Source organism: Homo sapiens, chromosome 10, assembly GCF_000001405.40.
Source record: "Homo sapiens chromosome 10, GRCh38.p14 Primary Assembly".
Taxonomy (NCBI): domain Eukaryota; kingdom Metazoa; phylum Chordata; class Mammalia; order Primates; family Hominidae; genus Homo; species Homo sapiens.
In genome coordinates, this window is record NC_000010.11 from 119,486,526 (window position 1) to 120,408,925 (window position 922,400).

The 922,400-nt window shown below is 42.5% G+C and overlaps 6 protein-coding genes, 5 long non-coding RNA genes, 1 other non-coding gene and 7 pseudogenes across 69 annotated transcripts, besides 72 other annotated features; 9 read left to right on the forward strand and 10 right to left on the reverse strand.

The window, feature by feature from the left end:
• Positions 9,872 to 10,211: an enhancer, noted in NCBI's record as "active region_4121". NCBI's record gives its function as "activates an Ori minimal core promoter by ATAC-STARR-seq in GM12878 lymphoblastoid cells {active_cell/tissue: GM12878}" and the evidence as "EXISTENCE:reporter gene assay evidence [ECO:0000049][PMID:35858748]".
• Positions 13,292 to 56,194, reverse strand: RGS10 (regulator of G protein signaling 10). Of its 2 annotated transcripts, none has more exons than NM_001005339.2 (5): positions 56,065 to 56,194; positions 40,781 to 40,899; positions 39,507 to 39,593; positions 28,984 to 29,127; positions 13,292 to 13,734 (listed from the first exon to the last, which is right to left on the reverse strand). In NM_001005339.2, the coding sequence occupies exons 1-5, from the start codon at positions 56,111 to 56,113 to the stop codon at positions 13,588 to 13,590; spliced, it is 546 nt and encodes a 181-aa protein (NP_001005339.1). In that variant the 5' UTR covers positions 56,114 to 56,194; the 3' UTR covers positions 13,292 to 13,587. The 2 variants fall into 2 exon arrangements, with proteins under 2 accessions (NP_001005339.1, NP_002916.1); NM_002925.4 differs by lacking the exon at positions 56,065 to 56,194 and adding an exon at positions 49,939 to 50,061.
• Positions 23,288 to 23,789: an enhancer, noted in NCBI's record as "H3K4me1 hESC enhancer chr10:121269325-121269826 (GRCh37/hg19 assembly coordinates)". NCBI's record gives its function as "activates a minimal SCP1, AML or CMV promoter by ChIP-STARR-seq in primed H9 embryonic stem cells {active_cell/tissue: H9 hESC(primed)}" and the evidence as "EXISTENCE:reporter gene assay evidence [ECO:0000049][PMID:30033119]".
• Positions 23,790 to 24,289: an enhancer, noted in NCBI's record as "H3K4me1 hESC enhancer chr10:121269827-121270326 (GRCh37/hg19 assembly coordinates)". NCBI's record gives its function as "activates a minimal SCP1, AML or CMV promoter by ChIP-STARR-seq in primed H9 embryonic stem cells {active_cell/tissue: H9 hESC(primed)}" and the evidence as "EXISTENCE:reporter gene assay evidence [ECO:0000049][PMID:30033119]".
• Positions 28,926 to 29,139: a silencer, noted in NCBI's record as "fragment chr10:121274963-121275176 (GRCh37/hg19 assembly coordinates)". NCBI's record gives its function as "represses an EF-1alpha promoter that drives an FKBP-Casp9 reporter gene in an ReSE screen in HepG2 liver carcinoma cells {active_cell/tissue: HepG2}" and the evidence as "EXISTENCE:reporter gene assay evidence [ECO:0000049][PMID:32094911]".
• Positions 29,905 to 30,487: an enhancer, noted in NCBI's record as "H3K27ac-H3K4me1 hESC enhancer chr10:121275942-121276524 (GRCh37/hg19 assembly coordinates)". NCBI's record gives its function as "activates a minimal SCP1, AML or CMV promoter by ChIP-STARR-seq in naive H9 embryonic stem cells {active_cell/tissue: H9 hESC(naive)}" and the evidence as "EXISTENCE:reporter gene assay evidence [ECO:0000049][PMID:30033119]".
• Positions 31,277 to 31,556: an enhancer, noted in NCBI's record as "active region_4122". NCBI's record gives its function as "activates an Ori minimal core promoter by ATAC-STARR-seq in GM12878 lymphoblastoid cells {active_cell/tissue: GM12878}" and the evidence as "EXISTENCE:reporter gene assay evidence [ECO:0000049][PMID:35858748]".
• Positions 31,907 to 32,066: an enhancer, noted in NCBI's record as "active region_4123". NCBI's record gives its function as "activates an Ori minimal core promoter by ATAC-STARR-seq in GM12878 lymphoblastoid cells {active_cell/tissue: GM12878}" and the evidence as "EXISTENCE:reporter gene assay evidence [ECO:0000049][PMID:35858748]".
• Positions 52,233 to 52,332: an enhancer, noted in NCBI's record as "active region_4124". NCBI's record gives its function as "activates an Ori minimal core promoter by ATAC-STARR-seq in GM12878 lymphoblastoid cells {active_cell/tissue: GM12878}" and the evidence as "EXISTENCE:reporter gene assay evidence [ECO:0000049][PMID:35858748]".
• Positions 55,647 to 55,816: a silencer, noted in NCBI's record as "silent region_2874". NCBI's record gives its function as "represses an Ori minimal core promoter by ATAC-STARR-seq in GM12878 lymphoblastoid cells {active_cell/tissue: GM12878}" and the evidence as "EXISTENCE:reporter gene assay evidence [ECO:0000049][PMID:35858748]".
• Positions 55,867 to 56,606: a silencer, noted in NCBI's record as "silent region_2875". NCBI's record gives its function as "represses an Ori minimal core promoter by ATAC-STARR-seq in GM12878 lymphoblastoid cells {active_cell/tissue: GM12878}" and the evidence as "EXISTENCE:reporter gene assay evidence [ECO:0000049][PMID:35858748]".
• Positions 56,617 to 56,686: a silencer, noted in NCBI's record as "silent region_2876". NCBI's record gives its function as "represses an Ori minimal core promoter by ATAC-STARR-seq in GM12878 lymphoblastoid cells {active_cell/tissue: GM12878}" and the evidence as "EXISTENCE:reporter gene assay evidence [ECO:0000049][PMID:35858748]".
• Positions 56,737 to 56,896: a silencer, noted in NCBI's record as "silent region_2877". NCBI's record gives its function as "represses an Ori minimal core promoter by ATAC-STARR-seq in GM12878 lymphoblastoid cells {active_cell/tissue: GM12878}" and the evidence as "EXISTENCE:reporter gene assay evidence [ECO:0000049][PMID:35858748]".
• Positions 57,107 to 57,186: an enhancer, noted in NCBI's record as "active region_4125". NCBI's record gives its function as "activates an Ori minimal core promoter by ATAC-STARR-seq in GM12878 lymphoblastoid cells {active_cell/tissue: GM12878}" and the evidence as "EXISTENCE:reporter gene assay evidence [ECO:0000049][PMID:35858748]".
• Positions 57,449 to 57,957: an enhancer, noted in NCBI's record as "NANOG hESC enhancer chr10:121303486-121303994 (GRCh37/hg19 assembly coordinates)". NCBI's record gives its function as "activates a minimal SCP1, AML or CMV promoter by ChIP-STARR-seq in primed H9 embryonic stem cells {active_cell/tissue: H9 hESC(primed)}" and the evidence as "EXISTENCE:reporter gene assay evidence [ECO:0000049][PMID:30033119]".
• On the reverse strand, positions 86,940 to 110,439 carry TIAL1 (TIA1 cytotoxic granule associated RNA binding protein like 1). 16 transcript variants are annotated; one of them, XM_024448151.2, is made up of 14 exons: positions 109,909 to 110,439; positions 106,927 to 106,988; positions 105,451 to 105,592; positions 101,627 to 101,723; positions 95,934 to 96,083; positions 95,644 to 95,698; positions 95,397 to 95,484; positions 93,410 to 93,485; positions 92,201 to 92,309; positions 91,116 to 91,211; positions 90,926 to 91,010; positions 90,555 to 90,678; positions 90,086 to 90,225; positions 86,940 to 89,266 (listed from the first exon to the last, which is right to left on the reverse strand). In XM_024448151.2, exons 4-14 carry the CDS (start codon positions 101,636 to 101,638, stop codon positions 89,140 to 89,142), a joined length of 1,062 nt encoding a protein of 353 aa, XP_024303919.1. In that variant the 5' UTR covers positions 101,639 to 101,723; positions 105,451 to 105,592; positions 106,927 to 106,988; positions 109,909 to 110,439; the 3' UTR covers positions 86,940 to 89,139. The 16 variants fall into 16 exon arrangements, 12 of the variants coding, with proteins under 12 accessions (XP_024303919.1, NP_001310896.1, NP_001310893.1 ...); NM_001323967.2 differs by lacking the exons at positions 105,451 to 105,592; positions 106,927 to 106,988 and adding an exon at positions 93,946 to 94,013 and having other exon boundaries at positions 95,934 to 96,032; NM_001323964.2 differs by lacking the exons at positions 105,451 to 105,592; positions 106,927 to 106,988 and adding an exon at positions 93,946 to 94,321 and having other exon boundaries at positions 95,934 to 96,032.
• Positions 109,039 to 113,281, forward strand: LOC105378512 (uncharacterized). Its single transcript, XR_946358.3, has 2 exons — positions 109,039 to 109,467; positions 110,089 to 113,281. It is a non-coding gene; the product is annotated as an uncharacterized LOC105378512 (long non-coding RNA).
• Positions 109,452 to 109,551: a silencer, noted in NCBI's record as "silent region_2878". NCBI's record gives its function as "represses an Ori minimal core promoter by ATAC-STARR-seq in GM12878 lymphoblastoid cells {active_cell/tissue: GM12878}" and the evidence as "EXISTENCE:reporter gene assay evidence [ECO:0000049][PMID:35858748]".
• Positions 109,670 to 110,668: an enhancer, noted in NCBI's record as "H3K27ac-H3K4me1 hESC enhancer chr10:121355707-121356705 (GRCh37/hg19 assembly coordinates)". NCBI's record gives its function as "activates a minimal SCP1, AML or CMV promoter by ChIP-STARR-seq in naive and primed H9 embryonic stem cells {active_cell/tissue: H9 hESC(naive and primed)}" and the evidence as "EXISTENCE:reporter gene assay evidence [ECO:0000049][PMID:30033119]".
• Positions 109,670 to 110,671: a biological region, named in NCBI's record as "H3K27ac-H3K4me1 hESC enhancer GRCh37_chr10:121355707-121356705".
• Positions 109,962 to 110,071: a silencer, noted in NCBI's record as "silent region_2879". NCBI's record gives its function as "represses an Ori minimal core promoter by ATAC-STARR-seq in GM12878 lymphoblastoid cells {active_cell/tissue: GM12878}" and the evidence as "EXISTENCE:reporter gene assay evidence [ECO:0000049][PMID:35858748]".
• Positions 110,082 to 110,671: an enhancer, noted in NCBI's record as "active region_4126". NCBI's record gives its function as "activates an Ori minimal core promoter by ATAC-STARR-seq in GM12878 lymphoblastoid cells {active_cell/tissue: GM12878}" and the evidence as "EXISTENCE:reporter gene assay evidence [ECO:0000049][PMID:35858748]".
• Positions 110,669 to 111,666: an enhancer, noted in NCBI's record as "H3K27ac-H3K4me1 hESC enhancer chr10:121356706-121357703 (GRCh37/hg19 assembly coordinates)". NCBI's record gives its function as "activates a minimal SCP1, AML or CMV promoter by ChIP-STARR-seq in naive H9 embryonic stem cells {active_cell/tissue: H9 hESC(naive)}" and the evidence as "EXISTENCE:reporter gene assay evidence [ECO:0000049][PMID:30033119]".
• Positions 111,562 to 111,651: an enhancer, noted in NCBI's record as "active region_4127". NCBI's record gives its function as "activates an Ori minimal core promoter by ATAC-STARR-seq in GM12878 lymphoblastoid cells {active_cell/tissue: GM12878}" and the evidence as "EXISTENCE:reporter gene assay evidence [ECO:0000049][PMID:35858748]".
• Positions 130,372 to 130,666: an enhancer, noted in NCBI's record as "tiled region #3145; K562 Activating DNase unmatched - State 1:Tss". NCBI's record gives its function as "activates a minimal TATA promoter and a strong SV40 promoter by Sharpr-MPRA in K562 cells {active_cell/tissue: K562}" and the evidence as "EXISTENCE:reporter gene assay evidence [ECO:0000049][PMID:27701403]".
• RAD1P1 (RAD1 pseudogene 1) lies at positions 134,390 to 135,462 on the forward strand (annotated as a pseudogene).
• Positions 147,699 to 147,899: a silencer, noted in NCBI's record as "peak1112 fragment used in MPRA reporter construct". NCBI's record gives its function as "represses an SCP1 promoter by STARR-seq MPRAs in K562 erythroleukemia cells {active_cell/tissue: K562}" and the evidence as "EXISTENCE:reporter gene assay evidence [ECO:0000049][PMID:32103011]".
• Positions 150,379 to 150,602: a silencer, noted in NCBI's record as "fragment chr10:121396416-121396639 (GRCh37/hg19 assembly coordinates)". NCBI's record gives its function as "represses an EF-1alpha promoter that drives an FKBP-Casp9 reporter gene in an ReSE screen in HepG2 liver carcinoma cells {active_cell/tissue: HepG2}" and the evidence as "EXISTENCE:reporter gene assay evidence [ECO:0000049][PMID:32094911]".
• On the forward strand, positions 151,908 to 152,609 carry RPS8P4 (ribosomal protein S8 pseudogene 4; annotated as a pseudogene).
• Positions 163,993 to 164,947: an enhancer, noted in NCBI's record as "H3K27ac hESC enhancer chr10:121410030-121410984 (GRCh37/hg19 assembly coordinates)". NCBI's record gives its function as "activates a minimal SCP1, AML or CMV promoter by ChIP-STARR-seq in naive H9 embryonic stem cells {active_cell/tissue: H9 hESC(naive)}" and the evidence as "EXISTENCE:reporter gene assay evidence [ECO:0000049][PMID:30033119]".
• Positions 164,328 to 164,407: an enhancer, noted in NCBI's record as "active region_4128". NCBI's record gives its function as "activates an Ori minimal core promoter by ATAC-STARR-seq in GM12878 lymphoblastoid cells {active_cell/tissue: GM12878}" and the evidence as "EXISTENCE:reporter gene assay evidence [ECO:0000049][PMID:35858748]".
• Positions 164,608 to 164,907: a silencer, noted in NCBI's record as "silent region_2880". NCBI's record gives its function as "represses an Ori minimal core promoter by ATAC-STARR-seq in GM12878 lymphoblastoid cells {active_cell/tissue: GM12878}" and the evidence as "EXISTENCE:reporter gene assay evidence [ECO:0000049][PMID:35858748]".
• BAG3 (BAG cochaperone 3) lies at positions 164,855 to 191,294 on the forward strand. 2 transcript variants are annotated; one of them, NM_004281.4, is made up of 4 exons: positions 164,855 to 165,330; positions 183,326 to 183,652; positions 185,730 to 186,131; positions 189,939 to 191,294. In NM_004281.4, the coding sequence occupies exons 1-4, from the start codon at positions 165,151 to 165,153 to the stop codon at positions 190,755 to 190,757; spliced, it is 1,728 nt and encodes a 575-aa protein (NP_004272.2). In that variant the 5' UTR covers positions 164,855 to 165,150; the 3' UTR covers positions 190,758 to 191,294. The 2 variants fall into 2 exon arrangements, with proteins under 2 accessions (NP_004272.2, XP_005270344.1); XM_005270287.2 differs by having other exon boundaries at positions 189,942 to 191,294.
• Positions 179,204 to 179,757: an enhancer, noted in NCBI's record as "H3K27ac-H3K4me1 hESC enhancer chr10:121425241-121425794 (GRCh37/hg19 assembly coordinates)". NCBI's record gives its function as "activates a minimal SCP1, AML or CMV promoter by ChIP-STARR-seq in naive H9 embryonic stem cells {active_cell/tissue: H9 hESC(naive)}" and the evidence as "EXISTENCE:reporter gene assay evidence [ECO:0000049][PMID:30033119]".
• Positions 181,836 to 182,017: a silencer, noted in NCBI's record as "fragment chr10:121427873-121428054 (GRCh37/hg19 assembly coordinates)". NCBI's record gives its function as "represses an EF-1alpha promoter that drives an FKBP-Casp9 reporter gene in an ReSE screen in K562 erythroleukemia cells {active_cell/tissue: K562}" and the evidence as "EXISTENCE:reporter gene assay evidence [ECO:0000049][PMID:32094911]".
• On the reverse strand, positions 194,625 to 196,146 carry LOC124902513 (uncharacterized). The gene is made up of 2 exons (XR_007062312.1): positions 195,786 to 196,146; positions 194,625 to 195,213 (listed from the first exon to the last, which is right to left on the reverse strand). It is a non-coding gene; the product is annotated as an uncharacterized LOC124902513 (long non-coding RNA).
• On the reverse strand, positions 196,458 to 197,315 carry TXNP1 (thioredoxin pseudogene 1; annotated as a pseudogene).
• Positions 197,182 to 197,361: a silencer, noted in NCBI's record as "fragment chr10:121443219-121443398 (GRCh37/hg19 assembly coordinates)". NCBI's record gives its function as "represses an EF-1alpha promoter that drives an FKBP-Casp9 reporter gene in an ReSE screen in phorbol 12-myristate 13-acetate-treated (for megakaryocytic differentiation) K562 erythroleukemia cells {active_cell/tissue: K562(+PMA)}" and the evidence as "EXISTENCE:reporter gene assay evidence [ECO:0000049][PMID:32094911]".
• Positions 200,111 to 201,047: an enhancer, noted in NCBI's record as "OCT4-NANOG-H3K27ac hESC enhancer chr10:121446148-121447084 (GRCh37/hg19 assembly coordinates)". NCBI's record gives its function as "activates a minimal SCP1, AML or CMV promoter by ChIP-STARR-seq in naive H9 embryonic stem cells {active_cell/tissue: H9 hESC(naive)}" and the evidence as "EXISTENCE:reporter gene assay evidence [ECO:0000049][PMID:30033119]".
• Positions 201,048 to 201,984: an enhancer, noted in NCBI's record as "OCT4-NANOG-H3K27ac-H3K4me1 hESC enhancer chr10:121447085-121448021 (GRCh37/hg19 assembly coordinates)". NCBI's record gives its function as "activates a minimal SCP1, AML or CMV promoter by ChIP-STARR-seq in naive H9 embryonic stem cells {active_cell/tissue: H9 hESC(naive)}" and the evidence as "EXISTENCE:reporter gene assay evidence [ECO:0000049][PMID:30033119]".
• Positions 205,058 to 205,557: an enhancer, noted in NCBI's record as "H3K4me1 hESC enhancer chr10:121451095-121451594 (GRCh37/hg19 assembly coordinates)". NCBI's record gives its function as "activates a minimal SCP1, AML or CMV promoter by ChIP-STARR-seq in naive H9 embryonic stem cells {active_cell/tissue: H9 hESC(naive)}" and the evidence as "EXISTENCE:reporter gene assay evidence [ECO:0000049][PMID:30033119]".
• Positions 217,413 to 217,462: an enhancer, noted in NCBI's record as "active region_4129". NCBI's record gives its function as "activates an Ori minimal core promoter by ATAC-STARR-seq in GM12878 lymphoblastoid cells {active_cell/tissue: GM12878}" and the evidence as "EXISTENCE:reporter gene assay evidence [ECO:0000049][PMID:35858748]".
• Positions 217,473 to 217,522: an enhancer, noted in NCBI's record as "active region_4130". NCBI's record gives its function as "activates an Ori minimal core promoter by ATAC-STARR-seq in GM12878 lymphoblastoid cells {active_cell/tissue: GM12878}" and the evidence as "EXISTENCE:reporter gene assay evidence [ECO:0000049][PMID:35858748]".
• Positions 218,153 to 218,432: an enhancer, noted in NCBI's record as "active region_4131". NCBI's record gives its function as "activates an Ori minimal core promoter by ATAC-STARR-seq in GM12878 lymphoblastoid cells {active_cell/tissue: GM12878}" and the evidence as "EXISTENCE:reporter gene assay evidence [ECO:0000049][PMID:35858748]".
• Positions 225,291 to 225,480: a silencer, noted in NCBI's record as "fragment chr10:121471328-121471517 (GRCh37/hg19 assembly coordinates)". NCBI's record gives its function as "represses an EF-1alpha promoter that drives an FKBP-Casp9 reporter gene in an ReSE screen in phorbol 12-myristate 13-acetate-treated (for megakaryocytic differentiation) K562 erythroleukemia cells {active_cell/tissue: K562(+PMA)}" and the evidence as "EXISTENCE:reporter gene assay evidence [ECO:0000049][PMID:32094911]".
• Positions 234,833 to 235,721: an enhancer, noted in NCBI's record as "H3K27ac hESC enhancer chr10:121480870-121481758 (GRCh37/hg19 assembly coordinates)". NCBI's record gives its function as "activates a minimal SCP1, AML or CMV promoter by ChIP-STARR-seq in naive H9 embryonic stem cells {active_cell/tissue: H9 hESC(naive)}" and the evidence as "EXISTENCE:reporter gene assay evidence [ECO:0000049][PMID:30033119]".
• Positions 238,524 to 238,573: an enhancer, noted in NCBI's record as "active region_4132". NCBI's record gives its function as "activates an Ori minimal core promoter by ATAC-STARR-seq in GM12878 lymphoblastoid cells {active_cell/tissue: GM12878}" and the evidence as "EXISTENCE:reporter gene assay evidence [ECO:0000049][PMID:35858748]".
• Positions 239,184 to 239,953: a silencer, noted in NCBI's record as "silent region_2881". NCBI's record gives its function as "represses an Ori minimal core promoter by ATAC-STARR-seq in GM12878 lymphoblastoid cells {active_cell/tissue: GM12878}" and the evidence as "EXISTENCE:reporter gene assay evidence [ECO:0000049][PMID:35858748]".
• INPP5F (inositol polyphosphate-5-phosphatase F) lies at positions 239,525 to 342,622 on the forward strand. 30 transcript variants are annotated; one of them, NM_001441001.1, is made up of 21 exons: positions 239,525 to 239,834; positions 244,859 to 244,957; positions 264,551 to 264,631; positions 295,110 to 295,246; positions 304,992 to 305,120; positions 305,344 to 305,511; positions 305,632 to 305,688; positions 310,190 to 310,388; positions 310,936 to 311,115; positions 312,018 to 312,085; positions 317,648 to 317,772; positions 318,859 to 318,936; positions 319,835 to 319,955; positions 321,407 to 321,535; positions 323,575 to 323,692; positions 325,232 to 325,430; positions 334,321 to 334,392; positions 335,906 to 335,979; positions 336,546 to 336,674; positions 337,290 to 337,377; positions 340,106 to 342,622. In NM_001441001.1, exons 2-21 carry the CDS (start codon positions 244,912 to 244,914, stop codon positions 341,253 to 341,255), a joined length of 3,348 nt encoding a protein of 1,115 aa, NP_001427930.1. In that variant the 5' UTR covers positions 239,525 to 239,834; positions 244,859 to 244,911; the 3' UTR covers positions 341,256 to 342,622. The 30 variants fall into 30 exon arrangements, with proteins under 30 accessions (NP_001427930.1, NP_001427940.1, NP_001427938.1 ...); NM_001441011.1 differs by lacking the exon at positions 244,859 to 244,957 and adding an exon at positions 271,367 to 271,452; NM_001441009.1 differs by lacking the exon at positions 244,859 to 244,957 and adding an exon at positions 271,370 to 271,452.
• Positions 246,707 to 247,207: an enhancer, noted in NCBI's record as "H3K27ac hESC enhancer chr10:121492744-121493244 (GRCh37/hg19 assembly coordinates)". NCBI's record gives its function as "activates a minimal SCP1, AML or CMV promoter by ChIP-STARR-seq in primed H9 embryonic stem cells {active_cell/tissue: H9 hESC(primed)}" and the evidence as "EXISTENCE:reporter gene assay evidence [ECO:0000049][PMID:30033119]".
• Positions 251,604 to 252,149: an enhancer, noted in NCBI's record as "H3K27ac hESC enhancer chr10:121497641-121498186 (GRCh37/hg19 assembly coordinates)". NCBI's record gives its function as "activates a minimal SCP1, AML or CMV promoter by ChIP-STARR-seq in naive H9 embryonic stem cells {active_cell/tissue: H9 hESC(naive)}" and the evidence as "EXISTENCE:reporter gene assay evidence [ECO:0000049][PMID:30033119]".
• Positions 252,150 to 252,695: an enhancer, noted in NCBI's record as "H3K27ac hESC enhancer chr10:121498187-121498732 (GRCh37/hg19 assembly coordinates)". NCBI's record gives its function as "activates a minimal SCP1, AML or CMV promoter by ChIP-STARR-seq in naive H9 embryonic stem cells {active_cell/tissue: H9 hESC(naive)}" and the evidence as "EXISTENCE:reporter gene assay evidence [ECO:0000049][PMID:30033119]".
• Positions 261,532 to 261,826: a silencer, noted in NCBI's record as "tiled region #1472; HepG2 Repressive non-DNase unmatched - State 23:Low, and K562 Repressive non-DNase unmatched - State 23:Low". NCBI's record gives its function as "represses a minimal TATA promoter and a strong SV40 promoter by Sharpr-MPRA in HepG2 and K562 cells {active_cell/tissue: HepG2 | K562}" and the evidence as "EXISTENCE:reporter gene assay evidence [ECO:0000049][PMID:27701403]".
• Positions 281,731 to 282,017, forward strand: RN7SL846P (RNA, 7SL, cytoplasmic 846, pseudogene; annotated as a pseudogene).
• Positions 299,612 to 299,906: a silencer, noted in NCBI's record as "tiled region #8600; HepG2 Repressive DNase unmatched - State 5:Enh, and K562 Repressive DNase unmatched - State 8:EnhW". NCBI's record gives its function as "represses a minimal TATA promoter and a strong SV40 promoter by Sharpr-MPRA in HepG2 and K562 cells {active_cell/tissue: HepG2 | K562}" and the evidence as "EXISTENCE:reporter gene assay evidence [ECO:0000049][PMID:27701403]".
• Positions 317,766 to 331,732, reverse strand: LOC105378513 (uncharacterized). The gene is made up of 3 exons (XR_946359.3): positions 331,399 to 331,732; positions 327,963 to 328,092; positions 317,766 to 318,172 (listed from the first exon to the last, which is right to left on the reverse strand). It is a non-coding gene; the product is annotated as an uncharacterized LOC105378513 (long non-coding RNA).
• Positions 321,571 to 321,620: a silencer, noted in NCBI's record as "silent region_2882". NCBI's record gives its function as "represses an Ori minimal core promoter by ATAC-STARR-seq in GM12878 lymphoblastoid cells {active_cell/tissue: GM12878}" and the evidence as "EXISTENCE:reporter gene assay evidence [ECO:0000049][PMID:35858748]".
• Positions 321,641 to 321,700: a silencer, noted in NCBI's record as "silent region_2883". NCBI's record gives its function as "represses an Ori minimal core promoter by ATAC-STARR-seq in GM12878 lymphoblastoid cells {active_cell/tissue: GM12878}" and the evidence as "EXISTENCE:reporter gene assay evidence [ECO:0000049][PMID:35858748]".
• Positions 324,673 to 324,842: an enhancer, noted in NCBI's record as "experimental_10180 CRE fragment used in MPRA reporter constructs". NCBI's record gives its function as "activates a minimal promoter by MPRAs in K562 erythroleukemia cells, with activity observed for both the introgressed and non-introgressed 10:121570795 variant alleles {active_cell/tissue: K562}" and the evidence as "EXISTENCE:reporter gene assay evidence [ECO:0000049][PMID:34662402]".
• Positions 327,492 to 327,661: an enhancer, noted in NCBI's record as "experimental_10184 CRE fragment used in MPRA reporter constructs". NCBI's record gives its function as "activates a minimal promoter by MPRAs in K562 erythroleukemia cells, with activity observed for both the introgressed and non-introgressed 10:121573614 variant alleles {active_cell/tissue: K562}" and the evidence as "EXISTENCE:reporter gene assay evidence [ECO:0000049][PMID:34662402]".
• Positions 328,693 to 330,123, reverse strand: PHACTR2P1 (phosphatase and actin regulator 2 pseudogene 1; annotated as a pseudogene).
• Positions 329,072 to 329,234: a silencer, noted in NCBI's record as "fragment chr10:121575109-121575271 (GRCh37/hg19 assembly coordinates)". NCBI's record gives its function as "represses an EF-1alpha promoter that drives an FKBP-Casp9 reporter gene in an ReSE screen in K562 erythroleukemia cells {active_cell/tissue: K562}" and the evidence as "EXISTENCE:reporter gene assay evidence [ECO:0000049][PMID:32094911]".
• On the reverse strand, positions 342,915 to 387,056 carry MCMBP (minichromosome maintenance complex binding protein). 6 transcript variants are annotated; one of them, NM_001256379.2, is made up of 16 exons: positions 386,906 to 387,056; positions 373,274 to 373,359; positions 372,516 to 372,656; positions 372,359 to 372,400; positions 370,822 to 370,914; positions 366,525 to 366,647; positions 362,900 to 363,051; positions 361,088 to 361,188; positions 356,729 to 356,901; positions 355,947 to 356,070; positions 354,318 to 354,435; positions 352,010 to 352,175; positions 350,371 to 350,504; positions 349,015 to 349,179; positions 345,487 to 345,575; positions 342,915 to 345,075 (listed from the first exon to the last, which is right to left on the reverse strand). In NM_001256379.2, the coding sequence occupies exons 6-16, from the start codon at positions 366,577 to 366,579 to the stop codon at positions 344,949 to 344,951; spliced, it is 1,404 nt and encodes a 467-aa protein (NP_001243308.1). In that variant the 5' UTR covers positions 366,580 to 366,647; positions 370,822 to 370,914; positions 372,359 to 372,400; positions 372,516 to 372,656; positions 373,274 to 373,359; positions 386,906 to 387,056; the 3' UTR covers positions 342,915 to 344,948. The 6 variants fall into 6 exon arrangements, with proteins under 6 accessions (NP_001243308.1, XP_011538472.1, NP_001243307.1 ...); XM_011540170.2 differs by having other exon boundaries at positions 356,723 to 356,901; positions 366,525 to 366,669; positions 370,813 to 370,914; NM_001256378.2 differs by lacking the exon at positions 386,906 to 387,056 and adding an exon at positions 386,002 to 386,318 and having other exon boundaries at positions 366,525 to 366,669; positions 370,813 to 370,914.
• Positions 363,972 to 364,471: an enhancer, noted in NCBI's record as "H3K27ac hESC enhancer chr10:121610009-121610508 (GRCh37/hg19 assembly coordinates)". NCBI's record gives its function as "activates a minimal SCP1, AML or CMV promoter by ChIP-STARR-seq in naive H9 embryonic stem cells {active_cell/tissue: H9 hESC(naive)}" and the evidence as "EXISTENCE:reporter gene assay evidence [ECO:0000049][PMID:30033119]".
• Positions 371,267 to 371,436: an enhancer, noted in NCBI's record as "experimental_10254 CRE fragment used in MPRA reporter constructs". NCBI's record gives its function as "activates a minimal promoter by MPRAs in K562 erythroleukemia cells, with activity observed for both the introgressed and non-introgressed 10:121617389 variant alleles {active_cell/tissue: K562}" and the evidence as "EXISTENCE:reporter gene assay evidence [ECO:0000049][PMID:34662402]".
• Positions 385,773 to 386,422: a silencer, noted in NCBI's record as "silent region_2884". NCBI's record gives its function as "represses an Ori minimal core promoter by ATAC-STARR-seq in GM12878 lymphoblastoid cells {active_cell/tissue: GM12878}" and the evidence as "EXISTENCE:reporter gene assay evidence [ECO:0000049][PMID:35858748]".
• Positions 386,653 to 386,812: an enhancer, noted in NCBI's record as "active region_4133". NCBI's record gives its function as "activates an Ori minimal core promoter by ATAC-STARR-seq in GM12878 lymphoblastoid cells {active_cell/tissue: GM12878}" and the evidence as "EXISTENCE:reporter gene assay evidence [ECO:0000049][PMID:35858748]".
• Positions 386,653 to 386,847: a biological region, named in NCBI's record as "ATAC-STARR-seq lymphoblastoid active region 4133".
• Positions 386,678 to 386,847: an enhancer, noted in NCBI's record as "experimental_10275 CRE fragment used in MPRA reporter constructs". NCBI's record gives its function as "activates a minimal promoter by MPRAs in K562 erythroleukemia cells, with activity observed for both the introgressed and non-introgressed 10:121632800 variant alleles {active_cell/tissue: K562}" and the evidence as "EXISTENCE:reporter gene assay evidence [ECO:0000049][PMID:34662402]".
• Positions 402,581 to 403,119: an enhancer, noted in NCBI's record as "NANOG hESC enhancer chr10:121648618-121649156 (GRCh37/hg19 assembly coordinates)". NCBI's record gives its function as "activates a minimal SCP1, AML or CMV promoter by ChIP-STARR-seq in naive H9 embryonic stem cells {active_cell/tissue: H9 hESC(naive)}" and the evidence as "EXISTENCE:reporter gene assay evidence [ECO:0000049][PMID:30033119]".
• Positions 404,920 to 405,431: an enhancer, noted in NCBI's record as "H3K27ac-H3K4me1 hESC enhancer chr10:121650957-121651468 (GRCh37/hg19 assembly coordinates)". NCBI's record gives its function as "activates a minimal SCP1, AML or CMV promoter by ChIP-STARR-seq in primed H9 embryonic stem cells {active_cell/tissue: H9 hESC(primed)}" and the evidence as "EXISTENCE:reporter gene assay evidence [ECO:0000049][PMID:30033119]".
• Positions 405,432 to 405,942: an enhancer, noted in NCBI's record as "H3K27ac-H3K4me1 hESC enhancer chr10:121651469-121651979 (GRCh37/hg19 assembly coordinates)". NCBI's record gives its function as "activates a minimal SCP1, AML or CMV promoter by ChIP-STARR-seq in primed H9 embryonic stem cells {active_cell/tissue: H9 hESC(primed)}" and the evidence as "EXISTENCE:reporter gene assay evidence [ECO:0000049][PMID:30033119]".
• Positions 405,943 to 406,453: an enhancer, noted in NCBI's record as "H3K27ac hESC enhancer chr10:121651980-121652490 (GRCh37/hg19 assembly coordinates)". NCBI's record gives its function as "activates a minimal SCP1, AML or CMV promoter by ChIP-STARR-seq in primed H9 embryonic stem cells {active_cell/tissue: H9 hESC(primed)}" and the evidence as "EXISTENCE:reporter gene assay evidence [ECO:0000049][PMID:30033119]".
• On the forward strand, positions 406,205 to 458,132 carry SEC23IP (SEC23 interacting protein). 6 transcript variants are annotated; one of them, XR_246061.3, is made up of 20 exons: positions 406,205 to 406,420; positions 411,902 to 412,434; positions 416,274 to 416,484; positions 417,559 to 417,752; positions 422,516 to 422,605; positions 425,519 to 425,639; positions 428,205 to 428,294; positions 429,223 to 429,364; positions 431,311 to 431,519; positions 431,868 to 431,986; positions 432,919 to 433,071; positions 434,364 to 434,459; positions 439,511 to 439,702; positions 443,082 to 443,237; positions 443,804 to 443,906; positions 445,608 to 445,793; positions 446,480 to 446,642; positions 447,161 to 447,262; positions 454,061 to 454,267; positions 454,587 to 455,621. XR_246061.3 is itself a non-coding variant. In NM_007190.4 (19 exons), the coding sequence occupies exons 1-18, from the start codon at positions 406,258 to 406,260 to the stop codon at positions 447,240 to 447,242; spliced, it is 3,003 nt and encodes a 1,000-aa protein (NP_009121.1). In that variant the 5' UTR covers positions 406,205 to 406,257; the 3' UTR covers positions 447,243 to 447,262; positions 454,061 to 458,132. The 6 variants fall into 6 exon arrangements, 3 of the variants coding, with proteins under 3 accessions (NP_009121.1, NP_001397999.1, XP_047280493.1); XR_007061940.1 differs by having other exon boundaries at positions 446,483 to 446,642; NM_007190.4 differs by having other exon boundaries at positions 454,061 to 458,132.
• Positions 435,300 to 435,469: an enhancer, noted in NCBI's record as "experimental_10320 CRE fragment used in MPRA reporter constructs". NCBI's record gives its function as "activates a minimal promoter by MPRAs in K562 erythroleukemia cells, with activity observed for the non-introgressed 10:121681422 variant allele {active_cell/tissue: K562}" and the evidence as "EXISTENCE:reporter gene assay evidence [ECO:0000049][PMID:34662402]".
• Positions 447,542 to 447,711: an enhancer, noted in NCBI's record as "experimental_10351 CRE fragment used in MPRA reporter constructs". NCBI's record gives its function as "activates a minimal promoter by MPRAs in K562 erythroleukemia cells, with activity observed for both the introgressed and non-introgressed 10:121693664 variant alleles {active_cell/tissue: K562}" and the evidence as "EXISTENCE:reporter gene assay evidence [ECO:0000049][PMID:34662402]".
• Positions 458,133 to 471,987: 13,855 nt separating the features above from the next.
• Positions 471,988 to 472,067, forward strand: MIR4682 (microRNA 4682). The gene has a single exon (NR_039830.1). It is a non-coding gene; the product is annotated as a microRNA 4682 (primary transcript).
• On the reverse strand, positions 510,471 to 511,223 carry NACAP2 (NACA pseudogene 2; annotated as a pseudogene).
• Positions 518,765 to 518,926: a silencer, noted in NCBI's record as "fragment chr10:121764802-121764963 (GRCh37/hg19 assembly coordinates)". NCBI's record gives its function as "represses an EF-1alpha promoter that drives an FKBP-Casp9 reporter gene in an ReSE screen in phorbol 12-myristate 13-acetate-treated (for megakaryocytic differentiation) K562 erythroleukemia cells {active_cell/tissue: K562(+PMA)}" and the evidence as "EXISTENCE:reporter gene assay evidence [ECO:0000049][PMID:32094911]".
• Positions 588,702 to 589,203: an enhancer, noted in NCBI's record as "NANOG hESC enhancer chr10:121834739-121835240 (GRCh37/hg19 assembly coordinates)". NCBI's record gives its function as "activates a minimal SCP1, AML or CMV promoter by ChIP-STARR-seq in naive H9 embryonic stem cells {active_cell/tissue: H9 hESC(naive)}" and the evidence as "EXISTENCE:reporter gene assay evidence [ECO:0000049][PMID:30033119]".
• Positions 589,996 to 590,497: an enhancer, noted in NCBI's record as "H3K4me1 hESC enhancer chr10:121836033-121836534 (GRCh37/hg19 assembly coordinates)". NCBI's record gives its function as "activates a minimal SCP1, AML or CMV promoter by ChIP-STARR-seq in primed H9 embryonic stem cells {active_cell/tissue: H9 hESC(primed)}" and the evidence as "EXISTENCE:reporter gene assay evidence [ECO:0000049][PMID:30033119]".
• Positions 590,498 to 590,997: an enhancer, noted in NCBI's record as "H3K4me1 hESC enhancer chr10:121836535-121837034 (GRCh37/hg19 assembly coordinates)". NCBI's record gives its function as "activates a minimal SCP1, AML or CMV promoter by ChIP-STARR-seq in primed H9 embryonic stem cells {active_cell/tissue: H9 hESC(primed)}" and the evidence as "EXISTENCE:reporter gene assay evidence [ECO:0000049][PMID:30033119]".
• Positions 608,150 to 608,319: an enhancer, noted in NCBI's record as "experimental_10397 CRE fragment used in MPRA reporter constructs". NCBI's record gives its function as "activates a minimal promoter by MPRAs in K562 erythroleukemia cells, with activity observed for the non-introgressed 10:121854272 variant allele {active_cell/tissue: K562}" and the evidence as "EXISTENCE:reporter gene assay evidence [ECO:0000049][PMID:34662402]".
• Positions 613,921 to 614,090: an enhancer, noted in NCBI's record as "experimental_10432 CRE fragment used in MPRA reporter constructs". NCBI's record gives its function as "activates a minimal promoter by MPRAs in K562 erythroleukemia cells, with activity observed for the introgressed 10:121860043 variant allele {active_cell/tissue: K562}" and the evidence as "EXISTENCE:reporter gene assay evidence [ECO:0000049][PMID:34662402]".
• LOC124902514 (uncharacterized) lies at positions 615,841 to 617,404 on the reverse strand. The gene is made up of 2 exons (XR_007062313.1): positions 617,125 to 617,404; positions 615,841 to 616,383 (listed from the first exon to the last, which is right to left on the reverse strand). It is a non-coding gene; the product is annotated as an uncharacterized LOC124902514 (long non-coding RNA).
• Positions 620,990 to 621,159: an enhancer, noted in NCBI's record as "experimental_10450 CRE fragment used in MPRA reporter constructs". NCBI's record gives its function as "activates a minimal promoter by MPRAs in K562 erythroleukemia cells, with activity observed for the non-introgressed 10:121867112 variant allele {active_cell/tissue: K562}" and the evidence as "EXISTENCE:reporter gene assay evidence [ECO:0000049][PMID:34662402]".
• Positions 640,661 to 641,640: an enhancer, noted in NCBI's record as "NANOG-H3K27ac-H3K4me1 hESC enhancer chr10:121886698-121887677 (GRCh37/hg19 assembly coordinates)". NCBI's record gives its function as "activates a minimal SCP1, AML or CMV promoter by ChIP-STARR-seq in primed H9 embryonic stem cells {active_cell/tissue: H9 hESC(primed)}" and the evidence as "EXISTENCE:reporter gene assay evidence [ECO:0000049][PMID:30033119]".
• On the forward strand, positions 686,095 to 851,012 carry LOC105378515 (uncharacterized). 2 transcript variants are annotated; one of them, XR_001747606.1, is made up of 8 exons: positions 686,095 to 686,229; positions 694,705 to 694,871; positions 699,308 to 699,598; positions 700,593 to 700,653; positions 718,470 to 718,561; positions 722,302 to 722,470; positions 801,865 to 801,942; positions 849,996 to 851,012. It is a non-coding gene; the product is annotated as an uncharacterized LOC105378515 (long non-coding RNA). The 2 variants fall into 2 exon arrangements; XR_001747605.1 differs by lacking the exons at positions 699,308 to 699,598; positions 849,996 to 851,012 and adding an exon at positions 807,568 to 807,608.
• Positions 791,452 to 792,021: an enhancer, noted in NCBI's record as "NANOG hESC enhancer chr10:122037489-122038058 (GRCh37/hg19 assembly coordinates)". NCBI's record gives its function as "activates a minimal SCP1, AML or CMV promoter by ChIP-STARR-seq in primed H9 embryonic stem cells {active_cell/tissue: H9 hESC(primed)}" and the evidence as "EXISTENCE:reporter gene assay evidence [ECO:0000049][PMID:30033119]".
• Positions 868,120 to 868,701, reverse strand: RPL21P16 (ribosomal protein L21 pseudogene 16; annotated as a pseudogene).
• Positions 909,980 to 910,489: an enhancer, noted in NCBI's record as "NANOG hESC enhancer chr10:122156017-122156526 (GRCh37/hg19 assembly coordinates)". NCBI's record gives its function as "activates a minimal SCP1, AML or CMV promoter by ChIP-STARR-seq in primed H9 embryonic stem cells {active_cell/tissue: H9 hESC(primed)}" and the evidence as "EXISTENCE:reporter gene assay evidence [ECO:0000049][PMID:30033119]".

Sequence of the window (922,400 nt, forward strand, 5' to 3'; positions counted from 1 at the left end):
CTCAGAAGTGAAGGAAATACAAGTTAAAGGACACCAAGAAGAAACAATAAAACAAATCCAGAACATGGGTCGTTTTACACTAATACTTGGCCTAGTGTCTTCAAAATGGTATTGCCACTACATTAAAAATAGATTGAAGATTGGTCTACATTGAGAGATATTACAATGCCAACTTTTTTTTATTGGATCCTGGTTTTTAGAAGTACATTTCAGGTCAGGTGTGGTGGTTCATGCCTGTAATCCCAGCACTTTGGGAGGCCAAGGTAGGCTGATCACTTGAGGTCAAGAGTTTGAGACCAGCGTGGCCAACATGGTAAAACCCCGTCTCTACTAAAAATACAAAAATTAGCTGTGCCTGGTGGCCCACGCCTGTAATCCCAGCTACTTGGGAGGCTGAGGCACGAGAATCGTTTGAGCCCAAGAGGTGGATGTTGCAGTGAGCCGAGATCACTCCACTGCACTCCAGCCTGGGTGACAGAGCAAGACTCTGTCTCAAAATAAATAAACAAATAATTTTTTTAAAAAAGGACATTTCAAAATGTTCTATAGCTTGGGAAGTTTGAATATGGAGTAGGTATTAGATGATATTGGGAATTATTGTTCATTTTATTAGGTGTACTAAATGTCCTTGTTTTAGGTGAAGCATTATGTCTGATTTTCTTTAAAATAGTTTGCCAGCAAAACATGAGCAGAGAAATGAATCATGGCAAAGTGTTCATTATTAAGTCAAGGTAATGTTTTTGTTATGGTTGTGTTTTTACTTTTCGGAATATTTTGAAATTGTCCTAATACAAAGTTTGTTAAAAGTGATGGGTTAGTGGTAAACTGAGCAAAATGATTTGCACTGAATAGGCAGGAATATAAAAATATGGACAACTCCACTGAAACTCCTCCCAACTCTGCCACAGAATCGGACATAGGCAAAATGGCACCTTGGCTGCTGAAGGTTTTGTGAAGTAGCCAATCTCCCTAATGGGAAAAATCAGAATACAACCTCAAAAAGCTCATGCATGGAGGAGGAGGGGCCACCTTCTTCTCACTCCACATGGCTGGACGAGGAGTTGAGGACAGAGTGTGTGGATTATCCATCTGCTGAGAACTGAGACACCAGAGCTGGGCGTCAGGATGACAGCACAGTGAGAGGCCCAGGACCCTCGATACCCCATCCCCAGCATCACCACAGCTCCTGGCTCACGTCGAATGTTCCACCTGGGTGGACTTCTCAAGGAGATGCTTGCTATGATCAGAATGTTTGTGTCCTCACCCCCAAATTCATGTTGAAACTAAAAGCCAAAGCAAAAGTATTAAGAGGTAGGGCCTTTGGGAGGTCATGAGGCTGGAGACTTCGCCAGTGAAATTCGTGCCCTTATCAAAGAGGCCCCAGAAAGCTGCCTCACCCCTTCTACCATGTGAGGACACAGGGAGAAGACGTCCATCTGTGAAGGAAGCTGGTCCTTGCCAGACCCTGAATCTGCCAGCACCCTGGTCATGGACTTCCCAGCTTCCAGACTGTGAGAAATGTCTGTTGCTTCTAAGCCATTCAGTCTAAGGTATTTTGTTACCGCAGCCCAAATAGACAAACACAGTGTTCCTTAAAAACTGCCAGGCACAGCGGCTCACGCCTGTAATCCCAACACTTTGGGAGGCTGAGGTGGGTGGATCACCCGAGGTTAGGAGTTCAAGACCAGCCTGGCCAACATGGTGAAACCCCGCCTCTACTAAAAATACAAAAATTAGCTGGGCGTGGTGGCATGTGCCTGTAGTCCCAGCTACTCAGGAGGCTGAGGCAGGAGAATCGCTTGAAGCTGGGAGGCAGAGGTTGCAGTGAGCCAAGATCACACCATTGCACTTCAACCTGGGTGACAGTGAGACTCTATCTCAAAAAACAAAAACAAACAAACAAAAAAACACTGCATCCCAGGCTGGGTGCAGCAGCTCATGCCTCTAATCCCAGCCCTTTGGGAGGCCGAGGCGGCAGATCACTTGAGGTCAGGAGTTACTTGGGAGGCTGAGGCAGGAGAATCACTTGAACTTGGGAGGCAGAGGTTGCAGTGAGCCGAGATCGGGCCATTGCACTCTAGTCTGGGCGACAGAGTGAGACTCTGTCTCAAAAAAAACAAAAAACAACAACAAAAAAAACTCTGCACCCCAGATGCTAGAAATATTCCATAGCCGAATGCGGTGGTAGTTATGAGTGTGTAGACAAATGGAGACATCCATAGAGCTCTCCACTTAAGATTTGTGTACTTTACTCTTTACTGAAATTAGGTACGTCTTAGTTTTTTTAAAAAAAATTCCTTCCACCAAAAAAAAAAAAAAAAAAAAAAAGAAGAAGAAAAAATGCATCCCAGTGAGCTGGGGAGGAAAGAGTGAAATTGTAGCTGCTTATCTGGGAAGCTTCAGAAATAAAACATTTTGGAACGACCACCCCGAGGTAGAAGACGAGGATTTGGAAATACACTTTTAAAATAAAGTGATGGGAGGCTGGGTGCAGTGCTTCACACCTGTAATCCCATCACTTTGGGAGGCTGAGTCGGGTGGATCACCTGAGGTCAGGAGTTTGAGACCAGCCTAGCCAACAAGATGAAACCCCATCTGTACTAAAAATACAAAAATTAGCCAGGCATGGTGGCATGCGCCTATAATCCCAGCTACTTGGGAGGCTGAGGCATGAGAACCCAGGAGATGGAGGTCGCAGTGAGCCAAGATCATGCCACTGCACTCCAGCCTGGGTGACAGAGCAAGACTCTGTCTCAAAAATAAAAATAAAATAAAGTGGTGGGAAAGAGAGACGTTTAGTATCTCAGCCACACTAAACCTTTAAGCCTCTGTGCACACAGCCAGTCATTTCTTGATCTCTTTGTTAATATAACTTTAGTATCAGGCAGTTTGTTGTACAAAGTCCTGCAGTTCTTCAAGTAATAAACTCACATCAAAACACTGTTTCCGAGCATTAAAAAAATATATAGCATTGATTTAAAAAATGAATGAACTGAACAAAGGTCTCCCACTAATGACCCTCGTGGGATATTTGAGAGGGTTTTGGAGCCAGCAGAGGCCAAACTAGAGAGTGGGGCGGGGTGGGGGCGGGGACGGTAGTCAAAAACGTCAGCGCAAGCCCAGGAAGTACCTCGAAACCTCATCTTCCTGCCCGAAGATGAACTGCCTGAACTGTGCGGGGCAGAAAGGATGGGAGCAGCTGCCCCACCTTCCTGCCCAGTCCCAGCCTCTGGGGAGAGGGTCTCCCCAGGGCACCCTTCTGGGAGAGACAAGGAGAAAAGTTGGTGGGAGGGGACGGTCTGACCAGGATGGGTGCCCAGGGCCTTGGAGGGTCCTCCCGTGCTGCAGGGACCCGCAAGAACCCCGGGAGCTGCCTCCCTCCACAGCTCACCAGCTCCCCCGTGAGCTCAAGCCAGGAATTTCAGGCAGGCTCTCGGGGGTCCCCAGACTTCCTTCTACTCCAAGGAGCCTGGGGAGCCCGGGACCTCCCAGAAAAGCATGTGGGCAGCTCTGCCCTAGGAGACCATGGTTCTTGTCAAGAAAAAGTCACCGAAGTCCAAGAGGCTCCTCCAAAGAATGTCTACTGAATTCCCTTCCCCTTCCTTCGGACACAAAATGTCTGGAGAGGCAACAACCTGGTTCCAGGTTGGAAATGGAGCCATATTACGCTGCTGGGGCACCCACCACTCAGATCTCCCTCTCACTTCTCTGGCTTCCCCCTGCATGTCCCCTTCTGGGCCCAAATCCTCTCCTGAGAGCCCCCCCACCCCTGGTTTCGAGCCTGCAATCATTTGAATGACATTCAGGTCCAGCTGGCTGCCCGTCGATCACGACTCGAACGCGGGGTAACATCGTGTGCATGTGTGTGCGGGGGACTGGGGGGACAGTGAAAGAGTCCCAGGCAAGGATCCAGGAGTCAGACCCGGCCGGGATCTGCTACCCTTCCCTGCGCACCTTAGGCAGACCACACGACCTATCCCTGGTTTGGTGGCCTCATAATAATCACCAAGGTTTATTAAGCCGCTGTGCGCAAGGCACTGTGCTGCGCACATTGCATGTATTATCTCATTGGATTTTATATAGTGCTAGCGTCTGAATGTTTGTGCCGCCCCCGACCCCCGCCCCAAATTCACATGTTGAAACCGAGTCCCCAGTGTGATGATATCAAGAGGCAGGGCCGGCTGGGGCACAGTGGCTCACACCTGTAATCCCAGCACTTTGGGAGGCCAAGGCGGGCGGATCACTTGAGGTCAGGAGTTCGAGACCACCCTGGCCAACATGGCAAAACCTCCTCTCTACCAAAAATACAAAAATTAGCCAGGCGTGGTGGCGCATGCCTGTAATCCCAGCTACTCAGGAGGCTGAGGCAGGAGAATCGCTTGAACCCAGGAGGCAGAGGTTGCAGTGAGCCCATATCATGCCACTGCACTCCAGCTTGGGTGACAGAGCGAGACTCCATCTCAAAAAAAAAAAGAGGCAGGGCCTTTCGCGGGTGATTAGGTCATGAAGGCTCTGGGTCGGCACCTGAATGAATGGGAATCAGTGCTCAGAGACCCTAGGGAACTTGCTTGCCCTTTCCAGCTGAGCATGTGCCCAGCATGTGAGGACATAAAAGGCACCATGGATGAGAAACAGGCTCTCACCAAACACCTCATCTGTCAGTGTCTTTAATCTTGGGCTTCCCAGCCTCCAGAACTGTGAGCAATAAATATCTGTTGTTTTTGAGTTACCCAGGTATTTTGTTATAGCAGATGAAACAGACTAAGGCATAGGGACCAATATTATCCCATCTAATAATTGAGAAAACTTGGGCTTGAAAAGATCCATGATGGCTTACGCAAGCTCACAGGGCTAATAAGCGACGGAGCTGGGATAGAATTTAGGCAGTTGAACTTCATGACATGAACATAACCACAATTCTCATGCTAACCAATAGTAAAATAATAATAATAAACAAATAATGAGGCTAGGCGCAGTGGCTCGTGTCTGTAATCCCAGCACTTTGGGAGGCTGAGGTGGGTGGATCACTTGAAGTCAGGAGTTTGAGACCAGCCTGGCCAACATGGTGAAACGCCATCTCTTCGAATGCTACAAAAATTGGCCGGGCGTGGTGGCGCACACCTGTAATCCCAGCTACTCGGGAGGCTGAGGCAGGAGAATTGCTTGAACCCAGAAGCAGAGGTTGCAGTGAGCGAAGAGTGCACTGCTGCCCTCCAGTCTGGGTGACAGAGCATGACTCCATCTCAAAAATAATAATAATGATGATGATAGTTGACAGAGGTTCTTTTAGTGCTAAGGTTCTGGGGAAACCTGCAAATTTAGTAAAGGTGGACCCACATTTTCATGTTTTCAGGTCATGATGAGTGACCTCGCTCCTTTAGGAAAAAAGAGAGAAATATTCCCTTTGGGAGGCACAGGGACAGCCTCCTGGGAGATCAGAGTCTCGCCTCTGCCTCTGCAATCAGCCAGGATCTGTAGACACAGATATTTATGAGGCAGTCTGCGGTGCTCTATTTCTTCCCCCATTCTTATGGGGGTGAGAGGGGCAGAAGGAGACCAAAAGCCACATACTTGCAAAGTCATCCTTCCTCTGGAGACCAAGAAGCAGCAGATTCTTTTCCTGGGAAACAAGTCTATCAGGCAGACATCTGTTACTCTTTGCGATCTGTATGCCATAACAGTTTAAAAAACAGAGTTTAAATGCTTAAAGAAGAAGAAAACAGTTTGCCTGTGTTGCAAAGCAGCATATAAACGGTGCTGGAATTAGCACAAGGGAAACATTTATCTTTCCTAGATAATCTCAAAACAGGCCTTTTTTTTTGGATTGTATATAATTATGTTTATTGGCATGGAAAGATGCTCATGATATATCACTAAAGGAAAAACAAAAAACAAAAAACAAAACTGGTTGCAAACACAAACTAGGCTTTTTAAAGAAGCATTGACTCTGCCTCCCTGGCTGGGGCCGGGGCCCTCTGTGTATCCCATAGAGGAAAGGGTAGAATGGGCCAAGACTGGCTGGGTAGTAGCCTTCTTCCTGGGAGAACAGAGACAGAGTCACATTTTCCAGCAGGAATGACCAAAGATTTGCCTGAGCTGGATAAGCCCAGCCTGGTGTAGTGATGGATGGTGGGCTCTGGGGATCCAAAAGACCTGGGTTCCAGTCCTAGCCCCACTATGAGTCGTGGTGACCTAGTGCAGTTTCAATGCTGCTGGAGCTCACTTCTCCACTGACACAGTGGAAGTCACATCTCCTGCACACAGGGGAGGTGCTCATGAAAGGGTGGGCTTCTCTCCCTCCAATCTGTGTTTTTTTTATTGTTTTTTTTTTTTTTGAGATGGAGTCTCACTGTGTCTCCCAGGCTGGAGTGCAGTAGCACAATCTTGGCTCACTGCAACCTCTGCCTGCTAGGTTCAAGCAATTCTCCTGCCTCAGCCTCCCAAGTAGCTGGGATTACAGACATCCACCACCACGCCCGGCTAATTTTTGTATTTTTAGTAGAGACGGGGTTTCACCATGTTGACTAGGCTGGTCTAGAACTCCTGACGTCAAGTGATCTGCCCGTCTCAGTCTCCTAAAATGCTGGGATTACAGGAATGAGCCACTGCGCCCGGCCTCCAATCTGTGTTTTTATGACAAAGGCATGGATTGGCCATGAGCAATGGGCAGCCCTGGGGTGGCAGGCTGTGAATGAGGGGGAAGGGGCTGCCTCGAGGGGTTCGGTCCCCTCCTCAGGAGCTAACACACAGCCTGAGACCTGAAGGATGAGAAGGAGCCGGCCACACCAGGGTCTGGAGGAAGCCACTCTGCGCATTGGCCGTGGCCCACGCAAAGGCTGCGGGAAGCAACATCCTGCCTTGCTTCCGGTCGGCTTCAGGCCTGTGAGGCTGGGAAGGGCCAGTCGTGGAGGATGGAGGGTGAGGTGGGACTGAGCTACATGTCCCGGGCCTTGGTTATGATCTGAATTTTGATGTTGAGAACAAGAAAAAGACACAAAAGGGGCTTAAGAAGAGTGAGCAGCATGACCAGGTTTGTTCTTTTAAAAAACTGGATACTAGGCCAGACGCGATGGCTCACACCTGTAATCCCGGCACTCTAGGAGGCCAAGGCTGGAGGATCGCTTAGGGTGAGGAGTTCAAGACCAGCCTGGGCAACATAGGGAGACCCCCATCTATACAAAAAAAAAAAAAAATATATATATATATATATATATTATATACACACACACATACACACACACACACACACACACACACACACATATATATAACAAATTAGCCAGGTGTGGTGGTGTGTGCCTATAGCACCAGCTACTCAGGAGGCTGAGGTGGGAGGATCACTGGAGCCCAGGGGTTTGAGGCTGCAGTGAGCTATGATCACACCACTGCCCTCCAGCCTGGGCAACAGAGTGAGACCATGTCTCTTAAAAAAAAAAAAAGAAGGATACTAGATGAAGATGAGGAGCAGGGGTGTGGCGTGAGGAGGACAGACCAGCTAGGAGGAGGAGCCTCTGGGCAAGAGATGAGGTGACCTGGTCAGGGCCCGTGGCCATGGAGATGGCAGGCATGGACACGGTGAAGCTATATTTTGGAGAAGAATCTAGAGGACTTTCTGATGATCAGATGTCGAAGTGCAGGACAGAGGAGACTCTCAGGCCACTTCCAGCTGCCCCTACCCAGTGGCCTTGTGGGAATCAGGAAAAGGGCTCCTCTAAACAAGCATGCAGCACAGGGCACCCGTGCAAGACCCTCACCCTGAGACCCTCCCTTGCAAGTGCGAAGTTGCTCAAGCCCCTGATTCTCACTCAGAGACCTGGTCAATTTTGGACTTGCAAAGCTTGTAGTGTCTGTGGCAATCCAAGGGGAGCCCTGGGCTCTGCCCAAGGTTTAGGGACCATTTCAACACAGTGATTCTACCCCTGGCTCCAGCTGTGTGTGAAGTTTCTTCCCTCCCTGCCTGGGCACCAGACTTTTTACAGTACTCACTGCATTGGACGCAACTAACCTTGTGAAGAAAAGAGTTTTTAAAACCCTGGAAGCTAATGTTACAAGACTATTTAGCACTTAAATAAATGCAAGTTCTAGAACATCTGCAGCCAAAATGAAAGTAAATAATGACAGAATGTGAGTCATGAGTAGTTTGCAAAGATTGTAAACAAAGCATCCTCCCAAATTCAGAGCCATGGCCTGAGAGTTGGGTACCAATTAATCAGCCCTTAACTCTATCACACACAAAAGGACACGTGTCCTCATTAGCAAGTCATGAGGGGAACTTAGCTAACTGACTGTCACTTTGCTATCTGGAGTTCACTTAAAACTGAAATAAAAAGCTTATTCCCTGAAGAACAGAGCACTCATGCTCACATTGTTTGAAAGAATCACTTCACTGCCAGTGTCAACATGAAACTTAACATCCTGATATTTATGGGAAAGGCAAAACAACCCCGCTCGTAAACTGAAGAGATGAGCCCAACCACCCAGGCATGTCCCATCAGTCCCTCTCCCAGGGGCTGGTCACTTTCTTTCTGATGGCAGTTGTTGGTGCAGACTTCATGTCCTCTCCTAGCCAATTGCTCTCCAAGGGCAGGGTTAATGCCTCATTCTTTCATCCCCCTACATTCCTGTGTCTAGTATTTGGCCTGGATGTAATAGGTGCACATTAAATATCTGTTGTGTGAGTGGATGAGCATCTTTCCCAAAAGGCCAATGTTCACTCCAGCCCTGGACTTCCCGAAGGCCCTGTCCAGGCAGAGGATGGACCAAAAAGGGAGCTGGGTAGGAGACAGAAGGTTTGGCTCCTGTCCCAGACTCTGCCACTCACAAGCATGTGCTCATGTGAGCCACGTCATCCATTTTGGTGTTCCCATCTCTAAAACAGGAGGAATAGCTGTCCCCCCACTTTTTAAGGGTTTGCGATGACGCGATGGGAAAGAAGCACTTGGAAAGGGGTTCCACAAGTGTGATGTGGTTCCCCTCACACCTCAGAGGGGAGTTCTGCAATTGAGAAGGCGGGGCAGTGGAGGACCACGGTTAGACATGGTGTGCAACTTACTCTCAGAAAGCCAGCAGGTAAGCAGAGTGGATTTGGAGGTATAATGAATGACTGCAAAGTCACAGAAGACAAGGCCACCCAGGCTGTGCTCTCTGCACATGGGAACTAGAAATCAGAGTACAAAATATGGAGCCAGCAGATAACACAAATATGGGAGTGGCCTGCTGTAAGGCAATAGGGAATGGTGGGGCCTGCAGCCAACTAGAGATTACAATCATGCTCTGCTTCAGGCATTTGCAAAAAGATTTAAAACTTACACCCCATGAAACAGCAAAACGCATCTATGGCCTGCTGGCTGGGAGTCTGAGACCCCTGCAGATGGCTGTATCAAGCATGTCTTTTTTTTTTTCAAATGGAGTCTCGCTCTGTGGCCCAGACTGGGTGCAGTGCCACAATCTCAGCTCACTGCAACCTCTGCCTCCCAGGTTCCAGTGATTCTCCTGCCTGAGGCTCCCCAGTAGCTGGGATTACAGGTGTGCGCCACCACACCGGCTAATTTTTGTATTTTTAGTAGAGACGGAGTTTCACCACGTTGGCCAGGCTGGTCTCAAACTCCTGACTTTAGGTGATCCGCCCGCCCCAACCTCCCAAAGTGCTGGGATTACAGGCGTGAGCCACCATGCTGGGTCTCTAGCACGTCTTTTTATTCCAATGCTCACTTGGGGCCTTGCTGACACTGGAGAGACTGCCCCTCCCGGGCAGGGCCCCCTAATTCCTAGAGATAGTAAACAACTAGGGTGTACCTTTAATATGCAAAGCAACCAATCCAGAGCATGTAACCCAGATGCCTCCTTGATCAGACTCTCACACTGGGGGCCATGACCCATCTGCCCTAAGCACCTCACGGGCTGGCCAGACAACTAGGGACAGTCCCTATACCCCAGAGCCTGCTGAAATGACTCAAACCAGCCCGTCCGAAGCCTGTTTACCCTGCTTGCCTTTTCCAAAGAAACCACAGTAGAGGCTCTTGCCCACATTTTCCCTCTGGGCTGCCTCCTGACCCTGGTGCTTCCCCCACGTGGCCCTGCATGACTATCGCATGCCACCTCAGCTTAGGAACTGCGAGCAACAAACTCTCTCCAGTGGCAGTTGTCTCCTGACTGTTGGCCTCATTAGGCCTGAATAGTAAGAAAACCTGTATTTTCATACATCTGTAAACCCCACCGGAGCACAGATCATCATTGCTGCTTTATTTCCCCCTGTGAATCTCGGCACCTAGCACAGTCTCTGGCACGTTGAAAACACAATTTCTTTCTCTTTCTTTCTTTTTTCTTTCTTTCTTTCTCTCTCTCTCTCCCTCTCTCCCCACCCCGCCCCCCCCGCCCCCTCTCTCTTTCTTTCTTTTTTAAGCCAGAGTTTTGCTCTGTTGCCCAGGCTGGAGAGCAGCTCACTGCAACCTTCGCCTCCCGGATTCAAGCGATTCTCCTGCCTCTACCTCCTGAGTAGCTGAATTACTGGCATGCGCCATCATGCCCAGCTAATATTTGTATTTTTAGTAGAGACAGAGTTTCACCATGTTGGCCAGGCTGGTCTCAAGCTTCTGACCTCAGGTGATCCACCTGCCTCGGCCTCCCAAAGCGCTGGGATTACAGGTGTGAGCCGCCACACCCAGCCAAAGATACAATTTCAACGCTAATCGATGAATGGATGGGCATAGGGACGAAAGCAAAGGGCTGGGTAGAAGCATCTGTTTGGCTACGCGGGTCCCTACACTTCAGCCTCACATTTGCAATTGCTTCAGGACACTAAATTCTGCATATGCCTCATTTCTGCGACTGGCATAGACGTAGGCAATCAGGCAGGAGCAAGCCAGAGGGAGTGGCATAAGTTCACGCTAGTAGGAGTAAATGGTGATTAAACTCTGAGGCTCACCACCCTGCTGGCATTCAGCTCTTCAGGCAGCTCCTAAGTGGGGGCGGGCGGAAGGCTTTTCTTTTAATGTCCGATCTTCTGGCTAACTCTGGCTATTTGCTTTATTCAAACTCTTAAAAAGAGATGGTCATCTCAAAGAGTCTCTGCACCCATTGATAAAAGGGGAAAAGTCAGAGAGCAGCCTCCTCGCCCACCTTCAGTCTCTGGGACCTGCCCACAACAGGCTCTTCCAAAGGGAGTCAATCAGGTCGCCATGAAGCCTCCCTACGTCTGCAATGGTGCAGTGGGCTGTCCCCACATCCCTGAATAACCGAACTGCATCCGGTTAATAAACCGAAAGCTGAGCTAGAGAACCTGTGTTGTTTTTCATCTTTACTCTTTAAAATGCATCAATCTAGCCAGGCGCGGTGGCTCACACCTGTAATCCCAGCACTTTGGAAGGCTGAGGGGGGCAGATCACTTGAAGGCAGGAGTTCGAGACCAGCCTGGCCAACATGGTGAAAACCCGACTCTACTAAAAATGCAAAAATTAGCTGGGCATGATAGTGGGTGCCTGTAATTCCAGCTACTTGGGAGGCTGAGGCACAAGAATCGCTTGAACCTGGGAGGCGGAGGTTGCAGTGACCTGAGATCATGCCACTGCACTCCAGCCTGGGAGACAGAGTGAGACTCCATCTCAAAAAATAAAAAATAGGCCTGGCGCGGTGGCTCATGCCTGTAATCCCAGCACTTTGGGAGGCCGAGGCAGGAGGATCACGAGGTCAGGAATTTGAGACTAGCCTGACCAACATGGTCAAACCCCGTCTCTACTAAAAATACAAAAATTAGCCAGGCATGGTGGTGCATGCCTGTAATCCCAGCTAATCAGGAGGCTGAGGCAGAAGAATCGCTTTAACCCATGAGGCATAGGTTGCAGTGAGCCAAGATCATGCCACTGCACTCCAGCCTGGGCAACAGAGCGACACTCTGTCTCAAAAATAAATAATAAATGCACCAATCTGCTCTGCTTGACAATGAACTGAATTTCTCTGATCACGGGGCCCTTGTGTGTCATTCTCAGCATAACCGTCTCCTTCCTAAGTTCTGGAAATAGGCAGAGAGAAGACAGGCGCAGAGTAGGCCTGTCTGGGAAGTACCTGAGGAGGGTGGAGAAGCCTGTGTTTGCTGTTTCTGATGAATGTTGTTGGGTTATTTAGTGCTTGGCAGTGAACGGTTCCCTGAAGACCATCCCTTTCCCAGGCCCTGGATGGAAGGGCAGGAAACATTTGACCACAGTGTCTAGACAGCGAGGCTAGGGAATCTGGGGGGCTGCCCAGGAGCTCATATGGGGGACAGCCATCAGTAGGGTAACTGACCCAGACTAGAACCAGATTAGGGCTTGTAATAGGCATTATCCTAGTCTAATTATTGAGATCACCCCCTCTTTTCTCCCAAAAGTGTCCTAGTTTGATTGATAAATTATACAGCCACCTTCAACATTAGTGAATTTTGCAAACAGGAAAGTCTGAGTTGGGAGGCTCACACGCAACAGAAGCTGGTCACTTTGTACAAATAGAAAGGGCTTAGCAAACATCCTGGAAAAGGCCTGGTGGCAGCACCCAACCCCCTACAAATAGCAGGAACAATTCACCAAAGGGAACTGAGCCTGACCTTGGCCCTGGTGGGCTCTGCTCTAAAAGTGGAGTTCCTGGGCTGGCGGGGACAGCCTGGCCCAAGCGTGCCCCGCCTGGCCCAAGCGTGCCCCATTCACAGCCTCCTCACCCAAGAAGGGCAGGCTTCAAGGCAGCATTTCTTTTCCCCGTTGAAGTCTCAAGCCAGAGTTAGCAAGTTCAGCAAAGGGCAGGAGCAGAGAGGAAAGGATTATGATGTGTCCCCGATGGGTACAGGAGAAGGGAACAGCCCCACCAACTCCAACCTCAGTACGCACCTGTGCTACAATCCCATTCAACAACACCTTGAGTTGCCATGGGGACCCTGAACAATTTCCCACTTGTGTTTTTTTTCCTTCCTGGTTGAGATCTTGTTTCTGTCAAGATGAACTATTTATCTGTGTTGCATGAAATGTCATGGGTTGTGGTCAAAACCAGGACCAACCCACGCACAAGAAATAATAACCCTTTGATGACACTCACACACAAGCTTCCCAAGTCTTTAGAGGCTGTCAGTGATTCATTTTCTTTTTCCAGCACTGAACTTGCTCTCGAGAAATATTTAACCCAAAAGGCGACTGGCAGGCCATACCCCCAGTAGCCTGGGTTTGCCGGATCAACTCATGTTTGAGTTAATTTACCAAGTGACCTGTGGACATGCGTCCACTCACCAGAGAGGCAGAGCAAACACTTACAAGGTAAAAGGTAGTGTGATACGTTTCACCTTGTGGCCTTACATGAGGTTTAATTAAGCTACAAAATGCTCGACGTGTCCAGTGTTGAAGGAATCTCTGTTTTGTAAACTAAAACTTCCAAGTTATTATTATTCTTTTTTTATGTTAGCTTAGCCATCATGCAAAATTTACTGGTGAAGCAGTTAATAAAACACACATCCCATTGAAGGGTTTTGTACATTTCAGTCCTTACAAATAACAAAGCAATGATAAACCCGGCACGGTCCTGAGAGGAAATTCCTTTGCTTCTTAAAGCTGCCAGTCCCGGCTTTTTGGGGGCTCATGTGTTATAAATTCTGGAAGCTCTTTTAGCTGCAGTTTGAGCATCAGGCAAATCTTCTTCCTCTTCCTCGGTTCGCTTGTGTTTTAAAAACAAGTCAGACTTTAAGAAGCGGCTGTAGCTGTCGTACTTCATGAGATTAAAGATCTAAGGAGGAAAAGAAAAAAGAGTCTGAAGGCTGAGGCTAATCCAGGCCATAAATCATCCCATCAGATATGTATTAATACCTACCATGTGCCAAAGAATACTAACATGTGCAAAGAACACACTAAGAAAGCTCAAATAAGTCATCTGCTAGACAAGGCAGATTTCCTGGAGATTTTTGGTCATTATGCAATAATCTCAATGGAATATATAGACAGTCACATGAACAAATATGCCTTTATTTTCCACGGAAATATAGATTCACACAGCACTGATTCAGACCCTTGTACCAAGAAGTCCTTCAAGACTCTCCACTTTATTTGCCTAGATAAGACAAGGATGTATTTCTCCAAGAGCTTGAGACAGCCGAATAGAAACCATTTCTGTAGAGACAGTGGTGTTAAAAAGATCACTGACATATCATATGATGCCAGCATTGTTAAGACTCCCAGTAAGTCTGGCATCCGAGATCTCAAACAAACCTATTATTGTACCAGGAGTCAAAATGAGGCGTGCTCACTGCAGGGCAGGGCAGCAAAACTATAATCTTAGCAAGGGAACAGGTCCCAAATAAAGAATAGAGCAGCCAGCTGCAGAATGCCAACATCTGTGCCATCAGACAGGCTGGGGAGCACATCCCTAGAATGAAACAACTCTAAGGTATGTCAGGTGAGCGAAGAGGACACCCGACAGAGCTGAAGTGCCCCAGATTAGACGGCTGCCCCCGCCGGCATGGCAGGTGCTCAGAGGGCTGTCCCCAGGCACAGTAGCTTCCTCTGGCCGCCACTGAACCTCTTTTCTGGGCCACAGTCCTTGTGACCAGCATTCATTCTCCCCCACTGCTACCCAATCCTGTGCCATCTGCCCTCCTCCCTTGCCCCAGGAAAGGGGCAGAGAAAGAGAAGCACAAAGCCTTTTCCAGCTGTCAAGGGCTATGATCTCTTTCCCACCCCTCATTTCTCTCTCTCTCAGACCTTTCCACTTAACTCGCAGTACACTCTGCAACTAAAAATCCACATGGTTCACCCTGGTACACGGAACAACCAAGTGGAAAGTTCCAGAGATGTCTAGAATGTCACTGACTGCCAGGCGGGGTTGTCAAGTGGATGGTAAAACCCTGACATCTTTTAAGGCTGCCCTCTCCCAACACACATACACTATTTTGTAAATTAAACATCTGAGGGTGCTGGGGGCGGTGGCTCACACCTGTAATCCCAGCACTTTGGGAGGTGGAGGCAGGTGGATCACTTGAGGTCAGGAGTTCAAGACCAGCCTGGCCAATATGGTGAAACCCCGTCTCTACTAAAAATACAAAAATTAGCCGAGCGTGGTGGCACACACCTGTAGTCCCAGCTATTCAGGAGGCTGAGGCCAAAGAATCACTTGAACCCAGGAGGCAAAGGCTGCAGTGAGCTGAGATCACACCACTGCACTCCAGCCTGGGCAACAGAGTGAGACTCTGTCTCAAAAAAAAAGAAATAAAATAAAAATTAAAAATAAAACAAACATCTGAGGGACTCAAAGGACTCAGAACATCTGCTTGGAGGATGGGAGGTGCTTCAGGAGGGAACTGGAACCCTCAAATTTTACACCTTCATCTTCCCAAGATGGCTTCAACCACAGCAGAACTGCCTGAGTCACTGTGCTATAAACAGAGTCCACAACCCAGAGAAAGACCTGGGACTTTAGGTTTTCTTTAAACTGTTAAACTAGCGCCTGCCCATCCCCTGGTGCCCTTCTAGTCTTGCCCGAGTCCTCCAGCTGCTCAGCAAGACCCTGCCTCCTTAAGCCCCTGTCCTGTGCCACACTAGAGCAGTCATCTATCTTGTAGCCATCCTGTAATTCCAGGTGTGATTGTAATTTGCTGAGGTTTACAGAAAAAAAAAACAAACTTTTTTTTAATCCCAGAAAATACAAAAATCATAGCCAGGGCTGAGGTGGGGGATGAGAAACGCCATTACTCCTTCATGGCCTCCCACCGACGTGCTAAGCAAGCGTCACCATCTGCCTTATTCAGCCCTTCCAGGCACAAGAGTCCCCAAGGGGAAACTTTCAGAGGCTCACCTAGTTCAAAGTCTGCAATGAACGCTCAAATGTGACTAATGAAACCAGTTGCACGAAGGTCCCACCTGGCACCCAGCCTCAGTCCTGTACCCACTCCCACCCCAGGTCCACGCAGATGGGACCCACCACTCTAAGCAGGATGCGGTGCGACCCAAGCGTCTCGTGTGAAGTCTGCATGTGGGAGAGGAACATCCTGTTTGCCTGTAGTGGCTCTGAGGCTCAGACTTCAAAGTAGAGAAGAAAAAAGGCCGGTGCTGGGGGCACCCAGGGCAGAGGAGGAGGGGGAGGGAAGGAGGCTGCTTCGGCTGGGAGGAAGCTCAGGGGCTGCACCGGGCTGGCAGGACTCGACCCCGAGATCCCGAGATCCCAAGGCTGCCAGCAAGCCTGAGGGGAGGGGGCTGCGAACTATTTATTAAGAGCATAAGGGCCACTCCCTACTGGGGCAGGTGTGAAATGCCCCACGAGTGCAGAAGTCCCTCAGGCAGAGGTTTCCTCCTCTGAGAGCCCTTGCCCATCTCCCGTGCTGCTGCAGTGACTGGGAGGCAGCTGTGGCTGTTGGACCCAGACAGGCTGGAGAAAGGAGAGGATGTCGCCCCCAAAGCCCTCGTGCGCCTGGGCTGTGGGAAGCCTGATTGCTTTACATGGGGTGCACGGGCAGACTTCTGACTGCCACCGGCCAACGACCCCCTGGGCCTGGCTCAGGAGCACACAGCAACAGGGTGCTCCTGGGACGGGGCTCAGCAAAGGTGACTTAGAGGATGGAGAATGCAACTAAGGCCGGGTGCGGTGGCTCATGCCTGAAACTCCAGCACTTTGGGAGGCTGAGGCGGGCGGATAGCAAAATCCTGTCTCTACTAAAAATATAAAAATTAGCAGGGCTTGGTGGCACCCACCTGTAGTCCCAGCTACTAAGGAGGCTGAGGTGGGAGGATCACCTAAGCCCGCGGAGGTTGAGGCTGCAGTGAGCTAAGATCACGCCACTGCACTCCATCCTGGGTGATAGAGCCAGACCCTGTCTCAAAAAAAAAAAAAAAAGAGAATGCACCTAAAACTTTCTTCCAAGAAAGTGGCCAGAGATCGTGTGCCCAGCTACTGGCCAGAGCCTCATCTATCACAGGGAAAAGAGCTGTGACTGGGGCCCAGTAAGTGTTTACCAGTGGCTGAAGAGAAATCGTGCGCTGTGCAGCAGCAGAGGCTGGGGAAATGAACCCGGCTAGTACCAACGCGGCTGCAGTGCCCTCCAGCCCTGCGCTGGGCAGCGTGTGGGCATTCTTTCATTCAGTTCTCCCTCCAGCGCTCTGAAGACCCCCATTTGACAGAGGAAGAAACGAGGGGCTTAGGGGTTCCTCACAGTTCTGGAGGCTAGAAGTCCAAGTCAAGGTGCCATCAGGGTTGGTTTCTCCTGAGGCCGCTGTCCTCGGCTCGTAGACCACACCTTCTCCCTGCGTCTTCACAGGGTCTCCCCGGTGCACGTGTGTCCTTACCTCCTCTTCTCACAAGGACACTAGTCAGATTGGGTTAGAGCTCACCTCAATGTCCTTGTTTAATGTTAATTACCCCTTTAAAGCCCTATCTCCAAATAAAGTCACATTCTGGGGATTAGGACTTCAACATATGGATTAGGGAGGGGAGCACAGTTCAGCCCATAACAGTGAGCAAAAGAGAAGGGCGGAAGGCCAGCCCTGGCAGGCTCTGCAGCCCCCACTCCCAACCATGAGGCCATCTGCCACTCGCATGGCAGGACAATAAAAACGAGGGCTGCAAAGAGAGTAACATGGAAAACTGCCCGTGAATGTTAAATGACTGATACTAAATTTTAAAAACACACCCTATCTAAAAACAATGATCCCAAATACGTTCTTTTTTGTTGTTGTTGTTTGCTTTTTTGAGATGGAGTCCCACTCTGTCACCCAGGCTGGAGTGCAGTGGCACGATCTTGGCTCACTGCAAACTCCGCCTCCTGGGTTCAAGCGATTCTCCTGCTTCTGCCTCCTGAGTAGCTGTGATTACAGGTGTGCGCCACCACACCCAGCTAAGTAGAGACGGGGTTTCACCACATTGACCAGGCTGGTCTCAAACTCCTGACCTCAGGTGATCCACCCTCCTAGGCCTCCCAAAGTGCCGGGATTACAGGCATGAGCCACCACGCCCGGCTCCAAATACATTCTTTAAGAGTGTATCCATGTGTCTAAGTGAGAAACAATATGTCCCCAAAGGTCAGTAGTGGGGTGAATGGTGTTCCCCCAAACTTACATTCACCTCGAATCTCAGAATGGACCTCATTTGAAAAGAGGGTTGCATAAGGGTCTCAAAATAAAATCATACTGCATTTAGGGTAGGCCCTAAATCCAGGGACTGGGTGTCCTTATCAGAAGAGGAGGGGACACACTGAGGGAAGAAGGCGTGTGAAGGCAGAGGGAGACATCGGTGATGCAGCCACGTGCCAAGGAGCGCTAAGGAGTGCCGGCAGCCACCAGCAGTCTGTAAGCTGAAGGGGCAAGTAAGCACCCCCCACACCCTCTCGCCACCACCCACCAGAGTCTTGTGGAGAACAGGGCCCTGCCAACACCTTGATGTCATATTTTCAATCCGTTTCTGCTGAGCGAATACGTTTCTGCTGTTTGAAGCCACTTGACTTGGGGTCATTGCTTATGACAGTCCAAGGAGGCTCATCCAGTTGGCTTGTTGATTTCACCTCACCCCGGCTCAAACACAGAAAATGAGATGGGCCTAGGGGTCCCAGACAGTTCCAACAAGCAGGGATCCCTGAGGGGGAGACATGACCTCACCAGGTTTGGACTGTGATGGGCACCTGAACAACACGGTCAGACTCCTTAAGGGTCCACAAGGCAGAGAAAGAAGAAAATGGAGCTATCTGGGCTAAGCAGGAGGCCGCAGGTGAGTGGAAGACACGGGAACAGAGCTGAGGCCACCATCCGTCCAACAAACGGCTGCTGGTGAAGCGGAAAACTCAAGTTGGCGGCTGAGCTGCATTCTGCATCTTTTTTTTTTTTTTTTTTTTTTTTTGGCCAAGACAGCTGCGGCTTAGCAAGCTTTGGGGTTTTGGCAGCCCCACATCTGCAAGCTGCACGCCTGGACTGTAAACTGTTTAGCATCGTTGCCTTGGGATCCAATCCTACAGGCTGCTGGAAGTGAGACTCGGACAAAAATGAGGAGGGAGGCTTCCTGCAGATGTGCAACTCTGCACAACCGTCCTGCAGAACAAGGTCTTTATATCACCAAGCCACCTCCTCTCCAGATCCCAGACATTGCCATGGCTGAGCAGGATTTGCCTTCCTGAAAGAAAAATATCCATGCAGTGCCCCAACTTCAGACTGTTCCAAATGTGCCGCTCCAGGAAAGGACGTCCCCCTGACGCATACTCATCTGTGCAGAAACGAGGACCTCAACCAGCCTTGAAGGCCCCTCTGTGAATATTGCGTCACTGTCTCCATTCATTGCGTTTCAAGCCTAATAAATATTTTAACACTTCTCAGAAGACAAGTACAGAAGACCTAAACAAAACATGCATCCTCTCTTCTCTTCAAAACCCTCTGCCATTTTATTTTAATCCAGCACAGGAGGAAAAAAATCATTCCTTAAGGCAATGAAAGTTTAATTAGCGGGATATCATATCTGCTTTAAGAACTTGGTTTCGCTTGTATATGAAAATCGCTGAAAGAAGGTGGAAGCACCGCCGTCTCTGAATTGCGGCTCTAGAATGCGTCCTCTCTTCACACACATGGACTACAGACGTGCTTTTGTACCCACGCGAGGAGACAGAAAGGGGGAAGAAAGGAAGCTCCTGTCCCTCCAGCCCTCAGAAGTGGCTGGGCATTGACGAGGCTGTCGGGGCAAGGCGCAAACAGGGATGTGCCTACCCCCTAAAGTGAAGACCACCTCCCTCTCAAGTGGGAACGGGCTGCACCCAGGAGGAGGTCTGAGGGCAGCTGGCAGACAGCAGATGAGCAGACGAAGCAGCTCAAGTCAGCCCTTGCCCCAGAGCGCCAGGACGGGCCACACAGAAGGCTCTGTCGCCTTGCACGGCTCTCCAGCTTCACGACAGACCAGCCAGAGATGGACAGTGTGCCAGGGGTGGGATTGGAACTCCAGAAGGAGTCTGGACACCAGCGGGATCAGAGAGACCTCGCTTGGACGATATCCCCTCCCAAGCTCACGGGTTCACGCGTGTGGCGGTCACACGTGTGGAGCGGATTGTCCGCTTTTTTCTACCGTCCACACGATTCAAATTCCAGGCCCAAATGACATGACTCACTTTCTGCTGGGGGTGAAGGCATTTTAATTTTGCCTTTTGCCATCGGAAGGGGAGTTGAATGCTCCTCTGAGTGCCACTCTCCCCTCCTCTTCCCCCAAATACTTTTATTTATTTATTTTTTTTGAGACGGAGTCTCACTCTGTCGCCAGGCTGGAGTGCAGCGGCGCGATCTCAGCTCACCGCAACCTCCAACTCCCTGATTCAAGCAACTCTCCTGCCTCAGCCTCCCAAGTAGCTGGAATTACAGGCACGTGCCACCACACCCAGCTAATTTTTGTATTTTTAGTAGAGACGGGGTTTCACCATGTTAGCCAGGCTGGTCTCAATCTCTTGACTTTGTCATCCTCCCGCCTCAGCCACCCAAAGTGCTGGGATTACAGGCGTGAGCCACCATGCCCAGCACCAAATACCATTTTAAAGTTGCAAGAAACATCTCAAAGTATCTCGAATACTGCCCTTCCCATCCTGACCCTCGTGAGGCAGATGGCTACGGTGTACACAGACAGCCAACCTCCCTTCTGTTTGAACAAAAAACCACACCTGCCCTTTCTAGCGGAGCATGCTGGAAAATACCCATTTCTTCCCTGCATTTGATCTTTTGGAGCAAATGTCACCTGGCACCCATAAGACTGACACATCCTAAGTCCCTGGCTCTGGCCACCACCACAGCCTCTGCCACCACCCAGGAGAGGGGACCATGGTCATGCAGGGGCACTCAGGCCAAGGTCCTGTTTGGAGAAATAATGGGGCAAGGGAGAGAATGGGCCCCCAAATGACTGCCACAGGCCGGACAGCCCCTCTCTCACCCTCCGAGGCCCTCAATAGCTGGCCCACCCCTCTTACTTACGTTGAAAAAGGAAGCATTTTTCCCCTCTTACGTTCTGGGAAAACTCAAAGAAACTGCATTGCTAAAAAGGGACCCCATTCATGGCTCCTTTCTCTGTCAAGGATGTGGCTGGGAGCACTAGCATCTCACCCAAGGCTTTTTTTTTTTTTTTTTTTTTTTGAGACAGAGTCTCACTCTGTTGCCCAGGCTGGAGTGCTGTGGCATGATCTCAGCTCAGTGCAACCTCTCCCTTCCAGGTTCAATTGATTCTCCCGACCCAGACTCCCAAGTAGCTGGGATTATAGGCACATGCAACCATGTCCGGCTACTTTTTGTATTTTTAGTAGAGACGGGGTTTCACCACGTTGGCCAGGCTGGTCTCAAACTCCTGACCTCAGGTGATCCGCCCACCTCAGCCTCCCAAACTGCTGGTTTTCCATTTTTTTTGTAAGCACCAGAGGCTGAGGACTTCTTTTTGAGTGGAGAAGGCCACCTCATCTCTGCTTTTCCAGGCTAGAGTTTAGCACCAGATCCAAAGCCTCGGGAAGGCACCCTAGCAGACGCAAACTCTGCTTGTGTATTTATTTATTTTGAGACAGAGTTTCGCTCTTGTCACCTAGGCTGGAGTGCAATGGCACGATCTCGGCTCACTGCAACCTCCACCTCCCGGGTTCAAGCGATTTTCCTGCCTCAGCCTCCTGAGTAGCTGAGAATACAGGCGTGCACCACCATGTCCGGCTAATTTTTTTGTATTATTCGTAGAGACGAAGTTTCACCATGTTGGCCAGGCTAGTCTCGAACTCCTGAACTCAGCTAATCCACCCGCCTCGGCCTCCCAAAGTGCTGGGATTATAGGCATGAGCCACTGTGCCCGGCCCAAAATCTGCTTTTAAGTGTAGGCATGGGGACCCCTGATATTCATGGAAGAAGAATGAGCACCCCACAACCCCAAACCCATGCCCTTCTCTTCCATGGACTGAGAAAGCCACGAAGCTGCCATGTGCAATGATCTGGACCTTTCTATCTTCATCAAGCTCATGGCTGTTCCAGACCATGCTGCGCTGTATATAGAACTTAAACCAAAGGCTTCTGAGCAAGAAAGGTGTGTAAACTGGGGCTAAGAAATGTGCCAGAGGAGAATTTTGTTTTAAATCTTTCATATGGAACAACTTTAAGTCACTGAGCAGACTTCAATGTGTTCCATTCTTCAATGTTTGAGTACAGCCTGAAAGGACCAATAACGTCATCGATTTCCTGCTAAGAAGAGAGAAGGAGCGGCAGGACTGGGGGATCTTAACTTTTCACTTCATACCCACCTGGACACATGAATTTTCTTTTCTTTATCTTAACAATAAGCATGTACTAATTCAATAACTTAAGATAATTTTAGGCCAGACACTGTGGCTCACACCTGTAATCACAGCAGCACTTTAGGAAGCCAAGGCTGGAGGATTGCTTGAGCCCAGGAGTTCAAGACCGGCCTGGGCAACATAGTAAGACCCCATCCCTAGAAAAATATATTTTAAAAATTAGCCAAGTGTGGTGGCACATGCCTATAGTCCCAGCTACTCAGCAGTCTAAGGTTAGAGGATGGATCGAGCCTGGGAGGTCAAGGCTACAGTGAGCCATGATGGTGCCACTGTATTCCAGCCTCGATGACAGAGGGAGACCCAGTATAAAAAAAATTAAAATAGGCAGGGCGCAGTGGTTCATGCCTGTAATCCCAGCACTTTGGGAGGCTGAGGTGGGCAGATCACTTGAGGTCAGGAGTTCATAAATACCTTATTATTATAACCTCCACTTCACAAATGAGAAAAGCTAGGCACGGAGAGGGAGCAAGTCTTGTCCACAATCTCACAGTAACTAAATTCTAAAGTGAAAGAAGGCCGGGCACAGTGGCTTATGCCTCCAATCCCAACACTTTGGGAGGTCAAGATGGGAGGATTGCTTGAGGCCAGGAGTTTGAGACCAGCCTGGGCAACATAGTGAGACCCCATCTTTACAAAAAATTAAAAAAAAAAATCTGAGCATGTTGACGCTCGCCTGTAGTATCAGCTACTTGGGAGGCTGAGGTGGGAGGATTGCTTGAGCCCAGGAGGTCAAGGCTACAGTGAGCCAAGATCACACCACTGTACTCCAGCCTGGGTGACAGAGTGAGACCCTGCCTCAAAAATATATATATAAATAAAGTCAAAGAAGTTGGGGTAGGGGCAGCAGGGGGAGTCAGATCTAAGGAAATAAGGCTGTAGTTATCAGTGACTTTTTAACACCAGGGCATTGAACGCTCATAGACTGCTTGGCAGCGCAGCTCAGAGAGGTAGCAGAGTATTTGCCCAAAGCCCCATGTTACAGATGGGGACTCAGAAGCCACAGTAAGAAACAGAACCCTCCTGGGGTCAGACAGCGGCAGGGCTGGACTAGAATCCCCCACTTCTGCCTCTGGTGCTCAGGGCCAAGCTCATGCATGCACTGTGATAACAGTGATGAATCTGGCATCTCCATATCCAGGGAGTGATGGGCAGGGGGAGAGGGGGAAGGGGGGAGAGGGGAGGGGCAGAGCTCAGGCCACTCCCACTCACCATACAAATGGTGAGCCACAGTCAGGAGGTCAGGGTTTCACGGCTGACTTTCTAATAACGGAGCTGGCTCTGCACCAAGCCATCCGCCTTCTCTTGCCCAACTGGTATGGGACGGGCACAGCCCTGAACTAGGGACCTGAGCCAAGGGGCTCAGGCTGTAAGAGGTCCAAGCCTTACCAGCCCAACCAGCACATTCTATAAACAGCCACTGTTCACATCCCTGCAATTAAACTGTCTACCACAGCCTCGGGGCCTGACCCAGCCAGTCCCTCCCAACTGAACTTTCACCACCCCCTCATGTGCTACATTCCTACAATGCTGACCCCCTAACGCACCTGCTGCCCCTGCCTCGGGGCCTTTGCGCTCACCTCTCCTTGGAAGGTCCCGGCTCCCAGGTCCTCTCATCCAGATCCCGCTTGCCATTCAGATCCCAGTCACCTCTCCAGGGAGCCCTCCTTGAGCACAGACCCTAGCAGGCCTCTTCCAGTACCTCTCAGCTCATCCCCTGTTGCATTTCCTTCTTAGCATTGATCTTTCTCTGCCCTCCGTGTGGGGGCAGATGCTGATTTCCCTGTTGTACACACAGTTCCTAGCACAGTCCCTGGTACAGAGTAGGGCCTCAGTTCATAATTGCAGCATAAAGGAATGAATAAAACAACAAATCCACAAACCAGCAGACCAACAAGGACTGAATCAAAACTCCTAGGAATAGATATTTTTGTTTATTTGTTTTTTGAGATGGAGTCTCGCTCTGTTACCCAGGCTAGAGTTGAATGGTGCAATCTCGGCTCACTGCAACCTCTGCCTCCTGGGTTCACGCCATTCTCCTGCCTCAGCCTCCCGAGTAGCTGGGACTACAGGCGCCCACCACCACACTTGGCTAATTTTTTGTATTTTTAGTAGAGACGGAGTTTCACCGTGTTAGCTAGGATGGTCTCGATCTCCTGACCTTGTGATCTGCCCGCCTCGGCCTCCCAAAGTGCTGGGATTACAGGTGTGAGCCACCACGCCCGGCCGTAATACATGTTTTTAAAGAAGAAAAGACACTGTAAGGAACTGCAATTCCCTGAAGAAACCACCTCTTTGTAAGGTAACCCCCTTCCTTCCTGCTTCCTCCAACTTAAATTTGTCCAACGGCAGCCTTTGACTCTAGGCTAACGTACTAGGGAAATGCCCACAGCACCACCTTTCGCCTCTCCTGGCTTTGCCTCCAAAGGGCTGGGCACACCAAGCTTGCAGAACTGAATTAAATCAGAGAACCATCTCGCCACTTACATGAATTTCCCAGGTAGCAAAGCTTTAAGCCCCTCAAGCTTCTCTTAGGATGCCTTTGGCTGGACACAGTAGTAGCTCACACCTGTAATCCCAGTACTTTGGGAGGCCGAGGTGGGTGGATCACTTGAGGCCAGGAGTTTGAGACCAACCTGGACAACATGGAGAAATGCCATCTCTACTAAAAATACAAAAATTAGCCTAGCCTGGTGACATACGCCTGTAATCCCAGCTACTCAGGAGGCTGAGGTAGGAGAATCGCTTGAATCCAGGAGGCAGAGGCTGCAGTGAGCAGAGATGGCACCATTGTACTCCAGCCTGGGTGACAGAACAGGACTGTCTCCAAAAAAAATGTTTTTGATGAAGTGCTCATTAAAATGAATAATGCACTCTTCACATAATACGCCGACCTCAATTTCACTTCTACTTGATGGTTTGGGGTCACCAGGCTCACTTATCATGTCACTGTCCCACAGCACAGGGATGCCCATGGTGCGGCGTGTGGCAATGGAGGTCCCCACGCCCAGGCTCAGGCCTCGGTGCTGTGCTTGTACTCAGTGTCATTTCTGTGTCCTCCCTAGCTGTCAGTGATCACCTCTTGCTGCTCATCACTCCATAGTCTCTACCACAACTTCAAATCTGCTATGAATGGAAAAACCTGTTAGAACTGTGTGCAAACCAAGAATAAACAGGACCTGACTGAAAACTCTTGAAGCTCTCCTTTAAACAGGGTGCATGGGAGTTGGCTCATCTAGCCTGGGGCTCAGGGAAGATTTTCCCGTTCTTCTAGGTTCCAGCGGTGCCCTACAAAGTCAGAGCTGCCCTACTAGAAGCTCAGAGAGCAGCGGAGCCGCACGTGGTGATGAGGGGCTAAGTTCGGGGGCGGCGGTGCTGAACACAGGAAAGCGGCTGCTCTGCGGCTCCACCATGAAGCCCAGCAGTGCTCAGCAAAGCCAAAGCCGCGGGAGAGGCTTTTGAAAGTTCCGTGAAATCTTGTGGCTCCAAACATGTTCCCCTCAGCTTCAATCTCCTTCACTTAGGAAAACAGAGCTCTCGAGGGAGCCTTTGCAAGAAAAAAACCGGGGCTAATGCTGAGCACGCATTTTGACAGTTACAGCAAGGCCCCGGAGAGACAGAGTTTTCAAAGCAAAACGGAACACAGGGGCCCTTCACATGGAGACTCACTGTGAAATCGGCTCTGATTCCAAATACCTTGTTTTCACCCAATTATGCCTTAGGAAGAAAGTTCGTGGATCTTTCTCTCTATGCAATTAAAAAAAATTTTTTTTTTTGAGGTGGAGTCTCACTCTGTCGCTCAGGCTGGAGTGCAGTGGCACTATCTCGGCTCAGTGCAGCCTCAGCCTCCCAGGCTTAAGCAGTTCTCCTGCCTCAGCCTCCCGAGTAACTGGGATTATAGGCGCCCACCACCACGCCTGGCTAATTTTTGTATTTTTAGCAGAGATGGGGTTTCGCTATCTTGGCCAGGCTGCTCTGGAACTCCTGACCTCAGGTGATCCACACGCCTTGGCCTCCCAAAGTGCTGGGTTTACAGGCGTGAGCGACTGAGCCCAGCCTTCCAATAATAGATTTTTAACAACAGAGTATAACAGTACTTGCTTTACATTCAGCAGTTTGGACTGCACATCTGTTTGGTGTGCATAAACATATACATTATTATTACACTTATTAGGCCACATCTGTTAGGGGCATGTGCATATGTGTATTTATAGAAAAAAAGATGGAAAGTCTACAGATAAAATACTATTTGGTGGTTATCTCCAAGTGTGCAATTATGCAATAAAGAAATGATTTCTTCTTTATATTTTTGTTTCCCAAGTTTCTTTTGCTGAGCATGTGTGATGCTTACAGTTGGATAAAAACTATTTTAAAAAATTTTTCTGAGGCTGGGCCTGGTGGCTCTTGCCTGTAATCCCAACACTTTGGGAGTCCAAGGCTGGAGAATTGCCTGAGCTCAGGAGTTCAAGAATAGCCTGGGCAACATAGCGAAAGTTCATCTCTACAAAAAAAATACAAAAATTAGCTGGGCATGGTGGCACACACCTGTAGTCTCAGCTACTTGGGAGGTTGAGGTGGGAGGATCACTTGAGCCCGGGAGGCCAAGGCTGCACTGAGCCGGGTTCATGCCACTGTGCTCCAACCAGGGCAACAGAGGGACATCCTGTCGCAAAAATAAAATAAAATAAATAAATAAATAAAATTCTTTGTCATTAAAAAAGAAAAAAAAAACAATCAGCCTCTGTCCCCTGTGTTTCTTCCTTTCTGTGCTGGCTAAGCCTCCCACTGAATGAGTCTAAGGGGCACGCCTACTCATAAGGTCCAGCTCCGTTCTGAGCTGTTGGGCAGGCGGGCTGGATCTCTCAGAGCCTGCAGTGCTACCGCATGGAGTCAGAACTCTCCCATTCCTCATCCTACCTTGGCTCCCGCAGTCCTGGGAAGTGGGATGACCTGCATTCACAAAGCCTTTCCAATCCCTCTGCTCCAGGGGCCTCACCGAGCTTTGAGAAACAGCAAGAGGCTGCCCAGGAGCCTGGCAGAGCAACACAGGCCATGATGGTCATGGGGGGAGCATGGTCTTTGAAGGCAGATGGACAAGAGGGAATCTGGCTTCCAGCACTTTTGCTCCCTGCATGACTTAATGCTAAAAAAAACACTTAATCTCTCTGAACCTTGCTTTTCTCATCAGCAAAATGGGAATAATAACACTCATTGGAGATAAAATGAGACAATACACACCAAGTGTGACATCAGGCTCAAACGGGCAGTCCTAAATGGTAGTTAGGGCCAGGCGTGGTGGCTCACGCCTGTAATCCCAGCACTCTGGGAGGCCGACGCGGGCGGATCAGTTGAGGCCAGGAGTTCGGGACCAGCCTAGTCAACATGGTAAAACCCCGTCTCTACTAAAAATACAAAAAATTAGCCGGGCGTGGTGGTGTAGGCCTGTAATCCCAGCTGGTAGGGAGGCTGAGGCAGGAGAATCGCTTTAACTCAGGAGGCAGAGGTGGCAGTGAGCCGAGATCGAGCCACTGCACTCCAGCCTGGGCAACAGAGTGAGACTTCGTTTCAAAGAAAAAAACCTGAAAAGGCCAGGTGCAGTGGCTCACGCCTGTAATCACAGTACTTTGGGAGGCCAAGGAGGGTGGATCACTTGAGGTCAGGAGTTCGAGACTAGCCTAGTCAACATGGTGAAACCCTGTCTCTACTAAAAATACAAAAATTAACTGTGTGTGGTGGTGGGCGCCTGTAATTCCAGCTACTCAGGAGGCTGAGGCATGAGAATCGCTTGAACCTGGGAGGCGGAGGTTGCAGTGAACCAAGATCAAGCCACTGCACTCCATCCTGGGAGACAGAGTAAGACTCGGTATTAAAAAAAAAAAAAAAAAAGAACAAAAACACAGAACCAAAAGCGAAATGGTAGTTAGTGTTGTCATTACTGAGAATACCTAGAGCACAGAGGTCAGTACAGGTTCGCAACCCTGGCTGCACTTTCAAGTGCCCTAGGGAGCTCTGACAAGATTCTGAGGTCCAGGGTGGGGTCGATATCCTCATATGGCTACAGTCACAAAAACTGCCTTTTCACCATACATTCCACTCCCTTTCCCAGCGCAAATCAATGCCCATGCGTCCTTCCGACTGGCTCAAATTCACCACTTCCAGGAGGCCCTCCGCAAGTCTCCTTCAATAGCCAAATGTGAATCAGAATTCACATGGAATATGCTGCCCAATGCTAACCTTTTCATTATGCCTCAGGGGCTACATGATGAACTATTAATAGCTTACAGCATTAGGCCACCAGAAGTATGTGGAGGTGTCTGGATATTTGCACAGAAACAGCCTGCCACTTTGAGTTCTCCTGCTTGCTTTCTGGAGTTTTCCGTCTATTCTTACCTTCAGCAATTATAGGTTGCTTTCTCAGTACAGGCTCCTCAAATAGCTCCAGCCTCCCCTCTAATCTGGACTGAGAAGGCAGATAAACTGGTCTAAACTGTGTGTAGACCAAGATTAAACAGGCCTGGGGGGACTCCTGTGGGGCAAATCTCAAGCTTAGAATTCTGGTCCCCACTCTCCCCAACCATGGCCCCTCAGTGTACCTCGGTCTGCCCGGCCGTATGAGATGGTTTCCAGGGAGTCTAACATCGGGTGTTTCAGTAAATTCTTCCAGGCCTGGAATTAATGTAGGTTTTCAAATCAAGGTGCAGGCAGGGAAGTCGGGTTACCTGGTCCTGGAGTTTCTGGAACATCAGAGGGTGCGGTTCTTCCAGGATCTTCTCGTTGAGCCGAGACTGCCCCTCCACGTTGACCTGTGATGAGGCCTTGCTGGACAGAAAGGTCATGTAGATCTCCTTTGCCTTTTCCTGCATCTGGAGGAGACAGATGGGGCCTTGTGCTATCTGCACACACAGCCTTCCCGGCCTGAGCCCTGCTCTCCCCTCCAGCCAGGCCCACAGGAGCTGCTGTGGCAAGAGAAAGGCACCCCCCACAGCCCAGGGGCTCTCAGGCCACTCCAGAGAGAATTTCTATATGGGAGAGCCTGCACTGCCAAGCCCCTACCCCCGCCCCTTCATGCGCCTGCAGCCACTTCTCCTGGAACAAAATTGCTGCATTAACCATTCAGAAGTGATGACAGAAAGAATCCTGGCCCGCAGAGAGCACTCAGTACCATTTACAGCCATCCTGTGGCCGGGCACAGTGGCTCATGCCTGTAATCCCAGCACTTTGGGAAGCCGAGGCAGATTGATCACCTGAGGTCAGGAGTTCGAGAGCAGCCTGGCCAACATGGTGAAACCCCATCTCTAGTAAAAAGACAAAAATTAGCCAGGCGTGGTGGTGCAAACCTGTAATCTCAGCTACTCAGGAGGCTGAGGCAGGAGAATTGCTTGAACCCAGGAAAGAGAGGTTGCAGTGAGCTGAGATTGCACCACTGAACTCCAGCCTGGGTGACAGAGTGAGACTGTCTCTCAAAAAAAAAAAAAAAAATCAAGTTAAAGTATGCACACCTACTATCCCTACCAGTTATTAAGCGCCCACTGGGCTGCAGGCACCTGCTTGGAGGGATCCCATTTCCTTAATCCCCTGGACATGCAGCAAAGGGCATTTTCCTGTTAGCCCCACTTTCCCCATGAGGACACAGAGGTCAGGAGAGGTGGCATGGCTTATCTGAGAGCTTCCGGGAGCCTTAGGACTGTTTGGCTCCAAGGCCTCTGAATTCTGCTCAGTTCCACTTCCGCAAGACACATTGGCCCCTCCAGGTTGTGCGGTATGCGGCCTTCCCAGGCAGGGTGCATTTCCTTTTAGCTAACGAGATACTGAGCACAGCAGTGGAGAAAACACTCGCTGCCCGCCCTCAAGTCCCGAGTGCAGTCCTGCTGGGAAGCAGGAGCCGTGAGTAGGTACCGGCTTCCTGTTTCACCCGAAACTAACCGAGGCTGGCTCAGGAGCACTCACTGATGGTAAGGAGATGACTTCACAGTGAGAACTGTGTCTTCAGGACAGGCGCCTCAGGGCGGGGCTGCAGGCGCAGGAGCCCTCTCCTCCAGAACTTCCCCTGAGGGCTCGATTTTCTTTTAGAGAAAGGAGACTTCCTGTGCTCATACCTCGCCAACAGCAAAAGCGGGGCTGTTTCTCTGAACGTTAGAGTCTAAAGCATGACCTTACCCTACAGAGCAAGGCAGACAACAAATGCCTCTAAAATGCAGCCACACAGCTATGACATGTGTGTGGGGGGCCTGGAAAACTGCCTTTCTCTCCAAGAGCCCAACTGGGGCTCCGCATGTGCTGTGGGGCTTGGTTTGGGAAATCCCAAGCTCTGCAAACCTTCTGCCCTTAAGGAAACCACCAGAAGGTTTTGATAGCTGGGGCATGAAAGGAAGGAAGGGTAGCCCTTTTTTAGTTCAGGGCACTGGGGACAAAAGATCCTGAGAAGCCACGGCCTGGCCATGTCCTGTTCTGCGAGAAAGCAAGCCTCACCAGCACTTGCAGGGAGACGGCCCAGGTTGGGTGAACACCGAAAGCCATGCTGTCCACCCTGTCTTCACTGTCAATAGGAGCAATGAATCGATGCCAGACTCAGTGACACAGGAGTCTCTCCAGACAAGCGTGGCTATCTAAGGGACAGGTCTGGGGGCCATCCTCGAGACCCAAGGGGGTGGCACTTAGGAGCTGGCCCTGCTGTCCTCTCCAAGACCCACCAGCTCCATGAAGCCACAGCCTCCCTCCACCACCCCCATTCCGTCAGGAAGCAACCCTTTTGGAAAACCACTTCCTGTTTTAAAGCCACTTCATGAAAGGAGAATTTCGGCCAGGCAGATGAGCAAACTCCATGCAGAGGTCTGGGGGCAGAAATCACTTTAGACCTCCCCTCCTCCCCTTGACATTCACACGCACACACACACGCACACACGTGCACACACGCACACACATACACACATGAATCCAGGATATCTTGAGTGATTCTGAAATAGAGAAGTGCAATGAATGGCTTGAGTCTTTGAGGTGGGGCAGAAGAGGCCGGGGGAGAGGAAGTAGGTTCCAGTGACTGCAGGTATATAAGCTTTGAGGGTCTCAGCCCTGCCCTCTTCCACCGGCTGTCCCTCCTGAGTCTGCGTGAGAACAATGTGGGGTTCAAGGCCCTGGCTGACCAGATGCCCACTGTGAGCAGCTGCAGGGCTCAGCTTATCTCGGCGGAGCTAGGAAGTATGACTGAAAAGGGAAACCCTGAGACGGCGACCACAAGCCAGTCACGGGAAGGCCTGGTGTCTAGGCCGAGAACATGAGCAGAAAAGAAGAAACAGTCTGTGGAGCTATTTTGATAGATTTTTCCAGAGCTTTGTTAACCCTATTCTAGCTACTGTCCGGGTAGGAACAGAGCTGGTGGAGTTGATTCTGTGTCTGTGGCCTGGAAGGATGGCCGACTTCTCTTCCACGGCCCTGACACATGTGGCTGGCCACAGCCTGGACCAGAGAGCCCCTTTCTCCCTGGGGAGACCTGAAGTGTCCAGCATCTGAGGCTGTCCTGGCAGGTGCTGGAGAGGGCCCCACCTTGGCCCATCAACTCGGGGACTGCCCAGGAAGCACCTGCACCCCAGTGAGCACCTTCCAGGCACCCCACAAGGCTGAGGCCCTTCTTCGAGGCCCAGCAGTGGCTCAACTGTGACAATGCTCAGCCAGACGTCAGCTCTCGAACCCGGCTCCCTGCAGGTGCACGATCAGGAGAAGCAAATTCACTTTCCTATCAGCCCCAGAAGTGCACCTCTATGCAGACGAACAGCAAAGTCACCAGGGGCCCAAAGCTCAGAAGAGCGCTGCTTCCCACACTGGCCCCGCCCTCCCCAATCGAACCTTCCCACTGGAAAATAAAAGATCCCCCTTGACCCCACAGCTCTCTACATGGGGGTTAATGGCCTCACCACCCCCAATCCCTCTTTTTTTTTTTCAAGATGGAGTCTCACTGTCGCCCAGGCTGGAGTGCAGTGGCGCGATCTCGGCTCACTGCAAGCTCTGCCTCCCGGGTTCAAGCAATTCTCCTGCTTCAACCTCCCAAGTAGCTGGGATTACAGGAGTCCGCCACCACGCCCGGCTAATTTTTTGTATTTTTAGTAGAGACGGGGTTTCACCATGTTGGCCAGGCTGCTCTCGAACTCCCAGCCTCAAGTGATCCACCTGCCTCAGCCTCCCAAAGTGCTAGGATTACAGGCGTGAGCCACCGTGCCTAGTCTCCAATTCCTTTTTGAAATCTCTTAAAAGAAAAGCATGCACCCCTGCCTCCATTGTCCCTCCCATTCATTCCTCACGCTACACACAGGCTTCCGCCCAGCCAGCGCTGCTCCACCAGCCGGCTGACGCTGCCCAGGCAGCGAGGCCTCTCAGACCTTCCTCTGGAGTGAGCTGGCCCCAGCCCTGCTCAGCATTGCGACTTTCTTCTCTTCCCGCTTCCCTCACCTTGTAAGAGCCCTGTCCTCTCAGGATCCCCAACACCTCCCTGTGTCTGTCCCCCAGCTCCTGTCTCCCTGTGTCTGTCCCCCAGCTCCTGTCTCCCTGTCTGTCCCCAGCTCCTGTCTCCCTGTATCTGTCCCCCAGCTCCTGTCTCCCTGTATCTGTCCCCCAGCTCCTGTCTCCCTGTGTCTGTCTCCCAGCTTCTGTCTCCCTGTCTGTCCCCCAGCTCCTGTCTCCCTGTATCTGTCCCCCAGCTCCTGTCTCCCTGTCTCCCAGCTCCTGTCTCCCTGTCTGTCCCCCAGCTCCTGTCTCCCTGTCTGTCCCCCAGCTCCTGTCTCCCTGTGTCTGTCTCCCAGCTTCTGTCTCCCTATCTGTCCCCCAGCTCCTGTCTCCCTGTATCTGTCTCCCAGCTCCTGTCTCCCTGTCTGTCTCCCAGCTCCTGTCTCCCTGTCTGCCCCCCAGCTCCTGTCTCCCTGTGTCTGTCCCCCAGCTCCTGTCTCCCTGTCTGTCCCCCAGCTCCTGTCTCCCTGTGTCTGTCTCCCAGCTTCTGTCTCCCTGTCTGTCCCCCAGCTCCTGTCTCCCTGTCCCCTCCGTGAATTCTGGGGTTTCCCAGACTTCTGTCCTTGGTGACAACTCTAACTCCATGTCCCCCCCAGATTTCAGACCAACCCTCCCCCAAGCTACTGACCCATGTAGCCAGTTGGTTTCTAGCAATGTGGGCATGGACATCCCACTGACACCTTGAATTAACACAAAGGAACAGAGTGGTCCCCTTCTGGCTGGCAGGCCCTGTAGCCCCTACTCTGGGAAGCTGGAAACTTCGATCCCCTGTAGCCACTCCCCACCCCCATCCCGTCTGCTGGCCTCCGGCTCCTCTCCACCCCGTCTTCTTCCAGAGATGGAATGTGGGAGACAATTCCTAGGACAATGAAAGGATCAAGACACTAACTTTACTAACATCAATTTCAGAAAGAGAATGAGGCAAAGAAAATATCCAATAAATGATATGAGAATATTTTCAAGAACTGGCTCAGGAAATGAGAAGCAGTCGGAGACACAGCAGATGACTCTGCAGAGACCCAGAAGAATGAAGCCAAGCCCCTGAACAGGTGGGGAGGGGGTGCCAACGAGAAGCGCGTCCGGAGACGGCAGGAGCTCGAGGGCATCAGGTAGCCCAGACGGAATTGATGAGGGCGGCAGAAAGAAGCCATCAGACCCCCAGGTCCTCCACCCCAGGTCCTGCTCCAAACTTGAGCAGTCAGGTGGCTCCCCCGCCACCTTCAACAGAAGAGTTGAGTTTTCTTATCTAAAGAAACAGACCCAGGGAGGCTCCGGAACAGAGAGGCACAGAGGACGGCAAGAATGAGACGCCGAACCGAATAAAGGGATTCAGGGAAATTCCAAATATAGACCCCCCGCGCCAGCAAAATTCTCCTGACACAGTTAATTAGAAATATGTTTAGTTCAGGAACATATCAGGCTTATGGCCCCCCAGGAAGAGACTAGAGGGCCCTTGTCTGGAAAAATAAAAAAGCAGAAAAAACTCAATAGGAGGATCTGAAGATGTAGTCAAAATCTCCAAAAGCAAAAAAAAAAAAAAAATTAAAAAATAGGAAGAATAAAACATGAAATTAAGGGCTCAATGCAGGGCGTGAAAGGTCATCATTGGAAAAGAGACCAGAGACAATGGAAGGAAAAAAAGTTACTAAAATGATGATAACAATAACAACATAAGACCATTTCCCAGAACTACAAATTTCCAGATTATATGGCTCCACAAAGAATTCACACAATGAATGAACTCCGCCTCTGCCTCCAAAGCCCCTGACTGAACAGTTTTAGAATACTAGTGATGAAAAGATCCTGACCAGGTGGAGTGGCTCACACCTGTAATCCCAGCACTTTGGGAGGCTGAGGCGAGAGGATTTCTTTTGGGACCAGCCTAAGCAACATGGTGAGACTGCTTAAACCCAGGAGGTCCAGGCTGCAAAGAGCCGTGACCTCACTATATTCCAGCCTGGGTGACAGAGTGAGACCCTGTCTCAAAAAGAAAAGAAAAGAAAATTGCTGGGCGTGGTGGTTCACACCTGTAATCCCAACACTTAGGGAGGCCAGGGCAGGTGGATCACCTGAGGTCAGGAGTTTGAGATCAGCCTGACCAACATGGCGAAACCCCATCTCTACTAAAAATACAAAATTAGCTGGGTGTGTTGGAGGGTGCCTGTAATCCCAGCTACTTGGGAGGCTGAGGTAGGAGAATCGCTTGAACCTGGAAGACAGAGGTTGCAGTGAGCCGAGATCATGCCATTGCACTCCAGCCTGGGCAACAAGAGCGAAACCCCATTAAAAAAAAAAAGAAAGAAAGGAAGGAAGGAAGGAAAGAAAGAAAGGAAGGAAGGAAAGAAAGGAAGGAAGGAAGGAAGGAAGGAAGGAAAGGAGGAAAGGGGAAAAATAGAAAAGAAAATAGATCCTATACTATCCCAGAGAGGGAAAAAAAGAAAAAAAAAAAAAAACAGAACAGTTTACATATAAATTACTGATTCTCAACAAAAGTAGAAGACTAAGGAATAATGTCTTCAAACTTCTGAGTGTGTTTCACCCCAGAATTCTATGCTCTGTCAGATTATCAGTGAAGTAGGAGAGTAGGGAAAAAAATAACATTTCCACTCAACAAGGTCTTTACATACCTACCTGCCAGACCCCCCTTCTCAGGAAGCTATTGCCAGCTGTGTTTTGGGCTCTTCTCTCATGAGTCATTCTGGAGGGAAGAAGTCATTCTCGTGTGCTGTTCCCAAAATGAGGGAATGACTCAGGAGAGAAGAGGACTTGGATCCAGGAAATGGAATGCCTTCATCCTACAAAGAGGAAGGAAGTTCACCATGTGTCAGGCATGGGTCTAGACCCTCGGAGACAGTGGGGAAGAAGAGGCCCCCCACTCCCAGATTCCAGAAGACAAACCACACAGAAGACGGACAAGTAAATGACATGGATATGTGAAGTTGTTGAATGCTGGATAATCCACGTCAAGGAATGAACCAACACAGGTCCTATTAAAACAACAGAGGCGAGAGTGGGATTTGTATCGACTCCTCAACAGCCTTAGTTGATGGAGAGAGAAAAATCCTCCCATGGTCTCCCTGCTGGAACAGATGTGATAAGTTTGACTGTGAAATCCAGTTAGGTTACGTGCACAACAGAGGATTAAAAAGAACTGGCCGGGCGCGGTGGCTCACGTCTGTAGTCCCAGCACTTTGAAAGGCCGAGGCGGGTGGATCATCTGAGGTCAGGAGTTTGAGACCAACCTCGCCAACATGGTGAAACCCATCTCTACTAAAAATACAAAAATTAGCTGGGCATGGTGGCACATGCCTGTAATCCCAGCTACTCAGTAGGCTGAGGCAGAAGAATCACTTGAACCCGGGAGGCGGAGATTGCAGTGAGCAGAGATCGTGCCACTGCACTCTAGCCTGGGCGAGAAGAGCGAAACTCCGTCTCAAAAAAAAAAAAAAAAACAAAGACATTCAGTTAGGCGACTTCTCCCAGTGCCTATGTTCCTCCACACTTTTTGTAGTAATTTAGAGCTTACTCCCTGGTTTTACTTCCTAGGCAGCGGGACTCACTAGGGAATGCCTGGAGTCAGAAATGTGGCTCTGAATTCTTTTTTTTTTTGTTGAGACAGGGTGTCACTTTGTCATCCAGGCTGGAGTGCAGTGGCGCAATCATACCTCACTGCAGCCTTGACCTCCCTGGGCAACTACAGGCGCACTCCATCATGTCTAGCTAATTTTTTTTTTTTTTTTGGTATTTTTTGTAGAGACAAGGTCTCACCATGTTGCTCAGACTGGTCTTGAACTCCTGGGCTCAAGTGATCCACCCACCTTGACCTCCCAAAGTGTTATAATTGCAGGCGTGAGCCACTGTGCCCAGCCTCGGGCGAGCTGCCGCTTAACCACTCAAGTCATATCCCTGCATCTTCGAATGGGAACAGTGACTCACACTGGGGCCCAAACACTCCAGGCCAAACACCCCAGGTGTCACCAATGCCTCCACCCAATCTGCATTCTCAGGCAGTGACAGGAGGGTGGCATTCATTGCTCTAAAGCAATTGCCGGGTGCATTCCAGGCTTAAGGACACAGACTTTCAAGAAGTCCTATGCTGGGCCGAGTACAGTGGCTCACACCTGTAATCCCAGCACTTTGGAAGGCCAAGACAGGCGGATCACTTGAGGTCAGAAGTTCTAGACCAGCCTGGCAAACATGGTGAAACCCTGTCTCTATTCAAAATACAAAAATTAGCCAAGCATGGTAGCACACACTTGTAATCCCAGCTACTCGGGAGGCTGAGGCAGGAGGATCACCTGAACCCAGGAGGCGGAGGCTGCAGTGAGCCAAGACCTCACCACTGCACTCCAGCCTGGGCAACAGAGTCAGACCTTGTCTCAAAAAAGGAAAAGAAGTCCTATGCTGGATGTCAGGGGTACAGGCATGGAAAGGGGCTGCCCATTCGGAAGCTCTCTCTGTAGGATGTGGACAGGGCAGGGCAACCCAACACCAGACCTGCCTGACCTGAAAGGCTGGAAGAGGCACATTGAAAGTTTGACCCCCTCCTTCCAACCACTCCATTAAAGTCCTACAGGGGCTTTCCCAGCCCTGCTCACCTTGGCACCCAGATTCCCAGGTGTGGCTGCCCTGCCAGCCTGAAGCACAGCACAGTGGCCTCCCCCTCAAACATGCCATTCAGCCCTTCTGGTCTTCCCTCAGCTCTTGTCGCCAGCCCTGCCTGCCCACACACTGTCCCTGCTCCCGGGAACCCCCTCCCAATCTCAATGCCAAGTCTCAGCTAAAAAGCCACTTCCCCTGGATCCCTCCCCGTTGCCCACGCCTTGCTCCCACGACACATGTGCTTCCCATCTCTACACTCATTGCACTTGCACAGGCTTGCTCCCCTTGAGGTGCCCGTTCCCTGGAGCCGCTCACCTGTCCTGTCCCTGGGCTGCCTTCCTGTTCAGTGCTGGGCACCAAGCAGGCACTTCACAAAGATTTGGGGAATTCAACTGAACGGAGGCACAGAGCAGCATGGTGGTGCAGACAACAACGGGTGACTTCAGGGAGCTAGTTCAAGTCCTAGCTCTGCCACGGTGCGGGGACCTCACTTCCTTGTCTACACTGCAGGGGCGGACCGGCCCACCCACAGGCCCCTCCTACCTCTAACACTCAAAAGAATAAGGCAGGGGAATGGACATCTGTTGGCTTGCTTGACTCTGAGCTAGGATTTTATGGTGAGGCTGGTCGCAGCGGTGGCACAGTCTAGCATTTATCGATGGTGGTCCCCAGGCCCTGTCCTCGGTGCTGGAGACAAAGGACAACAATGAGGCTCTTGTTCTGAAGGCCCTCAGCCTGAATCCTAGCATCCCAAAGCATCCCCCACCACCTGCTTCTCACTTTCCCCTGGGGCCCCTCTCTGCCCAGGAGGCTCCGGCCAACGTCATCCAGAGGAGAGAAAAAGCCAGAAAGCAAAATCCAAGGGTCCCGCCCAGTAACAGCTTTCGAGGTGGGCCTGGGAAGTTCAAGCCAAAGAGAATCCATCTTAGAATACTCCCTTGCCACCTCCAGAGAGGAAGGTGGTGGAGAAAAGGCCGCGCTGCGCCATCCAGGAGGATGGGTGTCTGCGCCCGGAAAGGCCTTTGAATAAACCCATGATATACATTTTCCAAGCAGTTGTCTGCAAACGCTTCACGGCTTCTGGCCCATAGATTCCAGCTTTTGGAGACGAGGCCTCAAAAACTGGCAACGCGCAAGCCGCATCTGCCCATGGGTATGTTTTGTTTGGTAGGCAAGGTTTTAAATTTTTTTTTAATTAGTTCCAACATTTAAAAATCATCTGGTTTCACGTAAGGATCCAAATGTCCAGCTTCTTTAGAAAAACAGGCGGTACTAGGTGGAATATAAGACATGCCTTGGGAAGAAAGTCCACCAGGGTCGCAGGGCAAGCAAAGATCTAGGAGATCACCATCAGTAAGCTGGCGGAGACGGAACCTGAAGCAGGGGAAGCCCAGACAGCCACAGGCCCTGAACCACCAGCTGCAGCCTGTGCAGGCAGACAGAACGTCCTTAGCTGGCCCCAGTCCCCAACACTCCCTCCAGCCTCACACCAGGAGCCTCCTTCATTCACATGACTTACTGGCTCCTGCAGGCATTTAGCCAGCAGCCTCTTAGAAAGATACAGGGCCAGGCCTCATAAACCCACCCAGGGCACAGGCCTCCTTCCCCATAATCTCATCTACCCTCCCTCATACCCAACCAGCTGACACTGGGAATGAAGGCAAAGAGGACACATCTACCCAGGAGAACAATCAGAGGCTTTCTCTGCAGGATGCTCGCCAACTATGGGACGCTCAGTACGATACACTGAATAATTGACAATCCCTCTGATGCACCTTGTGCTTTTATCATTACACATCTGCGTATCGTTTTACCACGTCCAAAATGCTAACATGTCAAAATGTGGGGAAAACATCCTCATAACTTATTCATGAAGAAAAAAATTCTATGCAATGAGGAACTCTAAGTGACATAAATTGTTATTTTTATTTTAAATATTGGTCCATTTGAACAGCTCCATTTAAAAATGGATTAACTCACCCTTTTAAAAATGATTAATATTTGATCAACACAAGATACCTAATCTGAAGCTTAAATCTTCCCCCAAAACTAATATGAATCAGGTTTCTTTAGGCAACTTCAGAATCTATTGGAAAGGCAGTTGTAACTTTATAAGGGAAAAAAATTATCAGAGTGGAGGAAATACCTGCGTCTTATCTTGCATTTTCTTAAAATCTTCACATGCTAGCCAAAACAAAACATTTTCTTCACTGAATTCCTTTTTTAAAAATTCCTGTGGATACAAAGAAAAAGAGTCACACAGTATTCTACTTTAAAAAAAAAATAAAACAAATGGCATTTCCCTTCAAAGACTGATTTGGCAAAATTCAACAGAGGAGCATGGTTCAGTTACTCTTCGAAAACCCCACTCTGAAAAACAAATGAGTATGTTTAATGTTAAAGCTATAATTTCATATGCATTTGACCTTAATGGTTTTGACATTGTAAAGAAGAGTACAAATGAAGCAGGAATGTACTCATATTTCTAAGCTGACAATAAATTACCAAAAAGTAAATTAAAGTGGAAGATATATTGGTTCCTTCCAGACAGTGTTTAAACAAAGTACATTCCTCTAAAATCAGGCTGTTTTTTAAACAAAAGAAAAGAAAGCACATTAAGTATGTCTAAAGACACCATGATACAAACTATTTTAAGTTGGAGGTATGTGTGTTTTCTTATGGCCGATCTTGGGCAGTCCATGGCACAGCCAGCTACTCTGCTGTGCAGAGACCTCCTGAGTTGCAAACACTGCTCACAGTGGCCTGGCGACCAGGAACTAGAAGCCTAGTACCACCTGCCACTCCCTCCCTGGGAGCTCCAACAGGCACCAACTGCATGAGGACTCATCCTATTCCTGACCCAAGACTTAAAGACAGAAGTAACCAGGACTCATTCTTGAAATTCACATATGGTCCTCCATCTGGCACCGGGGGCTTCTGCTGGTCAGAAAAGCTATTTCTAGATGGGATCAACAGTTCCCCATCCATCAGCCCTGCTCTCGGAGGTCCCTTCGCCAAGTTCTCATTGCCAGCCTCTCTTACTCTGTCAACAATGCATTCTGAGAATCCCCCAAGCACGAGAGAACAAGCCTTCACGTCAGAGAGACCCAGAGCTGGGAATTCCTCATACAGACTCCACCAATAGGCACGGTATCTTCTCTCTCCTCCCACCCTGTACCCCTCCCACCTCACTACACAAAAACCAGAAACAGGCTACCCATCTGTGACAGCGTTGCCAACACAGTCATGACAGATGAGAAAGTCTCACCCTCAAGCTGGGATAGACAGTACTGAACTCTCAAGCTGGCATAGAGAGTGCTACGCTGACAGACAATGTTGAACTGGCCTATTTCTCCCCTGTGTGCATCTGAACTTCTGCACACACTGCATCCATCCCGATTAACAATGAAAAAGACAAACCCTAAATCTTTTCACGCCTTCTGGGTCTTCCAGCAGATTCTCCAGGGATGCCGCCCATTTGGCTGTGCTCTTGAGGCTCTGGTGGCTGCTGCTGGAACTGCCATCGCTGTCGTGGATGTCTGCAAAGCAAAGTTCAGACTGCATATGTGGCCAACAGACACTGTCATTTTAAGAAATCTGCATGCAATGGTCAGCACTGCCGTCACCATCACGGCTGACATACACCGACTTATGCGTCAGGCTCTGTTCTAGGTGCTTAACATGATGGACTCATTCTTGTCACACAACCCTGTAAGGCAGGCACTACTATTTCCTCCATTTTACAGATGGGGGTAAACTGAGGCTCGGAGGGATGAAGGGACCTGCTGTTTCCCACCAAATCCTTCCCCTACTCTTGTGTCCACTGGCCAATTCAGAGGCAGCCCTCAAGTCACACTCAAACCCTCCTCCAAGAGAACCTTGATTCAACAGCAACTGCTTCCCCATGGCGCTTTGTGCACAGACTTAGAATTATGGTGCTGTGTTGTGACTATTTACATGACTGACTCCCACTAGTCTGAAGGCTCCTATGTGTCCTCATCTTGTATCTCCAGCACCTAGCTCATTATCTGGCACAGAGATTAAAAAACTCATTGCAGGACGGGACCCACGTGATGGCGCAAAATGTCAGAGGGTTGCCAGAATACCCAGGCATCAAGATAAATGTCATTTCAGGCAATAGCTCTTTTTGTTTGTTTGTTTGTTTTTGACAGAGTCACTCTGTTTCCCAGTCTGGAGTGCAGTAGCACAGTCTCGGCTCACTGCAACCTCTGCCTCCTAGATTCAAGCGATTCTCCTGCCTCAGCCTCCCAAGTAGCTGAGATTATAGGTGATTCCCACCGCACCCAGCTAATTTTTGTATTCTTAATAGAGACGGGGTTTTACCATGTTGGCCAGGCTGGTCTCGAACTCTTGACCTCAGGTGATCCACCCACCTCGGCCTCCCAAAGTGCTGGGATTACATGCATGAGCCACCGCGCCCAGTTCCTCAGGCAATACTTTTTCAAAAAATCAAAATTTATGCTAAAAAATCCATGATGAACAAAATACCCAAATTTTAAATAAAGACAGGATCGGTTATGCTGATTTTTCCTTTTGCTTCAGAGTCCAATATGGCTCAGCATCACACTGTTATTTTTCCTGACTTTATTTAAACTTCGGATATTTGTTCATTACGGATGTTTCTGCATTAATTTTGATCTTTTAAAACACTGCATTAAATATCATTTATAGGCTGGGTGCAGTGGCTCACACTTGTAATCCCAGCACTTTGGGAGGCCAAGGCAGGCAGATCACCAGAGGTCAGGAGTGAAACCTCATCTCTACTAAAAATATAAAAATTAGTTGGGTGTGGTGGCATGCACCTGTAATCCCAGCTCCTTGAGAGGCTGAGGCAGGAGAAACGCTTGAACCCAGGAAGCGGAGGTTGCAGTGAGCCAAGATCACACCACTGCACTCCAGCCTGGGCGACAGAGCAAGATTCCATCTAAAAATAATGATAATAAATAAATAAATAAATAAATAAATAAATATCATTATCCTGATGCCTGAGGTTTTTGGCAACCCTCTTACATTTTGGTGCACAGAGAAAATGGATGAAAACTCTTTGCATCTGCACATCTTCCACTGTACTCTCTGACTCACGACACTGAGAAGTCTCCTGGGAGGAACAGGGAATCTCCAAATAACACACTTTGGCCACTTGCCTGTAGGAGGAGGGAACAATTAAAGCATGCTTCATTCTATGGCATGTGATCCCTTCCTGGAGTCAAGGAAGAACCATGGAATGTCACTTCAGATGGGGCCAGGTTCAAAACCCAGTTTCTGGCCGGGCACGGTGGCTCACGCCTGTAATCCTAGCACTTTAGGGGGCTGAGGCGGGTGGATCACTTGAGGTCAGGAGTTCAAGACCAGCTTGGCCAACATGGTGAAACCCCGTCTGTACTAAAAATAAAAAAAAGTAGCTGGGTGTGGTGGTGGGTGCCTGTAGTCCCAGCTACTTGGGAGGCTGAGGCAGGGGAATCATTTGAACCTGGGAGGCGGAGGTTGCAGTGAGCCAAGATCGTGCCACTGCACTCTAGTCTGGGTGACAAGAGCGAAACTCTGACTCAAACGAAACAAAACAAAACAAAACAAAAAACCCAGTTTCCCCAATTCAAAACTATAGGATCTTGGGCAAAATTCTTGTGTATATTTGAAAATCATCCCCCATCTCTTGGGTTATCATAAGGATTCAAAAATGGAAGCACATCAGGCACCTAGCAGCACACTTGGGACACAGTAGATGCTCAACAAATGTGAGCTCCTTTCTTCCCATCTCTAAAATAACCATCTATCAAGCAAACTACTTCTATAACTAACACTTTTTTCCCCATTGACTTTTTTTCTTTCCAAAGCTAGAGACATGTTTCTATAAAAAAAAGTTCAAATCTAGGAGAAAATAAACTTTTAATTAAGAAATCAGCAAGGCCGGGCGAGGTGGCTCACTCCTGTAATCCCAGCACTTTGGGAGGCCGAGGCAGGCAGATTGCAAGGTCAAGAGATCGAGACCATCATGGCCAACATGGTGAAACCCTGTCTCTACTAAAAATACAAAAATTTGCTGGGCATGGTGGTGGATGTCTGTAATCCCAGCTACCAGGGAGGCTAAGGCAGGCGAACTGCTTGAACCCGGGAGGCGGAGGTTGCAGTGAGCTGAGATTGCACCACTGCACTCCAGCCTGGTGACAGAGCGAGACTCCATCTGATTAAATAAATACATAAATAAATCAGCACAGCAAACCACCTCTAAATGATATATTTTTTTAAATAAAGTCTCATAAATATTAATTGCTGCAAACAGCTAGGGGGCCACACAGCTAAAAATGGTTTTGGAGAAAATCTGTATCAGAGCACACTGGACTTACTTAATAGTAACAGCTCCTGTGATCTCTGATGTTCTATGGGGGGTCAAAATACATGTTGACTTCTTGATCCCCTGGGACTCCAAATCCAAGCACCTGGGGAAACTACCAGGATTTTAGACATTCACCAGATGACATGAGCTAAATTAGAACCAGGCCAGCTGGGCACAGTGGCTCATGCCTGTAATCCAAACACCTTGGGAGGCTGAGACAGGAGGATGGCTTGATCTCAGGAGTTCAAGACCAGCCTGAGCAACATACTGGGACCCCATCTCTATAAAATATTTAAAAACTAGGCTGGGCACGGTGGTTCACACCTATAACCCCAGCACTTTGGGAGGCCCAGGTGGGCAGATCACTCAAGCTCAGGTGTTCGAGACCAGCCTGGGCAACATAGTGAAATCCTGTGTGTACAAAAAATACAAAACTTAGCTGGGCATAGTGGCATGTGCCTTTAGTCCCAGCTATTTGACAGACTGAGGCAGGAGGATAGCTTGAGCCCAGGAGTTCAAGGCTGCAGTGATCCATGATTGGGCCACTGTACTCCAGCCTGGATGACAGCAAGACCCTGTCTCAATCAATCAATCATCAATAAAGCAGAAACCCAGAAACCCAGCAGGGACCATGCTTCAATGCTCATTGGCAATAGAGTACGTAAGAGAATTATTTGGGACAAATCCTTTCCTCTAACCATGAAGGAAACTCACTTAAACACATCACCAAATGGAGCTGATGCTTTTCTAAAGTGACCCTCCAGTTCGTGGATATTAAATTAGTTCCCTGTTCTCTTTGTAAATGCTGCAGTGGCAAGTTCCTGAACACTGAGTTTCTTTCCAACAAAGTATAAATCCAATTAAAAGATCATTATTACAAGAAATTTCTGCAGCAGGGTTCATTCTGCCAAGCATTCCACTAATTTACTCTTCTGCTCTTTGCCCAGAGAATACAGTTTGACAGTTTACTCCATTTCCCCAGCAGATCTTCTCTTAAGTAAATAAATCTAGAGACACAAGTTCACTGTTCCAGGAACAATCTAGGCAGCTGCAAATTTCTCTTGCCATGGCAGAACCACTTTGGCCATAAGTTTTCAACCTTGGTCTGAAAGGATTCCAAAACTCTTGACATTCTTTTCCATAATAAACCAGACCATGTTTGGGTTTTCACTGCCACGCTGTCTTGCAAATAAATACACACAGTAGATTACCATTTAGCCAACAAAATGTCTGAGAGTTAAAAGAACTGACCTCACTGTTAGACAATTGCCAACCCCCACCCTTTATTTCATACTCTAATCATTTTTGCATATTAGGTTTATGTGTTCAAATGTGTTTTCATTTGAACAAAAAATTTTACAACTCAAAACACACTAATGTGGTCCAGGCCCACCTCCCCCACCACCTCATTTTATAGACTGGGAAGCAAAAATCCAGAAGATAGAATGACCTATCCAAGGTGATGCAGCTAATGAATCACTGGATGGACCCAATACTGGGACCTGTATGGGAGGTCAGCTGTCCTCACCAGGGCCATGTCTGCAGAATCCCAGGGCTCCTGGGAACATAGTTAGAAAACCGATGGGCCCTTCCATTCCATGGTCTCCTGGGCTAAGATCTCCCTTATATCATATGCCATGAAATACGTTAACAATTGACACTATTACAGAAGAGCATGGAGTTTTCAGGGACGGGTCAGAAAGTATGCCAAGATGGAGCTGCTTTTTATAGCCATGGGTATTGGTTTTCTGGCTATGGTGCTCTAGATAAAGAGCAATTCCTTCTTGCCTTTTTGCTCACCTTCTGTCCCCATAAGTGGAATAGAAGATCCTTCTATCTGAGATACCTGCTCTCTATCTGTCATAAGTTTTTATTTTCCCCAAAAATGTTGGTTTGAATTTTTCTAAGACTTCCTGACTGTCTTTCAAGTTTAAGGCTTTTGGCTATGGCACCCCACCCTTTTCAAATCCATCTTGACTGATATCAGTATAGACAGATCTTGATGAGACAGCATTTGCAAACTCCACTCACCCAGTGGCATCTCTCTTTTCCAAGTCACTATCCCCAGCCTCCAATATGACTGAGCAGACAGGGATAGCCCTTAGGCTGAGGGCACTTCTGCAACTCAGGGTCCCCTGCTCAGGGGACACACTAAGTAATGAATTCCTAAGCCATCTCAGCTCAGTTACGACCCGTGGGCGCGGTGGCTCATGCCTGTAATACCAGCACTTTGGGAGGCCAAGGCAGGCAGATTGCTTGAGCTCAGGAGTTCAAGACCAGCCTGGGCAACATGGTGAAATCCCGTCTCCACAAAAAATACAAAAATTAGGCCAGGCGTGGCAACTCACACCAGCACTTTGGGAGGACGAGATGGGCAGATCACAAAGTCAGGAGTTCGAGATCAGCCTGGCCAACATGGTGAAACCCTGTCTCTACTAAAGATACAAACAATTAGCCTGGAGTGGTGGTGCGCACCTGTAATCCCAGCTACTCGGGAGGCTGAGGCAGGAGAATTACTTGAACCCAGGAGGTGGAGGTTGCAGTGAGCCGAGATGGCACCATTGCACTCCAGCCTGGGTGACAGGGCAAGACTCTGTCTCAAACAAAACAAAATAAAACAAAAACAAACAAACCAAAAAAACCACAAAAATTAGCTGGTCATGGTGGTATGGGCCTGTAGGCCCAGCTATTCAGGAGGCTGAGGTGGAAGGATCACTCGAGCCCAGGAAGCAGAAACTACAGTGAGCCGATATTGCGCCACTGCACTCCAGCCTGGGTGACAGAGCCAGACGCTGTCTCAAAAAAAAAAAAAAAAAATCATAAAAAAAGAAAAGAGGCCGGGCACAGTGGCTCACGCCTATAATCCCAGCACTTTAGGAGGCTGAGGCAGCCAGATCACGAGGTCAGTTCAAAACCTGCCTGGCCAACATGGAATACAAAAATTAGCCGGGCATGGTGGCACGCACCTGTAATCCTAGCTACTCAGGAGGCTGAGGCAGGAGAATTGTTTGAACCCGGGAGGCGGAAGTTGCAGTGAGCTGAGATTGCGCCACTGCACTCCAGCCTGGGTGACAGAGAGAGACTCCGTCTTAGGGAAAAAAGTTTAAAAAAAAAAAGAAAAAAATGTTAACAACCAAGGTGGAAGGGGAAGCAGGTTAAAGTAAGTAAGTAAATAAATACATATATACATACATAAATAAATGTTACAACCAGTCCAGTAATATTAGAAGAAATAAATACTCTTTCTCAATAGCAAAGCAGGTTTACCTCTGAACTTAAGAATAAAGCAAAACCAAGATTTCCCAGCTGCCCAACTTCTGGTACCTGGATCCACAAAGTTGCAATATTCTTCTATCCCTTTTCATTGATAAAAGTTTCCATTTCAGACAGATTACACAAGAAAGCAGGACTGACATGAATAGGTGGAAAAAATGTCAGGCATGTTCTCCAGCAGCTTTACGATCTCTCCAGCTAGGGAAGACCTGCTTGTGATATTTGTTTGTTTCAATTTTATCATGCTGTTTTATTTTTGTTGTCATTGTTTACTTCAGCTGTAAAACATTTTTGCAATGAATAAAAGTTTTTGGTGTTTCATTTTGTTTTCTTAGCTCCTGGGCTCTTTACGTCATTTTAGATCTTCAAATTTTTTGCATGCAAAATACGTATTTTTCAGCAAATTTATTTTCAGACTACTCTGTCATTAGCTAATAATAATGGTTAATACTTCAGATGGGCCAGGCATGGTGGCTCACACCTGTAATCCCAGCACTTTGGGAGGCCGAGGTGGGTGGATCACTTGAGGCCAGGCATTCAAGACCAGCCTGGGCAACATGGCAAAACCACGTCTCTACAAAAAATACAAAAATTAGCCGGGTATGGTGGTGCACTCCTGTAATCCCCAGCTACACGGGAGGCTGAGACAGGAGAATCACTTGAACCCGGGAGGCGGAGGTTGCAGTGAGCTGAGATCATACCACTGCACTCCAGCCTGAGCAACAAAACAAGAACCTGTCTTAAAATAAATAAATAAATAAATAAATAAATAAATAAATAAATAAATAAATAAAAAAGGCCAGGCACTGTGGCTCATGTCTGTAATCCCAGCACTTTGGGAGGCCGAGGCAGGCGGATCACGAGGTCAGGAGTTCAAGACCAGCCTGAACAATACGATGAAACCCTGTCTCTACTAAAATTACAAAAATTAGCCAGGCATGGTAGCACGTGCCTATAGTCTCAGCTACTCGGGAGGCTGAGGCAGAAGAATTGCTTGAACCCAGGAGGCGGAGGTTGCAGTCAGCCGAGATCGTGCCACTACACTCCAGCCTGGGTGACAGAGCGAGACTCTGTCTCAAAAAAAAAAAAAAAAAAAGGTTGGCGCGGTGGCTCACGCCTGTAATCCCAGCACTTTGGGAGGCTGAGGCAGGCAGATCACGAGGTCAAGAGATCGAAACCATCCTAGCCAATGTGCTGAAACCCCATCTATACTAAAAATACAAAAAATTAGCCAGGTGTGGTGGTGCACGCCTGTAGTTCCAGCTACTCGGGAGGCTGAAGCAGGAGGATTGCTTGAACCTGGGAGGCGGAGGTTGCAGTGAGCCGAGATCAAGCCACTGCACTCCAGCCTGGTGACAGAGCAAGACTCTGTCTCAAAAAAATAAAAAGAAAAAAGAAAAACTTGCAAATGATTTACAGTGTGCTGGGTACCGTTCCAAGCTTTTACCTGAATTAAATGATTCAGTTCTCACAATAACCTACTGACGTGGTTAGTATTATTTCCACTTTGCAGACGAAGAAACTGAGGCACGGTAACTTACAAGCGTCCCAGCTAGAAAATGGGAAATCACGGCCCAAACCCAGGTACTCCTGCTCCAGAGTACACGCTCTTTACCAAGGGCTCTACTGCCATTTTTAGCTTTTATATCTGCTGATCTTTATACTCACAGAGGCCAGAACACAACAGCCTTTAAGAGACCAAGAACAATCACACTTTGGGGAAAAAACAGAAAACTGTTAAGAGTCCAATCCATGCAGAAAAAAAAAAAAAAAAAGTCACATAAGACCAGGTGGAATCATCCAGCACACAAACACAATGTATATGCGTTTTCCATTTATGATTATGCTGTCCTATGTGGCTTCTGGCGTCAGTAAAAGCCATTATTTCAAGGATGGGTGAAGCATCACAGTGCAGATGGCTGGGGCTGGTTGCTTGCAGCTTATTTTATGATGCATTATTTATAGATGCTATGATGTCATATCTAACAGAGACCTTCTCCAGACATTAATTCCTTGGAAATCCATACTCAAAAGGCATCTGTAACACTCATCGGAGATGAATGCTCACAGCATGGATTTCTGCTGTTAATTTGCAGGAAGGTCTGTGTAATCATCCTGCATAGACAATTTCTCCAAGTCAAATAATATTTTAGTAATATCTCACTATCCAGTTTCCTCAACAGCAGAGTCAACTTACATCCTCAGAAGGTTTGTCCTAAGTACTCCCCCAAACTCACAGACTATTAAACATTCGAGTCCAGGAAAAGGCAGAGATATTAACCCTAAATTCCAAAGTGGTTTGGTACAACTCACATGCACAGGCGTGCACACACACACTGTACTCCTTTAAAATACTCTACTTTGTAATGAAGTTTCAAAGAAAGTACACACCCCACAAAACTTATTTAAAACCTCTTGTCACCTATACCACATCAAGTGTAGTACATTTTTTAAAAAGTCCTCCCAATTTAGAATCAGAGAGTCATTTTGTTACAACTGGTGATCTGTGTAAGGCTCCAGAGAAACTGGGTCATGGAAACATGGTATCTAAATATTACTTAAGTGTTTATCGGCTCCAGTATCTAGCTGCTGAGAATAACTACCCCACCTGCATGCAATTCCCTTGCCAGAGAGATCTGATTGAACTGCAGTTAGCAGGAAATAACATCAAAAGTGAAAAAAGTTTTTCAATAATCATAGTAATAGCCAGCATCCAAGTCAGGAGCAGGAAAGCTGGTGGCAGAGGGTTGGCTCCACTCAGAAAGGGCATCGTGGCGTTTTCACACGAGGGTTCGGGACTCACAGAAAGCCAAGTGCTCCTACTGGCCCTTCCACAGTCACCTGTGCACCTCTGTGTCCTCACAGCACACTCTTCCCAGCCCCTGCCCCGCCCAGGGCCAAGGCGACAGGCAAACTGCGGACATGGAAAGGGGTGGGGGCGATTCCTTACGTTCCATGCTCTGGTGTCCACCTGAGAAGTTCCACGCAGACCAACAATCCACTGCCTTCCCAGAGACGCCTTGTGTGAGAAAGGCAGAGACTGGAGGGCTCCCGAGCACCCTTGGGTCCGAAGAAAAAACAAGCCTCAACATCCTCTTTTAAGTGGACTAAACAACAGATGGCCACTGGTTTCCAGTTTCTACTAGAGGGAAGGAAATAAGAACGCCAAACTGTTATTTGTAGCCTCCCTAGACTCTCCACTTTCTAGGCAAAGTCCAGAAAAAAGAAAATGGCCCAGCAGCCCTAGCCCGAAAACAAAGACCCTGTCATCGATTTTCTCCACTTCCAGAAGCCCCTGTGTGTCCTCTGGGGCCTGACATTTCTGCGTAAAGCTGCCCTCACCCTCCTACTCTGCCTCAATCTGTCCCGCACCCTCCCTCGAGGCAAAGTAAATGACTTTTTCCTCCAGGGTCAGTCAGGTGGATGGTGCATTTCTTGAAAGCAAGGGCTGAGTCTTCCTCAGGGTCAGCATGATGTCTGGCACTCAAGTATATATTTTATAGTGATAAACATTTTCTAAGGAATGAGCCAAGCCAGGCACCAGGCTAAGGGTAGAGGGCACAGAAAGGAGGACGGATAGCTATTAAAAATAGTTGAGGCCAGGCGTGGTGGCTCACGCCTGTAATCCCAGCACTTTGGGAGGCCGAGGCGGGCAGATCACCTGAGGTCGGGAGTTTGAGACCAGCCCGACCAATGTGGAGAAACCTAAAAATACAAAATTAGCCAGGCGTGGTGGTGCATGCGTGTAATCCCAGCTACTCAGGAGGCTGAGGCAGGAGAATGGCTTGAACCCCGGAGGTAGAGGTTGCCGTGAGCCGAGATTGCGCCATTGCACTCCAGCGTGGGCAACAAGAGTGAAACTCCGTCTCAAAAAAAAAAAAAAGAAAAAGAAAAGTTGACATTTACTGAGCACTTACTATATCCCATCGAAACTTTGCAACAATCCTTGCAAGCTAGTTTCCTCAAGGGCCCCATTTTACAGATCAGGAAACTGAGGCACAGAGACGATAAATAATTTGCTACAAAGAAGCAAGCAAGGAAGTGGATGAGCTGGGATGCAACCCCAGGTTGTCTGGCTGGAGAGAAAAACACAGAGAAAGATGCCAGAAATGAAAGGTGGGGGCTATTTTCTCACAGAACTTAAAATGAATTGAGGAGAGGAGGCCAGGGGTTCCCAGGTGGCCGCCTGCCCACAGTGCCACGGGCTGGTAGGCGGTTTTCTTCACTAGTCCACAAATAAACGAGAAGGAAGACTAGGAAATATTTACCAAGTGAACTGTGCTGGTAGAGGAAGGACAGTCTTGGGTTGCTTGTTTTGCTTTTGCTTTGAAATAGATCACTATGTTTCTTTACGTGGGGCACAGTGCAGGACATACAAAAGGGAGTGTGGTGTAATAGTCTTCCTCACACCTCTGTCCCTCAGGTGCCCAGTGTCTCTCCCCAGGAGCGACAACCTCTACAAGATTCTGTGGATCAGGACAGCTCTTTACCTGAGATTATATCTTTCCTACTATTGGGGGTGTTAAAATGTCCTTTTCTGTGTGAAATGATAAAGGTGTTTGATGATGGCTTTGTTTGTTTCTAATGTCCTGACTACAGAAAAGAAGGAAGGGAGGGAAGGAGGGAGGGAAGAAGGAAGGGAGGGAGGGAGTGGAGGAGAGAGGGATGGAGGAAGGGAGGAAAGTTGTCAGCTCCACATTCATTCTCTAAATATATTTTAGCAAAGTCGCTAAATGGTTGTTGTGTTTAGGTGGCCGTGGACTTGGGTCCAAGACTTGAGTTCTCTGCCCCTTCAGAAATGGGTGCCTCCGGACAAGTCCCTGCCCCTTAGTGGCCTCTGCAGCCCTTGAGGGAGAAATGAAATGGTTCCCTCCTGCTCAGACAAGCTGCTCTGTCAAGCATGGAGGGTGGGAGGCAGCGAGGCCTAGAAGGGTGGGTCTGTTGGAGCAGGGGGACCCAGGCTTTGGGACAGGACAAAGGACAGCTGGGGGAGCAAAGGCACAGAGGGAGTATTGTCCAGTCCCTCCAGGGGTAGAGTAGGGAGCAGGAAAAATGGGGCTGGGAAGGACTCAGTCAGATAAGGGGTCCCCCACCAGGCAGTGGGGCAGCAAGGTGGACCTGAGGGAGCTTAGCAGGGCTCTTGACAGATGGGAACTTGCTTGGAAGGGAAATTTGTCCCCACAAGTCTGCAAGGGACTGTCTCACTCCAGCGGATGCCGCCTGACAGCTCTTATCAAGGGGCCACTGCTGCTGCCTGCTGGGGCCCCCTCCGCTCCTGCTGCCACCCGCAGGCTGCTGCAGCAAAGAACTATCTGGGGGAAGCAGAAGAAACTTGGGGGCATAAATTTAGTGCAGTTTAAGCAACAGGTTCCCAGAGCCCAGCATCTGGGGACTCACTCCACCCAGGGAGGGAAGTGACTCAGTTCACCCAGGAAGCCCTAGGAAATGGCCATGCCAGGCATCTACATTTTCTAACCATGAAGAAAGGAGACATCACATCAAATACAAATCAGCCAACAGAGATAAAACACCGTGAGCACCTCACACCCACCAGGCTACGGGCTGCACTAGGTGGTGCCCAGAGCAGGTCCCAGAGGCTCAACTGGCTCATAAGCTGACCACACCTATAGAAAACAAGGCCCTTCGGCTGGCCCCTCTGTCCCCCCAGGCCTGGGCCAGTGATATTCTGCAGAGAAAGTTGTCCCAGCTGCCAAGGCTACCCTGCTGCCGAGTTGTTAAAACAAAGACATTAAATTGCTGTGCAAACTGTCATCTTTAAATAAAACAAGCCCAGCCATAAACTTAAAACTGTTCCCAAGGGTTTAATCGGATCCTGTATGACAGGCCCGAGGGGACGGCCGAAACCTGCCCGGCAGGGTGGGAATTCCCCTGAGAGGTCACCCCTGGGTGCAGCTGCAGGGGTAGGGAGTCGGGTGGCTTCAGCTTGGCATCTCAGATGGGCATATTTCAGCTATCAACAATGCAAGGTTGATAACTGGGCAGGGTGAGTGGACAGAATCCCGTTGGGGGACCCTCACATTTCACTGGCCTGAGAATTCTCTGGGGTGCTTGTCAAAGACAAGCCCCACCTACAGTCCCCAACACTGAATCAGTCTGGGCAAGGCCTGAGAAGCTGCACTTTATCAAAGCCCTCCTGAACCCACAGGACGGGTGGAACACACTTTGAGAAACCTCAGGAAGAATAAGGAAATCCCACTCTGAACCTTGGAAGGAGGGGTTAGGAACTCAAAATCCTCCGCGGAAAGACAGTGTCTCCAGTGAGATTTTGCTGAAAGGTAGGAAAAGTGTAAAATAGAAGGTACTGGGGGAGGCAGGACCACAGCCAGGTCCAAATCAGGGGTCCTGCAGGAGCAGCTCTGGCTTTTGTGGAGCCTGAAGTTTATACAATTTGAGGATCCTCTTTAAGAAAAATAATTCAAAATTACAAAAAAAAAAAAAAAATTAAGTACAGGGTCCCAAAAATCACTTGGCTGTCTTCTCAGTACCTCGGCCCACAGGCCCAAATGACCCCTTTCTCACTAGGCTTCTTCTTTTCACACGGCTGGGTGGTGATGACCAGTCAGGCAAGAACTTATGTTATTTTCCATAATGGGGAAAGACCCTACACCTACAATTCCAAAGAAAATCAGGCTATTGGAGTGGAGGCATCCAGTACCAATCCATGATGTTTAGTGGCTGATCTTCCTTCCTTCCTTCCTTTTTTCTTCCTTCCTCCCTTCCTTCCTTCTTTCCTTTTCTTTGGATCTCACTCTGTCACCCAGGGTGAAGTGCAGTGGCACGATCTAAGCTCACTGTAGCCTCAACCTCCCAGGCTCAAGCCATCCTCTCACTTCAGCCGTCTAAGGAGCTGGGACTACAGGCACGCATCACCATGCCTGGCTAATTTTTTAATTTTTTTGTAGAGACGGGGTTTTGCCATGTTTCCCAGGCTTATCTGGAACTCCTGGGCTCAAGCAATCCTCCTGCCTCAGCCTCCCAAAGTGCTGGGATCACAGGTGTGAGCCACTGAGCCCGGCCTGAGACCGACCTTTCTGTCAGTGATGTAACCACATTTTATGAGGTTTAAAATTTGTTGCCCTGAAATAATTTGTTCCCTAAAACTGCCTTCAGCCTTTTTGGGGTGCAACCTGGCTACACGCAAAATCACCCCAAATCCATGTATCTCCCAGGATACAATGGTTCTATCTGTCAGTCTTCAACCCAAAAGCAATCTAAAGTAATAAGTAACGCGTACAGGGCTATTCATAGCAGCTCTATTTATAACAGGCAAAAGGGAGAAAAGCTACTAATTATTACACTTTTATTATGTGCCACACATTGTACTAGGGGCTTCATATGGTTTTGAGTATTTAATCCCATAACCCTATGAAACCCACTTTGCAGGTGGAGAAAGGTGCTGGAACATCAGCTCTCCTGAGTCAAAATGAAGCCTTCATTTTTAGCTTTGTTGATTTTCATGATGTAAATATCCCATCATAACTACTTTCAAGCTACCTATGGTTTACAACCAGTTTCCAAACTTTTTGAATATTTGGCAACTGGCTCTTGCAAGCCAGTTTGAGCCAGCTCCAGCACATCACTGAAACGGAGGCACAGAGAGATCAAGTAATTTGCCCAGTGTTGCTGAATGACAGAGTCAAGGTTAGAACCAAGAGTTTAATTCGAGTCCAGGCTCTGAGCAGCGCTCCACAGGCCTGTGCCAACCATAGAGACTGGTTAACATTAACACCCACAAGGGAATTCTTTGACTCACATGCAACACAAAAAGGTTTACATGACCACTAACGCTAACGGAGCACTTAGTACTTGCCGGGCAACAATGTAAGATCATTACAACAACCCTATGAAATCCTACATATTAAATACAATAATTTGCAAAACCTGATGGATGGAAGACAGGTTCCAATTAAGTACTTTAAAAGGCGAGTAGCTACTGTTATTCCCACTGTGCAGAACCTCATTCTGCAGAAAGGTCCCACGGCTGGTGAATATGGCGAAGGTGAGATTCGGATCCAGCCAGTCTGGTCCCAGTCTCTAAACCACAATGTCCCTCATAAAATACCAGGAGCAGAAAGGAAATGCACCAACGCGTTGGGACTCTGAGCGCCAAGCAGAAGTGAATCTTGGCGTGGGAAGCCCGGCAAAGCCCCCGAACTTCAGAGTCAGGGGAACCTGGGTTTGAAAGCCTCCCCATCACCTGCGGAGTGTGACTGGGGCAAGTTACCTAACAGCGCCTGGCTTCCGCTCCCTCCTCACTCACCGGGTTGTCCTAGGGGTGAAGGGAGAGTTCACCCAACGCGGTGGACAAAGCCCTTGGCGCACCCAAAGGCCTGCACAGGTCGTAGCTATTGTGATGAGCAAAAGGGTGGAAGGACCGGAATCAAGGGCACGGCTCCACCTTCACCGTGGGGTCTTTGGCCTATCAAGTTGCCCGAGATCGTGGCTCAGGCTGGCCCAAAGTGACGGCCAAGGCGAATCCTTCGTAACGTCAGAACTTCGCTGGCTCGGACCGCAGAAGTGCCCTTCTCCATCCTGGGGTTCCGCCACCCTCGCGATCCCACCTTTTGGCTCCTCGCGGCAGAAGCGAAGGCCCCCGACGCCCCAGGCCCAGGGGCCCAGTCGGATGCCCGGGTCCAGCCGTGCTCCCCCGGGCGCTCGGCATCCTTCCACCCACGCCCGCAGCGGAGGCGGAGAGCGTCACGGAGGGAGAAGCCCGCGCGCCGTTCCGCTTTCGGAATCTGGAGCCCCATGTCACCTCCAAAGTTTGGAGATTTGGGGCGCTCCTTTTTCTCCCAGACCATCACTAAAAAGAAAACTGCGGCTGTTCCTCTTTCAGCCAAACTTCCTCCCCGGGGCTCCCGGAGGAGCTCTGCGCTCCCGTCGCGGCTGGGACCGCGAAGGTGCGGTACCCAGCGGGGAGAGGTGGTGCGGTCGGCCGGGGCTCCAGTCTGGGAGGTACCACCGAGCCGCGCCCGAGCACAAGAGGGAGGGCAGGAGGCCGGGCGGGCGAAACGGCGCCCCGACCCCGAGCCCGCGGGCCCCCGAAGCCGCTTACCTGACGGCGGCCGCTTCCTGCTCAGCCGGCTCACGGCGCGGTTGAACATCGCCGCGGGCGCCCGAGGAGGAAGAAGGAGCAGCCCGGCGGCGCGGCGGCTGAGCCGGAGGAAGGCGAGGAGGAGGAGGAGGGCGAGGAGGAGGAGGAGGAGGGCAAGGAGGAGGAGCGGGCTCAGCACCGCCCCGGAGCTCTAGGTCCCCGCCCGCCGCCCTCCTCCTAGCCAGGCGCCGCGTGGCGCGCTCAGTGCGCCCTGCCCGCCCCCGCTGGTGAGGACTCGCGGTTCCGCTCCGGGGTGCCCGGGCGGGGCAGGGCAGGGCAGCCCCGGGTGACCCCCGATCGCCCAGAGTGTGCCCCGCGCCTGGGATAAGGTGCACTGGCCCAGAGGGAGCCCGCGCCGCCGGGAACTTAGTAGCCCCGCGGAGGCGGTTAGCGCGTCCCGGGGTCCCTGGCCCTCGCCTGAGATGCCGCCCCGGCCCGCCCCGCCCAGCTTCAAGCTCCCGGGCCCATCGCGGTCTCCCGCCTTCTCCCTGTAGCCCCGGAGAAACTGGCACGGCGCCGCGGGCGCACCGCGCTTCGGGGCTCTCAGCGAGCCTTCGCAGGTGGCGGGCGGGGTCCCCTCCCGGGTCACAGGCTGGGAAGCCTAGGCCTCGCGGTTCTGCAGAGTCCGGGCGCGGCCCAGCCTGTGGCCTTTGCCTCCTCGTCACCAGGATCCCCGCCTGCTGGGGCCTGGCTGCTCCTCGACTTCGTGGGCGCTGCGCCTTCCCGCCCCGCGAATGCGGGTGGGGCGTCCCCAGGGCCCGTGCGCTGAGCTAGCCGAGCCGCCGCGGGTGGGCGCCCTCTCCCCGGCCGTGCCGCGCGGGCGCCAGGACTCGGGGAGATCTGAGAGGATTCTGCAGGAACCCCCCGGTTCCTGCGCCGGGCGGTGCTCTGTCCCGCACACCGCGCTCTCGGGACACTTCTCTAACTTTGGGGACACGTGGGCACTGCCTCTGGCAGGGCCTTCAGGCTCCACGACCGGGACCACTCAAGCCCCCACGGCGTCACCTGCTGGGCGCTGCGCGCTCTACGGTCTCCTATTATTTCATTTCTTCTATGGAGCAGCCCCAGAGGGGATGTCATTAGCCCCCATTTTCTTGAACATTTGGTTTGCAAGAAATTGTCTTTCTGGCGAGTTTTATTTTTCTCCTTGTGTATCTGGCTTTGTCTCTAAATTGGTCTTTATTTTTAGCTGTACTAATTGCTATTTTTCCAAACCGTTCCCCAGTCGCCCTCCCCCCATCCCCCCGTCCTTTTGCAGTTTTTTTCACTACTTGGCACTTTCTTTTGTATCTTCTATTCTGAGCTTCCAGTTCTGCTCACTTTCCCTCTCCCTCTACCCACCCCACAGCCCCAGTTGCACCCCAAGTGTGGCCGGTGGTTGCTTGTTGTTTCCCTCCCCGCTATTCCCCCTCCAAAAGTCGTTTTCCTCCGAGCATTTCCAAGCACTCTCCCCCTTCTGCTGCCAAAAGAGGATTTCCAGGCTCCTGAAGCGAACGCGGTGACCAAGAACAGGGTTAGACCCAGCGCGGGGAGTTCTGCTTTTAAAACTGCTGTTGTTGGCCTACTCCGGGCCCAGACAAACTTCCATCTCATTGTAATGGGATCAAGCTGTGATACTTAACTATAGGCAAGAGTTTCACCTTTCGTAAGAGCGGGATTTTAAATGCTGGCAGAGTCCTGGATCCAAGTGAGGTCACTGCGTTCTTAAAACAATAAGGGAATTGGTGCAACGCACTCACCCAGAAAACTTCCCCGAGACCAAATTACAAGTAATCCTAAGACAGGAAATAAGCACACTGGCACACAGGGGTAAAAGTTAGGCACAGCAGCTCAGTGTTTTGCTAGTTGCCAAGTCCACCCTAGCGTGTCCTGAAAAACACTGGTGTGGCTTAAGACATGCTATGAATCCCTCCTGAGCTAAGAACCCCAGGCATCTCTTAAATAAAGGGAAAATATAACAGCCTTAAATCACTTTTACTGTCCTGTTAGCACATCAGAGAGTAAGTACAAAAATTAAGATGCATAGTTAGGGCCAGGCGCTGTGGCTCACGTCTGTAATCCCAGCACTTTGGGAGGCAGAGGCAGGCGGATTACCTGAGGTCAGGAGTTCAAGACCAGCCTGGCTAACATGGTGAAGCCCCATCTGTACTAAAAATACAAAAATTAGCCAGGCCTGGTGGCAGGTGCCTGTAATCCCAGCTACTCAGGAGGCTGACACAGAAGAATCACTTGAGCCTGGGAGGAGGAGGTTGCAGTGAGCCAAGATCTGAAGGAGGAGGTTGCAGTGAGCTGAGATCTCACCACTGCACTCCAGCCTGGGCCACAGAGCAAGACTCTGTCTCCAAAAAAAGGAAAAAAAGGCCGGGTGCGGTGGTTCACACCTGTAATCCCAGCACTTTGGGAGGCCAAGGCGGGCGGATCACCTGAGGTCGGGAGTTCGAGACCAGCCTGACGAACATGGTGAAACCTCATCTCTACTAAAAATACAAAATTAGCCAGGCGCGGTGGCAGGCATCTGTAATCCCAGCTACTCAGGAGGCTGAGGCAGGAGAATCGCTTGAACCCGGGAGGCAGAGTTTGCAGTGAACTGAGATCGAGCCATTGCACTCCAGCCTGGGTGACTGAGCAAGACTCCATCTCAAAAAAAAAAAAAAAAAAAATGCATGGTTAACGTTTAAGTGCACAGTTTAAAATTTTTGCCTGGGACATTGAAATTGCTATAAATACCTGTTTTAAGTGTCTGAAGGTTCAAAAGCCAGTTTTCAAAGTGTATTGTGCAAAAGACCACGTATAAAAGTATAAAGCCTCCTAACTCCTAAAACTCGCCAAATGCACACACACATACACACACACACTCACACACACACACACACACACACACACGATTAAGTTCCAACCGTGGTTTGCATTGGATTGAAGGTGCTCACCATCCCAATGGCATTTTTCCTGTAATTCCAGCATGCACTTTCTGAAGCTTTTTTTTTTTTTTTTTTTTTTTTTTGAGACAGAGGTTTCACTATGTTGTCCAGGCTGATTTCTGACTTCTGGGCTCTCAAGTGATCCTCCCTCCTTAGCCTCCTAAGTCAAGCCTTCACAAACAAACTGCGGTAGCCAGTGTGGGGAAGAAGAGGATGAGCGGTTTAGCCCCTTTCTTCCCCTGCTGGTCTCACTTTTGGTTCAAGGATGTTTACATCAGGCAAGAAGCAAGAGCCCCGGATGTCTTCTGGTAACACAAGATTTCAGAGGGATTACTGGCTTTGGAGTTCAATATTTTCATTCTACCCAGAAACTAAAATATTGGTAAGCTGTGAATACATTTTAGAGCCTCTCATCACCAGAATTTATGTAACAAGACTATTCTAGGCCAGTTGAGGCAGACAAGGTATAGTAAAATGAATAAGTGGCCAACTTAAAGTCAAGAGACCTGGGTACTAATCTGACCAAACAGCAACCAGCTGTGTGGACACACCAGATGTGTCCTCAAACACATCGTAGCCTCAAGGGACAGGGCAAGGAGAGGTCCACCTACACTCCGAGCAAGTGGTATTCAATAGCAATAAACAAAAAAGCATCTGGCATCGTGCCCAGCACATGTAGGCACACAAAAAATTACTGGAATTTTAATTACTCTTACTCCCCCTACAATGATGTTTTAATAAATGATAAACTTTATGGTACAGCCAGTCAAAAGTGGATTTCTTTTCAATTATAGGAAATTGGCAGGGTTAGTAACACTGATGTTCACATTGTTACTACACTGTGAAGGAGGGAAAGTAAATTGTTACAACCTCTCTAGAAGGAAGAGAAGCAGATGTGTTAATATATGTATTTGACAACACATGTAAGAGTCTTCAAAATGTTTATACCTCTTGGACTAGTGAATAATTCTATAATTGGTAATTTGTGCCAAAAGAAAAACAATAAATGATGCGAACATTTACGTGTACAATTAAACATAACACTTCCTTTTATCAGGGTTATTTACAGTAGCTAAAAATGCCCGCTAAGAGAATGACTAAGGTATAACATATTCTCCTGATAGAATATTTAACAGTTATAAAAAACTGTGAAGAATCTTTGGAACTTGGTGGAAAAAACTAGTGCAAAGAGAAAGATGAAAGAATCTTAGACGAAGCTCTCGTTGAAAAATCAGGATACAAATATAGAGAAAATTTTCAGTGTGGAGGAAGAGGAGAATACGGTATGTTTATACCTAGAAAGCTAGCAGTTAATTACACCTAAATATTACTAGACTATATCTCTAGATAATAGGATAATGGGTTCTTTTTTCTTCATTACATTTTCCTGTTTTGCAAACTTCTGCAGTGTATGTGCTTTTAAATCAGGGAGAAAAATCACTAATTAGAGACTAGTTGAAATCTCTACTGGGTTTAATGCCACAAAAATACATAAGGCTTCATTTCTGTTGCAGTTTTGTGTTTTGTTTTTTAGAGACAGGGACTTGTTCTGTCGCCCAGGCTGGAGTGTGGTGCTGCGATCATAGCTCACTGCAGCCTTGAACTCCTGAGCTCAGGCAGTCCCCCTACCTCAGTCTCCTGAGTAGCTAGGGCTACAGGAGTGCACCACCATACCCTGCTACTTATGTATGTACGTACGTATGTATTTATTTATTCATTAATTTTTTTATTTTTAATTTTGTTTATTTATTTATTTATTTATTTGAGATGGAGTCTCAAATAAATAAATAGAGATGGGATTTCACCATGTTGGCCAGGCTGGTCTCCATCTCCTGATCTCGTGATCTGCCCACCTCGGCCTCCCAGAGGGCTGGGATTACGTAAGCCACTGCACCTGGCAAAAGTAAATTTTATTTTTAGAGCAATTTTAGGTTCACAGCAAAATTGAACAGAAAGTAGAGTTCCACATGCCTCCTGCCCCAAACACGCATAGCCTCTTATAGCATATGACCTCCCACACCAGAGAGGTACCTTTGTGCAATCAAGGAACCTACAATGACACATCGTTATCATCCAGAGTTCATATCAAATACCCTTTTCCCATCTCAGGACTCCCACCTTTTTTGGAGGGTGTGGGGCTAAGGAGCAGAAAGTTTAATACGCAGGAGTAAGAGAAAGGAGAACAGTTCTCTCTCTAGGGAGAGAGAGGGGCTTCCGAAAGGAAAGACCAACAGTGGTGGGGTTCACTGGATTTTATAGGCAGACTTGAGAAGGCGGTGAATGATTTACATAGGGCCCACAGATTGGTTAGATCAGATGTGACGTTTACAAAGCGCCCAGGGAAGGCTGGCCACCCCACCCTAATCTTACTACACAAATGAGTTTTCCACTTGACTGGTGACATCTTGTCTGCTCCTTATACACATGTGGCTGGCAAAGACAAGGGAAGATGGAGCCGCCATTCTGAACATGCCTAGTCCCAAGTAGCTTTTTTTCTGCCGGCATTCACCCGTGCAAGCATCCAGCTTGCTTGTCTATGTCTGCAGCCGGGCGTGGCGGCACATGCCTGTAATCCCAGCTACTCGGGAGGCTGAGGCAGGAGAATCGCTTGATCCTGGGAGGCGGAGGTTGCGGTGGGCCGAGATTGTGCCATTGCACTCCAGCCTGGGCAACAAGAGTGAAACGCTATCTCAAAAAAAAAAAAAAGAAAGAAAAGAAAGAAGGAAGGAAGGAAGGAAGGAAGGGAGGAAGGGAGGAAGGAAGGGAGGAAGGAAGGAAGGAAAGAAAAGAAAAAGGAGACAACAATGGGAGAGAGATTTCAGCCAATCAGAAAGGAGATGGAGAAGCAGAAACACTTAACAAGAGGAAGGAGCTACAACCTAAATGCAGGCAGGGCGTGCCAGTTAGAACAAGCCAATTCACCCTGCAGAGCCTCAGAGGAGCTCCTGACCCAAAGGCACAGACCACAGAGAAGAGGACAGGCAAGGACTGAAAAGGGGAGATTGATAGAAGTCTATATAAGGAGACTTCAGTTCCCCTGCCACCTACCTTAGGAAATAATGATCTTGGGAAATAGTGAAGTACAGAAGCTCTGGACTTATGAACTACTGGCTGAGCTAAAGGTGCAGATGAGCTGTGGGCATCAAAGAGAGTGTTAAGCCTAGATCTGTACACAGGATTGGGAGGCCCTTCTTCCTCAGCCCCTTCCCCAGCAGCCAGATGTACTAGAAAAATTTACTCTCTCCAAAACAAAAAACAAAACAAAACAATGGAAATTAACATTTAACGTTCTCCAGAGTTAGCACTGGCCAACTACACAGACATACACAATCCACATGCCTCTTTCACACACACAGTTCCAAAGAGCTTTGGACACCTCCTTCTCAAGGATGAGGACTATGCAAAGACCACAGACATTTAAGGAACGTCTCTAATGAGAGAGACAGAGAGAAATAGAAAATAGGAATTCAGGCGAAAGACAAGAGAGAATAGGCATGAATCTTTTAAAATACTATAACTAGCTCAGAGAGGGAGAGAGAGAAGCTATTTCATCCATTCATAAAAGAAGAAAGATTGGAATATAAAAATGAAGTAGAAACAAAACATTTCAATAAAGGAGTTTGAAGATAAAGGTGAAGAAATCTCCTGAAGATTAGAGCAGATGAAGAAATGTACAACAGGAGAGAAAGAAAGAAAGATTGGAGAATCAATCCAAGTAATAGGAGTTCCAGAAAGACATTACAGAGAAAATGTTAGAGAGAAAATTAAAGATATAATTCAAGAAAATTGCCCAGACTGAGATGGGCATGGTGGTGTGACCTGTAGTCCCAGCTACTCAGGAGGCTGGGGCAGCTGGACTGCTTAAGCTCAGGAGTTTGAGGCTGTAGTGTGCTGTGATCTCACCTATGAATAGTCATAGCACTCCAGCCTGGGCAACATATCAAGACTCCATCTCTTAAAAAAAAAAAAAAGAATGAATGAAAATTTCCCACACTGAAGAAAATTCATCTCCAAAAGCAAAGAGTCCATAACGGGCACAATGTGAGACCTACAACAAGGTACACCTGCATAAAATTTCAAAACAAAGACAATTTCCAAAAAAAAACTCAGAAAGAGCACATTGGTGGTGGGAATACTAAATGGTACAGCCACTCTCAAAGGTGACTTGGAAGTTTCTTAAAAAGTTAAATACATACCTATCATATCATCCAAACATTCCACTCTTAGGTATTTAACCCAAGAAAAGTGAAAACGTGTCCATACAAAAACTCTTACATGAGTGTTCATGCCAGCTTTAGTTGTCATAACCTGGAAACAACCCAATGTCTGTCAGCAGCTGCATGGATAAACAAATTGTGGTATAAACATACAAAAGAATGAATTATTGACACATTCAAAAACATAGGTAAATATCAAAATAATTACTCTCAATGAAAAAAAAAACAGACCAAAAAAGATATATACTGTATGATTTCATTTATGTAAAATTCTAGAAAATGCAAACTAAACTATAGTAACAGAAACAGATCAGTGGTTGTTTGGGGGAGAATAGGGAGTAGGGGTAGGGGAGTGATAGAAAGGATGGATTTCTTTTTGTTTTTTTGAGACAGAGTCTCGTTCTGTCACCCAGGCTGGGGTGCAGTGCCAGTGGCTCAATCTCAGCTCACTGCAAACTCCACCTCCCAGGTTCAAGCAATTCTCCTGCCTCAGCATCCTGAGTAGCTGGGATTACAGGCATATGCCACCATGCCCAGCTAGTTGCTTTTTTTTTTTTTTTTTCTTGAGACGGGGTCTCACTCTGTCACCCAGGCTGGAGTGCAGTGGCATGATCTTGGCTCACTGCAATCTCGCCTCCCTGGTTCAAGCGATTCTCCTGCCTCAGCCTCCCGAGTAGCTAGGATTATAGGTGTGCGCCACCATGCCCGGCTAATTTTTCTGTTTTTAGTAGAGACGGGGTTTCACCATGTTGGCCAGGCTGGTCTCAAACTCCTGACCTCAAGTGATCCGTCTGCCTTGACCTCCCAAAGTGCTGGGATTACAAGCGTAAGCGATCGTGCCCGGCCCAGCTAATTTTTGTATTTTTAAGAGACAGGGTTTCGCCATGTTGGCCAGGGTGGTCTCGAACTCCTGGCCTCAAGTGATCTGCCTGCCTCAGCCTCTCAAAGTGCTGGTATTACAGGCATGAGCCACTGCACCCAGCTGAAAGGATGGATTTCAAAGGGGCATGAAGGTTATTTTGAGTTGACATGTTCACTATCTTGACTGTGGTGATGGTTTTGTAAGTGTATACATGTCAAAACTTATATAGTTTATATATGTGCATTCCATTGTATGTAATTTTATCTCAATAAAGCTGTTTGTAAAAGTATGTATGTGCTGAGAATGTAAAATGATGCAGCCCCTTTGGAAAACAGTTGGGCAGTTCCTCAAAAAGCTCCATGTGGAGTTACCATATCACTCAGCAATTCCACTTCTGCATGTCTACTCTAGAGAAATGAAAACATACGTCCACGCTAAAACTTGTACACAAAGGTCCATAGCAGAAAAGCAGAAACAACCCATGTCCATCAGCTGACGATGCACAGGCAAACCTGGTAGCTCTCCATCTATTACATGGAATATTATTCAACCATAAAAAGGAATGCAGTACTGATACGCTACACCATGGATGAGCCTCACAGGGGAGCCAGTGATCACCTCTAATACCCCTTTTGGCTCTTAGTGGGCTCTTCAGCTGGATCTAGAAACCAAACTGACACCAAGCTGATCAACAAGAGCGAAGTATACACATTTTATTAGTTTGGCATGTACGTGGAGATCTTCACAAGAGACTCAAGTCTCAAGTGGCTAAAGCAAAATGCTTTTTTTCTGCATCACTTGGACTACACAGAGCAAGATGCTTTTATACTTTTTAGACAAAGAACAATAGATTTGAGGAGGAAAAAATAGGACAAAGAAAATCTGGCAAGGGCGATAAAATGTTCTAGGAGATCCACTAGGAGATACAGGAGGGGGTGTAAATAGGTGGAAGATAAGTGTTATTTCATGAAGTATGTTTATTCAGGTCCATTGCCGTCCTCAGTTCCAGTCTCTGGTGATAAGGGCTATTTTCTCTCTCTGGTTTGGAGAGGGGACCCCTCCCAGAGGAATCTTTACCGCTTGATGCATGCAGGAAGAGGGAGGTCAGCTGGCCCTTTCTGAAGCCACCATTTCTCCAATGTTTGCAACTTGAAATAATCGATATACCAACTAGGCATATTTTGGGGTGGCGCGTCCTTCATGCTCTCAACCTTGAAAATGTTACGGTAAGTGAAAGAGTATCACAGAGAGCATCCCATGCTGCATGATTCCATTTATACCAAGTCTAGAATAGGCAAATCTGTAGAGACAAAAAGTAAATTTGCAATCTCCTAAGCCTGGGAACAAGGGAAGAAGGGGAATGACTATAATAGGTACCTGGTTTCTTTTTGGATCATGACAAAGTTCCAAAATTAGATTATGTTGATGGTTTCACAACCCCATAAATACATTAGGAACCATTTAATTGTGTGCTTTACATAGGCAAGTTTTTTGGTATATAAATTCTATCTCAACAAAACTGTTTATTTACAAAGAGCAAAAACAGGTCACATACAAAGGATCAGAAATCAAAATGTCACTGGACTTTCTGGAAAGCTAGAAAGCTTGAGGGATATCCTGAAAAAAAAAAAAAAAAAAAGGATCAGGTGCAGTGTAATTTCAGCACAGGTGGGTGGCTTGAGCCCAGGAGTTCGAGACCAGCCTAGGCAACACAGTGAGACCCTGTCTCTCCAAAACAAAAATACAAACATTAGCTCTGCGTGGTGGTGCATACCTGCAGTCCCGGCTCCTGGGGCGGGGGCTGAGGGCTGAGGTGGGAGGATTGCTTGAGCCCAGAAGGTTGAGGCTGCAGTGAGCCGAGATCATGCCACCGCATTCCAGCCTGGGTGACAAAGGAAGACCTCATCTGAAAAAATAAAAGGAGTAAATGCAAAAAGAGAGGGCAGCACAGGCTCCAGAGAACAAGGGCCCAACCTGGGAGAGCAGCAGAGTCCTGATCAGGGTAACAGGAGTGCAGTGGGACTATGGCAGCAGGTGCTGGGGGAAGCACGAGAGAAGCCTCTAGAAGCCTCCTTTGATGACCTTGAATTTGAGAAACTGTATTGAAAACCATTTGATTCTACCAGGCGTGGTGGCTCACGCCTGTAATCCCAGCACTTTGGAAGGCTGAGGCGGGTGGATCACTTGAGGCCAGAAGTTTGAGACCAGCCTGGCCAACATGACAAAATCCTGTTTCTACTAAAAATACAAAAATTAGCCAGATGTGATGGCTTGTACCTGTAATGCCAGTTACTCAGGAGGCTGAAGCAGGAAAATTGCTTGAATCTGGGAGGCGGAGGTTGCAGTGAGCCAAGATCATGCCACTGTACTCCAGCCTGGGCGACAGAGCAAGACTCTCAAAAAAAAAAAAAGAAGAAGAAGAAAGGATGGAAGGAAGGAAGGAAGGAAGGAATGAACAAAAGAAAGAAAGAAAGAAAAAGAGAGAAAAGAAGAATCAGTAGTATATGCATATTGTTCAGATAGATGGAGGCAAATACTAGAAGAACAGCTGAGAATGAAAGATGAGTAGCTTTTGAGGAGTAGGCCTGGGAGAGGAGGGTGAAAGGGAGTGCTGGGGTTTTTTGTTTTGTTTTGTTTGTTTTATTTTGTTTTGTTTTTCAGATGGAGTCTTACTCTATTGCTCAGGCTGGAGTGCAATGGTGAGATCTTGGCTCACTGCAACCTCTACCTCCCGGGTTCAAGCAATTCTCCTGCCTCATCCTCCTGAGTAGCTGCGATTACAGGTATGCACCACCACTCCCGGCTAATTTTTTTGTATTGTTAGTAGAGACGGGAGGTTTCACCATGTTGGCCAGGCTGGTCTCGAACTCTTGACCTTCGTGATCCGCCCACCTCGGCCTCCCAAAGTGTTAGGATTACAGGCGGGAGTCACCACACCCGGCTGGGAGTGCTGTTTTTCATAAGACTTTTAGTACACTTTGGCTTTTTAGACTATTATACAGATATATTATTTTAATGAAAATAAAAATTAATTTAAAAAAGTTCTAGTAGTCACCACTTGCCTAGTCCATAACAAAAGAGAGGACTTGGTGGTATCACCAATAATAGTAACAGCTAAATTTCACTGAGTACTCACTATGTACTTGGCACTGTTTTATCTTATCTTTTAATTTTTAACATTTTTCTAGAAATGGAGTCTTGCTCCTCCACCCAAGCTGGAGTGCAGTGGCTCAGTCAAAGGTCACTGCAGCCTCAACCTCCTGGGCTCCAGCGTTCCTCCCACCTCTGCCTTCTAAGTGGCTGGGACTATAGGCACATGCCACCATGCCAGGCTAATTTTTTACTTTTGTAGAGATGTGGTTCTTGTTTTGTTGCCCAGGCTGGTCTCAAACTCCTGGCTTCAAGTAATCCTCCTGCCTCAGCCCCACAAAATGTTGGGATTGCAGGCGTGAGCCACCATGCCTGGCCCCAAGTACTATTTTAGATACTGTTCTTATTAAACAACCCCTTGGAGGGGCCTTAATCACTACCCCAGGTTGCCTCTAATGGCAGGCAGAACACCAATTGTAAGTGAAATTACAGTTCTTCATGGATTGAAAAGTACCACTTACAGATATATTCTTTGGATCATCACTAAACCTTGTGATATAGGAATTTATAGCTGGAGAAACTGAGTCTCAGATTTGGAGAAATGCTCAACAGCAGAGGTGAAAGTGAAAAGCAAGAATTCAGGTCTCTGGGCTCCTGGTGCCAAATCTTTACATAACTGCACCCAAATCCATGAAAAACAAAAAAAAATTTTTTTTTTTTTTTGAGATGGAGTCTCGCTCTGTCGCCCAGGCTGGAGTGCAGTGACGCAATCTCAGCTCACTGCAAGCTCCGCCTCCCGGGTTCAGGCCATTCTCCTGCCTCAGCCTCCCGAGTAGCTGAGACTACAGGCGCCTGCCACCATGCCCGGCTAATTTTTTTATATTTTTAGTAGAGACGGTGTTTCACCGTGTTAGCCAGGATGGTCTCGATCTCCTGACCTCGCGATCCACCCGCCTCGGCCTCCCAAAGTGCTGGGATTACAGGCGTGAGCCACCGTGCCCAGTCAAAGATATTTTTTAAAAATCAGTTTCAGGTGTTTGCTTTGTAAATTGCTCCCTCCTGCTATTTTTTTTTTTTTTCAGACAGAGTCTCTGGAGTGCAGTGGTGTGATTTCGACTCACTACAACCTCTGATTTCCGGGTTCAAGCAATTCTCCTGCCTCAGCCTCCTGAGTAGCTGGTATTATAGGCACGTGACACCACACCCAGCTGATTTTTGTATTTTTAGTAGAGACGGGGTCTCACCATGTTGGCCAGGCTGGCCTCAAACTCCTGACCTCAAGTGATGCACCTGCTTTGGCCTCCAAAAGTGCTGGGATTACAGGCATGAGCCACTCTCTCATGTTATTTTTAAATGTTAAGGAAAAAGGAGTTTACGATTTCCAAGAATCTTCACCCAGTTCTTCTTTCAAATCTAGATACAGGCCGGGTGAGGTGGCTCACGCCTGTAATCCCAGCACTTTGGGAGGCCAAGATGGATGGATCACCTGAGGTCAGGAGTTTGAGACCAGGCTGGCCAACATGGTGAAACTCTGTCTCTGCTAAAAATACAAAAATTAGCTGGGTGTGGTGGCTCGCATCTGTAATCCCAGCTACTCAGGAGGCTGAGGCAGGAGAATCACTTGAACCGGAGGGGCGGAGGTTGCAGTGAGCCCATATCAGGCCACTGCACTCCAGCAGGGGTGACAGAGTGAGACGCTGTCTCAAAAAAAAAAAAAAAAAAAAAAAACAAACTTCAAATCTAGATATAAAAATGTCCTCTGAAAAGCAAAACAGTGTACATGTGCACACACACTCCACAGACACCCACACATGTAAGGTGTTAGTGTAACATGTTAACACTGTTCTGGGGTGAGTGGGTTGTTTGTTTTAAATAATCACACTGAAACACACACCTCCCAAGAGTGTCGTCCTATTCAGTGTAATCACTCACACTCCACTGAGTCAACTGAGCAGCTACCACTGCTCAGGACTTCTCCCAAGCTTCTTTGGAATGTCACTCACATTCTCTCGGACATTTCTAGAACAATATTTTGTGGACCTAATTGGTTTTTGGAAACTGCCAAAAACCATTGGTGAAAATTGGCAGAATAAGGTGGGTGATAACTGTTGTGAAATGCTGGGAAACAGGGAGGGGTGTATGAGACAGAGTTATAAAATAGTTGGGCCAATTTACTGGTGTGCCATGTAAATCATGCTTGAAATAACTTTAGAAGAATCAGCATTTGGGGCCAGGCCCGATGGCTCATGCCTGTAATCCCAGCACTTTGGGAGGCTGAGGCAGGTGGATCACTTGAGACCAGGAGCTCAGACTCACCTGATCAACATGGCGAAACTCCAACTCTACTAAAAATACAAAAATTAGCTGGGCATGGTGGCTCACGCCTATAGTCCCAGCTACTCAGGAGGTTGAGGCAGGAGAATCACTTGAATCTGGGAGGCAGAGGTTGCAGTGAGCTGAGATCACACCACTGCACTCCAGCCTGGGTGACAGAGCAAGATTCTGTCTCAAAAAAAGAAAAAAAAATCAGCACTTGGCAAGAGGATTACAGATGACTAGCTTTTAGGGCAAACAGACATTTCCCATTTTGGATATGTGTCTAGCATGATTAAAGGAGGCTCACTTTATAAAAGCAGTAGTTACATTACTAAAGTTTATGGCCACCATATATACACCTACGAATGTTCCTTACTATTAATAAAAATAATAGAAATTGTGTGAACTATTATAATAAGCCCCACAAGACAGAATTCAATTCAAAAAAATTGTTTTAACTATGTTTTTAACCTAAGCCTATTCACTTACATTTCTCTGATGTTGAAAAATATAAAAGTCTTTAGTGGTTTTTATCAAAAGTCTTCTGGTTATTCATCTATACTTATAAACAAATCTCAAACACTTTCAATGCTTTTTAAAATCATAAAACCCAACTGAGAAATAGTTAGAAAGTAATCTTCAAAAGATACATCACTTATCAAACATTCTTATTTATGATTTCCAAATACATTTTATCAGCCATCAAATTTCAGCTAAAGGCTATTTTCCACCTGTTTAACATGTGGTTATAGGAAATATCTCAAAAAAGGTAGTAAACCTATAATAAAAATCATCTGACAAGAATGCAGGGACTGGCACGCACCAGTAGTCCCGGCTACTTGGGAGACTGAGGTGGGAGGATCGCTTGAGCCCAGGAGTTTGAGGCTGCAGTGAGCTATGACTGCACCACTGTACTCCAGCCTGGGTGACAGAGCAAGACCTCAACTTAATTTAAAAAAAATAAAATAAAATTCAGGGTCTGAATATTATGTTGTTCTTGCTCAACTTTTAACCAGCTGGAAACTTTCCAGAATCACTAATTCCTAGATATACACTGCTCATGTTCTCAGGAAATGTATTTTGGCTCACAAGTTTGATATTTTTATCAGGTATTAAAGGAACATTATATGTGTTATTATTAGTGACACAGATAATTTTACACCCTAATGAGAAAAGCTGAAATCATATATAAAGCCATAACTCAGATTTTGAAGATATTTAGGAGAGGAAATATATATGTGTGCATGTATGTATGTCTATACACATGTGCATATACATATATGTACACATATACACACATACACATGTGTGTTTATCTATACATATTTAAAGGGATTTGTAAACAAGCTGAAAAGCGGTGAGAGTCACTGGCACAGCAGCTATGTGAGCACACTTTAGAGACAGCCTGCATGGCTTACCTCTGTCAAGAGTAGGCACTAATGGGCTGGGTGCAGTGGTTCATGCCTGTAATCCCAGCACTTTGGGAGGCCCAGGCCGGCGGATCACTTGAGGTCAGGAGTTGAAACCCCATCTCCACTAAAAATACAAAATTAGCCAGGCGTTTTGGTGGGTGCCTGTAATCCCAGCTATTTGGAAGGCTGAGACAGGAGAATCGCTTGAACCTGGGAGGTGGAGGTTGCAGTGAGCCGAGATCCCACCACTGCACTCCAGCCTGGGCGACAGGGTGAAACTCCAACTCGAAAAAAAAAAATTAATAATTCCTAACTCCACAGAGATCTAAAAACTAATTCCGTAGAGATCTGGCAATTGTCAGATGCAAAGTTTTAAGCCCAAAGACCTTTCCATAAAGAAGTTACCTTTATGGAAAGGTAACTTCCACAGTGGCTCACCCCTGTAATCCCAGCACTTTGGGAGGCCGAGACGGGTGGATCGCCTGAGGTCAGGAGTTTGAGACCAGCCTGGCCAACATGGTGAAAACCTATCTCTACTAAAAGTACAAAAATTAGCCAGGCGTGGTGGCAGGCGCCTGTAATCCCAGCTACTCAGGAGGCTGAGGCAGGAGAATCGCTTCAACCCAGGAGGTGGAGGCTGCAGTGAGCTGAGATCGTGCCATTGCACTCCAGCCTGGGTGACAAGAGCGAGACTTTGTCTCAATAAAATAAAATAAAATAAAATAAAATAAGTTACCTTTATGAGGAGGAAAATGCCACAAATTTCTGGTTATCAGGATCATTAGATGATCCCTATTGATAAAGACAGAATCCATTAACAGTACTTAGCTTTACATGCCTCCAGTCATAAATACCAAAATACTTTCTTTAATAACTATAAGTCCCATATATTTACATAATAGGTTATAGAGTGCCATTTTGGGTCCAGTCCATGTTTTGAAGGGATTTATAAATACAGGTAAAACGTGCTGCCAGACATTATTTACAACCTAAAACAATCTTTCCAGCTGGGCCTAGTCTGTTCTCAGCCACCAGTACCCTCAACCTTTTTTAGTCAGAGTCACTAGAAAGTTTTTTCACCCTGAACGTAAACAGCAGTCAATTCTCCAAGTGCTCACATAACATCCTTGACTTTACAGGCGAGATGACATTATGGCAACTGAAGACTGAAGATTGGTGTTGGCTACACTTCGCAGGCACCTGGCAGCTAATAATATTGTTGAGGTTGCTGATCCACTTTATTCCTTCATGTCCATTATTTTTATGACATTACATTAAAAATACCAGATTACAGATATGGTCTCACTCTGTCACCCAGGCTGGAGTAGAGTGGCACGATCATAGCCCACTGCAGCCTCGAACTCCTGGCCTCAAGATATCCTCCCACCTCAGCCTCCTTAGTAGCTGGGACTACAGGCGTGTACTGCTGCACTTGGCTAATTTTTTATTTTATTTTATTTTATTTTATTTTATTTATTTATTTATTTATTTATTTTTTATTGATCATTCTTGGGTGTTTCTCGCAGAGGGGGATTTGGCAGGGTCATAGGACAATAGTGGAGGGAAGGTCAGCAGGTAAACAAGTGAACAAAGGTCTCTGGTTTTCCTAGGCAGAGGACCCTGCGGCCTTCCACAGTGTTTGTGTCCCCGGGTACTTGAGATTAGGGAGTGGTGATGACTCTTAACCAGCATGCTGCCTTCAAGCATCTGTTTAACAAAGCACATCTTGCACCGCCCTTAATCCATTTAACCCTGAGTGGACACAGCACATGTTTCAGAGAGCACAGGGTTGGGGGTAAGGTCATAGATCAACAGCATCCCAAGGCAGAAGAACTTTTCTTAGTACAGAACAAAATGGAGTCTCCTACGTCTACTTCTTTCTACACAGACACAGCAACAATCTGATTTCTCTCTTTCCCCACATTTCCCCCTTTTCTACTCGACAAAACCGCCATCGTCATCATGGCCCATTCTCAATGAGCTGTTGGGTACACCTCCCAGACGGGGTGGCGGCCGGGCAGAGGGGCTCCTCACTTCCCAGAAGGGGTGGCCGGGCAGAGGCGCCCCCCACCTCCCGGACGGGGCGGCTGGCTGGGCGGGGGCTGCCCCCCACCTCCCGGACGGGGCGGCTGCCAGGCGGAGATGCTCCTCACTTCCCAGACGGGGCAGCTGCCGGGCAGAGACGCTCCTCACTTCCCAGACGGGGCGGCTGCTGGGCAGAGGGGCTCCTCACTTCTCAGACGGGGCGGCCGGGCAGAGACGCTCCTCACCTCCCAGACGGGGCGGCGGGGCAGAGGCGCTCCCCACATCTCAGACGATGGCGGCTGGGCAGAGACGCTCCTCACTTCCTAGACGGGATGGCGGCCGGGAAGAGGCGCTCCTCACTTCCCAGACTGGGCGGCCGGGCAGAGGGGCTCCCCACATCCCAGACGATGGGCGGCCAGGCAGAGACGCTCCTCACTTCCTAGATGGGATGGCGGCCGGGAAGAGGCTCCTCATTTCCCAGACTGGGCGGCCGGGCAGAGGGGCTCCTCGCATCCCAGACAATGGGCGGCCAGGCAGAGACGCTCCTCACTTCCCAGACAGGGTGGAGGCCGGGCAGAGGCTGCAATCTCAGCACTTTGGGAGGCCAAGGCAGGCGGCTGAGAGGTGGAGGTTGTAGCGAGCCGAGATCACGCCACTGCACTCCAGCCTGGGCAACATTGAGCACTGAGTGAACGAGACTCCGTCTGCAATCCCAGCACCTCGGGAGGCCGAGGCTGGCAGATCACTCGCGGTTAGGAGCTGGAGACCAGCCCGGCCAACACAGCGAAACCCCGTCTCCACCAAAAAAATACGAAAACCAGTCAGGCGTGGTGGCGCGCGCCTGCAGTCGCAGGCACTGGGCAGGCTGAGGCAGGAGAATCAGGCAGGGAGGTTGCAGTGAGCCGAGATGGCGGCAGTACAGTCCAGCTTGGGCTGGGCATCAGAGGGAGACCGTGGAAAGAGAGGGAGAGGGAGACCATGGAAAGAGAGGGAGAGGGAGACCGTGGAAAGAGAGGGAGAGGGAGACCGTGGAAAGAGAGGGGGAGGGGGAGGTGGAGGGAGAGGGGAGGGGGGAGGGGGAGAGGGGGAGAGGGAGAGGGACTTTTATTTTATTTTTGAGACTGAGTTTCGCTGTTGTTGCCCAGGCTGGAGTACAATGGTGCGATCTCAGCTCACCGCAACCTCTGCCTCCCAGGTTCAAGCAATTCTCCTGCCTCAGCCTCCCGAGTAGCTGGGACTACAGGTGTGAGCCATCATGCCCAGCTAATTTTTGTATTTTTAGTAGAGAGGGTGTTTCTCCATGTTGGTCAGGCTGGTCTTGAACTCCCGACCTCAGGTGATCTGCCCACCTCAGCCTCCCAAAGTGCTGGGATTACAGGCGTGAGCCACCGCACCTGGCTTAATTTATTTTTTGTAGAGATGAGGTCTTGCTATATTGGTCTCGAACGCCTGGGCTCAAGTGATCCTCCCACATAGGCCTCTTTTTTTTTTTTTTTTTTGAGACAGAATCTTGCTCTGTCACCTAGACTGGAGTGCAGTGGCATGATCTCAGCTCACTGCAACCTCCGTCTCCCGGGTTCAAGCAATTCTCCTGACTCAGCCTCCCAAGTAGCTGGGACTACAAGTGCCCGCCACTACACCTGGCTATAATATTTGTATTTTTAGTAGAAACAGGGTTTCACCATGTTGGCCAGGCTGGTCTCGAACTCCTGTCCTCAGGTGATCTGCCAGCCTTGGCCTCCCAAAGTGCTGGGACTACAGGTGTGAGCCACAGCACCTGGCTTATCTCGGCCTCTTAAACTGTTAGGATTACACGAGTGAGCCATGGCTCCCAGCCACAATTCAAATTTTGGAAAACCAATTATCTGCCCTAATTATTACGCTCCAGCCAAACTACCCAATTTTTTTTTTCTTTTTGCATTCCTTCCCCACAAGTTACTCTGTGTCAAGTTTCTAATGTTGAGTTTCATCATTTCACTGACAACAGGCTTCTAAAACCCAGGAATACTTAAGATCTATTGGTATTTCTTTGGGTCAAATTGGTAGAGCTAAAGTACATTGAAGTCATTCAAATACATTCAAACTACACAGATTCCTTATAAATTACTGGTATCAAGAAAGGAAAAGATTCAAGAAGACATTACAGAATTCATCATATGTTATCAGAATTACTGATGTAGTCTATCCTAGCATAGAGTAGCTTTCTCAACCTATTGCATAAAAATTACCAGCAAGAAAGAATAGTACAAAATAAGGTTTATGGCTAAGTTGGCTCTGTATCATAATTATCCATTCTAGCATTCTTAGAAGGATCCTGGCTGGGCCCAGTGGCTCACACCTGTAATCCCAGCACTTTGGGAGGCTGAGGCAGGTGGATCGCTTGAGCTCCGGAGTTCAAGACAAGGCTGGGCAACATGGTGAAACCCGGTCTCTACCAAAAATACAAAAAAAAAAAATAGCCTGACATGGTGGCATGCGCCTGTAGTCCCACCTACTCAAGAGGCTGAGGTGGAAGGATCACCTGAGCCTGGGAGGCAGAGGTTGCAGTAAGCCGAGATCATGCCACTGCACTCCAGCCTGGGCAACAGAGTGGGACCCCACTTCAAAAAAAAAAAAAAAAAAAAAGAAGAAGAAGAATCCCACCTGTGATAAAGGCAATAACTGCAGTCACATTTGAATGGCTCATTTCTTGACTCATTCTGAACTCCCTTAAGTCCAGTGTCTGTTAGTTCTTTCAAGCTGAGAAAAATTGTTGAGTAAGAGGTATCTGTATTAACATCCTTTCTTTCTGCACAGATCACAATCAATGTCCTTACTCCTCTCCTCCTGTAGGGCAAGCCATCTCTGATCTCCTGTAAGATCTGTCCTGCTGTTGGAGTGAACCGTCTGGAAGAGGGGAGGGGAATTTGGTACCGGGGTTGAGTCAAGTTACTAAGATCCTTTACCAACATTTCTGAGCAGACGGGATGACAGGCTGCTGAATCTTCCTGGGAATTTTCTTCAGTGGGCATCCGAGAAGACTCTGGGGTCAAGGTTGGGTTAAGCTTTTGGGATGGGTCCATCAGTGGCCTAGTCACAGCTCTAAGCTCCTCTTGGATCGTTGGGTTTCTATGGGTGATTCTGGACTCTCAAAATTCTATTTTGAACACTCTATCCTTATTCTAGTCACTAATAATCCAGCACAGAATATTCCTGATGAAAAGTCCATCAGGGCCGGGCACGATGGCTCACACCTGTAATCCCAGCACTTTAGGAGGCCGAGGCGGGCAGATCACTTGAGGTCAGGAGTTCGTGAGCAGCCTGGCCAACATGGTAAAACTCTGTCTCTACTAAAAATACAAAAATCAGGTGGCACACGGTGGCTCATGCCTGTAATCCCAGAACTTTGGGGGGCCGATGTGGGCGGATTAACTGAGGTCAGAAGTTTCAGACCAGCCTGGCCAACATGGTGAAACTCCGTCTCTACTAAAAATACAAAAATTAGCCAGGAGTGGCGGCAGGCGCCTGTAATCCCAGCTACTTGGGAGGCTGAGGCACGAGAATCACTTGAACCAGAGAGGCGGAGGTTGCAGTGAGCCAAGATTGAGCCACTGCACTCCAGCCTGGGTGACAGAAGTGTGATCCTATCTCAAAATAAAAGAAAAAAAAGAATTAACTGTATAACAGTAAATTAACTTGAAAAGTCATTCTGGCCATTGTGTAGGAAAAAAACTAAGAAGGGCCGGGTGCGGTGGCTCACACCTGTAATCCCAGCACTTTGGTAGGCTGAGGTGGGCAGATCACGAGATCAGGAGTTCAAGACCATCCTGGCCAATATGGTGAAACCCCATCTCTACTAAAAATACAACCGGGTGCGGTGGCACTTGCCTGTAGTCCCAGCTACTCAGGAGGCTGAGGCAGAAGAATCGCTTGAACCCGGGAGGTGGAGGTTGCAGTAAGCCAAGATCATGCCACTGCACTCCAGCCTGGGTGACAGAGCGAGACTCCATCTCGAAAACAACAACAACAAAAACTAAAAAGGTTAAAAGCTTAGGTAAGATACAAGAACAGTTAAAAATGAAAAAAAAAAAATCTGATTATATCTAGTGCTGGCAAAGCACCTGGAGTTTTCATTTCAGTACTGCATGTGAGTGTAAACCAATCCATCGTTTTGGAAGACTGCTGCAACGTCTACTAAAACTGATCAAACACATCTCCTATTACCCAGAATTCCATTCCTAGGTATACACTAAACAAAATGTGTACACATGTTCCCCAAAGGACATTTTAAAAATTCCTAGGCTGGGCATGGGCTCACACCTGTAATCCCAGGACTTTGGGAGGCCAAGGCAGGCGGATCACCTGAGGTCCGGAGCTCGAGACAAGCCTGGCCAACATAGTGAAACCCCCTCTCTACTAAGAAAATAATGGCTGGGTGCGGTGGCTCATGCCTGTAAACCCAGCACTTCGGGAGGCCGAGGTGGGTGGATCACGAGGTCAGGAGTTCAAGACCAGCCTGGCCACGATGGTGAAACCCTATCTCTACTAAAAATACAAAAATTTGCTGGGTGCAGTGGCAGGCACCTGTAATCCCAGCTACTTGGGAGGCTGAGGCAGGAAAATCGCTCGAACCTGGGAGCTGGAGGCTGCAGTGAGCTGAGATGACACCATTGCACTCCAGCCTGGATAACAAGAGCAAGACTGCATCTCAAAAAAAAAAAAAAAAAAAGAATGGATCAATTGTAGCACATTCACATAATAGAATATCATACCATATCATTGAAAAACTCAGCTACACACACACACACACACACACACACACACACACGCGAATGAAACTCACAGTATCAAGTAAGCTGGATACAAAAGAACATATACTGCTTAACTCCATCTATATAGTTACAAAATAGACAAACTAATCTGTGGTCATATAAATCAGTGAGTGGTTATCTTGGGGAAGAGTGGAGGTTAGAGACTAGGACAGAGCATGAGGCTTGCAGGGTAATGGCAATGGTCATATTTCCTGGATCTGGCTACCATTCACATGAGTGTGTTCACTTTATGAAAATTCAGGCCGGGGTGGTGGCTCACGCCTGTAATCCCAGTACTTTGGGAGGCTGAGGCAGGTGGATTGCCTGAGCAACAAGGTGAAACCCCATCTCTACTAAAATACAAAAAAATTAGCTGGGTGTGGCAGCGTGCACCTGTAGTCCCAGCTACTTGGGAGGCTGAGGCAGGAGAACTGCTGGAACCCGGGAGGTGAAGGTTGCAGTGAGCCGAGATAGCACCACTGCACTCCAGTCTGGGCAACAGAGTGAGACTCTGTCTCAAAAAAAAAAAAAAAAAGCAAAGAAAATTCAGAGCTGTACACATATGACGTATACTTTTCTGTGTAATATTTTAATTTTTCAAGTATATATATGGTAGAGGCCAGATGGGAAGATACTGCAGTAGTCTGGATGAAGGAAGATATTGGGTTTTTTTTGTTTTGTTTTTGAGACAGAGTCTCGCTCTGTTGCCTAGGCTGCAGTGAAGTGGCATGATCTCGGTTCACTGCAACTTCCACCTCCTCAGTTCAAGCGATTCTCCTGCCTCAGCCTCCCGAGTAGCTGGGATTACAGGTGTGCACCACCAGTCTTGGCTAATTTTTGTATTTTTAGTAGAGATGGGGTTTCACCATGACGGCCAGGCTGGTCTTGAACTCCTGACCTCAAGAGATCTGCCTGCCTTGGCCTCCCAAAGGCGTGAGCCACCATGCCTGGTTAGATGTTGGTTTAGACTAGGGTAAGAAGAACCATAAAGTGATCCATTTATGTTTTTTGTTCGTTTCCAATTTTCCATTTTGTAACCACTTTAGTAAATATAATACAATCATCAGCAAATCTAATGTCAAAACGAAGCATTTTCTTGAAAGAGTAAATTTCAGTAAGCCTATATATAGCTGCGAATGAATGTAGGTAACTTCCAGGTATATTAAAAATTAAAACTTTCGTATTTGACAGCACAAATAGAATCCCGGTACTAATTTAAGACCTAACCAGATTAGGAATACAAAATATACGGCCAGGTGCCGTGGCTCACACCTGTAATCCTAACACTTTGAAAGAGGCTGAGGTGGGTGGATCACTTGAGGTCAGGAGTTCAAGACCAGCCTGGCCAATATGGTGAAACCCTATCTCTACTAAAAATACAAAAATTAGCCAGGCGTGGTGTCAGGTGCCTGTAATCCCAGCTACTTGGGAGGCTGAGGCAGGAGAATCGCTTGAACCCAGGAGGCGGAGGCTGCAGTGAGCCGAGATCGCATACCACTGCAGTCCAGCCTGGGCAACAAAGGGAGACTGTGTCTAAAAAACAAACAAACAAATAGAAACAATATATAAGCCACTCAAGAAACATTTATCCTTCATGATACAAGGGCAAACTGGCCAGGCATGGTGGCTTACACCTGTATTTCCAACACTTTGGGAGGCTGAGACACGAGGACTGCTTGAGCCCAGGAGTTCAAGACTAGCCTGGGCAACATATTGAGACTCTGTCTCTACAAAAAATAAATAAAAGCTGGGCACGATGGTGCACATTTGTAGTCCCAGCTACTTGGGAGGCTGCACTGGGAGGATTGCTTGGGCCCAGAATATCAAGGCAGTAATGAGCCATAATCACACCACTGCACTCCAGCCCCCCAAAAAGGGCAAACCAAATTCTAAATAACATACTACTTTAATTGTGCCTTCACATGGGGAACATCAAACAGTCAAATGTCAACACTCAAATTGCCTACTGTTTTCCTAGGATTGCTACAAGTCTTTTATAATTTGTCTTATTCTCACTTAAACAATTAAGAAACTTCTTTCTAATCCAACTAGTTTATCAGCAAATATGCTGAAGCACAAGCTGACTTCAGATGTCTGTGCTATATATATATATATTTTTTCCACTTCAAGAATCTCAACTGTGTCACTTCCCATGGCTAGTTCCATTTTTGTCTGTTATACTCAGATGTTGCCTGTCCAGAAACCCAGTTCTGCTGTGCTAGCAGCCCCTCTTCCTAAAACATGGCCCAGGATCACCCACATTCTTGGAGTGATATGCAGAAGTAGTTATGGTTCCTACCTGGCACACACCCAGCACATTCCCATTAGGAGTGCATCCTAATCATCTTTGTTCTTGTTGTTTTGAGACAGGGTCTCGCTCTGTCGTCCAGGCTGGAGTGCAGTGGCACAACCAGGGCTCACTGCAGCCTTGAAATCCTGAGCTCAAACAATCTTCCCACCTCAGCCTCCCAAGTAGATGGGACCCACAGGGGCATGCCACCATGCCTGGGTTTTTTTTGTTTTGTTTTTGAGACAGGGTCTCACTACATTGTCCAGACTGGCCTTGAACTCCTGGCCTCAAGCAATCCTCCCACCTCAGTTTCCCAAAGTGCTGGATTACAAGTGTGAGCCACTGTGGCCAGCCCTGACCACTGCTGAAAGATGCTTGGCAAACTACATTGCATAGCAGTAATGGATAACATTAACTACAAAAAAACCTAGATTTTAAAAAATCTGTACTTTTGAAAAAAAGAAAAACACCTAGTTTTTGTGAAAAATGTGTAACCATGGCTAGTAGTTTTAATCTCCCAAGCCAGGAAGAAAAAAGAAATCTAGGCCAATTAATTTAATTTTAATTACTTTTTTATTTATTTTTGAGAGGGAGTCTCGCTTTGTTACCCAGGCTGGAGTGCAGTGGTGTGATCTCAGCTCATTGAAACCTCCAACTCCAAGGTTCAGGCAATTCTCCTGCCTCAGCCTCTAGAGTAGCTGGGACTGCAGGTATGTGCCACCATGTCCAGCTAATTTTTGTATTTTTAGTAGAGACAGGGTTTCGCCATTTTGGCCAGGCTGGTCTTGAACTCCTGGACTCAAGTGATCTGCTTGCCTTGGCCTCCCAAAGTGCTGGGATTACAGGCATGAGCCACCACACTCAGCCAATTTTTTTTTTTTTTTTTTTTTTTTTTTTTTGAGACGGAGTCTCGCCCTGTTGCCCAGGCTGGAGTGCAGTGACACAATCTCAGCTCACTGCAAACTCCACCTCCCAGATTCAAGCAATTCTTCCATCTGTCTCCCGAGTAGCTGGGATTACAGGCATACACCATCATGCCTGGCTAGTTTTTTGTATTTTCAGTAGAGACGGGGTTTCACCATGTTGGCCAGGCTGGTCTCGAACTCCTGACCTCAGGTGATCCACCCACCTCGGCCTCCCAAAGTGCTGGAATTACAGGTGTGAGCCACCACGCTCGGCCCCGATTTATTTATTTATTTTTTGAGACAGAGTCTCGCTCTGTTGCTCAGGCTGAAGTACAGTGGCACAATCTCAGCTCACTGCAACCTCTGCCTCTCAGGTTCAAGCAATTGTCGTGCCTCAGCCTCCCGAGTAGCTGGGACTACAGGCATGCACCACTATGCTCAGCTAATTTTTGTATCTTCAGTAGAGATGCGGTTGTGCCATGTTGGCCAGGCAGGTATCGAACTCCTGGCTTCAAGTGATCCACCTGCCTCGGCCTCCGTAAGTGCTGGGATTTCAGGCGTGAGCCACCGGCGCCCCGCCAGGCCAATTAATTTTATTTCAGACTACCTTCACCCACAACTGCAGAGTCTCAGAATCTACCTTTTCACAAGCACCCCACCAATTCTGATCAAGTTCTACTCAAATAGAACACGAGGTAATGTTCTGGTTTCAAGAGGGAGACTAAATAAAATACATGTTTACTTTCATTTCCTCTTATCATATTAATGTATTTAACATTTACTGAACACCTACCACATGCCAAGAACTGTTACAAGTACTAGAATTTGTGTAGTTAACAAACCAAGTCCCTGCCTTCGGGGAGCTTCAACCAAGGAATGAAGTTATCCATTTTTAAAAAATAAAATATATCCCTGGGTATAAGAAATGTGGATTTTAAAGGACATCCTAATCCCTGTCATTTTACTGAAAATGCTCAAAGGCAACTATTGTAAAACAGGACCATTTGCCCAACATTCTAATACACAAGTAGAACCCATATTGCTAAATAAAAACATACCTTAAAGGAAATTGAAAACAAACTATCAGGGCCATCTATCAGCAAACATGTTGGTAATATTTCATTTTCAATAGGCTGGTAAGTCTCCTGGTAAGTCTTCTAGTCTTGATAAAGTGTACACAGTCTTAAACCAGGAACATATTACATATCAACACCCCACCCGATTATCCATTCATGGCTTACTACACCTGCCCAGAATTGTCTAGTCTCAGGTTAATGTGCTCCTGAATCAAGGACTTATCCCTCCTTCATCATCCTTCGTCACTTTTTCCCCAATCTGAACCCTTATTAAACAAAGTATGAGTTATGCCATCTGCTAAAATATAACCTAGCCAGAGAAAATTAAAAATGTTTTTCAAGTTTAGTCCTCTTCAAAAAGTAGCAAGCTAAGATGATTAAATGTGTAGTCTCATTTTTTAAAAAGCTGTTAAGACTTACACATTAGCTTTATTTTTGTGAGCAAAAGCAATCGTACAAACCCAATATGGAACAACTCAATTCTTAACTTGTAACCAGTAAAGTGAACTGAATGTGAAAACCTGAAATTTATACAATAATTCTCAGAACATGCACAGTTGCATATGGCTACGTATTTCATGCTTTATTTTGTCTAGATGGTTTCAGACTTCTCTTTGCTGGTATACCAAAACGTAAGGAAGAAAGATAAAGGACCAGGAAAAAAAATTACACTTGGGCAAGTTATGGTATCTGCTGATTTTATACAGCAAAATCTGGTTTACCTTAACAATGCTGTAATTCTATAGCACCATGACAACCAGGCTTTTTGCAAAACTCTTGTCAGTTCCCAAGAAGGAAGGAAAGTGAAAAGAGGAGACCCACGGGCAAGCTAAGCCTCGCTGGAAGATCAACAACTGGACAGCTCACTCCTGAGATTCCTTTCCAGCATACAGTCGCCCTGGCTTTCCTCAAACGCTATCCAAAAGCACTTCAGTTTGATTCATGTTTGCAAACTTTCCAAGCTGACTCCAAGACGTTATTAGATGTGGATCACTCCCAGAGGAACATCTCAGAGAAACAATGGTTAGTGAATTCTTTAAAGTGCAATAAATTGGAACAGACAAAATTCGGCATATGTATTTTGAGTTGGAAAGTTAAGGAAATAATTTATTGAACATACTTCTTTTGTCCGCTGTTACTCTGATATTCTTGTTTAAAAACCAAGCCATCAAAGTTATGTAGATCATGTCTCTCTCTTCCCCCAAACAAAAGCTTAATTCTTTTTTTTTTTTTTTTTTTGAGACAGAGTCTCGCTCTGTTGCCCAGGCTGGAATGCAGTGGCATGATCTCAGCTCACTGCAAGCTCCGCCTCCCGGTTCAAGGGATTCTCCTGCTTCAGCCTCCCGAGTAGCTGGGACTACAGGCGCCTGCCACCACGCCTGGCTAATTTTTTGTATTTTTAGTAGAGATGGGGTTTTACCGTGTTAGGCAGGATGGTCTCGATCTCCTGACCTTGTGATCCGCCCGCCTTGGCCTCTCAAAGTGCTGGGATTACAGGCGTGAGCCACCACGCCCGGCCACAAAAGCTTAATTCTATTAAAAAGTCAATTGCTATCAGTGCCTTTTATCCCCCTTAAAATAAAAACAACAAATTATATAGATTTCATCTACCCCTATTTCCCAGATATAAATTAAATTTCTTCCACATTTAGGCAATTCCAAAACTAAAAGTCATCTTTGCCCATAAAAGAAATATTTGCACAAAGTAGCTTATGAATTATAGTACCTGGCCTTTCTACACTATCTTTCAAAATAAAATCAGTAAGTAGAAAATAGGAGCCCAGGTTTCATACTAATATTGCATTTAAATTTTTTTTTATTGTATTTTAGAGACAGAGATTCACACTCTGTCAGCCAGGCTGGAGTGGCACAATCATGGCTCACTGTAGCTTCAAACTCTTGGGCTCAAGTGATTCTCCCATCTCAACCTCCCAAAGTGCTGGGGTCACGGGCGTGAGTCACACCATGCCCAGCTGGAACAATAAAATGTTTAAGTTGGCTGGGCAAGGTGGCTCACGCCTGTAATCCCCGCACTATGGGAGGCCGAGGCGGGTGGATCACCTGAGGTCAGGAGTTTAAGACCAGCCTGGCCAAGATGGTGAAACCCCGTTTCTACTAAAAATACCAAAAATTAGCCAGGCGTAGTGGCGGGTGCCTGTAATCCCAGCTACTCAGGAGGCTGAGACAGAAGAATCGCTTGAACCCGGGAGGCGGAGGTTGCAGTGAGCTGAGATTGTGCCATTGCACTCCAGCCTGGGGAACAAGAGCGAAACTCTGTCTCAAAAAAAAAAAAAAAAGTTTAAGTTATATTCACATAATTTCCTTGTTTGAAAATGGAATTGATGGCAATCTAATTTACAGCAACCTATTTAAACATAATTACTAGAATATTTTAATTTTTCAGACAGAGTCTTGCTCTGCTGCCCAGGCTGGATTGTAGTGACACAATCTCAGCACACTGCAAACTCCACCTCCCAGCTTCAAGTGATTCTCCTGCCTTAGCCTCCTGAGTAACTGGGATCACAGACACACGCCACCACATCTGGCTAATTTGTGTATTTTTAGTAGAGATGGGGTTTTGCCATGTTGGCCAGGCTGGTATCGAACTCCCGGCCTCAAGTGATCTGCCCACCCCAGCCTCCCAAAGTGCTGGGATTACAGGTGTGAGCCACTGTGCCTGGCCAATTACGAGAATATTTAATTACTAAACATAGTAGAATACACATTTAAGCAAAACCCTCATTTGGACCACTTAAGAGTGAAGGCTTACAAAAACTAGTAAAAGTCTAAAGGAAATAGGTTTTGCATCTTTCCAATACGTAATAAAATTGCAAAGTCAATGTTTATAATGTATTAAGTAGAAGCTCAAATGCTTTTAATAGGGAAAATTTAATTTGGACATACTAGTAAAGTATCTAAAACATTTATTAAATTATTTTTGTCAAGTATCATCTTTACTCATAGATACTACCAAAGAGCAACCTAGACAGTAAAATTAGTTCCCGTATCTGAGGACTCCAAATTAATAAATTTTAATATATTAATATTAAACAGAGCATGCATTTTTAGAAGGATGCAAATTTCTACTCCTTCATATCCAGAGATTAAATTCAGCAAAGCTAATGGACTTGTTAACACTTACACAGAACATGGAAATAGGTCCTGACTACATACATACTCCACATAACTACTGAAAACTTAAAACCCAGTTGCTTATTTCATGGCAACCTGGTAGAATAATTATGTAATAAACGACAATAAGAAAAAGCCACTTATCATATAGTCTAGTCTTTATTGAAAGACTTACTTCAACTGTTGTTTACAGCTTTGGCTTAAGTTGGCCATTTTAGCCTCTCACTGCCAGCAGACATAAAAATCAAGTGGGAATGGCACGGGGGTTGGGAGTGAAAATACTAGTAGAGAAATTATGAGAACAAAGAATATGGCAGTCAGTCAGAAACACATCACCAAAATAAATCTCAAAATAATTATGAAATAAAAAACATTTCCTTGCATGCCCAAAAAGTCTCTGCTGATGTTTTTGATGAACGGGGTGGGGAGCAACGATTCTTAGGCTTAAGTTGGATCAAGATAGCATTGGGTCATGTTATAAAATCATCTGTTAGCTCAACAGCCATACTTTTAATTAATTCATTTATTTTTTGAGATGGAGTCTCGCTCTGTCGCCCAGGCTGGAGTGCAGTGGCGCATTTTCAGCTCACTGCAACCTCCACCTCCCAGGTTCAATTCTCCTGCCTCAGCCTCCCAAGTCACTGGGACTACCAGCGCCCACCAGCACGCCCAGCTAATTTTTTTGTTATTTTTAGTAGAGATGGGGTTTCACCATGTTGGCTGGGCTGGTCTCAAACTCCTGACCTTAGGTGATCCACTACCCGCCTCAGCTTCCCAAAGTGCTGGGATTACAGGTGTGAACCACCATGCCCGGCAACAGTTGCACTTTTTTTTTTTTTGAGACGGAGTCTTGCTCTATTTCCCAGGGTGGAGTGCAATAGCACAATCTTGGCTCAGGGCAACCTCCGCCTCCTGGGTTCAAGAGATTCTCCTGCCTCAGCCTCCTGAGTAGTTGAGACTACAGGCACGGGCCACCACGCTTAATTTTGTATTTTTAGTGGAGACAGGGTTTCATCATGTTGGTCAGGCTGAGCCACTGCGCCCGGCCCAGTTGTAGTTTTTAAATGGTACATTTCATTTGGATAAGTAGCTTTGTATTTTAAAAACCACTTAATGGCCAGGTGCAGTGGCTCACGCCTGTAATCCCAGCACCTTGGGAGGCCGAGGTGGGTGGATCACGAGGTCAGGAGATTGAGACCATCCTGGCCAACATGGTGAAACCCTGTCTCTACTAAAAATACAAAAATTTACTAGACATGGTGGCATGCATCTGTAGTCCAGCTACTCGGGAGGCTGAGGCAGGAGAATAGCTTGAACCCAGGAGGCGGAGGTTGCGGTGAGCCGAGATTGCACCACTGCACTCCAGCCTGGCGACAGGGCAAGACTCCGTCTCAAAAAAAAAAAAAAAAAAAAGCCAGACACCGTGGCTCACGCTTGTAGTCCCAGCACTTTGGGAGACTGAGGCGGGCGGATCACGAGGTGAGGAGATCGAGACCATCCTGGCCAACATGGTGAAACCCCCATCTCTACTAAAAACACAAAAAAATTAGCTGGGCATGGTGGCACGTGACTGTAATCCCAGCTACTCAGGAGGCTGAGGCAGGAGAATCGCTTGAATCTGGGAAGCAGAGGTTGCGGTGAGCCAAGTTCTCATCACTACATGTACTCCAGCCTGGCGACAGAGCAAGACTCCATCTAAAAAAAAAAAAAAAAAAAAACCACTTAATATGAAATAACTTCCATTAACTGATCATGAAATTTTGCCCTCTTTCAGATTAAGATGAAGGACACTTCAGTCACATGTTTACTGTGGCAATATAACTAGTCTGGATAATTTTATTAAATCATAGAATATACAGTCAGGAAACACTACAGCTATATTTAGCTGTTAGTTATCTCAATAAGCTACTTAATTTACTGGCAGACCAAAACAGGCATACTAAGCATTTTTATCAATTAAAAAAAGTCTTCAGTTGTTCAAGTTTCACATATACTCATAAAATTTTTAACTCGGGGGCACAGTTAACATAATTTATTGAGTGTTCTCCCTATAAAATATAAATTAACTTTTCCAAAAACATTCCTCAAAGATACTATAAACAAAAGAAATAAGGGTATATTTTATAACAGAAGAGTGTAATAGATGACCATTATGGTAAAACTAAGGTGCCATAAAAAATTTGGCCCAGCTATGAATTTCAGACCCTATGAATTTTTATGTTGAATACATTTGGCTATATTGCTAAGTGGGAAAAGGAGGAAAGTAATACCAAAATTATTGTGACCACCAATTTATAAAATCATTATTTTAAAGCTAATCGTAAAACTTCAAATGTTTAGAAAACAGTAATTTGTGGGTACTAATCGCATCTTACTATGTAACTGTAAAAGGCTATTTTCTCTTTGGTGCCCAGGCCAGCATTTTGAATACATTGCCAAAACATTTGCACTCCCTAGCTCTGACAATTCAAATACATAGGATTTTATCTATTTTACATTCCTGTTTGATAGAAATTTGAGGCAAATTTTACCCACACAGCCTGAAAAATACCTTGAAAGCAAACCTCGGTCTTCTGCATCTTCCAATTGATTCCTTTACAAACTCTGCACACATACAACTTAAGCCTCTGCTCAGGCTTATTATACCATGCACACTGCCCACAAGGAAAAAAATTAATTGAAAATAAAAGCCACAACTCTGTGTACTATTTAAACTGAATATCCAATTATAAATTGGTACATTGAAGTGTCTAAATAAGATGTTTTTAGCAATCTTGTTAAAAAAATTCTTGGGCAAAATATATCTTAATTTTTAAAAACACCCCAAGATTTTTAAAAAACACTTGTACTATACAACTTATAGTAACCTTGAAATTGGTTTACAAGGTTTTAATCAAGGTATTTACATACCAAGTAATGTAAAGCAAAAAAAAAAAAAAAAAAAAACAAAAACAAAAAACTAATTCCCAATGACATTTTAGAACATACTAATGCATCAAAGATTGTATGAAATTAAAATTAAGGCTTTTTCTGCACAATTTGTGTAATTTTAATTTTACATAGTAGCCAACCTTGGAAATGTCAGTCTTAACATTCTGATCAATCCACTGCATTCAATGCAGCGGAGTGTGTTAAGTGTTACTTCAAATAATTACATTGCTGCTACTTCTATGTTGAAGCATGCTTTTTAAACACTGTAGTTATTGAATATTTACAATATGTATCATTTAAACTTCATGTAAAAGCACAAGTATGACTGTCTGACTTCAATACAAACACCATACTTGGATTTCCCCCCAAAATGAAATGTAAAATACTACAATTTTAATAATCGACACTTTTGGAAGTTTTAAAAATATGTCTTAACGTGGACCACCAACATTTGCTCAAGTAACTCAAACAATGCTGTTCCTTTTTTAGGGTGCAAAACTTCAGTCTGGCTTCAGTTTCTTTAGGCATAGAGAAAGAAAATATTTCCTCCAAAGCGACTCCAAAATCACGCATTTCTTCTGAATATCACACTTTTTCTCTGCTGACTTCAAATGTGGTCCACCTCAGGGAAGGGGAGGGGAGTATCAGGATTCAGGATGAACTTATATGTGATTCCCAGGTTTTCACGATCCTCCCTTTTTTGCTCTTTTAAAAACACAGTGAGTTAAAATACTGAACAGCAAGATAAAAATGGAATAGTATCTAAGAATCAAAATGTATTAGCCATTTTTCCTATTATATCAAAATTTGTAGTCAGAATTGTCTTTATTGACTTTATTTTAGTTTTTGTACATAAAGAAAAATCATGTTCATATCCATCATGAACAAAAACTTAAAAAGGCAGAACTAGAAGACACGTGTCCTTCACCAAAGCAAATCTGTGCTAAAGGTTCCAAACATTTCAATTTTTAAAATAAATATTTTCATTTTCCGATGTCTACTTTCATGTCTTCAGAGTGTCACAGGAAATCGAAGCCTATCATGAATTACAATTTTTTTTTAGAGTCCCGGCTCACTGTGTTTGGTAACTTGCCATACCATATCCGGCTTGGTTAGGAGGAGGTATTACAGGGGGAGGAGCTTGTCCTTGGGGAGGCTGAGCACCAAATCCACCCATCCAAGCAGCAGAAGGTGATTGACTTGGAAGAAAAAGAAAAAATCTTCAGCAAACACAAGAAAAAAAAAATCACATATGTATTTACACAAAAATCAAGCAGAGCCTAATCACAGAATAGAAAACCAGAAATCAACACACCTACAACAAATAGAAAGATCAAAGAAATAAATGATATATGTGTAGAATACATATTCCAGTATTAGTCTTTGATATTTTTAAGATAACCACAACTTAACACACTGATGTCTGAGGAGTATCTGCAAACTAATTTTTTAAAAATTGTGAATGATTCAACACATCATCTATTACATAAGAAATTTTAAAAACAAGTTCATGTTGGAAACAGTCTCAAAGGAAGAAATCTGAAAATAAAGCTATGGGCTGGCCCTGGGCAGGGGAATTACAAAGGAGGAAACCACTCTATCAACAAAAGAAAAAAAAAAAAAAAAAAGGCCAGTTACTTTGTATCACACAAACCTCAGATTTCTCACACATACCACATAGGCATAAAACCATCAAACTTTTGAATATATCTGGACAAAGATCTTTTACATGCAAAAATAAATAAAAGTGTATCAGAAATGTAAATCAAATTCTACCAACTGCTTACAGGGATCATAGGACACACTAAATGTTACCCCAATCCCCCCTTTCCACCTAGGTAATGAGAAGTAATTTCTTAGCCTCATAAATCATATTTTGTTAGATTAGTTTCTATAATGCTCATAATGCCAAATAGCTCAATGTATATAATTAAAATAGATTCTCCCTAGGAAAACACACTTTTATTTATTTTGTCAGAACCATACGTTTCTATACTGGAAAAACCCAAACAACTTACTCTACTCCAAATCCTTGTTGATTCCATGGTTGCCCGTATACTCCATAAGGCGGTACTTGCCACCCATTTGCCATATACTGTCCATACTGTTGTGGGTTTCCATACACTTGGCTCCATTGGCCCCATTGACTATAGTCAACCTAGGAAAAAGCAAAGTATTGTTTTAGGGAACACATAAGAAACACCGTATATGAAGAAAGAGTGGGAGACAAGGAAGAGAAAAACTAAGTAAGCACCCTTATGTGAATAGGACTCTGTTATTTATCATTGTCTAAGTTTATTGGGGTGGTGACACCTGTGAAAAGAAAGTATTAAGATTCAGTTAATACCGCAAATAATCAATTTTGAAATACAATCAACTGAAAGTAGCTATATGCTTTATTTTATTGTTCATTTTACAGAGTTTCCAAAGCTTTTATGTGACATGTAAGATGGAAACCTTAAAGAATGCTATGAAAAATCGAATTACCTGTTGGAAGTTTTTAGTCATATCAGGAGATTCTTTACCCCAATAGCATTTAACCACATGTCCTTCAATCGTAGTACCGTTCACCGAAACAATGGCATGGGCTGCACTTTCATGGGTTGAAAATCTAAGAAAGAAAAATGATATGGTTTTGTCTTTTATTTTTTAAGAACCTAACACAATAAATAACATGGAAACTCATCAGTTTACACCTGCAAGTTGGTATTTTTTTTCTAAAGTACATTAGGTAGGTAGCTTAAACTTCTATACTGCAAAGAAGCACTAAAATAACAAACACTGATACCCTGGAGAACATAAGTGAAAGGAATGAATCAAATATAAGAGTAATAATGATATTTCAAGTAGAGTGTTACCTGACAAATGAATAGCCCTTTTCTGGGAAAACTCTTATTTCCATAATTTGTCCAAATGGTGAGAATGTCTGTCTCATAAGCTGATCTATAAAACAAAACATACAAATAAAACATGGCTGATGTGTATCATGAAATTCATATGAACAGTGATGAAGCTCCTCAGAGGTGATTAGAAAACCAAACATTGTACCTGTTAACCCAGACGCAATTCCTCCACAGTACACAGTACAATTTTTTGGACTTGACTGGTTTACTACATCTTCAAATCTCAACTGCTTAGTGTTGTCTGTATGCAGAAACAAAACAAAAACGTTGACTGTTATATTGTACTATGAAACTCTTCTGTTAATTACTATATACTATTAAGATATGCCTCAGGCCGGGCACCCAGCACTTTGGGAGGCTGAGGTGGGCAGATCACCTGAGGTCAGGAGTTCGAGACCAGCCTGGCCAACATGACGAAATCCTGTCTCTACTAAAAATACAAAAATTAAGGCAGGGCACGGTGGCTCACGCCTGTAATCCCAGCACTTTGGGAGGCTGAGGCAGGTGGATCACGAGGTCACGAGTTCGAGACCAGCCTGACCAACACGGTGAAACCCTGTCTCTACTAAAAATACAAAAATTGGCTGGGTGTGGTGGCACACGCCTGTAATTCCAGCCACTCAGGAGGCTGAGGCAGGAGAATCGCTTGAACCTGCGAGGCGGAGGTTGCAGTGAACTGAGATCGCACCACTGTACTCCAGCCTGGGTGACAGAGCGAGACTCCACCTCAAAAAAAAAAAAAAAAAAAAAAAAAAGATATGCCTCAATGGGAGGAGAAAACATAATTTTTCTTGATGCTATGATTTGACACAGACTTGATCTATAAAATCAGGTGATTCACAGCTCCAAAAATACTTATACCACAGCCCAATTATTTTCAGATAATGAAATATAAAATGAAATAATTAGAGTCTTGCAACACTAATTAAATACTACGTCAGCCTGGACAACGTAACCAGACCCTGTCTCTATAAAAAAATTACAAATTAGCTGGGCATGGTGGCATGTCCCTGTAGTCTCAGTTACTCAGGAGGCTGAGGTGAAAGGATCACTTATACCCAGGAGTTTCAGGCTACAGTGAGCTAAGATCATGCCACCGCACTCCAGCCTGGGCAACAGAGCAAGACCCTGTCTCTTACATAAATAAATTAGAAATTGAGACTAGATGAATACATGATACATGATTTTGTGAAGAATATAATTTTAACACACACAGTGGACATATCTTACTTTCTTGTGTACTTTTAGGTGCAGGTGGTTTACGAGTGGCCCAATTGGTTCGGATTTGACGACCACCCAACCACTGACCGCCCATATGCACAATCGCATTTTCTGCATCCTATGGATAAAAAAGAAAGCACAATCACAAAGAAAAGAGTGATAAATAAGACTCTGTAAGATGAAATAAAATATCGGCGCTGCTGGTTCCATACAAATCAGTAGATGAATTTACTAAATATCCTAAACAAAACGAAACTGAACTATTACCAATTAGAAAACGATTTGAACTTGAGATTCAATCTAAGCAAAAACAGAATACTCTGGCCCTTTATCTTACCACTTCAATAAAATGTAGATGACCTGTAATCCCAGCACTTTGGGAGGCCAAGGCAGGAGGATCACTTGAGATCAGAAGTTTGAGACTAGCCTGGCGAACCCAAGTGAAACCATGTCTCTACCAAAAATATAAAAATGAGCTGGGTGTGGTGGCACATGCTTGTAATCCCAGCTACTCAGGAGGCTGAGGCAGCGCGATCGCTTGAACCCGGGAGGTGGAGGTTGCAGTGGGCTGAGATGGCACCACTGGACTCCAGCCTGGGCAACAGAGCGAGACTCTATCTCAAAAAAACAAAACAAAACAAAACAAAACATTGATTTAAGTTATTGAAACTGCTTTAAAATCAAAGCCCACTTTATTATTTAATGTTACAGTTAATGCAAATGCTTACTTTGGTACCCCTTTTACAAAGAATATATGCAAAAATCAAGATGAATTGCTTAAATTTTTATTTACATAATTTGTTGTAGTCATTCACATCCCAGTTATATAAGAGTATGAATAATAATTTAAAAGGTAGAGTTAAAACTGAGATTTTCATGGTTAAAACTGAATATAATTTACCTAACCTCTAAATTCTCAGATTAGCTCATCTGTCCTAGACTTGGGCTTTACTTCTAAATCCATCTGACCTTTACCAATGTACAAACACAATTTTAATAATCTTCCTTATAGTATAATCATTCTTTTTCTAGCTATTTATTTTCGAGTTTATGAAAGAGGAATGAAATTATACTCTATTATTAAAACATACATAACATTACATAAAAGTTGTGTTTGTAGTTAACATTCAAGTATATTCAAGTTTCAGATTCAATACATTAAGTAACTAATGACTAAATTTAGTATTAAAAAATATAAATTGAGATGGAAGAACGTACCAGTTTGTTATAAAAAGATACAAAACCATAGCCTTTGGATTTTCCAGTTGCCATGTCTTTAACTACCCGGGCATCCCTGTGAAAAGAAGCACAGCTAAATGAGGGAAGTAAGAGCCACCCTCAAAATAAAAACTAAAAGGAACCACACACACTGTATTGTGAGCATTTTTAAAATAAAATTCCAGTTAGCCCTAATTAACTACAACCATTCCTGAACTCTCCCTAATGCTTCTTTACCTGTTAGAAAAAAGCAGTAGGACAAAAACATGTAATAAACATGCAACCTAATCAAATAGCCTGTGCTTTCTAAACTAAATGCTCAAATTTGAAGATTAATAGGAACAACAGTTTCCCTTTCTAATATTCTATTTACTAGTGTCCTCTAAGGTTTACTGATTCTATAAATTACTGTAACAATACTAACTACTTTACCATGCAATCTCTAAATAGTTAAATGTCTTCTGCCTAGTGATACAAAATATATGAAATATTAAAAAATTGAAAAAGAGGAAAAAATAGGAATTAAAAAGGCATACATGGCCTGTTAACAGATTTCTTTATTTTTCTTGGTCAATTCTCTACCATCATTTTGGAGTTTGGGCAGCTGTAAATTTTGAAAAATTGACATTTTCAGAAATTTAAGAAAGGAGAATAAAAAACTAACAACAATGCTAAGCACACCAGTACGAAAACAACAAATTTACACAGAAATTTTAGTGAGTAAGTTAAATGATTGGAAATATAGAACTCCACTGAATATAGAATGTTAAAATGTAAATACTAAAATATGTATATATAAATAATGTATAATAAGAATAAATAGAAATGAGAAAAAAAATCTACAACTGAGTTCCAGTGTGCACAGTTCCTTGCAGTTAGCCTTCAAGATCCTGTCCATTCTTATGAGCAATTCTGCAAAATAACCAGAATGCTATTACTTTTAATTGTGACTTGGACTTAAGAAAAACTGCAGGTCTCAGGTATAAATAAAGATTGAAAAACAGCAACCTGTATTATTTTTATATTGATTTTTAAAATAGTACTACTTACCACATTTAGATTAAAAAGCAAAGCAAATATCAAAACAGAAAGTTAAGAATTACATCTTTTAAAGAAATTAAATCTATAGAACAACAAATTGTATAGAGAAAATATTGTTGTTCTTAGTTGAAACACTTTCCTGTAAAGTAGTACTAAGATGTTTAATTTAAATCTACAGGAAATATACAAAATAAACTGATTTTAATCAGAAAGATAAATTATGATAAACATTTTCTACAATTCATAACCATTTTTAGTTTTCCAATATATTTTTTACCAAGTAACAACAGTAAAATCTGAGCATAAATTTGTTAAAAATCAAACCACATTTGCCTCTTAACTAGTAGAATCAAATATCACTAACAAAAACATCTAATTAATCCCACATTTATGACTCATACATTGAAACATTTTAATAGTATAATAGTACTTTTCACTTATAGCTAAAATATCAAAAACACATTTATCATAATAAAACATGAACATTTCCAATTTAATCACAATATATCCAAGGATTTACCTACTCTCCCCCATTTATAAATTCCTCCTATAAAAGTTATTGAACTCTTACACAGTATAGATCACATTTACTTTTGATTAACTCATTATCCTAAACCATCAAATTTTGAAAACATATGACAAAAAGCTAGACTTTATAAGTTTTACCATTCAAACATCTGCTTCAAAGATAACAAACAGAATCACTTAAATTTTTTTTAACATATTATACACAGGATTAGATGAAAACGAGACCCCAAGACACTGAAATGACATTAACATTTTCAACAACATCCACTACTCAAAACAAACCAAAATAAATAAATGAAAAATAAGAAACAAAACAAAACCATACTAACTAGAGAAAGAAAATCTTAATTCAATTACAAGTTAATCATATACAATTCTGCCTATCATGACTGAGTGTAGTACTGATTATGATACTTACGATATTTTACCAAAGGGGGCAAATGCTGATTTGATATCTTCTGTTGTAATTTCTGGACTCAAATCCCCAACAAACACATGGAAGTGATCTGAAATCAGAGCATTTGGTAATCAAATACTTAAGAAGTCAGCCACTAAAACCTTTTTAAGGCAACTCTAGAGGAGGAAAAAAAAACCTATTTAAGCTGGTAATGCCTCCTGGATAATTTCAGAACTCTTCCACAGTAAAATGCAGCAGGAGTACTTACTGGAAGTATCTTTTTTCTGGCTACTTGGTGTGGTTGCCCAGTTTACTTTGACCTCCTAAAAATAAAGATTATATTTAATAAAATTATTAGGCATGTCATGAGTTACAACACTTACCACTTATTAAATCATTTATCAAGCAGGGTTATTTTTGTAAAAGCACTAAGCTGAATAAAGCAAAACCATCACTCAGCAGCCGAATATCTGCTCAAAAATTTGCCTAGAAAGAATACAAACTAGTTTGACATGCAAATATATGTACTCATAAGGTGCCATCATCCTATTATCTTACCTTTCCCAAAATTTTTCTCCCATTCATAGCAGCTAATGCAGCAGCTGCATCTCTGTGTTCATAAAATTCCACAAAGCAATATGGGTCATTGCTTGTATGCTGCAAAACAGAAAATCCAACAGAAGAGTTGACCCTTCTGCTATCGGGTTGCTGAGAAGAAAATCCAGGAAAAAACATTACTGATAGCTGGGAATATACAAGGTGAGACTGCATAAGCTTATGAAAGCCTAACACTTTTTAAATAAGATTTAAAGCTAAACCTGACTTTGCACCTCAGAATACTGCTGAACTCAAACGGAACTATAAAAGCAGTTGTAGAATCATGAGCATCAGTATTAAATGAAAATAAAGAATTCTGGTGAAGTGTGTTAAATATAAAATAGAAGATTATATTAAACCAAACAAAACCTCAAACTCAGATCTGATGAGGACCACTCCTTACCACTACTTTCCTTCTCCAATATTATTTTTAAATTACGTTCTACTTATGCATCATAATCCTCTATAAGTGGTATCCCAGGATACAGAAATACAGCAAGAACCAACTTCATAAACTACTGATCAAAATTAGGATCAATACTACAAATGATGGAATTCTATGCTGCTACAAAGACTGAATTTTATTGATTTCTTTTCTGGATATGGAAAGAATGAAAATAAAAACAAGAAAACTTAAGCTTTATAACCAGCTACTGAAATGAATTCCCTACCTTCCAAAATAGTCTAATGTACTGAAGATTCTATATACTTTGAATTTGGTCTTCCAAAGATCAGAGAAATAACAGTGGTGATCAAGAAAAGAGGTTCTGAAAATGTATCTGAATAAAATATTCCAAGACAAAGCTATAAGTTTACATCATAAGAACACCATATAAAAAATCTATATTAAATATATTCTGCAACCCTGTGCTTGACAGTAGTTACCTAAAACACATTTATAAAGATGTGAAGAAAGTAGTACTACCTAAGCTATAGCAACATTCTCACCTGACAACCAAACTAGAAATGAATTTCTATGAAACTGCAACCTGTACTGAATAGCTGCACAACTGTACAAATACATATTTTTATGTAAGGCTAAAAACATTCATCATTATTCAATGTAAAATGCCCTATAAGAATAATATTTAAAATGTGGAATTCTAGTTGGACTTACAAGGGATAAATATACCAGATAAAATAAAGATCTTTTCAACCACAACAGTTTTTCATTCCAGGAAAGTTTTAGAAGAAAAATCCAAAATAAGACGTCTAAACAATAGTGGCAAAGGAACCAGAAGGCATTTCCTTGAGGGAAAAAAAGTGGGATCGTTAATACTGACAACAAAACTATGGGCTCTCATACAAAATCCTACTGTTGTAGCCACGTGAATGCTGTTCTTAAGAGGTAAAGAAAGGAAATGGGGGAAGACTTCAAATGAAAACACACATTTAAATTCTTGTAAAAGAGTTATTACATTTACCATAAATATTCATTGAAGAAAGGACATCAAAATAAATAAGAGGCTAAAATTGTGCTAGTTGAGTTTTCCTTTCACTCCTATCTCTTTTGCCCCAATGGTCTCTAAGGAAAACACTGATAATCACAGCAAAACATACAGGGGTCCAACAGCAGATCTATGATAATCCCATACACTTTAGGAAACTAGTCTACTCGTGAATACCAATTTCAAATCTATCTAATAGTAGGCCAGCTCCCAATCAATGTATGCACGTGCATGTATATATACACATATATTCACTGACATCACATATTTTATATATTCACATCACACTGCATATCATCTAATTTAAGACACCACTTATTTCTAAGTCACATCCCAACTGTCAGATATTAAAATTCTAAAAAAATTTGACTTAGAATCAATAATATATATTTGTATTATATAAGGAAAGCTAGAATCTATGATAACAACATCTAAAGTAAAAAAAAAATCATAAAACTATGGGGGAAAAAGGATTTTTCACATACTGAAATGAAATTTATGAAAGAAAAATAAATAGCTGCTAGATACTCTGCTAGAGTTTATACCCTCTGGAAGCTTCTTATTTACACCACCAAGTGACATCCTAAAAATCAATTATGGGCTGGGTGCAGTGGCTCACACCTGTAATCCCAGCACTTTGGAAGGCTGAGGCAGCTGGATCACTTGAGGTCAGGAGTTCGAGACCAGCCTGACCAACATGGTGAGACCCCCATCTCTACCAAAAATACAAAAAATTAGCTGGGTGTGGTGGCGGGCGCCTGTAATCCCAGCTACTCAGGAGGCTGAGGCAGGAGAATCGTTTGAACCTGGGAGGCAGAGGTTGCAGTGAGCCAAGATCGTGCCACTGCACTCCAGCCCGGGCAACAGAGCCAGACTCTGTCTCAAAAAAAAGTGCTCACGCCTGTAACCCAAGCACTTTGGGAGGGCGAGGTGGGCGGTTCACGAGGTCAGAAGATCAAGACCATCCTGGCTAATATGGTGAAACCTTGTCTCTATTAAAAATACAAAAAATAAAAAAATAAAAAATATTAGCTGGGCATGATGGCACGCACCTGTAGTCCCAGCTACTTGGGAGGCTGAGGCAGGAGAATCACTTGAACCCAGGAGGCCAAGGCTGCAGTGAGCCGAGATCATGCCATTGCACTCCAGCCTGGGCAAAAGAGCAAGATTCCATCTCAAAAAAAAAAAAAAAAAAAAAAAATCAATTATGGCTGGGTGCAGTGTCTCATGCCTATAATCTCAGCACTTTAGGAGGATGAGGCAGAGGCAGGAGGATCACTTGAGCCTAGGAGTTTAGGACCAGCCAGAAGTTCGGGACCATTGGTAACATGGTGAAACCAATCTCTACAAACACATTTAAAAATGAACTAGGTGTGGCGGTGCTGTCCCAGCTACTTGGGAGACTGAGGTGGGAGGATCACTTGAACCCAGGAGGTGGAGGCTGCAGTGAGCCATGATGGCGCCACTGCACTCCAGCCTGGAGGACAGAGTCAGACCCTGTCTCTTAAAAAAAAAAAAAAAAAATCCGTTATGTCCCTACCTTATTTAGCGTTGTCACCAATTTTTGTTGGATGACATAAATGTCAAGACAGAGAAATATGAGACTTTACAAGCTCAAATCTAGGAGTTCTAGAATATGGATGTTATGAAAATTCATTTCGAGTCCCTCTACCCTTCAAATAGCTGTATGTATACATGGGGTTTTAAAAAATAGTTAAAATAAATCTTTACAAATGTTTCTCAAAAATTTTCTAGTGAGTCTTTCCCCACTTTCTCACAACCCGTTCTCTCCTAAACCTACTTCTGTCAGCTTCCAAGCTAACCATGCCACTGAAACTGCATGTTGAGCTCAACAATGACCTCTCTGCTGCTTCTGTGATTCCTTTTCCATCCTAATCTTTACTTCCAAGCAGAATTCACTACAGTTGACCACCATCCTCCTTTAAACATTCTCTTCTGTCTCCTACCACACTCTGGTTTTCCTGTTTCCTCACTGTAGGATCTTTCTTCCCTTACTCAAACTCTAAATGTTGAGCTTGTCCAGGGCTCAGACCTCACGGCCTCTGTGCTCTTCTTTACCATCATTCTCTCTCTGTGAACTCATCTAGTCCCATGGCTTCATGGATTCAAATACCACTGCAAGCTTCAGCACCGGTCTCTCTAGAGTTGCAAACTACTTTATCCAACTGCCTAATCTAACGTCCACTTTGATGTCTAATTCATGTCTTAAATCTAACATCCAAAACACAATTTCTGATTCCCACCACTCCCCATGGTGACATCCATCAGGTCACCCCCACTTTAGCAAATAAATAGCATTACCAACTATACAACTGCATTAACATGAATCTTAGGGTATTTCCTGATTTCTTCCTTTCCCTATGTCCCACAGCCAACCCAGTCCTATCAATTCTACCTCCAAAATATATTCCAAATCTATCAACCTCTGTCCTTATCTTGACTTCGGCTAGCACTTTCGAGAATAAGCCTCCATCATCTCTTACCTAGACTAGTGAAGTAAATCCAGATGGTTTTTCTCCTTCTGCTCTTGCCCGCTACAATCTATTCTCCATAAAACAGTCATTCTCTACATAGAGTAGTAAGCTTAAATATGCAAATCTTGGCACCTCATCCCCCTGCTTAAGCCCCTCCACTGGTCTGCCACAGCAATCAGAGTAAAACCTAAACTATGTCATGGACCATAATGTCCTGTGATTCTGAATCCTGCTGTTAGACTCATTTCCCTTAACTCCCCTCCATCCCTCACCAGACTCTAGCCATCGGTCTTTGATTCCACAAACACAAGTTCATTACCAACTCAAGACTTGTATTTGCTGTTTCCTCTGCCTCCAGCTCTTACCATAGATAGCACCATCTTGTTATTCATCTCAGCTCAAAGAGGTGACATCTCTCATCACCTAGCCTATATAGCACCAACCCTCCAATCATCACAGAACTCTGTTTTATTCTCTTCATGGCTTACATCCCTATTTGCTTGGGAAACTCATTTGGCTGTCTCTCCATTATATCTCCAGTACCTTGTATAGTGCCTAGTGCAAAGGAAATTTTTGATCGATGAAAGCACAAATAAATAATTAAAGGCAGGAAGGAAAAATATAATACACCAGAACAAAATGATGATTGTCATTACTTGGGAAAGACAATCAAAAGGCCAATGCACTTTAAAGGTTTTTAACAGTTCTCCGTTTCAGGATAAAACAAACTCTTTAGCACAGTTTCTAGCCCTTTCCATAAACTCCTGCCATCTCTTACGACTAATTCCATTTTAACTACAACCATGCTACGGGTTCTATTTTTCCCTCTCTGTCTCAAGCACTCCTGCTCTCCCTACCAACCTGGATCAAAGTTCCCTTTATTTGGAATCCCTTCTTCCCTCAATTCCTTTCTAGCCAGTATGTACTACTATCCTTTCAAGGTTTCCGCCTAGGCAGTGAGTCCTCCAAGAAGCCGCTCACTGACCTAAGGCTGCACTGGATACACATTTGCTCCCACAGCACTTTAAGTTGTCTGCTTCTAGAGCATTTATTATCCTACTTCCTAAGTGCCTGCTAACTCCTTTGTCTCCCTACTAAACTGTAAAATTCTCTGGGCCAAGGAACTATCTTTATTCACCAGTGTATCTCTAGCACTTACTGCAGTATCTAGTACATAGGAAATAGTCCAAAAAAAAAAAAGAAAGCTGATCAATGAACAAAAACACAAGGAAGAAAAGCCTAAAACATGACTAATTGGGTGCTGCTACAGTCTTAGCAGGAAAGTATAAAAAGGTAAGTATTTGCTACAGACACACGAGACGAACGGTGCTGCACACTACACACATAATAACTTCGTGTTCTCGCACATGAACACATGCTGTCTAAATCGTTAACATTCTTATTGGAATTGTATGAAATACTTTCCAATTTTTCACCATTCTGAAATGAGCTCTAATAATGTTCTGAAAGCAGAATCACTTCAAGATAACCACACCATGAAGAATGACCGTTTGAGCTTAACAGCACGGAAACTTTGCCCTCTTAAATAAAACTCCATTCTAAGCCTAGTTTGTCAGCCAAATCAAAGTAATAAGTCAACACAACACAAATCTCTCCACCAGAATAACTTGAGGCTTACAATGAAATTTTAAAATCATGCTAATCAACCCATCATGCTAATTGTCAGCACATGGAACTGGGAAGATCTTACCTCTGTTATCATTTTACAGCTTTTACAGGGTCCAATCTGACTGAACAACTGAAGTATAAGGACTTCTGTCACATCTCTGGAAAGGTTACCTACGTATCTGCACAAGAAAAAAATACGTTATCAGCAATTTTTCCTTTAGCTCTGGCTCTAATGTGTTATCATCTAATTCATCACCTTTTCTTTCTTTCTTTCTTTCTTTCTTTTTTTTTTAGATGGAGTTTTGCTCTTGTTGCCCAGGCTGGAGTGCAATGGCATGATCTCAGCTCACTGCAACTTCCGCCTCCCAGATTCAAACGATTTTCCTGTCTCAGCCTCCCAAGTAGCTGGGATTACAGGCGCATGCCACCATGCCTGGCTAATTTTTGTATTCTTAGTAGAGACAGGGTTTCATCGTATTGGTCAGGCTGGTCTTGAACTCCTGACCTCAGGTGATCTGTCCGCCTTGGCCTCCCAAAGTGCTGGAATTACAAGCGTGAGCCACTGCGCCCGGCCACCTTTTATTTCATTTTAACTTCCTCTGTTTTCAACAAAATTTCTCCAATTAAACCTGATCCTATGAAAGTAAGATTAACCCTTATTTAGGAAAGCAACAATTGTTCTTAGGCCACTAAAATACCACTCTGAAAGACATTTAAAGAACAAATCAATGTGATCTTGTATACCCCAATGGCATTATTATTCTGTACCCTGGATATCATTTTCTCATCTTATTCTAATTGTTAAAATTTTAAACTGGTCTCAAGATAACTACAATTTCTAATTAAAAATAATTTATAACACACACACACATACAACAAATACTAATTCATTAAAACATCTGATTGTAATAGGATATTAAACATAAAGTGAGTTTATCTTAGATTCCCAACCAAAGCAATTACATGAACAAAGAACAGAATTAAAGTTATAGTAAAACATACAGAGGGTGGAGGGTTTTTGTTGTTTTGTTTTTGGCTGAGTAAGGTTGTTTGCAATGATGTCTTCACTGTTTCATTTTAGGAGAGCAGGGTAAAATATAAAATTTCCTAGTCTAAAATGCATCAGAATCAACAAAATATATATGTATTTTTTTGAGATGGAGTCTCACTCTGTCACCCAGGCTGGAGTGCAGTGGCATGATCTCAGCTCACTGCAACCTCCGCCTCCCAGGTTCAAGCGATTCTCCTGCCTCAGCCTCCCAGGTAGCTGGGACTACAGGCGTGCACCACCACGCCCGGCTAATTTTTGTATTTTTAGTAGAGACGGGGTTTCACCATGTTGGCCTGGCTGGTCTCAAACTCCTAACCTCAAGTGATCCACCTGCCTGAGTCTCCCAAAGTGCTGGGATTACAGGAGTGAGCCACCATGCCCAGCCAACAAAATATATCTTAATGTAGATAAAAAAGCTAATACAAAGATTTCTTAAGAAATTCAGAGAAAAACTAAGACAAATCCAGGCATACTTTTGACTATGGACACTTAAAAATTTGGGTTTTTTTTCCTAATTACAATTGAATGTGTTTTGTGTAAAAGATTTTAAATACAGGAAAGTTTAAAAAAGAAAAGAAAAAAATGCTACTTCATCACACAGAGAGGACCACCTTGGTTTATGTCTTGTACTATGGATTTATCTTAATTTATCTAAATAAATTGCCAAACACTAAAGTCTTTCTGGTATTCTACACATAATTCCTCAAATTTGCATCTGTTATGAACAACCTCATAAACCAAACAATATCTGTAAAATTTAACAAAGTTCATTCTGGAAAGTAGATTTCTTTTTCTACTTGTAATATATTACATCTGGAAACTGAGTATTAAGACCAAAATAAGACTTGCAACATAGCTGCCACATTAAATACACAACATGCTTTAAGATGGAATACTCAAAGGGAAAAATAGACTGAGAAAGCTTAGGTTAAGTAAAAAACTTAAAAGATCCAATTAAGAATTAGTAGCGATTTTCCAGTTAAGAATTTTATTGCAATGAGTACTAATAATCTTAGTGTACCTGCTCTAAAATTGAAACACACATCCAATATTACCTAACTAGAGGACTAAACAAGTGACAAACTGTTTTACGTCCACTATGCCACCTTTTCCACGTAATTAAGGAGCTGATCCATCAGCAGGCCAATGTAGTGACATACTTTTTCCAGCAGGACTAAAAGGTTATTGGGTTATGAGCCAGCGATAGGCTGCTTGCCCCTTCTTAACTCATAGGGGTTTGTGAGCCTGTATCTCTGAAATGATTTCTTTTTGTACAGAGTAGACCTATCTGTAAGAAAAATGAACAAGTGACCAGGCATGGTGGCTCACGCCTGTAATCCCAGCACTTTGGGAGGCTATGGCAGGCGGATCATGAGGTCAGGAGTTTGAGACCAGCCTGACCAACATGGTGAAACCCTGTCTCCACAAAAAATACAAAAATTAGCCGGGCATGGTGGCGCGCACCTATAATCCCAGCTACTCGGGAGGCCGAGGCAGGAGAATCGCTTGAACCTGGGAGGCAGAGGTTGCAGTGAGCCGAGATTGCACCATTGCACTCCAACCTGGGCGACAGAGTGAGACTCCATCTCAAAAAAATAAATAAAAAAGAAAGAGAGAAAGAGAGAGAGACAGAGAGAAAGAGAGAAAGAAAGAAAGAAAGAAAGAAAGAAAGAAAGAAAGAAAGAAAGAAAGAAAGAAAGAAACGAACAAGTGATCTTGAGCTTCTAAACATTATGCTCCTTGCCTAAAGGGCTAGTTAGCTCACTTCTAAGAGAAAAGAAGGATGGATAAAACTGGTTTTCACATATTGAAGCTAGCTAATAACAAAATTAAAATAGAATTATCATTTTAATATAACACATTTTAAATGATTTAAATAGTTTTAAATTTCCATTACTGTTTAAACATCAATTTCTTCAGGAAAAACTGTATTGGAATTAGTTACCTTCTATATCTAATAGTCACAAAAAAAGCCGTCACTGCTTAATAAGATCTTTATTCCACCAGGTGTGGTGGCTCACACCTGTAATCCTAACACTCTGGGAAGCCGAGGCAGGTGGATCACTTGAGGTCAGGAGTTCAAGACCAGCCTGGCCAACATGGTGAAACCCCGTCTCTACTAAAAACACAAAAAATTAGCCAGGCATGGTGGCGGGCACCTGTAATCCCAGCTACTTGGGGGAGGCTGAGGCAGGAGAATCACTTGAACCCGGGAGGTGGAGGTTGCAGTGGGCTGAGATCGCGCCATGGCACTCCAGCCTGGGCAACAAGAGCGAAACTCCATCTGAAAAAAAAAAAAAAATCTTTATTCTAAGTCAACCTATTTCCCGCCAGTTACAGATCTTGAAGAATTTCTAGAGGCATATTTAGATATATTAATTTACATTTCTAGCACTGAAAGCAAAGATGAAAACGTTAATATCTAAGTTTAGAATGTCATGAAATATTTATTTAAAAATCCAGTATTAAGGTTTCCTATTTTTCAAATTATCTCCACTAAAAGTTAAATGTTAAGCAGCAAACTAAATTTCAAAAACTAACATGAAAGGCCTTCCATAACAACACATACAATATCTTAATTTACCAGGATTAAAAGGCCATGATTCACTATATAATTTCACCTAAACTTTACCCAAATTTCAGACTGCCTTTTCTTTTACTGAGTTCTTGTACCCAAATTTCAGATTGCCTCTTCATTTACATTTGCCTTCGTGCATCATAACACTTGAGAGACGTATTGTATAGCTTTTAAAATACTGTACTATTCTATTTTAAGTACTTTTACAGTATCATAAAATAATCTGTCCCAAAGTAAATACTAACAAAAATATTTAAGACAAAGTTCAATGCCTGACCTAGTAAGATCATCTCTTGGTAGTTCATTGAAATGACATCTTTATTCGTTCCAAATTATAGCTTCTACACTTCACTTTCTTTCTGCTCTGGTTATGAAATAGTCAAGCTAAAGATCCAAGTCTTTAAATATATAATTGCTACCTAAAGAACATACACAAAATAACAGAAAAAAGATAAATGGCTCTAATTTTTGTATTGAGAGGTCAATTCAAAGAGTAAACACTTAGGAAATTCCAAAATGATTTTTAACTCAACGAAAAAATTCAGAAGAGGCATACCTTAGAGTCTATTTTGTCTTCTAAGAACAGGAACTGTAGGAACTGAAGCATTAAAAACTGAAAATGACACCTTTATCTCTAATATCAGGGTTAAAATCCAATTTGGGGCTAAAAACTTAGCAGTTTCACAGTAGGCAGAAATTCACATTGCCAAACTACTTCCTGTGTCCGACTGGGCAGAATTTTAAGTTAAGAATATCATGCCTTTCAGAAGACTAATGACACTTTTTCAACACTGAATGTGCTCTCACTCTGAAAAGAGTAGCCCTACCAAGGCTGAAATTATCAGCACTTTCACACAAAAAACTATAGCTAAATTTCCATAATAGTTTTGCTTTTGTTCTTGACAAGTCCTATACAAGAAGAGATTTTGCAATAATATCCTTCAATAGATCTCTAATTAATTGTTCAATTTGTCGGTACAGTATTTCATTTTAGGAAGGAGGCATGATGGAAGATAGCTGCAGGAGGTACAACTAAATTGACCAACTATATATATGAGATATTCTCACACACACACACACACACACACACTCACTCTCTCTCTCTTACTTTAAAGAAACAAAGAATATGATTAAGTTGAATTTGAATGAGGGGCTTGATTATAGCCACAGTATAGCCAAATCCATGGTATAGCCAGTCAATTTTGTAATAGTTTATAGAATTTTCTTCTGCTTTGTTCTTAGATGTTCAGATTATACTCTAAATCATTAGCTTATTTCCAGGAAGAAAGAATAGCCTTAAAGGAAGGGATTGTGTAACATGGTATTACACGAATTCCTAGCAATTTTGGTGCATCCGATAGATGAAGAAAATAAAATAAGCTACAATAAAACACTATTACAATTTAGTGTCATATTGTAGATTCAGATATACCATGGATCAAATCACTGCACTACAAAGATACACACAACCCAAGCCTGAAATGTGTGTCCCACAAGGCAGGTGTCAGACAGTCCAGTTCCAACACCAGTATTACACAGCATGATCTTGTTTGTTTTTTTAGATCACAAGTTACTCAATGCATAATACCCCAAAATAAATGTCAAATGAGAATGAAGAACATCAGAAAACAGACCTTTAAAGCAACTATATGACAAATAGAAATTTAGGCTCAACATCAAAGCAATTCTTGCCACTTTAAATACCATCAAATAAATTAGTAATACTGTAGGTAATGAATATTTAAAGACCTACCTAGGCTCTAAACACCATATTGTTTTCTGAAGATAGAACCATATGTCTTAGCTTGTGTGTGTCTGCAGGAAAAAAACCTCACTAGTAACACACAGGCATCTTAAGGAAACAATTTAAGATAAGCTTTGTTAAGAACACATTCTTTTAAAACATACTGGCCACTTGAAAAACCTAATCCATAGCTCACAATGTAAAATATAAGATCTCCATAAACAAAAAACCCTACTAGATATCAACGTCTAAAATCATGTTCAGTTTTCATCATGTTACTTATATCTAATAGAACCCTTTGAGAATATGTAAAACGTACACTTAGAAAAACTATGCATTATTTGTATTAAACTCTAATAAAAATCCCAATTGTTAAACATTTGCTTTTATCTCAAGATTTTACATTTGAAGGTTTTAAAAAATATATAAAAGTCAACAGACTGCACCACATGTGACAGTAATGTCTGCCTACAATCTTAGTTCAACCAGGACTTTTAAAAAAGAACTTAATACTAATTTAATGAAAGAAGTATAATCACTGTAGAAATTCTGAGTACCTCTTATGTTCCAGGCAGTGAACTAAGTGCTGTGGGGGTAAGACCTAGGAAGATGTAGTAGTCCTTCTCTTAAAAAAAAAAAAAGGCCCTATGGAAAAGGGTGGGAGAAGGAAAAAGGAAGACAGAATAGTAAACACGTACTGACATACAAAACAACAGAGTTAAGATGTTTATTTATTCATATGAACATGTCACAGTTTTAGAGAACTGTAAACATAGACAACTTAACTGTTTCAAAGAAAGAACAAGAGATTAGAGAAGGTAGAGGAAGGAAATAAGTGACAAAGAAGTTAGCTTATTATTCCCCTGGAGAAACTCTGATAGGGATGAAGGCAAGGCAGATGCAAAGATAAATAAAAGACATCAAAAAAGCACATTCTTTAGCACTACAAAACCAGAGATTCCTCTTGGTAAGGAACAGATACAGTAAATGAGACCCCTGCCATGAGTATTTATCAATCATTCAGTGTGTGATGATACTTCAGATTTTTAGATACAATGTAACTTTTATCTTTGTTAAATACATGTTAGCTAGTCTTTAAGCCTAGCTTTCCCAGATGCTTATATCAAAGTACACATTGTAACTCAACACCAAGTCTTGGCTTCAACAGATGTTGAAGGATAAAATTTTTTTTTTAATTGTTTAGACGAACTCTCGCTCTGTCACCAGTCTGGAGTGCAGTGGTGCAATCTCGGCTCACTGCAACCTCTGCCTCCTGGGTTCAAGTGATTCTCCTGCCTCAGCCTCCCAAGTAGCAGGGACTACAGGCGCGCGCCACCACGCCCAGCTAATTTTTGTGTTTTTTGTAGAGACGGAGTTTCACCGTGTTGGCCAGGAAGGTCTCGATCTCTTGACCTCGTGATCCGCCCACCTCGGCCTCCCAAAGTGCTGGGATTACAGGCGTGAGCCACTGCGCCCGGCCTGAAGGACAAATTTCAAGTGTGTCCCAATTCTTTCTTCTAGGGAGAGAAGGCAGAAATGGAAGACAACACAAAACACAAAGACGTTCTATTAAGCAGGCGTTTCATTGAAGCATTGGATGTGCTTCAGTAGGCCTCAGATTCTCAAAACGGGACGGATACTTCAGTGAGACGTTAGAGAACACATTTATTCCTGTACAAGGCCACACCAAAAAAATCTCTATCAATACTGAACATCTATCTTCTTTACTGAGCATCCTTTCTTTGGTAGGAGTGAAGAGATGTGAAGCTAGTCAAACTTCTCGAGTGCCCCTCCACCTTCATCTATTCCCTAAAAAGCAATTTCCCCATCAGAGAGCAGAGCCAAGTGGACTATGATCCTATCAATACCAGGAGAGGCAAGAGAAACAAAGCAGCGATCTGACTCCTTGGTACTCAAGGTAGGAGTGCTAGACCTGGAGAGGCCGGGAAATTAGGGTGCCCAATTTAAACATTTAATTAAAAAGTATTCAGACTTAAAAAAAAAAAAAAAGATGCAGAGAAAAGGAGTGCCACACTATTCAGAAAGGAATGCAAATGCTGAGTCATCACTCTTCATTGGAAAGGAAGGAAACCAGAATTAAGTGGTTGGAAGATGGAATTCATTCATTAGATTGAGCTTCAGGTAAAAAGCAACAGCAAGACAGGAGAAAAAGCGTTCAGAAGACACACATCAAATAGCGGATGAAGACATAATTTTAGCCAACTCTGAAGCTTTCGACGCACAAACAGATTAGGAAGAGGCAACACCTAGAGAGCAAAAGGAGTTTAACAACTGGTTGTCAGTTTAGCGTAGGGAGCGCTCAAAGTAAACTTCTTTATCCAAGAAGGGAAAGATGCTCGGGCAGCAAAAGGTATCCCTTATGTACTTCAAAAGTAGCGGGCGCTAGGCGGGTGTTTCTGACAGCGTGGGCGGGGGCACGTGGGGCATAAAGAGAGAAGGGGCTTGAGTGGTGAAAGAGTGTCCTGCTTCCTCCGAGAGCTTAGCTGGGGAGAAGAGCTGGGAGCGACTCGAGCTGAGGACGTGGAAGGGGTGAGTGCTAATTCCTCAGGGCCCGCGGGGCCCACCCCCGGGCCCACCCCCAATCCTACCCCCGCCAGGCCCTTCCCCCGTGGGCGCCGGCAGCTCCAGGCCCAGCCCAGGGCGTCCAACGCGGAGGGGGTGCAGGAGTTCTCCTGGGCCTGACAGCCTCAGCCGTGCAGAAACCCGGCCTAGGGAGGGCATGCAAAGAAGGACGCCAGAGAAAAAGGTCGAGACAAGCCCCAGACCCCAGGAAGTGACTGTTTGGGGGAAGGGAGGATTTCCTTCCCAAGGAAAAGGGGACAGATGAGGAATGCACTTCGCGTCCACGCCGCCCTGGTCAGGGAGCCGCCTAGAGTCCCGGCTTCGGCCCAGTCTCTCCTGCTCCCTCCCTTAGCGTCCCGCGGTGCCCGGGCCTCTTGGCGCCTGGCACCCCTCGTCTCGGGTACTCACAGAGTCCGGGGCTGCCCGTCGTCTTCCATCATGGTGGGTGCGACGGAGCGATCCCGGGACAAGGGGGAGGGCAGGGTTGGGGAGGGGAGGGGGTGGGGAGGAAGGGGAGGGGGGCTCTGGGCACCGGCTGGGGACAGAGGAAAAGGCACCGAACCCTGCTCTCGGGCTCTCTCCCCCCAGCCCGCTCCGGACACTGCGCTCCAACCAGGAGGAGCAGGAGGAGGAGGAGGATGAACAAAATGGCCGCCGCCACCAGCCAGGCAGGAAACAGGGCAGAGCGCAGGCGCGACCCGCCAGGTCACCGCTCAGGCCAGCCGCGACAGCCTGCAAGGGGGACGACCGAGGGGAGAGAAAAAAGGGCCGCCGAGGAAACCCTGGGACCCGCTCACGACGGATCACGTCGTCGCTGTGGGCCTCTGGCCGGCCGAAGCCCAGCCAGCTCCGGGAGAGATCGGGCAAAAAGAGAAACGTCGTGAAGCCGAAGTCTCTGGGAATTGTGGTCCTGGAAATGAGAGAGGGAAGCACTTCTGCAGAGGACTTCTGGAACCTGTGGTTAAGAGGAGCCGCCGGCGCCCACCCGCGCTGGGACGTGAAGAGGAGACTTCTGGGTAGTGTAGTCATACGTGAGGACGTGCGACGACCAGGAAGTCGGCGGGCTGGGAGGTAAAGGGAAGAATAAAAGCGACATTGAAAGGCGGGGAGACCAAGTGGGGAAAAGCGCTGTCTGGGAAAGCGAACTACAAGTCCCAGAGTTCCTCGCGCCGGGGGCTGTCCTCGGACTGCTCCAGGCATTGTAAGGCTCTTCTGTTGGCCCAGTCTGAGCTGCTGCTCCGCCTTCGTCCAGCCCGAGAGCGGTTTCTTCAACTGTGGCTCAGGCAGCACTCTCCCTCCGCGTGGTGTCCGAGCCAGCAGGGCCGTCCGGCCCTCCTGTGTTCATCAGAACGGCTGGCTCGCGTTAGTCAACCGCCGCTTCGCGCGACAGTCAGAAGAGAGGCTGTGCTGGCGGGGACCCGGAGGGGTTGGGGTGTTTTGGGGACTCGATTTCCCACAAATAGGTATTTCTAGCCTATTTGTTAAATACAAGTAGGTGGCCTGCTTGTAAATTGCTTTACAAGTTTCAGAGGTTTCCCTATCAAATGTCTCATCGGATAGTGGGGTAAGAAGAGGAGCCCTATTATAATGACTTGCCCAACTCCCCCCGTATTCTTGGAGTTAAAAGAAAAAAAAATCCTTGGGCAGAGACGTGCACAAACATAAAGTTGCGTTTACAGACATCAGTCATGTGGGCTAGAAACGCAGTTTTGCATGAAGATAGGGGAAGCCATGTTCATACTAGCTCTGCATCCCTGTAGAATTTGTCTTCTCACCCCCCACAACAGTTCCTGGTGTGCTTTTTTCCTCCTCTAAGTACCTTCAGGAGAAAGTACTTGGTCTTGTAGCTTAGTGAAGAGTGGCGATGAAGAAAGATCTTTCAGCCCATTGCCAGAACTTAACTGCCCCGGTTAGTAATGGCTTAAGAGTTGCTTCTGCCGACATGTACTAAGTGCATGTCGACCTCTGCAAGTGGCGGTGCGTATGCGTGCCACTGAACATTAATCTTGAAAGCAGAATCAACCATGCAGCAAGCCCTTATGTTGTCCATTTTCAGGGGAGGAAATTTCAACCTGAAAGACTTCATAGAGACACGGCAAAGGAGTTGAGCCCCATAAGAGTCCGTAGGAACAACAAAAGGCTCAGACGCCAGGACCCATGGCTAAAATGTATGGGCTGGGGATGCGGGCGGGAGCGGGGGGAAGGGAACTAAAGCTAGAGAGGACCTTGTAGAACCGTGTTGTCAAGAATCTATTTCATGCTGAGGAATTTGAGCTTTCTCTTCCAGGCAGTGAGGAGCCACTCAAAGGTTTTGTCTATGTTTTTAATTGGACCTAGGTGTAGAACTGGATTTAATTATAATCCAATTCATTAACCCATGCCTGGCCCGCTGTGATAGTTTCCTGTTGATGCTGTAACAAATTACTGCAAATTTAGATACTTAAAACAACACGAATTTATTTTCTTACAATTCTGGAAGTCAGAAGTCCAAAATCAGTTACACTGGGCTAAAATCAAGGTGTCGGCAGGGCTGGTTCCTTGCCTTTTCCAGCTTCTAGAGGCTGCCTGCATTCCTTGGCTCTTGGCCCCATCCTCCATCTTCAAGAAAAGAAGCATAGTATCTTCTTTCTTCTCTGCCTCTGTACGTACATCGTGATTCTCCTGCCACCCCTTTTCATTTACGAGAACCTTTTGTGATTACTTTGGGCGAAGATTATCTCAAGATTCTTAATCACATCTGCAAAGTCCCTTTTAGCATAACATTCCCAAATTCTGGGAATTAGGACATAGAAATCTTTGGTGGACCATTATTCAGTTTACCGCACCCACCTTTATTACTTTAGTTTTGATTATAGCCACAAACCCACCACACTAAAAAGTTATAATGACACGAGTTTATATCTGTATCTATGCTATACCTCCTACACACAATAACACACACCCCTGCCTTCGCTTGGGGTAACCATCTTTCTGAATCCTGTCTTTACTATTTATTGCTTTCCTTCTACAAGGTTTTATTCCACATGTACATAGTCCTAAAAATCATATGTATATACATGTATATTTGAGTTTTTTTTTAACTTAGTAAAAAGAATATGCCCACTACAAACTAGAATGGTTAAAATGGGCATGTTTACTGGCAGTGAAATTATTAAGGTTAAAATCCAAAACACTAACACCACCAAGTGCTGGTGAGTATGAAAAGCAACAGGAACTATCATTCTTTGCTGGTAGGACTGCAAAATGTTATAGCCCCTTTGGAGGACAGCTTGTCAGTTCCTTACAAAACTAAACATAATGCCTAGGTACTTACCCAAATGAGCTGAAAACATGTTTACATAAAAACCTGCACACAAATGTTTACAGCAGCTTTGTTCATAATCATCCCAAATTGGAAGCAACTAAGATGTCCTTGATATAAGTGAATGGATAAACTGTCGTACAAGGTGGTACATCCATGCAAAGAAATATTGTTCAGTGATTTTTTTAAAAAGAGCTATTGATATGGTTTGGCTCTGTATCCCCACCCAATCTGATCTTGAATTGTACTCCCATAATTCCCACGTGTTGTGGGAGGGACCTGGTGGGAGATAATTTGAATCCTGGGGGCAGTTTCCCCCAGACTGTTCTTGTGGTAGTGAATAAGTCTCACGAGATCTGATGGTTTTATCAGGGGTTTCCGCTTTTGCATCATCCTCATTTTCTCTTGCTGCCACCATGATTCTGAGGCCTTCCCAGCCATGTGGAACTCTAAGTCCAATTAAACCTCTTTTTCTTCCCAGTCTGGGGTATGTCTTTATCAGCAGTGTGAAAACAGACTAATACAGCTCTCAAGCTACAAAAAGACATGGAGGAATGTTAAATGTACAGCACCAAGAGAAGCCCAGTGGAAAAGGCTGTAAACGCTACAACTTTAACTATATGACACTCTGGAAAGGGCAAAACTCAGTGGTTCCCTGGGCATCAGGGAAGGAGAGAGGGATGAATAGGTGGAACACAGGTCATTTTTACTGGTAGTGAAATTATTCAGTATGATACTCTCATAGTGGATACATGACCTTATGCATTTGTCAAAACCCATAGAACTGTGCCACACAAAGTGAGTCCTAATGTAAACTATGGACTTCAGTTAATCATAATGTATCAATAGTTGTTCCTCAGTTGTACATTTGTTGGAATTGATGAACCAATATTGATACATTGTGATTAACTGAAGTTTATATATCAATTATGAATTGATATACTTGTTAACACTAATATAAAACAGTAATAACAGGGGAAACTATGTTTGTAATGGGAGAGAGGGCACATGGGAACTCTGTACTTCATGCACAATTTTTCTATAAACCTAATACTGCTCTCAAAAGTCTATTACAAAGGAAAAAATTATGTCCTTGTAATCTTTTGAGACTGCTTTTCACTTAATTAACACACATAAGATTCAGCCATATTTTATGGCTATCATTCATTCAGACTATTATATGATATTCCAGTGTATAAATATACTACATTTGTCTGATTTCTCATTAATGGATATTTGGGTTGCTTCCAGGTTTTTATACTGTGAATAATGCTGCTATGAACATTCTTTTTTTTTTTTTTAACCTTTCTTTATTTTTATTTTTTTTTTTGTTTTTGAGATGGAGTCTTGCTCTGTCATCCATCTAGAGTGCAGTGGTGCAATCTCGGCTCACTGCAACCTCCGCCTCCCGCATTCAAGCGATTCTCCTGCCTCAGCCTCCTGAGTAGCTGAGACTACAGGTGCCCGCCACCACTCCTGGCTAATTTTTGTATTTTTAGTAAAGACGAGGTTTCACCATGTTGCCCAGGGTGGTCTTGAACTCCTGACCTCAGGTGATCCACCCGCCTTGGCCTCCCAAAGTGCTGGGATTACAGGTGTGAGCCACCACGCCCAGCCAGCTATGAACATTCTTGTGTCTCCTGTGATAGATGTGGAAGAGCCTTTCACCCCTCAGCCATTAGACCACCAGGGAGTGCAAGAGCTTTTCTTTGATCTATTTGGATCTATACCTAAAAGTGAAATTGTCAGGTAACAGGGTATATGAACACTCCATTTTGGTGGGTAACATCAAACCTTTTTCCCAAAGTGAATACACAAATTTGTACTCCCATCAGCATCGTTTAAGAGACTCTGTGAGCGGATCCACATTTTCTTCAGTACTTAGTTTTGTAGTCTGACAATCAAAGTATTAGCTCAATGTGGTCTTAATTTTTACTTAATCAATAAAGTTGAACATCTCCTCATATTCTGTTAACCATAAGTTTCCTCTTCTGAAGCATGCCCATTGATATCTTTTGCCTATTTTTCTATTATGTTATATGTGCTTTTCTCAATTTTTTAGGAATTTTTGATGCTAATTCTTTGTTATATATGTATATTACAAATATCTTCTCCTAGTTTGTAACTTGTCCCTCTCTTTTTAAAATGCTTTTGATGCCAGGCATGGTGGCTCACACCTGTAATCCCAGCAGTTTGGGAGGCTGAGGCAGGTGGATCACCTGAGGTCAGGAGTTCGAGACCAGCCTGGCCAATATGGTGAAACCTCGTCTCTACAAAAATGAGCCAGGAGTGGTGGCATGTGCCTGTAATCCCAGCTACTTGGGTGGCTGAGGTAGGAGAATCGCTTGAACCTGGGAGGCAGAGGTTGCAGTGAGCCAACATCGCTCCACTGCACTCCAGCCTGGGCGACAGAGCAAGACTCCATCTCAAAATAAATAAAATAAAATGGTTTTGATGAACAAAAGCTTTTAATTTTAAAATGGTCAAATATCTTTATCTTGAGTGTATGTGTGTCTTTGTTTAAGAAATGTTTCCCTACCTCAAGGTCTAAATTATAGATTATAAAAGATACTCATCCATAGAAACTAAGAGTTTTAAAATTTGATATTTTCAGGGATCCCAGGAGGATAAAAAATATATAAATAAAAAATGCAACTTTGAGCCGGGTGTGGTGGCCCACACCTGTAATCTCAGTACTTCGGGAGGCTGAGGCGGGTGGATCACTTGAGATCAGGAGTTCAAGACCAGCCTGGCCAGCACCCCTTCTCTACTGAAAATATAAAAATTATAAAAATATAAAAATTAGCCAGGCACCTGTAGTCCGGCTACCCAGGAGGCTGAGGCATGAGAATCACTTGAACCTGGGAGGTGGAGGTTGCAGTGAGCCCAGATCACACCACTGCACTCCAGCCTGGGTGACAGAATGAGACCCTGTCTCAAAAAATAAAATAAAACTTTGATATTTGGAGTCATTAATCTACCTGAAGTTAAATTTTGCATATGTGTAGGGTAGGGATCCAATTTTAAATTTTCCATACGGATAAGCATTATTTTCAAGCTCTATTGAACACCCTCCACCAAGTTGATCTAACATGTTCCCTGTGTTATTGTGCAATTTGAGTCCTTTAAGAAGAAGATCACAAGAAACTAAATGTGCAAGAGATGGACTGAAGGAAAATCTTGTAAAAAAATGAAAGGAGGAGGGAAATGGAATAGTCAAGGATGCCCACAGTTCAGGTTGGACACCTGTGAAAATAGAGAAGGAAGGAGGGCTGAATGGGAATTGTCTCAGACTTGGTGCAGCTTTGAGAAAGCCCTGGCTAGCCCTGTGGGGAGCCCCAGAGCAAAGACTGCCCCCTAGAGGAGTCCCATGGATTCTAGCTCCAGTACCTCCACAATCTCAGTCACTGGCTGAAAGCAGTTCTGGGAGAGCCTGCTCTGGGAGAGTAGTCACCTGAATACTGCCATGGACATGAAGACGCAGCACTTGGAGGTTGTCCACTAACTACACTCCTTGCAGCAGGTTCTCTTGGAGGGAGGTCTGAGCAGCACAGCTTCATGGCCACCAGGGATACCAGAGTTTCATATAGACTGAGTTTATTATTATTATGGACTCCAATGGAGTAGTCCATTGGCCAACTTGTCTATGCCTGTGCCAATACCAAACTACAGCTTCATTATAAGTTTTCATCCTGGTAGGGTATGTCTCCTTCTTGCTCTTCTTTAGAAGGGTGCTGGCTATTCTTGGTCCCTCACTCTTCCATATATATTCAGGGGTTTTAAGCAGAGGACTAACATCAGATCTGTATAGTAGCAGGATAACTCAAGCATTAGTGTGGGGTATTATAGGAATGAAAGATAGCAGGCTGAGAGAACTTCTGGGAGATTATTTCAACAGTCCAAGTAAGAGAAAAGGAGGTATATGTTGAGTGGATTTAGGCAGTATCAGTGAGAAGAGTCTGAAGATTATGGATACAAGAGAACAGGGCAGAAGGATGAGAGAAAGGGGAAACTGAGATAACTCCCATGTTTGTTTGAGATGGAGTCTCACTCTGTCGCCCAGGCTGGAGTGTAGTGGTGTGATCTCAGCTCACTGCAGCCTCCGCCTCCCAGGTTCCAGCAATTCTCCTGCCTCAGCCTCCCTGGTAGCTGGGATTACAGGCACATGCCACCACACTCAGCTAATTTTTTTTTTTTTTTTTGTATTTTTAGTAGAGGTGGGGTTGCACCATATTGGCCAGGCTGGTCTCAAACTCCTGAACTCAAGTGATCTGCCTGCCTCAGCCTCCGAAAGTGCTGGGATTACAGGCATGAGCCACTGCGCCTGGCCAACTCCCATGTTAATGGCCTGGCTGACTGTCTAGACTGGGGCTTTTTTTTTTTTTTTTTTTTTTTTTGAGATGGAGTCTTGCTCTGTCATCCAGGCTAGAGTGCAGTGGCGTGATCTCGGCTCACTGCAACCTTCACCTCCCAGATTCAAGCAATTCTCCTGCCTCAGCCTCCTGAGTAGCTGGGATTACAGGTGTGTGCCACCATGCCTGGCTAATATTTTTCTATTTTTAGTTTCACCATGTTGGTCAGGCTGGTCTCGATCTTCTGACCTCTTGGTCTGCCCACCTCGGCCTCCCAAAGTGCTGGGTTTACAGGCGTGAGCCACCATGCCTGGCCTAGACTGGGGCCTCTTATTGAGTCAGGGAATATGGGAGAAGAAACAGGTTGTAGGGAAAGTTCATTTGGTTTTGTACTTGCTTGTGGGGCATGTATTTTAAGCTGTCCATTGTATAAATGGACATAGCAGTCTGGAGCTCACTCAGACTGGCTTTGGGAGTAATAAATCTGCAGGTGTAGTTTAATTTTAGTATTAGAGAAAATATTCCCTGGGGAAGGCATGGACGAGGAGTGGACTAAGAATCCTGGAGGTTGCCGACATATGAGAAGTCAGAAGAGGAACTACTTAAAAACTTGATAAGAAACAACCAAAGGGGCTGGGCATGGTGGCTCACACCTGTAATCCCAGCACTTTGGGAGGCAGGTGGATCACTTGAGGTCAGGAGTTAGTGAGACCATCTTGGCCAATGTGGTGAAACCCCATCTCTACTAAAAATACAAAAATTACCTGGGCATGGTGGCACACACCTGTAATCCCAGCTACTTGGGAGGCTCAGGCATGAGAATTCCTTGAACCCAGGAGGCAGAGGTTGCAGTGAGTCAAGATTGTGCCACTGCACTCCAGCCTGGGCAACAGAGCCAGACTCCTTCTCAAAAAAAAAAAAAAAAAAAAAAACTACCAAGAGGAAAGAGCATCACACCCACCAGGATGACTACTACTGACCCAAAAGGGAAAATAGCAAGTGTTGGCATGGATGTGGAGAAACTGGAATGCTTTGTGCACTGCTGCTGGGAATGTAAAATGGTCTAGCTGCTGTGGAAAATGGTATAACAGTTCCTCAAAAAATTGAAAATATAATTACCATATGATCCAGCAATTCTACCTCTCAAAATATACCCAAAAGAATTGACAGCAGGGTCTCAAAGAGACATTTGTACCTCCATTGCTGTCTTCTGAGTTTGTCCTCCCAAAATTCATATGTTAAAACCTAAACCAAGGTGATGGTATTAGAAGGTGGGGACTTTGGGAGGTAATTAAGTCATGGGGGTGGGGCCTTCATGAATGGGATTAGTGCTTTTATTAAAAAGACCTTGAAGTCCAGCATAGTGGTTCACGCCTATAATCCTAGCACTTTGGGAGGCTGAGGCGGGAGGATTATTTGAGCACAGAAGTTTGAGATCAGCCAGAGCAATATAGTGAGATCCCATCTCTAAAAAAAATAAAAAATTAGGCTGGGTGTGGTGGCTCACGCCTGTAATCCCAGCACTTTGGGAGGCTGAGGCGGGCAGATCGCCTGAGGTCGGGAGTTTGAGACCAGCCTGACCAATATGGTGAAACCCCGTCTGTATTAAAAATACAAAAATTATCCAGGCATGGTGGCGGGTTCGTGTAATCCCAGTTACTCAAGAGGCTGAGGCCGGAGAATCGCTTGAACCCAGGAGGTGGATGTTGCAGTGAGCTGAGATCCTGCCACTGCACTCCAGCCTGGGCAACAGAGTGAGATTCCATCTCAAAAAAAAAAAAAAAAAAAAATTAGCCAAGCATGGTGGTGCATGCCTGTAGTCTCATCTACTCAGGAGGTTGAGATGGGAGGATTGCTTGGGCCCAGAAGATCGAGGCTGCCGTGAGCCATGATTGTGTCACTGCACTCAAACCATCTACAAACCAGAAAACAGCTTTCACCAGAACCCAATCATTCTGGTGCTTTAATCTTGAACATCCAGCCTCCAGAACTGTGAGAAATAAATTTCTATTGTTTAGAAGCTATCCAGGCTGGGCACGGTGGCTCACGCCTATAATCCTAGCACTTTGGGAGGTCAATGTAGAAGGATCACTTGAAGCCAAGAATTCGAGACTAGTCTGAGCAACATAGCAAGACCCACCCCCCCAAATCTGTACAAAAAGAAAAAAAAATTATCCAGGCATGATGGTGCACACCTGTAGTCCTAGTTGCATAAGAGGCTCACCTGAGCCCAGGAATTTGAGGCTGTGATGACCTATGATAGCTCCACCTCACTCTAGCCGCCTAGGCAACAGAACAAGACTCTTGTCTCTAAAAATAAAATAAAAAATAAAAGCGTCCATTTGTTCAGAGGGCAAAAAAATAAAAAGCTATCGCATTTAGTGTATTTTGCTATAGCAGCCTGAATAGACTAAGACATCTTATATTCACAGCAGCATTATTCACAATAACTGAAAGGTGGAAGCAATGCAAGCGTCCATCAAATGGACGAATGGATAAATAAATGCTGGTATATGCCTACAATGGAATAGTATTCAGCTATTAAGGGGAAGGAAATTCTGATGCTTGCTACAACATGGAGGAACTTTGAGGACATTATGCTAAGTGTTATAAGCCAGTCACAAAAGGACAAATATATGATTCCACTTGTATGAGGTACCTAGACTAGTCCAGTTCCTAGTAGCAGAAAGTAGAATGGTGGTTGCCAGGGGTTGGGGGAAAGAGGACTGAGGAGTTATTACTTAATGAGTATGATACTTCAGTTTGGGAAGATGAAACAAGTTCTGGAAATGGATGGTGGTGATGGTTGCACAGCAGTGGGAATGTGCTTAAGCCACTGAACTATACACTTAAAAGGGATTAAAATGGTAAATTTTATCTTATATGTATTTTACCACTACTTTTTTATTTTTTATTTATTTTTTATTTGTTTTGAGACAGAGTCTCGCTCTGTCACCCAGGCTAGAGTGCAGTAGTGCAATCTCAACTCACTGCAACCTCTGCTTCCCGGGTTCAAGTGATTCTCTTGCCTCAGCCTCCCAAGTAGCTGGGACTACAGGCATGTGCCACCATGCCCGGCTAATTTTTTTGTATTTTTAGTGGAGACAGGGTTTCACTGTGTTAGCCAGGATGGTCTCGATTTTCTGACCTCGTGATCCGCCCGCCTCGGCCTCCCAAAGTGCTGGGATTACAGGCGTGAGCCACCGCGCCCAGCACCACTACTTTTTAAAAGGCTGTGATGGAGATTTCTTTAAGAAGATTAAATTTAAAGAATACCTAATTTATTTGATCTTACTGAAAGGAAAGCAAACAACTGAGGGATAATTTGGGGATATCTTAATAATAAGTACCTAGAAAACCAAGTGAACAGAAAATAAGGAATTTACTAACTCTCCTTTTTTTTTTTTTTGAGATGGAGTCTCGCTCTGTCACCCAGGCTGGAGTGCAGTGGTGTGATCTCGCTCACTGCAAGCTGGGCCTCCTGGGTTCACGCCATTATCCTGCCTCAGCCTCCGGAGTAGCTGGGACTACAGGAGCCTGCCACCAGGCCCAGCTAATTTTTGTATTTTTTTTTTTAGTAGAGACGGGGGTTTCATCGTGTTGGCCAGGATGGTCTTGATCTCCTGACCTCGTGATCCGCCCACCTCGGCCTCCCAAAGTGCTGGGATTACAGGCGTAAGCTACCATGCCCGGCCGAAATTTACTAACTCTTTAAGATGAAAGTTATATAGGAAAGGAAAAGTGATTATGTTGCATTATTTGGCTCAGCTGTAGATAGCAGTTACAGGGTCATAATAACATACACATGAGGCCAGGGCAGGCCGACCATTTGAGGTCAGGAGTTTGAGGCCAGCCTGGCCAACATGGCGAAACCCCGTCTCTACTAAAAATACTAAAATTAGCCGTGCATGGTGGTGGGCGCCTGTAATCCCAGCTACTCAGGAGACTGAGGCACGAGAATCGCTTGAGCTCGCAAGGTGGAGGTTGCAGTAAACCGAGATCGCGCCATTGCACTCCAACTTGGGTGACAGAGTGAGACTCCGTCTCAAAAAAAAAAAAAAAAAAGAAAAATTCTGCAAGTGATTCCCATTACCCTTGGGATAAGTTCTCGCATCCCTATAGAGGCTCCCCGGGCCTCACCTACTTCATCAGCCAGAGCCCTATTCAGCATGCTGAGAGGCACAAGAATTGCTTGAACCCAGGAGGTGGAGGTTGCAGTGAGCTGAGATGGCACCACTGTACTCCAGCCTGGCAACAGAGCGAGACTGTCTCAAAAAAACAAACGAACAAAACAAAAAACAAAAAAACAACTACACACAGCGCCCCACTTATGATTCTTCAACTTTGCGATGGTGCAAAAGCAATAGCATTCAGGACACGCCTCAACTTACAATGAGGTTATATGGGGATAACCCAGTTGAAAATACTGAAAGTTGAATTCCTACATAGGATATTTTCAATGTTCAATGGGTTTATCGGGAGGTGGAGCATCCCGATAAACCCATAAGCAGGGGAGCATCTGTACCATAATTTCTGTTTTCCTCACTGGACCCTGACTGATACGCGGATCCATTATATCCACTTTAAAGACAAGAGAAGTGAGGCTCAAGGAAATTAAGAAGCACACCAAAGGTCACTGCTGCACAGGGCCCTGGCTGATTCTCCAGCCTTTGCCATACTCCATATTACCACTATTAAGCTACATATCAACAGACAATTGTCCTCTATGAAAAGCAGATTGTCACAGGTTATTATGACAATTATTTGAAGCTGATGTCGCCGTGGGATGGGCTCTGTTCTGCATCCTGAAGGCTGCGGCTGGTGAGACAGCAGAGGGAGCTCTGTCCCTAAGGAGACAGCCTCCAACCTGCTGGCCCCGCCGGGAATAAGGGCACCTCGATACCTGTCGTGATTAAAAGATTTGGGTAAGTTCTTCATCCTAGAGAAGGTAGGCTCCTTGAAGGGAAGGGAAAGGAAGCAAGGGAACACGTATTAGGCTCCAGGAACTGTGTTAATTTGATTTTTAAAATGTTAAACGGGAACTGCGTTGTTTGAAGCAGGCTGTCCTCCAGGAGCAGGAATACAGGGCCCCTTCCCGTCCTCCTCCCACCCCACGCCTGATTTCACCCCCAAGTTAAGGGGAGCTTCTCTGAAGTGGGCTACACTGGCCACTGGACAGTTACTGAGTAAAAGGGACCTCGGATAAGGGTGTGGTTCTCCTCCCTGGATCCCCTGATGCCACCTCACAGGAGCACTGAAGGGCAGCTGGCACCCTCACTGGAGAGCGAGCATTCTCATTCTCCCTTCTCCTCCCGAGACCTGCACCAGCTTTGCCTTGGCTCCAGGGGCTGTCTTGTTCTTGCTCTTGCTCTCTGCATCCATTCTTCCAGATGATGATGGATCCCTGTGAAACTGACTTGTCCCATATCACAGACCAGCATCTGAGACTCAAATCTGAGCATCAGGGAAGTAAACCTTCAACCTTGGAACCTGTACACAGACCTCACAGCTTGATCAACTCAGACACAGAGGGCAGCTGTGGGTCCAGCCCAGCCTATCCACTCTCTCTAGTGGGATTTGGAGGAACACTCCACAATCCCTTGGCTGGCCTTCCATTTACCCTCCATTGCCTGCTTTGGAACTAGGTCTAGGTAGACGTGACTGGCCGGAGGTAGAATATGGCCATTTCTTTCTTTCTTTCTTTCTTTCTTTTTTTTTTTTTTGAAATGGAGTTTCACTCTTGTTACCCAGGCTGGAATGCAATGGCACAATCTCGGCTCACTGCAACCTCTGCCTCCCGGGTTCAAGCGATTCTCCTGTCTCCGCCTCCCATGTAGCTGGGACTACAGGTGTGCACCACCACACCCAGCTAATTTTTATATTTTTAGTTGAGTTGGGGGTTTCGCCATGATGGCCAGGCTGGTCTCGAACTTCTGACCTCAAGTGATCTGCCCACCTCAGCTTCCCAAAGTGCGGGGATTACAGGCATGAGTCACTGTGTCTGACTGAATATGGGCCTTTCTGATTCCCCTAAACAAAATGCTATTTCAAAACAAGAGGTAATATGTTACTCATATATATATATAAATATATAAAATGATATATGATGTATATATATCATATGACATTGTCAAGAATAAATTGAATTCTTAGGAATTCACCACCCAACCTAAGAATGAATAAGTCACCCACACTTGATATCTGTATGTTCCATCTCTCTCATCTGTTTCGCCTCCAGAGGTTCTGAGTTTGTGCTTCTAATATTTTCTTATTTAAAATACTAATTTATCACAATTATATTTATTTATTTTGAGACAGGGTCTTGCTCTGATGCCCAAGCTGGAGTGCAGTGGTGCAATCATGGCTCTCTGCAACCTCTACCTCCTGGGCTCAAGTGATCCTCCCATCTCAGCCCTCCAGTAGCTGAGATTACAGGTGCGTGCCACCACGCCCAGCTAATTTTTGTATTTTTTTCAGAGATAGAGGTCTTGCCATGTTACCCAAGCTGGTCTCAAACTGCCTGCAGTCCTCCCACCCTTGGCTTCCCAAAGTGCTGGGATTACAGGCATGAGTCGTTGTGCCCAGACAATTGTATTTATTATTGAATTACATGAGCACTTTTTTTTTTTTCTTTTGAGACAGAGTCTCATTCTCTTGCCCAGGCTGGAGTGCAATGGTGTGATCTCGGCTCACTGCAACCTTTGCTTCCTGGGTTCAAGCAATTCTCCTGCCTCAGCCTCCCAAGTAGCTGGGACTATATAGGCAGGTGCTACCACACCCAGCTAATTTTTTTTGTATTTTTAGTAGAGATGGGGTTTCACCATGGTCAGGCTGGTCTCAAACTCCTGACCTCAGATGATCTGCCTGCCTCAGACTCTCAAAGTGCTAGGATTACAGGCGTCAGCCACCGCACCCAACCACCTGGCTAATTTTCTGTAGCCACAGGGAATCTCACTGTATTGGCCAGGGTGGTCTCAAATTTCTGGCCTCAAGTAATCCTCCCATCTCAGCCTCCCAAAGTGCTGGAATTAGGCGTGAGCCACTGCACTTGGCCAAAGGCAAGATTTGAAAAAGAAATGAAACTTTAAAAATGTAAAACAATTGTTTAAACAAACATAATGGTTAAACACCAAATTTGATGCAGATATTGAGAAGATGAGTGAACTGGAGGAGAGATCTGAAGAAATCACCCTGCCTGCAATGGGGACAGGAAGGAGGTGGGAAACACAGAAGAGTTCATGGAGCAGGGAGGAGAGAATAAATTTAATATTCATTAGATTGCAGTCTAGGAGAGGGCAGAGAAAAAGAACAAGAGCCAAACAGCTGAAGAGGAAATATAGCCAAAGAGAAACAACTGAGAATTTTCCAGAATGTAAAAGACACGCATCCTTAGATGCATCCTTACATTACAGAATGTAGAAGACATGCATCCTTAGATGTCAGGGTATCCATTTGCCAGCGCTGAACTAACAAAGCACCACAGACTAGGTGGCTTGAACAACAGAAATTAATTTTCTTACCACTCGGGAGTCTAGAAGTCTCATGTCATGGTGTCAGCAGGGTTGGTTTCTTCTGAATCTCTCTCCTTGGCTTGCACGTGGCTGTCTTCTCCCTGTGTCTTCACGTGGTCTCCCCTCTGTGTATGTTTGTGTCTTAATCTCTTTCTATAAGGACTCCATCATATTGGATTAGGACTCAGCCTACTGACCTCATTTAATCTAATTACCTCTTTAAAGACCCTATCTCCAAATACAGCCACATTCTGAGGCCATGGGGGTTAGGACTTCAATAGGTGAATTTGGTGGTGGGAGGGGAACACAATTCACAATTCAGCCCATAACAATAGGAATCACAATACATACTAGGTGAAATAGATGAAAAGAAATCCACACCCGACACAATATAGTAAAGCTGCAGAACACCAAAGACAAAGAGAAGGTCTTCAAAACAATCCGAGAGAAAAGCCACACCCTGCTTAACAGTGGAGTGGCTCCCCACCCACCATCTATATTTCTTTTTTCTTTTTTCTTTTCTTTCTTTTTTTTTTTTTTTTTTTTTTTTTGAGGTGGAGTCTCACTCTGTTGCCCAGGATGGCATGCAATGGTGCAATATGGGCTTACTGCAACCTCCGCCTCCCTGGTTCGAGCAATTTTCCTACCTCAGCCTCCTGAGTAGCTGGGATTACAGGTGCCCGCTACGATGCCCAGCTAATTTTTCTTGTATTTTTAGTAGAGACGGGGTTTCAGCATGTTGGCCAGGCTGGTCTCAAACTCCTGACCTCAAATGATCCACCTGCCTCAGCCTCCCAAAGTGCTGGGATGCTGGGATTACAGGTGTGAGTCACCACACCTAGCCTTTTTTTTTTTTTTTTTTTTTTTTTTTTTTTTTGAGACAGGGTCCTACTCTGTTCCCCAGGCTGGAGTGCAGTGACATAATCATAGCTCACTTCAGTCTCAGTCAATCCTCCTACCTCAGCCCCCCAAGTACCTGGGATTACAGGTACACGCCACCATACCTGGCTAATTTAAAAAAATTCTTTGTAGAGACAGGGTCTTGCTATGTTGCTGAGGCTGGTCTTGAACTTCTGGGCTCAAGTGATTCTCCCATCTCAGCGTCCCGAAGTACTGAGATTGTAGGTGCAAGCCATTGTGCCTGCTGCCCCCAACCACCTATATTTCAAATACTCCCACTGGCATTTATGATTTTTTATTTTTTATGTTATTTATTTGTTTGTTTATTTATTTATTTTGAGACAGAGTATCGCTCTGTCGCCCAGGCTGGAGTGCAGTGGCGCTATCTCAGCTCACTGCAAGCTCTGCCTCCCAGGTTCATGCCATTCTCCTGCCTTAGCCTCCCAAGTAGCTGGGTTTACAGGTGTCCGCCATCACACCCAGCTAATTTTTTGTATTTTTAGTAGAGATGGAGTTTCACTGTGTTAGCCAGGATGGTCTTGATCTCCTGACCTCATGATCCACCCTCCTCAGCCTCCCGAAGTGCTGGGATTACAGGCGTGAGCCACCGTGCCCGGGCGATTTTTGATTTTTTTGGTACCACAGCCCTACCCCTTTTCCCCTTGTGAAAGACATAAGCTTCTGACTCCATCTAGGTTGATCCAGTACTGTTTCCTGAACAGGTGGCGGGCGCCTGTAATCCCAGCTACTCAGGAGGCTGAGGCAGGAGGATTGCTTGAACCTGGGAAGTAGAGGTTGCAGTGAGCCGAGATTGCGGCACTGCACTCCAGCCTGGGCCACAGAGCCAGGCTCCGTCTCAAAACAAACAAACAAAAACAGATGTTGTGTTGCAGGTAGCTAAAGCTGCCAAAGGGGTCTGGGTATATTCAGTGTGGGAGATGGGCGTTGGTCCGTATTCCTGGCTGGGGAAAAGAAAGGTGGTATAGACCTTTCCTATACCAGGTGATATACAGAGTTCATAGTTTTGCCAAGGGTTCCAAAGACAGGTGTCGGTGGTGATGACAAGTCATCTCTGCTTCCTCTAACTCTAGTGCTCTTGGTCACCAATGCCTGAGGCCTGGAATTTTATAATTTAATTCGTCATGTGGGGGTGTTTGGTCTCCCCAGTGAGACAGGTGTCTGTCTTAATGTGTCCCATAACCCCTATTGCACCAGATGTTTGTCTCTGCACTAGGCCGTTGCCCGAGAGCTCACCGGGGAATGAGTTAGTTGGGGACCCCTGGAGAACCTTTGTGTTCTGGAGCCTACAGAGGGCTCTGGCCTGCCGGAGGGGACTGATAACAGCTGTACATCTGCTGCTGCAGCCTCTGCCTCCACCAGCATCATCTTTTGCAAGGGAAACTGCAGTCTTCTCCATTGGCCTCCCTCCTTTCAATGCATTCTCCACACAGCAGTCAAGTGATCTTTTTGAAAAGATAGGAATCAGGCTATGCCACTGTTTTCTTAATGTCTTCTGTGGCCTCCCATAGCATTCAGAATGAAATCCAAACTCCTTGCTGTGGTCTATACAAACCTGCAGGAGATGGCCTATTGCCTTAGTTTCTTCTCCTCTTGCCCACTCTGATTCAGCCTCCTGGGTTTTTTTCCCAGTTCATCAAATATGCCAAGCTCTTTCCCACCCCAGGGCCTTTGCCCTTGTTCTTTCTGCTTTCTTTTTCCCAGAGCTGGGCTGTTGTCATCTATCAAGTCACCGCTCAGGGGTCACCTTCCTCATCTCCTATAGAAAGTGGATTCCCCTTGTTACTCTCTATTTCATCACTGTTTCTTTCTTTCACGTGCTAATCATAAGCTGATATGGTTTGGCTCTGTGTTCCCACCCAAATCTCATCTCGGACTGTAATTCTCACATGTCAAGGGAGGAACCTGGTGGGAGGTGACTGGATCATGGGGGCGGTTTCCTCTATGCTGTTCTCATGATAGCGAGGGAGTTCTCATGAGATCTGATGGTTTTAAAAGTGGCAGTTTCCCAGTTAGCTGGGCGTGGTGGTGCACACCTGTAATCCCGGGTACTCGGGAGGCTGAGGCAGGAGAATTGCTTGAACCTGGGAGGCGGAGGTTATGGTGAGCCACGATCACGCTGTTGCACGCCAGCCTGGGCAACAAGAATGAAACTCCATCTCAAAATAAATAAAAATAAATAAATAAATAAATAAATAAATAAATAAATAAAAGTGGCTCTCTTTCTCCCGCTTTGCCATAGTAAGACATGTCTGCTTCCCCTTCACCTTCTGCCAGATTGTAAGTTTCCTGAGGCTTCCCCAGCCACGTGGAACTGTGAGTCAATTAAACTATTTTGTTTGTAAATTACCCAGTCTCAGGTAGTGTCTTCATAGCAGTGTGAAAATGGACTCATACATAAGCTCTATCTATTTGGTTTGCTTGCTTGTTTGTGTCAGTCTCCCCAACTAAAATCTAAGCTCCACCAGTCTCCTGTTGTCCATTGTACCTCTAGGTCCCAGCAGAGTATCTGGTGCATCCAGTAGGCATCACAGTAACTGGTGGAAAGCATGCCAGGTGCTATCTGGCCTAGGCCCCGGACCCTGTAGCACACCTCTTTGTGGAAACTCAAAACCCGGCAGAGTTACCAGAGCTGTACCTGTGACCCAGTGCACCTCAGCTCCCAACCATCCAGTATACAGTCAGAATTTCAACTGGTCCCAGCAGCCGAAAGGAGTGGAAATGCAGAGCTAGCAACAGTTTACCTCCATAAATTCGACTCCCTGTTGCTCCTGGTATTAACTCTGGTTTCATGCACTTCCACTCCAATGAAGACTTGGCACATTTCAAAATACCTCTGCACAGCAGGACACTGATTGAATTCGAGGTGCTGGGAAGCCAGTTGAAGAATATAATGGTAAAATCACTGGTCGCTTTATATTGTAGTAAAGAACTTGAACAAACAACTATTACACCTCCTTTAATGTTCCATTCTGTTTCAAGTGAATCTGGAATAAGTATAGTAACTTATACTGCTTTTAACCTGCCCCATTAGACTTGTCCACTTTGGCCCACGGTGCTTTTGATTTGAGGTTCCAGTCTGTCTCTCAGCAGCACTGTTTGTACATAACGTGGGTCCAGTTTGTAACATTTGTAAATTTTGAAAATGTGTTTGAGTTATTCAAATGGTTGTTTGCCTATATTTTCAAATATAAAACCTCTGAGCAAATATGTAATTATTTATTTTATTTTATTATTTTATTTTATTTTATTTTTGAGATGGAGTCTCGCTGTATTGCCCAGGCTGGAGTGCAGTAGCGTGATCTCAGCTCACTGCAGCCTCCGCCTCCCGGGTTCCAGCAATTCTCCTGCCTCAGCCTCCCGAGTAGCTGCGATTACAAGTGTCCGCCACCAAGCCCAGCTAATTTTTGTATTTTTAGTAGAGACGGGGTTTCACCATGTTGGCCAGGATGGTCTCGATCTCTTGACCTCGTGATTCGCCTGCCTCAGCCTCCCAAAGTGCTGGGATTACAGGGGTGAGCCACTGTGCCCGGCCGGTAATTATGTATTTTAAATGTTCCCATTTGGTCATATAAATTACGGTACATCCATTCAACAAAATACTGCCCAGTCATTTTAAGAGTGTGGGGGAATTAATAGGCATTAACATGCTCAAGATTATTGTTAAGTGAAAACAGCAAGTTGCAGAGCATTAAGTATAACATCTCTCTGTGTATAAGTGTGTGTAAATGTGTTTTCTTATAAACAAGGCTTATTTTTGGAAAAAGACTCTAAGTCATCTCTGGATGTACAATGGCTATCATGGTAATCGCTAACATATATCACATGCTTGTTCTCTGCCAGGCATTGCACCAAGTGCCTTTCCTATCCTTCATTTAATCTACATAATAACCCTAAGAGGAAGGTATTACTATTATCTTCCATTTATAGATTAGGAAACTGAGGCCAGGAGAAGTCAAGTGCTCAACTTCAGCATTCTATACTATTCGTTGTGGGTTTTTCTTTTTTAAATGTATCTGCATTACTTTTAAAATAAAAATAATACTATTAAATATTTTAAAATCTTCCCCTCTTCTGGGATTTTGAAACTGAGAGTGGCAATAGAACTGTTCAGTGCCAAGTTCTGTTGTGGCAGTGAATGAAAACCCAGGTTGTGCTAGGTGCAGTGGGCCAGTGGCTCACGCCTGTAACCCCAGCACTTTGGGAGGCTGAAGCAGGAACTTTACTTGAGCTCAGGAGTTTGAGACAAGCCTGGGCAACATGGTGAGACTCTGTTTTTACAAAAAAATTAAAAATTAGTTGGGTGTGGTGGTACATACCTGTTGTCTTAGCTACTGAGGTGAATGAGATGGGAGGATCACTTGAGCCCGGGAGATGGAAGCTGTGGCAAGCTGTGATCATGCCGTGGCATTCTAGCCTGGGCAACAGAGCAAGATCCTGTCTTATAAAAAAAAAAAAAGAAGAAGAAGAAACTCAAGTTGTGTCACTTCTAGGCAGGCGCCCTTTTTCTCACAGTCTGGTGTGGAGAGGTGGTTGAGAAGCCTCTAGGCTCATAGGCAGAGCTCAGTAGAAGCAGGAGGAGGAAAGGTCAAGTTGGAGGCCCTCAGGTACTGCTGCCTCTGGTTTTCTGAGTGTAATTATGGATGGGCTGACCCCACTGCCTACCGTGGTGACACTAAGGGGAGTCTCCAAACTGAAGGGCAGCACTGCCCCCCAAGTAGCCAGAAAAATTCAAGGTCAGTTGTTAGCTGCAACCTTTTATCCAATAGCATCTGGAGGCATCTGGATAAGATCCATTAAAATACTCATTGTGATGCCAGACCTCATACGAACATTCATTTGACACCCACAACTACTCATAAGCCTGATTGTCCCCATTTGAACAGTGAGGTTTGTGAAATTAAGTGATGTAAGTCTCACAAACAACTGCAAGTTTAGGACTGACTTGACCTTAGGACTGTCTGGCGCTCCACTAATTCCCACGCGGGGGCGCTGGTGGAGGAGCTGATGGCAGCCAGATGTTGCAGTTTTTGTATGTTGCGCCCTCCCTTATTAAGTATCCTTCACCCAAACTGTGTGATATGGCTTGGCTGTGTCCCCATTCAAATCTCAACTTCAACTGTATCTCCTGGAATTCCCATGTGTTGTGGGAGAGACCTGGGGGAGGTAATTGAATCATGGGGGCTTGTCTTTTCCGTGCTGTTCTCATGATAGTGAATAAGTCTCACGAGATCTGATGGTTTGATCAGGGGTTTCCTCGTTTGCTTCTTCCTCATTTTCTCTTGCTGCTGCCATGTAAGAAGTGCCCTTTGCCCTCCGCCATGATTATGAGACCTACCCAGCCATGTGAAACCGTAAGTCAAATTAAACCTCTTTATCTTCCCAGTCTTGGGTATGTTTTTATCAGTAGCATAAAAACGGACTAATACACTGTGAAACATATAAAAAATGAACAACGTTGGGCGTGGTGGCTTGCATTTGTAATCCCAGCTACTCAGGAAGCTGAGGTGGGAGAATCGCTTGAGGGTGAGAGTTCAAGAGCAGCCTGGGCAAGAGAGCAAGACTTGTCTCTAAAAAATTTTTCTTAAATAAGAAATCAGCTGAGTGTGGTGGTGCATGTCTGTAGTCCCAGCTACTCAGGAGGCTGAGGCAGAAAGATCGTGTGAGCTGTGGAGTTCAAGGCTTCACTGAGCTGCGATCACACCACTGCACTCCAGCCTGGGTGACAGAGCAAGAACCTGTCTCTGAAAAAGAAAAAAGAACAAATAGAGGCATCTGCTTCATGGACCAGCCTTCAAAAGGAGCCTCTGTTGTGCTCCCAAGTCATTTTCACACTGGAAGAAGAGTCAGCAAGGTGGCACCTGTTATCAAATCAGCCCGCTGCTACCTCCCTAATGACCTCCAAAACTGCCCTGAAACTCAGAGACGTTCCAGGATTGATTGCTGTGTGTCCTGAAGTTTCCCTCTGGGCTCAGGTTCCTCAGCTTCCATGAACTGGCTGTTTGGACACCTACTGAACCCTAATTCTATTAGTAATACCGAGGCCCCACTGTAAACTAAAGATTAGAAATGTAAAGGCTTGGCCTCTGCAAACCTCGGGGAGACTCACTGGGCCTGAATCCCACACCCTAGAAGTCTGGTGTCTTGAACCCAAGATTTTGGGGCAGTTTCTGAAGGACTTTCTGATGCTAAAAATGATGGTGAAGGGCAAACGTACACCCAGTTACTCCCAGGGCACTCCCTTTCCTGTACTTGAATACTGGGCTGGCTAGACTCAGATACACATGCACGGACAAACATACACACACACACACACACACACACACACACACACACACTCCTGTTCCATATCTTTGGGTCTCTGCTTGCTCTTACCCTTGCTTCGAATATCCTTTCCACCTTACTTCACACAGCTGACTGTTGCTTAATTATGGAGATTCAGCTCGGGGATCACTTCCTCAATCCCAAGCTGGGCTAATGTTTTCACAGCACCAGGGTTGAGCACCATCTCAGCCTATTACATAAAATGGCCTGGTAATACATCTCCTCCACTGAACCAAAAGTCTCTGAGGATGGGGCCCACGTTCAGCTCCCTGTGGTTCTCAGAGTCTCACCGGATGTCTGCCGCGCTGCAGGTGCTCAGCACAGGTTTGTGGCTCTGTCCAGCGATTATATTCTCAGCCTACAGGCAGCCTCTTCCTTGTAGCATGGCCAGGTTCCCATCGTGCAGACTCATTACATCCGTGCCAGGGCTTGTAAGTTTGCCGCTTATCTGAGGTTCATCTGCAAGAAGCTGTAATTGAAACAGCTTCCAGGATGGAAATATCGTTTCCAGAATTTCATTTTCAAGCTTACAGCCTGGATCGTTCAAGCCGATTACAGGAAACGGTTGCAGTGCTGGTGCTCCCCGGGTTGAATCCAGATGGGTGTGTTTACTAGGCTGAGAAATGTTAATCCTGTCTTTGGCCTAGAAATGTCTGGCATTCACTTTGGAGGGAAATAGAAAAATAAGGTAGTACAGCCAGCCAGGCTCAGTTATATTTCCCTTAAATAATGCTTTTTTCAAAACAAGGTGGGGAGAGGGTCTGCTGGAGGGACCTTTGCCTGAAAGGAGATAGTGTGCAACTGTCATTGATTTTGAAAGTTCAGAAGAAACATTCTGAATAGTCAGTCTTTAGTATCATTACAAGGCTGGCCAAATAACCATGGGCCTGAATGCTGACAGGTGCATGCTTGGGGCTAAGGAACAGAGATCTGAATCTGTTCTCTTCTGAAGGCCATATGTAAGCGTGCATGAAGCCAAATGACAATGAGAGGAAGGGCCTGCACATTTACTGAGCCCTGGCTTCTTTGCCAAGCATTGTACTAAGCACTTCACATTTTTTATATCGTTTGATCCAATAACTCTTTGAGGTGGATACCACTACTACTAATCCCATTTACAGTTGAAGAAACCAAGATTCAAAGAGAGGCTTGCCCAAAGTAGCAGGGCTCCCATATGCTTTGCAAACACTTTTATAACTTTAAACGATTTTTTAACCCTACCACGTGCCGGCACTACAACCAGCCCAGCTGGCGGGTGGTCACTCCTGTCCTGTGTAGTGAAGACCCAAGATCCTCTGGCAAGTGCTCCCAGGCAGCAGGGCAGTGGGGCCCATTTGTCCCTAATAAACCTTTCTTCCATGCAGTGCTCAAACTCCTCAAGAAAGCAAAACACAACAGCTTCAGTAACTAAATAGGCGACCAGTAACCTGCCTGCCCAGAGCTCTCTGAGACTTTTTGTTTTTTTTTTTGTGAGATGGAGTCTCGCTCTGTTACCCAGGCTGCAGTGCAGTGGCGCAATCTTGGCTTACTGCAACCTCCACCTCCCGGGTTCAAGCAATTCTCCTGCCTCAGCCTCCAGAGTAGCTGGGATTACAGGTGCCCACCACCATGCCCGGCTAATTTTTGTATTTTAGTAGAGATGAGGTTTCACCATGTTGGCCAGGCTGGTCTTGAACTCCTGACCTCAGGTGATCCACCCGCCTTGGCTTCCCAAAGTGCTGGGATTACAGGCGGGAGCTACCGCACCCTGCCTGAGACTTTGTCTTCAGTTACAAGTGCAGTGAGTGACGAGGGGAGGGAAGAGAGCTTTTTGAAGCCATATGACCCTGGCATGTATTTCTGGGCCTCGCGTAGCACCTTCCCACGGGTGCTAGAGAGACAGGAGAGGAGGAAAGAGCCTCCCTCTTTCAGTCAAGAGTGCCACCTTGTGATGCCAGCACCAGAAAAGAACTGAACATCACTCTGGCCCCTGAGCTCAGCCCTGTGATTCATCCCCACAGCCCCTCCCTGGCAGTAGGCTCTGTTTGTGGTGCTCTGTAATTAGTTAATGAACTATCTGAATGATATTCCTGTAGTCATTCAACCAGCCCCATCCTCAGGGTGTAATTGTATTTGAGGTTATTTAAAAACATTATTGTATCCAAATAGAGTTTACATCAGCAGACAGCATGATTCGTAATTCTGCTATCCCTGGTGTTTCTAAATTGTGCTATAAACTGCCTGATGAGTCGTGCAAAAATGGCTGCACCAACAGAGAACAGTGGGGCTTCTCTGGCAAAAACCACCAACTATCTAAGGGGAAGAGTAGTAAAAGCAACTTGTGGCTAGAACCCAGTTGACTTCAGTATAGAACAGATTGTTTTCAAGAGGCCCTCCACTAATTTGATCATCATCTTTGGATGAACTAACTCTTCATTACCTTTACAAGAAAATGCTTGGAAAGGAAGTGGAAGGCTGATCTGAAGAGTGGCAGGGGCTGCTTCACTTCCTCTGCAGTTTCCTGGAGCTGCCTTGCTCCGCCTCAGGGAATTTGCTGGGAGAGGCTCTCCAGCATCCAGATCCCCCTGCAAAGGTGTTTCGCGATCTGCAGGAACAGGCCCCAGGAGCATCCCTTGGGGCCGAATGTGCAGTGGGCGATGCCCCTCCTGACCCAACAGATCCAAGACGAGCATGATCAATACAGTCTTGTGGCCAGCCTTGACAATGTTAGGAATCTCTCCACTATCTTAAAAGCTATTCATTTCCGAAAATGTGCTGTGTGTTTCGCAACTAAAAATGGAATCAAAGTAACAATGGAAAATGCAAAGTGTGTGCAAGCAAATGCTTTTATTCAGGCTGGAATATTTCAAGAGCTTAAAGTTCAGGAAGAGTCTGTTACTTTTTGAATTAATTTCATTGTCCTTTTAGACTGTTTATCTATTTTTGGATCAAGTCCTATGCCAGGGACTTGAACTGCACTTCGGATGTGTTACCAAGGTTATGGTTACCCTTTGATGCTGTTCCTGGAAGAAGAAGGAGTGGTGGCAGTCTGCAAAATCAATACACAGGAACCTGAAGGGACCTGGACTTTAATTTCTACAGCACTAATGTTATTGATAAAATTCTGCAGTCAGAAGGGCTCTGTGAAGCTTTTTCTGAATTGGATATGACGAGTGAGGTCCTACAAATTACCATGTCTCCTGACAAGCCTTATTTCAGGTTATCTACTTTTGGAAATGTAGGAAGTTCCCACCTTGACCGCCCCAAAGATTCTGATTTGATGGAAGCATTATAATCAGACCCAGGTCAACAGATGCAAGATTTCCTTACTGAAACCCTCTACAAAGGCATTAGTCCTGTCTTGTCACGTATCTACTCGGACAGATAACCGAGGCTTCCTTTCATTACAGTATATGATTAGAAATGAAGATGGACCAATATATTTTGTGGAATATTACTGCTGCCCTGATGAAGAAGTTCTTTAATCTGAGTCTTGAGTATGACGATTCACTGATATTTATGTGTACATTGATGATAGATGAAGTTCTCATTCTGAGTACGGTACTTTTTTTTTTTTTCTTTTTTGAGATGGAGTCTCACTCTGTCGCTGAGGCTGGAGTGCAGTGGCGCCATCTCAGCTCACTGCAACCTCCGCCTCCCAGGTTCAAGCGATTCTCCTGCCTCAGCCTCCCAAGTAGCTGGGATTACAGGTGCCCGCTACCACGCCTGGCTAATTTTTATATTTTAGTAGAGATGAGGTTTCACCATGTTGGCCAGGCTGGTCTTGAACTCCTGACCTCAGGTGATCCACCCGCCTTGGCCTCCCAAAGTGCTGGGATTACAGGCGTGAGCCACCACGCCCAGCCTTGAGTTCAGTACTCTTTATAATTTCATATTGTATTTCCTATAGAGAAGAAGCATGGGGAAGATAGAAACAAGGTCTGTGTACCCTAATAGTTGCTATGTGTTTTGTAAATACATTTTGTAAAGGGCATGTAAATAAATGTTTTCATGTAGTCATAAATTATTCAGGACTGTCCTGTAGTTCTGTCTTTTGAACTCATGGGAATGATTATGAACCAAGATTAATAAATTATACGTTCTATTTCAGTAGAACATTTCAAGAGTCTAAAGACTTATTCAGCTACCTGAAATGTTCTTTTATTTATTTACTATTAGAAAAGGCAAAGGTATATGCTCATTGCTTATTAGTTTGAATTCTAGAGACTAGATCTTAAAGCAGTGCTTCTCAAAGTGTTGTGCCCACACCAGCATCAGAACCACCTGCAAACTTGTAGCAAACTCTGGGGAGGAGGCCAGCATTCTATATTTTAACATGCTTCCCCCAGGAGATTCTGACGCATGCTAAATTTTGGGAACCACTGTTTTAAAGGAAACTTTTTTTAAAACTAGCATTTAATTGTATTGAGATGATTGCTTTTACATGTGATTTCTTTGCAAATGTTCTGAAGTTGAGGCATCACCAAACAAGTCTGAACAATTCTTTATGTGATTTATTTTTAAAGTAGACCTTCTGAGGAGATCTATGAATGGGATATAAAATAATTTTCAGGCCAGGTGCAGTGGCTCATGCCTGTAATCCCAGCACCTTGGGAGGCTGAGGCAGGCAGATTGCCTGAGGTCAGGAGTTCAAGACCAGCCTGGCCAACACAGTGAAACCTCATCTCTACTAAAAATACAAAAATTGGCCGGGTGTGGCAGTGCATGCCAGTAGTCCCAGCTACTCAGGAGGCTGAGGCAGGAGAATTGCTTGAACCTGGGAGGTGGAGGTTGCAGTGAGCCAAGATCGTGCCACTGCATTCCAGCCTGAGCAAGAGAGACTCTGTCTCAAAAAAAACAAAAAAACAAAACAATTTTCAGAGTTACAGGTTTTCTTCTTGTTCTCACAACTGTTCATTCCAGTAAGTAACTGCAGTAAGTACTTATTAGACACCTTCCATTTGCTTATAAGTTTCTTGGCAAATCAAGCTGTAGAAAACCAGTTATTAAGTGATTTTGTACTTTTCTGGTAGTCGTCACTAAAATAATTTTTGTGGCATATAAATATTTTTATATTTAATAAAGTACAATACTAAAAAACAGAAAATACATGGACACCAATCTTGGTCTGCCTTTCTTTACTATCTGTTTTGCAGATAATAGAGTAATACAGTTAAAAGCATGGGAATGGCTTAATGAATATCTCCCAGCCGCCATTTCTTTGTCTGTAAAATGGGGATTACGGGCTGGGCGCGGTGGCTCACGCCTGTAATCCCAGCACTTTGGGAGGCCGAGGTGGGTGGATCATGAGGTCAGGAGTTCAAGACCAGCCTGGCCAACATAGTGAAAACCCATCTCTACTAAAAAGATATAAAAAATTAGCCAGGCGTGATGGCGGATACCTGTAATCCCAGCTACTCAGGAGGCTGAGGCAGGAGAATCACTTGGAGGCAGGAGAATCACTTGATCCCAGGAGACGGAGGTTGCAGTGAGCCGAGATTGCACCACTGGACTCCAGCCTGGGCGACAAGAGTGAAACTCCATCTCCAAAAAAAAAAAAAAAACCAAAGCTTTTAGTACAACACCCAGGACAAGGCCACTGCCCAGTCCCGGGTGTTAGGGCTTTAGAAGTTTCTGCATAGTTTTAGTTATTTCTGTATATCTTGTTTTTTTTCTATAGCCTCACAACAGAGGTGATATTTATGTACGTTTTAATGCTCCTACTACTAGATTATAAATTCCCTGAAAGCAAGATTAATGTTTGCTTCCTTTCTATGTCTTCACACTTCTTATACACGGTAGGAACTCAGTAAATATTTGTCGAATAAATGAACATATTGATCCTATATTTAAGTGAAAAAAACTGCAAAATGTGCTTTATCTGGGCATTAATGCAAAAGTTCTCAAGATAAAGTTAATCTGTAGCTGTAAGTATATCTGAAATCTAGAATAATATATCTATGTCAGTTGCTAAGAGGGTCAAATGAGATGTGTATGAAAACCTCTTCAAAAATAGTAACATAGGGCCAGGCGCTGTGGTTCATGCCTGTAATCCCAGCACTTTGGGAGGCTGAGGCAGGTAGATCACAAGGTCAGGAGTTCAAGACCAGCCTGGCCAAGATGGTGAAACCCTGTCTCTACTAAAAATATAAAAATTAGCTGGGTGTGGTGGCAGGTGCCTGTAATCACAGCTACTTGGGAGGCTGAGGCAGAGAACTGCTTGAACCTGGGAGGTGGAGGTTGCAGTGAGCCAAGATCGTGCCACTGCACTCCAGCCTGGGTGACAGAGTGAGACTTCATCTCAAAAAAAAAAAAAACAAAAAAAAAATGGTAACATAGGGCCAGGCACGGTGGCTTACACCTGTAATCCCAGCACTTTGGGAGGCCAAGACAGGTGGATCACGTGAGGTCAGGAGTTTGAGACGAGACCTGCCAACATGGTGAAAACCCATCTCTACTAAAAATATAAAAAAACTAGCTGTGCGTGGTAGCAAATGCCTGTAATCCCAGCTACTTCGGAGGCTGAGGCAGGAGAATCGCTTGAACCCGGGAGGCGGAGGTTGCAGTGAGCCAAGACTGTACCACTGCACTCCAGCCTGGGTGACAGAATGAGACCCATCTCAATAAAATAAAATAAAATAAAAATAAAAAATGGTAACACAGCAAACATAGGTAATGTGTTATTGGTTTATATAATATACATATATAATACATAGAAGAAATCTATATATTATATATATAAATATAAATATATATATTATATATATAAATATAAATATATTATATATTATATATATAAATATAAATATATTATATATATATAATATAAATATATTATATATTATATATATAAATATAAATATATTATATATTATATATATATAAATATAAATATATTATATATTATATATATAAATATAAATATATTATATATTATATATATAAATATAAATATATTATATATTATATATAAATATAAATATATTATATATTATATATATAAATATAAATATATTATATATTACATATATAAATATAAATATATTATATATTACATATATAAATATAAATATATTATATATTACATATATAAATATAAATATATTATATATTATATATATAAATATAAATATATTATATATTATATATATAAATATATTATATATTATATATAAATATAAATATATTATATATTATATATATAAATATATTATATATTATATATAAATATAAATATATTATATATTATATATATGTATATTATAGAGAGAGAGAGAGAGAGGGAGAGAGAGAGAGGGATTTCTTCTTCTATGCTTCTAGTGGAGCAGCTGCTAATTGCAGGGCATAAACTGCCCCTAGTGTGTAGTTGGGCCACCAACCACACATGTCAGCAGTAAGCAACTAGCAAGTGCTTATACACAAGTGAATACAAAGACTTTTTGTTGTAAAGAAACAAAAAAGTATATTAGTAATCTACTGCTGCCTAATGCTTTACTCCAAAACTTAGCCGCAGAAAACAACAGCAAACACTTATCATCTCACAGAGTTTCTGTGGGTCAGGAATTTGGGAGCAGTGAGTGGTTTTAGGTTGACTGGGGCAGGAGGATCCATTTCCATGGTGGTTCACGCACATGCATAGTGAGTTGGTGCTGATTCTCGGTGAAGGCCTCAGCTCCTCCCGGGTGTGGCCTGTCCACAAGGCTGCTTGAGTGTCTTCACAACATGGTGACTGGCCTTCCTCAGAGGCAGTGATTCAAGAGACCACAGCAGAATCTGCAGTGTCTTTTATGATTTGTCTTCGAAGTCACAACCATCTCGTCTGGAATATCTTATTGGTCTACCTTATTCAGTGTGGGAAGATACAATACCAGAAGGCGATGGTCATGGAGCCATCTTGGAGGCTGGCTACCACAAAAGGGAACTGATCTCAGAAATCAAGAATGGTAGCTACAGCCCAGCCAGGCTTCCCAGAGACAAGAGCTGGAGGGCATCCCAGGAGCCAGGGCAGCTCAAGGCACTTCAGTGGCGGCCATCCCCCTGTCTTCACTCCTCCTGTTCCTTCCTCTTCATGTGACTCAGCCACACCCCTTCTCTCTTCTCCTGCCAGTTCTTCCCATGTTTCTTAGTTCACATGCCTAAAAGCAGAGCCTGATGGTTCATCTTTTTTCTCAGGTCATCACAGGTCACATGCCAGCCTATGGGTTGGTTCCAAGGATCCACTCTAAGACCAGGCATAGGGGAGGCAAGGTTCACATGGTCCAAAACATGGGCATCTTACCCCAGGGCTGTGGTCAGGACAGTCTTGCTAAGATGAAATAATAGGTGGGATGCAGCTTGGGAAGTGTGGCCTGCCCCATATGGCTACTGCTCACCAGGCATCGTGCTGGATGGAGGGGCCACAGATGGGGCAAAGAAAGAAAAATGGGCAGGGCGCAGTGACTCACACCTGTAATCCTAGCACTTTGGGAGGCCAAGGCAGGTGGATCACCTGAGGTCGGGAGTTCGAGGTCAGCCTGGCCAACTTGGTGAAACTCTCTCTCTACTAAAATACAAAAATTACCCAGGCATGGTGGTGTGTGCCTGTAATCCCAGCTACTTGGGAGGCTGAGGCAGGAGAATTGCTTGAACCCAAGAGGCAAAGACTACAGTGAGCTGAGATCATGCCACTGCACTCCAGCCTGGGTGACAGATCAAGTCTCTGTCTCAAAAAAAAAAAAAGAAAAAGAAAGAAAACTGAAGACCCATAAATTGATCCCTGGCCTCTCTGTTTAGCGAGGCCATAACCAAATAATTTGTGCATGATAAGGCTGTACTAGATCTCTCATGGCACTATGAGTGTTGATTCCCTCTACCTGGGGCCCATGGAGAAGTCTCCCCAAGAAACTGCTGCCAGGGCCTTGAAGGATGAGCTGGAGTTTACCAGATGAAGAGAAGGGAGAATGGCATTTCTGGCAGGAAGGAACCTGCACAGGGTATTTTGGCGGAAGGTGAGACGCTGTAGGTGGGACTGGGGAGCAGGGCAGCTGGGAGGAAAGCTGGCAGGGCCAGTAGGGTGATGCTGTGATGAACTTGGTGGGACCAGCAAAGAGCTTGGGCTCTACCCGAGAGCAGTGGGAAGACCTCTAAGTATCTGAAACAGGAACGACCACCGTGGGTGGCTCCAGGGGTGATAGCAACTCAGAAGGGAAGCCGGGTCCAAGGAGGCACCTGAGCGTCCTCCCCTCTTCAGAGTCCAGTTCACAAGGAGCTGCCTGTGATTTTTTTGGAAAGCTGTATTCTCTGTTACAAAAAGACATCCGAGCTTGTGAGGAACTAACGACTGCCCCTCCACTGGTTCCCTTGAATAGCAATCCCTCCAAATATAATTCCACAGCCATCCAAATTAAGCAAAGCTTTATTAAGCACCAAGCCGGCCACATCTGCATAATGAAAATATTTCACTGGAAGCCTGAGAAAACTCCCTGTGGACTCCTTATCGAATAACCCCTCATCCTCCTACAAATACCTACCCAGCCAATTCAGAAAATAACATCTGGAAAAGAAACCCCTTTTTTCAGTTCAGGTCATTCCAATGAGCAGCTTACAGCAGACTTGGAATTTCTACCTCAGGGAATGAAGGCTGAGTATGCCAGTCTGAAAGGCTTATTATTTAAATGTCCTCAGGCGGGGCTGGACATGGGCACTCACAGCTGTAATCCCAGCACTTTGGGAAGCCAAGGCAGGAGGATTGCTTGAGCCCAGGAGTTTGAGACCAGACTGGGAAACATAGTGAAATCTTGTCTCTACAAAAAAATAAAAATATTAGCCCGGCACGGTGGTGTACATTTGTGGTCCCAGCTACTTGAGAGGCTGAGGTGGGAGGATGGCTTGAACCCGTCAGCTGTGATCTCATCACTGCAGTCCAGCCTGGGTGACTGAGCGAGACCCTTCTCAAAAAAAAAAAAAAAAATCCTAAGGCCAATTTTATATCTTACTGACCATGTTTATAGAGTGACTTCAGAGGAAAAAGCAAGCTCCTGGGCTTTTTTTTTTTTTTTTTTTTTTGAGATAGAGTCTCACTGTCTCCCAGGGTGGAGTGCAGTGGCACAATCTTGGCTCACTGCAACCTCTGCTGCCCGGGTTCAAGCGATTCTCATGCACCAGCCACCTGAATAGCTGGGATTACAGGCACACACCATCACGCCAGGCTAACTTTTATATTTTAGTAGAGACAGAGTTTCACCATATTGGCCAGGCTGGTCTCGAGCTCCTGGCCTCAAGTGATCTGCCCAACTCGGCCTCCCAAAGTGCTGGGATTCCAGGCGTGAGCCACCACACACAGCCACTCCTGGCCTCTTTTACTCAGAGAAATGAGTTGCTCTGGTGAGGTCTGGCCTCAGGTAAGGGGACCATTACATTGCAGGAACCCCTGGAAGCTGCATGGCCTGTGGTTAAGAGGCCAGCCTCTGCAGCCAGCCTGCCTGGGCTTATATACCCCCGTGAGACTTGCTACCGTGTGACCTTGGGTAAGTTCCTTGAGCTCTATGTACCTCGGTTTCCTTGTCTGTGTAATGGGAATGATACCAATAACACCTCTCTCTCAGGGCTCTTAAGAGGATTAAGTGAATCCTCTAAGGATTAACCTCTTAGAAGAACTTTACACAGCGCAGAGAAAGTACCATACAAATGTTTGCTATTATTATTATTACTTTAGTGTAAATTTACTGATCTGCAACTTTCCTCTCGTTAAGGTATACCTACAACAAATTTGCACTTTGAAATAGCTGTCCTGATGTTACTAAGTGGAGCTAATCATTTATCACCAAGTTCTGTTGCTTTTATTTATTTATTTTTTTTTATTTTTTGAGACAGGGTCTTGCTTTGTCACCCAGGCTGGAATCCAGCACTCACTGCAGCCTCAACCTCCTAGGCTCAAGTGATCCTCCCACCTCAGCATCCTGAGAAGCTGGGACTACAGGTGCGTGCCATCATGCCTGGCTAATGTTTGTGTTTTTTGTAGAGATGGGGGTCTTGCTATGTTACCTAGGCTGGTCTCGAACTCCTAGGATCAAGCGATCTGCCGACTCAGCCTTCCAAAGTGCTAGGATTACAAGCATGAGCTATGGCACCCAGCCTGTTGCTTCTTACTCTGAAGAATAGTTTGAGTTGATCTGATTCTCTCCAGTATAGGTGATAATTGAGCCCATGGGGCATGGGCTGTTATGGGTGGCAGTTAACCCCAGGAGTTCAAATCCTGGCTCTCCATTCACCAGCTGTGTGATCTTGGGTAAGTTTCTTAACATCTCTGAGCCTCAGTGGTCCCTATAAAATGACAACCACAATAGTACCTATTTCATAGGTGTTTGTGAGGATTGAATGAGATCATGCAGGTAAATTGCTGAGCACAGTGCCTGGCACTAATATATATTCAATCAAACCCATTCTTGCCCCAGCCACATCATCTCTCCCTGAAACGTTCATGTTGGCTTTTCTTTTTCCCCCTCTGCCTTGCCCTCTGGCCTTTGAACTTATATGGAAACCTGGAGTCTGCTTCCAATCTTACCCTCCTGCAAGGCATTCTCCACATGGCAGCGAAATGATTTTTTAAAACACAAACCTGATCATGCCACTCCTCTGCTTAAAATTCTGCAAGTGGGCCGGGCACGGTGGCTCATGCCTATAATCCCAGCACTTTGGGAGGCCCAGGTGGGTGGATCACCTGAGGTCAGGAGTTCGAGACCAGCCTGGCCAACATGGCGAAACCCCATCTCTACTAAAAATACAAAAATATTAACTGGGCATGGTGGTGGGCACCTGTAATCCCAGCTACTCAGGAGGCTGAGGCCGGAGAATCACTTGAACTCGGGAGGCAGAGATTGCAGTGAACCAAGATCGTGCCATTGCACTCCAGCCTGGGTGACAGAGTGAGATTCCATCTCGGAAAAAAAAAAAAAAAGAAAAGAAAAAGTAAGAAAAATTCTGCAAGTGATTCCCATTACCCTTGGGATAAATTCTCACATCCCTGTAGAGGCTCCCCGGGCCTCGCCAGAGGTCTATTCAGCATGCGCCTCCCTCAGTGGCCTTGTCTCATTCCCTGAAGGTTCCTTAGCACAGACCTTCACACCTGCAGTGGCCATCGTTTCTTCCCACACTCTTCCTGCCAAGCTAAGTCCCACTCATCCAACAAGCCTCAGCTTACATGTGACTTCCTCAAGATGCCTTCCTGACCTCCCAACTTGGAGGGTTCCCTCCATATTTAATTTCTCAAGGCATCTTATTCTATTCCTTCTTAGTGTTAACAATTGCACCAAAATTATTATCTGTATAATTTGAGTGTCAGAGTTTGTGTTGTTCACAGAACATCCCCAGAGTTTGGTGTGGTGTCCAGCCCATAGTAGGCACTCCATAAATACTTAAAGATTGGGTGGATGAATGAGTGAATCAATGAACAAATAGTGGCATTACCAGCCTGAGGCCTATAACCGACTCTGCAAGCACCATTCTGCAGAGCCTTGCTTCACTCGGCCCTTTCTTGGTTTGTGGGGGCAAAAGGACACGCTGTTTAGAACCCAGCAGGCTGAGGACAGGCACCCCCATCACAAAAATCAGAGTCCCAAGTCCTTTTAGAAGCTGAGACAATCCAGTCTTCTGCTCTGTTAATAAGGCCAGTGACCAGGAGCTCACTCCTACTTGCTAGCAAGTTCTTCCCAATATCAGCCTTAATCGTGTCTCCTTAAGAGTCCCCACCCATTTGTGAGATTTTTATTTGTTTGTGACTTCTGTATTTTCTAATTTTTATTTATTTATTTGAGACAGGGTCTTGCTCTGTTATGAAGGCTGGAGTGCAGTGGCACAATCAGGGCTTACTGCAGCCTCGAATTCCCAGGCTCAAGTGATCCTCCTGTCTCAGCCTCCCAAGTAGCTGGGATTACAGGTGCATGCCACCATGCCTGGCTGACTTTTTTTTTTTTTTTTTTGAGATGGAATCTTGCCCTGTTGCCCAGGCTGGAGTGCAGTGGTACAATCTCAGTTTACTGCAACCTCCGCCTCCCGGGTTCAAGTGATTCTCCCACCTCAGCCTTCTGAGTAGCTGGGACTACAGGCATGCGCCACCACGCCTGGCTAATTTTTTTGTATTTTTAGTAGAGACGGGGTTTCACTACATTGGCCAGGCTGGTCTCGAACTCCTGACCTCAGGTGATGGCCCACCTCGGCCTCCCAAAGTGTTGGAATTATAGGTGTGAGCCACTGTGCCCTGCCAGCTGGCTAATTTTTAAAAATTTTAATTTTATGTAAGTACAGGGTCTCCCCCTATGTTGTCCAGGCTGGTCTCAAACTCCTGGACTCAAACAATCCTCCTGCCTTGGCCTCCCACAGTGTTGGGGTTACAGGTGTGAGCCTCCACATCCAGCCATTCAACTTTCATAGAGTATATATAAATTGCTTTTGTAATTAGAGAGAAAGCAATACATTTTCTAAAGTTCTAACTGCAGAATCTAGTTCTGCCCTTTATGTTAACAATAAAGGCAAAAAAAGAGAAAGAACCATATTACTGGCCTCCTCTCCCACATCATGTTGGCAACTGAGTCCAGCACAAGCACACCTTGGTCTTTGTGTTTGGACTTGCCTGCCATTTGCACATACAGTGAGCTGCCACTAACTAGCAAATGCTTTCCCCAGTTTTCAAAATGTGCCTTTACCAGCCTAGTGTTGAGGCCTGAAATAGTCTTGGGGCTACCAGTCCTAACCCTGAGGGCACAGGCTGCCTCGCCAGGTATAGAGCCCTTGAGGGCAAAGATTGCCTGCTCCAGTTCAAGAGTAGGTCTTGGCATCCTGTGGCCAATCAACAGTACAGAATAGCTGGATGAGTAACCCACAGGTTTTTGTTTTGTTTTGTTTTTTGTTTTTGTGACGGTGTCTTGCTTTGTCACCCAGGCTGGAGTGCAGTAGTGCGATCTTGGCTCACTGCAACCTCTGCCTCCCGGGTTCAAGCTATTCTCCCACCTCAGCCTCCCAAGTAGCTGGGACTACAGGCACACGCCGCCACGCCTGGCTAATTTTTTTGTATATTTAGTAGAGACGGGGTTTCACCATGTTGGCCAGGCTGGTCTCAAACTCCTGACCTCAGGTGATCCTTCCACCTCAGTCTCCCAAAGTGCTGGGATTACAGGCACGAGCCACCTCACCCAGCTGTAATCCACAGATTTTGAATGAAATTAATCTGGAACAGAGGAACTTCAGAAAATCGTAACAAGTTTTCCCCAGGTGCAAGTGCATTAAGCTCCATGCCTATACCCTATAAGAACAACCCTAAAAAGGGCCGAGCGTGGTGGCTTATGCCTGTAATCCCAGCACTTTGGGAGGCCGAGGCAGGTGGATCACTTGAAATCAGGAATTAAAGACCAGCCTGGCCAACATGGTGAAACCCCATTTCTACCCAAAATACAAAAATTAGCCAGTTTTGGTGGCACTGTACTCCCAGCTACTTGGGAGGCTGAGACAGGAGAATCACTTGAACCCAGGAGGCGGAAGTTGCAGTGAGCTGAGATCTTACCACTGCATTCCAGCCTGGGTGACACAGTGAGACTCCATCTCAAAAAAAAAAAAAAAAAAAAAAAAAAAAAAAAAAAACCCTAAAGAAAGCAGCATTATATTGAATATTGACAATGGAAAATAAAATAAAATAAAATAAAAAGAAAGCAACAACAAAAAGGCCAGACCAAGACTTGTTAGATGATAAGCTTCCTCTATTCAATTGTTTAATATTTTATTTTTTATTTTTTTATTTTTGAGACGAAGTCTCGCTGTCGCCCAGGCTGGAGCACAATGGTGCGATCTCGGCTAACTGCAACCTCTGCCTCCCAGGTTCAAGCGATTCTCCTGCCTCAGCTTCCCAAGTAGCTGGGATTACAGGTGTGTGCCACCATGCCTAGCTAATTTTTTTGTATTTTTAGTAGAGATGGGGTTTCACCATGTTGACCAGGCTGGTCTTGAACTCCTGACCTCAGGTGATCCACCTGCATTGGCCTCCCACAGTGCTGGGATTACAGGCGTGAGCCACCATGCCTGGCCTAAATTTTAAATACATTTTCAAACAAGCGTATGTGTTATATATCATTTATGTACTTAAAAATTATTAACATTTAAAAAATCAAAATATAAGGCCGGATGTGGTGGCTCATGCCTGTAATCCCAACACTTTGGGAGGCTGAGACAGGAGCATTCCTTGAGGCCAGGAGTTTGAGACCAGCTTGAGCAACATAGTGCTTGAGCAACCTCACCTCTATGAAAAATAAGAAAATCAACTGGATGTGGTGGTGCACGCCTGTAGTCCAAGCTACTCAGGAGGCTGAGGCAGGAGGATTACTTGAGCACAGGAGGTCAAGGTATAGTGAGCTATGGTTGCACCACTGAACTCCAGGATGGACAACAGATCAAGATCCTGTCTCTAGAAAACAAACAAACAAACAAACCAAACATAAATAAGGAAAATGGTGTTAAATATTCTTTCTACTTACTAAGAACAATGTTTCTTTTCATTAGTGAAAAGTAATAAAGTTAAACCAGTTTGGTCTGTCAGGGTAAACAGCTGCTCCCTGGTAGAAGAATGTGATCTTTAGACACAAACAACAACAACCAAGAAAATCATTAAACTGAAGCCAAGTTTCCAGAGGGACCCAGGGGAAGTAATGAAAAGAATCCTTCAAAATGTAACAACACATTTTCTATAAAATGGAAATGGCTTTGGGGAAATGTTCTGAGGGGTTTGTTCACCACAGCTTGGGAAAAGAAAAACGTGTTTTCAAGCACAGCAAAAAGAACCTGTGTCCAGCAGCCAAGAGATGATGCAGAAACACTGGAGTCTGTAAAAGCTTTGATTCTAGAAAACTTTCTTTCCTTTTTTTTTTTTTTTTGAAACAGGGACTTGCTCTGTCACCCAGGCTGGAGTGCAGTGATGCAATCTTGGCTGACTGCAACCTCCACCCTCCATTTCTCAGGCTCAAGCAACCCTCCCACCTCAGGCTCCTGAGTAGCTGGGACTACTGGTATGTACCACCACAGTACACACTCAGCTAATTTTTTAACTTTTTTTTTTTTTTTTGAGACAGCCTCCTGAGTGGCTGGGACTACAGGCACGTGCCACCATGGCTGGCTAATTTTTTGTATTTTTAGTAGAGACGGGGTTTCACCATGTTAGCCAGGATGGTCTCGATCTCCTGACCTCGTGATCCACCTGCCTTGGCCTCCCAAAGTGCTGGGATTACAGGCATGAGCCACCATGCCCGGCCTTTTTTTTGTTTTGTTTTTTTTAAGACGGAGACTTGCTCTGTTGCCCAGGCTGCAGTGCAATGGCACAATCTCGGCTCACTGCAACTTCCACCTCCCAGGTTCAAGCGATTCTCCTGCCTCAGCCTCCCAAGTAGCTGGGATTACAGGCGCCCGCCACCATGCCTGGCTAATTTTTGTATTTCTTAGTAGAGATGGGGTTTCACCACATTGATCAGGCTGGTCTCGAACTCCTGACCTCAGGTCATCCACCCGCCTTGGCCTCCCAAAGTGCTGGGATTATGGGCATGAGCCACTGCGCCCGGCCCAAAAGATTTTTTATAGAGATGAGGTCTTACTATATTGCCCAAGATGGTCTTGAACTCCTGGATTCAAGCAATTCTCCTGCCTCAGCCTTCCAGAGCACCTGGATTATAGGCATGAGCCACCATGCCCACCTGGCCTAGAGAACTAACTAGACACTTCCAGAAGCCAGGAATACCCTATGCTTGCCTTATTTACCTTTGTATTTCAGATCCTACACACTGGCTAACACACAACAAGCACTCAATAAATATGAGGGTCTTAGTTCAAGAGCAAGGAAAGATCTGATAATGTGGCAATAACAATACACTACATTTTACAGTCAGTGGCAATTTAATGTTATTTCATTTCTCAACTCATCTCTGGGCAATGAGATTACAGATGTTCTTTTTTGTATTTTTATGCATTATCTGAATTGTTTACAAGGATGTATTTTGAAATAGAAAATAATAAACTTGACTCCCCATTAGGAAAAAGCAATTCTCATAACCATCATTGCCAGTTTTTTGACACCTTTTGGAAAAGGGTAGGGAATTAATTCTGCCATTGACTATAATTCAGCAGGAGGGCCAAGTGAATTCCTTCATTTCATAATATTTAATCAACACCAACTTGTGTTAAGAATGGAACTAGGTAGGCATGAGGAATGTATATGTGCTCCAAATACCAGCTTATGGCCTAAGGAGAGAGACAGACATTGAACACATACTGCCACTAACAAGTGTCCAGGTGCAACTGTGGCAGCTGCTATGGGAAAGGTAATAGAGCACCTGTGACCCTGAGATTGGTCTCCTGCTTGGGCCTAACTCCATATGTTTGCTCTTACAAATGTGTTTCCCTACCCAGAAGGCCCTTCCTTCTTCCTCCATATAGTCAAACTTGACTTTGCTTTGGAATCTTGCTTAAATCTCTAGTTCCTGTTCAAGGTCTGTCTGATTGGAGGCTTCCTTCGGGTAATGTCAGATAGCACCACCAAGATAATGCAATTCGTTAGGAGTTATATTAGCCAGGGTTTCCCAGAGAAAAAGAACCAACAGGATGTGTAAATATAGAGAGAGATCTATTGTAAGGACTTGACTCACAAGATTATGGAGGTGCAAATCCAAAGTCTGCAGGTTAGGTGGGCAAACTAGTGATTTAGGGAAGGGGCAGGGGCAGTCTGCTGACAGAACTTCTTACCTGGGGAGGTTTGTCTTTGTTCTGTTGAAGACCTTCAACTGATTGGATGAGGCACACCCATACTATGGAGGTCAATCTGCTTTACTTAAAGTCCACAGACCTTTTTCCCGCTTCATAAATCTTTCATTGGAATCAAAGACCACGGATTTAAATGTCAATCTTGGGCTGGGCACGGTGGCTCATGTCTGTAATTCCAGCATTTTGGGAGGCCAAGGCAGGTGGATGGCTTGAGCCCAGGAGTTTGAGACCAGCCTGGGCCAACATAGTAAAACTCTGTCACTACAAAAAAAAAAAAAAAAAAATTAGCCAGGCATGGTGGCGCATGCCTGCAGTCTCAGCTACTTCAGAGGCTGAGGTGGGAGGATCGCTCGAACCCAGGAGGCAGAGGTTGCAGTGAGCCAAGATCATGCCACTGCACTCCAGTCTGGATGACAGAGCAAGACCCTGTTTCAAAAAAAAAAAAAGTCAATTAATGCCATCCAGAAAACGTCTTCACAGAAATATCCAGTATAATGTTTGACTAAACATCTAGGTACTGGGGCCAACTGGACACATAAAATTAACTATCACAGAAGCCTTAACTCCCCAACTAGAGTCTACCATTTTAGAAGGCATGGATCAGCTCTTCCATGTCTTTGAAAGCTTCCATGGAGCCTAGCTGAGGGATTATTGTCAGGAGGTGTTCAAGAAATCCCTGAAGAGGGCTGGGCACAGTGGCTCACGCCTGTAATCCCAGCACTCTGGGAGGCCGAGGTAGGCGGATCATGAGGTCAGACCAGCCTGACGAACATGGCGAAACCCCGTCTCTACTAAAAATACAAAAATTAGCCAGGCGTGGTGGTGCATGCCTGTACTCCCAGCTACTTGGGAGGCTGAGGCAGAAGAATTGCTTGAACTCAGGAAGCGGAGGTTGCAATGAGCTGAGATCATGCCACTGCACTCCAGCCTGGGCAACAGAGCAAGACTCCTTCTCGAAAAAAAAAAAAAAAAAGAAATCTCGAAGCATATAAGAATAGAAGAATGAGATTTAACAGGCTCTCTGGAAGCAACTTTGTGCACCTTCTGGAAACAATAGAAGACATGTACCGGTACCTACTTAAACCTCAGAGTGCAATTCACATGGTGGCAGAGATCCCCAAAGCACAACCCTGATTCTTTCTCCATCCTGAAAACACTGCCCCACACCTTCTAAGACAGTAACGGATTTAGATAGAAATGACTGTCCATTTGGGTTTTAACTTAGCACAGCCCTAGCCAGTGAAGAAAAGACAAAAGAACAAGGCAGAAGAATATTGTGGCCTTGGAAGAAATTCCTGACACTGGTCTCTGACCATCATTTTATGACATGTGTACCTGTTTCAATCTTCATCTTCCTCTCAGCCTATTAAGTCATGCAGCGAGCTCCTACCTCTCACTTCCTTCTATCCCCGACCAAGCTTAAATCAGCCTCAGAGGCTGGAGATAAACCAGGCTCAGAGGAGGGGCCTGGTGGTTTCTCAGTCAATTTGCATTCCAAGCTCAAATTTTCATTTCTAAACCTACAATTTCATTTCCAGGCTTTCCCTTGGTTCCAGAGCTGGCTGCTGCTTAGGCGAGAGTGGGAGGGGGGGGCCTCAGTCAGAAATCTCAAGCAACTGGACCAGAGGTAGAATGCCTCAGGCCATTTTTCAATGCCAGTCCCCATTGTTATGGGTCCCACATCGACCTGGTGCTCTTGTTTAACCCCTTTTGCATCTGTAAAAATCATTTTCATTATCCCTTAGTCCCAGTGGAGAAACAGGCAAAGGATAGGTTCAGACTGTTCGCAGAAGAGAATTCCAAATGTCTCTGAACACATGAAAAGATGCTCAACAGGGGCGAAGTGCAGTGGCTCACGCCTGTAATCCCAGCACTTTGGGAGGCCGAGGTGGGCGGATCACGAGGTCAGGAGTTCAAGACCAGTCTGGCCAACATGGTGAAACCCCGTCTCTGGTAAAAATACAAAAATGAGCCAGGAGTGGTGGTGGGTGCCTGTAATCCCAGCTACTTGGGAGGCCGAGGCAGGAGAATCGCTTGAAACCACAAGGCGGAGGTTACAGTGAGCCGAGATCGCACTGTACTCCAGCCTGGGCAACAAGAGTAAAACTCTGTCTCAAAAAAAAAAAAAAGAAAAAAAAGAAAAGATGCTCAATTACACTCATCATAATAGAAATTCAAATTAAAAGCATAAGGGGAATATATCAGATTGGCAAAGATCAGAACATTAGCTAACACGGTCCGGTAAGATCATGGGGCCTCTTTCCAGCCAGCGCCGAGTGATGGGCATCTCTCAGGACAACTGGCACAAGCGCCGCAAGACTGGCAGCAAGAGAAAGCCCTACGACAAGAAGCGGAAGTATGAGTTGGGGCACCTGGCTGCCAACACCAAGATTGGCCCCCACCACATCCACACAGTCCGTGTGCGGGGAGGTAACAATAAATACGGTGCCCTGAGGCGGGACATGGGGAATTTCTCCTGGGGTTCAGAGTGTTGTACTCGCAAAACAAGGATCACTGATGTTGTCTACGATGCGCCCAATAGCAAGCTGGTCCGTACCAAGACCCTGGTGGAGAACTGCTTCGTGCTCACTGACAGCACACCGTACCACCAGTGGTATGAGTCCCACTATGCGCTGCCCCTGGGCTGCAAGAAGGGAGCCAAACTGACTCCTGAGGAAGAAAAGACTTTAAACAAAAAACGATCTAAAAAAATTCAGAAGAAATACGATGAAAGGGAAAAGAATGCCAAAATCAGCCGTCTCCTGGGGGAGCAGTTCCAGCAGGGCAAGCTTCTTGCATGCGTCGCTTCAAGGCTGGGACAGTGTGGCCAAGCCCATGTCTATGTGCCAGGGGGCAAGGAGATGGAGTTCTATCTTAGGAAAATCAAGGCCCGGAAAGGCAAATAAATCCTCATCCTTTCTGTCTTTGCCCATGGAATAAAGGTGTCTATTGTTCTGTGGCAAAAAAAAAAAAAAAAAAAAAAAAAGTCATGGGGAACGTGCACTCTGAACGCTACTGGTGCGAGGCTGACCTTCCCTGACCTCCTTGGAGACAAATTTGGCAAAATAACTTAAATTTTAAAACGCATTGGCCTGATGATGGAGCACTTCCACTTCCAGGTATTGATAGACCTACTCGTACTTTCTTGCAAAATGACCTGTGCACAAGAAAATACACTGAAGGCCAGGCACGGTGGCTCATGCCTGTAGTCCCAGCACTTTGGGAGGCTGAGGCAGGTGGATCATTTGAGGTCAGGAGTTTGAGACCAGCCTGGCCAATGGTGAAATCCCATCTCTACTAAAAATACAAAAAAATAAGCCAGGCATGGTGGTGCACGCCTGTAATCCCAGCTACTTGGGAGGCTGAGGCAGGAGAATCACTTGAACCCAGGAGGTGGAGGTTGCAGTGAGCCGAGATCATGCCATGCACTCCAGCCTGGGTAACAGAGTGAGACCCTGTCTGTCTGTCTCTGTCTCAATCTCTCTCTCTCTTTCTGTCTCTCTCTCTCTCTCTCTCTCTCTCTATATATATATATACATATATACACACACACACACACACACAATGCAGCATTGTTTGTAATAGCAGAAGATTGGAAACTATCTAAATATCTATTAATAGGAGACCAGTTCAATAAATTAGGAAGTACTGTACAGTCACTTAAAGGAGTAAAGAGGCTCTGTGTGGAGTGATATGGAAAATTTCACAGGAACATTGTTAAGTAAAAAGAGGAAGGTGAATGCCAGTGCACATGGCTATCATTTTACGAGTAGGAAGAACGTGCACATATATGTTGGTAAATGAATGGGAGACCCCCTGGAAAAACACCCAGTAAGCTGGAGACATTGGTTGCCTCTAGAGCAGGGAACTGGGAAGCTGGGGAGCATAGAGGAAGGGAAGTTTCTTTTTCTTTTCTTTTCTTTTTTTTTTTTTTTGAGACAGAGTCTTGCTCTGTGACCCAAGTTAGAGTGCAGTAGCATGATCTCGGCTGACTGCAACCTCCGCCTCCTGGGTTCAAGTGATTCTCCTGCCTCAGCCTCCCAATGAGCTGGGATTATAGGTGCCACCATGCTGGGCTAGTTTTTTGTGTTTTTTTTTTGTTTTTTTTTTTTTTGTATTTTTAGTAGAGACGGGGTTTCACCATGTTGGCCAGGTTGGTCTTGAACTTCTGACCTCAGGCAATCAGCCCACCTCGGCCTCCCAAAGTGCAGGGATTACAAGTGTGAGCCACTGAGACTAGCCGGGAGGTTTATTTTTCATCGAGTACCTGTTATGGGTTGAATTGTGAACCTCCCCCACCCCCGCCAAGTTATATGTTGAAGTCCTACCTCAGGACCTCAAAATGTGAGTGTATTTGGAAATAGTGTCATTGCAGATGTAATTAGTTAAGATGAGGTCATACTGGAGTAGGGTGGGCCCCTAATGTCCTTGTTGAAAAGGGAGAATTTGAGGCTGGGTGCAGTGGCGCATGCCTGTAATCTTAGCACTTTGGGAGGCTGAGACAGGAGAATCACTTGAGCCTAGGAGTTCAAAACCAACCTTGGCAACACAGTGAGACCCCATCTCTATATAAAAAAGAAAAAAGAAAAGGAGGCGGCCGGGTGTGGTGGCTCATGCCTCTAATTCCAGCACTTTTGGAGGTCGAGGCGGGGGATCATCTGAGGTCAGGGGTTTGAGACCAGCCTGGCCAATATGGCAAAATTCTGTCTCTACTAAAAATACAAAAATTAGCCAGGCATGGTGGCAGGTGCCTGTAATCCCAGCTACTGGGGAGGCTGAGGCACAAGAATTGCTTGAACGTAGGAGGCAGAGGTTGCAGCGAGCCGAGATCATGCCACTGCACTCCAGCCTGGGCAACAGCGCGAGACTCTGTCCCAAAAAAAAAAAAAAAGGGAGGAATTTGGACCCAGGCAGTCATACAGGAAGAATGCCATGTGAAAATGAAAGCAGAGATCAGCATGATGCCCAGCAAACTACTAGAAGCTAGGTGAGAGGCATGGAACAGAGTTTTCCCTTGCAGCCCTTAGAAGGCTCCAACCTTGCTGACACCTTGACTTGGACTTCTACAGTCCAGACCTGAGACAATGCATGTCTGTTGTTCTAAGCCACTTAGTTTGTGGTACTTTGTCCCAACAGCCCTAGTGAACTAATGCAGTCTCCTTTGGCACCTGGAGTTCTGTATCATGTGTATACTACTGATTATTGATTTAAAACTTTTTTCAACACAAATGTCTCCCGGAAGCCTTCCCAGATTCACTAGGCTGAGTTAGTTGCTCTGTCTTTTCGGCTCCCACAGCATTTTATCTGTATCTCTGCAATAGCACTTACCACGTTGTAATGTAACTTAACTCTTCACAGGGTTCTTGACTCCACAAAATCATTAACTCCTGAGCACAGAGGCTGAGCCTGTTTCATTCATCATTGTAATTCCAGAGACTGGCATCAAATGCTTGTTGGAGTGAATAAACAAATGGGTAACCAGACATTTTTCACTTCCCTCCTACATTCGTATCATTATTTATTGGTTTTTGGCTTGACAAGCTATCCATTCATTCATGTTTAGTCAGGGTGATATAATTGAAAACTGATCTTAAAGAAGAGGTCAGGAATGAAGGTGGTGACAGAGCCATGCTCTCTCTAGAAGACTCTAGGCGAGAATCCTACCTGCCTCTTCCAGCTTCTGGAGGTTGCAGACAATCCTCAGTGCTCCTTGGCTTACAGGTGCATCGCTCTGATCTCTGCCTTCATTGTCACATGGTCTTCTCCCTGTATGTCTGTGTCTCTGTATCAACATTTCCCTCCTTTTATTTTTATTTACTTATTTTTATTTATTTATTTTTGAGACAGAGTCTTCCTCTGTCACCCAGGCTGGAGTGCAGTGGCGCGATCAAGGCTCACTGCAACCTGCACCTCCAGGGTTCAAGCGATTCTCCTGCCTCAGCCTCCCCAGTAGCTGGGATTACAGGTGTGCACCACCACACCTGGCTAATTTTTTTGTATTTTTAGTAGAGATCGAGTTTCACCATATTGGTCAGGCTGGTCTTGAACTCCTGATCTCAAATGATCTGCCCGCCTTGGCCTACCAAAGTGCTGGGATTACAGGCATGAGCCATCGCACCTGGCCCCTCTTTTTATTTTTATTTTTTTGAGGCATAGGTCTCACTGTGTCACCCAGGCTGGAAGGCAGTGGCATGATACTGGCCCACTGCAACCTCTGCCTCCCAGACTCAAGCTATCCTCCCACCTCAGCCTCCCAAGTAGCTGGGACTACAGGCTCACATCACCACGCCCAGCTAACGTTTGCTTATTTTGTAGAGACAGGGTTTCGACATGTTGCCCAGGCTGGTCTCAAACTCCTGGACTCCAGGGATCTGCCTGCCTTGGCCTCCCAAAGTCCTGGGATTATGGTTATGAACTGGTGTCCTCTTCTTATGAGGACACCAGTCATTGGATTAAGGCCCACTCTAATCCAGTATGACCTCATCTCAATTTGATCGCATCTGCAAAGTAATCTCACATTCTGAGGTTGTGGGTAGATATGAACACATCTCACATTCTGAGATTGTGGGTAGATATGAACTTGTGGTGATACTATTCAATGCAGTTCAGCTGCTCAGCTAGGACTCACCTAAAAAAGAGAAGCAGCAAGAGGTGGAGGGCTGTTTTGCCTTGTGGTTAAATACAGGTTGCAGAATCAGCCAGACCTGGCTTCAAATCCTGGTTTTACCTGCTGGTCAGCTATGTGAGCTCAGGCAAGTTATTCAACATCTCCAAGCCTATTTCCTCAACCATGCAATGGGTTTAATAAAAGCCTGTGCTTCCTAGAGTTGCTGGGTAGATAAATGAGATCAGGACAGTGTCTGATATTAAAAAAAAAGAAAAAAGAAAAAAAATAGCTGAGTGCAATGGCTCTTGCCCATAATTCCAACACTTCGGGAAGCAGAGGCAGGTGGATTGCTTGAGGTTGGCAGTTCGAGACTAGCCTGGCCAACATGGTGAAACCCCATCTCTGCTAAAAACACAAAAATTAGCCAGTGTGGTGCCACACACCCATAATACCAGCTACTCAGGAGGCAGAGGTTGCAGTGAGCTGAGATCCCATCACTGCACTCAGCCTGGGCAACAGAGCGAGACTCCACCTCAAAAACTAAAAAGTAAAAAATAGTTAGCGTTTGATGCTAGAGTCCCCAGTACCATGGTTCCTGCCATTCTTTCAGGGAAGAATGTAGACAGTTAAATAGCTAAACAGGATGGTTTGTGATTAAAGGCCCAGGATGTACCTGCCACACAAGGTCAGAGAGCACAGGGCGACTGGGCTCAAGCAGGCACAGACTTTAACTTTTAATAACAAACAGATGCAAAGTTAGTGCTGCAATCTGAAACTCTGCAGCGAAGCCATATTGATTTCCCCTTCCACCTCCAGCAGGGCGTATTTATAGAGCTTATCATAGAAGTCTGCACAGTATAACCAGGCCGGACGTCTTCTATCCCCCTCAGTGCTAATACCTACTGCCTGTAGCCCTTCTCTCCCAGTGCACTCGACCATCAGGACATTAGAGAGAGGCCATGGCTTCCATCCAGATGGCCCTGGCCTCCTTTTATCTAGGCTGCCCCTAGTGGAAGGGCCCCCTGAGAGGGCATGGCTAGTGAAGGTGTGCATGGCTGCACGTGCCGATCTCTCACAACATCCCAAAAGCAAAAAAAACGACCTGGGATGACCAGCATTTTGCACCGATCAGGGAGAACTGGCTGTTCTCCTATGCTGGCTCTTGTGTTCCAATAGAAATGGATTAAATCACCCAGACGCTGAAATCTTGTGGTTGACATTTTCATTTAAAACTCACCATTATAGCTGGGCTTGAGTCCTCTGTCTGTGACCTGTGCTATGAGTCAGTCAGGCCTGGGCACAGCATTAATAGGGCTGATTTATAATCTTCCACAGCAGCCAGCTACGGCTCCTGTTTCCTCAGCATTGAGAAAAAATCATTCGCACAAAACGTTGTTTCTCAATTCTAGCTTTTTACATTTTTTCCCTTGGTGACAAGTGGGACTAAGCCGTTGATTCACTTATGTTTGAGCTCCTGGTTAATAGCGTGGGATCCGGCGTCAATTGCCACAATTCAAATCCCGCCTCCACAAATCAAGAGCCTTGTGTTAACGTCTCCAAACCTTAGTTGCTTCATCTGTAAAAGGAGAATCATAATAACGCCTACCCAGAAGGCTGCTGAGAGGATTGTTCCAGGCTTGGTTCCTCAGGAAGCTGACTATGAGAGGTAGCAAGCTGGACTTTATTACGGAATTCTCCTAGGAGCAACACAGGAAGCAGGACTGTGCAGAGGGAGAAGCTGAGCTGTGATGCAGTCCCAAAGAAAGCAGCAGTCAACCCCAGAGGGCGCTCTGGAGCCGGGGTAGCCCGTTAGCCCTATCCTGAGTTGGACCGAAGGGGCTGGGCCTCTAAGCCCCTCAATAAATCAGTCACTAGATGCAGGTTGTCCCTGGAGGGACGTGTGACCTTGGGCGAGGCAGTTTTCTTCAGCTGCATCAGTCCCCATAGGTAGCTGAGATTCAGCTTCCTACAGCATCCCCAACAGTAGGTGGAATAAGTCCCTCATCCCTGAAAGTGGATCTGGGCAGCACGCATCACAGCTTCTCCCATAAAAATTAAATGCAGTAATCCACACAAAGCCGTTCACACAGTACCTGGCATGCAGTAAATGTTCAATAAATGGTAGCCATTACAACTATTGTTGCTTTAGTAACTACTGTCTGTCAGGCACCATGCTAGAGGCTGGGGACCCAGTGGTGATTGACAAGTCTGCTCCTGCCCTCATGAAACTCAATCCATGGACACATTAGACCATCAGACAAGCAATTGCAATTCAGTGCAATTGACAGGGTGGCATGGGATGTATAAGGGAGCATGTTATAAGGAAAATGTTTATTTAGAAACAGAGTGCTTGTTCCTTGGTACGGCAAGGAAAAATTAGCATTTAGACAAAAAATTTTTTTTAGCAAGGCAATTTTACTTTCTGCAGAAAGGGTGCTCCTTGCAGATGGAACAATAGCAAGAGCACACTTGAACAAAGAAGGGAAGTAATTTTTATCCTTTATGCAGTTTGTCTCTGCTACTGTGTCCTGTCTCTATTGGCTGGAGCGGGACCTCACAGTCTAAATTAAATCCGACTTGCTAATAATTTAAAACTTTCTTAAATAGGTAAAAGCAACAGAGAACAAAGGAAAAGAGGAAGTTGCTTGCGAAAGGACTTAGAAAAGTAATAATATTTTTAAATAAGGAAGGGGCACAGGCTGCAAGCTGGAATGTGCCTGTGAGCACGTCTAGTACAAATATCTTGGTTAAAGTACAAGGACATAGACTGTACTTATTCTTTTTTTTTTTTTTTGAGACGGCGTCTCGCTCTGTCTCCCAGGCTGGAGTGTGGAGTGCAGTGGTGTGATCTCAGCGCACTGCAAGCTCCGCCTCCCGGGTTCACGCCATTCTCCTGCCTCAGCCTCTCGAGTAGCTGGGACTACAGGCGACGGCCACCACGCCCAGCTAATTTTTTTTTTTTTTTGTATTTTTTTAGTAGAGACGGGGTTTCACTGTGTTAGCCAGGATGGTCTCGATCTTCTGACCTCATGATCCACCTGCCTCAGCCTCCCAAAGTGCTAGGATTACAGGTGTGAGCCACCGTGCCTGGCCAACTGTACTTATTCTTTTATATCTAACAGCTACATAGGACAAGGCTTAACAAAGAGTTACTAGCACAAAGCAAGGAGGCTTGAAGGAAGTTTAGTCTTTAAAAGAAACTATTATTTTTAACATTTATGATTTATTCTTTAACAAGAAGGGAAGCTTCGAAGAGGAAACTTTTTACTTTCTGCAGAGCACCTATTGGGTTGGTGCAAAAGTAATCACAGTTTTTGCCATAATAGAAGGGACACATGACTCAGACCAGGAGGATGAAGAAGAGAGATGCCACAGGTAATACCTGATGATGAAGGGGGGTCAGCCAGGCAAAGAGAGCGGGAGGCCATTGGGTGTTGGAGAGAAGGGCTCTCCAGGTGGAGGAAGCAGGGTGGGCAGAGGCAAGGGCAGGCTGTGTCAGTGCCTGCATGATATGGTGCAGCAAGGCCAGCCAGAGTGCACACCAGGCTGAGGGGAGGAAGGTCTTGTGTACACCAAGCCAAGGAGTGTGGAGTCAACAGAGAGGCATTAAAGAATTCTAGGCAGAGAAGGGGCAAGGCCTGTTTTGTGCTTGAAAGATTGCTCTGGCTACCATGTGGGCAACGAATTGGAGATGAACAAGATTAGAGGCTGGTTTACGTGACCAACTGCTTACGCACACACACAGACACACACACATACACACATACACACACACACACACAAAGATTAGAGTCTGGGAGATCCATCAGGAGGCCGTGCCAAGATCCAGATGACAGGCAAAGGTAACCTGGACGGGTTGGTGGCACTAAAGACAGACAGGAGTTCACAATCAAGGAATATCTAGGAAGTGGAATCCACAGATTTAAGGATAATTAAATGGGCCAGGCACGGTGGCTCACATCTGTAATCTCAGCATTTTGGGAGGCCAAGGCAGGAGGATCACCTGAGGTCAAGAGTTCAAGACCAGCCTGGCCAACATGGTGAAACCCTGTCTCTACTAAAAATACAAAAATTAGCTGGGCATGGTGGCGGGTGCCTATAATCCCAGCTACTCGGTAGGCTGAGGCAGGAGAATCGCCTGAGCCAGGGAGGCGGAAGTTGCAGTGAGCCGAGATCACGCCACTGCACTCCAGCCTGGGTGACAGAGCAAGTCTCAAAAAAAAAGGATAATTAAATGGTGAGGGGCAAAAGAAATTTAGGGTTATGCTTAAGCTTCTGATCTGGGCAGATGAACTCCAGGAGGCCTAAAGAGGGAGTGTCTGAGGGCCTGGAGAAAAGAAAAAGCCACCGAGGACAGACATGATGCTCAGTATTCAACGTGGCTCAAAGCAGCTTCTTCCAGCCAGCTCTCCAAGACTTGTGTCTCTGTTTTAGACAAACCCTGCGGAAGTCCCTAGCGGAGGATAACTCTTCTGCGGTGAGCAGGTCTATGCACACCTACCCTCAAAGGCTGAGGAAACTGAGAAGCTGAAGAAAGAGGTGGACAAATCCAGTTTCTCAGAGAGAAACACTTAATAGGGACTTACAAACACAAGCCATGTCCTGGATGGCTGCAAGACAAGATGGCGGGTCCCTGCACTGTTACCCTGAAGTCCCAGGGCTTGTATACCACAGGGAATTCGCCACAGGCAGGATTTATAGTAAGTATGTGTTTACAGTAACACCAACGTTATTTTGACCGAAGGGTAAGTATGTGAAAATAGAAATCTTAGAGGCATTCCTGGAACGGGTTCATCAGAAACGAACATGGCAGATGAGCATCCAGGATGGAGCTGCTTTAGCCTCCAGAGCAACTGTCAGAAGCAGCTATGTTAATCCCAGAGTAACCTGCTTCCTCCCTGCTGCTTCTTTCAGGGGAAAAATGGCCAACACCACTTTCAGTATTTGTTTGTTTATTGAGACAGAGTCTTCCTCTGTTGCGCAGGCTGAAGTGCAGTGGCGTGATCTCAGCTCACTGCAAACTCCGCTCCCCGGGTTCCAGCGATTCTCCTGCCTCAGCCTCCCAAGTACCTGGGATTACAGGCACCCACCATCATGCCCGACTAATTTTTGTATTTTTAGTAGAGACGGGGTTTCACTATGTTGGCCAGGCTGGTCTCAAACTCCTGACCTCAAGTGATCCCCCCCACCTCTGCCTCCCAAAGTGCTGGGATTACAGGCATGAACCACCACACCCAGCCTCTGTGTTTATTTAAACTGTAGTTACTTAAACTGTAGTGGAAAGCAAATTGAGCAAGGAAGAAGATAGAAATAAAATTTCACTCTGGATTCAATCTTCGATAAACATCAACATTTATTGAATATGGACTCTGGGTTCAGGGCTGCAGACATAAGGAAGCATAAGGCAGACACTGACTAGTGAATTTGGGGGTCTAGTTCCTTCAACAGTAATATTTCCTATGGGAAACTAGTGCACTGACATTCGGGTTTATACACCTGTCTCTAACATGTTTGGTGACCTGCATCAGTCCCTGGGGCCTGATCATCACTGGAGTTACTGGACTCCAAAGCGGATAAGCATACTTTTACAAGTGAGAATCATTCCATTGGAAATGATAGGCAGGCCTCTCTGGCATTTTCTCCAGAAGGAGTAAGCTGAGGGCAGGAAGGGGCAGAGGTATTGACTGGGGTTCGAGGATATTCTCTGATTCCGAATTGAAAACTAGGCCCAATATTAGTTCAAAGCGTTTCTGGGGAAGGGAATGAGTCAGTATGTCTAAAGATCTAAAATGTCACCTCCCAAACATTCTCTCTTTCTGGAACACAGTCTCTCTTTCCCAGGGGAATTGGGGTGCTCATTGACGTTTGTTAAATAAAAGTTATAAGAGGTCACTGTTTTGGACTAAGCTCCTGCATTTGGCCTTAACAAACCCGACGAAAAATCAGAAAGGAGTCACTCATGCTAAAGTTCCACATCACCAAACCAAAACCAAGTTGTTATCTGACTTTCTGAGAAATCAGGAGAGGTGATAGTCTAATTTCCCAAACAGGCTACTTTCGAATGAGGGGTGAGGGTTGGGGAGTGACAGGAGGTGGCTGGGGGCACCAACTCCGTGCAGTCGAAAATCCCTGCAAAGCTGGGCGAGGTGGCTCATGCTTGTAATCCCAGCACTTTGGGAGACGGAGACGAGTGGATCACTTGAGACCAGGAGTTTGAGACCAGCCTGGCCAACATGGCAAAACCCTGTCTCTACTAAAAATACAAAAATTAGCCAGGCATGGTGGTGCACACCTGTAATCCCAGCTACTCAAGAGGCTGAGGCAGGACAATCGCTTGAACCCAGGAGGCAGAGGTTACAGTGAGCTGAGATTGCCCCACTGCACTCCAGTCTGGGAGAGAGAGCAAGAACCTGTCTCAAAAAAATAAATAAATAAAATAAATAAAATAAGAAAAGAAAGGAAAAAAGAAAATCCCTGCATACTTTTTTGTTTGTTTGTTTTTGAACTGGAGTCTGGCTCTGTCGCCCAGGCTGGAGTGCAGTGGCATGATCTTGGCTCACTGCAACCTCCGCCTCCTGGGTTCAAGCAGTTCTGCCTCGGCCTCCCGAGTAGCTGGATTACAGGCATGTGCCACACGTCCAGCTAATTTTTGTATTTTTAGTAGAGTTGGGGTTTCACCATGTTGGCCAGGCTGGTCTCAAATTTCTGATCTCAAGTGATCCGCCGCTTGGCCTCCCAAAGTGCTGGGATTACAGGCGTGAGCCACCATGCCCCGCCCCTGCATACTTTGAATCTCCCAAAACTACCAATAGCCTACTCTTGACGGAAAGCCTTGCCAATAACATGAACAGTCAATTAACACATATGTTGTATATGTATTATATGTATTCGTGCAATAAAGTAAGCTAGAGAAAAGAACATGTTAAGAAAATCATAAGGAAGAGATTTTACATTTACATAAGGAAGAGTAGTACACTTACTACTCATTTAGTGGACGTGATCATCATAAACGTCATCATCCTCATTATCTTCACGTGGAGGCTGAGGAGGGGAAGGAAGAGGAAGGGTTGATTCTCCTGTCAAGGGGTGGCAGAGACAGAAGAGGTGGAGGAGGTGGAAGGGGAGACTGGAGAGGCAAGCACATCGGTGTAACTTTTATTGAAAAAAAATCCATGTACAAGTGGACCTGCTCAATTCAAACCCATGTTAAGGGTCAACTGTACAGTAATCTGAAGTATGTAACCTGATGTTACATTTCTCTCAATCATTTCTCTCTTTCTTTCTCTCTCTTTCTTTTAAAGAGATAGGGTCTTGCTCTGTCGCTTAGGTTGGCATGAAGAGCAAAATCATAGCTCATGGCAGCTTCAAACTCCTGGGCTCAAATGAGCCTCCCACCTCAGCCTCCTGAGTAGCTGGGACTACAGGCATAAGCCACTGCACCTGGCTTATTTTTTGTTTATGCAGAGATGGGGGTCTTACTGTGTTGTCCAGGCTGGTCTCAAACTCCTGGACTCAAGAGGTCCTCCAGTCTTGACTTTCCAAAGTGCTGGCATTATAGGCATGAGCCATGGTGGCAAGCCCTCATCAGTTATTTTTCTATGATTCTGTCTCTCTGTCCCCTCCTTACAAGGAAAGTAATTTTGAAACAACCAATCCAGTCTTGGTTCTTTGTTTCTGCTTTCTTCAGCCCTTCTCTGTCTATAAAACCAACCTCTTCTGCTCAGCTCATGGGAGCACTTATTCTAATTTAATGGAGATGTTGCCCAATTTCTAGAATCACAAATAAGATCTTTAACAATAAAAGTTAAAAAATGAAAATCAACAACAACAACAACAAAAAAGATCTTTAAATGTGTTGTAATTTTCTCCTTTGACAGGTTACAAGTGCAATTGAATAAACCAAACAAAAAATGTCATGGTTATTCGGTCTTTACTTCCCAAATCAGGGTCAAGATATAAGATAGCAAGAACCAATCTCTACCATAAAAAAGATCCAGACCCAAGAAAATGTGATTTATCTTTAAAGCTGCAACGAAACTTTCTTTTTAGTCTAGGAGACTAAAAGCCATCAGTTGATACAATCTCTTTTTTTCTTGAAGTTTCCAAAGGAAGGCAGGTGAGTTTGCACTGACTTCCATTTTCTCCCTGGCTTCCTTCCGGTGTCAGATGAGAGTCCCCGCGCTCCTCCCGGACAGCCCTCAGGGTCCTCGGCTATCATATATGGGGGAGGGGGTGGAGGTGGGCGAGATGGTTTTGTTTGTACAGGAAGGACGGGCGGCAGGCACGGGGAGCACGGGCTCCGGCCCCGGGAACACTCACTCGGCGCAAAGGAGAGGGAGAGAGCGACTATGAAAGCCGAAACCCGCCCGGGGCGCACGGAGGACGGCCCCAGTCCAGCTCGTCCGGCTTCCCACCCGCAGGCGGACCCCGAAGCCGCGCCCGCGCCCGCCCGCGGCGACTCCGGCCCGGGCACGCGCACGAGTCGGAAGGGGGAGGGGCGGGAGGAGGTGGGGGAGGGGCGAGCGGGCCGAGGCCCCGCCCCCGCTCCTCTGCCCCGCCCGCCGCGATTATAGCCGATGACTCAGGGCGGAGCTCCGCATCCAACCCCGGGCCGCGGCCAACTTCTCTGGACTGGACCAGAAGTTTCTAGCCGGCCAGTTGCTACCTCCCTTTATCTCCTCCTTCCCCTCTGGCAGCGAGGAGGCTATTTCCAGACACTTCCACCCCTCTCTGGCCACGTCACCCCCGCCTTTAATTCATAAAGGTGCCCGGCGCCGGCTTCCCGGACACGTCGGCGGCGGAGAGGGGCCCACGGCGGCGGCCCGGCCAGAGACTCGGCGCCCGGAGCCAGCGCCCCGCACCCGCGCCCCAGCGGGCAGACCCCAACCCAGCATGAGCGCCGCCACCCACTCGCCCATGATGCAGGTGGCGTCCGGCAACGGTGACCGCGACCCTTTGCCCCCCGGATGGGAGATCAAGATCGACCCGCAGACCGGCTGGCCCTTCTTCGTGGACCACAACAGCCGCACCACTACGTGGAACGACCCGCGCGTGCCCTCTGAGGGCCCCAAGGTGAGCCGGGCCCGCGGCCCGCCCTGGTCGGTGGCGCCACCTCGACGGCAGGCGGCGGGGAGTGGGCTGGGCCGGGGGGACGCGAGGCGGCGGGGCCCGGGGGTCGGCGAAGGCCCCTCGCGGGCGGACACCGGCTCCGCGCCCCGCCACACACTCCCGCTGCGCCCGGACGAGTCCCCGCTCCGGACCCGCCCTTGACAGGCGTCGGGGCGAAAGGAGGCCCCGGGATTCGGTGGCCCGGGAAGCGACCCCGCAGTGGCTCCGGTGCCGTCCACGGCTCGACTCCAGGGCGGAAGGCCGGGTGTCCAGCGCTGGCCTCGCGCTCTAGGGCTGGGAGAGGGGCGGCCGGCCTGGTCAGCTCCGGAGGCCCCGGCCCACCGTGGCCCCTGCTGCCCGCTCGGCCTCCGGGCCCGGGACCCGCGGCGCACCCTGCTGACCGCGGACTCGAGGGGGACACTCGCAAGCTTGGATGGTGGTTTTGGGGGGAATTTTACCGCTCAAGTTCTCCAACTTGGTTGAGGGGTATCTTGGCTACTGTCCCATGTTAGGCACCCAATGACTCTGGAGGCTGGTGTCAAAACATTCATATATATATGTGTGTGTGTGTATTTTAAATTAAAATTGTATTATTGTTTGAAAGTGCTTTCAATATGAACGTATCCTAGTATGATTTGTAAAATAAAAAACAGGGTGTGCTTCTCCCCAGCAGTTTCTAGAGATCTAGACTAGAGATCTGAGACTGTCTTACAGTTGGCCATTGCCTTACCACATTGCCTCACACTGGAGAGAAAGAGAATGATACGTGTATATTTATAATGGCATTCGCTTCCTGCCTTGTTATGGTATTAAAATACTTAGGATTTGTTACCAGTACACAAATAACTGACTAATGATACTCTTGTGAATACAGCAGAAGTATGTCTCATTTACATACATGCAAGGATATATACTTCTTAATCCCCAAGAGCATGAAATTTGAAAATGTAAATTTGGAATGAGTGTGTTAATTTTCAAAAATCAGAGTTAGTTATACTATTCTTTCAATTTTTTATAAATTTGAGCTTTCAGGATAAAAAGTTTTTAAAATAAATATGTTATACTTAAAGCTGAATTGTTAACGCCGTCTGGGCAAGATAAAAGCAGCAAAGAGCTGGTAAATTATTTTGAAGATTTAAAAACTCACCAAATTAAAACTGCTGTGTAACCCATTGTTTTAGAAGAAAGACCTGTATTATTTCCCTTCATCTTTATGCACTTTTTGTTTTAACAATATTGATAAAACTCCGGTGCCCAGCAGTGAGACCGTGTACAGGCAGCAGTTTACATTTACGAGAGATTAGTTGTATATTTATTCTTGAAAATTAGTACAAGAGGCTGTAATTAGCTGGGATGGGCACAGTTACATATACCTTTTTGTGTGTCTGTTCCACCCATTTTTGGGTGAAACTGACACTCATTTCAAACCACCTTTCTTAGGAGTCTGCGTGGATGTACATGATCTTTAGTGTGGTTTACAACTATTATTTTGAAGCCTTCTTCCTGTAGACATAGGGATAGTGGTATCTGTTGGCAGCCTTTGTTGTGAGTGAAGATCAAGTTTGAACATAAACATTCCCAGCACTTTGTTCTCAGCATGAAACTTACCCAGCAAGTTGAGATCTTCCTGTACCCACCTGGTGCATGGGTTAGGCTGTGATTTCATAAACCTTATTAAAAGAAAAAAAGCAGGTTTAGTTACCATTATTCTTGTCAGCAAATACAAAGAACTACTAAATCAGAAGTCTGATGCTGGGAAGATTTATTTGAAAATTTCACGGTCAAAATTTTAAAGTTGAAATGTCCTTGAAGATCTCTTATGTTAGGCTTCTTTATTTTCTGAAACCCAGAGAGTTCAGGTGTGACTTTGAAGGTCATCCAGCTAGTACCAACAACAGGGAGAGAACTAGTGTCAGGAAAGTCCTAATAAGAGGCAGTGTGTCTCTTCAGAAGTTGGAAGTGAGTGTTTTGGGAAACTGAGGCATGCAGGCTAGAATACTTGATTATTTTTGTGCCCTCCTGGCCACCAAGTTATTGGGTCACTGACCTCTGTGCTGAGGTTGCTTGGATTTTGATGATGGGACTGATGAACTCAAGAAAAGAGTTCCCTTTACCAAGTGAATGACTTGAGACTTGTCAGCATGGCACCAAAACTTAAGGAGAAAACTAACATTCAGCCCATGAGCTGTTTGTGCTTCATTGCTTTCAATCCTGTGCTTTGACACACACAATATCAGGTTGCACTTGTGTGAGTTACACCTTACTGGAGACTAAATGTAGTGGAAAATCCTTGAATATCATTTTGTATTTGAAATTGGCTTCTCAATGCATAATGAGAAAAAGGCCCTTGCAGAAAACAAAGGGCGATTTTGGAGGAGCTGAGCTGAGGCCCGTCTGAGCATCATCATCTTCAAGAGGAAATGCTGTCAATCAGTAAAAAGCTGTTCATTGAGCATGAGGAGCTCAAGAGACGACCTCTCTTTTGGGGGAGGACTCAGCTTCAGGATGTTTAAAATTTAATCACGTTAGTAAGAAAATGGAAAGAAAAGACTAGACCTTTGTATTTTATTTCGTCTTCTACTGCCGTCTTGCAGTTGATCTTCCGCCTTCTCCTGAAGTAGTTAGGACAACTCCCTGTTTTCACAGAGGGGCAGAGCGAAAGCAAGTATCTTCTGTCATTGCTGAAGCAGGACGGCTCCCGGCAAAGATGCTGGGCTTCATCCAGCCCCATTCTAAGCAGCTGGGCCTCCCCACCTGCAGTCTTCCTGGATTTTGATTTTCTGCACACTTGGGCTTCCCACTAATTTGGCAAGTTCATACCAGTCCAGGCCCTTTCCTGGCAGAGGATGGCATTCAGTGCTGGTGCAGCCACTCCTCCAGGCTCCTCCCTGAATAAACAGAGGCCGGATGTTCTGGAGTGCTGTTCCCGCCAGGCCTCCTTGGGATGAGAGGGAGACCTTCCTCCCTCATGGAGCAGGGCCGCTCTAGCTCCATGGATCTTGGGGGTTACCAGTCTGGCACTCTCCAGGGAGTCCTGTTAAGAACACAGATTGTGGCTGTGTCTCATCGCCTCCCTGCCCCAACCCCATGTTCAAATCTGAATTGCTCAGTGTAGGGCCCAGAAAACTATTAAGTCCAGAAAGCTTTTTTGGTGGTTCTGATTCTGCTGCACTGGCAGTGGGAGCCACGGATGGCCAGTGATCCCATTTTGGGGAGGAGGAGCTGCGGCTTAGTGCCTCCTGAACATCTATCCTGCAGAGCATTTTCCCAAGCCTCCATTTTCCTTCTTGGGGAAACTCCCCAGGTACGCGGGCTTCTGGAGGTGTGAATATGGGGATGACATGGGAAGCGAGCCGAGACAGCACCTTGCAAAGTCTGGCAGGGTGGCTGGCAGTGCGAGAGTGGGGAGGTGGTCCAGAGATCTTCCTGGACCCCAGGAAGAAGCAAGCCAGAGCCTTTTCTTTTTGTCTTGCCCATCTGGCAGAATCTCACCATAATCATTTAACAGATTATACTCAGGCACTGTGACAGGGAGATAGAAACATCCTTTCAGATAACACTGGAAATGTTTCGAGTTATGATTGAAGTAGAGAGACCCATTTATTTTGCTTAAGGTTCAGCAGAGCCTCCTGAATTTTCTTAAAGATGAGATCGTTTTGCTCTTTCCAGATCTATTGCAAGCTGTTATGCCTCTTAGCAGAGGCGGAGCACAATCAGGAAATGAGTGGCCGTTCTCTCCTTCGTATTTCCAGCAAGTTGCAGTTGTGGCTGAGCAAGTTCCTGTGCGACTGCATGAAAGTGATTTGTTGGGGGGCAGATGAACAGCATGGCCAGATGCCTTGGAGCCCAGCTCATCCAGGACTTTCATTTTCCCCTCTGAAGAACAGCCTGTGTTGTTCACATGAGAACCGACTGCACCTCCGAGAACATCATTTGTCCCGTTTTGTAGGGTAGATTTGCCCTTTATGAGGGTGGAGCCTGTACACAGGACCTGCGGCAGCGTTTGACGTTGGCCAGGGCTGGGAAGGCTTAACTGTTGGATGCTATCAGGGCTGCTTGTGAGTCAGAAAGCTTCATACCACCCATGAGGCTTGCTTAGTGCTGTCCTCGTTTCTGGAATGACACACAGTCACCTTATATAAACCACTCTACATGTTTATTACTTTCTATTGACATTTAAAAATGATGTTCTGATGTTTATCATCCAAAGTAGAAAACCATTCATCATCCAGACCTACTCTTTCTCCTTTAAGTTTTGCTGTTTTAATATTGCTCTTAAATGTTTAAGAGAGCTTACAGAAGAAACTGAAGACAAAGGCCTTGCTTATTAGGATCTTTGAGACCCTCTGGCACTGGCGAACACGAGTGAACCCTGTGTCACACTTGACCGTGTTATTCTCCAGCCCCTCCTGGGTTCCCTTTTGTTGTGAGTCAAGTAGACACCTCTGATCTGCTTCTGCCTCAGAGCATAGACTCAGCTGGCCTTCTTTTTTTTTTTTTTTTTTTTGAGACGGAGTCGCACTTTGTCTCCCAGGCTGGGGTGCCGTAGTGCGATCTTGGCTCACTGCAACCTCCGTCTCCTGGGTTCAAGCGATTCTCCTGCCTCAGCCTCCCAAGTAGCTAGGATTATAGGTGAGCGCCACCATGCCCATCAGCCGGCCGTCTGAGGCAGGCTCCAGAGCCCCTTGTTTTGCAGGTGCAGGATTCATCTGTATGCATCATGTGGCACATGTGATACCATGTGAGGTATCTGGTGTTACTAAGTCGTCACGTATTTCGATGAAGGTATCTTTGGGACCTTGGCAGCCTTTTAGGAAGCCAGGCAGCTTGCAAAAGCTTAGGAAGAATTTGGGGGGAGAGGAATGAATGTAGTATTTTTCTGTCTGTCAACACACACACATATATATATATATGTGCCAGATATGAGTGGGTGCTTTTGGTAACCTTATCTCTAAATCCTCACCAGCTCTTTGAACTAGAAACTATGAAGTGTCTTACACATGGGACAGCAGATTTGGAGAGGCAGTGTGCCTGGCCTGTGATAAACAGAAAGACTTCTGTGGCTTTACCCCCATCTGAGTTCCTGAAGGGGTGACAGACAGACTTGCCTTTAGCGGGCCTGGCTGCTTTATACTCCCCAGGCACGGCTGCTTTATACTCCCCAGGCACAGCTTGAGGTGATAAACAGCCCTGAGTCCATCTTTGTATAGTTAATCAGAAATGTTGGCCTGTTTCTTGAACCTGGGTCTGGATTTAGGAGATGGGCCCGACTCTTTACTCACTCCTTTACCCCATCTGAAATTCACTGAGTGCCCACAGTGTGCGAGTCACAGTGTTAAATGCCATATAGAGGACAAGTCTGCCCACTTTGAGACTGTTCTCCACAAAGCATGTCCTGCCTCTCCCTGGTCCGAAGCAGGCTGTCTCTCTTCTGGAACCCATATTATTTTAATTTGAATCTTTTTGCTTAAGCTCTGCACTTTTCTGCTTTGTCTTGGGGTCACACCCCTGTTAGGAGTTCTGGGGCAGAGTCTGTGTGCTTCATCGCTGCCTCTTGATGCCTGGCAGGGTCCACAGGCTCAGAAAAGATGGAACGAGTGACTGTGGAGAAGGGTAGAACATGGGCCTGCCCAGAGCGCGAAGGCAGATACAGAAGAGCTGCCCGTGAAGGATGCAGGTGTGTCCCGGGAAGCCTTCCATTGGTTCCTAAGAACTGCAGAGTTGTCCTGGGCTCCTAAAGGTCCCCAGAGGCCTGCTCCTTTTTGTCACTTTGTGAATGGCCTTCTCTGCACAAAGGACTTCAGTATTGATTCCCTAAGTTCATCCTTACAGGTCTGGAGAAGCTCTTTTTTGTTTCTCCCAATGACACAGCATCTTACAGCAGGGCTGGAGAGGCTGGGAGCTGGCAGCAGCCAGACCCTACTTCCATAGCTGTGCAGAGAGCAGCCCCTGGCACTGTGAAAAGAGTCTCTTAAAAATTTTTTTTCGTGTGGCTGGCAGCAAGATCAGACACCGTATACGTGAAGGTTCTTATTCACTGTCAATTCAGAAAAGCCTAGAATCGCAGAGTGCCAGCTCTGTGCGTCAGGAGCCTGTAAACAGCTCAGCTGTCCAAGAGCTCCCAGCACAGAGCTGTGCCCCAGTGAACTGGGGAGACTTTTTACGGAAAATTCCTTAGCATTCAATTGGAGAACAAACGTTTGCTGTTTTAAAGTATCTTCCTCAGTGTTTATTAAAGTAGAATTATATATTTTTTTCAGTTATTTAAAAAATTCTTCCTTGACATTGAATGAATGAATAAATGAATGGATGGTTTAAAAATTCATACAGTGGGAGGATGGGAAGGCCCCTTCATGTGCAGAAGAAAAGCCAGCCCCTTCGCTGGCCCACCCTTTCAGGGTCAGTTCAGACCCCCAGCATCCCAGCGGGGTTAGCACTCCTTCCTGGGTTGGACGGTGTCTTCCCCGGTTCTGACAGCGCTCCATGCCGGGCGTCCCTGCAGTCTTGGGGCTGTGGTGACTCAGAATTAAGCTGAGTGCTCTCACTCTCGTGTACCCTGCCTGGCTGGCCTGATGACTCAGCATGGAGCGCTGGCTCCCTGACCCAGAGCACACTTGAACTGAATGTTCCAGGTCTGAGCCTCAGCCGAGCGTGGCTGGGCGAAATGGAAGCCTTTCTCTCCTGCTGCCTCTCCTGCTGCATTTTACCCCGGGAGATGAAGGTTTTGGAGACGTTAGTGACACATGGATGTTATCACAGTGTACAGCTGTGACAGGAGTAGCAGAAAGGTTAGCATCTACCTGGCCTTACCATCAGACAAACCTGGGTTCTAGAGATCTTAGGCAAAGCACTTACCCTTCTTGAGCCTCAGTCTCCCGTTGTGTGAAGTGGGCATAGCAACACTTCTGTTAGCAGGGTTGGGAGAATCAAGGAAGATGGTGTGTGGGAGGCGAACGTCCCAAAGCCTGAACTGATGCATGCGTGGAACTCCCGGAAACATATGCAGCCTGCTCTGTGGAGTAGAAGTGTGTTTGTGGATAGGTGTGTGGCCTCTCCACACAGCAGACTGTCCTGGCTGTCCGTGGGCCTTTCAGCTCTCAGAGAGGCCTGGGGTCTTGTTTCTTAGAAGCAAGGCCTCCTCTTATCCCCCTTGTATGGAGTGTAGCTGACTCCCCCGACCAGTGTCCAGGTGGCCCTTGGAGCCCTCCCTGGGGCTTCCCGTGCCCCTTGTGAGTGGAGGATGTAAAGGAACAGTAACAGATGAAGCTGCGGGGCCTTCGGGAGCCTTGACCCAGCTGCCAGACCCTGCGCCATGCGTCCATAGATGCATCTCCCCATCCTCTGCCCAAGATAGGCTGGGTCCTTGTGTCCTCCACTGTGCTGTGTAGAGCGCTGGCTTTACTCAGCCTCAGCTCCTCAAGGGGAGGGTCTCCCTCAGCTGTGTCTGTGCAGCCGCAAAGTACCAGGCAGGAGCTAGGAGCGCTGCCTGTGAGGGGGGACATCAGCCCACCTTACTGAGGGGCCGATTACCTGCACAGCTCTTCTGGACCCAGCTCTCAGGGGTGTAAATGTCACCGCAGATGGAAGGAAGGAGGGGTTTTCCAAGTGCCACCACCCTCTTCTGGGGGGTGTGGCTGCTGTGGACCGAATGCTTGAGAAGCCACTGCAGGTGGGAGCAGAGCCCCCCCGGGACTCAGGGGTCTCACCGTCCATCAGAGAGGGTCCCCTTGCCTGCATGGCAGCTGATGAACTGAGGATGTTTTTCTTTTGGAAATTGTATTTTGTACAGAATACACGTCCGCTGATGTCCTGTACACTGAGACCTAACAGGCACTTGTAGGGTCGTGTCTGGAGGATGGACTTGCCAGGTGGCTGACCATTCCATTTAGCATGGAAATGTAGCAGTTGAGAGAGGTCCTTTTCCTTGACTCTGTCTAAATTCAGAGTTTGCTTCCTGGGATGGAAATTTCAGATAGTTTCCATCTGTGATTTGTGACTTTGGCTTGATTAAAGCAGGTGGCTCCGCTCTTTTTTTTTTCCCCTGAAGAAGAGGTAGGTAGGTTCTAACATGCCCTGAAGCTAACTTCATGTGACCTTGGGCCACATTCCAGTTCCTACCTCTGCCACATGGAACCCGTGAGGCAGGCTGCAGGGCTGGGGCTGCAGGGAGGCTGGATGCTGACTCAGGTGCCCCCAGCAGGGGAAATACCAGCAGCTGCGGATGGTGCCTGGCCTGGAGACGGCTGACGTGTGCCCTGGTGAGGGGCCATCGAGGATGTTGAGGAGACGCCAGCAGATGTTCTGCTCCCAGGCGGACCCTTCTGTGCCCCAGCCTGGCCTGGCTTTTCTCTCTAGGCCTCAGGGAGATGTGTCAAGGAACCACAGTCAGTGCGGCTGGGCGCCCTGCTCAGCCAGGAGTTTGTCTGCAGAGCAGGCCTCTTCCCCAGAGCAGCGGCCCAGCCTGTTGGAGAGGTGGGTCGTTTAGGGCTCAGGTCCCTAGAGTTGTCTTTGGCTCTTTGCTTCCAGGCTGTGAAACTTTAGATAAAGTCTTAAGCAGAGAAAGTGACATCCTTGCTAATTAGTCCTCTTAAGACTCTCAGATAAAGGGGCTTCTAATTCTAACTGTCTTACTACCAACTTGGTGAGACAGACTAAAGAATTAGGCTTTGTTGAACAGGGCGCGGTGGCTCACACCTGTAATCCCAGCACTTTGGGAGGCCGAGGCAGATGGATCACTTGAGCCCGGGAGTTCGAGAGCAGCCTGGGCCCCATAGTGAGACCTTGTCTCTAAAATAAATAAATAAATAAATATTTTTTTAAAAAAAGAATTAGGCTTTGTAAACGGTAAGCCCAACCAGCTAGTGCTGGAGAAAAGCTGAGTCCATCAATAACTATTTGTGGAATAAAGAAATGCAATTGTGGCTGGGCGTGGTGGCTCACGGCTGTCATCCCAGCACTTTGGGAGGCTGAGGCAGGAAGATCACTTGAGATCAGAAGTTCGAGACCATCCTGGCCAACATGGTGAAACCCCATCTTTACTAAAAATACAAAATTAGCTGGGTGTGGTGGCACATGCCTGTAATCCCAGCTACTCAGGAGGCTGAGGCAGGAGAATCGCTTGAACCCGGGAGGCAGAGGTTGTGGTGAGCCGAGATCATGCCTTTGGACTCCAGTCTGGGCAATAAGAGTGAATCTTCGTCTCAAAAACAAAAACAAAAATTAGCTGGGCGTGGTGGCAGGTGCCTGTAATCCCAGCTACTCGGGAGGCTGAGGCATGAGAATTGCTTGAACTCGGGAGGCGGAGGTTGCAGTGAGCTGAGATTGTGCCATTGCACTCTAGCCTGGGCAACAGAGCGAGACTCAGTCTCCAAAAAAAAGAAAGAAAGAAAGAAAAAGAAACCCAATTGTTTAGGGCACAGAGCAGCTCAGAGTTTACAAAGACTTGTACCTTATTTCGTACCTTATTTCACTTAACTCTTGCAAAAACCCCTGGGAAATATGGGGATCTTTACAGCTGCGGAAACAGTAGCAAGGAGTCCTGTCCATGGTCACACAGCTGGTGAGCATCAAGGAGGGACTGGAACCCAGGGTGGCACCTTGAAGACCCGGGCTCATGCTGGTTCATTCCTGTTTATTTGGACACAGCTGCAAAGAGAAGCAATGTTGGTTTCATCTTCTAAAAAAATTTTTTTTCCCATTGAAAACACATAGGGACAGTCATCTGTTTATTCCAGGATAAAATGTATATATATTTTAGTAACAGGCATATTAGATAAAGCCTCCAGTAGCCTGTGACTTATGATAGTTTATAGAGTATGTGGTTGGCACACACCTCTTGTCTTACCAGGAGTCTTTGGACAAAGCCTAACTCCTCAGGTGTCCTGTAAGTGGAATGTGGACTTAGTTTATTATTCAGAATTTTCCCCAACTCTATTATGTGCCCAAAATAGTGCTGGGGGAGTGGGAGAGACCCTGTATTACAATCCAGTGGGGACTGAAGGGATTTTGACTTTGGCTGTAGGGATGTTAATGGCTGTTTATTGTGTATTTCAGTATCAAATGGGCAGTAATACTTAATTCATTCATGCACCCCATCATAGCAAGCAGAGAGCTTCGGTAGGGTGCTGAAGCTCGACTCCAGTTGCACTTTGTTTTTTGTTTTGGTTGTTGTTTTAATTCAGAGCCTCACTCTCTTGCCCAGGCTGGAGTGCAATGGCATGATCTCAGCTCACTGCAACCTCTGCCTCCTGGGTTCAAGCGATTCTCCTGCCTCAGCCTCCTGAGTACCTGGGATTGCAGGCCCCCGCCACCATGCCTGGCTATGTTTTTTTTTTGTTTTTTTTTTTTTTGTATTTTTAGTAGAGACAGGGTTTCACCATGTTGGCCAAGCTGGTCTTGAACTCCTGACCTCAAGTGATCCGCCCGCCTCGGCCTCCCAAAGTCTTGGGATTACAGGTGTAAGCCACCACGCCCAGTTCCAGTTGCACTTTGGAAGAAAGTGTGTTTTGTTTGTTTCCTGCCTGATGGAGGCGAGCCAGGCCACTTAATTTTGATCCAGGCCTTAGCCATATGGGGAGTTCCAGGATTTCTGTGTTCTTGCATCTTTTTTCTTTGTTTTAGAAGTTTTGAAGTGTTCACTTGACCCATGTGAAGGCTCTTCTGGCCTAAAAACCCAGTTAATACAGTCTGTGTCCTACTTAATACCCCAGGCCTGCCAAGTCGGAAGTGCTACGAGACAGCCCTAAGAGTTGCCTTTGTTACTGTTTCTCCTAGTTCAGACCAGAGTGATGGAAGCTGTGGTTTGTAGATGTGGAGCCCACTTTTTAAAGAGCACTGTACCTGGCCAGGCGTGGTGGCTCACGCCTGTAATCTCAGCACTTTGGGAGGCCGAGATGGGCAGATCACGAGGTCAGGAGATCGAGACCATCCTGGCCAATATAGTGAAACCCCGTCTCTACTAAAAACACACACAAATTAGCTGGGCATGGTGGCGGGCACCTGTAGTCCCAGCTACTCAGGAGGCTAAGGCAGGAGAGTGGCGTGAACGCGGGAGGCGGAGGTTGCAATGAGCCGAGATCGCGCCACTGCACTCCAGCCTAGGCGACAGAGCGAGACTCTGTCTCAAAAATAAAAATAAAATAAAGAGCACTGTACCATGGAGCCAAGATTGGGGCTCACAGAAGGTGCCCATTTTCGGGTTTCAGTGACCACTCAGTGTGCAGGGAGTCAGTTGTGGGTGGGTCAAGGTAGATTCTTCTCCACGGCTCTTTCATGAACATGTGCCTGGCGTACGCCTCTCTAGGCAGACACCTTGCAGGTGCCCAAGGGTTGTGGTTCCCACCCTGCTTTTAGGGCACAGGGTTGGGGGTTAGAGGCTTCCTTCTCTTCATTTGTTTTTGGTTTTGTTTTTTTGTTGTTGTTTTTTTAAGACAGAGTCTCACTCTGTCGCCCAGGCTGGAGTGCAGTGCTGCAATCTTGGCTCACTGCAACCTCTCACCCCTGGGTTCAAGCGATTCTCGTGCATCATCAACTTCCTAAGCAGCTGGGATTATGATGCCCACCGCCACGGCCAGCTAATTTTTGTATTTTTAGAAGAGACAGGGTTTTGTCATTTTGGACAGGCTGGTCTCAAACTCCTGGGAATGGATCTGACCTCAGATGATCCACCCGCCTCGGCCTCCCAAAGTGCTGGGATTACAGACATGAACCACCGGACCCGGGCCCTCCTCTTCATCTGGGACATGAAACTTTGGGGTGCTCTGAGTTCTGGCAGTTCTGATATGATTTGAGTGTAGTTAGGAGTAGTCGTTTTTAGATTTCTGTGACATTAACTTTTCCTTGTTTGGGGGCTTGTATAGCTGTTGAGAGCTTGAAGGGACTTTGGAAATCAGGCCACGCAGAGTGTCAGAGCTGAAAGGAACTTTCCATCATCGTTTTTCTCACTGCGGACCTTTAGGCTTCCTCACACACCTACGGAATCAGACCTACTTGGGTTGGGCTTAAGAGTCTGCAATGTTTGCATTTCCTGGGTGCTTCGATACCCCAAGTGCTGGAGAACCACTGCTTTCTAGAACATTTTTGGGCCTCCCCTTCATTTTGCAGCTGAGAAAACGAAAGTTCACAGAGGGCATGTGAGCCACTTCCGTAACACATGTATTTAGGGGCAGAGCCAGCGTTAGGACCAAGTGCAGCCTCTTCCGAGCTCTCCTGCTGTTCCCTCAGCGCCCATGTTGCTGCTAAAAACCACTAGTGCAGTTTAGACCTGCTCTTAAGCAAACGAGCCCAACAGCTCACCAAAGCTCAGAACCTGACCTCAGGCTTTCTCTAATCATAATATCTTGTACATAATAGGGCAAATTTTGACTCATCTGGGGTCATTTTTTTCCTGCTTTCTATCTTGGCCATCTCATGGAGTTGTTTGGTGCCCTGAGACATGCCTCAGATTTTTCAGATTTTTAATGCAATGCACAAACAAGGGGGCAGAATTAGCCAATTCATTTTATAAATTAATATAGTGAGATAAGCAGTGAGAGTCAGGACTGAGCCCCTGGGCTCTTCTTTCCTAATTGGATTTTGTATAATATGTGTTCCTGATGTCTTTAGCCGAGATAAGGATAATGAGCTCTGAGCTGCAGGCGGGCCCTGATGAGGTGGCCATGAGGATCAGCAGTCATCTGCTTGGTCACCGTGGTTGCATCCCAGTCCCTGTCCCATGATCACACAGAGCTGTCCCCCCAACTTTGAGGAGGCAGATTCCGAGCTCCCGCTTGAATCAGGAAGGGGCACATAGTAAGCCTTATCTGAGAGATGCTGGTGTAACCAAGAGGCATTATCTGGATGTGCTTGAACTTGAAAACACTTAGTAGACTGAAGAGACATGTTTTAGTCAGATTCTAGAATTATAAATATTACACATTTTTTCTTTTGATTCTTTTATTTACAAAATATCTCTCTTTGCTAGATTGTGTTGAAAACACCATAGAAGAGAGAAAGGGCAATTTAACTCTTCCAGGTGGTGTTTTTTGTGTGTGTGTGAGAGTTTTTTTGGCAGAGTTTCACTCTTGTAGCCCAGGCTAGAGTGCAATGGTGTGATCTTAGCTCACTGCAACCTCCGCCTCCAGCTTCAAGCGATTCTCCTGCCTCAGCCTCCCGAGTAGCTGGGATTACAGGCACCCGCCACCACACACAGCTAATTTTTGTTTGTGTGTGTGTGTGTGTGTGTGTGTGTGTGTGTGTATATATATATATATATATTTTTTTTTTTAGTTGGAGTCTTGCTCTGTCGCCCAGGCTGGAGTGCAGTGGTGCGATCTCGGCTCACTGCAAGCTCCACCTCCCGGGTTCACGCCATTCTCCTGCCTCAGCCTCCCGAGTAGCTGGGACTACAGGTGCCTGCCACCATGCCCAGCTAATTTTTTTTTTGTATTTTTAGTAGAGATGGGGTTTCACCGTGTTAGCCAGGATGGTCTCCATCTCCTGACCTCGTGATCCACCCACCTCAGCCTGCCAAAGTGCTGGGATTACAGGCGTGAGCCACCGCGCCCAGCCTAATTTTTGTATTTTTTTTAGTGAAGATGGGGTTTCATCACGTTGGCCAGGCTGGTCTTGAACTCCTGACCTCAGGTGATCCACCCGCCTCGGCCTCCCAAAGTGCTGAGATGACAGGTGTGAGCCACCACGCCTGGCCCAGGTGGTGTTTTTTACTTAGTAAAAGCGGAAGCATTTGCTGTTGTGACCCTAATGATAGTGGATGGGAACATTAGAATGTGGCATCAGCATTCCTGGCATAGACCTCATTACGGGTGGGAGTTTCATTTTTCATTGGAATTATTCATTCATGTAGAAGTGTTTAATTGCCTATTTTGTGAAATTCATGTTTTTTTTATTTAAAGCAATTTTTTGTTGTTGTTGTTTTTTTTTAAACAAAACCCCACCAGAGTAGAAGGGGAGCCTGGAACGTCTTTTAGATGCAGTGCTCACAAGGAGACACTTGGTTTTTTATTAAATGGCAAAAATGGGTCATTAATTCACCCAAGCCCAGGAATACAGACCTCGGGACTGTTGGAGAAGCAGCCAGGCCGCCCTTGCCTGTCCTGACCGTCTCTGCTTTCCAGCTGTGCCGGCAGGCTTGGCCTGTTCAGTGGACCTCACGCACGGTGGAGACCTTTCCCCTTCCCCCCACATGCCTCTCATTTTTCTGGGTGCCCTTTACCCTCCAGGCCCTCTGCCCTGCTTTGTGCTCATCTCCTCCTCCCTGACGTCCTTCTTCACTTCCCAGCATGTCCTGGCTTCTCCTTTCCAGTCCCTCTGTCTTGCTGAGGCATCTCCTGTGATGGTTGGAACACTCAGAAGGGTGGACCTCAGCCCCCACTTCCAGCCTGGCCCCTGGTCTCTAGCCTCATCTCCCTCAGCTCAGCACTGACCCCCAAGCCTGCCCCTTGCCACTGCTTCCCACCACTCTTCTGACACCACTGCCCCTGCCTGCAGTGACCACATTCCTTCCCCGTGGACCAAGCCATGTCTCTGGAAAGGTTGAATATTGGCTCCAGCAAGCAGTCTCTGCTGTCACAGTCTTGTGTGCAGACAGAGTTGTTTTTCCTTCCTCCCTCTCTCTCCTGTCTTATTCCCCTTCTCTTTTTCAATGGAGGCACAAAATGTGCTCAGCGAGATGCACGAGGTGCTCAGCGAGATGCACGAGGTGCTCAGCGAGATGCATGAGGTGCTCAGCTCGTGGCTGGCTCAAGGGCTTTCTGGATCCAGGGGCTTCCCCCAGGAGGAGCTGCATCTCCTCAAGGCCTGTCTGAGGACTCCAAGCCCTGGAAGGGTCTGGCTATAAGGGGTTGGGATCAGCAGCTCTCCCAGTTAAAACCAGAGAGTGTGGGTGGGATGTGGCAGAGTGGGCAGTGTGGGGGTTTGATGGAGTTTTACACAGCCATACACCCATTTACCACTGCCCAGAAAAAGAGAATATTCCCATCACCTCAGAAAGCTCTTTCGAGACCCTTCCCAGCCACTACCATCTCCTCCAGAAGTGACCACCATTCTGGTTTCTAGCACCATCGATTCACTTTGTACTTCACTTTTTCTTTTTTTTCTTCTTTTTGAGACAAAGTCTTGCTCTATTGCCCAGGCTGGAGTACAGTGGCATGATCTCAGCTCACTGCCACCTCTGCCTCCGGGGTTCAGGTGATTCTCCTGCCTCAGCCTCCTGAATAGCAGGGACTACAGGTGCCCCCCACCATGCCCAGCTAATCTTTGTATTTTTAGTAGAGATGGGGTTTCACCATGTTGGTTAGGCTGGTCTTGAACTCCTGACCTCAGGTGATCTGCCCGCCTTAGCCTCCCAAAGTGCTGGTATTACAGGCTTGAGCCACCGTGCCTGGCCCTATCCTTCACTTTTGATTCCTTTGACACTTTGGAGTCTGAAAAGCATAATTTTGTGCGTATTTAGGGAGAAACTCACATTTATTGCCAGTCTTCCGGGCATCCCTCTTGATATGCCCTTATAAAACCTCACAACATTTCTCCAGGGCAGGTGTTGGCTAGCTCCGTTTTCTAGAAAAGGAAGCGAAGGCTTACAGAGGTAAGAGAATTACCCAAGCTCACAGAACTGTTAGAAATAGAGGTACGAATCACACTTAGACCCTACCTAGGGCAGCGTCTACCCTGGAAGAGCCTGTGCCTTTCCCCATCCCTCAGGGCCTCCGTGCTTTCCAAGTAATTCTGCTTCTTGTTTGTTTCCTGCCCCCTTAGCCCATCTTCTAAGCCCCTGTTGGCAGGGAGTGCCCCTTGCTGGTTTGGTAACCCCATAGGACTCCTCAGCGGGTGGCAGGATGTTCCCCCAGGTGGTGGATGAGGGTTTGCTCACTGCTGGTCCCTGCTGTGTGGAGTGTGCAGATGGTTGAGGCTTTTGTGCGTGGCTGGGAAGAAACAATGAGCCCCTGGGCAGCCAGCAAAAATGACACTGCAGGACTAATGCAGGCTCCGATTTCGGCTGGAAGGAGGAGGACCTCAGTGAGTGGACAGAATGCCCACAGGCACGTTATGACTCAACACTGAGTAGCAGAGGGTTTCTTCAGCGCCTCTTGCTGGCTCCCTGTCAGGGCCATCTCACGGCAGGAATTCAGCTCTGAATGTGAGGCCTGGACCTGCTCCTGCTCTTGGGTGACCTGAGAGTTAAGCAGGCTAATGTAATGCCGCCGCCCTGAGCACGTGGCTGTTCTAATCTGAGAATGCCTGTCTGCCCATGTCCCCAAGGACACAGTGACACCCATGCCTTTCCTGTGTGCTGGAGGCCCTCCAAGGGCAGGGTCTCAGCAGGAGGGAGGCAGTTGATGGGCCTGAAAGGGCTAAACCAGGGTCAGCCACCTGGTGCCCACGCCTGCACACAAATAGAAACATCACAGAATTAATGGTCTGTTCTCTCAAAGTGCAGAGCAGCCCTCAGTATCTGTCCTTACTTTTGATTGATTCCGCAGCAGTAGAGATTGTCCCCTGCAAGCTCATAGATTGTTAGCCTTTGGCGTTTGTTCGCCGTGCAGACAGCTGCCTTCGTCAGGAAAGATCACTCCCCTTCTTAAGAGTTGCCTTACACAGATATATGCAAATGACACTTATCAGTAGCTCCCCTCCTGGGAAAGGACCCTCGGTGCTCGGGGACTGTTAGGACTTCTGTTGCGCAGCCCAGCTTGCTGAGAGATGGCATTGCCCAGTGAGTGACTGGCCAGCCTTGTTGTCTGAAATAAGATCTTTCCTGTGGTACATCTGGAACTTGGCCTTCTCAAGGGTCCCAAAATAGCCAGGCCACTGAAGGGAGAACTTCAAGAGAGGACATAAGAGAAGGACCCCAACTGCTCCTTGCCCAAGCAGGCTCTGTTGCGTTGAAGAAAAAGTTCTTCAGTGATACTTGTTAAAGCACAGTCAGGAAGATTTATTCGGGGCCATCAAGATAGGCACAGGGACCACGGCAGTGGGGTCGTGCAGTCATGGGTAGAGACTGGGCACAACTTCAAATACAACACGGGCGATTGGGAATTTATAGTCAAGGAGCAGTGTGGATGGAAAATTAGAAGAGGAAACATCAGGGCTAAGGGTGTTTCTGGCTATGCTGACCAAACAGGATTCTTGCCGAAGACAGGCCAGGGTGATTAGACAGCACCTGGAGGCTGTGGAAGCTGATCAGATAGTGAGGCTGGGGAGGGGGTTTCTGGCTAAACTGACTTAGCAGTGTCTTTTGCTAAAACTTGACTTTACAAGGAAGTGCACAGATGGGCCTAGGAGATGCTTCGGAAGCCTAAGATTTGGTCAAGCAGAGAATCTTTGTCAGTTGGCATCGTTAGGCGACACAGTTAACCCTGGGTGCCCCTCTCTCCCTATGCTGCCTCTGCATCCCTGTCCTTCCCCTTCCTGCAAATTGTTCTAACAATACTCCTGAGGAGGCAGCCCTCGCTCCCCAGCCCACTTCTCTGTAAAGATTCCCAAACTGTGTCCTGTGTTTGGGCCCAGTACAAGCTCTATATTGCTGGGAAATGTGAGGGCCTTTTTGGAAACAGAGACGCTTGCTGTAATGTAGAGGTTGGAGCTGACCCCTGCTCCTGGAGCTCATCTTCTGATCCGGGTCTCTGAAAATGCGGGCATGGGCAGCTCTCCTACACTCACCGCTTCCCTCAGTCACCCAGAAAAGAAACCTGTCTTACCAGTTTGGAGAATTGGGACCTTTCCTTTGCTTAACAGATACTTTTGGCTTTCTCCTGATGCCCCTAATTCCTAAACTGTTGGCCAAATAGCAACCTCTATGGGGTGGGGGGTTTGGAGGGTACAGGGGCTGGGAGCTGGCTGACGCTTTGAGGCCCAAGTCACTCGGGAAGATCACAATGCCAAGCGCCACAGTGTTTCCTCTGCCAGGAGGGTTCACTTCCCAGTTTCTAACCAGCCTGTGTTTCTCCACTTTTTATTTCAGGAGACTCCATCCTCTGCCAATGGCCCTTCCCGGGAGGGCTCTAGGCTGCCGCCTGCTAGGGAAGGCCACCCTGTGTACCCCCAGCTCCGACCAGGCTACATTCCCATTCCTGTGCTCCATGAAGGCGCTGAGAACCGGCAGGTGCACCCTTTCCATGTCTATCCCCAGCCTGGGATGCAGCGATTCCGAACTGAGGCGGCAGCAGCGGCTCCTCAGAGGTCCCAGTCACCTCTGCGGGGCATGCCAGAAACCACTCAGCCAGATAAACAGTGTGGACAGGTGGCAGCGGCGGCGGCAGCCCAGCCCCCAGCCTCCCACGGACCTGAGGTAAGGAGAGGCCAGGCTCACCAGCCTGCTGGGGAGCAAGCCGCTGTGCTTCCCAGGCCGGGCCCATCCCCTCAGGACAGTGCCCTGGGCCAGGCACCTGTTCACATGCAGGGCATCTGGGTCTAGCCTGCAGCATCAGAGGTCACCCAGCAAAGACAGGGTGATGGCCCCACATCATCCCCCAGCATCTCATAGGGCTGTTCTTCAGTGGGGCAGGGCAGGAATCATGTGGCTTCTTTTTGTAGCTAAGGAACGGCTCGGAAGGGCACACTGCAGCCTGCCTGCTCCAGATGCACACAGGTGGAGGGAGCAGAGCTGGGACCGGAAGCCTGGCCTGCCTTCTGGCGCCTAATTTCCATGCTCCTTATTCACACTGGGCTTTCTATTCAGAAGCACAGAGATAGCTGTGCATTATTTTGTTCAGTTCAATGCTTATGGATAAATCTTAACCGCTTGTGGAGCTATGTTGACAGGAAAATGAGACCCCATGCCTGCCCTCACCGTGCACCACAGTTTCAAAAGAAATAAGGAGTCAGGAAGGCAGCTGCTTTAAGACAGCATTTTAATCCTGAAGCCAAACATCTCAGGGATATGTCAATGGATTCTGTGCATTAATAGCTAAAAAATAGTTCTTAATCTGGTTCTTAGCTGAGATTTGAGGCATTCCTAGTAGGATTCCTAAGCAGTAAGTCCTCTCATTTTCCTGTCTGCACATCATCCTGTGGTGTGTGCCAGCGTTGTTCCTGGGCACAAACTCCCGTGTCCTATCTGCACCCTGAGTCATGCTTGCCTCTCAGCTCCGTCTGAATCTGTTCAGCTTCACACCTGCTTGAGAGTGAAAGTTACAGTTAATGTGGGATACCTTTTTTCTTTTCTTAGAGAGGTAGTACCTGGCTGAGGCAGGTGGATCACTTGAGGCCAGGAATTCAAGACCAGCCTGGCTAACACGGTGAAACCCCGTCTCTACAAAAAATACAAAAATTAGCCGGGCATGGTGGCACATTCCTGTAATCCCAGCTACTCAGGAGGCTGAGGCAGGAGAATTGCTTAAACCCAGGAGGCAGAGGTTGCAGTGAGCCGAGATCGCACCACTGCACTCCAGCCTAGGTGATAGAGCGAGACTGTCTCAAAAATAAAAAAATAAGTAATGCCTATATTTATAATGGTTTTGCTGCAAGAAATCAAAGTGACACATAAATGCGAGACATCTTCACAAATTTAGGCTAACAAAGCACTTAGAAGAGGAAATGCTCTCAATTTCGAGGTGAATAGAAGGTGGCCCAGCAGGGAAAGGTGCTTGACCTGCCTTGGGCCACACGGGATGCTGGCAGCTCCCAGTTGCTCAGCCGAGTTCTCTGTAGATTGGCAGAGAAAGGGTAGTGGGGACAACACATCCCTTGTATGAGCGCTTCCTGTGTGCTGGCCTGGGGCTGAGGCACATGCCCAGGTGACTGACCTCATCTTCAGAGCAGCCCAGTGAGGGAGGGGCACTCTTCCTATATTTCAAATGAAGCTTAGAAAATGATTGAATTACTAGGAATTTGAACATAGGCCCCTTGATTCCAAAGCCTTCAGTCTTTGTTGTGTGTGTGTGTGTTTTGTTTTGTTTTGTTTTGTTTTGCTTTGTTTGAGGTGGAGTCTCTCTCTGTTGCCCAGACTGGAGTGCAGTGGTGTGATCTCAAATCACTGCAACCTCTGCCTCCTAGGTTCAAGCAATTCCCCTGCCTCAGCCTCCTGAGTAGCTGGCACTACAGGCATGCGCCGCCACACCCAGCTAATTTTTGTATTTTTGGTAGAGATGGGGTTTCACCATGTTGGCCAGGCTGCTCTTGAACTCCTGACCTCAGGTGGTCCACTCACCTAGGCCTCCCAAAGTGCTGGGATTACAGGTGTGAGCCACCGCGCCCAGCCCCAGAGCTCTCAGTCTTAACCGCACATTTTGAAAATTGAAAATTACAGATAGGAGGTCTTACAATATGGATTGCCCTGAGGAGGTGCACAGCAGAAGGCGTGGTCAGGATGCCAAGCCAGGGGAGTCATTTGTGGGGTCATGCCCTCTACCCTGTGTCTCTTGCAGCGGTCCCAGTCTCCAGCTGCCTCTGACTGCTCATCCTCATCCTCCTCGGCCAGCCTGCCTTCCTCCGGCAGGAGCAGCCTGGGCAGTCACCAGCTCCCGCGGGGGTACATCTCCATTCCGGTGATACACGAGCAGAACGTTACCCGGCCAGCAGCCCAGCCCTCCTTCCACCAAGCCCAGAAGACGCACTACCCAGCGCAGCAGGGGGAGTACCAGACCCACCAGCCTGTGTACCACAAGATCCAGGGGGATGACTGGGAGCCCCGGCCCCTGCGGGCGGCATCCCCGTTCAGGTCATCTGTCCAGGGTGCATCGAGCCGGGAGGGCTCACCAGCCAGGAGCAGCACGCCACTCCACTCCCCCTCGCCCATCCGTGTGCACACCGTGGTCGACAGGCCTCAGGTACGGGAAGTTAGTCGTCAGCAGACTGGTTATGGTGGTATGTCTCCAGGGGTGCAGGAGCTCTGTGGGTGCCCTGGGTTCCCCCTTCATCCCTGCCTATTTAACATGCGTGTACCTACAGGCAAGTGAGATTCGAGAAATTGCTAGGTATTAACAGAAATGCAGGACAGTTGCTCAGGCTGTGAACCCTCCGCACTCTGCAGCTTTTGCTGGGCTGATCATTGTGCATTGCGGCTGACTTAGAGCAGACGAAACAGCTTGGCAGAACTTACATACCTGGGACCAGCTTCCTTAGTGTCCACCACACCCTTTCAGGGCTCTTCACACCCCCATCCACACCGCAGCCACAGCCTCACCTTGGGTGTAGGCAGTGTGTCACCTTCCACTCAGTTACCCACTCCACTCTGCAGGCCCATTCTGCTCATTCCCACCCCTGTGCCTTTGCCCATGCTGAACCCGCTCCCTGAAATGCCCGCACAGTATAGGTTCTCCCTGTCCTCTGAGGGACGAGCCAGTCTTGTCTCCTCCATGAAGCCTACTCATCCTTCTCATCTCATGATGCCTCATATGAGTCCCTTAATGAGAACTCCCAACTTGTATGAGTTCAACATGTCATTATTCGGGGCATTTCAGAAGTGTTCATTTTATCTCTTCAGCTTAGGGCTGAGCCTGACCACAGGGCCCATGTCTTAACCCCCCTCCTCCCTTTGTAATCAGGTACCATGTGGTCTGGCTGAGGCATCAGCCAGCTATGGCGGATTGGAAGCCGTGCTGGCCTGGGGAAGGTTGTAGGCAGGGGTCTGGTTATCTTCCAGTGGAGACACAAGGTGCAGGTTCCTGGAAGAGGATGTCATTTAGTTTAAGCAGCTCACAGCTTAGCAGCAGGACAGTCAGCAGCCCTGGGCCCCCTGTGGCTGCAACTTGAGCAGCTGAATGCTACAGTTTTTAAAAAGGAAAGCCCCCCGTGAACAAATGTGGGATATTCTTTCATTACAAATGGTCACACTGGCCAGGGCCCTGGAATAGAGCACCCTCATCTTAAAATGTTGTTTTATTTGGAAATAATTTCAATCTCATAGAAGAGTTGTGTGAATCATACAGAGCCCCACATATACTTCATCCAGTTCACTGTTTGTCAATATGTCTGCATTCGCCTTGTCATTTCTTCTCTCGTATATTATTGATGTGTTTTAACTGTTTGAAAATTAATTGCAGACATCATGTCCCTTTTCCCCTGAATAGCAAATATTTTCCTAAGAGGAAGACATTCTCGTTCATAACCATGGTAGACTTACCAGATTCAGGAAATTTCACATTCTTACAACATTATTATCCAGTACATTTTTGAATCTTTTTTATAGCAGTTTGCCCCCACTTCCAGGATGTCTTCCAGGACTGAAACAAGGATCATGAGCACCGCATTTAGATGCAACTTCTCTTCAGTCTTCCCTCAGCCTTTCTTTGCTTTCACGGCCTTGACGGTTTTGAAGAACACAGGCTGTGGAACACCCTCTCTAAAGTGTTTCTAAAGTCACTTCTTACACAGCCATTGCTGTTAGAACCTAGGAGGGGTGCGTGGTTGGGTTGTGAGTGGTAAGGGCCAAAGTTGCGAATGTCTGCATTGGCGAAAGAGATTTGATGGAAAAGGAGGTTGCTGGAGTGTAGACAGCTACATCGATCCATACTTGGGTTCAGCAATCCTAGGAGGGTCCCATTTGTAGAGAGAGGGATATTTTCTCCACATCATTCCCATGTGTTTCTCATCATCAGTGAAATGATATTTCATCCTGTTCTTACCATTAACCGTGTTTGTGGTGACCTCCCTTTTAGAGCTGATTCAAAGTTCCCTTTTGGGAGGCTTTCCAGGATTTCACCAAACTGAACGTTATAGTGGAATTGAGTGTTTTAAGCTGGGAATAGTTTAGAAATAATATAGTCCAGTTATTTCCCAGTTGATGAAATTAGGGTGAGATTTTAAAAGAAGTGTTAGATATTCACTTACATGAATAAGAGCCAAGATAAGGCCAAGCGCAGTGGCTCACGCCTGTAATCCTGTAATCCTAGCACTTTGGGAGGCCGAGGCGGGGGTATCACTTAAGGTCAGGAGTTCAAGACTAGCCTGGCCAACATGGTGAAACCCCATCTCTACTAAAAATACAAAAAAAAAAGTTAACCAGGCATGTTGGTGGGCGCCTGTAATCCCAGCTACTCGGGAGGCTGGGGTGGGAGGATTGCTTGAACTTGGGAGGCAGAGGTTGCAGTGAACTGAGATCACACCACTGCACACTCCAGCCTGGGTGACAGAGCGAGGCTCCGTCTCAAAAACAAAAACAAAAACAAAAAGCGTCAAGATATTTTTGCTTTGAGCATAGCTCATTAAAAAATATATGGCTTACTAGGCGTGGTGGCTCACACCTATAATCCTAGCACTTTGGGAGGCCGAGGTGGGCAGATTGCTTGAGCTTAGAAATTCAAGACCAGCCTGGGCAGCATGGTGAAACCCTGTCTCTACAAAAAAATAGAAAAATTAGCCAGGCATGATGGTATGTGCCTGTAGTTGCAACTAATCATGAAGCTAAGGTGAGAGGATCACTTGAGGCCAGAAGGTTGAGGCTGCATTGAGCTGTGATAGCCCCGCTGCACTCCAGCCTGGGCAACAGAGTGAGACCCTGTCCCCCACAAAAATCTATATATCTATATGGCTGTAGTTTATAGTCACAGGAAAACCTGTGCAGCCAGAGGTTAGCACAGAGGCGCTGTGTCATTGCTGAATGTTAGGCTACAGCACAGCTATCCTGAAGCAAAATTGTTCTGGAGTTAACCATTTAGAGCATCTTGGCTAATCCTAAAAAAATACATTGGTCTGGGCAGAAACTACTAGGCTGTCACGGTTTTAAAAAAAGAAGATCGTATCTTTTCTAAAACAGGAGACAAGAAGATCACACCGTGAGCAGACTGTCTGCACAGTGTAAGGAAGAAGGACCAGAGGCAGCGACTCCAAGGCTGCAACACCTGAGAGCTGGAGTCACTCAGGACTCTGCTCTGAGTCAGCCTAGTTCAGCAGTCAGCATGAGTTTTTGCTATTTTTTTCCTTCTTTCCTTCCTTCCTTCCCTCCTTCCCTCCCCCTCCCTTCCCCCCTTCCCCTTCCCCCCTTCCCTGCTTCCTTCCCCCTTCCCCCTTCCCTCCTTCCTTCCTGCCCCCTTCCCCCTTGCCCCCTTCTCCCCTTCCTTCCTTCCTTCCTTCCCCCCTTCCTTCCTTCCTTCCTCCCTCCCTCCCTTCCTTCTTTGAGACAGGATCTCGCTCTGTCACTCAGGCTGGAGTGCAATGACATAATCGTGGCTCACTACAGCCTTGAATTCCTGGGCTCAAGCGATTCTTCCGCCTCAGCCTTCTGAGTAGCTGGGACTACGAGTGCAAGCTCCCACACCTGGCTAATTTTTAAAGATTTTTTGTAGGGTTGGGGTCTTACTATATTGCCCAGGTTAGCTATTTTCATTTTTGAAAATTTTATTGGGTTTCTTTTCATTGCCATTAAGAATACCATCTACAGAGAAATTCAGTGAGAGGTAATAGACAAATAGCCTGGGGTGATCAATGGAAGCCTGACTAATGATTGGGTTACATACATGATTAATACCATGTTTTTATTTTGTAACAGCCATTGATTGACTTTGAAAATCTTTTATACTATTAAACTTTTTTTAAAAAGCCATTTCTCAGTTTTCTTTCTAATCTGTACTAGCTACAAACAATTTCTGTGACTTTCAGTCAGTTATTAAAAATATATTTTTGTGTCCTTTTTTCAGCAGCCCATGACCCATCGAGAAACTGCACCTGTTTCCCAGCCTGAAAACAAACCAGAAAGTAAGCCAGGCCCAGTTGGACCAGAACTCCCTCCTGGACACATCCCAATTCAAGTGATCCGCAAAGAGGTGGATTCTAAACCTGTTTCCCAGAAGCCCCCACCTCCCTCTGAGAAGGTAGAGGTGAAAGTTCCCCCTGCTCCAGTTCCTTGTCCTCCTCCCAGCCCTGGCCCTTCTGCTGTCCCCTCTTCCCCCAAGAGTGTGGCTACAGAAGAGAGGGCAGCCCCCAGCACTGCCCCTGCAGAAGCTACACCTCCAAAACCAGGAGAAGCCGAGGCTCCCCCAAAACATCCAGGAGTGCTGAAAGTGGAAGCCATCCTGGAGAAGGTACAGGGGCTGGAGCAGGCTGTAGACAACTTTGAAGGCAAGAAGACTGACAAAAAGTACCTGATGATCGAAGAGTATTTGACCAAAGAGCTGCTGGCCCTGGATTCAGTGGACCCCGAGGGACGAGCCGATGTGCGTCAGGCCAGGAGAGACGGTGTCAGGAAGGTTCAGACCATCTTGGAAAAACTTGAACAGAAAGCCATTGATGTCCCAGGTCAAGTCCAGGTCTATGAACTCCAGCCCAGCAACCTTGAAGCAGATCAGCCACTGCAGGCAATCATGGAGATGGGTGCCGTGGCAGCAGACAAGGGCAAGAAAAATGCTGGAAATGCAGAAGATCCCCACACAGAAACCCAGCAGCCAGAAGCCACAGCAGCAGCGACTTCAAACCCCAGCAGCATGACAGACACCCCTGGTAACCCAGCAGCACCGTAGCCTCTGCCCTGTAAAAATCAGACTCGGAACCGATGTGTGCTTTAGGGAATTTTAAGTTGCATGCATTTCAGAGACTTTAAGTCAGTTGGTTTTTATTAGCTGCTTGGTATGCAGTAACTTGGGTGGAGGCAAAACACTAATAAAAGGGCTAAAAAGGAAAATGATGCTTTTCTTCTATATTCTTACTCTGTACAAATAAAGAAGTTGCTTGTTGTTTGAGAAGTTTAACCCCGTTGCTTGTTGTTCTGCAGCCCTGTCTACTTGGGCACCCCCACCACCTGTTAGCTGTGGTTGTGCACTGTCTTTTGTAGCTCTGGACTGGAGGGGTAGATGGGGAGTCAATTACCCATCACATAAATATGAAACATTTATCAGAAATGTTGCCATTTTAATGAGATGATTTTCTTCATCTCATAATTAAAATACCTGACTTTAGAGAGAGTAAAATGTGCCAGGAGCCATAGGAATATCTGTATGTTGGATGACTTTAATGCTACATTTTAAAAAAAGAAAATAAAGTAATAATATAACTCAAAATGGTTTTTGTGGTTTCTAAATCTTTGAAAGCAGTGGCATCATGGAGATTGTCTGTCCCTGGTTTCAGTCAGAATAAATGACAGGTGCATTTAACAAGCCTGCTTTGGGTTTTGTGACGTCTCCAATAGCCCGGCTCAAGAGAGAATTGTCTTGGTCACCTTTCAGTCTCAGATTGCAACAGGAACCTGGGAAGACTCAGGGCTGTGAACTCCGGTAATGGGAACATGCCTGCTGCATCCGTTCGGACCGACCCAGCCAACAGCCAAGGTGCCAGTTAGGTAGCATGTCTGCCCACCTGTCCTCAGGCCTCACCAAGAAGCTGAGATTGTCCAAAAGTGCCCAGAGGGCCTGGCGCAATGGCTCACACCTGTTATCCCAGCACTTTGGGAGGCCAAGGCAGGAGGATCCCTTGAGGCCAGGAGTTTGAGACCAGCCTGGGCAACATAGCAAGACCCTGTCTCTACAAAAAACAAATCAGCCAGGTGGTGGCATGCGTCTTCAGTCCCAAGCTACCAGGGATGCTGAGACGTGAAGATAGTTTAAGTCCAAGAGATGAGGCTGCCGTGAGCTGTGATCCCGCCACTGCACTCCAACCTGGGCAACAGAGTTGAGACCCTGTCTCTAAAAATTAAAAAAGGAAGCGCACAGGGAAGCCAGCTCCCACTATTGCCCAAGGCTGGCCAAAGTGTTCCTTGGAGTCTAGGTCACTGGGGGTTGGAAATGTGCTCTGAGAATCTTGGGGTCATCTTTATTAACACCTTGTGAGTCACCAAACCAAACTGAGACCAGATTTATCTTCCTGGATTGGGTTCCTAGAAGCCTCTGGAGTTAGGGACGAGATACACTCAGGCCTGGGTAGAAGGAGATTCTTCTTGCTGTGCCAGTGGCTTTTTTTTTTTTTTTTTAACCTTGGGAGGGACCACAGCCCCACAGCATGGAGATGTGCTGGATTTGTTTATTTTTTATTTTTATTTTATTTATTTATTTAACTACTTGCCAAATAAAGTGAAAAGAGAAAGGCCTGAGACCTTGGAACTCTCAGTGAAGTGCTGACTTAAGAGCCCCCGAGCTGAATTTCTCATGACTGTATTGAGTTTAATACTGGTGCCTGACGATGCTGCACAAAAATACACCCTGGTGTGCTTGCCACTGTTAGCCTGCTGAGGAAGGCTGAAGTCATTCCCATGGGAATCTGCCAACATCATTCCTGGGTGAACTCATTTGGGGAGTACAAGCCGACATGCCACTGATTCTAGAAACTCGAACATGTAAATAGGAAAAAAAAAAAAAAATACTAGACTATTTTAAAAATGAACCAGGCTGGGTGCAGTGGCTCATTCCCGTAATCCCAGCACTTTGGGAGGCCGAGGCGGGTGGATTACTTGAGGTCAAGAGTTCGAGACCAGCCTGGCAAACATGGTGAAACCCCACCTCTACTAAAAATACAAAAATTAGCCGGGCGTGGTGGCATGCACCTATACTCCCAGCTACTTGGGAGGCTGAGGCACGAGAATTGTTTGTACCTGGGAGGCAGATGTTGCAATGAGCCGAGATCACGCCACTATACTGCAGCCTGAGCAACAGAGTGAGACTCGATCTCAAAAAAAAAAAAAAAAAGAACCAAAGATGATGTGACCACTTCTCTTTGGGACTCAATGGACCTCATACGACGTTAAGCCTCCTTGAGTGGTTACTGGATTAGGTTGATAGTATTTTTATCACTAAACATCATCAAATAAGTAGCTGTTTAATGTGGTTGGAATATTTTCAATCATCCAAATGAGACATGCTGTGGGCATCAGGACGGGAGTTATCTGGCCTGTGTTGGTGGCCCCTGGGCCTTGTGTGGGGAGCAGGGCATAGAGCTAGCTGTACGCTCTTGGTGACACAACTGTCTTGGCCCCTGTAGGCATTGGGGGGCTACAGCCACTGAGCATCTACCGAGTGTCAGGGCTATTTCCTGCGATGCCTGCTCAGGCCCTCTCTATCTGCTTTTCCAAATCTTCCGACTCCATTTTTTTTTTTTTTTTTTTTTTGAGATGGAGTCTTACTCTGTCGCCCAGGCTGGAGTGCAGTGATGCAATCTCAGCTCACTGAAACCTCTGCCTCCCGGGTTCAAGCGATTGTCCTGTCTCAGCCTCCCGAGCAGCCGGGATTATAGGTGTGCGTCACCCCGGCTAATTTTTGTATTTTTTAGTAGAGATGGTTTTTTGCCATGTTGGCCAGGCTAGGCTAGTCTTGAACTCCTGACCTCAAGTGATCTGCCCACCTCGGCCTCCCAAGTGCTGGGATTACAGCTGTGAGCCACCATGCCCAGCCTCCAGATCTTCCCACTCTGAGGCCCACCTTGGGTTGAAACTTTCCCCACCTGGACCACGCATTCCTTCTCAGACTCTCCCTTCCCAAAGCTCCTAGCACCCTTCTGTGCATTTGCCAAAACCCAGTTGTTTTCTCAACATCCTGAGTCATTTCCTCAGCAAGACAGAATCCCCGGAGGGGTGGCAGGTTCATTCCGACACTTCCTTCTTCCCACATTGTTGTCCAGACCTGGGCACAGAAGCACCCTGGATGGTCAGGGAGTGCTTAAAAGTCCCTTCCACTTAAGATGTTAGGATTCTAAGGCTAAATTGATGTTCCTGCACAAATAAATACCTCTTTAGGAGCTGTGAGTTGAGGGCCAACTCTTTCACCAACTTTCATAATTCCCAGATATGTAATTTATTTAAGTTAATTTATGTAAGTAATTTCCTCTCTCTGTGCCCTTTGCTCTCATCTGTGAAAGGAGGGCCTTGCCCAAGGGCCCTCTTGGTGATCTGGATGTTTCTGGCAGGTCTGCACTTGGCTACTGTTGTGGTCTCTGCCTTGGTATTTCTCCCTTAGCAGCCTAGCCAGGAAGCATAGCGTGGAGCTCCATTATGGGCTGTGCGGTCCTGCAAGCCCCTGTGTGAGTGTGGCTGGCCGGCCTGCCCACTGTCTGTAACATTATACAAATGTAATCGAATGCCAACGGACAGGATCCAGGGTTGCAGTTATTTTGGGATGTGCAGGAGCCTGTGGGAAAACGCTGGAACATGTCTTAGTCACTTGGGCAAATACCTTTCTTTCCCTGTTCCAGCGTGTTTTGAACTTTCAGGCAGCACAAAAAAAGCTCCAGCAGGCACACCCACCCTTGGTGATTCCGGTGCCCTTACACATCCTGTGGCTCTGAAAAGTGTGAGTGCAGAGGGCTGAGAGCGGGGCTGGGGAAGCCCTAGACACCCACCTATGGAAAAAATTGTAGCGCTTCCCTCAATACGTAATTCAAAATAAAAACAACAAAAGAAACGTAAGGAAGATGTGCAATTCCCACTTTATACTTTGTTGCTTCCTAAAAATTGTAAAATTTCCTCCACTCATGCGTATGTGCGCTTGGCCAGGTCCCTGCCTTCCTGGTACTCTGTTGTCCAGCACTACCCAGTAAGAACCACTGGAGACCAGGAAGAGCTCCATCAGTCCCCGCGGAGCATCTGAGCAGGTGAGGAGGTACAGGACCACAACAGAGGGCAGCAGAAGCCAGCAATGGTGCCATCCTGCGCTTGGTGGAAGGGATGAGGAGGCAGCCACAGGTCCTCTCGATGGACAGTGTTGCCCCCGCACCTCACACGTGGGCCCAGAGTTCCTGGTGCAACTAGAAGCCAGCCTGAAGGTGTGAAGGGAGTTGGAAAAAGCATTCCAGATGGAAAGGGTCTTTTTCTAAAACATTTTCTTGCCTGTCCTTGCCTTCTCTAGCCAGAGCTTTGCCCTAGGATCTGGCCGGCTGCATGGAGGCTGAGGAAGTTCTCCTCTAGTTTGAAGAGGGGAAATCCTTCTGCCAGCCCCTCACTCACTGTCTTCCACTTCATCTCTTTCTCTCTCCAATGGCTCTTTTCTTGTCCTTAGCCTACAGAAAACACAAACCAAAAAGAAATGCTTCCTCCTCACTTTACCCCCTGCCCCCACTTTTCTTTTTCTTTTTCTTTTTGAGACAGAGTATTGCTCTGTTGCCCAGGCTGGAGTGAAGTAGTGCAATTTTGGCTCACTGCAACCTCTGCTTCCGAAGTTCAAGCAGTTCTCCCACCTCAGCCTCCCGAGTAGCTGGAATTACAGACATGTGCCACACACCCAGCTAAATTAAAAAAAAAAAATCTATTTTTAGTAGAGAAGGGGTTTCACCATGTTGGCCAGGCTGGTCTTGAACTCCTGACCTCAAGTGATCCACCTGCTTTGGCTTCCCAAAGTGCTGGGATTACAGTCATGAGCCATCGTGCCCGGGTCACCACCCCCAGCTCACCACCCCCACTTTCTGATCACATGTCGTGGAAGAGCCAGCTAAGTCCCCTCACCTCCCACGTCCTGATCCACCTACAGCCATCCATTCCTGCACCCACCCCTACCGAAACCACTTCTGTGGGCACACTGTCACTGGTGTTATGCAATGTCTCCAGCTCTCCTCCCCAGCAGGCTCTGACTCACCCTCTTCCCTTGCCCTCTCTTCAACATCAAGGTCTCCAGGGTTCCTTCTTCAACCACCGCTCTTCCCACCATGTGAGGGTGTTTCAGGCGGCACCTTGGCTGGACCATAGCACCCAGCTATTTAACTCCAGCACTAGATGCTGCTGAGTAGATATTCTACAGACTTGGTTAACATCTACCATCGGTTGATTTCTCCCGGAGGAGAAGAAATTCTGCCTCAAGACTACAGCATCTGCCCTGGCTGAGTTTCTAGCCTGCTGCCCTGCCCTGACTTGCCCTGCCCTACAGCTTTCCAACTTGTCTGTCCCCACAATCATGTGAGCCAAATCCTTAAAAAAAAAAAAAATACACACATGGCTGGGTGCGGTGGCTCATGCCTGTAATCCCAGCACTTTGGGAGACTGGGGAGGGTGGATTGCTTGAGCCCAGGAGTTCAAGACAAGCTTGGGAAACATGGCAAAACCCCATCTCTATTTATAATAAAAATTAAACCCACACACACATACACATCCCCACCACACAAGCGCTGTATATGTGTATTTTGTTTCTCTGGCGAACCCTGACTGATGCATACTGTTCACACTCACCGGTTCTCCAGCTTCCTCCTCCCAGACCCCAGTCATCTCTGGGTCTGTTTCTGATACCCTCTTTTTTTCTTTCTTCTTTTTTTTTTTTTTAAAAAAGAGTAGAATTCATATTTTGTTGTCATCCAGATGGCAGTTGGGTTTATAGTCTCCATACTTTATACTTTATGTAAATAAAAATAATTACAAGTTTTAAATAGCCAATGGCTGGTTATGTTTTCAGAAACCATGATTAGACTAATTCATTAATGGTGGCTTCAAGCTTTTCCTTATTAGCTCCAGAAAATTCACCCACTTTTGTCCCTTCTTAAAGAACTGGAAAGGGCCAGGCACGGTGGCTCACACCTGTAATCCCAGCACTTTGGGAGGCTGAGGCGGGTGGATCACCTGAGGTCAGGAGTTCGACACCAGCCTGACCAACATGGAGAAACCCCGTCTCTACTAAAAATACAAAAATTAGCCAGGCCTGGTGGCGCATGCCTATAACCCCAGCTACTCGGGAGGCTGAGGCAGGAGAATCACTTGAACCTGCGAGATGGCGGTTGCTGTGAGCTGAGATTTTGCCATTGCACTCCAGCCTGGGGGACAAGAGGAAAAATCCATCTCAAAAACAAACAAACAAACAAACAACAAAAAAAAACTGGAAGGTTGGCATGCATTTGACTTCACATTCTGAAGCAACATCCTGACAGTCAGCCACATGTACTTCAAAGAATACCATGTTGGAATACTTTTCAGAGAGGGAATGAAAGAAAAGCTTGATCTTTTTGCAAGGCCCATACCACGTGGCTGAGAAGTCAACCATGACAAATTTATCACCTGCAGCCTCCAAGCCTTCCTGAAAAGCAACCTTGCTCTCAATTTGCTTCACCATCTTGGCTGCTAGGGTCTGAGGAGCAGCTGTAAGAACCGATGGAAACGGATCCAAAAGTGCCGGATCGAGCTTGGAGCTCTGGTACCCTCTTTCTCCTGAATGCCAAACTTATCTATGCCTACAGGGCACACAGAAAGGTGAGCATTCAGCTGATATCCTCTAGGAACCTGGAATTCAAATCCTGGGGTCCCCTCAGGGATCCCCCAGCACTGAGTCAGCTCTATCCCAGCACAAGCCTTCCACAAGGTGCGATCCCACAGTTCACAGAGGCCAGCCAGGTGGAGGATTGACAGAGCCAAGCTGTCACAAGTTGGATGTAGTCTGGGGGCAGAGCCAGGGACTGATGCTTGGCCCCACGCAGCAATTGTCATGTGGGGCATTGGTCCAGCGTTACAAGAGATTTCCAATTTTCCAGAAAGACCAGAAATTTGTTCCTGTGAAATCTCTCAATTTTTAATTTTTTTTTTTAAGATGGAATTTCACTCTTATTGCCCAGGTTGGAGTGCAGTGGCGCAATCTCTGCTCACAGCAACCTCCACCTCCCTGGTTCAAGTGATTCTCCCATCTTAACCTCCCAAGTAGCTGGGATTACAGGCACCCGACACCATGCCCGGCTAATGTTTGTAATTTTAGTAGAGACCAGGTTTCACCACGTTGCCCAGGCTGGTGTCGAACTCCTGACCTCAGATGATCTGCCTGCCTTGGCCTCCCAATGTGCCGGGATTGCAGGTGTGAGCCCCAGCCTGACAATGAAATTTTCCCATCAAGAGGTATTAAGGGAGGGACAGGCTTCATGAACCCTTTAAAAAAATGTTTATGTCACTTTTCACTCAGGGCAATGAGTGCTTACTTGCCCTACATTTTCATAACCAAAAGAGTACACACAAGACTCTTGTCTAAATGTGACTGTTCTCAGCCAACTCTGTCCACCCTCTGACACTGAAGTAGCTGACATAATTTAAAAATGTCTCCCAAAAGGTGCCCAGTTTCATTAACATTTTTTGGAGATAATTTTGACTAATTATTGGGTCACAAATTTCCTTCAGACAAAAAAAGACAAAAAGGCCCATTATCCCAAATATATACCTTTCAAACCCTTAGGATTTAAAAATACTAAAAACATGGTAACTTCTCCATGTTTGTTTTTTGTTCCTTATATTTCACTCTAACGATCAAGATACAAGAAAATACATAGAGGCGATCGATAGCTACCCTGATTTGATCCTATGCATTTATACATGTATCAAAATATCTTCAGGATAAGAACAACTATAATATATCAATAGAAATTTAAAAATTAAAGAAATTAACAAAAGAGTCTGTGCATGGTGGCTCACGCCGGTAATCTCAGCACTTTGGGAGGCCAAGGCAGGTGGATCACTTGAGGCCAGGAGTTTGAGACCAACCTGGACAACATGGCGAAACCCCGTCTCTACCAAAAATACAAAAAAAATTAGCCGGGCGTCATGGCGCATGCCTGTAATCCCGGCTACTTGGGGGGCTGAGGCTGGAGAATAGCTTGAACCCAGGAAGCAGAGGTTGCAGTGAGCCGAGATCACGCCACTGCACTGCAGCCTGGGCAACATAGACTCTGTCTAAAAAAAAAAAAAAGTAAGAAATTAACAAACAAAAGAAAATATATTGTTTAAAAATAAAATTACATTTCATAATTATTGCACGAACAGATTTAAGGATAAAGTTTCCAGTTAGAATGAAAGAGAGAAGGCATGTGTTTACAAACAAGCACGAGGCCCAAGAATAACTTACTGATTAGTATAAAATGTAAATGGTTGATTTTGCACAAATGCGATTTTTCTTTCTTTCTTTTTTATTTTTTTGTGGTCCACTGGAATGAGAAACTCAAAATCTTTCTTTAGAGCTAAGGCTTTTTTCTTCAATCGACTTCCTCAGGTTGAAAGGAGTTAAGGCTTTACCAAAGCAATTTGAAGGTTTGAAATCTCCAGGGAGATTGATTTATGAGTACAGTACACGTTAAGGCTACCTCTGACCTTGGCAGATTGTGGCTGTTAAATTAGGCCCTGGAGTCCTGAGACAGGGGCTCTTCATCTTAGCCTCCTAGCCTCCTTAGTATCTCACTGTGTGTCAGCAATTCCATGAATCCCATTGGATTCATGAAATTTCATTCATGGAATTGGATTCCTACTCATGGAATTTAATGTAATTCCATTGGATTCATGGAATTCCACTTCAGTTCTGTGATTCTCAGTAATATTTCTTTCTTTTTTTTTTTTTTTTTTTTTTTTGAGACAAGGTTCCTCTCTGTCACCCAGTCTGGAGTGCAGTGGCACGACTTAAGCTCACTGCAACCTCCGTTGGCCTCCCTGGCTCAAGCAATTCTCTTGCCTCAGCTTCCCCAGTAGTTGGGCACCACCATGCCCGGCTACTTTTCGCATTTTTCGGTAGAGAGGGGGGTTTCGCCATTTTGGCCAGGCCGGCCTCGAACTCCTGACCTCAGGTGATCCTCCCACCTCGGCCTCCCAAAGTGCTGGGATTACAGGCGTGAGCCACCGTGCCTGGCCAGTTCTGTGATTCTTTGGAGTGCCATGGCGCCATCTCGGCTCACTGCACCTCCGCCTCCCGGGTTCAAGCGATTCTCCTGCCTCAGCCTCCTGAGTAGCTGGTATACAGGTGTGTGCCACGACGTCAAGCTGATTTTTGTTATTTTACCTGAGACGGGGTTTCACCATATTGGCCAGGCTGGTCTCAAACTCCTGGCCTCAAGTGATCCACCTGCCTCGGCCTCCCAAAGTGCTGGGGCTACAGGTGTGAGCCACCACACCAGGCCTCAGGTCTGAGGTTCCTAATTCAGGACTCACCCGCACTAATTGAAACCTGAGGTGAGGGATTTCTCCTCGCTGACCAGTAGGGGGCGCGTCGTGACTGCGCCTTCTGCTTTCACTCCCCGCGCAGGGAAATCCTGTCCTGCTCTCTCAGGGAGCAGTTCCTGACGGTGGGCTCCATTTTATAATAGAATGACTCACCTGAAGAATCACTTCTTTCATTATTTCGTATTCCTCACAATACCAGTGACACACAAAGGCTTTATTTGAAAAACCAAGTAAAGGAAACGAGCACAGGATGTCTGTGCTGGTCTGGTCGGCGTTTATCTCAGCTGGTGAGAACGCAGCCACGCCTCTGTTCACACTGTCATTCCTCCAATAAATAAGATATCCCTGTTTTCTAAAGTCAGGGAGATTTATGAGTCAGAAGTAATCGGATCCACAATCTGATTAGAATTCTATCCTCATAACGGGAGCTGACCGCATCCGCATCCATTTGTGGTCCGGCCCAGTCACCACTTGGTTGGTGTTCTAGCACTATAAGCCAGACTGTGGGGTGGGGGAAGGTGAGTGCTCCCCGCACTTTAATGCCGGGCTTATTTTTCCCTAAGGACCAGGATCGAAATAATGTTAACAGGAAAAACATGCTTCCTCGTATGAGACTGCAGTATTTCACCTTGTATGAGAAAGGAAAAATGAAGGGTGAGACCTGCTTGTTTCTTACATAACTAGGGAGAAATCCATCCCCCCTCTCACCCCGTAGCTCTTCCTGGTGGCAGTAATGATCAGAACCGGGAGTACCCAACTTCTTTCATGCTTGGGGGACTAGAGCTGCCCCCTCCATGCAGAATGGGCAAAGTAAGGGCAGAGGAGATCCATTAGCATCACAATAGGCCTAAAGCCTGCATTTGAAAGCTTCAAGAAAAGACTGAGAGGCAATCTCTTGCTGTTTCCCCTAAAGGCAGATTGGCAGATCAGTCCTCCTATCCGGAGCAGCTAGAAAAGCTGGCAAAACAAACAAGACCTATCTGAAGGTGAGCCGCCAAGGGGGTGAGGATTTGAGGGTCAAGGTCCTGGAGAGAAGGGTTAGCAGAGCTTTGAATTTTGAGGCATTTGCCTATTTCATGAGGCAGAGAAGCTCCCAGCAGTCTCATGCTAAGGAAGGAAGAGCTCAAGTAGTCGCCGCCAGCTTTCAACTTCCAAAGGGCCTCACCCTTTGGAAGGAACAGGAATGAAAATAGAGAAACTCTCACAAAGACTGAAACCCAGCTTCCCATTGGCTTACCGTTTGACTGTGTTACAGGAAAGGGGTCTTGATCCAGACCACAAGAGAAGGTTCTTGGATCTGGAGCAAGAAGGAATTCAGGGTGAGTCCATAGAGTAAAGTGAAAGCAAGTTTATCAGGAAAGTAAAGGAATAAAAGAATGGCTACCCCATAGGCACAGCAGCCCCGAGGGCTGCCGGTTGCCCATTTTTATGGTTATCTCTTGATGATATGCTAAACAAAGGGTGGATTATTCATGCCTCCCCTTTTGAGACCATATAGGGTAACTTCCTGATGTTGTTATGGCATTTGTAAACTGTCATGGTGCAAGTGGAGTGTGGCAGTGATGACAACCAGAGGTCACTGTTGTCACTATCTTGGCTTTGGTGGGTTTTAGCCGGCTTCTTTACTGCAACCTGGTTTATTAGCAAGGTCTTTATGACCTGTATCTTCTGCTGACCTCCTATCTCATCCCATGACTTAGATTGCCTAACCTTCTAGGAATGCAGCCCAGCAGGTCTCAGCCTTATTTTACGCAGCCCCTACTCAAGATGGAGTTACTTTGGTTCAAACGCCTCTGATAATTGGATTAGGGCAAGCTTTCGCAACCTCAGTGCTATTGACACTGATAAATTGACATTATCAGTGGACCATCCTATGCAATGTTTAGTATTCCTGGCTTTTAACCACTGGATGCCAGTAGCACCTCTCCTTCCCCAAATTCTGACAACCAAACTTTCTCCAGACATTGCCAAATGTCCCCTGGTGGGGAAAATCACCTGTGGTTGAAAACCACTGGATTAAGGGTGCCTGCCCAGACCCCAACTGCCTTCCAGAAGCAAAAATAAATCTTACTATCATCTAGGGCCTCAAATTATATCTGTAATTTTTCATACATGATATGCAGCACTTAATAAAGAACAAAGCTTTAAAATACATAACAAAGTTGACAGAACTAAAAAGAGAAATAGACAAATCCACAATCATAGTGGGAGATGTTAAGACACATTTCTGAGAAAATGATGGACTAAGCAGAAAAAAAAAATCAACAAGGTTAGGGTAACAGGGTAAACTACGGAGAGAAGTATCTGGAGGAAAAGAGAAAGGTATCAGGTCTGGGTGCGTGAAAGAGGGGTTGGCAGGAAGGGGGGTATTGAGCGCAGATGGAGAAATGGAGAGAAAAGGAGGGTCTTTGTGGGCCCCCTCTTTCTGGAGGCTTAATTCTATAAGACCTTTTCCGCATGAACGGTACAAGGGAACTGTGTCGTTTCCTTTGTTCCTTCATCCAGACTATACTGGCTGCTCTGTGAAATCTATCTGTACCTCCAGTCTGCCGGAGGCATGTGAACCAGAGCAACTTCACCTTGAATAGGAGCTGGGTAAAATGAGACTGAAACCTACTGCACTGCATTCCCAGAAGGTTAGGCATTCTAAGTCACACGATGAGATAGGAGGTCAGCACAAGATACAGGTCACAAAGACCTTGCTAATAAAACAGCCTGCAGTAAAGAAGCTGGCCAAAACCCACCAAAACCAAGATGGCAATGAGAGTGACCTCACTGCTACACTCCCGCCAGCACCATGACAGTTTACCAATGCCATGGCAACATCAGAAAGTTACCCTATTTGGTCTCAAAAGGGGAGGCATGAAGAATCCACCCCTTGTTTAGCATATAATCAAGAAATAACCATAAAAATGAGCAACCAGCAGCCCTTGGGGCTGCTCTGTCTTTGCAGTAGCTATTTTTTTTTTTTTTTTTTTTGAGATGGAGTCTTGCTCTGTCACCCAGGCTATAGTGTAGTGGCATGATCTTGGCTCACTGCAACCTCCGCCCCCCTGGGGTTCAGGCAATTCTCCTGTTTCAGCCTTCTGAGTAGCTGGGTCTACAGGCGCGCGCCACCACGCCCTGCTAATTTTTGTACTTTTAGTAGAGACAGGGTTTCACCATACTGGTCAGGCTGGTCTCGAACTCCTGATCTCAGGTGATCTGCCCATCTCAGCTTCCCAGAGTGCTGGGATTACAGACGTGAGCCACCATGCCCGGCCTTTGTTTTCTTTTCTTTTCTTTCTTTTTTTTTTTTTTTTTGAGACAGAGTCTCACTCTGTCACACAGGCTGGAGTGCAGTAGCGCGATCTCAGTTCACTGCAACCTCTGCCTCCTGGGTTCAAGCGATTCTCCTGCCTCAGCCTCCTGAGTAGCTGGGATTACAGGCGTGCGCCACCACACATGGTTAATTTTTGTATTTTTAGTAGAGATGGGGTTTCACCATGTTGGTCAGGCTGGTCTCGAACTCCTGACCTCATGATTCTCCCGCCTTGGCCTCCCAAAGTGCTGGGATTACAGGCGCCTGGCCACAGTAGCCATTCTTATATTCTTTACTGTCTTAATATACTTGCTTTCACTTTACTCTGCAGACTCACCCTGAATTATTTCTTGCGTGAGATCCAAGAATACTCTCTTGGGGACCCCTTTCATTGTGGACTCCGTAGCAGCCAGTGGGGTTTGGGTTGGCAAAGACTAGTGAGGCGGCCAAAAGGGTGGTAAGCACATTCTGATCAACTGGGAGAGTGTCTCCAGCAGAGCTGCAGCCCTCCACCCCTGCCATGGAGGTGCTACCAGGTGTCACTAAACTTAGAGAGTCCTATGGTCTGAGGCAGTTTCAAAATTGAGAGACAGTAAGACTGAATATTTAATTCCTGTCTCATCTCTCCTCACTGTATTTTAGCAAGAAGTACTCCAGGATACAGAAGAGGAGCCTGTCCTACCTGGATTACACAGGTATATTGATACCTACTATACGGCAGACATTATTCTAATTGTTGCTAAGAACAGAGAGTAGGCCAGGCACGGTGGCTCTTGCCTGTAATCCCGGCACTTTGGGAGGGCAAGTCGGGAGGGTTGCTTGAGCCTAGGAGACCAACCTGGGAAACGTGGTGCGACCTTGTCAGTGATCCTGAGGTGAGAGGATCACTTGAGCCCAGGAGTTCGAGGCTGCAGCAGTGAGCCATGATTGTGCCACTGCACTCCACAGCCTGGGTCATAGAGTGAGACCCTGACTCAAAAAAAAAAAAAAAGAAAAGAAAAAGAAACACAGTGAGTTTAAGACTGGAATATAAAGATGGGTAAAGCCTATCCATTGTCTTCAGGCCTAATAGGGGTAAGGGGGTTAGGGCAGTGAATCGAGTAAACCAGCAGTTTGAATACGGTATGCTGGGGCAACTCAGGACAGAGCACAACAGGCTAAGAAGATGAAGAGTAATCGGGTGCTGGAGGGGAGAGAGAGAGAGAGACAGCAGATAAGGGGAATCTAGTTAAGAGTCTGAAACGGGAAGAGGATCTTCTGGGGAGCAGGAGTATTGTGAACAAAAGCCTGCAAGTGTGAAAGCATGAAGTGCATTCAGGGAAAATTGTATCCCACAGGTATTACTGAATGCCTACTCTATACCTGGCACTGTGCTAGGAGTTCAATGTACCTCGACGAACAAGACTCAGTCCTTCTCCGCAAATTGGTCAGGGATCTTTAGTAGGGCAGATTGAAAAGGAATGGGGAGCCGTTCTACAGTGAGCTGTCTGGAGGAGCTGGGGCATAGAGTGTTTGCAAACAAGTAATGAGTAACGGCCAGGCGCGGTGGCTTTGGCTGGGTGCGGTGGCTCACGCCTGTAATCCCAGCACCTTGGGAGGCCGAGGCAGGCGGATCACGAGGTCAGGAGATTGAGACCATCCTGGCTAATGTGGTGAAACCCCGTCTCTACTAAAAATACAAAAAATTAGCCGGGCGTGGTGGTTGGCTCCTGTAGTCCCAGCTACTTGGGAGGCTAAGGCAGGAGAATGGCCTGAACCCGGGAGGCAGAGCTTGCAGTGAGCCGAGATCGTGCCACTGCACTCCAACCTGGGCAACAGAGTGAGACTCCATCTCAAAAAAATAAAAAATAAAAAAGAAGTAATGAGAAACATGCCTGTTAGGTTACGAGGGGCTGTTGTATGCCTTGACACTGAAGGTGAAGACAGCCAGAATATAACCAGCTCCACCTTTGAAGCTCTGTATTAGAGCTGGCTGCTGCTCAAGAGTCCCACCACAAGTGATCACACACAGCTGTCAATGCCTCCTGGAAGTGACTTAGCAAGTCTGGGAGGCATTTGAAGTGAAATATCAGGCATCCAACCCAAGATGCTAGCAGCCTGATTAGAAAGGCAGGGTTGATGAAGACAGGGCGGGAGTCGCTGTGGCTCCCCTCTTTCCAGGGAGGTAAGAAAGAGGCCTCTGAGAGGAGACCCACCCTGTCCTGGGGAGGCCGAGGGCCCAATGCATTGGTGCCAATGACATGGGGCTCACAGTCTCTGTTCAAAGATGATCCCACCATCCACCTCTTCTGAGACCTTGATTTTTCAGTTGTCCCAGCTCTCTTGTGTGTCCAACTTCTCCTCTTGATTTATCCCCAGCAACATTAATATATCTTTAAGTTAATAGGCTAGGCATGGTGGCTCACGCCTGGAATCCCAGCACTTTGGGAGGCTGAGGCAGGCGGATCACGAGGTCAGGAGTTCAAGACCAGCCTGACCAATGTGGTAAAATCCCATCTCTACTAAAAATACAAAAATTAGCTGGGCACGGTGGTGGGCATCCGTAGTCCCAGCTACTCAGGAGGCTGAGGCAGGAGAATCACTTGAACCCGGGAGGCGGAGGTTGCAGTGAGCCGAGATCGCGCCATTGCACCCCAGCCTGGATAACAGAGTGAGACTCCATCTCAAAAAAAAAAAAAAAAAAAAAAAAGAGAGAGAGATATATATAAAATCTTTAAGTTGCTCTCACCACTCTATCCTGTTGTTGCCCCATTTCTCTCCTCCCTGCAAAATTAAACTCTTAAAGGAGTTATGCACACTCAGTGCCTCTACCTCCTCATTTCCTGTTCTGTTCAAGTTCCTTTGGAATACAGACCCATCTGGCTGGCTCTAGGGAGCTGCTTCTTATAGGGACACACTGGCAACCATGTGCAAATCTAGCAATAGATCCTCTGGGTCTGGATTTCCCATTCTTTTCCAGAGTCCTTTCTAGTCCCTCTCCAGGCTGTCTCCCTCTCCCACATGGCCTCGTTCACCTGCTCTACACGAATCCGTTCCGACTTTCTGTATCTGCTCAACCTCACCCCAGACCTCTTACCCAAGATGCTGAAGGATAATTGGCCTCATGGAAACCTGGAATAGGGGCTGCAAACTCATCAGGATGGGCTCCTCCTCCTTTCTACCCTGCCCTCTCCTCCCTCATCTGTGTGTGTGTGTGTGTGTGTGTGTGTGTGTGTGTGTGTGTGTGTGTGTGTCTGCTTCTCTCTGACCATCTCTGCCATTTCCACCACTCTCTACTTACCCATCCTACACCATCCCATAATGAACACTCCAGCTTCAGTCAACTTCAGGATCTTTAGCCCAGCTCCCACCATCAACAGACAGATGCTCAAGAGATGGAACCCAACTAGCCTGGTAATTTCTTCAAGTGAGGAGACAAGTCATAGGTCACTGGCCTCAGATTACAGGATGTGGCTGTTTAGGACCACAGGATGGTGGACAGGACGGCCTCCCTGAGAGGCGGTGGGGAGAGCAGACCACAAGAAGCAGCTTTGTATGCCTCCCATTCACGCCTCCACCCAAGGCATGGCCTGTGTGCTCAGCAGCCCGGAAACTGCTTTCACTGAGGTCATAAACAGTGTCTTTGTTGTTGAATCCAATGGACAGTATTCCTTTCTTTCTGTGAATGAATGTTCAGTGGCTTCTGGAGCTGTTGACCCTTTTCCTGACCCCTTTCCTGTAACTCCCATGAGATTTACCCTCTTTAGTTTTCCTCCTATATTTTGGCTATTTCCTTCCAGCCTATGTTTTGGGCTCCTCTTTCTCTGCCTGTGCTTTCAAAGCTGACCATCCTCTGGGTCTGGATTTTCCTTTCCTTTCCAGAATCCTTTCTAGTCCCTCTCCAGGCCATCTGCCTCTTCCACATGGCCTCAGTCACCTACTCTATACGAATCCATTCTGACTTTCTGTATCTGCACAACCTCATCCCAGACCTCACCCAACTGGACAGCCCCACCTAGACATCCCACAGGTACTTCGAAGTCACTGTATGCACAGTGGCACTCCATCCCCCTTCTACCTTCTTCTCCCTGATGTTTCCTACTTCAGGAGATGGTGCCACCCACTTGCCCAGGCCAGAAACAGCATCATGCTTAATACCTTATTTCCTTCACTCTAAACCCAACCAAACACCAAACATGAAAGAATCAACAGGCCAGGTGCAGTGGCTCACACCTGTAATCCCCGCACTTTAGGAGGCTGAGATGGGCGGATCACCAGAGGTCAGGAGTTCGAGACCAGCCTGGCTAACATGGTGAAACACCATCTCTACAAAAAATATAAAAAATTAGCTGGGCATGGTGGTGTGTGCCTGTAATCCCAGCTACTCGGGAGGCTGAGGCAGGAGAATCGCTTGAACCTGCGAGGCAGAGGTTTCAGTGAGCCGAGATTGTGCCACTGCACTCCAGCCTGGGCAACAAGAGCAAAACTCTGTCTCAAAAAAAAAAAATCGACAATAATCCCTTCATATATCAAATATCCAGTGTTCTACTTTCAGAGCATCCATCTTTTCCTTTTCCCTCCTGCCACCACCATCATTCTTGGAGTCATTCTCCTAAATGGGCTCTTCACTTTCAGTCTTCCAACCACCCAATCTAGTAACCCCCACTGAGTTACTCTCCCCATGGCCAGAAGGCTCCTTTCCTGCCTCCTTCCTCCTTTTTAAAAGAAATGTAGTTTTGTCACAGGATCCTTGGGGTGTCGTTTTTCCAGCTGGAAAACCTCTGTGGCCAGCAGCGCCTTCTGCCTGAATATTGCTTCTGCCCACTGGGCTCATCCCACCCACTTGGCCCGGCAGGCTGTGCTCAGATCCCACACCTGCCAAGGGCAAGCCAGGCGTGGAGTGGCGGGTGTGTGGGCAAGCAAGCATGGGATCTGGCCACTATGCACAGCCAGGCATGCCAGCTGCTATGGTGGGACAGGCAACTCCAGGTGCCACCACAGGTGCTTGCTCCATGAAAAGCTGTGGCTGGACCAGATGTACTGCATGCGGCTTCTGCTGCAGGCACCCGTGTCTGGATGAGGGTAATATGGTGGCACCTGCAAACTTGGAGATGCCAGGAACCGCAGAGCCCCAAAGAGGGTGTCGCAGCCCTGGCTTGGAGACCCCCTAGGTCTGAGCTCCCCGAAGGGCCAGAGCTCTTCTTTTCTTATTGCCTGCAATGTGGTGAGCCAGGGGGTTGTGTTTCAGCCCTGTTTGTGTTACAGCTTTTTCAGTCCCACCATTCGGCAGGTCCCAAGTTCTTGTCATGCATCCAGGAAGAATGAGGTACACAGACAACTGGAGGGTGAGTGAGGTGGAGAGGAGCTTCGCTGAGTGACAGAACAGCTCTCAGGAGATTCAAAGTGGCTAGCTCCTATCCACAGGCAGGTCATCCTGATGAGTCAAGGAGACCGAAGCGGGTAGCTCCTTCCTGCAGCTGGTAGTCCCAACATCTTTAGCCCTCAGAAGAGAGGAGCCCCAGAGTGGGTAGCTCCTATTTGCAGGCAGGTCATCCCAACGTCTGCAGCCCTCAGTGGAGAGGAGACCCAGAGGGGTTAGCTCCTATCAGCAGCAGGTCATCCCAACGTCTCTGTGAGTCTGGCTGAGTTGAGGGTTTGTATGGGTTTCAGAAAGGAGAAAGTGCGTGCTGATTGGTCCATACTTGACTAAAACAAGGTCCAACCTAGCTGTTTCTGTAAGATGGCAAGAGGTAGACAATCATATCATCTATAATAATGATAAATTAATTTATCCTATGTTGTGCCTCGTGTTCTTTTTTTTTTTTTGAGACAGAGTCTTACTCTGTTGCCCAGACTAGAGTGCAGTGGTGCGATCTCAACTCACTGCAACCTCTGTCTCCCAGGTTCAAGTGATCTCCTGCTTCAGCCTCCCAAGTAGCTGGGATTACAGGTGCACGCCGCCATGCCTGGCTAATTTTTGTATTTTTAGTAGAGATGGGGTTTCACCATGTTGGCCAGGCTGGTCTCGAACTCCTGGCCTCAAGTAGTCCACCTGCCTTGGCCTCCCAAAGTGCTTGGATTACAGGCATGAGCCACTGTGCCCAGCCTCTCTTATTCTTTTTATTGTGTTATTACAATGCCTAGCAAAAATGCTAAATAATATCAAGAATAACAGACATCCTTGTCCTGTTCCTTAATTTAAAGAGAATGCTCCTGGCATTTCGTGGATAAATATGATGTTTCCTGTTAGTTTCCGATAGCCATCTTTCTTCAAATTAATCAGTCTTGACAAATCATCTTGCACCTGCCTGGCTGCTTAGACACTCCTCCTGTTGTTTCCTCCACACAATGGCTATGCTTCAGACAAAATAAACTACTGACTCTTTTCTGGACTTGCCATGATCTTTTGTGGTTCCATGTCTTTGTACATCCTTCTCTTCATGTCATGAACACCCTCCCCAACTTCCAAATACCTGGTAGCTTAAAGAGAACCACATAGAAGTTTAGTTCCTCTTTAGACCCTGGATGTGGAGAAGATTTCTCTTCCTATTGGAAGAACATTTTGAGGAAACACTTCCATCATCCTTCTCCTTTCCTTTAGTTGCCCCCTCCCAGGGGAGAGGTTGAAGGTCTGATTGGGCCAATTTCATTGGTGGGTGGAGTAACTGGTCTTAAAGGCAAGGCCCCAGGTCCCACCCTTCTTGCTTTGCCTGAGCTCAGATATAATGCTTCTGTGGGGTTAGCACCCCTTGGCAGGACCACCTCTGTGGCAGGGGAAGCGAGGATCTGTCATTCTCTTTTTTCCAACTTCTCCAGTATGACTGGATGGGTAGGTCCGGTGACCCTTGCCTCATGAGTCTTCCTCTGTTCAGTTCAGTGGAAAAGGAGGATTTTGTCTCCCTTAGGTCTAGGTTTAAGCCATGTTCAAATCCAGCTTTTACTAGAGCTTTGCGTCAAGGTTGGTTTTCTGTTTCCTGCTTGGCTAGAGATCCTTGGACATATATTCTATCGGTGTGACTCTTAGAGTGGGGGTAGGGGGAGTGACTCCCTAGACCCTTAACCCTGACACTGAATGTGTGCTCTCATCAAACGTTTGCTGGATACATGAATGAATTGATTGATATCCCCCAGCCTTTCCCACCTTTAATAATAACTACTGTTTACTGAGTACCTTCCGTGAGCCAGGCATTAGTATCTCATTACATCCTCCCAACAACCATACCAAATAAGTATTAACATTTCCATTTTATAAAAAATGACATTTTATATTCCACTACCATATTAGCCATCCTAAGGCAAATCTCTGCTTTAAAAAAGGTAGCAGTTTGGCTGAGTGTGCAATGGCTCATGACTATAATCCCAGCAATTTGGGAGGCTGAGGTGGGAGGATCAGAAGTTCAAGACCAGCCTGGGCAATGTAGCGAAACCCCATCTCTACAAAAAAAGATTTTTTTTTTTTTTGAGACAGATTCTGGCTCTGTTGCCCAGGCTGGAGTGCAGTAGCACGATCTTGGCTCACTGCAAGCTCCGCCTCCTGGGCTCATGCCATTCTCCTGCCTCAGCCTCCTGAGTAGCTGGGACTACAGGCACCATGCCCAGCTAATTTTTTGTATTTTTAGTAGAGACGGGGTTTCACCGTGTTAGTCAGAATGGTCTCGATCTCCTGACCTCGTGATCTGCCTGCCTCGGCCTCCCAAAGTACTGGGATTACAGGCGTGAGCCACCTCGCCCGGCCCACAGTATTTTTTTTTTAATTAGCCAGGCCTGCTAGTCGGGAGGCTGAGGTGGGAGGATTGCTTGAGTCTAGGAGTTTGAGGCTGCAGTGAGCTATGATGTTGTCACTACACTCCAGCCTGGGCATCAGAGTAAGACTCTGTCTCTAAAAAGTAGACTGTGTTTCCCATCCTTCCTTGCATCTGGGCTTGGCTGTGGGATGTAAGTGGAAGTGTGGGGTGCTACTCAAGGTGTGTCCTTAAAGGGAGGGAGGGAGCTCCTTCTTTCCCCTCCCATCCCAACACTTGATGGATATGAAGCCTGGAAATCCATCTTGGATTATGAGGATGAGAGCCACCTTGTAGGGATAGTGGAAAGGAAGCTGGAAGTAGCCTGGGTCCCAGATGCCCCCAAAACCATTATATCAGTGTTCTACAGTCGCCATAACAAATTATCACAAGCTAGGTGGCTTGAAACAATATAAAGTTATTCTCTCATAGTCCTGAAGGCTGGAAGTCTAAAATCAAGGTGTCAGCAGGGCCATGCTCCCTCTAAAGGCTCCAGGGAAGAATCCTTCCTGCCTCTTCCAGCTTCTGGTGGTCCCAGGTGTTCCTTGGCTTGTGGCAGCATCGCTGTAATCTCTGCCCCCATCTTCACGTGGCCTTCTTCTCTGTGTTCCTCTACGTCCTCTCCTTTCCTTATAATGACACTAGTCATTGGATTTAGGGTCCACCCTAAGTTCAGGATGAGTTCATCTCCAAATCCTTAACTAATTACGTCTGTAGGGATGCTGTTCCCATGTAAAGTTGCATTCTGAGGTTCTGGGTGGATATGAATTTTTGGGAGATCCTATTCGACCCACGACAACTACCATATGAACTCTAAGCTGCCTACATACAGCTGTTCAAGAAAGGAAAAAATAACTGTTTTCTCTGTTTATACCATTATTATTTGGGGTCTCTGAACCCATATCCCAACCAATAGAGTCATTTTAGGGGGCACGCCTGTGGAGCCTGCCAGTGACTGCTCTTGGGTGACTGCCTGCCCCACTCACAGCAGGGGCTGGAGGGCGGCAAGACCTTTCTCCAGTGACCATGTTATTGGGCCACAAGCACACACTTAACCCAAGCTAAAGCAGTAATACTTTCTTTTGAGGGGTTTGAGACTTTAGGGAATTAGCCTGAGAGACAGCCAATACCTGAACTTATTGGCCTCTTGAATGGAGGAAAAATTACTTTATGGATTATGGGATAGTGACCTTCTGTTTATCATGTGAAGAGAGAAGCAGAGAAAACTGATCTCTACATGAGAAAAAAAGAAACAGATGTTCCAAGAGGGGAAGAGATGTGATTCTGACAGGGAGTCTGAGTGGTTCTCATTCTTGGTTTTGGGGCTGACCCGAGGCTTGGCTGCATTTGTACTGACTGCTTAGCATGAGTCAGGGCCAAGTGCTTTACCTGCATTACCTGGTATTCGGTCCAAATAATATACCCTAGACCAGTCGTGGTGGCTCCTGCCTGTAATCCTGGCCCTTTGGGAGGCCAAGGTGGGCAGATCGCTTGAGCTCAGGAGTTTGAGACCAGCCTGGGCAACATGGTGAAACCCCATCTCTACAAAAAATACAAAAATTAGCTGAGCATGATGGCGTGTGTCTTTAGTCCCAGTTACTCGGGAAGCTGAGATGGGAGGATTGCTTGAGCCGGGAGGCAGAGTTTGCAGTGAGCCACGATCGTGCCTCTGCACTCCAGCCTAGACGACAGAGTGAGACCCTGTCTCAAAACAAAACAACGAAAACAAAAACAAAAACAAAAACCAATCTATCCTAGCTTCTGCAATGTTTCAGTGGCTTAACTCAACACGAGTTTATTTATTGGCTCACATGAAGTCCATAGTGGTCAGGCAGCCCCCTCCTAGCTTGTACCACTATCATCTGGAATAGTGGTCTATAAGGTTGCCGGAGTAGAGGAAGAAAGAGATAGAGGAGGTATAGTTCCTCTTCTTCTCTTTTTGAGAGTGCCTATTTATTTTATTCTATAATTATATAAAATATCTACACAATTTCAAAATCTAATCTACAAAGCAAGGTATATTCAAATAAGTCTAGCTTATATCCCTGTGTTCTCCAACCTGTTCCCTCTTTTCCACTAAAGTTAGCAATTTAAAATTTATATTTATTTTTCCTTGTAATACATAAGTAATAATATACCTAGATTTATCTCCCTCCTTACTCAAAACTATACACATTTTCCCTACCTTGCTTTTTTTTATGGTAAAATATGCATAACATGATGTTTACTATGTTAACTTTTTTTTTTTTTTTTTGAGACAGTGTCTCTCTCTCTCTCTCTGTCACCCAGGCTGAAGTGCAGTGGCGTGATCATGGCTCACTGCAACCTTCACCTCCCTGGTTCAAGCAATTCTCCTGCCTCAGCTTCCCGAGTAGCTGGGACTACAGGCACGTGCCACAATGTCCAGCTAATTTTTGTATTTTTAGTACAGACAGGGTTTCACCATATTGGCCAGGCTGGTCTTGAACTCCTGACCTCAGGTGATCCACCCGCTTTGGCCTCCCAAAGTGCTGGGATAATAGGCATGAGCCACCGCGCCTGGCCGGATTCTTTCTTTCTAACTGGTAATATTCTTGTGCTGCTTTTCAAAATTAGAATTAGAATATTGGCATTAAAAGAACCCTGAATCCAGTGTTAAGTCGATCTTCTAATTTAACTTTCTCTAGACCACATATTTATTTCAGTCAACATTTATTAGACACAGTGCATTGAGCACTTAGGATGCATCAAGAACTGTGGGGACTGTGGGGACACAACATTGAATAAAATTTGCTTCTACTCTAATTAGTGAAAAACATCAGATTGTAATTACTTGTTTGACCTATGACCCAAATGTTTTATTATTAGATTGTGCTACTGACTGAAATCTATGAGTATACCGTGAGCATAGTTTTGAGTTGTAAAATTTCACTTCCTCTTTCTTTCTCCACACTTTTACTATTGGTAATACTGTATCAAAATTTCCCCTTTTCTTCTTTGTATTTCTCTTTTTCATAAAATTAAATAAGAATACCGCATTTCACAGATTTCATGAAATCATCTGCCATCTACTCAGAAAAATGACATCTCAAACCTTTTAAGCACCAGAATAACTAAATCCATACTTGCAGTGAGCCGAGATCACACCACTGCACTCCAGCCTGGGCAACAGAGACTGTGTCTCAAAAATAAAAATAAATAAATAAATCCATACTTGATGGCCCAGAGCCTAAGATTTGACATTAGTACGCAGCACAAGAGATCAGCAGGTATGGCAGGGATATGAAGATGTCTTATGTGAATGTGGCATTAGATCTAAAGAAGGAATTGGAGCTGTATTCAGGTAATCAGGACATTTGGGTTCCAGTGCCAGGTCCTCCCACAAATTAACTGGAATACTTTGGACAAATTCCCTAAACATTAGCTCTTCATCTGTAAAATGATGCTGCTAAACTAACTGAAAATCCCTTTTCATATTAAATTTCTACACTTTGATGATTCTAGAGAGAACCATAAGAAAGAGAGAGTGAAATAGCTGGGACAATTAGGAAACTGAAGAAGAGGGAAAAAATGGGGGCAAAGGACAATTCTAAGAACAAAGAAGGTGATAAAAATAATTCAGAACAGCAGAAAGTGAGATAGTAAAGTAAAATATGGTAAAAAGGAGAAAATAAAACATTAAATATTTTCTTGGAATTACAAAGATAAATCACATGAGATTTCATTTTTAAGCCCAAAGAGAAAGAAGAAATCTGGTTATTTGTATTTCTCTTGCATAAAGAGGCAATCTTCAGGAGTTATTTTGACGTGTCTCTCTATGGTTTCTCAATTCTAAAGAAAAAGAAAAGCCGGGCGCGATGGCTCACGCCTGTAATCCCAGCACTTTGGGAGGCTGAGGCGGGTGGATCACGAGGTCAGGAGTTTGAGACCAGCCTGGTCAACATGGTGAAACCCCGTCTCTACTAAAAATACAAAAAATTAGCCAGGTGTGGTGGCACATGCCTGTAATCCCAGCTACTCAGGAGGCTAAGGCAGAAGAATCACTTGAACCTGGGAGGTGGAGGTTGCAGTGAGCCAAGATCGAGCCACTGCACTCCAGCCTGGGCGACAGAGCTAGACTTCATCTCAAAAAAAAAAAAAAAAAGAAAAGAAAAGGAAAAAAAAAAGAGAGCTGATGTCTATCTCTTTGAGCTGTCAGATTGTTAAAACTAGCACATAGCAGTTATTGAGTGAACAAATGCTTTTGTAGGAGAAGGTAGAGAAAGAATATTGTGGGGTAAAAGGAGGTAATTGGGGTCAGGAATGAATCATTCAATTTCGTTGGATTGCTTCCAGACTCAGAAAGAATGCTTACATTTCATGATTTCATCCAACCTCCAAACAACGCCCGGGACAGATCAGGGGAATAATGCTTAGCTCTCAGCCACCTGACTTCCATGACAATGGGTCCCTGTTGTGGGGTGTTGTATGAGTGGCTTATTCTGATTCTGTTGGTCGGTCAGAAATTTGCTGAGGTGCAGAGGCAGCACTGCACAAACGGAAAACGGTAGCTCCTGAACAAACCGCTGCTTGGTGCAAAAGAAAGGAAGGAAGCTTCTGTCCCTGGCCTTTCTCATCCCATCCTCTACTCCTTTCACCTGTCCTAGTTGTGTTGCTCTTGGGGTCAGAAGTAGGGTGCATATGCCTGTATCTGTAGTTTACCCTTTACCCTCTTAGGGTCCGTGAGACTTTGGCAAGTTCCTTCTGTGCTCTGCCCTTCATTTTCCATGTCCCTAAATGGGAATGGTCATGTGTATTAAACAGACTGATGGTGTCTACCACAGTCTTAAGCAGAATGGAAGCTCAAATATGTTAATTATTTTTACTATATGTTTTCTGTCTGTGAACATCCCTCTCCTTTCCTTCTAAAGGATACATGAACTGTTTAGAACAAAACACTCCATTTCAGGACAAGTTTCCTCTGGAAAAAAACAAAAAACAAAACAACAACAAAAAACACAGTTACCAGCTTCAAGGATGGGGATGTGAAAATGTTGTAATGGAAAAGCTGCATATAGAGAGAGAGTCTGTGAGACGGTAAGTTTTAAGTCATAGATAATCATGAGTCTTAGAGGTGGGAAGAACATCTAGAGAGAGCTTATTCAGAAAGACATTCTGGGCTATTTCAACAGTAAAGATGATGCTATCTCCATTTTTGGGGGGAGAGTCATGGCCTTTGGTAGTTTTGAGTGTATTTACCACTAGGTAGTAATATCTTGTTTTCAAACTGATTATTGCTGACTGAATCATGTCCCCTTAAAGATATGCTCAAGTCCTAATCCCCGGTACCTATGAATGTGAGTTTATTTGGACATACATCCTTTGTAGATCTAAAAAAGTTAAGATGAGGTTTTACTGGAACACTAGTTCAATGACTGGTACCTTTATAAGAAGAGAAAAATTTGAACACTGATACAGACACACAGGGAGAGTGCCGTGTGACAAATGAGACAGAAATTGGAGTGATATATCTACAAGCCAAGGAACACCAAGAATTGCAGGCAGCCTGCGGAAGCTGGAAAAGGCAAGGAAGGATTCTCCCTTGGCGCCTTCAGAGGGAGCCTGGCCCAGCCAACACCTTGATTTTGGATTTCTAGCCTCCAGAATTGTGAGAAAATACACTTCTGTTGTTTACTGCCACCCACTTTATGGTCATTTGTTACAGCAGCCCTAGAAAACCAATACACTGACCAAATGACCACATCTCTTTGTCCCCTCTCTTATTTTATTTATTAATTCACTTATGTTTTATAGAGATGGGGTCTCACTATGTTGCCAAAGCTGGTCTCAAACTCCTGGGCTCAAGAAATCCTCCCACCTTAGCCTCCCAAAGTGCTGGAATTACAGGCATGAGCCACTGTGCCCAGCCCCCTCTCTTATTGTAATCAGTAGATTAATCCTGGTTCTCAATAGCCTTGAGGTTTCTGATGGAAATTTTAATATAATTATTAACATATTCTTTGTTTTTGAGACGGAGTCTTGCACTGCTGCCCAGGCTGGAGTGCAGCGGCACGATCTCGGCTCACTGCAAGGTCTGCCTGTTGGGTTCACGCCATTCTCCTGCCTCAGCCTCCCCAGTAGCTGGGACTACAGGTGCCCGCCACCATGCCTGGCTGATTTTTTATATTTTTAGTAGAGACGGTGTTTCACTGTGTTAGCCAGGATGGTCTCTATCTCCTGACCTCGTGATCCACCTGCCCTGGCCTCCCAAAGTGCTGGGATTACAGACGTGAGCCACCACGCCCTGCCAACATATTCTATTTTTACATTAAAATAATATATATTTGGATTGGGGAAACCTTCTGATGACTGAGTTGGTAAGCTCCTAGGAAAGACAGAAACTCACTCTGTAGGCCCCATCCTGCACAGCTAGTAGATGCTGCAGGGAGAACTGGGCATCCCCCAATGATGTGATGCTTCAGTTTCAACATCTGTAAACGCTGCTGATATTTCCTTCCTGCTACTTCAGAATAAAAATACGTCTTTAAAGTATTTTGAGCTCTATGGAGCCTGCTGTAGAAATTTAGAGGTAGCATGATAATCATCCTTCATCTTCGTTTTTTTTTTTTTTTTGAGTCTTGCTCTGTCGCCCAGGAGGCTGCTTTTTTTTTTTTTTTTTTTTTTTGACTGACCTTCCCTTCTTCTGAACTTGTTATTCACATCTTGTCCTCAAGACATTTTCTCCTTGGTACCGAGCAATAATTTTTGTTCTGATGTCATTGGTGATTCCGCACCTATGGAAAGCTGTTATTTTCCATTCTATCAGGAACTCAGGTATTTATTTCAATCTGTTCGTAGCAGAGAAGAATATTTCTGTTGAATGTATTCCTGTTCTTGTCAGGTTGTAAAGATGAGTAGAATGGGATGCCTCCCTAGCGCTGTGAGTTGTTGTTGTTGTTTGTAATATGTGAAATTGATGTAAACCCTCCTGACTTCAAGTTTTCGAAACCTCCCACTACTGCAATGAGTCAGATAGAACCAGGAACTGACACTAAGCTGATGACCCGAAAAGGGATCCATTGCTGAATTACACCATCATTAGTGAGAAGCTCCTGATCTCCTACTTTCTAACTCCAAGAAAGGTTCTATTTGTCGGTTGAAAGAGAAACTCAGCCACAGGTGGTGGGGTACGTCTATAATTCCAGCACTTTCGGAGGCTGAGGCAGAAGGATCACTTGAGGCCCGGAGTTCAAGAGCAGCCTGGGCAACAGAGTGAGACCCTGTCTTTACAAAAATAGATAGGGATATTTTTGTATGCTTCCTTTCTGGCTCCAGTATAACCTTCTTCTAGAGCTTCTTTGTCCTCAAACCTTAAGGAAAATATGAATAGCTATTCGGTTTTGTTTTTCAGTGTGTACAACCTTTGGGCTCTTATTCTGTCTGCAAAATTTAGACGTTTTTGTTGCTCATTGCTCACCTTCTTAATTTTTTTTTGTTTTTGTTTTTGTTTTGTGAGATGGAGTCTTGCTCTGTCGCCCAGGCTGGAGTGCAATGGCGCAATCTTGGCTCACTGCAACCTCTGCCTCCTGGGCTCAAGTGATTCTCCTGCCTCGGCCTCTCAAGCAGCTGGGATTACAAGGTGCCTCCCACTCAGCTAATTTTTGTGTTTTTGGTAGAGATAGGGTTTCACCATGTTGGCCAGGCTGGTCTCGAACTCCTGTGATCCACCCACCTTGGCCTCCCAAAGTGCTGGGACTACAGGCGTGAGCCACTGCACCCAGCCACCTTCTTAATATTTTTAAGAGGAAGATACTTTCCCACATTAGGTGTTGATTATGATTGACATTTTTATGATTTAAAAAAACCCTGTTTATTCTTAGTGGGCTTACTCATTCAGAGAGTCTGAGTATTATTTTTAGCACACAGCAAACCTGTTATTTTAGATTAGACTAATAATGAAACTAAGTCAGTTTCTTGACTTTTTTTTTCCACTTTCTCAGTTAAAAAATATTTTCAAGATGTCTCTGAAAGGATCTTATTGATTGATTGACTGAGACTGGGTCTTGCTCTGTCGCCCTGGCTGGAGCTCAGTGGCACGATCATAGCTTACTGTAGCCTTGATCTCAAGCGACCCTCCAGCCTCAACTTCCTGAGTAGCTGGTACTACAGGCATTTGCCACTACACCTGGCTGATTTTTTTTTTTTTTTTTTTAAATTTAGTAGATACAAGGTCTTGCTTTGTTGCCCAGGCTGGTCTCGAACTCCTGAGCTCAAGCAATCCTCCCACCTTGGCTTCCCAAAGTGGTGGGATTATAAGTGTGAGCCACTGTGTCTGGCCTGAAAGAATCATTTTTAATAGGTACTCCCATTTGTCCAAGAACCTTAAGGGTATATCAGTCATGAATAGGTTGTTGCAAGTATCTGGTTTCTATATGTCTATATTATTTCATATATTTCATATTGTGCATAGAGAAGGGACTCCACATTTTGTAGGGCAATTTGGATGGGCCCTAAGGTAGGGAATGATGGGGGGAGGAGGGAGATGCAGGTAAGCTGATGATAAGATCTTTGGCTGGTGGTATGGGCTGAATTGTGCCTCCCTAAAATCTACGTGTTGAAGTCCAAACCCCCAAGTACCTCAGACTGTGACTGGGTTTGAAGACAGGGCTCTTAAAGAGCTGACTGAGGTAAAAGGAGGTCAATAGGTTGGGCCCTAATACAATATGACTGATGTCCTTGTACGAAGAGAAGATTAGGACACACACAACACATAAACCTGGAGATAACCATGTGAGGACACAGCAAGAAGAGGCCAATGGTAAGTGAAGGAGAAAGATTGCAGAAGAAATCAACCCTACCAACACCTTGATCTTGGACTGTGTACCCACCCAAATCTCATCTTCAACTGTAGCTCCCATAATCCCCACATGTTGTGGGAGGGGCCCAGTGGGAGGTAATTGAATCATGGGGGCGGTTACCTCCATGCTGTTCTTCTGATAGTGAGTTCTCACAAGATATAATAGTTTTATAAGGGACTTTTCCCTGCTTCACTCTGCACTTCTCCTTGCTGCTGCCATGTGAAGAAGGACATGTTTGCTTTCCCTTCCGCCATGATTACAACTTTCCTGAAATCTCCCCAGCTCTGCAGAACTGTGAGTCAATTAAACTTCTTTCCTTTATAAATTATCCAGTCTCGGGTATGTCCTTGTAGCAGTGTGAGAATGGATTAATACGACTTCTAGCCTCCAAAAGTGTGAGGATGTAAATTTCTTGGCTAAGCCTGCCACTCTGTCACACTTTGTCATGGCAGCTTGAGCAGTCTCAGACAGCTGGGTCCTGGCCATATGATCTTCCCCATTCTGGAGTTCAGCGTGAAGGGTAGGGGGAGGGGCGGGAAGGAGGATGAATGACAAAGCCATCGATTTGGCCATCTGCTCCATACAGCTTTGAGAGCTTTGAGCAAGTCATCAGATACAGGATGGCTGCAGAGATGGAGCCTTCTTGAGAGTAGGGAAGGGGAGAGGAAGTGTGAATAACAATAAAACATACTCAGGTAGTGGGGGCAGAGGGAGAGGCTGCAAATAGTCACTATTTAACACTTTGGTTGCTGTTATACTTCATTCCCTCATGGCTGATGTTTTACTTTTCCTTAAGAGTAAATAGATCTGTACTCTTTAAAAATAGAAGGAAACAATATGATTAATTTAGACAGGCTTCTATTACTCTCTATATGACTTTTTCTTTCTGAGTAACTGTATTAGTCCATTTTCACGCTGCTGATAAAGACATACCCGAGACTGGGTATAAAGAAAAAGAAGTTTAATGGACTCACAGTTCCTCGTGGCTGGGTGGGGGCGGGGGCCTCACAATCATGGTGAAAGGTGAAAGGTGAAAGGCACATCTTACATGGTGGCAGGCAAGAAAGAATGAGAGCCAAGCAAAAGGGAAAACCCCTTATAAAACCATCAGATCTCATGAGACTTATTCACTAGCATGAGAATAGTATGGGGAAACCACCCCCATGATTCAATTATCTCCCACTGGGTTCCTCTCACAACACACGGGAATGATGGGAGCTACAATTCAAGATGAGATTGGGGACACAACCAAACATATCAGTGACATAGGAATTGGCATATTAAAGGGAGCAGTAGAAGCCATTCAAAAAAAGTACAATCCCCCTTGGGCATGTTTACTGGGTTAGTGTTCTCCCCAAATTCATGTCCACCAGGAATCTGTCAATGTGACCTTATTTGGAGACAGGGCTTTTGGCAGATGTAATTAGTCATTAAAATGAGGTCCTACTGGATTAGGGGGGTGGGCCTGTGGGTTGGCCCAACATCCAATTTGACTGGTGCCCTTATAAGAAGAGAACTGGGTGGGTGTGGTAGCTCACACCTGTAATCTCAGCACATTGGGAGGCCAAGGCTAGAGGATCACTTGAGCCCAGGAGTTCGAGACTAGTCTGGGCAACATAGGGAGACCCTACTTTACAAAAAAAAAAAAAAGCTAGGCATGATGGCGTATGCCTTTGGTCCCAGCTACTTGGGAGGCTGAGGTGGGAAGATTTCTTGAGTCCAGGAGGTTGAGGCTGTGGTAAGCTGTGATGACACCACTGTACTCCAGCCTGGGCAACAGAGCGAGACCTCATCTCTTAGAAAAAAAAAAAAAAAAAAAAAAAAAAGAAGAATGGAGCCGAGAGAGACACACACAGACAGACAGGAGGAAAATGCCACGTGACAGTGGAGGCAGACATTGGAGTGATGCAGCCGCATGCCAAGGAATGCCAAGGGTTGCCAGAAGCCACCAGAAACTGGGAAGAGGCAAGGAAGGATCCTTCCCCACTGCCTTCAGAGAGCACATGGCCCTGCCAATGCCTTGATTTCAGACCTCTAGCCTCCAGAATTGTGAGATAATAGATTTCCATTGTTTTCAGCCACCCAGTTTGTGGCACCTGGTGATGGCAGCCCTAGAGAGCTGATACAGGGAGCAGTGCAGGGATAGGCACAGTGCTTGACAAGTGCTTTTGAATTTCAAACAGTAGCTGCAGGTCCAAAGAAGAGATCTCAAACCTGTGTTAGGATTATACAAGTGGTACAGGGTGCAGTGGCTCACACCTGTAATTCCAGCACTTTGGGAGGCTGAGGCAGGTGGATTGCCTGAGCTTATGAGTTCAAGACCAGCCTGGCCAACATGGCAAAACCCCATCTCTACTAAAAATACAAAAAAAAAAAATTAGCAGTGCGTGGTCGCGTGTGCCTGTAATCCCAGCTACTTGGGAGGCTGAGGCAGGAGAATCACTTGACCCCGGGAGGTGGAGGTTGCAGTGAGTCAAGATCATACCAGTGCACTCCAGCCTGGACAACAGAGTGAGACTGCCTCCAAAACAAAACAAAACAAAAAAACAAAAAGAAAAACAAGTGGTATGAATTGTCTAGCACACACCCACAGAAATAGTTTCTTTCCCTTTCAAACGTACTGCATGTCAAATGGAAACTACCGACCAAAATCCCTTGAGATCTCTTGAGGGTATTCATCTGCACAAGTAAGGTAACACGTACAAAGGGCTTTAGAGCCAGAGAACTCATCACAAACTGGGAGGTGATTATTTTTCCTTCAGTGCAAAGAATCTTCTACATTCTGAAACATCAGGATAGCTGCTTAGGGGCATAAAGTCAGCTAGCTTTTGAGAAATTTTTCCATTTTTGAGAAAAAAATAATCATTTAGCAACAGGAACAGGAAGAGAAGTATTGGAATCATAATGTTTCCTTAAATTTCTCAGACATCAACTTGAAGTATGATGCCCATGTTTAGTGTATGGTAGGCTTGTCTTTTCTGCCAAAAGGGATTGTATGAAGATTGACAATGTAGATATTTGAAGCTGATTTTATTTGTTTGTTTGTTTTGAGGCAGGGTCTCCCTCTGTTGCCTAGGCTGGAATGCAGTGGCGCTATCATAGGTGGCTATAGTCTTGAATTCCTGGGTTTAAGTGAGCCTCCCGCCTCAGCCTCCCAAAGTACTGGGATTACAGGCATGAGCCACTTCACCTGGTCTGAAGCTGATTTTGAATGGAATAGCACTGTTCCTAGGTAGGGAGTTACACGAGAGGCTGGGTGGTGCAGTGGAAATCATGCTGGGTTAGAGATTCTGAGGTTGGTTTCTATGAGGCCTGGTGTCAGAAATTTGCTGCCTGACTGTGGGCAAGTTGCTGCAACTTGCGAAGTCTTCGTTAGGCTGGGTAGGTGACTGCTGGATTCTCTATACTTCCCCCACTGAGTGGGAGGGGAGGGTATTAGCCCCTGTAATGAGTGTCCTCCCAAAAGATATGTCCAAGTCCTAATTCTCAGTACTTATGAATGTGACCTTATTTGGAAGTAGAGTTTTTGAAGATGCAATTAATATAAGGATCTTGGGATAAGATCACCCTGGATTAGGATGGGCTCTAAATCCAATGACCAGTGTCCTTTCAAGAGACAGAAAAGGGGAAGACACACAGAAACACAGGGAGGCCTAGTGTGGTGGCTCAAGCCTGTAATCTCAACACTGTGGGAGGCAGAGGCAGGAGGATCGCTTGAGGCCAGGAGTTCAAGACCAGCCTGGGCAACATAGCAAGACCCTGTCTGTATGGAAAAAAAAGAGAAAGAAAAGTATATGTTAGGCTGGGCATGGTACCTAATGCCTGTAATCCCAGCACTTTGGGAGGCTGAGGTGGGTGGATTGCTTGAGCCCAGGAGTTTGGGACCAGCCTGGGCAATATGGCAAGATCCAGTCTCTACAAAATATACAAAAATTAGGCATGGTGGTGCATGCCTGTAGTCCCAGCTACTTGGGAGGCTGAGGTGAGAGGATCACCTGAGCCCAGAAGGTTGAGGCTGCAGTGAGCCATGATCATGCTACTGCACTCCAGCCTGAGCAACAGAGTGAGACCCTGTCTCAAAAAAAAAAAAAAAAAAAAGAAAGAAAGAAAAAAGAGAAAATTACACACACGCACACACACACACATATATGAAAATAAATAGAAACCCATGGAAGAAGGCCAGGTAAAGATTCATGTGAGGGTGGAGTCAGAGATGGAGTTATTCGCTCTAAGCCAAGACACACCAAGGGTTGTGGGAGCTGCCAGAAGGTAGGAGAGAGGCACGGAACGAATTCTCTCACAGAGTCTCCACAAGGAATTGACCCTGCCAACTCCTTAATTTTGGACTTGGCCTCCAGAACAGTGAGAGAATCAATTTCTGTTGTTCTAAGCTACCAAGTTTGTGGTCAATTGCATGGCAGCTATAGGAAACTCATATGGACCTCTACAGGTTAGGAGGGGGCACTGCCCCAACAGGCCCTCTGATATGGTTTGGCTGTGTCCTCACCCAAATCTCATTTTGAATTCCCACGTGTTGTGGGAGGTAATTGAATCATGGGGGCAGGTCTTTCCTGTGCAGTTCTCATGATGGTGAGTAAGTCTCAGGAGATCTGATGGTTATTATAAGGGGGAGTTTCCCTGCATAAGCTCTTTCTTTGCCTGCTGCCATCCATGTAAGATGTGACTTTGCTCCTCCTTGCTTTCCACCATGATTGTGAGGCTTCCCCAGCCATGTGGAACTATAGGTCCACTAAACTTCTTTCTTTTGTAAATTGCCCAGCCTCAGGTATGCCTTTATCAGCAGCATGAAAACAGACTAATACACCCTCTCTACTAGGAACCCCTGAGGAATCATCACTGCGTCTGATGATGGGATGCCAGGGCTGCCCATCTTTGTCAGACCAAACGCATGGGATTCTGAATGAGGTTGTATTTGTTGCCTGTGGCTGCCATAACAAATTAGGACAAACTTGGTGGCTTAAAACAACACACTTTTATGCTCTTATAGTTCTGTAGCACAAAAGTCCAAAATCAGTCTTACTGGGCCAAAATCAATGTGTTAGCAGTGCCTTTCTCCCTTCAGAGGCTCTAAGGGAGAATCAGTTTCTCGTCTCTTCCAGCATCCAGTGGGGGCTGGTGTTCCTTGGTTTGCCCATCTTTTTTATTTTGTTATTATTTTTTTTGGAGACAGAGTCTCACTCTGTCACCCAGGCTGGAGTGCAGTGGCGTGATCTCAGCTCACTGCAACCTCTGCCTCCCAGGTTCAAGTGATTCTCCTGCCTCAGCCTCCCGAGTAGCTGGGACTACAGGTGCGTGCCACCGCAACTGGCTAATTTTTTGTATTTTTAGTTGAGACGGGGTTTCACCATATTGGCCAGGCTGGTCTCAAACTCCTGACCTTGTGATATGCCCATCTCGGCCTCCCAAAGTGCTGGGATTACAGGCGTGAGCCACCGCGCCCGGCCCAGTTTGCCCATTTTAAAGAACAGCACCTTCAAATCTCTCTCGGCTCTGTCTTCCTATCACTTTCTCCCCTGTGTGTAAAATCTCCCTCTGCCTCCTTTGTTTTTTTGAGACAGAGTCTTGCTCTTGTTGCCCAGGCTTGAGTGCAGTGGTGTGATCTCGGCTCACTGCTGCAACCTCCGCCTCCTGGGTTCAAGCAATTCTCCTACCTCAGCCTCCCGAGTAGCTGGGATTACAGGCACATACCACCACACCTGGCTAAATTTTTGTACTTTTAGTAGAGATGGGGTTTCACTATGTTGGCCAGGCTGGTCTCGAACTCCTAACCTCAGATGATCCACCTGGCTCAGCCTCCCAGAGTGCAGGGATTACAGGCATGAGCCACTGTGCCCAGCCCTCTGCCTCCTTCTGATTCACATACATGTGATTGCATTTACGGCCTACCTGGATATCCCAGGATAAGATCCCTAATCACATCTGCAAAGACCCTTTTTCCAAACAGGTAACATTTACAGGTTTCTGATATCATTGAGGGCTGTTATTCAGGTGACTGCAGGGGGTTAGACATGATGGAAATGTCAGACAAGCGAGCGAAAGCCACCCAAGGATAGGAAGCTGCACCTTCATCCCACCATACCACTCAGGGTGAAAGTAATGTGGGGCAGGCCTCTCTGTTCAGGCCTTCAGAGACTATTCTGAAGATGTGCTTAGGCAAAGGTCCCAGCTCTCCAAGGTCAGTTTCTCCCTATGTAAAATGGAGATAAAATATAAAATTTTCTCTACAAGGTTGTTAGCGGAACTATACGAAGTTTTTGAAAGGGTGTCTTAAACTATAGTGTTACAGAAATATTTATACTTTAAAAAAATCTATTTTATATGTAAAGTTTTCCCCTCCAAAATCATTATTTGACAAATTCCTAACATATATGTGTGCGTACATATATATATGTACGCACACATATATATACACATATATGTACGCACACATATATATACACATATATATGTACACACATATGTACACATATATACGCACACACATACATACATATAATATTAACATAATTAAATATATTAAGAGAATATTCCGGCCCAGGCACGGTGGCTCACGCCTGTAATCCCAACACTTTGGGAGGCCAAGGTGGACAGATCACAAGGTCAGGAGTTTGAGACCAGCCTGGCCAATATGGTGAAACCCCATTTCTACTAAAAATACAAAAATTAGCCGGGCGTGGTGGGGAGCATCTGTAGTCTCAGCTACTCGGGAGGCTGAGGCAGAAGAATTGCTTGAACCCAGGAAGTGGAGGTTGTAACGAGCTGAGATGGTGCCACTGCACTCCAGCCTGGGCGACACAGCAAGACCCTGTCTCAAAAAACAAAAAACAAAAACAAAAAAACAACAAAAAAGAGAATATGTGTTTCCTCCATTTATTTATTTATTTATTTATGTGAGACAGAGTCTTGCTCTGTTGCCCAGGCTGGAGTACAGTGGTGTGATCTTGGCTCACTGCAACCTCCACCTCCAGGGTTCAAGCGATTCTCGTGTCTCAGCCTCCCAAGTAGCTGGGGTTACAGGCATGTACCACCACACCTGGCTAATTTTTGTATTTCCAGTAGAGACGGGGTTTCACCATGTTGGCCAGGCTGGCCTCCAACTCCTGGCCTCAAGTGATCCACCTACCTCAGCCTCCCAAAGTGCTGGGATTACAGGCATGAGCCACCACACCTGGCTTTCCCCTAATTTTTGATTGTCTCCTGCTCTCCTTTAATCCCCCTCCCAGTATGAAATCTCCTAAACCCTACCTTGGAAATTCCAACCCTTCCCACAGGTTGGAACCTGCCTTCTATCTCCCTAAGTATCCCACAATCCCTACCACTACAGCTCTGATGGCTCTGGAGTTGGGGCGCCGTGAGCTTGGATTCCTATGAATTAGTGGAGGACTGTGATTCCTTGCTGCTTCTGGGCAGTGCCTTAACCAGCAGTGGCTGTGGCCAGGTTGATCCTGAATCCCCCAAGGACAAGCACGCCTTGCCACTGAGTATTACATTTTTTCCTGAAACCACCCAGTCTAGCATCACACGATGAAAACACTCTCCACCTATTAATAGTACTTTTGAATCTACTCCTGGAAAATCTATACCCTGGCATTACTGAATCAAAGATGCTTCCTAGCTCTATTTTCAATATAAGGGCTCCACATGAACTGAGAATAGCTCTGTCTGAGTCATTGGGATGAATGGTGCCATCTTTAAACATAGTTTCCAATCTCTAAATTTATCTCTAAAACAAATGTGTGTATGTGTGTGTGTGTGTGCTCATCCAGCTCCATAACTGTTAGTAGATTAGAGAGCTGGAGGGAGCAGAAAGTGTATCTGAGCTCAGAAGAGGAGGAGCGGCTAAAAGGACACGGGAGAATGATCACAGAGGGGAGACAAGCCAAGAGAAGACAACGAACAGGCACAGATCCTCCTGGGATGTAGAAGCACAGAAGGTTCTTTCCTGCTAGCAATGGGGGCAAGAACTGTGATGCCTGAAGCTTCTTCCAATAAGGAGAGTCCCTTTAGAAAGGAGAATACAAAATAGTGAATACAGAATTAGGGCTTTGGATGAAATCAAGGAATCTTGAAGCTTAAGCTTCTTTTGCCTCAGGACAAATTCTCTGTCTCTGGCTGGGAATCAAGGCCAACATCCAACTTATAGTTACACAGTTAACGTCCACTACTTCTATTTCCTGGTGATGTGATTTGAGCTAAAAACGTGAATCACTTACATATATAAAATTAAAATGTGTTTAGCTTTACATATATATGTTATTATATATATAAAAAATATTTTATATATATGTTAGGAATTTGTCAAATAATGAGCCTAGAGGGGAAAACTTTACACATAAAATACATATTTTTTTTGAGACAGGGTCTTCCTCTGTCAGCCAGGCTGGAGTGCAGTGGCATGATCATGGCTCATTGCAACCTCTGCCTCCTGGGTTCAAGTGATCTTCCCACCTCAGCCTCTTGGGTAACTGGGACTACAGTTGCGCACCACCACGCCCAGCTAACTTTTTCGTATTTTTTGTAGCGATGGGGTCTTGCCATGTTGCCCAGGCTCATATTCAATTCCTGGACTCAAGCGATCCGTCCACATCAGCCTCCCAAAGTGCTGGGATTACAGGCCTGAGCCACTGAGCCCAGCCATAAAATATATGCAAAATATTTGCATAAAATATATGCATATATTTTTAAAATATATGCAAAATAACGGTGCGATAACTCTTTATAGTTTTTTGTTTTGTTCTTTTTTTGAGACAGCGTATCTCTCTGTCTCCCAGGCTGGAGTGCAGTGGCCTGATCTGATCTTGGCTCACTACAACCTCCACCTCCCGGGTTCAAGCGATTCTCCTGCCTCAGCCTCCCGAGCAGCTGGGACTACAGGTGTCTGCCACCACTCCCGGCCAATTTTTGTATTTTTAGTAGAGACAGGATTTCACCATATTGGCCAGGCTGGTCTCGAACTCCTGACCTTGTGATCCACCCGCCTTGGCCTCCCAAAGTGCTGGGATTACAGGCGTGAGCCACCGCGCCCGGCCAACTCTTTGTAGTTTAAGACATCGTTTCAAAGAGTTGACTTCATTTAATTCTGATGACAACCTTGTGAAGAAAATTTTATATCTTATCTCCATTTTGTTTAGGGTGAAACTGATCTTGGAGAGCTGGGAGATTTGCCTTAGCACATCTGGCTGGTGAATAGGTGAGGTGGGGTGGGACCCCAGTGACACTTGCCGGTGTTGACTGGGGGGTAAATACAATTTGCAGGCTGTTCTGCTTCCTAGGGCTGGGGATGGGTAGAGGAGAACAAGACAGCAGAGGCCACCGCAACTGCCCGCCCCTTGGCACTTGTCTCTTTCCATCTCCCTTGGATTTCCCAGCTCCAGGCTCCACAGGCAGAAGAGTCAGTAATTCGCTCCAAATAGGAGCAAATGGGGGGGCTTTGGGGAATCACTTCAGACCCAGTGCTTGTCCCTCTCTGCAGGCAGGCAGCAGCCCCGGAAACTTGCTGTCCTCCTCTGAACCAGACTGCCTAGTTCCAATTAGGAAATCACAAGGGAAGAAAAGTCCAGAGACCAGCCGGCAGACTTTGAATGTACGGACCCTGCATCAAATTGTTTACAGGCCACATTTTGTTCCCATTCAAAATGAAAATACTTGTTACTGAATCCCAAAGGGGAAATATGTTTATGCTGAAGTGATGGGCTAGACTTGTTAATGTTTGAGTGTTTCTAGCCTTTCCTCTTCCCCCCCAACCCCAGCCGCAGCTAGAGAGTTTTCTGGCTTAGCTTTGTGCTTTTTCTTCCCCTGTCTCACCCTCTAGAGAAGGCCAGGCCTTGCCAGGGAAATAGCCCTAAGTGGTTTGGTCAGATTTCACAACAAAGAACTGAAAAAGATGCTGGAGGGAGAAAGCTTTCTGGAGTTTTGAGAGGAGAGATATGGGAATATTTGTGCTATATGAGGACAATGGTGAGAAGAAAAAAAAGATTTAAAAGAAATTATAGAGGGCTTTAGAATATTTGAGAAATACACACAAAGGATTTGAGTTTTCTCAAATTGTTTTTAATTGTATAGAATGGATTTTTTTTTTTTAACCTCAATGCTGCCTGGACTGAATCCCTTGGATTGTAGCTTTATAAGCATCATAGCTACAAGTTAGAATCCCCACTCAATTAACTCAGAGAATAGCAATGAGAAAAGCTGTGAGAAATGATGTGCTGCTTGGGAGTAACTGAAATGTGAATATCTTGCAGGGTTTCAGAAGCAGCAACAGCACTCTAATCCTGAAATTAGAGTGAGGGCCAAATTTTCAAAATATATTTGCCACATTTTTGCAGCTGGTCTCTGGTTACCCATCATAGTTAAAATCACCATCTTGGAAACTTGCAAATCACATTTCGTGCTTTGTTCACCGTCCCCCTGCCCCCCGCCTCTATACCCCCATGCCTTTGCTTCTGTAGTCAGAAGCTGTCCAAACACCCCATCTGCAACACACATCCCCTCACTGTACTTCTCAGTCTCGTTGAAGGATTGCTGTAAAATGGAAGGGAAAGAACAGCACTATTAGGGAAACCAAAACCCCATGTTTCCTTGTCACTAAGTGCAACTCTTATGAAATGGTGAAACATTGTAGGATATTATTTTCTTTAACCAGGAGAAGTAACAATAGGTTCAAAATCCACTGGGCAGCTTTTAGGACGTACCAACTTTCTACCAGAGTAACATCCCCCTGTTGTTTTTCTGTGCAGTCCAAAGCATTATTTGAAAAATCTCTAACATGATTATCTAACAATGCATTTTTTTTTTTTGAGACAGAGTTTCTCTCTTGTCGCTTAGGCTGGAGTGCAATGGCATGATGTTGGCTCACTGCGACCTCTGCCTCCTGGGTTCAAGCAATTCTCCTGCCTCAGCCTCCTGAATAGCCGGGTTACAGGTGCGCTCCACCACGCTCAGCCAATTTTTTTATTTTTAGTAGAGATGGGGTTTCTCCATGTTGGCCAGGCTGGTCTCAAACTCCTCACCTCAGGTGATCCACCTGCCTCGATCTCCCAAAGTGCTGGGATTACAGGCGTGAGCCACTTTGCCCGGTCAGAGGCAAAAGACTTTAGATCCTTAGGTAATACATTGCCTAAAAATATGTTTTTATGTGTGGTAGAGGAATGATTTGTGTGTATATATATATATATACACACACACACACACACACACACACGCATATATATATACACACATGCATATATATATATACACACACTTAATTAGCTTTTTAAGATTTAAAACATTAAAAGCACATGGTTTTTTAAAAAATCAAGAGCATACAGCTGTATCAAGATATCTCATGTATCCCGTAAATATATACATCTACTATATATCCACAAAAATTTAAAAAAAAAAGTACACAGGTATATAAAGTGAAAAACGTCTCCACCCTCCTTCCTACATTCCTCATTCCCTTTCACAGCCCCTCCACTCACCAGCCCCATTTCCATCCCTCAAAGGGAACTAGATTTTGTGTTTTGTTTCAGAAATGTTCTGGACTTATAAAAATATAATCTCTCTTCCATTCCCTCACTTTAAAAACTCAAATGGGATACTAGAAAATACTGTTCTGCAATTTGGACTTTTTCTTTTTCTTTTTTTTTTTTTTTTTGAGACAGGGTCTCACTCTGTCACCCAGGCTGGAGTGCAATGGTGCAATCTCAGCTCACTGCAACCTCTGCCTCCCATGTTCAAGCGATTCTCCCGCCTCAACCTCCTGAGTAGCTGGGAGTACAGGTGCATGCCACCATGCCCAGCTAATTTTTGTATTTTTAGTAGAAACGGGGTTTCACCATGTTGGCCAGGCTGGTCTCAAACTCCTGGCCTCAAGTGATCCACCCACCTCAGCCTCCCAAAGTGCTGGGATTACAGGCGTGAGCCACCGTGCCCGGCCTAACTCGGACTTTTTCTGTTTAACAGTGTATCCTGGACGTTTTTTCCAAAGTAGCTTATTTAGAGCAAACTAATTTTTTAAAGTTACCTTTTTTTTGTTTTGTTTTTTAATTGAAGAGTAAATGCATAACAGAAAGGAAGTGAGAGACAGCTGGTTTTAGACAACTATGAAATTATCACTGAACAAGGCTAATTATCTTCTCTGCAAGGAGAGAAGAGAAAAATTAGCTGCAGAAAAGACATTCTCGCTCTCTCTCGCACATGCACACACACACACAAATAATTATGGCTGGTTTAATAAAAAAAAATTTTTTTTTTTTGAGATGGTGTTTCGCTTTTGTCACCCAGGCTGGAGTGCAATGGTGCCATCTTGGCTCACTGCAACCTCTGTCTCCTGGGTTCAAGTGGTTCTCCTGCCTCAGCCTCCCGAGTAGCTGGGATTACAGGCGTCCACCACCATGCCCAGCTAATTTTTGTATTTTTTTTGTAGAGATGGGGTTTTACCATGTTGGCCAGGCTGGTCTCAAACTTCTGACCTCAGGTGATCCACCCACCTCGGCCTCCCAAAGTGCTGGGATTACAGGTGTAAGCTACCGCACCTGGCCTAAATTTTCTTTTCTTTCCTTTTTTTTCTTTTGAGACGGAGTTTCGCTTTTGTTGCCCAGGCTGGAGTACAATGGTGCGATCTTGGCTCACTGCAACCTCCGCCTCCCGGGTTCAAGCGATTCTCCTGTCTCAGCCTCCTGAGTAGCTGGGATTATAGGCACCTGCCACTACGCACTGCTAATTTTTGGTATTTTTAGTGGAGATGGGGTTTCACCATGTTGGCCAGGCTGGTCTTGAACTCATGACCTCAGGTGAGCTGCCCGCCTCAGCCTCCCAAAGTGCTGGGATTACAGGCATGAGCCACCACGCCCGGCCACCCCATTTTTTTTTTTTTTTTTTTTTTCGAGACTGGGTCTCACTCCTCGCTCTCCTGCCCAGGCTAGAGTGCAGTGGCTCAATCATAGCTCATGGTAGCCTTGAACTCTTGGGTTCAAGTGATCCTCCCATCTCAGCCTCCTGAGTAGGTCCTTGACAATTTTATCAGGCCGTACAATTAAAAAGCCAGTAATTATTAACCCCCAAAGTAAAGAAGTGAAAAAAGGGTGGTCTTCTACATTAAATAAAAGGGCCTCTTTTAGGCCAACATGACAGTCTCCTCATGAGGGACTTTCCTTTTTCTTGGTCTGTGGTGCTTCTCAACTATTTTATCTTATTTTATTTTATTTTATTTTATAGACAGTCTCGCTATGTCACCCAGGCTGGAATACAGTGGCGCCACCTCGGCTCACTGCCACCTCCGCCTCCCAGGTTCAAGTGATTCTCCTGCCTCAGCCTCCCGAGTAGCTGGGATTACAGGCGCCCACCACCACGCATGTCTAATTTTTGTATTTTTAGTAGAGACAGGGTTTCACCATGTTGGCCAGGCTGGTCCTTGAACTCTGGCATCAAGTGATCCGCCTGCCTTGGCCTCCCAAAGTGCTGGAATTACAGGTGTGAGCCACTTTGCCCAGCCTGAAGAACTTTATATATGTCAAAGTGCTCCAACAGTACAATTTCCAGCCATCCTTGATGAAGTTATGTGAGGAGGTAGCATTAAGTTTGCTGGGTGATAAATCCATAAGAAATTGGCTGTTGATTGGCCAAACGTAAAAATTTGGCTTGTGTTTTAAGTCTGTTTGGGCTAACAAAAAAATACTATAGGCTGGGTGACTTATAAACAACAGAATTTTTTTTTTTTTTTCCCAACAGTTCTGAAGGCTGGGAAGTTCAAGATCAAGGCACTGGTAGATTCAGTGTCTGGTGAGGGCCTGCTCTCTGGTTCTTAGACGAACATCTGTTTCCTCGAGATGCCCTCATGTGGTGGAAGGGGCAAGGGACCTTGCTGGGGTCTCTTATAAGTGCTCTAATGAGCTAATTACTTTCCAAAGGCCCTCTCTCCTAATACTATCACCTTACAGGTTAGGATTTCAACATACAAATTTTGGGAAAGCAGTCAATTGCATTCTGCCCTCATGTTTCTCCAGAGAAACAGAAACAATATATATGCATATACAGAAGAAAATTTATGATGAGGGATTGGCTCATGAGATTATGGAGGTTGAGAAGTCCCAGTCTACCTTCTGCAAGCTGGAGAACCAGGAAAGCCTGTGGTATAGTTCCAGTCCAAACCTAAAGGCCTAAGAACCAGGGAGGTCAATCTGGGTCTGAGAGCCCAGAACTATATCTGCTCAGATATCTGCAGGCAGGAGGGATGAATAACCGGGTTCAATGGGGAACACATTTGTTCTTCCACCTTTTTGTTCTATTCTTGTCCTTAAGGATTGGATGACCACCATATAGATGAGGGCAGTCTTCTTTACTTAGTCTACCAATTCAAATGCTAATCTCTTCCGGAAACACCCTCACACACACATATCCAGGAATAGTGTTTTACCAGCTTTCTGAGTAGCTCTTAGCCTAGTCATGTTGACACATAAAATTCACCATCACAGCTTGTGAGTGTTTTGGGCCCTTAACCCTAAAGTTAAGCCACCTGTCAGACCTGCAATCCCGGCACTTTGGGAGGCCGAGGCGGGTGGATCATGAGGTCAGGAGTTCAAGACCAGCTTGGCTAACATGGTGAAACTCCATTTCTACTAAAAATACAAAAAATTAGCTGGGCGTGGTGGCACATGCCTGTAATTCCAGTTACTCGGGAGGCTGAGGCAGGAGAATCGCTTGAACCTGGGAGGTGGAGGTTGCAGTGAGCCGAGATCGCGCCAGTGCACTCCAGCTTGGGTAACAAGAGTGAAACTCCATCTCAAAAAAAAAACAAAAAACAAAAAACAAAAAACAGAGCCTGGGCAAGAGAAGGAGACTGTGTCTCAAAAATAAAAAGTACCGCTCCCTCTCCCTCTCCCTCTCCCCACGGTCTCCCTCTCATGTGGAGCCGAAGCTGGACTGTACTGCTGCCATCTCGGCTCACTGCAACCTCCCTGCCTGATTCTCCTGCCTCAGCCTGCCGAGTGCCTGCGATTGCAGGCACGCGCCGCCACGCCTGACTGGTTTTGGTGGAGACGGGGTTTCGCTGTGTTGGCCGGGCCGGTCTCCAGCCCCTAACCGCGAGTGATCCACCAGCCTCGGCCTCCCGAGGTGCCGGGATTGCAGACGGAGTCTCGTTCACTCAGTGCTCAATGGTGCCCAGGCTGGAGTGCAGTGGCATGATCTCGGCTCGCTACAACCTCCACCTCCCAGCCGCCTGCCTTGGCCTCCCAAAGTGCTGAGATTGCAGCCTCTGCCCGGCCGCCACCCCGTCTGGGAAGCGAGGAGTGTCTCTGCCTGGCCGCCCATCGTCTGGGATGTGAGGAGCCCCTCTGCCTGGCTGCCCAGTCTGGAAAGTGAGGGGCGTCTCCGCCCGGCCGCCATCCCATCTAGGAAGTGAGGAGCGCCTCTTCCCAGCCGCCATCACATCTGGGAAGTGAGGAGCGTCTCTGCCCGGCCGCCCATCGTCTGAGATGTGGGGAGCGCCTCTGCCCCGCCGCCCCATCTGGGATGTGAGGAGCGCCTCTGCCCAGCCGCGACCCTGTCTGGGAGGTGAGGAGCGTCTCTGCCCGGCCGCCCCGTCTGAGAAGTGAGGAGACCCTCTGCCTGGCAACCACCCCATCTGAGAAGTGAGGAGCCCCTCCACCGGGCAGCTGCCCCGTCTGAGAAGTGAGGAGCCTCTCCGCCCGGCAGCCACCCCATCTGGGAAGTGAGGAGCGTCTCCGCCCGGCAGCCACCCCGTCCGGGAGGGAGGTGGGGGGGGTCAGCCCCCCGCCCGGCCAGCCGCCCCTTCCGGGAGGGAGGTGGGGGGTCAGCCCCCCGCCCGGCCAGCCGCCCCGTCCGGGAGGGAGGTGGGGGGGTCAGCCCCCCGCCCGGCCAGCCGCCCCGTCGGGGAGGGAGGTGGGGGGATCAGGCCCCTGCCCGGCCAGCCGCCCCGTCCGGGAGGGAGGTGGGGGGGTCAGCCCCCTGCCCGGCCAGCCGCCCCGTCTGGGAGGTGAGGAGCGCCTCTGCCCGGCCGCCCCTACTGGGAAGTGAGGAGCCCCTCTGCCCGGCCACCACCCCGTCTGGGAGGTGTGCCCAACAGCTCATTGAGAACGGGCCAGGATGACAATGGCGGCTTTGTGGAATAGAAGGCGGGAAAGGTGGGGAAAAGATTGAGAAATCGGATGGTTGCCGTGTCTGTGTAGAAAGAAGTAGACATGGGAGACTTTTCATTTTGTTCTGCACTAAGAAAAATTCTTCTGCCTTGGGATCCTGTTGATCTGTGACCTTACCCCCAACCCTGTGCTCTCTGAAACATGTGCTGTGTCCACTCAGGGTTAAATGGATTAAGGGCGGTGCAAGATGTGCTTTGTTAAACAGATGCTTGAAGGCAGCATGCTCGTTAAGAGTCATCACCACTCCCTAATCTCAAGTAATCAGGGACACAAACACTGCGGAAGGCCGCAGGGTCCTCTGCCTAGGAAAACCAGAGACCTTTGTTCACTTGTTTATCTGCTGACCTTCCCTCCACTATTGTCCCATGACCCTGCCAAATCCCCCTCTGTGAGAAACACCCAAGAATTATCAATAAAAAAAAAATTAAAAAACAAAAAACAAAAAACAAAGTTAAGCCACCTGGACTGCTGACCTGCAACATTAGCAGCCTCCAGGCAGGCTGGGGGAGGGGGGAATATATTTATATAAATATAAATCTCTTCTTTTGGGAGATTTCTCATAGACAAGACTGAAGAAAGTTATCACAGACAACAAACAAGACTATGGACAAGTAGACAGAAGACAGGAGATGATGTTAAAGTCAAATCTCACCAGAGGATACCAAAATCTAATCCAAAGATCTCAGAGATATTGAAGGGCTAAATCGATAATCACAGTTGGCTTATTTACCATCATTTGTGTAGGTTTAACTACGTGGACACATTTCCTCACATTGATTTCAGCACTGGAAGGGAACACTTAGTGATCATCTCTTTTCATAAATAAGGACCCTGAGATCAAAAGAGATTGAGTGAACTGACCAAAATCACACAGAACTGGCTAGAACCAAACTCCTTAGTGATTATACTTAAATTAGCATATATATGCCATACACGTAAAAGAAGATATATAATATGTATGATGGTCATCTGTGTTTAAAAAGGAGAGCAGCATCACGTGAACTTTCCATTAAAACCTGGGTGGCATCGGGGCAGGAGGACCTTGAATTAGGAAGCTGGAAGAGGGTGATGAGGCTGGCAAGTTAGCCACAGGCCGAGGATAGGCTAGCCAGGGAGTGGAGAGGCTGCAGTGGCCAAGGTTCAGGAAGTTCATAGCAGAAACAAGGCAAGGCAACTGTGGCAGTAGATTGGGGATGTGACATCTACCAGGGACAGAAAATATGTGCTCTTTTCACTCTGCTCAGCCAGGCTAGAGCTGTGCCTACCCCACAGCATGTGTTTGGAGCCTGAGGGAGACAGCAGTGTGCATTGGGGTCAGATAATTACAGAAGCATCTCCCCTCCATGTTTTCCTCTCTCCTAAAGACTTTGCTTGTTAACTCTGCATTTACAGGTAACCAAGCCCATATGATGGCATTAGTTAATGACTGACTGCTGTTTTTTTCCAAGCTGCTGTCAGGCAGATTTTACTAATTAATTTCACTTAAAATAGTGGTGTTCAAGCCTGACTGCATAGTAAAGTCATCTGGGGAGCTTAGAAAAAATAAACAAACTGATGCCAGAGCCCCACCCCAATTAAATTCTGATTTAATTGGTCTAAGGTCCAAGCATTGATATGTTTGAAAAATTCCCCAGGTGATTCTAATAGGCAGCCAGGGTTGGAACCATGGATCTAAAACATCAGGAAAAGTTTCAATGAACTAATTAATTGTTTTAAAACAGTTACAACAGCATTGTTTTCTTCACATCTGGCAATGTAATTCATAAAACAATAATGAAATAATTTGCAGGATACAATGTCTTCATAGGATTTTCTCATTCTCATTTTTGCTAAGTCAACACATGGCTGAATTAAACAATCAATCTGAAACCGATGGTTCCACTGAAGCTTCTTATAGCTTCATTACCTTCTTTCTCCAAATCACATCACAAAGATTTGATAGAGTAACCACCTCCCTCGACCTTTATGTTGAGGTGTCTGGACAGCACAGAGGCATGGTACTTAGAAAAGATTCCAGGACGCTTTGTTATCATTGGACTTTCTGTGCTATGGAAATTCAACACTGTGGGCTGGAATAACTAGTCATGTGGAACTCCTTCCTGCTTTTGTACCCTCTCACTTTTACTTGAGCAGAAGGTTAAAAGTATTGCTTTCTGAGAAGTCCCATTCGGTCACTCCTCTCTCTCGCAAGAGAGACAGCTGTTCTCCCTTTTCTTTTGCCTATAAACTTCCGCTCCTAAACTAAAAAAAAAAAAAAAAAAAGTATTGCCTTATTTTTCTCATCTCCTACTTCTTGTCTTTTTCTCTTGTTTCCGATTCAGGCATTAGAGAAGGCAAGGAGTTAGGAGTAGGAAGACTCAATGATTTATAGAACTGGGGGTGTCATAAAAGGTCATTAGTTCAACCACCATCTGAGACCAAGAGACTTCCCCAAGATCACACAGCTAGATAGTCCTCGAACTGGCCCCGGAAGTGGGGGCCTCATTCTCCAGACCCATTCTGTTCAGGATATCAACTGGTTTTTCAAGACAGACTGAGCTCAAGGATGTTTGGGGGAGACTCCTCCTTCCCCGAGAGGGTCTCCATTCATCTTATCCTCGCCAAACGATATTCCTTCCGCTTGCTTCATTAACTGGCTCCATTTGTGAAGTCTTCTCCAAACCGCCCTGCTTAATTCGGGACACAGCAGCACCTGTACATTCCTCCCTTCCTCCTCGCTCTTTAGCCGCGTGCTGCTAATGCTTGTGTGTTTTCTATTGTTACATGCTTTCCCTCGTTGATGTGCATTTATTGAATGCCTCCTGTTGTCAAACTTCTAATAGGGAATACGAAAACAGAAGACGCCTCCGCTTGGCTGTGGGCCTGGCTGGGGATGAACCCCTGTAGCCAGGCCCCGGGGTCTCGCCTGGTTTCGGTACGGGCAGGCAGCGCAGGCCCGCGGGGAACGTACCCCGCACCGCTCCGGGAGAGCGGGTGTGGGGTTGGATTCAGGTCTCGGCCTGGCGAAGCGTGAGCGCCTCCCTGCACGGAGGGGAGGCCCCAGCGGTGGGCGCCTGTCCCCAAGGCCGCGCGGAGGGAGGCGGTCAGTCCAGACCGACTCGGCCGAGCTCCCGAGCTGCCACCGGTGACCACGACAGGAAGGCTGGCGCGCCGGGGGAGGGGCCTGGGCAAGAGCGGGAGGGGCGGGCGGAAGGACGAGAGGGAGGAGGAAAGACCCGCGGGGAGGAGCTGGGAGGAGACACCCGGGAGAAGGCGGAGGAAAGGGCAGGAAGCGGGAGGGAGCTGAAAGGAGGAGGAGGCTGAGGGGCGGAGCCGGGCGCTCGGGGAGAGTAGCCAGCAGAGGGGGTGGAGCCGGGCCTGGGGCGGAGCCAGGGAAGGGGAGGAGCGGGGGGGAGAGGCCTCTACGGCCGCCGCTGCCGCCGCCGCTGCCGGGGCGCGTTCTCCTCCTACCGGTCGGGTGCCCCGGGGCGTTCCCTCTGCCGCTGCTTCTCGGCGCGGTTCCTACCCGGCCGCTCCCCGAGGCGCGGGCTCTGGCGGCCTCGACCGACTAGGACGCCCCGTGCGCCGCCCGCGGGCCGCCGCCTCCCTGGGCGCGCGGGGCCAGCATGGAGCTCTTCCAAGCCAAGGACCACTACATCCTGCAGCAGGGCGAGCGCGCGCTGTGGTGCAGCCGCCGCGACGGCGGCCTCCAGCTCCGACCCGGTGAGGCTGGCGGTGCGGGCGGGGGGCACCCCGGGCCAGGGCGGGGAGAGGAGGGGGCGCGGCCGGACCCCTCAGCCGGGCGGGAGGAGCCGCCTGCGGGCCTGGTGAGGCGGGGCGGGGCGGGCTGCGAGCGCGCGAGCTGTCATTATTCCCTGACTGGAAGGAGCCTGGCCTTTCTCCGAGACAGCGCCGAGCCCCTACCCCAGTGCGGAGCAGAAGGGGCTGGCGACCCTCGTCCTTCCCACCGCGTCACGCGGCCGCCCTTGGGGCTTGGGGCCCAGGCCGAGGGGAGGGGGTCCCCTCCGGCAGAAAGTTCCAGCAAGGTGCACCTGGCCGTAAAGGCCTCTTCCTCCTTGGAGTAGTTCTTACATGGCCTTCGCCAGAAGTTCTGGGTTCGAATTCCGATCTGGAGCGGTTGCGCCAGTTCCGTCTAGGGCTCTGCTGGACACTCACTCCCTGTTGCCATCCCGTGTGTTCTTGGTCCCTTATTATTAAAGGTGTGACTTTACTGTGGTTACCTCATAGGCACTCGGTTTAAAGCCTTTGTCTTTGACTTTAATACCACAGCACAATTAAATTGTATTGTAATGTATAATTTTGAGATTTTTGTGTGACTTGATGTTGTGCGACACAAAATGTATTGTGGGTCCATGTTTGGGTGTCATGTAAGCTGTTCGGAGAGGCTTAAGTCTGCAATTAGCTTGCTTTAGGAAAATGTGTGTGCAGTCGTGGTTTAAACAGAGCAGTCCCTGCCCTCAGAGCGCTGACAGTCCAGTTTCTTGTAAGATGGGGCTGGGTGGCACCTGCCCCTTTTGGCTTGCTAATCCTTTCCTCATATCACTCAGAGATTCTTCCACTTTAGGGAAAGCGAGAGGATAGAGTTCTTTAAGGAAGGAGCCAGAGCTTTTCAGACTTACTTGTAATTCTTATGTGCAGTCTAGACAGAAGGATTACATGATATGAATTGAAAAGGATAAAAGGTTCAGATGAGCTTTTCAGATCACAGCGTGGTATCACTTATAGGATGGTTTTTAAGGACAGGCCCTTTAACATATTATTTCCAATCCCCACAGCAACCTTACAGGACACGTGTGGGATCCTCTTTTTCAGGTGAGGAGAAAGGAGTGAGAGGTTATTAGTAACTCGTTCGGGGTCACAGCCTAGAGTTGAGACACTGACACAGGGCAGTTCTGTGACCTCCAGAACACTTTTGGGCAGGCCCCACTGCTTTCTTAGGAAGGCCTACTAGTTGCTTTGCCAGAGCAGTGAAGGATAACTTATTTTTTTCCTCAGGCTCTGTCTATATTTTCTTGCTATTACGTTGTATTTCCTCTTTTCAGAATGGAGGATAAACTCCTTGGCCCAGATAAAGTTCTTGATGATCTCGGGATAGAGTTATTATGGATAGGCTAATTTTGGCCAGTCTTCTGTCATTCTCTTCTCTGATTTGACCATTTGTCTGGCTTTCTCCCCTTCCCTCCTTTCACTCCCCCAAATTTGGGTAAGGCTTCAGTACAGCTTGAAGTAAAGCAGATTTCAAAATTCCTAGGTTGTCAAAAGAGTCAACTCCTTGGATTCTAAAAGCTTAGACTATTAGAACTGGATGGGACTTAAGATCGTCTCCAACTCATCTGACAACAAACTTTTCTACACCCCAGTTTCTTGAACTATAAAGGCTAACCTGCGCCTAGATTCTTGGATGAAGCCATGCAGTTTGGATTACTGTTTGTTCAAAGTCCATGTCAGAAGGCAAATTTAAAACTTTTTTGGGGGAGGAAAGTAGCTATAGCCTTTGCACTTGAGATTGGCATACTTTTTAGAATATAGCGGGCCACAGACCAAGTAGACCAAATGTCTGGAGGAAGGAAGAGGCCATGTTTCAGAAGTAACAGCCAGTTTTGATCTTAAGGTGTTCAGGATAGCCAGGGAATAAAGAATCCCATGCACTTGATTTTCCTATAGTTTATCCTGTCCAGGACTGAAGATCCTTTCTAACTAATGGCTATTTAAGAATGGCATTTTAATTGAATAAGTGCTTTTCAGATCTTTTTCTGTATATGGAATCATTTAAAATTCTCTTTATTTTATTGGACTTTTCCCCTGTGCTTTTATGGCAAGTTTTGCTGCTGTTTGTAGTGACAGCATTTAAAATCTTTCATTGTTTCCTACTGGTTATTTAGCTGAATAGATTACTAAGTCCTTTTCTTTTTTGAAAGGGCAGTATTATAAGCTCAAAAAAGCTTGTGGGCATCGTGGTTTTTACATTCGTGACTATTGAACAACCTGAAACAAGAGTTTTCCTTTTTCTAGAGACATCAGAAGGATAAGTAATGATGATATTTAAGATTAAAATACTCATTTATTTAGCCTGGAATGTTTGTTACTGTCAACCCCTTTTCCTACCTAGTCCATTCCATAAGACCCAGCTCAGATGCTACCCCTCATCCTTGGGGCAGAATTATTGGCCACCTTTATTGTGTTTCCAGGCATTTTCTACACTTAGTGGACACTTCAATTCTAACCCTTATGCATCATCATAATAAAAGTTTGCCTACTTCTTCCCCGGTGGGAAGTCCCAGTGTGTTCCCCAAGGCAAGGGCTGTATTTACTCCTCATCTTGGTGTCTCTAGGCTTTAGAGTACTTAGGACAGAGAAGGCGTTTTTGTTTGAGTTGAGCTGAATTAAAGTTAAGTCTAAGTTCTCTCTCAGTAATATCATTGCCTTAAAAATAAGATGTTGTATTATGTTTGTTGCTCTTTTTAGGCCTGTTTTTTTGGGGGAGGGGGAAAGGGCGGGGCGGGCAGTGGACAGAGTCTTGCTCTGTTGCCCAGGCTGGAGTGCGGTGGCGTGTTCTCGGCTCACTGCAACCTCTGCCTCCTAGGTTCAAGCGATTCTCCTGTTTCAGACTTCTGAGTAGCTGGGACTACAGGTGTGTGCCACCTCACCCAGCTAATTTTTGTATTTTTTGTTAGAGATAGGGTTTCGCCATGTCGGCCAGGCTGGTCTCAAACCCCTGACCTCAGGTGATCTGCCCACCTCGGCCCCCCAAAGTACTGGGATTATAGGCTTGACCCACTGCGCCTGGCCTCTTTTTAGGGCTGTTTTGAATATATTTTAATTGGAGTGGAAAATCTCTGTCCATTTGGATGAGGAAATATGAGGAAAGGTACACCTGCACTTGTGTTATATTTCTATCTGATGTAGCATTATCTCATTATCTTTTTTTTTTTTTTCTGAGACAGGGTCTTGCTCTGTCACCCAGGCTGGAGTGCAGTGGCGTGATCATGGCTTGCTGTAGCCCCTACCTCCCGGCACCAAGCTATTCCTCCCACCTCAGTCCCCCAGGTAGCTGGGACTACATGTGTGTGCTACCACACCTGGCTAATTTTTTTTTTTTTTTTTTTTGGTAGAGATGGAGTCTCACTATATGGCTCAGGCTGATCTTGGCCTCCTGGGCTCAAGCGATCCTCCCACCTTGGCCTCACAAAGTGCTGGAATTATGGGCATGAGCCACCACACTGGGCTTTTAAAATATCTTTTTGGTAGTATTCCTTACTTTCCTCTTTAACATTATTTAAACTTTTTCAGGTTTTTTTTCTCCTAGTTAAAAAACGAAGTATTGTTTTTTTTCTGGTGTTTCTAATTTTTTTAAGGGTAATGAGTAATCTGTATTCATATATAGCAGTTTTTTGATAGATGCTTAGATGCTTATGTCTGTTGTAAGATAATGACTACTACTTCTCTTTTCTTTTTTTTCTTTCTTTTTTGAGACAGAGTTTTGCTCTTGTTGCCCAGGCTGGAGTGCAATGGTGCGATCTCGGCTCACTGCAACCTCCACCTCCCGGGTTCAAGCGATTCTCCTGCCTCAGCCTCCTGAGTAGCTGGGATTATAGGAACCTGTCACCACGCCTGGCAAGTTTTTGTATTTTTACTAGAGACAGGGTTTTGCCATGTTGGCCAGGCTGGTCTCGAACTCCTGACCTCAGGTGATCCACCCTCCCCGGCCTCCCGAAGTGCTGGGATTACAGGCATGAGCCACCGCGCCCGGCCTGGTTATTTTATTTTCTACAGGGAAAGTGATAAAGCACCGTGTAAACATTCAGTAATCTTCTGAGAGTAGAGTCTAATATCTCAGGATAAGAATTGTAATTTGAAGATTCAAAAAGAAATATAATACAATCCACTTTGGGGGAATGCTGATATGGTCTTATCTCTTTGGTCTTAAAATTGCTTCCTCTAGTCCTTGTGGCTTTGTCTGATATGACAGTATTATATAATTTATAGCTGTGTGTAAATTATATAATAATTCACATTCTGTTCTGAGACTGAGCGACCAAGAAGAGATCTCAAAGCATCTGTCATACACATAACATTCATAAACATAGAAACTGTATATGGAAAGGTGATACTCTAAGTGATGAATCCCAGTGAACTTTTTTTTTTTTTTGAGATTGAGTCTCGCTCTGTTGCCAGGCTGGAGTGCAGTGGCGTGATCTTGGCGCACTGCAACCTCTGCCTCCCAGGTTCAAGCAATTCTCCTGCCTCAGCCTCCCGAGTAGCTGGGACTACAGGCACGCGCCACCACGCCCAGCTAATTTTTTGTATTTTTAGTAGAGATGGGGTTTTACCATGTTGGCCAGGATGCTCTCGATCTCTTGACCTCGTGATCCGCCCGCCTCTGCCTCCCAAAGTGCTGGGATTACAGGCATGAGCCACCGCGCCTGGCCTGAACAATTTTTTGAGGGATACTAGGTATTAGTTAGAATTCACAGAAATGTTAAAAATTTTTTCTGTTCTTCTTAGAGTTAATTTTTGATAATGAAATTATTTTTACTATGTCATATGAGGTTAACTTTTTTGAATGAGAAATCATAATTATGGAATTGAAATCCACCTGGAATTTTTTTTTGAGGTATCATTTTTGTGAAATGATTCTGTTTATTTGGAGTTTTGTGGCATTTGGTATTTACTTAAAAAAAAAAAAGGATTTTGAACTTTATCTTTTTAAAAAATTCTGTTTGTAGCTAGGCATGGTGGCTCGCGCCTGTAATCCCAGCACTTTGGAAGGCCGAGGTGGATGGATCACTTGAGGTCAGGAGTTCAAGACCAGCCTAGCCAACATGGTAAAACCCCGTCTCTACTGAAAATACAAAAATTAGCTGGGTGTGGTGGCGGGTGCCTATAATCCCAACTACTCGGGAGGCTAAGCCACAAGAATCGATTGAACCTGGGAGGCAGAGGTTGCAGTGAGCTGAGATGGTGCCACTGTACTCCAGCCTGGGCAACAGAGTGAGACTGTCTCAGAAAAAAATATTGTGTTTACTAAAAATTTGCAAATTACCATGACAGAATTTAATAGGGCACTTTAAATTACATATTAAATGGCTTACAAAATCTTTCTGATCATTTTTGTTGTTGAATAACCAGGTTTTTTCTTAGTGTATTTAGTCTTCAGTTTTTATAATGGGTTACTAGTTTTATATCTTATACTACTTTTTACTCCATATTTTATATTGCTGACAGGCTAACAGTTGGGTTGAATAGATCTGTATGTTTATTTTTATGCATGTACATATTTGTATGACTACGTTTATTTCCCATTTAAAGGTAGAAAAGACTTATCTTTACAAAGTTTTCACCCCACCCATTTTTGGCTTAAATAAAAGAAGACAAGTGGTTTTTTTTTTTTTTTTTTTTTTAGTGTAGACAGCCCAGGCTGGAGTGTGGTGGCATGATCTTGGCCCACTGCAACTGCAACCTCGGCCTCCAGGGTTCAAGCGATTCTTGTGCCGCAGCCTCCTGAGTAGCTGGGACTACAGGCGCCTGCCATCATGCCTGGCTAATTTTTTGTATTTTTAGTAGAGACAGGGTTTCGCCACGTTGGCCACGCTGGTCTTGAACTTCTGAGCTCAGGTATTCTGCCTGCCTCAGCCTCCCAAAGTGCTAGGATTGCAGGCGTGAGCCACCACGCCTGGTAGGAGTACAAAGTCTTTCTAAGGTGACTGACAATTTTTGGAATCAGGTTTTACAGATTGAGGGAGGTTTTTGTGTATATTTTGTTGTCTACATCATCACCTGAGATTAACAGTAGCTAATAATAACAGCTTTTATTTCTTGAGCACTTTTCTTTTTTCTTTTTTCTTTTTTTTTTTTTTTTTGAGACGGAGTTTTATTCTGTTGCCCAGGCTGGAGTACAATGGCATGATCTCGGCTCATTGCAACCTCTGCCTCCCGGGTTCAAGCAGTTCTCTCTGCCTCAGCCTCCTGAGTAGCTGGGACTACAGGCTACTGCCACCATGCCTGGCTAATTTTTCTATTTTTAGTAGAGACGGGGTTTCGCCGTATTGGCCAGGTTGGTCTTGAACTCCTGACCTCAGATGATCTGCCTGCCTCAGCCTCCCAAAAGTGCTGGCATTACAGGCGTGAGCCACCGCAACTGGCCTGTAATCTCAGCTGCAACTGAGCACTTTTCTGAGCCAGACACTGTTCCATGACCTTTACATGTATTATTTCATTTCATCTCCACAGTAAACCTTGGGAGGATGGTTTCATTATTATCCTCATTTTACAGATGAGGAAACTGAGGCACAGAGAAGTAATTTGCCCAGGTTCACAGAGGGAGAGCCAGGCTCTAACCCAGTGTTTGACTCTAAAACCAGGTTTTCCTCAGTATTGACAAAAATGTTTTGTGAACCTTTCTACCTTCTTGACTACAAAGTGATAGGATTTATATTTTCATGGGTAATAGCTGAAATGTATCTTTAGCTATCCTAATCATTATAGTGTAGCCTATATGGAGAATTAAATAGCCTCTCAAATGTCAAAGCAAGCACATTAAGGAAGGATCTATGTAGAAAGAAAATGCTAATAGTGTGATAACTAGTTTGTTTGTTGATCCTGTGCCTGCATTGACTTTCTTGCAAAATTCATATAGTTACAGGGAATGTTGTTATGTAATGAATTGACTAGTAGTAGTTTTTCCAGCTACGGTCAGTTGATCAGGTTTCTCTTCTTAAGTGTTTGGAAGATCTGCAGTTTGGGAAGGGAATAGATACAGGGGAGATCTTTGAGCAGATGCATTGACATGTGTACTCATTGGGAACTATTTCCTCCAGTGGTGAGCAACCTGAAGCCTTTCTCAGTGTAGCTTTTCAAGAGTCCTAGATCCAATTTCATAGACATCCTTTCAGAGCATGCACAGCAGAGGTGAAATGGAGGAGAAGCGTGTAGGGCAAAACTACCTTCTTCAAAGAAGGGAGAAACTTTGTAGAATCACTGGTTCCTAGACGCTTGTGTTTTGGCCAGGCCCTGGCCAGCAAAGGCTAGCCAAAGGCATGCTTTGGAGGAGAGGTAGTATCAAGTTTTTTTAGAGTAGACCGTGAAGGTGCCAGAAACTAAGGTGCACTGACAGCTTGGTCTATGGGGAACCTGGCTGCATTGGTTCAGGTCCCCACTTGTCCCACTTGCCTGGCCTAAACACACCCCTGGCACGGAGAAAGAGGATGAGACTCACTGCTGGATCCCTAGCACCTGGCCCATAACAGGTTTTTTGTGAAAGTTGTACTGAATGAATTGAAATAATTCTAGTCCCTGGTCTACCTTCTATAGTTTAAGCAGCAAAGGGGTTGTAGGGACGTTTAAAGGGAGAATATAAGAACAAAAGACTAGAACACACTGCCTCTCTTGCCACCTAAAAAAGTCATGCAAATTTCTCACTGTCATTTTATTCAGTGAAGCAGGAATCTCACTCTTAAGCCTGTGGAATTCATTAAATTTGTTTTCTTTCTGAATAAAAATAAATGGGACCCATAGACATCTTTGTTTTTTTCCAAACCGGCCCTTGTGCAGAGAAGGTTGTTGTTGCTAATTTTAGTCCTTGTGATGTATGGTGGAATTTATTCATGTATTTGCAGATAATACTGGACTACTGGAAAATCAAACTAGTTTGATCAAACTAGTTTGGGGTATATCCCAACACATTGCCAACACATGTTTCTTGGGTGATGCATTATGAATGCATTATCCAAGGATTTATCTAATCTTTGTTTGAGGTGGTTGTTACTTTCAGGTTCTTAGGGTAATGAGTTTGGAAAGTTGTAATTTAAGCTGTACTTCCTTTTTCATTCCCAAACCATGACTTTTCTTTTTTTTAAATAATAGAGACAGGGTCTCACTATGTTGGCCAGGTTAATCTTGAACTCCTGGCCTCAAGCAGTCCTCCTGCTCAGCCTCCCAAAGTTCTCAGATTACAGGCATGAGCCACTGCACCTAATAGCAGAATCAATCTGCTATTGATTCAATACATTCTCAGAATCATAGTCCAACCTTGTTTTGGCATGGTTTTATGGGGAATTAAATGCATGAGATCTTTACAAGCTGTGTTACTATGTCTCTGTGTGTCTTTTTGTAAACGGTTCTTTTCCTGTTCAAATATATTTTAAAACATAACCTTTAGAAATCTACATTTGCAAACAGAAGTTTGAGAAGTAGCAGCAATGTCACAGAGCCTTTAGTCAATCTAAGTCCTTAGCTGATGTAAGTCATAATCATTATGTGTCAGCTGCCCATAATTGAGCTGAGGAGAACATTTGAATCAGTATGTTTAACAACATAGGGAACTAATAATTGTTAAAGGTTATCAGTAGCTATTGATAATACATTAAGTGATAATGTATAAATAGTATTTTTAAAGTGAGGATAAACACTGAACATTCAGCATTACAGTACCTTCACAAGACATACTGGTAGTACCTTAATTAAATCACATGTTTTTAGGATGACTCATTTTCTGGTTGTTGGAGACTCTTAAGGGATCTGCTTTCATTCACAAAATAGCATCCACACATTCTTTCTTTGGTAAGTCTGAAATACAGGTTGATTTTAGGTCAGTGTTCCCTGATATTTTTTTCTTTTAAGTTATTTTATTTTAATTTCAGTTTCCTTCAAGTTTACCCTTGCATTTTTTTAACTTGATAGTGGGATACTTTAAAATACTAAGCCAATTTTCTTTATGAATCTCATTCTTTGAAACAGCTTTTCACTTTGAAGTTAACACTGAATTTCAAATTTTACAATTTCTGCAATGTCAATATGTACGATTTGAAGCAGTTATCTAACTGAAATGTTAGGAAATTTAAAACATGCCATCATGCTCTCAATTTTAGTAATTTGCAGGTATAATATTGATGTTTCACAGTATCATTATATATTGTTTTTATGCCAGATATAAACATTCTCTTATTTCCAGCTTAAAGAATGTCCCTTCCCCCAGGGAGCAACTGTGGTGGGTGGACCCGGGAGTTGAGCAGAGTAACAGTCTCTTTTCTAGGCAGGGACTTCCAGAATTCATCTGTGTAGCTGTGTCATTTACTCCCATTTGCACCTTTCAAATACTTTTCTTGAAGAAGCAGCCCTCATCCCCCAACATCTAACTAATTTAGTATTATATTTATTTCTCCTAACAAATTACATCGCCTAAAATTCTGTGGGCCAGGCGCAGTGGCTCATGCCTGTAATCCCAGCCACTTTGGGAGGCTGAAGTGGGCAGATCACCTGAGGTCAGGAGTTTGAGACCTGCCTGGCCAACATGGTGAAACACTGTCTCTACTGAAAATACAAAAATTAGGCGGGTGTGGTGGCGAGCGCCGGTAATCCCAGCTTCTCTGTTAATAACTCTAAAATGAGGAAAGGAAAATACCAATTCTTAGCTCATCTGTGCTTTGATTTAGCTCTCAAAATCTTGTTTTTGAAAGTGATATCAAAAGACAGTTTTGGGGACAGCAAAAGGTGAGGGATATATCCCAACACATTGCCATATTTCTTGGGTGATGCATTATGAATGCATTATGAATGCATCACCCAAGGATTTATCTAATCTTTGTTTGAGGTGGTTGTTACTTTCAGGTTCTTAAGGTAATGAGTTTGGAAAGTTGTAATTTAAGCTGTACTTTTTCATTCCCAAACCATGACTTTTCTATTTTTTAAATAATAGAGATGGGTTCTCACTATGTTGGCCAGGTTAGTCTTGAACTTCTGGCCTCAAGCAGTCCTCCTGCCTCAACCTCCCAAAGTTCTCGGATTACAGGCATGAGCCACTGCACCCAGCCCAAACCATGACTTTTAAATGTGTAGGTTTCCTGTACTGGTATTAAGTGGTATACAGTTAAGTCTATACCTTTCATAGTTGTATTCATTTCCATCAGGTCCTCCTAGGCTGAAATGTCCTAATTACACTGTGGGACCTTTCATGAAAGTCCTTTTGTTTAGTTGTCCTCTGTTCCTTTTTGAGTTGCTTTGGGTCTTTTCTTGAGATGTGACAGTTAGGACTTTATGCTTCATATAGAGAATCAACAATTTTGTGTTTGGATATTGTAGAGTTTAAGAACCAATTTCTAATTTCCTTCATGATGATCAAAACTTTGTGGCCGTCTTGCTGTGCTGGAATTAGATCCCTTTTTAAATAAAAATGTCTAGAAATTTTTAATTTTTTTAGAGACAGGGTCTTGCTCTGCCACCCAGGCTGGAATGTGGGATAGCTCACTGCAGCCTCGAACTCCTGGGCTCGGGTGATCCTCCCGCCTCAGCCTCCTGAGTAGCTAGGATTACATGTGGGCACCACCACACCTGGCTAATTTTTTTACAACATTTTTTATAGAGACAGAGTCTTGCTATGTTGTCCAGGCTGGTCTCAAACCCCTGGGCTCAAGTGATCCTCCTCTCTGGGCCCCCCAAAGTGCTGGGATTACAGACATGAGCCACTGTGCCTGGCCTGGAAATTAAGTTTCTTTTCTAGGTGGTATCTTTAATCTTTTAAATATTCTTGTGGTTACTTTTTGAAGTGTATTTCCTTCTGCTAGTTTAGACCAGCTTTTATGCCGCCTCCCTATATTATGAGATCTTTATGCAGTTTGTATTACTTTATTATGTGAGAGTTTAAAGTTGTATGTGCTACAGGCATCATCTTTCAGTCAGACTAAGACCAAGTTACTAATACAGGTCCTTCCCAGTGACCTATATATAATCATTTAGACCAGTGATTCTCAAGCTGGCTGTACAGTAGAATCACCAGGGGGAGATTTAAAGAATACCTATTCCAGGGCCCCGCCCTAACCAATTGAGACCATCTCTGATGCTCAGGGATTAGTATTATAAAGCTCCTAGATGATGATAATGAGCAGCCAGCACTGATAACCCTGAATTAGATTTAAGACTGGGAAATCACCAGCTGCTAGAACTTCTAAATTGGATTAGCTCTTTAGCTTGTGGAATGCTGGAGAATAATTACCATTAGACAGTTCAAGGAAATGTGTATCAAACTTTGCATTTATAAGATAGCACCTGAATCAAATTATTCCTTACCCAATTCTGAGAATTAAAGCATAAATGAGCTAACAATTGGAACTTTTAGTTTCTCATTCTAAAACCCTTTTCCTTATCTGTTTGATTTTGTGTTGGTGATTGTCTTTTTAGAGCCGTAATATCCTTTGTCTTTAGCAGGAAATGAAATATGGGTCTGATTATTTATGCATACTCTGATACCTTTTTTTTTTCTTTTAAGACACAGTGAAAGTGCCTATAGGCTTCAGCAGCTGTGCTTTAAAACCCAGGCTTGTTCTTGGGCTGAGGGAGTGCCTTCATTCTTCCATCTTGGAATGAGTGACTCATGCTCTGTGCAGGCACACAGTACTTAATCACTTGTTTTCTGTGTACCAGGAAGAGGAGGGCATATGAAAATAGAAGCCATGTACTGCCAAATGGATCTGAAATAAGAGTGAAAATGTTGACCTGATGGGTCAAACAATTGAGCTTATTGCAAATACTTATGACTTAGGGTGTATGTTGCATTATTATTTCACTAAAATTTGGCATTATTTCAAAAAGGCTATACTTTTGTAATTTGTAAGCAACTCTTTTCCTTATAGATAACGTTGATGATCTTAAATTTTACAATTTATTTGTGAATTTTAAATTTTTCTTTTTTTGAATTTGTATGCCACATTAGAGTATACCTTCTGAAGGAAAGATTAGAAAACAATACATTTGTTGGATTAGATCAGTTACATGGTTATTCTTTGCAGAAGGATAGTATGAGCCCGCTGGCCATTTTCTCTGCCATTCCAGTGCCTTCTGCCCCCAGAGTAGCCATTAATATGATCAGTAGGATATCTACTACTAAGGGCATTTGCTGCATATGCCTGGAATAATACTGTCTACACATGTCCTCTGTACAGACAGACTCTTTAATGCCAACTTGTTTTATTTCTTTAGTGAAGAGCCACAGATTTTAAATACACACACACACACACACACACACACACATTTTGAAGTGTCAGCTGTATGCCAGGCGCTATACCAGGCAGCGAAGTCAGAGCAGCTCGACACAACACACACAGTCTCCCTTCTTGTGTCAGTTACAGTACCTGCTTCAGGCCTTCCTCTATTGTTTTGTGTTTCTTATCTCTATATTAGTATGAGAAGTTTTGTGTACCTGCTAGAGTTTTCAAGATAATATAAAAATTTCAGGATAATTTAAATTGCCCAGGCCAGGCATGGTGGCTCATGCCTGTAATCCCAGCATTTTGGGAGGCTGACGTGGGAGGATCACTTGAGTCCAGGAGTTTGAGACCAGGCTGGGCAATATAGATAGACCTTATCTCTACTAAGAAAAAAAAAAAAATGAGGTGGGCATCATGGCGTGTGCCTGTATTCCCAGCTACTTGGGAAGCTGAGGTGAGAGGATTGATTGAGTCCAGTTGGAGGCTGCAGTGAGTTATGATCAAGCTGCTGCACTTCAGTCTGGGTAGCAGAGTGAGACCTTGTCTCAAGGGGAAAAAAAAAATTGCCCAGAAGTTTTAGGTGAGTCTTTCATTTTGAGCAACCATATTCTAATCATGTGTAATATTTATTGAAAGATAAATGCTTTTATTATTAAAAGCACCTGAAATTAAAAATCCAAGCTCATTCCTGGTTTGTATAAAAGAAGAAAATAAATACATAAATAAAAGTGCCTGCATAGCAAAGACTGATATTTTGGGGCTAACTTCAAAAACAATAAAAACTTTAGATGGTATTCTTATTACACGTCAATGAAAACAAGCAATTGGTAGGAAAAACATTTTTATTATTTGATGCTTATTTTTTAAATTTTGTTCAATAACTATTGAATGAGTGCCTGTTATGCTGGACTGCAGGTATGTAGTGGTAAACTGTAAATAGCCATAGAATTAAATAAACTGATGGAGGGATTCAGACTTAATAGTCTGTCTGTATTTATTTCTTTATTTTTTTTGAGATAGGGTCTTCATTTGCCACCCAGGCTGGAGTGCAGTGGCGTGATCATGGGTCACTGCATCCTTGACCTCCTGGGCTCAGGTGATCCTCCCACTTTAGCCTTCTAGGTGGCTGGAACTACAGGTGCCTGGCTAATTTTTTGTATTTTTTTGTAGAGACGGTGTTTTGCCATGTTGCCCAGACTGGTCTTGAACTCCTGGGCTCAAGCAATCTGCCTGTCTCAGCCTCCCAAAGTGTTGGTTTACAGGTGTAAGCTACCACACCCAGTCAGTAGTCTGTCTTTTCATTGGTTAGTTGAAACTGTTTACATTTATTGTAACTACACATGTATTAGAAGTTATTTCTACCTTTTATTTATGTTTTCCATTTATTATGCTTTTCTTAATTTTTTTCCCCCTATTTTCTATTGGATAACTGAAATTTTGTCAGGTATTGTTGCCATTAAAATTTACACTTTCTATTTATATTCTTCTGTAGTTTCCCCAGCCTTAGGACCTTGTACTTACTCACATATGGAACTGGAGTTTACCAGTATCCATGTCTTTCCCAAGCATGTTTTTACCTCCCTTGAGATTCTGCCTTTTCTAGATTCTCCCTCTCTCCTGTGTATGTAGCGGGTGTGGGGGCAGGGCAGGAAGTTGGCAGTCATGCTCGATTTACCATTTGGACCAGAATTTGGTTGTTGGGACTGAATGCTGGATGCCCAGTTTTATGCTGTATCAGAGCTGCAGGTCAATGTTTCCCATTCTGAGAAAATAGAATTCTGGGGCATATCTAGGCATTAAGATATTTGCGTGAAGCATTTATTACTCTGAGAAGGCTTTCAGGAATTATGGTCCTACCATGAGGTTTAATAATTGAAAAATGTATTGAAGTTGGGTTTTTTCTTTCATACTTTTTTCTTTTTTTTTGAGACGGAGTTTCACTCTTTCGCCCAGGCTGGAGTGCAGTGGTGCCATCTTGGCTCACTGCAACCTCCGCCTTCTGGTTTCAAGTGATTCTCCTGCCTCAGCCTTCCGAGTAGCTGGGATTACAGGCACCTGCCACCACACCCAGCTAATTTTTGTGTTTTTAGTAGAGACAGGGTTTCACCATGTTGGCCAGGCTGGTCTCAAACTCCTGACCTCATCATCCTCCTGCCTCGGCCTCCCAAAGTGCTGGGATTACAGGCGCGAGCCACTGTGCCCGGCCCCATACTTTTTTCTTTGAAGCCATATGAAGACCCTTAAATTATGGAGAGGTTACTGAATGGTAGGAGCCTGGAGTTTTAAATACATACACATTTCTCAACTTGATGTGAAAGTTACTAACATTTATTATGTGACGGATGCTGGGCACTTTTCACATAATCCTCATGAAAACCTGGGACTACAGGTGTCCGGCTAAGTTAGATGGAATTCTGTTTACGAAGGAGGAAACTGAAGCTGAGAGGGGTTCAGAGACTGTAGTAGAGCTAGGATTCTTCACCCAGGACACCAAATGCAGACTACATCTATAGCACATCCAAGTAGCTGAATTCTGTCCAGCTTTCCAGTTCTACAGTCAGCCCCAGGTCACCCTTGCACATTCTTTCCTGTCACCTGGCTCTCTGGCTTCAGGCCCCTTCATGTTCATCCTCTACAGATTTGTCCTGTGTTCTATCTCAAATCCAAATCTGCCCTGCTGGAGGAAGCGGCTCCTGAATTTACTACCTGTTGTCCCGCTGAGTGGGTTCCTGTTTAGTTCTTCAGCCTCATTCTTCCTGCTCCCTGTCTTATTCTGCATGGCCAGCAGTACCAAACTATTTGGAGTCTTCTTTGCCTTCAGTGGACATCTGAGTGTCTGCTATGTGTTAAGCAGCCTGCTAGAGGCCAACAACAGCTTTTTATTTTTATTTATTAATTTTAATTTTTATTTTTTCTTGAGGTGGAGTTTTGCTCTTGTCACCCAGGCTGGAGTGCAGTGGCGTGATCTTGGCTCATTGCAACCTACGCCTCCTGGGTTCAAGCCGTTCTCTTGCCTCAGCCTCCCAAGTAGCTGGGATTACAGGTGCTCATCAGCATGCCTGGCTAATTTTTGTATTTTTAGTAGAGACAGGGTTTCACCATGTTGGCCAGGTTGGTCTCAAATTCCTGACCTCAGGTGATGCACCCACCTCAGCCTTCCAAAGTGTTGGGATTACAGGCGTGAGCCACCGTGCCTGGCCATTATTTATTTTTTTTGAGATGGAGTCTCACTCTGTTGCCGATTAGTCAGATCTCAGCTCACTGCAACCTCCGCCTCCCAGGTTCAAGTGATTCTCCCACCTGGTGCTCCCAAGTAGCTGGGATTACAGGTGCTTGCCACCACGCCTGGCTAATTTTTGCATTTTTAGTAGAGATGGGGTTTCCTCATGTTGGCCAGACTGGTCTCGAACTCCTGGCCTCAAGTTCTTCAGCCTCATTCTGGTCTCCCAAAATGCTGGGTTTACAGGCATAGAGCCACTGCGCCCGGCCCGACGACAGCTTTTTATTTGTTATTTTACTTATTTATTTATTTATTTTTTGAGACAGAGTCTCGCTCTGTTGTCCAGGCTGGAGTGCAGTGGCGCGATCTCAGCTCACTGCAACCTCTGCCTCCCGGGTTCAAGCAATTCTCTACTTTAGTTTCCCGAGTAGCTGGGATTACAGGCACTCGCCACCATGCCTGGTTAATTTTTTTTGTATTTTTAGTAGAGACAGGGTTTCACCATCTTGGCCAGGCTGGTCTTGAACTCCTGACCTCGTGATCCACCTGCCTTGGCCTCCCAAAGTGCTGGCATTACAGGCATGAGGCACTGCGCCTGGCCAGACAACAGCTTTTTAAATGATCAAGATGGTGAAGGTCTTGGCCCTGGGCAAGGATAGTAGCAGTAGGGGTCAAGAGAAGTGAAAGATTCATCAGTTATTGAGGAGATACCTCCAATAGGACTTGGCAAGAAAAAAAGGCATTTTGGAGTACCTGGGATGATGGTGGTGAGCTGAAAGCCCCATACAAACATGAGAGAATTGCACCAGAAAGAATCTGGTAGAGAAACTTATGGTGTTAGAAAGAGCCCTGGTCTGGCTTGGTGCGGTAGCTCACGCCTGTAATCCCAGCACTTTGGGAGGCTGAGGTGGGTGGATTACCTGAGGTCGCAAGTTTGAGACCAGTCTGACCAACATGGTGAAACCTCGTCTCTACTAAAAATACAAAATTAGCCCGGCGTGGTGGCACAGGCCTGTTATCCCAGCTACTTGGGAGGCTAAGGCAAGAGAATTGCTTGAACCCGGGAGGTGGAGGTTGCCATGAGCCGAGATCGCGCCATTGCACTCCAGCCTGGGCGACAAGAGTGAAACTCCATCTGGCTAAGAAAAAAAGAAAGAAAGAAAGAGCCCTAGTCTGAGAGTGGGAAAGTGTTTTGATGTTAACAAGCTGTGCAGTGTTGGGCAGTTACTTTACCTATGCCAGCTTTAATGTCTTTGTCTCAAATAGACCAGATGAGATGACTTGACTTTTGCCACCTTAAGTAGTAAATCCTTCCAACTTGATTCTGTGATGACTTTAGCTTTTGCCACTTTAAGTAGTAAATCCTTCCAGCGTGATTCTGTGCAAATGATCTGATTTCAACTTGCCTCCCCCCTTTCTACATCATATGTTTACCTATCCATTTGGGAGCCTTCTGTGTACCATGCACTGGGAACAGAAGCTCGAGGAGACAAGGTCTAAGTGAGCTTCCTCTTCCTCATGAGTTCCTGTTCAGTCAAGGAGACAGGCAAGTCAGTAATGACATGCACTAAACCAAAGTAAGATGCCGTGATGGGAATATGCACAGGGTTTAGGGGATCCACACGAGAGAGTCTGGTCAGCTCTGCTGGGTGTGGGTGGAGTGGGGAATGTGTCCGGGAAGAGGACTGACCCTTGTTCTAAGTCTAGAATGAAGGGCAGGCAGAAGTGGGTGGGGAGTCGGATTCCAGGCCCAGGCTGCACATAGTTCAGGATGACTGAAGGCTAGGTTGCTGGGGGCGGGGGGCGGGGGGGGGGATGGAAAGGACTAGCCTATGCAGGGTCTCACAAGCCTTTCCAAGGAATTTGGACTTTATTCCCAAGGCTGTGGGAGGTGGACAGGTAGTTAGCAATATTCATATTTATCCCTTTTTAATGCCTAATGTGTTTCTTTCACAATATTAATGTTATACCAACTAGACTTTAGGGCAAAAAGTATTATTTGAAATAAAACCAGTTATTACGTCCTGATAAGCAGAGCAGTTCACCAGGAAAATATAATAATCTTGAGAGATATAAAAATAAGGAAGAAAATAAAGCATGAGATTTTAAAAAGTAAGACCTCTCTCAAAAACTAACAGGTGAAGCAGTCAGAAAAATTAGCAAGTACGTAGAGGGGTTGAACAAAATAATTCACAAGGCTGTACCAGAAACAAAAGTTTCATTAAATATTTCTCCATACACTGTGGTTTTTGTTTTCTCTTCTATTCTGTTTTAGTGCTATTAATGCTGATCTCTTTATAAGAAATTGATTTGATGACCCACTGATGGATTGACTCCCCCCCTTTTTCTTGACAACACTGAGTTAAAAAATATACATGCATTTCAAGCACACATAGAACACTTGCAAATTGACTTGTCAAATTCCTTTCCCACACCTAGCCTCCAGTGCCCCATTATCCTCCATCCTTCCCCTTGCTAAAACAAAGACGACTTTGACTCCTGTTTTTACTGAGTCAAGGGCATAGGATACACGCATCTGCTTCTCTTCTCCATTTCTGTGTTTAGCCTTTCATCTTTTTTTCCAGACTTAGAAGAAAAAAATAGTATCTTCTTTCCTTTCCAAGGTTAGCTTTTATACCTGTAGCATTTTTTTTTGTCATCTGTCTTCTTTTCCTTCTTCATCATCTTATCTCTTTCTTGTTTTTGTTTTATTTTGAGATGGAGTCTCGCTCTGTCCCCCAGGCTGGAGTGCAGTGGCACCATCAGAGCTCACTGCAGCCTCAAATTCCTGGGCTCAAGTGATCCTCCTGCCTCAGCCTCCTGAGTAGCTGGGACTACAGGTGCGTGCCGCCACACCTGGTTAATATTTTGTAGAGGCAGGGGATCTTGCTGTCTTGCCCAAGCTGGTCTCACACCCCTGACCTCAAGTAATCATCCTGCTTCAGCCTCGTAAAATGCTGGGATTACAGGCATGAGCCACTGAGCCTAGTCCCTCCTCTCGTTCTTAAATCCAGTTATTTCTTCTTGATCATCTCATCATGAACTCAGTCTTATGGGTTTAACTGGTTTTCATTCTCGACTACTAATGACTATTGTTTTTAGTCATTAGACCACAACACAGACATTTTTATAGTTTTTTTTCTTTTTTTTTTTTAAGTCGAAATCTTATTTTCTTGACTGGATGATGCATTTACATGGTTCACAATGCCAAAGATGGAAAAGGGTATTGAATGAGGAGGTTCTCATCGGCCCTTCCTTTCAGCTGCTGTATACGCTATCCTTTCTGCCATGCTCCCTCTTGTTCTTTCCCATTCAGGAGAGAATAGGTGTCTCAGTGAGTGTCATCTTTGATTTCCCCTCTCCCTATCCTCCACATAGCTTCTTTTGAGGACTTTCATGTTCATCTCCTCCTGTGGATTCTTCACCCACTACCAGCTCACTCCCTAAGCTCTTTTTCTTTTTTTGTTTTTTGTTTTTAAATCTTTTTTTGTTATTTTTTCTTTTTTTTTTCTCGATCTCTTTTTTTCCATGACCTTTCATGTCATTTCAAGCCAAGACTTTTGCAGTAACCCAAGTGGGTTTCTTACTCCCAATCTCCACCTCTTTTCAAATACTATTTCATGAAACTTTTGTTTCTGGTACTTACATACATCTATGAGTTCACTAGGTGTTGATGTAGAAGTATCTCTTACAATGGACCTTCTGAACGACTGAAAACACGATTTAACTTTTGGGTAAGGTTTCCTTAGTTACATCAACCTTGTGATGTAATCCCTGGCCGTAATCTTATTTTACTTATGTTATTATCTGCTTGCCATGGTCTCCAGGAAGCTCAGGCTCATTCCTTTTTTTTTTTTTTTTTTTTTTTGAGATGAAGCCTCACTCTGTTAGCCAGGCTGGAGTGCAGTGTCGTGATCTCGGCTCACTGCAACCTCCACCTCCTGGGTTCAAGCGATTCTCCTGCCTTAGCCTCCTGAGTAGCTGGGATTACAGGTATGCGCTACCATGCCCGGCTAGTTTTTGTATTTTTAGTAGAGATGGGGTTTCACCATGTTGGTCAGCCTGGTCTTGAACTCCTGACCTGTGATCCGCCCGCCTTGGCCTCCCAAAGTGCTGGGATTACATGTGTGAGCCACCGTGCCCGACCAGGCTCATTACTGTTTATTCAAGTTTTTCCACAGTTGGCCTTAGTTTACTTTTCTAGCATTATCAATTCATATCTCCAGTGTACCTACTGGTCTTCTGTTATTTACACTGTTTGCTTCATTATTTTTGTATCATCTTAACGTGATACAGTGTCTGGTTCCTGGCAAGTACTTGATATGTGTTTCTCCAATGATGGGACACATACCAGAACAAATCTTGTACTTTTTTGTCTGCTGTATTATTTTTCTTGCTGCTGTCCTTATGCCTGATGCGCCACTTCTTCTACATGACTCTCCGTGACTGCTTTAACTCTGTTTTTTCCTTCCTTTTCTGTATTCCTAAAGCTTATTTGGTACCCAAGGGTTAGAGTCCTACAACTGTGGTCTGTTCATCTAAGGTCAAGGTGGTAGGGTTCTGGGTAGCTGGAGCTCTTTCCTTAGCAGGGGCATCTGTGTTGGCAGATGTTGAGACATGGTCTGCCTGATACAGGGATTCTGGCTCACTATTTGGAAAGAAATCAGGGTATCTTTATTCCACTGGCATTAGGGTTAAGTAGTTAACAACTAACAGAGATGAAATCAGTAAATACGGTAACTGATACTAAGGAACAGCTTTGTAAGCCAAAAGATATAAAAATTAAAAACTGAAAATATTTGCAAACATGTCAAAGAGTTGAAGTCCTTAATGTGAAAGGAACTTGTAAGTCAATGAAAGATATAAAGAAAAATTAGGAGGCATGAACAAGAAAATCATAGAAGATGACATGACATATAAGCAGCCAAATTTTTTTTTTTTTTTTTTGAGACAGAGTCTTGCTCTGTCGCCCAGGCTGCAGTTGAGTGCAGTGATGTAATCTCAGCTCACGGCAACCTCTACTTCCCGGATTCAAGCGATTCTTGTGCCTCAGCCTCCCAAGTAGCTGGGATTATAGGCGTGTGCCAACACGTTCAGCTAATTTTTGTATTTTTAGTAGAGATGGGGTTTCTCCATGTTGGCCAGGCTGGTCTCGAACTCCTGACCTCAAGTGATCCTCCTGCCTCGGCCTTCCGAAGTGCTGGGATTATAGGCATGAGCCACCATGCCCGGCCATAAGCAGCCAATTTTATAATTAAGTGTTTAATCTTATCAGCAATAGAAAGGAAATAAACATCATGTTAGGCAATAGATGCCAGATGCCATCAAATTAGCAAAATTAGATAAATTCTAAATTTTTAACTCAAAATTATTAATTTTTTTTTTTTGAGACAGAATCTTGCTCTGTCCCCCAGGCTGGAGTGCAGTGGTATGATCTCAGTTCACTGCAGCCTCCACTCCTGGTTCAAGCAATTCTCATGCCTCAGCCTCCCAAGAAGCTGGGATTACAGGCACGCACCACCACGCCCAGCTAATTTTTTGTGTATTTTTAGTAGAGATGGGGTTTTACCATGTTGGCCAGGCTGAACTCCTGGCCTCAAGCAATCCACCCAGCTTGGCCTCCCAAAGTGTTGGGGTTACAGGCATGAGCCACTGTGCCTGGCCTTGCTTTAAAAAAAAATTTTTTTTAATTCAAAAAAGAAATTCATATGCTTCTGGCAGAAATCTAACTTGGTATGTAACCTTTGTAGCAAACAATTTGGTATTATTTGAGAAGTTTACATTTTTAAGGTTTTAACCTATTAATTTAATTCCCAGGAATCTATCCAAAAGCTATTAATTAGAGAGGCAAATATTTGCATAATATTCATCATTTATCACAGTGTTTTTTATGATGGGGGAAAAACTTCAAATCACTTAAATGTTTTCTTTGAGGAAGTACTTCCTTAAGTGGAAAATTGTGTCACCATGAAGTTATAATCTTGAAGAATATTTTAAAGAAGAAAATACTCATGAAATTTTAGAAAAACTATGTTAGAAATGTTAGAAAAAATTACTTAAAAAACTATAATGTCATGGGATCCTTAGGGTGTTGCTTTTCCACCTGGACACTTCTGTGGCCAGTGGCGATTTTGCCTGAGTTTTCCTCGGGTCCACTGGGCTTTTTCCACTGTCTTGGCTCGGCAAGCTGTGCTGGGCTTGCACTACCAGCCCGGATCCCATGCCTGCCAATGGCAAGCCAGGTGCGGAGTGGCGAGTGGTGTATGAGCGAGCGTGCACGGTCCAGACACTATGCACAGCCAGGTGTGCCAGCCGTGGCAGGGCAGGCAGCTCCAGGCACCGGTACAGGCACTGGCTTTGTGCAAGGCTGTGGCTGGACCAGGTGTACCACAAGCAGTTTCTGCTGCAGGTACTGGGGAATGCAGTGATGCCCGGAAGCTTGGAGATGCCAGGAACTGCAGAGCCCCACTGTCACAGCCCTGGCTCGGAGAGCCCCTAGGTCTGGTGTTCCCGAAGGGCCGCAGCCCTTTCCTCCTTGTTGCCCACAACCTGGTGAGCAGGGGGCGTGTTTTGGTCCTGTTTGTGTTACAGCTTTTTCAGTCCCACCATTCAGGGGTCCCGTGTCCAGGAAGAATGAGGTATGCAAGGTATGTGGACAACTGGAGGGGGAGCAAGGCAGAGAGCAGCTTCATTGAGCCCCAGAAGAGCTCTCAGGAGACCTGAAGTGGGTAGCTCCTTTTTGCAGGCAGGTCATCCAATGAGGAGACCCGAAGGGGGCAGCTCCCTCCCGCAGCTGGTGGTCTGGACATCTGTGAGTCTGGCTGAGTCCGGGATTTTTAATGGGCTCAGAATGGAGGAAGTGTGTGCTGATTGGTCCATGGGAGGCCACGGACGGCCTGGAGAAAGCACCCTGAGTTCTTACTCCAGCTCACGGACTCCACCCGGAACCTGCAGCTCAGACCCCAGGCTTCAGGTTGTCCCTGGCTTGAAGGTGGGGTTTTACCTGTGATCTGCCCCTTTCTGGACAGGAACCTGTGTCTGTCTCCCTCCACTGCCCAGGCTGTTTGGGCTGAGGGGTGCCTGCAGGCCCACTTGGAGCTGCCCTCACCCCTGCTGGCCTCTCTCCCACGCTTATCGGCACCCGAAGTCCAGAGGGGGCTGAGGCGGCAGGGAGCTGGTGTGACAGCAGTGTCCAAGCCTGTGCACACCCGACTCGGTCGTGACGGTCCCCAGGCTCGGCCACAACTTGCTCTGCACCAGAGCAGGTGCTGGGAGCAGGGAGAGAGGCCAGGGAGTGGGAGCAGGCACTTCCGAGCCTGTGGGGAAAGAGGGTCTTCCCGGGTAGCTGAGAGTACAGGAATGCCCAGGTCTGGAGCCTCTGCTGGCTGCAGCTGTGCCAGGAGCCCCGCCAACTTGGTAGGGGGCAGCGCTCCCGCTTGTTTTCTGCCCTGCTGGCTCCATGGAGGGCGCAGCCCTGGCCGCGCCTCCCCGGATGCATCCAGACAGGCTGCGGCTGCCATCAATAATGCTTATTTATTAGCGCTGCAGTTTGGTATGTATACAAACAAATGCCCTGAAATGTAGCTGAAGAAGTTGTCTCTGGGTGGTGGGATAGGTGATGATTTTTTTTCTTTGATTTTATAGTACATGTTATTTAAAAATCACTGCCTTACTGATTAGTTCCACGTATAATTTCTGAAGGGGACACTGTAACAGAAAGGTTTAGAGCAGGGGCTAAGCGTCAGGCTGACCTGGTTTTTGGTAGCAGCCTTGATCCGATCCATTGTATGACCTGACCATGTTTTACTTTTCTCAGCATTTGTTTCCTCATCTGTAAAGTGAGACTCCTTAAACTTAACTCAGAGTTGTCAAGATTAGAAATGATAATGTATTATAATAGCCTTTAAAAAATAAATTTCTTATTTTGCTTTAATTCTTGCAATAAAAACAGTATCGCACTGTTGCCTGGGCTGGAGTGCCGTGGTGCGATCTTGGCTCGCTGCAACCTTCACCTCCTAGGTTCAAGTGATTCTCCTGCCTCAGCCTCCTGAGTAGCTGGGACTACAGGCGCGTGCCACCATGCCTGGCTAATTTTTGTAGAGATGAGGTTTCACCATGTGGGCCAGCTGGTCTCGAACTCCTGACCTCAGGCGATCTACCCTCCCCAGCCTCCCAAAGTGCTGGGATTACAGGCATGAGCCACCACGTCCAGCCAAAAACAAGTCAACTTTTTTTGCCTTCCATTGAATGTATCATAACAAAGACATTCAAGATGCAATAGTCAAAACTCAAATGAATTTGGAGGCTAAACTATTAAGTGTATAATTACTCTGTGAGTTACAGATTGAGTGTAAGTTTCACTAAAATAAATTGTAAATGATAATAATGAAAATGTAATTTTAATTTTCTGCCAAGACAAATATTGTTTTCATTCTTGATAATCTTCACCTGTCGAACTACCACAAATGTTACGTTTATTACCACGTATATAACCTTTTGCAATCTGGGCCACACAAGAGAATAAACCCTGTCCTTAGGCATCCGTTGCATGTAATGAATTTGCTTCTCTCTTGTGTGTCTAGAATGGAACCAGCTTGTGTCATCTAATTTCTCATATGGAAGAAGTGAGAAAACTGTCACCCAAAACAAATCACTGTTCTGTGGTTTAGATGAGGAACCCTGATTGAGATGCCTGGCACGTAGAAGGCACTCAAACGGAAACAGTTCCTATTGTATTTGTCCTGGAAGTCAGATAAAAGAGCAGTTGCTTTCCGGATTTCTTTGTTTGGTATAAGCATCTTCGGGAAAATGTATTTTCCAGAGTGTGATCCAGTAAGTGGACAGCTCTGTGGCAATTTCTTAGGCCCTGTCTTTGGATCCTGTGCTGTAGGACCACACGCAGCTCCTCCGTTTGTCCTCTTGTAGTGTAATGGCCCTGTTCCTCCACTGTAGGGCGCCAAGGTACTGCTTCCTATCTGGGAAGAGTTTTCTGAATGTTACTGCTTTCCCCTTAACTGTCCGAAGCCTTATTGTATCCCAAGCCTTATTCAGGCCTCACATTTAATACTTTGTCACAAATTGCTTTATGGTAATGTATTCCATTTGGATATTCATACTGCTTTTTTGGGACATTGATTTTTTTTCAATACACTGCTAAAGATACTGTTTTAATATATTTTCTGGTGAATGTTTTCTCATCACTGCTTCCTATTTTATTTTAGCTACTGATCTACTTCTTGCCTGGAATCCCATTTGTTTGGGGTTGGTAGAAGGTGTTATTGGGAAAATTCAACTTCATTCAGGTATGTTTCTATAAACTCCTTAAACTTGTCAAATTTATTGTAGCATTTTTTGGTGTTTTCCTCTTTGAGGATACATGAGATTCTCTTATAGCTTTGATTCCTTTGTTTTAATTTTGGGTCTGCTCAAAGTGGGTGTATAATGAGCGAAGACCTGTTTCTACTCTTATGGAGCTTACAGTTTAGGAGGAAAGACAGGTATCAAAGAGTAATCATGGAAATAAACGTATGATTATTTGGAATTGTGGAAGGTGCCATGAGGGAAAGATATAGCAAATGCATTGATCTCAAAGGAGAGTAGTAGGAATAAAGCTGGAGAGGCAGGCAGGTGGCAGACCATGACTGGTTGGCTTTATGTCAGCTGACTGTTCCTGATGCAGTCAGCTCTGCCAGAGACGAGTATGGGTCTCTTAGCACACAGTGTGGTCCTGTCAGGGATCCCTATCCAGGACAGGCAGATTGATGGGAAGTCCAGGTCACTCACCAGGCCCTCACTTGGAATGACAGGCACCTGTGTCCTCAGTTTAAAGGGAATTTTGTTGGTGGGAAAGTATAACAGGTATTATACAGGTGGGTCCCAAAAGGCTAACTGAAAGGGGCCAAATGAAATTTTATTTTTTCTTTTTTGGTGCCTTACCCTTCAGGGAGCTTTTTAAAATTAGAGATGGGTTCTTGCTACGTTGCCCAGACTGGTCTCAAACTCCTGGCCTCCAGCAGTTCCCCTGCCCTGGGCTCCCAAAGTCCTGGGATTACAGGCATGAGCCACCATGCCTGGCCTAAATGAAATATTTTAAGCACTACATTTAAATAAATATTTTTCCTTTGGTATCAATTTTGATGAGTTATGAATTATAGGAGGCTTTGCCATTATTTCTGTATAATTGTGAGTATATATCTTTATAGTGTGTCCTTTTTATTTAAAAATAATATTAAGCATTTGGGAGCTAGATTGATTTTTGTGTATTAGAAATAAGCACGTATATCTGGAAAATCTAATTTTCCTTTGCTAGATTCTTTGGTTGTTTTTAGAAGTGTGTTTTTATCATGAAATATTTTACAAATTCAAAAAGCTGTTTATCGCAGATGTGCGGTAAGGTTGTTTTAAAATACACGCATGTATCTACCACCTAGGTTAAGAAATGAAATATGGGCCAGGCGCAGTGACTCATGCCTGTAATTCCAGAACTTTGGGAGGCCGAGGCAGGTGGATCATCTGAGGTCGGGAGTTTGAGACTGGCCTGACCAACATGGAGAAACCCTGTCTCTACTAAAAATACCAAAATTATCTGGGCATGGTGGCGCATGCCTGTAATCCCAGCTATTCGGGAGGCTGAGGCAGGAGAATCGCTTGAACCTGGGAGATGGTGGTTGCAGTGAGCCGAGATTGCGCCATTGCACTCCAGCCTGGGCAACAGGAGTAAAACTCCATCTCAAAAAAAAAAAAAAAAAAGAAATGAAATATGACCAATGTGTTTGGAGCCATCTCTGTGCCTTTTCCCAAATGTTTCCAATTTCCTTCCCCTTAAAGGAACCTGCTATTTTGAATTTTGTATTCCCTTGGTTTTCGTTTTTGCTTTTATTATATAGGTATTCCTAAAGATGTTGCTAAGGGTTGTATTTTGGGGATTTTATATAAATGATATTAAGTTGTTTTTGTTCTTTCACTTATTTTTATTTATATTTTTGAGATTTATCCATGCATGAAACTGTAGTTCCTTATTTTCACTGTTTATGAATATATTGTGATTTGTCCTTTTTCCTCTCACTGGGTAATTGAGTTGTTTCTTTTTTTTTCTTTCTTTTTTTTTTGCTATTAGAACTAATACTGCTATGAGCATTGTTGTATATTCTGTATTTGGTAGGTTTTTAAAAAAATTCTTTCAACACAGAGGAGAAAAGCACTTAGTCGTTGAGTAACCATGTAACCAAGTATTTTAATAACAGTCTCCTACCTGTCCACATTTACCTACATATATTTTTAATTCATTTACATGCTGACAGGATAATTTCACAGCTGGGTGTTCTGAGCTAAAATTCGTTTTCTATTATTTAAATGACACGTATGAAACTTTTGAGTTATTTTTCTCATTTTCAGTCACATCTTAGCACAGTGAATAAATCACTGCAATCAGTTAGGAGACCTGAAGACAAGCTGTATTTATTTAGCTTTGAGATATAGGAGAAGCTGCCTAACATCTGTTTCATGTATCTCTTGTTATGTAACAAGCCAGTCCCAAAAGTTAATGGCTTAAAACAACAACAGTGTATACTTTCTCATGATTCTATGGGTTGACAGAGCAGCTCTGCTCTTGTCTGTTGTGTTGGCTGGGGTCATTCACGTAGCAACATTCACCAGGAGTTTGCCTGGGTGGTCTTAGTTCTCCTTCACCTGGCCCCTCTCTCCATGTCTCTCATCTCACAATGCCTGTCTTGAGTCCTCCTCTCTCTCCTGGATAACCTGGACGTCCTTTCAGGGTAGTGGCTGGGTGCTGAGAAGGCAGCTACCAGTGTTCAAGGGCCTGTATGTCTTAAGTTGTTACACAAGGTAAAAGAAACTGGTCTCTTCATTTCCATAGGGTACTGTGAGTCCCGAATGAGATTATTGTACCTGCAAGTGCTTAGTAAATTGTAAATCACTATTTTATCAAGGCTCTTTGGTTGCAAATACAAACCTATCAGCTTAGGCAAAAAAACACACTTTTTAATGAAGAACCCAAGGGACCAAAAACAAGAAAGAAATGGATGTTGTACAGGACCCAGGATTACTTTATTGGGGCAGCTGGTCTCTGACAAACTGCCTCTCCCTCTATGTCTCTTTTATTCTTCTCTCTTTTTGGCTTTCTCTGTTTGTGTGTATGTAGGTTAAAATTTCTGCCTTTAAAATGACACCCTTAGCCTCAAGCCAGCTGACATCTGATATTCCCTGTAATAACTGGAAACTGACAAGCAGTTAAAAAAGATTGAGTAGTGAGTCCACGTTAGACTTCTAGGTAAGAGACTTATTTGCCCATCTTGGGCCAGGGGACTCCTGGCCAGGGTCACGTAGATCAGACCGTGCTCCAGAGTCCCAGTCCCCTAGGTGGGAGGCAGAGCAGGAGGGTTTGGACTTGGCAGACAGCCCAGAAGCTGTCTCCTACAAATAATGTACAAATGTAAGTTTGTTAATGGTTGATGAGTTTACGATACAGTCAAAGTATGGTCATTTAGGAGGCGGTGAAGGTATGGTCATCTGTGGTCAGCCCCCTTTATATGTACTTCTCCTCCTTGCCATTCTTTGGTCCCAAAATAGGTGATTGATAGGCAGTGAGAATACCTGTGATGTAGGATATTTTGAAAGAAGGGAGAGGTGGAGGGTAGAGTGAACTGGAGAAAGAAAGTATAAAAAAGGAAAAAAGGGCAGGGAAATTCTCTTAATTTTTCATTCTCCTAATCCTTGGACATTTTTTTTCCTTCTTCTTGTCACGTCACTTGAACGGTTTGGCTCTTAAGAAAAAGAGTCGGGAGGAAGCAAAGGGAAACACTTTTCTGGGCCCCTGCTGCTTTTCCCTCCCTCCCAACCCTCTCCATGTCACTCTGCCCCCAGCCCCTTGCCTGTGAGCACCCACCTTACTTACTCTCCTCATCTGTCCTCAGGGATGCCTCCTCCTCTCCTCTCCCTGCCCCCGATTAAAGCTCTTGCCCTGGGTCAGATTGGCTAGAAGGGAGGTATGTGCCTGCTGTGTGTGAGAAAGAATTGAGAAAATTACTTCAGGGGCATTTTCCCCAGGAACATCTTATCTTTGGAGGATAGGGGATGAGGGGAATAAAATGTCTATACTGAAACTCTCTCCTGTTTCCCTCCTACTTATTCTCCACATATTAATGCACAAATTTTTCTTCTCACCTAGGGAGATGGGAACATAAATTTATTTGAACAGATGTCATTGACAGTCTTAAAGTGGCGTGGGTGAGCAATGCCGCTGTTCCTGACTGTCACTGAACTCTGAGCTCTGTGGAATGAGCAAGTGCTCGTGACTTAGGAACTGTATTAGTTTGCTGTCATAGCAAAGTGCCACCAGCTGGGTGGCTTAAACAACAGAATCATATTTTCTCACAATTCTGGAACACAGAAGTCTGAAATCAAGGTGTTGGCTGGGTTGGTTCCTCCCGAAGCCTCTGTCCTAGGCTTGTACATGGCCACCATCCCCTTGTGTCTTCACGTGGTCTTCCCTCTGTAACTGTGTGTGTCTGTCTAAATTTCCTCATCTTGTAATGACATCAGTCATTTTGGATTAAGGCCCACTCAAATAAACTCACTTTAACCTAATTACCCCCTTCGAAGACCCTGTCTCTAAATATAATCATATTCTGAGGTCCTGGGAGTTAGGACTTCAGCATATGAATTTTAAGGGGAAACAGTTTAGCCCATAACGGAACATAATGTCCACCAAAATGCTTCATTACAAAAGCATGTCAAAAAGAATTCCTTCTAGTCTGGTGTTTCTGTTTCCTGCTGCTTGTGCTCATTTCAGTGTGATAGGCCAGTCCTCAAGTATCGTTGGCTAGGAACCCACTCCAGATGTGGACTAATTCTGAAAGATCACACAATTGCCTCGAATCAGGTGACCTCATTTAAGCCTCAGTTGCCATCTATAAGACAAAGCTCATGGTTCCTTGACACAGTTATTGCGAAGATTTAATAAAACTCACATAAAGTGAGTTCTTGGTAATAATAAGCATTTCAGCCAGGCGTGGTGGCTCACGCCTGTAATCCTAGCACTTTGGGAGGCTGAGGTGGGCAGATCATGAGGTCAGGAGTTCGAGGCCAGCCTGACCAACATGGTGAAACCCCATATCTACTAGAAATACAAAAATTAGCCAGGTGTGGTGGCACACACCTGTAATCCCAGCTACTCGGGAGGCTGAGGCAGGAGAATTGCTTGAGCCCAGGAGGCAGAGGTTGCAGTAAGCCAGGATCGCACCACTGCACTCCAGCCTGGGTGACAGAGCAAGACTCTGTCTCAAGAAAACAAACAAAACAAAACAAAAATTCAATATATGCTGATTACTATTTTTTTTCCCTCTTAAAGATCCTCATAGATATCAGATATTCTACTCAAGAACCACTTAGATTGTGGCTACACAATTTTGAACAAATTTTAAACATGGACTATTTTTCTAATGTTAGTTTTTGCTGAAACTGTAATAAGAACAAGTCACAGGCCCGACATGGTGACTCACGCCTGTAATCCCAGCACTTTGGGAGGTCGAGGCGGGTGGATTGCTTGAGGTCAGGAGTTCGAGACAAGCCTGGCTAACATGGTGAAACCCCCTCTCAACTAAAAATACAAAAATTAGCTGGGTGTGGTGGCGGGCACCTGTAATCCCACCTACCCGGGAGGTTGAGGCAGGATAATCGCTTGAACCCAGGAGGTAGATGTTGCAGTGAGCCAAGATCGCACCACTGCACTCCAGCCTGGGCTACAGAGCAAGACTCTGTCAAAAAAACAAAACAAAACAAAACAAAAAAATAGAACAAGTCACTAAAAGACTACATTGTGAAAATGTATAAAAAGTAATGTTTTTGGTAACAACACATTAGTAGCGTTAGTGAAAGTTATTTTGTAATCCACACATTTCTTTTAAAAAATATATGATAGAAGAATTTCAAACTATTTCTGTGCGTGTTATCCTTTGTTGATGATTGCCTGCCCTTTTAGCAAGCTCTGCCACAAAAAAAAAAAAAAAAAAAAAGGTTCTATTTGCCCTAATGCCTAGAAAATATCTATTTAGAACCATTAGCCTATTTTTGGGTTGCAAGACCTCTTCCTCAGACATTTGCAGGCAGGTGGATTTCAGCCAGGGTGTAATGTAGTCTGTCTTCCGACAACTCAAACGTGTCTGACTTTGGTTTGACCAGTTGAGATTTCTTTACTTTATTTATTTATTTATTTATTTTTGAGACAGAGTTTTGTTCTGTCGCCCAGGCTGGAGTGCAGTGGCACAATCTTGGCTTACTGCAACCTCAGCCTCCTGGGTTCAAGCGATTCTCCTGCCTCAGCCTCCTGAGTAGCTGGGATTACAGGCATGCGTCACCATGCCTGGCTTATTTTTGTAATTTTAGTGGATTTCCCCATGTTGGCCAGACTGGTCTCGAACTCCTGACCTCAGGTGATCGGCCTGCCTCAGCCTCCCAAAGTGCTGGGATTACAGGCATGAGCCACCATGCCCGACCGAGATTTATTAATATGAGGAACAGAAAGTAGGAGGGATGTGTAATGCATCAAATAGGTGAAAGAAAAGTATAGATCTGTGAAAAATCAACATTAAAAAAATTCATTGTAGTATCCAGGAGGAAATAAAAATGGTAGTCAAGGCCGGGCATGTGGTGGCTCACACCTGTAATCCTAGCACTTTGGGAGGCTGAGGCAGGTAGGTCACTTGAGGTCAGGAATTTGAGACCAGCCTGACCACATGGTGAAACCCCATCTCTACTAAAAATACAAAAATTAGCTGGACACTGTGGCATGCGCCTGTAATCCCAGCCACTCGGGAGGCTGAGGCATGAGAATTGCTTGAACCCGGGAGGTGGATGCTGCAGTGAGCTGAGATCTTGCCACTGCACTCCAGCCTGGGTGACAGAGTGAGACTCCATCTCAAAAAAAAAGAATGGTAGTCAATTTCATATCACAATTGTAATTACATATTAATTTTTTCTTTTTCTTTTTTGTCTGTCTTCTCATGGAAATAACCTCCAAGAAGACAGCAACTGGGGCCATGTCTATTCTGCTTACCTGCTGTGTCTCTGTGTGCTGGCCCACTGCAGGGCAATTCAGAAATATTCAGTGAGTACTTATGGATTTAACAAGTATCTATGGAGTACCTACTGTGTCCCATGGCCTGTACTCAGTGCTGGGGCTGTAGGTTGAACAAGCTGGGGCTGCAGGTCGAAGCTTGTAGAAACCTAGACTCAGAATCTGAGTGATAGATGTTAATTACTAGTCACACAGTTTTACCATTAAAAATGTAATCATCTGAAGACAAGTGTGGGGTGCTGTGGTGTGTATGACAGAAGAGCCTAACTGGGTGGAGCTGGTGCTCCTGGATGGAAAGCATCTCATATGGGTGGAGCTGGTGCTCCTGGATGGAAAGCATCTCACACGGACAGGGCCAGGGGTGGGAGCGGGGAGGCCTTGAGAGGAGAGGTAGTTCTTGGCGGAGTATGCAGCTGTGCAAAAGGCCCGGTTCTTGGCAGAGTACGCAGCTGTGCAAAAGGCCCACATGATTGATGTGTTTCTTCTCTTCATTTTCTGTGTAATGTCTGGGTATAGTCATATCTTCACACAGACATCCAGGAAAAGACTGCTTTAGGCTGGAGATTTAAAATAGATCACAAAAGCTCTTCAAGTTAAAATGTATTTTCAAGATTGAGAAGAGGATAAGCTCAATTAGGGTAAGAAGTATCTGAAGATAAGCAAAAAGATTCATTAGTAAAGGAATATATCCCACGATATATTCAGGACTAGTTTGAAGAGAAAATTGTCAGGAGCCTTGATTAATGTGGCAATAGAGGCTCTTTGTTTAGTAATTAACTGAATTACTACTGATAGTACTGAACAATCCTAGACAAAAATTCACTCAAGTAAATCTCATTCATTAAAATAATACTCGCCATCTGCTGTTCCTCCACTTTTGTAGTGGTGACGATGTCTCAGTCATTAAGATGGTAAAGTGTGTTATGCATATGATTTTAATACTGATTTTAGTCTTCTGTCTATGGAGACTTTGCTATGGCACTAGTGACATGAAATATTTTACATATTTTAGTGGTAAATGGAGTGTCACTAGCATTGTTTTAGTGCATGCCTTAAAAGCCACTGGAAACCCCACTCCTTAAGTACATTGGAGAGAAACAAGAGGGTCTGACAGGGTCCCTGTGGAGCTCTCATCCTCTGCTGGAGGCTGGGTCATGGGACAAGCCTTTTAGTTATTGCTTCTGCTTAGATATGAGTTTGCCTGTGTATATACAGGCACGTACCACCGTGCCCAGCTAATTTTTGTATTTTTTAATAGAGACAGGGTTTTGCCGTGTTGCTCAGGCTGGTCTTGAACTCCTGGGCTCAAGCAGTCTACCTGCCTTGGCCTTTCAAAGTGCTGGGATTACACAGGCATGAGCACTGTGCCCAGCCTCAGATACAGTCATTTTTATGTTCATTTTCTCATGAGGATCTCAGAGTTACTGACTTTTAGAGGTAAGATTTACTTTTTTTTTTTGAGACAGAGTCTTGCTCTTGTAGCCCAGGCTGGAGTGCAGTGGCACAATCTTGGCTCACTGCAACCTCTGCCTCCTTGGTTTAAGCGATTCTTGTGCCTCACCCTAAGGTGGCTAATTTTTTTATTTTTAGTAGAGACAGGGTTTCATCATGTTGGCCAGGCTGGTCTCGAACTTCTGGCCTCAAGTGATCTACCTGCCTCGGCCTCCCAAAGTCCTGGGATTACAGGCATGAGTCACCACGCCTGGCCTAGAAGTAAGATTTTCATTGGTGACCAGATTCCTGGTTAACCCTTAGAAGATTCTTTAACTATAATTTAGCTGACCCATTCTCTTAACAGACTTGAGTCTTGGAAGCAGGCAGCTAAGTGGTGTGAGAGGATTACATTCTCCGGTATCTTCTCATTGGTTTTGTTTTTGCTTCTCTCCTGTTCCTTTTCTTCTCTCCTCAGGTACCTAGATGCTGAGTGCTTCGTCCTTCTCTCTTTGCTCCCCTCAGCTTGTTGCTACATTTTGTGCTTCAGAATTTCCCACCTCCCTTGTTCCTAGTCTTGAGCCCGTCTCCTTGGTGCAGATGGTTCCACCTCCCGGGTAGAAGTGATGCTTGAAGAAGTCACATGAATGCGACCCACAGTTCTGAGCTCCCCAGAGTGTGGTTACACAAGTATGCTTCTTATTCCTGAGCATATCTCTAAGTGGCATGGCAGATATTTATGTTTTCAGGCAGAGAGATACTTGAGAGGCAGGCTAGCGTGCCTCATGCTATTCCACTCTCATTCCTTTTTCTAGTCATAAACCCATTTGTTCTTAAACTCCAGTTTTCTTCAGTGATTTCAGTAGCAGCCATATTAAAGGTTTGTTTTCTAGCCTCAGAAAGAGGGGAGGAAAGCTGGGTGCAGTGGCGCGTGCCTGTAGTCCCAGCTACTTGGGAGGCTGAAGGAAGAAGGACTGCTTGAGGCCAGGAGCTCGAGGCTACAGTGTGCTATGATCATGCCTGTGAATAGACACTGCACTCCAGCCTGGGCAACCTAGTGAGACCCTGTCTCTTAAAGAATAAAAATAAGAAAAGGAGGATTATTAAGGTAAAAATGACTGTGTGGGCCACCTATACAGGTGCTTTCTGTATTTATTTCCTCCTTTGTATTACCTTTTGGACTTTTTATCTTACTGAACATTTAAAAGTAATTCCAGTCAAATTATTGTCAAAGCTAATTGTGTTTAAGAAAGGAGATTCTCGATAAATTTGTTAAGTTCTCACTTAGGCTTGGCCAGTAACAACCATTGACAGCAAAAAATGAAGGTTATTTAATTGACTTGGATAGCAGGTCTGTTACAGCCCGTGGGCTTGATTCCCTTTGTGTACGGACCAATAACCTCCAGCCTTGAAGCATTTTTATGTCACTTTTCAAAGCATTAATTTATCTTTATGATGATTAACTTGTATTGTGAGTAAAAATCCTGATTGTCTTTAGTATGCTGGAGTTTAGTGGCTAGGAAAGTATTGAAGCTTTCAATAAACATATAGGAAAACATTTTAGTACTTTAGGGGGATAAGCTGTAGTTGTCTGAAAAATACATTTTTATATAGAAAATCATTTTGCCCAACAGTACTTAATAATTTAGACTTTTCTAGTTTTCTAAGTCTTTTCTATTTCTTATAGTTACAAGAGTTTATATTTTTTTAGAGTATAATAGATTATTTCAAGGTTATTTCATTTTATGGCAGATTTATTTAGGGATTTAACTACAGTCTTAAGCTTTACAGGCTAAGCAGAATATACTTCTAATTGCACCATTTGGTACTTTTGAAATAGAGCCTATTAAAAATGTCTCTTGCTCTAGATGCTCTCCCTATGAGTCATTGTCAGTTTTCTATAAACCGAGACTTAGGAAACTTTAGTAAGGAACAGAGCAACCAGTCAGGAAACATGGAATAGCTGCTATGTTTGGAAGATGAACAAATTAATAGTTGGCTCTTTAGTCACTGAGAGCATTAGAAGCCTAATGTGATGTACTTTTAGCTATTAGGTACCTGACGTTGAACAAACCAGCACTGGCGTGGTGGTAGCATTACTTGTTTTTCCATTTACTTGATGTGTGTTGTTCCCTGAAATATAATCAGGGATATATGGTGCTCTACTTCCATTAGGGGGGACAAAACATTTCTCTTAATGTAGTTTTTTTTTTTTTTTAAGACATGGCTTTAAATGTAAAACAGAAAAATTCACTAAACATACTGTGAATTCATATTTTTAGTTGAAATTTAAATTCATGCATAAATGTGCATAAAACCTACTTTATAGACTCACGTTCTGTTCACTTAAAAGTGCTAAATAGCCAATTAATAGCTTCTGCAGCAGATACCAATGAAGTAGGTTTTATGCACACTTAGGACTCAATTTACATTCATACCAAAGATTTGTAAATAAAATTGGAGCATAATTGGAGCATAATATGCCTTGGAATAAACTATTAAGATATTTTCCTAATTATTTGTTTCTCTTAGCATGTTAATATCATAGTTCAGTTGTCCCTTGGTATGAAGAGGAGGGATTGGTTCCAGGACCACCCACGTATACCAAAATCCATGCATGCTCAAGTCTCGAAGTTGGCCCCGTAGAACCTCCGTATATGAAAAGTTGGCTCTCTGTTTATGTGGGTTTCTCGTTCCACGAATACTGTATTTTTCAATCTGCATTTGATTGGAAAAAATCTCCATGTAAGTGGACCCTTGCAGTTCAAACTTGTGTTGTTCAAGGGTCAACTGTGTATAATAGTTCTTTGTCTGTTTGGGCTGCTGTAACAGAATGTCATGGACTGGGTGGCTTGTAAACAACAGAAATGTATTTCTGATGGCTCTGGAGGCTGGACAGCCTAAGATCAAAGCCCCAGAAGATTTGATGTCTGGTGAGGGGCTGCCTTTTATTCATGGATGGCCTCTTCTCACTGAGTCCTCACATGGCAGGAGGCGTGAGGGAGCTCTCCTGGGTCTCTTTTATAAGGGCACTAATCCCATTTGTGATGATGTAGCCCTAATAACCTCATCATCTACCAAAGGCCCCACCTCCCAATACCATAATATGGGGGATTAGGATTTCAACATACAGTCACGGTCCTCCCTATCTGTAGGTTCCACATCTGCAGATGGACAATATTCAGGAGAAAAACCCAATAAAAATAATATTAACAACTATAAACAGCATTTATATTGCATTAGGTATTATAAGTAATCTAGAGATGATTTAAAGTATACAGGAGGATGTGTATAGGTATATGGAAATATTAATACTATGCCATTTTACATAAGGGACTTGAACATTTGAGGATTTTGGTATCTATAGGGGGTTCTAGAATCAATCCCCTGCAGTTACTGAGGGGTGACTGTATGAATTTGTGGGCACATAAACATTTAGCTTATAATATTTTGCCCTGTCCCCCTAAATGTATGCTCTTCTCATATGCAAAATACATTCATTATAATCCCAACATTCTTAAACTCTTAACTCATTCCACCATCAACTCTTAAAGTAAAAAATCCGAAGTCTCGTTTAAATATCATCTAACTCAGATGTGGGTGAGACTCAAGATATGATTCATCCTGAGGCAAATTGCTCTTCAGCTGCAAACCTGTGAAACCATACAAGTTATGTACTTAGAAAATACAATGGTGGGACAGACTTGGGCTAGACATTTCCATTTTCAAAAGAGAAATAGGAAAGAAGAAAGAGGCAGTGGAGCCCTAGTAAGTCCAAACTATAAGACAAACTCCTTGAGATCTTAAGGCTCGAGAATAATCTTCACTGAGTCCATGTTCTGCACTTCAGGCCCACTGCGGTAGAGGTTCTACCTTCCAGACCTGCTGAGGTGGGGGCCCTGCCTCCACGGCTCTACCCAGGAAGGGTTGTGCCCCTAGGGCCCTGCTGGTTGTTCCTATCCTCACGGCATCTGGCAGAGACCATCTTGCCTGTTGAATAATGCAGTCCCTGCCTACCCCTTTTGAAACCAAGGAAGCAGCCCTGATGATCTCTTAATCACCTTTGGGCTTGTTCTGCCTTTGTCTTGAAGAATAGTGCACATTCTCTGCCAAAAAGCTCTATGGTCCTGGCCTGTAAAACCCAGGAAGACTGATAGCCATCCTTCATTCCTTCCCAGTTCATTCCCTTTCATCTCACACTGGCTGTTCTCCTGCTGAAGTGGCTTAAGTCCATGGTTCACACCCATATTACTCTCCTTATCAGAGGGACTTGGGCACACCTGTAGTGTTTTCCCCTGAACGGGCCTTTTTAAAAATTTCCATAGTCTGGCTAGAACTTTTCAAATCTTTAAGTTCTACTTCATTTTTGCTTAACAACTCTGTCTTTAAGTCATAGCTCTCTTCTCGCATTTTACTATAATCAGGCAGGAGGAGGCAAACTTCATCTTTGACATTTTGCTTAGAAATTGCCTCAGGTAAATATCCAATTTCACTCTTAAGTCCTCCCTTCCACAAAATACTAGAACATGCACAAATTTCAACCAAGTTCTTTGCCACTTTATAACCAGGATCATCTCCATATTGTCCAATAACACGTTCCTTATTTTCATCTGAGACTTCATCAGAATGCTCTTCACGGTTCATGTTTTCTACTGACATTCTGCTCAGGATTACTTAGGAATTCTCTGAGAAGATTGAGGCTTTTTCTACAGCTCATCTCTCTTCTTTCTGAGTCCTCACCAGAATCACCTTTAAAGGTTCACACAGGGCAGTGTAGGCTTTTTCTAATAGTATGCACCTCCAAACTCTTTCAGCCTCTACCCATTACCTGGTTCCAAAGCTGCTTCCACATCTTTAGATGTTTGTTATAGCAGCACCCCTGCTGCTTGGTACCAAAATCTCGATTAGGGCTTTCCAGAACCAATAGTGTATACGCGCGCATGTGCTTGCATACACAGGCGTGTGCACACACACACACACACAAACACACACAGTTGACCCTTGGACAACACAAGTTTAAACTGTGTGGGTTCATGTATAGTGTATTTTCTTTTGCCTCTGCCACCCCTGAGACCTCAAGACCAACCCGTTCTCATCCTTCCTCTTCCTCAGCTTACTTAACATGAAGATAAGGATGAAGACCTTTATAATGACCCACTTCCACTTAATGAGTAGTAAATACATTTTCTCTTCCTTATGGTTTTCTTTTTTTTTTTTTTTGAGATGGAGTTCCGCTGTTGTTGCCTAGGCCGGAGTGCAGTGGTGCGACCTCGGCTCACTGCAACCTCCGCCTCCCGGGTTCAAGCGATTCTCCTACCTCAGCCTCCCAAGTAGCTGGGATTTCAGGCATGCGCCACCATGCCTGGCTAATTTTTTGTATTTTTAGTAGATATGGAGTTTCACCATGTTGGCTGGTCTTGAACTCCTGACCTCAGCTGATCCGCCTGTCTTGGCCTCGCAAAGTGCTGTGATTACAGGTGTGAGCCACCACGCCTGGCCCCTTGTGGTTTTCTTAATAACATTTTCTTTTCTCTAGCTTACTTTATTTATTCATTTATTTATTTATTTTTTGAGACAGAGTTTCCCTCTTGTCGCCCAGACTGGAGTGCAGTGGCACGATCTCAGCTCACTGCAACCTCTGCCTCCTGGATTCAAGCGATTCTCCTGCCTCAACCTCCCGAGTAGGTGGGATTACAGGTGCCTACCACCACGCCCAGCTAATCTTTTGTGTTTTTCGTAGAGATGGGGTTTCACTATGTTGGTCAGGCTGGTCTCGAACCCCTGACCTCAGGTGATCCACTTGCCTTGGCCTCCCAAAGTGCTGGGATTACAGGTGTGAGCCACCGTGCCCAGCCTAGCTTACTTTATTGTAAGAATACAGTATATAATACAGCATACAAAATATGTGTTAATCAACTATTTATGTTATTAAGCTTCTAATCAGTAGTAGGCTTTTCATAGTTAAGTTTTGGGGGTGTTAAAAGTTGTATGTGGATATTGTTTTTGTTTTTGAGACAGGGTCTTGCTTTGTCACACAGGCTGGAGTGAAGTGGCGTGATCTCAGCTCACTACAGCCTCGACTGCCTAGGTTCAAGCGACTCTCATGCTTCAGCCTCTTGAGTAGCTGGGACTACAGGTGCACGCCATGATACCTGGCTAATTTTTGTATTTTTTTTTTTTTTTTGTAGAGATGGGGTTTTGCTATGTTGCCCAGTCTGGTTTCTAACTCCTGAGCTCGGGTCATCCAACTATCTCGGCCTCCCAAAGTGCTGGGATTACGGGTGTGAGCCACTGTGCCCAGCCAAAAGTTGCATGTGCATGGGGAGTCAGCACCCCTAACTCCTGCATTGTTCAAGGGTAAACTGTGTGTGTGTGTGTGTGTGTGTGTGTGTGTGTGTGTGTGTGTATAGTGTATATATATACTATATAGATATACACTATATACTATATATAAATACTAATTAATCTCTCTGTATACACTATATACTATATATATATATATAGAGAGAGAGAGAGAGAGACGGAGATTTAACATCTATACCGAAATTATTACTTACAGAGATCTGTTATTTAAAGATAATTATTATAAGGGATTGGCTCATGTGATTATGGAGGCTGCCATCTGCAATCTGGAGAACCAGGAAAGCTGGTGGTATAGTTCCAGTCCAAGCCCAAAAACTGAGAATCAGGGGAGTCAGTGATGTAAGTCTCAGTTGGAATCCAAGGGCCTGATAACCAGGAGCACTGATGTCTGCAGGCAGGAGAAGATGATGTCCCAGCTTAGAGAGCAAGGTAGCCCATCCTCTGCCTTTTTGTTCTATTCTGGCCCTCAGTGGATTGGATGATGCCCACCTGTATTGGTGAGGGCAGTCTTTATTCAGTTTACCAATTCAAATGCAAATCTCTTCTGGAAATACCCTCAGAAATAATGTTTTACTAGCAATCTGGGCATCCCTTCCCAGTCAAGTTGACCCACAAAATTAACCATCACAGGGTCATTTACGGATATTTCATACACTTTAAAAACGAGATCAAGAAAACTAGTCAGAGGTTCTGTTTCTGACAACAGCAGTATTTGATGAGATAATGGCCAAGAATTTTCTAAAACCAACTATAAATACAAGCCACAGATTCAAGAAGTACTTTGAATCCAAGGAAAAAACATAAAGAAAACCACACTCAGTTACCTCATAGTAAAACTGATGAAAAGTAAAGACAAAGAGGATATCCTAAAAGCAGCCAAAGAAAAAAATACACATTAAATTCAAAGGCATGTTAAGCATTGATAGAAACAATGGAAGCCAGAAGACAATGGAATGACATCGTCAAAGTGCCTGTCCAGAATTTTATACCTTCAGAAATTAAAAATAAAGACATTTTGAGACAAATAAAAACAGAGAATTTGTCACCAACAGTCTCTGCATTAAAAGAAATACTAGAGAGGGCTGGGCACAGTGGCTCATACCTGTAATCCCAGGATTTTGGGAGGCCAAGGCTGGCAGATCACCTGAGGTCAGGAGTTCAAGACTAGCCTGGTCCAACATGGTAAAACACTGTCTCTACTAAAAATATGAAAATTAGCCAGGCGTGGTGATGGGAGCCTGCAATCCCAGCTACTTGGGAGGCTGAGGCAGGAGAATTCCTTGGACCTGGGAGGCAGAGGTTGCAGTGAGCTGAGATCATGCCACTGCACTCCAGCCTGGGCAACAGAGTGAGACTCTGTCTCCAGAAAAAAAAAAAAAAAAAAAAAAAAAACCTAGAGAGATTTTCAGGCAAAAGGAAAATGATTCCAGATGGGAGCATGGAGGGGTAGGAAGAAATGAAGATCAATGGAAAGGGGAAATAGTAAATTTAAGTGAATTTGTCATCATACATGGGGCTTAACTTTAAATGTAGAATTAAAATACACAACAATAGTAGTAACAATGGGGAGTTAGAGGAGTTGGTATTCTAAGTCCTTTCACTGTCCAGCAGCTGGAAAAGTACAAATTTACATTAGGCTTTTGTAAATTAGGATTCATGTTATCCCCTACAGTGTAACCACTAACAGAATAATAAAATATTGTAAAAAGCTCATAAAGGAGAAAAGCAGAATAATAATGATTTAAAAACTTAATCCAAAAGAAGGCAAGAAAAGGTATGTATGGAACAAATGGGACAAATAGTAAGATGATAGTTTGATTCCTAAATATGTCAGACATTACATAACAAATGAGTAGACTTAATGCTTCAATTAAAAACCAAAGATGTTTATACTAGAAAAACAATAAAATCCATCTACATGCTTACTTTCAAGACAAATGCCTTAGAGATATGAATACAGAAAGTAAAAGCATAGAAACTGTGTGAATATTAGCCTAACGAAAACTGGTGTCACTGTGCTAATATCAAAGTAGACTTTAAGGCAGGAAGTAGAGAGAATCATTTCAAAAATAACAAAATGTTCAAGTCACCAGAAAGAATAGTTTGAAATTTGTATGCATCTAAGTATAACCTTAAAACCAACTATAAATATATATAAAAAGCAACGAGTCATTTGGTTTACATTTTTTAGTTTAGACTGTCAATTTGAAATGACAGAGGAACGTGAGTATTCCTGTTGGCAATGTTACAGAGAAGAAAGGAAAGGCGAGCAGACTTTTCCCCTTTTCAGATTATCTTTTTCCTTCTTTACCAACATGTCTCCATCCTCTGATGTATCCAGTGCAAATATAGACTCTTCTGTGGCGTTTTGAGCATAATCTGCAGAAGTCCTTCAAGAAATGTTTGTATTTAAATATTATGCTACAAAAGACTTTGGAGTATATAGTATGCACCTCTGTCTTTGGGTTAATATTTGTTGGTATGTCAGTATAATTATAAATTCTTGTCAAGTGTGGTGGCACATACCTGTAGTCCCAGCTAGTAGAGGTCTAAGGTGGATCACTTGGGCCCAGGAGTTCTGGGCTGGAGTGAGCTATGCTGATTGGGTGTCTGCACTAAGTTTGACATCAAATACGGCAGCCTCTTGGGAGGGGAGACGACCAGGTTGCCTGAGGAGGAGTGAACTGGCCCAGATCAGAAATGGAGCAGGTCAGAACTCCCACGCTGTGATCAGTAGTGGGGTCGTGCCTGTGAATAGCCACTGCACTCCAGCCTGGCCAATATAATGAGATCCTGTCTCTTAAAAGGGAGAGAAAGAAAAGGAAAAAAATTATGAATTCTCCTGTGCTAGCTCCTCAAGTCATAATTGCACAACCGTGTGAGTGTTCAGGCTGATGGGTGCTCTCTGTTTCACCATTTCCCAGCCTCTCTGTGACTGTTCCAGTGGACCTAGGAAAGGTAATCTTTGCCTCAGGAATGTAGTGTGCAGTATTAGAGCATACTAAAGGAAGTAAACACCTGAGACTCATTAGTAAATGCACCTTCTCTTCCTTTTTACCCTTGTTCCTCACATGAATGTTTATAGAGATAAACTGGAAAGTGTCCAAAAGAGCGGTGAAAATAGAACCTACAAAATAAATTATGGTTGTATGCTGTGAACATAAGTCATTTTAAGTTCTCAAGTAAAATTAAAAGGACTAGTGCCAAGAATGGTAACTGGTTACTTTCCATTTCTCCTGTTCTCCTTATGTGAGAGAACTAAGAAAGCAGGGTTTGGATTAGGTTTAAAGAATTTCCATGGAGTGGGGAATAGTGGTCAAAGAGAACTTCAGTTTTATCTGTAATGTTTAAACTTTCAAAAAATGGGATATATTAATATATTCCCTATATAATGTTAATAAAAATAAAAATGATTGCTGGACATGCATTGGTGGATTAAATGTATATCTTTTCTGTATGTCAATAGGATGGTGAGCCATGTCTAGAAATACGTAGTTGCAGTACCCCTTAGAGGCAAGGTCATGAGTAGGGAGTCGGTTAATTTTAAAAATTTTATTTATATTTATTTACTTTTTGAGACAGTGTCTCACTATGCTGCCCAGGCTGGTCTCAAACTCCTGAGCTCCAGTGATGCTCCTACCTCAGCCTCCTGAGTAGCTGGGACTGCAGGCACACACCACCGGATCTGGCAGTGATGTTTAATTTTTTGTGTTAACTTGACTGGGAAGGGATGCCCAGAAAGCTGGTACAAAATGATTTCTGGTCATGTGTGTGAGGGTGTTTCCAGAAGATACTTGGCGTTTTGAGTTGGTGGACCGAGTAAAGAAGACCCATTCTTATCAGTGTAGGTGAGCATCATCCCGTCTGTTGAGGGCCGGAACAGAAGCAAAAAGGAAGTATGAATTCACTGTGTTTGAGCCAGGGCATCCATCTTCTCCTGCTCTTGGACATCAGAGCTCCTGGTTCTCAAGCTTTCGGACTCAGATTGGGGCTTAAACCATCAGCCTCCCAGTTCTCAGGCCTTCGGACTTGGACTGGGACTTTTACCATTGACTCCCCTGGACTTGGACTGAATTACACCACAGGCTTTTCTGGTTCTCCAGCTTGCAGATGGCAGATTGTGGGACTTTTTGGCTTCTATAGTCACATGAGCAATTCCAATAATAAATCTCCTCTCATTTATATATCCTCTTAGTTCTGTTTCTCTAGAGAACCGTAATGCAGGAGAAAAATTTTTTTTTCTAAAGTGGTATGAAAATCTTTATCCTACAGTTGCTCATCTCCTTTTAAGTGAGTCACTTTCTAAGTCAAGCAATTGAATCTTTTCCAGGACTATTGTTTTAGCTTGCCCTACTGGTCATGCTTTTCAAGATAATCACTTCCTAATCAGTTTTTTTTATCTTGCTGGGGAAGTCAGGTTTCCTTGTCTCTCTTTTCCAGGAAGAGGCACGGTTACAAAATTGACTTTTTCCCCCATTGTAATATGTTTAAAAAGTTGGAAAGAAATCTTTATGCCATCAGACCTTGCTAGATTCTATTTTTTTTATTCCTTGTTATACTGTGTATATCCTGATCTCAAAATGGTAGCTTTAATTGAACCAAGTTTCTTTTCCTGGTGGGTAACAAATAAATACATAGCCTGCTTTGGTGCTTTTAAAAATTGTACTGTGAAATTAGGCCTGATGGATAATAGGATTGCCAAACAATAGTGACGCTGTACTTTTACATTTGTCTTGTTTTAATTCTAAGTATAAAATGTAGAAATCATTTAACCCTGTAGCTCAATATGCACATTCCTGCCGGACATCTCAGGCTTTTTATGTGGCAGTGGTGGTGTATTTTGTTTCACCTAAGGCAAAATAATTACAGGAGTAGAGATTGCTATTATTTTCTGTGAGGTCTTCTTTTGTTTGTTTTATTTTCTAGAGTGAGTGTTTTTGCTTGGAAATAGCTCAGTGTTCAGTTCATAATTTTTCTTTTCATTGTGATAATTTTGATTATTTCCTTGAACACTATTCCAGACACCTACATCTTTTCACTAGTGTTGATACATTTCAAGAATTATAGGCTGTCCTATCCTAACCTCCATTTTTGGCAGAAAGTATACTTTTAGTTTTTTATCCTCTTCTTAAGACTCCTAACAAGTTCTTTTGTTCTTCAGAAGGAGATTTTTTTGAAAATAAATAAATAAATAAAAAACTTGAGATTTAATTTACATACCATAAAATTAACCCTTTTAAAGTGTGCAGTTAAGTGGTTTTTAGTAGATTTGCAAGGTTACGCAACATTTACCACTCTCTAATTCCAGAACATTTTCGGCATCCAAGAATGAAACCTCTCAGATGGCCAGTTATTTCTCATTACCCCTACACCAGCTCCTGGCAACCACTAACCTCAGCTCCTAATCTACCTTCTGTCTCTAGGGATTTTCCTGTTCTCAATATTTCACATAAATGAAATCATACAATATGTGCACCTTTGTGATTGTTTTTTTTCACTTAGCACAATGTTTTTAAGGATTGTCCATGTTGAAACATGTATCAGCACTTCATTCCTTTATAGCTGAATAATATTCCCTTGTATAGATAGACTATGTTTTGTCTGTTCCTTCATCCCTTGATGGATGTTTGGGTTGTTTCCGCAGAAGGAGCTTTTTTTTTTAATTTAAATTTTTAGGTAGTACAAGTGCGTGGTTTAACAACAATGTAAATAGTAGTAAAAGGTATTCAGCGAAGCCTCCCTCACTCCTCTGTCCCTATCTGCCCTATTTCCACTGCTTCATCCAACCTAGCACCATCATTAGTTTATTGTGAATCCTCTGAGAGTTTCTTTATGCATTTACAAACAAATACAATTATTATGCTTATAGTCTTCATTTTCCCAGCCTTCCCAAGTGTATAGACTACATTTCTAGGAGAGGAACAGATTGGATAAAGCATGTACACAGTTTGAATTTTGATGCATCTCCAACACTAAGTATTACTTTTAACAAAGAGATTTCTTTTTGACAGTCTGATACAAAGTGATCTTCCTATTTTATTTCATTATTGCTGAGCTTAATTATATTTTTAATGTTTATCATCCATACTCCATAAAGTATGGAGATATATATATATATATATATATATATATATATATATATTTTTTTTTTTTTTTTTTTTTTTTTTTTTTTGAGATGGAGTCTCACTCTGTTGCTCAGGCTGGAGTGCAGTGGCGCGATCTCGGCTCACTGCAAGCTCCATCTCCCGGGTTCACACGCCATTCTCCTGCCTCAGCCTCCCGAGTAGCTGGGACTACGGGTGCCCGCCACCACGCCGGGCTAATTTTTTGTATTTTTTAGTAGAGACAGGGTTTCACCATGTTAGCCAGGATGGTCTGGATCTCCTGACCTCGTGATCTGCCTACCTCGGCCTCCCAAAGTGCTGGGATTACAGGTGTGAGCCACTGCACCTGACCTATCTTTTTTTACTTTGGGGACATTACCTTTTTCTTTTCTACAGATTTTATTGAGGAACTGTTGCACAAGGGGAAAAGAAACCTCAGTCCAGGATTGTGCTCAATTCCAGATATAGTAAGGACAAGTGGGGATTTACAGCAAAAGAGTGTGGTAGGAATCTGTGGATGGAAAATTACCGAGAGGAAAACCTATTACCTTTTTCTTGTTGATTGATACAGCTCTTTCTATTTCGTAAATACTAACCTTTAGCATGCCATGTGTTGCAAATAATTTCCTGTTTGTCATTTGCTTTTCATTTTGTTCATAGTGTGATTTACCACCCAGATATGTTTCATTTTTAATGGAATCAAGCCTGTTCATTTTATGACTTCTGGATTATGTATCATGCTTCCGAAGGTCCTTCTGCTCTGAGATGATAAAGAATCTGCTATATTTTGTTTTGCTTTTATTTTTAGCAATTAGCTCATCTACAATTAATTGGGGGGCATGGCTTGCAGTGGGAATTTAACTTTTTTTTCGTGTGGAGAACCAATTATTTCAACATTGTTTTAATTTTTTTTTTTGAGATGGAATCTCGCTCTGTAGCCCAGGCTGGAGTGCAGTGGCGCAATCTTGGCTCACCGCAACCTCCACCTCCCGGGTCCCGGTTCAAGCAATTCTCCTGCCTCAGCCTCCTGAGTAGCTGGGATTATAGGCACGCACCACCATGCCCAGCTAATTTTTGTATTTTTAATAGAGATGGGGTTTCACTGTGTTGGCCAGGATGGTCTTGAATTCATGACCTCGTGATCCGCTTGCCTTGGCCTCCCAAAGTGCTGAGATTACAGGTGTGAGCCACTGCGCCCAGCCTAATTTTTAAAAATTATTATCTTTTTTGAAATAGTGTCTTACTCTGTTGCCCAGGATGGAGTGCAGTGGCTTGAATTCAGCTTACTGCAACCTTCGCCTCCTGGGGTCATGCAATTCTCCCATGTCAGCCTCCTGAGTAGCTGGGACTACAGATGTGTGCCACCATGCCCTGCTAATTTTTGTATTTTTTGTAGAGACAGGGTCTTGCTGTGTTGCCCAGGCTAGGCTCAAACTCCTGGACTCAAGCAGTCCACCCACCCTGGCCTCCCAAAGTGCTGGGATTACAGACATAAGCCACCTCTCCCAGCCTGTTTTTCAAATTTTAGTTTCGGGGCGACATCTGCAGGTTTGTTACATGAGTATATTGCATGATGCTGAGGTTTGGTCTTCTGTTGATCCCGTCACTCAAATAGTGAACATACTACCCAATAGACGGTTTTCTAACCCTTGCTTCCTTCCCACTATCCCCCGTTTCGGAATCTCCAGTGTTTATTGTTTCCATTTATTGAGACACCATTCTTTTCCCTTCTTTATCATCATTTATGAGATGCTCATTTTTACATAGGTCGTGTCTGGCTTCTCTATTCTAGTGATTCATTTATCTTTTCCTTTACCTAGTATCAAGTTTTAATTACCATGCTTTTTTAAATCCCCCTCTTGCTCTGTCTCCAATGTTGGGTTTCACTCTGTCCCCCATGCTGGAGTACAGTGATGGAATCGTAGCTCACTGACAACTTCTTGAACTTCTGAGCTCAATCAGTCCTCTTGCCTCAGCCTCCAAAGTAGCTGGAATTACAGGTGCAGGCCACCACGCCTGGTGTTACCATAGTTCTGCCTAGGAAGACAAGTAGTCTCAATTTCTTTTCAAAATCTTTACTGGATATTTTTACGCATTTAGTCTTTCAAGTGAAATTTAAAATATATTTAAATTTCCTGGCCGGGCTCAGTGGCTCATGCCTATAATCCCAGCACTTTGGGAGGCCAAGGTGGGCAGATCACAAGGTCAAGAGATAGAGACCGTCCTGGCTACATGGTGAAACCCCGTCTCTACTAAAAATAAAAAAATTAGCTAGGCATGGTGGCGTGCGCCTGTAGTCTCAGCTACTCGGGAGGCTGAGGAGGGAGAATTGCTTGAACCCGGGAGGCAGAAGTTGCAGTGAGCTGAGATCACGCCACTGTACTCCAGCCTGGCGACAGAGGGAGACTCAGTCTCCAAAAAAAAAAAAAAAAAAAAAACTCCCTAGAAGTCCCATAAGAATTTTGATTGAAATTGCATTAAATTTCTATATTAATTTGAGAGATACCAACAAGTTTGAAATGTTGAACCTGTGCATCCAGGCTCATGGTGCTTTCATGTATTTATTTTCTGTATGCTCTAAATGAAAGTTCTGTGGTGCTTTTCATGTAGATATTAGACCTTTCTTTTATTCATTTGTTTGTTCGTTTTGTTTTTTTTTTTCTTTCTTTCTTGAGACTGGGCCTGGCTATTTTGCCCAGGCTGATCTTGAACCCCTGGGCTCAAGCAATCCCTCTGCCTTGGCCTCCCAAAGTGCTGGAAGTACCACTCCCGACCTAGACATTTCTTAATTGGAATTAGTCCCAGAAACTTTATTGCTCCTGTTGCTAATGTTATGATACCTTTTTTCTATTACATATGCAAGTGGCCTATATTAATGCTTTTTTGTATGTTTTTATTTATATGTGGCCACATCAGTGGACTCCCATCTATTAATATATTATTGGTTTCTCAAGGTCTGAAAAACTGCTAAATATATAATATTCCATTTCCTTACAATATGTATAGTTAGTTTTTAACCTTTTATATTACATCTAGAGTCCACGCTTTTTCCATGAGGCTGAGGTTTAGCAAATGAAAAATATACAGCATATAGTAAAGGCTCGATGTTAGTTTTTTTCCTCACTGTTTCAGTCTAACACATAGATCAAAAAATAAAAAAAACTAAACTAAGTAAAATTTGTAAGGAAATAGATATCTACACGTCATAATCTAAGTTCTCTACCTTAATTTCTCTCTTCTTTGGAAAATGGTATGATGATAGGTGGTTGGAATTTTTCTTCACTCAGATTCTCTTTAGGTTTCCTTAGGGGGAAAAATCAATCAAAGAAAAATTTTATATATTTGATTATACTAGAATCTAAAATTTTTTTTGCCATTTATTTCTGGAAGAAACTGGATTATCAAATATAATTCTTTTTTCTTTTTTTGAGGCAGCATCTCTCATTCTGTTGCCCAGGCTGGAGTGCAGTGGTGTGATCATGGCTCACTGCAGCCTCGACCTCTCTCGGCTCAGGTGATCCTTCTACTGTCAGCCTCCTGAGTAGCTGGAACTACAGGGTTGCTCCACTATGCTTGGCTAATTTTTAAATGGTTTTTTTTGTAGAGACAGGGTTTCCCCATATTGCCCAGGCTGGTCTTGAACTCCTGGGCTGAAGTGATCCACCTGCTTTGGCCTCCCAGAGTGCTGGGATTACAAGCATGGGCCATGGTGCCCAGCCTCAAATAGAATTCTAACTCAGGTTTTTAACCCAAAGCCCATGGGGTTTCTTCTTTACTTTCTAGATTTGGAATTCTTTTAAAGACAAGTACAGAGTCATTGGAAAAAAAAAAAGTTGAACATCATAGAAGACTGAGTCATTCATTGATAACTGTTGGGCCTAAGTGGTGGGTGGATTTGGTTTGATTATATTGCTCTCTCTACTTTTATGTATGTTTGAAGATGTCTAAAAGGGAAGTTTAAAAAAAATCCTATCGGCCAGTTGCAAGCCTGGGGCACATTATTTGAATGTTTCTTAGTTTTTCAACTATAGATTGGAAATGGAATCTGTTAGCAGGGTGTAGTGGTATTAAAAATATAGACATAAATTGCCTGGTGATACTTATAGTAGATGTTCAGTAAACATTAATTCTTAGGAATAGCATCATGAATTATACAAATTGTTAATCCTCATAGCCATTCTCTGAAGTAGGCAGCTTTATCCCAGTTTTCATATGAGAAAACTGAGAATTGGAGCAGCTAAGTATTATGCTTTGAAGTATACAAGAAGCAAATGATGGAGCTAAAATTTGAGTCCAATTTCTGACCTCAAAGTCTAGGACACTTGAAGCCTCCTTGAAAAAGGAAGGCTACTATTGACAAAGCTTTGTTTCTGTTACATTATATTTTCTCAGATTTAATCTTCATCATAACTGCAAGGCATATTGAATATCTGTAACCTTTTAAAAAGAAGCACATAGATTTTTCACATTTTTGTATATGAGTAGTTAACTCTAAAAAAATGTGTATTTATTTTAAAATATATTTGAATGTGTAAGTTGAGTTTAAGTATTGGCAATACCATGTTTTTGTGGGAAAAAAGATGCCTCTTGGTTTTCCAGGTGAGTTTGTATATGAGATAAAACCTGTGTTTGAAAGTTAAAAATTTTATATTTTTGGTACTATACCTTTAGATGGTTTATTGGAAAGATACTATATTTGATAATGTACATTGTATTTTTGTTATTGAATTTATTAAAATCATAATTTGTAATGTCGATATGAAATGAATCCAGAGCAAATCAGGGCAAGAAGATGTAAACTAGGAAGGGCCTTCCTCTGTGTGTGTGTGTGTATGTGTGTTTGTGTGTGTGTGTGTGACCCACAGAGAGAGAGAGAAAGAGAGGTCCTTGAGTCATAAAGATTTCTTGTTTATTTTTTTTTTAGAGACATAGTCTTGCTCTGTCATCCAGGCTGGAGTACAGTGATCCAGTCATAGCTCACTGCAGCCTTGAACTCCTGGGCTCAAATGATCCTCCCACCTCAGCCTCCTGAGTAGCTGAGACTACAGGCATGTACCACCATGCCCAGATAACTTGTGTATCTTTTGCAGAGATGGGGTTTCGCCATGTTGCCCAGGCTGGTTTCAAACTTCTGGGCTTAAGCGATCCACCCACCTCAGCTTCCCAGAGTGCTGGGATTTCAGGCATGAGCCACCGCACCTGGCCTCAGCTAATTTTTAAAAACAATTTTTAAAGGGCTGGTGCCTTGCTGTGTTGCCAGGCTGTTTTTGAACTCCTGGCCTTGAGTGATCCTCCCTTCTCAGCCCCCCAAAGTGCTGGGATTACAGGGATGACCCACCATGCCTGGCCCAACTCTAAATTGTTCACTGTAGGATAGAAATGGCCGGGCGCAGTGGTGCACACCTGTAATCCCAAGCAGTTTGAGAGGCCAAGTCGGGCGCATCACAAGGTCAGGAGTTCGAGACCAGCCTGGCCAATATGGTGAAATCCCGTCCCTACTAAAATAACAACAACAAAAAAACCCACAAAAATTAGCCAGGCGTGGTGGCGGGCGCCTGTAGTCCCAGCCACTTGGGAGGCTGAGACAGGAGAACTGCTTAAACCTGGGAGGCAGAGGTTGCAGTAAGCCGAGATTGCGCCACCGCACTGCAGCCTGGCAACAGCACGAGACTCTGTCTCAAAATAAATAAATAAATAAAATAATATAAGTTAGAAATTATTCCTGTGATGTTAAGAGACCTAGTGTAAAGATTTCTTTTTATTCAACAAAATTTATTGACATTGAACAGTTTATTATCTGTTATGTGCTTTTTAAGAAGATTTACATGTTAGGTTTGTTACCAAGCACCTAAAGGGTAATGTTTCACATAACACCTACAAGATGCTTGGTAATGTCCATTCATGCCTGATGAATTTCCTAGCACATGGTAGGTCTTCAGTTAATGTTTAATGATAATAGGGAAATGGCCTATAAAAGCCTTAAAACTTTGGAGTAAATTTCCACCCTACTTTATAAGGAATTATGAAATGTTTCCAAACTTCTGCATTTATGAAACGCTTAAAGCATATCTCCAAAGCACCATTTCTAAAATGAAAGTTGATCAGTACTTGGGGAATAAATGAGGGAAATGAAAATATTATATATCCTTTTTATTTTTATTATTTATTTATTTATTTTTGAGGCAGGGTCTCACTCTCTTGCCCAGGCTGGAGTTCAGTGGTGCCGTCTCGGCTCACTGCAACCTCTGCCTCCCAAGTTCAAGCAATTCTCATGCCTCAGCCTCCCGAGTAGCTGGGATTACATACGTGCACCACCATGCCCGGCTAATTTTTGTTATTTTTAGTAGAGACAGAATTTTGCCATGTTGGCCAGGCTGGTCTTGAACTCCTGGCCTCATGTGATCTGCCCTCCCTGGCCTCCCAAAGTGCTAGGATTATAGGTGTGAGCCACTGCACCCAGCCTATATATCCTTTAAAAAAATTGTTTTATATGGGAAATATATGGTGTTATTTTTCTATAATAAATTCCTGAAACACAATTTCAATAATTTTTGGTTTGGGGTCTAATTGGGGAGTACTTTTTAATGGTGTAGTCTCATAAACTGAAAAATTGATTTGCATGCTGTCTTTCATAGACTATTTTTTGTTTAATTAAAAATCTCTTGTGAGAAGTAGAAATTTGGATTGGAAAGACTGGGTGTTTGCTTCTTTCTGTCTTGTGTTTATTAAAGGTTTCTTTAGGTTGTTTTGCCATTTTCCCTCCATTCTCCTCATTATATTTAGTTCTCTGTTCAATCCTAGTGTACACACAAAGTAGTTGGAGAATTACCAACCCATACTCTTCTGAAAAATAAATTTAGTAACCAGAGTACAGTAGTGCATACGGTTCTTTTTGTCTTTATTTTTACCAAATAGTTTTCTGAAGTTAGTTCAGTTAGTTTTTTCTTCTCTATCTCCTACAGTTTAGTTCTATTCTTAATTTTTAATAGAGTTGGATTTGCAGTTTGAGGTTCTCCCACATTCTGGTTGATTTGAACTATTTATTTTAACGGATATGTGAAACATTACCGTTGTTCTAAGAGTCAGAATTCTACTCAGAGACCAGTCATTTGCCAGGGCATACTCAGAGAATTGTCATTTCCCCTTCATCTCTTTTATCCTATTCCCATCCCCCTCTTCTCTGTACCCCGTTTCCACCTACTCTGTGGAGATAACTAATCTCACTGACTTCTGGTTCTCTCCTCTTCTTGTTTTTGTACAAATGGGTGGATACATATAGTTATGCATCACTTAATGAGAAATGCATTGTTGGGCAATTTCATCTAAACATAGAAATGGTACAGTAAAAATACTGTACAAAAGATATGGTATGAAAGATAAGAATGGTACACCTGTATTGGGCATTTACTATGAATGGAACTTGCGGAACCAGAAGTTGCTCTGGATGAGTCAGTGAGTGAATGTGAAGGCCTAGGACATTATCGTACACTACTATAGACTTTATAAACATCATACATGTAGGCGACACTGACTTTAAAATCTTTTCTTTCTTTTTTAAAAATTTTTTTGGGTTTTTATTTTTATTTTTTTATGAGACGGGATCTTTCCTTGTCACCCAAGCTGGAGTGCAGTGTCATGACCATGGCTTATTGCAGCATCAACCTCCCAGGCTTAAGCGATCCTCCTACCTCAGCCTCCCGAGTAGCTGGGACTACAGGTGCGTGTCCCAACTCCTGGCTAATTCTTTAATTTTTTGTAGAAACGAGGTCTCCATATGTTACCCAGGCTGGTCTTGAAGTCCTGGGCTCAAGCAATCCTCCCACTTTGACCTCTCAAAGTGCTGCAATTACAGGCATGAATGAGCCTCCATGCCCTGCCAGAAGTTCTTTCTTCAATACTAAATTAACCTTAGCTTACTGTAACTTTTCTACTTTATAAACTTTTTAATGTTTTAAAACTTTTTGACTCTTCTGTAATAACACTTAGGTTAAAACACAAACACATTGTACAGCTGTGCAAAAATATTTTCTTTTTACCCTTATTTAACTTTTTTTATAAGTAGGAGTATACCTAAAATAATGGTAAAAAGTACAGTATAGCAAATATGTAAACCAGTAACAGTCATTTATTATTATCAAGTCTTATGTATAGATGTAATTGTATGTTGTATACTTTTCTATCACTAGCAGTGCAGTAGGTTTATACCAGAATCACACAAATGTGAAATGTGTCATGCTACATTTATGATGTCACTACGTGATAGGAATTTTTCAGCTCCATGATAATTTTAAGGGGCCATTACTGCATATGTAGCTCATCGTTGACTGAAACATCATTATGTGGTATGTGACTGTATAGATATATATCACCTCATATTTTCTTCCTTACATGAAGGGTAGTACACTCTAGGTATTCTTTTATGCTTTGATTTAATAATATATTTTATTGGCTGGGCACGGTGGCTCATGCCTATAATCCCAGCACTTTGAGAGGCCAAGGCTGGCAGATTGCTTGAGCCCAGCAGTTTGAGACCAGCTGGGGCAACATGGCAAAACCCCATCTCTTAAAAAAAAGTACAAAAATTAGCTGGGCATGGTGGTGTATGCCTGTGTTCCCAGCTACATTAGAGGCTGAGATGGGAGGTTTGCTTGAGCCCAGGAGGCAGAGGCTGCCATGAGCTGAGATTGCACCACTGCACTTTAGCCTGGGTGACAGAGTGAGACCCAGTCTCAAACAAAACAAAACATATATTTATTATGTTATTATAACATAGCCTTATTATGTACAGTCGGCCCTGTGTATCCATTGAGTTCTGTGTCTGTGGATCTAACCAACCACACATGGAAAATTTTTGGAAAAGATGGTTGCATCTGTACTGGACATGTATAGACTTTTCTTTCTCATCATTATTGCTTAAACAATACAGTTTAAAAACTGTTTACCATAGCATTTAGATTATATCAGGTATTGTAAGCAATCTAGAGATTATTTCAAGTATATGAGAGGATGTGCATAGGTTATATACAAATACTACACCATTTTACATGAGAGACTTGAGCATCCGTGGAGTTTGGTATCCACGGGGGGTCCTGGAGCCAGTCCCCTGCAGATACCGAGGGATGGCTGTATGTTAATAATATATTCAGGTTATCTACTAAGTGCATCCAGGAATCCTTCCTTATTAATTCATAGAATACTTTTTTGTTTTTTTACAGCTGCATAGTACTCCATTGCATGGATGTGCCATAGTTTATTCAACCACTGTCCTGTATCTGGACATTAGGCTGTTTCCAGTGTTTATTGTAATTATAAAATAGGCTTCAGTGTATATACTTTGGTTGTTGAGGTGTACCCTCAGGGTAAATTCCCAAAGATGGGATCACTGGACTGATTAAAGGTAAGTGCATTTGTTGTATTGTTAGGTATTGCTAAATTTCCTTCCAGAAAAGTTGTGTTTGTCATCGGTATTCTCACCTGCACAGCTGTTTTGAGTTTTCTCACAGTCTCGCCAGCACATGTGTTGTCATTCTTGTTAATTGTTCCCAATCTGATGGGTGAGCATGGTGTCACAACTGGTTTTAATTTACATTTCTCTAATTATGAGTGAGATTGAACATCTTTTCACATGTTTAAGGGTCATTTTATGTCTTTGTGACATGTTTTACTTTAAAAGTTTATTTTGGATGCACACTTTTTTTTTTGTTATCATTGTTAGGTTATTCACCTTCAACTTGTCAGAACAGTAGCACTCTAAAAACGCCAGACTTTATTATGACTCTCCTCTTTCAGATCTTCCATGGTGGCTTATTCTAATTCGGCAGAAAGCATTGGTGGGCAAACTCCCAGGAGACCATGAGGTCTGTAAAGTTACCAAAATTGCTGTGCTCTCACTTTCTGAAATGGAACCTCAGGATCTTGAGCTAGAGGTAGGTGAAATAAAGGGAAATTATATGGAAACCTGATATAAATGTAATAGCAAATATGAGGATTTGGTTCAGTAGACCAGAAACTTACATTTTTAGAGCTGGGTAATGTTTTTAAAATAATTTAATCCTAAGATTTTCCAACTTAGTAGTGGAACTCTTGTCTCAAAATCCATGAAATCTAGTGTAGAAGACACATAAAGGCAGGGCTGCTGTGGTCGCAGTAGTGTTGGGGGAATCCCTGGGGCTCTGTCCACTTGATCTCTCCTGGGAAGCCACCTTCTGTTTCCAGGGTGCCCTAGGGCTCTGCACAGTACAGTTTGAAAACTTCTTAGGGAAAAGGAGTGAGTTAAGAAAAGGAGAGCTCTTATTATATCCTCTTTTGTCTGCATTTCTTGAAAATTTTCTAAGCATATATTACTCTATTAAAATTTACAAAGAAAGTTTTTTAAAAGGAAGACAGTCACTCATCTAATGTAATCTCTTTATTTTCCAGAGAAGAGCTCAAGTCCACAAGTAGAGTGATTTAAGGATGGAATAATGAGATTGTCTAGGGCTAGTGTTTTTTACCACAAGGTGCTGCCTCCTAGTAGAAGTAACCCATGAAAGCATTTATGTCCTGTTTGCTCTTAGTATGGGAATTAGATGCCTAGTAATTGTCATCACTCCGATTGTTTTGTTCACTATGTGATGTGCCAGGTGGGCCCTGTGTATTACATAGATGATAATATTTAGTCCCCAAGACCCCCCTATGAGGTAGACATTACTACAAATAAAGGAGGCTAGGTGGGTGGCTCCTGTCTTTGACAGGCTGAGGCTGGAGGATTGCTTGAGCTGAGGGGTTCGAGACCAGCCTGGGCAACATAGCCAGACCTTGTCTTGTGGAAAAAAAAAATTAATGAGTGAATGGATTTTAGAAAATAAAATAAAAACAAATAAAGGAGGCCTGGCAAGGGTTAAGTCACACAGCTGGCAGAGGTGGGGCCTGGATCTAGACTCAGGCTGCCTGGTCCTATATAATTCTGCTGAGCTGCCGCCCTGTTACCTGAACATCAGGTAACAGCAAAGCACACACTGCCCCACAACTCAACACATGTTTTTCCATGTAGAGTTCTTGGGGAGGAACTTTGGGGACAGGGTTAAATTGCCTTAAGAATAAGTAAAAATAAAACTATTTTTATGCTTCAAATGTCACTGGAAGTTTGACAATTGAATTTTAAGAAACAAAATGAATTTAAGTGGACTCTGATATTAATTATTTGTTACAGGAATCGAAAAAAGTTTGGAGTTCTTAATTCTCCTTTTATTGGTACTTATGCTAGAACACTATTCACTATTGCTGATCGAGAGACAAAAAACCTAGGTGGCAATTAGGCCTATTAAAAGCAGATGTTTGCAGTTTTTGTCTGCATTTTTTTTGGGTGAAGAGCAGCCAGACTAGCAAAAATTTTGTTAGTTTCCTAAGCCAGTAAATTTGCTGGCAGTGTCTTTTGGATGGTTTTGCTGACACACTGAAAGATCAGGATGGCTTGTTATCACAGACCTTTCCCTTGAGGGTGGGCACCCCTTTGGCCTGGCATTCAGGTTTGAGCACTAAGACTGGGGTCTCTGGCAGTTTGATTTAGAGATGGGAACCAGCCCGCCCAGCACTTTATCCATCTGCCAGTCATGATTTGCATATTTGGCACTCCCAGTTCTTCGGAAATTAAATGTCACACATCATCCAGAAAAGGTTGGGACCTTTGTTAGGCCTTTCAGGGAGGTGTTCTGATGTCCTTCATGGCCACCAATCTGTAACATTTTTGAGACTAGTAGCTGACTATTCAATAAAAAGGGAAAAAACCAAGATGGCTTTAGGAACTAACATTTACATGGAGTCTTTAAGGGCAAAAGTGTGAATATTATCAAAGCTTTAAGAGCTTCTTTATTCTTCATACTTTCCCTTTTTTCTCTCTCGATAGTCTAAGGGAAAGAGATTATATTCAAATAAAAAGGAAGTGAGATTTCCTCCATTGACATAATTATTTTTACAGCTGTTGGGCTGTACAGTATAAACTACCGTACTTCTCAGGGCCAGCGAGATCGTGGTTCACGTTAAGAGTTGAGTATACGTAACGACTCTTGCTAATTGGGAGTAAAAGTAACTACAGAGAAAGTATTTCCAGGTCCTATCTCAGTGAATAGTTTGGTACACCTTTCTCTCAAGAGATTAAAATTTTAGAAATTTACACTTTTGCCATTTTTTCTTTCCTTTTAATCCTGTTTTATGGTAAAGGAACTTTGCAACAGTGAACAACAGGAAGGGCAAAGAACCACATGTTGAAAATCACAACTTTATTATCTTTTAACATGTTAATTTAAATCTTGGTATCTATTTCAATTTCCATATAACTCAATTTAAAAGAGTTTTTAGAAGCTTAATCCTTTTTAAATTGTTTTTTGGTTATACAGTAAATTGTAAAAGAGAAGAAAAAAAATTCCTCCACTTGGAAATAATTGTTATCAATATTCTACTGAGTTTTGGTGGGTGTTTCCATTTGTGCCTAGGCTCTTTGGAGGACCAGTGTTACTTTCACATGTTTCAGAATAGTTTCTCTGTTTTGCACTTTTACATATTTCCCTCTAGTCTTATTATTTTTTTAAGAACATAGGAAGACTTTGTTAAACAAAACTACTTATTTCTCCTTAGTATGACTTTCTGATTTGGATGTCTGTGTATCAGTTTGAATAATCTGCATTTATTCCAGCAGCATCCTTTAATGTGGTCACTGTTCCCAGATTTGCTAAAGCCTAAGTCTGTGTTCTGTAATTGGAGCAGAAGCAATCTTATTTCAGAGACGGGTATTAATAGAATTTCTAGTTTTCTGCCTCTGTTGTCTTTTTATCGCAAATATATGCCTTATTTGTTTGCCAGTTAAAAAAAATTCACATACCATAATTCAAATACCTTACAGTTCACCCGTTTAAAGTATGTAAGTCAATGGTTTTTAGTGTATTCAGAGTCATGTGGTTATCACCACAATCAATTTTAGAACCTTTCATCATCCCCCGAAAAAACCCTGTCTTCGTTAGCAGCCACTCCTCACTTCCTCCCAAACTCCAGCTCCCCAGCACCATGCAACCACTAATCTCCTTTCTGTCTCTGTAAATATTTGTCTATTCTGGACATCTCATAGAAACGGAATAATACACCACGTGGCCTTTTGTGATGGACTTCTTTCACCTAGCATAGCTTTTAAGGTTCATGCCAGTTGTAGTGTGTAGCAGTACTTTATTCTTTTTTATTGCCAGATAATCCCTTGTATGGGTATGTCATGTTTTATTTATTTGTTCATCAGTTGGTAGACATTTGAGTTGTTTCCACCTTTTAGCTATTATGAATAATGCTATTATAAGCCATTTTGCATACAAGTTCTTGGTGGTATATTTGTTTTAATCTCTCTTGGGTGTGTACCTAGCAATGGAATTGCTGGGTCATATGGTAACTCTATCTAACCTTTTGTGGAACTGCCAGACTGTTTTTTTTTTTTTTTTGGAGACGGAGCCTCGCTCTGTCGCCCAGGCTGGAGTGCAGTGGCACGATCTCGGCTCACTGCAACCTCCGCCTCCCGGGTTCAAACGATTCTCCTGCTTCAGTCTCCCGAGTAGCTGGGACTACAGGTGCATGCCACCACACCCGACTCATTTTTTGTATTTTTAGCAGAGATGGGGTTTCACTGTGTTAGCCTGGTTAGATGGTCTTGATCTCCTGACCTTGTGATCCGCTCGAGAGAGAGAGAGAGAGAGAGAGAGAGAGAGAGAGAGAGAGAGACTGAGACTGACTTTGCCTGTAATATCAGCACTTTGGCAGGGGGCCGAGGTGGGAGGATTGCTTAAGGCCAGGAGTTCGAGACCAGCCTGGGCCACATAGCAAGACCCTGTCTCTATGAAAAATTTAAAAATTAGCTGGGCATATTTGTGTGTACCTGTAGTCACAGGTACTCAGAAGGCTGAGGCAGGAGGATTACTTGAGTCCTGGAGTTTGAGGCTGCAGTGAGCTGTGATTGCACCACAGCACTCTAGCCTAGATGGTGGAGTGAGACCCTGTCTCTAAAAAAGAAAAATTAAAAACCTGTATAAGGGTATGAAGAATCTGTAATGGTTTAAACAATGAGGACTTAGTTGTTGCTTCTTTAGAAAAAAAATACCCTTTAAAGTTATATAGGCTTATGTTCCATGTCTGCATATCTTATTTGCGTATCTCATTGCCTTAATGGATAACCGCATCATTTTCCGTATTTAGTTTCCATCAGACACCTGTTTAAAATTTTAGCTTCAGATGGATGTAGGTACCAGCTTTTCACATAAAATTATTTATGTCCCTTTTCTTAAATGGCAGCAGCAACATCAACCCTTAGTCTCGGTCACAAGATGTAAGTTGCAAGCGTAATTTAAAAACTAGGGAAGTGCTGTGGAGCTTGTGGCTGTGGTGTTGTCTTTTTGAGATCGCGTGTTTCAGAGTTGTGATAAGGACCTAACCACATACCACACAGAACTGGCTGGGCCTCTGGAAAAGGGAAGGTGATCCTGTTGCCAGTGCTATGCATTGTAATCCCTGGGGCTCTGTGTAAACAAAATACCTTAGGACTGGGAAGGAATCCTAAGAAGTAATTTTCTCTATCCCTGTTTTTTGTCAGGACTGAATTTAACCTTTTCAGAAAGGTAGTGCTCTATACTTTATTTTCTAAAGATAACTGTGTAGCAGATTCTAACATACTCACTGGAAATGTTTGCATTTATAGTAATCTCATTTATTTGTTTGAGACAGGGTCTTGCTCTGTCACACAGGCTGGAATGCAGTGACGCAATCATCCTGCCTTCAGCCCCCCAAGTGGCTGGGATTACAGGCATGTGCCACCACCCCCTGCTAATTTTTTTTTTTTCTATTTTTTGAAGAGATGGGGTCTCACTATATTACCCATGCTGGTCTTGAATACCTGGGCTTAAGCAATCTGCCTACCTTTACCTCCCAAAGTGCTGGGGATTATAGGTGTGAGCCCCTGCACCTGGCCAGTAATTTTAGATTTTTATTTAGAAAAAATCACTTTTAAGAGACAGAGAAAACCTTCCAGTGAAGGTGTTTCCATGAGTTTGAACTTTGTTATACAGATCCACAATCCTTATCTGAACTTCTTGGGGGGCCATATTTGTTTTAGAATTCAAGTTTTTTGGGGTTTTCAAAAGGTTATTCCCTGTATTTTCTACCCTCTAAAGTGGTTCTGGAGCATTACCCCACGATAAAACACATTAATGTTTCTTAAACAATGGTATGAATGTTCATACTAAGGGAGGTAAGTGATGATTATCAGTATCTTCATATCAGTTCAGGGCATGCTTTGCCATTAAATGAGTTTTTAACTTAAAAGATACACTTTCAGGTTTTAGAGTTTTTTGGATTTTGGAATTGTACATAAGGAAGTTAAGGGATGATGGGCTTATATTAACTCTGTTTCAAGCCCAGGATGAGGGTAGATAAAAGAAATAAAAATAGAAAAGACCAGGTGTGGTGGCTCAAGCCTGTAATCCCAACACTTTGAGAGGCCGAGGCAAGCAGATAACTTGAGGTCAGGAGTTCAAGACCAGCCTGGCCAACATGGTGAAACCCTGTCTCTACTAAAAATACAAAACTTAGCCAGGCATGATGGCATGTGCCTCAGCTACTCGGGAGGCTAAGGTGGAAGAACCGCTTGGATCTGGGAGGCGGAGGTTGCAGCAAGCTGAGATCGCGCCATTGCACTCTAGCTTGGGTGACAGAGTGCGACTCTGTCTCAAAGAAGGAAAGAAGGAAGGAAGGAAAGGATAGAAGGAAGGAAAGGGAAGGGGGAGGGGAAGGGGAGGAGGAAGGGAGGAAGGCAGGCAGGCAGGCAGGAAGGAAGGAAATGCCAAGCTTAGAGAATAAGCATTTTTTAAAGTAGATCAGACTGAAGCCAGAGGCCTTTCTGGGTCTGCATCTAGAAGCAGACAGTAGCAGGTGGGAATTTGGCCCCTACACAGTAAAGAGGACTAACAGGGCTTCATGGGAGATGGGATCCTGGGGCCATGCTTAGCACTTGAGGCCTGGTGCTCAGGTGGAACTCCCTAGATCATGAGGGGAGCTGTTAGAGTGTCTGCACTGAGTTGGATAATCCTGCATAGAACATCTCCTGTGTGCCATGCCAGTAGCATTTCCATGAAGAAATACTGGTCTGGGCAAAAGATAGGGATCTGAATCAACACCATAGCAATGGGCATGAAGTGGTTGGGGTTGATAGGAGAGACTTAGAGAAGGAGAATGATGGAAGATGATTCCAAGGTTTCTTGCTTAAATGATCCAGTGGGTGGTGCAGTCATTACCTGAAATAGGGCATACCAGAGAAGGAACAATATTTGGGGAGCAGGTGTTGCGCAGTTCTAGAGATGCTGAGTCTGAGGGTCTAGTGTGTCTCAGTGTGGGGGAGACGTCACATGCATCAGTCTTGAGATTAGGGGAAAAGAGTGGAGTTAGCAAAGGTAGTAGTAGTTAAAATTAGGAAAGAAGGTGACATTTTCTAGATGGAGCATGAAGACGGAGAAGAGAGTTAAGGGTAGAACACTGGGAATACCATCAGTTTTAGAGAAGAAAGATACACCCACAAAGGAGACTGAGAAGGAACAGCCAGAGATGGGGAAGGACCCCGAGAGATTGTTGTCATGGGGACCAGAGGAAGAGACAGCAGGGAGTGTTCTTTCATTCCGAGAGAGTTAGGAGGCCTAAGCAGTGTCATCAGAGCCTTTACTCCTTGACCTGCCCCAATCAGACTATAGTCCTTACAGTTCCAGTGCCTGGGCTGGGACACTGTACCCTGCTGGCTCTCAGAGTGGATTCCATGTTTGAGGAATGGATTTAAAAGAAGATTCTCACTTGTGTAAACATGTCACAAGGTGCTAGGAAGGGGGCTATTAGAGGTTGGGACAAAGGAAAGGGGTGAATGATGAGCCCAGGTCCTAATCCCAGAAACTAACCTTGAAGAGAACAATGGACTCGGTCTTTCTGAGTGAGGAAAACCTGGGTGCAGACTAGGTGTGCTGTTGCACATTTACTTGAAATAGCGGACCTTTGATAGATTCCTGGGGGGAAATTTTTGCTGGCTTGAGTGCTCTTAAAGAATGATTTTGTTGGCCGGGCGCAGTGGCTCACGCCTATAATCCCAGCACTTCGGGAGGCCGAGGCGGGCAGATCATGTGAGGTTGGGAGTTCGAGACCAGCCTGACCAACATGGAGAAACCGTGTCTCTACTAAAAACACAATATTAGTCAGGCATGGTGGTGCATGCCTGTAATCCCAGCTACTCGGGAGGCTGAGGCAGGAGAATTGTTTGAACCCAGGAGACGGAGGTTGTGGTGAGCCGAAACTGCGCCATTACACTCCAGCCTGGGCAACAAGAGCGAAACTCTGTCTCAAAAAAAAAAAAAAAGAATGGCTATGTCTGTGTATCCCGTTTTGAATACTAAAATTGTAACAATCTGTAGCTCGGTTTTGAGCAAGTAAGCATGTTTTCAGGTTTTTAAAAGAGTTATTCATATGACTAATCACTGATATTTTATATAAAAATTGCTAGCCAGCAGTTGCCAAGTGCCACAAGCAAAGTAGTAGCAGGAGACCAAAGGGAAAGCATCTTTTTAAAACTGCTGCTCTGCTGCCCCAGTGATGCTGTATCAAGGAGGGTGGGGTGTGTACAATGTGTTCATGGGAGAAGGGGAGTGATGGTCGTGAAAGCTCCAATGGCAGCTACTGCTAAGGCACTGGAGGTAGGAGTCAACAAGACAAAGATCCTGCCTCAACCTCTGGTTTTGGACATGTTGAGTTTGAGATGTCTGGTAGACATCCCAGTGGAAATGTTGGGATATGTGAGGCTGGAGTTTTGGGAGAGAGCTGGGCTCGAAATAAACATTTGGGAAGGTGGGGTTGGCATAAGGACAGTATTGGAATCCATGAGTCTGGATGAAATCACTGAGGGAGTGAATGCAGATGAGAAGGGGATGAGGGACCAAACGTTGGGGCACCTAGACATCAAGCAGGAGGCTGGAAAGGAACTGCTCAAAGCGGCAGAGGAGGAGTGACCAGTAGGAAGGAGCCAGGTGAAGCCGTGTGTTGTAGGATGAGGGAGGGACTCAGACGCTACTGAGAGTTAAGAACCAAGAGCATTGGATTTAGCAAAGTGGAGGTCATTGAGCATGCTTCAGACAGCAGCTTGGGAGAGTGGTAGGGGTGAAAGCCAAATCGGGGGGTGGGGTGGGGGGCGAGTTGGGGAGAGAATGGGAGGAGTGGAGCTGGAGGTACTGAGGAGTGCAGAGTGAGTAAGAGGACAGCAGTGGCTGAGGAAGAGGAGTCGCTCGGGGGTGTGCAGAGGAGAGGAGCGGAGGAGGATGGGCCTGTGTGCTGACGGAAACGATCACAGAAAGAGGGATGCCATGTCCATAAGCTTGGTTCTGTCTTCTCTCCTTCCGTGTCACCTGGAATTCTTGCTAGTTTTGCTTATTTGAAGGGAAATAAAGTGAGCTGTTCTGGTAATAGGAGTATAAAGCTTTTCTCCCTCATCTTTAGTTCCCTTGTCTTTAATGGTAGGGCAGGAGCAGCTTAAAGCTGTAATCATGGTGTGAAACCTGTGTGGACAGTTTTTGATAGCCATGATTTTGAAAAGGCTTGAAATCATCTGGAGATCCCATTGCACATGAAAATTTGGTCCAGTTATTAGTTTCTACTTCCAAATTTGATAAAACAGGGATTCTCTCTCTCTCAATCAAAGCTTAAACTCGCTTTTCTTCTCACTTTATCTTAATAGTTATTTTGTAACACACTGATGATAATAAGCATTTAGTAACTATTAGTTCTTATTAAGAGTCTCCTACTTAGTGTAGCAATGCAACTAGTTTGTTGAAAAAATGGAATTGGTCTGCATATTGTTAACAGAATTTGTGTGTACATTTCAGAATATTTGCTTTGTTTGCTGAGCTACATGAAATTATATGTAAATCCCTCAACTTTAATCAGGTAGCCTTCTTTAGAACCTTCTGTGCCTTCTCTTCTCTTAACATAGCCGTATTCACGCTCCCACGCCCTTCCTTACCCTTGTCAGCTGTGCGGCACTTCTCCTGCAGCCCCTAATTACTGCTTCTTCAAGTTTAACTAATCTCCGGACCCAAAGTGTATGTTATTAAGCTGATTTCATTAGTGCATGTGAGCGTAGGAGGAGAGGGAGTGGTTGAAATGTCCAGCTTTTAGGGCTCCCACTAGAGCAGGCTCTTAAGCCATCTTCTCAACCAAAACACTCAATTAGCATCAGTATTTAGCACGGATACCTGTAAAGTCATAACCCTGAAGCATAGCAAATGTGCATTTTGCAATTTTTAAATTCTTAGATACTAATTTCCAAAGCATTAATAACCTCAGCCGGAACATTTCACTCTTCAGTTATGTTAGAAGAGAACCGATTATGAGCCTAACCTGAATTTTCCACCTCTAAATCCTAAGTATATCCTGCCCTGTATTCTTTGTGTTTTATCCTCTGCTATAGCTTTCTCATCATGGGACTCATAGTTGTGCTTGCCATCAATTGTCTACTTGATAATTTTTCTAACTCTTGAAGTTTACTGTTAATCAGAATGCCTGAGCAGTAGCATTCACTTTTGCACTCGAACATTTAACAAACAGGTATTAGTAATAACAAATCATCTTTCTCTTCCTATTTAGCTCTGTAAGAAGCATCATTTTGGTATTAACAAACCAGAGAAGATCATACCATCTCCTGATGACTCAAAGTTTCTACTGAAGACCTTTACGCATATTAAATCCAATGTGTCTGCTCCTAATAAAAAGAAAGTAAGAGTTTAATTGATATAGGCTTTGAATTCACCTTTGATTAGTTTTAAATAGAGAGATAATTCTCCACTCAGAAAATTTATTTTTAAACCATTTGTTGTATTGAAGCACCATCTCCTTATGCCCTTGGGATTATTTTCACTTCTGTCTTAGGAATTTATGTGTTATCCCCAGACTACTTTACATTTAATTTCTGTAGTAATAGTAGATTAATTTCTTATAGGTTAAGGAAAGTAAAGAGAAGGAGAAGTTGGAGAGGAGATTACTTGAAGAGTTGCTGAAGATGTTCATGGACTCAGAATCCTTTTATTATAGCTTGACCTATGACCTGACCAATTCCGTGCAGAGGCAGAGCACTGGGGAGAGGGACGGTCGGCCCCTCTGGCAGAAGGTACCACTCACAGCTCGTAGAGCAGGGTTTGCACTTGGGAAGAAGTGATGGCCTGTTTTGGCTTTTGTAGGAAAACTGAAATAATGTGTTTCTGAACTATTGTTCCTGCACCTTTTCTAGGTTGATGACCGATTTTTTTGGAATAAATACATGATACAAGATCTTACTGAGATTGGTGTGAGTAGTTGTTTCTAAAATTTCCTAACCGTAATGAAATTGGTCTGTTTGTTTCTAAAACGTCTGGTTATAATTGTTAAGCAAATGTTTTTTAATTATATTAAGATACATTTTTAAAGATCACTACGTTTTCCCCTATGGAATGGGAATCATTTAGCCAGGAAAACCAAGGCATTATTTTAAGGCAGTTTACAATTTCACTGCCTCGTCACAGGCCTGTCTTTTTAGCACATTCCCATAGGATAATGGTAAGTTAAGGCTGTGGAACTCATGTTCATAGACTTCCTGCAAAAGAGGTATTTTCTTTCTACCCATTGGGAATGTTTGAGCCCAGTTTTCCTGAAATGGTACCAGTTTTTTTTTTTTTTTTTTTTTTAACCTTCGCCGGACTTCTGTTTTCTATCTGGGAATTGGAATAGCCAAATCTCTGAGGCCATTGCTGTACTACCAGTATTTGATAGGGGGAAGATACAGAATATGATGAGATTATTGCAAGAAGTTCCTTTGGTTTGATGATTATTTTTTTCCTTTTCTTGGTCATGTATGTTGGAAAATTGACTGTCTAAAGACAATTCATTCAATCAACAAATATTTATGGAAGGCCTGTTATGTGCCACTTGTCTTTTAGACATTAAACAAAGCAGGCAAATAGGTGAATAAAGTCATATGTTATCTTTTAACCTTTCAGAAATTTCACACCTTTTCCTTTTGGTTTCTCCCCTTTAGTGGTGGTTAGTATCAATGATTTTCACATAATCTAGTGGTGTCTTCGCTAGATACCCATCAATTGCCTCTATGGAGAATGAGGCCTGAGATTATTCTTACCTCTGTTTGCAATGCTGATCAAACTGTGACCACCAAAACCCAGTGGTAGAGGAGAAAAGCAGGGGCATCTGTAATGAGCATTTGTCCTGTGTGCTGACAATATCGAGCTCTAACATGTTTTGCCGAGTTTTTGTCAGAATGCTTTTACATTACCATTTAAAACTGACGACTTGAAGTCGTCATATTCAAAGGTGACATTTGGCAGCATAAATTTCTCTATGCCTGTCAAGAGTTTTGCATTTATTGCTAGAACAGAAATACAAATAATGGGAATGGTGATAAGAATGCAGGTAGATCCTTTACCTCACTATTTTCAACTTTAGCCACCTTCCTAAGATCCTATCTGCAGGCTGCATAAAACAAAACAAAACAAAACAAAACAAAACAAAACAAAACAAAACTGAGATAGGACCTGGAGTGTTTGGTGATGGAAGAAGAGGTGGATTTGAAGTGGATGCTGAGATTAAGGCTGGGTACACTTACGGAGATAAGAGAGAAAGGACAAAGAAGAACTCTCTGGAGCATTTTTATCCTTTACTGTCTCTGCAGATAATAAGTTGAGAAATCTGTCTTCTTAGTCTGAAAGAGACAGAAGAAGAAATCTTTATTTTATTTATTTGTTTTTTTTGACACAGTATCTCTCTGTCACCCAGGCTGGAGTGCAGTGGCACGATCTCAGCCCACTGCAACTTCACCTCCCGGGTTCAAGTGATTCTCCTGTCTCAGCCTCCCAAGTAGCTGGGATTACAGCTTGCGCCCCAGGCCCAGCTAATTTTTTGTATTTTTAGTAGAGACGGGGTTTCACCATGTTGGCCAGGCTGGTCTCAGACTCCTGGCCTCAAGTGAATAGCCCACCTCAGCCTCCTAAAGTGCTGGGATTACAGGCATTGATCCACTGCAACTGACCAGAAGAAGAAATCTTTAATCAGTACTCTCCTAATTATGTTGGATGACATTTTATTTTTATTTTTATTTTTTATGTTTGCATTTTCTTTTTTTATTGATCATTCTTGGGTGTTTCTCGCAGAGGGGGATTTGGCAGGGTCACAGGACAATAGTGGAGGGAAGGTCAGCAGATAAACAAGTGAACAAAGGTCTCTGGTTTTCCTAGGCAGAGGACCCTGCGGCCTTCCGCAGTGTTTGTGTCCCTGGGTACTTGAGATTAGGGAGTGGTGATGACTCTTAAAGAGCATGCTGCCTTCAAGCATCTGTTTAACAAAGCACATCTTGCACCGCCCTTAATCCATTCAACCCTGAGTGGATACAGCACATGTTTCAGAGAGCACAGGGTTGGGGGGTAAGGTCACAGATCAACAGGATCCCAAGGCAGAAGAATTTTTCTTAGTGCAGAACAAAATGAAAAGTCTCCCACGTCTACCTCTTTCTACACAGACACGGCAACCATCCGATTTCTCAATCTTTTCCCCACCTTTCCCCCCTTTCTATTCCACAAAACCGCCATTGTCATCATGGCCCGTTCTCAATGAGCTGTTGGGTACACCTCCCAGACGGGGTGGTGGCCGGGCAGAGGGGCTCCTCACTTTCCAGTAGGGGCGGCCGGGCAAAGGCGCCCCTCACCTCCCGTACGGGGCGGCTGGCCAGGTGGGGGGCTGACCCCCCACCTCCCTCCCGGACGGGGCGGCTGGCCAGGCGGGGGGCTGACCCCCCACCTCCCTCCCGGACGGGGCGGCTGGCCAGGTGGGGGGGCTGACCCCCCCACCTCCCTCCCGGACGGGGCGGCTGGCCGGGCGGGGGGCTGACCCCCCCACCTCCCTCCCTCCCAGAAGGGGCGGCTGGCCGGGCGGGGGTCTGACCCCCTCCCCACCTCCCTCCCGGACGGGGCGGCTGGCCGGGCGGGGGGCTGACCCCCCCACCTCCCTCCCGGATGGGGCGGCTGGCCGGGCAGAGGGGCTCCTCACTTCCCAGTAGGGGTGGCCGGGCAGAGGCGCCCCTCACTTCCCGGATGGGGCGGCTGGCCGGGCGGGGGGCTGACCCCCCCACCTCCCTCCCGGATGGGGCGGCTGGCCGGGCGGGGGGCTGACCCCCCCACCTCCCTCCCTCCCGGACGGGGCGGCTGGCCGGGCGGGGGGCTGACCCCCCCACCTCCCTCCCAGACGGGGCGGCTGGCCGGGCAGAGGGGCTCCTCACTTCCCAGAAGGGGCAGCCGGGCAGAGGCGCCCCTCACCTCCTGGACGGGGCGGCTGGCCGGGCGGGGGGCTGACCCCCCTACCTCCCTCGCGGACGAGGTGGCTGCCAGGCGGAGACGCTCCTCACTTCCCAGACGGGGTGGCTGCTGGGCGGAGGGGCTCCTCACTTCTCAGACGGGGCGGCTGCCAGGCGGAGGGGCTCCTCACTTCTCAGATGGGGCGGCCGGGCAGAGACGCTCCTCACATCCCAGATGGGGCGGCAGGGCAGAGGTGCTCCCCACCTCTCAGACGATGGGCGGCCGGGCAGAGACGCTCCTCACTTCCCAGATGTGATGGCGGCTGGGAAGAGGCGCTCCTCACTTCCTAGATGGGATGGCGGCCGGGCAGAGACGCTCCTCACTTTCCAGACTGGGCAGCCAGGCAGAGGGGCTCCTCACATCCCAGACGATGGGTGGCCAGGCGGAGACGCTCCTCACTTCCCAGACGGGGTGGCGGCCGGGCAGAGGCTGCAATCTCGGCACTTTGGGAGGCCAAGGCAGGCTGCTGGGAGGTGGAGGTTGTAGCCAGCCGAGATCATGCCACTGCACTCCAGCCTGGGCACCATTGAGCACTGAGTGAACGAGACTCCGTCTGCAATCCTGGCACCTCGGGAGGCCAAGGCTGGCGGATCACTCGCGGTTAGGAGCTGGAGACCAGCCCGGCCAACACGGGGAAACCCCGTCTCCACCAAAAAAATATGAAAACCAGTCAGGCGTGGCGGCGCGCGCCTGCAATCGCAGGCACTCGGCAGGCTGAGGCAGGAGAATCAGGCAGGGAGGTTGCAGTGAGCCGAGATGGCAGCAGTACCGTCCAGCTTCGGCTGGGCATCAGAGGGAGACCGTGGGGAGAGGGAGAGGGGGAGGGGGAGGGGGAGAGGGAGAGGGAGAGCTGGATGACATTTTAAAATAAGACATTTATGAAATGGGTTTTTTCTTTTTGGTTTCATTTATTACTTAGATTTTAGCTTCAGGAATTGAGACTTTTTTTTTCTAAGCCAGAAAATAAAGCCGACCTATGTGTTTTATAATAAAGTGATCAGAGTTGGTTGTATTTTATTAAAGCCTTAATACAATTGGGAGTTGAGAATCATAATCATAAACATTTGTTAAATACTTCCCATATGGCAGGCACTGTGCTAAACACTACGTGTATTATCCATTTAATTTTCACAATTCATGAAGTAGTTGTTACTATTTCACGGAGAAGGACAGCGACGGCAAGGGTGACTCCCCTCAGTGAGTTAATAAATGGTGAGCTTGGATTTGTACCCAGGCAGCCTGGCTCTTAGGCTGTGTTCACCATAAAGAAAAGGAAAGACCTCCTCTGTCCGTTCCTTACGTGGTGTTCTTCAATAAGCAGAAAATATGGTTGAATAATGGAAGGTTTCTGCTTCTAATAAACTGAGAAATATGTGCTGACTACTGTTTGGGTTTAAGAAAGTAGCAGTGCTGTACAGAATAGAAACGATATCATGTTCATTTTGTTTTCAGACTCCAGATGTGGACTTTTGGATTATCCCCATGATCCAAGGTTTTGTGCAGATTGAAGAACTTGTGGTTAATTATACCGAATCATCTGATGATGAGAAAAGCAGCCCAGAGACCCCCCCTCAGGAGTCCACCTGTGTAGATGATATTCACCCACGATTTCTAGTGGCTCTCATTTCACGCCGAAGTAGGCACAGAGCAGGTGAGTGGAGGGCTGTAATAGCATTCAAATCAAATCCAGGCGAGAATGGAAAAGCTGCAGATGTGTTGAAATGCTAATGACAATAATGGATTTGGGAACACAGTTGGCTTCAAAGTGCTTGGGGACTCTAAATACTGTGATGTAATTGGGGACAAATTTTTGAAGAGGGGTGAATAAGAGAGAGTTAGCAAAATGAGAAGGAAAAGGAGGTACATATATAGAGAGAAGGGAAAAAGTCACTTGAGATGTGCTTCAGAATACTGGCACTCCACTGACAGCCTGTATCACCGTGATAAATCCTTCCTATGTGCTAGTGCCTTTGGGAAGACCTTTCTCTTTCAGTTCAGAGGAACTGAGCTTCAACTTGTTAAAAACAATGATGCATACAGTTACGATTTTGGGTAAGTTGATACTGTTCTGCTTGGCAGTTGCACACTGAATCCCCAAGGCTATCCTGGAAGACATACATTTGATTAGGAAGCATAATCTAGCCAGACTAAATAAATTTTTTAAAATGTTGCTGTTTTCTGTTTTAATTTTCTTTCAGGAATGCGCTATAAACGAAGAGGAGTGGATAAAAATGGAAATGTTGCCAATTATGTGGAGACTGAGCAGTTGATTCATGTTCATAATCATACCCTGTCATTTGTTCAAACACGAGGCTCTGTGCCTGTCTTTTGGAGCCAGGTTGGGTATCGATATAACCCAAGACCGCGGCTGGACAGAAGTAAGCAGGTCAATTATTGGGTTTGCAAATGATGATTTCAGAGAGAATAGTTTTTAAGAAATTAGTTACCTGTTAGGTTTGGATTTGCTTTGCCAGATACTTCTTTCAAAACGATAACTTGTATTTGAAAAATGTAATAGAAAGTAATGTAATAATCATAGTAAAAATAGTTGACTAAGTCATTTATTTAACAATAAAAAATTTCTCTAACAGTAGAGCAAAACGGCTTACCTCAGAGATTTTAAATTGCTATCGCTTTGAAGAGTACTTTATTGAATGTTTAACTTTGGAAAGGAGCGAATCTAGCCAATATTTGTAGAAGCAGGAACTATCTTAAGATGGAATCTACCAAAAATCAATAAGATGCCTTTACTCAAATATTTTTCTGTGAAAGTTTTTTTTTTTGTTTTGTTTTTCTTTTTTAATCGAATATTTTGTTTCTTCTAGTATTTTAACTTTGGTCTTGGAATAGCTAAGTCATTTAAATCTAATTAGATTACTGAATGAGCTTGATTTTAAAAAAAATGTTAAAGTAAATTTCTCTCTCAACTTAGTTGGTATTCTTTGTGAGAATTCAGTAAAGCTTTGGTTTTTAAAATATTGTTTTAGAGGGGTTTTTATTCTCTTATAAACTACGTGAAAACTTTTCTGAGAAGTAGGCTAGATATATAAATAATCTTATAATGTCATAGTTTGCACTTTCAGATATATTTTAGTGTAGTGTAACTGGAAAAAAAATCAGATCTTTGACTTAGCATTTCATTTTTAAATGATGGTTTTAGACAATCTTAGTTCATTTGGGCTGTCAATAAATTATTTAAAAGTAAGAATAAAGATGGAGTAGACACTAATATGTCTTAAACATGGGAAGGAAAAAAAGATTTTGTATCACTTCTTTGTAGGTGAAAAGGAAACTGTTGCCTATTTCTGTGCCCATTTCGAAGAACAACTGAACATTTACAAAAAACAGGTGGGCTTTGATTTACAGTAGTAAAATGTTCCTTCATCTTTAGAAATAACTTTTTCTTTAAGTTTCATAAAAATAACATTGTACTATTCAAAATTAAAGCATTTGTCATGAAGTTTAACACATTTAAGCTAAGAGTTTTCTTAATATTCTTTAAGAATAATCATTGAGTCAGCTACTTTTTTTTTTTTTTTTTTTTTTTTTAAAGAGACACTGTCTTGCTATATTGCCCAGGCTGGACTCAAACTGCTGGGCTCAAGCAATCTTCTCTCCTCAGCCTCCCGAGTAGCTGGGACTGCAGGCATGTGCCACTGTGCCCGGCAGGGTCAGCTACTTTAGACTGTGTTTGGATAGCGTGAAGAGGTTAGATTGCTATCAATTAATTATAACAATCTAAGAAGCATCTAGACCAAGGAATGAAAGTCATGTCTCAGTACCACCTACAGTTCAACCTCCTGGAGATAACTTGTTATGTATTTTTCAGTATGTTTTTTTCTCTGCTCACCTTCATATTCACTCACATATAAGAATGCAAGTGTATAAACCAAAATCAACTGAAAACTGGTAGGTGAGATACAAGTTCAATGATTTTGATACAAGATGAATATATAATAGTAATTCTGTTATCCATTAGCAGTGACCAGTGTGAATGAGTAATGCCGTGGAATGTGTAATGAATAGGTAAATGCATTTTTTTTTCAGCAACAAAAATGAAGTAGGAAGAAACAGCCTAAAATAACATACAAAAAGATAGCATGTATATGGAGGAAAAAAAAGAAAAAAACTACTGAAGAACACAACAGAAAACCTGACTTAAGTGGAGAGAAAATACCATGTTCCTGGAAGGGAAGTCTCAATATTAAATAGATTTCAGTTCTTCCTAAATTAATATATAAATTTTGGGCAATCACAAAGTCTCAGCAGGGAAATAGCAAACCCTCAAATTGAAAAAAAATATGAGGTTTGATGATAAGAATTAAAAGGGGCGAGTATTTAGGTTTTGAAATAACTCTCACACATTGGTTGAAGGAGCCTAAGTTGGTACAGCCATTTTGAAGGTATTATCAATTAAATTAAACATACTTATACTGCTTAGCCCAGTAATTTTAATTTTTGATATCTATCCTATATACCCTATACAAAAATCAGTTGAGATGGATTATGAACCTAAATGTGAAAGGTTAAGCAATAAAACTTTTAGAAGAAAAAATAGACATCTTTTTGACCTGGTGACTTAAATAGGACTTTAAAAAGCACTAACTATTGTCTTCCCATGTTTTCAATGTATTATTATGTATCACATATTTTATTAGTTGTTTAATGAGAGGTAATGCCCATCTAGGAAATAGTTTTTATTTTTAAAAAACACTCTAATGAAAAAAATGATAAATTAGACTTTAAATTCGTTTTTATTAAAACTTTACTAAATTATAAATATTAAAATACTGTTGTAAATATTATTAAAATTTTATTAAAATTATATAGGACTTTAGAAAACACCATAGTGAAAAAAACTTGATACATTTGGCTTTATTAAAATAAAAAACTTGTATTTGTTAAGACACAAGAGAATGGAAAGGCAGTTCACAAAGTGGTAGAAGATATTTAAGATTTTTCAGTGTATGTATGACAAAGGTCTCATATCTAGAGTATATTTAAAAATGCCTGCTGGGCGTGGTGGCTCACGCCTGTAATCCCAGCACTTTGGGAGGCCAACGTGGGCGGATCACGAGGTCAGGAGTTTGAGACCACCCTGGTCAGCATGGTGAAACCCTGTCTCTACTGAAAAAAAAAAAAAAAAAATTAACCAGGCATGGTGGCTTGTGCCTGTAATCCTAGCTTCTCGGGAGGCTGAGGCAGGAGAATTGCTTGAACCCAGGAGGCAGAGGTTGCAGTAAGCCAAGGTTGCGCCACTGCACTCCTGGACGACAGAGTGAGATTCCATCTCAAAAAAAAAAAACAAAAACCAAAAAAACCTAAAAGTTTATTCAAAAGGATGTACAACCCAAAAGAGAGCTGGACAAAAGAGGATATCCAGAAAGTCAGTAGATGTATGCAAAAGGGCTCCACTTCATTAGCTGTCAGGGAAATGCAAATTAAAGCCGCTACTCAACACACCAGAATGGCTAACATAAAAAAGTTAAGAAGCTTAGGTAACATGGAGAAATCCTTTCTCTACTAAAAATACAAAAATTAGCTGGGCACGGTGGGATGCACCTGTAGTCCCAGCTACTCAGGAGGCTGAAGTGGGAGAATCACTTGAGCCCAGGAAGCGGAGGTTGCAGTGAGCCAAGATCATACCACTGTGCTCCAGCAGGTGACAGAGCAACACTCTGTCTCAAAAAAAAAAAAAAAAAAAAAGTGGAGGGATACCAAGTTTTGACAAGGACATGGAGCAACTAGAACTGTAATAGAAAAAATTTTTAAATCTGTCTGAGAGAAACATATTCAGTCAAGGAGGCATGTACAAGAACACTCATTGCAGCATAGAAACAACCTAATTGTTCATCAGGAGGACAATAGGTGGGAAAATCAGGCATGGCACATCTAAAGTATTGAATATAAATGATGGAAAAGAATGAGGTAGATCCACGTGTACTAATGGGAAGATCTTAAAATCACCTTGTGGGGTAAGAAGAGAAAACTTTTAACAGCGTATGGTATGTTAGCCATTTAAAAAATCCCACAAAACAAAATTAGGTCATTTACATACAGTTGGTTCTCTTCCATTTATTCTATCCACACACATATGACATGCATATTTGTACAGAAATGCATTTATGTGGGCTGAATGGGGATACACCCAACTGATAACAGGAGTTACCTCCAGGGAGGGCCATAGGATTGGGTTGTGGTCAGGAAGGATTTGACCTTATTTTACATTTGAATTTGTTTCAGTGTAAATAAATTCATGTATTAGCAATGTGTGTAATTATAAGTAGATATAAAGAATAGAGCCTGTCTGTACAAAAAAATTTAAAAATTAGCCAGGCCTGGTGGCACATGGCTGTAGTCCCAGCTACACAAAAGGCTGAAGTGGGAGAATCACTTGAGCCCAGCAGGTGAAGGCTGCAGTGAGCCATGATTGTGCCACTGCACTCCAGCCTGGGTGATGGAGTGAGACTCTGTCTCCAAAATAAGTAAATAAATAAAATTAAAAAATAAAAATACAATAATGAATAAACCACATTTTAAGTGTAACGTGCAATTATAAAACAAAACAATACTAAGGTGTGCAAGCAGAGGAAATAACCGCCTCCCACACTCATCCTGCTCCCTGTTGACATTCACATCAATTTTCTAGGTGTGTGTATTGAGCAGATACTTCCTGATTTCGAACAGTACCCCAACAGTGTTCATTTATCCACCTTTTCCTGGGTAATTACTTTCCAGGGCGTTGGGCCCACAGTCGGTCTGACTCAGCCATGGTGGTCCCATTGCTGTCACCAGTGATTGGTTCAGGCACGGACCTGTGTATGTTCATTGGGGATTTAGCCAATGAGATAGGTGATGTGGGGGAAGTCTCCTGGGAGGCTTCTGGGAACAGGTTTTCTGCTCTAATAAGAGATACAGGAACCAATAGTCCCTCTGTGGTTGCTGTTTCTGGGTTTGATGTGGAACTGCTACAGCTCTCTCAAGACTGTGAAGGAACCAGCCTCAGGATCAGCCGATATGCTGGCAGAATAAAAAAGATGGGAAGAATGGCAGAGTAAAGGGATGGAAAGAACCTGTGTCCTTAATGGTATTGGGAATCACTATTAAGCCATGTTGGAACCGTCCTACCTCCAGACTTGTTCTGAGGTATGAGTCAGTTGACTCAAATTTGTCATCCGCAGCAAAAAAAGCCACCTTGACACATGCATATACACAATAAAAAACTCAAGTCAAAACAAAACTATGCCATATATACTATTGTGCAGCTGTTTTCATTTAAGGTCTCATGGCTGCTGTTTAATCATTTCTCTATTGGTGGACCTTTAGGATATACTAGTTATTTTGCTATTATAAAGACTCCAGAAAATATCTTTCTTTTTTAAAAACTCCATGGACTAGGAACAGAACGCATTTTATATATTTTGGGATACTTGTATGTTTTATAGAATAAATTTATGGAAATGAAATTGCTGGATCAGACATTATGTATATTTAAATTTGATACCACTCTGTTGCTTCTGAAAAGATCACACCAGGTTTTTTAAAAAAAATTGTTTTAAAGCAACAGTAGGAGCTAGTGCCCATTTCCTCACATATTGACCAGTGCGGTCTGTGTTTAGTATTCACGTTTGCCTAGGTATAGGTGAAAACTCATTTTCTGTTTTAAATTGCATTTCTTTGAGTATTAAAGTTGTCATCTCTTCATTGAGTATAGGTTCAGAAATTGTAGTCTCATGTTTATTAGCTATTTGTATATTTTTTTCATGTGGATTTTCTCTGTATCCTTTACCATTTTTTTCCGTATTGGATTTAGGACTCTTTATGCATTATTGGTTTTTATGTTGCAGGTATATTCTCCTAGGTAGCACTTTGCTTTCTTACCTTTGCTTATACTGTCATTTGGTACACAGGCTTAAAATTTTTTAAAGTTATGCTTAGAAAGTCATGCTCCAACCTACATTTATAGAAGCATTATTCTGAGTTTTCTTCTAGCTCTATTATCATTAGAAAAACTATTTAGATTCTTAATGCATCTAAAATTTATTTGTGTATAATTAATGAGATGTAGGGAGCTAATGTAAGTTTCTCCTTACCCCACACATAGACATCCCAGTATCATTTATAGACTAGTCCATATTTGCCCCACAGTGGTATCATGAGCATAGCTTAGATTCTTCAGTGTTTACATAGGTCTGCTTCTGGGCCACCATTCCTGTTCTGTTGAGTCACTTAGCTATTTCTACGCTAGTATGACAGTTTTAATTGCTACAGATTTAGAGTATGTTTTGCTTTCCAATGGGACAAGTCCCTTTTTTATTATTAGCTTCCAAATTTTTTCCACATATTTACTCTTCCAGATGAACTTTTGAGTTGTTAAGTTCATTAACAGATCCTGATTGAATTTTGATTGGGATGGTTGAGTGTATAGATTAATTGGGGGAGACTTGAAATCTTTACAATATTGAATCTTGCTGCCTAGTAACATGGTATATGTTTCTGTTAATTCAGGTTTTCTATCATATGCTTTATGTACTTCAGCAGCATTTTATCATGTTCAGTATTTAGGCTTTCTTTATTTCTTTTTAAATCTAGATATCTAAAATATTTGCTGTTACAAAGGACCTTGTTTTCATTATTTCATTCTAATTGGTTATTGCAAATATATAGAAAAGCTATTAATGTCATTGATGTCAATTCTCACAAACTTAAATGTATGTAACAAATGAAAATTTTATAGGAAAAAAATTGATGTTTGAGTGGATTAATTTCTAAGTATGGCTATAAAATATTTCTAACACATAATTCCAAATTATTAAAAACCACACTGTGATTCTAACATCTAATTAAATTTTAAACCACATTGTGATTCTAAAATCTAACTAAATTTTTTCTGTTTCTTTGCTCTTATAGGTTATTATTAACTTGGTAGACCAGGCAGGAAGAGAGAAGATTATTGGCGATGCTTACCTGAAGCAAGTGTTGCTTTTCAACAACTCACACCTCACTTACGTTTCGTTTGACTTCCATGAGCACTGGTAAGATGGCTTTCGGAGAATAGTGTTGATCAATTGCAGTGTTTTTGGTAGATGCTGCCACAGGGACCTTAGTTTCTCTTCTTTGCTGGGAATAAAAATTTCTTCTCATTGTTGGAAAGAAAAAGGGTATCATTCATTTACTTTGTTTTAATTTTCATGTGGGCATTATTTTGGCTAAAATTTAGAGTTGATTCCAAAATATTTACAGTCGTTCTGTTCCAGAAGATCTTGGAGATGTGGAGTTCCCTTTTTGCTTTGATCACACCAGCTAAAGAACTGATGGCATTGCCTTTCTGCTTGGGTCTGAGCCTAGCAGAAGTAATAGAATTTCCTTAAGAGTATCTTGCTGGCTCCTCTTCATGTCTGGTAGTGATACTTCTTTCTCGATGGGTAAACTTCACTAGAGGAAAACAACAACAATCAGGGCATCTTTTTTTTTTTTAAGGACAGGTCTCACTCTGTCGCCCAGGCTGAAGTGGAGTGCGGTGGTGTGATCTGGGCTCACTGCAACCTCCACTTTCTGGCTTCAAGGGATTCTCCTGCCTCAGCCTCCCGAGTAGCTGGGACTACGGCACGCTCCACTATGCCCGGCTAACTTCTGTATTTTTTGATAGAGATGGGGTTTCACCATGTTGGCCAGGCTGGTCTCAAACTCCTGACCTCAAGTCATCCGCCCACCTTGGCCTCCCAAAGTACTGGGATTACAGGCATGAGCCAATGTGCCCGGCCCAGTGAATCATTTTGATGGTGCCTTTAACGTGTGTATTCTGACAGCAAGGTTCTTTTGCCATAATCCTGGTTCTAACTTAGGTTAATTTACCTAAGTATTGAAATTTGGTGGGGAAAGAAGCTTCTGATGTCTGTAGTATGTTTTAATGTGTTTTTAAGTATGCTTTATTTCACAATGCAGATTAGCTATAAACATTTACCTAATTGCCTATATAATATATAGTAGTATTAACCTCATATATGTACAGCAACAATTCTTTTTAATTTTTCGAAGCTACATTAAATAGCATATCTTAAGTTTTAAAAAAATCTATGATTAAATTAAAGATTTTTTCTTTCTTTTGGCATGGATTTTAGCCGAGGAATGAAGTTTGAGAATGTTCAGACACTAACAGATGCCATTTATGACATTATTCTTGATATGAAGTGGTGTTGGTAAGTATTTTACAAGAACTCCTTTTTACAGACTCTGGGATCTGTAAAATAGTACCACTGAGCATTAAACTGATAGCAGCATGCAGAGACAGCATTTTTTTTTGTTCGTTTTGCTTCCCAGTTCCTATTCTTTTCAAGAGAATGTTGCTGACCCTTAGGCAGGTGGTGTTAGCTTTGAACAGGGAGAGGGTGTGAAATGGTCAGGCCAAATGAAGTGAAACGCTCTGACTGTTCTTTAAGGACATGAATTTATTCCTTCTCATGCCCCACGGTCCACATTTTCTCTTTCTCCTCTTTCTCACTGTTCCTAACACAGGAAGGAAGTCTTAGAGGTACTTTGTCTCAGTTTTCAGGCATTTCAAAATTATCAGAGACGGAAAATGATTCTGAGTACAGGAGGTTTAAATTGGCTTAAAGGACAGAAGAGAACATTTGATTAGATGTTAAGACTACACGGGTGGCCAGAGAAATTAGATGAGCAAGCCATGCTGTGTGCCTCCTCACTGGGGGGTAAAATAACTTCGTCTGTTTTGGAGAGTTTAGGTGCATTTCTACTTTAAAGGAACAACGGTGTTTTAAAGTGCCTTCTGTTTTTTTACATGTAGGAAAACATAACTTGGGATGATGTCAGCTCTGCCTAGTAGTTATAGGACTTGGCAAGTCTCTCTGCACCCCAGTTTTTTTTTTTCCTTAAGATGAGGATAATATCTTCCTTGCTATGTTATTGTGTAAATTAACAATGATGTCTATAAATGACTCAATAATGCATAGCATATAAAGATACACCAAGCAAATTACAGCCAGTGCTGCTGTTTTATTGATATACTTTAAAGAATTGTGTCTTTTGAAAACCCTATTATTTTATATTGTAAAATAATTCTGTATTATTTTTAAAAAGGGTTGATGAAGCTGGGGTAATATGTAAGCAGGAAGGGATTTTTCGTGTTAATTGTATGGACTGCCTGGATCGCACCAACGTGGTCCAAGCTGCCATCGCGAGAGTGGTCATGGAACAGCAGGTAATTTGGAGTCTGTTGGATTGCAAATATTCATTTCGAAATGCTTTTTTTTTCCATGAGTAAGCAAATAGCTAAATATTTTTCAAATGTCAAATATTCTTTACAACATTTACAATATACAAACACCCTTGTTGCATTAAAATCTGGAAAGCACAACCTGCACTGAAAATCAGTTAAATAAAGTGAGATTTTCTTAATCACTCATTTCAAAAATGTGACGGCCAACATTTTAAAGTCCATTGGGTGGCATTGTGTGGTCATTTACCTTTTCCCTCTCACCTCCAAGCCCACCCTTCTGTGTTTGGGGCTGGAAGTCTTGATACTGCATTTCTTTTTTTTTTTTTTGAGATGCAGTCTTGCTCTGTTGCCCAGGCTGTTGGGGAGGGAGCTGCTGACGGGAGGAACACAGGTGAAGGAGCCTGTGTCTTTTTCTTCCTCCTGTCTCATGGGCTTCCTTGAGTGCCTCCTATTGGCAGATCCAGCAGGCCAAGCAGAAATGTGGTGTGTAGGCTGGGCGCAGTGGCTCATGCCTATAATCCAAGCACTTTGGGAGGCTGAGGTGGGTGGATCACCTGAGGTCAGGAGTTTGAGACCAGCCTGGCCAAAATGGCGAGACCCCCTGTCTACTAAAATCCCGTCCCTACTAGCTGGGCGTGGTGGCCGTCATCTGTAATCCCCGCTACTCGGGAGGCTAAGGCATGAAAATCACTTGAACCCAGGAGGCGGAGGTTGTAGTGAGCCCAGATCGTGCCACTGCACTCTAGCTTGGGAGATAGAGTAAGACTCTATCTTCAAAATAAAAATAAAAATAAAAAAATAAAATACATAAAATAACCTTGTGACTGTACTTTGAGGACACGAATCTGTTTATCTTATGTACAGTGTTTAAGCAGCCAGGTTTGAGTTTAAGCCCTGGCTCTACCACATACAAGGTTTTGACTCTGTACAAAGAACTTAACCTTTCCAAACCTCAGTCTCATAATTTGTAAAATGTAGGTGATAACAGTATCAATTACATAGTGGTGTTAGGACTAGTGAATGTGAAAAAACTGTGTAAAAAAGCTCTTAGAACCCTAGCCTTGGCACAGAGTTAACATTTACTAGGCACTTAACTATTCTGCCACTATTAGTATTGTTTCTGTGTGCTTTTTTGATATTCAGTTTCACTTCATAGGCAAATTTAAAACAAAGACAAAATATAATAGTATGATCCTGCACATTAAAAATTGTACCAAAACAGTATAAATATTTCATTATATTTATTCAACTTGTAGCAATTTATAAAGCCATCTTTCAAGCACTACTTTATTAAAAATGAGTCTGAAAAGACCATTTCTCTTATTTAAGGGTCCTAAATTGTATATGAATATGTTTCCTTTTTCTGCAGTACACATTTTTTGCTATGGTTTCCTGGCCCATATACAGTTAATCCACCAATGTGTTCATTTTAGCTGAAAAAATTAGGTGTGATGCCCCCGGAACAGCCATTACCTGTGAAATGTAATCGCATCTACCAGATAATGTGGGCCAATAATGGTGACTCCATTAGCAGACAGTATGCTGGGACAGCTGCTCTGAAGGTAAATACTTGCAGGAAGCATCTGTGGGTCATTATGTAGGACACAGCTTAGACTATGGTTTAAAACCACAGAAATGTGTGTGGGTTCCAGATTGCAGATGTGTGTAGTTGACTCTTTTCTGAAATGGTTGGCTAAGGCAGGGCCAGGTAATGTGACTCAAGCAGGCCACACATTACATCAGAGGGAGAGGGGGCTGTGTGGGCCTGAGGAGGAGTGTGTGCTCTCTCTGGAGGGGCCTATGTTGCCAGACCCTCCAGTTTTTCAAGGGATTCTGGAAATCCAGAATTTTATATGAAATGGTTGGTTTTCAAAACTGACAAAACAGAGCATGTCTGCTGGCAGGTTTTGGCCACCAGTGTCATACTTCATCTTTGAGTTTGAATCCCAACCCTGCTTCTTAACTAGCTGTGACCTTGGGCAAGTCACTTAACCACTCTCATTTGTCACACAGGAATTATACTAGACCTATTTCAAAAGACTGTTATGGGATCATATGAGTCAATGCATGTAAGGGCTTAGAATATTCTCTGACACACGTAAATGCGGAAGAAATGTTTTAGTTACTGTTAAAAGTAAAGTCCTTTGAAGATCCTATAGAGCTAGTCCTCATAGAATATTAAGTTAAATATAAAATATATTCTCTAGTAAATAAATTACTCAGTCTGAGGGCGTTGTCCTCTGTGGCAGTAGGAAGTGTTAGAATTTGTTTAAATTAGGTTTATGTTAATCATTCTTCAAGGTTCTAGTTCATCTCAAGGTACTTCTTACACAGATTGTACCATCAAGGACTTAACAAGCATCAGTCCTTCTTTTGCATTGAGTGATAAATATCAAAAGCTTTTTATTAATTACAGAAAGTAAACTTTGGAAGTCCTGGTAAAGACCAGGTACAGTGGCTCAACCCTGTAATCCCAGCACTTTAGGAGGCTGAGGCGGGTGGATCACCTGAGGTCAGGCATTCAAGACCAGCCTGGCCAACAAGGTGAAACCCTGTCTCTACAAAAATATAAAAATTAGCTGGGCATGGTGGCGTGCGCCTGTAATCCCAGCTACTCACTCAGATGGCTGAGGTGTGAGAATCACTTGAACCCGGGAGGCAGAGGTTGCAGTAAGCCGAGATTGTGCCATTGCACTCCAGCCTGGGCGACAGAGCGAGACTCTGTCTCAAAAAAAAAAAAAAAAAAAAAGCCTGGTTCAAGTTAGTGATTAAAGAGAAATACTTCTCTTTTTTGCCCCTTGATTTTAAACTTCTTCGGGATGAGTATTATACCTTTTTTCTGTAATAGAGACTTGTTGCTCTACTAATATTCCCTGAGACTGACCTAATTGGCAGCATGTTCTTCCTAAATTGTCGGTTTTTGGACTGAGATTTCTGAGATTGCCTTGGAGAGAAATAGAGGGGTTGGGATGGGGAAAAAGAGACTACACCTTCCTTGCCTTAAGTTTAAGTCACCACTTCTCTAGGGACTTGCTCTGACATCTTTGTTGTGAAAAGCGCAAGGGAAACAAAACAGTTTAAGTTGTCACTGGGTTGTTCTACAGGTGCTGGTGATGTGCAGCAAGGTAAGGAAACTCCTGCTTTTCCTCCCTGTGTAGAGCTGCTCATCTGCACACCCAGGCTAAAAGCCCATTGTGATCAACTCTAGGGAACTAGCCACATTTTCCCATGTCAGAAACATCGGTTTTTGAATATTACACCAGTTTGAGATGTAAATAATTTTTATTGTTTTGGTGTTTGTCATATAATTTGTTTTGACCTGTAAATTCTAGAAATTCTACAAATTGCCAAGAATGGCTTTACCCTAAAGCACCATCTAACTGTGAAGACTTGATGCCACAAATAGCATTTGACAAGCTTAGATCAGGGTAGAATACTAGTAGATATTTTAATTTAACTATACTATTTGAAAATTATAGAAGTCAGACCTTGGAAATTATAAAAGCCTGTAGAATTCTAGACTTGAACTGAAAGCCCACAATTTATTTTGGGGGCATTCTTGTGTTTAAATAAGATGTCAAAATCAGTTTTTGTTTGACAGGGTGACTTTACAAGGACAGGAGAAAGGAAGTTAGCAGGAGTTATGAAAGATGGAGTGAACTCAGCAAACAGATATTACCTCAACCGATTTAAGGATGCTTATAGGCAAGCTGTTATAGGTAAGAAGCAGAAAAGCTTTTCTTTCCTCAAAATTTATGTCTTCTGTGACTAATATTTTACAGAAACCAGCTTCATTAACATAATTCATATTTTGTAATATACTTGTGTTTCTGTATTGAGCATCTTACCCAATATATCAAATTCAAATTTTTACAAGATTAGAATTTGACAAATATTTTTGGCTGGAGCAACAAAAGAAACCATCTATTTTCCATGCATATTTGTCAGTTTATTACTCAGGTAATAGAAAGCAGGGTTTGAAGCTCCTGGAGTGTGGAATAAGGTGCCCTAAAACCTCAACAATTAAAAACTTCATATTCCGTTTGTTTTCTCATTACTCAAGGCTGAGCAATGTAACCAGATTATTTTTCCTGTATATTATTTGTTCTGTGTTCTTGCTGTGGACAAATATACCAGCCTTTTCCATAAGCATGGTTTATCAGAATATTAGGGTACCAGATTTAGAGATTACCCTAACCAACTCATCATTTTTTTGGAAGAGGAAATGGAAGGATAGATTGCCCAGTAGAATGTATGCATTGACATTTTAAAAATTTAATACTCATGAAGATGTTACTGTATAGGATTAAAGTAAATGCAGAGTGTTCTGGATTAGAACCAAATGTAACATAGCTGACCTGTGGTCCCTGAGGGTCTTTTTGAAATCTTATTTCTTCACCTGATGATTTAGTGCACACATCAGACTAGTAGGGCCTAGACACAGGCCACTTAGGAATTTGAGAAGTCTGATGTGAAGATGTTTGACTTATTTGCCAGACATGGAGGGTGCATGCTGTGACTACAGAATTGGATTTTAGCAGTTGATATTCAAGGAAAAAAGAAGATATCTTACTTCCATTCGTTGACCTAGCTACTCAGTTATATCACTGAGGACCTCAGTTCTGTCCTCTCAGTTCAGCCATCCACAGCATCAGCTGCATCCAGATCCTGAAGCTGGCTGAGAGATCTTCAAGGTTGAGAGATAGAAGCCAGTAGCAATCTGTGCTTGTCTCTTTCCTGTGTAGGGCCAGTGGTTGGCAGGTCTTCTTTCGCTGAAGCCTCCTCGAGTGTCATTGTCCCATGAGACAATGAGATAGGGAGGAATAACTCCATAGGGAATGGGATTATAATGATTTATTAAGGCTGCGCCGCATGCCCCACCAAGAGGAAGTTAGCTTGTCTGTTCAGATCTTTGCTCATTTTACAATTGCCTTATCTTTTTATTATTGATTTATACCAGATAGATGAATTGTAAATATTTTCTCCTGTTCTAGGGGTTATCTTTTCACTTTTGTGATGGTGCCCTTTGAAACACAGTTTTTAATTTTTATGATGTCCAGTTTGTCTGTTTTTTCTTCTTTTATTGCTTATGATTTTAGTGTCATATCTTAAAAATCATGCCTAATCCAAGGTTACAAAGATTTATGCTTGTGTTTTCTTCCAAGAGCTTTACAGTTTTAGGTCTTACATTCTCTTTTGTTTTTTAAAAATATATTAGTAAACTAAAATGATGATAGATATTAACAATTCCACCCTAGATTTGATGCAAGGCATTCCAGTGACAGAAGATCTTTATTCCATATTTACCAAGGAGAAAGAACATGAAGCTTTGCATAAGGAAAATCAGAGAAGCCACCAGGAACTAATTAGCCAGCTCTTACAAAGTTACATGAAGTTACTACTGCCTGATGATGAGAAGTTCCATGGGGGCTGGGCCCTCATTGACTGTGACCCTAGGTGAGTTGGAGTGGTGTCCAGGTGACCAGCTTGCTTAACTGATGTTGGGAAGTTGTCATGATTAACACTGGCAGTTGTCCCTAAAGCTGTGGGCATGGATGCATGGCGCGTGACTATTTCCTCTATGAGCTGGTAGTGAGGCAAGCTGACTGAGGCACTTGCCTTGGATGCAAAATTAAGGGGGTTCTAAAAACTTGGTAATGAAGAAAAATATTTTAGTGCAGTATTTGATTAAACAAAATTCAAATTGCCAAACTACAGCCTGCAGCTGGCTGTGGGTTCCCCACTCCCTGCCCTAGAATCTAGGTTTATTGTATTAATGCACATAAGTGAGTGCAACAAGAGGTGTAGTGAGGCTGGGTATTTTTATTGGTTATAAAGTGGTCCTGGCCTTTTATAAAATAAATAGGTCAACTAATATTCTTTTTTTTTTTTTTTAACAAAAACCGGTTTCAAGTGGTTCTTCAAAATATCAATGAATAGTGGGATCTAAATTTATCCACTAGATTGAATGCTTGCCTTTAGGCTGAAATCTAAAATCATAATCTTTAATATTATAAATCAGAGACATTTTGGGAAATTGTAGCCCAAGCTTTAAGAATAAAGCACTCTAGTTCTATTTTATCTCATACGTTTTGTGTGTTTTTAGTAAGAGGGGCATAAAATGTGCTTGAAAGTACAATTAAAGATAGTATTTATGTATTAAAAGGAATAAAAAACGTTGACTGTGGATTCATAGGGAAACATCCCATGATATTAATCTCATGGATTTTTTTCACTTTGATAGTAAATACTGTTATGTATGGATATAATATGTGGACTTTAAAAATAAGAGATGAATTTTCCTCACACACAACCTAGCAGAAGGTTTTTGTGTTTGTTTAAGCCATTTGGTAAAGCTATTTTGATTCATGTCCTTCACTTGTATTTTTAGTGGCAGCAATCCAACTTAATATAGCACCAAAAAAAAAAAAAAGAGTACTTTTACTTCCCATTCAGAAATAACTGCTGGCAGCACACCTGCATTTTCCTTGAGTTTTAACTGCACTTAGATTTTTAAGAGGGTATCAATATCATGATTGTCAATATCATCTTTCTTCAGTCAAGTGTTTTTGTGTCTACTTTGGGATAATCAAAATTGGGAAAAACCAAAAGGTTTATTTCTAGTGTTGGCTACGATTTTGTAGGGTCACATTACACTTGATGATTTGATTTCCAATTCTGTAATTTTTATGGAAAATTGGTACCCTGGGGTGAAGAGTATTAGAAAATGTAAAGTGTATATAGCTTTGCTATTTAAAGTTTGCAACAAAGTCTGGGTAAGGATGCTTTAAGAGTCATTAGAAGCCTCTTGCAAAGATTCATAAAAACATACTTATTTCTGGCAATTATATTAATAAAAATAATGAATAATGGTGTGGTGGCTTGCACCTATAACCCCAGCACTTTGGGAGGCCAAGGCAAGAGGATCATTTGAGTCCAGGAGTTTGAGACCTCATCTCTACAAAAAAATTTTAAAATTAGCCTGGTATTGTGGTGCACAGCTATGATCCCAGCTACTCGGGAGGCTGAGGTGAGAGGAACTCAAGAGCCCAGGCATTTGAGGCTGCAGTGAGCCATGACTGCAGCACTGAACACCAGCCTGGGTGACAGAGTGAGACCCTGTCTCAAAAAAAACAAAACAAAACAAACAAAAAAACTCAAAAAAACACTATGGTGAAACAAGAATAGTCTTCTAGGATTAGGTCTTTAAATCACTGGCTGGGCACAGTAGCTCACACCTGTAATCCCAGTGCTTGGGGACGCTGAGTTTGGAGGGTCACTTGAGGCCAGCAGTTCAAGACCAGCCTGGGCAATGTAGTGAGACACTGTCTCTTAAAAAAAGTCACCATTGGGTGATTAGAGTCTCAAATCTTTTAAGTCCTCAGCTACCAAATATCTGCCTCAGAAATGACATTGTGCTTCAGTTTTCTTTTCTTCATTAACATGATGAAATGCTTCTCTTTTTTTTTCCTGATTTTTGACTCCCACCTCTGTCCAGTGCCCAGTAAATGCATCCTATTTTTCTTTAATCCAGCACTATAGAATTTGACTTCCCGATAACAGGGAGCCAGTGAGTATCTTCTGTTCATCTTCTTTAATTAAAGTTCCTAGGGCCGGGCACGGTGGCTCACGCCTGTAATCCCAGCACTTTGGAAGGCTGAGGCGGGCAGATCACAAGGTCAGGAGTTCGAGACCAGCCTGACCAACATGGAGAAACCTCGTCTCTACTAAAAATAAAATTAGCTGGGCATGGTGGTGCGTGCCTGTAGTCTCAGCTACTTGGGAGGCCTAGGCAGGTGAATTGCTTGAACCCGGCAGGCGGAGGTTGCAGTGAGCCGAGATCACACCATTGCACCCCAACCTAGGTGACAGAGTGAGGCTCCATCTCAAAATAAATAAATAAATAAATAAATAAATAATAAAAGTTCCCAATGAAGAATAACTTACCATGAGTCACACGTAACTTATCATCAGTCACACGTAACTTACCATCAGTGACACGTGTTAGACAGCAAGGGCCAGTGCATCCTTCCTGTTTCTCATTGCTGCCTTTGGGCTGTACAGCTGAGGAGTTCTTCCCCAAAAAGCAGCTGCCCACTCTCCTTCATGACAAGTGAAGCTGAAACACACGCATTCAGTGCGTTATCAGGTTTTCAGCACATGGGGCTACCCCTAAAGATGACCCAGATAGTCTCACATGGCATGATGGACAATGAAACCTTTAAGTTCATTTTGTTTAATCCTTATTGCTGCTTTGCCTTTAGATGCTAACCTGGTCCAGGGCTTGCAGCTGCCCCACTGTGGGTCTCAGGCTGAGCTTTCTGCTGAGTTTGCCTTTTAGTTGTATGTTTGTTTCTTGTTTCTTCTACTTTTTTTGTTTTTTTTTGGACAGCGTCTCGCTCTGTCGCCCAGGCTGGAGTGCAGTGGCGCGATCTCGGCTCACTGCAAGTTCCGCCTCCTGGGTTCACGCCATTCTTCTGCCTCAGCCTCCTGAGTAGCTGGGACTATAGGCACCTGACACCACGCCCGGCTAATTTTTTGTATTTTTAATAGAGATGGCGTTTCACCCTGTTAGCCAGGATGGTCTCGATCTCCTGACCTCGTGATCCACCCGCTTCGGCCTCCCAAAGTGCTGGGATTACAGGTGTGAACCACTGTGCCCAGCCCTCTACTTCTTTATTGTTTTGGGATAGCTTCCACTGGGGGCCTCTAAGTCTCCCAATTACTTTCCAATTTGTTGTCGGATTCCCTGACTCTCTTGCTCAGATGTTGCTAAACAGTGTTTTTTCCTCTGATTCTTTCTTAGATGGTCAGTTGCCAAGAGTGATTGTGAGAGTATTCTTTACCTGTGTTACGTGCCAGAGCCTCCACTGCCATCCTTATCTTCTTCCTTGTGGTCATTGGTATCCAAAATAGACCCGTCAGAGTCACTGGCTCAGTGATTCCCTTTGATCTTCATCCTTTGGGACACTGAAAGATTCTGAAGATCTTCCCATCAATGTAGGAATCATTAGCTGAGGTGCTGTCTTTCCTGATGTATTGTTGGTTGTGAAAATGTTGTCTTCTCTGATGTGTAAACCAGTGTCTGATGCAGAGTGGTTCTGTCTGTTGGCTCTTCAGTCCAGAGAAGCTGACTTGGGTCTAAGGCAGAGATGGGCAGGGGAGCTCCATCACTAACCAGGACAGCAGGAGTGTCTGAGGGAATGACGTGTTAATTGTCAAGAGGAGGAGGTAGAACACAGGACACAAGGGTCACTGACTTGTGGAATTTGTGTGTGGTCTGCTCTTTGGAGACAGGCATGGCTGCTAAATTTTGAGACTCTCCACTCTGTTCCGGAAAGATCTCCTCTAAAGCTCACCACGCCAGACTGATTGCATCTCACAATGGTTGAGGTGTTGGCCGCTTGCTAGATTTTCCTTGCTGTTGGTGGTCCCCGTGGTTAACGTTTTGCTAGAAACTTGTTCCTTTGAAGGTTGGGGACAGGATGAGGTGGATGTAGGAGCTAGTGAAGCCAATACTTTGGAGCCAACAGCTTCTCAGGTCATGTTTTCCTTGTTGGCTTGCGTAGCAGGATGAGGCCTGCCTACCAGGAGTCTTGGTATTTTTCTAATGGAAGGCACTTAATGTCCCTGTGGCTGGCTCCACTGTGAGCCCCTTTTGGAGAGCCAGGTGGTTTAGGGGTTTAGGCTGGGGCACAGGAGGAGCTAGCTGGAGGAGGTGGAGCAGGGGCTGGCTCTCAGAATGGTTTTCAAGTGTTTTCTTTTCTTCTAGAGGTGATGCTTTTTCAAATAGAGAACTGTTACCTTCTTCCTACATTTTCCTCTTCCGTGGATTATGGATTACTCTTGGTGGACAGCGGATGTCATGTGCTGTTTGAGTTTTCAAAGTAACTATTGCGTTTCCATCTAGATTACAGAATTCTTTATTAACTCCTCTTTGTACAGGCATGTCTTTGTCTTGTGGGTGTGATTCTTGCTAATAATACTGCTGAGATTTCTTTGAATTTGCCACCGATATTTTTCTTCCACTTACTGCAAGGCTTAAAGATTTTCCTAGTGGTGCTCTGTTCCCCTTTCTCTTGATGAGAGATTTGGAAACCTGCTCTTGGGCCGAGTTTGCTATAGAACCTCTGTACAGTCCATCAGCTCAGCTGGAGATGTTGACCCAGAACAGAGGCTCCTGGTGGAGGACAAGAGGTGGCCCTGGAAGTGGAAGTGGGGTTGCGGGTCTCTGGAGAGCCAGGCAGCGGAAGGCTCAGCTCCCAGACTTGGGGACTTGCTCTCACTGCCTGCCTGAACCATCCACTCCTGGAATATGTGTGTGTGTTTAAACAGTTTTATTGAGACATATAATTCATATACCATATAATTCACCTATTTAAAATATATAATTCAGTGGTTTGTAGTATATTCAGAGTTGTGCAGCCATCACCATGGTCAATTTTAGGACATTTTCATCACCACAAAGAGAAGCCCCGTACTTTTTAGCTGTCACTTCCTTACCCTCCACACTACCATCCCTAAGCAACCACTAATCTACTTCGTCTCTGCATTTGCGTATTCTAGACATTTCATTCAAGTGGAATAATATAATACGTGGCCTTTTGTGACTGGCTGCTTTCAGTTAGCATAATGTTTTCCAGGTTAATCCATGTTGTGGCATGTGTCAGAACTTCATTCCTTTTTGTAGCTGAATAGTATTTCATTATAGACCACATTTTGTTCATTCTTCTCTTGATGGGCATTTGGGTTATTTCCACATTTTAACCATTGTAAGTAGTGCTGCTATGAACATTTGTGTACAGGTTTTCATTTGAACACCTGTCTCTATTAAATAGTTCTTTTGGGTGGAAATGGCCAGATTATCTGATAATCCTGTTTAACTTTTGAGAAACTGCCAAACTATTTTCTACAGTGGCCACGCCGTTTTACGTTTCCACCAGCAATGTATTTCAGTACATTCCAGTTTGGAGGGTTCCAATATCTCCAATCTTTGCCAACACTTATTTTCCTTTTTTTCTAAATGCAGTCATCCTACTTAGTGTGAAGTGGTATCTCATTGTGGTTTTGATTTGCATTTCCCTGATGACAAACGATGTTAAGGATTTTTTTTTTGTACTTGTTGGCTATTTCTGTGTCTTAGTTGGAAAAACATGTATTCAAACGCTTTGCCAAGTTTTTAATTGGGTTGTTGATTTGTAAATAAAGTTTTGTTGGGAACAGGGTTGGGATTAGGGTCAAGTGAGTGAGGTACGATTATGCAACTACAGGGATGTATTCTATCTTAAATGTTTGATGCTTTGTCCATCATATTTATCATATTTTTGCATTAATTTTGATTTTAAAAAATATTGCACCAATTGTCTTGTTGACAAAATTAATGACACCCTTTAAAATCTGTACCAGAGACCAGTACCTCACTCACCTCACTGCAGTCCCAGCTGCGTTTAAATATCTGGTGGAAAAACAGGCAAGCATTCTGGAAATGCGCAGTCCCAGCAGGGAAGTAGGCCTGGCTGCGGGGTCGCGGCCTAGGGCATTGGTCGCCGGATACAGAGAACTAGAAACCGGGAACTGTCCAGCACGCCCGTGCCTGTCCTGGCCCTTCTCCCATGCAAGGCTGAGCGCAGCTCTGTCCGGGCTACCTTAGACAGACTCCATCGTGGCCAGGGCCGACCTCTCTGCCTTTCTTGTCCTTTCCCGCCCGTTATCGCAGGAAACCCCCGACTCTATCGACAGCGGGAAAGAGGCTCTGAGACTGGAGAGGAAACCACGGACCTGCAGGGCCCGCCTCGCCTCTCCGCTAAGCCAAGTGGTGTTCCCAACTTGCTTCGACTTGCTTCCGTGCGCTCAGGTCGCCTGCCCGGTCCAGCAGTGGTAATGGAGTGGCCAGGCACGCGGCAGCCACTGTCTCTTAGGCATGCGATGGCCTAGGGGCCAGACGCTCGGTGCAGTACCCTCGCCCGGCCCGCCAGCGCCCCCCTCCAGCCGCAGGCACTGTCCCTGACGAAGGCGAAGGCGCCAGCGAACTCTCGCGGGAGTGGCCACCCTGGCGCCCCTCCCCCGCCGGGCCGGGGTCTGTGCCCTCGTTGGTAGGCGTAGGATGCGCAGGATGGAGCGCGCATGCGCACTGGCCGCCAGCCGAGGACGGAAGTGGGCGTCCGGAAGCTAGACGTGTCCCCTGGGCGTGACTTGGCACTGCCGCGTCGCAGTTGCCGCATTCGCCGCATTCGCTGCAGGCGCGAGGTTGGGTGCAGGCAGCTGTTTGAGCCTCGAGGCATCGACGGACGGACAGACGGACGGACTGACTGACGATGCCGCGCTCTCACAGGCCTCCGCCTACCGCGCAGCGGGCTGCCACTGCCGCAGCAGCCGAGCCCAAGTCTGAGGGCGTTGTGGCTATGACTTTCAAGATTTTTCTCCTTTTTGCAGGGCTTATGGTTAAAGTTCCTGTGGGGTTATATTTTTCCTGCAAATTACTTCTTTTCCAAAGTCTGATGTTGATGTCCCCTGAAGACAGCGGCTTTTATGCGACCATTGTTGCAGTGGTCGGGCTTCATGTGGTGCTGGCAATTTTCGTCTTCATAGTGTGGAAGGAGGGCTTGCCCCAGTGGCGGGAAAACAAAAACGAATAGAGCAGCTTCTTCAGAGCTGCAGACGTGGGGGGTGGGGAAATACCTAAAGGGTTTTTGTCTTGTTTCTTGTTCGTATTGAACGTGCTTTTTTTTTTTTTTTTTTTTTTTTTAAAGGGGAAGGGTGGGTGGGGAGGGAATTAAATATTTACTGCAGCTAAGACTTCAGTAAAATTGGGGGTGGGGGGAGGGTTGACATTTTCCGACTGCCTGTTACGTGCCAAGTGCTTTTTGTTAAGGACATAATGTTTTTGACTGGGGATCATGTTTGGCTGATGTAAATATTAATGCCAAAATAGGAGCTAGGATGAAAGTAACACTGTAATTAGTAGTAGAATTTATTTCATATTAAAATGTGTCATGACGTAATTTTTATGGCTTGGCTCAAGCAACAATTTTCAGAGTGCACGTAAGTATCAACGCGTAAAACTTAACATTTTACAGTGTTATTTGGTATTATTCTCTATGAAGCTGTCTGGATCGGTCTCCTTTTCCCATTGGTTAATTGGTTAATGCTCAGATTTTGGCTCCTAGAATCGATCTGTGTGTTCCCGGTCTTGGCATCTCATTATGTCATTTGCTGTATTTTTTGATATATTATTGTACGTGCAAATTGAGGTGAATTTGTTGTTTTAGATTAAGACTGTTGGACTCAAGCTACAACGAGGTGTCTCTGATGTAAAAAACTGCAGTTTAAGATTATGGTAAATCCTTCCCTGCAGTACCTGTTAAACAATGACCTCATTCTTACGCAGATTTAATAAATTTTTTTTCCACTATTATTTTCTGCTTGTTATTAGTAGCATTTTGATAAGGTCTAGGGAATAGGTATGAAATCCCAAGGGAGAAATGTCGGCTTTCTTACAGTGGAATTTGGAGACCAGCATAAGAATGCAGAAACATCTCTCTTTTGCTGGAAAGGCTATTATTGTTAGATTAATATTAGACTAAAAGTTTCACCTTAATTCAGATTCTGCCTGTGTTGTTAATTATTTGTAGATTTTATACTTTAAGAATTTTCTTATTGGTAATTTTACAAGGATGTACATTTTACTGTAGTTTTGGTTTCATGGTTCATGAACACTACCTGGATTCTAATTCTTGTTTTCATCATTGATTTTAGAATGGGTATAAATATGGCAAAATGGAATAAGGAAGTGTTTGTTTATTGAAAGCCAAATAATCTATAATGACAAAAATGCAAAAGTAGCTTGGACTTGTTCCATTTTTGCACATAAATACTGTATTAATGTAAAAGTCTTTCAAAAGATGCCTTCCACATGAATGTAAAGATATCCTGAATGTATAGTGTGTTATTTTGAAGATTAGATAATGTGAGATAGTTTAGATGATTTCTCCCTTCTCACTCTCACGTATTTCTTTCTTCTTCCCTTAACTGCTTCTCTATCATCCTCCAATACCACCAGTCCCCCACCTCAAATTATCCCATTTCCTGAGGGACTCCTTCCTCCTTTGGCTGCCTTTCTCTACGCTCCATCCCTCACTTCCCACATCTGCTTTTCCTTGTTTTTTAAAGACTGTCCAAATGGATAGATTGTATTACATCTAACTGCAGTAGAACTCATTGATTACCTTCTTCTTTTCCCTCCCCCTGGCCAATTTTTTGTCCTAAGTAGCTCTGCTGTAGAAATATGCTTGGCAAAAAATGCAGATGGAAATGAAAATACTTAATCTCCTGTGTCATATTTGTTTAGCCTCATTGATGCTACTCACAGAGACGTGGATGTGCTGTTACTGCTTTCTAACTCTGCCTACTACGTGGCCTAGTAAGTTGCTTATTGATTTAAAGGTTTTGATTTTGTTTTTTAAACTTGAGTAAATTTTCTTTTTAGAATTCGTAACAAAAAAATGTGAGAATATGGTTTTGTTATGTATTTTATGAAACTTCATTGAACCCCTTTACCTTATATAACTGTTACGTCATTCTAACTTCCTTTTATCTTTATCGGTTTGAAAGCAAGATTTTACAGTTAAATTAGTATGTTTATGTTATAGTGTATTCTTTTGGCATTTGGTGTTATTTCCTATATATTTCCCAGGTTTTGATGTATTCCATACGTTTTTATCACTAATGACCACGTATCATTGTTTGCATTACTATAGTGAAGTTTTTCCTCACTGTTAGGTATTAAATTACTTACAATTTTTTGTTACTACCAATGATGCAGTTGTCTTTATGCAATAACGTGTGTGTGTGTGTGTGTGTGTGCATGTGCCTGCGCACTTCTTTGGTTACAAGGGTATGATGAATTATGACTTTTGTGGTTTGTTGTCAGATTGATCTCCAGAAAGACTCTCAATGAACAGTGCTAGTAGCAAAATACAAGCACCTGTTTCCTCACACCTTACCAGAATTGTTCTAATTTGTATTTACTAAGTAAATATTCAATTTATTTTTGGCTTTGTGTAAACTATTGTTTTTTAGTCATTTGCCCAGATGCCTGTTGGCATATATCATATGGATTTTTCATTCTCGATTTTGGATATCAGATTTAACAGCTGTATTGTTCCCAAATACATAGTTTGTTTCTCTTTCTGTCTTTCTCCCTCCTCTCTCTCTCTCCCTCCCTTCATCTCTGCCTCCCTCCGTCTCTTGCTCTGTGTGTGTGTGCACACGCGCGCGCATGTGTTTGCCTTGTAAGTTAGGTTTTAGGTTTGTTTTCATTTTATATGAGTTTTTATAAAACTTAAAATATTTTAACCTTGTAGTTGCTTTTTTTTTTTTTTTTTTTTTGAGATGGAGTTTCGCTCTTTTTGCCCAGGCTGGAGTGCAATGGCATGATCTCTGCTCACTGCAACCTCCGCCTCTCGGGTTCAAGTGATTCTCCTCCTGGGTTCAAGTGATTCTCCTGCTTCAGCCTCCTGAGTAGCTGGGATTACAGGCGCCTGCCACGACGCCCAGCTAATTTTGTATTTTTAGTAAAGACGGGGTTTCTCCGTGTTGGTCAGGCTGGTCTCGAACTCCTGACCTCATGATCCACCCGCCTCGGCCCCCTAAAGTGCTGGGATTACAGGTGTGAGCCACCACGCCTGGCCGTAGTTGCTTTTTTTAACTGTTAGATGTGTAAACTTATTTTCCCTTAGCTGTTGAACTATATATATGTTATTCTTGTTTAATTTTTAACAGAGTTCTTATGTTTAACATTTTACCCCAGAATGTATGTGCTGTGGAAGATTTTGTTAACTGTATGTAACAGTTTGCAGCTATTATGCCTTCCCTGACAAGCCAAATATGCTTTTGATTTAAATCCTCTTTTAACTTCATTTCCTTTTATCTAGTTATGATGATGAAGTTGATAAAGTAAACCAGTATCAACGACTAAGTCTAGAAAACCTGGAAAAAATTGAAATAGGTAAGTTTTAACATACTAATCAAGTCATCAAAAGCAAATGCTGTTGTTTCCAAGAGGGGGTCAAATTATTTAAGCAAGAACCTGGTTTAAGTTTCACCTACAAATGCTTTTCTTCACTATTATTTTCCATTTGTTGTTAGTAGCATTTTGATGAGGTCTAGGGAATAGGTATGAAATCCTAAGGCAGAAATGTCGGCTCTTCTTACAGTGGAATTTGGAGACCAGTATAACATCTGTTAGAAACCAGAAAGGGATATTCCAAGCTGTCTACTTCTTAGAACTTCCTTTCTATTCATTATAGGTTAGTGATAGATATGGTCTTATCATAATAACTGTGTTCCTTTTATTATTTACCTTGTGAAGATTACCCCAGGGATCAAGAAAGCTTAAATGATTGAAATTGAAAGAGTTCTTCTAGCCTTATCAAACCAAATGGTCACCAGAAGTTTGTATTTTGTGTGCTGTCATTTATATTATGAAGAAAAATGTGTTGGGTCTTTTTAAGATAATAGAAGAAAATGTTATGTGAAACATTTAACTTTATACGTATTCATTTGGGATTTTAGGCCCTGAACCCACTCTTTTTGGTAAGCCAAAGTTCTCCTGCATGCGACTGCACTACAGATACAAAGAAGCGAGTGGCTATTTCCACACATTGCGAGCTGTAATGCGTAATCCTGAAGAGGATGGAAAAGGTAAAAAGAGGAAGAGATGAAAGTATTCAGTGAAAACTTTCTATTTATTCTTAAAAGCCCAAATGGAATTGGGGACATTTCATATCATAACCAACTGAATGAGAGAGGGTCCAGGGAATAGCTTTGGAATATGAGACCTTGAAATAGCAACTCTGTTTCCAGCAACCCAGGGAAATTATCTGAATGTATTATTTAGTCTGGGGCAAGGGAATCTTTAGCGGGGATTCTCAGGGAGTTTGGCCCCATCAGTGATCGTATGGGTGTCAAGGCTCTTCACATGTCATGTTCTTTTCATTTGTAGCAGGTAGGAATCATGCCTGTCTCATTCATGGCTGTTGCCTTGGCATCTGTCACAGTGCTTGAACAAACATGAACTAGAACAAACTTTTATTCCCCGATTTCATTCTTTTGCTTTTGTTCTTTTAAAATGTTAGAACATTGTGAATTAAGTGGGGGAGACTAGTGAACAGGTGGCAGTTTTCTATAAATCGAAGCAAATAAATTTGTATTTAATTATACGACGACAAATTTCATTCAGCGCTAAATGGGTTAGAACTGCTATTTTTTTTAGTATGTTTATGGAGAAATTGGCAGGCAGTTATATTTGGGTTGCAGATACCCTTCAGTGCATTGCAGAGATGCTGCAGATCACCAAGCAAGCCATGGGATCGGATTTACCCATAATTGAGAAGAAACTTGAGAGGTGAGTATACTGCTTCTCTCAAGAATAAAGGCATTCTTATCCAAGGTCTTATTTGTTTAAAATTATTTGCAGGGGGAAAGGGGAGGAGATCACATTATGGTAAGGTGTTGGTATTTAGAGAGGTAAGGATCAAATTTCTGCAGATCAAAATACTTTCAACATTCTTCATGTATACAATTTTCAGGTAAGTTTTAGACTTACAGAAGAGTTGCACAGGTAGTTTAGAGGGTTTCCATGTACTCTTCCTTCGGCTTCCCTTTATATTACCGACTTATAACCATAGACCATTTATCAAAACTTAAGAAAGTAACCTTGGCACGGTAAGATTAACCAAAGTACAGATTTCACTAGGTGTTCACTAGCATCCTTTTTCTGTTCCAGGATCCAGTCTGGGATTCCACACTGCATTTAGTTGTCTCTGTAGTTTAATGTTATTTCCTCAATCTTGTCTTTTCTTTCATAACTTTGACATTTTTTAAGAGTACTGGTCAGCTGTTTTGTAGAACATCCCTCCATGTAGGTTTGTCCAGTGTTCTTTCCTGATGAAGCTAAGGTTATGCATGGTCAGGAAGGACACCACAGAAGCCACGTGCACTTCTTAGTGCCTCGTGCTGTGGGGAGGGAGGGCGTGATGGCCTGTGTAGTATTGTTGAGGTTAAGCTTGATTACTTGGCTGGGGTAGCATCTGCCAGGATTCTGCACTGCAAACTTTGTGTTTTCCTCTTTATAATTGCTAAATATTTAGGGGAAATTACTTTGAGACTATGTAAATATTGTTTCTGTGTAAACCTAAGACTATTCATTTTCATAACCATTGTGGATCTTTTCTATAATAATTATTCCTGTCATGATCTATGGTCATTTTTCTAATTTTCATTCCTTCTACACTTGTTAATTGGAATTCTTCTGTAAAGCCACTGCACCCAGCCTCTTGTACACATTTTTAACCTATACAGATTAATAACCTTTTATTGCCAAAGATTGTATTTTATGCATTTTCCACATTACTGTAGAATTCATAACTACCATTTAAATAGATGCCTCCTGTGATCAGTTTGGAAATGTATTGTGTGGGTTCAGAACATGGACTCTGAGACTCCTGGTTCTATCAATTACTCTTTAACCTTGGAAAACATACTCCTTTACTTCAGTTTTGTTATCTGTAAGATGAGAGAAAATCCATGTCAGTGCATTGCATGAACTGAATAACGCACTCAGACCTGGCACACAGCTATTAAACTCAATTGCCAAGAATTTTGGTTGCTAAGCATTTTTTCCTTTTATAAAGAAGTCATGACAGATACCTTTGTCATGTATTACTTTTTCATGTTTAGGATGATTTCTTTAGAATAGCATCCTCAGGTTGTGAATCTGGATTAAAAGATGTGGGTATTTCACTTGTCCCTAACAGTGCCATACAAAGGTTATTGCTTATCCTCAGTTTCAAGAAAAACTCTGAAGACCCAGAGTTTCATTATCTTGAGTGATATGGCATTTAAAATATGCTTAGGATATCCCTCTAGGTGTGTTTAAAAGTTTTGATACAGAGTAACACTGACTGTCTCCACAAGTATTTACGTAGGTGGTATTTTGCCAAGAGAACCGGTCTGAGAGCAAGGGCCCTGCAAGGATTTTGCCATCCTTGACACAACTCACGTGGCCACAAGTGATACATTTTTAACTCCTAAGTAAACTGATGAGAGGAAACATTGAAATTTTTTCTAAATACTTTGTAGAGAAAATAGTATGTTTTAAACACTAGGCTTTTGAATTTGGAAAAAGAATGCCTATCAACAGATTATTTCATATTTAAAAAGTGTGGCTTTTCTTTCTAATGAGCATCTGTCAGGTTTTGTGGTCCACATTCTGCTAGTGAAGAGAGCCATTTGGCCGGAAGAAAATTGTTCAGGCTTTTGTTAAAGAATTACTTTAACCCATAATTTTTCTGCAGTATGCTCATGATCAGTGATCTTGCATGATCCAACAGTACAAATGCACACACTGAGACATTTGTGGCAAATAGCATCAACTTTTCTTTCTTATTTATAGCTGTCATGAGGGATACCAAAGGAGAGAAGACACTAATTGTTAAATGTCCCAAATCTTTTAAAATCAGGTAACCCACAGGACATATAAGAAAATGGAAGTCTTACTCCTGTCTCCCCCCACTATCTGAATTTGAGCCACACTGGGATGTGTATAGATAACCTTAGTTAAGGTGCTGCAGATTCCCATTTACAGTCAGAGATGTCTTTGCTGATTGTACAGATGGTGGCTGTGCTAGACCCGCACTGCTCACAATGGTAGCCACTCACCACATGTGGTTGTGAAGCCTTTTAGAATGCGACTAGGCTGAATTCAGGTGTGCTGTAATTATAGAACACCACACATTGCCTATATTGAATTAGTCCAAAAAGGAATATTAATCATCTTTTAATATTTTTATGTTGAAATATTTTGTATATATTGGGTTAAATGAAATGCTGCTAATTTCACTGCTGCTTTCTAATGTGGCTGCTAGAAAAATTGTAATTATGCATGTATTTCATATATTTCTATTGGATAGCACTGTTTTAATGTCAACTCTGAGGGTTATCTGTCAGTTAGCAATGCACTGTTTTCAAGAAGTTGGGACCAATTTGAATAACTGTTTTCACTTATGTTAATAACTGGAACTGGCATATTGGATTCCATGGGGAATTAACTTTTTTTCTCTTCTAATTTGTAGGAAGAGCAGTAAACCTCACGAAGACATCATTGGTATCAGGTCTCAAAACCAAGGTTCTTTGGCCCAGGGAAAGAATTTTTTAATGAGCAAATTTTCATCTCTAAATCAAAAAGTGAAGCAGACCAAATCCAATGTAAATATTGGCAACCTCCGAAAGCTAGGAAACTTTACCAAACCTGAAATGAAAGTTAACTTTCTAAAACCAAACTTAAAAGTAAATCTTTGGAAATCAGATAGTAGTCTTGAAACTATGGAAAACACAGGAGTGATGGATAAGGTTCAGGCAGAGTCTGATGGGGACATGTCTTCAGATAATGACTCATACCACTCTGATGAATTCCTTACAAATTCTAAGTCTGATGAAGACAGGCAGCTAGCTAACTCATTAGAGAGTGTAGGGCCAATAGATTACGTTCTTCCTAGTTGTGGTATTATTGCCTCAGCGCCTCGATTGGGCAGTCGGTCCCAGTCTCTTAGCAGCACAGATAGTAGCGTTCATGCTCCTTCAGAGATTACTGTTGCTCATGGGAGTGGGCTTGGAAAAGGCCAGGAGTCTCCTTTGAAGAAAAGTCCTTCTGCTGGCGACGTACACATATTGACTGGCTTTGCCAAGCCTATGGATATTTACTGCCACAGATTTGTGCAAGATGCACAGAACAAAGTGACCCACCTATCAGAGACCAGATCTGTGTCTCAGCAGGCTAGTCAGGAAAGAAATCAAATGACCAATCAAGTTTCAAATGAAACCCAATCAGAATCAACAGAACAGACACCTTCTCGGCCATCGCAATTAGATGTCTCTCTTTCTGCAACAGGCCCACAGTTTTTGTCAGTTGAGCCAGCGCATTCAGTTGCATCTCAAAAAACCCCCACCTCCGCTTCCAGCATGCTTGAACTTGAGACAGGGCTTCATGTAACTCCTTCTCCTTCAGAGAGCAGTAGCAGCAGAGCAGTCTCTCCCTTTGCCAAGATTCGAAGTTCCATGGTCCAGGTTGCTAGTATTACCCAAGCTGGATTAACCCATGGGATAAACTTTGCAGTGTCAAAAGTTCAGAAGAGTCCTCCAGAACCTGAAATCATTAATCAAGTCCAGCAAAATGAACTTAAAAAGATGTTTATACAATGCCAGACACGGATAATTCAGATTTAGCTTTTAGCCATAAGAATCCTTCCATGGCTTTTATTTAAAAATATGAAATTTTCACCTCTTGGGGTATTTTAATTGTACTGTCTGAACCCAGGGATCACAAATTCTGTTCATTGGAAAGGGTTTTAAACGGAGTCGGAACCTGAGTAGATTTCCAAATTTTACAGCCAGGACTACAGAAGTGCATCATTCTAGAATGTGTAGACCTGAGTAGCTTATACACTACAGAGCACTTTGCTTATTTGAAAGTAATTCAGCAACAGGTCACTTTGGGATATAACCTGAACCTTTTTTTGGAGTGGGGTGGGTAGACTACAGTAGACACAAGGGCTGGACATGCAGATGCTTAGGGGATTAGCGTTTTTCATAATTTGTTCTGTTTGTCAGTTCATTCCTGTGTGTTCTTACCTCTACAAAGTAAATTACACATTTAGTTTTTAGTGACTTTAACATGTTACTGAAGCATTTGAATATAAAGCTATTTTAGTTTTGATGGCTTAACTGTTCCCTGAGGAGTTGAGGGTTATTGACACTAGAGAAATGAATTCTCATTTGATCCTAATTTTCCCCGTATTCTACTTGAACACATTAAAAATACTCTGCTGCCTATACAATGTAAACCTAGGAGCATTAAGACTTGTCACACAGTAAACCTGATACATCAGAGGTGAATACCAGCACCTATTAGGTTTCATTTTGCTGTTTTCAGGAATGTAAGAACACCCATATTGGCTACTGGAAATTCTAGAAGTCAGTCAGGTTTTAATTTATTCCAGGAGGGGCATCCTCGACATCTTATGTAGATGATCCACAACTTCAAAATTTAGTCTGGGCCTAGTGCAGTGGCTCACACCTATAATCCCAACACTTTGGGAGGCCAGGAGTTTTGAGACCAGCCTGGGAAACATCTGTCTCTACAAAAAAATACAAAAATTAGCTGGGCATAGTGGTGCATGCCTGTGTTTCTAGCTACGCAGGAGGATTGCTTGAGCCCATGAGATTGAGGCTGCAGTGAGCTGTGATCGTGCCACTGACCTCCAGCCTGGGGGACAGAGCAAGACCGTGTCTCAAAAACAATTTAGTCTGAAACACAATTGTGCTGAATCTGTCTGACTATAACTCTGACCACACAGAACCAGGGCTGCCCCTGTAATCCCCACAGTAAGAAAGTTGTATGGCATATTCCAACAAGTATTGGTTCGTCTGGTGTCTTTAGAGCTTTACTCTGTTGAAGTGACTGATTCTCAACTGAACATTATGTCGTTACTTTGATAAGCATTCCACTTTTGTTATTTATTAGTGCTATCTTTTTTTTTTACGTGTTAAATCTTGTGATTATTAAAATAAAGTACCATTGTAATTTAAAGTGACAAATGGGTATGAGAATTCCTTGCATAACAGATTAAAGAATTTGTAAACGGCAGATTTGCTATAACTGAACACTTGGTCTAGCTGTTGCCAGTATGTTACTCCTTTGAAATATACTCATGATGTAAAAAGGGAAATGGATCAGAAACTATACTTTAAATCCAAACATTCAAAACTGAATGCTTGCTTCTACCAACTTTTCTTCCGGGTCCTGAAAATATTAAGGGTTCCCAACATGGGAGAAAATACAACCCAACATTAGGTGATAAAATACACGTTTAAACTCTACAGAAATTAGTTCGAAAGAGATCTTTGAAAAATCATTTTAAGAAGGCAAAGTTCCAAACAGGGTTACACAGGAGTCTACTCAGTTTCCTGGCCATACAGGATTAACGCTGTGCCTTACGTTAGAGCAACAAACTTGACTGTCCGTGTATATATAGGTGAGGGACAAAGGGTTTCTGCAGCCAAGCACTGCACTCCATTCCGCTGCCTGGGCGGGCCTTGAGCAGGAAGGTCCCTCTTGCACCACCTCCTCCACTTCAGTTCAGCTCTCTCATGTCTTCCACCAAGAGGACATGGTCTTTTTCCACACAGATCACATGGGATGGTGAATCTTCTTACTCATGAAAAACAGCCCAAGGTACTGCTAATTTGGGACGTTTTATTTATTGGAAAGGTTCTTTCAAGGGAACTTTTCTGCAAGACCAAGCAATGTATGTATTTTTCTTTGGTAAATTACAATTTACATTGGCACAAAAAACACATGGTGACTAATGTACTTTGCTCTAGGACAATTAAAGAAAATGTATTTTATCCTCACAAATCCAGTGAAGCCTTCATTTTATTTCTAAAAGTTTAAGGAAGGTCTAGTCTACCAGTTATAAAAATGAAAACCAGTTCAACTCTAATATAAACATTATTTACATTTGTTTATAAAAATAGATTTGAGTTTAGGAAAAGTTGAACAACTAGTTATTTTTACTTCAGTTATTAGGTACAATGAATTCCTTGATTTTTCAAGGCTGACCCTGTTTCCTTGGTTAACAATTTCAATTTAGGCCTTATAGGAAAAAACGTAAGGGATCCTTTATCTGCCTCCAACTAGGTAAGTTATTTGATACCACTGACAGCTTAAAAAGTAATGTCCTAACCTTTCTGAAGATTCTGGTTGCCATAACCATGCTACTACAGTCTGTTGTTAGTTTGCTCTATTAAAACTAATTGGTCTGGAGAAAACCTACCTGCAGTTGTACGAGGCTGTTACTGGAGTAGCAGATGTTAGCTGATCTAACATACTTGGAACCAACTGATGATCCCATAAAAAATGCCAAAAATCCAATAGAATCAAAGCAACTCAATGACATTTAAGAAAATAAAAACTTTCTAAAGGGGGTATTGCTTTTTAAGTTTCCTATTTTGTTTTCATATTTGGGCACAGCTTTGTAGCACAGCATTCCCTTATGCATGGTTCTCAAATGCACTGGGATAGGAGAAAATAAAGACAATGTAGTGTCTTGGTTTCTTTTGCCCCCAAAAGCCACATTCATTCCGTTTAAAGGACTCCTCTTATTCAGAGATAGATTGTCCTTTCCTTTTATGAAAAAAATGGTGATAATACAGTGATTTATTCGGATTACTTGGCAAGGTAAATTGGCAACCTTATAGTACCCCAGATTTTTGGAAATATTACTACCGGTCCATAAAATACAAAAGTCTGGGAACCACTGCCATGTACAAGTTTAGTTTTGCAGGCTGTTAACAAATGTTAAGTGGGAAAAAGTTTCTGTGGCCAAACATCTGGGAAATGACAGTACAGAATTTCATGTAGTCATGTGAATCAATGGCAAGTACGCCTCCGTTCCCCAAAGATGGACTACTGAATGCACCCCAACCCACTGTGAACTGGAAAAACAGAGAACTAGAAAACATAAGAAATCCGAAGCACGATTCCTCTGACTTTGAAACTGCAACAACCTTCTTCATTTCAGCATTTCAACAGTCTGGCCTATGACTCAGCTGAAGCTAAGGAAATGGTACAATCAGCAACATTATCAATATTAAACTTTTAATATCAAATACTTTTTTTACATCATTACTAATTTATATAATTATTATAAAACAAACTTCAAAAGCTCCATGAAATCAGTAAGGTAAAAGTCCTTACTGAATATCATATAAACATCAGGTGTTACCAGGCTTGATTTCAGGAAATGTCACTGGTTTGTGATAGAAATTACCTATAAAACAATGTGGTATAAATGAATATCTGAATTTTACAATTATGTGGCTACAGTTTGCCCATTACTCTTCATAGGTATTACATCTTTAAAGTTCATTTCCATTCACACATTTTTGCTGCTGAAGCCTCGTTCTTCTTAAAGACTCTAGCTGCTTTGCTCTCAGCCATCGTTCTCTTGACAGCGTTGTCTGACCAGCACTGAGAGACAGACACCTGGTTTGAAACACAGAAACAAATTTAAGTCTAGAGCTGGGATAGTAAGTTTTAAATTTTTTTTAAGACCTAGGAATACTTTGTGAAAACACAGAGCACGTTAGGAGACAAGACCGTATGGTAGTTACACACAAGTCAACAGCCAAGTTAGGCTTCTAAAAAGAAATCGTTGAAGAGTCAGAATTGGAAAGTGGCTCACTCTTTGAAGCTTAGAGAACAAGCAGCATGCCTGTTCCACTGAAGAGATCACCAGCCAAACTCGATTCCCCCTCAATGAGCCCTTTCATACAGCGTTTTTAAAAGGAAAAGTTCATTTCCGTTTTTAGAATTCTGCCTCAGTTACTGCTGAATAACTCAGAAGACATATACACAAGCTTACCGAAACAGCAATAATGGACGTGCGCCACTTACCGAGCCACCACGAGCAGCTGGTGAAGATCATCAGCAGTGATGCTCTGAGGGTCGTTCTTCCGCATTTCCACAAAGTCATCTTCAACTGCCTTTATCAAAAGAGTAAATGTAAATGATGTGCATTTTTGTAAGGAAAAGAAAATTAACATGGTTCCTTGACTGATGTAGTAAGGTGCATGTCAGCCTCTTAGACAAAGGAGGCAATATGGGTGAAAGTACCAAAGCATATACATACATAATGCTGCTGATGAAAATAAAATAATGAAACTCAGATTCATTTAAGGTCAAGCAAACATATAAATCAGCAACTGGCATAGGAAACAATGCTTTTCCACAAAGGAAGAGTGATGTTAGTGAAAATGGCAGAGAAGGGACCGCAGAAAACTGTCTCTACTGTTAACACTGATCAAAATCAGCTTTTTAAAAACTAGAAATAAAACCATACTTGCAGCAATCCAGAGAGCATTTATGCAAGAAAACCAGGTGATTATTGGTAAGAATGTTGAGCCTGGCAGCATTTTAACATGTCCTACTCCTAAATTCCAACCCCTTCCCCTCCAGGCGATAATTAGTAGCTTCAAAAATCAACAGCCTGGCAGCCACCGGAGAGAGAACAGGGCTAGGGCTCCTTCCAAGTGCCATTCCCGGAGAACTGTCATCTGACCACCTGTCTGGTGGCTCCCTGGAAGGACCCATTTGCAAGGTTGTCTTTATTTAACCTGACTGGAAGCCTGTCTACTATGAACCACCTCTTTCCCCAGGGCATTTATCAAAAACAATCGGAAGAAATTACCAATCACCTTAGCTACCTGAGACACTGGGTAACAGCTGCGGCAGACAGACTAACCCAAACCCTTCAATGGAAAAGCTAGCTGGGAAATGACATGTCTGTAGAGGGCTCTGAAAACCTTAAGTATGTAACTCCTAGGAACTCAGAAGGCTGCAGACATGCTCAGAGACCATAGCTCCCACCTCTGCATGACCTGGAGGCTCTGTGCGAGCAGGAAATGAAGGCTAAGGCTTGTAAATTGCATGGCTAAGTGTTGAACTGAGGGCTTGCCCCAACTTTTATTTTTATTTATGATTATTATTCACCCGTAGACTGGGAGACTACTACCCAGCATTTAAGGAAATTTCTTTCCAATCATTAACCACAAAACTAACAGAGCAGAGACTTCAGTGCCCACATGTGACAAAGATACAGACTTTATAGAATTAGTCAAAAAAGTTACTAAACAACCTACCAACAGTAACAAACAGCAACAACAATAAACCCTAGGGAGGTTTAATTTCCAGAGTAACTTCCAAAGCAGAGTTGCCATATTATATAATTTAAAATGTCTGGTTGTGGCTAGATGTGGTGGCTTACACCTGTAATCCCAACACATTGGGAGGCCAAGGTGGGAGGACTACTTGAAGCCAGGAGTTGACCAGCCTAGGCAATAAAGCAAGACCTCATCACTACAAAAAAAAAAAGAAAGAAAAAAAAAGAAAAGAAAAAACAAAAAAACAAAACTTTAGTTGGGCATGGTGGTGCACACCTATGGTCCCAGCTACTGAGGCAAGAGGATCACTTGAGCCCAGCAGTTTAAGGCTGCAGTGAGCTGTGGCTGTGCTACTTACTATTCCAGCCTGGGTGATACAGTGAGACCCCACTGACCAAATAAAATGTCTGGTTTTCAACAAAAAAGTACAAAGAAACCAGAAGGTATGGCTCACACTTTGGGGATAAGGGAGTCAGTAGAAAACTGTCCCAGAGGAAACTCAAACATTAGACAAAAAGACTCTAAATTGGCTATTTTAAACATTCAAAGAAATAAAGGAAACCACATAAAAAGAACTTCAGGAAAATATGAGAATCACCAAATAGAGAGTATCAATAAAAAGAGAGAAATAATTTTTTAGAAGAAGGAAATAAAAATTCTGGAGTTGAAAAATATAGTAAAAATTCTCTAGAGGTGCTCAGATTTGATCAGGCAGAAGAAAATCACTAAATTTGAAGATAAGTTCACTGAGATTAGTCTAAGAAACAGAACAAAAAAAGAAGAATGAGGGAAAATGAACAGAGCCTTGAAGACCTGTGGGATACCATTAAATGCAACATCAGATACACAGTGGTAGTGTCAGAAGGAGAGCAGAGAGAAATGAGGCAGAAAGAAACATGGCCAAAACCTTCCCAAACTTGTTGAAAACTTCCCCAAAATATGAATTATTCTGCACCTCCAAGAAGCTCAACAAACTCCATGTAGGATAAACTCAGAGATCCACACATAGACACATCATAATCGAAACTGTCAAAAGCCACAAAATCTTGAAAGCAGTGACAGAAAAATGACTCAGTGTGTACAAAGGATCCTTATCAGAAACTAGTTGGCTTCTCAGTAGAAACCAGAGGCCAGAAAGTGGTGGGAGGACATATTCGAAATGATGAGACAAAGACTATAAACCAAGAATTCTACATCCAGCAAAACTAGCCTTAAGGAGAAATTAAGACATTCCCAGATAAACAAAAACTTAAAAGAGGGCTGGGCGAGGTAGCTCACACCTCTAATTCCAGAATTTCGGGAGGCTAAGGAGAGAGGATCACTTGAACCCAGGAGTTCGAGACTAGCCTGGGCAACATAAAGAGATCCCCTATCTGCACACACACAAACACACACACACACCCAAACAAAACAAAAAAACCCAAAAAACAAAGAATTAGCTGGGCACAGTGGCACATGCCTGTGGTCCCAACTACTCAGGAGGCTGAAGTGGGAGGATCGCTTGAACCTGGGGGGGTTGAGGCTGCAGTGAGCCATGATCACAACACTGCACTCTAGCCTGGATGACACAGCGAGACCCTGTCTCAAAAAAAAAAAAAAAAAAAAAAAAGAATTTGCACAAGTAGACCTGCCATGCAAGAAACACTAAAGACAGTTCTTCAGGCTGAAATGAAAAGATACTAGACAGTAACATGAACCCACATGAGGAAATAAAGGGTGCTGGTAAAAGTGATTGCATAGGCAAATAGAAAAAATAGTACAGAAGTCTTTTCCATTTCTAACTTTTTTCTCTAAAAGACAACTGCAAAAGCAGTAATTCTAAATGTGTTGATGGACATACAATGTACTGAGAGGTAATTGTATGACAGGAGCACAAGGGAGAGGAGAAGGAACGGAATTATAAAGGGGCAAAGTCTTTGTATAATATAATTAAAATGGCATTAGCCACACAAATTTTTTTTAAATTAAAAATAACTAAACAAACTGGCATTAATCCCTAATAGATGATTATACTAACATGTTAAGTTTATCCCCCAAAGACAACTACTAAGAAAATAACTTTAAGAAACTTCAAGGGATTAAAATGGGACACTGGAAAATACCTATTTCAAACAAAAAGACAATAATGGAGTAACAGAGGAATAAAAAAAGACATGACAGAAAACAAATAACAAAATTACCTTATCAGTAATTATGGTAAATGTAAATTGGTTGCATACTGCAATTCAACACAGGGAAATCCTTTATTTTAACCTAGACATACCTTGGTTATTTCATCAGATATGCTATATTCCAAGAATCTCAAAAGAGTTAGATAAATGCGGAATTTGTTCAGCACGGAAGGCAGCACCGCTGAGAGAAGGCTGTTCATGTACTCCTCCATGTTTGGTGGAATTAGCTGGGGCTGTAAGTGAATCTGGCAGTCTGCCTGAAAAGAGAAGGAGTACACTGTATTTTCTGAGTTCCTAAATTAATCTACATTTTTAAAGAAAGATGCATCATCTCTGTCAGCCCCTATGGGAATTAGAAAATACCACTTATTATTTAGGGGGAGGGAATAATGTTTTTTTTTCTGTGTGTGAGACAGGGTTTTGTCCTGTCACCCAGGCTGGAGTGCAGTGGTGTGATTGCAGCTCACTGCAACCTGCTTCCCAGGCTCAAGTGATCCTCCCACCTCAGCCTCCTCAGTAGTGGGACCACAGGTGCACGCCACCATGCCTGACTAATTTTGGATTTTTTGTAGAGACAAGTTTCGTCATGTTGTCCAGGCTGGCCTCAAAGTTCTGGGCTCACGCAATCCACCTGCCTTGGCCTCCCAAAGTGCTAGGATTACAGGCGTGAGCCACCGCAGCCAGTGAGCATCTATTTTTAATATTAATTTACATGCTTTATAACTACCTCAGAAATAATTATGAAAGCTTTTTCTTGGTTACTTATGTTTCCTCAATGGTATCAGTAAGCACACAAAAATGTAGCCAACCTCTAAAAAGCAGCTAATTAAAAAGGTCTATCAATACTTGCACACAGAAAACATATCCTTGAGCCATTTCATTCTTAGTCAAAGGCGGTTTCTCATCAATCGCAGGTGAATACTATTATTCAGAGACTACACACCATTTGACAACTGGGAGCATTTCCCATCATCCACAGAATTAAAAGCTCTCTTTACCAGCCACTCTGAAGACATACCAGAGCATTTCACCACAAAGCATGAAAATAACTACCAAGTGACCAAGGACATTTTAAAAGAACTCTGAAATATTTTTCACATAAGATTAGCAGAAAACAATGGGTCAAAGGTAGCAAGAACAGAAGTCTGGATGTTAAAATCAGGCAATCTCGCTATGCTCAGATGTGGGTGTTTCTGCTGCCAACAGCCTTGCTGGTCTCATGACTTGCTGATACCTGAGCTTGGTAGATGTAAGGTTTTCATCCATGGCAGTGCAAAATACTCAATTCCCTTAATGATCAGCAGTCACAGTTTTTTTTTTTTTTTTTTTTTTTTTTTTTTTTTTTTTACAACAAATGTAACTTATTAATAAGCGGTACCAAGAAACAGCAAAAATGTAGGTATTTTTCCAATGTCAACCTCCCTCCATTTAAAAATGACTCATCATACCGGGAGGAGTGACCTCCCCTCCGAAGTAATGAAAACGTTAATATTGCAGGGGAATTCCATCTGATGGTAGCTGAAGTCATAATCCACCTTCTGCCACGTTATGAGGTTGCTCAGGGCTGTCACATTATGAACACCTACAAAGGCAGGAAAACACTTTCAGTCATTTGACTTTAATCATCTAAACACATCAGTTTTGCTGACACCGATGATGAGCCATGAAGTTTCTACCACTTTTAATAAAGGGTATGAGGCGCTGTCCAGTTTACTAAGCTAAACGTCACTAAGTGTGTAGGCTTACAACAGTCTTGGTCAAGGTAGAACTTTCTGGGGGCAGGCGATACCCCCGCAAATCTAATACCTAGCATCTGGTATGCACCTAGACATAAAATAGTTCCCAAGTATGATTATTTCTAAGTGGTGTATTTACAGGGCTAAACCAAGGAAACACTAAAACTACCGTCATACATAGATCAGCCTAGTGAATTTTACAGATTTTATATTCCCCTTTGCCTTAAACATGCCCAGTCTACCTCATTTTTTCTTCTACCTTTACCTCTTGAGCTGATCGCCAGCAGTGTATTCTTAATTGTCTTCATTTGAGCACTGGTAAACAATCTGCTTTCTTGTGATTTTATAATATATTCCGCAACTGAGGTTAGTGCAAACCATTTGATCTATTATTTCTCAGACATTCTCTGAAAACCATTTACAAACTTTACAACGGGAGGTTAAAACATAATTAGCCAGGCGTGATGGCGGGTGCCTGTAGTCCCAGCTACTCGGGAGGCTGAGGCAGGAGAATGGTGTGAACCCGGGAGTTGGAGGTTGCAGTGAGCCAAGATTGGCCACTGCACTCCAGCCTGGGCGACAGAGCAAGACTCCGTCTCAAAACAAAAAAAAAATTATATTAGATCTTTTCTACACTTCCCTTTTGAGGTATTAGATGACTAAAGGCAAAGCTTCCTCCCATTTCAGCTTTTTAAAAAGCTATTTGGGGCAGGTGCAGTGGCTCACACCTGTAATCCCAGCACTGTGGGAGGCCAAGGCAGGAGGATCACTTGAGCCCAGGAATTCAAGATCAGCTGGGCAACATAGCGAGACCCTGTCTCTACCATTCCTTACACTCACTGAAAAAAAAATTTTAGGTTATATACAACTACGCAAAAGAACCCAACACTGTAGGCCCATAAAGACTGCTCCAACCATTCGCTGACACAATAAAACTTTTCACCAAAGAACCCTTACGACCCTCAACATCTAATACTACCCTTTATATTACTGCTCCATTATACTAATACTACCCTTTATATTATTGCTCCATTATATAATATATAAAATATATAATATATGATATATATTAAATGAGACATTATATATTATATATGATATATATTATATAAGATATATTATATAAGATATATATCTGTTCCATTGTACTACTTTCAGAATACTATGGCAAAACATAGTTGGTGTATATAATTAGTTTATAACATATGCTTTAATCAAATTCATATGCCAAGCCTTTATCTTACGTTGTTAAATGTGAATTTGTCCATAGATACTCTTCTAAAAGTTATTCCTAGATCTGGCTTTAGTGCGAAGGAAGTCAGAAATGGAAGAGAAACATCTATGTACGTACCTGGGGTATCCAGCTGCCCCTGTTCCAGGAGAGTCTCATCGATTACAAGGGAAGTATTGCTGGGCAGCTGGAGGAGCCCACTGACCAAGCGATTGGCTGTGTAGTCTTTGTGGGGAATGAATTTCAAATGGTTCATGTTCTCTATAGTCATCTGCAGACGAAAAGACTGCAAAGAGAAATTTTTTAGTGAACAAGAATTTAAGTTTCCCTGTTTTAAGAAAATATGTACTTGGAATTAAACATTGTGTTTCATATGGAAAAAGTGATCTTATAAATTTCTAAGGGAGTAGTGATATGGTTTCTTGAACTCCAGAAGCAAAAATAGTATCTAGATCTTACATTTGAATTTCATCCATTTTATGAGCTACTTTATTCTCAAATGTCTTGTTCAATATTCTTGAAAATCAATTTTAATTTAACCAATGAAACAAATGGTAGATAACTGACATATAAATATTAAATACCCCAAAACCTAACCTCTTTCACCTAACACAAGCTAGCTAGCAAAAAGAAAATGTTAATTTTACTCTTCAAGACAGGGAGAGAAAAGCTTAATTTTCCTCTATATTCTTTGAGTTAAAATTGTATTCATTTATCATAGACATTTTTGAACAAACTTTTCAGAGAAAAATCAAGGAGCAGAGCACACTGAGCTGTGGATGGACCTGCAGCTCTCAGGAGGTGCCTCCAGGACGCGAGCACCTTCTCACTCAGTGTTTAACGAGTAAGCGAACCATCTATGCTCCTCCTCCAGCTCTTGAGCCACCATTCCCAACACCCTCTGTGCTCTGCCTTATACACCAATCCATTCTTCCATCCCTCCAGCCTCAAACAATGTGGCAGGGATGGAGAAGAGGGTATGGTGGGGGAAGGCTGTCAAGGAAGAGGTAAGATATATTGCGAAAATTTAGAGGAGTTTTGTGTATTACCTCAGTGATTCTAAGAAAACGGGGAGCTTAGGGGTGCTTAAATGACCTACCATGTATTAATTTATTTGTTGGTCTTCTACCTAAACTCTGTGAGGGCAAAGGATCTGTTTCAATAATTCTCAAAATGTGGTCCCGAGAACCCCCAGGGAATTGCTTAAACCCTTTTACAGGGTCAATCAGGTCAAAATCATGCATGGATAAAAGATCCTTTCAATGTGCGAGACTAATGAATTTTACCATAGCAGACTATGGAAAGTTTACGAATAGGATTTCAGATTCCACACTTAACTATCTTTAAGAAAATCTCATGTGGACAGTTTTGGTCTAGTATCAAAGACCACCACCCAGTTATCTGCAAAGGCTATCGAAACCATCCTTCCTTTACCATCTACTTTTCCATCTGTGTGAGGCCAGCTTTCCTTCATATACTTCAACCAAAACCTGAGACTACAATAGACTGAAGGCAGAAGCAGATACAAGCATCCATTGTCTCCTATTAATCCAGACATTGAAGAGATTTGCAAGAATGTAAAACAATGTCACCTTTATCACTAATCATTTTTGGCTTGGGAAAAGTTGTTTTTATAAAAATATTTATATGTAATTTTTTATTTTTAATAGGTGTATTTACTTTATCTTCTAGTTTGGTAAATTAATGATAAATATAATCATAACGTGAAAAACAGCTCTTTGAGTATGAACACATTTTTCAGAGTGTAAAGTGAGTCTAAGGAGACTGAGAACTGCTGGTATATTCCAGTCCACTTCTGCTTCTTGAGGGCCTGGACGAGTGTTAGCACTGAGACACTGAATACATTCGGTTCAATAAAGATCTAGTGCACCCTCTTCAATTTCCAAAGAAGTGATCAGTATTTTCAGTCACACAACTAATCAGAAGCAATTCCCCTGTTCCCAAGATCCTACCACCACGCAAATACTGCATTCCAGATACCCTGGCAAATAAAGTGAGCTCAACTTTCCAAACAGGAATTAAAATTGAGGCAATGGAGATAAAGAACTTTATTACCTCAACTAAAAGAATTATGCTCCTACAATTTAGAGTTTATTTAGATTTAAGACTTTAGTGTACAAAAAGGATACCAAATTGGACAAATTGGTATCAAGAGAGTGTAATTTTAAGGGAGTTACTACAATTGTTTTGTTAGACTTACAGAAATTTGTGCTTAGGCAAAAAGACAAAAAAAAGTGAAATGTTTAGGGGAACGTACATTTTAAATTATGTAATTTGGCAGGCTTTGTTTCCCCTTAAATAAGATCTATTAAAATCTCTAAGTTAAATATTTGAAGTGAATGAAAGACAGTTAGATGGATTTTTTAAGTGTGCTTAGGTTTATAATACATATTTATATTCATCTTACTGCTGGAACAAGATGTTGAATAATTCGATACAAGTGTTCTGTGAAGGTACTATTCCGTGGGCAACCACTCAAGTTAACTGTAAATTTTCCTAGTGGAAGGACATCTCTTCTTGTATATCTAGAAAAGAAAGAAATCAATCAATAAGATGCTGAAGTGACTTCCTGATTTCTATCAAATAGCGAAGAATAGAAAAATTAGCTTAATATTGTCATTAAAAATAAACCAGAATATTCTGACCAGTTATTTTATCAGAATAACAGCAATAAAAGTAATAGCCAATATTTGTACGTAAGTGCTGCTGGTCACGTGCCAAAGACCGTTCTGAGTATGTAAATGCTTCCTCATTTAACCCCTAACCATTCAGCGGTAGGTGCTGTTGTCTTTGCTTCACAGATGAGAAATCCGAGGCACAGAGATGATAATAAGCAACATGTTCATCTAAATGGAAGCTGACAGAGCTGGGATATGAATCCGGGTAGTTTGGTTCCAGAGCCTGTGCTCTCAACCATTATGTACTACTGTCACAGACTGATTTGAGAAAAGATAAGATTTACAGCACAAAGATGTTTCCTGCAACTTTATAATAGAGAAAAGCTAGGAAAAGCTAACATTTAGGGAAATGGTTACAGTATGGTACAACTGCATAGTGAAATACTTTGCAGCCACTACAAAGTTCATGAAGCATTATGATGGGAAAATGTTTAATATATATCAACTGCTGAAAACAAGACACGCATCTGTGCTTAGAGTGTAACTAAGACCTATGCAAGGATGTATACATATGTAAACAAAAACCAATGAACATGTACCTAAAGGTTAACGGAGGTTCTAAGTGGTGAAATTACAGATGATGTGCATTTTCCTCCTTATGTTCTTGGAACTTGTCAAAGGCCCACACTAGTTTTAAAATGAGAAACAAAGAAATACAGTGGAGTCAAGGGATGCGGTGCTAGTGTCAATGTCCACGTTAAACGTGCACATGACGTGGGCGCCTTGGGATGTATAAACAGAGCGTTCAGAATGCAAAAGGGATAAAACAGCTCATTTTACTCATCAGCCAGGTCCTTTATCTCAGGGGTCCCCAACGCCCAGGCCGTGGACCAGTACTGGTTCATGGCCTGTTAGGAACCGGGCCACAACATAGGAGGTGAGGGGTGGATGAGTGGGCATTACCGCCTGAGTTCCGCCTCCTGTCAGATCAGCAGTGGCATCAGACTCTCACAGGAGCGCGAACCCTATTGTGAACTGCACATCTGTGTGTTCCCTATGAGAATCTAACTAATGCCTGATGTTCTGAGGTGGAACGGTTTCATACTGAAACCATCCCCACTCCGGTCCATGGAAAAATGGTCTTCCATGAAATGGGTCCTTGGTGCCTAAAAGGTTGGGGACCACTGCTTTATCTGATTTTGGCTCTAAAATTTAAGGGGACATAATCAAAATGCTAAATGTGAACTGTGAGAAAAGGAATTTGTCTGTGATTTGGTATAACAGTTAACACTGGACAGATAAAAACCATGTGATGAAGCCCAATAAGGAAAACACACAAATGACACCAGCAATCTTCCCGCTCTTCCACTTCCACACACACCAAACTCCCCTAATTCCCACCAGGATACAGCACTTACACTGTGGAGATGAGATGTAATATAAGGTATTCAGCAGCCAAACTATCCCCCAGAAGGGCATGAGTAAGGAACCCAAGAAGTTCTGCTCTGACTGGAGACAATTCGGACATGAAACTTGAAACAACTGAAGGAGAAAGGAAGACCTGAGTCAGGACACACACTCCAGTTCCTCTCAAGTGTCTTAGGTAAAAAAATAACTACGTGAGCAAAGCACAATTCAGTCGACAGTAGGTAAAGCTTAACATATCCGTCAGTAAGTGATGCTAATCTTAAAAATAAGGCAGTTTGCATCCTCCTTTTTTTTTTTTTTGAGACCAAGTTTTGCTCTTTTTGCCTAGCCTGGAGTGCAATGGTGCCATCTCAGCTCACCGCAACCTCTGCCTCCAGTTCTCCTGCCTCAGCCTCCCGAGTAGCTGGGATTACAGGCACACGCCACCACACCTGGCTAATTTTGTATTTTTAGTAGAGCCAGGGTTTCACTATATTGGCCAGGCTAGTCTCGAACTCCTGACCTCAGGTGATCCACCCACCTTGGCCTCCTAAAGTGCTAAGATTACAGGCGTGAGCCACTGCACCCAGCCTTGTATACTCTTTTGTCCTCATTTCAGTGAAGAGAATTAATGTAAGAGAAAAATGGGGCAACGAGAGAGAGATTACTGAAAACACTTATTGTGAGGAATGAAGACCTGACTCTCAATTCCACTATGAGCACGTTACAGGCAGCTCTGGACACACTGAGGCTAACAGTCGATAGTTGACTAGGCTGTAACACTTACACTTACAGGTTTTGCTCTCCTCTTTGTTAAGGCAGGCAGGCAATAATGGGTTGATGTGTTGCAACTTCTGGGCTAAGATCACATGAATTCTCGGCACTAATGAAGCAGGAGGACTGTGTACTCTCTGCTCCTCTGCTGTGTCTGTGCACTCCATCGGATCCAGCAGTGCAGAGGCATCCCTGTGGAGAGGTGATAAAGTTTCAATTTAGAGAGACATCAATTGCACAGATGCAAAAATAATGTGCATCTTGGAAAACAAAATTAGAGTTAAAGCCAAGAATATTTCCACCTGTACATCTCCTTAAAGAACAGAAAGTGGCCTCTCATTCTAAAGTGTTACATCACACAGACTTCAGGCTTGTTAAGACATATCATGAAATAATGCATTTATTCAATTTTTCAAGAACGGTATTTTTATTTTTATTTTTTTTTTGGATGGAGTCTCACTGTGTTGCCCAGGCTGGAGTGCAGTGATGCGATCTTGGCTCATTGCAACCTCTGCCTCCTGGGTTCAAGCGATTCTCATGCCTCAGCCTCCTGAGTAGCTGAGATTACAGGTGCACACCACCATGCCTGGCTAATTTTTGTATTTTTAGTAGAGACAGGGTTTCACTATGTTGGCCAGGCTGGTCTCGAACTCCTGACCTCAAGTGATCTGCCTGCCTTGGCCTCTCAAAGTGCTGGGATTACAGGCGTGAGCCACCATGCCTGGCCAGAAACAATAATATTTGTTATTCAGCACTTCAATAAATGGAATGTAGGATGTCACTCATAAGGCTATTTCAAAACACAGGTACTCCTTGAACTATTGGCCGGGACATCGAATACTTGACAGCAGATCTCAAAAACTGGGGTCTTTTTCTCAAAAGCCATCTGGTATCTATTATTCAGCGTGTGGAGAATCCATTCATCTCTTATCTTGCTAATTGTTTTTCCTAAATTTAATTCTTACATGATCCCTCGAAGACTGAGTAGACAAGCAATGAAAGTATGAATTTTTCAGACTTGCTAAATAAATCTGCAGATGATAGATTTGTGAGACGACCAAAACAAATAGCTAATCTTTTAGATCTTGACTTTATAGAATCTATAGACACTGAAGTAATAAATTCATACTCCTGTATTTTTTAATACAAGCATAATAACCTTTTCCATAGTACGTACCATGTGACAGACAACGTTCAATGCCTTACACGTACAAATTCACCAAAACCTCACATCTACCCTTATTTACAATGAGGAAACCAAGCCCAAGGTGACATAGCTAGTAAGTGGCCAAGTCAGGACTCCAACCCAGGCTGCCTGCCTGTCTGTGCTCTTAACCTCTGTGATGGTTAATACTTTGTCAATCTGACTGGATTGAAGGATGAAAATTATTGTTCCTGGATGTGTCTGTGAGGGTGTTGCCAAAGGAGATTAACATTTGAGTCAGCGGGCTGGGAGAGGCAGACCCACCCTCAGTCTGGGTGGGCAGCATCTAATCAGCTGCCAGCATAAAGGCAGGCATGTAAAGAGCAGACTGGCTGAGTCTTCCGCCTCCACCTTTCTCTCATGCTGGATGCTTCCTGCCCTCAAACATCAGACTCCAAGTTCTTCAGCTTTTGGACTCTTGGACCTACACCAGTGGTTCACCAGGAGCTCTTAGGCCTTCAGCCACGGACTGAAGCCTACACTGGTGGCTTCCCTACTTTTGAGATTTTGGGACTCAGGCTGGCTTCCTTGCTCCCCAGCCTATTGTGGGATTTTACCTTGTGATCATGTGAGTCATTCTCCTAATAAACTCCCCTTCATATATTCATCTATCCTATCAGTTCTGACCCTTTAGAGACCCCTAATACAACCTCTAAACTAAACTACATCAATAGTGAAGTAACTAAAGCAGGAAAGTCATCACAATCAGAAATTGCCAAGATGAACAATCTCATATACTATTATTAAGGGACGGTTAAGCTTATTTAAAGTTGTTTAAAATTTTTGTTTTGTACCATTTTTTTTTAACTGTGAAAAATGTTAAGTTCATCCTACACAGAAACTAAGATGATTAATGTCCGGTATTCAACAAGAGGACTCTGGTGTAGATGAGGGACATCAGCCCTTGCTTTTGGCAATCTCAAAACAAAACAAAAATGAATGAGGAAGGTCTAGATTTCCAAGATATGTTGTTAATAAAAAAAATTAAAAAGTGTAAGAGTATATATACCATGTTACCTTTTATAGAAGAAAAAGGTAGAAATAAAATGTATACGTATCTTCATATTTTTGTAAAAAAATAAATACAGGAAGGATAAACCAGAAACTGTGGTTCCCTAAGGAGGCTGGGTGGGAACAGACAGCAGGAATGGGGATAGCCGAGAATGACACCTCTGAGAATCTTTCTAAGTAAAATAAATAATGAAATCACACTGAAGGGGAAGAAAAGTTACCTGAGTAAGTGGAACATAGCTCTGACTACACAGCTGCATTCTAAAATAAAAATGAACTGGAAATGTATTGAACTCTAATTACTAGGTTTCTGTTTTGTAGTGGTATGGGTTACCAATTCTGAAATTCCCTTCTGTATATGGTAGAAATGGGGAAACAACAGATTGTGAATAATGGGAATCAAATTTGTTAGAAAAAGAAGTCATAAATATAGAAAGGAGAACAACTAGAACATGTGACTCCTGCTGTGCTGAACTGGAATCAGAAATATGAACCCATGGTTTTTCACAGACATTAGAAATACACAAAACATGCATGTGAGTGTGTATGTGTGCATTTAAATGTGGGTGCGTATATATGTATCCATATGCTGCATGTATCCTAGCTCTGTCTACTTTAAGGGCCTAGATGCAAATCTAATCCAGTACCAACGAGCACATCTAGGACTCAGATCTTCAAAGCATACGATGAAGCTGCAACAGCTTAATATGCCAGAAAATAAATGTTAAAAAATGATAACATCATCTCAAAAAAAGGACCCGGCACCTGCTTAAAGTGGCTCCCACTAGCCAAATCTGGGAAAATTTGGGTCTCGAAATAAAATAATGATATTAACATTGAATAAAATCAGAATCTATTAGTCTATACTAAATATAAGTAAATACATTACTTGAATAAACAAATGGAAGAGGTATCTTTTATAGTAGAATGCCAATAAATAAATGTACTGCGTTAGAAAATTGCCAACAAAGTAATAACTGATTCAAGCAAGAATCATCAATGAATGCTAAAATAAATTGGTGAAAGTTTAATGAGAAACTGGATATTTATGTCCCCAAGTACCTTCCTCCAAGTTACTTGTCAATTACAAAGTGAGAAATGTAACTTTACAGAAGAGACATCTGGAAGTCACCACCTTAACCAACTAATGAAAATTAACCTCACCAGTAAAGGGACAAACTGACATCGCATGCCTCCTGCTGTAACATACTGAGGATACATCAATTCTGTAATATTCCTGCCAAAAATGCAAAACATTGAGTCTAACCATGAGGAAACAAGTAACTGGTAACTGGCTTACACTCTTCAAAAGCATCAAGGCTGTCTGCTCTCTACCACGTGAGAAGACAGCCATCTGTAAACCAGGAAGCGGGCCCTCACTAGAAACCAGATCTGCTGGGAACTTGATTTTGGACTTCCCAGCCTCCAGAACTACTGGAAGACATATATTTCTGTTGTTTAAGGAAAAAAAAAAAGTGGCAAGACCATGAAAGACAAAGGCTGAGGACTGTTTCAGATTGAACTCTAGTTATTTAGGTTTATGTTTTGTAAAGGTATGAGTTAACAATTCTGAAATTCCCTTCTCTATGTTGTAAAAATGTGCAAATGATAAGATTGTGAAAAATGGGAATCAAGTTTAAGAGAGTTACACTAATACAGAAAGGAGAACAAGCAGAACGACACCTGTGGTGCTGAACTGGAATCAGAAATACAGTATGAACTCAGTAGAAATAGAGAATGAGCGAGCTTCTGAACCCTGGACTGGGGGATGCAGAAGGGAGACGTGTAAGAAAGAACATGATTAAGACAATTAGTGAAATTAAGTATAGATTGTGGATTAGTGTATTGTATATTTGTGGCAAATTTCCTAGTTTTGATACCTGTACTCTAATTATATATGAGAAAGTCAGTACTCTTAGGAAATGTTGACAAGCAGTTAGGGGTAAAAGGGCTTGATTTCTGCAACATACTTTCAAGTGTTTCAGAAAAATGTGTGCATAGAGAGCACAAATGAATGACAAAACACATGGGGTGCAAGTGTTTACAACTGGTACATCTGGGAGAAAGGGAAAAGGGAGTTCTTTAAAACCATCCTGTAACTCTCCTGAAAACTTGAAATTATATAAAAATAAAGGAGACCAAAAAAAGAGCACACAGACTCACCTTTCATCATTATTCAGTATACTCAGCACAGGATCCACAGACAGTATGCCATATAGCTCAAGAATGTCATTTACTTTGAAACAATCCCAATCTTCATAAACCTAACAAGAGACCACATGAAATCACACTGTTAGAACAGACACAAAGCTTAAGATATTAGTCTTGAAGTACCAATATCTTGGAATTTTAGATCAGGAAACAGACCTTAAAGCAAGTCCTTTATTTTATAAATTTTTATAAATTGAGACCAAGAGTCATTCTGCTAGTTAGCAAATAAGTGAAAAACCAAAACACAGGATGCCTAACTTCCAGACTAATGTCTGTTTTCAATATACCACAGTACTACAAAAAAAAAAGGCTTTTCCTAAAATTAAAAAAAGCCTTTTCCCAAAGGCTGACAGTTAAAACTAGAACTGTGCACTATCTCAAAACCTATTAAACCACACCAAGAAAAGGAAAAAACAAAAACAAGATGATTAACTTTGCATTTATTCATAAACTGCAACATCGGATTAACACAAAACTTGGAATGGCCAGAAGATTTTTCACAATTTAAAAAAAAAAAAAAACCTTTCAAAATTGTCTGTCATGATGGACTTAGTAATAGTCAAGGCCATTTACTGATTAGACCTGGTAGAAGCAAGGCAGGGGAAAAAATGGTAATTTTGGTCCCTGTGCCATATGACTTAAGTGTCATTTCAGTTAAAACCACTGAGAATCTGGGTGCAGTGGCTCACCCCTGGAATCCCAGAACTTTGGGAGGCTGAGGTGGGTGGGTCACTTGAGGTCAGGAGTTCGAGACCAGCCTGGCCAACATAGTGAAACCCCATCTCTACAAAAAATATAAAGAACGAGCTGGGTGTGGTGGTGCATGCCTGTAATCTCAGCTACTCAGGAGGCTGAGGCACGAGAATTGCCTGAACCCAGGAGGTAGAAGTTGCAGTGAGCCGAGATCGTGCCACTGCACACCAGCCTGGACAAGAGAGTGAGACTGCCTCAAAAAAACAAACAAAAAAACCCCCCAAAAACAAAAAAACCCAAAATGCACAAAGAATAAGGATAGAAATCCTTAACAATCATTTCTGAACCTTCTATCACTTGCTCATTTATCAGGATCAAAACACTAGAATAAGTAAGATGGAAGAACAAACTATTAAAAGTTTTCTTCCTTCTGTTTTATTTTAAATATAAGTGAAAAATAGGTTTTGCTGAGAGAAGGAAGAAGACAAAAATGAAGAAGATATTATGTTAGAAATGATACAGGAAGGGAACAGACATAATTTAAAAGTTGTTCTGCTTCTGCATTTGAGATGTTCTTCGATTCTTTTAACTTGTTAGCTTACATGCAAAAGGAATGTGCAGGTGTGATTAAATTAATAACCTTGAAATGGGGGGGATTATCCTCGATTAACTGGCTGGGCCCCATGTAATCACACGGATTCTTAAAATTGGGGAAACTTTCTTGGTTGTGGTCAGATGAGATGTCAACATGAAAAAAATGGTCAGACAAATGCAATGTTGCTGGCTATGAATATGGAAGAAGGAGCCACAAGGCCAAGGAAATTCTCCCTTAGGGGCTCCGAGAAAGGAATGTAGCCCTGCTGGCACCTCGAGTTTACCCCAGTGAGACCATGTTGGATTTCTGACCTAAAGCCTGTAAGATGATAAACTTTTGCTGCTTTAGGCTATTAAATTTGCAGTGATTTGCTATAGCTAGCCCAGCACAAGGGAACAAATGCAAATGCTCAGACACTAAGCTACTTTCTGAGACACATAACATTTCAGTGTTGGATCTACGAAAGGTTTTATTACCTTCACAAGGCATGCAGGGCCCTTCTCTCCTGGCAATGGAAAATTCAAATCAAAAGGAGAAGACAAGTTCAGAGAGTTCAGCTGTTGCCCAGTAGAAGCTTCAGTTTCTAAACGTTTTGGCTCTCCACACCATTGAAGACCACCAACACTCCCTAAATTCAAAGGATAGCATTGCACTTAGTCATTTCTAAGGCCTCCTGGAGAAAAAGAACATTCCATAAGTGCCTTTCAAGTTTGATATACGTGATGCTTCTGAGCTTGCAAAGTTCAAGTTGTTACAGTTTTTAAGGAAACAGCACATACTAACAAAGTCTTTTGTTTGATCTGTAAGAGGACAAAGATAAACATGAAGATCTAAAAATTTTACTTTTTTTTCCCTTACTGTAAGATATCAACAAATTCCTCCCATCAAATCTCATGTATAACCAGTTTCAAAAGTTGATTTGCAATATGGTTACTTTGACATCTTTGATTTAAGGAATACATGGTCTACCGACAGCAAAACTCCTTGGTAGAACATACTTTTTCTATTAATTAAGCAGAATAAAACCATACAGCAATAAATTAATTTACCAAATACTTATTAATATCCAGTATGTACCAGGAATCAAACCAGTTGTTGGGGATATACAGGTCATTAAAAGAATAACCCCAACTCCTGAAGTAGTTACACTTTAGGGCTGATAACATGAGAATCAAATTATAGCCTGCCATACCACGAAACACCACTCAGCAATAAAACGGACAAACTACTGATACATGCAACAATTGGGATGGATCTCAAGGGAATTGTGCTGAAGAAAAGACAATCCCCAAAGTTTATGTAATATACAATTCCATTCTTAAAATGACAAAATTATAAGAGATGGAGAAGAGACCAGTGGTTGCTAGGGTCTAGAGACTTCTGGGGACGGAGGAGGCAGGAGAGTGGTAGTTAGGAGCATAAAAGGGCAACATGAGAGATCTGGGTAATGAAATATTCCCGATTTTAACTGTGGTGGTGGTCACATGAATCTACCTATGCGATAAAACTGCAAAGAACAGGCCAGGTGCAGTGGCTCAAGCCTGTAATCCCAGCACTTTGGGAGGCTGAGGCAGGTGGATCACGAGGTCAGGAGATTGAGACCATCCTGGCTAACACGGTGAAACCCCGTCTCTACTAAAAATACAAAAAATTAGCCAGGCGTGGTGATGGGGGCCTGTAGTCCCAGCTACTCGGGAGGCTGAGGCAGGAGAATGGCGTGAACCCAGGAGGCGGAGCTTGCAGTGAGCAGAGATTGCACCACTGCACTCCAGTCTGGGTGACAGAGCAAGACTCCGTCTAAAAAAAAAAAAAAAAAGGAAAAAAAATGATTGTATCAATATCCACTTCCTGGTTATGACATTCTACTATAATTACGTAAGGTATTACCACTGGGGGAAGTAGAGGCTAAAAGGTATACAAGATCTGTTTTTTTTTTTTTTTTTTGAGACAGAGTCTCACCCTGTCACCCAGGCTGGAGCATGGTGGCGATCAGCGCTCACTGCAACCTTCGCCTCCCGGGTTCAAGCAATTCTCCTGCCTCAGTCTCCCAAGTAGCTGGGATTACAGGCGTGCACCACCATGCCCAGCTAATTTTTGTATTTTTAGTAGAGATGGGGTTTCACCATGTTTGCCAGACTGGAACTCCTGACCTCAAGTGATGTGCCTGCCTCGGCCTCCTGAAGGGCTGGGATTATAGGTGTGAGCCACCGCAACCAGCCTCTCTGTATTATTTCTTACAACTGCATGTAAGTCTATACTGTGTCAAAATAAAAAGTTTAAAAATATGTATAGCCTAAAACATTGACTAAACACCAACAAGTGTTACTTTATATAAATAAAGTACTCAAATGCATAAAAAGCCTGCATTAAGACATTCAAACAAGAATGGTAAGAAATAAAAAGTAGCATCAACTGCTTAAGTGATAAGAGAATTAACATATTTCCTGGACTTAAATACACACTCGAATATATTACAATATATAAGTTACTATGATATTTATTTGAGATGGAGTCTCTCTGTCACTCTGGCTGGAGTGCAATGGCATGATCTCAGCTCACTGCAACCTCCGCCCCTCTGGGTTCAAGTGATTCTACTGCCTTAGCCTCCCAAACAGCTGGGATTACAGGCGCCTGCCACCATGCCTGGCTAATTTTTGTATTTTTAGTAGAGATGGGGTTTCGCCATGCTGTCCAGGCTAGATGATAGACCATTAATTTTAATATATTCTGGGGATCGGTGGAGAAAAAGAATACTACGACATTTATATGTATTTATAGTAAAACATTCCAATTTTAAACACATTAAAATATATCTTAGCATTAAGAAAATCTGGAAATATCAATTTATAAAGTAGAGTAATATAAGGGTAAATAAAATTCATTAGTAAATCCCTGTTTACCACTGACTGTTAAATTTGCCTTGGCCAGGCACAGTGGCTCATGCCTGTAATCCCAGAACTTTGGGAGGCCGAGGCAAGTGGATCATCTGATGTCGGGAGCTCAAGACCAGCCTGACCAACATGGAGAAACCCCGTCTCTACTAAAAATACAAAATTAGCCAGGCGTGGTGGCGCATGCCTGTAATTCCAGCTACTCAGGAGGCTGAGGCAGGAGAATTGCTTGAACCCAAGAGGTGGAGCTTGCAGTGAGCCAAGATCGTGCCACTGCAATCCAGCCACTGCAACAAGAGCGAAACTCTGTCTCAAAAAAAAAAAAAAAAAAAAAAAAAAAAGCCTTCTCTACCCAATCTTGCAGATAGTAAATGACCAGACTGATTTGTTTTGCCTCCTTGTCCTTTAATTTTTCCTTCTGATTAAAGGTGCTGAAGGGAAGTGGATAGCACATACTCGAATATATTACAAACTCGAATATATTACAAATATAAAGACAAACTTATATACCCACCATAACAAAGAAATCCACTGCTTATAAAAGCTAAGACTGGTTGGGCGTGGTGGCTCGCGCCTGTTATGCCAATGGCTTTGGGAGGCTGATATAGAAGGATCACCTGAGCCCAGGAGTTTGAGACCAGCCTGGGCAACATAGTGAGATCCCATCTCTACACAAAATTTAAAAAGTTAGCTGCATGTGGTGGCATGCGCCTATAGCCTTAGCTACTAGGCAGGTTGAAGTGACAGGGGATCACTTGAGCCCAGGAGGTCAAGGCTACAATAAGCCATGATTATGCCACTGCACTCTAGCCTGGGTGATGGGAGTGAAACCCTGTCTCAAAACACAAACAAACAAGAAAATTAAAAAGAAAATGAGAAAGCATGTTTTCAGATAAAAATAACTCATTTTTAGGGTAAAGTACCAGGCTTCTGTATTAAAAATAAATATGAAGATAGAAAAGACCTTTCCAGATAGTCACTTGAGACTCCAAACACATACATCAGAGCAGCCACTTGTCACAAAGTGATGCCTAATTGCTCATTTGCGAAGCACAGTCTCATCAGAGTACTGTAAAAACTCTCAACATGTCTGTAACTCTGATAAATTGCCAGCTCCTAAATATAGAGCTATATTATGTAACAATTCACTCTGAAAACCAATCTACTGTAAGAGAGCAAAGTCTAGAGAAAACCTGTTGGCACACACTACCTGCTTGTCTGGCACCTGCATGTTGGTCTTTCTGCTTATTGGGCTGTAGGTCCATATCGTCATCATCTTCATAACTCCTCTTGTGGCGACTAGGAGTGTAGGATGTTGAGGGACTGACTCGAGCTTGGTTTGCATTAACATAGGCGTTAAACGAAAAGTTAAGAAAAGACTATCATAAACTGAGGAATATCCTAAAGTTTTGCTAATTATATGACTTATAAAAAATTACTAGTTTGGCAATTCAGTTAAAATAGAATGCATTTTCATAAAAGGAGGCTAGACTTCCAGTTCTGGTCATGAGAATAACAGGTATCAACCTTATGCTGCTATCCTTGCTGTAAACAACAATGTAACTGGACAAAATATGTGAAGCAACTGTTTTCAGTCACTGGACAACAGGGAGCATAAGGTTATGATCCTTGAATGAGGAGAAACACAGCAGGTAAACTCCAAATTCTCCCAGCTCTCTCCTGGAGACGTTCTCCAAACTGCAACAAAGAGCAGTAGAGGCCCTCTCTTACTGGGTGGAGAAGACAGAGCACATGGTTCAGGGCTAGTGAAGCAACTGGAATTTGCAGAGAAGTACTAGAAAGGAAGTAGTTACGGATAAAAGACCCTGAAGGTTCCATTTGGATCTCTGACAAAACACTAAATTGTGGATATACAAGTCAAGACTCCCTGAGGACTAGCAGAGAACAGCTGCTAGTTGGCAGAGAGTTAAATGGAGACTCTGGAAGTAGTATAATACTATAATGGACCCTACTAGTCATCCTAGGCATTTGGGTAAGACCCAGAAATAGCAGACCTCATGAATAAGGATGATCTACTGTTCAACAAGGGCTGTTCTACACCACCCCTAACAAATCCCAGGTGGATGCAGTGGCTAACATCTGTAAATCCAACACTTTGGGAGGCTCAGGTGGGAGGACCACTCAGCCCAGGAAGTTGAGAGTAGCCTGGGCAACACAGTGAGAACTCATCTCTTTTTTCCTTTTCTTTTTTTTTTTTTTTGAGACAGTCTCGTTCTGTTGCCTAGGTTGGAGTGCAGTGGTACAATTTCAGCTCACTGCAGCCTCAGCCTTCTGGGTTCAGGTGATCCTCCCGTCTCAAGCCATGGGAGTAGCTGGAACCACAGGTGCCCACCACCAAGCCCGGCTAGTTTTTGTATTTTTTGTAGAGACAGAGTATTGCCATGTTGGCCAGGTTGGTCTCAAACTCCTGGCCTCAAGTGATCCTCCTGCCTCTGCCTCCCAAAGTGCTGGGATTATAGGCATGAGCCACTGTGCCTGGTCTGTTTTTTTAAAATAAATTATTAAAATAAAAAATAAAAATTCTATATCCAATGAAAATGTTCTTCAAAAATTAAGGTGAGGCCGGGTGTGGTGACTCACATCTGGAATCCTAGTGCTTTGGGAGGCTGAGGCGGGTAGATCACTTGAGCTCAGGAGTTCGAGACCAGCCTGGGCAACAAAGGGAGAGACCCTGTCTCAAAAATAAATAAATAAATAAATAAATAAATAAATAAATAAAACAAAATGAAGGTGGAATAAAAGACATTTTCAATTGAACAGAAACTGACAGAATTCGTCACCAACAGATCTGTATTTAAAAAAAAAATAATTGCTGGCCGGGCATAGTGGCTTATGCCTGTAATCCCAGCACTTTGGGAGGCTAAGGTGGGTGGATCACCTGAGGTCAGGAGATTAAGACCATCCTGGCCAACATGGTGAAACCCCGTCTCGACTAAAAACACAAAAAAACTGGCGTGGTGGCACACACCTGTAGTCCCAGCTACTCTGGAGGCTGAGGCAGGAGAATCACTTGAACCCGGGAAGCGGAGGTTGCAGTGAGCCGAAATTGCACCACTGCACTCCAGCCTGGTGACAGAGCAGGACTCTGCCTCAAAAAAAAAAAAAAAAAAAATAAAATAAAATCATAATCATAATAATATCGCTAAAGGAAATGATGCCAAATATAAAAAAAGATGAATTCTTCTTGCTTCTTAATTTATATAAAAGACAAACGACTGTTAAAAACAAAAATAGTATGTTGTGAGCTGTATAATCTAAGGATGAGTGAAATCTATGACAAAAATAGCACGAAGAATGAGACTACACAGAAGCAGATTGTTGCAAGGGCGAAGGATCAAAGAAGAAATCACAAGGGAAATTAGAAAATATTTTGAATTAAATGACAGTAAAAACCTAACAAATGAAAACTTGTGGGATGCAACCAAAGCAGTGACTGGGGAGAAATTTATAGCTTTAGTTGCTAACATTAGAAAATAAGAAAAATTTGAAATCAATAATCTGAGCATCTACTTTAAAAAGCTAGAAAAAGGGCCAGGCGCGGTGGCTCACGCCTGTAATCCCGGCACTTTGGGAGGTTGAGGCAGGTGGATCACGAGGTCAGGAGTTCAAGACCAGCCTGGCCAACATGGTAAAACCCCGTCTCTATCAAAAATACAAAACAATTAGCCGGGCATGGTGGCAGGCACCTGCAATCCCAGCTACTTGGGAGGCTGAGGCAGAGAACTGCTTGAACCTGGCAGGCTGAGGTTGCAGTGAGCCGAGATTGTGCCACTGCACTCCAGCTTGGGTGACAGAGCCAGCAAGACCCCGTCTAAAAAAAAAAGGCTAGAAAAAGACCAATTAAAACCAAACCAAAAAGAACAAAATAAAGCAGAAATGGATGAAGCAGAAAACAGAAAATTGAAGTGAAAAATAGACTAACATTATTGGGAATGAAAGAGATCAATGCTAGATATCCCACAGACATTAAAAAGAAAATACTCTGACAAGTTTTATGTCAATAAATTCAACAACTGGGTTTAAATGACTTCAAAACAGTCCTTGAAAGATACAATTTATCACAACTGACTCAAAATATCTGTTAAAAAACTGAATTAGTCACTCCTGTAATCCCAGCACTTTGAGAGGCCGAGGCAGGCAGATCACGAAGTCAAGAGATCGAGACCATCCTGGCCAGCATGGTGAAACCCCGTCTCTACTAAAAATACAAAAACTGGCGGGCATGGTGGCGTGTGCCTGTAGTCCCAGCTACTCGGGAGGCTGAGGCAGGAGAATCACTTGAACCCAGGAGATGGAGGTTGCAGTGAGCCAAGATCACGCTACTGCACTTCAGACTAGCAGCAGAGCAAGACTCCATCTCAAGAAAACAAAAACAAACAAACAAAAAACAAACAAAAAGAACTGAATTGGTAGTTTAAAATGTTCTCACAAAGAAAATGCCCAGCTTAAAACCGTAAATAACCTAAATGCTCAATTGGAGACTGTATAAACAAATAATACTTAGCAAAAGAAAACAAGAAAGAAATGAAGAACTACTGATACACACATGACTCAAATGCATGATGTTAAACACAAGATGTCAGACACAAAGACTATATATTATATGAGTCCATTTAGATGTCATTCAACAGACAAGACCAAGCCATAGTCAAGAATTCAGGATTGTGCTTGCAGGGGAGGAGGTAGTGACTAGAAAAAGGCAGAAAGGAATTTTTAGGCACAAGTTCTTTACTTTGGGGTATAAATTATATAGGTGTATGTGTTTATCCAAATCACTGTGCATTACCTTAAAATCTGTGCATTTCAGTGTAGGTGGGCCATGCCTTAAAAAATTACTATCGTAAATAAAAAGGAAATGTTTCTACAATCCCCTCTCAAAAGAGCCAACACGTTGTCTTCCCTTAATTAGAATGAATTCCAATTTGAAACTATTTTTTTACTTTAATTATCATATTTTTTCAGTACCTTTAAATGTGCCTTAGGCGGAGCATGCACTCTGGTAGGCTGAGGTGAGAGGATCACTTGAGCCCAGGAGTTCAAGACCAGCTTGGGCAACAAAGTGAACCCTGTTCCTACAAGAAATCAAAAAATTCGCCAGGGATGGTGGCACACGCTTGTGGTCCCAGCTACTTGGGAGGCTGAGGCAAGAGGACTGCTTGAGCCCAGGAGGTTGAAGCAGCAATGAGCCATGTTTGTGCCACTGCACTCCAGCCTGGGTGACAGTGAGTCCCTATCTCAAAAAAAAAAAAAAAAAAAAAAAATTACTTCAATCATTTTAACAGTATTTCACTATAGGAATGTACTGTTATTTTAGCATTACTCAGTGACAAATACTTAGCCCGTTTTATGGGTTTTCTCAATTAGAACAAATGAAACACACTTTATTAAAATAAAGCCAAGCTTTGCAAAGGAAGAATAATTAAAGGCTAAGTTTTTAGAAACCATCAACACAGTAAGAAAGTTCAGATAAAGGATATTTCTTTTACCCACGTAGATTCCCCAGGCACCGGAACACAATAGAAAGTCTGTCTTTCCAAAGTGGTATTTCGTGGAGAGTTTAAATCAAGTTCTTGTTGAGGCTGTGATATACATAAAAAGTGTTTTTAAAAATTTACTTTAAAAAACCCAAAATTTATTTTAAAATTAGCAACCACATTTTCACATTATAACACCACAGCAAATATTTTACAGATTAATTAACAAGTAACTAATTCCAAACTATTACTTTTTAAAAGAAAATGGATATAAAATCACTTCAAATACTGTCATCAAACACTTCCTCCCTCAAATCCAGAAAAATGGGACCTCTGGAGTGACTTATAATCTGGGTCTAGTTCTCTGCTTTGTGGATCTAGAACCTTACTTTTATGATGTTATCTAGGCCTTTTTATATTCTTAGAGTCTAACTCTTGGCTTATCCAAACCTTAGGAAACTGATTTATCAAACCCCAATATCAGTCCGTTAATTCACAACAGAAGTTGTTGCTCATTAAATATTCTAGTTCAGTAGGCAGATCTGGACAGAAAAATTGCCCTAATTTGGAAGGTTACTGCAAAGATTATATTAAACAAAAATGTAACTTCTGACAATTATTTAGAGTAATGAACTCATTTGAAAGATAGATTTGTGTAACCTTACACATGATGAACTTCAGGTCTGTTTTTCTTTTAGAGTGTTTCCATAAAATAAACACTGTGCCAAGCCTAATGGATCAACTGTATTAATGATTACAGTATCCCTTGTTTAAGGAGTCCTAACACATTAGGCTAATATATTACATTACTGTATACCATAAAAAGCTGTGTATTAATGTAACTCGGTAATCCCAGCATCTGGAAATGGGTCAATAAAATAGATGAGGCTGTCCATGTGTGACACTACCAAAGGCTAACAGAGAGTTGGTACACATGTTGCTCAAGAGTCATAAATAAAAGACTCATTCTAGGAGAAAGGTACCTTAGGCCTAGAAAGAAAGGCAAACAAAAAAATCCTTGCTTGTATGTATTAGGCTCAAATTTGATGTCTCCTGGGTCCTTTCCACTTCTTAGAGTTTTCTAAGTATATCTGAAAGAGAACATGCCTTTCCTAGGGAATAATATATGACTTTTGAATCTCATCTCCGAGCTACCTAGGAATGAATATTTCATTAAATTTCTGTATTATAGGCTGATTCTGACAGCTTTCTATGAAAGAAACAGTGAGATTACCATTGGCTTTGTCTTTGAAGGAATTAAAAAGGATTTAATTTTGCAACCTAGGGTTCTTTGTTTTACATATATTATATACAGATATTGGAGAGAGGAATTAATTTTGGCATTAACAGTATTTCCCCTTCAAAAGATCTTTAGAGGATTAAAAAAAAGTCACATCAAACTCCTAAATAAAACCAAATAAGGAAAACATTTCACATGATTTCTTGTAACTTATACACAAGATAAATAAATTTAAGATTAGCTAAACAAATTCTCTGTTTAGGAAAAAATTCTTACTAAAAATGTTTCATATATATTAAAGATACATACCCCACACTCTGCTACATCTCTATATTTTCCAAAATGAAGAACCTATGACCCCAAACATAGAAAAACAGAATTATATCAATATATCTGAACCAAAACTACCACCAACAGTAAAAGGACAAAATTAATACCACAAATTCATGAAAACAGCAATACTTACATGTGCTTTTGTGTTTTGGTTAACCGTTTCATAAACTCCCATGTAAAACTCAGGGTCAAACATATCCTGAATCATGCAACGAAATTTCACAAAACTATTAGGTTTCAAATAATGAAGGGGAACTTCGTTCAGTGATGGTACCTTAAAGGAAAATAATCAAGTCAGTCAACTAAATATCCTGTCTATACAACATTAAGCATATATACACAAACTTTATATCCAGACTCAAACTGTTACACACACACACACACACACACACACACACCCATGCCACATCAGAGAGCCAAATGATCTCAATGGTCAATATAATTGCTGGAACCCAAGTTCTCTTCCATTTCTTTCAAGTTTTAGATAACATTTGACCACAATGTAAAAGAATGCTAAAAAATGCTTTTCATTCAGAACACTTTTCAATGATCAAAAAGGCATTTACTTTGTTGAGCTCTTCTCTTAAAACTAGCACATGCCAATTCTTTTAAAATGAAGGTAATAAAACAAAGGTAACTGACACTCTTGCAACTAAAGATTTGTCTCAGGAAGTAACAGTCAGTTACTGCCACCTAGAGGCATAATGTATAAGTATTTACATGCTTAAACTTAATTAGCAAAAGACCAAAATCTTTTAATACAAATGTACTTGAAGCAGAAGTACATTAATTTACATATTTTTAAATTACATGTGGGTTACTTAGTTACTCTACTAAGAGAAACTGTATAGTCTGTCCAACCCTCTCCCTCGAAAATAGCAATAAGCTTACCCACTTAGGAGCATTATTTTCCTTCAGCTTTTCCTTAAAATACTCAATTACTTTCTTCTCCCAGTCAGGATTAACTCCATTTTGGGCTGAAAGAGAAATATACTTTTCAAAGCTAATGTACATGCAATATATAATAAAAGACTATGATCAGGTGAGTCACACAATAGTTTAGTCAGCAAAAAACAAACTAAAATTAGCTACTATGATAGAATGAATTTTTAGATAGGGTGTATTTTATGCTTCAGTGTGTCTGAAGTACTGCACAAGACACATTCAAGAAGCTGTACTGAGCAGGGGAAGGGGCAGTTACAAATCAGGAGGATGCTGACCTCCTGCAGGCTCTCTAGCACCCACAGTGTAGCTGGGGACACCTACAGAATGTGCTACAAGGCCACCTAGATTCAGCAGCATATGAAGCACTGCTTGTAAAGCATTCTGTTCTTTCAATACATTTTTATGTAGTTTTTTTATCTTTACAACTATCCTGAAATAAAGAGCCTAAGTTTTTTTGTTTATAACTTCATTTGGGAATAATTCCAGATTCAAAAAAGTTGGAAAGAACACCTGTATGCTTTGCCCCATTTGCTCCATCTCATATTTTTTCTGACTCATTTAAGTTGCAGTATCAGGTATTTTTGCCTACAAATATTTCAGCGTGTCTCCTAAGGAACAGTACTAACCATAGTACTGTTATCAACCTCAGGAAATTCAAAATTGGCACAATACTTTTTATTTAATCTACCATCTATATTCCTATTTATCATATGACCCAATACTATCCCCTCTATAGCACTTTTTTCCGTTCAGTTACAGGACCCAGCTTAGGATCACTTTTGCATTTAGCTATCAGATCTCTTTAATCTCCTTTCATATGGAATAGTTCTGCAAACTTTATATTTCATGACATTGCTATTTAAGAAGAATAAGGTCCTTTTTTAAAAATTGAATGCTTCTCAATCTGGATCTGTTGGTTCCCTTATGATCAGATTCCAATCAAGTATAACCGAACTGCTGTTTAAACAATGTTGTCAAACTACTGTATAAGTGATGTTTATCCTTCCAGATGTCTGAAAAGACATGATGTCCATCTTCCCTTCATTGGTGATGTTAATTTTGATCACCCAAAGTGACAGCCAATTACTCTACTGTGTAGTTACTATTTACTCCTTACAATTAACAAGCCATCTACAGCAGGCACTTATGGGAACTGGCCAAGACCAAAAAGTGAGCTATTGACGGAATACAGATTTATGTGAACTAAAACCACCAAACCACACAGCTGGCCAATCCTGCTGTTTATATTCATCACACAAGTGTTATGAAGATTTGGAGTAAAAAATAAAAAGTCTACACTTGTTATGGAGCTGCATCTGTTGAAAAGGACCATAAAATCCTAACACCATGTTTGAGCAGGACTTCCAAACACGTTTACTTAACTGGACAAGGGCCAGTTGTGAAAAAGAAGTAGGGATGGGGGACTCCTCAGGTGATACTAATGTGTAGGCGTTAAATCCACTAACAAACTAGTCCTCAAAGTTGGTTCCCTGACCAGCATCATTAGCATCATCTGAGTACTTGTTAGAAATGCAAATTATTCAGCCCAACCCCGAACCACAGAATCAGAAACTCTTAGGGGTGGGGCCTAGCAATTCATATTTTAAAAAGCCCTCTATGTGACTGACTATAATGCACATTGAAGTTTAAGAATCGCTGCTCTACTAGATACAGTGAATTGGGTAAAAGATAAGTGGGTATTTTCGCTTGTATTCAAAATGGATGTTTAAAGAAAAGACTATTACACAGCCACGACTGCCACACCAACTATTCTGCCTGCAATTGTGTAAAAGACGTGAGAATACCACATAACAAATAGTAAAGCTACATCAAGCAGTGACTGGGGAGCAGCAAGTTATTTCTAAGTTACTTGAATGTATATAAATGCAATTTTCTTTTTTCAGGCAGGGTGTTGTGTTGCTTTGTCACCCAGGATGGAGTACAGTGGTGTGATCCTGGCTCACTGCAACCTTAATTTCCTGGGCTCAAGTGATCCTCTGGCCTCAGTCTCCTGCGTAGCTGGGACCACAGGCACGGGCCACCACGCCTGGCTAATTTTTAAATCTTTTTGTAGAGATGGAGGTCTCCCTATGTTGTCCAGGTTGGTCTGGAACTCCTGGGCTCAAGTGATCGATCCTCCTGCCTCTGCACTTAAAATGAAAAAATCCTCTTGGCTGGGTGCGGTGGCTCACACCTGTAATTCCAGCACTTTGGGAGGCCAAGGCAGGCGGATCACCTGAGGTCAGGAGTTCGAGACAAGTCTGGTCAATATGATGAAACCCCTTTTCTACTAAAAATACAAAAATTAGCTAGGCGTGATGGTGTGCGCCTGTAATCCCAGCTACTTGGGAGGCTGAGGCAGGAGAATCGCTTGAACCTGGGAGGTGGAGGTTGCAGTGGGCCAAGATTGCCCCATTGCACTCCAGCCTGGGCGACTAGAGTGAATCTTCGTCCCCCCCCACACCACCTCCTCCACCACGCAAAAAGAAAAAATTATCAAGACACTGGATTCCTCCAGACTCCATGTGTGTCCTTAGGATCCAACTATGTATCCTTACCATATTGCTGCAATAAATCTTAGGAGGAGTACAACTATACAGTGAATCATATAAGTCCTAGTAAATCTTCAAGCATATGGGTGGTTATAGGACTCCCCAACACATTTGTATATCAATACTTCATTTCTTTTTATTCCTATTATTCCTCTGAATAACAACCAATTTGTTTATGTATTTGCTTGCTGAAGGACATTTAGATTGTCTTCAGGTTTGACAACTATAAACAAAACTATAAAACACGTGTCTGCAGGTTTTCATGTGAACATGAGCTTTCATTTCTCTAGAATGAGTATCTAGATATGACACAGTTGAGTACATGGTAAATGTATGATTAAGATTCTACCTGTCTTCCAGAGTGGCTGCACCATTTTGCTAAGAGATCCAGCTGTTCCCATCCTTGCCAGTACTTAGTACTATCACTATGTATTTTTAAATTTTAGCTGTTCTAATATGCAATATCATGGCTTAAATTTGCATTTCCCTAATGGCTAACAATGCTGAACTCTTCTCAGGGGGATATTTGCCATCCTTGTATCCTATCTGGTGAAATGTCTATTTAAGCCTACTTAAATCTTTTGCCCCTTTTAAAATTGAGTTTTTAAATTACTGCTGTGTTTTCTTATATATTCTGGATTCAAGTTCTTTTTCTGATACCGGATTTTCAAATATATTCTCCCAGTGTATAGCTTGTCTTTTCATGCTCCTAATAGAATTTTTTTTTACAGAACAAAGGTTTTTAATTTTGATGAAGCCCAATTTATCAAATTTTTGTTTTACGCACTGTGCCTTCGGTGTCATGTCTTAAGAACTCATTGCCAAACCCCAGGTCACAAAGATCTGTTTTCTTCTAAAAGTTTTATAGTTTCAGGTTTTATACTCAGATGTATGATCCATTTTGAGTTAATTTTATATAAAATATGAGGTAAAGGTTGAGGATTTTATTTTTCCATGTAAATGTTAAATTGTTCATGTCTTTGATGAAAAGAATATCCTTTTTCCATTTGAATTAGCTTTTGTATCTTTATTAAAATGCAGCGAGGGCCAGGCGGGGTGGCTCACGCCTGTAATCCCAGCACTTTGGGAGGCCGAGGCGGGCGGATCACCTGTCAGGAGTTCAAGACCAGCCTGGCCAACATGGCAAACCCCCGTCTCTACTAAAAATACAAAAATTAGCCGGGCGTGGTGGCACACGCCTGTAATCCCAGCTACTCGGGAGGGTGAGACAGGAGAATTGCTTGAACCCAGGAGGCGGAGGTTTCAGTGAGCTGAGATCGCACCACTGCACTCCAGCCTGGGAGACAGAGTGAGGCTCAGACTCAAAAAAAAAAAAAAAAAAAAAAAAAAAAAAAAAAAAAAGCAACGAAGACACAGGAATAAACCTTGAAAACATTATGCTAAGTGAGATAAGCCAGACGTAAAAGGTGAAATATTATTCTACTTGGGTGAGTTTGGATAGTTTGTGGCTGTGATCAGCAGAATAATGACCCCCTCCCACCCAACCAAGATACTGATGTTCTAATCCCCAGAACTTGTAAAGATATGTTACATAGGAATTAAGGTAGCAGATGGAATTAAGGTTAATAATCAGTTGAACTTAAAAAAAAAAACAATCTGGGTGGGTTCAATGTAATCACAACGGTCCTTAAATGTGGAAGGATGTGGCAAAAGAGGAAGTTAGAGTAAGATGTGAGAACAACTCGACTTGTTGTCTTTGAAAACGGAAGGGGGCCACAAGCCAAGAAATGTGGGCAGACTCTAGATGCAGGAAAAGAAAAGGAACAGATTCTCTCCTAAAGCCTCCACAATGGAATGCAAGTCCTGTCAACAATTTGATTTTATCCCAGTAAGACCCATGTCAGACTTCTGTCTCCAGGACTGTAAATAAAAACCTTTTGTTTTAAAGTCACTACATTTGTAATTTATTACAGGAGAAATAGAAAGCTAATACAGTGGTTTTTGAGGAACTGGTCCATTTCATCTAAGTTGATGAATTTCTATCTGTAGAGCTGTTTGTATTATCCTTTTCATGCCTGTACAGTCTACGGTGGTTATCTCCTCTTTCTTTTCTAATATTGGTAATTTGTCTTCCTTTTTTTCTTTTCTACTATTGGTAATTTGTTTTCCTTTTTTTTTTTCCTTTGCCAGTATGGCTAGAGGTTTACAATTTTATTGATTTTTTTTTTAAAGAGCTTTGAGTTTCACTGATTTTTTCTTTTTTTTCTGTTTTCTATTTCATGGATTTTTGTTCTCTATTATTTCTTTCTTCTGTTTAATTTGGGTTTATTTTGCTCTTCATTTCTAGTTTCATAGGTGGAAGCTTAAATTATTCACTTGAGACCTTCTCTTCTAATTAAGGCAGCTAATGCATCTAAGCATGTCTTTGGCTGTATCCCACAAATTTTGGTATGTTGAGTTTTCATTTTGGTTTAGTTCACAATATTCAAAGCTTTCCTTTGAGAGTTTTTAATCCATGGATTGTTTAGAAGTGTTCTTCTTATATATAAAGTTTACTATTTGGTTTATGACCCAGAATGTGGTTTATCTTGGTGAATTTACATGTGCACTTGAAAAGAATGTGTATTCTGCTGTCATTAGGTAAACAAATGTCAATTAGATCTACTTGGTTGACAGTGTTGTGTAGTTTTGTGTTGTTCAGTATTCTTTTTGATTTTCTACCCACTATTCTGTCAAGTACTGAGAGAGGAGTAGTAAAATATCTAACTACAATTGCAGATTTGCCTATTTCTTCTTTTATTTCTGCTGGTTTTTGCATCATACATTTTGAAGCTCTGTTGCTTGGTGCATATATAGTTAGGTCTTCTTGGTGAACTGACTGTTTTAACATTATATAATGTGCCTCTTGTTCTCTTCTCACACAACCTTTCTTAAAAACATTTTAGGCCAGGCGTAGTGGCTTATGCCCGTAATCCCAGCACTTAGGGAGGCCAAGGCAGGCAGATTACCTGAGATCAGTAGTTTGAGACCAGCCTGGCCAACATGGTGAAACCTCATCTCTACTAAAAATACAAAAGTTAGCTGGGCTTGCTGGTGGTACCTGTAATCCCAGCTACTTGGGAGGCTGAGGCAGGAGAATTGCTTGAACCTGGGAAGTAAAATGGTGCAGCCACTGTGGAAAAGTTTGGCAATTCCTCAAAAAGTTAAATATAAAATTATCATATGACCTTGCAATTCCATCCCTAGGTATATCTGGGAAAGAACCAAAAAGCTTACATTCACACAAAAACTTGTACATGAATGTTTATAGTAGCAGTATTTATAACAGCCAGGAAATAACCTAAGTGTCCATCAGCAAATATATGGATAAACAAAATGCAGTATAGACATACAATGGAATGTTATTTTCAGCCATAAAAAGGAATGCAGACTGGGTACAGTGGCTCACATCTGTAATCCCAGCACTTTGGGAGGCCGAGGCGGGAGGGTCACTTGAGGCCAGGAGTTTGAGTGTAGCCTGGGCAACATAGTGAGACCCCAAATCTACAAAAAATGATTTAAAAATTAGCTGGGTGTGGTAATACAGGTAATACATGCCTGTAGTCCCAGCTACTCAGGAAGCTGAGGCTGCAGGATCACTTGAGACTGGAAGTTCAAGGCTGCGGTGAACCATGATCTTGCCACACAGCATTCCAGCCTGGACGACAGAGCCAGGCTCTATCTCTTAAAAAAAAAAAAAAAAGGAATGCAGTACTGATGCATACTATGACATGGATGAACCATGAAAATATCATGGTAAATGAAAAGAAGCCAGACCTCAAAGGCCACATGTTGTATAATTCCACCTACACGAAACGTCCAGAATAGGTAAATCCATGGGCAGAAGTATAGTTGTTGCCAGAGATGGAAGACAGAAGAAATGGGAGAGACTACTAAAGGTATGGGGTTTCTTTTTGGAGTGATGAAAATGATAGGGGTGGCCGGGCGTGGTGGCTCATGCCTGTAATCCCAACACTTTGGGAGGCCGAGGCGTGTGGATCACCTGAGATCAGGAGTTCAAGAGCAGCCTGACCAACATGGTAAAACTCCGTCTCTACTAAAAATACAAAAATTAGCCAGGAATGGTGGTGCATGCTTGTGATCCCAGCTACTTGGGAGGCTGAGGCAAGAGAATCGCTTGAACCCGGTAAGCAGAGGTTGCAGTGAGCCAAGTTTGCACCACTGCACTCCAGCCTGGGCAACAGAGTGAGACTCCGTCTCAAAAAAAAGAGAAAAAGATAGTGGTGGTGATGGTTGCACAACATCATTATGAATACAGTAAAAAAAATTCAATTGTACATTTTAAAATGTTAAATTTTGTTATGTGAATTTTATTTCAAAGAAAAAAAATTTTTTTGGACCAGCCTGAGCAACATAGTGAAACACCATCTCTACGAAAATACAAAAAGTTAGCTGGGTGTGGTGGCAGGCGCCTGTAGTCCCAACTACTCGGGAGGCTGAGGCAGTAGAACTGCTTGAACCTGGGAGGTAGAGGTTGCAGTGAGCAGAGATCGTGCCACTGCACTCTAGCCTGGGTGACAGAGCGAGACTCTGTCTCAAAGAAAAAAACCTCTAAAAGCAAAAACAGTTAAAAGCGGTTACTTCAGGCAGGGCACGGTGGCTCATGCCTCTAATCCCAGCACTTTGGGAGGCCGAGGGTGGTGGATCACGAGGGCAGAGGAGGTCGAGACCATCCTGGCCAACACGGTGAAGCCCCGACTCTACTAAAAATGCAAAAATTAGCCAGGTGTGGTGGTGGTCGCCTGTAGTCCCAGCTACTCAAGAGGCTGAGGCATGAGAATCGCTTGAACCTGGGAGGGAGAGGTTGCAGTGAGCCGAAATCGCACCACTGCCCTCCAGCCTGGGCGACAGAGCGAGACTCCATCTCAAAAAAAAAAAAAAAAAAAAAAAAAAAAAGTGGTTACTTCAATGGAGGGAGCACGTACTTTCACTCAGTTCATACCATCATGTTGATTTTTTTTAAAACCATGTGTAAGTTATTATAACTTAAAAACTCCTACGTATGCCATCTGCCATGGCTGCCGGAGCTATTCTTCTTCTTTGAGAACGCCCCCAATGTTGAGGTGTGGATAACAGTCACGATTGTCCTACCTAACTCTGTGCCATGGCCACAGATGACTGATCCCTGAGTGAATGGATTCCTGACTCCATGTTGTGCCAATCAGATTTTCTATGCCTGAAAATAAAGATGCTAGCTAGCGTGGGTTGGAACCGAGAACAAGTAAATTTGGGAGACATGGAGTAGAGAAAGAGAAAGTGTGCAGAGATTAATGTATCCCAAGAGAAGAAATACTGAGTTGCTTGGATTCCTGCTAGCTTTCCAGTTCCTGATTCCACTCAGTCTCTTCGAATACCCAACCACTTCCCCTGTTCTTGGGTTTTATAGCCTTAATATAAATTAACTTTTTTCAGTGGCCTACCAAGGACAGAGTGGTAGAAGAGGTCCAAGCTGGGTACAGACAATAAGGGCACAGATTGTCTGTTTAGATTCATGGTGATAATAAAAAGCAGACCAACTAACTTTTAGTTCATTTTATTATTGCTTTAAATTCTCTAAAATGCTAGTGATAAAATAGTCTGCTCTGCCCCTCTTCACCCAACCCTGCTCTTTTTTGCATGAGCTAGTCTAGTTCTGTTAGATACAACCAAAGAAGCTTAAATATAACGAGAATAATGATCTTGGTCTAACCAATAGTTGAAGGGAAAACAGCTAAAGAGGCTGGGCGCAGCAGCTCACACCTGAGATCTCAGCACTCTGGGAGGCCAAGTGGGGGCAGATCACTTGAGGCCAGGAGTTCAAGACCAGCCTGGCCAACATGGCAAAACCCTGTCTCTATTAAAAATAGAAAAATTAGCCAGGCATGGTGGTGCACACTTTTAATCCCAGCTACTCGAGAGGCTGAGGCATGAGAATGGCTTGAACCCAGAAGGCGGAGGTTGCAGTGAGCCGAGATCACGCCACTGCACTCCACCCTGGGCAACAGAGCAAGACACTGACTCCAGAAAAAAAGAAAAGAAAAATTTTGAGATTTGTGATCTCACTAGCCATTTCAATTAACAACATTTCTGATTAATCAGTCTTTTCACTGCTTTTGTTCAACAAGTGTCCACTGAGCACTTTCAATGTACAAGGCAAATTCTAAGAAATTAGGATACAGTGGTGAATAATGCAGATACAGGGGCCCTGAATTCGCGGGGTCAAAATCCAGCAAAGGAACTTCCGAAACAAGGAATTTCAACAATGCACTTTACACACTATTTTTCAAAGACATATATAATAGGATCCTGCAGTAACATGGAGCAGGGGTACCCTACTTTGGTACCTAACTTAAGTTCCCAAAGGAAAAGTAAGACTTAGCCAGAAAAGTGGACATGGGATGGGAGGGGGAATCAGGCACAAGAAATCAGCAGATGCAAAAAGGCCTAGACACAGGTTCAAAATTAAAGAACTGAAAAAAGGTTCAGTGCGGCTGGGATGGAGTATGAGGAGGGGGTACGCAGTGATAAAGTCTCAGAGCAAGGCAAGGGTGGAGCCAACAAGGGCCTCATAAACCACTTTAAAAGTCCTGGATCAGATAGTAAGGGTAACAAGAAGTCACTGAAGGACTTGGTTCCAGTATGGCAGGTGGAAGAGAAGCAAGACTGGAGGCAAGAAACCAGTTAGAGGGCTGTTCCAGCGTCCAGGAAAGAGACTACGATGGCTTTAATTTTGACAGTAGCATTGGAGATGAGGGTCTGGGTCGGGCGCGGTGGCTCACGCCTATAATCCCAGCACTTTGAGAGGCCGAGGCAGGCAGATCACCTGTTCGAGACCAGCCTTGCTAACATGGTGAAATCCTGTCTCTACTAAAAATACAAAAATTAGCGGCTCGGTGTGGTGGCTCACGCCTACAATCCCAGCACTTTGGGAGGCCAAGGTGGGCGGATCACTAGGTCAGGAGTTCAAGACCAGCCTGGCCAACATGGTGAAACCCTGTCTTTACTAAAAATACAAAAATTAGCTGGGCATGGTGGCATGCACCTGTAATCCCAGCTACTCAGGGGGCTGAGGCAGGAGAATCACTTGAACCCAAGAGGCAGAGGCTGCAGTGAGCCAAGATTGTAACACTGCGCCCTAGCCTGAGTGACAGAGCAAGACTCAGTCTCAAAAAAAAAAAAATTAGCTGGGCATGGTGGCAGGCACTTGTAATCCCAGCTACTCCAGAGGCTGAGGCAGAATTGCTTGAACCTGGGAGGAGGAGGTTGCAGTGAGCCGAGATCACACTGTTGCACTCCAGCCTGGGTGACAAGAACGAAACTCCATCTCAAAAACAAAAAAAGCAAAAACAAAAACAAAACCCCTAGAACGGATAAGATACAGTGACCAAATTCAGATCCTGAAAGAGAGTCAGTGAGTAGCTGGTTATCCAAAAAAACTAGCATCACATACTAAAAAGCGGTGTCCTCTAGATCAGTGCTGTACAGAGAACTTCCTGATGTTAGGAATATGCTAGATCTGTGCTAATATAATAGCCCCTATCCACATGTAGCTACTGAGCACTTGAAATGTGCTAACACCGAGGAGGTGAATTTTTAATTTTGTGTAATTTTAATTAATTTACATTTAAATAGCCACACATGGCTACTGCCCTGGACAGCACACTCTAGATTATTGTGACACCTAACTTAAAATATATGACAGGGTTAATAAGTTTATACAATACTATATGACAAGGACAGTAAGAAAGGGAAAAATTCAGGCTGCTGGATGCAGTGGCTCACGCCTGTAATCCCAGCACTTTGAGAGGCCGAGGCGGGCGGATCACGAGGTCAAGAGATCTAGACCATCCTGGCCAACACTGTGAAACCCCGTCTCTACTAAAAATACAAAAATTAGCCGGGCGTGGTGGCGCGGGCCTATAGTCTCAGCTACTCCGGAGGCTGGGGCAGGAGAATCGCTTCAACCCAGGAGGCGGAGGTTGCAGTGAGCCGAGATTGCGCTACTGCACTCCAGCCTGGGTGACAGTGCGAGACTGTCTCAAAAAAAAAAAATGCATATTTCAAAATAAAATACACAACAAAACTTAACTTTTCAGTTTAAAAAAACTGTCTAAATATATGCAGAGAAAATAAACTACACAACCACGAACCAGTGGTTATCTTGAAGGTGAAGGATCTTCAAAGATCTTTCCTTTTCTGCTATATGTTGCTGAACTGCTTTTTTCTTTCTGTACAATGCATATGCATTACCTATCTGGGGGGAAAACAATTTCCTACTAAACCAAAAAGTGCCTATAAGTTATCACACAAACATACTTGTAATGCTGTTATAATAAAGATATGCAATACAATCACAGTGATACGAAAATATAGCAACAGCTTCTACGAACACATTATGACTTTTCTATAAGACACAACGTACACGGGAACAAGACATTCTGGGGAGAAACACATCAAGAAACTTCTCAGGTTCCCACAACAATCCACATAATTTATAAAATACTCTGAAGCTATTATTTTATATCTAAGTTACATCCTTCCTGTACTATGATGAGATGTGTCCCTTAGGATCATACATTTAGAAGACAAAATTTGACACAAATACATTCAAATCTCTATCAAATATGAAATCATCTCATTTATCCAGCAAAATCAGAGTATGGGGTATTTCTAATAAATAAACTTTCTAATATTAGTAACTGAAATTTAACCCTTTAAGCACCAAACCTTTTTACTTTGGAGGGATTTTTCCTAAAAAGTATCTATGCATCTGCACCCTCTTAAACCAATGCTACAATTGAATCTTCACTTGACATTTTGGGGCCATTGTGTTGACCATCGATTATCATTTCTAGAATTCTTATGAACATAAATTACTAGGATTTAGTGGAGAAATATATGCCCCTTCCTCAAAGCACCCTTGACTGCTATATAGTGAATTTTTTTTTTTTTCAAGTATGAAGGTAGTTTTAAATTTCTTCATCAGGCTGTCAGTGTTCACTGGCTAAGTTCGGACGTCTATCCAGGCTTTTTTCTAATATAATGCCATTAGTTACAGCCTGGGAAGCCAGGTAACTAAACTAATTAGAATTACAGGTAAATTAATAAGGACTTCCTGAGTAAGCACTAGAGGCCCTCCTATAAGAAATACCATACATTGTTTGCCGTCGATTTTGGCTGCTGAGGATGATTTAGCTTCCCACTGCCTTTTCTCTCTAGTACCCCAAGATGTTTTTTTCAATGAGCTAAGGCCGCTCTACAACTCTAAGTTAACTCCAGACAAGTCAGGTGTTGCCATCTACAGTGATTTCTAGCTGGATCTGACTCCGCCACTCATTACGTGTAAAAAGACACTGGGGAATGGAACGGTTGTCAAAATGCCCAGTTAACGACAACAAATATAAACTTTTCTTCGTATACCCTTCGCAGTAAAGTAGCAACAGCAATCGCAACCAAAATTTACTAAGCTCGCCTGCAGGATTCTCAGCCCTGTGTACAAACTCAAGTAGCTCAATATTTCTTGCTGGCTCTGGCACAGGAGCAGATCCAGACTAGATGGGTTCTAAAGTCATCCCAACAGGAAAACTAAGCTATGAACATTAAATCTTATCTCTGAAAGAGAGAATGAGGGTAGCACAGGAGTTAGAACCAACTTCTGTGCAAGCGAGCACTCCCCGACGCACCGGAAGTTTTGAAATATCCTGTGGGCTTCCCACAGGCAAAGTGGTTTTCCCTCCCCGCGGCTCTGCGGGCCCTCCCCAGGGTTCGAGGACCTCCGAGTTTGCTGCGCCCGGGGCCGGGGCCCTGGCCCTGCCACAGGCTGGGAGCGAGGCCGTCAATCACAGCCCGCGAATCACAGCCCGCGCCCCACGACTTCACCTTGGCGGCTCCCAAGCTGCGACTCGGGCAGGTGGGAGGTACCTGCGGCCCGGCTCCTGCCCCTGCCTGCTGCGACCGGGGGAGAGGCTGTCCCAGCTGGGGCCGGTGCAGGCCCCGGGGCCCCGTCTCGGGCCACGCGAGCCCTCGAGATGGTACCGCGTGGGGGCCGCGCGGCGGGGCCCTGCCCCGGGGCCCGGCAAACTCGGCTGCCCGCCCGGCCCGCCCCCCGGCGCCGCCACTCACCGAAGAATCCCTGCACGATTCCCAGCGGGTGGCTGAGCCAATCCTCCCCACACGGCATCTCGCCAGGGGCCGGGGCCGGCGAAGACCGGGCGGAGGCGATCCGCGGGCCGAGCGCGGCCGGGCGGCCGGCGCCCAGCTCCTCTTCAGCGGCTCGGCCGCTCCTCGCCCGCGTTCGCTCGCGCCCTCCCACGCACAGCGAGCCGCGGGGCGCGGGCCTCCCGCGCCTCAGGGAGCGGCGGCTGCGGTGGGGCCGCCGAGGAGCTGCTGGCGACAGTCAGGCGGGCGCGTACGGGCCCCTAGCCTTCACTTCGCACAATGGCGGGAAATAGCCGCCGCCGACCGCGCTGCCTGCGACCTGGGTGGAGCTCGCGTGGGGAGGGGCGGCGGGAGCGCGCGGCGCAGCGCGGCTCTGCGCGGCGAGGAGGAGGGGCGGCGGCGGCGCCGCCATCTTGGAGACGGGCAAAAGGAAGGGCACGCAGCGCCGCTGGAGGCTGCGCAGCGCGGGGCCCGGCGACGCGCTCCAAGGGCGGCGCGTTGTCGTTTGTACCCCTGGGCCGGCGTGTAGCGGGAACTCCCATAGTGGGCTTATAAGAGGGCAAAGCGAGTCTGCACAACAGCTGAAAAGCATTAAGCTCAGAGACCTCAGAGTCATCTCTGGGCAAAATTAGTGGGCGAAACCGCCTTGGGAATCCGCCCACCTCCTCTTCGTGCCTTTTTTTTCTTTTTTTGCTGATGGCAGCACTTTTATTTGGGTCCCCGGCCCGAAACCCTGAGTGGTGACTTTTCCCTCAGCTGCACAAGGTCTCCCTGAGGAAGGTGCACATTTAGAGAAGGGGAACCTCGGAGGACCCCACGCTCCTTCTGCAGTCGCGTCAGGCCCTGTGGCTCAGGGACGGTTCCTTACCGAGGGGCGGGCGCTCTAAACGCTCCGGGCCCGGCCTGCGCCCTGGTTGCGAACACCGGGTCGGCGTCTGTCTGGAAGCTGGCAGCCGCCGTCGGGGAGCGGTGCGAGGCTCCTGCACTGCGCGCCGCTAGGATACCCTGGAGAAGGAAGCTACGAAGACCGACTACAGCAGCCTTTTGCTGAGGCAATTTGGAAAATACCCAAGTTCAAGAGTGAAACTGTGGGAGTCGCTCTGAACCTCTTCTGGTTCAGGAGGCTGTCCGATAAAAAAGAAAAAAAGAATGAAACTGTGTCTCCCCTGGGCCTGAAATGTACCTAAGAAAACCCCAGGCCCATCAGATATATCTACTCAATGAAAAAAGGGCATGGTGACGGAAGGGGAATGACCTGAATGGAATCTACAAAGTGAGGAGCTGAAGGAAAAAAACGGAACCCGTGTCTCAAACCCTCCTTGGGGCTGTAGGAAGGGGGGAAAATCTTTCTACCTTTCTAGGTTCTCCACTGCGGCCCTTATCACAAAGCTCGGATTGGCAAAAGAAAAATTTAGTAACATGTACATCTTATATGGGCAAAACTCAAGGAAGAGTAACTCAAACAGGTGGCTTAGAATGGGGGAATTACGTAGCATTTACAATAAAGAACAATAACTGGGGAGAAATGGCGAAAGCAGTTTGAAGTTTCCAAAAACAGCAGAGTGGGAAGGCAGAGATACGAGAAACTAATGGTAGTTACAGGTAGTGAGTAAAGTGTGTTATGTAGGTTCTTCTAGCGCCATCGCTGGCTGATAAGGGTCTAAAGTTGTCTCTGGTGACTAACTTTTGTCCCTGGTAGAAAGAGGAGGTGGGACACCTTTGAAAATGTATGTCCTGCTCTTAGGTACATAGTGGAAGGGTAGGGAGCTTGTTTTGTACAGATGCTCCTCTACTTACTCTACTTAGGATGGAGTTACATCCCAATAAACCCATTGTAAATTGAAAATATCATTAGTTGAGGCCCAGCGTGGAGCCTCACTCCTGTAATCCCAATACTCTGGGAGGCCAAGGCGGGCGGATCATGAGGTCAAGAAATGGAGACCATCCTGGCCAACATGGTGAATCCCCATCTCTACTAAAAATACAAAAATTAGCTGGGCCTGGTGGCGCACGCCTGTAGTCCCAGCTACTCTGGAGGCTGAGGCAGGAGAATCACTTGAACCCGGGAGGCGGAGGTTGCAGTGAGCCAAGATCATGCCACTGCACTCCGGCCTGGTGACAGAGCGAGACTCCGTCTCAAAAAAATAAAATGTCATTAGTTGAAAATGTGTTTAATACACGGAACCTATCAAACATCAGTAGGCTACTGCAAACATGCTCAGAACACTTACATTAGCCTACGGTTGGGCAAAAGCATCTAACACAAAGCCCGTTTTATAATAAAATGTTGAATATCTCATGCAATTTATTGAATACTGTACTGAAATTTAAAAACAGAATGGCTGTGTGGGTAATTGAAGTATGGTTTCTACTGAATGGGTGTTGCTTTCACACCATCATAAAGTCAAAAAATCTTGTCAAACCACCGTTAAGTTGGGGACTGTCTGGATCTACTTTTCAGTTACCAAGATAATAATATTATAATTAAATTAATAATATGAAAATAATCCTTATGCCAAAGTGGCACATTTTGGGGTGACATTCTGGTTTACTTCAGGGCAAAAACGAATAGTTTGTATTTCTTAGTGTAAGGTAATTAATTGACACACTCAATTGTACATCTGGTTCCTGTGAGTTTGGGTACGTTGAGAAAACTTGAGTTTCAAATCCAGGTCATTACCACCATTCCATTCATTCATTTAAGAGACAGGGTTGCCAAGACCCTGGCATCAAAAGGGGAAATCCCATATTTTCGCTTCATGGCCAGTAACAGGCAAATTAAATGTATGATATGGAAATGTCTGCTCTTAAATCCCTGTAAATTCAAATTTACTTTATCTAAATTGCAGCTTGATACCAATTCAGCAGTGGCTAGTGTAAGGGAGGAAAAATATCTTTTCCGTCTACCCTTCTAGATTCTACGTTGGACCCCCTGTAACAAAAGATAGATTAACAAGAGAAAAGCATGCACTTTATTTCATACACGTTTTACAAGAAATGGGAGCCTTCATAAGGAAATGAAGATCCAAAGAAGCGTTAAAACCAAGTGTTTTTATGCTAGGTTTGATGAAGAGAGTCATAGAAGAATGTGATAGGACAAAGGTTGTGAGCTAAGTCCAGCAAACTAGGGGAAATTTAGCAAGGCCTGTGCATTAGATTCCTTTCCGTGTCCCTTCATCTTTAAGATAGGATGCTCCTGTCCTCCAGGAAGAGGGAGGGCAGCTCTCATGTCAGGGTCTTATAATCTGCTTCAGGGGAAGGCCAGGGAGCCTTTCCTGCATGTGCTATTTCTCAAATTCCTTCAGCTTAAAATACTTAATATGCCAAGGTGCCATATTTTGGGGTAGCAAGTCGTGAATCCCATCTCTGTGAAAACTTCTTTTGGTTTCTTCCTTGGTAGAGTATTTAGTGATTTATAAAAAAAAAATTGCTCGGATTTTACTTAAGGAGACACTGTGATCCTTCTGAAATGTAATTATTTTATAATGTGAATAATTTAACCCTCTGATTTTTCTGTGGCAAGACGTTTTGATACTAAGTAGTTATGGAGCTGGGGGAGGTAGTGTGCACTTGTAGTCTCAGATACTTGGGAGACTGAGGTGGGAGGATCACTTGAGCCCAGGAGTTCGAGGTTACAGTGAACTATGATCGCACCACTGCACTCCAGCCTGGGAGACAGAGGAACACTCCATTTCTAAAAATAATAACAATGACAATAATAATAAGTAGTCATGAAAATGTAAAAGGCCAGGGGAGTGTTCATGAAGGTCTGTTTCTATGGCAAGATTTCTTTTTTCCCACTATCAGTAACCACACTTCTGCCCCGACCGCGAGCCTGTATTTTTATGGAGGGCATTAAGTAACTCTGTCTATAAAAAATTACTGAGAGAGCAGCCAGGCGCGGTGGCTCACGCCTGTAATCCCAGCACTTTAGGAGGCCGAGGCGGGCGGATCACGAAGTCAGGAGATCGAGACCATCCTGGCTAACATGGTGAAACCCCGTCTCTACTAAAAAAAAATACAAAAAATTAGCTGGGCGTGGTGGCACGTGCTGGTAGTCCCAGATACTTGGGAGGCTGAGGCGGGAGAATTGGGGGAACCCTGGGGGTGGAGGTTGCATTGAGCCGAGAGCGTGCCACTGCACTCTAGCCTGGGCGACAGAGTGAAACTACGTCTCAAAAACAAACAAAAAAACAAAAACAAACAAAAAAATTACTGAGAGAGCACTGGAAATATGGGGTGAAAAAAGAGATTCCATCTCTGCCCTCATGGAACATACAGTCTAGCAGAAGACTTATTACTAATTACTCACGAGAGGTGCTAGGCAAGAATAGATGAATATTTATAAGAGGAATAAACAGATGTGTATATGTTCTAGTGAGGGAATGCTAAGGGTTGAATGTGTCCCCCAGAGTTTGGGTGTTGGAAACTTAATCCCCAATGCAACAGTGTTGAGAGGTAGGAACTTTAAGGGGCAGGGGCAGGGCCCTTATGAAGGGATTAATGTCACTATTGCAGGAGTGGGTTGGTTATAAAAGTGAGTTTGGCTCTTTCTTCCGCGTGTGTGCAGGCACGCACAGACACACACTCACACACATGCGTGCTCTTGCTTATGCTCTTTCACCTTCTCTCACCCTTTTTCCCTTTGCCTTATGATGATGCAGCAAGAAAGCCCTTGTCAGATGCCAGCATGTTGATATTGAACTTCCCAGCCTCCAGAACTGTGAGAAATAAATTTATTTATTTATTATTATTATATATATTTTTGAGACAGAGTTTGGCTCTTATTGCCCAGGCTGGAGTGCAATGGCGCGATCTTGGCTCACCGCAACCTCCGCCTCCCAGGTTCAAGCGATTCTCCTGCCTCAGCCTCCTGAGTAGGTGGGATTACAGGCATGTGCCACCATGGCCGGCTAATTTTGTGTTTTCAGTAGAGACGGGGTTTCTCCATGTTGGTTAGGCTGGTCTCAAACTCCTAATCCCAGGTGATCCGCCTGCCTCAGCCTCCCAAAGTGCTGGGATTAGAGGCGTGAGCCACCGCGCCCAGCCAATAAATTTTCTTTATAAATTACCCAGTCTGTGGCAATGTTATGGCAGCACAAAATGCTCTAAAACAAGAGAATGGGGAAGAATTGTGGGGTAGGAGAAAAGGATGCTTCAGGGCTTCTCTGAAAATGTGACACTTACACTAGAATTTGAAAGATAAATAACAGTAAATTAGGTGAAAATTGTGGGGGAAAGATTTTTAAGCTTTAAGACTGCAAAAACAAAAACTTGTACAGGAAAACTAAAATAGTTACAATTTAGTATATGACTTGCTATTAAAAGTGTTTACATAGTCACAATAAAGTTAAAATTTGAACATTGATCTAACCAACTTTATAGTTAACTATATTGGGAGGCTGGGGGGATGCGAAGGACTCACATATGTGATGATGACCAAGAAGATAAAAAAGAGAAAAATCCTAATCTTTCTTCTGAAAAATTAACAGATAATACAATGGAGGAAAAAAGGAAAAATTACAAGTAGCAATGGAATCATGTTAATTTAGAAATATAGCAATACTGAAAGAATCAGCTTAAAGAGGTAAAAGTAGTTGCCTCCAGGTTGCGCTAAATGGGGTAAACATTTGCTAGTTTTCTGTGTACTTATCAAAAATGCAATCCCAACTAGATTTTCCACTAGGTTATAAGATCCCTGAAGCAATGATTTTGGTATTTGTATGTTTTGTTTCCCAGCACCTAGAATAGTACCTGATTTATAAAAGATGCTCAATGAATAGTTGCTGAATGAATAATGCCCACTTTCTATAAACTGCCTAAATATCATCTCTAGATATTTAGACACATCAGATATTTAGACACACTACTTCATTTTCTTGGACCTCTTTTCCAGAGTCTTTTGACCTATTCCAATCTGGACTTGCTGCCTTTTACTTCTGGTCCAAAATCGTCTTCCTAGGATCTTCTACCACCATTACCTTAAAGATTATCTTTTTTTCCTCTTTTTTCTTTTTATTGAGGCCTCAGAAAAAAACTGTTCTCCTCTTCTTCCATAGTTACAGATAGGTTGCCCAGCGAAGAACTGCATTTCTCACCTATAGAGATGTAGCTGAGGTTGGTTTCCTAGCAAGGAACCACATTTCCCAGACTTCTTTGCAGCCAGATAAGGCTGTGTGATTAAGTTCTTACCAGTGAACTCTGAGTGAGTGAGATGTTTGGAACTCCCACTTCTATTTCTTTTTTTATAGTGACAACACCTTACGTTGCCCAGACTGGTCTCAAACTCCTGGGCTCAAGCAATTCTCCTGCCATGGCCTCCCAAAGTGCTGGGATTACAGATGTGAGCCACTGTGCCCAGCCCAACTTCCATTTTTTAGGGGAAAAAGATTTGGCCCTGCATGTTTTTTCCTCCTTCCTGATGCATAGGAGGGTGATGACTAGAATGACCTGCTTAAAGACACCTTGGATTTTTATGTGAACATTGCAGTCTGAGGTCTCTTTATACAGCTGCCAGCATTTGCTCTTATTAGTTCAGAAATTGGTATCAGAAGTGAGATGGTATCATAACAAACAGAAAATAATGTGGCTCTAATTTCGTGGTCAGATAGTGGGTGGTGATACATGAAAGCAGAATGCTCCAGAAAAATAAGGGGATGATTTGATTCAGGCTGTTGCAAGCGGGAGAGCATTCATTCATGAGCATCTCAAACAGGAGGGTTAATATTTGGGGCTTTATAAAAACAAAGGAATCATTGTGGAAGGGTGGAGGCAGGTCTTATGTTGGAATATGCAAGAGCAAAGTGGTCCTTTGCAATTAACCCTGTCTTAGAACACAAAAAGGTAGGGGGGATTCCTGAACTGTTTCTGTTTTTTGGGGGTAGGCAAAAAATAGGGAAGATGGCACTCATTGACCGAGTCACAACGTATCTGGTCTAATTGCTGCAGAGGTTGTGGGTCAGAGTTTTATTGTTAACTATAGCCTGACTGCTGGGCACAGTGGCTCCTGCCTGTAATCCCAGCACTTTGGGAGTCCAAGGTGGGCGAATTGCTTGAACCCAGGAGTTCGAGACCAGCCTGGGCAATGTGGTGAAACCCTGTCTCTAACAATAATATGAAAATTAGTTGGTGTGTGCCTGTAGTCCCAGCTACTTGGGGATGAGGTGGGAGGATCACTTGAACCCAGGAGGTTGAGGCTGCAGTGAGCCGTAATTGTGCCACTGCACTTCAGCTTGGGTGACAGATTGAGACCCTGTCTAAAAAAATAAAAATTAAATATAATCTGACCATTGTCTGTTTGTATATGCAGTTTGCTTAGAAATATTGTGCAAGCCATGTATGTAATTTAAAAGTTGTCAGCAGTCATACTTTAAAAAGTAAAAATAAATAGGTAAATTATTTTTAATTTTTTTATTTTTTGAGATGGAGTCTCACTCCGTTGCCCAGGCTGGAGTGTAGTGGTGTGATCTTAGCTTACTGCAACCTCCACCTCCCGGGTTCAAGTGATTCTCCTGCCTCAGCCTCCTGAGTAGCTGCAATTACAGGCACGTGCTACCACGCCTGGCTAATTTTTGTATTTTTTGTAGAGGCTAGGTGATTCACCCGTCTCGGCCTCCCAAAGTGTTGGGATTACAGGCGTGAGCCACCATGCCCAGCCATAAATTAGTTTTTATAGTATATTTAACCCAGCATGTCAAAAATAATACAATTTGAAAAAAGAATCAATACAAATATTATTAATATGATATTTTACTTTGTTCCCTGAAGTCTTTGAAATTCTGTATGTATTTTATACTTATAGCACTTCTCACTTCAGATAGTCATATTTCTAGTGCTCACTAGACACGGGTGGCTAGAGGCTACCAGATTGGACAGCACAAGAGATGTTAGAACGTTACAGGACTGGAAATGCTAATCAATTCAATATTCAAATCACAGGAGGTAAAATTTTTGCTGAAAACTATTTTCAAGGGTCCTTTGAGACTTCTTGGGTAATCAGAAGAATCCAGCCTTACAGCAAAGTTCAAATCAAGGATGGTCCTCTCCTACTGGAGGCTATTTCAAATCACTTCAAGTTAACCCCCAGTTAGGCTGAAAAATGAGCTTGAATCAGATAAGGAAGTAAAGAATTCGGAATGGACTGGAAATAAAAATACCAGGAGCAGGGCCTGAAAAAGCCAGCAACTGTCCAGCCTAGGCAACATAGGGAGATCTCACCTCTACAAAAATTAAAATAAAATAAATGAGCCAGGCATGTGGTCCAGCTACTCAGGAGGTGGAGGTGAAAGGATCGCTTGGGTCTGGGAGGTTGAGACTGCAGTGAGCTGTGATCACGCCACTGTGCTGCAGCCTGGGTGACACAGCAAGATCCTGTTTCAGAAAAAAAGAAAGAAAAAAAGCAAAAAAGCTAGGAACTTGTGCAGGCCTCAAAAGCAAGTCTTAGGCCTCAAACTTTTACCAGCAAGAAATGGACTGCCAAAGAGAGACAGACATGCTTCCTGATGCCACTTTTTTTTTTTTTTTTTTTTTTTGAGATGGAGTCTTGCTCTGTTGCCCAGGCTGGAGTGCAGTGGCATGATCTCAGCTCACTGCAACCTCCGTCTCCTGGGTTCAAGCAATTCTCCTGCCTCAGCCATGAGTAGCTGGGACTACAGGCATGCGCCACCACACCTAGCTAATTTTTGTATTTTTAGTAGAGATGGGGTTTCACCATGTTGGCCAGGCTGGTCTTGAACCCCTGACCTCAAATAATCTGCTCACCTTGGCTTCCCAAAGTGTTGGATTACAGGTGTGAGCCACCATGCCTGGCTCTGATGCCACTTAAAATTTTTTTTGAGACAGGGTCTCACTGTGTCACCTAGGCTGGAGTGCAGTGGTGCAATCACAGCTCACAGCAGCTTTGACCTCCTGGGCCCAAGTGATCCTCCTGCTTCAGTCTCCAGAGTATCTGGGACCACAGGCATGCACCACCATGCCTGGTTATCTTACTTTATTTTATTTTATTTGAGTAGAGACAGGGTCTTGCCATGTTGCCCAGGCTGGTCTTGAATGCCTGGGCTCAAGTGATCCTCCTGCCTCGACCTCCCAAAGTACTGGGATTACAGGCGTGAACCACTGCACCTGACCCCCTAATGCCACTTTAGATATGGCCAAGGAAGATCATGGATCAGGAGACATCTCCCTGTGTTCGTCTGCTTTTTATGTCGCTATAAATACCTGAGGTTGGGTCATTTATGAAGAAAAGAGGTTTAATTGGCTCACGGTTCTGCAGGCTGTACAGGAAGCATGGTGCTGGCATCTGCTTCTGTTGAGGTCCTCAGGAAGCTCACAATCAGCCAGGCGCGGTGGCTCATGCCTGTAATCCTAGCACTTCGGGAGGCCGAGGCAGGCGGATCACAAGGTCAGGAGATCGCGACCATCCTGGCTAACATGGTGAAACCCTGTCTCTACTAAAAATACAAAAAAAAAAAAAAATTAGCTGGGCGTGGTGACGGGCACCTGTAGTCCCAGCTACTTGGGAGGCTGAGACAGAAGAATGGCGTGAACCCAGGAGGCGGAGCTTGCAGTGAGCTGAGATGGCACCACTGCACTCCAGCCTGGGCGACAGAGCGAGACTCTGTCTCAAAAAAAAAAAGAAAAAGAAAAAGAAGAAAAAAGGAAGCTCATAATCATGGCAGAAGGTGAAGAGAGGGCAGGTGCATCACATTGCAAAAGTGAGAGCAAGCGAGAGAGGGGCGCAGGTACCATACTCTTTTATTTTATTTTTTATTTTTATTTTTTGAGACAGAGTCTCGCTCTGTTGCCCAGGCTGGAGTGCAGTGGTGCGATCTCAGCTCACTGCAAGCTCCACTTCCCAGGTTCATGCCATTCTCCTGCCTCAGCCTCCCAAGTAGCTGGGACTACAGGCACCCGCCACTATGCCCGGCTAATTTTTTTGTATTTTTAGTAGAGACGGGGTTTCACTGTTAGCCAGGATGGTCGCGATCTCCTGACCTCGGCCTCCCAAAGTGCTGGGATTACAGCCATACTCTTTTAAATGACCAGATCTTGCCTGAGCGTAGAATGAAAACTCATTATTGTGAGGACAGCACCAAAGTGCAAGACATCCATGAGGGATCTGAGCCCCTGACCCAAACACCTCCCACCAGGTCCCACCTCCAATATTGGGAATCACATTTCAACATGAGATTTGGAAGGGACAAACACCTAAACCATAGTACTCCCAGAGAGCAAAGCCAGTGCCTCAGAGGACTGTAGACTTAGGAGTTATTTCCAGGGGGCCAGGGAGTTATTAATATACAAGAGGCAGCTGGACAAACCATGACAATTTTCCACTGTCAGAGCAGGGAGTATTTCCAATTCATGCCTATCAGGATTCAATCATTTCTATGAAAGTGATTGCTGTGTTTTCCATTTCTCCTTTTTTCCAGTGGGGGCTTGATGGAAGTTACGTTGTTCTTGCTCCACTATTGGCTATTGGGCATCTTAAAGTCATGGTTCACTAGACTATAAAGAGCCACATTTGGACACAGTCAAAAGGGCTGAGCTACACTCAAAGATCCTGGACTTTTACGTTGGATATAGGTGGTTGCCTCCCTTGGGAAGGGACATAGACATATGTTCTATGTCTGGGAAGGGTGGGAATATGCTAGCCAGAGGGGCAGACTGTGGTGGCAATTGTCATTCCCCACCAAATCTTCTTCGTCCACAGTTATATGTAGTTAGAATGTAGTTATCCAGGTGGGGACTGTATTTACCAGCTTTTCGTGCACCCAGACATGCCTTTTGTGGAAGTTCTCATCAATGGAATGTGAACAGAAAGGATGCAACTTCTGCCCCACTTGTTAAGATGAAATATTTGCCCCTCAACTGCTTTGACCCTTCCTGCTAACTTGGATGGCAACAACTAGAGCAGCCTTGGCAGCCCTATGTTGAGGACAGAAAGCTGGTCACCAACAGGTACTCTTATGTGAGTTAGGGCTGAGCTTCTATCATGTTTGAGCCATTGCATTTTTGGGTCTTTCTGTTAAAGTAGCTTACTGTCCCCTACTATACCTTGGAGCAGTTACTTTAGAAAGCTTGGAATTATAAACCCTTCCTCTGCTACTTGAAGATGTAAATCTTTTACTGCACCAATCAGCACTGTGTAAAAATATACCAGTCAACACTCTGTGTCTAGCTAAAAGATTGTAAATGCACCAATCAGCACTCTGTAAAATGGACCAATCAGTGCTCTGTAAAATGGACCAATCAGCACTCTGTAAAATGGAACAATCAGCAGGACGTGGGCAGGGACAAATAAGTGAATAAAAGCTGGCCACCCCCAGCCAGCAGTGGCAACGTGCTCAGGTCCCCTTCTACACTGTGGAAGCTTTGTTCTTTTGCTCTTCACAATAAATCTTGCTGCTGCTCACTCTTTGGGTCCGTGCCACCTTTAAGAGCTGTAACTCCACAAAGGTCCGTGGCTTCATTCTTGAAGTCAGCAAGACCAAGAACTCACTGGAAGGAACCAACTCTGGACAAATCTTGGCAACCACGAAGGGACTATTGCCAAGCTGCCAAGCAGTGAGTAACAACGGACCTCTTTTGCTTGCTATTCTTTCCTATGTTTCCTTAGAATTTGGGGGCTAAATCCTGGGCACCTGTCGGCCAGTTAAACTAGCATGGCTGCTGGACTAAAGAAATGGGTGTCAGGCTTTCTGGGAAAGGGCTCTCCAACAACCCCGACTCTTTGGAGTTGGGAGTGTTGGTTTGCCTGGAACCAGCTTCCACTTTTCCTGTACTTCTGGGCTGAGCCGAGGGTTGACTGACAGGAAAGCCACTCAGCTCCAGGGTCCCAACAAAAAGTTGGTTGGCCCTGTAGCCATGAGTGGAACTCTCAAAGTCACGTCGCCCAAGTGAGACTTGCTCATCTATCCTATCTATCCTGACCCTTGCCTCCTGGGTCCTAACGCCTGTCAGACAAACTTCCTCTTGCCTCTCTTCTCCAAGGCTAGTCCTGCTTCTAAAAACCACTCCCTGCCTCTGGTGCTTTTCTAGTTTCTCCTATAAGAATGATTTCTAGTATAAACTTCAGGACTCTGTTCCCTTCCTTAGGCACCTGGGCTCACCAATCAGAAAGACATAATTTTTGTGCAAAGCCCCATCAGGTGAGGAGACCAACTATCCTTTTAGGATCCCTCCTCAAACAAGCAGGCCTAACAAAGCCTATTCCTGAAGCTAGGATATGGGGAGCCTCAGAAATGTTATCCTTCCTATTCATATAATGAGAAGTGAGGACAAAAGTCACTCTTCCAACCCTGGAGATCCCTTCCTTTCCTCAGGGTATAGCCCTCCACTTCAGTTTTGGGGCATAACACCTTTATAGGACAGGGGTAAGTTCCCAATACTAACAGGAGAACATTTAGGACTCTAATTTTCGAGAATGCTTCGGTAAGGGCCACTAAATCCAACCTTCCTTGGTCCTCTTTGTGGTCTAAGAGGAAAACTGGGGTTTCTGCTGCTGCGTTGGCGAGTGCAACTATTCTGATCAGCAGGGTCCAGGGACCATTGCGGGTTCTTGGGCAAGAGGGGTTTCTGCTGTGTCAGTGAGCACAACTATTCTGATCAGCAGGTTCCAGGGACCATTGCAGGTTCTTGGGCAAGAGGGGGAAAACAAACAAACCAAAACTACAGGCAGTTTTTTCTTTCAGATGGGAAACACTCAGGCACCAACAGCCTCACCCTTGAAATGCATCCTAAGCCACTGAGACCAATTTGACCCACAAACTCTGAAAAAGAAGCGGCTCACTTTTTCTGCACTGTGGCCTGGCCCCAATATTCTCTCTCTGATGGGGAAAAATGGCCACCTGAGGGAAGTATAAATTACAATACTATCCTGCAGCTTGACCTTTTCTGTAAGAGGAAAGGCAAATGGAGTGAAATACCTTATGTTCAAGCTTTCTTTTCATTGAAGGAGAATCCACAACTATGCAAAGCTTGCAATTTACCGTCCACAAGAGGAATTCTCAGCTTACCCCTATATCCTAGCCTCCCTATAGCTCCCCTTCCTATTAATGATAAGCCTCCTCTAATCTCCCCCACCCAGAAGAAAACAAGCAAAGAAATCTCCAAGGGACCACAAAACACCCTGGACTATTGGTTATGTCTCCTTCAAGCTGTAGGGGGAGGAAAGTTTGGCCCAACCTGGGTACATGTCCCCTTCTCCCTTTCTGATTTAAAGCAGATCAAGGCAGACCTGGGAAAGTTTTCAGATAATCCTGATAGGTATACAGATGTCCTACAGGGTCTAGGGCAAACCTTCGATCTCACTTGAAGAGATGTCATGCTATTGTTAGATCAAACCCTGGCCTTTAATGAAAAGAATGCAGCTTTAGCTGCAGCCTGAGAGTTTGGAGATACCTGGAAAGGGACAAATTCCCTACCGATCAGCAAGCTGTCCCCAGTATGGATCCCCACTGGGACCCTGACTCAGATCACAGGGACTGAAGTCACAAACATCTGTTGACCTGTGTTCTGGAAGGACTAAGGAGAATTAGGAAAAAGCCCATGAATTATTCAATGATGTCCACCATAACTCAGCGAAAGGAAGAAAATCCTTCTGTCTTCCTTGAGTGGCTATGGGAGGCCTTAAGAAAATATACTCCCCTGTCACCCGACTCACTCGAGGGTCAATTGATCCTAAAAGATAAGTTTATTACGCAATCAGCCACAGATATCAGCAGAAAGCTCCAAAACCGAGCCCTGGTCCCTGAACAAAATCTGGAGGTATTATTAAACCTGGCAACCTTGGTGTTCTATACTAGGGACCAAGAGGAACAGGCCAAAAAGGAAAAGCGAGATCAGAGAAAGGCTGCAGCCTTAGTCATGGCCCTCAAACAAACAAACCTTGGTGGTTCAGAGAGGACAGAAAATGGAGCAGGCCAATCACCTGGTATGGCTTTTTATCAGTGTGGTTTGCAAGGACACCTTAGAAAAGACTGTCCAACAAGAAACAAGCTGCCCCCTCGCCCATGTCCACTATGCCGAGGCAATCACTGGAAGGCGACTGCACCAGAGGACAAAGGTTCTCTGGGCCAGAAGCCCCCAAACAGATGATCCAACAACAGAACTGAGGGTGTCCGGGGCAAGCGCCAGCTCATATCATCACCCTCACTGAGCCCTAGGTATGTTTAACTATTGAGGGCTGGGAAATTGACTTCCTCCTGGACACTGGTGTGGCTTTCTCAGTGTTAATCTCCTGTACTGGACAGTGTGCTCAAGGTCTGTTACCATCTGAGGAGTCCTGGGACAGCCTGTAACCAGGTATTTCTCCCACCTCCTCAGTTGTAACTGGGAGACTTTGCTCTAAACATGCCTTTCTTGTTATGCCTGAAAGTCCCACACCCTTATTAGGGAGGGACATATTGGCCAAAGCTGGAGCTATTATCTACATGAATATGGGGAACAATTTACCCATTTGTTGCCCCCTGTTTGAGGAGGGAGTCAACCCTGAAATATGGGCATTGGAAAGACAATTTGGAAGGGCAAAAAATGCCCACCCACTCCAAATCAGGCTAAAAGACCCCACCACTTTTCCTTATCAAAGACAATATCCCTTAAGGCCTAAAGCTCATAAAGGATTACAGGATATTGTTAGACATCTAAAAGCTCAAGGTTTACCAAGAAAATGCAGTAGTCCCTGCAACACCCCAATTCTAGGAGTACAAAAACCGAATGGTCAGTGGAGACTAGTGCTTAGATCTTAGACTCATCAGTGAGGCAGTAATTCCTCTATATCTAGTTGTAACCAACCCCTATACCCTGCTCTTTCAAATACCAGAGGAAGCAGAATGGTTCACTGTTCCTGACCTCAAGGATACCTTCTTCTGTATTCCCCTGCACTCTGACTCCCAGTTTCTCTTTGCCTTCGAGGATCCCACAGACCACACGTCCCAACTTACGTGGATGGTCTTGCCCCAAGGGTTTAGGGATAGCCCTCATCTGTTTGGTCAGGCACTTGCCCAAGATCTAGGCCACTTCTCAAGTCTAGGCATTCTAGTCCTTCAGTATGTGGATGATTTACTTTTGGCTACCAGTTTGGAAGCCTCATGCCAGCAGGCTACCCTAGATCTCTTAAACTTTCTAGCTAATCAAGGGTACAAGGCGTCTAAATCGAAGGCCTAGTTCTGCCTATAACGAGACAAATATCTAGGCCTAATTTTAGCCAGAGGAACCAGGGCCCTCAGCAAGGAACGAATACAGCCTATACTGGCTTATCCTTACCCTAAGACATTTAAACAGTTGTGGGGGTTCCTTCGAATCACTGGCTTTGCTGACTATGGATCCCTGGATACAGTGAGATGGCCAGACCCCTCTATACTCTAATCAAGGAGACCCAGAGGGCAAATACTCATCTAGTAGAATGGGAACCAGAGGCAGAAACAGCCTTCAAAACTTTAAAGCAGGCCCTAGTACAAGCTCCAGCCTTAAGCCTTCCCACAGGACAAAAACCTCTCTTTATATGTCACAGAGAGAGCAGGAATAGCTCTTGGAGTCCTTACTCAAGACTTGAGGGACAACCCCACAACCAGTGGCATACCTAAGTAAGGAAATTGATATAGTAGCAAAAGGCTGGCCTCACTGTTTATGGGTAGTTGTGATGGTGGCCATCTCAGTGTCAGAGGCTATCAAAATAATACAAGGAAAGGATCTCATTGTCTGGACTACTCATGATGTAAATGGCATACTAGGTGCCAAAGGAAGTTTATGGCTATTAGACAACTGCCTGCTCAGATACCAGGCACTACTTCTTGAGGGACCGGTGCTTCAAATACGCATATGTGTGGCCCTCAATCCCGCCACTTTTCTCCCAGAGGATGGAGAACCAATCAAGCATGACTGCCAACAAATTATAGTCCAGAGTTATGCTACCCAAGAGGATCGCTTAGAAGTCCCCTTAGCTAATCCTGACCTTAACCTATATACTGATGGAAGTTCATTTGTGGAGAATGGGATACGAAGAGCAGGTTATGCCATAGTTAGTGATGTAACAATACTTGAAAGTAAGCCTCTTCCCCCAGGGACCAGCACCAAGTTAGCAGAACTACTGGCACTTACCTGAGCCTTAGAAAGGGAAAAAGAATAAATGTGTATACAGATAGCAATTATGCTTATCTAATCCTACATGCCCATGCTGCAATATGGAAAGAAAGGGAGTTCCTAACCTCCGGGGGAACCCCCACTAAATACCACAAGGAAATCATGGAGTTGTTGCATGCAGTGCAAAAACCCAAGGAGGTGGCAGTCTTACACTGCTGAAGCCATCAAAAAGGGGAAGGAGAGGGGAGAACAGCAGCATAGCAGCATATGCGGCTGGCAGAAGCAGGGAAAGACCAGCAGAGAGAAGGAAAGAAAGAGAGAAAGACAGAAAGTCGAAGAGAGAGAGAGAAAGAGACAGAGACAAAAAAGGAGTCAAAGAGAGAAAGAGACAGAAAGTCAAAGAGAAAGAAAGAGAGAAAGGGAGAGAAGTAGTAAAGAAAAAACAGTGTACCCTATTCCTTTAAAAGCCAGAGTAAATTTAAAACCTATAATTGATAATTGAAGGTCTTCTCCATGACCCTGTAACACTCCAACACCACCTGGTTGTCAGTGTAAACAAGGGCATAGCCCGAAAGCACTGAGGCCACTGACAACCCATAGCCTTCCTATCAAAAATCCTTAACCCAGCAGGTTTCCTAACAGGGGATCTAAATCTTAATTACCATACAAAGGTCCAACCAGATCTAGGAGGAACTCCCTTCAGGACAGGACTATAGCTGGTTCCTCCCCAGCGATTAAGGGAGAAAGACACAATGAGTATTCAGTAAGTGATAAGGAAACTCTTGTAGAAGCAGAGTTAGGAAAATTGCCTAATAATTGGTCTGTTCAAACGTGCTCCAGCTATCAGTACTCAGCCAAACCTTAAAGTACTCACAGAATCAGGAAGAAGCCATCTATACCAATTGTAAGTTAATATGGATTGAACAAGGTCTTATTAATACAAAGAATAATTGAAATCCCAAACTTACAAGGTTTTCAACAAAAGTAAAGTTTGCTAAAAGTTAACAGTGTAACATATATTATCCTACTACCACACACTCTCAAAGGATTTCTCAGACAGTTTGCAAGAAATAACAAAATCTATCCTTATTCTACAATTCCAAATAGACTCTTTGGCAGCAGTGACCCTCCAAAACCACCGAGGCCTAGACCTCCTCACTGCTGAGAAAGGAGGACTTTGCACCTTCTTAGGGGAAGAGTGTTGCTTTTACACTAACCAGTCAGGGATAGGATGAGGTGCCGCCTGGTGTTTACAGGAAAAGGCTTCTGAAATCAGACAACGCCTTTCAAACTCTTATATCAACCTCTGGAGTTGGGCGATATGGCATTTCCCCTTTCTAGGTCCTGTGATGGCCATCTTGCTATTATTCACCTTCGGGCCCTGTATTTTTAACCTCCTTGTCAAATTTGTTTCCTCTAGGATTGAGGCCATCAAGCTACAGATGGTCTTACAAATGGAACCCCAATGAGCTCAACTAACAACTTCTACTGAGGACCCCTGCACCAACCCGCTGGCCCTTTGACTGGCATAAAGAGTTCCCCTCTGGAGGACACTACAACTGCAGGGCTCCTTCTTCAACCCATCCAGCAGGAAGTAGCTACAGAGGTCATTGCCCAATTCCCAACAGCTCTTGGGGTGTCCTCTTTAGAGGGGGGATTGAGAGGTGAAGCCAGCTAGACTTCCTGGGTTGAGTAGGGACTTGGAGAACTTTTCTGTCTAGCTAGAGGATTGTAAATGCACCAATCAGTGCTCTGTGTCTAGCTGAAGGACTGTAAATGCACCAATCAGCACTCTGTAAAAACACACCAATCAGTGCTCTGTGTCTAGCTAGAAGATTGTAAATGCACCAATCAGCACTCTGTAAAAATGCACCAATCAACACTCTGTGTCTAGCTAAAGGATTGTAAATGCACCAATCAGCATTCTTTACAATGGACCAATCAGCGCTCTGTAAAATGGACCAAGCAGCAGGATGAGGGCAGTGACAAATAAATAAATAAAAGCTGGCCACCCGAGCCAGCAGCAGCAACCCAGTCAGGTCCCCTTCCACGCTACGGAAGCTTTGTTCTTTCGCTCTTCACAATAAATCTTGCTGCTGCTCACTCTGGGTCTGTGCCACCTTGAAGAGCTGTAACACTCACCACAAAGGTCCGCGGCTTCATTCTTGAAGTCAGTGAGGCCAAGAACCCACCGGAAGGAACCAACTCCGGACACATGACCACTGAGAACTGTCTTCTCAAGGACCTGGGGGTTTGTCTCTTGAATTGCAAGCCTTCAAGGAGGTGGTTCTCATTCTCATTCCCAGTCCCTGTGGCTACCTTGCTCTCTTACACCACTGCTTGTCATGAAGACAGAAAAATTATGTCTCCTCTGGATAAGCATGGATTAACACACCCAGATGGCCTAGTTGCAGGACGAACCAACCCTTCACACTCCTCAGCACCTTTCCCTTAGCACACCACAGCCTCTAAAAAGCCTCCAAATTTTTGTTTCAGCAAAGTTGTGTTCAGTTCATGCTGGACCCAATTCCCTAGCAATAGTTTTCATTAAATAAAATCTAATTTACTGCTTTAACGAGTGTCCCACTTAAAAAATTTTTCTTGACAGTAAGCACATGAAATCGTTATTGAATTAATAAACTTAGGTTCTATATATGTGTAAACAGCTGAGCAGAGTTTCATTATTTTGAGCGTTCTTTTGGTATCTCCTCTCCCAACCTCCAAGAAGCTGAAATATGGCTTAAGTTATATTTTCCTTCAAAATCTCTAACTATGAAAGATGACAATTATGTCCAAGTTATCCACAGTACCTCCTGGATTGAAGTAAGTCAGCTTACTGTGGATATAGAAAGCTATCTAAAATGTCAGATCTCTAATTTCAATGCCCTGGTTTCTTTTTTTTTCTTTTTTTTTTTTTTAAGGAGACAGGGTCTCGCTGCACAGTGAGTGGCAAGATCAGGGTTAATTTGGCCTCAAGCAATATTCCCGCCTCAGCCTCCTGAGTAGCTGGCAATATAGGTGCTATGCCACCAAGCCCGGCTAATTTTTGTATTTTTAGTAGAGACGGGGTTTCACCATGTTGGCCAGGTTGGTCTCAACCTTCTGGGCTCAAGCTATCCTCCCGCTCTGCCTCACAAAGTGCTGGGATTGCAGGCCTGCGCCATGGCGTCTGGTTTGATTTCTCTTTTAAATATTTTTTTTGGCCAGGCGTGGTGGTTCATGCCTATAATCCCAGCAGTTTGGGAGGCCAAGGCGGGCAGATCACGAGGTCAGGAGATTGAGACCATCCTGGCCAACCCGGTGAAACCTCGTCTTTACTAAAAATACAAAAAATTAGCCAGGCGTGGTGGCGGACGCCTGTAGTCCCAGCTACTCGGAGGCTGAGGCAGGAGAATCGCTTGAACCCGGGAGGCGGAGATTGCAATGAGCCCAGACTGCACCGCTGCACTCCAGCCTGGGCGACACAGCAGACTTGTCTCAAAACAAAAAACAAAACCAACCAAAAAAACAAAAAACAAATGCAAAACAAAAAACAACAAAAATAAAACGAAATATTTTTTTCTCCCTATGGATTAAACACTTAAAAAATGTTTTACCACTTCTATTTCTGGGTCAACCACAATGTTCGGTTCCATCCAGAAAGACAAGTGGGTTTTGGAGAGGGTGTTTGGTTCCGCCTAGCATGCGAATTCCCATTCCCGCACAACGCTCTTCCTCCCTTCCTCCTTCCGGTAGCGTCCAGCAGGATTCCGCTGTTCCTCCAAAATCTTTGTCAGGAGAGCCATCCTGACGGTACCTTTAGGAAGCCCATAGATACCCGCCACAACCTGTGACTTTCAGGGTCAATTGCGTCTCAATTCGCACGTCTATCCAGAACCTGCGGGGACCACGTCCCCATCCTCCCGCCCGGCCTCCGCCTCCGAGGGTGTCACGTGCTAGACGCGGGCGTGAAGACAGTGTCGCCATGTTGATATCTGGCGTCGCCGTGTAGGGGAAGGGAGAGGGCGGCTGACTAGCTACCCGTAATTTCGGCTCCTGTGCGCAAGTGCGGAAGTGCGCTGGCCAGGAGCGTGATCGGTTTCCGGTCAGTGGTGTGGTACCGGGTACCCGGAGACGTGTATCGGACGGTGGGCCGCAGCCATGGCCGAGAGAAAACCTAACGGTGGCAGCGGCGGCGCCTCCACTTCCTCATCGGGCACTAACTTACTTTTCTCCTCCTCGGCCACGGAGTTCAGCTTCAATGTGCCCTTCATCCCAGTCACCCAGGCCTCCGCTTCTCCGGCCTCCCTGCTCTTACCGGGAGGTAATAAGGGGAGGGCGGCCCCGTGTGTGGTGGGAGGCGGGCGGGGGACGTGCAATGACAAAGGTCAGACGGGAGTTTTTCCTTCTGCCTCGAGCTACCCTCTGGATAGCTTGCCAGGATCATTACTGGCCAGGTTTGAGTGGGTCGGGGGCTTTGGGATCTTGGAGGTGGCAGGTGATGAGACTTGCTCTTCACGGAAACCCCCTGTTCCGAGTTGTCCAGAGTGCTGGACATTCATTCGTACCCTGGCATTCCGCAAATCTTTGCTGAATACCCGTTGTTGGTACGCCAGGTGCTGGCAGGAAATGCAAATAAATTAAACAGTGGCCCTCTCCTAGGGTACAGTAGTCTGTCTCCCACTAGGAGACTCCTAGGATACGGTAAGATACCTCCTAGGATGGACTGTGCCCCTCTCCTAGGATACGGTACACTGTCTCCTACTAGGAGATTGTTGTGATACAGTACAATATCTTCTAGGTTACAGTAAGATATCTTATAAGATGGACTGTGCCCCTCTTCTAGAAGCCTGTAATATTTGTGAAGTAGACATATACAATGCATTCCTTATCTTTTTTTTTTTTTTTTTTTTTTTGAGACGGAGTCTTGCTCTGTCGCCCAGGCTGGAATGCAGTGGCGCGATCTCGGCTCACTGCAGCCTCCACCTTCCAGGTTCAAGTGATTCTCCTGCCTCAGCCTCCCGAGTAGCTGGGACTACAGGCGTCTGCCACCATGCCTGGCTAATTTTTGTATTTGTAGTAGAGACAGGGTTCCACCATGTTGGCCAGGATGGTCTCAATCTCCTGACCTCAAGTGATCCGCCTGCCCTGGCCTCCCAAAGTGCTGGGATTACAGGTTTAACCCCCCACCCATTCCTCATCTTTCAAGACAATACATCACTTCTTCCAAGAAGCTGTTTCTTGTTCTCTTAGGCCCCCACTCCTATGTGCACTCCTAGCTCTTTTTTCATATTTGTATTATTGTCCAGGGAGATTGCTTTTTGATGATTATGTAGCATTGCCCAGAGCATAGTGTTTAAGAGCACAGACTGTCTGTATTCCAGTCCTTGCCCTGCCAGTAACTTGCTGTGTGACTGTAGGCATTTTACTTTACCTCTCTGTGCTTCAGTTTCTATGTATGTGTAGCCTCACAGAATTGTAATTAGAAATGCTTTAATTTTTGCAAAGCGCTAAGTATAGTGCGTGCCAGACAGTGTGATTTAATGTTTGTGAAATAAACACACCTGCCTCTCCATTTGGACTGCAGTCTTCTTCAGCAGCTATGACCTAATTGCCTTTTTATCTCCAGGATCTTATTTAGGGCCTAGTACATAGATCCTCTTTGGATGCTGAGTTTCCAGTGAATAATTTATTCTTGTTTGAAGGATGAAAGACAGTTTCATGGAGAAGCGAAGACAGGCACACTGGGAACAGCTGTACATGAAGGTTCCCCTGCCCATGTGTTATGTTTCTTCTTGATGCTTGTCACTACCTGACATGTACACATATTTGTTTATTCCACTGCACTAGGATGTAAGACCATGAAAGCAAAAACTTACTTTTATTCACGATTATATTCCCACTGCCTAGAATGGTGTGTGGTATTTAGTAGACCAATTATTCAGTAGATGTTTGTTGAATGAGTGAAAGGATGGGAGTCAAAATGATGTCTCATTTTGACCTGTGGTTGAAAGGTTAGGTGTTGCTGTCTTTGGTGAAGAACCAGCATGGTTGGAGCAGAATGCTGTGGGAGGATGCAGGAATAAATAGGGCTATACTTGGGGTTTTCTAATTATCCTCTGCACCATTAAAGTTGTTTGGTTATGTCCGTCTTCCTTGCTATGTAGTGTTTGGTTTGTGTGTGTCACTGTGAATTCATGCTAAACGTTTTCATTGTTAAGTCTGGTATAGCTACACCTGTCTTTAATGCTTTTGTTTCTTGGAGACAGTCTGTGTGTGTGTGTGTGTGTGTGTGTGTGTGTGTGTGTGTGTGTGAATATTAATAATTTTAGAACTAAAATTCATCTCTAAAAATCTCAGAAACCCATTCAGAGAATTTCCAGAGACAAAAGAAGAACCTGTCTCCCTGGAAGCAACAGTTAATCATATAAGTGGAAGAGAGACACAGGAAGCAATTTCATACATTCAGCAGACATGGAAGGCCTGGCACAGTGGCTCACGCCTGTAATCCCAGCACTTTGTGGGGCTGAGGCGGGTGGATCACCTGAGGTCAGGAGTTCAAGACCAACCTGGCCAACATGGTGAAACCCCATCTCAACTAAAAACACAAAAGTTAGTTGGATGTGGTGGTGGGCGCCTGTAATCCCAGCTACTCGGGAGGCTGAGGCATGAGAATCGCTTGAGGAGGAGGTTGCAGTGAGCTGAGGTCATGTCACTGCACACTCCACCCTGGGCGACAGAGTGAGACTCCATCTCAAAAACAAAAACCAGACATGGATTGAGCAGTTTCTATTTGCCAGGCACTGTTCCAGAACCTGGGAGACACAGAAGAGCAGACAGCCCTGCCCTCAATGACTGCACAGTATGTGTGTATACACACACACCCACCTGTGTAAGCAACTGTGATACAGGTTTAGAACAGTTAGAAAGAGGGATTGATAGATGGCTATGAATGCTACGGGTATCAGGCTGGCTGAGCCGGGGAATGGATGTCCCTTAGGCCTTCAGGGCCTCTTAGGGGAGGTGATGCTTGAGCTGAGTGTTGAAGGATACATAGAAGTGAGGGAAACTGGAGAGACAGGCATATGTGAAGTCTGAAGGTGTGAAAAAATCTTCAGATTTGGCAGGAGTTAGTGGTTGGTGGAATGGGACAGGGATGGAGCTCATCCCTCTCTCCTGTCCCTTCACCTTTGTCTCCTCTCCCCTGTGTCCTCTGCCCCCAGTAGATCACTTTGACTAGAGTGTGTGCAGTGGAGTGGCCTCAGTGATCTATGGGCCACATATGCCATACTCAGGAGGAGTTTGTAGTTCATCTTGTGGGGTGTTGGGGAGCCTTTGAAGGATTTTCAACAAGGCAGTGAAATTAGACGTGTGTTTCAGAAAGACTGGAGTTTTCTCTAGTCGCACTGGAATAAGGTTGACTGTAGCAAGAGGATTCAGTTGGGAGGCATAGTGAGAGGCTGGCAGTGGCTATGGCAGTCTAGCCTGAGTCAGCCACATTGGGTGTGAGGAGCAGGGAGCAGATGTGCGAGATGTGTGGACTATACAGTTGTAGAGACTCACAGAAGACCAGAGTGTCAGCTCTGTCTGTCAGAACAGAGGCCCATTTTTGTTTAGTTTTAGACCCAAGACTGAGCTCTGTACCTGGCACAGAATGCATCCTGAGTAAATATTTCTTGAATAAATATTTGAATGATTAAATGAAGGGTTTGAGAGAGAGGGAGGAGTCTCAGACTTGAGGTTTCTGGTTTGAATGTCTGAATGAATGTTGGCAAACATCTGTGGAGATTGTGAAATACAGAAAAGGGAGCATGGAGGTGGGTAGTTAAGATAAACTCCGTTTTAGGCTTACTAAGCATGAGGTATATGTGACTGAATCTGCCAAAAACATTGAGGAAGTAGTTGGAAAACAAGTTCTGGAACACACGAGAATGGTCTGGGCTTACGATGGAGTTGGGAGTGTCACAAATATACAAGTGCCTGTTAAAGTTGTGGCTTTAGATGACATGTGTCCAAATGAAATGAGAAAGTGCCCCTGAGGTGAGGGTAGCAGTATATGGAGAGCACTTCATTTGTAGTTGATGCTAATCAGAAAAAAAGTTTCTCGGACCAGGTTGACCTCAAGTTTTTCTAAAGGATGAAAGATACCACTGAGTTTTTTTTTTTTTCATTCTTTTAATTGTTGGGAATGAACTAAGAAATACAAATAAGTCCAAGTGAGGGTCACTGACCTGAAAAGAGGGGTGGGAGCTGGAAATATATCAGAGAAGTGGAATGATTCAAGTAGACACAAGGCCTTGTGCAGCAAGGGATATTTTATTTTTAGTTACAAAGAAACTACCAAAAGGAGTATTTTGAATGGTGGAGTATTTTAGTTAAACTGATGTGTGTAAATAATGAGAGCTCAAGAAGCTCAAGCCCTAGTCTCAGCAGAGGTCAAGAAGCTTGGAGCCCGGAGCTTGGAATAAGGCTGCCTGTTGGCAGGTCTCCAAGGGCAGGGACCGAAGTGTGCCTGTGTGCTGTGAGTGAGTCCAGCCCTCTGATGGATTCCATGCCTCCAGCAAGGAGGTAAGAGGGAATGAGGCAGGAGCAGGGAAGATTAGGAGGAGGAATATGAAAGCTACAAGCTAGGGAACATAAAAGTTTCGTAAGGAATAATAGTAACGTGGACTTTTGAGGTGATATACAGGGAAGATGCTTTTATTTTACAACTTGGTAGTAGAACAGAAGCTAAATTATTTGGAGTCGTTAATACCCACAGTGAACATCAAGTTGGGCAAAGGGATGGGAGATCTTCCCTTGGTTAGAAAGTGACCTTCTCAGCAATTTGGTATTCTGTAATGATAAGTCTGTGATAGTGCATGATTTTAGGGAATGGCAATTAATGGTTGACCTACTTGGGAATACAAATACCACGTGTTCATTTGTACAATAAGTGCTTTGTAGGTGAGATTCCTGACACACCCCTTCTTGTCAACAGAGTTATCTTTAGTCTCTTGTTATCACTATAGAAATAAAAATATATGTATTTGGGTAGTCGAGTAACAGTTGAATTATTTCTTACCAAGAAAAAAAGATAAAAAATAATATGTAAGGCTGGGCACGGGGGCTCATGCCCGTAATCCCAGCACTTTGGGAGGCCAAGGCAGGCAGATCACTTGAGGTCAGGAGTTCAAGACCAGCCTGGTCAACATGGTGAAACTTCATCTCTACTAAAAAAAAAAAATACAAAAATTAGCTGGGTGTGGTGGTGGGTGCCTGTAATCCCAGCTACTCGGGAGGCTGAGGCAGGAGAATGGCGTGAACCTGGGAGGCGGAGCTTGCAGTGAGCTGAGATTGCGCCACTGCACTCCAGCCTGGGCGACAGAGCGAGACGCCGTCTCAAAAAAAAATAAAAAAAAAAAAATAAATAAAAATAGTAAGTATAGATTTTGTTTCTATTTTTAAAAACATATACAAATATATATTTACAAAATAAATAACTATTTGTATTTATTTTAGAAGTATGGAAGGGTATGTAGCAAAATGTTAACAGTGTTAACAGCGTGATTGTCTCTGGCAGGTGGGCTTATGAATGAATTATAATTGTTTCCTCTTATGTTTTCTTATTCATGTTTTCTAGTTTTTCATTTCTAAGAAGCAAGTTTTCAAAGAAAAAAAGAAAAAACTGTTTTTTTCTGTAATGCAGAAATAGCAAGTTTGAAGAACAAATAAGGAAGTATAATTGCTAGCCCTTCCTTATAGAATCGTATCTGCGGAGTGATAGAGTACCCTTTAAACCACATGCTCTCCTGTTCCATTTCAGAGGATTCCACAGATGTTGGTGAGGAGGACAGCTTCCTTGGTCAGACTTCTATTCACACATCTGCCCCACAGACATTTAGTTACTTCTCTCAGGTATCAAGCAGCAGTGATCCTTTTGGGAATATTGGACAGTCACCATTAACAACTGCAGCAACCTCAGTTGGACAATCAGGATTCCCCAAGCCCCTGACTGCTCTCCCTTTTACAACTGGATCCCAAGATGTCTCGAATGCATTTTCACCATCCATTTCGAAGGCTCAACCTGGTGCTCCACCTTCCTCACTGATGGGAATAAATTCTTATCTGCCTTCTCAGCCAAGTAGTCTCCCTCCTTCATATTTTGGGAACCAACCCCAAGGAATTCCCCAACCAGGATACAATCCATATCGCCATACCCCTGGCAGCAGCAGGGCTAATCCTTACATTGCACCACCCCAGCTGCAGCAGTGCCAAACACCAGGCCCTCCTGCTCATCCTCCACCTTCTGGACCCCCTGTTCAGATGTACCAGATGCCTCCAGGATCTTTGCCACCGGTATGGAGACATGATTTTGTGTCCTACTTATTCACTCTGTGTCTTCTTTCTCACCTGAACCTATGTTTTAAAAAACATTTCACATCTTATAATCAATATGGTGACAAATTAGTTTCAGAGGGTATTCTTTGTAAGCTACATGAAGTAAACATTGTCTTAAAGATAGCTTATTGGATGGCTCATATTTTAGTGTATATTACCTGTTTATTGAAGCAGTAACTGATTTTAATGAGTTAGCTACGTGTCAGTATTTCCAGATTTTAGAGTACGGTAAAAATAAGTGTTGTCTAGAGACATAGGAGAATTGAAGCGGTTATTGTCTTAACAGACTGCTAGTTTCTCATCTTTCAATTACACTAGTCAATCAAAACACTCAATTACAGGGACTAAAATTGATTACTTCAGTAATTTCTTTATGGAGTTTGGATCTAGATCAGTCAAACTCTATCTAGGGAGAGTTGGTGGAATAACGTATGCATTGGGTAAATTTCATGAAATTCCCTTATGCATTTTTCCCAACTAATTGTTTATTTGATTTCCAAAGAAAAATCAACAGAATTAAACAAAAAGAGAAATGATTAAAAAGAATTAAGAACCCATTTCAGTGTGGTGGAGATAGCAGTATTGTGATCAGAATGTAACTAACTTCTCTGTTAGAGATAGAGAATGGACTCTGTTTTATCATTTCATTTAAATCATACCAATACACAAATTTTTGACAATGTTGGATTTCGGCATTCTGAAAAGTAACCAGATTCATAGCATGTGGTATATAGTTAGTATTTTTGCTAACTATAACAAACTAATTGTAGTTTGTTGCTTAAATTTTTAAAAAGGTTTTTAGATAAAAGTTTAAAAAATGATAATTTCAAACTTGAAGAAAAGTTGCAAAAATAAAAAGAGTACAAAGAGCACTCTAATATCCTTTACTCAGGTTTACTTATCATTAACATTTCATCCCGTTTGTTTTTTAATTTGTGCATGTGCACACCCTGGCATATGTGAGCCCTCCCTCTTCCCCCATCCCTTTCTCCTGCCCCTTCCTCCTGCTTCTCCTCCTGCCCCTCCCTCTTCCCTCCCTTCCCCTCATCGTTTTTTTCTCTTTCTGTATATATGCAATTTTGGGGGGAATATTTGAAGGTCAGTAAAATACATTATGATTCTTTACTCCTAAATTCCTGGTGTACATTTGCTAAGCATAAGGACATTCTTCTTATGTGCACAGTGCAGCTATGAATCTCAGGAAATTGAGTGTTGATGTAATACTTCAAAATGATTTTTTAGAAATTATATATGTGTATGTATATGTACGTGTGTGTGTATGTGTGTGTGTGTGTGTATATATATATATATAAAATTTTTTTTTTTGAGGCCAGGTCTTGCTCTGTCACTCAGGCTAGAGTGCAGTGGCATGGTAACGGCTCACTGTAGCCTCGAATTCTCAGGTTCAAGTGATCCCCCTACCTCAGCCTCACCAGTAGCTGGGACCACAGGCACATGCTGCCATACCTGGCTAATTTTTTTTTTATGTTTTGTAGAAATGAGGTCTCACTATGTTGCCCAGGCTGGTCACAAACTCCTGGGCTCAAGCAGTCCTCCTGCCTTGACCTCCCAAAGTTCTGGGATTATGGGCTAAATTATATATTTTTTTGAGACTGGGTCTCACTCTGTTGTCCAGGTTGGAATGCAGTGGCGCAATCACAGCTCACCTGCAGTCTCAAACTCCTGGGCCTCAAGTGATCTTCCTGCCTCAGCCTACCAAAGTGCTGGGATTACAGGTGTGAGCCACCACACCTGTCCCAAAATGGTGTCTAATTAAAAAATTTTAAAATAAGTCTAGTCTGATTTTAAAATCGTTTTTGTAGAAAATTTGAAAAATGCAGAATACTCAATTTAATAAAAAATGTCCATAGATAACCACTGTTTTCATTTTGTTATATGTCTTTTTTTGGCAAACATATAATACCTATGGTTTCTATAATCTATTTTTTTTTTGTGTGAACATACTTTAAATGTTACTAAGATTTTTTCTAAAACATTAAAATTTTTTTCTTTTTCTTCTTCTTTTTTTTTTTTTTAAAGAGTGGGGGGGGGGTCTTGCTCTGTCATCCAGGGTGGAGTGCAGTGGTGTGATTACAGCTCACTGCAACCTTGAACTACACTTCAGCCTCAGGAGTAGCTGGGACTACAAGTGTGCCCCACCATGTCCGTGTGATTTTTAGATTTTTTTGTAGAAACGGTATTGCTGTGTTGCTCATGTTGGGCTCAAACTCCTGGCCTCAAATGATCCTCCTTCCTTGGCCTCCCAAAGTTCTGGGATTATAGGTGTGAACCATCGTGTCTATCCTCTAAAACTTTTATTTTTGTTTATTTACTTATTTTTTTTTTTAGCTATCTCCTGCAGAAAGGATATAAGACATTTTTAATGGCGCTGGAGGATCTAGCATTTGAGTTAAATATTATTTAATCAGGTTTCTGTTAGACATTTTGATTATTTCCAGTGATTTCCTATTTTATTTATTTTTTTGCAAACATTCCAAATTTATTAGCTATGATTTTATAATCAACATTATTGAGGTATAATTTACATACAGTAAAAGGCATCCATTTACAGTATACAATTCGATTTATTTAAAGTGTACAATTAGCTGAGTTTTGACAGTTGTACACACCAATTTCCTATTTTAAATAACCTTTTGATGTATATCCTTGGGGATAACTTTTTATTTTTATTTTTTATTTATTGTTTGAGACAGAGTCTCTGTCACTCAGGCTGGAGTGCAGTGGTGCAGTCTCAGCTCACTGCAACCTCCGCCTCCCGGGTTCAAGCGATTCTCCTGCCTCAGCCTCCCAAGTAGCTGGGATTGCAGGCCTGTGCCACCACGCCCAGCTAATTTTTGTATTTTTAGTGGAGACAGGGTTTCACCATGTTGGCCCGGCTTGTCTCGAACTCCTGACCTTAGGTGATCCACCCACCTCAGCCTCCCAAAGTGGCAGGATTACAGGTGTGAGCCACTGCACCTGGGCTATTTGTTTTTATAATTCTATCTTTAGGATAAATTTTTAGAAATGGAATGAGTAGGTCAAGGAGTAGGCACATTTTAAAGGTTAAATAGGCCGGGTGTGGTGGCTCACACCTGTAATCCCAACACTTTGAGAGGTCAAGGCGGGCTGGTCACTTGAGGTTGGGAGTTCGCAACCAGCCTGACCAACCTGGAGAAACCCTGTCTCTACTAAAAATACAAAATTAGCTGAGTGTGGTGGCGCATGCCTGTAATCCCAGCTACTTGGGAGGCTGAGGCAGGAGAATCGCTTGAACTCGGGAGACGGAGGCTGTGCATTGCGCCGTTGCACTCCAGGCTGGGCAAGAAGAGCAAACTCCGCCTCACACACACAAAAAAGGTTAAATAAATCATGGGAGATGTATTGCTAGATTGATTTCTGTAAAGGTGTTAGTTTACTTTGTGTTCTGTGAGAAGGTCTGGTTCACCTTGTAATTGATTTTTTTCTAAATTTTTTAATTTTTAATTTTTGTGGGTACATAGTAGGTATATATGTTTATGGGTTACATGAGATATTTTGATACAGGCATGCAATGTGTAATCATCACATCAGGATAAATGGGGTATAGATATCCCTCACCTCAAGCATTTATCCTTGATTTGGGGTTTTGTTAGGTTTAAAAATTCTTCTTAAAATTGCTTTGGGGTCTAGTTATTACACTAAGTAATTGTCCAGATATACATGTAGGATAATCTACTAACATCAGTTTGGGTGTGAAGCATATTCAGAATTCTTTTGGACAAGCATGACAGTCTTAACTTTGCCGTCCCCTCCAGGTTCCTTCTTCAGTGCAGTCACCGGCACAGCAGCAGGTACCTGCCAGACCTGGGGCTCCCTCTGTTCAAGTGCCATCTCCTTTTCTACTTCAAAACCAATATGAGCCTGTTCAGCCCCACTGGTTTTACTGCAAGGAGGTAGAATACAAACAACTGTGGATGCCTTTTAGTGTGTTCGACTCTTTGAATCTTGAAGAAATCTATAATTCAGGTAAACATTGGTCATACATCATTCATATCTGATTTTAGGAAGAGAAGGAATGAGATCATTTATTCATGATCTATTTTCTGTGAATGTCAAATACCTTAATCCTTATAGACCCCAGACTCTGTACCTTAAGGTGACGATATTAGTATAAGTCCTGAGTTACCTGGGTAAGGTATTTGAAGAAATGTTTTAGTAATTTACTTCGTAGTTTAAAGGTATTTTGAATCAGAGAAGTTGAGCAGTTCATATAATCCAGGTTTCAATTTTTCTGTTTCCCTTGTTCATTTGTAGTTATGGGGGCATTTATAAAGGGCATTCTGTGGAACTCTCTATCCTGGAGATGCTCTGTGAAAAAAGGGTTCCCTGGTCAGATGAGTTTTGGAAATGCTGCTCTCTGTATCTAGGTCTTGAGAGAGATGGTGTGCAGGAGTACATTAATGCTTTGAGAAGTCCTGCAGTGTAGAAATGTGTTTCTTTGTTTATCCTGATATATTATTATATCACTGTATTATTGTATGTAGATATTATTGTTCTGATAAAAAAAATCCATCAGTTCTTTGAATTATGTTTTTAAAGTTTGCCCTAGCTGTTTCTTTTCTACTTAAGAGTCATAATTTTGAGCAGCACAGATTAATCTTAAACTTCTATTTTGAAATAAAAATGAGCCTAGTTTTTTGTCTTTAAAGATTGAGTAGTCACCGTATTCATTATTTATTATTTCATTTTTATTTTCTTGAGACAGAGTCTCACTCTGCTGCCCAGGCTGGAGAGCAGTAGCGCAATCTGGACTCACTGCAACCTCTGCTTCTTGGGTTCAAACTACTATGCCTCAGCCTCCCAAGTAGCTGGGATTATAGGCGTGTGCCACCACGCCTGGCTAATTGTTGTATTTTTAGTAGACAGGGAGGTTTCACCATTGGCCAGGCTGGTCTCAAACTCCTGACCGCAAGTGATCCACCTCTCTCGGCCTCCCAGGGTGCTGGGATTACAGGCATGAGCCACTGCGCCCAGCAGATTATTTATTATTTTACAATATGCCTTGCAGCAGTTAGGAAAAGTGTTAATTTTGTTCTCTAGTTCAGCCAGATCCGGAGAGCGTGGTTCTTGGCACGGATGGAGGGCGCTACGATGTTTACCTCTATGACCGAATAAGGAAGGCTGCCTACTGGGAAGAGGAGCCAGCCGAAGTGAGACGCTGTACTTGGTTTTACAAGGGGGACACAGATAGTCGATTTATTCCCTATACTGAGGAGTTCAGTGAAAAACTAGAGGTACGGGTGCTTTATTTCTTTATGAGTTTCTTTAAAAAATGTAGGTCCTATATACATTGGTGAGTAACATCATTCACAGTGGAGCGGACTTTACTTACAAGACAGCTTGTTTTGATGCTGTTCACAGAGAAGATTACTTTTTAAGTGGTGTCATCACTCATGAGGTGCTAATCGTGGCATCTGTGTCTAAAGATAGAATATGATTTGCAGAGACACATCACAGATCTAATAAGGTGCTTGTGTCAAGCCTTCAATAGAACCTAGGCCGCTGGGATTTGTTGTTGATAGAAGATGCCAAGCATATGGACATTTTCAAATTAGTATTCAGTAAAAGGCTTGAAATTAACCTCTGATTTGTGAAAATAAATAAATAGAATTGGAAGAAGTGTCTTGAGTCTTATTAGCCATCTTAAATCTATAATTTCTTCAAGAAATTATATGTTGTTTTATATAATTGTGTTAAATGCTTGTGTTAATTCTACTTAAGAGTTGAATGTTAGATATTTGAAATACGTTCAGTGAATTCAGTTGCATAGATAGGAAATGAGATACAGAACATTTTAGTTAACTTCTGGCTGGGTGTGGTGGCTCGTGCCTATAATCCCAGCACTATGGGAGGCCTAGGTGAGCAGATCACTTGAGGCCAGGAGTTTTGAGACCAGCCTGACCAACATGGCGAAACCATGTCTCTACTAAAAATACAAAAACTAGCCAGGCGTGGTGGCACACGCTAGTAGTCCGAGCTACTCGGGAGGCTGAAGAGGAAGGATCACCTGTGCCAGGGAAGTTGAGGCTGCAGGGAGCTGAGATCATGCCACTGCACTCCAGCCTGGGCAATGGGAATGAGACCCTTCCTCAGAAAAAAAAAAAGTATATATTTGTATATGTGCATATATGTGTGTGTGTATATATATAAAGAAAAAAGTGTAAAGGAATGCTGATATCTATAGCTTAATTTTAGATATAAATAAACAAATAAAGATATATTGTAATTTTTGGTACCTTTTTGGTAGGCCCCTACGAAGCTATCATGTCCCCAGATTAAATGTTTAGTTTTACTATTTTGAAGCTGAAGTATATATTTTCAAGTCCAAGCAGTGTCTGAAAGTCTACACTTTCTCTTAACTATATTTGATTTTATATGGGTGACATAGACTTTGAAGCGGGATAGATATCCACATACTGACCACTGCAGCAACACATGGCTACCTAGGGAGACCTTAGCTTTTGTTCGGCTTCTTCCAGGAAACTCAAACCAGATCAGGGAAGAGGCAGAGGAGGTTAGGAAGTGAGAAAGCCGATAATAGAAAGGGAACAAAATGATACGTATTGCTCAGCATCCTGTTGGTGATCCTCTTCTGTCAGAGCACTAAGACAAAACAACGGAAGGGTTGGAGACAGAGAACACCTTTAATTTGATGAAGACATGATTATTGTCTACGTGGAAAATCAGGAGAACCTCTAGAAATATTAGCACCAATACAAGAGTTTTTTTGCAAGTCCGTGTATATAAAATTAACATACGTAAATTAGTAACATTCCTGTGCCATAGAAATAACCAATTAAAAATAGAAAAAGAAGATACTATGTATTTATAACAGAGAGACTATATATTTATAAAACTACAGGCAATGTAGGAAAAAAGCCCAAGAAAAGTACCGGTAAACTTTATGGAACACTGAAGAACGTAAAAGGTGACCTCAAGAAATGGAGCTAGGCTGGGCGTGGTGGCTCCTGCCTGTAATCCCAGCACTCTGGGAGGCCAAGGTGGGTGGGTTGCTTCAGCTCAGGAGTTCCAGACCAGCCTGGACAACATGGAAAAACCCCGTCTCTACAAAAAATACACACAAAAAAATTAGCTGGGCATGGTGGCCCATGCCTGTGGTCTTAGCTACTCAGGAGGCAGAGGCAGTAGGATTGCTTGAGCCTGGGATCTTGAGGCTGCAGTGAACTGTGATCGTGTCACAGCACTTTAGCCTGGGCAACAGAGCAAGACCTTGTCTCAGAAAAAAAAAAAAAAAAAAGAAACGGAGCTAAACATTATGTTCATGTAGGCACTATCATAAAAGATGTCAATTCTTCCCAAATTATCAGATAAATTTTAGGCAATCCCAATCAAAATTCACATCAGGGTTTTTTTTTTTTTTTGGTAAAATTTGCAAGCTGCTTCTAAATTTTTTGTGGAAGATCAAAATGTCAAGGATAACCAAGACCATTTCGACAATGAAATGTGAAATCTTTACCAGATAATACTTACTATAAAGCTGTGGATTGAAAGGGAATATGAAGAAGTGAAAATAATTTATTTATTTATTTTTTAAACAGGATCTCACTGTCCCCCAGGGTGGAGTGCAGTGGCGTGATTTCAGCTCACTGTAACCTCAGCCTCCTGGGTTCAAGCGATTCTCCTGCCTCAGCCTTCCGAGTTGCTGGGATTACAGGCGCCTGTCACCATGCCCAGCTAATTTTTGTATTTTTAGTAGAGACAGGGTTTCACCATGTTGGCCAGGATGGTCTCGAATTCCTGACCTCAGGTGGTCCACCCACCTCGGCCTCCCAGAGTGCTAGGATTACATGCGTGAGCCACCACACGTGGCCTGAAAATAATTTTTAAGGTGGTGAAAGTTTTCTTTCTTTAATCCTTGTTGTTTGTGGCCTTGCTTTTAGAAATTATGAATTATATTTGAAGTTTTTTTTTTTTTTAAATCGAAGAGGAGGGTCAGAAGTACAAAAGACTAGGCTGGGCATGGTGACTCACGCCTGTAATCCCAGCACTTTGGAGGCCGAGGCGGGCTGATTGCTTGAGATTAGGATTTCGAGACCAGTCTGGCCAACGTGGTAAAACCCTGTCTCTACTAAAAATACAAAATTAGCCAGGTATGGTTATGCACGCCTGTAATCCCAGCTACTCAGGAGGCTGAGGCAGGAGTATCTCTTGAACCTGGGAGGCGGAGGTTGCGGTGAGCTGAGATCACGCCATTGCACTCCAACCTGGGTGACAGAGTGAGACTCCATCTCAAAAAAAAAAAGTACGGAAGACTGATGAAGAGGAATTGTTACTGTTACTCAATGATTGTCCAAGAAACAGAAGGAAATACTTCTATTTTCACGTGATTGTCAAATACTCACTGTTACTAGTTTTAAAAAAAAGACTTTGTAACAATTTTTACTTGTCAATTAAAAAAATAAATGAACAAAAAAAAGGACTTGTGGATATGCCAGAGGCTCCCTCTTACTTTGTGTTGAATCTCTCCCCAAGAGGTCCTCACGCTTGTTCTTTATAGAAACTAGAATAGTACGATCGGCCCTCCGTATCCACAGGTTCCGTATCTGCAGATTCAACCAAATACTCTGAAAATATTTAGAAAACCACAACAATAAAAATAACACAGGCTGGGCACCGTAGCTCACGCCTGTAATCCCAGCACTTTGGGAGGCTGAGGTGGACGGATCATCTGAGGTCAGGAGTTCGAGACCAGCGTGGCCAATATGGTGATACCTTGTCTCTACTAAAAATAGAAAAATTAGCCAGATGTAGTGGCTCATTGCCTGTAGTGCCAGTTACTCGGGAGGCTGAGGCAGGAGAATCGCCTGAACCTGGGAGGCGGAGGTTGCGGTGAGCAGAGATTGCACCACTGTACTCCAGACTGGGCAACAGAGCAAGACTCTGTCTCAAGAAAATAAAAAATAAAAATTACAGTTTAACTATTGATATCACATCTACATTTCATGAGGTATTATAAGTAATCTAGAGAAGATTTAAAGTATAAGGGAGGATGTATGTAGGTTTTATGCAAAAATAATGCTATTTTATATAAAGGACTTGAACACCAGGGATTTTGGTATCTTTGAGGGGTCTTGGATCCAGTGCCCTGCAGAAACCAAAGAAAGACTATATCTGGAGGAAGAGTAAGAAGATGGTTGGACAGTGAAGATTTTGGAGTCAGAAAGTCCTGGGTGATATTACTCCAGCCCACATGAAAAAAAAGAAAAAGTCAGTCCTGGGTGGCAATGAACTACAGTTCTCCCATTGCTGCTTCCCAGTTGTGTCATCTTGTGCAACTGTATACAGTACTTAAAATGTCTATTATGGGTTGAATTGTGTCTCCCCATCCCCCAAATATGTTGAATTACTAATCCCCAGTGTCTCAGAATGTGACCTTATTTGGAAATAGGGTCATTGCAGATGTAATTAGTTAAGGTGAGGTTTTACTGGAATAGGATGGGCCCCAAAGCCAATATAACTTGTGATGTGAAGACAGACACACAGAAAGAATCCCATATGATGATGGAGGCAAAGGCTGGAGTTACACTGCAAGCCAAGGAAAGCCAGAGATTGCCAGCCACCACCAGAAGCTAGGAAGAGGGAAGGAGGATTTCTTTATAGCTTTCAGAGGAACGGTGGCCTGCCTTCCTGGCACCTAATTTTCTACTTGGAGCCTCCAGAACTATGGGATGATACATTTTTTTTCTAAGTCACTCTGTTTGTGATACTTTGTTAATGCAGCCCTAGGAAATGAACAGACCATCTAAAACTTGGTTTTCTTCATTATATAATGGGGATCCTGTTACTTAGGCGTGATTGAGAGTAATTACTTCAATGGTATGTGTAAGGTGATAAAAAATATGTTAACCAGTCAGGAAATGAGAACTGCTATTACTGTTATTTTTATCACCATTATAGTGACCGTTTTCCTCCATACTTTCTCTCCATGTGGTATAAATTTGTCATGTTGGAATATATGTTGTTTCCCCCATTATAGGCTGAATATAAAAAAGCTGTAACCACTAATCAGTGGCACCGAAGATTAGAGTTTCCAAGTGGAGAGACAATTGTTATGCACAATCCAAAGGTAATGATGGTGTTCAAAATTTTAAGGTATTAAGTTCATTTTAATATTTTTCTGTGTATGTTTGATAAATTGTTCATTTTTAGTAACTTCTACAGTGGGAATGTTTTTGTAACAAGTGCATTGCTTTTAAAATACTTTATTATTATAGTGGATAATACAGATATTATTTCTATGATTCACACTGATCATAGAAACAAAAACACAAATTTTTCGTAGGGCGAGGTGCACACCTGTGAGAGGCTGAGACAGGTGGAATGCTTGAGCCAGGGGGACAGCAGAACCCTGTCTCTATAAAAAATAGAAAAATTAGCTGGGTGTAGTGGCACATGCCTGTAGTCCCAGCTACTCAAGAGGCTGAGGTGGGAGGATTACTTGAGCCCGAGAGGTTGAGGCTGCAGTGAGTCAGGATTGCTCCCCGCTGCACTCTAGTAGCCTGGGTGACAGAGCAAGACCTCGTCTCAAAATAAAAAGTAAATTTTTCTCAGGCTGGGTGTGGTGGCTCACACCTGTAATCCCAGCGCTTTGGGAAGCCAAAGTGGGAAGATTGCTTTAGGCTAGGAGTTTGAGACCAGCCTGGGAAACAAAGAGACTCTGTCTCTACAAAAATTAAAAAAATTAGCTGAGCATAGTGGTGTGCACCTGTCTAGCTACTCGGGAGGCTGAGATAGAGGATCACTTGAGCCCAAGAGTTTGAGATTGTAGTGAGCTGTGATCACGCTCACTCCAGCCTGGGTGACACAGCAAGACTCTGTCTAAATAAATAAATAAAATAAGTATTTCTTATGAAGTTTCTGTTTATGGCAACATGATAACTGGAGTTTAGTATGCAATGTAGAAGTTGCTTGATAATTTTTTTCACTTGATCAGAAGTTGGCAAGCTTTTTCTATAAAGGGCCAGAGACAAAATATTTAAGGCTTTGCAAGTTACATGTTCCCTGTTGAAGCCACCAGCTCTGCCACCGTGGTGTGAAAGCAGCCAGAGACAATGTGTAAACCAATGGGTATGATATTTTCAATGAATCTTTATTTATAAAAACAGATGGCCAGATTTTTCTGTGGGCTGTAGTATGCCTGTCTGCCCTTGATGTGGTTTGCTCTAACCTTTCAAGTAAAAATGTGTCCTTTTTCTTTTTATTTTTATCGTCTCTATGAGTTTATCTTGTTTTTAAAAAAATATTGATTGCTGGTATTCTGATTCTATCATTTGCCAACCTTAATTTCTCAGAGCTCCAAGTTCCTCACCTGCAATAATGATCTCCCAGGGTCATATTTTAGATGAAGTAAGGTAATTTATGCAAAAGCATCTAGCATGGGGCTTAGCACACAGTAGTTTCTGAGAACATAGGCTTTTTATTTATTCATTTGTTTTTATAGAAAAGTATATAAAAAACTTATAATCCAACTACTTCTATAGTCCTTATTGATACTGAAATAAAAATAACATTCATATGCCAACAAAATGTAAACAGTTTAAAAGGATATTAAATGAAAAATAAAAGCCTCCTATCTCTGCCTTCCTCATTTCTCCTCTCCATAGTAACCACTCTTAATCTTTTTGTTTGTTTTTTTAAGAAATAAGGTCTCACTCCCTTACCCAGGCTGTAGTGCAGTGGCCAATCACAACTCGCTGCATCCTCGAACTCTGGGCTCAAGGGATCCTCCTGCCTCAGCCTCCCGAGTAGCTAGGACTACAGGTGTGCGCCACCTTGCCTGGCCAGTTTTAAGACTTTTTTTTGCAGAGATGGGGTCTTGCTATCTTGCCCAGGCTGGTCTTGAACTCTTGGGCTCAAGTCTTCCTCCTGCCTCGGCCTCCCAAAGTGCTGAGATTACAGGTGTGAGCCAACACGCTTGGCTAACCTTTTTTTTTTTTAGATAAACATTTTGCATACTACATCAAGTATATATTCTTTTTTTTTTTTTTAAAGAAAATTTTCTTTGTGGTACAGGGCTGAATTTAATACAGTTGGTTTAACAGAATGGATTTCCTAAAAAGTGGTAGGGTTTTGTCATTATGTTTTTGTCACTGAAATTGAAATTGTAGTTTAATTGGGAATCTTACTATTTTGAAAGGATTTTGCTTTACTTGTTTTTATAAGACAAAGACTCTTCAATTGCAGGTTACTTGTCCTTGATTTCTTTTTTTGTTTTTATTTTATTATTATTATTTTTTTTTTGTAGAGACAGGGTCTCTAACTTTGTTGCCCAGGCTGCTCTGGAACTCCTGAGCTCAAGCGGTCCTCCCATGTTGGCCTCTCAAAGTGTTAGGATTACAGGCATGAGCCACTGCACCGGGCCTGTCCTTGATTTCTTTTGTGTAAACCTGGAGTTTTATGTTAGCTTTTATTTTTGTTTAGTTTTTTTTTGAGACAGGATTTTGCTCTGTTGCCCAGGCTGAAGTGCAGTAGCACAAACACAGCTTATTGCAGCCTCGACCTCTTGGGCTCAAGCAATCCTTCTGCCTCGGCCTCCTGAGAAGCTGGTTCTGCAGGCATGCACTACCATGCCTGGCTAATTTTTAAGTTTTCTGTGGAGATGGGTCTCACCATATTGCTCAGGCTTGTCTTGAACGCCTGGGCTCAAGTGATCCTCCCACCTCAGCCTCCCAAAGTGCTGGGATTACAGGTGTGAGCCACCATACCTGGCCTATGTTATTAGCTTTTAAATCAAGGTGTAATACTTCTGATTTAATTGTATAATTTTCAACATAAGCATTGGAAAGGTATCGATTTGCTTAATTTTGGTGGTTAATGAACACTAGCAAGACTCCTTCAAAGTTTGTTTTGGGGGAACAGTACTAATAATTTATAAACTCTCCGTACTCTGAGGTATAGCTTATTATGTGTTAAACTACTTAGCCTGTAGTGGAAAAGAATTTGTTAATGAGCTTTGTCATAATTCTGTTGCATCTTGAAGGTTATTGTTCAGTTCCAGCCCTCCTCAGTGCCAGATGAATGGGGCACCACGCAAGATGGACAGACAAGGCCCAGGGTTGTAAAGCGTGGAATTGATGATAACCTTGATGAAATTCCCGACGGTGTGTATAGTTTGTTTAGAACTGAGGTCTGTTTTAGTCCTCTCCATTTTAGCATCATTCTTTAGAATGATGAAGAAATAAACAGTTATTAGAATGCCCTGCCACAGCAGCCATTGCACCACCACTCCCAGCTAATATTTCTATTTTTTGTAGAGATGAAGTTTTGCCATGTTGCCCAGACTTTTCTCGAACTCCTGAGCTCAAGCTATTTGCCTGCCTCGGCCTCCCAGAGTGCTGGAATTACAGGCGTGAGCCACTGTGCCTGGCCATATCTTTCTTTTTGATTTTATTACTTTTGTATCTTTATTTTTTAATTGATACATATTAATGGGGTACACCTGATATTTTGATAAATGCATAGAATGTGTAATGATGAAATTGAAGTAAGTATTATGTCTATCACCTCAAACATTCATCATTTCTTTGTGTTGGGAACATTTCAGATCTTTTCTCCTAGGTATTTTTCTTTTTCTTTTTCTTTTTTTTTTTTTTTTCAGACAGGGTCTCACTCTGTTGGCCAGGCTGGAGTACAGTGGCGTGATCTCAGCTCATTACAACCTCCGCCTCCCAGGTTCATGCGATTCTCTTGCCTCAGCCTCCCGAGTAGCTGGGATTACAGGCGTGCACCACCACGCCCGGCTAATTTTTGTATTTTTAGTAGAGATGTGGTTTCACCACGTTGGCCAGGCTGGTCTCAAACTCCTGGCCTCAAGTCATCCACCTGCCTCAGCCTCCCAAAGTGCTGGGATTATAGGTGTGAGCCACCGCACCCTACCTCTCCTAGGTATTTTGAAATACACAATAAATTATTGTTAACTGTTGTCACCCTACTGTGCTATCGAACAGTAGAAGTTATTCCTTCAACATACCTGTATGTTTGTACCCATTAATTGACCCCTTTTTATCTTCACTTCCCCCCGACCCTTCCCAGGCTCTGGTAGCCATCATTCTGCCCTTACCTCCATGAGATAAACTTCTTTAGTTCCTACATATGAGTGAGGACATACAGATATCTTTATCTTTAAATTTGGAATTCTGTTAAAATACACATACCACATAGTATAGATTCTAAAATATGTTTTGTTGTGTGGAGAAGCACTTTGCTGGTTGGAACTAAGGTTTGGCAACACTTTTAGGCTTGTGGTTTTACACCTCACTGGTTTGTATTCCTCTGGTGCGGGGATTGCAGACTTTTTCTGTAAAGGGCCAGATAGCAGATAGGCTTTGCAGGCCACATGGACTCTGTTACAAACTACTCAGCTTTGCTATTGTTGTGTGAAATCAGCTGAAGACTGTATGTAAACAAATGAGCATATCCGTTTTCCATAAAGCTTTTTTTTTTTTTGAATGGAGTCTCACTCTGTTGCCCAGGCTAGAGTGCAGTGGCGTGATCTGGGGCTCACTGCAACCTGCACCCGCTGGGTTCAAGCAATTCTTGTGTCTCAGCCTCCCGAGTAGCTGGGATTACAGGCGCCCACCACCACGCCCGGCTAATTTTTGTATTTTTAGTGGAGACAGCGTTTTGCCATGTTGGCCAGGCTGGTTTTGAACTCCTGACATCAAGTGATCCACGTGCCTCGGCCTCCTAAAGTTCTGGAATTACAGGCGTGAGCCACCACACCCGGCCCACAAAACTTTATGTTATTTTTATGTTTTTCCTTGAATGGTTTCCCCTTCGTCAAAAACTTTATTTATAAAAGCAGGTGGCTGGGCCTGGTGGCTCACGCCTGTAATCCCAGCATTTTGGGAGGCCGAGGCAAGTGGATCACCTGAGGTCAGGAGTTCGAGACCAGCCTGGCCAACTTGGTGAAACCCTGTCTCTACTAAAAAAATACATATATAAAAATTAACTGGGCGTGGTGGTGGGTGCCTGTAATCCCAGCTACTCAGGAAGCTGAAGCAAGAGAATTGCTTGAACCCGGGAGGCGGAGGTTGCAGTGAGCCGAGATGGCGCCATTGCACTCTATCCCGGGCGACAAGAGTGAAACTCCATCTCCAAAACAAAACAAAACAAAACAACAGGTAGGATGTGGGTAGGATTTGGCCTGTGGGCCATTGTTTGCCATTGCCTGCTTTGGTGTATGTGCTTTGGTTTCTTCTGTACTATTACTTAAGAATGGATTTTATTTTTACAATTACATACACTTCATGTTTATTGAAGTGTATGTAAAATGTTTCAATAAAATGTATGTTTCTTGTAAAATAAATACTCACACGATGAAATCTGAGTAATCTCCACTGGGGCTTAGTGTCCTGGGGAGTTCTGAAGCATCACAAGGTTGTGGAGCCTCCATAGATACAAACCTGCTGCTCATCATGTGCTATTAGCTTCCAGGAACAGAGAGAGCCTGCTGCCTCCACCTCTTGTTCTAGTTCGCTTTTATATGCCAAGAGGGACAAATTGTTCCTCTAATTTGATAGGGGTAATGAGGCTTATTCTCTTTGAAGGGTCATGAATTTCTTTGGCAAGTTTGTGATGACGAAAGGGATATCTAGAATATTGCCATTAGGAAAATCCAAACAAATTCCCATCTTTTATGTAGGTTTAAAAATTTTTTTTGATAGGGGAGATGCCTCAAGTTGACCATTTGGTGTTTGTGGTGCATGGCATTGGACCTGTGTGTGACTTACGCTTTAGGAGCATTATTGAGTGTGGTAAGTGTTGGGTATATTGTATTTCATGGGATGATCTGAGAACTAATAGAAGAGCTTTGGAGTATTCATTTTTAGGATAGTTCCCAGCTGTGTACTACTTGCTGAGGAGTCTGTAAGAGGAAATTTAAATGGTCAGTGGGAAATACTAAGTTGTACTTGATTTGCTCTTGTGACATATGTGACGCATACAATCCCAGACTGTGAGGAATTAGAAGGGATCTTGGAAGTAGTTTAGCCTTGTTGACAGCCTTTGCCTGAGCACCTGCAGCAGCTAGGAGCACCTCTGCATTGAATGGATTTATAGTCAGTGAGTTGGGAGAAGTTGTTTAATGGAAACATGAATCTGCCTGGTTGACTTAAATTTTTGAAGTTTTATTTTTATGTCCATGTAATAATAGTTCGTATTTATTGAATATTTGGTATATGCCAAGTATCTTAGATGCCTTGTCATTTGACCCTCACAAATAAACCTTTGGGGTATAGGCGCTGTCACTGTTATCGCCACTACTGTGACTAATGAGGAACTGAGGCCTGGGATAGTGGGGGTTGGGGGTGAAGAGGTAAGGTAGGGGTTGGGGGTAAGTGAAACTCTCCCTTATCACAGTCAGTAGGGCCTGGAGCCTGGAGCCGGCAGTGTGATTCCAGAGCCTTTCCCCAAGGTGCCACGCTACCTCCCAGCAGTGGTGGTTAAACTGATATATCCCAAGCATCTATTCCTTTGCAATAATGGAAAGTTTAAAAGAGGTTCCCAAAAGTTACTTATTCCTTTCTTTTTAAAAAATTTTACTAATTCTCTTATCCTCATTTTTTTCTTTAAAAAATGTATCTTTATGTTATTAAAAATACTGGCATATTTGAGGTAACTGCTGACTAGCTATCAAGCTAGGAGAATTTAATTTATTTTCTCTTTTTTTTTTTTCTTTTGAAGTGGATGATTTTAGGGTGGTTTCTCTCAAATTGCTGCGGACACATTTCAAGAAATCTTTAGATGACGGGAAAGTAAGCAGAGTGGAGTTCCTTCCAGTTCATTGGCATAGTTCTTTGGGTGGGGACGCCACAGGTGTGGACAGGTTTGTGGATTTTGATAACTTGTTTTTCAGATTAGTCATATTTAAATTTAAGATTTAAACCGTAATATGAAATAGTTTATTGTAGCTTCAATCAATATGTTTTTAAAAATTGTATACTTCTGACATATAATTAAATATTGGCTGTAAAGTTTACACACTACTTTTCTCTCTGTGTGTGTGCATTCCTTTTGTAAATATTTAAGAGAATCTTAAGAAATTTTAGCTGGTTTTAAAATACAATTTTAATCTGTAGCAGTTTAGACAGGGGGCTGTCCTTTATGTAGTAGGATGCCTAATGGGCTTTCCACCCCAACAAAAATGTCTCCAGAAATTGCCAGATGTCCCCTGGAGGGTAAAAATCACCCCTGGCTGAGAACCACAGATTCAGAATATTGTTTCTCAGTGGAGATGCTCTTGTCAGGACAATTCTTTGCTGTCGCAGTGCAGACCACTTAACTTCCTTAGTGTAAAGGCCACTCAGTACTAGCAGTGCTCACCAGGCACTGTGACAATTAAAAATACTCTGCTCAATTTTGAATGCTCCCAATTGAGAATCATAAATACAGGTAATAGTTATGCTGGCACATGTCTAGATTTTAGTGAACACCGTAATGTTTCAGGGTACATAGTTTAATAAAACTATTTCTACAAACAGCGTTTTGTCTATGTTAGGCCCTATTGTAAGGGTGTTTTCTTTCTCTGTGTGTATTCCTAAACTTCATTTTGGTCATTCTCAAATTAGGGAAGATTTTTCATTCCATGTAGCCCTGTTTTTTCTGTTTGATATTCTCTTTAGTCCTTTTGACCCACAAGTTTTGTCAGGTGTCCAGATTTGCAGTTAACTGGAAGAAAAATGGAAGAGTAATCTTCCCTCTTTAAAAATAAAATAGAAATCTTTGCATATGACTTATATAGCAACTAACTCTTCAGAGAATCCCAAAATTCATAGTATAGTTATAGGCACAAATAACTTTAAAAAAAAAACTGAATTGTTTTTGAGACAGCATCTCACTGTCACCCAGGCTCTGGAGTGCGCTGGCATGATCATGGCTCACTGTAGACTTGGCCTCCTGGGCTCAAGTGATCCTCCCACCTCAGTCTCCCAAGTAGCTGGGACTATAGGTGCAAGCCGCCATGCCTGGCTAATTTTTAAATTTTCTGTAGAGATGGGGTCTCACTGTGTTGCTCAAGCTGGTCTTGATCTCCCGGGCTCAAGCGGTCCTCCTGCCCTAGCCTCTCAAAGTGCTAGGATCACAGGCATGAGCCACCACATGTGGCAGCACAAATTTTTTTGGTTTACCTTTATTTATACTTTTAATTTTTTTTTTGATGTGGAGTCTCGCTCTGTCACCCAGGCTGGAGTGTGGTGGCACAATCTCGGCTCACTGCAACCTCCACCTCCTGGGTTCAAGCGATTCTCATGCCTCAACCTCCCAAATAGCTGGGTGTACAGGTGTGTGCCATGACTTGTGGCTAACTTTTGATTTAAATTTTTTTTTTTTTTTTTGAGGTGGAATCTTGCTCTGTCGCCCAGACTGGAATGCAGTGGTGCAGTCTCAGCTCACTGCAACCTCTGCCTTTCAGGTTCAAGCAGTTCTCCTGCCTCACCCTCCTGAGTAGCTGGGATTACAGGTGTACACCACCACACTCGGCTAATTTGTGTATTTTTAGTAAAGACGGGGTTTCGCCATGTTGGCCTGGTTGGTCTTGAACTCCTGACCTCAAGTGATCCACCCACTTCAGCCTCCCAAAGTGCTGGGATTACAGGTGTGAGCCACCGCATCTGGCCTATCTTGATTTATTTATAATGACTATCTACAGAAACAACTCATAGTCTGTGGGGTTTTCTTAGTGTATTTTCAGGAGTCAAAAATCTAAACTTTAAAAAAATCTGTAAATTTAAGGTAGATGCTGACTGAATGTGCTGTATTTTTCTTTTTAAACAGGAATATTAAGAAAATCACTTTGCCAAGTATTGGTCGATTTCGTCACTTTACCAATGAAACTTTGCTAGATATTTTATTTTATAACAGCCCCACCTACTGTCAGACAATTGTGGAAAAAGTAGGAATGGAGATAAACCATCTGCATGCACTCTTTATGAGTCGGAACCCAGACTTCAAAGGAGGTGTCTCTGTTGCTGGTCACAGTTTAGGTAAAACTGTCAAATATTCACATTTTAAATACAATTTTTGTTGAGTCATAACTGCTTTCAGTGTAGGTGATATTGTTAGTGCAAAATTAAGAATTACAGATTTTAAGTTTCAGAAAAGGTAGAAATGAATGCTCTGAGTTTAGATTCTGCCTTTTCTATATTCACCTCTAGTATTACCTAGGGAATGCTATGTATTTTACTTTATTCTGCTGTTTGATAAAATAATTAATTATCAGGTCTTGAATAACATGTAACTTCTGTATGACTTTTGACTATAGACAGTGAAAAAAGAATTAGTGTTATAAAAGTACCTACTACATTATAAGGCAAAATGTTTCTTTTTCATAGGTTCTTTAATATTGTTTGACATCCTGTCTAATCAAAAAGATTTGAATTTATCAAAGTGCCCTGGACCTCTTGCTGTTGCTAATGGAGTTGTGAAGCAGCTACATTTTCAGGAAAAGCAGGTACGTCTGTACGTGGCCAATTAACATTTCGATTTAGAGTCTATGGAGCTGAACAATTTTCAAAAGTCTGAACTGTTTCTTGAAACTTTTGTTTGTTTGTTTGTTTGTTTGTTTGTTTTAACTGAGCCTCATTGGTTGCTTGGGCTAGTCTTGAGTTCCCTCCTGGCCTCAAGCGATCCTCCTGCCTTGGCTTCCCAAAGTGCTGGCATCAATAACTCTTCAGAGAATCCCCAAATTCAGAGTACAGTTATAGGCCCAAATATAATAGCTTCCGTGTCCAGCCCTGAAACTGGTTTTACATATTAAAGTACACCGAGGTTTAGAAATGGAATGGAATCATATAGCTCATTATTTGAGTTTCTCACTCTTCTTCTTTATGGGTTATAAATTTAAATGTGAAAGTTTGTGATTTTTAAAAATGTAAATTATAGGAAATGGAGACTTGAGTGATTTATTAAATTTATATACTTTTCAGAATATTCAATTTTTTTTTTTTTTTGAGGCGGAGTTTCACTTTTGTCACCCAGGTTAGAGTGCAATGGTGTGATCTCGGCTCACTGCAACCTCCGCCTTTCGGTTTCAAGCGATTCTCCTGCCTCAGCCTCCCGAGTAGTTGGGATTACAGGCGCCTGCCACCAAGCTGAGCTAATTTTTGTGTTTTTAGTAGAGACAGGGTTTCATCATGTTGGCCAGGCTGGTCTTCAACTCCTGACCTCAGGTGATGCACCTGCCTCAGCCTCCCAAAGTGCTGGGATTACAGGCGTGAGCCACTGGGCCTGGCCAGAATATTCAAACTTTGAATGGCAAAGTACTGTGCCTAAAATTATGATTTCTGTGTAAAGCAAAATTGTTTGAGAGTTTTCGTAGATCAGCAGTCATTATATGGGAGTTTTTCTGAGCTTGTAATGTTTTTCATACTTTTTTTTTTAAAGATGCCTGAAGAGCCAAAGCTGACTTTGGATGAGTCGTATGACCTTGTTGTTGAAAATAAAGAAGTCCTAACTTTGCAAGAAACTCTGGAAGCACTTAGCCTCTCTGAATATTTTAGCACTTTTGAAAAGGAAAAGATTGATATGGAGTCCCTGGTACTGATCATAGTTTGCTTCATTTTGTTTGAAATTGTTTTTCTTGTGTAGATTGAAAATTAAGAATAAACATTTTCGTATCAAAATACACTCCAGAGTAGACAAAGACTGAAATGTTTTAAAAAATTGAAAAACACAGAAGAATATTTTTTTATAATCTGAAAGGCTTTTCTGAGTATGATGCAAAATCCAGAAGCCATCAAAGAAAAAAATTGTATAACAGTAGACACCATAAACAACATCTAAAGGCCAGTGATACATTTGCAACACACATTATAGACAGAGGGCTTACTTCATTGATTTTCAAAGCTTCTACAAATCAGTTACAGAAAGACCATCACATCAGTGTGATATGTAAATAGGCAAAGAATATAAACATGATTTACAGAAAAGGAAATAACAAATGGTGTCTTCGCATATGAAAACTCATAAGAGAAATGGAAATTGAAAGTACAATGGGATTTTTTTTAACTTACCAGTTTGAAAAAATAGGAAGTTTGAAAATATGCTATGTGGCCAGGGTGAAGGGAACTAGGCATTGTTATATATTGTTGGTCAGACTGTAAAATATTACAAACTCTTTGGAAGGCAGTTTGGCAATATCTTTAAGAATATAAAAATTACCCTTTGCTTCATCAGTTTCATTGCCAGGAATATTTCCTATAGAGAAATATTCAAACAAGAATTATCTACAAGGATACTCACAGCAGTGTTTGCAAGGTAACAAAACATTAGAGACACCATTGGTGTTGAGGAGTAGGGTGCTAGTGAAATCATTTATGGTGCATCCGCATAACGGAGTACCCTACAGCTGTTGAATGAATGATGCAGTGTCAGAGATACCCGTCTCTAAGGTACATTTACATGAAGAGAGCAGAGTTCATTACTGTGTGCATAGTAGAGCACACACACAGAGAAAAACATGTAAGTGCTATGCATACATAAGACATCGCTTCAAAGAGAGCAAGTTTCCACAGTTGCGCTGAGAGGAGAATTCTATGTTTGGGACAGCAGTGGGAGGAAGATATTTCATCGTATGCTTGACTATAGCTTTGGAATTTTGTATACCATATGTGTATTTTCTGTTAATTAATAGAATGATTTAGGTGTGGAAGCCTAAGATTTTATAGCCTAAACTGATGCATGATTTAAATACAAAATAACTAACTTGTAAAAAGTTGAGTGGCTCTTAGATTGCTTTAGATGATGTGGTTTCTTTATAATTTTCATATTCTCATTTCAGTTCTTCTATCACTAGATTGATTAATGTGCTTGTCTGTTTCCTTTTAAAGCTTATGTGTACAGTTGATGACCTGAAGGAAATGGGGATACCCCTTGGACCCAGAAAGAAGATAGCTAACTTTGTAGAACATAAAGCAGCCAAACTGGTAAAGTTCACCTCTGACTCAAGAAAAACTAAAACTCATGGTGTGACCAGCTCGTTTATATTATAGAAAATTTTAATACTACTATGGTTAGGTAAGCTAGTTTGCTCCCTACCTAGGGCACAGTAATGGAGCTGATGGAAACCCAGACTTAGGAGTCAGAGTTGGGCTTAAGTCCACATTAGGCTAAGTGACCATCCTGGTTTTCCTGGGACTAAGTTCCTAGGATGAAGGGCTTTCAGTTTTAAAATGGATATTTAAGGTTTTCCTGGTGCAAACAGTGGTTAAGTTCTGACAAATAAATTCTCAGCTCAACTGCTCATTAACTGCGTATTAATGAGCAATTTGTATTTGGTTTTATTCATTTGTTTATTTTGAGATGGGATCTTGCTGTGTTTCCCACTGCTGGTCTCAAACTCCTGGGCTCAAGCTATCCTCCCGCCTCAGCCTTCTGATCATGAGTGATTTTCTTAATTTTTCTGATCCTTTGTTTTCTTCATTTCTAAAATGGAATAATACCTTCCTTACAGGATTGGAGTAAGCATGAAATAATGCATGCAAAGCTTAGCACCAAGTAATAGCTCACTTTCTTCCCAGTCCTTACCATCTAAAGAGATGAGGAAAAACATACACACTGAAGTCTTAAACACTAAACAGCAAAAATTGTTAACAATACAAAACAAGGCAACAGCTAAAAAGCATTTAAAACTAGAACAACTGGAAAATATACTTGTTTTATTAATTTTAATTTATTGATCAAATTAATTTTACAGAGGTTTTCTAATTAGAAAAATTAGATGACTCTTAGGGTGGCCGTCTTATTTGTATTGTTATTAACATGCTCTTTGATGATCCTTCCATCTTTTGAATTTCTATGGTTCTATTATTTTACTACCTGTTTGGAACTTAACCTACATCATTTCTTTATATGGGAAATGACTATAAAGTCATAGGACTGATTTTTTTTTTAATGGTTAGCTTAAGGAATTGAGTCTTCTCAGCATTTTATTGAATAGCAGCTACCTCTTTTGAGTCAGGCACTGTGTTCAATTCTTGGGAGCCGGAGATTAACCAAGAGTGTGCTGTCTAGTTGCGGGGAGCACGTTGAGCTCAAATGACAACATACCAGCCCCATAATAGCGTGCTGTGTGTGCTGTCCTGAGGCAGATGAGAGGTGGCAGTTCTGGCTTGTTGAGACAAGCATGGGGTTGGTGAGAGAAGACTTCTCCAAGGTGATGGTGCTTGAGCTTGAAGGAGGGGTAAGGTCAGGGGAGATGGCCTTCTGGAATCTGGCATGTGTTTTCCTGTAGCATCAGGGAAGCTGGAAACTGGGAAGGGCAGAGGGTTCCAAAGGCCCAGGTGGCAGGTGTGGAGGCTTGGATTTTCTCTTGTAAGGGAGTGGTTTTCAAACATGTTCTTATGGCCATGAAAGTCATGGTGTTTTTAAACATTACAAAATGCTGACCTGCTTATTCTATCACAAGTTATGATTTAGCACCAAATCATCTGTGTAGTCTAAATTTTAATTTTAACTTTTGGACTGTGGAGAGTTTGCTTGGTCACAGTGCACAGATGAAGTTGGAAAGGCGTGAAGTGGAGGCGGCTGCAATCTTACATAGTAGTAATTGTAATTGTACAGTGACTGAAAGAGAGATGATAGGGGTATAAGGTAGGAGGTGGAGAGGAAGGGAGCAACTCAAAAGACATTTTAGACATAGACAAGCAGTATTTGATTAAGTGCTGAGAAAGGTTATTAGTTTTGGCAGTTAAGAGGTATCTTTCATGTCATTTTTCTTGTGTGTTGAATCGTTCTGTAATTCCAATTTACAAAGAGCTTTTCATCTCACCTGAGCCTCACAACAACCCTGTGAGTAGATCCCCAGGCTTTTGTCTCTGATGAGCACAATAGTCAAACTGAGACTAGGACACAAGCATGTCAGTGTTGTTTCTGTATACAGGCTGCGTGCTCCATACAGAAAAATGCTTGTCTCCGTGTATACATCAGTGAAGCAAAAGCCTATAAAAAAAAAAACAAAAAAAACAAGAAATGAGAAGCTTTGTGTTCAGGCCCTACACCATGTTCTTAATTTATTCTGTAATGAAAGGGAAAAAAGTAGAAAAGGATTCTATAGTTCTTGAAGAATTTCTAGAAGGAGACTGGTTTATGGACTGCAGTTGCTTAGATATATAAATTATGGCATTATAAGAATGTTTTGAAATGAGCAAAAATCTATAGAGTGATCTTATTTTTTAAATTAAAAGGTAATTGCCTTTGGATGAACCATGAAACTTTCTCAGCTGAGTTGCCATTGATTGCTTTACACTTCTTACAGATAACAAGGTGCTACTAGATCAATACAAAAGTAATATGGTGTGTCCTGTTGATTTACTGTAACTGAAATAATGGGACCAAAATTAGCGATTATTTTATAACAAGGAGATCAAATATTTGTGATATTTGTGACTGTGTGCTTTTTTTTTCTTTTTAAAGCATCTTAGTAATTTTCATTTGAAAAGGAATTGTTTCTAGTGTTGGGGATATTGATAGTCAAGTATGTATATGTTGGTTCCGTTTTTTTTTTTTTGAAAGGGAGTCTTGCTTTGTCTCCCAGGCTGGAGTGCAGTGGCACGATCTCGGCTCACTGCAACCTCTGCCTCCCAGGTTCAAGCCATTCTCCTGCTTCAGCCTCCCAACTAGCTGGGATTATAGGCGTCTGCCACCACACCCAGCTAATTTTTGTATTTTTAGTAGAGATGGGGTTTCACCATGTTGGTCAGGCTGGTCTCAATCTCCTGACCTCAGGTGATCCACCTGCCTTGCCCTCCCAAAGTGCTGGGATTACAGGAGTGAGCCACCACGCCCAGCCTATGTTGGTTCACTTTTAAACACTGTTGGTTCACAGTTTAAAAAGTATTGCAAATTTAACAAAGCAACTCTTGGCAACAGGACAGTTTCTGATCTCCTTAGACAGCTCTCAGCAATTTAGAATGTTTTATGAATTTAACAGGAGGTACTTCTGAGTGAGAAAGCAGATTTAAAGTGAGGAACCCTGAAAATGTTCCTTATTTCGGATTTTAGGCTTAATTTTGTGTTGCCTCCGAAGGGCAGAGATAACCAAGCCTTCTAAAACATTAACGGTGGAAACAGTTACAAGCTGGCTAAGAGTTTTCTTTTTTATAGATTGCCTTTTCAATTAACCAGTTACTTACTTTCCTGATTTCCTGGTGTTTGGAATTAAATAATAAGATCATTTTGGCCAGCTGTGGTTGTTTAGGCACTGTCGATAGCTGTTTAAATCGAGACTAACACTTAGCCATTCACAGCCTAACAAGTCCCCCTCCCACCCAACTGTTTAAATTTCTCTGATGTTATTGTTGCTGCTGTATTCAAGGCAAATTAGAAAACCAGTGTGAATGGCTTTTCTCTCGTTATAGAGATAACACCTTTTTTTTTTTTGAGACGGAGTCCCGCTCTGTTGCTCAGGCTGGAATGCAGTGGCGGATCTCGACTCACTGCAACCTCCGCCTCCCAGGTTCAAGCAATTCTCTTGCCTCAGTCTCCTGAGTAGCTGGATTACAGGCGCGCGCCACCATGCCCGGGTAATTTTTTTTGTATTTTTAGTAGAGACGGGGTTTTGCCATGCTGGTCTCAAATTCCTGACCTCAGATGATTCGCCCGCCTCGGCCTCCCAAAGTGCTGGGATTACAAGCGTCAGCCACTGGGCCCAGCTGAGATAACACCTTTTATATAGATGCCCCAAAACTTTTGTTTATTTATGGAAACGCATAGATCTTTTAAAAAATTATATTTTTTGAGACAGGATCTCACTCTGTCACTCAGGCTGGAGTGCAGTGGCGCACGCATGGCTCACTGCAGCCTCCACCTCCTGGGTTCAAGCAATCCTCCCACCTCATCCTCCCAAGTAGCTGGGACTTCAGGCATGCACCACCATGCCCAGCTAATTTTTCTGTTTTTTTAGAGATGGTGTCTTGCCATGTTGCTCAGGTTGGTCTTGAACCCCTGAGCTCAAGAGATCCACCCACCTCAGCCTTCCAAAGTGCTGGGATTACAGGCATGAGCCACTGTGCTGAAATGCATAGATCTTCAGTGTGCAGTAGGGTGAGTTTTCACGATTGTATGCACTTGTGTCGTCACTGCCTAAAACAAGAAATTGAACATTTCTGAGTTCATTTCTATGTTCTGTGTTCATTTCTGTTTCATGAGAGAGCTCAGGTAGCTCCCTCATGCTTCTTTCTAGTTAACTCCTCCTACCACAAAACCACTCTTCTGATTTCCTTCAATATGGAATAGTTCGCCTATTTTAAAAATTCATCTAAGTAGCATGAACAGTATGTATTCTTTTATACCTGGTTTCTTTTACTCAGTATTTTTGAGATTCGTCTAATGAGAGCCAATACTTCTGCTTAGTTGTAACTGTCTTGCTATACTTTCTTTGCTTCTTAATTATTTTTCTTAAGAATTTTAAACTATAGACATCATGACATTTGTTCCCTAAATATTTAGTATGCATTTCTAAAAAGGACATGTAAACATTTTTTTTAATTTAAAAATTTTTTTGAGACAGGTCTCTCTCTGTTGCCCAGGGTGGAGTGCAGTGGTACGATCACAGATCACTGCAGCCTTGACCTTCTAGGCTCAAGTGATCCTCCCACCCTAGCCTCCTGAGTAGCTGGGACCACAGGTGTGCACTACCAGGCCTGGCTAATTTTTTCTTTTTTCTAGAGATGGAGGTCTCACTATGTTGCCCAGGTTGGTCTTGAACTCCTGGTCTCGAGCTATCCTTCCACCTTGGTCTCCCAAAGTGCTGAGATTACTGGGGTGAGCCACTGTGCCTGACCTGGACATTTTTTTAAATTAGCTGAAGCAAAAGCTGCAGAGAATAAAAAGGCATTTTTTAAAGTAATCACAATGTTGTTACTATTCCTAAGAAGTAGCTAATCATTCCTTAATACTGAGATAGCATGTTTTGTAATGATAGCTGAGAGCTGAACTTTTTCTCATGATTATGTTACTAAATTTTGGTATTTTACAGAAAAAAGCAGCGTCAGAAAAGAAGGCAGTGGCGGCCACTTCTACAAAAGGACAAGAGCAAAGTGCCCAGAAGACTAAAGACATGGCTTCCCTCCCCTCAGAATCCAATGAGCCAAAGAGGAAACTTCCAGTTGGTGCTTGCGTGTCTTCTGTGTGTGTGAATTATGAATCTTTTGAAGTTGGCGCCGGACAGGTGAGTTTACATATTGACTGGGGCTACATAGTTCATGTTGGAATCATAATCTTTATCATTTGGGTTGGCTTTAAGTTCTTTAAATATTTATTTAACATTTATTTGTGATGTGGAAAAAACTGATTTTCTCTTAGTGAAAATTTTTTTCTTCTTCAACAGTGCTCACAATAAGGGATTAAATGCATACAGAACGTGTTGTCTAACTTTTGAAATTGTCTCTATTTCAGTTTTCCCACCGCTCATACTTTTATAGCATCAGTCTCTTATAGCCACTAACAACAGAAGTGGCCATAGTTAAGAAATTATGTTCAGAATATACTTCAGTTTCTGTGAGAGCAACTTGGCTGTATTCACTCAACTTATGTTTCCTAGTACTCATAATTCTTCCCTTGGGGAAAAAGTCTTATAAAAATTGACCAATGCTGCATTTAATGATATACTTTAACATACTTGTATCACAGTGGCTTTTAGAATTATTAAAATCCTTTTAGACAGTGTTACTGTCAGGATATTTACAGTTGGGTATATAAAGATGCATTTCCATAAGTAAGTTCATGAAGGTACAAAATGAAATTGGATGTTTGATTTGTATTAAAAATGAAGTTTTAGAGGAATATATTCTTATGTAAGTAAATGTTCCTTTACAACTTCATTTTCTTTTCTTTTTTCCCTTTTTGGAGACAGAGTCTTGCTCTGTTGCACAGGCTGGAGTGCAGTGATGCAATCATAGCCCATTGTAACCTCAAAACAAGGGTTTAGGGTTTGGGTTTAAGGGATACCTCCTACCTCAGCCTCCCAGGTAGCTGGGAGTGTAGCCCTGCACCACCACACCTGGCTAATTTTTTCATTTTTTGTAGAGACAGTCTTGCTGTGTTGCTCAGGTTAGCCTCGAACTCCTGGCCTCAAGCAGTCTTCCTGACTTGGCTTCGCAAAGTGCCAGGATTACAGGCATGAGCTACTGCATCGGGCCTCCAGCTGCATTTTTAATGACTGCCGTAATCAGTAATGACTAATTTCACTGTTTGGAGAGATAATGACTTATTCTTATTTCCTTATTATTGAAGGTATTAGTTTCTTAAGGCTGCCATAACAAAGTTCCACAACCTGGGTGGCCTTGAACAGTAGAAATTTGTTGCCACACAGTTCTGCAGAGCAGAAGAGATAGGGTGGTGGTGGGACTATTTTCTCTCTGAAACTTGGAGGGGAATCCTTTCGTGTTTCTTCGAGCTGCTAGGGATTTGCTGGCCATCTTTGGCAGTTATAGGTTTATAGATGCATCCCTCCAGGCTTCTTTTCTATGTCATATTCTCCTTATCTCTTAATATCATCTTCCCTCTGTGAGTGTCTGTCAGTGTGTCCAAATTTCCCCTTTTTATGTATCAGTCAGATTAGGGCCACCACAGTGATCTCATTTTAACTTGATTACCTTTTTAAATACCCTATTTCCAAATAAAGTCACATTATGAGGTATTAGGGGTTAGGACTTCAACATAAATGTTTTGTGAGGACACAATTCAACCCATCATATTAAACATGTAGGCAATTTCTACTTTTTACTCTTTTAAGTAGTCTAGTGATGAACATTTTAAAGCCAGTTTTCTGTGCACATTTTTTATTATTTCTTCCAGTTAAGTTGGTAGACATAGGGTAGCTGGGCCAAAGGATGGACACAGTCCCTTCGCTGGGAGAGACATCAATCTGTATTCTCACTGGCAGTTTAGAAGGTTGCCTGTTTCCTCTGTCCATTGCCAGTACTGGTATTATCATTTTCCTTTAAAAATATGTAGTAGTTTCACTTTGACAACGCTATTGTAAAGAATTAATTTTTTGTGTGTATTTTCATACAGTTTTTTTCTTTCTTGTTAGTACTTCTTACTTTTTAGTATTTCATTTACGTTTCTGATAACCCCATAGGGAAAATGGTATCACACTGTATTTCTTTGAGCACTAGTGAGGTTATTTTCTCATATGTTTTTTAAACATTTTTCTTTTGTGAAGTGTTGAATTTACCTGTTTTTCTATTTGGTTTCTTTTTTCCTTTACTGACATTTATAAAATATTTACATATTAAGGTTATTAGCTCCTTGTCATGTATGTTATAAATATTTCTTCCAGTTTGTAATTGTTCTTTAACTTTCTTTTTCTTCTTTTTGTTTGCTGGAACAAAACTGTCGAATTTGCAAATATAAGGGCAAGCCTAGGAATGTGAAGTCTAGACTTTGTTAGAAGGGGCAGCTTAGTGTAGTAGAAAGAGAATTGGATTTGGAATTAGAAGTCCCACATCTAAGTCAGCACTCCATCACTCACTGGCTCTGTGTTCTTGGGTTAAGTCATGTCACATATTTGAGCTTTGCCATAGGCATAATGGTTCTTGCCTTGCCTCCCTCTTTCTATGGACCTCTGTTGAACACTTGGATTATGCCATTCATTGTGCTTCACTCTCAAGATACTAAAATAAAAAGACACATTTCCTGCTACTGAGAAACAAATGAAAGAGCTTTGCAAATTGTACAGTGCTATTCAGATGACAGTGCTTTCTCTTGAGAGAGGCTACATGTAAGCTACTCAAAATGTGCTCTTTCAGGACAAATCATTTTTCTGATGGAAAGAAACTTAACTGGAGAGGATGATAGTTATAATAGTAACAGAAGTAATGCTCATTGAGTGCTTAAGCTGTGCCGAGCTCGTGCTAAGCACTTTATGTGGATTAGGTTATTTATTTTTCAATCACATGTGAGCTTGGCATTGTTATAATCCCCATTTTATAAATCAGGAAACTGAGGTGGAGGAGAGAGAGGTTAAGAAACTTGCCCAAGGTCACACAGTGAATGAAACCATGATTCAGACCCAGGCAGTTTGAGTTTAGAAGTCTAAAGTTTTAACCATATTTATAACCATAATAAATATAGTAATTCTTATATACTATTATGCCGTGCAAAACAATATGTAAAAGTATAGCCAGAGGATATAATAGTCTATAAAGATTTTAAAGAGAAATTTTTTAGTACTTTTTTTTTATTTTTTGAGATGGAGTCTTGCTCAGTCACCCAGGCTGGAGTGCGGTGGTGTGATCTTGGCTCACTGCAACCTCCACCTCCCGGGTTCAAGCGATTCTTCTGCCTTAGCCTCCCAAGTAGCTGGAACTACAGGCGCATGCCACCATGCCTGGCTAATTGTTTTATATTTTTAGTAGAGACAGGGTTTCACTGTGTTAGCCAGGATGGTCTCGATCTCCTGATCTCGTGATCCGCCCACCTTGGCCTCCCAAAGTGCTGGGATTACAGGCATGAGCCACCACGCCCGGCCTGAAAATTCAAAAGAATTTTCTACTAGGTGACATTGGAACAATCATCTTTCATTGTTATTTGATTCTTTCCAGGTTTCTGTTGCTTACAACTCATTAGATTTTGAACCAGAGATATTCTTTGCCTTGGGGTCTCCAATTGCTATGTTTCTCACTATTCGAGGAGTTGATAGGATAGATGAGAATTACAGCCTTCCTACCTGTAAAGGGTTCTTCAATATTTATCATCCGGTGAGTAATTGAATTTACTTTGTTTTTTAAAATCCTTTTTTCTTTTTTAAACATTTTTTACTTTTTTATAGAGATGGGGTCTTACTATGTGGACCACACTGGTCTCAAACTCCTGGCCTCAAGTGATCCTTCCATCACAGCCTCCCAAATCGCTAGGATTATAGGCGTGAGCCACTGTGCCTGACCTTTTACTTTCTTTTTTGAAGAAGATGAAGAACCTGTCCTCTTTATCCTAGTAAATTCTCATATTCTTATTTCTTGGGAATTAATACCTATCTTGATTTTATAAGGTTCAGCTTTCTGTTCTAAGAGGTATAGTCTGACACTTTCCAATAAACTTATCAAAAGCCTTTGTTCAGGGAAATAATTCTTTTGCTTTGCTTGCAAAGTAATCTTACACACAAACTAGAAAATCTTTTCATAATTGTCAGTATTTGAATAAGGTGTGGAGAAAAATAAAAATCTCTGATTTGCCATGTATCCATTTTCTTACCCAGCGAAGGCATATAACTCAAAACAGCTTTCATAAATTTCTTTTATTTATTCATAAATTCTTCTATTTATAGCTTGATCCAGTGGCATATAGATTAGAACCTATGATTGTTCCAGATTTGGACCTAAAAGCTGTTCTCATTCCACATCACAAAGGCAGAAAAAGACTTCATTTAGGTAAAAAGCAAATACTATAAAAACTTTTTTTCCTGTCATTTGTAATCTGTAATGAATTATGAAAATTTTGACACTAAATCGTCTCTGAGAGAATTAATATTATTTAAGTGCCTACTATGTTCAGAACTTTTAAACTAAGAATTTGGAAGAGCTTTAACAAAATTACAAATGAATTATTTCTCTTTGATGGCATTCTAATTGTCAAGGTAATTAGGAATAGGGAGAAGTTGGTAATAAGGCAATAAGATGCATAATTAGATTTTGATAGAGTTTGGTTACAAGTTTTGGAATTAGGAAGAAGAACAGTATTTAAAGTAATGAACAGACCATCAAGAAATAAACTTGATGTTGTCGAAGTGAGCTGTTATTTTCTTGCTAACTAGACACACCTTCCTGTTAAAAAAATTCATTAAACATAATGGATTGGTGATTCCAAGTTGAATTTAGGTTTCTCTTCTTCCTGTTAATGGTGTGTATTAACGCTACATTTAAAAGTTTGGGTGGAAGGGATGGGAGGGGTAGAAGAGAAGGAAAAGTGATTACGCACTCTTATGTGAAAGTGTGTTTTTTGTTTGTTTTGCTAACATGCTTTTTAAAAATATTGAACTCTTTTGAAGTTAAAATAAGGCATGCGTTTGATAACTCAGAGACCTTGAATTCACATGTGATTATTAGACAACAGTAGAAAAAGTGAAGGAGCAGGGATTTCTTCATTTCTAAATTGGAGTTTAAATTGTGGTTTTATCAGAATGTTTAATTCTCCACTTGAACCTGGGAGGCGAAGGTGGCAGTGAGCCAAGATCGTGCTACTGCACTCCAGTCTCCGAGAGACTCCGTCTCAAAAAAAAAAAAAAAAAAGAATCCTCAAAACCACTTCCTGTTTACAGATTAGAAAAACAGTGATTTTTAAATCTCGTAGGCCTCTTTTTATTTTTATTTTTTATTTTAAATAGAGACAGGGTCTCACTATGTTGCCCAGGCTGGTCTTGAACTCCAGGCCTCAAATGATTCTCTCTTCTTGACCTCCCAAAGTTTTGGGATTACTGGCATGAGCTACTGTGTCTGGCCCCTATGTTTAAACTTACAGTAAAAACAAACAAAAAAGGCATAAGAATGTGCTTACATTTTTTTTTTTTTTTGAGTCGGAGTCTTGCTCTGTTGCCCAGGCTGGAGTGCAGTGGCACAATCTTGGCTCACTGCAAGCTCTGCCTCCCGGGTTCATGCCATTCTCCTGCCTCAGCCTCCTGAGTAGCTGGGACTACAGGCGCCTGCCACCACGCCCGGCTAATTTTTTGTATTTTTAGTAGAGACGGGGTTTCACCGTGTTAGCCAGGATGGTCTCGATCTCCTGACCTCGTGATCCACCCACGTCGGCCTCCCAAAGTGCTGGGATTACAGGTGTGAGACACCGCGCCTGAATGTGCTTACGTTTTTATGGTATTTGAACTTCTTTTATTTGGAGAGAGAAAATTTATAGATTTTTGCTGGATCAAGTTTAGTCATTAAAAAAAAAAGCAATAAGACTATCCATGACATTTTAACATGCTGAGGGTTCTTGGCTGAGGCACTCCGTATATTTGACATTGAAAAGAGGAAGAAACAGTCTTATCCTGTCTGAGAAGAGTGTTAACTTACAATTTTTGTGAGGCAGAAGTTTACCCAGTGACTAATTAACTTGTTGTGTCATCTTAATCTCTTTAGAATTGAAAGAGAGTCTCTCTCGTATGGGATCTGATTTGAAGCAGGGTTTTATTAGCTCTCTCAAAAGTGCTTGGCAGACATTAAATGAGTTTGCCCGTGCTCATACGTCTTCAACCCAGTTGCAAGAAGAATTGGAGAAGGTGGCCAATCAGATCAAAGAAGAAGAAGAAAAGCAAGTAGTTGAAGGTAAATTTGACATTTGAGGCATTTTCTAATACAAATGTTTCATATGAACATAATACTTAAAAGTTATATGATGATGCATTTCCTTTCTAGACTTTTTGGTTAAATTATAGAAGCTCTTTAAAGGAAAATCTGTTAAGATAAACTGTACTGTCAATAGCATTACTTCAAAATCCATGCCATCTTTTTTTAGTGGGTTTTTATCTGATAGTTACTGAACTTTTTCCTCTGCAATTTAAAAATTATATTGAGATTCTTAAGGCCAGAGTGGAATATCCGAGTTGAGAACTCAATTTGTTTTAGGGTTTGCATTTTAAAGACTCAATCTGAGAGGTTTTCTTCCTGAAACTGTTGTTTAACTATGTTACAGACTTGACATGCAATGTGAAGGTCATCGTGCTGTGATGTTTTTGACTTCTTCAGATTCTAATCCTGTTTCCTTTCTTTCTACAATGCTTTCTCACCCCTTATCTTCACAACTTCTCTCAGCTTGTTGGCTCTTTTCTCCTCTCTCTCGGGTAACCAGCCCCTCTTCCCCTGGCTCTTTGGAGGAACGGGGAGTGAGCCTGGTAGCTCCTCAGGTTGCTACATGCGTCAAGCAGTATTCTCATTGAGCCCAGAAAGTCAGCTAAAGTCAAAGGATAAAGATTAAGTGATTGACTTTGATATTGAAATGGTTTAAATTCTAGCAGAAAAGGTTGTTGAAAGTCCAGATTTTTCCAAGGATGAGGACTACTTAGGAAAGGTTGGAATGTTAAATGGAGGCCGCCGAATTGACTACGTTCTCCAAGAAAAACCAATAGAGAGTTTTAATGAATACCTTTTCGCTCTTCAGAGTCACTTATGCTATTGGTAAGTGTTCTTAAATTTGGTAACATTTGAGTGGGCTTTTGGTGCTAGCACGTGCAGCAATTTTAGTTTTAGTGAGATTCTTTTACTGATACAATGTACTATGAATATTCATTTGAATTACTATATGTTCAGAATCGTTATTTTTCCCCCTTAGTTACCCACAAGATGGCAGTATGTCATCTGCTTTTGACCAAAGACCCTTGGTTCTTGCACACTGTTTTTGTGGGAATGCCTTTCACAGTGGGAGTGGTAGGGACTTTGAAATGCCATTCTTTCCTGTATCCCTGTCACCAAGGAGAATTGCAACACAGCTATTTTGGAGCTAATCAGTATTCATCTAGTTTTTAAGGACAGCTCTGAGATTACGCTGCTTTATTTATTACACTGAGATTACATTGCTATCATTTGCCCTTCTTAGATAGAGTTGAATAGAATAGAACCTGCATTTTCAACCATTGTGCATAGAAGTTAATTTCTTCTAATTGTCTCTTAAGTAAATATGCTTTTCCTTTTCATAGGGAATCTGAAGATACTGCTCTGTTACTACTTAAAGAAATTTATCGAACAATGAACATTAGTCCAGAACAGCCCCAGCATTGATCAAACTTCAGTTTTACTGTGTGAGTTTATCCTTATTGAATGTATAAATTCTGAATGTTTGCATTCTCAAATCTGTTGTATGGAGTTGATGTTGACTGATTTTGCTTTTTTCTGTTTCCTCTGAGTTTTTGTCGTCGTTTTTAAAAATTTGCAATAGAGACATTAAGGAAGATAATTGGTTTGTAATTTACATTTCTGATTTATTACAGTCTTCTTTCTAAATTTACATAGAATTTGAGTTATTTTTAGTTTCTTTTTAAAATAGATTCCCAAGAATATCAGTTAGGAATTCCTTTGGTTGCAGGTTCACAGAACCCAGTTTACAATACATTAAACAAATAGAGGTTTATTTTTCTTCCGTAACAAGAAGGGTTCTTCTGTTGAGTGACTCCACCAGATACCCAGAGTGCTTGCCTCTTCCCACCTGAATGTTGGCTCTTGCTGCCTCATAGTTATAAGGTGCCCCCATGGTTGCAGATACCATATCTACATTCACAACATGAATAAGAGGGGAGAGGGTAGTACTCCTCACATCTGTCGCTCTTAATTAGGGAAGCAGAAGCTTGTCCAAAAATTTACTCATACCTATTGACTAGGCCTGTGTCTAATGTCCAATATCTCCAGTCTGTATGAAAGATTGTAGAAGTAATGTTTTGAGCATTCCCAATCTTTATAGAGGGAAAGAATAGAGAAGGAGGTTAAGTCTGTGATGGGTCAGCTGACGTGCAGCTCAGCCACACTCTGTATTCCTAACTGTCCTCCTGAGACACCAGATACCTGGTTTTCCTCACTAGATTATGCATTACTTTTAAAAACAAGTAATGTGTTTTTTACAAAGTTAGAAATTTTAAAGGCTTTGAAAGAATCAGACACAAAATGCTGAGCTCTAAATTACTGAAATCAAAGGAAGTTCCTGCCATTTTTGGTTTTCTAATAGTAAGTGGTAAATGAACATTCCCTTCAGCCTCATCTTCTACCTCCTCGTTTTAGAGAGGTAAGTACTTTTAGTAGGGCTTCCTTAGAGAAAGTTTTTTGGCTCCATTTCCAAAATTAAACTTGTAACAAAGTAAAAGAAAACTAAAGTGTAGGCCAGGCATGGTGTCTCACACCTCTAATCTCATCACTTTGGGAGGCCAAGGCGGGCAGATCACCTGAGGTTAGGAGTTCGAGACCAGCCTGGCCAACATAGTGAAACCCCGTCTGTACTAAAAATACAAAAATTAGTCGGGTGTGGTGGCGGGTGCCTGTAGTTGGGAAATGCAAGGCCAGAAGTGAAAGATGGCTTTCCCATAACTCATCCCCAACCTCCCTGCCTAGAGGCAGCCAGTGTTCCACGTTTTGTGTATCCTTCCAGATATCTGTTAACACATCACACACACTTTTAAGTTTTTCTTTTTTAAAAGACAAAAGAGGCTGGGTGTAGTGGCTCACGCCTGTAATCCCAGCACTTTGGGAGGCCGAGGCAGGTGGATTACTTGAGGTTAGGAGTTCAAGACTAGCCTGGCTAACATGGTGAAACCCTGTCTCTACTAAAAATACAAAAATTAGCCGGGCATGGTAGTAGGTGCCTGTAATCCCAGCAACTCAGGAGGCTGAGGCAGGAGAATCTCTTGAACCCAGGAGTTGGAGGTTGCAGTGAGCTGAGATTGCGCCACTGCACTCCGGCCTGGATGACAGAGTGAGACTCTATCTAAAAAAAAAAAGACAAATGATAGCAAAATTGACACACCGTTATTACCTTTGTGTCTTTGAGATTGTCCCATATCTATCTATCCATCCATTCATCCATCTGTCCGCCCATCCGTCCATTCATCCATCCGTCCAGTATCTGTTGAGCACCTTACTTAAGTGCCAGGTATTATTTTAGGTATTGGGTTTCACAGCAGTGGACCAAAGCCTCTGCCCTCAAGGACCTTTTTTCCTCTAATGGAAGGCAGACAGCACGTGGACAGTTGAAATGAACCACATGGTAAAGACTGAGCAGCTGGACAAGGAGGAGAGGAATTCATTTGGGATGGGTTCAAGTTATTAATGTATATAAGATGGCAAGGGACCCCCTTCACGGGTAAAGTAAAGTGTCATTTGAGCAAGCGAGCCAGGTGGATATCTGGAGGAAGAAGACCACTTCAGGTGGAGAGAAGAATCTGGATCAGAACATGAGAGTGACCTCGTTCTTTTTAGGTATTCCATTGACTATTGCACCATAATCTGTTTAAGCAGTCCCTACTGATGGGCATTGAAGTTATTCTAATCTTTTATTAGTATGAACAGTACTACAGTGATACGTGATATTTTAATAGTTGCATTTCATTCCATTTTATAGTTCTTTTATTAAAATACTTTATTTTACCCCATTGTTGGGTGTTAGATGATTTTCCAAATTTTCTCCATTATAAATAACTCTGATATGTAGTTTTACACACTTTTTGCCAATCTCTGTTTGCTTTGGATACATTCTTAGAAGCAGTGTTCTTATTTCTGAGAATATTGCATATTTTGAAAAGATTTTTGGCTGGGTGCGGTGGCTCATGCCTGTAATCCCAGTTTGAGAGGCCGAGGCGGGCAGATCACTTGAGGTCAGGAGTTCGAGACCAGCCTGGCCAACATAGTGAAACCCCGTCTCTACTAAAAATACAGAAAAATTAGCAGGGTGTGATCTCACCTACTTGGGAGGCCGAGGCAGGAGGATCTCTTAAAACCTGGGAGGTGGAGGTTGCAGTGAGCTGAGATTCCACCACTGCACTCCAGCCTGGGCAACAGCATGCGATTCCGTCTCAAAAAAAAAAAAAAAAAAAAAGCTTTTTGATCCCTACATTTTGCTAAATTGCATTCCAGAAAAGTTGCTCAATTTTCATATTTACCATCAGTATGTAAAGGCCAGTATGCTTGCACTCTTGGAAACACTGGGTATTACTGATTAAAAAATTTTTTTTTGCTAATTTGATAGCCAGAAATAGTTATAATACCGTTTTTACTTACATTTCTATTATTAGTGAAGTTGAGCTCTTTGGGTGTATCTTAACTGGCTGATTATATTTCTTTTGTCAGTTGCCTGTTCATGACCTTTGTGTTTTCTTGGAGGTACGGGGTAGGGTCCTTTTCTTTCTTTATTTTATTTTATTTTATTTTATTTTTTTTAAGACGGAGTCTTGCTTTGTCGCCCAGGCTGTAGTGCAGTGGCGTGATCTCGGCTCACTGCAAGCTCCTCCTCCCGGGTTCATGCCATTCTCTTGCCTTAGCCTCCCGAGTAGCTGGGACTACAGGCGCCCGCTGCTGTGCCCAGCTAATTTTTTGTATTTTTAGTAGAGACGGGGTTTCACTGTGGTCTCGATCTCCTGACCTCGTGATCCGCCCGCCTTGGCCTCCCAAAGTGCTGGGATTACAGGCGTGAGCCACCGTGCCCGGCCAGGGTCCTTTTCTTTCTTATGGATTTATAAATATGATACTTAAGGATATTAACCTTTGTCATTATAAGTATTTTTTCCCAGTTTGAAATTAGCCTTTTATTTTTCCTTATACTTTGGATTTTTTTGGCGGCAGTTTGAGGGGAGCATGTTTTAAAAATACGTAGCCCTACGCTGGGCATGATGGCTCACGCCTGTAATCCCAGCACTTTGGCAGGCCGAGGTGGACGGATCACCTGAGGTCAGGAGGTTGAGACCAGCCTGGCCAACATGGAGAAACCCCATCTCTATTAAAAATACAGAAATTAGATGGGTGTGGTGGCTGGCACCTATAATCCCAGCTACTTGGGATGCTGAGGCAGGAGAATTGCTTGAACCCAGGAGGCGGAGGTTGCAGTGACCCTAGATTGTGCCACTGCACTCCCACCTGGATGACAGAGCGAGACTCCGTCTAAAAAAAAAAAACAAAAAAACAAAAAACATAGCCCAGTCTTTTATGATTAATTATTTTTTAGATATTTACATTTATTTTCTTTTTAGTTCTTTTTTTCCCCATTTGGCTTTGTAATTTAGAAGAGTAAGGTGTAGAGAACAATTTAACTTTTTTCTTACATAATCGTTTCTGTCTGTGCCATATATTGAATAATGTACCCTTTTGTCATTGGTTTGATATTTTTATCATATGCCAAATATTTTGCTGTTGTTTGACATTTTAATTAATATTTGTTTCCTAGGCTTTCTCATCTCTTCTGGTGATTTATTTGTCTATGATACTTCATTGATTTCAAGCCATTTATTTTCCACATTTTAACATATTTAAATTTGTAATGCATCTTAAAATCTGCTGTTGGGGCTGGTGCAGTGGCTCATACCTGTAATCCCAGCGCTGTGGGAGGATTACTTGAGCCCAGGAGTTTGAGACCAGCCTGGGCAACATAGTGAAACCTCGTCTCTTAAAAAAAAAAAAAAAAAAAATTTAAGTCAGCTGTTGCCTTAACGGAAGTTGAGTTCTTTCTGAGAAGCTGTGCATTCTCTTCTGCTGGTCACTGGGGGAGGGGCTTTACCAACTTGCCTCTGCTTAAGCTAATTTCTCTGCTTGGGATTTTTTAGGATGATGCTGGTAGTGTGATTTCAGCCCCCAAAATTTGCAGGGATGGGGTTGTCAGTTCAGATATTGGAGTTTTTGTTCCCTCTTTCCATTGTCAAGGAAGAGGTGCGCAGGCCTCTTTGCCATCCCTTCTGCATGTAGTTGCTTGCTTTTATCCCTCATTGAGACTATAGATGTTTAGTCCCCCACTTTTTGTGAGGGGTTCTCCTTTGAGACTCCCTTTCTGGGCATCTTTTTATGGTACATAACAGTGAAGTGTCACAATCAACAGTGTCTTAGATTTGGTGAAATATGGTGTTTTAATAATTGTAATTTTTTACATAATATCTGGCAGTAGAAGTTCTCAGTATACCATAGTCTTTGCAGTTATCCCGAATGAAGTTCGAAATAATTTAAGTTCCCCTGACGCTCTCTCCCCTAACAAAACAAAGCAAGACAAACAAAACCAAAAGAATAGTAATTCTAGGATTTTGCCATCACCTTATATGGAAAACTCAGAACCTTCTATTTCACATATGATTCGTTCACTATAATTGTTTTATTTACTTCTTCTTACACTTGGCTGTAAAATTTAGGCAAGAATTTAAGTTTCTAATACTATACTAATGTCATAAGATAATCCATTTAAAATGTTAACAATTATTCTATACATAGTTCATTCAAGCTTAGATCAGTTTTGCTGAATGGTTGTTTTATGTTCATGTCCTTTTAGACCTTTTTAGGATTGTTCTTTGAAAAGCCTCAAATTGGCCAGGTGTGGTGGCTTACACCTGTAATCTTAGCACTTTGGAGGCTGAGGCAGGCAGATCGCTTGAGCTCAGGAGTTCGAGACCAGCTTAGCAACATAGACAAGACATTACTTGTCTCTACTAAAAGTAAAAAAAAAAAAATCACTGGGGCATGATGGTGTGCACCTGTAGTCCCAGCAACTTGGGAGGCTGAGGTGGGAGGATTGCTGGAGTTCGGGAGATTGAGGCTGCAGTGAGCTGTGATCGTACCACTGCACTCCAGCCTGGATTATAGAGTGAGACCCTGTCTCAAAAATAAATAATTAAATAAAAAATAAAAAAGCCTCAAATTAACATGGCAGATAACTAACTTTATTTTTTATTAATATTTTAGCTGGTCACGGTGGCTCATGCCTGTAATCCCAGCACTTTGGGAGGCCAAGGCGGATCACAAGGTCAGGAGTTCGAGACCAGCCTGGCCAAATAGTGAAATCTTGTCTCTACTAAAAATACAAAAATTAGCCGGGCGTGGTAGCACACACCTGTAGTCCCAGCTACTTGGGAGGCTGAGGCAGGAGAATCTTTTGAACCTGGGAGACTGAGGGTGCAGTGAGCTGAGATCGTGCCATTGCACTCCTGCCTGGGCGACAGGGCGAGACTCTGTCTCAAAGAAAAAAAATAAAATAAAATATTTTAATTTTTTGAGAAGGGGTCTCACTCTGTCACCCAGCTTGTGTGAGTGCAGTGGCGCAATCTTGGCTCACTGCAACCTCTGACTCCCAGGCTCAAGCGATCCTCCTAACTTAGCATCTCGAGAGGCTGGGACCACAGGTGTGCACCACCACGTCTGGCTAATTTTTTTATTTTTTGGTAGAGACAGGGTTCCCCCAAGTTGCCCAGGCTGGTCTCGAACTTCTGAGCTGAGATGATCCACTTGCCTCGGCCTCCCACAGTGCTGGGATTACAGGCGTGAGCCACAACACTTGGCCATAACTAACTTTAAATTGTGTCTTTTACTCTCTGTACTGGCTTTGCTATGAAGAAATCATGCTGGTTAATCTTACTGAGTGTTTCCTGGGCATTCTTGTCCCTTTGGAAGGCCTGAGGACTTGCTTACAGGCTGTGCTCTTTGGAGGCGGTTTGCAGTGTTTGTCAGTAAAGTTGAGCACTGGATTGTCCATTTTTTTTTTTTTTTTTTGAGATGGAGTCTCACCCTGTCCCCAAGGCTGGAGTGCAGTGGCGTCATCTTGGCTCACTGCAAGCTCCGCCTCCCGTGTTCACACCATTCTCCTGCCTCAGCCTCCAGAGTAGCTGGGATTACAGGCACCCGCCACCATGCCCAGCTAATTTTTTGTATTTTCAGTAGAGATGGGGTTTCACCATGTTAGTCAGGATGGTCTCGATTTCCTGACCTTGTGATCTGCCCACCTCGGCCTCCCAAAGTGCTGAGATTACAGGCGTGAGACACCGTGCCTGGCCGATTGTCTGTTCTTTTACTTCAGAAAAGACAACGATGCATGGTATTTGACTGTAAATTTGTAAAGTTCACTGAGGTTTTTTTTTTTTTTCCTTTTTAAGACTTTCTTGTCTGCACAGAAAGTCCCAGTACAACTTCCATTGCTGAGAAAATCCTCAGAGGACTTTCCCACTTCGCTCCTGTGATGGATGACAGAAGAGTGATTCATTAACAATTGCTCAGCCACAATTCTCGGATATAGGGATTCAAAAGACAGGACACAGAACTAACACAGTGAAAAAAATCAGTACCACATTTGGACAGTATAGGTGAGAAAACATAATTATAAAAATGATGCCATGAAAAATTCCACAGATCAGTTTAGTTGTATAGTTGTCAAAGTTATATGTGATATCAATGAAGAAATATTTGTAGCATGTAAACGGTTATTTCTGTTTCTTAAAAAGTATTGTTAGTGGGCTATTAAACTTGGATTTTTCTTTTTATTAATGCAGTATGTTCTTTTTATTCAAGTATGAACTTGTTGAGAAACTATAGTAATATGATTTTTAAGAGATTTATGTTCTACTTAAAATGTGAATTGTACTTCTGAGCTGCCTTAATGCAAGGTCATTTATATTTGTTAAGAGGAAATAATCAAGATCACTCATATCCCAACTGAATCTGAGGTTTTATAAATCCCTCAAACGATTGCTGAGAGCCTGATTGTGGAAAGAAGTGAGATGCACCTTATTTTCAAGAAGTCCTGGGAAGCGCTCTCCTAGCACGTCCATTTCCAGGAGGAGAAGCAAGCAGATGAGAGGTTTTCCATTTTGTCATCCAAGGTAGCTGTGCACTTGCCTTGTTGCTGAAGTTCCAATAATGTGAAAACCAAAGTAGAGGTTTTTTTCTTCTTCTTTTTGTTTTCTATTAATTTCACTTATACCAAAGTGTTTGAAAGTATGAAATGTGTTGCTTCTGAGTTATATAAGGCTACTTCATGACAAGACTGCTTTGTAATATTTCACTTTGTTTTACTACAAATTCAGATCACTTTGTTTTACTATAAATTCAGATTATCCAAATATTTTCCTAATACTATGTGGGAATGCTGATTTTCTTTTGTTACGTAGTGGAAACATTTTGCATTGTTTACATAGTTCTCATGGAACATGGAAATTTTTGAAAGTGATATATGATACACATTTTTTGTGTATGTATTCTAATTAGTGTGAATAAAGCAGTAACATTAATGCATTTTTTAAGCAGCAAACTTATGTATTTCTCTTGTCTTCCTTAAAAGTGTCCCCATGAACTCAGTGTTTATTCCCTTTTCATTTTGAGTACCTGCTTATATGGTCAGTATGTAACGTTAGCATTGGCTCCTAATGGTAGAATTAGAACAGCAAGATTGTAGAGCTGTAATTGACTCCAGACAACATAGATTTCAGCCACCTCATTCTACAGCTGAGGCCAGGACAATAAATGCCTTTCCCAGACTGGGTAGTGGCAGATCTGGGATGGAATATGGTTTTCTTGATTCCCTTTCAGCCTTCATTTCTCTCTCTCAGGACTACTACTTTTTAATTACTTTTCACTTAATTTCCCAATACTGATGAAATAAAGAAAAATGAGGGTTATTTATATACATTTCAATAAAATCCAATTTGATTTTTCAACTTACATCTGATTTTTGTTTGTGTCATTCAGCCTGTCTTCTGAGTAATGGGCAGAGAAGGACCAGGGTTCGTAGAAGAAGCATGTGGCAGCTGAGTGGCAGCAGTCTTGCCCTTTCATTTTAATACTTGAGTACACAGAAAATAGAATTTTTGAGTGACTCTGCCTGTGGATATATATACTCATACATACATATATATATATACACACACACATATGTATGTATGTATGTATTACTATTCAGTCTCTTAAAAACCAAAAAACAGTAGATCCCCTGAGGGTAGAGTCTTTATGTATGAACATATTGTTCACTGTTGTAACCACCTTGCAGGATTTCAGTCTATAAACTAGGTGAGAATCCAGCTGCTGAGTGAAGCTTGATCTCTGCCTCTTCCTCAGGAGCAGCTCATCCCCTGACAACCTCCCCTCCCAGCCCCTAATCTGGTTTAATGCCCTCCTTTTCCCCAGATAAAGAAAGTCATGTCTGTAGTTATTCCAAAAGTGTTTCATGTGTAGAGTTTGGCACAAAAAGTAAAAAGCGCCAGCATCTGAAGTCAAAGGTGAAAGAGTCATCACAGTACTGATGAAGACACCCAGGCCTCGTCAGCTATGTTAACGTGCTGTATGACAAGAGGAACCTGCTTTCTAAGTCTGCTGGACACGCGTGCTTCTTGAATCCAACCAGACAAGCATGTTTTCTCAAAACCACAGTATAAGACAAGGAAACTGCACAGATTCGAGTGATTTTTGAGGTAAGTATGTTATTGGAAAGGTGTGATCTATATAGAACCCTGTACATGAAAAGGAGGAGATGCCGCTATCTTGGCAGGGATGATCATGTATTTGAAATAGTAACTCACAGCATTTGGTCTCATGATAAGAGTACTGAAGATTATCCCAGAAAACCTAGGATGATTGGTATTTATAGTACCATTGTTTCAGGTTTTTATGACTTGAGGCATCTAACTATCTTAATGCTGTACTTTAGTGTTTACCAAGCAGCTTTCTGGTGGAAACTTGAACTGCAGACACTGAGTGTTTTGGTTTTCCTCCAAGTTATAGTTCTCATTGTAACTTAATAAGTTGGCATTCCAGCTTAGTTTGAGTCAGTTTCCCAGGGCTGGGTCCTCAGAGGAGAGTGGATAGAATTCAGTTCCTCTATGAGCTGGGGTGCTGACATTGTGTTCCTGCTGTTGACTGTCCCTGCGGTGCACGGGACAGACTGTCAGCTAACCTGTCTTCATGACATTTCTATAATACTCCTCAGGGGGTTAACCCCATCTCTACTAAAAATAAAAAAAATTAGCTGGGCATGGTGGCATGTGCCTGTAGTCCCAGCTACAGGAGGCTGAGGCAGGAGAATTGCTTGAACCCAGGAGGTGGAGGTTGCAGTGAGTTGGGATCTCGCCACTGCACTCTAGCCTGAGTGACAGAGCGAGACTCTGTCTCAAAAAAAAATAAATGAATAAAAAATAAAACAGCAACTCTTGCAGATTTCCCGAATGTATTGGTCCCAGAGAACACTGAAAATAATGTCATGTTGTTAACACCAGTGGGAGTTTGGGAAATAATTCCAGCTCTTTAATACTTCTTTCAGCTTCAGATTAAGTGAAATGAGTTTCACATATTTCAATATATGAAATTTTATGATGACACATAAAACAGGCCAGGGGTTATTGAGGACACATCTGTGAGATAGTGGGCAATGCTACATATTCGTTAGTGGATGTGCTGCAGTTCAGGTTCATGGACAGGTGGGACTGGTGTGGTTGGGATAACCCACCATGTTTGTCTTTCATTTCTTGTATAAAGAGTGGTTTTTAAAAGACCTTACTATGGAATTTTCACAAATACTCAAAAGTATGGAGAATGGTACAGTGAATCCCCATGTGCCCTTTTCCCAGCTTCAGGGGTGGTGTCAGTGATAATGATTTGGCTCTGTGTCCCCACCCAAATCTCATCTTGAATTGTAATCCCCACGTGTCAGGGGAGGGACCTGGTGGGAGGTGATTGGATCATGGGGGCTGTTTCCCCATGCTGTTCTTGTGATAGTGAGGGAGTTCTCACAAGATCTGATGGTTTTAAAAGTGGCAGTTTTCCCTGCACTCTCTCCTGCCACCTTGTGAAGAAGGTGCCTGCTTCCCCTTTGCCTTTCGTCACAATTGTAAGTTCCCCGAGGTTCGTCATGATTGTAAGTTTCCTGAGGTCTCCCCAACCATGCAGAACTGTGAGTCACTTGAACCCCTTTTGTTTATAAATTGCCCAGTCTCAGGTAGTACCTTGATAGCAGTGTGAAAATGGACTAATACAGTCAGGGACCTAAAAGACAGGTAAAGAGATGTGGCCAGGTGAAGACGGAAAAAGGACAGTGCATTCCAGACCTGTGGAAAGACGCGAGGTTGGAAAGAACATCACAACTGGGGCGACTGAAGAAATTATGTTGTTAAGCACGAAATGCAGAGAGAGAGCTATGTGAATGTGTTGAGTGTGATTTTCATTAAACAATTTTTAAAGAAAGCATTTCTAGTGGTGCTTTTATTTTTGCAGCCGCTTAATAGCATTCACTCTTGTTGAAAGGAGCACAGTTTGGAATATTGGAAAGTGCTTGCTACCAGCTAAGATGCATTACTCTCCTATGCCGCTGAACACCTGTGCCCAGCTGTTTCTTTGAGGCCAATTTGCTCCTCTTTTCAGGGTATATTTACTAGTCAGGAGTTGTAAAGCTATTTTGAAGAGCGCTTCTGACCCCTAGAGCAACTTCAAGTGAAGGAGGCTGTTGTAGTTCCCTGGCTGTTACCTCCTGGAAGAGGCTGGGGAGGGAACTCATGCGTTTTGGGTGCTGACTGTGTCTTAGGCACTGCACAAGCTCTAGCTCATGTGTGTAATCTTTACAGAGGCGATTGAGGGAGTTGTCATCCTTGTTTTACAGAGGCGATTGAGGGAGTTGTCATCCTTGTTTTACAGAGGAGAGAAGCAAGGCTCGTAGAAGCTACTCATCTTGCCCAAACCTACACAGTTAATGGCAGGGCAGCATAAAGAAAGTGTGCTTGTGCCTCAAACATAAAAATAAAGGGAAACCTCTACTATAGAAGGATGTATTTTCAAATACTTACAAATTGCTGCCTCTTTTTGCAAACATTTAGGCAGTCAAAGCCCATTTTAATTTTTTTTTAAATGTGGGAGTAAAGACCTTGTGTTAATGAAGATCCCCAAATTGTTCTAAACAGTATAAAGGCCAGGCGTGGTGGCTTATGCCTGTAATCCCAACCCTTTGGGAGGCTGAGGTGGGAGGAACACTTGAGACCAGGAGTCCGAGACCAACATGGGCAACATAGCAAGACCTTGTCTCTACAAAAAATAAAAAAAGATAGCTGGGTGTGATGGCACATGCCTTAGTCCTAGCTAAGGATGTCGAGGCTGCAGTGAGCTGTGATCGTGCCACTGCTCTCCAGCCTGAGAGACAGAGTGAGATTCTGTATTTTGTATTTTTAGTAGAGATGGGGTTTCACCATGTTGGCCAGGCTGGTCTTGAACTCCTGATGTCAGGTGATCCAACCGCCTTGGCCTCCCAAAGTGCTGGGATTACAGGCATGAGCCACCGCGCCCGGCCGAGATTTTTTCTTGATGCTGTGTCTCATTTAACGCAGATACCTTTCATCTAACTTTTGTAAAAATTCATTTTCTGATACCACTTTTCATTTTCTAACACATTTTAGAATCCAGCCAAATACTTCTACATTTTTGCCTGTTTTCCAAATCAGTTTTGTCAACATCCGAATCTAGCATGACTGTGACCTTGGATGACTGTGTATGACTATCTCCCTTGGCCATCACTTTTTATTGCTGGGGTCCTAAGGAGTTCTACCCTTTATATAATCAGGATAATTTTGTTAAGTGACAATAATAGTCTGTTAACCTCAACTGTTGTCAAATATAATGAGTTTTGAATTGATTTTGAGACTCAATAAAAAAATTAAGTCTTCTCCAGAAGAAACATGTTAAAATTAAGGTTTCAGAATCCTTGGGCATCTCTGTAGTCGAACACGTGCTGCTTATGTGTAAATAATTAAATTCAGTCTGGTGGCTGGGTTTTAGAGCCATATCTGTCACCACTTTCTTTGGTGCTGACAGAACATCATCAACATTCTACTCCGTGGCATATCTGAAAGTTCTGGAAAGCATTCTTGAATTGCAGGAGGGATCATGGGGAGTCAACTGGAACTAAATTCCCATTTGCTAAGATCCAAAAAGAAATGAACATTTAAAAAGTTTTTATTTTATAGATGTTTAAATTTGCATAGTATAAATCCCAACCAGCTTGAAAGTGGTCACTTTTTATTTTTATGTTGACAGTTAAGTCTCCCGTATTTTTAGCTGTGGAAGAAATTGTACAGATTTTCTTATGGTGAACTTTTAACAACTTAAAAACGTGAAAAGGACATAAACAGACAATTCAGTAGGAAAAAAAAAACCCAGTTGAAGAAGATGTTCATCCTTATTACTTATCTCAAAAATAAAAATTAAAATTTATAAAGAGATGTCTTCTTTTTAACTGCTCATATTGGCAAATAAAAAGAGATGGGCCCACAAGCTCATATATTGCTCATGGGAATATCAATTGGTGCTTCTTTTCTAGAAAATGACTTGGTGTAATATGTATCAAGAGCCTTAAAATGATCTGTGTCTTTTAATCCAATAATTGAACCTTCAGAAATAGAGTCTTTAAAAAAAAAATGGACAGGGCTGGGCACAGTGGCTCACACCTGTAATCCCAGCACTTTGTGAGGCCAAGGCGGGCAGATCACTTGAGGTCAGGAGTTTGAGACCAGCCTGGCCAACATGGTGAGACCCCTGTCTCTACTAAAAATACAAAAATTAGCCGGGCATGGTGGCATGCGCCTGTAATCCCAGGTACTCGGGAGGCTGAGGCAGGAGAATCGCTTGAACCTGGAAGGTGGAGGTTGCAGTGAGCCGAGATCGCGTGACTGCACTCCAGCCTGGGTGACAGAGCAAGATTCCATCTCAAAAAAAAAAAAAGAAAAAAAAAAAAAGACAAAAATTTATGTAAGCTGGATTATTCATCATGGGAAGTTTATAGAGTGGAAACCTGGAAACAAATGTTCAGTGTGGCTAAATAGGATGGTCAATTTGGTAAGAAACTGGAGGAAAGAAGGGAGGATGCCTTGAAATGTCACAGATTTCTAGTCTTGGTCACAGGTGTCTTATCAGACAATAAAATCCCGTGGACACATCAGTGCAAATCTGTTTATTTCTGTAACTATGAAAACAACTCAAATGAACGCTGTTATTGGCAGCTTTGCAGCACCATCTGTATAAAGTCAGCACAGCAGACAGAGGCAGAATGCTGCCTGAAATAACAGGGTGGTCACTTGTATGTAAACAGTCCATTCTGGGAGACCAGTGGATGCGCAGACGTGTATAGTTTGAACCGTGGCTGGAGTGCAGACTCAGGAATCTGCCAACCAGTCCCAGCCAATCTGAGAAGGGAGGGGGTGTGATTACGGTTGTAGATAATGACAAAGCCAGAACTAGGGTCTCAGTCTCCTGTGTCCAGATCCATTCATGTCCACCTCGAGTCCAAAACTGATTAAGAGCTTCATACATCATATTGACGTTTGTGGCACAGGAATGGCACAGGCACATTTTACAGGTAAGGAAACAGATTTTAAAAGTTGAGTGACTTGCTCAAGATCACAAAATGATTAAGTGGTAGGATTGTGGTCAGCGTAGAGAAAGCAAAAATTTAAAAATTAGATGAAAATCCAAAAAAATCCATTATTTATTTTGTTTTATTTATGAATGTTCTCCCAAAGTTTGGAAAAAATCTCTGAGTGTGTTGATCAAGATTCTGTTTCTAGTGGATTTGGAAGGGAGAGGAATATGTGATTATCTAAAAAAAAGATGATCTCAGCTGGGCACAGTGGCTCATGCTTGTAATCCCAGCACTTTAGGAGGCTGAGGTGGGAGGATTGTGTGAGCCCAAAAGTTAGAGACTAGCAATATAGGGAGACCTCATCTCTACATTTTTTTTTTTTTTTTTTAGATGGAGTCTCGCCTGTCTCCCAGGCTGGAGTGCAGTGGTGGGATCTTGGCTCACTGCAAGCTCCGCCTCTCGGGTTCACGCCATTCTGCCTCAGCCTCTCGAGTAGCTGGGACTACAGGCGCCTGCCACCACGCCTGGCTAACTTTTTGTATTTTTAGTAGAGACGGGGTTTCACCATGTTAGCCAGGATGGTCTCGATCTCCTGACTTCGTTATCTGCCCGCCTCAGCCTCCCATAGTGCTGGGATTACAGACGTGAGCCACCATGTCCGGCCGCACTGCAGTGGTTTTTATAAACATCTTGTTTTTTTCTCTCTGTTGGCTGGTGCTCCCCACCTGTCCAGCAGTCCCGACTTGGTGTTCTGTTCAGGTCCCACATTCACATTTGAGGGAGCAGGTACATGGTAAGGGTGGCTATATTATCTGATGTAAAATGCAGAGCCTTTAACTTTAGAAGCTTGAGTCGTAGATCTACAAGAACTTTAAAAGCATTTTTAGGCTGGGTGCTGCAGCTCATGCTTGTAATGCCTGGCACTTTAGGAGGTTAAGGTGGGTGGATCGCTGGAGTTCAGGAGTTTGAGACCAACTTGGGCAACAGTGAGACCCCGTCTCTACCGAAAAACAAAAAAATAGCTGGGCATGGTGGTGCATGCCTGGGTCCTAGCTACTTGGGAGCTGAGGCGGGAGGATTGCTTGAGCCTGGGAGTTCAGGGCTGCAGTGAGCTGTGATCACATGGCACTCCAGCCTGGCAAGACCCTGTCTCAGAAAAAAAAAAAAAAAGAAACACTTTTAATAGTTACTAATTATTTCTTTTCTTGGATCATGCTTCCACTTTGCAGATGGCTTTCATGGACTTTACTTCATTTGACCTTCGTGCTTATTGAGGGAAGAAGGCAGGACAGGGATGATGGTCTCCATCATTTTATTTTCATTTTTTAAATTGACAAATAAAAATTGTATATATGTTGTATGACATGATGGTTTGAAATATGTATACATTGTGGGATGGCCAAATCAAGCTAATTAACATATGCATCACCTCATGTACTTAGATGACCTCCATCTTCGTAGAAGGGAGAGCTAAGAGTCCCCGAACTGACGCGACTTGTCCAGAGTGACTCAGGCGTGAACGGTGAAGCTGGGACTTGTCTTATATCTTCCTACTCTGGGTCAAGGCCTTTTCTGTGATACTGTTTTGCTTCTCTATGGAAATAGATTATTGGTAACTGATAGGCCCTAAAATGAGTGAATAGGAAATAGCTCTTGGCACTGTGTTGGATTAGAAAATTAGGAAAATGCAAAAAGGCATAAATGAAAAAATAAAAATCACATATATTCTACCCGTGCCATTTTGCATTTTTCCTTATAAAAATTTGATCACATTATAATCTTTGGAACTTTTTTCCTTTACTAGAATGTGAATTGTTTTCATGTTATTAAAAAAATCTTCTATTAAGATACTAGTTAAGTAAAAATCCATTTTTACTTAACCAACCCCCTATTTGATCTTTGGATTGTGTCCATGGTATGGTTTGGCTGAGTCTCATCTTGAATTGTAGTTTCCATAATCCCACATCTCATCTTGAATTGTAGTTCCCAATTCAAGTCTCCCACCCAAGTCTCATCTTGAATTGTAGTTCCCATAATCCCCACGTGTTGTGGGAGGGATCCGGTGGGATATAATTTAATAATGGGGGTGGTTACCCTCATGCTGTTCTCATGAGAGTGAGTTCTCCACAAGATCTGATGGTTTTATAAAGGGCTTTTCCCCCTTTTGCTCAGCACTTCTCCTTGCTGCTGCCATGTGAAGAAGGATGTGTTTGCTTCCCCTTCTGCCATGATTGTAAGTTTCCTGAGGCCTCCCCAGCCATGCTGAACTGTGAGTCAATTAAACCTCTTTCCTTTATAAATTACCCAGTCCTGGGTATGTCATTATTAGCAGTGTGAGAATGGACTAATACAGTCCAGTTTTCTAATTATGTGTGTGTGTGTGTCTGTCTATCTGTATCTCTGTGTATGGATAGAAAGATAGATATGTAGATAGATCCACCTTTTGATGAACCTGTTTTCAGAGAAAGCTTTGTGAATATCTGACTTAGGTTTCAAATTCAGTTTACACTGCACAGGTAAGATTCCTCTGAGATCAAGTGAAATGGGAAGTTGCTAAGGAAATGAGATTTCCTTCACTTGACCCTGAGTCTTCATTCACCCTCTTTGAAGGCTCATCATTCTCAAGATTTTGTTCCCTGAATGGCAGTGTTGGCATCCACCAAAACTCTATGATAAATTTAGAGTTAAACCTCAGCTACTTAGCTAGGTAGTAAAGTGACTTTTCTGTTATTCAACCAAAAATTAATTTTACCAAAGAACCCAATGAGAGAGAGAGAGAGAGTGTGTGTGTGTGTGTCACGGAAAGTGTGAATTCTGGAAGGCATTCCATTGAACACAGTGGCTATTTAATACATTTCCCAGGGCTCTCAAGTCTGATTCAACTAGAAGGAGAGAGTTTACCAAAAGGCAGTAGTTTGTGTCTGAATCCTGGGTTCACCAGTGGATGCTATTTAAATGTGACTTGCACATATAGTTATGGAATATGTAACTTTTCTGGAAAGGACTAATATTTTAGAAAGTTTTGAATTATCTAGTTTATGCCATGTATGTGATTTGTATTATATTTGTTTGTTTTCATTCAGATGCTTGTGTCTTACTTTAGTATTTGATTTGATCGACATAGCTAGTATTAGCAATATTTTAAATCATTTTTGCAGTATCGGTGGCATTTTATTAATTTACTTTTATTGTAAAATGAAATTTGCCTTTGAAGATGTCCCTTTATTTTCAGAAAATCTAATTATTAGCTATAGGTATTATTTTCCCACAAACCTGTTTAGCTCCTCTAATTTACCTTCCTAAAGCTCTTAAATCCAGATTATGTATATGAGAGGAGAAGAGAGAGATCAGAGTAGTCCATCCCCTGTTTCGTCTTGCCAAGAAATCTTGTCTTCCAGATTGTAACTGTTTCCTTGTTGCCTTTTTTTCCCCATCCAATTTTTAGTACCCAGCTTGCCACATTTTCAACGGCTAATGCCATGAGGGAGATTTGCACTTTCAGTAATGGTGGACTAACTTACTGTATACCAGCCCTCCCACTGAAAACAACTAGAAAATATAATGTATGTAAAAAATCTGTTTGAAGGTAGCAGAGCCTCCCAAGGAAGTGAGGACATGAGGGGCCACCATCTCAGAGAGAAAGGAAGCACAGCAAAGTAAGTATGGCATTTGGTGCCACTTCTCCCTTCGAGGTTACTGCCAAAGCAGAAAGTGGCAAATGAGAGGCTGAAAAGGTGAGAGAAGAGCCTCTGGCACTTATAGGATGGAGAAGAGAAAAGCTGTATTTAGGGCACAACAAGCAGACAGAGCTCTGGTATGTACCTTGGGTCTATTTCTTCAGAAGGGGATGAGCCAGAAGTAGAGAAACCCTCACAAAGACAAGCCCACAGTTAAATCAGCTTAATTATTGATATTATTAGGGTGATCTACGCCTCTTTGAACTGACTTCCAGAAGCAAAACAGATTGCTTTTGGGAGGAAGATAACATCACCCAGTGCTTCAAATTACTTCTATAGTTTGCCATACACAATGTCTAATCTACACGACTGAAAACCAAAAGGAAAAAGCACAGTAAAAACAGATCTACAGTAGATCCAGACATTGGAGGTATTAGACACAGACATTAAGGTAACTGATTAATATCAAGACATTAAATCCAGTTTAGTGACTTCTAGTAAAGAACTGGAGATAAAAAAGAACTGGATGGAAATTCTAGAACTGAGAAATAGAACAACAGAATTTTGAGGGTTCAATAGTGGGCTTCACAACAGATAAGGCAGTTGAAGAGACAAATAGTGAATTGGAAGGTAAGTCAAAAAGAAATGGACTGGAGCAGAGAGAGGAAAAGGATTGAAAACGCAGGAAAGAGTATGTGAGACACACAGGATATGGTGAAAAGTTTCACGTGTGTAACTGGAGTCCTTGAAGGCAGGGAGGACAGAGATTAGGGCAGGAGCAGTATTTGAAGGGATCGTTAACAAGGATCTTCCAAAACTGGCTCATGGTTTCAGGAAGTACTGTTTACCCTAAGCCGGGCAAGAAAAATGCAAAGAAAACCCAACACTGAGGCGCATCATGGTAAAATGCTGGGTGGCTTTAAATCACTTCTTAAGTCGTTACTTGACAAAGATGTCTTGTACTGAACAGGCCTTCACATAATGGGCAGACACCATTTCTGTGAATTTCCACAGTGGCTTTTATAGCTTTGCCTTTAGAATTCTTCCCAGTCACATCTCTTTTTTGGGGAACACTTCCCAAGGACCAGCCTTGGCCCTTAGTAAGGTTGCCGTGCATGCACAACTAGTGTCCTCTGTGCACCTTTGTCTGTAATTCTAGGGGAGAAACAGTGCCACTGCCTCATCTGCCCCAACAGTTCTTTCACTGTGTCATATCACTGAGGAGTTGGATGGGGTGTAGGCCAGTGGCTAAGAGCACAGGCTGGAAACAGACTACCTATGTCTGATCAAGCTCTTGTTCCAACACTTACTCATTGTATAATCTTGGACTAGCTACCTCGTCCTAGCTTTAGTGTACTAAGTGTACAAGAAGGGTTATAACATTCCTTACTTTTTAGGGCTATTACGAGATTTAAATGAGCCCATGGGTGTATGTGTTTTACATATAGAAAACAATTAATAGATGGGCTTATTTTTAAATCTCCTTGACCCATTTCTTGAACCATATATTTCTCCCTTAATAATAGCTGAGGCTTCTTCAAACTTTTTATGCCTGGTTTGGTCCAGTGGGAACTGAACATGAAAGGAGAGGAGATGGTGTACATTTTATATCAGAGCAGAGAGCTTAAAAATTAATCTCTTTAAGTATGTACAAGAGTTGGTGGACTTCACTCTTTAAAGGAGGAAGTGAACATGAAGTCTGAAAAGTTTCCAGAGTTAGAGAAGGCAGACCCTGATAAAACACCTGGATAGGTTAAAGGATTTTCTCCTTATAGTAAAAGTTAACTTTTCTGACCCAATTTAAATTTGATTTCCTGTTTCTGCCTTAAAAAAAATTGATGCATAGAATGCACCATCTTCTGTATCAGAAAATTCTTTCATAACAATTTCCATTAATGGAATCATTTCTTCCTCCCTCCCTCCCTTCCTCCCTTCCTTCCCTCCTTTCCTCCCTCCCTCCTTCCTTCTTTCCCTCCCTCCCTCCTTCCTTCCTTCTTTCCCTCCCTCCCTCCTTCCTTCTTTCCTTCCTTCCTCTTCCTCCCTCCCCCCTTCTCCTTCCTTCCCTCCCTCCTTCCTTCCTTCTTTCCTTCCTTCCTCTTCCTCCCTCCCCCCTTCTCCTTCCTTCCCTCCCTCCTTCCTTCCTTCTTTCCTTCCTTCCTCTTCCTCCCTCCCCCCTTCTCCTTCCTTCCTTCCCTCCTTCCTTTCTTTCTTCCTTCCTCTTCCTCCTTGCCCCCCCTCCTCCCTCCCTCCCTTCCTCCCTTCCTCTCTTCCTGCTTTTTTCCTTTTCTTCTTTCTTTTCTTTTCTCTTTTCTTCCTTTCCTTCCTTCCTCTCCTTCCTTTCCTTCCTTCCTTCTTTCTCTTTCTTTCTTTCCTTTCTCACGCTGTTGCCCAGGCTGAAGTGCAGTGGTGCAGTGATAACTCACAGTAACATCAACCTCCTGCACTCAAGCAATCTCCTACCTCAGTCACCTGAGTAGCTGGGACAACAGGAGCGTGACACCATGCCTGGCTGATTTTTAAAATTTTTTTTTATACAGATGGGGTCTTGCTATGTTGCCTAGGTTGGTCTTTGAACTCCTGAGCTCAAGTGATCCTCCTGCCTCAGCTTCTCAAAGTGCTGGGATTACAGGCGTGAGCCACAGTGGCCATTGTATCTTTTATTTCTGATTCAACTCTGGACATCAACCTGACTACTTTTACTTCTTGGTTAATACATTTTTTTCATATATTCACATAAATTTCTTAATCTACACACTAGATATTTGACTTCTCCTTAAGTAAATACATATGTATACAATTTAAATTGTAATTATAACTACATTACAGAAAATTGGAAAATAAATTTCACCTAATATCAAAGACTAAACTCAACTACCATTGACATCAACCTGTCTGATGTATTGTCTCTCCTTGGGCCAGCACTGAGGAGCACTGAGAAGGAAATAAAAGAAGCAGCCGCATCTGCCTTTCATAAAGCACGTGCTGTGTGCCAGGCACTAGATGAAGCTGTCGCCATGCGTGGTCTCATCCAATTGTCACATCCACCCGGAGAAGCCTTTACTTTGGGCCAAGGGCATCATTCTCTTTTTTTTCACTAGGCAAAAATATGATCTTAATGTGAGTGTAAATTTGGACACTGAAATTGGTGGCAATCTTTGCTTGCAAGGTAGATGACGCAGAACACAGTGATTGAGAGAGAATTCATAGACTCACTCCTATTTCCCACACTGACATGGAAAGCTCTGCTGTTGTTGTTTGAGGAGCGTCTAGGGTTCTATGATGCAGGTTTGGATTCACTCATCCATTCTAAAGATTCGCGGTTAAGCCTACCACGAGCCAGGCTCTGTTCCTGGCACTTGGGCTATGGTAGTGAACAAAACAGAGATCCCTGTCATGAGCTTAAGTTCCAGTGGGAAGGGAGGCAGCAGATAAGCAACGTGCAGGATAAATGGTATGTGGAGATGTATGGCAGGCTGGAATGTGACAGATGCTATGGAAAAAATAAAGTGGGGCTGGGCGCTGTGGTTCGTGCCTGTAATCCCAGCACTTTGGGAGGCCAAGTTGGGCAGGTCGCTTGAGCCCAGTAATTTGAGACCAGCCTGGGCAACATAATGAGACCCTATCTCTACAAAAAATACAAAAATTAGCCAGATGTTGTGGTGCATGCCTGTAGTCCTAGCTACTTGGGAGACTGAGGTGGGAGGATTGCCTGAGACGAGGAGCTCAAGGCTGCTGTGATTGCACCACTGAACTCCAGCCTGGGTGACAGAGTGAGAGCCTATTTAAAAAAAAAAAAAAAAAAAAAAAGTGGGCCAAGGGAGGTAATTTGGGAGTGGTATCGGTCTTGACTTCGTGCACAGGTAACATTTGAGCAGAGACCAGAGGGAAGTGAGGGCATGACCACGTGGAGGGCTGAGGCCAGAGTGCAGTGGGCAGAGAGAATCCAAAGTGGGAACCCAGGCTCGAAGGTGGGAACACACCTAGCGAGGCAAGGAGGCCGGGGAGGCTGTAGGAAAAAAGCCAAGGAGAGAGAAGTCAGGGTGGGTTGGTCAGGCTCTTGGAGCCATTATTAGGGCCTTGACTTTTACCCTTAGAGAAATGAGGAGCCCCTGGAGAACCTGGGCAGAGGTGTGACATGATGGGCCTTGTATTTCAATAGCATCCTTCTGGCTGTGTGGGGAGAGAGGACAGCAGGGGTGTCACAGGTTGGATTTCCCCAGAAACAGACTCTGAGAGAGAGGAAAACATGCAGGAAGTTTATTGGGGTGCACCCTTGGGATCAACATCTGTGGGGGAGTGAGGGAGGCAGGATTGGGCAGAGGCCTAAGTGTGGCAGTTGCAGCAGAGGCCCAGTGGGATGGCCTTTCAGAGATGTCTCGAATGGAGGCGAGGGGCCTTGGACTTGATACCCCTGCATCGACCAGTCATAGCATGTGGGCTGCTCCCAGAAAGGGGGTGTGAGCTCAGCCAGGCAGCTCTTATCCTAAACCCAGCCCCTTCCCTAAGAGGGAAGTTCCTGAAGGGACTTGACTGAGTGCCATTGGCAGGTGACACTTCTGGAAGCTGGGGAAATGAATGCCTCTGTTTGAAGAGTTGACCAGGGTGGTACGTCCCAGCCTCAACTACAGGGCAAGGGTGGGAGCCATGAGGCCACAGAGGAGGCTCTTACAGGAGCCCAAGTGAGAGATGATGTGGGCTGTACCTCCATGGTAGAAGGGAAGGGGTGAAGCGTGGCTGGATTCTGGACCTAGTTTGAAGGTAGAGGCTGGAGGATTTTCTGATCAATTGGGTTTGGGATGGGAGAGAGGAGTCAAGGACCACCCCCTAGTTGAGCAGAGAAAGACCAGACTGGAGACAGAGGGAAGAAGGAAAGCTGTCATTAGAAGAGGCCAAGTCAATATAGATCATAGAGGGAAGGGCCTCTAAGGGCTGGTGGTAGAGGAAGAGCCTTAGGAGGAGGGGTCTTCTGAGGAGCTTTGGAGAAATCGGGGTGGTGTGAAATGGGGATTTGAGAAATATTGCTGGAGGTTATGGATTAGATCCCTCTTAATATTTTTGGAGGGGCTTAAGTTAAAAAATTAAAAAAATTACAGGTGCAGTGGCCCACACTTGTAATCACAGCACTTTGGGAGGCCAAGGAGGGAGGATTGCTTGAGCCCAGGAGTTCAAGACCAGTCTGGGCAACATGGCAAGACCCTGTCTCTACAAAAAAACTTAAAAAATTAGCCAAACATGGTGGCACGCACCTGTAGTCCCAGCTACTTGGGAGGCTGAGGTTGTGGGGATGGCTTGAGCCCTGGAGGTCCAAGCTGCAGTGAGCCATGATGGCACCACTGCACTCCAGTGCAGGTGACAGAGTGAGACCCTGTCTCTAAATTAATAAAAGGAATTTCTTTGAAAAGATTGTTGTCTGTTTGGCCTGTGTTCTTCCACCCCATGTGACTAGCCTAAGCATGGCACTTGTCCCTTTACCAGTGATGGCCCAGGGATGGCCACATACTCAGTCCTGGCTGGTGCTGTTGGGGAGACAGCTGGCTAGTGGGGGTGGGGTGCTTCTGGGAAGGCTGCCTCCCTCCCAGGAAGGTCCATATAGAATGTTTTCTGACCCTGATCACAGTCCTCAGGACAGTCATGATTGCTGCTCCTCCCAGTCCCGAGTGCTATTCATGCTTCATCTCCATCACCTCTCATAACAGCCACAGGAGCAGACATTGTCATCTTATTCTACAGGACAAAATTGGGAGTAAGGGAAGTCAGGAGACTTGATTACCATCACACATCTAGTAAGAAAAATTACACATGAAGCCCTTAGGACTGGCACCGAGGAGATGCTGAGTAAATGGCATTGATCATTGTAATACAGGGACTTCCTCATTTCCAGGGAGGAGGGGAAGATCATTTGTCCAGATGTATGTGCTTCTGAATTCACTATTGATTTTTATAGCTTTTCTGTTTCCCCCTTCACCATGTATTGGCATTTGTAAATATAGTCACATGTTTACCTGAGCTACAGTGTAACAGAAAGAACTCCAAGGTCTATAAACCTGGCTTTGAATCCAGGCTGCATTACCTACTAGCTGTGTGACGTTGGAAGAGTTACTTACCAGCCCTTGAGCATGTGTCCTCATTTATGAAACGTGGATAATAATAACCTCCGAAGGCGGTTTGAGGGTAATAAGGTGCTTATTAGCTCATTATCTGGAACACAGTCAGTGCTCAAGAATGCTAGGTATTATTATCCAAGTTATTGTGTAGATGGCTTATTTGGACAGATCACATGAAAGGGCCAAATGAAGGTATGCAAGAGTGCTTTACAAATGCATGTTATTATATTGTTAGAGAAACTCCACTGCATGGAGGAATTTGCTATATGAAAAATGGGCTGGGCACAATAGCTCACGCCTATAATCCTAGCACTTTGGGAGGCCGAGACGGGCGGATCACCTGAGATCAGGAGATTGAGAACAGCCTGGCCACATCGTGAAACACTGTCTATACTAAAAATACAAAAAAAAAAAAAAAAAAAAAAAAAAAATTAGCCAGATGTGGTGGCGCGTGCCTGTAGTCCCAGTTGCTTGGGAGACTGAGGCAGGAGAATCTCTTGAACCCAGGAGGCGGAGGTTGCAGTGAGCCGAGATCACGCCACTGCACTCCAGCCTGGGTGACAGAGCAGGACTCCGTCTCAAAAAAAAAAAAAAGAAAATGAATTGATACAAGAGACGTGCATGCCTAGTGGGCTAGAAATCTTGGTGTGGGGAACAGCATAGCATGAAGGAAGGAGGGAGGGAGAGAATGAGTGAGAGAGAGAGCACAAGTGCCAATTGACTGGGAGTTCCGGGCCACGCATGCATTGCCATGGGGCCTTGTAAAGTGCCCAGGATTTGGAAGGATACTAGGGCTAAAGTGAGAGGGAGTCTCCCAAGGGAATGTGAGCCTCTGGAGGCAAGTGATGGTTTTTTTTTTTCTGAAGCACCCTCAGGAAACTGCCTGGAGCCCTCAAGAACGTGGAGGCCTGAAGTGCTGCCCCTGGTCTGAGTTCCTGGAGCCTGGTCTGTCACTGGGGAAGTCCAGAGCTCCAAGGCTCAGTGCCCAGGGGACGCAGAAGTCACGAGCAGGGTGAAGGTGGACAGTGTCACTGAAGGATCCTAGGCAGGGGGAAAACTGAATCCAAGTCAAAGGGCCAGTACTTGGGGGCTCGACACAGAAAAAGGCTCAGGGGAAACCAGGCGGGAAACTGAGCCCAGAGCAGTAGCTCTGCATTGAGCTGTGGTCCAAGGGGCGCCATTCACTTAAAGCACAATCCCATCACCCTTGCCCCAGGTACACACGGTTACCCTGGCTCGAAAAGTTCCTAAATCAGGGAGTCGTCTATAGCGATTCTGTTCACACGAGACTGAACGCTGCATGCGGGTGGGTCACTAAGCCCCCACGGGAATGTGGATTTTGTGTTTTTATTTTGATGATGATCCTTAGAAAACAAACACACACACGGCCGGGTGCGGTGGCTCACGCCTGTAATCCCAGCACTTTGGCCGAGGCGGGCGGATCACGAGGTCAGGAGATGAGACCATCCTGGCTAACACGGTGAAACCCCGTCTCTACTAAAAATACAAAAAATTAGCCGGGCATGGTGGCCGGCGCCTGTAGTCCCAGCTACTCGGGAGGCTGAGGCAGGATAATCGCTTGAACCCGGGAGGCGGAGCTTGCAGTGAGCCGAGATCGCGCCACTGCACTCCAGCCTGGACAACAGAGCGAGACTCTGTCCTAAAACAAACAAACAAAGCGAAACAAAAACAAAATGCAAAAGCAAACAGAAAACGCCCACAATGTCTCTTTATGGAAGGAGACATCCAACCAAGTCTTTTCCTTCTGGCTTTGTAATCCAAAAATGTCCTTCTAACGTGTGCATCCTCTCAGGATGACACGTGGCACCAGCCAGCAGTCTTCTTGGGTGGATTCTAGGATGGCAGAACATAAAGGAATGGCCTTTGTTTGTTTGTTTATTTAGAGACAGAGTCTTGCTCTGTTGCCCAGGTTGGAGTGTGGTGGTGCGATCTCGGCTCACTGCAACCTCTGCCTCCTAGGTTCAAGCGATTCTCACGCCTCAGCCTCCAGGGTAGCTGGGACCACAGCCGTGCGCCGCCGCACCCGGCTAATTTTTTGTATTTTTAGTAGAGATGGGGTTTCGCCATATTGGCCAAGCTGGTCTCAAACTCCTGATCTCAAGTGATCCGCCTGCCTCAACCTCCCAAAGTGCGGGGATTATAGGCGTGAACCACCACGCCCGGCCAGGAATAGCCTTTGAATTTAGACCAATTCGCTTTCAGATATTGACTCTGGACAATTTTCTTAACCTCACATTTATATTAAGATTTTGTTCTTACAAAAATAATTGTAAAAATTCAAACTATGCAGAGATACACCAGGTAAAAGGTGAATTTCTTCTCTCTCTCTTGTCCTAATCCCTCTCCTATTTACATTTCTCTACTAGATTTTTTGTAGCCCTTTTCCCAATATTTTGTGGTTTTGGTTGTTGTTTGAGTGGGACTTTTAAAAAACAATTTCAAGTTGGTTATTGTTCGTACCTAGGAAAGTATTGGTGACTTCCCATTGGTAGCGTGTCCATCTGCCCCACTCCTTTCTCTCATTAGTGCTAATAGTTTTCAGCTGTTTTTCTTGGTGTTGTTGAGCATTAGTTTTCTCATCTGTAAAATGCAGATAATGTTGACCTTGCAGAGCTTTAATAAGGATTCGATGAGAAAAAGTAAGGAGCTTAGCTTAGTGCCTGGCTCAGTAGGGGCCTGATGAACTTGTACTTTCACTAATATCATCCTCATGATGAGATCTTTTCTGTACAACTCTCTTCTCTGATTGTGGAGAAATGGATTATGGAGAAAAATGATTCAATCAGAGAAGGCTCTGCATATGGCTGCTTATACAGAAAGACTGATGTCAACCAAGGGGCTGCCAATGTTTATGTTTTTACTCTATTAAGGAGGGGAGGGGTGAGGAGGGGAGAAAGAAAGAGAAATGGTTGTACAAATATCTCATGGAGTCTCTGCTTTCAATTCTTTTGGGTATAAACACCAGTGGGTTTTTGAGAGTTATAGATCACTGTGAAAAAAAATCTCTGTGTACCTTTCATGGTGTCAGTAGCTCTGGAAAGAGTGGCCTGACCAGTGCACCCTGTGCTTCTTAGTCTACCGTGACAGGAGGGAGGTGTCTGCATCTGATGGTTACTGTGTGTTGAGCTTGCACAGTCCCCATCAGCCTGCTATCTGAGCGCTCAAGGCTGCAGAAGACCCTGAATGAGTGTGAGATTTGTAGTTGTTATTGTTAACTTTCAAGACTTCCACAAATGTACATTTTTCTATTTTATTGTATAGTTCCAATGGCTAAAATGACCCTGAACAAGGTGCAAAATGCAATAAAGCATCAACAGTGGGCTTTCAGGTAAATAAAAATGCAGCAGGAAGAAACAGCAGCAGGGAAAAAAAAATTACTGGGAAACCCATAATGAAATGCCTGCGCTATCTTTTACATTTCCCCCTGTTGTTTAAACTCTCTATATTATTCAATGCAGCATTGTTTGTAATGGCAGAAGATTGTAAATAACCTCAATGTCTATCAATGGGAGATGGTTGGATAAATTATAGTCCTCCACACCAGGGGATACTGTATAGCTGTAAAGAAGAATGCTCAATCTATTTGTTGAGAAAGGTCTACCAGACATTTAAAGTGAAATAAAGGCAAAATGCTGAATAGATTGTACAGTGTGCTGTCCTTTGTGGAAAAGGGAACAAATAAGAATGTGTGTGTATATGCATATAGAATACATTTTTATCCTTGCTTGTGTATATTTGGTGAAACTCTGGAAAGATGCATAAGAACCAATATCAGCAGTTTTATATGCAGGTAGGAGGGAGACTTTTACAGTATCACTTTTGTTTATTTTTTATTTCTGAGCCATGTTAATATATTAACTATGGGAAATAAAGAGCTTGGGTTTTCCCACCAGCCTGACCACAGGAGAGGCTCAAAATTGAAATTAGCTTGTATAGGCAATGAATAATTTTACAGGTTCTTGCAAGAAAAACAAATCTCTGTTACAGGCTATTCAGAATTTATTTTCTAGTCAAGGAAGCCAACTTCTTCTTCCCGTCTCAATCCTGTAGATTCTCAAGAAGCGACAGGGAGGGTGATGCACTCAAAGCCTCACTTGGCAGCCAATCCTAAGTGCTTTGGAGAAAGGAGAACGTTTGGTCCGGGGCAGGGGGTCTGGAGTTGGGCAGGGGAGGAAATCAAGGCCAGAATGGACTGGACTGGGTTTTACTCGGGTTCTTGCCTGTCTCTGACACTGCCCTGGGTGAACTAGGTGGGAGCTGGGAGGCCCTCCCCAGTGCAATTGCAAACCTTGGCTTGTATGGCTAGACCCAGAAGTTGGCTTGCTCAAAATCTTACAATCTCCAGTAACTCTTAAGTAAGCAGGCAAATGAACACACTGATTGATCGAGTACCCACTTCTACTAGACCAGAACCTCTACCACTGTTCACTCCACAGGGTCCCCAGGCAAGATTTGCTTGAGCCTGGAAGGCCTTCGTAGAGGTTCTCTGCCTTCTCACCCCCAGCTCACCTGGAGAAGAATAAACACTAGGCTCTTTCCTCTCTACCAAGGAGCCGTCAGTACCCGAGGGATAGGTAATCTTAAGGGAATAATGGAGAGCTCCGAGGAACAATTAGAAGGCATCTGAGGAGCAGAAGCCCTGTGAAAGAAAGGTAACTGTCAAAACTCAGACAGTCTCGATGGGCTAAATGAGGGGATCCTGGGACCCAGCAACATATGATCTACCGAGTCACTCTTACAAGAAAAGAATATACGTAAATGGAAAATAAGTTAACAAAAAGAGATGCAGCAGGCAGGTGTGAACAAGAAAAAGCTCAGGGAGTAATCTTAGTATCACACAAAACAAATTTACAGCAAACGAAACACAGCAGCAGCAAAACAACCCGACCAAAGATGAACAAGGTGCTACGTGCTGATAAAAGGAATGATGGACCACGAAGATACAACAATTACAGACACCTGCTTCTAATATCATACCCCTGAAATATATCAAGTAATTTATGGTAGAATTAAGATGAGAGGCTGGGCATGATGGCTCACACCCATAATCTCAGCATTTTGGGAGGCTGAGGCAGGAGGATCACCTGAGCCCAGGAGTTTGAGACCAGCCTGGGCAACATAGCGAGACCCCCATATCTGCTAAAAAATAAATAAATAAAACAACAACAACAGAAAGAATTAGATGATAGATAAATCAAAAATTATAGTTGGAGATTTTGACACATACTCAAAAGCTGATAAATTAAGGATAAAAAAATGACCAGGGATATGGAAGAGTTTAACAATGTGATCACTTATCTCAAATTAGCAGAGAGAAGTTTAACTTTACATTTCAGAAAAAAATATATTAGTTTGAGCAAACACAGAACAGGCACAAAACTATGTGTACTATATCTGTGTCACAAAGGAATTCTCAGTGAATCAGAAAGAAATGACTTCATGTGAACTATATCCTGTGGTGGAAATAGAATTAAATTACAAATCAGTATCAGAAGATGTGGTAGCAAGAATAATGGCCCTGCAAAGATGTCCACACTTAAATCCCCAGAACCCATGACTATATTACTTTACATGGCAAAAGTGATTTTGCAGATGTGATTAAGGTTAAGGGCCTTGAGATGGTGAGAGTAGCCTGGTTTATCCAGGTGGGCCCACTTGAATCCCATCAGTCCTTAAAAAGGGGAAAACCATTCCCAGCTGCAGCCAGAAGGAGACACGGTTATGGGAGAATGGTCGGAGAGGTGGAATGTGAGAAAGTCCTGACCTGCTGTTGCTGGCTTTGGTGACGGAGGGAGGGGGCTGTGAGCCAAGGGCTGTGGGTGGCCACTGAAAACTGGGAGTGGTCAATGGCTGTAACAAAACAGTCAGTAAGAAAATGGGGATCTCAGGCCAAGTGCAGCAAGGAACAGCCTGAATGAGCAAGGAAACGAATTCTCCCTCAGAGTCTCCAGAAAGGAACACAGCCCTGCCCACACCGTGACTTTAGCCTGGTAAGACCTGTGTCCAGAACTGTAAGATAATAAATTTGAGTTGTTTCAAATTTACCACTAAGCTTGTGGTTGTTTGTTCCAGCAGCAAGAGATAACTAATACAGAAGACTAATGACAAATCCTATATGACTAAAAATTTAAAAATATATCACTGAAAATTAATTCCTGGGTTAAAGAAGATATAGGGGTATATTAATCATCTATTGCTATGTAACAAATTATCCCAAGACTTAGTGGCATAAAACAAAACATTATCTCATAGCTTCAGTGGATCAGGAATTCAGGTGTGGTTTAGCCGTGTGCTCTGGCTCAGCGTCAAGATGGCAGCTAAGGCTGCAGTAATTTTTTTTTTTTCTTTGAAACAGGGTCTGGCTTTGTCACCCAGGCTGGAGTGCCATGGTGAGATCTCAGCTCGTTGCAACCTCTGTCTCCTGGGCTCAAGCCATCCTCCTACCTCAGGTTCCCAAGTAGCTGGGACCATAGGTGCATGCCACCGTACCCAGCTAATTTTTGTATTATTTGTAGAGACGAGGTTTTGCCATGTTGCCCAGGCTGGTCTCGAACTTCTGAGCCCAAGTGATCCACCCACCTCAGCCTCCCAAAGTGCTGGGATTACAGGTGTGAGCCACTGCACCCAGCCTGCAGTCATCTTAAGGCTTAACTGGAGAAGGACCTTTTTCCAAGCCCACTCACATGGTTGTTGGCAGGATTTAGAAACTTGCCGCCTGTTGGACTGAGGGCCTCAGCTCCTTACTGGCTGTGGGCCAGAGGCTGCCCACAGTTCCTTGCTCTGTGGATGTCCCAGCATGGCCCCTTGCTCCATCAGAGTGATTAAGAGAGAGTGTGTGCTGGCAAGAGGAGTGTCATAGTCTTTTATAACCTAATCTGGGAACTGACATCTCATCACCTTTGTCATATTCTAGAAGCAAGTCTCTAGGACCAGCCCTCTCTCCAGGAGAGGCGTTACACAAGGGCAGGAGTACCAGGAGGCAGGGATCACTGGAGCCAAGTCAGGAGCTGCCCTACCACAAGGAGAAATTACAAAATTCTCGGGATTAGAATGAGAATCAAAGTGGGACATGGTGATATTTGCGTGATGCAACTAAAACTATACCAAGAGGGGAATTTATGGTGGTGAATAAAACTAGAAACAGGAAAGGTGGAAAAGAAATGAACTCAGCTTTCAATTCAAGAAACTAGGATAGAGTAAATTTGAAAGAAGAAAAGAAGTAATGGTAAAAGCAGAAATCAATGAAATAGTAAAGTAAAGCAAAGAGTGAATAGATGATTTTTCAAGATCTAAAGCTAGGTTTTGGCTAGTGAGTTGTAAGGAGGAGCTGTGTGTGAAATTTCTGAGGTGTTTCATCTGTGGGTCCTGCATGGATGTGATGCCAGGAGCACGTGGGAGCATGAGGATGAGGATGCACCCCAAGGCTGCTGTCGAACTTTCATACCAGGCCTAGACTCCCTACATCTTAACTATTACATGAGAGAGAAATGAATTTCTATCTTCTTAAGCTACTGTTATTTGGGGGCTCTGTTATATATAGCTGAACCTAAATCACAACTAACACAAAATTGAAGAGACAAAATTGTCATTATTTTTAGATAGAATAAGACTTTTCAAAGTAAACCTAAGAGATAAACTAAACCATTAGAACTAAAAAGAGAATTAAAAGTTCAGCAGGTTTGGAGGTACAAAATAAATTTTAATAATAGTACCTTCTACTCTAGAAATAACTCATCATAAAATATAAAGAAAAGGTACAAATTAAAATAGAAAAAACTCGAGACTCCATAGACCTATAAATTTTCTAGGAATTAACATAATAAAAAAGTCTCAAGACTTTTATAAAGAAAAATTAGAAACTCTATTAAAGGATATAAAATAAAATGTAAACAAAGAGCTATGGATTGATGACAACATTATAACACTGGTTGATTCTCACATAATTAGTCTATAAATTCAGTGCAATTCCAATTACAAGTCTGAGTGTTTTAGAGGACTTAATAAATGGATTTTGCAAATTAGTGGAGGAATCAAACTTCATGAATAACTAAGACATTTTTGGGAAAAGGGGCCAAAGAAATGAGACTTACACTATCAGAAACTGACATATATTATAAAAACAGGCCCAATGAAACAGAAAAGCATCCAGAAATAGACCTTCTATATTTGGGAATGTGGTACTTTATAGAGATAGGGAAAGGGAGAATATTTGGTAAATAATCTTGGGAAAATGGGCTCCATCATCTGGAGCAAAATAAAGTTGGATCCTCATCTCATGCCATACCCAGAAGTAAACTCCTGGTGGATTACACACCTAAATTTAGGCCCAGCGGTGGCTCACACCTGTAATCCCAGCACTTTGGGAGGCCAAGGCAGGTGGATCACTTGAGGTCAGGAGTTTGAGACCAGCCTGGGAAACATGGTGAAATCTCATCTCTACCAAAAAATACGAAAATTAGCCGAGCGTATTGGCATGCAACTGTAGTCCCAGCTACTTGGGAGGCTGAGGTGGGAGAATCGCTTCCAAATGGGAGCCGGAGGTTTCAGTGAGCCGAGATTGTGCCACTGAACTCCAGCTTGGGTGACAGAGTGAGACCCTGCCTCAAAAACAAACAAACAAAAAACAAAAACCTAAATTTAAAGATAAAAGTGCAATGTTAATAGAAAAAAGAGTAGATTATTCTTTGTGATCTTGGGCAGGGGAGATCTTTTTAAACAGGATCCTCAAAGTATATATAATAAAGGAAAAAATAGATTTGAATATATTAAAAAATACTTTTGAGGGGGGTGATGTTGAAAGGTGAGCACCAGTACCAAAGTAAATGAATAGGTGATGGCTGGTAAGATATATTTGCAACATCTATGACTGAGAAAAAATTAGTTTCCAGAATGTAGAGAAAAATACCAAAAAGTCAGCATTGGAATAAACAGGAAACACATTTAAACAAAAGAAAAAGGGAAAAGGGGAATTATATGAATAATAGGAAAGTTATAGGAGGGGAAGCCTAAATGAATTTGTATATGAGTAGATGCTCAACCTCAATAAGAAAAACACAAATTTAAGTACCAATGAGAACCTACATCCCCTAAGTGGCAAAAGAAAGCTTATGACCATGTCACTCCCCTGAGTAAAATGCTTAGAGGTTCCCTAATCAGAAGATGAAACACACATACCTCATATGGCCTGCATCATGCACTCCATACCTACCTCTCCACCTGCCTTCACTTCCTCACATTGGATTTGCATTTTAATATAACTAATGACCATGGACATTGGAGAGAGAAGATACTAGAAGGAAATGACTAGTTAGAAGTCTATTTAAATAGAATGGGAAAGGATGCCTAAATTGGGTTACAAAGGAGGAGTCAGAGTGAAGAAATGTTGAGAAAGAAGGGTAACAGAACTGTTGTTGAGAGACAGAGAGTGGTTGAGAATGGCTTCCAAGTTTTGGCTTGGGCAACTTGTTGAAGGGTGGTGTCATTCATTGAGATTGAAAGGAGAACATATAATCTAAGAGGCGTTTTAAATAGGCTGAGTTTGAGATATCCTTAGGACATTTAGAAGGAGATATATGTTGCAGGTGTTACAGGACCACCAGGTTCATATGCCAGCTGTGCAGTAACTGACCAATGAACTGAAACAGCAGAGTTTGCAGCAGAGAAGGAGTTTAATGATTGCAGGGAGGCCAAGTGAGGAGATGAGAGGGACCCTCAAATCCATCTCTCCAAGGAGTTCTGGGCTGGGGTTTTTAAGGAGATTGTGGAGGGCAAGGGGCTAGGACATTGGGGTCATTGATTGGGCAGGATAAGGGAGATGAAATCATCAAGATGTGGAAACTGCATTCTTTGGTGAGTTGGCTCCTTTTGGGGTCCATCAGACCAGCTGGCATCAGTAGTTTCATCAGTATGCAGGACGTGAAAGAATATCTCAAATGGAAAACAACATTTCACAATGTTCAAGTTCAAGTTGTTATCTATAGAGCAGTTAAAAGGAACTATAATCTAGGGTCTATGTGATTTTGGGGCAATGGGTGGCAAACAACTGTGAAGAAGTAGTCAGGGAGCAAGCTGACCTCATGATTAATGCTGAATGTGCTGCAAGCTTGATTTATTTTCATTTCTCCCCCTCCCTTCCTCCCTGATTAATTTTATAAAGTTTATAGGGATGAGTTCACTGGTGGCTATGTGGCTTAGAACTTAGAAGAGGTGTCTGGCCAGAGGTTTGATTTGGGTGTTGTCAATCTGTAGTAGGTAGTTAATACCATTGGATACAGTAGGACTATTGGCTGAATCAGAAAACACAATAGCTTTTCTTTGCTTCTAACCACTGTTATGATTACTTTTTTTTTTTGGCAGGAATAGAGCAATTCCACCCACCCCCAATTCAACCGGCTCCTCATTTTTTTTTTGGCACACAATAAAACTCACCTCTTATTTTAGAGTCTGACTTCTTATGATTGAAAGATTATTAGTTGAAGTTAGTGGTGGAGATTATGACAGTAGAAGTGATTAAAGTAAACTAGTATGTATCTGGAAATTCAAATTCATGACCTTGGCCTCTGCGTTACTGTGCTTTGATCAGCCATCTGGTTATTAGAAGATGACGTTTTAAATGAGTTGTAGATTAAACTAATAAGTGCTGTTACTATGACATCCAGGCTATTGATGTTCAAGGATTTATATGATCTAGGGTTACTTTCTAATAGTACTAAGGAATATTCATATTCAAGTTGCAGAGGTTCCAGAAAAGTGACATGAGCTAATTGGAGGCCCTTGATGTATAAACTGTTGTGAAAAATTGGAGGCCCAGGTACAATTCATTCATTAGGCCCTTTTCCCTGGTAAGTCTTTCAGTGTGGACTATGAGCTCAATTAACAACATGGGATTTGGAGATAGATTTAAGACCTAGCTCTTCCACTTAAAAATGTGTGTCCTCTTAAGCTGCTCTTAAAAATATATATTTCTTATTTTGAAATAATTTTAGATTTACAGAAAGATTGCAAAGATAGTAGAGAGGATTTCCATATGTCCCTTACCCAATTTACACCATTGTTAACATCTTACATTACCGTGTCACATTTGTTAAAACAGAGAAACTGACATTGGTTAGTTTCATTAACCAAACTATATAGTTCATTAACCAAACTATATAGTTCATTAACCAAACTCCAGATTTTATTTGGATTTACCAGTTTTTCTATTAATATCTTCTTCCTGTTCCAATCCAGGGCGCTGCATTATATTTAGTTTTCACATCTCCCCAGTCTCCTGGTCTGTGACAGTTTCTCAGTCTTTCCTTGTTTTTCACGACCTTGACAGAGATCTGAACCCTACTGAAAGTATTTTTATTTGGTAGATTGTATTTCTTTGACTGTGACCCTGCCAGGAAATTGAACCACAGAGACCCAGGCTTTATAAAAGTTATAACACTTTTCCAATTTGACAATTAGTTTTACATTCATTTGCGCAATTATTTGGTTGTCTGCCTTCCCCATTAGCTTGGAAGATCCGTGAAAGTAGGGGCCATGTTTGTTTTGGAAACAGAATGTGATGTCTAGCACTTAGTACTTGCTCCATAAATATATGCTAATGAATAAATGGATAGTTAATGATCTATGAGTTTTTTTTTTTTTTTTTTTTTTTTAAGACGGAGTCTTCTTGCTCTGTCGCCCAGGCTGGAGTGCAGTGGCGCGATCTCAGCTCACTGCAAGCTCCGCCTCCCGGGTTCACGGCATTCTTCTCCCTCAGCCTCCCGAGTAGCTGGGACTACAGGCGCCCGCCACCACGCCCAGCTAATTTTTTTTTGTATTTTTAGTAGAGACGGGGTTTCACCGTGGTCTTGATCTCCTGACCTCGTGATCCGCCCGCCTCGGACTGCCAAAGTGCTGGGATTACAGGCGTGAGCCACTGCTCCTGGCCAATCTGTGAGTATTTTTAATAAACCAGTGAGTTGCAGTGTTCCACAGTGGACTTACAATTTTGCCTTAATTATAGTAAGTTTTAAGCAAATAGTAACTATATGCCAGACCAACTGCCAAGTACTTTCTCTGCAATAGCTAAATAAATGTGTATTGAATTCAGTTACATAAAATGAGGATTGCAAAATTCTTTCTGAGGGACAATGCTTTGTTTCCCCTAGATGGGGAAGTCTTACTGCCTAGGAATTATTCCTTTTTATTAAGCCCAGTGCAGTTGGAGGAAAGAAAGCTGTTGGACTGGGCACAGCAGCTGTTCTCTGGGAAATAGCAGTGTGTGTAAATATAGCAGATCTGTGTGCCAAGGAGGGAAAGGAGAAATTAAGTCAGGCTTCTCAGGAGCAACGAATGTAGAGAAAAACATCACAAGTTAACAGCATGGGGGAAGAAAATATAAATTCCCAAGACTCACCTCTGCCTCTTTGAAACCTAAAGCCTAAGTTCTGAAAACCTTATTCTAATTAAACACAACTTCATTTGAATTCAAAACTTTCACCGTCTCTTCACATTTGAATTTAAAAATGTTACGCTTTAGTATTACTATTGGCATTTTAGTTAAAATGCTAAATGTGCAAAACATTTTTTGGACTTTGTTTATGGTGGGGAGATGTAGAGAGGGTGATGGCACCATCTGGGAAGATGGAGATAAATCTTAATGGAATTTGGGAAATGAGAAAAGCTGAGTTGGTGATGTCTATGTCTGACAACAGTGATGCATTCCAGTGGCAGCTCAACCAACATTATTATTAAAGACTTTATGTGGTGGTTTATGTATTATTTAGAAATAATAATAAATTGGAATTGGACTTTTGGCTCTTCTCCCAGATGAAATCCCCTGAGTGTTTATCTTACAGAGGACACAGAAGGGATTCAATTTTGGAGCCATGTATTTGTCTAAATGCAATAAGTGACAATTTGTGTGTTTTGTTTTGTATAGGGAAAAATAAAAGTATGTTTCAGAAAAAAATACAGAAAAAGTCATCAAAGTAAAAAATTCAGGACTCAGACTCTGGAATATATTTTGCTGGTGGCAGCATAGCCTGATAAATCAGGGGTGTTTGTTTACTTTCTTTATAATTGATTTTCCATATTTTTCAGCAAGCTACAAAAAGTTCAGCTTAAAATATATCTGTTTGTATCTACAACCTTCTATGGGAAGAAATTACTTGTGTCCATCTTTTAAATTATCTGATGGCCTTACCTCCAGATTGTTTTCCAAAAAAGGGACTCATTCATGTATTCATTCATTGTTTATAAATGCCTTGCATTGGATATGAAATATAGTGGCATTTTATTCATCTTTGTTGAATGAAGAAACGTCTGCATGCACATAGCATCATTCTGAACGTATTTCCTAAGGCATGGCCGCTTGAGATGGCTAATTTCCTTTCATTATCTGTTCTCCCTCTCTTTGGTATTATAATAACAGAACTTTTAACTTGGTTCTGTCTTTAAAAGGCAGGGGCTTGCCCTCCCTTTCCACCTTTACCCCTTATAATGCATTGAGCCATTGTGGACAGCAGAAGGCAGTCCTCTAGAGATGGCAGAGCCACAGATGGGAGATGCTTTGATCCCTGCATAGCACTGTGGAGCAGAGCCTCCCTCCAGCCCCACACTCTGCAGCTGTACCATTATGTGAGCGAGAAACAAACTTCCACCATGTTTAAGCCATTGTTATTTGGAGGTGCCTCTTATATAGCACCCAAATTCATCTTTTAACCATACAATTCTCAAGGCCTTAGTTCTAGAAGGGGTGAGAAGAGTAGTCCTCCCGTAACCATAATGTTAAGTCAGAATATGGAAAATTCCATGAGAAAGTCCAATAAATGCTCTGAGGGTTTAGAGGAGGGAGAGTTCACATTCATTTGGAGAACAAATTAGAATTGCTTTAGAAACTACGACATCTGAATTTTGAGAGCAGCATTACTGTAGAGTCTGAAGGGCATGGATATTATTATTCATGGAATCCTAACTGTCTAGCTTATTTTGTCTGGATGTCTATCACAGCATCGCTACCTACAGGCTTAGGAATAAGGCACAGTCCAGAGAGTCTCCGGGGGTCAGTGTGGACTCAGTCCCCACCAGAACAAACAGGCTGTGTAAGCTTTCTCTAAATAAATGAATTATGATCCTCACAAATTATTAATATCAAGGTGGTCAAGAATGTGGGCTTTGGAGTCAGACACAGTTTCACGTTCTACCTCTACCACTTACCAGCTGTGAGACTGAGCAGAATATTGAAGTAGTTGAGATCTTTTCTCCTTGAGTTCAAATCTCTTTTCCACCACTTAGGAACTATGTGACCAAGGCAATTTGTTTACCCTCTCCATGACCTGATTTCCTCATGTGTAAAATGTAGATAATAAAAATACCTTCTTCACAGGGTTGTTGGGAGGATTAAGTGAAAACTCCTTATAGTATTAAGTCATTAAGACATGTTTAATGATTAGTATGTGCCTGGCAATCATGTGTGCACACACACACATTTATATTTTTATTTCATATTTGTAAACAGAATAGTTAATGCTTAATATTACCTGTTGTTGTTATTAATGACCTAACTTCCTGGCATCTCAGTTTACTCATGTAAAACAGAGGTGATAGTATCTGACTCTTTGTCCTCATTTGTAAAATAATATTCACTCTCAGAGTTGTAAGATTATGTCTGTAAAGCATGTGCACAATTCCTGGTACCTAGCAGAGTCAATAAATTACACAACTTTTGAAGTAGATCTCTAAACAAATTTCTTTACATTAAGGGAAGAGACCACCCCTCATATTGTCTTATGCCCAATTTCTGCCTCCAAAGAAAGAAGAAGTAAAAACTAAAAGTTAGAAATGGAATCCACAGGCAGACAGCCCAGCACTGTGCCTTGGGCCTGATAGTTAAAAATCAACCCCTGACCTAACTGCTTGTGTTATCTACAGATTTCAGACATTGTATGGAAAAGCATTGTGAAAATCCCCATCCTGTTCTGTTCCATTCTGGTTACCGGTGCATGCAGCCCCCAGTCACGTACCCACTGCTTGCTCAATCGATCACACGACCCTCTCACGCAGACCCCCTTAGAGTTGTAAGCCCTTAAAAGGGACAGGAATTGCTCACTTCGGGAGCTCGGTTTTTGGAGACGTGAGTCCGCCGATGCTCCCAGCTAAATAAAGCCCTTTCCTTTCACAAGTCGGTGTCTGAGGGGTTCTGGTCTGCAGCTCGTCCTGCTACAACATATTTCCTATGTTATTATGTTATTTTTATTTATTCATTTATTTTGAGACATGGTCTCACTCAGTTTCCCAGGCTGGAGTAAAATAGTGTGACTGTAGCTCACTGTAGCCTTGAACTCCAGGGCTCAAAGGACCCCCCCGAGTAGCTGGGACTATAGGTGTTCGCCACCACACCCAGCTAATTTTTGTTTTTTTTGTTTTTTTTTTTTTTTTTGTAGAGATGGGGTCTTGCTGTGTTGCCTGGGCTGGTCTTGATATCCTGGCCTCAAGCTGTTACTGGTGGAGGGTCTTGACTATGAGTGCTCCAGGTTCTTGGTGTTTTGAACAAATAATTAAGCAAAAAAAAAAAAAAAAAAAAAAAAAATGCACAAAGCAATGAAAGAATGAAGCAACAAAAGCACAGATTTATTAAAACAAAAGTACACTCCACAGAGTGGGAGCAGAGTTGTATAAGTGGCTCAAGAGTGCTGGTTACAGAGTTTTCTGGGGTTTAAATGCCCTCTAGAGGTTTCCCATTTGTTACCTGGTTAACACCTATGTAAATAAAGTAGTGGCCTGCAACCAGTTTGATTGGTTGTGGAAGGTGACCAATCAGAAGTTGAAGTGAAATTACAAAGTTATGCATGAAGACTTGGCCTACAACCAGTCTGATTGGTTGCAGGAGGGGACCAATCAGAGATACTTTCATTTCTCATGTGCAAGGCAGAAAAGTGGAGGGGGCGGGTTTGTAAAGGGAGTGGCCGCGGATCCTTTTGTTACTTGGGCGTGGAGAGGTGGAGTTTTCCTTTTGATTCCATTCTAGGAATTCAGCAGAATCGGCTGTGGGTTCCCTAGGGGCCTTCAGACCCTATTCTCCTGCCTCAAAGCTGTCTTCCTGAATTGGCCTCCCAAAGTGCTGGGATTGTAGGCGTGAGCCACCGCAGCTGGCCCCTATGTTATTTTAAGGGAAATAAAGAGTTATGTGCAGTTTTGTTAAACGCAGTCTTGTGGGGGGATAGGCATATGTAAAATACTAAGTATTTAGCCTTAACGCCCTGCTGCATTACCTGTCTTTTTAAGGATGCTGTGAAAAAGTATGGAGAATAACAGCTGGTGCTGGGGAGAGGAAATAGGAACAGCTACTGTTTATTGGGGCCACCTATGCGGTTCACCAAAGCCCTTGAAAGTGCCTGTGTCCCTTCTGACAGTCAAGGAAAGTGGGGTTCAGAGAAGGTCACTCACCTGTCTTTGGGGACTTAGTGCACATCCTCCCTGGGAGTCCTATTCTGGCTTAAATGCCAGTAACAGGGCCAGGAGCCAGGCTGAGCTTGGAATATCTTCCCCAGGGCCTCCTGCTCCTGCCTCCCACAGTCCAAGAAGGTGCTCACCCAAAGACCCTGGACCCCATGGCAGCCCCTCCAGAGCTCTTCCCATCTGGTCATTTCTCAACCCTTTGGGGAAAAAATACCCCCCTCCCTCCTTAGCGAGAATGGGAGAACTCCTGCCACAGCGCCTCCCAGCCGGGGAACACCCGGGCTTTTGTGTCATTGTGATCGTGGAGATGCTGGCAGGGGGCCAGAGTCACCCTGCACATCCAGGAGGCCTCAGAAGCACTGACCCACGGTGGATCCGCCCCAGAGGTAAGGGGTTAAAGAAACAGCAGGAGGAGTGCTGGAGGCTGGCTGCCTGGGAGGCTGGGAGAAGCCTCCTGGGGTTAATTCTGTGAGTTTTGTCAAGAAAGGGCTGGAAAGGAGCAGCAGGGAGTTGGAGGCTTCCTTCCCCTGAGAAAGTGCAGGCTGAAGAGGTGGACCTCGAGAAATGGGGCCAGGGCCCTGCCCAGCCGGAACGAGGAAGGTGGTGACTCAGATCTGGTCCTTCTGCTCCTGCCAGGACAGTGGCTGCTGCTGGGCCTAACTCACTCTCGTCGTGGTTACCTTGTCACGTTCCAAATCACAGCCAGGCTGTGTTCTGCCTGCGGGATGGAAAAACCAATGAGGTCCCAAGAGAGCCAGCAAACAGATTAGGGCCCTGCAGACTGAATGGCAGACAGCAATGGCATGTCATAAGGTCCCAAGTGCCCCAGACTGTGGGGTGGCACCAGCAAGACCTTGTTGGCTGCTTTGGGTGACTTTGCAACTGATGAGGTAGAAGCAAGATGGGACCCTCAGTGCCCACCCCTCAGGGGCTGTCGCCTATGGCAGGCCCTTGTGTATTTCCAATGGCAAGGGGAGGACACGTTCTCATCTATTCTCTCTAGAGTGGTGCACATTTCTATAGACTTGGGTGTACAAGGAATATAATTTTTTTTGTCTTCTATTATTTAATTTCTGATCTCTAGCCTTCATTTGTGTGATACAGGAAAATGCAATCTGGTCCCTTCCATTTGAAATAAAATCAGTGACTTCAATCACATTCATCTTGAAGGCCAGGCATTCTCGGGGTGGCTGCTGAGCTGGGGCGGAGCTTTCACAAATGCCACTGAGGCAGCCTTCCTGGCTCTCCTGTGGTCTTGGTCCTACCTCGGCCTCCTGCCCTGGTTATGTCACTGGGTCCTCAATGGCACTCTCTGTGGTGTCTGTGGTCCTCCACAGACAACTAAATGGCCCCTAAATGCCAGACTCTTGCCCACTGTTCTGCATTCTTCCCTTCCTGGATGCTAGGCGTGGGGAAGGCATGGGTGTGGGGAAGCTTCGGTTCTTTTTCTTGCCTTTCTGGGTCTTCGGGAGGGTGACTGGCTGTGAGCACCCACTCAGTTCCAACAACCCTTGCTGCCATCTTTGTGTTGTTATTTCCTGGCCTCTGTGATGCAAGGGACAAAGTTGAAGCTGCCCTTGCCCAGGCTGGGAGAAGATGGAGGGCTCAGCTCAAGCAGGCAGAGAGGCAAATCCTCTCTTTCTCTGCCTTTTGTTCTGTTCATGCCCTCAATGGATTGATTGTTGCCCACCCACACTGGGGAGAGCCATCTGCTTTCCTCAGTCTACCCATTCAAATGCTCATCTCTTCCAGAAACAGCCTCACAGACACACCCAGAATAACATTTAACCAAATACCTGGGCACCCCATGGGCCATTCTAGTTGACACGATGATTACACCCCAGTGAGATTACACCCTAGTAAGAGGTTTCGTGAGTGAGGGTAGCACATCATTCAGCCACATTATCTAGAGTTCAGCTAATTTGCCACACACGCTTTACCCAGAATATGCTCTAGAAAAAGACATTTGATGTTCCCACGGCCCAGACTGGAAAATATCGTAAAATGGGGCTTCTTTGGGGCCTTTGCACTTTACCTAAATTTTTTTTGTTTGTTTGAGACAGAATCTTGCTCTGTCACCCAGGCTGGAGTCCAGTGATACGATCTCGGCTCACTGCAACCTCCACCTCCCGGGTTCGAGCGATTCTCCTGTCTCAGCCTCCTGAGTAGCTGGGACTACAGGCATCTGCCATCACGCCTGGCTAATTTTTGTATTTTTAGTAGAGACAGGGTTTCACCATGTTGGTCAGGCTGGTCTCAAACTCCTGACCTCAGGTGATCTGCTCACCTTGGCCTCCCTCAGTGCTGGGATTACAGGCGTGAGCCACCGCGCCTGGCCTACCTAAATGTTCTGCAGTCATCTTCACCAGGACTTTGCTTTGAGTCTCAGTTCTTCTGAACATTGTGGGTGTGGGCAATTGGGGCACAAAGGGAGCTTGATAAACGTGACATTTGGGAACCAGCTTCCTTTCGGGATTACTCTTGAGCATGTCTTAATGCTGGGATTCTGTTTGACATGTTGTCACTTACTGGCCATGTCAACAGATGCTGTCATGACAGGGAGAAGTGAGAGAGGAAATACTGTAGCGGGGAATGGGATGTGGAAATCAGGGTGGGGAAGGCAAATAGGAACTTTCTGTTTCAGTTAAATATAGGAGTGAGAGGATGAGGGTGAGATATGATTTAAGATACAAGATTTATCTTAAAATTTTTCATTGTTTATTATTTTTTCCCAGATTATAAAAGTAGAAAATTTGGAGGATACAATTACAGAGAAGAAAATAATTACCTCATAGTTCTATTACACAGAAATAAGCTTTTTAATGCAGAAATATATCTCTATGTCTAATATGTATTTTATAAGAACATTTCATATTGACTACTTTATAATATTCTATTTTAAGGGTTTTTATAACTATGAAAGGAATCCCTGCTTGCTTTAGAACACTCAAGCACAGGAGACTGTGTAAACGAATGGTCTGTCATTCTCTGGGAGGGTTAGTGTTGACATTTGGTGTGTATCCTTCCAGATATTTTCCTCACACATGTACCTTCTGCAAATTGCTTTTTTTTTCAATTAACTATCCTTTCCCACAACCGCCAGGCCATAGGTTTCTGATATCTTCTTTTCATTCCCTGCGCTGGTGCCTGCTTTGGTGAATTAATGAGCTCATAATGTTAAACAGGCTGAGGCCACTGGTTCACTCCCCAAGAAGTGCCCTTTTGAGGCATAGTTCCTGATGGTAACTATGGGGTGATTCCCAGGATAGGAGATGAGAGCAAAAGGCCACTCCCTTCCTGGGAGAGAGGACCGCAGGCAGGCAGGTCAGTTCCCTGTATCCTCCCCGACTGCTGCCACCATGCTCAGTTATTCCCACCTGGTCACAGCTATATCCCATGTGGCGGCTTTGGCTTGCTTAGTAGAGTGCTACCAGCATTTCAGTTGACTTCAAGAAATTATAGATGGGACGTGCCTTGCGTCTCAGCATTGGTGTTACATGTTCGTGTGTGTTCCAGACTTGAACAGCCTCTCAGGAACTCCGAGAGGTCGCTTCTGAGGTGGCTTCTAATTTGTCTGAAAAGTTATAGTGGTGCCTGGAAGCAGGGAAGAGTCAGGCAATTTCATTGTCACCTTGTTTGCAAACATTACCTGCCTCCTAAGAGGAATGATGGTGAGTATTAACACTGGCTGGGCCACTAACAGAAGGACATGTGACCTCCCAGGGTGCTCCTACTTCTGTTACCAGCTGGGCTTGTTTCTCTGTCTGTCTCTCTCTCCCTTTCCTTTAATAAATCCTCGATGCCGATCAGGAGGTTCAATTTCAAATACTTACAGGACTGGGATGGTGAGAGAATTAGTGGAGTGGGAGCAGTGGAGCTCTCACGGGGACAGTTCCACTGACTGCTGACATGCTGGAGGATGGGCATCGTGTTGCCAGGAATTGGGTTTTCAGTGTGATTGGCAATCCACATTTTAATGTGAAATCTCCCGATTTTAAATACAGGCAATTAAGTTAATTTTTCAAAACCCTATGCAGGCTGAGCACGGTGGTTCATGCCAGTAATCCCAGCACATTGGGAGGCTGAGCAGGCCGATCACGTGAGGTCAGGAGTTCGAGACCAGCCTGACCAACATGGCGAAACCCCGTCTTTACCAAAAATACAAAAAATAGCCAGGCATAGTGGTGCACACCTGTAATCCCAGCTACTCTGGCAGCAGAGGCATGAGGATCACTTGAACATGGGAGGCAGATGTTGCAGTGAGCCGAGATCGTGTCACTGCACTCCAGCCTGTGTGACAGAGCAAGACTCCTTGTAAACAAACAAAACAAAAACCCTAAGCAGGTGGAAAAAAACCCATATCTGTGGGCTATATTTGGTGTCTGCAGCAGTGTAGGTAAGGGCAATATTCCAATGGCCCATCAGGTTACGTTGTCTTTTCATAGATGTTTTTTTATCTGTCTCTGAAATCCCAAAGTCCTTATTTTGCCTATATCTTGTGATTTATGAGGCAATCAGATGAGTTCTTATATATTAAACCTCCTTCAGTTTCCCCTCTAACAGGAATGATGGACTGACTTAAAAACCCTTAAAACAAAAAGGGGACTATTCCTCTGGATATATTTTTAACATATGCTAATGGGATTTTGGTTTAAGGAACGAATTCTGCAGTCTTGTAAAGAGAGGCTGAATGAAAATTAAATTTATTATGGAAATATCAGTGGTTATATTTACTTTCCTAACATGAATTTAAGCCTAAATTGATTTGTGTGTTATGATATCATTTATCTCTTTGAACAGAGTAAAATGGTAGTTTAAATTATAAAACTAAGAGGTGGTAGAGTAACTTTCTTCAGGATTAGAGTCTACTGCTCCTTCTTTGTGAAATGAAAGATGATGATGACAGAGAAAAGGATCAGATGCTCGCTGTACACTCCCTCCACCCCCACACACCTGTAAAATACTCATCTTTCTCCTGTTTCCTTAGTACCTTCTAAAACTACCTACAAGGTCAATAGGAAATGTATGGTGGCCTCATGGCTGTCAGCGTGGACTGGTGATTCATCCAGTTTCTGGTGCATCACTGTTTTCTTTCTTTTTTTATGAAATGGAGTTTTGCTCTGCCTCCCAGGCTGGAGTGCAGTGGCATGATCTCAGCTCACTGCAACCTCCACCTCCTGGTTTCAAGCAATTCTCCTGCCTCAGCCTCCTGAGTAGCTGGGATTACAGGCACGAGCCACCACACCACACGCCTGACTAATTTTTTGTGTGTTTTTAGTGGAGACAGGGTTTTACCATGTTGGCCAGGCTGGTCTCAAACTCCTGACCTCAAGTGATCAGCCTGCCTTGGCCTCCCAAAGTGTTGGGATTACAGGTGTGAGCCACTGCGCCTGGCCCATCTTTGATTTCTTTCAAGGGATTAACTGACTTTCAAGACTCTAAGAACTATGAATAAGGAAAATGGGTTACTGGAATTTAGCCATAGTTGCTGCCTTCACTTTTTTATGTTCTAGTCACTGGGGTGACACGCTATAATAAAAGCCGCTTCTTCGATGAGTTTCTTTTCATCAGAATCCAGAGGCTTCAAGTGTCAGTAACTTATTTCCCATACCAGTGGAGACCTTAAAACTCTGCCCTCTATTGAGCATGCAAAGATGCCCTTCTAAAGTCAACTCAGACATCCAACAATTAGAAACAGTTGTAAATTTTGAGACAAAATAGAGTTTAACAAGAGCTAATTCTTAATGATATGCTGTACTACATTTAATGTGAGGACAAACCATATATTAGAAGGTCACAAAAACTATTCTTGTGACTATATTTATTTCTTTATAGTTCTTTATGGCAATTGATTGAGGTTTAAAAGTCACAGATGGTTGGGTTGAACTTTCCTTGCATTTGTCTCTATTGGTAAAGACATTCTCATACATACTAGACTAGACTCCTATTGGCTTCCAATGAAGACTTTCTGGCTGACATCTCTTAATTCTACCATAGTTCTAGAAGCCACACGTTTTCAATTTCAGCATGTCCCAACTGTGGTATACATTGCTATAAGTATAATAAATAAAATCTTAGAGAATACATGAATAGTTTTAAAAATTTAAGTGACTATGTATTTATTTTAAAGATAGTTTTAAAAATATAACTAGCACCCAAAACCAGTGAGTTCAAAGATTTTATGTACTCCTTTTGAAATAAAGTAGATGATTTAAATCAGATTATTAGGTAAATAATAGTTCGGGTGATACATGAATATGGAAAAAATCATGCAGATGGTGGAGAAATAACTGAAACATGGGAAACTGTGAATTAATGGAGTCCATTTGAGTCTGTTGGGGTGATACTATTTCTTAACTTTATAAAATTTCAATCAGACTTGGATTAGATGGACCTGAAATGTCAACATAGATAATCCAAATTATTTTACATCTTGACGATCCTGAAGAGGATGCCAAATCAGCTGTTGATTCTAGCTTCCCTTTTGTCCTCTGCTGTACTTTAGGTTTCATTTCTACAGGGCACCTTGTTTTATGTAATAGTGTAGGCTCAGGAGTCAGACTGTCAGTGCTTGAACACTAACTCCACCACCTATTTTTTGTGTGAACTCAGAAAACTTATTTAACCTCTTCGAATCTTGTATTTCTTACATGTAAAATGGGGGAAAACAGTACTTAGCTTGTGAAGTTCTCCTTAAGATTAATACATCAAAACACATCAAGGAACTATCACCTCAGTAAGTACTGAATAAATATTAGCTATTATTATTTTATGTCTGAAAGGTTGTGTAAAGATAATGGTGTATGTCGTGGGTAAGTGGCAACTCTCTGGGCCAATGGTGTGGGTGGTGGAAGAATTTAACAAGACAGTTGCAGTTAAAGAAAGGCAGATTTATTAGAAAAAGTATGAAAATACATCCATGCATTAAAAAGGTGTTGTAGTAAAGAAAAATATGTTGCAAGAAAGCAACAGGCAAGTCAACATGAGAGGAGCTGACTGTAAGGAGACAAAGGCTTGCTGGGAATTTTATAGAATGGTGCCTGGGCCGTGTGCTGAAGAGGGCTTTGTGCACTACTGGTAACGCCAAGGTTGCAGTGAGCTAGCTTGCATTTTTGTATCAGCTGAGGATCTGGTGACAGCTAGACACAGGAAGATTGTGTCCTGGACCATGAAGAAAGGCAGACTTACAGCTTATCTGCTTTTTCTTTTTTGCTTTCCCCTGCTCCCACCAGCCTGACTCCTCTTCCCTATTTAGGACTCCACTGTTTATCCACAAAATTCCATTTATGATGCTACAAAAGAGTTTATTTAAAAGAAAAACTAGTGAGTCCCATTGTGAAGCAAATACTGGCATTATTTCACAGTAATGAATTACTATGATATGTACTGCTTTTTAAGGTCTGTGCTGTTGACTAGGCTAGGTTTAAGTTGAAGATGTTCTTAGAGACATTTAAGTCCCATAAGGTTTGAAAGGCATTTCTCTTCACGGTTTTCACCATGACTTGGCACAAAGAAAGTCCCTTTGAAACGTAATATAAATGAGCTCAACATTCTTGAAGCCAAATATTCCTAACTGTGTATGGAAGACTTTAGACTGGCCATAGGTCCAGAAAGAGAACTTTTTTGGAAATCTTTCAGAAGAACTCAAGGTTAAAGCTCTTGGAAACGAGTTTTTTGTTTTCATTCTCTTTAGCACTGCCTGAAAGAAGAACTTTCATTCTTAAAAAGGCTTGTAATTTATCGAGTCTTCTGCAATTAAGAATGTCATATATTCTCACTTGGAGAATATTTTGATTGCAGCTATTTAGGTAGGGCTGTATGTAGAATCACAGGATTCTTAAAGTTGGAAAGAACTTAAAATATTGTTGAGTTCTCATCTCTCTCCTGTTCCTTCTCTCTTAGAGCCCTAGAAATGTTTACCAATTTGTCCCAGTTTGCCCAGCGAGTTGGCATCAGTGCCCAGCTAGGAAACAAATGCAGATGACTCAGCAGGGTCCCTGACTGAATTCCTTTCATGGACAACAGTAAGCCTCTGGAGGAGGAGAACAGCATCCTGCTCACCTTTGTTGATCTTAGTTTCCCCTTTTTATCCTTGGCTGTACTTTAGGTTTCATTTTTATAGGACAAGTCATTTCATATGACAGTGTAGGCTCAGGAGTCAAGCTGCCTGTGCTTGAATCCTGGCTCTACCACCTATTTACTGTGCGAACTCAGAAAATATATTTAACCTCTTTGAGTCTCATATTTCTGGTTTTTGTTTTGTTTTGTTTTCTTTTTTGATACGGAGTCTCACTCTGTTGCTCACTGCAACTTCTGTCTCCTGGGTTCAAGCAATTCTTCTGCCTCAGCCTCCCAAATAGATGGGATTGGAGGCGCATGCCACCATGCCTGGCTAATTTTTGTATTTTTAGTAGAGATGGGGTTTCACCATGTTGGCCAGCCTGGTCTCGAACTCCTGACGTCAAGTCTCGAACTCCTGACCTCAAGTGATCAGCCTGCCTTGGCCTCCCAAAGTGCCAGGATTACAGGTGTGAGCCACCATGCCCAGCCAGAGTCTTATATTTCTTACGTGTGAAATGGAGGTGGGGGGAATAGTACCTAGCTTGTGAAGTTCTCCTTAAGATTAATAAATCAGAACCCATCAATGAACTGTCACCTCATGAGGTATTGAATAAATACAAGTTATTATTATTTTGTGTGTCTGGAAGGTTTTGCACCTTCAGCACTGTTTCTGGCACACAACAGGCCTCCACTAAGAGTTTGGTGGCTCAAAGAGATCACTCCTCTCCACCCAGGGGCCCTGGATGGAATCCTAGGGATAATTACATAAGAGTGATATCATTTCCACTTTGGAAGACTCTATTTACTAAAGCCACGTACATCTTAGTTATAAAGTGTTTTAAAAAATATTTTTAGGGAATGTTTTAATATGTCTTAAAAAATTATGACCCATGGGTTACTTACATCAGAATCTTCTAGAGTTGCTGTTCAAAATCCAATCCCAGACTCTTGGAGGTGTCTCAGGATCTGCATTTGGAGTCTCCTCACTGTCAATGCTCAGTTTCTTTATCCAGTTCACTACTGAAGGGCATCTAGATTGATTCCATGTCTTTGCTATTGTGAATAGTGCTGTGTCTTTATGGTAGAACAGTTTATATTCCTTTATATTCCTTTGGGTATATACCCAGTAATGGAATTGCTAGGTTGAATGGTAGTTCTGTTTTAAGTTCTTTGAGAAATCTCCAAATTGCTTTCCACAGTGGCTGAACTAATTTACATTTCCACCAGCAGTGTATAAGCAATCTCTTTTCTCTGTAACTTTGCCAGCATCTGTTATTTTTTGACTTTTTAATAATAGCCATTCTGACTGGTGTTGAGACAGTATCTGATTATTGTTTTGATTTGTGTTTTTCTAATGATTAGTGATGTTAACCATTTTTTTATATGCTTTGCTTGTTGGCTGTGTGTGTATGTCTTCCTTTGAGAAGTGTCTGTTCATCTCCTTTGCCTATTTTTTATTTTATTTTTATTTTTTGAGATAGTGTATCAAAAAATGGCATGGACATGGCTCACTGTAGCCTCGACCTCCTGGGCTCAAGGGATCTTCCTGTCTCAGCCTCCCGTGTAGCTGGGACTGCAGGTATGCAGCACCACGCCCAGCTAGTTTTTGATTTTTCATAGAGAGAGGGTCTTACTTTGTTGCCCAAGCTGGCCTTTAACTCCTAGGCTCCAGTAATCTTTCTGCCTCAGCCTCCCAAAGTGCTGGGATTACAAGTGTGAGCCACTGCACCTGGCTTTTTGGCCATTTTTTAATGGGATGGTTTTTTGCTTGTTAATTTAATTTCCTTATAGATTCTGGATATTAGGCCTCTGTCAGTGCATAGTTTACGAATATTTTCTCCCATTCTGTAGGTTGTCTGTTCACTTTGTTGATAGTTTCTTTTGCTGTGCAGGAGATTTAGTTAGGTCCCACTTGTCAATTTTTTGTTGTTGTTGCAATTGCTTTTGGTGTCTTTGTCATGAAATCTTTGCCAGGGCCTATGTCCAGAATGATATATCCTAGGCTTTCTTCTAGGGTTTTTATGGTTTTAGGTTTTATATTTGTCTTTAATCCACCTTGAGTTGATTTTTGTACGTGATGAGAGAAAGGGGTCTAGTTTCAATCTTCTGCATACAGCTAGCCAGTTATCTCAGCACCATTTATTGAATAGGGAGTTATTTCCCCATTGCTTGTTATTGTTGACTTTATTGAAGACCAGATGGTTGTAGGTGTGTGGCTTTATTTCTGGGTTCTCTATTCTGTTCCATTAGTTTACGTGTTTGTTTTTGTACCATGTACAGTACCATACTGTTTTGGTTACTGTAGCCCTGTAGTATGGTTTGAAGTTGTGTAGCATGATGCCTCCAGGTTTGTTCTTTTTGCTTAGGATTGCCTTGAATATTTGGGCCCTTTTTTGGTTCCATATGAATGTTAAAATAGTTTTTTCTAGTTCTGTGAAGAATGTCCTTAGTAGTTTAATAGGAATAGCACTGAATCTATAAATTACTTTGGGCAGTATGGCCATTTTCGTGATATTGATTCTTCCTATCCATGAGCGTGGAATGTTTTTCCACTTGTTTGTACATAGCAATCCTATATCACAAGTACAGATCTCAGGAAGGGGTCTGTCTTAGTCCATTTGGGCTACTATCACAAGAATACCTTAGACTGGGCAATTTATAAAAAACAAAAATTTGTTGCTCACAGTTCTGGAGGCTGGGAAGTCCAAGATCAAGGCACCAGCAGATCTGGTGTCTGGTGAGAGCCTATTCCTCATAGACATCACCTTCTATCTGTCCTCACATGGCAGAGGGGTGAATAAGCTCCCTTTGGCCTCTTTTCTAAGGACATTACTCCCATTTATGAGGAAAGAACACTCATGACCTAATTACCTTTCAAAGGCTCCACCTCTTAATACCATCACCTTGGGGGTTGGGATTTCAACATATGAATTTCGTGGGATACATTCAGATCATAGTAGGTTCTTTATTTTATTTTTATTTTTATTTATTTATTTTTAAATTTTATTGTTATTATACTTTAAAGTTTTAGGGTACATGTGCACAACATGCAGGTTTGTTACATATGTATACATGTGCCATGTTGGTGTGCTGCACCCATTAACTCGTCATTTAGCATTAGGTATATCTCCTAATGCTCTCCCTCCCCCCTCCCCCCACCCCACAACAGTCCCCGGTGTGTGATGTTCCCCTTCCTGTGTCCATGTGTTCTCATTGTTCAATTCCCACCTATGAGTGAGAACATGCGGTGTTTGGTTGTTTGTCCTTGCGATAGTTTGCTGAGAATGATGGTTTCCAGCTTCATCCGTGTCCCTACAAAGGACATGAACTCATCATTTTTTATGGCTGCATAGTATTCCATGGTGTATATATGCCACATTTTCTTAATCCAGTCTATCATTGTTGGACATTTGGCTTGGTTCCAAGTCTTTGCTATTGTGAATAGTGCCACAATAAACATACGTGTTCATGTGTCTTTATAGCAGCATGATTTATAATCCTTTGGGTATATACCCAGTAATGGGATGGCTGGGTCAAATGGTATTTCCAGTTCTAGATCCCTGAGGAATCGCCACACTGACTTCCACAATGGTTGAACTAGTTTACAGTCCCACCAACAGTGTAAAAGTGTTCCTATTTCTCCACATCCTCTCCAGCATCTGTTGTTTCCTGACTTTTTAATGATTGCCATTCTAACTGGTGTGAGATGGTATCTCATTGTGGTTTTGATTTGCATTTCTCTGATGGCCAGTGATGATGAGCATTTTTTCATGTGTTTTTTGGCTGCATAAATATCTTCTTTTGAGAAGTGTCTGTTCATGTCCTTCACCCACTTTTTGTTGGGGTTGTTTTTTTCTTGTAAATTTGTTTGAGTTCTTTGTAGATTCTGGATATTAGCCCTTTGTCAGATGAGTAGGTTGCCAAAATTTTCTCCCATTCTGTAGGTTGCCTGTTCACTTTGATGGTAGTTTCTTTTGCTGTGCAGAAGCTCTTTAGTTTATTTAGATCCCATTTGTCAACTTTGGCTTTTGTTGCCATTGCTTTTGGTGTTTTAGACATGAAGTCCTTGCCCATGCCTATGTCCTGAATGGTATTGCCTAGGTTTTCTTCTAGGGTTTTTATGGTTTTAGGTCGAACATGTAAGTCTTTAATCCATCTTGAATTAATTTTTGTATAAGGTGTCAGGAAGGGATCCAGTTTCAGCTTTCTACATATGGCTAGCCAGTTTTCCCATCACCATTTATTAAATAGGGAATCCTTTCCCCATTTCTTCTTTTTGTCAGGTTTTTCAAAGATCAGATTGTTGTAGATATGCGGCATTATTTCTGAGGGCTCTGTTTTGTTCCATTGGTCTATATCTCTGTTTTGGTACCACTACCATGCTGTTTTGGTTACTGTAGCCTTGTAGTATAATTTGAAGTCAGGTAGTGTGATGCCTCCAGCTTTGTTCTTTTGACTTAGGATTCACTTGGCAATACGGGCTCTTTTTTGGTTCCATATGAACTTTAAAGTAGTTTTTTCCAATTCTGTGAAGAAAGTCGTTAGTAGCTTGATGGGGATGGCATTGAATCTATAAATTACCTTGGGCAGTATGGCCATTTTCATGATGTTGATTCTTCCTACCCATGAGCATGGAATGTTCTTCCATTTGTTTGTGTCCTCTTTTATTTCCTTGAGCAGTGGTTTGTAGTTCTCCTTGAAGAGGTCCTTCACATCCCTTGTGAGTTGGATTCCTAGGTATTTTATTCTCTTTGAAGCAATTGTGAATGGGAGTTCACTCATGATTTGGCTCTCTGTCTGCTGTTGGTGTATAAGAATGCTTGTGATTTTTGTACATTGATTTTGTGTCCTGAGACTTTGCTGAAGTTGCTTATCAGCTTAAAGAGACTTTGGGCTGAGACATTGGGGTTTTTTAGATAAACAATCATGTTGTCTGCAAACAGGGACAATTTGACTTCCTCTTTTCCTAATTGAATACCCTTTATTTCCTTCTCCTGCCTGATTGCCCTGGCCAGAACTTCCAACACTCTGTTGAATAGGAGTGGTGAGAGAGGGCATCCCTGTCTTGTGCCAGTTTTCAAAGGGAATGCTTCCAGTTTTTGCCCATTCAGTATGATATTGGCTGTGGGTTTGTCATAGATAGCTCTTATTATTTTGAGATATGTCCCATCAATACCTAATTTATTGAGAGTTTTTAGCATGAACGTTGTTGAATTTTGTCAAAGGCCTTTTCTGCATCTATTGAGATAATCATGTGGTTTTTGTCTTTGGTTCTGTTTATATGCTGGATTGTGTTTATTGATTTTCATATGTTGAACCAGCCTTGCATCCCAGGGATGAAGCCCACTTGATCATGGTGGATGAGCTTTTTGATGTGCTGCTGGATTTGGTTTGCCAGTATTTTATTGAGGATTTTTGCATCAGTGTTCATCAAGGATATTGGTCTAAAATTCTCTTTTTTTGTTGTGCCTCTGCCTGGCTTTGGTATCAGGATGATGCTGGCCTCATAAAATGAGTTAGGGAGGATTCCCTCTTTTTCTATTGATTGGAATAGTTTCAGAAGGAATGGTACCAGCTCCTCCTTGTACCTCTGGTAGAATTCGGCTGTGAATCCATCTGGTCCTGGACTTTTTTTGGTTGGTAAGCTATTAATTATTGCCTCAATTTCAGAGCCTGTTATTGGTCTATTCAGAGATTCAACTTCTTCCTGGTTTAGTCTTGGAAGGGTGTATGTATCGAGGAATTTATCCATTTCTTCTAGATTTTCTAGTTTATTTGCGTAGAGGTGTTTATAGTATTCTCTGATGGTAGTTTGTATTTCTGTGGGATTGGTGGTGATATCCCCTTTATCATTTTTTATTGCATCTATTTGATTCTTCTCTCTTTTCTTCTTTATTAGTCTTGCTAGCAGTCTATCAATTTTGTTGATCTTTTCAAAAAACCAGCTGGAAACAAGTTCACCCAGGCTGGAGTGCAGTGGTGTGATCTCAGCTCACTGCAACCCCCACCTCCTAGGTTTGAGCCATCCTCCCACCTCAGCCTTCTGAATAGCTCAAGGGACTGCAGGCATGCACTACAACACCGTTTTTTTGTATTTTTTTTGTAGAGATGGGGATTCACCATGTTGCTCAGATGGGTCTTGAACTCCTAAGCTCAAGCAATCCACCTGTCTGAGCTTCCCAAAGTGCTAGGATTATAGGCATGAGCCACCATGCCCAGCCCTTTATTATTTTAAGTGCAAAATGGCCCAACATGTCTCCAGTAGGAATAGAAGGAATGGGGTGGGAGATTTCCTTTTCATCTTCCAAGCAGGGGCTGCTTTGAACCAAGTTGTTGGGAGCCAGGCCAGAGGCTGGTAAGTGCCTGTGGATAGGCCAAGGCATTTACAGGAGGAGTCCCAGCCTTTAAAATGGACTATATTAACATAAATACATAACTCCTTCCAGAAGTACTGTGGTCATGACCTCTCCCATGGGTTGCAGTTCCTCTTGTCCTTGTGCCGGTTGCCTTTGGATTCTGCATGATCCCAGGAATAACCCTCCCCTGCATTTTCTATCTGCAGCATAGACTCCATGACTATGTCCTTGCCTGCTTCCTGTCCTGGGCCTGGAATGTAGGGTCTCCTATAAATCTACTTTGATTTATGTTTGGTGGGTCTAGTTGCTCAGGCTTTCTTCTGATTGGATAATGACTATGACAAACATTCCTGGAGCACTAAAGGTTTCACATGCATTCATTCACTCAATCCTTACAACAGGCTTATGGATCAACTACTGACACTTTTATGCCTGTTTTGCAAATGAGGAAATTGAGGTTCAGAGAAGCTCAAGGCCCCACAGCTGGTGAGTTGCAGAGCTGGGATTGGAAGGCAGATACACCTGACTCTAAGGCTTTTCCCCTTGCTCACCTGTTAGACTATTCTAGCTGGCCAGCCTATATCATCCCTACCCAGGGCTGGGGGATTCCCTGTCTCCTTCCCTCTCAATCAAGGTTGGGTTCTGTCCATGCAGAAGTTGTCCTTCCCCTGTTTAGAAAGCAGCGTGGCTCCCTATTTTGACTGTTTGCCATCAGATGGAGGTAGCAAGGCTGGATGGGCAACTCCACCCTTGGGCTACCTGTGTGCTATGCAGCAAAGTGGAGGGGCCCAGTTTGGGCATTGGCTGGGCCTGCAGCTAGGGAGCTTGTGCCAGAGCTTCCATAGCAGCTCCAGAAAGAAGTACCAGGAAAGAGAAGAGCTGGTCTCAGCCGGGCCACCAGAGAAATGTCAGTTTTTCAGGAAGACCCAGCCTTCTTGCACAATGTGTGTACCCACCCGCTCACTGCCAAGCCTGGTGTTGGTCAGTGAGCATGCCAACATGGACCCCACACTGCTTGCCTGGGCCGTGGAGGACCAAAGCCAGTGATACATCCAACTGTGGGAAATTGTGAGGACCCAGAGTTCCAGGGTGATCTCTGGGTAGGTGGGGTATCTCATATATACACGTATATAATATATATAAAATATTATATATCTATATATTATATATACATATATACTTATTTATATATGTATATATAATATATTTTATATATAATATATATTTATATATTATATATAAATATATACATATATATATAGAAAGAGAGAGACAGGGTCTGGCTCTGTCGTCCAGGCTGGAGTGTAGTGCTGTGATTTTGGCTCACTGCCACCTCCACCTCCCAGGCTTAAGAGATCATTCCACCTCAGCCTCCTGAGTAGCTGGGACCACAAGTGCACACCACCATGCCCAGATAATTTTTTATATTTGTTGTAGAGGTGGGGTTTCACCATGATGCCCAGGCTGGTCTCGAAGTCCTGGGCTCAAGCAATCCACCTGCTTCGACCCTCTTAGAGCCTGTGGGGATGGGGGGGTGGTGAGAGTGAGGGGTGTGGCATCAGAGGCTGTGGGAGGTGTGGGGAGGAGCTTGGCATCAGAGGCTATGGGAGGGATGTGTGCAGAAGTGGGTAACATCAGAGGCTGTGTGGGAAGTGTGTGTGTGAGGAGGGGCAGGGCATCAGAAGCTGTGGGAATGGTATGTGGGAAGAGGTGTGGCATCAGAGGCTGTGGGGGGTTGTGGGGCAGGACTTGGCATCAGAGGCTACGGTAGGGATATGTACGGAGGCGGGTGTCATGAGAGGCGGTGGGGGAGGGCGTGGGGGAGGGACGTGGATCAGGCTGTCAGAGGTGAGAAGAGCAGGGTGTCATAGGCTGATGGGTCTTGTGGACAGAATTCAACATTCCCATAAAGTCTGTGCAGACCACATTTCTCTTAATTAAAGGTATAGCTGGGTGAACTGTATTGGGTCTGTATTTTCCAGCCACTGGCGGTGAGTGTAACAAATATGTTTTATGCATAAGGGCAAGAATGCTTAAAACCATGGAGACTCCCCTAGAGATGAGACCTAGACAGATGAGGATTTCAGGAATATTATTTTCCTAAGTGATGTAGGGTGATGGTGGAAAACTCTCCCAGTGAGACTTTGGGGGCAAATAATAAGTATTAGCAAAATTATCCAGACACTTCTTTTCATGAAGAAACACAAAGGCTCTAGCATGCTAAAATCCAAACTCCTGATTATTAAAGCAGTTGAATTCTACTTTGCTATTGCAAAGAAGAAAGGATAAAAATATCAGTTCTCATTACCTCTGCCCATATTTTGCCCCATTTCTCCTTTCAGCTCTTGTCTGAAGGTTTGTGGTCCCAGCAAGCTCAGTTGTTTCATGCTGACCACTTTGTTTATTTATGTTACCTCTACTCTGCATCTCTGGTCTCATCTTCTTTGATGCATCATAAATACTAATGAGCTAGTTTGCCTTTCTTACTGACAATAATGAAGAGGAGTAAGTAGTTGGGTGGTTTTCCTGTCCCTAAATGTATCCTCCCAAAGAGTCTCAATTCACCAAAGAGTTGTTTAGATTAAAACAAGCTCTTGTTCGGGCAGTTTTGAGAGAGGAAGTAGCAGCCACTCACTTATTAATGTGAAAAAATAACTTAGACGATCGTTCTTCCAACACCCAGTCGAAGGCTCCATGTAGGAATAGATCTATTTACGAGGCGGTGGGGAAGAGGAATAGCTTGGAGGGGAATTCAGCTGCTTGTGCTAATTCAGAATGCAAGAGAGCATCGCTGGTGGTGGCAGGGTGCAGGTTGCTGGAAGGTGAAAGAGAGGGCTAAGATCAACTTGGTACGTTAGTCATTTAGTCCCGAAGAGGTGGGCCTTCTCCAATGAAGAATAATTGTATGGACGTGACTATTCCTGCTCCTTCATATGTATTTATTACAAAGTCATCCTGAAATAGCTTGGTGGGGCTTTTGTCCTTTTTTCATTTCAAGAGCTGACATGTTTCTAGTGGGAGAAATATGTTGCACAGCACATTTGAGATTTTGCAGAGGGAGGCTTTTCGTTGGCCAGCTGTGCAGCTAACCTTTCACCTGATTGCTAATTGCCTGTGGATCTCAGAAGCTGAAAATAATCAGAAATCAAGCAATTAGAAATCTCAGTAAATGGGGAAATTCTGAACGTCTTTAGAAAACTTGTTTCCCTCCCAAAGCAAGGGGTGTATTTTGCTTACATATACCTCTTGCTACTAAGAAGGAAAGTAGGATCTTAATGTCCTAACATGAGTAGATCTCCAAGATATATTAAGAGAACAAAATATGTTTCAAGACTAAGCCTTAAGTATGATATATTTTATGCTGAACACACACAGTGCTATAGATCCTTGAGAAGTAAATATATGAGTATATTTATGTAAAGTAGCTGTCTTATGGGGTTGTTATGAGGATTTTAAAAAGATAAAAAGCTAGAAGGATGAGGGATGTAAAATGCTTAGAATACTGGTATTGTACCAGTGTTGGCTATTATTATGATGTAATGCATTTAGAGAGATTGGTAATGAACTTGCAGCCAAACCTATAACCGTGGAGTCGGGTAGATAGATGAGTTAGATTTTAGCCTTATCCTCAATGTTTAAATAATTTTGGAACAAAGGAATATATTTACAAATTACTTGTATAATTAAAGATTAATTTAACTGATCTGAATAAAAAGTGGATATATTCAGATAAAAAATGTAAGAGAGTTACCACAAGCACTGGTGCATTTAGACTTCAGCTCTATGCTTTAGAGAGTCTTATATGTCATAAATACACACACACACACACACACACACACACACACACACACACACACACACTGTCAAAGACCAAATGGCCAGCTCTGTCACTTAAGAACTGGTGCTCAACATAGGCTTACGTACTATGTTGACTAACACCATTGAGGTCCCAGGGAAATTCTCCTTCATACAAACTCTTGCCCTGTGTCCTTGAAACAAAGGCAACTGTAACTGAATGCCACGAATTTGAGGGTTGTGCTGCTGCCTGGGTTGGACTTGCTTGGGAGGGTAAGAATGATTTGACCAGCAGAGGTAAAGAAAAAATAATGTAATTAATTTATCTTTAATTAACTTGTAATGAATTCTTGCATAAAGAATTATTGTTTCTCAGTAGTGCCAAACGTTCATTTTCTTGTTTCTCTTGGTGCTCCAGTTCTTGGTTCCAGAGGTACTCATAAATTAGCACAGTTTTGCAATAGCTACACATGGTAGCTGAGGAATAATTTGCAATGTTAAAACAGTGCATATTATTCTTAAATTTGTATTTATGTAGGTCTAGAAGTAATACACCTGAAGTGTGTTATATATTCTTTATATAGGGGGCTAGATGGAAATTGAACACTAAAATTAGGAATAGTTTTACTTCTATAAAATATATTTAATATGCTTTGATTACATTTTCCAAAAATTAAATACAACTTCAGCTTTAAAAACTCTTGATGTAAAAATTTTATATTCCTTAATTAAAATTTGTATTTTGCATAAACATATACTTTGGAATATTTTAGAAAAATAACCTATCTTGAAAGCATGAAAATAATTTTAATTTTTAAAATCAAATAATTTATATTTTTAATGAAAATTCATTCTAATTTTATACATTTTGAAATATTACATTTTATTATTTAATAGTTTAGGGCATTGCTATCAATCTAACACAAATTCTATGAAAATTGTTATTTTTGAGACAGGGTCTTGCTCTGTGGCCCAGGTATGATCATCAGCTCACTGCAGCCTCGATCTCCTGGGCTCAGGCAATCCTCCCGTCTCAGCCTCCAGAGCAGCTGGGACTACAGGCACATGCCACCACACTTGGCTCATTTAAAAAAATTTTTTTTTATAGATACGGGATTTTGCTATGTTTTGCAGGCTGGTCTCAAACTCCTGTGCTTGAGCAATCCTCCTGCCTCGGCCTCTCAAAGTGCTGGAATTGGCATGAGCCACTGTGCATGGCCTGAAAATCTTGATTATAAAAATATAATTTTGCTAAAATGAAGTCAGGAAAAATAAAACTTATGAAATAAATATAATGTATGAATGATGTATACCTTTGTTACATGTCAAACACCACTAGCCCATTGATAGAACACTCAGACATAGGCAATACTAAATTTAGTTGTTTGATATTTTGCCAGCCTTCAGTTATATTAAAACCCAACTTTATACATATTTTAAACTTTGTCCATATGAAGGTATATGGACTAATTCTGTTTATGTGGTATATCACATTTATTGACTTGCATATGTTAAACCATCCCTGCATCCCTGGTATGAAATCCACTTGATCATGGTGGATTATCTTTTTGATATGTTGAATTTGGCTAGCTGGTATTTTGTTGAGGATTTTTGCATCTATGTTCATCAGGGATATTGGTCTGGAGTTTTCTTTTTTTGTTATGTCTTGTCCTGGTTTTGGTATTAGGATAACACTGGTTTCATAGAATGACTTACAGAGGATTCCCTCTTTCTGTATCTTTTGGAATAGTTTTAGCAAGATTGGTATCAGTTCTTCTTTGAATGCCTGATAGAATTTGGTGCTGGACTTTTTTTGTTGTTGGCAATTTTAAAATTACTGTTTCAATTCACTACTTGTTATTGGTCTGTTCAGAGTTTCTTTTTCTTTCTGCTTTAATCTAGGAGGTTTGTATATTTCCAGGAATTTACCCATCTCCTCTAGATTTTCTAGTTTGTGCATGTAAAAGTGTTCACTGTAGCCTTAAATGATCTTTCGTGTTTCTGTGATATAGTTTGTAATATCTACTGTTTTGTTTCTAATGAAGCTTATTTGGATCTTCTCTATTTCTTGGTTAATCTTGCTAATTGTCTATCAATTTTGTTTATCTTTTTGAAGAACCAGCTTTTTGTTTCAATTATCTTTTGTATTTTTTTTTTCAATTTGTTTAGTTCTGCTATTTGTTATTTCTTTTCTTCTGCTGGGTTTGAGTTTGATTTGTTCCTGTTTCTCTAGTTCCTTGAGATGTGACATCATATTGTCTATTTGTGCTCTTTCAGGCTTTTGATGTAGGCATTTAATGCTATGATCTTTCTTCTTAGCACCAATTTTGCTGTATCCCAGAGGTTTTGATAAATTGTGTCACTATTATCCAATTCAAATAATTTTTAAATTTCCATCTTGATTTCATTATTGACCCAAAGATTGTTCAGGAGCAGATTATTTAATCTGAATGTATTTGTATAGTTTTGAGGGTTCTTTTTGGAGTTAATTTCCAGTTTTATTCCACTGGTCTGAGAGGGTACTTTATATAATTTTGATTTTCTTAAATTTGCTGAGACTTGTTTTCTGGTCTATCATATAGTCTATTTTGGAGAATGTTCCATGTTCTGAAGAAAAGAATGTATATACTGCAGTTGTTGGGTAGAATGTTGTGTAAATATCTGTGAAGTCCATTTATTCTAAGGTACAGTTTAAATTCTTTGTTTTTTTGTTGACTTTCTGTCTTGATGACCTGTCTAGTGCTGTCAGTGGAGTATTGAAGTCCCTCACTATTATTGTGTTGCCATCTATCTCATTTCTTAGGTCTAGTAATAATTGTTTTATAAATATGGGAGCTCCAGTGTTAGGTGCGTATATATTTAGGATTGTGATATTTTTCTGTTAGACTGATCCTTTTTATCATTGAACAATGTCCGTCTTTGTCTTTTTGTTTTTTGTTTTTTTGAGATGGAGTCTTGCTCTGTTGCCCAGGCTGGAGTGCAGTGGCGCGATCTCGGCTCACTGCAAGCTCTGCCTCCTGGGTTCACGCCATTCTCTTGCCTCAGCCTCCCAAGTAGCTGGGACTATGGGCACGCACCACCATGCCCGGCTAATTTTTTTGTATTTTTAGTAGAGATGGGGTTTCACCGTGTTAGCCAGGATAGTCTTGATCTCCTGACCTTGTGATCCGCCCACCTTGGCCTCCCAAAGTGCTGGGATTACAGGTGTGAGCCACTGCACCCGGCCCCTCTTTGTCTTTTTAAACTGTTTTTGCTTTAAAGTTTGTTTTGTCTGATATAAGAATAGCTACTCCATCTTGCTTTTGGTTTCCATTTGCATGGAATATCTTTTTGCACCCATTTACCTTAAATTTATGTGAGTCCTTATGCATTAAGTGAGTCTCTTGAAGGCAGCAGATACTTGGTTGGTGGATTTTTATCCATTCTGCCATTCTGTATCTTTTAAGTGGGGTATTTAGGTCATTTACATTCAATGTTAGTATTGAGATGTGAGGTAATGTTTTATTCATTGTGCTAGTTGCTGCCTGAATACCTTTTTTTCATTGTGTTATTGTTTTATAGTGCCTGTGAGATTTATGCTTTAAGGAGGTTCTATTTGGTGTATTTCGAGGTTTTGTTTCAAGATTTAGAACTCCTTTTAGCATTTCTTATAATGCTGGCTTGGTAGTGGTGAATTCTCTCAGCATTTGTTTGTCTGAGAAAGGCTTTTTCTCTCCTTCATTTGTGAAGCTTAGTTTTGCTGGATACAAAATTATTGGCTGGCAATTATTTTGTTCAAGGGGGCTAAAGATAGGACCCCAATCCCTTCTGGCTTGTAGGGTTTCTGGTGAGAAATCTGCTGTTAATCTGATAGGTTTTCCTTTATAGGTTACCTGATGCTTTTGCCTCACAGCTCTTGATTCTCTTCTTCGTCTTGACTTTAGATAACCTGATGACTATGTGCCTAGGTAATTTTTGTGATGAATTTCCCAGGTGTTTTTTGAGTTTCTTGTATTGGGATGTCTAGATCTCTAGTGAGGCCAGGGAAGTATTTTTTTTTTCAATTATTCCCTCAAATATGTTTTCCAAACTTTTAGATTTCTCCTTTTCCTCAGGAACACCAGTTATTCTTAGGTTTGGTCATTTAACATAATCCCAAATTTCTTGGAGTCTTTGTTCATTTTCAAAAATTCTTTTTCTCTTTGTCTTTGTCTGATTGAGTTAATTTGAAAGCCTCATCTTTGAGCTCTGAAGTTCTTTCTTCTACTTGTTCTAGTCTATTGTTGACACTTTCCAGTGCATTTTGTATTTCTTAAGTGTGTCTTTTATTTCCAGCAGTTGTGATTGTTTTTCCTTTATGAGATCTATTTCTCTGGAGACATGGTCATCCATATCCTGTATTGTTTTTTATATTTCTTTAAGTTGGTTTTCACCTTTCTGTGGTGTCTCCTTGAGTAGCTTAATAATCAACCTTCTGAATTCTTTAACTGGCAATTCAGAGATTTTTTTCTTGGTTTGGTTCTATTTCTGGGGAGATAGTGTGGTCTTTTGGGGGTGTTATAGAACCTTGTTTTTGTCACATCACCAGAATTACTTTTCTGATTCCTTCTCATTTGAGTAGACTATTTCCATGGAAAAATCTGGAACTCAAGTGCTGCTGTTCAGATTCTTTTGTCCCACAGGGCAATCCCTTGATGTGGTGTGTTCTCCCTTTTCCTAGGGATAGGGCTTCCTAGAGAGCCAGACTGCAATGATTGTTATTGCTCTTCTAGAAACAGTACAAATTTCAAATCAAGCTGCAGTTACTTCTTGGAAACACTGAACAAGTTGTTTTCAGTTGGTTACTTTGTTAATTCCATAATAGCATTTACAACATAATTACTGTTGTTCTTCAGGGCTTGGACTGCCTTTGCTCTTGACATATTTGCTTGTGACATGACCAGTTCCATGCCCTTAACTTCCACACCTGTTTTATCAACTTCTTCCTCTTCACTCTCCTCTTGTACAGTTGGGGTCTGTGTTGTTTCTTAAATGTTTGAGATAGATTTACCTTGAACTTTGAATTTCTCAGCAGCTGCTAGCTGTGCTTGCTGAGATAAATCTTCATTTTTGGTTCCCCCCAAAACTATGTAGGTATCCAAAGCAGGGCGCTTGTAGACATCTGCTTTTGTGATGACAAAGAGGATATTCTTAGATTTCCAGATAGTGACTCTAGTAACCCCTGTAACCTGTTGAAGACCCAGTTTGGACATAGCCTTCTGTGCTTTCTTTTCACTCTGACTCTGTTTTGCTTTGCTGACTGGTTCTTTATTAATTTCAGCTGCTGCTGCCAGCTGGGCTTGTTGTGTGGTTGTCTGTGTGGAATCCTGTTCCTCAAACTCTGGTACTGATTCATCACTGTCAGATTCTGTTCCAGACCCTCTGTCAGCCTGGGGCTGCGGCAACTCCTGTTCCACAGCAGGGATGGTTTCTGTGGCTTTGCTGGACACTTTGCTCAGGGAATGCAGAACGCTTCCCCTTTTTTTTGATGGGATTATTTGTTTTTCTCCTTGCTGATTTGAGTTCCTTGTAGATTATGGATATTAGTCAAAATATTGTTGGATGCATAGTTTGCAAATATTTTCTACCATTCTGTGGGTTGTCTGTTTACTCTGCTGATTATTTATTTTGCTGTACAGAAGCTTTTTAGTTTAATCAGGTCCCATTTATTTATTTTTGCTTTCGTTGCATTTGCTTTTGGGGTCTTAGTCATAAATTCTTTGCCTAGGCCAATGTCTAGAAGAGTTTTTCCTAGGTTTTCTTCTAGGATTTTTTTTATAATTTCAGGTCTTAGATTTCAGTCTTTAATCCACTTGAGATGATTTTTGTATATGGTGAGAGATAGGAATCCAGTTTCATTCTTCTACATATGGCTATCCAGTTTCCCCAGCACCATTTACTGAACAGGGTGTCCTTTCCCTAATTTACGTTTTTGTATACTTTGTTGCAGATCAGTTGGTTGTAAGTATCTGGCTTTGTTTCTGGGTTCTCTGTACTGTTCCACTGGTCTATGTGGATACTTTTGTGCCAGTACCATGCTGTTTTGGCTACTATAGCCTTGTAGTATAATTTAAGTTGGATAATGTGATGCCTCCAGATTTGTTCTTTTTGCTTAGGATTGCTTTGGCTATTTAGGCTTTTTTTTGGTTCTATATGAATTTTAGAATTGTCTTTTTCTAATTCTGTGAACAATGATGTTGGTATTTTGATAGAAATTGCATTGAATCTTTAGATTGCTTTGGGAGGTATGGTTATTTTTATGATATTAATTCTTCCAGTCCATAAGCATGACATGTATTTCCATTTGGGTCACTGTGATTTCTTTCAGCAGTGTTTTGTAGTTCTCTTATATAGATCTTTCACCTCCTTGGTTAAGTATATTCCTAGGTATTTTATTTTATTTTATTTTTTTGCAGCTATTGTAAAGGGGATTGAGTTCTTGATTTGAGTCTCAGCTTGATTGTTGTCAGTATATAGTAGTGCTACTGATTTGTGTACATTGATTTTGTAACCTGAGACTTTACTGAATTCATTTATCAAATCTAGAAGTCTTTTGGAGGAGACTTTAGGGTTTTCTAGGTATATGATTATATCATTGGAAAACATAGATAGTTTGACTTCCTCTTTTCCAATTTGGAGGTCCTTTATTTCTTTCTCTTGCCTGATTGTGCTGGCTAGGATTTCCTTCCTCTACATCTTTGCCATCAGTTGTTATTTTCAGTCTTTTTAATTTTAGCCATTCTAGTGGGTGTGTACTGGTATTTCATTGTGATTTTTATGTGTATTTCCTTGATGACTAATGATACAGAGCATTTTTTCGTGTGCTTATTTGCCATCCATGTCTTCTTTGGCAAAATGTCTGTTCAAATATTTTGCCTATTTGTCTTATTATTGAATTGTAAGCATTTTTTATGTACTTTGGATAGACGTAAGTTTTGCAGATATTTTTGCAAAAAGGATTTTTTGAAGAGTAAAATGTTTATATTTTTGATGGAGTCCAATTTATCAAAAAAAAAAGTTCCTGCTTTTTGTGTGTCTTACTGAAGAAATCTTTGCCTAACCCAAAGTCATTAAGATTTTCTCCTGTGTATTCCAGAAATTTTATAGTATTAGCCCTCATATTTAGGTCTATAATGCATTTTGAGTTGTTCTTTTCTTTTTTGCATGTGGATGAGCAATTGCCCCAGGGCCATGTGTTAAAAAGATTTTTTTTTTAATCCATTGCCCTGGCACCTTTGTTGAAACCCAACTGATCATTTATGTGTGTCTAATTCTGGACAGTATGCTATTTCATTGATGTCTATGTTTATTGTTTCATAACTGCTACACTATTTTAAATGACTGAAGTTTAGGAAGATAAAAGAATAAAAAGCTTCAGGCAGCTCAGAAATAAAACTCTAATGAAAGGATGACCAATGGCACCCAAGTGTGTATTTTGGGGCATGCCAAATCACACTGACAATTTGCAGTGAAAAGAATTTCTATTTTGGGATTAAGCCTACAATTAAGTTTCTCTATAAGGTTGCTTCTAGAATGCTCTGTGTCACCCTAACTCAGGGGTACCTCTGTATTTAGGGATACATAAAATAAACCAAACCTTGGACACTTACTCTGATCTTGTAGATAGGAAAAGGCAGAAAGTTTGTGCATGTTGTCCATCAGAGATGGCATGCTAGGTGTTAAATTGTAATCTCTCTGCAGAACAAGTTCTTAGCAGCTAAAGATGAGATAACCCTCTTACTGATATGAAAGGTAAAAATACTTGTTGCTCTGTTAACTGGAAGTTTAGGATCCAATTTTTCTGTCTTTGATTGACAGCGTGACCTTGGCTATGAGTCCCTTACCTGAGATGCATCCCATCTCAGTAGGTAGACAACATAATTTTGTCTTTACTTGCCACCTGCCATCTATATGAGTAGGTTGAACTCACGAGTGAAGTACAAGGCTGAGTCAGGTCGGAAGGGCATCAGTGTTCATAGTCTTAATCTCTTAATATCCTCTATTCCAGGAAACAAAGACATGATTAAAAAAATTGGCTCTGCATTCCTTTGGAAACAAAGAGTGAGAGGGTAATCATAGTTGGGCACAGAGGAAAGGTGAGTGGGTCACATGATAAACTACCTGGCAAATTATCTGTGCCTAGGCTGTCCCCTTCCCCAACATCAGCATGGAAAATAGTTCACAACCTTTTTTTTTTTTTTTTTTTGAGACAGAGTTGCTCTATCACCCAGGCTGGAGGCCAGTGGCGCGATCTCAGCTCACTGCAACTTCTGCCTCCTGGGTTCAAGCGATCCTCCTGCCTCAGCCTCCCGAGTAGCTGGGATTACAAGTGCATGCCACCACACCCAGCTATTTTTTTTTTTTCGTACTTTTAGTAGAGATGAGGTTTCACCATGTTGGACAGGCTGGTCTTGAACTCCTGACATCAGGTGGTCCACCTACCTTGGCCTCCCAAAGTGCTGGGATTATAGATATGAGCCTCTGCGCCTGGCCAACAAAACCATTTTCTTATACTTATTGAAATTAAGTTGCTTATATTTCAGTTAGATTTACCGAGCCACAGCTCTCTGTGTCCTGTATGCTTAGTGGATTTTTGTTGACTAGAATTGTTCTAACCACATTTCTTTAATAATCCACTACACAAATTCTACCCTTGTCTTCAAATGGCAACATGGTAGCCCAATCAACAGGGGCCTTGTTATTTGGAGCAGAGAGCTCCTGGTGGTTGCTGTTCTCCTGACCTAGCTTGTTCAGCCTTCCCGAGGTACGTGTCTGGGAGATAAGAGCTACCATTCATGAAGAGCGTCTTGTGATGTTTATCACATCAGTTATTCTGAAGGCATCTCCCCACCCCCGCCCTTAATTGTGAAATTAAGACTAGCTATAGTAAAATTAGGAAACGTGAAAAATCTAGAAAATCATCGTTAAAAAAATCCCCAAGTACTAAATTTATGCTAGAGTATACCTCAAATAATGAATATCTCAAGTGAAAAATAATGTGCAGTATGAGTTTTTCCCCTAAATAAGAAAACTTTGTATAGGGGGTGTGTGTGTGTGTGTGTGTGTGTGTGTGTGTATGTGTGTGTGGTCAGGAGCTCTCCTCTAACACTGACGTTAACTCAAGAATAATAGGTTGATTATTAGCACTGAAATTTAATTTTACAGGTAGGGAAACTAGGGCCCAGAGAGATGAGGTGATCCTCCTAAGGCCTGGAGTGATGAGGTGATTCTCCTAAGGTCCTACAGCCTCGATGTGGCAGTGTCCAGAGAAGCTCAGGTTCAGTGGTATCAATGGTTTTAGTCTTTTTGAGGTGTATTAGGCAGTTTCTTCAGAGAAACAGAACTACTGGGAGATATATATGTATTATAGGAATTGATTCACATGATTATGGAGGCCAAGAAGTCCCATGGTCTGCCGTCTGCAAGCTGGAGAACCCGGCAATCCAGTGGTGTAATTCAGTATGAGTCCAAAGGCCTGAGAGACAGGAGAGCTGGTGGTGTAAGTCCTGGTCCAAGTCCAAAGGCCCAAGAACCGGGAGCACTGATGTCCAAGGGCAGAAGAAATTGGACATCCCAGCTTAAGCAGAGAGAGAGAAAATTCATCTTTTGACTGCCTTTTTGTTCTATTTGGGCCCTCAATGGATTGGAGGATGCCATCCACATTGGTGACGGTGGTCTTTACTGATTCTAAGGTCTCTTCTGGAAACACCTTGACAGACATACTTAGAAATAATGTTTTATCAGCTATCTGGGCATCTCTTAGTCCAGTCAAGTTGGTACATAAAATTAACCATCACAAGGGGTCACCTTATCTAGTATAAATGTGCATGGCATAGGCTTTGTTGTAAACTGTTTCTTTTCGAAAAGCTTTCCTTCTCCTATTAGAATTTTACAGGTAAGGTGACCAAGCATTCTGTCTGCCCAGGACTCACAGGATCTCTGGACTCAGCACTTTAGTGTGAAAACTAGGGAATGTCTGGAAAGGCCAGGATGAGTTGGTCACCCTAGTTTACAGGGGTTTGCAACTATTCGCCTGGGTGGTTTTGCCATACATTTCCTGGTGACCTGTGGATTCCAGCCCAGGCTACATGAAAGGAAACAAGACGACTCTATTCTACGGCAAAGAGACAAACTGTGGCTCTCTCTGGGTTATGAGCTCACCTTAACCTAATCCTGCCTGTCCTTCCAGGGCAGCCCCCCCTCACTTCCTTTACCACCCTCCTGACTACCGTGGTTGTTGTCAAACACCGCGTGGATGGATAGAACTGAATTCTGTACTTACCATTTCACTTTCTGCTATCAAGTACTGTTGACTAAAGCTTCACTTAGAAAGGTTTTATCTTGGCAGAGGTATTTTAAGACGCTTTAGGGATCTTTGTCAGATCCTTGTGTCCCAGGCAAGTTAAGATCACAGACTCTGGAACCAGATAGTCTAAGTTAGAACCCTGGTGTTCTGCCGCTGTCTTGGCCGTGTGATCTGGGCAAGTACCATAACCTCTCTGTTTCTTAGTTTGCTTCTATCAAATGGGGATAATAATAGTACCCAACCCGTAAGAGTACTGTGAGATTTAACTTAGTTGATATACATAGAGTGTCTAAGGCAGCACTTTGGCTATGATGAATGAGGTCTCAGTAGATTCTTTCTTGGCTGACTGGTTTGAATGCATATTCATGAGGCTAATTCCTTTACCTTTGCTGTCCACGTGCAAGGCGTGCATACTGAAAGTGAATATGGTTGTGGAGAAGATTCCTGGCTGCTCAAGCTGTGAAAGGATTCTGTCTGTGTGGTTCATTAGAATTCTAACTGCAGTGGGGCTTGCCTTGAAATAGAATCTTTAAGCACGAGGCCATCTAATGGTGTCCGCTTGAAGATTACTCTGTATAAGTACACTTTTTCATCTTCTAACTCTCCATTTAATATCAATATGTTAGCAATTAAAAATAGTTTAAAAGCACATTCATGATAACTAATTTCAATTCATTGGAATAGATTTTTATCATATTTGATGCATAATTTCAGTTTTATTGCTGAGATAAAAGGTCAATCTGATAGATAACTGAAATAGAATATGTGCTTCACAGGAACTTTACCTTTAAGTTGTTATGTATCTTGGTGTAATTAATAAAGCATTTCTTACAGCAGAATTGCACCACAGAGTGAATCCATGAACTTCCTGACTGTCAAACCAAATCAAGCTACTTCAATCCTTGAAGAATAAAACTGTTCAAATTGCAGTGGCTTGTAAATTCCTAGCTTTGGGTGAAGGAATCTGCACTATCTTCAGAAGAAGGAATAAACATTTCCTGCCACCCAAAACCGTATTCCTCTTTCTCCATCTCTAGGAAATCTGGCCACAGATGATGACAGTGTGAAATGACGCAGTTGCTCCTGTGCTTGCCTGACCAGCACTCTTTACCCTCTTCTTCCAGTAATAAGGCCCCTCTCCCTTTTCTGGGGTACAGCTCGTTCTTCTCCTCCAGCCATGTATTAGGGGCTGCCATTCATAGTACCCCGCCTCCCTTCCCACTGCAGTGGGCATCTGATCGACCTGCAATCCAGAGAAACAGAACCACTAGGAGATATATATGTATTATTGGAAGTTGGTTCACGTGATTATGGAGTCCAAGAAGTCCCATGCTCTACCGTTTGCAAGCTGGAGAAGCAGGAGATTCCATGGTGTAATTCAGTCTGAGTCCAAAGGCCCGAGAGACAGGGGAGCTGGTGGTGTAAGTCCTGGTCCAAGTCCAAAGGCCCAAGAACTGGGAACACTGATGTCCAAGGAGAGAAGAAATTGGACATCCCAGCTCAAGCAGAGAGAGAGAAAATTCATCTTTTGACTGCCCTTTTGTTGTATTTGGGCCCTCAGTGAATTGGAGGATGCCATACGCATTGGTGATGGTGGTCTTCTTTACTCAGTCTACTGATTCAAAGGTCTCTTCTGGAAACACCCTGACAGACACACCTAGAAATAATGTTTTATCAGCTATCTGGGCATCTCTTAGTCCAGTCAGGTTGATATATAAAATTAACCATCACAAGGGGTCACCTTATCTTGTATAAATGTGCTAGATAAGAAAAGTTTTTGAAAAACAGTTTAAAACAAAGCCTATGCCATGCACATTTATACTAGATGAGGTGTCCTGCCCTCCACCTTAGTTTCCTACAACTGCTGTAATGAAATGCCACAAACTGGGTTGCTTACCACAATAGAAATGGATTCTCTCACAGTAGTAGAGGGTAGGAGTCTTAAAGCAAAGTGATGGTAGAGGGTTGGTTCCTTCTGGAGGCTCTGAGTTAGAATCTGTTTCATTTCTCTGTCCCAGCTTCTGAGAGTTGCTGGCAACCCCTAGTATCTCTTGGTTTGTAGATGTATCACTCCAACCTGTGTTCAAACTTCTCGCTTCCTGTAAGGACACCAGTTATTGGACTAATACAATACAACCCCATCTGAACTTGATTACATCTGCAAAGACCCTATTTCCAAACAAGGTTACATTCACAGACACCAAGAGTTAGGACTTGCATATATCTTTTGGGGGAACACGGGTCAACTCCAAACACACTCTTTCTCATAGAGATTGGTCCAGTGATAAGCATATGACCCAAACTGGGCAGTGAGAGAGTTTCCCACTGGAGCTGGTGGGGGGCAGGCTTGACTCTCCACCTGAGAGTCTGCGTGACAGCCACGGGATGCTGGCCATTGTGGTTCCAGCCCCGTGGAGAAATCTGCCTGAGAGAAGGCAGCTGATGTGCAGAGAAAAGCCGAGAAGAGGAGGCAACATCCTGATGGGGTGCTTAGATCCTTACATCCAGACACCCCTTTCCTTGGTTTGCCCACACGAACCGTTAAATGTGTGCTTTTCTTTTTTGCCTTCTTAAACCATTCTGAGATAATATTTCAGTCACCTGCAACCCAAGGACACTGAATAATACCAATTGAAGACAGCATTTGAAGATATGGGCAAGGACCCTAACATGGAAATGTTATCTTCTAGAAAAGTCAGTGCTTAGCCAAGACCATTCCCACATGCCTGTACTGTACCTGGCAGGTAGTGACGCATGTACAGGGACACATCCCATGTCTCAGGCCATGTGAATGCCCAGCTGGTAATGTGGCTTTTCAGGAGGCTGCTCTGGGTCCTCACAATGGCAGACACAAGCTCTGACCTCACTTCATTTATTTATTTTTTTTCCTCTCACAAGCTTATTCTGATCATCTATCATTTTAATGAGTTTACAAAAGAGACATTTTCCTGAATTCCTAAGAACAAAAGAATAATGTAGAATAATGTGCTTTTTCTAAGATGACATAAGCAATGCTGCAAGAACACGTGTCTTTTTCAGTTGCCCTATTCATGGTAAGCATTCTAAGATGACATTGCAATGCCACCGTAAAACTGCCACTCAGTGCCATTCAGCAGGCAGGAGGCTGTCTTCCTGTGGCACCTGCAGGACAATTTAAGCTGCAAATAATGAGACCTGGCAAAAGGAGCTTAAATAATAATGAGCTTCTTATCTTATCTAACAAGAAATGCAGTCGCAGGGCTTCCACGTCATCAGTTCCTTGCTGCTTTCTCGCTTTCAGCTCTGCCATTTTCGGTGTGTGGGAAACATTCCCCCTCATAGTTGCAAAATAGCTTTGGGAGTTCCTGCCACTGAATGTGACAACATTTAGCAAAGGGGAGCAGTGTTTTCTCCTTTGTGTTTCTTTCTATTGGGAACAAAAACCTTTCTGTGAATTCTCCCACCTCTAACCCTGCCAGGCTTTCCTCCAATTCCAATGGCTCAGATTGAGTCACATGCAACGTTTGTTCCAATCACATGGGAGGGAATTGGATTCCCACAGTGGCTCAGTACTCAGCATTAACCCCTTGGGGCTGGAAACAGCCTGAGAAGCCAAGGACTCTCAACACCTGAGCAAAACTGGGAGCCAGTGAGCAACAAAGGGGGAAGGGCGCAGTGTGGGTTGTGCCACAGCACCTGGGGGGCCTTTGATGGAAACTGACGTCAGTACCCAGCAAGCTGCCCCACAACTCCTTGGGGTCAGCGGTGCATGAGGTATTGGTGAAATAGTAAATCCTGTGGAGTATTTCTTAGAAGAAGATGGATAGTGTTAAATATTAGTATAATATAACATGTTAAATATGTATGACATGAAATATAGGATATCCCATTTTATATTTATTAAGTTAATAGTATATTGAGTATTAATATTAAATATCCCATGTTATATTTAATAAATTAATATTTAATATGTTAAAAAGGCAAAAAATTAATGAACTAACAACCATCAGACTTAAGTAGAAAGAAAGTAGAATAAACCTAAATCAAATGAAAAAGTAATAGGTTAAGGACAGACATTAACAAAATAGAACACATTAGAATAACAATAGAAAAACATTTTCTGTCGAGAGGATCAATAAAGCCAATTTTATTCTTGAAAAGACTAAAACAAATGTCAAACTTTTGGTAAAAATGATCTAGAAAAGAAGAGAGAAACAAATAATATTAGAAATGAAAATATTAGGAATCAGACACTAAAATATAATATAAACCACTTTAAGCTTACAAACATTAAGTTTAGATAAAATGGACAAACTTGTCAAAAAATATAGCCTACTAAAATTAACTTAAGGAGAAATTGAATATTGAATAGTCGTATAATCTAAGAAAATTGAACCATTTGTTAAAAGTCTTTCCACAAAGGATATTCCAAATGGCTTTTACTGGCAATTTCTGTCAGACATTCCAGAAATAAATAATCCAAATTATATACAAATTACTCCAGAATATCGAAAAAGAAGGAACAATTCTCAAGTCATATTTTGAGAGTTGAATAACTTTGATTCCATAACCTGACAAGGGCTGAATGGGAAAGGAAGGTCACTTACAAACATGATTACAAAAATCCTACCGAAAATATTAGCCAGCCAAATCCTGCCTCCATTAGTTGTGTAAATCATGAACAAGCTGGGTTTGATTTAACATTATAACATCAATTGAGGTAAATTATATTAATGGGTTAAGGGAGAAAAGTCTGTGATCATCTCAACATGTGCCAAAAAAGCAGTTGATGAAATTCAACACTTGCTCATGATAGAAACTCTAAGCAAACCAAAGACTGACAGTGTGTTTGGCTGGTCCATTGGCTGAGCAGCATTTTCTCAGAATGCTCCCTTAATGCTCAATGGAAGGCAGATGCCAAACTCCCCTGTTTTTTGGGGCTGCTTTCCCAGTTTTTACCATGTGTCGTTGTGTGAATGTTTCTTGTATCTCTTTATATATAATTATCTTTTATTTATTTATTTATTTTTGAGATGGAGTATTGTTCTTGTCACCCAGGCTGGAGTGCAGTGGCGTGATCTCAGCTCATTGCAAACTCCGCCTCCTGGGTTCAAGCAATTCTCCTGCCTCAACTTCCTGAGTAGCTGGGATTACAGGCACCAGCCACCACACCTGGCTAATTTATATATTTTTAGTAGAGATAGTGTTTTGCTATGTTGGTCAGGCTGGTCTCGAACTCCTCACCTCAGGGGATCCACCTGCCTCGGCTGCCCAAAGTGTTGGGATTACAGGCATGAGCCACTGTGCCCAGCCTGATCTTTTATTTTTTTGAATAAAAAATAGGCACATATATATGCCATTCTCCTCTTTACTTTGTTTCATTTGACATACTATAGACATATTTTCTCTTTTACATATATATGTATATACCTACTTCTCTTTTTAGAGGTTACATAGAATTTCATTGTATATAAGCCATAATTCATGAACTATGTTAAGAAAAAATAATTCAGCCACCTGAAGACTGAGTGTAGCTTTTAACATGTATAGAATCATAATTGAGTTGGGAATTAAAACCATATACCATAAAAAACTGGGCACTCAGCAGATTTCTGCCTCTTACAGAAAAATCTGGGCTCCTTACAGTTGTAAAACTACCACCCTGTGAATTGAGATTTGGGTGATTGTGACCACAGCACCGTATGGAGGTCATCTTTCTGTATATAGGTATAAAAGTGAGAGAGGGCAAATCCAGCATTGCTTCTGGCGATGTGATCGGATAGTGAGAACTTGACTACAAATTCTATGAACACAAGTGCTTTCATCCTAAAAAGTCTTGTAACCACTCCCACTCCTCCCCACACTCTCAGCACCCCTGAAATTTGTTAGGCTGTTCATTTCAAGTCACACACAGAGTCTATGATTTCCAGTTTGGTGGACTGGCTGAGGGGCATGAAGGGGCCAGGCAGTCACGTTCTGGAATTGAAAGGCATCTGGGTGGAGGGAGAGAGAATCCAGTCCCCACCGCACACCACTGCAGGTTTTGGCAAGTTACTTGTGCTCCCCTGAGCCTCTCTTCCTCATCTTTAAAATGGGCAGGATGCTACACACCTTACATGGTGTTTGTGAGACCTAAAGATAAGCCTCCCTGTCCACAGAGGGGTTAGTTTAAGAATGTAGCAAATATCATTGTTTTTGGAAAACATTATTCCCGAGAATAGTTTTTACATGGAGTCAGGTGGCGTTTCTGTTTGTGCACATGCCTCACAATTAGAGTAATGGTGAGAAAGTTATTAAAAAAATAACATCTGGGCTAATCAGCTGTCAGCGTTCACCTGTCTTTTTCACTGGGCCCTTCCCTGAGCATTGAGGAACAATGGGGGCAGTCACTGGAAAATTCCTGGAAGAAACAGAGGGAGGACTTTAACCACCCTTCACCTCAATAACTGACTTAAAAATCCCAATTAGGCATTTCTCTCTGTCCCCAAAGTCCCTTGCCTTTTGCCCTTCTACTAGGGATCTCTTTGCTTCCCTGTGCAGGGCTCAGCCTAACTTGCTCAGCCAGTTGCATCAATGCAGGTAACAGATCCTGCTCTCACCTAGAAGCAGTTTAGTGACCTACAGTTTTACTGGAACATAACATTTGAGGTCTCATCATAGTTGCCCACTCTGAATTCTTAGCAAAATGTCTTTTCAACAAGATAAGATGTCATGCCAGTTGCTAAGAGAGGAAGTTTCCTCCTCCTATTTTTGTGTCAGCAACATTGGTTGTGCGCATGTGAAGCTGCCAGAAGCCTCTTCTTTCACTGTCGTAGCCCTGATTGCTGTTGCATCTGTTATCCTGGCCACCTCTGGCTCTCCTTGGTTACACACAGCTGTTCCTGGTTACACGCAGATTCCTCCTAGACACCTCCAATCCCCATGCTACTCCCCCCATGATCCCTAAGCACTTGTCCTGGCTGTAGGGAAGTCAGTGTTGTGGCTTGAGAGCCTATCTGACTGGACCGTGATTTAACCACTGCTATAGCCCTGGAGCCAAGCACAGTAGCTACCCAGGGCAGGTACCCAAAAATCTTTGTGGAGTAAATCCATGAATATCCACAGACCACCCAGTGTTGTCTATTCTCCACGTAACCTACACTCTCTGGTTGTGGAAGGAAGAATGCATCACTTTCCCTACACTTTCTGGTTGTGGAAGAATGTATCAGTTTGCTAGAGCTACTCTAACAAACAGCACACAACAGAAACTTTTTTGCCCCACATTTATGTTGATTAAAAACTGACATAAACAAAACCTGTACAAAAAATATCCCAAATCCCATATCACTTTGAAGAGTCATCTTGAGAGACGTTATGACCTATGACCCCCTCTTCCGCTGCCACAGCCACGTCCTCTTCCTCTACCGCTGCCTTGGTTTCTTCCTGCAACAGAAATTTATTATTTCCCAGTTCTGGAGAGTGGAAATTGGAGATCAAGGTGTTGGGAGGATTGATTCCTTCGAAGGGCTGTGAGGGAGAATCTATTCCAGGCCTCTCTCCTGGCTTTTAGTGGTTTGTTGGCCATCTCTGATGTTCCTCGGCATGTAGACACATGACCCTGGTCTCTGCTTTCATGCTCACATGATACTCTCCCTGTGTATTAGTCCATTCTCGCATTGCTATAAATATCTGATACTGAGTAATTTATTAAATAAAAGAGGTGTAATTGGCTCACAGTTCTGTAGGCCATACGGGAAGTATGATGCTGGCATCTGCTTGACTTCTGGGGAGTCCTCAGGAAACTTACAATTATGGTGGAAGGTGAAGGGGAAGCAGGCTCATCTTACGTGGCTGGAGCACGAGCAAGAGGGAGAGTGGGTGGGGGGGCAGGGGCTACATACTTCTAGACAACCAGATCTGGTGAGAACTCAGTGTCATGAGAACAGCACCAAGGAGTATGGTGTTAAACCATTCATGAGGAACCACACTCATGATCCAGTCACCCCCCACCAGGCCCCACCTCCAACACTGCGGAATACAGTTTGACATGAGATTTGGTGGGGACACAGAACCAAACCATATCACTCTGTGTGTGTGCCTGTGTCTAAATTTTTCCCTTTGATGTGGACACCAGTCATATTGGATTAGGGGCCCACGCTGCTTTAGTATGACCTCATCTAACTTTATATTGAGCTGCCTGTGGTCCCAGCTATTCAGGAGGCTGAGGCAGGAAGAATCACTTGAGCCCGGGAGCTCAAGACTGCAGTGAGCTATGATTGTGCCACTGCACTCCAGCCTGTGCAACAGAGCAAGACTCCATCTCTAAAATGACCCTATTTTCAAATAAGGTCCCATTCTGAGGCCCTGGGCACTAGGACTTCAATGTATGTTACCAAACAGTGTAGTTACTTCCCTTGTTCTCAATTCTCTGTTGCTGTTTCTCCATTTATATCAGAAAAGATTGAAACTTTGATAGCTTTCTGTAAAGTATGAACACTGCTGAGGGGGCACATAAGGAGATGTTCCTTATATTTACATAGTTTTTGATTTTTGTCTGAAAATGACAACTGAGGTTGAGAATCTTGGTGGTCAGATAAACAGCACTATTCCATCCAGACCTTGTGTAATTCCTGGGAGTAAATCACTGTTTTCTCTTTGGGATCAGTGACTTGCATCAGGATACCTCAGTTTTAGCTGTGTGCTTTTGTGTAGTGAAATGCAGTGAGGTCTTGTGATTCCAGGGACACGAGAAAAAAAGAGTTGTTAGAAGAAACCGGATAGGATAGAAATAGCAAACCTTTTTGATAGAGGACACTGACGCTGAACACTGGACTCATCCAATCCTCCCTACAACTCTCCGCAGCCCCCCAAGAAGCGCAAAAGAGCTGTCTGCGCCTCTTGTCACCACCCCATTTGCAGACCCTGGGTCGCTGCGCATGGAACGGCCCGCAGGTGGCACAGGAGGGACAAGGATCCCCGTCTGGCCCCGGTGCGCGGCTCGCGGCTCTTCCTGGCCCTCTCCGGAGTGACCGAAGTGAAGAGGGAGAGAATTCGGAAGGTGCAGTGTGACCCTGGCTCCTCGCTCTAGCCCGCCAGCGCCCACAGTGTCTCTGAGAGTACACAGCCCTCTGGAGGAACGCGGCTGCCTTCGTAGAGGGCCCTCGAGGAGCTCGGTGCTGGGGCTGCAGCTCTTGTGTGAGGCCGTCGTGCGTTGCAGTTAATTGTTGCACCTGTATTTCTGGTCGAGAAGCTGTACTGCTAAGATGCGTGCTCCTGCCGAGAGCGCAGCTCCGGGTGTGACAGTTCAGTGCAGCTGGGGCGTGACCCCACCGCACGCTGGCCGGGCAAGGTCACCGCTCCTTCGCCAGCGGGGCCTATTCCCTTTGGAGCTTCTCCAGCTTCGTGGCCTCCACCGGCCTGTGGCTGCTGGTCTTTGGGCAGTTGTCCATTCATTAATAGCTCCCTCAGAGGTTGGGGCACAGAAAGTAAAAGAAGCAAAAAACAAAACAAAACAAAACAAAACAAACCCAGTGTTGAATCTGGCAGAGGAGATGCTGGCAGAAACGAGATTGGAGCAAATGGCTGCAATGCCTGGAGGGAATTTGCATTCACCCTGGCATCTGCGTGGAAGTCAGCGCCCAGCACCCCGCCTGGCAGCATCTGTCACTGCTCCAGGAGCATCCAAGACAAGCCTACACTGGGTTCCGCTGGGAAGCCAGTATGAAGGCTTGGTCCCCAAATGTCACTGCTAAGAGACACACATTTTGCTTGGAGAGAGAGAGGGAGACAGGCTGGTTGTGCAGGACCTCTCTGTTCACCCGGAAGTGAGAGAAAACATGTCCCATAGGATCCCAAGCCAGGGACACACCAGGGGACTGGGATGGTTTTCAGGGCCAGGTAAACATAACATTTTGTGCACAATTCCATGGAGTTCACAAATCAGGTGGTCCCTCTCTGGTTAAGAATTTCTTATGGATCAGAACAAGGATCTCTGAAGGATATGCTCACAGAGTGGGCTGCTGGTAGGTGATTAGCCGGGATTGGAGGTTGGTGGGGGAAGAAGTAGAAAGGGGACAGGCTGGATGGAGTGCAAGATGAAGAGCCAAATCTGGCCAGCCTCACTGTCTTGCCCGGGGCTGATCTGGACATTTTACCTTAGGGCTGACTCAGTGCTGTGGTTAACAGGTCAGAGGTAACCGCCTCGCTCTTGGAGGAATGGGAAGAATGCTGGCCTGTGGGTGACCAAATACTGTATAGACATACATGCATCTCTGTTTTCTTCTCGTTAAACTGGGATGCCACCTTCCCAGAATGGCCTGTGGTTGGGAGGCTGGGTTCTGCAGCTGCAGCACTGCCTCGCTCCCCATCCAGCTCTGCTGCTTTCTTTCGATGGAAACATGAACATCTCTAAGCCTGGACAACCTCTTAATAAACAACAGAAATACATTGGAGAGAAATACAGCAGGGGTGGGAGTGAGGAGAAACCTTTAAGAGACTTACCTGTTGAAGATCAGAACCTGCATTCTCCATGCTGCGAGTTGATTTTTTTTTAAACGAAGTGCCCATGTGGATCTGACATCTGCTTTCTGAGTTTGTGTGGATGAGACACACACTCTAGAGTCTGTCAGAGAAGATTCTAGAGAATAGAACTGGTCTCACCTGGGATCATGCAAGACAAATCAATAGCAGCTGTTAAGATAATTGTATATAGGACTATAGTCTTGGGAAACCACAATATGCTAATCACTTGATTTAATTTTGTGACTATCTGCAGATGTGGATATGAATTTAAATTGCAACCTCACAATGTTGTGTCTACAGGTACAGGTTAAACTGAAGGAAGGTGGAAGGGTTTAAGAGCCTATCTGTTAAATTTCAAGTCTCAAGTAAGCCAAGTCAATGTAAGTCATTGCTGATTTGGAGCAAGTCTTTGTAAAACGTACCTGATTTGCTTTAGCATTGTGAGTTCTCTTAATTGATGCTTGCCTAATTTTGTGGGACTTGGTTTCAAATTTTACAATGGCTTTTGACTCCACTCCCCATTCTTGTACATAATAGGTACAACAAAAATTGCTTGAATAAACTAGTAGAGCGAAAGTATTTCCATAGCTCCTAAAGACCAGATTCTGAATATGGTAAATATGGCAGCAACCAAAGGGCCAAGCCAAAACTAGGTTCTGCTCAGTCATTCTACCTCTCTTGGGAGCCTTTAAAATAATGAACCTACAGCTTTTTTTGGGTTAAGAATGCCTCTGAGTCTTGATGAAATTATTGCTCCCTCTCTAGATGATGCAGGTAAACACACATTTTGTGCAAAATTCCAGGGAGTTCACAAATCAGGTGGTCCATCACTTTGGGAGGCTGAGGTGGGCAGATCACTTGAGGTCAGGAGTTCCAGACCAGCCTGACCAACATGGTGAAACCCTGTCTCTACCAAGAATATAAAAAATTAGACAGGCATGGTGGCATGTGCCTGTAATCCCAGCTACTTGGGAGGCAGAAGTTGCGGTGAGCTGAAATCACACCACTGCACTCCAGCCTGGGTGACAGAGCAAGACTGCGTCTAAAAAAAAAAAAGAAGAATTTTTTAATGCATCAGAACTAAGATCTCTGAAGTAAGAAAAAAAAGATAAAAAAAGAATTTCTTAATGCAAACCTCTGTCTGTCTGATGTTCTCTGATAGGAATAGAGATTCTGAAAGAGAGGAATGTTGTGTTTATGACTTGAGGCAAGGGGAGGTGGACTGTCAGTAGCTTATCATTTTCATCAGTTTCCCCCTATCTGAAGATGTGCAAAAAATTCTAGAGCGAAGAGAGGAAGACAAATATGATGGTATCCAGACTTTAGGGCTTGTTCTGTTTACTGTTTCTCTAATTACCAGTTTGGTGCAATAGTATTTATTTCCTTGGTTTGTTTCTTTCCTTCTTCTCAAGGAAGATAACAGTAGGAGATTTATTTGGGAATCTTGGACAGTTCCTAGTGCACGCATTGCATTGTGTTCTGGGCCTGCATCTCCTGAAATAGATCCCAAGGAAAAGCAGTCTTTAGAATAATAATATGTTTTCTTGTCAACACTGACAAATTGGACTTTTTTCCCCTACAGTATCGAGGAATTTCTGGGTGAAGATGCTGCACAAGTGTAGCTTTCAGACTTGCATTCAGTTTCTGATTCCAACTTTGCATCATTGCTTATGAGTTACTTTCTATGTACATTCAGATGTCTCTTTCCTAGTCATTGTCCTGTGCAAATGTTCAACTTGAAAAGAGTGTGTCTAAGGAACAGCAGTGTGTTCAGATGTTCTCTCCTCCTATGGCCCCATGTGGAAAGAATTGCACTAGGAATTGCATTATCTCTTCCACCCATTCAGCTTTGAACTTGCTTTAGCTAATTTCTGGTTGCAGGCAGCAGAGTTATTTTAAAGTCCTGATAAGTTATTTTAGAAGTGAAGTAGTTTTTAACTCTAGGGTATTTCTTTCTGGGAGGGAAGAGTTGAGAGTCATGGCCTGGGATTCATAATTAACGTATCTCTCTTGTACAGTACATTTCCTTAGAGTAGGGTTTTATGTGGAGATGGAGCAAATATAATAAGGCTTGAGCCAGCAAAAAGTGAACTTTCCAGTGTTCTCAGATTCCCTGATTTGTTTAAAACTCAGGTTTTTCCCTGTGCAGGGGCTGGATCCTGAGTATGGATGGAGATTCACGTCCTAGAGGAGCTTCCGAGCGCTATGGTGCATGGTGTTTCCGTGAACCTGAGGGGCCGTCTTGGGGTGGGACAGTTTGCTCTCCCACACCCAAGGTACTCAACAAAAGGCAGACATAACCATGACACAGCTTTAAAGAAAGAAGTTTGGGAGATGTTGACATTTGCATTTTTTTTTTCTTATAAGAATGGACATAGGAGATGGTAGATAGAATATTGTGGCTGGGAGGTTCCCTACTCAACTAAACCCATAGTCCTGTAATTAAATCTGTATCTCTTCAGAAGATTATGACCCATCCAAAGAATTCCACGCTTCACTTTTGAGTGATGTGGAGGGCAGCAGGCCTGCTCTCATAAATGTGTTTTTACTATAAGCATTTATTATACCATCCTCTTACTTAGTTGTTAAAATTTCCATATAGCATTTATTAAGGTAAATGCCTTGTTTTATAGAATTTAAAAAATTGAGGTGAAATTCACATAAGATAAAATTAGCAATTTTAAAGTGAAAAATTCAGAGGCATTTATACATTCACAATGTTGAAAAGTCACACCTTTATCTAATTCTAAAACATTTTCTTCACCCCAAAAGGGAACCCCCTATCCATTAAGCAGTTGCTCCCTATTCTCCTCTTTCCCTAGCTCCATGCAACCATCAATTGGCATTCTGTCTCTATGAATTCACCTATTCTGATATTTAATATAAATGGAATTATATAAGCCCAGAAATAAACCTCCACATATACAGTCAACAAATCTTTCGTAAGGGCATTAGGAACACACAGTGGGGAAAGGATAATCTCTTTAAAAAATGGTGCTGGGAAAACAATATCCATGTGAAAAAGAATGAAATTAGATTCTTACTTTACACCATATACAAAAATTAACTCAAAATGGATTAAAGACATAAATATAAGACTTAAAATCATAAAATGTCTAGAAGAAAACATAGGGAGAAAGTTCCTTGACATTCGTTGGTGATGATTTTTTGGATATGACATCAAAAGCACAGGAAACAAAAGGAAAAATAAGCAAGTGGGACTCCAGCAAACTAAAAATCTCCTGCACAGCAAAGGAAACAACCTGCAAAATGAAAAGACAACCTCCTGAAGTGGCAGATCAAAAGAGAAAAGAAAAAAAATTAAGAAAAAAGAAAAGACAACCTACAGAATGGGAAAATATATTTGCAGACCATATATCTTATAAGGGGTTAATATCCAAAATATATGAGGAACTCATACCACTCAATAGGAAAAAATCAAATACCTTGATTAAAAAATGGTTGCAAAGAACCTGAATAGACATTTTTCCAAAGAAGATACGCAAATGGCCAACAGGTATATGAAAAGATGCTTAATTTTGCTAATCATCGGGGAAATACAAATCAAAACCACAATGAGATATCACCTCACACCTGTCAGGACAGTTATTATTAAGAAAAAAAACCCAAGAGATAACAGGTGTTGGTGAGGATGTGGAGAAATTGGAACCCTCGTCCACTGGGAATGTAAATTGGTATAGCCATTGTGGGAAACAGTGTGGAGGTTCCTCAAAAAATTAAAAATAGAACTACCATACAATCAAGCAATCCACTTCTGAGTATATATCCAAAGGAAATGAAATCAGTATTTTGAAGAGATATCTGCATCTTCATGCTTATTGCAGCATTATTCACAATAGCCAAGATAGAAAGACAACCCACTGACGGATGAATGGATAAAGAAAATGGAGTACACTTCAGCCATAAAAAGAAGGAAATCCTGCCATTTGTGACAACAGGGATGAACCTGGAGGGGACATTATGCTAAGTGAAATGAGCCAGACACAGAAAGACAAATACTGTATGATCTCATTTATGTGTGGGATAAAAGAGCTGGACTCCTAGAAGCAGAGAGTAGAATGGTGGTTGCCAGGGGGCTGAGAGGTTGGGGGAAATGGGGAGATGCTGGATAAGAGTACACACTTTCAGTTATAAAATGAATAAGTTTTGTGGATATAATGTGCAGCATGGTGGCTATAGTTAATGATACTGTATGATTTATTTGAAATTTGCTAAGAGTAGATCTTTATTTATTTATTTATTTATTTTTTTAGTAGAGACAAAGTCTTACTATGTTGCCCAGGCTGGTCTTGAACTTCTGGACTCAAGCAATCTTCCCACCTCAGCCTCCTAAAGTGCTGGGATTATGAGTGTGAGCCACCACACCTAGCCAAGAGTAAATCTTAAGTGTTTTCACCACACACATGTGCACACACACATAAAATGGTGATAGTTGTGTTAATTTGATTGTGGCAATCATTACACAATTTACACATGTATGAAATCATCATGTTATACACCTTGGATATATAAAATTTTATTTGTCAACTGTACCTCAATAAAGCTGGAAAAATAAAAGAATAATGACCATTAAAGAAAAAAAAGAAATTATACAATATGTGACCTTCTGTGTCTGGGTTATTTCACTTAGCATAATGTTTTCAAGGTTCATCCACATTGTAGTATATATAAGCACTTAATTCTTTTTTTATGGGTGAGTAATATCCATTGTGTGTTATGCTGATAACATTTCGTTTCTTCATTCATGTGTTGATGAACAGTTGGGCTGTTTCTACCTTGTGACTATTGAATGCCTTGTTTGAAATCAGACACGAGAGGATAATGTGACAACTCATATGTTGGTAGCATTCTCTTTGGGAAGAGTCACTCCACAGCACGTGGCAAGGGAACAATGACAGTTCTGTCTCATCTGTAGGAGACAGAAAGAGAAGCAAGTTCCTGTTAATTCACAAGTCACTGGAACAGCTTTACTTTATTGCTCCCTTATTTCCCTCTGTTCACAAGATGAATTAGACAAGTCTTAATATACACGAATGAGCAATATTTCCAACCTGGTTGATATGGTTTGGCTGTGTCCCCACCCAAATCTCATCTGAATTGTAGCTCCCATAATGCCCACATGTCATGGGAGGGACCTGGTAAGAGGCAATTGAATCATGGGGGTGGGTTTATCCCATGCTGTTCTCATGATAGTGAATAAGTCACATGAGATCTGATGGTTTTATAAAGGGCAATTTCCCTGCACATGCCCTCTTGCCTGACACCACATATGAAGTCTTTCTGCTCTTCCTTCAGCTTCCGCCATGATTGTGAGGGCTCACTAGCCATGTCGCCCTGTGAGTCCATTAAACCTCTTTTTTTTTTTAATAAATTATCCAGTTTTGGGTATTTCTTCACAGCAGTATAAAAATGGACTAACACACCTGCTTTGCTTCACAGTTACCATTTTTACAAATCATCAGCCATTTGGTAGAACTTAAACATTTCCTTTCACTTGTGTGCTTACCTTCCACAAAACATTTATTTCAATAGATTTTTTTCACGTCCACTTTCCTCAAGCAATTCATAGTGAAATTCTACAAATAAATCCCATTTTCTGTCACTTACGGAGAAAGAAAGTCAAAAACAGGGGAAACCCTTACGCCTCAGCCTCAATTCTTCTAATGGCAACACATTTTCAGTCTGCGGTGCGTTCCAAGGCTTTACCACTGAGCCCTTTTTCTTGATAAAAAATGGGAGCTGACCTATTTTCCCCCATTAAATTTTGATATGTTCTTTTCATTAATTTAAAATATCTAGACTCAGCACTTTTAAGACTTTTCTGTTTCTGGCCCAGTGGAGAAATGTACCCCAAATGAGAAGCAGTGAAGCAGACTGCATGTTCGGACTCAGATGTGTTTTTTTCCAAATCTATGTCAGTTGATCTGAATGAAATTTTCATCGGACATTTGTTAGAGCATTGCTGTAATTTTTAGGGACATGTCCATCAGGAAGCCCAGGTGGGGTTGCATAGAACAGTGCCTATGTCTATTGCATCCAGAGGAAACCCTGAAGGAGTCTTCCTTATCCTCCAAAGTCTTGATGATTTATAGTTTGCATTCTGGTCTCAGAGAATGTGTGAGTCCTGGTGAGCAGCATTCATAGCAGGAGGTGGGAGGAGATGCAGACCTCACAAACCCCAAGGTGGTTTGTGCTGCTGCTGGTAATCTAGTTTGCAAACTTATTGCTTTCAAGAGATTCCTAAGGTGGTCTTAGATATATGGTCTTATGTCAAATTCCAGCTGAGAAGTGAGGATTAATGTACTCCAATCACTCCTAGCCTCAGGTTCCAGTTTCCAGTTTTATGACAGACAATAAGAGAATAAAGAAAGTAACACACATTCTTAGAGTAATAAAATAGTTGCTGGGAACATAATGAAATATAGTCACTTGTTTTTGGTCAAGCTTCTTATCATCCTTTTGGGTTCACATCACACCCGTTCTCAGCCCCCTCCTTTTCTTCATTTGGCTTGTGTTTGGGTGTAATTGCACCCATTGATAGGGATGATGGATGGTTTAGAATCTGATATCCTCAGTTTGGTTCTGGGCTCTACCATTTACTATCTGTAGCATATTGAGCAAGTTACTTAATCTCTCTAAGTACCAATTTCCTCATCTATAAAATGGCAACAATAATGACTATTCAGGACTATTGTAAGGATGAAGTGAGATCATATATGGAACACTTACATATAAGTAAGACCTGCTTATCTGCTTATTATTGTTATTTAAATAAACACCAAGCAAGTCATTCAGCTTCAGTCATTTGAAAAAAGCATCCTGAGATCTGAAACATGAGATAATTCCTAATTAGTGTTTTTGTCACCAGGTAACGTCAAGTCCACAATAATAAGTGTGGCCTTATGTTTCAGAACAACATAATGGTGATAAATGGAACAATCTCAAGTTCAAATGGAAAATCTGAGCGGGAGAGGGTGCCAGATGGTCTGAAGCAGGCAGAATGTGTGTGAAATAGATTGAAATCGACTCTGGAGAAATAGGATTCCATGGGCAAGGATAACTGCTCAGGAAATTAAAAAATATATGTATGGGTGGCAATGATTCATATCCATTACATTGGTCACCAGCGAGAATTCACCTTCTTGATAATTTGTGTATGTGTCCAACATTTACTGAATTCTCCCAACCAGCCATGCAAATAACTGACACTGGGGAATCAAGTTTCTGGCCTTGAGGAGCTCCTGGTTTCACTGGTGAGGAAGATGGCAAAAAGTGTTGTACAGAACACTATGGAAGAGCAGAGGTGGGGCATCTAACCCATCAGGGCCCTGAAGTCTTGCTGGGGTAGGGGATCCATGAGCTGAAGGTTAAAGAAAGAAGTAGGTGGCTCATGCCTGTAATCCCAGCACTTTGGGAGTCCGAGGTGGGTGGATCACTTGAGACCAGGAGTTCGAGACCAGCCTGGCCAACATGGTGAAACCCCATCTCTACTAAAAATACAAAAAATTAGCCAGACGTGGTGGTGTGCGCCTGTAATCCCAGCTACTCTGGCAGCTGAGGCACAAGAATCGCTTGAACCCAGGAGGCAGAGTTTGCAGTGAGCCCAGATCGTGCCACTGCACTCAGCTAGGGCGACAGAGTGAGATGCCATCTCAAAAAAAAAAAAAAAAGAAAAAGTAGGAATTAAGCAGGTGAATGAGCCAGGTGATGTGGGGGCAGGCAATGTCATTCCAATGAATTCTCTCTGCTGAAGCCAGCTCAGCTGGTTGTTGTTACTTGCAGCCAAAAGAATATTAATTAGAAGAGACATTCAATGAGGCAAAGATGATTGTTAGAGGAACATGAAGTTGTAAGAACAAAGTGATTTTTCAAAAAAGTAAGTAAACGAAATCTGTGTCAACAAGGAAGGAGATGTGCTAGAAGCTGGCCACCAGGCAGAGAGACGAAGACCAGTGTGGTGAGTAGGAGAGCCATAAGCCTTTGATGTTGCTGGTGACCAGAGGGCAGGACTGGGGCAGGGAGAGGGGAAGTGAGCAATGTGGCGTAGCCACAATGTCCAGGTCTGGGACTTGATCTGTAGGTGGCAGGAAGTCATAGAAAGGCTTCACTCACAGAAATGATGGAATCCAATTTCTGGGCTCTGTTAATTTGTTTTGTTTTAATTTTAGAAAATTGCATATTTTTCATTAGTTTCTCTCTCTCTCGTCCTTCCACATGTTCAACAAAATAATAATTGTGGGACAGAAATTAAATGATGATTTCTCTATTTTGTGCTGGTGGAGTGATTACAACTTTGCAAAGCATCTTCCCATCTCACTTCATGGGCTTTTCCTGAGAATACTGTCATTAGCTATGAAATTTTGAAGTCTGCTTTTCAGCTCTAAGTAAGGGAGGGCATCCTCTGGGGCCAGTACAGCTGATTGGGTTCATATGAACCATGGCAGAAGGTCAAATGTCACTTATTCGCTTATGGTAATGCAGTTATTCATTCCTTCCCTACCTAGCTTCAATTTTAAAGATTGGCCTCTTTCTGCATGTTCCCAAGACAGCTGTCAATCCAGTTTTCCTTTTCACAGTAACTGCTCCTTTTCTTCATCTTGACATCACTAGCACTAGGGAAGAATAATATGTCCATGGTCCCTTGCCTGACACTCATCCTCCAGCATGTTCATCTTTGGAGACATGGATTTGGTCTCCTTACTTTTTTTTAGGGGGGAAGGGAATCACTTTGCTCTTTTCATTAAGTTCCTCTAATAATAATCTTTGCCTCATTGAATGTCTCTTCTAATTAACACTCTTGGCTGCCAAGTACCAAAAATCCATTTGAGCTAGTTTCAGCAAACAGAATTCTTTGGGGTCCATGGCAGAACCCAAGATCAGGACCATGGTTGGGCCTCAGCATAAACCAGAGCCAGGATGCAGTATCTAGAAAATTGCAGCCAGCAGCTCTTGCAGCTATAGTCCTCCTTACCCTCCTGTAGGGCTGAGCTGCCTCTTCTGGTCTTCATTCCAAATTCCTGGGCTAGAGGGTGTTGGTCTGTGGTCAGGGGATGGTGGGAGTTGAGGGTTGTGCTGTGTGAATGTGGTCATTCCCACTGTAAGCCTATTGATGGAGAAAAGGGCAGCTACTCAAAAATGGTCCCAGGCAGAGACCAGTCAGGCAGTGGATTCAGCCATATGAAATTACAGTTGGGCTATGTTTTTAAGTAGAGGTTGGAAACTTTTTCCCCCCTTTTGGCTGGCATTTGAAGGGGAAAACAGATTGTCTTTTCTGAATCTCTTAAAAGGCATTTCAGTTATTTATTATTCTCTTCATTTTCTTTGCATGGATCGCCTTCCTCTTGACTTTCTGAGCAAAACATTCTACAATCCTTTCCTTTGGCTCTTTCTTTTTACCTTAGGCATAGAAGTACGTGTGTGTGTGTGTGTGTGTGTTTGCAGACTGAGTTTAACTTGGTGTTCAGACATGTCTGAGCACGTGTGACAATAGAGGGGCAGAGCGCTATTGACTGGAAGGGGAGGGAGGAGAGATTTTTGCATTGGTGCTGACGAAAAGAGCCTGGATTGAGGAGGACAACAGGGCTCATGCCTTGCACGTTTACCTTCAGTTCAGATTCAAGAACTTGATCTGAGTCCTAGAGAGAATGTGGCTGCTAGCAGACGCTGTAGGAACCAGTGAGGTTCTGGGGTCTAGGTTGCACTCAATGTGCAGCACAGCGAGGGGGCCACTGTTCCTTCTCCTGTGTGGAGCACAGTGAAGCTCAGGTGTGGTGAAGACCCCAGGGGACTTCAAGCAGTCTTGGCTCCTCAAGGGGAGCAGAATCAAGAGTATCAGGTCTCGGCATTGACAACCAGCTCTACTAATGGTGCTTAGTTGTGCCGAGAAATGGAAGAAACCCAAACCAAATTGGGTCCAGCACAAAGGAGAATTGATGCTTGTATCTGTCCAACCCAGGGACCGATCTTCAGGCCTGGATGGATGTACAGGTTCAGGTGACGGTACTTGGGCTCTCTGTCTCTCTGAGTATTGGCCTCCTGAAGAAAGGCTTTCTCCACCTAGAAGGAAAAATGGCTGACAGTGTGCTAGATTCAGGGAAACAGACTCAGTGGAAAGATACCTTTTCATCTCCCAGTATTTGTTGAGAAGAACTCTGGGTGACCAGGCTTGTGGCAGTGCTCACTCCTGGACCAACCATTGTCCTGGGGTATGGGATACTATGACCAGCTGAACCCAGGTTGAGTACTTAGACTTGTGGCTGGAGTGCTGTGATCATAGTCCTACCAGCTCCACAGGGAACAGGGAAGGGTCCTGAGCAAAGAGTACACTCATTTCCACTGAAGCATGATCCTGAAAGGCATCCTCTTGGTGGCCAGCCACAGGGAGGTGCCACCTCAAGTGACTTTTTGAGTAGCAGATGTCAAAGAGAGGAGGACAAAAGGTACAATGTTGAGAGGACCGTACATGAGCATGTGAGAGGCTCCCAGGCAGCCCCAGAAGTGCAAAAGGGGCTGAGGCCCCCACTAGCCTGTGAAATCTGAGTGATCCTTATGACTGGACCCCACTGGTGGCTGGCTACAGTCTGGAGCAACCCGGACAACCCAGGTGATGTTCATTGATGGCCTGGATTATTTCAGTTTTTGTAATCCCAGAGAGTGGGAAAGAACACGTTTTGGGGAGGCGTAGGAGGAGTGCCTGAGGGTCATTTGCACATCTGATATAAATGTGAAATGAGTCCAGTCAGCTTGGCCATGCAAGAATCTCAAGAAGAGTTTCACTATGTGTTTGGGTTAAATGGAGTTTAACCCAACTGGGGTTCTGAATAGTGAAAAAGTGTTTGGGCCAGTGGATCAGAAAACCTTTGCTAGAGTGGAAGTACTAGAGTTTGTGTCTTAGTCTATTTTTGCTGATATAATACCTGACTGTTTATTATTTATAATAAACAGAAATTTATTGACTCACAGTTCTAGAGGTTGAGAAGGTCAAGATCAAGGGACCAGCATCTGGTGAGGTCTTCTTGCCACATCAGCCACGGCAGAAGGCTGAACTCACCCTTTTATAACAGGACCAATCCCACCCATGAAGGTGGAGCTCTTTTGGCCTAAGCACCTCATAAAGGTCCCACCTCTTAATACAGCTACAATGACAACTATACTTCGACATGAATTTTGGAGGCAATGAACATTCCAACCATAGCAGTAGGTGAGTGGAAGGATAGGAAAGGATGGACAAAGATTTAGATGTTTGACTTTGAGATTGGAGGAGGCACCATTATTGATGACTCTAGTTGTGAGGCTATGGTGCAGCGAAGGAAAAGATTATTGAAACTAAGATTAAAGGAAAAGACTGAAAGGCCAGAGTTTGGGATGGGGCATCCAGTGGATGTTGAAATCATGGAGAATAATAACAGCAGTGGGAGGAGAAAGGGATTGAGACAAATGCTGCAGTCATCAGTGAATGGGGAGGAGTGACTGGGAGGTTGGTAGATAGAAACTGTATGGAACAGTGAAGACTGATGCTGGGGATGTTCTGTTCCAAGAGCTTGCACCTCCAGGCTTTGAGGGATGTGAAGTGCAGAAGGGAAAGCAACACCCCTTGAGGGACCGCAGCCCAGGCTACCTCCCAATGGTCACATCGAATGCTCACTGCACAGCATTGCCTCCCATGTGAATGGCATCCCCTGACCCTTTCCACATGGTGGCCCTGGCTTTAGGGAAGGGATATGATTAGAGATTGCAGGGGATCAGAATATGTCACCTCAAAATATGCCGCTTTGGCCCAGGAATTATTTTGAGACAGAGGCAAATGAGAGCCAACGCAGAAAGAAGGTTTCCCAGAGCTTCCCTTATCTTATTAAAAGCAGGTACTCCTGAGAAATAAGGCTGCCATAAATCCCTCTCCCAGGGAAGTTTTATGGCCATGAAGAAGAAGGAGTATCAGCACCAAGATGGGCTGCACAAACAAATCTTACTAAATTAACCTTATCTTCCATTAGTTTCCCCCATATGTTTACCTTCCTATGGTCTGCTGCCCCTAAATGCTTACATGCCTTTTCCTTTGTCTTGTCATTTTTCCAAAAATGTATTGTTCTTTATTAAGATGCTAAGCAAGCCCCAAGATCTAATGACCACGTTGAGTTTCTTATCACTGATTCTCATCTGTGTATGCATGTTGCATGTGTTACACACTCTGTTATTTTCTTGTTAATCTGTCTTTTGTCAGTTTAGTTTCCAGAACTCCAGCCAGAGACCCAGGGAAGGAAAAAAATTTTTTCCTCCCTACCAGACCATCTGATTTCCAGAGGAACAAGAAGGAAATGCTCAGAGAAGAGGGTGAGGGCTTTGAAGGGTGTCTTGGTCTGTTTTGTGTGCTATAACAGAATACTACATAGTTGGTAATTTACAAAGAAGTGGAATTTATTGGCTCACACTTCTGCAAGCTGAAGTCCAATATCAAGGGGCCAGCATCTGGTAAGAGCCTTAGAGCTGCACCATCCCATGGCGGAAGGTGGATGGACAAAGAGCACAAGACAGTGAACCCACTCCTGCAAGCCCTTTTCATAATGGTATTGACCTATTCATGAGGGCTGAGCCCTTTTGACCCAACCCTCCCATTAGGCCCCACCTTCCAACACTGTCACATTGGGGATTAAGTTACGAATTCTGGGGGATACATTCAAACCATAGGAGGGGTTGCGTTGATAACAGATGTGAATAGAAGGGCTATGGGGGTTAGTGAGGTGAGAGATGGGGTAACAGAGAGGATGCATGGAGTAGAATGTTGAAACTCACCCGGAGCACACACTAAAAAGAGAGTTGCCCATGTAGATAGCAGCTCTGTTACAGATCACCATCTTCCACTTGGAGCATCCAACCTAGTGAGTTTGCCTAGATGCTCATACTGGAAGCCACTGTGTGTTTTCTTTGTCCCTGGCATCATGGAAGACATCTTTCCTAATAGACTACCCCATAGATTTCTTGCTTGGTGTAAATCTCAGTAGTCCTGGGGCTGACCCTAGGAGCCTCAGAACTAAATCCTGGAAATCCTACACAGTCTGTATTTTAAGCCAGGCTGTCCAAATATACCCCCATATCACTGTTTTTATGTAACATGGCATCAAACTGTCAAAATCTTAACTCTGGTTGTATAGATTCCCTGCCTTATTCCAGAAAGGATTATGAGACAATAATAGATTTAGTGTAACAAGATAAAAACAGGTGAGTAAAGAAATGGAGGTCAGAGGAAAATAACTTTATAAAAAATCCAATGAAGCCCAGGGTAAGGTTAGCACATCAAGTGTGCATGATATGGTTCCAGAAGTGTGGCTATGAGCTCCTTAGCCTCCAAAGCACAGGCATAAATAAGATTCGTGGCAAGTAAAAGATTAAAAACAAGCCAGTGTTCAGAAAAGCACAGCTATTTTTGTTACACGGGAGCTGAGAGATTTCTCTTGTGGGTCTTCAAAGGAGACCCAGTGTGATGTAGCAAATAATATCCTCAAAAACATTCAGAGAGAATATGTAATCATATAGAATAATGAGTTTCCCAGGGTTGTGTCTCATAGTATCTTTCAATGTGGGTCAACGGTAGAGTGAAAAAGTATAGTTTAGTAAAAACTTTTATATGGGAACAAAAAATGGTTCAACTTTTCTCTCTAAGGGTCTAGCTGATGCAAAAAAAAGTTACATTAAAAATTAAAGAATCCAGGCGGGTTGACTCATGCCTGTAGTCTCAGTGACTACAGGAGGCTGGGGTGGGAGGATCACTTGAGCCCAGGAGTTGGAGGCTGCATTGAACTATGATATCACCACTGCACTCCAGCCTGAGTGACAGAGTGAGCCTCTGTCTCATAAATACATAAATAAATAAAGTTAAAGGAAAGAATATATGGCACATTCTCTAGGCAGCCCTTCATCATATTATTTCTGGCAACTAAGTGGGAGTTGCTAAATATGTAGCAGTGAGTTTGATGTCTGTCCTCTGACAAATAGCTACAGAGCATCAACTAAGTCACCCTGGGCTGGAGCAAGGGTAGGCATCCTTTTAAGACAATGGCAGGATCTGGCCAGGATTTGTGCCAGATTTGGCTCGCTTGCCCAGGGCTCACAGAAGTACTTGTCTGCAGGGCCAACACTTTCCTTGGAAAGCAATACTAGATCTGTTCTAACACACAGATAAGTGGGTGATTAAAGCTCTAAAGTTTTATGTGAATCTTAGGAAAATATTGAAAGCAGGTTTATTCATGGTGAGCATGAGTAGGGTCCCACATTGTACTCAGTGTTAAGAGTAGAGACAAACTCCTTGCCTTTGTGAAGCTTCCTTTCTTATGGGAGGAGGATGGAGAGTGAAGATGTAAATGAGTGAACAAATAAAAAGATAATTATGGCTGGGCATGGTGGCTCACACCTGTAATCCCAGCACTTTGGGAGGCTGAGGCGGGTGGATCATGAGGTCAGGAGATCGAGACCATCCTGGCTAACACAGTGAAACCCGTCTCTACTAAAAAGCAAAAAAAAAAAAAAAAAAAAATTAGCTGGGCATGGTGGCATGTGCTGTAGTCCCAGGTACGTGGGAGGCTGAGGCAGGAGAATTGCTTGAACCTGGGAGGCAGAGGTTGCAGTGAGCCGAGATTGCACCACTGCACTCCAGCCTGTTCAACGGAGTGAAACTCCATCTCAAAAATAAAATAAAAAGATAATTACAAGTTTTGTTCAGTGGAGGGAGGGAGATGGGATGATGAGAGAGAGGAAAGTCCTTACATGAAGTGAGGTGTCCTAGGTGGGGACACTGAGGCTGGGGCCTGCATAAGACACTGGTCTTGCAGAGCCAGGAAAGGAGCCTTCTAAGGCAAGGCAGTGACAAGCAGGCAAGGCTTAGTGTTGAAGGAACTGAGGGCAGACCTGTGTGGCCAGAGCCCAGGGAGGAATGGGAGAGGGTGTGAGACGAGGCTTGGGGGTAGAGGGAAGGGCCCATTGGAGGAGGCCTTGGGAGGCCACAAGACAACCTTGAACTTTAAGCATTATATCTTCTTTGTAGAGTTTCTAAAATAACTTGGTTCCCAAGTATACCCTTGGGGAATTCAATGAGTAAATTCACTGTCCAGATTGGTTAGTATAAAAGTTATGGTTTAAAGTGGGAGACAACATAGTGACTTTTATGGTATGTGGATTTGATCTCAATTTTGAAAACATCATAAGGGCAAGGGTCACATCTTAGTGTTCGAAGTGGCCATATATCCAGTTGGTGTTCAATAAATGACTTTGATGATTATAAAAAATAGTTGCAAGCCCTCTGGTGTGGTTTGGCTCTGTCCCCACCCAAATCTCATCTTGAATTCCCACATGTTGTGGGAGGGACCTGATAGGAGGTAATTGAATCATGGGGGCAGGTATTTCCTGTGCTGTTCTTGTGATAGTGAATAAGTCTCATGAGATCTGATGGTTCTAAAAAATGGGAGTTTCCCTACACAAGCCCTCTCTTTGCCTGCCGCCATCCATGTAAGATGTGACTTGCTCCTTCTTGCCTTCTGCCATGATTGTGAGGCCTCCCCAGCCATGTGGAACTGTGAGTTCTCCATGAAACCTCTTTCCTTTGCAAATTGCCCAGTCTCGGGTATGTCTTTATCAGTAGCATGAAAACATACTAATACATTGTATATAAAAAATAATAATTTTGACTTTGGAAGAGTTGATAGTTCTTCTGCTAATCATTATCTGGCATGGCCACTGGTCTTCTTTGACCCCTCCTTGTGTGTGACAGGATCCTGTGTGTCCAGGGAATGCGACTTTTGGTTCAGAAGTCAGGGCTGTTGTGAGGGGTTTCAGCCATTCCTCAAGAGATATGAAGTCATCAGGGACCGAGTAAAAAAATAAAAAGGGAAAGGGTGGGAGGGCAGTACCTACTAGAAAAGATCTACTTTGTTAAAGGGAAATTCTTGCAAATCCCAATGGTCGAGGTAGTGATGAAATAAATGATAAAGCATTGAGTCATGATTACCCAAAGTTGGCATTCTAGACTCTTTTAAAGGGGGTTCAATTCCCTTCTTTTAACTTGCACACATCCAGGGCTGAGTCTCTGACCTTCTAGGGCTGTTAAAGTGGTGGTGGCAGCGGGTTGAACGTGGAGTGATGGTATGAGCTGGAACTTCAGTGCGTGAGTCCTTGCTGACTGTCACCCTCTCCTGACGAGGTTTCCAAGAGAAGCACATGCCTGGAGCACATGGCTGGCCAAAACACACTCTTTGATGGTAAGGGCTTGTCCCAAACCCTGGTGAATTCTCTTTTGTATAGAGGAGACAGCCTGCTGTTAAATGGTTTTCTTTTCCTTTTCCTCCAACTGCACAAGCTCCTGTGATATCTATGGTGATTCTGTGCAAAGGAAGCAAGAAGGAGAAAAGAGACTCCCTGTAAGGTCTATGCAGCATATGCAGCACACATCTAGCCCTTCCAATGCAAGTCTTTCTTGGTGGCACACTTTCTACATGGGGGCAGCCCTTGCCTGCCCTGCCTCAACAGAGAGATTGTGGGAGGAGGTGGGAGAGGGAGGAGAGGGACAGGGAGGGAGACGGAGGAGGAGGGGAAGGGGGAAGGAGGGGGGGAGGGGAGAGGTCCTAATATTTTTCTCTTACAACTGGACCCCTACTCTTCCACATATGCAAGTGGTTTCAGGAGTCCTTATAAATAGTTTCTCCAAAATAGACAAAAGCAAGTGCTGTGCTTTCGTGTTTTGTTTTGCAGACACCTTTTTCTCAGTGAGTATAGAATAGTTCCCTCTTATCCACAGCTTTACTTAAAGTGGTTTTAGTTACCCATGGTCAACTGCAGTCTAAAAATATTGAAATATTTTAAGAGAGAGAGAGAGGCCACATTTACCTAACTTTTATTACAATATATTGTTATAGTTCTATTTTATTATTACTGTTTTTAATCCCCTGCTGTGCCTAACTGATAAGTTAGACTTTGTCATAGGTATGCATGTATAGGAAAGAACATAGTATGTATAGGGATCAGTACAATCTGCAGGTTCAGGCACCTGCTGGGGGTTTTGGGACATATTCCCCACAGATGAGGGGGACTGCTGTGATACAAAGGGAAGCTTCTGGAGGGGGCAGTTAACAATCACAAATGTGAGGGAGAGGCCGGTGGGCTGCCGATGGGCTGGGTGGGTATTTTTGATTCCAGCCCCTTCTCTACTGTGTTGAATCTCTTCTCCAGGTGACAGATAAAAGCCCCATCATTCACTTACCCAGAAGAGCTGGTGTGTGAAGCAATGTTCTTCAATTATAGGTACTTTTCTCCCTCTTCTTAGCTTACTTTATTTTTAAATTCTAGAATAGAAAACAAAAGTGGTTAGTAGTGCCATCCCTGAGAGGTGGACAAATAGATTGCTCTTCAAAAGACCTATTTTTTGTTTAAAGTAACATTATCACAAAGTACAGGCTTTGTTGTAAAATATTCTGTCAGTGCTAAGGTTGATAGAGTTCTAGAGTACAGTGTCTTACTCTCTCCACAAATTCCACTCCCTTCCCAGGGGAAAGGACTGGCAATGATTGATGATTGTGCTTTCAAACAGTTTCCTGTGCATCCACAGACACTCATATCCATATATGTACACACTTACAGAGTTTTTTTAATATTCTATGTAATTTTTTTGTATTTGTTTTTACTTACAAAAAACTTTTTATTTTGAAGTAATTATAGGTTAACAGGAAGTTGCAAGGATAGTGCTGTGAGGTCCCCTGAACCCTCCACCCAGTTTCCCCCAATATCAAAACCAGCAATGGACATTGGTACAATGTGTGTGTATTTCTCTGCCATTTGATCACATGTGTAGACTCATGTAGTCACCATGGTGATCAAGGTATAGAGTATTGTCCCATCACCACTGCTATGGCCTGGATGTTTTTGCTGTCCCCAAATTCACACATTGGAACCTAATCCCCAATGTGATAGTATGAAGAAGTAGGGCCTTTGGGAAGTGGAGCCTTTATGAGATGGATTAGTGTCCTCATGAAGAAGAGATCCCAGGGAGCCTGTTTGCCCTTCCACCCTGTGAGGACCCAGCGAGAAGGCACCATCTGTGAGGAAAAGGGCCCCCGCTAGACACTGAATCTGTCTGTGCCTTGATCTTGGACTTCCCAGCCTCCTGAGCTATGAGAAATAAATTTTTTTGTCTGTTTGTTTATAAGCTACCTAACTTACAATATTTTTGTTACAGCAGCCCAAATGGACTAAGATAATTATAATAATCTTTGTGCTACCCATTTATAGTCACACCTACTTCCCCTCTCATTCCTCAACATCCAGAACCTATCGTTACTGTGTTTTTGTTTTTTTTGAGATGGAGTCTCGCTCTGTTGCCCAGTCTGGAGTGTAATGACACAGTCTCAGCTCACTGCAACCTCTGCCTCCCAGGTTCAAGCAATTCTCCTGCCTCAGCCTCCCGAGTAGCTGGGATTACAGGCACATGCCACCATGCTCGGCTAATTTTTGCATTTTCAGTAGAGACAGGGTTTCACCATCTTGGCCAGGCTGGTCTTGAACTCCTGAACTTGTGATCTGCCTGCCTCATGAGTAAGGCCGAGGCCTTACTTTGGGATTACAGGCTTGAGCCACTGTGCCTGGCCCCTGTGTTTTTAAACACATGAATTGTTACATACTACATCTGTTGATCCACAATTTGCTTTTTTTCCCTAACAATTAGGCCTAGAGAGTTTTCCACATTAGTATTGAGATTGGTCTGGGAAGGCCTAGCCACTGCAGGTTATTCTATTTGGGTGGTATATAACCTATAACTACTGAGGCAGATATAGGTTAGGTTTTGTCCCCCATGCTTTGGTGATTATCAACAACTGCTGCATTGAATATCTTCTTGCGTGGATCTTTGTGCATTTAATCACAAGTATGTGTGAGGATCAAGTCCTATGAGTGAAATTTCTGTGTCAAAGGGTTTGTGTATTTCTTTGGGGATACTGTCACACTGGCTTCTGAAAAGGCAGCATCAGGGCATACTCTGATCTGTAGTTTTTGAGGGTGGGAAGTCCTGCTTTCTGGGGTGGTTATTAAAGGCTGGTGGCAATTTTTATTTCATATTTTTATTCTCTCCCTTTGAGTGGAATAGGATCTCAGGCAGTGTATGACTGCGCTGGGGCAGATTCTTTTTGCAGTAATGTAGGTTTTCTGTAAGTGCATTGGTTTTCTAGGGCTGCTGTAACAAAGAACCACCGACCAGCTCTTAGAACAACAGAAGTACATTGACTCACAGTTCTGGAGGTCAGAACTCTAAAATCAAGGCCGGGTGTCGTGGCTTATGCTTGTATTTCCAGTACTTTGGGAGCTGGGGAAAAACCCAGGGGCATAAACAAATCCCTTGGCTGTTATCTTTGTCTCCTTTCTGCCTGTACAGTTCGAATACAGCTGATGGATTTGAGATTTGCAGAGTGGGAAACTACTGAAACGTGATTTTACTTGATGAACAAATGATAGATTTACATCAAAAGAATGCTTTAATTTGGATGACATGTTAATCTCTGCACCTGGGTCCATTCATTCTCCCCAGTAATCCTTTATTGTCCTTCGACATGTTCCTGAACACCAGGGGTTCTCTCTAGGTCCCTTTGCCCACTGCATAGAAAGCCAATCACTGAGACAATGAGTATTGCCAGGGAAGAAGGTTCATTATTTTATGGATGATGTCAGCCAGAGAAATGGAAGCCAAACCACAAATCCATGTTGTCCCTTACTAAGTTAAGGGTTTATCTAGTTGAGAAGGAAAACAGCAGGGGCAAGGAAGAGGAGGCAATAAACAGGCAGCAGGTAGTTGAATGAGGGGTCTAGCATCTCATTTTAACGATGTGCATGCTGGAAAATAGGAATTAGGGAGGGGTAAGGAAGAGGAGTTGGTCAACAGGCAGCAGGTGTGTTTCATTGTACAAATGTAAGTTTCTCAAACTTCAGTTCTGTAGGCATACAGCTTGTTGGAAAATTGGGCTGGTTTCAAACAGAATTTTTCTTCTCTTCTCCCATAACCTGCTTTTCTAGGATGGAATATAAGCTTCTGAACCACGTTGAAGGTGGTAATGACTCTATGAGTTTCCCGTGTATACATGTTAAATAAATCTGTATGCCTTTCCTCCAATTAACCCACCTTTTGTGAGTTGATTTCTCAGTGAACCCTCATAGGGCCAAGAGGAAATCTCTCTCTTGACCCTCACAGCCCTCAGGGGCTTCAGCATTTGCTTTAGGATATGCACAAAAATGCTTGTGTCTGTCTGATCTTAGAGAATGTTGTGAGGAGGTGGCTCAGCTTTCTGAAAGCCAGTTTGCTGAAAATCTCTTCCTGGGGGGTGATCAATTAGCCAAACTCCAAATGCCCCCAGAAAACAAAGCATTATTGTATGAAAGTTGGCAATTATTGTTTTTAAAATAACTGTTTTGTTTTGGCACATGGTGGCCTGCAAGGGGCTTATCAGAGCTGAGTTTCTGGTGAGATGGTGGGAACTCAGATACTAGTGACAATGTTGCATTTTTCCTTAGCCTTGTGCTCCCAAAACGCAGAGCTGATTGGGAAATTTCCCACCCTTTTGTGTTCTGAGAAAGGGCTAACTGTAGATGACCACTCTGCTCTTGAATATTCCAACAAATCCCAAGATGAGAGCCACCTCCGCTCTTCCTTATGACCCCCATGAGAATTGAGGATGACTTCCTTGCCTACTTGCCTCTATTTAAAAAAAATTTTAAATTTATTTTATTTTTTTGAGATGGCATCTTACTCTGTTGCCCAGGCTGGAGTGCAATAGCACCATCTTGGCTCACTGCAACCTCCCCCTTCCAGGTTCAAGTGATTCTCCTGCCTCAGCCTCCCAAATAGCTGGGATTAGAGGTGCCTGCCACCACGCCCAGCTAATTTTTGTATTTTGAGTAGAGATGGGGTTTTGCCATGTTGGCCAGGCTAGTCTCAAACTTCTGACTTCAAGTGATCCACCTACCTTGGCCTCCCAAAGTGCTGGGATTATAGGTGTGAGCCACCACACCTGAGCTACTTGCCTCTAGAAAACCCCAGGACAACTTCCTTTTCTTTGGGGTGTTCCTCATTAATCAACATCTTCTTTGTAGCTGTAGGGGAGGGAAAACTTCCTCTGTACCCTGTGAAGTTTCCATGGTTGAGTCTGTGCAATAGATTGACAGTAGACAGATTAACAGGAGAAAAACCACTTTAATTATGTGCATACACATGGGAGTCCCACAAAATGTGAGATTCAAAAAAGGGTCAAATGATTGAAGTTTATAGAGCATCTGAGCTACAAAAGGAAAAGAGGCCTGGGGCTTCTGGGGGTGGTAGTGACACAAGGTATGGGAAGGTGAGGGGAGGAAATGCACGACCAACAAAGGTCATCTTGTTATGTAGATAAAAAGTCTCTCAGGAAACAAAAATTATCTCTGAACAGCCCTTAAAAGAATAGGTGATAGCCTGTGATAAAGCCTGTCTAGGCATTCAGTCTCTTCTCTTGTGATACAGTTAATCTTCCCTGGTTTTTGAGATTCTTGGGGAGGGAGCTTATGATAGTTGTATTCTTTCTGGAAAGTCTATCTTTAGGTGGATAAGGGAACTTCAGAGAGAGATCCTCCCTGTGGGAGAGTGGGGGAAAGAGGGGAGAGAGACAGAGGGAAGAAGGTCCGAGAGACCTTGTTCTGAGGCTGCTTCTGGGGCATTCCAATCTCCTATAGCTCAAAGTACTCAGCATGCCAACATGCCATACTTTAGGGTATTGCTTTCTGGGTCCCATCATAGCAGTAGCTTGAATGAAATCATCCCCTTAATTAATCCAGGTACTCTGTCTCTTACACTAGACAGGAATCAGCAGGGTCTAGCAGGGGGAGGTCAGATGGGCAGGCAGGGAGTTCAGCCTATACTTCACCAGGGGCACCCACCAGCAGGCTCCATGTGCAAGAGGAGGTCAGCCAGCAGATAGTGGGCATCCAGACCAGAGGTGGGGCATTAACTAGAAGGACTCTCATCTCTGTTTAGTCTAATAAAACCAGGTTGTGCTCTGGTTGTAGAAAAACCAAGAGCTGAGCTTTCTAACTGGCAGTACCCACAGCTGTGCATAAGCCAAATATCTGGCTAGAAAGTGATTCTAAATATGTTGGTTTGAAGTTAGATGAAGGAGGTACAGCATTGAGAAGATGCACTGAATATAACTTTTAACTTATACCTAGCGATAGGCAGATATAGACTTAACCATGTACTAATTGCATTTTTAGTTGGGAGAGAAAAAGTAGAGAGAGATGTTTTTTCCTTCTGTCTAGGACAGAATTCCCTGGGCAATTGAAATGAATTGATTTGGGCTATTGCAATTGGGATATCATTCATTAATGAGGGAATATCCCAAAGAAAAGGGAGAACATTTGGGATTTGATAAACAAGGGAGTCATTTTGGAAGGATGGAGATGGGCCTGGAAGAGCAGTGGGGATTTCTCAACTCTTGCTGCTTACAGTGGCTTTTTCTGAGCCCAGGGCCCAGGTAAAGTTTGACATTGCCACTTCCAATCTATGTCCCTTGAAAAAATGAAATTCTGGTACTTCCAGTTCCATGTGACGGACATCCTTCAGAATAGTGTAAATATTTCAATAGGGCTACTGTAATGTCTTTTTTAAAAAGTAGAACTATGTTGTTCCACAGAAGCTCAGTTATGGCACTTGTATTATCTGCCAGCAAATGAATCCTCTATCTCCAAATGTGTAGTGATTAAACCTTTTCCCCAATACATAATGATTTCTTTATAAAACTAGCTTCATAATTAGCATTTCTTAGAATGAAATGAAAGTAATTATGCTTCAATTCACAAATCTTTGCTCTGGAATGATTTTAACCAGAGTTCACATTTCTAAATTCCTAGGTGCAACACATTCAAATTCTTTGTAATTAAGAGCGTTTTAATTCTCTTTGTCTCCTGAGTCACCATCTCTTCAACTTGAACCTCTAGGGCATTCACAAAAAAGTCGAATTAGCCAAAGGTCCTGGATGACAATGACTAACACATCAATGACCTGAGAGTCAACTCTGAAAGCTCAAGTCCAGCATCTCTCTTTGATGGGGATTGTTTTAGCTGGGATAATTTACCACTTGGTTCATGCTGTGTTGAAAATCACTGTCCTCATATGGCACTGATCAAATAGCTGAATGCCTCGATGCCTCTTGTAAACCCAGTTGAAAGGAGGCCCAGGGCCAGGAGACAAGCTCCACAAAGAGTTTTAGATCTCATAAATGTCTCTGCTTCATGGTTCTCAGAGCAGCATGTGGGCATTGGAGCAAGCTTGCTGGCTGTTAGGTCCTGAGGCCTCAGCAATCCTTCAGAACTCCACTCTTGTGACCAAAGAAGATAGTGGGAATGAATAATGCCTGGCATAGGAAAACTCTGGACTTCTCAGGGGAGAGAGCAAGAGTCCAGAGAATAAAATCCCACTTATATTTAAAACAGAACAAATGTTTAACCAGCACTTTAATGCATTCATCTGCACTGGGTAAGATGCTATAGGAGAGGCGAAGAAGCCCAAATACTGGTATAAGAGAGGAAGAAATAATTTCCCCCCAACCTTCCTCTTACCTGTAACAGACCCTTATAACAAAAAACAGGTTAACAAGAGAAAAGCAGAAGTTTATTAACATGTATGCCTCATGTATTCATGGGAGATACCAGGGAAAAATGAGTAAATCTCAAAGAGGTGCCTTACAGCTCTGGCCTATACAGCATCTTCAACAAAAACAACACATTTTGGGAGAAGCGACAAGACAGAGAAAGGACCTTGATACACATTTTCCAGGAAATACTACACAGCCATAAGAAGAATGAAATCATGTCTTTTGCAATAACACGGATGCAGCTGGAAGCTGTTATCCTAAGCAAATCAATACAGGAACAGAAAACTGAACAATGTATGTTCTCACTTAGAAGTGGGAGCTAAACATTGGGTACACAGAGACAGAGGGGAGAAATAGACACCAAGGCCTACTTGAGGGTGGAAGGTGGGTGGAGGGTGAGGGTCAAAAAATGACGTATTGGGTACTACGCCTATTACCTGGTGTCAAAACCATTTATGCGCCAAACTCTAGTGACACACAATTTACCCATGTGACAAATTTGCACGTGTACCCTTTGAATCAAAAATAAAAATGGAAATTAAAAAAAAAAAGAAAGAGGATCTTGAGTCTTTATGAGCTGGAAGTTGTGGGAAGGAAAATAAATGAGAAAATGAATGATAGATAAAGGCTGGTTAGTAAAGTTTGTTGGGTAGATTCCTCTGATGTCATCTCCAAGCCGATAAGGGTCTAAAGTTGTCTTTGGTGATCAACCTTTGTCCTTCCTGGTAGAGAGGGAAGGAGGGACATCTTTATAAATTTATGTCCTGCTTTAAGGCAGAAAATGAGAGGTAAGAGAAGTCTTCCTTCATCTGTTGATTCTCAGTTGCCTTTGTCTCAAAATAATCCTTATATTAAGGTGGCATATTTTGGGGTGGCATGTTCTGGTCTCCAATACTGGCCCCAGCCTTCTTGATGCCATGCTGAAAGTGCTTGTATTAGCTTACTGCTATTTTTGCATAAACACTGTGGAGTGAGTGAGTTTTACCAATTTCATATCCGTATGAGGAAACTGAGGCTCAGAGAGGTTAGGTCACCTGCCCAAGACCATGTACTTAGTAAGGGGCATAACTGGGACTAGAACCTAGGTCCCTCTGATTCTAAATTCCATGGTAAATGGCCTGTTGACCAGTGTCTATAGTTGGGCTATAGTATCTATAGTTGTATCTATAGTCGGGCTGGGAAGATAAGGTAATATGAAAAAGTAACTAATAATTTACTGACTGTATAATAAGTACCAGGAGAGTTTAAAAGTGGGGAGATGGTCTTGACTGGGGGAGGTAGTGATATAAAGCATTCTTCAGGGTGTATCTGCACTGGGCTTAATAATATGAACAGAGTCAAATGTCCTCTGTGGGGGAAGACAGTGATTTTCATATTTAAACCTTCATTAGAATCACCTGAAGTGCTTATCAAAACACAGACTACTCTGATTTAGTAAGTCTTGGATGAAGACTTAGATTTTGCATTTCTAGTGAATTATCATGTGATGCTGGTGCTGCCTGTCCAGGGACCACACTTTGAGAATCACTGGTCTAAGCAAAGGAAAAAAAAAAAAAAGGAGAATTACAGGGTATATTTGGAAGCCAGTAATTTGGCTAGTTGGGTTCCAGAGGAGGGTTTGAGCAAGCCAGTGCATTTATGGAGATGAGGCCAAAAAAGCAGTTTAGAGCAAATACATTCTGTCACTTTTAAAGAAATAGTTTTATTATTGAAAAAAAAATCAAGGAACTGTGTTCAACTATAGAGAATTTCAGTCCATATGCCTTATGGGAAAAATGCATTTCTCCCTGTCGTAGATTGCATTATTAGCCCCTAGGTTTACCCTTCCCTATATCATGCATTCCATCCATGGCTTTGCCCCTTGACTTTGGGTTTAATCTATGTGCGTTGCTTTGGCCAACAAAATGAGGCAGAAGTGATGGTGTCAAGTCCAAACCTAAGCTAAGTGACTTTGTGGGTTTCCACCTGACTTCTTGTGCCTGGCCATCAACACAAGGAGACTATGCCTCGGTTGGTCCACTGGTCCAGTGAAGATGAGTGACACATGGAGTAGAGCCATCCCTGCTGAGCTTAGACTAGACTAGTCACCCCCTACCTCCAGGTGCATGAGAAAGAACAACTGATTGTTGTTTTAAACTACTGAGTTTTGTGATGATTTGTTTACTCAGCAATACGTTACTGATACCTCTTCTTTAAAACACTTACAATGATTTGAATGCATGTATTTTAGGCTGTCTAATCACAACACCAAATTCATTATTCATTTTTCTTTTTATAAAGAATCATAAGTGAAAGTTGCTATGCTTACAAAGCCATGATAATCTTTTGCAAAATGCCAAGTACATCACCCAGACAGTTCCTTTTTAAGAAGATCTACTGCAGCCTCTTGGTTTTTTTCATATCTTTCTCTGTGGTTTCCTCAATTTTAGGCTCAGGCAGAGCCCCTTCACTTGGCTGGGACTTATTATTCTTGAAGGATCTAATGAGCAGCCCATTATGCTGTCAGTTCATTGATTAAGAGTGTCTTCAGCATGAGAGAAGATCATTGTTATGGAAATTTCCCTGCTCTATTTTTCCTAATAAACTGGGTGCAAATGAGAACCTGAGCTTGAGGAGAGAGAAAACTGAGCTGTTAGAGCAAGCCATAAATCCAGGCCAAAGAGTGGGTTAGCATTTATAAAACATTGCACTTTAATTTTTCATAAATATTGTCCTGTTGATTTACCACTTAGATCCTTGGCTTGAACCCATTATGGTTCCTATGAGAGAAACTGGGGGGCTCCTTAGGGCTATTGGACAACATGGTACATTCTAGAAGCTAAAGGAACTTCATGCATTCTCTGTTCTTGTTAACAAGTCTCTACAACCTGACCTTTCATGAGAGTGTAGTGTCACTGGTTAGCCGCTTTACTACCTATGTGGGCCCCGAATAGCTGAGTGAAGTGGAGCCTTTGGAGCTGTGATCGTCATAGACTGCTCTTTACACCAGTGGCTGTTGTGTCCAAGTATCCAAACATACAACCAGCTCTTCTGTGGGTTCCTGTGGCGTAATAGGACATACATATTTGGCTGGGTGCGTTGGCGCATGCCTGTAATCCCAGCACTTTGGGAGGCTGAAGTGAAAGGATCACTTAGAGGTCAGGGGTTTGAGCCCAGCCTGGGCAACATGGTAAGCCCCCATCTCTACCAAAAATGCAAAAAATAGCCGGGCATGGTGGTGCACGCCTATAATCCCAGCTACTTGGGAGGCTGCAGCATGAGAATCGCTTGAACCTGGGAGGCGGAGATTGCGGTGAGCTGAGATTGCATCACTGCACTGTAGCCTGGGTGACACAGAGAGTTCCTGTTTCAAAAAAAAAAAAAAAAAAGGCATATATATTTGGTCTTTGTCCCCGGTTCCTGGCACATAGCTCCAAAAAAACTCTGGTAATCTCCAGAGTGATATGTTAAGGACATGACTGGTGGCTGGGTTCCCCTACACAGCTTCAGGATGAGGGCTGGTCACCAGAAAGACCAAGGCATGATTAGAGGACTGGAACTTTCAGTCCTACTCTCCCGACCTCTGGGGAGGGGAGGGGGGCTGCAGGTTGAGTTCAATCACTAAAGTTTAATAAATCATGCCTGTGTCATGAAACTTCCATAAAAATCTCTAAACAATAGGGTTTGGGGAGCTGGGTTGGTGACTACATGGAGGTGCTGGGAGGGTGGTGTGCCCAGAGAGTGCATGGAAACTCTGCATCCGTTTCCCATACCTTGCCCTATGCATCTCTTCCTTTTGGCTCTTCCTAAATTGTATTCTTGATAATGAACTGTTACAAGCAAGTTGTGACTTCTGAGGTCTGAGAGCTGTTCTAGCAAATTATCAAAGCTGATGAGGGGTTTGTGAGAACCCCTGATTTATAGCCAAGTTGGACAGAAATCCTGGAAACCTGGGGACCCAACACTTGTGACTGGCATCTGGAGTAAGGTCAGTCCTGTGGGACTGAGTCCTTGAACCTGTGGAGTCTGACACTATCTCTGGGTAGTTAGTTCAGAATTGAATTGTCGAATGTGATACCACACCTGGCTAATTTTTTAATTTTTTATAGACATGGGTCTCCCTATGTTGCCCAGGCTGGTCTTGGACTCCTAGGCTCAAGCGATCCTCCTGCTTTTGGCTCCCAAAGTGCTGGAATTACAGGTGTGAGCCACGACACCCGGCCTAGAATTTGTATATTTGTATTTCTTTTTTTTTCTTTCTTTCTTTTTTTTTTTTTCTTGAGACGGAGTCTCACTCTGTCGCCCAGACTAGAATGCAGTGGTGCGATTTCTGCTCACTGCAACCTCCCCCTCCCAGGTTCAAGAGATTCTCCTGCCTCAGCCTCTTGAGTAGCTGGGATTACAGGCATGTGCCACCACACCCAGCTAATTTTTGTATATATATTTTTTTTTAGTAGAGACGGGGTTTCACCCTGTTGGTCAGGCAGGTCTTGAACTCCTGACCTCGTGATCCGCCTGCCTCGGCCTCCCAAAGTGCTAGGATTACAGGCGTGAGCCACCGCTCCCGGCCTAGAATTTGTATTTCTGACAAGTTCTCAGGTCACGCTGATTCTGCTGGTCTGCTGACTTCACTTCAAAAAGCATTGTTCTACCTGCCTTTTCAATGCTTTTCCAAAATTCCTTATCGCTAAGTTCCCTGAACTGTTTTCTTCCCATTCTCCCAGGTTTTGTCCATCTCTGATGGTGGAAACCCTAATTCCACTGCCACTTTTACTTCCAACAGACTTAGTTGGCCCTCTCTCAGCAAGTGTGTATGGGGCAAGGGCCTTGACAGAAAGCATTTTTCTTCTCTGTGCAAAGCACATGCCAAATAACTGAAATACAGCAAAATTTATGGTATTTTTCTTGAAAATATAAATGATAAATTTATGGTATTTCAGGGGATTGAAAACATAAATGAGAAGACATTTGTATAGTGAAAGGTCAACCTTGACCCCAAAAAGTTTGGCCCTCGCCTAGCTCCTGGGAGGTAACCTCCAAGCCCGTGGAATATCCTGCTTGGGAAGAATGTCTTATTTACCTGGAGGCCTTGAGTCATACCAGATAGTCTGTGCTAACAGTGTGTCTTAGTCTGTTCGGGCTGCTATTATGGGCACGGCACCCAGCTGCGCCCCCTTGCAGCCTGGGGCAGGGGCTCCAGGCCCTCACTGGGCCCCGGCCGGCATCGGGGCAGGGGTGATGTTGCCGTGAGCTCCTGCTGTGGTCCCGGCCCTCAGGGGTGGTCTGGAGCTCCCCCTTGCCCATAGCACAACCCAGCCTGGCCCCATCGTGGCAGCCCCCAGGGTGGTGGGCTTGGGGTGGGAGGGGCTGTTTGCCTCCTCCCTGTGTCTTCCCTGCAGCACCCAGCATGATGGCAGTGGCTGCACGAGACGGACTGCTGCTGTTATCACTGCTACAACAAAATGTCTTAGACTGGGTAACTTACAAAGAACAGAATTAGTTGCTCACTTTCTAGAGGTTTAAGATCAAGGCACCAGCAGATCCACTGTCTGGCCAGGACTCTCTGCTTCATAAACAGCACCTTGCTGCTGTGTTCTTCCATGGCAGAAGGGGTGGAAAGGCTCCCTCAAGCCTCTTTTATGAGGGAACTAATCCCATTCATGAGGGTGGAGAGCTAATCACTTCCTAAAGGCCCTGCCTCTTAATACTATCACGTTGGGGATTAAGTTTCAACATATGCATTTTGAGGGAACAAGCCTTCAGACCAAAGCACAGCATGATTTGTGGTGGTGGCCTTGGGCTACATAGCATGGGTTTGACTTCTGGAGGGGCTGGAGCCTAAGGCCAGCCACACAGCTAGCCAACCATGTTCGCGACTGAGCCGCGGTAAAATCCTCAGATACCAAGACTCAGCTGAGAGGAGTAAGCATTGTCTGTGTGACTGTCCTGGGAGAGCACACCTGGAAGCTCATGCCTGGTCTCTGTTGGACTCTACCTCGTGCATCTTCTTTCTTTGTTGATTTTAATCTGTATCCTTTCACTTTGATAAACACTCATGAGTGTAAGGATTTTTTTGAGTTATTTGAGTCCTAGCAAAAAATTAAACCCAAGAGTGGTCTTAGTGACCCCCCAGACTGCAACAGTAAACATATGTGGTAATAAATTACCAAAGATACCATGTGCCAAGTGCTAAGAAGAGGAAGTGGTTTCACATGTGCTGTTGAAGGAAGACAATCTTTGTTGGAGGGACCAGGGGAGGCTCTTGGAGGAGAGAAGACTTGAGTTATTCTTAAAGGATGGGTAAAATTAAAACAGTAAAAAAAAAAAAAAAAAAACCCTAAAATGTTATGTTCCTAAAAAAGTTTTGATAAAAATTATGGAGAAAAAATTGGAAATCATCAATAACCCTAATTCTAAAAACCATGACCAATTTAATGTTGTTGAAGTTTCTTTTGGTCTTTTTCATATGTGCATATGTGTAAGTCCATTCTTGCAATGCTAAAAAGAAATACCTGAGACTGGGTAATTTATAAAGAAAGAGGTTTAATTGGCTCATGATCCTGCGAGCTGTACAGGAAGCAAGGTGCTGGCATCTGCTCAGCTTCTGGGAAAGTCTCAGGAAACTTATAATCATGGCGGAAGGCTAAGGGGGAGCTGGCATTCTGCGTGGCTGGAGCAGGAGGAAGAGAACGAGAGGGGAGGTACTACACACTTTTTAAACAACCAGATCTCACGAGAACTCACGTTTGCAAGGACAGTACCAAGGGGAATGATGCTAAACCATTCATGGGAAATCCACCGCCACGACCCAATCGCTTCCCACCAGACGCCGCCTCCAACATTGGGGATTGCAATTCAGCATGAGATTTGGTGGGGACAGAGATCCAAACCATATCAGCATGTAATTATTTCTAAGTTTTTAATGTGGAAAATTCCAAACATACAAAAAAGTAATGGGAAGAATATAATGAGCCTCATGTCTCCATCACCCAATAATTAACTTGCGGCCAATTTTGTTTCCTTTGTAGTCCCTTTCATTATATCCACCCCCCTGAATTATTTTGAATCAAATCCTAGACATTGTATATTTTCATTTGTAAACAGTTTGTGTAAATCTCTAAGAGATAAGGATGCTCCTTCTAAATGTCCGCCAATACCTTCATCATACCCACCTCTAAATCAGCAATAATACCTAAATCATAGACTATCCAGATTATGTTCATATTTTCCAATTTATCCTTTAAGTTCTCTTGTTTCCCTCAACTGTTTGAATTAGGATCCAAACACGACCCATAACTTTCAGCCAGTTAATATGTAGCTGAAATCTCTTAAAAAAAAAAATCAACTTTACTAAGGTATAATTTACATATAATAAAATGTAAAAAGGCTGGAGCGCAGTGGTGCATTGATTTTTGGTGTCGAGTCTATCTGCCGTTTAACCACCATCCCAATAAAGATATAGAATACTCCCATCACTCCAAAATGTCCCTCATGCTTCTTTGAAATCAATCTCCACCCTCCCTCAACAGCTCCAGGAAACCCCCATTAGCACTGTCACTGATTCAGAATGCAGTTCTTCTGTAAATCTCTCTGATCATGGCCGCCTGGACAGCCCTTGCACCTGGTGTTTCTCTGTAGAGGCTATGGAGTTCTCTGGGGCCCTTGGGGGTTAGCCTCAGTTGTCTCAGGTCTTCTGGGCTAGCATTTTCTCAGTTCTGATTTTTTATACTAATGTAACTCCATCTGGTATCTTCCCAGGATTTAAAAACATTTTATAGCCTTTTGATGGCCTTTCTTGTTTTCCTGTGCTATTATGATTTTGTTGTTAAAAATAATCTGTAACCTGTCAAACTCAGGGGGATATAAACAAAAAATAGTTTTTATTTCTTGCAGTCATTGCCTATAGCCATACTTTGTCAATTTCCTCTTTCCTGTCTCTTAATAAAATCTTGAGCAAATTCTTTAACATTTTAATTACTTTTGACTTAGTTCTATCCAGGCTGTAACTGTAATCTATAATTGGCTTAAACTCTTCCCCCAGTCCAACTTGTGACTCCAGGGACCTATACTGTGAGGGGAGAGGCTTAATATGTTCTTGAAGTTCAGTCGTGTGTAGCTTAATGATACAGATACCTTCCGGAAAATGCATCATTAGGTGATTTTGTCCTTGTGTGAGTATCACAGAGTGTATTTACATAAAACTAGACGGTTGATCCACCTAGGCTATATGGTAAGGCCTGTTGCTCCTAGCAAACCTACACAGGATGTTACTGTACTGAGTACTGTAGGCAATTGTAACACAATGGTAATAATTTATGTATATAAATATATGGAAACATATAAAAAGTACAGTAAACATGTGGTATAAAAGATACAAAATGGGCCGGGCACAGTGGCTCAGGCCTATAATCCCAGCACTTTGGGAGGCCGAGGTGGGTGGATCATGAGGTCAGGAGACCGAGACCATCCTGGCCAACATGGTGAAACCCCGTCTCTACTAAATATACAGAAAATTAGCTGGGCTTGGTGGCTTGTAATCCCAGCTACTCGAGAGGCTGAGGCAGGAGAATCTCTTGAACCTAGGAGGAGGAGGTTGCAGTAAGCTGAGATTGTGCCACTGCACTCTAGCCTGGCAACAGAGCTAGACTCTGAAAAAAAAAAAAGATACAAAAAAGATACAAAAAAAGATACAAAATGATATGCCTGTCAAGGGCACTTACGTAAATGGGCAAATCAGTGAGTGAGTGGTGAGTGAATGGGAAGGCCTAGGACATTGCTGTGCACTACTGTATACTTTATTAACACTGTATGCTTAGGCTACACTAAATTTATAAAAAAAAATTTTGCTTCCTTCAATAACACATTAACCTTAGCTTACTGTCAAGTTTTTTACTTTTTAAACTTTTTAATTTTTTAAAACTTTTGACTCTTTTGTAATAACACTTAGCTTAAAACACAAACACATTGTACAGGTGTACAAAAATATTTTCTTTCTTTATATCCCTGTTTTATAAAGTTTTTTCTATATTTTAAAATTTTTTACTTTTTAAACTTTTTTGTTAAAAACTAAGTCACAAATACATATGTTAGCCTAGGCCTACACAGGGTCAGGATCATCAGTAACACTGTCTTCCACCTCCGCAGCTTGTCCCACTGGAAGGTCTTCAGGGGCAATAACAGGTATGGAGCTGTCATCTCCTGTGACAATAATGCTGCCTTCTGGAATTCCTCCCGAAGGACCTGCTTGAGGCAGTTTTCCCTTTAACTATTTTTTCTTTCTTTCTTTCTTTCTTTGAGATGGAGTCTTGCTCTGTCGCCCAGGCTGGAGTGCAGTGGCACTATCTCGGCTCACTGCAAACTTTGCCTCCCAGGTTCAAGCGATTCTCCTGCCTCAGCCTCCTGAGTAGCTGGGATTACATGCGTGCACCACCACACCCGGCTAATTTTTTGTATTTTTAGTAGAGACAGGGTTTGTATTTTTAGTAGAGATGGGGTTTCATCATGTTGGTGAGGCTGGTCTTGAACTCCTGACCTCGTGATCCGCCTGCCTCGGCCTCCCAAAATACTGGAATTACAGGCGTGAGCCTGCACCTGGGCTACTTTTAACTATTTTTAAAAAATGTTTAAGTAGAAGGAAGTACACTCTAAAATAATAATAGTATAGTAAATTGATAAACCAGTAACATTGTCATTTATCATTATCAAATATTATGTGCTCTACACAATTGTATATGCTATACTTTTAGACAACTGTCAGCACAGGTTTGTTTACACCAACATCATCACAAGCATGTGAGTAATGTGCTATGCTGTGTCATGACAGCAGCTACGATGTCACTGAGCAATAGGACTTCTTCAGCTCCATTATAATCTTTTTTTTTTTTTTTTTGAGATGGAGTCTCGCTCTGTCACCCAGGCTGGAGTACAGTGGTGCAATCTCAGCTCACTGCAAGCTCTGCCTCCCGGGTTCACGCCATTCTCCTGCCTCAGCCTCCCAAGTAGCTAGGACTACAGGCGCCCGCCACCACACCCGGCTAATTTTTTGTATTTTTAGTAGAGACAGGGTTTCACCGTGTTAGCCAGGATGGTCTTGATCTCCTGACCTTGTGAACTGCCCGCCTCGGCCTCCCGAAGTGCTGGGATTACAGGCGTGAGCCACCACACCTGGCCTCCATTATAATCTTATGGGACCACCCTTGTATATGTGGTCCTTCATTGACTGAAACATCATTTTGCGACACATGACTATGTATCTGCTTCTTTCCCTGAAACCAGTTCTTCCAGAATTGGCAGCAGGTGGTAGGGGCAGTGGAAACCGATCTGATGCCGGCAACTGCCCATGAGTGGAGGGAAGATATCTTGACTCTGCTCTGGCTTAGAAAGCTTCCATCTGGAGAGGGAGGCCTCCTCTGACTCAGGGCCTCCCTGGAGAAGGTGCTCAGTTTTCTCAAGGGGCAGTGACTGCCTGGAGAGAACATCAGCTGTGTCTCACTTCAGCCTGTGCTGATGGTTTACCTATGTAGCTAAGTGTGTGTGTGTGTGTGTGTGTGTGTGTGTTTGTGTTTCCTAAGCCACGCTGATGGTCTAGCCATATAGCTAAGTGTGTGTGTGTGTTTGTGTTTCCTAAGCCACGCTGATGGTCTAGCCATATAGCTAAGTGTGTGTGTGTGTGTTTGAGTTTCCTAAGCCATATGGCTCAGAATTGAGAAAGTGCAGTTCCTCATTGAAAATGTGGGATTCCCCATTCTACTATAAAGACACATGCACACGTGTGTTTATTGCGGCGCTATTCACAATAGCAAAGTCTTGGAACCAACCCAAATGTCCATCAATAATACACTGGATAAGGAAAATGTGGCACATATACACCATGGAATACTATGCAGCCATAAAAAAGGATGAGTTCACGTCCTTTGCAGGGACATGGATGAAGCTGGAAACCATCATTCTCAGCAAACTATCGCAAGAACAGAAAACCAAACACCGCATGTTCTCAATCGTAAGTGGTAGTTGAACAATAAGAACACATGGACATAGGGAGGGGAACATCACACACTAGGGCTTGTTGGTGGGTGGGGGGCTAGGGGAGGGATAGCATTAGGAGAAATACCTAATGTAGGTGACGGGTTGATGGGTGCAGCAAACCACCATGGCACGTGTATACCTATGTAACAAAACTGCACATTCTGCACATGTATCCCAGAACTTAAAGTATAATACCAATAAAAAGTTGAAAATGTGGGATCCCCTTACAATGAAGGTGAGGAAAAGGAGGCTATGTGAACAGATGCCCAACACATATGCTTAAAGACCTTACCTTCTGAACAGTTACATATAGAAAAGGAGAAGCCATTTTCCCAAAAGAAAATGGAATGGTCTACATTAAAGAAAATGGTATGGACTACATTATGGCCTCTTTTACATCTTCCCTGAATATGTATTTTATTCTTTTGGAGAAATATGCTAAGCAGGAAGATTGGGATTTAAACCTTCAGGAGCTGCAGTGCTTTCTCTTTTTATGCTAACTTCCTTCCTTCCTTCCTTCCTTCCTTCCTTCCCTCCTTTTTCTTTCTTTCTTTCTTTCTTTTTCTTTTTCTTTCACAAAGGTGATGGTGAGAAAATGTTTGGATTTTTTTATTACAGCTTGATAGTAATCTCATGTTTGTATTATAGCTCATGTCTTCCTGGATTTGTCTGTCTTTCTTGAATTGACTTGTAAGTTGCTTTTAAATCTCAACTGTGTCTGAGACCAGGATAGTCTTTATCTCTCTAGTCTCTGTCTTCGAATTGTCTCAGCAGAGATACAGCAGCTTTTGTTCTGTGTTTCTCAGGCTATCATTAAATGCAAGACTGCAAGCCTGTCTGAACAGGCTTGTGAACCAGGGATGAATTTCTTTTCTTTCAAAAATGAATCATCATGAGACTCCACCCATGCTGGAAGCACATTTAATAAAGGAACAACTCCAGATGGTTGAAGGTAGATAGCTTTAAATTCAGAACATTTTTCATTATAATTGCAATACCATGCACAGATTTAAACTGACACTTTGGGGAGTTTACAGATGAGATGCACTGCAATCTACTACCAGGCATCATGGTCACTAGGTTTTATTGTTTTAGAAATGGCATAATGACTATTGAAAAGCACTAATTGCCCACAGTTTGGTGTGATGGAAGAGCACATTACATCTGTTCTACCCTGTAGACCTTTGTTTCACAAAGACAATTTAAAGTACATAAGAAAACAATCACAGATTGTTTTAATCTCCACAACATTTGCAAATTATTTTTCTTAAATCAGAGGGCATTTTAAATACATTTTTTTTTTTTTTTAGCAAATAAAATCCTTTAATGAAAGTAGTAAAGTGGAGGAGGAAGAGGATGGGCTGGATTTGGATTCTAGGTTTTATCCAGCTTCTCACAGGATTTATGAGCATAGTGATGTTGTTCAAACTCAGTGGGGTTGGTAGTTTCCTTTATAGTGAACAGGGAGCGAGACTGAATAATTTCTCAGGCCTCTTACGGCCACAAAGTTCACTGATTCTGGGTTGTATTAAAAGAATCAAGAAAACACGAAGTAAATTATTCCTATCATCCTCTTGGTTATTAAATAATAAGTCTGTTTTATTAATTTTAATTTTGGCATTAAACATTTAAAAAATATTTTGAGGTAGATCTGCTATCCCACTATGTTTTATAATTTCGTGTTGCTGATATAAATGAAAACTTTGATTTGAATATATTTAGCTTTAGCTTTTTTTTTTTTTTTTTTTTTTTTGAGATGGAGTCTTGCTCTGTCACCCAGGCTGGAGTGCGGTGGCACGATCTCGGCTCACTGCAAGCTCCACCTCCTGGGTTCAAGCCATTCTCCTGCCTCAGCCTCCCGAGTAGCTGGAACTACAGGAGCCTGCCACCACACCCGGCTAATTTTTTTGTATTTTTTTTAATAGTGATAAGGTTTTGCCGTGTTAGCCAGGATGGTCTCAATCTCCTGACCTCGTGATCCACCCACCTCGGCCTCCCTAAGTGCTGGGATTACAGGCGTGAGCCACTGCATCTGGCCTGTATATATTTAGCTTTAAACAGTTGTGTTACTGAATGTTTTTGGTTCTAATAGGTTTTTAGTTGAGGTGCATGGATTTCCTGGGAATAAAATCTATAAATAATAATTTCAGAACCTCAAGAACAACGTTGAAAAGTAGTGGTAATAACAGGCATCCTTTCCTGTTTTAACTTCAGTATCATACTTTTATGTAATGTGCTGTTTGCTGTTGATATATGTTGAATACCCTATCAAATTTAGAATTTTTTAAAATTATAATTTTACTCAGAATTTTTACATGATGCTTTTCTGACATCTATTAAAATAAGCATATGGATTTTTCATCTTTAACCTACTGATACAATGAATTGCACTAATAGATTTCCTGATGTTAAACCACTTAATAATTTTAACCCATCCTGAAATCCCTGTAATAAACCCAACTTGCTTACTGCGCTTCAAAAATATGCTTTCAAGGGAAAGCTTATACACTGCTGGTGGGAATGTAAATTAGTACAGCTTCTATGGAAAACAGTATGGAGGTTTCTTAAAGAACTAAAAGTAGATCAACCCTTAGATCCATTCTACACATTCTACCCAAAGGAAAATAAGTCGTTATATCAAAAAGCACCTGCACACTTAACATGTGTATTTATTTATTGCAGCACAATTCACAATTGCAAAGATATGGAACCAACCTAAGTGCCCATTGACCAATAAGTGGCTAAAAAAATGTGGCATGTATATATGTATATATATACACACACACCATGGAATACTACTCAGCCATAAAAAGGAAAAAATAATGTCTTTTGCAGCAATTTGGATGGAGCTGGAGGCCATTATTCTAAATGAAGTAACTCAGGAATGGAAAACCAAAATATATATTAAAAAAACAAAAACAAAAAATATACTTTCAAATTCATTTTGTTCATATATTGAGTAAGGTTTTTCATCTATATTATTAATAATGCAAGACTATAAACTTTTTTAACTTAAAAATTATATTTTGAATCAAAGTTATGTCTACTTCTCAAAATATTTTGGAAAAAATTTTCATCTTCTTTCATTTTCTGTTATGATTTGAATAGCATAGGAATTAACTATTCTTTTAAGGACAGATAGAATTTATGGACAAAAGTATTTGGGCCTGGTTCCTACTGTAGTGGTAGATGTTTGACATATTTTCCCCAAGAATTCTATCGTGATTGTTCAGTTCTATCTCTTCCTGAGTCTGTTTTGGCAATTCATTTTACTAACAGCCATCAATTTCATCTTGGTATTCAAATTTATTGGCAATAACCAGTTATTTTCATTAACTATTTTAATTGCTCTCATATTTGTAGTCTCATTTCTAATTTTTCTTACTTTCCTGCTTTCTTTTTTCCCCCATTTTTTGAATTGTTTTGAAGGGGTTAGTCCTTTTCATTCAGCTTTTCAAAGACCCCACTTTTGGCTTTCCTTATAACATGCTTAGATTTCAAACAGAAAAAGGAATTTAACTTTTGGGTTAATTATTTATTTGGTCCACTACATTGAAGATAGTCCCAAAAGTTCACTGGTTATTTTGTCTGCTCCCCGAAAACCCCCTTTACTTCATAAATAGAGTTTAGAAGAGGGCCAGGACAGGGGATTTGGGTCAGGGAAATTAACCTTGACTGCACTGTGAGCCACTGCGAACCACTTTGTGACTTTATTACTATGCAACATTGATTAATGTACACTCTAGAACTAACTGCTGGAAGGAGACACTGCTGGGCAGCTTGAAGGCTTGAGGAAGAGGAAAGGCAGAGGGAAGGAGGGGAGAGAAGGGGAAGGGAGCAGAGAGTTGGGGTTGGGGGAGAAGGAATGCTTTAGCTTTTCAAATGATAGAAACTTTTGTCCTTTGTTTTAACCTCTTCAGCTGCCCAAGCCACTCCCAGAGCTGTGATCCTTCAGTGCCTCTGGTTTCCAATAGTTTCTCAAAAGTCCCCTGTGTAGTTTAGCTCTTCACATCCTCTCCTGGCAGAACACACAATATAAATGTAAACTGTCATCATCATGGCCCGGGACCCCAGGGAAAGAGATGACATTTTCTTGTGAGACTGGGAGAAGCAGCAGGAGCAGGTGTGGGGAAGGGTTGTTTTGCAAATCAAATGTTGTGGAATGGTTTTTACAGTCTTGGGGGAGACACAGTGTTTACTAAGAGGAAGTGGATAATGGTCCTCAGGTTGTTCCGTCTACAATAGTGAAGAATAAGCAGACGGTGTGCGCCTGTGGTCCCAGCTACTTGGAAGGCTGAGGTGGGAGAGTTGCTTGAGCCCAAAAGTTTGAGGCTACAGCGCGCTATGAGTGGTACCATTGCACTCCAGCCAGGACCACAGAGTGAGATGCTGTCTCAAAAAAAAAAAAAAAAGAAATGCAGACAAGATCAGTGTATTCAGGGTACTGGTGAGTGCCTGTTGAGCCCAGGAATTTGAATCCAGTTTGGGCAACATAACGAGATCCCATCTCTCCAAGAAAGGAAGAAGCAGCAGATGTAGCTGATGATCTAGCTTAGCACTCTCAATGCCTGCTCCTGCCATGCTGATGCTGGGCTTTGCTCAGAAGTGAGGGGCATATAGGTGGCACTCCCTAAAAATAGGTGGCAATCACTTGTTCATTTTCTCAAAGTGGGTCAACATTAGTTCCCATCCAGGGTGATTTTGCCCCCCCGGAGCAAAATCATTTGGCATTTGGCAATGTCTGGAGACATTTTTGGTTGTCACAACTTGGACTACTCCAAGGAGTACCACTGTCATGTAGTGGCATGGAGGCCTGGATGCTGCTGGACGACTTACAATGCACAGGACAGCCCCACAGCAAAGAACTATTTAGCACCCAGTGTCAGTCCTGCTCAGGATGAGGGGCTCTGGGTGAGGGTGATGCCCAGCATGCAACATTCAGCCTGGGGATGTTGGTCGAATGGTCAGGAGCTTTCAGTAGGGCAGCACTGGTCAGTATGATTTCAGGGGATCCATTTTTGTAATTTTTTTGCCTAATTTTTTTAAGTCCATGAATGAGACATGATTACATTCATAGTGCAGAAGATTTAAACAATTCAGGAGTGAGGAGAACAAAGTGTGACTGTTCTGTTTGCTTTCCTTTCTTGCTTTTACCCTTTTCCTCCTCTTCTCTCCACCCTTTCCTTTCTGGGGGCCTGGTCCAGCTGTCTTCAGCTGCTCACACATTTTTTTCTTACATAAATGGCATCATTCCACACCCACTCTTATATAACTTACTCTTTTCACTTAGCATTTGAGTAAATCAACTTCCAGGCTGTTCAAAGTTTCACAATGAATAGATAGTCTCATATTGTGGAAGTAATCAAAGTAGCACTACTTTATGGCACCTGCTCTATGCCAGGCAGGATTCCAGAGTCTCTGCATGTGACTTCTTTAGTCCTCATAAAACCTTGTGGGTTAGGTGCTATTTTATGGATCAGGAAACGGAAGCACTCAGAGGCAATCTGGGTGAGTCCTCACTTTTTACCCCTGCACTGTCCAGAAAAGCTATTATCTGTGGAGCAGGGAACCTTTGGTGACATCCACAGGTATCATTGAATGCCAGTCATGTGCTCAGCACTGTGCCAGATATCCCTGCCCTCCAGGAACTCCTGGTCTTGGGGGAAATAACAGACAGACAGACAGAAAGCAGCAGCTCACAGCAGCTCAGTGTGGCAGGGGCAGCAATAGGGACAAACTTCATAGACAACAGTCACCACTTGATTTATGCCTCAACACCCAGAGGACAGTCCAGAGCCATTGTTAATTAGAAATGGCCCATCCTCATAATTCAGCCTTTGTGTCTCTGACTTTTGAAGCATGCCTCATCATAACTTGCTTCATGATCTTGTTCCCAAGTTTTGTAACAGGAGCTGTCAGTAATCAAAATAATTCTTCTGGCTTTGTAAAATGGGAGGGTTTGGAATGCTGCTGTCTTTATTCCATTTCCAGAGCAGCACTTTAGATATACTTCTCATCATTTCCCAACTTTCAAATGCATTTCATTAAATATATCACTCCTTTCCCTCCCTATTCTGTAATGTCATTTTTCTCTTTTACGAAGGATGACTTTCCAATAGTTTAAGAGAGCAAAATACTCACACGCCCACTAGAATATAATCCAGCTAAAGGAGAACTTAGTTATCTCTGGGTTGTGCCAGGCACTATAGCAGGTGCTAGGGAGGAGCTCATGGGGACATTCACAATGTCTTCTGACAATGGGATGAGTGAAATATAAAGACCACACACAGAGGGTTATAGGAATCTGGGGTAGGATGTGGTTGCAGCTATTTGTCCATGTACCAGGATGCATCACACAGGGTGACCAACCATCCCTGTTTGCTTAGGACTAAGGAATTTCCAGGATGCAAGGTGTTTGGTGCTAACATCAAGAAAGTTCCAACAAATTGCGACAATTTGGTCATCATGGTGTTAAAGAAAATAAGAAGGAGGCCATTAACACAAGGTTGTCTCTGTACCCGGAGAGCAAACCAAAATCCATTTAAATGGAAATCGTAAAACAAAACTTGAGCTTAACTAATCAGAAATCACCAACCAACCTCTAACTCAGGACTCTCCACTGGATTATACCCAAATAAGGCAAATGCCAAGCTGTAGCCAATCAAGTAATTTCTCTACTTAGCTTCTGTGGTCAGCCTGTAAAAGCTTGCTGGTCGTGCTGTGGAGCAGAGCTCTTTGGACCTCTTTTGGTTTTGAGTGATGCCCAGTTCATGAATCCTTTAATGCTCAAAGGAACGCTGTTAAATTGATTGATTGATTGACTGAGATAGGGTCTTGCTCTGTCACTCAGGCTGCAGTGCAGTGGCACAATCATGGCTCACTGCAGCTTTGGCCTCCTGGGCTCAGCCTCCCGAGTGACTGGGACTACAGGTGCACACCACCATGCCTGGCTTAATTTTAAGATTTTTTTTTTGTAGTCACAGGGTCTCACTATGTTGCCTAGGCTGATCTTGAACTCCTGGGCTCAAGCAATCCTCCCACCACTTGGATTGCAGATGTCAGCCACCACACCCAGCCTGTTAAATTTATTTTTTCTATAGTTTTTCTTTTAACAATGGATTAGCATAACTCTACACTTTCTGTGAGAACTCTGGCCAAGTTAGCCATGGATTGTAAAAAAGATAAAAAAAGGGCAGGTGACCACGAAAGTCTATGGTAATGATGAGATTGCAGGTCTGGTTATTCAGACACTTGAGGGATTGCCGGCTGCACCCCTAATGTTTGTGCTGTGGTGAGGTTCAACATCTTCTGTGCCATCTGAGCTGTTTTTATTGTTATAGGCTTGGGGGCTGACCTCTAAGAGCCTTTCCAGGAGGCCAGACTTGGGAATCTGCTGCTATCCCTGCTGGCAGACTGCAGAAGGCTGACTCCTGCTTTCTGGACAACTGCTAGTGTATTAATTTGTCATATGAAATAGGACTACCAGAGGGCTGAACATGCATGTCTTCTGACCTATGTTCCCTGTAAGGGGAAATTTACACAGTGTATTAGTCAGGGGATAAGTTCAACTGAATGAGACAGGTCCAAGATCCAAGTTTCATGGTAGCCCAAATGCCACAGAAATTTGGTTATTTGCATATAAAAGTCCAAACTCAGAAAGACCTTAGGGACCCAATTTTCTTCTATTTATGTTTTCATCATCCTAGGGTGTGGCCTCACCCATGTGATCCAAGAATGCCCCCTACCATGTCTGCTTTCCAGCCAGTGAGAAGGCAGAAGGAGAAAAAGGCTGATGCATTTCTTCTAGGAAGGAGCTTGACACAGAGGTTGCCCATAACACTTCTCATATCCTATTGGCTAGAACTAAGTCACATGGATAAGCCTGGCTGCAAGGGTATGTGGGAAATATAGTCTTTATTCTAGGTGGCCATATATTCAGCTAGATGTTCTATTAAAAAACGAAGGAGATAAGAATATGCCACCACAAAATATGCCATTTTAAAAAAGACCTACAATCTCTTTTCAATTTTCTTTTTTTCAATTTTCTTTCAATTGAGAACCAAGAGATCCAGGAAGAATTCTCTGTCCTCCTCTTATCTGCCTAAAAGCAGGGGATAAATTTCCCTATGAGAAGTACCTCGTCTGAACCAGGAGTAGTAACTCATCACCGAAGGCAGAGAGTGGATACTGAGATGAGTTTGCATAAACAGGCCTTACTAATAAAAACTAACAGCTATTAGTTTTCCTGTAACTCTCCTAGTCCCTTCCCCACAATTTATTGTCCCTTACAACCCAACCCCAAATAGGAAGAGAGGAAGTGAAACTATCCCTGTTTGCAGATGATATGATTCTATATCTAGAAAACCCCCTAGTCCTGGCCCAAAAGCTCCTTCAGCTGAAAAAACAACTAAGTTTCAGGATACGAAATCAATGTATAAAAATCACTAGCATTCCTCTACGCCAACAATAGCCAAGCCAAGAGTCAAATCAGGAACACAATCCCATTCACACTTGCCACAAGAAAACCCAAAATGCCTAGGAATACAGCTAACCAGAGAAGTGAAAGATCTCTACAATAAGAATTACAAAACACTGCTCAACGAAAAAAAAAATGACACAAACAAATGGAAAAACATTCCATGCTCATGGATAAGAAGAATCATTATCATTAAAATGGCCATACTGCTCAAAGCAATATATAGATTCAATGCAATTTCTATCAAACCACTAGTGACATTCTTCACAGGACTAGAAAAAGCTATTTTATTATGTATTTATTTATTTACTTATTTTTTGGTGTTCTGTCACCCAGGCTGAAGTGCAGTAGTGTGATCTCAGCTCACTGCAACCTCCGCCTCCTGGGTTCAAGCGACTCTTGTGCCTCAGCTTCCCAAGTAGCTGGAACTACAGGCATGTGCCACCATGCCCAGCTAATTTTTATATTTTTAGTAGATATAGGGTTTCATCACGTTGACCAGGCTAGTCTTGAACTCCTGGCCTCAAGTCATCCACTGACCTTGGCCTCCCAAAGTGCTGGGACTACAGGCAGGAGCCACCATGCTGAGCCGAAAAAGCTATTTTAAAGTTCATGTGGTACTAAAAGCAAGCCCAAATAGCCAAGGCAATCCTAAGCAAAAAGAACAAAGCTGGTGACATCACATTAACTGACTTAAACTATACTGCAGGGCTCCAGTAACCAAAATGGAATGGTACTGGTACAAAAACAGACACATAGTCCAATGGAACAGAATAGAGAGCCAGAAATAAAGCTGCACACCTACAATCCTCTGATCTTTGACAAAGGTGACAAAAACAAGCAATGGGAAAGTGTTTCCTATTCATTAAGTGATGTTGGGATAAATGGCTAGCCATATGCAGAAGATTGAAATTGGACCCCTTTCTTACACCATATACAAAAATCAACTCAAGATGGATTAAAGACTTAAATGTAAAACTTAAAACTATAAAAGCTCTGGAAGACAACCAAGGCAATACCATTCTGGACATAGGAATAGCAAAGATTTCATGATGAAGATGCCAAAAGCAATTGCAACAAAAGCAAAAATTGACAAATGGGATCTAATTAAACTAAAGAGCTTCTTCTGCACAGTGAAAGAAACTATCAACAGAGTAAACACACAACCTACAGAATGGGAGAAAATATTTACAAATGGTGCGTCTGAAATAGATCTAATGTCCAGCATCTATAAGGATCTTAGATTAAGCAAAAAACAAACAACTCCATTAAAAAGTGGGCAAAGGACATGAACAGACACTTTTCAAAGAAGACATACATGCAGCCAACAAATAAATGAAAAAAAAAAAGCTCAATATCACTGATCATTAGAGAAATGTAAATCAAAACCACAATGAGATATCATTTCACACCAGCCAGAATGGTTATTATTAAAAAGTCAAAAAATGACAGATGCCGGTAAGTTTGTGGAGAAAAGGGAATGCTTATACACCGTGAGTGGGAGTATAAATTAGTTAAACCATTGTGGAAAGCAGTTCCACAATATGGCGATTTCTCAAAGAGCTCAAAACAGAACTACCATTCAACCCAGTAATCCCATTACTGGGTATATACCCAAAGGAATAGAAATCGTTCTACCATAAATACCTGCACATGTGTGTTTATTGCAGCATTATTCACAATAGTGAAGATATGGAATCAACATAAATGCTCATCAATGATAGACTGGATAAAGAAAATGTGGTAATATATGCCATGGAATACCATTTTCACACTCATAAAAAATGAGATCATGTCCTTTGCAGGAACATTTATGGAGCTGAAGGCCATTATTCTTAGCAATCTAATGCAGGAACAGAAAACAAATACTGCATGTTCTCCCTTATAAGTTGGAGCTAAATGATGAGAACTCATGGACACATAGAGTGTCAACAGACACTGGAAACTCCCTAAGGGTGGAGGATGGGAGGAAGGAGAGGATCTGAAAAGAATAGCCACTGGGTACTAGGCTTAGTACCTGGGAGACGAAATAATCTGTAGAACAAACCCCCATGACACAAGTTTACCTATATAACAAATCTGCTGAAACCTAAATTTTCATGTATCCCTGAACCTAAAATAAAAGTTAAAAAAACAACCTCTGTCTTGCTTAAAAAACCCAATCCCTTTTTCCTTGTTAAAATGGCATATAAGCCCCAGTTCTGTCTGCTTCTTTGAGTTTCACTTCTTTTCTGTGAACTCTCATGCATGTAAATAACTAAAAATGTGTACCTCATCTCCTTTTAAATCTGCCTTTTGTTTGTTTAATTCACAGCCCTCCATGTAAACAACAAGAGGGGAGAGAAGAAGTTTATCTTCTTTGACAGAAAGAAGGGGAAAATTAGTATCAGGAAGGTAATTAAAAGCCTCTGCCTTATCTTGAAAGCCAAGTTACAATAAGGATATTGTTGGCTGAGCACAGAATTGAAGAAACGGGTGAGAGCTGGATGTTTCACTGCTGTTAGAGCCTTTACTGGCTATTTCCAGACAACTCAAGTTTGCAGACCATGTCACTGTATGCCCATTGAGGGCACTTGGGGCCCCCTGATCTCTTTCTCTGCTATTCTTTCTGTGTGTTCCAGGCTGTCCAGCTTCCTCCTTTTCAGTATAGAACCAAGAATCCTGCTCATCGTGTAGGAGTGTGGGGTTTGATTTTTTTGGTGGAATGACAAGTACTTTTTCACTAGACTTTAAGCTTCATGCAGCTAAGGAGTGCATCTCTCTTATTTACCACCATCTGGGATTGGTGCCTGGCATATCCCAATAAGGAACTCTATATATATTTGTTAAATTAGCAGCTGATCTTTCCTCTTCTGATATCTTCACTCCTTAGAGGTGTTAAACTCATTTGCTCTATAGCAGATGTTTTTCTTTTTCTTTTCTTTTTTTTTTTTTGAGACAGAGTCTCACCCTGTCACCCAGGCTGGAGTGCAGTGGCACAATCTTGGCTCACTGCAGCCTCCGCCTCCCAGGTTCAAGTGATTCTCCTGCCTCAGCCTCCCATGTAGCTGGGATTACAGGCACCCGCCACCATGCCTGGCTAATTTTTGTATTTTTAGTAGAGACGGAGTTTCGCCATTTTGGTCTCGAACTCCTGACCTCAAGTGATCCACCTGCCTCAGTCTCCCAAAGTGCTGGGATTACAAACATGAGCCACTTTGCCTGGCCAGATATTTTTCAAGTAAACACAGACTTCAAATGCACTCCTCATCCTGGCCCTGGAATATAGTCTCTCACAAAGTTAATATTGAAGTATCTGTCTCATCCTTTAGGTGGGTGGTGATTTCATGTTCAACTCTGAATGTTTGGGGGAACCTTGACATTCCCTGTTCTTATTTACTGTTCTTGAAATAATTTGCTACACCACTTGCTAGTGAATTTAACTTCTTTTAGCTTGCTGCTGATTCCCTATGTATCAGAAAGTAACTTTGCTATTTAAGAAGCCAGATTAGGCCGGGTGTGGTGGCTCACGCCTGTAATCCCAGCACTTTGGGAGGCCAAGGCAGGCGGATCACAAGATTAGGAGTTCGAGACCAGCCTGACCAACATGGTGAAACCCCGTCTCTACTAAAACTACCAATATTAGCTGGGTGTGGTGGTGCCACATGTAATCGCAGCTACTTGGGAGGCTGAGGCAGGAGAATCACTTGAACCTGGGAGGCGGAGGTTGCAATGAAACGAGATTGCGCCATTGCACTCTAGTCTGGGTGACAGAGCAAGACTCCATCTCAAAAATAAATAAATAAATAAATAAATAAACAAATAAATAAATAAATAGAAGTCAGATTAAACCACACAATGCCCTTGAGTTTTTAAAAATACAACAGACCTTTATTGAGGCAACCCAATTTTTTAACATCCTCCACAGGTCTCTGGGATTTGGGCACTTGAGCCTTTTCTAATAGTATATTTATAGGTGTAAACTGTAAAGGGTCTTGGATTTTCTTCCTCCAGGCATGTTTGGAGAAAAGACTTCTTGGTAGGAGAGCAACTTTAAAAATTATTGACTAAGCCTGGAGCTTATATGATATAAACTCTTTATGAGATTGTCAGGAAAAGATTACAATTTGGGCTTGTAGGAACAATACCTGTCATGAGGCCCACAGGCTACATCCTGATATCAGAGAGGGGGAATATATGACCAAAAATATACATACTGTTAGCACATTCCTACAGAGAAGGAACTCACATTCCAGTGTTTTCCAGATCATTCCTGTTAACAAGGAATTCTCTATTTCACACAATGAGGATCTCTCAGAGGACATGGAAACCAAATACAGTAGAGGAGTGGGATACTGGGAGTAAGTGACTAAGAGAAGAGGCTCTACAATCCAAGCTCTGAGAAATCATTGCTGGGTGTCTCTCAGGCAAGAGCTTGGAGAAGTTGGCGTTAATGAGTAAGAATGAATGACGAATTGGTTTTCCTGGTATCTACTGACTGGAAACTTACTATTTTTTTCATTTATACTCCTAATCACTGAGTGCTTATTGTGTGCAAGTTGCTAATTAAATTTTGATTAAAAAGTTGCAAGTCTTCACTTTCCAGGAGTTTACAAGGTACTTAGAAAGAGTGCAAATGACAGGTTCAGAAGACTTATTTTCTAAGAGCTTGTTGTTGACTTTGCTATGTTTTCTCTCAAAGTTCCATTTCCTTGCTTCAGATCTTGGTTTCTTTTAGGTCAAAGCTAGGTTTAGTTGAATGCAGGAAATAATGGAAGAGGCAAAGTCAGATAAGTCATTAATATTAAGACTGAAGTGGACTGTTCCAGTAAAGTGTGGATTTGTACCTCCTGGGAGCTGGTGGATAGGCTCCAAATGCCCCTGAATCTGCAGTGATTATTGCATTTATAGAACACTTCTTATGGGCTAAGTGCTTATGTGGGTCATAGAATTTCATTCCTATAACAGCTTTAGGTGGCATGTAGGTATTATTTTTGGACACATTATACAGATTGGGAAACTGAGGATCCAAGAGCAAAGTTACACAGCTAGGAAGTAGCTGAGTCAGATTTCAGACCTAGAGAGTCAGATTTCAGGGATGACTTGTGGACTGACGTTCCACACAAGTGAGTACATTTCATCCATGTCTTGAAGGGGTTCAGAACATGCAACCTCAAAATATGTCACTTTGGTAATTGATTATTTTGAGTTGAAGGCATTTAAGAAATAGCAGACATAGGGAGGGTGCTCTGACCTCCTCTTCTACCTAAAAGCAGGTTGTAAAATTTCCCACGAGAAAGGGGCCATCTGTATACCTGGAAGAGAAGAACATTCTCATCACCAGAGAGTAGGAGTTGATAATGAGATGAACCTGTACAAACACACCTGCTAACATAGCCCTTGTCTCCCACTAGTTGCTCCCATATAATTTCCTAGTCACTTTCTCACAACTTACCACCCCTAGAAGCTTGAAACCCTTTTCCTTTGTATTGACACATCTTTTCAAATTAATCATTCTTTTGTTAAAAAGGCATTTAGACGCTCGGTCCGAACCACTTCTTATGGTCTTCATCTCTCCTGTAAGGCTCCTATGTACGTGTAAAAATATCATATATAATCTGTGTGCTTTTCTCTGTTAGTCTGTCTTATTTCAACTGGATTCTCAGGCCCAGCCACAGAACCTAAGAGGCAGAGGAAAGTTGCTTCTCCCCTCCAGTCTTATTTTTTATTGAATTATCTGAATGATCCCATTCCACGCGATCACGAGTGAACAATAGCATCTTATTCGGTAATGTTAGAAACCATGGCTCTAAGGGGGAGCTAGCTCTTATTTAAAGAAAATAACCCTGTTCAGAATGAAGCTGTGGCTAGTGTTAACTCAATAAAATATAACGCTTCTTGGGAATCTGCAGGGCTGGTGGGAAAAGCCATTGAGGACCATGGAGTGAGGATAAAAGGTTTGAGGAGTCCAAGTGTTTTCAGGACAGGATTCTGTGTGGCCAGATGGTTCAAATGGATGCAAATTCCCCAAATGGCCCACAGGTACATTGGGTGTAACTCGGGGCTTAACCACATGGCTGCCTGTGGGAGGCTCAGCTGGAAGCAGAAAGTCTGACAGGTCCTTCCCTTGCCTGGCTGAAGGTTGTCTGTCCTCCCTGAGGGCAGGGACCCACACCTGCGGAGGAGAAATTAAATAGTGAAGTGAAGTTAGTGGCAACCTTGGGAAAAAGATGTGTCTTTTGGTGTCTTCAGGGTAGATTTTGTACACAGAAAAAAAGAGTTATTCTTCAACCTTTTAAGATCAATTTGTGTATTTCACTGCTTTAAGTCTAGCAAGTTCCAATAATTGCATACTTAATTCTAAGTATTCCTGAGATTAGAAGATGTGTACTCAGTAAGGAAACTAATTTGCCACCCTGCACAGTGTTGGAAGCTGCCCTCTTGGCTTGGTTGAGCCAGCACAGTGACCAGACCTTCATCTTCATCTTCATCTTCACCCCACTGGACACGGGCCAGGGCTACAGAATGCTGTGTTTATAGGAATCCTTAATCAAAGACTCCACATCTTCAAGAGGGGTGTTGTCTCCTAGCCTGTGTCCCTGGATTCAAGTTATGCATCTTCTCATTCTCCTGTCTACATACACTCCCATGCAATTTGATTGCCTGATTGGATTTTGTACTTTATTGGCTCTTAAAACACAGAAATATCTTTCCTATGTGATTCTAATGACGTTGACCTTAATGGAATGTTGTATTTTTTCTATATAATTCCTAAAATCACCCAGCTCTTGCTAAGTTTAAAATAATCTCTGATTAGTTTTGTCTATTCGGTCACCACCTCCATCCCACTGATACCAGAGAAAGGCAGGGCATAACGTGCACACTGTAGACCTGAAGGAGGAGACTTCATCAGTTTTAGGAAAACAAAGACGTAATTCCATAGTCAGAACACAGGGAAGAGATTTATCACATGGGGAAGTTTTGGGCAATGTAGCCCGACTTGGAAACCTCAAGTCAGTTTAGGGAGGGAGGAAATGGCAGCCCCGAGACGGTTGCTCTTTGCTGGTATAGGATTTGGATGAATGGTCATCTCTAAAGGAGGACAGGAAAGGCACATGATTGAGTATGGCATAGATCTGGAAAGATAGTGTTAGAAAGGCCAAGGATGAGAATGATTTGGGACTTGAAACAAAAATGCCAAGGATGGCCAGAAGGCTTTCTAGCGCTCGGCAGAGCGAGAATGACAAGGATGGCTTGGGGTCAAGCCTGTGTCAGTCATGCGCTCCTGTCTAGAGGGCCTCAAGGATTATCTCTGCTCCATGGTTAACCTGGAGTGAGCTGGAACTAAAAGGGAACCCTCGGGAGTGCACACAACACCATCATTCCAGAAGGAAGAGATTTTTATGAAGGAGTAAAGAAATTTCATGTAAAATGGATTCTGACAAATCACTTTTCTACTTTGTGAGGGATTCTCCTGTTCATTCTTCCTCTACTCTCTTTGATCTAATGCTGCTGGGTTAGTAGGGCCTGGGGATTGAAATACAAAGGCAGCCCATGCTGCCAGCTAGCCTCGACCTGGCACTGAAGGTTAAAAGTTCATGCATTGCTGTGAAGTTGGTACATTGCTCATCCAGGTCATGGGGTTGGAGGCCAGATGTGGATGTGGGGCTGCAGCCCTGATTAGTGCTAAAGAGTGTGCAATTGGCGTGTCTCTTATCTCTGAGAAGCTGGAGGTGAGTTGGGCACAGAAGGCAGCTAGAAGGACTGGATCCACCGTTTCTTTCCAAAGGAAACAGGTATCTGTTCTGGAAGATGAATCTGATGAATGTAATTGACACGGAGAAAGTAGAATGACTCTATTCTTGCTTCTGTTTTCTTTCAGAGAAGAGACTCTCAACAAGAGTAGTAGAATACATACTGATAAAAAGTGAATTGGCACTGAGCGCCTGAGCTCCTCTAAATGACTTCAAGTATCTTGAGGCAAAGGAAATATTTGCCAAGTGGATTCTCCAAGTGGGTTCAATCCAACCATTGTGGGTGGATTTGAGGAATTGTGGAGGACAGAAGGGAGTTGTGTTGGAAGTTTGGAGACCTACAACGATAGTTTTGATTTTAGAAAAGGGAAAGATGGCTTCCCCCTCCCCTAAATTATAGACTGGTGAGCTTGACAACAGAAGCCAGTCAAGATTCTAGAAGAAATTATTAAGGGAATTACTTGTGACCACTTAGAACTGGAAGTGATCAATAGAGTTAATGTGGGTTTAGTAAGAGTAAATCAAATCTGATCTTTTTTTTTTTTTTGAGATGGAGTTTCACTCTTGTCGCCCAGGCTGGAGTGCAATGGCATGACCTTGGCTCAATGCAACCTCTGCCTCCCAGGTTCAAGCGATTCTCCTGCCTCAGCCTCCAGAGTAGCTGGAATTACAGGCATGTGCCACTGTGCCCGGCTAATTTTTTTTTGCATTTTTAGTAGACATGGGGTTTCACCATGTTGGCCAGGCTAGTCTTGAACTCCTGACCTCAGGTGATCCACCCACCTCGGCCTCCCAAAGTGCTGGGATTACAGGTGTGAGCCACTTCACCCGGCTCTAAATCTGATCTTATTTCCTTTTTTCTAACATAGTTGTTAGACCCAACTGTCAATTACCTAGTTAGAGTTTAACAAAGTATCTGACAGGGACATAATAATCTCTATACAGAACAGAGTACTATAAGCAAGGGTTGATATAATTAGATAGATTCATAACAGAATCGCTACTCAAAGGATGTTGATTAATTGACTTGGTCTCCCTGTATAGGGTTTTAATGGTGGCCATAGGACATTGTCAAACATTCAAATATGCTGTCCTTGGCATTTTCCTGTCAAAGCTCAAATGCAAAAATGCACACAAAGCCAAGGAGAGAAAACAATTTGGATGAAAGCATAATTTTGAAGAGTGCATAGTAAAAGTTGTGGGCCAAGACCAAATTATTTATTGATGTATTTTATGTGTAGACAAGACAGTGGAAACAAATAGACCCAAAGTGTTATAATGGCTCCTATACAATGGAACTGTAGTGCTTCTTCACATAACAGCCTGAGGTGCTGTTCATGGCTGGCTGATGACTTCCCATGAGGACCCGGCTTCTTCCATCCTGTGGGCCTCCCATCCCCAAACACCTCATTTGCATCCACCTCCAGGTGTGCATTCTTAAGAGGAAGCATGGAGGAGGGACCTTTACTTTCTTTTAAAATAAACTTTATCTTTTTTTATGGAATATTTGAAATGTGTAAAAGAACAGAGGTCTAAAGTTCACTCCAAATGCATATCATTCAGATTCAGCAACAATCTATTTAGGACCACCCTTGTTTCATTTCTATTCCTCCCTTTCCTACCCTACTGGATTATTTTGAAGCCAATCCCAGCCATCATCTCATTTTTATAGGTAAGTTTGGATATCTGAAAGAAAAGGACTCTATTTTTTGTAAGCATGGCTATGACACCATTATCACTCCTAAGATACTGACAGTAGTTTCCTAATATTGAACACCTTATCAATGTTCAAGTTGCCCTGATTCAGATTCTCTCTCTTTCTCCCCCTCTCAACACTTTATTTGAATCATGATTCAAACAAGGATGTTCACATTGCATTGGTTGATAGGTACACATATGTGGTTTTTGGATGGTGGGGGATTAAGTCTCTCTTAATCTATACATCTCCCTCCCTCCCCACATCTGTCCTTTTAACTTATTTGTTATTGGGTCACTTGTTCTGTAGAGTCTCCCAGTTTGGATTGTGCTGGTTGCATCTCCATTATGTAAACATGTTCCTCTGAACCAATACTTAAATTTAGAGTCTTGTTGAGATACAGGTGATTTTTTTTGGACAAGTTTAGTTCATAGATGGTGTGTGTTTTTACTATTGATGATCACAGTGTACATTCATTATTTCATTAGGGGTTTGTAAAGTGGTGATATTCTAATTCTATCATTCCATCCTCATTTATTAGAGTTCTTCTATAAAGAAAAACATTTATCAGCAACTATGTGGTGTTCTGAAGTCACACTTGCTTTTTAAATACCTCGACTTCCGTTCATATTGCGTTGGCTAAGGCTAAGTCACCTGCAAGGGAGGCTGGGAAGTGGATTCTTGCTGTGTGTCTGGGAAGAAGAGGAAATGGATCTAGAGCACCAGCTGGCAGTCTCTGCCACAATGACATAGCAAAGTGAAATTTACCTGGATCTATTTAAGGTCCATGTATTAGGGTTTCCAGAAGGACAGAATGAATAGGATGTATGTATATGTGAAAGGGAGTTTATTAAGGAGAATTGACTCAACGATCACAAGATTAAGTCCCACGAAAGACAATCTACAAGCTGAGGAGCAAGGAAGCCAGTAGTGGCTCAGTTTGAGTCCTAAAGCCTCAAAAGTAGGGAAGCCCATAGTGCAACCTTCAGTCTGTGGTTGAAGGCCCGAGGGCCCTCGGGCAAACCACTGGTGTAAGTCCAAGAGTCCAAAGGTCAAAGAACTTGGAGTCTGATGTTCAAGGAAGCATCCAGCACAGGAAAAAGATGAAAGCTAGAAGACACAGCAAGCCAGTTTATCCGACCTTCTTCTGCCTGCTTTGTTCTAGCCATGCTGGCAGCCGATTGGATGGTGCCTACCCAGATTGAGGGTGGGTCTTCTTCTGCCAGTCCACTGACTCAAGTGTTAATCTCCTCTGGCAACACCCTTACAGACATACCCAGAAACAATACTTTATCAGCTATATAGGCATCCTTCAGTCCAATCAAGTTGACACCTAATATTAACCATCACAGTCCCTAAGCCCAGCTGCCCCATTTAGAATGAGAGGGATATGGCTTAGCAGTGACGTGAATGGAAAAGACTGGGAGGAGTTGGTTGACCATAAACTCAGTGAGGAAGGACTGGGCTGTAGCTGCCAAAAGAGGTAATAGAGTCCTGGGCAGCATCAACAGCAGCAGAGCTGGTGACATTGCTGACTTGTTGACAAACCATGACAGGTGCCAAGAAGGGTAGTCAGGGTCGTGGGGGATGCAAAGCCCTATCCAGGGAGGAGTGGTTGGAAGAGCTGGAGATATTGAATCTCAGGACTCTGATGGGACTTGGGAGGATTCTGAAGGGCTCTTTTCTGGAAAAGGGATTACGCTGGATCTGAGTGGACCTAGGGGTGAATCAAGAGTATTGGGGAAGAATTACATGGAGGCAGATTATGGTTGAACACAGGATTTTTTTCTCCTGTGGGTATGATTTAATGGTCTTAGCTCTGTTATGATAGAATGGGCTGCCCTGGAAAGACTGTGTTCTCCTTGCTCTTGAGGTCATGAGGAGGGATTTGGCACCATGTAACAGAAAGGGGAGTCAGAAGTAAGGGTGGATGGGTGGCTACCCTGTCCCTTGATCTCCTGTGTCCCTCCAACCCTTGAGAGGCAGAAGATCAGACAAGCTATGGGGAATCTAGTACGTGATAACTGAGCGGAATTGCATGCTATGTGTTCAGCAAATGGCCATGCAGTCTGTGGGCAAGAGTATATATATAATCATTCACTTTTAGGCAATTCTTTTCCCCTTTTTTGTAGTCATAGATTTATTGTGTATAATTAATATATAAAGCACATATTTAATGTGAATAAAGCACAGTTTGATGAGTTTGGACATATGCCAATACCGGTACCATCACCACAGTCAAGGTAATAGACATATTCGTCACCTCTCAAGGTTTCCTTGTGTTCCTCTTCCCTTTTGTTTTTTTTCTTTTTTTTACTGTGTTAGGAGCACTTAATATAAGATCTATCCTCTTAAACTTTGAAGTGCATAATGCTGTGTTGTTAACTATAGACACTGAGTTGTACAACAGACCTCTAGAGCTTATTCATCTAACATAACCAAAACTTTATAGCCATTGAACAAGTCCCCAATTCCCCTCACCCACAGCCACTAGCAATCTCTTGTATTCTCTGTGCTATGAGTTTGACTATTTTAGACACATCATATAAGTGGAATCGCCTATGTAGTATTTATCCTTCTGTGGCTGGCTTATTTCACTTGGCATAATGTCCTCCACGTTCATCCATGTTGTTCCAAATGGCAGGATTTTCTTCTTTTTTAAGGCTGGATAATATTCTTTGCATGTACACAATATGTTTTCTTTATCCATTCATCTGTTGATGGATGCTTAGGTGGTTTCCATATCTTGGTGATTGTGAAGGATGCAATAGACACAAAAGGGCAGATATCTCTTTGAGATCCTGATCTCAATTCTTTTGGAAATGTATCTAGAAGTGGGATTGCTAGATCATATTATAGTTCTATTTTTAATTTTTTGAGGAACCTCCATACTGTTTTCCGTAGCAACTACACTATTTTCCGTTCCCACCAACAGTGCAGAAGGGTTCCATTTCTTGACCTTCTTGCCAACATTCACTTTTTGTTTTTTTGATGATAGCCATCCTAACAGGTGTGAAGTGGTATCTCATTGTAATTTTGATTTGCATTTCCCTGAGATTCTTTTGTTTCTTATGGAAAGCAATTATTGTTCAACTTTTGGCTGAACTTTTAACTTACAGAGATAAAAAACATTTGGGGGGTGGTAGAAAATACACTTGACAACCAATTTTTCTTTATTGACAAAAATTTGTACATATTTATTTTGCACACATGCTGTTTTCAAATATGCATACATTGTAGAATGACTAAATCAAGCTAATTAATATCTACATTTCCTCACGTACTTACTTTTTGTGGTAAGAAATAACCAGTTATTTCTGAGTGTGATCTCAGTGGCTGTTTGCTTGTTTGTTCCCTCTCTGTGGAGCACGTCTAAGTGCCAGCCCTGCCCTATGTTCCTGGAGACATAGTCGAGCAACACGTGGGACTCTCTCTTGAAGCTTGCAGAGGGAGGTAGAGGCAGATGTGCACTGGGGTAAAGATGCTTTCATGTGGAGGACGTGTGTGTGCAGCTGGGGGAGTGAGGAGGAAGGCTGAGCAGGGTGGGCAGGGACGAGTGTGGGTGTGTGGGTTGGATATTAGGAAAAGCTCAGGGAATCATACCGGGGAGGTGCTGTAAGAAACCTTGAAGGATAAGTAGAATTAATCAGACAGGTAGGGGAAAAGGCATTCCCTGGGAGTCACTTCTATGGGGACAACTTGCACAAAGGGAGGGAAGGTATAAGCATGGCATTTTGGGACATGGTGGTACAGGAGAGCAGGCTTAGCAGGCAGGGCATGCCCTGGTGAGACTGGAGGTGAGGCTGGAGGGTTGGCAGGGTCTGGACCAGAAGGGGTGGGGATCCATCCTGCAGAGCTGAAGTTCTCCCTGAAGGCCTCTGACTTGGTCCCTTGGGTGAAGAAGTTGCTGTGGACCACTAGGCTGGGAGTGGGTGCCCCCGATTCTGGGTCCTGCTTTTCAGTCACTCACCTTTCGATACAGCCCACTTGCCTATACTCCACCTTAGTTTCCACATCTGCAGAACAGGGAGGATGAATTAGGAGAAGCACGGTGGCTAGATTGGAGTCAGATATCCTGGGTTTGAATCCTGCCTCCAACACTGATTAGCTTTTATTTAACCCATGTGCCTCTTAACTGGTAAAATAGGAATAATCATGGTACCAACCCCATGGGGTTACTATGGGGTTTAAACAAGAGGATTCTTGTAAAGTGTTTACCTATCACAGTGCTTGGATTTAATTGAGTGCTGATTGCTCAATACGTGGTGGCTGTTATTATTATACTAAGTGGTTAATACTGCTGGGTGCCATTTCAGACCACACAGTAGCGTGTGGCAGCAGCTTCTGTGACTTTGCACAGGATGTGGGTCATGCCAGCTTTGTATCCCAGGAGAGCTGTGAGGTGGACTGGCTTGGAAGGGTCATCCTTGGGGAAGCTCTTCACCTTCCCAGGATGCCTGCCGCTACACTTCTGAGGCAGGAAGCCCGGGGCCCCCTGTCTGGGAGTGGAGAACTTCCTGTGAGACATCTCGCCATCAAATCCCACTAGTTAGAGCCCCAGCTCCTGTTTGTAAATTCCTGTCTGCTTCTCTCCTCTCTCTCTACTGCTCACTCTCCTGCCTCTGACTGCCCACTTGCCAGAACATTTTTCTTTGGACATATTTCTACATCCTATAGCTATAATTGCCATGGGAAGTTTCGTATCAGCCTCCTCTTAAAGTCAATTATCAAAAGGATATTAATATCTGATAATGACTAGAGTTTTTCTTTTCTTTCTTTCTTTTTCTTTTCTTTTTTTTTTTTTTAACTCTTAAGAGGTCTGGAGATACAATCCCTTCTACCCCAACCCCAAGGAATTAATCCTAATGGTGGATTTTCAGACTCAGTCTTGGGTGGAGGCTGAGCAGCCTTTCAAATTTCAGCCTGGAGCAGCTGCAGTTTAAAAGAGTATTTGCCCTCTTTTTCCAGCGAAGCTCCCTCTCCCTCCTGCGTGTGCAGAGTTGAGACGGGTGTGTGTGTGAGATCCAGGTGTCCATGTTTACTGAAGCTGGGACAGCTCTGAGCCTGGTTTAATTAAGTCTGTGTCTGATTCTGTTTCCCAAGTTCTTAACTGTGGCAGAAAACATCAACTAATAAAATGTCAGGAGAGTACAGCTTCCCCCAGTAGACCCCAGAATCATGTTTGGTGATCATTATGGTTGTTTCTGTGGGCATGCCTTTCTTCCCAAGCACTCTGCCTTATGAGGGGGGTCCCTCAGAAGCTGGCCCTGAGTCAAGGATTCAGGTGTGAGTGATTTATGAAGGAGGAAGGCAGAAGGGAGTGGGATTCATAAAGGATGTACTCCTAGGAAAAGGGAGTTGTAGAGGCAAAGATGGGAAGAGAGAAAGGGGCCAAGCAGGGGTCTGACTGGTGAAGAACCAGCTGCAGCCTGAGCCAGAGGGGAGCTCTGGAGTGTGAGTTGCACCTCAGAGTTTGCCTACTGGAGGAAAGCGAGCCTAGCCCTGACACTGGTCAGCCAGAGGCTACCAGCCACCCCAAGGGATACAGATGTCCAGATATTTCCACTCTCCACATAGGGAGGTGGTCCCTGAAGCCCAAGGGTAATGCTCTGCTCTGCGTGGCTTGTAGTTATGAGCTGTCAGTGGGGGCTGGAGCATGGGAACACAGCACCAGGAGGGGGATCCGAGGGCATCCGGGTGGGGTCAGTGGTGTCTGCTGCAAATGTTCACCCCCTCCCTCCCCACAGGGCACCTGCAACAGGCTCATTCAATGTGGCTAAAAAACTATTAGACATAAAGTGGAAGACAAGGCTCTCCAAGCACATGTTGGGGCTCAGGACACAACACCCCAAAATGTGACAATAGGAGCTCAGAATATGCCACCCAAATATCCCTTTTTAGCATATTGATTAGTTTCAGCTGGTTATTTTGAGAAACTGCAGACCCAGGAGTAGATCTGAAAAGTTGCTCTTTTGTAAAAACAATGGACCTCTCTAAAGGGAATTTTCATTAGTCATTAGAGCTGCTCTGACAGCTTTTATTATCTGAAAGACTTTCATCTGCATAACAAAACAACCTCTATTCACCATATATTTCCTTCCCTCATCCTCTGTATTAGTCTGTTTTGCATTGCTATAAAGAAATACTGGAGCCTGGGTAATTTATAAAGAATAGAGGTTTATTGGGGTCACAGTTTTGCAGGCTGTATAAGCATGGTGCCAGCATCTGCTCAGCTTCTGGGGAGGCCTCAGGAAGCTTTCACTCATGGCAGAAGGCCATGGGGGAGCAGACATGTCACATGGTGACAGAAGGAGCAAGAGAGAGAGAGGAGGAGGTGCCAGGCTCCTTTAAACAACGAATAGAGTGAGAACTCACTCATTACCATGGGGAGAACACCAAGCCATTCATGAGGGACCCGCCTCATGACCCCACCTCCCACCAGGCCCCACCTCCAACACAGGATCACATTTCAATATGAGATTTGGAGGGGACAAACATCCAAACTATATCAACTTGTGTTGCCCCTCCTACCGCTTTCTGTAGCTTAGGATGCTGTATAAGCCTCAATCATCTGGCCACTTCCTTGAATCTCAAATGTTTGTGGGACTCCATTGCATGTGTACATATTAATATGACTTTTCTCCTGTTAATCCATCTTCTGTCAGTTTCATTCCTAGACTAGCCAAAGGCCCTAGAAGGGTAGAGGGAGGCATGTGTTTTCCTCTCCTACATACATTTCAGGAGATGTCACAGTAGGACTTCATTAAGGTAGCGAATAAGCGCTACATGTCTCCAAAACAAGGGGAAGGCTTGGCCGATTATTCTGTCGAGACTGGAAGATAGCTCAGGGAGAATTGATGCTTTCCCTGTCTGGACTGTATCCCTCCTGGGCTGTGGTTATGCATTTGAGACTGAACAGGGCTGGCCAGTGTTGTGTGAGCCCAGGTACTGGAAAGCCTCTGGAATTGAAATCAGGATTGTGTTTAATTCTTTATGGTCCTGTGCCTGTCAGCAGCTGGTTTCATTTATCTTCAATGAGAGTCTACATTCCTCAACCATCCACTTATGCCCAGTTGACTGTAAGACCAAGGGACCCATCTCAGACGTGAATCTCTGAAAGCAGACTTGTATTTTATGTAGTTCTAGCTTGTGCAGTGGTTCAGTAGAAGGAGCTTTCTTGTCCTATGTTTGCTGCATATTGTGCAAATAGAAATTTCCTGAGACATACATTAGTAGTGTGTTAGTACACACTATTGCTGGTTGGGTAACACTAATGTTTGACATTTACAAAAATTAATTCAATTTACTGTGACTTAGAACAGGGTAAACCAGAGCAGTGAGTTTTTGTGGAGTTCCCAGAATTATTCTTCAGGTCCAGCTTGTCTCCCTAAGACCCCCCTTTTATTTGTCTCCATGACTCAGTGTAATTTCCATGACAGAAGTTGTCTTTGAAGGTAAACTTTCAGATATTTTTGTCTGCAAATTAAAAAATTTCTCGAGACAAGTAACACTCTAAAAACCAAAAAAAAAAAAAAAAAAAAAATTAGGATATAGTCTAACAAGATTAAGGCATGACTAAAGCTTACTTTTCTCTCACATAACAAAGTCTGGAGGTAGGAAATTCAGGATTGGTATGGCACTTCCGTGAAATTGCCAGGGACCCAGGCTTCTCTCAGGTCTCCCCTCTGCCAATCATAGGGTGTGGCCCTCACCCTTGTGTTTATGACAGCTGCCTGAGCTCTGGTCTTCACATCTGAGTTCCAGGCGACAGGGGTGGAAAAAGAAAAGCATGCACTTCCCTTTAAGGCACCTTCTGGGAAGTCTCCCATTTATGTATCATTACTTAGAACATGGTCACATTATCACAGCTAGCTGCAAGAGAGGCTGGGAAATGTGACCTTTTAGCTTGCTAATAATTCACACAGCCCCAACCAATGAATCTAAGACAGGCAAAGGAAAAATGTATTTTCTTCTCCTCTAAAACTCATATTTGACCATAGATTATTTCCCCCAAACTCTCCACATATGGAAGTCTGAAGAGCCATATTCATACGTTTCTGCAAAAACCAAAAAACCAAAACTAAACTAAAACAAAACACAAAACAATCCCCACCATACCAAAAAACAACAACAAAAAACTCCAACAAAGCAGATAAAAATGTTATTTATATAGACTGCCAAAAGTTCCCAACTTGGCCTTGTATTCCAGTTTTACTTCCAGGATTAAAACTCCAATAAAAAGAGCTTCTGCCCAACTTCAGCAAGCCTTATTCCTAGGATGCTTTATGAGCTAACCCTGTTTAATGTTCTTCCTATTATTCATCCTGCCTTTCCCCACCTGCAGCCTTCCTCCAGGAACAGCCTTGAACCTGTGGGGCACCATGTTTATGGAGCTTCACTGCTGTTGCTCTTGTCTGGCTTTGCTGGGCATGTTCTGCTTGACTGATCCACCTTCCTTCCCTATATTCTCTTCTAACTGGCCCTTATTTGCAGTTTTCTGAGTAGGAAATATCAGTCTTCTGGGCCTCAATTTTCCCATTTATAAAAAGGAATGGTAAGCTCAAAAGTCTTTTTTAGGGATTATAATTTTGCTTCTAGTATTACCTTTTAAGCAGGAAACACACTGCCCAAAAGAAGTTGTGTACTTTCTAGAAGGGAGAGAAGTGAGGTCCAATCATAAATGAATGGCAGATGTACGAGTAACTATGATTTATTGAACACCTGAAACTACGTGAGGCATTTTACACATACCATTTCTTTTTTGAAATAACAGATTTGTTGAGATATAATTCACATATACATTTTATCCATTTACAGTATTATGATTCAATGGTTTTTAGTATATTCAGGTATGTGCAACCATCACCACAGTCAATTTTAGTGTATTTCCATTACCTCAAAAGGAAACCCTATATCCATTAGCTACATTCCCTACCCCTCATCCTTCTCAGCCACCACAATCTACTTTCTGTCTCTGTAGAATTGCCTGTTCTGGACAATTTCATATAAATGGAATCATGTATTATGTGGCTTTTTGTGTCTGACTTCATTTATCTGGTGTGATATTTTCAAGATTCATTCATGTTGCAGTATGTATCTGTACTTCGTTCTTTTTTTATCGCTGGATAATATTCCATTTTTGGGTTTGCCACATTTTGCTTATTCATTCATCAGTTGACATTTCAGTGTTTCTACTTTTTTGCTATTATGAATAATACCACTGGAAACATTCATGTACAAGTTTATGTGTGGACATGTGTTTTCATTCCCCTTGAGCAGATACCCAGGAGTGGAATTGCTGGGTCATAATGCTAACTCACATTTACATAGGTCATTTCTGATCCTCCTAAGAATCCTGTAAAACAGGAATTACTATTCCCATTTTACTGATGAGACAACTGAGGCTGGAGGAGGTTAAGTACCTTGCCAAGGAGACACAGCCAGTAAGTGGCTGAGTCTGGATTTAAACCCAAGTCTTTCTAATGCCAAAGCCACGGTTTTTCTTACTGTGCTCAACAGCCAAGGTTTAGCTCAGTTTCTGGTCTTACACGTGTTGATGTCAGAATGCTACTAAGGGCTTGCGGAGTCAGCTTCCTACATGTGGCTCTTGCTTTCAAATCACAAGAGCTATTCTGCTAGGAAGCCCCTGGAGTAAAGGTCAACATGAACTGGATCCAAATGGAATTCTCTCTTTACAGTGATGTTTAGATGTTTAAAATGTGCCAGGACCACCACCTCAAATATAAACACCTTCTTTAGGAATACTCAAGGTACAAGTTTCTGATTAGTGACTGTTAAGTGCATTGTCATCTTCTCCTTTCTTTCTCTCAACAGTTCCTATCCAACAGCTGCTACTGTAGGAATAAGCTCTGCCTGCTGCTGCCAGATTGTTGTTACAATAACATGCACCTTTGACAATTTGTGGCGGCTTTGTGTTTCTCTTGTTGTCATTCTGATTTTCAGCTCTGGGAGAGCACACAGCATATGGTGTGGAAATCGCTGACTTTGTACTGAATGGAGGTTCTGGTCATGAAAGCAAAGGTAGACAGAATGTGGAGCGTGGTTTCCAAAGTGGAAATACAGTATTTCACCGGATCGATTTTTTTATCCTGAATATTGCTATGTGTAAAGAGATGGTATGCTAAAAGAGCATCAAAAAGAAAACTGTAGTGGCAGTTTACATGTATATACCATAGAACCTGTCTCTAAAGAACCAGCTGCTTTGATAATATTTAGGACCATTAATTCTGTTGTCTGAGAAAGGGAGCAGACAGGATCATTAGGCAGCCTTATTTTCATTATAAAACTTAGATAAGAAACATTTACATAAACCTATCTCAACACAATACAATCATTTTTAGCATTTTGGTACATTTCCTTCTAGTCTGTGTTTTTTCTTTATGCATAGGATTCAAAACAAATTTGGTTTTAAGACATGTACACAATTTTACATCACCTTATTCTTTTATAACTATATGATCATAAGTATTTTAATTTTCCCCATATTATTACATCATTTTTATAATCATTTTAAGTGGCATTTAAGCATTTCATTAGATATGCCAATCTATTTTATTATTTGCCAATACTGAACATTTAGATTATTTTCTTTGCCTTGCTATTATTTGTTTGGTTGGTTTTTTAGAGACAGGATCTCACTATGTTGCCCAGGCTGGTCTCAAACTCCTGGCCTCAGATCCTCCCACCTCAGTCTCCTGAGTAGGTGGGATCACACGTGCAAGTCACTGTACCTGGCTGCCTTGCTATTCTTAATAACATCTGTATATCCACAGCTTTTGTGCATTTATTTCCTTAGAAATTCCTAGAGGAGAAATTTAGAAGGGTCTCTAATGACTGTTGTCAAATTGCTTTCCAAAACAATTGAGCTCATTTCCACTTCTCTTGGCAGCATGAGAGTGTTGGTTCCACCACATCTTCACCAGCATAGCATTGGCTGGTATTGGTAAGTTTAGGTACGAGGAATGAAGTTGAGCTCAAAGAGAAGATAAAAGCTATCCTCTGTCTCTGGGGAGAGTGTTCCAGGAGGGCAGAAAACTCATTTTGAGGAGGAAAAAATTGGGACATGTGGCAAAAGAGGGTTATGATGGGGAAGGAAGACTTCAGCAAACTTTTTAAAAAAATTTTTATTTTTTAATGTATTGTTTCTTACCTCTTGTTTTCCAGTCTAAGCCCTGGGAGCTTGTCATAAATTCTCTGCAGAGAGACCTGTGGACATGTAAAAGCAAGCGCGGCTCTTTGGGACCTACAGGACTCACAATCTTCCAGGGCTGGCCATCCAGTTGCCACTTGTGGGGAGAGCCTCCTTCCTCAGGGTCAGAAGCAGAGCAGAACCAGCAGCCATGGAGCAGAGACCAAGCCCGGCTGGAGGCTGGTGGCAGAACAGTAAGTGTCACAGTAGCGAAACGGCATTTTCAGAGGAAGTGGAGGTAGCAGCAGTGGGATGGGGGAACGAGGCAGCTTTGTGGGGATGGGCTTGCTGGGTCAGCTGGGAATGTGTGTGTGACCGTGTGTGTGCACGTGTGTTTGTGTGTGTAGAGAGAGCAGCAATGACCAGCATAGCCCCAGGGCTGAACTGGGCTAAAGAGCTGCAGAGTAATTAGAACAGCAGGCAGTACTAATTGTTATTATGTATGAAAGCACCTTTATTTGTAAAATTGTTTTATGTGCCAGGCTTGGTGCCAGCTGTTGGTTTCCTGCTTACCCTGGCTAGCGGAGGCTCATCCTGGAAAGTCTCTTGACCAGAGGACTGGTCAAGAGAGGGTCCTTACCTTCTCATGCATTCATTCATTCATTCAGTGAATGTTTACTGTGAAACAGGCCCTGGGGGTATGGCTCTGAGCAATGTGGAAGACATCCTTTACTTTTCCTCCTCAGAGCTGAGTCCAGCAGGGCTGGTTTCATGGGTGTCTGACCCATGCAGTTGCACAGGGCTGTGGTCTCAGAAGGGCTTCAAACTTGGTTTGATGCTCTGCCGTTACCATCTTGAAATTTGTAATAATTTTATCTTTGAATCTGGGCTTTGTCGGTGACGTCGGATAGGGCAGTGCAGCATCTGCGTGAGTAAAGGACGCACGCACAATGCCCGCAGCACCTGCCGTTCTCCATTTGCATGTGTATTCACGATGTCCCATGAACCTAGAATTCCCGCAGCGCCCTGTGGGAGCTCAGTGAGACATAAAGCAAGCACAAGGTAGGTGTGATATGAGTGTGTTACATTTACCACTTAGGAAGCAGGGAACCCACAGCGCCAAGAAGCTACACTGTCCGTTTGAATCAGAACTTGTTTTGAATGCAGAAAGAAGGCAATGGTGTTCTAAGAAACCTGAATACCTATTGCGCCCTATCAGATCCCTTCTTACTTGTGTCACTTCCCTGTGTTAGCCAACCACTATGCTGAAAATGATGACACAGGAGGAAGGAAAAGAGAGGGCAAGCCACAGTTCCTCCTCCTCACACATCAGAAACCTGATTGGTAAATGTGTTCTTAGAAGAGAAGGGAGTTGGTTGTGTGCAGCATTCCTGCTGCTTAGGTAAGATCAAAATACTCATGTTTGTGTGAGGTACGAAGTGCAAATTGTGTGATTTTGGTGATTCCACATGTTTGTTAAATGTTCTAATATTTGCATTTAAAATTGGTATTGTGCAATATACAGAAGAGTGGTAAAATTCACACTAATAATTTTCTATTTTATTTCTTTTTTTAAACTTAGAATGACAGTAAATATTACTGACGTTGGTGCAAAAGTAATTGTGGTTTTTGCCCTTACTTTTAATAACAAATATAATAACACCATGACATGTAGGGCAAGCAAGAGAAATTGCAGGAAAAAAGAAAACGTTTTATATTTTAGCATCTTTAATGACACTTTTTGCCTGTTTTTTTGAACAAAGTGCTCTGCATTTCATTTTTATACTGGTCCTTGCAAATTCAATGGCCAGCTCTGAGGCTGAGTTCGTGACTACAAGGAGGTCCATTCCTCTCTCTTCTTTTTTTTTTTTTTTTTTTTTTTTTTTTTTAAGATGGAGTCTCATTGAGTTGCCCTGACTGGAGTGCATTGGCACGATCTCAGCTTACTGCAGCCTCTGCCTCCCAGGTTCAAGCGATTCTCTGCCTCAGCCTCCCTAGTAGCTGGGATTACAGGTGCGCTCCACCACACCTGGCTAATTTTTGTATTTTTGGTGGCGACGGGGTTTCCCCACGTTGGTCAGGCTGGTCTTAAACTCCTGACCTGAAGTGATCCACCCACCTCGGCCTCCTAAAGTGCTGGGATTACAGGCATGAGCCACTGTACCTGGCCCCTCTCTCTTTGATTGCATCCTGGACCCTAGATACTTCCACTAGCTGATCTAGTCTGGTGGAGATGCCTTAGTAAGAGGTAGGGTTGTGAGGTACAAAGAACCCGAGACATGGATTGGTAGACTTGAGTTAGAATTCCATCTCTGGCTAAGTTGCTGTTGACATGCATGCCATCTACCTGCTCAGCACTCCTGTTTTCTCATTTTAAGAATGGACAGTGATGCCTACTTCTCAGGTAGTTGTGAGGATCATCATCATTGTTATCATCGTTACCAGCAGCAGTGTAGGACAGGCACAGGAGGGTTAGGAAGGAAAAGGTACAGGCTTGTTGGGACAGATTTGGCAAGGTAATGATTCAAAGGTGGGTAGAGAAACTCACCCACCAATACAAGGTTGTGGCTACCATTTGATTCTGTGGGCCCAAGAATTAGTCCCCCATCTGTAAAATGGGCACCTACCATTGATTCCCATTTCTGCTCCCACCACCCATTCTGGGCAATCGCAAAGGGCTGGAAGAATAGCCCAAATAGCAGCTCGCAGTCCCAGACTAAGTCACAAGGGGAAGCCCTAAGAAGGAGATCTACCATTTCCCAGTCCCAAATTATGTTCAGGTAATTATGCTGATAGGTAGAGCAGGTGAGACAATGTTGATTCATAAATACTTGGTTTACTGGTCCTGGGAGCAATTGTTTCAGTGGAAAAGTGGGTAGAGTATGTGTATTACCTACAAGTTCTGAGCACACAGGCTCAATTTAACCCCTTTATGGACAGTGCAAATTCTCCCTTTCATGAGCTTATTCTTTGTTGCACAAACACCTCCTGTATTAGTCTGTTCTCACACTGCTATGAAGAACTACCTGAGACTGGGTAATTTATGAAGAAAAGAGGTTTAATTGACTCACAGTTCCACAGGCTTAACAGGAAGCATGACTGGGAGGCCTCAGGAAACTTACAATCATGGTGGAAGGTGAAGGGAAGCAAGCACCATCTTCCCATGGCAGAGAAGGAGAGAGAGAGAAAGGGGGCAAGTGCCACACTTTTAAACCATTAGATCTCGTGAGAAGTCACGATCACGAGAACAGCATGGGGGAAATCCACCCCCATGATCCAATCACCTCCCACCAGGTCCCTTCCCTGACATGGTGGGGATTATAATTCCATGTGAGATTTGCGTTGGGACACAGAGCCAGACCATATCACCTCCCAAACTGCTTTTCAGAAAAAGGCAGAGTCACTGTGAAATGAATGAAGCTTCAATCGCTCCCAAGACTCCAGCGACGTGCTCATATTTTTTGTAAAATTTACAAGGGTAGGATTTGGGCTGTGAGTGGTTATGACTTCTGCTTCTTTCCACTCCAGCTTCTGCGTTGCCATACACTTCTCCTTGTGTGAGGTGCTGCTGGAGGTTGAGTGCATTTTGGAATCCAGATAAAGGGAGTTGAATGGGGATAATTAGTGGGAGGTATTGCTGTGGATTGTGGTTCTTTCTGCGATTTGTGGTTCTTTCTGTGTATAGATATTTCTAGTCACCTTGGCACAGGAGAAGCTTCTAGGACACTCCCGCCAACCACTCTGTGAGTCTCCCTGAGTCAGGCCTGCAGGTGTGACAACAGAGATTATGTGGCCCTGGAGAAGAAGTAAGATTTGACATAGAGAGAGCCAGATGCTAGTCTATGGAAAACACTTCCATTCATCAGATGTGTAAAGTTAGAACTAGTGGAATCATTTCTTGACACTTGCTCAAAATAGATGTTCTTTCCTGTCAAGAGTATACATTAATGCAACATGTACAATTATAAACATACCACAATAAATTGCAATGTTTTTTTTGGATGGGAGTCATGTGATATAGACTTCATCAGAATTTTTGGTTGTAGAGCACAAATGTGTGTGGCAGTGCTATAATGAATATGTTTTTACAGGAAGATGTTTGTGCATACCAAATATATTGAGCCATTAACAAATTCTGAAGCTGAAAAAATTTTTTCTGAATTTTGTTTAATAAAAAACAATTTAGATCAACTATACTAGAGAAAGACTGAATTATTTATCTATTCCCTTTGTAGAAAATGATATAAAATCATTGTCTCATAAGAAAGGCAAACAAAGTCTATGCAGCCGACAATGAAGGAAAATAAGATTATAAATGTAGGGCAGGCAGTTAACTAATAAAAATGTCATTTTATAAATGGGCTCTGAATGTTTTTTAGCTTTAAAAAATTCATAATTTATCATTTATTTTCTCATTAGAAATATCCAGTTTTGTACCTAATTTTGCATTTGCATTTTTTATTATAATAAAAAAGCACATCACCTTTAATCCCAGCACTTTGGGAGGCCGGGGGTGGGGGTGCGGATCAGCTGAGGTCAGGAGTTTGAGACCGGCCTGGCCAACATGGTGAAACCCCTTCTCTCCTAAAAATACAAAAATTAGCCAGGTATGGTGCCAGGCGCCTGTAATTCCAGCTACTCAGGAGGCAGAGGCAGGAGAATCACATGAACCCAGGGGGCGGAGGTTGCAGTGAGCCAGGATCGCACCATTGCACTCCAGCCTGGGCAATAAGAACAAAATTCCATCTCAAAATAAATAAATAAATATATATATATTTTTAAAAAGCACATCACATAAAATATACCCTCTTAAATGTTTAAGTGTACAGTGCAGTATTGTTAACTATATGCACATTGTTGTAATGTGTATTTTCATTAATGTTTTTTTCTTCAAGAATGCCCCCAAATTATATAAATTTCAGCCCTCAAACCCAAATCTGCCCTGCCCCTAGAACTTTTCTCATTGCGTCTCTTTCAAAACCACATATTTCTTCCTTTTTTTCTCTTCCTTTTTAGACAACAGCTTTATAATAGCTTTATTGAGATATAATTCACATATTACAAAATTCACTCTTTTAAAGTGTACAATCATTTTTAGTATATTCACAGAATTGTACAACTGTCACCATGATGTAATTTCGGAACATTTTCATCACCCCTAAAAAAGAAGCCCTATACCCATTAGCAATCACTCCCTGTTTTCCCTCCCCTCAGTCCCTAGACACCACGGATCTACTTCTGTCTTTATGAATGCCCTTATTTTGGACATTTCATATGAATGGGATCAAATCATATATGGTCCTTTGTGACTTTTTTTTTTTTTTTTTTTTTTTTTTTTTTTTGGAGACGGAGTCTCGCTCTGTCACCCAGGCTGGAGTGCAGTGGTGCCATCTCAGCTCACTGCAACCTTCACCTCCTGGGTTCACGCCATTCTCCCTCCTCAGCTTCCCGAGTAGCTGGGACTACAGGCGCCCGCCACCATGCCTGGGTAATTTTTTTTTGTACTTTTAGTAGAGACGGGGTTTCACTGCGACTGACTTTTTAACTTGGTATAGTGTTTGTAAGGTTCATCCATGGTGCAGCATGTATCAGTATTGAATTCTTTTTTATGATAGAATAATATTCCATTGTATGGATATGCCACCTTTTTTTCATCCATTAATGAGTTGGTGGATATTTGGGTTATTTCCACCTTTTGGCCATTATGAACAATATTGTTACGAACCTTCATATACAAGTGTTTTCATTTCTCTTGGGTAGATACCTAGGAGTAGAATTTCTGGTCATATGCTAACTATATGTTAAATCTTTTGAAGAATTGCCAGACCGTTTTTCAAAGTGGCTCTACCATTTTACAATCTCACCAGTAATGTGTAAGGGTTCCAATTTCTCCAAAGCCTCACCAACACTTAATGTGTGTCGTTTTGATTTCAGCCATCCTAGTGGGTATGAAGAATATCTTACTCCACATTTAATTAATGTCTCACTTTTTTACTTAGAGCTGTTTCATTAACACATGGAGGGACTTCCATTACACCCGGATTGTAGGGACAAGAATACAGACATTCGTAGTTGTTTAAGCAACATACTGACACATTCAAACTTGTGTATTCATTCTCTTCAAGCCCTTGACTCTATTTGCTCAAACCCTAACTGTATTCTTGTCTTATTTCATCTTTATAGTTTAAAAAATCCAGACAATGTGTAGACCCCTCTCAATATTTTACTGCAGGACAACTTTTTAAGCCAGGAATATTCTATCCACCTCGTTTTATTTTCATTGGTAGCAATCTAATAGGGCTGTTGTGATTAAATGAGGTATTGTATATCAAATGTATGGTCCATTAGTTCAATAAATATTAGCTAAAAAAAAAAAAAGATTGGATGCACTAGTCACACGGGGAGAGCGGCTTCACTTCAGGTCGAAGCCACCAGAGGAATCAACTCCTCCGACACCTTGATTTCAGCTTCCGCTTTTATGAACTGTGAGAGAATACATTTCTCTTGTGTGCGTGTGTGTGTGTGTGTGTGTGTGTGTGTGTGTGTGTGTGTGTTTGTGTCTGTGCATGTCTCTGTGCGTGTGTGTGGGTTTTTTTTTTTTTTTTTTTTTGAGCTAGGGTCTCAATTTGTCACCCAGGCTGGAGTGCAGTGGTGCCATCACGGCTCACTGCAGCTTCAACCTCCTGGGCTCAAATCATCCTCCCACCCCTCCCAAGTAGCTGGGACTACTAATTTTTTAAAAATGTTTTATAGAGACAAGTCCCACTGTGTTGCCCAGGTTAGTCTCGAACCCCTGGGCTGAAGTGATTCTCCCACTTTGGCCTCCCAAAGTTCTGGGATTACAGGCATAAGCCACCATGCCTGGCCTAGTTTCTCTTGCTTTAAGCCACCCAGTTTGTGATAATCTGTTATGGCAGCCCTAGGAAACTTAGACACCAGCTGTCAGGTAAGAAGCCTGAATACCCTGATGCCACAGTGCTCTGAAGAAGCCCAGGCTGGCTGTGTGAAGAGAGAGAGAGGTGCCCATGTAGCCCTCAGCTTTGCCAAATGAAGAAGTAATCTTGAACATCATCCCCATTGGACCCTCAACAGACTCCACCCTCAGCCAACATCCAACTGCAACTCTCTAAGAGGCCTCATGTGACATCAGCCCAGCTAAGTCCAGGCAATGGACGGAACCATGAGAGATAATAACAAAGATGGTTTGAAGCCACTGAGATCTGTTGTGGTTTGTTTTGTACTAAGGTCTTGATACAAAACCACTGACCATAGCCTTCTGAAAAATGGGGTCCAGCTCTCCTCATCTTTCTCATAAGAATCAGTTCTCATCCCTCTGCACTCTGGAATTCAGATGAACACCATTCTCTATCTTTTCATATGTATAGCAGACGGCTCCCTTCTTCAGTGGGTTTACAACCTGATGGTAGGGGTAAACCATAACTAAAAAAAACTGTTTGGAATTCTTTCTAAACATCATGATAACAAATTCAAAATTATATGTCAGGCAAGTGTGACTAAAATGGTTTGTAAAGATGACAAGATGATATGGTTTGGCTGTGTCCCCACCCAAATCTCATCTTGAGTTGTAGCTCCCATAATTCCCATGTGTTGTGGGAGGGACCCAGTGGGAGATAATTGAATCATGGGGGCAGTTTTACCTGTACTGTTATTATGGTAGTGAATAAGTCTCACGTGACCTGATGGTTTTATAAGGGATTTCCCCTTTTGCTTGGCTGTCATTCTGTCTTGTCTGCCGCCATGTAAGATGTGCCTTTTGCCTTCTGCCATGATTGTGAGGCCTCCCCAGCCACGTGGAAATGCGAGTCCATTAAACCTCTTTTTCTTTATAAATTACCTGGTCTTGGGTATGTCTGTATTAGCAGCATGAAAACAGATTAATACAGAAGAATTCCCTCTGGGAGAACTCTGAATTTTGAAGGAAGTGATGGGTATGAGTAAGGGGATGAGCTGAAAGGGCATTCAGAATGGGAATAACGTGGGTTATTATAATATTACATTCCTTTATTGGAGGAACAGACTGAAAGGAAGTTCACTGGACTCAGAGTGGCTGCCATGGCCAACCCGCCTGGAGAAGATGGGCTATAGGAAGTTCTCTGTGCACGGGTGTCCTTTTTCTGTCTTGTGACCCTATTTCCCTGGCTACTACTGATCAGACTAGACCTTCAAGCCCTGGTCAAAGGCCAGTATCTCTGACAAAGATTCAACCCCAGCTCCCTGACCCTCAGGGGTCCACGAATGGCTTTTAGCACATGTGAACAACCTAAAATTGTGTGCAAAATTTACTGTTTCCCTTCATGTACTTTTCTGGTAAGCATATCCATAACTTATTACATTATCCATAACTTTTATCACATAAAAGGGGGGTAGGGCTTGACCCTGGAAGAGAAAAACCAGAATTTAAGGAAACAGAATGAGATCAACAACATGCACATAATGTACATTTATGAAAATGCACACATAATCATGTATTCATTTTGAAAGAGTGCAAACAAGAAGGTGCACATTGAGCACTTTGGAGAGGTTGCCTATGGAGGTGGAGGGGAGGAGGGAAATGGGAGTGTGGTTTGGAACCAAAAGAAGAAAAAAGAACCAGTATGTAGGTCAGTGGTGGCCTCTCAAGTGACCGGGCTGGAGAACTCTGGTCAATAGGGCACTCCTCGTTGGAAGACGGCCAACTGACAGATGGAACCCTTTCTCTAGGGAGTTTTTGACTGGAGGCCTTGAGAGTGGTGTGAATGGAAGCAGTTGCAGGATGAGAGCTGAGCCTGGCAGAGCCCTGGGGAGGGGAGCAGATGCTTGCTTCTGCAGAGGTGACAAGATGGATGGGCTGCCACAGCTTTGCTTGGGTCACTGCAGCGGCTTGAGCTAATGCAGAGGGAGAAGCTCCCTCATTATACCTCCTTCAGTGCAGTCTTGCTGCAGACCTGGAATGCTGAGAAACGCTCCTAGGACTTGCATCCTAGGTTGCTTCAAGACAACAGCAGCATAAATAATGTTCAAATGGTGAGGACACTGTGAACCTGTGAATGCAGCAAGGGTGCCAGGGTCTCAGGAAGTCAAACATCTACGGGTGTAGACTTTTGGCCTGTTTTTGTGTCCCTGAACCTGGCTGCTTCTCCAGGTAGGCAAACCATAAGGCCTTGTTCGTGCCCATTGGGTTAATGAAGCTGATTAACATGTATCAGGCTGAATGTCTGCAGAAATAATAGCGCTGCTCTCAGGCTCTCCTAAGCAGCACATCACCTCGCTGTTGTTGGCAGGAGGTCTGGAGAGAGGCAATATTTTAAAATGGGCTCTGGGTCAAAACAAAAGTTAGATCATTAGGAGAATTGTATTTCCCTGTGGAGGAGCTGGGGTGCACAGCTGGGATACTGTGTTGGCTCTTGCCCATTTTGAGAAGGAAGGAGACACATTTATACCCACATAAATTATACGTCAGGTTAATGACAAAGTACTTATTTCCAGGCTTAATGGAACGGCATGGTTCTAGCCTGTGGCGGCCCTCTGAGGCACTAGCTGCCATTTAAGCATTCTTAATTAGTGGTGTGCTATGATGCAGTTTGTTATGAGCTATTCCCAGCTCCCCGGGGTGAGTCCATGTTCCGTAACAACTGCGATTCTCTACTTTTTTTTTTTTTTTTTTTTTTTTTTTTTTAAAGTTAAGGAGTAGTTTGATTCTTTGAAATGTTCTTTTTCAAGAGCATAAACACCACAATAGATCTCAATTTAGTAAAAAAAGTACATAATCATTAATGTCACTTATAGTGGTTGGACAATATGGTCCCATCAAGATGTAGAAGGACCTCATGGTGTGACCTCACCTCCCACTCAAGGAGAAAGGCATAAAAAGGGTAACTCATGGCCTTTGAGGTCAGTTGGACCGGGGTTTTGTTCTTGTTTTGTTTTTCAGCTGTGTGTCCTTGGAGTAGATTGTAAAAGACTATTACCCAGTACTTGGCACATATTGTAGGGTCAATACATCTTGATTGTTATTATAATTAATGTATGAAGCACTCAGTTCAGTGTCTGGTATATGGTAGGAATTCTAACAATGCTCTTACCTTCCTTCTCTTGCATCTCTGAGAGCTGACTTTTCAGCGTTTGTCTAATCTGGGGAGTCACTGACTCTGGGGGCCAAAATGAAGTCTTACCCTTCACCTGAAGTGTGAATTCTTAATCTTTAGCATCCTCGCCTTGTGATCTTATAGACCTTCTTGAATACCTAATACATGAGAAATTCACATCTCTCCGAGGCAACCTATTCCCTCCTTAAGCAGCTCTGAGAAAGGAAATTCAGCTCCATCATGAAAGCTGTCCTCTTGCTCCTGCTCTCATAAAGAATCAACATATGTTTATTGAATAATAAATATTCATTGTGTAGGAAGAACTAGTGAAGGATACAAAGGAATTTAATCTATGTTTCTTGACCTGAAAGGGGAGTAAAGAATTACACCCAGGGAAAGATAAATGAGAATGGAAGGTGGCTTTGACACAGCAGGAGCTGCGGGGACCAGTATCTGCATCCCTGAGCTTCACTGATTAGGATGGCTACAGGAAGGAGGCGAGGAATTTGGCTTTCTCGATATGACCTGCCAGCAACTCAGGCTCTAATTCAGTGCAGAGAATTATTAAGAAAGCTTTAAAAAATTTATTACTATTTTAAAAATTTACCTAAGGATTATGACTGTGGTGTGTCTTAGTCTGGGATTTGTAAAAAACAGGCTGTAAACAAAGTTTAGGTGCTAAAGCAGGGACTGGCACACTTTGGCCTGTGTCACCTATTTTTGCACAGGCTGTGAGCTAAGAAATCCCACAACTCAGTGATTTAAATCAGGGTTTGGCGGCCGGTTGGGGTGCCTCACACCTGTAATCTCAGCACTTTGGGAGGCCAAGGCGGGTGGATCACGAGGTCAGGAGATTGGGACCATCCTGGCTAACACGGTGAAACCCTGTCTCTACTAAAAATACAAAAAATTAGCCAGGTGCAGTGGCGGGCACCTGTAGTCCCGGCTACTCGGGAGGCTGAGGCAGGAGAATGGTGTGAACCCAGGAGACAGAGGTTGCAGGGAGTTGAGATCGCGCCACTGCACTCCAGCCTGGGCGACAGAGCAAGACTCTGTCTCAAAAAAAAAAAAAAAAAAAAAATCAGGGTTTGGCAAACTATGGCCTAGGGGTCAAATCTAGCCCACTGCCTGTTTTGTACTGCCCATGAACAAATAATAGTTTTTCCTTTTTTTCTTTTTTTGAGACAGAGTCTCTCTCTGTCACCCAGGCTGGAGAGCAGTGGCACGATCTTGGCTCACTGCAACTTCCATCTTAATTGTGAATTATGTTAAAACAATTCACCTGCCTCAGCCTCCCAAGTAGCTGGGACTACAGGTGCGCTCCACCATGCCCAGGTATTTTTTGTATTTTTAGTGGAGACGGGGTTTTGCCATATTGGCCAGGCTGGTCTCAAACTCCTGACCTCAGGTGATCTGCCCACCTTGGCCTCCTCAAATGTTGGGATTACAGGCGTGAGCCACCACTCCTGGCTGTGGTTTTTCCATTTTTAAATGGTTGACAAAATATTATAAGAAGACTAATACAGGCATATCTTATTTAATTGTACTTCACTTTATTGCTCTTTGCAGATATTGTGTCTTTTACGAATAGAAGGTTTGTGGTAGCTCTGCATTGAGCAAGTCCATCAGTGCCATTTTTCTAGCAGCATGTGCTCTTTTTGTGTCTCTTTCTCATTTTGGTGGTTCTTAAAATATTCCAAACTTTTCCAGTATTATTATATCTATCACAGTGTGATCAGTGATCTTTGTTATTATTGTAATTATATTTGTTTTAGGGTGCCATGGACCCTGTCCATAGAAGATGATGAGCTTAATCAATGTTGTATATGTTCCCCACTCAGGCCTTCTTATTCCTTGAGACATAACAATATTGAAATTAGAGCAATTAATAACCCTGCAATAACCTCTCTCTGTTCAAGTGAAAGGAAGAGCCACACCTCTCACTTTAAATCACACAAATGATAAGAAAGCAAAACAATCTATTGCTGATATGGGGAAAGTTTTAGTAGTCTGGATAGAATATCAAAGCAGGCATAACATTCCTTTAAGCCAAAGCCTAATCCAGAGCAAGGCCCTAATTCTCCTCAATTCTGAGAAGGCTAAGATACCTAGAAAGAAACTTCAGAAGAAAAGTTGGAAGCAAGCAGAGGTTGGTTTATGAGGTTAAAGAAAGAAACCATCTCTATAACAGAAACGTACAAAGTGAAGCAGCAAGTGCTGGTGTAGAAGCTGCAGCAAGTTATCTAGACGATCTAGCTAAGATCATCGAGAAGGTGGCTACACTGACCAACAGATTTTCAGTGTAGATGAACCAGCCTTCTATTGGAAGAAGATGTCATCTAGAATTTTCATTGCTAGAAAGAAGTCAATGCTTGGTTTCAAAGCTTCAAAGAATAGGATGACTCTCTTGTTAGGGGTTAATGCAGCTGGTGACTTTAAATTGGAGCCAGTGCTCATTTTCCACTCTAAAAATCCTGGGGCCCTTAAGAATGGTGCTAAATTGACTCTGCCCATTCTATATAAATGCAAAAACAAAGCCTGGATAACAGCGTATCTGTTTACAGCATGGTTTACTGAACATTTTAAGCCCACTTTTGAGAACTACTACTCAGAAAAGTTATTCTTTTCAAAATATTACTACTCATTGACAATACATCTGGTCACCTAAGAGCTCTCATGGAGGTGTACAGGAGATTAATGTTCTTTCCATGCCTCCTAAAATAACATTCATTCTGCAGCCCTTGGATCAAGAAGTAATTTTGACTTTTAAATCTTATTATTTAAGAAATACATTTTGTAAGGCTATAGCTGCCATAGATATTGATTCCTCTGATGGATCTGGGCAAAGTCAATTGAAAACCCTCTGGAAAGAATTCACCATTCTAGATACCATTAAGAACATTTATGATTTATGGGAGAAGGTCAAAATATTAACATTAACAGGAGTATGGAAAAGTTGGTTCCAATCCTCATGGATGATTTTGAGAGGGGTTCAAGATTTCACTGGGGAGAGTAACCACAGATATGATGAAAACAGCAAAAGAACTAGAATTAAAAATGGAGCCTGAGGATGTGGCTGAATTTCTGCAATCTCGTGAAAAAACTTAAACGGATGAAGAGTTGCCTCCTTTTTTTGAGATGGAGTCTTGCTCTGTCACTCAGGCTGGAGTGCAGTGACACAATCTCGGCTCATTGCAACCTCTGCCTCCTGGGTTCAAGCAATTCTCCTGCCTCAGCCTCCCAAGTAGCTGGGATTACAGGCCACCATGCCCGGCTAATTTTTGTATTTTTAGTAGAGATGGGGTTTCACCAGGTTGGCCAGGCTGGTCTCAAACTCCCAATCTCAAGTGATCCACCCACCTTGGCCTCCCAAAGTGCTGGGATTACAGGTGTGAACCACTGCACCCGGTGAGGAGTTGCCCCTTATGGATGAGCAAAGAAAGTGGTTTCTTGAGATGGAATCTGCTCCTGGTGAAGACGCTGGGAATGTTGTTGAAATGACAACAAAGAATTTAGGATATTAAATTAACTTAGTTGATAAAGCAGTGGCAAAATTTGAGAGGATTGACTCCAATTTTCAAAGAAGTTCTACTGTTGGTAAAATGCTGTCAATCAGCATCACATCTTATGGAGAAATCTTTCATGAAAGGAAGAGTCAATTGCTGCATCAGACTTCAGTGTTGTCTTATTTTAAGAAATTGCCATAGTCACCACAACCTTCAGCAACCATCACCCTGGTCAGTCAGCAGCCATCAACATTGAGGCAAGATCCTCCACCAACAAAAAGATTATAATTCACTGAAGGCTCAGGTGATTGTTAACAGTTTTTAACATAAAGCATTTTAAAATTAAGGTATGTATGTACACACACACACACACACATATATATGTATTTAGACATAATGTGATTGCACACTTAATAGACTACAGTATAGTTTAAACATAATGTTTATTTGCATGGGGAAACCAAAAAATTTGTGTGGCTCACTCTACTGTGATATTTGCTTTATTGTGGTTGTCTAGCACTGAGCATGCAGTATTTCTGAGATATGCCCATATTGTGTGACATGTGACTATTTTATGAAATTCAAATGTCTATGCTCATAAATAAAGTTTTATTGGAATACAACCATGCCCACTTGCTTACAAATTGTCAGTGGCTGCTTTGGTGCGGGCAATGGTAAAGTTTAGTAGTTGCAGCACTGACTGTCTAGCCTGCAAAGCTGGAAATATTTAGCATCTGGCCATTTACAGAGAAAGCTTGCCCTGCTCTGTACTCAAGCTTTATTGAGGGTGAGACCCCAAAGGGCAAATGTGGGAGGAAGCAAGGAAAGGAAAGACAAGGTCGTGGGTTACAGAGTGCACCAGAGTTGGTAAGAAAACAGCATGTGGGTCAGTCACTGGACCACAGGTGAGGAATCCCACTGGGGGTTCCATCCAAAGTGGGGAGGGATGGTGAGAGTCTCACCAGCTTGCTCTTTCCTGTCTCTTGGCTTCATCAGCCAAAGTTCATGCTGTAGGCTGTTAGCACATCTGGGTTGTTTCCTGCTCCCTCCAGGGAGCTGCTGGGGAAGACTAGGCTGCCATGGGTCCTGTCTGGCCAGTGTGCAGCTGGGTGGACTTTGCCAGTTGATGCCACATGTAGGACACCTTAACTGGTGCCAGCAAAGGTGGTGGTGGCAGAAGCCGGGGCTCTGCAACCAAGAGACTGGCATGAGCCCTTCTAGGATGGCTCTAGGAAGCAAGAAGGGAGGAAGTGGATGGGCAGGGAGGTTGGAAGGCCTGGGGAGGTTCATAAACTGGGTTCAGCACATGATGACCCCAAAGAGCTGTAATCAGTTACAGTACTCACCCTCTTGTCAGTTGCAAGAAAAAAATCACATGATGCTTGCTAGAATGAACACTACATGAAATTTGGGCACAGAGTGATATTTGAGGTGTTGGGTGGAGTTGAGGTGGTAGAGGTCTTGGTGAGTCTGGGTTTAGGGAATGAGAAAACCTTTGTAGCTGGAACTCTCCAGTATCTCATGCCCCAGTTATGTCAGAAGAAAAAGGCAAACATTTCCTAAATGGATTTTATTTTTATAGAGCCATCAATTCAAGTTGCAGTGAAGGGCTGGCTGAGAAGAAGAGATTGGTTTCTCAGGGGCAAGCTCTGGAAATTTGGAAGCTATAGAAGGACGAAAGTTGACTTTTCCCCCCAGGTACCACTGGGCAGTGCTGGATTGGTCAATAGTGAGCAGAAAGACATAGTAATAAAAGGGTACAGTCATTGTTAGGTAACTTCCTCTTCAAAGGCTCAGTTTCCCTTATATTAAGTGTGGGATTGAATAGGGTCATCTTTATGTTTGTTTCAAACTCTCACATTTTACACATCCAGAATTCCCAGGTCAAAGCTGTGACCCAGGCTGACCCAGCATTCACTCTTTGGCAGTGGGTAAGGTTGATGATGGGACAAAGCATTTTTAGTGCAAGTCAAATTACTTGGGTGATGGTTGCCATTTCCTGAATTTGATGAGGGAGCCCTAATGCCTAGAGGACTATGTGCTGGCAGCTTCATTTCTTTAGTGAGAAAGTTTTTTGTTAATAAAAGCCAAATCAAACAAAAAACAAGTAAAGTTTAAGTACAAAAGCCAATGTGTGTGTGTATTTTTTTTAGATGTTACATAATCCACAGCAATCTGAATGGATTGAAAAGACTTCATGGAGATGGTTTATAGTTTTTGCGGTCACCCCTGTTGCCAACACTTGTAAAGTTATAAAATTTAGCAAGGAAAGGCATAGGTTTGCCTGTGTGGCCGATAATAAATAAAAAATCTCCCAAACTGAGCTGACAACTAAGAAAGAGATAGGACAAGCAACACAGAGAAAGAAAACAAAGGATAATGAAAACGGCTCGGGGCAAACAGGCAACAGTGAAGAGAAAAATTTCCTGCAAAAGACCAAGACCAGGAGCCCTTGTCCTTAAATAAGAGGTAAGCATGGGGGTGGGTGGCAAGAACCGTTAATCCTGGTGATGGAGGAGGCACTCGTCCCATCCCATTTATAGAAGATGACAGTGATAATAACGATGGCCAATGCTCTTGTGCACTTGTTCTGGGCCAGGTGTTGGGCCAGGAGCTTCCCAATGCATCCTTGAAATTTCTACCTGATTTTCCTCATCTCTGATACCCAGTGTCATTGGTCTGGATCATGGAACTTAGCATCTCTGCCTTGTTCTCCTGCTCTTTCACCTGGGCCAGGTTTGTTTCCTCGGTGTCCCTGTGGGCGACCTGATGGGATAATGTGTCTTTCTCATGTGTACTGTCCTTCACCCTAGCACAGGGTTAGGCCCAAAATGCATGCTCAAAATGGACTTGATGGAATAGTTAGCAGACTATTTAGCTCATAATGATTCTTGACATTAACAGAGGGCTGTGTGCTGAACTCTGTGCTCAGTACTTTATAAGCATAACCTCATTTCATTCTCACAACAGTTTTAGCAGGTATGTTAAAAAGTTTTTAAATTGTAGTAAAAACCACTTACCATAAAATTTACCATTTTAACTATTTTTAGGTGTATAGTTCAGTCATGTTTTAAGTATATTCACATTGTCATGCAACAGATCTGCCAAAGTTTTCCATCTTGCAAATATGAAACCTTAGACCCATTAAACAAAACTCCCCATTCCCTTCCCTCCCTATCCCTGGTAACCACCACCCTACTTTCTCTTTCTATGAATTTGACTACTTTAGGTACTTCGTATAAGTGGGCTCCTGCAGTATTTGTCTTTTTCTGACAGGCTTATTTCACTTAGCATAATGTCCTCAAGCATCATCCATGTTGTAGAATGTATCAGGATTTTCTTTCTTTTTAAGGCTGAATAATATTCCATTGTATGTTGTATTAGCCCATTTTCACATGGCTGATAAAGACGTACTCAAGACTGGGTAATTTATAAAAGAAAGAAGCTTAATGGACTCAGAGTTCCACATGGCTGGGGAGGCCTCACAATCATGGTGGAAGGCAAAGATGGAGCAAAGGCACGTCTTACGTGGCAGCCAGCAAAGAGAGAATGAGAACGAAGTGAAAGGGGTTTCCCCTTATAAAACCATCAGATTTTGTGAGACTTATTCACTACCATGAGAACAGTATGGGGAAACCACCTCTCTGATTCAATTATCTCCTGCTGGGTCCCTCCCACAACACATGGGAATTATGGGAGCTACAATTCACGATGAGATTTGGGTGGGGACACAGCCAAACCATATCATATGTGTATACCACATTTTGTTTATCCATTCAGCTGTTGATGGACATTTGGGTTGCTTCCAAGTTTTAGCTATTGTGAATAATGATGCTATGAACATGGATGTGCAAATTGGAGGTGGGTAATTTTATCTCCTCTTTCCATGTATGGGGCTGAGGATCAGGGAGGTTATGCTACTTGCCCGAGGTCACAGGCAGGATGTGGTCAACGTGGGTTTTGAACCTGGGTTGACCTGACTCTGCAAATTTTGCTTGTCACTACTCCTATGCACACTTTTGCTCAGGGCAGCCCCCAAAGGAGGACTGGAGAGCTCTTTTGCAGTTAATGAAGGGCTAAGGTTTATTTGTGGGAATTTTTCTCAGGCCCTGGAACTCTCCTGTGCTTTTGCAGAAAACCTATCACCAGAGGCAGTTTAGGAATGAATTGAAGTGGAAATGACACCAATTGCTGTTTAGGTGGAAGAACAAAGCAACAGAGAAACAGAATTCAAAGGAAGTTGCAGAGGTGATTTAGCACTCCCTTCACTTATTTTTTTAAACATATTATATAAAAGCATTTCAAAGAGTTCACATAAATGTGTAAACATGTGCAGGCACACACACATTCAGAAAACAAGACTGTGACTTCTGTAAATAATCCAAGTGATAAATGACCTTGGTCTGCGTATATCATAAACCATGACGACAAATTATTGGGACAAGTTTGCTAACAGGTGTGATCTATTTAGCTAAACAGATATTAATTTTCCAGCTCTTTGACCTGCTGATAAATTACATCCTGTTGGAGATACATCATGACAAGTTACAATAAAAGCTGATGTTGCATGTGATTGTCAAGACACAATTCAAATGAGATGATTCTTGCCACATATGTTGTGGTTTGGTTTAGAAACTATCCACAATGTAGGTTTTAAAAAAATGATTTTTGATTTACATGGTAAAGGCATTTTATTAATATACTTAAAAATCAACGTATTAGTCCAAATGAGTTGCTCAATATTTGCGGCCATTTACATTTCTGGGCCAGGTTTTGGAATTGTGTCCTGTTTTTTGGAATGATGCTTTCCTCTGGCACTTCCTGCAGAATCTTTTGACACCACATACCTGCCTTGAAATGTTGCTAGGCTACAAAATCAAGTCCCTCGGGATGGTCTAAAATACATGTCCCTTTTGTGTGATATATGATCATGATTTGGAGTTTCCAGTGATTGAAAAGCTGCTGTCAATGTGAGCTTATGCTTTTTTCATCTATGAAAAGCAGGTTTCTCAGCCTGGAAGGTGTTGAGACTTTAGCCCATGTAATTTCTTGCTGTGTGCACCCTTCCTGTGCATTGTAGGGTGTTTCACATCATCCCTGGCCTTTACCCACTAGATGCCAATAGCACTCCCCAGTTGTGACAATCAAAAATATCTCCAAACATCACCAAATGTCCCCTGGGGGCAAAAATTGACCCCTTGATGTCTGCAAACCCCTGCATGTTGCCCTGGTTTTATGGATAGTTGCAGAGTTATTTCACATGCATTTTCTCTTTGTGGTAGCTATTAACATAAATATTCTTATTTGTAATTCTGGCAACAGCCTGGCAGGGAATATTAATGGAGAAGAAAAAAAGCAAAAAAATCCTCCTGTGATATTGCAGTCCACTGAATTACATGCTATTGAGGGGCTAATAAAAGAGATGATGATAAACAGAATAACCTTCAGTTAAATACCGTGTTCCCTGTGGATACCTGCTTCCTGTTTTATAGCGTCCCTCAACTATAGCTTATCGTCATAGATCAGTTAATGGTATGTTTCTTTTTAAACTTCATTGATATCACCCAGTGTTTATTCCCTAGTATTTCATTTTTTATTCTCTTAATCAATAAAGCTTTGCTACCCATTTGTCATTAAAAGTGTCAGTTTGTTTTTCATTCCATATATCTGGCTGACTTCCTGCTTGGATGAATGGAGAAATCTATTTGACTTTGATGGAACTAAGATTATATTGCTAGTAATCAGTGTCTTTTGCATGACAAATCTTGTTCAAATAAAAGTGGTAGAATTTCAGCCTGTGCCGGTGAGCAATAATACTAAGGACAAACACAATATTCTATTAACAGGCTGAGAATAATCTCTTACACTAGGCCCCAGAATATATCATTTGGTTTACACGATAATATAATTTGGACTGTGAATATAAGAATTTTATATTTCTAAAAAAATTACTTGACCATCCTTACATTGTAAATTAAAACATTAAGGTCAGACAAGAACATTTCTCACTGCTGCCAAGTCCACTGTGGGTTCATCCAAGCCACTCTCCAAGGAAACTTTGCTCACCTGCAAAGGGATAGACCTACCGTACTCTTTGCAGGATGTTGTGAGGGATTTCACGTAAGTTTTGATGGAGCTTCCAGAATCTTTGTGGACGCGTGGGACTGTAACCCGCAAGGCAGACGGCATGGAACATTCTGGGGCCTAGGCCAGGATGGGATGCACAATAGCCTAGCAGAGCCACAGAGCCTGGGTCACAGTTGGGAAGAGCCTAGGCTACTTCCAGGAAAAGCTAAGCAGACGTTCCAGAACTCAGAGGCCGAGAAAGTGATGAGGCCGTGAAGGAAGTGTGAGGAGAGTCAGGGGACCCCTGTGGGCACATGGCAGGTCATGGTGGGCAGAGGAGAGGCCTAGTACAGGGCCTTGGGGTGGAAGAGGTCTGGGTTTGAATCATGGTTTTGCCCTTATTACTTGCTGTGTAACCATGGGCAACTTATTTAACCTCTCTGAGCCTTAGTCTCCTTGTCTGAAATAGGGCTAACAAGAGTACCCATCTTGTAGGATTGTTGTGAAGAAAAAATGAGAGAATATCTATAAACTACACATGGTAAGTACTTAATTATTAGGGGCCATTTTTACTTTATTATTGGGGTTAATCTACAAATTCAGGGCCAGGTGAGGTGGCTCACGCCTGTAATCCTAGCACTTTGGGAGGCCCAGGCGGGCCAATCATTTGAGGTCAGGAGTTCGAAACCAGCCTGGTCAACATGGTGAAACCCTGTATCTACTAAAAATACAAAAAAATTTAGCGGGGCATGATGGCAGGCACCTGTAATCCCAGCTACTTGGGAGGCTGAGGCAGGACAATTGCTTGAGCCTGGGAGGTGGAGGTTGCAGTGAGCTAAGATCACACCACTTGACTCCAGCCTGGGCACAGAGCGAGACTCCATTAAAAAAAAAAATCTACAAATTCAGGAGATGTGTCAGTATGCCCAATTCAAGTGGTATCCACCTAGTACATATCCATCTGGCACACGCAGCAGCTAATTTTTTTTGTTTGTTTGTTTGAGATGGAGTCTGTGTTGCCCAGGCTGGAGTGCGGTGGTGCGATCTTGGCTCACTGCAACTGCTGCCTCCTGGGTTCAAGCAATTCTCCTGCCTCAGCCTGCTGGGTAGCTGGGATTACAGACGCCCAGCACCAAGCCCAGCTAATTTTTGTATTTTCGGTAGAGATGGGGTTTCACCATGTTGGGCAGGTTGGTCTTGAATGGCTGACCTCAGGTGACCTGCCTGTCTCAGCCTCCCAAAGTGCCGGGATTACAGGCATAAGCCACCGCACCCGGCCAAGTTTTCTTAAAAGGAACATTCTAGGTCGGGGAGGTAGGGTGGGCAACTGACCTTGCTTGGCTAACATGATGGTCAGCTTGCTTGGCCAGTATTTACACCTTAGGGGAATAATATTTAGGAAATAGACTGAACTTGCTGTCATAATAAGTTCTGGGTCTGTTGATACTAAACAGAATGTGACCTGTGGGGGCTATGAAAACCAGACAACCTAATTTGATCCTGCCTGAATTCTCTGAAAAAGAAATGTGGTTGCTCATGATCTCCTAAATCTCCTAGCTCAGAGGAATTCAGTGTGCACTTGAAGTCTCTTAGTGGCTTTAATGTTTTTACTTCTTTTGGTGGAGGCAGAGGGGGAAGAATAAAAACTTTAAAATTTATTCTCTTTTAATTGCACAAAGGTAAGAATCATGCACAGATTAAACTATGTGGCAATTTGCATTTTTACTTGGGCAATGTTAGCAATATGGGGACCATGAGAAAGAACAGTTTGATTTTATGCATGATACACATGTTCCAACCGAATGCCTCTGGTCCCTTTTAATCGTTAAATGCCTCTGGGGTTTTAGCTTATTGGAAGGATCAGGAAGCAAAATTCTAAGTGGGCCAAGTTCCAGAAAGGGAGGGTGAGAGCAGGAAGGTTTTTTCCCCCTTGCATTTCCCTGGCAAGTGTGATTTGAGATGCACATAGATAAAATGCCTGGCTTGGATCTAAGCAAGGACTAGCAGATGAACTGACTAGACCCTGCTGGGAAGGCAGAACAGAGGCTCTGGGTGAAGGCTCTGAGATGGTTCTTAACAGCTACTAGAGGGCATTTGGGGATCCCCTTTCAGGTTTACAATTACATTTTGGGCAGCAAAGTCATACCACTTGATTAACCCATTTATGCCAGAGGTTGCAATTTTTTGAATTTTTGCAATCAGATCTTGGTGATGACCTTGAGCAGTAGGATATAAATAACTCCCACATGCTTAGCATTCCAGTAATGGAACACTAGGCATAAATGGGTCTTAAAGATGTTGCAGATAAAGCATGCTTGGAGCCAAGAGTTAGTGTGTCATGTCATTAGAAGAAAAGATAACTTTTCATACCAAGAAAAAGATGTCCTATGAATTAATTTCCCAAGTATTCATTCTTGCTATGGGCATTGCCCAGTGCCTGAGAACCAGGGTATAAAACTCGAAGAACTGAAATGATGAAACAAACTCTTCGTGATTTTTAAGGTAATACGATGGGCTCGTATTCACTTTGGAAGTCTTTGAATCTCGCAGCATTTCTCTCCATTGCTAAGTTGATAATGCAGTCAGAGTAGTTTCTAAAATACTTTCATGCTTAAAACATAAAGGCTGATGTGGCCCTGGTTGTGTATTGAATTCACAAGCAGAACTCCTGCTGTTAGCCTGAAAGGAAACTATCACCTAGGAATTCAGATAACTGTTTTAAAGTATATTCCAAAAAAGGAAGCAATATTATGAAACAAAAACGCCTCAAATTTGGAGATGTGGCTTCTAAGGGCAACTTTTATTTTTGTCCCTTTTGCTATACTTCTCTTCTGCTTCTTTTTATGTCTTTTCCATTGTTTGGGGATTTGTGATCCTTTTGAAATAATTTTCTAATTTAGTCTAAGTTTTAGATAAAATTACTTTGCTTGGAAGACCCCCAAGAATGATCTTGGGGTACAACTTCCGTTTGTTCTGGTTTCAGAAAATTCAAAAGATATTGCAGCACTGCTGTGAAGCCTAATTAATGTGATTAAGTTGCTTTTAAGTTCCAAGATAAAAGCAGCTAGATAGGTATGAAAGAGAGAGCCCCGTTCTTGTCCCTTGTCATTGAATGGAAATGTGTGCACGGTGGGTGGAAATGAAAACTGGTTGACTTGCAAACTGCCTGGTTTCTCTTCTACCTGCACCCAAGGCATTAAAGTATGTGTGTGTCCACATGTGTGCACCCATGTACACGCATGTGTGCTTGCATATTTTAAAGCAAAGTTTTGTTAAGACAGACGTTCTTTGAATCTCTTTGGTCCCAAGTATTGCAGTTATGGTTGTAACGGGCATTATCCTTGGTTTCCACATTCTATACATAAGATCACAGGAAACAAATTCAAAGTAGGAAAAGCCAAAGCAATTTGCAATTCTGTGTTCAATTAATCTGCTTTTTGGAGTTGGAATGTGGTCCTAAGGGAAGAGGAATAGGGTTTGTAGTTTGTGTAGCTTTGAGACCCAAACTGCAAGCCAGTGTGTGCCAAATGGCGTTCAGGCGAAGGCCTTGGGGAGCCAGGACCCTTATCTTCCTGGCTCAAGACTGGCTTCCCAGAGTTTCTCAAGAACCCAGGGGCTGGAGGCAGGTTAGCATTTGGAAGAAAACCAGCGCACGCACTGCAGACATATGAACAGTTTAAAGTCTGTGACTGATAGGTTAATTAAGAGGCTTTTAGGTGTAAAACGGTAAGTCTAAAAATAAATGTGCAGATATATTTGGATTTCTAAATGTATGAGAGACATGGAAGATTATGAATGCCTGCTTTTCTAAGCACAGTGAGTACAGTACAACACAGTCGATCAGCACTCAGCTCTTTCTTTGGATGGCATATGACCTGCCTTTGACGATCCCATAACTAACCATTGGTGAAGGGTTTCTTCCCTAGATGGTGGCTTTTGATGGAGTTAGGAAAACTGCCTGCCAGCCCAGGTCTCATTGCAGAAGTGCCATTTATCATAAAAAAAATAGCAGGTTTCCAGTATTTTCAGTGCTGACATCATTGGTTTGTTTGATTTTGTGGCTGTGTTTTGTTCTTCTGTCTCCTGAGCCTATTCTTAGGTGATCTACTCATTTTAAAACTTGAAATGAACTGAAGCTACATTTTGTGTGGCTAGGGATGACACCCCTATATATTATTTAAAATGTTCTAGAGCATCACAAACCCAGGGGTAGGATCCCTGAATTATGGAAGAGAAAAATAAACCAGGCTTTTATTTATTTTATTTATCCTTGTGATTCTTTTTTCTCTAAGAATGAATTTTTCCAAATAAAACTTTTTTTCTTCTTTAAATAATTTTACCTTCCAGACATTTTTTATTTAAGAATTGTTATAGTCTTCATGATTCTACTCACATTAGAATTTACTGTTCTTGGGGGGCAGAGACAGTGTCCTGAAGTCTTTCTGCAGGTAAGGTCACAGGTCCTGTGGTGGGGAATATATATATTTTTTCTTTTTTTTTTTCCCTCAGACTTCTCATAGATGAAGGGAATATTTTTAATGTACACCCCATAGCACTTGGCACAGTTCTGGCTTCATGACCAATATTCAGGATGTGAGACTTAACACCATATCTATAATCTGTGTGTGTTTACTTGTTTCATTTTATTTACAGTCAATGATCCTGGAATCGAGAGGTTTCCTTGGAGAACTGAAATCAGATGAATTTTAAATCCACACAGGGTCTCACTATGTTGCCCTGGCTGGTCTCGAAATTTGGCCTCAAGTGACCCTTCCACTTTGGCCTCCCAAAGTGCTGAGACTACAGGTGTGAGCCACTGTGTCCTGCCAAGAAATATGTTTAATGTTTGTTTCCCCAGTGTTTCACATAAACTTAATAGAGGAGTGTATTAACATACAGTAGGTCTAGTGCTCATCATGTCTGCTTGGAATCTGGGTAGCTTTGTTCCTTGGCAGGAGAGGTGTTTTGCAGCTCTGAGTAAGCCCGTATACCACGGGCAGCCCTCCTGGCTTAACTGCTTGGCTGGCCTTCTCATCTTAAATGCAGCCTCTCACGGATGGCTCAGTGAGAATGGCAGGAAGACCAGCTAAGGAAAAGTAGACCAGGCTAGGGCTCACAATAGCCTGAACCAGGGCCGTGGCAATGGGAATAGTGGGGAGTGAACAGCTGTGACAAGGGTCCTGGAAAAGTGGCCTCAGGGGAGAAAGCAAACCCAAGTGGGCTGTTGGGTTTTGTGGCTGGATGCCTGGGATGATGGGCGAGCAGAGATCGGGAAGCCTGGAGGTGTCATCTGGAGGAAAGATGATGAGCTGGGCCTGCACAGATCCAGTTTAAGGGCTGGGGGGCCTTTGGGGACAACTGTCATCGGGGTTTTAGGAAAGAGTTGAGGCTGTGTGTGCAAACTAGGGAGTGAATGAAGAGAGAATCCAGAGAGAGGATGGTGGAGGATCATGGTCAAAGCCATGGTGGGAGCATCTTCCTTTAGAAAGCAGGCAGGGAAAACAAATTAATAGCATGAAGGAGTGAAGGAGTGCAAAGAGGTGGAAATCCAGCCAGCGAGAAGCAATATCTTGAAAGCTGGAGGGGAAGACCATGTCCATAAGTGGGAGTTGGGAGGTGGCAGAGGAGAGGAGGGCGAGGGAGGGGAGGGGGATTCTCTCAAATGTGCTGAGAGGCTCAGGAGGGTGAGTGGTGGTGGAGACGGGGGTTCTGGACTAAAGTTCGGGAGGTTTCAGGGTGCTAACCTTGGAGAGCAGTTTTAGGAGGGTGGTAGAGGGAGAAGCTGAATTGAGGAGGTGATGGAGAGGGTTGAAAATGCTCTTTGGGGAAGTATTTTTGATCCTTCCCTTTAAAAATACCTTTTATTTTCACAATGTCATTAAAAAATCTGGCTGGCATACGGCAATGACAAAAACAGGCAATATAGTATTTTATGAATAAGCTTACTTTAATAGATCCAGGGGACTGTTTAATGCACTGAAGAATTATTTTTCAGGCATTCTGTGATGTCCAAATTAGGTTAATATACCTCTGAGAAGTGAATCAGTTACTCCTCGTTGGATAGTAAGGTCAGAACAACTGTTCCTGAAACCTTAGTACACACTAGCTGATAAGACACTGTTGCCCATAATGTCTATTTATTGGATCAGCAATTTATAAGTCCCACATTCTCATGCCACATAGCTCTACACAGCTGCAAAAATATACCATAGCTTGCAGGTGATCATTGGTTTGATAAAAGATAGTCGCTCATGTTGTGAAAGTGATCTTTGATATAAGAGGAGCATCAGCGGGGAAGCTCACATGTCCCGTGGCTCACACACCAGAAGGTATTTGTGTCTTGTCATTGTCTGTCTGGCAGTCCATGGCAATGGCTTTTTCAGAGAGGCCTGTTTTGTGGTTAACTGTGTGTACCTTTCTTTCCAGGCCATGGCAAAAAAAATCCAATTATGTCCTTCTTGAGTCTGTGGTCTTAAAAAAAAAAAAGAAAAAAAAGATAATTACTTAAACAGACTTTTTTTTTTCCTTATTCTAATTTTGTCCTGATCTCTACATAAGGTAGGTTTTGAGGTTTTATGAACATGGTCTGTATATTAATATTAAAGCTCTAATGTATGAAAGTAGCCTTCATATCTGGTCCCTCTTTCCTCCATCCCTTTCCCAATTTTAAACCTGTTACAATTTTAGCTCAGAAATGCAGAGAAGAAAATTGAAAGCGTCAAAGGGAAGGTATAAAAACATGAAACTGTGATGGTGTCTACATCCCACCCTTTGGACCTCATGGGGCTGGCAGCACGGGGTGAAGAATGGAATGTTTGTCTATTATTCTTCATGCCCTTTCCAGGGGAACCCTCTGAGAATAGGAAGCTAAGAACTTCTTTCAGCATCCAAAGAAGGCCCAACAGTAAAAGTCAAATCTAGAAAGGCAACTTTGTCAGTGGAGAGTCAGGGAATCATGTCTATGAGACAGATTAATTTAATTACCTGGTGCTACTGCTTCATTTGCAATGATTATTTATTCACTGAGCTGGCTAAATTATACCCTTATCATTCACCACCTCATTTCACTATCCTGGAGATCAGAGCTGTAGATCTCTTGCGTGTTCCTAGGAATGAATTAAACCACCCCTTTAATCCAACGCTAGGCTTTGTGCAGCAAAACGTTTGTTCAGCCGCCCCAGGAGGCGTTCTGGGAGGAGAGCAGGCACTTACCTTGCTTCTTATGTAGTATTTCCTTTGTGAGCTGAAGATTAATGCATGGATTCACCTCCTTCAGCACATTTCATTTCAATTGTGAAGAAAAGATTCCAGGCACTGAATGTAAAATTGAACATGACATTTTGACATTCCTTCTTCTGAGAGCTGGGTTGGTCTTAGTTGCTGTGAGGCTCTAGACACCGACCATACAGGGCGTGGGGCTGCTCCTGGACATGAACATCCTCCGAAGTTCTCCCCAGTCCACTTTACCCCCTCTGGGCTCACCTCTGAATGTGTCTCTTTGTCCACACAGGCAGAGATTCGCTACATCTGGAACTTGGCTCCTCCCAGCTTGAAGTAGCATGAAGATGTGGTTGGGGTGGGGTGGGAAGCGCCATGTTAAACAAACTTGGTAAGGAAAGAGAGCTTTACATTTCCCAACCCAATCTCCCACCCACGGGAGCAATCCCTGCATTCCTGGCTCCCGACTCTCACCAAGGGGTAGCTAAGCCCATGCCAGACAACAGACTTGGCATCACTTAATGCTGTTGACAGTATGACCTCACCAGCCCTACCTAGTTGCCCTGAGTAGCTTGTTCAAATTCCTTTCTGTTCCTGTGGCTTTTCAGTACAACCCTCATCTTCTCTTTGCTGTTTCTCTTAGAATCGGCCAGAAGCAACTTTTATTTGCATCTCATTCTGTGTGCTCTGTGAGCCTGTGAGTAAGGTCCCAGGGGGTTGCTTCTACCCCTTGAATTGAACTACTCTCAACCCCTCTAGAACTTTACATTTACTCCGATTATGGCTCTTATGCAGTGTGATTTCCCCCGCCACCCCAGGGATAGAGACATTTTTGGTTGTCACAACTCAGGAGCTACTATTGGTATTCAGTGTGCAGAGGCCAGGGCTTCTCCTGAACCCCATACAGTACACAGGAAGCCCCCTGCTCCAGAGATCTCTCTGGCCCAGAGTGTCAGGAGTGCTGAGGTTGAGAAGCTCTGCTCTAATGCTATATCATAAACCATAGTTTAGCATGTTCATGAACATACTGCAACAGGGCCGGCGGTAAGCACATGGTATCTCCCGTGTCCAGCACAGAGCTGAGCCCATGGTTGGCTCTCAGGGATGCTCACACCAGAGGAGACACACGATCATACTGTCTGCTATCCCACAGCCTAGGTGTGACTCCATCTGTTTCACTGAGCACTCACTGCTGAGTGCTGAGCAATGTTTTGGAGCTGGTGCTTTCCCCAAATTTTTCAACTTTTTTGATTCCTCTCCCAACGTCTATGGAGAAAAAAATAAGCGATTTTTTTCCCCTTCAAAAATGGAGGGAAACCACATAAAATAGTTTTTTTTTCCTCTTAGTACTAAAGACAATGACTTTCTGCAGGTTAGTAAGCCTGAATGGTCTTGTTGCAGATATCTGTATCTCCATTGTGCAACCACTTTGGGCTATAAGAGGACAGCCAGAAGCTATAGTTTCATCAGAGGAGAACGTGCTGCTGTTTGCTTTTTGACCCAAAAATACTCTTTGAAAGTGCAGAGTGCTTGCAACACTGCCAGGGCCTTGTCCTCTCAGGGACAGATGAGGGTGGTTCATGTCTGTAGATTGAGGGTCAGGAATTAAGAAAAAGAAAAAAGGGGATGAAGCGAAGCCATGATTCTGGATTGTTTGGAACTCAGCTAGACATTTATAAATGTTATGGGGGAATGGAAGAACTCAGAGAATTTCAAAATCTAGCAGAGGTTTAAACTTAAGAATCACTCTGCCTGCTTTTAAAATAACAGATGTGTTGGTTTTATTTTACTTCTTTTGAAAACAGCTGGCAATGTGACAGTTAACAACATTTTATCGGTTGGTCTCCAAGTGGGTTGGAAATCAAATCAAAATTTCTGCTGCCAAAAATGATAACTCTTTCCCTGACCAGGGAAATCTTGATTCCTCAGAGTGATAATACTTGCACTTATATTCTGTATTTTCTTCTGCAATAGTCAGGTACTAATATATCATCCTTCTCTTTGAGAGGTTAGTCCAGCTCCCGCCCTGCAGATGAAGAGAAGGAGGATGTTGAAAATGACTCCCCTGAGACAGTGGGCCCCATTTGTGGTTGTCTGATGCTTTATGAGGATTTCTTTAGAAAAAAGGAGAATAATTGAAGAAATGTGTTATTAGCATTTCTATTAGTTATTTTTCCTGGAAAAGGCAATTTGATGGGAAGTGAGGCATAAAGAAGGCAGAATGATGATGTTGCTGTGATGATGAAGTCAGATTTATTTTTATAATAGCTTTATTGCGATGTAATTTTCATACTTTACAATTCACCCATTTTAAAATATGTAATTTAATGATTCTTAGTGTGTTCACAGAGGTGTGCAACCATTACCATAATCAATTTTAGGACATTTTCATCAGCACCCCCCAAAAACTTTATCATCTTTAACTATTACTTCCCATCCCCTCACTCTCCCCAACCCCCAAATCGCCCAGCCCCTGGCAACCACTTACCTGCTTTCCATTTTTATGGGTTTGCTTATTCTGGACAATTCACTGAAATGGAGTCATACAATGTGTGGCCTTTTATGTTCACTGCTTTCACTTAGCATAATGTTTTCAAGCCTCATCCATGTGGTAACATGTATCAGCACTTCATTCTTTTTATGGCCAAGGAATATTCCATTGTATGGATAGACCACATTCTGTTTATCCAGTTCATCATTTGTGTACACATCACTCAGCAAAATCCCCAGGTGCCTGTTGAGTGCTCAACCAATAAAAGGATAAATCCAGTAGTTTGGCACATATTTGCTGGTGCCCTATATGATGTGTCAGATGCTGTTCTAGGAGTTGGAGATTTTCCTGTGAATACAAGAAAGCTTCTGCTCTTCTGGAGCTTACAGCATGCTGGGAAAGACAGGCAGGGGACAAAGGAACTGGTAACATGTTGGGTGATGGTAAGAGCTATTTTCACACATGTCTGTGTGAAGAGACCAGCAAACAGGCTTTGTGTGAGCAACAAGGCTGTTTATTTCACCTGGGTGCAGGTGGGCTGAGTCCGAAAAGAGAGTCAGCAAAGTGTGGTGGGATTATCATTAGTTCTTATAGGTTTGGGATAGGCATAGAAAGTACATTCTTAAGGGCAGGGAAGAATATTACAAAGTACCTTCTTAAGGGTGGGGGGAGAATATATGTATCATTTAGGGTGGGACAGGAACAAATCACAATGGTGGAATGTCATCATTAGAGATGATTCTCAGTTCTCCTCCCTAAAGGCAGTCCCATTAAGGCTATTTTCACTTCTTTTGTGGATCTTCAATTGCTTCAGGCCATCTGGATGTATACGTGCAGGTCACAGGGGATATGATGGCTTAGCTTGGGCTCAGAGGCCTGACAGCTATGAAAACCACACGGCAGGGTGGGGAAGATGGAGAACATAGGAGGGTCATGATTTTACATATCATGACCTGTTCCTTTCTACTGCATAATCCCAGTACTTCCCAGGGAAGTGGGAGCAGAGCAAGCAAGAAACCAGTGTGAAAATAAGTAATTATAAAACTAAGCTGTTGGAACTCTGAAGTATTTTGAACCTTAAAGGAATGTGATTATGGGGCCTGAGTCATGTGACAGACAACTGTAATGTAGGCAGCTGTAACCTTTGTTTCTCTGATTATAGATTAGTCTTCTTCCCTAACTGCACTGTTTTGTAAAATGTTATAAATGACTAAAGAGTGACAGGGAAGACCCTTTCCTTCTTTGCTATTGATCTTCATTTTAGATTACCTTCCCTTTGCCTTTCTTATGGAAAGACTTTATGGCTATCACGTTGTCTGAAGATGGGTTATTAAATATACTCTTCATCACAGCACTATTCAGAAGAGCAAAGACATGGCATCAACCTAGATGCCCATCAGTGGTGGACTAGATAATGTGGTACATATACACCATGGAATACTACACAGCAATAACAAGAATGAAATCATGTCCTTTGCAGCAACATGGATGCAGTTGGAGGCCATTATCCTAAGCAAATTAATGCAAGAATAGAAAAGCAAATATGGCATGTTCTCATTTAGAAGTGAGAGGTAAACATTGGGTACACATGGACATAAAGATGGGAACAACAGACACTGGAGACTATTGGAGGGTGACAGAGGAAGAGGGGCAAGAGCTGAAAAACTGTTGGGTATTATGCTCACTACCTGGGTGATGGGAATGTTTATACTCTAAACCTCAGTGTCACACAATATACTCAGGTAACAAACCTGCACATACCCACTGAATCTCAAATAAAAGTTGGGATTATTTTAAAAAATAAATTGGAGAGGAGATGAAAACAAGTTGTACAGAAAGGAAAACAGACTGTAAGTAATTAAATTGTTGTCATTCATAAACTAGCCTTGTATAGAAAAATGTTACCCTGTCAGATTTATTTGTTTTCTGCCTGTATAAGCAAGAATTTAACTTTAAACTTTGGAACACTGATCCCATTTCTCTGGAGTCTGTCTCTCAAATCGCAGTTTTTCCCTTGAATAATCTTTTTATAACTGGATTCTGATCTCTTCGATTATTTCAGGCTGGCGCCATGTCTCTTATTTCCCAAATGGTGCCACTGACATCATAAGATGAGCCTGGATGGTAATGCAGGGCACTCTGGTCCATATTTCTCTGCTTTTTTGCACAATTTCAGTTGTCCAGTTGTTCCTACAGAAAGTGCTAACCTTCCTTTCTCTTTCCTGCATCCTCTGTACTCTGAGCTATAAATAATATACATGAGAAGCTCACTGTCATTTTGCCATTTGACACTTTTGCAGTCACTGACTATTCACCTTTTTATCAATTGCATTCAGTTTTTACCAGTTAATAGTGGAAGGAGCTTGCTTGTGGTGCTTCATCTGAGGCCAGCCTTTGTAAGCGCCTGGAGGCTTCCTGGTGCTGGAGAACGAACTTGTGCAGGGACAGGAACTGCTGATTTTGTGCGGTGCATGACACCTCTCATGGACTGCTTCAAATCACATAATAGCTGAATGCCTCAAAGAATGCTTATTTTCCTTGACCTACCTTCTCTTGCAGTGCTGACAATCTGGTTTTTGAGAATGATAGTGAGAATTTGCAAAAATTGTGAAGAATAGGTCCCAAGCAGAGAGTTTTTTTTAAAAAAACTATAATTTCTTCTCTTTGTGCAGATTTGTGTATCTGAGAGAATGAGGAACCATGGGTTGAAGTCCACTTAGGAGAAAATAACTTTGCTACCATAGGATTTTCATGAAAATATCTTTTCATCTTTAAAAATTTAGAGCTGAATCCATTGAGTCTTAGTCTTTGTGTCTCGGCCTTTAGGACTGGGAGGAACAGGACATCTGACATAGAGTTGGAACCACTAATGAGACTCCATGGAGTCAGTAGGGTCAGATCAAAGGTTCTTCCCAATGGGTCCAGGACTTGTGAGGAGGCTTTCTGCTTTGCCTCCCAGGCAGTCTGGGGAACAGAATGCTCCCTAGGATAAGTTATTCATCCAAGTAAAAGCTGCTTACTGCCTCCGGGAGAAACACAGGCAGTGGAGCTCACAGAAAACCCGGCATCTGAGGCATGGGGGAATTTTCTCCTTAATTGGGCAGGGTTCTTGCACAGAAAAGTGAGACAGTGTTTATGTATTCATTTTTGACTTTTATTTCAGGTTCAGGGGTACATGTGCAGGTTTGTTATTTAGGGAAACCGCGTGTAAAACAAATATCACACGTTCTCACTTATAAATAAGAGCTAAACCATGAGAACACATGGACACAAAGAGGGGAACGACAGACACTGGGGATTACTTGAGGGTGGAGGGTGGGAGGAGGGAGAGGATAAAAAACTACCTCTCAGGTACTATGCTTAGTACCTGGGTGACAAAACAATCTGTATGCCAAACCCCTGAGATGTGTAGTTTGCCCATATAGCAAGACTGTGTTTTTTGTTTTTTGTTTTCTATTATACTTTAAGTTTTAGGGTACATGTGCACAACATGCAGGTTTGTTACGTATGTATACATGTGTCATGTTGGTGTGCTGCACCCATTAACTTGTCATTTACATTAGGTATATCTCCTAATGCTATCCCTCCCCCCTCCCCCACCCCACGACAGGCCCCAGTGTGTGATGTTCCCCTTCCTGTGTCCAAGTGTTCTCGTTGTTCAATTCCCACCTATGAGTGAGAACATGCAGTGTTTGGTTTTCTGTCCTTGAGATAGTTTGCTGAGAATGATGGTTTCCAGCTTCATCTGTGTCCCTACAAAGGACATGAACTCATCCTTTTTTATGGCTGCATAGTATTCCATGGTGTATATGTGCCACATTTTCTTAACCCAGTCTATCATTGATGGACATTTGGGTTGGTTCCAAGTCTTTGCTATTGTGACTAGTGCCGGTCTGTAAGTAACCGGGGACAATGCTGTGAGGAGAGACTCTACCCCCAACAAAAAGAAACATCATCAACATGTTTATAATAGTGTTGTTGCCACTCTTACTGACAAAGCACTAATGTTGATAAAAGTCTACTTACCAAAATTGCAAATTACACCAATCTTTACTTGGGATTTAGTTTTATTTCAATTTAAAAAGTTGCTTAGGTTACATGTGTTGCTAAAATAAAAAGATCCAAACAGTAGAGATGACAAATAAGCTGTGAAGAATAATTATCTCTCTCACCTCTGATTCTCAATTCTCCTCCCTAAAGGCAAATAGTGCTCCATGCACAGCGTTCCAAAGATATTTGATGCATTGTCAATGTTGCAACAATTGCTAAATGATTGCATGTAAATGGCATGCAGATACCTGGGCCAGGACTTGTGTCCTGCTCTTACCACCTCACTCCAAGGAGCCTCTGTCTTTACTTCTCTCATAAGACTGTTAGCATCAAATGATTCTTATAAATCTCAGGCCCTGGTCATAATTAGTGCTGAGTAAGTGATTGCTGTGTGAACAACAATTTATGAATTATCTACTAAGTCAGAGAGTTGCCCGATAAAATGCAGGACACCCAGTTAAAAGTTCAGATAAACAATGAATGATATTTTTAGAATTAGTATGTCCCAAGTATTGCATAGGATATACTTATACCAAAAAATTATTCACTGTTTATCTGAGACTAACTTACCTGGGCATTCTGCATCTGTATTTGCTAAATCTGGCAACCCTACCCTGAATGTCAAACTTCAAGCAAGTCCATGTGAAAGGCAGTATCCTAGAATGTTGAAATTTCAGTGCTAGAGGGGGACTGAGAGATGATCTGTGAGGGTCTAGCACTCTCAGTTTTCAGGCATTAAGGCCCCCTGTTAGCCTCTGAGTTCCTATCACCCCAGCCAGTTTCTTTTTCTTTTCTTTTTTTTTTATTATACTTTAAGTTTTAGGGTACATGTGCACAATGTGCAGGTTTGTTGCATATGTATACATGTGCCATGCTGGTGTGCTGCACCCATTAACTCGTCATTTAACATTGGGTATATCTCCTACTGCTATCCCTCCCCGCTCCCCCCACCCCACAACAGGCCCCGGTGTGTGATGTTCCCCTTCCTGTGTCCATGTGTTCTCATTGTTCAATTCCCACCTATGAGTGAGAACATGCGGTGTTTGGTTTTTTGTCCTTGCGATAGCTTGCTGAGAATGATGGTTTCCAGCTTCATCCTTGTCCCTACAAAGGACATGAACTCATCATTTTTTATGGCTGCCACCCCAGCCAGTTTCTGGACCGCAAAAGCAGCGAGAAGGTAGATGATTCTGTTCCAGGCTCTAACCTCAGGCTCAGCCTATTGCTGCACCCATTCACTGTCTCCTTCTCCCTGTCCCTCCTTGCCCCTCATCCTTTCTTGAAAGTCTGGAACCACAGATCTTCAGTGATGGTTGTGGGATTACTACAGTGAGGGGAGGGGAGGGAATGCTTGAGGAAGACTATTTACCATGCCCTGGGGCAAACGGATGGGTCTTAAAATGAGTGGGTGTGCAGTTGGGAGGGTCGGACACAGTGACAAAGATCTGGACATACAGGGACATTTTTGGCCAGTCTTTCAGGGTTTATGAAACTCAGGACCAGTTTTAGACTGTTAATGTGTGAGGTCCTCTCCTTCTCTTTCTCTAAACAAAGCAAACAAACAAAAAGAAACATGCCATGCTGTTGGTGAATGTTGGGTGTTGAAAGAGGGAGGAAGAACTGTTCGATGCTTGGTAGCTGATGGCTCAGTTCAGCTGTCTCTTAAAAGCATGTTGTGATTACGTTTTTCATGAATAATACGGACAGTAAGTAAACATGTTTCAATGGAAAAATGTAAACACCCCTTCCCCATTCCCAATAAAATACCACTCTATAATTTAGATGGCAAAAAATGTTTTTGGTCTGATTTTAATGAGCAGAACTTTTCTTTTCTTGTGCTGTCTGGCTTTCTCTGTCTTGGTCTCTGTCTCCTTCCTCTCTGTAAACCATTCCTTCCATCTCCCCCACTGCCATCCCAAGCCATTTCTAGAGCACTTCTGAGATTCCTGTCAGTTCCAGTTTTCACGAAGCCCACGAGAAATTCCTTTCATTGCATGGGATATAGGATATTCTTGTGGAGTGGCAGCCCAGGAAGGCAGGCAGTAGGGAAAGAAAATGTTTGGAGACTTGCCTTTCCTGTTTGCTGCCACCATAGAGAGGATGCCAGTGGCCACCCAGTGGAAACCCTCCAGAGCTGAATGCTTTCTAAGCGAATGGCTGTCCTGACATTCTGGGGGAGTGCATTGACGAGGCAAAATGAGAAGAGAGGAGTGATTTGGGAGATGAAATAGAAAGCAACAGTAAAAGACATTTTATGACACTCACAAGTCTGGGAATGGTTGGCAAAATTATTTTGATCTTGTATATTTTTTTGTACAAGAATATACAAGAATATATATTCTTGTCTATTTGAAGAGCTTATTTTTTGAGATACTTTGTTTTCTTTGCATCCTTCTGAATGCAGTTGTCAACTTCTTGGGGAAATTGTTTCAATATGGCAATTACTAAAATACTAAGATTAGTTTGGTCGCTTAAAAAGGTTTTGCATTTTGGGGTGTGTGTTTATTTCATACTTTTCATCATATTTGCTTTAGGGTGAATACTAAACAGGTCCTTTCAGGAATGGTACATGCAAAGATGACGTGCACGGTGAAATGTAACCCATCTTTGTGAATTCTGGAAGGAAAATCTGACTGATCAGCATGGGGCTGACATGTTATAAAACTTCCCAAGGCCTTTAGGCAAAGAAGGCATTAGAATCACAGGCCTGGAATATTACCATCAGTAAGTTTGGAATTTAATGAAGTAAAACATAGGCTTCACTTAATGGTGCCAATTAATTAATCTTTGGTATGCTCAGTGAATTTAATTATTGCAAAGTCATGATTTTCTTTTGTAAAAACCAGGACAATGGTTTACCATCTTGCCCTCTAATTTATCTAAAAGTAAAATAAAGTGGAAAACATTTTTTACATATTAGTCATTAATGAAGTAGAGGATGAACTTGCATATAATAATAAAGCCACTCATTTAAGAGTTGGTTTGACAAACTAGGATGACTATGTGACTGCAAAGTGTCAGTTAAAGAATTGGTGCATTTATGATGTATTTTATGTGAAAAGAAATGAGACATCAATTCCTTACAAATGAAGGTAAGTTATAATAAATAAGAAAGATGTACAGAGATTACATGTTTGGCATATGTTTGGTAGCTTAGATATAGAGATGTTTCTAATGTTTTTACTTTGAGATTAATAAAAGTTTCTAATTTATGTTCCAAGATAATTTAGTTCTAGCACACACAATTTTCTTTGGCTTGTTAGAAAAGTTTGCTTTTTAAAACGATTCTTTACATATGTAAAATAAAGAAGCTAACCTAAGTTAATGAGAAAAAAACTAATAACACAAGATGAAAACCTTGAAAGTGTATTTTCTCTGTTTTGACTGACTGGTCTCGTCGTGGTCTTTATTTCCATAAATATGCTGAAATTCTCTGTTTAACATGTCTATATTTCCACCAGTTTTTTAGCGTCTATATTATTATTATTGTTATTTATTTTATTTTTAATTTTTGTGGGTACGTAGTAGGTATATATATTTATGGGGTACATGAGATATTTTGATACAGGCCTGTAATACATAATATTTCCATGTGATGGAAAATTAATAGAAAATGGGGCATCCATCCTCTCAAGCACTTATCCCTTACTTTACAAACAATCCAATTATACCCTTTTGGTTATTTTTAAATGTACAGTTAAATTATTATTGGCAATTGTCCCCCTGTTGTGCTGTAACATACTAAGTCTCATTCATTCTTTCTATTTTTGTACCTATTAACCATCACTATTCCTCCCAGCCTCACATTACACTTCCCAACCTCTGGTAACCATCCTTCTATTCTCTATCTCCATGAGTTCAATTGTTTTGACTTTTAGATCCCAGAATTGAGAACATGTGATGTTTGTCTCTCTGTATTTCACTTAACATAAATGACCTCCAGTCCATCCATGGTGTTCCAAATGACATAATCTCTTTTTTATGGCTGAATGGTACTCCATTGTGTATAGGTACCACATTTTCTTTATCCATTCATCTGTTGATAGATCCTTTGGTTACTTCCAAATCTTGGCTACTGTGAGTCATGCTGCAACAAACACAAGAGTGCAGGTATCTTTTCGATATATCATAGTTATTTTAAAGTTCATGTCTGATAATTTCAAATGCTGGGCCATCTTTGTGTCTGCTTCTGTTGACTATTTTTTGTCCATGGATCATATTTTTTCTTTTGCTTCTTTGTGTGCCTTATAATTTTTGATGTATGCTGGATATTTTGTATAAAAGAACAATAGAGACTGAAGTAAAGAAAATTTACTTCCAGAAATGGGCATGTTCTTTCTTATTTCAGGCTGATAGAGTGAGGCGGTGAATCAGTCCTATCTGTAGTTTAGCTAGGACTGGCCATTGTTGCAGCTTTGATTCAGTTCACCATTTGCTTCTAATATTTTAGGAGCAGGCACAGGGCATTCTTTTCTGTAGGGCATTCAGATTCTGTAGAATCTGACCACGGTCGAGATCAGAAGAGCTCTTTGTTTATTATAGCTGAATTGCCAGTTTTCCTAATGGATCTCTCTGGTTTTTTACAATCCACTTCCAGATTTTTGGTTGCCCAGATACCTCACTTTCCCCCACAATCCTGCCCTAGACATTTTGTACCTAGGGAGATTTCTCTCTACTTTCCTGGGTGCTATAGGGAGATTTTTCTGAGCTCTCTGTGGCTGAGAGTGTTTAGCGCCTTGGATTGCTATCCTGCTCTTCCCCTACCTCCCGGAGACTTGTAGGGGTTCCTCCCTGTGTGCCTCAGGGAAAATCTCTCCAGTTCTGCCTCCAGCTTTTAATGTACTGCACAAAGCACTCAGTGAAGACCTGTGCACAGACTGGGCAGGCAGGTGCAAGACCTGCTCTGGGGCTGGGACTCCTGGAATTCTAATCTGTCATTCCAGTTCACTGTAATCTTTAAATGTTTATTCAAGTTTTGACTGGTTCCTCTTTAACCCCACATTTGGAGCATTAATCCTGTTGTTGCTCAGCCAGAGAGGAGAGCAGCCGCAAGTCTCTTCTCTTCTATGAATGGCTATTCATTTCCTAGAGTGAAGGTTTAGTTCATACGCATGTATAGCTTATTCACATTGTTTGGTTGTTAGATAAACGGTAATGGTCTCTTGCAACTCTCTACTTAGTAACTAGAAGCAGAACTCTTCTTCATTATCTTTAAATACATAAAATAAATCCCCACCTTGACTTAAAATGTTTTGTCATCCATGTTTTATGCTTCCTTTTCTTGGCCTATTGAAATAGAAATGGTATTTTACAGCCAGATTAAGTTTCATCTCCTCCGTGAAGCCTGCCTAATCACTCAGTGTTGCTCTCACTTCTGAATTCTTTTAGTACTTAATATCTCTATAACTCCCTTGGTATTGATAACATAGCTGTGCATTTTTGGGTATTTTTGCCTGGATACATCCTGTCTCCCATCCAGCAAGTCCAAGTTTTGAAAAGTTGGGCATATTTACATCAACAGAATTTGTTGACTTATATATTCATTCATTTGGCCCCAAATGCAGAGGCACAGACCACAACTAAGAAGAAGCCAAGAAGAGCAGCTGAAGTTTAAGAGGACCAAAAAAGTTAGAAACTTTTCCTTTAAAAAAGGAAAATGAAAAATACCTATTTTATCATCAGTTGTTCCTGAGACCATAGCAAAAAGCAGAAAGGATTTATTAGTCAATCCTCAGTCACCTGGAGAGCGCAGAAAGCAATAAAGCAAGCAGCATGGTTCTGTGGAAAGCAAGCCCAGCCAAGTCTATTTCATTTTCTTGCTAGACAGTGGCTAGTCACAGAGGCACGGGATGAGATGGGCGTGATCTACCTGGAGTTGACAATGCTGTTTCCCTTTAATTCTTCGTGAGTCTAAATCAAGTGGTTCTGGCAGAGACCGAGAAGGAAAAGTCCCCACACTCTCAAGAAAATACTGCCAATTTTATAGCCATGGTAAGCAGTAAAAACCAGAAACGGCTGTAAATCAGTCAACAACAACTTGCTTCATTGAGCATATCTCCAAAAGCCAACCAATCAGTGCCAACCTTACGCTTTGAAAGTCAGTTAATTGGTGATGTACTTACTCCAGTGAGCACACTTCTAAGCTGATGCCAATCTGCTCCAGTGTCTGCAACCAGCACAAAAGGCACTTCTGAGGCTGACATTTTCCCACTCTTGCCCCTTCTCCCAAACTCTGTAGCAAATCTGCTCAAAGGGGTTTGTCTCAATGATCTCTTTGCTCACTTAAGTCTCGTATGACCAGCATGGCTCTCCCTTACTTAAGTAGGTAATAAATTCAATCTTTTAGTTTCAGCTTCTGAGTGATGGTCTCATTCATTGAGAATGATTTTGGTGGAATTCACAGATTAAAAATCATTTGAAGACCCTTGCTTGGTAGTATTCTATGGGTTCTTTGGGCTAACAGACATGTTTATTAGACCACCTGTGCCCCCATTTTATTTGTCCTTCTTTTGTGTTGCTGCCAGGTATGTCTGTCTCAACAAAGATTTGAGCTTCAACTTATTTCATGAGCTCTTATTGATGAGTTTATTTTGTTACCTTTTGTAACCAATCAATCTCTGACTTATTTTAGTAAACTTTGGTTGTTGAATTTATTTTGATATTCTGATTTGTGTCTTAGGATATATTTAAGGTCATTAGACCTATAATAACATATAAAGTAATTAAACCTTTTAGTTTATGGACACATAATTTGTTTTAAAAAGTGAGACTTAAGTATATATATAAAATCATTAGAGGCTTTGGTTTGTAGTTGCACTATTTGGTAAATTTTTTTGCCATTTACCTGCCTATCCTTCTTGTCTGTTGAACACATAAGGAGGTGCTCCTGAGAGAATAAGGTAGGTGCAGGCTGAATAAGCCTATCATCCATTCCAAAACAACTTCGAAGACTAGTGGTTGGAGGTCTGTTAGACTGTTGGCCAATTAATGTAAAGGTGATGGATCAAACTCTGTATTGGATCCCCTTTGAAATCTCCATAAAGACACTCTGTCAAGACTGTTGGAGATTGTTTTTGTTGAGTTCATCTTCTGGAGTCAACAGTTACCTGCATGATCCCTTCTTAGGTCTTTTCTCATTTGTCTATGTCAAAATTTCACTCTCCTCAAGAATAACTGTTTTCTATATGAAGTTGCACTGTAACCTTAACTTGGTAAATGATAAACATATTTTTGATTTAGAATAACAATGCCCATTGTGGGAAACTTCTGATATGTCAAAATGAATACATTTAAGAAGAACTCCAGGAAAATTAGGAAATAATAACATTCAAAACTTCAGTGGTTAACTTCTTTAAAATTGATAAGCCAAGGGGCCAGCAAAACAAAATGCTGACTTCAAGGTTATTTTCTTTCCAAAAAGTTCTAATTCACTAGTGTTCACACTATCCGAACTCACCTGCTTTGTACCTCCTTCTCTCTGAATTGTCTTCCCCATCCACTTTATTTTTTATTTTATGTTTATGTAAATTATATATATACACACACACATATATTTATTTCAATAGCTTTTGGGGTACAAGTGAGTTTTGGTTACATGGATGGACTGTGTAGTGGTGATGTCAGATTTTAGTGCACCCCTCACCCAAGTGGTGTACATTGTACCCATCCACTTTACATTCCTTCTCTTTCTTCTGTTCCTTCCCCTGACCTCCAAAATGGATAATTCTTTCTTCAGAGTTTTCTCAGGAAAAGAACTATCACTTTATAAAATTGTTTGACCAAAAGACTGATATATGAAAATTGAATTTAAATCATTGTCTATAGCAGAGTTAAGCAGAGTGCAGCTATAATTAAAAAATTTTCCTCTTTCTTTGTAGAGACAGGTCTCACTATGTTGCCCAGGCTGGTCTTAAATTCCTGGCCTCAAGTGATTCTCCCGTCTTGACCTCCCAAAGTGCTGGGATTACAGGCATGAGCTACCACGCCTGGCCTAATTAAAGCTTTTTAAGCCTCAGAGAAACAGACAGAAATTTACTATAGAGTTCGACATTGTATTAGATACTTGTTGTTCTGGATGTTCAAATTTGTACCAACTAGTTTATTGGATTGACAACCCCCTCAGATGGGGAACATGGTTAAAAACCATGGGAAAGATGAAGAGAGAATGTAAATAACCCAGCTCTGTATAATTTAATGATCTCCTTGAGAGGATAAGCAAAACATGCAGTGCATTAAAAATTAACTCAAGATGGATTAAAGACTTAAATGTAAAACCTAAAATCATAAAAACCCTAGAAGAAAGCCTAGGCAATACCATTCGGGACATAGGCATGGACAAAGACTTCATGACTAAAACACCAAAAGCAATGTCAACAAAAGTCAAAACTGACAAGTGGGATCTAATTAAACTAAAGAGCTCCTGCACAGCAAAAGAAACTATCATCAGACTGAACAGGCAACCTACAGAATGGGAGAAAATTTTTGCAATCTACCTATCTGACAAAGGTCTAATATCCAGAATTTACAAGGAACTTAAACATATTTACAAGTAAAAAACAAACAACCCCATCAAAAAGTGGGCAAAGGATATAAACAGACACTTTTCAAAGAAGACATTTACATAGCCAACAAACATATGAAAAAAAGCTCAACATCACTGATCATCAGAGAAATACAAATCAAAACCACATTGATATACCATCTCATGCCAGTCAGAATGGCGATTATTCAAAATTCAGGAAACATTAGATGCTGGTGAGGCTGTGGAGAAACAGGAACGCTTTTACACTGTTGGTGGGAATGGAAATTAGTTCCACCATTGTGGAAGAGAATATGGCGATTCCTCAAGGATCTAAAACCAGAAATACCATTTGACTCAGCAGTCCCATTACTGTGCATATGCCCGAAGGAATATAAATCATTCTGCTATAAAGATACATACACGTGTATATTTATTGCAGCACTAGTTACCATAGCAAAGAAATGGACCAACCCAAATGCCCATCAATGATAGACTGGATAAAGAAAATGTGGTACATATACACAATGGAATACTATGCAGCCATAAAAAGGAATGAGATCATGTCCTTTGCAGGGATATGGATGAAGCTGGAAGCCATCATCCTCAGCAAACTAACACAGGAACAGAAAACCAAACACTGCATGTTTTCACTCATAAGTGAGGGCTGAACATTGAGAACACATGGACACAGATAGGGAGCAACAGACACTGGGGCCTTTTTGGGGTTGGGGGGTAAGGAGAGGAAACCTAGGGGACGGGTCAGTAGGAGTAGCAAACTACCATGGCACACATATACCTATATGACAAACCTGCACGTTCAGCCCACGTATCCTGTTTTTTTTTTTTTTTTTGAAGATATAAAGGAAGAAAACAAACACAGAAAAACAGGCAGTGTATTACTTTAGGCCATTGCAGAAATCTTTCCCATAGAGGATATGGGAGAAAGATTTAAAATGGTAAAGAAAATAAAGAATCAAGAGGAGACTTCAAACACAGACTCCAGGAAGCTTTCAGGCAGTATTCAAGCTAGATCTAGGAGCCCAAATAAAGAGAACCTTGTCCTCTCTTTTTGTAAATGTAAGGTTTAGACTTGATATAGAGGATTTGGTCATAAGTAAATAAATTGGAATGGAAAATTGCCAATCTAAAAGATCTCCTGCACATGGCAGGCTATCTTAGAAAATAAATAAGCTAGAAATGAAAATAAACTTCTGGATCTCTAGATATAAAAACTGACCCTTGAAATAAAAAAGGACAAAAACAAGAACCAAAAGTCTATGAATAAAGATACTTGTAGATATTTGCAAGCATCGGGGCCATGAGAGAACCAAGTTTCCATAACAGCAAAGTGTGCAATAACATTGTGTCTAAAAAACAATGTGCATACACTAATCAAAACATACTTTATTGCTTAAAAATGCAGACTCAGAGACACGAAGTGAGCATGTACTCTTGGAAAAATGGTGTGGATAAAGTTCCTCAACACAGTATTGCCACAAACCTTCAATGTGTAAAAACCACCATTGAGTGAAGTGTAATAAGACAAGGCATGCCTGGATACATCCAGTACCTGGGGAGCGGCTGGGGTATGAGTGCAAATAATGTGTATCACTCTCAGGCCTGGCCTATAAAATCTCATACTCAGGAACCTTCATGCTCACTCTCCTTTCTTGGTTTGATGAAGGTGAACACAGTGACCTTAGAAGACAAAAACCCAACATATGGTAGACCCATAAGATGAAAGAAGCCAAGGTCTTGTGCCAGTTTTGCTCCTTTGGGAAGCATATGCCAAGAAGGAGTTAGAAGTTCAGGGGATTTATGGGGGAAATGCCTCTGAAAGATCTAAGGGAAGGGGAAGATGAACAGGCATGGAGAGCCTTCAGGTGGGGCTGCAGGTCTGACACCTGTGAAAGAGAGGGTTCTGGAAGAAGATTGGGCAAGAAGTCTTATCTTCTAGTTTAGCACCCCATTTGGCAAGGAAGACGCAAACCCAAGAGGGATGTGGGGCACAGATAATCCTGGGCATAATGTGGCAGCTGAATTTCTGAAGATACCATCAGTGGTAACCCGGGAAAATGTCCTAGTGGAATGAACCAGTCCTCAAACCCCATATAATGGTTCTTTCTTGAGCCAATCCTAATACCCCTGTGTCAGTTCAGGTCTTCCAGGAGGCAGATGCCATGACAGAGTTAGAAGTGCAGGAGATTTATTGAGGGAAGTTCTTGGGAAGGGGAAAGTGTAGAGTGGGTAGGGGGACGCAAGGGGAACCTTCAGACAATGGTTCTTGGTTTCCTGAGGAAGGGAAGAGGGAAGGAAGGTGGGTTTGGTAGGAAGAGTCTCTGACTACAGTGCAGCTCTGAGAAAAATCTCAATGAGGGAAGCCCTTGGGCAAAGATCATGTCCCGGGCACAAGAGTCTGGTTCCAGAAGCTCTGCTGGGCTCAGTGATGGGCTGGGAGCCTCTTGGGGTAGTGTGGACTTGGTGTGAAAGCTGTGGTAGATTCCAGATGTGCAGCAAATAAAGGCTGTTAGCCCAGCACACTCCTCATGGCAGGTTTCCTCTTGTGGGGGATCTGAGTGGTGGCACCTCTGTGGCACCCCCAGTTTCTGAATTATAAGTTGGAGGATAGTTACCTACTGACCAGCAACACCCATTTTTAACTTAGGTAAGTAAGAGAGAGACTATTTCAAGGGACTGAGATTTGCTATATAGCAGTTAGTGCTGTCTAATCAATAGGAGATATTGCATTAGGCAGCCTCTACTATGGCTCCTGATGGCCTCTGCCTTCTGGTGTCCTGCCTTAGTGTGTGGGCTGGATCTAGACTCACTTATAATGAATAAAATATGGTAAAAGTGATGATATGTTACTTCTGAGATGAGGTTATATAAAGACTGTGATAGGCTGGGAGTGGTGGCTCATGCCTGTAATCCCAGCACTTTGGGAGGCTAAGGCGGGAGGAGAGCTTAAGTTTAGGAGTTTGAGACCAGCCTGGGTAACATAATGAGATCTCCCTCTCCACAAAACAAAACAAAAAATTAGCGAGGCATGGTGGTGCATGCTTGTCATCCAACCTACTTTGGAGGCTGAGGCAGGAGGATTGCTTGAACCTGGGAGGTCAAGGCTGCAGTGAGCCATGATTGTGCCACTGCACTTCAGCCTGGATGATACAGTGAGACCCTGTCTCAAACAAACAAAAACAAAAAGCTTGTAATGTTCTCTCTGTCTTCAATTCCTCCCACTAGGGGAGCAAGCAGCTGTGTTATGAACAGCCTTCTGGAGGGGCCCACATGGCAAGAAACTGTGATCTCCTGCCAACAGCCAATGAAGACCTTGGTCTGTCCAAAGCTGAGGGAGCACAGAAGTGGCTCTTCTGAGACCTACCAATAGCGATGTGAGTGATCATGGAATGCAATGCAATTAATGAATCAATATTGAATCTCTCTCCCTTGACCCTTGAGATGGCTTCAGTTCTGGCCAGCATTGTAGTTACATCATGAGAGACCTGAGGCCATCAGCCAGCTAAGCCCAGGTTCCTTACCCACAGAACCTATGAGATGATAAATGCATGTTGCTTTAAGATTCTAAGTTTTGGGGAAATTTATTATGTGGCAACAGATACAAATACAAGTATATAAATGTTATTCTGGTGAAACAGGTTCCTACTAAACCAATGTTCAGGAAAGTTAAGACAGAATCTGAGAACTGGATGAAGCCTCAGGAGCCATCTAAAGAGCCATCAGCTCCAGTGGTTCTCTTCTTGACCACACATTAGAATAACTCATGGAATTAAAACCGGTACTTGGGATCCACTCCAGACTATTAAACCAAAATCTCTGGAGAAGAGGCATGGTCATCAGTATTTCCAAAAACTTCTTAGGTGATTGAAATCAGGAGCCAGAAATTAGAACCATCAGGATCAAGCTAACTCTCAAGCTTTAGTAAAGAGTATATTTATCTGGGGAGTGGTTCATTTAAAACGTGGATTTCCAAGCCGGGTGCAGCGACTCACACCTGTAGTCCCAGCTACTTGGGAGGCGGAGGTGGGAGGATCATTTGGGTCCATGAGTTCATGTCTAGCCTGGGCAACATAGTGAGACCTCACCTCTAAAAACACAAGCAAGTCCCCAGAGATTCAGATTCAATAGTTCTGGGAGGAGCCAGGGAGTCTTCACATTCAGCCTTCTCTCCAGTGATTCTGGTCAAGGTGGCCTGTGAACTGCACTGAATGGTTCTGGGCTGGCTGCGAGGAGAGATACTGTGATGTAACCCAAGTTTGTGACAGAGTGTTGGCATTAAAATGGAAAGAAAGGCTCTGATTCAAGAAACAATGAAAAGGAGATGTCGACAGGGTTTGGCAATTGCCTGAGATGAGGGAAAGGAAGGAATCATTGGTGATTCTGCAAGTGTAAGCCCAGTGACTGGAGAGTGATGGAAAATGGCATTCTTCACAATATTAAGAGCACAGAAAAGACAATGCAGCAAAAAGACAATTACTCGCATGCTAGACATTGAGTCTGAGAGTGAAGGGCAAGCAAATAAGATGATCTGTTTTGTCTCTGGTACTAAGTGATGTAGGAACCAAAACTAGGATTGGAAAGCTGGGAAGCAGGGAAAATAAAATTAAAAATGACTTTTTAAAAAGGAGAAAGAATATCATCACCAATGTAGCTTGAAATTTGCTAAGGAGAACCTGGGGTTTGTGTAGAGTCAGATAAGTAAAACAAATGCACATTAGGGAAAGAGAGCTGGGAATGAAATAGGAAAGAAACCTCTGGAAATCTGGAAATAATCATAGTTACCCATAAAGCTTATATAAATAAAGGCATACTGTTATAGGAAGGACAAACTCTCTAAAATTGTTAGAAGGAGCCTCTAGAATGTAATTGCATTTTCTTACATTTTTACTTTAATTTTTTTGTTTGTTTGTTTGTTTTTTTTTTTTTGAGACAAAATCTCAATCTGCTGCCCAGGCTGGAGTGAAGTGGCCCAATCTTGGCTGACCGCAACCTCCACCTCCCAGGTTCAAGCGATTCTCCTGCCTCAGCCTCCCGAGTAGCTGGGACTACAGGTGCCTGCCCCCACGCCCAGCTAATTTTTGTATTTTCTGTAGAGATGGGGTTTCGCCAGGTTGGTCAGGCTGGTCTTGAGCTCCTGACCTCAGGTGATCCACCTGCCTCGGCCTCCCAAAGTGCTAGGGTTACAGACATGGGCCTGTGCCCAGGCTACTTTAATTTTTAAAATACATTTTTTTATTTTAGAATTTTTAGATTCACAGTAATATTGTGAAGAGCTATGGAGCGTTTCCACATGCTCGACACCCAGTTTCCTCTATTATTGACATCTTACTCTGGTACGATATGTTCTTTACAATTAATGAACCAATATTGATACACTGTTATTAGCTAACATCTATACTTTATTATTAGGTTGATGCAAAAGTAATTGCAGTTTTTGCCATTAAAAGTAATGCAAAAAACTGCAATTACTTTTGCTCCAACCTATAGATATCCTTAGTTTTTACTAACATCTTTTTCTGTTCCAGTATGGCATCCACATTCCATTTACTTGTTCTGACTCCACAGATTCTGCTTGGCTATGGCAGATTCTCAGACTCTTGATGTTTTTTTAATTGACCTTGGCAGTTTTGAAGAGTACCGGTCAGGTATTTTGTAGAATATCCCTCAATTGAGATTCGTCTGTTGTTTTTCCCATCACTAGACTGGGGTTATTGAGTTCTTTTTTTTTTGAGGTAGGGAGGACAATCACAGACGTGCCATTTTCAGCACGTCATATCCAAGGTACAAACTATCACGACATCACTGTTGATATTAACATTTGTTACTTGGTGCAGGTAGTGTTTGAGGTCTTCATTGTAAAGTTACTTTCTTTTTCTCTTTCCATACTATACTCTTTGGAAGCAAGTTGCTATAAGCAGTTCAAACTTAAGGAGAAGGGAGTTATGATTCACCGCTTGAGGGGAGTGTATCTATGTCAATTATGTAGAATTCTGCAGGGAGATTTGCCTCTTTGCTCTCATTTATTTATTTATATCAGTATGGACTCATGGATATTTATTTTAGCCTTTGATTATGATCCAATACTTTATTTATGTTGCTGATGTTGTTCCAGCTCTGGCCCATTGGGAGCTCCTTTACTTGGCTTCTGTGTCCCTTTGACATAACCTCATCATTGTGGTTTATTAAAAACAATTTTTTGTTAGCACTCCCTTACTTTATTACACTCAAGATGCTCCAAGCTCATCTTGTATATTTCCTACCCCAGTCCTAGCATCAGCCATTTATCCAAGGATCCCTGGATCCTTTTATTGGAGAATTGCATTAGAAACAAAGGTTCAGGAGCTAGGTATGCTCATTGCTGCTGGAGTGTAATTGCTTCCAGTCCCTCTCAGCTGACAGAGCTGCTTTAGCTGTGTCCCAGAGATTCTGGTACGTTGCCTCTTTGTTGTCATTGGTTTCAAAGAACTTCTTGATTTCTGCCTTAATTTAATTATTTACCCAGGAGTCATTCAGGAGCAGGTTGTTCAATTACTATGAGATTGTGTGGTTTTGAGTGAGTTTTTAAATCCTGAGTTCTAATTTGATTGCACTATGATCTGAGAGACTGTTTGTTATGATTTCAGTTCTTTCGCATTTGCTGAGGAGTGTTTTACTTCCAATTATTTCGTTGATTTTAGAATAAGTGCCATGTGGCACTGAGAAAAATGTATATACTGTTGATTTGGGGTAGAGAGTTCTGTAGACGTCTTCTAGGTCTGCTTGATCCAGAGCTGAGTTCAAGTCCTGAATATTCCTGTTAATTTTCTGTCTCATTGATTTGTCTAATACTGACAGTGGGGTGTTAAAGTCTCCCATTATTATTGTGTGGGAGTCTAGGTCTGTTTGTAGGTCTCTAAGAACTTGTTTTATGAACCTGGGAGCTCCTGTATTGGGTGCATATATATTTAGAAGTTAGCTCTTCTTGTTGAATTGTTCCCTTTACCATTATGTAGTAATGCCCTTCTTTGTCTTTTTTGATCTTTGTTGGTTTAAAGTCCATTTTCTCAGAGAGTAGGATTGCAACCCCTGCTTTTTTTTGCTTTCCATTTGCTTGGTAAATTTTCCTCCATCCTTTTATTTTGAGCATGTGTGTGTCTTTTCATGTAAGATGGGTCTCCTGAATATAGCACACCAATGGGTCTTGACTCCTTATCCAATTTGCCAGTCTGTGTCTTTTAATTGGGACATTTAGCCCACTTACATTGAAGGTTAGTATTGTTATGTGTGAATTTGGTCCTGTCATCATGCTGCTATTTGGTTATTTTGCACACTAGTTGATGCAGTTTCTTCATAGTGTCATTGGTCTTTATATTTTGGTGTGTTTTTGCAGTGGCTGGTACAGGTTTTTCCTTTCCATATTTAGTGCTTCTTTCAGGAGCTCTTGCAGGGCAGGCCTGGTGGTAACAAAATCCCTCAGCATTTACTTGCCTGGAAAGGATTTTATTTCTCCTTCGCTTGTGAAGCTCAGTTTGGCTGGATATGAAATTCTGAGTTGGAAATTCTTTTCTTTAAGAATGTTGAATATTGGCCCCCAATCTCTTCTCACTTGTAGAGTTTCTGCTGAGAGGTCCATTGTTAGTCTGATGGGCTTCCCTTTGTAGGTGACTTGGCCTTTCTCTCTGGCTGTCCTTAACATTTTTTCCTTCATTTCAACTTTGGAGAATCTGATGATTATGTGTCTTGGGGTTGATCTTCTTGTGGTGTACCTTAATGGTGTTTTCTGTATTTCCTGAATTTGCATATTGGCCTGTCTTGCTAGGTTGGGGAAGTTCTCCTGAATAATATCCTGCAGTGTGTTTTCCAGCTTGTCTCCATTCTCCTGTCTCCTTTGGTACTCCAATCAATTGTAGGTTCAATCTTTTTATGAAGCCCCATATTTCTTAGAGGCTTTGTCCATTCCTTTTCATCCTTTTCTCTCTATTCATGTCTGCATGTCTTATATCAGTAAGGTGGTCTTCAAACTCTGATATACTTTCTTCCGCTTGGTTGATTCGTCTGTTGATACTTGTGTATGCTTCACGAAGTTCTCGTGCTGTGTTTTTCAGCACCATCAGGTCATTTATGTTCCTCTCTAAGTGGGTTATTCTAGTTAGCAATTCCTCTAACCCTTTATCAAGGTTCTTAGCTTCTTTGCATTGGGTTAGAACATGCTCTTTTAGCTCATTGTAGTTTTTTATTGCCCATCTCCTGAAGACTACTTCTGTCAATTTGTCCATCTGATCCTCCACCCAGTTCTGTGCCCTTAATGGAGAGAAGTTGTGATCATTTGGAGGAGAAGAGGCACTCTGGCCTTTTGGGTTTTCAGCATTTTTTTGTTGATTCTTTCTCATCTTCATGAGTTTGTTGAGTTCCGGTCTTTGAGGCTACTGACCCTTGGATGACGTTTTTGTTGGGGGCCTTTTTTGTTGTTGTGGTTGATGCTGTTGTTGCTTTGTTTGTTTTTTTTCTTTCAATAGTCAGGTCCCTCTTCTGTAGGGCTGCTGCAGTTTGCAGGGGGTTCACTTCAGGCCCTATTCATCTGATTTGCTCCTGTGCCTGGAGATGTCACTCAAGGAGGCTAGAGAGCAGCAAAGATGGGTGCTTGCTCCCACTTGTGGGACTTCTGACCTCGAGGGGCACCAACCTGATGCCAGTAGGATTGCTCCTGTATAGGGTGTCTGACAACCCCTGTTGGAGGGTCTCACCCAGCTGGGTGGCACTGGGGGCAAGACCTGTTTAATGAAGCACTTTGTCCCTTGGTTGAGAGGGTGTGTTTTGCTGGGGGGAAATCTACTCATCTGGGCTGCCTGGATTCCTCAGAACTACCAGGAGGAAAGGCAAAGTCTGCTGGTCTGCGGAGACTGCGGCCACCCCTCCCGCTAGGGGCTCAGGCCTAGGGAGATCCAAATTTTGTCCTTGAGCCTCTGGCTGGAGTTATTGGAGTTCCTGCAAGGAAGCCATCCACTGAGGAAGGATGAGTCAGGGTTGGGCCTGAAGAGGCACTCTGGCCGCAGACTGCCACAGCTGGTGTGTTGGGCTAGGGGGGCAAGTCTTGGGACCAAGCTGTCCAGCCTCCCTGGCTCCAGCAGGGGAAAAATGCAGCCCGGAGCTACAGAAATAGGTGCCGCCCTTCCCCCGCTCAGGGAGCTTAGAGTGTTAGGCAGTTGCGAGTCTCAGTGCTGGCTGCTACCCCTCCGCCAAGGAGCTCAAAAGGCTTAGACAGCAGGCAGCTGTAGCGGGTGCTTGTTGCCCCTCCCCCGGGGAGTTTGGTAGGCTTAAGCAGATTCCATCTGAGAGGCTGTAAGAATCTGCGTGTTCCGGGGTTGGGACGCTAGGCCCCAGTGGCATGGGTTTGTGAGTGGGATCTTCCGATCCGCGGGTTGCACGGTTCCATGGAAAAAGCACAGATTCCCCGGCTGGGTAGCGCGCTCACTCACTGCCTCCCTTGGCTTGGGGGAGGTTCCCCTTCCCCATTTGGCTCTAACGAGGGCTGCTGCACCACACTGCTCTTCCTTCTCTCCCTGGGTCACGCCAGCCTTCTAGTCAATTTTGATGAGAGAACCTGGATACCTTGGTCGCATGCCTATTATGGTTTTTTTCTGATGGGAGCCTCTATAGTTGCTGCTTCTAGGCGGCCACCTTGGCCCCGCCCTTCCTGTGTATTTTGCGATTTTTACAAGTCTTTCAAAATAGGCTGAGTAGGGATTGATGTTTCTTCTCATATTACAGACAAAAAACAAAACAGGCCGGGCGCGCTGGCTTACGCCTGTAATCCCAGCACTGTGGGAGGCCTAGAAGGGCGGATCACGAGGTCAGGAGATCAAGACCATCCTGGCTAACATGGTGAAACCCAGTCTCTACTAAAAATACAAAAAATCAGCCGGGTGTGGTGGCGGGCGCCTGTAGTCCCAACCACTCAGGAGGCTGAGGCAGGAGAATGGCGTGAACCCGGGAGGCAGAGCTTGCAGTGAGCCGAGGTGGCGCCACTGCACTCCAGCCTGGGCGACAGAGCGAGACTCTGTCTCAAAAAAAAAAAAAAAAAAAAGAAAAAAACTAAAGAAAATAGCTACTTAGAAGAAGTCTTGTAGCATTTGGAGTATATCAATCTTTTTTTCTGGAAAAAACAAATACACCAGTTTTTTTTTTTTTTTTTTTTTTAAAGAGATGTAATAATTAACTCTTTCACTTAAAAATTTTGGATTTATTCTATTATTTCCCTTACATTTCATTGTTTACATCATATTTTTTCTTACACATATTTTATCTCCTCTTTCTTAGCCAGTTATTTCTTGCAATTAACTTTGCAATTTGGCCTCTTTTTACACACAGAAATCAATATTCTTCTATTTTTGTAGTTCTAATTTTGTGGGTTTTATTTATTATCTTTGCTTTATAACTCTTGTCATTGCCTTTGGCCAAAGGCAATAGCACTTTATAAATCTGAACAAATAAGACATTAATTACTAAAATGATCAATTGAATGTAATCTCAGGATATTTTTTAGAAAGCAAAATCAAGGTCTATAAGAGAAGAAGCAAGGAGCACATTCTTTATATTAAAGAAGCCATAACATTTTGTTCCCAGATGTGCCTTATGAATATACCATTTATGAATAGAAAGTAGAAAAATACCAAGGGTGGCCATTTTTGTTTGAGATTTGATACTGTTTGGAGCATCCAATGCAATCCTATTAGAGTTTAAGGATTATGCACTTTTACTATACAATAGAACTAGAGGAAAAATTATGATAAAGTCAATTAAGATATGAAAAGCTGTTTACTAAGCTCAATATTTTGGATAACTATAACTTTGTTACAGGTAATTTTAGAAAACAAGATGAAAGGCAACATAAGATTCCTGGACATTTTATGAAGCACAGTAAATTTTAACTTTTGGAAGCATATAATTTTGATTGTAACACACGGAAACCACCCAACGGTCTTGCCTAAGACCTAGGCCGTGCTTATGAGTTAATGTAAAACTTAATTACTAAAATTTCATGGGTCAATTGGATGTAATCTCAGGATGTTCTTTAGAAAGCGAATCAAGCTCTGTAAGAGAACAAGGAAGGAACACATTCTTTGTATTAAAGAAGCCATAACATTTTGATCCCAGATGTGCCTTAAGAACATAAGAACAGGATGAAGAAAAATAGCAATAGCAGCCAATTTTGTTTAAGTTCATGTAAAACTCAAAATTGCAGCCTACGTCTTAGGCAAGACTGTTGCCTAAGACTGTTGAATGGTTTCCAAGTGTTACAATCCTCTTTCTCTGGCTGAGACCCTAAAGGTCATGGTACTCTTTGTCTCTGTGATTGATTCAAGTGTCCATCTACAGATTTTCAGCTCAATGCCTTCTGGATTCTTGGTGGAAGATGCTGATTCATTCTCCTGAGTAATGAGTATATGAAAAGTATAAACAATTCCACATTCTCCAATGGAAAATGATCCCCCATATCCTTTAATGATGACAAATGCTGGGATAGTAGAGATGTCTAGACTATAATCTGTTCTAGGTATACCCAGTAGCTGTTACCTTTCAATGGCCATCCAGCAATAATGGTTATTTATTAATAATGGGATGCCTGTTCACATTCTATACCCCTGATATAACTCCAGTTAGAGCCATTTACATAAGGTCCCCTTTAAAGCATGGGATCAATATGGTTCCTATTCAGGAAGGCTTTGATTCCTGTTTCTTGGAGGTTCAGCATCAGGTCATCCTGCTCAGGGTTGAGGACTCTTGTCTTCCCCTGTGTGACTCCTGCTGGTATATTCAGGTCCAGTAACTTGGTTCTTGTCTTGCCTCATTATGTTTAGGTCTTTGACTTTGTTTCATGCCTGGTAGTTCTTTACAGCAGTGTTGTGTGCAACAGGATATAAAGTGCTTTTATATGCAGTGCATAATTTCATTAACTTATTATCCATCTAATTTTGAGTTTCAGGCACTATGTTAAGGAGGAGGAGTAAGGATATAAGTACAACAATCTCTTCTCTTAAGGAGTCGAGTTTGGGAGACAGACATCTAAACAGATGACTACACCATAATTCAGAAAGTATAGAACTTTAGTAGTAGCAATGAAAAATAATTCAGGCATATATCTTGATTATAATCATTATTACTAACATCCTCAATTTGCAGGTGAGAGAATTGAGACAGATTGAATACTTAAGGTTAAGTAGCTTATAAATATGAGAGCAGGAACTTGAACCCAGGGACTCTGACTTCAAAATCCCATTTCCTCTAAGATTGAGGTCCTACTCTTTTGATCTTCCCTCTCAGGGACAAAAACTCTCAATTCCAGTTTCTGGGGATGCTGAGGTTTCTGCTTCTAGACTGATGCTAACTAGGAACTTCTGCTTACTGCCAGGGTCTTTTGCCGCTGGGCTCCACCTCACTTACAAGACACCCCTACCTGCCCCTGGGATCTGATCAATGGATTGGCTTGGTTCTTCATTCTCCTGAAACCACAGAGATAATTGCCGGGCTTCTTGTGGGGTCCAGGGCGGCTCCCCAGTTTCCGCTCCCTTAGGGCCTCCCCTCTCTTATTCTAGAGCTCAGCTGCAGGCTTCCTAATAGTTGCTTTTTCAGCACTAGGTCCAGGGGACAGCTCCAAGCAGTTCCCCACTGAGATCCATTAGCATTAGCTTGGTGTTGAACACAGACCCAGCTAGAATCAGATAGATCTTCAAGGGCCTCTTGAATTGTACCAGGAAGTATCACTCTGTGTTTCATCTGAAACAGCTCTTTCAGGGTCCAGCCTGCACTACAATAGTCAATTTCACATTTTTTGGTTGTAAGAAACAAAAGTCAAGTTACTTAAGCACAAAGGACATACATTAGCTCACATAGCTTGTGAGTCTGGGAGTGCATCTGCCTTCAAGTCTGCTTGGCTCCAGAGGCTTCAATAATGCTACCAGAATTTATTCTTCTGCACCTTGGATGAGCTCTTCCACATGATGAATGAGGTGACTACCTACAACCCCGGACTCAGGCCCTGTTAGCTTAGAAAATCCCCAAAAGACACAATCTTTCCTGATAACACCAGCAGCAGTCCCAGGGAAGTCTTAGAAAAATCCAATTGCCCCAACTAAAGTCTATGTTCACCCTTGTGCTGAGGGTGGGTTGGAGGGGCTGTGTCAGAGTGGGATCCACACAGAAAGGAGGTACTTTAGATCATAAGAAGGAGGCAGTGGTCCTAGAGACAAAAATAGCAGGGGTACCCTGTAGTGGAATGCTTGCAATCCATAAGTGATCTGAGGACTATTCTGAGGTAGAACCATCATAACCCCCTCGTAGTTCCTGAAATCAGCTTTCCAGAAGACTCAACAAAGCTCCAGATTACAGATTACCCATTTCTTCACTGTCCCTCTTCCCCAGCAAATAGGTCCCAGGGATAGAATAGCCTGGGGTACCTAACCCCTCCCCCCAGGATTAATATGCAAATAAAATCATAGCATATAACCCCAGGATACATATATTTTTATTTTTATTTTTAAAATTTTTGTAGATGGGGTCTCACTCTGTCAACCAGGCTAGAATGCAGTGGTGCAATTGTAGCTCACTGCAGCCTCAAATTCCTGGGCTCAAGCTATCCTCCTGCCTTGGCCTCTCAAAGTGTTGGGATTATAGGTGTGAGAAACTGTGCCTGGCCCAGGTTACATTTGTAATCTCATCTCTAATATGCTTATAGTGTAGTCTATTCTATAATGGCTTCAGAGATTGTGACGTGAATGAATATTTTTTGAAGAAATAGCCCAAATGTGATAAAATGGGCACTTCACTTATTTTGCAAGAAAATACAATCCTGTCATTTACTTGATTTGTCTGTGAGGAATGACTTTGTGTTTCATTGTGCAAGACACTAATTTCACTTGGATTTTAAAATTCATGTGCTTTCCAACATTCATTTTGGAGAAGAACAAGTTTGCACTCTCTGCCAGCACTTTCTTTTCTCCATTGTTTATTATTAACTTGATGCTTTTATTTAAAGGAGACTCTGCCCAAACTGCTTCTCTGATTTAATTCAACATTGACAAATAAGAGTGAAGAGCACAGCAAGGGCCTAATGGTTCCTACCTGGTCAAGACCCATACTGGGAAAATGCAGCGGCTGGCAGATGTTTCTTTAGATTAATTAACCCCATTGCATAATATTAAAAACAGAATTATTAAGTCTCACATCTAGGGCCAATGTGGTTTGGCATGTGGCTGCTGGAGTCCCACAGAAGAAGCAAGTGCAGCCCCGTTTTGTGATGAAGAGGAGTCTTGGTGACCTCTTCCTGTCCGCTGTGGTGTTGTTACTTCTTATCAGGGTATGCCAGGATCTGATTACACAAATTTGCCTCAAACTCTTCAATTAGGGGCTGTAAGATTTCTCAAGGGTTCTAAGAAGTGAGGGAATTGGAAACTGTCGTCTGAAGTGGACCTACAGCATTATTGGGAATGGCGTGACCCCATGAAGAAAGTGCTAATTATGTCTTGGATGTAAGCTACTTGATTGGTGGATCAAACTTTAGGACATTCTCCGGGTAAGGAGAACTTGCTGTCATCTGAATTCTTGTTCTTATGCTGGCCTTTCTGCACCAGCACCAGCAGCAACAACAAAGACCCTTTTTGGAGGTCCCTCCATGCCAGGCACTCTCCTGGGCATGCTTCCCTCTTTGAGTTAATTATTTTCCAGCCTTGTTTTGAGTAGCAGTAGCAGGATGTGTCTCTTCACTTCTGCCTGGCTCAAAATGTCTGCAAAAAGCAGAAAAGGACATGTTAACATCAAACATCTGCCAGTGATCCTGCCTGGGAAAAAGGGAAGCAAACTTTTACCAAGTAGCCACACTCTATCTGGCACATGCTGAGTGTTGCCACGTGTCACCCATCCAATCCCCACAACAGCCTGAGAGCAGATGTTATTATTATCCTCATCTTACAGGAGAAGAAATCGAAGCTCAAGCAGGTGGAGTAATTTGCCCAAGATCAAACAACTTTCAAGCTCAATGTTCAAACCCAAGCCTGTCAAATGCATAGCTTGCCTTCTTTCTGCTATTGCATGTCTGCTAGGCATTCATGGGAATGGAGGGTCCAGCACTACTGTGTCTATGGACTAATCATAGTATTTTTATCAGGACAGTTTATTTATTTATTTTTGAGACAGGGCCTTGCCCCATTGCCCAGACCGGAGTGCAGTGGCAGTCATAGTTCACTGCAGCCTTCAACTTTTGGGCCCAAGTGATCTTCCCACCTCAGCCTCACAAGTAGTTGGGACTACAGGTGCGTGCCACAATGCTTGGCAAATTTTTAAGATTTTTTGTAGAGATGGAGTCTTGCTATGTTGCCCAGGCTGGTCTTGAACTCCTGACCTCAAGCAATCCCCTCTCTTCAGCCTCCCAAAATGTAGGGATTATGGGCATGAGCTACGATGCCCAGTCCAGGACAGTACTCATACATGTATGAAGACATTTCTTTAAGATCTTAAATGAAGAGCAAATGGCTTTCTACTAGTCATTCTTCCCATTATTCTGGGGAAAATGTTTTGATGGTCAAGGAGCAGGGGTGACTCAGGCATCTTTCTACTTCTCTCTGCAATAATTCTTCTTCCTATTCTAACCCCACTAACAAGGACCCTGAACATGCAGCAGGGGCATGGGGTGGAGTTGTGGAGCTTTAGAACTGAAGAGGTTAGAATTCAAGACATTTGGATCAGAGCTGACCCAATCAGGTTATCATCAAAAGGGAGCAAAATGGCACCCAGAGTGGCTGCCCAGGGAGAGGTGGTTTCTCCTTCCAAGTCGCCCTCCCTTTTGAGGCTTCTCCGAATGCCTGGGTAAGCCTTGCCTTCTGTGTTGCCTTCCATCCTTGCCTTTCATCTCCTGCAGAGCCACCTCTGATAATCGATTTGAACTGAGGTCTGTTCCTCACTCTTCCATCCTGAAGTGGCAGCCACTCTCCTGTTTTCTGCCAGCCCTTTCCTGATACCTCATTTCCACTCCCACTACCTCATTTCCATCCCAAGTGAGGGTTGGGATGACCTCAATTCTCCATTTCTAGACAGCCTCCTCTTACCTATTTTCAAGCACAAGGCACCTTTGCACAGTCCCTCATGAATCCCAAGTAAAGGGGCTTGTGGGCTCCTCTGCTTAGAATCTTTTCCTGCCTGCCACCTAACTTGGAATCAGATCTGAACTTCTTACCAGGGCCCCTCTCAGACCTCATCCTATTCTCCCTACACTCTGGGCACTCTGGCCTTCTTATAAATGCTCCCATCTTGTTCCCATCTTGGAGCCTTGAACTTGCTCTTTTGTTCCTGGCTTCTCTCCTCTGATACTCACTTTTCCTTACATTTCACCTCTCGCTGGCTGTTCCATCACCATGTCTTATTTATTTGCAATATGTATCAATATATAAATTTATCCTATTCAAGTATTTGCCTCACCCCCATGACAGCAGCACTCTATTGCCAGGGCCAAGCACAATGTCTGGAAAATAATAAACCCTCAATAAATATTCATTGAATGAATAATTAAAGAACGATGCCTGGAGAATATTAGGTTTTCAATATATATTGTTGGATGGATGACTGTATTTCATTCTAAAGTGATAGCCCTAGATTCCTAGAGGGTCAGGGATTCATCAACAAAATAGAGCAAAATAATTTCACTTTTGATCAAAATAGAGCAAAATAATTTCACTGTTGATCAAAATAGATCAAAATAATTTCATTTAACAAACTATCTGTTCAGTGCAGGAGCTTAAATTCATAAATCTTTCCTTTTTCTTGAATATGACATTTCCTTTGAAACTTATGTTCTCCCTTTGAAGTACTTTTTCTAAGTCAGTGTGTTTTGATGGCACTGTCATGTGATTATGCTGGTTAGCTGTTTCTTATCAGTAGTTCACGTGGGAATTTTTTGGAACATAAGTTCTTATTAATTACTTGTGTAAATGAAGGACATTTTCTAAAAGAACCCAAAGGAACAAAATACAAAAGCTTGCATTTGAGGGTAAAACTTTTATTCTTGTTAAATTCAAGGCCACTGAGAATAGTTTGCAAGATGATCAATGCCAGACTGATACCTTTCCCTTAGAATTTTATGGTTCTGTTTGTTAAAAAAAACCCCTATTGGAAAACCAGTGCATGGCCTATTATGGTCTCCAGTTATCATAGAAACCCAATTATTCCAACAAGATTCACATGCTCAGTCTGCCTCACTGACCCTTGGGAGCTGATTTGAAAATGATGATGCTGGGGAAAGAACAGAACACTAGGTGACATCAGGGAGTTGTGCAGAGGCTGTAGGCTTAGATTTATTTTCATTTGTGAAATTGAAATAAGTCTCATGAGGACAGGCTGAGATGACATATTTAAATGCACACTGATACAAGTGAAACATGCTGAATACATAATTAATAACTTAAACAAAATATTTATAATTCATCCATAGAATAATCACTCTATCGAAGCAGGGCAACCTTTATAATAAACAGAAAGGAAAAAGTCTGATGTAGAAAAAAGGAAAGCCACCCCATTCTATATACAATGTATTTGGTTCTGGACTTGCATCAGCCGATTATAAGGACTGAACTTTGCTTCCAAGAGCAAGGGCTGGAGCCAAGGGAGAGCATTACAACAGGATATAGAGAAAAGAGCACCAAAAAAGAGGAACGCTTGATTTCATTCTCACAAATCCACATAGACTTTACCGGGGACCTTACTGGGTAAGCAATGTGGCCTTTGTGTAAAATGTTATAAATATGTGAGGCAGTGTTCTCCACTCCTGAGCTCAAAGACAATGCTGGCAAGGACCCACAGAATCTGTGTACCTTTGCAAAGGTCACAGAGAATCAGTGTTGTCCCAGACATGTCATCCATTTCCATAGTTTAAACCATCACCTCCACATGCGGACCTCTCCCAGGGACATCCCTTGAACTCTCCCTGCATTTCCAGCTCTGTACTGGATATATCTACCCAGGGGCAATACTGGGATCTTGCACACAGCAGAACTAAACCAAAAATAACTATGTATCTGTCACCTACTTGCCATAACTGGCTTTTTTCCCCTTTGCCTTATTTCTATCCATGGCATAACCAGCTCCCTACTCAGTCAGCCACTGTCTTCAAGACCCCTCTTCGACCTCGACCATTGTTTTCCATGCCTTTTTCTTTCATTTGGCCGTTCAGTGATTCTTCTTTAGCAAAGTTCCCATTTTCTTCTCTTTCCATTTCTTCTACCATCACCTTAGATCTCTTTCCCCAGATGTTGACAAGTAAACTCCAACTTGAACATCTTCATCTCTTGCAGAACAAAATCAGTGAGCCTGGCATTCTAGATCCTATTAATCAGGCTTTCTCATCTCTTTAATCCAACCTTCCATGGCTTCTCGTTCAAGTTCTCAACTCTAACTTTCCAAACCAGCTCCCTTACCATTCACCAACCACACTGAGTGCTTTTTTTTTTCACCTCCAAGATTTGTTTCCTGCTGTCCGTTTCCATAGAATAATACCCCATTCCCCATTCCCAGCTCTGCGTCTCAAGATCCCATCTATTCTTCAAGGCCCAACTCAAACATAACCAGCCAGGAAGTCTTCCTTGATATCCCTGCTGGAAGTGCCGTCTTGCTCACGTGGGGAAGGTGGTGCACATTCTGGAATCAGACAGACCCGAGTCTGAATCCTGCCTCTGCCATGACCAGCTGTGGGACTTTAAGCCTCAGTTTCCTCACTTCTAATGTAAGGGTAATACTACCTATGTAGGATTCTAATGAGATGGTGTTCACAGAATTTCTAACAGTGCGTAGCATACAGATGGAGCCTGACAAATGATCATTTCATTAATTTCCTCCAAACTCTGTGTATTCTGTCTTCCTTGTTGCCTCTGCGTTGGTATGTATCCGTGGGGCTTTAGTTGATGGTCGTTTTGGAGAGGTGCTATCAAGAGGCATTCAAATTCTGGTTCTGTTGTTTCTGAGCTGTGTGATCTGAGGCAGGTCACTTTACCTCTCTGTGCTTCAGGTTTCTGATATGTAAAACCAAGATTGTAAGCATACCAACCTCAGAGCATTGTTCAATGAGCTAATACATGAGTTTGGCAAACTTATTTTCCCATAAAGGCCAGATAGTGAATATTTGAGGCTTATGGGCCATATGATCTCCGTCACAACTACTCAGCTCTGCTGTTGTAACATAAAAGCAGCCATAGACAATACCTAGCAAATGAGCATGGCTGTGTTCCAATAAAACTTTATTCACAAACATGGGTGATGGGTAGTAGCTGCCAACCCCTGAATTAATATATAAAATGCTCAGAACAGAGCCTGACAATTAGTAAGCACTCAGTTACTATTAGTGGCTGTTATTATTGTGTAATGAATCATATTTTGTTTACTTGACTCTAAGAATCATGAGAGCAAGATTTATGGTTCATTCAATTTAATTCTTGTGATTGTCAGAATAATCTTTCCTCCACACCCACAAAGAGATCCATGTCCTAATTTCTGAACCTTTGAATACGCTAGCCTACATAGTAAAAAGGAATTAAGGTTGCAGATGAAATTAATGCTGCTAATCAGTGGATCTTAAAATAGGGAGGTTATCCTGGGTTGTATGGGCGAGCCCTGTGTAATCACAGGGTCTTTCAATATGGAAGAGGGAAGCAGAAAAACACCAGAGAGATGGCAGAGTGAGAATGACTTTGCTGTTATTGGCTTTGAAGAGGGAGGAAGGGGCCGTGATCCAAGGAATGCAGGCAGCCTCTATCAGCAGGAAAAAGCAAGGAAATGGCATCTCCCTTGCATCCTCCAGACAGGAATGCAACTTGCTGGCAATTTGATCTTAGCTCTGGGACACCTATCTTAGCCCTGGGAGACCTGTGTGAGACTTTTTAATAGGACTGTAGTATAATGAATCTGCATTGTTGTAAGTCATTACATTTATGGTGATTTGTTGCAGCAGGAAAAAAAAAACCGAATACAATTTTCCACGTGCTTAATGCAGAAAGCACAAACTAATCATTGATGGAATGGATATGTTTCTTATTCCTATTTCATGTCTGTGTTAGAAAATGATCTGACAACATATGTTGCTATTACAAACATTGATATGCTTGCAAGGCTTTTATCATCAGCTATTTATCTTCATACAATTGCTGACCTGTCAATAATTACTGACTCCTTCAATGCGTCCAGACAGCTCTGCAGACACAGTGTTTGCTTTTGGGCATTCCTTTCCTTTTCTCTCTCCTCAATTTTTATTTCATGAATTATTTGCACCAGCCTCTTCCCAGGACACCATTTGAAATGTTCTTGTGTAATACTTCATCTTCTCCCAGACCCAGTGACTTACAAGAAAATGGCTTTTCCCTCTCCCTTCTGTTTCTACTCTGATTTTTAACTCTGTAAGATACAGCTTCTTGGTTTTTGAAGTTGTCTTTTATATTTTAAATCTGTTTGTCTCTGCTCTTCCCTGTTGCCAAATGGGAGCGTTTAAAAGTTTTCTGGACTTCTTTTCCCGCCTAGCAGAAAATCATTAGCATTATCCCTATGTATTTTTAGAGAGTGTCTGTAAAAATGTTTCTTAATTTTGCTTTGGCTTAAGAAAGACACATGTTCCCCATGAGGCAGAGTGTGGCCTTACTTGCAGCTCTCTGGATGTTAATGGTTCCTCTTGTTTCCCACTGAATTGGCTTTTATAGCAGCAGAAGACAGGTTGGAACAACATCTTCTGTGCAGTTACTGGAGTGTAGATGAAAGGGCATATACTCCCGGGACTGCTCCGTCAGCCTTTCCATGAATACTTAACTTAGCCTCACTGGTAGGCACTGTGAGAGGTTATGAAGACAAAAGAGCTACTCTACCAGCCTTCAAAATGCCCTGATGTTAGTGAGAAATAGATGTGTATGTAACAGGCCATAATATAGCTTAGGTTTCTCCTCTTGTGCTCACGGCAGGTAGCTATACCACATTCTCCAACCTCCCTGGAAGGTAGGAGTGACCACGTGGCTGAATGCTAGCTAGGAAATTTGAGTTGTCAACCAAGGCAACAAGCAGAGAGAGGCTCTCTGAAAGAAAATATGTTTATTTGGGAATAGGGCATTGCAATGGTAATGCCATAGTAAACTATGTGCATATTCAGGGAAGTAAAGGAAGACAGAGGTTTTTTTAGGAAAAAATAAGGAGAATTATATAATTGTTTTGAAATAACTATCCTTGGCTACAAAGATCAATAACAAGAGTGATGCCAGTCCAAGGTTGGACAGGCAGTTGCTGGGCAGATGTCCTTCTAGAAGTATGTTTTGTGTAAGATTGCAGTGCCCTTTATGCAAGGTTCTGTTTTTTTGTACAGTCTGGTTTGTTATCAGGCCTGATACATACAAGTGAGAACCCTCTCTGCATGATCTTCCCCAGCTCTGTTTTGTTGAAGTTTTCTTAACATTAGTGACTCCATTTTGATTCTGAATATTTTCACAGAGTAAACACAGTGGGTGCCCCTTCAAGGCCTGGGCATGACAATCCCTGGCATCCTTTGCCACGATTTTTTTTTTTCTCCTCCAGGTTGGTCAAATGGACATGGCCCCCAGGGTGGCTGAGGCAGCAGTGTGCTAAAGCGATATATGAGGCCAGGCTGTGTGGAGGAAGTCAGTTTGTCCTATTGATCCATTCACCTGCCCTGGACTGTCATATGGGCAAGAAATAAATACAGGCAGTGTTGAGATGTTATTACCTGTAGTTTATTTATTTGAATAGTTAGCATTGCCTTAATAAATAGATGAGACAATTTGGGATAGGCATAAATGACATTTTAAAATTTTAATAGTTTATTTTTGTTTCAATGTTTAACAAGAAAATTAACACAAAAAACCATGACTTCATGCATGCATGTAGGGCTTGGCTAAAGTAGGTATTTCAGTTTAAAAGGTGATAGCTTGAAAAAAAAGAGAAGGTAAATCATGGTACTAGGTGTATGGCCAAAAATTGATGGCCAAGTGGTGATGTGGGGAACCAGGGGTGGGCATGGTTGTCTGTGTCTATAATTTGGGGGATTCATACCCAATTGTTTCTTCAGTTCTGTGACCTAAAGTTAATATATCTGGGCCCTTTCAGAGGCTCAGGTACCGCATAGTTCTTGACATTTAGTCTCTTTGCAATGACTTTCATTTACACATAAGAATGAAACATAGCAGAAACAAACCCCTTCCTTGTTATTTTTTTCTCCTGCTAGGGTGTTGCAGGGGTAGAAATTCCTGATTGCCGGTTTGGTTTTTTTCTCCCTTCTCTTTCTGGACCCCAGGTGCAGCTTTGAGTTATATTATTTTATTGTCACTGTTGTAGGACTTTGTCATTGTCAGTTTGGGCAAGGCCTGCATGCTTTGTTTTATTTTTCCTTTTCATATCCACTCTCTTCTCTTCCCTCCTCTATAGGCAATGACTGCAATGGATTTATATATGTCCTTACATTTGTATGTATCCTTTGAAATATTTAATATTGTTTGTTTTATATGCATTTTGATTTACCTAAATGGTATGGTGCCATAAATCCTGTTGTGGTTCTTACATTTTACATTTTTCTTCAATGCTGTTTATTGATTTATGTTACAGTCTTTTCTGGTGCTGGATGCACATGTAATTTGTTGCTTCTTTCTGCAGTGTAGCATGCCATAGCATTTTCTTTCTATATTTTTCTTATCTATCTCCCTAAGTAATAGACTTTGCAAAATTGTGTGTCCTTTTGTTTTATGATATAGGACAAATAGAGCCTGGTCTGTGTCTTAAAGAGAAGCCCAGCTCTTACTGAGAAATATTTTATATATTTATATATAAAATGAGTTATGAGATAATTTATAATATGAGATTAATAGCTATTGCTATTGGATTATTTATATATAATCCTATATATAGTATATATATAGAATTATATTACATATATTATATATATAATCAAATAGCAATAGCACGTGATGAAGGTTACTTCTTAATTATAGAACCATGGAACTAAAAATGGCACTAAAGATAATAATGTGCAGGGTTTTAAAAAAATTCCAAGGTGGGTTAAGCAAGTGTTTGAATATCATTTTGAAAAGTATAATTTAATCTATTTCCAAATGGCATGAATGAAATAGCATGCACATTTAAATGTGATACATATCAAAGATTAACATGCAGCTTTCAAACTGATATTTCAACAGGAGCCAGGCAGATAACACCGAGGGAAGTGGTTGGTGTGTTTCCCTAGGGAGGGGTGGTAGGGACTGAGGCAAACCAGCGGGTACCTGGCTGCTTCAGAGGAGCAGCCACTGTTTGGTCCTGGCCAATGCCTGCCAGGTGGGAGTGTGGGTCCAGGGTGGTCAGATCTTTTGATTTTTCAGGAGAAACAGACAATTCCTATTTTCATGAGAAATCTCATTTTATAACAATCTGTCAGCCAAACAAACAAACAAAACAAAACAAAAAGCCCAAACACCAAAAAAAAAAAAAAAAACCCTATAAAACAAACTGTGTTTGTGGAACATATACAGTCTATGGGACACCTGCTTATGCCCTGAGCGGGGGGAGAGAATTTCTACTTGAGACTAAACTAGGACCCTAAGGACTTCGGGATATGGTTTTGTTGCCTGGTTAATGTGGGTGTTCTTAGGAGGACAAAGAATTCCTCTGTGAGGAGGTCTCGTGAGTTTGCATGCAGATGTGGCCTTTTCAGAGTGAAGGGGACAGCATCATGGCCCTAGTGAGGCTGTTCATGGCTGTCACAGCCTTCTACTCAGAAGGCTGAGCCTCCACAATGTCTGATCCCTTTTCTGCAGTCAGGTTTTGTTGCTGTCAGATTGGACATGTGAACAGTTAAATCTTGTGCCATTGCCTGCTGGGTGCAGATTAAATGCCCAAGAATACAGACTCCGTGGGTGTTTGAGGCGTGCCCCCTCTGGAGTCTCTCTGGCACCACTGGTCTCTCTGCACCTGCATCAGGGTTAACCCTCTCCTGTGGTTAATTCTGCTTGGTAGTGTCCTCTGGAGCTCTGAGTTACACCAGGGGTGTACTTAGGTACTCCCCAGGTCTTTGTGGAAACTCCAAAGAAAACAAATCCACCTTGAGCAAGGCCCTGCTTCTCCCTGCCTTCCCTTACTGATTGTACAGCTGAAATTACAAACTGTTCTAATTGGGGTTCTTCCAAAAGCCTACCCTGAGACAAGCATTTGAGTGCAGGTTGGTTTATTTGGGAGTTAATATCAGGAGTCACTAGTGAGGAAGCAGGGAAGATGAGACAGGGAAGGGAGATGAGCCCACAGAGTGTGTTAATGAGTGGGCATCCCTGTGCAACAGGGCTCAGTCCCAGGAACTCTCTGCAGAACCTCTGAAAGAACATGCCGGCAGAGAATGGGGAGGCTGGGCCATTTGTCCTCCAGTTCTACCTTCCTTTGATTGAGGGCTGTTCTGGGGAGGGGTGGTAGTGACATTAGGCACTTCACTCTTCTGGGTTGTGCCTGCTTGCACTGGAGCCAGCTCCTGTGGGTGCTTGCAGTGGTGAGCTGTCTGCATGCTAGAAAGTCCCGCAGCTACAGGTGAGCTCAGGTGGGCCAGGGAGATGCAGGGTCAAGATGAACATCTATCTGTCTTCTCTACAGCCTGTGTCTGAGAGTCACAAGGGATAGATAAAACAAGGTCATCTGGGAACAAATGATAGCTGGAGCTCTGATTTGCTACATGTGATATGATTCTGCCTCCCCTGTAGGTTTTCATCTTTGACTTTTGGCTTTCTTTCTTTCCTTTCTTTTTCTTTTTTGAGACGGTGTCTCACTCTGTCTCCCAGGCTGGAGTGCAGTGGCGCGATCTCGGCTCACTGCAACCTCCGCCTCCCAGGTTCACGCCATTCTCCTGCCTCAGCCTCCCCAGTAGCTGGGACTACAGGCGCCTGCCACCACGCCCGGCTAATTTTTTGTATTTTTTTAGTAGAGACGGGGTTTCACTGTATTAGCCAGGATGGTCTTGATCACCTGACCTCATGATCCGCCCGCCTCTGCCTCCCAAAGTGCTGGGATTACAGGCGTGAGCCACCGCGCCCGGCCGACTTTTGGTTTTAACTCTGTATTCCCCATGGATGACCCTGGCCTCTCTGGGGTGTTCATATGGAGGTCTGCACTCATTTCAATGGGCCGCCAGCGGGCACAAGACTATCCTGAATCTTTGGCCAAGACCAAAGGAGGATTTGGACTACCCTATAAAGCTCATTTGTAGAGGAGAAACCTCAACATAGACACAAACTTGGCATATGCAGTGAAAACACAGTTAACCATTCAAGAATTGCCTCTAGCTGCCATAACATGAAGGAGTTTTTTTTTTTTTTTTTTTGCTTTTTTTTGTTGTTGTTGAGATGGGGATCTCATTATGCTGCCCAGGCTGGGGTATAAACCCTCTGTAAATTCAGAGATTACTTGGCTCTGTACTGGATCTGAAGACAGACACCCCTCAGCAAAGTGGCAGAAATGAAACCATCAAAGATATTAAAATAGTTTAAATAGAAATGACCACAATTCTGGCATGTGTTTGGGATACTTTCCCATGGAATACTTATGCTCTGGGTCTCACAGATGGAATCTCTTGCTTCAGTAACAGGCTTAAGCCAATGGGAGATTGAAAGCCAAGGTCAATTGTATGGAGAAGCCAAGAGTGCTGATTTGACATTACAGGCTGTAGAAGTCAGTGCAGTGTTTTGCCTGGGGAATGCGGTAAACTTCGGAACATAAGGTTTCACGTTGACACAGTCGTTTTGGAATCAGAAGTCTCCAGGGTCAGGGATTATGGCCTCTTGGGTTTAGATTGCAAAGTGTCAGGGGTGATGGGCAGAGTCTGCCAGAGGTGGGGTGTCCCCATCCCACAGGGTCCCCAGGGCTCCTGCCTACAGTAAACACACTTACGATGACAACTATTTCTATTAATTGAGTGGCTTATTTATGTATTATTCAACAGCGAGTTTACTGAGTCCTTTTGAAATGTGCTAAATGTTGGGAATTCATTAGGGAATAAGACAAATGCAGGCTGGGTGTGGTGGCTTACACCTGAGTTCGAGACCAGCCTGGACAACATACAAAAATGAGCTGGGTGTGGTGGTGGACGCCTGTAATCCCAGCCGCTCAGGAGACTGCAGCATGAGAATTGCTTGAACCATGGAGGTGGAGGTTGCAGTGAGCCAAGATCGCGCCAGTGCACTCCAGCCTGGGTGACAGAGTGAGACTCTGTCTCAAAGAAAACAACAACAAAAAACAAACAAACAAAAAACAGATGCATGACCTGCCATCCTGGAGATTACCATTTAATAGAGAAACCAGACAAGAAAACCCCCAAAACACCCCCTGTTCCCACAAAAAAGAAAAGAAACAAATTACTAGACCATTTTCAACTGTGATGGATATGATGACCTGGGTGGGAGTGTGTGGGGGAGGGGGACTAAGAGAAACCGCCCAGCAGAAGCCGCCCAGGAGACAAGGTTGTAGCAGAGAGGCGATATGATATGAAGCAGCTGGCAGGGAAGAGCAGGGAGCTGGGGGAAAACCACATGTAAAGTCTGCAAATCAATGATAAGAAAAGCTGTGCATTTGAGCAACTTGTAGATAAATATTGTGTTTGTAGCTGTTTTTGGAGATAGACTGACCTGAGCCACTAACCCATCTTAGCCACTTCTTAGGGACGAGATCTTGGAAAAAGATAGCCTGGCACAGCCTTGTTTTTCTCATCCGTAATCACATAGGGTGTGAAGGGAGGAGAGAGGATGGGAAGAGCTTGATCTGCTCCTGGTGCTGTGGCTTTCAGCTTTGGATGCTGCTTAGAACACAGGAAGCATCTGAAAATACCAACACCCAGGCTGTTCACAGGCCAACGGCCCCAGAGGCTTCAGGGATGGGGTTGTGGCAACAGGTTTTTGTTTTTGTATTTTTTTTAAAGCTCCCAGGTGATTCCAATGAGTGCCGGGTTGAGAACATCTACTTGAGCATGATGTGTTCAGCTCCACAGCTTGGAAGCATCTATACCTATTATTTGAAAATACAGAAATGATCGAATCTCCCCAAAGCCTACGTACTGCTTTGTTTTTCAGTCCTTCTGGACTTCCGGTCAGTTGATCCACCATGGCTGTTGTTTCAAGTTCAGCATTCATGTTGGGAATTTTGGAAAAACATTTTTATTGAAGTGCACTATACACACATATCCTAAGTGTACAGTTTGAAGAATTGTCATAAGGTGAACACACCTGTTTAACCAGCATGAAGGTTGAGAATTAGGTCTTTATTCTCCCAAGAGCCCTTGAATGCCCGTAGCAGTTACTACCCCCATCCCATCCCCATAGGTCATCCCTAGCCTGACTCCTAACAGCTGCATTGGGATTGAACTCCAGGTTGGCCTCATTATCCAGAGATGCAGATAGCCAGGCATGGTGACTCATGCCTGCAGTCCAGCTACTTTGGAGGCTGAGGCAGGAGGATCACTTGAGCCCAGGAGTTCAAGTCCAGCCTTGGTAACATAGTGAGACTTTGTGTCAAAAAAATGTATACACATATGTGTGTGTGTGTGTGTGTGTGTGTATTTTTATATATATATATATATACATACATACATATGAAATATATAAAATTATATATTTTATACATATTATATATATATGTATATATATCTTGCTTTTGTGAGCCAGAAATCAGCAAGAGGCACACCCAGAAACCACAGGGCACCTACCTGTCAATTAGGAGTTCATAGTGCTGCAAAATCACAGAAATACTTTTGGGCAGGAACCAAGAACCCTGCTGGCTGAGGAAGTGGTGCAGTGATTGTGTGCTGGGCTCTGGAGTCAGACAGATCCCCTAGATTTGGGACTGCTTCTACCATTCCCTAGCTAGGTGACTTTGGGCAGCCTTTGGGCAGTTGAGTAACCTCTCAAAGACTCAGCTCACCATCTGTAAAATGGACACCAAAGTATCCAGTTTTCCATCTGCTAGATTATGGCAAGGATGACATCAAATGTGGCCCATGAACAATTCAGTTCAGTGCCTGTCACACAGTAAATGCTGAATAAATGTTAGCTCTTCGCTTGACACAAATAGTTATGAAATTCCCATGGAGAATATGTGGCTCAATTTACGAAATATACATTTGAAATCTTTTCTTGCTTCTCTCCATTGTATTAGTTCAAACCACTATAGAGTTTGTGTTGGTTTCTTTTAAGCAATTTCTTTGATAAAATACACACAACAGATTTACTATCTTAACCACTTCCAAGTGTACAATTCAGTAGTGTTAAGTATATTCGCCTTGTTGTGTAACCATCACCACCATCCATTTTCAAAACTCTTCTCATCCCGCAAAACTGAAACTGTATACTCATTATACATCTTTCCAATCCCCTCTCCCCACAGTAGATTCATTCTACTTTACGAATCTGACTACTATAGGTATCTCATATAAGTGGAATCATTCGGTGTTTGTCTTTTTGTGACTGAATTATTTCACGTAGCAGAATGCCCTCCGGTTTCATCCATGTTGTAGCAGGTGTCCAAATTTCCTTTCATTTTAAGGCTGAATAATATTCCATTGACCATATAGACAATATTTGGTCTATCCATTTATCCAAGAGATGTTTGGATTGCTTCTACCTGTTAGCAATTGTGAATAATGCTGCTATGAAAATGGATATACAAATATATCTTTGAGACTTTGCTTCCAATTCTTTCAGATGCATATCCAGAAGTGGAATTGTTGGATCATATGGTAATTCTATTTTTAATTATTTGAGGAGCTGCTATATTGTTGTCAACAATGGCAGCATCATTTTATTTTAATTAATTAATTAATTAATTAATTAACTTATGAGATGGAGTTTTGCTCCTGTTGCTCAGGCTGGAGTGCAATGGCATGATCTTAACTCACTGCAACCTCCACCTTCCGGGTTCAAGTGATTCTCCTGCCTCAGCCTCACAAGTAGCTGGGATTATGGGTATGTGCCACCATGCCCAGCTAATTTTGTATTTTTTGTAGAGATGGGGTTTCATCATGTTGACCAGGCTGGTCTTGAACTCCTGACCTCAAGTGATCTGCCCCCTTGGCCTCCCAAAGTGCTGGGATTACAGGCGTGAGCCACTGTGTCTGGCCAGTGGCACCATTTTATATTCCCACCAGAGATGCATAGGGTTCTAACTTCCCCACATCCTCACCAACATTTGTTAGTTTCTGTTTGTTTTGCTTTTATAATAACCATCCCAGTGGGTGTGATGCATTGGTTTCTTGGAAAAGCATGCATTTGCCACCTGCTCCTGAAGCCCCAGGCCTCACTTAGGTGCCACCTGTGTTGGCTGGAAGCACAGCCGATGACCACTGTTGAGTTTTCCAGGGTGAATGGATGCTGGTAGAGCTCAAGTTCTGCCCATGGAGGGTTTTAAAGGGTGACAGAGTGCACAGAAAGCTGTATAAGTTGTTTGGAATTCACTTATTTACATGTTTGAACTCAATTTTTACAAAATCTGCCACAGGAGAATACTGTCAAGCAGAAACAAAAATCATGTAGCCTAGAGGCTGTTAGCTTCTGTACAGGCATCACTTTACAAGACTTAATGATATTTTTCATTTCATTTTGTTTTTTAATTTAATTTTTTTTTTTTTTTGAGACAAGAGTCTTGCCCTGTCACCCAGGCTGGAGTGCTGTGGCACTATCTTGGCTCACTGCAAAGTCCACCCCCCAGGTTCAAGTGATTCTCATGTCTCAGCCTCACCAGTAGCTGGGATTGCAGGCACCAACCACCACGCCTGGATAATTTTTGTGTTTTTAGTAGAGATAGGGTTTCACCACGTTGGTCAGGCTGGTTTTGAACTCCTGATCTCAAGTGATCCACCTGCCTCGGCCTCCCAAAGCACTGGGATTACAAGTGTGAGCCACCTTGCCTGGCCAATATTTTTCAAATAGTTCATTGGTATCACATGTTTACTAAATACACAACAAGAGCTGCAGACTGGTCTGTACTGAGTATGTCTGCCAGAGCCCTGAAAGTGGGAGTGTATTTATGAAATACATGTCTTTTTCTCCCTGCTTACAGAATTAATAAGGATTTTTCATGAAGAATCCAAACATTGGAGAAAGAATGTCAAATGTGAAAGCCCCTAGAATTCCATCCTCCATGTAAAACCACTGCTAAGAGTTGGTGTATGGTCCTTCAAATACACAAAAACATATGTGTCTAGGGTAATGCACCTGACAGCAATAACTGAAGCATACCCTTAGAATGATGGTGTATGGCAGACACACCTGAATGTGTTCTGAGATAGGGAATCCAGGCGTGGCCAACCCAGAGTCCCATTCCTTGTCTATGTTAAACATCTGAGCCCCTGGCCCATTCGGTGGAACACCGGCTGTATGGGGGATTGAGGCCCTGAGTTTTTGGATAAATGAAGGTTGTCAAATGGAGGTCATTAAAGGGAGAGTGTTAAGTGAAAATGCTGTATGCTATAGAAACTGCATGATGTTCACAAGTAGTTGCAGGTTTTCCTGTCTAGCCTGCTGCCATTGGAGTGTATGTAAGGTGGATATGTTGTCCAGGACACTGCCACTGGACTCTCTCCACTGTATGTGGCTCCTAATAAGACCCCATGTCTTGTTTGCTGGCTCTGGGTCCTTCATCAGCCTCTTGAACCCGGTGGCTTCCCTACTGAGGTTAACAGGGGTTCAGCACAACAGTGTGTACGCACATTTTCTTTTCGGAAGCATGTACTTCAGTGCAGAGCATCAATATGTATTTTTACAACCTCACTTTTTACTGTGACTTCCCAGGGAGTGGGCTTCTCCATCTGGTTGTTTTTGGTTTTTTTTGGAATGCATTTTTTTTTATACTTTAAGTTCTGGGATACATGTGCAGAACGTGCAGGATTGTTACATAAGTATACATGTGCCATGGTGGTTTGCTACACCCAACAACCCATCATCTACATTAGGTATTTCTCCTAATGCCATCCCTCCTCTTGCACCCCACCCCCTGACAGGCCCCAGTGTGTGATATTCCCCTCCCTGTGCCCATGTGTCCTCATTGTTCAGCTCCCACTTATGAAAGAAAACATGCAGTGTTTAGTTTTCTGTTCCTGTGTTAGTTTGCTGAGAATTATGGTTTCCAGCTTCATCCATGTCTCTGCAAAGAACATGAACTCATTCTTCTTTATGGCTGCATAGTATTCCATGGTGTACATGAGCCACATTTTCTTTATCCAGTCTAACATTGATGGGCATTTGGGTTGGTTCCAAGTCTTTGCTATTGTGAAGAGTGCTGCAATAAATATACGTGTACATGTGTCTTTATAGTAGAATGATTTATAATCCTTTGGGTGTATACCCAGTAATGGGATTGCTGGGTCAAACGGTATTTCTAGTTCTAGATCCTGGAGGAATTGCCACACTGTCTTCCATAATGGTTGAACTAATTTACACTCCCACCAACAGTGTAAAAGCATTCCTATTTCTCCAAATCCTCTCCAGCATCTGTTGTTTCTTGACTTTTTAATGATCGTCATTCTAACTGGAGTGAGATGGTATCTCAATTGTGGTTTTGATTTGCATTTCTCTAATGACCAGTGATGATGAACTTTTTTTCATATGTTTGTTGGCAGCATAAATGTCTTCTTTTGAGAAGTGTCTGTTCATATCTTTTGCCCACTTTCTGATGGGTTTTTTTTTTCTTGTAAATTTGTTTAAGTTCCTTGTAGATTCTGGATATTAGACCTTTGTCAGATGGGTAGATTGCAAAAATTTTCCCCCATTCTGTAGTTTGCCTGTTCACTCTGATGATAGTTTCTTTTGCTGTGCAGGAGCTCTTTAGTTTAATTAGATCCCATTTGTCAATTTTGGCTTTTGTTGCCATTGCTTTTTGTGTGTTAGTCATGAAGTCTTTGCCCATGCCTACGTCCTGAATGGTATTGCCTAAGTTTTCTTCTAAGGTTTTTATGGTTTTAAGTCTTACATTTAAATCTTTAATTCATCTTGAGTTAATTTTTGTATAAAGTGTAAGGAAGGGGTCCAGTTTCAGTTTTCTGCATACGGCTATCCAGTTTTCCCATCACCATTTATTAAATAGGGAATCCTTTCCCCATTGCTTGTTTTTGTCAGGTTTGTCAAAGATCAGATGGTTGTAGATGTGTGGTGTTATTTCTTAGGCCTCTGTTCTGTTCCATTGGTCTATATCTCTGTTTTGGTACCAGTACCATGCTATTTTGGTTACTGTAGACTTGTAGTATAGTTTCAAGTCAGGTAGCATGATGCCTCCAGCTTTGTTCTTTTTGCTTAGGATTGTCTTGGGTATACGGGCTGTTTTTTGGTTCCACATGAAATTTAAAGTAGTTTTTTCTAATTCTGTGAAGAAAGTCAGTGGTAGCTTGATGGGGATGGCATTGAATCTATAAATTACTTTGAGCAGTATGGCCATTTTCATGATATTGGTTCTTCCTACCCATGAGCATGGAATGTTTTTCCATTTGTTTGTGTCCTCTGTTATTTCCTTGAGAAGTGGTTTGTAGTTCTTCTTGAAGAGATCCTTCACATCCCTTGTAAGTTGTATTCCTAGCTATTTTATTCTCTTTGTAGCAATTGTGAATGCGAGTTTGCTCATGATTTGGCTCTCTGTTTGTCTATTATTGGTGTATAGGAATGCTTGTGAGTTTTGTATATTGATTTTGTATCCTGAGACTTTGCTGAAGTTGCTTATCAGCTTAAGGAGTTTTTGGGCTGAGACAATAGGGTTTTCTAAATATAAAATTATGTCAATTATGTCATCTGCAAACAGAGATAATTTGACTTCCTCTCTTCCTATTTGAATATGCTTTATTTCTTTCTCTTGCCTGATTTCCCTGGCCAGAACATCCAATACTATGTTGAATAGGAGTAGTGAGAGAGGGCATCCTTGTCTTGTGCTGATTTTCAAAGGGAATACTTCCAGCTTTTGCCCATTCAGTATGATATTGGCTGTGGGTTTGTCATAAATAGCTCTTATTATTTTGAGATATGTTCCATTAATACCTAGTTTATTGAGTGTTTTCAGCATGAAGGGGTATTGAATTTTATCGAAGGCCTTTTCTGCATCTATTGAGATAATCTTGTGGTTTTGTCATTGGTTCTGTTTATGTGATGCATTATGTTTATCAATTTGCATATGTTGAACCAGCCTTGCATCCCAGGGATGAAGCTGACTTGATCATGGCGGATAAGCTTTTTAATGTGCTGCTGGATTCAGTTTGCCAGTATTTTATTGAGGATTTTCGCATCATTGTTCATCAGGGATATTGGCCTGCAATTTTCTTTTTTTTGTTGTGTCTCTGCCAGGTTTTGGTATCAGGATAATGCTGGCCTTAGTAAATGAGTTAAAGAGGAGTCCCTCTTTTTCTATTGTTTGGAATAGTTTCAGAAGGAATGGTACCAGCTCCTCTTTGTACCTCTAGTAGAATTCGGCTGTGAATCCATCTGGTCCTGGGTTTTTTTTGTTTGGTAGGCTATTAATTACTGCCTCAACTTCAGAACTTTTTATTTGTCTATTTAGGGATTCGACTTCTTCTTGGTTTAGTCTTGGGAAGGTGTATGTGTCCAGGAATTTATGTATTTTTTCTAGATTTTCTAGTTTTTTTTTTTTTTGCATAGAGGTGTTTATAGTATTCTTTGATAGTAGTTTGTATTTCTGTGGGGTCATTGGTTATCTCCCCTTTATAATTTTTTATCGTGTCTATTTGATTCTTCTCTCTTTTCTTCTTTATTAGTCTGGCTAGTGGTGTATCTATTTTATTAATCTTTTCAAGAAACCAGCTCCTGGATTCATTGATTTTTTGAAGGGTTTTTCATGTCTCTATCTCTTTCAGTTCTGCTCTGATCTTAGTTATTTCTTGTCTTCTGCCAGCTTTTGAATTTGTTTGCTCTTGCTTCTGTAGTTCTTTCAATTGTGATGTTAGGGTGTTGATTTTAGAGCTTTCCCGCTTTCTCCTGTGGGCATTTAGTGCTATAAATTTCCCTCTAAACACTGCTTTAGCTGTGTTCCAGAGATTCTGGTACATTGTGTCTTTTTCTCATTCATTTCAAAGAACTTATTTATTTCTGCCTTAATTTTGTTATTTACCCAGTAGTCATTCAGAAGCAGGTTGTTCAGTGTCCATGCAGTTGTGTGGTTTTGAGTAAGTTTCTTTTTTTTTCTTTTTTTTTTTTTGAGACAGAGTCTCATGCTGTCACCCAGGCTGGAGTGCAGTGGCATGATCTCAGCTCACAGCAACCTTCGCCTCCTGGGTTCAAGCAATTCTCCTGCCTCAGCCTCCCAAGTAGCTGGGACTACAGGTGCCCACCACCACACCCAGATAGTTTTTTGCATTTTTAGTAGAGATGGGGTTTCACTATGTTGGCCAGACTGGTCTTGAACTCCTGACCTCATGATCCACCTGCCTTGGCCTCCCATTGAATGAGTTTCTTAATCCTGAGTTCTAATTTGATTGCACTGTGGTCTGAGAGAGTGTTATGATTTCCGTTCTCTTGCATTTGCTGAGGAGTGTTTTACTTCCAATTATGTGGTCAATTTTAGAATAAGTGCTATGCGGTGCTGAGAAGAATATATATTCTGTTGATTTAGGGTGGAGAACTCTGTAGATGTCTATTAGGTCTGCTTGGTTTAGAGCTGAGTTCAAGTCGTGAATATCCTTAATTTTCTGTCTCGTTGATCTGTCTAACATTGATAGTGGGGTGTTAGTCTCCCACTATTATTGTGTGGGAGCCTAAGTCTCTCTGTAGGTCTCTAAGAACTTGCTTTATGAATCTTGGTGCTGCTGTATTGGGTGCATATATATTTAGGATAGTTAGCTTTTCTTGTTGCATTGATCCCTCTACCATTATGTAATGACCTTCTTTGTCTTTTTTGGTCTTCGTTGGTTTAAAGCCTATTTTATCAGAGACTAGGATTGCAACCCATGCTTTTTTTTGCTTTCCATTTGCTTGGTAAATCTTTCTCCACCCTTGTATTTTGAGCCTATGTGTTTTTTGCATGTGAGATGGGTCTCCTGAATACAGCACACTGATGGGTCTTGACTCTTTATCCAATTTGTCAGTCTGTGCCTTTTAATTGGGGCATTTAGCCTGTTTACATTTAAGGTTGATATTGTTATGTGTGAATTTGATCCTGTCATTGTGATGCTAGCTGGTTATTTTGCCCATGAGTTGATGCAGTTTCTTCATAGTGTCAATGGTCTTTACATTTTGGTTTGTTTTTGCAGTGGCTGGTAGCAGTTTTTCCTTTCTATATTTGGTGCTTCCTTCAGGAGCTCTTGTAAGGCAAGCCTGGTGGTGACAAAATCCCTCAGCATTTGCTTGTCTGTAAAGGATTTTATTTCTCCTTCATTTATGAAGCTTAGTTTGGCTGGATATGAAATTCTGGGTTGAAAATTCTTTTCTTTAAGAGTGTTTAATATTGGCCTCCACTCTCTTCCGGCTTGTAGGGTTTCTGCAGAGAGATCTGCTGTTAAGTCTAATGGGCTTCCCTTTGTGGGTGACCTGACCTTTCTCTCTGGCTGCCCTTAACATTTTTTCTTTCATTCCCACTTTAGTGGAGGCAAAAAGGATCTCAGATGTAAGTTAAGAAGGGCTGCCCTCTTCTTTAGAAATGAGGAGAAAAGGCCTAGAATAGAGATGGCTTTTGCCCATCATCACACAGCTGATCGGGGGCAGAGAAGTCTACACTCCCTGTTCCCCACCTGGCTCTGAATCCAGTGCTCTTCCTGCCTCACTTGCTGTCCTTTCAGGGGTCACGCCATCCCCTGCCCCATCCCCAAGCCAGAGACACAAAGGCAACACTCACTGTTTGCAGATTCCATATTAACAAATTTGCTTTTAAAAATTTAAAACATATTTGTAACCCCAGAAATCAGTATGCAGGCACTTTCATGGGCATTCACAGACATGCACAGAGCAGCAAAACAATTGAGTCACCCAACATGCACGTTCCCAGCTGAAATGGAACAAGACTATGTTCTGCCTTCTTGTTTCAGCTCTCATACTATAAACAATGTCCTTTTAATGGTTTATTTAATGCCACTTTTTTTTGCATTGTTGTGCTTTTTGCTGGTGATTTCACTGTTTAAAATGACATACCACTGAAGCACCATCTGTTGTTTCTAAGGGTAAGAAGGTTGTGATATATATTACAGAGAAAATACATGTATTATAGAAGCTCCATTCAGGCATGAGTTACAGTGCTGTTTGCATTGAGTTCAATGTTAATGAATCAACAACATCTATTAAGTAAGGTGCCTTTACACAAAAACACACATTTACAGGTTACATATTAATTGGCTGATGAAAAGCTTGTGACCAGAGGCTCATGGGAATCTAACCCTGTATTTCCCCTAGAAACAATGGTTAAGTATTGCTAATTAAGTGTTCAAGGTGACTTTATAAAATATGACTACTGTGAATAGTGAGAATCACCTGCATATTCGAATAGGCCATCAACACAGATCACAAAGCAAAAACATACAAGTCATATAGGAAAGGTAGATGATCAGAACCAGGCCCTAGGCAGATGCATCCAAGAAGTGAGGCAGAAGGTCAAAGTCCCTGCAGGTATTCATCCCAGAGAGAGAGTCTTAGTTTCTAAGTGTTAATTGGGAAGAACCAAGTCCCTCAATTGAGCATTTCTGAAAGTTCATCAAATGTCTACTGAGCATGTGACCAGCATTTGAAAACGTGTCATTCTCAGATCCATGATGATTTTTGAAAGCAAACAGAGCAGGAAGCCCAGAAATTTTGAAAGAGAAGAATCACAGCAAATGTATGCATTAGCCTCTCTGCCTCAAATTCTCCCTCCAGTGAACTCTGCTGTCTTTGGAGTCAGATGGAGCTTTCTTTTGGCTGAACCTCCTGCAACCCTGGCTCTGGCACTAGTCTTTGATTCTTGCAAAAACAAAACAAAACACACACAAAAAAACAGACTGAGGATTCCTGGGCAAGATGGCCAAATAGGAACAGCTCTGGTCTGCAGCTCCCAGTGCGACCAATGCAGAAGGCTGGTGATTTCTGCATTTCCAACTGAGGTACTTGGTTCATCTCATTGGGACTGGTTAGACAGTGGGTGCAGCCCACAGAGGATGAGCAGAAGCAGGGTGGGGTGTCGCCCCACCTGGGAAGTGCAAGGGATCAGGAAACTCCCTCCCCTAGCCAAGGGAAGCCCTGAGGGACTGTGCTCCCTCTTTGCGTTTAAGAGATAATCACCTTTCTCTTCAAGTCAGTCCTATGGCCCTGTGTTTTCTCATGTCAAGATCTTGAGCCTTAAAATAAAGTACAAAAATCTGTTCATACCTTGACTTGCAAAGAAACATCCTGGCTTGCAATTGTGGAAAGATCAAGGTGACTAATGAGAGTATCATTATATAAAGAACATGCAATTCTAGAGCCAGGGTTGTCTTTTCCAAGCGAAGGGCAATTGAAGGTGTTGGTAGCATGGCTCTGGGTTAATATATTGATAGAAGTGAGTGGTATGGTTAATGCTTCATAGTGCAATTTCTGTGTAACTTTGCTCAGCAGGTGAAATGGCAAGAATAACCTGGCAAAATTTTCAGAGGGAAAATATCCGAGAGAAGACTGCAATGACATGTTTATTATGAAGTGAAATTATTTGTTCTAGGAATTAAGGCGCACCCACCATGTGGATGTACTCAGCCAATCATTTTTAATTAGAATGAGAAATGATCTAATAAACTTGTGTTATGATAATAGCAGTTAATTAAATAAAAGAGTATGCAGTAGGAATTCCCCATTTTTCTTTCTCACAACTAGGAGAGAAGGCACCAAGGATGGGCTGGAGAGGAAGGTGACCTTTCCAGGCAGGCAGGTGAGAAAGCCACTAAAGAACATCCTGATTCATGCTTTCTATCACGTTTCTAATGAACGTGGCCCAGTTCCCACTGGAAGGTGGAGAAAATCCATAATGTGCTAGAGTGCTTTATTTTTCCTCTCAAATCAGAACTCAATTTGTCACTGCCACGTAAGAAGTGAAAAGGTCATCTTCTCACTTTGAAGTTTCTGAATCATTTAATAGCTAATTTGGACTGCTAATTACTACCTTTCACTTCTGTAATTATTTTGAATTATTGTTCTCCTGCTACTATTAATGGGCTAGGCAGGGACAATAAAACCTGGCTCTAAGTTCCAATTGGTTAGCCTGGCAAATTGAGCTACTTTGAAGTGGCAGAGGGGGCTTTGCTATTTCACTCAGCTTTGCTGGGCCATTGACAAAAAAGAAAAAGAAAAAAAAATCAGCAGCTGAAACATTATTTGCATTTTCCCAATCTGGAACTGCTTTTCATTAATATTTTGCATGGCGACCTTCTTTCTGGCTGAGCCCCAGCGATAATGAAGTTAAGCATACTTCCTCCACTGTTCTAATTGCTTTTGTGGTCCCCAGATAGACCCAAAACACCTGTAGGCTTAATTATCTATCCACAGACCTTCTTGGAGTCAGCCATGTGGCCAGAGAGGTTAGGAGAAATCTTGGTCAAACACTGAGAACGAATTAGACAACATCTTGGGAATGTTTTTAATGTTATGATTCTGGAATGCAATTTCTGTGAACGTAGTCATGTTGATCCTTTTTTTTTTTTTTTGAGACAGAGTCTCGCTCTTTCACCCAGGCTGGACTGCAGTGGCGCTATCTCAGCTCACTGCAAGCTTCGCCTCCCGGGTTCATGCCATTCTCCTGCCTCAGCCTCCCGAGTAGCTGGGACTACAGGCGCCCGCCACCACGCCCAGCTAATTTTTTGTATTTTTAGTAGACAGGGTTTCACCATGTTAGCCAAGATGGTCTCGATCTCCTGACCTCGTGGTCTGCCCGCCTCGGCCTCCCAAAGTGCTGGGATTACAGGCGTGAGCCACCGTGCCCAGCCATGTTGGTCCTTTTTAAAGTCATTTTGGTAAAATATTTCAGGTTGACTTTAGACAGATGATCAATCATGTTGGTGGTAATGAAAGAGTATCAAAAAGAATTTGCTGACTTCTCCCAAGCAGTAGCCAGAGAGTCTATATTCATTCCTTAAAATCCAAGTCTATATTCATTCCTTAAGTTCTTAAGAATGCCCTAATATCTTCAGGAAGCCCAGCATCTTAACCACTCATCAACTATCTTGCCAGAGGATCTAGCTGTGGTTATAACTCTGGTGAGGGTGGGGAGGGCCCTGAAAGACAGAAAAAGTTGAGAACAAACTTTGTCTGCTCTGCCAGGCTTGGTGGCTCATGCCTATAATCCCAGCACTTTGGGAAGCTGAAGTGGGTAGATCACTTGAGGTCAGGAGTTCGAGACCAGTTTGGCCAACGTGGTGAAACCCTGTCTCTACTAAAAATACAAAAATTAACTGAGCATGGTGGTGTGAACCTGTAATTCCAGCTACTTGGGAGGCTGAAGCAGGAGAATCACTTAACCCTGGGAGATGAAGGTTGCTGGGAGCTGAGATCACGCCACTGCACTCCAGCCTGGACAACAGAGTGAGACTCCATCTCAAAGAAAAAAATAAAACAAACAAGCAAACAAACAAAAAAACCTTTCCCTCCCCTGTAATTTTAACCAGGGCATGCCCTTCTCATAATGTTTGATGAAGTTACTGTAATGACTTTTGTTGATGTACTTTATACATTATACAAATTCATTTATTTTATTCAAATGGTTGAGTTGGCTATTACTAGGTATACGTGGAAAGAGAAATTTGGTGTAGATATGCCAGGTAAATGTTTCAAAGTGACAGAATTTGAGAAGTACAGTTTGGGGTACCTTGGAAGTGATAGGGCTGAAGGGTTAACATTGTATGTCATTCATTCACCATGGGATAAGAGTGACAGCATCAGAGAATGTATTCTCTTTGATTTTTTCCCAGCATTAATCATGACCATCTGTCAGCTGCAAGAGAGGCCTCACGACATTATGGAATAAGAATAGGATTTGGAATAATAAATATAATAGCTACAATTTATTAGGCTATTGCTTCCAAGCTGTGGCTGTACTCAGTTCTTTACATGTATATTTCAATTCCCTCCTCTGATGGAGGCATCATAATCAATCATTCTTATAGATTAGTTAGGTAGGCAAATCACACATGGCCACACAGCCAGGAGATGGCAGAGTTACTGGATGTGGGCTCACGTTTCTCTGTCTCCAGGGCCCATACTCCCGTACTGTCATTTTGGGGGTCCAGAAAGTTCGTTCTCTGAGTAATAGGAAAATTAATAATCATATTGTCAATAATCAAAACAAGGCTTGTGTGGATTAGTAAAGACCAAAATATGTTGAGGAATAAAGGGTTTGCATTTGTTGCCACTGTGACTACAGGTCTTCCATGCATCTTACTGTGGTTTTCTTGGTGCTTCTTACCCTAGCATTAGTAACCATATCATTCTCTATCCTGCTAACCCATGGGATTCAGTCCCACTCAACTCCAGATAGACCCCTCCCAGGAGGGTTTAGATACTGATATAAGAGGACACCCAAACATAAAGCCCTTCAACCTGGTCTTCTAATAAGTTTCTCCAACACCATAATCTAGTCACAGCTGTGTATGTTGTATACCTGGAAGAGTCTAGCACCATGGGCGAGGGCCTTTGGAGACTAAACTGCTCTGGTCCCACTTAAAAAAATAAATTAGCGGACTTTATTTTTAAAAGTAGTTTTAGGTTTGCGAAGAATTGAGTAAAGGATATGGAGAGTTCCCATATTACACCCCCAGTTTCCCCTGTTACTATCTACTTGAATTAGCATGCTACATTTGTTACAATTGATGAACCAACAATGGTATATTATTATTAACTAAAGCCTATAGTTTACATTAGGGCTCATTATTTGTTTTGTACAGTTCAATGGATTTTAGTAAATATATAATGACAAGTGTTCACCATTAGAGTATCATACGGAATAGTGAAACTAAAAATCCCCTGTGCTCCACCTTTTCATCTCCCTGGCAACCCCTGATCTTTTTACTGTTTCCATAGTTTTGTCTCTTCCAGAATGTCATATAGTTGGAATTACACAGACTACCTTTCAGACTAGCTTCTTTGATTTAGAAATATGCATTTAGGGTTGCTCTATGTCTTTTCATGGCTTTTTATCACTGAATAATATTCCATTTTCTGAATGTACCACAGTTTATCCATTCATCCTCTGAAGGACATCTTACTTGATCTAATTTTTGGCAATTATGAATAAACTTGCTATAAACATTTGTGTGTAGGTTTGTGTGTGGACATAAGTTTTCAAATCATTTGAGTAAATACCAAGGAGCACAACTGCTGGATCATATGAGAAGAGCATGTTTAGTTTTGTAAGAAACTGCTAAACTGTCTTCCAAAGTGGCTGTACCATTTTGCATTCCCACCAGCAATGAATGAGCATTCCTGTTGCTCCACACCCTCACCAGCATTTGGCATTGTCAGTGTTCTGGATTTAGGTCATTCTGAGAGACCTGTAGTGGTACCTTTTTGTTTTAATTTGCATATCCCTGATGACATATGATGTGGAGTGTCTTTTCGTATGCTTATTTACCATCTGAATATTTTCTTTGGTGAGGTGTCTGTTAGATTATTTGCCTATTTTAAAAACTGTTTTTTTCCCTTAAGTTGTAAGAATTATTTTTCTATTTTGGATACCAGTTCTTTAAGATATGTATTTTGCAAGTATTTTCTTCAATCTCTGGATTGTCTTTTTACTCTCTTAATGGCCCCACCTTTTAAAGATACATAGATTTATCTCCCTGGGCAAAGTATCTAGTTATTGCTTTCAAGACCTTAACATTATTTTCCCTACAATCTCCTTGGCAGAGCTGTGTCTGCTTTGAGTTTTCTAGTAGGCTGTTCATGCTGTATTTTATAGAGAATGATGTGATCAGTTTCTCTTATGGAGGTGGGTTTAAAAGTCAAAATTAATGTATCAAGTATTTAGGGAACATCTGCTATGTGCGCTGCATCCAGGAAGGTGCTGGGTGATGATGGTGAGCGAGGCCGTCTGAGTCCCTGTCCTCGGGGAACTTACAGTCTAGTGGGAGCGACATCATGAACCAAGTGCAGCCCAGTGTGGAAAGGAAAATGGAAGCAGATTCTGGGGTGGGTGTGGGGGGTCAGACCTGGACCCCAGCTCAGCCCAGAGGGTCAGGAAATGCTTTGCATAAGAAGTGAGAGGATGCTTGAGACCTGAAGGGTGAGCCGGAGTTAGGCAGTGAGAGAGGCAGTGGGTGTATGATGAGGAGACAGTACCAGCTGAGCAAACGGCAGGTGCCTCTGGATTATTTTAGATACCTCATGCTATAGATATGATTGGGTTTTTGGAAACCAAGGAAGGTGGTGAAATTTGCTTAAATTTCCCTTAAGTTTCTTTAAAAATGAACATTTAAGATCCTTTAGGCACCATCTTAAATCAGTGGTTCTCAAGTCAGGCAACATTTTAGAATCCTCTGGATGCTCTTAAAAAAAATTACCCATGCTGGGCCTCCAGCCAGACCATCTGAATCAGTCTCAGGGGGCAGAGCCTGAGCCCTGGCACTTGTTCAAGGCCCGCAGGAGAGTTTCACACATACAGGGTGGAGAATCACTGTCATGAAGGGAGGGGGTTTTGCAGGACAATCCACTTCTGTTTTTGTGATGACATTCTGCTTTTAAATACAGGCAAGCTCTGTGCATGTATGTGCTTTTTGGTGGGCAGGTTTATGCAAACCTACCCCCAAGAGTCAGAGGAAACTGAGAGGCCCAAGAAAGAGACTGAAAGATGCAGTTGCTCAGAAAGAAACATTGAAGAGGGACTTATGAACAGAAGCCATGTCTGAGTCTCAGGCGGTGGTGAGACAAGATGAGACGGTGGCTCTCCGTACCATATTATCCCACATATTCAGGGCAGGAGTGACTCAGAAGGGATGTATAAGACAATTGAAATATGGTAGCATCAAGGTTGTTTTGACCTAAGGGCAGGATTTATGGTAAGTATGAGCTCTTACAGTTTTCAAGTAAGTCTATATGTTTTTATATTGTCTTATATTGATATTTAGTTAATAAATAGAAAGCCAGTAAACTGATCAGTCAGAATTAACATAGAATAGGTGCTGTTTGTTGTTATGTCTGGAATATTTATATTGGAGGTTTGAATCTCTGGGTGGGATTGATCCACATGTTATTGAACCTGTAATGATTAAACTTTGATATTTGTTGCCTTGGGTATTGCTGATGGAGTAATACTGGGCAACACCATGGTTTCCATGTTGCCAACCAATAGCGGAGTGTGTTTTGAGGGAAGATATCTATATGTGTATATTTACATATATTTTGTCTGTATATCTATTTTATAGCTGAGATATATTAATATACATATTATAATTTATTATATTATACTTACAATATTACCTGTATATTACGTTACTTATTTTATCTTATAAAATTATTATGAATTATGTATAATTATGAATTATATAAAATTACATGTATATTTAAAAAATATAACGATACACAATAATTACAGTTTATTTTATATATTATATACTATGTATTAATTATATATAACACTGGGGTTCTCTGGAGGGCAAGGCCTGTGTGGGCTGAGGGTGTGGTATTGGGCAGAAGAGCTGAACTGACCACTAGTTGCAAACTGGAGCCACTTCAGGTGAAGAAGAACGCTGGGATGGTTAGAGGTTTGGTCATGGCAGCCACCTGGGCATTTACAGGATTCTTTTCTTTGTCATGCCCTGCAGACCACTTGGGGAGACCAGTCCCAGTACTTCTGCCATGCGTGACATGGATCTGGGCCACTTTTATTTCTGTATTTGATGCTGGCTGGAGACCTTTTTCTTGTCCTCTCTTCTTCTCTCAAGAGTATTGTGTTCAACCTGGGTCATGGTGACCATTTTTTTTTCCAGTTCTCGTTGGGTAATAATTTCGATAAATCAAGCATGGGTCAAGCCACACTGCCAGGGTTGGGAGGGCCCACAGTGCTTCTCTCAGTGGTTCTTAATCTCAGCCAACTGGCAGAACCACCGAGGTGCTTTTAGAAGTCTCTGTCTGAGTGTTCTGGGTGCAGAAGCTCAGAGCCAGAGGTGACCCTGAGAATTTAATCCCCCAATTCACACCACTGTGGAAATTTGCAGAGCTCTTAGGCTGCCCATATCTTTAGACTTCCTGTAATCCGTAGGATGGATCTGAAGGGGTAGAAAAATCCCAGCTTGCCTCTGGGTCCAATTTCCTAATTTTACACATGGGGAAATGGAGGCCCACAGAACAAGGTCACACCTTTGGACACATAGCACAGTGTGGACGAAGAACCACGTCTTTAGCTCCAATCTGCCTCCGATAGTTGGCTCAGAGTTTATGAAGCTTGAGGTGAGAGCTGCCGAGGAATAAAGGCACTGCTCAGGTCTCAGCTTAATTTATCCTGGTCTGTCTGACAGAATATATTCTCCATTTGCATCTGGAAAAAGGGGAAACCCTAAATTCCTTCTAATTCTAACTTAGGTGTCGCATGCAGCTGAGCCTGCCTCTCTCCGTAGCCAAGCACACCGTGGAATGCAGGGAAAAGACCACAGAGCATAAAATGGGCAGAAATGGGTTTGAAATGGTCCCTGTTGAATCCTTCCTACCTTTTAAAATTTATGTTGTTGCTGTCGGATAATTCTCCTTTCTAGCAACCTTTCAGGTTTTGTTTCCAAGCAAAGCAGCATCTTTTGGAAAAGTGAAAAAAAAAATACCTTTGAATTAAACCCTTTGAATATATGTATATGCTTTTCAAAAATGACAGTAGTTCACTGGCTAATGATATGTATTTGATGAGTGAATTTTGCACTGTTAATGAGGTGGGTCAGAAGAGCTTTTTTTTTTTTTTTTAAAGGCCTCAGTTATGAATATGAAATGCATGGTTTTGGAGATAAAAGGGCTTTATTTTGATACAAAATTGAAATGTGGAGACTTGGAAGAAACATTGATAACCCCAAGAACCCCTGGTGTGATATAAATGTTACTGCTGGTGACAGAAAGTTAAATGAATTTGAAATAAAAATAATTAATTTCATTGCTTCCTGGTTAAAGGGACCAGGGGCGCAGAAGCTCCATGGAACACTGTGAGATTTGTGATTTAGTTGTAACAGATTTCCATAAATGAGATTTAGAACTGGATTTCATCCATTAAAAATTGATTGCTCTGGATAAAGAACAGTTCTAATTTCAATTACTTGGCCCTCATGGTCCAATGTGGTAAATATTTCATGGCTTGGTGTACAGGGCTGTTTTCCAGGTGTCATATATTCACTTAACTTGCCTGGCTGTGTCCCTTGGGTGTCTTTTTCTTCCTATTGAAAATCTTGTTTAGAGCACAGACTCTCCTGTTGTCCCCAAAGTCTGGTTTTCCTGGTCACTGAGACTGGCATTTCGCATGAATTGGTTACGGCAAAGACGTTTCTTGCCTGCGTGAAGAGATGTGGTGCTTCTGGGTATTGGTGTTTCAAATTAAATAGTGGACTGTTGACTGCTCTGAGCGTAATTCTTCCAGGAATGTGTATGCTACTGGGCATTGTTCATCTTTTTCTGTTGCTGTCTCTTCTCTTTCGTTAGACTGCAAGCTTTAAAAAATAAATCCCAGTGCAAATAGCTTTAGAATTTTTCTGATTATAAAAATAATGTTTTTATGGTTTTGAGGTTTACATTTAAGTCTTTGATAGGTGCAGTAAACCACCATGGCACATGTATACCTATGTAACAAACCTGCACGTTCTACACATGTATCCCAGAATTTAAAGTAAAATAAAAAAAAGTTAATTGCAAATAATTTAGAAACTACGGAAATATATGTTTAAAAAAGAACCCATAGACTCTCTACCCAGAAATAGCTTCTGATAATACTTTAATGTATGGTCGTCCAAGATTCTTTTTTGATGCATTCAGGTATCTATGTTTATCTACCTATTTTAACAAAAACATGCTGCCATCCAATATATGCAGTTTTGAAACCTGTTCTTTTTATTTACCAATGTGTTGTGGACATATTTCGTGAATATTGTGATTTTTTAAAGAGCTCTGTTGTGTTTTATTGTATAGATGTTTTGTAATTTATTGAATCCATGTCTTATTAATGGATGTTTGGGTTATTTTTAGTTTTTCGTTATTAAAAATAAGGCTGCAATATATATCCTTTAACTGCATCCTTACAGACTTCCTTAGGACAAATTCTTAAGAGAGTAATTTCTGAGAAATAAATAAATAGTCTTTAAAACTTCTAAAGCATATTGCTAATCTGCCCTCTACTTAATCTTTTAAATCATTGCCGAGGGAAGTGGGAACTCATTGTTTTTTTAATTCGTATTTTCTTGACTAAGTTTTTTTTTTTTATTTCTACCCCCTAGTTGTTTTAATACTGTATTTACTGAAAAGCCAATTCCATGCAGGCTGAGATTTTCATCTGTTTTGTTTCTTCTCTATCTCCTATTCCAAGAAGAGTGGTTTTGACATATAGAAGGAGCTCAAATGTTTATTGAATGTTGAATGAATTACCTTTCCTGTCTTTTGCTCATTTTTTCCATAAAGAGTGCCTGCTTTTTAATCACTGATTTTAAAAAACTTTTTATATACTAAAGATATTAGTTCTTTGCCATGGAGTGCAAATATTTTTCCCAGTTTGCCTTTCATGTTTTAAGTTTGAGGATTTTTATTTTTGCATATAGAAATATTTATTTTTTAACGGGGTCAATTGTATTAACATTTTCTTTAGTTTTATCTTTCCTGTTGAGCTTGAAGAAAAGACTTTCTTATTCTAGAATTAGACAACTGCAACCTTGATTTTTTTCTAATTACTTTTGATGGTTTCACTTTCAACCTTTAAGTTATTAATCTCCATGAAAGTGTTTTGGTGAAACGTAGGGATTTACATTGAATTCTTTCCTTCCATATGGTTTGCCAGTCATCACAACACACTCTCTTTTTCCCCTGGTTGTAACCTTTGAAGGCAGGGAGCTGGAGGGTGAGAACTAACATTTACTGGGGGACTGTTTCTAAGACATATGAAACTTGCCCTATTTATTGCACTTATCCCTCCTAATGTAGCCCTGCAAGGTAAAGGATCCCAGACTAGCAGACTGAGGCTTAGAGAGGTAAGAAGTATGTCCAGAGTCACTGAGTAACCTGGGATCCAGGGATCTCAAGCCCCTGCTCCTTCCACTGATTCCTCAGTCCCAGCATCCGGGTACTTAGGGCTGGCGGACTGCCCTGCCCAGTAGTGCAGCTATCAGCATTGGATGTGCTAACAGCAGACTTTCTACAGCCATTAAAAAATGAAATTCTTGAGTTAAGATGTTTAAAGGAAAGTATTATTTTGGAGGAAGCGCAGATGTATTTAGAGCCTCCCTTTCTAGTCCTAATGTCTGGTAGAGTACCCAAAACATATTTTTCTTGGCTCCTGGACTTGACGTCAAAGAGAAGTACAGAGGTTAGAGGCAGAGAGTATGAATTTTAAACACTCAACATGGAATGAAAGTTAACGTGTGGAAAATAGGGATAATGATTATTATTTAAGATGTGTGAAATGCATTTAAAATCATGTTTGGCAATTCTAGGATGGCAAACATTATTATTTTATTGTTAAACACAATTTGCTCCATTGAGCTGATGCCCAGTGCTTTAAGTGATGTCATTAAGGAATGATGTTTTTGTGCAGTAGTTGTAGTTTAATTGTGTATAGTTTATATGCAACAGAAGTATTTTACCTTAATGCTTTTTCCAAATATTCACATCAACTACATGTAATTACTTGACTGTACTTTTAATGATGCTAAAAATTTAAATTCTGTGGCAACGTAAATCTCTGACAAGACAGTATATTTACTAACACTGAAGGAATGTAAGACCATTGTGCATTTTTAGAGGCTTGTATTTATGCATATGGCACAAACATTTGCATTTTTACATTCATTTATCTTAATTATTGGACACAGTTAATTTAAAACACTAACTTGGACAAAACTAATTGTTCTGTATTATATCAGAATAAATAACATATCTATTTTATAATATATAATATATGCCAAACTATTTGCCATATCTTTATAATAATAAATAACATTTAATAAATAATAAAAGTAAAATAATAATTATACATTAGGTAATATAAACAAATACTACATAAATATATATTTATATTGGGCATATTATGCAATAATTATGATTATATAAATATATTATCAATAATATTTACATTTTAAAATTAAAAGATGATATTGTATCATTATTTGCAAATACTTCCTCCTGGTATTGCTTGCTTTTCATTTTCTTAATGGCGTCTTTGAAGAACACACACTATTAATGTTGATGAAGTCCAGTTTATTAATTTTTTTTCTTTTTAGTTAGTGCTTTTTGTGTTCTAAGGATTGGTCGATAACAACAAGATTGTGAAGGTTTCTCCTATATTTTCTTCCAGAAGCATTTTGGTTTAGCTTTTACTGCTAGGCCTGGGATCCATTTCAAATTACTTTATGTGTATGGTATAAGGTATGGGTTAAATTCATTTTTTTCCATATGGGTGTCAAGTTTTCCAGTAACATTTGTTGAAAAAATTCTATTTTCTCATTGAACTACCTTGGTGCCTTTATCAAAAGTCAGTTATGTGTATACACAGGTCTGTTTTTGGGTACTGCATTCTGTTACATTGCTCTGTGTGTATATCTTACACTAAAACTACAATATCTTTATTACTGTAGCTTCATAAGTTTTGAAATCAGGTAGTGTAAATCATCCAACTTTGTTCTTTCTAAAGTGTTTTGGCTATTTTTGGTGTCTTCATATACAGTTGAAATAGCTTGTTAATTGGTACAAAAGTAAAGTATATGCTGGGATTTTGACTGGGATTATGTTGACCCTGTAGATCAATTTGAGATAATTGACATATTAATAGAATTGAGATATTAAATCCATGAAAATGATACATTTCTCCATTTATATATGCCTTATTTAATTTCTCTCAGCAATGTTTTTGGTGTCTTGGTGTACAGGTTATATACATCTTTCACTGAATTTCTTCCTAAGCACCTCATATATTTTGATGCTGGTGCAAGTGATACTTAAAAAATTCCAATAGTTTTTTGCTTATATATATAAATATACAAGATTGTTTTGTATATAAATCATATTCTGGAACATTTTTAGATTATTAACTTTATGATATTTTAAATATATTCTTTAGTATTTTTCTATATAGATAATTAGGCTGTCTACAAATAAGGATTTACTTCTCCCTTCCCAACCCTCTTGCCTTTTATTTTTTTCTTGTCTCATTGCATGGCTAGAACTTTCAGTGCAATAGTTGAATAGAAGTGGTGAGAGCAAACATCCTTACTTTGTTCCTGTTCTAGGAGAAAAACATTTATTATTTCACCACAAAGTATGATGTTAGCTGTAGGTTTTAGTAGCTGCTCTTTATCAAATTGAGAAAGTCATATGAATAGCATGCTGAGAATTTTTATCATGAATGGTTATTTCATTTTGTCTAATTTCTTTGCTGTATGTATTCAAATGATCGTATAATTTTTGCCTTTATTATGTAAATATGGTAAACTACCTTGATTGATTTTCAGATATTGACTCAATGTTGCATTGCTGGGATAAGCTCCACCTTGTTATGATATATTGTCACTTTTATTTATTACTAAATTTGTTTTTTAAAAACATTTTGTTGAGGGCTTTTGCACTTTTGTTCATGAGAGATTTGGCCTGTAGCTTTTTTTCTTCTAAAGTGTCAGGTTTTGGTATTTGTTTTATGTTGGCTTCATAAAATGAATTGGAAAGCATGTTCGCTACCTCTATTTTCTGAATTTGTGTAATGATGACATTATTTCTTTAGTAAAGTTGGCTTATGTCAGAGGAGAACCTCTAGGTCAATGGCAAGAAGTAAAACTGCCAAAACGTCGTAGATGCTGAAAGTGGGCGATGAGACCTAATGGATTAGAGTAACGCAGTTTATTACTCACAGCAATGTGAACAGCAGGAGCAGTTCCTGCTGCAAGACCCGCAGGGTGTTGTGATGGGATCAGATGGTGACTATGCATGCAATAGTTTGTGCTGTAGCTGAGAAACCCAGGGCCAAGAACTCAGCATCCTTTTTAGCAAGCAGGCAGCAGGCCAGTCTCCCTACCCTAAGGAGTAAGTAGGGCCATGGTGGTTACTAGTGGTTGCTTTGACCCACTTAACTGCCCGTATGACTGGCTATATAAACTGCTCAGTATTAAGGGGATGGTCGAGTCTTGTAGTTTGGCATACTCAGCCAGAACATGCAGGAATGCTCAGGGTACATGACAGACTTGCCTCTCCCAGGGAAATCACCTGGGCATGAGGTTTTCTTTGTGAGAAGGTTTTTGATTTACAGATTCAATTTCTCTAAGTTATTCTGATTTTCTGTTTCTTCTTGATTCCACCTTGGTAATTAATGTCATTCAAGGCATTTATCTAAGTTGTCAAACTGATTGGCAATAAAGTCTTCATATTATTCTCTTATAATTCTTTAAACATCTGTTGGATATATTTATATTCCTATTATTAGTAATTTGTGCTTTCTCAATTTTTTTATGTATTAGTCTTGCCAAGGGGTTTATCAATTTTGTTGATGTTTTTCCCAAGAACCAACTTTCGACTTTGTTAAATTTCCATATTTATTTAGTCTATTTTCTATTTCATTGATTTCTGTTTTTACCTTTATATCTTAGTTGATATCCAGTTAGTTCTTTTTCGTCTAGCTTCATAAGGGGAAACTTTGGTCAATGATTTTAAATCTTTTTTCTTTTTCTATTGTAGACATTTAAAATAATAACTTTCTCCCTGAGCTAGCTTTAACTGTATCCCGCATGTTTTGGTATGTTGTGTTTTCATTATTATTCAGTTGAAACATTTTCTAATTTCCTTGTGACTTCTTTGATCCATGGATTATATGTAAGTATGTTATTTTATTTCCAACTATCTGTGTTTTTTCCTAGATATATTATTTTTAATTTCTAATTTAATTTTATTATGCATGGCAAACTTACTCTGTAAGGTTTTAATCTTTTGAAACTTATTGAACTCATTTCATGACCGAGCATATAACCTATCTTGGTGATTTTGTGTGCACTTGTAAAGCACACGTGTTTTGAAGTTGTTGATTTTCATGTTCCAAAAATATTAATTTAGTCAAGTTGGTTTATAGTGTCGTTCAGATTTTCTTTATTCTTAATCAATGTTTTGTTTATTTGTTCTATTGATTACTGGGAAGCAGAAAGCAAAACCTCCAACTATGAAAGTGGATTTGTCTTTTCTCTCCTTAGTTCTGTCAATTTTTGCTTTACATATTTGACACTCTGTTATTTGGTGCATACATATTTCAAATTGTTAGGTCTTCATTATACAATAATTATTTTATCATCATGAAATATCCCTTTTTATCTATGATAATATTTTACTTCTTGATATTTGTACTGTTTGACGATAATACAGGCACCTCAGCTTTTTTATGATTATTGTTTGCATGGTATTTTTTTCCATCTTTATTTATTTTTTTTTTTATCTATTTTTGAGACAGAGTTTCATTCTTGTTGCCCAGGCTGGAGTGCAGTGGTGCAATCTCAGGTCACTGCAACCTCTGCCTGCTGGGTTCAAGCAATTCTCCTGCCTCAGTCTCCGAGTAGTTGGGATTACAGACATGCACCACCACGCCCAGGTAATTTTTTTTATTTTTGGTCAAGACAGGGTTTCGCCATGTTGGCCAGGCTGGTCTTGAACTCCTGACCTCAGGTGATCTGCCAGCCTCGGCCTCCCAAAGCGCTGGGATTACAGGCGTGAACCACCGCACCTGGCCTTTCATCTTTATACTATAAACTTATGCCTTTATCCTTAAATTAATAACAACCAACAATATTAAAGTTTGTCATGTTGCTATTTGTTTATTATTTTTCCTTTCTGTTTTATGTTCCTCAGTTACTCCTTTCCTGCTTTTTTGTTTTGGATTAATCAAATATTATTTGGCATTCTATTTTATTTCCTTTATTGACTCCTTAGCTACATCTTTTATTATTATTTCTCTAGTGTTGCTCTAAGGCCATTAATATACATCCTTAATCTATCAAAGTCTTAGAGTAAATAAAGTTCCACTTCACACTTCCATTTTCACATTTTACCCATGACACTTTCCACTTCCTACTTTACCCTTTCCACCTAGCAAACAGTTTAATTCCACTTACCCGTACCCTTCTCTTTGTGTTACTGTTGTCGTATATTTTATTCCTTCATAATTATAACTCACAACTTACAATGTTATTTTTGTTTTAAACTATCCTTTTAAGACTTTTGTAGTTTGGCATACTTAGCCAGGGCAAGCAGGAATGCTCAGGGTACATGACAGACTTGCCTCTCCCAGGTAAATCACTTGGGCATGAGAAGAAAAAAAAAATCAAGAGAAGAAAATACAGTCTCTTATGTGTGCTTACATCTTTATGTTTGCTGCTGTGCTTCATTTCTTCTGCACATTGACATTCATTTCTTTTCATTCTGAAGAACATCTGCTGGCCATTGGACTTTCAAATTAAAATCTTTAAAAAATTTTTAGGATTTAAAAATATTAGTGTTGGCCAGGTGTGGTGGCTCACGCCTGTAATCCCAGCACTTTTGGCGGCCGAGGCAGGTGGATCATGAGGTCAGGAGTTTGAGACCAGCCTGGCCATGCTGGTGAAACCCCATCTCTACTAAAAATACAAAAATTAGCTGGGTGTGGTGGCATGTGCCTGTAGTCCCAGCTGCCTGGGAGGCTGAGGCAGGAGAATCACTTGAACCCAGGAGGCGGAGTTTGCAGTGACCCGAGATCATGCCACTGCACTCCGCCTGGGTGACAGAGCAAGACTCCATCTCAAAAAAAAAAAAAAAAAAAAAGAAAAAAAGAAAAAAAATAGTGTTATTTTAAATCTGTAATATTTTTAGTAATTTTTTTCCATTCAAATCTTCTTGCTCTTTTTTTTGGCAGGAGTGGGTAGCTTTATTGGTTGATGCATATTTTGAATCTTTGTCCTTTTTATCCTTTTCTCTCTAATAGCATTTATCTCTTTGTTCCTCTTTAAAAAATGGAATTCTGAAGAGGTCTCTATATCTCTATATTCTCAGTCACACTTAATCCACTTTTTGCGGCTTCTAATAGGTCTCTGTGAAGATCTTTTTCATTTCTTTTCTGACCTTCACTGCCAGCTTGCACTTTCTTTTCTCCGGTTGTCTATATCTTCTTTGTTTTTCTTTTTTGTGTGTCTTATTGAGCTCTTTTCAGAATAATTAAACTGTCTGAATTTATGTAGAATGATTTGTCTAAACACTTCTGTTTTCCAGGTGAATTCCCTTCATCAACTCTTGTGTTCTTCTTTCACTCCGTAACTCTTCACCCTTCTTACTTTTTGTTGTTCTCTGTTGATTTCTTACTGGTTACCACTCATTTTTAAATGTGAACATCTCTTTCTTTGCCATATGTGTGCTGAAGAATAGTAAGGTATGGGGGGGACAGTGAGCTAGGGCTATTCATAACTTATTTTAAGACTGTTTTCTTATATGGACACCACATTCTGTTAGATTTTCTGTCCAAGTGTCATGTTTGTCTTCTATTTTTGGCACTGAGTGGGGAGTTTACTCATGGTGGAGCCCCTCAGGCCACAGGCCTTTTGAGTGGTGATATGGAAATAAGTCCCTAAAGTCCCTTTTTCCTTCCCCAGCCCTTCAAGAACCCGTGGCCAGAAGGCTGGAACATGATCAAGTGGCACGTCACATGGTTCCTCCTTCAGCTCCCCTCCCCTGCCATTCTGCACTGACTCACTGAGAAGCTATTGGAATGTTATTCTGTTCTCACAAGGCTTGCCAGACCCCTGCCTCCCATCTTGATGTCTAATAGGTCAATCTTTCAAGAACACTTGTGGGGAGACCTGTGTCCTGGTCTGGATCAGAGATGTGATGTATTAACTTTCAGAGTCCTCCTTCACCCCGGCCTATGTTTTACGGTATTTGGTAGCTGTTCTTCTAATTTTGCATTTTGGGATTATGACCATTACTTTGCTTCACTGACAATGGAGACTTTGTAAGATCTCTTTTTTGTTCTTTTTTAAAAATAATTTTCCTGTAGGTTTCAAGGTAAGGAGTACCTTTTCTTTTGCCATATCTAACTGGGAGTTCATACATTAGGTATCAATTGACTTTGGTCAAATTAGTTTCTGCAGATGACCCTAAAAAATAAGATGCTGGGAAAAAGGGTAAATACTGTAGTTGCTTCTGAACAAAGTGTTTAACTGTATATAGTTTTGTTATTTAATCAGAACTATATGTTTCTTACTCTAAAATTTGCATTGTGGCAATTCTAACACCATCAGCTGCCAAGAAGATGCATGCCACCCATGTACCACCTTATTTATTTAAAATATATTTATTGAGTATGAACTGTATGCTATATGCATTGTGTTCATTACTGCTTCAAAAGGGCAGCATCATTATGGAGAATGTTTTGATAATCTTTTCAGGTGAAACATAACAACTCACAGTAAACATCTGTCGTACCTTGTATAGAGCTGAACTCCAGCACACATTGATTGGTTACTGTGTATATTTTAGTGATTAGTTTTGGAACTTAAAGAATGACACTTTTTCTCAGTTGTCCTTGGGGTCCTCACTCACTATTCATAGTTCATTGTTAGGACTTTATTTTTATTTAGTCATATATAAGATAACGCCTACATTTTGGGCCCCTTTATTATTTTAGGGTAATAATCACATTACCCTAAAATCTCTAAAATAATTGAGAGACTTCTATAAACTCAGGAGAATTCAACACATTTTTGAGATCAAAGACAATAGTGTTATGGACCTGGGACAGAAAGACTTCTAATGGACACTAAATAACTTATGTAAATAAACGTTTACAAGAACTTCACATTTGTGCGTTTGTGAGAGAGGCAGAATAGGAAACTGTTTTCTCAGCCTTTTGGTCTCAGTTCGTTTATCCTTTTGCAAGTCTTGTTTTTGCATCCTTTTGTAAGTTTTGTTTTTGCATCCTTTTGTTTATTTTCATTACTTTCTTCTGGATGTTCTTCATATCTTTTAAGCATCCTGTCCCAACCTTTCTTGGTATTCCATTGATGATACTATGAATTCAGTCAGAACCCAAGAGAGATATTTACCTCATTCAAAGAGAAAAAATCAGTTTCTTGGGATGTAATTGGCTCCTAAGTAAAAAATACTGAATTAATTCCCCAAAAGGATGAAGGTAAATAAGTTACTTAAGGCCTTTAAATGGATAGCTCAGCTTGCTATTAAGCAAGCTGTGCACGTGAAATGGGGAATAAGAATACCTGGAGTGGTAAACCTTGAGATGTGTCACTGATTTGAGTTAAATGGAGTGGAGAGAGGCTGTTTATCCTCACAATGAAGTAGGCGGCACAGTGAATACAGGACTGTTCAGAGCTCTTGAGCGGTTTATGAGTTTTTCTATGCTAGGAGGTAAGGCAGGTGCTTAAAATTACTGAGGTATATCCTAACTAATTACAGAATCCTAAAGTGAGAAGTGCTGATCAGTTGCGTTTGGAAGAGGAGCTGACAATTAAACCTTCAGGCAAATGACAGACTAAAACTTGGAGCTGCGTCAGTCAAAAATATATTTATGCCAATCAAAATTGAAATAAGATTGCCATTCCTAAAATATCCAAACATATAATATCTCTCAGCACAGAGAAGAGACCCAATAGGATCTCTTCCTTAGAGTGCTAATGAGTATTTTAAAAACTATAGCAGGACCATGGAGTACACTCAGCAGTGATTTGAGCATGGGTTGCAATATGAAAAGAAGAGAAAACAGACTTTTGGATGCTCACATAAGCCAAATGTTAAAGAGAAGCAGCAGTTACTAACAGGGCCAGAGATGCTTTCTTGAAATGTAACAGTCCTGGGGCTCTTTTCCAAGCCACTTATGCAAGACTTCATCCAGAATTTTGGGAAGTCCTTTCTAACTGGATTTTACAATTCCATGAGGAACAGGTTGACGAACCTTCTCTAAATGCATGCTTTTTTTTTTTTTTTTTTTCTTTTGGCCTTCTAGAGCTGCCAGACTTGATTTTCATGTTTGTGGTTTGGACATTTTGGGTGACTACATTGAAAACCCCCTTGAATTACAATGGCAAAGACATTCAAATCATGAACAAACGTCACTTGAGCATGTGGGGCAGGTCTTCCATGGATTATTTATAATAACAAATTTCAGAGTGACTGCTGCAAGCTAAAGGAGATTTATACTGCACTTGACCTCTGGAGAGCTCTCATTTTATGAGGTCTCCAGGTCCCTGAGATGCCTGAAGATAGTACAATTTTCATAGTTATAGGAAAATAGGTTTACAACTAAGCCTGGAGTAATTTGAAGCTTTGGATTTCAGAGCTAAAAGGGACTCTCACCATCCTTATTTTCTTCACTCCCAGCAAAGACCCTTGGAGACCTATGCATTCTTTGGGTAGGACTTGCTGCACTAGGAAATTGAAGATGGCTGTGAATTTTACTGGCCCTAGTCTTATGTTTTCCCAGTGATTATCATGGATATTGGGGGCCTGTGGCCGAAGTGTTAGATGTTGGAGCTGAAAGGAAAGTCGGAGACAAACAAACACACTCTGAAAAAGTGCACAGGAAACAAGCATTTTGCTTCATAGTGTTTAGGATTTCATACTGTGTTAAGCTTGGAATTACATCTGTGGCTTGGCATTAGCTCAGAGAATTATTGTCACCTTGCAATTGACTAATTTTTTTTTTTTTATAAATTCCTCTAATGCATCTCTTAGCAGGTACTACAGCAATGAAAATCTTATTTGAAAGATAATCTCCATACAATCTAGGGCTTAATGTGTATTAGAATTTTCTACTGATTTCACTATACACGGATCATATTTTCCCTACCTTTTATAATAAAACTAAATGCAATTGTTTAGTTAAAAGTACTCTCCCTCCACATTAGGTATACATGTTTTTTTTAAAGATGCCTAATATTTGCATCTATAAAATCACTAATTTTCATAATTTCTTCAGTTTGCCTTGCTGCTGAAAATCCATCTCTGTGTCAGCACATTCATGCGGCACTTGACCTCTGGAGAGCTCTCATTTTATGAGGTCTCGAGGTCCCTGAGATGCCTGAAGATGGTACAGTTTTCATAGTTACAGAATAATAGGTTTATAACTAAGCCTGGAGTAGGTTGAAGTTTTGGATCCGAGAGCTCAAAAGGACTCTCCCCATCCTTGAAGGCTTTTAGGCCTGGTGTCCAATTAGAGGTTGACAAGGAATGGTGACTTTGGCAGCTACAATGGAATAGACATATGGAAAATTCTGGGTACTGTAATAGGCTGGACCCATTTCATTTTTATTCCAGTGGCTACATTTATATGTCAGTGACTAAACTTGTTTATCTTACAATGAAGTTATTCCCACAGAAATCCTTAGAATATTGAATATACACACCGCATTGGCAATAAATTGACTAAAAAATGTGAAGACAGGCAGAATTTGCATAATTTTGATGGTCTAAAGTAATGTTTTGATTTCACTAATTTATTTCGTAAAGAATTTCTTTTTCTTTTATAACCCACAGTCAACTGCTGTTAGTGTTAAATTTCCATGATGTGGTAATTGGCAAACTCTTGCTAGTTATTTCGGATGGCTCACAATGGGAACTTTCTTCATCTCAGGTTCAAAGTTGTTTCTAGACTGTGTGCACTCGGCATATAGAGAAACGAAGTGCTGAATAGCTATCCAGTTGATTAGGTCATTGTAGGCAGCCAATGTGGGCAATCTGATCCGGTGCTGAGGAACAGTGGGGAAAGAATAATACGAGAAAGAGGCAGGAACCGCAAAGTAACCGAAAGGCCAGGCTTTGAATCTCCTGTATTCCTCCCCTTGGCAGGCTTATTTGCCTGCACATCAAGATCAGTCAACTGTAAGCAATAAAAGAAGTTTTTAGACCAGGCTGGGTTCCCTTAGAAGAGTCAGCCTCCTTGGTGCTGGTGGCTCATATTTGTTCTCTGAGTACCTGGCACTGGCCCCCTAGCCTGCGAGAGATTTAAACTGACCCCTTGTACCCATTCTAATCTCCTGTGGTTTTTCTATTTCAAAACCACTGCTCTGGGTGGGAGCCACCTCCCACTTGGATTCTGGCTTACTCCTCCAGGAAGATCTTTGATTATCAAGTAAGTGTGTGTGTGTGTGTGTGTGTGTGTGTGTGTGTGTGTGTTTGTGTATACATGTGTTCATGCATGCCCATTATGGCTACTTATCAACTGTTGACCTACCAACTTAGCCCAAACACTCGATTTTTCATATTTTCTGGTTTCATGGTTTTGTGCCTTCAAGGAACCCCAAATTCCCACCCAGCCAATGGAAATGGCAAGCAGTTGTACTTTCACCATTTGCAAGGCAACTATCTGAAACATCCTTCTCTCCTCTAATTGGATCTGTTTCCTTCTCTGTCTCCAGGACTTATGTCTTAACTCATAACCCCTGAACATCTGAATGGAGTGAGACACTCCAAGCCAAGTGTAAGTTTTAACATAGCAAACACCATCCCTCGATTTCCAGAGAGGAGCCCCTGAGTGCCCCTCCTGTTTGATGAGAAGCAGGTGCAGAATAGGCTGCTTTAATCAGTGCTAAACGCACACGTCTTACTGAAACCTGAATGTGCTGTGCTTCACAATACCGTGGTTTGATGGCAAATGCAGATGATGAAGAGAACACTACGCACTCCATTAACAAGTGTGTTGTAGCTCAGTCATAACTAATGATAATGAAGCGCTGACTGAACGCTCAGTGCTAATACTCGATTGAACTGGAGAGCCTCCAGCTGTCAATGTGATATTCTGGATGCAATAAAAAATAGATTAGATTCTCACCAGGCCGTGCTAGGGCTCCATCCTAAGAACCCTCTGTTGAGACGTATGCAAGAATATCCCTAAAATGGCATGAATAACATCTTGGCTTGAAATGTTAATATTGAAAATGTGCCTGACTGTTAATTTTGATAATGTTTTCTGAGGTCTGAATGTTATGGGGATTTCCCATTTTTCCTATAAAACCATTCCTTGGCGACTTTTTGTGATTATTCCGAAAATGATTAGAGAAGCAGTAGAGATCAGAGGTCGAGATCAAAGTTATAGAAATCAGGATTACCTGGTTTTCAATCGAAGTCCTATCATTTTTTTTGGTTGTGTGATCTTGGGCCTTAGTTTCCACTTTTGTAAAATTGGGAAAACAACAGAACTTTCCTCCTCCAGCTGTTGTGAGGATTTGACAATGCTCTGTTCCTGTAATGACGGAAATTGCCAGATGAATTGCACCTCCAGAGTTGGAGTATTCTGGTCTATTTAAATATGGCTTTAGAAAAATAATCCAGAAACTTCTGCATAGGACATTTAAATCTGGGATGAGTTTGCAAATGGTGTCAGTGTCCCAAATGAAGTTAAGTCCAGGTCAAGGCAATCATAATACTTCAAATTCAACAAGTTCTCTAGGCTGCAGACACCACTATTTTTTTGTGCAAGTTTACATTATTAGGACTTAACACAGTACTTGGCATATAGTAGGCATAAAAGAACAATAAAAATGACCCAACAACTGGTCTCCCTGCCTCCAGTTTTGCCTTCTTCCTAGTCTTGTTTTACTGCCAATGTTTTCTTTCTAAATGCAAATCTAAACCTGTTTCCAGCTTGCTTACCGCAATCAAGAAAGAGGTGCTCTTTGTTTACCAGGAGCACCAGCTGTCTGAATGATCTAAGTCTAGAACCTCCAGGCTCTACCCACTGGTGGAGCTGGTGTCAAGGGAGGGCCATTAGCCGGCTCCCAGTGGGAAGTGGATGGCATACTCAATGTGGGTCACTTAAGCATCATAAATAGATTATTTGCCAAGATATAGGAAAGGATTTAGAGACACCAATAAGGGATAATCCAGTACCTTGGCTGCTCTTACCTCCCTAGGCCTGCCGGAGCAAGGAGGGGGCAGTTACTGGAACCTAGGAGGCTTCCTGACAGGAGCTGTGGCCTTCGGCAGTGGAAGAGAAGGAGGTGGGAAATAAACCCTAAACCTCACTTTCCTCCTGTCTTTGGTTCTCCTACTGGTGACTCCCATTGGACAATCCTAGCTGGAAACCAGAATGCCGAGGAGCTGTGAACACAGGCCAGACTGTGGGTTCCAGGCATCAGAGCAGGGTGAGGAAGGGTGATGATTGGGTTTGGAGGGCCAAACATAGATAGCCTCAAAGGTTCACCTCACTTGAACCCCATGGAAGGAGCTCCTTTTAAGGAGAAAGGGTGAGAAAGGCATGCTGGGCAAACACACATTATGGAGATCTCTCATCTACATGGAGAAGCTACTGGAATCAGCATCTCTTGATGTTGAGTCCAATGTTCTTCAACTACACAGTTGCCTGATGTTCAGAACTTGTCCTGTGACTACTGATGTCATATCTTATGAGACTCCTTGGAAATTGCACCTGAAATTTTATTTATGCCTGGCTTTTAAATACCTATAATTTAACTTCTTTAATTTGGACCTTCCTTATAAACCTCAGAGTATATTTTTAGTTGCTTTTCACATGTCTTCCATCTCCCATAGGTAATTTATACTACTTAGTATTTAGAAGTTACCTATTGGATAGCATGGTTCTTAGATCAATCTTAGACAATTCTCTGGGTGGAATCTGACATATCTGGTGGTAGATTTATACTTTTCCCATTGGATCCTTGTGTGCCCTCTTCTATAAAGTTTTCAGGTCACAATTGATGGGCTTTTTTTTTGAATAGATATCTAATTCACTCAATCAGTTTCACCTTATGTAGAGAGAATCAATCTGCTGAGTTTTCTAGACATTAGCAATACATAAAAATCCTATAATAAAGTATGCTATCATCTCTTTTTGAAAATGAGAAATGAGGCATGACAATTTCTTTCTAAAGCAATAATCAAGAAAGAGAGCCCTGCGTTTAATTCATTATGTGAGTCCACAGAAAGAGCAAGGGAAAAATAAATAATTTCACCCATCTGAGTCAACTTCAAGCCTAAAATTATAGGTTCTTGCAACTTTGACTTAATTGCTATCACAAAGAAGCACAAGTTGCTGTGATCAGATATCTCACAGAATACAAAAGCACTAATCCTTGACATTTCAGAAAGTCATATCATTATATTTGCCCCAACCTGTACTGATTTTCTTTTACAGTGAATTTATATATATATGTATATATACACATATATATACACATACATATATATATATACACATATATATACATATATGTATATATCAGAATTGAAGAAAAAGCCAAAACTTGGGATATTTAAATGAAAGTCCTGTTACCAAAACACAGCCTGTAACAGATGATAAGAACTCAGCTCATGGCATTTCCCAGTATCTACATTTACAATGAATAATGAATATTCTTATTAACATCAGGGCTTGGCTAATTTGAAAGCTACACACTTTCTTAATACCAAAAATCTTAGCCTCAGTCTTTATGGCCTGTCATCAAAGTCAGTATGGTGGTTGGAATGTGGGCTGGGAACTCAGGGCAGGAGAAAGGTCCCTCCCACGGTCATGAACACCAGAGGGAATAACTGTGGTGAGTGGGCACTGGGCACTGGGATGGGGAGGTGACACCTGTACTGCCGTCCTTCAGGCCTGTGACCCACGGAATTGCTTCCTCATCTTGGAGTCCTGTTCCAACTCTGTCCTTATTTTTAATGCCACAGTTTCACTCATTTTCACCTTTTATTCACTTTATAAAAATTGTGAAATATTTCAAGCAAGCATGCAGTTCAAACAATAACATTCATATATCCGTCTCACAGCTTTCTCAAATATTATATTTTTATCATGGTTGCTTCAGATTTTGTTCTTTTTTGTAAGAAAGAAACCTCAAAAAAAAAAAACAAAAAAAAACAAAAGAGAGAGAGAGAGAAAGAAGAGTATTTCTGGAGACGAGCAGGACAGGACCTCAAGTCCCTACTCCAGCCTTTGGTTCATTCTCTGAGGTTATTTATAACCATGTGAGGGGCTTTCTCTTGCCCAGTCTACTATTATTATTATTGTTGTTGTAACTATCTCCAGGGCCCAGCCAGCCCATATTCCCAACCATCCCATACCCCTTGGATGCCATTTGCAGATCCCTCATTATTAGTGGGATTGGGCATCATTTCATATTGTTTTTGGCAGTTCAGTCTTTCTTTTCTGGGCTGTCCTCTTTTGTTATTGATTTGTAAGGATAAAGAATCCTTTATCCTTTTATGTGGTATGTAATAGATATTGATCCATTGTCAGTGAAGTAAGTTGCAAATATCTTCAGCTGTGGCTTGCTTTCTATATTTATAGTATCCTTTATAAAATAAAGACCTTTAAAGTGGAAAGTCTCTAGCTATATCAATCAAACCTTTTGTGGTTTATCGTCTCTGTGTTGCTTTAATTACAGGCTAGTGAGGGAAGTCTTTCCTGCCAGGAGATGTTCATTGAAGTGCAGACTGCTCGGAGCCACACCGCAGGCTGGCAGAGGAAGTGTCTCGGTGTTGCCTTGGCCCGTTCACCCCCTGCCAGGCCAGTAGAGGAGCTGAAGAGTCTTCGCCATGGTTTGAGAAAAAGGTCTGGAGCCCCATGCTGTTCTCAGATCACCAGGACACCTGGAGATGGCAGAGTCTCAGCATTCTAACCACAGCACAGCCCCCACCGAATGAGGGGCCTGGTCTACAGAGCTCCTCAAACTCCACTTTCTCCGTCTCCCTGTTGCCTTCCCTCTCCCATGTCCCCAGTGTCACACAGTTGGCAAGTGCCAGACCCATGCCTGAGACTAGCCTGGCAACCCCAATCTGTTTCAGCACAAGAAAGCAGGCAAGGTGTGGGGAACAAATGTGCCATTTGGAGGTGCCTATGGTTTTCAACCCATGAAAGAAAAGGCAGACATCACTTTGTAAAAGCAATGAGGAAGACAGATCTAAATGTCCTTGGGAAAAAGCCTTTCTAAAAAGCAACCAAAGACTCTATACTGACAATACACATTTCCAAGGCGATCCTAAGAAATCCATTTGTGTAATCAGCTGATAATTTCTTTCTTTCTCCAAAGTGGCTCTGAGCTCAATTCAGACTGAAAAACTCAATAGAGAGTCCTAGAGCCTGTAATCAATGCTTTTTGCTGGGGGACCCTGGGCACTCTTTCTGTCATTCAGAAGCATTCATTTAACCTTGATATCATGGGAGGTGGGGTGACAGGAAGGGCTTCTCTCTACTTTCTCCCTGCTTGGTAGCAAATCTGTGTGAAGACACATTTCATTTCATATCAGCTGGCCTGTCCTAACAGGCCCCGCATAGGCAGGGACGGAAGTGTCACAGCTTGGCAGCCCTTCTCAGAGCGTGGACTCGCCTCTAATCAAGCTCTCCATTGCATTTAAAAGAATGAGAAGCTCATCCTTCCTGTCAATAATGTGTGGCTGTGGTCTGGAATCTTACTGGCCTTAGGTCTTCGTGGGCATTCTGATCTGTGTCTGAGAGTTGCCCTGGAGTGCCACCGAATGAGATTGTCAGCTGGTTTGGGCACTGGGGTGTGGAATGATGTATATAGTGACATCTTGTAATTTGATTTTGCTTTCAAAAGGTAAAAGAAACCTATCATTTATTGGGAGCCTCTGTATGTCACTTTCCATATAGCATCATGTTGAGCCCTCTAACAATCCTGGGAAGGAGGAGAGTGTGTCTCCATTTTTTTACATAGACTTTTAAATTGAGAGCAATTTTAGGTTTGTAGAAAAATTGCAAAGATAGTACAGAGAGTTGCCATCTACCCCATAGCCAGATGGCCCTCTAGTTAACATCTTACATGAGTATGGTATATTTGTACAAAGAATAAATCAATATTGACATAATATTATTGACCAAAGTCCACACTGTATTCAAAACTTCTTTAGTTTTTAGCCTAATAGTCTTATTTTCCGTTCCAGGATCCTATTCAGGATCCCACATTCCATTTGGCTGACATGTCTCTTTAGGTGCCTCTCAGCTATGATGGTTTCTTGTACTTTCCTTGTCTTTGATGACTTTGACAGCTTTGAGGAGTACTGTTCAAGTATCTGTAGATTGTCCCTTAATTGGAGATATTGTTTGACATCTTCCTCATGATTAGACTTGGGTGATGGGTTTTTGAGAGAAAGACACAGAGATAAAGTACCATTCTCATCACATCATATCAAGTATATGCCATTTTTGCTGATGAGGAAACTGAGTCTCAGAGGACAGTGACCTGCCCAGCTCTCCAGGAAGCTCCGGTACCAATTTGAATCCAGCTCTGCCTGGTCTTCAAGTCCATGCTCCCTTCATTCCATGATATCACCCTTTCTCAGGTGATGAGGGAAAACCAGGCTTGAGAGAGACAACCAGGTTGCAGAAAGGTGGACCCCTCCTTCAAACAGCCATCTCTTCCTGTGCTATGCCCCTTCTCCGTCTATCTTACTGGTATAGTTGTTTGGAGTTTTAGGGGTCAAGTAAGAGGGTGGAGAGTTGTGTCGAAAGTGGCGGTGGGGTGTCCAAGCCAACTGGAAAAGGCCAGATGTTCCTTCTGCCCTCAATTAAATGCCCACTCCCATTTGAGGTTAAAATGCCTATTTCCTTCAAGTTCCATTTAACTTGCCATACTTGAAAGTGATAGTTCTGGCAGGCTTATTAGCCCAGGCAATGTTCTCTTAGGCTCTAGTCACCTGAACACCACCTCTACAATTTTTGTTGTATTTCCAAACTACATGAGCTATTATTTACTTAATTAAAAATGTAATGTCATCCCAAGCAATACCACACAATGAAAGATTTTATGTGCCAGTTATGTTTTTTCCCAACTCACATTAAAATAGGTACTCAACTATTGTTATTATTAATAAATCCTCGTCCTTTGCTCCTACCATGTACGTGGCAATCACTAGTAGTGTCTGTATCCCACTCCAGAACTGCTGAGTCACCCAACAGTGGAGGTTGGGAGGAGTAATGGTCTCTTTTTATTTCTTTATAAAATAACTTTTACAAATCAAGGCACATAATTTTTAAAACTCCAATAGCAAGGTCAGGAAAATGAGCAGTCTTCCCTGGAGCCGCTCAGTTCTACCCCCAGGGATAGTGACTTTTACCTCTCTGAGCTGCTGCTTCCACTTTTTCCTTCCTCTTGCCCAACGCTGTGCGGTGGCAGGTGCTGCTGGTGCCCTGCCTGTGTCCCTGGGGCTTGCCACTCTAGTGCCGAAGGCCTGTCTTCTCACTGCCAGGGCCTGGGTTCTTGGTATTGGCACCTTCTCTTGCCCCTGGAGCGCGCTCTTCCTCCCCTACAGTAGGCAGAGAATGTGGGGAAATGGATGCCCCTTGGGAGCTACCCTCACCCAGCCACAGAGAAGCATTTATGCAGCCAGGCCCTGGCTCCATTGCCTCTTGGCAGGGGACCTCTGATGTGTGAGTGTTATACTGGCTCCCCAAGCCTCCCCTGCAGCATTAAGCTCCAGTCGCCCACAGGGGAGGCAGGAATATTGTACTTTTGTTAGCTGTCTTCCTAGTGGTCAACTCTGCTTCTCACCTTGCACCTCATTTCACTGTGTGCAAGTCTGGATTTCTTCCCAGGCTGGAAACTTGTTCAGTGCAGGGATTATGTTTTTCCCTTTAGGCCCGGTGCAATGCCTGTCATATAAGAGCTACTCAATCAATGCTTGTTGGATGAAGAGCAGGCTACATGAACAAGGATGAAGAGATTTCCTGGGCTGGTTTGTACCTGGTGATGCATGATGCTGTAACAGGGTAGCCGTGTCTGCAGCTTTCCTACATAATTGTATTTTACTTAAGTTCCTTTGATTGAAAACCATAGGAACTGACTCTGGGTAACTTAAGAGAAGGGAATATACTGGAAGGCTACTGTGAAAGCTCATGGAATTGAGGGAGGAGCTGGAGCCAGGTCAGCTCTAGGATGGAACAAGGACAACAATTACAGTAATAGCAGCTAACATTTACTGAACACTTCTACATGTCAGGCTCTGGGCCAAAAATGTCATCTGATCTACTTTCACAGCAACCCCATGAAGTCATTATCGTTTTTATCATCCCCATTTTGCCATTGAGCTACTTGGGGCAGAGAGGTTAGAACCCAGGCAGGCTGACTTCAGAGCTTCTATTTTGAACACACATGGATGCCTCTGCAGCAGGCCTTCTGGATCAACTTTCTAGGTTGCCACCTTTGAGAGTCAGCTACGATGGCATCCAGTCTGTCTCTCTCCTTTCTAAGTTTCAAATTCTTGGGAAAAACCATTAAGTTGGCTCGACCTCAATCAGTGCTGAACAAGAGGCAGAGTCAAGTGGTATAAATACGACCCCTGGGGGCCCACTCTGTGTACTGAACCATTTCCAGGGGAGGAAGAATAGGATCTGGGGAGTGTCCCCCTCTTTCCTGCTCTTGAAGCTTTTGTCTTCTACGTCTATGTTTCCAATGTACAAATTATAGTTCTCAAAGTGTGACCCCTGGACCAGCTGCATCAGCATCGCCTGAAACCTGATAGAAATACTAATTCATTTGCTCCATCCTGGACCTGTGGAACCTTAACCTCTTGGGGTGAGGTTAGGATCCAGAGGTCTTAGTGATTAGGGCGTGTTTGACTTTTTGTGTTTTCTGTGCCCGGGTATTGGGAATGGAGGTTCCGTTAAGGCATCTTCAGAGCACTTTCGCCAACAGTTGTACTGTTAGGGTGTACTCAGTTGGCAGGAGGCTGGCCTTGCTCTCTGCTGTTTCTTCCTATTCCTTCCTGGCAGCTGGCTGAATATTTTTCACTCTTTGAAAAGTACACAACCTAAATTAGAGCCCAAGGGTCTACTTGAATCCTACCAAGAAAGGTAGATAGGTCAGAACTTTCTCAGTTACAAGAGACGGAAACATGACTTATACTTTCTTAAGCCCCCAAAGTTTTTTTTCTCTTAAATATCTGAAAATTCCAGGAATTGGTTCCAGTTTCAGGTATAGGTGGATCTAGGTGCTCAAATGACATCACAAATGTTCTCTTTCTTTTCTCTAGTTTCTTCTTTGTTGGTTTCTGACATGCTTCCTCTACATGAAGATCTCCAGCAACTCCAGGGTAACATGAACCTTTCAGCTTATGATCTCAAAGGGAGAAGGAGTTTTCCTCTAGCAGCATCCATATTTGTCCCCTTTCCGAAGATCTCTGATTAGCCCTGTTTGGATCACATGATCTTTCCTGGACCAATCACTGTTTCCAGGAGCTATATCCCCTATGGTAGAAGAGACAGGGGAAGCTTCTTGACAACTCTATGGAATCCTGACCATTAAGGATGGGTTAGACCCACAGGTGTGCTCAGAAATGTTAACAACCTATTCTGCTGAAGGGGGATGGGGGCCTGTGATTTGTGTTATCTTCTGATTTTTACGGTGCAGCCACTCCCAGTATGGGTGATATGTCAAGCTGCCAACATGACAGTACTGAAGATGAGGTTGGGAAGAGATGCTTGGTAGTGCACCATTATATATTAATGGTATTTTCTCCAATGAGATATAGCAGATGCAAGTAACCTCGAGTATAGACAATTACAAAGGGAAATAAAATACTTAGAAAGTGATGAGTTTTCAATAATTATTATCTTTTTTCTATAATTTATTTCAATTTATTTCATTGTAAGTTTATGTAACTTAGTTTTTAATAATGGCTTTGTTTAACAACTGGCTCACAAAGTTCCTGAAAATTTAAGTCACCTCTCTCAAGCTGGTACAAGCTAGGTCCAGCACACCAGAGGTTAGAATCTGACAGGGCTGGAAGAGAGTAGTATGTTCACTGTAGCTGCCATTTCGCCTCCCACTTCTGGTGGAGACAATATCAAATTCACTCCTGAGTGGTGCTTCAAGTGGCTTTTCAAGGTTGAAGGATATTAATAGCTTAAGAGTAGGTCCTTATAGACATCCTGGCCTGCAGCTACTTGCTTTTGAAGCATTGTCAAGTAGGGCTCAGATGTGGGAATAGAGCACTTTTAGCCTGTAGGCATAAAAGTACAGTTCACTGTCAGTTTCTCAGTAAAGAAAGATAGCATTACTTTATGTCAGTCCTAAATGCATTTCACAAAATTTAAACTAAAAAGAAACATAACCTCTTGCTGGTGCCCACTTTGTCAGAATGAAAGCTTGCTTGTTGACAATTGTTCACTCTAAAGGTTCACGAGGAGGAAGGAATATTGAACATGTCCCTAGTCATCCTTTCTCTATTGTTTGCAGAATCTCACTTGTTTTGAACTTACTGGGAAGGAGTAACACTTTGCACTCACCTTTTTCCCTACCCTTGAACCTTCTTTCAGCTTATAGAGGCCTGAGGCTGGAGGCAGGGGGATCAGTGAGGAGGCTGCAGCATCAGTCCAGGTGAGAGATGATGGAGGCCTGAGTGTAAGCATGGAGGTGGGGGTGACATGATGGAGGCCTGAGTGTGAGCATGGAGGTGGGGGTGAGATGATGGAGGCCTGAGTGTGAGCATGGAGGTAGGGGTGACATGATGGAGGCCTGAGTGTGAGCATGGAAGTGGGGTTGAGATGATGGAGGCCTGAGTGTGAGCATGGAGGTGGGGGTGAGAGATGATGGAGGCCTGAGTGTGAGCATGGAAGTGGGGTTGAGATGATGGAGGCCTGAGTGTGAGCATGGAGGTGGGGTTGGAGAGGTGCCTGATGGCAGACTTCGGCCAGAGCAATGGCCCAGAGACCTCACTTTTAGCTAAAAGAGCATAGGCCAGTGATATGCATGCTTAAAAAATGGAAACCATGAGGGAATAAATGTACTCTATAGTCTAGTGAACTTCATATATTTCTTGGGAAAAGCTACTTAACAACAAGAACTGAAGAAACTGTTTCATAACAAAAGTCGGATCCACTCCACCCGCCAACATGCAGCAAAAAAAGTCATTTGTACTTGGGGATGTAAAAAAGAATGAAGCATTACTTTACTGGGGATATTTTCAGTAGGTAAAGATAATTCAGTAGGTAAAGAATTAATGCATACACAGAATGTGGTATATCTCACTAAATATGGGTGTTCGGGGATGATTTATTATCTACAAAATATCTAGTAAAGGCCAACACTCAGACATTAATTCCATTTTAGAGTCTGCAAAGAAAACTCCTACGGCAGCTTGCTTAAAAAAGAGTAAGCTACGTTGCTTTCCTCTTGCATGGGCTGAAACCATCAAACCATTTCTTCTATGGAAATTGAGTCACCTTTTCATCTAGAGAACAAAGTGGCCAGGCAGGGACCAACCTAAGGTATAAACGCAAAAAGGTCACTCAGTGTTTCTGCCAGAAGCAACACGGCTCCAGCTAAATAATGTTCACCTGATCTGTATTAAAGAGAAGTTGAAGGACAAAAGAATCATCATTTAGTGCCTATGAGAAGCTGTTGGAAGTCTTTCTAATGTCAATCTAAAGCACTACAAGGTACATCACTGTGCGCCATCAGCAAATACCCTTCGGATGCACCCTAGAACTACCTTTACAAAGTGAAACTTTTTGGGAGTATTGGAAATATGCAAATGTACCAGTAACATTTAACAGACCAATGACTGAATTTTTAAAAAGTGGCAGGTGTCTATTTCCATAGATCTTATTTACCTCCAACAAATTAATGAATTAGTATCAATTTTCTATTTTCAGATTTGGGTTTGGGACATGGTTGGATATTAGCACTACCGTATATTTTGCTACAACTGACTGAGCTGGGGCAAGGCCAATTGAGGCCTCAGTATTCTTTATACCAGGCAATGTCTTAGGACTTTACAAATACTTTCCCTGGAAGATACATGATCTATTTCACAGATAAGATTACTGAATCTTAGGGAAGTTAGGTAACCTTCAATGTTAGGAAGGGTGTTGAACCACATGCCCCACACTAGAATTTATGTTCTCAATTTCTACCTTCTATTGGTTGCCCTGTTAAGTAATAATGCTACTCAATATACACGGCATACTTTACAGTTTGTAAGGTGCTTTGCCAAACGTTATCTAATTTGAGCATAATTCCCCAAATGCAGTAATTTAGAATTGTCCTTAGTCCCTGCAGTACTCACTTTAATTATTGACCTCCTTTATTCATAGAGGAAAACCAAAATGATTGAGGCCCAGAGTGAAGGCCACATCCACAATCGCCCTGAGATAAGGTAGTTTTTACAGGGCTCTCTTTATCTCCTTCTCTGATCTCTGTAAAACTGTCTGCCTCATGAGCCGAGATTGTGCCACTGCACTCCAGCCTGGGCGACAGAGACTCTGTCTCCAAAAAAAGAAAAAGAAAAAAAAAAAAAAAAAGAAACTGTCTGCCTCATTTGGTATCACACCCAGCTATTAGGCTCCACTAATTGCCAGCTGATTGCTATATTATTTCAACAATGCCCTGGAGCATAGATTACTCTGTGGTTTAATCCAAGAGGTAGTTTTTGAGGTCAGTGTTTGAGGTTTCTTCTGACTCCAGTAGGGCTCTTCTTAGCTGTCTCTTTCCCTGGTTCTCCCTGGTGAACTAGCTGGCCTATGGTTTAGATGACTGCTATTAATTGAGAAGAGCTATCAGCCTCCTCTTATTTTTTTGGCACCAAAATCTCCATTGTTTCTGAAAGTGCCCTTAGGCCTGAACTTTCTCTCTGTTTTAAATTAAGTCATTTCCTTTGGGGGTCTGCTTCTCACCCTGGGCAAAATCCCTGAGCCACCACTCAAGGCAGTGGGTGAGGCACTAGTCTTTGGTCTTCTTGGTTTGCCTCTATCGGTGTGAAACTTCTGCCTTCTGACTGAGCCGGGGCAAGGGCAATTGAGGCCTCAGTATTCTTGGCCTGATGAGCATGGGGGTAGAGCTCTGTGCTATGAATGGAGGTTGGATGGAAGAAGGGAGCCCCTGATTTCTTAACTTCACTCACCAGGAATTTAACCTCTTCAGTTGGAGATGGCAGCCTGCTTCTCCTGGTGAGTTACACCCTTTGTTTAGGACCTGAGAGGAGAGGGACCCCCATCTTCTTGGCCACAGCTGCCCAGGGTGGATGAGAGGGATGGGAGCTGAGCTGGATGGGAGACAGAGGGTGGGTTGTGGTTCAAGTCACAGACTCTTGCAGTTCTTACTGAGTTTTAGTAGATTTCCTTGAATAAATTGCTTCTTCATTTGCTATATGCCCTTAGGACAGTTTTCAGAGACTTTAAATGGTTGTTTGTTTTTTTAACAGTTTTACCAGGTATACTTGTTTCACCGGGGAATAGGTCTGTAGAACTCACACTGCCATCCAGGAAGTGAAACTCCCCGGTACAGGCATACCATGGACATATTTCGGGTTCAGCTCCAGACCACCACAGTGAAGTGAATATTGCAACTAAGCAAGTCACGCATGTTTTTTCTTTGTTTCTCAGTGAATATAAGGTATGTTTATATTATACTGTAGTCTGTTAAGCATATAATAGCATTATGTATACATATACATATGTTTATTAAAAATACTTTATTGCTAAAAATGCTAACAATCACCTGAGTCTTCAGTGAGTAGTAATCTTTCTGCTGGTGGAGTGTCTTGCTTTGATGTTGATGGCTGCTGAGTGATAAGGGTGGTGGTTGCTGAAGACTGGAGTCGCTGAGGCAATTTCTTTAAATCAGACAACAATTAAGTCTGCCACATTGATTGACTCTTTCTTTCATGAACAATTTCTCTATAGCATGCAATGCTGTTTGATACCATTTTACCCACAGCATAACTTTTTGTTAAAAAAAATTGGAGTCAATTTTTTCAAATCCTGCTGCTGCTTTATCAACTAAATTGATGTAAAATTCTAAATTTTTTATTGTCATTTCAACAACATTCACAGCAACTTCATCAGGAGTAGATGGCATCTGAAACAACCACTCTCCTTACTTATCTATAAGAAGCAACTGCTCAGCTGTTAAAGTTTTATTATGAAATTACGGTAATTCAGTCACATCTTCAAGCTCCACTTCTAATTCTACTTCTTTTTGCTAATTCCACCACATCCGCAGTTACTTTCCCCAGTGAAGTCTTCAACCCCTTCAAGTCATCCATGAAAGTTGGAATCAACTTCTTCCAAACTCATGTTAATGTTGATATTTTGACCTCCTCCCATGAATCATGCTTGTTCTTAATGACATCTAGAATGGTGAACCCTTTCCAGAAGATTTTTAATGTATTTTCCCCAGAACCATCAGAAGAATAACTGTCTATGGTATCTATAGCCTTATGAAATGTATTTCTTTAATAATAAGATTTGGAAATTGAAATTTCTTCTTGATCCATGGGATGTAGAATGAATGTTGTGTTAGGAGGCATGAAAATGGCTTTCATCTCCTTTTACATGTCCATCAGAGCTCTTGGGTGACTAGGTGCACTGTCAATGAGCAGTAGTATTTTGAAAAATTTTTTTACTGAGCAGTAGGTCTTAGCAGTGAGCTTCACATAGTCAGTAAACCATGCTGTTTAACAGACATGCTTTCATCTAGGCTTTGTTATTCCATTTATAGAGCACAGGCAGAGTAGATTTAGCATGATTCTTAAGAGCCCTAGGATTTTCAGAATGGCCAATGAGCTTTGGCTTCAACTTAAAGTTATGAGCTGCATTAGCCCCCAACAAGAGAATCAGCATGTTCTTTGAAACTTTGAAGACAGGGACTGACTTCTCTCTAGTTATGAAACTCCTAGATTGCATCCCCTTCCAACAGAAGGTTTGTATTAGTCCATTCTCATGCTGCTAATAAAGGCATACCCAAGACTGGGTAATTTATAAAGGAAAAAGGTTTAATTGACTCACAGTTTAGCATGGCTGGGGAGGCCTCAGGAAACTTACAATCATGGCAGAAGGGGAAGCAAACACATCCTTCTTCACATGGCAGCAGCAAGGAGAAGTGCAGAGCAAAAGGGTGAAAAGCCCCTTATAAAACCATCAGATCTCGTGAGAACTCACTATCACGAGAACATCATGGGGGTAACCACCCCCATGATTCAATTACCTCCCACTGGGTTTCTCCCATGACATGTGGGGATTATGGGAACTACCAGTTAAAGGTAAGATTTGGGTGGGGACACAGCCAAACCACACCAAGGTTGTTTCATCTACAATTAAAATCTGTTGTTTAGTGTAGCCACCTTTACAATGATCTTAGCTAGATCTTCTGAGTAACTTATTGAAGCTTCTGTATCAGTACCTGCTGCTTCAGCTTGCACTTTTATGCTATAGAGAGGGCTTTTTTCCTTAAACCTCTTGAACCAACCTCTGCTGGCTTCCAGATTTTCTTCTGCTGTTTCCTTACCTCTCTCAGCCTTCATAGAATTAAAGTCAGGACCTTCCTCTAGATTAGGCTTTGGCTTAAGAGAATGTGGTGGCTGGTTTGATCTATCCAGACCACTAAAACTTTTTTCACATCAACAATAAGGCTGCTTTGCTTTCTTATCATTTGTGAGTTCACTGGAGTGGCACTTTTCATTTCCTGCAGGAACTTTTCATTTGGATTCACCGCTTGAATTAGCTATCTGGGGGCAATCCAGGCCTAGCTATCAGCTTATCTGGTATTTTGACAGGCCTTCCTCACTAAGCTTAATTATTTCTAGCTTTTGTATTTATTTTTTGATACATAATGTTTGTACATACTTATGGGGTACATGTGATATTTTGATACGTGCACAGAATGTGTAATGATCAAGTCAGTTCACTTAGGATATCCATCACCTCAAGCATTTATCATTTCTTTGTGTTAGGAACATTTCAAATACTTTCTCCTAGCTATTTTGAAATACCCAATGCATTGTTATTAACTATAGTCACCTAATGTGCCATCAAACATTAGGACTTATTTCTTCTATATTTCTTGTTTTAATGTTTGTACCTATTAATCTACCTCTCTTTAACCACCCGTACATTCTTCCCAGCCTCTGTGAACTATCTTTCTACTCTTTGCTTCCATAAGATCAACTTTTTTAGTTTCCACATATGAATGAGAACACACAGTGTTTGTCTTTCTGTCCCTGGCTTATTTCACGTAACATAATGGCCTCCAATTTCATCATGTTTTTGTAAATGACAGGATTTCATTTCCTTTAATAGCTGAATAATATTCCATTGCATATATATACCACATTCTCTTTATTCATTCATCTGTTGATGGACACTTAGGTTGATTCCATATCTTTGCTATTGTGAATAGTGCTGCAAAAAACGTGGGAGTCTTTGATATACCAATTTCCTTTCCTTTGGATAAATAGTCATGGTATCATTGGATCATATGGTAGTTCTATCTGTAATTTATTTTTTTTTATAAATCTCCATGCTGTTTTCAATAATGGATGTGCTAATTTACATTTCCATCAACAGTTGTATAAGAGTTCCCTTTTTTCTGCACCCACATCAGCATCTGTTTTTTTTTTTTTTTTTGCCTTTTTGGTAATAGCTATTTCCAACTGGGGTAAGATGATATTTTATTGCTGTTTTAATTTACATTTCCCTGATTAGTGATTTTTTTCATATATCCGTTGGCTGTTTGTGTATCTTTTTTGATAAATGTCTATTCAGAACCTTTGCCCACTTTTTAAATGGGGTTGTTTTTATGCTGTAGAATTGTTTGAGTTTTTAAAAATATATTCTGAATATTGGTCTCTTGTTGGATGAATAGTTTGCAAATATTTTCTGTCATTCAACAGATTGTCTCTTCTCTCTGTTGATTGTTTACTTTGCTGTGGGGAAGCGTTTTAGTTTAACGTAGTCCCATTTGTCTATTGTTGTTTTTATTGCCTGTGCTTTTGAAGTCTCAGCCATAAAATCTTTGCCTAGACCAGGGTGTTCCCCTTATGTTTTCTTCAAGTAGCTTTATAACTTAGGTTTTTACTTTTAAGTCTTTTATCCATTTTGGGTTAATTTTTACATATGGTGAGACACAGAGGTCTAGTTTCATTCTCTGCATATGGATATCCAGTTTTCCCAGTACCACTCATTCTAGGGGTGTTCTTTCCTCAGTGTATGTTCTTGGCATCTTTGTTGAAAATCAGTTGGCTGTGTTTTGTAGTTTTCCATTTAGAGGTCTTTCACCTCTCTGGTTAAATTTAGTCCTAGGTGTTTTATTTGTTTTTATGCTATTGTAAATGGGATTACCTTTTGTTTGTTTCTTTTTCTTTTAAGCTTGTATTCTATATATATATTTTTTATACTTAAATTCTGGGGTATATGTGCAGAATGTGCAGGTTTGTATCATAGGTATACATATGCCATGGTGGTTTGCTGCACCCATCAACCCGTCATCTACATTAGGTATTTCTCCTAATTCTATCCCTCCCCCTGTCCCCCATCCCCCAACAGGCCCCAGTGTGTAGTGTTCCTCTTCCTGTGTCCATGTGTTCTCATTGTTGAACTCCCACTTATGAGTGAGAACATGCGGTGTTTTGTTTTCTGTTCTTGTGTTAGTTCATTGTTTGTATATAGAAATGCAACTGGCTGGGCATGGTGGCTCATGCCTGTAATCCCAGCACGTTGGGAGGCCGAGGCGGGCAGATCACTATGTCAGGAGTTCGAGACCAGTCTGGCCAACATGGCGAAACCCCGTCACTACTAAAAATACAAAAATTAGCTGGGCGTAGTGGTGGGTGCCTGTAATCCCAGCTACTTGGGAGGCCGAGGCAGGAGAATTGTTTGAACCTGAGAGGCGGAGTTTGCAGTGAGCCGAGATCATGCCATTGTACCCAAGCCTGGGTGACAGGGCGAGACTCCATCTCAAAAAAAAAAAAAAAAAAAAAAAAAGAAAAAAAAAGGAAAAAAGAGAAAGGCAACTGACTTTTGTATGTTTATTTATTTATTTTTTTATGGAGTCTTCAGGTTTTTTTAAATATAAGATCATGTCATCTACAAAGAGGGAAAATTTGACTTCTTTTCTAATTTGTTTGCTATTTCTTTCTTTCTGTTGCCTAATTACTCTGGCTAGGATGTCCAGTACTATGTCGAATAGGAGTGGTAAAAATGGGCATCCTTATCTTATTCTAATTCTAGAGGAAAGGCTTTCAGCTTTTCCCCATTCAGTATTATGTCAGCTGTGGGTTTTTCATATATTACCTTTATTATGTTGAGGTATGTTCCTTCTGTTCCTAATTGGTTGCAAGTTTTCACCATGAATGAATGTTGAATTTTATGAAATGCTTTTTGTGCATCTATTGAGATGATTACATGGTTTTCGTCCTTCGTTCTGTTGATGTAATGTATCCTGCTTATTGATTTGCATACGTTGAACCATTCTTTCATGCCTGGAATAAGTCTCACTTGATCATGATGTATTATCTTTTTAAAGTCTTGCTGAATTTGGCTTGCTAGCATTTTGTTGAGGATATTTGCATTTGTGTTCATCAGAGATGTTGGTCTGTAGTTTTCTTTTTTTGTTTTGTCCTTGTCTGGTTTTGGTATCAGGGTAATGTTGGGCTTATAGAATGAGTAGAGAATAATTCCCTACTCTTCCATTTTCTGGAATAATTTGAGAAGAATTAATGTTAGTTCTTCTTTTTAAGTTTGGTGGAACTTGGCAGTAGTCATCTGTTCCTGGACTTCATTTTGTTGGGAGAATTTTTATGACATTCAGGTTTTCCATTTCTTTCTGGTTCAATCTTTGTAGGCCTGCAGGAGGAGTACACAGGTGCCATCAGTGGTGGATGAGGCAGGGTAATCTCCAGAGCCCCAGATGATGCACTTGGACACTGGGGGAGGGTGGCATTAGGTGGTGTGGGCCTATCCTCAGGCCCCCTGATGGTGCATATAGGCACAAGCCATGATGTGCAGTGTGAGTCAATCCCTAGGCCTCTAATTAATATGCTTGGGCAATGACAACAGGCGTTTTGGACCTGTCAGGCCTCCTGATGGTGTATGCACATGCCCAGCATGACAAATGGGGTTAGGTGATCTCTAGATGCTTGGGTGGTGTGCTTGAGCACTGGGAGGGATGATGCTAGGCAGGATGGGTCTGTCCTCAGGCCCCTCAATGGTGTGTCCAGGTTGGGCTGTAGTGGGCAGGGCAGGATGATCCCCAGGCCTCTGGATGGCATGTTTGTGTGCAGGCAGCAGGAGTTCTGGGTTCATTGTTAGGCCCCCTGATTGTGTGTGCACACATCCAAGGTGAATGATGGGTGAGGCTATTCCCAGTCCCCAGATGATATGCTCAAGCAATGGGGGAGGTGGCTGGGTGGGACAGGCCTGTCCTCAGGTCCCCCAGTGGTGCCCATGGGCCTAGGCTGTGGTGATCCCTAGGCCCCCAGACAGCATGCTCAGGAGCCAATCGCAGATGGGCTGAGTCTTTTGTCAGACCTGATAATGTGTGTGTGTGCACAGGGTGATGATGGAATGAGATGAGGTGATCCCCAGGTGGCATGCTTGAGCTGTGGAAGAGGTGGTGGTAGGCAGAGAAGGCCTGTCCTTAGGTCTATCTGATTGCATACATTGGCACAGGCTGTGGTGGGTAGGGATAGGCAATCCCCAGGCCTCTGTGCGGAATGCTTGGGTAGTGGTGACAGCAGCAGCAGCAGGTGGGAAAAGCCTGTACTCAGGGCACATGCAAGTACATGGCAGCACTGCTGCTGAGGCAGTGGGGTTGCTGTTAGTGGTAGTGGCCTGCAGGCTGGTAGTTCTCAGGCTCTGGAGAACACTTGCTTTGACTGCCTTTGTCCTCATGGCAGCCTCCCTGGTACACTGCACCACTCTTTCCCCAAGGTGTAGGACATTGTATGGGCTAGCATGCCAGAGACCCAACTGCACTGCTGGGTCCTGTAGCTCTCTGGGTGAACATGGGGGTATATCAGTGGAGATGCAGGGGCTATTGGGCCTGAGGGCAGAATACAGTCTGGTGGGAGGTGGGCTCTCAAAATGACATCATGCTGCAGCTGCTTTATTCTTGGGAGTTATGTGGGACCTAGGGTGAGCTCCCTCTCTGGAGCAATGCCATCCTGTAGACTCCAGGTAGTTTCCTATGCTAGTCTCAGGGCTGGCCTGTGAGGATTGAGGGGCTCTCCTGTCACGAAGATTGCAAGAGTTGGCTGTGGGAATATGGACCAGTGGGGATCTCTCATTCATCATTTTCCCACATTGGAGAAAATCTCTGGGCTTCCAGCCAATCCCAGCTGAGCCAGCTGCCTCACTTTTCTCTCCTTGTGTGCCTCAGGTATTTCCTATCACTTCTCTGCTGAATTCCAGTGTTCTTTTAGATGCTCCATTCAAAGAGTGATGATCTACTCACTGTTTCTGTTTTTCTTTGTGGAGGAAGTCAGTGCCTGGTGCCTCCAGTCAACCATCTTTAAGTGCTAGCCTCACAGTGATTGTTTTGAGTGGGGACTTTTCTAGCTTTTGATTTAAAGTGAGAGATGTGTGACTCTTCCTTTCATTTGAACACTTAGAGGCCATTGGAGGGTTATTTATTGACCTAATTTCAATATTGTTGTGTCTCAGGGAATAGGTAGGCCCAGGGAAGGGGAGAGAGATGGGGGAATGAATGGTTTGTGGATCAGTCAGAACATATACAACATTTTTGGGCTATTCCTTTTCTCTTTTTTTGTTTTGGAGATGGGGGTCTCACACTTATCATCCAGCCTGGAGTGCAGTGGCATGATCATGGCTCACTGCAGCCTCGACTTTCTGGGCTCCTGTAATCTTCCTATCTCAGCCCCCCAAGTAGCTGGGACTATAGGTGCACGCTACCATGCCTTGCCAACTTTTTTGTATTTTAAGTAGAGACAGGGTTTCACCATGTTGCCCATGCTGGTCTTGAATTCCTGGGCTTGAGGGATCCACCTGCCTTGGCCTTCCAAAGTGCTGAGATTATAGGCATGAGCCACTGTGCTCAGCCTAGGCCTTTATCTCTAAATTGATTTAATTGTTTTCAAGAAAGCCCTCTCAGATAGCTGTCAGTACCATCATAAAAATGGAATTTGTAAATAGATTACATGCTCAACAGATTTCTGGATTTTATATCTCCTTTTTTTTTTGTAAAGATAATTTCAACTTTTATTTTATATCCAGAGGGAACATGTGCAGATTTGTTACCTGCGTGTATTGCATGATGCTGAGGTTTGGGGCACGACTGATCCTGTCATCCAGGTACTGAGCATAGGACCCAGTAGTTTTTCAACCCTTGCCCCACTCCTTCCTTATCCCCTCTAGTAGTCCCCAATTTCTATTATTGTCATTTTTATGTCCATAAGTACTCATTGTTTAGCACCCACTTGTAAGTCAGAGCATGTGGTATTTGGTTTTCTGTTGCCATGTTAATTTTCTTAGGATAATGGCCTCTAGATGCATCCATATTGCTGCAAAGAACATGATACCCTTCTTTTTTATGGCTGTGTAGTATTCCATGGTGTATATATATCATATTTTCTTTATTCAGTTCATTGGTGAAGGGCATTGAGGTTAATTCCATGTCTTGCTATTGTGAATAGTGCTGAAATGAACATATAAGTGCATGTGCCTTTTTGGTGTGACGATTTATTTTCTTTTGGATACAGAGTCAGTAATGGAATTGCTGGGTTGAACGGTAGTTCTGTTTTAAGTAATCTGAGAAGTCTCCAAGTTGCTTTCCACAGTGGCTGAACTAATTTACATTCCCATCAAAAGTGTATAAGCATTCCCTTTTCTCTACAGCCTTGCCAGTGTCTGTTGTTTTTTGACTTTCTAATAATAGCCATTCTGACTGGCATGAAATGGCATCTCATTGTGGTTTTGATTTGCTTTTCTCTGATGATTAGTGATGTGGGGCATTTTGTTGTATGTTCATTGGCCACTTCTATGTCTTGAGAAGTGCCTGTTCATGTCTTCTGCCCATTTTTTAATGGGGTTATTTGGTTGTTGCTTGTTAAATTAAGTTCCATATAGATTCTGGATGTTAGACCTTTGTCAGATGCAAATATTTTCTCCCATTCTATAGATTGTCTGTTACTCTTGATAGTTTCTTTTTCTCTACAGAAGTTCTTTAGCTTGATTAGGTCCCACTTGTCAATTTTTGCCATTGTTGCAATTGCTTTTGAGGACTTAGTTGTAAGTTCTTTCCCAAGGCCAATGTACAGAATAGTGTTTCCTAGGTTTTCTTCTAGGATTCTTACAGTTTGAAGTCTTACATTAAATCTTTAATCCTGAGTTAATTTTTATATACGGTGAAAGGTAGGTTTCCAGTTTCATTCTTCTGCATGTGGATAGCCAACTATCTCAGCACCATTTACTGAATAGTCTTTTCCCCCACTTGCTTATTTTTGTCCACTTTGTCAAATATCAGATGGCTGTAGGTTTGTGGTTTATTTTGGGGTTCTCTATTCTGTTCCATTGGTCTATGTGCCTTTTTTTGTGCCAGTACCTTGCCATTTTGGTTACTGTAGCCTTATAGTATAGTTTGAAATTAGGTAATGTGATGCCTCCAGCTTTGTTCTTTTTACTTAGGATTGCTTTGGCTATTCTGGTTTGTTTTTAGTTCCATGTAAATTTTAGAATAACTTTTTTTTTTAGTTCTGTGAAAAATAATATTGGTAGTTTGATAGGAATAACATTGAATCTATAGATTGCTTTGGGCAATATGGCCATTTTAATGATATTAATTCTTCCTGTCATAAGCATGGAATTTTTTTCGATTTGTTTGTATTGTCTGCTCTGCCCTTTCCTTTCCTTCCTTTCCTTTCCTTTCCTTCCTGTCCTGTCCTGTCCTGTCCTGTCCTGTCCTTTTTTTGTCTTTTCTTTTCTTTTTTTGATAGAATCTCACTCTATTGCCCAGGCTGGAGTACAGTGGCACAATCTTGGCTCACTGCAACATCTGCCTCTGGGGTTCAAATGTTTCTCCTGCCTCAGTGTCCCTCAGTGTAGCTGGGACTACAGTTGTGCACCACTGCACCCAGCTAGTTTTTGTATTTTTTGCTAGAGACAGGTTTTTGTTGTGTTGGTCAGGCTGGTCTAGAATTCCTGGCCTTAAGTGATCCATCCGCCTTGGCCTTCCAAAATGCTAGGATTATAGTCATGAGCCACCATGCCTGGTCGTCTATGCTTTCTTTTTATCAGTGTCTTATGGTTCTCCTTTCGGAAATCTTTTATCTCTCTGGTTAGATGTATTTCCAGGTATTTTTTTGGTAACTATTATAAATGAGATTACATTCTTTATTTGGCTGTCAGTTTGAATGTTATTGGTGTATAGAGTTGTTACTGATTTTTGTACATTGATTTTTGTATCCCGAAACTTTACTGAAGTTGTTTATCAGTTCTGGGAGCCATTTGGTGGAGTCTTTAGGGTTTTCTTCATATGGAATCATATCATCAGTGAAGAGAGATAGCATGACTTCTTCTTTTCCTCTTTGGATGCTTTTATTTCTTTCTTTTGCCTGATTGCCCTGGTGAGGAATTCCAGTACTGTGTTGAATAGGAGTGGCGAGAGTGGGCATCCTTGTATTGTTTTCGTTCTCAAGGGGAATGCTTCCGCTTTTTGCCCATTCAGTATGATGTTGGCTATGGGTTTGTCATAGATGGTTCTTACTATTTTGTGGTATGTTTCTTCCTATTTTGTGGTATGTTTCTTCAATGCCTACTTTCTGGAAGGTTTTTTCATGAAGGAATGTTGGATTTTGTCAAAAGCTTTTTCTGTCTATTGAGATGAGCATATGTTTTAATAAACAATAATTAATAATAGTTTTAATTCTGTTTATATGGTGAATCACATTTATTGATTTGAATATGTTGAACCAACCTTGCATCCCGGGAATGAAGCCTCTTTGACCAAAGACCAAAAGCCTCTTTGACTTTTTGATGTACTGTTGGATGCTGTCTACTTGTATTTTGTTGAGGATTTTTGCATCTATGTTTATCAGGGATATTGGCCTGTAATTTTCTTTTTTCATTATGTCTTTGCCAGGTTTTGGTATCAGGATTATGCTGGCTTCATAGAATGAGTTAGGGAGGACTCCCTCCTCTTTGAGGTTATGGAATAGTTTCAGTAGGATTTGGTACCAGCTTTTCTTTGCACATCTGGTAGAATTTGGCTATGAATACATCTTGTCTAGGGCTTCTTTTCTGGTTGGTAGGTTTTCTTAAATTGTAGATCCAATTTCAAAACTAAATATCAGTCTGTTCAGGGTTGCAATTTCTTCCTAATTCAATCTTGGGAGATTTTGTGTTTCTAAGAATTTATCTATTTCCTCTAGATTTTCTAGTTTGTGTGCATAGAGGTGTTCATAATAGTCTCTGAGGACCTTTTGTATTTCTGTGGGATTGGTTGTAATATCACTGTTGTCATTTCTGGTTGTGCTTATTGGCATCTTGTCTTTTTTCTTTGTTAATCTAGCTAGGGCTGATATGGTTTGGCTGTGTCCCCACCCAAATCTTACCTTGACTTGTAGCTCACATAATCCCCATGTGTTGTGGGAGGTTCCTGGTGGGAGGTAATTTAATCATGGGTGCAGTTACCCTCACGCTGTTCTCGTGATAGCAAATAAGTCTTATGAGATCTGACGGTTTTATAAGGAGGTTTCCTCCTTTTGCTGGGCACTTCTCTGTTCTGCCGCCCCGTGAAGAAGGACATAGTTTCTTCCCCTTCCACCATGATTGTAAGTTTCCTGAGGCCTCCTCAGCCATGCTAAACTGTGAGTCAATTAAACCTTTTTCCTTTATAAATTACCCAGTCTTGGGTGTGTCTTTATTAGCAGCATGAGAATGAACTAATACAAGGGCCTATTAATCTTGTTCATCCTTTCAAAAAACCAACTTTTGGTATAGTTGATTATTTGTATGGATTTTTGGATCTCAATTTCATTCAGTTCAGCTCTGATTTTAGTTATTTTTTTTCCTTCTGCCTGCTTTGGGGTTAGTTTGTTCTTGTTTTTCTAGTTCCTATAGTGTGATGTTAGATAATTAATTTTCAATCTTTCTAAGTTTTTGAGGTAGGTGTTTAGCACTATAAACTTTCCTCTGAACACTGCTTTTGTTGCATCCCAAAGATTTTTAGTATGTTTTTCCTGTTTTAATTTATATTAAATAATTTTTGATTTCTCTTCTAATTTCATTGCTTACCCAAAAGTCATTCAGGAGATAGTTTGTAATTTCCATATAATTGTGTGGTTTTGAGAGATCTTCTTGATATTGATTTCTATTTTTGTTCCATTGTTGTCCAAGGGTATGGTTGGTGTGACTTGATTTTTTTTTAAATTAATTGAAACTTGCTTTATGGCCAAACAATGGGGTCAATCTTGGAGTGTGTTGTATGTGAAGGTGAGAAGAATGTGTGTTCCGTGGTTGATGGGTGAAGTAGTCTACAGATGTCTATCAGGTCCAATTGGTCAAATGTTGAATTTAAGTCCAGAATTTCTTTGTTAGTTTCCTGCCTTGATGATCTCATACTATCAGTGGGGTGTTGAAGTTCCCCACTATTATTGTGTGGCTGTGTAAGTCATTTTGTAGGTGTAGACACACTTATTTTATGAATCTGGGTGCTCCAATGTTGGGTGTGTATACATTTAGTACAGTTAAGTCTTGTCGAATTGAATCCTTTATTGTTACGTAATACCCTTCTTTGTCCTTTTTTTTTTTAACTGTTTTTTACTTTTTTTACTGGTGTTGGTTTAAAGTTCGTTTTATCTAATTTAAGAATATGTAAGACCCTTGCTTTTTTTGTTTTTTTCCATTTGCATGGTAGATTTTTCTGCAACCCTTTACTTTGAGCCTATGGGTGTTTTTACATGATGAGTCTTTTGAAGACAGTAGATGGATGGGTCTTTTTAAAAAAATCCAACTTAACCCCTCTGTTCCTTTTATGTGGAACATATAGACTATTTACATTCATTACATCCAATACTAATTCACGTTAATATTTATGTGTGAGGCTTTGATCCTATTGTGACATTTTTTGCTGGTTGCTTTGTAGTTTCTATCATGTAGTTCCTCCATAGAGTCTGTGGGCTATGTACTTAAGTATGTTTTTGTGGTAGTAATATTGTTCTGTTTTTTTCATTTTTAGAGCCCCCTTAAGGATCTCTTGTAAGGCTTATCCTGTGGTAACTAATTTCCTTAGTGTTTGCTTATCTAGAAAACATTTTATTTCTCCTTCACTTATGAAGTTTAATTTGGCAGTTTATGAAACTCTTGGTTGGAATTTCTTTTCTTTTAGAATGCTGAAAATAGGCTCCCAATCTCTCCTGGCTCATAAGGTTTCTGCTGAGAAGTCTTCCGTTAACCAGATGCATTCCCTTTGTACATGACCTGACCTTTTTCTCTAGGTGCCTTTAAAATTTTTTGTTTATTGTTGACCCTGGACAGTCTGGTGACTGACTATATGCTTTCGTGTTACTCATTTTGTATAGTATCTCTCAGGTGTTCTCTGGATTTTTTGTATTGGATGTCTACCTCTCTAGCAAGATTAGGGAAATTTTCATGAATTAGTCCCTCAAATATGTTTTCCAGGTTGTTTTCTTTTCCTTTGTCTCTCTCAGGAACGCCAATAATTTGTAGGTTTGGTTGATTTACATAATCCCATATTTCTCAAAGACTTTGTTCATTTTTTAAAGTTCCCTTTTCTTTATTTTTGTTTGACTAGGTTAGTTTGAAAGACTGGTCTTCAGGTTCTGAAATTCTTTCTTCTGCTTGGTCCAGTGTATTGATACTGTTTTAATTGTATTTTGAAATTCCTTACGTGAGTTTTTCAATTCCAGAAGCTCCGATTGATTTCTTTTTAAGGTGTTTATTTCTTCCTTCATTTCCTGGATTGCTTTAGAAGTTTCTTTGTGTCAACTTTGTCTTGCATCTTGTTGGGCTTCCTTGCAATCCATGCTTTGAATTCTTCATCTGTCATTTTTGCATTTCCATTTTAGTTAGGGATCACTGTTGGAGAGCTGGCATGGTACTTTTGTGTTGTCACTATATTCAGATTATTCATGGTGCCAGAATTATTGTGCTGGTTCCCTTTCATCCAGAGACACTTACACTTTATATTTTTGTAATTATTTTCTTTTGGGTAGATTTTTTTTTTTGTTTCTCTTTCTTATATTATCATCGAGGTTTTTCCCTTACTCTTTGCCCTCCTCCCTAGGGGTTGTTACAGTAGAAAATGCTGGGTAGGATCTTTCTGGTTTGTTTCTATATTCCTATGCATTTCTGTTGATAGGGTTTTTAATAGGCTGTGTCGTTCTACCTGCAAGCCGGTAGATTGTGCTTATAGGTAAGAGGCAACTGTGGGCAACATAGCTGAGTGTATATTTGATATTTGCTTACTGGGAAAAGCTCTCTGTTGCTTCAGGCAATGGCCTGATGTGTGGAGTACACAAGAGGTCTGAGCTCCCTGCTTATCCCCCAGGGTTGCGGGAGGGGAGTGCAAGATAGGTGGAGCTGGACTTAGCACGTCTGCTTATAAGTCCACTAATGACAGGCACAAGCACCAGCACCGAGGGAGAATCCAGTTGGGTGGCCACCAAGTGACCAGAGGTGTGTCTAGGCCTGGAGCTAGGAAACATTCTTGGTCCCAAGTTCTCTGGACGGGAATGTGGTGGCCTAAACTCCTAATCCAAGAAAGTGGGTGCTCCAGATGCCTGCAGATCTTCCCAGATGTGGAGCAGAGAGGGCCACTCTGCACTAGGATCTCTGCACAGAAAGGGTGGGGCAGCTCAGGCTGCTATTCTAGGTGAACAGGTGCTCTGAATGCCTCCGGAGATCTGCCTGGATGTGGAGCGGAAAGGGCCCCATTGCACCATGATCTGTGTCCATGAAGGGTGGGGCATGTCAGGATTCTGGTCCTAGTGAGCGGGTTCTCTGAATACCTGGATTTATGCCGGGGGGCAGGGGGTGGAGCAGAGAGGGTCCCACTGTACCACAATCTCAGGAGAGCAGCAGGCTGGGACACCCTGGCACATGCAGATTGTTTCTAGGTCGCCAAGGCTGCAAGTCTTGTCACCTAGGAAAACCTGCAGCTGTAGCAGCTCTCCAATTGCCCCAGGCCTGTGATGGGGGACAGCACAATTCTGGTACCTACTTCTGAGGAGCTTTCTATAGTTCTGGCTGTAGAGGCCCTTACCCCCCTCCAGAGCAAGTACTTCAATCCCTGGCCCTAGACTAAAATGCCTGCATGGCCACACGGCTGGGTCACCAAAGAATGGTTGACTTTGTATTTGTCTGGATTTAAAAGAGTATCCTCCTCTGAGTCCCAGGTCTGGGGAAATGATTGCAGCTTTTCCTGGTGTCTTTCTTTCACAGCATCTCCAAGCCTCTCTCCAAGTTCGCTCCAGGGCTTGCGAGAAACAAAGTGCTCTCCCTCAGCCCCAGCTCCTCGCACACCCAGTGGAAAGGTGAGTCACAGAGGGAGGTTCTTTGCTTCGCTCATGTACCGGGGCTTCACTTACTTTTATCAGCTGGATGCCATCACAGGGGCTGTTTATGAGTTCTCCTCCCTGGGATTTGGGGTGTCCTTCACGGTTCTGGTGGATTCCCATTTTCCTTCTTGAATTAAAGCTCACAGAGTTGACCTTTATGCACTATCTTGCTATGGTTGTGGTTTGTGGTACTCCCAAACAATTACAATAGTAACATCAAAGACCGCTGATCACACTAGCAGACATAATAATAAAGTTTGAAATATTGTGAGAAGCACCAAAATGTGGCACAGAGACATGAAGTGAACACATGCTGTTTGAAAAAAATGGCACTGATAGAATTGCTTGGTACAGGGTAGCCTCAAATCTTCAATTTGTAAAAAAAAATGTAACATCTGTGAAGTATAATAAAGTGAAGCACAACAAAATGAGGCATGCCTGTACTAGTGTTAGCATCTCCGTTTTATAGATGAGACATCTGAGGAACAGATAAATCTGACTTTCCTGAGGTTTCCTAGTAAAAGGTACAGCTGGAATACAAAGCCAGGCAGTTTTGGCCCTTGAGTTTGCACCAGGCCAAAAGGAAGGAAACTTGCAAGAAATGGCACATAGAAATCTTCAGGTGGAGAAGAGATCCAGAGCAAATAATTCTTAGGAACTGTAATAAAAGCTTTGCTGCTCACCTGGACACTTCTGCATGCTGAGGCCTGTGCCAAGTCACGCTGACTTCTTTGATCAGGCCTGAGGCATCCTGCAGGGAACCTGGGCATGTATCTTTGGGCATGCCAAAAGGTGGATATGGATTCTGTCTAAGCCAGTATTCTGTCCCTCTGTTGGTTGACAATCACCTCACAGAAATCTCTGTGCTTCTCTTTAATTGAGGACTTTGTTTCTGCAGTCAGGGATTTGGGTTTAGCAAAGGTGATTTGGTTCAGATCTTTCATGCAGGCCCTAATTGACAGTGTCCTCCTGAGATGCCTCCCTGCTCAGGCCCCACCTCCCAGGACCTGCCCTAGGCTTGTCTTTCATCATCAACAGTGCCCCTGCCCCTTCCCGTGTCTCTCTCTTCCCTCCAGGTTCCCAACCTCCTAATGAGAGCACTTGCAGATCCAATCAACTGAGCAGTTGTGTCATGTGAGTGTGCAACACTTTGCTGGCCACTCAGTAGCATCCTTCTGGAGCCTGAAAACCTTAATCCAAACAAATGAAGTCAGTGACAAAAATTGGCTGAAATTTTTTTTTGGCATGAGCATAACCTGTGGCACCTACTTGCCTCCCAAATAATATGCAATCGACCCTCCATATCCATAGGTTCAGCATCAGTGGTTGCAACCAACCAAGGATTGAAAATATTTTTTTAAAAAAGGATGTTTATGTCTGTACTGAACATGTACAGTCTTTTTCTTGTCATTGTTTCCTAAACAATACAGTACAACAACAATTTACATAGCATTGACATTGTATTAGGTATTATAAGTAATCTAGAGATGATTTAAAGTAAATGGGAGGACGTATGTAGTTTATACGTAAATACTATGCCATTTGGTATAAAGGACTTGAGCATCTGTGGATTTTGGTGTCCGCGGGGTGTCCTGGAACCAATCCCCAGCAGATACTAAGAGATGACTGTATCTGCCTACTTTATAGCACTGCCTGGATATTGAATAGCCATCTTGGCAGTGCATGTCCAAGGCTGAACTCTTAATCTTCAGCCCCACATCTGCTCTCCCAAAAGTCTTTCCTTCTTACTCTTATCATCTTTCCTTTCTTCACAACCTGCATCTCATCTGCAAACAAGTCTCCTCCACAACTGTGTTTCAAATCTCCTCCTTCCCTCCAGCTCCACTGCTACCATCATCTCAGGCCACCACCACCTTGCATCTGGACCGCTGCAGTGACCCACTTAATTGGCCCCCACCAGGCCCCATCTATTATCTCCTCAGCAGCTAATCATTAAAAAATGTGAATCGGATAATATTTCTCCTGTGTACCAGCTTTTCACAGCTTCCCATAGCACTTAGGACAAAAGCTCACTTTGTGTCACAACCTGCAAGGCCTCCTTGGAGCAGCCAGCCCTTGCCACCTCTTCAGCTTGGCCCTGCCTGGCTCTTTCCTTGCCCTCCCATCTAGCCACACTAGCCTTATTTCCATTCTATGCCAAGGCCTTTGCACTTGCGGTTTCCTCAGGGCCCCCAGGAATGTCCATGCCCTAATCCCCATAACCTGTGACATCTAATGTGGCATAGCAGAAGGGACTTTGCAGATGTCATTAATGCTACAGACTTTAATCTAGAGAAGCCTCTCTTATCCAGATGGGTCCACTTAATCACATGAACCCTTAATAGCAGAGAAGTTTCTCCAGCTGGAGGCAGAGTAGAAAGAAGTCAATGAGATTAGGAGCCTGAGAAGGACTCAGGCACGATAGCTGGTTCGAGATAGAGGGGACACCTGGTGAGGGGTACAGGCAGCCTCGGGAGTGGAGAGTCCCTCACAACCAGTGAGGAAACCAGACTCAGCTCTGCGGCCACAAGCAATCCTTCCCCCCTTCCCCTTCCCCTTCCCTTTCCCCTTCCTGTCTGGGCTGAAGTGCAGAGGCGCAATCTTGGCTCACTGCAGCGTCGACCTCCTTGGCTCAGGTGATCCGCCCACCTCAGCCTCCAGAGTAGCTGGTACCACAGGCGTGTGCCACTACACCCAGCTAATTTTTATACTTTTTTGTAGAGATGGGGTTTTGCCATGTTGCCCAGGCTAGTCTCGAACTCCTGCACTCATGTGATCTGCCTGCTTTAGCCTCCCAAAATGCTGGGATTACAGGCATGAGCCACCGCACCTGGCACAATTCTGAATAAGCTTGGTAGCTGATTCTTCCCAGAGGCTTCAGATAAGAGGCTGGCCAGTTTGGCACTTTGATTTTGGCCTTCTAAGACCTACAACAGAAAAACCAAGGGAGCTTCCCTGGAGTCTGACCTGTAGAACTACAAGATAACATATTTATGTTGTTTTGAGCTGCTAAGGTTATGGTAATTTGCACCACAGCAATAGAAAATGGATCCAGCCTGGAATATTATTCTTTTTCCACTACTAGTTTCCCGATGGCACAGTCTCCTGCTCAAGCTCAGCTGTCTCTGATTAGCCCATCTAAAGTAGGTCCACCTGCTATTCTCTCTCAGGCCATCTTCTTTTTCTTCCTAGCATCAGCCACAATTTGCCATGTATACTTTTTGAGAGGCAGTACAGCATGGGGGAGCTGGTGCAATACTCACATACGCAGACTCTGGAGCTGCTGGGTTCAAAATCTGGCGCATCCTATTTGCTGCTTGTGTGACCTTGGCTAAGTTATTAACCTTTCTGTGCTTTAGTTTTTTCATCTGTAAAGTGGGCATACTACTACTAGCTCAGAGGGGTTTAGTGAGGATAAAGTGAGTAAACATCTGTAAAGCATTTAGAACAGTATTTGACACAGAGCAGGCTCCTGTAACTGTAGTTATTTACTATGTATGTATTTAGTGGCTTTCTAGACTTGGGGTCAGCAAACTACTGTCTGTGGGTCAAATTCAGCCACCACCTGCTTTGGTAAACAAAGTTTTATTAGAACATAGTCACGCCTAGTCATTTATGTACTGTTGATTGTACTTCCATGCTACCATAGCAGAGTTGAGTAGTTACGACCACATGGCTTGCAAAGCCTCAATTATTTATTCTCTGGTCTTCTACAGAAAACACTTGCTGTAATTGGAAAGCCCCGAGAAGGTTGAGAGCACTTTTGTTTTCTTCATCTCTGCGTCCTTATTTCTTGGAACACTACCTGGCAAACCATGGGTGCACCATGCAGCAAGTTAAGGTCGCCGAAGTAGAATTGCGTATTAAGCCAGTGTCTCCATCCAGGTAAGAAAGAAAGTGGGTTCCATCCTTGCTTCCCCTGAGTAGCATGAGACCAGTCTCTAGCATGGTGTAAAGTCCCACAGCACTAGGACCAGCGATTCCACTCCATCAGCATTCAATTCATCTCTTCACCAGCTTCATTAATGCTCCCCTGCTAGGGTGTCTTGGGCTTTAACATTAAGTGCCATTTTTACTTTCTAAATTAAAGCTGCTTTGTAGCTGTAGTTAATAAGCTCAATCTTCTTTGGCCGTTTGTCTCCCAGGTTGGTACCTGAGTTGTACTGTCTAGGGTGTCTCAGATGTCACAGTGTCCAACTGCCAAGTCATAAATTGGTAGGAGCTACAGAACACATGGTGTTTTAATGACACTCTATTATGAGCTTTAAATTGCCTCCTTACAGAAAAGCCCAAAGATGGTGTTAGCCTTTGACCTGTGTTGCTGGGAAGTTTTAAAATGTCTGAAGTTTTCGTTAATTACTTCCACGCCTTTCCTGCAGCTGTGTTTTACAGGGCTGGTTTGCTGCCATCTATCACGATATTTTCACATTTCTAGTCGCATACTCTTTAATTATTCCACGGGGGCTTTCAGAGCGTTTTTCATTATCCAATATATTACACTTGCAGGGAAATCAGGTTGCCTTTTCATGAGGTGAAAAGACAGAGCTGATTGCTAATTGAGCAGTTTGCCACCAGGATCAGCTGTATCAGCATCTACCAAGTTGGCTTAGGGGGTGGAGGCTGGCAAGTCCTTCTTAAATATTCCCCTACTGAGGCTTCAAAGCTTACCCTAGGTGAATTATTTTCTTGCATTGTGCACTGTCTGCTCCAGAGCCATTCTTTGTTTAATCTCCTGCTGATAATTCATTGAGTGATAATAAAGTTTCAAAATCCCATGCTTCCTTCTTGAGTGATTTGGGCAGGTGAAAGCAAAACTGAGTGTTGGGGGTCCTTGAGACTCCGGTTGGGAAATCGGGGAGGGGGACAGAAAAGTGGTAGGGGCTTTGCCTCACCAGGTCAGCCTGGTTGTGAAATCATGGCAGGTTGGTGTTATTTTTAGGAGGTGAGAACTCAGATAGTAGGTAATGCCAACCTACTCCGGAAGGTGAGGCATCTTCAGCCTGGACATGGCTTTGGTGTCTCTCACTCTCCTTTCACCCAGCAGTCCAGGGTGAGCAGTGGAATTTCCACCTGTAGCTCCCCAGGTCACCAGACAAGAGGCCTCATCACCTGAAAACCTTCACTGAATGAGCTCAGAGCATGTCAAATCTCTGCAGTTACAATGCAGCTACTGCCTAGTTACTTCATATAGGTGAACGTTGCCCTCCAGCATAGATAAATCCACTCAAACCTTAATTGCATCGGTTTATCTTTAAAATGGCCACTAAAGTACCTTCATAATGGGATTGTGTAAATTAAATAACTTAATACACAGAAAGGGCTTAGAATAGTTTTTGGCCCATAGTAGTATTCAACAAATGTTAATAGTTACTACTACTGTTTTCTTCCTATGGCGACTATTACACAATTTGATATCATGCTTTTTCATTTTGTTATGAACATTTCCTCATGTTTTAAAATTTTTGATGGTTGTTATTATTTGTGTTAACTATTTTACTAAGTAATATTTTGATGAAAATTATTTTAATATAAATCATTTTAGGGATTTAAAAGGTAATAAAATGGATTTTTAGAGGTCAAATTACTGGGTGAAAGAACACAACATTTTTGTCAACCTGTCCTTCTAAATGTAATGTATGAGTATGACCATCTGACCATCCTTGCTAATGCCATCACTGACAAAGAGTTGCCAATTTGGGTGATAAAAATAGTTCTCTTGTAGTTTTACTATGCATTTACTTTATTACAACTGAAGTATGACATTATTTTAAAAGTTTATTTGAATTTTATTTCTTTCTCTGAGTTTTCTTTATATATTCTCTGCTTATTTTTCTATAGTTTATGTTTTTCTTGATTTAAAGGAATGCTTTATGTACTATAAATTTTATATATTACATTCATGTGTTTTAACTTAATTATTTGCAGTTATTTTTCTTCATCTTTTCCTAATATTTTAATATTGCTTATAGGATCTTTTGTTATCAAATTTTAAACTATGTGGTCTATCGATTTAAATCTGTAGGTCTTAAATCTATCTTGGTTAGTCTTGTCTTTTCTGAATTTTGTGTGTTTCTTTACTGTGTCAAGACTTTAAAAGCTTCGGTCTATAATTTCTGCCACTGTTTTAATAATCCACCTGGATTTTTTTCTTAGGTGATATATTCATCTGTTTTCTTTTGCTTATAACAGAATATCAGAAACTGGGTAATTTAAAAAGAAAAATAATTTATTTCTTACAGTTCTGGAGGCTGGAAAGTCCAAGGTTAAGGGGGCACGTCTGTTGAGGGCCTTCTTGGTGGTGGAGAGTTCTTGGAGTCCTGAGATGGTGTGGGGCATCATATGGCGAGGGGCTGAGTGTGCTGAGCATTCTAGCTCTGGTCTCTTTTCCTCTTCTTACAAAGATAACTCATTAATTCATTAATTGCCCTTCATTGTTTTATAAACTATTTTCTTGGAAATTTGTGGGCATATTCTACATGAGTTTTAGCATTAGCTTGCCAGAATTAATAAGATATTCTTGAGTTTTGGATTGAAATTGCATTGACTTTATAGGTAAACTTGTGAAGAACTAAATCTTAACAGTGTTACAGCTTTTTATTTGGGATCATTGTAATTCTCTCCTATAGAAAAAAATTCTAGTTTTCTCCATATTTGTTTTATGAATTTTTTGATAAATTTATTTCTAGGTTTTGACAATTTGGGTTGCTGCTGCGAATGCAATCTTTTCCCATGACATGTTCTAATTACTTTTATGGTGAATTTGTTCCTCTTGGGTACGGCTACCCAACTGAAGTCTCCTTTCGTTCCAATGTTGATTCCATTGGATTTTCTAAGTTGATAAATATATTGTTTTAAAATTACATCTTGTTTCTCTTTCCCCAATATTTATATCAACTTTTCTTTTCCTATTCTTGTTGCATTGGCAAAGATCTCCAGTGCAATTTTGAATAGCAGGGCTGATAGTGGGCATCTTTGCCTTATTCCTGATTTAGTTAGATCTTCTCTAATGTTTTTCATTAAGTATGATGTTAGTTTCTTTTAGATAATTTTTATAAAGTTAAAAATCCTTCCTCTTATTCCACGTTTGTTAAAAGTTTCATTGGGAATATGCCAAATAATATTTTTTAAAATATTTCTTATTATTTATTGAGATCTTGTTTTTGTTTTACTTGTTAATGTGATGAATTACATCAGTTCAACATCAACTTAATGTTGAACCAACCATTTCTTTATTTCTGTAATAAGCCCCTTTTAGCCATATTAAAGGGTTATTGCAATATACTTTTGGATTTGATTTGCCAGAACTTAATTTAAAATGGTTTCATCTGTATCAGTTTTTGAGCTAGTCCTCCAGGGTGATGTATTAGTTTCCAAGTGCTGCTGTAACAAATGATCCTTTTTCCAAATAAGGTCACACTGACAGGCTTAGGGGATTAGAGCATGGACATGTCATTTTGGAGCCACCGTTTAACCCACTGCAGGTTTGTCATTAGCGTGGCACTCTGCCTTTGGAACATGTGGTGGGATTATATTTCTTGGATCCCTTGGGCTGGATGGAGCCATGTTAGTAGTTTTGGCCAATGAGTTAGATGTGGAAATAATGTCACTTTTCTGGGCCAAGCATTTTATTGCCACTACAAGATATCCAGGGCTGTCTTTTCCTCCCTTTGACTCAGTGACCAGCAACCTTCAAGGCCAGCCTGGGCCCTTGATTGACTATGATGAACAGACTCTTGCCAACCAGCAATGGACATGTAGCATGAGCAAGAAATAATCTATCATTGTTTAAATGAAGGGTTGGCAAAGTTTATCTGTAAGGGACCAGGTAATAAATATTTTAGACTTTTCAGGCCAAGCAGTGAAATCAAAGATATTACATAGGGACTTAGATCATAAGAGAGAAATAAAATTTCCAATTATTTTTGATGAAATCCAAAATACCATAATAGAGGATAATTTTTTTATAATACAGGTCTACTAATAAGAAGAATGAATATTATATTTTTGGCAGGGGGACAACAGTTCACTTAACTGGAGCTTAAAGTTAGTATTCCCTATGATCAAATCAATTGTAGTGTTTATTTGTTAATGGTAGCTTGTAATGAGATTTTATATATTTCAGTTTAAAAATGTCTTTTCACACAGATAAGCACTATCAAATGCTGATACCAATTATTAGCATATGCTTTTTTTTTTTGAGGCAGGGTCTCACTTTGTCACCCAGGCTGGAATGCAGTGGCGCAATAATGGCTCACTGTAGCCTCAGCCTCCTGAGTAGCTAGGACTACAGATATGCACTACCATGCCTGGCTAATTTTTAAACGTTTTGTAAAGAGGGAGTCTCACTATGTTGCCCAGGCTGGCCTTGAACTCCTGGCCTCAAGTAATCCTCCCACCTCAGCCTCCCAAAGTGCTGGGATTACAGGCATGAGCCATTGTACCTGGCCAGCATGTGCTTTCAGTGGAGCACATTCATTGCTTGGAAGGTGGATAAATTAGATAGTGCCCCTCTCCTAGGAGCACACAGTCTGGAAGGGAGATATCTATGTAGTATCTGTAAAGTAGTGATATAAAATACATTCCTCATCTTCCAAGACAGTGCATCTTTTCCTCTAAGAAGATTTTCTCATTCCCTTAGACCCCCACTCCTATGTGCATCCACAGCTCTTTGTTCAAATTTTTATTATTGTCTAGGGAGACTGATTTTTTAATGCTTATGTGGCATCACCCAGAACATAGTATTTAAGAGTGCACACTCTTTGGGTTCCAGTCCTGGCCCTCCCAAAAACTTTCTGTATGACTTTAGGCATGTTACTTTATCTCTCTGTGCTTTAGTTTCCAAATATGAACAGTTTCGTAGGGGTGTAATAATAAAGAAATGAGTTTTTGTATATGTTTCACCTATAACTGTTGTTTTGCCTTGTAATTTTAGGTTGAATTCATTAAGAAACATTATCACGTCTGGGGCAAAAGCTAATTTCCAACGGTTAAAAAGTTAGCTTATAGGCCCTACAAAAGCAGGTAAAAGGCCCAGTTTGGTCCATAGGCCAGATAGGTTTGCTGACTCCTGGTCACTGAGATGTTGGGATTGTGTGTTACTGCAGCATATCTCTCTCTCTCTGTGTGTGTGTGTGTGTGTGTGTGTGCGCGCACACTTTTTTGTTGGAACTTGGTATCAGAGCTAGCTTTGAAGAAATAAATGGGAAGTTTTGACATTTTCCTGTACTTTGAGAATTTATTATATAAACATTGTTTATGAAGATTCAGTAGAACTGATAAAAACATCTAAGGCTATATACATATTCACACACACACACATATAATAGAGTATATTTCTGCTCTTTCAAATTCTTTTTTTATTGATTGATGGATTGATTGATCATTCTTGGGTGTTTCTCGCAGAGGGGGATTTGGCAGGGTCATAGGACAATAGTGGAGGGAAGGTCAGCAGATAAACAAGTGAACAAAGGTCTCTGGTTTTCCTAGGCAGAGGACCCTGCGGCCTTCCGCAGTGTTTGTGTCCCTGGGTACTTGAGATTAGGGAGTGGTGATGACTCTTAACGAGCATGCTGCCTTCAAGCATCTGTTTAACAAAGCACATCTTGCACCGCCCTTAATCCATTTAACCCTGAGTGGACACAGCACATGTTTCAGAGAGCACAGGGTTGGGGGTAAGGTCACAGATCAGCAGGATCCCAAGGCAGAATAATTTTTCTTAGTACAGAACAAAATGAAAAGTCTCCCATGTCTACCTCTTTCTACACAGACACGGCAACCATCCGATTTCTCAATCTTTTCCCCACCTTTCCCCCCTTTCTATTCCACAAAACCGCCATTGTCATCATGGCCCGTTCTCAATGGGCTGTTGGGTACACCTCCCAGACGGGGTGGTGGCCGGGCAGAGGGGCTCCTCACTTCCCAGTAGGGGTGGCCGGGCAGAGGCGCCCCTCACCTCCCGGACGGGGCGGCTGGCCGGGCGGGTGGCTGACCCCCCCACCTCCCTCCCGGACGGGGCGGCTGGCCTGGCGGGGGCTGACCCCCACCTTCCTCCCGGACGGGGTGGCTGCCGGGTGGAGACGCTCCTCACTTCCCAGACAGGGTGGCTGCCGGACGGAGGTGCTCCTCACTTCTCAGACGGGGCGGCTGCCGGGTGGAGGGACTCCTGACTTCTCAGATGGGGCGGTTGCCAGGCAGAGGGTCTCCTCACTTCTCAGACGGGGCGGCCAGGCAGAGACGCTCCTCACCTCCCAGACTGGGTCGCGGCCGGGCAGAGGCGCTCCTCACATCCCAGATGGGGCGGCGGGGCAGAGGCGCTCCCCACATCCCAGACGATGGGCAGCCGGGCAGAGACGTCCTCACTTCCTAGATGTGATGGTGGCCGGGAAGAGGCGCTCCTCACTTCCTAGACGGGATGGCGGCCGGGCAGAGACGCTCCTCACTTTCCAGACTGGGCAGCCAGGCAGAGGGGCTCCTCACATCCCAGATGATGGGCGGCCAGGCAGAGACGCTCCTCACTTCCCAGACGGGGTGGCGGCCGGGCAGAGGCTGCAATCTCGGCACTTTGGGAGGCCAAGGCAGGCGGCTGGGAGGTGGAGGTTGTAGCGAGCCGAGATCACGCCACTGCACTCCAGCCTGGGCACCATTGAGCACTGAGTGAACCAGACTCCGTCTGCAATCCCGGCACCTCGGGAGGCCGAGGCTGGCGGATCACTCGTGGTTAGGCGCTGGAGACCAGCCCGGCCAACACAGCGAAACCCCGTCTCCACCAAAAAAATACGAAAACCAGTCAGGCGTGGCGGTGCGCGCCTGCAATCGCAGGCACTCGGCAGGCTGAGGCAGGAGAATCAGGCAGGGGGGTTGCAGTGAGCCGAGATGGCAGCAGTACAGTCCAGCTTTGGCTCGGCATCAGAGGGAGACCGTGGAAAGGGGAGGGGGAGGGGGAGGGGGAGAGGGAGAGGGAGAGGGAGAGCGAGAGCTGTCTTTCAAATTCTTACAAAGGTTTTGGAGTAAATTTTCTACCTTTTCTTAACTCAATCTTTGTATTGTTTCTTGAGTACCGTCTAGTCTATTATAGTTTTCATCAGCATTATGTGGTTATTGAAATTTAGTTAAAATCAAATAAAATTAAAAATTCAATTCCTCAGTATTATTAGCTGTATGTCAATTGCTCAGTGGTTGTATGTGGCTAGGGCCTAACATATTGAACAATGCAGATACAAAATATTTCCATTCTTACTGAAAGTTCTACTGGGCAGAATTGGAAAAGTATCATTTCAATTAGATTTTCCAGTTTTAAATTCAAGTTTTTAAAATATTGTGTAATTGTGGAAAATAATTATAAAATAAAATTAAGAACTTGAATTTCTTTATCTAGAGTTATAATCTTTTTTGCATTCCTAATGTTTGTGTACACCTTCTCTTTCTCTCTCTTCTTACCAGTTAGAAGTTACAAATCCCAAAAGGTTTTTTTTTTTTTTTTGAGATGGAGTTTCGCTCTTGTTGCCCAGGCTGGAGTACAATGGTGTGATCTCAGCTCACTGCAACCTCCGCCTCCCAGGTTCAAGCGATTCTCCTGCCTCAGCCTTCCCGAGTAGCTGGGATTACAGGCATGCACCACCATGCTCAGCTAATTTTGTATTTTTAGTAGAGACGGGGTTTCTCCATGTTGGTCAGGCTGGTCTTAAACTCCCGACCTCAGGTGATCTGCCCTCCTCCACCTCCCAAAGTGCTGGGATTACAGGCGTGAGCCACCACACCTGGCCCCAAAATTTCTTTCACTGGACTTCTCAAAGTACATGTTTTTTTATTAGGTCTGTTACTTAAAACATGTAATTAATATTTTATGTATTTTTTTATTTATTGAGACAGAGTCTTGCTCTGTCACCCAGGCTGGAGTGCAGTGGTGCTATCTCAGCTCACTGCAACCTCTGCCTCCTGAGTTCAAGCGATTCTCCTGCCTCAGCCTCCCAAGTAGCTGGGACTACAGGCATGTACCACCATGCCTGGCAATTTTTGTATTTTTAGTAGAGATGGGGTTTCGCTATGTTTCCCAGGCTGGTCTTGAACTCCTGACCTCAGATGATCCACCCACCTCGACCTCCCAGAGTGTTGGGATCACAGGTGTGAGCCACCGTGCCCGGCCGTAATTAATATTTTAATCTTTATTGCCAACTTTTTTTTACTTTTATTGAAGTTTATTTTGTGGTTCTTTTTATCTAGTGTCTTAGGTGCTCAGTTCATTTACATTCAATCTTTATTTCTGAAAAAGGCAAGACTTTTAAGCTAAAAACTTTCCTTCATGTATGTGGCTGCATCCCATAGGTTTTGAGATGGAGTGTTTCAATTTTATTCATTTATAAATACAGTAGTTTGTAATTTCAGTTTTGATTGCCTCTTTAAAAGGGTTTAAAAATACTAAGAAATATTTTCTTTCTGTTACTATTTGATCATTAATATTTAATTGTGTTGCTTTGTGGTCAGGCAAAGTAGATTGTATAAATTTCAGTTGGGGAAATGTACTGAGTTTTAAAAAATGGCTTAGTTATCTATTGTCATAAAACATTACCCCAAAACTTAGTAGTTTAAGACAACAAACATTATCTCACACAGTTTCTGAGGGTGAAGAATCTAGAAACAGTTTAGTTGGTGGTTCTGGTTCAAGATCTCTCATGATATCTCAACAAGCTGTCAGCAGGACTCAAGCATGGGAAGATTAGCCTGGGCTGGAGGGCAGCTTCCACGATAATTCACTCACATGGCTGTTAGTAGGGGCCTCAGTTCCTCACCACCTGGCCTCTACCATATGGTAGCTGGCTTCTCCTAGAAGGAGCCATCAGTGAGAGTGACGCCACACATCCTTTTGTGACCTAGTCTTTTGAGTCTTACACCATCAGGTCATTAGAAGGGAATCGTTAGGTCCAGCCCATACTCAGTGGGAGGGGACTACACAGGGTGTGATTCCCAGGAGGCAGGGGTCACTAGGGGTCATCTTGGAGGCTGCCTACCACAGCCAGGCACATGGTTGGTTTTTTGGTATTGGTTTGTCTGGTTTAACAAGAATGTTTTGAGCTTGTTATTGGGATATGTTCCATAGAGATCTGTTTGCTCTAACTTTGTAATTACGTTAAGTCCTCAGAATTCATCTCTCATTTTTGCTTGCTTTGTCAATTGATTTTGGCCTAGGATAAAGTCTATCTTGATGACTGTTCCGTGTCCACTTGAAGTGAGTGTCGATTAGGCAGCTATTGGGTAGATGGTCTATAAATGTCAGTGAGGTAGTATTGCTAGCCAGTGCTATTCGAGTCTTCTATATCCTTACTGATTTTCCGTCTACTTTTTCTATTAGTTTCTGAGAAAGGAATGGCAAAATCTCCATGGTTGTGGATTTGTCTGTTTTTCCCTTTAGTTCTGCCAATTTTTGCTGCATGCATTTTGAAGCTGTATTAGATGTGTCACATTTAGAATTATGTGTTGATGAGCTGACCACTTTATCATTATGGAATGATTCTCATTTCTCAGTAGTATTTCTCTTGCCTACTTTGGTTGATTCTTATGCTTAGTGTTTGCAGGGCATATCCATCTTATTTTCTACCTGTCTGCATTTTAAAAATTTAAATTCCATCTTTAACAGCATCAAATTGGTGCTCTTTTAAATCCAGTCTGATAATCTCTGCTTTTTTTTTTTTTTTTTTTTTTCTGAGACAGAGTCTTGTTGTGTCATCAGGCTGGAGTGCAGTGGCGCAATCTCGGCTCACTGCAACCTCCGACTCCCTGGTTCAAGCGATTCTCCTGCCTTAGCCTTCTGAGTGGCTAGGATTACAGGCATGTGCCACCATGCCCAGCTAATTTTTGTATTTTTAATAGAGATAGGGTTTCACCATGTTGGCCAGGATGGTCTCGATCGCCTGACCTTTTCATCTGCCCTCCTCAGCTTCCCAAAGTGCTGGGATTACAGGTGTGAGCCACCACACCCAGCCAATCTCTGTCTTTTAATTGTAATGTTTAATATCAGTTGATTTTAGAGACAGCTATACTAAAATCTCCCACATTGATTGTTGATGTGTCAATTTTACTTTATTTTTATTTTTTTCCTCTAACAGATTTTGCTTTACATATTTCAAAGCTAAGTAGTTATGTGCTTTATGAGTTAAAAACAGCATTTGGCTTTAGGTTACAGAGACCTAAAAAGCAGATACTTAAGTAGGGTAAAGGTTTATTTTTTCTTTACATAAAAGAAGTCTAAAGCTAGCTGCCAGGCCTGGTATGGTAGCTCCACGAAGCCACCAGGGACCTAGGTTCCTTCTAGCTTTCTACCCCACCAGCCTTAGGATGTGACTGTCATCCTCATGAACATGAGATGGTTGTCAGAGCTCCACCCACTGTATCACATCATCCTACAGGAAGAAGGGAAAGGGTGAGGGATAAAGTCACACATGCTAACCTCATCTAGTAACTTCCATTTAAATGTCACTGCCCCAAACATGACCACTTCAGCCACATGGAGCTCAGGAAATGGATTTTAATAGCTGGGCATAAGACTACCCTGAAAAAAACTGGGGTTTGATTTCTAAGGTAGATAAGGGGAATAGATATGGAGTAGGAAATTGTCAATGTTTTCCCCAGAGGCATAAAGATTCTTAATAGTGTCATTTGTAGGTGGGTTATACCTTTAGCCATAGAACATATCATGCTTTGACTTAATGCTTTTGCTCTGAATTATATTTTGCATGATATTAATATTACCATTCCTATTTTTTGTTAGTTTTCCAGATGAGTGTGTTTATAATTACTGTGTTTCAATCTCTCTGTCATTTAAGAACTTGTGTACTGTCTTATAAACAGTAGAAAGTTAGATTTTGTGGTGTCTTTTCGTATGGGACTTTAACCCACTGATATTGTGACTTCTGATATGTTTGGGCCTCCCGTTCTCTGCTGGCTTTTTTCTCATAGCATCCTTGTCTTATTTTATGAATGCAGTAGGCACTCAGATCTCTCTGAGGATGTAAATTCGAATTTCTTTTCAGGTGCTCTTCTGCCCGTGGCGGATCTTTGCTGTTCCCGTTTATCTTGGTTCCTTCTCTTTAGCCTGTTGTTTTGCCCTGAATGTCTGGAAGTGGTGGTTGGAGCTCTGGGCAGGGCTGATGTTGTGTTTATAGTTTTCTTGTTCTGTTTTCCCAACAGGCCTCTCCTTGAATGTGGGGGGGCTGATAGCAGGTTCTGTGTAACTTGATGGGGTTCACTAATTATTGTCTGGAGTGCTGCATTTTGGGGTGCCTGGCTGTGAAGTAGAACGGCAGTCCAAAGACCCATGATGACCAAAATAAGAAGGTATTTGTGCTGGGGGTAGTGGTTTTGTGATGGAGGTGGGGGTTATTTTCTGGGGGTGGGGGGCAGGGTTTTGGTGCTTTCCTCCCTTGGACAGAGACTGCCTCTACCTTGCTCCATCAATGTCTTCCGTGCGGAGTCCATGAGTACCTCCAAGTCAGCTCTGAGGCTTCAGCTCCTATAGCCTGGAAGCCCTTTGAAGGCAAATAATTCCATTTCTTCAGGGCTGTTTTCAGTTTCCACCCTGAGGCCTAACATTACTGCTATTGTAGGTCAGTCTCTTAAAGGTGACCCAAATGTATTTCTTAGATTCCCTGTGAGGGGCTCATGGGCATCTCTGGCCCCTTGGGCCTATGCCTATGAGGCTGGCCATGTCCTGTATCTGCTCCTGCCCCAGAAGCCAGCACACCTCTGGTCTCTCTGGGAAGTTTTTCCTTTCTCTACTCATGTTTCTTGGTCAGTTTGCTTTCATTTGCTTTCTATCTTCCAATAATTCTTCATACCTTCGGGTTTTCTGATGAATCCCTTCCTATGCTTTTCCCCCCGTATGCTTTTATAGACATATTCTTTTACAAATATGATTTTTAAAATTTTAAGCAGTTTTGGAAGTAAACTTTTAAATATTTTACTTCTGCCAGCTCAATTCCACCTAATCAGCCACTTTACAGATTTTTTGTGTGGTCTTTCAGTTTTTCTTGCTATAGAGAAAGGGGAGTTTATGCAATATATATTTAATATATTATATAGGAGAGCTACAAATTTTGTATAATTTGTGTCCAGTCATTTACAAATTCTAATATTATTACCACAGTTTTTCAAGTGGCTTCTTGGGTTTTCTAAAGACATAACCACAATTCCTACAAATAAGTTTTATTTTTCCTGTTCAATTGTCATACCTCTTATATGTGTTTTAATAGTTTAGATTGTTTTGTAAAGTGGCAGGGCATCAGTTATAAGTGTAAGGAATTAAGGGGTTATCTCATTTGGTGGTGTGTGGCTTCTATTCTTTTACTTTAAATTTGAGCAAATTCACACAGAATGTGAACTTTTTCCAGCTTTAGTTTTACTCAGGACGTATTAGCTAAAACCCACCCTTTCTGTCTGCTAATAAGAGTGACTGTTTGGTTTATCTTCTTTGTTAACAAAACAGAACGAGGCTCTATAAAAATGCTTTCTTATGGGTCTTGTTGGGACATCAGCTGTTTTAATGCTTGAACTCTTATTCTTAAGGAACAGAATGAATGCTGGGAACACACAAAGCTCCTTTCATGAAAGACTATCAAGTTTCAAGGGTTGTCCCCTCTCTAGCTGAGTTCTTAGTTTTGTACTTAGTGCTTTATAGCAGTCTGATTATGCTTGGCTATTAGGTTTGGAAGGAAATGGGATAGCTCGAGGTTTTTAATATGACTCTTTGTTAACACCAACACCAACACCACCTTCTGCCAAACAAATGGAATGGCTTTCTAAGTATTACCAGAGAAGTGAACCGGCTTGAGTAGGTTATGGACTAATGGTCTCTCAGCTCCAAATTCATCCTTTTTGCCTGCTCTGTGGAAATGGATCTGGGTCCTTTACATAATTTTCCACTGATGTTTTGCCAGTAGAGGGTGCTGGTGAGACACTGTAGGAGGAAAGAATTTGCCTCCTGGATCTGGGTGTGCTTGCTCAGCAGCCTCTTGTAGCAGGAATGGCTTTCTCCAGCACCACCCAGCTCCTGCCATGCCCACAGCCTCTGCACACTCAGCTCTGGAGTACACAGCAGCCATCAGCTTCCCCAGCATCCTCTTGGGTGGCTTTGCAGAAGAGTATCTCTGCTTCTGGCAGGGCTTGCAGCCAGTAGCATTCAGCAGCCGGAAACTTCCCCAGCACCCCTGCCTCAGGCAAGAGTGCCTCTGGTGAGACACCTCCCATAAACGGGTTTCCCCAGCAACTTAGAAGACACCCACCAATGTCTTCCCTGCCATCCAATGAGCCACAGCTGTGCCTTTTCTAACACAACCGAATCTTAGCTCTAGGAGTAGTGGCTTCTCCTAGAGAAGCTATTCCTTTATTTAAAATTCATTTTACTACATGCTAGCTAGTTCCTTGTAAATCAAATCTCCTTTTTTAGTTAATACTCTTTATATTAACCTTTTACTGTTCAAATTTCTGTGTGGTTTCTCTCTCCTGGTTATGCTCAGATTGGTTTGGAAATTCTCCCAGTTAGACAATTAATCTCTGATCATTGCAATATGGATCCTGGGGAATTTGAAAAGGAAAGAGAAAAATGACAACAGCATGGAATGGGAGGAAAACCTAATCAGTGTCTTTATTTCTCAAGGAAGTCACTATTTCTGCTTTCAGGTCATTTATCACAGAATACCAACAGTCACTTTTATTAAATTGAAATCTGCTACTGAAACCGAAACTGAGGGCCAAAGATGCGTTCCTGAATTCTGCCCTTAGCTCTCAGTTTATCCCCTCTCAGGCTGCCATTATTACTCCAAAATTTCTGTCTCAAACTCTGATTATTTTCTTAGGCCTCAGACCCATGTCACAAGCCTCTTCTTAGACACTTGAAAGTGGAATGCAGAACCGTGGTCTGGGTTCATGTCTTGATTCTGCCACTCACTCCCTATACGATGCAGGCCTCAGTTCTTCCATCTGTAAAAGGGGAATAATGTATCTGTCTCATGGAGCTTCCATGGCAATTTCATGAGTTAATATGCATATATACATGACTTAGAATGTTGTCTCAGTGGTGAGTTCTGAATAAATGTGACTATTTAATTGTTGAACATTTTTCTTGGATATTTTACCTTCCATTGAACACATCTAAAATCTGCAATCATCATACTTCCTCCACTTGAATTTGTATTATTTTGATTAATGACCCTAGTCATAGGGGCCTAAAAATATAGAGTCTGCTTTCTCTCTCTGTTCCCCCATCCAATTAGCCTCTAAGCCAGGACATTCTGTTTTCAGCATCTCTCACATATAACTCCTTTATTCCCTCCCTCGCCAACCTGGCTTGTGCCTGATCTATTTCAGTAGACTTACACTGGTTGCCCATCTTGTAATTCACCTACCTGCACTTTGCACAATGCAGGGGCATTAATCTTTCTAAGTCATGTCATTCCCCTTCTCAGCAAGCTCCACTGTCTTGCAATTGCCTAAAGGAAACCATTCAGATGCTTTAGCTTGGCATACAAGGTCCTTCATTTTCTGCTTCCAATCTCTAGTTTCCAAATAAGTCCTCTACTCCAGTTAAAAGTTCTGCTTTCCATTTTTCCACACAGGCATTGTGTTCCCATTTTCTTAAGTGATTTATTCTTTCTCTCCAATCTGGCTGGAAAGTCCTCCCATCACCTCTTCTTCTCAGCTCCCACCTTTTCCTGGTTTTGTCCACACTGCTATATTCAACTGCAGTCTACCGCTCTCTCCTGACTCCCAGAGGAGAAAGACTGTTCATCCAGTATGCTGCATTCCACCGATACATTTTCCCACAGCTGTCCTATTTTTCCAACAAGTTTCACCAGGGATTCAGCAATGATTTGCAGAAACAATTTTTAAACTTAAAAAAAAGTCTTCTATAGGCCTCACTCATTTTAGTTGTGCCATACAAATTAGATTGAATTAGAACTTTCTTTACACCATATTGAACTAACCATTTGATTGAAATAAATTCTATATTCCCTGGTAGTTGCTTATTAGTAATTCAATAATTTTATCTGCTATCCTTCAAGCAATAGCACTTGCTGAAATTTTTGGAATAAAATAGAAGAAAATGTGTAATTGGGAAAACTGCCTCTTTCTATTTTCCCTTATGTGACTTAAGAAAAGTTAGCCAACGTTGGAAACATTTTAGTCTGAGTCAGAATACCTGGGCTCTAAAAAGCAAAATGTGAGAGTCACTGGTATAGATACAGTTTTTTTTTTTTTTTAAATGAGGGGTTGATAATTCTGGAAAACATTTAAAGCTATGAGGTGAAACAAAACGGGGATTTTGGCTTATGTCATCAGGGACCTTAAATTCCTAAAACGACGTTAGAAAAATTACATCTAGAGGGCTTTACATTTGTATTTAATAACTTACTTACTTAAGGAAATTTTATGTCTAGAAGGTTTCCATTGGTAAATATGAAAATCCTGATTTATAAATAAATATGACAAGCAAATTCCAAGGCCTAGCATCTCCAGCAACATTACCGCAGACAGGAGGAGAGGCACCTGTGTTCCCACTGCCTGTGAATGCATCCCATTTAAAAGCCTGCTTGGTCATTATTTCAGAAGAGAGAAGTCCTGGGGTAAATCCCATCTCTATCACGTTCTTGAATCTACTGTTAGTCTGACTAACCATGTTGATTTTCACCTTCCTAAAGGGACAGGCAGGCACTTGTGTTCCCTTATTCCCTTTGGTCACGTAACCTAGCTGATCAAACTCTTAGGGGGAGCATGCACATGGGCAACAGCAGAGGCCGTGGGCAGCGCTTTTGGGTTCCAGCCCCACAGCAGCGTCTAGGGGTGGGTGTCTGTGACTCCTGAAGCCCAAGTGGGCGTGTGTTACAGTGTGCCCTTCTAGCTTTGCCATCTGCAGACAGCTTGTGTTAATCAGCTCACTAGACCCTCTGCCTGATTGCAAGGGCAGAGGGCCAGTGTGACAGCTTTCTGTATCCTTAGCTCTTGCCCACCGTACTGGAAAAATCGGATCAAACTGGGCTTGAAGGATGAGTGCAAAGTTTTACTGAGTGGTGGAGGTGGCTCTCAGCGCGATGGATGGGGAGCTGGAAGGTGGCAATGGAGTGGGAAGGTAGTCTTCCCTTGGAGTCAGGCCACCCAGCGGCTGGACTCTTCTCTGACAAACCCCAGCCAAACTCCCCGCAGTGTCTAGACATCCCTCTTCTTCTTTCTCTGACACATCGTTCCACCGTTACTGGTCTGCCGGTCTGCCGGTCTGTTCCTGTGCTCCTCTCAATGTTCAGTTGCTTGTATCTGTGCCTGCTGAGGTCTTGGGTTTATATGGGCACAGGATGGGGGGTGCATGGCAGGCCAGAGTGGTCTTGGAAAATGCAACATTTGGGCGTGAAAACAGGAGTGCCTGTTTCACTTATGTCCGTGGGCACAGGCCTGAGGGTGGAGCCCTCACCAGGGACCCCGCCCTTCTCTACCCAGCACTTCCCTGCCCCCCTCCCGTATCAGTAATTTTGAGTAATAAGATAACACCAGACAAATTCTAGATTAAATTGTATTAGATGCATGTAGAGTTTCATAGAGAAGTCTAGATTTGGGTGTTTATTTTGTAAATCCAAATCAGGTTCCTAATTTCTGTTATAAATGGCTTTGTGTTCAGTTCCAACTATGATGCTGACAGCTGACTTTACAAAGGTTCATAGATCATGTTGAAATTCAGTCAAAACCAGGGGGCTCCAGTCAAAATCTTGGCAGGTTGCATTTGTTTACTGGACCGAGCCAAGTCTCCTTGGCTCTCTGTGGCAGCTGGAGCATCTGCCTCAGTGATGAGCCCTTCAACGTCTCCAGAGGAAGAAACCAAAACCAGCAGAGGGAATAGAAAAATGCCAGGCTCTAGTTCAGATTCCTGCATATGCAGCTTTTCATCTATTGCCATTGAATTTTATATCTGTAGTTTGGAATTATGAACATATATGAAAGATGTTTAAGAAAGTCTTTCTAGGACAGGCCCGGTGGCTCACGCCCATAGTCCCAGCACTTTGGGAGGCCAAGGCAGGCAGATCACAAGGTCAGGAGTTTGAGACCAGCCTGGCCAATATGGTGAAACCCCATCTCTACAAAAAATACAAAAATTAGCCAGGTGTGGTGGCGGGCGCCTGTAGTCCCAGCTACTTGGGAGGCTGAGGCAGGAGAATCACTTGAACCCGGGAGGTGGAGGTTGTAGTGAGCTGAGATCACGCCACTGCACTCTAGTCTGGGTGACAGAGCAAGACTCCATCTCAAAAAAAAGAGGAAAGTCTTTCTAAAACTTCAATGGCCAAGGACAAGACATCTCTAGCAGATATTTGATTTTTCAAGTATGGATATATTAGTCATAATTATAAAATTCAAGCATACAAGTAGTCAAGTTGGGTTTTGAATTATGACTTAACCTTATGAAATAGATAAAACAAGTCAGATTGCATTGATGAAAACACATACATCACTCATAAAATGCAGTATGGATGCCAGGACTATTTGATCAATGGCTCCCCTGCAGCAGAGGTTTGGGCTCCAGAACTCTGGTTTTCAGACATTTACATCAGTCAGTTGTGTACAATGAGAAAGTCATTACCTCATAGCAACTCATTAATTTCTTCATTTGTCCATTTATTGATGAACTAAGCACTGGAGAGATATGAATAATATGAGGCTCTTGCCCTCAAGAAACTCTTGTCTAGTGAGGAAGATGGTCTTGGACACAAATCATTAGAGCACAGTGCAATACATGTTGCAATATAGATACACACAAGATCTATTGGAGCGTAGAGAATGGAGGTGAATCAGAGAAGACTTCCCAGGGGAGGTGATCCTTAAGGAGGTGACGTGAGGTCAGTGGTCAGCTGGAGACTGTGAAATTGATAACTGAGTAAAAAGCTATGCAGACTCATGGAATGATCTGGGGAGACTATAGAGGTTATTTCTTCATTTACAAATGGGGAAAGTGACCCAAAGATAGGCTGACTTATCCAAGGTCACACAGCCAATCAGTCTCCAACTTCTACTAAGGCCCTTCTTTCCATATTCTGTGCATAGGAATAAAAAAAAAATAGCACATCTTCCTCTCAGCTGTGCCACTTCATTATTGGCTTTTTTGTAGAAGGAAAGAATTGATTAGATTTAGTAAGTCAGCATCATGGAGAGAAAAAAAAGCAAGAAAACAAATGAAGTCTTGGGTTAAATATTACTTTCCTTATTGCTGCTGTAAAAAAAATCACAAATGGGGTTTAAAACAACAAAACCATTCTCTCATGGTTTAGGAGGCCAGAAGTCTAAAATCAGTGTCACTAGGCTTAAGTCAAGGTATTGGTTACCTCCTAAGACTCTAGAGGAGAATCCTTCCAGCTTCTGGTGGCTCCAGGTGTTCTTTGGCTTGTGGCCGCATCACTGCAATCTCTGCCTCTGTCTTCACCTCATTTCCCCTCTTCTTTGTGTCTAACCCCCTCTGCCTCTCCCTTATAAGGATACTTGTGATGGCATTTAGGACCCACCCAAATAATCCAGCATCATCTCTCCACCCCCTACATAATGAGTTCCTTAACTTAATCACGCCTGCAAAGCTGCAAAGACTCTTTTTCCAAATATGTTAACACAGGTTCTGGGAATCAGGACATGGATGCACCTTTGGGAGCCATTATCAGGCCACTGCAGTTTGCATAAATAGAGATTAGTACTGCAATGGAGGTGACAGTTCTACTCTATTCTCCTCTGGCTGGCACTTCAACTTGAATTATTTCTTCTTTCTGGGGCCCCACATCCTGAGAGGGATAGAGAGAATTTGGAGCTCATGCAGAGGGGCATAAACAGGATGGTGAAGGGCCGTTTTAGGAAAGGACAATGGACATGTGGGATGCTAGTGTGGAGAAGAAAGGCCTGAAGGCAGCAGGACAGGGTCTGTGGCTGGAAGTCCTGAAGGCTAATGGGAGACACCTGCAAATGGGACCAGAGGGTGGTCAGGGCTTGACTCCATGGCTGTCCTGTCATCCACAAAGTGACCTCATGAGGTAGATGCTAAAGGAGGGGAGATTGAAGGAGATGGCCCTAAGGTTCCTCCCAGGCCCTTGTGCCTGAGATTTGAAGAGATTTTCACCCATCAGGGAGCTTGGCCCCTCACGTTAAACTCAGTGAATGGAGACTGAACACTGGCAACTTGGGGATAGCAAAGGATTTGCACCCACTCCTGGGAGAATTATGGAGCCATCACAGTGTTTGGAGGAGAAAAATGACAGGATTCAACATATTTTTCAAGAAAGTCTGTGTGACCATTTAAATAAATGTAATCACTGAATAAATGACTGCTGTACAAAAGTATTAACTATATTAGGAAGCTGTATATAAAAACTGTACTTAAAATCACCTGTGGTCAAAAATAACTTTTCTAACTCATTGGAGAACTTTTAAAAGACTGCTTTCCTGAGGCCAGAAACAATTTCATATCAAGGGCATATATAGAAAATCAACATTTATTTAAAACTATATATAATCATACATGAAAAATATATAACTACATGTAAGCACATATATAAAAATTATAACTATATGTCTGTGTGTATATACACAGGTGACTCTTGAACAACACAGGGGTTGGGACATTGACTCCTCTTGCAGTAGAAAATCTACATAAAACTTTTGACACCCCAATAGCCTACTGTTGACTGCTGCCTGGAAACCTTACTGATAACATAAACAGTTGAATAATATATATTTAGTATGTTATATGTATTATATACTGTACTCCTACAATAACTTAATCTGGAGAAAATAAAATACTTTTAAGAAAATCAGCGGGAAGAGAAAATATATTTGCTATTCATTAAGTGGAAGTGGATCATCATAAAGGTCTTCATCCTCACTGTCTTCATGTCGGTAGGCTGAGGAGGAAGAAGAGGAGGGATTGGTCCTCTTATCTCAAAGGTGGCAGAGGCAGAAGAAAATCCATGTATAAGTGGACCCATGCAATTCAAGGGCCAAGTCTACTGTTGTTCCAGAAGATGCTGAATTTAGGGTTTCTGTACTGAAAGCCACATTGCTGTTTGTTTCCATTCATCTATCTTTTTTTTTTCTGAATAGAATGATACATTCTCCATATGCCTGGTGCTTGGTAGGTCACTGTGTCCCCTGATACAATGATTTGGAACAACCCCTGTGTTATATTTCAGGCCACACATCTGGGGGACAATGGAGAAATGAGAGGCTGTAGAACTTGGCTTAGAGAGAGTCTCTAAGTGCCCTGGTCTTGGCTGAGAGGCCAATGTCTTAGCCACAGCTGGCTGCATATTTATGCCATTGCATGGATTTCAGCTGTGGAGAGGTGAATAATGAGGACCAGCCATGGGTAGAGTCTACTAGGTTCACCCAGGTCTCTAGCATCATGCCATCCACCAGCACTACTAGATCTGTACAAGAGTCAGCCTAGTTTTGAGAAGGTATAATTCCTGAGTCTCAGGGCCCAACTCATTCACTTGGGGAATTTTTTAGTGAAGAGTCCTATACCTACGGGTAAGTGCACAAATTCTAAACATACTACTTGGGTTTTCTAGAAGAGACTCACCCTTTCTTGAGCAGCCAGCTCAAATAAGAGAACATTATCCTCTTCCCAGAGACCCTGGTTCCCTCTAGTCTCTAGTCTCCCATTGTAACCTGTCTCCTGACTTAACAGTGTAGCTTAGAACAGTTTCACCCATCTTTGTATACTGTGTAAATAGAACCATGCACTATGCCCTCTTTCCTGTCTGGCTTCTCTTGTCAATGTTATGTTTATGAGATTCTTTTGTATTGTCACTGTGGTTTGCTCATTTTCACAGCCGGATAGTAATCCGTTGGTGAGCATACCACCACGTATGCATTCTACTACTGATGGAGCGCCCATAGCAGTCCTTTTCTTCATTCTATTGGTGATGGCTAGGTACTATCCATTCTAGTCTTTAGGTAGCTTCCAGTTTGGGGATATTACAAAAAGTGCTACTGTGAACATTCTTGCGGTTGTCTTTTATGAACATCTGTACACGTTTCTGGTGGGTAAATACCTAGGAATAAATTTTCTGCCATACTGTATGACTATGGTCAACTTTAGTAGATGCTTGGGCATAAAGTTCCTGGGGAGCATTAATGAGATCCTCAGAAACACTAAATATAGAGGCAGTAAAGATTAAAAAATAAACCTGAAGAGCTAGCTGAATACTTTCCTTCTCTTCTCTTATTGAACAGAACTTTCCGTTCCTTCTGTTAATAATTTCTGCGCACTTACTGTGTGCCAGAGGCTTGACATGCCATTATCTTGTTCCTAGTCTTCACAATAACTCTGTGTTCCCAGTCTTCACAATAACTTGTTCCTCGTCCTCACAATAATGCTATGAGTTGAGTACTATTTAAAATCTTCATTTTGCAGATGAGAAACTGAGGTTGCTAATGGTGGAGCTGGATTGAAACTTGGCTCTTGAGTCTTATGTATGAGACATTGCCTCTCATTCCTTTTACATACTTAAGAAATCCCATGAGTCCAGTTCTCCAAAGAGTCCACGACATATTTGCCAGTAGGTTTCCCTTTTTATATTGCCATTCCAATGGTCTTATATATGTCCATGTGGAGATTAAGTAAACCTACTCAGGGTAGGTTTATTTTAATTTAGTGATTTATTCAACATATACCAATGAATTAAAATAATTAAAACTGTGATGTGAGCCCACCTGGACTTTTCTTTCCAGCCATTGGCCTATTTTTATTTACAACCAGCATCCATTTTTTTTGCACTTATACTTTAGAATACTGGGCATTTAATTATCATGCCAATTTCATTGCTTAGTAGCACATGGATGACAGGAGGCCTTCACCTGATCTCTGAACCTTTGTAAAATTTTGCATTAGGGTATTTTGAGCTGGGAAGTGAAAAGATAATTATCAATCTAATCGAGTTTATGAGAATAAGTGCAAATATTGCAATGGTGCCTGTTTCATAACCAGGCCATTGAGGAAATCTCAGGAGTCATGCAAAAGTCATACTTTTCTTGATGCAATTACAGTGGAATTATGCTTTTAGGCTTGTTTTCTATTAAAAGTTTACAAGATTTAACAGATTGCAGTATTCTGCAATATCTCATACTGCACAATCATGCCTAGATGTTACTTGCAAATGAAGCATGTAATCAGTGTTTGAAAAGGTAGCTGATTCATAGGAGAATCTTATGATAGTGTAGCCTGGTTCAGGGACTGTCTAGGTATATAGTATAGTTCACTATGGAAATGTCTCCTGCGGAATGCCTTGCTTGGCAGATTCAATCCAATTTCCTGGTCAACAAACAGTTGAGGGCCTGCTGTATGCAAGGCTCTGTCCTAGGAACCCTGTTTAGAAGATGAAGAAGAGACAACAACTTCCCTTCAGGAGCTTACATTCTATTTGGGGAGACAGGTGTGCAAACAACTAAAGGGAATGTGAGATAAAATAGAGTGCTGTCATAGTGGAGTCCTTGAGATGTCATTCTGCCCTGCAAGCACTCCAGCACTCCTTTCTTTTTTCTTTTCACTTGCTTGCTGGTGCTCTCTCTCTCTCTCTCTCTTTTCTTTTTTTTTTTTTGAGATGGACTCTTGTTCTGTTGCCCAGGCTGGAGTGCAATGGTGTGATCTTGGCTCACTGCAACCTCTGCCTCCTGGGTTCAAACAATTCTCCCACCTTAGCCTCCCGAGTAGTTGTGATTACAGGTGCATTCCACCAGACCCTGCTAATTTTTGTATTTTTAGTAGAGACAGGGTTTTGCCATGTCGGCCAGGTTTGTCTCAAACTCCTGGCCTCAAATGATTTGCCTGCCTTGGCTTCCCAAATTTGCAAGCACTCCTTTCTGAGGGAATATGCCCTACTGCCTCATTTAGGGTTCCCCAGAAGCATATCTTGAGACAAGGATGGGAGTGCAGGTAGCGTATTTTGTAATGTGATCCTGGGAACCCTATAAGGAGAGAGAGCACAAAAAGCAGTCAACAGAGTGTGTGTTATTGTTGTGGTTTGAATGTCCTCTCCAGAATTCAGGTGTTGCCAATGTGGAAGTATTAAGACATAGAACCTTTAGGAGGTGCCATGAGGGTTAGGTGCCCTTATAAAGAGGCTTGGCTGAGAGAGTTGGTTTTCTTTCTTGCCGTTCTGCCTTCTACTATGTGAGGATGCAGCTAGAAGGCCCTCACCAGATGCCGGTGCTTTGATCTTGGACTTTGGTGCTTTGATTTTGGACTTCCCAGCCTTTAGAACTGTGAAAAATAAATTTCTGGTCCTTATAAATTACCCAGCGTCACATGTTCGGTTACAGCAGCACAAATGGACTGAGACAGGGATCAAAAGGGTTAATGTTCTGGGCAGCTGAGACTTAATTCTGCTGGGCAATTCTGGGGCAGAGTGAAGAACACTACATTGCTATCTCAACAGAGATCTAGACAGGGTTATATATCAACTGCCGTCAGTCATTGGTCAAGGGCATTGGTTGTGAAAATGTTTAATTCCCCAGCACATCTGACATGCTCTGTGAAGCAGCCAGAGACAGCCTCAGAAGAGAGTTTCAGCACTCCTGAGCTGTGCGGAAGGACACCATTGCATTTGTGCATACAGGAAGCGTAATTGGGAGGGCATATGGACAGGGCACCCACAGCCCCTATTGAAAGCTAGACATAGGCAGCTGGGCTTATCTTAGGACCCTAATCAGTGACTGTTGACTGGACCAAGGGCACACCTGACCAAGGAAGAAGCAATGCGGGTGGCTTGAGAAAATGAGATTCTCTGGAAATGTGAATGAATAACTGGAGTCGTAGTGGGCGTGGTCCTGGACATTGGCCTGCTAAAGTGGGAGCTAGAATGGGTACTGCAGGAAGAGTAAAGCCTGTGGGTGGGTGGAATATGGCAGACAGGAAGAGCCTTGCTAGCAAGACAATCTGTGGGGAGAAGCAGATGAATGGAAGAGAGGGGGCAAAAGGGAGAGGGAGAGACAGACAGATGAGAATTCAGGCAACCGTATGGGAGCCAGAAGCCTTGTATCTCTACTGCTGGTTTGAGTTCCTGTGTAAAGGCTCAGCTGTCCTTTACTTCCCATCCTTGGATGCTGGTGAGTCTGCCTAATGTCTCCTCCATGCATATCCCCTTTATCTATGCTCCCTTGAGGTAGTTTTTGCTCCTTTCAACCAGTCAGTCCCTAAATAGAACCAAAGTACCAAGGGTCATGGCAGAAGAAGTGGACTCAAAGTGAAGTTTGACCTGGGTCTCAGTACATCAAGTGGTGGGGAGAGTGAGGTCACAACCAACATATCTCTATTACAGGAATCAAAAGACATTTCTTAGGAGGCATCAGTGTGGCATGGGGACAGATTGGATGAGAGGGAGGTGAGGGAGAGGTGGAAGGCAAAGTTGAAGTTTCAAGTATGGGCATCTGGTGGATGGATGTGCCGTTGACAACAGAACTGAGGATAGGCTTTGCAGAGAGCAGGTAGAGAGGGAGCTACTCTGTTTAATTTTAAATGTATTGATTTCTCATCATCAACTGATCACTTTTACTGGTTGCAAATAATATCAAAGAGGTTGATTTTAATCAAGGGAATAGGCAAAGGAACCAACGAAGAAGCATCTTATATCCATCTTGAAGGAGAAATCATAAACACGTGAAGAAATCAAGTGTTCAAATCTTTCTTATATTTACAATTTTAGAATAAGTGTTCATTGGCATGTGAGCACAGTCTTCTGGTTTTGATCTCTCTTGGGGACTTTCTTGCCTGCTGTCTTCAGGATTTCATACAAGATTTTTGAAAGAGATCAGTAGGGGTAAGATAGAGCCTCTGGTTGTGGTGGGGTGGGACTGGTTGAGGATGGGGAGGGTATGTCTATCTCCACAGTGAGGTGTTCCCTATGTGTAAATGGAACTTCGGGACAGGCTTTTGAAAACTGTGTTCTTAATGTAGTCTCATAAATAATTATCTGACACCTGAATAGTCTGGGAAAAAAAGAGTCTCTGCTCAAATCACTTGAACCCGGGAGGTGGAGGTTGCAGTGAGCCGAGATTGCACCACTGCACTCCAGTCTGGCGACAGGGCGACAGAGTGAGACTGTCTCATAATAATAATAATAGTAATAAAAGAGTCTCTGCTCTCTGATTACCAGGGAATAATTTGTTTATTTTATTTTATTTTATTATTTTTTTTTATTATTATACTTTAAGTTTTAGGGTACATGTGCACATTGTGCAGGTTAGTTACATATGTATACATGTGCCATGCTGGTGCACTGCACCCACTAACTCGTCATCTAGCATTAGGTATATCTCCCAATGCTATCCCTCCGCCCTCCCCCCACCCCACAACAGTGCCCAGAGTGTGATGTTCCCCTTCCTGTGTCCATGTGTTCTCATTGTTCAATTCCCACCTATGAGTGAGAATATGTGGTGTTTGGTTTTTTGTTCTTGCGATAGTTTACTGAGAATGATGATTTCCAGTTTCATCCATGTCCCTACAAAGGACATGAACTCATCATTTTTTATGGCTGCATAGTATTCCATGGTGTATATGTGCCACATTTTCTTAATCCAGTCTATGATTGTTGGACATTTGGGTTGGTTCCAAGTCTTTGCTATTGTGAATAATGCTGCAATAAACATACGTGTGCATGTGTCTTTATAGCAGCATGATTTATAGTCCTTTGGGTATATACCCAGTAATGGGATGGCTGGGTCAAATGGTATTTCCAGTTCTAGATCCCTGAGGAATCGCCACACTGACTTCCACAATGGTTGAAGTAGTTTACAGTCCCACCAACAGTGTAAAAGTGTTCCTATTTCTCCACATCCTCTCCAGCACCTGTTGTTTCCTGACTTTTTAATGATTGCCATTCTAACTGGTGTGAGATGGTATCTCATAGTGGTTTTGATTTGCATTTCTCTGATGGCCAGTGATGATGAGCATTTTTTCATGTGTTTTTTGGCTGCATAAATATCTTCTTTTGAGAAGTGTCTGTTCATGTCCTTCGCCCAATTTTGATGGGGTTGTTTGTTTTTTTCTTGTAAATTTGTTTGAGTTCATTGTAGATTCTGGATATTAGCCCTTTGTCAGATGAGTAGGTTGCGAAAATTTTCTCCCATTTTGTAGGTTGCCTGTTCACTCTGATGGTAGTTTCTTTTGCTGTGCAGAAGCTCTTTAGTTTAATTAGATCCCATTTGTCAATTTTGTCTTTTGTTGCCATTGCTTTTGGTGTTTTAGACATGAAGTCCTTGCCCATGCCTGTGTCCTGAATGGTAATGCCTAGGTTTTCTTCTAGGGTTTTTATGGTTTTAGGTCTAACGTTTAAGTCTTTAATCCATCTTGAATTGATTTTTGTATAAGGTGTAAGGAAGGGATCCAGTTTCAGCTTTCTACATATGGCTAGCCAGTTTTCCCAGCACCATTTATTAAATAGGGAATCCTTTCCCCATTGCTTGTTTTTCTCAGGTTTGTCAAAGATCAGATAGTTGTAGATATGCGGCGTTATTTCTGAGGGCTCTGTTCTGTTCCATTGATCTATATCTCTGTTTTGGTACCAGTACCATGCTGTTTTGGTTACTGTAGCCTTGTAGTATAGTTTGAAGTCAGGTAGTGTGATGCCTCCAGCTTTGTTCTTTTGGCTTAGGATTGACTTGGCGATGCGGGCTCTTTTTTGGTTCCATATGAACTTTAAAGTAGTTTTTTCCAATTCTGTGAAGAAAGGCATTGGTAGCTTGATGGGGATGGCATTGAATCTGTAAATTACCTTGGGCAGTATGGCCATTTTCACGATATTGATTCTTCCTACCCATGAGCATGGAATGTCCTTCCATTTGTTTGTATCCTCTTTTATGTCGTTGAGCAGTGGTTTGTAGTTCTCCTTGAAGAGGTCCTTCACATCCCTTGTAAGTTGGATTCCTAGGTATTTTATTCTCTTTGAAGCAATTGTGAATGGGAGTTCACTCATGATTTAGCTCTCTGTTTGTCTGTTGTTGGTGTATAAGAATGCTTGTGATTTTTGTACATTGATTTTGTATCCTGAGACTTTGCTGAAGTTGCTTATCAGCTTAAGGAGATTTTGGGCTGAGACAATGGGGTTTTCTAGATATACAATCATGTCATCTGCAAACAGGGACAATTTGACTTCCTCTTTTCCTAATTGAATACCCTTTATTTCCTTCTCCTGCCTAATTGCCCTGGCCAGAACTTGCAACACTATGTTGAATAGGAGTGGTGAGAGAGGGCATCCCTGTCTTGTGCCAGTTATCAAAGGGAATGCTTCCAGTTTTTGTCCATTCAGTATGATATTGGCTGTGGGTTTGTCATAGATAGCTCTTATTATTTTGAAATACATCCCATCAATACCTAATTTATTGAGAGTTTTTAGCATGAAGGGTTGTTGAATTTTGTCAAAGGCTTTTTCTGCATCTATTGAGATAATCATGTGGTTTTTGTCTTTGGCTCTGTTTATATGCTGGATTACATTTATTGATTTGCGTATATTGAACCAGCCTTGCATCCCAGGGATGAAGCCCACTTGATCATGGTGGATAAGCTTTTTGATGTGCTGCTGGATTCATTTTGCCAGTATTTTATTGAGGATTTTTGCATCAATGTTCATCAAGGACATTGGTCTAAAATTCTCTTTTTTTGTTGTGTCTCTGCCTGGCTTTGGTATCAGAATGATGCTGGCCTCATAAAATGAGTTAGGGAGGATTCCCTCTTTTTCTATTGATTGGAATAGTTTCAGAAGGAATGGTACCAGTTCCTCCTTGTACCTCTGGTAGAATTCGGCTGTGAATCCATCTGATCCTGGACTCTTTTTGGTTGGTAAGCTGTTGATTATTGCCACAATTTCAGATCCTGTTATTGGTCTATTCAGAGATTCAACTTCTTCCTGGTTTAGTCTTGGGAGAGTGTATGTGTCCAGGAATTTATCCATTTCTTCTAGATTTTCTAGTTTATTTGTGTAGAGGTGTTTGTAGTATTCTCTGATGGTAGTTTGTATTTCTGTGGGATTGGTGGTGATATCCCCTTTATCATTTTTTATTGCGTCTATTTGATTCTTCGCTCTTTTTTTCTTTATTAGTCTTGCTAGCGGTCTATCAATTTTGTTGATCCTTTCAAAAAACGGGCTCCTGGATTCATTAATTTTTTGAAGGGTTTTTTGTGTCTCTATTTCCTTCAGTTCTGCTCTGATTTTAGTTATTTCTTGCCTTCTGCTAGCTTTTGAATGTGTTTGCTCTTGCTTTTCTAGTTCTTTTAATTGTGATGTTAGGGTGTCAATTTTGGATCTTTCCTGCTTTCTCTTGTGGGCATTTAGTGCTATAAATTTCCCTCTACACACTGCTTTGAATGCGTCCCAGAGATTCTGGTATGTTGTGTCTTTGTTCTCATTGGTTTCAAAGAACATCTTTATTTCTGCCTTCATTTCGTTAGGTACCCAGTAGTCATTCAGGAGCAGGTTGTTCAGTTTCCATGTAGTTGAGCAGTTTTGAGTGAGATTCTTAATCCTGAGTTCTAGTTTGATTGCACTGTGGTCTGAGAGATAGTTTGTTATAATTTCTGTTCTTTTACATTTGCTGAGGAGTGCCTTACTTCCAAGTATGTTGTCAATTTTGGAATAGGTGTGGTGTGGTGCTGAAAAAAATGTATATTCTGTTGATTTGGGGTGGAGAGTTCTGTAGATGTCTATTAGGTCCGCTTGGTGCAGAGCTGAGTTCAATTCCTGGGTATCCTTGTTGACTTTCTGTCTTGTTGATCTGTCTAATGTTGACAGTGGGGTGTTAAAGTCTCCCATTATTAATGTGTGGGAGCCTAAGTCTCTTTGTAGGTCACTCAGGACTTGCTTTATGAATCTTGGTGCTCCTGTATTGGGTGCATATATATTTAGGATAGTTAACTCTTCTTGTTGAATTGATCCCTTTACCATTATGTAATGTCCTTCTTTGTCTCTTTTGATCTTTGTTGGTTTAAAGTCTGTTTTATCAGAGACTAGGATTGCAACCCCTGCCTTTTTTTTGTTTTCCATTTGCTTGGTAGATCTTCCTCCATCCTTTTATTTTGAGCCTATGTGTGTCTCTGCACGTGAGATGAGTTTCCTGAATACAGCTCACTGATGGGTCTTGACTCTTTATCCAATTTGCCAGTCTGTGTCTTTTAATTGGAGCATTTAGTCCATTTACATTTAAAGTTAATATTGTTATGTGTGAATTTGATCCTGTCATTATGATGTTAGCTGGTTATTTTGCTCATTAGTTGATGCAGTTTCTTCCTAGTCTCGATGGTCTTTACATTTTGGCATGATTTTGTAGCGGCTGGTACCGCTTGTTCCTTTCCATGTTTAGCACTTCTTTCAGGAGTTCTTTTAGGGCAGGCCTGGTGGTGACAAAATCTCTCAGCATTTGCTTGTCTGTAAAGTATTTTATTTCTCCTTCACTTATGAAGCTTAGTTTGGCTGGATATGAAATTCTGGGTTGAAAATTCTTTTCTTTAAGAATGTTGAATATTGGCCCCCACTCTCTTCTGGCTTGCAGAGTTTCTGCTGAGAGATCAGCTATTAGTCTGATGGGCTTCCCTTTGAGGGTAACCCGACCTTTCTCTCTGGCTGCCCTTAACATTTTTTCCTTCATTTCAGCTTTGGTGAATCTGACAATTATGTGTCTTGGAATTGCTCTTCTCGAGGAGTATCTTTGTGGCGTTCTCTGTATTTCCTGAATCTGAATGTTGGCCTGCCTTGCTACATTGGGGAAGTTCTCCTGGATAATATCCTGCAGAGTGTTTTCCAACTTGGTTCCATTCTCCCCATCACTTTCAGGTACACCAATCAGACGTAGATTTGGTCTTTTCACATAGTCCCATATTTCTTGGAGGCTTTGCTCATTTCTTTTTATTCTTTTTTCCCTAAACTTCCCTTCTCGCTTCATTTCATTCATTTCATCTTCCATCGCTGATACCCTTTCTTCCAGTTGATCGCATCGGCTCCTGAGGCTTCTGCATTCTTCACGTAGTTCTCGAGCCTTGGTTTTCAGCTCCATCAGCTCCTTTAAGCAGTTCTCTGTATTGGTTATTCTAGTTATACATTCTTCTAAATTTTTTTCAAAGTTTTCAACTTCTTTGCCTTTGGTTTGAATGTCCTCCCGTAGCTCAGAGTAATTTGATCGTCTGAAGCCTTCTTCTCTCAGCTCGTGAAAGTCATTCTCCATCCAGCTTTGTTCCATTGCTGGTGAGGAACTGCGTTCCTTTGGAGGAGGAGAGGTGCTCTGCGTTTTAGAGTTTCCAGTTTTTCTGTTCTGTTTTTTCCCCATCTTTGTGGTTTTATCTACTTTTGGTCTTTGATGATGGTGATGTACAGATGGGTTTTTGGTGTGGATGTTCTTTCTGTTTGTTAGTTTTCCTTCTAACAGACAGGACCCTCAGCTGTAGGTCTGTTGGGATATCCTGCCTTGTGAGGTGTCAGTGTGTCCCTGCTGGGGGGTGCCTCCCAGTTAGGCTGCTCGGGGGTCAGGGGTCAGGGACCCACTTGAGGTGGCAGTCTGCCAGTTCTCAGATCTCCAGCTGCGTGCTGGGAGAACCACTGCTCTCTTCAAAGCTGTCAGACAGGGATATTTAAGTCTGCAGAGGTTACTGCTGTCTTTTTGTTTGTCTGTGCCCTGCCCCCAGAGGTGGAGCCTACAGAGGCAGGCAGGCCTCCTTGAGCTGTGGTGGGCTCCACCCAGTTCGAGCTTCAGGCTGCTTTGTTTACCTAATCAAGCCTGAGCAATAGTGGGCGCCCCTCCCCCAGCCTTGCTGCCGGCCTTGCAGTTTGATCTCAGAGTGCTGTGCTAGCAATCAGGGAGACTCCGTGGGTGTAGGACCCTCCGAGCCAGGTGCGGGATATAATCTCGTGGTGCGCCGTTTTTTAAGCCCGTTGGAAAAGCGCAGTATTCGGGTGGGAGTGACCCTATTTTCCAGGTGCCCTCTGTCACCCCTTTCTTTGACTCGGAAAGGGAACTCCCTGACCCCTTGCACTTCGCAAGTGAGGCAATGCCTCGCCCTGCTTCGGCTCGCGCACGGTGCTTGCACCCACTGACCTGCGCCCACTGTCTGGCACTCCCTAGTGAGATGAACCCGGTACCTCAGATGGAAATGCAGAAATCACCCATCTTCTGCGTCACTCACGCTGGAAGCTGTAGTCCGGAGCTGTTCCTATTCGGCCATCTTGGCTCCGAATAATTTGTTTTCAATAGGTTGAAGTCCAAGGGCATCAGACTTGCATTGTTTGGGGCAAAGAGGCTTGAACTAGGAATCGTCGGGTTTGACATTTTTGCCCTGGTTTTACCACTGACCAGCTGTAGTGATTTGGGCAAGGCACAGAAGCTCTCTGTGCCTCATTTTTTCACATGCAAACAGAAGTGGACTACATTTCTAGTGTGCTTTCTAGCTCTCAGGTATGATGATTTTATAATTCTTATGCTTTACTTAGCCATGAAAACCTCACCTAGGAGAAGCTGAGTGCTGAGTAAATGCAAGATATGGGCTGTTTTATACACATACCATAGAAAGAGAACAAAAGGTCAATATGGAAATACATAGCCCATATGCTCCTTGGTGAGTTAATGGTGCAGCAAAATTTCAATGTTTGTATCTATCTCTCTGGAAATAAATATGCTTACTGGCCAAGGAGATAATGGATCTGAAGCAATTTTTCACAATTGTGCACATGAGAAGCACATTATTTATTCCTGAAGACATGGAAAGGTGCTCATTACTGAACAGTGATAGAGGAATTATTACTAGTATGAAATTCATGAGGAGACCACATTCTCAGACAATATGCTTACAAGGCTCTCATTACATTGCTCAGATTTCAGATGATGCCTAGAAAACAGTCTTCTTGGGATGTTGTCTCATCCCGGGTTTTTTTTTTTTTTTTTGGTCATAATATGGTCCCTGAATGTTAACCTTCCTGAGGAAAGTCTAAGATATGGTCATCACACTTATTTGGATCTTATGAAGGTGGCATGAAATAGTTAAGGGTAAAAGCATAGGTCATGGGTATGATTGATCAAAGAACACTAAAGGCATTGTTAAGTCTATGACTTTTGTCTTGCTGGGAAATGTATAATTTGGAAGTTCACTTCTTGCCAAAGACCAAGGGTCTAGAAAGTAGAACTCTTCTCAGTTAGACAAAAGCCAGTTATGGTGAGAAGCATGCATTTTGCAAAGCTCCCATGATCAGTATCAGTAGTTGCAGAGATTCTTGTGGTTGCTAATTGAAATGAGGATGCAAAACTAGAGAAAATTCAGTTCATCATGACTTAATATAAAATCTAAACTATGAGCAACTGAAGTCAGGGAGTTAGAGTATTCCAAACAGCTGTCATGAAAAACCAGCTATGAAAAAGGGAACATTGGAGCATAGACTAGAATGATGATGTGGATCACTTTCATTCACTCATTAATTCATTCAACCAACTTGATGGATTCAATTTCAGACATATTGGGTTTGAAGTTCCTTCTGCATTTCCAAAGAAAGATGACCAGTATCTATAAAATAGCTACTACCCTTTGATAAGGGCATGACCAAGGGAGCAGTGGAGGTCAGAGCTTCTTGAGAGTTTACTCTGGGCCAGACCATATAATCACTATTTCTCAGAAGAGGAGGCTGAGCATTATAGAGGTTAAATAGCTTACCCTAAATCATACAACTAGGGATATGGCAAACTCAGGAAAAAAAGCTTTCTATAACACTTTTTATAGAAAAGTTCAAACATACACAAAAGTAGAGAAAATAATGTAAGGAGCCCAATATGTGGTTTCAATAATTATTGGGTTATCTTGTTTTATCTATACCTGCCACTGGAATAGTTTGGAAGCAAATACCATTTTATCTGTAACTATTTCAGTGCCATCTCTGAAAGATAAGGGCTTTAAAGAGCAAAACCCAATGCCAATATCATATCTCCCCAAATTAACAGTAATTCCTTATCAGCAAATGTCCAGTGTGAGGATGCCCCATTATCTCATACTTCTTAAAAAACTTTGCTTAAATCAGGGTCTAATAAGGCCCACATGTTGCAGTAAGTTGATATTTTGCTTACCAATTTTGATCCCTAATTTCTCCCTTTTGCAAATTATTTGTTGAAGAAATACATTAAAATTTCCTCTTCCACGCTCACTTCTCTTTCTCTCCCCATAGGGAACCATTTTCAAGTGTTTACTATTTAGGCTCTGAGACCGTCTTATATCTCAGAGACGTATGCACACATATAAAATGTACCTATTTATGTTGATATATATGATACATTTTACATGTGCATATGTATGCATGCCTTGGCTATTGCTATATGCTGGTTGATCCACCTAATCCTAGTGGCTATACGGTAATTCCATGAGAGGTATTCCTGTACCCCAGTGTATCCCACTGACATAAATCTAGATCCTATTTTTTCTCCGGACTCTGACTATGAAACACAGTTTAGAAATCAAGGCTCAAATTCTTTCTGTTTTGTTGTCATGGACACAATAGAAATAGCCACTAGCACTTGTAGAGTGCTTTATTCTTTACAAAACATTTTCATGCCTCTTTTCTTACTTAATCATTGTGTAGAATGTTGTGGCTTGGGAGTTAAAAATATTTCTCTTGCTGGTTGACAAGGAGGCTTGGTATAGGGATAAAAATTCTATTTCAGAATTATTATTATTCCTATCTATTTTTAAACATTTAGCTACCCAACTCGTAGTGGCAATGTTACCAACATTGATGGGACCCTCCTGTGAGAAAGATGTACAGCCACCCAAGGGCTTGGGAGGCCATGGATCAGGCAGTGAGAGGTATGGGTCAACATCAAGGGGGGCAAAGACTGGACCTGTTTGCCAAGAGCCAAGGAAAGAGGCATTTGCTCTTGGGAGTACAAAGACACATGAGGTCTAATCAGCCCAGAGGGCAAAACTGGGTAACTGAGGCTGACCCTGCCTCTCTTATATTCTTACTCTAGAATGGCACTCCCGACCCCTGTGCTCAGGGTCTCAAATGCTGTTGCCAGGATCCAGCTTGTTCCACCTGGATCACTGGAAGAGTGAAAGAGAAGTCAGTCTGGATTACTGAACATTCTGAATGGTGCCATACTAATATAATAATGTGTTAGATAAAATAATATGAAATTGCCAATATTTGTTATTTTTGACCTACAAAAATGTCACATTTAATATTGAGTACATTTCTAAGAACATTCATACCTAGAAATAATAGTATTTCTAAGTACAAGATACTTGCCTAGGACAGCCATTTTTCTTCCTAGGAATAGATTAGCATTTTACCTAGTGTAATGGAAAAAACCAAACTACTTTCTCCTCTGTATTTACACTCAGCACTTAATACTCTGGCCACCAAAATGTGTAGGAGTGTCCTCACACTGACAATTTATTCAACACCAGCAAACTTTTCTATAATTTAATTGAATTCTACCACTATCTACCTACAGATAGCATCAGATAACCCCTTAAGGGCTCAATCCCAAAAGGCTGCCCTCCACTTCAGATGCCAGTAGCAAGTACCAGGTTCCAGGTTGTCACCCGTGCTTCTGACTGACAGAGGGAATCAGACCTGCCTCCTCCTGATCTCCTCATTGGGTTTGATTATTTGTTAGAATGGAATTCAGGGAGACCCTTTATTTACACTTATTAATTGTTCACTTATTACAAAACGATGTAATTCAGAACAGCCATATGGAAGAGATGCACAAGGTGAGGTATGGTGAGGCTGTAGAGCTTCCATGCCCTCTCTGGGGGTGCCAGCCTCCCAGCACCTCCATGTGTTCAGCTACCCAGAAACTCTCTGAACCTTTCAGTTCGGGGATTTTATGGAGGCTTTGTTGAGTAGGCATGATCCATTATTAGCTCAGTCTGTAGCCCATATCCCCTTCCTGGAGATGGGCAATAGGGATGAAAGTTCTAAGTTTCTAATCATGGCCTGGTTTTTCTGGGGATCAGCTCCTATCCGGAGTCACCTCATTAGAACAAAAGATGTTCCTATTACTCAGGAAATTCCAAAGGATTTATGAGCTCTGTGTGAGGGAGAAGTATCAAAGACCAAATATTATTAGAACAAAAGATTCTCCTAGCACCTTGTTGCTCAGGAAATTACAAGAGTTTTAGGGATCTCTGTGCCAGGAACTGCGGATAAAGAAAAAAATATATTTCTTATTACAAATCACAATATTTCATCTAGTACATAGGAGACTAAATTTAACAACTAGAAAGTACTGAGTTGCCACATTTATTTTCTGGAGTTAAATAATAATTTTGAAATACTAGCAATGCATACAAATAATTGGTATTTGAGTAGTTTATTCTTTCTGTAATGATAACCTCTCTAGAGGGGAACCAGCTCAGTCATCATCTGTAAAATGGGAAAGATGGCACCTACTTTATAGTATAGAATATATATTTGGATTCTGACAACAGAGGTGAGTTGATACGGTTTGAATGTTTGTCCCCCGCAAATCTTATGTTGAAATGTAATTAATCCCTTATATTGAAGGTGGGGCCTCCTGGGAGGTGTTTGAGTCATAGGGGTGGATCCCTCATGAATTAGCTTGGTGCCCTCCTCATGGTAATGAGTGAGTTCTTACCTGAGTTCACATGAGATCTGGTTGTTCAAAAGAGCCTGATACCTCCCTCTTCTCTCTTGCTTGCTCTTTCCATGTGACATGCTGGCTCCCCTTCATCTTCCACCATGATCGGAAGCTTCCTGAGTCCTCACCAGAAGCTGAGCAGATGCCTGTGCTGTGCTTTTGGTACAGCCTGCAGAACCATGAGCCAATTAAACCTCTTTTCTTTATAAATTACCCAGCCTCAGATATTATTTTATAGCAATGCAAAACAAACAAATAAAAAAACAAAAAGCAAACAAACAAAAAAACAGAATAACACAGAAAATTGGTACCAAGGAGTGGGGCATTGCTACAAAGATACCTGAGGATGTGGAAATGGCTTTGGGACTGGGTAATGGGCAGAGGTTGGAAGAGTTTGGAGTGCTCAGAAGAAGACAGGAAGGGAAAGTTTGGAACTTCTTAGAGACTGGTTAAATGGTTGTGACCATTTAATGCTGACAGAAGTATGGACAATGAAGGCCAGGCTGAGGAGGGTTCATATGGAAATGAGGAATTTATTGGGAAGTAGAGTAAGGGTCACCCTTATTATGCCCTAGCAAACAGCTTCAATGTATCCATGTCCTAGGACTCTGTAGAAGGTTGAACTTGGGAGTGATGACCTAGGGCATCTGGTAGAAGAAATTTCTAAGCAGCAAAGCAGTCAAGATGTGGCATGGCTGCTTCTAACAACCTATGATCAGATATGGGAGCAAAGGAATGACTTAAATTTGGAACTTATATTTAAAAGGGAACCATAGAGTAAAAGTTTGGAAAATTTGAAGCCTGGCCATGTGGTAAAGGAAAGAGCATTTTCAGCTGAGGAACACAAGTGGGCTGTGTTCTACTTGCTAGAGAGATTTGCATGACTAAAAGGGAGCTAAGTGCTAACATACATGACATGCAAAAAAGTCTTTGAAGGTGTTTCCGAAGTCTCTGAGGCAGCCCCTCCCACCACAGGCCAAGGTCTAGGCAGAAAGAATGGTTTTGGGGGCCAGGCCCAGGGCTCCACTGACCTGCGCATCTTTGGGACCCTGCTTCCCACATTCCAGCAGCTCTGATTCCAGCCTCAGGTCAAAGGGACCCAGATACAGCTTGGGCTGCTCTGGATGGTGCAAGCCATAAACCCTGGTGGCTTCCATGTGGTGTTAAGCCTGCAAGTGCACAGAGTGCAAAAGTGAAGGAGATTTGGCAGCTTCTACCTAGATTTCAAAGGATAGAAGAAGTCTGGGAGTCTGGGTGCACAGAAAAAAGCTTGCTGCAGGGGTGAAACTCCCACAGAGGAACTCTATGATGGCAATGTCAAGGGGAACCCCCTCACAGATTCCTCACCTCTTTTTTTGTTTAAAAGAAATTACCCAGCCTCAGGTATTCCTTTATAACAATGCAAAAACACACTAATGCAGGAGTTAATGCTGAATAGTTATTCCTGTTTTAAGAAAATTTATACTAGTGATAAATACCCAGATAGAATACTTGAGGCCCACAATAATACTAAAATATTTGATGATGGGTTTTTGAAAAATAAACTTGACCAACTGAGCAAGCAACTTTGAGGAAAAGACCTTGTGCCTCCAAAAGGTGTCATGGAACAGAATGGAGACACCATGAGATGATGAAGAGTACAGCTTCTGGGCTACCATGGTTTTCCAGCTGGGTGCTCTTGGACAGAAAACAGACTTGTTCTCATCTCAGAGGGTCATTGTCAGCATTAAAGTAAATGAAAGCAGCAGAAGAAAAGTGATTAGGACAGAGTAGCTTCTCAGCCTCTGCTAGCCTTGTTTTCCCACCTCCAAAAACCAAGCAGAAGTTTAATCATTTTCCCGTGGCTCTGAGGCTTAACATACTCTCCATTCCAGCACATTATTAATATATTACTAATGGAAAAATACAGTTTAACTGTGAATTGCCAATTAATGAAACTCTGCTGTAGAGGAACTAATTTAAATCAAACCCCTCAACAGATGATGGTAATGCAAGAGCATTAAAAAAACCCTTTGAATAGAAGAGATTTTTGAAAGATGATGGAAGCATGCTGAGCATATTATTCATAGACTTTTCTTGAGACATGATTAAAAATGTTTCAGATGGTATTAATGTTGAGGCTTGAAGTTGCACAAGAAGTGGTGGTGTAGAAACAGAACATGTTTGTATGTCAGAATACATTTGTGGGTTTATTAAGACTTTAGTAAGTCCTGCAGATAGGATGAGAAAATCTGTCAGCCTGTTTTTCTTTTTTCTTTTCAGGCTCTGGATTTTCAAGATCTGATTTTCTTCTTCTATAGACCAATTCAGTTTCTGGCTTATATCTGTGGAGTAGAATAATTTCTCTACCTCCATGTCTTCCCTGTCAAACTTATTGTCAACACTAAAGTCAAGATGACTTTATATAACACAATTCTGATCACATCACTCCCTGATAACCTGAGTCACCAACTCCCACAAAGTAAGCCATATAGCTTTAATATCTGAGTCAAGGACTGTCATCCTCTCATGGTATAGAGATGTGGATAAAGAGCCTGGTCAATGGAGCCAGACTGCCTGAGTTCACACAAGTGAAGAGCTTAGAACGGTGCCTGGCATGCAGGGAAAGAACAAGAAAATTCAGCTGTGATGGTAGGCTCTGGGCTATCTTTGTCTCATTTCCATCCTGATCCCTCCCACAGAATCCATCATCATCTTTATTAATACTCCTTAGGAACTCTGTATTTATTACTTCATGTAATCCTTATGACAATCCATGCAACTGGGTTCTTTAATTAACCCCCTTTACAATAATCCCTTGGGATTATGCCACATTGGAATCACTTGGGTTGTTTTTAAAACACTGATGCCTGGACCCCACACTTAGAGATTCTGAAATAATTGGAGTGGGACTCAAACATTGACTTTTATTTCTTAATTTCCTGCGCTGAGGCTAACATGCAGGTAGAGTTGTGGACCACTGAGTCTGGTGATTTGCCCAATGTCCTCCCAGGCCATAAGCTAGAATTGGTGGTAGGATGGACTTCAGAGCCCACATTCCTCTTCCTGCAGGGCTACTGGTCATCCTGTCCAGGCACTACCTATTCCAGGCCCTGGTGTCCTTGCAGGCACTGCTCCTTTCACCCCATGGACACTCCATTCCTTTACTTCTTCACGTAATGAACTTTTTTCCTTTTCCAAATTCCAGTTCATAAATCACCTTCTTCTCAGGTGGCAATAGTCATTCCTAATTCTGAGCTGCTGCTGTCAGCTCTTGGGCACATATGACATTATATTGTAATCTGTTTACTAGTCTGGCTCCCCCTCCCAGACTATGGTTCTTTGAAGGCAGGTCTGTCTCATGCCTTTGGGGCCCAGGATATTGACACTGCTAGTGTAGATGTCAAGAAACGTTTAGTGAATGAATGGGTGAATGACTGCATGCATGGTTTTAAATCAGATTCTTCCCATGGGGGAAGAGTATACTTGTTCAGAGTCCCTAATTTTTTCCTCCAGTGATTAAATTTCTCCCCTATGTAAACCCTCCCTTTCCCTGTATGTAACTGATCTGGTTTCCTCCTGCCTCCCTCACCCCCACCATTGGACTATTAGGAAGAGGTGTTCTAAATGCCTGATTTGGATAACATCAGATGCATTCCCTTCCACTTGAGTGTTTCCAAGGTCAAATCCTTAAATGTGCTTTTAGGAAGTGAGTCTAAAGCTCCATTTTTTCCTTTGAGTCTTTGGAGAGAGGGTAGGCAATAGAAATGCAGCTTCTTATAATGCCATTCAAGAAAAAGTTTAAATGTCCTATTTTCCTGAGGATTCCAGAACCCAAGAGAGAAGGATAATTGAACCTAGAGAAGAGCAGGGATTTGGAGGAGGGAAGACTGGATTTCTAAGCATAAGACTGAAGACTGTTGGCGCTGTAGCATGTGCTTTCTGGAGTTACTTAGGTTCCTGACATCTGTCTGTAGGGGAGCCAGCAGCACCCTGTGGCGCTCCGGCTCTGAAGAGTTGCTGACCTCAGGGCCTTTGATTAGAGAGGTCCTTGCAAAGGGAAGATGTCCACTCTGCTTGGACTACCTAGCTAAAATACTTCATATATCCAAAATCAAATCCCCCAAATCAGTGAAATATTTATTTATTGAGACAGGGTCTTGTTCTGTCACCTAGGCTGGAGTGTTGTGGTTTAATCACGGTTCACTGCAGCCTCGATCTGATGGACTTAAGCGAGCCTCCCACCTCAGCCTCCAGAGTTGCTGGGACTATAGAGTGCACCACCATGTCTGGAGAATTACATTTTTTGTTGTTGTTGTTGTAGAGACAGGGTTTTGCTCTGTTGTTCAGGCTGGTCTTGAACTCCTGAGCACAAGCAATCCTCCCACCTCAGCTGCCCAAAGTGGTAGGATATTACAGGTGTGAGCTACCATGGCTAGCCAAATATTTTTTAACTGAAAGATTTATTATTATTATTTTGGTTTTTCTAAAGGGGGAGAAGTTAAACAGTGACATGGAATAATAACTGTTATTTACTGTGTCTGAAAGAGAAACTATATTGTGTTTAAATTTTCATCAGGGGAAGCTGACTGTCCGTGACACCACTGGGGATTATAGTTTTGACATGGTAAAGAATATTTTCTTATTGTATTGAATATTCACTTTAAGAAATTACCATAAAATATGAATAAACATGAACAGGGACTTTAGAATGGTTATCCTCTCAAATCCTCAGGGTATGTTTGTGGAAAGCTGATTTTCCTGTCTTAATAAATTCTAACTCTTCTAATAAAATAAGAGTGTTGAGAAAGAGTGGCTTGAAACAAGTTTTACATGAGTGAATTCTTTTTTTGTGAAGGTTTCAAAGAATAATTTTGTGGCATTCAAATTTTAAAAATCTGTTATGGCTCTCCAATTCTACTCTGGGCATTGATTTATTTTTCTGCAAAAAGACACTTTGGTGGATTTCATAAGACATATTGGAGACATCTGTAAAGCAGGGAGACACACAACTTGTATCAATAGGTCTCTACAGGTAAAGTCATCAAAAATCTCTACTAGATGTAGAAAAGGCTGAATTTTGGGTGCCTGGCCATCCCCAAACTTTTCATGGACCCATTTCCAGTATGTGATTTAGGCCTAGGTGGACACATTTGGTCTAAAAGATTCTCCATGACCTATTTTATATTGATTTTCCTTTTATCTCTTTTGGGAGAGTTGACAGTCATCTCTAGGTGGATAGCAATAGCTACCAAACATTATACCTCCTGAGCTCCAGTGAGTTAGTGTCTTACCACCTGCAGCCTGAGGTAATTTGATTTCACTTATGGCTAAGCAGAATGGTTTCTTAAATTCCTGAAAGACATAAGAAACAGAAACTCAAGGAAGAACAATTTCTGCTGGAAAATGTGCTCTCCACACACCATAAATAGTGACCCCAAAAGTATATTTCAACCCAGAACAACTTTTCCATTTGTCCAGTGATAAATGTGCTTGTCAGGAAGATAGTCTCAGAATGAATATCTGAGATATGTATCAATCACACAGTTTATTTATAGTTCTCTTGGTAAGCTTTCTCACCCTAATCTTTTTTCTCTTCTTTTTTTCTTTTAGGCCAAACTCCTAGTCTAGGCCTTTATTTGCATGTAAGTTATCTTTTTTGTTTGTTTTTCTGAGACAGAGTCTTGCTTTGTAACCCAGGCTGGAGTGCAGTGACGTGATCTTGGCTCACTGCAGCCTCCGCCTGCCTGGTTCAAGCGATTCTCCTGCCTCAGCCTCCTGAGTAGCTGGGACTACAGGTGCACCCCACCAAGCCTGGCTAATTTTTTTGTGTTTTTGGTAGAAATGGGGTTTCACCACGTTGGCCAGGCTGGTCTTGAACTCCTGACCTTAAGTGATTCACCTGCCTTGGCCTCCCAAAGTGCTGGGATCACAGGCATAAACCACCACGCCTGGCCAAATTATCTTTAAGATGATAGTTGGAATAGCATCTAAAATTTCCTTCTAGAATTTTCTAATATGTAATCAATATTGTAGTAATAAATAATATTTAATGACTTTTTAATAGTAAAAATTCTGATTCCTGACTAGCTTTTTGAGAGCAGATACAATGCCCTCTTTTTCTTTACACTTTCTGAAACGGTTCTGGCACGTAACATGTATTTGTTGAATAAATAAAAATAATTTTATTACAGCACATCGCTGATGTCACAGGAAAACAGTAACTTTCTGAAAGATTACAGTAGAAATAGAATGGAAATATTATGAATATAGGGATTTTATTTTATCTGCAGCACGATAGAATCCGTGGAAGAAATGTGAGAGGCACATGATATGAAGCTCCTGGTCTCTTTTTTTCTAACCCTTCTTCAAAGACACATCCCTTAATTCTTTGGTAAAGAAGAGAGCTGTAATAGGACATTAGTCAGAGGTTGATTGTTCATCCCCACACTTGGGTAGCAACATTCTGGAGTCATGCAAGTGTGTCCGGAATTGGTGGGTTCTTGGTCTCACTGACTTTAAGAATGAAGCCGCGCACCCTCGCGGTGTTACAGTTCTTAAAGATGGTGTGTCCGGAGTTTGTTCCTTCTGATGTTCAGACGTGTTCAGAGTTTCTTCCTTCTGGTGGGTTCATGGTCTTGCTGGCTTCAGGAGTGAAGCTGCAGACCTTCACGGGGACTGTTATAGCTCATAAAGGCAGTGTGGACCTAAAGAGCAAGCAGCAGCAAGATTTATTGCAAAGAGTGAAAGAACAAAACTTCCACGGTGGGGAAAGGGACCCAAGCGAATTGCCGCTGCTGGCTCAGGCAGCCTGCTTTTATTTCCTTATCTGACCCCACCCACATCCTGCTGATTGGTCCATTTTACAGAGAGCTGATTGGTCTGTTTTGACAGGGTGCTGATTGGTGCATTTACAATCCCTGAGCTAGACACAGTGCTGATTGGTGTATTTACAATCCTCTAGCTAGAGGTAAAAGTTCTCCAAGTCCCCACTAGATTAACTAGACGGAGAGCACAAGGTGTGTTTACAAACCTTGAGCTAGACAGAGGGTGCTGATTTGTGCATTTACAAACCTTGAGCTAGACACAGAGTGCTGATTGGTGTGTTTACAAACCTTGAGCTAGACAGAGTGCTGATTGGTGTATATACAATCCTCCAGCTAGACATAAAAGTTCTCTAAGTTCTCACCCACTCAGGAGCCCAGCTGGCTTTGCCTAGTAAATCCTGCCTGCCAGTCCCGCAGCACCTGCAGTCCTCAGCCCTTGGGTGGTCAATGGGACTGGGCCCGCGGAACAGGGGACAGGGGAAGGCACCCGTCAGGTAGGCTCGGGCCGTGTGGGAGCCCACGGGGGCACGGGGAGGGGGTGCGGTGCCGGAAGTGGGGAAGGGGGTGGGAAGGGGGGTTGACTGGGGCATGGCGGGCTGCACAAGGATATAACTAACTGTCACTGTTTCAGATTCAGTATCTGTCACATCACATTCTGTATGCAGGAAGAGCCTATGAATGTGGCAACGGCCACAAGGCTGTTGAGTCTGTGCCAGCTACTTGCCATGGTAATTGGGAATTGTGGGAACGACAGGGAGGAGTAGGTTCAGCCTTCCAATAGCAGATTTTTAGATCTCTCTCTCTTTTTTTAAGGAATGGGAAAAATTTCTTATCAAGACTATCTTAGCTGTTTTGTCTAACTCTGGGACTTTGTCATTTAACCTGTGTGGACTGAAATTTCTTCTTCAATTTCTATGAGAGACATAAATTTAAAAATTTAATTTATCTTTTATACATGATGTTCATACATATTTATGGAGTACATGTGAAATTTTGTTATATGTATAGAAGGTGTAATGAACAAGTCAGCATATTTAAGGTATCCATTACCTGAAGGTTTATCCTTTCTAAGTATTAGGTACATTTCAAGTCCTCTCTTCTAGCTGTTTTGAAATATGTAATACATTGTTGTTAACTGTAGTCACCCTACTTTGCTGTCAAACATTAGAATTTATTCCTTCTATCCAACTGTATGGTTGTACCCATTAGCCCACCTTTCTTCATTTCCTCCACACCCTTCCCGGGAGAGACATAAGTTTTTATGGCTACATTAGATATGATGAAATTGAATCCCTTTTACTTTAGTAGTTTAAACATTTTTGTTTTTGTAAAATTTATATGAACTCATTGTATTTTGAAAATCAGACAAGACAGAAAAACACAAAGATGAGAGGTAAGAAATAAGTAAAAAATCTTACCACCCCAAATAAACAACTTTTATTAATATTTGATTAATATTATTCAAGTTCTTTCCTTATGTACAGAAAGAATAATAGACAAAAATAGTTTGGAAAAAAATGGGATTACAGTATATTTTTATTAGCAAAACCATGAAGTTTCATTTTTCTTGAATTTAACTGAAAAAAAGTGAAATGAAATGAAAAGAATTGTTGGATTTCCGAAAATGTTTCTGTGCTGTTGACTGGTCTCTGAAAACTCTAATGCCCTGCAATACCTTGTTGAAAGCAGAGAACTGACAAATATTTGTTGAATGAGTATATGAATATGTTTCAGTGTTTGTTTTTAAGAGCTGATTTTTCTTAAGATTATAATTCAGTCTTGTGTGGCCTCAAACTCAAGGTTGATTTTGTGTTTGTTCATGGGTTATAAATTCTTTTGCAAATATTTATTGAGCCCTATTTCCCAGGCACCACGATAAGGGCTGGATACATGTCAACACGCCACAGGGGGTGGATTGTGTTAAAACCTCCTCCTAGACCTACCTTTGCCTAAAATCTCCTGCTAGACCTACCTTTGCTGTTCTTTAGCCTCATCTGTGGCACTCTGCTCCTTGCCCTAGGACTCTGGCAACACTGGCCCCTGTTCTTCCCCTTAAATGCTCCTTCCTATCTTGAGAACTTTGGGTTGGTTACTGCTTCCATTAAATGCTCTTGTTTATCCTTTTGCCTAATTTCTCTCAACTCTTCCTTCAGCTCATATATTTCTTCCTGAGGGAAGCCCTCTAGAACCTTCTGAATAAACCAGATCCCTTTGTTGTACATCCTGCTCTATTTGTTTGTAGGCTTTTCACAGTATGTATTTATATATTTACTTATTTGGTCATTCACTTGTCTTTTTCTGCCACTAGACTCTCAGTGCCATCGGGCAAGAGGCCTGGGTCCTCACCATCATACCCTCAGTGCCCAGCACGTCTTGGCCATGTTGTCTCAGACTACATTTAACTTTTCATATAACACATGGAAGTTAAATAAAACATGGTCCTTATCCTCAAGGAGTTTATGCTCTACTGTAAGTGAATCAATTATTGTAGTAGAGTATGAACATTGCTATGAGAGACGTATATTTGTACATCTTTGTAGGGAGTTTTGAAGGATGGGTAGGGAGGTTCTGGATTATGATGTGTCCATGTGTATGTGGAGGTAGTCGTGGTGATAGGGATGGGATGAGAGTGTGGGAAAGAAAGCACTCTAGCCAGAGTCACTGAGTAGAAAGGCTCAAAAGCCTTAAATAGAGAGACATGTTCAGGGAAATACAGGTTATTCTGATACAGCTGAGGCCAAAGTTGGGTAGTGGAAAGGGAGAAAATTGAGGAAGATTATGTGCAGAATATGATTGGCTTTAAATGCTGCTCAAAACATTATGTTGCATAATGTAATAACACTTTTCTTTCAAAATGAAATTGAACCATTAGGTTAGAAGTGCTCATAGCATGAGAAAATGTATTTACTAGTTAGAAAAGGTTGTTTGGTTTGTCTTACTACACATCAAATAAATCTATTTTTTTAGTCTCAAATTTTATTCTGATATTTACATGAAGCCACAGAGGTAAAACTTATTGTATAAAATAAAACAATAATTAAAGCTGTGGATAAAGTCTGAATATCTAAATAAAAGTAGAGGTTAAAGCTATTTAATTTTGCCATGAAGGATTTAAAAAAACCTCTTTTTTATGTCACATGGCCTTTTTTGGTGATAATTTTGAGGATTTTAGAATTATTCTGTGAAAAGTGGGCAAAATGGGTCAGTTAAATGACAGATTTGTAAGTTAAGTGGAAATGCCTTTGTATGAAAGAACATTATTTAGGAAAGGAACAGCATGTAGTCTGTGCTTATTACTTCTGACGGGAGGACATTGAACAATATTTTGCTCTCCCTCTGTGGAGTGACAGAATATGTTTCATGAATGTGCTAAGTTAAACTGCCCCCCAGTATCTTCTACCACTGACATTCTTTCAGGAAATGTGGATTCTCATCCTGGCTCTGCCAATACTAGGGTGGCTGGACCCAGAGGGCTTGATAAATGTGCATTCCTGGACCCCATGCTCAGATTTCTGCTTCCGAAGGTCTAGAGTGGGGCCCAGGAACGAATTTTTAAAAAGTCCCTGACCAGATTCTAATGCATACTGAAGGACAGGAGGCAAAGTCTTCAGTCCATGAAAAATAGCAGTCTTCATACTGCAGGGAGCCATGAAAAGGATATGAGAAATTCTATTCACCTGTCTAGGGCGCAGTAAGAAAGCTGGGCCTCTATTCAGGATGGTAGATGGGAAAAAAGAAGAGTCTGAGAAATTTGACACTTCCCAGACATTAATTAGTATTCCCATGAAAAATAGAATCACTAAATGACCCATTTAAAAAATGAAAAGCTCACATGAGAATAGAAAAACACCATGAGGATTATCACACTGGTGGATTTACGTCACAAGAATTAGAGATAATAGGCCAGGCGTGGTGGCTCATGCCTGTAATCTCAGTACTTTGGGAGGTTGAGGTGGGCAGATTACCTGAGGTCAGGAGTTCGAGATCAGCCTGGCCAACATAGTGAAAACCCATCTCTACTAAAAATACAAAAATTAGCTGAGTATGCTGGTGTGTGCCTGTAATCGCAGCTACTCAGGAGGCTGAGACAGGAGAATCCCTTGAACCTGGGAGGCAGAGGTTGCAGTGAGCCAAGATTGTGCCACTGCACTCCAGTCTGGGTGACTGAGCGAGATTCTGTCTCAAAAAAAAAAAAAAAAAAAAAGAGAATTAGAAATAATAGCAATAAAATTTCCAAAAAGAGAAAAGTTGGGCTAGAAACCACAAGACAAAAACAGGATAATATGATACATAAATAAGAAGATTTGAAAAGAAACTACATAGAAATCATAGAAAATAAAATATGGCCATTATGAGAGAATATCCCTCAAATAATGAGTCTAAATGTAGATTAGACACAGCTGAAAAGAGAATTATTTAAGTAGGGGAAAGATCTCAGGAAATTATTCAGGATGTAGCATAGAGAGATAAGGAGAAAGAAAATATGAAAAAAAAGCCACGAGACGTGAAGCAGAGACTGAAAGGCATACTGAGGCTCCAATAGAAAAAATGAAAAATGTGTATACCCAGACAGCAACATAGTGCAATGGCAGCACATGAATTTCAAAGCAGAAATCAAAAAAGCTGCCAAGGATAAAATATTGATTATGTATGGGGAATGACAATCAACTAATAACAAGGCTCTTATCAGAAATAATAGATGCCAGAAGATAATGGAATAATGAATGTATAACGCTGAGGGAAAATAAGAGTTCACCTAGAATTTTACACCCAAATTACCAATCAGGAGAGAGGACGATGAAATAAAGACATCTAACAGTATATGAAGACTGGGAGGGTTTGTTACTCACAGACCCTGCTAAAAGGAATGTCTGAAAGATATTTACCTCATGGAGGCTGGGCGCAGTGGCTCACGCCTGTAATCCCAGCACTTTGGGAGGTAGAGGCGGGTGGATCACGAGGTCAGGAGTTCAAGACCAGCCTGGCCAAGATGGTGAAACCCCTTCTCTACTAAAAATACAAAAATTAGCCGGGCGTGGTGGTGGGTGCCTGTAATCCCAGCTACTTGGGAGGCTGAGGCAGAGAATTGCTTGAACCCTGGAGGCGGAGGTTGCAGTGAGCTGAGATTGTGCCACTGTCTTCCAGCCTGGGCTACAGAACGACACTCGGTCTAAAAAAAAAAAAAAAAGATATTTACCTCATGGTAAAGCACAATACAGAAGGAAATAGTAGTATGCAAGAAGCATTTGGTGGGGAAAATTGATGTTTGTGTATTAGGTTTCTGTAGAGAAACCGACTGGCTCTGTATATGAGAGGAGATTTAAAAAAATTTTTTTATTTTACTTTAAGTTCTGGGATACACACGCTAAACGTGCAGGTTTGTCATGGTGGTTTGCTGCCCCTGTGCACTCATCATCTAGGTTTTAAGCCCTGCATGCATTAGGTATTTGTCCTAATGCTCTCCCTCCCCTTTTCCCCGACCCCCAACAGGCCCTGGTGGGTGATGTTCCCTTCCCTGTGTCCACGTGTTCTCATTGTTCCATAAAAAAATAACTCATTATTTTTTTATGGCTGCATAATATTCCATGGTGTATATGTGCCACATTTTCTTTATCCAGTCTATCATTGATGGGCATTTGGGTTGGTTCCAAGTCTTTGCTATTGTAAATAGTGCTGCAATAAACATATGTGTGCATGTGTCTTTATAGTAGAATGATTTTTAATCCTTTGGGTATATACCCAGTAATGGGATGCTTGGTCAAATGGTATTTCTGGTTCTAGATCCTTGAGGAATTGCCACAGTCTTCCACAATGGTTGAACTAATTTATACTCCCATCAACAATGTAATTTACTTTCCTACCAACAGTCTGGAGCCTTGCCAGCATCTGTTTTTTTCTTTTTAATAGCCATTCTGACTGGTGGGAGATGGTATCTCATTGTGGTTTTGATTTACATTTATCTGATCATTAGAGATGCTGAGAATTTATCATATGTTTGTTGGCTGTTTGTATGTCTTCTTTTGAGAAGTGTCTGTTCATGTCTTTTGCCAATTTTTAATGGGTTATTTGTTTTTTGCTTGTTGAATTAAGTTCCTTATAGATTCTGGATATTAGGCCTTTATTGGATATATAGTTTATAAATATTTTCTCCTAATCTGTAGGTTGCCTATTTATTCTGTTGATAGTTTGTTTTGCTATGCAGAAGTTCCTTAGTTTAATTAGGTCTCACTTGTCACTTTTTTTTCAATTGCTTTTGAAGACTTATTCATAAATTCTTTTCCAAAGCCAGTGTCCAGAATGGTGTTTCCTAGGTTTTCTTCTAGGATCCTTATGTTTCTAGGTCTTATATTTAAATCTCTAACCCATCTTGAGTTGATTTTTATATATAGTGAAACATAAGTTTCCAGTTTCAATCTTCTGCATATGGCTAGCCAGTTATCGCAGCAACATTTATTGAATAGGGAGTTCTTTTCCCATTGCTTATTTTTGTCAACTTTGTCAAAGATCACATGGCTGTAGATGTGCAGCTTTATTTCCGGGCTCTCCATTCTGTTTCATTGGTCTGTGTTCTGTTTTTGTGCCAGTACCATGCTCTTTAGGTTACTGTTACCTTGTAGCACAGTTTGAAGTCAGATAATGTGATGCGCTGGCTTTGTTGTTTTTGCTTGGAATTACCTAGGTTATTTGGGCTCTTTTGTGAGCCCATATGAATTTTAGAATAGTGTTTTCTAGTTCTGTGGAAAATGATATTCAGAGCTTGACAGGCATAGTGTCGAATCTGCAGATAGCTTTAGGCAGTATGGCCATTTTAACAATATTGATACTTCTAACCCATGAGCTATTTTTACCACATTTACAATTACTTCATTTAAGTCTTGAACTCCTCCAAATTACCCAGGAGGGCTGAAATCAACTTCTTCCAAATTCATGTTAATGTTGACATTTTGGCTTCCTCTCAGCAATCATGAATGTTCTTAATGACATCTAGAATGGTGAATCATTTCCAGAAAGTTATGAATGTATTTTGCTCAGAACCATAAGAGGAATCATTATCTATGTCAGTTATAGCCTTATGAAATATATTTTTTTAAATAATAACACTTGAAAATCGAAATTTCTCCTTGATCCATGGGATGCAGGATAGATACTGTGCTAGCAGGCATCAAAACAACATTCATCTCCTTGTCCATGTCCATCGGAGTTCTTGGGTCTGTAGATACATTGTCAATGAGCAGTGATATTTTGAAAGGAATCTTGTTTTCTGACCAGTAGGTCTCAACAGTGGGTCTGATATCTTCAGTTAACCTTGTTGTAACCAGATGTGCTATCACCCAGGCTTTACTATCCTATTTATAGAGCACAGGCAGAATAGATTTAGCATCATTAGGAACCCTAGGATTTTTGAAATGGCAAATGAACAGTGGCCTCAAATTCATGTCACTAGCTGCATTATCCCCTAACAGGAGAGTCAGCCTATTATTCAAAGCTTCGAATTCAGACATTAACATCTTCTCTGTACCTATGAAAGTCCTAGGTGGCAGCTTCTTCCAATAGAAGGCTATTACTCCATTGAAAATCCATTGTTTGGTATAGCCACTTTCATCAGGTTTCTTAGCTAGATCTTCTGGATAATTTTTGCTCCTTTGACATCAGCACTTGCTGGTTTACTTTACACTTTTCTATTATGAAGACAACTTCTTTCCTTAAGCCTCTTAAATCAACCTCTGCTAGCATCCAACTTTTTTTCTGCAGATATATATATATATTTTTTTTCACCTCTCTCAGGCTTCATAGAGGTAACAGGAATTAGGGCCTTCCGCTGGGTTAGGCTTTGGCTTAAGAGAATGCTGTGGCTGGTTTGATTTTCTATCCAAACAAATCACTAAAACTTTCTTCACATAAGCAATAAGGTTGTTTTGCTTTCTTATCATTCATGTGTTTACCGGAGCAGCACTTTTAATTTCCTCAAGGACTTTTTCTTCACCTCTACAACTGGGCTGTTTGGTGCAAGAGGCCTGGTTTTTGGCCTGTCTTAGCTTTCAGTACGTCTTCCTCACTAAATCATTTCTAGTCTTTGATTTAAAGTGAGAGAGTTGTGACTATTCTTTTCACTTGAACACTTAAAAGGCCATTATAGGGTTATTAATTGGCCTCATTTCAATATTCTTGTGTCTCAGGGAATAGGGAGGCTCAAGGAGAGGGAGAGAGACAGGGGAATGGCCGGTCAGTGGAACGGTAAGAACACAGACATTTGTTGATTATGTTTGTTGTCCTTTATAGGTGTGGATCGTGGTGCCCCAAAACATTTACAATAGTAACATCAGAGGTCACTGATTACAGATCATCATCACAGATATAAGAGTAATGAAAAAGTTTGAGATAGTGCAAGAATGATCAAAATGTGACACAGAGACACACAGTGAATACATGCTGTTGGAAAAATGACGTGAACAGATTTTCTTAATGAAGGATTGCCACAAGCCTTCAATTTATAAAACATACAATACCTACAAAGCACAATAAAGTGAAGTTCAATAAGATGAGGTATGTTTGTATTTTAAAGTAAACAAAACAATACACAATCTTGCATATACATACTAAAAAATATACAAATATAAAAATGGAACATATCTTTAAGATAATGGTTGTCCTTGCAGAAAAATAAGGAATGAGACAGAAGAGAGATACCAAGAATCCTTGAAAAGTATCTGTAATAGGTTTTTATGCAGAAAAATCCAGAGAAAACGCAGAAAAATGACAAAATTCATAAATGATCTGTGCTGGGCACTTGGCTGTTTTAATGCATGACATTTCTGTGTGTTTGAAGTATTTTATAGTGATATTTCAAAGCTCTAGAGTTATTCTTTTGTGCTATTAGGTTTGGGAATGGACAGAATAGATGACTCTCTGTCACCTTCCAGTTCGACTTTTGGCCAAGTCGATACATTACTTGAAAAGCGCCTTGATGAAGCTTATGTATACCCAAGCCTCTTTGTGTTTCTGGAGAAGTTAATAAGAATTGGGCCACAAAACTGCTGAAGACTTGAAGGGAGCAGTTTAATCTTGGGCTGTCATATTGAGTAAGTGGCTTCTGTTCCAGCCATCTGTTCTAGTCATAGTGCACCACATCCCATCCTGTATGCTTGGCAGGGTCTCATTCCCATCATTATCCCTCAAAGAGCTCTAGACTGGAATTTTAAAAATTTCACATTGACACGTGGGGGAAATTGTTGACAGGAGAAAGGCTCTAGATGACATGTTTTCACCCCTGGTGTTTTTCATGGGAGAGGGAAGGGGTGTGTAAAAGTATAATTAGACGATTCTTCAGAGTTTTGTCCAATGGAGCTCTGTGGGTAGCTCCCCCCGCAACCCCAGCAGAACTATCACCCATTTCTTGCCAATGTGTTCTTTTCAATTACTCTTAATATCCCATCCAGAATTAGAGATGGAAGAAATAACTGGGTCAGCTCATCTTTGCTTTGCCAATGCAGGTGTTTTCTAACATGTTTTCTGTGGTGGTGCCCAGTTGTTAATAACATGCCTGTGCACAGTGCAATTATTTTGATGGTAGAGAGAAGATGATAAACGGAGCCTGTTCTGTGCTACAAGGACCGTTTCACCACAGCCCTTCTATGCAGCATCACTGGGGAAACTCGTTGATTTCCACATCTGCATTGAAAACCCTTGACTGAAACTCCCTTGCAAATCAGGAGTGAGAAGAAACGGAATGTTTTGGGTAACAAGTGAAGCTTCATGTCACCTTGTTTTTAATGTCTTAGTTCTAGCCAGATATGGTCTAGCCACAGGACGCGTATAATCATATAGTCTTAGATATTTCAGGACAGCTTTTGTTAGGCAGGATCTGTCCTGTGGTCCTTATAGCACTCAGCAGATGATGGTCACTGTAACTATAATTCCTTCAGCAACTGAACCAGCCTCTTTCGGCTATGAGTTGTGTGGCTCTTAGCACCTGTACTTATTTTTATTGTGGCATATATTATTTTGTGTTGTAATGACTGTTTGTCTCTCCCGCTATATAGAGCCCTGTGAGTATAAAGATTGTATACTTGTCCTTCTTTCCTCAGGATCCCAGCATAGTATGTGGTACATAATTTGTATTTTGTGAATATTTTTGAATGGATCAATTAATCTTGATCTTAGGTCCTCATGAAAGAGAGGTGGTTATGATGCCTGAATTGTAGGGGTTCCATGGTTAGGTGGCATAGTTAGTACCGGCAAGTTACTTAAGACAATATACAAATTTCATTAGTCACCTTTTCATTCAGTAAGACTTTGAGTGTTTTTGAGCCAGGAAGGCAAGATGTTAGAGGTCATGCAGAGTCCAAGAGAGAAGATATATTCCCTGCCCCACAGGAGCAGAGGAAATAAGAGAGAACTCAAATAATTAGAGTAATGAGATAGGATGCTAATTAGGAATGTTGACAAAAACATTTAAATGGGCTAGAAGTTGACAGTACTTTTGGCTAGTTTAAAATAAATTGGTACTGTCTGGTTAGGAGAAACCTCTTCTGTTGGAGTTTTAGGGAGACAATAAGTAGTATCCCTTTTCCCCTGTTCCCAGTTTGAAAAAAATTTTTAATATGTGTCTCCTGAGAACAAGAACACTTTGCTATATGGCTACAACACAATTATTGAACCCGAGAAATTTAAAATGGATTCTAGGCTGTTTCAGTAGACAGAGCTGGGAAAAAAAGGTGTATTTCCCTCTAATTAAAAATCTCATCTAGTTCTTCCTCACTCTCTCATGTTCTATATTCACATCTCCCTTCTCCTTTTTGATAACTTTTTAAATCAATACATTTGTGAATTTTTTCTATCTTTAAATACATGCAAGTGGTTTCAGGATTATAACACTAATATCACTACCAATAACAAACCTACTGAACAAAGTTCAAGATTTTTTGGCAGTTCTTTTGGCTCTTAAAATATGTCCCATGAAGTGTATGTAATCAGATGGTTGTGCTAAAACATTATGTGAATTATTTTTTGTTTTCTGTGTGGCACTGATATCAAGTTGATATACAATTATATTAATTTGTTTCTTTTTACATTACATTTTAGGATTTTCTATCTCGTTTAATTTTGAAAATGAAAAACAGCTGCACGTTTCAAGTCAAAACTACACAAAAGATGTATTCAGAGAAGTCTCTCTGCCATCTTTTTTCTTTCTACCTCCATTTCTACCCTTCCCATAGATAACTTTTTATTAGGTTCTAGGTAATCTTTATGTTTATGATAAATGAAGTAAATATGGGTCTATTCTTCCCCTTCATTCTCATGCAAGAAGTAGCATGCTAAATAATTCTTTGGAACTTTGATTTTGAAAATTAACAATACATCCTGGAAGTTATTGCATATCACTCTATAGAAAGTGTTCTCATTCTTTCTGTTAATGGCTACACATTACTCTGGTGTGTGGACATACCACAAGTACATGACTCATCTACAGTTGGCCATTTGGACTGTTTCTAACAAACAACTCAGCAATGAATAACTTCTGCATATGCTGTTTCTTATTTGTAGAGGTGGTTTCTCAAGGTAAATTCTAGAAGGGGGATTTCTGGGTAATAAATTAGCCACTTGCATTCTGAGTCAGTTTGAAACAGAGAAGTCAGGCAGATGGAGAGGAAAATGTCGGCTTTCTTACCCCTAGATCATTTGGAAAAGGTGGCTCAGATGCTTCCTATACTAAATCCCTGGAGCAGTCTTAACCACCCAGTGCAGGCCATTCTAGAAAACTGTGGGCAGACTCTCAATGGGCAGAGCCACTACTGCTAAGCTTATGGCCTTGCCCATGGGAGACCAAAGTGCTTCCACTCTGCAGGAAGGCAGATGCCAAGGGATAGCAAAGAGATGGAGCCATGATGTATAAGTATCCCAACTCCACCAGTCAGAGAAATCTCTCCTCCTCCCATGGGGAGAAAAAAGTAAGGGGCAGAGAGAGGCCAGGAGTGTTACTCTAACTTATGTCCCTCTATGTGGAAACATGAAGATGAAGGAAAATGTTCCCCCTTTCCTCAAAGCCCTGTAGCTACTAGCATCAGGCTCTTTAGTGGACTCTGGTGGAGTGGGTGAGGGCTAGGAACATCTGAAGAGTGAATAAAAATGAAAGAGTAAAACCTAGAAACCTTGGAGACTGTGAATCACATATTCAGTTGAATGGCCTAAAAAACTGTACCAGATTCCCTCTGCTTGGTATAATTTAAAATTAAAATTAAGTTTAAAAAATAATTTAAAATGTAAATTAAAAATTCTGGGACCTCTTTGCCATGATAGAACATGTAGGGAGGGGATGGGATGCGCCGTGTGGACACGGCTGTGCTGGAGGTTGTGTTCGCTGCTCTCACACCATGTGGTTAGTGGGATGTCAGGGAGTATCATTGTGTTATACATTTGGTTCTGCTGAAAATGACCTATTTTTATTTTTACTATAGTCATACCACTATAGGTGGGGTGACCATAAGAGACGGAGAGGCGCATATCATTCTTCTCATCTATAAAGTGTCGTGGAGGCATTTGGATTAGGAGGGGTGCATTTTTTATTTAAATTTTCCAGAGTCTGTTTGACCAATAGCTATGCTTTTAAATGCTTTGTGTAAAAGGAGAGCAGTGCGTTGAGTTGTCAATCTGGTAAATTTAAGAACATCAGACTCAAAAAAAATTAAAGAAAATATTTCCATGTTTCTCTTAGAATATTAAAAATTAAACATGTTCAATCACGTTTCACTGCAAGCATAAAGAATTTATACTCAGAACCTGATGGGAAGATTTTGGATTTCTGTGAAGTTTCATTTATTTTGAAATGTATAATTTTTTTTCTACTTACATTGTGATAGTTGAAACCCTAGAGAAATGTTTAATAGAGAAGGTGTGAATTCTTCACAGTCTTAGACCTCAGAGATAATCTTTTATATATTTTGGTATAGAGCTTTCCAGTATTTTCCCCTTTCTATCTCTGTGATAGCATGTTTTGCACTTTGTGCAGGGAAAATTCAATTATATTGTATTGCAACTCATTTTTTTTTCAGTCACCATATCCTGGATACTTTTGTAGCAGATATACACAGTCTATGAGCCTAGACCACCTCCCTTCTCCCTGAAGCTCCCTTGCATGCTCCCTGTCCTAACTTACATCGGTGCTAGGCGACTCCTTATGTTTTTATATAACCTCCCCCGCAGAAAGAGTTGACTGGTTCAAGCTGTGTGAGTCAACATCTTTCCCTGGCATATTAGAAACCGAAATGAGAGGAATATGTTTCCCTTTGAAGATGATATGAGGATATTTGGCTTAGGTACTCTCAATAGGGAGGAAGCCAACATAAAGCCAATGGCAGAAACACAAAGTGGGTGCTGGCAAGGTGAGTCCCAGTAGCGTCTTAGCCGCTGGATTGAGCTGTTCTTTTCTCAGTTTGGTTGATCAGTCACATTCTACTTCCTTAATTTGGAGGAGCCAGTAGCTTTTCTTTTTTTCCTCCTAACCTAGTTTGAATTATATTTCTTGCTGGTTATATTCAAAAGAGTATTAATACATCTTGCTATGCTAATGTATCAATATTGTCCATTTTTATTGGGTGGCTTATAGTTTATTAATATGTGAACTCGTATTTTAAAACTCTTCTATTTATAATCATTTGCATTATTTTGAAGCTTTGACTTTAGACAACGCGGCAATGAGCATTCTTTTATATTTGCACAGCTGTTGAATATCTCTAGGGAAAAATCATAGCAGAAAAACAGAAAAGGCTTAGATGTTTTAAATTTTAGTAGATTATATCCAACTACTGTCTCCCAAATTGTACCAATATTTCCCAAGATAGTGGCAGATAGTGTGGATATCCTTACAGCTAGATGTTGCCAATAGTTTAAATCTTTGCAAATGCAATAGGAGAACAATAATTTCTAGTTTTAACTTGCATTTTAAAATTATTCCTGTGCAGGAGCACCTTTAATATATTTATTACATGCTGTAGGACAAAGATGAGTATTACACTGGAGTTCTTGTTGGAAATAATACAAATCAGATGAGAGTGGAACACTATGTGAAAAATGCTAAAAGAAAAACTATCAACTGAGAATTCTACACCTACTGAAACCATTCTTCAAAAATGGAGGTGAAATAAAGGCTTTTGTTGACATAAGAAAGTTGAAAGAATTCATTATCCTCAGAGCTCTACTATCAGAAATGCTGCAGAAAGTCCTATGGGAAGAAGGAAAATGACAGCAGAGGGAAATCTGGATCTACACAAAGGAATGAAGAGCCCCCCCTAAAAGTAACTGCATAGATAGGTATAAAATACTTTGAAAAATTAATTATTCATATCTCTTTAGAAGATACTTGTGGGCTTTCCTGATATCTATTATTGTTTCTAAACAATAAATTGTTTAAAGCAAAAAATAATAATTACATTGTGGGATTCTAACATGTAGAATTAAAATATATGACAATAATCATACAAATGTCATAAATATGATAATAGTACAAATGTCATAAAAGAGGAAATAGAAATATACTATTATAAGATTCTTATGCTATATGCAAAGCAGTATAATATCATTTGAACACAGACTGTGATGAGTAAAACATGCATACCATATGCCCTGGAGCAATCTCTAAAATGATGTCAAAAGGATTAGAGCTAAAAAGCCAACAAAGCGGAAAAATTGGAGCCGTAAAAATACTCCATTAGTTCAAAAGAAGACAGGAAAAAAGGAGCAAAGAACAGATGTGACAGAAAATAAATGGCAAGATAATAGATTTAAACTAAGCGATATCAATAGTCACATTACATGTTCTTAGTCTAAACACTAATCAAAAAGCAGAGAATGTCATATTGGATAAAAATGGAAGATCAAGCTATATGGAAACTCACTTTAAATACAAATATATGTTAGTAAAAGAATGAGAATATATATAATGTTAATATTAATCAAAAGAAAGTTAAAGTGGTAATATTATATCACATAAATTAGATTTTATAGCAAAGAATATTACCAGGGATGAAAAGGACAATTTCATAATGATAAAATTGAGAGAACATAACAATCCTAAATAATTATGCAATTAATAACAGATTTTCGAATTATCTGAAGCAACAACTGAAATAATTACAAGGAGAAAGAGATATTTACACGATTGCAATCACAGATTTAAAAACCATTCTATTAATAACCAGTAGAATAAGTAGACAGAAAATTAAGTGGAATATGAATTACTTGAACAACACTATCAGCCAACTGGACTTAATCAACATCTATAGAATACTTAATCAGACAAAAGTAGAATACACATTCTTGTCAAGGGTATACAGAACATTTACCAAAATAGACTAAATTCTAGACCATAACATAAGTCTGAATAAATTTTAAAGGACTCATAAAATATGGTTTCTGAATGTAATGGAATTATGTTAGAAACAATAATAGAAAGATATCAGGAAAGTCCACAAGTATCTGGAAACTAAATAAACCCCATCTGAAAAACTCATGTATCAAAAAAGAAATTTATACTTTAAATTGAATAAAAATATAAATGCAACATATCATTATCAGTGGGATGCAGCTAAAACAGTATTTGGAGGAACGTCTATAGCACTAAATAGCCTATAGTAAAAAGAAGAAAGATTTCAACTAAGTGCTATAAATTTCCAACTTAAGAAACTAGAAAAATAGCAGCAAATTAAACCCAGAGTAAGTTTATGACGTGAAATAATAAGGATCAGAACAGAACTCAATTAAATAGGAAAAATTAAGAAAAACAATATAACACAAATTTCATTCTTTAAGAAGATTAATAAAATTGATAAACCTCTAGTCAGACTGGTCAGGAATAAAACATAGGAGGTAAAAATGATCAATATTCAGAAAATTAGAGAGGTGACATTACTTCTAATTCTACAGATACTAAAAGGATAACATGGAAATATTTGAATGACTTTAAGCCAATAAATTTGATGATTTAAGTGAAATGGGAAAATTTCTTGAATGGCCAAAACTCTCAAATCTCACTCAGAAAGAAACTGAATTTGAATAGCTCTATATCTATCTAACGATTTGAATTTATAGTTAAAAGCCTTCCCACAAAGCAAACCCAGGCCAAATGTCTTCGCTGGTGAATTCTCCCAAACATTTAAGGAAGAAATAATGTCACAGCTATGCAAACACTTCCAGAAAATTAAACAGGATAAAATACTTTCCAACTCTGTAATTTCCAAAATACTTACAGACTAATGTGTCTTATGAAAAATAGATGCAAAAATTCTCAACAAAATGTTAGCAATTTGAATTCAACAATATATAATTAGGATAGTACAGCATGACCAAGTAAGGTTTGGTTTGGAGATGCAAGGTTGATTTTACATTTGAGAACAAATTGATGTAATTTACCATATTAACAGACTAAAAAAGAAAAAGCCCTAAGAGCTCAATAGATGCAGAAAAAACATTTGAAAAAAATTCAACATTCATTACTGTTAGAAACTTTCAGCAAATTAGGAACAGAAGAGACCTTCTTCAAGTTGATAAAAGTCATTTACCAAAAACCCATAGCCAACATCATATTTAATCATGAAATATCAAATGCAGTATTCCTCAGATAAGAAACAAAACAAGAATGCCTGTTTTTTTACCACTTCTATTCAACTGGCCAGTTGATAAGGCACACTTTCTCTCTCTTACCCCTGCCAAAAAAAAGGGCATCCAGACTGGAATGAAAGAGGTAAAATTATCTTTATTCGCTCATGACATATTTATGTAGAAAAATTGATGGCATCTGCAAACATATTTTTAGCACTAATAAGTGAGGCTGGCAAGGTTGCAGGATACAAGATCAACATACAGAAAAAAATTGTAGTACTATAAACTAGCAACAAACAGAAATTTAAAGGAAAACAGTGCCATTTTCAATAGTATACAAATATGAAATACTTCGGGATAAATCTGACAAAAATGTATAAGATCTGTACAATAAAAACCATGCTGAGAGAAATTATAAAAGACATAAATAAATGGAAATTTTACTGTGTTCACATAATAATTTTGAGAAGAACCAATATTATTCAGATGTCAGTTATTCCCCAAGTGACCTAGAGTTAATGCAATTGCAATTAAAACTCCATTAGGCATTTGTGTTTTTTTGGTAGACCTTGATAACTTGATTCAACACAATCCCAATTAAAATGTCAGTAGGCTTTTTTTCCCTAGAACTAATGTGTGGGCCTCAAATTCATTCAGAGATGCAAGATATCTACTATAATTAAAACAGCATTATTATATTAAAGAAAATAGTTGGAGGACTTATACTACCTGAGTTCAAGACTTATATTAAAGCTATAGTAATTAAGACAGTATGATATTGGCATCAAAATGGACAAGTAGTCAATGCAACAGAGTCCAGTAATGACCCAGGTACATGTAGTTAATTTATTTTTGACAAAGGTATAAAGGCAATTAAGTCTAGGAAAGACATTCTTTTTCAACAAATGCTATTGAAATAATTGTAACTTCTATTTTAAAAATTAATTTTTATTCCTATCTTATACCTGTATAAAATTAACTCAATATGTATCATAGGTCTAAATGTAAAAGTTTAAATTTTAAATTATAAAACTTCTAGAAGAATATATAGGAGAAAATATTTGTGACCTTGGATAGGGCAAGAATTTCTTAGAAATGATACCAAAAGCACAGTTCATTAAAAAAGATAAATTAGACTTTGTCAAAATTAAGACCATCTGCTCTTTGGTAGATACTCAAGAGAGTGAAAATACAAGCTACTGATTGAGAAAATATTTGCAAATAAATACATCTGATAAAAGATATATGTCCAGGATATGTTATTAAAACTAATAAAACTCAATAACAACAACAAAAATGTCTGATAAAAAATGGGCAAAAGATTTGAATAGATATTTCACTGAAGAAAATATATGAATGGCAAATAGGCATATGAATAGACTCTTAACATTATTATCACTCAGTTAAATGCAAATTAAAGCTACAATGAGATGCTAATATCCAAAGATTTTTTTTAAAACCGATCTTATCAAATGTTGGCAAGGATGTAGAGCAACTGGAACTCTGATACACTGTTGTCAAGAATGTGAAATGGTACAACTACTTTGGAAAATAGTTTAGTAATTCCTTAAAAGTTAATCATATACTTGTGATCCAGGAATTTCCCCAAGGGAAATGAAAACATCTGTTCATACAAAGGCTTGTACGCAAATATTTATAGCAACTTTATTTGTCACAGCCGAAAGCCAGAAACAATCAATGACAATTAACAGATAAGTGAATAATTATGATATATTCATATAATGGAATAAGAGTCACCAACACAAGTAATGAACTATTGATGTATGAAACAACATGAATGAATCTCAAAATAATTAGGCTGAGTGATAGAAGCTCGACAAAAAAATTAGCATGATACTTTGTCTTTGTTTCTGCTGCCTTAACAAAAATACCATAAACTGGGTAGTTTATAAATAGCAGAAATTTCTTACAGTTCTGAAGGCTAGAAGTCTCAGATCAGGGTGCCAGTGTCATAGGGCTCTTGTGAGGGCCCCATTCCAGATTGCAGACTGCTGGCTTCTCACTGTAACCTCACAGAATGGAAGGGATGAGTTAGCTCTCTGGGGTCTCTTGTATAATGGGTGCTGATCCCATTAATTAGGTCTCTGCTTCATGACCTTGTCGGCTCTCAAAGGCTCTACCTCCTAATACCATCAACTTGGAGGTTAGGATTTCAACATACGAATTTGGGAGTGGGGGCGCACAAACATTCAATCCATAGCAGTATGAGTCTCTTCATATAAATTTCTAGAAAATGAAAACTAATCTGTAGTAACAGAAAGCAGATCAGTGGCTTGAGGGAGTGTGGGTGAGTAGGGGATGGCAGATGGAGCAGAATAGAGGGAGGGATTATAAACGGATACAAGGAACCTTTTGCCATGTGGGATAGATAAATTATCTCGATTGCGTTGTTGGTTTCATGGGGTATACAAAGCTTATGAAAATGAACTTTTTAAGTATGTGTGGTTTATTGTATGTCTTATACCTCAGTAGAAAGGTTCACAGAAATGATGCCAAAGAAACCATCATTCACCACTGGTGCAGTGCTCTAGAACATGGGCATTGGAGGTGGACATGCCTGGGTTCAAACCCAATCCTGCACCTTGGACACTACTTTTTTCTGTAAGTCTCTTTCTTCATTATAGAGGCTCAGACTGTTGAATTAATATTATATTCTGCATACAAAATGGGGATAATAATGCCTCTCCAACAGGGTTGTGGTGAGGATCAGATGCACTAACATGTATAAATTGTGTGCATCATAGTAACTACTCAATCATCAGTCCTTTTTATTATTATTAGCACATATTTGGAAAATGAAGGGATAGTTCTTATGAAATGTGCTTTTGGCTCAATGGGAGACTAGTTCAGTGTGTCAGATGCAAATGAAAAGACCCATGAGGTTGGTTTCTCACTTTAAGTGATCTTGCCACATTCTGAAATTGAGCCTCCTCACTTCTGCTCAGCAACAAGAATGCAAATGTGCCCTGAAGCCTTGTTTGCAGAAAATATGACATTATTCTTACACCAGGCAGGAACCATTCCCTTTGGAATCTCTGCATTGCTGCATCTGTCTCTAAGATTTCAGGAACAAGCATCTCTCTGTGGTTAATTCCAGTCAGTTGAAAATAAGGCCAGCTTCTAGAGACTAGGCTGGGGACCACGATTCCCCCATTGCACTAATCCTGCCTTGTTCCAAAAGCAACTTCCTGTAAGAATGGGTTTGTCGATTTGTGAAAGCATTTAATACAGAGAGATGCCTATTAGTTTAAGCCTGACTTACTGAGTCCTCGCGAAGCCTGCCTGTACTTTTACAAAAGTTTTAGAAATTACAGTGCTCGGGATGGTGCTTTGACGTTGTGCTGGATTTGTAGGAATGATGGTAACATCATTGAATAATATTTATCTTGGGTATGTTGTAATCAGATTTTGATCCTAATGCCAAACTGCTATAGAGGAGGGGGTAAACCCTTATTGTTTTTATGACTGATGGGGCTATCTTTGCATTGTTGTTTACAAATTGTTCTATAATATAATGCCTTCAATCAGAGTATTTTTAAGAGAAATCAGCAGAATTTTGTAATACCCCCATCAATTGGCACTTTTGTGTTATTTTTCACAGATAATTGAGCCAGTGGCACATATGAGAGACTTCTTAGTCCACATCAAGGTGGCAATGATTTGACTGTGTCAGTTACAAGGAGACTTTGTGCTCTCTGGGATGACTAGGCTGAGGGCCCTGTGAGAATAAGAACTAAGCTTGACTGTTTATGATCATATCCATAGCAACAAGCCCAGAGCTTGCCTCTTTCTCAGCACTAAATCAATATCTGTTCAGTGGCTGATTGATTGCTGAAGAGTGCTACTCTCTCTCAACTATTAGAAAAAACCCCTATCTCTGTATCATCTGTCTGTCCACCCATCTATTATACTCCTTCCTCTCTTAAAAATACTTTTCCTGTATTCATAAATTTAATTCTAATAACTCTATGAGAGAGACTATTATTATCCACTTTTTACAGACAAGGAAACTGAGACACAGAGAGGTTAAGCAATTGCCTGAGGTCCCACAGCTGGCGAGTTATGGAGCTTGTGTAACCTTATTTTCTATGCCTTAATCACATGATTTTTACAAGGACAGCCTGTTCTGTAAGTCCAGGTCTTTTCAATGTGGGAAAAATTGGAAAAGGATAGATTTTATCTTTTGTACTTTTCCTAACCTTATGATTCTAATCCAAGTTGAAGACAGAAATGGTGAAGGCCCAAATAAATTCAACTGTGTGTGTATGCGTGTGTGTATATATGCATGTGTGCTTGTGTGTGTATGCATGTGAATATATATGCATGTGTGTGTATACGTGTGTGTATATATGCATGTGTGCTTGTGTGTGTATGCATGTGTATATATGCATGTGTGCTTGTGTGTATACATGTGTGTATATATGCATGTGTGTATGCATGTGTGTGTATGCATGTGTGCTTGTGTGTGTATATGTGTGTGTATATATGCATGTGTGCTTGTGTGTGTATGCACAAGGGCACATGTGTGTGCCTTGCCTGGGCATAATGGAGAGAGGGCAGAGAGAACCAGCAACAGCAACCTCAGAATCCCAGTGAGAATTCGTAATGACTCTGTCTGGAAGCACAAGAATAAGACCTTTCTGACATTTAAAAAATTCTGTGCACGTATTTTAGGTGATGGCATTCCCCTGAAGAAGATTAAAATATGACATAGCTGAAAATTCTCTTAAAGCTGAGAAAAAGTAGTTAACATTTAATAACAAATTTTGACCCTTGAGCGTTAAAAGTATCTATCAGTGACTATACATACTCAATCCGATTTTGCTTTTCTGTAGCATTAATCATGGTGATATTTGGATTTTAAGGAAAAATAATTAGGAGAAAAGCAGAATTGGGGGCCCTCATCCATGTTCTACTTTCTAAAACTCCTGTGGGTAAATTTTCCTTAAGAAAGGTGGTTTGGTCTTGCTGATGGCATAATTTCAATAATGAATAATTCAGAGAAGCAGGCAGTGAGTGTTAGCTGAAGACAGGAAACGTATCTTTGAATTCCTCTTCATTTTATGGGCCTTTGGAAGCAGCCACCTATCTATACAAGGCTCTCTAAGGGAAAAATGGGCACCATTCTTAGGCTAATGGGAAATAATGGTGTGATCAGTGAAGCTCTTTTCTTGGAAGCCTGCAATAGAGCTTAGCCATCTGAACCTCTCTGCTTCACTGCTCTGGTATCTGGACTATTATCAAAGAAGGGGTATCGAAACGGTAGAATTTTACAGGGGAAATCAGCAATCCACCTGAAGCAGTGCTGGTCTCTGGTGTGTGGATCTAGAAGGAACACAAAACTGAAAACTGATAAGGTGTCATTTCATCCAGCAGACCGTGTAAGTGAAAATTTTGGCTTGCTCTGCTGTTTTCCAGTTTCTCCATGTCCAGGATGAAAATACTTTTGCCTTCTGGATTCTGAAACTGTTATGCATCTGTGCTCGCTGGAGGAGAGCTGATGGGGGATTGTGTGTCATCAGTCAAGAGGCTTAACCATCCTCTCTATTAATTAGGGGACAGAACACTGCTTCTATTTAACTGCCCCCTACCCCAGTTGGTGCAACACCCTTTTCAAGTGTTTTCCTTGCACTTTGTTGAACACACACATAGGAGCGGATCTACCTATGCACAGGTGGATGTGTAGAAGTGAGTCAGGTGAACCAGCATCTTTCTTTCCGCATGCCCACTGCCTCCACCTTTGCTAGCAAGTCCCTGATGACTTGGCAGGGGCTTTTGACCATGTCGTGGGTAATAGTGGGGGGACATCCTAGCTCAAACACAAACTCTCCAGCCTCCCAGAACTACAGTTGGGCAGTACCAATCATCCTGAAATACCCCTATTGCTCCATCCTTCTGACAAACCAGTGTGAGGTCTTCGGTATTTTTCAAGTCTCAATGATATATCTTTGACTTGAGGCACCATGGTAATGGAAAGCAATTTCCATTCTTCCCAGGAACAACCCCCATGCCATCTCTTCATCCACTAGTCTGGCCCAGCAGGCCAGTTTCCTTATTGACTTTATTTCTATCCCTGCTAAGCCACATCTTCCTCATATACTGAATTTCATATATCACCTAAATTGTTGGTGATTTTAATTTTCTTCTTTATGCTTTGTGTAATGTAAGAGTGTTTTCCAATAAGACATTTATAATCAGAACTTCCTCCAAATTCTCCAAATACTAACCACCAAGTACATCCTACCTGTCTTCTATGATTTAACCCAACTTCCGTTTCCACTATGAATCATTCCCTTTCTTGGTGACCAACTGGGTTTTGTATTCCATACCTACTGTAACACCCATTTATTCATTCATTCCTCCATTTGCAGCAATTATTTACCAAGTGCCTGCTATGAGCTGGGCCCTGTTCCAGAACACTCTTTGGCATACATTGTTTACATTTCTGCCTCTTCCCTTGTAGGTCTTGAGTTCCATGTGAAGTATACATTTTTGCAGACTGTGATGGTTAATTTTGTGTTAACTTGACTGGTTTAAGAATGTCTAGATAGCTGGCAAACTATTATTTCTGGGTGTGTCTGTGAGGGCGTTTCTGGAAGAGATCAGCATTGGAATCAATAGACTGGGTGAAGGAGATCTGCCTTCAGCAACATGGGTAGGCATCATCCAGTTGGTTGGGGGCCCAGAGAGAACAAAAAGGCAGAGAAAGGGTGAACTCTCTCTCTTCCTGAGCTGCAATACCTATCTTCTGTCCTCAGAAGCTGGCACTCCTAGTTCTTGGCCTTCAGACTTTACCCCCAGATTCCTCCACAACCCCCGTGTGTTTTTCAGGCCTTTGTTCTCAGTCTGGGAGATACACCATCAGATCCGTTGGTTCTCAGGCCTTTGTGCTTAGATGGAATTATACCACCAGGTTTCTTAGTTCCAGCTTACAGACTGTAGGGCTTCTCAGCATTTATAACCATGAGAGCCAATTCCCGTAATTAATAAATGTCCTCTTCTATATTGATGTATATCCTATTGGTTCTGTTTACCTAGAGAATATTGACATACATAGACTGAATCTCTCTCTCTCTCTTTTTTTTTTTTTGAGATGAAGTTTCACACTTGTCACCCAGGCTGGAGTGCAGTGGTGCAACATTGGCTCACTTCAATCTCCACCTCCTTGGTTCAACTGATTCTCCCACCTCAGCCTCCCAAATAGCTGGGATTACAGGTACCTGCCACCACACCCAGCTAATTTTTGTATTTTAGTAGAGACAGGGTTTCACCATGTTGGCCAGCCTGGTCTTGAACTCCTGACCTCAGGTGATCTGCCTGCCTTGGCCTCCCAAAGTGCTGGGATTACAGGCGTGAGCCATCACGCCCGACACACAGACTGAATCTCTTACAGCTATGCTGATGCATAGATACGAGTTGACTACTCAGCAGGAGAAAACATTTTCTAGGAGAAGAAAATATTTATAGCTGGTCATGAAGGTGGCATGCTGATCTGCTGTACAACAACATGACAATCTAATTGCTTTGTGGTTGGTATAAAGTATTATGCTCGAGACATCCATCTGAATTTTGGTTTCTCTGCCTAGATGTTTTCATATCACGTCGAGGTCGGAATAGCCAGAATAGCCATCGAGTCCCTGGTCAAAGGGCCAGCTGATGGGACTTTGATGTGGCTGTGGGTGAAAGTCAAGCTTTTAAGTACAGTTAGGGATCTCACCCAGACCCAGATTCAGCTCTGACCTCTGGTAGATGAGGACAGGGAATGGAGGTTATTTATGGGAAGAATGAGAAATTCAGTTGGCCATACCATGGTGCCTCAGGTCAACAGAGAGCTAGTGCATTGCTGGATGGATGGCGCAAAGGGCGTAGGAGGCCTCCTGACCAGCCTGCACCATTTGGGGCTTAGGAAGGCTGAGCACTGTCATTAGAACCCAACCGAAGAGGACTGGCCAAGGTCTCAAGACCCTCCTTTTGACTGTGATAGCTCTGGCTTTACCTCTTTCTCATCCTGCATGCTTCATCCTCCCCAGACCTACTGATTTGGTTCTTGAGCTCTGTGGTCTCATCAGCTAACATGCTACTTGTCCTCTATTCTCTTCCCTCTGCCCCACTCCATCCTCATCTTACCTTCCTTCCTGTCCCTTCAGATATTTACTGGGAATCTGCTCAGGCTATGAGAAGCCCACTATGGATTGCTTTATCTATTTACTATACAGGCATTGAGGACTAACATCTATTCACCATGGGTCAGACATTGGGACTAACACATCCAGAGGATGTGAGATGGGAGAGAACAGCAAATTCGAAGGCCTGAAAGGGGTCCAGACTGGCTAAGCACAGAGTAGGAAGAGAGCAGTGGCAAGAAATGATGCAGGAGGTATGGGCTGCAGCCAGGCCATTAAGAGTCTTGTGAGACATTTTGCACTTTGGTTTAAGAGCCAGGAAAGCCATTGCAGCATTTAAGCTGAGGAGTGACATGGTCAGATTTGCATTTTATAAAGCTTGCTCTGCCTACAGCATGGACCATGGATTAGAGAGTGGCAAGAGTAGAGGCAGGGATCATTGAAGTGGCTGTTGCAGTGAGCAGCTGAGCCCAAAGGGAGGAAATGCAACAATTAAGAATATTTAGAGGAAGATAGTGTGGCGAGTCCCCAGAGACCTAGAACCAGAAATACCATTTGACCCAACAATCCCATTACTGGGTATATACCCAAAGGAATATAAACCATTCTGTTATAAAGATACATGCACGCACATGTTCACTGCAGCACTATTCACAATAGCAAAGACATGGAATCAACCCAAATGCCCACCAATGACAGACTGGATAAGGAAAATGTGGTACATATACACCATGCAGCCATAAAGAAAAAGATCATGTCCTTTGAAGGACATGGATGGAGCTGGAAGCCACTATCCTCAGCAAATTAACATAGGAACAGAAAACCAAACACCACATGTTCTCACTTATAAGTGGGAGTTGAACAATGAGAACACATGGACACAGGGAGGGGAACAACACACACTGGGGCCTGTCAGGGAGGTGGGGGGAGGAAGAGCATCAGGATAAATAGCTAAGGCTTGCAGGGCTTAATACCCAGGTGATGAATTTATAGGTGCAGCAAACCACCGTGGCACACGTTTACCTATGTAACAAACCTGCAGGTTCTGCACACATACCCCAGAACTTAAAATAAAATAAAGAATATTTAGAAGAGGAGCCCACTGCTTTTAGAGAATAATTATATGGGTGGCCCACATATGTGGGTAAAGCTTTTAAGTACCATCAGGCATCTCACCCAGACCCAGTTCCAAGGAGCAGGGGACAGTGGGAAAGGCCCCTACCTCCAAGGAGCTCATAGTCTAATATAAGTGATTCTTAGTTTCTGGGGTAGAATAAGAAACAGATGCCAAGACAGCCAATATGAATCTCTGGGGCAGAGGTAAGTGGTTAAAAACACGTTTTAAAAAATGCCAATTTTTAACACAATCTGTAGAAGGTGAAGTTCTGCAAAGTCTCGGTTAGTGATATTCGTAGAAAAGCATGCAGGAACAATGGGTTATAAGATGTGTCAGCCGGGTGCGGTGGCTCATGCCTGTAATCCCAGCACTTTGGGAGGCCAAGGTGGGTGGATCACCTGAGGTCAGGAGTTTGAGACCAGCCTGGCCAACACGGTGAAACCCCGTCTCTACTAAAATACAAAAATTAGCCTGGCATGGTGGCGGGCGCCTGTAATCCCAGCTACTTGGGAGGCTGAAGCACGAGAATCGCTTGAACCTGGGAGGTGGAGGTTGCAGTGAGCCGAGATCGTGCCACTGCACTCTAGCCTGGGCAACAAAGAGAAACTTTGTCTCAAAAAAAAAAAAAAGTGTCAATCCTGGCATGGAAGGGAAACAGAACATGATAACTGATTAGATGATGGGATCCATTTGCAGTTGGGACAAGGGGAAAATGCTATTTTGGAAACCTTAGCAGTTTATGACAAAAACAAAGCAATCTTTGGGAGAGATGTTCCCCTTGCTTTGGGGGTCCCTTTAGTGAGCCCGTTTGGTCATGCAGATGGAAGTTAAGGACCTGCCTCTTGCTATTGGGAGCACCTTTCTTATGTATATGAACTTGGGATTTTTGTAACCTTTAAAGAAAAGATAGTCAAGGCTTTCACATTCCTTGTGTGGCCAGAGATGGAAGCTTGAGTTGTCTTTAGGGCTCAAAGCTCCTCACCTTGGGGGAAATTATTATTTGATGCATTTGGCTGTACAAAAGACAAAACTATGGTCTGAGTTTGGAATGGGTAATGAGGCATCCCCTGCCTAAGGATGGTGACTCCATTGAGAGTACAGTGACTCTGCAGAGATTTTATCTCAAACAGATTTGGCCTCAGGGAGTAAGGAAATGATCACGGAGGTTTTTTCTTTTATTTATTTATTTATTTATTTATTTTTAATGGGGCCTATGAATTGACTCCAGAGACCTGACTGCTGCATTGGAGATAAGGGAAAGAGGGTCATTGAGGATCCCCGGTGAAATTATTTGGTCCACGGGGTTGTGATACCTGATTTCTTTCCAACTTATGCATTGACTTCTATTACGTGCTCCTTAAACTTTGGCAACAGGTCTGCATTTGCAGTTGGAGTAAAGTTTTTGCAACTAGAGACTGGGTAGATTGTAGAGAACTGGAGTAAAGTGGCAGAGCAGGTAAGAGGTGACCAGGTATGACAGGTGGGAAGCTGGGGGAGCAGGGCAAGGTGGAGCCATGGGATATGGATGCATTTCCCAAGTGTCCTTGGGAACACTTGTTGTAGCTTTGTGGGAGGGGGCTCAGGTCAGGATTACTTTGTTATTATAGAAAATTGAATGGTAAAAAGGAAGAGAGGGATAGGGAGAGATTTGTTAAGGATACAAAATTACAGCTAGATAAGGGGGATACGTTTTAGTGTTCTCTACCTCTGTAGGATGAATATATGTAGGTAACATATTATGTAGTTTCAAATAGCTAGAACAAGAATATCGAATGTTTGCAACACAAAGAAAGAAATGATGTTTGAGATGATGGATATGTTTTACTTATACTGATTGGCGATCAGATTAGTATATGTATCAAAACATCACTGTGTACCCCATAAATATGCCATTATTATGTCAGTTAAAAAATTAAGAAGTTAGATGCAAAAAAAAAAAGAGGAAAGACTGGTCTCTAGAGGGCTGTAAAACTTAGTTTGCAGCTGTTGTCACAGGGCTGCAAGGTGCCAAGAGGAAGAAGTACTGGCACTATATTAGTCTCCTCTGCCACAACAAAATACCATAGGCTGGGCAGCTAAACAGGAATTTCAGGCAAGAGAAAGAAATAAAAGGCATCCAAATTGGAAGAGAGGAAGTCAAACTATCTCTGTCTGCAGATGATATGATTCCATACCTAGAAAACCCCATAATCTCTACTAAAAAGTCCTAGATCTGATACACGACTTCAAAGTTTCAGGATACAAAAATTGGTAGCATTTCTATACACCACCAATGTCCAAGCTGAGAGTTAAGTCAAGAACACACTCCTATTCACAATAGCCACAAAAAAAATAAAATACCCAGGAATACAGCTAACCAGGGAGGTGAAAGATCTTTACATGGAGAGCGACAAAACACTGCTGAAAGAGTTTAGAGGCAACACAAGCAAATGGAAAAACATTCCACATTCATTGATAGGAAGAATCAATGTTATTAAAATGGCCATATCGCCCAAAGCAATGTACAGATTCAATGCTAGTCTTATCAAACTACCAATGACATTCTTCATAGAATTAGAAAAAGCTAATTCTAAAATTCATATGAAACCAAAGAAGAGCCAGAATAGCCAAAGCCATCCTAAGCAAAAAGAACCAAATCTGGCAGTATCACATTACCTGACTTCGATCTATACTTCAAGGCCACAGTAACCAAAATAGCATGGTACTGGTACAAAAACAGATGAATGGAACAGAACAGAGAGTCCAGAAAAAAATGCCGCACATCTACAACCATCTGATCTTCAACACAGTTGACAAAAAACCAAGCAATGAGGAAAAGACTCCACCACTTTTATTTATGGTGCTGGGATAACTGGCTATCCATATGCAGAAGATTAAAACTGGACCCGTTCCTTACATCACCTGCAAAAATCAACTTAAGATGGATTAAAGACTTACATGTAAAACCTAAACTATAAACACCCTGGAAGATAATCTAGTAAATACCATTCTGGACATAGGTCTTGGCAAAAATTTCATGACGAAGATGCCAAAGGGAATTGCAGCTAAACTGAAGATTGACAAATGGGATCTAATTAAACTAAGGAGCTTCTGCACAGCAAAAGAAACTATCAATGGATTAAACAGGCAACCTTACCTACAGAATGGGAGAAAATATTTGCAAACTATGCAACCAATGAAGGACTAATATCCAGAATCTATACAGAACTTAAATTACATGCAAAAAACAACCTCAATAAAAAGTGGGCAAAGGACATAAACACTTTTCAAAAGAAGACATACATATGGTCAATAAGCCTATGAAAATATGCTCAACAACACTAATCATTAGAGGAAGAGAAATCAAAACCACAATGAGATACCATCTCACAACAGTCAAAATGGCTATTATTAAAAAGTCGGGCTGGGTGTGTTCGCCCACGCCTGTAATCCCAAGCACTTTGAGAGGTCAAGGTGGGCGGATCACCTGAGGTCAGGGGTTTGAGGCCAACCTGGCCAACATAGCAAAACCCTGTCTCTACTAAAAATACAAAAATTAGCCAGGCATGGTGGCATGCGCCTGTAATCCCAGCTACTATGGAGGCTGAGGGAGGAGAATTGCTTGAACCCAGGAGGTGAAGCTGAGATCATGCCACTGCACTCCAGCCTGGGTGACAGAGCAAGACTCCGTCTCAAAAAAAAAAAAAAAAAAAAAGATGCTGACAAGGTTGTGGAGAAAAGTGAACACTTATACACTGTTGATGGGAGTGTAAATTTGTAAATTAATTCAACCATTGTGGAAAGCAGTGTGGTGATTTTTTCAAAGAACTTAAAACAGAATTACCATTCAACCCAGCAATCTCATTACTGGGTATATACCCAAAGGAATAGAAATCATTCTATCATAAAGTCACATGCATGACTGTGTTCATCACAGCACTATTCACGAAAACAAAGATAAGGAATCAAGCTAAATGTGCATCAGTGGTAGACTGGATAAAGGAAATGCACATATACACCATGGAATACTATGCAGCCATAAAAAAGAATGATATCACATCCTTTGCAGCAACATGGATAGAATTGGAGGCCATTATTCTAAGCAAACTAATGCAGGAACAGAAAACCAAATATTGCATGTTCTCATTTATAAGTGGAGAACACATGGAGAACACAAGGACACAAAGAAAACAAGAGACAACAGGGCCTACTTGAGAGTGGAGGATGTGGGGAGGGAGAGAATTGAAAAACAGCCTGTGGGTACTATGCTTATTACCTGGGTGACAAGATAATGTGTAAACCAAACCCATGAAACACAATTTACCTATAAAACAAACCTGCATATGTACCCCTGAACCTAAAAGTTAAAAAGTAAAAGTATTTAATTAAAAAAAAAGAAAAAGAAAACCAAGCAAACAGAAATTTGTATTATCGCCATCCTGGAAGCTGGAAGTGCAAGATGAAAGTGCCAGCATGGCCGCGTTCTGGTGTGGGCCTTCTTCCTGGCTTATGTCATCCCACTGTGTCCTCACATGGCCTTTGTTTGGTGCCCCTGCATGAGAGGTGGGCTCACAATCTCTGTTATCTCTACTTATAAGGGCACTAATCCCATTATGAGGGTTCTACCCTCATGACCTCCTCTGAGCCTGCTACCTCCTAAAGGCCCACCTCCAAATGCCATCCCATTGGGGGTTAGCGTTTTAACATCTAAGCTTGGGGGCACACAAACATTTAGTCCATATCACAGTCCAAAGGAGGCATTGTGGAATAGCTGACATCTCAGCTCCCAGAATTAGAGAGTTTTTTGGCTGGGCACAGCCATTTGTCTTTCAGAGGAATATGAATGCTCAGTACTGACCAGGTCAATTTAAGTGGGCCTTTGAAGACTTGCAGAGCAGGAGTCAGATCTGGCCCAGCAGCAATAAAAATGATAAATATCAGGACCTTATATGTATTGAGTGCTTCATGTGCTGTGCACTGTACATGTGTTATCATTAAATCTTCACCACTGTCCCATGAGAGGGGCATTGGCATCTTCATACAACAGATGGAAGATGGGTGCTCAGGGAGACACTGCAGGGTGCCTGGCTCCTGAGCAGTGGCTGTCTCGCTTGGAGGCTGAGATCGGTTTCAGGTGAGTTTACCTAGATGCTCAGGATCTGGAAAAGTGAACCAAGAGTAGGAGGGCCCCACCCCCACACCTGGAGCCAATTCATCCGTCCCTGAGGGACTAAACTCTAGGTTCAGGACCCCCCATTGGGACCGACGCCATCCCTACCTCCTGTCCCCACTACCAACCAGCTGTCATGGTGTCTGTCCAGGTGAACTCCTGGCTGAGGTAAAGGTGTTCATTTGGGTGGGCTTAGCCCATGCTGCCCACAAAGTGAAGCTCATCTCGGCGCATTCTGTTTCCCAGACTCCACAGCTGTAGGGGACCCGTGCTCAGCATAGCCCAGGTCAATGTTGCTCCTGCATAGAGAGTGATCCACAATGCACCTTAAAGCTCCTGAATGAAAACAACAACAAATCACAGTCCTTGCTTAAGGATGTTGTTATAAATGGGGTCCCTATGGTGCCTCTGTGGAAAAGGCCAGTTGGCAACTCATGTGATACAGGAGCAGATCTGCACTTAGGATGCTTCCTGCAAAATTAATGGACCTGGTTAACAGAGATCTCCATAAAATATAGATGGCCACAGTCCCCAGGGTGGAAATGGAAAGAGATCGCCCCTGCTACGGTATGTGATTTATTGAGGGCTATAAGTTCACAAGATGCTTTGCAGAATGTATAAAAAGATGAGGTTCCTGGCCCCAAGGATTGCAAGCCTAAGACGGAAATCATTGAGTATTGAAGTTCAAACTCACTGCAACCTGTGATCGTTATCAAGAATAGACTTTAGGCAGACAGGCTAAGGACAGCTGTTCATTTTGAGGAAGTGTTTAAAGGAGATTAAGAGTGATGATCTCTGAAGAAAGGCAGAATGTTAACTTAGAGCGAAACAAAAATGTATGTACATCTCGAAGGCCTCAGAGACAAGAAGCTGTATTAAATGTCAAATTAAAAGACAAGTCTTCAATGATAATAAATGCCTGCCTCTGTTAACATGCAGCAGAAGCCTGCCATGGGCTTGGTGAGACGTGGATTATTTCTGTTCTGATTAAATTACCTTGGTTATATCTTCTCTGGGGGCAAAAGCCTCCACATTTGAAAGAATTGTGGTTAAGCCTTAAGGTGAACTCTCTAGCCTGAGACAAGAATTTTAGGCATAGGAAGGAGCAGCTTTTAAACACACATACCTAAGCTGTTGTACTTAGTCTGATGAATTATAAAATGTCCCTACTGTCCCCTCCTCACTTCCACACCATCTCGCTTCTAGAAGCTTTGAAGAATTAAACTTGCACTTAAACATGCATCATCTGATAGATGTGACACATGTGTAAGTTATATTGTACAACCTCAAAGTATGTTAGTTATACTATTATCTGTTTAGATCCAGGTTTCCTTTTTGAAAGCTGTAGTTTTTTCAACTGATTCATATTCAAAATCACAGGCTGGGCTGACAAGCTATTACCTCACCCCAGACAAAATATCTAGTTGTATGTACAAAAAAGGAAAAAGAAAAGCTTCTTGTTTCTCAGTGCTCAGAAGAACACATTTTCTTTAAAGAAAATGCATGAGTTCTATGCGTTGCCCATCCTGCTGTGCTGAACTTTGTGTCTGCAAGAGTCAGTGGAATCGGAATCATTAATGTGTTTCAAAAGCTCCACGGAAATGGCTCTAAAGGAGAAGGTGCTAGCAAGCAGTACCCACGCATGCCTCCCTACATGTGCACATCTTGGTGGGGCCTCCTTTGAATGGTTCTGCAGGTGGTTTGGACACTGCTCAAGAGTCCCCTTGGCTGGCAGGCAACGGACCACTAGTCAGAAATAATTGCTTCTCCTCCTTTTCTTCTCTTTTCTCCCCACCTCTTTCCCTCTTCTTTAGATATTACATTTGAGGGGTGAGTTGGCTGTGGCCTCAGGACCCAGTGGAGTGCAGCCATAGCCCCCTGAAGACCCTCTTCACTTGCTCTTCAGAGGGTGCTGGAGCACAGTCGCTGAGCACTTCCTGCTACTGGGCCTTTGGATCTGAGAGCCGGGGCAGGCCTCCCTGGTAAAATGGGTTTGAGGACATAGAGGACCTTTGTTTCCTAAATCTAAGTGGCTCAACACTCCCAGCAGTCCACGGGGACTTGTCACCAGAGAGCACGAAATAGCAAGAGAAAGCCCTGTTTGGTCCCCACACCCAGGGCTGACATGGCCTGGCCGCTGTGTGGACAGAGTAAACCAAAGCCATTCATCTTAGAGGGGTGAGAGAAGAGACCTCTCACTCGCAGCTCTCACCAGTGAGCGTGGCACTGGCCTTGCCCTGGAGGCCAAATACTCCACCTAACAAAGGGTCCTTTCCACCGGGCAGGCAGCGTGGAGGGAGACAGAGAAGCCTTGAGATTCTTCCAGTAGAGCCCACTAAAAATCATCCTTGTATGTTATATCTTCTAGTACAACATCTGCTCTTTTTTGAGTGTCTCTTACTTCCACCACGCAGGAAGGCACCCGAGTGTGAATTCACACAATTCTAAAAATCAAAGCAAACAAAAAACCCCAAGACCACGCAAAATTAGGATACTGTATGTTTTAGATACTGTTATGGCATATAATTATTGAAGTCAAGATGTTCCTAATATGCCAGCGGAATTTATAGAATACTAGACGCTAGGTTCTATTTTCCCTTTATGGATGTGCTAAAAACAATGTCACTAGCTCTGTAGTGTGTTTTTGTGACATTATTTGAGGTTGTTTTGTCAAGATTGTTTCCGGTGGTAAACAGCTTCATTTTCTAAAAGCTTCAACTCAAATTAAGATCAAAGTGAAGACCTCTTTTTTTTCTTGAGTTTCCATCAGTTAAGTGTTTGTGAAATTTCAGGGATGAATTAATGGTTCAAAATGAAGCATCTTTTATTCTTCTTGCTTTCTTTCCACTTTTCCCATCCAGCTAGGCGGTGGCTGTGCCTGTCCCATGCTGGGACACCGGCCAGAGCGGGTCTTGCCAAGCCCACCAAAGCCTCCTCTGACTGCATGAGTTTCCTGTCACTGCTGTAACAAGTGGCAACAGACAGAGTGGCTAAAAACGAAACACATTTAGTATCTTATGGCTCTTTAGACCAGAAGTCCCATACAGGTTGTGCTGGCTAAAATAATTTGTTAGCAGGGCTGGTTTCTTTCCGGAAGCTCTAGGGGAGAACATATTTCCTTGCCTTTTCCAGCTTCTAGAAGCCACCACTCTCTCTCTCTCTCTCTCGAGGCCTACCTCCTTCCTGCTTCAAAGCCAGCAAGAGTGGGTAGGGTGCCTTTCACATTGATCTGTCTTCTGCCTCTTCTTCCATTTTTAAGGACTTGTGATTAGATTGAGCCCATCTGGGTAATTCTGGATGCTCATGCCTTCTCAAGGTCAGCTGATCCACAACCTTGGTTGCACCTGCAACCTTATTCCCTTTTGCCAGGTAAAATGACATATTGCAGGTTCTGAGATTAGGATGTGAACATCTTTTTTTTTTTTTTTGGTAGGGAGGTTGTTATTTGCCTACCACAGTGACCTAGGCCTCTCTTGTGGCTCTGTGTCCTGTGTCCTCTCTGCTCAGTCTAACTGTGCTGGGTGCCCACATTTTTCACTTTTTGAATGTACGTCAGCTTCTTTACCTGGCAGAATTCTCTCGGAGTTGTAGCAGGAGTGGCTGAAGCCTGGGGAAGCAGGGAAGCATGGTTAACCTGTAGAGGGCCCTGAGGTTGGAGGGGTGAGGTAGGACTGCAGAGAAACTGGGAATGGGAGTTCTGGGCCTTTATGGGAAAGATGGGAGAGCAGGACCTGCTAAAGGTGTGAGCCTCGTTAGGTACCTCTTATAGGTGTGGCCCTCCCTCACTAGCTACTTGCTGCAGGTGTGGCCCTCTCTCATGAAATACCTGCTGCAGGTGTGACCTTCTCTCACTGGGTACCTGCTGCAGGTGTGACTATCTCTCACTGGGTATGTGCTGCAGGTGTGGCCCTCTCTCACTGGGTACCTGCTGAAGGTGTGACCGTCTCTCACTTGGTATGTGCTGCAGGTGTGGCCCTCTCTCACTGGGTACCTGCTGAAGGTATGAGCCTCTCTTGTCTAGGAGGTAGCTCCAGGTGGTGGTAATAGGGTGTGGCAGTGTGGGATGCAGACCTGGGCCTGTGCGAAGCACTTGGGTAATCTGCAATGCCAAGAGCTCACTGCTGAACAGTGAGGACTTCCCTGTGCTGGCCCCGAGTCAGCAGTGCAGCCTAGCTGTCTATTCCCAGAGATCCACACCACCATTTACGCAGACTGTGGAAAAGGCACAGCAAATATTCAGTTTATGAAGTGGAGGCTGACAGCAATTTAGCCCAAGAGAATAATTGACTTAACTCTGCATGACCAGGGCCTAGGCATCCCCTTTCCCACATACAGGAAAATCTATTCTTGGCCGAAATTGCTGTTTGATTTTTCCTTCCATACTCTTATATTCCTGAAGGTGACAAATAGTTTTCTGACAAATACAAAATTTCTCTGATATCCTGCTGCCTGCAGCCTGATTGTCTTCTTCTTGTATATTAACGTGACTGCCCACAGCCTGGATTGATCTAGCTTGTTTACAGTGGGGTGAAGCCATTGATTTTAACCAAGTCCTCATTCTAGAAATCAGCAGAATGCATCCATTTTGGCCCCCCATCCCATTCTCAGAACATTAATCAACTCGCTAAGTAATTCAATTTATGGGCCCCAATTAGCCTCTCTCCAGAGACCCAGAGAATTGAGATGTACCGTTCATTGCCAAAAACTTTGAGTCATTAATTTTGAATCCTCATGTCCAAAGTTCAGGGAACTTATTCAATAAGACTTTAGATCATTTTCTAGTTGTTTCCTTTTGCATCACGTACTTCAGTACTTACAGTTAGTGGGCAAAGTGCTTTGGGCTAGAATCTCTTTGTTGAAAGGGGTCCTGGAGATCACCTGGCACCTCTTGTCTCCACCATTGCTGGAATTCCCTTTCTGATGTTTTTTCTAAGTCAGCAGTCCTCAAACTTCAATGTGTATAAGAATCACATGGAGAGCTTGCTTAAACAGTGTTCTGGGCCCCTGATTCTGACTCAGTGGATCAAGGTGGGGCTTGAGAATTTGCATTTCCCGCAAGCTCCCAGCTGATGTTGCTGCTGGTCCAGGGAGCCCATGTCAGGTGACGCTGCTCTAGGCAGAATTTTTGGGGGCAGCTGTGCAAGGAGAAGCTTCAGTGGGCTATTGGGAAGGAGGGCCAGGTGAGGTAGTCTCACCAAGCATTTTAGTACCACAAATGTTTTGCCAAGATGACTACTTACGGGAGATTCTAGGTAGAGACACAAGGCATTGGTCCCCCAAGAGGGTGGGAAAGGAGAAATGGAGGCAAACTAAAAACAAAAAACAAAAAAAGAAATAGATAAGCTGCATGTGATTCTTAACTGTGCTAGTCCAGTTCTGTGATATGCAGAAAGAATTTCTGGGCAATATATCTGGTTACTTTTTAATGTTTCTTACTTGAGGCCGGGTGCTCATGCCTGTAATCCCAGCACTTTGGGAGGCTGAGGTGGGTGGATCACCTGAGGTCAGGAGTTCGAGACCAGCCTGGCCAACATGGTGAAACCTCGTCTCTACTGAAAATACAAAAGTTAGCCAGGCATGGTGGTTGGTGCCTGTAGTCCCAGCTACTCGGGAGGCTGAGGCAGGAGAATTGCTTGAACCCGGGGGGCAGGGGTTGCAGTGATCCAAGATCATGCCACTGCATTCCAGCCTGGGCAACAGAGTGAGTCTCTGTCTCAAAAAAAAAAAAAAAAAAGCTTCTTATTTGAGTAATAATGACCACATAGACTATTTTTTTTTCCACCACCGCCACAGCTTTCCTGTTAATCCAACTCATTTAAGTTCATGTGTGTTCCTTTTTTCTCTAGACTTTTTTTTAGCAAGCATACCTTAGGAAACTGAACTTCGCTTGAAACTGAAACTACCCTCCCAAAATCATCTCCAAGGTAGGTAAAATTTTAATTAGTTTAATTTTCAGAAGTGCCTTAAAAATTATTCTGTTACGAATTGACATCAGTGAGCAAGGAAAGCCCTCCAAGTTCGTGATCTCCTGCCTGCACTTCCCATTTCTTACCACGTTTTGAAAGCTGACATTGTTTTGCCATGTCTCTAAGGGAACAATGACTTTGATGCAATGAAACTCTTTCTGAGGCTTAATATTAATGATAATCATCAACAAATATGTATGATATGCCCACGCAAAATGTCAAATGCTTTAAGCATTTAGAGGGGGTGGTATCCTGATTTTTTAATACACTTAAAGTATGGTTTATAAGTGGATTTGTGAGGATGCGATTTTTTTTTTTTTTTGAGGTGGAGTCTCACTCTGTCGTCCAGGCTGGAGTGCAGTGGCACTATCTCGGCTCACTGCAGGCTCCACCTCCTGGGTTCAGGTCACTCTCCGGCCTCAGCCTCCCGAGTAGCTGGGACTACAGGCACCCGCCACCGTGCCCGGCTAATTTTTTTTGTATTTTTAGTAGAGACGGGGTTTCACCGTGTTAGCCAGGATGGTCTCGATCTGCTGACCTTGTGATCCACCTGCCTCAGCCTCCCAAAGTGCTGGGATTACAGACGTGAGCCACCGCGCCCGGCCAGATGCAAATATTTATAGAACATTTTATTTGCTTTATAAGGTAGTTCACTAAAGGTTTTCCCTAAGTAGAAAATCCCCTCCTATTAAGATCTGATTTATTTTTTAAAAATTGGACACTATTTTTGGGAACAAAATGATTACGAAAATGAGGAATAGGCACAATGATGATCTGAGAGGTGAAGTAAACAGAAAGTCATAATTATGAGTTTGCTGAGTGTCAGGTTTTCAAGCTTTTTAGTTGTGTTGGCCATGACTAAACACTATTCTTTCTTGCATAAGAGTTTGAAGGAAGAGGTAAAACCCAAAAAGAGTCCCAAAGGGGATTCAATGGATAGACTAGGAAGGTGCTTGGAAAATTTGCAAATGATTTGGGGATGTGGTTAGGAAGGAGTATAGAAAACAAGGAGAAAGGAGAAGAGGGTGGAGAATTACATAGAAGACTACAACTTGATAAACTGCCACAAAAAGATAATGGTCTATGCCATAAATGATGCATTTGAAGCCAATTTTAATTTTCTTTCCATAGCTTCTTTTAAAAGTTGTAGTTCGTTACCTTTAAGCATAATTCCAGATTTTTAAAACTATCTCTATAAGGCTTTATTTAAATTCCACGAGAGCCAGTCCAGGAAGAAGAATCAAGCAGGATTCTTTAGTTCTAGTAATGACTTCCTCAATTCCCCACTGATTCACTTAGAGCTTTCTTTATTATTCCATTTTATTTTATTTTATTTTATTCTTTTGAGCAGCCATATCTGGAACAGAAAGCTTTTTCTAGGCCCCAAATATTTAGTGGCTGTGATATAATTCCTATTAAATGTTAAATGCTCACTGAACCCTTTCTTCTCAGCTTTCAGAGTAAATTATGACCACCCACATGTTCTGGGACCAAGTGTTTTTTGACTCGCAGCAGGATGATAGAGAAGTTGTCCATGCTTGATTTATTTCACAGCCCAGCAAGGCCACAGGTGCCTCACCTTAGTATTGCTAATTCCAATCACGCTGCAAAGCCGTGGACTGGGTGTCAGTCTTGCTTATTAAAGAGAGCCAGAGCATTCCTAATACAAGCCGAGGGGAGCAGCTTTAGAGAATTGTAGGACACAGGGAAAGTCAGCTCTGGTGCTCTCATACCTACCTTTATTTCCTGAGGTTTTGTCTTAAATACATTTCCCCTCTTGCCTTACTTCTCCCTCCACTAGGGAGTGCTTACTGTGCTTTGAGGTTCATTTCAAAGAGTGCTTTCTCTGAGATGTCAGCAATCCACCCCAGCGTAATTACACAGTCCCCTGGGTCATTCTACAGTTTTCACACATCTTTCTGGTGTGTGGTAGCAGTGGCCTCATTGTTTTTTGTTGTTTGCGTTTCTGTATTTCCAATTCCTAGCACAGTGCCTCTCAGGTGGTGTCTATTCAATGAAATGTTGAGTGTGCCTCTTCATCCATGTTTCGCATACACAACAGAGATCTCCACATGCCCTTTGACCTGACCTAGGTCAATGTGTACATGGCATAAGCATGCAAGTTTCAACTTTTCATCCAGATGCATTGGTGCTCTATAGGCAGAGCCCAAATCACTTATACAAGGACAGAATGGTCTAGAGTTAGACCTGGATTCAAGTCCCACCTCTTTCTTTTGCCATTTAACCTTGGACAAGCACTCTCCTATCTAAGGCTGTTTCCTCTTCTGGGACAGAAACAGCACCTGTCATGAGCTTGATGAAATAATGCATGTAATATGCATGATCTCATGACCAGGACTTAACATGAGAGTCATGGAACCTGGACCTGAATTCTTTCCCCTCTTAAAATGTGCCCCCAGAACACACACAAATGACTATTTTTGTAATGTGTATTTCAAGCTATTTGCTCTTCTACCCAGATTATCCAGCTAATCTGCTTTTAGCTCAGTTCTAAAAATGGTTGTCAAATATCATGTTTCCTCTCATTTTTATTCAGTCCGTGAAGTTTGCACTAGTCTTAAGAACAGTTGACCAGCAATGCCTCTCTCTGTACAATGAATCTGTCTCCCTAATGTATGAAGGGTCCTATCATTCATGGCTTGGGGGCTACTGGCTTCCATTGAATATAATGCTCTTTTCCCAGGGCCAGTGTCAGGGGCTTACTCTAAGTGTGGCCCATCTTCTCTTGGTCTGTTGTGATTTGAGCCATCTGGTGACCTTAAAGAAAAATGGCAGAGTAACGATGGATCTAGGTGAACCCATCACTGACACTGAACAAAAACACCACGGAATAAAAGCCAGAACACAGCAGTAGCAGCATCGTCAGCATCAAGAGTGTGTCTTCCTGAGCGAAGGATTAGGATGGTTCCTCTTTACAGGAAAAAGTTTAGAGTCATAAAATGCCAGATTGTTGAAACCAGAAAAGAAATCTGTTGATCTCAGGAGTCCTTCCCCCAACTTTGCAGATAATAAAATTGAGAACCAGAGAGGAATGGAAGTAGCTTTCCTAAGACCACCCAGCGAATTAGTGGGAGAAACAGGAAAATGGAATCTAGAGCTCATGACTCCCCCGGTCATTGTTTTTCCCCAGAATTTATGGCTCTTTGGCCTAAATCAAAATTATTTTGAGATCCCCTGTTGTATTAGTCTTTTCTTGTACTGCTATAAAGAAATACTTGAGACTGGGCAATTTATAAAGAAAAGAGGTTTGCTCACAGTTTTGTAGGCTGTACAGGAAGCATGATTCCGCTATCTGCTAAGCTTCTAGGGAGGCCTCAGGAAACTTACAATCATGGTAGAAAGCAAAGGGGGCATGAACACCTCACATGGCTGGTGCAGGAGGAAGGGGGGAGAGATGCTACATGCTTTTAAACAAACAAATCTCATGATAACACACTAACTATCATGAGAACGGCACCGAGAGGATGGTGCTAAACCATTCGTGAGAACTCTGCCCCCATGATCCAATCACCTCCCACCAGGCCCCACCTCCAACACTGGGAATTACAATTAAACATGAGATTTGGTGGGGACACAGATCAAACCATATAACCCATAGACCTGGATGTCTATGAACACCAGAAGTGAAGGGAAATCAAATTTAGACATTTCTCTTCCTTCTCTAAACTCTGGTTCACTACTTGATCTTTCTTTCTCTTAGACACTTGGTCTGCCTATGCTCTGGTTTCTAGTTAGGGGAAATGCCATGACTCCTTTCAAGATGTTTTGTCTCCCCTAAGAACCTCAATGTCCTTGGTGTCTGCCCCACAGACATTTACCATCAATGTTCCTAAATGTTAGCTCAAGGAGCAAGTAAAAAAATGTGTGAATGAACATTGCTCTGACCTTGTTTCGAAATCAGCCCATCTGATTTACGTTAGTATTGCTCTCATATCCTATCTGACCTGAATAGAAATTATTTTATGCCTAATGCCTTTTTAAAACTAGTATTGAAATCTCGTACTTTTCTGGGAATTTGAAACAAGTAATGGTGGCCCTAAATTAAGTATAAGTGATGTGTAAATTTAGATTTTTTATGATTACAAACAATTCTTAACATATCCCTTTTTCTTTGAAACCAAATTTATAAAGAGAGTCTATGCTTCTTATTTTTGAATGATTAAGACCTTTATCAACATTTGGATCTTGTTCGAAGTTAGGAATATTATAGCTTAGCAGTTAAGAGAAAGGACTCTGAAATAAAGCTTACTCTGTTTAGATGCCTATGCAGCCTCTTACTTCCTGTGCATTCTTGGGAATCTATTTAAACTCTTCCCAAGCTTTAATATCCTCATCTGTGAAATGAAATAATAGGAGGTATTTCATAGGGTGATTGTGATAATTGATGCAAAGGATGGATGCAAAGTAGCTGGCTAATATCTGTCACATAGTAAATATGCAATAAATATTAGCTATGATGATGATCATAATGATAAAACATATTAATATGTGTGTAGGAAAAAAAGTGCCATTGAATAGGAAACTTGTTCCTGAAAAGTTGTTCCCAGAGATTTCCGGCAATCTAATAAATGATTTCCATCCTCGTATTGACTTTATGTCCCATCAGCTGAGGTGGAAATGTTTCTTAGAATTCCTTGCCATATCTGGTTCTGGGTTAGAGTGGGTCACGAGAGGAATTTGCATATGATTTAGAAGCCGAGATAAAGTGGTGGCCATTGTGTACTGCAGGTCAGTGTAGAGGGCATCCGATGGCCTCTCACCTTGTTACTGGCTCAGTTTATTGGCACAGGGCAGCAGATGAGCCCACACCTCCTGTAGTTCCCACCAGAGCTCCTCCACCAACTTCTCCAGGTCCTGGGGCAGGTACGTGTGCAACTCCATGGCAAGGGATGCCATCTCCTTCTGCTAGTGACTGTATCATCAGGTTACTGTGGTGAGTGGCAGACACACATTCCAGTTCGTGTTGTGGGTTCCAGTCTGTCCCTGTGTGATCTAGAGAGTGTCTGCAGTTTATGTCTTGTCCTTGATCTCTCCCTGTCTTCATGTCCAGCTTTTCTTCCTGACTTCATTCCTGCCACCCCATAGTGACGTCAAACTTATCACCAGATGCAAAGTCAACAGCCTTTTTAGACTTTTTCACCTGCTCCTAGTTTTGTAGGTGACTATGTAGTTTCTGCCATAGAATAGTTTAGTGAAAGTCAGGAACTTAATGGTTAGGTTGGTTAGCTGTAAGTGAATTGGGGTGGAAGTGTCTGCAGGTTCTTCCGGACAACATAAAATGCTTAATGACAGGCCACCAAAGGACCATGTGACCTGAGCAACCTATTACAAATTGGGTATTGTCTGACCCACTAAGCCATAAGTGGTAAAGGAAGATAGTTGTACCAGCTTGACTATGTGGCCAGCTGCAGAGACTATAATAGTTAAGAGTGTTTCTTCCTTATTTTGATAGACCTATGTTTGTGTGCATATTAACTGTTTTCTTCTCTCCTTCCTCATTCCCTTACCATCTTACCTAAGATGTATTAATAGTGGTTAACTTTTTTTTTTTTTTTGATACAGGCTTTCACCCTGTCACCCAGGCTGGCAGGCTGGAGTTCAGTGGCACAATCATGACTCACTGCAGCCTTGACCTCCAAGCTCAGGTGATCCTCCTACTTCTGCCTCCTGGGTGGCTGGGGCTACAGATTTGTGGCGTCAAGACCAGCTAATTTTTGGGTGTTTTTGTTTGTTTGTTTGTTTGTTTTTTTGTAGAGATGGGGTTTTGCCATGTTGCCCAGGCTGGTCTTGAACTCCTGGGCTCAAGCAATCCACCCACCTCAGCCTCGCAAAGTGCCGGGATTACAGACATGAACTACTGCACCTGGGCTAATAGTAGTTAATCTTGTATCTCAGTATTTAAGTTTTAGATATTCACAAGGGGAGTTTGACTCAGCCAAATGAGGAATGAATGTGACCCAAAGATGGATAAAGGGTCTCTGTGTCTTTTGGGAAGTGTGTTTTCAGGTATACATGTGAGGAGGAAGAATGATTTTGCTGCCTTTTTTATTTGGAAGTTAAGTACGGCTAACAGAGGTGTGTTTAGATGCCAAGTTGACAAGGGCTGGACTGTGGTAGCTTTATTATCTGTCAGTTTTTCTAAACTAAACCTTTCAAGAAACAAGATAAAATTATTCAGCATTAAGCTGCTGCAGGTGACTTTGCAATTTAAATGAACAAATAAAATGAAACTTTGAAAAGAACGTCACTAGTATTTTGCTGAGTCTACCATCTATTCCATCTGTTAGGAAAAGGAAAACTCTTAATTCTGATTAATAGGTACCCAGAAGATGAAATGAAACCTGGTCAGTTAAATTTTGACAAAGGAAATTGGTTTCTGCACGTTGTGGATTGAATGGAGAATTGTTTCAGAAATCTTGGAAAACCAGTGAAGCCAACCTGATTCCTTCTGGTTAGAAGGCTGAACTGAAAACAGTTTAATATCCAGCTATTGGAAGCAAAGTCAGGGCTGTAGCTGAAACTCAAGTCTAGCAATGACCATGGCACAGAATGGAAAATGTGCAAAGGAAACTCCTCTCCTCCTTGGCGGGTTGGGCTTTCCTGGGTCCTCTAGGGAGGGGGCTCTAGGAGCCCTCCTGATCCTTCCCCTTGAGGATGGAAAGTCAAAAGAAGTTGAAAGTATTCACTAGACATTTTTCCTCTCTACAGCATCTTCTATAGAGACAGCTTTATGAAGTCTTCCTTCTGGTAAGCCTCAGGGAAACTTGATCATAAATGCAACAATTCATGTGCAAAACAACTTGCTCTGGGGCATTTTGCCTGCCTTCTCCAGCTGTTGCTCATCTTGAAGGGTCTGTTTAGCAGGTACCATCTGCTGGCTCCCAATGCCTTTTTGTCATCTGTGCCCTAAGACTTTCACAATCTCAAAGCCAACCAGAAGTAGGTGTCACTTATTTGTACTGAGCCCAGGAGACAGCTGGACTCCAGTAGTTCCCAATGATCAAAGCATTTCAATATATTTTGATTCGTACGAGGTCTCATGATGTTACTTTTCATCAAGCTGCATAGACCCGGATGATAAACATAGCAAAGGTGTAATTGTTTTCTATAATCTAAATTTGAAAAATGATCAAATGGTGAGCCCAGAAATACAATGGGGCAAGCTTAGTCTAACTGACATTCTTACCAACAAGTAATGTCTGGAAACCAATCAACTGAATATACAAACTGACCAGAAACTCCCCCACTGCCTTCTGTTTCATTCATTTAACAAACTTAAATAGTACTTCTCATGTGGAGCTACCATTCTGCTTAACAAATACTCTTCCCTTTAATCCTCACAACAGCTCTAAGGATTAAATAGTAACATGGTTGCATTTTACAGATGAGAAAACTGAAATCCAGAGAGGTTAATAAACTTGCCCACGGTCATACAGCTAGTAAGTGGTAAATCTGAATTTAAACCCAGGCTGTCTGATTCCAGAATTCATGTTTTATGGATGAGGAAAATCTTAACAAAAGAACATATCAAGAAAACAGAAAAATACTTCAAAAATAAGCTATTGTTTGGGAGGAGTTCACTTCCATCCATTTCCTTTACCAGCTATGGTACCATCATCTATGGTATTGATAATTAAATACTATTATTATGTTAGCCAGTATTGATTGAACCTCTACTATATTTCAAGAATTACGATGTTTTTCCATGCACTTGCTCACGTGACAACAGCTGAGGTGTTTATCATCTTTATCCCTCTTTCACAGATTGTAAAACTAAGCCTCAGGGAAAGATGATAATTTGCCCAAAGTTACACAGACTTCCCAAGAAGTATGAAGGGTCATGGTTGTAGCCCTTGCCATACACATAAACTCTGCATGAAATTGAAGAAAAAGTGTAGTCCTAAACTTTCGTACATATCTGAGACAAATGTTAGAAAGAGAAGGGCTGTTGGTCCCTGCAAGAAGCACCAACTAGAATGGTGGCCTCATGAGAGGAGCAAGCTCCATTCCACTGAGAAGCAGGCTCTGGACATTTACAGGGTCCGGGGTCTCCAATGGAGCATGGGTCTAAGGGGTGGGGAGCCATCACGTCTGCACATCACCACCTGCATTCTTGGCTGAAGTGGTTGGAAGTGGTGTCATCATTTATTTATTCATTAGTCCATTCATCGATTCATTTGAGATTTATGGAGCACCTGTCATAGAGCACCAGGCAAGGTATCAGGCATTGTCGGTACCTGCCTGTACATCTCTTTTGAGGATTGAATTAGATAATGCAGGTGTATTAGTCCATTACTGCATTGCTATAAAGAAATACCTGAGACTGGGTAATTTGTAAAGAAAAGAGGTTTAATTGACTCACAGTTCCGCAGGTTGTACAGAACTCATAGCAGCATCTGCTCAGCTTCTGGGAGGCCTCAGGAAACTTACAATCATGGGGAAGGTGAAGCAAGAACAGGCATGTCTCATGACAAAAGCAGAAGGAAGAGAGAGTGAGGGGGAAGGCACTACACACTTTTAAATGACCAGATCTCTCGACAACTCACTCACTATCTCGAGGACACTACCAAAGGGGAAGGTGCTAGACCATTCTTGAGAACTCCGTCCCCGTGGTCCAATCACCTCCCAACATGCCCCACCTCCCACACTGGGCATTACATTTCAATATGAGATTTGGGCAGGGACACACATCCAAGCTATATCAGCAGTTAAAAGGCTTTATGTAGCACTTGGCCCATTGTAAGTGCTCAGAATATTTACCCATTAGAAGTGCCTAGAGGGAGTTTCCAAATTACACATGTTCTAGGTCCAAACAGTATTAAACACCAACTGGAACTTAAAGACCCAGTCACAACAATTCCTCCAGAGGCAGGTACTATGATCATCTCCCTTTCACAGGTAATTAAACAGAGGCAAAAAGAGGTCAAGTAACTTTCCCAGTGTTACACAGCTTAAGGAAGGACACACTCCCATAGCTGATTGATGCAGGGCAGAGATACCCTTCTCAGCCTCGCCAATCCTGCAACTCCTGGGAAATGTGAAATTACATGGAGATTCACAAATAGATGAGGGTGATGAAGCTGAGTTACCCTGAAACTCTTAGAACTTAGTAGAAGGTTCCTGAACCTTGGCTGCTGCCTTTCCTGGAGTTGCCTCTGGTTCTGTCCTTCCCAAGCCCTGACTGCTCAGTCCCATCTTTGCATCCATAAGCTCCCTACTGTCCTTCTAGAAACTCTCCCCCTTTTGTTTCTCAAGTTAGCCAGAATCAGATCCTTTCTTTGCAACCACAGTAATCTTGATAAGTATACCTCTGTTGAATTAGAAATTTGGAGGGATGTTTTATGTTTGGAAAAGGTGGCCGGAATGGCTCTGCACCATAGTTAAAAAACACTGCCCAAAATGATTGAGAAACTCTACCTTATGAATATTTAAAGACTTTTAACTGAAATACAACATCTCTGTATAAATGGAGTCCAACTAATTATTTGTAATGAAAATATGTTGGCCTCACTTACAAATGTTCTGCATCTGTACTTTGGTTGCAAGCAATGGACATAATTTCATTTATGTGACTCTGTCCTTCTTAGAAGGGATGCTCTTTGAGTCAACAGAATTTAGCCTGGCTGTGGCCTGACCATCACAGATCATAGTCCAATCACCACAAAGCAAAGCAGGCCTTAATGACACTTATTTAGAAATAAGATTTATTGGCTTCAGGAGGAGCTGCTATGGCAAAATAATGCTTTGAGGTTAAAAATAAAACCTGGGGTTCCAGGAGATAACTTAGTAATGCACTACATAGAATATATGCAGATAATTAAATGTGTAGCCTAGTAATGCATTGTGTGGGTAGATTTCTGTACCTTAAAAAATATAGCAGTGCTGGATTATATGGATGGTGTGTCAGAATCATTTATTCTTCAACATCCATTGCATTGCCCTTACTCCATCACATGCTTCCCAGCCTCCTGGCAGTTAGGTCCTAAATGGAAGTGATTGGTGTTTCTTCAGGGCTGGAGCACTTAAAAGCTGGTAGGCAGTCCTCCATCTCTCCTATACCCTGCCTTAGCCACCTGGAAGCCATGTGCTAAGATGTCAATGTCATATGATAGAATAGTCTGGATTGCTGAGCCACTACAGAAATAAGAATCAGCAGTCCATGAAAGACTTTGCAGAAGCAAATTGCAAACGTTTAGGTGTCAAGCCATTGAGAATTTGGAGAACATTGAAAAATGTTTATTATTTGGACCACTGCCTGTTATCCTGAATAATATGGTAGACAATCCTATTTTCTAGGTGTCAAAACCTTGGTACTATTGATATTTTAGGACAAATAATTCTTTGTTGAGGGGAGATATCTGTCCTGTGCATTGTAGGATATAGCAACATCTCTGGCTTCTAACCACTAGATGCCAATAACGTACTCCCTCCCCAACCAGTTGTCATAACCAAAAATGTTTCCAGACGTTGGCACATGTCTCTCGAGGAAAAATTACCCCTAATTAAGAATCACTGCTCTGGATAAATGAGTGAGTTTTGTATTTATTGTATTGTTTCTACTATCTCCTTCACTGTACTGGGTAAGAGATTAATATTACTGAGGCAGGAGGATAGGGTCTGGAGGCAGGGAACATAAGGCTGATTCATGCTGACTTCCTAGAACTAAATCAAATGGAACCACTTCAGCCATGACAGGAAATATCCTCTCCATTTACATAGGGCATACACCAAGTAAATAATTTTGTAACTTTACTTCACCCCCTTCATTTACATAAGGCATACACCAAGTAACCAACGGAAACCTCTAGAGGGTATTTGAACCCCAGAAAATTCTGTAACAGGACTCTTGAGCCTCCATGCTCGGGCCCACTCCCACTCTTTGGAGTGTACTTCATTTTCAATAAATCTCTGCTTTTGTAGCTTCACTCTTTTCTTGCTTTGTTTGTGCATTTTGTCCAATTCTTTGTTCAAGATGCCAAGAACCTGGACACCCTTCACCAGTAACATTATATCCTACTCCATGGGCATACCACAGAGAACACTAGATTCGGTCAAGAGACCTGGATGTAAAATTAAGAGCTTGGGCAAATCACAAGCCTGTTGCTGGGTCCTTTGGTTACATGTGTAAACCAAAAACCAAAATTCTAAGTCCTGCAACTGACTGAAGGGACCCTCTTCTCAGTCAAGGGGATCCAATGAAACCTGAAAAACTAGTTCAAACCATGGCAGGGATGGGAGGGGGTCAGATATGCCTCATTATACCTTCCCCTTGGAGTTCTGGCCAAAGATAGCAGGGCCCTGAAAGAAATCAAAGTATTTTACCCCAAAATATATTCCTTTGATATATTTTGAAATGGCCCTGCAAAGCTGTCTCTTGTGGGGGAAATTCTCTTTCTATAGAGAATCTTATGCCCTTTCCAGGTCTTTTTCTGATCCTGAAGAGTTTGGCTGAGAATCTGGCACCTTTTAAGGGTCTGAATAGGAAACATTTGTCATCTACTGCCTCTCGGTGTGGCCACCTAGGAGACTTCATCTACATAATAAGAACCTTGGTTTTCATAACCCCTTAACTTAACCCAGACACTCCTTGTATTGATTCCAAGTATTTAGATAATAACTTTTTCAACCAGTTGCCAATCAGAAAATCTTTGAATCTACCTATGACCTGTAGGCCCCCTGCTTCAAGTTGTCTGGCCTTTCCAGGCCAAACCAATGTATGCCTCACATGTATTGACTGATGTCTTACATCTCCCTAAAACCTATAAAACCAAGCTATAACCTAACCACCTTGGGCACATATTCTCAGGATATCCTGAGGCTGTGTCATAGGTCATGGTCCATAACTTTGGCAAAATAAACTTCAAAATGGATTAAAACCTGTCTCAGATACTTTTTGGTTTACACAAGCAACAGAAACTAATGGATTAACTAAAGCAAGAAAATGATTTTTTAGGACGGTAGGAATATTATAGAAAAACGGGGGATTTGAGCAACCAGGTAGGCTACTCCAGGGCTCTCAGCAGTAGATACTGTGGGCTGTTTCTTGGTTCCAACTGCTTTCTGCCTCAGCATTCTCTGCTTGGTTCAAATTTCTGGGCGACAGAGTCTGATTGGTTTTTCTTAGTCACGATCCTCTCTTTTAGCTTAGGGACGTGGTGGTGGCAAGGGTGACGGTACAGGAAGCAGCAGCAGCAGCAGCTGAGTCTTATGATTAACAGCCTTATTAAAATCAAATGGATGTGGGAGGAGAACTTTCCTAAGGGAAAAGGAGACATCAGTATTAGGAGAGGGGAAGGGAGGCTGGGCAAGCAGAAAGACCAGATGTCTATTACGGGGCTTTAGTTCCCATAACTTTAAGGTGGGGATCATAATATCTGCCCTGCTTTATTCACTGTATTCTGAGAATCAAATGAGTTGAATGTAAAAGCCATAAATATAAAAAAGGAACCTTGAGATGTCAAATGAGTTTGACTCTGGGACTTGTGACATACAAGGCTGCTGCCATGCAATAAGGCAGGCTTCTGGGACATGTGAGAACTCTCATTCCAGTAGGTGGTTAGCCAGGAGCTGATGATTTTGGATGGAGTTTTATGGGACTTTTGGCTCTTTGAGACATCTCTAGAAGTAGTAAAGAGCATGATAAACTTGTATCTGTCCTTTCCCTTCTCATGACCCCAACATCAGATCAGAGGTTGTAGATTGTAGGGAGGTCAGGCCATGCAAAGCAATTCTGTTGCCTCTTCTGTTTAGAAAATCACTATTTCAACCTATTCTGCCTCCTTCCCTCCTATGGAGTAGAGTATATAAATGTTATTATAGCAAAATAAGAGATTCTTAGGAAACAAGTAATCCAGTCCTTTTTCCTTTTTTAAATAGGAAAAAAATAAAGTGCCAGTAGAGGGAAGCTAATTTAAACCCAACCCCAAATCCTGAAAGCTATTGGAACTAGATGAATTCACAAGAACCTGAATTCAGGGATCGGGTTGTGGGATTGGAAGGTCATAGCCTCTGCAGAGTCTGATTTTTGGGTCAACGCAGAGCAGAGATTGTTTACCTGAAATCTATTTAACTCAAGACTTATAGTGAGTTCTATTATTTCTTGACAATGACATAATTAAATAAATCAAAGTTTCCGTCGTTGTCTTCAACGTAAGGGAGGGATAAATCAAGCTAGCATCAGCTTTTCCCAAATCCTAAATGTATTTACCTTCATTTGGAATGACCACTTTGATCCAGTTGTGCTCTGTCACTGATCAGTAATTCCATCAGTACAATTTCATGTACATAAATCTTGAGCTCTGGGGAGGATGTGCTTTGTAAATCCACTTAGCTGTAAAGACAGAACATCACAGTGAAAGTGCGTTGAAGGAACAGTGGCAAACACCACACTATGGGTTTTTGATTAATTTAATGTGAAGGCAAAGAACAAATGTTAAAAGAAATTGTGTTCTAAATGCATTAGGGTCTGGGCTTCTCTGAGAACCAGGAATGGAAGATACACCCTCAAGCCTTCAATTCCTCAGACCCAGGCAGGAAGCTTATTGAGAGAGAGAGAGAGAAAAATGTGTCAAGGGAAAGATGAGAGAGCTAATAGTGTTATTTCATAGTTTATATCATTCATTTTACACCTGGGTGACTGGACTCATTCAGTTGATCATTGAATGAATGCCTATGGAGGGCCAACTGTGAGCTAGGTGGTGGGAAGCAAAAATAGGATATCTGCCCTGAGGACTTTACAGTTTAGTGGTACAGAGCAATGCTCACCGAAAAACCACACAGTGAATGCAATACTGTCATTGCAAGAAGAGTTGTGAAAAGACAGAACATAATGCTGTTGGAAATTATAATGGGGGAATTGACTCATTGAGGAGGTCAAGGGTGATTTCCGTAAGGAAGACAGGATTGAACTGAAATTCAAAGGAAGAGTAGGAAGTAACTAGGAGAAGGGATTTGGAGGTGGGGGTGGAGAGGGAGGCTGTGTTTCTGGGTTTCAGAGGGCTGGTGAGTGTGCTATGAGATGGAGCCCAGAGGCTGGCAGGGTGAGACCATGCAGAGCCCTGTAGGTCAAGCCTTTAATACCCTCCTATTAGAGGGTATTAAGCAGGAAGTGATGTGATGAGATTTTCACTTTTGAAAAGGTCACTTCAACATAAGAGCCACAGCAATGACTTTGACATGGTAAGAGCCACACAAGAGGGGGTAGGAGGAGTCAGACTGAGCAGAGCATCAAGTGTCCTGGTAGACAAGAGGGAATCCAGGAACAAGGCCATCCCAACCTGGGTTGAGCAGCCAAACACTAGAAAGAGCAAGACGGGAAGTGAACCTACTTCTGAGGCAGTGGCTAGTCCAGCCATGGACTTCCTATGTGCAGCTGCCCAGGAAGTAACCACAGATTAGACTAGGGGAATAGCTTCACCTGGTGGGAAAGAGGATTAAGAAAGTAGTGCTGGTTTTTAATTCTCCCTGTTTTAATTCTTGTCTCAGAGAAGCCATAGCCTGCCCCTCCTATAGTTCTCTTCTGATGAACTCTGTTTCTATTGTGGATCTAACTCTCTTATTTTATCATAGAAAATGCCAAAAAATGTTAGCCATTATTACAGAGTATTTCAGGAGTTCAGAAGAGGAATTGTCTCATCCCTACGGGGAGCAGATAACTCTTGTTGAATGAAATTAAGGTGCCTTTTGAGCTGAGTATTGAGAGATGCTCCAATGGAGAAGTCAAGAAGTGCCCAGGAGACCACCAGGAGAAGGCAGGATATCCACAATTTAAAGAGGAAGCAGTCTGAGCAAACATTTAAAGGGAAATGACATTGTCTTTGAAACGGATGGTGGTCAGACATGGGATTTAGAGGCAGGAGGGTTTTACCTAAGAACATAGACTGTGTGCCCAGACTGCCTCAGTGAAAATCTCAGCCCTGGCATTCCCTAGCTTTGTGACCTCAGGCAAATTCCTTTAGTGTTCTGTGGCTCAGTTTCTTTACCTTTAAAATAGAAATAAGATCAGATTATCTACTTTATAAGGTCATGATGAACACTAGATTTAGCATGTGGTAAGTACCATGAAAATTTGCAGTATTATTATAGCAGTTGGAGGCCATGTTATAAACACAAGTGGAGGCTGTATTGTGAAGAGGTCAAAAGCCAGGCTGCAGAGTTGGCAAATATTGGGGATTTTCCAGATAGCATTCTGTTTTTGATAACTAATTTCATTCAAGTCCGGTTAGAGATATGCTCTTAATGACTTGAATCCTTTTAAATTTACTGAGACTTATTTTGTGACTGAGGATATTAGAAAATGCTCCGTGTGTATTTGAGAAGAATGTGTATTCTGTCATTGTTGGGTTGAGTGTTCTATAAATGTCAATAAGGTTAAGTTGGCTGATAATGTTGTTCAGATCTTCTATACCCTTATTGATTTTTTGTCTACTTGTTTAATCAGTTGTTGAGAGGGGTGTATTAAAATCTCTGACTATAATTGTGGACATGTGTAATTTCACCTTGCAGTTCTATTGGTTTTTATTTCCTGTATTTTGGATCTCTGTTATTAGGGCATACATATTTAAGGTTGTTTTATCTTCTTGTTGAATTGATACCTTTATCGTTACAAAATGACTTTCTTTACCTCTGATAATATTTTTCAGCTTTAACATCTATTTTGTTTTTGTTCTACCTGTTACTTAGTAGTAATGCCACTCCAGCTTTTGTCTAGTGTCAGCATGATATATATTTTTCCATCTTTTTACTTTTAACCTTTTGGTATCTGAATATTTAAAGCATGTTTCTTATACACAGCATATAGTTGGGTCTTACTTTTTAAAAGTCCAGTGTAATAACCTGTACCTTTTGACTTGAGCATTTAGGTTATTTACATTTAATGTAATTATTCATATGATTGCATTTAAATTTGTCATTTTGCAGTCCTTTTTCTATTTGCTCCAATTCTTCACTGTTACTTTTATTCTTCTTTTCTTGCCTTCTTTTGGATTAATTGAATACCTTTTACTATTTTATTTTCTCTGTTCCTTATGATCTGTAATTCTTTATTTTGTTTTCTTGGTGTTTGCTTTAAGGTTTATGGTATACATTTTAACTTATCATAATGTATATTCAAGTGATATTATGTCACTTTACATATAGTGTAAAAGCTTGGCAGTAGTTCATGTCCACTTCTCCTTTTCTAATCTTTGTGTTACTGTCATGTATTTTAGTTGTACATATGTTATAAACCCCATGGTACATTATTATTTTTGTTTTAACCATCAATAATATCTTAAGAAATTTAAACAATAAGAAAAAAACTCTCTATACCCAGGATGTTACATTTTTGGTACTCTTCATGCTTTTGTATAGATTTATATTTCCAACTAGTACAATTTTCTTTCTTCCTGAAGGACTTTCTATAAAATTGCTTGTAGTGTGGCTTTGCTGATTACAATTTTTTTTCTACTTTTGTGTATCTTTAAAAAAGTATTTCACCTTTGCTTTTGAAAGATTTTTTTTGACAGTTGACTTTTTTTTTAGTACCTTAAAGATGTTCCTCTACTGTCTATTTGGGTGAATTTTTTTAACAAGAAATCTGTAATTTTTAGTTTTGATCATCTATATTTAAAACACCTTTTTTTTCCTTTGGCTGCTTTTAAAATTTTATCCTTCTCACTGGTTTTGAGCAATTGGATTATGATATACGTTGGTGTAGTTTTCTTCATTTTCTTTGTGCTTGAAATTTGTTTAGATTTTTGGACTTGTGGGTTACAGTTTCCATCAAATTTGAAAAACGTTAGCCATTACTTCTTCAAATATTTTTATGTTTCCCCTTCTCTCTCCTCTCTTTTGTGATCTCCAATTACACATTTGTTAGGCCATCTAAACTCTTCCCACAGTTCGCTGATGCTCTGTTAATTTTCAAGATTCTGTTCTCTTTGTGTTTCATTTTGGATATTTTCTACTATGATATTTTTGAGTTCATTAATATTTTTTGTTATGTTTAATGTGCTATTAATCCCTTCCATAAACTTTTTAATCTCTGATAATGTGATTTTCTTTAGAGATGGAGTCTTGCTATGTTGCCCAGGCTGGCCTCAAACTTATGGGCTCAAGCAATCTTCCCACCTCAGCCTCCTGAGTACCTGAGATTATAGGCACTTTGCCACCATGCCTGGCTTCTATAAATTTTGTTGAGCTTTGTACCGTGACAGAGTTACATAACTTGGAAACAGTTTGATTCTTTTGGGTCTTACTCTCGAAATATTTTTAGATGAGAGCAGAACCATGCTCAGTCTAGGGCTAATTATTTCGTGCTACCTTAGTAAGTCTTTTTGTGTGCTTTACCAGTGTTCCATGATTCTTGGGGTTTTGTGGTCTGACTGGGAGGGACAGATATATCCTCAGTTCTGTATAAACATTACTCACTGTTACCTCTAATCTTCTCAGGTGATACTTCCCCTAGCCTCAGGAAGTTTCTGCAAACACATTTGCTGACCAGTGTTCAGCTGCGTATATGAAGGGACCACTCTGAAAATCTCTAGAGTTCTCTCTCTGTGGAGCTCTTTCCTCTCAGTACTCTTTCCGGTGAACTCTGGCTGCCTTGGTTTCTCTGGACTCCCAGCTCTGTCTCCTCAATTCAGGGAGTCTGCCAGGCTCTGTCTAGTATCTCCAACTGGTATTGTAGCCTGGAAACTCACTTAAGGCAGTAAACTGGACCAATTGCAGGACTCATCCTGTTTGTTTCTTGTCTCTCAGAGATCACTGTTCTTCATTGCCCGTTCTTTGAAAACCTTTATTTCCTACATTATATTCGTATTTGGTTGACTTAGGTGGGAGGATAAACCCTCTTATTCCATATTGGCCGGAAGTATAAGTTTCAGACTGCAAAGTTTAAATCTCATTGTTTAGGCAATGCAGAAACATTAAACCAGGGGAATGGTGATCAGTTCTGGCTATCCAGAAGACAACTCTAGTAGTGTTCAGCGGAGGAGAAAAGAGATTGGAGAGAGGGAGGCTCATGCAAAGCCATAACATGAGGCAATGAGGACCTGGAAAAGGCATGAATTTGAGAGACTCTGAAATCTGGGTATAGAAAGTGTCCTGAAATAAAATGCAAAGGTCCAAGTTTGTGCAATAGAAACATGATGTAAAGTGCCATTGGCCTTCCATATCCATGGGTTCTGAATCCATGGATTCAGTCAACCAAAGATTGACAGATATGAAGACAGAAAAAGATGCTTGTATCGATACTGAACATATACAGACCTTTTTCTTGTCATTATTCCCTAAACAATAAAGTATAACAACTATATACATAGCATTTAGAATGTATTAGGTATTATAAGTAACCTAGAGATGATCTGAAGTATACAAAAGGATGTGTGTACATTATATGCAAATATTACACCATTTTTTATATAAGGGACTTGAGCATCTGAGGACTTTGTTATTTGCAGTGGGTTGGGGGCGGGAGGTTTGGGCTGGAACCAATCCCCATGAATACCAAAGGATGACTATAATGTGTTATAAATCTGTAGCATTTTGTGTGTCCCTGCCAATACAAATTGAAGGCTGGGTTAAGGCAAAAATTGTTGTTTCCCATAATGCCTTCCAAACACTAGGTGCCAAACACCCTGAGAACTGGGGAGTGTGGGACTCATCAGAGACGCCCCGAAAGGTCCTGCAGAGTCTGAGGTTTGAAATTTGTGGACTTAGATAACCTTAAGGACTTCCAAATGACTGTTCTTGTTTGGACAACATTTGAGCATAGTTCCTATGTGAAATCACGATGTTTTATTCATGTGCACTTGGAAACTTTGTGAATAGCAGAGAATATTTTAGAATTCTAGAAAGCAAATCTCCACATGTGTTTATCACAGAGCTTTTGAGTTTTCAAGTCATTTTGGAATGAGAAATTTTTTCTTCTAAACCACAAAATCTAAATGCAACTGGGATCTTTACATTTGAACGTTGTATTTCCCCCAAGTTACTGGTATGCCTAATGCTAAAATAATATATTTAGGATAATAAAGTAAAGTAGGGAATAAAAAAGCACAAGGCATAGTCAAATAAAATCAGTCTTGAGAAAATGTACCATTACCACTTTGAAGGAGTTAAGCTTAAATGGAATCTCTTTAAACTTAGTATGGGAAAGCTTGTTCAAGGAACAAAGATCAGAGAATATTAATAAGTTTGTGTCAGAGAAAGGCTATTAGAAACCTCTGAGCCCTGGGAGAGCAGTTCTAGTTCTAAAAATACTCTTTCTATGATGGAAATGACAGTGGCAATGGTGGGAGTTAGCACCTATGGCTGTGTGCTGGAGTCCTCTCAGGATGGAAGGCTGGGGCCAAAATTATGCCTGCACCTCGAATTCCTTTAGGCTTCAGAATGACTGGCAGACCATCTCCCAAGATTCTTACTGATAATCCCAAGGGAGATCTCAAGGGAAATATAAACCCATTTACATGCAAACCCTTTCCAAAGCGAATGTTGATCAACAACAAAAAGTGACCTTTCTCACTGCTTAAATTCAGGAAAAATGACCTGTTATTTCTCAAGCACTTGAGTACAATACAGCTACTAGGTAACTAATTTTATTATGGAGAAGTGGTTGAATAAGGTGGCAGGAAAAAGGAGGAAGAATAGAGAACCTGGGTAAAACAGTGAGATGAAACTCTTATCACCTATGTGATATCTTTTGATGCTAGTATGGCAAATTGGCTCCCCCATTTTCTATATTGGAATATTAACTCCCCTTCCCATCTCTGTTGATGCTTTTGGAAACACATGTTTGAAGGCTGCATGACAGCTCATGATGGTTACAGCTCTGTCTGTTTGAAAGGTCTTTCTTGTTTATTGGGGACCCTGTCCCATCCCTTATAGCCCTGTTAGGGTGAGTCAGAATCCCTTATCCCCACCCCTGCCAGAGGGAATGGTATGTGACCCAGGCTGGCAATTAGGAATTTCTTTCCTCATGCAAAGAATGAGAGGTGAAGGATGGGCACAGGGCCCAGATAGGACCACTGGGCTTTTCCCTGGGATGGATGTGTAGACATTGGGCAGAGAGTTCCACTTTGCACTAACGGTAACTAAGTCAAGTTGCTGGCTACACAGAGTTGAGGGGAAAGAGGATGCCACAAGGGAAATGTGGGCAGCAGAATCAGAGTCTGTCTTTGTAATTATGTTAAATACCCAAATGAGGCCTATTTCATGACAGATGGAAGATTTTAGAGATTGATGAATTTTTCCAACAGCTTCATAAATGCAGTCACTTACGTTTGATAAGAGTATGCTTTCTATCACATGGATCTTAGCTATCATTCAATTCCTTTCCAGGCCTCCTGTCAAAATAACAAATGACCTGTATCAGAAAAGTGCCAGCTGGCAGAGACCATCAACCCAGAATTTCATGACCACCAGAAACGGTAGTTGCAGGGGGGACCTGCTGCTGTTTCTTTCTTCCTCAGGATTTGGGTTTTCCTGCAGGAAAGTATCCCCTAACTATGTACACAGATAGTTCTAATAAGAAGCAATCTTCTTAAGCACTTGGCAAAGTTGAATGAGAATTGGCTACCCTTCCTGTGGTAGACTGTTCTTTATAAATTGTGTTAGCTAGGAAGAAAATAGAAATCTCCAATTTCTCAGTGGCTGGAGTTGAAATCATCCTATAAATGCAAGATTGGCCAAATCTATTACAGAACAGAGCAATGAGTGAGATTGTTTACAGTTTGATGTCAATTCTGAGTTTGTGTAGGGATGTGGTGACCATGGGCCAAAGTTTTTGATACTTCGGTAAAAGAGAACCTGTTAGGGATCACCAGAAGGACTGTGTGCTACTGGAGGAGAGACATGGATTCATTCTCTCCCCATTCTCATCAGAGACTAGAAAGTTTGCTCTGTTCTCCAGGAATCTCCCTTTTCTTGGTTAATTAAGCACTCCTGTGGGAAGCGTCTGAGGCTACGACCCAAGTCCATTGTCTACAAATAGTTATTATGAATGAGAAAGGCAGATTCTTCTATGTGTGCACACACATACTTATACACACATTGGAGTAATTTTCTCAGTGCATATCAGCATGGGGATGAATCAGAGAACTTAGAAGATGTCATAGAAAGCATTTAATACAGAGCTTAGCCAGTGTTTTGTGGAAATAGCTAGATAGTAATTACTTTAGGGCTTTCAGGCCGTACTGACTATTGCAACTATTCAACTTTGTGTTGTAGTGTAAAAGCAGTTATACACAATACATAAATAAGTGGATGTGGCTGTGTTCCAATAAAACTTTATTCACAAAAACAGGTGGCAACTGGGTTTAGCCCTTGGGCCCCAGTTTTCTGACCGCTGGTCTAGTCCTATGCCCTTGGTAAGGAAATTGAAAGTCAAAATGATCTACCAGGCCATGTGGGTAATAACTGGCAGAGTTTAATCCAGATCTCAGACCCCTGAGTCCCAATCAATTTCATTTCCACTGCCTCATGCTCCACTGTTTTTTGCTCTTGAAGCCAACTAGGAGAGTTATCTAGTCCTCCTCTCTCTGAAGGGCTACACATAGGCACCAGTAGTAAATTCTGTATAACAGGGCTCCTCTACTTAGGTTTGGTACCACCATCCTGGGTGCACAAGGCTATGTTTCCATGTGTGTGCCACGTGTTGGAAGCAGGGCTGTGTCAGGTGCCGCATAGGCTTTAAGGTAGACCCAATCCCAGAAGGTCAGCTCTAACATTAGCATTTGTCAGCAAATGAGAACAAGTGATCTAAAACACATCTTGTATCTGCTTATCTGAGTCAACCTCAGAAACCCCACAGTCAATTTTGAATATACTTCTGCAAATTCTTAGAGAAAGATAATTCTACCTTCTAATGGAATGAGGTATGTTCAGGGCATTTTTCTGTGCCTTACTGCCCTCTTCCTATCTAATATACCTCATTGCCATCCCTAAAACCTCATTATTCAGTTATTTACCCTTTTTAGATAGTCAGACTCACTTATCTCCACACCTTTAATCTTTATTTACTTGCTTGTGGCATTAATTATTTTAATCTTATCTCATGAATCACAACTCTCCTGATTTTGAGTTACTAGCTTAACTTTGCACTGAATATTCTGATTCACCTTTATTCCAGAGGTGAAATTTAAGCTGTAAATAGCTACAGGAAAATGTGTAAGAGCTAAAATCCTTTTTGTTCATATGTTGAAACTTTGCCTTATGAAATACTAAAAATATTTTATTAATTTAAGTATTGAAGATAAAATTGTATCCCAAAACTCATTTGGCCCATTTGATGTCTCTCTCAGCATAAGCTAAACAGGATTGAAATGTCATTAAACCCAATTCAGCTGCTAATTTGTTAGTGATTGTTTGGTCATAAAGAACAGTAATACAGCCAAACTAACTTAAGCAAAACACAAAATGAAATTTACTGGAAGAAAACTGGACACAGGCCACAGAAGGCTATGTGGGTATCTATAGGAACTCAAACTAGGAACTGGCATGTCAGGGCCAAATTACCTTCCACGTCTCTGTGGGGCTCGGCCTCTTACCTCCTCTCATCTTTGCAGTTTCCAAAGAAACCGCACACAGCCTCGTCTAGCGTTCAGGACTCACAACTCCAAGTCTCCTCCTCTGAACCTTTTACCAGTACTTGTTAAACTAGACCTGTGAGACCTCTGGGCTCTGCAGGGGTGCCACAGGGCATCCCCAAATACTCAAGAATTTATCTAAACCAGCAAACATGTAGACCATCTGGAGAATCCCTTCCTGTCTTATCTTGGCTTTGTCAGTTGAGGTTCCGTGTAAGAGAGGCATTTGAAAAAGAGGTTCTGCTGTCTATTTTGTGCTTCCATGGAACTGGTATTGAGAAGGATTGATTAAAACAACAAAAGAGTAAAAACTCTAAGTTGTGGGATGATAGTTTGGATAATTGTACTTTATTTGGTGGCAAATGAGTGAGTTGTCTTCTTTACCTTTAGAATGGGTTTCCTTTTAGTTCTTGGGACAAAAGAGTCCATTGGCTTTCTGGCTCTCGAAATCTGGGACAAGATGTGACTAAAGCAGGGATTGACAAAGTATGGTCCTCAGTCTAAATCCTGTTTTAATTGCCTGTTTTTTCAATAAAGTTTTATTGGAAAACAGCCATGCCCATTGATTTACATATTGTCTATGGCTACTTTTACATGACAATAGGAAAGATGAGTAGTTGTCACAAGGACCACGGGGCTCACAAGCTTAACATACTTACTATCTGGCCCTTTTCAGAAACTTTGTTGATCCCTGGACTAAAGAGCTAAGACAAGAACTCTCTGACCTCAGTGGGTCACAGAGTGATGCCTCAGATGGCTCTGGAGTCAAAAGACAAGTGGTGGAAGAGTCTACAATGAGGAAATCATTTAGAGACCCAACATCTCAATCTCATAGTGGAATCTGGCCATGGACTTGTTTCAAAGAATATTAATAAACTAGGCTCCACCCAATTTATTTGCTGTATCAAATGTTTTCAGTCTGTGCTGCAGTTCAAATAGTTTGACAAAAAATAAACAAGCTACTGGGGAGTGTGAATGATGACCAGGATCTGGGTGTAGCTTATTGTGACATTGTAAACTGTGGACTAAACAATTTCTTCTATTAAACATTGCTCGAACTGTTGAGCAGTTCTAAGTTAAAATCTGACAAAAACTAAAAAGAAAATATGTGCTTGACAAATAATGAAAATACAACCTATAGGCAGAAAACTGCATGATTTAGAAAAGCATTTTGATATTTTTATATTCATTCCAGGATAAAGGAACAAGCCCAACTTGAGGCCGGCAGGAAGAGCCTAACTTGGTTTCCATGACAAAGTATAGCCACTGCTGTTTTATATTACCCCTTCGTAGATGCTGCCAAAGAAAGTGGAGTATCCAAGGGAAGATGTTATATTGGTCACCTCTTCCTTCTGGCACCTGGTTAGCACTCCCATTCCCTTTTTCCTCTTATCCAATTTTCATCTCTATGCCTTCATTTTAATTTGATCGGCCTCACATCTTATTAACCGTTTTTCCAAATGTCCCTGCAGTGGTTTACCTTTTAAATTGTCGTCTTTAAAGAAAAACAAGCAACTTTGACACTCAAAGTAAAATATTAGCTTTTATGACTGATATGGTGACCCGGTGGGAGGTCATTGAATCATAAGGGCAGGTCTTTCCCATGCTATTCTCATAACAGTGAATAAGTCTCACAAGATCTGATGGTTTTATAAAGGGGAGTTCTGCTGCATACACTCTGTCTTGCCTGCTGCCATGCAAGATGTGACTTAGCTCCTCCTTTGCCTTCCACCATGATTGTGAGGCCTCCCCAGCCATGTGGAACTGTGAGTTGAATAAACCTCTTTCCTTTATAAATTACCTAGTCTCAGGTATGTCTTTATTAGCAGCATGAGAACAGACTAATACGATACCCATAGTAATGTCAATGATAATGATATTAGTTATAACCTGGTAGCCATCATCTACTGAACGTCTCTGATAAGTAAAACATTTGAAATACTTTATCTCACTTGATCATCATATCAGCCCTGGGAAGTAAATACAATTATAATTACTATTTTACTAATGAGGAAATTCAGGCTTAGGGAGATTATATAACTTACAATAATTTATGTATTCCACAAATATATATTGGCTGACTGCATGTTCCTAGTATAGTGCTGGGTCTACCACCGTGAACACTTAGCCATGAAGTATGGAGTCTGTACCCCCGCAATGTAGACAGATAATACACAAACAACAATAAAAACACGTGATTCCAAAGGGGGATAAGTGTTCAGGAGGAAAAGGACAGGGTGCTGTGAAGAACAGTAAGAGGCTACAATTAATACATGGTGGTCTGGCCCCAAGTTTGTCTAAACTGAAGCCTGTCTCTGAGGACTATGTTCTTAATTGACCTTTCTGTCCTTCCTCTATGGTACAGCACAGCCTAGAGCTGGATGGATGGGACTTTGACATCCCTGGGCCTGTCCAATGTATCTTGCCAGCTGGATTTCTCAATTGTCTACTTTCATCTTGGTCTTCTTTGGGTATGGAGACCCTATAGTCTTTCCCAGAAGGCTTTTCTACTATTTTTTTCTTTCTCCTTTTTTTTTTAACATATGGGCAAGTCCCTTCCTTCCTGTGTTCTTCCCTCATCCCCTCCTGCCTTTCTTCCCTCCTTTCCTTCCATCATCTGTTTATATTACTTTATTTCTACCAAAAATATAATGTATTCAACAAATGTTTATCTTTAATAAATTTATTCAATATTGAATAAATTTAATATTTATTTAAATATTATTTATTATTAAATGAATAAACCGAAAACCAAACCAAGACAACCACCATGAATCACCTTCCAGTGGCTTCTGGGTGATCTCAGAGTAGCACCAAGTCCTTAATGTGGCCTCTCCTGGTGTCCGTTGCAGCCTATTATTAAATATTAAATAAAATTAATATTTAATATTAAAATTAATATTAAGTATTAAATATTTAATAAACTTATTAAATATTAAATATAAAGAAATTTATCTTTAATAAACATTTGTTGAATGCATTATATTTTTGGTAGAAATATGACAAATTTTTATTGGTAACAGGGCTTAGCAGAGTCTTCTCTATAAGTACTTATTGACTAAGTGAATGTACTGGACTTAAAAGAAAACAAATTTAAAACAAACAGGATCCCTGTTCTCAAGGAGTTTACATTGGCTGAGCAGAAAGACACCTAGAAAGCAGGTACTAATGAGTAGGGTGCACTTTGGATGGCTCTCCAAAAATTCTACTGTGCAAAATTCTAACAGATTGGATTTGTCTCACAATTCTTTGAAGAGCTCACTTCAATGGTTCCCAAAGCTCTGATTTGTAGTTTGCTCATCAACTGTGTCTATGGATCTCTTGATGCAAAAGAAGGAAATTTTTTCAAAGCTCAAATAAGGCTCTGCAGGTCATTGTCCAGGATGGATTTACTAGCACTATTCCCAGTGGCATAAATTTATTAGGATGGTAGTGAGCAGAGTGATGATGAAGGGGGAAAGGGGTGGGTGTGTCACGTGAGACTTCCTCATCCATGTGCAATGAACTTGGCTACACAGTCAGTGCTCCCAAAGTTAATAATTTCCATTTGCATCATCAGCACTCCAAAGAATTTGATGGATATCCACAGATGAGCATGTGACTTACAGCCTCCTCCATAGAAAACTCATTCCATCAATAAAATATGTGTCCCTTTCACTCTAGGTCTACACAGCCCCCTGCCATTCTTTTTACATGCTATCCTCTCTTACAGCCTTGGATTCTTTCCTAGTGCTGCTGGAACAAATTACCACAAACTGGGTGGCTTAAAACAATAGAAATGAATTCTCACAAAGTTCTAGAAACTAGAGGCCTGAAGTCAAGGTGTCAGCAAGGCCATGCTCCTCTGAGGGCTGTAGGGGAGGACTCCTCCTTTCCTCTTCCAGCTCGTGGGGGCTGCCTGCAATCCATGGCATTCCTTGTTTTGCAGATGCATCACTCTGATCTTTTTCCCTGTGTGTGTCCGCGTCTTCACATCTCTCTCTGCTTGCAAGGACACCAGTCATTGGCTTTAGGTATCACCCCAATGCAGTATGAACTCATCTTTACTTGATTACACCTGCAAGGACCCCATTTCTAAGTAAGATCTTATCCACAGGTACTATGGATTAGTGCTTGGATGTGTATTTCTAGGGTATATGACACAACCCACCACAAATCTCATGCCTCCAAAATGTATCTGGAATCCTCACACTTCTCACTAGCTCCAGTGTGATCACCCTATCCTGACCACCATCTTCTCCCTCTTGGTGACTCCAGGCCTCCAGATGGGCCTCACTGCATCCTCTCCTGCCCCCTATGGTCACTCCCTACCCCGCAGCCAGTGTCATCTATTGGAAATGCAAATCATAGTGTTTCTTTCTAGGGAAAACCAAACTGGAACCACCACCACAAATCCCCTTCCAGTGGCCTCTGGGTGATCTCAGAATAACACCAAGTCCTTATGTGGCCTCTCCTGGTGTCCATTGCAGCCAGCCACAGTGGTCTCCTTCCCCTCCCTCAAATGCCTGGAGTTTCCTCCTGTCTCCAGTTACAGGATTTGCCATGGCCTCTGCCCATGAAGTGCTGCATGACCTTGCAGGACGGGCTTCTTCTTTTGTTCAGGTCCCATCCCAAATGTCATCCTGACAGATGCCATCCCTGGTCTCCTGATCTATAACATTTTTCCTGTCCCCCAGTTCCCCACGCTGTTCCTCTTGTCCCACACACAGATGCCTTTCTGCACGACATTATAATTGCCTGAATTATGTTGTTCATTTATTTTAATGAGGTGTGTCTATCTCTGCAGCCCACCAAAATGTCAGTCCCATTAGAGCAGGACTGGTCTCTCCTGGTCCCATGGTGTCCTCGGTGCCTGCACAGTGTCTAGCACTTACTGGGTGCTCAAAAGTCTCTGTTGAGTGACTGGATGGAGGGATGAAGTGACTATCCATAAGGTGATGATATTTGGCTATCTGATCTAGACTGTGAGATATTGAAATAAGGCAATTAGAAGAAGAAGAGGTGCTGTTGACAGTGAGCAGATTGGCCATTGAGGGAGGAATCCAAGACTGGTGACACATGGCAACATCAGAGCTCAAATGTGTAGAGTGACCTGGGGACATTTAGTGTAGGGGCAAAGAAAGTGAGCCCTTCAATAGCTCATGCAAACCTGGCTTTTGTGAAGGGACTATCCCAGGTCTCCTCCACCTGTAAGCGCAAATGAAGCTACATGAAGAGCAGGGACTCCAATCCCTTGCTCTTGTCCTCATCTGGCTCATGGTCTCCATCCATCCCCACCTGGCCCTAAGCCTTTTTGGTTTCCATGGGAGCCTCTCTCATGAAGTGTGTGGTGCTCTCAGTGAGATCTCAGGCCCTGTGCCAGGGTGCTCCCTCTCGAAGCTGCCCAAATCACCTGTCCTTGAGGGTCTGCACCCTGCTGGGTCCCCAAAGGCCTTTCCTCTAGCTCCAGTAACCACAGCAAACATTTCATGGCCCTTGCTTATGTGCCAGGCACAATTCTGAGTCCTTTATGTAAATAAATGCACCTCATTTCATCAATCCAGACACTCTCCCCTACCTCCTACATTTTAACATCTCTAAAATTGGGATGCATCCTACAATGATATCATAGACCCAGTTGAATAGGAATGTCAACCCTGCCAACAACCTTCTGAGGAGGGTGCTATTATTATCCTGCCCTCAAGAGAAGGCACAGGGAATTTAGGGAATCTCTGTTATGTACGCTGCTGAGCTGTAATTCAGCCACAGCTCAGAGCCCAAGCTCTTCAAGGAAGCACTTTATGCTACCCTGGTCACCTGCACACCAAACCACATCATTATCTGTCTCTCCCTTCTGTCCATTTCCTTTGTGACCATGGAACTTAGAGCATGCACCCTCAAATAAGCTCTTTTCTCCTTTGTAGCCCATTTAAAGGCCTTCTTGAATATCAACTTATGTAGTTACACCCTCAGAAGGGTCACCAGGCCAACTATTCCACAGACTCTGAACCCAGTTTGGGTTTTCCCAGAGACTTTGTTTATAAGCTAAGTACTTTTAGCTGCAAGAAAAAGAATCTCTTGACTATAATGACTTCACAGGAAGACACTCATTTTTTCACTTACCCAGAAATTCAGGAAAGGCCAGGTGGGAAAGGGGGTTCTATCTGGGAATAATTCAGCAGCTTAGAGATGCTTTCAAGGACTCAGGTGTCTGCTTTCCTTGGGGTATTATCATAGCTCCTGATCAGGTAGACACAGCTATGTCCAGAAGAGAAATTATCTCTTTCTCATCTCTTTTTATTTAGACTCAAAACAAAACAAACTCCCTTCACCCTCAACTTTTCCACAAGTTCCCCAGAATGTTCCATTGGTCAAGTTTGAGTCATGCATTCAGGCTCTAGCTGCAAGGCAGGCTGAGGAAGCTGGTGCCTGGCCATATCAGTCTGGACAATGGCAGATGGGCTTCACCAGCAAAGGAGTGGGTGAGTTGGTGGGAAGGGTTACAACAGTGCCTGTGAGTCCTGCTATTAACTGGCAAATTTTGTGCAATCAGAGATGTTCAATGATGCCGAACCTGAATATCCAAAAAAGGTTAATTGAGCTCATTATTATCAGTATAAGCATCCAGGGAAGCAGGTACTATATTTTAGAATATTTTCTATCCTCTATGTTTAAAAACAAAAGCTTTTGTGTATCAATTTTCTAGAAAATTCACTTTCATAGAACCTTCATCCTCTGATAATTCCACATCGATTAAACATGATTGTAAGTGAATAACTTGCTCTTCTAATTGGCCAATCATACCAAAGAAATCTTGGTAAGTAATTATTTGAGCTCCGACCAATTTATAGTCAGGCTGATTCTCAAACAGGCTTACTGAATTGTCTTTAGGGCCTTTCCCTATGTCTTCCTTTTCTCTTGCTTTTTCTAGCAGAGTAGAAAAAAATGGGCAAAACCTGAAATTTAATTAATATCCAGACAGTTATACTCCGGGCAGAGCATTGGTGGGATGAAACACTTGAAACTCATGATTTCAGAGAGCTTTGGGGGCTTATTCTTGAGTACTTGAGTAAACTATCCCTGTTTTTCCTGTGATTCTTAGATCCTTGCTATTAAATTCACAGAGCCACTGTGTTTTGGAACCAAAAGGCACATTAGAATTTCAGAAATATTTCATTTTTAAATGACTGATTAATGGTACCTTAATAATGCTTATTATTGATAGAAGATTTAACTTATTTTTCCTAGTATGGGGGAAACTGAGAATCACATGATTTGTTTAAAGTCACAAACAGTTACTAGCAGAAGACTCTAAACTGCAGCACACTCCCATGCCCGACTGGAACAATTGGAACAAACATAGTTGTGATGACTTCTTTGTTCTTTCTCTCATTTTCTTGTTGTGGTCTATGAGGAAATTCATCTGAGGATCAGAAACAGTACGACTCAAATAATATTTAATTATAAATGAGAAGAGTCAGAGTGGCCTCCTGCCAATAAAACTCCTTTGCTTTTAACCTTTGCAAATGCAATGACCAGAATAAATGATGCTCTGAATGGGCTCACGTAATCACATTTAGTTGCCTTTCTGACCTTATCTTGGAAAACATTATAAAGGCATGTTTTCTAAGTATTGTGTACAGGGCATGTGTAGGATATAAGATTTCTGTTAAAAACCACTCAAATCGTCTTTAAACAATTGATGTTCAAATATGAACTGTCTGCTTGGAATCATAAATATTTACAAGGCTGACATTTGATTATTTTTTATGAAAGTAGAGAAAACACTTCAGCTGCCATTTAGGTGTTTGGAGAGGTGTTTGCTTTTGTTTTTCGGAGATGTTTGGGCACTCCTTGTTATTGACTGCCTCGCTGGTCGGTTTTAGGAAGCTTCCATCTTGTGGCAGACACAAATGCCTTAACATCTTGGGAAATTCCCATTGCAGATTATGATCAGAGGCACAGGGTAGTTAAATAACTGGGCCAAAAGTCACAGAGCCAGTAAGTGGAGTAGCTGAATTGAAACCAGGTGGTCTGGCTTCTGAGTCCATTGTTATTATCCACAGTGCTACATTGCCTCCCATTGTATCTGCTGTAGTCACTATCCACTCATTGACTAGCTGCTCTTGTCAATATTCAGCCAAGCATTTGCAAATCCTACTGTGTCCTCTTGTCACCTTTGTGTGGTGGTCAGATGCTCAGGTGCTGAGGAGGACAGGAGGAGATTGGACAGGAGAGGTCCGTAGGCAACGGGCCCCATAAAGTCCACCAGAGAAGCCTGGCTCTACAGACCTGGTCCTCCGTGGACTGGGACACGACAATTGCAAAGGATCATCATCATGAAGAATGAAAAGCCAGGAGCTCTTTGGTAGCCAGGATCATACACTGGAGAACAGAAGAGAGCTGGGGTTTGGTGGTTACCTCAGCAGCTGTGTGTCCAGGATGGACTAGGAATTTCCGGGTGTTCCGTTGAAGGCACTTTCTCAAACTCTCACTGTATCCACAAAACCAGAGTCCAGCTCATATCGAGGAAACTGCAGGAAAAGAAAAATCAGTTTCAAGGACAGCTGCCAAGACAGAGCAGGTAGAATCTTGATGTTTTTTGTTGTTGTTATTGGTGGTTTTTTTGTTTTTGATTTGCTCCAAAAGGCAAATAGTCAGGAAACTTTTATACGAGGCTTGAGCAGGAAGGGAGTTACTTTGTGACAAAAAATTTTTTGATGTCTTTTTGGGGGAAAGGAAGAGAGATCAGACTGTTACTGTGTCTATGTAGAAAAAGGAAGACAAAAGAAACTCCGTTTAGATCTGTACAAAGAAAAATTGTTCTGCTTTGAGATGCTGTTAATCTGTAAGTTTAGCATACACTTAATCTGTAAGTTTAGTGCTGGAGCTGGCTTCTGCTGGCTGGCTTCCCAAGTCTGGGTTTAGTGACTTTGCATTAGTAGTTTGAAATTGGCCACAGTAGGAGTGTTCATACCATAGAAAGTGGTAAATTCTACAGATGAAGTTTCCTCCAACCCTGGTCCCTCCCGCTAGCCAGTAGTTAAACATTTACAAACACACTCATGGAAAGGAGTGAAAGTCACAAAAATCAGTTTAGATTTAATTCCTTCCCAATTAGCGGGATGTCCTTGCTCTTGAGCCAGGCTTCCAAATCCTGCTGAAGTCACCACCTGGGACCACTTAGGCTTATTTTCCCCTTCTCCTTAACCAACTCTGCTCTCCTCTGTCTTCTGAAATTCCATTCTGAATGTGCCTCAATCCTTTCCCATCTCCATCCAGATGCTTTGGCCTAATTCTGGGCTACTCTTTTGACTCTGGTAGCAGCTTCTTAACTTGTGCCATTGGACAGAGTCTTGCCCTGCTTAGCAGCTGTCAACCCCCCCTTTAATCCCTGGGATGATCTTTCTAAAACACAACACAAGGTACATCTATTGCCAGGCACTTGTTTTAAAAGAAACACCTTAGCTTGTTATGGAAGACTTGGCCGCAATCTCTTTCTCACTCTTTCTGTCCAGCTTCATCTCAGGCTCCTTCCTTTGCCTCACCTTGCATTTTAGCCTCACTGAGCTCTGCTGCTGGAAGGAAACCCTGAGTCCCCACAGCATTTTGTGCAAGCCATGATGATCACTCACACCCCATTATGTTGAAATCCATGTATTCCTCTATCTTCCTCTGATCTGTGGTCCTCAATCACCAGGAAGATGTCTACTCCATGTAGTCACTATCATAGATCTCTATTGGTTTGTTTACTCATTACCACTCCTTCATCTTTTTCTTTGGGAAACTGTTTATCTCACCCCTACCCTGTTTCCATGGCTCCAGGTGGCCCCCTTTTGAACCTCCATCCAAGACGATGTAGGACCTTGGCTCAAGATGGGCCAAGTAATGTCTTCTTTGGTATATTGGAACTGGAAGAGAGTGGAGGGAAAGCAAGCTTCTTTTCTTGGTGCCTGGAATGTAAGATGTAAAATTCAAAGAATGTCTGGTGGTCATATTCTTCTGATGTGTGGACTGAGAGTGAAAGAAGCCAGTCTTCAGTAGAAGTTATCGCCTGCTGATGTGTAGCCAAGTAGACATGAGAGACTCATTTGTGAAATTGAATAGCAAGTATGTTAACAAGAAGGTAAAAACAACTTCTTGTATTTTCTGGCAAGTTTTAATTAAGGAAAACTCTAAAATATTAATTAAAACTAGCCACCTCCCACCAATTTTAGTTAAAATTATAAGACAGCACAGCATGTATGACTCAAATCTGCTTACTGCTTTTTGAGAACTTAAGTGTTTGATTTTTATTCTTCTCAGACTTTTCATCTTTTAATACCAGAGGTATTGGTTTCAGTCATATGATGGGAAAGAGGGATTTCTGGATTGACTCTGTTCCAGAGACTGGGCTGCCTTTAAGGTGTTGTGTTATTATGACATCTTTCCAATAAAAAGCCTTGTTTGCTTCAGCTAGTTTGGATTGGGATTTTCTAGTAACTTCTGTAAAATATTAAAAATAATGCCTCCACCCAAGATATCCATGTCCTAATCCCTGAAACCTATAAACATATCACATGACATAACAAATGGAAATTAAAGTAGCAGATGGAATCAAGATTGCTAATTAGTGGATTTTAAAATAGGGAAATCATCCTGGATTATCTGGGTGTACCCAATATAATCACAAGCATCTTTAGAAGTGGCAGAGGGAGACAGCAGAGAAGTTCAGAGTGATGGGATGTGAGGAGGATTTGACCCACTGTTGCTGACTATGAGGATGGAAGAAGGGGCCATGAGGAAGGTGGAGGGGCTCCAGGAGCTGGAAAAGGCAAAGAAACAGATTCTCCCCAAGAGGCTCCAGAAGGAACACAGCCTTGCATTCCTTGATTTTAGCCCTGTAGGACCTGTGTTGGGCTTCTGATCTGCAGACCTGTAAGATGATAAATTTGTGTTGCTTAAGCCACTACGTTTGTCACAGCAGTAAAAGACAATTCATATACTCTAGCAAACTTATAATCATTAAGACCATCTCTGCTTTTAATATCTCAAATGTTCCAATTCTCTTCTGTGAACACATTTCTCCATTTCTGCTCTTTGGTCTTAGTAAGATTCTTAATTCCTTATGTTCTTCAGTCTCTGCTTCCACACACACATATTTCATTTTCCTCCAAATGATGCAAATCTTCTAGCAGAGTTGCTGGCACATGAAAGGCATCCATTAGAGTAGTGATAGTAGTAGTGGTTTTGATTATTGTTATCATACTAAAGGGATTTCTTACTTCTACAGAGCCTAGAACAATGCCTCCCTTAGAAGTAGTTGTGATGAAACATTTGTGAAATTGAATAGCAAGTATGTTAACAAGAATGTAAAAACAACTCTTTGTATTTTCTGGCAAGTTTTAATTAAGGAAAACTCTAAAATATTAATTAAAACTAGCCAGCTCCCACGATTTTAGTTAAAATTATAAGACAGCACAGCATGTATGACTCACATCTCCTGCTTACTTCTTTTTGAGAACTTAAGTGTTTGATTTTTATCCTTACTCTCAGGCTTTTCATCTTTTAATACCAAAGGTATTGGTTTCAGTCATATGATGACAAACTGAAAGCCATTAATGTTTTTCAAAAGATGAGATGAACCCATCAGCTCATACACATTATTCAATTAGGAACTTGTAATTTATGTTCAGCTGACCAAGTTGTATGTCTTCAGACATTCCTATTGATTTTAATTTTATTTTATTCAATATTTTGAATGAACAAGTTGTCCAATAACTTGAGATTTAGTAGCTTTGCCTTCTCTAGAATTTTTAACTGCCTCCTGAAGTCTATCTATACGACCTTTGTCATTAATGTGGGACCTGTCATATGAAGAGTTTGTGAGAACTCAGAATGTAGTTGTTGTAAATAGCAACCAAAGTTTTAAAGTAAAATCAGCATTTTGCTGAAATGTAATTCAGAAGCCTGCTTGAGCATAGTATAAATGTGATTAGGGTAATACGCCTGGGTTTTAATGAACAGGCTGCAGAAATGAGGGGACACTTGGTGCAGTTTGTAGCCAGGCTTGGGAGCCGGAGCTCAAATCTCAGTTTGATATTAACTTGTGGCCTTAAGTCAATTACTTGACTCTTCATTTTTATGTTTTTTAAAAAAACTGTGGAATGCTTCAAATATGCAAAATAACATAACGAACTTACCTTCTAGCTTTAATAAGTGTTAACTTTTTTTCATATTTGCTATGGCTCTTTTTTGGGAGGTAAGAGAGAAAACACTGCAGATCTGTGTAAACCCCCCTCTTGCATGCCTCCCCTTTCCCCAGCCCCTTCCTCTCCTTCTTTCTGTGGAGTAGCTTCCACCATAAAGTTGGTGTGTTGTACTCTTATGTCTTAAAGAATGAGTTCTACATGTTTTTAAACTTTGCATAAATGGTATCCTACTGTGCATATTTTGCAGCTTCCTTCTTTTACATACCATTTTTGAGGATTAACCATGTCAGCATTGCTCTTAGTCATTTGAAATGCTTTGCCATTTTCTATTAGACAAACATGTGACAGCTTATTTTTCTATAATTCTATCCATAGATTTTAAAATTACGCTCAGTGAGAAACAATGATGTAGCAAGCATTTTTGTGCATAGGCTTGAGGGAGAGTTTTTCTAGATTAGAAAAGTAGAAAAGGAAGTGTTGGGATTTAGTGCACGTGCATCTTGAACTTCCCCAAATCTTGTCACATTGCCCTCCGAAATGACTGGCATACCAGCTGTGTGTGACAGTCTTGTTTCTCTGCATTCTTACTGTTTTGGTGGTCCCCAAGATTACTCCTCAGTTCAGCAATTTCCTAGAAGGACTCACAAGACTCTGTAAGAGTTATTACCCATGGCTAGGATTTATTCCAACAAAAAGATACAAAGCAAAATCGATAAAGGAAAAAGGCAAGACAGGCCAAGACTTGGGAGACCAGTTTCCAGAATCCCTTCACAATGGAGTGGTACAGAACATGCTTATTCCTCCAGCAACTCACTGCAACAAGAGCTATGAGTTTTCTTTTCTTTTCTTTTCTTTTCTTTTCTTTTCTTTTCTTTTCTTTCTTTCTTTCTTTCTTTCTTTCTTTCTTTCTTTCTTTCTTTTTTTTTTTGAGACAGAGTTTTGCTCTTGTAGCTCATGGAGTGCAGTGGCGTGATCTCGGCTCACTGCAACCTCCACCTCCTGGGTTCAAGTGATTCTCCTGCCTCAGCCTCTCGAGTAGCTGAGATTACAGGCACCCAACACTGTGCCTGGGTAATTTTTGTATTTTTAGTAGAGACGAGGTTTCACCACGTTGGCCAGGATGGTGTCGATCTCTTGATCTTGTGATTCGCCTGCCTCGGCCTCCCAAAGTGCTGGGATTACAGGAGTGAGCCGCTGTGCCCAGCCGTGCTGTGAGTTTTCTGCCCAGAGAAGCTTGTTTAAGCCTAAAGGTCTAGAGTTTTAAATGGAGTCTGGTCCTACAGCCTTTGTGACTAGCTATAGTTATTGAAACTCCAGACCTGCAGAAGGAAAGCAAATGTCCGCCACAAACCACAGAATTTGCACAAATTGTCTAGACAAGCTGGTACTACATGGTTAAAGGCTCCAAGTGTTTAAAATGCCCTGTTAGTAGCATAGGAAATAGCTCAGTTACCAGGAGCCAGCCAAGGGCTGTCACACAGCAGGCCCCGCTGAGGATGCACAAGATTTGAGCAATCAGGCCTGCTGAGTTCATTTTTCTGCACGTTTGACAACTTGATATTTTCATCATAAACTTTTAGTCAACTTGATGAGTGTGAACTAGAACCTCATTTGTATTTTAATTTGCATTTCCTTGATTATGAGTGTGACCAAGTGGGTTTCCTCTTCTCTGACTTGCCTGTTCATTTATAATGCACATTTTTCCTTGAAAGTTTTTCCTACTTTTTTTCTTGATTTGCAATTCTTTCCACATTTTAAATATTAAATCCCTTGTTGGATGTATGTATTGCAGATATCTTCTCCTCGTCTCTAAATTGCATTTCTTTTCCATTCCTGGGTTACTGAGTTATTTTCTATGAATGAAGGCTGAATTTTCTTGAATGGTTTTTCTTTATTCATTGGTGGATTAGTCTCTTGCGGCCACTGGAACAAATTGCCACAAACTGGATAACTTAAAATAACAGAAATTTATTCTCTCACATTCCTGGAGACCAAGGTCTAAAATCCAGGTGTCAGCAGGACTGGTTCCTTGTGGAGGCTCTGAGCAAGAACCCATTCCATGCTTCTCTTCTAGGTTCTGGGGGCTGCAGGCAATGCTTTGTGCTCCCTGGCCTGTAGCTGTGTCCCTCGAGTCACGGAATCTGTCTTCACAACACCTTCTCCTCTGTCTTCCATGTGTGCCTCTTATAAGGACACCTGTCACTGAAATTCAGGCCTATCTAGATAATCCAGGATGATTTCCTCATCTCAAGATCCTTAATTATATACACAACGATACTTTCTCCAAATACGTTAACATTCACAGTTTCAGGGATTAAGATGAGGATGTATATTTTTTGGGGGGCCAACATGCAGCCCAGTATAATTGAGATGAGACTATCATTTTCTCCTTTCATCTGTTATTGTAGTAGATTATATTTAAAGATATTCTAATGTTGACCCATTTTTGCACTCCTAGGATAAATTCTAGTTGGCCCTAATGTTTTTTTTAACCCATCTCAGTGCAACCTGAAGGCCCTAATATTTTAATTAAGTGTGTGTGTGTGTGTGTGTGTGTATGAGATAGAGCCAAATTCAGTTTCTTTCTTTCTTCCTTTCCTTCCTTTCTTTCTCTCTCTCTCTCTTCCTTCCTTCTTTTCTTTTCTTTTCTTTCTTTCCCTCAATTTTTTTTTTTGACAGAGTCTAGCTTTGTTGCCCAGGCTGGAGTGTAGTGGTGTGATCTCTGCTTACTGCAACCTCTGCCTCCCAGATTCAAGCGACTATCCTGCCTCAGCCTCCCAAGTAGCTGGGATTACAGGTGCACACTACTGTGCCCAGCTAACTTTTTTTTGTATTTTTAGTAGAGATGGGGTTTCACCATGTTGGCCAGGCTGGTCTTGAACTCCTGACCTCAAGTGATCCACCCTCCTCAGCTTCCCAAACTGCTGAGATTACAGGCGTGAGCCAAATTCAATTTCTTTATATTAATATTTAACATTTTTACATCTGTGTTCATAAATGAGATTAAATTACGGTTTATTTTATTGCCTGGTTTTGATTCAAAAGTCTCATAAAATGAGGCCTTCCTTCTTTTCTACTCTCTGGAATAGTTTGTAGAAGATTAAAAAAAAACTTACATGTCTAAATATGCTTTACCTTCCTCGGGCTCAGTTTCATCACAGATCAAGTGAGGATATTGCTGCCATCAACTTTGTGAATTGTTGAAATTTTGTGAGATGAGCCATGGTAAAGGACTTGGCACACAGTGAGTGCTCAGTAAGGTTGGCCATTGTTACTAACTTTGACACCCGTTTTGAAGAGCCCTTAGCTTTGCAGTTGTTGGCACTTCCTGAAACTGTCCTCTTTTGAGATTTCTCTGAACTACCTCAAAGCCTCACAGTGAGAAGCATCTGGTGTAGAGGAGTGAACATTCTGAACGAGAATCTCAGACAATCTGGCATGGTCATTTATTGCCTGGGTAATATTGATCAGAATACTTATCCCCTCCTTTTTTGTTTTAGAAAAGAAAGAAATTCTCTTCTGTTTCTTGTGCAGGGACAGCATGAGTTTGTGTTTGTTTGTTTGTTTGTTTGTTTGTTTGTTTGTTTGTTGTTTGTCTGTTTCTTAAGTTCCGGAGAGATTCTCATCTGCAAAAAGAAAAAATAAAACCCTCAAAATCCCCAAAACACATGCTATGAGGAGTTGCTGCTCTCTGTGTCTCAGCTAATCCTCTCCCTACCTGAAGAAAGAGATGAGTCGCTTTGTCCCCATCTACTCAGTTCCATCCACTCAAGCAAAGAACTTACCTTATCTCAAGGGGACAAAAAGAATGTGTTTATTAATGGGCCAAGCAGATTTCATTTGTCTTTAAGTGTGTCCAAGTTGATTAGGAACAATATTCAACATAATAAGGGGCACCATTTATGGAGATCTTATTTCATTCAAGACACCTTGCTGAAGTCACTACATGCATCCCACCAGCATGTTGTGAGTCTGCCAGTATTTAGTTATCTTCATTTTATAGATGAGGACACCAACACTTGGAGAGGTGAAATAATATGCCCAACATCACAGATGTATGGATATTTATTTAATCCTTAAACTTATTCCCTTAATCTGACCAAGCCACAGATTTGCCAGAGATTAGCTGATGGAAATCCCAGAAGGTCTCATTCAGATAAGAAGAGACTGGGATCCCCAGTATCTCTGAGCAGCCAATGTGAGCTGGAGTCGGCCCAGGTGGTGGCTGGAACATCATGGGACCTTCTGCATGAAGGGACCACTTCTTGGTCACTGTTTGATCACAATTTGCTATGCACCATTTGCCATGCAGAGCATTCTCATGTATGTTAACTCACTTGATCTTCACATCCATGCTAAAGAAGTATAAACACCTGAGCTTATCTAGAAGGATCCAAAGCACAGTTCAGGCTATTTGTCCCAAGCAGCCATTGCCTGACTTAAAAAATGGGAAGGGGCAATAAAACCATTAGCATACTGTTAGTAAACGTGACTGCACTTAACTAACTGCACTTAACTTTGTTAGAGGTTTGACACATAAAATATGACCACGACTGTGCTGTCTGCTCCAAAGGTCAACAGACCCTCCCCTGGGATTCTCCAAAGCTACAAGGAATGATTAATGAGCCTCATTAGCCAGGGTAATTGGGTGTTAGGAGAGCTACAGCTTTTGCCCTGATGGGAGTAACAGACGCCAACCCAGACATGCTGCTCAGCCCTGTTATTAATGAGGCTCACATAAGTTTTAAGGTACTTTCAAAAACTCCAACCTGACTCTTCTTTGGGTTGGTTAAAGAAGAAATGAAAACAAATCGGATTGCCAGTTTGGGTAGCTTTTAACCACTGGTGTAAAGGACTCAGAAGTCATTATCTCAGTCATAGAAGCCTTTTCCATTCAGTTTCTTAACAATGGTAATGAGGAAAATAAATGTGAAAAGAATGTCTCAGTAATGATGTATGCCATCTCAAAGCCATTTTATCACAGAATGCCAGGATGTTCGAGAAGATGACAGTAGTGCTTCTGGGAGGCCATTCTTCAAAGAACTGGTGACATTCGTTGCTATTAATTGGTGACATTAATTGCTATTTGTTTAAAATAGCAGCTTGCATTTAATCTAATTTCTGGAGCCATCTCTTTGGCCTTTTGGAGTGGCCCACACATAATTTCTTTGTGATCAATGCTATAATCACACCATTGTTTCATCAAAGATGGCTTCATAAGTGTTTGTTGAGTGAATCTAAGCTTCCGGCGGTAGTAGACCACACTGACTTGGTTCTGTGTTAAGTTTCTGGAATAGAAAATGAGCCTAGATTGCTGTTTATGTCCAAGATGGGAGCCGGTACTACCTTTGATACAAAAATGCAGAAGATGTGTTTCTTGCCCTTCAAAAAGCTGACCATCCAGCATATATCAGGATGAAAGGCAGGCTTCTTATCATACGCCACTGGTGTTTGGTTGGCTGGTTGGTCATGGCTGCCTGGAGTGCTGTGTGGAGAAAATTCTGAGACTTCATCTAGGTCAGTGGAAAAAAAACACTGTGATCAAAGAAAACATCTATCATGGACGAGTTGGGCAGGAAGAGGGCGCAATGCTACATATTTTCCATCCCTATTTCAAAGAGCATAAATAGACATTATATCACAAGTGCCAAGGAGCACAGGAAAGATAGAAATAATACTTGGTTGTTGTTCACATGAGGGTGAAAATACCTTCCCCTCCAGGGCCAGTGGTTGTTCTGTCCACTGTAGACAGACCCTGTGGGTGCCTTATGGGGGAGGAGGCTTGCGTCACACACAGCTTGGCACCTGTGATGGCAGCTGGTCTATGGAGATGCTGCTGAGAGTCCGGCAAAACTGCTTTTGTAACTGACCACAAATCCAGTTAGGGGTTGATAAACCCCAAACACTCCCTGGTCTTTGGAAACATTATAGAGTTTATTACATAGAAGAGCTTGACTTTTAGATCAGATGAATGGGTTTTGTTTCTTATGTCCATAATGCAGCTTTAAGAAGCCTCCAGGTTTGTGGATGGGGCTGGGTTAGAGACCTCTCACAGCAACAAGCTTACCACACCACCCAGCACGTGGAATTCAGCATGAGACTGACTTAAACCATTACAGCGATTTGTTTTCGCAGTGACACAAAACTTACATACATGCTGAAATTAAGTGGCCTCTCACTGGGTTTTTGAGTTTCTTCTTTCTCTCCCTTCTTTGTCGGTGCCCTGGGTATGTATTTACTTTGCTATTGGGTAACCCAGTCCTGTGCTTTATGGTCATCTAGAGCCTGTGCCCATATTCACTCCAGGCTTTACCGGCTCTAGGTCTGGTCTCTGAAAAATAGGCTTTAAAGAAACTCGTATTGATGCCATTCCCAGTGGCTTATTTGCTTTGCCCTCATAGGCAGTAAAGAGATCATGAGCAGAACTGACAGAGCAGGCAGGATCAGAGGAAATGCTCAGTATCTGGAAGGAGCTATAATTCTTCTGACACCTCTGCTTTCAGGAGCATGGAACCTGCTAGAAAGGGGCATCTCCTGACAGTCCAGTGGGCTTCTTAGTGCTGCCCCCACCCAGGATTAAAGCCATCTCAAGTTCTCATAAGGCCCTAAGCAGCCAGCCTGCTAGATTGAAACTAGGCATTGGGAAATCCCTTGGCTCTAAAGAATCCTGGTTATAACACTCTGAAAAAGACAAATCTGTCCCCCTGTATATCAACAGATCTAAGGAGCCCCATCTGTCCCCACATCCTTCAATAAAGAGGTTATTAGTAGCCAGTACTTCTGACATCCATTGCATGAAGGAACACAGTGTTTGCCATGTCGAGTGAACACCCATCTGGGTGAGGAGAGGCTAGCAGGGCTGGGCTACAGGTAGTCCCTACCTGTGACTTGCTTTCCCAAGCAGTTTCTAAAGGCACGTCTCAGCTTTGCTATTCATTGGTTAGTCTTATGGCAGAGATGCTCATTTGGACCATCAGACCCAACACATTTCTTGCCTGTGTGTTCTGCCCCGGCCTAGACATTAAACATTTGAACACAGCATCTGCCTTCACTGGGACTCAGTCCAATAAGGGAGAAAGACACACAGACATTTATGACCCAGTGCCATAAGGGCTGTCTTAGTGGAGTCACCCTTTACTCCTCTCTTTCTCTCATATTTCATAATCCGTCCTGTTGGCTTCTAACCAAGGTGGTGAATCTGACCACCTCTGCTCAAAATCCACTGTTGTCTCTCAATTCACTTTAGAATGTCCAACCAGGCTCCACATGCCTGCTCCCTGAAGTCTCTTCCAAATGCCATGTCCTGCTCACCCACTCTGCTCCAGCCAAACCTGTCTCCTGTCTTAAGCCTATCTGAAATGCTTGGGACCAGAGGTGTTTGGGATTTGGGATTTTTTGGGGGGAATATTTGCATTATACTTACCAGTTGAGCATCCCAAACCCCAAATCCAAAATAGCCTAATGAGAATTTCCTTTGAGCATCATGTTGTTACTCAAAAAGCTTTGGATCTGGGGGCACCTCAGATTTGGGGTTTTCAGATTTGGGAGGCTCAACCTGTATCTGTTCCTCAGCCAGGAATATTTGTCCTCTACAAATGGGTAACTCCCTCTTTCAACTTTGTGTACAGATGTCACCTACTCTGTGAGGTCTACCTGACCACCTATTTTACTTTTTAAACTTATTTTTTATTGAAGTAGGATATATATATATATATATATATATATATATATATATATATATATATGTAATTTACCATCTGTACCATTTTTAAGTGTACAGTTCAGTGGCAGTAAATACATTTATATTCTCCCTTTTCCCCCTCATTCTCCCTTTCCTCCTTTCTTCCCAGCCTTTGGTAACTGACCCCCTATTTTAAATGGGAAGCTGCCTTCCCACCCTTGTACTCGTGTACATCTTTTTTCTGCTTTGTTTTTTCCCATGGAGTTTCTCATTGTCCAGTAGACTGACATACATTATTTTACTGTACTTTGCTTTTTGAGCTTCACAGATATTGGAATTTTTACAAATGGAATGTTTGTGGCAACCCTGCCTTAAGCAAGTCTATCGGTGGCATTTTTTCCAATAATATGTTTGCTTTGTGTCTCTGTGTCACATTTTGGTAATTCTGACCATATTTCAAACTTCATTATTATTATTTCTTTCAATTATTAGATTTGTTACAGTGATCTGCCATTGGTGATGTTTGTTACTATTGCAGTTGAAAACAAACCGTGTTCATAGATGACAAACTTAATTGATACATGATGTGTGAGTTCTAACTGTTCCATAGACCAGCTGTTCCTCCACCTCTCTTCTTCTCCCTATTCCCTGAAACACAACAGTGTTGAAATGAGGCCGATTAATAACCCTACAATGTCCTCTGAGTGTTCAAGTGAAAGGAAGAGTCCCACCTCTCTCACTTTAAATCAAAAGCTAGAAATTATTAAGCTTAGCGAGGAAGGCATGTTGAAAGCTGATGTAGGTCACAAACTAGGCCTCTTGTACCAGTTAGCCATGTTGTAAATGCAAAGGAAAAATTCTTGAAGGAAATGTAAAAAGTGCTCCTCCAGCGAACACATAAATGATGAGAAAGCAAAACAGCCTTATTGCTGATATGGAGAAAGTTTGAGTGGTTTGGAGAGAAGATCAAACCAGCCACAACATTCTTTTAAGCCAAAGTCTAATCTAGAGCAAGGCCCTAACTCTCTTCAATTCTATGAAAGCTAACAGAGGTAAAGAAGCTGCAGAAGAAAACTTGGAAGCTAGCAGAGGCTGGTTCATGAAGTTTTGGGAAAGAAGCTTTCTCTATAACACAAGAGAGCAAGTTGAGGAAGCAAGTGCTGATGTAGAAGCTGCAGCAAGTTATCCAGAAGATTTAGCTAAGATTACTGATGGAGGTGGCTACATCCAACAGATTTTTGAGGTAGACAAAATACCCTTCTGTTGAAAGGAGATGCCATCTAGAACTGTCATAGCTAGAGAGCAGAAGTCAATGCCTGGCTTCAAAGCGAAAAAGGACAGGCTAGCTCTCTTATTAGAGGCTAATACATCGGGTGAGTTTAAGTTGAAGCCAATGCTCGTTTTCCATTTTGAAAATCCTAGGGCCTTTATGAATGATGCTAAATCTACTCTGTCCATGTTCTATAAATGGAAAAAGAAAGCCTGGATGACAGCATACCTGTTTACAGCAGGATTTACTGAAAATCTTAAGCCTACTGTTGAGACCTTTTGCTCAGAAAAAAGATTCCTTTAAAAAATTACTGCTCATTGACAATGTACCCAGTCACGCAAGAGCTCTGATGGACATAGACAAGGAGATAAATGTTGTTTTCATGCCTGCAATTACAGCATCCACTATGCAGCCCATGGATCAAAGATTCATTTTGACTTTCAAGTCTTATTATTTGCAAAATACATTTTTAAGGCTATAGATGCCATAGATAGTGATTCCCCTGATGGATCTGGAAGGTCAGTTGAAAACCTTTTGGAAGGGATCACTATTCTAGATACCATGAACAACATTTGTGATTCATGGGAGGAGGTCAAAATATCAACATTACCAAGAGTTTGGAAGAAGTTGATTCCAACCCTCATGGATGACTTGGAGGGGTCCAAGGCCTCAGTGGATGAAGTCATTGTAGATGTAGTGGAAATAGCAAGAGAACTAGAATTAGATGTGGAGCCTAAATATGCGACTGAATTGCCGCAATCTCATAATAAAACTTGAATGAATGAGGAGTTGCTTTTTATGGTCGAGGAAGGAAAAGTAGTTTCTTGAGATGGAATCTACTCCTGGTGAAGATACTGTGAACATTTTTGAAATTACAACAAAGGGATTTAGAATAATCCACCAACTTAATTGCCAAAGCAGCAGGTTTTGAAAGGATTGACTTCTAATTTTGAAAAAAGTTATACTGTGGGTCAAATGTGATCAAACAGTATCACATGTTACAGAAATATCTTTCATAAAAGGAAGATTTAACCAATGTGGTAGACTTCATTGTTGTCTTATTTTAAGAAATTGCCACAGCCACCCCAAACTTAAGCAACCACTATCCTGATCAGTCAGCAGCCATCAACATTTAGGCAAGACCCTCCACCAGCAAAAAGATTATAACTTGCTGAAGGATCAGATCATTGTTAGCACCTTTTGGTAATAAAGTATTTTAATTAAGGTGTGTGCATTTTTTTAGACATAATTCTATTGCGTACTTAATAGACTACAGTATGATATAAACATAATTTCTTTCTTTCTTTTTTTTTATTTTGAGATGGAGTCTCACTCTGTCGCCCAGGCTGGAGTGCAGTGGCATGATCTCAGCTCACTGCAAGTTCCACTTCCCAGGTTCACACCATTCACCTGCCTCAGCCTCCCAAGTAGCTGGGGCTACAGGTGCCCACCACCACACCTGGCTAATTTTTTGTATTTTTAGTAGAGATGGGGTTTCACCGTGTTAGCCAGGATGGTCTCGATCTCCTGACCTCGTGATTCGCCCGCCTCGGCCTCCCAGAGTGCTGGGATTACAGGCATGAGCCACCGCATCCGGCTGGTATAAACATAATTTGTATATGCATTGGGAAACCAAAAAAATTATGACTTACTTTATAGCAACATTTGCTTTATTGCAGTAGTCTGAACTGAACCCAAAATATCTCTGAGGTATACCTGTAGTATATTTCACTTATGTGTTGTTTGTTGGCTGTTCTCTCCAGTTGAAATGTAACCTCCACATGGCAGGGATTTTTACCTGTCAGTTTATGAATATATCTAGGACCTAGAGTGTTACCTGGTATAGGGAAGGCCCTCAGTGAATATTTGCTTGGTGAATGAATGCCTGCGTGAATAAATGCCTGAATGAATGAATGTATCAGTGCACAGAGCAGAAAGCAGAAAGTGACTATCCTAAGGGGGTAGTGTAAATGTCTGAAAGGTTTCAACCATGAGGAGACTACTTCTGGGCTGGGAGTTTTCCAGATGGAGGGTGAGGAAGGAGAAGAATTGGGCGGCTTTTCAGGTAGAGGGAACGGCAATTATAAAGTCACTGGGGCCTGGAAGAGTTAATTTAACACTTATTATAACACACTTATTATAATAATTTTATGCCATCGAGGTATGCCTGTTCCCAGACTGTTTATTCTTGTAAATAATATATCATGTTCTTATAAAATAGTCTGAAGTTTTGTAGGCATGGCAAAATCTGACTCACAATTATTTTGGTTTGCAGTAGTGCTCTGAAAACCAAATTCCTCTCAGAAGATTGAAATTTGAAATCTGAAACTGTGGGGGTATTCTCACCCATTCCTAACAGATTCCTAAGATGTTCAAAAGTGTAAATCTATAAAGCTGTGTAGCTAGAAATTCAGAGACTCAGATTTATTGATATTGATTCTATCTCACAAGGAAAGGTAATGAAAATGTCATTGGAGGTAGCTGGTTGGTGGAGATCTCTCCACCCTTAACCATGATGTCTTTCAGAGAATGAAAGCTGGCCAAGTTTGACAGCTTCCATTCTGCATCTCAGAGAACTGTAATAAGATGACCCATGAAATACTGGCTTGATCTTTCACTTGTGGGAATTCAAATATTTGAAGTAATACTCTCCTAGTTTCAATGAGCTTATAAAGAAGGTTGAATAAAGAATCAAAAATTCTGTATCTGAAATTTAAAAAACAACAATAGCAAAATGCTACAGCAAAGACATGGTGTAGCATAGTAGAAAAAGCACTAGATGGCCGGGCATGGTGGCTCATGCCTGTAGTCCCAGCACTTCGGGAGGCCAAGGCAGGTGAATCACGAGGTCAGGAGTTCGAGACCAGCCTGGCCAACACAGTGAAATCCTGTCTCTACTAAAAATACAAAAAATAGCTGGATGTGGTGGTGTGCACCTGTAATCCCAGCTACTCGGGAGGCTGAGGCAGAAGAATTGCTTGAACCCATGAGGCGGAGGTTGCAGTGAGCAGAGATCATACTACTGCACTCAAGCCTAGTGACAGAGTGAGACTCTGTCTCGGAAGAAAAAAAAAAGAAAAGAAAAGAAAAGAAAAGAAAAAGCACTGAATTTTAAGTTCGAAGCCCAGGGTTAAAATACTGGCTCCATCCATGTGACCTTGACCAAATTGCTTTATGTTTCTGAGCCCAGATAGCCTCAGTTATAAATGATAGGTTTGTTATGTGAGTAAGGCCCAACATAGGCCTCAACAATTGTTAGTAATGTAGGAATCTGGAAGTTATAATTGAGGCAGACATGCATGGACATCGTATAAGTGAAAAGGAAGTGAAATCTAGAAAATGTGAGTCAAAATGATGAAAATGTAAAGATTATGGGAAGAGATGACAGTGACTAGAGAATACCATTTTTTATTTTCTAATGTTATTGATGAAGTTGGTATTCATTACAACACCACTGATTCACTTGGGATTGAAAAGTGATGCCATCTGCCTTGCCGGGGAATCAAGTCATAACTCATTACTGTTAGAATGAGATCATTAAGATGACACATTGCCAACATAAGGAACACTGTCACAAAGCTCTGGGAAAATAAGCAGTTTAGGAAGGGAGTCTCCGTTGATAGGAATGGTTGAGTGATTATAATATTGTGGCTCAAGCTTTATCCCAAACCCCGCACCAGACATTGGCTGAGGAAAATAAGAAGGGGAAAAGTTGTATCTAAGGGAAAAGACAGAAGCACTTTACCTTAAGTGACCTGCTATTTACAACCTATGTGCTAGACAACTTATCATCATCTTTGGCTAAACTCTTTTCTATGTTTGAGGAATTCCCTACTTTCTGAGGTTTGGGAGGAGGCAGAATCTCCTGGGAGGGGATGACAGAGCCAGGTCCTCCCTCTTGAGGACCCTAACAGCAGAGAATAATCTCTGGCCTCATCCAGTTCTTTGTTGCCCAGGCAGGACTTGAACTCCTCAGCTCAAGCAATCCTCCTGCCTCAGCCTCTGCAGTAGCTGGCACTACAAGTGCATACTACCACCCCTGGCTATTTTGTTTCATTTTTTTGTTAACATTTCAAATTGACGCATAAGTGTGCATATTTATGGGGTACATAGTGATGTTTTCATATACACAATGTATAGTGATCAAGGGTAATGAGCATTGGGTTTTGATTGAATGTAACTTGCAAGAGAGTGAGTGGCAGGATTTGAGCACAAAATGAAGTAGAGCATGCAAATGTAAGTGCTTTGCAAATTGTAGAGTGCTAGAAAAAAATGTTGATTCTTTTTAATTTTCTCCCTTCCAGGGTTATTTACAGACTAAATGAGACAGTGTATATCTAACATTGCTTTGTGGATGCTATCAAGTGCTGGCAAATGTGTGGGAGAATGAATGGAAAACTTCATCAATTTCTAGGATAGTAAATTGGTGCTGCTATTTTGGAGAGCAATTTGTCAGCCTTCAGGGGAAACTGAATATGCACATCCTCTAAGACCCAGCAGTTTCACTTCAAAGAAAATTTCTTATATGCACAGAGACTTGTACAAGGATATTTATCACAGCACTGTTTGTAATAACAAAGGGCTGGAAATAAACCAAATGGCCAATGATAAGAATTGATAAATGTGGTAAATGCCTAAAATAGAATGTCACACAGCAGTTAAAAAATCATTTATTCACTAATTAAGCAAAGGACAAAAAGCCTCAACAGAAAAAAAAAGACAAAAGCCTTGAATAGTCACTTTGCCAAATGTTCAATACACGTACAAAAACATGGGCAAGTTCATTGGTTGTCAAGGAAGTTCGAATTAAAGCCACATTTTGCAGGTACAACACTGGCACAAGTTTAAGTCTGATGATACCAAGTCTTGGAGAAGGTTGAAGCTACTGGAAAACCTGCCCTCTGCTGGTGGGAGTGCAAATTGCTCCAAGCTCTTTGGACAATAATTTGGCATCCTCTAGTGAAGTTGAAGATGTGTGTGCTTGAGACTCAGCAATTCCCCTTTGTGACATCAGGATGCTCCCGCACATATGCTTAAGAACATTCATGCCAGCTTTGTTTATATAACAAAAACGTGGAAATAACCCAAATGTCTGAGGATGGGGAATGGACAAATAATGGTTCATAGTTATGAAAATGAATACACAACAGCTACAAGCATCTACTGGAATGAATCTCACATGCATTGTGTTGTAGAAGAATATGTATAATTCCATTTATGTAAAGTTTAAAAGCATGCACAACTAAATGATATGTTATTTATGAGTATATGACATATATGATAAAGGCAAAGAATAAATAAAGTAAGGAAAGGTAAGACAATAAGAGTTTGTGATACTGGTTACCTATTATGGGGAAGGATGTTGGGGACAGGTGGGACACCTTGGGGATTATCTGATACTGGCAATCTGACAGGTGGTAGGTCACCAGGTGTTCTTATTAACTTCAATACTCTATATATCCTAACACTGGTAAATCTCAAGTATGTAATACTGAATGAAAAAAAATCAAAAGTCAAATAGTACAGTCCTATTTGTGAAGAAAAACTAACCCACGTGAATAAAGTATTGTTAGGGATGCCTCTCTATGTAAATAAAGCCGTACAGGGCAGCTACATGTTAAATTCGTTGGCGTGTGCACATACAGTGGAATGATAATGGGATTAGGGACTGAGTGAAGGGGAGGGCAGTACATAACATTTCAAAATGGTAAACATGAAAATGGGGCTGTTTGTGAACTCCTGATGCTTGTGTGCCATGAACTGACTTGAGGTGGTTAAATTAAGCAATTCGCTCTCTTTCCATGCATGTGATATCCCAAAGGGAAAGAAAGGTTGCTTTGCAAATTAGAATAATCAAAATCAAGTATGAACCATTAAACATGTTTTGCTTGCTGGTAGATTAAGGATCACACTGGATATACAGTAGAAAATAAAGCTATTTGCTAATGTGCCTTGAATCTTTAGTCAAAAATCTGTCATGAACTGAGACACATGCTGAATTTCCTTCTTTTCTCCTCTTTTAAAATAAATAATAAGTTATAAGGGATCTTTGGGTTGATTTAAAATGACCACCAGCCATTATTACAGCACATCTAAGCTACTGACGTGGCCTCTTTGCTGTTTACACCGACTTATAGCTGTTCTAGACCCAACTCTATCCTTTTTAGGCTGGTCAAAAATTCAACACCAATATCTTCATTCTAGAGAACTTTAACTACATAATGGCAAAAATGATAAGGCAGAAAACTGAAAACAAAGCAATACAAAATCCTATAATAATTGAAAAGAAAAAAATAAAAATGTCCTTATTTTCAGAAGATATGTATCTAGAAAATCCCAGTGAATTAATTGGAATGGAACTAATAAGACAATTCATTCAATGAGATGGCCAGGCAGAAAATGAAGATAGAAATATCAAAGACTTCCCTATGTGTATGTGCATACCTTAGTTAGAAAGCATGATGGGGGAAAAGCACCATTCATAAAAGTCACCCTTTCTGGGGTGCTGGGTTCAAGGTCTCTCATGGAAACAATCCCATTTACTTTTGGCCTCTCGCCCCATCACCCTGGGCTGCACCCTGTCCAAAGGGCTCTGTGGGGACAAATGCCATGGCACCTCCTCTGCTGGCCTTGACACATGTTTCTTTTTACAACACTTAAGATCTGCAGCCCTGCCTGTGACACAGAAAGCTTTAACATTCTCCCATTCAAGGCAGTGCCAGCTCCTCAGAATCATCTCCAATCACATCACCAATTCAGAAGGCTCTGTGTTTGTATCGCTAAAGAGCCCATTTGGCTGGTTTTCCCAGAAAAATGGAACAGTCTCCTCAAATGGACTACTGAAATCGTTTCCTCCTGTCAAACTGAAATGGCTTACTTAGAGTTCTCAAATAACTGACTTCTTTTTACATTGTTAGCTTTGATGTTTCAAAAAGCAACAGTTCTGAGCAAACTTCTCTATAATGGTAAAAACTCTGAAGTCATGGCTTCTGGGGCTGGGAGTTGAAAAAGGCAAGAGATAATTTTCTGGGGTGATGGAAATGTTCTATATCTTGTCTTGGGTGGTGATTCCACAGGTCGGTTTTTGATTTATCGTCAAAATCGTTTTTGATGATTATATCGTCAAAATCGTTTTTGATGATTATATCGTCAAAAATTATTGAATAGAAGACTGAAGATCTGTACACTTTATTGCATGTAAATCAGACTTCAATTAAAAAGTACCTGTAATTCTTAAAAGTTAGGATACATCAGAATTGCCCAGAGTCTTCATAACTTTGCAGAGGTTTAACCTTGAAGATTGTCAGTAGAGCATTGATGGGTGGAGGAAGCTGTATTTTTATCAAGCATCTCCAGGTGGTTCTCTCATTATCCTTTGGGAGACACTGACTTAGGTTCCAAGTTTCAGCTTGGGCACTCCAGACATGGTTCTCGGAGTTTACAGGTTTCTGTGCAGTGTGTAAGCATCAGATGGGCTGGCTTCCTCTCCCTATTGCTGAGGATGACCTTGCTGAGCACACATCCACCTAGAAGTTTCTAGGGGCACTTTCTAGTGACATAGGCCCAGAGTCTTTGGCCACCTCTACTCCAGGCAGAACACAGAAGCACAGCTAAGTCAGAGAAATGGAGTTGCCTGCAGGAAAGACGATGTATTTGCTTTAAATTTCCAGAAAATGCTGATGTCGCCACAGGTATCCCCACCTTTCTTCTGAGATGGGATTTGAAATTTACTAACAATCTCACTGTAGAATCAAAAGTCTTCCTAACTTTTACCTCACCCTGATTCATGGCAGAAAGTTCACTACTGGAGTCACTGCTGTAGGATGAGGTGGAATTTCTTCCCGTAAATCCCTGTTAGAATGCAGAATAACAGAGTAGCAAAGAGCTTCAGAAATTAGATACAGGAACAAATGTCAGGGTGACTAAAAGAAAAATAATCAGCCTGGAAAACATGGTGAGACCTCGTCTCTACTAAAAATATAAAAATTAGCAGAGTTTGGTGGCAGACACCTGCAGTCCCAGCTACTCAGGAGGGTGAGGCATGAGAATCGCTTGAATCCAGAAGGCGGAGGTTGCAGGGAGCCGAGATGGTGCCACTGAACTCCAGCCTGAGCAACAGAGCGAGACTCTGTCTCAAAAACAAACAAACAAACAACAAAAAAAGACAAATAATCAAGGTAAGAAAGGAAGTGGTTTGCTACCCAATGGACCAGTAACAGGGCCTAAGAGTAAAAAGAAAGGTGGATTAAGTTACCCTGAATATACCCCAATTGAGGAATCATTTCTGTTTTGGGAAGAAGAGAAGGCTGTAAAGTAAGACTGAAATTTGTGTATCCCTGGGAGCCAAGCAGACAATTCTACTAGGGATGTCCATTAGATATCTATTACTGCATTACAAACCATCCCAAAACTTGTTGCCTTAAAAAATCGAACATTAGTTCCTAGTTTCTGTAGGTCAGGAATTCTTGAGCAGCTTAGGTGGGTGGTTCTGGCTCAGGGTCTCTCATGAGTCCTAGGCTGTAACCAGCTGAAGGCTTGACTGGGGCCGAACAATCTGCTTCCAAGGTGGTGCACTCACATGGCTGTGGGCAGGAGGCCTCAGTTCCTCAGGAAACAGACCTCGCCCTAGGGTTGCTTGAGTAATCACAACATGGCAGAGGGCTTCCTCCAGAACAAGTGATCCTAGAGAGAGAAGCAAGGAGGAAGTCACTATATCTTTTATGATGGAGTCTCAAAAGCCATACCCCATTATTTCTTCCTCCTCCTATTTGTTAGAAGTGAGTCCTTAAGTACAGCTCACATTAAAAGAGAGGAGAATCAGGCTGTACATTCTGAAAAGAAGAGGATCAAAGAATATGTGGACATATATGAAAACCAATATAGGGTCTCACCCCTTCACTACCTGTGAAGACACTACACACACATACGCAAATATACAAGAAGAGGAAATTTACCTATGCTTTAGAGTGAGAGGTAAACATATGCAGAAACCCTTAAACATCTTACTCCCATACATGTTATTGAGTCAATAGATCCCTTTTATTGTTAAAGACATTTTGAATTAGATTTCTGTCCCCACAGATGACAAAATTTTAACTGCTGCAGAAGGCAATGTGTTAGGGCTATCATGCAAGTAGGCAAGTAGAATGGAGCATAGAGAGACAAGAGCCTTGTGCCCAGAGATAGGGATGCCATCCCAACCCAATGGAAAAAATCATGATTAGTCTAAAGCCAGTTGTGGCAATTCCATTACCCTTGTCATGTAGTTGGCTTAGGTCAGTGGTTCTCAAACTTGAGCATCAGAATCAGCCCCATGTTCTGACTCAGTGGGTCCAGGGTGGGCCAAGAATTTGCATTTCTTTTCTTTTTTTTTTTCTTTTTGAGATGGAGTCTCACCCTGTCCCCCAGGCTGGAGTGCAATGGTGCAATCTCGGTTCACTACAACCTCCGCCTCCTGGGTTCAAGCGATTCTCCTGCCTCAGCCTCCTGAGTAGCTGGGATTACAGGCGTCCGCCACCACGCCCAGCTAATTTTTGTATTTTTAGTAGAGACGGGTTTTCACCATTTTGGCCAGGCTGGAAGAATTTGTATTTCTAACAAGTTCTCAGGTGATGTTGCTGCTGCTGGTCCAAGCACCGCATACTGAGAACCGCTGGTTCAGGCCAATGAAATGGTAGAGGGAGCAGGTTTCAAGGAGGCTCCTGGAGAAGATTTCCTAGGTCTTAAAGAGATCCAAGGAAGAGGCAGGGTTGTGTTTGCTTGTTTTCTGCTTTCCGATGTTTGTGTGTGAAAATGTGCTTCCAGAGCAGTGGTCTTGTGACCAAGGGGAGTGAGCCAAAAAGCTAAGGCTGGCAGAGCAGAGAGAAGCCTTTGATAATGCTGAGTTTTCAAATTCATGAGCCCTGAAGCTTTCTACAGCCATGCTTGTATTGTCAGATGATAAGTTTTCCTATTGACCAAGTCATTAGGAATCAGGTTTTCTGTTTTCTCAGCTGGAAAACAAATACCAAGCGCATTCATATACAAAATGTTAAGGTTTATAATGCACGCTCTGTTCCAGAAAGCAGCATCAATTTACACCTCCTCCAGCAAAACATCTGAGCATTTTCTCCACACTGTTGTCAACACTGGGTAATGGCATTTAAAAAAATCTCTACTAGTGGGTGAAAAATGATATCTCTGGGTGTTCATTTGCATTTCCATGATTACAAGTGAGCTCGAAGATTTTCTAATACACATTCTTCTGGAGGCAGATGCAGTGTAGACAATGAGGCAGCACTATAAACACGTCTCCATGATAATCACCATTCATTGCTTTTGCTCACTCAGGTGGGACTGAAAATACGTGGCTTAGGCTGTAAGCTTGGGTACACTGTTGCACTTGGCAGAAGCTGTTTTGCGGCAGAGGCTTCAAATCTATCCTGATAAGTGGCAAAGAGAAGAACCTTATCCCCAAGATTTGTCTTATGCCTTTGGATCTCTTTTGCTTGAGAAACGTCCTTGTGTGGTTGTCATTTCTCTCTTTACCAAAGCGGTCAGAAGTGTAAACTGTGCTGACACAGGCTTCCTTTCTAAAGCTGAATTAACAATGCATTCTAAATGCAAGGGAAAATCCTCAGGTATTTCACTGCTTCATAAAGCAAGATGCAGCAGCTGCCTGAGGACTGGGTGCTTGTCTGTTTGAAGATAATTATAGCAGGTGATTTGTATCTGCCTTTACCTCTAGCATCATGTATTAGAGTGATCAAGCTTTAGAAGTAATATTTCTGACCAGGATAGGTGGGGTCAGTTGGATCATTTTCTACCAGTTCCCTAAAGCTAAGAATTACCAGGATTCTTGCTCAAAGTCTTCTCATGTGGTATTCTTTCCCCATTTATATTTGCAATTGGAGGCAGCTTGGAGAATAAAAAATTGTCTAAGAAATGTGGTTCTCCATCAGAGAGGCCAAAAGGTCAGGTTGAATAAGCCACAGTGTAGGCATAAACTGTTTTCTTTATTAATCTGACACACACACACACACACACACACACACACACACACACACAGCCTAGCACTCACTCATACACTCTGTGCTCAAAACTGTATGTTCAGAAATGAAAATACACAGACTTGTATTTGGACATTCTCTTATTGATCTGTAGTTTGATGACATCTTTATTGGCACATTGGAGTGATGCTTTCTGGCTACTCAAATAATTAAGTTATAGAGATTTTCAATGACAGTGGAAAACTGGGACCTCTAGCCTGGCTAAAAATTGATGGCAGTTTATTGCTTGAGGATGAAGGCTAACTACTTGGCTGTTTTAAGAAGGCTTACAGAAAGACACTCCTTGCTTTCATCACGGTTGAGAACCCAGATGTCTGCCGTGTGAACCCAAAATCCCGAATATGTTGAGACTTCTTCAGTGGCACTGTCTGGCAAGGGTGACTCACACTGCCCAAGCACCCACAGGCTGGTTTATAAAAGCAGCAGCCTTTATTAATTTAGATTCAAGAGTATTCATGTAAAGAGGAGTCAAGCAATTGAATCCTATGGCCCAGAAGATTCTCTCCCCAGGTGATGGTTCAGTGGGAAGCCAAGTTATCATTAGAAACGTTTGTCAAGTAAGAAGCTAAGGGACCGGTCAGGCAAGAAGAAAAGTGTTGGTAAACACAGAGGTGAGAAAGCATCTGTTATTCAAGAAGCTGCAGGTGTTGCAGTATTCTTGGGGGCTAAAGGCCCAAGGTGGGTGTAGCAGGAAATGAAGCTGAGGAAAGGTAGGCAGTGTGTAGCTCATTCATGATGTGTATCATGTGCAAAAAGATCGAGTTTCTTTCCTGCTCCACCTCCCTCTCCACAGAAAGAAATCCCATTATTTATTTCTATTATAAAAGCAATACCTGTTTATTACAGAACATATCAACAAGTAAAAAGAACCAAAATATTAACAATCATCCCTCCTACCCGAAGATAATCAACCTCATGCCTTGTCGAGCACCCGATTCTGTCCCTGTTTGGGGCACCGCTATGTAACCTGCATGGACCTGGGGGGACTGAACAAAGGGGGCAAACGCGGGAATAAAAGACAAGAGACAAAAGAGTATATTTGGAAGTAGGGGTCAGGGGGCACCTTGCCTCTAGTGGACAAGGGCCCTGAGCTTTACACAGCCCTCCATATTTATTAGGCAAAAGAGATAGTGAGAAGGGGGGTGGAAGAAGGTGTCAGCTACTCGGTCAAGTGTAGGATTGCCAGACTGCATTCTCTAGATGTCCCAGTAGATAACCTCAAGGAGCTTGGCACCAGGAAGTGATTGCTCTCAGCAAACCTTCTGGGGCAGGCACAGTCGTGAGTTTGCCCACATTCTGTATTCATGATGAACAGTTTGCTGTTTGGTCATATAGCCTCAGTGGAAGGCTGAGTTGGTCATGTCCCATGGGCCTTTGGCTCCCTGCAATGCCTCAATCCTTATTCTTCTGTGTGTGAGCAATAAAATACTATTTTCTAAATTGCCTTTTCACTTAACAATATATCCCAAACATATTTTTATGTCAATAATGTATTAATATTTCTGCCACATCTTATAAAATGATGCAAAGTATTCTGCTATATTTATGAGCCAAAATGAACAGTGGTCATTCAAATACCACTTTTTCCTTTCACAAATAATGCTATGGTGAACCGCTTTTTGCATATATCTTTGGCATATGACTGTTCTTTCCATAGGACAAATTTTCATAAACGAGTTGAGTATGTCAAAGGGCATAAAGAAAGAGAATCTTTTGTCATATCCACACCTTCTTCAGTGTTTTGTCTGAAATACCTTTACAACACAGAATAATAAATACATTCAGAGAGTTGAGTCCAAAGTGGCCATTCAGACATGACAATATTATAAAGTCTTGGGTTTCAACTTTAAGTTTTATATAACATTTGTGAATGACTCTATGTTATATAGACATTGATAAAAATGTTTTTCCACTCAAATCTTTGAGTAAAACCTGCTGTTTATTCTGCAGCTTCCTATAGCTCTTGGCATGACTCTTAGTACCTAATGGAGAAGTGTATCTCCAAGCTGGAGGATTAATATGGATGCTGAAGAGCCACCTGGAGGATTTCTGTTGGGGAATAATGTGTTCAGATGATCAGATTGGCTAGCATGAGAGAGAAATTGGAAGGCGCTGAGACAGGAAGCAGGAGGCCTGGTTAGTGGGTTGCCAAAAGTGAAAGTGGGCTGTGCTTACACCAAGCTGGAAGTGTGGGGTTGGGGTTGGCAAACAGGGTTGGAAAGCGGGATGTGAAATTGTCAGACTTTGCTTAATTGATTTGTTATTAAGAATAAGGAAGAGTGAGGAATCTGGGATTGTAAATGTGTTTCCTTTTTTAATCTGACAAATAATCAAATGAGAATTATGTTCCCATCATGTTCCCAGTTTTGCTTTGACCAACAGAAAGCTCACAGCTCAGTTAGTGATCAATAACTGTGCAGTCTTGAGCCGCAACAACAACATTTTATTCAACAATGAACCGCATATTCTACAGTGGTCCCCTAAGATTATAATTCTGTATTTTTACTGTACATTTTCTATGTTTAGATACATAAATACTTAGCATTGTGTTACAACTGCCTACAGTATTCAGTATAGTCACATGCCATCCAGGCTTGTAGCCTAGGAGCAATAGGCCCTGCCATATAGCCTAGTTGCAGGAGGCTATGCCATCTAGGTTTGTGTAAATACACTCTATGATGTTCATAAACCAATGAAATCACCTAATGATGAATTTCTGCAATTGTACCCTATGAGGTAAGTAGGTAAGTGATGCATGACTGTATTTGTATTACTTGTGATGGTGGTTGACTTGCCTGATTCTGATTTTCTGATTCTGGAAGATGGCTCTGATATGTAATTGTAACTAGGCAGTGCATAGTATGTAGGTCAATAATAAATACAAACTGGCTCTTAAGCAAGGCAAGTCCTTTCCACTGGTGACATAAATTCATGAATCCAAGGACAGAGGAACAATAAAGGATATGGATTAAAGGTAAGCATGGCAAGGTGGGCATTATTCAGATTGTGAACAGAGTGGATGAATCCATACTAATCTAGGTAAAATGGGGTTGATTATTTATAGAATTTAAATTTTTAAAATTTAATTCAACCAAGCAACTCTTTGCTCTTCCTTCACTATTTGTCATTACCAAACAGCCGCTTTTACTACTTTTTTTCATTCCTTTAAAATATATCATTAAGTGTATTAGAAATCAGTGTTTAGTCCCAATATTAGCTTATTTTAAATAGAAACTTTGAATTCGTATCCTGAAACCTTCAGATTTCCTTTTATTTGATCCAATTCTTGTGGAGCAGCTCTCTTAGTTACTTGTATCTTTTAATCTTCATCTTTTTATTTGTGCTTCTCTCCTCTTAACTTATGGAGACAGAAATCAAGGCTCCAGCTTGACGTTGGGGTGCTTGAAACTTGAGACTTGGAGAAGCTGCTGTTTGTCCTGAGGCAGGCATGGGCTCTTCGCTGTTTATTTCTTTTTATTAAAAAATGTTTTCCCCTTTCTTAACGTTTTTCTTGATTTTATTTTCAAAATTGCAGAAAGCAAATTGGATTTTCTCCAGTGAGCATGCAAAAGATGATTCTGGACCTTTCTCTTCTCCGCTTCCTCCCTTTCTTCCTTCCTTTCTTAGGATGTTTGCTATACTTTTCCTTTAATTTTTTTCATTCTTTTGAAGAGGAGATGGACTGACTTTAAAAAACCCTATACATACCCCCAGAGGAAGGACAGTCCCAGTTACTCAACATTATATGAGCTCCTTCCTTATCCCTCATCTTAGCCTTTTTTTTTTTTTCTGGGTTCCTTTAGGGAAAATCGTTGGGAACCCTGGTATTTGCATTGAGCCATACCTATTAATTCAACAGTTGAGAATCAGTAGTTTATTATTGGAAATAGTGCTTAACAACAGAATCTGTGCTTTGTCTCTATGTATTAAAGAGGAGATTATTCTAGAAAATGTGGGTCAGTTGCACAGGTGATCTATATTCTGAAGAACTTTTATGCCTTTAGAAGGTTTCCAGGAGGGTGGGCAGCTCATTAACTACTAAAGTGAAATAAAAGGCAGGTTTTAAAGGTAATCTCTGACTAACCTGAGAAAATGTCAACAGTTAGTAAATATATATATATATATATATATATATATATATATATATATATATATATATATTTGGAAGCTACATTATCTTTTGAGTGTCTGATAAAACTTTAGTTATCTGAGAAGGAGGGGCGGAGCAAGGTGGCTGTGTGGAAGTTTCCACAGATTGTCTTCTTGCAAAGACATCAATTTAACAACTATCTGTGCAAAACAAAACAAAACAAAAAAAATGCCTTCACAAGAACCAAAAATCAGATGGGCACTCACAGTACCTGGTTTTAACTTTGTATCACTGAAACAGGCACTGAAGAGTGGGAAAGACAGTTGTAAATCACTGATGCCACCCCGCCTCCATCCCCTGGCAGTGGCTGCATGGTGCAGAGAGAGAATCTGCCTGCTTGGGAAAGGGAGACTGCAGCAATTGTGAAACATTACATTAAACTCAGTGCTGCCCTGATACAGCAGCAAGCAAAACTGGGCTGAACTTAGCTGACACCGACCCCTGGAGGGAGTATTTAAACCAGCCCTAACCACAGGAGACTTGCCCTTTCCAGGAGTCAAAACTTGAGTTCCAGCAAGCCTCACCGCCATGGGCTAAAGTTCTTTGGTGCCCTAAATAAACCTGAAAGGCAGCCTAGGCCACAAGGACAGCAATTCCTAGGTGAGTCCTAGTGCTAAACTGGGCTCAGAGTTAGTGGACTTGAGGAGCAGAAGACCTACTGAGAGACCAGCTGGGGCAGCTAAGAGAGTGCTTGGGCCATTCCTCCCCCAACCCTCTGCTGCATAGCTTCCCCACACCCCAAGAAAAGACTCTTTCCTTCTGCTTGAGGAGAGAGGAAGAGTAAAGAGGACTTTTGTCTTGCATCTTGAATACTAGCTCAGCCACAGTAGGATAGGGCACTGGTCAGAGTCGTGAGGCCCCCATTCCAGGCTCTAGCTCCTGGATGACATTTCTAGACACACCCTGGGCCAGAAGGGAACTGCTTCCATTGAAGAGAAGGACCCAGTCCTGGCAGGACCCATCACCTGCTGACTAAAGAGCCCTTGGGAGCCCTCCCACTGCTCTGAAGGCTGAGTCTCAGGCCGGGCAGCATTCACTTCAAGCTGACTGAAAAGCCCTTGTGCCTTAACAGCATAGCAGTGGTAACGCACCAGTACTCCTCATGGGCCTGTGGTGGTGGTGGCCATGAGGTGAAGCTCCTCTGCCTGTGGAATAGGGAGAGAAGAGCGGGAAGGACAACACTTCATGTTTGAGTGCCAACTCAGATGCAGTAAAATAGAACACCAGGTAGACTTCTAAGGTTTTTGACTCCAGTCCCAGCTCCCAGTTGACATCTCTAGATCTGTCTGGGGCCTGGGAGAACTTGCCATTCTGAAGGGAAGGACATAAACCTGGCCGGCTTTACCACCTGCTGACTGTAGAGCCCCAGGGCCTTGAGCAAACCTCAGCAGTAGCCAGGGAGTGATTGCAGCAGGCCTTGGGTGAGACTCGGTGCTGTGCTGGCTTCAGGTCTGACCAAGTGCAGTCCCAGGGTTGTGGTCACAGGGGTGCTTGTGTCACTCTACACCTAACTCCAGGCAGCTGAGAACAGAGAGAGAGAGAGAGAGAGAGTGACTCCATTTATTTGGGAGAAAGTAAGGGAATAGAATAAGAACCTCTGCCTGCCAGATGTTATCTAAGACCATCAAGGTGGTACCTCTACGAGTCTGCAAATCCCACATCATTACTAGGCTTAGGGTGTCCTCAAATGCAGATAGGCTTGGATCACTATAGCTAAGTCCTTTTGAATACCTAGAAAGTCTTCTCAAGAAGGATGGGTACAAACAATCCCAGATTACAAAGACTATAATAAATACCCAACTCTTCAATGCTCAGACACAGATGAACATCCACAAGCATTAAGATCATCCAAGAAAACATGACGTCACCGAACAAACTAAATAAGGCACCAGGGACCAATCCTGGAGAAACCGAGATATGTGACCTTTCAGACAGAGAATTCAAAATAGCTGTTTTGAGGAAACTTAAAGAAATTTAAGCTAGATACAGAGAAGGAATTCAGTATTCTATCAGATAAATTTGACAAAGAGATTGAAATAATTAAAAGGAAATTCTGGGGTTGAAAAATGCAGTTGACATACTGAAGAATGCACCAGTCTTTCAATAGCAGAATTGATCAAGCAGAAGAAAGAATTAGTGAGCTTGAAGATATGGTATTTGAAAACACATGGAGGAGACAGAAGAAAAAATAGCCTGGAATGGGGTAATCTAAGAGTTATTGGCCTTAAAAAGGAGGTAGAGAAAGAGATAGGGGTAGAAAGTTTATTCAAAGAGATAATAAGAGAGAAAGACTCAAACCTAGAGAAAGATGCCAATATTGAAGTAAAGAAGGTTATAGAACACCCAGCAGATTTAACCCAAAGAAGACTACCTCAAGGCATTTAAGAATTAAACTCCCAAAGGTCAAGGATAAAAATGATTCCAAAAGCAGCAAGAGAAACAAATAACATATAATGACACTCCAATATGTCTGGAAGTAGACTTTCCAATGGAAACCTTACAGGCCAGGAGAGAGTGGCATGACATATTTAAAATGCTGAAGGAAAAAAACTTTTTCCCTAGAATTGTATATCTGGCAAAAATATCCACAAAGAAATAAAGATTTTCCCAGACAAACAAAATTTGAGGGATTTCATAAACACCAGACCTGTCCTAAAATAAATGCCAAAGGGAGTACTTCAGTCAGAAAGGAAAAGGATGTTAATGAGCAAGAAGAAATCAACTGAAGGTATAAAACCCAATGGTAATAGTAATTGTACACAGAAAAACACAGAATATTATAACAATGTACCTGTGATATGTAAAACTCCTATTTTAAGTAGAAAGACTAAATGGTGAACCAATAAAAAATAATAACTACAAATTTGCAGGACATAGACAATACAATAAGATATAAATAGAAACAACAAAAAATTGAAAAGTAGGGGGATGAAGTTAAAGTGTAGAGTTTTTATTAGTTTTTTTGCTTATTTGTTTATGTAAACAGTATTAAGTTGTTATCAGCTTAAAATAATGGGTTATAAGATAGTATTTGCAAGTCTCATGGTAACCTCAAATCTAGAAACATATAATGGATACACACACGAAAAGCATGAAATTAAATAATACCACCAGAGGAAATTATATTCACTAAAAGGAAGACAGGAAGGAAGGAAAAATGAAAGAGAAAAACCATAAAACAACCAGAAACCAAATAACAATGGCAGGAGTAAGTCCTTATTTAACAATAATAACATTGAATGTCAATGGACTAAACTCTCCAATCAAAAGACATAGAGTGGCTGAATGGATTAAAAAAAAAAAAAAAAAAAAACAAGACCCAATAATCTGTTGCCAACAAGAAACACATTTCTCCTATGAAGACACACATAGACCGAAAAAGGGGGATGGAAAAAGATATTCCATGCCAATGGAAACTAAAAAAGAGCAGGAGGAGCTAGCTATACCTATATCAGACAAAATAAATTTAAAGACAAAAATTATAAGAAGAAACAACGAAGATCACTATATGATGATGATGGGGCCAATTCAGCAAGAGGAAATAACAATTATATATGCATCCAACACTGGAGCACTCAAATATGTAAAGCAAATATTATTAGAGCTAAAGAGAGAGATAGGCCCTCATACAGTAATAGCTGGAGTCTTCCACATTCCACTTTCAGCATTGGACAGATCTTTCATACAGAAATCAACAAAGAAACCATCAGACTTAATCTGCACTATAGACCAAATGGACCTAACAGATATTTACAGAACATTACATCCAATGGCTGAAGAATACACATTATTTTCCTCTGCACATGGATCATTCTCAAGGATAGACCATATGTTGGGTCAAAAAGCAAGTCTTGAAACATTAAAAACTGTTGGAGTAATATCAAGTATCTTCTCTGACCATAATAGAATAAAAGTAGAAATTGATAGCAAGAAGAATTTTGGAAACTATACAAACACGTGGAAATGAAACAATATGAACCTGAATGACCAGTGGGTCAATGAAGAAATTAAGAAGGAAACGGAAAAGTTTCTTGAAACAAATGATAATGGAAACATAACATACCAAAACCTATGGGATACAGCAAAGGGAGTACTTACTAAAAGGGAAGTTTGCAACTATAAGTGCCTACATCAAAAAAGAAGAAAAACTTCAACTAAACAACCTAAGGATGCATCTTAAACAACTAAAAAAGCAAAAGCAAACCAAATCCAAAATTAGTGGAAGAAAATAAATAATAAAGGTTACAGCAGAAATAAATGAATTTGAAATGAAGAAAACAAAAAATCAACAGAACAAAATGTTGCTTTTTTCTGAAAAGATAAACAAAATTGATAAACCATTAGCTAGACTAATTAAGAAAAAGAGAGACATTAGACTCAACAAAATCAGAGATGAAAAAGGAGACATTACAACTGATACCACAGAAATTCAAAGGATTGTTAGTGGCAACTATGAGCAACTATATGCCAATAAATTTGGAAATCTAGAAGAAATGTATAAATTCCTAGACACATACAACTTACCAAGACTGAACCATGAAAAAATTCAAAACCTGAAAAGACCAATGACAGGTAATGAGATCAAGGTCATAATAAAATGTCTTTCAGCAAAGAAAAGCCCAGAACCTGATAGCTTCACTGCTGAATTCTACCACACTTTTTTTTTTTTTTTTTGAGATGGAGTCTCACTGTGTTGCCCAGGAGGGAGTGCAGTGGCGCCATCTTGGCTCACTGCAACTTCCATCTCCCAGGTTCAAATAATTCTCCTGCCTCAGCCTCCTAAGTAGCTGGGATTACACAGGTGCACACCACCATGCCCAGCACACACCTGTAAACCCAGCTACTCGGGAGGCTGAGGCAGGAGTAGTAATTTTTTTGTTTTTTTGTATTTTTAGTAGAGATGGGTTTTCACCATGTTGGGCAGGCTGGTCTTGAACTCCTGAACTCTGGTGATCTGCCCTCCTTGGCTTCCCAAAGTGCTGGGATTACAGGCATGAGCCACTGCCCTTGGCCCATACCAAACTTTTAAAGAAGAACTAGTACCAATCCTACTCAAACTATTCCAAAAAATGCAGGAGGGGGGAATACTTTCAAACTCATGTCATGAGGCCAGTATCATCCTGATACCAAAACCAGACACAGGCACAGCAGAAAAAGAAAACTACAGGTCAATATGCCTGATGAATACTGATGCAAAAATCCTCAACAAAATGCTTAGCAAATTGAATTCAGCAACATATTAAAAAGATTGTTCTTCATGACCAAATGGGATTTATCCTAGGGATGCAAGGATGGTTCAACATATGCAAATCAATTAATGTGATACTTCATATCAACAGAATGAAGGACAAAAACTATATGATCATTTCAGTTGATGCTGAAAAAACATTTGGTAAGGCTCAACATCCCTTCATGATAAAAACTCTAAAAAAAAAAAACTGGGTATAGAATGAACATACCTCAGTGTAACAAAAGCCATATACAATAGACCCATAGCTACTATCATACTGAATGAGGAAAAACTGGAAGTCTTTCTTCTAAGATTGGGAACATGACAAGGATGCCCACATTTACCACTGTTATTCAACATAGTACTGGAAGCCTTAGATAGAGCAAGGCATACAAGAGAAATAATGAAGAGCATCTATCTGGATTGGAAATGAAGAAGTCAAATTATTCTTATTTGCAGATAATATGATCTTGTATTTGGAAAAACCTAAAGGCTCCACCAAAAGACTATTAGAACTGATAAACAAATTCAGTAAAGTTGCAGGATACAAAATCAACGTACAAAAATCAGTAACATTTCTATATGCCAACAGTGAACAATCTGAAACAGAAATCAAGAAAGCAACCCCATTCACAATAGCTACAAATAAAATAAAATACCTAGGAATTAACTTAAGCAAAGAAGTAAAAGATCTCTACAATGAAAACTATAAAACATTGCAAGAAATTGAAGATACTAAAAAATGGAAAAAGATTCCATGTTCATGGATTGGAAGAATCAATATTGTTAAAATGTCCATACTACCCAAAACAATCTACAGATTTAATGTAATTCCTGTCAAAACATCAATAACATTCTTCTTCATGGAAATAGGGAAAAGAATTCTAAAATTTATGTGGAACCACAAAAGACCCAGAATAGCCAAAGTTATCCAAATGCAAAAAGTACAAAACTGGAGGAATTACATTACCTGACTTTAAATTACACCACAGAGCTATAGTAACCAAAATGGCATGGTATGGGCAATAAAACAAACACATAGACCAATGGAATAGAATAGAGAACCCAGTAATAAATCCATACATCTACAGTGAACTCATTTTTGACAAAGGTGCCAAGAACCTACACTGGGAAAAAGACAGTCTCTTCAATAAATGATGCTGGGAAAACTGAATATCCATCTACAAAAGAATGAACTAGAACTCTATCTCTTTCCGTAGACAAAAATCAAATCAAAATAAAGACTAAAGACTAAGACCTCCAACTATGAAGCTACCAAGAGAAAATATTGGGGAAACTCTCCAGGACATTGGAATGGGCAAAGATTTCTTGAGTAATAACCCACAAGCCTAGGCAACCAAAGCAAAAATGGACAAATGGGATCTCATCAAGTTAAAAAGCTTCTGCACAGCAAAGGAAGCAGTCAACGAAGTGAAAAGGCAACCTAAAGAATGAGAGAAAATATTTTCAAACTACCCATCTGACAAGGGATTAATAACCAGAATACATAAGGAGCTCAAACTCTATATGAAAAATCTAATAATCCAATTAAAATATGGGCAAAAGATCTGTATAAGCACTTCTCAAAAGAAGACATACAAATGACAAACAGGTATATGAAAACGTGCTCAATATCATAGATCATCAGAGAAATGCAAATCAAAACTACAACGAGGTATCATCTTACCCCAGTTAAAATGGCTTTTTGTTTTCCCCAAAATTCAGGCAAGAAGAAATGCTGGAGAGGATTGCAAGCATCTGTGGAGTCATTCTATTTTTAAATTCACCTTCCAATTGTTTTCTTAAAACCATTGACAAATATATAAACTGGTTAATCTTTCTAAATATTGTCTCATTACAAAAGCTTTCATTATTTTCCAGATTAAGTAGAAATCATTGAATAAAAATAACTCCAAATTATTAAACAAACAAACAAACAAAAATGATCCAATGATCTGGAACATTTTCTTCCCAAGCGAAAAGAGTTGAAAGTTCATTCTTTTTTTTTTTTTTTTTTTGTAGCCCAGAGGTCCTTTATTTTTTTTTTTAACACCTATTATGCCATGAATTCATAGGGAATAGGTTCCAGCAGCTCAGGCTCCTTCCCATTGGTTCTCACAAAGTGTGCTTCTCTGGGTGGAGCAGGCTGGCGCTTTAGTTGAACCCAGGTACCTTTCTCTTTGGCTTCTTTCTTTTTCTGATCATTTTCCTTCACACGTTTCAGGAAGCTATCTCGGCTCTTAGAGTGCTTAATGTGCTCAATACGCACATTAATTCTCTTGGCAAGAATCTTGCCCTTAACTTGTTTGTTTACAACAATGCCAACAGCATGCTGGGTAACATTGTAGACTCTTCCAGTTTTGCCATGGTAACACTTGTGGGGCATTCCTTTTTGAACAGTACCCATTCCCTTGATGTCTACAATATCACCTTTCTTATAGATTCGCATATATGTGGCCAAAGGAACAACTCCATGTTTTCTAAAAGGCCTAGAGAACATATATCGGGTGCCTCTCCTCTTTCCCTTTGTGTTCGTCATTTTGGCGAATTACTGGAAGATGGCGGTTCCGGCCGAAAGGGAAAGTTCATTCTTGAGCTGAGGCAGACAAACCATTTGGCTTTCTTCAAGGCAAATCACAGGTAAACATGGATTTAGATTATGTCTGTTCTAGCAAACTTTTTATTCACATGAAAAGGGCCTACATAAATATCAGTTCAAAGCAGAGAAATATGCTTTGGATAAACCAGGGAAGTTTGTTTCTGCAACAATATCAGTAGGTTGAGTATTAGATAGACCAAAGAAGGTGTCATTCGTCACCTGGAAAGTTGAGAGAGAAAAATCCATTGAAAACTGAAGATGGAAGAGACTGATACTGCTGTTTTGAATTTATGAGAGTCCAGAGGTGAGAGTTATAACCAGGCATTCCCTACTGTAGACATTTGCCAATTTATGCCCTCATGTTGCAATGAATCTTCAGAAGGACTAAGCATGGATGCTATTATTAAAGCTAATTAAATCGCTCTGAATTACAGCTCATCCAGGGTATTAGCTAACAGAATGGTCATCATACTGTCTGGAAGAAATAAATAAAAGGGGATTGGTTGAGTAAGGAATTCCACTGATGGGGTTTTTTGTTATTTTTCATTCAAAAATAAGCTCTCTGGAAATACTAGAAATTAAGACCCACTGTGCTTCATCTCTTAGAAGTGTTGTGTAATAGTGGTCCGACCCATGTTCATTGTTGAGAAGCAGGAACTGATTTTCTTGTCTAGTTTTTTAAAAAATCACATTTGCCAAAGTAATTAAATGAAAGGCTAATTGACAACAAACTTCCTATTGCCCTATAGTCACAACTTACATATGAAATAGCATATTTTGTTTCTCTTTTTGCATTTCAATATGGCAAAACCATTGATGTCTGAGGGACAGGCAGAGAGCAGATTAGTTTCCAGGCTCTAAACAATAACCAGAAAATGGCTTGTAATGAAAATCCAAGTTGAATATCACCATTGTGACAAGAAAAGGGAGATGTAATGAACCCAACAGCATCATCTATAGGAAAAGTAATTTAAAATGTTCACATAAAGTACAGCTAGTTTGGAGTGCAAATGAGCAGGAAAAGGGTTTTTGGAATCCATTTGGATGCATGTGGAGTGCATTTGAAAGTGATGTTGTATCATACTAGATATATATGTGTGTTTGTATATGTGTGTGCACGAATGGATGCCTGAGTCATATATATATGTGTATATATATGCATAGATGTATATATGTATATCTACATATGTAAAGTTACAAGTATATTTGACAAAATGAATGCAGTGGAGGAATGTGATTAATCAAATTATTTTTTATAATCCCTGTAGTTTGAAAAATAATTCACTTGGCTGGATTATGGCATGGAGGAAATCCTTAAAAAGAATCCCAGGGACCTGCTACGTCTCTGTGAGGGTCAGTTTATGTGTCAACTTGCCTAGGACATAGTACCCAATTATTTAACCAAAACAGTAGTTTAGGTGTTGTCATGAAGGTATTTTGTAGATGTAGTTAGCATCTATAAGCAATTGGCTTCAAATAAGGGGATTTCCTTAAGAGCAAAAACTGAGATTTCCCAGAGGGAAAATTCTGTCTCAATACTGCAGCATCAGTTCCTGCCTGAGCTTCTATCCTACTGACCACGTCAATTTCAGACTTGTGAGGCCCCGCAATCAAATGAGCCAATTCCTTAAAATAAATAAATCTCTTTAATTATTATATGCATTTGTATGTGTATACATGTGTATGTCTATTTATATCTATCCTACTGGCTCTATTTCTCTGGAGAGCCTTGACTGATAGTCTCAGATAACCTTCATATACTAGACAGTTCCAGCCTTCCCTGTACATTGCCTGATTTGAGTCTCAACTTTCAATGACCTCACTTGATTTATATTTAAATTATTTCATATTCATTTAAACACAGATATTAAAACGTGGTTGGAATTCTGATGAAAGTTTTCACTGAGGGAAAGTAGCTGAGATAATGGAATGATATTCCGTACCATACTTATTCTTCAGAGATCTGAAGCTGGGATTTCTTTCCTTGAGGTTTATGTTCTTTTTTGTTTGTTTGTTTGAGACAGGGTCTCGTTCTGTCGCCCAGGCTGGAGTGCAGTGGCGCGATCTCGGCTCACTGCAAGCTCCGCCTCCCAGGTTCACGCTATTCTCCTGCCTCAGCCTCCTGAGTAGCTGGGACAACAGGCGCCCGCCAGCACACCTGGCTAATTTTTTGTATTTTTAGTAGAGATGGGGTTTCACCGTGTTAGCCAGGACGGTCTCGAGCTCCTGACCTCGTGATCTGCCCGCCTCGGTCTCCGAAAGTGCTGAGATTACAGGTGTGAGCCACCGCGCCCGGCCCGAGGTTTATGTTCTTATATAGAGACACAGAGCAGACTCAACATAGTAATGCAATTTATTAATAGGTAGCTCTTAGACTTTGGATGCACAATGTTTAAGAGGAATATGATGCTATCAGTTTTCTTTGTTTCTTTCTTTCTTTTAATATTTATTTATTTATTTATTTATTTATTTATTTATTTATTTATTTTGAGACAGAGTCTCACTCTATCGCCCTGGCTGGAGTGCAGTGGCACGATCTCAGCTTACTGCAACTTCTGCCTCCCAGGTTCAAGCGAGTCTCCTGCCTCAGCCTCACGAGTAGCTGAGACTACAGGCATGAGCCACGACACCTGGCTAATTTTTTGTATTTTTAGCAAAGACAGGGTTTCACCATGTTGGCCAGGCTGGTCTCAAACTCCTGAGCTCAAGTGATCCATCTGCCTCTGCCTCCCAAAGTTCTGGGATTATAGTTGTGAGCCAACGTGCCCAGCATTTTTTTTTCTTCCAGGTTCAAGTGATTCTCCCACCTCAGTCTCCACAGTAGCTGGGACTACAGGTGTATGCCACCACACCAGGCTAAATTTTGTATTATCAGGTTTCTTTAAGTGAAAATGGATAGTAGGACAAGGATTTTGAAATTTGCGAGCAGTTTTGAATTCTTTGGTCTGAAGTACAGTTTTAAATTTTCTACCATTACTAATAGAAAAGAAAAAAATCTTACCAGAAGTAATCTAAAACCTGGATGATTTGTTAGATGAGTGAGCTAACTGCCGTTATTGAGGATCTACAGATTACCTGGCCACTGACTTTCGGGCAAGCAACTTCAGTATTCTGGAACAAAAGTAAGGGTGCAGTTTGTCTCCATCACCCCCAAACCCCCACTTTTCCCCAGAGGATGGGGAGGGGTCCTCTGGCTGGTGAGTTGAGGGGATGACCAGACATTTCCTGGGATCAGCCTTCCTGCAGGATGGGTGTGTTCTGCCTGCCTTGCCCTCTCCAGGGGGCTAAGAGGCCTCACACTGTGCAGAGAGCCAGCGATTGCTCAGTTCAGCTTGTGCCTGGGCAGCCGAGTTCATTTCTAAAGTGCTAGATGCCTTGTTGTGGCTGCGCGTGAAAGCCATGTCCAGAATTTATAGTAAGAAAGTGGAGTGGAGCTGCCACTTTGATCTCTGTTGGTCATGTGGGTCTTATTCCTCAATTAAGAGCCAGCGATTGCTCAGTTCAGCTTGTGCCTGGGCAGCCGAGTTCATTTCTAAAGTGCTAGATGCCTTGTTGTGGCTGCGCGTGAAAGCCATGTCCAGAATTTATAGTAAGAAAGTGGAGTGGAGCTGCCACTTTGATCTCTGTTGGTCATGTGGGTCTTATTCCTCAATTAATTTCTAACTCTAAAAAATGAAACAACGGAATGTCATTTAACTACCTAAAGTCCCAACGATATCAGCCCGACACTTCTTGAGCACCATACCAGACAGGGTTCTTGATTGAGCACAATCATGGATTGAAATAATCACTAGTTTTAAAATGTTCATATCACCCAGTGCAATCTACAGATTTAACGTAATCCCTATCGAAATAGGACTGACATTCTTCATGGAAACAGAGAAAAGAATTCTAAAATTTATATGGGACCACAAAAGACCCAGAATACCAACTTGAGTTAATTTAAGCAAAAGAGGAGTTTGTGGCAAAAGATTAGCAAGCCCAAGGGGAAGGCTGGAAAACTACACTCGGGTAATGGTCCAGTGCAAGGGAAGCCAGGCAGCCAGAACCGAGGGTCACCCATGGTTCCAGCCTGGTTAGAACCCCCGCGCCCTAGGGTACAGGTGGTGCCCCTGGACCTGGGATGCAGCCCCTCTACACTGTCCCTCCTTTTCTGCTTCTGTCACTCCCAGGTCACAGGTGCAGGCTGGGGCATCCTAGTTGCTGAGCTTAAGTCACCAGTAAACCACGTTAGGGACAGCAGGACCAAGTGAAAAGCATCTGGGCCTTGACGTCTATAGTTGGATGTCCCTGCATCCCACCAACCTTCAAACAGAGGAAGAGCACTGGAAAAGATCCCTCCCAAAAGAAAAACCAACAAACATTCCCTGCCAGGGCTGTATCTCCACATTTATTCTTCGTAGCTACTATTATTGTCCCCATTTTACAGATTAAGACGTTGAGCTTTAGAAAGGTGACGTGCCCTCCGTATGGCCACACAGCTAAAAAGCCATCTGACTCCATAGCCCAAGCAGTGAACTGCTCCAACAACTACCGCTGAGCTCTTCAATTTTAATACAGCAAATTGAGGGACACACTTCATTGTATCATCTTAGCTCAGGCTGCCATCACAGAATACCATAGGCTGGGTGGCTTAAACAACCAAAATTTATTTTCTTATAGTTCTAGGGGCTGGAAGTTTGAGACGGAGGTGCCAGCATGGTTGGTTCTGGTGAAGGCCCTCTTCCTGGATTGCGGACAGGGCCTTCTTGCTATGTCCTGACAGCGGGAGAGAGAGAAGAAGCTCCCTCTCTTTTGTTTATTCTTATGAGGACACTCATCATATCATATCAGGGCCCTAACTTTATGACTTCATTTAACCTGAATTGCTTTTGTAAAGGATCAATTTCCACAAAGTCACATTGGGAGGTTAGGGCTTCAACATATGAATTTTGAGGTTTATATTTGAGTCCAGAGCATATATGATTAAGACCAACCCAAATGCCCATCAATGATAGACTGGATACAGAAAATGTGGCACATATATACCATGGAATACTATGCAGTCATAAAAAAGAATGAGTTCATGTCCTTTGCAGGGACATGGATGAAGCTGGAAACCATCATTCTCAGCAAACTAACACAGGAACAGAAAACCAAACACAGGACATTTTCACTCATAAAAGTGGGAGCTGAACAATGACAACACATGGACACAGGGAGGGGAACATCACACATTGGGGCCTGTTGGGGGGCGGAAGTGTAGGGGAGGGAGAGCATTAGGAGAAATACCTAATGCATGTGGGGCTTAAAACGTAGATGATGGGTTGATAGGTGCGCAAACCACAATGGCACATGTATACCTATGTAACAAATCTGCATGTTCTGCACATGTATCCCAGAACTTAAAGTAAAATTTAAAAAGACTTTCCCGCCTCAAAAAAATTAAAAAAAAAGACTTTCCTGGTTTTGGCGGTTTTGCAAAACAATCTCAAACCGTGCAGCTGATTTCCTAAAGGCTTTCCAACTTAGTATATTTTTCAACTTGGCAACAGCATCTTCTCACCAGATGTTTTCAAAAATCTCTTAACTTTAACCTGAGGATGTGGATGTATTTTTGTTTAGGGATTAAAAGTGTTTTCTCCTCTCAGTTACTGAATCTTCTCTTCACTGTTCTTCTGATGCTAAGGGCTTGCCATTTGCTGTAGTGAGCTGGGGAGATTAGAAATTGTAAATCAAAGTCTAATCACATTTACCCCCAGAAAATCTGATGATAACAGAAAGCCTCCTCCCAAGCCCTAAAACTACCTCCTCCTTGTATTCTCCTACTGTGTTTATGTTGCATGTCTGATCATTCTAACAGTAACTTACTCTTTTGAGCACGGCGGAAAACTTAAATCGGATGGAAACAGTTACATTTTAATTAACTCCCCTGAGAGTAGGAAATCGTGTTAATTAAAAAAAAAATCCCATTCTTCATTTTTCTCCCATGTGATTTTTGCCTTCTATTTGCTCATCCTTTTGTTTTTGGAATTGAGTCTGACACAGGTGAAGCCTGTGTAGGAGGCATCCTGGGTGCAGATGCAGTTGCCCGGTTTACTGTCTAAGGAGACCATCGTGGTTTCCTTAGCTGGAGCCCTACTTAGAAACCTGAGACATCAACCCTCCTGAAAGGCCAGTGGGCCCCTGTGTAAGTGCTCTGACCACAGTATCCAAAGGAGATCAACCAGTGCACCCAACGCTGTGCCCACAGTTGTCAGGGGAATGAGTAGGGAGATGAGCAGGAGTGGCAGGAATGGGCATCAGAGCCAGTCACAAGCTTCTGATATGGCTCAGTCCACTTCCAGCTGTGATCCAGGGACAGAGCCAACCTTGCAAACTAAAGGTAGGGGGATATAAGATACTAAGTTTAGCTCTATATAGTGTAGACTCAAAAAATGGTATCTTTTTATTTTATTTTATTTATTTATTTTTATTTAAGTTCTAGGGTACATGTGCACAACATGCAGGTTTAAAAAATGGTATCTTAAGAAAAACAGGCGTTTACTTTTCTCATCTAAGGAGAAGTCTATAGGTGGGAAACAAAATATAAAATTGGGACTCCATAAAGTAATCCCAGGCTCATCTACCTTTCTGTTCTGTCATTCTTAGTATATAGCTTTGAATCTATAGGTCGCTTCTTGGCCACAGACCTGCTGCTGGAGTGACAGCTATCACACCTAAGTTCCAGGCAGGGAGAAGGGATACGAAGGACAAAAGGCATATGCCAATGGAATTATCCTCTTCCAATCCCTCTCCTCCTTCTAGGAAAATTTCCCAGAATCTACAACTCTTGTCACCCATCCAACAACTTTTCTCTGCTCATGCGTCATAGACCAGAACTTGGTTGTTCATAGACCAAAATGTGGCTACTCCTATCTTTAGGTGATGCTGGGAGATGCAGGTTTGTTTGTCTGTTTTTAACCTGGACACATTACCTCTTGAGAAAATGTTGGGCATTAGAAACAATCAGTGTGCCTGGAGGGTTGGCTTGAGAAATTTCACCATATTGTGCAATTATCATATTTATGAAGTTACCATATTTATGAAATTATCAAGAAAAACTCGGCTCACAAGGTTTGCCATGAGCTGGCCTCTGCCTACTTGTCCTAATTTTTTTTTTTCTTTTTGAGACAGAGTCTGGTTCTGTCACTCAGCCTGGAATGCAGTGGCACGATCTCAGCTCACTGCAACCTCTGCCTCCTGGGTTCAAGCGATTCTCCTGTCTCAGCCTCCAAAGTAGCTGGGATTACAGGCACCTGCCACCACGCCTGACTAATGTTTGTATTTTTAGTAGAGATGGGGTTTTACCATATTGGTCAGGCTGGTCTCGAGCTCCTGACCTCAGGTGATCCACCTGCCTCAGCCTCCCAAAGTGCTGGGATTACAGGTGTGAGCCACCTCTCCTGGCTAAATTTTATACTTTCTCTGTCTGAATTTTTGTGTGGCTGGCTCCTTAAATGTCACTTTTTCAGAGAAGATGTTCCTCAAGTTTAATGCATCCTCCCCACCCCCCAGTCACTCTCTGATCACCCAGCCTATTTTATTTTCCTTCTGCAGCTTTCAACATGAGACACTGCTATGATCTGAATGTTTATTTTCCTCTGAAATTCAAATGTTGAAATCTAATCACCAAGGTCATAGTGTTAGGAAGCGGGGCCTTTGGGAGGTGATTAGGTCCTGAGGTTGGAACCCTCGTGAATGGGATTAGTGCCTGGATGAAAGGGAGCTCAGAGAGCTGCCTTGTTCCTTCTACCAGATAAGGATACAGCAAGAAGGCATCGTCTATGAGGAATGGGTCTTTGTCAGACACCCATCTGCCAGTACCTTGATTTTGGACTTCCTAGTCTTCAGAACTGTAAGATACAAATTTCTGTTAAGACTTACTATTTGATACCAAAACAGAGTGACTATAGTCAATAATAACTTAACTGTACATTTCTAAATAACTAAAAGAGTGTAATTGGATTGTTTGTAACACAAAGGGTAACTGAGAGAATGGATTTAAAAAATAACATATAAAAAAAGAAAAGGAAATAGAAAAAAAGAAAATGGGGTTTTCTTTACTTATAATGGAATACTACTCAGTCATAAAAAAGAATGAAATCATGTTTTTTTCCAGCAACATGGATAGAACGGGAGATCATTATTTTAAGTGAATAACTCAGAAAGTTAAGTAATACATGTTCTCACTTATAAGTGGGAGCTAAATCATGGGCACATAAGGACCTAGAGAGTGGAATAATAGATATTGAAGACTTGGAAGGGTGGGAGTTGGGGATGGGGTGAGGGATGATAAATTACTTAATGGATACAATGTATACTATTTGGGTGATGGCTACACTAAAAGCCCAGACTTTACTACTTCGCAATAGTAACAAAATAACACTTGTGTCCCTGAATCTATAAAACATTAAAAATCGAAGGTGTTACTTATAAAAAAAAAGAAAGAAAAAAGAAAAGAAAAGAAAACGGAATATGATTCTGTTGTTTAAAAGCCTCCCAGGCTAAGGCATTGCATTATAGCAGCCTGAACACATGGACAGGCAGGCTTCTGTTCATTTGTCTACAGCCTGTGTCCCCCCACCAGAATACAATCCCTTGGAGAGAGCAGGCACCTGTGTGTCTTGTTCCCTGCTGATGACATCTCAAAATTTCTGGAGGAACATAAATGATGAGCTTACCTAAATTTGAAAAGAAATCACTTTAAAACAAATCACAATGGCAATTAACCTTTTATATGACAATGGATAAAGAACAACACCTCACTGCTCCACATTTTTCTCCAGCTCCTGGTTCACATTTGGACCTCAATCGAATCACAAATTAGTACCTGACCTGGACCTCCAGGGTTATTCTAAAATAGAAGGAACCTTGATTGCAAAATCTCAACAAGGCACAGCTCTACCGTGCACCTGTGATCCATGATAGTGAGATTGACGTCTGTGGAGCCACAAGGAGAGATGGGCACATCCCTATTGCAAACAATGGCAGTCCCTGGAGGGCTGGGGACTTAGAAAGTCATTCCAGGCCTGAGCCTTGGAGAGGCTGAAGGGAGGGCCAGGTTGGCAGCTGGTCCAGTAGGCTGAGAAGCAACTGAGACTCATAGTCTTAAGTCACCCAAGAATATTCCTTGGAGGCAAATGTGGAGCTTCCTCTCCCCAACTTCTTCTTCCTTTTGAAGTGGAGAATGCCTCTGCCCAATCCTGGACCTCTCTTAGGCTAGCCATTCTAGGGATATATTTACATTTTTATTTTCTGCTTCCTGAAGCCTGGAGACTTCATCATTAAACATTTGGCTTGGGAAAGGATAAAATGCCTTTATCAGTCAAGGCTCTCCAGGGAACAGAAGTAGTAGGGGATGTATGTATGTGTATGTACGCACACACACACACACACACACACACACACACACACACACACACACACACATAATACCTCCCCAACAACACCTAGGCTAGAATTTGACTGAATAACTGGACACGACCACCCATCCATGTTGACACATAGAACTAACCATCACGGTGTCCCTGGGAGTAGTCAGGATTTGGCTGATGCTCCACCCTCTCCACCTCCACCTCCAAAGGGTAGGAGGACAGCCTCACGTTTACATTTCTGCCTGATCAGATGTTCATATACTTTGAACAAGAAGATGAGTGACTTCCCACCTACTTCTCCTGTGTACTTCAGACCACTAAGTGCAGCAATGACTGTGCCACAGAGCTGCACCCTTGACAATGAGGACCCGAGAGAGAAACAGGGTCACCCTGCAGCTATGCATCAGAACCACTGGGTGCTTGCTAAAATGCAGGTTACTTGGCCCATCCACACTCCTGAATCAGAATATCTGCATTTGAGCAAGCTCTTCAGGTGAATCAGTTGCCCAGTCGAATTTGAGAATTGTTTCCATTCATGAATCAGTAAAGCCCTTGTGGTTTTACCATCCAGAAAATCTCTCTCAGGCTGGGCTGAAAGGCATTATTTTAGGGTAATTTTCCTAAGATATTTACAATTAATAATTCCATTTAAGGTTTCTTCTTTCTTTTAAAAATGTTTATTTATTTTTTAGAGATGGGGTCTTGCTTTGTCGCCCAGGCAAGAGGAGTACACTGGCACAATCATGGCCCAACTGCTGCCTCAAATTCCTGGGCTCAAGCAATCCTTCAGCCTCAGCCTCCTGAGTAGCTTAGACTATAGGCATGTGCCATCATACCTGGCTAATGAAAAAAAATTTTTTTGTAGAGATGGGGGTCTCACCATTTTGCCCATGCTGATCTCGAACTCCTGCGCTCAAGCAATCCTCCTGCCTTGGCCTCCCAAACTGCTGGGATTACAGATGTAAGCCACCATCCCCAGCCATTTTCCCTCTTTATGTCCAATTTCACAGAGCCAAATTGAATGATTTTAATTCATGTAACTATCTAGAAGTCAGCCTCCTATTCTCACCTGGGAGATGAATGTGGGCAAGAAAAACAGTAGCCCCTCTTATCTGCGGGGAATAAGTTCCAAGACCCCTACAGGATGCCTGAAGCTTCAGATAGTACCAAATTTTTGTTTTATCCAATACATACATGCCTATGATAAAGCTTAATTTATGAATTAGGCACAGTAAAGGATTTACAATTATAATAAAATAGAACAATTGTAACAATATATTGTAATAAAAGTTATGTGAATGTGGTCTCTCTCTTTCAACATATCTTATTGTACTGTACTCACCTTTCTTCTTGTTGTGATCCATTAACCTGATAACTGAGAAAACTGCTAAGGGAGTAACGGGTGAGTAGACAGTGTGGAGACGCTGGACAAAGGGATGATTCACATCCTGGGTGGGAAGGAGCAAGATGTCATCACACTACGCAGAGTGGCATGTACTTTAAAACTTATGAATTATTTCTGGAATTTTCCATATAATATTTTGAACTGTAGTTGACTGCAGATAACTGAAACTGTGGAAAGTGAGGTTGTGGATGGAGCGGACCACTGCAGGAAGCGGAAAACTCACTCATCTGCATCTCTACATGGCTCTCCTTGCAGCTGCGAGAGTTGTGCTGGAAACCCAGTGCCTTTGTCGGGGAGAGCATGTGCTTATTTTATTCCCCTTGTGTCCTATGAGGTCTCTTCTTTGTGGAAACTCCTTTCACCACTTGTTGAGAGCTGTCTAGTTTAAGACTGCTCAGCACCCAAAAGCCCAAATTCCGCAACTTGTGTGTAATTCCCATATTTATTTAACATGCCATTTAATGTATTTCAATGTAATATGCATTTGTTATGTATCTACTGTGTAAGCATTATGCTAGACTCTGAGAGAAGAGGCTGAAATAGATACAAAGGTAACTAAAATGAGGCTCTTGCTGTGTAAGAGCTGTCAACCTATTGGGAGAGACATAATTAAACAACTAATTATGTGAGTGCAAGGAAATATAAAGTAAATGCTGAAATGGAGGTACAGCAACATTTGAGGAGTGATTCAAATAGCGGGGGGAGAAGGCTGCTCCGAGGCATTGTCATTGCTGCAGGATAAGGAGAGGAAACAAGTTGTCTGGAAAGCAAATGAGTTCGCATAAGGGAAAGCAGGGGGAACATCGGTGTGGAAAGCATTCCGTGCATGAAAGATGGGTCTGCATTTCTGTTGCAGGTTTTAGTTCATAAATCTGAGGACAATGGAGACTCTGTCCCTGCTAATGTGCTTTACAAATCTCAGCCTTAGTACCTGGAGCCCTGGGTGGTCAGATGAGCCCCATTCACTGTGCAACCAGCCAACATCACCAAAACCCTGGTTCACATTTGGGCCTGGGTCAGCCATCTCAGCTCATCCCTTCTGCCCTCAGAAGCAGCCAGTGTGCTGTCTGTAAACTGTAAGTGCTGATAAATGAGGCAAGAAATGCAAAGCTCCCAAAGCCAGTTTGGTCACACTCCAGCTTCACTCATTTGCCATAAACCAAACTATTATCTAAGAATCACCCTCAAGTACTCTGTGAGCCCTGCTGGGGGCTGCAAAAGCTGCATACAGGTGCTCTGCCTCCAGAACTTGGGGACATAGAGAGTGTTCTGTGGTCATACCACACACACATCCTGTCACTCACAGTGATGCCTTTAGTGGCTAGATGCTGAAAGGTCTTCCCTTGGTCAGATTCCCTCTCTCTTTCAGGGACCTACGTGCTCAGTCTTTTGTAGTCAAGTTCCCTGGTCCATTTCCTACCTCCTTTGAAAGTATCACATACAGACATGTAAATCACATGACCTTGTAGGTGGGCTGTGTTTGGAAAGCAACTGAAGCACAGCAAACTACATTGAGATCCAATTCTACAGCCCCAGCAGTCACACCAGCACGTGCTCTTTGGGGCCGGCTTGGTAACTTTGTGATTTGTGTGAACTGTGCAATGTAGACTCCAGGTTCTCACTTCTGCCAGAACCAAGAATGTTCAAACATTACAATGATGTGATTGTTTTAGTCAGGAAAACTCAAACCAGCAAGCAAGTTTTAGTTAGACTCAACTAAATGAACTAATTGGCTTATGTAATAAAGAAATAATTGGCTTATGTAATAAAGAACTATTGGCTTATGTAATAAAGAAATTCAGAGATCAATCTGGGCTCCAAGCTCTGCTTCCTCCTCTATTCTTAGGCTGGTTCTTCTATTAAGTGGCAGCTCCCAGCTTACATGGTCCTCATTGCTCCCAATCCCAAGCATCCACTATAACAAGTCACAGGAGGACTCTGGTTCTGCTCCAGCCACATGGCTGTCCTTGGACCAATCCCTGTGGACAGGGAAGGGACTTCTGGGTTATCTCATCACTAAGGAGCAGGCAAGGCAGTGTGACCACCTGGCAGGAGAGGAAGGACATTGCCCAAAAGCAAGTGTCTTAGATAGACAACCAGCGACCTCCGTATTGCCTGGGTTTTGTCTTCCAAAGTAACAGGTGCTTCTAATATTTGAGGCAGGGCATGAATGCTTTGCCTGAGGCTTGGGAATGGCGTGCTTCTGATTCCATACCCTCCTTTTACAAGTGACTTTGGCCTTCCAGGGCTCTCTGGGTTCATGGCACACCTGACTCATAGAGGGAAGGGTTTTTGACCCTGGGTCCCTGCACTGGCTCTAAAGTCAAGCATGGCTCTGAATATGGCAGGACAAGAGCTCTCCTGATTCTCTAATTGATTTTTCTGCTTCAATCCTGTTAACCTAATGCTACCCCTCAGAAAGCTGAAGAATGCGCACCAGCGTGTAACATCTACCTGCTTAATTTCCATTTGAGAGATTTATGTGAGAGATCGAGCACATTATTACCCTTGTGTGGGCACTCAGCAGTGTTTTCGAATTAAGATTGATTACATGGACAGCCACCTACACGAATTGCTTAAAAGTCATTAATTCGTGGTTAGCATTAACTTGTTTGATGGATACCATCAAACGCAAATCAGAAAGAGCCATCAGCTCATTTCAGGGAGGATGGGACATGTTGCTTCTAGCATTTCCGCATGATGAATTACCTAGTGATGGGTTTTTCTAAGTGTGGTCCCCTGTACCACCTGCTCCCCAGGTATCTGAGGAATCAGTTTAAAGTGCAGATTCCTAGACTCACATAAACTGAATCACAATCTCTGGGGATGGGACCCAGGAATCTACATTTTCAAACACGCCCCCCAGTTGTTCCTTGTATGCACTCAAGTTTGAGAACCTTGTCCTGGAGTTTCCATAGTGCTATTCTGTGGCTATTTCAGAGTGTGAAAAAAAGCAAGAGGCGACTTTGTGGGCACTGAGAGATGTCTGGCTCACCAAAAAGTTGCTTTGCTGCATGCACAACCAGGCAATTGCAAAATCAAGAATAAGGAAGGTCAGAGAAGAAAGAATTTGTACAAACAAATGTGGCAACACAGTAGGACTGAGTAAACACAGTGTGGTGTCGACTTTGTAGCTGTAGGGAGATTAAAGGTTTGGACTCTACAGTATTGCGGGATCTTCCAATCAGATCAATGGGGAAGATCCAGAAAGCCTGGTGTTAATTAGAGCACAGCACCTCAGACTTGAGGGTGGATCAGAATCCCCGGCGGGCTTGTTAAATCACCAAATCACACTTCTGAGCTTTACCCCCAAAGATCCGGATTCAGTACGTTTGGGGAGGGGCCCAAGGTTTTATATTTTTAAAAAGCTCCTAAGTGGTACCCATGCTACCTTAAGTGGGTCATCTTTGGAGTATTGAGGTAGAAGAAGCTTAGTCAACCTCCAGGACTGGCCATGCCTCCTTCCCCATAACTCCAGCTCAGGAGATGCACACATCTTTCTGGAGTTCTACTGGGGACCAACAAGAGGATTTGCCACATTCTTACTTTGTGCTTGTCACTATGTGTAGCATTTTACTGTATCTTTTTAAAGCCCAGGTTGTCTGAAATGTAGGACATTTTCAACCCTGCGATCAGCTGGCTTAACAAGAAACATCTGGGCCCAGGTGTGAGCTAGGAGCACAGCTGTTGATGAAGGGAACAGAGCTCTTGATCTGAACAGGATGGCTTGTCTTTTGGTGGGTTAGAGGAGGAAAAAATGTTTTCCCTCTACCCTCCAAGGTTCTCTGGCTCAGGCTCTGGAAATGAAACTGACAAAGATGAATTAACAAGAGAAAAACAAACAGAGCTTATTAACATGTGCATTGTGCATATCCATGGGAGAAACTCAGTCATGAGTAAAATCAAAGGAGTGGCTAAAACGTGGGGCTTAGATCACATCTTAGCAAAGAACAATAAACTTATAGAGACATGACAAGACAAAGGAAAATGAGTTTAGGCTTCCAAGGGCAGCAAACCATGGACAAGTAAATATATGGGGGAAAACTAATGGAAGATGAAGTTTATTTTAATAAGATTTGTTATGTAGATTCCTGGTGCTATCTCTGGGTCAATAAGAGTCTAGAGTCATCCCTGGTGATTCAGAGTCTAAGCCTGCTTTTAGGCAAATGTGGAAGTGTCGGGGAGGGCAGAGAGCTTTGATGGCATCTGCTGTTTCTTGAGTGTCTTCAGCTCAAAATAATACTTGTGCTAAAGTGGCAGATTTTGAGATGATCTATTCAGATCCCTTACAAGAACCTTGCTTCCTCTCCTTGCCTTCTTCTCCTTCTTCCTTGTCCTCTCTTTCTCACTCTCAGCCAAGTCTCTGGGTTTTCTGTCTCAGAACTCCCTGTGACTAGAGACAACACAGTGTTTCTTCTGAAGATGAGCATCTTCCCTCCCACCCCAATCTCTTTGCTCCATAAAGGATTGTACCTAAACTGGGTTTCTGGAGCAGATGAGATAAAGGCATTAAAGTACATGGCACAGCTCATATTCTGCATGAATTTTAGATCTTGAGTTCTCAGCGATTATTTCCAGGCAGTACTTCTGCACATTCTACCTTTTTTGTTGATTTCAGACTTTGCTAATTGATCTCTGTACTTTTTTCACCAGCCTTGGATGCAGCTTCACAATCTTCAATACAATACAGAAGCAGCTGAGTTTGGATTTTTTAGAGTGAAGATTCTTTATACTCTAGATCTAATAAACTTCAGATTTTACGTCAGGGAGACATGGAGGCTCAGTAAGGCACAGAGCTAGGTCTGGAAATCCAGGTACCCTGGCTCTAAGCCTGACATTTTTTTCTTACCCTAGTAAATGATCAGTTTTAAAGAATATTGTCTAGAAAGCTTGGAATTATACCATAAATTTTAACAGCTAAAATACAAATTTTATGTGATTTTTTTTCCTATATGCCTGGAAATTTCTTAAGTGTTATGGAAATTGTAAAGGACTGAGTATGTAAATAGCCATTGTTAAATGGTGAGTCTAAAAATTGACAACCTGTTAACTTCTAAGGATAATTAGCAGATTAGTTGATTCTGTGGTATTTATAATTTAGGGTTGTAACTAGTGATTCATTTATTTCACAGAGAAAGGAGGAACAAGATAGCTTAATTTGCAAACACTTTGGTGTCTGGCATTTGCAAATAAAGAAAATAGAGTATGTATCACTTTGTTGAACTCTTGTCCCGCACACTATTTTTACGTACCAACAGGTCCTAATGAGTACGCTTGCTATTATTCCCATTGAACTTACAGCTCTCACATTGGGAGTTGCATTTGTTATGGCCATTCACCAAAAGGCATGTAGTGCTGTGTCCAAAGTGGTGCAATGACCAAGTCCAAGATAGAAATCAAGGTCTGCAGAGGGACCTCTCACTCTTTATGCACTCTCCTGGGCTTCCAGTTCTTTTTTTTTTTTTTTTTTTGAGACGGAGTCTCATTCTGTTGCCCAGGCTGGAGTGCAGTGGTGTGATCTCCGTTCACTGCAAGCTCTGCGTCCCGGGTTCACGCCATTCTCCTGCCTCAGCCTCCCGAGTAGCTAGGAGTACAGGCACCCGCCACCACGCCCGGCTAATTTTTTTGTATTTTTAGTAGAGACAGGGTTTCACCGTGTTAGCCAGGATGGTCTCGATCTCCTGACCTCGTGATCCACCCGCCTCGGCCTCCCAAAGTTCTGGGATTACAGGCGTGAGCCACCGCACCCGTCCCCAGTTCTTATACTGAATGCTACCTTGTGTACTCTCAGTTATTATCAGACATCAGGAGGAAGGATTTGGAATACATTCAGTGGAAGTCATTCCCATTAGAGGTGGCAGGAAGTCCTAGCTGAGATCCTGCCTCATGGCTGATACCAGCTCCTCTGCTGACAACACAGTTCTTTCTCATTTCATCCTTTCCCTCCCTCTCTTCTCTCTGTAGTTGGTATTTCTTTGCCAAGCCCTCAAGCTGGATTAATTGATAACTTCAATAATGTGGTAAAGAATCTGAAGTTATTTTGCCCGGAGAAGGTGTATAAAGTAAGCTGCATAATTTTCATTCATGTTTACCCACGAGCAACCCATCTGCTTACTCATCATTGCTTTTGGAATTTCGGCCCCGGCATTGGAAAAGTGCTCAGATTAATTTTAACTTTAGGGATAATTAAGTCCATAAAATGTGTGTTTGTTGCTCTTTGGTTGAAAGTAGTAAGAAGAGGAGAAAATTGGAAAATGAAGTGGAAATGTTCTAGAAAATTAGCTCAAAGTAGATCTGTTAAAAACTCTGGAGAGGATATTAAGATAATTTCCTAAGACAACTTCTGAGCAAGAAAATAGACCAGATGACATCAGTTTGAAAAAGAATATTCTTGTTGAAGAAAACATAATTTGATTTTCTTTTCATGTATTCCTAGTTTTCCAATAAAATGCTATATATGTAATGTTATCGTATAGAATTATTTTATATATATATATATTTATACATACATACCAAGAGGCCAACTGGGAAAAAAATTGGACGATAAGGCAGTCAAGAACTTACAGATTGTCTATTAAGATTTTAAATTCACTTATAGACGAGTTGTAAGAATAAATGTAAATGGATTCTTTATTTGGACTTGAATAAATTAGAAAAAATTAAAACTGGAAAACATTTTTTTCTTCCCTTTAGATTGAATTGACTTGCTCTGAATTGAGCCCTGAATAGCCCCATAATACATGTATTAGTTTATGCCTTTAAAATCACTTTCTCATCCCTGTAGCATTGGATCTTTCTGCAGTTCTGGATCATGCAATGCACTGGTTGTTTTTTCACTCCATGTTACAGATGAGAAAACAGTAGTTCAGCGAGGCTGATGACTTGTTCAGCATGAAGCAGCTGGTAGTGGCAAAGCTGGAAATTCAATTTGGGTCAAACACCTTTTGTTTGTTACTAACAAGTATTGAATGTGTGCTCTGGAATAGGTGCTGGGGCCGAAGGCAATAGAGTCAGTCCCTGGCTACAGGGAGCTCTCAACAACAGGGGGAGGTTCTGCATACACAGACTATGTGAAACTAACGTTCCCCAGAGCTGGGGGCTGGTTGAAGGTGAGCAGGATGAATAAGGTGGGGGGTTGGAGGGGTTAGACAGTTGGAAGACAGAGAGCCAAGGAAAGGGGTGCAAATGTCCTGAGGTTGGAAGACACGAATATGGCTCTTTACCCACAACTTTGTGCCCTTTGAACACTTTCACTCACCAACACGTGAAATTATGATTGAAATCTATTTTCATTTTGTTGGCACTCCAAACCTATACAATGAAACTAGAAGTCCCTAAAAATTGGAATCACTTATTGACTTAAAAAAGATGAATTCTCCTGGGGCCTAGCTGTATAGTTAGAGTTAGACTTCTGGTTTTTATTGATGCTGTCAATGAGGAAAACTTGTCTTTTTGTAAAGTTTCCATTCAGTTTTGCATTATTTTCTTTGACATAAGAAGGTAAAATCTATCCAAGAAGAATATTGGCAAACTCAAATCTGTCCTTTTTCATTAGTAACACAGTTTGAATAATATATACTTACTGATTGTTTTGTGACAGAACCACAAAAACATTATAAATGATATTTTAAAATTGTAATGAAATCACTGTCAAGTTTTTTTGGTTCAATACTTCTTGAACAGCAGGTGATAACATTCAAAATATTGATGTATGCAATTTTTTCTGGGTTCTGCCAGAATGATTAATGGTTTGGCCTTGATTTGAATTGTGAAATAAGTATAAGGCAAGATCAATTACGGGTGTACTTGGACTTCATTATCACAGAACAATCAGTAAACTCAGCTCTGTTCTCTGAATGTATATGAAGGGAGAGAGGGGGCAGAATATGAGGATGGAATGGTCTGGGCAAGTCAGCTACCTGTGCACAAGTGGTGCTTGCAGTGACAAAGTCTTCTAATTGAATCAGTATTACAACACAAGCTCCTGGCCTTATTAGCAGTTTCATTTATTTTTCTGATTACAAAAGCATATATCCTCACTGTTAAAAATTCACATACTATGAAATGTCTGACTTGGAATGTGAGAATTGTTTTGAATCACTGTCTTTCTCTCTCATCTCAGAGAAAACCACCATTGAGTTGGGTATTCCTGCAATTGTTTTCTGTGCTGGTACTAACACTCATTGATCTGTTAACAGAGAAAACATCCAGTAATACATTGTGAGCTTGATTTGTGGCTTCATCTCTCTATGCATTAAAAAAAAAAAACAACTCAAATGCACCTGGGCTGCCTTAGGTCAGGCTGTGCCCCTGGCTAGCAGCTGGCCTTGCCCCCAGGTCCACTGTCCTTTAGTAAGTCCTTTTTTTGGATGTTGTAGTAGGATTGATCAGGATTAACAGTTTCCTGAGCTGGAGTCATTTAAATGTGCCTTGTCTGTAAATGGAGGTAATAATAGTACCTACATCATAAAATTATGCTTGCAAGGATATGAAACTGTTTACATAAAGCACTTAGCCCAGCACCTGCTATATTGTAAACACCCAGTAAATGACAGTTTATATTCCCTTGCTAGATGTGCAAGCTCCTGAGGACAGGGTACTAGCTGTTTACCCTTCTATCTCCTGGTCAAAGATTGGCCCACCAAGGTTGTCAATAAATATCTGTTGAAGGGATGGATTCCTTCTTGTTGCCTCCTGTATTAGTCCATTTTCATACTGCTATGAAGAAATATCCAATTCTGGGTAATTTATAAAGAAAAACAGGCTTAATGGACTCATAGTTCCACATGGCTGGGGAGGCCTAACAATCATGATAGAAGGTGAAGTAGGATCAAAGGCATGTCTTACATGGCGGCAGGCAAGAGAGCGTGTGCAAGGGAACTGCCCTTTATAAAACCATCAGATCTCATGAGACTTGTTCACTATCATGAGAACAGCATGGGAAAAGCCCACCCTCATGATTCAGTTACCTCCCACCAGATCCCTCCCACGACACGTGGGGATTATGGGAGCTACAATTCAAAGTAAGATTTGGATGGGGACACAGCCAAACCATATCACCTCCATTGAGCTTACTGACCAGGGGTCCATCAAGACCCCTTCAAGACCACATGTGTGCTTCACACTGGAAGAAGAATCTGGAAAGAAGAGTTGGAGGGTCAGATAAGGCAGAGCCTGCAGTAAGGCTGGGAAGCTGCCAGGCAGGTCTTGGTGTTAAAGAGGGGCCATGCCCCAGGGGCTGGGGGCAGGGTCTGTGGACAGCTGTTCCTCTGTCTCAGGTGGGCCTGACCATGCTTCTGGTCAACAGGATGGCATTTGGGAAGAAGAACTGGAGGCAATATGGGAGGACAAACTGGAACTTCCTGGCCAATAGTTCAGCCTCTCTTTTCACCTTGCCTAACCATGATAACTTCCTGAAAATAACAGCTGCTGCTCCACTTCTCCCTTTCAGATCTTGGGCAGATTTCTCCTCTGGCCAACTTTACATCAGATCCATATACACAGAAGGCATTCTAGGAAATGTCCCTGCCCAGCCAAGGTGACTCAGTCAGTGAACCACCATCTAAAACCCATTCCTGTGTCTGCTGGAATAAAACACTCAGGGCCCTTCAGTCTTTGAGCTGCTAATGAATCCCATAGCTTTTTGCTGGGACATTCAGAATAGTTTTAACCAGCCAGCTATACCAAGTTAGATCTCTTCAATCCCATGCACAGAGAGGCCTGCTGCCCAGGACAGATATGCACAGACACCCATTGTGTGGGGCCATCATCTCCCGGTCTAATGATGTTGAAGTTTATTAGCTGTTGTAGCAGGCGAGGTCTCCTAGGATTTCTCTAGTCTATAATTGGCTTTTACTGTGGTGGGTTCTGTGAGTGTCAGAAATAATGAGGTGACATTTGGTTATGACATGGCATCATTAGAGGACTGGTAATGCAGATTATGAACACGCATTCTTGTAAGGAAGAATAATAAATCAAGTCGAAAAATGCTTGATAAGTAATAAGGGTCACATCTAAATATAAACTCTTTTGGTGTATATTAATGCCAGCAACTAATAATTTATAGGTCCTGTCCTTCGTGGGGCTTGCGAGTCCCCTGCTGAAATAGTATTTCTCAGGCCACTGGAAAAACCCATGGTGAGTGTCAGTTAAGAAGTTTGAAGATCATTTGTGGCATGTACAGGGTTGGGTGGGATGCAGATTAATTCATCAGGAGTGAGAGGAAGGGCATGTAAGAGCCTAGCTTTCCAAAACGGAATTATTTTGAGCACATTTTTATATGCCCCTACATGATTCCAACAGTATTATGTTTTCCCAAAAAAATAGCAATTTGTAACAGTCATTAAATTGCTGTGACATATGAGTGAGCAGCATTTCCCCACCCCCCAAGAAACACTGAAAGCTATGTATTTTAACACTGTCAGGAACAAACCAATGCAAATAGTTGTCTCTGGCTGTGGAAGTTCTTTTTCTTGTTCTCGTGCACTAGGTATTTATAAGATCGAACAGTTCTGCTCATTATACAATTCAGAACTTTTAGCACCAATGTTCGTAGTCAGCAGTGATAAGAAAGGGAAGTCTGGGAGAAACATTAGTGGGTTTCCTGCTATGTGCCAGGCTTTTCCATACAAATAGTTTCAAATATCTCATCCCTTGCTCTCATCCTCCACCCCATGCCAATGTTTAGTATCCCAATGATGGCCCCATATCAAATGCTCTGAGAGACAGCAGAACATCTATTAACACTGGTCCCTGCCTGCCCCGTCTGCCTCCATCTGTCCTTCTTTTTGCCTCCAACTCCATCTTTTTTTGCTTGCTATGTCTAAAAATCTCTCCTTACCTTTAACTTTTTTTTATGTTGATGAATAATACACATACAGCACAGAAAATTACGTAAACCATAAGAGCTCAGCTTGGAATTTTCCTAAACTCTAACCAGCATCCTAGAAGCTGCTTTGTATTCCCTTCTAATCACTACCTCTCCCCGTGGACAGCCCCTCTCCTGACTTCTAACAGCATTGATTCTTTGGCCTGTTTTTACAGTTCATATGAATGGAGTCACGTGGCTGCTTTCACCCAGCATTCTGTTTGTGAGGCTCAACCATGCTGTGTGTCGTTGTAAATTGCTCATTCTCATTGCTGGACACTGTGTCATTGCATACCTGTTCCACAGCTTATCCATTCTACTGTCCCTGGGCACTTTTGGCCAGTTATGGGCAGTGCTCCTAGGAACCTTCTAGTATATATCTTCTGTTGAACATATGCTTCCATTTCCATTGATTATATACCTAGAGAAGAAATGCTGGCTTCCTTTATTATAAATTTTACCTGTTCTTCAATCATCTCAGTCCTCACTGAAATGAAAAGGGAGTCTTGAGTGATGCTTAGGCCATAAACTCAGGTGTGCAAGAAATAGAATTTTATTTCTAAAATTTAAATCTACTTTTAAGCTCCAGACTGGGAAAAATCCAATTCTAGTCATTTTTTGATTCTCCCTCTTCCAGTGAAGTAACCCAGATCAGAAGACAGAGGAAAGGGTCTCTAGCCCTGTCTGTTCCCAAGCTGACAAGGTTCAGGCCAAAAGGGTTTTCTGCGCTATGCTTGGGGTGTGGGAGTTTGGGGAGGCTAGGACTCTTGACATCTTTGAGATATCCTTCTGGGTCCTTCCTGGGTGGCTATCTCTTTGTGGGGAGCCATATTCCTGCTGCTCTCAGGGAAATCCCTTCCCTTCTCTTCCCTTCCCCTTCTGCTCCTCTCTCTCTTTCTTTCTCTCTTTCCTTTCTTCAGGGTCTCATGCTCTGTTACTCAGGCTGGAGTGCACTGGTGCGATTAAAGCTCACTGCAGCCTCAAACTCCTGGGCTCAAGTTATCCTCCAGCCTCAGCCTCCTGAGTGGCTAGGACCACAGGGTGCACCACCAAGCCTGGCTAATTTTTTTTTTTTTTTTTGGTAGAGATGAGGTCTTGCCATGTTGCCCAGGATGGTCTCAAACTCCTAGCCTGAAGAGATCCTCCCTCCTTGGCCTCCCAAAGTGCTGGGGTTGCAGGCATGTGCCACCACACCTAGCCTCTCTTCTTTTTCTGCGGGAAGACACTGTCTGCATTATCTGGCTTCTCAGAGCCCCTCTGCCTCTTCCTCAAGCTCTGCTCAATTCTGTGGGCTAGGATTTTGGAGAACAAAAGTCAAGAAGTCTTGCAGGCTGGTTGCATTCTGCTCTGGCATATTCCTGGCCTGAATATTCAACACAGAACCTGCTACCATCAATGCGGAAAGGTGACAATTCAGGAGAAAAATATAAATCATCTCAAAGTCTCCCAGCTCTTTGCTTGGCTAACGTGTTGGGGAAAGGGGTGACACTGGTGACATAGGCTGACGCTTAACACAGCTGCTTGCTGTATGGCCTGAGGGGCCACCTGGGCACCACCTGAGTATTGCGGTTTCTCTCTTACAGGACTCTTGTGACCCCATGTTTGTCTTGTCCCAGGAAGTGGAGAAAGGGTCTTGGGTGGAAAGGAGGGAGGTAGGAGAGACTGAGAGGGAAGGAAGAGATGGGACAGGGGCTGTTATGGGCACACAGGCCCCGGGAGATCCTTGGGGAGAAGACACATTGTCAAAGTAGAACAGTTACCAATCTCAGGCACATGCAGAAGTGGCTGATGCATTAACAGAGCAGCAGGGATGACGACTTCATGTCCTGAGACAGCAGCAAGTCACATGAGAACACTCGCCCCGTGTTCCTTTCCTGTGGCTGCCAGAACAAAGTGCCACAAACTGTGGGGGCAGTGGGCTTAAAACAGCAGAGATGTATTCCCACACAGTCCTGGTGCCTAGAAGTCCCATTCAAGGTTTCGGTAGCAGGGCTGTTCTCCCTCAGAAGGCTCCAGGGGAGGATCCTTTCTTGCCCCTTCCAAGTTTCCAGTGGTGGCTGGCAAGCCTTGGGGTCCCTTTGCTTGTGGCGGCATCCCTCCAGTTTCTGCCTGTCTTCACATGGCTGTCTTCCCTCTGTGTGTGTCCGTGTTTTCTCTTCTTAGAAGAGGACAGTCCCTTGGATTTGGAGTCGGGCCCGGCCTACTCCAAATGACGTTGTCCTATTACTATTTACATTTGCAAAGATTGTATTTGCAAATAAGGTCACATTCTGAGGTCTGGTTATACATAAATTTTGGGGGGATGCTGTTCAACCCAGTACACCCCCTGAAAGGAATTGACGTGATTGGAGGTCGTTGTCAGTTGAGTTCTCCCAAAGCACACATAGTTTTTCTCATTTTTCTTTTCTGTCTTGATAGAAGCAAATTTGAGGATCCTTTCCCCTTTCTTTTTCCTTTTCCTTCTTTTTTACATTTTCTTAATGATACAGAAACCAGGACTTACTTACATAATTCATAACTCACTCCAGAAGTCATAGACTCAAGAATTCCACCAGCTTTCTATGGGTTGTGCCATTTCTTCCCCTCCCCTCACTGGGATTTTCCCTCCTTTCCTCCATTGCTCGCCTCTCCTCATGCCACTGGCTTGATTTTTGTCCTTTTCACCTAGGCCTTGATAACTGTCTGCTTGGGGCACCTGCCTGCCTTCTGGCATGTGCATCCTCGTTTCCTCTCACTTTTGGAGAAGAGGAAACATGGCTGGGTGCGGTGGCTCACGCCTGTAATCCTGGCACTTTGCGAGGCAGAGGTGGGCAGATCACGAGGTCAGGAGTTCAAGACCAGCCTGGCCAACATAGTGAAGCCCTATCTCTACTAAAAATACAAAAAATTAAGCTGGGCGTGGTGGTGGGTGCCTGTAATCCCAGCTACTTGGGAGGCTGAGGCAGGAGAATCACTTGAACCAGGAGGCAGAGGTTGCAGTGAGCAAAGATGGTGCCACTGCTCTCTAGCCTAGGTGACAGTGTGAGACTCCATCTCAAAAAAAAAAAAAAAAAAAAAAAGGACACATAATTCCTAAGAGATTTGCTGGGGGTCACATACAACAAAGGAAATAGTTCATGGAGTGCAATGGCCAGGGCCCAGCAGGAACCAGGGAGGTTTACACAGAGTCACTGGGCAGCATTTAATAAAGAGGCTATTTATAAAGGTGTCGGCCGTATTAGGAGAAAACAGCAAGGGATGTTGCAGGACCCTAGAGTTGCTCCTACCAGCCCTCGGTTTGAGGGGCAAGAGGAGGGAGTATTTACAGGAATGCAGAGGGAGGAGCTAAAGCTGGAGGGGAGGAGCTAAAGCTGGAGGATAGGAGCTCCCACCAGGACATGGCCCTAGGTAGAGGAAGCCAGCCAAACTGCAGAGACCACAAACGGGCCAAGGGACACCGGCATCTGATATGGTTTGGCTGTATCCCCACCCAAATCTCATCTTGAATTCCCATGTGTTATGGGAGGCACCTGGTGGGAGATGATTGAATTATGGGAGTGGGTCTTTCCCATGCTATTCTTGTAATGGTGAATGGGTCTCAGGAGACCTGATGGTTTTAAAATATGGGAGTTGCCCTGCACAAGCTCTCTCTTTGCCTGCTGCCATCCATGTGAGATGTGACTTGCTCCTCCTTGCCTTCCACCATGATTATGAGGCCTCGACAGCAAGTCCAATTAAACCTCTTTCTTTTGTAAATTTCTATCTTTATCAGCAGCATGAAAATGGACTAACACAGCATCCCAGCTTCACTTTCCTCCCTTTCTCTGCTTCCTGGCAGTGCCTCTTGAGGTGGAACCAAGTGGACGTCCAGCTGATGCAGCTTACAGTGGTGGAAGGGAAAAGGCAGGTCTGGAGAAGTCAACAAAAGCTATCCAGACACGAAGCTGAGATCCTGCTCCTGGGTGAATGTGGGGTGAAGAGGGCTTGCCTTGCTAGCTTTCTGGCCAAATGGCTCTGAAACAAGCCCAGAAGTTGGGAAGTTGAGTCTATGCCACCGAAAAAGCCCATTTGCAACTAACGAGTTGCAATTCGTTACAGGGCAATTTCTAGTTTCCAGTCAGCAAAATTAGTTTCTTGCTTTACGTGGGGGAAAAGCAATCTAGATCTTTTTGGATAGATAGTTCGGAAAACATCAAAATTTTATAGCAGCAATTGGTCTTGCTGAGAGTAAGAACAATTCTAGAACAGAAAGTGACAAAAATACTAAAAAGACGATGCACCATGTTGTATAACTAATTCAAATCATTCTACCTCAGATTGGATCTAATAATTTAAATATTTCAAATACTATTAATTCAATTTAAATTATCTGGATAATAAACTCATATTTTGTCCTCAAAGCAGTCTCCTTTTTAATATAAAATATCTGATTTATGAAAAATGGAATTCAGTCAACATACTTTTCAGTAATATGACACATCATTTTTCCCCTTTTCTCCTCTTGGCAAATGAACTCAAAGGTGACATACATAGATGTATTTTTTTTGTTCACTGGCATTTGAAATACATTTTTCTTGTGTAAGTCAAATGAATCATTATATATTAATTTGTATGATCAGATTTATTAGGGTTTCTGGAGCTGTTAGGAGTTTTCAAATACGTCCTTAAAAACTTCTGGGTCATTTCTGTGATTTATTGAAAAGTAATATTATATAAATATGAGTTTAGGTGCCCATTAAAAATAGATTTGAGTCCCATAATCTGAAAATTACTCAGTTCTTCATACTTCATAATGCATTACATTAGCTGGCAGTATAGAGTCATCATGATATTAACACAGATTTGAGCAGTAATAGAAATGTACTTACAGGAAGGTTAAAAGAATAAGATCCACTTCTAATGGCTCTTTGTGCCACCCAGAACAAAGTAATGCTTTGTGAGCATATTTTTAAAAATTTGAATAATGAGTTTATAAGATTTAAAAATACTGATTTCTGGATGCTATTTTGAAATACCATGTCTCGTACAATATTATTTAAAAATATAAACATTCAAAATAGCCAGATGGGGCTATTTTTTTCCTCCTCCATTTTGAAGATGACTAGGAATCTGTGAAATGTAAATGATGAGGAATGTCTGCCTGGGGTCCCTAATAGAGTGTGTCGGGAAGCTCCCTTCTGCCCTTCTTGAGATGGATGGATGCTGTAAGGAAATTGGCAGAAGCTGTGTGGGAATGACTGCGCGGAGTGTCCTGGGAAGACAGATGAGTCGCTCACTAGAATATGAACAGCGGTGAGAACGGGCTTTTCCCTGAGGGTCCACTGAAGCTGGGTCTCAGGTTAGTTCAGTCTTTATCATGCCAGTCGTGTTGGCACTGTTCCCCCAGCTGAGATCTGTTGAGATGAGTCTGTGTTTCCAATTTCTTCATCATGAATTTAACTTGGGTAAAGACATGCTGGGACAACTTCAGGATAGCACCCTGGGACAATTTCAGATCCCTCACTCCCTCTGCCTGGTTCAAAAACATCCAAAGATGGGAGTTATTGGAATTCACACTCTGCTAGATCTGAGCCCAAATTTAATAGCTTAACATAATGGCTAGTTGGTTTAAAAAAATCCTTGGTATTTGTGATATTTTTTCTTTTTTCAGAGGGCTTGAGGTGATCAAATATGCTGACTTCCTCCTGGCAGTAAGGAATCCCTAGACTGCTCATTGGCCTCAGATGCATGCTAGCTTCATCTACAGACATGCTGATCAATATCAGTGCTCAGCCACCCCCCTCCAAACCTGTTCATGAGAATCGCTCAGGACCAGAGTGCCAAACCTGGACTGAGAAGGGGAGGTGAGGTGTCCCCTACTCCTTTCTCTCAAGTCTAGGCTTCCCCCACCCACCCACCTCATTCACCTTCTAACAACCTGCTTCCAGGAGGCCTTGGCCTGCATGTGTTCAGCTGAGCAGCGAGGTTTTGTAGGGAGGAAACAAGATTGGGATGGGGTGAGTCTCAGACATTGGTGATCCTGCTCTGACCCCAAGGACTGTGTCTGAGTCCTCTGGAGAGGGAGTGAGGTGAGGAGGGACACCATGGCATGGCTTTGAGTAGGAGCCATGACCACACGTGAGGAAGAGAGGATGCCCCCACCTATGGAGGGGCACCACATAGCTGCAGAGTAGGAGAAGCAGCTTTCCCCTGCCTACAAAGACTGGCAGCACTGGGAGAATGAAAGGACTGCCCCTTTGACTCCAATGTTAGCATTGCCACTGTGAACACTGGCCTGCACTAGCAGGATGGAAAAGCAGGCAGGAAGTGTCCTGAGCCAATGCAAGGGCTCCCTGGTGACTCTTTGGAGGTATGTGTGTGAATGTGCATGAGATGAATGGATATTGTGAGGAAATTGGCAGCCACGTCTACAGAAGCTGTGTGGGAATGTGTGCATGTGTGTGAACATACACATGCATTTTTTTCCAGGGCTGGAGGGCACATGGGAGAAGAACCAGGGACACCTGGGCTGATGCATATGACACTCACTGTAGCCACAGGCTGGTGCACCAGGCCTGGGGAGCCTTTGGTGACATGTTGAACTAGTGTTGGTTCCCATGTCATCTTTTGGGTAGACATGGGATGGCCCACAGTGACTAAGGAAAAAAAACAAAGAAACCATCAACATTTGCACCTGTCTTTTGGCTTCAACAAATTCATGCCCCATGAGGTGCGCATAGATCCCAAGTCTCAATGCTGCACTTTGCCTAAGATCTGATGCTCTCCTCCCTCAGTAGCAATATGAGATGATCTTTAATGACCAGGGCCAATGTTGCTTTCTCCAGGAAGTCTTCCCTGATCTACAGCAGCCACAAATATTTCTCCATCTGGTTTACTGAGGCTCATCAACTGTACTTCTCCTATTGAGGTTTTCCACTTTCTCACTTGGATATCTTCAAATGACATGTGTACATGGGGCATGCTGTGGAGTCTCACCATCTGTATTTGTCCACTTTCCTACCAGGTGGGAATCCTTGAGGACAGAGTTTACTTCCTAGCTCTCCTATTTCTATAATAAAGTACGTTCAGGGAATTCTCCCATACATGTTTCCTGAACAAATGAATGATTAATCCTTGCATCCTTTCTGTTGAACAACTGTGAACATTTTGCTTGGAAAAATAGGCTTCACAAAAGGGTTCTTATTGCTGTTTTAAAAACATTCCTGTTTAAAACGGTTTGAGTCCATGGGGGACTTTTCTAAGTACATTTACTAACCACCGACCCAGTAAGCATGAAGCGGGGCTCTCCAGGCCCTTTCCAACATGGCTCACTAGGTGTGCGATTCTTTGCTTGTTGATCCAGTACTTAGGGTTTTGAGTAAAGCCACCTTGCTGGGTACTCAAACATGAACTAGAAAAAGCAAGCCTCAACTTGGAGGGGACTGAGGAATACCCCAATTTTGATGACAAAAACATCAACAGATCTTCACTTTATGGTAGTTATACTTTTAGTACCTGTTAATTGAGAATGGATATAATAAAAAATGATATGGATAATTCGAGGAATACTTTTAAAGTAGTGTGTGTGTGTGTGTGTGTGTGTGTGTGTGTGTACTATAAGGCTACAGAAACCAAAACAGCATGGTACTTGTCTAAAAACAGACAAGTAGACCAAGAGAACAGGACAGAGAACCCAGAAATAAAGCTACACACCTACAGCCATCTGATCTTTGACAAAGTTGACAAAAATAAGCAATGAGGAAAAGACTCCCTATTCAATAAACAGTGCTGGGATACCTGGCTAGCTATATGCATAAGAATAAAACTGAACCCCTTCCTTTTACCATATAACATAATTAGCTCAAGTTGGATTAAAAATTTAAATGTAAGACTTCAAACTATAGGAATCCTAGAAGAAAACCTAGAAAACACCATTCTGGACATCTGCCTTGTGAAATAATTTATGATTAAGTCCTCAAAAGCAATTGCAACAAAAATGAAAATTGACAAGTGGGACCTAATTAAAGAGCTTCTGCACAGCAAAAGAAACTATTAACAGAGTAAACAGATAACCTACAGAATGGGAGAAAATATTTGCAAGCTATGCATTAGACAAAGGTCTAATCTCCAGAATCTATAAGGAACTTAATTCAAAAACCAAATTATCCCATTAAAAAATAGGTAAAAGACATGAACAGACACTTCACAAAAAAGACATACAAGTAGCCAACAAATATATGAAAAAATGCTCATCCTCATTAATCATCAGAGAAAAGCAAATCAAAACCACAATGAGATACCATTTCACACCAGCCAGATGGCTATTATAAGAAAGTCGAAAATCAACAGATGCTGTCAAGGCCGAGGTGAAAAGGGTACATTCATACACTGTCGGTGGAAATGTAAGTTCGTTCATCCACTGTGGAAAGCAGTTTAAAGATTTCTCAAAGACCTTAAAACAGAACTACCATTGAACCTGGCAATCTCATTACTGGGTCCCTGAAATCTCATTACCCAAAGGAAAGTAAATACTGCTACCAAAAAGACACATGCACTCATATGTTCATTGCACCACTGTTCACAATCGCAAAGACTTGAAATCAACCTAGATTCCCATCAGAGGTGGACTGGATAAAGAAACTATGGTACATATACACCATGGAATACTACACAGCCATAAAAAGAATGACATTACGTCCTTTGCAGCAACATGAATGCAGCTGGAGGCCATTATCCTATGCAAGTTAATGTAGAAACAGAAAACCAAATACCACATGTTCTCATTTATAAGTGGGAGCTAAACATTGGGTACTCATGGACATAAAGATGGCATCAATAAACACTTGAAACTGCTAGAAAGAGGAGTGGGGAAAGAGGAAGGGTTGAAAAACTAACTATTGGGTACTACACTCACTACCTAAGTGATGGATTAATTTCTATCCCAAACTTCAGCATCATCCAATATACCAATATACCCATGTAATAAACCTGTACATATACCCCCTAAATCTAAAATAAAGGTTGAAATTCTGAAAAAGATTAAAAAGTAGGGTTTGAAAAAAGTATTTTTATTTAATCTTAATAGCACCTACAGGCATAAATCTAGCATTATTTTGTTTTTATGGAAATGCAGATCAAAATGAGAGTGTCTGTTGCCATATGTATTCATGAATGCTTTGAAATTACTCCTGTGTCCCTCAGGTCTGTGGCCTGTGGATCAGCCGTCACTGAGATAAACGATCCTTTTGATTAGACAGCATGGTCAAGGTGCAGCACTGAAACCTGCTGGCTTCTGCGGTGGCTTCATGCTTCCCCTACATGCATTTTACTTCATGTGTGTGCAGAGCTTACAGCCAGCCTGTCTGCAAAATTAGGAGAAGGGGGTTATGACTGTATCTGTTTGGAGATAAATCCTCCCAACTGTATCATGCTGTCTGGAGCCAAACTAGAAACAGGACTTGCTCCTCCTGTTTTATGACTGGAAGTTTAAGTCAATGCTGGATGGGCCAGTGCACGGGCAGAGGACAGGCTCCCTGGGGTAGTTTACGGGCATCAATCTTTTCTTTTCAGTTAGACTTGACAGGTTGGAAAAGGGAATGTGGCATAAATATAAACTAGATCTTGAGAATCCAAGTGTTTTTTGTCCTGTTGTTTCTAAAAGCTTCCTTTTCAACTCACTTTATAAACTGACCATGCATAGCAGTTTCTGTGGGATAAATTATTAAACCTGGGTCAAAGCATAAAGAATGTTCTGTCTTTGGATATTAGCAATTTGGTGAGATTTCTCCATTCTTGTATCACATTAATTTGCCTGTGTGTATTCAGGCAGGACAGTGTCATATCGTATTTTCAGCTTGCTGGTTTTGATGAAATAACACACCATTTATTTCAATATTTCAAACTTATCCAATCATTTTCCTTTTCATCATTGGCTATTTTTAAATTTAAAGTCTTTGGTGTGACAGGTGTTTCCTAAATAGAAATTTTCCTACATCAGTTTATGAAGTAGAGGACCTAATATAATCTCTGAACTTCATACAATCAGCACATTTGTGCTATTTCTATGGTAAGATTGAAGAAGGGTTCAATTACTTGGAGAAAATTTTGTCATTTTCATGAAATACATCATCTCACACAAAGTTCCACCTTCTACAGGCATCTCTGTCTCATTTCTGACAGATTTTATAATGCTTGTTTCAACCCTGACAGTGTTCCAGGACACATTCCATCTTTCATTAGTAATACATAAACTGCCTTTCTTTTCCCAAGGAAATAACTGAGACTAGAATCCAGGTCTCCTCTTCCTGGCTGCTGGACTATTGACTTAATGCTACTGATCAGGTCCTTGTAGACATCTATGGGGAGAGGGGATCTGCCTGCCCCTCCTCTCCAACATATCCCTTACAGGGGTTTGGGCTAGGAGCTTGATTTTGGCTCCTTGGTTCTATGGTTTATTAAACTAAGAGTGGATTCTGGACCCAAGATAGGCCACTTAGATTTGTTTCCTGAAGAAAACATGGAGAATCGGAAGCAGGGCATGGAGAGATATACAATAAAGTATTTGTCAGATCTTTGTCCCTGGCTTCTGAGAGGGAGCTTCTAAACCCTAGGAATATCCTGAGTGTATGAGTGTCTTTGTTATTCGTGGTATGCCCTTAGACCACATCCAAATTTATGTGAAGATGACTCAGGATGGGGGCTGGTCATGTCTGAAACACCAACCATGTGATTAGGGGCTTAGGGCTTTGAGCCATCAGTCCCACCTTTGAGGAGAGGAGGAGGGCTGAAGATTGGGTTTAGTTATGTGGCCATTGATTTCATCAATCATTCCTACAGAATGACATCTCAATAAAAACTCTAGATACTGGGGCTCTGATGAACTTTCTGATTGGTGAACCCATCAATGTGCCAAGAGGGGCATGGGCCATGATTCCATGGGACGGGGAACAGCTCTGCATTTGAGACCCTCCCAGACCTCACTGTATGTGTCTCTTCATTTCACTGGTCCTGATTTGTATCCTTTATAATAAAACTTCCATTGTAGGTATAGTGCTTTCCAAGGTCCTGTGAGTTATTCTAGTGAATTTTTAAATCTGTGGTGGTCCCGGGAATCTTCTGAATATGCAGCTAATTGGTAAGAATCTCAGGTGGCCTGGGACCTCCGACCTTGTGGCTGGCATCTGGAGTAAGGGCAGTCTTGCCAGGAACTGAGTCCTTAGCCTGTGGAGTCTGTGCTAACTCAGGACAATTAGTGTTAGGAGTGCCCTGCAGTGTCACAGGAGCCAAGTTACATTAAGGGGAGACATTTAGAGAGAAGGCCTTAGACTCCTTAGCTGTGCAACTCCCTGGTTCCTATCCTCTCCATGAGATACTCTAGTATCCTTTCAAGAATTTTCACACCCCCATCTAGCTAAAGTTGGTCTATCCCTTGCAAATCAAAGAAACTTTAGTAGTTTGGGCAGGGAAAGAGGCCACCAGAAACTCTCGGGCCCCCTCCCAGCCGGGGTTTTATTAAGTCCTAAGTGTTCCAGAAGGTGGCCAGATGGGAGACCATGGTCCCTGGACCAACCCCTCCCATCTTGCATAGTCTGCCCCAAGCCTGGTTTAGGGGCTGCAGCCCTCTTGTGCGTCCCCTTCCTGGCCAACTCTGCTCTGAACTACAGCAGATGCTTGTAGGGAAGGCGGACAGGAAGTGCCTGAGGGAACCTCCTCCAACTGTGACCCCAGAAGCTACTGCACTAGTTTCATGTAAGGTTCTTCTCTCTGCTGTCAATAGCTTTTTCCATTTGGCTACCATTTGGTCTTTGTGTTAATGTCTTTGGTGTTTCAGTTTTATGTAATGACAGACTATATTGTCTCTTTTTCTCTTTAATTTCTAAATATTAAAGATTGAATTACTGGATTTCTAAGCAGCAGCTAATGATCCATATCTCCAATATAAACAAATGGATTTACAGTTAATACTCAATTTGAATATTTTCTGGAGTCTTTTCTAAAACATTTTAACTTGATTTTAGGCATATAAATGTGCAGTTTTTTAAAATTTTCTTTGAGGCCTCCCCTTTTTTTCCTGTTCTCCCCAGTTCCTCACGTTATTCGGGAATGAGATTGATTGGACTGCCAGTCTTGTATTTAGTTTTCCACTTGGGTGAATTTATTTTTATTTTTCTATTTTATTATTATTATTATTGTTTTGAGACAGAGTTTCACTCTGTAGCCCAGACTGGAGTGCAGTGTCACATGATCTCAGCTCACTGCAACCTCCACCTCCCGGGTTCAAGCAATTCTCCCTGACTCAGCCTCCCAAGTAGCTGGGATTACAGGTGCCTGGGACCACACCTGGCTAATTATTGTAATTTTTTTTTTTTAGTAGAGATGGGGTTTCGTCATTGTTAGCCAGACTGGTCTTGAGCTCCTGACTTCAGGTAATCCACCGCCTTGGCCTCCCAAAGTGCTGGGATTACAGGGATGAGCCACCATGCCCGGCCTTGGGTGAATTTAGAAAACCTTCCAGTGATTTCATTAAAGTACATGTGAAAAAATTTTAAATGTACATGAAAACTTTTATCTTTACATGTATCAACCTTAGGAGTCTTTAGGGACAGGGACTTTTACAAGCTTCTAGGGTGATTCTAATGAGTCCTAAAGTTGGAGCCACTGCTTAATGGTTTGATAAATTCTCAACTAGCATATTTTTGTAATCACATATCTGTCCCTCATAACTGGCAATACACCTTTTCAAATAAACAAAGAGAGGGCCTGAAGTGCTTATTTTAAACAGCCAGGAAGTTGGGGATTTGCATTTACTTCCAGAGCTTAGCATGGGATGGAAAGAAGAACCCCAAGAAGTAGAGTTGGGGAAGATAACTGTGAGAAGCTCAAAGCGATAACCCTAAGGGACTGAGGGAAGGAAGAAAGGCCCTCTGGAAGGTTTAGAAGAGATAAAAAGAGACAAGAAAGGAGGAGATGTAGGGTAGACTGCAGAGCCACTGAATTAGTCTGTTCTCATGCTGCTAATAAAGACATACCTGAGACTGGATAATTTACAAAAGAAAGAGGTTTAACTCACAGTTCCACATGGCTGGGGAGGTCTCACAATCATGGCAGAAGGCAAAGGAGGAGAAAAGGGAAACCTTACATGGTGGCAGACAAGAGAGCAGGTGAAAGGGAACTCCCCTTTATAAAACCGTCAGCTCTCACGAGACTTATTCACTATCATGAGAACAGCATGGGAAAGGCCTGTCCCCTATGATTCAATTACCTCCCACTGGGTCCCTCCCATGACACAGGGGAATTATGGGAGCTACAAATCAAGATGAGATTTGGGTGGGGACACAGCCAAACTATATCAGCAACAAATTATTGCCTCTGATGTCCTTCTTAGCCTCAGCCACAGTTTGGTGCCTGGGACCTTCCAGGTGAATAAGCGCTTGTGTTTGTTATCATGAGCCCCTGCACAGTGGTTATACTGTGTTCACTATAGAACTGTTGGTGGTGGTGGCTCCCACTCCAGAGCTTTGTCTCAAAGTTCCCGTGACATACAACTTACATGATTTTTCCAGTTATTTTCAGCAGATATTTTAATTTCTGATGCTTCATGCAAATTGATTGGCTAGGGCTCAGCCTTGTATTTTATAAACTTCCAATACCATCCCTGCCCGCCATCTCCCTTGTCATGCGGCCAAGAATCACTGACTGCATATTCAAAACTGGAGCCCCAGGAGTTCCAGAGAGACAGATCAATGCCAATGAATGAATGCCACACTCTCAGAGAACTGGAAACTTGGAAGCCTGTATAGCCAATATCTCAATTTATAAGTCAACAGGAAACCAATTTTATTTTTTGTATTATTAATTTACTTATCTTTTTTTATTAGAGAATCAATACACATTGATCATTAGAAATTGAAACCCAACGGAAGAGCATAAATAGTGGTAGTCTTCCATTCCCTAAATCCTCTTCTGTAGTCCAGCTCCTGCGACATGACACTGCTAGCAGTTTGGTGTGTATTCTTCCAGACCCTGAGACAGACACACACACACAAACACACACACACACTTGTCCATAGCTTTGTTCTTTTCATTCTGGCAAAAAAGTGTGACAATGTAAGGTGTTCCCTTTGCCCTTAGCCATATACCATCGACAGCTAACATTTTGGCTCTTGCTTTATCATTAATCTCTGAGCTGTAGTCTTGGTATGCCTTCATTAATTTAGCTATTCTCTATTGGTTGATATTTGGGTTGTCTCTACTTTTGTTATTTGATCATTTAATAAATATGTTTCAAGTGTTTATTGAATGGCAGCCTCTGTTCTAGACCAAGATTCTTGCACTCAGGGAGTTTGTGGCCATAGATACTCATGTACCCTCTCCTTAACCACCCAGGCAATGTTTTGGGGTACAGTGCTCAGAGTAGGTCCTGCCCAAATCCCGCATGTCTAACTTTAGATTGTGTCATTTAAAATTCTGTACTTTTTGTTTCTATGTAGAAAGATTAGTTTCCATTCCAGAGTCCTGTCTCCTGTGGACCAATGTGAAGGTAATTCTATTTTAATCAGAAAGGCTGAGAGAACAATTGAAGTCATAATGGAAGAGACCTTTTGTCAAGGAAACACTGATGGAGTTTCTCAGTTGTATTTTGTCTGCTTTCCTTTCTCAGCAGATGTAATTTAACCTGTTCAAATATCCATCATTCCAAGACACCCTCAGGCCCTGAAGTAGCTGGGGACTGACAGAGGTCTCCAATGAAACCTGATATCTTTCTAGAACTTCCAATGGAGGGGGAGTGTTTTAGAAACTGGGGGGTCATTTTCAGAGTTTCAGCACTGGCAGCTTCAGCTCACTTTGCCAGTCTTGTGATAAGCCTGCTCTTGGGAAAGGAATAGCAGATTTGGTGATAGAATCCTTTTGTGGTTTCTGATTCCCCCAAAATGGACGGATAGACTACAGAACATTAATTTAAATCAGACCTATGATTTCAATAGAGTGTCTTTATTTTGCTAAGTGACCTCTGACTTCGTGTATTTTCAGCAGCTCTGTAAAGAGAGAAGAGTAATTGTTGCAATCAGCACCTGCCAGAAATGCAAAGAAACCAGACCTGGGTTAAAAAAACTAGGCAGGGAGTTCTCCATCAGCCTGGGTCTCAATTCTCTAATCCTTTTCTCTTAGGTGTTGCTGCTTGGGGTTGAGAGTGATACTGGCTATGGACAGAAGAGGGGCACGTTATATAGGGGAAGGGGAGTCAAATAAGGCAGGAGCTCCCAAGCCAGAGTCTTGAGTTCAAATACCTGGAAAGGCACTTACTAATGATGAACTGTAGGCATGTACTAACCTCCCCAGGCCTCAGTTTGCCCATCTGTAAAATGGGATGATAATACTGTGCACCACAGGGCTGTGGGGATTATCCAGATTTCCGGTCACACAGTTGACATTCAGATGTGAGCTCAGTCCCCCAGTTTTGCTGTAGCAGAACTGACTGGGGCAGAGGGTGGGGAAGTGGAGGCAACAGGGAGGTGATTTATCTGGTTTATAATCCACAATGACTCACTCTGCTGGAGTCACACATACTGAGGTCTGGAGCTCTGGGCTACACAATTTCCTGCTGTGGACTTTGGCTGATACGCTGAACCTCTCTGAGCAACCCATTCCTCAGTCAAAGGGACTCGCATCTGGAGAGTGTTTGTGAGAATTAAACAAGAGCATACCTAGAGGGTGTCCTGCACTGTGCATGGCATGCAGAGAGAGCTCAATAAACAGCACCCAGCACGCTCAGCATTGTTCTCACCATTATTGCTGCTACACCTCTTCATTTTATATCTGTCTGAATTGTTTGATTGGGCTTTAGTTGAATGGCTGCCTGCCCATTTGGCATAGCAAATGAAGGATAAACAGGGTTCGTTTCTATTTTGTTGACATTGTTTCTCTACCTTCAAACAGGTGCCTAGAGAGGCAGCCAAATCTGTTGGGTAATTTTCTCAGAAGAAGCACTACCTGTGTTGCAATGGAAATCATTATTCTTGGCAAACATCCTCTAATGTTCCAATGGATAAATCAGCATAAATAACCTCCCTGAACAGTTTTATATGAGGTACTTGGGGAACATTTTCAACTAGTGCCAACCATGGGGAGGCCCACACTGTTTGCTCACTCACTGTCCTGGTAGCTGCAGCGGTTGCCTTACTGAGATTATTTTATGACAAGCTGGGTGATCAGTGGCACTTCCTTTACACGTGTCCAAATAACAAATCATCTCTCCCACCCTGCTGTGTAGTGCAAGATACCAGAATTTCAATCAAGTGGGCACACAGGCAACTACAAAGGCATGCACATGTTCATTCATTCATCATTCATCACGTAGCAATTCAATAAGTGTTTGCTGTGCACCTAGTACATGCCAGGTACTGATTAGGTCAGGAGAATGTGATAATGAGGAGAAAACACAGTGCCTTCCCTATGGGGCCTACAGCATAGTAAGGGAGAAATATGCATCTGCATCAAATAATTGTACAGTGAACACTAAAGTGGAAGAAAGGAGAGGCATACAGTATCAGAGAGTGTGCAATGGGAGATCAGATTTAAGCAGAAGTGATAAGGAAGGCTTTCCAGGGAAGCAGTGCTTGAAGGGAATCTGAAGGCTGAGGTTGGCTTACTTGGTTCAAGGTGAGAGAAGAACATTCCAGAAAGATGGATCAGCAAGTTCAAAGGCCCTGAGGTGAGAAGGGGCACCCATGTACCAGGAACTGAGCAAAGGCCAGTGTGGCAGTGAGTGAGGGGTGAACAAGTCAAGGTGGGTCTGAGAGGGCAGGGAGTATTGTACAGGCTATGCAGGGTCTGGTAGGCATTGCCAGAAATTCCTGTTACACTTATTCCCATACCAAGGGGAAACTCTTACAGGGTTTCAAGAGCGAGTCCTTTAAGAACGAGTGTTTGTGAATCTGTGTTTTAAATGCAATTGATTTCCATTTTGCAAGGACCTCTCTGGCTACGGTGTAGGTGGGGCAGGAATGGAAATGGGAGAGCAGCAGGGAACCCGGGAGAGATGGGGGAAATGGGATGGAGATGGTAGTGGGAATAATTGGATCTTTGGAAGCAATTCAAAAGATGACATTGACAAGATGTAGTTTTAGATTTAGAAAGGTAGTGGAGAGGTTCAGGGTACAGGATGACGCTTAAGTTCCTAACTTGATGCCAGGATGGACAGTGGGGTCATTTGCTGAGATAAGAAAACTGCACAAGAGCTGGTGGGCAGGGGAGATGGGTTGGAGGTAGGGCATGGAGAACCCTGAACCCTTCGTCACAGCACTCTCTGGGCCTTGCCTGTATGTGTCCTGTGGCCACTCCACACAAAGGAAGAACCTGCTTCTGAACTTTGTGCCACCAGCACCTCTGGGAACAAGCTTTCAGATTTCTCCTCAATACCACTAAATTGTTGCATTTTTGGTACTTGTCAGGAAACTCAATTCAACCTCTGAAAGAAATGCAGTTTCATCGAGACCAAATCTAAGAGTCAAGTTCACTCTCCTTTCAGTAATAAATGACAATACCAAGAGCCCCTGCTGTTGGAGGGCCACTGTGCTAGGTGTTTAACATTGGCAACCCTACCTAAGCTTGGTTCCAATTCTGACTACCAGCAAGCACTGTGCCTAGTTCTGGTTCAGTGGTCAAGGAATTAATTTATCAAACAGACATTACTCACCAGAGACCTATTGACCTATTGTGCTGTGCTAGGCCCTTGAAGTATAAAGACAAATAGGACATGGCCCTGTCCTCAGAGTGGGGAGAATGAGTCAGTGCTGTGTTGTTATTATGCCAAGAGTAGGTACCAGGGGCTTTGTTTCCTCACAAGGGAAGGGGGAAGGGAGTTGGCTTGAAGTGGTCCCTATTCATTTTCATGAGCACCTGACATGAGGCGTGCTGACTCTACTCTGCTGCAACCAGTTAGAAGCTCACACCACTGTCCTTAAATCATCCATGTCTCTCTTCCAGAAACTTCAATAGCACCTACCATGTGCTGGCATTCACTCATACAGGCTACAGTTCCTAGCTTGAAGAGACGCCCTGGCAGGGAAGATGGGCATACCAAGGCCTAGCTATAGGCAGAAGGAAGTAATACAAGGAGTGGGGTCTGGATTATAGAGGAAGATGAATTAACCTTCCCACCCCAAGGGAGGATTGGGGCAGGCTTTTTGGAAGAGGTGGCATTTGCTTTGGGGATGGCTTGAGGGATGAATAAAGAGTTCAGGGCCGGGCGCGGTGGCTCACGCCTGTAATCCCAGCACTTTGGGAGGCCGAGGCGGGCGGATCACGAGGTCAGGAGATCGAGACCATCCCGGCTAAAATGGTGAAACCCCGTCTCTACTAAAAATACAAAAAATTAGCCGGGCGTAGTGGCGGGCGCCTGTAGTCCCAGCTACTTGGGAGGCTGAGGCGGGAGAATGGCGTGAACCCGGGAGGCGGAGCTTGCAGTGAGCCGAGATCCCGCCACTGCACTCCAGCCTGGGCGACAGAGCGAGACTCCGTCTCAAAAAAAAAAAAAAAAAAAGAGTTCAGGAGGTAGAGTGCATGAGGGAATAACATTCTGGGTTTAGAAATAAAAGTCAAAAAGCAGGGTATGTTGGGGGAAGGGTAAATAGCCAGGGGGTGCTGGAATGCAAGGCATATGATGGGGAAGTAGTGAAGAAGAGGCAGAAATGAGAAAGGGATGGGTACTGGAGGGCCTCCATGCTAAGGAGTTTGGATTTGATTCTGCAAATGACCAGAGCTGTGACGTATATCCTAGGAAGGGTGTGGCAGGATGGTTCCCATAATTTAGAAAAATGACTCAGGTCACTTGGTGTTAAGGTGAAGAATGGGTTGGGAAGGTGAGAGTTTAGAGGCAAGTTTCCAGATTTAGGCAGCTGTTATGGGTTGAATTGTGTCTCCCTGAAAATATATGGTGAAGTCCTAACCCCCGGTACCTGTGAATGTGACCTTATTTGGAAATAAATTCTTTGAAGATGTATTCAAGCCAAAATGAAGTCTTTGGGGTGGGCTCTAATCCAGTATGACCGGCGTCTTTAGAAAAAGAGAGAAATGTGGACACAGGTGCACACAGGGATAATGCAATGTGATGATAATGGAGGCAGAGATGGGAGCTATACAGCTGCAAGCCAAGGAATGCCCAGGCTTGCCTTGACACCAGAAGCCAGGAGAGAGGTTAGGAACAGATTCTCCCCTGAAGCCTTCCAGAGAATATAGCTCTGCTGACACCTTGTTTTCAGGCTTCTGGCCTCCAGAACTATGAGATAATTCATTTTGGTTTTTGAGGCCACCTAGTTTTTGGTAATTTGTTATAGCAGCCATAGGAAGCAAACACAGCAGCTTTCAGTATTTCTTGGAAACCAGCTAGCACGGGACTCACATTTAGAGTATTAGCAGAGATGGTACTCTCCAACCATAAGGAGAATTCAACACTCAAACTTTCTTGGTCAAAGGAAGCCGTGAGGACCTTCATCAGCCCAGGCAAGTCCTGACAAGCCATGCTGCTGCTGCTGGTGAAGCCGTGATCACCTGTTGCCTCAACAGACAAAACGGAGTTGCTCTTAGGAGAATGATTGGGCAGGAAGGAGCAGCCAGTCATGAGAGAGCCATACTGCCCACCGAGACCCACTTCACAGCTGGGATGCCACCAATAATTGTAATGGAAAAGGCAACGTTATGATATACTCCAGATGCTTTTGAGAACTTTAGAGCCTGACAAACAAATTTGAGTAGGATTTACCATTTGTCTTGCATGGAGAGGATGCTGATGTGGTGAGAAGGAAGCTTCTTCTCCTATCTTTGGGTTAAGTGGCTGCCTCCTCTTGTCACTGACTGCAGTGACAGGTTAAAAATGAAAGTAAGAAACTCACTCCATAATTAATGCAAATCAGAGCAACAAAGTAATGCCATTGTTCACCCATCAAGTTGGAAACAATTAAATTAACTGTTGTTGGGACAGGGTAGGGAGGTGGTATTTGGCAGTCAACCTCCTAATGTCAGTGGGAGTAGAAATGTTTGTAACCACGTAGGAGGGTAATTTGGTCATGTCTGTCAAAATGTTTAATGCATAGACATGTAGGCAAAGGAGTTACCCTGCTAGGAATTTACCCTATGTTTATATTTGCAAAACTTTGCTAATTTATATGTGTAAGGATACTCATTGCAGCACTGTTTACAATAGCAAAAATAAAAAAATTTAAAAACTGCAAACAAGCTAAACATTTTTAGTAGGAGAATAGAGAGTTTAGTTATGCACATCTATACAATGGATTACTAAAATTAATTGGGATATTTATTCTAAGATAATTATATTACTGGTTGGAGTACAAATCAGTACAACCACTTTGGAAAAAAAATGCATACCATATAACCCAGCAGATCCACTGCTATGTGTAAACACCACAGATATGCATATATATAATCACCAAAAGACATTATAAAAATGTTCCTAACTGCTGTAGAGTATTTATATTAGCCCAAACTGGAAACAATCCAAATATCCAAACATCATAGATTGGATCAATAAACTGTAGAATAAACATGCTGTTGGAATATCATACACCAATTAAAATGAATAAACTAACAACATAGATGAATTTCACAAACACAATGTTGAGTAAAAGAAGTTGGACATAAAAAAGATAATATAATACAGTTTGAGTATTCCAAATCTGAAAATTTGGAATGTGAAATGCTCCAAATCCAAAACTTGAGGACCAACATGATACTCAAAGGAAATGCTTATTGAAACATTTTGGATTTTGGATTTTTGGATTTGGGATGCTCAGACAGTAAGTATACTGCAGATGTTCCAAAATCTGAAAAAAAATTACAACATTTCTAGTTCCAAGTATTTTGGATAAAATATACTCAACCTGTAGGACATACTATAGCTTATGATTCCAGGTGTCTAAAGCTCAAAAGCAGGAGAAACTAAATGATAGTAATAGAAGCCGGAGTGAGGCGGACCTTTGTTGAGGGTAACTAATGACTAGGATAGGGCATGAGGGAGCCATCTGGGGTGCTGAGTAATATTTTATCTCTTGAAAAAGATGGTGATTATTTGAATGTATTCACTTTGAAAATTCATGAAGTTCTATACTGATGATTTTGGCACTTTATATATGTAGTGCTTCAATTTAAAAAGTTTATTTAAAAAATAAATAGATAAAACTAAAAAACAAAAAGAACAATCTAATTCAAAAATGGGCAAAGAACTTGAGATATTTCTCCAAAGAAGATAAACAAATGGCTAATAGGCATGAAAAGATGTTTAACACCATTAGTCATTAGAGAAATACATATCAAAACCACAGTGAAATGCAACTTCATACCCACTAGGATGGCTAATTTTTTCAAAAAGAAAATAACGAGCACTGGGTACAATATGGAGAAATTAGAACCCTTGTGCATTGCTGGTGGGAATGTAAAATGGTGCAGTGGCTGTGGAAAATGATTTGGCAGTTAAAAAGTTAAACATAGAACTCCCATATGATCTAGCAATTCCGCTCCTAGCTTTATACCTAATATAATAAAACGCAGGGACTCAACAGATACTTGTACGGTAATAGCATTATTCACAGTCACCAAAAATTGGTGTTCATCAACAGATAAATGCATGAACAAAATGTGCCATATCCATACAATGAAATATGATTCAGCCTTAAAAAAGAATGGAATTCTGAGCATGCTATGACATCGATGAACCTTGAAAACATTATGCTAAGTGAGATAAGCCAGGCACCAAAGGACACATATTTGATTCTGCTTATATGAAGTACCTGAAATAGGCAAATCCGTAGAGACAGAAAGTAGAAAGAAGTTCCCAGGGGCTAGTGGGAGGGGAAAATGGGGAGTTATTGCCCATTTATGCCTAGTGTTCCATTACTGGAACAGTAAGCCTGTAGGAATTATTTATATCCTATTGCTCAAGGTCATTGCCAGGGTCTGATTTTTCACACATGTCTGCAATTCCAAAAATTGCAACCTCCAGCATAAATGGGTTAATAGGTACAGAGTTTCTGTTTGGTATGATGAGAGAGTTCTGGAAATAGATAGTGGTGATGACTATATAACATTGTGAAAGTACCTAATGTCACCGAATTATACACTTAAAAAGAATTAAAATGATGTTTTATACATATTTTACCAGAATAAAAAGTAAAATGAAATATAAATTTAAAAAGAGATGTATGTGATGTGAAATGATTTTCAACACGTGTTAAAAGAAAAATCAAGAATAGTATACGCATATATAAAACATAACCCTAATTGAATATGTTAAAAGCATATGCAAATGTATGCAGTTACACACATTAATATTTTACTGAAAGGATGTGCAAGAAATATTGATAATGGTTATCTTTGCAAAGGACTCAAAGTGGAAGGGGAGAGAGAATGGTCCTTTCTCACTTTAACCCTTTCCCTGTACAGTTTGAGATTTTCTTTTTCCCTCCTTATGCTTGCATTGCTTTTATTAAAATAATGATAATGTGGGAGAAGGGCCATAATGGAAGTTCCCTTGCACACATTTTTTTGCATTTGCAGGCAAGTCTCTGCAGAGTGGTCCTGAGCCTAGGGTGGGAAACAAGCCGAGCAGGAGGGGGACATGATAAATAAGGCAGGGCAAGGCAGGTTAAATAATGAAGTTACATTCTGGAATGAGCAGAGCATTCCAGAATGCTGGGAACCAGGCTCCCGTTCATGGACGACCCAGTCCATTTCATTTTTACAGGCCAAATTACTGAATTATTCTCCTTCATTTTATATAGTCATTTTAATAATAGATAAAATGGCACCATACATTTACTGAGTTACTTGCCAGAGAGAGAGAGAGAGAGAGAGAGGGAGAGAGAGAGAGAGAGAGAGGAAGAGAGGGAGAGGGAGAGGGAGAGGGAGAGGGAAAGAGAATAGTTCTGTCTTTGAATAATTGTCTGCTGTATATTTTATGCCTGCATATCACAGATGCTAGCAAAGTGGCTTCCTGGAGGAACCATTCCATGCTCCTAGATGTGTTTTGAACTTTGCAGAGACTCAGTGAAGCTGTTTGCATTAGAGTCATTGTGAGATACAGTCATCATTTCATCTAACCTGTGACAATGGAGCTGGGTCCTGAAGTCCCCTAACCGTTCTCTTGGTGAAAAACAAGAAATTCCTCAGCACAAGCTATTTGATTTATGGAGCTGTTTAAATACATCAAAATGCAATAGGAATACCTCCTACCTCATTTTCCTGGGAATTCCAGGAACATGGTTGTTATTTGTGTAGAAAAACGGTAGAACAGCTGTCCCCAGGAGCTGTCTGAGCATTTTGCACTGTCAGGTGTCCCCCAGACAGGTTAGACAGACACTACTTTAAATCACAGGATAGGGCATTGTTTAAATACCTGATTACTAAGAAGTTTCTAATTGATTCAAAAGTGTAACTTCCCTTTGGAGGAACACTGATAATTTTAAAAATTAAAGTGTTATTAGGTGGGGATAAAAATCAAGTTTTTCAACAGTAGACTTCAAAGCTGGGTTTGAAAAGGGAGGCAAAAACATTTTATTACTTATTGCCCTGGGCTGAATGTTTGTACCAATTTCCAAATTCGTATGTTGAAGCCCTAATCCTCAATGTGACGGTATTTGGAGGTGGGGCCTTTGGGAAGTAATTAGGTCTATAGATGAAATTATGAGGGTGAAGCTACCATCATAGGATAGTGCCGTTATAAGAGAGGAAAAGAGACAAGAGTGTGCTCTTGCTCTTATGCTCTCTCTCTCCTTCTCTCTCTCTCTCTCTCTCTCTCTTTCTCTCTGTGCCATGTGAGAACATAGCAAGAAGGTGGCCATCTGCAAACCAGAAAGAGAGCCCTCACCACATACTAATCTGTTGGTACCTTGACCTTGAACTATCCAGCCTCCAGAACTGTGGGAAACAAATGTTTGTGGTTTAAGCCACACAGTCTATGGAGTTTTGTCATAGCAGCCCAAACTGACTAAGACATACAGAAACCTTCGTTATACTCATTCAATAAGCATTTCAAAGCATAATTTTGGCTGTGTTTTATAACACAGTAAATCTATGGGATATGATGCTGTAGCTTCCCAGAACAATCTCACCATAAAGTTAGTTCTAGCAAGGTTCTGCTATAGTCTCCAGCCTTTGTTCTGTAAGATGCTTCCTTTAGAAATGGAACTGGCATCCACTGAAACTCCAGGGAGTGGCTAACGCTTAGATGGGCGGGGGGGCTTTTTCTTAGGAAGGGTGTGCTGATTTGTTTTGTTTGAGGAATCATAAACTCAAGTAATGACGACTTCTCCAATTCTACTTGACAAGGAGGGTATCTAATCATCATTAATTCTGTTGGTGTATGCACTGTGGCACCAGCCCTGCCATAAGCATGTTTGGAATCAATCTAAATATAACGTGGCATCCTTTCTGTATCACTGGTTAATTTCCGCTCTCAAAACTAGGAGCTCCAGAGTGCACTTTCTATGCAAATGGGTAACACAAAGGGACGAGACTTGGCATCTGCATTTGAGTAGGGGCTGGAAGATGCCACAAACCAAATTTCTATGATGCTCTGCAACTCAGAGGAAGCCTCATGTGCATCCTCCCATCCTTATGAATGAAGGATGAGATGAGAAGAAGGCACTTAGTACCTGGGGCTGATGAGAAGGCAGACAGGCCTTGCCTAGCTTCTTTTTGACAGAACTGTGCTATCCAGAGTTGATCTTATGGGTGATGAGAATGACACAATGGGCCTATTAGCAAGTATAAATTAAACTAATGTGTTAATAACTGTCTGCCAGTCCTTTTAGTAAATTACACGAAGGCAAACATAGTGTATACTTTTTGTAGAACAATCTGGAAACAAATCATGCTTCATTTTCATGTGCAATTTCATCAACTGTGAGGTTTTTTCCCCACCTATGCATCTGATAAGCTGTATTTGCATCATTTCCTTGGTTTTCTTAGCCTTGTTTTATTTTAAATTGAGCAATTTTTTTGCTCTGACTCAACATTTTCCCAATGAAGAAAGATGGAAGGGCTGACACTTTCAGGGATAGGCTCTCAGGCATCAAGAGGGGAACAAGTCCCTTAGTCCCCATCAGGCAGTTTTCTGGGATCAGCCTTCTTGATCTTACCCCAGTGCCTTTGCACATGCTGATCTCCTAAAAACCCCTGTCCTCACTCTGTATACTGAGGAATCCTGCTCTTCTTTAGATGTTTTCCCTATGAAGACTTCCCTGTCCTCCCCAGACATCTATTTATTCAGAAAACATTTGAAATTACACATAGGCAGTAACTGGGGCACTGGGAATACCATGGATAACATAGCAGTTGTAATGCCTGCCCTCCTGAGGGTGTAAAGGAATAAGTAAATATATAAATACAAATGATTTAAAACAGCGGTAGTTAACATAATGCTAATCAGATGCTAAGCTGGAGAATGATGGAGGAATTCTAGATCAAAGGGGACCTCTTGGAGGAGGATACTTGTAATCTGATCCTTGGAAGATGAATAGGAGGCATTCATCCCTAGGGCAAGGGGAAGAGCATTTCAGACCCTGGGAAAGCAGAAGGAGAAAGCTCAAGGAGTTTAAGGAACTGAAGGAAGCCAATGGTATGAAAAAGAGCATGGATTAATAATTCTTGATTGTGCCCTCAAAACATTTGTGCATACTTCTAAGACAGGGTGAGTCATAGTTCTCTAAGTTGGGTGTTTGGCTGTCTCCTGTCTCTGTTTTCTATTCACCTTGCATCTCCAGCACTTGGTTGCTTCCAGGGCATGTAGTAGGTACACAGCACATATGTGTTGAATGGAGAAATCAATGAGTCAATCATCTTTGTGCTGGATCCTCCTTATGTGCCTCCTTGTAAGTTGTTACTTGTAAAGAACGCGGTGGGAAGCCGGGCACAATGGCTTATGCCTGTGATCTCAGCACTTTGGGAGGTCAAGGCAGGCTTATCACTTGAGGTCAGGAGTTCGAGACCAGCCTGGCCAACATGGTAAAACCACATCTCTACTAAAAATATAAAAATTAGCCTGGCGTGGTGGTGGGTGTCTGTAATCCCAACTACTAGGGAGGCAGAGGCAGGAGAATTGCTTGAACCAAGGAGGTGGAGGTTGCAGTGAGCCGAGATCATGCCACTGTACTCCAGCCTGGGCAACAGAGCGAGATTCTGTCAAAAAAAAAAAAAAAAGAATGCTGTGTGGTTTGCAGGTCCTCCAGGGGATGGCATCAAGGTGCTTCTGTGCCATAGTTTCTGATTGCTGGGATCTTCTCTGGCATTCTCATCAGGCACGGAATTGCCCGGACTGTGTTTCATTGCTGGTGTGTTGATATTTCCACCTATGATCCTTGCTCTGGGTAATTCTGATTGCTTGGGTAACTTTGTGGCAACTTTGGCTTAACACCACAGATGAATTCCAGAGATAGCAATATGGTAATGTAGCTATTTCAGGCTTTGGGGCTAACAGATATAAGAGATCATGTAGTCCAGCCTTCTCATTTTACAAGGGCCACAGGGGTAAAGTAACTTACCCAAGGTCACAAATTAGGCAGCAGCAGGACTGAGACTAGTATGTGGGGCCTTTGGCTCTTAGGCCTTGCTATTTCCACTTTACACCCGGCCTCCTATGACGCCTGAACGCTCAGTGTTTCCCCTCCATACAAAGGGGGAGGGTCAGGGGTAGATCCTGGGCTCAAGTCAGGGTGCCTCTCTGTAATCCCAGCTTTACCACCTATGCTTGGCTGCAAGATGGAGCAATGCCTTAGTTTCCCTATCTACAAAGTGGGGTAATAGCTAAATTTATATTTTAATGTGGTGATAATTAAATAAAATAATTCATACACAGAACACAGCACTCGGTAAGACTTTCATAAATGTCAGCTATTGTTACTATCCTTCCTCAAAACACTATTCTGGAGAGAGCACAAGCAGGCTTAGTGCATATTTTCCATAATCCTTTCTTCTGCTTATACATTTATTTATTTATTTATTTATTTCTGTTAGCTGCTGAACCAGATTTTATTTATCCATCTCTCTCTGGGCAAATGTCTCTACTGTTAGTAAAATTATAAACCCTAAGCTATTGTTTCCTTATTATGTTTAAGGAAACAACACCACAATGCTTATGATGTGTTCTTTCCTAACACTGACAGTGTTGGAAGGAGGCTTATTGTGATTAAAGAAGTTAATTAGTCATGCACAAGTAATGCAAATACTGTGGAGGAGAAGGGACCTCTATGGAGAGAAAAATGGCTTGAATTGCAGCCTTGAAGATAAAATTATAAATAAGACAAGGGGTTTACATGCATAAAATCCATCATTTTAAAGAGAAATTGAGATATATGATTGGAAATGAAAAGGTCGTCTAAATGAAACACTGAATTTCATGTCTTATACTTACGAAGTGCTTAATAGGGACTCAAAGGAATGGATATATGAATGGGTAGCAAGTGGATGGGTGGACTGACAGGTGGAAAGGTGGAAGGGTGGACAGTTGGATGCACAGGTGGGTGGATGAGTTTGTGGGTGAGTAGAAAAATAGGTAGACAGATGACTGAGGGAGGGATAAATGCAGGGGTATATTGGTGAGTAGGTAGACTAAAACAAAAGAATCACCTGATTTTAAACTATTAACTCACCTGGAGTGCCACTCCTCTGTCACTGCCTGTGATGGTTAATTTTATGTGTCAACTTGACTGGGCTAAGAGATGCCCACATAGCTGGTAAAACATTATTTCTGGTAGTGAGTGTTTGTGTGGGTGTTTCTGGAAGAGATTAGCATTTGACTCAGTGGACTGAGCAAAGATGATCTGCCCTCACTAATGTGGATGGGCATCATCTAATATCCACTGAGAACCAGAACAGAACAAACAGATAGAGGAAGAGCAGATTCTCTCTCTCTTCTTGAGCTGGGACACCCATTTTCTCCTGCCCTTGGTTCTGTTCTTCTGGTTTTCAGGCTTTCAGATGTGGACTGAATTACACCACTGGCTTTCCTGGTTCTCCAGCTTGCAGAAGGCAGAATGAAGGACTTCTCATCCTCCATAATCACATGAGCCAGCCTCCATAATAGATCTCATATACTCATATATACCCTATTGATTCTGTTTCTCTGAAGACCCCTAACACACTGCCTGACATACAACTGTAAACACCCATGTAACATGAGGAGGAGGCTGTGAGTATGATGAGTGCAGACATTCCCCTGGGGGACATCAGGCCTTTTGCATCCTGTCATGGATTCCAAGCCTGAATGCCTTGGGCACCTCCAGAAGTGCTGGCCTCCAGGTAAACCATTGCCACCCTGACTCTTATGCTGGTCTGACTGTAGTTTGACCCAGTTCCCCACCTGCCCTGCTTTCTGGCTTTTCCACTGGACCATTTGGGACACAGGGGCCACCATCATCAAAACACGATGCAGCACAGTCTCTTCTCTGAAGGCTTTTCTCACATTCTTACATCTGCAGATATGAAGCTGCACCCTGAGTATTCAGCTTCGCTACAGACTTCCTAAGAGGTGGGTTGTTTTTCATATTTTTCATACTATGTTTTGCGGAGCCTCAAATGAGTTTGGTGTCTTCCTCTCTTCCATTACCTGTGCCCCGTAAATATCCCAGCTTGTTGCAAGCCCCACCATCGAGCTATGCCATCTGCTGCCCCTCATTGCGACAATAATCCTCTTACTCTGATTCTCTCTCCCTTTTATTCTCCTTCATTCATTTCAGGTTTTAACATATAATCACCTTAGCTAACACTTGAATAGTGTTTCCTACCTGCCAGGCACTCTTCTAAGTGCTTTCTGTGTATTAACTTATCTTCACAGCAACCTTCTAAGGTAAGTACTGTTATTACTCCACATTCCAGAGGCAAGGAAAATGAGACAGAGACAGGCTAAGCAATATGTCTAAGGTGATACTTTGTTAGTCATTGGTGGAGCCAGGATTTGAATTCAGTTAACCTGGCTTATTGTCTTCTTATACCTAAACACTTTGGTCATAATTCTTAGATAATTCCAATATCTTCTAGAGCAGCACTTTCCAACTGAATGTTCTGCAACGTTGGAAATGTTCTCTATCTGTTCTGTCCAATACAGCAGCCACCAGCCACATTTAATTGTAGCCATTTTAAATTTGAGTACAGTAGCCACATATGGCTGGTTGCTGGTATACTGGACAGTGCCTCTCTAGAATCCATTCAGTGCCTTTTAAGTTCCCTGGCCTGCTTGTGTCCAGTGATCACCACTTCCAGGCTGTTTAAGGCCCATGACTCCCATGGTCACACTCTTGTTCTTGTTTCTGTTGAACCTTCACTGAATCCAAAGTCTCAAATCCAAGCTTCTCAGCCTGTGGCCCACATCATCTGTATTCCCAGGACATTAACTCCATTGCCACCCACTTCAACTCTTTTCACCATGAGCCACACATTCCATTCATTTACTTTGCTCTATTTTTACTACCTGTATTAATAAGGGCTTTCCAGAGAAACAGAACAAATAGGATATATGTGTGTGTGTGTGTGTGTGTGTGTGTGTGTGTATGTGTCTCTGTGTCTGTGTGTGTGTACATACATAAGGAGATTTATTTATTATGGGGATTGGCTGTCATGATTATGGAGGCCCCAGAGTCCCTCAATATGTCATCTGCAAGCTGGAGAACCAGGAAAGCTGGGAGTATAATTCAGTCTGAGTCCAAAGTCCTGAGAGCCAGGGGTGGGGATTGCTGGGGTGAGTTCCGGAATCCAAAGGGAAATTCTCAACCAGGAGCTCCAACGTCTGAGGTCAGGAGAAGATGGATGTCCCAGCTCAAGAAGAAAAAAATTGCTCTTCCTTCATTTTTTGTGTTCAGTTTGGGACCTCAACAGATTAGATGACGCCCACCCGTGTTGGTGAACATGATTTTCTTTACTCAGTCTACCAATTTAAACGCTAATCTCTTCCAGAAACATTCACCCAGACATGTCCGGAAACAATGTTTTACCAGCTCTCTGGGCATCCCTTAGCCCAGTCAAGCTGATACTTAAGATACAGTATCACACTGCCTAATACCCCTTATGTGCATAGTTCTTGACTAGCTTGGAGATGATTGACCCACCACTACAATTATGCCTTACAGAGAAGTTTTGAGTGTGTAGCTAATGGTATTTAGGCTTTGAGGTCTCCACAAACAGGGGCCTCTTCCAAGGACCTAAAAGAGGCTCTAGCAATGTGTTCACAGGTCTCATGCTAATTGTAAAATTTGCAATTGTGAGATATTAAACCATAGGGAGTTACAATCACTTGTCTCTTCCTCCTCAAATTTCCCCTCTGTTGCACATCCCTTTTGGTGGGTGGGACTGGTGGGTGGGGCTGGTATAGCCACAGGCAGTTTTGGGGTATGGCTAAGGGGAAGTTGAGTGGGGCATGCATCTAGTTTGGGTTTAGAGGGATAACATCTAGGTATGGATACACTATTGCTAGCTGTCTTCATGTAGAAATGGCTTCCAGGAATATGCCTCCTGACTATTGTGCTGATTTACCCATCATTATGACATGAGAGGCCAGGGCCAGAGGTTATATCGTGATCTGATCATGTCCTACAGTGCTCAGCACAGGAAGTATATGAGTAGTGGGGGAGAATTGAGCTTGAACTCTATAGATCTAGAAGTGAGTCTGGAAATTTCTCGTAGATGCCTTGCCAGAAAGAATATCCTCAATGATGCAACATTTACAATTAGAAACACAATATGTATTTTTATGGGCATCATGTGTAATAGAATTTGTCAAAATGTCTCTATTCGTAGCATAAAACCTATAGGAGTATTACAAACAATAAGAGTATCTGTGTGAAGTCACATGCTTTATTTGCCCCAACCATCAGTAAGAACAAATAAATATCAATCAATCTTGTTAAAAGAAAGGCTGAGTTATCTTTTTGTTCTCTGTATAGAAAATATCACAAAATTGTTGGCACATAAATAGGTGAAAAAGTAAGGAAATTAATATAATAAAAAGTTGTGTTCTTTAGTAAAAGTTATTTTCATGGATTAAGTGATGTTTCTGGGATGTGTTGAGTTTCAAAATTTGTGATTTGTCATGATCTATTTTATCATTCTAAACAAATATTCACTTTTGTTTTTAATTTTATATTTGTGATTTTGTAAACTTTTTCTTAAAGACGGCACCCAAAAGTGTTAAGTTTCAGGCCCCATAAAACCTGGATTCCCCTGGATGCCAAAGCATGAACCTCAATTCTGCTGCTCCTCCCCACTTCTTCACACACACCTGTCAATGTCCCAGCCCTTACTAATCCAGGTCACCTGTGTGCTGACACCCACACACCTGAAAGTGTCTGGACAAAGATCCACAACTGGGATGGCTGTTTCTGACCTCAAAATGAGCACTTGGCCCTCCTCCCACCTGTGCTGTGTTTTCTTGGTAAATTCACTTTCCACGCTTCTTGATGACACCTCACACCTTCACTTTCAACAAATCTCCAGCAATTTCACCTGCCCACCTTCTTTAACAGATGACCCCCCTTTCTTATTTCACTGATAAAATAGATGGAATGGCCCCATCTTCCTGAATCTACCAATATGATTCCTCTGTGCCCTTCTCTCAGCCTCCCATCGGTCACAATGGAACTGTGATGGTTACTCTTCAAGCCAGCCACTCCCCATGGGCACCAGCCCCAGCCTTTCCAGAAGACAAGAGAATCTGAGAGTAAAAGGTGCTGTGGGAGGTCCCTCGGCCCACCCTGGAGGCCACCAGGGACAGTTCTCTTACATGCCAACAGCTTCCTGGTTCTCTGTCCAAGGGTGTTCTCTGGCTGGGGGTTGAGGGTGATCTGGCCCAGATATAATTTCTGGAATGGCCCAGAAATTATAACCGGGAGCAACCCTCAGTTAACAAGGGATGAGAGTTAGTGGACAGACACATCAGTGTCCTTGCCCTTTCTGGGGCAAGTGCTGATTTACCCATCATCAGAGCAGTGCTAATTCTGAGAGTTCCCAGGTATCTGGAGGCCCAGTTGTCCACAGAGGTTAATACATCTTCTATTGACTTT

Coding starts and splice junctions, on each gene's coding strand:
- TIAL1 (NM_001033925.2), bottom strand. CDS start 109,940: ATGATGGAAGACGACGGGCAGCCCCGGACTCT. Junction 91,212..92,200: donor ACCTAAAAGTACACAAGAAA/GTAAGATATGTC, acceptor TTCTGCATACAG/ACAACACTAAGCAGTTGAGA. Junction 90,226..90,554: donor TGACTAAAAACTTCCAACAG/GTAATTCGATTT, acceptor GCTTTTTCCTAG/GTTGACTATAGTCAATGGGG.
- RGS10 (NM_001005339.2), bottom strand. CDS start 56,113: ATGTTCAACCGCGCCGTGAGCCGGCTGAGCAGGAAGCGGCCGCCGTCA. Junction 40,900..56,064: donor CAGGAAGCGGCCGCCGTCAG/GTAAGCGGCTTC, acceptor TTTGCTTTGCAG/ACATCCACGACAGCGATGGC. Junction 13,735..28,983: donor TCCAGAAACTCCAGGACCAG/GTAACCCGACTT, acceptor TTTCCTCCTTAG/ATCTTTAATCTCATGAAGTA.
- MCMBP (NM_024834.4), bottom strand. CDS start 386,059: ATGCCGTGTGGGGAGGATTGGCTCAGCCACCCGCTGGGAATCGTGCAG. Junction 372,401..372,515: donor ACCAAAACACAAAAGCACAT/GTAAGTATTGCT, acceptor TTGGGGTCATAG/GTTCTTCATTTTGGAAAATA. Junction 363,052..366,524: donor TGCAGGTGCCAGACAAGCAG/GTAGTGTGTGCC, acceptor CTTTGAATTTAG/GGAGTGTTGGTGGTCTTCAA.
- SEC23IP (NM_007190.4), top strand. CDS start 406,258: ATGGCCGAGAGAAAACCTAACGGTGGCAGCGGCGGCGCCTCCACTTCC. Junction 433,072..434,363: donor AGATTGATATGGAGTCCCTG/GTACTGATCATA, acceptor TTCCTTTTAAAG/CTTATGTGTACAGTTGATGA. Junction 443,238..443,803: donor TCTTCAATATTTATCATCCG/GTGAGTAATTGA, acceptor TTCTATTTATAG/CTTGATCCAGTGGCATATAG.
- BAG3 (NM_004281.4), top strand. CDS start 165,151: ATGAGCGCCGCCACCCACTCGCCCATGATGCAGGTGGCGTCCGGCAAC. Junction 165,331..183,325: donor TGCCCTCTGAGGGCCCCAAG/GTGAGCCGGGCC, acceptor TTTTTATTTCAG/GAGACTCCATCCTCTGCCAA. Junction 186,132..189,938: donor CCGTGGTCGACAGGCCTCAG/GTACGGGAAGTT, acceptor TCCTTTTTTCAG/CAGCCCATGACCCATCGAGA.
- INPP5F (NM_001441000.1), top strand. CDS start 239,738: ATGGAGCTCTTCCAAGCCAAGGACCACTACATCCTGCAGCAGGGCGAG. Junction 305,121..305,343: donor CTGCTCCTAATAAAAAGAAA/GTAAGAGTTTAA, acceptor AATTTCTTATAG/GTTAAGGAAAGTAAAGAGAA. Junction 312,086..317,647: donor TGAACATTTACAAAAAACAG/GTGGGCTTTGAT, acceptor TTGCTCTTATAG/GTTATTATTAACTTGGTAGA.